This window comes from Triturus cristatus, chromosome 9 (assembly GCF_964204655.1).
Source record: "Triturus cristatus chromosome 9, aTriCri1.1, whole genome shotgun sequence".
NCBI classification, from domain to species: domain Eukaryota; kingdom Metazoa; phylum Chordata; class Amphibia; order Caudata; family Salamandridae; genus Triturus; species Triturus cristatus.
Genome location: NC_140592.1, coordinates 280114855 through 281268287, shown reverse-complemented (window position 1 = coordinate 281268287; position 1153433 = coordinate 280114855). Strand labels below are relative to the sequence as shown.

The window sequence follows — 1153433 nt, the reverse complement described above, 5'->3', positions numbered from 1 at the left end:
AAACAGATAAATAAAAGGCATTGTCATTTACACTGCCAGTAGCTTAAACACTCGCAAATGCGAGACCTATTGCATTGCAAATGCCAGCGCCCGTGCTATAAAAACGTTTAAAAAAGCGTTAGGAGAGAGAGTGTGTCCTGCCTGCAACCTCAGGCAGGACAAAGCTATTTGAGAAAATAGTGCTCGGAGGCTGTAATTAAAGCCTACCAAATAACAACACGCGTAATATGGGAGTTGCCATGGGAGGTTACCAAATGAGACAAGGCGGTAATAAGGAGGGACTACTAAGCCTTTTGACCAATGAACAGCCACAGTTTACAGTGGACATTGACACAAGCCAATTAAAAATATGGGCTGAGCTTCAAGTCCCTACCTGAATACAGCATGCCTCGCAGAGCAGCGCATGAGCTACCCAGGCTAGAACTAAAAACACCTGACTTTACCATTACAACCCCAGTTCCTTACGCCCAGTCCTGACATGTCAGTCAATAAGGCTCTTCTTGATGGAGCCTAAAGACGACTCTTTGTCAATGGAGATACCCCACTGTTGGCCCGGACTACTATTTAACAAATCCGTGCAGTGTGGTATTTTTAGTCTTTGTTTTAATTAACCCACACGACTGTAGCAAAGATTGAAAAATTGGTGTATTTCGCATAGTCATTAGGTCATTTTACCTAACCATAATTTCAATTAGAAAATTATAAGGTGCTATGGGCTAAAAAGGACAAGATTTCTGAAGTTGTAACATATTTCAATGTGTGCACGCGCCCAATTACTGATCAGCTCCTGCTAGACACGCAATCAGTAGTGACCATGTTAACCTTTGAACTTCACAGTGGAAGACTGTGATGGTGAGGCTGGGGTCGTGTCAAAAGTACCTTCGTAGCTGGGAGGAATCATACAGAGGCCTGCTACAGACAAACCCAGCAGTTTGAGGACGCCTTCTAAACCTTTGCCCTTACTGCAGCCTATATCCACAGAGTCAAATGTACTTTCCTCCTCTTCCTCCCTATATAAGGCCATGCAGTTATCAGACAATGACCATGGCACGAGGGAAACGCGCAACAAAGATTAAAACTATAAGTTATGAAATTCCTCTTCTACTGGGCAGTAAAGACATGATTTTAAATGGAAAATTCTGCAGATGTTGACAGACAGTCACACGCTTTCTGGGAAACCCAAACATCTGATTTCCACTAATATTACTTGGAAAAGAGAAAAAGGCAAACTACTTAAACTGCACGTACGAAATGAATGTTTAAGTGTGAGTGAATTAAATAACATAACGGGAATGATTCATAGGACACTGGCGAGGAATGGTACAAAAACTTCTTCAGGAGAGTTTTTGTGTGAAAATCTGCAAGATTGCTACCAACCCCATAGTAAAATCATTGTGAATCCGGCCCACAATGGGTTAGAAATGTGTATATTGCCGCAAGAAGGGGCCCAATACAAATCAGAGCGCTTTACGACCTGGTCAGGGGTATCTGGCGCTCTATAATTAATGCACTCTGACCACCCAGAAAGTGCTTCAGGTATCTCAGAGGTTATCGAAGGCGTTACATACATACCAATTCAATACAAATCCATTATAGCGCGACACGCGGTGGGCTCGTTAAAAGCTGCTGATAAAGCAAATAAAAAACTTTACGATACACAGTGAACAACACGCATCCTACTCCATGCGCACCCCGTCGCTCAGTCCTGAATATTACACATCCTTCATTCTGTATCGCGGGAGGGAGTGCTCTAGTGCCACTGGGTCTCACCTGATCCCCCACAGCCGCCTGCCCGGGTGTCACTTGGCGGCCCGTCATGCCCTGGTCAGCACTCCATCGCCTCGGGGGTATCTGAACCCGCCCCTGGATTATACGACTGGAGCCTACTGGTGCCCTCTCTTCCTGGCAAAGCAAAAACCAAAGGAAATGATGGACGGAGTGTTGAACATTGCAAGCACTCACCCCCAGTCAACTGATCTGGGTTTAATCCATCACCGCTCTTTAGCCCACTCTGCCACCCCAGTTCAGACATGGCCATATGCAAATCAGTCTGACCCTGTGCCTCATGGGAACAGTCCAGCCCGAACTGCCAAGCCATGTCTTCCCTGGACCGGAAACAAGCTTCCTAGGACCGGTTTCTGGCCTTTCAGCCGTCTTCAGCCAGGCTTGCTTGAATCCAGTGGCAAAGTGAGCAAGGGACTCACGTCTGAGCATACCCTGCCAACTTATGGCGAACAAAGCAAAAACCAAAGGAAATGATGGACAAAGTGTTGAACATTGCAAGCACTCATCCCCAGTCAACTGATCTGGGTTTAATCCATCACCGTTCTTTAGCCCACTCTGCCACCCCAGTTCAGACATGGCCATATGCAAATCAGTCTGACCCTGTGCCTCATGGGAACAGTCCAGCCCGAACTGCCAAGCCATGTCTTCCCTAGACCGGAAACAAGCTTCCTAGGACCGGTTTCTGGCAATTCAGCCGTCTTCAGCCGGGCTTGCTTGAATCCAGTGGCAAAGTGAGCAAGGGACTCACGTCTGAGCATACCCTGCAAACTTATGGCGAACAAAGCAAAAACCAAAGGGGTACCCTGCAAACTTATGGCGAACAAAGCAAAAACCAAAGGAAATGATGGACGGAGTGTTGAACATTGCAAGCACTCACCCCCAGTCAACTGATCTGGGTTTAATCCATCACCGTTCTTTAGCCCACTCTGCCACCCCAGTTCAGACATGGCCATATACAAATCAGTCTGACCCTGTGCCTCATGGGAACAGTCCAGCCCGAACTGCCAAGCCATGTCTTCCCTGGACCTGAAACAAGCTTCCTAGGACCGGTTTCTGGCATTTTGTTTCCAGTCCAGGGAGGACCTGGCTTGGCAGTTCGGGCTGGACTGTTCCCATGAGGCACAGGGTCAAGACTGATTTGCATATGGCTGGGTTCAAACTGGAATGGCATGGTGAGCAAAAAAACGATGGATTTAGGGCCAGATCTCTGTACTGGGGTGAATGTATGACATTGTTCTGCATTCTGTCCATCAATTGTTGTTTTTGCATTTGTCACCCCGAGTGGGACGGGTATGCTCAGACGTGAGTCCCGTGCTCTCCATGCCACTGGAATCAAGCTATCCTGGCTGAAGAGGGGTGAAACCCCGAAACCGGTCCTAGGATGCTTGTTTCCAGTCCAGGGAGGACCTGGCTTGGCAGTTCGGGCTGGACTGTTCTCATGAGGCACAGGGTCAAGACTGATTTGCATATGGCTGGGTTCAAACTGGAATGGCATGGTGAGCAAAAAAATGATGGATTTAGGCCCAGATCTCTGTACTGGGGTGAATGTATGACATTGTTCTGCATTCTGTCCATCAATTGTTGTTTTTGCATTTGTCACCCCGAGTGGGACGGGTATGCTCAGACGTGAGTCCCGTGCTCTCCATGCCACTGGAATCAAGCTATCCTGGCTGAAGAGGGGTGAAACCCTGAATCCGGTCCTAGGATGCTTGTTTCCAGTCCAGGGAGGACCTGGCTTGGCAGTTCGGGCTGGACTGTTCCCATGAGGCACAGGGTCAAGACTGATTTGCATATGGCTGGGTTCAAACTGGAATGGCATGGTGAGCAAAAAAACGATGGATTTAGGCCCAGATCTCTGTACTGGGGTGAATGTATGACATTGTTCTGCATTCTGTCCATCAATTGTTGTTTTTGCATTTGTCACCCCGAGTGGGACGGGTATGCTCAGACGTGAGTCCCGTGCTCTCCATGCCACTGGAATCAAGCTATCCTGGCTGAAGAGGGGTGAAACCCCGAAACCGGTCCTAGGATGCTTGTTTCCAGTCCAGGGAGGACCTGGCTTGGCAGTTCGGGCTGGACTGTTCCCATGAGGCACAGGGTCAAGACTGATTTGCATATGGCTGGGTTCAAACTGGAATGGCATGGTGAGCAAAAAAACGATGGATTTAGGCCCAGATCTCTGTACTGGGGTGAATGTATGACATTGTTCTGCATTCTGTCCATCAATTGTTGTTTTGGCTCTCTTCCTGGCAAGCACTGCCTGCCCTCCACGTTGGCTATCGCCTGAATGGCCTGGTACAGCTGGTGGGCCAGGTGCTGTCTGTCTGCGGGATTGTGGCGCCTCCGGACGTCCCGGCGGACGTCATAGACAGTGTCTACGGTGTCTAGAAGCAGGGCCTCCTCGTATCGCCCCAACAGCAGCAACAGTTGAAGCTTACGCACTCTGAAAACTTCTTCGGGGTCTACCACCTCTGCCTGGGCACACTCGAGCGCCAGGCGCGCCCTCTCCATCAGCGGCGCGAGCCTCATGACCGCCAGCTGGTGTCACTGGGAAGGGGATTCGCCTTCGCCCTCTTCCTCCATGGTGAGGTTTCACAGCGCAGCTAAAGGGGGAAAGAGGCAGCAGTGTATGATGGGCACTGGCAGTGCAATACTGTGCCAACCCTTGGGGTATGGGTGGCGGTTTTCAGGAAGTATTTATAAATGATGCTGTGCTGACCACAAAACAGTGAATGGCGACACCCTCAGGGAGGGCAAGAAGGAAAACAAGCATTTGGAATGCAATAGGTTTGATTGCATTGCAAATGCTTACGTTTAAAACTAAGCGCGGCGGCGCTTGAAGGACAGCGCGCTTGTTTTTTTTTAACTTTAACATTTTTTTTTTTTACTTTAACACTGAGTGCGGTGTCCTTGAAGTGGGTGCTGTGCTCAGTGCTAAAGTTAAAAGATATATAAATAAACCTAGCGCGGTGTGCTTGAAGCGTCACCATGCTCAGTTTTAACGTTAAAAAAGAACAGAGCGCGGTGTCTCTGAAGTGGACGCCCCAAAAGACGCCGGGAAAATATAAATAAATAAAGTGAGCGCAGTGTCCCTAGCGGGCGCTGCACTCATTAAAGAAATAAAAAAAACATACAATTTAGTTGGCATAGCACTGCAGCATCTTGCTTCGTGGACGAATGACAAAAAGAAAGTGCCTACCAAGCAATTCAAGGAGACAGTGTAACGCGGCAAGCGGGGCCAAAAGGAGACAGGGCGGTAAGAAGTAGGGACCAAAAAGCGTCACTGACAATGGAAAGACAGGGTTTAGCATGCATGTTGATGCCAGCCAATGGAAAGAAAAGCCTCGCAGAGAGAGCAGCAGGAGAGATTGAGAAACACACTTTTATTTTCAAACACATGAGAGGCGAGGAAGGCTCGGCCTGTGATTGGGCGGTTTCCGGGTGTAATGCTGCAAACACCGTTGTTATAATTGTAATAGCTTGCACCCGCCAATAACTTGGTCTCGTAGTGCTTTTACCAGCAGATGCCTCACAGCGAATTCCTGAGACTGAAGCCCTGATCTGAGCTGCCTGCCACAATCCATCCCACACCCAGCCTCAGAGCACTGTGCAGCCAAAGAGCCTCGCAATAACAGTGCACTGCCTCGCGAGGCATCTGCGCGCGTCCATCAGGAGTGGGCAGGGTATGTGGGCTCGTCCCGAGTAAATGGTTTGTCTGGCGTCGCGTGTCACGTGAAGAGAGTTCGAGAATGACAAACTTTACATCAACTTTAACCTAGTCATCAAACCAAGGTGAAAACCTACGTAAGTTAATCACCCGATAAATTGCATAGGACTAAAAGTTAGCTATGTGCTCGTACTGTAGCTGGCGGGTGTTGCGATTGTTGAAAAAGTAAAGAAATTATAACTTTTTTCTTTTTCTTTACCTTTACAGCAATCGCGGCACCTGCGCTTTACCTTTAACCATTTTAAAGTAAAGCGCGGGTGCCGCGATTGTAGCAAAAGAAAACAAATAGAATCTATTTCGTTACTTTTTCAACAATCACGGCACATGCGCTTTACCTTAACATGGCTGAAGGTACGAGCGGGTGCCGCGATTGCTGCAAAAGTAAAGAAATAGAAAAGAACATATATTTCTTTACTTTTTCAACAATCGCAGCACCCGTAAATAAATAAATAAAAGAAGCATTACACACTTAAAAAAACACAAGCGCTGTGCTATAGCGTGGTGCATGGCCGTCTGTAAAGCGGGAGCGGCCTTGCTAAAGCAGAATGAGCACAAAAGAGTGCTTACCCACTAATAAAGGAGACAGTGTAACGCCGCAAGTGAAAGATCCAGTCCGGATGGGTCGTCCGAGAAGGAGACAGGGCGGTAACAAAGAAGCCTCATTTTTAATCGGAAGCCAGCGTTTAGCGCACTGCAACGCAAGTCTGCGAGACCTAAAAATAGGTAGAAAATTCTATGTCCAGGTGAGAGGTTGTGATAGGCTTTAACATGTGCCTGATGAAATATTAACTGGAAAAAAAAATTATCGTGTATGAAACCTTCTCCTTACTGGGCTCATGTGAGTTAAAATCAGGTAATGTAAAAGGAAAACGAAAGCAAAAACCCAAATGACAATTATATAGCTAATGAAAACAATCCGCATTCAAAACTCCGAAGGCCGCTATGAAGGGTTTAGTCACTCCTCTAGAAAATGGAGGCAGAAAAACAAGTCAGAAAAGCAAAAGTCCAAGGAAGTCTCCTGAAGCGGCTATTCCGGTAAATACTTTTTTCATGGAAAATAAAGGATATGTATAATGAAGGCAGGTGTAGCCAGGAGATTGAAAGGAGAATTTAATTAAACAGGTTGAAAGTCTGGCTTTTTAAATTAACCTGAGGTGGAGAAGAGATGCTTTTTCAAGTGTGGGCTAACCCAGGGAGAAAGAGTTGAGCTTTCATAATTGGTGGATTGTAGTGCTTTTCTTAATGCCTCTAAGTGGGCTGAAGTGCCAAGGAAACAGGTGAGTTACCCATTACCCGCAAACACCTTGTTCCATCAGAAGTATCCTCATCAGGGAGGTGTGGATAGATGGTGAGTTCAGGCCCACATCGATCTCATATTGTGTGCAGCACGGAACACGGTGCTGGTTATGGAAGCAGGCCTCATCCTTTCGGCCTCGTGGATTGTGCTGTCTTTTCTTTATCAATCTGAAGGGTCCCTTGTGGTTTCCCCCTTGGCGTAGAAACGTGAGCCTTGTTGGCCTACCAACCCAACAGAGCGGGTCTCGCCTCTTTGTATGGCATTGAGGAGTTTCATGCCTAAACGTTGGTTATCTTCCACCACAGGTGGTAAGAGTCATAGATATGGTATCTTACCACCAAGTCTAGACAGACACAATGGGCATTACCCAATGGGTAGAAGGATCTAAACTGACTCTTATGATTGACAATATTCGAAAATATGATCAATAGAAGATGTGATGAGGATTCCTTTTGAGAAAAACCCTTTTGCCAAGTTTCAGTGCATGGAAGGGGACCCTGAAACTATGGGTGGGCAGAATTTGCGAATTTCACTTTTGCAAATTATCGCAAAAATGTTTAAAATCTCCGCAAACACGCGGAAATATCACGAAGATGCGGAAGTTTTTTTCCCGCCCGTTCGCGGTATTTTCTGCGTGGTCGCGGCTCGCCAACTTACCCATGCAGTTGCTCGCAGGCGCGGCCATCTTGTTTTCACTTGTCTCGCGGTGCATGATCGCGAGAAGAAAGACGTGATCGCTCGACGAATGACGTTACTGCAGGCGCGAACTGTCGCGAGACAGCGCAAATGGCTACCAACAATCCAACATCTCGTGGAGAACGCGACCGGATCGGGAAAACTTGTCGGCGAACGCGGGGATTCAGGTAAGGCGATCGCGTGCACGCGAGACTGTATAATTGTACAGCGCGAGCAAGCAAAAAATTTCTGGTGAAAAATGCGGATTGCGGAAATTTTTACATTTTCGCGCTCTCGGCGGAACGCGAAAATGTCAAATTATTGCAATTTCCGCAAGCGGAACAGAATTTTAGCCCATGCCTACCTGAAACAACTCCACTTGTATATTTTATTATAGAAACCTTATACTCCAAGTACTTATAGATTCAGTATTTACTGTAGGCATTTACAGCCGACGTGCGTTAGGCTCTGGTGAATCAGCCGATGACACAAAAAGTGTTACTGCTGCCGATACGCAATGGTGTATGTAATCAGGACACGATGGGACTCTTTTTTATTGTACATTTAGGAATCCACTGAAGGGCAAGTCTCTCCATGCTCTCTCCACACGTCTCTCTCTCTCTCTGTCCCCCAGGTGGTCTATTTTTCGTTCTCCCAATCCTGCTTCCCTTTTTATTTGTATTTTTTTGCATATCAATCTGCTACACCTGCATGCTCTGGTATTACTCTACTCCCCTTACTCTCTGACACTCCCTATCCGTCTACCTGTTTTCGTTTTTTTTTTAATTCTATTTTTTCTGAGTGCTCATCAGCTGCAAAGTGCTACCATGTCACTTCCATCCTTTTTTGCATTACCACACACTTTATGTTACAATATTTTTCTCTTAGAATGGCGTTTTAAAATGTCCACCCACCATGTTATAAAGTAAGTTAAAATGGCCTACAGAAATGGCCGACATGTGTCACTACGCATACACACTCATACACACGCATATGAGTTATGACACAAACCTGTGAATAGATCACAAAGCTTGCATACACATCACTGGCCATCCTAGAATCGTTTTTATTGGTTGGAAAACAAAGTGAAAAGTTACTGTCCGTGCAGGCACTTAAAAAACCTTGGCAAATCCATTAGCTCAACCGTTTAGAATGAAGAGCTATTGGTTTCACCGAAACGTGTTGCTGTTTTTTCCTACATAACCAACCAGTTTTTCTTCCCAAATGTTTTTCTTTTCTTCACTTTTTTTTATAGCTGCCAGGTCTGCTTTCACTTTCTGAGTTGCAATTTAGCAACAGCAAAAATGTTTTGCAGTTCTTAAGCCAAATTGAGTCATTTATTTGTGTGAAAATAGTTATGACATATATTGCTTTCAACTTGTACACTATTAGACTTCACAATTCTTGTAAATTCTATACATCTAATACACATGTCTTTCATTCTTCTAAGGAAAACTCAACACTATGCAATGTGGGGTATTCTGTAACATGGGAAGAGGCTACAAGTACATATTTATATTTCAAACAATAGAAGAGCCAGATTAACCAATGCTGTGTACACTGCTATCAACAATTTGATTGAAGAACAAATGCTTTTTACATCAGCTTCTTCAATATCTTCCATACATATGAGTAAGGCTATAGTGCTGCGATATTTAATGTGAGGAGAATACACGTAAAAAGTAATATGAATGTCATTCGAGATATATGAATACTTTATATTTCTCCATTCTTATTTTATTTCTGCCAATGTACTCTGTGGACTAGAAAAGGCGGTAAATATTTAGGATTTGTTTTTTAACACAAATGACTAAACCGCGGAAAGAAACTTTTAAACACATGCATGGACGCCTCATCCCGAGTGTCCTGGTCTTTGTCATGGTGTACCATAATAAACCCTCCCAAGCAATTAAAAAATACAATAGCATTAACTCTGTAGAAGGAAATACCAGTGCATTACCGCCACATAGGAATCACAGAGACACTGATAATGACATCCATTCACACAGATGCACGATCTGAACACTAGGAGTGAAATTACTGGGAAACACAAATGTGTACGTGTAGATACCCAAACACGACGCAGTTTTAACATAAATTGATGCAACACAGCACTCGCTGCATTGGGTGAGAGGGAGAGAGCAGAACAGCAAAATGTCTACGAAGAGAAGGTGTTGGTTTCCGTTCTCTCTGCACTGGCACACTTTAGACTACCATGCGCCAACACACACACCCTTGCACCATAGTGCATAGTTTTTTGTGTGTGTTCTGTTAGGAATAGTTTTTGTTCGGCAAAGGTACCCTTCCAGAACAAAAACGTTCCTTTAATACTTTTCCTGCTTTGTATGAGTGTTATACAATGCAGCACACATTCAAGGTATGAAAAGCAAGGAAAAAGAAAGACATTTCTCCTCAGTACGCCTGCCTCGAGGAAGCGTATGCTTTTTGTGCAAACCTTTGTCTACGATTCTTTGTAGATAGGCATTTGCATCAAAACCCATGAGTGGTTGCACAGGAATGCCGATGTACCACCCATGGAATGCGCCTTTAAGTCAAAGCAGCTCAATGCAGTGCACAGTCCAACTCTACATCACTTTGGGAAGCTACCCAACGCAAATCCTGATTTGCGTTGGATAGGAAATGTCAGCATAATACTTTGCGTCAAGTTTGCGTTACAAAAGTAACGCAAACCGGGCTCAAAGTGTTATCAACTGTGGGCCAGAATATTAAAACTATTACTCCACTAAAAAATGATTGTTTCCTATATGCTTGAGTAAAAAACCGTCAATCCTCCCCATGCTATATTTTGATACAACATATATTTTCATCTATTTTCTATACCAGGTGCTAACAAATATTGAGGCTCATTGTCCCCACATTGAAAAAGCTAATTAGATGTAAGTGGTGAGATCTGAAAGTGCTCCCATTTCGTTCTTGATGAGGTAGTGTATCGACATAGGAGCTAACACAATCTCATGCCAAATGGAAGGATAATGTTTTCTGAGAGCCTAATGCCTGCACAACAGTATTGCGCGTTAATGGGGAATAGGTTTCTAATTCTTCTTCTGCTCGAGACAGCCAGGGGTGATACATCTTTTGCTGCTGTCAAACTAATCTGGGTCACTCCTATTGTCAGCCTTCTCAAATAGTACCTGTCCACAATTAAAATTTATGTTTCAAAAGCAATAATGTAAGCTTTTAATAGGACAAAGATTTTAACATTACGCCGTTATCTTGGGATGATATATTTTGCAATATGAATAGAAACATGAGGCATTATTTAATTAGCTTTTCTGCAGTCAAGTTATCTGCTGGTTGCCACGTTTGCACTTGCTTTCTCTTCTTCTCCTAATGGAAAAACATAGACATTTGTTCATTTTTCTTTTCTAATGGCTTGCAGATACGCATCTGCGCTCTTTTTTAGGCATTTTTGTTTGCAATAGAACAACAGATACACTTACCCACACAGTGAAAACTTTACATCACCCCATTGTTACTGTTTTCTCCTTTAGAAAGATGTGCCTTTCTCTGGGGGCACTATGATTTGAGGAAACAAGTTTACCTTTATGGGGAAGTACTGGTTTGTGAAGAAAGATCATTAACTTGTCCATGTTTAGAAAATTCTGCTGAAATCACTGAGAGCAAAGAAAAGCCTATACACGAGGAAATGAGGGGGAGATGGGGTCAGATGGCAAGAGTAAAATTGATTCTTTTCAACATCCAACATTCAGAATTATACAACATTTTCTTTAGCTGACGTGAAAACTTTAATTAGAGGAGGGTAATGAAAATGCCTTCATGCAACCCTAGGAAAGAGACATTGGGTTGATGGTACGTCTATGTTAGCAAGGTTTGTCAAACTAAGGAATATTCTGTAAGCTGTCCACAAAATGGCCACAAAATGAGAGAGAACACCAAACAAGTAATGCATCAATTTCAACTGTGTAATATTGTCAAGCAACATCTTAGATTTAAAGAGACATGAAAAATGTAAATGTGTTCCAAAGTAAGACCCTTATTTAGACCCAGGTAGAAGGGCACAAGTAGGCCAAAAGTAATTTGTTGCTTATTTACTGACAATTTAAAACAGAGCACAATTTGTACTTGTAAGGTGGTTTTCGTCATACTTGCCAACAGCCAATTGCTCATGGTAACTCTTGGAAAGAAATTGAGAAATTGTGGTGCAAGGTGGTACATTGAAAAGAAACACTAGTTAGTTTTTGTACTGTAGTATAAATGAGTATCCAAGGTTCAAGAGATTGGATATTCATTTTACTAGTATTTTACTAGTAGTCATGGGATTTAAATGTGTATTTAAAATAATAAAAATGAATATAACTTGGCATAAATGCCTATGCAGAGAGGAGATTTATGGTAGTTTGACTAAGGTTAACACATTTGATATGGATCCAAAGTATATGGAATACTTAGAATTCAGTAATAATACTAACAAGGGTGGGAAGAAATATTTCCAAAAGGTGTTTTTATGAATCTTGAAAAGAAATGCTTTACCTTAGAATTTTTATGGCGCATAGACGAATTAAAGATTTGGGTGACTTAATATAGACTGAATAGTATGGTAGGCGAAGAGGTATACAAGCAAGTTTTTAATATCACACCACATTTTCGACCGGCACCATATCATCAATATATGTGGAGTTAGAATAGTAAATCTATTATTTTATATATACACACTTACCTTGAAAAAATAGTGGCAGTCAGTATTCTGGAGTTGATATTTGTGTAGTTCGATATTGCTTTCCTCGACACTCTAATATATAACCAATTTGGTATGCGCAGCTTAACTCCTGGCAGAGGCAGTAGCCGATCCCCACCATAAGGGTAGTGCTTTGCGCGCCCCTTCAGGTCCAACAAGACCAAAAACCATGAGACAGACTTATGACAAGGCGCACATGCATGATCCGTGTTTGCCTATGCCAAGAAAACAACATTAGAGATCCAGACAACCATACAGTTGGGACCTCAGGGCAGGGTTACATGTCTCTTAATCAATGCAGACGGCTTTCCTCTTCCAACAATGACAATTTATCTTGTGTAGAGTAGGGGTGGGCGGAATTTGCGTAATCGCGTTACGCAAATCTCCGCGAAACGGTAAAAAATCTCCGCGAACATGCAGAAATTCCGCGAAGGCGCGGAATTGCTTGTTCGCGATGCTTTTTTCCTGTTCACAGTTGCTGTTTGCGTGCTCGGGGAGAAATATCTCGCGAACACGCATTTTGAGAACGCGAACAAGAAAAAATTTCCCGAAGTCGCGGAAAGCAGAATTTTGGGCAATTTCGCGTTCTCCGCGGAACGCGAAATTACCGAAATTCCGCAAATTCCGCGAGCGGAACAGAATTTACCGCCCAGGCCTAGTGTAGAGATTTGATTAGGAAGAGCGTGTACATAGCAGGGTGTATATTTCAGACTGAGGAACGAAAGAAGGAGTTGTGTTCAAAGTGGAGAACTCAATCTTAGAATAGAAGCAGCCAGAGAAAATGATGACTAATTGATTAGACTTAGTGATTACAGTTGCTTTGGGTTAAACATTTAAATATGGGTGTGGTTATATATTTAGATCCTGGTAATGATTGCCTTGGTCTTTATCAAGTGTGATAGTGAGTTTGTTTATACTATAATGTTGTGTTGGGTGCTACATGTAACATGGTCTTCTTACTCAGTGTAATATATAGGCAGTAGTCTTGTGTTGCAAGAATTATGGATGTTTTGATTTCTGGATTGTGTCTGTCTCATCTTGTTTCTATACATGTTCCTAAAGGTACACACGGCTCTTTCATTTTAAGGTGTGATATGCAATGGTATTTGTCCTATTTGTAGAAAACATATTCTGATCTGTACATACTTTAAGGACCTTTGGTTCAGCTTTCTTCATGTAATGACTTGAAACATAGTTAATCACATCTTGACCAAAATGGTATTTAGTCTCAATTATTAGCTCTGTGGATGTATCCTTCTGCCTGCACAAGAATGAGTGAAGGCATGGTTTTCTCCTGAAAAGTACACCCTCTCACATTTAGTTCCATACATCATACATGCATTGCAATCACAAAACAATTGTTTTTCACTGATGCATCCATTTTTCTATTACTAGATTGCGACCATCAAACATATTAAGGAGAGGATGTGGCCTAACGGCTAGGGCGGTCGTGCTCAAATCGGGGGAACCGGGTTCTAGTTTCGGAAACAACAGTCAATATCCTGTGGTTCTGGGCAAATCACTTAGGGCCATATGTAGGAAGCTAAATACCGGTCGGTAACGGCCGAAATTCGGTAAAAAACCCGTTACCGACCGGTATTTAGATAGTTGAGATTTAGGGGGCATTTGTCAGGATTCGGTATTTACCGAATCGGTAAAATTACCGAATCGGTAAAAATACCGAATGGTAAATTTACCGATTCGGTAAAATTACCGAATCCTGAATGTAGGGAGCACTCTCAAGAGTGAAAATTACTATTTAAAATTCGGTATTTACCACCAATAATAGGTTGGTGTTAAATACCGAATACATTGCAAAAAGCAATATTTTGCTGACATTAGAGTGCAATGTGCCAGACATACATGCCCTTAGGGCATGTATGTGCGCCACATGTGCACACATGCTAGAATCAGGGGTGCAACAGGGTGTCAATGTGACACCCTGCCACCCTTGTATTTTCTCCCCCCATTACCGAATCGGTATTTACCGAATCGGTAATGGTGACTGGCTTCCCATTGATACCTATGGGCCTTCCAGCCCATAGGAATCAATGGGAAGTATGCCCCATTACCGAATCGGTAAATACCGATTCGGTAATTACCGAATTTCTCCGAATCGGTAATATTTACCGCATTATTACCTACATACAATTTACCACTTCTTAAATACCGAATCGGTAACATTCGGTATTTATGAAGTGGTAAATTGAATGCTACCTACATAAGGCCCTTAATCTCCCCAAGCCTAACAAAAATGAATGTGTCCTCATGTAACGCAACTGGTGCTCATGTAAAGCGTTCTGATACCGGATACCTTCAGGTCAAGTTTGCGCAATATAAAAATCTTCAAAACAAAAAATACGTTTTGCCAATGCAGGTTCCTTAATTACAAAACAATATTTGTAATGTTTAATCGTACAGAAAAAACAAAACATTTACATATTTCCAAATGAACCACTGAAACAGCAAATATGGAATAAGGAATGTGAGTCCTGCATCTCATTTCAACAACTTTAGGTCCAGATGTAGGTAATTTCTCTGAGAGTGTGTTATTTAGGATTCAGATATTTACCTCGAAATGCCATTGTGTAGCCCACTACTAGAAATGGATTATACCCCCACCAATTCTACTATCGCTCATGTAGAATACATGATAATTGCACATATTCTTTTAGATTCTGTCTTCCAAAAAGGAGCACATTTAGTCTAGTTTACTGATAACTTTCCTAATGTTTATAACTGCATTTTGCAAAATAGGATTCCAGTTCAAAGGGACATTTCATATTAAAATACAGCAACACAGAGGAAATTGTTAGCTACTTGCCATATCAAGAAATTTCCAAATATAACAGTTCCATTCTTGACGTTGTTTTATACTAGAAAAAGGTTGTGGGGAAGAGTAGATGAAAAAAGTTAATATTCATAGGTCTTTACAAATTGTGATGGTAAGTGAGAAATGCTGAGAGAATCTACACTATGTCATCTGGCAGAAGGTCCTTAACATGCCAATGAAAGCCATCTAACAAAAGATGATGTTTAATCTCTTGCTACCTCTACTGTAGAGGCCTGTCTTTCCATTGATATTTCTAGACCTGTATGCCCATTTGAGAGGGAAAGAACAACAAAAAGATGGTAATTTTATTTTTAGCTTAGCAAATAATACAGATAATTTTGGAACCATTCAAGAACCTCTATTTTGCTTGTTACCCTAGAGTATAGTCTTAGCTGCTGACGATTTAAGGTGGATCATGTTATGTGGCCTATGTCTTAATTGCTGTATAGAAAACTAAGTATAATCCATATAAAGTCAGATATAAAATGGGCATGAAGATATTCTTGTTTGTTATAAAAGTGCTGATACCCCTATTTTGAGCCAGAATGAACATAGCAGAAATTAGAAAACTATCCTTCTTTATATAGAAAATAGCGAATTCCACTGCTGAAATTTTAGATAATGTATCATCTGAGCTAATGCTCTTAAAGAGGCAGTTATATAAATAGGATGGTTTTGGACTTTATCTTAGCTAACAGCGGGATGTTGTGGTTTTATGGGAGCACAGTTCAGACAGAGATGTCAACTCCAGCACCAAAGGGAAAGATTAGGTTGTTTGCTGAGAGATTGGTGTCGGTACCTACTGGAGCTTGAGAGTATTGCTATAGCAACCAAATATAGATCTCTTGTATTTATCCAAATGATGATTTGCTTACTGAAATTTCTTTAGAAGGCTTGAGCAGTTGAGGCGGTTTTGCTACATACAATAAAAGGGGAAGGAAAAAGAACTGGCACTCGACCCCAGCTCCCACTTACCTTGGACTGGGTATTCTGACCAGTCTAAGGTCCTAGTTGAATCCGGACATCTGCCTCGAGGCCCTACCTTGTTGTGCTCCACCTCTCCCTTTTCTGTCAGCTCTCACTCACCCCATCACACTCTTACTTTGACCTGTGCTTTGTCTTTGTGATTGACTTCTTTGCCTGTTTGTCTCATGTGCCTTGGCTTTTGTGCCTGTGCCACTCTCCCTCTTCGTTTGCTCTAACTCACTCCTTCACACTCTTGCTTTTATTTGTCCTTTGTCTTTGTGCTTAGCTTTTTTTACCCTTTTATTGTTTTTTGGCTTTTGTACCCGTTTTTGTGCTCTTTCTTGTCTTTGATCTGTAATGTGTCTATTTTACTTTGGCTCTTGTTACTCCGTCTCATCTTTTGTGCCATGTTTGTGCTTGTTTTGTTTCCCTGACTCGTTTCTGCAGACGGCCTTTTCTGCTTTTCTCCTCCTTTCTCTGCTCCCCCCAGGATTCCCCTTGCCTCCCCCACATCCCTTTCCCTCCTCCCCCCTCTCCTCACCGGTTCTTCTGCATCTTCCTTGTGCCTTCTCCTACTGCGCATTCCCACCTCTCCCTAGCCTTGCCCGTGCCCCTGCCCCTCCTCTAACATGCTTGGTTGGTGGTTGCTGTTCATCTGCAAAGGCAAGCCTGTCTATGCCTGGATCTTACCCAGCGCTGGATCTCCCCCAGCGCTACTGACCCAGGACCTCCCGACCACCACCGACACCGCTACACCTCACCCGAATTGCTAGCACTCAACACCAGACACTGACACAAGATGCATGGTCACCTAGGCCCTTATAACCAGTAGACTCAACTATGGCAACACAGTCTATGTCAGTATCTCCAAACATCTCATGCAAAGACTCCACACTATCCAAAACACTGCTGCCAGACTCAACCTAGGCATCCCCAGAAATGCTCACATCTCTCCCTACCTCACTGAACTACATTGGCTACCCATCCAGAAATGTTGCCAATTCAAGCTGATCATCCACGCCTACAAAGCCCTACACAACATTGGACCAGCATACTGCAACGACTGACTTCAACTCTACCAACCTCCCAGACAATTACGCTCTACCTCTCTCATCCTCATAGATGTCCCCCGCATCTGCAGAAGCAAATCAGGGGGGTGTGTCTTCTCCTTCATCACCACCAAGAACTGGAATGAACTTCCTCAACACATCAGGATAGCTCCTTCACTTCTCATCTTCTGCAGCAAATTAAAGACCTGACTGTTCTACTAGGAGTGCTACCCAGGCTGTGTTCCTGTTCCAGACCCTGAATATCATCCCAGGTGATATGCTGCGCCATATATATCGATGTAACATACTATAACGATGGCCACAGTAGTCTCAGGAGGAGCCATGCAAACGGCATCCATGCTCACCGCAAGAATATGAACAAATAAATGCAATTGCAATCAAACAGTAGTTCTCTGGAAACAAACCTCTGATCAGTGGTCAGGGAGAAACTTCAACAGAATTACCGGAGCCTTTCTCAATTGGTGACAAATCCAGTTTGCTTAATGTAAACAAAATTGCTGACAAACACATGATAACTTCTATTATGAAATGTACTTTTATCATGTGATCAACAACTTTGTTTATCACAGTTCATGTCACATGTGGTCAATGTCTGGTAGCTTTGTGATGCATGAATGCAGATTCCAATAGAGTGTGACCGTGGAATGCTGCTACTGGCTCTTCATTAGTCTGGTGAAGCCCAATATGGTGTACATAAGGAAGAGCATGCATTGAAGAATTACCTCTTTATTGTTGAGCATGCATAATATATAACTAAAGTGTGCATAATCATATTTTTGATCTTATGGAGGAGATGTTTTTCTTAGTGGAGACCCCCCTTTCACTCCACCTGATCAAATAGAAAAGGTGTTTTCTAATCTTTCCCGCCCTTGAAACGCTCTTACCATTGTGCTTAAGAGTAATGGGGCATATTAACAAGGAACAGGGAAAATTAACGCTAAGGGCGCTTAGCGTTAATTTTTTTAACGCCCGCTATCGCTGGATAATATCGCCTGGTTATCGCGTTATTAACAACGCTAATCGCCTAGGCGATAAAAAACCCAGTGATAGCGGCATTTTGGGAGGTTATCGCTGGTAATGCAGCGATAAAACTACAAGGATAGGGATATCCTTGTTGATAGCCCATGGTGGACTTAGCCATATAATCCACCTCCCATTGGATTACATGGCTATGTCTGAAAATTAGCAGACGTAAAAAAGCAGCGTTAACCGTGGTTAGCGCTACTTTTTTTGTCTCTAACAGGGTTAGCGTGAAGCTTGATAATAGGAGAAATGTCGCTTAGCGACATTTCTCCTATTATTTTGCTCTGGAACGCCCCTTTGCATCTCATTAGAGATGCAAACGGAAGCGTAGTGAAAAAGGGTGCTAACATGCGATTTTGCATGTTAGCACCCTGTTGTTGATAGGGCGATATTTTTATCTCCGCTTCTTTGGCTTTGAAAGCCAAAAAAGTGGAGATAAAGCCCTTGTTAATATGCCCCAATGTTTTTACTTTCATTTCCTATATGCGGACCTCCCTGCAGCTCCAAGGAATACCCACAAACACAACAGTTTGTTAATGCTCACTTATTGCAGGTAGATCCAAAAAGGAGCACTCACCAGTGGTTGTTTGTTAGAATATTGAGGAAAACAATTATGCTCCCAAAAAATGTGACCTAAATATAAATACCAACTACAGAAAAATTGTAACGGTATCTATATGGCCAAGTATAGATTTACTATATTTAATTCCACCATCTACATACCATGAATTTATTCTGTCCATGATATTATATTAGTAAACACAGCTGGTCTGTAAGCAAAGGTAAAAGTGCTGCTGCAAAATTCATCCACCATACTGTCATAATTTCCGCATTTGGGGGCATATTATCAAGACAGGCGATACAATTATCGTCGCTTTAGCTGCAGAAAACTGCCGCTAAAACTGCGATAATGGGCTTGATAATATGCTCTATGGAATTCCAATTGAAGCTCAAGTTAGATGTCCCTCACAGCTAACATGGGCTTCAATTGGAATTCCATAGAGCATATTATCAATCCCATTATCGCCGTTTTAGCGGCAGTTTTCTGCCGCCAAAGCGGCGATAATTTTATCGCCTGTCTTGATAATATGCCCCTTGGAAACGTGATTTGTCAGTGTAAAACCTTCAATAATTATTCTGTGATTCAGGATTGGGAATGTGTCCTTGCAATTCGACATCGTATGCACCTTACTCGAACACAGATGTGCAAAATGTGTCGAGAAAAAGATACATCAATCAAGGAATCAGCCCCCTGCAGGGGGCGTTGCTACAACACTTCAATTGCATTTATACATTTTATTTTATTGTTTTACTTTAGCAAACAAAGGTTAAGCTTATTTGCACGTTAGTTGATAAATAGAGTGATGAGAGGACAGGGAAGGAGTGCCAGAGCTGACGGAGAAAAGTGTCCTAGAAAAAAAACTACATATATCATAAAAATACATGGATAAGGGGATGTGAAAACAAGCTTATGAGCAAAACGTCCAATATTGTGCTTGCCAGCAATATTAAGCTGCACCCTAGGCTGAGAAAGAATGCTGGTTTGTTACTTCTGGCAAAAATATTCAGCAAGGGGTCTGCCAAGGTTATCATTATGGCACTGGTAGGTGTAGAAAATAAATCTTTTATTACATGGTGACCTATGAATTTTGCATTTTTTCTATACCCTCTTTATGCTGCTATTAGGACTCTGTGACAATGGAATTCTGCTCCACAGTGTGTGAGTTCTGCCACTGAGATAGTACTAATAAAATGTGTTTCACCCAGTTGGCTTATTTCACTTGCCTGTAAAATCATATTAGTTGGTACAGAAAAAGCTACAGTAGGTTGTAAGTTAAATGGCATATGTCTACCGCAGTGTGTCTTTTCACTACTTTGTGCTGCTTGAGTAAACCTGTTAAGAACCACTTTGGCTCAAGGCTGCACTCTGAGGGCTCAATACACATTCATAGCCGGGAAATAATGATCTTCCTTCCAGAAGACAATGGCTTGGAAGGCTGTGGTGTTATCATAAACTAACTGGCTACTTAACACAGAATGTGTCACTGGGAGGACAGGAATAGTTGGGAAAACAAAGGACAGCCTTATGAGGACAGTAGGTGAGTCAGGAATCACTCCTGTTCAATCATTACAAACTTTCTGGCTCCTAAGCCAGGAAGAGGGAAATCCAATATTTTACAATGACAGAGGGAATGGCACCTCATCTGAATAGGGGAATGGTTAGGTGTTAGAAGTGGAGTCTCTAGTTTGCAGAGGTGTAGACCCTGTTCAATTAGGGACCACCATTCTAGTCAGTGTAAGTCAGATACACACTCTAAATTAACCTGTGCTCACCCTCTGGTAGCTTGGCTCAGAGCAGGCAGACTTAAATAAAGAGGCAATGAGCAAAGTTTTTGTGCAACATTTAAATTACTGTAATTCAATAAAAACACCACAAAAATAGATAATATTTATCTAAGTAAAACAAGACCAAAATGGCAAAAATCCAATAGGTAGAAGTTGAGAAAGAATACACCATAAAAGGTGTTTAGAAGTCACTAGCGATCAAAAGCTTACTTGAGATTGCAAGGGATCGATGCAAAGACAAAGTTCGGGCTGACCACGATCGACAGCAGGACGGCTACAGGACACAGACAGGCCATCATCTTTAGGTGTGATGTATGTGTAATAAAAGGGGAGTTTAAGGCGTGGCAAGTGGTTTTAAATGTTAAGTCAAAGTCTCAGTAAACTGCACACACAGTCCCTGCAATAGCAGGCCTGAGACAGATTTGAAAGGCTACTTATGTGGGTGACACAACCAGTGTTGCAGGCCCACCAGTAGCATTTAGATTGCAGACCCTCGGCATTAGGTATACAATTTTTGAAGGAACTTACAGGTAAACTAAATATGCCAATCAGGTATATACTAATGTCAACATTTTTAGTGGAGAAGTACATGCACTTTAGCATTGATCAGCAGTGGTAAATTGCTCATAGTCCTAAGGCCAACAAAAGATACAGCAGAAAGTGGAGGTAATCAGGCAAAAGGTTGGGGGAAGACTATCCTAAGTATGACAGGTCTAACATTAGTGTAGAGGAAGAGCCCCTCTAGATGGAAGGACATGGAGCATCCAATAATTTGAACATTAAACCAAAGAGGAAGTAGATGGGGATATGGCAAGATTTTATTCAGAATTTGGTGTAAGAAAATACTCTAATTGCTGGCTAGTACAAAAGATAAGACTGGCGGCACACTACCACCTCCTCAAAATATTCCTGGACCTGGCAAGACAATATCTGAGGGTAAAAGGCCCTGCTAGAAGAAAAAAAGCTCAGTGACTCCTGACTTCTGCAGGCACCCAGGGAACAAAACTGCTCCCTAAGGGTCAAGCCATGGACCTTCTTTTTACCTGTTCCAGGGTTGCAGGATTCTCAACACCAAGAGAGGTCGGCTAACCACCAGGAAATGCATGCTGAAGGGACACTGCCTAGAGAGATAACTGTTGTCTAGAAGCTTGTCCTTTGAACCTTGGGGCTGTAGGAGTGGCCAGTAAGAATGTTCCCAGCAGTTGATAAAAGTAGGCCATTATCTTCCAACTCCAGAAGACTGGGACATGGTCGTAAGGCTTTTCCAAGGGGGTGTACTACCAGTGTGCAAGAAAACAAGTTTTGTCCTGCCAGCTTTTTTGCCACCCTGAAAACTGGTTCAGTGGAACCTCGAAGCAAAAGTGTCCAGTCAAAATTAGGGGTTATTAAATTATCAATTGCTTGTGATCGCTAACCAGTCTCTAGCACAGTCAAAGTGACACCAGAGGGCAGTGCTGTATAGCATAAAATGCAACCTCTGATGCGCTATGAATTTGAGAAGTTGCTCATTGTTCTGGAAGGGCAAGTATTTATAAACCAGATGAGGCCAGCAGCAGTAGTGTTGGCTCTATCAAAGCTGTGCGTTCAGGGGGAAGGCAACAGATCTCTTTACTGCCACGTGGAGATCTTAGCTGCTGAAAAGAGTCGAAATCTCATTGTGAAAGTTGGGTGAAAATTTTGAAATTACTGGGAGAACAGGACTTGGCATTGTTGATTCCAGTGGTAATTCCTAATTTTTTAGTGGGCCCTCAGGGTCCACTGCTTAACAGGATGGATTTTGTCCACTCTAGAAGCTAATAACACCCCCCATCAGTAATTCAGGGTTTGGGGAAATTCCTCCAATTTTCGGGGGCCACTCGAAATAAGTGCCTAAGTGTGTGCATTCAGAATTGTGTCTTCCTGTGACATGCAGATCTTTTAAAACAATGCACTAGTGCACTACCAAAATCTTTAAATTTGCATTAAAAATGGAAACCTGTGCTATGTAGCCATAGAAAATACACAAAACACTACACCTCTAATGCAAACAAGCATTGGCATAGACAATAGGTCTCACTTTTGGGACCTTATAAGTGATTAGCCATGCAACACTTGATCTTGTTTAATGAAGGATATTGTGCTCGATAACTAAACACTTATAATGTCCCAAAGGCGAGACCTATTGGCTATGCATTTGCGGGCCTTATAAGTGTTTAGGTAGAGCTATTGACTTTGCCAATGTTTCTAACCTGTGCTGTAGAGAAGTGTGTCTGCAGTGCAGCATGCTGAGAAGTTGTAATTAAAAAGTGTAAGAAGCACTGAGTGATGCTGTGGTGTCGTTGAGTGATGCTGTGCTGGCCCTGAGTGATGTTGTGCTGGCCCTGAGTGATGCTGTGCTGGCCCTGAGTGATTCTGTGGTGACACAGAGTGATGCTGTGGTGGCACAGAGTGATGCTGTGGTAGCGCATAGTGATGCTGTGGTAGCGCATAGTGATGCTGTGGTAGCGCATAGTGATGCTGTGGTAGGGCATAGTGATGCTGTGGTGTTCCTGAGTGATGCTGTGGTGTTCCTGAGTGATGCTGTGGTGGTGCTGAGTGATGCTGTGGTGAAGGGGATTGATACTGTGGTGGTGCATAGGTGAACATTAAAAAAATGAAATGAAAAAATAAAAAGATATGAAGAAATGTGACTAGACTCTAGCTAGAACTGAATACGATGTGTGTTTCGCCCAAGGAGAAAGTGAAAATCCAATGAAAAATAAGAAAAAAATCGCCTGAAAAAAGATCAACAAGTTTTTGATGAACCTGTGTCAAATGCTATCCGAGCAACAAACCAAGATGTGCCAACAACTGGCAAACGTTGTTGAAGAGTGTAAAGATTCATTCAAGTCTAGAAATACTCCTATCCAAGTCATTCATGCCCAACCAGTGACTGGCAGCTTGAGCTGAAGAATAGGATGTACACATGCCGAGACCCAAATAACCAACATGTCATGCAATTCAATTCAAATAGACTTTATTCGGATTTCAAAAAATCATCCATAAAAGCACAAGATCCAGGTTAAAATGCACAATTTGATACTACAATTTCGGGCCACAATTTATAATAAATAACAAATTAGATATGACTTACAAAATTGACAAATAAAATGCGAATATGCTTTCTTACTAAACTATGCATATACATACAATATATAGAAATATACTGAAATGTAACCTCTGTTTTTATAGGAGCAAAGCAAACGCGTTGCATTATGTTTTTACAAATTAGGCCTTAAAGTACAAAATGCATATGTAAACAGGTATGGTACATTAAGTTTGTGCAAATTAGGCTTTAAAGTGCAAAAATGCATATGTAAACAAATGCAAAGCATTAAGTTTGTGTAAATTAGGCTTTGATGTGCAAAGTACAAAATAAAATTACTCAATTTTCAAAGACCTGCGTGAACGTACAATTGCATTGAGGAAGCCAGTAACTCTAAAAATTAGTTCGTCTGATCCAAGCATTAAAAAGTGTCTAAGAGCATGGTTGTGATCAGTCAGATTGTATTTCCTGCAGTAAGGGATTAGGTAATGCTTTGTATATTTCCTGTATAACCCACAGCCAAAAATAAAATGGAGCATACTCTGGGTACCACCAAGGTCACAAGGGCAATATAATTTTGCCAGGTTTTTAGTGTAGCCTAGTGGGAAGCAGATAAGATTTACAATGCTCCTGTCCCTGAATCTAAATAATAAAATCCTGTTCCACCTGCCCAATTTTTTACGTAAATAGGGCTGGGGTAACATCAGAGATTCAGTGTGTGATTCCCGGATCATTAAGTAGTTTGTTGTGGATTGTTTCAGTGAGTCCACTCTTTCCCTCTCATTATGGAAATGTTGATAGAGTGCCCTTCTCACTAGATTTTTATGGGAGCAGTCAATCTGGTCGGGGTCTGAAAATAGGTGACCATAATTGACGCTCACAAGGCTCCTTTCTACCGCATTTATCCATGGGATTAAACTCGAATTCTCACTTTGCAAACAATCCATAATGATCTCACGGGAAAGGGAGGCTGCTGGGTTTTGCCAAATCCTTAACCAAAATAATGCAGGTCTGGCTCTTATAAAATCCTCGATATAATGCAATTTTAATTCATTGTGACATACGAAGGTCGATGCACTAATAACTCCCCCCAGGATCTTCCGACAGAATCTATTCTCTTCTCTCTGTAATTCTGAGCAATTCGAGAATCCCCAGACTTCTGCTCCATATGTTCCAGTTAGGAGACATTGGGTCCGATAAACTTGTAATAAACTGGAAACAACATCAGCCTGGCGGGGTTGATGGAGAGAGGTAACAGAGTTAATAGATTTGGAGAGTTTATTTCTCCCCATTGCGACATGGGGTTGCCATGAACCGCTATTAGAAAATAACAGACCCAAGTAAGGGAAAGTGCAAGTGCTTTTTAAAGTGTTTTGACCTATCGTAATCTTTGAAATTTTATAATTCTTAGGACCGCAGGTCATTATAAAAGATTTATTGAAATTAGTGCACAAACCTAAATCGGCCATATAGTTAACAAATCCCGAAATTAAAATACGCAGAGCATTCGGGGTGCGGCCCATAAGGACCGCGTCATCTGCGTAGAGTAACACCGGGATAGGTTTCTTGTTAATAATGGGAACATCCTTGGTCAGATTGCATAGGGAGTTGGACAGTTCATTAATATATAATATAAAAAGCAAGGGGGCCAAGACGCAGCCCTGTCTCACCCCCTTGCCAATTAAAATATCATTTGAAACCTCGCCTTCATTGTTTATTCGTACACGGGCTTTCAAATTGCGATGGAGGTTGGCCAAAAAGTGGACTAAGGCTTCATCCAAACCATAATTTAAAAGAATGGACCATAAGCGGGAACGGTTTACAAAGTCAAATGCTGAGCTTAAGTCCATAAAACCAAAATATAAAGGGGATTGTTTAGCCCTTGTATATTTGGCCATAAGGAGATTAAGGTTCAGACATTGTTCCACCGTGCCTAGTTTACTCCTAAAACCCAACTGACAACGATGGATAATGGAAATCTCGTCTGCCCAGGAGCTAATTTTATTGAATAAAACCCTTCCGAGGACCTTCAGGGTGTTATCGATCAATGATATTGGTCGATAACACCCCGGATCCATCCTGTTTCCCTTTTTAAAAATAGGTACAATGGTACTGCTAGACCATGTCGAGGGGATGGACTTCTTACTCAGGTTATTAAAAAGGTTGCAGAGTAAGGGGGCCCAAAAACAAGTATTCGATTTTATCTGGTCAATGGACAAACCGTCCGGGCCAGGGGCCTTATTTCCAGCACTATTGGCAATGGCCTCCTCCACCTCCTCTAGTGTTATGGCTATGGTACCATCGGGGAAAATATCCTCAGTTGGGTCTCCGACTGCAGCATAAAGCTTAGAGAAGTGAGTGACCCATAGGTCACCTGTGATGTTGCAGTTTATCGGGGTAATGTTGCTGCCCAGGGCTCTTAGATTCTTTACTTCTCTCCAGAACCCTGTCGAGTCTTTTAGGGCAGCAGTTTTGGTCAGATTGTCCCAGTGGCTTATTAACAGCTCCTCAGATCTTGCTTTTAATGCATGCTTGTATTTAAGGCGTAATGATCTGACAAGGGACACATCTCGAGGTTTGGCTTCCAAGGCCTTTCTAAGTTCTCTATTAGCCCTCGAGCAGGTAGTATCAAACCATCTATGATTGCTTATGTTCTGTTCTCTCAAGGGTTTAGAAATTGCCCTTTTTATGACTGCACATAAATCGCAGAAGGACTTGATTATATCGGGGCCACCGGGTGTTAAGCAGTTAGAGATCAATAGAGGGTTATTCCTAATCACATTAGCTAGAATCTCTTTGTTGTCGATCCTTCTCCATACAATCCTGAGCCTATCTGTAGATACAGTAATGTTTGAGGCTCCAACCTCATGCGAGCCTGTAGGTCTTTTAATGGATTTAAGGTAGATTACAATTGGCAGATGGTCACTATATGAACTACTGACGACCTCAGATTTAAATAACACTCCACTAAGGAGGGAGGAGGTGAACATATAGTCAATAGTTGTAGAACAACCACGGCCAATATAGGTGGGAACCGATGGATTTTCCTCGACAATTCCACTGTAACCCATTACATCATCTAAATCCCTACTATATAATAAGTCCAATAATTCAGAACCTCGTCTGCAGGGTGGGGATGTAGAATGAATGTGAGCATTAAAATCTCCACCTACACAAATACCATCAAATTGGCCATACTTTTCTCCATCCGCAATTTCATCAATAAAATTAAACAATTCTAAAAATGTGGGATTAGGATGTTTAACGAAATCATTATTATAAAAATTTATAAAACAAATCTTTAACCTTGCAACATATTTTACAGCTATCAAATGTTTACTAACCACGTGTAGTGGTTCGATTTTCACATCCTTGGAGATTTTTGCCCAGATAGATAGACCGCCACTAGGACGCCCCATGGCAGGGCGTGGTACAGTAAGATTATGACAGAAAAAGCCCTCCAATAGTTGGGCACATGTACTCCATGTTTCCTGCAGCATTACCACATCAAAATCACTTATCCATGTGACCCATTCTTTAATTTTCATCTTGCCTATAAGCCCAGCAATATTCCAACTAATGACACTTAAAGTATCAGTCGGTAGAATAGTGACAGGGAAAAGGGGGGCTACAGGAGGGTCGGGGCATTCTGCGTGTGGGGGTACTAATCTACCTGGGCATAATTTGGGAATACATATAGGGTTTACCATTTCCAAGGGGACTGTGCTAGTGACCTCATCCAATATAATAAGAGATGTTGGTAATGGTCAATCTAGACTTCCCAAATCAGATAGGAAGGAAAATCTATTAGATAGAGGAAAGGTAGTAGAAACCGTTTGAGGTAGACTATGGGGGGGCCTATAAAAATAACCCAATGGGAGAAGGGTTATAGCAGTGGACAGGCTGGCGTGAGTATTATGTGTGTCCATAAAGAATCTTACGGAATTTGGATGTCTAAAATTAATCACTATACAGTCTCCACTGATATTTTTGTGTTGTAGGCCCACCCAGCTCACCCGACGGGTTGATATAATCTCATTAGAAATGTCCCATCTTGCTCCTTTGTGTTTGGTCAGCCAATCTATGCATTTATTGTGTAGTTGTGCCCATGACTCACTTTGACCTTCTTTGAGGGCAGGGACGCCTGCTAAAACCAAAACATATGGGCAGGCTTCTGGGGGTAGGTGGAGCGGCGGCCCTAAATTATTAGTAGCTCTATTTCTTTCAGGTACGCCTCCTTTATTGGTTACACCATCCAGAATATTACCTGTCCTAGTTAGTGAGGTAGCTAAAGGGGCAGTAATGGCCTTAACATTTGAACTTACAGTTCTGGCCATTACTGATCCTGCTACTTCAGAGGGGTCATGTGTTGAAACGGTAGTCCGTACAGGTGGGGTATTGGCTAGGCTGCTATTAGAGGGGGCAGTTTTAGCGATGATAGGACCTTTGATCTTACTATGGCCAGGGTCTGTGGTAACAGCCAAACCCCTCTCCCTCAGGCCATTACATAGTGATTCTAGCTTATCCATGAATTTCTCTCCCCGAAGGGTGTCTATACTAGTGATACCTTTCCTTTTAGTTTCCTCTTTTTTTACAAGGTTTTCGATTTTATCAAGTCTCTTAAAAATGATATTAAGTTGTTTAGCTATTTGAACTTCAACTTGTTTAAAAATAGTGTCTACGATAGTTTCAATCAAATTGCCATTTGGTTTAGGTTGGATATTTCTATCGAGGAACTCAGTCTGTGTACTGATAGAGTTATCAGTGCCCTCAGGTTGCAACATAAAGTCCTCACAAGTGGCTTTATCCAGAGCTGAAGACTGTGTTCGGCAAGTATAAACAGAGAGTTTCTCAATACCATCGTTCACTGATAATGATGGAGGCGGAAAATCCTCGGTGACAATTGGTGTGACTATTTCGCAGTCTTTGTCTTTATTCCACATGCTCTGTGGAGTAGGTTGGTTTATACAGCGACTTGGTTGCTTTCTTTTATTTATAGTGCTTTTCACAGGGCCTCTCTTGCGTTTTTCCCTTGTTGTTTTGTTAGTACATGGTACTTTATCCGTTTCGGGTTCCACTAAACAGTCAGAAACAGGATTAGTAACCGAGCTAATGACTCCAGTAATAGGGGTTAGTGTATCAGTTTGTACTGTGGGTTTAATAACCATTACTGTGGGAGAGAGTGGGAGACCCGAATTTGGTGCAGTCTTAGGGGATTGAGAACATAGGGGAGTAATGTTTGGTAATCCTATGGACATCCTTCTTTCGGTGTCAGCAATCTCATTGGTTACCATGGTTAAAGCATTGGCCAGCAAAGTATCAAACGATGTGGGCTGCTCAATGGATACGGCAGGGTCTACATATGCAGACATGATCGTGCGTTTCCCCATGTTGGATATTTTTACCTGTGCAATCAAAGGCGAAGGGGGGGCGGCCCGCCCGACCACTGGAGACCACTGAGGGCCACAGAGGGCCCGCCCTTTGCCCGGGCTTGGCCCTGCGCCGCCCGCGCGCGTCCCGCTCCTCCGTGGAAGCTGCGTTCTTTAAAGCGCCTCCGGGCGCGTTGGCGGCGTCAGCGGCCGCAGGGGTGCTTGGGGGCTGTAGTCTCCCCCCGCTCTCGGCCGCAAGGTGTGGTGGTGGCGGCGGCGGGGGAGACAAACAGCAAGAGGAGCCCAAAAACAGCGACAGCAGTGCTGGCGCGATGTGGCACGAGTGGTTCCCTCTGCAAGCGGCAGATGACCAGGTCCGTAGATGTCATGCATTATTTACCTAATGCCTGTAAAAGAACACAACAGGAAATAATCCAGACCAGAATCCAAACCTGGCCGTCACACTATAGAAGAAAGAAACAGAGGCTCAAACTATGTTAAGCAACTCAATTTTAAGTTAATCCACATGCATATAATGTAGAGAAATTCACCGGAGCTAGCTGCAGCAATAAACGTGAGACCCGGTCGCTTGGTGATGTTTAATAGGTGAACAAGCAAGAACCGCTGGTTTGCCAAATGGAGACAGATCTTGACAAGCACTGACGATGCCACACCGGAAAACCCCTCTGCACCAACAAAAAACAAATTTACTATACTGAGACTCAAATAGCTGACAGGCATGCCGGAAAGTGCTCCAACGATAAACTCACCAGGGTTTAGTGTAACGCAGTATCGTCAGCCGAACCAACATCAGAAGCAATCTGTACCTTCAGTGAAGAGACGAGGTCTCCCTAAAAGACGTGGATGATAAAGCACCGTGATAGCGGGTGTGTACGTTAAGCAACTCAATTTTAAGTTAATCCACATGCATATAATGTAGAGAAATTCACCGGAGTTAGTTGCAGCAATAAACGTGAGACCCGGTCTCATGGTGATGTTTAATAGGTGAACAAGCAAGAACCGCTGGTTTGCCAAATGGAGACACATCTTGACAAGCCCTGACGATGCCACACCAGAAAAACCCTCTGCACCAACAAAAAACAAATTAACTATACTGAGACTCAAATAGCTGACAGGCATGCCGGAAAGTGCTCCAACGATAAACTCACCAGGGTTTAGTGTAACGCAGTATCGTCAGCCGAACCAACACCAGAAGCAATCTGTACCTTCAGTGAAGAGACGAGGTCTCCCTAACAGACGTGGATGATAAAGCACCGTGATAGCGGGTGTGTACGTTAAGCAACTCAATTTTAAGTTAATCCACATGCATATAATGTAGAGAAATTCACCGGAGCTAGTTGCAGCAATAAAGTGAGACCCGGTCGCATGGTGATGTTTAATAGGTGAACAAGCAAGAACCGCTGGTTTGCCAAATGGAGACAGATCTTGACAAGCCCTGACGATGCCACACCAGAAAAACCCTCTGCACCAACAAAAAACAAATTTACTATACTGAGACTCAAATAGCTGACAGGCATGCCGGAAAGTGCTCCAACGATAAACTCACCAGGGTTTAGTGCAACGCAGTATCGTCAGCCGAACCAACACCAGAAGCAATCTGTACCTTCAGTGAAGAGACGAGGTCTCCCTAACAGATGTGGATGATAAAGCAATGTGATAGAGGGTGTGTTCGCGCGTATACGTGCTGCCCGGAAGTTGAACACAAAACGTAAAGCCGTCCACTGCTAATTTAAAGGAACCATGTGACCGTAATTTCTCAAAGAAAACTGAAAGAAAAGGATTTAAAGAAATGTTTTGGGGGGTATACCCACTGTCAACACTATCAATAGGTGAAAAAAATGAGATAATTCAGGCATAGTAGAAAACAATCATGCTCAGTCAGAGTGTACAATAATTACAGATGAGTCACTGGAGGGTGAATCAGGGTGTACGAACACCCACATCATATGCATTACCGCTTCTAACACTTCATCTCAGTAAAATATATGGTGGTTGCAGGGCTGTTAATCCTGTATAAAGGGATTTGCCCACATAAAATAACAACCAGAACTTGCTAATACTCGTGAGAAAACCTAAAATAAACAAACATTGGCCGCGCGGCTGTGAAAGTGACAGGGCCCCGCGGCCCGCGAAAGTGAAAGTGATCACGGTCAAAGACAGATGGCGGCTGCATGTGTGCACGCTCGCGGGAACGGAAGCGCTAGGCCACCAAAAGCCTGTGGAAGCCCTTTGAAAACCGACACACTAAATTTCTCACAGAGCAGCATATGCGCTGGCTCAGCGAGACCTAAAAATGAATATAAAGTTTGCTGCACAGTTGGGACAAACAATGCAGGAAGCCCAATGTTCTAAACAGCACAGTCCAACCAGGAGGGCTCAAGCAGCCCAAGGGGGATACACCTGTCATGCTATGCCTCCTTGCATCTACTTGTTCTTCAGATTTGCTAGGCTGAGTTGTAGAACTTTGGACAATTCATAAGTAGTGTTGTTCTTGTTCAGCTACTTTTGTGTCCCTTTCTTGTGGGACCAACTGCAGAGTGTGTGCCGCACTAACATTCCTCACCACACAAACAGATGGACAAGCTGAGGTTCTATTCAGTTCATTTGTAAGCACAACCTACCAACCATAGATGACTGCCCAAGCTCTGCAACAAGCTCCAACTGAAGATTCCAGAAGCTAGTAAAGCAGAAGTTGTATAATTCAAAGTGCATGCACACATGCGTGCACACACATGCCCAGACACTAACTCACACGCACACACGCACACACGCACACAAACACACACACTCTCTCTCAAGAGAATGCAGCTCTACACACTTGGGTACAAGGACTCTGCAGGGAGCAAGAAGTGCCTGTATACATCTGTTCACCATTCAGTTATTTTACTTTGCATGCATTTTATTTTTCGCCCATTAAATAATTGATACTTTTGGCTACTTTCAGTGAATTCTTTCATTTGCTCATGTATACTCGTATTCATTCTTTAATTTAGTTATCAACTTGTCACTTCATTTATTCATTCATTCATTCACTTCGAGGATGGCATTCACATTGTATCTTTGCGACAATCAAATCATCTAATGCATATAGGTTTTACATCATGTGATATGTTAACGTTCTATTGAACTGCAATGTAAGACCTGCTCACAGTTTTCTTTTAATTAGTTGTGGTATTGAATTTAACTGCGGGCAAGAAGTTCAAAATTATTAAGAAGTACATTACTTCATTCTGAAACGGTGCTGCAGATAAATATATTTACATTTTATATTCTTCAAACAGTTCTATGAATAATATATTTTGTTGACCTCATTATTTTTTAAATCAAAAATGACATCCATGGTGTGGGTTTTATTAGCTAACAGTCAAATCAATACCTGTAGTATTGCAATTTTACCGAGACCCTTATAAATCATTACTTTGGAAAAGTGGAAGAAATAAAACTAGACAATACATCGCAGATTTAAATTCCTGTTGTTATTTTGTGTGTCAAAAATTTTAGACTACATCATTGTTTTCAAACCAAATTACTTTAGTAGTGAAGTAACTCGAACAAGGCTGGAATATTGAAAATATTAAACTCACTGCCGCAAATGCAAACAGCTTCCAATTACTAACTGCTATCGTTTATAAATAAAACATTGGTGAATTTTTGGAAAGTGCTATAAAGTGCAGAAATCTGAATGGAAGCCTACGTTGGGTGTCCCAGTAGACAGCGAATGCTCCATCTAACCTCAGAGCTAGACAGATTAGAAGTGAAAATGTGTTTGTTAAGGATCCACTCTGCAAACATAATAAAAGTTATACTGTCCAAGTGACCTATATTGTATTAGATTTTTACCATAAGAAAAGTCTGAATTTCTGGAGCAAACCTGCAATACTCCCTCCTTGCTCTTGGGATTTATGAGAAAGCGGAAGTACTAGAAGAGTAAGTCACACCTACACATACATCAATCTTTGTAAATCAAACCCTATATGCTGAGGAGCCGGATAGCAGTCCATATGCGCTCTAATATGTAGGAGTGGTAAAAGGCATCATGAAAGCACTGAACAATTTGTGAGCAAATCATGTGAAGTGCCATTAGTATAAAAGGCCAAGAGTTTGGTCTACAATGTGTTACTTGGTTTGTCTATTTCTATGTTTTATTTAATATACAATTTATTTACCAAAACGTATTGTTGAATTGTATTCCTGTGCCTTGACCCATGGATAAAGGGGAAGATTACTCTTTTTTTTAAAGAAATCTCTAGGTCATAGGCATTTTAAACACTTAGGGCCCAGATGTAGCAAGCCAAATTGCGATCGCAAATGCTGAAATTCGCAGAATTTCAGCATTTGCGATCGCAATTCAGCTGTGTGCAAAGTAGGAAGGCAAATACCTACTCGCAAAATAAGGAATCGCAAAAATTGCATTTCCTTAATTTGCGCAAGCATATACAGCCTCATGCATCAAGCCAAAATCCAGTCGGTAAAATACCGATTCTTTATTAGCTCCCGGTAGCGAGTCCCAAAAACCCAATCCCAATGCATCAACCCAAAACGTGAGCAAATAACGAATCGCTAAATAAATATCCGCTAACATACCGAATCGGTAATACCAAAAATGCTAAGTTACCGAATCGCTAAATACCGAATTAGCAGTTACCGAAATCACTATTAGCTCCCGGAAAGTGCCAATAGCAAATAACGAATCGCACCCCAATGCAACAAAACTCGCTAATAACGAAAATCCCCAAAATCGCTATTTTGCAAGAGCTAAATAAGGGGAATCAAAACCTGGAGGTAAAGTTACAAAAAAAAAAAAAAGATAATGCAAAATTTTTTTCTACATGTGCAAATGATTGAGGCAATCACAAAACCCTTAAATGTGGCCCAGGAGACCCTGTTGGCTCCCACAAAATGGCTGCCCTCTACGTGCTTGCAAGGAGGATGCGGATCAATGCAGCAGGACAGCACAGGAGAAGGGTCCAGGAGCGAGTTTTCAGACTGCGCATAACCTTGCTCGGGCAGAATGAGGACGAGGTGTACCAGAAGTATCGCCTCAATCGCGCTATGATCATGCGCCTGATTGCAGACCTGGAACCATTACTGCAGCACCAGACACACCGGACAAATGCAATCCCTGCGCACGTTCAGGTCCTATGCAGCCTGCACCTACTGGCCTCAGGGAGTTGCCAGGGGGTAATTGAGGTGGCCGGAGGTGTTTCGCAAAGCGCACTGTCACGCTTCTTCAAGAAATTCCTAGATGCCATGCTGACAATGCTCCACACACACATCAGCTTCCCCACAACCCCACAGCAGTTGGACCGCACCAAACAGGCATTCTACCAGGTGGCACAATTCCCACATGTGATTGGATGCATCGACTGCACGCATATCCCCATATGTCCTCCCGCAGCAAATGAGTACATATTCCGGAACCTCAAGTCATACCACTCGATCAACGTGCAGGTTGTGTGCGATGCCAATAACATCATATCGGACCTAGTGGCACAATTCCCAGGGAGCACACACAACTCATACATCTTCCGCAACAGTGGAATGCAAAGGCGACTAATCAACGGAGAATTTGGAGAGGGACTCCTGCTAGGTACGTAGAAATACGCTTCCCCACACCAACACCACACATGTATGTACATCACCAATGCTAAGTCTATGCTTCTATCTTCTAGGTGACAGTGCTTACGCCCTGCGGGAATACATACTCACCCCATACTTAAATCCAGCAACCCCGCAGGAACATCGCTACAACGCTGCACACATCAGCACGAGGAATGTGATAGAGAGGACTTTTGGGATTCTCAAGAGCCACTTCCGTATCCTCCACAAGACTGGCGGCGCCATGCTATACCAACCTGAAACATGCTGTCGGATAATTGCTGTATGTGCAATGCTGCACAACATTGCCACCAGAAGGGGGATACCCATAGAGGTGGACAGGGATGACGACCACCGGGCTGACCAACCACCCGCCCAACAACGACAGGCACACATCCCAAACACAGCAGAGGGCCATAGGAGGCGGACATACATAATGCAAAATCATTTTTTAAACATGGGAAAATGAGACATTACAAGTTGGTTTGGGATGCAACTGTTTAATGCACAGTAGCACTGAGGATTGTGCAACAAAACTAGCATTGTAAATCATGCTTCAATTGCATTATTGTAAATAAAAGGTGCCTTAAAGTCACGCCTGTGCATACACAGTGATTGGATGGCCATGGTTGCCCCACCATGGTCCTGCATGCATGTCCAACTGTCTAGTGGCGCTTCCCTCGTACCCCAAGCCTCCTCTCAGGTGTATCCAATGCCTCACCACGGCCTGTCCCCGCGGAGGCACGCGAACTGCGGCGCCTGGTGCTGGCCTCTGCCAGTGACACGCTGCTGACACTGGAGGCAGCCTCACTTGTGTCATCCCCTCCCAATGCAGCAGCACTGCATGTGCTGCTCTGAAGGTGTTTCACAGCAGTGGTGATGTGTCCTAGTGACTTTGCGACATCCCCGCAGAAGTGCCCAAGGTCCACCTGCAGGGCGACTGAGCGGCGTGCCAACACAGCGGTGCTGTTGCTGTGCCGTGTGATGGCCTTGGTAGCGGCGGCGGAACGCAACATTTGCTGCCGGTGACTCCTCTTATGGCACTCATGGCCCTCCCTCGTGGCACGGGTGAGCTCATGTACCTCCTCCCTGAGCTGAGCATTGCCCTCTGCAACCGCTGTGGTCATGTCCCTGACCGCCTTGCTCATGTCCGTGACTGCTGCAGTCATGGCGCGCATCTCCCTAGCAAGGCGCACAATATTGCAGCTAATGTTAGCCACATGTCGCCCCTGCATGCGCTGTGTACGCAGCATCCTCTCCTCGATTGCAGAGGTTGTTGGGACATCCTGTTCCGCTGAGGAGACGGAACTGCGACGAGCCCTGTGCCGCCGTGCGCACCTAGCACCTCCAGGTGGTGCATCAGGTGGTGTGTATGTGCGCTGGCTGGGTGCCAATTGCGAGGTGGGTGTTTCCATCTCCTGCAAGGGCGCAACTTGGGACCTGCGTCTCTGCGCTATTGTGGCTGTAGTAGCTGCAGCCTGTTTGGCTGGTGCCGTTGCTTGTGGCGCTGGTGCCGTAGCTTGTGGCGCTGGTGGAGGTGCCGTAGCTTGTGGCGCTGGTGGAGGTGGTGCTGTTGGGGTGGCAGGTGTTGGCGATGCATGCGCGTCCTGCGCTGTCTCCTGGTCTGACTCGACGGGTGTTTCCGAGATGATCAGCTGGCTGCTGTCGTCCGAATCCCCAGGTTATGCATCTGTGTGTGAAACAGTGCATGGTTAGTGGGATAATTACAACTACATAGTGTTGTACACATGAATGTCCCTCTGTGGTCCACTAAATGAACAGTCTCCATCCATGTTCAACTGATGTGGTGTATGGTCATTGGATTTACACCTGTACATGCACACTGGGCTGACTAGACTACAACTCCCAAGATGCACTGGTGTCATGTGTAAAGCTGTCTGTGCCAGAGCTGCAGACACACTGAGATCGGGCTGGGGGCATGGAAATGGATTTACGCAATGCTGGGTGTGGGCACAGGCATGCATCTTACCTTGGGCACTTGTGGCTGCGCCGGACGTGTCCATCTGGGTCACCCCCACGACGGCTTCCCGCTCTATCGTCCCTTCCACAAGGTCCTCCAGGGCTGTGTTGGCTGGTGCTGTGGATGGTCCGCCTCCAGTCCTGCTCGCCTCCCGGAGCCTCTCCGCAATCCTCTCTTTGGCACGCTTCCGCAGGTCGTACCACCTTTTTTTGAGGTCGTCGATGCTGCGGGTCGTGACGCCAACTGCATTCACCCTCTCACGGATGCGCAGCCATATGCGCCGCTTCTCCTGCTCAGGCACCTTGAAGGACAGCTTGCCAAAGAGGCGGTCGTGTTTGCTGGAGACTCCCTCAATAAGGTACTCGAGCTCCCTGTCAGAAAATTTCCGCTTTCGCTTGCGTGCTGACTCTGCGCTGGATGGCACTTCCTGCGCCATGATGTGTGTGTCTTTGGATTTGCAGAGTCGGTGTGGCCTCACTCTGCACAGGCAGTCTTCCTTCCCAGCTCCTGTCTGCTCCTCTGTCGGGGCTATGTGGGTGGGGCTGCAGTATTTCCTGGTTGGTGATGTCATCTGCACGTTCCCGGAGCGACGCGGCAAATTGCGATTTCGCTAATACCGATTCGGTAATAGCTAACTCGGTATTACCGAACTCGCTATTAGCTAATTCGGTATTACCGAACTCGCTATTTGCTAATGGGAGTTTGCATGCCCCGCTATGTAGAAATCGGTAAATTTAGCGATTTTTAAGGAATCGCTAAATTTTACCGAATCTGTTGATGCATGCCATATACCGATTCCTTAATGGCGATTCCTTATTTTTCGCTATTAAGGAATCGGTATTCGTTTGGTTGATGCATATGCCCCTTAGAGAATTAGCAAATTACCACCAACTTCTAGTAGGCAGTAATTTGTGATTTCCTTTAAAAAAGCACTTTTTTGCTTTTATCAAAGTGCCGTGTGGCACACATACATGCCCTTAGGGCATGTATGTGCACCATATGTGCACACATGCACATTTCAGGGGTGCAACAGGGTGTCCCTTTGGAATCCTTGCACCCTTGAAATTGCGCACGCAATTTGCGAGTACCTATTGGGTACTCACAAATTGCGTGCGCAATTGCCATTCATTCCTATGGGCCTCTAGGCCCATAGGAATGAATGGGAAGGTATTCTTTGATTGCGAACCGCAATTTGCAATTCGCAATTAAGGAATATTAAGGAATCGCAATTATTATTGCGATTCCTACATACATTCCATTTTACGAGTCCTTAATAGCAATTTCCTAAAAATCACTATTAAGGACTCGCAAAACTGATTTTACCTACATCTGGCCCTAAATGGCCTATTCAGGAACTGCATTTCGTAGAATGTAAAGTAGTACTACATTAGTACTACTCAAATGCTACAAAGTGCTATTCCCAAACCTATAGCCAAAGACCTTGCCTCCTCCCGCTGATATTTTTTTGAGGAGTTCTTCAACATGGTGGCAATGACTTAGGCACAACAATTGGTAGCAAAAGTATCTTGGGCATATCTGTTTTCATTGTTTTCTTCTTGTTTAAGTATAGAGGGTCATGTCAAAGTTGACAGGATTTGAATCTTGTGAGTTTATCTTAACATAGCTTATCCCATAGGCACATTACCACACCAGAAATTAATTCTCCACAAACTATGATGTTCCCTTGTCTCATTGAGATGATCAAGACATCATGCAGGCATTCTGGATCATCAGACAAGCTCTAAATTGTTTGATTGAAGCTATAATAAGGGATATCCATGGCTTCTCTGACATTCATGAGTCCTTGTGCACAGACTTCAACCTGACTTTCTTGAAATACTTGGAAGCAGAGCAGAAAGTTGTTCTCACCATATGATCTCAACAGAGGAGCAGCTTAATAGTTAATAATACCATTCTGAAAAACCCCATAGTTCACTCTAACACTATTCCATTAGATGTGCCCAACAACTTAGTTAAAGAACAGATATATTTTCTACAAAGACTTTGTCAGCTTCTTCCAGGTCCACCATGCACCACCTGACTCGGCCTGAGGAAAACTGTATTTACACTGGTGAAATTTGTGTGATTTAGGAATCTCTGTTATACCAAATGTATCAAATTGTTTACAAGTTTGCCTTATACAATTTCAAGTAAATATTGCCCAAAAGAAACTTGATAATACCGAAAATGTTTTACCAAGACTTTTTATATGCCTAAATAATCCTCCTGGCAGTACCTGAAAAGACTTTTCTTTCCAAAGTCCATACATGCATAACAACAGTCAAGTGGTACACCAAATTACTCCCTAAAAGCATTGATTTGGATAATTCCACAAAATTTACCCCCAAAAATCCAACATTTCACACACTCCTTCTATTAACTCAAGTCAAAGCTATCAAAATTCTATGAATTTTGGCAACTTCAACTTTCTTAAATAAATGAGGATATATTGAACCAAAAAATAATACCTATGGTGGATCACCCACAGCTCAAGAACATACAGCTTTCTGTGAGAGAAAAATCTTCTTTCATCCCATCCTTGCCATTTGGCTGAAGCACGAAGTAGAAAAATAGAATAGCAGGAAAGTGTGTTAAATGCCCACAGTTACCCTTTTATCTACTGCAATCAAAGTTAATGAGATTTAAGCATCTGCCATACATGCACATCCTTCACATAGGGTGGGGCTGGACTTCTGGGAGTAGGAGTTTGAATACTGGGAAACAAGACAGGTAAGAGAATTACTGACATGTTACTTGAAAGAGCAAATATAAAGAAGAATGTAACAAAGGGAGTTAGGAGCCTAATATGAGGAAGATAGAAGGAAGGTAGAATTGACCATGGGAATGAATGAGAGAATAAAGGAAATAAAAGCAAAATTCTTTATAGCTGGAAAACCACGAGCTCAAAGAGTTTGTACTGAGCAAAAAGGAGAACACACTGAGCATTCTACATTTTGAAAACATTGGAAGACAATGAAACCCTCCTTCACTGGAATTCACTCCAAATGAAAACTGGAAAAAGGAAAGCTTATTATTAAGCAAGTGGTGCAGCTCATCAAGAAGTATGACAGTAGGTAAAGTGTGTCCTGGTTAGAGTTCAATCCTTTAACCAAAGTTTTGAATGAATTATTCTTTTGTCCAAAAGAGGCAATAGATTCATACTACCTGGATCCTTATAAAAAAGGTTAATCATCCTAGTCAATGAGGGCCATCTAGGGAACACTTTGACTAAGAACGGACTCAGGGCTACAAATTGGTGGCCAGGACTATATGAGCAGGTAACACAAGAGATTATGAAGAGTTTTGTTTGTAAGAAAGGGGAAAATGTCTGATAGTGGGCGGTGCTCCTGTGAGCCATTTTGAGGACCCTGGAGGCCTTGGTAAAGGATTTGTATAGATGATTTGGGCATTTCAGCTGTCTTCCTTGGGAATCACACTTTGCTGTCTTTATCAAGGACGTTTGCAATAAGTGGCTGGAAGAAGACGTTTTAGAAGACATCACCATTAGGAATACTATTGAGTTTTTGAGACACATTTTTGCCAGAAAGAGCAACCCCTGTAACATTTTCACGAATAATGGTATTCAAAACCACTTTAAAGAGTAGATTGAATGTGTGTAGTGATGTTTTAGACATGGTTAGACAGCACCTAACCACTGTCAATATTTTTGTTGGTAAAACATTTCATTTTCATAAGTGGAGGAAAGCTAATTTGAATGGCTCAGATATGACTCAAAAGGTTGGTGTCTTGAGACAGTGCCAAAGTAAATGTCTCACCACCCTGGAATCAGATTTCCATGTTTGAATGGATGAAAGAAGTTAAACCTGATAGGAGCATTCCAACTCTTTTGAAATTGTTTAATCCTTTTAAAGTCAAATCTGTTAAGAGAGAACTTGAGGAGTTGACTAATGGGCAGCAATTGAATCTACACAGAGACCATCATCAGAAAGGTGGCTCTCAGGGGCCATTTTATGCATTCACGCTGACGGAGTTTTCTCCAACGCGCAGAATGCAATGTCCGTTACTTTAGCCGGCAGCCGCTTGACAACGTAGAGAGAATGATTTATTGTTTCCTTAATATGACACCCGCACTTGCAGCTTAGCTCGTACACATGCCATGATGTGACCAGAGGATTTAATTATCGCCATTTTATGAGACTCTGTGAACAAAATCACCTCAGCGCGCTGACTGTATTATCACATGCGCTTCGCTCTGTCCCTACTGTGAGGTGGTCCTCACCTACTTCTTTTATTTGCTACATCAATTGTGATTGCTTCTTCATGCTGACAATGTATATCTTACCCCTGTATGTGACATCTCCCAACAAATGAAAGATATATTCATGGCATGTCTTTGGTGGTACCTCTTTATGGCATAGAGTTGATTATATATAATTTCGGTCCGCCCTCTTTGATTACCTCAATGGCTGCTTATACTCTGTGACTATTTATTACATTGTGACTATTGAAATGTCCCTGATTGTATGCATCTTTTTGCATATATATTTATATATATTACACTAACGAGCTAATTATTGAGGTATTGCAAGGTGCATTACCACTGTCATTGATTTTCTAATTCAAACTTTATCCTAATTTATGGGAAGAGTAACTAAAGAATTTTTTCAGCCTAAATCTTCAACACGTAGATTCTTAATTCGCACCAGTTCCTGTTACAGCTGTCTATCCATGGATGAATCAACCAACGCTTCACTTAAAGGTGCGTCAACATCTACTACCTCTTCAGCCTCCGGTGTTACCAAAGCATCGAGTAAACGGTTGAAGAAAGATCCTCCTTCGCCTCCTAAACAACCTACTTCAGTCACAATGGACCCCTTGCTAGAAGAAATTAGGGCCTTGCGCCCGTTTGTTGAAGAAACTAACTCTAAACTACAGCTTCACTCTGGTAGGTGGTCAAATGTGGAAGAACGTGTTACTGCATTGGAACACAATGTTGATTCCTTAAATTCTTCTACTTCCAAAGTGGACTCCTTATGTTCCCAGGTGTCAATGTTACACAAACAAATTGAAAATTTGGAAAATAAAAGTAGGAGAAATAATCTTAGCATTTATGGTCTGCCTGAGGGAACGGAAGGTACAGATCCAATTGCCTTCTTTAAATCCTTCATTCCAAAGCTTCTCAAGTTAACGGAAGGCACTCTTCTTAATATTCAGAGAGCTCATCGGTTGGGCCCGACACCGTCTTTGGCGTCCTCCTCCTCCGGAAGAAAGCCAAGAGGGGTGATCTTGTATCTTCTAGAATACACTGACTTGCTCAAAATTGTATCTGCGGCTAGGGCAGTGAATCGCATTACCTGGCCGGGAGCCTCCTTATTTTTTTCTCCAGACTATGCTAAATCAACTGCAGATCGATGCAAGGAGTTTCTAGCATTAAGGCCGCAACTCCGTTCCATAGGTGCACGATATGGCCTCTTTCATCCTTGCTTATTTAAGGTGACCATCAATAACAAAACTAGTACTTATGAGGATCCAGTCAAGCTAAAGAGTTTCCTCTACTCCTCTCACGCCGACTCTATGGATACTTCTTCATCAAGTACCAAATCAACAGTTTTGGTTTCTGACATGTTTTTATTCCTGCTACAAGCTTTAATTCTGTTAGTTGTTTGCTTGTGGGTTGATAATTAGTAAACAAAGCTAATTTATGTTAACCTTTTTTTTCTTTTTTTCTTCTTTTTTCACTTATATGATTGATCTCCTTTCTCTCCTCACAGATTATATCTTCGTGTCATTCCTCCCCCAATGTTCCAGCGTCCGTTGATTCTGTTCTCCTCTCCGTCTTTCCGCGTGGGCTTTGGACACGTCATTGTTCTGTGTGGCCTCACACCCCTCCACCCTTAGTATGTCCTGGATAATTTGTAAGTCTTTGATCTTATACAGTCTTTTTTTCTCCTGTACTATGTTCTTTCTCTTTTATCTCTTTCTTACTCTGATTGTTTTGTCTCCTTCTCTTTTCACCTCAGCATTATTCCCTATTTCACGTTACTCTTTTACATTTCAACCGATATCTATTTATTGCACCTCTCTTTCTTCTCTTTTTTCTTCTTCATCTCAGTTGCTTCATTTTACATACAGGTGGTTCGTTATTTGGTACAGTTCAACTTGTTTAAGGATTTGTTTTAATCGGTGTTTACTACTCATATACAGTCTTAGTCTATGCCTTTAAAATTTGTCTCGTGGAATGTCAGAAGTTTACATTCACCTATAAAGCGACAGAGAGTTTTGACTCATTTAGCTAAATTGGGAACAAATATCGCATGTTTACAAGAATCTCATTTGACGGCTGAAGAATCTGAAAAACTTAAGAGAGGTTGGGTGGGGGAGGTCCTTTTTTCCCCAGGTGATGGTAAATGTAATGGAGTTCTTATTCTCTTTCACAAATCCCTTCCTATTAAAATATTATCACAATGTGCAGATACAGTCGGAAGATGGATATTTATTAAATTAATGGTAGATAATGCTCCAATCTCTTTATTGAATATTTGTGCGCCCACAGTTGGTGACCCCTCCTTCTGGACCTCCCTAGCCCAACTAAACACACAACGCTTCGATGATAACTTTGTCCTTGCAGGAGATTGCAATGAAATCCTTGACCCTTTTCTTGATCGGAATTCGTTAATCCCTTTTGTTCCTCATAAATCTCATAAACTTTTTACACAAACAATTAAGCAGCACAATCTTATAGATGCTTGGAGACTTTGTAACCCCACATTGAGGGAATACTCTTACTACTCCCCGATACACCATACTCAATCACGATTAGATTATTTTTTTATCTCCCATAATATATCTCAATCACTAGTGGCGGCAGTTATTGGATCTGTCTTAATATCTGATCATGCTCCTATCACTGTTCACCTTGATGTTTTGCAGAAACCTAATTTGTCTCAAAAATTTTGTTTTAACAATGCCCTACTTTTAGATTCGGCATTTACGTCCTCCTTTGTCTCTTTTTTTAATGAATACTTCCTTTTCAACCAGTCAGATACTATACCTTTTCATGTGGTGTGGGACGCCTTTAAAGCATCAGCCAGAGACTTTGTTATTAGATTCGTCTCAAGTAAAAGAAAAAAGGCGCAACAAATCACCAATGCCCTCTTAGCCAAAATAAAGATATTGGAGCATTCTTATTATTTTTCCAAATCAAAAGTATGTTTGTCTGAGCTTATAAAGGCTAAATTTCAGTTTAACCAAGATACAACTAATAATGCATCTAATTATTTATTGAAGTCTAGTGCAAAATTTTATGGTGGCCAAAATAAAGCTGGAAAATTGCTAGCTAATTATTCAAAGGTTAAACACAACAAACTTAATATAGAATCTATTTTTGATAGAAACCATACATTGAAGTTCAAAGATGATGCTATCCTCAATGAATTTATACACATCTGAAACTCTCTCTTCTGATCGTTCCATTTCTCAATTTCTGTCCGACATCCAATTCATCCCCAACACACGTCCAGATCTTTGATTTTTAGAATCTGACCTTACGCAGAAGGAGCTTCTCACTGCCTTAAAAACACTCAAAAAAGATAAAGCCCCTGGCCCGGATGGCTTCATCGTGGAATTCTTTACTCACTTTGCACATTTACTTCTCTCTAAATTACATACTCTCATAAATGCTTTCCTACAAGCAGGAGAATCCTTTGGCTCTTTCTCAGACACCCTTATATGCCTTATACCTAAAGATGGCAAAGATCCACAACACTGCAAGAATTATTGACCTATTTCTCTGGTCAACATAGATTATAAAAAAATATCAAAAGCTCTAGCATCGCGTTTGGAATCTCAGTTACCTGACTTACTAGGCACAGAACAATCCAGTTTCGTTAAGGGCCGACTCATTACGGATAATACTCGCTTATTTTTTGATGTTCTCTCTAAGGCTTCACATGTTCCTCATTCCGTATCAGCAATAGCTCTAGATGCGGAAAAAGCATTCGATAGAGTCGAATGGTCCTACCTTTTTCATACACTTAAGTGGTTTGGTTTTGGTCCAAAAATAATTTCTCTAATATCTATTTTGTATTCTAACCCGAGGGCGGCTGTCTGCGCAAACGGTGGTATTTCTTCCTATTTTCAACTTGGTAGAGGTGTCCGGCAGGGCTGTCCACTTTCTTCGTTTCTTTTTAATCCCGCTTTAGAACCTTTTCTGTTAAGAATTTGTCAGAATGACAATATTCATGGTTTTACTTTTAAAGAAACTACCGTCAAAATGGCAGCTTATGCTGATGATGTCCTTCTGTTCCTTTCACAACCTCAATTCTCTCTTCCCGCCTTTTTAGAAGAAGTTGATTCCTTGGCATAAGTTTCTGGATATAAATTGAACAAAGATAAATGGGTAATTCTACCTCTAACAAAATATACTTTTACGGCTGACTTTGTCACCTCAGGTTTAACATGGAGTCCCCAGTACATTAAGTACTTAGGTTTACATTTTACTTTCAAGAACAATATCACGCTGTATGGATAACTGCACACAAAGATTGTCCTCCTTAACAACAAAATGGCATCCTTTGTACTTGTCTTGGTGGGGCCGCTTGGATACCATAAAGATGATGCTTTCTCCTATAATTTTATATACAATTTGTTATATTCCACTTTCTATCCCCTTAAAATATTTTAAAAAATATAATTCCATTTTATCCTCCTTTTTATGGAGTAATAAGAAATCAAGTATGTCTATATCAAAATTGGTTCGCCCAAAATCAGAGGGTGGGGTGAATTTCCCTAATTACCCTACTTACCATAAATCCTTTTTATTACATCAGGATTTGAGATGGCTCTCTGAATCCTTTATAAATTGTCCTCTTTGGGGACGCTTGAACAGTCCTTCATTTCCCCATTCTCATTCCAAGAATATCTGTCTTTCATGCGTAAACCGCAGTCTGCGTCCACTCCTAAAATTAAACATACATCTAAGATTTTACCATCTCTCTCCTCCTCGACTTCTCACGATTGGACCTCATTTCTCAACTCTACTATATAGCACAATGTTTATATTTTAATAAATAATAAACCTCTATTTTGGAAATCTTGGCGGCAACGAGGTCTGATTTGGGTACGTCAATTATATGTCCAAGATAAGATTATCTCCTTTGCACATGCCAGTAGCTCTTTTGACCTGCCTGCATCTTTCCGCTCTAAATACTCGCTCTTGGTACACGCTATATAAACTGCCTGCGCACAATACACAGGTTCCCGTCATTCTACTCCACCTGAACCTGTCCCTGCAGATAAACTACGGGTTCTCCTCCTTAATAACACTAGGGCTTCCGCCATATACAAACTTTTACATAGCTCACTTGTTCTAAGGGGGAAAACCAAGGTAGAAATATCCTGGGAAAAGGATCTCGGAACCTCCTGGTCTGTGGAGTTTTGGGATAGAATCTGGCTTAAACTTCGGAAGTCCTCTAGAGCTGCAAGTACCACACAGTCACTCTTTTTTATATATAATTGGCTCCTACTTTTAACACTCACTCTTAATACAAGACACGCTGATCTCTCAGATGAATGCTGGACTTGCTCTTTACCACATGCTGATTTACATCATCTGCTCTTCACATTCAAATCTGTTCATAGTTTTTGGGAAAAAGTATGGTTTCAAATTAATTAGATTTTTGGTTCTTGTCACCATCTCTCTGTTTCACATATCTTTCTGGGAAGTTTATCCCCTATTTGGGAAAATTGCAATTCCAATGTAAAGGTAATAGACTTATTGTTAGCAGTTGCTTTTCAACACATACCTAAGAACTAGAAAGACTTTTCTAAATTATCGTATCAAGCTTGGTGGTATGCTGTCTGCTATAATCATAGATTGGACACAACATTTGTGTACCCGATGCATATGGCATCAAAACATTTGGACTTATGGGCGCCTGTCACACTCTTTATTGATGCTAGTGCCCGACGTTCTCTGTCTTTCACTCCTCTCCAACAAGAAGTGACTAAACCTCCATGACTTCCTCCATGTTGAAATTATATAGTTTAATTATATTCCATTTTGTAGTCTGTATATTAACATAGAGTATAATTATCTCTTTTTTCACTGATTTTTCATACGATATTGTTCTTTTTCTTACATATGATATGTTTATTGGACTGACACTCATGCCCTTTGTGTTTTATCAAAACTGAATTGCTTTATTGTATGTAATTTCTTCGTTTTTCTTAGTATTGTACTTACTGCATTCATGTATTTTTTCTTCTCAATAAACTTACTTTGAACTTAAAAAGAAAGGTGACTCTCTCCTCTAAATATGGTAATATTGACTTATCCCAAATTGGCATATCTAATTTATTTATAACTCCTTAGTAAAGTGGTATCACATGAACTCAGGGCCTATAAATTGAATGATACTAGTGGGACTGATGCACCGATTGTGCCACCCACTTAAGTAGCACTTTAAACATATCTCCAGTCTCCCATTGCAGAGCCTGTCTGTGCAGTTTTAAACTGCCATTTAGACCTGACAAAATAAACCTTTTGCCAGGCTGAAACCTTCCTTTTTAATACATATCAGTCACCCCTAGGGTGGGCCCTGGACAGATCAGAGGGCAGGGTGCAATGTATATAAAAAGTAGAACATGCACTTTCAAAGTTTTACACCTCCTGGCAGTGAAAACTCTTAAATTAGTTTTTCACTACTGCAAGTCCTATCTTTCCCATGGGATTACATTGTAGATGTCTTATTACATTTTATAAATGTAATTTCCAAAAGGGAACCAGTTGATGTTTGCGCTCACTGGAATCACAATTTGAAATCCTAACTAATGGTGAATTCAGATTTTAATTTACAATTCTTAAAATACCTCTTTTAGAAAGGTTTATTTTCTTGTCTTAGTCGTTTAGTGCTTGTAGTCTGTCTCTAGTCACATGGCGGGGTATAGCTGACAGTTGAGCATTGTGTATTCCTCTTAGACAGCCACACACAATAGGGAGCTTAGGTGTGCCAGGATGGGCCATCATGGGTAGGATGGAAGGGAGGAGAAGGGCATAGCCCAACTTAGACCTGAAGAGACTGTGTCCTGCCTCCACACAAAGAGCTGTATACCCCCTGTAGTTAGTCTGGAGCCAGGGTAGGGAAGGCAGGCTGTCTGGGGACTTCGAAGGGAAACCTCTGAAGCTTCTCTCCCACTTCAAAGGCACAACTGGGTGGAAATACTGGACCACAGACACCAACTCTTCAGTACACCTCTGGACCTATGGATACTCTGCCAGAAAGAAGGACTGCTGTGCTGGTACAAGGACTGCCATTTGGTGGACTGCTGCTATGAAAGAACTGCTGTACTGCTGTGCTGACCTGCTGCCCTCTTGCCTGGGGAGGAAGAATTGGACCTGCAATCTCATCATGAGCACAGAACCCCAGAGTGACTCCAAGGGCTAGTCTGCTGGCCTCCTGATCTGAACCGTAGGGATGTAAAACGCTCCCCAACCAGCTCCTGGACCCAGCTGCAGCAAGTTCTTGACCTCCCAATTGGTCCTTCTCAGGTCCTGGACCAATTATATGGCTCACAGGCTCATAAATCAAGACTCTGGGCTCCACACCACTGCAAACTGGCTCGTTCGCACTGAGACCGCACCGCTCACGCCGAAAATCATAAACCTGGCCCTGCCTGTATGCTGACCTATGCCTCCTTAATCGCATTTTAATTTTTAATTTAATATTAATTTAGATCAGAGACTGTCCAGTAGCATTATTAGATGAATTTTCTCTTTCTCCCAACATGGAGCAGCAGAGGAGTATGAATAAATAGCAAGACACACCATCATTTAGAAAATTACTCTATGGTCTCGGGCCAGGTGAATATCAGGCGCTGGCAATGAGGATGTTCATTTCAAGAACCACTACGAACATTTTCCGACGAGGTGGCTGTCCACATGTCTGTATTTTAAGAAATCAATTGAGCCAGTTTCTAGAGGCATGAAATACTAATCCAGCTGTTTAAAAACATTGTACCTATGGAAATATCAATGGGAGTAGTCTGAAGTAGCTTATTATATGAAGGTCTTTTGTCTCCTAAATATACATTTTTCTTCGAAAAGCTATTTATCTTGGAATTTTGTCAACTACACGTGTGTGTTTTCTCTCTGTATTCATGTGATGCTATTCCAGGTCAAATATTGTTCTACTCCATGCAGCATAGCACTTAATTATTGGAAACAAATATTATATTTTCCCCTGTTGTTACTTTATTTCACTGGTACTGTTTTCAAAGTAGCAATGCCTTATTTGCCAAGTCTGGTTTTCTGATTAATTCCAGAAAAAGGGTTTATTGTCCCTACCTGCGTCTAAGACGAAACATAAACAAAAGACTTTTAATAGCTTTCACCATATGTGCAACACGTTGCCATGGCTTACGAGAGGGAAGGGCTTTCTAATGTCTAACTATTGACTTTCCAAGCCAACTTCTAACCGACATTGAAATATACTTTTAAAGTGTAATGAAAAAACAAAACGTTCTTTCAGTTTTTCATGGTTCTCCTTATAGTCTTTCATCCCATTTTTTGTAATTTGTTACTTCTCGCTAGTATAAAACAGGGAAGATTTATTTCTTAACTATACAGAAGATATTTTGTAAGCACGAATTTTTATTATTTTACTTGGCACTGGCTACAGAGACGTTTTGTAATAATAAACATGTAAACTGGCTAGTGTTATTCATACAAAAATAGCACTGCATTATTTGTGTTATATTATTTCTCCCTAAAACATAATTAAAGCATACAATCTTGTTTCTAACAATATGTGCAACAATGATGCCAATCGTTGCCTCAGGCATTGGTTATATTGGTTTAATTAACGTATTTCCACTTCAAAATGTAAATTTAACATCGAGCAAGCCACTTATATGCGCTAAACTCTGCTCAAATAAAACAGGAGAGATCAAATACATATTGTTTGCACAGGAATCAAAATTACGAATTTTGTGTAAATTACCATACGACTCGTAATTTCCTCCAGGTAAATTTCTGCAGGTGAAATCTTCAGAATCTTGCCACAGAGAAATGCTCGGTAAATATCTGCACATGCGGAGTTTAGAGCGCCAAGCAACAACATCCGCGTGTTTGGCCCACTTTAAAGGGCAAAACTTGTAATAGGCAATAATTATCACACCCTTAGATTCCAGTTCTCGTGGTATCGGATTTGCAAGCATTGTCATAGCCAATAGGTCTCGCCTTTGGGACCGTATAAGTTGTTAGCCATGCAGTACATTTTCCTGGGCGTGCTACAACATCTACTGTTTCTTTAATATGGAAGCCTTGACACTAACAGGCATTTTATAGAACTGCATTGAGAAGAGCGTATTTAAATTGTTATGTTTGTATAACTGGAAGTCTGAACTCGTATATCTTGAAGGGCTTTCATGCGCTTTGTGAACTTGCAGCAATACCCGGTCTAGAAATATTATTATTTTATTAGTGCGATTTATAAAGCGCACGGCTACCCCAAATAGGGGTGTCCCGGCGCTAGAGACAGCTGAGTTGCGACCTAAAAAAGCCCAGGGCCTAAAAGAGCCATGTTTTCAGTATTTTTCTAAAGCTGGATTCAGTATTTACCTTCCGCAGAAGCTCTGGTAGGGTGTTCCACAGTGATGCTGCACCCACTGTGAAAATCCTTCCTCCCAGGCTAGCCTTCACAAAACGAGGGACTTGCAGCAGCATCTGAGGGTTTGAGCGTAACACCAATGCAATTGCAATGCTGTCTATTGAGTTACACAAGCAGGGAAAAACTAACATCATGGATGCAACTTAAAGACTGTTAACAGGGGCTTTTGTGCCTCCTGTAGAATTGGGGCTCTCAGGCCCGCATCTGGTCAAATGAGGGACACAGACACTGGTAGTATGGGGTAGATAACTGGACCAGAGCACGTAGCGCGGCCCCTTTTATTGTCGGGGTCACCTGACTGGTGATGCCTGTGGTGGGTGGGTGTTCAGTGTGTGTTACAACATGCTGAACACTAGAATGCTGATCGAACGATCACTACATCCCTCCCAAACTTTAATGAAAGTTAAAACAAAGAAGTCCGAACCTGTGGGAGAGAATACAAATTGCAAACAAAACATAACTCAGTGATAATGACTTCCACGTCGTCTCTTCGCTGCTGGTCAACTGCCAGCGAGGGTATCCTTGCAGCCGGGACCACTCGTTCTCCTTGGCACGATGTCCGGGTGCTCTGTGGATGTGTTCTTTTGGACTTGCACCGTGGAAGTGTGCTTTACAGTCTCTTTCTTCCTGTACTGCAGTCAGTGAAAAGTGCAGGTCGAATGATGGTGGATCATGGTGTGTGGCAGTCCACTGTATTGTCCTAGTTGAGGTGTTTTTCCCAAACTGGTGGTTGTCTCCAACAGGATTTGCAGTTGCAGGATATCCCTCTCATGGATACCCCTCTCTCGTGGGTGTCCCCTCTCACTGGACGACCCGGAGGCCCTTCGCTGCCAGGCTTCCACTGGACCGGTGGACTGCCCCCCTGTCACTCCAACAGCATTGGAGGAATCGCTACGGGTCCTCTCTCCATGTCCGAAGCTCCACCTGAAAAGGGTGAGGTTGGCACTTGTTCCTTCGCATGCTACCTTTGTTATCCTGGGATCTCCAGAGCAAGCTTCAACAGTCCATCTCTCGTTTCGGGACCCGCTGCCACCAGTGTCCCTGAGGCCTCTGCCCCTTGGATATCCACGGTCCACTGTCCGTTCCATCTCTAAGGTGGTTGTTGCCAACGGATCGGCCTGCTCACCTCTGTCGTCCCCGGGTGACCTTAGGGTTTGCACGTAGACGTGTACTCCCAGTGGTGCTGATGTTTCCCAGGTACTGTGTTCGGATGTTCATGCACCTTTTCACTGTCCTCTTCGGGTGTTCCCCTTCTGGTGTGTGTTGTGTTGATCTGTCACATACACCTCTTTGCTCTTCTCTCCTTTTCTTCTTCCTTCGTCCTGGCGTCTTGCCACGCAGGATCTGTCTTTCCTTTCCTTCCTTCGCGATGCAGTCTGGTATTCTCTCATGCCTGTTCGCCCTAACCAGGCTTCTCAGTGTACTGTGCACTCCACACATTTCCCCCTGGTCTTGTCCAAGCACTAGGACACTGTCTTCACTTTGCTCTGTGACTGGACCTGTCGTCGCGACCATTCGATTACTTCTGACTTCAAGTTGATGGCGTTGGACTTCTCTTCTGTCTCTTCCTGGTCCTCTTCGCGGACCTCTCCTTGGTCCTCTTCATGGACATCTCCTCGATTGTTCTCTTCACGGACCTCTTGTCAGATCTCTTCTCTCTCTCTGACCTCTTCGCAGGTCACTGTGCTCTGACCACTTCACAGGTCACTTTGCTCTCTGAACTCTTATAGGTCGGCGTCCTCCTTGCGACCATCTGGCGGGTCGGCTTCTTCCTCCTTGCGACCATCTGGCTGGTCGGCTTCTTCCTCCTTGCGTCCATCTGGCTGGTCGGCTTCTTCCTCGTTGCGACCAACGGGCTGGTCGGCTTCTTCGCGGGTACTCGTGCTTCTGGTGGTCCGCGTAACCATTTTTTCTCCTTGTCTCCGCAGTCGCCTTGCTTCGGCGCGCTTCTGACTGCGCCCTTCGTTTGCTTCAGTGCTGAACACTTCCTTCAGTTCCTTCTGAGACTTGCTGCTTTGGGTGGTTGTCTTGTAGTCTTGTCTCTGCGGTGATCACCTGTGGCCACTAGGCATCACCGCACTCTCCGTCTTCGGCCCTGGCAGTCTCTGTTCAGCGGTGAGTTTCCTTTACTCTTCTGCTTGATACCGCCAGGCGTCTCCGGTTTTCCTTTGCCAAAAGGGGGGCTTGCTTACTTCCTTTCCACAACGAAATGACAATGTCTTAGGGGTCTGCCTGTCCCTTCAGTCAAATCCTGTTCGCTGTCCTCATTATCTGCTTTGGCTAGCTACAGTTTCCCTTGTGCTGTGTTCTTGTACTCCTGGCAAGTTCCTGCGCCTTGTCTCTTCCTCCTCAACGCTGTGTAGTGGCTTGGCACCACTCAGGCGTGGCAGCTTTATTGCACACTCACTTTATGCACTTGGCAGTCTTTGCTGTCCAGTGTTGCCTTCCTTCAAGTAATCACGCTGGAGCTTCATCTGCTTGATCACCCCTTGTGCTCCCTAGTTACTCTTTCCTATTGTCTCAGTTCTGTGGCACTTCATTTAATTCAGGGACGCAGTTGGGCGAGATGGCCACTAGACGGTGCTGTTGCTCTCCTTCCAACGCACCAGCATCTTTCTATGTGCTGCAATCTTCAAGCTGTGTCTCCCTCGGTGGCTCTCCTGCTTTCCTTTCTGAGGGACACACCAGCTGAATCCTACCACTAAGTTTGGCTGCTCCTTATCACTCTCCCCACCGGGCACCGGCACTTGCATCCAGGTAGGCGCTTTACATACTTTCGTATATTCACTATTCACTTTGTGGAAATGCTTTTGTTTGAGCACCCATGGCCGGGCACTTCTCTGCTGCTACTGTTCATAGGCTTTGCAGCGCTCTACCTGGTTTGCGGCCACGTCGGGCCTCCCACGACCTTCGTGCTTCATCTCCCTGCTTCACCTCTCTCACTTAGGAGGGTGGTGAACGACAACAGTTCATTGTCGGCTGCCTCGCTCAATGCCACCGGTTACGCTTACCGCTTGAGTCCACTTCTCGCTTTTGTTGCCTTCGAGCGGCCGCAGTCTGTTTCCTCCACGCTCTCCCCCCCGCAGCAGCCTCTTGGTTCACACGCTGCGCGGGGTGGTGGGGAAGTCAGTGCTGCTGCCGGAGCCTACTTGACCGTTCTGGGCCATCTTCATTTCTCGAGCCCTGCGAGAGGGCAGCCAGCTATTCACTTTGGAATCTTCGCGCCCCTCGCAGCTGGTCTTTTCTCTCATCGGGCTGCACAGGGGTGCTGGCGCCGCTCCGATCGGCTGGGGGCTACGCGCTCTCTTCCTCGCGGGGGTGGGGAAAACAGGCACCGCTTGTCTTCCTCGTGGGGGCGGGTGAGTGGTTAGCTACTCCACTCCCCGTCGTCCCGCGGCCGGCAACCTTCTCCTGCTAATGTGAGGTGGGCTCCCGCGGACCCCCACTGGCGGTCACTCTCTGTCGCGCTGTGGTCCCCGCAACCCCTTCACGTCTATGGGCCCACCCCATGCCCGGTGTGGCGTGGCAGCCGACGCAGGTGGGCTCCGCTCAGTTGGCTCTTGTGTCCGGCTTCATTAGGCAGGTGGCAGGGGCATGACAGCGGCTCCAGTGCTCGCCGTGTGGGCTCTCTTCCTTCATGTGCCGCCGCTTGCTAGCAGGCACACCAGGTGCGGGTGGGCTCCCGATCACCTTCTTCTTTCTTCAGGGCCCTCCTCATGCCCGCAGGCCACTGAGCGCGAACAGCGCCGGGTCGCCGAGGGGAGCGTGCATTAATGCAGCACACCGGGTGCGAGATGAGCACCCACACATTTTCTCGTCTTCTCGGGCTATGGTCACTGCCGGTCCTCTAAGGTCAAGCTACACTTCCCCCACCAGGACCCGGTAAGCGGTCGCCACTGCACATGTGGGATAAGACCCACTCGTCACCTTTGTGGAATTGGGGCCCTCAGGCCCGCATCTGGTCAAATGAGGGACACAGACACTGGCAGTATGGGGTAGATAACTGGCCCAGAGCACGTGCGCTCGGCCTCTTTTATTGTCAGGGTCACCTGACTGGTGATGCCTGTGGTGTGTGGGTGTTCAGTGTGTGTTACAACATGCTGAACACTAGAATGCTGATCGAATGATCACTACACCTCCTGCCCTAAGCCTGACAATCTGGCCCTTGTAATATCAGCATGGCGATTATATTGAGATACCGAAGGGATGAAATGTTGAAATACAATAGCAGTGGCCAGCATGTGAAAGATAGGGTGTGGATTACTTTAGCAACATATACTAGTAACTTGCCGGTTTTATACAAATAACTTCTGAGCACCTCCAATGACATTACAGTAAAAATATCCCTGTACAAAACCTAGAGTCTTTCAGGATGTAAGAATGCGCCATTGTGCCTGAAGAAAGAACCTGAGTTTTCAAATGTTTCTTGGTCTGCCAGCCCCGTGTGTTTAAAATGAAGCGTTTTTCATCCATTCTGTTAGAACTCATTCAATAAAACTTTAAACACCTGTAAAAAATGTATTTTCCTCCTTATTAGGAACTGACAACGATCACAATGGTTTTATCCCTACCAAGGGGACCTCCGAATAAAGTAGTTTTTTGGTACCCCTAGATGGTTCTAACTCACTATTCCACTAACCCCACACATCCGCACTCACCGTCACGGCTATTTGATTAAAAGATCTCCGCCAAAGAGCCCTCTAGCGGGGCCTGTAGGGTATTGCAGCGCTGACCTCATGAGGTGCATAGCCCGTTGATGAAGCATCACACCCCTACAGGTGTGTGAGGGTACTACTTTCTAAATAGGACACTCACTTTTTCCACCCTGAGAGACACTTTCATAGGAACAGTTACCCTATCATTTATTCTATAAATATGCTGTAGTCATCCAGTCTCAGTTTAAACAAAACCCTTACTGAAGGAGCTCAGTTGCGAACGTTAATTGATGTAAGTGGATGTGCTATCATGTACTGTCGTACCGCGAAAACATATTAAGTAAGCAAAACAAATTAAAAGATGAGTCAGGATAAAAAGAGAGGAGGATGGATGATGCCGACACAGACAACGGGAGGGGGCGGGAGCAAAGGCAGCATGGACAATGGGCGGTCTATCATACTGCAAAAAAGTAACATTTGGCAAACACAAAAAAGAAAAAGAAACACCACGCACCCAGAAAAGGGAGAGGAGGGAAGAGGGAGGTGATCAACACAGATAACTTTTATTTCACATAATTACATGACAGCTCAGAAGCAATGTTTTCTGAAGGGAAACCTGTCATCAGTAGGTCCACGCAGCAGTAAAACAAAACTGACAAGCACAATGAAATAGTAATGCACATGCATCAAGTATGTTAAGCGTAGTTTTAAAAGAAAGCACAATCTGCAATATTTACAGATATTTATTTAATTATTGAATGTTTTTTTGAACTAGCAAGTGGAAAAATAACATTTGTGTCCCAGCAAAGCGACTGTTGCACAGACAGCATACAGAGCTGAGAAACATTCAGCATTGTTAACAAACTAACAGAATATGTTTCAGACTGCATCAAAGTTGTCGGGAGGTCTCTGAAACATATTCTGAAAATATAATCTTCTTCTGTTACAACAGTGCAGCCCGGTGCAAGAGCGTTTCAGTCAAGTCAAAACAAAAGGCACTGGTTGGTGCTGTAGCCTTCACACTAACTCAATTCACAGTAATTTCAACTCATGTGACACATATACATTCCTATACCTAACCACAAACACCATGAATGCAATACACTATGAGCAGTAGATAAAAATGTTGAATAATTGTAAAGTGCCCACAGCAATTGCATTGCTGGGCGCTATATAAACATGTTAAATATATAAATAAAAATATTTGACCGCTGCAAACAATAGTGCCAAGAGATCACTTTTTTGGAGGAGGTGTCTCTAAATGCCTGCTCCTAATTTAGGGATGTATGATGATACAACGCAAACATTTACAACACAAGCCTTTACAACGCAGTTTTTACATCGCAACATCCATTACAATACATGTTTTTACATCGCATGCCATCACAACTCATTTTTAGAAACTACATTTACAACTCATTCCATTACAACGCATACCATTACAACGCATATTACTTTTAGGGCAACAGTGGGGAAAGTGTTGGATAGTGTAGGGGTAAAAATTGCTATTCCCATTCCAGTGAGTGCACAGTAGGGCAGGTGTTGGATAGTGTAGGGGTAAAAATTACTATTCCCACTCCAGTGAGTGCAACAGTAGGGTAAGTGTTGGATAGGGGAGGGGTAAAAATTACTATTCCCCATTACTTACCTTATATTGCGTTGTAGTGACATATGTTGTAATGACATGTGTTGTAGTGACATGCGATGTAATAGCTGCGTTGTAATGGCATGCGATGTAAAGAATGTTGCGTTGTAATGACTGCGTTGTAAAGGTAGTGCGATGTAATGACTGCATTGTAAAGGTTGTTTCCCCTAATTTAGACAAAGGAAACACATGCTTGTCTTGATATTCGAGGGTCTCTGCCTCCATACCCCCTGGGTCCAGGAATGGCCTGACCTCTAGGAGATTCAAATAGACTTTATGGAGCACTTCGTAAAATCTGTAACAGTAGCTCATATGCCAGAATTGTCAAATATGCAAAATGTATGTAAATTAAAATTGCACCGTTTGGTATATCTGCATACGTACATGCATAGCCGGAGTTCTAATCAAACCAAACAGCTCAATTCTCATACAAATTATTGATTCAGCCCAAGTGCTGCAATCTTTTCCTCATTCCCTTATAACCTTCATTGTGGTACCTTGTTCCATTCCAGCTGGTGAAATTCCATCCTATTAATAATAGGAAATAATGGATCTCACAAATGAACATTTTTGCCGGTTCCTAACGAAGCTCTGTCTACAGTTTACAAGTGCATTTTTTCTACACGCTAATGTATAATTTCAAACGATGGGAGACAATTGTAAACCCCTCTTCCAAACCATTACCAAGACATAATGTTCTGAAAACCTACATTGATAATTGAAATCTTTCTTCCATAAGTAGACATTTCTGAACAGAAATCATGGACGTTGTTATACATCTCGGTGCCCAATCAGAAAATATTTGTGCCCGAATCTAGTTCCTGTGCATTTTTGGGAAGGTAATGCAGTGGTTGGTGGAAACATCTTCCACCACTGTATTACATTAGCAGGATTCTGGAGGTGGTAATGTGTTACATAAATGCTACTGCATTGTTTTATATATGTTTCTGTGCTGCACTATTGGAATGTAATGTACCGTGGTTGATGTGTTGCTTTCTGTGTTGACTGTTTTATCGTGTTTTCTACAGCTATGTTTTAATTGTGTTGTTATGTTTTTTGTGTATGTTTTTGTTCTAAATTCTGTTGTCAACTTTCGATATGTTGACAAATATTGCTATTTTCCCAACCAAAAAGTGTATGGGTGGTGGTATGTCCTTTTAAAGCAGGGGATGCTGGAGACTTGAGTAAATTATTGAGAATGCCTTCTCTGCTAAGATTCTTATATTGCTTAAAAGTACAATGCAATCAATTCCCTTATCATACATGTATAAATCAATTGAATACATTAGTGGATTCTAAACAAATGTAGTTTCTACATAGTGACAGCACACTACCAATCTATTGGACATTGATAAAGAATAACGCATACATTTTAACTGGTTCATTGTACATAGGCTTCCTCATTCAAACAACTGTCATCAGTATGAATGGCCATTAGTGTGAAAAGAAAAAGGCTGAAAGAAGTGTCCTTCATCAGTGCCGTTGATCAAACCAGGAGGAGATGTGAATAATTAAAAGCAATGTAACAACTTTATAATTTTTAATCTAATACAATATAACAAGCATTTAATACTGCGAAAATGGGCATCAGCCCACTAATTCAACTAGCCAGTGGGAGGAATGAATTAAGTTCATTAGGAGTATATTGTAAAATCCCACTCTAAGTTTCTCCAGACAAGGTTTATTAGACCACCCATCTTCACCACAGGCCTGAACCATGCAGTACAGAACTTCAACACCTGTAACACAAGCACTGCCGACCAAGTCGCTCCCACCAAACTGGCCAGATCGCACAGATCCACTAAACAAGTAGGCTGGTACACCCCGGAACTTAGAACCATGAAACATAGATGCAAACAACTGGAACGAAAGTGGAGGACCAGCAGGAACAACATGGACCGAGCCACCTTTATGTCGGCCCTCAACATCCAGCGGAAAGTCACGAAAAAGGAGGCTCTGAGATACTAAATCGAGACCAGCGCCAACAAAACCAAGGAACTCTTCACCATCGTCAGAGTTCACCTGCCCAAAAGCCACCGAAAACTCGATCACTTCCACCCATGAACTCTGCGACACACTCGCAGAACACTTCCCCAACAAGATAGCAAACATTCCAGTAAACTTCGAACCCCAGCCCACCAACCCCCTCCACATCCCATCGATCACCGCTGTGACCACCCGCTTACCACATGGGAACAACTCATCACATCAAACACAAATGCTCTAATGAACTCCATCCACCAGGGAGCACCCACTGACCCATGCCCCCACTGTTTTCTCAAGCTGGGAAGGTGCGAGATCAGGTGTCAGCTCACCTACATCCTTAACATCTCCATCGCCACAGCCACCTTCACCGATGCCTGAAAACACAAGAGGTCAGACCACTCCTAAAGAAACCCTCGGCAGACCCCATCTAGTTCCAGATGTACTGTCCAATTTCAGTGCTCCAGTTTCCAGTTAAAGTCAAAGAGAAGGCAATCAACCTCCTACTCACCGAACACCTGGAGAGAAACAACCTGCTGGACCCTTCCCAATCTGGATTCAGAGCTAATCACAGCACAGAGACAGCCCTGATTGCCACAACAGATGACATCCACATCCTACTCGATAGAGGAGAATCAGCTGCCCTCATCCTACTAAACCTCTCTGTAGCTTTCAACACCGTCTTCTACCACACACTCATCAAGCGACTTCACCAGATCGTAATCACAAGTGATGCACTCAAATGGATGGCTCCTTCCTCACAATCTGTCTCCCTCCCTTAACCTCTCAACTCAAGAGCACCATCTGCGGCGTCCCTCATGGCTAAACCCTCAGTCCAACCATCTTCAACATCTACATGACGCCACTTGCTGACATCGTCAGAGCCCACAACATCAACATTATCTCCTACGCTGACGACACAAGCTTGTCTTCTTGCTTTCAGTGGACCCCACCTAGACGAAGATAAACTTACACAAATGTATGATGAATGTCTCAGACTAGATGAACAACTGCCTTAAGCTCAACACAGAAAAAACTGAAGTTCTGATCTTTGGCGGACAGACCTCCCTCTGGAACAACTCCTGGTGGCCATCAGAGCTCAGACTCACCCCCACTACAAAAGGCCATGCGAAAAACCTTAACATCATCCTGAACAGTGAACTCTCAATGAAATGTCAGATCAACGCTGTCTCCTCATTCTGCTTCCACAGTCTCCACATGCTCCGTAAAGCCTTCAAGTGACTTCCCATCAACACCAAGAAAACTGTGACGCAAGCCCTCATCACCAGTCAACTGGATTACAGAAATACACTCTATGTAGGCACCACCACTGAACGCATGAGAAGACTCCAGATGATTCAGAATGCAGCAGCCAGATTGATCCTCAACCTGCCAAAGAGGACCCATATCACCCAGCACCTGAAAGACCTCCACTGGCTCCCCGTCCAGAAAAGATAACAATTCAAGCTCCTGACCTATGTCTATAAAGCCCTCCATGACCCAGGATCCACCTACATGAACCACTGCCTGAATTTCCACCTACCACTCAGGAATCTTCGTTCCACTCACCATGCACCGGTACCACGCATCTCTTGTCGCCTCACCTGAGGATGCTCCTTCTACCTCCTTGCCGCCAAGTACTGGAACTCCTTTCCCTTCCCCTCCACCTCCGCACATCTCTCTTACTGACCCACTTCAGGAAGGGTCTCAAGACCTGGCTCTTCGGCCGACTCTGCAGCACAATGCCTAGATACCTACACTGATGATAAGCAGTGCTTTACAAATATTAATGATGGATTGATTGATTGACCATGTCATTGCGAGATATGGCCATCTCTAGTTATTGTATACAGCCGGTGGACCATGTAGGATTATTTAGTGACCTCTTTTAGGATTCTGTTTCCTTGACATTAAGTGTCGGCACATTTTGACTCTTCGTCTCTTGTGAGTCTCCTCATGACAGGAGCTGGTGTGCCTAAGTGAGACAGACAGGGGGCAGAGGATGTAGACTATTATTGCCACCTAAATGGAGTGAGGTGAATCTTGAGAGAGAAGGGAAGGATTACAGTGCTGATCTGAATTTTCTTGATCTTCCAGAAATGTCTTGTCGCCAAGATTTTCTTATGGAGGTGTACCAGGATAGTACAAATGAAGAGCTATTACTTGGCTGATACAAAGGGAAACTCTAGTGAGAATTAAGATGAAGGTGTCATCAGCCAGTGCATTAGGAGTGTACCTTAAACTGAATACCGCTGGCTGCTATAAAGTTCAAGTTGGATCCGCAGGAATGAACCAAGTCTATCAGTTAACAAGGAAGAGAGCACTGGTAAATACTGTGGTGAAGATGTCATCACCCAGTGTGTAAAAGTGAATGTGGAGTTAAAAATATTTTTACAGGCTGTTCTTTGTCATACTCAATGAATTTCTGTTGGCGTACAAGCAGCCTAGAGAGGGTCAGCGTACAATTTCAAGGGTGATGATCTTGCTGAGGGGATTGGCCGGATGTCGTCAGGAGAATTTCAGTGGAAACTGCAGGAGAATTGTCTCTGCAGTTCGGCATAGTGTGGTGGCGTCCCACTGTCAATATTAGCCAAGGTTGACACATTCACTACAGTGCTTGAGAACTGAATTAATTAATTTTCAGGCAAATCTCTTGGTAGAAACTGGGACTGTCAGTATGCACAGACAATAGCAACATTAATACCATGCAGGGTACCATGCAATTAAAGACATTTGCCCTCTCCATCATGTGCAATTTCTTTTGGGTGCAGGGGGTACCCTTCCTAACAGCTGAGGTTATGCCTAAGCAGGAAACCTGATAGGTGCTGGCACCAATCCAATTAACCTGCAGTCTACTAGCCATACTATTGGTCAGGTGGGTCTCTTGTAGAAGCCCAATATAAATGTGATGCCGTTTTAGGTAAGAACCTGCTGGGCTTTCATTTATGTCCAAATGTTCGACATTAACATATTAATTGAATTTAAGAAATGTTGCACTAGAGTTGTCAACATAATAGGTATGTTGGGGGAAGTCATATGTTGAATGTGGTTATCTTTGAGTATAGATACAAGTATGATGTGACTGTTGGTACGAAATTGGTTTAAGTAGCGCTCTCTATACTTTCCAACCCCTAGCACTCTGGCTTGCCCAAATTGTCAGAGACAACAATTATTCACACTCGCCACTCAAACAAACCCTATTAGAACAATACAGTGAATACAATTCTGAGCCAATTGATGATTATTGTTGTTCTAACCATCTCTGAGCACCTGCAATTGGCAAATAAAAGTATTTAAAATAGCCAGTGATAAAACCAGGGGACACCTGCAGGTGGACAAGTGGCAGGGCTAAATCTCAACTAAGGAACGGGAAAGGTGACTGAGAAAAAAAGTGAATATGAAGTGCCCTCATACTGAATTTGACACTGTTTGCAGTAAGGCGCCCTATTCGACCTTTGCAGACCTTTATGAGAACATATGGGCCCATGCAGCATGAGTATATTAGTCAAATTCCAGTTCACCAGTATATTGAGTTGGAATAGAGGAGAAGTCATATAACATATTTCAGGCATTATATATTTTATTGCCGCAGCTGTTTCCACATGGACAGTGGGCAATATATCAATCAGTGTCTCTGAGGGGACCAAGAGGGTTGTCCCTTCCAGCTTCCTCATTCTGGGGCGACCTAAATATGTTTATACCAGATTTTTGCAGCCTGCTTTGGATGAGTGAACATGTGCAGTTTGCCATTGAGGGTGTGCCATAGCTTTGCAGGATACAAAATCACATATTGCATTCCCGCATTTTGCAGGATATGAGTGACTAGCAGAAACTCGCACCATGCAGCTTGTACGGTTATCTAAATGGAGATCTTTTTACCTTGGAACATGAGATTGCTGTGCTCCCTCGCAAAGTGCTGCACTCTATCCCTGTCTTTAAGATTCAACCGGGTGCTACTATTGGTTGGGCTGGAGCACCAGTCAGCAGCTGCAGACCTACAGCCAAGTGCACCCTCTACACAGATAACATGGATATAAAAGTAACTGTTTCAAAGATGTCACACAGCATTTTCTCCACAATGTCTTCCATTCTACCCATTGCCATGGACCCCCAGCACTCACAGGAAGCACAGCATATTTGGACATAATAAGGCTTCTAAGTTTTCATTCTTTCCCTTGACGATTTCTAAGACTTTCTCTGTATGCAGTAGTTTCTCGCTGCAGCATTTTTGTTATCCCCAACATTAAATACTTATTGTTTTTATTTATTTATTTAGAGCGTTTTCTATAGTTCCGGCTAGACTTGAGGGTATCAGAGCACTTTACAACAGTTGTTAGACAATGTCAACCAGTAATAAAAATGTTCTAGCATTGTCAGAGGCATTGCCAATCAAAAGAGATACAGATCTGATTAAAGTGTAGGGTATTGAGCCCATGTATAGGCCTTGAGAAATACATGCATGGAGTGAGCTAATAATTCCAGGGTAAAACACGTGTTGTTTCCTGGATGGTTGAGGTGTTGGCTGAGGAGGAATTCTTTTAGGTTCTCCTGAAGCTCCTAAAGGAGATATTAGTTCTGATATGTACCAGGAGGAAGTTCCAAATTTTGGGGGCGTTGCCTGAGAAAGAGGGTGAGAGGGCTTTTTAAAAATATTTTTTGGGTGGGATAAGAAGAAATGTGTTGGAGCTTCTTAGGTTTCTCGTTTTGCCTGCTTTAGTGAGTTTGTATGCGAGGTAGGCTTGATTCCTGATATTTAAAGCTTTGTGTGTGAGACAGGCAGTTTTAAAACAACAAAGAGTTCCAATTAGTAGCCATTTTAGACTTTTCAGTGAGGGGGAGATGTGTTTGTATCTCTTTATTCCAGTTACCATCCTTGCTGCTGCATTTAGGGTGGCTCTTAGTGGGGCTAGGTGATAATTGGGGGTGCCTGTGAGGGTGGCATTCCCATATTCTAATCTTGACAGAACCAGAACTTGAGTGGCGGTTTTTAGTTCATTTGGTGAGAGGAAGGGCTGCATTCTGTTAAGGAGTTTAAGGGTGCAGAAGACACCCTTTGCTGTGGTCTTTATGTGAGAACTCATATTGAGACATGAGTCCAGGATGAATCCCAGGGATTTGGTGGAGTCCGCTAAAGTCAGATTGCAGTTTAGAGCATCTAGGTTGTTTAGCCATTCTTGGATCTGGGGGGGATTGGCTGTGGTGGGATAGGAGGAGGATTTCTGTATTTTCTTGGTTGAGTTTCAGGTGGTTGTGTTCCAAGTGTTCTAGCCAGTCATCATGTTTGTCAATGTGTTCCTTAATCTGGTCAAGCCCATCTTACAAACTATCTATCTTGGAGTCTTGTGATCAGGGTTTGTTTTAGCTCTGTTAGGTGGACATGCAGATCCTGGTTCATTGACACATCAGTGCAATTGAGTTGGATGTCTTCACCAATGAACTTCATTGCATGTCCATGGCCAAAGACTCATTTGGAATGTTTTTGTTCTTGTTTCTCCATGGCGAATCAGTAAGTGCACTTCCTACTGTTGAAGACATCACTCTTAAATGAGGGTTTAGTGCAAGTGTGAGGAAATGTGGTTTATTAAATGGTGTGGTTGTGCGACCTCACCATGTAATAAACTCATTGTAAGAATTTTAGGTTACTGATTGAGGGGGTGAAACCATACTCAAGCAGCAACCACAATCGTTGTTAGTGTGAAAACACAAGCAAACCCCAAATTAACCTGTGCTCAATGCTCTGGCAGCTTGGTACAGAGCAGTGAGACTTAACTTAGAGTCAATGTGTATAGTATAATAGTAATAAAGAGCAAATACAATACAAGGAAAATCCCACCCCAATTTAGGAAAATAAAGTATATTTTAGTAAATAAATCAAGACCAAAACAACAAAAATCCAATCAGTGAATCGGAGATATACAATTTTAAAGATTTCAGTGAAAGTGCCAAAAAGCACAAAGTGCCAACTGTGGTTATCTGGCGTGCCAGACCTGGACAGAGTAACAAGTTCAGGCTGACCTAGATGGATCACGGACTGGCTACACCCACCCTCTTAGGTTCGCTGAACATGGTACTTAATCCTAGTTGCGAAGAGATGGGGAACTTCTGAAGAACTGCAAAGTGTGGTGCGATGTCTTCGCATGGAGATGCACGGTGCAGTGGTGGTTCCAATGGGCTCCTGTAGGCAATGCGGAATCCTCGTGCTGGAAAAGTCTGCACAGCAGAGATGAAGCGTCGGTTCTGAGGGAGATGCGCTGGGCAGCAGAATCAACGTGCCGGTTCTGCAGAAGCTGTGCCATGGAGAAGATATGTCTTATCTGCTAAATTCACAGATGGGCTGGCCGATCACCTTCAGGCTCACTTCCAAATGTGCAGGACTGGGATGGCACCCATTTGAGGGCAGGAGTCACCGATGGCAGAGTCCAGGTGCTGGGTTTAAGGTTGTTCGAACCCTGTTATGTTCCTGGGGCTGATCAGGAGGCCAGCCAACTAGCCGTTGGAGTTACTCTAGGTTCCTGGTTTGAGAGATGCATGCCCAGTCTTTCTTACCCAGGCAAGAAAGCAGCAGGGTAGCAGGCCAGCACAGCAGGACAGCAGTCCAGCAGGGTGGCAGTATTTTCAGCAGCATGCAGTCCTTCTTGCTGGCAGAGTCTGCAGGTCCAGAAATGTATTGAAGAGTTTGTGTCTGATGTTACATATTTATACTTGGTGCTTACTTTGAAACAGAGGAAGCTTCAAGAGGTTTCCACCCCCCTGAGGTGTCATGCATCCTCTTGCTCCCTGTCCTGGTCCCAGCGTGTCTGATGTTGCAAAAGACTAGTGACAAACCCTTTGTGAGAGGGCTCAGGCATAGCCTTTGTGATGTGCAAGTGTGGTAGGTTACAGCTCCTTCCCCTCAGTAATCCAGAGTGGCCCATCCTTCCAACACTTAGCTTCCATTTGTCTCACTGTCTGGAAACAGTACACAAAGACCAACTGCCAGCTGCACCTCATCATGTCAGCTGACACCAAATGATTGAGACAAGAAAATGCCAACTTTTTAAAAGAGGCATTTTCAGAATTGTGACTATAAATCCAATCTAAAATTAAAGATGACTCATAATTACAATTCTTTAGACACCAAACTGGACCTGTCTACCTGCTCCCAATTTGAAGTTAGTGTCCATTAAATGTAATAAGGTAACTCCATTGTATTCCTATGGGAGAGGTAGGCCTTGCAGTTGTGAAAATCGAGTGTTAAGGTTTTTTCACTACCAGGATATGTAGTACTCAAAAATACACCTCAAACATTTTCAATTCACAGCCCTCTCCCTGTGGGCTGTTCTAGGGGTGATTTATACGTATAAAAAGGGAAGGCTCGGGTCTTTGTAAGGTTACTTTTGCCAGGTCGAATTGGCAGTTTAAAACTACACACACAGGCTGCAATGGCAGGACTGGGACATGTTTAAAGGGCTTTTTAAGTGGAAGGTACAATCAATGCTTCAGGCCCAATAGTACGATTTAATATAAAGACCATGGGCATATGTAGTACCACTTTAAAAGGGACTTATAAGTAAATTAAAGAGGCCAATTGGGTGTAAATTAATTTAACCATGTTTTTAGGAGAGAGCGCAAGCACTTTACCAATGGTCAGCAGTGGTAAAGTGTAAAGAGTCCTTAAGCCAGCAAAAACGAAGTCAGCAGAACAGGAGGGTTGAAGACAAAAAAGTTAGCAAAGAACCATGCCAAGGATGGCAGGTTTAACACTCATAAACCTGTCTTCTGGCCAGTCAGGCTCATTTGTTAAACCTTTAGCTCAACCCTGGATAGATGGAAGTTCGAGCAGTCAGACTTTATGAAAGGAACAAGTATAAAAGGATTCAGAAGTGCCAAAACAGTTGATTAAGAAAGAAACACAGCACATAAGAAATTCAACACCAATTCATAAACAGATCTAATTTTTATGAACTTTTAGACACTAAAATGAATGGGCCCAGACCTCCCTTTTTAATAGATATAAGTCAGCCCTAGGGTAGATGTGTCAAGCCATAAGGAAAGGTGCAGTATATTATAGCCTTATAGCCCTCCGTAGCGGGCTATACCGGCTATTAAAGGTCCGCTGCAGCGTTAAAGGCCCAAGCCAAAGGCAAGGGACTTTAACAAGGCAGCGGGACTTTAATAGGGGGTATAGCCCAGCTACGAAGGGCTATAGGGCTATTAGAACATTCAGCTACTAGAGGGCAGAATGTTCTAGCAAATTAAACAAAGGCCTCAGGGAGCGCGAGGGGATTTCAATCCCCTCAGGCTCCCGGAAGCCTTTGTTCACAGCCACAAAGAAGCATTGGAATGTTGGATCTCTGGGCTTTTACCAGCAATTATAAGCCCAGAGCTAATCCATTGTTTTCAATGGAGATTCCAACGTTCCAATGTTCTAATAAAACGTAAGGCATGGGTTTTTATATGCCCATTCAGTAAAATGCCCATTTTTTTGTATTTACTGTGGGAAGGCTAGTTGACCCATTGTTGAGATCAGAGTTACAGGCCGACAACTTAGCTGTACTAACTTTCAAATGGGACAAATAAAGTTGATAAATGAAGGTGTCAAAATAATCTTTGCATTTAACCCAACTTGATTCCCAAGTCCAATTTAATGTACATTTTGAGTAAAAGGCAGCTTTAGAAATTGCCTTTCTGTTGCCCAAGTTTTCCAGCATTGATTCACAGATGCTGACCACAAGACAGCCTCCTGCCCTCCTTGGGGGAAGTGTGAAAGCCTACCAGGAAAGGACACAATAGAGTAATGCAATTGCAAGAGGTGTTGCCTCTCCCTGGCAGGAAGCTAAACAAGGTGTGAGCTCAAATGCGAGCTTCAAAGGGGAAGTCGCCTTTGCAGGGCAAATGGTGAACACACATGAGAGGTGTAGACAGTTACAATTCTTTAGAGACCGAAACATAAGCTTTTTACGTTTTCGTCCCAAAACTTTATCACGTATTAAATGTAATAAGGTAATTCAATGTAATCCGATGGGAGAATTAGGCCTTATAGTAGTGAAAAAAACATTTAGGAGTTTTTCACTACCAGAACATGTAAAACATAAAAACACCTGTCTCTACTCAGTGAGCTGTTTAGGGTCTACCTTAGGGGTGACGTATATGTATTCAAAAGGAAGGTTTAGGCCTGGTAAAAGGTTTATTTTTCATAGTTGAATTGGCAGTTTAAAACAGCATTATGGGCTACATTGGAAGGCCTGAAACAAGCTTTAACCTTCTACTTTAGTGAGTGGCACAAGGAGAACTGTAGGCACGCTAGTAGCATTTAATGCAGAGGCCCAGGGCACATATACTAGGGACATACAAGTAAATTAAGGGGCAGATTTACATGACCCTTGCAACACATTTGCGCACTTTTGTGATGGAGCGGCAGCGTAAACAGTGCGGCCAATTTACAATATGACGCATCTAGGGAGATGCGTCACGTTGTAAAGTCCTGCATCACATTATACCTGCATCAGGTATAATGTATGTAGGGTGGGCATTCCCATGCAGGAAAACCTCATAGAAGTAACACAGTAAAATCTACAGGACTTCACTGCGTCAAATCTAGGATTCCACTGCGTCAAAACTTTACGCCTTCTTGAAGCAGGCGTAGGGAGTGAAGCACTACATTGAGTATAGGCCTCCCCAAGCATTGCTGGAGTTGCGTCGTTCTTGCAACACGACCCCAGTAATGTGTGACTTTTGGGCCAACCGATGCATCAGAATTTCTGATGCATCAGTCAATCCTTGCGCCATGGTGTGCCATATTGTAAATACAGCGCATCCACGGTGGCGCAAGGGTATCGCAGGCCGGCGCAGGGAAACTGACGCATCTCTACAGATGCGTCATTTTCTTGTAAATCTGCTCCTAAATGTGCCAATCAGGTTTAGGCCAATTTGACCATGTTTTGGGAAGACAGCACAAGCACTTTAGCACTGGTTAGCAGTGATAAAGTGCACAGTGTCCTAAAAGCCAACCAAAAACAGTTTAGAAAAGAGGAGTGTTGAAGGCAAAACTTTGGGGGTGACTATGTAGAAAGGGCAAGTCCAACATATGGGCACTCCTCAAGGTGAATTGTGAGGGATTTTCATGTCTGCCAGCAGAGTCTCATCTGAGGGTAGCAATCTTGAAGCCCTGCACAAACCCCCACAAACCCACCCAGCACACCTAATACAAATTTCCATTCAGGGAAAATCTTACAAAAGGCACCACCAGAGAAGGGCAGTGTCACTCTCAGCAACTTCCTTGGTACAAAAGATTATCTGCCAATAGTGCTTCTGTTGACCAGATGTGATATTGGTTTCTTGACTTGGCTAATGTGGTTATTGTGCAGACAATGTTCCAGTTCCCGCTTTACTTTTCTTTCTTGTTTAAAGTCGCTTTATTCATTTGCCCTACTGCTTTCAACCTCTCTCCCGCCCCCTCTATTTTTTGACTCATTTCCACTCATGATCCAGGGAAGCTATATTTGTTGTTCTCCCTGACTGGCTGCATTGAAGTGAAGTTTTGCTAGCTTACAACCGTACTCCAAAATGATTTAGCACCATTTTTTTTAAATTGCTGTGGGTAATACAGATTGTCAACATCAGCACAATTTAGATAAGGCAGGTTACTTGAGATGCCTGGCAGTGGGGTGAAGCTGAATTATCAAGAAGATAGTGTGCTCTATTGACTTTGTAACCATTATTCTCCTCAGCTCGCTTCAGCTCTCTTATTATCACTGCTATCTATTTCCATACCTTGGGGTGACTCCTTGCTCTCCAGTCTGATATACTGGTGAGCAGTAGTCACTTACCGGGTAGGGATAAGCCTCTCATGATCCACTTTCAAGGGCACATCAATGTCCTGCATCCAGAAACAAAGTTCCAGAAAGCAGTGAGCAAATAATCTGCCTTTGTCAGGGAATCAAATTCTGATGTTTTGTAAACTGTATGCAGATAATTCATGTGACAATATCAGTTATATGCATTAGAATATTTTGCCCAGGCACCTTGATCAATATTTGTTTAGGTACATTTTAGGGACAGCTATCTAGTGCTTTTTATATTGTTTCTTTGTATTTAAATATCCTTGGTATTTTAATCATATTTATGCCCTATTTCAAAAATATATACGTTTTGAGGATTTGCTGTGTTCATAAAGTAAATATGCGACTATTCTCCATTTTTAGCATTGGGATAAAAAAAATCACACAGCAAATACTTTACAAATGCTATTAATAGAGAAATCACAATGTGAGGGCAAAATGTTGCAGAAATTGTGCGGCACCGGGCTGGTCATACGCACAGCAGCCATAAATGGTTTAAACCTTCTTAATCATCTAAAAGAAAACCGCAAGTTACCACTTAGGATCTGGTTCCCTATGCAAACTCATTCCTCTGACAAAACTTCCATGCCTGAATTCAGCAGGGCAACGTGAGACTTGGCTATACTTACTTTATATCCTCGAAGCTATGCCTTGCACTTTATCGCAATAACAGCCTTGCTATATTGTCTTTGATGCACAGAGAAATAGAGCTTTGTGGTTTGTCCGCAACCATATTTTGGTATTCACTCTGTCACTGACAATATTATCTTCATTTTTTTCATGTCTAAAAGACGCTGCTAATGTCTCTAAATAGAAAGAAACTTGAAGGACAAACGGTAGACAACCCAACCTTGTTCCATCTTCTATCTCAACTTTTACAGCTATTTGACTGCTATTTATAAAATTGAACATGAGTTATTTATAAGAACAAATAATCCATATAGTGAACTCGGCTAGTGAATACATCTTACTTAGTTCTCTTTATGTGTTTAATAGAACAATCACCACTGACATTTCCCTTGACACACTTTCCAGAGTTGCTATTAAAAATGCCTTGCTTGAAGGGAATAGATATACTTCTTTGCTAGTGCACCGACTCTCTTGCAAATTACCTTACTAAGAACTTGTTATTGCCTCTTAATAAAGCCATTGGCCTATAAGAGGCGCGTGTTTGTGTCCTTGGAATATGTATACTAGCAATTACAATTCTCTGACATGATGTAGAACATGCCTCAGATTTAGTCGTGAAATATAAAAATTTCAGTTTTTTTACATCTTCTTATACATCTTATAAATATTGCAATCTGCACTGGGTGATTCCACAGTTGAGCCAGACGCTATTGTCCATCAGTACTCCACCCTCCTCTTGTACAGGACTGCTCATTCCTAGCCTAAGTATTCCTGCTGAGGATCAATGTTTGTAGACTTATCACCTCTGTGTTATGTCTGATAAAATAAGTGAAATGAATGAGCAACCCTTCTAGCAGCACTTCCTAGTTGTACTATTTATTATTGTTTCCACTCCATGCTCTCCAGATAAATGCGCGACTTGCTGTAATGTTTCAATTTTATATATTATCCTCATGAACATTCTGCAAATAAGTATTCTACACTAACACATCTTCCTTTGAATAAAAGCCTGCATTTTATTGTGCACCTTAAAACTTTTTCATTGAATCCACTAGTGCTCACTCAAGCTTTCCTTCCTCTCTCTTCAATTTACCAAGTTCCTGCTTTCTCAAGTCCTATGTAACTTGACATATCAGTTTCAAGATTTCAAGTTTAATGTTATTTGTTCATGGCCTTGTAAGAGATCTACAAAAAGTTACAAGTATTTGAATACCATGCAAAAACAATTACATACTGATCCAGTTTAATAATAAGAATGAAATAGTAAAAATTAGATAGCAATCTGCATTAGGAGCAGGAGCCATGATGTAAGCAAAAGCACATTTTGTAACATTATATTATTCTTAATAAACAATGGAGGTAGTAGTTTATGATGAATATGAGGCTAAAGCAAGACATGCGAAGAGAGCATCGGTCCTGTCATTGCATAATGTTTCAAGGAGTGTTCAATAATCAGTCCTTCCCATTTCCGTGTAACAACTTTATGAGGCACGCCCTACATCCTCAATTGAAAGGAAAACCTCTGAATATTGTGACCATTTACCTCCTAATTTATCCCTGAGGCTCCTTGCTGCATGCTCTTTCAGCTACCACTTTATTGGAGGAAAGCATGATATCTGCTAGAAATCCCTGGAATGATATATTTCTTTAGACTCAATTTCATCTGAAACATGGAACTCAATGATAAAAAAGCGTCAGATCACATTTTTGTAGGCAAAAGGGAAATTAGAAATGTAGAGGATGTGCATCATAGTAAATATATGCTGGTCAGCTGCAATCTTCAAAGAAAAGCCGCAAATCAGCTACCCTCAACTACTTTTAAGCATTTGGCAAAGTAGACTGTTGAGCCCAGCAAATGTGACCGTAAGCTCCACTTCTTAACCCTCTTGCCAAAATGTTTGCTGTTTTAGTTATGAACCAGTTTTCTCTTCTCCAAAGATATTATTATGATAGTCTCATAGAAGCCATCAAAAAGAATGTGATTACCCTTATTGAGGTCAAATAATACTTCCTGATAGACCTACCTCTATGACACAAAAACTAAAAACCTGAGATGGAATTCATCAGCAAATTCTATTTTGAAAATCTCAATTGGCACACTCTACCTTCAATGCTGTACAATATTCATATATGTTCCATTTATATAATGGATACTCGTTTAAGCAGATATGTTGTTTACATCCATTTGTGTAGCTAGAAAAAGCACCAAAGACAAGCCCACATGGGCCTGTCTGCACCACGACCTCACACAGCACCATAAACCCTGTTCCAAATGCACCCCTGCTGGACTCCTTGAAGCTTCTCCATGCCCTCAACCCAGGGTGCCCGTTACCCCACAGCTAATGTGCCACACCGCACTCCAGGGAGGGGCCCTTCGCATGCACACACAGACTCTTAACATGCAACATGCTACCAGACGTGCAATCAACACCAACATGCACATTGACTCCACACCTTATGCCAACCTGCTCCACTCAAGGAGACCTGGCTGACCTCCATGTTGGCCTCGGACATCGCCACCACTGTCCCAGCAGGATACCAGATCGAAAGACCAACAACACAAGTCGGTAGGAAGGATTATGATCCCCTACAAAGAATCACTCCACTACACCACCTCACCAAACAGCAGAACCCACTTTTTTAGAAGACCTCCACTTCAAGCTCTGTATCATGGTAAACTACACCCTGAAAGGTGTCCTTGGAGGGTCCTCATTTACAGACCCCTCCAGACAATAAGCCAACTTCACACACAGCACCATGGAGTTCACCACCCTCCCCCCATGAAAGCCAAGGATTACATCCTTCTAGGAGACCTTAACTATCACCCTGACGACCTGACCTACTCCCACCACCACAGCCCTCCTGGAGTGCCTAGGCAACCTCAGATTCATGCAACGTGTCACAGAACCAACCCAAAGCACCTGGCAAACCCTTAATCCTGTATTCGCCACCCCCAACAGGGTCAAGTTCACACCAAACACATCCCTCACTTGGGCTGACCACAACATTGTACTCTTCCTGGTAAATATTCCAGACCACAGGAAACCCACCACTATCAACCAGCCCCAACATCCCTGGAGCAGCATCACAGAAGCCGACTGGGCTCACACATTATGCAAGTACACACCAACCTCCACTGACAACCTCAAAACTGAAATCATCCAATTCAACAAGTGGATATTTGTCTGTGCCGACTCCCTGGCACCCATCAAGCACAGCTGATAAAAATGCACCAGAAAGCAGGATAACAGGTGCTCAAGGACCTCCAAGCAACAAAAAGTCACTACAAACAACTGGAAAGGAAATCGAGGACCAGTCAGGACAGCGACAACAAGAAAACCTTCAAAGCTGCCCTCAGACATTACCATCTGCAGATCAAGGAAACCAAAACACAGCACTAGTGGAACACAAAGAAAACAGCTTCAAATTCACCAAAGAAATCTTCACTATCTTCAAAGACTTCACCACACCAACCTCTACCTCCAAAAACGTCACTTCCTCACAAGAGCTCTGTGACAGACAGTTGGACTACTTCACCGACACAATCGGGATCATCTACAATAACTTCGACCCCCATCCAGACCCCTCCAACATCAAGCTTAGTCTACCTACAACAAGAAGACTATAATCACATGGAACACCATCACCTCAGAAGAAATTTCAAACACCATGAGAACGGTCTACTCACTGGACCCATGCCCCTATCACATTTACAACCTGGACTAAACACCCATCAGCAAAACTCTCACCCACATCAAGAATACCTCCACAGCCACCTTTCATGACTCCTGGAAGCACACAACAGTCAACGCCCAACTGAAAAAACTCACGCAGACTCGACTTAACTGGTCAACTACAGACCAATCTCCCTCCTACCCTTCCTGCCCAAGGTCATGGAGAAGATCATCAACAAGCAACTCTTCAACAACCACAACAGATCCTGGACACCTCTCAATCCAACCAAAGCACAGAAACTGCTCTCATTGCAGCAACATATTACTTCAGAATAATCCTATACTGAGGACCCACAGTATCCTGCTAAACCTATTAGCAGCTTTGACACAGTCACCGACTTAGCTCTCATTAGAAGACTCCACAAAAGAGGCATACAAAGTACATCCCTCAACTGGACCTGCTCTTTCCTCACAGGAAGAACACAAAAAGTCTGCCTGATGCATTAGACATCAGATGTTAAAAACCTCATCTGCTGAGTGCCACAAGGATCCTCTCTCAACGCCACTCTGATCAACATCTACATGAAACCTCGGGCGAACATCATCAGAGCCCAAAGTATCAACACCCTCTCCTATTAGACAAGAACCTAGCTACAAAAATTAACTTCAACACCAGCATGACCTAAGTAGTCACATGGATAAAGGACAGCTGCTTCAAGCTCAGCACTTACAAATCTGAAATTGTGATCTTTAGAAGCAAGTCATTTAAGTGAGACTCCACAAGGTGACTGGAAGATCTAGGATCCACCCCAGTCCCCAAGGCGCACACCAAGGACCTGGGAATCATCCTGTACGAAAACCTCAGCATGATTGCACAGGTCAATTCCTTGACCATCTCATGGCTCCACCTGCTAAAACTGCTGTGATAGATATTCAAATGGCTACCAGAGCACACCAGAAAAGCACTCAAGCAAGCCCCCATCACCAGCAGGCTATGGCAATGCAAACTATGCAAAACCATCCAGAACAATGATAAAAGACTTGTCCCCTAATTCCCATCCCCCACTCACACCATCCCACACCTCAAGGAGCTCCACTGACTCCCAATACATAAACGCATTCTATTCAAAGTTCTCTTCCACGCCACAACTCAGGATTTGCATACAGCAACACCCACATACACTTTCACCAGCCCACCAGACACCTCTGCTCAGTTCTTACTCGCACAAATACCACACATACACATATGCAGACCTGGAGGTCTCACCTTCTCATACACTGCCTCTAAGGCATGTAACAACCTTCTTCACCACATCAGAGCCTTCTCCTTGCTGCTTGAGTTCCACAATCGGCTGAAAACTTGGCTCTTGAACTAGCACCCAAGAACACCACTTCCTACACAATTGCTAAGAGCCTAGATATCCTCATGAGCGATTAGCACGCTATACAAATCTTCATACCATTACATAACACGACACAAAATAACATTGTGAACTTATGTTTATTGACATATAACGAGCAACTCTGCTGAGAGGCTCTCCCATGACTGTTGTATGACGCCCAAAAGGTAAGCTATATCAGAGAGAGGCTTCAATCTTGATGTGAATTGCGGCTGTGTTGCTCAGAAGCCAAAACAATCTGAATGCTATTAGATACAATTCTTCCTACGTGGTAGTTTGGCATAAATTGGAAAGATCAGCACACCCACTGCTTTTAAAGAAAGCCGCATGACAGTACAAAATCCACATCTAGTCTTGGAATCCAGCACTCCCCCTATATTCACAGTGTGACAGTATCTCAGTGTTCAATTCTTTACAGACTTTTGATTATGTTTTTACTATACAAATATCACATATGTACATACAAGACTTCAGTAAGGAAAAATGCTGCTAAGAATTTTTAATTTTTAAATCAAGAAGAGAGAAGTGTAATGTGCAACTGAACAAAAAAATCAATGTAAGGATAAGGTGACATTTCAAAAACCAAAAACATTCCATTGTAAAACAACAAAGGAAAGTCAAAATTAATTGGCGCAATAGCCACCTTTTCTCAACCGTCGCCTGACAAATATCGGGGCGCACTAAAAAATCACAACCCTTGCCCACCCTTTTCCGGTTCGGTCTGGCCAAATCATATAGGGCCTCTCGAGCCAGAAAATTATTAAGGCAAATAAGAATTGCCCATGGCCGATTGTCACCTTGCCCCCCCTTTTCTGCGTTGATTGAAGGGGAATCGGTGTGCCCTCTGAACTTCAGATTTCCAATCTGTTAGACTTGGCAGTCTCTAGTTGGCACAGTTACGCACTTGTGACAAATAGGGACCCTCGCCTCTAGTCAGGGTAAGGGGGTACACTCCTAAAATAACCCCTGCTCACCCCCTTGGTAGCTTGGCACGAGCAGACAGGCTTATCTCAGAGGCAGTGTGTAAAGCATTTGTGAACACATACAGTAACCAAGTGACAACACTACAAATGGACACCACACAGGTTTTATATAAAAAAAAAGTATTCTTTATATAGAATTACCACAAGACCATTAAACGACAAAAACACACAATACTGTTACTTTAGATGGTAGGATTTTGCTTAGTTCTCTTAAGTTCTCAAATGCGACACTTTAAGTCAATGTACCTTTGAGATGCGACACGCAGGGCAACAAAAGTGTTGCAATGATGTTGATGCGATGAAGTTTTTGGTGCAAAGAAATAAAGACGTGAAGATCATCCAGATGCGTTACGCTTCTCCGATGTTGCGAGAAGACTCGACTCGATGCTTCAGCTGCAGCGGCGACACCCTTTACGCGATGCGACGGCAGTGGCCTTGGCAGCGGCACTCTTCTCTGACGTTTGCGAGACGCATCCGCTCGATGCGATGTTGCAGCGGCGACACCCCTTACTGCGATGCGACGACAGCAGCTCCAACGGCGGCACGCTTCTCCGTGGATGCGAGGCACTTTTCTTGATGCGGTGCAATGCGACAACTACGATGGCTGCGATGGCGACACACTTCTTCCTCGATGCGAGAGTCTTCTCTTGATGCGGTGCAATGCGTCAGCTACGATGGCTGCGATGGCGACACGCTTCTTCGACATTGCGAGACACTTCTTGGATGATGCGAGACGCTTCTGCTCGATGCGATGCTGCAGCGGCGACACACTTTACGAGATGCAACGACAAGAGCTCCAATTTCGGCACACTTCTCCTTCTTGAGTCGCGCTGCTAGCGCCTTGCGACACGCAGTCCCACAGAAGGCCCAACAACAGCAGCAGGCACTCCCAAAGAACTCTGGGGAGCTGGGGGGGGGGTGAAGTCTGTTGTTCCTGAGACTTCAGCAGGAGTCAAGCTCTTTTCCAAACACTTGGAGATCCTTCACAAGTTGAGCAAAAGTACACACAAAGTTCCTTTCTCCTCTCTTTGGCAGTAAGGCAACCACTGCAGGCCAATCCCCCAGTTTCAGGGATAGTTTCCTCCTCAGCTTCTTTTGGTTCTTCCCTCAGCAGAGGTTCTTCTTGTTTTCCCAAAGTGATCTGATTTCTTGGGATCAGGGTCCCAATATTTATACCCAGAAATCCTTTGTCCTCTGAAGGCAGAGGGGCCTTTTCCCAGTCCAAACCAGTTCCTGAGCACTCTGTTTACTAGACTTCTCCTTTCCTTTCACAGTGCAGGGCAGAAACATTAGACGCCCCACAGGAGGTGGAGCCAGCATTGTGGAAGGCAAGTACAGCCCTGGAGCACTTTGTTGACAGGATTCCTTCTCTTCATTCACTGTGCAGGGCAGAAACATCAGTCGCTCCCCAGGAGGTGGAGCCAGCATTGTGGAAGGCAGGCACAGCCCTATTCAGGTTCCAGGTGCAACTCCTCCCACCCATCTAGAGGCAGATCTGTCTATTCACCACTGGGGCACCTCACCCTGTCTCCTGGAATTCCCCAGCCCTGTCACTCAAAGAAACCTGACAAAGGAATACACAGCCTAGCAGAGGCAGGTTTGAATGGTTAGACAAGAAAATGCCTACTTTCTAAAAGTGGCATTTTCAAACACAGAATGTTAAAACCAACGTCACTAAAATATGTATTTTATCATCCTGAGTTCAGGCATACTAAATTCTAATTTCTACCATGTTCTCTGAGTCAGTTAAGATTATAAGATATAATAACCAAACTGCCCATTCTGGCCTATGGAGAACAGGTAGCCTTGCAATAGTGAAAAACGAAAATGGCTGTCATTCACTATTAGAACATGCCACACACACCAGGGCATGTCCTACCTTATCCTTACAATGCACCCTGCCCTTGGGCCTACCATAGGGGTGTCTGATATGAAGAAAAGGGAAGGTTTAGGGACTGGCAAGTGGGTGCACTTGCCCAGTCAGCATGACAGTACCCGACTGCCCGCAGGCTCTGCAATGGCAGACCGTAGACACACTTTTACAGGCTGCTTCTGTGGGTGGCACAACCAGTGCTGCAAGCGCACCAGCAGCATTTGGATTACAAGCCGTGGGCACTCCTGGTGCACTGTACTAGGGTCTGACAGGTAAACCAAACCAACCAATCATGGAATCACAAATCATACATCAATTTACAAAAGGGAGCACTTGGACTGTGGCACGGGACAGCAGTGGCACAGTGCCCTGAGCAACTAACACCAGCAAAAATACATGAGGAAACAGAGAAAAATGGAAGGGAGACTCACGCCAATGAGCCAAGTCTAACACAATCCCAGTGCTTAAGTTTTGGAAATGCTTCCTCAAAAAGCTCAATAACAAACTGCCTAACATCCGTCCCCTCCTTGCCCTCAGAGGTACCCAAAATTTGCAAGTTATTGCTTCTAGACCGATTTTCAACGTTGGTGAGTTTCTACTGTGTGTCATCTTTCTGGGATTTTAAGGACTCAGTCAGGATTTTCTGTGTGGCCAATTCGTCTTCCAGCAGAGAAATTCTAGCTTCAGCTTCTCCGATTCTCACTGCAAAATAAGAGCAAGTCTTTGCGACCCTCCGTATGGCATTTTGAAGTTTGCGACATGCACCTGCATACAAGAGCTCTCTGCTCTGGTCTCCTCACGATGAGCCATAATGATCTGGTATATTGTGGTGAGGGTGATTTCTTCGGGATCACTTATATTTACAGTGGCCGCTCCTGCAGGTTCGACTGTATCCGGAACTGGCAGCCCATCCAATTTTGGGGAAAAAGAGTAGTCCCATATCATTGAACCACTCTGCGGGTACTCAGAAAGAGCATCTTTAGCTTTTGACTTGCGAACCATCCCAAAATCATAAAGAGACTTTTCATCTGCATCTACACCATGCAGGCTACTGGAATCGCTCTCATCTTCAGCCCAGACTTTACCACAACTTTCATCCCCAGAGGAAAACGAGTGATCAGACATTAAAAAGGAACTTATCCGCTACATCTTCTTCTCTCGTTATTCCTGAGGTGGCAGCCCCAGCCCCAGCCCCAGCCCTCGGTGTCTGTAACTTTGCTTCCGCCCAGTCAGCCACTTTATTGATACAGTTACTATCCGCTAGCACTGTAGCCAGTCCAGGGCCCATAGAGCCTCCATTTCCCACAATGCACTGGGGTGCTGCTCAATTACTGGAATTGCGGAATCCCGCGGGGGGCGCCATTACAAGGCAAGGCTTATGAATTGCCGACCCCCCTGTAACCCCCAGGAGAGCTCCCTTCACCCTCAGGATCGCCATTAGCTCCTCGACCAGATGCCTCCCCACTCGTCGCCTCCACCGTGAACTCATGAGTGGATGCTTCCCTGCCTCGGATTGCATCAGCCAAAGATGTAGGAAAGGCCATCAGGATAGAGAGAGGTACTTCGAGGCATAGGCGCTGTTATGCCAGCTGCTGGGTCCCGAGGCTGGCTGTTCTTCCTGCTTTGCACTTTAAATAAGGCAGGGACCGTCTGCCGCCCTCGAGCAGAGAGGCTGCTTTCCTTGAATTGATTCAGTCCCCCCGATGTTTCAGCCGATGTGCCCACAGCAGGCAGTCGTCCTTTGGCACCAGCACTCCCTCCATCCCCATCCGGGGTAATTTTCACTGGGCTGCCCAAGCCGGTCAACGGGCCGCGGGACTTGCTGCCCCTGGTGGACGCCTTCGGAGGCATTGGAAGAATTGAGCAGGTAAGCAAGCCAAAAGGGGCTGTCAGTATAGAGAAGCTGATTGAAACCAACCTTGAGGGCAGCGGCAGCCCCCACAGCCAAATCCTCAAGCTCCAAATCATTTACGGGTGCTAAAGAATGAAAGTTTTACATCGGCACTGCATAATCCTGATCAAAAGCCGAGGAAGAAGAGGTTAGCAGGTAAGGGGTCTATCGGTCAGCTCACTTGACCACGGATGCGGCTGCCATCTTGCCCTCCATCCAAGGTGCTCAAGTTTTTTTGCTGAACTCGGCTAAACTGAAGGTGATTTCCCAGGGACAAACGTATTTTTTTCAGTCTGAAATTCAGGCGAAAGAATTTATGTTGTCATTGTATGTGACGGAGTGGTCATGAACTGTATGGCTCAAGTATCCTGGCTTCTTAAGGTTGGGAGGGGGAGGATAGTGAACCTACGATTATCTGATTGGTGAGGTGATTCTTTCTTCCTTTTGTGCTCTTTTGTGCTCTTCTTTAACTTTGATTTGGTTGTCCTGCTGGTAGTGATTATGTGTGTGGTAGTTCTGTGGGATGACAGTATGCAGGACACTTAACGGAAGGGGGGGGTTAGCTTTGTGGGAGGGATGGAAGTCCAGCTCTTCATCATTAGGGACCCATGGTCCTTATGCCCTTTGAGGTGGGAGGTAGGGGGTGGTGGGAGAGGGGGGTTACATTTTGGGAGGTGGGGTTTGTAGGGCAATGGGGGTGAGGGCGATGGGGTGGTGGACATCATTGTTGTTTTATGTATTTTGTCATGGCAATTACCTGTATGAAAAAAGTGAATGCATTTAAAAAGCAATACTGGGACCTATTGTATTATCCCGTGAATCTCGCAAACAGATGTTTAACTTATAAGGACGATGAATAAAGAGGGTAAAATTAGAATCTGCTCTTTAAATATCTGTGGTCTCAATGACCGGAAAAAAGGAGCTTGCTTGCTAAGTTTATTAGATTTATGCAGATAGATATGCTATGTCTGCAAGAAACCCATGTATCTTGGAATAATCGGGGTTGGCTGAAGGACATAGGCCTTGATCTATTGGCAAGTACTCGTCAAGGCACTACATCTCGGGGGTGACCATTTTAGCAAGACATGGATTGATAACACCTCGTCATATTAAGGAGGACAAATTAGGACGGTGGGTGCTTTTGGATGCTGGAATTAATAATACTTCGATCTCAATTTGTTCTCTGTACAGATCGAACTTAGATGATCCAGCTGTGTTGTATTTTTTAAGTATAGAATTAGCGTTATGGCCGTCTCCTCTAGGTTTGTGTGGCGATTTTAATATCCAGCTTGACAGTAATTTTGATCTTTTCAACAATTTTTCGTATCATGGCAGAAAGGGCTGGACTTTTAAGGCATTACGGGGTCTTTTTAGGGAACATGGACTGACCGATGTTTGGCATAGATTTAGGCAGCGATATCCAGGGAACACTTTTTTTCGGCTCCTCACAATAAATTTGTTTGTCTAGACTATTTGTTTTATTTCAAATCAAATTGCCGAGAAGGTCACAATTGACCTATATCCCAGGATAATCTCTGATCATAATCCGTTAGTTGTCGAATTTCTGGTTAGCCATTCCCCTCGATCTCAGACCACATGGACGTTTGAAACGAAGCTGTTATCAGATCAGGCATACTGGGTACATATGGCCAAATGGATCACGGATTTCTTTAATATAAGTAGAGGCACTGCGCCTGCAATTATTGTGTGGGATGCTTTAAAAGCTGCTGTCAGGGAGAGACTCTCAGCTTTTCGATATATCGGCAGAGGATGGCACAGGAAAAGGTCAAAAGGTTGGTAGAAGAGCTCAGGAAGGCAGAAGTAGAGTTCATGAGGGGAATCAGTGAGGCTCAAAATATTGACCAGTGTCTTCAGCATATCGCGGTAATAAAAGCTAGATTACGTCAGTACTTTGGGGAAGAACTAGCTAATAAATTTGTACAGCATCGGGCAGATGTATACGAATTTGGGGAAAATACGGGGAGACTGCTGGCCAAACGTATACACAGGGGAGTTTTGAATAGGATTGGCAGGATTAAAGATCACCTGGGCCAAATTCAAGACACTCTGCGTGAGGTCCTGAGTGTTTTTCAGAACTTTTATCAACAACTATATACAGAGGAAGGGGGAGCGGCAGCAGTATCTGTAGAAGAATATTTTATGGATCACAAAACAGTGAAGGTTACTCAGGAACAGAATGAGATTCTGGCTGCCCCGATTATCTGGGAAGAGATCGAGCATGCAATAACATCTTTAGCCACTGGCAAAGCTGTTGGGCCTGACGCTTTACCTTTAGAATTTTATCAGACATTTCGGCAAGTACTTCGAACTGAGCTCAAGTCTTTATTCCAGCTGGCTCAACAGGGCCATATACTCTATTCTTGGAGGAAGACTACCATAGTAGTCTTAAAAAACAAAAAGACAAACCTGCACTTAGTCCATCATCTTATAGGCCTATTTTGCTCATAAGTGCTGACAGTAAGATTTATTCGAAAATCATCGTCTCAAGGCTGGGTAAGGTTATTACCCCATTGGTCTCTATTCAACAACATGGGTTTATTCCCGGTCGGGATACCACGGATCATGTAAGGCAAGCTATTGCCCTCTTTGATTGAGCCCAGGCCACAAAGTCACCTCTAGGGATGATCCTGTTGGACCAGAGAAAGCGTTCGACAGGGTCTCCTGGAGGTTCCTGTGGGCGGTTTTACATTGGAAGGGGATATCCATGGATTTTATTCAAGCTAAACAGGCACTTTATGTATTACCGGAAGCTCGAATTCGAATATCTGGCCAAGAATCCAATTCATTTAGTATAAGTAGAGGTACCAGGCAGGGATGTCCTTGCTCCCCGCTGTTATTCCCATTATATATTGATCCTTTTCTTAATAAAATGGATTTTAGTTTGAATATCATAGGTGTAAAGGTTAATGACAGTGAGTATAAATCATTGGCTTACGCTGATGATGTCGCAAAATTTACGACCGATATTAGGACTGCCCTTCCGGCAGTGAAGGATCTAGCCGAACAATTTGGCACTGTTTCAGGATATAAATTAAATATTGACAAAACACAGATTTTGCATACAGATATAGGGCTTCCAGTAGATATATCAACTGTTCCTGTAGCTACCTATCTGGGGGTGAAGTTATCAACATCTGTGGAGTGTACACCAGAACTAAATATTCTGCCCAAAGTCAATGAGGTTAACAAGACACTGGAGAGACTGGATCATCTACATCGATCTATGCACAGTCGAAATAATGTTATTGAGATGATGATCCTCCTGAAGTTCTTGTATTTGTTCTGGACAATACCGCTGGAAATTCCAACAGCTTGTATTGTCAAAGCAGAAAGAGCTTGTTTTAGATTCTTATGGAGATATAGCAGATTTAGAAGGGCCAGTAAATGGATGAGGCTACCGAGATTGAGGGGCGGCTGGAGTGTGCCTAGTCTTCTTCTGTATCATTGGGCCGCTCTTCTACAATATATGAGGATACTACTGGTAGGGGCAAAGGCAAAAACTCAGGTTTCAGCTGCCCCAACCATATATGAAATAGCCTTGGGGGATGATACTAGGCAATGTTTAGTTAAAATTTTAGAACCGAGCTACTACAAGAAGAAAGAATTCAAAATCATTCAGTCGGCCTATTCAATCTAGAGAAAGATGCGACGTAGGTTTAGGATCCCTAATATTAATGTATATACTCCTTTTTCGTCTTATGCCCTGTTATCATCAATATTCCAAGATCATACTATTTTCAACTGGGAGAATTTAGGAATTAATACCCTTGGGGATGTCTGTTGGGAAGGCCAAATCGTTTCCGAGTTGCAACAGAAGTTTGGTCTCTGTAGGAATGATTTTTTAAGTTTTTGCACATTAGGAGTTTTTTGGGTAAAATCATGCAACGGCTGGATGTAAATATGGGCAAAATTGCTCTGGTTGATATAATAGGGAATAGATCTCGGGTTGGGTTAATATATCAAAAACTAATGGAAGGACTCCCTGATGATTTGAGTGCTCAGACTATCAGGTGGGAGAGGAAGCTCGGAATAGAACCTGTGGATTTAGAGGGGTCTCAGGGCTTAGCTAATAAAATCATAACAACAGGGAGCACGAGGGCCCAGCATTTCAAGCATGCTTTGACATATACTATACTCCTACAAAGGTCTCTAAATGGGGGGGTCCACGGGGTAGCTCATGTAGCAGGTGTGGACATGGACTACTGACACCGTACACATGTTTTTCACTTGTCCTAATCTTGCTAAATATCTACAGGATATTGAATTCTTTCTGAACCTGATTCTTGATCTCCCAATAACTCTAACACCAGATCTCATCATTTTGGGCTTAGAAGGTTATTCGGCAGTTAATGCTCGGACAAGCTCGGAGATTGGATTTGTGTTCATTGCAATGGCTATTGTCAGACTATGTATAACTTCTCAATGGATCAACCCTGACCCTTCTATATTTATTAATTGGCTGGAAAATGTGTGCCCCAATATCCAGATGGCTGGAGTACAATACGTTTATTTCTTCTTCTTGTTCTTTTTTTTTTGTATCTTTGGTTTAAATTATCATGACTTTTTGAATTATTTGTGATGGTACTACAGAAAATGATTGTATGATATGTAATGCATTTGCCATGACAAAAAAGTGTCCTTAAAATAAAAAAAAAATTAAAAAAAGGAAAGTTAAAATTCATTATTAGTCAAAGAGGTGTGGTAGATTGGGTATGAGGCGCCCTTTCCAGCCCACACATTACAGCAAAAGTTGTGGAAAGCAAGTAGGATTGTCAAGGACATAAAGCAGTGGCTGTACCTTCTTTTCCTGTCTAGTCGGCCAGAATTATTTTTAACTTCTTCCTGTATCAATGGTGCAGCCTACTCCTTATTAAATATATTAAATAAAATAAATGATCAGCAGCTAACTCCTTCATTAAGAGATACAGAGTTCACACATACCTTTCTCGACACAGCATACATGTAGCTATGCTGCAGGAAACACATTTATCTGATTCAGAGGTTTCTAAGCTCAATAAAAAATGGAGTTCTTTGTGACCTATTCCATTTATGCCCAAGGAGTAGTTAATTGGGTGGCCCCGCAAGTTCCATTCATAGTCCTTAGTAGTGAGGCTAACGTAGAGGGGAGATATATTCTGATACTTGCAGAGCTAGATGGTAAATAAATCTACCTGTTGAATATCTATGCTCCAAATGTCGATGACGGTGATTTTTTCTAACACCTAGAGGCCCTTTTGCAGCCCTATGTGGGTAACCCGGTAGTTTGGGCTGGGGATTTCAATTACGTCTTGGATAGCTCCATGGACAGACATCCCCCTAGGGTCCCCTCAAAGCCAAACATGATGGTTGCACTCCGGGGGGTTATGGACTGACTTGGATACACGGACGCGTGGCGCACGATGCACCTGGGGGGTGGGTGATATACCTGTTTCACCTCTGCACATATGTTTTTTAGCAGATTGGACCACTTCCTAATCTTATGTGAGGCCACTGTGATGGCACTACATAAGCAGGTGTTGGGATAATACCTCTTGGACCATGCGCCTGTACTTCTGGAGCAAGGGCTGCAATGTTGCCGCCCGGATCCTCCTGTGGCGATTGAAACCAGATACCCTAAAGGAAGACGCATTCAGAAGGGAGATAAGGGAGGTGACAAGGACTTACTTTGATGACAATTGAAGATCCACTAGTAGAAAAGGGACAGAATGGGAAGCCTTAAAGGATGTGACATGTGGGGAATGCTGCTCTAGGCTGGGTGGGCTGAGAAGACAATTGGAGAGAGACCTGACCAAGGTGTTAGATATTCTTGCTCACTTGAAGGAAGTGGAGCCTGATGGAGAGAGGCAAGGAGAGACACTGCTGCATGCCCAACGCAGGGTAGGAGAAATATAGGACAGACTAGACTGCCTGGTACGACGTGCATACCGATAACTACTTCACCGGGAGGGGGGCAAATCATACCGCTTATTGGCTTGGCTTCTTAAGTGCGAGCGCCCGAATCATTCTCACGCTCCGACAGGCGGATGGCAGCCATGTGTCTACACAGCATGGTATTAACTCTCTCCTGCATGCTCATCTATCATCGAAATACAAAGAGGAGGTGGGGGTGGCCCCGGATGCCCTGAAGCATTTTTTGGATGACTTTGCATTCCCCAGTCTCACTGATGGCCAACATGAAGGTCTTAACACAGTGATTCAGTTGAAGGCCCTGAAAGGGGCGGTGACCGACATGGCCCGCTGCTGGTCCCCAGGCCCTGAGGGTCTGCTGGTGGAGTACTTCCAGACCTATGCAGACCTCCTGCTTAATAGACCTCTGGAAATTTTGTCGAAGAGCCAGGAAGGTGGGACTTCTACCACCGTCGATGAGAGAGGCTCAAATCATAATGCTCCCTTAAGAGGGTAAAGACCTGTGCATGCCGGGCTCTTATCTGCCTTTCTCAATGCTGGGTGTGGGTACTAAAATACTGGCTAAAGCAATGGCAATGTGTCTGGGTAGGGCTATAACCCATCTGGTCCACACAGATCAATGCGGTTTCATGCCAGGCAGTGGTGCACATACAAACTTACAAAGGTTATCTCATGTCTTGCACGCCACAGAAACTTTGGACATCTGTGCTGTGCAACGTTAGCTCCAGACCTCGAAAAGGCCTTTGATACTATGTGGTGGGAATACCTATCGGAGGTGCTGACACAAATGGGCCTCTGCCAGGAATTCATCTCCTGGGTGGGCCTCTTGTACAGTCTACCGACTGCTAGGGTCCATAATGGTGGGCAATTTCTGAAATTCTCTCTATCAAACAGGGCACAGGACAGGGCTGCTCATTGTCCCCACTCTTATTTCCCCTTGCGATGGAACCCTTGGCAATACAATTGGAGGGCTCGTTGGGGCGTCGTGGTGGGCGGTCGGGTTCATGTCATATCTTTATACGAGGATGATGACTTGCTTTATATAACTCATCCAGGGAAGGTATTGACTATTCTTCTGGAAATCCTATTGGGATATTGTGTAGTATCGGGACTGAAGGTCAATAATCAGATGTCAATTGTATTTCCACTCACTGCACTAGTCGGTGCATAGGTGACTGACCTCCCCACAATGGAGTTTCGATGGAAATGTGATCATTTTCGCTACCTAGGAATTCAAGTGGCGCATTCAGCCGATAAACAATAGCATTGAATATGGGAGCGGTCATTACAGATTTGCAGTCATCTATTAGTTTCTGGAATCGCCTTCCCCTATCTATCATGGGTCGTGTGGCCTTGGCCCGGATGGTGCACCTACTGAGCTGACTGTATGTTCTGCTGAATTCATTCTGCATTATTCCCAGATCTGTCTTCAAAACCCTTAACAGTCTTCTGCTATCATTGGTGTGGATTAAATAAAATTAGAGATTCTGAAGTTAGATATGGATCGGGGCGTTGGGCCTCCCAGACCTACATCTTTATTATCTTGCTGCTCTTCTTCAGTATGCACTGGTATGTTGTGCAGAGGTCTCATGGTAGAGAAGGACTTCCTGGCGGATTGGGGATGGCAGAACAGTCTAACGGGGTATCTCATGATGGGATCTCTGACTCATCTGGCTTATCCCTTTGTAGTTCGCCACTTCGCGGGAGCCTGGGAACGTGCGGTCACGTTGGTTTTGCAGAAAGTGCCATATGCATGAATGCTGCCATTGCAATGGTTGCGCAGTTTTTGCCATATACGATCTGTGATGGACTTGACAGGGTGGTTCGAGAGGTGGCGCCTTAAGGCGGGCGACCTATACCTTAATGGAACCTTCCTCTCATTTGGTGATATCAGGGAACGTTTCCAGGTCCCGGTGGGACATTTAATGTTATATGCAAAAATCTCACACACAGCATGTGAGCTTTGGACCTCCTTCCCCGAGGAGCCTATGGAGTCCCACACCTTTTGGTGATTCTCAACCCAGGCTCCTTCGGGGCTTGATTTCTTGCTTATCGGGAGCACTTAAAGCCAATTGTTGTGTCGACGTTTCCAGTGTTCGGGATAGGTGGTTGATGGACCTACTGATACCCCTCACTGATGGTGAATGGAAGCAAGCATTCGCACAGGTCTGGGAAGTGGCCAGCAATGCTTGCTTCAAACTCATACAATTTCATTACCTACACCACACATACTTGACCCCCTTCAGATTAGCATGGTTCAACGTGATGCACTACCCAGGGTGTCCCCGTTGTGTAGTTGAGCCGGCGAAATGAACCCATTTGACATGGGACTGCCCTCGGCTCTAGCCCTACTGGTTGGGACTGTTGGGGACACTTTGAGAGACCACAGGCCGTCAGGTCAAAGCGACAATCAAGCACTGTCTCCTTGGAGCCCTTCCGGCCCCCAAGGCAAAGACCAAAATGCAATATAAATCTGCGAACTTGGCATTAGTACTGGCTAGGTGCCGCATTGCGATTCATTGGACGCAGTCCGTACCCCCTAGACTGCCCAAATGGACAGCAGACATGCGTGAAAAGGGAGTAGCGGAGGAGGAATGTCTGCGCATAGCTCGCACAGACGAGAATGCCGACCGAGACCTGGAGACATGGGGGTTGCTTCTAGAGAACCTGCAGACTTTCGGGTAAGCGGATGAGGAGGCTGACATTCTCTCACAGACTGAGACCCCTGTCACACGGGCTGTGGCCGCTGGCGGGCGCCCCGGCTAGCCAGACACCACTGGGTGACCTGGGAGGTTGGGTTTGGGTGGCAGGGCCACCTGACTGGTCTCAGGGGAGTTAGATGAGGTTCATAGTTGTACTTTCACGGTGCAGTGATCACCTCTGTAGCCTGGAACACCACCCGGCTGCACACTGTGGAAGGGGCATTAGGGTAAGGCCTCTGCAACTTGTCACTGAGTACATTATGGATCCATTCAGAGGGGTAGATGGGATGAACATAAATGTAGGACTAAGTTGGTGTCAGAAAGTGGGTTTCTGTTGCACTAAACCCCCACTTTTTGTTGTTGTCAGACTACTGATGCTCTTTGACTTGATGTGCTCTGGGGCCCTGCCAATCAGGACCCCAGGGCCTATGTTCTGTCCCCAAAACAAAACCCAATTGGCATCTCTGGCCACATGTCAGCCCCTGGTAAATGATACCATATGTACCCAGGGCACTGTGACCAGAGAAGGGCCCTAAGGACTGCAGCACTTATTGTGCCACCCATAGAGGCCCTGTACCCTGAAACACACACACACTGCCTTTGCAGGCTGAGTGTCTGGGTGCAGAACAAAACAAAGAGTCGACATGGCACACATGCCTGTGTTCCAATTCCCACAAACCACTGCCCTGGCATACATCAGTCACCCCTCTAGCTGGGTGCCCTATGCCAGTGGTGAGGGTACAGGTACAGGTGCATGAGCGCTGTACCCCTACAGTGCCCAGGTCCATTCCTGGGCCCTGTAAGTGCAGTGCAGCCATTAAGAGTATATGGTGCTGGGAGGTTGTCATTACGAACTCCACAGCACCATAATGGCTACACTGAAGACTGGGAAGTTTGGAATCAAACTTTCATAGCACATGAAACCCACACTGATGCCAGTGTGGGATTTTAATGTAAAATGCACCACGGAGGGCATCTTAGAGATGTCCCCTGAAAAACGACCAACTACCAGTGACCTCACTGAGTGGCAGCGCAGGCTGCCACCACCTGACATGTTTCTGGACCCCTGGGTTGAGAGCCTGCTGCTCTCGGGGGCCTGAAACAATGGACATCCTGGGACGAGGTGCCAAGCCTCCTCCCCCAGAATGGGCAGGGTTCACGAAGGAGACGCTTCAAAGGCATGCAGGCTTTGTGAGCCTCTCCAGACCATTTGCTGCTTTCAGCAACTGGTCCCCACTGGTTCTACCCCCCACTTTGGACATGAGAACCGGTGGGAAAAACAAGTGAGGAAGAGAGGTGTGCCCACCTCTGCTAACTCCACCCCTAAGGTGGGGGAGGTGAGGTGAAGCACAACCTCGAGTCCCCGCCATCCTGAGGATGGGGGGACCCATCCAACCAGGGACAGGCTCCTGCCCCCCTCCCACTGGAGAGTAGCAGAATAGGGGGTGTACCCGCCCCAGGGAAGGGACCCATTGGTCCCTGCCCTTTACGCCCCTAAATTTAGCGTTTAAGGGCACCCTGAACCTTCTTTCCTCAGATCCAGAAACCACAAGAAAAGAAGAAAAGGAGAAGGACAAAAAGCCGTGCAGAGCTAACAAGAGGACGACACCCACTGACTTGGCCCCAGCCCTACAAGCCTGTCTCCCCTCGAACCTGCTCCTGCGAAACCCCGGTGTGTCCAGCGGCCAGCAACCTCAAAAACCCCAGAGGACTTGCCTGCCTTCACTCTATAAGCTGTTTCTCCCAAGAACATTGGACGTGTTTAAACTGCAGCTTCTGGTGCCAGCCAGGAACCGCGAATCCAGCACGCTCTGCACCCGCCGAACCCGGCTCGTGTTTGAGTTAACAAACACCACGAGGAGGTCCCCCCGGCGATTCTGACCCGAGATCCGGTGACCCCTGAACTGCCTCAAGCCTCCAGAAGATGCCTGCAGCCTCAATCCAGAGGACCCCCTTACCGCAACCAGGGGGCAAGAAAATATGACGTCCAAAGGCAACCCTGCACCCGACGCCCCACAGCCTTGTGTGCCCAACCCAGTGGTTCCTAACCATCCCTCTACATCCCAACTTACCCCTCGAAGTGGTGGTCACTCCTGGAAGATCCTTGTCCTCGAGCCTGCAGTGTTTCTTTGTCCCAGAGAATCTCCATTGAAATCAACAGGGTCCCCGACCTCAAAACAGCACCCTGCACCCGGCTGCCCTGGCGCCGCTGAGGGTGTCCCTTTGGTGCTAACTTGGTCCCTAACTTGCCCTGAGTTTAACCCTAGGAGCTTTGCTTCCACAACCCTGTGGCCTGCTTGCCAGCCGCCACCAACCGGAGCCCCCTATCCTCCGTAGGATAACATTGGGCCTCAACACTCTGCACCTGGCCGCCCTAGTGCCACTGGGGGTGCAACAACAGTGCATCACTGACCCTGGGAGAGCCCTGAGTCTAACCCCGGAACCCTAACTCAAAAGACCAATTACTTACCTCGAGACCGATAACTCACTTTTCCTCATACGATAACATTGACACTTTTTCTCCCAAAAAGTTTGTGTCGACTTTTGAAAACTAAGAATATTCCTTAAAAATCGCACAAATAACCTAACCAAATTTTCTCAACTATTTGCAGGAAAGGTCCCAGTGCTGAACCCAGGTGTCCAGCACTGAGTAAGAAAAGTAACTAAAAAGTAACTTACCTGTGAATTGAATTTACTTCCATATGATAACATTGGGGGTTCTTTGTGAAAAAGTTTCTGTGTCAACTTTTAAAATACAAGAATATTCTTTAAAATTCGTACAAACTGCAAAAACGTAATTACTTACCTGTTTTAAGTAGATGTCCCAGTGCTGAATCTAGGAGTCCAGCACTGGATTACAAAAGTAACGCAAAAGTAATTTACCTGCTAAGTGAATTTCCTCCCGTGGTATAACATTGGTGATTCTATGTGAAAAAGTTTTGAAGTGTCAACTTTTGAAATGCAATAATATTCCTTAAAAATCGTACCTTTAACCAAACCTGTTTTCAGGAAATTTTCCAGGGCTGAATCTAGGATCCAGTCCTGTGTTAGCAAAAGTAATCTGAAAAGTAATTAACTGCATTTTTCTTAAAAAGCCCATTTATTTGAATGTACTATACTTGCAATGTGTTGCAAACTGCTTACTTAAAACTGTAACCAAAACCAGTACAAGTCATACTGCAATTTTGAACTGTGTTCATACAAGTAATTTACTACTGAAAAGTATTTATATGCTTACCTGTACCAGGCTTGCTTGGTTCTAGAAATAAAACAACAGTATATTTTTTAATACAAAACAATTGGCCTAGAGTTCAGTTCTTGAGTGTGAGAGACCATTTGCTGACTGAGTGTGTACATCAAATGCCTTGCACTGTCCTCTGATATTGTCTTACTGCTCGACCAAGCTACCACTTTAGAGAGTAAGGTTCTATCTAACTTTAACCTCTGCCAAACCTTTGGAGACCCTTGGACTCTATACACACTGTACCTCACTTTGGTACAGTATATATAGAGCCAGTTTCTTACAGTTAGTCCCTGTTGTTAGAGGATGTATGAGAAGTACTGCTTTGCCAATAACTTCCAAGTTTTTAATGGTTATGGTTTTCTTTGATCATTGTATCACTGGTACTTATTCAACTTAATAGGGACATGGAGTGCCTTTAGCATTTCGGTTGCATTCCATGTCACAGCAAGTATTCGCCTCACATCTGCAACTTGATTTATGCACCATATGTATTCTGTATGTGATTGTACTGTATATTGCTGCTATACATGCCCTGAAATAAAAAACAAGTTTAAAAAAAATGTCAGCAGCTGTGTACAAAGTAAAGCCACAAAAAGGAGGAGAAAACCAAAGATGTAAAAAACTTCATGAGAAATTGGAAATGTCCTGAATAAGGTAAGATGTGCCGTAGGATTCTGGACACTAGAACCAGAACAGAAGAGGACCTTCAATCTACTGCTACTAAGTCCATACAATCCTGATGGAAAAGTTGGAAAATAATAGGGACAAATATCAGAAACAAGGGAAGTAGCAAGCAATAAAAAATACATCAGAATGTATTTTCTGATGGGGCATACTTATTGTGCTGAGCTATGTGTGTGAACTGGTAAGGGGGATTCCCTACTACAATTCTGGGACATTGTACTGGTGGGAACTGCTACTATTGTGACTTCATGCGCTCATGTTGCAGAAGCAGCTTATTAGAGACAGAATTGAATGGAGGGGGGAGAAATTAAGGGACTACAATAGGTGAGAGAATGACTGTTGCCACTTGTTGCAGTAACACAAATACAACTCCTGAGAACAGTGACAGGAATACACAGCTTCTGTGGAAGTTGTGCCATGCATGTAAACGGTCAAAGCCACTTTGCCAGGACTCAGAATATCACACCATCCTGAACTTTCCCAAGCCTTTAATGTTCAGAAACATCTGGGGTGTATGTTTCCCTGAGTCCTGACTGGCCCTGTATTCAAATCTCGCTGCTAAACGCATCTGAAAAACTGACATTTTGCTCATTGGATGACTTTTAGATTGTTGCATTTTCAGGCTATTGCGGTCCTGTGCAATTCGCCCACCAATATAAGTGGGGTATCATTTCTATTAGCAAAGGCAACAAAACAACCGATGATAATACGTTGTTAATACCCCAACAATTCTAGAGCATTCCATCAAGGAAATAGAATAAAAAATGCATTGTCTTTAGCAAAGTTATGATGTTTGTAGTGCATTCTGTATAACAATAAGTAGGGGAATGTAGGCAAGCCACACGACTCTGGACTCTAGGCTTGGTAGATTTTCGTTTATGCCAGCTGATTTCAGGCCAAAATACAGCAGCTGCCTCCATCTCCCAACAACATTTTTTTACAAATCAAGATGGACGTCCTTTGGTCATATTTTTAAGCCTTTGCTGGGGCATATGTCCACCCACTCATGTGAGGTACCAATTTCATAGTAAGAATTGAAGAAATGCTTGATAGTAGGACTTGTGCCATTTACACAAACATCAGGGATTTCTATCAGTGAAATATGAGGAACGTTCGTTTTTAATGGTTGATGGTTGTAAAGCATTTTGAGCAAGAAAAGGTGATTGGATGAATGCAAACCACACCCTGCTGGAGTTCCTTGGATTTTCAGCTTTCAGTAACATCTGGAGATGGTTTTCCTGGGTTCCATTCACGCCAGAACCCACATACTGATGCCATTTTCATGGAAAAGGGGGGCAGCTACCTTGCATGCTATAGCTTTTGTCACTAGGTTGTCCCCCAGATGTTAGCATGGTGCCTTGAAATACACCAAATGGCAGGGAATAAAAACAAATTAAACTTCCCTATAGTGTCGGACATGGCTTACACACCTAGCTAAGCTGAGTGGTTTACAGTCCTGGGACCTGATAGCAATATCAAAATTGGGAGACATATAAGCTACTAACCACATGAAATCTTCTAACTAATAAATACATAGAATGTTTGCTATACAAGTCTTGGTTTTTTCTATTATTTGCAGCTATGCCAGGCACTCGAACACTACAAGAATAAGTTAGAATCTGTTCCTTAATTAAACTCGCATTTTTTAAATGATTGTTTATGTGCAGGAAGGGGGGCCTTCCTACACATAAACAATCATTGGCAATGTGCTATTTCTATGTGAGCTGCACAAGGAAACATGGAAACAGCAAAAAATGAAGAGAAATAAAACATTTCTCCTCGTTTCACCTGTTTAAGACCAGGTTTTCCCTAGTCTTAATGCTGGCGCTGCCTCCTGTTTACGCTGCCCTTGTAAATAGGAGGCAGCGTCAAAATCAATGGGTTTTGCGGTGGAACACCACCTCAATGCCCATTGACCTCCCCTTTCACGTTAAATACAGCATGAAAGGGTGCCTTATTTACAAGGCAGTGTGAAGCCACGTTAAGTGGCTTAACACTGCCTTGTAAATAAGGCGAGGCCCCTATCGCCATCACTGAAAGTGATGTTGTGTTGGCGTTAGGGGATTGTAAATAGGCCCCCAACGGTCTTCATAGTATCCTCAAGTCATCCAATTAAGTGATTCTTCAGGGTTTACAATAGCCCTTTAAGGTTATGGCAAATGGAAAGGACCCAAAACTCAAACTGACTGAGCTGTAAAAATGTTTGAGGTACATTCTTCCATACAATATGGGAAGCCCAACAATTATTCAATATTGGGGACAATTACATCAGAGTTGTGGGTTGCTGATAGACCGATAGCATAAGATGCCAAAATAGTGATTCTTGGCATAATGGAGGGTCGAAAGGGTTCCAGGAGTGCCTGAACTCTAATAACAATACGTTTTTTAGTAGCAACAAGAAACATAGCATATCACTGGATTAACAGGGCGACATCCACACATGAACAATGGATGAGGAGTTTGGACTATTGTGCAAAGGAGGAGGAAACTGAATATAAGGATAGAGGCTGCAAAGAAAATCAGGAGGCTATAAGGGGCCCTGGTCGCAGCATTTTGAAATGATTATACCTGAAATTTAATGAGGAACCATACAATTGAAATCTAATTTAAAATAGGTTAGTATGAGTGTCATGAAGTAAACAATCCTCTTGTCTGCGATATTATATGCCATTTGTCTCTGGTTGTTATGTTCAAAGAAAATGCATTAAAAAAATAAATTTCACATATGAAATAAATAGAATACCATGGGTGTTTCTTAGCAGGAAAGTGTGCTTTGGACAGGCTTGGAAAATCTTTTTAGTTTTAAAGCGCATCCCAGGAAAATGTGATTTGCATTAATGGAAAAAGTCTTGACCATGCCCAGACTACTATCTACAAAATAATCTTTCGACTCCCGAAACTTATACACAGGGCAAGGCTATGACTGGAGTTGGGCCTCACAAGACAATCTTTCTCCTGTGAGGCATACACCCTGAAGTACTACATAAGGGTACTAAAAGCTGCAGATAATACTCTTAAAGCTCGCCTAAAAGAAACCTTTGTCAGTTCTGGGAACCCATGGAATCGTCAAATTGCAAAGGCCATAAGATCCCTACAAATTGATGAATTAACATTAACAGCAGAATCTATTCCCTACGCAGTCTGGAAAAGGGCCAGAAAAAAGCAGCAAGACAAATCTCCTATCAGATGGACTTTTGAGCTTTAAAATTGACTACTATCTGGCTTTCTTTAAATGAATCATACCTCTTAGGGTTACCGCAACCATATCTTTTTGACAGCTTAAACGCATTGGCCCGGAGAAACATTATGTTTATGTGTCTCCTAGGCCTGCGATCCATTGCTTTTAACCGATGGGCCCCACGTGGAGAGGAGGGGGCTTGCAGATCGTGCAAGTACAGGTCCGAATCATGACTTTATCTTTTGTGCTACTGTCCTGTCTTAGATGCACCTAGAAGAGTTCTCCTAAAGCCATTATATCAAAAAAGGGGCATTAATACATGTTTGGAGACATCTGTACTTTGCTTTATACGAACAGACACTCAAATGCTCACAAGGTCTGGAAAATATATGAGAGTCTTGGAAAATCTACTCTCTCCCCCTATTGTCTCTCCCAATCTGGTCCCTGCTCCGCAAAAACTTATTACAGACTATTTTACTGTAAGTACTAGTGTTTTCTCACCACACTAAGTCATAATGTTCATTTTATCTCCGATTTTAACGCTTTTTATCTGTTGTTAAGGCCACTGTATAAGATTGCCTTGTCTGAATAATGTGTTTTAAATGTGATGGTCAGTTCCGCCCTGCTCTTAATGATGCAAAGACGTTACACAGGCATCTCCATTGCAATGGTTTTAATTAACTGTGCAAACTCTAATAAAACTAATGCAAAAAGCCACTTCTGAATTTTAATTACATACACAATAAAAAAAAAAATGGTAAAGAGTGGAAAGAAAAAAGACATTGGCAAATTAAAGCACGGCCCAGCCTACCTAGTTCAGAACTGCGCTTGTTTTTAGTTGGATGTGACATGGGACACATGATCAGGAAAATTTCTGTCACTCTCAATGCAACAGCTAATGGTTGAAGACGGCTGATCCATTTCCCCATACTCTATGCTGTACTGTATTGAGGCAATAAGTGAATGACAGTTGAGAAGACTAATGCATGAAAAGAACTAACCACTGCCCCTTTTATATGCATATATATGTTTTTATTTTTTATAATATTTGTTTTTTTATTACATGAGACTGGTGAGAAAGGTAAAGCTCTCACTAAACCACACCTGCAAAGTACGCAAATTTGACATTAATATCATCAATAGAAAAAAGTTATAAAGTCTTCAGCTTGAACTGCCCTGAAGGTCAAGAAAGTGCCTAGCACCAGAAGAGAAAACCTGTGGGGGTCAGAAGAATAAATAGATCTTTGCTCACCAGTCCAGGGTTGTTAGCCCATCTGTAATCCAGCCAAAGCAATTCAAATACTTCCATTGTTTATTGTAGATCTCATTGATATAATGATTGTAATGTATTGTATTACACATCTTTGCCACAGAACAGTATTTTTTGAAGTGTAAAATCATGCCCACTTTTCAAGGGAGCACTTGTTTTCATATTAAAAAAATTCTAACATCCAAATGTGAACTTCTTCAGTTTTTTTCTCCAAAGCGATGTGCAATTCAGAATGCGATGACAGAGATTACCTGTGTTGTGTGCCATTTCCCGAGCACAAACAACTGCTAAGTGCACATTCTGTCGCTATAGCTCTTTACCTGTTAACTTGGCCTGTGATTAGTTGCACTGGCTTTAAAATGCACATGTAATCGGGGATTGGAATGAGTTCAAAGGGAACTGAACACCTGCACCATACTACAATTTCCCTCCTGTACGCAAACACTCTCATCTTCTTCCCCTTTCAGCTTTATCACCCGGCGTTTAACATTTTTCTTACATATCAATTAATCAATCAATCAATCAATTAATCAGGGGTTGGTAAAGCGCCAGTACTCACCCATGAGGGTCTCAAGGCGCTGTAGGCTGAAGGGGCTGCTCCGTAGTGAGATGAGGTCATCCGAAGAGCCATGTTTTTCATACTACACTGTTGTCATTGCAAGGCCCTAGGTATAACAATCGCCATTCTTATTTATTGGTACTCAATTAATTTACTGAGCTCCACATTTAACATCACTCACCTGCACTTGCTTTCAATACCATTTGTTTATTTTAAACACGACATTGTCACCGCTTTCTTTTTAGAGATTTAAATGTTTTACTCACTCACATGAACATTTAAATCCCTCGTAAAAGCGGTGGCAATGTCTTCCTGCAAGTAAATAAATAGCAAGCAATTCATACATGAGAGAACATGAAGGAAGGGGATTTCAAAAGAAATATGAAAATATTAAAAGTGAAAAGTAGCCATGTATGTATTTTAAAAAGGACCTTGAAAAGGCTCCGCTGGTAAATCAGAAACCTGTGTAGGGAAGTGAAAGTGAATTGGAGTTATTAAAACGGGGCAGACCTTATTGAATCAAAGTCATTTTGTAATTTTAACCTTCACTCCTAAAGTTTAATAAAACCTGTGAAAATATTTTTATGTATATGGCACTTAGCTGTGGAGAGGTTAATCTGTAATGTAAAGTGAATTATATCTGAGAGTGGTCCATTTATAGGCTAATGCATATAGTAAAACTCAAAACCTAGGAGGTTAATGGCACAATTTAACGAGGGTGTTCACACGTGCAGTATTCTGTCAATGGGAAAAGATCCTTGCAGAAATGTGCATCATTTTTCAATAGAGGTATAATTATTAGAAATATTTTTAAAAAATGCATCGAAATGCGAAGCAATAAGAGTGGATGTACATGTTCAATAATTATAGAGAAGGAATCTGCTTACAAAAATGTAACAGAGCTGTTCTATAATTGTTCCTCCTAAAAAATTATTGTGAAGTAAATGCCAACCTGTGTTTGATCTGTTTAAAGTCTGCGTTCACAAATCATAATGCATGGAGTCCTGAATGTATGCTTCAGTCATTCTTGCACTTTCCTTATCTTTTAGATTACAGATGAAAATCAAGATCAAAAGGATATCAATAAATTGTATTATTTTTAGGAGATGTCTGCTTTTTGTTTTGCAGAGAAAAGTGACAGAAAGTTAAACCAGGAAAAACGCAAACGCTAGAAACTGCTAATTTTGTGAATGCATAATCTGTCTCGACAAACAAGCTAATAGAAGAAAAGGTGCGTGATATTTCAAGCTCCCAGCGTACATTTCCTTTTTAAGGAGATCATTAAACAAAAGCTGCCTGGAATACAGAAATAGTCCCTAGATGTGTACTTGGTTGAATGTCATTTTACAAGTTCTTACTAGGTAAGAGGTGTTCTCTAACGCAAATACTTATTACTGGTGAAAAGATGAGTCAACTCATCGACATTTTTAAAAATTTGATCATTGTTCTTTCTTCGATCTAAATGTATGACTTATGCATTGGGAGGCATGTTTCACACTGATGACACCAGCGGTCAAACCAGGGAGAAGAGAGCTAAAGACCTGCGATGCGCATGTGCCAGTTAGCTCACCCAACATTCGGAAACACATGGACAATTTTATATTATTTCAACTGAGGGGTCGTAGTCATTGCTGAACGAGACATATGCTTATCACCAACAAGACATACACCTATCACAAAAAAAGTGAAATATAAAAAGTTCGCAAACCGATGCTCATTTTCTCTCAACATCGAATAGATCACTGACGGAATATCGACCACAACAATCAGTAGCGGCTCCCGGTGGGAGTACTGCCGGGCGGTGACATGGGGTGTTGGAGGGGCAGGGTGGGGGGTGGTAAACACCGGAATACGGATGAATGCAGGTAAGTAGACAATTAAATCAGTAAAACGAATTTCGTTGCGCACGCTGCATCGAATTTGGTGATGCTGCGTGCGCAAGGAAATTCATTTTATTGATTTAATTGTCTACTTACCTGCATTCATCCGTATTCCAGTGTTTACTACCCACCACCCGGCCCCTCCCTTGCCCCACGTCACAACCCAGCAGCACTCCCACCAGGAGCCGCTACTGACCACAATATTGACTTACACAAATTTCGGGACATAAATATCGTTGTCAAAAATATCAACCTCCTATATTTATCATGGTAAGTACAAAAATATCAGGAAAAAAATATCGTCGTGAAAAATATCGATGTACAAAATGTACCTTATTTTTTATGTATAAAAAATTATGTAAAATTAATTAAATAATACATGTAACTTAAAAAAATATTTAGATCGATTTGTAAATGTTAACAATTATAAGTAATAAATGTAATGTTTTTTAAATTAAACATACATATATAAAATGTAATATATCTATATTTATTTAAAAAAATTAATAAGCACTCATTTTAATAATTGTAAAATGTTATAAATATATAAAACATATGAATAAATATGTATATATTTATACATACACTTGTAACATAAAAAGTAATTTAAAATGTTTTATATTATAAATTAAAATATTACATATTTTTAAAACTACATTTTGCACTATATTGAGTGCAACAGTAGAGAAAGTGTTGGAGAGTGGAGGGGTACAAAGTATTGTTCCCACTCCAGCAAGTGCAACAGTAGGGAAAGTGTTGGATAGCAGATAGGTAAAAATTACTATTCCCACATCAGCGGGTGCAACAGTAGGGAAAGAATTGGATAGCGAAGGGTTAAAATTTACTATTCCAACTCCAGCTAATGCAACAGTAGGGAAAGTGTTAGATAGCGGAGGGGAAAAAAATACTATTCCCAGTCGAGAGAGTGCAACAGTAGGAAAAGTGTTGTATAGCGGAGGGGTATAATTTGCTATTCCCACTCCATCGAGTGCAACAGTAGATAAAGTGTTGGATAGCGAAGGATTAAAATGTACTATGCCAACTCCAGCGAATGCAACAGTAGGGTCAATTTGGATAGCGGAGAGGTAAAAATTAGTATTGCCACTCCAGTGAATGCAAAGGTAGGGAAATTGTTGGATAGCGTAGGGGAATAATTTACTATTCCCACTCCAATGAGTGCAACAGTAGGGAAAGCGTTGGATAGTGGAAGGGAAAACATTACTATTCCAACTCCAGCGAGTTCAACAGTAGGGAAAGTGTTAGATAGCAAAGGGGTCAAAATTACTATTCCCACTCCAACAAGTGCAACAGTAGGGAATATGTTGGATAGCAAAGGAGTAAAAATTACTATTCCCACTCCAGCTAGTGCAACAGTAGGGAAAGTATTGGATAGCGGAGGTGATAAAATTACTATTCCCACTCCAGCGAGTGCAACAGTATGGAAAGTGTTGGATAGCGGAGGGTAAAAAATGACTATTCCCACTACTGCAAGAGCAACAGTAAGCAAAGTGTTGGATAGCGGAGGGGAAATTATTTCTATTTCCACTCCAACAAGTGCAACAGTAGGGAATATAACTACAATAAAAAAGATAATATAAAACAACAACAAAAGAAATATAGAAAACTTACAAAAATTACAAAACATAGAAACATATTATAATTTTAAATAAATTACATCCAAAGATTAATTTTTTTAAATGGAAAATAATTTCCAAACAAATAAATATTTTGTAATAGAAATTATTTATAATCAAAAACATTAATTATTACATACATTTTATATTTTTTCCTACCCTATAACACCACACAATTTACAACACACATCTAAATTTAAGCCTCCATAATTAACACAATTAATTATCAATTAAACAAATATCATTAATTAAAAAACACATTAAAACAGACACAAAATTAATGTACTGACCAAACATATACCCCCTAAAGAAGCAAAATCCACAAACAAAATAAAAATAAACAATTACTAAAAATGATTATCAATAAATAAATGAATATCTTTTTTTATTTTTTTATTTTTATTGAAGTCCCAAAATTACAATACATTAAAAAATAAAACCAATACATCCATAAAAAGAATGATCCTTTGGGCATAATATAAAATTTCCAAGAGTTAATAAATAATACATAATAGATAAAGCAATAAGAAATCAGAAACAGATATAAAAACCAGACAAAAATACTGTTAGCTTTTTGACAACATGCATAAGGCAATGACCCCTCCTAATCTTAATCAAAATATGTAGCACAGATTTTTTCGAACTTCCTAAGACCCCCCCCACATAGTGCGTAAGTGCGTTCACTTCTTTTAACCGCTTTTATCTTATGGACCCACTCCTGGACAGAAGGAATCAAATCAGTACACCACCTTTGCAACAAAAGTGATCTAGCTACTGCCATTGCAATTTATAAAAATTTGACCAATTGGTCAGGGAGGAAAAGATCTGGATCAAAACCAATAATAATTAACAAATCATTCACTACTAATTGTAAAGAACATTCATTTTCCAAATGACTAAAAATATACTCCCAGAACCTCTGAATCCTAGGACATTGCAACATAATATGCGACCAATTAGCTGTATGATGGTTAATACAGCGAAAACAGTGCGCAGATTGATTGACATACATTTTCGAGAGGGAGAAAGGGGTTCGGTAAAGCTGCCATTTACTAAAAAATAACATCCTTCGCCAGTTCACACCTCTTAACGTGCTGAAATTAAGTTTATTAATACCTGACCACATATTAGCAGCTATTTCTGAGTCTTCATGATGCAACCATTTTTTACTTGCCTTCTGTGCAAGATCCAGGCCCCTAACAAAGGCTAAACGCTTTATCCATGCCCCAGGTTTTCTACCGGGTACATCCTCTAAAAGTTCATTAACTAGCTGATGTTGTTCGCCAATTTGGGATACATCTAGTTCAGCAAGGAATTTGTGGAAGATGTTATATGACCCCAAAAGAATAAAATCATTAACAATCAGTTGCGACATTTCGGTCAAAGTCAACCATCTTCCATTCCTCAGAAGATCTGAGACCTTACCAAATCCGGCGGAGCCCCACTTTAATGTGAGTTCTGAGGAATGTGAGATCCCTGCTAATGGTAAAATGCCAGATATTAAAGTGGCTGAGTTAATTACAGGGATGGAATATCTTTTATAGAGAGCCTGTCGTTTTTTAAAAAGCCATTGAAGACACTTATAGCAGACCAGTTTAGGGGATTTAAATATTGACAACGGGGAATGGATCTGACTTTCCTTACACATTAGAATCATAAAACTATTAAAAAGAGGTTTGATTGTGATTGAGGTTTAAATCTAGATAAATATTGTGCAAAATATGCATAATAATAGTCACTGAGATTCGGAAGAGCTAAGCCTCCCTGTTCCGAATCTTCATATAAAGTGCTAAGTGCAAAACCGAATTGATAACAATTTAGTGACAATTTTGTAGTCTGAATTTAACAACGTTATTGGGCGATAAGAGTTCGGGTCCTAGCTGTTCTTATCTTTTTTCAGGAAGCTAACTATATTGCCTTGTCTAAAAGACTCTGGAATTGCCCCCCTCCAACATAGAGTTTACTAAACAAAGGAAAAAATCCGCAATTGAACTAAAAAAAACTTTAAAAAATTCAGGCGGAAACCCATCCGGGCCACAGGCCTTGCCATTTGGCAGATTCTTAATGACCTCCTCCAGCTCATCCCTAGTAAAGAGGCTTGCCATCGATAGTTTTTCCCTTTCCGAGAGTGTTAGTAATCCGTTATTCTGCAAAAATCTGTTTTAGGGAAGTCATATCCACAGTCTGTTGTTGACCATAGATGGACCCATTATGGTTTAACATTATTTCACTGATTTTGACTGGGTCATCTGTGCGAGAGGAGGTTAAGGGGCATTTTAATACATTGATCTGATTGGAAGCAGCCTGCTCCCTAGCTTGCCAATCCAAAAACCTCCCCGTAAAATTACTTTCCTCATATGTTTTTTGGCGATATTGTTGAAAAGAGGCTTCCCTCTGAGTGTAGTAGATAGTACTGAGTTCACGCTTAGCTTGATCCAGCTGGCGCTGGTTAAACACAGAGGGATTGTTAAGATATACAGAGTAGAACCCTTGGACCTTCTGCTCCAAGTTTCTCTTATCTTCCCTAGCTTTTTTTTTTACCTTTTCTGCATCTTTTCCAATGATTAACCCCCGGATGAAGGCCTTGAGTGTGTCCCAGACCACACTCAGTGGTGCAGTCTCACGATTTCGAGATAAAAATTCTTTAATCTCTATCCCAATAAAACCCACCCAGTCCTCTTCACTAAAATATTGTCTGTTCAGCGACCATCTTTTAGGGATCCTAACACAATCTCCTAATTGTACCTCAAGCACCAACATAGAATGATCAGAGAATCCGTTATGTAGAAATCTCTTCTGGCTAAAGCACAATCTCCGAGAGACCAGGAAAAAGTCAATGCTTGACGAGGTATGGAATCTACCTGACCAACAAGTATACGCTATTTTAGTTGGAAGGGCCACACGTCATGGATCATGCAGGTCCAAAGTTGCTCCATAATGTTGCATGGTTCTTAAAACTTTAGGTTTCAGTTGTTTTTCAGCCCGCGCTGAGGAGTCGATTTTAGGATTCATTAAGGCATTAAAATCTCCCCCCAGAATCATCTCACCCGGTACCTGAATTAGGGACTGGAACAAATCCTCATAGACCTTGGGATTATCCTCAACTGGGGCGTATATGCTGACAAAAGTTATCGGTCTCTGTCTGAGAATGCAGGTAACCCAGCACCAACGACCAAACTGATCTTTATCAAAATTGACAACCTTCGCGTGAACATTTTTACTTAAAAATAATGCTGTCCCTCTATGGGAAGCTGAAGACGAAGAGAATCCCCTATAAGATGCCCAGGACCTAAACATAGAAAAATCTGGCAACTTTGCAGCTGGTATATGGGTCTCTTGTAAAAAAATCACAGCCGGGTTTTCTCTTTTAATCCACAGCTCAATTGCCCGCATTTTCTTTTTATTGTTGAGGCCATTAACATTAAACAAAACCACTTTCAACAGATCCTTGCTAGCCATAATTAAGAACCGACCAAAACTTAGGCCCCTTAAACACCCTACCCAGAGTCAAACAAAAAAAATGGATGTATAAAACCTGAATGAATTTGTAAAAAAAGGACTTTGTTTTTTCCCTCATGCTCCCAGCCCACCCCTCGTGACCCCTCCCCCCAAAATGTGGAAAACCCCCCACCGACCACACTAACCACATTTCACCCCCCCCGCCCCATCTAACCTGGGTGTCATGTTGTTACATCCGAGCGATCCTACCCCCTGGTCCCCACAGCAATTGTCAACTATTGATTAAACATGCAAGCAAACGTGCGCTAAAAGGGTGGAACCCCTACTGTAATCAAAATAACAGCTTGGCAAACAACTTGACCCTCTTATGACCATGGCATTTATAATAAGTCAAGCATTTTCTTCTAGGCCTTGGAGCCCTGCGAGATCTCTTTTAATAATTCCTGGTCGGAGAATATAAAAAATGTGCCCTTAACCAAGACTCTGAGTTTAGACTGTTGGGCGATAGATGCTTGCGCCCCATTAGCTTTAAACAAATGGAGCATCTTCACGAATTCCTTTCTCCTAAGTGCCGCCACAGCAGTCATATCGGCGAAAATACGACATTTTACAGATTCATTCCCTTCAAACTGTCTCTGTTGGAATACTTTAGTCAGTATTTTCTCTTTTGCACGATAGTCTGTAAAGTTTAACAATATTCTCCGTGGCATCGTAGAGCTAGGAAACGGACGGGCAGGAACACAATGAGCTCTGGTGATGGTAAGATCTCCTTCGAACTCTGGGATGACCCTTTGTTTAATGAATGAGTTGACCCATTGCAGGGTTTGGGAGCCCTCAATTCCTTCCGGGAATCCAACTATCCGGAGATTAGACCTCCGGGAATAATTTTCTAACTCCTCCAGTTTGCTCTCAAGAAGAATTTTGCTTTTGGCCGCCGCTTTGGCTTCTCCTATTGCAGTAGTCATCTGGTCCTCTAGAGCTGAGATCCTGGCTTCTGCCTCCTGGAGTTTAATTGGAAAACTTGACATTGTCTCTTCGATTTTCCCTAATCGTTGATGAAGAGAGGCAAGTTCATCTTTCTGAGTTCTCTTCAACTCGCGGACTCCAGAATTAAGTTCAACATGTCTTTGACACTGATCTGGAATTCGCCAGCTGGCTCCATATTTGGGCTAGAGATAACATGGGGAGGGTCATCAGCGGAAGAGGAAGAGATCTCTACCATTATCCCCTCAGGAGACATCAGGCCAATAGGGGGTACCAGTTCTTGCGGAAGAACCCGGAGCTGTATCGGTGTCTTGACTTGGGGTGTCATTGATGAGCCGGGGGTACTGGAGGCAACAACAGCCTGACCAGATGCTTCTGATGTTTCGGGTTGCCCCACTTGTCTCCCATCTTGAGCGATCGGCGAAGTTAAGGAGGACAGTTCATCCTGATTTTGATTTAGTCCCACAAATGTCTCCATGATTATAAGAGGATCAGTTTTCAGGATATCTTGCAATTTTTCATGACTAAAAGGGGTCAAGGCTACTACTGATATTGGAGCTGATGGTACCATGACCCTGAGGGTTCCTTAAAAAGGTTCAAGGCTGGGCTGGAGCCTAAAGAGGGGGATTGCAGCGTTGCTTTTTTCAAAAATAATGCAAATTGTTTTGCTTCTTTTATCTCTTTCGCCTTTTTAGGCCCTTCGTTCCCCGAATTATCCTGCAGAAATGTAGCTGGCTTAGCTGTAGCTACATTCTTATCTGCCATGCCCACCGTGTCCGGCTGTTCTGAAGATGCAACAAAGGATAACTCCTCCTCTTCTGAGCTCTCATATGTAGAAACCAGTCCGAGCATATTGGGGGCATTCTCCTTGCTAGCCAGTTGGGCTGCCTCTTTTGCCTCCTTCGCCTGGGCTCGGCGAGTTTTAACTTTAAGGCGGGCATTAAGCAGTTTTCCCATTTTAACCTCTGCAGCACCCTGCCACTCCCCCGGTATAATTTGATGGCGCTTAAGAATTATGGGGCAGATTTACAAGAAAGTGATGCATCTGTACAGATGCGTCACTTTCCCTGCGCCACCCTTAGAAACCCTTGCGCCATCATAGATGCGCCGTATTTACAATACGGCGCACTATGGCGCAAGGATTGACAGATGCGTCAGAAATTCTGACACAGCTGTTGGTGGAAAAGTCACGTATTGCTGGAGTCGTGTCGCAAGCACGACGCAACTCCAGCAATGCGTGTTAAAGCCTATTCCCACTACACTGCGTCACTACTTACGCCTGCTTGAAGCAGGCGTTAGGTTTTGATGCAGTGGTGTCCTAAAAGTGGCGCAGTGAAATCTTGTAGATTTCACTGAGTCACTTTTACGAGGCCTTCCTGCGTGGGAACGCCCACCCTGCATACATTATACCTGACACAAGTATAATGTGACGCAGGGCTTTACAATGTGACGCATCTCCCTAGATGCGTCACGTTGTAAATAGGCCGCATTTTTTGTGCCGCTGTTGCATCAAAACAGTGATGTAACTGCAGCGCAAAAGTCACGCATGGGGCTTGTAAATCTGCCCCTATGCTTCTATTATGCTTCTTTTATATAGTCTCTCCTTAGAAGATATAACTGAACCAAAGAGACAATGAAAGAGCAATGGAGCATGAAGTTAAAATACACACACTGAGGAAACATGAAGGAGACACCTTGTGGAGAGGGGAGAAAGAAGTAAAAGTTTATCCAGCTCTCCGATGATAGCCGGCTGTGCAAGCTGTGCCAAGCTATGCAAGTTGTTTTTTTGTTTTTTTTTCCTCGACTTTAGTTTCACTTATTTTTGCTTAACTTTAAGGGATATATTCACAGTCGGCGCCAGCGGGGGCTTACAACTTCGCGCCTGACACTCGGCCTTTGCAGATCAGAACAGCGTGGCGTCCATCACTCGAAACAACCTCCTCCTCCTCACCTACTGCGGACAGCGTCGAACCCGCCGGGGGAGCCTTGCCGATATAACCGCCCAAGCATTTAAACAGGAGAGAAAGCCGCCTCAAAAGTGAAGAATGCTCCGCAGCTTGTCCAAGGCAAATCCCAGCAGGAAAGCAGCACTCGCTCGGAAGGATTCATGAGAACGCCAGCCTGCTGCACGCCAAACACGATCCATCATTGCTGGGGGCGGGGCGATGATCACCTGCGGCTACTCGGAGGTGTGGTTCTCCGTAGCCCGCATCCAATAAAAAAGAAAAAATGAATTTCGATGATCAAGTAATTATTAATGAATTTAAACTAAATTACTTTCAACATTCTACCCCAATGAACACCACAACACACACATAAAAATAATTAAAAAATGTCCATAACTCATTTTACATTAATAAATTAATATCAGGTAACCACAAATCATTAATTAATTAAAATAATATTTACTTCCGACCATTTAACACTATAAACTCCATAACTTACATAACTAATTAATTACACAATTTCCATATTTCAATTTTAATTAATTAACTTGCATTAATTATCAAATAATTAATTAATTACCTACCACCATATTCCCCCTATAAACCCCACCACCCATTTCTAAAAACATGACACAATCAACATAATTATTTAACATTTAATTCATAACTTAATAACAATTAACAAGCACATTTTATATAATTCTTAATACATTAATTTCCACAATTAACACCATAAAATAAAATAAAATAAATAGTATATAACAAATATGAATACATTTATTAAAATTAAATTACTTCCCACCCTACTCACCTATCAACCCATAACTGGCTCCTTAACAACCAATTAATAAATAATTATTAATACATTAATTCCCACAAGTAACAGTATAAAATATTAAATAAAACATATCAATTAATAAAATATAATGATTTAATTATACTTAAATTACTTTCCACACTATTCCCCTCTAAACCCACAACCCGCTCCTAAAAAATGACACTATTACCATATTTACCAATTAATTAATTAATAAAAATTCACAGCCAACTGTTAATTAATTAATAATAAACTAATTCCCACAATTAACACTATAAAATCTAAATTAAATAAATAGTAATAAATAAAAATGAATATTTAATTTATTATATTTAAATTACTTCCCACCCTATTCCCCTATAAACCCACAACCCGCTACGGAACTAAAACGCAAGCATTAATTAAAATAAAATTAATAACTACAAAAAAAAGTAAAACATATTTTAAAAACAAAAGCAATACTTAGACAAAAAAAGAGTACATACATTTAAAATACATACTAAAATACATAACACTAACTAAAAAAACAATATTTTTAACAACTATGGGGTCCATTACGATGTCAGATCATGCTCAAACAGTAAAACTAGAGCGTGGAGTTGGTCATCATGGGTGGACCCCCCCCCAATGTTGTGTATGTATTCATTTGTACAGTAGTAGTATACCAGCAGTTTCCATGACAGTGCAGTATGGTTGTAAACTAGTATGATGATGGTCCCATTGCCAACCAAGACAATATGTACTTCATTGACCAATTATTCCTCTCCTTCATTGAGCACCATTGACTCAAGAGTTATCATAGCTATGCCCCTATATTACAAAATGTTTTTGGTTGGTTTGACTACCTGGCTTTTCAAACAATGCTAGAAAACAAAATGCCCAGTGGGAACTTTTTGATAGACGATACTGCAATCAAATTGTAGTGATGTATTGGGGTTGAATTTTGTTAAAAAACATAATAAGTGAAGGTGTAGCTGGCATCTAAAATGTGTAATGTTTTTTCTAGCCACAAAGACCACCATTGCCAGGGCTAGCAGGAGCACCAGCAGAGCAGACATGGCAGCGGTCGAAGAGGGAGTCCCAGCAGTGGCAGGGACAGGCAGTGGTAAGTCACATTGCTTGCTATTTGACAATTACTTGTATATTGATACTCAATGCAAGGGTGTCATGAACCCCCCATTTTAACAACTACAGCAGGGCTGAGTTAATGGCCTCTTCTCTCTGCAGCTCAGCAGGAAAAAAAGCTCATAATGGACGCTAAAAACAATGGATTGAAGGAAAAAGGAAAAAAGGATGAAAGAAGAAAGGATGGGTGAAATGTTATATGAGTAATATGATGTGTGGGTGAGTGAAGGTAAGTGAGTGAAGGAGAAAGGAGGCATATGTGGGTGATAGGATGCATGGATAGGTGAAGGATGGGTGAAAGGGTATAAGGGAGAAAGGATGCCTACCTGGGTGGGTGAAATGGTTGATGGGTGAAAGGAATTCTTCTTAGGTGGGTGAAGGGGGGAATTGATGAAAGTATGCATAGGCGGGTAAATGGATGTTGGTGAAAGGATAGTTAAGCTGTAGATAGGTGAATAAATGGATAACTGGCTATATATGGATGGATGGTTTTCAAAGGTGAAGGACTGGACGAGAGAATGTAAAGCTTAAGTGGTGGGTATCAAAGAGTGAAGAATAGTAGAGCAACGAAATGATGAATAAATATTTGCTTGGATGAAGAAACAAGGAAGTTCTTCTGGAGAGGGGTGTGCACACCTACTTTGCTTGTTTGCAATGGTTTTATCAAAGCTTTGGTTCAACGTGGGTGTTTTCTTTGTCTACTCCCTTGACTCACTGCATTTGTGAAGCAAGGTAGACATATATCCCACCCATCACATCCCTTCACATGGCTTTTCGGCAGTGCCACCCACAACATAATTGCTGCATGGTACAATTTGGCACTGCATTATTGGCTGTGTAATGTGCTTCTGCTTCAGTTAATGTGGTACTTACAAAGTTTTCAATATATGGCAAAGCAAAAACAAAGTGTGTTCCGCTTCCCTCCCAGTGCCAACTCAGTCATTTTCTAATACTTCACTCCTTTATTCTTTCCTAAATTTTGTCCCAGCCTGCCCAAAACATTGAAAAACCCAATCTTGGGATGCGCCACAATTTTCTGGCCATGTGATTTATAAAGTTCATGGCTTCCATAACTGATTACGCCTGCTCAAAAATGTTCTCGTTTAACATTTGTCAGTTACAGTGAGCTCAGGCACATGATGATGATCAGTGATACCCCACTAGTATTCTGTAGTAAAACATTTACTTACTTACTTACCCTGCCTAATTCCTCTAACTAACCCTGTAGTCACATAAGTGAAGTTTCCTTCCATCACTGCCAAGCAAATATATTTGTTGGAAACAAATAATTACAAATTGTGGTAGAGGGTGAGGTCAGTGAGTAAAGTGTGACTAAGTGCCTTGGATTTTTTAAATGGGATGCCTGTGACAAACATGCAAAATGTAATCTATATATCCTGTTCCTTAATCCTTTCCCTGAACTGTAGTGCATTGTTTTCCCCCATGTTTATTTACAGCACAGGATAGCTGCATTTTATACGTGATGTGTGTGATGTTGTATCACTACTATTCATCTGCCTTGGAGTCACATAAAATTGAAAGCCAATTTAGAGAAGAGCAGAGCTATTGCGATAAGATGATTGTCCATTAGAGCTACCCTATCTGCAGAGTGCAGAGCAGCAAACTAGCGACTATCAACGCACTAGCTAACATGCCTTCATTAATGTAGCACAACAAGGATGCCTGTACTCCATAGTGCATAATGTCTTACTCATGAATGAGAGGTCATTTATTTTTATTTTTCCACACAAAGGGGTTCATTATGATAGCGGGTGGATCGCCACCGCCGGTATGGCGGTGGCAATCCACCTGCCAAAATCTACCGCCCGCATAACTTTTGCCCCCTCCACATTACGATGGCTGGGGGACCCTGGCATGCCGGTTTTCAGCTGGTAGGCAATCCGCCCAATTGCCTACCGGGCGGAAAAACCCAGGATATGGTGGCGGTGCCTACAGGCACCGCCATCCATATTATCATCATGGCAGTGAATTAGTCTCCGCCATGGAAAGGCATGCGTTTTTTTCTTTGGGGACCCGTTGCGGGCCCCCAGGGTGTTCGGGGGTGGGGGGTGCACATGGGGGTACCATACCCCTACATTTGCATGCACAAGGTGGCAGGCACCGCGTGGTGCCTGTCACGTTGTGAATTCAATTGCACAACATGCATTTTTCACATTGCGGCGGGTGATGTTTAAAATGCGGCATGCGCCCGCCAGTCTGGCGGGCGCATCCTTATGCCTTATCCTTATGCATTATCCTTATGCCACTTGCTGGACCTCCGCAACAATGGCAGGTGGTCCCGTTTCCCGATACTGTTTATTTGTTTACTAGGACATTCTTTGAAAGAAAAAATTAACAATGTTTTTGATCCTGGGTGCTGTTATTCTGCCTTAATTCCTTTCAGCAAGTTTCAGACTTATGTGAGGCAATTGTGGGTAGCAAATGGTTGTGACTCTAATCACATCAAATTTGAATGGTTCTAGTGTACTAACAATGTACAGCTCCTGTACTACTATATACTTTTAATGGATTTATTTGCATAGAGCATTATCTACAATTTGAACGTTTTCTTTCTAGGCATAGCTTTTCCTGCTAGTCGACAAGCTACAAGGCAGGAGGAAGTAACCTGGCTGCGGCAGCAGAGGCTGGAGGCCATATGAGCCAGTTTTCGGTGCCTAGTCGCCCTAGAGGAGGAAGCAACCCAGTGTCACAGCCATCCCTGAGCACCTCCAGCCTCCCGGCAACAACAATGCCATCACTGCCTGCAATTGTCAGCCACCTGTCACACCACCACTGCTTACCCCTTGCACTCAGATCTCACTTTATGGCTCTGCATCATGCTGCAGCTCTCGCACATTGAAAACAGTCAGGCATGCATGAGAGAGTACTTCAAGCAGATCTGGCCCGCACGCCGTGTAGTGCACTCTTCTTTGGCCCCTTTATAAATATTTGTTTTGGGTGGGAGGGACTTGTTGTGGGTGGAGTGGGTGGGAATGATGGGAGTTGGGACCGAACTGTTTATTGGACATTTTTGTTGGACTTTATGGACATTGCCTGGCGACGGGAAAATTTGTTCGGGAAGAGGGGTGGGCAAGTTGTAGGTGGAAAGGGTGGTGTTTGTTGTTAAAAAGGAGAATTCATATTTATTTTACTTTATTTATGCGTAAAATCTTTTTTTGGGTGTTTTACTTTGCACTGCTGCCTTTTAGCACACCCTGTTTTTTTAACCTGTTAACAAAAGTGTATACCACATGGTACCATAGATCTACTACCCTCTATAATTATGTTGACCACTAGGTGGGGATTGCTATTGCCTATATTAATATTACAACAACGCTCCATAGTTCTTGTACCTCACTAGATGAAGCGAGGGCTGCTACCTCTCTCAGTTTTCTTACTTCAGGGTTTCCCAAGGTGCCATCTTATGGTGGGTGTAGTTGTAGCAGTTAGCGCGATAATGAAAGGAATCACAAGTGAGGCCCCACTCCCACCTAGGTGAACTCCAACTGTAGGATTAATCAAAGTATTATCCATCACAGGCAACTAGATTGAAAGAAGACACAGAGTTAGTGGGTTTTTACATTATTATATCATCATCATAACTTTAGAAAGACTGAGATCAGACTACCACCATGACACAAGAAAGAAGACCTGATATAACAAAAACTAGCAATAGTAACTTCTTGTGAGCAATGGGGAGCTAGTTTAAAAAAAATGAAAGTACTAAACTTACAAAATCTTCGAGTCAGGGGGCGTTGAGTCAGAGTCAGGAGTGGACAAGTTTAAGCGTTTACACAACACAAAGCCTGAATGATGATGTTGACGAATTATGTTCTATTCTATCTAAAATATGGATCACTTTTATACATGGACGGGTAAAATAAAAAGGGGCCATGTGGACTATTGATAAGGTAATAGAAGTTCCTGCAGTGAGTTGGTGTCGCTTTTACCACATGCACCGCACCAAGCATGGTATATGTTTATTGTGTAAATTAAGTCACGCCTCAATACATCACACAGCCCTGGGGAAGAGAGTTAAGAGTTCGATGAATAGATGTGAAAGGGGACCTGGGATAAGGTGTGACAAAGTCAAACACTACAGAACAGCACAATATTCATTGGGGCGATGAGCAGCACATCATCAATCTGTTATGGAAGGTAATGAAGAAATGAGTATGAAATAGTTTAGTTAAATGCATTGCAAACAGAAACAGTCTTTCTGCCCCAGAGACCCAAATTATTAATATATATACATTTTCTGCCATCTAGGTTTGAAAAATAGTATACAAATTATGGATTAGTGAGGTAAACAAACACAGTTCTAAAAAATGATTTTATAAGAAAAATTATACTATATCGCCAAATTGGGTGGTGCATCTGCGTTCTTCGCAGATTGTCTGTCAATCTTGGGTGCCTGGCTGAAGCGGTTCAGTAAGATAAGTGTTATGAAGCTTTCGCCTTTTTGTGCAGGAAAAGAGTAGGCCTGCATTTTGTAAAACAGAAAGGATATTGCAGATTCAAGGAGAAGGACAGAACAGAAGCCAAGTGTACCAATAAGACTCAGAGAGGTAGAGAAAGAGCATAGCCTGCTACAATCAATCATTTTATGGCTCATGTGTGATCGATTAACTGAGAAGTGAGAGCAAATTACAACCAATCACAGACAAGTAGCTGCATGTACTGATCAATCTTACAACTATCATCATAAACTTTATCCAAGTGCATGCATAATGTGATGACATCATGTCTGTCTCCTGTTACTTAAAACAACAGGCCCCCCCCACCCGATCCAACAACATAAAAGGGGGGTTTCAAATTAGAGCCAGCACACACTCTCAGCAGCATTGAGTTTCCCAAATTAGTGCCTCCCTCACCAATCCACAGAGCTGAGTAGGCCTCTTAACGTCATCATCATGTTGGTTTCACTGAAGTAAATAACTTCCTTCTTCTGGTTGTTGGTGAGGTAGTCCTGCCTTGAGCCCTTCCATTATCCTCCTGACTCCAAGGAACAACTCCGTTCCTACTCCCGACCCAAATGAGAGAAATCGACCTATGGTATACTGCTGTTGATGAACAAGAAGACAAAACACTGAGTAATTGTGTTGTATAGATTTGTGTTTGTTATTAAATGGTCTGGAAAGGTCTTTGAAGATATATTTGGGAACCAGTTACCAGAACAAAAAAAAAAACTGAGTGGATCCGGCAAGCAAATCTCGCTAAGTGTGAAAGGGGAAGGGCCAATCACCTTCAGGAAAAATGTTCACCCATTGTGCCACAAACTTTGCAAATGATAACAATCAAGCCTATAAATTATAGTTGGACACGCTCCCTCACTATCTGCCACCACATGAATCATTCATCCCTCACAATCACTCAATGGTGCAATATGTAACTGTTCCAATCCAAGCACGATGGCACACAATTGTTGATCATTTGTTGCACACATTGGGGCAGTCTTTGTGAATCAAATGTTCTGTGGCAGTTCTGTTAGAGGATGAAAAAAAGATAGGCACGTGATGGAGATAGACATTGTTTATATCCTTCAAGGAAATGGGCAGGGGTTTCTTCACTGCACACTGTTCCATCTCCAATCCGAACATACATGTGCCTAAAATGGTGCGGACGCATATGTCAATCACACACAAGCAAATAAAATACATATTAAAATGTTCTCCTAGGTATATAATTTTTTTTGCAAAGCAATGCGGCAATAAAAATTCTATAGTGGCTTACTAAGTCAGGGAAGTCAAGTTCATCTTCAAACTCATGTGGGTTACACAGACGTTGGTCAGCCAACACACTCTGATCTGAGTTTTACCAATCACCCTCAATCTCCTCCTATGGTGTTTCAGGAACTGTGTAACTCGGTGGTATAAAATGTTGGTTCATTTTATTCACGGTCAATCTTTCCACATTTAGAGGCAAGAGACTGGATTGTCTCAGCGTGATGACTGCGCCAGCTGCACTGACCACATGCTGAGCAGACACACTGGTTACCGGACAGGCCAGATACTTTATTGCAAGCTTGCTGAGCTTTGGCCATTGGCTCATCTTTGCATACCAATACACCAAGGGGTCTTAATCCACATAGACCTCTCTTAGATCATCCAGATACTCATTGAACATCCTCTCAATGGTCATTGTTGCTGCCACTTGTTCAACCTATTTTGCCTTCACCTCTGCACTGGACTTAAGCCCTGCTATTTGTTACCAAGCCAATGCAGAGGTTTTGGATGATTCCTGTGTTCCTGTTTGTTTTGTTGCTGCAGGTGTTCCTGTTGCCGGTGTTGGATTTTGGGAGACAACAGGACTGCCCTGTCTGAAAGTTGAAGGCGGCACCCCAAAACTTCTTTCCTTGAGTGGGACTCTATGTTCCAGCTGTTCTTCTTCCAGGATTCTGGCTTGCTTAACAATCGACTACCAGGAGGTAGTAGACTTAATGCACATCTTGGGGCAGTCACTACTGTATTCAGTGTTGTCTCCATCTGACTTTTGTGCCATTGTGAGACTGCTGATGATGAGACAGGTGATATTGGTGCACTGCTGGGGACAGGGCTCCTTTGCATAGAGATGTCACCTTGTTCTTTCTCATCACTACCTACAACTCCCACTCTGATGGGATGCTCTGGAGCCGATACCCCTCCCACCTCACCTTAACAACCACCATGTCCAGAAAGTTTATTAAGGTTTTCAGAGTGTGTGATGTTTTTTAAAATGTGTCGCTTGGACTCCAGTACCATAATGTGTACCAAGCTTACGTCAATTAACAGTTGAATTGCAAATAGAGCATATTTTGATGTTGTCCTCGTGCATGCTAACTGTAAAGATTTACCAAACTGGGGAGGTCCACTTTCTCATTGGTCCACTGGTGCCACTGCCATTCCCAAAAAAGAGGAGGTAGGCGGGTGTATCGACGATTGACTCTCTGTAGTACGCACTTCTACAGAGCTAGTGATGGATGCAGATTTTTGGCATGTGCCTTCCAAATATGGGAACTGGCTCAGGTGGGGGTGTTGGTCCCACATCCCCTGGAGCAGGTTGAATAGGAGGGGTAATGTCAGTTTCCTCTATGCCAGCTTCCACAATTAACGGCTCATCTTCTTTCTCACACATTCCATAATTGGCAGACTTTCAGGTACTTTCCTTTTCCTGAGCCTCTCCTGTCATGTCCAACACTCATCCAGGACCCAATACATGTCTATATCATTAGAAGGGGGTCTTGGAGAAGATTGTGGAGTACCCTTTCTTGCCAGATATCTGGAACCCAATGGTTGTAAAAGAGGAGGTTCTTGGTCAGCAGGAAACTCAACCTTCTGTTCTGCTCCTTCTTCAGTAAGATCCATTACTGGCTGTGACTGTAGTCCACTTTACAGAAACCATTGGGTTCTACTTTGGGAAAGAGACCAAACTAATTCAATGTCACTGCTCCTTGGTTTCAACATGATTGCAGTGGCTGCCTTGTTGAGAGACATGGGATTGGGCTTAGGTTGGGGCGGTACCCGTGATGCAGGAATGCTACTTCCAGCTAGCTCCCTGGAAGTCGGTGCAGCAGGCGCAAGTTTGCTGAAAAAGGTTATGGCCAACAAGCCAGTGGTGCAAATCTGCTTCATCTCCACCCCACTGACCACTTTCTTGGCAGCACCTTTTTTTGGTCCATATTGAAGCTGTCAGTTGGCATTGACACTTAGCTGCCAAGCGGAAGAGACTGAAAGACTCAAGTGACTATTTAGCAGTACTGTGGATGATGTTTCTAGTGTACCTAAAAGCAAACAAACAAGAAAAACGTTTAGAGAAACGTGGCATTGTTGCAGTTAGAATTAGTATAGACAATATAATTTAGAGTGGTTATTTAAGTTATCATTTTATCCTAAATAATTAACAACAGTGCATTTCAAAGTCAAACCACACCACCAGATCATAATATTTAATTTCCAATCTGGAAAACAACGTAACTGTTGTGCAATGCATGCATCTAAGGGAGAAACCTGTGACAGTCAGGGAGGAGCAGGGGAAGATAGAATAATCCTTAAACAAATGATGCTAGTGTGTGTTGTGCACATATGATAGGCAGAGTGTCCAGGAGGAAATGGATAAACCCTAAAATATTAATGCTGGTGTGTGTTGTGGACCTATAGCAGGCAGGGTGTCCAAAGGAAAATGGAAAAGTACTTAAAAAATTAATGATGTGGTGTGCTGTGCACCTATGGCAGGTTAAAGGTCCAGGGAGAAAGGAATAATCATTAAAAAATTAATGCTGCTGTGCGCCTATTGAGGGTAGGTGGTGGATGGATTATGGAAAAACGTTATAAAAAAAGTAAATGAAAAATATATAAAATAACAAGATTAAAACGATAACAAAAATTAAAAATAACAATAATTAATTGCTGGTGTACTAGGGGACTATGGGAAACCCATTGGGAGGCAAGGGGGTGCAAGTCAAAAGTGCAAAAAGCATGTATTATAAAACTGTCAATAAATATATTAATATTGCACAATGATGCTCAAGCTAAATATTAAACCACTAGGGAAAAATGAACACATACAAAAAGGCATAGACTTCTTCTATCAATCTCTATTTGAAACTTGGAAAAAAGGGTGGCTGCACAAAATAGCTGCTGACCACATGGCCAAATAACAACAATGAGCAAGGAGTCATAGCCACAACAAAGAACACATGCAGTCCTTGCAAAAGCACACTGGCTGGTAGTGGCTACACAAAATGGCCGCTACCAACATGTTCAAAGAACAACTACCAGCAAGGACGCATGGCCACAGCAAAGAACACATGCAGGCCAATGGCAAAAGTACACTGGCTGCTAGTGGTTACACAAAATTGCTGCCAGCCACATGGTTAAACAACAAAAAGCAGCAAGGAGGCATGGCCGCAACAAGAACACATGCCTGCATATTGTAAAAGCACACTGGTTGGTAGTGGATGCACAAAATGGTGCCTGCCACATGGTTGTACAACAATAACCAGCAAGGAGACATTGGCACAACAAAGAACACATATAGGTCTATGGCAAAAGCACACTGGCTGGTAGTGGCTACACAAAATGGCATCCAGCCACATGGTCAAACAACAACAACCAGCAAGGATGCATGGCCACAACAAAGAACACATGGAGGCCTGAGGCAAAAGCACACTGGCTGGTAGTGGCTACACAAAATGGCCGTTAGCCACATGGTCAAACAACAACAACCAGCAGGAGGCATGGCCACAGCAAAGAACGCATGCAGGTCTATGGCAAAAGCACACTGGCAGGTCGTGGCTACACAAAAGGGTGCTTGACACATGGTTGAACAACAACAACCAGCAAGGAGGCATTGGCACAACAAAGAACACAGATAGGTCTATGGCAAAAGCACACTGGCTGGTAGTTACTGCACAAAATGGCATCCAGCCACATGGTCAAACAGCAACAACCAGCAAGGATGCATGGCCACAGCAAAGAAAAGATGCAGGCCTATGGCAAAAGCACACTGGTTGTCTGCACAAAATGGTCACCAGCCACTTATTCAAACAACAGCAACCAGCAAGGATGCATGGCCACAGCAAAGAAAAGATGAAGGCCTATGGCAAAAGCACACTGGTTGGCTGTACAAAATGGTCACCAGCCACATGTTCAAACAACAACAACAACCAGCAAGGAGGCATGGCCGCAACAAAGAACACATGCAGGCCTATTGCAAAAGCACATTGGCTGGCTACACAAAATAGCCGCCGGCCACACAGTCAAACAACAAGCAAGCAGGCATGGAAAACAAAGAACACATGCAGGCCTATGGACACTATACAAAATGACCTCTGGCCACATTGCAATAGGAATAAAGACAAATGGTGGCCTATGGCAAACACACTTCCACCGTGGTCAGATGATAATAAAGGAGAAAACAGCATTAATTCAGTAATGCCAAAAATTAACTGGGCTGTAAAATCCTCCAAAGGCATCAAAATATATATTATAGCACCTATACACTTTTTACAGAAAATTAACTTGATATACCCCACCAAAACACATCTTGTAGTTTAATCCAATACCATGCATGTCACAAATGATGTTTCAATTCAACAGACAACCCAGAAACAGATGTGTTATGCACCCATGACTTCGACTGGGCCTACTGGCAGCAAGGCCCATTGGCAGACTAGGCCACATGGTAAATTAAATGAATAAGGCAAATTTATTTAATAAGATGGAGAAAATGTACTGAACTGTGCAACATTATTCATTTACAAAAGAAATAAAATGCTGAAAAATAACTACTAGGTCTCTTATGGACCTGCAGGCCACTCACCACAATGCATTTTAAAAATGGAATAAAAGTACAAATAAATCCTGGTGCTTGCCCTCTATCAATCACACAAAACCCTTCAACAACAGTTTGTGAACTTACTTGTGATATCACAAAAACTAAGGAGATCATTACAATGGCAGAGGAACCACCACCACAGGGTGGCAGTCCCTCCGCCATCTGGCTCACATTTCCCCCTGCCACATTAGGATGTCGGGGGAAATCGTGCCACAAGCATGGCGGGTGCAAAGAGCGCCCGCCACGCTTCCGTCACACTCAATCGTAACAATTGCCTGGTGGAGCGCATAAGGCTCAGGATATGTGGGCGAGCCTCGAAGGCACCACCCGACAGATGTTATGTTATATTAATTTATTCTTATAATGCACACAGCTACCCAAAAAGGGTTTCCCGGCGCAGAGCTAGAAGGAGACTCTAAACATAGCGGAATGAAATAGGTTATTGATTAAACAGCCAAGTTTTTAGCTGTTTACAGAAATTTAAATACAAAGATTACTTACGCATCAAGAGAGGAAGAGAGTTCCACAGACGTGGGCCGAGATAAGAGAAGGAGCGACCGCCCATTCTTGCAAGCTTGATCCTCGGAATCTTAAAGACTTCCTGCGTAGAAGAGCGCAATGAACAAGCGGGTTGATAGAGGCGGACCAGATTTTGCAGATATTTAGGTGCAGTACCATTCTTGATTTTAAACATATAGCTCAGGGCCTTGAACTTTGTGTGATTTTCCACCCTGAGCCAATGCAGATCTCTCATGGCATTAAAGACAGAAGACATTCTAGGAATTCTGCAGAGTAATCTCGCTGCAGATTTCTGTACCGTCTGAAGCTTGTGCATCACATCCCTGTTGATACCCAAAAAGAGGATGTTTCCATAATCCAGTCGTGAAATTACAAGTGCCTGGACTACAGTCTTTTGGGAGACAGCAGGGAGCATCCAAATGATTTTTCTTACCCATTCGAAAACGGTAAAACAGGTGGCTGCAGTTTTTACTGCATGTTGTCTCATTGACAATTTATTGTCTATGATGAAGCCAAGATTACGGACATGAGAAGAGGGCACAGGTAGAGGCTCCATTTCAACAGGCCAATGTTGAGGGCCCCAGAGATCTGTATTTTTTCCAAGAATAAGGACATCCGTGCTTTCCCCGTTGAGCTTGAGCAAATTAGATTGCATCCAAGATGCAATATTGCGTAGTCCCACTTGCAGGGTAGAAGGTCCAGAACTCTTTTCTGCCAATAGGGAAAAGATGATCTGAGTATCATCGGCATAAGAAAAGAGCGACAGCAATCACTGCCAGAGGTTGTACATAGATATTGAAGAGAAGCGGGCTCAGAACTGAGTCTTGTGTTACCCCATACGGCGAGGGATAAACCTTAGAGGAATACCGGAAGAAGAGAAATAGGCCTAAAATTAGCAGGCTGGGAGGGATCCGCATTAGCCTTTTTTAGCAAGGGAAGGACCATTGCATGTTTCTAAATTGGCGGCATCACGGCCTCGCCAAGCGAGGCATTAAGTAGTTCCATGACAAGATTCAAATTGCAGAAGTACAGAAGCTAGAAGAGGATCAGAAGGAGAACCCAATTTAATATTGGCTAAGATTTTTTTAAAAGAACTTATATTAAGAGGCGCCCATTTTTCTAGATATGTAGGAGGAACACCCGCAACAGTGAGATCTGAGACAGGAATGGCCTGAATAGGGGACGCTAACTTTTCCACTTTATTTATAAAGAAATTAGCAAGAGTGTTACATTGCAGTTCATCCAAAACAGGAGAGCAAGGTTGCGTACCCGAGCCTGCTAACTTCTTGACCATAGAGAACAGGGTGCAAGGGCAGTTCTGCGCCCTCGAAATATTAGAGGCAACATACTCTGCTCGAGCTGTTTTACATAGAGTTGGGTATCTTTTTAATGCAGTTTTATAAGTGCATTTGGATTCAGGAGAGTAGTTCTTCCTCAACTGCCTTTCCATAACCTTGCACTTACTTTTTTCAATTTTCAGTAGCTCTGTAAACCAGGGAGCAGGAAACCGGTGGTTATTCAATTATAGAAAGTGGAAGACAAGCGTTAACTGCCTCTGTAATCCAACTGTAAATACTTTCCACAGATGAGAGTGATATAGAATCAAAATAAGGGGCGTTATTAGACAATATTAGGTTGAATTTTTCAATGTCCCATTTTCCCCAGTTCCTAGATTGAACATGTGTGCCTAATGGCGGTAGGATCGGGTTTACTAAAATTATAAGTTCAAATTTAACAGCGAAATGATCGGACCAACATAAGGGGAGAGCAGGTGGGCAGTTAATATGAGACAGATTCGAGAAAATAGGACCACAATGATGGCATCAGCCAGCGGTTTCATGGTGGTGGAACCGCAATGGAAAGGCTGGCGGAGGCTGGCGGAGGGGGGCCCGTTACGGGCTCCCTCTGTGTGTGGGGGGCAGTTGTGCACTAATTTCCTTGCACAAGGTGACAGGCACCGCACTGTGCCTGCCACGTTCTTCAGGGAAATGCACAACATGGCCATTTACCATTGCGACGGGTGCTGTAGCCAGCAGCACCCGCCACAATGTTAAATTGCCAAATGCGACCACCGCGGTGGCGGTCGCATCTTAATTAGGGGTGCGGGACCGCCGCATTACAGGCGAGCGGTCTTGATCCCGCTACGATGGCAGGCGGACTCAAGTCCGCTTGCCATCGTAATCTGCCCCAAAGTCCTTAAATTTGAACGTAAATATGCAGCAGACAAAGAAAGTGATCCTTCCAGCGCCAAATTCAAAGGAAAAGTGACAAGGAGATGGACAAAACATTGGGAGAAGCCTGCTGGATAGATACAGGAAGTTGGAATCGTTTAGTCACTTCCTCCTTGTTGAAAAAAAGTTTTAAAATACAGCTCCTTGCACTAAAAAACAACTTGAACAGTCTGTTGGAGGAAAAAATTAACTCAAAAATGTATTTTCAACCACATTTAGCGGCTTCTTGAGGAGAAAATCTGCTTGACGATGCAGCCGCAGTCGCTCTCTTGCACTCGCCATCATCAGAAAAAAGGCGCTGGATGCTGCCAGCACGGCCTAAAACCATGCTAGTGGCCAGAAAGTCTGACAAACGCTTGGAAGGCAAGTATACCTGGCACTCACGGGTGGCAGCTAAATCTAGCCGGCACTCACAAGCGCTCAACAAGACTCATAACACTCACCAGCATGTTCCGAAACTCGAGTGTGCCAACAGAAAACAAATTCCACTACGAGGAGGAGTGCCTAGTTTATTGGGAACTCCACATTCTTCGGGGAACGTGGAATTCCTGAATTCTACGAATGGAGCGGAATTTTACACCCAAGCCTACTGATATGTAATAATAAAATGTATAAGCGTCATTTCAACTTAAAGGATTTATAGTTATAATTCATGCTACATTAAAAAGGTGAAACATTTGCAATGTGTAGTTTACTTTAAACCATCCTCTTTTGTTCATTGCTGATGCTTTACACACGATTCATAAACATGTGCTATTTTGTCTGTGTAACTGTTACAGATATTGTTCTTAGCTTTAAATGACCCTCATGTGTGTAGAACATTAGTATAGTTCAAACAATAAAGTTTAGTCACTGTATGCATTAATATTACACGTATGTACTTTCAAATGTAGATCCTAGTTATACTTGTAATTTTGCAGTGTCATTGCTTACTGTATGATGCATACAATATGAACTAAAAGTTCAAAACATATATTATAAACATATATGTTAAAATGTGCAAATGCATATTAAATAAACATCATTGATTTGATGTCTTAAGTAAGCAGCTTTACTCTGAAGGCCTCAATCTTTGTTTCATGAAACCTACAGTGCTTCCATATTTTTCTCATACATTGCTAGTTTAGCATAGATATATTTCTAGTAACAGCAATAGATACATGTATGGGAACAGAATTTAACACTAGCAAATGCGAAACCTGTAGACCAATAATGGACTAATATGCTTAACCCTGAGTGTGTGACCAAGACTGTGTTCCCATGTCAGTGTGGGGATTTTTCTCTACTGTTACAGAATTCAGCATGTGAATCCACAAAGATATTGAAACTAATACAATGGACTTCTATTGATGATGCAACCAAAGGGGAGTTGCCGATGGACTTACCTGGTTCAGGAGGGTAGATTATATTAGACTTTCTTGCGGACTGCATGCTGAACATCTATGCAGAACCCCTTTCTGCAAACTCCATGCAGAACCTTACTTGGACTCCGACCTGAACCATTTCCCAAATCTGATTGCCCTTTGAATGGACTTTTAGAGACATTTCCCTATATCCCGTAAATTTCCTTAAATGTGGTTTAGACCAACACTTATTTCTTATTTTATGGAAGTTTCTTAACTGAGCTTACACAATGCTACTGCTAATACTACTCGTATCCTATTATTTTGCCTTATCCCTATCATTTTCTACTGAGCTATCTGATTTCTGAATGCTGAGCATCTAGGTGCCTTAATCAGTGCCAGGGAGACTTACATTGCTAATGCATAAAAGGAGCAACTGAGATTGTTTTCCGAAAACCAGGGGGCTCACCACTTGGTGCATGGAAATGCAGTGGGGTACTGTTAGAAATGGGATCTCTGGTTGGCTAAGGCTTGCGCCAAAGCCAGGCAGAGACCACCACTCTAGTCAGGGTGAGGGAATTACACGCTAAAGATATCCTCTGCTCACCCCCTTGGTAGCTTGGCACGAGCAGTCAGGCTTATCCCGGAGGCCATGTGTAAAGCATTTGCGCACGCACACAACATCCCAGGACCACTACAAAAGGAACTCCACACAAGGTTATATCAAAAATAGCCTTTGTATTCTCATAACACATTAGAATAGTAATCACATAATATACATGGTGCCACCTGGCAGTAGATCATATTTACAAGGGATTATTTACACCTGACAGGGCCAACTGGACCACTGTCAGAACCATCACAAAGTGAACATAGTAAATGTAGAACTTATCATAAACATATAACACAACCAGTAACTACTGGTAACCACTGTACTCAGCATCAGCCTGTGCCATAAACTACATTATGCACAGTAGCACATTAGGCGCGAATTACATTCTGCGCCAACCTCACCAGCATAAACACATTATGCAATTCTCTCAAAAATCTAAACGCATAAGCCCCTAATCTCCAAAGTATAACTCACATTAGGGGCATAAATCACAGAGTGGAACATAATCTCACTAGCATAAACCATGATATACAAAACAACCTCATAATCCTAAAAAACACATTTAGAGGTATAGCACAGGGTGCGTAAATCATACTACATGAATCACATTTTCTAGCACCATAAATCACATTAGGGCCTGGCGCCCTACAAACCTCCCAGTCCCGCTGGCCAACTGGTCATCCCAAAGGGGGCTCAAATGCCCTAAGTCCCAAAAGTCAGGGCGCGCTGCCAATGCAGCAGGAGTCAGGGGTGTGCAATCTGCGCAGGCCTAAATGTAGCAGCTGGCCCTAAGTGCTGCGCAACTGTGAAGAAAAGTACTGGGGAAGAGGAGTGCGTCTCACTCCTAACTTCAAACATGCCCCACAAGGAAGGAAGAACCTAAAAGGTGCAACTGCCCACTACTTGCTGGGCAGCTGGGAATATTAAAATGCGGCAGGAGCTCTCAGTGGCCCTTAAAACAAACATGTCCCCTTCGTTGGAGCCACACGGGGCTCTGAAAATAATTATGCCACAACTGGAGCAACCACGGCCCCTCTGGCCCTTGAAACAAATTTGCCCCCTTCGTTGGAGCCACCTAGGCTCTAAGAATAATGATGCCAAACGTTGGAGCCACACGGGGCTCTGTAAACAATTAATGCCCCCAAGCATTGGAGCGGCCCGCTGCCATCCGGGGCCGCTCTGGAAAATGACACCGCTATTGTGCCTGGACAGGTAGGGGGACATGGGCCCCTCAGGGCACTTTAATAAACACGTGCCCCCCTTGATGCAGCTGCCCGCAACTGCGGCGCAGCTGTGAAGCACAGGAAAGGGTAGGGAGGAGCACTACAAGTGCTCCCAGCGCGGCCCCCACTCACCGGTTCTCTCTTGGAGGTGTCTCTGCGGCGTCCTCCTTCTCAACTCGGGAGGTGGCACTCAGCTGGGAGGCTCCACCCGGCCTCTCTATGCTGTGGGACCGGCAAAACTCCTCTTGCGGCGCGGGGCTTCCCTTTCACTCTTGGGAGCCCCGCGCTGCCATCGGCGGCCGCAGCCGCCTCTTCACTTCACCCAGGCCCCCTCCTGGAACACGGGATTTCTAGATGGAGCCTGCGAGGCTCCGGGCGGATTTCGGGTGGCGAGCGGGACTTCCTTTCCTCAAGCGGAAGTCCCGCCCCGCTCCAGGCATTGGGCTGCCTGACTTCCGGTTATGCCGCGACTCAGGCCGCAGTGGTGATCCATTCTCAGCAGTAAAATGCAGGGTGGGCACCCGCGTCTAAAAATCAATATAACGCAGACAATGAGGGGTAGGCTCCCTCCTGATTTAAAATATAGAGCGGGGTGGGCACCCGCATTTAAGATAATTAGCAGGCAACCATGTGGGGTTGGCACCCACGAGGAAAATATAAAAATAAGCGGGGTGGGCACTCGCTGCTGCAGGCATCACGGGGGAATCCCTAATCTGGGGATTCCCTCTCTCTCTATCTCTAGGCAGCGCGACGCTGCACAGCCCCCACTCTTCTTCCTGGGAAATTAGAATAAAGCGCGCACGAGGCGCTTGATGTCCCTCAAGTAATCCAGCAGGCAGAAATAAGTCCTTAAGGTTTTAGGGGGCATAGCTGGCCCGAGGGGCCAGCACACAGGGTCCTCCAGCAGGGAGGCAGCCCCCATGGCTGTTCCTCCTGGGCCCCAGCAGCAGCAATCCCCCCCTCCGTCAGGAATACTGAACAACTTTTTGGGGACACAGCCCCTATATTTATATTAGCAACTCCATGTGTGTCACAGCACAGGGTTTAGGGATATCAGTTAGAACTGATTTGGGGGAGCTTTGGAGCACTTTGTTTTGCTCAGCTCCTCTCTCCTTTGTTAGGTGGGGGCTAGGTGCTCAGAAGCACCACAGGGGGTGGAGCCAGCATTGTGGAGGGAAGGCACAGTCCTATTCAGGTCCCAGGTGCAACTCCTCCCTCCCATCTGCATGCAGATCTCTCCATTCATCACTGGGCAGACTCACCCTGGCTCCTGGAATTCCCCAGCCCTCTCAGCTCCTGTCAATCACAAGCCAGACATGCACTCCACATCAGGCAGGCAGACACACAGTAAACAGAAAAGCCAACTTCTAGAAGTGGCACTTCTCCACCAGTCACCATTGCGCAGCATTTATTCTCACGAGTTCGCACATACCAAACTTGACCCTGCACTCCTCTCACACCAGGAATTACCATAGACACACATATCCCCCATACATTCCTATGGGAGGGCAGGCCAATCTCACCACATGCACTCAGAGAGCGCACGCACTTTACATTGGACCACCAATACCAGGTCACAGGAAAGGAAAAATGTTTAGGGGTGAACCTGCCCAAAAGGGCCAAATCCAACAGGTACCATGGGTACCCCACAGTTTAGCAACAACCCCCCCACACATGGGAGGCCTGCAACGGGCCCCCAAACCCAATGCACCGAATCAGCCTTAATCATCGCTACTGAGGATATTCGGTCAATTCTAGATGCGAGAGGCACGGACGCCTTGGTGTTGCATGACCTCTCGGCGGCCTTTGACACGGTCAGCCATGAGATTTTGGCTGTCCGTATGCAAGAAGCAGGAATAAAAGGCATGGCACTAGAACTTCTTAAATCCTTTTTAACCAATAGGCAACTTAACGTAGCAATGGGATCAGCAACCTCTAAACAATTCTCTTTACCTTGTGGAGTTCCACAGGGCTCTGCCCTGAGCCCCACACTTTTTAATTTATATGTTGCGCCACTTGCCTCAATAATAAAAGAAGCTGGTTTCGTCTTAGCTTCCTATGCTGACGATACACAGATCGTGGTGTCTTTAACAAATGAAGAAAAACACCAGGGCGAAGCCTTTAAGAACTGCATGAAGAATGTGAGCGATTGGATGGATGTCAACTGTCTAAAATTGAATGCAACTAAGACAGAGGTCATCATCTTTGGTAATAAACCCTCTCTCTGGACACCCAATTGGTGGCCACCTGTACTCGGAGGGCTTCCTGCACCCATAGCTAAAACTAAAGACCTAGGTATTATCATAGACAAAGAACTTAAATTCAAGGCCCAAATTAACAAAATCACAACCATTTCTTTCGGGGCCATTAGACTAATCAACAAAATAAAGCAGTTTATACCACAGGATATCTTAAAAACTGTAACCCTGGCCCTTTCCTGTCTGGACTATTGCAATGGCCTCTACCTTACCACCAACTCAGGCCTGCTTAACAGGCTCCACATTGTACGGAATGCGGCAGCACGCCTCATCTTGAACATTCCAAAGAATGTCTCTGCCAAAGAAGCCATAAGAAAATTACATTGGCTCCCAGTCAGACAGAGATGTCAGTTTAAAGTCTTATGCCTGGTTTTTAAATCATTGCATGGTTTTGGACCTACACAGTTTTGAAATAAAGTGAAGTGGTATGTTCCTAACAGAACCCTGCGGTCCGGAACAGCTAGGAACGCGATAATCACCCCTTTTAAAAAGGCTACCTGGGGAGGAAAGAGCATTTTTAGATCAGCAGCTAGGTTATGGAATACGTTACCCATCACCTTAAAATCAGCTCCCTCCTTGATCCATTTCAGGAAAGAGCTGAAAACATGGCTATTTACACTAATCGCCTAAAACTTCTAAATCTGAGCGCGGCCTTCCTTATGTTCTGTATGTTCTCAAATTTCATGTATAGCGCCAAGACGCCTTCGGGTATATGCTGCGCTTTATAAATTTAATTTCAATTTCAATTCAATTTCAATGGCGGCCACTCCGCCATGGAAAGGCCTCTTCAAACCCACATCCTAATATGACGGACGGTGCCTGCTAGGCACCGCCCCCATATTAGTGGGCCTGCTCCATCAGCCAGGCAATCACTGTGATTGCCTTTGGCAGTGAAGCATCGGACAGACTTTTTGTCTGCCACGGTACCAGCCGTCATCCTAATTTGGCGGTGGTTAAATCACTATGTGATGGCGGAAGGACCGCCACCGCTGAGCCCCAGGTTCTTATGTTGTTATTTTGTATTAAGGCTACAGAGCTGCTTGTATGCTTAATTCTTGCCTTAGGAGGCATGGCCCCCCTGTTGCTATTTTGTACTTATATAGTATGGTCTTAAGAGTGATGTTTTTGAATCAGATCACTAATCACTAACTTGAAATAAACACCCTTGAACGTGGCTACCGGTTCCTAGTCCTCATGTGTAGCCAAACTGTTTGCACTGTTAATTAAAATTGAATTGATCGGACTAGATGTGCTAACTCTCTTTCCCCTCAGTGCAACACAAAAAAGTCCATCAGAGGACCAAGTTAGCAAGTATGCAAGTAGTAGAAATGGATCCAGTAAAGGAGGTAAATGCTCAGCATCAGTTGGGCCAAGAAACGCAGGATCAAATCTACTGGGTCAAAAGGAAGGGTGCCAAGACACAGCCCTGCTTCTACCCCCTGTGTTCTCCAAACGCCTTAACATTTCCCAATTCTTCCATATCTAACCACTTCCAAGATATCTATATAGATTTCTTTCAACAGGTTAATTTTGTCCTTATTGACGCCCATATCTCTCATGATGACCTGCAATTTACTATGACTAACACACTCAAATGTGCAAGACAGGTCTGTAAATCCTATACACTAAGCACTATTTTTCTCCATAGCATATTTATTTATTATGAGACTAAGGTTGAGGCACTGCTCCACAGTGCCTATAACTTTTCTTAATCCATATTGAATGGTCGAAAGCACCTTGTGCTCTTTCACCCAACTTTCAAGTCGTGAGAGCAGGATACTTCTCACAATTTTAAGAAGTTAGCCCAATAAGGATATTGTACTTTAGCACATAGTCGCTGCCTGATTCTCCTTCTTGAATATGAGAACGAGAACAGAATGGGACCAAAAACCTAGAGTGCCTACTACCATGAAACTTGCAGGTCAGTAGGTAAAAGAGGAACTCATAACTTCAGGTGATCATTGAACAAATCTACAAGGATTCCATCAGACCCTGGAGGCTTTCTTACTGCTACTAGCATTAATCATGGTGAAAATTCCCCCTTGTTAATAACGAGGGGGTAAGTGTTTGCCAACAGCACTTGATAAAAGAGAGACACTTTTAGACACATCAGGCATCTTCCTGCCTTCACCCCCACTTGTTGCGTAAATGGAGCTAAGTGATCAATCCATTCCTGAGGAGTGATCACAGAGATTAGCTCCAGTTGATTAACACCTCTAAAGTAAGAGTTGCTGATAATACACCAAAAGGCCACATTGTCCCTGCTCTCACTTGCCTCCCTTAGGGCTTCCCAGACCTGGAGTTTAATCTTTGCTTTCCAAACAAGACATGCCTTTTTGCATTTATATCGACAGGCACCAATAAGAGCCATGTCCTTTGGTTTAGTTTTCAAGGCATTTCTTAAGTTCTTATTGGCCACAAGTAAATTATTATCAAACCAACTGCTTTGATTCCAGTTGGCCTTGGGAGCACTGTCTGTGAGTGCTAGCTTAATATTAGATGCAAGCACATCAAATAATCCTTGAAAGAAGTCCACATTCTCCTTGCAGGGATATCCCCTCAGCACCTCATCAAGGCAAGGTAAACTAAATGAGCCACACCTGTTGTATGGGGCAAAATGAGCAGAAATATGCTGTGGTATATGATCTGATCTGTTGTTTGAGTAATACTTGGCTGGTTTTATACCTCACATCTTGGTGGTCCTAACGCCTCTGTCTTTCTCATTTGGACTGACATGTCAAGGGACTTGGTTTGGGTATTGATAAGATAAGGTGTGGTGAAGTCCATGATAGTTCTGCAACAGTCTCCTTTGATAAAAGAAGCACACTCAGGGGCATATGTACAAATAAATAACGGACCTGCAAGCAATTAGGAGTCATTTAAAAAACGAAGGGATGCGCCATATTCACAAGAATACCACGCATCCCTGTGTTATCCCTTGCACAGGCGCTAAAAATGCTGCCTAGTGCTGATGCAGAAACCCTTGCACCATGGTGCAAGGGTGCCTGTATTGCAGGGATAATTGTTTATTGGCAGGAAGGGACACCTTCTTGCACATAAACAATCATTAAAAGTGATTTTGCTCCTTCTATGTGTGTAGAATGCAATACATATAGAAGAGCAAAATACGAGGAGAAATAAAAGTATTTCTCCTTGTTGCGCAACTCTAACGCCTGCTTTTCAATGGCATTAGTTTTTGATGATGCCTCAGATTAACAGATCCTTGTAAATATAGGGCAGCATAAAAAGCAATGGATGCTGTTGTGGAATGTCCACAGCATCACTCATTGCACGCCCCTCTCGCACAAAGTGATGCATGAAAAGCAACCGTGATTAGAAGGCCATGAAAAGCCATGCAGCTGCCCCACACTGCCTGCTGTCCCTGTGCTGCCTGTTGTCCCTGCGCTGCCTGCTGTCCCTGTGCCGCCTGCTTTCCCTGCCCCTGTGCCACCTATTGTCCCTGCACCTGCGCTGCCTGCTGTCCCTACGCTACCTGCACTTGGGCAACCTACCAGGACCACTGATGGAGGCCGCCGCACGACCATGCAGCAAACGTGCACAAAGGGCACTCTGCCAACGCAACGCCGGTTGGACGATGACCATCGCCAGGACACCAGCCTCTCCCACCACCCGATGGCACACCTCCAAGGAACTCCTTGACCTGGACGTCCGACGCCGAAACAACCGCTGTGTCTCCTCCTCCCCAAGATCCTCCAAAGGTCATATCACCTGCTGACTCTGCTACATCTTCTGTGACACACCTATGGAAGACTCCGCTCCATTCCTGCCCACAAGACAAAGAACACCTTGCAACCAATCCATTGTATCCTGTTCAATGCCTGTTCACGCTGCAATCACACCACTGAAATCTGGGACATCATCACCACCCTTTCCACAGACGTTGTCTTTATCACTGAAATATGGCTCAACCCCTCCTTGAACCCTGACATCACCATTGCCACTCCCAAATGGTACAAATGATACACCATGGCAGTGCAAGCAAACAAGGCGGAGGCATTGCGATCATTTTCAAGGAAACCATCAAATGCACCATCACCAATGATGACCTCACATCTCTCATGGAACACCTCAACTTCCTACTACAAACCGACCGAAAGAACACGATAAGCAGCACCCTCGCCTACAGACCCCGGGAACCACGAGCAACATTCTGCGACACCATCCCCAACCTCATCGTACCCCTAGCAATCGACTCTCATCACTACGTCCTACTTGGTGGGTCCCGTGCTCTCCATGCCACTGGAATGAAGCTATCCTGGCTGTAGAGGGGTGAAACCCCGAAACCGGTCCTAGGATATTTGTTTCCAGTCCAGGGAGGACCTGGCTTGGCAATTCGGGCTGGACTGTTCCCATGAGGCACAGGGTCAAGACTGATTTGCATATGGCTGGGTTCAAACTGGAATTGCATGGTGAGCAAAAAAACGATGGATGTAGGCCCAGATCTCTGTACTGGGGTAAATGTATGACATTGTTCTGCATTCTGTCTATCAACTGTTGTTTTTTCACAGTTCAAGTTCCTCACGCATGCCTAAAAAGCCCTCCATGGCCTAGGACCTGCCTACCTCAACCATCAACTGAACTTCCATCGACCTGTCAGACACCTGCGCTCCTCTTCACTCGCCCTTGCACTAACCCCCTGCATCCGTCGCATCTTCAACAGTGGCTGCTCCTTCTCCTACATCGCTGCCAAGACCTGGAATGACCTTCCCCTCCAGCCAAGCACAGCCCCCCTGTTGGTAGAATTCAGAAAGAGACTCAAGACCTGGCTCTTCGACTGAGACACATCACCCAGAAACCCCTAGGGGTGCAAGTCCTGCTCTGTGCAAATGCTGTTTGATTGATTGATTGAGGATGACTTTGCGTGGCCTTGTAAACATATGCCACAAAACTGCGCCATGGGAGCATCAAAAAAAGTGATGCTCCTTGCTATGTGCTTGTAAATATGTCTCTCAGTTGGTAGTGAAGGGAGCAGTGCTGTATAAGATAGACAAACTGGTGTTTAACTAAATTCCTTGGTGAAGTATTAAAAAACATGCCAATTCCCACCTGTCTTTTTCAAACGTATGGCACAGTTTTGAAATATTTGCTAGCTAGATATAGGTTCCACTTTTTCTAGTCCCTCTATGATAAAAGTTAATCACACACTCAGTGGCTTCTCCTCGTGGGAGTGCTGCGGGCGGTGAGAAGGGGTGGAGGAGAGGCATGGTGGGGGGTAGTAAACTCCGGCTTACGGCCGAACAGAGGGGTATATTCTCAAGAACGTGTGATAACCATCACAAGAGTTAATTAACGCAACCCTCAACATCGCAGTCTATCACGGGAAAATTACGCCGTGTTAACCAAGCATTCTCAACACGGCGGTACCATGCAATAGTCAACAGATAATGGATGTCAGCTTTAAAATCACCGCCAGTCTGCAAAAATGCAAAATGCGAACGCAAAAAATCATGCGATGAGTCCGATCACGGTACAAAAAGTAGCGAAAACCAGCCACAGGCCTGCAAATCCCACGCGCCTGGTGGGAAAATGCACTATAAAAACCACAGAAACAGCACACCAGAAACAAGCCAAAGCAAGTGGTAACATGGATGCACCGTGACCGAGCGCAGAGGCCAATGCGAACCCCACAACCCCCACAGACCACCAACAAGGAACAACGGAGACTGCCGAAGAAAAGAGGCAGAGGAAGACGGGGTGCAGTCCACAGCAAAACCAGATCAGCGTCACAGAGGTGACAGAACACTACCATCAACTGACCCACAAGTAGACCACCTGGAATGCAGTCGGAGTGCCAAGGAGGCCAAGAGGTGCTGGCATGATGTGACAACCTAAACCAGGCATAAACCCGCTGCCAACAGGAAGGCTGAAATGGCGACAGGAGGTGGCAGTCTTGCGCCACAGGAGGAGCTGGAGGAAACCGAGGCCACAGTCATCAGTGTGGAGACGGTGCAAGGAGTAGGGTGTATGGGCACAGCTCGAGAGGACCTGACACAACATCAACAGGGTGAGTAACAACCAGGGACTGGGAGGACGCAGGAGATGGGCTCAATGGTACACATGCACAACGAGGTGTAGTACACTGCACACCCACAATTACCCAGGACCATGTCCCTGATCCCCTTGGCACACTGCAGCACACACACATAGCAAGAACAGCACACCCACATTGATGACAACGTGGTAAAATGTGTAAAGCCGACACTGCAGAACAGAGGACACAACTGGCTCCGCACACGCACAGAAACATGCCTACTACATTTGACAGAGCAGGAAACTGTGAAATGGAAATGTACGCGTACGACCTCACATCCGTCATGTAGTCCAGATGTACACTGTCCCGCAGCAGTATTCAGCACCTCCCAAACAGTCACAATGTACATTGTCATACAGTCTCCATGTAAACCAGAACAATGCGCCAACATACAAGTCAACACAATGTCAACATGAATCTCCCCTTCACATTGCAGAGGGGCACACAACACCTCCAGCAGAGCCCAGAAGACAACACATCTGTGATGCCAGACGCCCTACAACAGCCCATGGACATCCCACACAACCCACCACCCGGACCCGGGCAGCCAGGCTACTTAGAGGACAACACAGAGCCTGCAACAGACCACACAGTAGGAAGCACCCGCAAGCATGGCTGGCTCACGGCACTTCACCCACTCACACATGGCACCCCAATGGCATGTGTCAGCACGCCAAAAGGAGGTGGCTGAACAGGAGTGGGTGGGGTCCGAACCCATGGATGGCGAACTAGATCACATATGTTGGTGTCTATTACCCTTCAGGGACCACCTATACACCACAAAGGAGACCCACACTGCCATAGAGACACATGCAGATGCACATTCACAGTACAGAACCACGCCCACGGGCACACAAACAGCAGTCACACACCCACGTTGGCTCTGCGTACAATGGCCCAGGCCACTCCCCTTACGAATTGAGTGGGTGACGACAAAGCTACATGTCCAAGCTCTAACCCGTTGCCTGTGGTGACATGTCTGCATCCGCTGTGAACAGCACAATGTAATGTCGTAGGGCCCAGGGCCCTCATGCATACAACAAGACCACAGGGACAAACGCAGATATTATGTTGAACTGGCTACGGGCACATGTGCCCGGCCCCTTTATTGGCAGGGCCATATGTACAGTGATGCCTGTGCTGGATGTGTGTGGGGTGAGTGTAAGCCAGCCTGCACGGAGTGCTTGGTGCTGGCAACCACTTGAACAGTGGACACCAGTGCAACGGAAAATGAAAACACCTGCATTACAGAGTCAACTGCTGAGCAACATGGAGGGAGCTGGAGAAAGTCCAGGGGACACCCAACATGCAAACAGAAGTGTCCGTGAGTTGCAGTGCACTGAGGTTGGGGCACTACAGCTGAGCGCCCCCATGTGAAGAAAAAGTCTTGGATTGTGTCCCTTTGAGATATTCCTGATCAGATGCAGTGGGGTGTGTTGGACCTGCATCATCTTCCTCATCAACGTCCCAGGTCTCCCACACTGCTTGAGGTGACATTGCTGGGCAACCTCTCCACAGCACAAAACTCAATCAGTAACAGACGATGACTTGCGGTGCACTGAGTCAGTGGCACCTGGAGTGCCGAGCAGAGTATCAGTCTGATGATGGCATCCACAACAGGTGTGAGTAACTCTGTAAGTCTGTCAGGACCACTGTTTCCACTCTGGGAGATGGTGGTTGGAGATGGTCCTGGTGGTGGTGGCGTGTGCCTCCTGCGGTGATGCGACATCTAGGCCGGTTAGGATTTGATTTGATGTGTTAGCCCTGATGGACCACAGTTGAGGCCGGAGGCAGCGGACAGCGCAGGGGCACTGACACATGGCGTTGATGACCCTAAGGCCATCGCCTCAGAGACCATCGAATATCTCAGAAGAAGGGGTCCCAGCACCTGACCAGCACAGAGTTAGTGGCCCCGGATGCACAGCGGCCTGCACAGGCACCCTGCCATGGGACTGTGACTTGCGGTGCACTGAGGTAGGTCCACACGCAGTGAGCGGAAGGGGTCCTCCAGGGCATGATGCGGAAGGTCTGATGTTATCCGGAAGCAGCAAATGGTGGAGTGGAAAGCGACAGCCTCGTTTTCACCACCAATTCGATATCAGCTAACATGAGGATGAAAACTAGCCCCTAGTCCATAGACTCAGACGCCACCAATGTATGACCAGAGAGTGTCCATGAATGTCGGGGAACAGACTTAGTGGCAACGGGGCTGAGACGGGATGCAGTCTGCGATGATGCCGGTACACTTATATGAACTCCGCCATCGCTAAATCAAGACTCTGTGACCTACTGGACCGCAGTGTAGGCCGGAGGCAACGGTCAGCAGTGGCCCACACCCACCTGTCATTGGCTCGCAATGCACAGAGTTTGTGACACCAGGGCAGTTGTCGGTAGTGTTCGATCACCTCCGTAACGATGATCCTATTCCCTCCGGACTGCAACGCATCATCCTCTTATGCCTCTCCTTGCGTGCGTTGATATGTATTCTGCCTTTGAATAATCGATGTTCAGTTCCAATTCTGTGACCTACTCGGGCACAGCGTAGACCGAGGGCAGTGGTCCGCGTAGGCCCAAAGACACGTGTGGTTGTAATACTATGCACAGACTTGGTGGCACCACATCGAAGGGAGTATAGTGACATAAACTCTGCTTTAAATAATGTTCACTGCCATGGTGTAATCAAGACTCAGTTCCAAATGTGTGACCTACTTGTCCGTAGTGTAGGCCGGAGGCAGCAGTAGAGTACGTCACCAAGAAAGGAGTATTTATTTTATTTCTTTATTTTTGAAATTTGTACAGCGCATAGCTGCCCCAGTGACGGGGCGTCCCAGCGCTACCTAAACAAGAGCCAATAGACCACTCAAGAACATGGAGAGTAACCTACGCTGGTAAAAGCCAGGTCTTTATTGCCTTTCGAAATGCCAGATGGTTCTGAAGTCCTCTAATTGAGGTCGGAAGGGAGTTCCAGAGGTGCGCTGCCTGAACCTTGAAAGAGCGACCACCTGCTCTGGCTCTATGAAAACGGGGGGTGCAGACCAAACCAGAGCTGGCCGATCGCAGAGGGCAATTTGGCACATATTGGACCAGCAGATCCGCTAAAATCGGCGGTCCTTGTCGTGTCAAAATTTTATGGACCACAAACAGAGACTTAAAATGGATTCTTTTCGCTATCGGCAACCAATGGAGCATAGGCAAAAGGTTCACAACCGAACACGATTTGGGAAGTGTTAGCAGGGCGTGAGTAAAGCAGGCCTGTGTCGTGGAGGCCGTGATGGTCTGAGGAGGCTGCCAGTGTTGCGGGCCTCGGGCTTGGAGCTTGCGCCGGCATGTGGTACACGCTGGTGTCGGCAGGTGATCAGTGGGGCCTGGTTGCGCAGGGGCGGGCTTGACGGGTTCGGGGCCCAGCGTGCCGGGGTACGGCAGGGGCACAGTATCGCTCCGCTCAGGAGGATGGTGTCGGCCTCATGGCAGGGTGAGAGGTGCCGCCCTCGCAGAGACGTTGGGCATTCCAGAAGAGGACCACGCCCAGGACTGCGTGTTTTTTATTTACACCCCTACGCTGGCCTGGTGTATGCCGGGCCATCCCACTCCGCTCACGCTTACGGGGGGGATGTAACAGGGAACATTTCCACAAACTCCCCCACTGGCTGGGGTGACATGGTTGCGTCCACTGTCCAGTACACTCCATACACCAGCGGTGTATGTTGCCATGGATATGGGTGTGTTATGCATACTGCGGTCTGTCCAGCACATCGCCGCCACTCTTGGCATTGTGTACTTTCCCAATCATGTTGTTTTGAATGTTGTATGTGATTTTGTGATGTGTGCATTGCCAGAGTTGTGAGTTGCATGGTTGTGGAGTTGAGGTGTGTGGGGTGTTCATTTGGTACTAGGCAATGGGCAGTACATTCACAGTGGTGCCATCCTGGAAGCGCTAGTTGATGATGGACTGTCGGAAGATGATGGAATCATGCACACTGGCTGGGTATTTGGTGACGACGTTGGTGGAGATTCCACAGTGTTCGGATGTTGCCTGTACATCCGTGTGAGTTGTGTGCTTTCTGTTGCGGTGATTGTGTGTTGTGTTACCAGGAGGCACAAGTAGGACATGTGTGCTTTGGATTGCCCCCAACACGTGCGTGCATCCAGCTATGGCGTATGGTACTTGCTTGGTCTTCAGCGGATCCCGCACATTGTGGTGGACGTATAGATACTCGGGTACCAGGCTGATTATGGCATCCAGGACAGGTGTGGGGGACTTGGATGCGGCTGGTTGTGAGACTCCTCCGACTCTGGTGGGTGTTGGTTGGGGGTACCAGAGGCCAACAGGTGCAGCACAGCCAGCAGCTTGGTGTGGAGTGGGATGTTGGTTGTCCGCTGTGTTGGTGCCGTCGGCCTTTTGGGCAATGATGGTCAGGATGCGTAGGATGGTTGCTCTTTGGAGCCTGTGGTGGGCAATGACGTTCCCAGGTGTTGAGTCTGTAAGGTTGGTGCATTTTTAGCAGGTCGCTGTCTTTCTCTGCGCTGCCTCAGTGTTGGTCCGGGCGGGGTCGGGGGGATCCTGGGGGTTGTGGCGGTGGGTGTTGTTGTCCTATTGGGGCTCCGGAATGCTTGTTCAGTTGCCCAGGTGCATCTGTTTTTCTTCAGGTGTGGCTCTGGGCTGGGCTCCCTTTTGTGGTGCAGGTTGTCATCCGACTTTGCACCAGGTCAGAGTAGGTGCTATTTTCCTGCTGCTAACGCGCCTTAACACCTGTTTTGTGTTCTTATCACAGATATGGCTGGTCGTTGAGAATGTTGTGGAGTGGTGGTGTCGCAGATTTTGGCACGTGAACGCCTACTCTGCATCTCATTGGCGATAGTTGCGGGAGTCATCTGTGGCAATGTTTTTTGCGGCTGCTATCGCGGGTAAACTGGTGCTGTGGGATGTTAACACCAGCTTGTGATTGGAGCGATAAGTTTATCGTTACTTTGGCTGCGATAAAGTGCCGTTGACTCGGCGATAGACTTTTGTGAATATGCCTCAGAGTTTTGTAAATAAATAAATAAATAAAACAAATTACATTGCGTGCGCGCTGCAACGCCAATCGGCGATGCAGCGCGCGCATGAAATTAGTTTTATTTATATATTTATTTACTAAATTTCGTTTGGCCATAAGCCGGAGTTTACTTTCCCCTGCCTCACCGTCCCTCAGCAATCCCACGAGGAGCCGCCACTGCACACTTTCATGGCACTCATGTGCTATCTCTCCAATGGAATAAGGCTTCAGGTTGTCTTTATGACTCCCAATTTTAAAGAAATTTGGTGGTGTGTTCTCTTTTCACTTCTAGCTGCCCCAACAGAAATCAGGATACTCTGTGTGGGAGCTGTTTATTGAGAAGTCTCAAAACTTCCCTGCTGGAACAGAAGATAGTAACAGGCTGTTCTCTTCTTACTGATGCCTGTGATTAGCCACCTAATGCTAATGACAGGTAACTGTCAAAAAGGATAGAGTCGAAGCTCAACTCAGAAAGACCATTGTATTGAGTAATTTTTAGATAGGTGGGGCCCATTCAAACCGCTTCAAATCTTATCCCAGCTTCAACGGAGGTCTCTTACAACCTCATTAGGTCTTACTCCAGAAGACCAGGCAGACAGCAGATGACAGCCATGAAAGGCAGAACAGTAACACTCTTGCCAAATGTCATTCTTGCGAAATATAAAAATCTGTTTAGTTAATAATTTTTAATTCTTTAATTAGGCATATAACACAAATTACACTTCTGTTTTTTATTAAAGCAGGCTTCCTGCAATAACATGTTTAGCCCAGATTACCCTATAAAATATGCACCTGTCCTAAGGCTCCTTAGTGTTAAGTTAGAACACTGAGCAGCTGGGCATTACTTTAAAAAGGTGTGGAGAGAGTTGACTGACTTTATTTGAAATCACATTTTTAAATGCCAGAAATGTGTTCAGGTTCCAAACCAATACTCAGGTCTAGTGTATAGGACACCTGAGTGCATTTCAGCTTGTCAGCTAAGTTTTTAACTCGCATATTGGTGGCAAAAGCCTTGTCGTAGTACATTTGACTCTTAGGTGACAACTGAACCATCACCCCCTAGTGAGATGAAATCATCCAGAAAAAAAACGGGCACAGTAGTAAATAAGATCAATTGTTACCCGATAAAGGCAACTACGGAAAATAGAAGAACGGAAGTAGATTAAAGCCTACTACATGATACTAAAAAAGCAGTAAGTTTAAATGATGAAGAACCCCCTAGTAAAGGGGGGGACATGGAAGATAAATTGCCAAAGTATTACTTATCAAAAAAGCATAAGAAAAAACTCTGTAAAGCAAGGAATAAAGCCAAATCTAGTTTGGTAATAACACCAAAAGATTCAGAAAGAAAGTCTAATACCTTGAAAGATAACAATCTTAATAAAACTGAAGGCTTTAAGGGAAAACAAGTTAAAGAATCTCATGTGGATAGGAGTTCTCTAACCAATGGAAGTAGCAAGAAGTACTTTGCCCTATTTAACAAAGGCACTAGAGAAAATTATCCTAAAGAAGACACAAATGATACTCAAAATTTAAAAGGCAGAGATAGTTCATTATCACCTAGTTAAATCAAGTTTTATGAACCAGAAAGACATGGGAAAGAGAGTGGATTGTTAGGATCTTATGGTGTAATAGAAATTATTCCAACAGATCAAAATGGAAAGGAAAAAATAACAAAACCAATGATGACCGCTAGCAATGTAAAACCGAAGGTGGAGCAGAGTGAGAAAGTAGAAAGACAACACTTACAAGCAATTCAAAGAACAATACAGGTACAGATGGAAAATATGGATAATATAAAAATTCCAACTATAAATGAGAGGATTAAGAAGGGAAGAGAGGATGAGAGTGAAAACCAAATACAACCAATATTTCAAAGAACAATTCATTCTCAATATAACTTACCATACAGTACTTGTGACAAGATGGAAATTGCTAAGAAGTTTGTTGCAATGGAAAACACCAATGTTATGAGGAAAGAGGACATGGACGGTCAACAAATAAATAAAATCCTAGGTCCAACTCAGGGCATAAATTACAATAGTCCCCAGGATCTCCAGAGGCAAAAAAAACCCGAGCTATAATGCTATAAGGGATCATGACAAGGAGCCTCGGCAGATTTCAAATGATGTCCTTCGCCCCACTATAGACCTGGGAAGACCAAAGATAACAGTACATTATAAACCACAATTGATTTTTGTCCCTGAATATTGTTCAAGAGGTAGCCATGATATCTTAAATAGAGGAAATATTCCTTCATTAGAAAAAATCTCAAGTGAAAACATTGAATCCATTGAATTTCTTACAAATCCTGATAGTAGCAAGGAAATGACATTGATAACATTGGACACTATCCTTGTAGTCGAATTAATTATAAATGTAAAGGACATTTTTCTCAGTTGGGGAATAAAAATTAATAGGCCAAAGCCTACAATGTATCCGACACCATTTGCTATTCCTTTATCTCTGAACCTCCCTCAACAAAATAAAATAAGCTTACAGGTACAGTCTGTGTTAAAAAATGCAATTGGAAAGACAGAATCACTGTTTAAACAACCGTTGGATTTAGTCGAAATGGAAAAACCAATTGGAGTCAATGAAAAGTGGATAGGTATGTCTCTCCATGGCAGTAAAATACAATGACAGAATACAAAAATAAAGTCAAGAGCTAAAATAAATGAAGAAAATGAATTATTTAAATTATGCTCATGGAATATTAATGGCCTAAGAAGAAAAATAAGCAATGCACATTTATCAACAATGTCTAGTTATTATCATGTTATACTACTACAAGAAACCTGGTCTACCAACCCTGTAATGCTCGAGGGTTACAAAGGATATTTTAAGCCTGCAATTAAACAAAGTAAATGGGGACGCCCCAGTGGGGGTCTAGCCACATTTGTTGCTCTAGAATTAAGAATGGAACACGAGCAGATTGACACAAATAAACCAAATTTATTGATAGTAAAGCTGCGGTATAGGGAAAATAATTTCTTAAAAAACCTGCTTATAATAAATGTATACATACATCCTACAGCAAGCGCAAGAATTTTTATGACAACTTCCCTGACTGAAATGCTATCACAGCTAATGATTGATGATCCTTTCACAGAGTATATTATATCAGGGGATTTTAATTTTAATATGTTTGTACCCAATATTAGAGATGAGTTAATTCAGGAACAAGATAATCTCTGGGCAATTCCGCTGCAAATATTTCCAACTGTTCCTAATGCTTTCAAAACCCAATTAGGTGCAACTTTTGTTAATGACCTAGAAGCGCTGGGCTTAAGAATCCTAAACGGGAGGTTACCGCAAGACTCCCCACCGGCTTGGACATTTTATTCACAGGACCATAAATCAAGAATTAATTACACTATGGTATCTTTGAATATTTGTAATAATGTGATCTCTTTTTCAATTGTAAAAGCATCTGAGAGTGATCACAGTCAACAAATACTTATTACTAATTTGTCTGTTAATAAACATTCTGAATATAGAACATTGCCAGGCCAGATAGGCTCCGTAAACTATAAGAAATTAATATGGAAGGAGTATAGTAAAGAAGATACTAACAAGACGGCCCTTAAATTTGTAGAAACATGTTTTGAAGATAACACCTTAACTGCAATTGAACAATGGGTTAATTTTATACAAAAACTTGATAATACATTTAAGCAAAAAAACTTTAAAAAAGAAAAGGTGCAAACAGAAAGAGAGAACAAAATTACTCTAACTGTAACAACTAGGATTTTGAAAAGATCTCGTAATCAACTGAGGAGACAGAAAAAAATGAATCCTAAAGATATAATGGTAGAATCTTTATTGCTCAGTTAATTAAAACCATTGCAATTATTGACATATAAAAACCATGAGTTAAATACAATTGATGATTAAAAGAGAAAATGACAAATATATATTTACAACAAGATTAGCTTCGAATAAAAAAAAAAGATAAAAAAATAAAATAAAAAATAAAAATAAAAAAGTGTAATTATGACGATTACTGTGAAAAGGAAAGTCAGTTTATTTTGCGCCTGAGTGTTGTCCAAGCTATGGTGTTTATTGCTGGGCCTGTTGGATCATGGGGCTCCCCTGCAGTGTTATTGTGTCCTGTTTTTACCATTCGGATATCGGCCATTACCCATATCAAGTCAAATGTTTCCTTATCAATTTTGGGTTTCACTTCGTTAGTAGGCGTCGGCCTGTTTTCGCCCTCTGTTATTCTTGTTTCTTAACTGCTTTGTCCAAGAATTTGACGACGTGGCTTGCTAATTGAATGTTCGTTCCGTCCAAGCAGGCCTTTACTGCCTTCCGGCGTGTTCTTATGCCCAGCCTGTTGAAATGCTTTTTTAAGAGGGATCTACGCTCTGCGTCCAGACCTTTACAAGTGCATAGTAGATGCAGGATGTCTTCCTTTGAGTTCCCACAAACTCGGCAGTTGATAGTTTCTTTAGGTCTTAACCATGGGGGAAGATGGTTTTGCACTGGAAGTTGGCCCAGCCGTAGACGTAGAAACTTCTCCTTTGTACGCCTAGTAAACCCGACTCCTAGGTAGCTTTGGCAGTGGCTGGTTGTGTAGCTTTGAATGACTGTCCAGCCATGGGCCCGGGTTGCTAGGCTTGCTTTGTCCTCGATTAACGACAAGGATCTAACTGATTTGTTGACCAATTGTTTAAAGATGTTATGAGATCCGCTGCTCATCCAGGCTTCTTGAAGACACAAAGAATTTAAGGAGTGATTAAGATGTAGCGCGGCCGCGCTCTTGCTCTTGCTTTCCATCTCTTTCCATAGGTGGTGATTTAGGGTTGTAGGTTCCCCTCTCTTTATTTTGTGCCAACTTTTGGCATAGGCACCCATTCGCTCTAGAGTTTGGTTTCTCAGGCCAAATTCCAGCCTAATTTGTGCCTGGGAGGTGTAGTTGGGCAGACTGAAGATTATTCTCATTGCCTTCGCTATTGTGCTATTCAATTGCTGGGCGTCCCTTCCTCGGAGGCATTCGCTACCGTAGCACTTGAAGCAGAGGTGTAAAGCTTCGGCCAACTGCTTTTGTTTTGAGGTTCCTTAGTGCAATCCCTACGCTAGTGCCCCTCCGTTTTATTGTTTCCTTTTGCTGGTTGAATGAGCCCTTTCTATCAAAGATTACCCCCAGGTACCTATACTCCTCAACAGTCTCCAGTATGGATCCTCCCATGTGCCAGTGAAATCCTGCTGATGACCTTATTGCGTTAATCCTCATCGTTTTGGTTTTTGAAAGTTTGATGGTGAGGTTATTGTCTATCGAGTACTTAAACGTGGTGCTGATCAGATGTTGTAGCCCTATCGGTGTTCTGCTTATTAGGGCAATGTCTTCAGCATACATTAAGTTGGAAATAGTGAGGCCTCCTAGGCTAGGGGCATGAGAGTTAGTTTCGTCCAGCAGTTGTGCCAAGTCGGACATAGAAATGTTGAAGAGTGTTGGAGCTAGGACACAGCCTTGTTTTAAACCTTTCGTGGTCGTTATTTTTCTTGAAAGGAAATCTCCTGGCCCTAGCTTGACTTGGACCCATGTGTCCGTGTGAAGTAGGATCAGCTGTGTAAGAAGGTCTGATGGGATGTTCTTTTTTTCCAGTTTTGCCCATAGTAGGTTTCTGTTGACTGTGTCAAACGCTGAGGTGAAGTCAATGAATCATACATACAGGGGGAGGTTAGCTGCCTTTGTAGCATCAATGAGGAGCGAGAGAGCTAACATGTTTGATGTTGTACCCATTTGTTTACGGAATCCTGTCTGGGTTATAGGAATAACTGCATTTTCTTCTGTCTAGTCCTGAAGCTCCTCTAATAAGAGACCGGCGTAATATTTGGCTTCGTTGTCAATTAGGGCTATTAATCTATAGTTTTTTGGATCCTTTACATTGCCTTTCTTATGTATTGGTGCTATTATCGAGCCTTTCCATGATGCTGGGATAGTTGCTGTGGCTGTTATCTGCTTGAAGAGTGGCACTAGGGCTGCTGCCCAATAGTCCGGATTTTGTTTGTACAATATTGGGGGAATCCCATTGGGGCCTGGCGCCCCCTCCACTTTCCCCATCGCAATCCTGCTTATTATTTGTTTTTCCGTAGGGTCAAATGCATTCCTGCCCAATTGTAACGTCCATGTTGGACTATTTTTGATCTTATCCGTTCGCCTGGTGGTTGGGGGCTGTGACGCTGTGTTGAAATGTGCCTGGAAATGATTGGCCCAGGCTTCCTCGGATACATAGGAATCAATGGTCGGAGTCCTGGGGTTCTGAAGTGAATTAACTGTTTCCAGAATCTTCCGCTTGTGTTGGTTCCTTTAGCATCGTGTAGAAGTCTTGCCCCCATTTCTTCCTCTTCTTCCCTTTTACCCTGCCAAATAATTCTCTTTTTTTCCTGTTTTAAGTTTTGCATCTCCAATTGGATTATTGGGTCCGGTCCGTCGCGATGTAGTTTACGCAGCAATTTATTGATGTTACTTTTCAGGAGCTTTATCTTGATGTTTTGATTTGAGGCCTTGTCGCGGTTGCCAGTTAAGTCAGTTCTCTCTCCTTGACTTTGATAGCTTTGATGCCGTGTCTTAGATTTCCTTGTGTGGGCCAGGCTACTCGTGAAATGTTCCCAAGCGTTTAGGTACTCAGTGTTATTTGTGATGCACTTTTCCCACCGGCTTTTTGCGTCAGTTGTAAGGCCTGCCAGGTTTGACGTGTTGCATTTAATTCTTTTTTGTACCACCTACAGTGAACAATCCATGTTTATCACTGGTCTGACTTGCACCACACCCAGGAAGTTGAGGCCAAATTCTTGGGGCTGATGGTCGCTAGCAGACATTGTGCCAATTCGGAAATCCGTGATTTTTGCGAAGAGATGCAAGGATACAAATGTGAAGTCTATAGAGGAGCTGACTGTTGAATTATGAAAAGTAGCTGACGGGGGGTTATCATTTGCAAAGCGGCCATTTAGTGTTGCCAGATTAAGGTGTTCTAAGTCCTTGGTGCTTGAGCTTGACAACCGGTTTTGGTTACCCCATTTGCTTGTTGGTTGTTGTGGGATTTCCCATGCAAGGAACAGTTCTTATAATGATGTGTCCCTTGGTTGAGGCCCTCCCAGAAACATATTGAAGTCCCCTGTAACTATGAGGCTTGTATTCGCTGTCTCTATCAATGTTTTTGAGATCTCTTCTACCAGGATGGACATTCCTGTTTTTTTTTGCCGGGGATGTAGATATACATTCGTCAACCTTAGATTTTGTTTTGAACCTTTTCCCCTCACTTCTAGTTCTATTGTGAGGATGCAGTTGTTGCCTGTCGGTTTCGCATTTGTGTACTTTGATTCGTTAAAGGTCTTTATTGCGGTGTATATTGTAAGACCACCCTTTGGATGGCCGTATTTCGTGATTCTAATCGCTGGGAGGTGATATGTGTTAAAGCCTTGGATGTGAAATGGTTGTTCTAGCCAGGTCTCCTGAAAGGCTATTACATCAAATGTTTGAAGATAGGAAAGTAACTGGAGGTCGTCTCTTTTATTTCCTAAGCCATTAATATTCCAAGAACATATTCTTAGTTGTTGCTGTATGACTGGATTTTGTTGAGTGTTTTGTCAAGACTTTCCGGACCTTGTGTTTATTGTCCTTGCTATCCAGTTCCAGTCAGTTTGGTCAATTGGGCATTGCTCTTGCCTGTTTGTCCTGGACGGTGAGTGGCGTCTAGCCCCCTTTAGGACGCTTTCAGTTTTTCCTTGTAGTAGCTTGCTTGTTGGCTCGTGGATTTGTCTCTCTTTATGTACCTGGCATAGTGGTTCCGGGTAACCTGTTATTCCCATTATTTTTAAGCGAATCCCCCAAGTTAGAAAGGTTGACTCAAATTCCATAATTCTCTTCACTGTTTCATTCCTTAGCCATGTTGTTTTTGTAATCTCCAAATTAGACAAGTGGTAATTATGGATAAATTCCACTGCCGCTAGGTCTTTTGTGCTGATGTCAGTCAGGTTGCTAATAGTAGATAATAAGAGTAAGATATTGCCTCGGTTGAGGATGTCCCCGCTCCCTCTTGAGTTGTAATCTGGAATGAACAGTATTGTGCTACTATCGGTTTCCGCCTGGATGGACTCCCGTTGATTGTCGTCTTTTGGGCCCTTATTCCTATATGGGATTTCGTTTATTATGACAGGTGTTAGGTCCTCCCTCTGCCCTTCCCAGATTGTCATGTTGGCCTTGACTCTGGTGTCTTCTTTTGGGGGCGGGCTTTTACTTCTGTCTGCCATTGATCCCTCCCTTAAGATTGTGAGGGTGTGGTTTTTAATTTGTGGAGGCTCTTCCGCCTTCCTAGCCGGTGGGATTGTTGTGATTGTGGACAAGTTTGATGTGTCTTCTACTGCTTCTTCTTCTGGGGCTTCTGCTGCTGCAGCTTCCGGGAAGGTGGTTGCCCTGTGGAAAAATGTTTGTATGTTAAACGTCTTCTTTCTTCCTTTCCTTTTTTGTTTTCGTAATCTTTTGTTTACTGCCTTGGGTTCTTCCTTACTTGCCTTTCCCATAGCGTCATTGAGGGCAGTTGTCGCTGTGTCAGGATGAGGCCCTTGTGTGTGTTCGAGTTGTGTATCTGTTTGTGGCAGGGCTTCGCTCCTTTGGATGGCAGGTAACTGCCTTAAGGTTTTCCCTAGGGTCTCCGCATAGGTATCGTTGGTCGGTTTATTAACTTCTAGGCCGGTTCGACTATTTGGCTCAGTTTGTCCTTTTTGGCTATTTTGTGTAGTAGATAAGTTCTGTGTGTTTGTAGTAACTGGGTGTTCACTGGGTAGTATTAATTGTTGAATTTGACCTTCTTTCCCAGATCCTGGGTTGTTGTAGGTTGTATTTTTCATTTTTTGTTTTAGGTCTGCTAGGATGTCTCCCAGGATTTGAGGGAGTGTAGTGAGTTTGTCTACTATTGTGTAGCATGCGCAGCTAGGCTGCTCTATTTTTGTTTCCACTTGGACCCTCTTAATCATGCAGTTCATGTCTGCCAGCTTGTTATCAATTTTGGCTACGTGAATAGCCAAAAAGTTCAGGAGGGATAGTTGGATGTCCATTTTTTCCGAGTGATACTGCATTGCCTTTATGGACAATTGGAGTGTGTTTAGCAAGGATGACCATAGTACATCTGCGCTTTTTGGGAGATCTTCTGTTGGCGGTGTCCTCTCGGAGTCATCAGTTGGTCGGATCTTCTTGGGGTCTTGCTTTCTTTCTGGATTGCTGACGTCGAGCTGTATGGCAGATGGTGAATATGATGCTACCAGCCTCTCCCATTCTTCTGTTGTTAGCTGAGCATACTCTTCCATGTTAGAGGATGCAGATTGGGTAAGGACCTGGCTTGTGTCAGAGCTTCTGTTTTTTCCCAAAGGATCGATTGCTTCTAATGGCTCCCTTGCCTGTGTTTTCTCTGGTTTGCTTGCCCGTCCCGCCCCATTGGTTAAAAATGTTACCGTGTCCTCATTTGCTGCAGTTTCTACACCTTCCAGCTTTAGTTCTGTCACTCTGTCCCGTCCCATGTCGGTATTATCTCTATCTGGCTGAGTCACCAGAATGTAATGCTGATCCCAAGGTGGGACCTGTACAGTCCTCATAGTACACCTGATGCTCCCTGTGGTGGGTTCTGCTTTGTTTTTTTTCGCAAACTTATTAAGGGGCTCTGGAGGTAGCTCTGGGGATGGCTCAGTTAGAGTTTTCTGCTCGGTGGGTCCTAATGAATCTATTTTTCTTGCGGGGTTTTGCTCGTCACGGATGTTCGCTATCCCTGTTGCTGGATCTTGGGGCTGTGCTGTCACCTGGGTTACGATGTTTGGCTCCAGAGGAAGACCCCTTTTGGTGGTGGGATCTGTGATTGTGGTATTGTGCCCACTGTTATAGTGGTTATTTGTGTTTTCAATCTGTGGGCTCCTGTCCTCTGGTATGTAAGAAACCCACATTTTTGTGCCGTACTTCTCTTTGATGCCTTCACGGTGATTGGTTTGCATGCCCCCTTGTGGTACCATTGGCGAGGGCAGCCCCTTCAGGTTGCTGTTTGTGGAGCTTAGATAAGAGCCGGGCTCTTTCAGAAATGAGAAAAAGGAGTACATTTTAGGTTGAGCGCTCTTTCTCTCCGTTTTGCTGTTGTTCAGGGCTGTTCTTTCTGTAATTTCTGTGATTTCTGTAATTTCTGGCGTTAGATCTAACAACACGGCATTTTCTTGTTCTGTCAACGCAGTGACTGTGTCTGTATTGGCGTTACATTTACGTTTGTTGGCCCTGCGTCATTTGGCAGGAACGTTGTCATTTTTAGTTGCTTTCCTAATTTTGCCTGACCTCATTGTGTGCTTGGTCTGGCACAAATTCCTGAAGGTCTTTTTTTTTTTTGGGCTTCTACGTGCCGCCAACTAAATCAGGACTCTTGTGTTCCTTTGATATAGAGGATTGTTGGTGGATTGGCGATAACCTTGTATCTTATCAAGGATTTCTTTGTCTAGCTTTGTCTAGCTTTTATTGGTTTTTTTTTTAGTTGTTGGTTGTATTGCTGTTATTTTCTATGACTCACTATGACTCACTAACCAGGAGGGTTTTAATTTTGGTCGGTGAGTACTTGAGTTGTTGAAGGTTTTTTTTTTTTGAACGAAGCTGTGAGAAAAACTGAGACTGGGGCAGAAATTAAAGTAATGGAAGTAGTTTTCTTGAGTTATACTCCGATTTCCCTCCTTAATTGGCCGGTTGTGCCTTAGTCGTTAGATGTTGGCTTGTTAGCATTAGTTGTTAGATTTTCTTTTTTGTTGATTTGTTCCCTTTTTTATCCGTTGCTGGTTGCTGGTTGCAAGAATGCAGTGGGTACTCTTTTTTTCCTCTTTTTGCTCATTTTGCTGTTTGGGTGTTTGGTCGCCACCTCTCGCTCTGCTCTCTGGTGTGCCGTCTCACCGCACTCCGCTCCCGACGCACTACGGGAGGCACTACGGGAGGCACAGTGGGAGCCAGACGCCCAGGACCCCCCAAGACGGGCTCCAAGTGCCAGACCCAGCCAGCAACTTGACGGGGGTGACGACGGGGGTAACGAGGAGCAAGAGGAGCAAGAGTGAGGCAAGAGCGGGGGCGAGAACAGAGGTGAGAGCGAGGCTGGAGCGAGGCCACGGCTATAGGTAAGGCAAAACACAGTGAGGCGAGGCAGACGCCGTGGATCTCGGCGGGCACACCCGGGCTCACCTGTCTGCGGTGCGATGCGGTGACGTAAAGCGCCCACGGCTCCTGCTCCTGCAGCGCTGAATGCAGTAACCAAGGGCAAGACTTGGCTGCGGGAGAGGGACGGGTGAGGTGTTTCCTCCTTCTCCCCTCCTCCCTGCCTTGTCCCAGCTTTGCTCCCGGTTCGCTCCCGGCTCCTGGGTCACGGCTCCGCTCCACTCCACTCTGAGCAGCCCAACTCAGCTCAGCTGCCATTCACTCGACTTTCAGAAACAGCGCCCTCTCTCTGTCCGCATAGAAACGAAAGGTCTATAATGTGATTTCCAAAGTTTTCTCCGACGACGCTTTCGAGTCACCACAGCTCTCGCTTCTCCATCAGAGCACGCAGGTCTGCCGCCTAAAGATATAGATTTGGGAATAAAATTAAAAAGGGTAAATCGTAACCTAAGAAGTTATTGTGGAATGAAAAGAATTAAAAGAAACATGATTTTTGGGCTAAAGTATTCTTCTGTAGTAAACAATCAAACTCCAGAAAATTCTGGACGTTGATTAACGGCTTAGCACGATCAAATAGAACAGTTGTAACATCATCCCTAACTGAGAATGAGTGGATCAGGTTTCTGTCGATTCATTTAAATCCTGTCGGGGACACAATATGACTGAAATCTAGGGCTAATATGTGGGAGCCAATGAGAAAGGACAAAATACAAGAAATTTATATAACAGATAAACAAATTTGTAAATGAATCCAGAAACAAAAAAATGGCGCACCAGGCCCAAATGGTATACCGTTTGCACTTTATAAGAATGACCCCAGACTATGGTCAGGATACCTGACAAAGGTTTTTAATAAAAATGTACGGTCATCATCGATACCTGAAACTTGGAAGGGATCACTGATAGCTCCCATTCATAAAAAAAGGAGATTGGTCTTTGCCGGAAAATTACCGACTTATTACACTCCAGGATACGGATGCCAAATTATTTGCAGGTGTACTCCTATCTAACCTAACATATTGGGTAAGAGAAAAGCAGATAATTCCTCCTAATCAAACTGGATTTACACAAGGATTAGGTACTACAACAAATATCCTTGTGTTATCTTTTCCAATGGATAAATACATTACTAAGAAACAATCACTATACTTGTGTTTTGTAGATTTTAAGGCAGCTTTTGACTGTGTGCAGAGAGACCTTTTGTGGCAGAAGTTAATAGATCTAGGTATACCTCTCTCCCTTTTAAAATTAATCCAACTCCTTTACTCTGACACATGGGTCAGTGTTCGGATGGGAGATGGCCTAACAGAAAGCAAAAATATTGCTAGTGGCATTTAGAATTATACAGAAATCCATAGGAGCGCAGAGTTATGGTCCTTTGTTGAAAGTACTATCAGCAAAACTTTTACCAACTTTGACATATGGTAGTGAAGCATTGTGTGGAAAAGACTCGGTCATAATTAATAACGCAGTCACGAAAATCTATAAAACTCTCTTTTTAATTCCACATAATGCATCACCTGCGCAGATACGAATGGAATTTGGGATGACCAATCAGGTCCTTGCTCGAAAAGGTCAATTTATTAAAGTGTGGAAAAGGATAAAAACGGATACTCTTAATCAATTGTCCAAACTATTGTGGCAGGAAATATATTTAAACCGGAAAGCCGAGGCGTGGAAATACCTATTTACATCATTAGAGGAATATTCAGCAAACTTGGTCTGGGAAATGGCAATTACTTTGAACTCTTTAAAAAAAGTAATTAATAGTTCTACAAAGCATTTATCATTACTTCTGGATAAAGACACTGTTTCAAAAGGAAAACATGCGTGGCCGCTCCTGAATGGCTATTCCAAGGTTAAAGTGCAACCGTACCTTGAAACTCTTGGTCGGAGAAATTTAAACACATTTTTATAAAAGCCCGTTTTGGAGCATTTCCAGGCACATGTCATCTAATGCCATGGTTGAGTACAATGGGTCCAACGACTTGCAACTTATGCAAACTTGGAGAAGAAAACATCATGCATCTACTTTGTATTTTTCCAGAACTGAAAGTTGAAAGAATATCTATTCTTAAGAGAAATTTTAATGTTCGTGGAATAAGGAGTTGCAGACAAGCATTAATAAGATGCCTCCATACTGATGATATAATTTTAAACTCGGCTTTTGTAAAATTTTTAATGAGACTGAGAATTAAGTTAGAATACCAAAAATTGAAAGAATGTAATGTAGGAAGTACATAATATGTCAATGGTGTAACAAACTTGAAGTTTAAATGATTTTATATTTGATTGTATAACTAATTTTACTGTTATGAATTATTGCGTACATATTGTAAGGTTTTAATTAATCAAACAATAAACTTTAATAATTAATTAATGACTCTTAGGTGACCTGCTCAATCTGTGCCTACGGATCAAGGATGTTCAGAAAAGTGAAATATGGCAATTCATTTTTTAGAAAACATTTACCATAATTTTATGGCAAGGCTAAAAAGGCTGCGAGGGCGGTTTGGTAGTCTCTCGCTGCCCAGAGTTGAAAAACACCCTTCTTTTAGGTAATAAAAAGTCAAACACAATTTCGGCATTTCATACAAAAAAGGTGGAATTCCCCTCAAATATCAAGAATGTAAACCCAATAGACATCTGTAAATATTTGTGCTAGCAGTCTGGGGGTAGAGAGCAGAGAAAGAAGGTCTATTCTTTTATGCCAGGTCCTGTTCAGGGCCAAAATGAGACCCCTTAATTGTCTTACTCTTTGTACTATGGGCCAAGGTCAAGACTAGGGGTGGTCGGAATTTGCGAAATCCACTTTCGCAAATTATCGCGAAAATGTTAAAAATTATCGCAAACACGCGGAAATATCGCGAAGATGCAGAAGTTTTTTCCCCGCATGTTCGCGAGATTTTCTGCATGGTTGCGGCTCGCCAACTTACCCATGCGGTTGCTCGCGGGCGCGGCCATCTTGTTTTCAGTTGTCTCGCGGTGTATGATCGCGAGAAGAAAGACGTGATCGCGCGACGCATGACGTCACTGCGGGCGCGAACTCTCGCGAGACAGCGCAAATGGCTAAAAACAATACAACATCTCATGGAGAACGCGACCGGATCAAGAAAACTTGTCTGCGAACGCAGGGATTCAGGTAAGGCGATCGCGCGCGCGCGAGAATTAATTATTTTACAGCGCGAGCAAGAACCAAATTATCGCAAAGCTGCGGAATGTGGAAATTTGACATTTTCGCACTTTCCGCGGAATGCGAAAATGTCAAATTATCGCAATTTCCGCGAACGGAATTAAATTTTAGCCCAGGCCTAGTCAAGACTTGTTCTTAAAAGTGTTAGTAAGGTATATGGATACAAGCCCTCTAACAGGTATACGGTTAAAATATAGATAATGAAATGTGTGAATGAATTCAATTAAAAGAAAAAAATATTAAAAGCAATATAGGGAAACTGTAGCAAATAGAAAAAGCAGGGATAATAATCAGTTACCAAGTTTCATCAAAAAAACTATAAAAATATAAAAAAGAAAGATGTCGCATTTGGAAGTGTGGCTAGTCCAACTCTGGTAACCAGGTTCAGTCCAGCAGGGTAAACCAGCATTCTTTTATTGTCTACACTTTATTTTTGTTTTCTCAAGTTTACTGTGCACTCTCCATATTAAATATTTTAAGCAAGATTATTGCCACTATTTATTTGGCAAAATAAATACTAAAAGATTAGCACTTTCTAAACCATCACTGGCACTTCCTATTCTTGAACTGTATTATGTTTGCCATGTTGTAGCAGCAGATTTGTATTTAGGATAATACCCTGATCAATCTAGTGTTCATTAATGCATTGCCAGGTGGCGAAAAGTTGGCATCTCCCACACTAGAGATTTTCTTAATAAAGGTCAATGGAAACCTTGGAACTGGTCTGGGCAGCAAAATATGGATGATGGTTTTGGTTGTTTATGCAAAACCTACCAGCTCGGTGGATACGTCTGAGGTTAAGTACATAGAGCAGCCATCCAGGCTGGTAATGCTAGCCTGTAAATAGTGGCCAATGGGTAAAGGCAGTGCTTTAAATGGGCCGGTACTGTCCAGGACTCAGTACCGGCACATTTATATTTTGAGAGAGAGAGTACCGGCACTTCTAGAAAAAAGTGTAATACTTTTAATTGTAGAGTACAGGCAAGTCCCAGAAACAAGCAGGTACTCTAGTACAGAGTACCTGTACTTCTATTTTTCCATTTCATGCACTGGGTATAGGTCTTCAGTATAAACATCTGGAGAATGGTTTCCCTTTGGGAACCCGTCAGAAACTAGTGCACAACCGGTAAGAGAGGACGGAATAGACACATATGAGCAAATCTGGAAGGTTATGAGTAGCCTACTTTTTACAACTACCAGAGTTGCCCATCTCTGGGGGCATGCATCTTTATGGTAAGTGAATGTTATATCTCACGTCTTTTCTGTGTCATGTTGGGGCCAACATTCAGACCAAACATCCTACATGCAAAAACAGAGCTTGTGTGGGTGGTTGAAAGTGACGTGTCTATGCCCAAGGCTTACAGCTAGTGGTACAATTTTTATATTATTTAAACTAGTAACTTAAGCTTGATTTAAGTAGCTCACAATCACTTGTTGGTTCATGGAAAGGTAAATCAAAACATATTTATGTCGGTGCTAGTATCAGGATCTGTTATAACCATGCATTAGAAATCCGCACATCTTTTCACTATCAGTGAGGGACTTAAGAAAATGCTGAAGGCACAATTTAATCAGTCTCTTTAAGACAGCATACTGAAGTGGGTGTAGAGTATGAGATAGTCTGGGGTTGCTTTTGGTACGCAAATGTGAGGCAGCAATGTGGTAGTTCTGAGATAAGGAAAATGGTATTGCCCAAGAGCTGTTTCAACTTTTTGTTATTACAAGTACCCTATTCCCATCTCCTATTTTATGACGATAGTAATGATACTAGGAGCACCACTCACCCATAGGTTACTCAGATGGATTTTTTATTTTCATTTAATGTGAGTTTTTAGGGTGCTCAGCACCTTATCAAAGGTGCTGAGCACCATACAGAGAGCAGGGAGAGCAGACAACAACATTCAAAGATATGTTAGGGCAAAGTGCTACAACAAGTCAGAGATTGTCAGCATGCGTTATGGTGTGTTTGGGAGTTAAGGAAGGATGTGAGATGGGCACAAGTTGCAGTCTATTTTGTAGGTGATAAAAGAAACTCGCTGGAGTCTCAGGAGTAGTACGACCATGTAGTACTAAGGGGATGGAACCGGTGAATACTTCCGCTCCATAATTAATTTAGGTTGAAAAAAGACCAAATCTGATTTAAACGAAAATGTTTGTCTAATCATATAATGTTCACTTAATTTTCACAAAATGTAGAGTTAACCTTAAAAATAGAGTTTCTCAACAAGTACTATAGCAATTTCTTCATCATTGCTTTATGAAAGATGCAGTATGAGTTAAAGATGATGCACACTTGTCTAGCAGCCAAGGAAGGGCAATCATTGTTTAAATAAATCCGCCCTGTCTTTTGATTGGCTATGCTGCTTTATGGTGAGTGGCAATAATCTTGGGCAGAGAGGGGTCAATGGCACTAGTTGTATTTTAACTCTTTCACATACTTTATTGTGAAGCAATATTTAGAAGTTAGAGTTACTGCCTCAACTTAATACTTGCATAGTTTCCATTGTTGACATAGAAAAGATCACAATCTAAATGAAACATTTTAGGCAGTACTTTTCACAAATACTCGACACTACATATACAGGTAGAAGCCAACCATGTGACTGGCTATCACTTACCTTACAACAGTACTCTCCGAGAAGACAAGCAACATATAAAAATTGCTTATCCAGCTGGCTATCACGTCATTCTATACAGTGCTCCCCAATAAGACATTCCCCTCATAAATAAATAAATACATAACAGAGCTTATGGGACAGAATACTCCCCATGCATCCAACACAACTCAAATATTCTATGGAGTTGGCCACCAGATGGCTCTTAAGACTACCAACCAAAACCCACCACACAAAAGCATCCAAAATGAGCACATTAGACAGAACAACTCACATAAACGGGACTTATACTCATATACATGGCTGTCAGGGGGTTCCAGCATTACCATCCATCAAGACGCACTATCTAAGTCTCTAGCAGAATACAATAGGTAGAATAGTTCCTATACATTTAACTAAACTCAGATATGCCACCCACCTGGCGATCACATGTGAGCATTTCTCAAGCGTTAACAAGCTTGCAGTATCTCTGCTTGTGAGGCATATCTTATTGATCTACAGTCCCACAAGCTATCTGCAAAGCTGTTTGGACACATTTTCTTTGACAACAATATAATATTAATACCCGCATATCTGTGCTTTCAAATTGACTCCAAACCATTCAACATGACCCCAAATGACCCTTTACTTATGAATCCACATTCAGCCTAACACTAAGCCAGGCAAATCTTGTGGTACCTTACATGGACCTGAACACCATTAACATATATCATCACATATCATCAAAATGTGTTGACATTGGACTGGCATGGGCACCATCACAGACGATTATGAGCTCGATATGGCCATAGTAGCTGCAGACTCAGTGTAATACAGATGCCAAAAACATAACATAACATATAACATAACATATGAACAGAGCGTTGTCTCATTCACATGTGACTTTACGAGGAGGAGTTACATAAAAATGTTAGTGAGGGAGCCAGTTGGACAGGCCTCCCTGCTTTTCTATACAATATAAGTCTCAAGTAGATGTGTTTGTCAACATGAAATCCACATTAAAAACATTGCAGTTCTAACTGTCCCAGCAACATTGGATTCCTGGGTGCAGTTGTGTGGAAGAATATTGAGGGTCCATTCAGTCAGCCAGGATTAGATATGTAGATTTCTTGTCTTGTTAGTAACATGTAATAACTTTTATTTTTGTGGGCCTGAACTTACTGTAGGTGCTTGACACTGTTATTCAGAAAAGTATAAGTTATGCCATTTGTTAATGGTGTCAGCTCATGATAACTTCCGAAAAAGGTTTAGAGAGTTGCTTTTAAACAGCATACTAGTGAAGGTGGGATCTGTCACTCACAAATAAGATCTAATTTGCTCCACCAAGAGGTAGACATTTGTTAGTGAGTGTTAGAACCGGCGGTCTCTAGTTGGCAGAGGTATACACTTCTGACAAATAGGGACCTACCAACTCTAGTCAGGGCAAGGGGATTACACACTCAGATAACCCCTGCTACCCCCTTGGTAGCTTGGCAGAGCAGACAGGCTTATCCCAGAGGCAGTGTGTTAAGCATTTATGACCACATACAGTAATAAAGTGAATACACTACAGATGGACACGACACAGAAGTTATTCTAAAAATAGGATTTTTATATAAGGCTTAGCACAAGACCAAATAACGACAAAAATATACCACAGTCTTAATAAATACTCTTTGGAAGGAAAAATAATAGTTCAAGTAAGGTTTCTTCTTGGCAAATAGTTCTTTAGCAACAAAATTAAGTATTCTTCTGAAACACAGTTCTTTGGCAACAATGTAACCCCCACAGGAGTCACACGATGTCGAGTCTACTATATTCCCAAGGTTCGGCGTCGACCGCGAGGAGCGCTACGTCGAGCCTGGAGTTGCAACAGACCCCACAAACACAATACCTTTGGGAATGAAGAAAAACGATGATCCACGGCGTTGAGATGTCGGCGTCGAGGTCGGCGTCGATCGTGCCTCGGAGTCGGGTCGATCTGCAGCGGCGTCGAGGGATGTCGGGCCGGAGCAGCGCTCACGGCGTCGAGAAGGGCGTCGAGTCGATGTGATCAGCAGCGGCGTCGGGACGGGGTCGCTTGGAGGTGGAGCCGATACTCACTCCTCACTGGCGTCGATACCGGCGTCGAGACGGGGTCACTTGGAGCCGAGGCCAATACCCACTGCTCACTGGCATTGCTGCTGGCATCGATCGGGCCCGGCGGCCAGCGTCGAAGGCTCGGGACACTGGAGCCGTTACTCACGATGTCGAGCTGGATTCGGCGGCGTCGGCGGCGGCGGCGGCGTCGGCGTCGTCGAGACTGCAGATTTTCCCTTGTGTACTGGAAACAACACTTTCCAGCAATTCAGCAATTCAGCAATTCAGTAGATGGTGAAGTCCTTTGGCCCTGTGACTTCAACAGGAGACTGGCACTCTTCCAGCCCTTGGAGATTTTCTAGCAAGCTTTTAGAGAGTACACACCAAGTTCCTCTCTCCTTGCTCCTTGGCAAAAATAAAGAAGCAGCTTTCAGGTTCCTCCACAGCAAAACAGCACTCTGGCAGAAAGGGGAGGCAAGTCCTTAGATTAACAGGCTTCTTGTCCTTGGTACAGGTTTCCTTGTCAGAAGTGATCTGAGTTCTTGGTTCAGGGGTCCTTCTCTTATACCCCATTTCTCCTTTGTTCCCTTTGTCCACGCAGGGAAATTCCCACCATCTCAGGTTTGTTGTGGGTGTTGCCAGGCAGAGGCACCTGGCCTATTCACTGAGCAGGGCAGGGTCCTCAGCCGCCCAGCAGGAGGCAGAGCCAGTATTGTCACTGGCAGGAGCAGGGCTATCAGTCGCCCAGCAGGAGGTGGAGCCAGCATTGTGTCAGGCAGGGCAGGTTACTCTTCCCTCACTCTATGTGTAAATGCCTCATTCACCCCACACTGACTCATTCAGACCTCTGGAGCCACCCAGCCCCTCACACACACACCAAACCAGCAGAGACCGGTGGATAGTTGGACAAGAAAATATCCACTTTCTAAAAGGGCTATTTTCAAACATAGAATTTAAAAACCATCCATCCTAAAGGGTGTGTTATTAAATTCTGAGTTCAGGGATACTAAATTCGACCTGCTACCATGCTCCCTGAGTCAGATAGATTATAATGGAGTTAATAATCCGTCTGCCCATTCTGGCCTATGGGAGGCAGGTAGCCCTTCAATAGTGAAAAACGAAAATGGCTGTACTTCACTATTAGGTCATGCCACACACATCAGGGCATGACCTACCTTTTACCAACAATGCACCCTGCCCTAGGGCCTACCATAGAGGTGTCTGAAATGTGGCAAAGTGAAGGTTTAGAGACTGGCAAGTAGGTTTCCTTGCCAAGTCGACATGGCAGTCAGGGACTGCACGCAGGCGCTGCGGTGGCAGGCCTGAGACACATTTTACACGTGGCTTCTGTGGGTGGCACAACCAGTGCTGCAAGCCCACCAGCAGCAGTTAACTTACACGCCCTTGGCACACGCAGTGCACTAGACTAGGGTCTGAACAGTAAGTCAACCAAGCCAATCATGGTAACACCAATCAATGTAACAATTTAACATAGGGAGCACTTGCACTGTGGCACTGATCAGCAGTGGCACAGTGCCCAAAGCAATATTCCAGCAAAAACATCATAAACAGAGGAGGCAAACAGAAAAAAATGGAGGAGAGACTCATGCCAATGATGCCAGGTCTAACACGTGTCCCCTCCAGCTGAAATGTGGGGAGAACTACCCTTCACCCAGGGAGTCCTCATCACTAAGGCGGAAAATTCTGGACAGACCATCAGCATTGGCGTGATCTGTACCAGGGCGGTGTTCCACCGTAAAGTCCATCCCCTGTAGGGAAATGGACCACCTCAACAGCTTTGGGTTCTCACCCCTCATCTGCATTAACCATCTGAGGGGCCTGTGGTCTGTCTGAACCCGGAAGTGAGTCCCAAACAGGTAGGGTCTTAGCTTCTTCAGCGCCCAGACCACAGCAAATGCCTCACGCTCTATCGCACTCCACCTTTGTTCCCTGGGAAGTAACCTCCGGCTGATGAAGACCACAGGTAAGTCTCGGCCCTCCTCATTCATCTGTGCTAGAACAGCCCCCACACCATGCTCTGAAGCGTCTGTCTGGACAATGAATTCTTTTGAAAAGTCGGGTGCCTGGAGGACCGGTGCTGTACACATTGCAGTTTTCAGGGTGTCAAAGGCGTTCTGACAGGCGTCAGCCCAGATCACAAGTCTCGGCTGCTTCCTGGAAGTCAGCGAGGTCAAGGGGTGCACAATGTTGCCATACCCCTTGACAAACCTCCTGTAGTAACCCGTGAGACCCAAGAAGGCTCTCACCTGAGTCTGGGTTTTGTGCGGTTCCCAAGCCAGGATGGTATCTATCTTGGGTTGCAGGGGTGCCACCTTGCCGCTCCCTACTTGGTGCCCCAAGTACACCACTGAACCCTGCCCAATCTGGCACTTACTGGCCTTGATTGTGAGGCCTGCTCTGCGCAGGGCCAACAACACTTCCTGGAGGTGGCGCAAGTGTTTCTCCCAGCTGGCGCTGAACACTGCTATATCGTCCAGGTAGGCGGCGCTGAAATCTTCCAGCCCGGCCAATACCTGGTTAACCAACCTCTGGAATGTGGCAGGGGCATTCTTCATCCCAAAGGGCATCACCCGGAACTGGTAGTGCCCATCTGGTGTGGAGAATGCAGACCTCTCGTTTGCCCCATCAGTCAAGGCGATCTGCCAGTACCCAGACGTTAGATCAAACGTACTAAGGTACCGGGCAGCCCCCAACCGATCGATGAGCTCATCAGCTCTGGGGATGGGGTGCGCGTCAGTCTTGGTGACTGAATTGAGTCCTCGGTAATCCACACAGAACCGAAGTTCTGGTGAAGCACCAGGCGCTGCAGCCTTTGGGACTAAGACCACTGGGCTGGCCCAAGGACTGCTAGAGGACTCAACCACCCCTAAGGCAAACATCTTGGAGACCTCCTCCTTGATGTATGCTCTGACCTTGTCAGTCACCCTGTAGGCCTTGTGCCTCACAGGAGTGCTGTCCCCAGTGTCCACATCATGGACACACCACTGAGTGACACCAGGGATTAAGGAAAACAGATCAGGGAATTGTACTAACAGATGGCGACAATCTTGCTGCTGCTCAGGGGTCAGTGTGTCAGAGAGGACAACACCATCCACTGACCCATCTTGCTCTTTTGCAAACAGGAGGTCAGGAAGAGGCTCACTCTCCTCCTCCATTCCAGCATCTGTGGCTAGGAGCATGCCCACTTCGGACCTTTCTAAGTGGGGCTTTAACCGGTTGACATGCAGGACCCTTAAGGAGTTCCTGGGAGACTTCAAGTCCACCAAGTAGGTGACATCGCTCTTTTTCTCCACAACCTCAAATGGTCCAGTCCACCTGTCCGTGAGCGCACAAGGTTCCACAGGGGCCATGACCCAAACTTTCTGACCAGGTTGAAGCTCAACCAGAGTGGCATTCTGATCGTACCACCGCTTCATCTCTTCCTGGCTGGCCTCCAGATTTGCCTGAGCAAGATCTCTGAAGCGCCGAGTCTGGTTCCTAAAGGCCAGCATGTAACTATACACATCCTGGGGAGGTTTCCTGGGAGATCGCTCCCAGCCTTCTTTAACCAGACTCAAAGGTCCTCTTACCGGGTGACCATACAAAAGCTCAAATGGGCTGAACCCCAGAGACTTCTGTGGCACCTCACGGTAAGCAAACAGTAGGCATGGCAAGAGGACGTCCCATTTACGCCTCATTGCTTCTTCAAGACCCCTGATCATGCCTTTGAGGGTCCGGTTGAATCTCTCAACCAGCCCATTACTTTGAGGGTGGTAAGGAGTGGTAAACTTGTAGGTTACCCCACACTCCTCCCACAGAGACTTCATATAATTTGAAATGAAGTTGGTGCCCCGGTCTGACACCACCTCTCTGGGGAACCCCATGCGGGAGAAAACCCCCATCAGTGCCTGTCCCACCACGGGGGCCGTCACTGTTCGGAGAGGGATGGCTTCCGGGTACCGGGTGGCATGGTCCACCAAGACCAGGATAAACCTGTTGCCCATGGCTGTCTTGGGATCCAGTGGCCCCACAATGTCAATCCCCACTCGCTCAAAGGGGGTACTGACGACGGGAAAAGGTTGGAGGGGAGCCTTCTGCTTCCGCCCGCTTTTCCCACTTGCCTGGCAAGTTTGACAGGTCCTAGAATGGATATCTGAATCCCTTCTCATCTGGGGCCAATAAAAATGGGTGACAAGCCTGTCATAGGTCTTGTCCTGCCCCAGATGTCCAGCTAACGGAACGTCATGAGCCAACCCCAGTAGGAAGGCTCTGAAGCGCTGGGGTACCACCAGCACACGGGCTGACCCAGGCTCAGCAGCCTTAGGCTCGCTATACAGGAGGTCGTTCTCCCAGTAGACCCAATGTGATCCTGACTGATCACCTGTCGTTTGGGCTGAGGCCTGCTGCCTCATAGCTTCATACCCACAAGAGAAGGGCACACTTTCTGCTCAGCACAAAATTCCTCCCTGGAGGGACCACCATCCTGCTGCCAATGGGTCAGCTCGGGCAGGTCTCCCAGTTCGGCCACTTGTTCTCCTGTCGGTTCCAGGGCATCCCCCTCAGGGTCTGCTCCCTCCTGGACCACGGGAACGATGGGGGATGGTTTCCCACGCCCCCTGCCTCTTCTCTTCACGGTTGGGACCTGGGCCATACTTTCAGGCTCCAGGGCCACATCAACACCCTTACTCACTGACATGGACCGGGTGGTCGCACACACCCACTCAGGCAGACCCAACATTTCCAGATGCGATTTTCTCTCCACCTTAGCCCAAGGGGAGTCCTCCAAATCATTGCCCAGGAGACAATCAACAGGCATGGCGGGCCTCACAGCAACCTGAAGAGTCCCTGAGACCCCCCCCACTCAAAAGGATCTTGAGCTACCTCACACTTACTCTGTGAGTTGTCAGCAGCTACAACGGGGTAGAATGCATGAGGGACCACCTGCTCTCTGGACACCAAGTGACACTTGACAGCTGTCACACTTGCTCCGGTGTCTCTGAGAGCTTCCACCCTATGGCCATTAATGGTCACCCACTGCCTATATTTTTTAGTGTTATTAGGCAGAGGGGTTGGAGGGACCATTTCCACGTCTCCTAAAGAGACCAGGGACATTTCTGCGGGACCCCACCCACCGGGGGCACCCATCTCATTCCCTCCCAGGGCTACATTCGTCACCTGACGAGGGGGTGCACGTGGTGGTGCATTGGAATCCTTCATGGGACACTGGGGATCATAATAACGGTGTCCCACCTGCTTACAAGCGTAGCAGGTCATGGGGCCCCTTGGAACAGGTTTACCTGTCGGGGCCTCTGGCTTCTTTACAGGGGGAGGCTGGGAACCCTTCCCTTGGTTCCCTTGGGGACTACTTTGGGGCCCTTTCTGAAACTCCCTCTGTTTACCCCTGTCCCCCCCAATCTTCTGCTGGGGACCCTGCCCACCTTTGGCTGAGTCTCCCACTAGACCCTTGTGGACCCTGGTACTGACCCAGCGGTCCGCCTCCTCAGCAAGTTTTCTAGGGTTAGATATCTTGCTATCAACAAGGTGCTGGCGTAGCTCTGGAAAACAGTTATTAGACAAGTGCTCCCAAGCAAACAAATCATAAAGAGCATCATAACTATCAACCTTGCTACCCTTTATCCAACCATCCATGGCTCTGCAGAAAAAAGACACATATTCAACCCACGTAGTACCAGGCAACTTCTTACATTCTCTAAAGGTTTGTCGGTACTTTTCTGGAGTTAAGCCATATCTCAGCATTAAAGCATTTTTCATATGAGTATAAGACGCCCTTTCCTCTTCAGGCATGCTCAACAAGGTATCTCTCCCTTCATTTGTAAAGCGGCTCCACAACCCCGTTCCCCAATCTTTCTCAGGGACCCGGTGGGCCAACAATGCTAACTCATATGCTTTAAACCATTGGCTAATATCTTCATTCTTACTGTAATCTTTGATCACATCTTTAGGAAAATAAAACCTACTTTCTGCAGGCATAGATGGAGCGCTGCCACCAGAGGGATTCAACTCTAAACTCTTTTCTTTAAGTTCCATCTCCCTCAACATCTTCTCACGTTCAAATGCTAACTTCTCTCTCTCAAAATCTAATCTTTTGCTCTTCATTTCAACTTCTCTCAGGCTCTTGGCTTTTTCCAATTCCAACTGCCCTCCTAATTTAAGTTTTACCATTTCTAACTTGTACCCCCTCTCCCTCTCCCTGTCTTCTAATTCTTCAGGGGAAAAGCTCCTAGAGGACGCACTACTGACTGGAGATGACACTGGCCCACCTGTGGGCTCTTCCTCTTCCTCTTCTTCTTCCTCTTCCGGTACCACCACCGGATCAGAGGGATTTCTGGCCTCTAACCAGGCCTTCAGCGCTTTGAGGAAGCCGTCTTTCTTTGTGACACCTGTGGCAGGAACTTTAAACTGCTTGCAAAATCCTTTTAGATCTTTTAGCGTGTAGGAATCTATCTTCTCCTTATCAAATTCCCCCATAACAATCTCCACAGGTGTAGCAGCTCCGGCATTCTCCATGGTCAAAACTGGCAGTGTTTAAAAAATAAGTTCCAGGAAAGCGGAGAACAAAAATAGAATATCCTACCAAAAACAGATTGTGGCTGTGTTATGGTCTGCTTTCACTATGTAGCGTACACTAATCACTGCACATGAGTCATAAATGCAAAGTTCAATCCTCACCGCTGACCACCAATGTTAGAACCGGCGGTCTCTAGTTGGCAGAGGTATATACTTCTGACAAATAGGGACCTACCAACTCTAGTCAGGGCAAGGGGATTACACACTCAGATAACCCCTGCTACCCCCTTGGTAGCTTGGCAGAGCAGACAGGCTTATCCCAGAGGCAGTGTGTTAAGCATTTATGACCACATACAGTAATAAAGTGAATACACTACAGATGGACATGACACAGAAGTTATTATAAAAATAGGATGTTTATATAAGGCATAGCACAAGACCAAATAACGACAAACATATACCACAGTCTTAATAAATACTCTTTGGAAGGAAAAATAATAGTTCAAGTAAGGTTTCTTCTTGGCAAATAGTTCTTTAGCAACAAAATTAAGTATTCTTCTGAAACACAGTTCTTTGGCAACAATGTAACCCCCACAGGAGTCACACAACGTCGAGTCTACTATATTCCTCGACCGCGAGGAGCGCTACGTCGAGCCTGGAGTTGCAACAGACCCCACAAATACAGTACCTTTGGGAATGAAGAAAAACGATGATCCATGGCGTCGAGATGTCGGCGTCGAGGTCGGCGTCGATCGTGCCTCGGAGTCGGGTCGATCTGCAGCGGCGTCGAGGGATGTCGGGCCGGAGCAGCGCTCACGGCGTCGAGAAGGGCGTCGAGTCGATGCGATCAGCAGCGGCGTCGGGACGGGGTCGCTTGGAGGTGGAGCCGATACTCACCCCTCACTGGCGTCGATACCGGCGTCGAGACGGGGTCACTTGGAGCCGGAGCCGATACCCACTGCTCACTGGCGTTGCTGCTGGCGTCGATCGGGCCCGGCGGCCGGCGTCGAAGGCTCGGGACACTGGAGCCGTTACTCACGATGTCGAGCTGGATTCGGCGGCGTCGGCGGCGTCGGCGGCGTCGAGACTGCAGATTTTCCCTTGTGTACTGGAAACAACACTTTCCAGCAATTCAGCAATTCAGTAGATGGTGAAGTCCTTTGGCCCTGTGACTTCAACAGGAGACTGGCACTCTTCCAGCCCTTGGAGATTTTCTAGCAAGCTTTTAGAGAGTACACACCAAGTTCCTCTCTCCTTGTTCCTTGGCAAAAATAAAGAAGCAGCTTTCAGGTTCCTCCACAGCAAAACAGCACTCTGGCAGAAAGGGGAGGCAAGTCCTTAGATCAACAGGCTTCTTGTCCTTGGTACAGGTTTCCTTGTCAGAAGTGATCTGAGTTCTTGGTTCAGGGGTCCTTCTCTTATACCCCATTTCTCCTTTGTTCCCTTTGTCCAAGCAGGGAAATTCCCACCATCTCAGGTTTGTTGTGGGTGTTGCCAGGCAGAGGCACCTGGCCTATTCACTGAGCAGGGCAGGGTCCTCAGCCGCCCAGCAGGAGGCAGAGCCAGTATTGTCACTGGCAGGAGCAGGGCTATCAGTCGCCCAGCAGGAGGTGGAGCCAGCATTGTGTCAGGCAGGGCAGGTTACTCTTCCCTCACTCTATGTGTAAATGCCTCATTCACCCCACACTGACTCATTCAGACCTCTGGAGCCACCCAGCCCCTCACACACACACCAAACCAGCAGAGACCGGTGGATAGTTGGACAAGAAAATACCCACTTTCTAAAAGGGCTATTTTCAAACATAGAATTTAAAAACCATCCATCCTAAAGGGTGTGTTATTAAATTCTGAGTTCAGGGATACTAAACTCGACCTGCTACCATGCTCCCTGAGTCAGATAGATTATAATGGAGTTAATCATCCATCTGCCCATTCTGGCCTATGGGAGGCAGGTAGCCCTTCAATAGTGAAAAACGAAAATGGCTGTACTTCACTATTAGGTCATGCCACACACATCAGGGCATGACCTACCTTTTACCAACAATGCACCCTGCCCTAGGGCCTACCATAGAGGTGTCTGAAATGTGGCAAAGTGAAGGTTTAGAGACTGGCAAGTAGGTTTCCTTGCCAAGTCGACATGGCAGTCAGGGACTGCATGCAGGCGCTGCGGTGGCAGGCCTGAGACACATTTTACACGCGGCTTCTGTGGGTGGCACAACCAGTGCTGCAAGCCCACCAGCAGCAGTTAACTTACACGCCCTTGGCACACGCAGTGCACTAGACTAGGCTCTGAACAGTAAGTCAACCAAGCCAATCATGGTAACACCAATCAATGTAACAATTTAACATAGGGAGCACTTGCACTGTGGCACTGATCAGCAGTGGCACAGTGCCCAAAGCAATATTCCAGCAAAAACATCATAAACAGAGGAGGCAAACAGAAAAAAATGGAGGAGAGACTCATGCCAATGATGCCAGGTCTAACAGTGAGGGAATGGAATCTTGGCAGACTTGAAAAACAGCAACCTTGAGAGGCTGATAGGAATGAACTGCTGTTGGTTTTCCAGAATGATCAGACATGAATGGTAGTAAAGGCAGCCAGGACTTCTAGAGCACTAGGAGGCAGAGGTCACCATTGTCAAAGGTAGGGAGGACGTCAAGCACACCTTGGGTTGTGACAGTTTCAGTACTGCTGGGTGGCTTGGAGCCAGATTAGAGAATGTGTTTGTGTCTGTGAGATTGCATTGGTGTGGAAATCACCCTTTCTCTGGAACATTAACCCAGGAAGAAGATTTGTGATGCCCTAGAAAATACTGAGACCCCCTGGTTTTAAGGCTGATTTCTTAATTAGGTGAAGGATTTGACGAAGTTTCCGGAATGAAAGAAAGACTCTAGGAGAAGGGTGTACTTGCAATGACTGGTCTGCAGGCACTGTGTGATTACCTTAGTGAAGGGAGATGTAACCATGCTGGCCTCATAGGTGTTTGCTCTCAACAAAGCCTGGATTTTGTCTAGTTCTGCAAGGGTTATACACACGAGGGTGGTTTATGTGGGTTCCCTTTTAAGTGTACTAGAATACAACTGGCATTTTCCACTATTTGATTCAGAAAGACTTGTAACATATACATAAAGCATGTAACCAAATCGTGCCTATAGTAAGAGACCTACCGTGGCTGTTAATTGAAGTCAGATTAAAATTCAAGAGTAGGAATCCAGTTTATAGAGAAGTTTAATTAAAAAGTTCTCCTGAATTGTGAAGCCTGTTCATCATATCTGGCAGCAAATGGGAGCTAAGAAGGAGAAGCTCACTTTATCTTGAAGCTCTGAAGATCAAAAACTCCGAAGCACAAATTCAGATGTTCACTGGGGTGGGTACTGCATTCTGGGACTCTCTCCCATCTAATGTAAGAACTCCACCCTCTCTTTTGAATTAGAAGAAATATTTAAAGGCGCGCCTCTTCAGGCTCTATGTGGAATAATGTTGACCATGATTTTGCAATCACATAATCTCACTTTGTGGGAAATGCAACACATTTGCTTTTTGCACTGCTAGTTAATGATATGTTATTAGGAATGTGTCATATGTAGATCTATATGTGTTCTATGTAAATGCACTAAAGCCATTCTCATGCAGCAGCAGAGTAGAAAATGTTAAGTGAATAAATACATAAACAAATAAATACATGTAATATTCAATTTACTGAAATTGTCTGTTCATCGTGATTGTTATGGTGACAGAAGCCATCGTGAATTATTTAACAAGACTAAAGGCATTGAGAGTTTTTCCAAACGAATGAGTTGAGCACTAACAATAACATGCATGCTGTTTTCCCTCTCTCTAGAGAGCAATGATTTGTTTGTGCTACCTTCAAAGATACTAACATTTTCTGTATGTAGGTATGTGGTGAAATACTTAAAGGTGTTTGTAAAGATTTTGACAATACTGCCAAACCTTTTTCCGAATCATTTAGGATTTTATTATATTATTTTGCCAATGTCTAAATGTGTTACAAATATAATTCTATCAAGACGTGATTCTATTAATTGTGGATTATTAACCTTTACCTTTACCTAACTGCATAAGGACATTAGATATATTTCTTTGTCTATCTGTGCTACCAAATAATTCACGAGTTCACAGCATCAAACACGTTAGTACAAAGACTTATGTTGCAACATGATTCGGCTCATTTTTACTGTTAATTAATCACAATCTTGCAATAATGAGTCAACTTTTTAAAATCAAAACAGTATAATTTCCAAGTCCATACAATAGTTAAAGCATGTATTAAAACGTCAAATGTTTAGTTTGCTCGCACAAATCAGGGAGTCGGGACCTACATTACTGTGCTTAACTCGCTTACACATTGTTGACAGGTGTTATGAATTTCTGTCCGTTGTCGTGTTTGCTTCTTTTGCTATATGTGTGATCATGTTACCCACGTGTGACTGTTATGTGTACTTGCTGTGCATGTGTGTGCCTCTTGTATGTGTCATCGACACTGACCTGCGTTTTTTTTTCTTCATCCTCGTCGCCCATGGATACCATCATCTTGCTCCCTACTCTGTACCATATTTTCATTTTCATTTTCTTTTGCAGGTACGCTTGTTTTATGCGTTCATCTTGTTGATTTACATTAAAACGATGAATGTTTTGGTTACCTTTTACTTTCTATTTACATGTCGAGTTTGGTGACGAAGATATCCCGTATGTATCTGTATTTACCAGGCATGTCCCGCCTGCATGTTTGGCCAGAAAAAAATGTACATGAGGGAAATTGCGGCCTGTTGTAAGGACTAAAGTACTCCAAATTCTGATATGTGTGGCAATAGGAGTTACCACACATCTTGGAATTTAAAACCGCATTAGTGATGAAGGGCCCAAGAGTGGTTTTTATCTAACCGTTTACCGATGCCCTCATAATCTAGTTATTTGGATTTTTATATTCGATTTGTCGCTGAATGTCCATAAATCAATGTTTGAAGGTTGTTTACAGACGGATTTGCACATATTTTTTTTTGTTCTTTCTATACTACCCAGAGGAAAAGTTTTATAATTCCCATTTTGCAAAAGTTTAATTTTAGGAATTGTAGACCTGCACTTTACTTTTTTCAAATGTTGGGTCATCCTTTGAAGTGTTAGTCATTTTCGTCACTCCTCAGGGCTGCACTGAAGAAAAGGCGAGCTGAGACACTTTATGGAATCTGTTCTTAGAGACTCTTTTGTTGATTTTTAAGATTTTCTGGTTATGTAATTTTAATGATTGGTTTTCGGGATGAGATAGTTTTTAAATAACGCAAGACGACCTTTATAGATATTTAGTACTAGTTCTTATTGTCAGTTGACAAATTAGATAATATTTGAGTTTTAATGTGATTTTTCTTGTTATTTTATTTTATATGCAATGAAATATAGAGAAATAAAGAACATTGACAGAATTGTTGAAGGGAGTTTTGCTAGGTTATCTCACTTTCAAAATATTTCTCAGATTCAGTTTCTGTAAGACTGATATAGAAAAAATACATAACACATTGCACAAAGTAATTAAGCACAATTTAGCACCCAAAATCCATGTGGCAGCCATTATAACAATTGGGTGCAGCACATTAGATGGAGCATATGTCCTTTCTGCCTTTGTGGTACTACATTACAATACTATCCAACTGCCAACCACACAAGAAAACCTATTGTTTTGAAGAATAATTATAATACAGAATGAGGGAAAAATAGAGAATGTTAAGAAATCTCAATCAAAGTGGCAGCTGGCTGTCATGTCAGAAGAAATGCTTCTTTTGCGATGGTTTATTGCTTGTGTAAGTGCCATTTTTATCCTTTTCTTGAGTGAATAATCATTAGTATGGCTGATTCAGATGCCTGCCCCATAACTACCTGAACGGCAGGTGGGAGGTTTCTCGGTTATTGCTCTGTGGAGGGGACAAGATAGATGGAGCTTAGGTTGGAAATAGGGCACTGCTACAGCTCATGAAATGATAAGCCATTAGCATCCCTTTATAATTTAAAGATGATATATCTGGCCACTTAAGTACAGCACATTCCCATTTCCCTTGGGCTTGTTAATGACCAATGCTAACAGCAGTGAAGTAACTGTCGCCCTTGCAATGCTTGATATATCTACAAGTCATGCATAAAAACTCAACAAAGTAACAGACAAAATCCAAAGCCATTTTTGGAAGAGAAAGCAACAAAATGCATCTGACAGATTCCTAATAAGCATGAACATAACTATGTTAGACCAACAAAATAAACTGTAGTTGACAAATTCAGTGCCACAAATTCAGCAAAAGCAACGTTTCCTTATGTAGCCTTGCAGACGATTTACAGGCACACAATTTCTTGAAAAATAGCATCGCATTCAAGTTTTTATTCACGTTTATTCGTTCTTTTTTGATATCAGGAATGATCAATATATTTCATGTCAGTTTGAGACATGTACAATAAGTGAGTGGATGAGATTACCACTTTTGTTTCATGTTTGTACAATAATCTTTTCTTTTGGTTTCAGACTTTATTGTAGATATTCTTCAATCACACTGGTATGGAGGCAAGTCCCAATACATTTTTCAAACGAATTCAGTATTTCCTTCTTAATGAGGACGGACACTTTTACAGCAAATTGTACATGAAAGAATGGCTTTATTATATATCAGTTTGCCCACATTATTTATAGATTTCATTGAAGTTTCACTTATATTTTAAGATCACTCACAGGGCTATGAAATGGAGATTACAAAAATACAATAATCCGATAAATACTACAATCACTAATGTGCACTATGCTGATTACAAAAACGATATGTCTTTTGTGATATAAGCATGTGAGTAGGGAGTTACGTAAACAGTGTGCAACGTTAATACAATAAGTGATTTGAAATAAAAATGGTACCATGTACAAAGATTAATTAAAATGTTTGTAGCTTGTGCCATGTGTGCAATCTGCATGTATCAATGTGTAAACTGTGCATTTTTTCTTAGCCCTTTTTTTCCGTTCTTTTGCTTCATGCCCTGTCGGCATTGTCAACTAGCTATCTGGACCCCGGGCCAGCTTCCCACTGCTGCTGCCAGCCCGCGCTCGCGCTCGCGCTCAAGAACCATTGCCTGAACCGCCTGTACGGTTAATCCACTGCATCCGCTGAATTTTACGCTTTCCCTCCTCCCTAACTACTTCTCTATCCTCCAGTTAACCTATTCTTTCTCCCCTACTGCGGTTTTCTCCATTGAATCCACTGTGCTTGACGTTTTGCCTCCTCCCTAACTGCTACTTTTCCCGCCAATTAACCTAATCTTTTCTCCCTTCTCACCCTTTCCCCCACTACAGCCACTGTTTTTGATACTTTGCCTCCTCCCTAACTACTTGTTTTTCCTCTGATTAATCTCAGCTTCTCTCCCTTAACTGTGCTATTCTTCACTGCATCCACTGTACTTCACATTTTGCCTTCTCCCTAGCTACTCGTTTTTCCTCTGATTAAACTAATTTGTCCTCCTCGTAACTGTGCATTCTTCCATCATTTATCTAAATTTTCCTTCCACCTAACACTCTCGATCCTCCCTACATATCGTTCATCTTTGGTGTTCTATCTGCTTCTCATTTTTCCCACCCTCAATACCGCTCTCCCTCCCGCTTTCCACCTTTCACTGACCCGGCCCAGCGCCCCTCCTCTATCCCAGAAACCTATTTAATAGAGGCAACAGTGAGGCTGTGCACCGGACGTGCCGAAGGCAAGCTCATCTGCGCTCTTTCGTACCTGGACTGCACCCAGTGCCAGGAACCCTGGACCCTTACCCGCCCACAGCTACACCAATGTTGAAATGTTAGCCCTGAACCCCAGAACCCACAACGACAACTTCAGCCAAGCATCTCCATGCTCAATGGTAGGACCTATCTCCTGTTGTCACTGTCTCTTCACCTGTGACATCAGAACTCTCGCTCATGGGCTGGGACAACTCCACTGCCTCCTAATTAACACCTGATCACTCCTCAAACATGCATCAAGACTTGACACACCATCACTTCCCTCACCCCAATGTTGTCTTCCTTACCCAAACTTAGCTAAATCCGATATCCGCACCTGACATTGCCAAGGCCACACCCAACGGCTACAGGATAGTACACCAGGACTGCATCAGCAAACTCTGAGGTGGAATAGCCATCATCCACAAAGAATCCCTCCACTGTGCAGCCACCGCAGATGACACCACCGCTATCATGCAACGCCTCAACGTCCGACTCAACACAAAAGGCAACACAACCATCAGAGGCACACTCAACTACAATCCACAAGGACCATGTCCCACCTTCTGCGATGCCATCCCCTACTTCATTGCCCCACTGGCCATCAACTCCAACAACTTCATCTTCCTCGGAGACCTCAACTTTCACCTCAACAGCCACATCAAAACCAACACAGCCAACCGCCTCCAGAGCATAAACAATGTCTGCCTCTCCCAACAACCCACCAACCACACATACATTGCTAGGCACATGCTCAACCCCATCTTTACAGCCAGCAACAGAGTCAGGTACACTCATGTCACCAAACTCACCTGGTCAGACCACTCAATTGTCCACATCACCATCACAGCAGCCTCCACCGCCTCCACAAAACCACCAATCACCACCCCCAGGAGCTGGAGCAAGGTACCTGAAAACCAACAGACCAACACCCTCACCTCCTCCCTTCTGGACACCACTTCCAAATTCAAAGAGGCTGTCAAAAATCTCAACGCCTGGATCATCAACTACACCGACAAAATCACCCCCATCAAACCCAGAAAACAGGCAGACCTACAAGCATACTAGTTGATACACCATGGAGCAAAGAATCACCAAACGCAACTGCAAACAACTGGAAAGGATTTTGCCCTCTAGCAAAGATCCAAACGAACACACCACCTTCAAGCTGGCACTCAACAATTGCCACCAACACCTGTAAGATACAATAAGGTACGCCCTGGCCGACCGCCTAAAAGCCAGTTTTAACTCCAGCAAAGAACTCTTCAACATTATGAAGGAGTTCTCCAACACCTCAGCAACCAAAATTATGTTCACCCCGTTACAAGATCTCTGCAACACTCTAGCAGACTTCTTTCATAACAAGGTCTCCACCATCTAGAAACACTTCTACCCCCAGCCCCCGGAAGCCAGCATCCTCAACCTCCTCAACCCCACCGACTCACATCCGAACCTCCGGATCACCACATGGGACAAACTCACCATGCAGACCACCACTGGCATTATGAGCTCCATCCACTCAGGAGCACCCACCACAAGTTTAACCTGGGGAACAATACTATCAGCCAAGAAATCACCACCATCTGTAACACTTCCATCACCTTAGCTACATTACCAGAGGACTCGAAACACATGGAAGTTGAACCACTTCTCTAAAAACTATCCACAGACTTGAATAATCTCAAGAACTACTGACCCCTGCTCTCAGCTCCCTTTCCAAGCCAAAGTCCTGGAAAAGGCCACTAATCGTCAACTAACAAACTACCTAGAGAACAGCGATCTTCTGGACCCATTTTAATCTGGAGTCCGCTTGAACCACTGCACATAAACTGCCCTTATCACAGCCACCGATGACATCAGGAATCTCCTAGACCATCGTCCTCGACCTCTTAATAGCCTGTCCCACTACACCCTCATAAAAAGGCTTCATCATATTGGGATTAAAGGGGATGTCTACAAGTGGATCTCATCCTTCCTCACCAGAAGAAACCAGAGTGTCTTCCATCCACGCTACACCTTGGACCCCAAGAACATCATCTGCAGCATCTTCCAAGGGTCTTCTAACAGCCTTACCTTGCTTAACACCTGCATGACCCCTTTGAACAACATCGGTAGGACTGGACATCACATCATATGTAGACTGCTTCCAGCTTAACATCTCTCTATTTGCAGACCCCTCCACCACCGAGGCCATCTTCCACCTGTGCTTACCAGTGGCATCAGCTGGATGCAAAACAACTGTCTCAAACTTAACACCACCAAAAATGAGGTACTAATCTTCGGGAGTGACACATCCCTGTGGAATGACTCCTGGTGGCCTGCAGAACTCAGACCCTCACCCACACCCACAGAACATGCTAGGACCCTCTGAATCATACTGGACACAACCTCACAATGAAAAACCAGATCAACGCAGTATCCTCAGCATGCTTCCTCACTCTCCACATGCTCCAGAAAGACTTGAAGTGGCTCCCAGCCAGCACCAGATGCACCGTCACTCAGGCCCTCAGTACCAGCCGCCTGGCCTAAGGCAGCACACTCTACATAGGATTTACCTCACAACTACTGAAGAGACTACAAACCATACAGAACTCAGCCACCAGAATCATTTTGATGTCCCTAGACAGGCTGGCATCACCACACACCTCAGGAAACTAAACTGTCTCCCGCTCCACAAGAGGTGCCCATTCAAGATGCCCACCCACGCCTAAAAGTCTATGCACACTGAGGGACCAGCCTACATCAACCACCATTTGAACTTTCACCAGCCTTCCAGACACCTGCCACCTCCCTCTCCCTTGCCCAGACCCCCCTATTATGCCAAAGCTAGAGCAGCGGTCGCTCTTTCTCCAACCTAGCTGCCAAGACTTGGACAAGTCTCTGCCTCCACCTCCTGACCTCCCCCTCCCTATAGGAATTCATAGAGAATGTGAAGACCTAGCTGTTCAACTGATTCCACCCAGCAGAAGAAACCGCAGCACCTGGGCACCCTCACAGGTGAATTGTAGTGCTCTACAAATCCTACTTGATTGATTGATCCACACACATCCATGTGCAAATTAAACTGTTAATTTTAATGCACATAAAGTGTTTATTTAAAAGAAATGCTACTCTCTTAGAGAATACTCATACATATCCATGTAAGGTTAATCATATAGGCTTAGACAAAATATCAAGCTTTTACCTGGTTAACTGAGGAGTGGATAACTAACAGAACATTGTGTACTTAGGGAGTTCATGCCTCATCAAGCTGTCTGTGGGCTTGGCTAACCTTGCAGGTGCACCCTCATTTGCATAGACTGTCTTTGGCCACTCATTATCCCAGTGGCATGCCGTTAACTCACCCATATCCTTGTACCAACAGATATGTTTATGTATATAAATAACTCGCAGGTCAGCATAAGTTACACATGTAACCTGTAAATTATGCAGATAACATTTTACACTGTTTTGCTTCTGTGAATCTGCAATTTGATGTTCTTTTTTTCAGGTGCACCTTGATTTGTAACCTGAGCAACATTTGGGAATATCTCATGGAGTAAGCTTTTTTGGGGGAATCAAGCTAAATTTTACATGAGCTTCTGTACAAGTCCACACTTATGTTATAAGTTTCTTTTTGATGGACATTTTTGGTTTCCTTCTTGAACTGTAAATTGGATTGCATCTATTATCATCCTGAATTAAGAAAATGTGCTTCTTTTTTCTAAAGCTTTATGAGAAGGCACACATATGTCTTACATGATGTTTTAAAGATTTTTTGAACAAACAGCCACAAAAATAATACAATAGGCAAGCTCAATGGGGCTTACACATTTTGTCGTTGCTACATGCAGTGGTACATGCCTATATGATGTATTAGGTGTAGTCTTTAATGACAGAAGAAGTCTACCTAAAAACATTGACCAATATGAGAGGTGTTTAGTAGTAGATCATTTATTTTTATGTTGTATGGAACAGTCTTGATACTTTCGGAGATATCCACAGTTTGTACAGCATTAGTGTTCAACAAATATGGGCCCCATCTCCAGGAACCTTTACTAAAGAGGTGGCACTTTATGTGCAGGGCTGGGCTAAGGAACAATAATCAGCCCTAGAAAAACACGCTCAAGCAAGACCGGGGCAGTGGTCTTACTTACTATATAGAATGCTGTTTACATCAACATTGGAATGCCGTCATGTTATCTATGAGGGCTGTTATGAATGGAACAGTGATGGTCAGTTGAATGCTGGCTACTGCTGCAATGGCTACACTGGGAAACCTATGAAATAAAGTAAATTCAAATATGGGAAGACTCAAGCACTCACATGTATGAAAAAGTGGAGTCTGGTATTTCTGTAGTTGGGTGTGGTGTGGGCTATTAATCACCATTCGCTGACACACAATAATAAAAAAGGAAAAGTACATTTATTACACACACACTACTAAATACTATGTTTAAATTTACAAATACATACATGAGGCAGATTGGACAATACCATAGAATACATTGTGAAATCACATTGGACCCCTAAAGGGTCATGACCCCCAAAATCATAGTAAGGTGGTGTATCACTTCAAATAAGGTAAGCTGTTAGAAATTGGGTTTTTGGTTGGCAATGGTATGTACCCTGTCCAAGCAGAAACTACAATTCTAATCAGGGTAAATCAGATCCACACCATAAATAACCTGTGCTCACCCTCTGGTAGCTTGGCAGAGAGCAGGAAATCTTAACTTAAGAGGCAATGTGTAAAGAATTTGTGCAATACTTCAAACAGTAACACAGTGAAAACACCATAAAAAGACCCACATAGAAATAGATTATGATGTTATGAATACAATAAGACCAAAATGACAAATATCCAATGTGTAGAAGTCGAGATATTAATTTTAAAAGATTAAATGTAAAAATAGTGCTTAGATGCAATAACTGCCTATGGGGGTTATCTGGTCACACTGGACCAAGGCAAAGTGAAGAATTCAGGCTGACCGCAATGGAGCATGGGCTGGATACAGAAGCCACGCAAGGCCTGCTGAACAAAGTACCTTGATCCTGGTCATAACAGTGAGATGTGGGGCACAGCTGAACGATGTGTCAGTGTCGATCCCTGCAGTTGAGGTAATGCATCAAATTTCTCCATGCAACAGTGGTAATGCGCTGGTTCAGAAGATGAAGCGCTGAGGGTGAGATGTGTTGGTTCCTAAGCCGATGCCCCGGGTTTCTCCATGCAGTAGACGGGATGCGTCAACCTTCTCACACTGCAGTGGCGGCAATGTGGTGGTTCCAATGCATCGGTTCTGGAGGCGATGCTCTGCTTCTGAGTGTAATGCACCAGTTATTTTTCCTGCAGCAGCAGTGACACACTATTCTGCTTCATGCAGCATAGGATGCACTGATTCCGCTGGAGCAAGCTCCTGGATCCACTTGCAATGATCCAGTCACAGGAACAGGGGGTGAGACTTTGATATTCTTGAGTCTCAATACAGGAGCCAAGCCAGTATGCCCTCGGATGGGCTTAGAAATACACAGAGGTACCCTCTTCTCAGCCCTGGCACCAAAAATATTACAGAGGATAATACACCTTTTGTGTGGGGAGAGAACACTGCCCATTTAGGTGTAAGTGTCAGCTCCTCCCTCCCATCCTGCCCACAATGAGCCATCAGGATGCAGCTTGGCACTCAGTCACACCTACCCTTCCTTTGTGCGTGGCTGTCTAGAGGGAATGGACAAAGTCAACTGGTCACACATCCCAGACGTCTATTTGAGACAGGCTGCAGACACACATAGTTTTAGGAGCATAGACATGCCATCTTTCTAAAAGTGGCATTTCTAAAATAGTAATGTTAAATCCAACTTTGCCAGCCAAAAGAATTTATAATCGGCACACCAATGATATTTAACATGACAGCAATTACAGCTTTAAAGTGTAATACAGATTTTCCAGAGCTAACCTATGAGCTGGGTAGGTTTCACAGTACTAAAAAATTTGGTATATGTTCTACCCTTTAGTTACACAGCACCTGGCCACATGGAATACCTGGGTCCTTCCTTAGGGATGACGAATATGTGATAAAAGGGGAGTTTAAGGATTGGTGAAGGGTTTTAAATGTCTAGTCAACATGAGGGTTTACGTTACACACATTGGCTCTGCAGTGGCAGGCCTGAGACATGTTTAGAGGCTACTTGTGTGGTTGGCAGAATCAGTGCTGCAGACCCACCAGTAAAGAGGTAAGGTGCCTACAAGGAATTCATTCAAGAAATATAATTTGGAGCAACTTTATCTTAGGTATGGTGACATCTAATGACACCGAATAGAATAACTCAAAGTAATAAATAAATAAATCAATAAATCAATTGCAACAGCCGGGTGAATCAAAAAAGATAATTAATTTTATATATAAACAAGATAAGGTGGGGGTACAGAAATGGCAGCAATAAAATCAAGACATACATTGACAACAGAGAACATATATACCAAACATACGGAAATATCCTGGTTATCAATGTATAACTGCCCATTTTCATTGAATCAAACGATGATTCTTTCTTATGCATAGGATTCAGAACTCAAGACAAATCAATTTACACTAACTAAAGAAAGAAGAATGGGTTAGGCGTCGATGTTTCGGTCTCTGTTGTGTCAAATCAATGAGACCATCTTCAGGAGAAGGGTGGATCTTGTGAAATGTCTTGACCCCTCTAGAACAATAACAACATTAAACATGACCTTCTTAATCTCTAGTTTAATGATACATTAATCAAATACCCAGAAAAGCTGAGAGAATTTTATTTTAGTAAATGGGAAAAAGTATAGACTTTATATCCAAAGTTTGGAAGAAAGTGAAATATTATAATATACCGATAGATGTGTATACTTATACACTGTGAAATAATATACACCACTTACTCCCAGCATAACAAAATCCTTATTAATAACTCACAAATTAGGAGAAAAATCAAATTCTCAGGGAAGATGTCTTCAGTCCACTGATTTGGGCCTATATCAAATAGATTATGATTACATGTCATCTGTAAAGAGTCTCATCATAGAGAAAAGAATGTAACTTATACACAATGTTTAGTACTTACGATAGTTGTAAATCAATTTTCCTCTCAACGCAGATAGAAAGAATGAATTTCTTAGGAAAAATATATAGAAATATATATAAATTGATTTAAAAATCTCTGCAAAGTAGTGGAAGAAGAAGGTTTTTTAACACTAATGGATAAAAAATGTGATAGTCAAAGTTATAAAGTTATTCACAATGGTTGCACAATGGTTGCTCATTTGTGTCCATTCTCGATAATCCATATTTCAATGCTTCGATCAGTAGGCTAAATAAAAAGCTAATCAAAAAATTCCATTTAGCCCTAAATATATTAATCTCTGGTATGTACTTTTAATGGAGGTGACCTTGTTAGTGTTGGTGACATTGCCGGTAGGACATAGCGTGTAACGCTATATGAAGAGCAGCCACACCTGTAGCGCCAGTCATGTGTCTGGTAGGAATACTTTATGCAACAAGGACTGTACTGAAACCCCATGTCATCTCCATAATTCAAAATCATAGTACACAGGCAAGACCTGATTGATGCTGATAACATCACCAGCAGGGCGCTGCGTAAAATGTTTAACAAAGGACAGCTATCGCGCTGACATCAGCCGTACATCTGCTAAGGGAATTACATGAAAAAACATGTGTCTCAAAACCACAGACATCTCTGTAGTTCACCATCTCACAAAGAAACACTTGACCGGGCAAGAGATTTATATTTGGGATCCATGTATGGCCAAGAAATAACTATTCTCCAGGCAGATAAGATAATACATTAAGGAGGCTAAACTCAATAGTTGGCATTAGGATACAGATATCCATTCTAATATTTCAAAATACATTCAAACAAAAGATCCTGTAAGGGACTAAACCAGTAAAAAAAGACACACACAACTATATTCGTAAATGTATTCTAAAGATTATTTTTTAAAACACAAGACTCCTCATTTACGTATAATACACTTGCAACGTTCTATAAAAAGTTTTAAAAAATGACAGAGGTAAAAAACAAATGTACTTATTTTAAAATCGCTGCAGCATCTATAACTCGGTCATGGTGAGAGTTCCAAACAAAGTGGAAAGCCATTAGCGTCACTAGCATCCAGCATATTTAAATGACACAGAAGCCAGTCATAGTGTCCAGCAAGTTGGAATGGGTGGTGTTTATTAAATACTAAGGGGCATATTAACAAGGAACAGGAAAAATTAACGCTAAGAGCGCTTAGCGTTAATTTTTTTAACACCCGCTATCGCTGGATATTATCGCCTGGTTATCGCGTTATTAACAACACTAACTGCCTAGGCGATAAAAAATCCAGCGATAGCGGCATTTTAGGAGGTTATCGCTGGTAATGCAGCAATAAAACTACAAGGAAAGGGATATCCTTGTTGATAGCCCATGGTGGATTTAGCCATGTAATCCACCTCCCATTGGATTACATGGCTAAGTCTGAAAATTAGCAGACAATGTGGAAATCTATGGAATTATAGTTCCTATCAAATTCATAGCTGTGATTTTTTACTTTAAAACTTGACTGTAAGCGATACATCAAATAATTTTCAGAACTTAATAAATATCAGAGTGAACCACATTTTGGCAAGAACAATGTCTGACACTTTTGGATCTGTGAAATGTGGAATAGACGTTAGACGGGTATACCACTATGATCTGGGTATCATAAATTATGTAGCAAAATAATCCATTGAGTACTTTGGTAATTGGACTTGAAAATATCTCAAAATTGTGAATGAAGATACATTGTTGCCACATTGAGTAATATATGGAAAGAGAAGCAAGGATATTTCAAGAGAATCTAGGGGGACAAGCTGAGAAAAAAGTGAAAGGTGTTGATATATGGAAGAATTAGTATTGACAAAAGAATGTAGAGGTATAAAAGTACAAAACATACATTCCATCTGAAGGCAAGACATACTTTTGTATTTATGTATAGCCACATGTATCTTATTATTTTACAAATGAACATCTTGGATCCAATATTAACATACATTGATCAGATTAGAAACAAGGAAACAGAGAATCATAGTTCCAGAATAACATAGCTGTTATACAGGATATAAAATGATCACTTAAAAAGATAACAGGCAATACAATTGTAACAAAGAATTCAACAGAGGTGTACAAGTGTTTACCATTCAACTGCCGCATTTAGCTCATTCTGTACACTGTCTGCATTACAAATCCAATGATTTTCTTTGATAGTCAACATGCGGTCGATATTAGATGATCTTATTGATGACTTAACCACACCTATGACCTACCACAGCACTTCTTTCTCAGAATGAATCTTTTGTTTGTAATGTTCAACCAATGTAGCATGTTCTAGCTTGCAACGGATTCTTGATTGGTGTTGTAATATCCATTTTCGTATTGGTTGAGTGGTTTTATCAATATATGGTAGTCCACATGGGCACTCTATACAACTGATGACCCACTAGTAGAATTTAATTTACAGGCCCAGGGTGCAAGTACTGCACTCTACTGGGAAATTGCAGATAAATTAAATATACCAATTGTGGATAATGAAACCATGTTTAGGGGAGAAGCACATGCATTTTAGCACTGGTATGAAGTGGTAAAGTACTCAGAATCCAAAGGCCAACAAAAGGAATACAGCAAAAAGTGGAGGTAAGCAGGCAAACAAAACGTTTGGGAAGACCACCCTAAGGGTGTCAGGTCTAACACGTGTTCCCCCCAGCTGAAAGGTGGGAGACTCACTCAACCTCTTGGAAATTCTCATCACTAAGACATAAGAACTTACAAAGACCATCAGCATGGGTGTGGGCTACCCCAGGTCTGTGTTCCACCCTAAAGTTTACTCCCTGTAGAGAGATGGACCACTTCAACAAATTTGGATTCTCACACCTCATTTGCATCAGCCACCTGAGTGGCCTGTGCTCTATTTGAATCAGGAAGTGAGTCCCAAACAGGTATGGTCTCAACTTCTGCAGTGGCAAGACCACAGAAAAGGCTTTCAATAGCACTCCACCTCTGCTCCCTCGGAAGTAGCCTCCTAGAGATGAAGGCTGCAGGTTGGTCTACGCCCTTGTTAGATTTGGCATGTTTTGGCGTGTTTCCCCTGTCTTTCTGCTTCTGACCTCCCAGTTTTGGTGGTATGCTGGACTTTGCTTTTGCTGGTTTTATTGTTTCTACACACTTTAATACAGCTGATCAGTACTAAAGTGCAGTTGCTCCTATTGTAAATTGTGTTTATGGATTGTTGTTTCCGATGATTGGCTTATTTGATTTAATACTAAGTCCCTAGTACAGTGCACTGTGTGTGCCCACGGCCTATAACTCAAATGCTGCTAGTGGGCCTGCAGCAATGGTGTTGCCACCCACACATGCATGCCTCTCAAAGGGGTCTTAGAAATGCCACTGTAGTGTCTGTGTGCAATTTGTACTGCCATGTCGACCTGGCAAGTGCACCCACTTGCCAGACGCTAACCGTCCCTTTTTCTCCCATATAAGCCACCCATATTATATCCCCAAAGTACCCCTTTGGGATGGGTGCAGGCTGGGTGCAGTGTGAGGGAAAGGTCGGCCATTTACTGGAGTGTATTACATTTCCTGATACTAAAATACTGTGCATTTCGTTTTTCACTGTTACAAGGCTATCTGTCTCATAGGTTAACATGGGAGCTGCTTTGTAACATCTTACAAGCATAACTTTCCAATGGGACAAGTTAAATAAATGGAGTTCAGTGTGCCTGAACTCAGGGTCTAAAAATACATCATTTAGTAAAGGAGTTATGTTGTGTGTGAAAATACCAATTTTAGAGAGTGGGTATTTACTTGTCTGACCATCTGTGTGCCTCTGCCGGTTTGTGTATTGTCTGTCTGGGTTTTATACTGACAGGGGCTGGTTTGTGCATTCACATTAGACAGGGACACAAATGGGGGCTGAGGTGTGTCCTGCCTTTCCTGGGTGACTCAAAGCCAGGTTGATGGGTCTGTCCTACCTCTAGAGTACTGGGAGGAGTTGCCACATGCACCTGAAGGGACTGTGTCTGCCTTCCACAATGTTGTCTCCACCTCCTGTAGCGAACTTGGCCAAAGCAGGACAAAACTGGATCATGTGTGCCAGGAGAACTTTGTTTGTGCCAACACCACAGAACGTAAAAGGGAAATGTGGTATACATATTGGGGCTTAGGATCAATGACTTCAGAACTCTTTTGGATCAAGGAGCCTGCTAAGAAGAAGAGCTGGAGAAGCTGTGAGGAGAGACTACCACTTTGCTGTGTTGGCCTGCAGTAGCTGCTTCTCTCTTGGACAGAGAAAGGACTGGACTGAACCTTCTGGAACTTCTTTCTGAGTGTCTCCAAGGGATGATTGAGGTAGAGCTTGCCCCCTGTTCAAGAAGTCACAGGAGCAACAGAGACTTTAAGATCCTCTGGGTACCAGCTTCTGGAACTGGATGTTTCAGTTGCCACAGAGGAAAAAGCTCCACTAATGCCGCTGCTAGATACATGACCTGAAGGCACTGCAGAGGGCACCGCTGGACTTCGCATAGCAACTCTGGTCTCACCGACACCACCATTCAACAAGGCAACAGAGCAACTGCTTGCACCGTGATTGTGGGCACCACACTCCGCACTGCCTGGCTTCACACCGCCGCCCTGGTACCCCCAACATACTGCAAAACTATTACTGATGGCGCTGCCTTCTCCGTGACCCATGGACACCACTCATGGAGAACATGGAGCACAATCCCGCTTCGCACCACAGCCTCTGTCTCACCACCTCCCCAAGCTGACTTCAATGCTACTGCCTGCACTTTAGTTTGGGGGCGCTGCTTGTAAGCTACATGACGCACTTCCCCATCCCACACCACAGCCTTGGCCCACCCGCATCGGCAGCGTCGACTCCAGTTCGGCAGCCAACATCAGAGCTTCAATGATGACAATGCTGCTGCCTGCACCATGACCAGAGGGCACTGCCCACTGCACCACTGCACTTCACACTGCAGCCCTGATGACTGCCGACACAAGTGCTCCCAACTAGAACCACACAGAGTTCGACCTGCAACATGCATGACTTCAAGAGCCCAACGACTCCTGCACCGACCTCCAGAACCGACACCTGCCAAAGCTGCCTCTCAGGAGCTCATCTCAAGGTCCTCGATGCCCTGCATTTCTAAAGGTACTGTTTCACAGGTCTTCCTTACACCGTAGCTGGCCCGCAATGTCACGGCCGGCTGGAACTGTTGAATTTGTTTGTTCACAATGGCGTGATAGCCCAGGACCAAGCTATCAAACTGTTTTTGAAGTCTATTTTTGCTTGATTATATTTGTTGGTCTTGTTTTAAGCAGAGAAATATTAGCTACATTTCTAAAAACATGTGTGGTGTCCTTTTGTGGTGTTTTCACTGTCTTACTGTATGTTTTGTGCAACTGCTTTACACACTGCTTCTGAGATAAGCCTGACTGCTGGAACCAAGCTACCAAGCGGGTGAACAGGGGTTATTTTAGAAGTATAACTCCTTACTTAGACAGGGTAACAACCTGCTAACTAGAGACCTCCATTTCTAATAGCCTTTTCATTAAGTTGTAAAAGTACTGCCGCTACGCCATGCTCTGAGGCATCTCTCTGAATTCCCTGGAAAAGTTAGGGGCCTTAAGCACCGATGATTTTTTGCATGCCCCTGTTCAAATCATGTTCCTGGGCTGCCTCTTCGAAGTCAGCTCTGTCAAGGGGGCAACAATGTTGCCATATCCCTTGGCAAACCTCCTGTAATATTATGTGAGGCCTGAGAAGGCTCTCACCTCAGTTTGTGTATTAGGGGCTCCTAAACCATGACAGTGTCTAGCTAGGCCTGGAAGGGCTGCACCTAACTCCCACCAACCAGGTGTCCTGAGTACACCACAGACCCCTGCCCTATCTTGCACTTACTAGCCTTGATAGTCAGGCCTGCCTTTTGCAGGGCCTAAAGAACTTCCTGTAAGTAAAAAAGGTGGTCCTTCTAGCTGGTACTGAAGACTCCAATGTCATCAAAGTAAGCAACACTAAAGCCTTCATTCCAGACAAAACATGATTCACCAGCATCTGGAAGGTGTCGGGAGCATTCTTGAGTCCAAAGAGCATAACCCTAAAGTGATAGTGGCCCTCTGGAGTAGAGAAGGCTGACCTCCCCTTGGCTCCTTCAGTTAGGGCAATCTGCCAGTACCCTGATGTAAGATCAAAGGTACTCAAAACTGGGCAGCCCCTAGCCTATGAGTCAGTTCATCAGCCCAGAGGATGGGATGAGCATCAGTCTTGGTGACTGAATTGAGCCCCTGCAATCCACACAGAATCTAAGTTTGGTGTGGGGTGACCGGTTGAGCAGCCTTTGTTACCAGCACCGTAGGGATGGACCAGGGGCTACTGGAAGGTTCACTCACCCCAACTCTAATATCTTAGAAACCTCATCTTTGATGCTGGCTCTTACCTTATCAGACAACCTGTACGTTTACTCTTGACAGGGAGGCTGTCTACTGTGTCCACATCATAGGTACACTGGAAGGTGGTCCCTGGGGTGAGGGAAAACAGATAAGAGTACTGCCCCAGTAATTGGTGGCAGTCCCTCTGCTGTTCAAAAGTCAGAGTAGGGGAGAGTTTCACACCATCCACTGACCCATCCTTCTCCTTGGAGGCTAAGAGATCAAGGAGACTTCCTCCCCTCCAACTGTCACCAACAGCATGGTGAGTTCAGAACTCTCAAAGGGTGGTATGAGATGGTTGATATGGAACACTCTGTGGGGGTGCTTGGGAGCCTTGAGGTTCATCAAATAGGTAACCTCCCATCCTCTCAACTATATCAGAGGGCCCAGTACAATTGCCTTGGAGGATCCTGGGCTCCATGGGTTTCATCAACCCACACTTTCTGCCCAGGTTGCAATTGCACAGTGATAGCCATTTGGTCATACCACTGCTTCATTACTTCCTGAATGGCCTCTAAGTTCTCAGAAGGTTGCTTCCAGAACTTGGCCATTTGGCTTCTGAATGTCAACACATAGATAACTACATCCTAGAGAGTTTTTCTGGGAGCTTGCTCCGACCCTTTCATCACCAAACTGAGTGGTCCCCTTACTGGGTGTCCATACAGAAGCCCAATGGGGCTAAAGCCAACCCCCTTCTGTGGCAAAGTAAAGTCATGACAAGAGGACACCTCACTTACAGCTCAAGGCATCAGACAGACATTTGGTCATGGCTTTCAGGATGTTGTTGAACCTCAACAAGCTAATTGGTTAGTAGATTGTAGAGGTTGGTCACTCCACACTTCTTCCACATTGTCTACATATAAGCAGACAGGAATTCGGTCCCTGGTCAGACATCACTTCCTTGGGGAAACCCGCTCTGGTGAAAATACCCATTACGGCCTTAGCCACTGCAGGTTCAGTTGCAGTCTTCAGAGATATGGCCTTTGGGAATCTAGTGACATGGTCTGCCAGTACCAGGAGAAACCAGTTGCCAGAGGCTATCTGGGGATCGATAGACCCTACAGTGTAAATGCCCACCCTCTCCAAGCGGTTGACAATGACAGGCATATTATTAAGGATTTCAGCCTCTGCTCTAGCATTCCACTGGCCTGGCAGGTCAAGCAAGTCCTGCAGAATGCATCTGAAGCAAGACTCATCTAGGGCTAATAAAAGTGGGGGACAACCCTGGCAAAGGTCTTGTCCCAAAGGGGTACTTCATGCAAAAAGAACAATTGATGGACAGAATGCAGAACAATGTCATACATTCACCCCAGTACAGATATCTGGGCCTAAATCCATAGTTTTTGTGCTCAACATGCCATTCAATTTTGGACCCAACCATATGCAAATCAGTTTTGACCCTGCGCCCAATGGGAACAGTCCAACCCGAACTGCCAGGCCAGGACCTCCCTGGACTGGAAACAAACTTCCTAGGACCGGTTCTGAGGTTTCATCCCTCATCAGCTAGGATAGCTTGACTCCAGTGGCATGGAGAGCACGAGACCCATGTCTTGGCCTACCCGTCCCACTTCGGGGTGACAAATGCAAAAAGAACAATTGATGGACAGAACACAGGACAACGTCATGCATTCAACCCAGTACAGAGATCTGGGCCTAAATCCATAGTCTTTTTTGCTCACTATGACATTCCAGTTTGGACCCAACCATATGCAAACCAGTCTTGACCCTGCGCCCAATGGAAACAGTCCAGCCCGAACTGCAAAGCCAGGTCTTCCCTGGACTGGAAACAAGGATCCTAAGACCGGTTTCAGGGTTTCACCCCTCACGAGCCAGGATAACTTGACTCCAGTGGCATGGAGAGCACAGGACCCACGTCTGGGCATTCCCGTCCCACTCAGGGTGAGAAATGCAAAAAGAACAATTGATGGACAGAATGCAGGACATTGTCATACAGTCACCCCAGTACAGACATCTGGGCCTAAATCCATAGTTTTTTTGCTCACCATGCCATTCCAGTTTGGACCCAACCATATGCAAACCAGTCTTGACCCTGCGCCCTATGGGAACAGTCCAGCCCGAACTGCCAAGCCAGGTCTTCCCTGGAATGGAAACAAGGATCCTAGGACCGGTTTCAGGGTTTCACCCCTCACGAGCCAGGATAACTTGACTCCAGTGGCATGGAGAGCACAGGACCCACGTCTGGGCATACCTGTCCCACTCAGGGTGACAAATGCAAAAAGAACAATTGATGGACAGAATGCAGAACAATGTCATACATTCACACCAGTACAGATATCTGGGCCTAAATCGATCGTTTTTTTGCTCAACATGCCATTCAATTTTGGTCCCAACCATATGCAAATCAGTTTTGACTCTGCGCCCAATGGGAACAGTCCAGCCCAAACTGCCAGGCCAGGTCCTCCCTGGACTGGAAACAAGCACCCTAGGACCGGTTCCGAGGTTTCATCCCTCATCAGCTAGGATAGCTTGACTCCGGTGCATGGAGAGTACGAGACCCATGTCTTGGCCTACCCGTCCCATTCGGGGTGACAAATGCAAAAAGAACAATTGATGGACAGAATGCAGGACAACGTCATGCATTCAACCCAGTACAGAGATCTGGACCTAAATCCATCGGTTTTTTTGCTCACTATGACATTCCAGTTTTGACCCAACATGTGCAAACCAGTCTTGACCCTGCGCCCAATGGAAACAGGCCAGCCCAAATAGCCAAGCCAGGTCTTCCCTGGACTGGAAACAAGGATCCTAGGACCGGTTTCAGGGTTTCACCCCTCATGAGCTAGGATAACTTGACTCCAGTGGCATGGAGAGCACAGGACCCACGTCTGGGCATTCCCGTCCCACTCAGGGTGACAAATGCAAAAAGAACAATTGATGGACAGAATGCAGACCATTGTCATACAGTCACCCCAGTACAGATATCTGGGCCTAAATCCATAGTTTTTTTGCTCACCATGCCATTCCAATTTGGACCCAATCATATGCAAATCAGTCTTGACCCTGCGCCCTATGGGAACAGTCCAGCCACAACTGCCAGGCCAGGTCCTCCCTGGACTGGAAACAAGCATCCTAGGACCCGTTCTGGGGTTTCACCCCTCATAAGCCAGGATAGCTTGACTCCGGGGGCATGGAGAGCACAGGACCCACGTCTGGGCACAATTGTCCCACTCAGTGTTACAAATGCAAAAAGAACAATTGATGGACAGAATGCAGAACAATGTCATACATTCACCCCAGTACAGATATCTGGGCCTAAATCCATAGTTTTCGTGCTCAACATGCCATTCAATTTTGGAACCAACCATATGCAAATCAGTTTTGACCCTGCGCCCAATGGGAACAGTCCAGCCCGAACTGCTAGGCCAGGACCTTCCTGGACTGGAAACAAGCTTCCTAGGTCCGCTTCCGAGGTTTCATCCCTCATCAGCTAGGATAGTTTGACTCCAGTGGCATGGAGAGCACGAGACCCATGTCTTGGTCTACCCGTCCCACTTCGGGGTGACAGATGCAAAAAGAACAATTGATGGACAGAATACAGGACAACGTCATGCATTCAACCCAGTACAGAGATCTGGGCCTAAATCCATAGTTTTTTTGCTCACTATGACATTCCAGTTTGGACCCAACCATATGCAAACCAGTCTTGACCCTGCGCCCAATGGAAACAGTCCAGCCCGAACTGCAAAGCCAGGTCTTTCCTGGACTGGAAACAAGGATCCTAAGACCGGTTTCAGGGTTTCACCCCTCACGAGCCAGGATAACTTGACTCCAGTGGCATGGAGAGCACAGGACCCAAGTCTGGGCATTCCCGTCCCACTCAGGGTGAGAAATGCAAAACGAACAATTGATGGACAGAATGCAGGACATTGTCATACAGTCACCCCAGTACAGACATCTGGGCCTAAATCCATAGTTTTTTTTGCTCACCATGCCATTCCAGTTTGGACCCAACCATATGCAAACCAGTCTTGACCCTGCGCCCTGTGGGAACAGTCCAGCCCAAACTGCCAAGCCAGGTCTTCCCTGGAATGGAAACAAGGATCCTAGGACTGGTTTCAGGGTTTCACCCCTCACGAGCCAGGATAACTTGACTCCAGTGGCATGGAGAGCACAGGACCCACGTCTGGGCATACCTGTCCCACTCAGGGTGACAAATGCAAAAAGAACAATTGATGGACAGAATGCAGAACAATGTCATACATTCACCCCAGTACAGATATCTGGGCCTAAATCCATAGTTTTTGTGCTCAACATGCCATTAAATTTTGGACCCAACCATATGCAAATCAGTTTTGACCCTGCGTCCAATGGGAACAGTCCAGCCCGAACTGCCAGGCCAGGACCTCCCTGGACTGGAAACAAGCTTCCTAGGACCGGTTCTGAGGTTTCATCCCTCATCAGCTAGGATAGCTTGACTCCAGTGGCATGGAGAGCACGAGACCCATGTCTTGGCCTACCCGTCCCACTTCGGGGTGACAAATGCAAAAAGAACAATTGATGGACAGAATACAGGACAACGTCATGCATTCAACCCAGTACAGATATCTGGGCCTAAATCCATAGTTTTTGTGCTCAACATGCCATTCAATTTTGGACCCAACCATATGCAAATCAGTTTTGACCCTGCGCCCAATGGGAACAGTCCAACCCGAACTGCCAGGCCAGGACCTCCCTGGACTGGAAACAAACTTCCTAGGACCGGTTCTGAGGTTTCATCCCTCATCAGCTAGGATAGCTTGACTCCAGTGGCATGGAGAGCACGAGACACATGTCTTGGCCTACCCGTCCCACTTCGGGGTGACAAATGCAAAAAGAACAATTGATGGACAGAATACAGGACAACGTCATGCATTCAACCCAGTACAGAGATCTGGGCCTAAATCCATAGTCTTTTTTGCTCACTATGACATTCCAGTTTGGACCCAACCATATGCAACCCAGTCTTGACCCTGCGCCCAATGGAAACAGTCCAGCCCGAACTGCAAAGCCAGGTCTTCCCTGGACTGGAAACAAGGATCCTAAGACCGGTTTCAGGGTTTCACCCCTCACGAGCCAGGATAACTTGACTCCAGTGGCATGGAGAGCACAGGACCCACGTCTGGGCATTCCCGTCCCACTCAGGGTGAGAAATGCAAAAAGAACAATTGATGGACAGAATGCAGGACATTGTCATACAGTCACCCCAGTACAGACATCTGGGCCTAAATCCATAGTTTTTTTGCTCACCATGCCATTCCAGTTTGGACCCAACCATATGCAAACCAGTCTTGACCCTGCGCCCTATGGGAACAGTCCAGCCCGAACTGCCAAGCCAGGTCTTCCCTGGAATGGAAACAAGGATCCTAGGACCGGTTTCAGGGTTTCACCCCTCACGAGCCAGGATAACTTGACTCCAGTGGCATGGAGAGCACAGGACCCACGTCTGGGCATACCTGTCCCACTCAGGGTGACAAATGCAAAAAGAACAATTGATGGACAGAATGCAGAACAATGTCATACATTCACACCAGTACAGATATCTGGGCCTAAATCGATCGTTTTTTTGCTCAACATGCCATTCAATTTTGGTCCCAACCATATGCAAATCAGTTTTGACTCTGCACCCAATGGGAACAGTCCAGCCCAAACTGCCAGGTCAGGTCCTCCCTGGACTGGAAACAAGCATCCTAGGACCGGTTCCGAGGTTTCATCCCTCATCAGCTAGGATAGCTTGACTCCAGTGGCATGGAGAGTATGAGACCCATGTCTTGGCCTACCCGTCCCACTCGGGGTGACAAATGCAAAAAGAACAATTGATGGACAGAATGCAGGACAACGTCATGCATTCAACCCAGTACAGAGATCTGGACCTAAATCCATCGTTTTTTTTGCTCACTATGACATTCCAGTTTTGACCCAACATGTGCAAACCAGTCTTGACCCTGCGCCCAATGGAAACAGTCCAGCCCAAATTGCCAAGCCAGGTCTTCCCTGGACTGGAAACAAGGATCCTAGGACCGGTTTCAGGGTTTCACCCCTCATGAGCTAGGATAACTTGACTCCAGTGGCATGGAGAGCACAGGACCCACGTCTGGGCATTCCCGTCCCACTCAGGGTGACAAATGCAAAAAGAACAATTGATGGACAGACTGCAGACCATTGTCATACAGTCACCCCAGTACAGATATCTGGGCCTAAATCCATAGTTTTTTTGCTCCTCATGCCATTCCAATTTGGACCCAACCATATGCAAATCAGTCTTGACCCTGCGCCCTATGGGAACAGTCCAGCCACAACTGCAAGGCCAGGTCCTCCCTGGACTGGAAACAAGCATCCTAGGACCCGTTCTGGGGTTTCACCCCTCATAAGCCAGGATAGCTTGACTCCAGTGGCATGGAGAGCACGGGACCCACGTCTGGGCACAATTGACCCACTCAGGGTTACAAATGCAAAAAGAACAATTGATGGACAGAATACAGGACAACGTCATGCATTCAACCCAGTACAGAGATCTGGGCCTAAATCCATAGTTTTTTTTGCTCACTATGACATTCCAGTTTGGACCCAACCATATGCAAACCAGTCTTGACCCTGCGCCCAATGGAAACAGTCCAGCCCGAACTGCAAAGCCAGGTCTTTCCTGGACTGGAAACAAGGATCCTAAGACCGGTTTCAGGGTTTCACCCCTCACGAGCCAGGATAACTTGACTCCAGTGGCATGGAGAGCACAGGACCCACGTCTGGGCATTCCCGTCCCACTCAGGGTGAGAAATGCAAAAAGAACAATTGATGGACAGAATGCAGGACATTGTCATACAGTCACCCCAGTACAGACATCTGGGCCTAAATCCATAGTTTTTTTTGCTCACCATGCCATTCCAGTTTGGACCCAACCATATGCAAACCAGTCTTGACCCTGCGCCCTGTGGGAACAGTCCAGCCCGAACTGCCAAGCCAGGTCTTCCCTGGAATGGAAACAAGGATCCTAGGACCGGTTTCAGGGTTTCACCCCTCACGAGCCAGGATAACTTGACTCCAGTGGCATGGAGAGCACAGGACCCACGTCTGGGCATACCTGTCCCACTCAGGGTGACAAATGCAAAAAGAACAATTGATGGACAGAATGTAGAACAATGTCATACATTCACCCCAGTACAGATATCTGGGCCTAAGTCCATAGTTTTTGTGCTCAACATGCCATTAAATTTTGGACCCAACCATATGCAAATCAGTTTTGACCCTGCGCCCAATGGAAACAGTCCAGCCCGAACTGCTAGGCCAGGACCTCCCTGGACTGGAAACAAGCTTCCTAGGACCGGTTCTGAGGTTTCATCCCTCATCAGCTAGGATAGCTTGACTCCAGTGGCATGGAGAGCACGAGACCCATGTCTTGGTCTACCCGTCCCACTTCGGGGTGACAGATGCAAAAAGAACAATTGATGGACAGAATACAGGACAACGTCATGCATTCAACCCAGTACAGAGATCTGGGCCTAAATCCATAGTCTTTTTTGCTCACTATGACATTCCAGGTTGGACCCAACCATATGCAAACCAGTCTTGACCCTGCGCCCAATGGAAACAGTCCAGCCCGAACTGCAAAGCCAGGTCTTCCCTGGACTGGAAACAAGGATCCTAAGACCGGTTTCAGGGTTTCACCCCTCACGAGCCAGGATAACTTGACTCCAGTGGCATGGAGAGCACAGGACCCACGTCTGGGCATTCCCGTCCCACTCAGGGTGAGAAATGCAAAAAGAACAATTGATGGACAGAATGCAGGACATTGTCATACAGACACCCCAGTACAGACATCTGGGCCTAAATCCATAGTTTTTTTTGCTCACCATGCCACTCCAGTTTGGACCCAACATATGCAAACCAGTCTTGACCCTGCGCCCAATGGAAACAGTCCAGCCCAAACTGCCAAGCCAGGTCTTCCCTGGACTGGAAACAAGGATCCTAGGACCGGTTTCAGGGTTTCACCCCTCACGAGCCAGGATAACTTGACTCCAGTGGCATGGAGAGCACAGGACCCACGTCTGGGCATACCTGTCCCACTCAGTGTGACAAATGCAAAAAGAACAATTGATGGACAGAATGCAGAACAATGTCATACATTCACACCAGTACAGATATCTGGGCCTAAAGCGATCGTTTTTTTGCTCAACATGCCATTCAATTTTGGTCCCAACCATATGCAAATCAGTTTTGACTCTGCGCCCAATGGGAACAGTCCAGCCCAAACTGCCAGGCCAGGTCCTCCCTGGACTGGAAACAAGCATCCTAGGACCGGTTCCGAGGTTTCATCCCTCATCAGCTAGGATAGCTTGACTCCAGTGGCATGGAGAGTACGAGACCCATGTCTTGGCCTACCCGTCCCACTCGGGGTGACAAATGCAAAAAGAACAATTGATGGACAGAATGCAGGACAACGTCATGCATTCAACCAAGTACAGAGATCTGGACCTAAATCCATCGGTTTTTTTGCTCACTATGACATTCCAGTTTGGACCCAACATGTGCAAACCAGTCTTGACCCTGCGCCCAATGGAAACAGTCCAGCCCAAACTGCCAAGCCAGGTCTTCCCTGGACTGGAAACAAGGATCCTAGGACCAGTTTCAGGGTTTCACCCCTCACGAGCCAGGATAACTTGACTCCAGTGGCATGGAGAGAACAGGACCCACGTCTGGGCATACCTGTCCCACTCAGGGTGACAAATGCAAAAAGAACAATTGATGGACAGAATGCAGAACAATGTCATACATTCACACCAGTACAGATATCTGGGCCTAAATCGATCGTTTTTTTTGCTCAACATGCCATTCAATTTTGGAACCAACCATATGCAAATCAGTCTTGACCCTGCGCCCTGTGGGAACAGTCCAGCCCGAACTGCCAAGCCAGGTCTTCCCTGGAATGGAGCAAGGATCCTAGGACCGGTTTCAGGGTTTCACCCCTCATGAGCTAGGATAGCTTGACTCCAGTGGCATGGAGAGTATGAGACCCATGTCTTGGCCTACCCGTCCCACTCGGGGTGACAAATGCAAAAAGAACAATTGATGGACAGAATGCAGGACAACGTCATGCATTCAACCCAGTACAGAGATCTGGACCTAAATCCATCGTTTTTTTTGCTCACTATGACATTCCAGTTTTGACCCAACATGTGCAAACCAGTCTTGACCCTGCGCCCAATGGAAACAGTCCAGCCCAAATTGCCAAGCCAGGTCTTCCCTGGACTGGAAACAAGGATCCTAGGACCGGTTTCAGGGTTTCACCCCTCATGAGCTAGGATAACTTGACTCCAGTGGCATGGAGAGCACAGGACCCACGTCTGGGCATTCCCGTCCCACTCAGGGTGACAAATGCAAAAAGAACAATTGATGGACAGACTGCAGACCATTGTCATACAGTCACCCCAGTACAGATATCTGGGCCTAAATCCATAGTTTTTTTGCTCCTCATGCCATTCCAATTTGGACCCAACCATATGCAAATCAGTCTTGACCCTGCGCCCTATGCGAACAGTCCAGCCACAACTGCAAGGCCAGGTCCTCCCTGGACTGGAAACAAGCATCCTAGGACCCGTTCTGGGGTTTCACCCCTCATAAGCCAGGATAGCTTGACTCCAGTGGCATGGAGAGCACGGGACCCACGTCTGGGCACAATTGTCCCACTCAGGGTTACAAATGCAAAAAGAACAATTGATGGACAGAATACAGGACAACGTCATGCATTCAACCCAGTACAGAGATCTGGGCCTAAATCCATAGTTTTTTTTGCTCACTATGACATTCCAGTTTGGACCCAACCATATGCAAACCAGTCTTGACCCTGCGCCCAATGGAAACAGTCCAGCCCGAACTGCAAAGCCAGGTCTTTCCTGGACTGGAAACAAGGATCCTAAGACCGGTTTCAGGGTTTCACCCCTCACGAGCCAGGATAACTTGACTCCAGTGGCATGGAGAGCACAGGACCCACGTCTGGGCATTCCCGTCCCACTCAGGGTGAGAAATGCAAAAAGAACAATTGATGGACAGAATGCAGGACATTGTCATACAGTCACCCCAGTACAGACATCTGGGCCTAAATCCATAGTTTTTTTTGCTCACCATGCCATTCCAGTTTGGACCCAACCATATGCAAACCAGTCTTGACCCTGCACCCTGTGGGAACAGTCCAGCCCGAACTGCCAAGCCAGGTCTTCCCTGGAATGGAAACAAGGATCCTAGGACCGGTTTCAGGGTTTCACCCCTCACGAGCCAGGATAACTTGACTCCAGTGGCATGGAGAGCACAGGACCCACGTCTGGGCATACCTGTCCCACTCAGGGTGACAAATGCAAAAAGAACAATTGATGGACAGAATGTAGAACAATGTCATACATTCACCCCAGTACAGATATCTGGGCCTAAGTCCATAGTTTTTGTGATCAACATGCCATTAAATTTTGGACCCAACCATATGCAAATCAGTTTTGACCCTGCGTCCAATGGGAACAGTCCAGCCCGAACTGCCAGGCCAGGACCTCCCTGGACTGGAAACAAGCTTCCTAGGACCGGTTCTGAGGTTTCATCCCTCATCAGCTAGGATAGCTTGACTCCAGTGGCATGGAGAGCACGAGACCCATGTCTTGGCCTACCCGTCCCACTCGGGGTGACAAATGCAAAAAGAACAATTGATGGACAGAATACAGGACAACGTCATGCATTCAACCCAGTACAGAGATCTGGGCCTAAATCCATAGTCTTTTTTGCTCACTATGACATTCCAGGTTGGACCCAACCATATGCAAACCAGTCTTGACCCTGCGCCCAATGGAAACAGTCCAGCCCGAACTGCAAAGCCAGGTCTTCCCTGGACTGGAAACAAGGATCCTAAGACCGGTTTCAGGGTTTCACCCCTCACGAGCCAGGATAACTTGACTCCAGTGGCATGGAGAGCACAGGACCCACGTCTGGGCATTCCCGTCCCACTCAGGGTGAGAAATGCAAAAAGAACAATTGATGGACAGAATGCAGGACATTGTCATACACACACCCCAGTACAGACATCTGGGCCTAAATCCATAGTTTTTTTTGCTCACCATGCCACTCCAGTTTGGACCCAACATATGCAAACCAGTCTTGACCCTGCGCCCAATGGAAACAGTCCAGCCCAAACTGCCAAGCCAGGTCTTCCCTGGACTGGAAACAAGGATCCTAGGACCGGTTTCAGGGTTTCACCCCTCACGAGCCAGGATAACTTGACTCCAGTGGCATGGAGAGCACAGGACCCACGTCTGGGCATACCTGTCCCACTCAGTGTGACAAATGCAAAAAGAACAATTGATGGACAGAATGCAGAACAATGTCATACATTCACACCAGTACAGATATCTGGGCCTAAAGCGATCGTTTTTTTGCTCAACATGCCATTCAATTTTGGTCCCAACCATATGCAAATCAGTTTTGACTCTGCGCCCAATGGGAACAGTCCAGCCCAAACTGCCAGGCCAGGTCCTCCCTGGACTGGAAACAAGCATCCTAGGACCGGTTCCGAGGTTTCATCCCTCATCAGCTAGGATAGCTTGACTCCAGTGGCATGGAGAGTACGAGACCCATGTCTTGGCCTACCCGTCCCACTCGGGGTGACAAATGCAAAAAGAACAATTGATGGACAGAATGCAGGACAACGTCATGCATTCAACCAAGTACAGAGATCTGGACCTAAATCCATCGTTTTTTTTGCTCACTATGACATTCCAGTTTGGACCCAACATGTGCAAACCAGTCTTGACCCTGCGCCCAATGGAAACAGTCCAGCCCAAACTGCCAAGCCAGGTCTTCCCTGGACTGGAAACAAGGATCCTAGGACCAGTTTCAGGGTTTCACCCCTCACGAGCCAGGATAACTTGACTCCAGTGGCATGGAGAGAACAGGACCCACGTCTGGGCATACCTGTCCCACTCAGGGTGACAAATGCAAAAAGAACAATTGATGGACAGAATGCAGAACAATGTCATACATTCACACCAGTACAGATATCTGGGCCTAAATCGATCGTTTTTTTTGCTCAACATGCCATTCAATTTTGGAACCAACCATATGCAAATCAGTCTTGACCCTGCGCCCTGTGGGAACAGTCCAGCCCGAACTGCCAAGCCAGGTCTTCCCTGGAATGGAGCAAGGATCCTAGGACCGGTTTCAGGGTTTCACCCCTCATGAGCTAGGATAACTTGACTCCAGTGCATGGAGAGCACAGGACCCACGTCTGGGCATTCCCGTCCCACTCAGGGTGACAAATGCAAAAAGAACAATTGATGGACAGAATGCAGACCATTGTCATACAGACACCCCAGTACAGATATCTGGGCCTAAATCCATAGTTTTTTTGCTCACCATGCCATTCCAATTTGGACCCAACCATATGCAAACCAGTATTGACCCTGCGCCCTATGGGAACAGTCCAGCCACAACTGCCAGGCCAGGTCCTCCCTGGACTGGAAACAAGCATCCTAGGACCCGTTCTGGGGTTTCACCCCTCATAAGCCAGGATAGCTTGACTCCAGGGGCATGGAGAGCATGGGACCCACGTCTGGGCACAATTGTCCCACTCAGGGTGACAAATGCAAAAAGAACAATGGATGGACAGAATGCAGAACAATGTCATACATTCACCCCAGTACAGATATCTGGGCCTAAATCCATAGTTTTTGTGCTCAACATGCCATTCAATTTTGGAACCAACCATATGCAAATCAGTTTTGACCCTGCGCCCAATGGGAACAGTCCAGCATGAACTGCCAGGCCAGGACCTCCCTGGACTGGAAACAAGCTTCCTAGGACCGGTTCCGAGGTTTCATCCCTCATCAGCTAGGATAGCTTGACTCCAGTGGCATGGAGAGCACGAGACCCATGTCTTGGTCTACCCGTCCCACTTCGGGGTGACAGATGCAAAAAGAACAATTGATGGACAGAATGCAGGACAACGTCATGCATTCAACCCAGTACAGAGATCTGGACCTAAATCCATCGGTTTTTTTGCTCACTATGACATTCCAGTTTTGACCCAACATGTGCAAACCAGTCTTGACCCTGCGCCCAATGGAAACAGTCCAGCCCGAACTGCAAAGCCAGGTCTTCCCTGGACTGGAAACAAGGATCCTAAGACCGGTTTCAGGGTTTCACCCCTCACGAGCCAGGATAACTTGACTCCAGTGGCATGGAGAGCACAGGACCCACGTCTGGGCATTCCCGTCCCACTCAGGGTGAGAAATGCAAAAAGAACAATTGATGGACAGAATGCAGGACATTGTCATACAGTCACCCCAGTACAGACATCTGGGACTAAATCCATAGTTTCTTTTGCTCACCATGCCATTCCGGTTTGGACCCAACCATATGCAAACCAGTCTTGACCCTGTGCCCTATGGGAACAGTCCAGCCCGAACTGCCAAGCCAGGTCTTCCCTGGAATGGAAACAAGGATCCTAGGACCGGTTTCAGGGTTTCACCCCTCACGAGCCAGGATAACTTGACTCCAGTGGCATGGAGAGCACAGGACTAGGCCTGGGCGGTAAATCCCGTTCCGCTCGCGGAATTTGCGGAATTTGCGTAATTTCGCGTTCCGCGGAGAACGCAAAATTGCTAAAAAGTTTGCTTTCCGCGATTTCGCGAAATTTTTGCTTGTTCGCGATCTCAAAATGCGTGTTCGCGAGATATTTCTCCCCGAGCACGCAAACAGCAATTGTGAACAGGAAAAAAGCATCGCGAACAAGCAATTCCGCGTGTTCGCGGAATTTCTGCGTGTTCGCGGAGATTTTTTACCGTTTCGCGGAGATTTGCGTAACGCAATTCCGCAAATTCCGCCCACCCCTACACAGGACCCACGTCTGGGCATACCTGTCCCACTCAGTGTGACAAATGCAAAAAGAACAATTGATGGACAGAATGCAGAACAATGTCATACATTCACACCAGTACAGATATCTGGGCCTAAATCGATCGTTTTTTTGCTCAACATGCCATTCAATTTTGGTCCCAACCATATGCAAATCAGTATTGACTCTGCGCCCAATGGGAACAGTCCAGCCCAAACTGCCAGGCCAGGTCCTCCCTGGACTGGAAACAAGCATCCTAGGACCGGTTCCGAGGTTTCATCCCTCATCAGCTAGGATAGCTTGACTCCAGTGGCATGGAGAGTACGAGACCCATGTCTTGGCCTACCCGTCCCACTCGGGGTGACAAATGCAAAAAGAACAATTGATGGACAGAATGCAGGACAACGTCATGCATTCAACCCAGTACAGAGATCTGGACCTAAATCCATCGGTTTTTTTGCTCACTATGACATTCCAGTTTTGACCCAACATGTGCAAACCAGTCTTGACCCTGCGTCCAATGGAAACAGTCCAGCCCAAATTGCCAAGCCAGGTCTTCCCTGGACTGGAAACAAGGATCCTAGGACCGGTTTCAGGGTTTCACTCCTCATGAGCTAGGATAACTTGACTCCAGTGGCATGGAGAGCACAGGACCCACGTCTGGGCATTCCCGTCCCACTCAGGGTGACAAATGCAAAAAGAACAATTGATGGACAGAATGCAGACCATTGTCATACAGTCACCCCAGTACAGATATCTGGGCCTAAATCCATAGTTTTTTTGCTCACCATGCCATTCCAATTTGGACCCAACCATATGCAAATCAGTCTTGACCCTGCGCCCTATGGGAACAGTCCAGCCACAACTGCCAGGCCAGGTCCTCCCTGGACTGGAAACAAGCATCCTAGGACCCGTTCTGGGGTTTCACCCCTCATAAGCCAGGATAGCTTGACTCCAGGGGCATGGAGAGCACGGGACCCACGTCTGGGCACAATTGTCCCACTCAGGGTTACAAATGCAAAAAGAACAATTGATGGACAGAATGCAGAACAATGTCATACATTCACCCCAGTACAGATATCTGGGCCTAAATCCATAGTTTTCGTGCTCAACATGCCATTCAATTTTGGAACCAACCATATGCAAATCAGTTTTGACCCTGCGCCCAATGGGAACAGTCCAGCCCGAACTGCTAGGGCAGGACCTCCCTGGACTGGAAACAAGCTTCCTAGGACCGGTTCCGAGGTTTCATCCCTCATCAGCTAGGATAGTTTGACTCCAGTGGCATGGAGAGCACGAGACCCATGTCTTGGTCTACCCGTCCCACTTCGGGGTGACAGATGCAAAAAGAACAATTGATGGACAGAATACAGGACAACGTCATGCATTCAACCCAGTACAGAGATCTGGGCCTAAATCCATAGTTTTTTTGCTCACTATGACATTCCAGTTTGGACCCAACCATATGCAAACCAGTCTTGACCCTGCGCCCAATGGAAACAGTCCAGCCCGAACTGCAAAGCCAGGTCTTTCCTGGACTGGAAACAAGGATCCTAAGACCGGTTTCAGGGTTTCACCCCTCACGAGCCAGGATAACTTGACTCCAGTGGCATGGAGAGCACAGGACCCACGTCTGGGCATTCCCGTCCCACTCAGGGTGAGAAATGCAAAACGAACAATTGATGGACAGAATGCAGGACATTGTCATACAGTCACCCCAGTACAGACATCTGGGCCTAAATCCATAGTTTTTTTTGCTCACCATGCCATTCCAGTTTGGACCCAACCATATGCAAACCAGTCTTGACCCTGCGCCCTGTGGGAACAGTCCAGCCCGAACTGCCAAGCCAGGTCTTCCCTGGAATGGAAACAAGGATCCTAGGACTGGTTTCAGGGTTTCACCCCTCACGAGCCAGGATAACTTGACTCCAGTGGCATGGAGAGCACAGGACCCACGTCTGGGCATACCTGTCCCACTCAGGGTGACAAATGCAAAAAGAACAATTGATGGACAGAATGCAGAACAATGTCATACATTCACCCCAGTACAGATATCTGGGCCTAAATCCATAGTTTTTGTGCTCAACATGCCATTAAATTTTGGACCCAACCATATGCAAATCAGTTTTGACCCTGCGTCCAATGGGAACAGTCCAGCCCGAACTGCCAGGCCAGGACCTCCCTGGACTGGAAACAAGCTTCCTAGGACCGGTTCTGAGGTTTCATCCCTCATCAGCTAGGATAGCTTGACTCCAGTGGCATGGAGAGCACGAGACCCATGTCTTGGCCTACCCATCCCACTTCGGGGTGACAAATGCAAAAAGAACAATTGATGGACAGAATACAGGACAACGTCATGCATTCAACCCAGTACAGAGATCTGGGCCTAAATCCATAGTCTTTTTTGCTCACTATGACATTCCAGTTTGGACCCAACCATATGCAACCCAGTCTTGACCCTGCGCCCAATGGAAACAGTCCAGCCCGAACTGCAAAGCCAGGTCTTCCCTGGACTGGAAACAAGGATCCTAAGACCGGTTTCAGGGTTTCACTCCTCACGAGCCAGGATAACTTGACTCCAGTGGCATGGAGAGCACAGGACCCACGTCTTGGCATTCCCGTCCCACTCAGGGTGAGAAATGCAAAAAGAACAATTGATGGACAGAATGCAGGACATTGTCATACAGTCACCCCAGTACAGACATCTGGGCCTAAATCCATAGTTTTTTTGCTCACCATGCCATTCCAGTTTGGACCCAACCATATGCAAACCAGTCTTGACCCTGCACCCTATGGGAACAGTCCAGCCCGAACTGCCAAGCCAGGTCTTCCCTGGAATGGAAACAAGGATCCTAGGACCGGTTTCAGGGTTTCACCCCTCACGAGCCAGGATAACTTGACTCCAGTGGCATGGAGAGCACAGGACCCACGTCTGGGCATACCTGTCCCACTCAGGGTGACAAATGCAAAAAGAACAATTGATGGACAGAATGCAGAACAATGTCATACATTCACACCAGTACAGATATCTGGGCCTAAATCGATCGTTTTTTTGCTCAACATGCCATTCAATTTTGGTCCCAACCATATGCAAATCAGTTTTGACTCTGCGCCCAATGGGAACAGTCCAGCCCAAACTGCCAGGTCAGGTCCTCCCTGGACTGGAAACAAGCATCCTAGGACCGGTTCCGAGGTTTCATCCCTCATCAGCTAGGATAGCTTGACTCCAGTGGCATGGAGAGTACGAGACCCATGTCTTGGCCTACCCGTCCCACTCGGGGTGACAAATGCAAAAAGAACAATTGATGGACAGAATGCAGGACAACGTCATGCATTCAACCCAGTACAGAGATCTGGACCTAAATCCATCGTTTTTTTTGCTCACTATGACATTCCAGTTTTGACCCAACATGTGCAAACCAGTCTTGACCCTGCGCCCAATGGAAACAGTCCAGCCCAAATTGCCAAGCCAGGTCTTCCCTGGACTGGAAACAAGGATCCTAGGACCAGTTTCAGGGTTTCACCCCTCATGAGCTAGGATAACTTGACTCCAGTGGCATGGAGAGCACAGGACCCACGTCTGGGCATTCCCGTCCCACTCAGGGTGACAAATGCAAAAAGAACAATTGATGGACAGAATGCAGACCATTGTCATACAGTCACCCCAGTACAGATATCTGGGCCTAAATCCATAGTTTTTTTGCTCATCATGCCATTCCAATTTGGACCCAACCATATGCAAATCAGTCTTGACCCTGCGCCCTATGGGAACAGTCCAGCCACAACTGCAAGGCCAGGTCCTCCCTGGACTGGAAACAAGCATCCTAGGAACCGTTCTGGGGTTTCACCCCTCATAAGCCAGGATAGCTTGACTCCAGTGGCATGGAGAGCACGGGACCCACGTCTGGGCACAATTGTCCCACTCAGGGTTACAAATGCAAAAAGAACAATTGATGGACAGAATGCAGAACAATGTCATACATTCACCCGAGTACATTTATCTGGGCCTAAATCCATAGTTTTCGTGCTCAACATGCCATTCAATTTTGGAACCAACCATATGCAAATCAGTTTTGACCCTGCGCCCAATGGAAACAGTCCAGCCCGAACTGCTAGGCCAGGACCTCCCTGGACTGGAAACAAGCTTCCTAGGACCGGTTCTGAGGTTTCATCCCTCATCAGCTAGGATAGCTTGACTCCAGTGGCATGGAGAGCACGAGACCCATGTCTTGGTCTACCCGTCCCACTTCGGGGTGACAGATGCAAAAAGAACAATTGATGGACAGAATACAGGACAACGTCATGCATTCAACCCAGTACAGAGATCTGGGCCTAAATCCATAGTTTTTTTTGCTCACTATGACATTCCAGTTTGGACCCAACCATATGCAAACCAGTCTTGACCCTGCGCCCAATGGAAACAGTCCAGCCCGAACTGCAAAGCCAGGTCTTTCCTGGACTGGAAACAAGGATCCTAAGACCGGTTTCAGGGTTTCACCCCTCACGAGCCAGGATAACTTGACTCCAGTGGCATGGAGAGCACAGGACCCACGTCTGGGCATTCCCGTCCCACTCAGGGTGAGAAATGCAAAAAGAACAATTGATGGACAGAATGCAGGACATTGTCATACAGTCACCCCAGTACAGACATCTGGGCCTAAATCCATAGTTTTTTTTGCTCACCATGCCATTCCAGTTTGGACCCAACCATATGCAAACCAGTCTTGACCCTGCGCCCTGTGGGAACAGTCCAGCCCGAACTGCCAAGCCAGGTCTTCCCTGGAATGGAAACAAGGATCCTAGGACCGGTTTCAGGGTTTCACCCCTCACGAGCCAGGATAACTTGACTCCAGTGGCATGGAGAGCACAGGACCCACGTCTGGGCATACCTGTCCCACTCAGGGTGACAAATGCAAAAAGAACAATTGATGGACAGAATGCAGAACAATGTCATACATTCACCCCAGTACAGATATCTGGGCCTAAGTCCATAGTTTTTGTGCTCAACATGCCATTAAATTTTGGACCCAACCATATGCAAATCAGTTTTGACCCTGCGTCCAATGGGAACAGTCCAGCCCAAACTGCCAGGCCAGGACCTCCCTGGACTGGAAACAAGCTTCCTAGGACCGGTTCTGAGGTTTCATCCCTCATCAGCTAGGATAGCTTGACTCCAGTGGCATGGAGAGCACGAGACCCATGTCTTGGCCTACCCGTCCCACTTCGGGGTGACAAATGCAAAAAGAACAATTGATGGACAGAATACAGGACAACGTCATGCATTCAACCCAGTACAGAGATCTGGGCCTAAATCCATAGTCTTTTTTGCTCACTATGACATTCCAGGTTGGACCCAACCATATGCAAACCAGTCTTGACCCTGCGCCCAATGGAAACAGTCCAGCCCGAACTGCAAAGCCAGGTCTTCCCTGGACTGGAAACAAGGATCCTAAGACCGGTTTCAGGGTTTCACCCCTCACGAGCCAGGATAACTTGACTCCAGTGGCATGGAGAGCACAGGACCCACGTCTGGGCATTCCCGTCCCACTCAGGGTGAGAAATGCAAAAAGAACAATTGATAGACAGAATGCAGGACATTGTCATACAGACACCCCAGTACAGACATCTTGGCCTAAATCCATAGTTTTTTTTGCTCACCATGCCATTCCAGTTTGGACCCAACCATATGCAAACCAGTCTTGACCCTGCGCCCTGTGGGAACAGTCCAGCCCGAACTGCCAAGCCAGGTACTCCCTGGAATGGAAACAAGGATCCTAGGACCGGTATCAGGGTTTCACCCCTCACGAGCCAGGATAACTTGACTCCAGTGGCATGGAGAGCACAGGACCCACGTCTGGGCATACCTGTCCCATTCAGGGTGACAAATGCAAAAAGAACAATTGATGGACAGAATGCAGAACAATGTCATACATTCACCCCAGTACAGATATCTGGGCCTAAATCCATAGTTTTTGTGCTCAACATGCCATTAAATTTTGGACCCAACCATATGCAAATCAGTTTTGACCCTGCGCCCAATGGGAACAGTCCAACCCGAACTGCCAGGCCAGGACCTCCCTGGACTGGAAACAAGCTTCCTAGGACCGGTTCTGAGGTTTCATCCCTCATCAGCTAGGATAGCTTGACTCCAGTGGCATGGAGAGCACGAGACCCATGTCTTGGCCTACCCGTCCCACTCGGGGTGACAAATGCAAAAAGAACAATTGATGGACAGAATGCAGGACAACGTCATGCATTCAACCAAGTACAGAGATCTGGACCTAAATCCATCATTTTTTTTGCTCACTATGACATTCCAGTTTGGACCCAACATATGCAAACCAGTCTTGACCCTGCGCCCAATGGAAACAGTCCAGCCCAAACTGCCAAGCCAGGTCTTCCCTGGACTGGAAACAAGGATCCTAGGACCGGTTTCAGGGTTTCACCCCTCACGAGCCAGGATAACTTGTCTCCAGTGGCATGGAGAGCACAGGACCCACGTCTGGGCATACCTGTCCCACTCAGTGTGACAAATGCAAAAAGAACAATTGATGGACAGAATGCAGAACGATGTCATACATTCACACCAGTACAGATATCTGGGCCTAAATCGATCGTTTTTTTGCTCAACATGCCATTCAATTTTGGTCCCAACCATATGCAAATCAGTTTTGACTCTGCGCCCAATGGGAACAGTCCAGCCCAAACTGCCAGGCCAGGTCCTCCCTGGACTGGAAACAAGCATCCTAGGACCGGTTCCGAGGTTTCATCCCTCATCAGCTAGGATAGCTTGACTCCAGTGGCATGGAGAGTACGAGACCCATGTCTTGGCCTACCCGTCCCACTCGGGGTGACAAATGCAAAAAGAACAATTGATGGACAGAATGCAGGACAACGTCATGCATTCAACCAAGTACAGAGATCTGGACCTAAATCCATCGTTTTTTTTGCTCACTATGATATTCCAGTTTGGACCCAACATATGCAAACCAGTCTTGACCCTGCGCCCAATGGAAACAGGCCAGCCCAAACTGCCAAGCCAGGTCTTCCCTGGACTGGAAACAAGGATCCTAGGACCAGTTTCAGGGTTTCACCCCTCACGAGCCAGGATAACTTGACTCCAGTGGCATGGAGAGAACAGGACCCACGTCTGGGCATACCTGTCCCACTCAGGGTGACAAATGCAAAAAGAACAATTGATGGACAGAATGCAGAACAATGTCATACATTCACACCAGTACAGATATCTGGACCTAAATCGATCGTTTTTTTTGCTCAACATGCCATTCAATTTTGGAACCAACCATATGCAAATCAGTCTTGACCCTGCGCCCTGTGGGAACAGTCCAGCCCGAACTGCCAAGCCAGGTCTTCCCTGGAATGGAAACAAGGATCCTAGGACCGGTTTCAGGGTTTCACCCCTCACGAGCCAGGATAACTTGACTCCAGTGGCATGGAGAGCACAGGACCCACGTCTGGGCATACCTGTCCCACTCAGGGTGACAAATGCAAAAAGAACAATTGATGGACAGAATGCAGAACAATGTCATACATTCACACCAGTACAGATATCTGGGCCTAAATCGATCGTTTTTTTGCTCAACATGCCATTCAATTTTGGTCCCAAACATATGCAAATCAGTTTTGACTCTGCGCCCAATGGGAACAGTCCAGCCCAAACTGCCAGGCCAGGTCCTCCCTGGACTGGAAACAAGCATCCTAGGACCGGTTCCAAGGTTTCATCCCTCATCAGCTAGGATAGCTTGACTCCAGTGGCATGGAGAGTACGAGACCCATGTCTTGGCCTACCCGTCCCACTCGGGGTGACAAATGCAAAAAGAACAATTGATGGACAGAATGCAGGACAACGTCATGCATTCAACCCAGTACAGAGATCTGGACCTAAATCCATCGGTTTTTTTGCTCACTATGACATTCCAGTTTTGACCCAACATGTGCAAACCAGTCTTGACCCTGCGCCCAATGGAAACAGTCCAGCCCGAACTGCAAAGCCAGGTCTTCCCTGGACTGGAAACAAGGATCCTAGGACCAGTTTCAGGGTTTCACCCCTCACGAGCCAGGATAACTTGACTCCAGTGGCATGGAGAGAACAGGACCCACGTCTGGGCATACCCGTCCCACTCAGGGTGACAAATGCAAAAAGAACAATTGATGGACAGAATGCAGAACAATGTCATACATTCACACCAGTACAGATATCTGGGTCTAAATCGATCGTTTTTTTTGCTCAACATGCCATTCAATTTTGGAACCAACCATATGCAAATCAGTCTTGACCCTGCGCCCTGTGGGAACAGTCCAGCCCGAACTGCCAAGCCAGGTCTTCCCTGGAATGGAAACAAGGATCCTAGGACCGGTTTCAGGGTTTCACCCCTCACGAGCCAGGATAACTTGACTCCAGTGGCATGGAGAGCACAGGACCCACGTCTGGGCATACCCGTCCCACTCGGGGTGACAAATGGAAAAAGAACAATTGATGGACAGAATGCAGAACAATGTCATACATTCACACCAGTACAGATATCTGGGCCTAAATCGATCGTTTTTTTTGCTCACTATGACATTCCAGTTTGGACCCAACATATGCAAACCAGTCTTGACCCTGCGCCCAATGGAAACAGTCCAGCCCAAACTGCCAAGCCAGGTCTTCCCTGGACTGGAAACAAGGATCCTAGGACCGGTTTCAGGGTTTCACCCCTCATGAGCTAGGATAACTTGACTCCAGTGGCACGGAGAGCACAAGACCCACGTCTGGGCATTCCCGTCCCACTCAGGGTGACAAATGCAAAAAGAACAATTGATGGACAGAATGCAGACCATTGTCATACAGTCACCCCAGTACAGATATCTGGGCCTAAATCCATAGTTTTTTTGCTCACCATTCCATTCCAATTTGGACCCAACCATATGCAAACCAGTCTTGACCCTGCGCCCTATGGGAACAGTCCAGCCACAACTGCCAGGCCAGGTCCTCCCTGGACTGGAAACAAGCATCCTAGGACCCGTTCTGGGGTTTCACCCTTCATAAGCCAGGATAGCTTGACTCCAGGGGCATGGAGAGCACGGGACCCACGTCTGGGCACCATTGTCCCACTCAGGGTGACAAATGCAAAAAGAACAATTGATGGACAGAATGCAGAACAATGTCATACATTCACCCCAGTACAGATATCTGGGCCTAAATCCATAGTTTTTGTGCTCAACATGCCATTCAATTTTGGAACCAACCATATGCAAATCAGTTTTGACCCTGCGCCCAATGGGAACAGTCCAGCCCGAACTGCCAGGCCAGGACCTCCCTGGACTGGAAACAAGCTTCCTAGGACCGGTTCCGGGGTTTCATCCCTCATCAGCTAGGATAGCTTGACTCCAGTGGCATGGAGAGCACAAGACCCATGTCTTGGCCTACCCGTTCCACTTCGGGGTGACAAATGCAAAAAGAACAATTGATGGACAGAATACAGGACAACGTCATGCATTCAACCCAGTACAGAGATCTGGGCCTAAATCCATAGTTTTTTTTGCTCACTATGACATTCCAGTTTGGACCCAACCATATGCAAACCAGTCTTGACCCTGCGCCCAATGGAAACAGTCCAGCCCGAACTGCAAATCCAGGTCTTCCCTGGACTTGAATCAAAGACCGGTTTCAGGGTTTCACCCCTCACGAGCCAGGATAACTTGACTCCAGTGGCATGGAGAGCACAGGACCCACGTCTGGGCATTCCCGTCCCACTCAGGGTGAGAAATGCAAAAAGAACAATTGATGGACAGAATGCAGGACATTGTCATACAGTCACCCCAGTACAGAGATCTGGGCCTAAATCCATAGTTTTTTTTGCTCACTATGACATTCCAGTTTGGACCCAACCATATGCAAACCAGTCTTGACCCTGCGCCCAATGGAAACAGTCCAGCCCGAACTGCAAATCCAGGTCTTCCCTGGACTTGAATCAAAGACCGGTTTCAGGGTTTCACCCCTCACGAGCCAGGATAACTTGACTCCAGTGGCATGGAGAGCACAGGACCCACGTCTGGGCATTCCCGTCCCACTCAGGGTGAGAAATGCAAAAAGAACAATTGATGGACAGAATGCAGGACATTGTCATACAGTCACCCCAGTACAGACATCTGGGCCTAAATCCATAGTTTTTTTGCTCACCATGCCATTCCAGTTTGGACCCAACCATGTGCAAACCAGTCTTGACCCTGCGCCCTGTGGGAACAGTCCAGCCCGAACTGCCAATCCAGGTCTTCCCTGGAATGGAAACAAGGATCCTAGGACCGGTTTCAGGGTTTCACCCCTCACGAGCCAGGATAACTTGACTCCAGTGGCATGGAGAGCACAGGACCCACGTCTGGGCATACCTGTCCCACTCAGGGTGACAAATGCAAAAAGAACAATTGATGGACAGAATGCAGAACAATGTCATACATTCACACCAGTACAGATATCTGGGCCTAAATCGATCGTTTTTTTGCTCAACATGCCATTCAATTTTGGTCCCAAACATATGCAAATCAGTTTTGACTCTGCGCCCAATGGGAATAGTCCAGCTCAAACTGCCAGGCCAGGTCCTCCCTGGACTGGAAACAAGCATCCTAGGACCGGTTCCGAGGTTTCATCCCTCATCAGCTAGGATAGCTTGACTCCAGTGGCATGGAGAGCACGAGACCCATGTCTTGGCCTACCCGTCCCACTCGGGGTGACAAATGCAAAAAGAACAATTGATGGACAGAATGCAGGACAACTTCCTGCATTCACCCCTGTACAGATATCTGGGCCTAAATCCATAGTTTTTTTGCTCACCATGCCATTCCAATTTGGACCCAACCATATGCAAACCAGTCTTGACCCTGCGCCCTATGGGAACAGTCCAGCCACAACTGCCAGGCCAGGTCCTCCCTGGACTGGAAACAAGCATCCTAGGACCCGTTCTGGGGTTTCACCCCTCATAAGCCAGGATAGCTTGACTCCAGGGGCATGGAGAGCACAGGACCCACGTCTGGGCACAATTGTCCCACTCAGGGTGACAAATGGAAAAAGAACAATTGATGGACAGAATGCACAACAATGTCATACATTTACTCCAGAACAGAGATCTGGGCCTCAGTCCATCGTGTTTCTGCTCACCCTGCCATTCCAGTTTGAACCGAACCATATGCAAATCAGTGTTGCCCTGCACCCATTGGGAACAGTCCAGCCCGAACTGTCAGACCAGGTCCTCCCTGGACTGGAAACAAGCATCCTAGGACCAGTTTCGAGGCTTTACCCCTCATCAGCCAGGATTGCTTGACTCCAGTAGCATGGAGAGCATGGTACCTCATGAGCCAGCTCCAGTAGGAGGGCCCTGTAGCATTGGGGAAGGACCAATGCCCTTCTTGCCCCATCCACAGGTACCTTAAGATCACTGTACAGGAGGTCTACATCCCAACAAATGTGGTGAATGCCAGAGGCATCACCTCCTGCCTGGGCTTGGGTCTGGTGCCTTATGCCCTCCAGGGTTGGGCACTCTTTCTGTGCCTTGCAGAACTCCTCCTTGGTGGGTCCCCCTCCACTTGCCATCCAGCAAGCCCAGGCAGGTCACCAAGAGAGGCAATGTCCTCCTCAGTTGGCTCCAGGGTTGGTTCCTCTGTTACCCTATCCATCTCTGCTGGGAGGCATTCAGAGGCTAGTTTCCTATGCCTCTTGCCTTTCTATCTTTTGGCAGCTAGTGTAGCTAGTGAAGTGAGTGAGTGATGGCTAAAGTAGGCTCTGATATCTAATGTACGATTATACTAGAGATTTGATACCAGGTCTAACTAAAATCAATGGTGCTATCTTGTGGTCTACAAAGTACCAGGATAGCTTCTAGTGTAAGGTGGTCAACATGTTTCGTGCCTCAAGTGCCCGTGGATTGGGCGGCACTTCATCAGGACCAAAGGTAAAGAGGTATGCCCCTGCCTGGGTCTGCTGGTCTCCCTCTAATATGGGATGACCTCACGAGGTTGAACGGCTTACCCCTAAGTGTATGCCTGTCTATTGTTCCGCCTAAAAGAGAGGGAGACATAAGTTGGAAAGGTAAATACAACAGGTGACTAAAAACTGAATATACAGTGACCCCTGTGGGGCTCTGGCACATCCATCCAGTAGCAAGAACGGTGACTTGTGTTTGACCATCCATACAGTGAGGTCACCAATGCTCGCTGTTCGAGGCTCAGTTTCGAGACCTAGCAAGCATGCAATCCTGATCATCAATATATCTAAGTTAAAGTACAAGTAAAAACACGTAGATAAACCGTGTGGGTGATGGTATAAGAAAAAATAATTGTTGGGATTGTAAGCATGTGCTTGGTCGGGTATAGGATCAGTGGGTAGATGGGCAAGCACACGTGTAATGATTAATAGTCCAACTGTAACAACGGCAGACCTTTATTGCCACACCTCACACCAGTTTCAATACTTAAATTGACCTTGCAATCAACCCCAACACCAGCCGTTGAAAGGCATCACTGTGTTCCAGATCAGAAGCAATTTGAATAGATGGGGGGGAAAGCTGAGAGAGTCCAAAGGCAAATAGTTGTAAAAAAATAACTTTTTTATTTTGACTTTAAAGAGTTCACTGCTATAAAATTGACCACAAGTGTAATGGTTATAAGCACATTTAGATGTATACGTCACTTACCTCGTAAGAGGCAGAAAACTGCTCCTTAGTATAACGGAGGGTCCCGGTCAGTTGGAGGGACACCTTCATTGTAAAAGGAAAGAGACATTCATGGTCAGATATCATGTGTTCAGGTAAGCACGTAGTCTATTAGTTTTTGGAACTGTATGAAGTGTTTAAGTCTATGGTATTATAGGTGATGTACATATATAGACGACATCTCCTATTCGGTCTGTTCCAATTAAAGTGCTGTAGTTCCTGTTGTTAGTGCACACATTAAGCTAGGTTGGTTAATGATTGACCGGAGCGGAGAGGTCTAATAGAGTAGGGTGTAGGTGGGGCATATCCCATGTCACATGTTTACCCATTCAATGGGTAATGCGTTCCATATATGCAACAACAGTAAAGGTTCTGGTGGGTAGTTGTCGTTACTATCATACGTGCATATTTTGTTGTGGAATACCAGTACCATCCCGTGATGCTAGAGTCTCAAGGTCTAACCAGAGAAGTGGGGGGCAACTCGTAGAGGTCATGCCGCAATGCTTGTGTTTACATGTCTATCTGCAGATGTGTGGGATAAATAGTATAGATAATCCTTAAGTCAAATAGTATTGTGATGTCAAGACTGCGGGAATGTCGAGATTGTCACTGGGCCACGTGACTCAGCGGATCCCTTCGTAATGACAGTGAGCTAATAACTGCATACATTAGTGTGTCGCTGGTGGTGTATAGCTCTACTCTGTGGCGGAACACTGGGTCTCGAGCAGGTATTATTAAAAACCCCTAACTGTGTCTAGGTATAGAGAGACCTTCCCTGTCACTTGTGGGTTGACGGGATGCAGTGGTCTCACCTACCCTCCTGAGTTTTCCTGGAATGCTGTGGTCACGAGGCAGAAGCCTTAAAGTAGAGGTTCCGGTCACGTGGTTGCATCCTGACTATGCCGCTCACCAAAGATAGCACGGCCAGCTTGGCCGCCATATTGCAACTGAAAACTTGGGCAAATCACTAGTGCTCCATGAAGTGTGGTAGTTTGGGACCTTGTAAATGTTATGAATGGAAGTTAAAGTGTCATTAGTGCTTAGTATGCAATATTTTTTTGATCAGCCTAGGTTCTATGCAAGTCTGTGGTGGTAGTATTGCAAGTAGGGTCAGGAAGTGGCTGTATACAGTAGCCATCTTGGAACTACTATCATGTTTGATGGTCTAAGTGGGGCAAGACCTCAGAGGGTCGTATTCGGGTGAGTGGTCACTATTGCTGCATACCCTGGAGGGAGCCTATTATCATCGAAGTATATGTACAGGGTCCAGGTATGGATGTTAAAATATCAGTAGTGTGAGGAAATGCCAACTTAGGAGGTTTAAAGTTGGTTGGTGTGCCCTACATTAGCTCACGGCGTATCTCTCGTATTGCAGCGCAATGAAGGTACAACACTGGGAAAATGAACCAGGTATTTCAAGCCTGGGAATGCGGTAGCAGTGTCAGGGGTGTCTTTGCAAAATACTCATGTATAGAACTGTCGCCACAGTGTTTTAAGCCTGGAAATGTGAAAGCGGTGTCAGGAATGTTATTGCAAAATACTCATGTATTGAACTCTTGCCAAGGTATATCATCCTTCCAGCCTGTAGTATAAGTGGACAGGTTGAAAATCCAACGCTGTTCCATTTAGAAGAGTTTCTTCTTCTCCCATGACATATTAGGTTCAAGTACAGTATGGTACAAGTCCTCCGCTGATTGATGATGGTCAATGAAGTGTGTGCTCATTTTGGTCATGTTCCTTTTGCAACGGATATTACTCCTGTGTTCGATAATCCTGGTTTTAACTGTTCTCGTAGTCATACCTATGTATCTCACTGAGCAAGGACATTCAATCATGTAAATGCAAGTTTTTTGTGTTGCAGTTGGTATGGGTGCATTGAGTCCAGATCTGGTGTGGTTGAGGACCACCTCTTTCGAGTGTTTAGTTAAGTGGCATATGCCACATTTTCCGCAGGGGTAGTGTCCCTTGACCGGGGGTAGATCCCAAAGTGTTCTTAGTGCTGGTTGTTCCTTTCTAGTCGGACGATTGTGGACCAGCATGTCACGCAGATTACTAGTTCGCTTGAATACGAAGCGTGGCAATGGGATGTCAAGGTTGCAAGATTGGATGATCCGCCAGTGTTTTTTAATCACCTTCTGTATTCTGTTGGAGTTAGGTGTGAATGTGGTCACAAAGGTGATAGTGTCTTCCTCCTTTTTTTGCCTGGTTTCCAACCGTGCCTCTCTGTGGTTGTTCTGAGCCCTCTTGTGGGATCTTTTTATCATGGATGTTGGGTATTTTCTAGCTTCCAAGTTCCTACTCAGTAGTGTGGCTTCATTGTGAAATTTCGTCTTTGAGCTGCAGTTCCTGCGCAGTCGTAGGAACTGGCTGAAAGGAAGATTTTCGCGGAGCTTTTTGGAATGTCAACTGACATAGCGTAGTAGGTTATTACAATCTTAAAAGTGCTAGTGGCCAGTTGTTCATTCCTTAGCGTGATAGATAGATCCAAAAAATAGATCTCTGTTGAGGAAACTGAGCGGGTGAACCTTGGGAAGGGATTGAGGGTGTTGATCCATTTGTAGAAGGAATCACAGGTTGCCTAATATCCCCTCCAGAAAATGATGATATTGACAATGTAGTGACGCCAGACCAGGATGTTGGATGAGTAGGGATTGTTGTTATGGATATGTACCCTTTCAAATTCAGCCACATACAGGCAGGCCAGACTCGGGGCAAAGGTGCTGCCCATTGATGTTCACTGGATTTGATGGTACATGGAGTTCTGGAACAAGAAAAAATTCTCACGTATTGCTATAATGGCTCAGTCCATGATGAAACTTACTGGAGTTTGACTGATCCAGTCTTCTGCTGAGTGCTGATAGGCACAACTCTATAACAGACAGAGTATCTTCCTGAGGAATATTTGTGTACAACGCCTCTACGTCAAGAGTCATCACTTAGTTGATCCCATTACTCATTGTGATCCCATTGATCATGTTAAGGGCATCTCTGACATCTTGAAGATATGATGGAATCCTCTTTACAAAAGGTGGTAAGAAGTGGTCGCAAAATTTGCTTAAGGGTTCTAAGAGGGATCCAATCCCTGAGCCGATTGGGCAGCCAGAGGGCGGCAAAATATCTTTAGGGATTTTTGGTAAAATGTAAAAGAAGGGGGTCCTTGGTTCCTTGTTGATGAGAAAACCTGCTTCATTTGGTGTGATCCATCCTTGAGCCTTGGCCACGTCAGTGGGATCTGTAATGATGGATCTGTAGTATCTGACTTCAGACAGCTGATGTACGCAGTCATTGTTGTAATCCGTGGTCTGTAGTATGACGATCTCTCCTCCTTTGTCCGCTGGTTTTATCGTGATAGAGTGATCCTCTGTTGATTGTTTGATGGCTTTCTTTTCCTGGGATAAAATGTTGTTGAAATTTGTCTTAGTGCCCAAGGAACTAATGTCCTTGCTGACAGCTTGTTCGAATGTCAAGACCTCATGTGGTGTGATACCTTCATGTGGTGTAAATTCTGATGGAGCTCTCAAGCCTGTGTCCTCATTGGTGTAGGATTCCTTATCCTTGAAATATGCTCTCAGACACAATTTTCTGAAGAACCCATGGAGTTCCCTGTTGAGACAGAACCGGTCTTCTTGGGGAGTTGGTACAAACCCCAAGCCTCTTACTAGAACCTTCTGTTCCGTAGGGTTCAGCACTCTGGGTGAAAGATTCACCACTAGCTTCTTTGATTGTTCTTGCTTCCTGGGCAGCTGTGGACCTGGCAGTAGCACATATCCACTCAGCAGGCAACCCTAACATTTCAGGTATGCCTTAAACTCCACTTCCTACCAGGTAGTGTGCGCAAGGTCATTACCTTACAAACAGTCCACATGCATAGCAGGGTTCACTGTAACTTTCAGAAGACCTGAGGATCCCCCCAACTGAAATGGAACAAGGGTCACTGGATAGTGACCCTCCCAGTTGTCAGCCACCAAAACCTGAGGAAATCCCTTGGGATTAACTTGCTCTAGGGCCACCAGCTGACTCCTTACCAAAGTCATGCTGGGTCCTGTGTTCCTCAGAGCTTCAAAACCTAACCCATTGTGTATACTTTGCATTATTTTATCCCACGTGGATTTTAGGAGCATCTTCACAGTCAACCAGGGTCACTAGGATAACCTCCCTGAAATCCCCCCATTTACTGTGACAAACACCTCCCCAAGCACTATGCTAGCCACCCCTGGTGTCCTACCTCCAGTGTGAGGTTGTGCTCTTTTTAGGCACTCAGGATCCCCTTTGTAGTGCCCATACTCAACATACTCATTGCATTTGGGATTCTTTGTCTAATTCTTGTCAAGGAAGCTCTTCCTCTGGTGGCCAGATTAGGAATGGGACTCTTTCCCCTGTGAGTTGTTTTGGGGAACTTGAGAGCACTCTTTCTTTTTCTCCTCCTTCTGGTGGGAACCCTGACCACCCTTTTGGGGGTCCCCCAAGAAGCCTTCTTGAACACTCTGGTGCTGACCCAGATCTCTGCCTCCTCATCAAGCTTCCTTGGGTCCACTAGGCCTTGGCACAGCTCTTCAAAACAAGTATCTAGCATGTGCTCCTTTAACATTAAGTTTTACAGTCTAGAATAATCATCAACCTTGATGCCCCTTACCCAGCCCTTCAGAGCCTTGCTTGCATAGTTAAGGAAGCCTACCCATGTTTGTGAGGAAATGTGATGCCACTGAACATTTACCGATACCTCTCAGGGGTTGGCCCAAACTCATTAAGTGAAATAGCCTTTGTGGGTGTATACTGAGTCTGATCTTCTACCTCTAGTGCAAGGAGTGTGTCCCTCCCCACAGTGGGCATATATCTTTATAGACTAAGACCCCTCAGAAACCTTGTGCACCCTTGGAGCCACCTCAAAGGTGGAGAATTACTTGTCTATGTCATCCCCCACAATTAAACTGGGTACCTCTATCCTTTTTGATGCAAACTCTCCATTTTGTAGCAGACACGGTTGGTTCGCAGCCACCACATAGGCCATTCACCTCTCATCCATGACCAGCCTTTTCTCTTTTAGAGCTTGCTCCTTATCTAATTGATCATGTTTTTGCTCTCTTTCAATCTTGACAATATCTAGCTTTAGCTTACTCTCCTCCCTCCTGTCCTCCAGCTCCTCTGGGGACAGGTTCCTGGAAGATACACTTCTGTTGTCTCTTGGATGGACTTGTTGGACTTCCAGTCTTGGGGTGATGTTACCCCCCATCCTCAGTAGGCTACATGCCTAGAACTCTAGACAGGTCCTGCTCCAACTCCTCCTCAGACCCGGACCCTTCCGCCTCATCATCTGGCGTGGTCTGGTGGACTTCTGCCCATGCTCTTAAGGCTGTTTGAAGCTGTGCCTTCTTGGCACCTCCCTTCATGTACAATCTCTTCTCCTGGCAGAACCCCATGAACAGGACTACTGTGTAGCTCTCCAGATCGGCCAGCTCGAAGTCCATCTTGCCAGGTAGGGTCATAGACATAGCAGAAAAAATGGGAATTGGGCAAAAAGACTTTTGGAAAAATTAAAAATGTCAGTTAGATGGGAATTGTTTTGAATTAGTCTAGATATGGACTAGTAGTGTACCCTAAATAACCGTATAGCACTGCACAAACACAAGTCCTATCCACCACCAATGTTACAAATTGGGTTTCTGGTTGGCAGAGGTATACACTTTGTCATAGCAGAAACCACAAACCTAGTTAGGGTAAGTCAGATAAAAAACATAAATTAACCTGTCCTCACCCTCTGGTAGCTTGGCACAGAGCAGGAAGGCTTAACTTAAGAGGCAATGTTTAAAGTATATGTGCAAAACTTCAAACAGTAACACAGTGAAAACTAAGGAGGGGAGGTGCTCATGGAGAGTCACTCCGTGGAATTCCATGGAGTTTAATAATACTCTGTGCAATTCTGCTCCGCTCATTTATTGTAACTTAGACAGCAGTGGAGCATGGCCAGCGTATCACACACCCTATACCTTCTCCCTGGCTGCAAAATGCAGATCCTCTGGGTCGACGATGAGTCGACGATGCTCTCCCACTGCCTCCTGCATCCAGCCTCTGGAGGATTACCTCAGCCTGCAGTAGATCTTCTCTTGTGTGTGCATTTGTGTTACTGTACGCATGCACACTAGAAACCTGCAGTGACTGCGAGCCCCGCCGCAGCTCTGAGAATGCACTCTGGCACCCGGCTCCTTATTCTCTGCATCACAAAAAGAAAGTAAATAAGGTAAGTTATTTTATTTATAACTTTCAGGCGCCTGTGGTGGTGGGTGGTAAACTCTGCTACATGGTGGCAGGATTCAGAGTTTTTGCCGAACTCCACAGTCCAAGCAGAACGCGGAGTGGCAAAAACTCTGAAAACTGCTGGCAGCGAAGTTTACCACCCATCCTTAGTGAAAACACCACACTTTAGTAAAATAGATTTTAATTTTACAAGACCAAAATGAAAAAAATCCAATGAGTAGAAGTTGACATATGAATTTTTAAAGTGTAAAAATAGCACTTTAAAGCAGCAAGCACCTTTGAGGATTATCTGATCACACTGGACTGGGGCAAAGTTAAGAATTCAGGCCAACCGTGATGGAGCACAGGCTGGATACAGGAGCCAGCAGCCTTTGTTCCCTATGCTGTGGAGAAACGTAATTAACTTGGCCTAGCAGTGTGACAAAAGACCTGGGCTCGGATCTTGAGCTAAGACAAAAAAATATGACAGTTCTGGGTGACACTTAAGGTGTACATAGAACTTCTTGGGATTTGCACAATCCATCTTGGTGCACATTTCACCTCATTTTGATATTTTGATGGACTTTGTAGGCCAAAAGGAAGCAAAACTGCACTCTAAGCCAGGTTTTCCCACTTATATATAATGTGTAACAGCAGACAAAACAGGAAATCATGCTAACTTTCCATATGAGTGCCCACTAATAACATAAGGCCTACCACAGGTCAGTATCTACCCCTGCAGAGTCCCTCCTGTGCCAGGCTAAATGTGCACAGTTACCAGCTGCACAAAACAGTAGTCTCACACTTGCATCCTTCACACATGTGCACATTCATGTGTAAACAGCCAAGTGCCCCTTACACTTACTTCAGCCTTATTTTAAAAAGGTGGACACTAGCAGTAAACAGTCAATTTAATGTGTGTTTACTGTGGTTTAGATAAAGAGTCCCAAAACTGGTGATCCTAAAAGAAAGAATCTGGGCATTCTAAATGGGTAGAATCTATTTCGCAATACAGAGCAATCATCTGATCACGCAGAGAATTCAATTTACTAACCCACTAGGAATGAGGGCTTAGATGTTTGGTTATTTTATTTTCGTCTGAATTATGACCTGCCTTTCCGTCGACCTTATCATGGCTGGGACATCGCCATGAAAAGGTAGGCAGAAAGGCAGGTAAGGAGCAAGAAAACAAGGCTCTTGGGAGAAAATTGCTCTTATTTGACGTAGCTGGGCATATGCAGTGGTCTCGGACCATGTGTGGTCTGTTTTACTTGCATGACCTGGTGCAAGGAAACAGTGCACCTGACTGACTAGAGGAACTGTAGCATCACCAGCATTGGCTGCAGGACCTTACTTGAGTTGCAACGTACCCCTTGCCACGACCGCGCCAGCCCCGTGTGGAGGTCGTAATTCGGCGGTGGGGATGCAGCAGGCTTGGCGGCATTTTCTCGACTGCTGGCAGTTTGACCGTCAGTCATATTCGGGCCCAAAGTCGTTTTGTGGACTTTCTTTAACAATTCTTTATCTTCCAGATTTTTACTGGGACAATCCACTTGATATCTCTGATCTAGAGGCCTGAATTGCCTCTGGTGTCAGGCTACCATGATCAGTGATTGGGTGCTATATTTTCCTTGCTCCTACTTTCTCTTATATCTTTAAAAAAGCATATCTCCGATTCCTCTTGTTTGATTTTTGCTTGTTGTTTTGGTTCTATTATACTCATGACATTTTTTTTCTAGAATTGTGTGTTTCGTGTAACATTTTCTACTGTGTATCTACTGCCAAAATAGTTTAAACATTGCTTTTAATTTAAGTCTGGAGGCAGTCACATCCTTTAATTGGACCTTTGTCCATCTAATATAATAATCCACTTCCCTACACATACATTACCAATTCTACGTGGTTTCAGTGGCAACTGAATACAGTCACCTTTTGCAACTTTCCTCAACATAGTCTAAAACCCATAAGTCTTAAGGGTCCATTGGCTCTCATTGTACAACTTTCATGAGGCATACAATAATACTTATTACATTAGACTGTATCTTCCCTCTAATTCAATATACACCTCAAACATATTCAACAAAATATGGGACACATTGGAATAATAATGCAAGAGACAATACAAATAGACACATCAACAAACCCAGAGAAAAGAAACGGACAGGGAAAGTTAGAGTAAAAATGATGGTTCATACAGGGACAACTGTGAAACAACACCTTCCAAGAACTGAATCTCCAAAATTAACTTACAAACACTCTTCTTAGTTCTTCTACCTAGCGAGTGGTTTGAATTGCTGAGAAGATCTGCAAACTTACCTGACTTCCTTACCATTGGCTTCAAGAGGTGTAATTTGCTACTAACCAGTGACAACAAAATTCTCATTCTTCTTTAGAATCACAGGTTTACTGGAGATATAAGGCTCGGTGAAGAAAAGACGGCAGGTTGAACCCATCACTGAGCACCTGCTCCTCCCCATGCTGCCAAAACGTCCCAGCACCAGCCATTTTACTGTGATTGAGATACTCCAATCATGATATGAAATTACCGCAAAGACGAGCCGTTGGCCGCTGGCCGCTGCTGCAATAAAATGAGTGGAGTCTCTGCAGAGCTGACCGCAAGAATATTATCGCCAACACCCGGATAATTGCTGCTTTGTTAACCACAAGTGAATGGAGCAGGACAACCCGGTTGATTCTATATGTCATGGCCCCCTGCAACTATCGCTATTGACTGTGAACCAGCTAAGTGTTACAAATTGCAATACATATTTGACGGATATGCCTGCATACTACTGTTTAATCACACCGCTTCTGAGCTGCTGTGACACTCTGCTGCCCCTGCAGCCTACATCATTGACATTTTTTTCTCTTACCAGTAAGTGTATAAGAGTAGTTCATAATCTGCTACATCTCCTGCTCCTGCACATTGAGTCTGCCGCTTTTTGACCTTGCCATCCTCAATTACATTTGCATATCAGGCAGTGCTGACATGGAAGTGGCTATGAAGGATCCAGATTGTGTGGTGGTGGATAATGCAAATTTAACTATGCAGCTGCCTAGTAATTCAAATCTGGGTCTAAGCTCTATCTCCTTCACTAATTTACTCTCTTGCAGCTTTGCATTATGTGTTTAAGGTGAGCAGATGGATACCACCATCTTAAGTGACAAGAAAGAAATTCATTGGTCAGACCCAGATTCAGAACCATAATACAGGAAAACAACGGCAGACAAGCAATACCGGTAAAACTAGAAAACCGACTCCTAAGAGTAACCCATTAAAGAAGTCGGTCACCTCAGGGGGGGTAACGCTCTCATCTCACATTTATCCGCTGCTCTTCCCTGGGCAGATGGGGACAAACAGCCTTCAGGACAATGCTCCCACTGTAAGTGCTCTACCCCTAACACTGTCTTTACCTCTGATATATCCTCTGGTACATTATCCGATCACTCGCCTATACTGGCTCACTCGCAAGAGCCATTATAGGCAACAATTTGGCAACTTCTTCGGGTTCAATGGCCAGAGGCCTGTGTCTACTACATGCAGGCCAGGGCTAATAATCTAAAAATGCAGCAATCACTGATTGAAGTGTCAAGACAAATTACCAGCTTCACAGCAGAAGTTACTGAACTCCAGAAAACAGTAGCCCAAGTTGAGGAGGGGGGATCAGCAACAGTCAAGGCAATTGGGAATCACGAAGGTCAGCTAAAATATCTCCAGAATAAGATCGAGGATATGGAGAATCGTCAAAGGAGAAACAATTTGGGGATTTTTGGAATTCCAGAAGGCAAATAGGGGTCTGATCCCTAACAATATGTTGTTCAATTATTTGGAAAGGTCTTTCCGGATCTGATGGACTTAGACTTACAAATCCAGCGAGCGCATCGCCAACCTCTCAATCAGAATACCTCCCATACTTAAGCATCACGCTCTCGCCCAATCTTTATATATATAGGGAACTTCCTTCTCAGGCAGGCGATTTCTTGGAAGACACATCCTACTCCAGCAGTCATGATCGATCAGATGTCAATTGTTGCTTGATCGTACCTTTCCAAATCTAAAATGGAGAAGCGTAGGAAGCTGCACCAGCTTATAGACCCTCTTAAGGCTGTTGGGGCCCAAGTCTTTTTGCAGCAGCCAGCTCGTTTTAAAATTATAAAGAATGGATGCTCTCAGATATGTTAATCAGAGGCAGATGCTATGCAGGCTTAGAGCTGATTGAAAAGGGCTTCCCCCCATTTTACTTCTCAATAGCACCCTTCTCTTTTCTTCTCTTCTCTTCATTTTTCTTTTTCTCGAATTATAACTCTAGTTCTGCTGAATAGGCTCTATCCTCATTCTATAGCTTTGTTCAGCTCTACAAAGCATAGCTGAGCAGTAACAATACGGTGTTCCTGCTTTAATGATTACTATCCTAGTATACTGTATGTATATTATATATTCTTTGGGGGAAGGTGGTAAGGAGGGGCCGGGGGTTTGGCTGGTGCTCTATTAGGGCTGTTCCATCCTGCAGCCAAGGGTGGGATTGATTCCTTTCCTAGAACACAAGGGGGGTGTTGTGGGATTGGCTGGGGGTGTGGGTTAGGGTTTGTTTGAAATTTATAATGCAGAAAATTGTATTTTATGGAGGGATAAAACAAGTCAGATTGTTCACAGAAATAGCATACTGTATGTATTTTAATTTGGGTGATTGATATTTGTATATATGGAGGAAGGGGGTTTAAATCTGAGTTATTTAGGAATCATGGCTAAGGTTAAATGCATGTGCTGGAATGTTTCCGGGATTAATGCATGAAATAAGCAGCCAAGGCATTCTGGGTAAGGAAACGTTGGGGGATCCATGCAAGTCATACCTCCCTGGAACCCCCGGGTGTCTAGTTTTCAGAAATGTGTATGTTTGGTAGGTTTCCCTAGATGGCCGTCGAGCACGGGGCCAAAAACCCAGGTGACCCCCCCTTAAAAAACCAGGTGGTTTTGAGATAGGCAATTTTGATGTCGCCTCACTACGTTTTGGGCCCTTGCCTGTCGCGGGTACTTGGGCCTCCCACACAAGTGAGGCACCATTTTTATTGGGAGACCTGGGGGAATGCTGGGTGGTAGGAAATTAGTGTGAACCTGGTGATGCCACACTTTCCCACACAAAAATGTGTGGAAAAGTGTTTTTTTTCTGCTAAAATTGAGGGGTAAGGAAACGTTGGGGGATCTACGCAAGCCAAACCTCCCTGGAAGCCCCAGGGGTCTTCTTTTCAGAAATGTGTGGGTTTGGTAGGTTTACCTAGGTGCCAGCAGAGCTAGGGTTCAAAAACTACAGCTAGGCACTTTGCCAAAAAAGGGTACTTTTTCACTACGAAATTGAGGTGTGACCACGTTGCATTTTGTGCTGTTTCCTGTCGCGGGCACTAGGCCAACCCACACAAGTGAGGTACCATTTTTCTCATAAGACTCTGCGGAACGAAGGGGGTGGTGGGAATTTGTGGATCCATGAAGATTCCAGAACTTTCCACCACAGAAATGTAGGGAAAATGTGTTTTTTCTGGACACTAGGCCGACCCACACAAGTGAGGTACCATTGTTCTGGGAAGACTTTGGGGAATGTGGGGTGGGTGGAAATTTGTGGATCCACACAGATTCCAGAACTTTCCACCACAGAAATGTCGGTTTTATGACAATTTTTAGGTTTGCAAGGGATTCTGGGTAACAGAACCTGCTGGGAGGCAGTCAAGTCACCCCATCCTGGATTCCCCTGGGTGTCTAGTTATCAAAAATGTATAGGTTTGCAAGGTTTCCCTAGGTGCCAGCAGAGCTAGGGTTAAAAAACTACAGCTAGGCACTTTGCCAAAAAGGGTCATTTTTCACTGCAAAATTGAGGTGTGACCATGTTGCATTTTGCGCCATTTCCTGTCGCGGGCACTAGGCCAACCCACACAAGTGAGGTACCATTTTTCTCAGAGAACTCTGCGGCACGCAGGGGGTGGTGGGAATTTGTGGATCCACGAAGATTCCAGAACTTTCCACCACAGAAATGTGGGGAAAATGTGGTTTTTCTGACAATCTTTTAGGTTTGCAAGGGATTCTGTGTAACAGAACATGGTGGGAGGCAGTCAAGTCACCCCATTCTGAATTCCCCTGGGTGTCTAGTTTTCAAAAATTTATAGGTGTGCTAGGTTTCCCTAGGTGCCGGAAGAGCTAGGGTTCTAAAACTAAAGCTAGGCACTTTGCCAAAAAAGCTTCATTTTTCACTGCGACATTGAGGTGTGACCACGTTGCATATTGCGCCGTTTTCTGTCACGGACACTAGGCCGACCCACACAAGTGAGGTACCATTTTTCTCGGAAGGCTTTGGGTAACGTGTGGTGGGTGGAAATTTGTGGATCCACGCAGATTCCAGAACTTTCCACCACAGAAATGTGGGGAAAATGTGTTTTTTTTGACAATTTTGTAGGTTTGCAAGGGATTCTGGGTAACAGAACCTGGTGGGAGGCAGTCAAGTCACCCCATCCTGGATTCCCCTGGGTGTCTAGTTTTCAAAAATGTATAGGTTTGCTAGGTTTCCCTAGGTGCCGACAGAGCTAGGGATCAAAAAGTACAGCTAGGCACTTTGCCAAAAAAGGGTCATTTTGCACTGCGAAATTGAGATTGAGGTGTGACCACGTTGTGTTTTGCGTCGTTTCCTGTCGCAGGCACTAGGCCGACCCACACAAGTGAGGTGCCATTTTTATCGGAAGACTTTGGGGAACGCGAGGTGGGTGGGAATTTGTGGATCCATGCAGATTCCAGAACTTTCCACCACAGAAATGTGGGGAAAATGTGGTTTTTCTGACAATTTTTTAGGTTTGCAAGGGATTCTGGGTAACAGAACCTGGTGGGAGGCAGTCAAGTCACCCCATCCTGGATTTCCCTGGGTGTCTAGTTTTCAAAGATGTATAGGTTTGCTAGGTTTCTCTAGCTGCCGGCAGAGCTAGGGTTCAAAAACTAAAGCTAGGCACTTTGTCAAAAAGGGGTCATTTTTCACTGCGAAATTGAGGTGTGACCACGTTGCGTTTTGCGCCGTTTCCTGTTGCGGGCACTAGGCTGACCCACACAAGTGAGGTACCATTTTTCTCGGGAGACTTTGGGGAACGCGGGGTGGGTGTAAATTTGTGGATCCACGCAGATTCCAGAACTTTCCACCACAGAAATGTGGGGAAAATGTGTTTTTTTTGACAATTTTTTAGGTTTGCAAGGGATTCTGGGTAACAGAACCCGGTGGAAGGCAGCTAAGTCACCCCATCCTGGATTCCCCTGGGTGTCTAGTTTTCAGAAATGTGTAGGTTTGCTAGGTTTCCCTAGGTGCCGGCAGACCCATGGTTCAAAAACGACAGCTAGGCACTTTGCCAAAAAAGAGTCATTTTTCACTGCAAAATTGAGGTGTGTCCACTTTGCGTTTTGTGCCATTTCCTGTCGCGGGCACTAGGCCGACCCACACAAGTGAGGTACCATTTTTCTCAGAAGACTTTGGGGAACCCAGGGTGGGTGGAAATTTGTGGATCCACGCAGATTCCAGAACTTTCCACCACAGAAATGTGGGGGAAATGGGTTTTTTTTGACAATTTTTAGGTTTTCAAGGGATTCTGGATAACAGAAGGCAGGCAGTCAAGTCACCCCATCCTGTATTCCCCTGGGTGTCTAGTTTTAACAAATGTATAGGTTTGCTAGGTTTCCCTAGGTGCTGGCAGAGCTACTGTTCAAAAACTACAGCTAGACACTTTGCAAAAAAAGGGTGCATTTTCCTTCTGAAAATGTGGTGTATTCACGTTGGGTTTTGAGCCATTTCCTGTTGTGGGCACTATGCCTACCCACACAAGTGAGGAACCATTTTTATCGGGAGACTTAGGGTAATTCAGATTTGTAAAGCAACTGTTATTACCTATTGATTTTTGATGCATTTCTACCTCCCAAATGAAAGACATTTTGTAAAAAAGAAGTCATTTGGAAAAATGACCGATAATTCTCATGCTAGTATGAATATTCCCAATTTCGAAAATGTGCACATATGTACTGTTTCTAAACTCTATAATTTGTTCCCATTTCAGAAATACATAGGTGTCTTTCATACCAATTTTTCCATGTATACATTTTCCCACAATAATTGCTATATATCTGGTACATAATAAAAAGCCATTGCAAATTGCTGCTCACTTTTTGACTCTGGGTTTGTCGGGTTCTTGGTGAACCTACAAATCCTATATATTCCCACAACCAGAAAGGTCCAGTGGATGTAACTGTACATTGCTTTCAAATAGCTGTCATAATTAGAAGAAGTTATAGGTGAAAACGTTGACACAAAAAGACTGTTTTTTGCAACTAAGTTTTAATTTTTCCTATATTTAACTGTTAGTTTCTGTAAAGAAACCTTGAAGGATCTACACAAATGACCCCTTGCTGAATTCAGAATTTTGTCTACATTTCTAAAATGTATAGCTTTCCAGGATCCGTTATTGCTTTCATACCCATTTCTACCATTAATTGGAAGGAGGTTGAAAGCACAAAAAATAGCAGAAATAGGCTATGTCCCAGAAAAATGCCAAAACTGTGTAAAAAGTGTTGATTTTCTGACAAAAGTCTGTCATTCCCTAAAAGCTGGGTAAATGGTGATTTCAGCCCCACAAACCCTTTTTTGATACCATTTGCAGGGAAAAACACAGACGCTTTCATTTGCAGCCCTTTTTCCCATTTTTCCCCAAAAAACCAAATTTTAGCTGTATTTTGGCTAATTTCTGAGACCCCTCCAGGGGAATCCACAAACCCGGGGTACTTTTACAATCCCCATGATGTTGGAAGAAAAGAACGCAAATTTGGTGCGGATACTTCATGTGGTCAAAAAGTTACAGGGGCCTAAGCGCGCACTACCCCAAATAGCCAAAAAAGGGCTTAGCACAGGGGGGGGGGGAAGGCCTAGCAGCGAAGGGGTTAAATTGACTCAGATACTATATAAGATCCTGTGTGCCAGGTTGGCATATGTCGGGAAATACATTTTTAATCTCTCGAGGTACTCAACGGTGATGGCTGCTCTCTCCTCTCTTATTTGTTCTGTATATGGAGCCACATCTACAGTGGCGCCTTACGAATGCATGTATTTATCCTCTGCTCTTTGAAGGTCAATAACTAAAGCTGAATGCTGATGTGGCATTCTTCTGCACCAATCCACTATTTGACAGGTCTCGGAGGAAGCGTCGAGGTTTGACAAGTTCTCGGGGTACAAACTTAACAAGTCCAAATCTCAGGCTCTCTTGAACTTTAAACCAGACACACCCATGCCTGGGGTGACCACAACAGTGGTATATCTTGGAATTAGACTGTCTCCCTCAGTTATGAATATTATTAAACTGAACTATGAACCTTTACTACTCTCAGTCATTTCCAAGATGAAATCCTGGAATAAGCTCCCACTTACTAATCTTCGTCGAATCAATATTACTAAAACGAATATCTTTCCAAAATGTCTTTATTTATTTTGCGCAATGCCTTTGAGAGTTCCAGAATCCTTTTTTAAGCATCTAGAGGGCATCATTGGAGGTTTTATATGGAGTTATAGGCATGCAAGACATGCCATTAACTTTATGAAACTTCCTTACAAAAAAAGGAGGACTACAGCTTCCGGACATTAAGTCATACTTTTGGGCAGCCTTTACTGGCTGTCTACACTGTTTACTAAACTTAGCTGAACCGGACCCCTCATCCTTCGGCTACCAGCTAGCCCTTGGTTCTGAATTTAGGCTTTTTTTTAATAGACTAGGCAGTGGCGGCCAGCATGGAACGAGCGTAGGTTGGGGGGGCTGAGGGGTTTAAATAAAAGAATAAAACGTACCTGCTTACCGTGTTTGACCTTTTCTCTCCTTCATCGTCTCATCAGGCTGGAACAGAGAAGCAGGAAGCATCCGGCTCCCAGGCTTCCCATAGACAATCACAGCGCTTCAATAAAGCATTGTGATTGGTCTGAGCTCCATGGTTCGCTGCTCAGCCAGGGTTTGGGGGCCTGGACATGCAGCCTGGGTGGATAATATGCAAAGTACGCACAACTGTTTTGCCGGCCCGAGACTGCTGGCCAAGCATTCATGCCCACTTGAAGTGGGCAAACAACTCCTCCCTTGCCCTGCTGTGAGAGCAGACCAGCCTCGCATGCAGAGCTGCTGCAGCAGGGAAACAAAAAATGATAATAGCAACGAGTTATTATCATTTTATGTTATCTTTATTTATACTGCTAAAAAGCAGTGAGGCGATGTTCCTTTGCCCTAGCGGAGAAGCCACCATTGAGTCTAGGAAATCCCAATTGTTATAAGAGGGTACGATTTAAAATACATTTTCAATAGCTCTTTTAAATAAAGATACGCCGCTTTGGGATAATCCTGCTTTCCCCCCAATTTTCCATGAATCAATCCATAGGGTGTGGGCACAGCATGGAGTTTCAAGGCTAGGTCAGCTGTATGATCAGAATGGCTTTCTTTCCTTTCAAGAATTGCAAGACCAGTGTAAACTTTCACGTCAAGTCTTTTTCAAATACTTACAGGTTAGAGACTACCTGCGCTCAAGCTTTTGCTTTGGAAAGCTAAAATCTGACAGTATACTATCATAGATCTTCTATAAAACCCTCGATTAGTATAATGTATCGAGGGTTTTGTCAAGATATGATGGATGATATAGCTTCACTAGCTGCGAAATAGAGCCGGTCTCCTGAGTCTGAGATTTTAATCTCGGAGATCTAGAGTGCGCTAGAGATACTGGATCGATTAATATACTCTATGAATCCAAAATTGCAACAACTCCGTACTATCTGCTTTTTATACTATACCCCGGATAAAATCTCCAGATGGGGAGCTAATTCTGCTTCAGATAGGATTGAATATGCCAAATGTAATCTACCGCCCCCTGACATTGTACATATGTTCGTGTTATGTCGTGCTTTGCAAGAATTTTGGGCAGGGGTTACTACGTTTGTCATGCTGCTTTGGCCGTCCCGTTATACTTACCACCAAAGAGATGATTCAGGGTGTCAACTTTGAGTATGAGAGTGGCTTAAAGCGTTTAACCACGATGATGCAAGTTTGTCCCTGGCTGTGCATTGCAAGCTCTTGGGTCTCTACAGTCTCTCCTTAAGCAGTTGAATGGTGTACTCTCATTTGGCAGATCTATGACTGTGAGTTAGCCCTGGCAAAGGCTAGAGGTTAAGTGTCTCGAAAATCTTCTTACAAAATATGGAGCAATTTTAGTTGGTAGTGTGTAAATGTAATTCATGAAAAAACTGTAATTCCCCAATATCCTATTCTCTTTTGTATCCTCAAATCTGATGCTTTTGTCTTTTTGTGATCATTGTATGATAAACAATTCTGACAAGAATAATAAAAATAAAATTTAAAAAGACTCAAAAGATTTGCTTGTGTAACTTATCCAATTCCCACACTCCCCAATCCTCTAGCTTCACTTCTACCAACCCGACCAACCCTCTTAGGTTCAGAATATCCAGGAAATCCTTTCTTCATTAACCATGGATTTTTTTCCAAATTCCACATCACTGCATTGTCATTTCAACTCTTTCACACAATCCCTGTTATCATAGTACAACTTACAACTCCATTGATAATCTTGAGTCTTCCTGACAGTTTGCTTCTCCTTACTAAATGTTGTTCTTTGTTTGCTTTCCTGGGAAAACTCTAAATGCAGCCCTCTTTTCTGCAAGCATGAAATTGGTAACTTTCCCATTACAGCCTTCGGTGTAATTCTCTGTGTCCATAGCTTTTCTTTTAATGGTCTATTGATTACCATCTTGATTAACACAGTTATCTTCACACATTTGTTCAGTAACCAATTTCTTATCCTACCAAACTTTTGGCTTTGGGCATGTAAGGTGCTGTTCTGAGATGTATCACACCAATGCCCTTCATAAAACCATGCATCTCTTCCTATATAAAATGTACCCCTTTATCAGTTATTTCTTCTGTCAGAAAATCCTTACCTTCATGGACATTACATCATTCACACTCCATCATTCAGAAACTTATGGCCTGATTTAGATCTTGGTGGACAGGTTACTCAGTCACAACGGTGATGGATATCGCATTCACTGAAATATAAATCCCACAGGATATAATGGGATTTATATTTCAGCGGACCATTGTGATGGAGTAACTCATCTGCCAAGATCTAACCCATGCTCTTAGTCAACCTAACATAATTTACATCTATCTGAGGGAGATAATTTCTCAAATGGGCCAACAATGTCCAAAGATATTTTGGTCCTTACCTTCTCTGGCACTTTGTGGAATTTAATTTTAACATGAATAATAATTTGCTTAAAATCAACTTTAATTAGATGCAATGGCAATTTTTCCCTGCATTTTACCATGGTGAAACTCTTAAGTTAGCATGAGTGAACTAGCAATGTTATCAAAATCCTGCATGGCACAAATATTTAAAAACTGTCATGTTTTTCTCTTTATATGCCTGTGTACTGAGAGCCCTCAATATTCAATTACGTTTAGAACATTCAGTTTGGTTTACAGTCCTGCTTGCCCTGTATCAGTTAAAATGTTTCTCTATGCCCACGATGTTCCCAAAGACAGGAAAGCATTTGAATGTGTACAATTGAAGGCCACTATCTTTTGCCTGACCAAGGTGTTGTTTAAATTTTGAATGAGCTTTGGTTTTCAATTGTAAAGTATAATGCAGCCTTATTCCTTAGAAGTAAAGCAAAAGTAATTTTACCATGTGATGCGTTTTCTGTTTTACTATAGGATTATGTAATTTATCTTCTCCATCACAGCCAGGCGACTGTACAATTTCTCTGTCTGGAAGTGTATAACAATTCACCATTTGGGAGAAGAGCCAAGTCTTTCCATAACTTCCCCTTTCCATTGCTTCTCCTGAAGGAAGACTTCTTGTCGATCTTCCTATTGAAACAGTACTTAGAGATTGTTCATGGTCTCTCTCCTGTCCTGACACAAGCACCCCTTATTACAATTTGCTTATTACTTACTCTGTACCAGACAGTAAACGGTTTCTGGCTAATAATAGATTTAGGGCTCAGCTTAAACTGCGAAAGAAGTTTTGCATAATATTTTGTATTTTACAAATATTGAATTGATTGGCTAACTATATGTCTTTTCGCCTTCTAAAATTATTTTACATTTTAAATACACGTTCATGGTTCATGGTGCTGCATGGTTTATACTTTAAATCTTGCCTCTTGTGCATTTTCCTGTTTGGATTTTTCTATGTGGTTTCTCTGGGATTAAATATTGTATTTTTGTTTAGGGCTATTGTCTTTCAAGAGTTACACATAGCCCCTATGCATCAATCAGCCCTTTTTATGCTAAAAGTGCAGAAAACTCAAGGAGATGACAAAGGGGCATTGTGAACTGTCTTACGGTTGTCACTGCAGGCAGGCTGGAAGCAACCTTGTGCATCCGTTTGAGGCAACTAATACCACTCCTGGACCTTCAGCTTAGTCCTACTTCGTCCTACATTACTTCATGCACAATATCAATGATTATCTGTCTTAGGGGCATATTATCAAGCCAGGCGATAAAATTATCGCCGCTTTAGCGGCAGAAAACTGCAGCTAAAACGGCGAAAATGGGCTTGATAATATGCTCTATGGAATTCCAATTGAAGCCCATGTTAGATGTGAAGGACATCTAACATGGGCTTCAATTGGAATTCCATAGAACATATTATCAAGCCCATTATCACCGTTTTAGCGGCAGTTTTCTGCCTCTAAAGCGGCGATAATGTTATCGCCTAGCTTGATAATATGCCCCTTAGCCTCTCTGGCCAGACCACATTCTCATCTCTCAAATACAGTACCCAATGTGGCTCAGCTCATCACATACCAGCTAATACTTCTCCTCCCCACCCAGACACACCTCTAAATGTGACCATCCCATGCAATCATCTTCCACTACCACACATAATTTCTCCTTACTAACCAGCTCCTAATATGTCCAGTGCACAGAGACTATTTCTGAATGCTCCTCATTATATTCCCTTCCAAAGCTAACTGGTATATGCGATTCATAGTTACATATTTTAAACCTTCCAAAACTATCACTTAAAAATGTTTTTCAACCCTAAAATCCACTTGGCAACCCGGGCAGTAACCCTTACAAGTGAGCACATTAAGTAAAGGTTTACAAGCACTCTTTACTATAAATCATAAACCCCACAAAAAAGTTTAAAATGCAAGATTGCTCAGTATCAGGCCAAGGCTCAACTGAAGGTGATGATGGAGTAATTAATCTTTGCCACCTTTATATACCACAGCATGAAAAATATCAGTACTTCTCTTCATTGTCCACTTGTGTCAAGACCCTCCTTAACTGTGTTGGCTTACGTCATTAGAGAGAGATGCATTTTTTTGCCCTTTTATTCCCATATCAAGTCTTTCACATAGCACTTCTTACTTTAACTTTAATTTAACACCCTTTCTTATTAACAGTCTCGATGGCTCTGCAATACTTTTAAAGATCCTCACAAATGTGGCGGACACCTTTGCCATATCAAGAAAAGACTGCACCGCACCTTTGGTCGAATACCTTCTCTTTAACTGTTGTTAGACTTGGCTTTTTTAGTGCGCTTTATCGCCAGACATTTTGGTTTTTGGCCTTCTGTTTCTGACCTGTTTTGGTTGATTTATGACTCGGGGCACTTTACCACTGCTGATCAGTGCTAAAGTGCAAATGCTTTCCATGTAAATTGTGTTTATGGTTTGGTGTTTCCATGATTAGCCTAATTTCTTACTACTTAGCCCCTAGTACAGGGCACTGTGTGTGTCCAGGGCCTGTAAGTCAAATGCTGCTAGTCCGCCTGCAGCACTGATTGTGCCACCCATGCAAGCAGCCTTTTAAAAGGGTCTCAGACCTGCCACTGCAGTGTCTGCGCGCAGTATTTACTGCCTAGTCGACTTGACAAATGCACCCACTTACCAAGCCCTAACCTTCCCTTTTGATTACATGTTAGTCACCACTAACGTAAGCCCAAGGTACTCTTGTGGGCAAGGGTGGTTATGTATGTGTCAGATATGGCATGTACTTGTGTGTGTGTGACATGTCCTGATAGTGAAATACAGTTTTTCACTATGGTCTGCACCATGGTCTGGGGATACAGCTTGTAAGCTACACACATCACCGCTCCGTCCTACACGGCAGCTGCAGCCCACTGATGCCAGCCCCATCAACTGCTGATCCATGACAGCTGGCGAAGCTTGGACGGTGACCCTCAGCACCACAGTGGGCACCGCTGCACTTTGCACCGCAACCCTGGTCTCACCGACGACCACTGCTTGCACTGCGACCTGTGGGCACTGCACTCTGCACCGCACCACTTCATACCACAGCCTCGATGACCACCGCCGCCAGAGCACACCACTGCAGTCAGCTTGAACAAAAGGTCCTCTTTACAAGTTTTCTGAAACTGATGCCGGTCCGCACCGATGCAGTTGACTGACCTTGGTGTATTTGGTTGTTTTCAGCACCGCAGTAGCACCGGACGGTGCTACCGACTTAAAGGAACTGCATTTCTAAGGTTACTCTTGCAGAGCACAGATTTTGATTAAATATATGTTTGACTTTTATCGTTTTGCTCTTGTTTGCACCGAAAATTGTTGGTTATTTTTCTAAAACAGGTGTGGTGTCTTTTTGTAGTCATTTCACTGTATTACAGCGTGTTATGTCCAAATGCGTTACACATTGCCTCTAAGATAAGCCTGGCTGCTCGTGCCAAGCTACCAAGGGGGTGAGCAGGGGTTTATCTAGAAGTATATCCCCCCATCTTGACTGGACGGATGGGTCCTTTTTTGTACAAAGATGTAACCATTGCCAGCTAGAAACCCCCATTTCTAACAAGTGACATGTCCCAAAGTAATTCACACTACTCACCCTGATCTGACACTTCTCTTTTTTTACCATCATACCATTATCCCTCTGTCTATTCACTCATCCTCCAAAACTCTGTCATGTCTTTCTGCATAATTTCCATGAACAAGTATATCACCCTGAAAAAACAAAGCCATCCCAACTGCTTTCAAAATGTTGGGCATCACTCTGAAAATCCTACACCATTAAAGGCCAACTTCAAAGGAATCCTGAGGAATATAAATGCTTCCAATGGTGTTTCCAATGATCGCAGATGTCTTGTTTTGTCGTCTAATTTGACTTAGTGCTATCACAACAACATATCTGTGATGCTTGGCATCCTCCAATAACCAGAACTGCTCCAAAATAATTGGTAAGGGATGGCTATCGACCCTTATATTCTTATTTTGATCTCCTAGGTTTGTACACATCCCTAAACAATTGCATTTGTCCCTGACCACACGGATCTTGGAGACAATCACTGTGAAGGCTCAACCTTGTTTATCACATCCTCTCCAAATAAACCTCTAAAACTCTAAATATAAAGGACCCCTCATGAAGTTGGGTACGGGCCTCACCTTGTGCACCACCGGCACAGCACCATATTTTAATATTATAGGAGGCTTGGATCCTTTCTGCCAACTTAACCTCAGTATGTCAATGCTCTTCAAAGACCAGGAAATCATCATAACTTGTTCCTTTGAATTGGATACAGGCTTCTCCAAGATATTGCTGGTATCACCATCTGAAACGCTTTTCCCACAGTACTTTAGTCCCTAAAAATGGATCCTCATCTGTAACATACCAATGATATTCATCTTACCCTTCCTCTGCCCTTCAAGATTGATATCTTATGATTCCAGTTAATCAAATCCACCCTAAAACTGTTTAAAGAAATTCTCCTTACCAAATATTATACACGCTGAACCAGAATCTTCCCAGTTAATTCCTCTGCATCCAAACTCACCTGGCACTTAGATATGATCAGCTCATCCTTGGACAGTGCAACCCTCTTCAATTGCTACACTACCTTAAAGTCACAAATGCTTTACACAGATCCACCTTCCTTCAATAGTTCCTGGCTCATCTGAGATCTGTGTGACTTCCTTCAATATCAAAGTTTCATTCAAAGACAGTGTCAGGCCACATGATCTTATGAAATGATGACTCTTCACTGTCTGTTGTGACCAGAATATCACCAGAAGCACAATTCTGTTTTACAAACATGTTACACCTTCTTGACACACTGTATCCAAGTATGCCATGCTTACTTATCAGGGAGTGGTATTGCTCACTTTGCAGATAAACCTCTTGCTTTCAACGAAACCAATAATGCCACATGTTGCATGCGAATGACATGTTCACCATTCATTCATTCATGTCACATAACAGATTCTCAATGTCGGTATGAAAATGCACACAGAAAACTGCTCATGTCACAGCCTCATGTCATGCTGTCACATCATGCTGTCATGCCCCACTGTCATTCAGTTTTCTGGTTCAACTCTTCATTCTCTTGCCAGATTTCCTAACTTTTCCTATACAGTGAATATTGACAAAAATTGCAGTTGCTGCCATCCAGATTATCAAATGCCACTTACCACATAATCTACCTCACTACCAATACACATGTAACAGTCGCTCTTCTTAACAAGGTTAGGTTACAGCATTCAGGGATTGGTGGTGATACCAATCATGCCCCCAACCTCAAGCAGGAAGATAATTTGTTACCACATTTTATATGTTGCCAACACAGACGAACTCTGCAGCCTCATTCAAATAATGTTAAGTCTTTTGTTTATTTACAGAGAAAACCATACACCGCCACTAACTTTATATTGTTTCACAGGCCACATTTTAGATAACTGACAGAATATTGGAAGCACAAATATCGTATGCGTTTACTATTCTTATGTCCATATATACATATCTTTAAGATTTATATATTGTCAAGGTACATATATGTGTAGTTATATATTGTTAGACTTTGCTTACCCACAGAAACGTATCTTCACCATGATTCTGTCCTTGATATTCTTGACACCATTTTTTGTCCACACAATGTTCTTTCTCTGATATTTGGCCTGCACACCCTGCATTCTTTAACATTCTGCAGACCAGACTAGAACCCTAAAGCCAAAGATTCTATGACCTTTAAAGACAAGTCTTTCATAAGGATTACTTGATAAATTGCGGCATTTACAATCAAAAGGAGTGTGGAGTGTAGTGACCAGGGCCCTCATCAAACCCATCAACTACGAAACATACATTAACCCTACTCAAATGCAGTTACTACACGTGTCAAATCTGAGCAACAATGCCTGCATATATCTCTACTGCATTACAAGTTCAGTCGTTTTCCAACTAGCTATATACAGGCGATGCAGCAGTGTATATAAGTGCTAATACTGCATCTGCTTCCATGAGATAGGCCGCGAGTCTCTCACTGAGGCAGAAATTTCACAAGAGCAACCAAAGGATACACAGAAAAGCAAGTTACTATGTACTGAGTGTCCCCTCATTGGTCCATTCCCTTTATGAGTATAATCACTAGTCTTTGTAAGGTTCGCGGTCACTCTATGAGCCTCATCTGTTCTAAATTAAAGGATCTCATTAATTACCCCTATTGCTGTTAGGATTTTATGATGTGTAGTAGATAGTTTACTGACCCAAGATCTGGTAATTTGTTGAAATGCTACAGCAAGAAGTAAATCTAATATGGTAAATTTATCACTGTATAAAGACCAAGCTACTGAAAGGCTACCTAAAAATATATTTTCAAAATTAAGAGAGATATGTGTATTAAATACATTATGTATCTGTTTCCAAACCCTCAGCCAAAATTGATATGTTGAGGGACATTCAAAAAGCATATGTTTAAGGTCAGAGGGAGACATGTTGCAAGACCAACAGGAAAGGGAGGAAGTGTGACATATCTTATGTAACGTGGTAGGTGTAATCATTAGGCGATTATAAATAAAAAATAAAGTTTGAATGGTATTAGCTGCTCTTGAGGATTTTCGTATTTTGAGCCTAATTTTATTGCATAAGGGACTTGAAAAAGATGTACCTAAGTCATGCTCAGACTGTAACTTCACATCTGTCTTATCTCTATCTTCTGGAGAAACAAGATTTGTTTCATAATTTTGAGACTCGTAAGGGAAGGATAACAAAGAGGAAGCCAAATTAAGAGAGGGAATGGTGAGAAAAGTGAGATTTGGAAAACAGATATAAACAGAGTATATGGTCAATATTAAAGAGTCATATTTAATCAAAACAGAGAGGGAAGGGAAAAACATTTCTGAGCTACAGTAATTGAGAGACAATAGTAATTCTCAAAATGTTGATATATCCATTTTAAACCCTTCATATGCCACGTTTTCCAAAAAATAGTTTTGTTTGTTTTAACATATTTATTAATATGCTGTATTGAGGATTGTAAAAATGTACTTTTAGAAGTATTGTGGGGAACAATAATTGGGCGTAAAAGCTTGCAAGAGTTCTTTAAAATAGGAAGAGACATAGAAAGAGGGTTTTAAGAGCAAGGGAGGAATTTACAAAGAGAAAAAGCATAAATCAAAAAATCGTTCAACATCAACCCAAAGGGGAGGCTGAATAGTAGCATCCTCATTTAGTAGGGAAACACCCTTTACTATGAAGTTTTTACTTTGTATACCGTTTACCACGCATTTGTTGCATCGTAAAGGATGTTGGCACGCATATGTTTACCACGCAAACCTTTACCACGCATTTTAACAGTAGGTGGCAGTGTTGCACCTTATTCTTTTAAAAAAGGAAAACATAAATAATTGATGATAGTAAACTCTTTAAATAGAATACAGGGGGCTAAGGAGCACTGGGTGTTTTATAAATATGTAGAATTGGGTTTGAGGAATGTTGCCTCCGGGCTTCTTGAAACGGAATTTCTAGTAACTGTTCTTCACATTTTGCTCGGAGTATGACTTTGCTTTACCCCAATATGGAGGTTACCTTCGAACTTTGTGAGAGACATTTTCACATCACATAACCCACATTTTGTGAACATGTGAGAGAGATATTTTAGTGACAAGAGGAGCGAGAGGGAACCGTTGTATGCTTCTATAGCCAAAGGTGAAAGACAACTGTCGGCTAAGCTTTTTTTGTGAAACAAATGGAGTTTCTCTCTAAAGGAGTGGGGCGAGTATACCTTTAGGAAAGATGTTGAATGTGGGAATAGCAACGAAAGAAGCGGAGGAGACATGGAGAACAGATAGACCTGAGATGCCCAGAGTACTAACAGTGACTGAAAATAATAGTCCTTTTTTGCTTTCAATGAATATTGTAGGACGTACATGATTGAACATGCCTTTTTATAGAACAAAGAGCACCTTGGAGAAGAACGGACGATCGGAACAGAGAGTGCTCCATACATCTAAGTTTAATTTACAATCTATAACAAATTCAGAAAATTTACAGCAAAGAGATGGTATGCGTGGTGAAAATGTGCATGCTAGTTGTTAGCGTGGTAAGTGTACTTGTAATGTTAACATATGTACAAGCGTGGTAGTGGTGTGCCTGGTTAAATATGCGATGTGAAGACTTGCATGGTAATACCATTCATGGTAATGACATACAACCCATTAAGTAAGAAGGCAGTTTGTCTGATGAAGAAAGCAGTATGATCAGTATGACAATCTGGGAAATGAATTCCTCCTAAAGGTTTGGGACATTTAAGTTTCTGTAGGGACATACAAACCTTTTTATTATTCCAAAAGAAATGAGATAATAATGAATACATATTTTTTAAATAAAAACAGGAAATATCTATAGGAATATTAGATAAGATAAAAAGTATTATTGGAACTAACATTATCTTTAGGAAGTCTAATCTCCCCCACCTGGATAAAAATAGAAGATTCTATCGAGACATAAGAGAGGTCATAGTAAGAGAACTTGTTTCATGTTAGTAGAGGCTGTTTTTTAAATGGTGGAATGAAACCAAAGACCAAGATATTTGACTGTATCTTGGTTCCAGTGAAAATAAGTATCAATGAAATCAGCATGATAAGATAACAATATTTATTTAAATGGAATAGTTCACATTTATATTTATTTAATTTATATCCTGAAATGCAGGCAAATACGTAACTTCTGTTAAAAAGGCTGACTAGGAACTTTGAGGATTTGACACAAAAGAAGAATATCATCAGCATAAGCAGAACATTGTAATTGTTGGTCTCCATATTGAAAACCATGAATATGTGTATTTAGATGAAGTTTTGTTAGGAAAGGTTGCAGAGCGAGAAGAAATAAAAGCAGGGACAAAGGACAACCTTGCCGAACACCTCTATGGAGAGAGAACTGTGAGGTTATAAGACCATTAACCAAGATTGAAGCTTTGTAAGAAAAGTATAACAGAGAGAAAAGATTTATAAATTGAGAACGAAATTCAAACCAAGAGTGGAGAAAATGAAGAACCAAGTAACTTGATCACAAACGTTTTTTCTGTATCAAATGCAATAGCTGCTAAAGACTGTTTATATGATTTAGATTTACCTAAAACATTAAGAAAAATCTAGATTTGTTGGATAGATGTCTTCCTTTAATGAAACTATATTTTTCCCCACCTATTAATGGGCTCAAAACAAAGGGCACAAATTTTAGCACGAACATTATAATCTAAATTCACAAGGGAAATGGGCCTATAGTTTTTGAACATTGTAAGATCTTTATTTTCTGTGGGAATAAGGCAGATTAGGGCATCCTGAAACGAGCATCAAGCAGATTTAGACAATTTAAAATGAGTAAAATATGATGCAATTTGGGAATTAAACATTTAGAAAAATGCAAATAAAATTCTAAAGGTAACACCATCCAGACCTGGAGTTTTGCCTTTTTTGAGTGACTTCATGGAAAAAAGAATATCTTTGATTGAAATACGTTTATCTAACTTAGAGAAGTTAATATCAATAGAGTGAGGTGGGTTAATAGAAATTAAATATTGCAGAATATCTTCTTGGGAGCTTTGGGAATAAGGAGTGTATAGATCACTAAAATAATTAGTACATTGAATTAAAACGTCCTCATTATTATGAACAATGGTATTATTCAAAGATAAAATGTTATCTTTTTTAATATGTTCCTTTTTAATTTAAAGGTAGCTAGGAAATAATTTACCTGATCTATTTTGTCCTCCATAATATTTAGCACTGGTTTTGAAGAGATATGAATTAGCAATTTCCGTTGAATTCCTATTTAAAGCTAATTTGTCTTGAATTAATTTGTCTAGCCATGCCTTTGATTTGGATATATAATCCTAATGTTCCAATTGTTTTATATAATTCATAAGTCTGAGTATTTTTTTTGAGGATGTTTGTTTTCCTCCCGGTCTCAAAACAAATAATAAAATCCCTAGATGCAGCTTTAATAGTGTCCCAAACTGTCTGGAAAGAAATAATGGGTGTTTCATTATCAATGAAATAGTTAGTTGCAAACTGTTCAAAAGATTGAGTGAAATTAGTATAGAGACGAAGGGAATTATTAAACCTCCTTCTCTTGTTCCCAGAGGTGTGTGGAAGAAGGTTGAAATCCACCATAACTGGAGCATGGTCAGAAATTACTATGGGGCCAATTTCAGATTGTGTAATGTGTTGTACTAAAGGCTGTGAAAAAAACAATTAATCAATCCTAGATTGGACAGAAATGAACTAGAGAGAGAAAATGTATATTTTTGTAGGGTGGCGTTACAAATCCTACAGGCATCAATTAATACCCTTTGTTTTAGTGTAGACATGAATTGTGATTGCATGTATGATGGGAAAAATGTGGAATTAGAATGTTTTTCAATGGTGGGATCTAGAACCATGTTACAGTCATCTCCAAATATTAAGTACTCATCAGTGAGAGTCATTAATTTATATAAAATATCAGGACACATGGATTTATTTAGATGTTTGGGAGCATATATATTGAGAATTGTAATAAGAATTGTATTGATAGTGAGAGAAACAACAATCCATCTACTACTAGAATCCAAATCTTGAGAAACAATTTTCATTTCCAAACATTTGTTACATGGTATTGCCACTCGGTTTGGTTTGCCTGTGCCTGGAAAATAGAAAATATGACCAACCCACTGCTTTTTAAGTTTAACAATTGTTGATTTCACCAAATGGGTTTCTTGTAATAATAAAATGTCACTTTTTAATTTAGAAAAAAGAGTTAATACCCTTTGATGCTTTATAGAGAACCCAAACCCTTAATATTCAAAGAAACAACTCTTAAAGCCATTTATACTATAGTAAACATTCTAAAACATGCTGATCACCATGAAAATAATTATAAATTAATAACCTTTTAGTTTTTATGAAAGATTTGGAAAGAAAGCATTGAAAAAGAATATGAAAAGGATACTTGAGAATAAGTTGCAAATATTGAAAAGAAAAGAAAGAAGGAAGGAATATAATAGAAAATATGAACATCTGAAAAAGAAAGGGAGATAAAGAAGAAAAAGAAAACAAAAAGAAAGCAGAGAGAAATCAACAACTAGAATACAATAAACGACAAAAATAATATACCTCAAGAACACACAAATAATCAAGTATGTTGAAGCTTGGCTCCTCCCGGGAGGAACCTTTAGTAGAGCCCTTTATTCTAGGCCTCGGTGCTACCCTCTTACAGGCCCCACTAACCATTCATTACACGTTTGGCATGCGGCTACCAACTGCTTGGGCTGGAGAAGGAAGTTAACGCTCTCAACGCCGCTATGGGATTCCGAGCAACTGGGTGATCTATGGAAGAGTAAGGGATTTGCCAAATGGGATCTCATAGGTATTGCGAACATAGGGGATCTGTGGGATAAATCTGATATTAAGTCTTTTGCATCGCTACAGCAGCAATATTGCCTGGCCGAATCTTAGTGCTTCCGATACACACAGGTTAGACACTCGCTTCGCACACACTTCTTGCACGGTACCACGCCGCCTGAATCCTCCCCACTGGAAGATAGGGTACTAGATGGCCATCTCCCTGACAGCACTATCTCTCTAATATATAAGAAACTGGCAAATAACGTTCCGGATCCCCTCCTGGCTCTCCGAGAGAAGTGGACCAGGGATGGCATAGAAATGGATGATGAGAAATGGCAGGAGGCAGTCTCCTCTCCCAGGGTTGTGGCAATTTCAGCTCGCCTCCGTCTCGTTCAATTAAAAATCCTCCACCGTGTCTATGTAACGGGGCCCCAGCTGGTATGAATGGGAAGGGTGGAAGAGGGCACCTGCAGGCACGGTTGTGGCCAGCAGGGGACCTTTTTCCATATACTTTGGGAATGTAGACAGATCCAATCCTACTGGCATGCCATTCATGACATTATCGACACTGTTCTGTCAGCGCAGCTCCGAGTGGAGGCCCGTAGATGTCTCCTGAACATCTGGGAGCCGACTGACCTGGATGTTTGCTTGACACAGTGGGTGACTCTGGGGCTAATGTTTGCCAAGAGGAATATTGCTCAGCGGCGGGGGGGCTACAGATCCACCCACGGCACGGGAATGGGATAAAGATATGGACTGGGCAATGTTCAGAGAGAAGACGGTATATGTGTCACGTGGATCTCCCCAAAAATGGTCTTGTGTGTTGGCATGTGGAACTCCTATAGAGAAGATATCTGTCAGCCCCCCTAACCCCTGCACGTGACGATCCCCCTTCGTCTTAGACATTCCATCATGCTCAATTGTATTTTGTGTATTGCCTTTTGCACCGCTGATCCCCCTTGGTCTGCCCCTCCCATATGATCATGTAACTGCTGATGTTTGTTTTTCAAAAATAATAAAAATATATTAAAAAAAAAAAGTATGTTGAAGCCACATACGGGGATGACACAACCGAAACCCAAAGCAGTCAACACAAGGGAAGGAACCAGACCACAATAACAACTTCAATAGAATTCTTCTCGACACACTGAACATATCTAGGAAAAAGGTAACAAAACATAATAACACATTTAAAAACATTTACTTAAATAGACAATTTTTAAAATAAACAATCACCAGGAACTGGGAAAATAACAATACTGAGATGTCAGTCAATGACTATAAAAGAACATATTTAAATACAGAAATATCAGGTGATATTAGCCAGTGGAAGTTTCCAATGTCACTCCTCGACAGCTGTCAATAGACTTCCGGAGAAGAGGAGATTTGTCGTATGTGGTTGTTTTATTGTTATAAGTTACTTTAAATAAACAAGGGTGAAAAAGACCAAATCTGGCATTCATCGAATGAAGAGCTGGACGCATATACAGAAATGTCTTCCTTCTGTTCACTGTAGTTGTGGCAAAGTCTTATGCAAATAAAGCAAATTAGAGCCAGACCACAAAATGCAACATTTAGGTTTGGCTGCCTTGATGACTCTAAAAAGATCAAGATATTCCAGGAAATAGATGACGATTTCTCTAGGTTTTTGCGAAGTTGAAGCACTACAAGAGGGGTGATCAAGTCCATGTGCACGCTGTATGTTTAAAGGAGGTGAAGTAGAAAGATTCAGGATCTGGGAAAGAAATGTTTGAAAGAAAGAGGTGGGGTCTGAACCTTCCATTCCTCCAACCAGACCATAAATACGTAAATTATTTCTTCTGCCTTGTTTCTCCAAGTTCTCAGCATGATTTTTAAGGACATCACTATGGTCTGCAATACTTTAACAGTCTGTACTGAATCCTCAAGAGTTTCCACCCTCCGCTCCACCTGACTAACTCTGTTCTCTACATTAGACCATTTCTCATCTAAAAATTGAAGCTGTTTATGAGTGTCCTCCATTTAGGGCATAAGTGCCCTAATCTGCTCAAGAAGTAGCTCCATTGATATTGGCCTGGTAGCTTTAATGGGGGGAGGATATTTTTTTACTCTTTTGTTTGCAGAGAAAGTAGACACTGAAGGAAGCTTAGATGATACCTTAGTTGTAGATGTGGATGCTCCAGACATGTTAAAGAAAGATGCTTAAAAATCATGACATGACTAGTATGTACATTCTCTTCCATATTCTAGACTACAAAAAAGGTGTTAAAGGTATCAACCTTAGCATGGAACTTCGCAACCAATAAAGTAGGAGTATGCAGTTTGAGATTCCTGGTCTTTCCCATATGTAAAGTTATCAGCTTGTCACTACAGAGAAGCTCTGTGCAATAACAGCAGTTTAATAAGAGATAAACAGTCAGTGATTTATAACAGATCTGTAGCCGGATATCTTTGGCAGACAGCAAAAACTGCTAATGAAAATACATCAGCAACAACAATAAAGAGGATATTGTAGCTGCACTCATATTTTTTGCAATATAGAAGCAAGAGCGATGTCACAGTGAGGAAAGAGTAGTAAGGATAACAGTACCCACATTAGCAGTCAGAAAGAAAATGGTGGCACATGTTTCCTGTCAGCACACCTCTCACAGTTATGAAAAGTTCCATGTAAATACATTAAGGATATGATGATTCCAGCCCCACACGTCTCCATATAATGTGGAATTAATAAGGAGAAAGAACAACCATGTGTAGGAGAAATGAGGAGAGATGAGGAGAAAACAATAGCTCTGTCGGTGCTCATGAAACAAAAAACAAAATGGCTGGCGCAATCCTCTCTTCAGCATGCTTGCTGACTTTACCAATAAAAATGTTCAATTTGGCAAGGCACCAATGCCACAACACACCTTCATGATCAGCAGATGTTCCCTGAGATGAGACAGCCCATCTACAGGAGAATGGAGCAGTGTGCACGCATTTGCTAGACCCTTTTACACTACTGCACTGGAGCCTCAGCAAAAGGCGTGAATCCTGTTACGTCGTCAGCCCACGCCCCCAGATTGTTTCATTTTTTACCTCTAGAATTTTATCCTGTACTCTGGACTAATGTATACTAACCAGACCTCACACTGGTCTTAAAAAAACGGTATGGATTGTTGACATATTTAACCACTTCTTCTGTAAGATTGGTGTGCTAAATTTAAAAAAAGAAGAAGACAGACCAGAATGAGTTTTTTCAATTCTTTACTGATTTGTATAAATCAACACCACTCCCTTATAGGCGGGGTTCCTGTCCACTTTTTGCACGAAATTGGAACAGTTTGCGGAAGGCTCGGTCGTTTTGATGGGGGACTTTAATCTGGTATGGCAGACGGATCTGGATAGTTCTCATTCACAGAGGGCGGATTCGGGTTCCTTTTCCCCGGCTTCCAAGCAACGCTTATCGGATCTGGGCCTTTGCGATGCGTGGCGCACACTTCATCCTTCCACGAAGGATTACACCCATTTTTCTCATGTTCATCAGTCTTATTCCCGTCTAGATTATATTTTTATTAATCGCTTTTTGTCGGGGTCCCTACGAGTTGCTCAGATTCTTCCCCTCTCCGTTTCTGACCATAGTCTGGTCATGATCACGCTCCATTGGGCTGGCCCCCGGGACCGCCAGCGCAAGTGGTACTTCCCCGCCTCCCTCACTTGGGACATAGTACTGCGCACATCTCTACGAGAGGCTATAGACGAATACTTTGCCTCAATGGCGCAGAGGAGACCTCAGAGCTGATGCAGTGGGATGCCTTTAAGGCGGTGCTTAGGGGCAAGTGCATCGCACTTAACTCCGCGCTCAACCGGCAGAGAGCAGCGGAACGGGAACGACTGGAGGAGGAGCTGGTGGCGGCAGAGCAGGCCCATAAGGCCAAGCCTTCTTGCGTCACCTTGCGGCCCCTCACGGCTTTGCGGGGCAAATTGAAGTCTATATATGCCAACAGGGCCGAGCTTACTCTCTTGCGCCTACGCCACACCTCGTATCTTCAAGGGAACAAGATCGGGAGACACCTGGCCAGACAGCTCCGAGTTAAAAGAGACAAGGAATATATTGAGGGGATTCGAGACGCTGCGGATGTGGTCACTCACTCCGATGAGGGGAAGGCGGACTGTTTCTGCTCCTTCTACAGCGCACTGTATACATCGGATTCTCTCGAGGCCCCAGTGCAGGCAGATTATCTGCAGGGGTTATCGCTCCCCCAGGTCGCCGCCTCTACCAACGCGGACCTCTGCGCCCCCATCTCATTGGAAGATGTCACTAAAGCTATAATGGCGCTTAAACTCAATAAAGCTCCCGGGCCCGATTGCCTCACAGCCCTATTCTACCGCACTTTCGCACCGGACCTGGCTCCACGTTTGCAGTCTCTTTTTAACGCCGTCATCGCTCAAGGGGTGGTTTCCCCGTCTATGGCGGAGGCGGTCATCACGGTCCTCCCAAAACCGGGGAAACGCAAGGATCAATGTTCCTCTTACCGCCCTATTGCGTTGTTAAACTTGGACGCTAAATTGTACTCCTCTATCCTGGCCGCCAGGCTCAATCCTCTCATAGCAGCGCTGATACACCCCGACCAATCGGGTTTTATTCCAGGGAGGCAAACGCATGACAACACGCGACGTATTGTACATCTCATAGAAAAAGCCTCTAGAAGACGCTTGCCGGCCCTCCTGGTTGGTCAGGATGCCGAAAAGGCATTTGACCGGGTGGACTGGGGTTTCCTCTTCTGCACAATGTGACAGATGGGCATTGCGGATGCCTTTATCGGGATGATTCAGGCCAACTATCGGATTCCCACGTCGCGTGTTCTAGTCAATGGGACCTGTTCGGCTCTGTTTACCCTTTCTAGGGTTGCCCTTTATCCCCCCTGTTATTTGCACTGAGCATTGAGCCCCTGGCGATGGCCATTCGGCATAACCCACAGATAACGGGTATTCCATTTGCGGGAGAGGACCACAAGATCTCCCTGTTCGCTGATGACGTTCTCCTCTCCCTCACTCACCCTTCCACGTCGCTCCCGACTCTCCATGCAGAGTTACGCCACTTTGAACAGGTGGCGGGGTTCAAGATTAACCTGGACAAGTCGTACATCCTCAATCTTACGATACCCGGGGAGGAGCTCTCGCACCTCCAACAGAGCACGACTTTCCGATGGGCGACTACATCGCTCCAATACCTGGGAGTTCGGCTTACTCCGTCCGTGGAAGATCTGTATAAGGCTAACTTCCCCCCCCTTCTTGCGCAAATTAAGGCGGACTTAGCACGCTGGAAGCCGTTGTTCATATCCTGGCTGGGGCGTATTCATTCGCTTAAAATGACAGTATTGCCGAAACTGCTCCACGTATTTCAAGCCCTTCCCATTGACGTCCCCCTCTCCTTTTTCTCGACTATGCGCTCCCTCTGCTCCCGTTATATCTGGCAGGGGGGAAGAGCCCGCCTGTCGTATTCCATGTTGCGGAGGCCTCGCTCTGCGGGCGGGGCGGGCCTCCCCGACGTCCACCTCTACTCTATAAGGCGGCGCAACGCGCGTGTTGATTGAATGGTCGAAAAGAGAGTCGGACAAACACTGGTTACATATGTACAGATCGGTGGCGGGACAGACTATTTGGGATTTAGCGTGGCACACGAAACGAGATAGGCCGGATAACGCGTACATTAGTACGCCCACCAGAACAACGCTACGGGTCTGGGACTCCCTGTCCCCGGACGACCGGTGGACCACTTTCCCTTTCCCTCACACCCCCATTCATGGGCAGGCGGCCTTTCCGCCCGCGTTCAACAGAGTGCCATTCGCAGCTTGGGAGGAGGGGGGCTGTTTAATGATCGGACATCTATTTAGAGGGTCTAGGTTGATGACTTTCTCTGAGTGTAGGAATGACTTTAGCCTCCCGAAAACTGAACACTATAGATTTCTTCAGCTACGGCACTGGCTTCAATCACCGGAGATTCAGGCAGCGATCCACAGGCCCCAGACCTCGTTTGAAAAATTCATTCGCACGACCACCACCATGAAGGGGGCAATTTCCTTTCTCTATGGCCACCTTCTGGCCACTGTGGTTTCACCATCCCCGCGATTTAAGGCTAAATGGGAAGAGGTGGTACTTAGACCAATTGAGGAGCGGGAGTGGGAGGCCCTGTGGTCAGACATCTCCAAGCACAACCACTCGATAGAATTACGAGAAGCTCACATGAAAGTAATGGTGGATTGGTACTTATACCCAGCTAAACTGCGGCGTATTTTCCCGGGCACCTCTGACCGCTGCTGGAGGGGCTGTGGGATGCTGGGGGACTTTCAGCACATCTGGTGGACCTGTCCTACGATCCGCCCCTACTGGGAGGAGATTCTGGCGCAAATTAAATCTATGCTGGGCTATCCGATCCCCACCTCCATGGAGACGGCACTGTTGGGCCTTCGGGATCCCTCCCTGCGCTACCAAACCAGAGCAGATAAGGCCATAATGTGGCTGTGCTTGGGGGCGGCGAAGGTAGCTATCGCCGCTAATTGGAAGAAACAGGCGGCCCCTACGGCCTCGATGTGGCATGCCCGCCTTTGGAGACTCCTTAGTTTAGAAAGAATGGCGGACATCTTCAGGGAGGACTATGCCGCATTCGAGCTCAAGTGGGGTCCACTGGTGACTTTCCTCTCTAGAGGTTTGCCGGCGGCCGTTTGTCTGCCCCAGGTCAGGGGATTGCGGCTGTTTCAGCTGTAGTTGGCTGTAGCGGCCACGGGCGACATCTCCTGATAATATATTTCACAGTTGCGGGGTCCCCTGGATGAGACTCTGTCCTGTCTCCTCTTTGGATGGGCCTCTCTCCAGCCCCGGGCCTCTGGGCTCCCTCCCTGAGTCCCTCCTCTATCTTACTCTCTCTTGCTTTTCCTTCACTCTCCTTTTCTCTTTTTCTCTCTCATGATTTATGGGGTGTGTGGGGTGGGCGGGAGGTATTATGGAGAGTTGGGGTGTTTATAAAACGAATTTGCAGTTCCATGGCACAGTGACACCAGGATGTTTGGACTTTACCTTCCTGAGTACCCGACCAGCGCCGGACTATTAGAGCCCGGTTGAAGCCCACTGGAGTCCTCCAGGGCGTAGTTTCAGGGCTTGCTTCCCCTCCCGTTTTTAGCTCTACTGTATCCCTCCACTAGCGTATGTTACTATTGGGGAAGTTTGCCTCTTCGGTGTATTGTCTAGGGTCAGTACTCTCTTCCTTTCTACATCCTAGTTTGCTGGTCTACTCAGTTGTAATGCAATTGCCATGGTATGTCCTGATTCTCATTCTCTTTGATGCTAATAGGAAACAATTTTGACAAAAAAAAAAGTCCTGTGAAGTATGTTGCATTGAATTAACATAAGCCTAGCATTACGAGATATTAGGGGTATTCAAGAAACTATTGCCACTCCTTACCTGTGAATTGTTTATTTGTATCAGCTTCCTGGCTCAGCGGCAGCATTTCCACTTTCATTTTATTATAATCAATGATTTCGTGGTGCTATGGGTATCCGGCCCTTTCAATGTGTCAGCATTAGTTGTAGGGTTACGTGTGTGTCGGTTCTGGATTTTCACTTTTCCCAATTACAGTTTATTGTTTGAGAGACAGCTCTCTGAGTCAAGAACTTACCCATTGAAAGGTAGTGTCTGGTCTTATTTCATAAAATATTTTAAGTTTTTGCTCTTGTAGTAAATAACTATCTTGGGAGGTGCACCCCTAGTATTTTGCCCTTCCTGGTTTTGCTGGCTGTAGAACGCTGTGCACTTAACCCCTGCTATCTTGTAGTAAAGTACCTGTGTTCCACCTTTTAACATGGCTCAATAGGCAATTACCCTAATAGGTATATTTAATCTACCAATAAGTCGCTAGTATATGTTACAAAGTGTACCCTAGTTCTAGAGGTTAGTGGACTACCACACCTATTATACCATCCACCATAGTGGCAGTGCAAACATGGCTTCAAGTATACCATTGTAGCCTGACTGGAGCAGTTGAAAGATTCGAATTCAACTTAATAAAATAAATCCTTTTGACATGCCTAAACCTTAATTTGAAATAATGATGATTCACCGCTAAGAAGACAATAGAAGCCATATGGCAGGGTGCTAGTTCTTTAAAAGTAGGATATGTAGAAAACAGTGGCGGCTCCTTGATGGAGTGCCGGCGGTGGTGGGGAGGGGCAGGGGAGGGGCAGGGTGAGGGGTAGTAAACTCCGGAATTGGGCCGAATGGAGTTGAGTAAAGAAATAAAGAAATAAAACGAATTACATTGCGCGCGCTGCAACACCAAATCGGCGGTGCAGCGCGCAATGTAATTTGTTTTATTTATTTATTTTTTTACTCAACTCCGTTCGGCTCAATTCCGGAGTTTACTACCCCCCACCCTGCCCCTTCCCCGCCCCAAATAAGAAAATCACTTTTTAGACTAATGATGATTTCAGTGTCATTGGCATAGAGAAATAGATATAGCTGAAGGCTTGGATGATAACATCTAATGGGGTGATATAAAGGTTGAATAATGTGGTACTTGGTGCTGAACCCTGCAGCACTCCATTTTGCAGATTTGTGATACTGGATTGAAATGGTAAAAGCATGTTGCTGTCTATGGAGTCAAAATCCAATTAATGAAAGCATCAATATCAGGTTACGGACCTGTTTCAAGGAGCCTGCTAGTGAATTTGGGAATGGACAGACAACAGTCTGAAGTAATATGTCATATTAGATGCTGGTGATGGGGGTTGCAAGGTGATATAGCATAATGTAAAATTAGTCACTCAGTGGTCACAATGGGTAACATTACTATATAGGTGCAGTTTATAATTAAGATGGATTTCAAAAAGAGAAGATCTAGTATATGACCTTTAGAGTGAGTAGTGCCCATCACATGTTGTTTTAAATTAAAGGAAAGACAGCTTTAATGAGGGAGTCATGAGTTTGCTTTTCTCAGAAGAATTATCATTGTGTTGGTTAAAGCCACTTAAGGTGATTAAATGAATAAAAGGGAGGTGAAGAGATCGAGAAAATGGTGATGTTATATTATATTGATTTGTCACCGGATAGGGTATCCAGGCACTTGGGCAGTTGTGTAGGTTTGTGGCTCCCAAGGTGCTTATACGAAGATCCAGGTCTTCAGCTTTTTGCAGAACTCAAGAAGTGAGGAGGAGGCTTTGTTGAATTGAGGTAAGTTGTTCCATGTCTTGGGTGCGAGCAGGAGAATGAGGGACCTCCAGGTTTGCTTTTGTGGATGCTGGGAATGTGTGCGAGTGAAAGTGAGGCAGAGCGTAGTGTCTTGTGCGTTAGTGAAAGTGTAGGCGGCTGTTCAGCTATTCTAGTCTTGTGTTGGGCTTTGTATATGTGCATGAGAAGTTTGAATTGACTTCGCTTATAAATGGGGAGCCAGTGAAGCTTCCTAAGGTGCAATGTGTTGTGGTGCGGCTTGGGAGGTCGAGTCTTGCAGCGGCGTTCTGGATGGACTGGAGTCTGTGTAAGAGTTGTTTGGAGATTTTGGAGTAGAGAGTGTTGCAGTAGTCCAGCCTGCTGGTGATGAGTGCTTGCTTAAGGGTTAGTCTTGTGTTCTGGTGCAACCATTTCAAGATTTTTTGCAGCATGCATAGAATGTAGAAGCAGGAGGCACACATTGCGTTGACTTGAGCTGTCATGTTGACCTTGTCATCTAGGATGTTCTCTACATTTCTTGTGTGGTCTGTGAGACAGCTGGTCCTTGCTCTGATGGCCACCAGGTGGAGTCACATGGGGAAGTCTTGTTGCCGAAGACCAGTACTTCCATCTTGTCTCAGTTGAGTTGCAGGCAGTTGGTTCTCATCCAGTCCAGATATTAAGGAATTTAGAAAATGCTGTGCAAATGACCTTTATTTGAGGACTGAGGAAAGAGGGAGATTATGTATTAAATGATGCGTAGAGAAGAATCCCAATTTCAGTCAGAAGTGTGAGAATACCAGGGCATAAAGTAGAGAGGAGAGATGTATTAAGTAGGCCTAAGTGAAATCTAAGTCACATCACTGAAACTTGCGAAATTTTGTGTTACGCTTGCCAAGTGGAATTCCTGAAATTATGGACGTACTCCTGTGGCTCAGTTATTCAGCCACTTGACATGCCTGTGACCTGGGGAGATTTTTGAAGAACAATCGGTCATTTTTGGACATTTCTTTCTTTTCAGTGCCTTTTCACAATACCTGTTTGCATTTGCTTATCAACAGGTCATTTTAATTTTGGTATGCTTTTTCTCTTTTTAAATGAAATGTTTTATGTTTTAGAAATGGTGAATTAATTTATGTATATTTTATTTCTACACTAATATGTTTTTGGTGTGATTTATTCCACAGGCTAATTCACATTTTCTCTGGCAATTGCTAACAAATTAAGTCCAGCTATAATAGCTGAGCCCTTTTTAATTGAATGTATCCGAAAGGAGGTTGTGAGAGCTGCCTTAACCACATGTAACATCAAGACAGAGGTCTATCTCCTGCATTTGTTGCAATTCTCTTTCGGGCTAGATTGCATGACTATAATTCTTGCAATTTTATCTACAAATAAATAAATAAGAGGCAAAGGCATGGAATTATTTTTAATTCTTAATTTATTGGAAATCGGTATCTGGGTTAGAAAGCTTTGTGTTGAGGACATATTATAAACTATTATTAATGCGATTCAGAACATAATCAACACTGTTAAGGTATTTAATTAGCCCAATTAGCACAAAGTTCAATACACATGTTCTTTTGTTGTGATTCAGCTTTAACATTTCATCGAACAAAATATTCACGCAGGCATCTGTAATTAGAGAATGCCCTTTAAAATGGCATCCTAGTCAATAGTAAGTAGAAATGCTGTAAAAACATCTGCTGAAAATGTAGCTAACATGTTGTCTACTTCATTTAATCCATTTATAAAATTGGATCATGTTCATAAGCATGTCTTAGCAGTGTATAAATACATTTTTAATTGCGAGATGATGTTTTGTCATACATTATTAATATTAACTAACATTATGAAATGCTTGCCTCTGGATGAATCCGTCAGGGAAAAGAATGAACTCATATCGGCAGACTCATGAACAAAATTGTAAATGTCAAACATATCTGTGCTAAAAGCTGATTTGAGCTACACGCTGAACAAGTTGCATGTGCGTTTGGTTATCTTGTGGATTGGCTTTTAACAGAATTATCTTACTAAATGCTGTCAATGTGATGGTTCCTTCAAGAGAAGATTTAAAACCACAATATCTAGAAGTTACATAATGTTTTAAAGATGTGGGTCACTTTACTCTTTAGTAACACGACACATATGGTTGATCAAATAACTTTAAAGCAAATCTCTACCCTTGGAATAAAGACGTAGTAAACGGGTTCTGTTGGGCTGGGTTGTTTTCCTGCATCATAACATAAGCTGAGGTTCTGAGTGTGAGTGAGCTGGGGGCCCTTCCTATTTAGAGGGTAGGAGAAATTTCCACCAAAATTTCAAAACAGTCAATCTTCACCTTTTTTGGCCGGCGGAACGGTCTTGGGGTTACACTGCGGCAAAAAAACTATATGTCGAAACACAGCACGGTTGCTTTCAGGAACAGGACAATGCAGTTACTTGAATGAGAACTGTCTTAAAGTCGTTACCATACCTTGACCTCTGTTGGTGTTGGAATAACTTCCCTAGGAGGGGAGCCTGTGCATGGAGCCGGCCTGCTAGAGTTCAGAAGGACCTGCAGACAGGCATTGCGCACACGCTCCCCAATGGGGAAGTTGCATTTTCAACCATGAGGGGGCAGGAAGGGTAATTAACTATATCAATTACATATAACGTTACTGCACTGCCTCTACCCCCACAGGACTGGATCTCACAAATAGTCTTCATGCATGTCATTCCTCACTGCAAGAAATGAGGAATACTTCATTTTGCCTGAATTCCGTCTTTTTTAATTTGAAACAGGTAGCTGCAAAAACCTGAGAACAGGCAGGAATAGCTTGCTTACCACAAATCTCAAAACTGTGATCCCTGAGAAAATAGGAGTTTGTGCAGGGAATCAAAATGTAACTTCCACCTGTCCTCAGGCCCTTAGTAATGCCAATTTAGTGACTTAGAAAAAAAGTTACACCATAGCCCTCCACTGAGAGCTAAGCCTTCAGGTAATACAAAACACCTTAAAGGAGAACATATTTTATCTTAAAGCAATAGGATTTTCATCATATAAGAAATAAAACACAGTCAGTTTTCTGACTGGCACCCAGAAAGTATAAATAGTGCAGTGAGTGAGTGATTCGGTATTGAAGGGTTGTGGTTATTTTTCCTGTAGAGGTAGGAGAGTTAGTTAATATGAATTATGAGAATGAGAAGCATGGGCCTGATTACGATGGTGGTGAGACCACCACCTTCAGCCTGTCGGGGGCGGTCCCACCCCCATCGGACCATGTAAGACTGCCCGCCACATTAGAATGGCGGACGGAGGGTCGGGGCAAAAAGACCGTCAGTCACTAACCCGACGGGCTCAATGAGCCCGTTGGACTGTCGGATGTTCTGTAATGCCTACAATGGTGGCAATGTCTGCTCAGACACCGCCGTGGGTATTACAGTGTCAGTTTCCTTTGGCCGTTTCATGGCGGTTAACCCGCCATGAGAAGGCAGGCAGTAAAGTGACTTTGGGGGGCCCCTAGCAGGCCCCCTTTTCACCCTGAGCCTCTGGTATGTGGCCGGGGGGCACCTATAGTTCCCCTCTACATATCCCTGCACAATGAGGTAGGCACCAAATGGTGCCTGCCACATATTGCAGGGATATGCAGAATGTGTATTTTTTGTACTACGGTGTGTGCTGCAGCCCACAACATGTGCCGCAATACAATAGAGACACATTGCAACCGCCTTGAAGGTGTTCCCATTGTGATTCCAATGGCAGAACTGCCGACAGATAGTCGGGAGGTCCCGTTTCCGAAGGGATGGCGGTTGGACGAAAGTCCAACCACCATCCTAATGACGTCCTTAGTGACTAAAAGCTGGGTTGTGGTCTTACACTTAGGTACAGATTTGCTTGTTAATGTAACATTATAACAAATTAAACAAAACATTTGTATATTTTGTCATTCTTGTAATTGGTATAATTGTATTTATTGATTCCAGCAACATGCATGATGCATGAAAGCATAGCATCATTTGAACCATAGACCAGGAAAGTGAACAATATCATTTACAAAGGTTAATACATAAGGCAGACATTGTTTGCAAACAGAAGAAACTGAAAAATAAAAAAAATAAAAAAACATGCACACACAGCTTTAACCCCTTCGCTGCTAGGCCTTTTCCCCTCCTGTGCTAAGCCTTTTTTGGGCTATTTGAGGTAGTGCGCGCTTAGGCCCCTGTAACTTTTTGACCACATTAGGTATCCACGCCAAATTTGCGTCCTTTTCTTCCAACATCTTGGGGATTGTAAAGGTACCCAGGGTTTGTGGATTCTCCTAGAGGGTTCCCAGAAATTAGTCAAAATACAGCAATTTTTTTTTTTTTTTGTGAAAAATGTGAAAAACGGGCTGCAAATGAAAGCTTCTGGGTTTTTCTCTGCAAATGGTATCAAAAAAGGGTTTGTGGGGCTGAAATCACAATTTCTCCAGCTTTTAGGGAATGACAGAATTTTGTTAGAAAACCAACATTTTTTACACAGTTTTGGCATTTTTCTGGGACATACCCTATTTTTGCTATTTTTTGTGCTTTCAACCTCCTTCCAGTTAACGGTAGAAATGGGTACAAAAACAATAATGGATCCTGGAAAGCTATACATTTTTGAAAAGTAGACAAAATTCTGAATTCAGCAAGGGGTCATTTGTGTAGATCCATCAAGGTTTCTTTATAGAAATTTACAGGCAAATATAGGAACAATTAAAAATTTGTTGAAAAAAGCAGCCTTTTGAGTCAACGTTTTTACCTGTAACTTCTTCGAATTATGACATCTCTTTGAAAGCAATGTACCGTTACATCCGGTAGACCTTCCTGGTTGTGGGGACATATAGGACTTGTAGGTTCACCAAGAGCCCAACGAACCCAGAGTAGAAAAATGAGCAGCATTTTGTAATGTTTTTTTTTTTTGGTCCGGGTATATAGCAATTATTGTGGGAAAATGTATACATGGAAAAATCGGTATGAAAGTCACCTATGTATTTCTGAAATGGGAACAAATTACAGAGTTCAGAAACAGTGCATATTTGCACATTTTCGAAATTGGGAATACTCATATTTGCATGACAATTATTGGTCATTTTTCAAAATGACTTTTTTTTTACACAATGTCTTTCATTTGGAAGGGAGAAATGCATCAAAAATCAATAGGTAATAACAGTTGCTTTACAAATTTGAACTACCCTAAGTCTCCCGATAAAAATGGTACCTCACTTGTGTGGGTAGGCATAGTGCCCACGACAGGAAGTGGCTCAAAACCTAAGGTGAACACACCACATTTTCACACTGAAAATGTACACTTTTTTTGCAAAGAGTCTAGCTGTAGTTTTTGAACCCTAGCCCTGCCGGCACCTAGGGAAACCTAGCAAACCTATACATTTTTGAAAACTAGACACCCAGGGGAATCCAGGATGGGGTGACTTGACTGCCTCCCACCATGGTCTGTTACCCAGAATCCCTTGCAAACGTAAAAAATTGACAAAAAAAACACTTTTTTCCCACATTTCTGTGATGGAAAGTTCTGGAATCTGCGTGGATCCACAAATTTCCACGCACCCCGCGTTCCCCAAAGTCCTACGAGAAAAATGGTACCTCACTTGTGCGGGTCGGCATAGTGCCTGCGACAGGAAACGGTGCAAAACGCAACGTGGTTTTGCAGTGCAAAATGACCCTTTTTTTGGCAAAGTGACTAGCTGTAGATTTTGAACCCTAGCCCTGCCGGCACCTAGGGAAACCTAGCAAACCTATACATTTTTGAAAACTAGACACCCAGGGGAATCCAGGATGGGGTGGCTTGACTGCCTCCCACCATGGTCTGTTACCCAGAATCCCTTGCAAACGTAAAAAATTGACAAAAAAAACACATTTTCCCCACATTTCTGTGATGGAAAGTTCTGGAATCTGCGTGGATCCACAAATTTCCACCCACCCCGCGTTCCCCAAAGTCCTACGAGAAAAATGGTACCTCACTTGTGCGGGTCGGCCTAGTGCCCGCGACAGGAAACGGCGCAAAACGCAACGTGGTTTTGCAGTGAAAAATGACCCTTTTTTTGGCAAAGTGACTAGCTGTAGATTTTGTACCCTAGCCCTGCCGGCACCTAGGGAAACCTAGCAAACCTATACATTTTTGAAAACTAGACACCCAGGGGAATCCAGGATGGGGTGACTTGACTGCCTCCCACCATGGTCTGTTACCCAGAATCCCTTGCAAACGTAAAAAATTGACAAAAAACCACATTTTCCCCACATTTCTGTGATGGAAAGTTCTGGAATCTGCGTGGATCCACAAATTTCCACCCACCCCGCGTTCCCCAAAGTCCTACGAGAAAAATGGTACCTCACTTGTGCGGGTCGGCATAGTGCCCGTGACAGGAAACGGTGCAAAACGCAACGTGGTTTTGCAGTGCAAAATGACCCTTTTTTTGGCAAAGTGACTAGCTGTAGATTTTGAACCCTAGCCCTGCCGGCACCTAGGGAAACCTAGCAAACCTATACATTTTTGAAAACTAGACACCCAGGGGAATCCAGGATGGGGTGGCTTGACTGCCTCCCACCATGGTCTGTTACCCAGAATCCCTTGCAAACGTAAAAAATTGACAAAAAAAACACATTTTCCCCACATTTCTGTGATGGAAAGTTCTGGAATCTGCGTGGATCCACAAATTTCCACCCACCCCGCGTTCCCCAAAGTCCTACGAGAAAAATGGTACCTCACTTGTGCGGGTCGGCCTAGTGCCCGCGACAGGAAACGGCGCAAAACGCAACGTGGTTTTGCAGTGAAAAATGACCCTTTTTTTGGCAAAGTGACTAGCTGTAGATTTTGTACCCTAGCCCTGCCGGCACCTAGGGAAACCTAGCAAACCTATACATTTTTGAAAACTAGACACGCAGGGGAATCCAGGATGGGGTGACTTGACTGCCTCCCACCATGGTCTGTTACCCAGAATCCCTTGCAAACATAAAAAATTGACAAAAAAAACACATTTTCCCCACATTTCTGTGATGGAAAGTTCTGGAATCTGCGTGGATCCACAATTTTCCACCCACCCCACGTTCCCCAAAGTCCTACGAGAAAAATGGTACCTCACTTGTGCGGGTCGGCCTAGTGCCCGCGACAGGAAGCGGTGCAAAACGCAACGTGGTTTTGCAGTGAAAAATGACCCTTTTTTTGGCAAAGTGACTAGCTGTAGATTTTGTACCCTAGCCCTGCCGGCACCTAGGGAAACCTAGCAAACCTATACATTTTTGAAAACTAGACACCCAGGGGAATCCAGGATGGGGTGACTTGACTGCCTCCCACCATGGTCTGTTACCCAGAATCCCTTGCAAACGTAAAAAATTGTCAAAAAAAACACATTTTCCCCACATTTCTGTGATGGAAAGTTCTGGAATCTGCGTGGATCCACAAATTTCCACCCACCCCGCGTTCCCCAAAGTCCTACGAGAAAAATGGTACCTCACTTGTGCGGGTCGGCATAGTGCCCGCGACAGGAAACGGTGCAAAACGCAACGTGGTTTTGCAGTGCAAAATGACCCTTTTTTTGGCAAAGTGACTAGCTGTAGATTTTGAACCCTAGCCCTGCCGGCACCTAGGGAAACCTAGCAAACCTATACATTTTTGAAAACTAGACACCCAGGGGAATCCAGGATGGGGTGGCTTGACTGCCTCCCACCATGGTCTGTTACCCAGAATCCCTTGCAAACGTAAAAAATTGACAAAAAAAACACATTTTCCCCACATTTCTGTGATGGAAAGTTCTGGAATCTGCGTGGATCCACAAATTTCCACCCACCCCGCGTTCCCCAAAGTCCTACGAGAAAAATGGTACCTCACTTGTGCGGGTGGGCCTAGTGCCCGCGACAGGAAACGGCGCAAAACGCAACGTGGTTTTGCAGTGAAAAATGACCCTTTTTTTGGCAAAGTGACTAGCTGTAGATTTTGTACCCTAGCCCTGCCGGCACCTAGGGAAACCTAGCAAACCTATACATTTTTGAAAACTAGACACCCAGGGGAATCCAGGATGGGGTGACTTGACTGCCTCCCACCATGGTCTGTTACCCAGAATCCCTTGCAAACGTAAAAAATTGACAAAAAAAACACATTTTCCCCACATTTCTGTGATGGAAAGTTCAGGAATCTGCGTGGATCCACAATTTTCCACCCACCCCGCGTTCCCCAAAGTCCTACGAGAAAAATGGTACCTCACTTGTGCGGGTCGGCATAGTGCCCGCAACAGGAAACGGTGCAAAACGCAACGTGGTTTTGCAGTGCAAAATGACCCTTTTTTTGGCAAAGTGACTAGCTGTAGATTTTGAACCCTAGCCCTGCCGGCACCTAGGGAAACCTAGCAAACCTATACATTTTTGAAAACTAGACACCCAGGGGAATCCAGGATGGGGTGGCTTGACTGCCTCCCACCATGGTCTGTTACCCAGAATCCCTTGCAAACGTAAAAAATTGACAAAAAAAACACATTTTCCCCACATTTCTGTGATGGAAAGTTCTGGAATCTGCGTGGATCCACAAATTTCCACCCACCCCGCGTTCCCCAAAGTCCTACAAGAAAAATGGTACCTCACTTGTGCGGGTCGGCATAGTGCCCGCGACAGGAAACGGCGCAAAACGCAACGTGGTTTTGTAGCGAAAAATGACCCTTTTTTTGGCAAAGTGACTAGCTGTAGATTTTGAACCCTAGCCCTGCCGGCACCTAGGGAAACCTAGCAAACCTATACATTTTTGAAAACTAGACACCCGGCGGCTTCCAGGGAGGTATGGCTTGCGTGGATCCCCCAACGTTTCCTTACCCAGAATCCCCTGCAAACCTCAATGTTTGCTCAAAAAATCACTTTTTTCACACATTTTGGGGCGGGAAAGTAGTGGCATCACCGGGCTCACACAAATATACCACCACCCAGCGTTCCCCCAGGTCTCCCGGTAAAAATGGTGCCTCACTTGTGTGGGAGGCCCAAGTACCGGCGGCAGGCAAGGGCCCCAAACGTAGTGAGGCGACATCAAAATGGCCAAAAACCAAAGTGACCCCCCTTGCAAAACCAGGTGGTTTGGCGATAGGCCATTTTGATGTCGCCTCACTACGTTTGGGGCCCTTGCCTGCCGCGGGTACTTGGGCCTCCCACAGAAGTGAGGCACCATTTTTACCGGGAGACCTGGGGGAACGCTGGGTGGTGGTAAATTTGTGTGAGCCCGGTGATGCCACTACTTTCCCACCCCAAAATGTGTGAAAAAAGTGATTTTTTGAGCAAACATTGAGGTTTGCAGGGGATTCTGGGTAAGGAAACGTTGGGGGATCCACGCAAGCCATACCTCCCTGGAAGCCGCCGGGTGTCTAGTTTTCAAAAATGCCTGGGTTTGGTAGGTTTCCCTAGATGGCCGCCGCGCACCGGGCCAAAAACCAAAGTGACCCCCCCTGGCAAAACCAGGTGGTTTGGCGATAGGCCATCTTGATGTCGCCTCACTACGTTTGGGGCCCTTGCCTGCCGCGGGTACTTGGGCCTCCCACACAAGTGAGGCACCATTTTTACCGGGAGACCTGGGGGAACGCTGGGTGGTGGTAAATTTGTGTGAGCCCGGTGATGCCACTACTTTCCCACCCCAAAATGTGTGAAAAAAGTGATTTTTTGAGCAAAAAATGAGGTTTGCAGGGGATTCTGGGTAAGGAAACGTTGGGGGATCCACGCAAGCCATACCTCCCTGGAAGCCGCCGGGTGTCTAGTTTTCAAAAATGCCTGGGTTTGGTTGGTTTCCCTAGATGGCCGCTGCGCACCGGGCCAAAAACCAAAGTGACCCCCCTTGCAAAACCAGGTGGTTTGGCGATAGGCCATTTTGATGTCGCCTCACTACGTTTGGGGCCCTTGCCTGCCGCGGGTACTTGGGCCTCCCACACAAGTGAGGCACCATTTTTACCGGGAGACCTGGGGGAACGGTGGGTGGTGGTAAATTTGTGTGAGCCCGGTGATGCCACTACTTTCCCACCCCAAAATGTGTAAAAAAAGTGATTTTTTGAGCAAAAAATTAGGTTTGCAGGGGATTCTGGGTAAGGAAACGTTGGGGGATCCACGCAAGCCATACCTCCCTGGAAGCCGCCGGGTGTCTAGTTTTCAAAAATGCCTGGGTTTGGTAGATTTCCCTAGATGGCCGCCGCGCACCGGGCCAAAAACCAAAGTGACCCCCCTTGCAAAACCAGGTGGTTTGGCGATAGGCCATTTTGATGTCGCCTCACTACGTTTGGGGCCCTTGCCTGCCGCGGGTACTTGGGCCTCCCACACAAGTGAGGCACCATTTTTACCGGTAGACCTGGGGGAACGCTGGGTGGTGGTAAATTTGTGTGAGCCCGGTGATGACACTACTTTCCCACCCCAAAATGTGTGAAAAAAGTGATTTTTTGAGCAAAACATGAGGTTTGCATGGGATTCTGGGTAAGGAAACGTTGGGGGATCAACGCAAGCCATACCTCCCTGGAAGCCGCCGCGTGTCTAGTTTTCAAAAATGCCTGGGTTTGGTTGGTTTCCCTAGATGGCCGCTGCGCACCGGGCCAAAAACCAAAGTGACCCCCCTTGCAAAACCAGGTGGTTTGGCGATAGGCCATTTTGATGTCGCCTCAATACGTTTGGGGCCCTTGCCTGCCGCGGGTACTTGGGCCTCCCACACAAGTGAGGCACCATTTTTACCGGGAGACCTGGGGGAACACTGGGTGGTGGTAAATTTGTGTGAGCCCGGTGATGCCACTACTTTCCCACCCCAAAATGTGTGAAAAAAGTGATTTTTTGAGCAAAAAATGAGGTTTGCAGGGGATTCTGGGTAAGGAAACGTTGGGGGATCCACGCAAGCCATACCTCCCTGGAAGCCGCCGGGTGTCTAGTTTTCAAAAATGCCTGGGTTTGGTTGGTTTCCCTAGATGGCCGCTGCGCACCGGGCCAAAAACCAAAGTGACCCCCCTTGCAAAACCAGGTGGTTTGGCGATAGGCCATTTTGATGTCGCCTCACTACGTTTGGGGCCCTTGCCTGCCGCGGGTACTTGGGCCTCCCACACAAGTGAGGCACCATTTTTACCGGGAGACCTGGGGGAACACTGGGTGGTGGTAAATTTGTGTGAGCCCGGTGATGCCACTACTTTCCCACCCCAAAATGTGTGAAAAAAGTGATTTTTTGAGCAAAAAATGAGGTTTGCAGGGGATTCTGGGTAAGGAAACGTTGGGGGATCCACGCAAGCCATACCTCCCTGGAAGCCGCCGGGTGTCTAGTTTTCAAAAATGCCTGGGTTTGGTTGGTTTCCCTTGATGGCCGCTGCGCACCGGGCCAAAAACCAAAGTGACCCCCCTTGCAAAACCAGGTGGTTTGGCGATAGGCCATTTTGATGTCGCCTCACTACGTTTGGGGCCCTTGCCTGCCGCGGGTACTTGGGCCTCCCACACAAGTGAGGCACCATTTTTACCGGGAGACCTGGGGGAACGCTGGGTGGTGGTAAATTTGTGTGAGCCCGGTGATGCCACTACTTTCCCACCCCAAAATGGGTGAAAAAAGTGATTTTTTGAGCAAAAAATGAGGTTTGCAGGGGATTCTGGGTAAGGAAACGTTGGGGGATCCACGCAAGCCATACCTCCCTGGAAGCCGCCGGGTGTCTAGTTTTCGAAAATGCCTGGGTTTGGTAGGTTTCCCTAGATGGCCGCCGCGCACCGGGCCAAAAACCAAAGTGACCCCCCTGGCAAAACCAGGTGGTTTGGCGATAGGCCATCTTGATGTCGCCTCACTACGTTTGTTGTCCTTGCCTGCCGCGGGTACTTGGGCCTCCCACACAAGTGAGGCACCATTTTTACCGGGAGACCTGGGGGAACGCTGGGTGGTGGTAAATTTGTGTGAGCCCGGTGATGCCACTACTTTCCCACCCCAAAATGTGTGAAAAAAGTGATTTTTTGAGCAAAAAATGAGGTTTGCAGGGGATTCTGGGTAAGGAAACGTTGGGGGATCCACGCAAGCCATACCTCCCTGGAAGCCGCCGGGTGTCTAGTTTTCAAAAATGCCTGGGTTTGGTAGGTTTCCCTAGATGGCCGCCGCGCACCGGGCCAAAAACCAAAGTGACCCCCCTGGCAAAACCAGGTTGTTTGGCGATAGGCCATCTTGATGTCGCCTCACTACGTTTGTTGTCCTTGCCTGCCGCGGGTACTTGGGCCTCCCACACAAGTGAGGCACCATTTTTACCGGGAGACCTGGGGGAACGCTGGGTGGTGGTAAATTTGTGTGAGCCCGGTGATGCCACTACTTTCCCACCCCTAAATGTGTGAAAAAAGTGATTTTTTTGAGCAAAAAATGAGGTTTGCAGGGGATTCTGGGTAAGGAAACGTTGGGGGATCCACGCAAGCCATACCTCCCTGGAAGCCGCCGGGTGTCTAGTTTTCAAAAATGCCTGGGTTTGGTTGGTTTCCCTAGATGGCCGCTGCGCACCGGGCCAAAAACCAAAGTGACCCCCCTTGCAAAATCAGGTGGTTTGGCGATAGGCCATTTTGATGTCGCCTCACTACGTTTGGGGCCCTTGCCTGCCGCGGGTACTTGGGCCTCCCACACAAGTGAGGCACCATTTTTACCGGGAGACCTGGGGGAACGCTGGGTGGTGGTAAATTTGTGTGAGCCCGGTGATGCCACTACTTTCCCACTCCAAAATGTGTGAAAAAAGTGATTTTTTGAGCAAAAAATGAGCTTTGCAGGGGATTCTGGGTAAGGAAACGTTGGGGGATCCACGCAAGCCATACCTCCCTGGAAGCCGCCGGGTGTCTAGTTTTCAAAAATGCCTGGGTTTGGTAGGTTTCCCTAGATGGCCGCCGCGCAACGGGCCAAAAACCAAAGTGACCCCCCTTGCAAAACCAGGTGGTTTGGCGATAGGCCATTTTGATGTCGCCTCACTACGTTTGGGGCCCTTGCCTGCCGCGGGTACTTGGGCCTCCCACACAAGTGAGGCACCATTTTTACCGGGAGACCTGGGGGAACGCTGGGTGGTGGTAAATTTGTGTGAGCCCGGTGATGCCACTACATTCCCACCCCAAAATGTGTGAAAAAAGTGATTTTTTGAGCAAAAAATGAGGTTTGCAGGGGATTCTGGGTAAGGAAACGTTGGGGGATCCACGCAAGCCATACCTCCCTGGAAGCCGCCGGGTGTCTAGTTTTCAAAAATGCCTGGGTTTGGTAGGTTTCCCTAGATGGCCGCCGCGCACCGGGCCAAAAACCAAAGTGACCCCCCTTGCAAAACCAGGTGGTTTGGCGATAGGCCATTTTGATGTCGCCTCACTAAGTTTGGGGCCCTTGCCTGCCGCGGGTACTTGGGCCTCCCACACAAGTGAGGAACCATTTTTACCGGGAGACCTGGGGGAACGCTGGGTGGTGGTAAATTTGTGTGAGCCCGGTGATGCCACTACTTTCCCACCCCAAAATGTGTAAAAAAAGTGATTTTTTGAGCAAAAAATGAGGTTTGCAGGGGATTCTGGGTAAGGAAACGTTGGGGGATCCACGCAAGCCATACCTCCCTGGAAGCCGCCGGGTGTCTAGTTTTCAAAAATGCCTGGGTTTGGTAGGTTTCCCTAGATGGCCGCCGCGCACCAGGCCAAAAACCAAAGTGACCCCCCTTGAAAAACCAGGTGGTTTGGCGATAGGCCATCTTGATGTCGCCTCACTACGTTTGTTGTCCTTGCCTGCCGCGGGTACTTGGGCCTCCCACACAAGTGAGGCACCATTTTTACCGGGAGACCTGGGGGAACGCTGGGTGGTGGTAAATTTGTGTGAGCCCGGTGATGCCACTACTTTCCCACCCCAAAATGTGTGAAAAAAGTGATTTTTTGGGCAAAAATTTAGGTTTGCAGGGGATTCTGGGTAAGGAAACGTTGGGGGATCCACGCAAGCCATACCTCCCTGGAAGCCGCCGGGTGTCTAGTTTTCAGAAATGCGTGGGTTTGAAATGTTTCCCATAGATGGCCGCCGAGCCCTGGGCAAAAAAACAAAGTAACCCCCCTTGCAAAACCAGATTAACTATTGTTACTACAGCGTGAGAATTTAGAAATAATACTGCAAAGAAAATGTGGCAGACAGTTTGAGGTTTACAGGACAATGGGGATACAAAATATTTTTCAAATCACTAGAGAGACATCACCATGAACTCCCAAGGGTTTTCGACAATATCTACAGTTGGTGGATTATTCTTACATGGAAAGTGTACCTTGGCAGAGAAACTAAAGACAAAGATTCCTGCACAACCATCTATTCCTCAAACACACACACATACTGGTTGGATTTGGCACGAGGGCGAGTCATGGTTCAGTGTATTAAATTTTATTAACAAGAGATTTCACAAAAATGAAATGCACTGTCAATAATTAAATTCACAAAAAACCAAACCAATGACTTGCAGCTCGTGAGCTGTAAAGCCACGTCAAGGCACCAACCACTTTACAGGCCATTCACACACCTTTCATACGTGATACAAACAAGACCATTCGCACCACCAGGTACAAAAGCAACACAGTACAAAAATCACCAAAAAGGGACAAGGTACACCCTGCTTCAGAAAGACAAATATTACTGCACAGCCATCTAACCCGCAAGCACACACACATACTGGTTGGATTTGGCACGAGGGTGAGTGATGGTTCAGTAGATAAAATTGTATTACCAAGTGATTTCACAAAACATGAAATGCACTGGTAATAATTGAAAGGGCAAGAAACTGAACCATTGACTCACAGCTCGTGAGCTGTAAAGCCACGACAAGGCACCAACCTCTTTACAGGCCATTCATACACCTTTCATACGTGTGAGACATACAAAACCATTCACACCGCCAGCCGCGGGCCCATCACATAACAAAACTCACACCAGCACACAGCGCCATTCAAGGGCCCATCACTTTCACACGCCCACAATCCAGACACAGCAACTACACAGGCTGAAGGATTGCGTGGAGTGGCACTCAGCTAGCAGTGTGTGTAGTGACCAGCAGAAAGTCACTACTCACACACAGCCAGCCAAGCACCAGTCGACACACACCGCTAGCCAAACGCCAGTCCACGCACACCGCTAGCCAAGCGCCAGTCCAGGCACACCGCCATCCAATCGCCAGTCCAGGCACACCGGCAGCCAATCGCCAATCCACCTACACCGCCAGCCAAGCTCCAGTCCACGGACACCACCAGACAAGCACCAGTCCGCACACACCACCAGTCCACGCACACCGCCAGCCAAGTACCAGTCCACGCACACCGCCAGCCAAGCACCATTCCACGCACACCGCCAGCCAAGCTCCAGTCCACACACACCACCAGACAAGCTCCAGTCCACGGACACCACCAGCCAAGCTCCAGTCCACGGACACCACCAGCCAAACACCAGTCCGCACACACCACCAGTCCACACACACCGCCAGCCAAGTACCAGTCCACGCACACCACCAGCCAAGCACCATTCCACGCACACCGCCAGCCAAGCACCATTCCACGCACACCACCAGCCACGCACCAGTCCACGCACACCGCCAGTCCATGCACACCGCCAGTCCACGCACACCGTCAGCCAAGCACCATTCCACGCACACCACCAACCAAGTGCCAGTCCACACACACCAACAGCCAAGCGCAAGCCTACACACACCGCCATCACATTTTGGATTTTTTTAGAAAAAAATAAAAACACAAACAAATTGCAAATAGATACAAATCTTCTAACAGAAAATCAGCAACTAAATACATTGCACTAACACCAACCTTGAAACAGAATCATATTTTCCAAAGAATACAGACCAGGCAGTTCACTTTACCACTCATGAATCTTCCCAGAAATTTTTACGCGTGTGGTACGCTCGGAAACAAGCAGAGAGACACAGTGCAGGATGAGAGGGACAATCGGGGCAGTACATACGACTCTCCTTCCGCAAACCTCTTCGCCAACAGACTCTACATCTCCTACTGGGAAAATCTTTTGCGGGTGTGGGAGGAATGTGATCTGGAAAGTGGCGTTCTTTCAATCTAGCAACATCCTCCACCAGTCCAACTCTAGGAACACTTGCCTGTTCCATTACAACAAGGCTGCCTATTACAGACTCCTGAAACTTAGCAAAAGTCATCTTTGACTCAGGGCAAGAATCCTGGAACACAACAAAAGCATTAAACATTGCCAAGTGGAAAAGATGGATAGCCAACTTCTTGTACCAAATGTAAGCCTTACGAAGAGCAGTGTAAGGTTCCAACCTCTGATCTACTCTGTCAACACCACCCATGTGCCTATTATAGTCTAAAATGCATACAGGTTTGCGCGATTCAGCGACCTGACCCCAAACAGTCACAGGTGCAGTGCTTTCATCATGGATGGAAGTCAGCATGTAGACATCTCTCCTGTCTGTAAACTTCACAGCAAGAAGCTCCTGGCAACGCAACGCACTGCACTGTCCCCGCACAAGCTTTTGACAAACAAGTTCTTTCGGAAAACCTTTACGGTTACAGCGGATTGTGCCACAAGCAAAAGTGTCCACTTTGGCCAATTCCCTGAACAACCGCACACCAGTGTAGAAGTTATCTACATATAAATGGTGGCCTTTGTTAAAAAATCCTCTACCAAGTTCCCAAACAATTTTCTCAGTCACTCCAAAAGTGGACGGACAACCAGGGAGGTTAAACCTAGATTCCTTACCGGTGTACACCCTGAAATTAGAGACATATCCAGTCCTACTGTCACACAGCATATACAGCTTTATTCCATAGCGTGCCCTCTTACTAGGAATGTATTGCCTAAAAACCAAGCGGCCCTTGAACAACACCAAAGACTCATCCACTGCAATTTCTCTACCAGGGGCATAAATCTCAGAAAATCGATCAACAAAGTGATCAAGGACAGGCCTAATCTTAAAAAGACGGTCACAATCAGGGTGATCTCGTGGCAACGCTAAACCATTATCAACAAAGTGCATCATCCGAAGCAGAAGCAAATACCTGTCACGACTCATGACTGCCGGAAAAATAGATGTTGCCATCAAGGGACTGCTAGACCAATATGAAGCCAATGATGGCTTCCTTAGCAAGCCCATCAAAAAAGTTAAACCCAAGAACTTCTTCATCTCTTCAACATTTGTGGGAGTCCACCGGGTAGCTCTAGAGTGTGGCTTAAGACTGGCACTGTTGTCCCTCAAAAACTGTTTGGCATACAAATTAGTCTGCTCAACAATCTCTGCCAAAAACACATCGTCCATAAACAACTGAAAAAAATTTACAGGCAAAAAGTTCTCAGTATTCACTCTAGACCCTGGAACACCAGTAAACTCTGGAAATTCCGGCTGCACCATGCCAGGGGCAACCCAGAGGTCATCACTATCAACGGGAAGCCTTGCAGCCCCAGCCTGCAGCCCAGATGCCTCTTGCCGCACTACACCAACGGGAAGCCTTGCAGCCCCAGCCTGCAGCCCAGATGCCTCTTGCCGCACTACACCAACGGGAAGCCTTGCAGCCCCAGCCTGCAGCCCAGATGTCTCTTGCCGCACTACACCAACGGGAAGCCTTGCAGCCGCAGGCTGCAGCCCAGATGCCTCTTGCCGCACTATCGGCACATCAGTCTCCTCCTCTAACACAGGCACTTCATCCGCACTAAGAGTATCTTCATCATCCGATGACCCCATACGGAGAGAAAACTCACTGCCAGAATCGTCCCCTGCCCCCTCTCCCTCAGAAGCAGAGTCAGTCTCTGACCCAATATCAGAGGAAGACTCAAACAGCAAACCAACAACCTGCTGAGCAGTCATCCTGCGGCTAGCCATTATACTTACTAAGATAGAAGACTGCACAAACAAGTCAACAACAACCAACAATGTGCAAACCAAGTAAGTAAAGAAATGTGTACCTTTTATCACAAAGATCAATGTACTCAAAAACTATACAATCCAATTACAAGAGACAGCTGCACTCACCAGAAACAAACTCTGCAGTGACACAGCAAAGACCAACGATATCAAACTAGAAAGAAGAAAAAAAAACAAAATTACTCACAAGACAACAAAATACACATCGAGCACCAATGCAAAAAGTTTTTGACACTCAAAAACCCAACATACTGCTATTATTACACCATTTGCAAAAAAAAACAGGCAGAGAAATCAAACACATTTGCATTGTACAAAAAAACAGTCTCTTACCAAACTACACAAACAGCAGAACCACCAGTACCAAAAGGTCAACGTGAAAAGAAGAAAAGCCTTCACCTAGAACAAAAAAGTAAACAAAAAAAAACATTACAATTGGAAATCACAAAAAATATAACAATAAACATTATAACATGCCATGTCACTACCCAAATGGTCAATCGGGTTGTGTGCCAGGTGGGGCAGAAAACAGCAGGAAAAAAAGGCTACTCAGTCCCAGGGCGGGTGAGCCAAATACATATAACAAATTGCACCCTGGAAGCGAGGGGTCACTTCTATTTCTAATTGAACTAATTCCCTGGTGTCTAGTGGGCTTTTCTGCCCCCAATGGGAGCAGAAATGGCAAAAAAATAAAACCGATCTGCCCCCAGAGGGGGCAGAAAAGTCTTCAAAAAATTTAGGGGCCCAAGGAAGCGACCCTTGCCCAAGGGGTCGCTTCCTACAATAATATTTATATCCCTGGTGTCTAGTGGGCTTTTCTGCCCCCCCCTAGGAGCAGAAACGGACAGAAAGACAACCAATCTGCCCCCAGGGGGGGGCAGAAAAGTCTTCAAAATAATTAGGCCGCAAAGGAAGCGACCCTTGCCCAAGGGGTCGCTTCCTACATAAAGAAAAAGACATCCCTGGTGTCTAGTGGGCTTTTCTGCCCCCCCAGGGGGCAGAAACAGGCAGAAAGACGACCGATCTGCCCCCAGGGGGGGCAGAAAAGTCTTCTAATTATTTTGCCACCCAAGGAAGTGACCCTTGCCCAAGGGGTCACTTCCTACATAACATAAAAGACATCCCTGGTGTCTAGTGGGCTTTTCTGCCCCCCCTGGGGGCAGAAACGGGCAGAAAGAAGACCGATCTGCCCCCAGGGGGGGGCAGAAAAGACTTCGAAAAATTTTGCCCCCCAGGAAGCGACCCTTGCCTAAGGGGTCGCTTCCCAAATTCAAATAAACAAATCCCTGGTGTCTAGTGGGCTTTTCTGCCCCCCCTGGGGGCAGAAACGCGCAGAAAGCGGACCGATCTGCCCCCAGGGGGGGCAGAAAAGACTTCGAAAACTTTTGCCCCCCAGGAAGTGACCCTTGCCTAAGGGGTCGCTTCCCAAATTCAAATAAACAAATCCCTGGTGTCTAGTGGGCTTTTCTGCCCCCCCTGGGGGCTACATGGGTAGAGCATTGGTGATTTCATGAGTGCAGGGGTAGTGTCTCGGTGATTGCATGAGTGCATGAGTTTTGCCTCTGTGAAATGAAAAAATGCAAGGATAATGCTTGCGTTATCCTATTAGTGGCAAAGTTGTGCTACAGAGGTTAGATGACAGCATGGATAGTTTTTGTGTGAAAGGATCACTACCTGGCTGATGACATCAGCAACATAATGAAAGTTGTGTAAAGGATCAACGTTATTTTTAATAGAAATAAATAACATAACAGTGGTGACTGCACAGTAAACACTGAGGGAAGCGCAAATTGTGCAGTGCATGTACCATGATGCAAAGGAGAAAAATGTTCTGGGTTATGATGTAGTGTCTGGCCGTACCCTTTTCCCTGCCCAAACTATTTTTCATGACCTCCTCTACCATTTATCACACATTCCTAATGTTCCTATTTGTAGGCTCCTTGTTACAGGGCTCTTCCAGGCACCATCCTGGGTCAGATCTGAGCTGCTCTGACTCTCACCTTCTGTCCTGTCCTCTGTGCTCTGTGTCCCTCACGGTCTAGCGGAGCCGACTCATAGTTGTTGCCATACTGAAGTCAGGCACTTGCGCCGGTGGCACTGTCTGGCCCCCGCAGGCCATCTTGTGTGACACCAACTCTCCCCACTCGTTCATCTCAACTGTGATGAGTAGCAATTGACCCAGGCATCTTCTCAATCGCCTCTCCACTCACTTTGTTGTTGGTCCCTCGTAGCTGGTGCCATGACACATCCTAGGTGGCCCTGTCCACTCAAGACTTCTTGGTGCCACAAAGTGGCTTTGTTGACACTGCAAGCTCCCCGAGCTGCCTTCAATGTTCCTGCTGCCACATCCATCCTATTCGGTCAAGTCTGGAATTGCCTACATGCCATAAAGCTACAGAAAATGGCAGTGAAGTGCAGGGTCTAAGTGGATTGCATCCACACGGCTATGATGGTTTGCCATGCCCACCCATGACAGTGGGCTGTGTCCCCTTAGTATTCTGTTTGAGGCATCAATCTTTGCTTCTTATTCCATGAGACTGAATTTACAAGCATTTTCATTTAGTCAATTTAAGCTGTATGATATTGAGAGTATACTGGCAAGATATAAGATATACACTGACTACTCATGTTATTATGACTATTTAGGTTTGATGATCTGATATCGTTCCCATCATAATTCTAACGTTTGTTAACTTTTAGAATTTAATTCAGCATTTTATGAAAAAAATAAGCATTTTGTTTTATAGAACAGAGGAGTGTGGAAAGTTGTGTATCTATATTTCAAGACTCTTTGTGTAACATCAATTTTGAGATTGCTTAGGGCTTTGAGACAGGATCTCTAATAACTGAGATCAGTTGTCCTTGACAATTCATTTAACAGTTTTTTTTACCTTGTTTCTTTATTTAGTTAATGTTTGGGAAAAGATACCTTTGGCAAACTTTAAAGGGATTTTAGGAGGGTGCATGTCCTTGGGTGTCAACCTAATATTTAGCTGTACTTAAACAAAATCTAGATTATAAGGTGCATTTTCTGTAGATGTATACATGACATGATGAATCAGATAATACACAATATGATTTGATGCATGACAAATTTGTGAAGGACTGCTAATGGTTACCTTGAATACATGGAAGATCTGTAGAATGGAACTGATAAGTGAAAATGCACTGGAATTTGGTAGAAACCACAGAAATAATGAATAATAAATAGACTTGTATGTCTGCTGCCTGAGATAATATGAGCAAAGCGTTACTCAAAGAATAGTGATAAAAAATAATTTTCAATAAACAATTTGCATTTACATTTAAATGTTGTTTCGATGTATTTGGTTGTGAGCTGCAACATATATTCATTGTTGATATAATTTATTAAGACATATTAAGTAGAAATACCGAAATTGTTTATGACAAGGTAGTTAATATCTTACTATAATCTGAAGTGCAACATTATTGCAGTGCTAATCATAATTGTTGAGAAAATATATTTAATATTCCTTCTTTCTTCTCGTTAATTTAGGAGCCGGCACTGTAACAAAGAGCCCTGTAAAAGCCACAGGACACTGCAAAACATGTGTTGGCTCATTCTATGGTTGACACTAGTTATACTTTGATTGTGACTTGATAATTATTTTGACCTGTATTGACATGAAGTGACGCAATGCTAAGGAATCTATTCAATTCCTTATTTGATTGGAAGGACTTTGAGCTGATCTATGATTGGTTTAGTTTAGCTTTGATGAACAATTGGTTTTATATTGACCTCAAATAGTACAATGCTGGGGACATTTCTATTTTTGAGAATAACATATTTAATGTTTGTAACCAATGAAAAGTTTACCCCCTTTTTCTTATTTAAAATTATTGCTTTGTGATGAAATATGCTCCCCTTTAAGGTGTGTTGGTATAGCCATATACTCTAGATAGACATTTTCATAAAAGAATAGAACTAGGGACTGGATTTAATCTACAGGATTTATGTTGGATACTAGATTTCTTTCTTCAAATTGATGTATTTAATAACTTAAAAATCAATTTCCAATCTGAATGTAAGTTCAGGTGACTTTACAATTTTAGGTTATTGGAGGAGTAGAGGGATCTATGTGCAATACACAACCCATGCAACAAACTTCAGCTCTTTGGGTACACCAGTCGTCCATGCTCACAACACTCCACTCACATTGGCATTTGGATTGAAGAGATGAAGAGCAGAGCCTGAGTGTTCACGCAGGTTGTGTTAATCAGAAGAACTCAGGTAGGAAAAATGCTTATTGTTCACCCCTCAGGGGAATCCCTGAGACTTGGATTAGGGTACACTCATTACATTTACAATCTGCTGTTGATTAGTCACCCAGGACAAACAACAAACCTCAGTTCTGTGTTGTGCAAGATGGGAAATCTGCCAATTGGAAAAGGGCTGGAGCATGATGCTAACAAATGTTGTCTTGTAACCTCACAGCATGGGTTCTCACTCTCGTTTCCCGCTCATTTTTCAAATATACCTTCGGCGGAAGCTTTTCAATAACGAAATAGGTTACATTAATTCTTTGCTTTTTACACAAAGTAAGTTGCTATAAATTAGTTTAATTAGTTTTTATTTTTAGTCCCTTTGTTTCTTTTATTTCTAGAGAGAGTGTTTTTTAAAATTGAAAAACATATACAGCTTTTTTCACAAAAAATTATTTGTCTCAGAATCTATCTGTAGTACTATGAATTGATCGTTATGTGAGATGTTTGCCATTTTTGCATGCCTACTGCTATGCTTACAACCAAACATATCAAACAAACAAATACTAAGGAATCTAAACTTCAGGTTTTAATTACCAAAGCTATGTCTATTCAACCTAGTGAACAGATGTGTTAAAACCGTAAGCAATGTTGGGGTCTATAACCCTCTCTTACTGCTATTGCTATACTTCCATTAAGGAATGTTTTAACTAATGGACCTTATAGGATATCAGTACCAATCTATATCATGCTTCTAATAATATTATGGTTGGAATACCAGTAGCGGATGGCACAGGTAAGAGCGGTGAGGCAACGGTGGAGCTGTGTGGGGGTCGGGAAGGTTGACATACAACAGGATAAGTAAATGAAATTAAAATAATAAATAAAACCACTTACCTTACGCTCACCGCATTGCCGACTCAGCGATGTGGTGATTGCAATGTAGATGGTTTTAATTTTAATTTAATTTAACTTTTCCCATTGTATGTCAACTTCCCCGACCCCCTCCCTGCCCAACTCACCTCTTTTACCTGTGCTGGCTGCCACTGTGGAATACTGCAATTGAAACAGAGTTCTGGGGCCATATCATGGTGAGTTTTAATGGTGCAGCACAGAGTCCAGCACCTGTTTAAACTCATTTCACCCAGTACTTCTCTTTAGTGCTTTAGTTTCAGACTGCGCAGCTGACAAAGAGAAAGAGGCAAACTTCATTACTGTTTCTGAGTTGTATGATATGAAATTAAAGCACTAACTCATAAAAATATTGGGTTAAATGAATTCACTTGATGTGTTTCATGTGCATAAAAGGGCACTTGTCTCTGCGCTGTGCCATTAAGCCCTATGTGACACATCTTCTGAGAGGATATACACTAAAGAGAAATTCTTGTTGACTAGATGTGTATACGTTTCTCACAGAGGTATAATGATGTGAATTCCTGACCCCAAAAGACAAATAGTAATGAGCCTTAAATAATTGTTAGTACAGATGATGATGACCAAAACAATAATTGCAAATATTAACACCAAACCACAACTGACAATGAAGACTGTTGCCAGCCCTGCAAGATGTAGTTAACTGGACTGAAGAGTTCACTCAAAGAATCACTATTTCACCTGGGCCCTAAATGGAACATGTGAATTATGATGAATACTCTATATGTTTTTAAAGTTCCATTCTCAAAGGCATACAAATTAGGTCAACTTGATAGTTTGTAAAATAAGGTTGTCTACTTGATACATAAATAATTACCTTTTATCCATCATTATGTCACCTATTTAGAATGTTTGTAATACAGTTCAACACTGTTCCAAATGCAATGACATTCAAATCCTGCTGGTTTTTTACAACTGTGAGAAGAGCAAAAACAATTACAGAGGAGTACCTCAGATAGTGAGGGTTATATTATTGAACAGTAACCTTTATAAAAGCAGTGTTATTATTAGAACACCTGATAAAGAGAGTGGTCTGAGTTGTCAGGTTACATTCAAGCAACCCACATTTTTGATGAACTTAGCAGTTATTGTAAAGAAATTAAGCCTGGGCGGTAAACTCCGCTTGCGGAATTCAATGTAGCTTGGCAGAGTTTTTATGTCACTTTGTGGAGTTCCATGTCGCACAACTCTGAGAACTCCGTCAGGCCTAAAAGAAATAACTAAAATGGCTGGCTGATTTTTTTCACATACTTAACCATTTGAATGTACATATTGAAATGAGACTGTTATATATTCAGGAATAATCAGATTTCGTGCAAGTGGCTGTTCCCGTTTATTTAGCAGCGTATATCTGTAGCTATCATTTGATTAACTCCATTCCACTGTTTTACATTCCAGTGCTGAAATAAATATAGATTCAGGAATCTGCAGGTGCAGATTCCCCGGTTTATTGGGTGGCATTCAGCTGCAGATAACATTTGGCTACTTTCATTCACACTACTTTACATTCCTGGGCTGAAATACATTTGAAGTCCACACAGAAGATAACATGAGATAACTATTAATTTATTTACAAGAGCACAGGGAACTCTTGCAGGTTGTGCATCATATTTCATAATGGCAAGTGTGGCTCATCTGTTTCTAAGAGGACTGCAGCATCTACGCTACATCTCAGAGCTCCATTCTGTAATCTGCCTTTTGTAGAATAGGATAGAAAATGAGACAGAAATGTAGAGAGCACATAGTCTCTTCAAATTCAGCTTTGTTTAGTCCAGGTAGTTTTTTTCAATGTCTAATCAGTATTTTATCTCTTCAGTTGCATTATGGATTCAGCCTTGCCATGATTTACCCATAAACACACCTCCTGAAGTTTAGGGTGGAAGCAAAGCTCATTGTTGTTTCAGACAAGTGTATTGAGCATACCATGGCATACATCATACATGGGGCCTTACATATTAATTCTTACTCTAAAATAATATATTTAGGTTAACTCTTTATAAGCTTATAATAGCTTCCAATGTGCTTTTTTGATCTGTTTACAAAAATCTAGTGAAGCTTCCATAGATGTTGACTAGTGTTTTGTTGTGCGCAACTTGCAATCTTATAATAACCTCTACTACTTGACTAAATTGTTTTTATGTTTATGGAACAACGCTGTTTGATTTTCCATCTCTTTCAATTGCTGTGACCATCTCCATGGTAGTACTATATGCTCTTGTTGGCTCATTATGTATTTGAGCTGCATATGGCTGTAGAACTCCTCTCAAATTTGCAAACATTTAGCCAACTGTTTGTGTTTTCATTATTACCATGTGAACATCTTATGTCTATGCTAGCTCATTATCAACTTGATCGCCCTTTTTATCAATATGTTGGACACATCTACAAGACTCTGCACTTATATTTCTGCAAATGTTCTGACTATTGTCATCTGGTTACCATGGTCTTGTCCAGATCAAACAAAAGAATATGCCCTATTCAGTAACTCACTAGTTTCATATAGATCAGTGCCTTCAATTAATGGATATGCCAACACATTTTGGCATACTGCAGAGTACACTGCCACTTGATTTAGATATGATCTACATAAGATGCATGTAGGGCTAAATCAATTAATACAAAAAAAGGCAATTATTTTGTTTGAATTAAGGGGAACGTTGGCTACTGTAGCAAACTTAAAGTAAAAAAGTGATCTTGCAAAAATGTTATCACTATTAGTTTGAATCATGTTTTTAAATGCAACTTCTCACAGTCACATGGATCTCTTCTTTAGATGGACATAAAGCAACTAGATCAAATGTCCATTTGATAATGTGTGAAAAACTGGACTATTGATTGCAGAAATGCATTTCTGAGCTCTCATCAAGTCAAGTAATCCAGCTCTCACAAAGTAAAGAGCAGACTTCAATGTGGTATCCTGGGCTTAAGCCTTTCAGCTGTAGTACAAAAGAAGAGGTTTCTCTCAAATATAATGTGCCAAAGGAATTTCAGCAGCACCAAAACAACATTGAAATCAGGAAATTAAACATAAAGTTCACAGTTTATTAACATTGATAAAATATTGAATGATTAAAAGAAACACAAAAGACAGAAAATGAAAAGGGGGTTAGGAGTTATACAAAACAAAGCTAAAGCATCCACAAAAATAATCTGGAAACCTGATGTCAATATAAGTCAATGGGGTATCGGGGACAGGCACCTAGGCACCTTTTCCAGCTGAGTGTGATAAAGCATGAGTTGGGTAAAGTCCAGCAGCTCACCTTGTTGCCAGTTTTACCTTTTGACTTAGCCTTTCATATTGAAATCAAAATCCTCCAGTGTGGCAAGGTAGAATGTTGATGCTACTGAGGACATCAAGAGGCAAAGTCCATTAAATTTGGAGCCCAGCTGAAGTCTTGATTTTTGGCACCAAAAGCATTAAGTGAGACAAACTGTAGCCACAGTCATCTCCCAGCTAGTTTTTTTTGCCACCATTTCCCACTCTCCCCCTGCATGTTAGTAGTGCTCAAAATCCTCCATCAGAACACAGCAGGACAGTGCCCCAGTAAGTCAAGTACTGGGTTTCTGTGGTCTTTGCAGGAGCCTTGAAATTAGCTCCAAAGTAAGCTTTGCTGGCAAGGTCTCTATGTTTGTGGTGTAGACATTCTTTTATTGGTTCTCTGGATGTAAAAAATGTTCTAGGTCCTAACTTTTGAAAAAGTTGAGTATATTTTTTCTGGATACTCCCAATGATCACAAACTGTAAGGAGAACTTCTGGAAGAACAAACCCATAGTTTTACGCTTCACTATCCCTTCTTCTTCAGCCAAACGTTCAGTCCCACAGGGCTCATGGAATCCTGCTCTGAGGTGTCCTTGTGTACTTGGTTTTCCAGTAGAATACAGAATGTCAGTCTCCATGACCATTTTGAAGAAACTTCTAGAGATTTAGTTTCAAAAGAAATTGTCTGATTTCTTAGTTGTGTTGTTGCAGGGATTCTGCTCTTGAACAGAACTATGCTTGAGACCATGGAACATCAGCATGTAGGGACTGAGTCATCCTACTATCTCAGTATCCATGAGTCCGAGTCAGACGAGCTATGGTGCCTCACTTGCCCTCCTAATTGTAGCAGAGAAACAAGTGAGTTGGCACCCATAGAACACAACACTCTCAACCCTGTCAGGGAACCCAGTCACACCCTTTCACTCTCTCACTTGTATATATCCACAATAAGATAAACAAGAGACACAAAGGAAGTTTAAAATATTTACTAAACTATCATAGTGAGGAAACAAATGCAGAATAAAATATTGTTAGCATGGTCAATAATCCATATACCATGAAAAGTGCTGTCATTTTATAAGTCAGCATAACCTAACCCCCCGCTAATAAAGCTAAATGATTATATTAAAGATCTGTTGGGATTTTCGGCAGACCCAGTACCCTAGTATACACAGATAAACGCTCTAAATCTCATCAGACACAGTGTCCTTGTCTCAGAATTCTCGTTCCATGTGACTGTTTGTGCTCATGTAATCATCTACATGCTAGGATATGTTCCTGGGTTTGTTGATTAGCTGGCATGCTACCTGATCGCCGGTGGTGCAGGCTATAGGTGATATCACAAACACCTTATTTAACTCCAAACTCCTTCCTCCTTTTCAAGAGAAAACCTGCACTCAAGTTCTTGGGAAATGTTATTTATTTCACCAACCGCCCTTGTGAAAACGGATGCTAGGACATATATGCACATAAACAACAGCGGAAGTCTTGTGTTATGTCTAGGTGCTAGTGCCTTGCCGGAAAGAATAACAAGAGACATTGTAGTTTGAACGTGCCGATGGACTCAGACTAAATCCCAGGAAAGGAACAGAACGCGAAAACATATGTAGAGTCTGTGTAAAAATACAATGTGGCACAAAAGCAACCGTGTTTATATAGTAACGTGCAAAGAAAATAAGGCCTACAATGTGCACAGCTAGGCCAACATAGGGGAAACTACAATGGGCCATGCAGAAAACACACAACAGTGCGAGCGCTGAGATAAAGTATTTTCTTAGCGGTCAATGTATCTAAACCTATTCTCACAATGTTTATTGTTTAAGGTATCTGAACCTATTCTCACAAAGTTTACAGGCTGATCTCACCCCACTTTTTCAGTACTTCCTTTGACTTAATGCTAAAACCAATCGAAGAAAGCATTCCAGAAAGCCTCATTCTTGGGAGTTTCCAAGATGGCAGGTGATGGAGCACCTCAGACCCACGCAGGGTCTTGGGTAATAAAATGAGAAACTGGGTCTTGTGTAATAGGGTGAGAAACTTCCCTCATTCCACCAATGGAAATTATGCTAAAATTTAACCTGTACCTCTGGCACACCCCTTGGTCAAAAGCGGTTATCTGGTTATGGGAATATCAGATTTAAAGGCAGGCCTAGCTGTGTGTTCCCAATGGCATGAACATACATTTTCCAGAAGTTCATGCCTATCCTTTGTGTTTATCATTGTGATCCCATCTTCTCTCTCTTCTGCACACTCTTCTGATTAGTGTATGCAGATGTTTCCTGATATTTTCATCATATAAGAAATAAAACACAGTCAGTTTTCTGACTGGCACCCAGAAAGTATAAATAGTGCAGTGAGTGAGTGATTCGGTATTGAAGGGTTGTGGTTATTTTTCCTGTAGAGGTAGGAGAGTTAGTTAATATGAATTATGAGAATGAGAAGCATGGGCCTGATTACGATGGTGGTGAGACCACCACCTTCAGCCTGTCGGGGGCGGTCCCACCCCCATCGGACCATGTAAGACTGCCCGCCACATTAGAATGGCGGACGGAGGGTCGGGGCAAAAAGACCGTCAGTCACTAACCCGACGGGCTCAATGAGCCCGTTGGACTGTCGGATGTTCTGTAATGCCTACAATGGTGGCAATGTCTGCTCAGACACCGCCGTGGGTATTACAGTGTCAGTTTCCTTTGGCCGTTTCATGGCGGTTAACCCGCCATGAGAAGGCAGGCAGTAAAGTGACTTTGGGGGGCCCCTAGCAGGCCCCCTTTTCACCCTGAGCCTCTGGTATGTGGCCGGGGGGCACCTATAGTTCCCCTCTACATATCCCTGCACAATGAGGTAGGCACCAAATGGTGACTGCCACATATTGCAGGGATATGCAGAATGTGTATTTTTTGTACTACGGTGTGTGCTGCAGCCCACAGCATATGCCGCAATACAATAGAGACACATTGCAACCGCCTTGAAGGTGTTCCCATTGTGATTCCAATGGCAGAACTGCCGACAGATAGTCGGGAGGTCCCGTTTCCGAAGGGATGGCGGTTGGACGAAAGTCCAACCACCATCCTAATGACGTCCTTAGTGACTAAAAGCTGGGTTGTGGTCTTACACTTAGGTACAGATTTGCTTGTTAATGTAACATTATAACAAATTAAACAAAACATTTGTATATTTTGTCATTCTTGTAATTGGTATAATTGTATTTATTGATTCCAGCAACATGCGTGATGCATGAAAGCATAGCATCATTTGAACCATAGACCAGGAAAGTGAACAATATCATTTACAAAGGTTAATACATAAGGCAGACATTGTTTGCAAACAGAAGAAACTGAAAAATAAAAAAAATAAAAAAACATGCACACACAGCTTTAATGATATCTACTAATACGTAGCATACATAAGTCGAAATCGCAAGCCCCCCAAAGCGATATCTGACCAGGGGACCCCATACATAATCAGACCCTTTTCGGTAGTCCGTAAGTTTGTTAGTCAAATGTTCCATGGTAAGACTTTGCCACTGACAGATGTGCCACTGAGACAGAGAGGGGGCTGATGGTTTCTTCCAGATAGCAACCAATGCCATTTTGGCTGCACCCAAAGAAAGCCACATAATGGAATTGTCACCCAAAGTTTGGTGTTTTTAGGAAGGATCACATAGTCCCAACAGAACAAAATCAGGCAATCGGAGCAGAGGGTATCTCAAAATTTCCTTCATTTGAGCCAAGATCTTGTTCCAATATGGACGAAACGAGGAGCAAACGCACCATATATGTCTGAAGTCTCTCAGAAGCCCACAACCTCTCCAACATCGATGCCATAACTCCAGATATATCCTGTGGAGCTTAGCAGGGTAGAGATACCAATCATAAAGAACTTTATAGTGAGCCTTTTGTAAGCCTAGCAATCGATTGTATCTAGGGATGTCACTCAGTAATATACTCCATTGTGCTGTGATGAATGTGTGTCCTAAGATCTGGTCCCAGAAGCTCCTATGCCTCGGTATATGAGTTGCGGACGCTGTGCTAAGAAGAGAATATAAAAAGTAAATATTCTCTTTAGATTCCCCCAGATGGCACACAAAGTTTTTGACAGGGAGTAAGTTATTGGTGGCTGCTTTTCTATATTCAGGTTGTGTCACCCAGTGTATCAATTGAGTGCAATGAAACCCCTCTGTGATGGGAAGATTAAAATCTCTAATGCAGTTGTTAAATGTGAGTATATCCCATCTGTGAACCTTTTTGGAGATAGTGAAGAACCTTCCATCTATCTATAGATCAAAGAGCCCCAGTTTAAGGGCTGGTGGGAAATCCTTGTTGAAGTGAATGGGGGTATATGGGGACGGGAAGGTCATGAGACTTCATTCCATACCTTCAGTGTAGTTCCAGTTGGCGTACTTAAATAGGCATTAGGGGTCTAGAGTCTCTAGGTTTCCAGATCACATCCAAGATTGTTCTACCAGTGATTGCACAGTCCAAATGGAGCCAGTGTTTATTCAACTCCCTCATGGACCATTCCGAGATCACCCTAGGTTGGGCCACTTTATAATACAACAAAAAATCCTGGGGGCCGATTCACAGAACTAATCTGAGACAAAATCCTATACTTACTACTTTTGGTAGTCACAGAAGGCACTTACGATTTTTGGTATTCACAGAATAAATTTACGACTCCTAACTTTACGTCCGCACACGGGCCAGAATTTCCGCACCCGGACTGTACTCTCCACACCCGGAGTGTACTCTCCGCAGCCCGGAGCGTACTCTCCAGCTAGGGCAGTACTTTCCGGCTTGGGCTGTAATCTCTGGCCGGATAAAGTGTAATCAATGGGCCGGATTGCAATTTTTACAAAAAGGAACATTAGGAATGTGTGATAAATGGTAGAGGAGGTCATGAAAAACAGTTTCGGCAGGGAAAAGGGGATGGCCAGACACTACATCATAGCCCAGAACATTTTTCTCCTTTGCATCATGGTACATGCGGTGCACGATTTGTGCTTCCCTCGGTGTTGACTGCAGAGCATGAGTGTAAGGGTACTGCCTGAGTGAATGGATGAGTGTATGAGTAGTGCCTGAGTGGAAGGTTTGGTGGAAGGGTAATGTCTGGGTCTTTTGATGAGTTCACGAGTAATGCCTGGGTCATTGGATGAGAGCATGGGTAGTGACTGAGTGAATGGATGAGTACATGGCTACTGTCTAAGTGAAAGCTAGACTGCAAGAGTAGTGCCTGTATGATTCCATGAGTGCATGGGTAGTACCTCAGTGATTGGATGAGTGTAAGGGTAATGCCTGATTCGAAGAATGGGTGCACGGTTAATGCCTGGGTCATTGGATGAGTGCATGGGTAGTGTATCACTGAATCAAGGAGTGCAGAAGTAGTATTAGAGGTGAATGAATGAGTTCAGCAGTAGTGCCTGAGCGATTGCATGAGTACATGGGTAGAGCATTGGTGATTTCATGAGTGCAGGGGTAGTGTCTCGGTGATTGCATGAGTGCATGAGTTTTGCCTCTGTGAAATGAAAAAATGCAAGGATAATGCCTGCGTTATCCTATTAGTGGCAAAGTTGTGCTACAGAGGTTAGATGACAGCATGGATAGTTTTTGTGTGAAAGGATCACTACCTGGCTGATGACATCAGCAACATAATGAAAGTTGTGTAAAGGATCAATGTTATTTTTAATAGAAATAAATAACATAACAGTGGTGACTGCACAGTAAACACTGAGGGAAGCGCAAATTGTGCAGTGCATGTACCATGATGCAAAGGAGAAAAATGTTCTGGGTTATGATGTAGTGTCTGGCCGTACCCTTTTCCCTGCCCAAACTATTTTTCATGACCTCCTCTACCATTTATCACACATTCCTAATGTTCCTTTTTGTAGGCTCCTTGTTACAGGGCTCTTCCAGGCACCATCCTGGGTCAGACCTGAGCTGCTCTGACTCTCACCTTCTGTCCTGTCCTCTGTGCTCTGTGTCCCTCACGGTCTAGCGGAGCCGACTCATAGTTGTTGCCATACTGAAGTCAGGCACTTGCGCCGGTGGCACTGTCTGGCCCCCGCAGGCCATCTTGTGTGACACCAACTCTCCCCACTCGTTCATCTCAACTGTGATGAGTAGCAATTGACCCAGGCATCTTCTCAATCGCCTCTCCACACTTTGTTGTTGGTCCCTCGTAGCTGGTGCTATGACACATCCTAGGTGGTCCTGTCCACTCAAGACTTCTTGGTGCCACAAAGTGGCTTTGCTGACACTGCAAGCTCCCCGAGCTGCCTTCAATGTTCCTGCTGCCACATCCATCCTATTCGGTCAAGTCTGGAATTGCCTACATGCCATAAAGCTACAGAAAATGGCAGTGAAGTGCAGGGTCTAAGTGGATTGCATCCACACGGCTATGATGGTTTGCCATACCCACCCATGACAGTTGGCTGTGTCCCCTTAGTATTCTGTTTGAGGCATCAATCTTTGCTTCTTATTCCATGAGACTGAATTTACAAGCATTTTCATTTAGTCAATTTAAGCTGTATGATATTGAGAGTATACTGGCAAGATATAAGATATACACTGACTACTCATGTTATTATGACTATTTAGGTTTGATGATCTGATATCGTTCCCATCATAATTCTAACGTTTGTTAACTTTTAGAATTTAATTCAGCATTTTATGAAAAAAATAAGCATTTTGTTTTAATAGAACAGAGGAGTGTGGAAAGTTGTGTATCTATATTTCAAGACTCTTTGTGTAACATCAATTTTGAGATTGCTTAGGGCTTTGAGACAGGATCTCTAATAACTGAGATCAGTTGTCCTTGACAATTCATTTAACAGTTTTTTTTACCTTGTTTCTTTATTTAGTTAATGTTTGGGAAAAGATACATTTGGCAAACTTTAAAGGGATTTTAGGAGGGTGCATGTCCTTGGGTGTCAACCTAATATTTAGCTGTACTTAAACAAAATCTAGATTATAAGGTGCATTTTCTGTAGATGTATACATGACATGATGAATCAGATAATACACAATATGATTTGATGCATGACAAATTTGTGAAGGACTGCTAATGGTTACCTTGAATACATGGAAGATCTGTAGAATGGAACTGATAAGTGAAAATGCACTGGAATTTGGTAGAAACCACAGAAATAATGAATAATAAATAGACTTGTATGTCTGCTGCCTGAGATAATATGAGCAAAGCGTTACTCAAAGAATAGTGATAAAAAATAATTTTCAATATACAATTTGCATTTACATTTAAATGTTGTTTCGATGTATTTGGTTGTGAGCTGCAACATATATTCATTGTTGATATAATTTATTAAGACATATTAAGTAGAAATACCGAAATTGTTTATGACAAGGTAGTTAATATCTTACTATAATCTGAAGTGCAACATTATTGCAGTGCTAATCATAATTGTTGAGAAAATATATTTAATATTCCTTCTTTCTTCTCGTTAATTTAGGAGCCGGCACTGTAACAAAGAGCCCTGTAAAAGCCACAGGACACTGCAAAACATGTGTTGGCTCATTCTATGGTTGACACTAGTTATACTTTGATTGTGACTTGATAATTATTTTGACCTGTATTGACATGAAGTGACGCAATGCTAAGGAATCTATTCAATTCCTTATTTGATTGGAAGGACTTTGAGCTGATCTATGATTGGTTTAGTTTAGCTTTGATGAACAATTGGTTTTATATTGACCTCAAATAGTACAATGCTGGGGACATTATTTAGCCAAAAAACCTTTTAGAGTGAAAGGACGTTCTGGGACCAATTTAAGAAAAGTACTTTTAAGATAGAATTTCTATTTTTGAGAATAACATATTTAATGTTTGTAACCAATGAAAAGTTTACCCCCTTTTTCTTATTTAAAATTATTGCTTTGTGATGAAATATGCTCCCCTTTAAGGTGTGTTGGTATAGCCATATACTCTAGATAGACATTTTCATAAAAGAATAGAACCAGGGACTGGATTTAATCTACAGGATTTATGTTGGATACTAGATTTCTTTCTTCAAATTGATGTTTTCAATAACTTAAAAATCAATTTCCAATCTGAATGTAAGTTCAGGTGACTTTACAATTTTAGGTTATTGGAGGAGTAGAGGGATCTATGTGCAATACACAACCCATGCAACAAACTTCAGCTCTTTGGGTACACCAGTCGTCCATGCTCACAACACTCCACTCACATCGGCATTTGGATTGAAGAGATGAAGAGCAGAGCCTGAGTGTTCACGCAGGTTGTGTTAATCAGAAGAACTCAGGTAGGAAAAATGCTTATTGTTCACCCCTCAGGGGAATCCCTGAGACTTGGATTAGGGTACACTCATTACATTTACAATCTGCTGTTGATTAGTCACCCAGGACAAACAACAAACCTCAGTTCTGTGTTGTGCAAGATGGGAAATCTGCCAATTGGAAAAGGGCTGGAGCATGATGCTAACAAATGTTGTCTTGTAACCTCACAGCATGGGTTCTCACTCTCGTTTCCCGCTCATCTTTCAAATATACCTTCGGCGGAAGCTTTTCAATAACGAAATAGGTTACATTAATTCTTTGCTTTTTACACAAAGTAAGTTGCTATAAATTAGTTTAATTAGTTTTTATTTTTAGTCCCTTTGTTTCTTTTATTTCTAGAGAGAGTGTTTTTTAAAATTGAAAAACATATACAGCTTTTTTCACAAAAATTATTTGTCTCAGAATCTATCTGTAGTACTATGAATTGATCGTTATGTGAGATGTTTGCCATTTTTGCATGCCTACTGCTATGCTTACAACCAAACATATCAAACAAACAAATACTAAGGAATCTAAACTTCAGGTTTTAATTACCAAAGCTATGTCTATTCAACCTAGTGAACAGATGTGTTAAAACCGTAAGCAATGTTGGGGTCTATAACCCTCTCTTACTGCTATTGCTATACTTCCATTAAGGAATGTTTTAACTAATGGACCTTATAGGATATCAGTACCAATCTATATCATGCTTCTAATAATATTATGGCTGGAATACCAGTAGCGGATGGCACAGGTAAGAGCGGTGAGGCAACGGTGGAGCTGTGTGGGGGTCGGGAATGTTGACATACAACAGGATAAGTAAATGAAATTAAAATAATAAATAAAACCACTTACCTTACGCTCACCGCATTGCCGACTCAGCGATGTGGTGATTGCAATGTAGATGGTTTTAATTTTAATTTAATTTAACTTTTCCCATTGTATGTCAACTTCCCCGACCCCCTCCCTGCCCAACTCACCTCTTTTACCTGTGCTGGCTGCCACTGTGGAATACTGCAATTGAAACAGAGTTCTGGGGCCATATCATGGTGAGTTTTAATGGTGCAGCACAGAGTCCAGCACCTGTTTAAACTCATTTCACCCAGTACTTCTCTTTAGTGCTTTAGTTTCAGACTGCGCAGCTGACAAAGAGAAAGAGGCAAACTTCATTACTGTTTCTGAGTTGTATGATATGAAATTAAAGCACTAACTCATAAAAATATTGGGTTAAATGAATTCACTTGATGTGTTTCATGTGCATAAAAGGGCACTTGTCTCTGCGCTGTGCCATTAAGCCCTATGTGACACATCTTCTGAGAGGATATACACTAAAGAGAAATTCTTGTTGACTAGATGTGTATACGTTTCTCACAGAGGTATAATGATGTGAATTCCTGACCCCAAAAGACAAATAGTAATGAGCCTTAAATAATTGTTAGTACAGATGATGATGACCAAAACATTAATTGCAAATATTAACACCAAACCACAACTGACAATGAAGACTGTTGCCAGCCCTGCAAGATGTAGTTAACTGGACTGAAGAGTTCACTCAAAGAATCACTATTTCACCTGGGCCCTAAATGGAACATGTGAATTATGATGAATACTCTATATGTTTTTAAAGTTCCATTCTCAAAGGCATACAAATTAGGTCAACTTGATAGTTTGTAAAATAAGGATGTCTACTTGATACATAAATAATTACCTTTTATCCATCATTATGTCACCTATTTAGAATGTTTGTAATACAGTTCAACACTGTTCCAAATGCAATGACATTCAAATCCTGCTGGTTTTTTACAACTGTGAGAAGAGCAAAAACAATTACAGAGGAGTACCTCAGATAGTGAGGGTTATATTATTGAACAGTAACCTTTATAAAAGCAGTGTTATTATTAGAACACCTGATAAAGAGAGTGGTCTGAGTTGTCAGGTTACATTCAAGCAACCCACATTTTTGATGAACTTAGCAGTTATTGTAAAGAAATTAAGCCTGGGCGGTAAACTCCGCTTGCGGAATTCAATGTAGCTTGGCAGAGTTTTTATGTCACTTTGTGGAGTTCCATGTCGCACAACTCTGAGAACTCCGTCAGGCCTAAAAGAAATAACTAAAATGGCTGGCTGATTTTTTTCACATACTTAACCATTTGAATGTACATATTGAAATGAGACTGTTATATATTCAGGAATAATCAGATTTCGTGCAAGTGGCTGTTCCCGTTTATTTAGCAGCGTATATCTGTAGCTATCATTTGATTAACTCCATTCCACTGTTTTACATTCCAGTGCTGAAATAAATATAGATTCAGGAATCTGCAGGTGCAGATTCCACGGTTTATTGGGTGGCATTCAGCTGCAGATAACATTTTGCTACTTTCATTCACACTACTTTACATTCCTGGGCTGAAATACATTTGAAGTCCACACAGAAGATAACATGAGATAACTATTAATTTATTTACAAGAGCACAGGGAACTCTTGCAGGTTGTGCATCATATTTCATAATGGCAAGTGTGGCTCATCTGTTTCTAAGAGGACTGCAGCATCTACGCTACATCTCAGAGCTCCATTCTGTAATCTGCCTTCTGTAGAATGGGATAGAAAATGAGACAGAAATGTAGAGAGCACATAGTCTCTTCAAATTCAGCTTTGTTTAGTCCAGGTAGTTTTTTTCAATGTCTAATCAGTATTTTATCTCTTCAGTTGCATTATGGATTCAGCCTTGCCATGATTTACCCATAAACACACCTCCTGAAGTTTAGGGTGGAAGCAAAGCTCATTGTTGTTTCAGACAAGTGTATTGAGCATACCATGGCATACATCATACATGGGGCCTTACATATTAATTCTTACTCTAAAATAATATATTTAGGTTAACTCTTTATAAGCTTATAATAGCTTCCAATGTGCTTTTTTGATCTGTTTACAAAAATCTAGTGAAGCTTCCATAGATGTTGACTAGTGTTTTGTTGTGCGCAACTTGCAATCTTATAATAACCTCTACTACTTGACTAAATTGTTTTTATGTTTATGGAACAACGCTGTTTGATTTTCCATCTCTTTCAATTGCTGTGACCATCTCCATGGTAGTACTATATCCTCTTGTTGGCTCATTATGTATTTGAGCTGCATATGGCTGTAGAACTCCTCTCAAATTTGCAAACATTTAGCCAACTGTTTGTGTTTTCATTATTACCATGTGAACATCTTATGTCTATGCTAGCTCATTATCAACTTGATCGCCCTTTTTATCAATATGTTGGACACATCTACAAGACTCTGCACTTATATTTCTGCAAATGTTCTGACTATTGTCATCTGGTTACCATGGTCTTGTCCAGATCAAACAAAAGAATATGCCCTATTCAGTAACTCACTAGTTTCATATAGATCAGTGCCTTCAATTAATGGATATGCCAACACATTTTGGCATACTGCAGAGTACACTGCCACTTGATTTAGATATGATCTACAGAAGATGCATGTAGGGCTAAATCAATTAATACAAAAAAAGGCAATTATTTTGTTTGAATTAAGGGGAACGTTGGCTACTGTAGCAAACTTAAAGTAAAAAAGTGATCTTGCAAAAATGTTTTCACTATTAGTTTGAATCATGTTTTTAAATGCAACTTCTCACAGTCACATGGATCTCTTCTTTAGATGGACATAAAGCAACTAGATCAAATGTCCATTTGATAATGTGTGAAAAACTGAACTATTGATTGCAGAAATGCATTTCTGAGCTCTCATCAAGTCAAGTAATCCAGCTCTCACAAAGTAAAGAGCAGACTTCAATGTGGTATCCTGGGCTTAAGCCTTTCAGCTGTAGTACAAAAGAAGAGGTTTCTCTCAAATATAATGTGCCAAAGGAATTTCAGCAGCACCAAAACAACATTGAAATCAGGAAATTAAACATAAAGTTCACAGTTTATTAACATTGATAAAATATTGAATGATTAAAAGAAACACAAAAGACAGAAAATGAAAAGGGGGTTAGGAGTTATACAAAACAAAGCTAAAGCATCCACAAAAATAATCTGGAAACCTGATGTCAATATAAGTCAATGGGGTATCGGGGACAGGCACCTAGGCACCTTTTCCAGCTGAGTGTGATAAAGCATGAGTTGGGTAAAGTCTAGCAGCTCACCTTGTTGCCAGTTTTACCTTTTGACTTAGCCTTTCATATTGAAATCAAAATCCTCCAGTGTGGCAAGGTAGAATGTTGATGCTACTGAGGACATCAAGAGGCAAAGTCCATTAAATTTGGAGCCCAGCTGAAGTCTTGATTTTTGGCACCAAAAGCATTAAGTGAGACAAACTGTAGCCACAGTCATCTCCCAGCTAGTTTTTTTGCCACCATTTCCCACTCTCCCCCTGCATGTTAGTAGTGCTCAAAATCCTCCATCAGAACACAGCAGGACAGTGCCCCAGTAAGTCAAGTACTGGGTTTCTGTGGTCTTTGTAGGAGCCTTGAAATTAGCTCCAAAGTAAGCTTTGCTGGCAAGGTCTCTATGTTTGTGGTGTAGACATTCTTTTATTGGTTCTCTGGATGTAAAAAAATGTTCTAGGTCCTAACTTTTGAAAAAGTTGAGTATATTTTTTCTGGATACTCCCAATGATCACAAACTGTAAGGAGAACTTCTGGAAGAACAAACCCATAGTTTTACGCTTCACTATCCCTTCTTCTTCAGCCAAACGTTCAGTCCCACAGGGCTCATGGAATCCTGCTCTGAGGCGCTCTGCTTCTTCTGTCGGAGGCGACCCTTCTCTCGCCCTCAGAGCGGCACTGATTAACTGCAGGTCTCTGAACAAACACGCAATCGACATCTGGCAGTCCCTCCAGGACAATAACTGGGATCTGCTTTTCTTAACCGAAACCTGGCTGAATGAGACCACCAACCCCACCATTACTCTTGCCTTACCGGACGGCTACTGCATCGCCTGCGCCAACAGACCCAACGGTAAACAGGGAGGTGGAGTTGCCCTAATCTATAAATCCAAATGGACGGCTTCCTTCCCCACATATGACCCCATTGACTGCATTGAGGGTCTACCTTTTACAATCCATTTTTCCTCGTCAACCTCCTGCTCTGGAATACTTATCTACCGCCCTCCCCATTCCAACCTCTCCTTCCTGCCGGCCTTGACGGATTACATTATTCAGCTTAGCACTCGCTACACCAACTTTACTGCTCTAGGAGATTTTAACCTTCACGTAAACGATGCATCATGTTCGCACAGCAATAATTTTATCTCTACACTGGCGACCTGCAACCTAGAGCAAAAAATAGATTCCCCCACTCATAAAGCGGGTCACATCCTTGACCTGATTTGTTCCAACCTACCCAGCATTCTGGTAGCCTCCCCCATCTCGGTCATTTGGTCAGACCACTTTCTCATCCCCTTTGAGATTGTCAACTTCCGCTCTATCAGACCTACCGTCATCCCCAAATCATCAGGTAGAAACTGGAGTCGTATCACCCTTGAAACACTCCAGGAACACCTAAACAATTTTCTACCCTCCCTATCATCTGATCCTGACGACGGTATCAACCACCTTGACGCCTGGATCAGCCAAGCCCTAGAGACTATGGCCCCTCTCAAACCCATCAAAACCTACCGAGCCACCCCATCCGCACCCTGGTATTCCGACATGCTTCGCCAGAAAAAGGCATCATGCAAAGCCCTCGAACGCTCCTGGAGGCAGAACTACTCCCTCGACAGTAAAATCACCTATAAAACAGCTCTCAAAGAATATCGCAGATTGATTGAGGATCATAAAAGGGACTTCCTGGCCTCCAGAATTAAACATGCCAGTAACGGCGCCAGGGAGATTTTCAACATAGTCCGATCCTTCACGGACCCTAGCGCCCTGATTCGTACACGCCCAGCCTCCCAGTCCCTGTGTGATAAACTTTCACAATTCTTCGAGGAAAAAATTCAAGCTATTTATTCCTCCTTTCCCATCACCAATAATGAAGGGTCGGTTGAGGATTCTACCACGTATCCGCTACAGTCACCCTCATTGCTAGAATTTTCAGAAATCTCTGAGGCTGACACACTGATAGAATTACTCAACTGTAAATCTGGCTCTCCTAACGACCCTCTGCCAGCCAAACAATACAAAAAACTGGCACCCCTGCTCAATCCATACCTTAACCATATCTGGAACAAATCCTTGAGAACGGGTATTTTTCCCGCAAAATGGAAACATGCGTCCCTAGTCCCCATCCTCAAGAAGCCTGACCTTGACCCAGGTACCCCTAATAACTACAGGCCCATCTCTCTCCTGCCTGCCCCAGCTAAGATTCTGGAAAAACTGGTGCACTCCCAGCTTGCCAACTACATCGAATCTCATGGGCTCCTGCACGCCTCTCAGCACGGCTTTCGGTCAGGCCACAGCACAGAGTCGGCCCTTGTCGAAATGGCCGACTCTGTGAGATGGACGATGGATCGAGGATCGAGGGCGGTGTTAGTGCTGCTGGATCTCTCAGCAGCATTCGACACCGTCTCTCACAAGATCCTGCTGAGAAGGCTGAGAGATCTAGGCTTCGGCGGCACAGTGTTGAGATGGCTCTCTTCCTACCTGGGTGACCGCACTCAGCAGGTATACACCCCTCCCTACACCTCCACCGCTAGACCACTAAAATGGGGAGTCCCTCAGGGCTCCTCGCTGAGCCCGCTTTTGTTCAATATTTACTTCTCCCCCCTGGCTAAACTGATCGCGCAAACTGGGATTAAATCCACCTCCTACGCTGATGACATTCAGTTACTTTTTACCTTTGATACCCCCACTCCCTCCGCCTTTGACCCACTCAAAAACTGCCTTAGAGACATCTCTAACTGGATGGACGCCAATTCCCTCCGACTTAACGCAGGAAAGACAGAGATCCTGTTTTTTAATTCTACATCCCCCCTTGATTCCAATCTATGGTGGCCAACCGATCTCAGCCATGCCCCCATGCCTAAAGACTCGGTGAGGAACCTGGGAGTGCGCTGGGATAATCATCTCAGTTTTAACGCCCAGGTTCAAACAGTAGCGTCATCCTGCTTTGCCAAGATCAAGACAATTAGACGGCTCATCAATTACCTACCCATGGATTGCCGTAAGACTGTGGTACAGGCCCTGATAATTTCTCATCTGGACTACGCTAACGCTCTATACCTTGGCATCACAGCAGGTCTATGCCACAAGCTACAGACTGTCCAGAACGCTGCTGCCCGGCTGGTGGAGAGAATCCCTGCCAGACATCACATCTCCCCAACCCTCCGTAAACTCCACTGGCTCCCCATTTCCAAGAGATGCATTTTTAAGGCCATGACCCTGGCATTCCGGGCCTCCAAGGGCAAAGGCTCGGCCCATCTCAGAAGCACCCTGAAACCGTATGTCAACATCAGGACACTACGCTCAAATTCCCTCCTTCTGCTAGAAACCCCTAGATTTAAACGCACCCGCGCCGGAGGGAAAACATTCGAGGTATGTGCCACCAGGTGTTGGAATAACCTTCCGGTTGCATTACGAGCCTGCCAAACAGAATTAGCATTCCGAAAGTCTTTGAAAACACATCTTTTCCCCATATAATGCTCCTCGGATTCTAGCCTCTAGTTCCATGAGTTATCAGCGCCGGGACGCCCCGTTGGGGCAGCTGTTGCGCTCTATAAAATACACAAATAAATAAAATAAATACTTGGTTTTCCAGTAGAATACAGAATGTCAGTCTCCCTGACCATTTTGAAGAAACTTCTAGAGATTTAGTTTCAAAAGAAATTGTCTGATTTCTTAGTTGTGTTGTTGCAGGGATTCTGCTCTTGAACAGAACTATGCTTGAGACCATGGAACATCAGCATGTAGGGACTGAGTCATCCTACTATCTCAGTATCCATGAGTCCGAGTCAGACGAGCTATAGTGCCTCACTTGCCCTCCTAATTGTACCAGAGAAACAAGTGAGTTGGCACCCATAGAACACAACACTCTCAACCCTGTCAGGGAACCCAGTCACACCCTTTCACTCTCTCACTTGTATATATCCACAATAAGATAAACAAGAGACACAAAGGAAGTTTAAAATATTTACTAAACTATCATAGTGAGGAAACAAATGCAGAATAAAATATTGTTAGCATGGTCAATAATCCATATACCATGAAAAGTGCTGTCATTTTATAAGTCAGCATAACCTAACCCCCCGCTAATAAAGCTAAATGATTATATTAAAGATCTGTTGGGATTTTCGGCAGACCCAGTACCCTAGTATACACAGATAAACGCTCTAAATCTCATCAGACACAGTGTCCTTGTCTCAGAATTCTCGTTCCATGTGACTGTTTGTGCTCATGTAATCATCTACATGCTAGGATATGTTCCTGGGTTTGTTGATTAGCTGGCATGCTACCTGATCGCCGGTGGTGCAGGCTATAGGTGATATCACAAACACCTTATTTAACTCCAAACTCCTTCCTCCTTTTCAAGAGAAAACCTGCACTCGAGTCAGGGCCGGACTGACTACCGGGCGTTTTGGAATGCTGCTGAGCTGGGGGCTGATTTCGTTGATGGGGACCTGTGTGTACTGAACGAAATTAGTTTTGCTTTAGTTATTTCGAAGTACACGCAGGTCTCCATGAACGAAATCAGCCCCCACCGCAGTGAAATCAGCCCCCTGCTCAGCAGAATTCCAAAACGCCCGGTAGTCAGTCCGGCCCTGACTCGAGTTCTTGGGAAATGTTATTTATTTCACCAACCGCCCTTGTGAAAACGGATGCTAGGACATATATGCACATAAACAACAGCGGAAGTCTTGTGTTATGTCTAGGTGCTAGTGCCTTGCCGGAAAGAATAACAAGAGACATTGTAGTTTGAACGTGCCGATGGACTCAGACTAAATCCCAGGAAAGGAACAGAACGCGAAAACATATGTAGAGTCTGTGTAAAAATACAATGTGGCACAAAAGCAACCGTATTTATATAGTAACGTGCAAAGAAAATAAGGCCTACAATGTGCACAGCTAGGCCAACATAGGGAAACTACAATGGGCCATGCAGAATACACACAACAGTGCGAGCGCTGAGATAAAGTATTTTCTTAGCGGTCAATGTATCTAAACCTATTCTCACAATGTTTATTGTTTAAGGTATCTGAACCTATTCTCACAAAGTTTACAGGCTGATCTCACCCCACTTTTTCAGTACTTCCTTTGACTTAATGCTAAAACCAATCGAAGAAAGCATTCCAGAAAGCCTCATTCTTGGGAGTTTCCAAGATGGCAGGTGATGGAGCACCTCAGACCCACGCAGGGTCTTGGGTAATAAAATGAGAAACTGGGTCTTGTGTAATAGGGTGAGAAACTTCCCTCATTCCACCAATGGAAATTATGCTAAAATTTAACCTGTACCTCTGGCACACCCCTTGGTCAAAAGCGGTTATCTGGTTATGGGAATGTCAGATTTAAAGGCAGGCCTAGCTGTGTGTTCCCAATGGCATGAACATACATTTTCCAGAAGTTCATGCCTATCCTTTGTGTTTATCATTGTGATCCCATCTTCTCTCTCTTCTGCACACTCTTCTGATTAGTGTATGCAGATGTTTCCTGATATCTTGCTACATGTTGTGAGATCCGGTGATTATTTTGCCATTGTCTGCAAGGAGGAACCTACCTAAATGATGTCAGGCTGCCAAAAAAGCTTTTTTCTTAAATCAGACTGCGATACACTCTTTCGCACCTTTTCATTGGCAGACTGTGGGATTTCCAATTAGAGTCACTGCAAGATGTGGGTACATGGCAGGACCATTTGTGAGGGCTGAAAGACTAGGTGAATGGTGAAATGCTTAAAAAGTCTCAGCAACTAACGACTGCTTACACCTCATTCCAGTCCGTTGTTTTTTGCAGATAAACAACTTTTCTGCTAACCATGCGTGTGATAATTGAGTTAAAAATCTAAGAGCTTCTTGTTGCTTGATCTAGCGAAGTTTAGGTATTTTTGGACAGCCCTGATGCCATGTTTTTAAAGTCTCTCATGTGGGCATTCAAAGTAAGTTTTCAGCCATCTCAGTGCCCACAGTCTAAGTAAGCCAGCAAATACAGTTACACAGGTGGAACAAGCAAGAACATGCATTTTTTTTCAAACGACAATAACAACATTCTTCACAATGAAAGATCTGTGTACATAAAGTTTAGTTTCGAAGGTCACAGGTCTCATCTTTGCAGTGTATGGGTTTTTGTGTATTTATATTATTTGTGCATTCTTAACAATAAGCATTATATGGATCTAAACTCAGCTTCACATGTATATACTTATAAGATGTTATTGCCTTTCAAACTATTTTAATATGACCTGTTAAAGTGCCTTTTCTTGGCTTATGCTACCCAGGCCTCAGTTAGGCTTCAATGCCATCTTGTTTCAAATGGATGTTTCACCCTGCATGTTCACTATTTATTATTTCTGCTGCACAGAGTCAAGCAAAGTCATGTTTGTGTATTTATGACTGACGGTCTTGGGGAAGATTTTCTCACATGGACTCAGTAATGCAACAATATTCAAGGATTTGCTGCCTGCATGCGGTGTTGCATTCATTCAAAATAGTTCACTGTTGTTTTTGAAACTAGTTTGTTCTGCCATCTTTGGATTATTTCAGCCTCTTCTAGCTGAATCAATATTCAGGTAGTGGAATAGAGCTTAGGTGGTAAGACAGTATGACGTTTATTACTTCTGTGTTCTGATTTGATTAAATTGTATTCTTTTGCTCACACAATGACGAGTTTGCCGTTTTCATATCCTATAAGAATATTTCATATAAAAACCCACAAATTTGAGGGTGAGCCAGATGACTTTCCCATTGTACTAGGGATACTGTCCAATTTCTTACTGATTTTGCTGCTCATTGAGACTTAGAATAATTTTGATTTTGCAAATTATTCTGTATTGCCCTATTTCTGAGAGAATTCCTGGCAATGATTTTATGCATCTGCACCTTGATTTCTATTTCGTACCCTTTTGCATTTTTGTAATACAGGTTTTTTTTTTTTTAGTTTGCCCTTCTTTAATTTACGGTATTTTTGATATGTTATTTTGCACCTTATCTTCGGACACAGTGCCCCATGAATTTGAGGTTTAACAATGCCCCCATGGGCTTGTCATTGAGGAGGATTTTGGGGTGTAAGATTGTAGGCGTTCCCCATGCCCACAGCAGTTTTTCAATCTCTGTGGAACAGTCTCTTATGGAAGCTGAAATAAATCTTCATACATAGGTGGGCAGTTTCTGTAATGCAGCATGCAAACATTATGCATAATCCATGAATGTTAGTGGCAATTATATGTCTTTACTTAATACAGCAAATAATGATACAGAAACATTATATCAGTTAGATTACAGTAGTAGACCATGCAAATGCAACAGGCATGATATTCCAAGGCTCTTTTTTGACATTCATTGTCATCTTGTTGTGAATTCCTCACACTTATCTGTCACAATAACACATACCTAAATGATTCCAGTTAAAGTGGTGCAGGATTCTTGGGAAAGTGCAGCCAGCAATCTGCGTAGTTATCAGAGAATTCAAGTGGGAAGAGATGTACCACACAAGACAAATATTTACAAATCAATATAGATTTTGCAAATAGCTGTGTTAATTTGCACAATTTTTCTATTGTCATAGATGAGTACAGTACACAATGCATGGATAATGCATATATTGGATTAATAAAATTGGTCAAAATGGCTAGTTCCACACTTAAGTGCCATACATCATGACAGGGGTTATGTGTTCGGGGGTAGGGAGGGAACTAATTTCATTATTTGAATTACATGTATTTGTAACCTTTACAAATGTTCTAGAGGTTGTTTGCGTTTCGGATGCGGTCATTCGTCTCCCATTTAAGGTAGCATCATGGGCAGCACCCTCAGTGGCCCATAGCAGTAAGCAGGAGATCTGATACACTCATGAAGGTCTTGAGAATAACAAAAAAACAACATCATCTAGGCCACCAGTCTCTTCGTTTTCTCTCAGACTCAATAGTCATATGGATTTGTGTTGAGAAGTAAGATTCCAAATCATAGGTCACTTTCACAAATAGTTTAGAATTTCATATTTATTTTACTTCATCAAGGGGAATGTGTTGAGGGTTTACACAATACTAGTCTTGTTATAGTTGTATAGTTTGTACATGAGAAAATCAGTTATTGTTGTGTGATCAGGCGTGCCTGGAATTAATATCTAGTTTGCGTTGCAATTGTAATTGTATGCTTCCCCGGAGTACTAACAGGTGAGGTTGTTTTAGGTAGTCTGTTTGGTTGAGGCTGGGCCTAAAGTTAAACGTTTTCATCAAGCACCATAAAGTGTTTTCAACTTTCTGCTTTCTCATCATCATTAAATTAATTTGCAGGGTTAGAAACTAGTAATTTGTGCTGCATACATCTGCAGAAAAGTATATTTTTTATTACGAAAGAAATTCAGAAAGAATTTATTTTGGTTACAATAACTGTTCATTATAAAGCGTTTCACTGTGGTACAAGCTTTATTGCAGAATTCCACTATGTACAAACTACCAGCATCAACATAATGATACTGAATGTTTGGGGCACAGATGTAACATTGTCTGCTTGTAGAAAAAGTGCGCCATTCTATTGTTGCAAGGATGCAAATACATTAGACATTAAAGGATAGAGCTTTGACCTCCAAGTTCAAGCCACCAGCACGAACGCACAATCAGTGACCTTGTATTTATACCTTGAATGTTCCTTTTTATTAGAGTTGCCAAATGCAAAAGAAAGAGCTTTGAGCGTCCCTTCAAATCCAAACACCACTCAAGGCTTGACAGCTCTGTTCGTGACCTGTTTATACAAATAAAAACAACATTACAAACTTGTTACTCTTAGCAATGGAGTTTTCTCAAGGCGAGCTAACAAACACAATTCTCTTTATGTTTTCAAGCAGTTTACATGTTGCTCATCCCAGCTGCTTCGACCCACAGTGACATGTCGTCATGGTCAGTCGCGTTCTAATGTATACCACCGCTTGAGTTACTCTACTGCATTGTTCTAAAATACATTGTTAATTCACATAGCAAGGAAAGTATTCGGTGCTTGTGTTTTTTACACGGTGCTGTTTGCCCACCAGGGTATGCATTATCTCTGACCTTCCCCTCAACCACCGCCTGGGCACTGTTTGTTGTACTCAAACACTTTATGGACTTGCATTCAGTCCATGCTGTTGTATCCAGCCCTACTGCTTTCTAAAGCTAGGTCCTAACTATAGAGTACGCAAAAAAAAAAAACATATTTTAATATGCAATATGTGTAGCTGAAACCAAGAACCCAGCTGGTGCCATGTGTGGAAGTTGTCTTTCTTGTGCTTCTGCCTCATGTCAGTTTTCCATATCTGCCTCTCAGATGAGAGGTTGATTTCAATATCCATTTTCGGATTGGCAAGAGTGACTTCAATGTCAGATGGGATGAGGTATTCACTAGTATGTGCACCTCTTAATGCTAGGTTCGTGACATGGAGGTGAAAATAAGCTGTTTCTGTGCTTTGTATAAAATATTCGTTTTGGCTTCAAACCTGCAAACAAAAGGAACACATTAAAAGGTATACAGAAAACAAATGGAAAAGCATACCTTACATAATTATCCTGTGTCAACAGGATAAATACCTCCAGGTTTCCATGTATACAATGTAAAAGGAATCTTGCACGTTCTATGCAATTGGTAGAAAGTGAATTTATACCTAAATGCTAGAACCTTACCCTAAAAGTTTAGCTATAACAGAACGCAGTATATAGTTAGCATCCTCAAAGACGTTTCTTTACAGTTTTTAACTTCTCAAACAGAAGTATTCTGTTTGACAGATTGAAGTAGGCTATATTGCCACACTATGCTTTATATCTGTGCTTGTCTCATCCTGCAGAAGTGAATCAGTATGGTTGCTTGTTTCAGACGTTAATTCATATGAAATGTATTTAATAAAACAAGCATAAAACATATTCTAATATTTTCAGAGCTCATTTGAGTATGACACGTCGTTAAAGGCAATGCTCAAACAAATTCCTTTGCGCGCACTGCATCGCATTTTGCGATGCAGCACGCGTAACGAAAATCGTTTTATTAATTTAAATGTGTACTTACCTCCGTTCATCCATATTCCGGTGTTTACATTTCCCCACCCTGCCCCTCCCCTACCCCCTTCACTGCCCCACCGAACTCCCTCTACGAGCCGCTACTACTCAAATGGCACCCCCTGAAAAGCTTGTAATACCAAAGGCAAATCAAAGGGAGACACCATAATCATAGGTATCAGTCTTTTCAATTAAAAGGATTTCAAAAATCTGGGCACCAGGGGCTCCAAGTGATAAAATTGAGGACTCTTAAATGTCCTAAGAGCTGCCCATTAAGCCCAAATATTGGACGTGGCCGAACCCAACTCAAAGCCATCTGACAAAAAATCCAGCACTTTCATGGGTTCAACATCATAAGGAACCAAACCCATCCTCTAACATCATGCACCAAAATGTGTCCAATCCTTGGCATAAGCCCGCAATTTAGAAGCGTGGGGAGATGTTTGAATCAATTCAGCTAACACCATAGAGCACTCTTTAACCATCAAACTCATCCTCTCAACAACCAGGGCAGTAGGTGCATTGTCATGGTGAGTGGGAGCTTGGGACCCATCAGGGGATACCTGTAACAAGCAATCTCCAAGACAGCTGAATTGACAATTCCAACAACAGAGGAAACCGCAGGTGCCTCTGCCACCCTGGAACCATCAGAACCACAAAGGTCTTGTTCAACCTGATTTTACACAATGGAACTGGGGGAAAAGCTTACAACTACTCACAGGTCATGTGAACGACATTGCATCCACCCGCCAGGATGCCTGGCAAGGAATATTCATGTAGAAGCATGACAGCTTGGCATTCTCCACTGAGTGGGACAAGTCTATCCTCGAAACCCCAATCTTCCTCTGCAATTGCAGGAACACATCCATCATCAAGTAAAATGAGCTCATCGAAGGATACGCAACAAAGCCTGTCTGCTACCCAGCTCTCCTCCTGATGGTTCACCAATTGAGAAGCAAATGCCAGGAGACCCAACTGAGCTGCTTTCAAATCCCAGTAGTTGGAAACACAAGTAGACTGGACCCCTGAGCTGAAAAATCCTCCAGAGTTGCACTCTAGCCCTGCATGTTGGCATCTGTGGTCACAATTTTGGAGGGTACTACATGGAAACGATGCCCCTTTGACACATTTGCATCATCCATCCACCAGCTCAAAACTTCCCTAAACAGTGCTGTCACCTGAATACACCAATTGTAATCCTGAGAACTTATCAACCAATTTGAAAGTATGTGATTGAACATCAGGTACATATGCTAATGTGTCCAAGGAAGCACCATAAGGGAAGCAGACGTAAGGTTCTGAAATCTTGGTCAATGTTTCACTGAGTGACACAGCAGTGCTAGTAACCCATGAACCTCTGCCACCGGAGTCAGCTTCCATTCCACTGGCAGGAAGATCTTTCCTACCAATGCCATGAAAGGCGCCCCAATGAAAGTCAGGTCTTGCATCAGAGTTAGACATAACTTCTTGTGGCTCACCAAGAATCCATGATCCAGTAACGCAGAGAAGAGCTCCTTGACCTACTGCTCCACCTTAGCATAAGAAGAAGCAGAAATCAGCAAGTCATCCAGATAAGGAAAAACCTTAATCCCCTTCATATGTTTGATACCAATAAGGGAAGCCAGCACTTTAATAAAAACCCTAGAGGAAAAGCATCAACTAAATGGCAATACCTTAAACTGATAATGTTGACCCAGTACACAAAGTCAGAGAAGTCTCTGTGAAATCTGATGCACTGGCACATGCAGATACGCATCCTGTAAGTCTAATGATTCTAGAAAGTCCCCCAGGGTGGTAAAGGGGAGAATGTTCTGAAGCAACATTATTTTGAACTTTACATGGGGTATGAACTGGTTCAACCATTTCAGATCTACCACAGGTCTGAGTTCACTGAAATGCCTTACCACCCGAAAGAGATTAGAATACACTCCCCTCCCTCTTCGTGAATGCTGCACAGGAATGATAGCCCCTTTTGTTAGGAGCTTCTGAATTCCATCTAGTAAGGTTCATCTTTTTACCCCATTTACCGAATGTAGTGCCAGAGACACTCCTATATATATTGAGACCACGTGATGACCTTTAACTACCATTGCTTTAATTGATTTAGGTGTTTTACTTTACTGTAGCCTGAATGTACGACATCATGTTTTCTGCATTTGAATGGACCTGAGATTTTATTTTGTGTCTCCTTGTAGCTTTAGAGTGGGAGTACTTCACAAAGTAGAACAGCCTTGGCAGGAACAGAGCGTGTGGGATGTGTATTTGAAAACATGAGCGAGTGAAAGGTGTGTAATGTACTTCTCTGTCTCGGAGTATAGTTTTATAGGCAGTGGTGCCCAAATGTGCATTATATTATACATTGTGAAATGAATTGTGATGTGCCATAGGCAGTGGTGCACAAATGTGCATTATGTTGGACATTGGGAAGTTTTATTAAGTTTTTTCTATTGGCTTTGAAATGCCCTCATTCCATCTTGAATTCTGACTCTTGAGCTCTGCACACACAAGCAGGTCCCCAGGTTACTCACATTATTTAGGTTATTCATATTCCAGATTGTTTTCTGTACTTTTAGAGATGTTTTCTATTTTCTCAGGCTGCACTAAGATAAGGGGCAGGAACGTGTAGGAGCGCAGGACAATTCGTGATTACTCCTTTGCCTTTGGAATGCTTGCACGGAGCTTGGCAAACTCCAGTAAGTTTCCTTGGCGTAGAGGAGGCCTTCTTGGAAACTTCTAGTGAGTTGAGATTATTAAACTGGGGTTTCTTGACTTGGAAATCAGGATTTTGGACCTGAAGGACAGATGTGTCGGGAAGCATCGTTTTACATCGCGGTGATTACACCGCAATGCATTTAGAATGCTACCATTACAACGCAAGCGTTACATCGACTTGCACTGGAGGGTATAACTTAGGCTAGCACCTAAGGAATAGTAAGATTTACTATTCCAACACCTTCCCTACTGTACGTAGACTGGTGTTGGAATAGTAAATCTTACTACTCCTAAGTCCAGCGCCCTCCAACTCAAGTCGTTGTAAAAACTGCGATGTTACATACCGCAATCATTTTGATCGCGTTGTAGAATCACATATTCGATGTGTCTATTCTATGTGGCAGTTCCTGGCTTGCAGAGTCTCTTGACCCCAGCGCTGTGAATCCCCCAGTCTTGTGTGGGCTAAGATGAAGTTATTGCAGCAGGCAATGTATTTTCTCTGATTATTGGCGCTGTGATGTGTGAGTGTGTCTGTGTGCACATTCAAGTCTCCAGTGGTCATAATCATCTGATGTATTCTGTGTATATATCTTTATACCTTTTCATCCTTTCCTTTGATCCCTTGTGTCTGATTACTTGCATTTAACAGTGCCTGTTCCTTGCAGTTGATGTCCAGCATTATTATCTGCTTGAATATTATCCCATGCATTTAATGGTTGCATTTGCTAACTTGAAAGTGTGTTATTAATGCTTGCACCCATATCTATCTATCTATCTATCTATCTATCTATCTATCTATCTATCTATCTATCTATCTATCTATCTATCTATCTATCTATCTATCTATCTATCTATCTATCTATCTATCTATCTATCTATCTATCTATCTATCTATCTATCTATCTATCTATCTATCTATCTATCTATCTATCTATCTATCTATCTATCTATCTATCTATCTATGCCGTTGTGTTTATATATATATATGTATATATATAGGTATATATATATATATATATATATATATATATATATATATATTCACTGAAAAAACCATAGGTTTCACACATGTTATAGTTAGCGGAAATTTTACTGATAAAAAACCAGTGAAATTGCCCCGTTATAGTTAGTGCTGGCAACTATAACTCACGCGACCGCAATCCTCTGCTGATGCTAATACTGTATTTAGACACTTATTTGCCCATGTCTTCTTCCATACATTTTTAGCTATACATATATTACAAATATTTTTTTTTCATAAAGACACATATGTCATCAGCAGAAGATTGCGGTCGCGTGAGTTATAGTTGCCAGCACTAACTATAACGGGGCAATTTCACTGGTTTTTTATCAGTAAAATTTCCGCTAACTATAACATGTGTGAAACCTATGGTTTTTTCAGTGAATTTGCAAGGTTTTTTAAATGCTAATTCCTAACTATAACGTGTGTGAAACCTATGGTTTTTTCAGTGAATTTGTACGTTTTTTTAAATGCTAAGTTACTTTACGCCATTCGAGGCGTGCGCGCCCACTTAACGCAGTTCGTTCCGTGCACGGTTTTTATCAACTTTAATAAGCCCTGTACATTTGGTGGCCTTCGGCCACCAAAAGCACAGGGGGTGGGGTCAATGTGGATAGTGTTTTTTTATTTCGATTTTATAATTTCATGTTGCCAAAATTTAGTTTTTTTTACCTATTAATAAGCCCTGTACATTTGGTGGCCTCCGGCCACCAAAAGCACAGGGGGTGGGGTAAGTGTGGATAGTGTTTTTTTTTTTTTTTGTTTTTTACCGTACGCTTACGGTAAGCGTACGGTAAGCGTACTCGGCGAAATTGCCGAAAAAAAAATAAAACCGTTTTTGCTCTTGGGGGATGTTTGGGGACTCCCTCAACATGACTGTGTGGGAGGGAGTTGTCAAAAATGCCCCGTAACATGTTTTTGGGCATCAAGTTTGAGAAATAACTCTCAATGCGAGAGACAAAATGGCGGACGCCGCTTCCTGGTTTCGGCCGATTCGAATGTTTACTAAGATCTAAGAGCCAATCAGAATCGCGCTCGCGCACGCCACCGTACGCTTACGGTAAGCGTACGGTAAGCGTACCGTAAGCGGGCTCAGATATATATATTGATTTAAAGGCTATTTTCTCAGAATCTACTGAACAGATTTACACCAAACCTACAAAAGGCACTTCCTTGACCTAGGGACTACCTCTCTGCCAAATTTCTAGTAATTCTGTTCAGCCGTTCGGGCTGTAGCTCGTTCTAAAGGTCCTATGGAAAAATGCATGGGAAAAACGCGTTTTGGGACCCCCCTTTTATCTCAGCCCCCGCTTGACGAATCCCCCCGAGACTTTCAGGGTAGGAGCGGAGCGTAGCGCCCCACCTATTTTGAGAAATTCGCGAGGATTCATCGACCGGCGCCAAAGTTATTCAAAATAGAATGTTGAGGTTTTCCTATGGAAAAGGGGTCCTAACTATAACTACCTACTGGCGACCGCCAGTAGGTAATATATATATATATATATATATATATATATATATATATATGTCTTTGTGTGGATATAATCCGAGAAATCTCAGCAAATAATCCAGCGGCACACCCAGGACAAAACAATAGGTTTATTATTGTTTCAAACAAACAGAACTACGCGTTTCGGCGAAGCCTTTGTCAAGTTAGTGACCCGTGCCCCAATTCCCCTAGAAATACAGGTCAAGGTTGATAGACAGTGAAGAAATACTATCGCGGTCAAACATTTCATTTGTGTACGTTTTCGTAATTTGAAACAATCCATGATAATGTTCAAAGCATACTAATGATTATAATGATATTCATACAATTATTTACAAGTCCACCAGAAATTTTCTAGAAGACGGAAAATTATATTACTGTCTATTGACATACTAATGCGATGTCTCACTAATAGCACAAATTCATGTATGAATCTGGTAAAGGTACCCTGAGTACATAAAATAACGTACTCACATTGTGACATATAATGATTCACTACATAGACTTTCCTATTAAATCATAAACATTTAGATTAGGTCACATCACAAACATTGCTAATGGTCAACCAATGTTATTACGAATCATCTGAATATACAATAATTACAATAGAAAAGGACAGGAATAATACAAGTCACAGTACAAGTTATACATATTAAGGTGCAATATCTCCTAGATGTGACACAACTTATTAATTGTTATCCTTATAATTAACCAAACAAAAAACGGGAAGTCCTAGGGTGCTTGGGTAATGTACCCACATAGTACCATTGTGCTAAATTAAGTTACGGGTAATGTACCCCAACTCTATTCAAGTGACAGTTTCATATAATTGACCATTGCCTCAACATCATGTCGGCATTATTTCATAATAGAAAAGGATATATTTGAATAACCAATTAAATAAATGGATAATTTATTACAGCGATAAATTCTTCTACCGCTTACAAAAAAGGAGAAAGAGGGGATATTACGGGGCTGGGGCCATCAGCTGTTCGTGGTAAGAATCGTGAGAAATAAGATCTATTTCAATACATTAGAGAACACATTAGAGGAAAAGTCTAAATCCCTATATGGGTGGCCAGTTCTTCAGCTAGGCTGGGCGCGAAAGATGTTCCCATCGCTGTACCCGACTTTTGGCGAAACAATGTTTTACCAAAAATAAACATATTTTTCTCCAAACAGAAAAGCATCATTTTTTCCAACATTTGGGTGTGTTCCCATAGTGATATGTGTCTTTGTTTCAAAAAACCCCGTAGCGAGGCATTATCAAGAGAAACATCAGAGTAATGCCAAATGGGTCAAATTCTATGGCATTGACAGGATCTTACCCCTCCAAAGAGGGGGAGATCGCGAGAAACTTCTAAGAATTACTGAGTCAAAGTACATCATTGAACTCAACACTAAGATCCCCAATGGGATGAATTATGGTGAAGAACTGGCCACCCATATAGGGATTTAGACTTTTCCTCTAATGTGTTCTCCTCATATTCATATGACATTTTTACACCTTTTCTTTTAATACCGGAGTCAAGGGCACAGTATAATAATGACCAGTGATGGTATTAGGTTGATATATTATTGTCTATCTCTAGCTAGGTTTAGCAGAATGATATGTTGCCCCAACCCTCCGTTGACATTTAGTTTTATCGCACTTTATTTCACTTTCTATTTTCACTGGGTGTATGTATTGAAATAGATCTTATTTCTCACGATTCTTACCACGAACAGCTGATGGCCCCAGCCCCGTAATATCCCCTCTTTCTCCTTTTTTGTAAGCGGTAGAAGAATTTATCGCTGTAATAAATTATCCATTTATTTAATTGGTTATTCAAATATATCCTTTTCTATTATGAAATAATGCCGACATGATGTTGAGGCAATGGTCAATTATATGAAACTGTCACTTGAATAGAGTTGGGGTACATTACCCGTAACTTAATTTAGCACAATGGTACTATGGGGGTACATTACCCAAGCACCCTAGGACTTCCCGTTTTTTGTTTGGTTAATTATAAGGATAACAATTAATAAGTTGTGTCACATCTAGGAGAATTGCACCTTAATATGGATAACTTGTACTGTGACTTGTATTATTCCTGTCCTTTTCTATTGTAATTATTGTATATTCAGATGATTCGTAATAACATTGGTTGACCATTAGCAATGTTTGTGATGTGACCTAATCTAAATGTTTATGATTTAATAGGAAAGTCTATGTAGTGAATCATTATATGTCACAATGTGAGTACGTTATTTTATGTACTCAGGGTACCTTTACCAGATTCATACATGAATTTGTGCTATTAGTGAGACATCGCATTAGTATGTCAATAGACAGTAATATAATTTTCCGTCTTCTAGAAAATTTCTGGTGGACTTGTAAATAATTGTATGAATATCATTATAATCATTAGTATGCTTTGAACATTATCATGGATTGTTTCAAATTACGAAAACGTACACAAATGAAATGTTTGACCGCGATAGTATTTCTTCACTGTCTATCAACCTTGACCTGTATTTCTAGGGGAATTGGGGCACGGGTCACTAACTTGACAAAGGCTTCGCCGAAACGCGTAGTTCTGTTCGTTTGAAACAATAATAAACTTATTGTTTTGTCCTGGGTGTGCCGCTGGATTATTTGTTGAGATTTCTCGGATTATATCCACACAAAGACATAAAAAACGGAGTTGCGACTGAGGCTGGCACCGGCGTCGATAGGAAGGAGAGCGGAGGTTCACAACAATCTTTTTGAAAACGATATATATATATATATATATAATATATATATATATATATATATATATATTACCTACTGGCGGTCGCCAGTAGGTAGTTATAGTTAGGACCGCTCCTATCCTGAAAATCTGTGCCTCTGGAAGGGACCACAACAAGTTCTTGAAACCTGCATTCAGCAGCTAAATCTCTGCAACCCCAGAATACAATTCACATATGATATACAATCCGAAAAAATACATTTTTTGGATATAGAAATTCGCAAGACCCAGGAAGGTATACAAACCTCAGTTTACAGGAAACCAACGGATGTTAACAATGCATTGCACTTCTCTAGCGGACATCCATTCTCTTTGAAAAAACACCTACCAATTTCACAATTTATTAGAATAAAGAGGATCACGTCAAATGATGCAGAAAGCACACAATTGATCAATGAACAAAAACAACGGTATAAAGAAAGAGGATACCCAGATGACATTCTGAATGAAGCCGAGAGAAAAATTTACAATAAAAAAAGAGAAGATCTATTACTCCCAGCAGAGAAAACCACATCACAACGTGAAGTATGTGTCTTAAGATACTCCACCCAGGCATCTCACATCAAGAAAATAATCAACAAACACTGGGAACTTGTCATAACAGAACCTGATTTTACAAATTTGTTTCAAGGCCCGCCGATATTCGCACACACAAGGTCCAATAACCTAAGAGAAATCTTGAAATTCAAACCTACAAACTTACAACTCAAATATAAAGGGATGCAAAAATGCCACAACTGTGGCCAGTGTGGAAATGTAATGGTGGGACAGACTTTCAACCACCCTCAGACAGGAGAAAAAATTTCTTTACGACACTCATCTGACTGTAACACTGAAACTGTTATATACGCGATAAGATGTCCATGCGGACTCGTGTATGTAGGTAGAACCTCGAGAAAGATAAAAACGAGGATCATAGAACACAAGAGTACAATTCGCAACAAGAATTTGAAATCCTGTCTGGCCACACATTGGATAAACACAGCACACACCATACCCCAACTACGTTTCACCATTTTAGAGAAAATCAGCACCACATCTTGCATTGACATTCACAACACGCTAGCAAGAAAAGAAACGTTCTGGATAAAAAAACTGGGTACTTTGATCCCGGGGGGGCTTAATGATCATATTGAATTTTCTTGCTTCTTATGATTCATGTTAGATCATGCTCTCTATGTTTTCACGGTAGACGCACGCTCTTCCCGCAATTATACAGTTTTGTAAAGGATTTGCACTCGTCTCACACACTGTATGGGTTCACTCAGATTTATTATTTCGTTTCATTATTTTCTTTTTCAAAGGACACTCATGTGCAGATATCTTTGACTCAGTAGACAGGTATTGACGAAGTCACTTTTAGCACGTCCGGAAACCAGTACACGATTCAACTTTTCACATCACATCTGACAACGAACACTGTAATTCTCAGCGACCCATGTCTCAATCTGGGACTCAATAAAGTTTTACAATTCACGTCATCTATAAAAACAGCCCCTTTACGTTTCACAATGACGACGCGTTGCTGTTACGTACGCATCGAGATTCCCACGTTTCGCGCACTTTGACCTTTGACCGGTAAGCCACTTCCGCTGAACCTTGGTTAACCGACCAACTTTGCGTCGGACATGCACCGTACTTAATGTAGCTTTCCTTATCCTTACAGACACCCGAATAGGATTACATTCAGCTCATGGAAGGGTAAGCTTTCATTACTTTCCCTTGACAGTCACTGTTCATATACAGTCGTTCACGCACTAATAAGATTCCCGCACCTTTTCAACAGTCGGAGGTTGCCTTTTGATCACGGTTCACATAAACTTCATTGGACCCCTGATCGTGAGTACGACACACAAACACATGTGGTGTTTACCATGAGGGCAATTCGATATGGGGTCTGTTCTCCTCTTTCAGTTGTTCTCCACACTTAGGACCTTTAAATAAAGGTTGCATTGACTCGACTATCGGCACACTATATTCTTTCAACAGGCACACGTTTTCTATTGTGTTTTTTAATCAATACACCGGGCTTCTAGTTTTTGAACACACTTTTGGGTTAAGAGTGCAAATCCTAATAACGCAGATGTGAACTAAGTACTATTGTTTCAATCTTTTGTAGTGTTACAAACGTGGAACGGTTTATTGAAGTACACGAACTGAACCCCTGAAGAAGGGTTAACAACCCGAAATGCATTGGGATGGATGTTGAAAATTCTATGTATTTTGAAGTTTAAGAAATTACACTGTTTAACGAATTGTATTTGTTTATGGAATATTTCAACCATGAATTACGCTTCACCTACTACGTATGTTTAAAAAATACGTGTTTAACTCATGTGTTTTATTTTGAAAACCGAAGATTGATGTTACTTCACTAATAATGGTTGAGTAAAAAGACAAATTACTTTTGTGAAAACTCTTTTGAGTGCGATTGCTGTGCGTCATGTAGGTGTGGATCACTCCACACCTCTTCATGCTCAGGGTACCTTTACCAGATTCATACATGAATTTGTGCTATTAGTGAGACATCGCATTAGTATGTCAATAGACAGTAATATAATTTTCCGTCTTCTAGAAAATTTCTGGTGGACTTGTAAATAATTGTATGAATATCATTATAATCATTAGTATGCTTTGAACATTATCATGGATTGTTTCAAATTACGAAAACGTACACAAATGAAATGTTTGACCGCGATAGTATTTCTTCACTGTCTATCAACCTTGACCTGTATTTCTAGGGGAATTGGGGCACGGGTCACTAACTTGACAAAGGCTTCGCCGAAACGCGTAGTTCTGTTCGTTTGAAACAATAATAAACTTATTGTTTTGTCCTGGGTGTGCCGCTGGATTATTTGCTGAGATTTCTCGGATTATATCCACACAAAGACATAAAAAACGGAGTTGCGACTGAGGCTGGCACCGGCGTCGATAGGAAGGAGAGCGGAGGTTCGCAACAATCTTTTTGAAAACGATATATATATATATATAATATATATATATATATATATATATTACCTACTGGCGGTCGCCAGTAGGTAGTTATAGTTAGGACCGCTGCTATCCTGAAAATCTGTGCCTCTGGAAGGGACCACAACAAGTTCTTGAAACCTGCATTCAGCAGCTAAATCTCTGCAACCCCAGAATACAATTCACATATGATATACAATCCGAAAAAATACATTTTTTGGATATAGAAATTCGCAAGACCCAGGAAGGTATACAAACCTCAGTTTACAGGAAACCAACGGATGTTAACAATGCATTGCACTTCTCTAGCGGACATCCATTCTCTTTGAAAAAACACCTACCAATTTCACAATTTATTAGAATAAAGAGGATCACGTCAAATGATGCAGAAAGCACACAATTGATCAATGAACAAAAACAACGGTATAAAGAAAGAGGATACCCAGATGACATTCTGAATGAAGCCGAGAGAAAAATTTACAATAAAAAAAGAGAAGATCTATTACTCCCAGCAGAGAAAACCACATCACAACGTGAAGTATGTGTCTTAAGATACTCCACCCAGGCATCTCACATCAAGAAAATAATCAACAAACACTGGGAACTTGTCATAACAGAACCTGATTTTACAAATTTGTTTCAAGGCCCGCCGATATTCGCACACACAAGGTCCAATAACCTAAGAGAAATCTTGAAATTCAAACCTACAAACTTACAACTCAAATATAAAGGGATGCAAAAATGCCACAACTGTGGCCAGTGTGGAAATGTAATGGTGGGACAGACTTTCAACCACCCTCAGACAGGAGAAAAAATTTCTTTACGACACTCATCTGACTGTAACACAGAAACTGTTATATACGCGATAAGATGTCCATGCGGACTCGTGTATGTAGGTAGAACCTCGAGAAAGATAAAAACGAGGATCATAGAACACAAGAGTACAATTCGCAACAAGAATTTGAAATCCTGTCTGGCCACACATTGGATAAACACAGCACACACCATACCCCAACTACGTTTCACCATTTTAGAGAAAATCAGCACCACATCTTGCATTGACATTCACAACACGCTAGCAAGAAAAGAAACGTTCTGGATAAAAAAACTGGGTACTTTGATCCCGGGGGGGCTTAATGATCATATTGAATTTTCTTGCTTCTTATGATTCATGTTAGATCATGCTCTCTATGTTTTCACGGTAGACGCACGCTCTTCCCGCAATTATACAGTTTTGTAAAGGATTTGCACTCGTCTCACACACTGTATGGGTTCACTCAGATTTATTATTTCGTTTCATTATTTTCTTTTTCAAAGGACACTCATGTGCAGATATCTTTGACTCAGTAGACAGGTATTGACGAAGTCACTTTTAGCACGTCCGGAAACCAGTACACGATTCAACTTTTCACATCACATCTGACAACGAACACTGTAATTCTCAGCGACCCATGTCTCAATCTGGGACTCAATAAAGTTTTACAATTCACGTCATCTATAAAAACAGCCCCTTTACGTTTCACAATGACGACGCGTTGCTGTTACGTACGCATCGAGATTCCCACGTTTCGCGCACTTTGACCTTTGACCGGTAAGCCACTTCCGCTGAACCTTGGTTAACCGACCAACTTTGCGTCGGACATGCACCGTACTTAATGTAGCTTTCCTTATCCTTACAGACACCCGAATAGGATTACATTCAGCTCACAGAAGCGTAAGCTTTCATTACTTTCCCTTGACAGTCACTGTTCATATACAGTCGTTCACGCACTAATAAGATTCCCGCACCTTTTCAACAGTCGGAGGTTGCCTTTTGATCACGGTTCACATAAACTTCATTGGACCCCTGATCGTGAGTACGACACACAAACACATGTGGTGTTTACCATGAGGGCAATTCGATATGGGGTCTGTTCTCCTCTTTCGGTTGTTCTCCACACTTAGGACCTTTAAATAAAGGTTGCGTTGACTCGACTATCGGCACACTATATTCTTTCAACAGGCACACGTTTTCTATTGTGTTTTTTAATCAATACACCGGGCTTCTAGTTTTTGAACACACTTTTGGGTTAAGAGTGCAAATCCTAATAACGCAGATGTGAACTAAGTACTATTGTTTCAATCTTTTGTAGTGTTACAAACGTGGAACTGTTTATTGAAGTACACAAACTGAATCCCCTGAAGAAGGGTTAACAACCCGAAATGCATTGGGATGGATGTTGAAAATTCTATGTATTTTGAAGTTTAAGAAATTACACTGTTTAACGAATTGTATTTGTTTATGGAATATTTCAACCATGAATTACGCTTCACCTACTACGTATGTTTAAAAAATACGTGTTTAACTCATGTGTTTTATTTTGAAAACCAAAGATTGATGTTACTTCACTAATAATGGTTGAGTAAAAAGACAAATTACCTTTGTGAAAACTCTTTTGAGTGCGATTGCTGTGCGTCATGTAGGTGTGGATCACTCCACACCTCTTCATGCTCAGGGTACCTTTACCAGATTCATACATGAATTTGTGCTATTAGTGAGACATCGCATTAGTATGTCAATAGACAGTAATATAATTTTCCGTCTTCTAGAAAATTTCTGGTGGACTTGTAAATAATTGTATGAATATCATTATAATCATTAGTATGCTTTGAACATTATCATGGATTGTTTCAAATTACGAAAACGTACACAAATGAAATGTTTGACCGCGATAGTATTTCTTCACTGTCTATCAACCTTGACCTGTATTTCTAGGGGAATTGGGGCACGGGTCACTAACTTGACAAAGGCTTCGCCGAAACGCGTAGTTCTGTTCGTTTGAAACAATAATAAACTTATTGTTTTGTCCTGGGTGTGCCGCTGGATTATTTGCTGAGATTTCTCGGATTATATCCACACAAAGACATAAAAAACGGAGTTGCGACTGAGGCTGGCACCGGCGTCGATAGGAAGGAGAGCGGAGGTTCGCAACTATCTTTTTGAAAACGATATATATATATATATAATATATATATATATATATATATATATATATATATATATATATATTACCTACTGGCGGTCGCCAGTAGGTAGTTATAGTTAGGACCGCTCCTATCCTGAAAATCTCGGGGTGATTCGTTAAGCTGGGGCCGAGAAAAAAGGGGGGTCCCAAAACGTGTTTTCCCCATGCAATTTTCCATATGAACCTTTAGTCGCAGCTACAACCCGAACGGCTGAAGAGAATTACACCAAATTCGTCAGACAGGTAGGCCTTGGTTTAGAGTTGTGCCTTTTCATTAAATGGTGTAAATCCGTTCAGTAGTTCCTGAGAAAATCAAAAGTAAAATCACATATATATCTGGGCGGAGCATAACCACACATCTCATCGTGAGATCTGATTGGATGTCAGCACTTCATACAGAAGTGTTGGCAGCCATCTTGGGACCAATATACATGATAGCACCTCATTAGAAAGCATTGCAGTTAATAGAAGGTTTAAGACTTTAGTTACATTATAAATCATTTGTTGATGTTACCATACACATTTTAGGAATTGTGGTATGTTCTAAGGTGATTTTACCATGTGAAAAAGCCTTCTGCTGGGATATCATGAATCATGTTTGAGAGAAAACTATTTTCTCATGCTTTTCCCACAGAGGTTTGGAAGGTGATCTATAAGCTAAACTGAGAGCATAGTTTCTGTAAATTCACTTTATCTTTCTCAGTCATGTGAGAATGAAGTCTGACATTCTCAGTAAAACATGTACATCCAACAAGGGCAGAGAATGTCAGTTGATTCCTTTGTGTTCTACTGCAGCTTCCCAGAGTGTTCCAAAGAACAACTAGAGCGCTAACAGTCCTACTTATGACAAACGTATGGCACACCTGAAGCCATCTTGATTTGAATAAAGTGGTAACTCTTAAAACATTTAATTTAAAAAGGAACAAAATGTGGGGTTCATTTTGCCATAGAAAGTATGATTAGTGTTGCAGAAAGAAAAATTAGGGCACATTTTGAGTGACTTCTCAAATCCTCTTCTATTTCATTAAAATATTCTGACATGCAGACTGAAACATGCACTTTCAATACCAGCAGCAGAAATCCCTGGTGAGCAGTAGCTTTACTACAGTGATCTAATGAGTAGCTAGAGTGCTACCATTCAGAATTTATGGCAAATGTGTGACACATCTGAATGTCTTCTTGATGGAATCAAAGTAAAAAACCTGAAAGTATTTCCTACTGAGGAGACTGTAGTAAATGAGGAAATTAGGAAACTTCATAATAAATAAGTCTCCCAAGTTGGCCACCAGAGACAAAAGAGCCCAAATGTAGCACAAATATCTCCCAGATGTAGCCCAAGTATAGCCCAATGACAGAATGTCCCAGAGTGTTCTAAAGAACAACGAGAGCGCTAACAGTCTAACTTATGACAAAAGTATGGCACACCTGAAGCCATCTTGATTGGAATAAAGTGGCAACACTTAAAACATTTAATTTGCAAAGAAACAAAATGAGGGGGTTCATTTTGCCATAGAAATTATGATTAGTGCTACAGAAAGAAAAATTAGGGCACATTTTGACTTCTCAAATCCTCTTCGATTTCATAAAAAAATTCTGACATGCAGACTGAAACATGCACTTTGAATACCAGCAGCAGACTTCCCTGGTGAGCAGTAGCTTTACTACAGTGATCTAATGAGCAACAAGAGGGCTACCATTCAGAATTCATGGAAAATGTGTGACACATCTGAATGCCTTCTTGATGGAACCAAAGTAAACAAGCATTGAAAATGCAATAGGTCTTGCCCTCGTTTAAGTTAAAGCAATTCTGTTTGTAATTAGGTGGCTTTTTAGCTTTGCTTGTATTAGTGTTTTTCAAACTTTCATGTACATAACATGCATATGTATGCATATATGTATATGTATATGTATGCATGGATTTATGTTTGTATTTATATAGCTATGTAGATTATATATATGTTTATCTATGTATGTATGTATATATATATATTACCTACTGGCGGTTGCCAGTAGGTAGTTATAGTTAGGACCCCTTTTCCATAGGAAAACCTCAACATTCTATTTTGAATAACTTTGGCGCCGGTCGATGAATCCTCGCGAATTTCTCAAAATAGGTGGGGCGCTACGCTACGCTCCTACCCTGAAAGTCTCGGGGGGATTCGTCAAGCGGGGGCTGAGATAAAAGGGGGTCCCAAAACGCGTTTTTCCCATGCATTTTTCCATAGGACCTTTAGAACGAGCTACAGCCCGAACGGCTGAACAGAATTACTAGAAATTTGGCAGAGAGGTAGTCCCTAGGTCAAGGAAGTGCCTTTTGTAGGTTTGGTGTAAATCTGTTCAGTAGATTCTGAGAAAATAGCCTTTAAATCAATATATATATCTGAGCCCGCTTACGGTACGCTTACCGTACGCTTACCGTAAGCGTACGGTGGCGTGCGCGAGCGCGATTCTGATTGGCTCTTAGATCTTAGTAAACATTCGAATCGGCCGAAACCAGGAAGCGGCGGCCGCCATTTTGTCTCTCGCACTGAGTGTTGTTTATCAAACAAGATGGCCAAAAACATGTTACGGGGCTGTTTGACAACTCCCTCCCACATAGTCATGTTGAGGGAGTCCCCAAACATCCCCCAAGAGAAAAAACGGTTTTATTTTTTTTTCGGCAATTTCGCCGAGTACGCTTACCGTACGCTTACCGTACAGGACTTATTAATAGGTAAAAAAAACTAAATTTTGGCAACATGAAATTATAAAATCGAAATAAAAAAAACACTATCCACATTGACCCCACCCCCTGTGCTTTTGGTGGCCGAAGGCCACCAAATGTACAGGGCTTATTAAAGTTGATAACAACCGTGCACGGAACGAACTGCGTTAAGTGGGCGCGCACGCCTCGAATGGCGTAAAGTAACTTAGCATTTAAAAAAACGTACAAATTCACTGAAAAAACCATAGGTTTCACACACGTTATAGTTAGGAATTAGCATTTAAAAAACCTTGCAAATTCACTGAAAAAACCATAGGTTTCACACATGTTATAGTTCGCGGAAATTTTACTGATAAAAAACCAGTGAAATTGCCCCGTTATAGTTAGTGCTGGCAACTATAACTCACGCGACCGCAATCTTCTGCTGATGACATATGTGTCTTTATGAAAAAAAAATATTTGTAATATATGTATAGCTAAAAATGTATGGAAGAAGACATGGGCAAATAAGTGTCTAAATACAGTATTAGCATCAGCAGAGGATTGCGGTCGCGTGAGTTATAGTTGCCAGCACTAACTATAACGGGGCAATTTCACTGGTTTTTTTATCAGTAAAATTTCCGCTAACTATAACATGTGTGAAACCTATGGTTTTTTCAGTGAATATATATATACACAAACATATATATAAATGCATATATATGTATATATAAATATGCATATGTGTGCGTGTACAGAGAGGTAGAGAGCGGTAGAGAGAGGTGTAGAGGTAGAGGTGTAAAGGTAGAGAGGTAGAGAGTAGTAGAGAGAGAGGTAGAGAGAGGTAGAGAGGTAGAGAGTAGAGAGTGAGTAATAGAGAGCAGAGAGTGAGTAGTAGAAAGTAGTAGAGAGTAGCAGAGAGTGAATAGTAGAGAGTAGTAGAGTGAGTAGTAGAGAGCGAGTAGTAGTGAGTGAGTAGCAGAGAGTATTAGAGAGTGAGTAGTAGAGAGTAGTATAGAGTGAGTAGTATAGTGAGCAGTAGAGAATAGTAGAGTAGTAGAGAGTGAGTAGTAGAGAGTAGTAGAGAGTGAGTAGTAGAGAGTGAGTAGTAGAGAGAGTAGTAGAGAGTAGTAGAGAGTGAGTAGTAGAGTAGTAGAGAGTGAGTGGAAGAGAGTAGTAGAGAGTCAGTCAGTCAGTGTCAGCTAGAGCAGCTCTGCTACTACTCTCTACTACTCTCTACCACTCACTCTCTACTACTCTCTACTAGCGAGTGAGTAGTAGAGAGTGAGTAGTAGAGAGTAGTAGAGAGTGAGTAGTAGAGAGTGAGTAGTAGAGAGTAGTAGAGTAGTAGAGTAGTAGAGAGTAGTAGAGAGAGAGTAGTAGAGAGTAGTAGAGAGTGAGTAGTAGTGTAGTAGAGAGTGAGTGGTAGAGAGTAGTAGAGAGTAGTAGAGTCAGTAGTACCCTCTCTCTACTACTCACTGTCTACTACTCTATACTACTCACTCTTCTTCTCAGTCTCTACTTCTCTCTACTACTCACTCTCTACTACTCACTCTCTACTACACACTCTCTACTACTCTCTACTGCTCACTCTCCACTACTCACTCTCTACTACTCGCTCTCAACTACTCTCTACTACTCACTCTACTACTCACTCTCTACTACTCTATTACTCTCTCTTACTCTCTCTACTTCTCACTCTCTACTACTCTCTCTTCTTCTCAGTCTCTACTTCTCTCTACTACTCACTCTCTACTACTCACTCTCCACTACACACTCTCTACTACTTGCTCTCTACTACCCTCTAGTACTCACTCTACTACTCACTCTCTATTACTCTCTACTACTCACTCTACTACTCACTCTCTACTACTCTCTACTACTCACTCTCTACTACTCCACTACTCTCTACTAATCACCTGGCTCTCTGGCTCTAGAGCAGCTCTGCTGACCTGGTACTCAGGCTCTAAAGCAGCTCTGCTGACCTGATTCTCTGGCTCTAGAGCAGCTCTGCTGACCTAGTTCTCAGGCTCTAAAGCAGCTCTGCTCACTCTTCTTCTCAGTCTCTACTTCCCTCTACTACTCACTCTCTACTACTCACTCTCTACTACACACTCTCTACTACTCTCTACTGCTCACTCTCCACTACTCACTCTCTACTACTCGCTCTCAACTACTCTCTACTACTCACTCTACTACTCACTCTCTACTACTCTATTACTCTCTCTTACTCTCTCTACTTCTCACTTTCTACTACCCTCTCTTCTTCTCAGTCTCAACTTCTCTCTACTACTCACTCTCTACTACTCACTCTCTACTACACACTCTCTACTACTTGCTCTCTACTACTCTCTAGTACTCACTCTACTACTCACTCTCTATTACTCTCTACTACTCACTCTACTACTCACTCTCTACTACTCTCTACTACTCACTCTCTACTACTCCACTACTCTCTACTAATCACCTGGCTCTCTGGCTCTAGAGCAGCTCTGCTGACCTGGTACTCAGGCTCTAAAGCAGCTCTGCTGACCTGGTTCTCTGGCTCTAGAGCAGCTCTGCTGACCTGGTTCTCAGGCTCTAAAGCAGCTCTGCTGACCTGGTTCTCTCCCTCTAAAGCAGCTCTGCTGACCTGGTTCTCTGGCTCTAAAGCAATAGAGAGAGAGGTAGAGAGAGGTAGAGAGGTAGAGAGAAGAGAGTGATTTATGGAGAGTAGAGAGTGAGTAGTAGAGAGTAGTAGAGAGTAGCGGAGGGTGAGTAGTAGAGTGTAGTAGAGTGAGTAGTAGAGAGTGAGTAGTAGAGAGTGAGTAGCAGAGAGTATTAGAGAGTGAGTAGTAGAGAGTAAGTAGTAGGGAGTAGTATAGAGTGAGTAGTAGAGTGAGTAGTAGAGAGTAGTAGAGTAGTAGAGAGTGAGTAGTAGAGAGTAGTAGAGAGTGAGTAGTAGAGAGTGAGTAGTAGAGAGAGTAGTAGAGAGTAGTAGAGAGTGAGTAGTAGAGTAGTAGAGAGTGAGTGGTAGAGAGTAGTAGAGAGTAGTAGCAGAGCTGCTCTAGCTCACACTGACTGACTGACTGACACTGACTGACACTGATTGACGGACACTGACTGACACTGACTGACACTGATTGACTGACACTGACTGAATGACACTGACTTACTGACTGACACTGATTGACTGACACTGACTGACTGACACTGAGTGACACTGATTGACTGACACTGACTGAAACTGATTGACTGATACTGACTGACTGACTGACACTGACTGACTGACACTGACTGACACTGGCAGACTACTCTCTATTACTCTACTACTCACTCTCTACTACTCTCTACTACTCACTCTCTACTACTCTCTGCTACTCACTCTATACTACTCTACTACTCTCTACTACTCACTCTCTACTACTCTCTACTACGCACTCTCTACTACTCACTCTCTACTACTCTCTACTACTCACTCTCTACTACTCTACTACTCTCTCCTGCTCACTCTCAACTAGTCTCTACTACTCACTCTCTACTACTCTCTACTACTCACTCTCTACTAGCGAGTGAGTAGTGGAGAGTGAGTAGTAGAGAGTAGTAGAGAGTGAGTAGTAGAGAGTGAGTAGTAGAGAGTAGTAGAGTAGTAGAGAGTGAGTAGTAGAGAGAGAGTAGTAGAGTAGTAGAGAGTGAATAGTAGAGTAGTAGAGAGTGAGTGATAGAGAGTAGTACAGAGTAATAGAGTGAGTAGTACTCTCTCTCTACTAATCACTCTCTACTACTCACTATCTACTACTCTCTACTACTCACTCTCTACTACTCACTCTCTACTACTCTCTACTGCTCACTCTCCACTACTCACTCTCTACTACTCGCTCTCAACTACTCTCTACTACTCACTCTACTACTCACTCTCTACTATTCTACTACTCTTTCTTACTCTCTCTTCTTCTCACTCTCTACTACTCTCTCTACTACTCAGTCTCTAATTCTCTCTACTACTCACTCTCTACTACTCACTCTCTACTACACACTCTCTACTAATCGCTCTCTACTACTCTCTAGTACTCACTCTAGTACTCACTCTCTATTACTCTCTACTACTCACTCTACTACTCACTCTCTACTACTCTCTACTACTCACTCTCTACTACTCCACTACTCTCTACTACTCACCTGGTTCTCTGCCTCTAGAGCAGCTCTGCTGACCTAGCTCTCTGGCTCTAGAGCAGCTCTGCTAACCTGGTTCTTCGGCTCTAAAGAAGCTCTGCTGACCTGGTTCTCTCCCTCTAAAGCAGCTCTGCTGACCTGGTTTTTCTGGCTCTAAGCAGTTCTGCTACCTGGTTCTCTGCGTCTAGAGCAGCTCTGCTGACCTGGTTCTATGGCTCTAAAGCAGCTCTGCTGACCTGGTTTCTCTGGCTCTACAGTAGCTCTGCTGACCTGGTTCTCGGCCTCTAGAGCAGCTCTGCTGGCCTGGGTCTCTGGCTTTAGAGCAGCTCTGCTGACCTGGGTCTCTGGTTCTAAAGCAGCTCTGCTGACCTGCGTCTTAGGCTCTAGAGCAGCTCTGCTGACCTGGTTCTCTGGCTCTACAACGGATCTGCTGACCTGGTTTCTCTGGCTCTACAGCAGCTCTGCTGACCTGGTTCTCTGCACTCACGATGCACGCACCTGACTTCGCGAAAATATATTTAAAATTAATATAAGTTTATTATAAGTACAAATATATTATTTTTATGAATATCTTAGATAATCTCTTGCCCTAATATGTATATTAAAGACACATACGTATCATTTTGGAACATAATTGTTTTTTGCGGGTGTCGCGCACCCAGCGTGCCCAAGCACGTATATGACGTCACGCGGGACCCGCAACCGTGCAAGTATCTCGTACTGTAATGCGCATGTGTCGCGAATGCACGGGAGCAGGAGTCGCGGACTGGTCGCATACCAATCACGCACATCACGTAATATTAAATGTACATGATGTAACTGAAAAACACGCAGCCGTCGCACACCGTACGTGAATCCTTCATGACTTTTCTAAAATGGCGGCTAGAATGCGCGCACCCACCGTGATGTGTACACTTTGAGTGCGCGACTCCGAAAAAAAAATTGCATTTTTTTAAAAAAGAAAGTAATATAAATATATTAAAATAAAAAATGAAAACAAGAAAATTAATCAATATTTCAGTTTGAATTATTATTTTTTTTTTTAAATTGTGCAATTTTCAGAAAAATATATAATGTTATTTAATGAATAAAATATTTATAAATAAACAGTTAAAAAACTGTAGAAAATCAGTACAAAAAAATAGGTATAACTACTATCACACTTAAAAATTAGCATTTAAAAAAACCTTTGAAATTCACTGAAAAAAACATAGGTTTCAGAGATGTTATAGTTAGAAATTCTATGTATGTGGCAGATGCAAGGCCTGTCGGTACAGCACTAATTGTAAGGAAGTCAGCTTGTCCGCTGACTCAAAAATATTCCAGATTCTCAAACATGTGTTATGTAATTCTGAGTATGCTGTCTACGCCCTCAGATGCCCATGTAATACATTTTACATTGGGAGTACCATCCACAAGGCCAAAAAACGGGTCTTGGAGCATCTGAGGGCTATGGCACATAATGATAGACAGTATCCCATTGCACATCATTTTCATTCTATGCATAATCAGAATACCAGTCTACTTTCATTTATTGTCCTGGATTGTGTCCCGAAGAGAGAAAGGGGAGGAGACAGAACAAAAGAACTTAGACGTCTTAAATCCAGGATGATCATTAAATATCACACAACACAGCCTGGTGGACATAATATTGATGAAGCACTGGCTGTGCATTTAGGCTGAAACTGTCAATAGCGGTAGATCTCTCTTTTAATATACTATTTGGAATTTTAACTGCTGTTTTTATTCCTACTATCTCTGAGTCAATGTAATGTTGTGTGCATTTGCAATAGTGCTATTTTATATGTATAATTGAACATTCATCTGTTTTTCTTATTTCAGAATGTCGAAATGTCTCAGATGCAAGTGGAAGGGGAAAGAAGCATAAATATCTGAAATGTGAAACATTTCGCGTTCCGCGGAGAGCGCGAAAATGTCAAAATTTCCGGTTTCCGCAGCTTGGCGATAATTTGTTTCTTGCTCGCGCTGTAAAATAATACATTCTCGCACGCGCGCGATCGCCTTACCTGAATCCCTGCGTTCGCCGACAAGTTTTCTTGATCCGGTCGCGTTCTCCATGAGATGTTGTATTGTTTTTAGCCATTTGCGCTGTCTCGCGACAGTTCGCGCCCGCAGTGATGTCATGCGTTGCACGATCACGTCTTTCTTCTCGCGATCATGCACCGCGAGACAACTCAAAACAAGAGGGCCGCGCCCGCAAGCAACCACATGGGTAAGTTGGCGACCCGCAACCATGTAGAAAATCTCGCGAACATGCGGGAAAAAAACTTCCGCATCTTCGCGATATTTCCGCTTGTTTGCGATAATTTTAAACATTTTCGCGATAATTTGCGAAAGTTAATTTCGCAAATTCTGCCCACCCCTAATCCTAACGGCTGTTTATTGAACTGTGGGATGTTTGGTGGTACCATTGGTTCCCATTGTCTGCCCACTCGGGTTTAATTCACAGGATAATGGTTATCGCAGCTCTGTGGGGCTTGATACCAGCATTATTGTTTCCAGTGCGAAAGGCGTCTATTTGCCCACTGGGGCTTGAGAACGTTTATTTGGTTGGACATGGGAAGTATTTTCCTCCCATTGGGGCTATGAGGCCGTGTGGTTATCTGCCCACATGGGCTGGTCTATGTTATGTTATTCGCATATGAATAACTCTCTCCGATGTGGAGAGTTTATGGCCATATTAAATCCGGGGCATTGTTTGTCCAGCTCACATGTTTTACTATTTAGCAGCAGACACACGCGCGGCATTGTGGTGATTGAAGCTTACAGCGTATAGCGGCGATAATTTTGTCTGTTTTAAATGATTATTCTGTCCAGTATGAACTATGATGAGGTAATGCTAAGATACAAATATTAGCCTTATTTACGAAAGATTTCTGAGACATTGATTACGCAATCTGTTTTCACTTTCTATTACTTTGAATGTCACATGATTTTGTATATAACTTTATTGTTTTTCACTTACCCACTTCCGGTGAACAAGAAGCGGACGCTTCGAAACGCGTTTGGTGATCTCTTTCCATGAAATTTAAACTCATGGATGAAGCAAGTATGGGCTAAGGCGCATTGTCTTTGTGATGTTGCAAGACAACCTCTTCATTTGGATTTATTAGGTTTGGCGACCCTGCCACGGCCCGCCGTTGCAAGCGGCACGGATCCTTTGCCTCTACTCGTGTTGGATATATATATATATATAAAAAAAATATATATATATATATATATATATATATATATATATATCACCTCAACTCGCCCACAATCCGTATGCTTCCTGGAAAGACGAGGCGAACCCAACTTCTGTGTTTTCAAAGATTTATTCCGTGCCCTGCACCGCCGCCATTACACGTTTCAGCTCGAAAAGAGCCTTGATCACATGATACACCAGATGATTGAAAATACACCTTTTAAAGAGACATTGCGCGGGAAGGGAATGGCGGGCTATGCCGCATCAGAATCATAGACATAGAAAACATATCAGCCTAATGCATCGTAATACCCTTATTGACTGTACAATTTCAAGTTCGTAATTGAAAATACAGTATTCATGATATAGTAACAGTACTGCATGTGCAAAATAACGCCATGTGCAAACGAAAAGCGCAAGTGTTATGGTCTGAATACCAAATATAATTCATGGTCAATTAATATATGAATAAATAAATAAATATATAAATATATTCATTAAAACGAATTCACATATGGTTAAAAAAGGATTAAAAACAGGGTTTAAATAAACACTCGTTTTAAAAAAAAAAAAAAGAATCCTAATACATAATATAACAATGGTTAAAACCATCCGTATATAACCTTATTGACACATGGATAAAACTTGCTACATTTTATAAATTGACTTCCACAGTGGGATATTGCACATAGCGAAACACAAGTAGCACGTTGAGTTTATAATCTACCCGGTGTCATCTTTAATTGGTGTCAAAAAACCCATTAGTGCAAAATTGTGCTATAATTAACATGAATCATAAAGTTGTGCGTGTACAAAAAAATTTATATATTAAGAGAAATCTTATACTATCTTAGGTTTAAAAACAGAGAAGAGAGAGAGAGCGCTAGTGATTCAAATGGTCAGTAGGCAGCAGGATTGAATATTTAATTAAAACCAGTATATCATAAGTGAGTAAAAAAGTCCTCACTAAAGTTCAATCCATTGGGAATCTTGCTGTCTAACTCAATTATATATCTTGTTTCTAATTTTCTTAACAGAGAATCACGATTCCCACCTCTCCTTAAAGGAGGGACTGAGTCAATCAGAAAAAACTTAAGTTCACTCAATCTCCTAAGGTGTGTTTCATCAAAGTGACGGGCTACTGGATAACTAGGGTCACCATGATTGATAGCTCGAATGTGCTGCAGAATTCTTTTGTGTGCCTGAAGTTTTGTACTGCCCACGTAGCGTAAGCCACATGGGCATTCCAGTACATAAATAACAAATTCTGTTTTGCAAGTGAGTTTTTTGTCAATTTTGGTCTTCCTATCACTCCATGGAGTAGTGTATTCAGTTTTGTTAATTCCATGTTTACATGCTTTACAACTCGCACACTTAATGAAGCCTTTACTAGTGGATAGCCACGTAGTGTTGTCTACCAACTCAGGGCTACTATTGACCAATTGATCCCTCATAGAGCGTGCCTTTCTAAAGGTCAAATTGGGTGATCGGCACAGGGTATCCCCCAAAACAAGATCACTTTTGACCAATGCCCAATTCCTAGTGACAATCCTTCTTATAGTATGCTGTTGTTGACTATATGTCAGGATTAATCTAGGTGATTCTGATGTACCTGGGTCAATGATATTACCACTAGATGGTTTTTTAGTTAATGCCTTGGTCCTGCCCTGATTGTTAGCTTTGGATATAGCTGTATCTATCATTTTCATGGTATATCCCCGAGTCAGAAACCGTTCTCGGCATTCTGATTGTGCCTTAAAGCAGTCCAAGTCGGTAGTACATATCCTTCTGATGCGCAGCATCTCCCCAAAGGGGATACTGTGAATCAGGTGTGCAGGGTGGTGGCTAGTAGCATGTAGGAGAGAGTTTCCAGCAGTCTCCTTTCTATGGAGTCTAGAGTGTAGGTGGTTATCGAGGACAAACATCTCAACATCAAGGAAACAAATGCTGTTGCAACTAATTTGACCTGAGAATTCAAGATTCAAATCGTTTTTGTTGATGTCATCAATAAATTGGAGAGCCCCAATCTCCGGGCCCTTCCAAATAATCAGGAGATCATCAATGTACCTGTACCAACGCATTATGTGGTTACAAACAACTTCTTGAAAGGATGCCTTGAGGACCTGTTCCTCCCAGAGTCCCATATGTAGACAGGCATAACTCGGGGAGAAACAGGCCCCCATCGCCACGCCTCTAATCTGCTGATAAACATTTTTCTGAAATAAAAAGAAGTTGTTCTCTAGGCACATGGAAATGATTGACATCAGCATTTTGTTGTGCTCAGTAAAGCAAATAGGGCGTTTGTTCAAATAAAACTCTACAGCTTTAAGACCGTCTCTATGGTTGATGCTAGTATATAGCGAAGAGACATCTAGAGAGATGAGCAAATAATCATCATACCATACAACATTTTCCAATTTGCGCAGGAGATCACCAGTACCTAAGATAAATGAGGGTAACTGTCTCATAAAATCTTGTAGAAAGAAATCTACATATTTACTAGCATTCTCTAAGATACTGTTGCGGGCTGATATGATTGCCCTGCCAGGTGGTATGGACATTTTTGTGAACCTTAGGTATAAAGTACACAACCGGCATAACAGGGTTATCATTTTTAAGAAAACGGAATTCATCCAATGTTAATAACCCCTTACTCTTCCATGCCAGTAGATTTGAGTAAAACACTTTCCAAAAGGCTTTGACCATAATCATATCACTCCTTCTGTAGCAGTCAGTCACATTTAGTTGGCTAAGGGCTTCTGCCATGTACATGCTACGTGGCCAGAGAACGATGTTGCCACCCTTGTCCGATTGTCGGATGATTATGTCCTTGTTGTCCTGAAGTTTTTTTATCAGGCAGTAGTATTAGTTGTCCTGTGCAGTATATTTCTTTTTGATGGACCCCTGTTTTTTATACAGGGTTTTCAGTTCCTGTACAACCTTGTCATGGAATAGATCGATGTTATCCCTGATCATGATGGGGCAAAATGTTGATTTGGGTTTGAATGTTGTTAAAGCCCCAACATCCCGTCGCACTATTTCTTGGCTGAATGATGATGTACAATCGCCAGTCTCTCGTTGTAGGTCATATAAATCCCGCATATATAAATATATAGATATATATATCTGGTCAGCTCCAGTCTTTAAAGTTTCGGGGTGATTCAACAAGCGGGGGCCCAGAAAAAAGGGGGGTCCCAAAATGCATTTTCTCCATGTTGATTTCCATTGGGAACTTTAGACAAGGCTACAGTCCGAACTGCTGAATGGAATTACACCAAATTTGGCAAAAATAGTACCTCTTGGTTCAGAAAGCGACCTTTTTGTGAAATGGTGCAAATCCGCTCATAGTTACTGAGAAATTTATATATTTCCAGATATCTATATATGGACTCGAAGGATCCCTGAACCCTCCCAATCTCGAGCCTGAGATGTGATTGGCTGCCAACCCTTCAAACTAGGAAGTCAGGAGCTGAACATTTTAAGGTCCCAGGGGCGATGGAGATTATTGTGTGGGGGCCCATGGGCTCCGGCTGTCTCGGGGACCACCAACTCCCCAGGGCAATATTCATTTATATTCAGGGGGCATGTGCCTCCCTGCAGCCCTGGGACCGACACCTCCCCAGGGCTTTAATTTATAAATGTAGTGTGGGAGGGCTCCTTCCCCCCACACTGCCCTGGGACCACCACCTCCCTGAGGCTATGGTTATTGACTGCTACCTCGCCGGGGCTCTGTGTAAATGAATGAAGTGTGGAGGGGCTCGAGCCCCCTACACGGCCCGGGAACCACCACCTCCCCAGGGCATACATCAATTAAGTGCAGGGTGCGTTGCGGATGCCAGCCCCGGGGACCACTACTTTTCTCTCGCTTGCTCAAAGCAGCTCCCTGGGGGAAAAAGCAATGACGGCCCCGCAAGAGTTGGGAGCTGGCCAGTACTGGTGGGGCCTTCAGGCTCCCCCCACGGTCCCTTTAAAGATGACCAAGCCCAGGGGGGTGGGGTCCCCGGGGCCAAAACTGGCCTGGGAGGGATGCCGCTTTGTCCCCTCCCTTAAAAACGAAAAAAAAATTAAATAATTATTGGCCGGGCACTGGGGGATCCGGGGCCAAAATCGGCGTGGGGAGGGGGGCCGCAAGCTGTCAAGTTTAAATGTCTGCGTGCTCTTGTGACTGAGGTATATGTCTAATTGTATATGTATTCTCACATGTGTTAAGTATCTGAAGATTGTAGCTTAAAAAGCGGGTAGCTTCTCCTATAGGTGGTCAAAGCTTCTCAGTTCTGCTCTGTCATTCGGTTGCACAGTTCTGGTCTGTCATTCGGTTGCACAGGTAGACATGTCTTATGTATATAAGTGTTATAGAGCCCCTCAAATATACTATTAAATTCACATGTGTCCTGTATTATGAGCAGAAAGAAATGCATACACCTTATTGTACACAAATTTACAGAGTATGCTGCTTGAAACACAGGTATTCAAGTATTTGCATGTTTATTTTTATGTAACATGTCATTAGGTAAAAGCACAGAAACATGCATGCATAACTTCACAAACTTGGTGAGACTTACAACAGTGATATGGTTAGGATTGCTGTTTTACATTGGGTAGGCCTAACATTCTGAGCAGTCCATGAATAGTGAACCTTGAAGAGAAAAGTGAGGTTTAAGAAATCTTGGGAGAAGGATTAGTGATTAGGCTACTTTGTATGAGTCTGTGGAAAGGTACAGTCAAAGTCGGCCTCTTTCTGCACCCCTGTTGCCTCTTTCTGCAATTCTCTTGCTTCTTTCTAGGAAACTAGGAAGTCAGGAGCTGAACATTTTAAGGTCCCAGGGGCAATGGAGATTATTGTGTGGGGGCCCATGGGCTCCGGCTGTCTCGGGGACCTGAGGTTCTGTAGTGATCCGAACGTCATCCGGTACCGGTCCAAAGCCTGAAAAGTTCGAGAAGTTTCGTGTGAAGATTCCGGAGGGAGGTACCCCGCTTCATCGATCCCTGCATGTCGTAAAAGTGGCCCGACGATCTCTTCCACGAGGGTTCCCGTTCCCAGACGGCTACAGAGGACCACTGCCCTGACTGTCGCCCTGTCTTGGACCCGAGGTGCAGACCTTAGTACGGCGAGACGTAGACGGGTTCTCCTTGGTGACGTCTTCCACATTTCAGTTAAGTATTAAGTGGGTTACGCTCAGTTTGTGTTGTTCTTTGTTGCTCTGGGTTAATTCGTAGATTATCATTGGTTGCTCTTGTTTAGATAATCTTTGTTTTGGTATTAGTTCATTTTGGTAGGCCTAAGTTCTCTGCGCATTTTGGTTGGAATTTGTCTTTGTTTGTCATGACTACCAGTAGTAATTGTTTCCTGTCCTGGTTACGTTGCAACGGGGATTCCCGGTTGGAGGATTCGTGTTCGGTTCCTCCGATTGGAACTCCTACATATGAGCTCTATTGTAAACATGGTGTGGGTCCTATTGCGTATAATGAAGTATGGGCCCGTTATACCAGGAAAGATGGTGTCCTTAGTTGGCCACCGCATGGTAGCTTCGAAACCGAAATACTAGACAATTTAGAAATAAAGTTGTTTAAGAGAAAAGCCCGGCCGGCAATGTTTGATTCTTTTCGCGTATGGCGTAAAGAAGCCAAACAGAGAGAAATTAGGAAGACGAAGAAAGAACAGAAAGAGAAAGGGTTGACTTTAATGGAGTCTGCTAGGCAGCTGCATGTCAACGAGACTGAGAAAGCAATGGAGATGGCAAATAGAAAATATAATTTGGCAATTGATAAATGTTACCCTGTATTGCCATCTTGTCCTACTAAGCCGATAGAGGATCATGAAAAGGATCCTCTATTGTCTTACCTGTTGAATTCACCTCCACCGTATGCACAGGGTATTACAGCACTACAGTTACTACCTGTTGTACAGCCAGCTGCTGGTCAGCCTGGAATAGTTGCTCCACTTCCTTTGATTCCAGCTCCTGTCCTTCCCGTGGTTAATGTTCCTTCGGCACCCCCTCTTCCTGGGTCGCCTGTTCCGCCTTTGCCTGTCATTTCGCAAACTGCTTTACCTGCTACTCCCACTCTTACTATTTCATCTGCTTCAGCTGCCCTGCTCCCGAACCCTGTGAACATTCTGACTCCGCTTTCCGTTCGTCGGAAAATAACCGACTCTGTAACTAATATCTTAACTCCTCTCTACAGGTCTTTAATTGGGACCCCCGTTTCTGACTCTATACAGAGACGTAGCCAGCTTCCTGGTCCTCAGGAACGAGAAATGTTAGATTCGACAGCTCGTAGGTGGATGTCGAAAGCTGTGAAGTATGATGCACGAAGAGTGTTAGATACCTTTATGCAATGGAATGAACCAACTCAACGTTATGTTTTTGACGTGATGTGTTCTCTTGTGCGTGAAGAATGGGAAGATGATGACTTAGATTCCGTCCCCTCTGATCTGATAAATATTCAGCAGAAATTTGCCGCAGGAATGGTGATAGGTTCAGAAGTAAGGGGAGCGATAGAACTGATTTTAGCTTATAGGGATGATTCCCCTCTTCGAGCGACAAGGGACCCTGATGGTTCACCGATTACTAGGAAAAAACGAGGTCAATATCCGATGAGGGAAGTTCCACCGATATGGCGTGATGCAGTTCAAGCTGATGGGGCTAATGGTGTTGCAGCTGCCCCGGCACAATTCCAGAGAGTGTGGATACATATCCCTTGGAAGCGGGCCGAAGTATTAGCAGTAAAACAGGCGTTGCCGGACCCGCGTAAAAATCCTGCTGGTTATTACAAAGAGTTAACGCAGACAGTTCAAGCGTGCGTCATGAATTTAGCAGACATTGAAATGCTATTTGGTAATGTAGTGCCACAGCCTATATGGGCCAAGATTTGGCAAGAGAACCACCCAGTCGCCTTAGGAGGTGATTGGCCAGCCATTGTAGCAGCAGATGGGCAACAAGTTGGCGGTGCTAAACCTGAACCTCTGATTGCTGCCTTACCTGGCAGAATAATTAATCTGATGAAAACGCTGATGCCAGCGTTACGAGTTAATTGGGATAAACTATCGGCATGCAAGCAAAAGAAGGACGAAAGCGTCTCTGACTTTTTCACTAGATTTGAAGAGACCTTCGTAGACCACAGTGGGCAAGATATGAGTACTGAGGGAGGCCAGAGGTTGTTTGTCGACAAGTTCGTGTTTAATTTACTACCTGAGCTTAGTAACAAGTTAAAAGATTCTGAAAGTGCATGGGCAGTGTCGACGACAGCACAGATACTTGCAACTGCTCAGTATTACGAGAATAGAGAGAAAGAAGAGAAGGAAAAGTCAGAAAAGAAAACGAAAGATTTAAAGACTAAAGTACTATTGCAACAGGCGTATCCGCCTCGTTCGAATCAGTCAGATTCACAGCAGCGACCCCAGTTTCAGCAACAGCCACAATTCCAGCAAGGGACGTCCCAAAGATTTAATTATGGTTTTTCCCGACAACAGCTAGCATGGAATCAGTGTGCCTATTGTAAAAAGGAGGGTCATTATAAGAATGAGTGTCCGGTACTGCACGCACAGACTAGTGGTGTCCCAGCTCAGAGAGGTAATGTTGGGTTTATGCAAGCTCCTAGAGGTAGAGGACGTGGTACAATGACACCACAGGCCGATCGCCCATCAAATTATTTCGATCAGCGAAATGTACAACCTGCGCAATCAGGTAGATCTCCACAGTATCATGTTGAAGATTATTATGATCATAATGAAGAGATTCAGAGAAGCGAGTACTAGGACAGCCACAGGCAAAGAGAGGGAGTAGTATCAGTTCCAGTTGATCAGAGTGGACCTTATGTCGCAGTAGTTACATCAGGCGTGGTCGAACCGTTTCTGTTGGATACTGGTGCGGCAAAAAGTTCAATTATGCATGCGAAACTCCCTGGCGCACCTTTGTCTGGCTTAACGAACACTTCAGTAGGTTTCTCAGGCGCCCCTGTTCACAATCCTGTTTCTAGTTCTTTATCAATATCTGTTGGGCCATGCGAACTAGAAGCACCCCTTATTCTAACAACCGGTTGTAATGAGAATCTGCTTGGTTTAGATCTGTTGAAACGCCTGCATGCGACACTGTACTGTTCTCCTTCGGGAGTACAGCTCACATTAGGCAAAAGAGTCATCTCTCCAATGTATATGTCGATGGATAAGCTCCCACCGGAGCTGCGTTCTCTCCCTGATACTCTCTGGGCGACTGGTCCTAACGATGTAGGCCTCTTGGAAATTCTCCCTTATGTGGTAAGTCTGAAAGCGAATGTTAAATTCCCACGAATCCCACAGTATCGGATTTCGAATGAAGGTGAACGTGCACTTTTGCTGATTGTGAAAGACATAATACAGAAAGATGTGATAGAGGAAACTAGAGGAAATGTCTGCAATAGTCCTGTTCTGCCGATTTTAAAACGCACTGACCCGTCCAAACCTCCAATCTACAGATTTGTGATTGACCTCAGAGAGGTTAACAAAATAGTGATTCCGCAGTTTCCTGTGGTACCAGATATCACTGCATTATTGACGTTGATTCCTGCCTCAGCCTCATGGTTTACAGTGATCGATTTGAAAAATGAATTTTTCAGCATTCCGATAGCCGAGGAAAGTAGAGACATTTTTGGTTTCTCCTTAGGAGGTCGCAGTTTCAGATTCAAACGCGCTCCACAAGGTTATTGTGAGAGCCCTTCAATTTACAGCCAAGCATTGAAGAGTCAATTAGATGCTCTTGTACTTCCCCCTGGTGTTGCTCTGATCCAATACGTAGACAATCTTTTACTGGCTGCTGATGACAAGGAAACTTGCAAAACAGCTACAATTTCTTTATTACGTCATTTGTCAGACTTGCATCACAAGGTTTCACCTTCTAAACTGCAATATTGTTGCCAAGAAGTGACCTACTTAGGTCATCTTTTGTCAAAGGAGGGAAGAAGGTTGACCCCAGAGAGAATCAAAGCAATTTCGCAGATGACTGTACCAAGCACACAGAGAGAAGTGCGTGCGTTTTTGGGTATTACGTCATACTGCAGGCAATGGATCCCAAATTTTTCTCTCATGGCGAAACCATTGGTAGCCCTGACTGGAAAAGGTGTTCCGAGCCCTTTGCCATGGTCTGATGAATGTCAACAGAGCTTCTCCGACTTACGTGATGCGCTGTGTTCAGCTCCTGTGTTGGGTACTCCTGACTACAGTAAGCCGTTTACTTTATATGTCCATGAAAGAGAAGGTTGTGCGTTGAGTGTATTAACGCAACAATTTGGTGACAAACAGCGACCTTGTGCATATTTCTCATCCACATTAGATCCGGTAGCCAGAGCATTGCCAAGTTGTTTAAGAGCTACAGCTGCAGCTGCAGTGTCTATCCGACAGTCTGCTGGACTAGTCATGAACAACATGTTAGTAGTCATGGTTCCACATGCTGTGGATACACTCATGAATCGAACGAAAACTCAGCACCTCACCAGTGCTAGACTATCAGGCTATGAGCTGACACTTTTGGCAAATCACATTCAGATCAAGCGATGCAACATATTGAATCCAGCAACGCTGTTGCCGACTACTCAAGAGTCGAGTGATTCAGAGCCCCATGATTGTTGTTTCAAAACTGAGGAAGAGACAAAAGGTAGGATTGATTTAAAAGATACTCCGTTACTAGATCCAGACGGCACTTTATATGTCGATGGATCGTGTTTCAAACTACAGAATGGTGATGTGACGGCCGCGTATGCAGTTACGACTTTGAGTACGATTGTTGAGACTGCAAGAGTAAGTCAGAATTCTGCCCAAGCTGCAGAACTAATTGCATTAACAAGAGCGTGTGTTTTAGCTGAGGGAAAGAGAGTGAATGTGTTTACTGATAGCCAGTACGCCTTCGGCGTAGCACATAGCTTTGGACGTCTATGGAAAGAAAGAGGTTTTCTCACGTCCCATGGGACTAAGATCCAACATGGACAGTTAGTCAGCGATCTATTGGAATCTCTGACCCTACCGAATGAAGTTGCGATCGTGAAGTGCAGTGCACATCGAAAGATTACGGATGATGTTGGCCGTGGGAATGCGTTTGCTGATGAGGTCGCTAAAGAAACGGCCAAGAACATGACGAGCGGAATGTATGTTGCAACGTCTGCAAGATGGATTGCTGAGTCAGGGATGTGTGAAAATACGATTGAAAGTGTGAAAGCAATCCAGAATGAAGCAACTGAAAATGAGAAGAATTAATGGAAGGAGAAAACGGGTAAAAAGGATTCAAGTGGATGTTGGGTTGATTTGTCTGAGCAGCAGCGTTGGATGTTACCTGACGCGTATGTGCTCGCAGTAGTCACTATGGCGCATGGAGCGGCGCACATCAGTTCGAAAGGGATCTGTAAAATGTTAGCTCCAGTATGGAAGAATGATGGAATTACTAAGTGTGCGGAAAGAGTGGTGAAAAACTGCATGATATGCCTGATGCATAATCCTGGCAAGGGAACCCCAACCCCAACTGGTTATTTTGCTCCCCCTTCTTGTCCCTTTGAAGTGATTCAGTTGGATTTTATCCACATGGACAGGTGTAACAATCTTAAATATGTCCTAGTGGTAGTCAGTGCCTTTTCAAGATGGATTGAGGCATATCCATTAAAGGATAACACTGCTATGTCCACTGCCAAAATCCTCCTCAAAGAATACTTCCCCAGGTATGGTATGCCACGGATTGTTTGGTCGGACAATGGAAGTGAGTTTGTAGGGAAAGTCATGAAGAGTGTGTGTACGGGTCTGGGTATTACCCAGAAATTCCACAGTGCGAATCACCCACAGTCAGCAGGTTTGGTTGAAGGGTACAATGGTACCCTGAAGCTGAAACTTGCTAAAATTCAAGCTTCCACTGGTCTATCTTGGCCAGATGCACTGCCTTTAGCTCTACTCTCCACCAGAGCGACTGTACACTCTCGAGTAGGGCTTAGCCCATATGAGATTGTGTTCGGTCGTCCTGCTAATGTTTGGGGAGTCCCTAGGCCAAAGGAATTCAAACAGATCGAATACCCAATGTTGATTGATTATCTTTATGACCTGACTGCTAAACTAAGCCTTATTCATCAACAGGTATTCGAATCCTTGCCTAAACTGCCAGAGAGTCCAGGCCACACGTTGAAACCAGGCGACCAAGTAGTGGTGCGGAATTTTGAGCAAACTCGGAACCTCCGGCCAAGATTCGTGGGTCCGTTCCAGGTACTCCTAACAACGAGAACTGCTGTACGCCTAGCTGGAAGGAAGAATTGGGTGCACGCTAGCCATACGAAGCGTGTCCCTCTCCCACTCCCCTATGACAACTGGGTTAGACAGGGATTTGGTGTATCCGAGACAGAACCTGTTCCTAGGCACATCCCTTTCAGTGATGCAGAGTACATAACGGACCCACGAACTGAAACACAGAACTTTGACACCTCAGCAGGAACTGCTCCTTTGAACCCTGGACCGAGTATTGTACAAAGTGAACATTTGTCACCTGTGGAGTCAAACATTTCTGCACCTGTAGACCAGCTATTTCAAGATCAGACAAGACCCGGAAAGTACAGATATAATCTACGTTCTCATGTTATGAACTAATGACATTGCATAATTACCTTTCTGTTTGAAAACTGTTTTGATCTTATTGCATTCCATTCAGTCAGGAAGTTTGCTCTAAATTTTTATCTTTTTGTTTTTGTTGTTTCTCTCACCTTGCCGTCTGGGTTACCGTAGGGTCGTAACGTGTGCCTTGTTTTAATTTGCAGGGAACCAGACACAAGGTCGGTTTCTTCTGTTTATTTTGGGAACTCCCAGGGTAAACAGAGGCAAGTTTTTTAACAGGTACAAACCATCCGTTGCGAACGGTTGTAGAAGATGGAGCTTCCTGAACTGCGACGGCTTAACGTCATAAATGTACACAAGACAAAACTATATGACATATTGTATAGCAAATGTTTTCTAATGCAATGTGCTCTGACACTTCTGATTGTTTTAATAACTTTGGTAGGCGGAATTATTTTTGGTATTCAGTTGATCTTTACACCTATTACATCTACAGTATCTCCCCATGTTCCCGTTTCTCCGACTGTTGTTTCTCTTCATTCTTTCCATCCTTTTCCTGCCCACGAGAAAGCTCGACGCTCTGAGTTTATAAATAACACTTTCATTCAGCTCTTGCACCAACATCAACTAGTGGTTAACACAGCAAACTGCTGGGTGTGTGGCTTGATACCACATACCATGGACAAGGGCATCCCTTATCTGGTTCTGCCCTTTAGTTATAATGGATCATTCTGGGCATTTCAGACCATGTTCGCTTATGCCCCAGAGACCTATCCTCCACGACCTCCGCGTTCCACTAGGTATAACTCCGCTAATAGAGCCTTGGTAAAAGGAATCACTGACATGGTTAGAGATGTCAATAACACTCCGTTCATTCCCAAGGATGAATTGCGAGTTTACATGGGTTGGAATGTTATGGAATATGGCATTACTCTGGGTAAGAACAAACGTAAAAGCTCGACTCCGATCTGGGTCGTACCCCACCAAGGTCAGGTCTGTTTGCAAGGAAATGGGAGGAATCCGAAAGCTCGACTAGGGAAGAGTGACTGTATCGAAACATATGTTTTCCCGTCACAGTCTTCCCCTGCATTTTTAGCTGCTAAGGGTACCTATTTTGTTTGCCAAGACAGAGCATACACATGGCTGCCTGCTGACTTCTCAGGCTCATGTTATATCGCTCAACTGTTACCTCCGACATACACTGCTGCACCGGACTATCACAAAACTAGAGTTGTGAGAGGTGTTTTCAGTAAAGAAGATACTGCTGGCCAAGAAGCAGGAGACTTCTTCAAAGGTTTCCTTCCATTCTGGGGGCCTATGGCCAACAGTAGAAACTTACGTCAACTAACACGGGTAGTTGAATCCACTATCACCGAAACTGCGGGTGCCCTTAGTAACCTGACAGCTGAGCTTCAAGCGGATCGCCTCATGACGTTACAGAACCGTATGGTCCTTGATGTGTTACTTGCAGATCGAGGTGGAGTATGTAAGATGATCCAATCGAGTTGCTGTGTTTTTATCCCAGATAATGCGCCAACGGTATACAAGGCCATCTCTAAGTTACACAAAATCTCTGACTCTATTCATGTAGAGGAAGGTGACTGGTCATTAATGGGATGGTTCTGGAGCCTGTTATCTGCGTGGGGATGGAAGGTTCTGATAGTCACTGGTGTTGCGTTGGTATTTTTATTTTCGTGCTGTCTCATTGTTCAGTGTGGTCCTGCCTTATGTAGTCTCTGCGTTTCAACATGCGTAAGAAGACCACCTGTTTTTAGAGATATGCCACGGGATAGAGTTATGCTTCAACAACATATCAGTGACCTGATGAACATAGAAATGGACTCTGACATAGAGTAAGTTATTGCCTATGTAAGGGCAAAAGGACGGTCTGAGGTTCTGTAGCGATCCGAACCCGTGAATTCGGTATCGTAGTACTGACACGATTTTGGTACCAATGAACCGCAAATGATCCATTATATGCATGACAGTGTTTTCGCTACGCAACTAGCATGAATTCACTGAGAAATAGGGCATTCTGTTGTAAAGTCATGGCATCCATTTTAGTTACGGCATCCATTTTGTTTCTTGCCCTCACATAGTCAATGAACGGGCGATGACCCCGGCAGAGTCCCCTTGTTAAGGACACGTAAGCTCGGGCCCCGAGAAAGGCTGACGCTGTATGACTAGGCAGAATCAAGCTGCCTCCCTTGCCTGAGGCCAGTCCTGCTATACTGGTTCTTGTGTCCGTTGTCCTGACTGAAAGGCCGAAGACGGTAGCCATGCCCGTTTATGATCCATAAACACCTCTTATCCTCCAATGTTAATAAGTTAAAAGATTCTGAAAGTGCATGGGCAGTGTCGACGACAGCACAGATACTTGCAACTGCTCAGTATTACGAGAATAGAGAGAAAGAAGAGAAGGAAAAGTCAGAAAAGAAAACGAAAGATTTAAAGACTAAAGTACTATTGCAACAGGCGTATCCGCCTCGTTCGAATCAGTCAGATTCACAGCAGCGACCCCAGTTTCAGCAACAGCCACAATTCCAGCAAGGGACGTCCCAAAGATTTAATTATGGTTTTTCCCGACAACAGCTAGCATGGAATCAGTGTGCCTATTGTAAAAAGGAGGGTCATTATAAGAATGAGTGTCCGGTACTGCACGCACAGACTAGTGGTGTCCCAGCTCAGAGAGGTAATGTTGGGTTTATGCAAGCTCCTAGAGGTAGAGGACGTGGTACAATGACACCACAGGCCGATCGCCCATCAAATTATTTCGATCAGCGAAATGTACAACCTGCACAATCAGGCAGATCTCCACAGTATCATGTTGAAGATTATTATGATCATAATGAAGAGATTCAGAGAAGCGAGTACTAGGACAGCCACAGGCAAAGAGAGGGAGTAGTATCAGTTCCAGTTGATCAGAGTGGACCTTATGTCGCAGTAGTTACATCAGGTGTGGTCGAACCGTTTCTGTTGGATACTGGTGCGGCAAAAAGTTCAATTATGCATGCGAAACTCCCTGGCGCACCTTTGTCTGGCTTAACGAACACTTCAGTAGGTTTCTCAGGCGCCCCTGTTCACAATCCTGTTTCTAGTCCTTTATCAATATCTGTTGGGCCATGCGAACTAGAAGCACCCCTTATTCTAACAACCGGTTGTAATGAGAATCTGCTTGGTTTAGATCTGTTGAAACGCCTGCATGCGACACTGTACTGTTCTCCTTCGGGAGTACAGCTCACATTAGGCAAAAGAGTCATCTCTCCAATGTATATGTCGATGGATAAGCTCCCACCGGAGCTGCGTTCTCTCCCTGATACTCTCTGGGCGACTGGTCCTAACGATGTAGGCCTCTTGGAAATTCCCCCTTATGTGGTAAGTCTGAAAGCGAATGTTAAATTCCCACGAATCCCACAGTATCGGATTTCGAATGAAGGTGAACGTGCACTTTTGCTGATTGTGAAAGACTTAATACAGAAAGATGTGATAGAGGAAACTAGAGGAAATGTCTGCAATAGTCCTGTTCTGCCGATTTTAAAACGCACTGACCCGTCCAAACCTCCAATCTACAGATTTGTGATTGACCTCAGAGAGGTTAACAAAATAGTGATTCCGCAGTTTCCTGTGGTACCAGATATCACTGCATTATTGACTTTGATTCCTGCCTCAGCCTCATGGTTTACAGTGATCGATTTGAAAAATGCATTTTTCAGCATTCCGATAGCCGAGGAAAGTAGAGACATTTTTGGTTTCTCCTTAGGAGGTCGCAGTTTCAGATTCAAACGCGCTCCACAAGGTTATTGTGAGAGCCCTTCAATTTACAGCCAAGCATTGAAGAGTCAATTAGATGCTCTTGTACTTCCCCCTGGTGTTGCTCTGATCCAATACGTAGACGATCTTTTACTGGCTGCTGATGACAAGGAAACTTGCAAAACAGCTACAATTTCTTTATTACATCATTTGTCAGACTTGCATCACAAGGTTTCACCTTCTAAACTGCAATATTGTTGCCAAGAAGTGACCTACTTAGGTCATCTTTTGTCAAAGGAGGGAAGAAGGTTGACCCCAGAGAGAATCAAAGCAATTTCGCAGATGACTGTACCAAGCACACAGAGAGAAGTGCGTGCGTTTTTGGGTATTACGTTATACTGCAGGCAATGGATCCCAAATTTTTCTCTCATGGCGAAACCATTGGTAGCCCTGACTGGAAAAGGTGTTCCGAGCCCTTTGCCATGGTCTGATGAATGTCAACAGAGCTTCTCCGACTTACGTGATGCGCTGTGTTCAGCTCCTGTGTTGGGTACTCCTGACTACAGTAAGCCGTTTACTTTATATGTCCATGAAAGAGAAGGTTGTGCGTTGAGTGTATTAACGCAACAATTTGGTGACAAACAGCGACCTTGTGCATATTTCTCATCCACATTAGATCCGGTAGCCAGAGCATTGCCAAGTTGTTTAAGAGCTACAGCTGCAGCTGCAGTGTCTATCCGACAGTCTGCTGGACTAGTCATGAACAACATGTTAGTAGTCATGGTTCCACATGCTGTGGATACACTCATGAATCGAACGAAAACTCAGCACCTCACCAGTGCTAGACTATCAGGCTATGAGCTGACACTTTTGGCAAATCACATTCAGATCAAGCGATGCAACATATTGAATCCAGCAACGCTGTTGCCGACTACTCAAGAGTCGAGTGATTCAGAGCCCCATGATTGTTGTTTCAAAACTGAGGAAGAGACAAAAGGTAGGATTGATTTAAAAGATACTCCGTTACTAGATCCAGACGGCACTTTATATGTCGATGGATCGTGTTTCAAACTACAGAATGGTGATGTGACGGCCGCGTATGCAGTTACGACTTTGAGTACGATTGTTGAGACTGCAAGAGTAAGTCAGAATTCTGCCCAAGCTGCAGAACTAATTGCATTAACAAGAGCGTGTGTTTTAGCTGAGGGAAAGAGAGTGAATGTGTTTACTGATAGCCAGTACGCCTTCGGCGTAGCACATAGCTTTGGACGTCTATGGAAAGAAAGAGGTTTTCTCACGTCCCATGGGACTAAGATCCAACATGGACAGTTAGTCAGCGATCTATTGGAATCTCTGACCCTACCGAATGAAGTTGCGATTGTGAAGTGCAGTGCACATCGAAAGATTACGGATGATGTTGGCCGTGGGAATGCGTTTGCTGATGAGGTCGCTAAAGAAACGGCCAAGAACATGACGAGCCGAATGTATGTTGCAACGTCTGCAAGATGGATTGCTGAGTCAGGGATGTGTGAAAATACGATTGAAAGTGTGAAAGCAATCCAGAATGAAGCAACTGAAAATGAGAAGAATTAATGGAAGGAGAAAACGGGTAAAAAGGATTCAAGTGGATGTTGGGTTGATTTGTCTGAGCAGCAGCGTTGGATGTTACCTGACGCGTATGTGCTCGCAGTAGTCACTATGGCGCATGGAGCGGCGCACATCAGTTCGAAAGGGATCTGTAAAATGTTAGCTCCAGTATGGAAGAATGATGGAATTACTAAGTGTGCGGAAAGAGTGGTGAAAAACTGCATGATATGCCTGATGCATAATCCTGGCAAGGGAACCCCAACCCCAACTGGTCATTTTGCTCCCCCTTCTTGTCCCTTTGAAGTGATTCAGTTGGATTTTATCCACATGGACAGGTGTAACAATCTTAAATATGTCCTAGTGGTAGTCTGTGCCTTTTCAAGATGGATTGAGGCATATCCATTAAAGGATAACACTGCTATGTCCACTGCCAAAATCCTCCTCAAAGAATACTTCCCCAGGTATGGTATGCCACGGATTGTTTGGTCGGACAATGGAAGTGAGTTTGTAGGGAAAGTCATGAAGAGTGTGTGTACGGGTCTGGGTATTACCCAGAAATTCCATAGTGCGAATCACCCACAGTCAGCAGGTTTGGTTGAAGGGTACAATGGTACCCTGAAGCTGAAACTTGCTAAAATTCAAGCTTCCACTGGTCTATCTTGGCCAGATGCACTGCCTTTAGCTCTACTCTCCACCAGAGCGATTGTACACTCTCGAGTAGGGCTTAGCCCATATGAGATTGTGTTCGGTCGTCCTGCTAATGTTTGGGGAGTCCCTAGGCCAAAGGAATTCAAACAGATCGAATACCCAATGTTGATTGATTATCTTTATGACCTGACTGCTAAACTAAGCCTTATTCATCAACAGGTATTCGAATCCTTGCCTAAACTGCCAGAGAGTCCAGGCCACACGTTGAAACCAGGCGACCAAGTAGTGGTGCGGAATTTTGAGCAAACTCGGAACCTCCAGACAAGATTCGTGGGTCCGTTCCAGGTACTCCTAACAACGAGAACTGCTGTACGCCTAGCTGGAAGGAAGAATTGGGTGCACGCTAGCCATACGAAGCGTGTCCCTCTCCCACTCCCCTATGACAACTGGGTTAGACAGGGATTTGGTGTATCCGAGACAGAACCTGTTCCTAGGCACATCCCTTTCAGTGATGCAGAGTACATAACGGACCCACGAACTGAAACACAGAACTTTGACACCTCAGCAGGAACTGCTCCTTTGAACCCTGGACCGAGTATTGTACAAAGTGAACATTTGTCACCTGTGGAGTCAAACATTTCTGCACCTGTAGACCAGCTATTTCAAGATCAGACAAGACCCGGAAAGTACAGATATAATCTACGTTCTCATGTTATGAACTAATGACATTGCATAATTACCTTTCTGTTTGAAAACTGTTTTGATCTTATTGCATTCCATTCAGTCAGGAAGTTTGCTCTAAATTTTTATCTTTTTGTTTTTGTTGTTTCTCTCACCTTGCCGTCTGGGTTACCGTAGGGTCGTAACGTGTGCCTTGTTTTAATTTGCAGGGAACCAGACACAAGGTCGGTTTCTTCTGTTTATTTTGGGAACTCCCAGGGTAAACAGAGGCAAGTTTTTTAACAGGTACAAACCATCCGTTGTGAACGGTTGTAGAAGATGGAGCTTCCTGAACTGCGACGGCTTAACGTCATAAATGTACACAAGACAAAACTATATGACATATTGTATAGCAAATGTTTTCTAATGCAATGTGCTCTGACACTTCTGATTGTTTTAATAACTTTGGTAGGCGGAATTATTTTTGGTATTCAGTTGATCTTTACACCTATTACATCTACAGTATCTCCCCATGTTCCCGTTTCTCCGACTGTTGTTTCTCTTCATTCTTTCCATCCTTTTCCTGCCCACGAGCAAGCTCGACGCTCTGAGTTTATAAATAACACTTTCATTCAGCTCTTGCACCAACATCAACTAGTGGTTAACACAACAAACTGCTGGGTGTGTGGCTTGATACCACATACCATGGACAAGGGCATCCCTTATCTGGTTCTGCCCTTTAGTTATAATGGATCATTCTCGGCATTTCAGACCATGTTCGCTTATGCCCCAGAGACCTATCCTCCACGACCTCCGCGTTCCACTAGGTATAACTCCGCTAATAGAGCCTTGGTAAAAGGAATCACTGACATGGTTAGAGATGTCAATAACACTCCGTTCATTCCCAAGGATGAATTGCGAGTTTACATGGGTTGGAATGTTATGGAATATGGCATTACTCTGGGTAAGAACAAACGTAAAAGTTCGACTCCGATCTGGGTCGTACCCCACCAAGGTCAGGTCTGTTTGCAAGGAAATGGGAGGAATCCGAAAGCTCGACTAGGGAAGAGTGACTGTATCGAAACATATGTTTTCCCGTCACAGTCTTCCCCTGCATTTTTAGCTGCTAAGGGTACCTATTTTGTTTGCCAAGACAGAGCATACACATGGCTGCCTGCTGACTTCTCAGGCTCATGTTATATCGCTCAACTGTTACCTCCGACATACACTGCTGCACCGGACTATCACAAAACTAGAGTTGTGAGAGGTGTTTTCAGTAAAGAAGATACTGCTGGCCAAGAAGCAGGAGACTTCTTCAAAGGTTTCCTTCCATTCTGGGGGCCTATGGCCAACAGTAGAAACTTACGTCAACTAACACGGGTAGTTGAATCCACTATCACCGAAACTGCGGGTGCCCTTAGTAACCTGACAGCTGAGCTTCAAGCGGATCGCCTCATGAAGTTACAGAACCGTATGGTCCTTGATGTGTTACTTGCAGATCGAGGTGGAGTATGTAAGATGATCCAATCGAGTTGCTGTGTTTTTATCCCAGATAATGCGCCAACGGTATACAAGGCCATCTCTAAGTTACACAAAATCTCTGACTCTATTCATGTAGAGGAAGGTGACTGGTCATTAATGGGATGGTTCTGGAGCCTGTTATCTGCGTGGGGATGGAAGGTTCTGATAGTCACTGGTGTTGCGTTGGTATTTTTATTTTCGTGCTGTCTCATTGTTCAGTGTGGTCCTGCCTTATGTAGTCTCTGCGTTTCAACATGCGTAAGAAGACCACCTGTTTTTAGAGATACGCCACGGGATAGAGTAATGCTTCAACAACATATCAGTGACCTGATGAACATAGAAATGGACTCTGACATAGAGTAAGTTATTGCCTATGTAAGGGCAAAAGGACGGTCTGAGGTTCTGTAGCGATCCGAACCCGTGAATTCGGTATCGTAGTACTGACACGATTTTGGTACCAATGAACCGCAAATGATCCATTATATGCATGACAGTGTTTTCGCTACGCAACTAGCATGAATTCACTGAGAAATAGGGCATTCTGTTGTAAAGTCATGGCATCCATTTTAGTTACGGCATCCATTTTGTTTCTTGCCCTCACATAGTCAATGAACGGGCGATGACCCCGGCAGAGTCACCTTGTTAAGGACACGTAAGCTCGAGCCCCGAGAAAGGCTGACGCTGTATGACTAGGCAGAATCAAGCTGCCTCCCTTGCCTGAGGCCAGTCCTGCTATACTGGTTCTCGTGTCCGTTGTCCTGACTGAAAGGCCGAAGACGGTAGCCATGCCCGTTTATGATCCATAAACACCTCTTATCCTACTTTTCAATCCTTTGCACCTGGCTCTGCTCCTCTCCTTCTGGGCTTTTACAATGGGGAGGTTACGATTTTTATGATGGGGAGGATCGGGCAAAGAATGGAAAACTGACAAAGGGACCTGATCGAATACCGAAAACCTACGACTAATTATTGTTTGATGTCTATTTACTGTTTGTTTGGGATACCGGGTTGGGCATGAGAAATATTCGTGTAATGTTGCCTAAAGACATTTTTCGTGTATTTAAGGAACAACCCACTTAATGCAATTTGAACAGTCTCGTAGATTCTGCCTCTGTGTGGTTCCTATGACTTCTGTGTCCCTGCAGTGAATAAATCTTGGTCTCTGACGCCACCATCGAGAAACCCGCGTCTCTGTTTATTTGTGCACCGAGACAGGAAGGAACTCAGGGGTCTTCGGGTGTTGTTTCCCTGACACCTCTGGACTCTTAAAAGTCCAGAACCTCAGACCACCAACTCCCCAGGGCAATATTCATTTACATTCAGGGGGCATGTGCCTCCCTGCAGCCCTGGGACCGACACCTCCCCAGGGCTTTATTTATAAATGTAGTGTGGGAGGGCTCCTGCCCCCCACACTGCCCTGGGACCACCACCTCCCTGAGGCTATGGTTATTGACTGCTACCTCGCCGGGGCTCTGTTTAAATGAATGAAGTGTGGAGGGGCTCGAGCCCCCTACACGGCCCGGGAACCACCACCTCCCCAGGGCATACATCAATTAAGTGCAGGGGTGCGTTGCGGATGCCAGCCCCGGGGACCACTACTTTTCTCTCGCTTGCTCAAAGCAGCTCCCTGGGGGAAAAAGCAATGACGGCCCCGCAAGAGTTGGGAGCTGGCCAGTACTGGTGGGGCCTTCAGGCTCCCCCCACGGTCCCTTTAAAAATGACCAGGCCCAGGGGGGTGGGGTCCCCGGGGCCAAAACTGGCCTGGGAGGGGTGCCGCTTTGTCCCCTCCCTTAAAAACGAAAAAAAAAAATATTAATTATTGGCCGGGCACTGGGGGATCCGGGGCCAAAATCGGCGTGGGGAGGGGGGCCGCAAGCTGTCAAGTTTAAATGTCTGCGTGCTCTCGTGACTGAGGTATATGTCTAATTGTATATGTATTCTCACATGTGTTATGTATCTGAAGATTGTAGCTTAAAAAGCTTCTCCTATAGGTGGTCAAAGCTTCTCAGTTCTGCTCTGTCATTCGGTTGCACAGTTCTGGTCTGTCATTCGGTTGCACAGGTAGACATGTCTTATGTATATAAGTGTTATAGAGCCCCTCAAATATACTATTAAATTCACATGTGTCCTGTATTATGAGCAGAAAGAAATGCATACACCTTATTGTACACAAATTTACAGAGTATGCTGCTTGAAACACAGGTATTCAAGTATTTGCATGTTTATTTTTATGTAACATGTCATTAGGTAAAAGCACAGAAACATGCATGCATAACTTCACAAACTTGGTGAGACTTACAACAGTGATATGGTTAGGATTGCTGTTTTACATTGGGTAGGCCTAACATTCTGAGCAGTCCATGAATAGTGAACCTTGAAGAGAAAAGTGAGGTTTAAGAAATCTTGAGAGAAGGATTAGTGATTAGGCTACTTTGTATGAGTCTGTGGAAAGGTACAGTCAAAGTCGGCCTCTTTCTGCACCCCTGTTGCCTCTTTCTGCAATTCTCTTGCTTCTTTCTGTACCTTTCTTCCACTTTCTGCACTTCTCTTGCCTTGTCCTGCATTTCTCTTGCTTCTTCCTGCACCTTTCTTCGTCTTTCTGCACCTCTCTTGCCTCTTAACACACTTCTCTTGCTTCTTTCTGTGCCTTTCTTCCTCTTTCTGCACGTCTTGCCTACGTAGGCATAGATAGAAAATAGCATTTAAAAAACCTTAGAAATTCACTGAAAAAACACAGGTTTCAGGGACGTTATAGTTAGGAATTTGCATTTTAAAAAACCTTAGAAATTCAAGGAGAAAAACATAGGTTTGAGGGATGTTACAGCTAGGCTGACATTTCACTCATACAAAACCAGAGAAATTCAACTGTTATATTTAGCTGAGCTAACTATAACTCACGCCCCCGCAATGAACTGCTGATGATGTCACATATTACATCACTCATGACATGGTCAGTGACATCACTGATGACATCACTGATTACATATCACATAACATCACTGTTTACATCACTGATGACATCATCCAATGACTGAGTGTCTCTAAAAAGTTTAAGAATGTTATATATATTTATACGACAAGGTATATTGAAGAATGAGTGGGTGTATGAGTGTCTGAATGGATGATTTAGTTAGTATGTGACTGACTGTTTAAGTGAGTGATTAAACATGTCTTAGTGAATGCATGGGTGAATGACTAATCTGTGTGAATCTCTGTATCAGTCTGTCAGTTGGTGTGTAAGTGGCTGCATGGGTTGGTGAGTAGCTACATGAGTGTTTATATGGGTTAACGATTGGTTGTCTGAGTACCTGAATGGGTGTCTATGTGGGTGGGTGGGTGGGTGGAGGTTTGTGTGACTCCCTGCATGGATATGTGAGTAGGGGATTCACTGGGTGTATGGGTTTATGAGTGAGTCTGCGAGGGGCTGTATGGTTGAGTGAGTGTGCGTATGGCTTTGTTGGTGAGTGAATGGATGTCTCATTGGTATATGTGTGAATAACTACATATGTGAAAGGCAGTATATGTGAGTGTTGGAGTTGACTACTCTAACTGTTAGGTTGCATCCTCTCCCGTGTTGTGGTCTCCTTGGATATTCCTCGACAGTTCTCCTTGCCATAGTCCAAGTGCCCTCAGCAGGTAACATACAGGGACTGGGGGTGAATACTGTGTTGAAAGGAGGAATATATGTCCCAGCTTTTTATTAATTTAGTGAGAAACCACACTAACTTGGTAGAAACATCCCTATCCGAAGGGAGCAACTCTGGTGAACCTTTACTAACACATTTGTCAAGCTGGGTTGCTTTATGAGGAAGGTTTTTACCTTTCCTATTCATAAAACTACTCTGTGATTACTACTGAGATTTTTAGCCTGGCTGGTGTGATAGATCATGCAAGTGAGCCAACAAGGTGTTACGTAATGCTTTGAATTCACACCCAGGGACAAGGTGTTTATTGCCAGATGGGAGACAGCTTGTAAAAATGCTGTTAGAATTAGGAAACGTACCCTAAGAAAATCATCTTGGTATGCCCTGGTCTCTTATTTAGACTATAGTGACTCTAAAACATTTTGAGAAATTGCCAACAAGGACCAGTCTTACAAAATTAAACTGCTGTCTCTTGTCACCCATATTGCTGAGGAACAATAGGTTGCACATTCTAGAATTATGTATGCACTTAAGCCTTCTTTAATTAATAGTTTGACTCCATGTGTCCCTAAGGTTAAATACCCACTGGTGAGCGTATACAAGTAGAATGTGGAGTTTTGGCTACCCATATTACATTGGCATTAAATGCAGAATGTACTTCTAAACTGCCTTTCTCCTGGTACACCACTTTAATTATACCTGTATTCAAGAAGGAAAACAAACAGAATCCATCTAGTTACAGGACAATTTTCCTCCTTGATTTAACAGTTAAAGTGCTTGAACTCTGCTTGTCAGAATTCAGACTAGGTGTCAGAAGTGCAATACTGTTTTAAACTGGGTTTAGGCGCCAACAAATACTGCCATGACCTTCATATGGGGATCAGCAAAAACACAGCACCCAAAAAAGCGTCCTCACATTTATCCTTTTTGGCATTTGAGTGGGTGAACAGAACAAAATTATGGTGTTTTGTTAGATTTGGGGGTCTCTAGTTGGCATAGGTAAGTACCTGTGACAAATAGGGACCTTTGCGTCAAGTCAGGGTAAGGGGGTACACTCCTAAAATAACCCCTGCTCTCCCCCTTGGTAGCTTGGCACAAGCAGACAGGCTTATCTCAGAGGCAGTGTGCAAAGCATTTGTGAACACATACAGTAATCAAGTGACAACACTACAGATGGACACCACACAAGTTGTATCAAAAATAAGGATTCTTTATATAGACTTATCACAAGACCACAAACGACAATACTGTACTTAAAACGGTAGAATTTAGCTTAGTTCCCTTTAGATCTTAAAATGCGACACTTTGAGTCAATGTACCTTAAGATGCGTAACACAATGCAACAAAAGTGTTGCAGGGATGGTGAAGATCTGGTGCAAAGAAACAAAGATGCGTCTTTTCTTCTTGGTGCGACACGATGCGAGCCACGACAGGCCCTGCAACACGCTTCCCGGTGATGCAGCAGTGTCTAATGCAACGTCGATCCTCTTCTCCGGCAATGCATGTTGCTTCGGCAACGATGCGAGCCACGACAGGCCCTGCGACACGCTTCCCGGTGATGCGGCAGCGTCTGATGCAACGTTGATTCTCTTCTCCGGCAATGCGAGTTGCTTCGGCAATGATGCGAGCCGCGACAGGCCCTGCGCCATGCTTCCCAGTGATGCGACGGCATCTGATGCGATGTCGATCCTCTTCTTAGGCGATGCGAGGTGGTTCGAGGACCCTGCGATGACTCAACGGTTCTTCTGGGATGCGACAGGCCCTGCGACATGCTTCCCGGTGATGCGGCGGCGTCTGATGCGACGTCGATCTTTTTCTCCGGCGATGCGAGTTGCTTCAGCAACGATGTGAGCCGCGACAGGCCCTGCGATGCGCTTCCTGGTGATGCGGCGGCGTCTGATGCAACGTCGATCCTCTTCTCCGGCGATGCAAGGTGCTTTCTTGTTGTGAAGCAACAGCGGCAGTGCGACAACACGCTTCTTGCTCGTGAGTCACTTTTCCAGCTCCTTGCGACACGCAGTCCCTCAGAAAGCCTCGCAGAACAGCAGGCACTTCCAAAGAACTTACTTGACAAAGGAAACAACCACGGCTGACCACTGGTTCAGCACCTCAAACCTAGTATGTACAATGAGTAGAAATCCTGTGCACAATTCTTCCAAAGTCCGCCGCAGAAGGACTCCACTGAAAAGCAGATGAAGAATCACTTTTAACAAAAGAGGAAGGTGCACCAGTAAAAAGTCCAAACTTGAATAAGTCCTTAGAGTTCCTTTTAATTCTTATATAGAACGAGAAATCAGCCAACACGTTTCGTTCTTTAAGGCAAGAACTTCTTCAGGGCTGAAATAAGTAACAAACAAATATAAAGACATAACTACATGTATATACAACATATATATACATATATATACAACCAAAGTGTTACACGCACCACATAAGACCATACAAAAAGACATTGTTACATACAAAAATAGACCGTTATGCATATGTATATACAAAAACATACGACGATATTCATATAAAAACAGAATAATATAAATATACATAAAAACAGCAGAATACAAAGGCTGCATGTATAGACCATTCTTAACCAGGGTATGCAATTCACAACCCATTATTTAGTAAGTAACAAGAATAAATCACATTAATTTCAAAGGATACTTATACAGCAAACAGGTGCTCGTAAATATATGAGTTGTATGAACATATTCAACACACACATATATTACAATCAAGTTTAATATCAATAGTCCCCAAAACATAAAAAATCTACTTCTACTTTTACTGGTGCACCTTCCTCTTTTGTTAAAAAAAAAACTTCCAAAGAACTCTTGGGGAGCTGGTGGGTGAAGTCTGTTGTCCCTGAAACGTCAGCAGGAGGCAAGCTCTTTTCTCAAGCCCTTGGAGATCCTTCAATAAAGTATACAAAGTTCCTTCTCTCCTCTCTTTGGCAGTCAGGCAACCACTGCAGGCCAATCCCTCAAGCTGAGGGATAGTCTCTCCTCAGTCTCTCTGCTTCCACTCCTCAGCACGTCTCTTCATGTTTCCCAAAGTGATCTAAAGTTCTTGGGTTTGGGTCCCAATATTTATACTAAGTTTCTCTTTGTTCTCTGAATGCAGAGAGGCCTTTGCCTAGTCCAAACCAGTTCTGGTCAGTCCTGGAGCACTTTGTTTACATGACTCCTTCTTTCCTTTCAGAAAGCAGGGCAGAGACATCAGACGCACCACAGGAGGTGGAGCCAGCATTGTGGAGGGAAGGCACAGCCCTCTTCAGGTCCCAGGTGCAACTCCTCCCACCCATCTAGATGCAGATCTCTCTATTCAGCCCTGTGCTGACTCACCTTGTCTCCTGGAATCCCCCAGCCCCTGTCACTCAAACTCCAGACAAGGAATACACAGCCTAGCAGAGGCAGGTTTGGCTGGTTAGACAAGAAAATACCTACTTTCTAAAAGTGGTATTTTCAAACACAGAATGTTAAAACTTACTTCACTAAAATAAGTATTTTATCATTCTGAGTTCAGGCATACTAAACTCGAATTTCCACCATATTCCCTGAGTCAGTTAGGATTATAAGATGTAATATTCAAACTGCCCATTCAGGCCTATGGGGAACAGGTAGCCTTGCAATAGTGAAAAATTGCTGTAATTCACTATTAGGACATGCCACACACACCAGGGCATGTCCTACCTTATACTTACAATGCACCCTGCCCTTGGGCCTACCATAGGGGTGTCTGATATGAAGAAAAGGGAAGGTTTAGGGACTGGCAAGTGGGTGCACTTGCCCAGTCAGCATGGCAGTACCAGACTGCACACAGGCTCTGCAATGGCAAGCCTTAGACACACTTTAACAGGCTGCTTCTGTGGGTGGTACAACCAGTGCTGCAAGCCTACCAGCAGCATTTGGATTACCAGCCCTGGGCACTCCTGGTGCACTGTACTAGTGTCTGACAGGTAAACCAAACCAGCCAATCATGGAATCACTAATCCATACATCAATTTATAACAGGGAGCACTTGCACTGTGGCACTGGACAGCAGTGGCACAGTTCTCAAAGCATCTAACACCAGCAAAAACACATCAGGTAACAGCAAAAAATGGAAGGGAGACCCACGCCAAGGTGTCAGATCTAATATGTTTGCTTTGTGATATGGACATGGATCCATCCCTAGTTGATTTTCTCCGGATCCTTCATGCTGGTATCACAGCATCGGTGAGATATGTGAAGGGGGTGATTGACTAGAAATTTTACCTTGAGACTTGGAGTTAGGGGTGAGCAATGGCTCCTATATTGTTTTATATTGTAAATAACAGTTTTAGAGCATTTTTACTTACTCATGGTCAAGATATGCCAAAGGTGAGTGCCACATTTTTATTGACCCAGTTATCCGCTGATGATGCATTGGTATTATACTGGAAAACTAATGGCTTGAAGATCCTTATAGATAAATTTACTGAGTTTATGGACCAGATTGACATTGACACCAGCCCTTCAAAAAATATTACATGGCTCGCTGCCTATCCTCCAGCAAAACCAGAGTGTTTAACATTAAGAGGGTGAGGTTGGAGAGGTTCAGCCAATTTTTATAGTTGGGTATTACCTTTGACTCCAAAGGGTCCTAGGGTACATGCATTTCTAACAGGTATCTTCTATTTACTCAGTCTATTGGCCTATTGATGATTTTTGCTAAAACATTGGAAACAAGCTTGTCAGTCCTATTCTGGAGGTGTATAAATGAAGATGCCTTCCCATTGCAACCTTCAGAGCTGGTTCGTTATGTTACTGCCAAACAATGTTTTTATATTTAGGGTGAATAGAATCATTGTTGTAGGAGCTTGTTGGGAGTTCCTCGCAGTAGTTCCACCTACTTTGTGCAGCAGGAGCCGAGGATGAGCTTTAGGTTCAAATCTGTTTTATTTCATGTTAGTAGTACAAACAGGAAAAACACAAGCTAGAGCACATACCAGTAGTAAAAAAAAATGAATATTGAAAGAAACAGATATTAAAACAACCCCCAACCCAATGTCTCCTTTTGGGGACTCACTACAAGGCGCCTTCCTAGAAAAGAAAAAGAAAACAAAGTGCTCCCCACTTGCTCATCTCAAGATCATTCCTGATCCCTCTCTGGGGATTCTGGCTCTGTCAAGCGCAGCAAATAGAGGTATCGGGGAGTGGTGAGCTCTTGAAAGATGTACGGGTGCCAAAGCTCCCTATAGGAATATCCCTGATTAGTTAGTGTGAGGGTCAATCTCTCCATCCCTAATATGAGCCAGATCCTATGTAACCATCCAGTGTGTTTCTCTGTGCCCCAGTGGGTGAGGATGTTTTGAAGCACTGCGGGAAAAGCGAGACCTATGTGTAGCTGGAAGGTAAGTGAATTCAGTGAACCTAATTAGCATTAAATCTGGGTAATAGCATTTCAAAGGGGGCATCTATGTCCGTCAGTACCGTATCCCAATAACGAGTACGCCTTAGGCAGTTCCAAAGCAGATGGAGCAGGGTCCCCCAGATCTAGAGCCTCTCCAGCAGGTACACCCTGACTGGGGTAAAGTACCAGTAGGTAGCTATTTTAGTGGCTGTATCTATACTAGCAGTGTTTCAAGCTGTAGACCACGCCCTGTAAAAATCTCATCTCACTCTTTAGACGTCAATGTCCTTCCCAGTTCTAGCTCCCACCTCTTCTGCCTAGAGGATTTAATCACCAGATTGGCCCACTGAAGGATAGCATAGATTTCAGTTATCAGGCAACTGTCAGTACTTTTGATCACAAGCAACTTTTCAAAAGATGTGAGCGGCTGCTGTGCCCCAGGTCGGATGGTGGGATGAGTGAGCCAATGGTGAATCTGTAAATATTGCATCCTCTCTGATTCTGGCAGCACAAAGTCCCTTTGAAGCTGCTCAAAATAGATGAGTTGTGCCTCATCAAAAAGATAGCCTATAGATCTACAGCCCCCAAATTGCCACGTCGAAAGCTGGTGTGATCTAACCCCAATGTGAAGTCTGTGTTACCCAAAATAGGAGACAACGGGGAAGGGAACGAAGTCAGTGCTTTACGTGTATCCACCAGATCTCAAACATTAAAAGTTTCCCTAGAAATAGTGGACGTGTACTGGCCCCATGCCCTCTGCGATCTGCACAATAACAAAACTTTCCATAGATGTTCACCCGCCAACACTCTGTCCATAAAAAGCCAGCATTTCTCGAATTCATCACAGCTCCATCCCATTAGGAAGTGGAGCTGTGCTGCCTGATAGTAATGCAAGAGATTTTGGACCCTTCCCGGGTCGATCGTTAGCTCTGTTCCCGACTCATACAGGGTCTCCCTTCTGCCCACATGAAACCATTCAACTCCCCTTGCAGAGTCTGAAGCATGCCCAAAGGAGGAGTGAGCGGGTGTAATTCTCATCTCTTGTTTCATGAGGGGTGAGATGCGAGATATGAAGATAGGTCCCAACTTCCCACACACACCCATGTCAGCCCAACAGTGCCAATGCTAACACAGTAGATGTGGGAAAAGAGGGGAACTAAAACAAGGAAAGGGAGAAGGAGAAGAAAACACGGCATCAAAATGCATAAGGTATGGATATTCTTGTTTGAAGGTTCTTAAGTGATTCCTGTAGTAGAAATAAGGTTATATGTATCACAAAAAGCATGTAAAAAGATAGAAATAACACTGAGGTTCAATTTATAATGTGATAGGTTAACTACCTGGAGAATTCCCTCTTCCACTAGGGTGTATCGATATTTAACAACAGGGTCAGTGAAATCTATACCTGTGGAAGAGATATGTTATTATGAACGAATACTCAGAACAACCCAACACAGTAATCAAAAGAGATATACATATAAACAACCTTAAAGAGGTTCAGTGAAGAATCCAAAATACGGCCCAACCTATTAATATCCATAGAACCAAGTGAAAATCAAAAAAGATATCCTCCTAGAAAGGGTAATAAATAATACAAAAATATACACAAAAATATGTGTAGTGCTAGCTGCTAAGAATATGATACAGCCCCCTTAGGACTCTGGAGACTATTATTATCTATTCTTCTTATCTATAGAACCAAGAAGACTAATTCAGCTAAGTTTTTATATATATATATATATATATATATATATATATATATATATATATATATATATATTGAAAAATTATTCGATTGACAATGTTCGACGATAGAATATTATATTTATTGCGCAATGTGAACACTATGTTCTAATTGGATGTTTAGAATTACATGTCTTATGTATATCTAGGTGAAAACTTTTCTGCATTTAACAAAGTTTGGCAAACATATTGAGATCAAGGGTAATATCTATATAGTTCAAAGTGAAGTCCCATGTTTATGTTTAGTAGCAAACTGTGTTGGCAATTGTCTAAGCGGTGTTGTAATTGGTCAGCTTATATAAGGTTACTGATTGGTCCTGCGCGTCATGTGATCAAGACTGCCGCGGGCAGTCGAAACGCATCAGGCTGAGCTGAGCACTTGCTTGAAAATGCACTATGCACTTTAATTTGCACCGTCAATAAAAAGAAACTATTTTCCACGAAGTGGTCCGTACCTGCTTTCTTTGGATCCCATCGGATTGTTCTATAAATATATATATATATATATATATATATATCGTAAATTAATTCACTCAGCTTCAGCGTGCTTTTTCATCCAGGGTTATTTATTTAACCTTGCTCGCGGGGATCAAACAAACACAAAGCACGGCGTTTCTATCATTTAGTTAAAAAGATCGTATTTGTGGCTACACTACATTGACGATTTGTTCATCATATGGGATGGAAGTAGAGGGGAATTTGCAGAATATTTTGAGGTTCTGAATAATACTGATTCCAATTTAAAATTTACTTATAATATAAGTGAAGAGCGAACCATCTTTTTGGATACAGAGATCTATATTCATGAAAATCAAGTCCACTCTATATTACATCGTAAAAGCATAGCTGCAAATGCCATACTCTATGCTGAGAGTTTCCATCAATTAAGTACAATTAATAGTACATCATTCGAAGAATTCCTGAGAATTCGGAGAATTTGTTCTGAGGAACCAGAGTGGCAAAGAAATAGCCAGGCTATGTGTGCAAGATTCAGGAGACGCAAATATAAAACAAAAGTGATACATGCCTGCCATCAAAAAACTAAAAAATTTGTAAGAACAGAATTGATTACAAGCAAGAATGAACAGGGGAAACAAGAGGAAAATAACCAGGAAATCCGTCTTATTCCGACATTCTCCACAGAAAATACACAAATCAATAGGATACTACGCAAAAATTGGAACATATTACAATTGGACCCGACAGTGGCAAGGATAGTGGGAAATTCTCCTAAATTGACATACAGAAGAGCAAACAACTTAAAGGACCAACTAGTTCATAGTCACTTTGTAAATACACAACCAAAAAATTGGCTAAAAACAACGGGCTTTGTTAAATGCACGAACTGCAAAGTTTGCACAATTGCAAAAAACACGAAAGAAATTGAAATGGTGAATAAGAAAATGTGGAAAATAAGTCAACTAATAACATGTAAGAGCGAGTTCGTGATTTACATTGTGGAATGCCCGTGCTCATTAAAATATGTGGGCAGTACCATATGTGAGTTAAAAAAACGTATGCTTGAACACGTTAGAGCCACAACTAACGTAGACAGAAATAATGCCATTGCTAAGCAGATGGAAAAAGAACATGGTGGCAATTGGGAGAAGCTAACATTTTATGCAGTGGAGCAAGTTGAATTGAATGTAAGGGGCGGTGACCGAGAAAAGATATTGAGACAGAAGGAGTCCAAACATATTTGAAATGTTTGAACACTGACCCCGTTGGGAATAAATCAGGATGAAGAGTTACATTCACATTTATAAAGATTATAGACCTGAGTTCTCTAATGTGACTAGAAACAATTCACTTTTAAAAAATGCTTAAGAACAGTACTTAATGATTATGTTGAAATGTACCATTTATATTAGTTTCCATTTTTAGTGAAAAATCTTTTTAGTGACATTTTTTTTGTTTTTTTGTGAGATTTTATTGCTTCACTTCCGATATAACGTTCACATAACTGTGTGTAATTTTATGATTAATGAATTAGCGATGATTTCATGGAGAAAAGAAATATGTGAACTGGGGTAAAAACATTGAGCAATTAAATATTGATATTGAGTCAGTAGATCCACTGGAGGTTTAATATAGGTCTATATATGAAATAATTTATACAAGGGATGACATAATAGTGGTATTTCATATGCTAATACAGTGAAATTATGCCCACTGAAGGGCGTGACCTTAATTGTTGACAGTTATCTACAATGATTTATGTACCAATACATGATACGAATACATTGTGAGTAGATCGCCATTGAAATGGATCATAAATTACATGGTAGACATTAACTATGATCATGCATGTTAAAAGTGTTTAATATAGCAGTTTAATTGATGCATTTATTAGAAATGCAAAAGGGATGTGAAGTTTTCGAATATGGAATGTTTGAGAAAAACCACAGATACCATAATGCAAAGCGATACATTGGAGGAAATTATGTCATCTTGTTTAAATATGAGGTGGAAACGCTGTGCTTTCTGTTTGTTTGATCCCTGTGAGCAAGGTCTCGGCGTAGGGGTTGCTGGTATGCTTAAATAAATAACACCGGATGAAAAAGCACGCTGAAGCGGAGTGAATTAATTTACAGAAAACTGCGAGTGCGAGAAAACTCCTTTGGAGCAAGTTTTTAAGGATATACATATATATATATATATTATCTACTGGCGGTCGCCAGTAGATAGTTATAGTTAGGACCGAGTTTCCATAGGAAATCTGAAAATTCTATTTTGAATAACTTTGGCACCAGTTGACGAATCCTCGCGAAATTTTCAAACCTAATGGGGCGCTCCACTCAGCTCCTACCCTGAAAGTCTCGGGGTGATTCGTCAAGCGGGTGCTGAGAAAAAAGGGGGTTCCAAAATGCGTTTTCCCCATGCATTTTCCCATAGGACCTTTAGTCGAAGGTACAGCCCGAACGGCTGAACAGAATTACTTGAAATTTGGCAAAGAGGTAGTCCTCAGGTCAGGGATGTGCCTTTTGCATATATGGAGTCAATCTGTTCAGTAGTTCCTGAGAAAATTGCAGTTAAAAGTACATAAATATCTATAGGCGCGCACGGAGCGTAATTCTGATTGGTGGTTACATGTCAACGTTCGAATCGGTCGAAATCAGGAAGTGTCGGCCGCCATTTTGTGTGTTTTGTGTCTGACTGTGAAAAAGAAAGGTGGAGAACGTGAAAAGGGGGCAGGGTAGAGAGTTCCTGACCCCCTAGTCTTTGTCAGGGGGTCCCTGACAGACCCCGAAGGGTGAACAAACATTTTATTTGTTTTTCAAAAAATCGCGGGGTGCGCGCACGGTGCGCGAACGGTGAAAAATCTTAAAAAAATATATATATAAAAAATATAATAAAACATACATAACTTAGCATTTAAAAAACTTTACAAATTCACTTAAACAACCATAGGTTTCACACACATTATAGTTAGGAATTAGCATTTAAAAAACCTTGCAAATTCACTTAAAAAACCATAGGTTTCACACATGTTATAGTTAGCTGGACATTTCACTCGTAAAAAACCAATGAAATTCCCCCGTTATAGGTAGTTCAGATAACTATATCTCGCGCAACCGCCACTCTATCACAAGGATGATGTCATCAGTGATGTCATGAGTGATGCCACTGACCATGTCATGAGTGATTTAATATGTGACGTCATGAGCAGTGGATTGCGGGCGCGCGAGTTATAGTTATCTGAACTAACTATAATGGGGGAATTTCATTGTTTTTTTACGAGTGAAATGTCCAGCTAACTATAACGTGTGAAACCTATGGTTTGTTAAGTGAATATATATATATATATATATTCACTGAAAAAACCATAGGTTTCAGACACGTTATAGTTAGGAATTAGCATTTAAAAAACCTTAGAAATTCACTGAAAAAACTATAGGTTTCAGGGCCGTTATAGTTAGTTGGCCTTTTCACTCATACAAAACCATTGAAACTCCCCCGTTATAGTTAGTTCAGCTAACTATAACTCGCGCGCCCGCAATGCACTGCTGATGACGTCACATATTACATCACTCATGACATGGTCAGTGACATCACTCATGACATCACTGATGACATCTCAAATGACATCACTGATGACATCACTGATGACATCATCCACTGAACGTGTGTTTTTATGAAAATTACATATGTTTTATATATGTATATCTCAAGGTCGATGGAAGAATAAATGGGTATATAAAGTGAATTTCTAAGGTTTTTTAAATGCTAATTCCTAACTATAACGTGCTTGAAACCTATGGTTTTTTCAGTGAATTTCAAAGGTTTTTTAAATGCTAATTTCTAACTATGCCTACAGAGATAGGACATGTGAAGAAAGAAGAAAGAACGCACAGAAGGAAAAATAAGAAATGCAGAAAGAAGCAACAGAAGTCCTCCAAGACGAAGAAAAGTGCAGGAAGAAGGATAACGTGCAGAAAGAACAAACAGAAGAGCAGAAAGAAGCCTTGTTGCAAAATCATCCTGTACCCTCAACTTTTTCAGACGGATACTGGTGGTAACTGAGTCTGACTAACCAGTCCTAGAGCCAGTGCTATGTTAAAAGACACTCAGAATACAGTGAAAACACCTATATACACTAGGGAACACTATACGTTGGGGTCCCCCTGTGATCAGCATGACCTCCTCTGTAAGCCCCTAGTATATAATAGGGCAGGGGATTAAAACTACCTCTTAAAACGCGCCACAGGTAGTGTTTGCACACGTCACCTCAGGCCCCGTCCCCTCACTTCCCCACTGTGTAAACACTCCCTGTGGCCGTTTTAAGTTGGGAGATTAAGTCCCCTTGAATCCTGAGGGTCCCTAGGGTCCAACTAGACCACTAGGTACCTCCAGTAAGTGCCACAGAGCTGCGTTGCAGAGAGCTGTAAAAAGGGGCACGGCCTAGACCACCTCTCTGCAACGCAGCACAGTAGCGCTTACTGGAAGCACCTGGTGGGCTTGTTGGCCCCCAGGGTCCCACAGGATTGAAGGGGAATTATTTCCCCAGCTTAAAACACGCCACAGGGCCTGTTTGCACACGTTAACTCAGGCCCCGTCCCCTCCCTTCACCACTGTGTAAACGCCCTGTGACCGTTTTTAGTTGGGAGATTAAGTTCATTTGAATCCAGAGGGTCCCTAGGGGCAAAATAGCCCACTAGGTACGTCCAGTAAGCGCCATTGCAGAGAGGTGTAAAGAGAGGCATAGCCTGCACCACCTCTCTGCAACGCAGAGCAGTGGCGCTTACTGGAAGCACCTGGTGGGCTAGTTGGCCCCCAGGGTCCCTCAGGTTGAAAGGGAATTTTTTCCCCAACTTAAAACGCGCCATAGGGCGTGTTTGCACACGTCACCTCAGGCCCTGTCCCCTCCCTTCCCCACTGTGTAAACACGCCCTGTGGCCGTTTTTTAAGTTGGGAGATTAAGTCCCCTTGAATCCTGGGGATCCCTAGGGGCAAAATATCCCACTAGGTACGTCCAGTAAGCGCCATTGCAGAGAGGTGTAAAAAGGGGCACGGCCTGCACCACCTCTCTGCAATACAGAGCAGTAGCGCTTACTGGAAGCACCTGGTGGGCTAGTTGGCCCCAGGGTCCCTCTGGATTGAAAGGGAATTATTTCCCCAACTTAAAACGCGCCACAGGGCGTGTTTGCACACGTCACCTCAGGCCCCGTCCCCTCCCTTCCCCACTGTGTAAATGCGCCCTGTGGCCGTTCTAAGTTGAGATTTAGTCCCCTTGAATCCTTAGGGTCCCAAGGGTCAAACTAGCCCACTAGGTACCTCCAGTAAGCGCCACATAGCTGAGTTGCATAGAGATGTAAAAAGGGGCGTGGCCTCAGAACACCTGTCTGCAACGCAGCTCCCTGACGCATACTGGAGCTACCTGTTGTGCTAGTTGGCCCTCAGGGACCGTCAGTATTGAAGGGGAATTAATTCCCCAACTTACAACTGGCCAGGGGGCGCGTTTGCAGAGTGCTGCAAGGAGGGGGCGTGGCCTCCGGCGCGATGCCGGTCTTTTATTTATTTCATTTTTTTAAGAAGGAGGGCTGTGTGGCCCCCCTTCTTTTTCTAATTTACTGGCCCTGGGGACCCCAACCCCCGGGTCATGGCCTTTTTTTTAAAATTATTCTTTAGGAGGGGGCTGCGTTGCCCCCCTCCTCAGGCCACTTATGGCCCCAGGGACCCCATCCCCCGGGGCCGGCCTTTGTTTTTTAATATTTTTAAAAAATATATATTTATAGAAAAACCTTGGACTTGCTGGACAAACCGTATGTACCTATCACCATGACGATTTGCGTGATATTCATTAAAAGGCGACTATGCATAGAATGAATCCACATGGAATGTATTTACACCACTAGTGAAGCTCTGACGTGTCTGATGCCCTACCATGCCTAATCCCGGCGCCCACGCCGGTGGGTAATCTCCAAGTAGACACCCTTGTCGTTTATTTATACAAACATGAGTAGCTATTGACGGGCACATTTAATATACACGCACACCAAGCCATTCAAAGGGGATTCGACAAAAATTCGACCAAACTATGCAAGAAATCCACCTCACGGTTAATAAAACACACATCCACCGCCGGATGTGTAATACTTTTTATTTTACACTCTGGAAAGGAGACGAACCTCACTTGAGAGTCACAGCGTGCTCCTGGCTGAGCCCAGTGCTGTGTTACACCCACCAGTGCCGCCGAGTGCCTCACACCTCTGTGTTGTATTCCACCAGCTAGTGCGTATGCTATGACACTCTCTAGCCCATGTGCACTGTAACACCACTCCGTGAATATGTCATGCCACACTTGCCTTCGCACGGGTTATATTACCCCATCTAATGTGCCTTCCTCGATGCCTATGTTATAACGCACAGCGCTATGCCATACATATTACAATCTGGGATCCGTATCTATGTCACAGTACATATGCAACGTTACACTCCCCAGCACATATTTTATATTACAACTTTAGAGACTAGTTAGGTTACACAACACTGCCCTGTGCTTATTACACTCCAAGGCGCATATCGCATAGCACACGCTAGTGCCTGTGCTATCTTGCGCTCTCCAATGAATCTGTCATTGCGCACAATGTATTGGATATTATATTTCACGCCCCAGTTCATCTTATATCACACTTTTCGGTGCATAGTTTATACCATATACTATATCTAGTTTTCATTTTCAATCGTGCTCTCAGGACTATGTTCTATATAACACTGCGTCCACCTACCCTTTTCACGGGCATTACATTTTGCGATGGGGGGTGGAGGGTCAGGGGTTGTGGAGGGTCAGGGGGTGTTTCTGCCAAGTGAGCCCGGAGTCACAGTCACAAACGTCCTCTTCTTCCTGAATACAAGTGAGATTATGCTGCATACTTGTTCATATTTTAAGTAGTTCGCACAGACACACATTTTAAAAACAATAAAGTTCCTAATACCCACCTCCTCTGAACAGTTAGCTTGCTGCCCCATCCACCTCCTCCCTATCCTCTGTTGTCTGAATCCATGGACTAGCCTCCTCCCTCCTGCCATGCATGGTCTCATGTGATGCCACTGCCCTCCATTTAGCATGATGTACCAGTCCACTCCTCCTGCCCTCCATTGCCCAATTCTATGGCCCATCATTGACCTCTTGCTTAGCCTCTGTGCTTAGCTTGCTGCCCCTATTCTCCTTCCCCCTGCCCTCCGATGTCTTTGTGCATGCCCCTGCTCCATCCTTTTTGCCCACCATGTTCCATGGACCTGCCACTCCTATCTACTCTGAGTATTCTGTTGAGCTGCCACTCCCCTCCCACCTGCCTAGCATTGTCAGATGACTGTAACCTGTCCCTGCCACCTCCACCCTGCCTGTCCACATGCCATGCCCCTATCCCCTTCCTCCTTTCCTCCATGGTTCATTTTACTGCCACACCCTTCTGCCCTCCCTGGTCTGTTGTGCTGCAATTACTCCTCCTGCCTGCCCCACACGGTCTGTTGTGAGGCCCCTTCCCCTGAACTCTCTTGTCTGTGCCCAGGTCCTGACCCTCCCTTCTATCCTCCATGGTCCTTTGTGCATGCCCCTGCACCCTCCTTCTTGCCCATCATAGCCATTGTGCTGCCACTAACCCTCCTGCTTGCCATGCATTGTCTTCTGTGCTGCCATGGCCCCTCCCACCTTCCCTGTGTGGTCAGCTAGCTGCCCCTGACCCCCTCCCACCTTCCCTCCATGGTCTGTGTGTATATGCCATCATAGTCTCATTGTTGCTCTCCATGGTGTGTCTTGTTTCTAGTGCCCATCCTGCCTGACCTCCATGGTCATCTTGCTGCTCCTGCCCTGCCCCCTTGCCCCCACCCATGTGCAGACCCCTATTCCCTCCCTCCTGGCTTGTCTGTTCCATTGTAATGCCACTGATCTGTCCCTCCTGCCCTTTATGGTCTGTTATGCTGCAGCTTTCTCTCCTGTCTGTCCATTATGGTCAGCTAGCTACCATTGCCTCTTTCCCCTCGGTTCTCTGTTATCCATGTGCATGGTCCTGTCCCCTCCCTATTGCTTTCTATGGATTGTTGTGCTGCACTCCCGTCCCGCATCTGTGTGCTCTGTGTGGTGTATTGTGCTGCTACAAACCCTGATGCCTGCCCTGTAGGGTCAGTTTGGTGCACCTCTCCATGTCCCTCCTGTCCTCTGTTATCCGAGTCCATGTCCCTACCCCAATTCCTCCTCCCTACCATGATCCAATGTACCATACTTGCGAACATTTTGAACTTGGTAAGAGGGAGATTTTGAAAAAAAACTGGGGTATTGATTTTCCCCTTTGAGTTACATTGAAAAAGAGGAGATTGTAGATAGGAGACAGATCAAATAAAGCCCATTTGAGCTTAAAAACATTGGACGTTTCCTGGCTGAAACGGGTCAGTTGGCATGTATGGTTGTACTACCACTGCCTCTTCCTTCTGCCCACAATGGTGTATTATATTACCACAGCCTCTCTTGCCAGTCCTGTATTGTTGGTTTGTTGCCCCTGCCCCCCTTTCCACTGCTCTCCATGGTCTGTTGTGCTGCCACTGCCCTTCCTGCCTGCCCAGTGTGGTCAAATTGTTGCATCTGCACTCTCCTACCTGCCTTCAATTTTCAGAGTCCGTGCCCCTGGCCTCTGCCTCTCAACAGTATCCCAATGAACAACTAGATTGCTAACATTCTATATTTATTACAAAAGTGTGGAACGCCTGACGTCATCTTGATGTAATCAAAACTGTAATACCTAGAGTATTTCCTTTAGAAATTACATATATGAGAGGGTCTTATTTGAATCAAAATTATGGTTAGTGCTCTAAAAAACTAAAATGAGGACATATTTTCTGAGTTTTCAAATAGTGACAAAGAACTTTGAAATTATTTGTAATCTTTATGTTTTTTTTATCCAGTTGACCACTTGATTAAATGTTGCACCTAGGGGAGAGGATGTTTTGTTACTTCCAGAGCTGCAGACTTTGCAACTGGGGAACCAGGGTGGAGTTTCTGCTTCAGCTCAACATTCTGTGATTCTGGTCAAATCACTTAATCTCCCCATGTCTACAACCAAAATGAATTTGATCTTGTGTGATGTAACCAATGCTCATGTAAAGCACTCCAATACCTGACAGGACTTCACTATATAAAACTGCAAATACACAAAAAATAAGTGTTTTGCACACTTCTGTCATTGGGCTACATGTGGGCTACATCTGGGTGATATTTGTGCTGCATTTGGGCACTTTTGTCTCTGGTGGACATCTTGGGAGACTTATTTGTTATGATGTTTCCTAATTTCCTCATTTACTGCAGTCTCCTCAGTAGGAAATACTTTCATTTTTTTACTTTGATTCCATCAAGAAGGCATTCAGATGTGTCACACATTTGCCATAAATTCTGAAAGTTAGCACTCTAGTTGCTCATTAGATCACTGTAGTAAAGCTACTGCTCACCCGGGAAGTCTGCTGCTGGTATTGAAAGTGCATGTTTCAGTCTGCATGTCAGAATTTTTTAATGAAATAGAAGAGGATTTGAGAAGTCACTCAAAATGTGCCCTAATTTTTCTTTCTTCAGCACTAATCATACTTTCTATGGCAAAATGAACCCCCTCATTTTGTTCCTTTTTAAATTAAATGTTTTAAGAGTTACCACTTTATTCCAACCAAGATGGCTTCAGGTGTGCCATACGTTTGTCATAAGTAGGACTGTTATCGCTCTAGTTGTTCTTTAGAACACTCTGGGAAGCTGCAGTAGAACACAAAGGAATCAACTGACAGTCTCTGCCCTTGTTGGATGTACATGTTTTACTGAGAATGTCAGACTTCATTCTCACATGACTGAGAAAGATAATGTGAATTTACAGAAAATATGCTCTCAGTTTAGCTTATAGATCACCATCCAAACCTCTGTGGGAAAAGCATGAGAAAATAGTTTTCTCAAAAAACATGATTCATGATATCACAGCAGAAGGCTTTTTCACATGGTAAAATCCCCTTAGAACACACCACAATTCCTAAAATGAGTATGGTACCATCAACAAATGATTTATAATGTAACTAAAGTCTTAAAACCTTCTATTAACTGCAATGCTTTTTAATGAGGTGCTATCATGTATATTGGTCCCAAGATGGCTGCCAACACTTCTTGAATGAAGTGCTGACAGCCAATAAGACCTCACGATGAGATGTGTGGTTAGGCTCCGCCCAGATATATATGTGATTTTACTTTTGATTTTCTCAGGAACTACTGAACAGATTGACACCATATATGCAAAAGGCACATGCCTGACCTGAGGACTACCTCTTTGCCAAATTTCAAGTAATTCTGTTCAGCTGTTCGGGCTGTACCTTCGACTAAAGGTCCTATGGGAAAATGCATGGGGAAAACGCGTTTTGGGACCCCCCTTTTTTCTCAGCCCCCGCTTGACGAATCACCCCGAGACTTTCAGGGTAGGAGCTGAGCAGAGCGCCCCATTATTTTTGAAAATTTCACGAAGATAAGTCAACCAGCGCCAAAGTTATTCAAAATAGAATTTTCTGATTTCATATATATATATATATATATATATATATATATATATATATATATATATATATATATATATATATATATATGTATGGAAATTAATGGCTGCCTTTCGTGTGCACCGTAGAGGTGACCTGGACTCCCAGATTGGGGATCCAGGTAAATCACCATTGGAGTAGATATTGGGCCTCAATAACATGTATGTAGCTGGTGAAACAAAGGGATTCAGGCCCTGCGACTTTTGGAGATTAATCCTAAAGCCTGCCACTTTCCCAAAGTCCTCAAGCTCCTTCAAGAAGGCTGGGAGAGCCCTCAATGGGTCATTTAGCCTAGCTATCACATCATCGGCATAGAGACTGCTGGTGTGTTCCTCCTCCCCAAAGGACACCCCAGTGATATGTGGATTGTTGCGCACTCTCTGTGTCACATTCTCCTTTGAATAGGGAAGGAGCCGTGATGTGGCCATTAACTCACACGGTCGCCTGCGGCTCTCTGTAGTTACTCAAGGGCCACTTTCAGAAGCCAATGCACCCGGTTGAAAGCCTTTTTGGTGTTGATAGCCAGGAGCAATATTTCTCTCCAGGAGTGCTTAGCCTCAATGAGGTGAAGAATTCTTTTAGTATTGTCTAGGCCTGGGCGAAAATTTCGTTCCGCTCGCGGGAATTGCGATAATTTGACATTTTCGCTCTCCGCGGAGAGCGCGAAAATGTCAAAATTTCCGCAATCCGCATCTTACCGGAACTATTTTTCTTGTTCGGGATGTAAAAAAATACATTCTCGATTGCGCGCGATCGCCTTACCTGAATCCCCGCGTTCGCCGACAAGTTTTCCCGATCCGGTCGCGTTCTCCACGAGATGTTGGATTGTTGGTAGCCATTTGCACTGTCTCGCGACAGTTCGCGCCCGCATTAACGTCATTTGTCGTGTGATCACGTCATTCATCGCGCAATCATGTCTTTCTTCTCGCGATCATGCACCGCGAGAGTTTGAGGTGATTGAGATCTCGAACACGTCATTCTCCACCGCGAGTGAGAGCGTGAGGACGCGGGCACGTCATATCGAACGCGAGCGGGCGGGACAAGTGAAAACAAGATGGCCGTGCCCGTGAGCAAACGCATGGGTAAGTTGGTGAGCCGCGATCACGCAGAAAATACTGCGAACGGGCGGGAAGAAAACTTCCGCGTCTTCGCAATATTTCCGCGTGTTTGCGGAGATTTTTAACATTTTCGCGATAGTTTGCGAAAGTGAATTTCGCAAATTCCACCCACCCCTAGTTTTGTCCCCACATTGATGATGGGGAACAAACTAAGACTGGTCTGGGTCCACCAAATCTGGCATGTAGGGTTTCAGATGCGCCACAAGAATACCAATAAACAGCTTAATATTCATATTAAGAATGGATTTTGGGCGATATTAACTATATTGCTTCCTGGGTTTGGGAAAAACAACAATAGAAACCTTCAGCATTAAGGGCGGCATATTTGTTGAAAAGTCTCCTGAGGATTAGGGCTAGTGCCACACAAACTGTTTTATAAAAAAGGACGGAGAAGCCATCTGGTCCCATGGACTTAAGAGGCTTCTCTTTGGCAATGGCCGAGATCACTTCCTCTGCTTGCATCGACTGATCCAAAGTATCTGCCTGTGCAGATGTCAGGCGAGAGATGCGCCCCCGAGAAGGTAACTGCAAGGAACCTCCTCGGAAAGCTCCTGTGTCGAGTAACGTTCTCTATATTAGTCCCGTAAGGCCCCTGCGATGGGGGTTTCCTGTGGCATCTGTACCATCTGGAGCCAAGATGGCGTCCACCTGTGCTGCCTGCTGTTGAGCCACGAGATTATTAGCCAACAACTGACCACACTTGCTCCCCCAACATAAAATAAGTGTTTCAGTCTGAGTAGTGAATTTTCCCCCTTTTCCAAGTCCAGGCCTTTTAATTGTGCACGCGCAGCCTGAGGCTGTCACCAGCCTCGGGGTGCCCCAGTATGCTTCTAAATGCATTCCAGCTCTAGAACTTCCCTCTGAGGGACCTCCCTTTTGGGCCTCACTTTTGGCCCGGCAGAGTTCATCATCCACCACCAATATAGCAATCAGCTCTCCGCAGATAACCACTTTTAGGATCGCCCACAAAGTGGCCATAGAGGTCTCCGCATTGTCATTAAAGGCCAAGAACTCAAAAATCGCTTGCACAATGCATTGCATCATTTCAGGTATTTTCAGTAGACTTTTCCTGTGGAGCCAGGGGCGGAGGGCTGCTGCAATGGGGGAATTGTGAGAGATAGAGACACTGCCACATGATCTGAAAGGGATCTTGGCTCGATCTTGATCATCTCCACAAACTCCCACAGCTCACCGGTCCTCAAGAAAGAGTGAAGTTGGGCATAGTTCTTATGGTCATGTGAGTAAAAAGTGTAATCCTGTGCCTGGGGATGCTAGTCTTTCTAAACATCTAATAAGCCCACATCCCGCAGCCAGAGTCTCTCCCCTCCTGGGAAAGGGCCCCTGTGTGCCCACAGCATATCGCTGATCTGTCCAGGTCATTATTAAAGACAAGGTTAAGGGCCACCTGGAGCACAACCACTCGATCCTGGGAGACCGTCATCTATGTCACTTGAAAAAGCCTTCCTGGCAGGAGACAGGAGACAGAGGTCTGCTTCGGTCTGCTCCAGATAAGACAGAATCGCCCTGTGCTTGATCGGTTGATTGAGACCCTTCACAATGAGGGTAATGACCTTCAACTTAGCGTGTGGGGGAGGGTGTGGAAAATTACACTATGCTGCAGGCTGGGTCTCTAGATATGCCTCTCACCCACTGAAGTGATCCAGGCCTAAGAGGGCGAGCTGCATGTGAGTAGCAATATAGTGGACCGCCAACTGTGAACAATGAACTAACACATTTTCATTTAAACTTATGATACTGACCAAGGCCAGGAATGCCCTTAAGGAGTCTCGGGTCAAGGGGCCCATTAAAGGTCGTCTGACTCCACCTGTGGGAACTGGCCCCCATCCCTCTACTCCAAGGACCATCTTCTACCCCCAGTGGCAATTGTAAGGAAGATCAATAGATGCCAGTGCATCTCTGGTGTTGTCCAGCTGGTCAGATTGGCCAGCCAGTGTGTCCAACACTGCCTGCCATTCCATGGCTATGGTTGCTTGTTCCAGGCGAAGTCCTGTAGTGGAGGCCAATCTTCCATGCCACTGGAAATGTTTCAAGACCTTCCAGTGGGTTGAACCCCTCTGTGTCTGCTATGCTCAACAGACAGTATGTCTCATACTAGGATAGTAGCTGGTGTAATTTCCCTTCCCAGCGGCAAACCAATTGGAACGTATGTCCCCGGGAGTAAGAGGTGCATTTGTAGTGAAGTTTGAATCTCGCAGCTTTTATACCTAGAGTCAGACCTGTCAAAATAAACCTTTTGACTGGAGGGAAAACTTACTTTTAAATATTATGGAAGATATCCCTAAATAGACGTTGTAGACCACTAGATAGGGTGCCTGGCATTTAAAAGTGAAGCATGTGATAATTTAATATTTGTATATTCCTGCAGACATTAGCTTCTAAAAGTTAATTTCACCCTAGGGTTGTTGTGGGTTCCATGAAGAAGAATCTAATATGTTGTTAATATGTTAACTCTGTATATTTGGTTTGGAGTAAGTTACAGAGATGGTGTAACCACTTCGATTAAAATCAGTGGTGACGTTGGATTGTTGAGAAATATAAAGGAGCATTGACTTTTTAAAAGTTATACTTTCCCTGCATGAAACCCCTGCAGGCTAATTAACATTGGCCATCCTGCAGCTGGCTTCTCAGTTCTACTTTGATGATATGTGAAATACTACTCTGAAATCCGAGAGAATTGCTTGGGCTTGGCATAATGGCCTTGCGAACAAATGTGGCCTAGCTAAACCCAAGCAGGGCAATTTAAGAGTGTTCAGGAACTTCCCTAACTTAAAACGGATCCAGGAGACCCGCACGTTTATAGTTTAGTGGTGAGAAACGTCAGTTTCATTGATGTAGGGAGATGTCCCGAGAGTAATTTTAAAGTGGTTGGGTCTCATTGCCTCAAACACAAACCTACATGTGTCCCAAGCTCCCTTGCCATTTGGAGATTTTGCCATTTTGGCAGTAGACATAATGGGGCTAAGGCAAACAGAAAGTTCAGCAAAAGTGGAAAGGTTTGCTCTTGGGAACCTTTTCCCCATTGGTCAGGGAGTAGACAGGAGTCACACCCATCCACTGGCTGGAGAACTGAACAAATGAAGCATCTCAACCCAATCCGCTTTTCTGGGCCTGTGGCAGAAAAGAAAAGGGCTGGGAGACCAAAAGGGCTGGACCTGCTCCCACCTGTTCCCAAGACTAAGACATGGTCTCCAAGGGTTAGTTGACCAACCTGCCCTAATCTGCCCTCCTCAGGCTCTTCATAAAACATACTAGAAACCATAGCTTTTTCAGTTTATAAAAATATATGTGATTAGGGCTAGCCAGTCCAGACATTGGGCCTTCTCCTCTACACCTAAAGGTCTAAACCATCTTTCTACTCTCAGGGACAGTTTGGGAGTTTTACCCCTAAACTGCCCTGGGGGAAGGGGGGGGGGAGTAGATAGCCCACTAGACATCAGGGCATTTTTTTGTATTTGAAAAAATTGGATTGGCGTTGACCGAGCCCTAGTTTTGGGCCCTATAAAGACCCAACAGTGTTTCTGTTCGTTTGGGGCCACATGGTAACATGGGGAATTGTGGATTCTTTTGGGTGTCATTTTGACATATTTGTCAAAAGAGACTGAGCCCCCCCCCCCCATTCTACATTCCTTAGATGGTGAAAGGATGTCTGGTGCCCAAGAATGGGGGCTGCAGTACAGTGCCAGGACAGGTAAGCCACGAACTCCATTTCACTTTTACTCCAGATGGTCTGGTGGTGTGTCAGACCCACGCTCTACAGGCAGATTTGTGACAAACACCTCAGCTTGTACATCTAGGTGTCTGAAAGTCCACCAGACTACCCAGGGAAATAGACAAGTGAGAAAAGGAGTGAGGTGATGCACTTGGCCATCTTGATATTTGTCCCCACCCAGAGAGTATTTCTGGCTCCACAGGTAGGTAGGATGTGGTTTTACTCTATTCTGCCAACCTGCATGTCAAAACTGCACCCAATAAAGTATTGATTTCCTCTCACATGCCTTAATAAATGACTGCACGATATCGGATCCGGGTCAGCCAGAGACCATGGGACCCTAATAAATAATACCGGGCATTTTTTAAACCTACACACCCAGCAGAATCCAGGGTGGCGTGATTTGCATGGATAAAATCACATTTTCTTACCCAGCTTACGCTACAAATGTCAAAGTATGTGTCAAAAAGACAATTCACCCCGCATTTATATGACAGAAGTGTTCAAACTTTCAGCCAGTGGCCAAAAGCTTACCATCCTGCATTCTCACACTTTGCCTAATTGAAATGCTCCCTCCCATGTGTGGGTAGACCTAACACACATTATAGGAATGGACCAAAACTGTAAACATTTGAAGACCTAATGACCCAACAAGGTCCAATTTTTGACCGGTTCCTCAGCAAATGATAGTTTATTCACACATGTGAGGTATTGTTTTCATTGTGCGAGATTTCACTGGGTGTCAGAAGAGCCAAGGCCCAAATAACATGGCTAACTATATCACCAAAATGAGTGAATTGGAAAGGAAAAATCTTGATGTTTCCTTGATGCATTTTGGAGTTTTTCCTGTCACAGGCTAATGGCCTATCCAAACAAGTGGGTTAACATCTCCATCAAGAGATGTGTGAGATCAGAGATTACTGGAACATTTGTTATTATCAGCTAAATTTCTTGGCATTTCATTGCTTCTAAATTTAAGCCAGTGTGCAAAAAGGAGCACATTTTGAAAGATGCCCTCTGTTTCACATAACATTATGTGTAATCCCAAATTCAGAGTTCTATAAATAACCACTATTCCTCAACTCATTATCTTTGAGATATTTAAAAAAAAAATGCATGGAGTTCCTTCATATACATTTTTCATTCATTAGATTTTACTGCATGGAATGATGCATAGTTTGTACCCATTGAAGAACCATTATAGGCTACAGCTCAGTTGACGGCTCTGGGTATTTTTGGACATCAATCAAACACTGTACATCACTGCAACCAGAATCCTTTGATGGATGCACTGGTATATATTAAATCATAGCAAAAAATTACAGATAAAAACATTGTCAACTACTTCTATTTTTTCTACCTATTTTCATAAGTTTTTTATTTTGATGATTATTTTCTTTGGGAAAACCTTGAGCCATATACACATATGACCAATTACTGGATTCAGAATTTTGCCTAATTCTTTGAAATGTATAGCCATTTGGGCTTTACACTGATTTCCATCACAAACCACCAGTAAGTAGAAACCTCAAAATTGGAATAATTGACTACCACTTAGAAAATTGTAAAAGCTGTGGCAAAGAATATTTTTTTATTACTCCATCTGTACCTGAAAGCTGAGAAACTGGTTCAGAAAGTTTCTTGCACAGCAGTTTTCTAGTTTTTCTGAAAACCCCCCCAAAAAAAAATGTTGCTGCTTTTTGGCTATTTTCTTGGTTTCCTCAAAGGGAATTTCCAAATCAATGGTACCTTTAGAGTCTACAAACTGAGGGAAAACAGACCTAAATTTGGCCCTCATGCGTTTTGAGGATAAAATGTTTTTTCTTTGAAGGCATAGGAGCAAACTGCCCCAAACATTAAAAACATGTTCTGCACTGGTGGGTGGTTGGGGTCTCAGTACTTAATGGGTTAAAGAATTGTCCAGTTGAGAAGACTATTCTTTTGACTATTCAGACAATATTTTGGTATATTTAATTTGGGTGGTTATAGTAATAAGGTATTAACTTGTTATGCCCAGACAACATTTTCAGTAATTTAAACCTGAGCTAAAACCCCTCGAACTATGGCATAAAGTAGGCATGCTTAACCTAATGGAATTATGTAAAGCATTTTGATGTGCCAAAACAGTTAAAAAAAATCAAAGACACAACTCAGTAAAAGTCCCATGCCTATTTATAAGAATAGAGAAAAAGAAATTAAACTGAACCAACAAAAATCCATTAAGGAGAACTGAAGAAATCAACTAAAAATGATTTACACATAAAGAACGAAGAATAAGTAAACCTCCTTTTATAATCAATGGTTGCTGTAAATTCAGGCCAATCATGATGGAGCCTGAATCAAATATAGCAAATGGATTGGTCCTGGCAAAAGTCTGGTCATCAAAAAGTTCAAAAAAGATTCAAATAAACCAAGTAGATTAGTCTTGGTGACAGACTGGATGCCAACACGTTTGAAAAGGTTTCTAAGTCCCACTTAAGACAGGCATTTTGTCATGATAATCAAGAGAAATGATGAAACTGAAACTGTAGCAGCTGCTATGGAACCAAAGGCAGGATAACCAAAGCAGGTTTGTTCCCCTCGTGCTCTATAGCTTTTTTTGATTTCTCACTGAAATTCCCAAAGCAGAATAGGACTAAGGACCTTATTTAGATCTTGGCGAAACTCCCATCGCCCCTTCGTGGTGGACTTTACAAGTACTCCATCGAGCCAAAGGATTCCCACCTGCCGTTTTTTAAATGTGGGTTGGCTGATCCTCCGTCCATGTTGACAGCGTGTTTTCCGCTATGCAAATGGTTCACCGCTGCCGACATGGCGGACTACTCTGCTGGCTACCCTTACTCTGTCACCATCAAGGTGGTGGGATTTCCCCAAGCATATTTAGATTTCACAGTTGTACAGGCATTGTTCTAGCAATGGTTTGCCAATGGAGTGATTCCGTTGTGGGACACATTCAACATTGTACTATTCCTGTGGCTTTTAGATGGATGCTAGCATCACACAGCTGATGTGTTTTGACTAATTGGTTTTACCTGCAAACCACACTATAAAACACACTCCATTTCAGACCATGATTCTTTGCCATTCCACTGAAGCAGAACTCTGGGCCTGATTACTATGGCTGAGGGACCGCTAACGATAGGCTGTCGGTAGTGGTCCCTCGGCCATTGTAACAGGGATCTCCATCCACCATATTACGATGGCTTCTGGACAGGTGGCAGTCGGAAACATTGACCGCTACGGTCCTGACAGACAGGCTTTATCTGACCGCCTATCAGACTTTCCTATAGTCCGAAAACGGTGGTGGTGCCTGTCAGGCACTGCCATAGGGGTTACAATTTCCCTTTCTGCGGCGGTCAAACCACAGCAAAACAGCAAGCTGAAATGGATCTGGGGGTCTGTAGCGGGCCCCCCTAACTCCCTGCGCCAGGGACATTGGCCCTGGAGGGCACCTATGGTGCCCCCCTGTTATGGTACCCTGTGCATATCCCTACACCATGTGGTAGGTACAGCATGGTGCCTGCCATGTACTGCAGGGATATGTGTGGGGGGTCTTTTTTGTCTTGCAGCTGCTGCTGAAGAGCACAGCACCCACCACAATACACAACATGGACAATATGTCTGCCTTGGTGGCGGTCGCATCCTAATTTGCCCTGTGGGACCGCCGTCTTGTAGGCAGGTGGTCCCAAATACGAATGGATAGCTGACGGACTAAAGTCCATCCGCTATCCAAATGACCCCCTTTGTTCCTGAACACTTTTTCAGTTAAGGCAGGTGTTTTTTTTGTTTGCTTTATCTGTTTCTTGTTAATTTTGTTGTACTATTTTATGGGTATCTTCTGGGTTATTACAATCATTTAAACTGTTCATTCCATAATAGCAGGGAGGAGAAATCCACATTTTACTGATGGAGATTTTGTCAGTCATGGTGGATGAAATTGTAATTGTAGAACCACATTTATTTGGAGCCCAAATACAAAATACAGCTATAGCTCAGAAAAGGCAAATGTGGGCCAAATAGTGACTGCACACACAGGAGGAAATAAGGATGAGGTGGAATGATCTGTGGGGGAGAGTGCGTTCCCTGAACTCCAAGCATCACCTCAAGGCCCAGAGGACTGGTGGTGGTGGTTCTCAATGCCCCCCTTACAACTTTTTCCTTGGGAGGAGAATATATTGCACATCCAACATCCTGAAGGCTTGACAGGAAACCCTGATAGACTGGAGACTGGTAAATTATACTTTTGAATGTGTCACTAAATCCAAATGTCCTTTTTGCTTTTAATTTAGCTGTTGCTAATGTGTTTTGCACCTTTCTTTATAAACCCATAGATTGATTTATTTCTGTCAATAGTTCCTAGGAATTTTGTAGCAATATTGCTGCTTCTCTCATTTTACAAATGTTTAATATGTGTTGTCTATATTTGTGTTTTTTACATGTAATACATTTTTTCTTTTGCCTTGTTTCTCTGTTTGTTAGAATTTATTTTGATGTACTCAAGATTACAGGTTTCAATCTCCATTTAATGTCACATGATGTTGTGGTGCATGTAAGTGGTTTTCACATAACATATTTCACATATATGTTTCATATTGTAAATGTCTGTTCATTTTCACTGCATATATTTTACTAGGTATGTTCAACTTACAATTTTGCAAGTGTTTTTAATGTGTAATTAAAATGACTACAACTACCATGATGTCATGTTTTTGTTTTGTGAAAATAATATTGCAATGCTAATATGGCCTTTCTTTATTTTCTTAAATCGTTTCACATATGTTAAAGTGTTATGTAGTTACAAATTTCTATTTTATGCTATGTTTTAAAATGTCAGTTCTTGTTTAATGTTGCATGTTGTCATTTACTTGTTACTTTATTGAATTGATGTGATTTGCTTCACAAATCAAAGTAGGTTGTCTAAAATACTTTAAATGTAATGTTATGTTGAATGCTGTATATAAGTTGTTGTGATGAAAAATTTACTTTACAATGTTTATATGATGACTAATTACATTTATTATTGTCAGTTGTTCAATGATCAGATATTATTTCTGCTAGGTCTTGGAATGGCTTATTTTGCATTCCACCTCTTTACTGTGTTGTGTTGAATGATTGCTAAATTTTATCTATACTTCCTAATTTTTTGCCCATTTCAGGACATAATTGTACCTGCTTTTTAGAAGGCATTTGTCTGTAATGTAAATTGTATTTGTAATTTATCCCAATACTACTGAAAGGTATATTCATTATATGAATTCACTTGGTAATTTTTTTGACAGCTTCATTATTTGCTTCTAAATCATTTGATGCATAATCCAGATTTTTTACATCTTTGTTTTTGTCATTTATGATAGGTCCAATACCCAGAGTACGTGGACAACCATCTGTTACTGAGGATACCTTCACCCAATACCAGGAACAAGCCTTCAGTGATGAACCCACTCCTGCAACTCTGGATGATGGGAAACAGGCAGGTTCATCTAGTCTGAATGTGCAGACAGATACAGTGAGTCTCACTCAGTCCACACCTACACCTCCCACTCAAGCTGTAACCACAACTCAGCCTCTGGATACCTCTGCTGCCTGTGTCCAAAATAATATCACCCCAATGCTGTTCCCCCCAGTCCTGGCTGCTGTTGATACAACACCACCACCTGCAGTTCAGCCAGGAACCAGTGGGATCGGCCACACTGGGTCATGGGCACAGGGAAGTGGGTGTAGGGGTCGTGGAGGGAATCTGTGGACCTGCAAAGTGAAGCCATTGGGTTCATTTTCAGCCAGGCCAACATTAACCAAGTCTAGGGACCCCTTCATCAGTCCCAACACATGATGAGCCAGGTCTTTACATCACTTTTCCATGAACATCTTTCCCTTTCTGTGGTCCAGCAACATCTGGGCCGACTACATTTGCCTCAGCCATAGAAAGGGAGGACCTGCCGCAAGAGGAAACAGCTGCACCTACCTCACCAGCAAGCTATGCAGAACCTAATTTCCTCCAGTGTGTGCCTACCATTCACTCTCTGGACTATTTTCTGGACACATTTACCATGTTTATGTCAGTTGTATTTTGTACCTTGGATTTCAAACAACGTTTTGTGTCTTTAATATTAGTTTCATTCAATATGATTGACTTTGTAAATGTTTCTTTGTTTTTTGTTTACATCCTGTTTCAGATTATTTGGTTTGGTTGAATGAAATCTAAACACGCAAAGTAAAAGATTGGTGTGATATTTCTTTTATAATTGGGTTAATTGTTTTCCTTCCATCATACATTTTACAATGTAAAATTGTAAATGATTGTTTATTCATAAATAAATTTCATGTAGGTAACGTTTGTCACATTTTCAAAAATGACAAAAAAGCATTAAAAACACAAATTCAAAACTAGTATTTATTTAAAATGTACTAAAGAGTTGCTTGCATAGTTTGCCAAAAATCTTACAATACATGCATCACCCAAATACTTATTGCCATTTTTGCATTTGCAGTTCCAGACTTTGTCAGCATGGAAGAACAGGATATATTCAAAACATTCATATTCAATAGGCAAATCATTATTAATTTATGTCATCAGCTGTAGCTAGATCTTCTGGCTCACAATAGGAATTCAACGTCCATTTTATGGCCACAGGATTATTCCAATACACTGTTGCAGAATCTGGTGTATGCCACAACCAACTTTAAGTGGTATACTACAAGACGTTCTTTCCACAATGATGAGACACATTAACAGCTTCATACACTTAGAACAAAATAAGGATTCTGTCATTGTAAAGGAAGATTAGTATGCTTTGGGTCAACTAGCTGGTTAGAGCAATTTAAGCAGTGCATATTGGCTTGGTGCGAACCTTCAACAGAAAACAAGTCTAATGCAATCTTTCAAAAATCGATACAATCACTGGACAGATATGTACACTCAGAGTCTGTATGTCTTTCACATGATCAACCCATGTTCCCTTTGTACTTTGCAACAGCATCATATAACTGCAAATATTACAACTTTGAAATGCCCAAATGTAGATCGCACGGGGAAGTAACTTAAAACAGATCTAAACAAAAAGAAAAATGTTATGACATTATAAAATAGACAAATTACAAATGAATAATTTTGAGGACACATTTTTTAAGAGCAACCAAATATTTACAATGTAAATTAACTCGTTCCGTGCTCATGACGGAACCACGCCGTCATGAGCCACGGTTGCCGTGTGCTCATGACGGAGTGGTTCCGTCATGCTGTGGCCGTTGGCGGCCGCGCCGCCCACGCGGCGCTAATTCCCCGCCTGTGCGGGCGATTAGCGCCGTGGGCGGAGTCATGACGGAACCACTCCGTCATGAGCACAGCCCAACCGTGGCTCATGACGGAGTGGCTCCGTCATGAGCACCGCGCCACCGCGCTGCCCCCCCGCACCCCTCAGCGCTGCGGCGGAATTTCCGCCGCAGCGAAGGGGTTAACACAGTAGTCAATGTGTCAAAACTTTGATCAAGAAACATCTTTTCCCCGGATTTTCCGCAACTTGCCCTTTAAAAAAAAATTACCATCACACACTTTTATTTTCAACAGATTCAAAGTTGGCATAACATTTAATGTAATATTATGCAAATATATACTTACATTCATGTGAAGAAGTTGTCAATAACATCTTGAAGTAGGTCCATTCCTTCCTCTTCACCATTATCATCACCATTTGGCATTTCAACATTCTCACCCTGTGGCTCATCATGGTCTCCATCCTCTTTAATGAATAGGATGTTCAGTTGCAGGGCTATGTTGTGTAACATGCAACAGGCATGGTGATTTGGCACACCTTATCGGGTGAGTAGAGAAGGGCTCCACCATCCACACATTAAAATCTGGCTTTAGGAGTCCAAAAGCCCTCTCCACTGCCCTCTGTGTTCTTCCATGGGCCTCAATGAAGTGGACTTCTCCTGGCGTTGTTGGATTCCTTAGCGGTGCTGACAGCCATGGTCAGTTAGGATAAGCTGAGTCTCCTATATGAAAAAACAATAGCTAAAATATGTAATACCATTTGAGATCATTAAACTTGATATTCACCAAACAATATATTGACAGATTGTACTTACCAACAAGCCAGGCCCTCTCAAGTCCAAGTTGTGACAATTGTAGAGGTACAGTTTTGTTCTGTATTACAAAGGAATCATGCGTTGATCCTGGAAAATGCGTAGACACACTTGTGATGTACAAATCTGGTAAGCAGACAACTTGCACATTGATTGAATGGACGTTCTTTCGATTGTGCTATTTCATCGTGTGGTGGCACTGAGGCAATACATGTGCCATCAATTGATTCAACCACATGTGGCAGGTGACCCTAAGCTTAAAAATCTGTTTTAAAAAAAAAAAATCATCATTTTGTGGAAACTTTATGAAGCTGTTGATGTGTCCCATCCCTGAAGAAATAATTCCTTGTAGCACATCATTGAAAGTTGGTTGTGACATTCCACCAGATACTGCCACAGTGTATTGGAATGATCCTGTGGCCACAAAATGAAGTATTGCCGTGATTTTGACTATTGGTGTTATTGTTGTGGCATTATAATTGCGAGGCAGAAGATGTGGCTTCCGCTGATGACATAAATCAATAATTGTTTGTCTATTCCATCTGAATCTTTTGATAATATCCTGTTCTATGATGATTACAAGGTCTGGAAATGGTCTAAAAACTTGAGGTTGTCACCTCCTCACTCTCCCTGGGTTCAACATTAAGAAATGTAAAACATTTTATGAAATTTCCCACCCCCTTTTTATTTGATAAAGAACACAAATGTCATGTTTTTGTAAAATATGTATGTGTTTTTTCAACTTAATTTTACACAACATGTATTATTGATTTATTATTTTAATATTACAGTTTTGACATGTCTATAACTTTTTTCAAGAAATGTTTAAATGATACATTTTCAATGTGTTATTTAAACATTCTCCATATTTTTCTCTTTTTTACATCAAAAACTTCCATCAACTGAAGTATAAACAAAAACGCACAACTATCGCATTTAACCACATTAACACACTATAGAATAATTTGTATTTAAAGAGATGAATAACATTACCATTTTGTATATGTTTACAACATAGGCACCATTTTGAGTGGTGGTGATGCACTCAACAGTCACAAACACACTGTTTCACAATCTAAAAATGACAGGTGCCTGACCTCGCTGTCATGACATTTGCAATATGACAGACGTAGACCAAAGTTGACTGGGTAGGGGGTGTAAAACATCCTGGCAAACACAGCCATAGGCTAACATGTATGACAGCACTGCACGAAAGCCAAAGCCAATGGATGTGTCCATCTCAGTTGAAGATGGTGTGCATTATGTAGATGTGCAAGGAGTTTCAAAAAAGCTCTGTGCCTCCTAACATTGCAGCCAACAATGTTAGTTGCTGTTTCCGAACTTTGGGAGCCATTATGCCAGGAAAAGCAGGTGACACGGTCCCAAACTTCTCACCAGAGGAGCTGGTGTTTTCTTACAATGGAGGTCCTGTCCCTGCACAGCCAGCTGTATGGCGTACCAGAGGAACAGGTATATATTTAAAATTAAAATTTAATTATGACCAACTTGTTTTTTTCTTTAAATACGGGCTCGAATATCCACTTTAGTTGATTAATCAAGTGTAGTGAAGTTTCAGTTCTTCTTAAATTACATAGAAAAATTATTGTGTTTATTTTCAAACACAATGGGCCTGATTCACAAAGGTAAACTGAGATGAAAATCTAACTTTACAACTTTCGGTATTCACAATGGACATGTACGAGTAGTACATTAAGGCCTTTCTCCCACTTTTAGCTTGACCCCCTATTTTTTATTTGGTGTGTGTGTGTGTGTATATATATATATATATATATTCACAGAAAAAACCATAGGTTTCAGGCACGTTATAGTTAGGAATTAGCATTTAAAAAACCTCAGAAATTCACTGAAAAAACCATAGGTTTCAGGGGTGTTATAGTTAGCTGGACTTTTCACTTGTACAAAACCATTGAAATTTCCCCGTTATAGTTAGTTCAGCTAACTATAACTCGCGCGCCCGCAATGCACTGCTGATGACGTCACATATTACATCACTCATGACATGGTCAGTGACATCACTCATGACATCACTGATGACATCTCAAATGACATCACTGATGACATCACTGATGACATCATCCAGTGAATGTGTGTTTTTCTGAAAATTAAATATGTTTTATATATGTATATCTCAAGGTCGATGGAAGAATAAATGGGTATATAAGTGTCTAAATGGATGATTTGTTTTTGAAAAATTGATTGTGTAACTGACTGATTAAGTGTATCATAGTGAATACATGGCTTAGTGAGTATTGTTTAAATATGTAAATATCTGTATCAGTCTCTCACTTTGTGTATAAGTGGCTGCATGGGTTGGTGAGTAGCTACATGGGTGTCTATATAGGTTATTAGTTGGTTTTTTGAGTGTCTGCATGGTTCGGTGGGGGGTATTACGTAGTGCATAGGTGCATGAATGAGTGACTCACTGTTTGTATGTGTTGAACACAGCATGTGTGCAGGACTGTATGGGTGGATGAGTGTGTGTATGGGTGTGTTAGTGAGTGAATGACTGTCTCAATAGTGTCTTTATGAGTAACTACATATGTTTTAAACTAGTATATGTGACTATTGGTGTATATATGTGAGTATATGTGAGAGTGAGAGATTGAAAGAGTTCCTGTATGAATAAGTATGTGTTTCTATAAGTGATTGTTTAAAAGACTAAGTATGTGTAAGTTTCCGTAGAAGTAAGTGTGGTGGTGTGTGTATAACTGTATATGCAAGTAAATGTATGTTTGATTCTTTATTAGCATGAGTGACTATGTGTGTGAGTAACTCTATGGATGAGTGGCATTGTGTAACAGGATGTATAGGTGCATGAGTACATATGATGAGTGAGTACATGTATGAGTGACTGTATAGGACTGTTGGTGAATGAGTGGATGTGTATGTGGATCTTAGAATTACTGAAGAGGTTGTTGTAACTGGTATTGGTATGTCCATTGTTTTGAAAATTTTAGTCTCTATTTTTGAATGTGTGTATCAAAGGTTATATTAGGGTGAGAGGAGGTCTGCCACTCTATCACAAGGATGATGTCGTCAGTGATGTCATCAGTGATGTCATTTGAGATGTCATCAGTGATGTCATGAGTGATGTCACTGACCATGTCATGAGTGATGTAATATGTGACGTCATCAGCAGTGCATTGCGGGCGCGCGAGTTATAGTTAGCTGAACTAACTATAACGGGGAAATTTCAATGGTTTTGTACAAGTGAAAAGTCCAGCTAACTATAACACCCCTGAAACCTATGGTTTTTTCAGTGAATTTCTGAGGTTTTTTAAATGCTAATTCCTAACTATAACGTGCCTGAAACCTATGGTTTTTTCTGTGAATTTCAAAGGTTTTTTAAATGCTAATTTCTAACTATGCCTACAGAGATAGGACATGTGAAGAAAGAAGAAAAAATGCACAGAAAGAAACAAAAGAAGTGCAGAAAGAAGCAACAGAAGTCCTCAAATACGAAGATAAGTGCAGGAAGAAGGATAACGTGCAGAAAGAACAAAAAGAAGAGCAGAAAGAAGCCTTGTTGCAAAATCATCCTGTACCCTCAACTTTTTCAGACGGATACTGGTGGTAACTGAGTCTGACTAGCCAGTCCTAGAGCCAGTGCTATGTTAAAAGACACTTAGAATACAGTGAAAACACCTACATACACTAGGGAACATTATGCGTTGGGGTCCCCCTGTGATTAGCATGACCTCCTCTGTAAGCCCCTAGTACATAATAGGGCATGGGGATTAAAACTACCTCTTAAAACAGGCCACAGGGCATTTTTGCACACGTTAACTCAGGCCCCAGCCCCTCCCTTCACCACTGTGTAAACACGCCCTGTGTCCATTTTTAGTTGGGAGATTAAGTTCATTTGAATCCTGAGGGTCCCTAGGGTCCAACTAGCCCACTAGGTACCTCCAGTAAATGCCACAGAGCTGTGTTGCAGAGAGGTGTAAAAAGTGGCACGGCCTGGACCACCTCCTTGCAATGCAGCTCAGTGGCGCTTACTGGAAGCACTTGGTGGGCTAGTTAGCCCCCAGGGGCCCTCAGTATTGAAGGGAAATTATATCCCCAATTTAAAACGTGCCATAGTGCGTGTTTGCACACGTCACCTCAGGCCCCGTCCCCTCCCTTCACCACTGTGTAAACGCGCCCTGTGGCTGTTCTAAGTTGAGAGATTAAGTCCCCTTGAATCCTAAGGGTCCCTAGGGTCAAACTAGACCACTAGGTACCTCCAGTCAGCGCCACAGAGCTGCGTTGCAGAGAGGTGTAAAAAGGGGCTTGGCCTCAGAACACCTGTCTGCAGCGCAGCTCCCTGGCGCATACTGGAGATGCCTGTTGGGGGCGCGTTTGCAGAGTGCTGCACGGAGGGGGCATGGCCTCCGGCACGATGCCAGTCTTTTATTTATTTTAATTTTTTAAGAAGGGGGGCTGTGTGGTTCCCCTTCTTATTCTAATTTATTGGCCCTGATGACCCCATCCCCCAGGGCCTGTCTCCTAATTATATTTTTTTGACCCCAATCCCTAGGGCCGGCCACTGTTTTTTATTATTTTAAAAAAATATTTATTTATAGACACACCTAGGACATGCTGGACAAACCGTACGTACCTATCACCATGACGATTTGCGGGATATTCATTAAAAGGCGACTATGCATGCAATGAATCCACGTGGAATGTATTTACACTACTAGTGAAGCTCTGACATGTCTGATGCCCTACCGTGCCTAATCCGGGTAGACACCCTTGTCGTTTATGTATACAAACATGGGTAGCTATTGACGGGCACATTTAATACACATGCACACCAAGCCATTCAAAGGGGATTCGACAAAAATTCGACCAAAACTATGCAAGAAACCCCCCTCACGGTTAATAAAACACACATCCACTGCCGGATGTGTAATACTTTTTATTTTACTCTCTGGAAAGGGGACGAACATCACTTGAGAGTCACAGCGCGCTCCTGACAGAGCCCAATGCTGTGTTACACCCACCATTGCCTGCCGAGTGCCACACACCTCTGTGTTGTATTCCACTAGCTAGTGCATATGCTATGACACTCTCTAGCCCATGTGCACTGTAACACCACCCCGTGAATATGTCATGCCACACTTGTCTTCGCACGGGTTATATTGCCCCATCTAACGTGCCTTCCTCGATGCCTATGTTATAACGCACAGTGCTATGCCATACATATTACAATCTGCGATCCATATCTGTGTCACAGTGCATATGCAACGTTACACTCCCCAGCACATATTTTATATTACAACTTTAGAGACTAGTTAGGTTACACAACACTGCCCTGTGCATATTACACTCCAAGGCGCATATCGCATAGCACGCGCTAGTGCCTGTGCTATCTCGCGCTCTCCAATGAATCTGTCATTGCGCACAATGTATTGCATATTATATTTCACGCCCGGTTCATCTTATATCACACTTTTTGGTGCATAGTTTATACCATACACTATATCTAGTTTTCATTTTCAATCGTGCTCTCAGGACTATGTTCTATATAACACTGTGTTCACCTACCCTTTTCACGGGCATTACATTTTGCGATAGGGGGTGGAGGGTCAGGGGGTGTTTCTGCCAAGTGAGCCCGGAGTCACAGTCACAAACGTCCTCTTCTTCCTGAATAAAAGTGAGATTATGCTGCATACTTGTTCATATTTCAAGTAGTTCGCACAGACTCAATGTTTTAAAAACAATAAAGTTCCTAATACCCGCCTTCTCTGAACAGTTAGCTTGCTGCCCCATCCCCCTCCTCCCTATCCTCTGTTGTGTGAATCCATGGAATAGCCTCCTCCCTCCTGCCATGCATGGTCTGATGTGCTGCCACTGCCCTCAATTTAGTATGATGTACCAGTCCACTCCTCCTGCCCTCCATTGCCCAATTCTATGCCCCATCATTGACCTCCTGCTTAAACTCTGTGCTTAGCTTGCTGCCCCTATTCTCCTTCCCCCTGCCCTCCGATGTCTTTGTGCATGGCCCTGCTCCATCCTTTTTGCCCACCATGTCCCATGGACCTGCCACTCCTATCTACTCTGAGTGTTCTGTTGAGCTGCCACTCCCCTCCCACCTGCCTAGCATTGTCAGATGACTGTAACCTGTCCCTGCCACCTCCACCCTGCCTGTCCACATGCCATGCCCCTATCCTCTTCCTCCTGTCCTACATGGTCCATTGTACTGCCACACCCTTCTGCCCTCCCTGGTCTGTTGTGCTGCAACTGCTCCTCCTGCCTGCCCCGTGTGGTCTGTTGTGAGGTCCCTTCCCCTGAACTTTCTTGTCTGTGCACAGGTCCTGACCCTCCCTTCTATCCTCCATCGTCCTTTGTGCATGCCCCTGCACCCTCCTTCTTGCCCATCATAGCCATTGGTCTTCTGTGCTGCCATGGCCCCTCCCACCTTCCCTGTGTGGTCAGTTAGCTGCCCCTGACCCCCTCCCACCTTCCCTCCATGGTCTGTGTGTATGCCATCACAGTCTCACTGTTGCTCTTCATGGTGTGTCTTGCTTCTAGTGCCCATCCTGCCTGACCTCCATGGGTATCTTGCTGCTCCTGCCCTGCCCCCTTGCCCCCAGCCCTCTGTTTACATGTGAAGACCCCTACTCCCTCCCTCCTGGCTTGTCTGTTCCATTGTAATGCCCCTGATCCGTCCCTACTGCCCTTTATGGTCTGTAATGCTGCAGCTTTCTCTCCTGTCTGTCCATTATGGTCAGCTAGCTACCATTGCCTCTTGCCCCTCTGTTCTCTGTTGTCCATGTGCATGGTCCTGTCCCCTCCCTCTTGCTTTCTATGGATTGTTGTGCTGCACTCCCGTCCTGCATGCCCTGTGTGGTGTATTGTGCTGCTGCAAACCCTGATGCCTGCCCTGCAGGGTCAGTTTGGTGCACCTCTCCATGTCCCTCTTGTCCTCTGTTATCCAAGTCCATGTCCCTATCCCATTTCCTTCCATGATCCAATGTACCATACTTGCGAACATTTTGAACTTGGTAAGAGGGAGATTTTGAAAAAAAACTGGGGTATTGATTTTCCCCTTTGAGTTACATTGAAAAAGAGGATATTGTAGACAGGAGACAGATCAAATAAAGCCCATTTGAGCTTAAAAACATTGGACGTTTCCTGGCTGAATCGGGTCTGTTGGCATGTATGGTTGTACTACCATTGCCTCTTCCTTCTACCCACAATGGTCTATTACATTGCCACAGCCTTGAAGGAGGGTAGATTTTGTATCACAGGGGGCCCCTGGCCCGTTCTGTCCACACCTGAAGTATGAGACCCTTGTCCTTGCCCTGCCAGCCGCATTTGTAGGCCGTATTAAATTGACCAGCGGGTCCTGTGTTGCTATATAATTATCCTGAGACATCCTTACCACTCAGCCAGCATAAAACCCCTGTGTAGGCCCTTCTGTTCAATATGTAGGCCTCTTTGTTAAATTGACCATAGCTCTGCAATTTTAGTGTATAGCAGTCTGAAGGCAGGTCTGCGAGGCCTTCTGCTCCAAACTAGTAGCCCCCACCCTACCCGAGTGCTCCGTGCTCGGTATCAAAGTTCAACATCCCACTGAAGCTGTCGACATACAGTAGGCTGCATCCTGGACTGGTACTTGCTTCCTGGGCAGGTTTCCCGCTTTTAAGGAAGTGGCAACCGCAGAGCGTCAAGTTAGGAGAACTGAGGAGATTTTGTACATGAATATATTGAATTCCCGTACAATACCCATTATTTTCTGCTTGCTCTATGGAACTTACGATAAGCGATTGGCCTGAGAGACTGACCTTTTCACCCAGTCCATTGTCAGCATTAAGTGGGTAAATTACGAAATGTCTGGTAAAATCTGCAGACGAAGCTTTTGGGTAGCATACGTAGGTAGATGTAGCGTGCAAAGGAGCCCACAAAATGATATAAAAAGGGAGCACCCACAGATATCGACGGACTACCTCGCCGTCTGTATGTAGGTTAACAGGCTGTGCAGGTTTTCCCCAAGAGCTGGGAGCTCTTGTCTTCCTTTGCTTAAAATGTCTTGCTCTGCTTTGCTTGAAGTATCTTATTCTATTTTACCTATATGAAATGTCATGTTATGTTTAACCATTGTTCTCTTTACTTTTGCATTTAAAAGATTTTGTATTGTAATTGCAGGAATGCTTGCTCTAAGAGTAAACGTGAGTGTTCCTAGGTAACATTTTCCTTGGTGTAACTTGTTTCTCATGATGCATTTATAGATGTGTTTTCTCTCTCTCTCTGTCAGTACATTAATTGAGATACAGAGAATATCATGACAGCTGTATGATTATCTGGATTCTGTATTTTGTACTTTATGTCTCTATTCTGCGGTTTCTTTGAAGTTGTATCTTCTCATTAAACTGCCATTGTATTCTGCCACCAATTCCATGTCTCATATGTCTGTTTTATTCATTTTTGGAGCAAGCGTTCCTAGGCACCCCGGCTCAAATTAAGGTGCCCCTTTTGTCCCTGACTCACTCTCCTGCTCAGTTCTGTGGTGGCTCCCGGGGCTCTGGGGACCGCCTCTAGCTTCCTTGACCCGTAATAGATGTTCCCTCCAACAGCCTCTCTTGCAAGTCATGTATTGTTGGTTTGTTGCCCCTGCCCCCCTTTCCACTGCCCTCCATAGTCTGTTGTGCTTCCACGGCCCTTCCTGCCTGCTCAGTGTGGTTAAATTGTTGCCTTTGCACTCTCCTACCTGCCTTCAATTTTCAGAGTTCGTGCCCCTGGCCTTTGCCTCTCAACAGTATCCCAATGAACAACTAGATTGCTAACATTCTATATTTATTACAAAAGTGTGGAACGCCTGACATCATCTTGATGTAATCAAAACTGTAATACCTAGAGCATTTCCTTTAGAAATTACATATATGAGAGGGTCTTATTGGCATCAAAATTATGGTTAGTGCTCTAAAAGACTAAAATAAGGACATTTTGTCTGAGTTTTCAAATAGCGACAAAGCACTTTTAAATTATTTGTTATCTTTATGTTTTTTTATCCAGTTGACCACTTAATTAAATGTTGCACTTAGGGGAGAGGATGTGGTGTTACTTCCAGAACTGCAGACTTTGCAACTGGAGAACCAGGTTGAAGTTTCTGCTTCAGCTCGACATTCTGTGATTCTGGTCAAATCACTTAGTCTCCCCATGTCTACAACCAAAATGAATATGTGCTTGTGTGATGTAACCAATGCTCATGTAAAGCACTCCAATACCTGACAAGTCTGCACTATATAACACTGCAAAAACACTAAATAATAAGTGTTTTGCACACTTCTGTCATTGGGCTATATTTGGGCTACATCTGGGTGATTTTGGGCTACATTTGGGCTCTTTTGTCTCCGGTGGCCATCTTGGGAGATTTATTTGTTATGAAGTTTCCTAATTTCCTCATGTACTGCAGTCTCCTCAGTAGGAAATGCTTTCAGTTTTTTACGTTGATTCCATCATGAAGGTATTCTGATATGTCACACATTTGCCATAAATTCTGAATGTTAGCACTCTAGTTGCTCATTAGATCACTGTAGTAAAACTACTGTTCACCATGGAAGTCTGCTCCTGGTATTAAAAGTGCATGTTTCAGTCTGCATGTCAGAATTTTTTAATGAAATAGAAGAGGATTTGAGAAGTCACTCAAAATGTGCCCTCATTTTCTTTCTTCAGCATTAATGATAATTTCTATGGCAAAATGAACCCCCTCATTGTGTTCCTTTTTAAATTAAATGTTTTAAGTGTTACCAGTTTATTCCAATCAAGATGGCTTCAGGTGTGCCATACTTTTGTCATAATGAAGACAGTAAGCGCTCTAGTTGTTTTTAAGAACATTCTGGGACATTCTGTCATTGGGCTATACTTGGGCTACATCTGGGTGATATTTGGGCTACATTTGGGCTCTTTTGTCTCTGGTGGCCATCTTGGGAGACTTATTTGTTATGAAGTTTCCTAATTTCCTCATTTACTGCAGTCTCCTCAGTAGGAAATACTTTCAGTTTTTTACTTTGATTCCATCAAGAAGGCATTCAGATGTGTCACACATTTGCCATAAATTCAGAATGTTAGCACTCTTTTTGCTCATTAGATCACTGTAGTAAAGCTACTGCTCACCAGGGAAAACTGCTGCTGGTATTGAAAGTTCATGTTTCAGTCTGCATGTCAGAATTTTTTAATGAAATAGAAGAGGATTTGAGAAGTCACTCAAAATGTGCCCTAATTTTTCTTTCTGCAGCACTAATCATACTTTTTATGGAAAAATGAACCCCCTCATTTTGTTCCTTTTGAAATTTAATGTTTTAAGAGTTACCACTTTATTCCAAGCAAGATGGCTTCAGGTGTGCCATACGTTTATCATAGGTAGGACTGTTAGCGCTCTAGTAGTTCTTTGGAACACTCTGGGAAGCTGCAGTAGAACACAAAGGAATCAACTGGCAGTCTCTGCCCTTGTTGGATGTACATGTTTTACTGAGAATGTCAGACTTCATTCTCACATGACTGAGAAAGATAATGTGAATTTACAGAAAATAAGCTCTCAGTTTAGCTTATAGATCACCTTCCAAACCTCTGTGGTAAAAGCATGAGAAAATATTTTTCTCTCAATCATGATATCCCAGCAGAAGGCTTTTTCACATGGTGAAATCACCTTAGAACATACCACAATTCCTAAAATGAGTATGGTACCATCAACAAATGATTTATAATGTAACTAAAGTCTTAAAACCTTCTATTAACTGCAATGCTTTTTAATGAGGTGCTATCATGTATATTGGTCCCAAGATGGCTGCCAACACTTCTTGGATGAAGTGCTGACAGCCAATCAGATCTCAGGATGAGATGTGTGGTTAGGCTCCGCCCACATATATATATGCTTTTAAATGCTATTTTCTCAGGAAATACTGAACAGATTTACACCTGCAAAAGGCACTTCCTTGACCTTATGGCTACCTCTCTGCCAAATTTCAAGTAATTCTGTTCAGCCGTTCGGGCTGTAGCTGTGTCTAAAGGTCCTATGGAAAAATGCATGGGAAAAACGCGTTTTGGGACCCCCCTTTTATCTCAGCCCCCGCTTGACGAATCCCCCCGAGACTTTCAGGGTAGGAGCGGAGCGTAGCGCCCCACCTATTTTGAAAAATTCGCGAGGATTCGTCGACCGGCGCCAAAGTTATTCAAAATAGAATGTTGCGGATTTCCTATGGAAACGTGGTCCTAACTATAACTACCTACTGGCGACCGCCAGTAGGTAATATATATATATATATATATATATATATATATATATATATATATATATATATATATATATATATATATATATATATATTGTACAATCCAATTCAAGCGGTACTGAAGAGGCGCTGACACCGTGGGAAATTCATCAAGAAAAGTATTTATTCTTCACACCAAAGCCAAACGCGTTTCGACGGACTTGCCGCCTTGGTCACTGAACACAGGTAAGACATTTTTACAATGCTTAAATACACCTTTGGCTTGTTATATATATATATATATATATATATATAATTTCAAGTGAAATCTACAAAACAAACATTAGGATGGCGGGTGGACACCGTAACGGAAAATGTGACCGACCGCCAGAGGTGCAGCGGTCCCACGAGGCCAATTAGGATGCACCCACCACACTGGCGGGTGCATTCTTGCCTTTAACATTGTGGCGGGCAGTGCTGTAAACAGCTCCTGCCACAATGTTGAAGAGGCATGTTGTGCATTGCCATGCACAACTTGACAGGCACCGCGCGGTGCCTGCCACCTTGTGTATGGCAATTTAAGGGGGTACCATGGAAAGGCCTTTTCAATACAAATTAACATACAAATATATTTTTTTACATACCAAATATAAAAGATTTTTGCTATTTGTATTATCCCAAAAATATCTCAGCCACAATGTCACTGGTCTGGATTAGTAAAATAAGGACATGACAAGCGATAAGGGTACTCAACAGGTTGCTACAATTGTTTTAATTTCAAAATAAAAAATATGCTGTTGTAAATTTTTGTGATTGATTTTTCAAAATTGTGTTACATCAATCAACACAAACAAATAAAAAGTCACAAACCTTTTTTATTTATTTTTTGTATCCATACAGGTAAAACGCTCATCAAAAGAAGGAGACAATGAAATTGCTTCTGAAGATGTTCCCTATATGCATGAAATGATGATAAAATTAAACCAAAGTTTGAAAGCGTTGAAGCACGTGAAAAATGAACATTTGGAAATGTTTTGAGAAAAAACTTTATGATCAGTTCTATTTACACAGATACAATAAAACTATTGGATATGTCTTTCCAGTAGCTTCAAGAGCCAGTGAAGAGGGCATTGGCCACAAAGGGGGAGAAGCAAATGGCCACTGTGTTTCGAGTGGTGAGACATTGGACACAGAGGGACACAGTGGCATGGAGGGTGAGGGAACTTGAACGGAGGCCACCACCTCATCAACATTTTAGGAGGCCTTCACAAGCAACCAGTCTCCAGTGATGGTGGACCTACAGGATGTGTACAAACTGCATTCTTGTACACAACCCAGAGATACACCTCCACCTTCCCTTTTGCTCTCCCCAGTTGGACAAACCCAACTCCCTACAAAGTCTGGGGGTTCCTTAGCCACAGGCACCTCCCCCCCTGCCCCTGTCACCCTGGCTGTGCTGAGTGAGGAGGCTATTGACCTCTTATGCAGCATCTCTGTAGGCCAGACTGCAATAGTGAAAGGCATGCACAGTTCAATGTCTGGCACGCAGAGACCGCTTGCAAAAATAGCCTCCTCACTTACCCTAGCCTTCCAACGTTGTGCCCCAACTCAGGTCCCTTTCTCAACCCTAATCCCAACTCCCTCCCCAAGCCCAAGCACACTCACTTCTTTCCAGGCACCCACACAGAGACACATAAACACAAACACACAACGAAACACATACAAACACCCAAACGACATGTTCACACTACAGCCACACGCACCACAACCATCACCACACCCACAAGCACCAGAACCAGCACCACACCCACAACCATGACCAGACCCACAACCACCACAACATGACCATACCCAAAACTACAACCACAGCACACCCATAAGCACCACAGTGAACACCACACGCATCAGTACACCCAAAAGCACCACTACCACACACACAAGTACCACAACTGCTCCAACCACCACAACAGCGCACTCATCCTGTGGTAAATAAAAATACCGGACTGAATTTCATACGGAATCTTAAAATAAAGTAAATAGCTCAAAATAACAAGAGGCAGAATCCGTGGTATAAGAGATTTTCTAAATGGGCTTTATTCCATTCAAAATGGCCGACTCGAGTCGCGGCCTTCAAGTTCCGTCACCACGAGGGTTCAGGAAGTGAAGTACAATACTTTATTGACAGTCATGTATTTTTATAATAAGTGCATTACAATGAAACGAATGTAGAAGGCGTAACATTTGATAAGAAAAGTGACAAAATAGGTGCGTAATCGAAACTAGGCGTAATAAGGAATAGAAGAAACATGATTGGTTAAGATTATCAGACATAGGTGGATCTATAAGATAATACTTGGCATAGATGCGCGCGCAGCAGCATGACGTGTGATAGACGTGCAACTAGGGGTGAAGGGGACTTGACATTTAGCTCTACATGTGGAGACGAGAAGTCTGGGGGTCAAGTCAACCTAATCCCAAATCATATCTACCATCCTATGTTTGGAGAACTATGTTATCCACAAGGAAGGACTCTCGGACAGAATCTATTCTATACTAACTGTGTGTGCGTGTACAGGCGTCTAAGTGTCTATATGAGATGCGAGGGGCAGAAAACTTTCCATGGCAGCAGGGCTATGAATCACTTGCAGGAGGACGGAAAGGCTGAGTCCTTTGCTTGTGAGCTAAGGGAAATGTTTACCTAAATCACTAGACAGGAATGCATCGGCTGAAGAGCAAAATAGATAATTCGAAGGTGAAATACAACTTCTTGGCAGGCAGGCGAAAACTGGCCGAGGCAGGCACCGTTAGCTGCACAGGGAGTAGGACAAAGTTCATGGATACAGATGCGAGCTCAAGCTGAAGTTGTCAAAAGACAGAGAGCAGGGAAAGGCTTTGAGGACAGAATCGGGCCTACTTGCCTGAACTGTAAAAATGGAGTAACTTAGCCATATAAAGTCGGTGGCCTTTCAGGTTTAGGAATCGAATATCCAGCCCATTGATGGCGGATCTGACAGAGAACATGTCGGCGGTAGACACACATATGTTTGCGTCTTAGAAACTGGAACCGGAGGGAACATACATGTACTTGTAACATGCATATAGAACCGTTGGGGTCCAAGATAGGGGACATAACTGATCAGGAAAATCCACATTTCCACATTCCCTCCTTGTCCCCTTCTTGCCCTTCAAGAGATATCAATCTTCATCATTCCATCGATTTGCTCATGGAGCATCATTTCTTCTTCCTTCTTCTTCCGGCATTTTGAACGAGAACTTTGATATGGGATGCATGATGTGGCACACAGACCACAAATCGCTGGTCCACATTGCAGACATAAACAACAACTGAAGAGCATAAGAAGGCCAATACCTAGGAAGGATAGAACTCTCCATCCCCAGGCTGATATCACATTCCAAAACCACCCGGACCACGTCCAAGTGCCTGGATTCTCGTGTATCTGGCTTACAATCTTATGAAGTCGTGTTATAGCTTTATATACAGATGGCGAATTTTCTGGTATGAATATGCAACAGCTGGATCCGATGACCCTGCAAGCTCCGCCCCTATCGGCCAGGATGACGTCAAGGACAAGACGATTCTGGAGAACAACAATTCTCATCACTGATTGTTCCTCTGTCAGATTGCCTAGGGCGGCTATAGTCTCGTTTACTACAGCTTCAAGAGTCTTGGTTAGTCTACGTATCAGCTTACTATTTGATATGGTACCTATATAGGGAAAGATACCTTTATTGAAATCTACATACTTGTCCCATGCCGTCTCAGTATAATCGACAACTGGGTGATCTCTACGCTCTCTTTCATGTACTAAATGAACATTTCGATAATAATCAGGGGGAGCTAGGAAAACAGGTGGCAAAAGGAATGCTATGTAACAGGTACCATCCCAATCTAGAGGCAGACGCATATATGCCGTCTGGCCACATATGAAGTAAGAATGGCGAGAAGCTCTAAATGAAGATTTGCCTTGATCACTATATTCTATTGTAGTAATGCATTGGCTATGGCCCATATGTATGGAACCAACTTTTCTTACACATAATTCACCTTTAACTGGAAATACTGACATAGTGGGCAGAATTAGTTCAACTTCGGATTTGACATTTAAAATCATAAGATTAGGCGTAAAATTACCTAATTTATACACTTCATTCTCTAAATCAGTTCCTGTTCTACTGGGGTGACCCTCCTTATTAGGGTGACAGACTTTGAATAAAACTAGATTCAGATTTCCCCATATCCAATGTTGTTGATAAACTGCTGTGTCTGGGTCTATGGAATTTAATAAACTAAACCATGCTCCACAGGAGCCATTGTGTGTGAACGGATGTGGAAAGAAAGGCAGAACTCCTTTGTTATTCTGATAGGGAGGGAGTCGGCCACACACCCAACAATTGGTGGCATTACTAGTCTGATGGGAATGATGTAACATACTAATGAAGGTGTTATTGCGCAGCGCAAGTCTATAGGACAACTCATGTGGCGGTAGGTCACTAAAAGAATGTTCACCAGTTATATTGAAAGTACGTTTAGAAACAGGATAATACATATGCAACAATATACTTGCAGTAACTATTAAAAAACTCAAGGAAAACAAAATTAATAAAGTCACAATACAGTGGTTACGCAGTAATTTACAATAAGCATGTCGTTTCATTATGATTCTGGACTCTACATGATTCAGACCTAAGGGATACATGTCGGGACAGATTCAACCGCTTCACCTTGGAGAGGACTTAAACAATCAAATCGTCCGACAGCTTGGATCTGGACCTGAGTTTCTGTTTATAGAGTTCGGTGCTACTGGCCTCAGCCAAAGGTAGCTTTGAGTCAATGGGGGAAGACACACGGGGAGTACTGTTTGTGTCAGGAGGAAGTCCATGAAATTTTTTTATATGGCTGGAATGCACCCATCCTTTTCTTCCTTCGATCTTCACAGCTGTTCTGGTCGTCAGCAGGACCAACTTAGGAAGCCTCCACCTTGGCTCCAGTTGGGTTTTCCGATCAAAATTTCTGATGAGAACATAATCACCGGGAATTACATCATGAGGTTTCACCTCGGTGTTGTCGGGAAAAGCTGCGACTACCTGTGAACGACAAGATTGTAGTGCAGACATCAAGGAAGCCAGGTAATCTGTCAGTATATTACAGTCAACATCAGTTATTTTACGGGGTATAGGCGTCCCCCACATATTCGGTGGTCTACCAAAGATCACTTCATACGGGGATAGCCCTGTTCGAGAGTGTGCTACCATTCTCATGTAGAATAGCGCAACTGGTAAGGCTACTATCCAGTCCACACCTTTTTCCTGACATATTTTAGACAATCTGATTTTTAAAAGTTGATTATGTCGTTCCACGAGACCTGCTGCCTCGGGGTGTCGGACACAGTGGAATTTCCACTGATATCCCAACAAAAGTGAGACATGTTTCATTAATTCGGATGAGAAAGGCTGGCCGTTATCTGAATATACAACACGTGGTAAACCGTACCGTGGGAAGAATTCTCGAACTAGCTGCTTGGCAGTAGTCGGGGCAGTGTAATCTGATACGGGATACGCCTCTGTCCAACGGGAGAGAGCGCAGACAACTACGAGGACATATTTGAATCCTCGACAACGTTCCATCTGAATATAATCCATCTGGAGGACTTCAAAAGGATGGTCAGGAGGCTGAAATCCACCCTGCTCTACGGGAACACTTTTTCCTGGATTAAACTGACAACATATCATACAGGTACGAACTTTTTGTTTAGCTGCTGCTCGTAAATGTTTATTGAACCAAATGTGCTGAATGCTGTCTAGCATAGCCTTCTCTCCTAAATGTGCTGGACTGTGAACTGTAGCTATAATGGCTTGAACCATGGAATCAGGGAGAAACCATACAGATTTCTCCTTCGTCATCCACCCTTGATCTGTCTGGATCCCTCCTAGTTCAGTCCACTTCTTTATTTCTTCTGCTGTGGCATGTGTCTGTATGTCAATTACGTCAAGTGCGGGATCCTTAATTGTCATACACTGTGTTGGTGTCTGAACTATTGGCTTTGTCATGTCTAATGTGCGATTCTGAGCAGTCCGTTTAGCTGTTCTGTCAGCTAAATCATTGCCTTGAGAAATGGTATCAGTGGCCTTCGTATGTGCTTTACATTTCATAATCGATATAGCAGTGGGTAGATGTATTGCGTCTAACAAAGCATGAATGAGGGGTCCGTGCTGAATGTGGGCACCATGGGAGGTTAAATAACCTCTCTCTCGCCACAGCACGCCGAAGTCGTGTACAACTCCGAATGCATAACGTGAGTCAGTGTATACATTAACTTTCTTATTTGTGGCTTGAATACAGGCTTGTGTTAGAGCAATAAGTTCTGCTGCTTGGGCTGACAAAGTATCTACACAATTTGTCTCAATAACTTCAGTGTCTGTTGTGACTGCATACGCGGCCACTAAGTCTCCTGTACTTGCTCTCATGCACGATCCGTCTACATACAACGTCAGGTCTGGATCTAACAATGGAACGTCTGTCAAGTCTTGTCTAGGTTTCGTCTTTATTTCAATGATTTCAACACAATCATGAGCTAGTGGGTCTGTTCCAATTATAGGTAATAGTGTAGCAGGATTCAATGTATTACACCGTCGGATCTCTATGTGTGGTTGAAACAATGTCAGTTCATAACCGGTAAGTCTTGCTATGGTCAAGTGTTGTGTTTGTGTTCGGTTCACAAGAACCTCTACCGCATGTGGTACTTGTACTGTCAATGGGTGTCCTAATACTATGGCATCGCTTTGTCTGATAGCTAAGGCTGTCGCTGCCACTGATTTCAGGCATGCAGGCAAAGCCTGAGCTACGGGATCTAATGTACTGGAAAAATAAGCACATGGCTTACGTGATCCTGCTTGATCCTGAGTGAGTACTGACAAGGCAGTACCTTCGCGTTCTGTAACAAAGAGTGTAAAATGTTTGCTATAACATGGTGTTGCTAAAACAGGTGCTTGACATAAAGCTTTCTTTAAACTTTCAAAAGCTTGTGTATGTTCTTGAGTCCAAGGGAGAACAGTCGATGTGGCTGCCTCCTGTGTGGTTAACTGAATGAGTGGTTTTGCTAGAAATGCGTACTGAGGGATCCACTGCCTACAATATGAAGTGAGGCCTATGAAAGCTCGCACCTCCTTTTGTGTCTGGGGTATTGACATGTTAGCAATTAACTGGATGCGATCTGGTGTAAGCTGCCTTCCCTCCTTGGACAGCGAGTGACCAAGATAAATAACTCGCTGAACACAGAATTGCAGCTTGGAAGGGGACACCTTGTGCCCCTTGTCGGCTAGGAAATGTAAAACTGTCAGAGAAGCTTTTTCACATTCTGACTCGCTTCTCGCGGTGATCAGCAGATCATCGACATATTGAAGCAGTGCAGTATTGACTGGCATGTGGATACTGTCAAGTTCTCGTTTCAATGCTTGGCTGTAGATGCTGGGGCTTTCTGTGAATCCTTGGGGAGCGCGTGAGAATTTAAAGCTGCGCCCATTTAAACTGAATCCGAACAAGTATTGGCTTTCCGGATCTATTGGGACGCTGAAAAAGGCATTTTTGAGATCAATTACAGTAAAGAATGTTGCTTCGGAATCAATTGCTGTCAATAATGATGATATATCAGGGACCACAGGGAATTGTGGTACAATACACTTGTTTAGTTCACGCAGATCAATAACCAATCGGTATACTGGTGGGGCAGTAGGATCAGTTCGTTTAAGAATCGGAATTATCGGTGAATTACATATATTAGAGTCTGTTTCTACAACTACTCCCTGGGCAATCAGCTCGTCAATGATTTTCAGCAAAGCCACCACAGCATCATGCGGTAACTTGTATTGTCGCATTCGTGGTAGTACCACTCCTGCTTTCAATGTAACTCGATAGGGTGTAATGTTCATGCAGCCAACATCCGTAGGGCCTTGTGCCCATAGATGTACTGGTAAAGTCTGTAGTCGGGGATCCATGTCTCTAGACACATAGTGACCTTTAAAATCACGCAAAAACAACCTTACTCCTTCCGGAGAACAACATATTATGGCTCCTAGTGCTTTCAGAGTCTTAATTCCTAACAGATTTTCTGGGCATGATTTAGTAAGCAATAAATCTGTAGTTCGTGTCAAAGGCCCTATCGTAAGTGGTAGAGGCTGTGATACTTCATTAACAATAGGTTTTCCCGAAAAACCAAGGGAAACATTTTGAGAGCCTGAGAGGGGTGCCCCTGGAACTTCACTACGTTTTATTGTTGTTCGACTTGCCCCTGTATCGAGTAAGAATTTTCTATTTTGACCTAATAATTCACTATGTACATAAGGTCCTTCTTGATCTACAGGAATCTCGATAAGTGGTAAGTCAACTTCCCTCTCTAGGCTGGTTCATGCGTAACGCTGATACTCAGGGTATTCATACTGTGCGGTCTGATACATTTGTCGTGTTGTGGTTTGTGTGGCAGTAGCAGGCAACGGTGGTGCAGCTGGCACAAACTGTATGGGTTGCTGTGAGGCTGGCATGGACTGTTGCTGAACTGGCATGGACTGTCCATGCTGCATAGCTCCTTGTTCATTCTGATCTTGTCTAACTAATCGTGGTCTCTCTTTTGCAATACCTGTAGCTATATTACGTTTTAGAACTGGGCAATCATGTACATAATGGCCTAGTTGTTTACAGTAATTGCAGGTTCCTTTTACAGGAACTGCAGAATCACCAGAATGTGTCACACCCTTTTTGTGACCATCTGCTGGTACTGTCTGAGAAACTAGCATTTTCATTTTTGTATCCTTCATGCGTCTATGCTCATGTTCTTGTTCATCCCTAATTCTATTGTGATGATACTGTAACATTTGTAGCATTTGCGACGGAGTGTTACTTTGCCAGGTACTCTCGAATTTCAATATTCTATTCTTCACTGGAGGCAATGCATTTTCCACTAATTTTGTCACAAATAGATGTGGATATGAGTCACTACTTGCTTTTATACCACTATTTATACCAAAACATTTTTCAAATCGAGCATAATAATCGCTTGTGTCTTCATCTTGCTTTTGTTTGCAGGCTGTGATTGCACCCCAATCTTCCTTTTTTGTAGTTAATAAACGTGGCAGTACCTGTACTAGTAAACCTGGTAACAGTTTAACTTTATCCCCGAGCCCTGAACCTGCAGTTCTGCCCCTTTCTTCCTCTGCTAATGCTGTCCAGTCTATCTTTTGGTCTCCTACTTCCCACTCTTTTTCTTTCAGTTTTTCATATATGCCAGCAGGCAAAAGCACCTTTAATATCGTCATAATATCAGGAAAGGTGTACTCTCCCATCAGTAACATGTCTTTAATTTCTCGGTGGAAACCCGCTGGGTCCTTGTCGTGACTAGGTACTACTTTCTTCATTTCTAATAATTCCATTTTTGATATGGGTGTGTAAACAAATACACGGTGAAACTCATTGTCTTCGCCTTTTATTGGGTGCACTTCTCGTAAAGGATTTTGTCTATCCATATAGTACGGTGCTCTTTCTCTGCGGGGCAGGGAGAGAGAATCTGGATTTACAAAAAGGACATACTGTTTACGTGACACTAATATCTCCTTAATTAGCTTGTTACTAGAACCTCTCCATCTGTTCGTGAGTAGTTCCGTTAATATATCAGGTAAAGGACCAGGGTCAGCATGTTGGCTCTTATATAATATGAGGAGTTGCTGAATCATATAGATTCCAGCTAAGCGTTGTTCATCTGTACTGAGATTAAAAAACGTGTGTGCTACGGTCTCATCACCGTATTTTTCAGGACTGTCAATCCAGTGAACGGCTGATCTGGCCAATTCTTGCTCATCCATGGAATCGAGGAGGTGGTAACCCCTTCGTTCTCGCAGTATCTTATCTGCGGCTTGGAACGAATGTTCAGGAGATTTCAGATTTATAACAGGCGTCGGATACGTTCTGTTATTATTTGGACATACAGAGTGTATGGGATCAGAAAAACATCTAGCATTATCACAGGATCTTCCTCTGCCTACATAGGCTATGGTCTCTGACTGTCTTGCGGAATTCCCTGATTCGGACACTTCATCTTGCTCAAACTCGTCTGTTCCCAATCTTTCTTCATGAATACGCTCTATTTCTTTACGTATTTTTCGGCACATGGCTATTATACAATTTTGCTTATCGTGACTCCCTTCTGATATATTCTGACTCCATCTTGTAAGAGTAAGCATTGCATTCGGGTCTACCCCCGGACGGTCTTGATTTCTGATTACACAGTTTATGAGGAAACGTAACAGTTCCCCTTGTATTTCTACTTTCTGGAATTCCATAGCTCTGTTAATACATCCTGGATCTCGTCCTGTTTGAACAAAATGATATATGTTATCTAGATGCGTAGTCATTTCTGGTAACCTCGCTAAATACTCGGCGGCTCGCCTGATACGTAATGATGCCAGGACCATTTCGTCCTCTTTACCAACCACTGGGTCATATCTACAATTTACAAGGAGTTCCTTAAGCGTACGTTCACTTACGAATTTAGGTGTACGTGAATGTGCTGACTCTTGAAAAACAAGTTTATTTATTCTAGGTGGTGTGAAGGTATTGCTAGCCCCTCCCGTGGCCCCATCTGGGGCGTCGGGTGTGAATGGGTTCGTTGAACGTGACACAGCAACTATGGGTGTCGATACCCCTGTAGAGTCGACTGCGGAGACAGATGTGGAAACAGATGTGCTTGCCAAAGCTTGTGTCGGGACTTGCTGTTGCACGGGGACAGGTACCTGATCCTGACGTTGAACCCCTCCGCTAGGCGGTCTATGTGGTGTGGCGTTAGCATACTCGGGAGCTGCGTCGTCTAGATATGAGGAAAGAAAAACATCTTCTGCGGTTCTGGGATGCCCTTTTGGATGTACCTTAATTGGAAATAATGGGGGTGGCAAGTCTTTTGGCGTCTCTGGAGCAGCCTTAGGTAGTCCTTCGGCTAGAAGGGGATACATACCATTCATAAGAGCATTTCTTTGTCTATTTACTTGTTCTGATTTCACTCGGATACCTTCCTTAATTAATAGATTTTCTTCAATTTTATTTGAACTTTCTTTACTCCTCTCTTCTTGTCTACGTGCTTTTTCTGTTCGTCTATGAGATTCTTTACGCCATAACTCAACAGCGTCTTTCTGTGACTGTCTGACCTTTCTTTTCCATAACTCTTCCTCCACTTTCATGATGCATTCTGCATCCCAGGTTCCCGCTACGGGCCACCTTTGACTTTCCGGCAATCCCTTGGTATAATCTACCCATAGATCAAGAAACAATATGGCATCTAAGCCATGTTTATGGTACATAAAATGCCCTGGAGTGTCCCTAGGAGGAATAGGAACTGCTTCTTCAAGCACCCCTTTTCTGGTAGTAATCTGTCTTAACTTCGAGAAGAGCGGCATATTTACAACTGATCTGATACTTACTCTTGAATTTTCTTAAATACGAAAAACACAATAAATGAACAGTGAACAATGAACAGTCATTCATACCACAATATGCAAGACATTTCTGAATACTTTAAACATTAAACATTAAACATTATAACAATGATCGACAATGATGACAGTCTGCCTAACTAGTCACCACGCTGAATTCTTGACAATAACTGAATACTTCGGAATACTTGATCTACTGCTAAACAGTACATATACACTGCTAAACAGTGCAGACCGGATTTGTGTACCCAAATCCGTCTTGACCGGCACAACCTATGTGCGCGTAAACACGCCTCCCCGGTGATGGTACTCACCGAGTAGCTCCTTGAAACGGAAGGCCTCAGAGAATGGACAGGACTCGATAACTGCGGACAGCGGACCCTCTGGACATCGGGATTTCGGAAAACCTGGTGGGCCTCAGTATACCTCGGATCTTGCTCTCTCAGCTAGGCTCTGGTCGGGATACTTCGCACTTCTCACCGCCTCGTCTGGGTTGATCGCAGCCTCAGTCGCCCCCGCTTGACCGGAGGGAGCTTACAGGAAATCCTGCTGGTACGCGTTTATGGTCCGTCCAGCTGTGGCAGGAGACCGGGCCTGCAACGCACCGCCGGCGCGTGAGATGAGAAAGTGTCCCTATTCGGGCGCCATTATGTGGTAAATAAAAATACCGGACTGAATTTCATACGGAATCTTAAAATAAAGTAAATAGCTCAAAATAACAAGAGGCAGAATCCGTGGTATAAGAGGTTTTCTAAATGGGCTTTATTCCATTCAAAATGGCCGACTCGAGTCGCGGCCTTCAAGTTCCGTCACCACGAGGGTTCAGGAAGTGAAGTACAATACTTTATTGACAGTCATGTATTTTTATAATAAGTGCATTACAATGAAACGAATGTAGAAGGCGTAACATTTGATAAGAAAAGTGACAAAATAGGTGCGTAATCGAAACTAGGCGTAATAAGGAATAGAAGAAACATGATTGGTTAAGATTATCAGACATAGGTGGATCTATAAGATAATACTTGGCATAGATGCGCGCGCAGCAGCATGACGTGTGATAGACGTGCAACTAGGGGTGAAGGGGACTTGACATTTAGCTCTACATGTGGAGACGAGAAGTCTGGGGGTCAAGTCAACCTAATCCCAAATCATATCTACCATCCTATGTTTGGAGAACTATGTTATCCACAAGGAAGGACTCTCGGACAGAATCTATTCTATACTAACTGTGTGTGCGTGTACAGGCGTCTAAGTGTCTATATGAGATGCGAGGGGCAGAAAACTTTCCATGGCAGCAGGGCTATGAATCACTTGCAGGAGGACGGAAAGGCTGAGTCCTTTGCTTGTGAGCTAAGGGAAATGTTTACCTAAATCACTAGACAGGAATGCATCGGCTGAAGAGCAAAATAGATAATTCGAAGGTGAAATACAACTTCTTGGCAGGCAGGCGAAAACTGGCCGAGGCAGGCACCGTTAGCTGCACAGGGAGTAGGACAAAGTTCATGGATACAGATGCGAGCTCAAGCTGAAGTTGTCAAAAGACAGAGAGCAGGGAAAGGCTTTGAGGACAGAATCGGGCCTACTTGCCTGAACTGTAAAAATGGAGTAACTTAGCCATATAAAGTCGGTGGCCTTTCAGGTTTAGGAATCGAATATCCAGCCCATTGATGGCGGATCTGACAGAGAACATGTCGGCGGTAGACACACATATGTTTGCGTCTTAGAAACTGGAACCGGAGGGAACATACATGTACTTGTAACATGCATATAGAACCGTTGGGGTCCAAGATAGGGGACATAACTGATCAGGAAAATCCACATTTCCACAATCCAAAACAACATTCTCAAACACAAGCACACCTACACTGAAAGTAACACCCACCAAACCCAAATGCACACTCTCACTTGAACACCAAACACCTGCCAAAAACTAGACCCACATGCAACTGCAAAACATAAAGACACATGCATATCACCCACTCCAGCTCACTCTACCTCCCAAACCCACCCTTCTCCCTGTACTCCTCCTCCAGGATTCACCTCTTACCTGTCTCTAAACCCTGTGAAACCTAGACCCACCCCTCCCAAGAAAGATCCTTTAGGTGACTGCTCTGTGCACAATGGAAGCACCTTCCTGAGGAGGTTACCCTTTGGCAGTATGTATAGGCAGGTTTTGGGCAACAGTACAACAGCCTGTTGTAAATGGAAAGGCTTTTCGGTTACCCTTTTATGTTTAAAAACAAAGAATAATATATGAGAGAAATATCTCATTTGCTAGTCAAAAAAATAATTTACTTTGATAAAGCTTGTCCTAACATTTTTCAATTGCAACTCATTGATTCCTAGAAATGTTAATGATGAAAATGTGAATTACATATTTTTACTTACATGTATGACAGGAAATTAAAAACACAATTAAATGTCTAATTTGTAAAGTCCTAATAGTAAAACAAGAATGTGATGAACATTTAAATTTTGGTGCAAGGATACATCATGATAATGGACACTTAAACCAAACAAAGAATTGTTAATACAAGTGGGCTTATTTGAACTTGATAAGTGATATAAAAAACTCATATGCATTAACGAACATTGATTTTAGAGTTATTTTTAAAAATATGTTTCGCCTAGTCTACTGGAATTTCTAAATTATATTACATTTCTTTAATTTATTTCAATAATGCGTAATGCATATGCTTATATTTGATAGTTTACAAAACAAAATTAAACACACCTGTATGGACACTTTTTGATTGATTTACATATTTGTGTTCATTATCATGAAGCCAGCTTGCACCGAATTTAAAAATAAAATAAAATTATACAGTTGTGTTTTTTTTAATTTCCTAAATTGCCACATTACACACCCATGCATTACACATTAGTAAAATATTGCATGAAAGAATGGTTTGAAAATGCATGATTCCAGGGCTAATGTAAACAGACAATTCAAAAAGTAACAACTTAAAAAGAAGCCTCCCTTTGATTCTGGTGACAAGAGGGTTGATTTGCTTCATGGTCAAGTAGCAGCTGCAAAGGCAATACTTGGATGATTGGGTCCATGATGGAAAACAAAATGGAAAAACAAAAAAGGGTCAGTTTCTGCCTTATATCCCTACAAAACTGCCAACTCAGGTGTAGAGATTTACCCCCTACAGTTATGTTGGTGGGCAGGCACATTGTGATTAGCCCTGTGGAAATACTGCCTGTTCTCCCTCCGACAGCCACTTTTGCCTATGGCACCATTGACGCAGGTCAAAAAATCTGGCGGAGAAGAACAGGGAGATTGCCGAGTAGTTGGATGGAGAATCCGGTGGAAAAGCGACGGTAGGACCAGATCCGCCAAGATCTAAACCAGGCCTCTGGCCTTTTTTCTGAGGTGCAGGGATCTATGAGCAGGAAAAAGCTGAAATTCAATCCAGCTCTGTGGAACTACAGGTCAGATACTTTGTCCGGTTTGTCCCACTGCAGTTCTGAAGGAAAAGTTTCGGAACTTTCCTATGATGCCCAAACAACCACGGAAGTACAATTTTAAGTCCCGAGAAACTCAGCGGAAGAAAGAAGAGACTCTCAGGGGCTCAGGCTGAGGCCAACAGCAGGGTTCAGTTGCTACTGTTAGTTGGGTACTTTAGAAAAAAGGCCTCCTAAAGATTGTAGTTCCCCTGTAGCCACAAAGGAGGTTAGCCAACAGACACTTGGAGTTCACTTTCCTTGTCCTGGGTACAAGTGGGAGCAGATCCAGTCCTTCAGGTCTCCTTAAGCCTCAAACAGTAGGTGCAGTTCTGCTTTAGTTCTTTCAAAGGTCTAGGAAGTGTTCTGAGTATGGCGCCAGGCATTTCTGCCTGGCACCAGTTAGTGGGGGAGTGAATGTTTATGAAAAATCAAACTTCACCATTGAAATGGGATTAAAATAAAATATTAAATTATGAATTTATTTTCGAGCTTGTCCCAAACGTGAGATACAGAATTAATATCTAGTTTTCTCATAGGACAGCCAGCGCTTTCTATAGTGAACATTGCTTTTAGGATCTTAGCACTGCAGGGACAGTGTGTCGTTAAATTTCAACAATCCTAATTTTAAATACCATGTACCCTACCTTGTGTGCTACAAAGCTGACATTGGGTGACTTGTTAATATTTAAAAGGAAAGTGTTCCTCATCTCAAAAGGGGTATTGTGGCACGTTGAATTGCAGGTGTAATAGCAGTCAAGTTCCAATGACAGGTCCGGAAGCCATGTTTTCCATGTCACACTAGTGGATGGCAAAATAAGCACTGCATTCCAGAAATGACGTTTAACTTTCCAAACTTTCCATGTCATTAGTGCAGATTCTACACCATATGGTAGGGCCTTGTAGGCTAGTTAAATATAACAATTTCTACATGTTTTATGGGTCACAGCATTTTCTTTGGGCACTTGACAGCAGTGACCCAGTGTGCAGGATTTAAAAACCAGCAACAACATTGAGCTAAAAATTGGGGTGACCATAAAAAGGGAACATTTTCTTGAAAAAAATGTTATTTGTATTCGCTTTATGAACAATATTATGTATTACATATTGAAAAAAAGTTCTTTTGGTTCTGGACATGTTAGTTGAATGAGAAATTAGTAATCCCTTAATGTTTGAAACTCCCCCAGGGCCAAGTAATCAAGTCAAAACTAAACACATTTATCTGTTGGGGCTCAATGCCACATATGGTTTTTAGTTTAACACTATCTCCAATCATGCATACATGCTTTATCTTAGATTATATGATAAGATAGTGTAACCATGACTAATGCCAGCTAGACGCTAATACTGGTTGTAATTTGGACCAATTCCTAGCAGAAAAAAACCCAGAATTAGTTTTTATCATGGAAACTTGGTTAGATGCCAACAATTCCCCTGATATCGCCTCTGCTCTTCCCTCTGGTTACAAATTACTAAAATGTGACAGAAAAGGGCGTTAAAGATTGTTTTACCTTTCTCCCTGTGGGGAATACAAAATGTTTGGAGGTACAGTTATTTACAAATCCCCTTGCTATAAGCCCAAAGTTAGTGCCAAACTACTAGCTTAACTGTTTCCCACTTGTCTGAAACATAATCACTTCCTGGTTATAGGTGATTTTAACATCCATTACGAAGGCAGGGACGACACTATGGGCAAACATTTAAAAGGTGATATCCAGATTCTACTGCTGAAACAATGGGTTAACAGATCCACTCATGTTGAGGCATACACATGACCTCTTATTTTCCCAATATAGAGTCTATAAATGTCGCAGGAATCAAGCACCTTATCTGGACTGACCATTCTCTAATTAACCTTTCCTTCACTCTGCTGGCCAATAAAATCAGTTCGAGTACACCCTTGATAGGAATAAAAAGACCTTGGAATCTTATAAGCCCTGAACTGTTTGCTTCTAATTTTCCTTTAAGAGATCAAACTACCTTAAGGACACTCCCAGTCCAGACAATGGTTGACACTTTAAACTCAGCAAAAGTTTTTACACTGGATCTATGTGCTCCCAAAATAGTAGACAACTCACAAGGAAATCGCCCACCGAAAAAGGGGTATTTACCTGACCGTAGACTCCAAAAAAGAAAATGCAAATCTTTAGAACATCAATGGAGAACGACCAAAGATGAGGATGATAAATTATCGTACATAACTGAGTTAAAGAATTATTACACAGCCCTTAAACATGCTAAGAAGGCATACCTAGTAAAAAAGAATTGAAGCAAACAGCAATTCAAAAAAGATGTATTTAAAATAGTGAAGGAACTGTGTAGACCAGCGGGAATGTTACAAACCTTGAACCCATCAGCAGACAATTGCGAGTAAGTAAGTAATTTTTTCTTTGAAAAAATAACCCAAATCTACTCTACATTGAAAAAACAGCCTACTCTAGAGGACACTGCTTTGGAAACCCTGGAACCCCATCCTGGTGCTCGATCCCACTTAGGATATTTTGTGCCTTTTTCAGAAGAACAAGTTGCTAAGGCAATGTTAGAGGTCAAATCGGGAACCATGCTTGACCCATGCCCACATTCCATTTTTTCTCAAGTAATAACAGTTCTTTGCCCTTTATTTACTCAATGTTTTAATCACTCGCTAGATACAGGCATGTTCCCAGAGTCCTGGAAACAAGCAATTGTATCCCCTCTGGTGAAAAAAAGCTAGCATGTCACCAATTTAACAAACTATCGACCAATCTCCCAACTTCCTTACCTGTCCAAAGTTTTGGAGAGATTGATTAACAGGCAATCAGCTGACTATTTGAGACTAATGACCTCCTGGACCCCTTACCGACAGGCTTCAGGGCCTCTAACAATACTGAGGCTACTTTGCTATTAGTATTAGACAACATTAGACATTTGATGGATCAGGATAAAGCTGTCGCCCTAATCCTTTTGGACTTGTCTGCTGCCTTTGATACCATATCACATGATCTCTTGTTGAGAACCTTACATGAAAAAGGGCCTCACTCCAAAACTCTTCGTCGGTTCAACTCATTTTTGCTTAACAGAATTCAAACAGTACAAATGGGCTCTTTTTCCTCCAACCCCAAAACAATTAAGGGCTATGTTGTGCATAGAGCTTCCCTTACCCCAGCTCTTTTTAATGCTTACGTTTCACCTTTGCCTCGATCGGTAGGAAATGGTGTTTTACTACCTGGTCTTACACTGACGATACGCAGTTGTTGATAGCTTTTGAGGAAGAATATGAGGACACTAAAAGTACCTTGAGCAACTGCCTCTCAGAAACCGCAGGTTAGATATCAAACCCCTGCTAAGAAATCTGAGAAACTGCTCTTTGGTGGCGCACACCTAGTATTGGATACAGCCTGGTGGCCACAACCATAAGGCATTGCTCCAGAGCCTAAACATGTAAAAAACCTGGGATTCATGGTCGACAATGCGCTAAACATGCAAGATCAAGTCTGAGTATTCTGTGGTAAATATTTTGACATGCTAAAATGACTAAGGCGATTTCTTATGTGGATCCCTCTGAATTGGAGAAAAGCCATCACCCAGGCCTTACTACCAGTAATCTGGATTATGGGACCATGTTTTATGTTGGCATGGCCGAATACTTATTCTCTCGTCTGCAAGTCATTCAGAATGCAGCATCCAAACTGGTTTGTACAGTTCGGCTTCAGTCTGCCTGAATGAGCTTCACTGGTTGCCCATGAGACAAAGAGCCAACTTTGAACTACTATGCTATGATCATAGAGCTTTATTTAAACTTGTCCCTATAATTCTACAGGATAAACTAGAATTTAATATCCCCAGCGAGACCTTAGGTCATGCAATCACGCTCTAACTAAAAACGTACGCATAAAAAGAGTCAGAGCGGGGTCACTCCTTTTCCTATCTGGCGGCTAGTCACTGGAACAAACTCAAGCTTCACTTCATTGATGACACATGAGGTTCAGAAAGATGCAAAAAATGTGGTTTTCCTCAGGTCTTGATGTCCACAGGTTACTGTTCAAGACCCAGTGGTTTATGTCTCATGTTACTAAACTCCTCCTATACAGGTGTTTGCCTTTTCCTAGCGCCTTGATGTCCCTTGGGAAGAATGTTGAGCTCTACAAATACAATTACTTTACTACATAATAACAGATGTTGGTTTAGAAAATTGAATGGATATATAGAATTCAATGTCTGATGCTGACAATCAAAACTTTAGATGTATTAAGAGTTTAGTGTAGGATAAGTTGCTATTGTATTTTCCTTATGTTTAGGCAGTCTTGTCAAGCTGAATAATTTTCTCTTTGTGAAAAAAAGCTCAATGACTACACTGAAAGATTTTAATTTTCCCTATCACTGAACAACTATTAAATTAAAATAACATTAATAGGAAATTCAGATTAAATATTTGGTGATTTGATTTTTGGAAAGTGTCTAAATCAGGTATGAAAGCATCAACGGACAATTTATGCTTACAAGGTGTGATCGATGGATCAGGGGTGATACCACTCTTCTATGCTTCTCAAATGATGGGATACATTCCTGCTTTAGTAGTTACAATGGTTAAATGATTAACAACCTGTCACATTTATGCTTCCTTCGGCTAAACCCAAAGCTTGTACTAATATTAGGTCAAAACTTGTGATGAGAAGTGTGCGGATAAAGGGCTTTGAAGAAGAGGCAATGGGTCTGATTCACAGAACTAATCTGAGAGAAAATGCTAAACTTACTACTTTTGGAATTCACATAAGGCACTTACTACGTTTGATATTCGCAGAATGCACTTACTACTTTTGGTTAAACTTACTACTTTTGGTTAAACTTACTACTTTTGGTATTCACAGAAGGCATTTAGTAGTAGTAAAGTTAGTTTACTACTACTAAATGCCTTCTGCGGATACCAAAAGTGGTAAGTTTAACCAAAAGTAGTACGTTTAACCAAAAGTAGTAAGTGAATTCTGTGAATACCAAAAGTAGTGAGTTTAGGATTTTATCTCCAATTAGTTCTGTGAATCGGGCCCAATGTTACCATTTAGTGGCAGTGAACATTTGAATTAGGCCATAACACAGCTACCTTTAGCTATCCTAAGCATACAAAAAAACAAATGTAACAAAGGTTATGCTCCTCCATATATTCAACATGTGCCAACTTCTTAAATCACCCATCCAAATCACTGGGAAGATTATTAAGAGAATCTGGAGGTTCAGGACAAGGAGAGACAGATGAATATGTACACATGAAAATCTTCATTACAAGTGACCCAGTGAGTTACCTCACATATCACAATTATGAATTTTATGATAAATATCATCAGGTCAAACCTGTTGATTATATTGGGGTAAAAGTGCCTGGCACTTACCAGAACATGCAGATGTTGGTGCAGTAAGCAACAAAACGTTCATGTTATGCCCTAAAACCTCATAACTGGGTGGTATTTAGAGCACCTGATAAATTATGACTATGTGGAGCCACATTTTATCGGGTGCAAGAAATATCACATCAGTTATAGGGCCACTCATAAAGAGGACCTTAATGTTAAACAACCAAAATACAAGCGGTAAGAAAAATAACTCTCTGTTGAAACCCATATGCTTGACATTGAATTGCAGTGAGATTTTCTGACTTTCTTATTGCCTTTCTCAGACAAAACATACAGTTGTAAAGTGGACAATTTAAAAATGATATACAATTTCTGCGGAGTACTAAAATATTAGAGCTGTCTAAACTACACAGGAGTTTTCTTGTTGTGGTCAAATGAGAGTTAAATATTTGTGTATTACTTAAAATGTCTATATATTCCCTAATCAGAGAAAATGTTAAGGGTGCTTAACTATATAAGAATCTTTTGAGACACATAATTATATTAATAAAAGAATCACAGATAGTGTGAGATGTTTATGTAAACAGAAAGCAAATTTATTGAAAAGGTTAGTTTTGAATTACTGCTTCCAACATTGCTTTAAAAAAAATACTATTTAATAAACATAACGTAATGAAATCAGCTTGCCTGACAACAAACACTAGGGGCCCAATTACCAGTCTGGCAGTCCGAGGACTGGCAGACTTGTGGTGGGTTGGCAATGGTGGATCCAGCCACCGCCGCACCGGTGGTCCAACCGCCCGATTACAACTCTGGGACTGCCAGTCAGAGGGCGAAGCATGCTTGGCTGGACCACCACGCTCCTTCTGCGCATTTTACGAGTTTCCTCTCAGCTGGGTTTTTCATGGCAGTTGCACCTCTATAAAAACCCTAGTGGAGAGGAAACAAAGGGGGCCATACAGCCCCCCCCTGTGCCTCAAATGTGTGTTGTTGCACACAGAAGGGCATAACATGTGCTACCCCTGTGTGCATGCAAATAGGTTCCTGCGTGGCATGGACTTTCAAGTCCATGCTGTGCAGGAAGTTTGTAGTGTGGTTCCATTGCGGTGCCTTCTGTAATGGCACCGCCGCCTTTAAAAGGGGACCTCCATGCTGCCCGCATGCCAGACTACTAAAAAGTCATAATCTGCTAGGCGGGCATTGCGAGCTTTGGCGGAGTGGTGGTGTGGCGTTTTGCTGCACTGTACCACCGCTCTACGAAAAACTCATAATCAGGGCCTAAAAGGCTACATGCACCATTGTATCTTGCTGACACCATACATACTTTCATATTTAAAACATCATACAAACTATTTACATATACCTTAGTCCAAAAATGACATGGAAACTCAGACAACTTAGAGATAATTGTTTACTTTTAATGGTAACACATTTCAGAGATCTCCAAAGCGAGCTCCAGACATTCGCTGGTGTCATGGCATGCATCAAAAATGCTACAGTCAACATCACATGAACAGTTACAGTCATTACTAAGAAGATCTTCATCAGAGCTGTGGTACGATATGTGAGATGGACAGCACATGTTGGTCACCATTGTTGCACATGTCTTGGGTAACATGAAGAGGAAGTCACAAAATTGACAGAATAAACAGGTCAGAATGAGGGAGGCACATTCATCTAAAAAAAAAAAAAAGAAGCAATCATGAGAAAGAGAGTGCATAACAAGAGGAACAGTTACAAAAATGCTTACTTGATTTGATTAATTGTTTGTTGCATGTGGCCTGTTTAGAACAGCAAGATTTACAAATGGGAAGTTGCAAGACTGAAAAAAACGCCCAGCCATCATCTTCCTTCAAGGATAATTTGTTATATTATATAAAAAAGGATGAAGTCAGTCATATTATTATATACAAACTTATCATCAATTTTTTGGTAAAGGTCTGGCAACATAGGGCCCGATTCACAGAACTAACTTAAGACAAAATCCTAAACTTACTACCATTTTGGTATTCACAGAAGGCACTTACTCATTTCGGTATTCACAGAAGTTCGGAGTCCTAACTTTAGGACTCCTAAATGCCTTCTGTGAATGACGAAAGTCTTAAAGTTAGGATTTTTCTCAGTTTAGGAGTAGTAAAGTTAGGACTCCTAACTTTAGGACTCCTAAATGCCTTCTGTGAATACCAAAAGTCTTAAAATTAGGATTTTTCTCAGTTTAGGATTCCTAAAGTTAGGACTCCTAACCTTACTACTAGGTCTACCATCTGAAGGGCTGCTGAGCTCATCTTAGCATTCCTCCTAGTGTTATAGTGTGAGGGAATTCCCAAACATTCACAAACATTCATCTTCTATTTGGGTCAATGCTATCATTGGATGATAGGGATCAAAAGAAATATTAAAATCACCTGCGATGACCACATTATATGCTGCCCCGAAAGTGAGGATTCCATGGGTTGGGACATTTTATTAAAGGGGACGTTCTATTTTAAATGTTGATGAAGAAATACAGGAGCCCTACCTCTGGAATCCATTTAAGAAGAAGAAGGTCTTTAGAATCGGTGGCAATTACCTTAATCTAGTAAACAAATGAAGTTTTAGTTCATATCTTAAGACCTATCGAAGGTGTACCTGCTTTGGAGGCTATGGTTTTAATGCTAAATGTGGTGAAACCCTGTCTATAGACCTTATTTAATGCCCAGGTCTCCTGAAAGATGTGAAATTGATCTATAAAACCACCACAATCTATATTGACCAATTAAGTTTTAATTCCAGCTGTATTCCAACTTAATAGATGAATGTCATTTGTCAATGCTGGGAGGAAGAATTTATACTTGGGTGAGAATCCAGTGCAACTGTAGCAGGTTTTAGAGTCATATCACAGTTCCTAAATGCAATAGGAGTAGCGCAGTCCTTTCCCCATCAGGGCAGGTAATTTCCACCCTATCCTTGTGAGCAAGCTGTATACCATGGTCAAGAACTTCACGGTTTTTGCCAGCCATTACGGGAACAGGAACATTGGATAGTCTGTACACGACAGTCAAACCACTTTTATCAGGGTGAGCTGGCTAAGCTCTGGATAGACGGCCCTTGCCATTCCTTGCTCTAAAATTGCCAAAAGAATCTATTCCAACATTCTTACCATCTTCTGGAATGTCAATTTAAAGCAAATTTTGGAGCCTTTGGGAGGAAGAGTGCGCTGATTTAAGGAAATCAGACCCTGCACCAATTCTGGCACAACAAGTTTTGACTCAAACATGTCCCAAGTACACTCCTGTGAAGAAAAATGCCTTACATATACAATATCAGACTAACCAATTATATAACAATGTCTGACATTTCTAATCCAATGCAGGTTCTTGTTTTCAAGAGAGTCTCTACTTTTGATAGAACCAGGAGTTTATTTAAGGACTTTTTGCATAAAACAGTATAGTCCGCCTCAAGTCACAAAGCACTCATGTCCCTGGTATGTCAGGGAGGTTAAAAGGACAACAAACAGTTGGGGACCACGTTCATTGGGAGCATGACAGCCATAGGTGAGGGATGAGGAATCCGAATAGTATGTGTGTCTGTTCCCCTGAAAGAGATCAAAGCCTTTAGCAGATGCTTTGGTGGATGCTCCAACAAAGATGAAGGGCCATCACTCTTGTTGGTAAACAAGAGGCCCGTAAATTAGGCTTTCCATAGACTCTTTGCTGACATTCAAATTGTCTCCATGGGACTATGTTTTGGATATCAGAATAATATGCGATCGTGTTAGTCATTAGGGCCCACTTGATTGACAATGAAAAGAAGCTACAGTTCCCCCCCAGATATTTTGGCAAGAGTGGCCATTACGCCTAGCAATACTTTCTTTAGATCATTGACCTCAACCCTCTGGGCTTAAATGGTGCTAACTGCCTCTTCCAAAACTGTAGAATTACAACAGGGCACAGGAGTGGCAGTGGGAACCTGGTTTAGATGCCAGAAGGATGGTCAAGTTGAAGAATCTTGTATCTATTGTACCACTCAACATTTAAAATTACTTGTGGAGATCAACTTTATGTTGTAATTCGATTGTTTTGTGAGTCAGAGGGAATAAGTAGCTCCTTGTGTTGTAAAGACCGTATCAGTAGAGTCTTTAGGTATCATTGATTTCTTTAAAAATATTCATGCCACCTTCTCCCTTTGAGTGTGCAATATATAAGGGGAGCTTTTGATTTAAGTATGCGTCCCACCCCTTGAATTAGAGTATCAATGTCCTTGGTCGCACAATTAGCAGCTGCATGCTTGAGTTGCTTGCGGGTATTCACTTGTATGAAAGCACCTGACGGACTGTTGGTTGTCTTCCTTTTTTCCAATGTAATTTAAACAAGATGGTGTGTGAGCAATAGGTGGCCAAGCTATAAACCAGTTGGGGCAATACAGGCAGTGAGCAAATAGGCAGAAGACAACAGTACCTTAAATAAACAATGCTTCCTGATTCTTGACATGAGATGATGCAGCCCAAGCTGTGGGAGGGTTTGCACCCTAAAAAAAGCTGTTGGGACAAATCAGGACCAGTCCAGTCCCCCTCCGATGATGTGTTTCATACTACAGGTGAATTTACAACCTTAATAAGGGCTCTCAGGGCCAATCAGGAGCAGTCCGTCTGCTTCCTGGTAGGAAAGCAGATCATGGCCCTCTGGTGAATTAAGTCCTCCTCCGATGATTCGTCCATTAGCTTTTTCCCTTGTTTGCAGGTAATCATCAATGGTACTTCTGATTCATAATACCTTTCTGAAGTAGAGAAACTGCTAGCTCCAAAGCATTCTGAAGATAATTGCAATATCTGAGTGGTGGATCAAATTCATGGGGAGAAGTGCAGATGACAATAAACATCCAGCAATGGTTCCAAGGGAGGGGCTGACCTGGCTCTTACTGGTACTGACGGGCACAGGACAGGCCTGCCTATGTTCCAGGCTTTGCCCGATTACAGCCTGCATGTGTCCCGCTGTGTGGCATCAATGATAGCACTAAATAGAAGTCAGGTGCAGCGATAGTGCAACGGGCCACCTCCTGGGGCCCTAACCAATCTGGGACATGGAGTCCCTGGCGAGCTGGCTATTTTGAGGTTTGACAAGCAGCCTTAAAGGAGATGTGCTTCCTAATAGGAGACCAGTGAAGTGTGTGAATGACTTCTGTGAGGGATATCCTTTTAGGAATGTTGAGAATGAGGCACACAGTCGCATTCTGTACCACTTATAGTTTATTCAAGAAGGATGCGTTAGTGTTCAGGTAAAGGACATTGCAGTAGTCAAGTTGGTGGAAGATCAAGGCAATGACCACCGAATGATGCATTTCTGCCAGGATAAAAGTAGACCCGGGCGGTGTACTCCGCTCCACCAGCTGAGTTTTCAGAGTATTACCAACTCCGCGCTCTGCTGGGAACGCAAAGTTAAGGGAAAACTCGGACTCCGTGGCGGAGCTGAGTACACCCTTCAGCCCCTGTGCCAAGGCCCCCAAAAAAGGGTAAAAAAATCCACTTACCTTCTCTCTGGCGTTTGTGGGCAGCCATCCTCCTCGCCATGATGTCTCCTCCTTGCTGCCGTTCTCCTCCTTGCGTTGCCTATCACAACACCTTACATTTTATATCTTGCGTGAACTGTGGATGCGCAGTCTACGCAAGACATAAAATATAGGGGGTTATGACTGGCAACGTGAGGAGGAGGATGGCAGCAAGGAGGAGACACCACGGCGAGGAGGAGGGCCGCCCGTAGATTTCAGAGAGAAGGTAGGTGATTTATTTTTAACCCTTTTTTTAAAAATAAATTGGTGGGACTGGGTCTGAGAAGAGTTCCACTGAGCTTTTTTTTTAACTCCGCAGAGTGTCACTCTGCATACTCCGCCCAAAGGTAGATAAAAGGAAAGATTTTTCTCAGATTCAAAACAATGTAAAAGTAGGTACTCGAAGTACAATTTACTTGGGACTCAAAATTAAGAGATGTATCAAAAACGACATCAAGATTTATTGTGACTTTCACAGAGGTAGGAAGAGAACCACATTATTCTTGCTACCAGGTATTGGTCCAGATAGATTATTGTGCCCCAAATATCAACACCTCAGTTTTGTCCATATTAAGTTTTAGAACATTTTCGTTCATCCAGGTCTTTATCCTGGTCATGCAGTGACTAAACTTTTTTGCTACAAAGGACGTCATCAGAGATGCATACAATGATCTGGTTAACATTGGCAAATGAAAGGGCTTTAAAGCCGCATGAACGTATCAGAAAGGCTACATACAAGTTAAAAAGGGTAGGGCTAAGTGATGAGCCCTGAGGGACTCATTAGCAACACTATATTTCACCCTCAATTGAGCAAGCTAGTGGTAGACCATCTTCAAAGAAGAAACTTTCTGATGAATTGTTGTTTCCTGCTTCAAGCCTATACATATTAAATTATTTCAGGGACACAGTCACTCCTTTGAGTTAGAGGAAAAATATTTTTTTGATACTGCAGTATCTCCTGTTAAAAGAAGGAGGGTCTGTCTTTCTTTTTTTTCTCCACCAAATGTTATTTCTTCCACATCCCCGTTGCCTGGGGATGATGACAATTATGTTGATGGAGCACAGATTAGTCAAAATGCTCTTCTTCTTGACGAAATTTCAGGGGTCCAGAGACATGCAGAATGCCCAGGGGATCTCCTATTTTGATCCTAATGCATTTACACACCCTATTTCAACAGGGTCTTCTTCTCTACAACTGCAAATTGTGTGTATCATTGAATTCGCAATCCTATGGTCAACATAAACAGATCAGCTTTACTACTCCCCATTACGGCTCACAAATGGCAGTTAAACCACATATTGATTGCTCTTTGAAGGTCTTTTTAGTAACAAAAATGGGATAGATTTGAAACAACTTCCCCTCCGCAATCAGAAAAGCACGAACATGCGTATAATTCAAGAAGAAAATGAGAACTCACCTCTTTAAGGAATACTACCTTAGATAGGCCTGCTTTTCACCATTTTTACTACCCTACCTCCCTACCTCCTTCCTATGTCCTCTCCTCCCAACAAAGCGCCACTTAGGTTTACCCAATGTATAGTGCTTTGATGCTAGTTTGTGCTCGAAAATCAAGGTACTGAAACCGAGTCAGGACAAACTCTTTTATAAGGCCAATGACATTATTCTTGAGGACTTCAAACTCCAAACCCCCTGAATGCCAAATCACTTGGATGCACCCTGAACCCCAATCTCTCCCTCAAAGAACACAATGGCAAAAACACAAAACAAAAAATGTGGGTCTGGTACCATCTTTCTCTGTAAAGAAAGTCAAACCATTTCTTTAAGAAACCAAGTTCAGAGCTGCTGTTCAAGCCCTCGTAGTCTTTCATCTGGATAGTGTTACTGCTCTACTAGATTCTAGATTGGCACCGCTTAAGTGCATCTTACATGTCGCAGGATGTCTCATCCAGGGCCAGCCCGCATCATCTTCAAAACTAGCTGCATCATTTACAAAGCAATTGCACACAGCCCCCCTCCTTCTCTTGAAGACGAGCTCACCATCTCTGCTTGTTCTTGGGAAACCCACGGACAGTACACCTTCAGACTGGTAATCAGAATGTGTGAAAAAATAAATATTAGGACAACAAGCCTTTTTATCTATGCATCCAGGATATGAAATATCATTCCCATATCCATCAGTACCTACCCAACCCTGCTCCAATTTAGGAAAGAGGCTGAAGACACCTCTTTCAAGAAGACTGAATCTCAATGCACTAACTGTGCACAACTCAGCTTCCTCTCGAATTACTCAAGGACTTCAAGGTTGGCTTTGATCATGTACAGCACTCTGCTGTCTTTTTGCTAGGTATGTGCTATAGATTATTCATTCTACAAACATACATATTAACAGGAAGTTATTACAGAATGGAAGAGGGAGACAGCCACTGTGTGGTCATTCTCAACCACCATCCTCTCACCACCATAACACCATCATCCTTCATCCTACAGCTTCATTCTTGATCAAAAACGCTAACTTTTCTGAGGGACAAAATGAGAGGGCCTTGCCTTCACCAATGAAGAACTAGAAATGATTTGCAATGGGGTCCTCCAAAGGTACTCTCAGCTTTATGGCAATCCTTAGAACTCTGAGCAATGCAGCATCGGCCCATGTTAGGAGAGACATTGTCACACACTACAGTGCAGTGGCTGTCCACTCATGGTGGGGGAAGATCTGCCCAAGCTTTGGGAGGACCTTCATCAATGGGTCTGTATAAAGGCCTGCGAACTTCCCAGCCACATTTTCAGCACCCACGTGTGACATCACTGCACAGGATAGTGCCGCGAGCAGCCTGGCCAACTATTCATGCTACGGAAGAAGAGTTAGATCAGCAGACAAATAGCAAGTGCATTATGTGTATATTAACTTAACATCACAATTTGTTTTGAGAGTCATATCCAGTCATGTGTTCAGTGTGAGCTTTGTTCTTACATTGGGTTTGGTCGAACATTCCACGTTGTATTTAACCTGTGTTGTTTGTGTAATGTGAAAGAAATGAAAGTTTGCAAGTAATAAAAAATACTGCTGAGGAAAACACGAAGTCATGATATCTCCAGGTTTTGAATAGGAAGGCAAGTTTAGAGTCCTACAGCATAGCTACTGCTGTACAGGTGAGTAAAAGGTAGCACCAGAGAAAGTCACAACTAGTCCAAACATAACTCAATGACATAAACCACTATGAGCTTGAACTCTCATGTAACACCCAGCTCCAAGTCAATCAGATTCGACTCAGACTCCAACCTCACCCTCAATGTACACATTGCCAATTAAATCCATGGCAGCCTGACATCGGCTCTTTCTATTAAGGAAAACAAAACAGTTCTTTCTTCAAATCAACTGTAGAACTGCTGTTCAAATCCTCTTATTTTTACATTTAAATAGTGTCAATATCCAGCTCCTCAACCTACTAAATTTATGTTACACTCCCCAGGGCCTCCTGCATTCCCTAGCATGCCTTATTAAGGGCTTACCGATATATGACAACATCACTTCCACTGGTTCTCTTTGCTGACTCACACCATCTTCAAAATAAGGTGCACTCACCTGAAGCTATCACAAAGAACACTATTGCCTATCTGGCTCAGAAGTACACCACCATAGGTTGCCCTCACAGCCAGGAATTCATCGGACTGGAGATGCAGAAGTGCAAAATAGTTTAAAAACAAGTAATTAGGCCCTCTAATTCACAGTGCAATAACAGAGTACTTCTGTTCTCGGAACACTGCAACAACTCAAATAATTTATTAGCTGCTTCTTTGTCTTTGATCCTGTATAGAGCGCTTCTAGTTTTTGGGCTGGATTTGCATAGTTAAATACCACTTACATACATATATATATATATATTATCTACTGGCGGTCGCCAGAAGATAGTTATAGTTAGGACCGTGTTTCCATAGGAAATCCGCAACATTCTATTTGGAATAACTTTGGCGCCGGTTGACGAATCCTCGCAAAATTTTCAAAATAGGTGAGGCGCTCCGCTCCGCTCCTACCCTGAAAGTCTCGGGGGGATTCGTCAAGCGGGGGCTGAGAAAAAAGGGGGGTCCCAAAACGCGTTTTCCCCATGCAATTTTCCATAGGGACCTTTAGTCCAAGGTACAGCCCGAACGGCTGAACAGAATTACTTGACATTTGGAAGAGAGGTAGTCCTCAGGTCAGGGATGTGCCTTTTGCAGGTCGGGTGTCAATCTGTTCAGTAGTTCCTGAGAAAATCAAAAGTAAAATCATATATATATATGGGCGGAGCCTAACCACACATCTCATCCTGAGATCTGATTGGCTGTCAGCACTTCATCCAAGAAGTGTTGGCAGCCATCTTGGGACCAATATACATGATAGCACCTCATTAAAAAGCATTGCAGTTAATAGAAGGTTTTAAGACTTTAGTTACATTATAAATCATTTGTTGATGGTACCATACTCATTTTAGGAATTGTGGTATGTTCTAAGGTGATTTCACCATGTGAAAAAGCCTTCTGCTGGGATATCATGATTGAGAGCTAAATATTTTCTCATGCTTTTCCCACAGAGGTTTGGAAGGTGATCTATAAGCTAAACTGAGAGCTTATTTTCTGTAAATTCACATTATCTTTCTCAGTCATGTGAGAATGAAGTCTGACATTCTCAGTAAAACATGTACATCCAACAAGGGCAGAGACTGTCAGTTGATTCCTTTGTGTTCTACTGCAGCTTCCCAGAGTGTTCCAAAGAACAACTAGAGCGCTAACAGTCCTACTTATGATAAACGTATGGCACACCTGAAGCCATCTTGCTTGGATTAAAGTGGTAACTCTTAAAACATTTAATTTAAAAAGGAACAAAATGAGGGGGTTCATTTTTCCATAAAAAGTATGATTAGTGCTGCAGAAAGAAAAATTAGGGCACATTTTGAGTGACTTCTCAAATCCTCTTCTATTTCATTAAAAAATTCTGACATGCAGACTGAAACATGCAATTTCAATACCAGCAGCAGTTTCCCCTGGTGAGCAGTAGCTTTACTACAGTGATCTAATGAGCAAAAAGAGTGCTAACATTCTGAATTTATGGCAAATGTGTGACACATCTGAATGCCTTTGGAATCAAAGTAAAAAACTGAAAGTATTTCCTACTGAGGAGACTGCAGTAAATGAGGAAATTAGGAAACTTCATAACAAATAAGTCTGCCAAGATGGCCACCAGAGACAAAAGAGCCCAAATGTAGCCCAAATATCACCCAGATGTAGCCCAAGTATAGCCCAATGACAGAATGTCCCAGAGTGTTCTTAAAAACAACTAGAGCGCTTACTGTCTTCATTATGACAAAAGTATGGCACACCTGAAGCCATCTTGATTGGAATAAACTGGTAACACTTAAAACATTTAATTTAAAAAGGAACACAATGAGGGGGTTCATTTTGCCATAGAAATTATGATTAATGCTGAAGAAAGAAAATGAGGGCACATTTTGAGTGACTTCTCAAATCCTCTTCTATTTCATTAAAAAATTCTGACATGCAGACTGAAACATGCACTTTTAATACCAGGAGCAGCCTTCCATGGTGAACAGTAGTTTTACTACAGTGATCTAATGAGCAACTAGAGTGCTAATATTCAGAATTTATGGCAAATGTGTGACATATCTGAATACCTTCATGATGGAATCAAAGTAAAAAAATGAAAGCATTTCCTACTGAGGAGACTGCAGTACATGAGGAAATTAGGAAACTTCATAACAAATAAATCTCCCAAGATGGCCACCGGAGACAAAAGAGCCCAAATGTAGCCCAAAATCACCCAGATGTAGCCCAAATATAGCCCAATGACAGAAGTGTGCAAAACACTTATTATTTTGTGTTTTTGCAGTGTTATATAGTGCAGACTTGTCAGGTATTGGAGTGCTTTACATGAGCATTGGTTACATCACACAAGAACAAATTCATTTTGGTTGTAGACATGGGGAGACTAAGTGATTTGACCAGAATCACAGAATGTCGAGCTGAAGCAGAAACTCCAACCTGGTTCCCCAGTTGCAAAGTCTGCAGTTCTGGAAGTAACACCACATCCTCTCCCCTAAGTGCAACATTTAATCAAGTGGTCAACTGGATAAAAAAACATAAAGGTAACAAATAATTTAAAAGTGCTTTCTCGCTATTTGAAAACTCAGAAAATATGTCCTTATTTTAGTCTTTTAGAGCACTAACCATAATTTTGATGCCAATAAGACCCTCTCATATATGTAATTTCTAAAGGAAATGCTCTAGGTATTACAGTTTTGATTGCATCAAGATGACGTCAGGCGTTCCACACTTTTGTAATAAATATAGAATGTTAGCAATCTAGTTGTTCATCAGGATACTGTTGAGAGGCAGAGGCCAGGGGCACGGACTCTGAAAATTGAAGGCAGGTAGGAGGGTGCAAAGGCAACAATTTAACCACACTGAGCAGGCAGGAAGGGCCGTGGCAGCACACCAGAATATGGAGGGCAGTGGAAAGGGGGGCAGGGGCAACAAACCAACAATACAGGACTTGCAAGAGAGGCTGTGGCAATGTAATAGACCATTGTGGGCAGAAGGAAAGGCAATGGTAGTACAACCATACATGCCAACAGACCCGATTCAGCCAGGAAACGTCCAATGTTTTTAAGCTCAAATGGGCTTTATTTTATCTGTCTCCTGTCTACAATCTCCTCTTTTTCAATGTAACTCAAAGGGGAAAATCAATACCCCAGTTTTTTTCAAAATCTCCCTCTTACCAAGTTCAAAATGTTCGCAAGTATGGTACATTGGATCATGGAAGGAAATGGGGTAGGGACATGGACTTGGATAACAGAGGACAGGCGGGACATGGAGAGGTGCACCAAACTGACCCTGCAGAGCAGGCATCAGGGTTTGCAGCAGCACAATACACCACACAGGGCATGCGGGACGGGAGTGCAGCACAACAATCCATAGAAAGCAAGAGGGAGGGGACAGGACCATGCACATGGACAACAGAGAAAAGAGGGGCAAGAGGCAGGACCATAATGGACAGACAGGAGAGAAAGCTGCAGCATAACAGACCATAAAGGGCAGGAGGGATGGATCAGGGGCATTACAATGGAACAGACAAGCCAGGAGGGAGGGAGTAGGGGTCTGCACATGTAAACAGAGGGCTGGGGGCAAGGGGGCAGGGCAGGAGCAGCAAGATAGCCATGGAGGTCAGGCAGGATGGGCACTAGAAGCAAGACACACCATGAAGAGCAACAGTGAGACTGTGATGGCATACACACAGACCATGGAGGGAAGGTGGGAGGGGTTCAAGGGCAGCTAACTGACCACACAGGGAAGGTGGGAGGGGCCATGGCAGCACAGAAGACCATGCATGGCAAGTGGGAGGGTTAGTGGTAGCACAATGGCTATGATGGGCAAGAAGGAGGGTGCAGGGGCATGCACAAAGGACGATGGAGGATAGAAGGGAGGGTCAGAACCTGTGCACAGACAAGAAAGTTCAGGGGAAGGGGCCTCACAACAGACCGCACGGGGCAGGCAGGAGGAGCAGTTGCAGCACAACAGACCAGGGAGGGCAGAAGGGTGTGGCAGTACAATGGACCATGTAGGACAGGAGGAAGAGGATAGGGGCATGGCATGTGGACAGACAGGGTGGAGGTGGCAGGGACAGGTTACAGTCATCTGACAATGCTAGGCAGGTGGGAGGGGAGTGGCAGCTCAACAGAACACTCAGAGTAGATAGGAGTGGCAGGTCCATGGAACATGGTGGGCAAAAAGGATGGAGCAGGGGCATATACAAAGACATTGGAGGGCAGGGGGAAGGAGAATAGGGGCAGCAAGCTAAGCACAGAGTTTAAGCAGGAGGTCAATGATGGGGTATAGAATTGGGCAATGGAGGGCAGGAGGAGTGGACTGGTACATCATACTAAATTGAGGGCAGTGGCAGCATATCAGACCATGCATGGCAGGAGGGAGGAGGCTAGTCCATGGATTCACACAACAGAGGATAGGGAGGAGGGGGATGGGGCAGCAAGCTAACTGTTCAGAGAAGGCGGGTATTAGGAACTTTATTGTTTTTAAAACGTGTGTCTGTGCAAACTACTTAAAATATGAACAAGTATGCAGCATAATCTCACTTTTATTCAAGAAGAAGAGGACGTTTGTGACTGTGACTCCGGGCTCACTTGGCAGAAACACCCCCTGACCCTCCACCCCCTATCGCAAAATGTAATGCCCGTGAAAAGGGTAGGTGAACACAGTGTTATATAGAACATAGTCCTGAGAGCACGATTGAAAATGAAAACTAGATATAGTGTATGGTATAAACTATGCACCAAAAAGTGTGATATAAGATGAACCGGGCGTGAAATATAATATGCAATACATTGTGCGCAATGACAGATTCATTGGAGAGCGCGAGATAGCACAGGCACTAGCGCGTGCTATGCGATATGCGCCTTGAAGTGTAATATGCACAGGGCAGTGTTGTGTAACCTAACTAGTCTCTAAAGTTGTAATATAAAATATGTGCTGGGGAGTGTAACGTTGCATATGCACTGTGACAAAGATATGGATCCCAGATTGTAATATGTATGGCATAGCACTGTGCGTTATAACATAGGCATCGAGGAAGGCACGTTAGATGGGGCAATATAACCCGTGCGAAGACAAGTGTGGCATGACATATTCATGGGGTGGTGTTACAGTGCACATGGGCTAGAGAGTGTCATAGCATATGCACTAGCTAGTGGAATACAACACAGAGGTGTGTGGCACTCAGCAGGCAATGGTGGGTGTAACACAGCATTGGGCTCTGCCAGGAGCGCGCTGTGACTCTCAAGTGATGTTCGTCCCCTTTCCAGAGAGTAAAATAAAAAGTATTACACATCCGGCAGTGGATGTGTGTTTTATTAACCGTGAGGGGGGTTTCTTGCATAGTTTTGGTCGAATTGTTGTCGAATCCCCTTTGAATGGCTTGGTGTGCATGTGTATTAAATGTGCCCATCAATAGCTACCCATGTTTGTATAAATAAACGACAAGGGTGTCTACCGGGATTAGGCACGGTAGGGCATCAGACATGTCAGAGCTTCACTAGTGGTGTAAATACATTCCACGTGGATTCATTGTATTCATAGTCGCCTTTTAATGAATATCACGCAAATCGTCATGGTGATAGGTACGTACGGTTTGTCCAGCATGTCCTAGGTGTGTCTATAAATATATATTTTTTTAAAATAATAAAAAACAGTGGCCGGCCCTGGGGATTGGGGTCAAAAAAATATAATTAGGAGACAGGCCCTGGGGGATGGGGTCATCAGGGCCAATAAATTAGAATAAGAAGGGGAACCACACAGCCCCCCTTCTTAAAAAATTAAAATAAATAAAAGACTGGCATCGTGCCGGAGGCCACGCCCCCTCCTTGCAGCACTCTGCAAACGCACCCCCTGGCGAATTGTAAGTTGGGGAATTAATTCCTCTTCAATACTGAGGGTCCCTGAGGGCCAACTAGCCCAACAGGCATCTCCAGTATGCACCAGGGAGCTGCGCTGCAGACAGGTGTTCTGAGGCCAAGCCCCTTTTTACACCTCTGCAACGCAGCTCTGTGGTGCTTACTGGAGGTACCTAGTGGTCTAGTTTGACCCTAGGGACCCTTAGGATTCAAGGGGACTTAATCTCTCAACTTAGAACAGCCACAGGGCGCGTTTACACAGTGGTGAAGGGAGGGGACGGGGCCTGAGGTGACGTGTGCAAACACGCACTATGGCACGTTTTAAATTGGGGATATAATTTTCCTTCAATACTGAGGGCCCCTGGGGGCTAACTAGCCCACCAAGTGCTTCCAGTAAGCGCCAATGAGCTGCATTGCAGAGAGGTGGTCCAGGCCGTGCCACTTTTTACACCTCTCTGCAACGCAGCTCTCTGGCACTTACTGGAGGTACCTAGTGGGCTAGTTGGACCCTAGGGACCCTCAGGATTCAAATGAACTTAATCTCCCAACTATAAACGGACACAGAGCCTGTTCACACAGTGGTGAAGGGAGGGGACGGGGCCTGAGTTAACGTGTGCAAAAACGCCCTGTGGCCTGTTTTAAGAGGTAGTTTTAATCCCCCCGCCCTATTATATACTAGGGGCTTACAGAGGAGGTCATGCTAATCACAGGGGGACCCGAACGCATAATGTTCCCTAGTGTATGTAGGTGTTTTCACTGTATTCTAAGTGTCTTTTAACATAGCACTGGCTCTTGGACTGGTTAGTCAGACTCAGTTACCACCAGTATCCGTCTGAAAAAGTTGAGGGTACAGGATGATTTTGCAACAAGGCTTCTTTCTGCTCTTCTTTTTGTTCTTTCTGCACATTATCCTTCTTCCTGCACTTTTCTTCATCTTTGAGGACTTCTGTTGCTTCTTTCTGCACTTCTTTTTTTTCTTTCTGTGCATTTTTTCTTCTTTCTTCACATGTCCTATCTCTGTAGGCATAGTTAGAAATTAGCATTTAAAAAACCTTTGAAATTCACAGAAAAAAACATAGGTTTCAGGCACGTTATAGTTAGGAATTAGCATTTAAAAAACCTCAGAAATTCACTGAAAAAACCATAGGTTTCAGTGGTGTTATAGTTAGCTGGACTTTTCACTTGTACAAAACCATTGAAATTCCCCCGTTATAGTTAGTTCAGCTAACTATAACTCGCGCGCCCGCAATGCACTGCTGATGACGTCGCATATTACATCACTCATGACATGGTCAGTGACATCACTCATGACATCACTGATGACATCTCAAATGACATCACTGATGACATCACTGATGACATCATCCTTGTGATAGAGTGGCAGACCTCCTCTCACCCTAATATAACCTTTGATACACACATTCAAAAATAGAGACTAAACTTTTGAAAACAATGGACATACCAATACCAGTTACAACAACCTCTTCAGAAATTCTAAGATCCACATACACATCCACTCATTCACCAACAGTCCTATACAGTCACTCATACATGTATTCACTCATCATATGTACTCATATACCTATACATCCTGTTACACAATGCCACTCATCCATAGAGTTACTCACACACATAGTCACTCATGCTAATAAAGAATCAAACATACATTTATTTGCATATACAGTTATACACACACCACCACACTTACTTCTACGGAAACTTACACATACTTAGTCTTTTAAACAATCACTTATAGAAACACATACTTATTCATACACGAACTCTTTCAATCTCTCACTCTCACATATACTCACTTATATACACCAATAGTCACATATACTAGTTTAAAACATATGTAGTTACTCATAAAGACACTATTGAGACAGTCATTCACTCACTAACACACCCATACACACACTCACCCACCCGTACAGTCCTGCACACATGCTGTCTTCAACACATACAAAGAGTGAGTCACTCATTCATGCACCTATGCACTACGTAATACTCCCCACCGAACCATGCAGACACTCAGACTGATACTCAAAAAACCAACTAATAACCTATATAGACACCCATGTAGCTACTCACCAACCCATGCAGCCACTTATACACAAAGTGAGAGACTGATACAGATATTTACATATTTAAACATTACTCACTAAGCCATGTATTCACTATGATACACTTAATCAGTCAGTTACACAATCAATTTTTCAAAAACAAATCATCCATTTAGACACTTATATACCCATTTATTCTTCCATCGACCTTGAGATATACATATATCAGAAAAACACACATTCACTGGATGATGTCATCAGTGATGTCATTTGAGATGTCATCAGTGATGTCATGAGTGATGTCACTGACCATATCATGAGTGATGTAATATGTGACGTCATCAGCAGTGCATTGCGGGCGCGCGAGTTATAGTTAGCTGAACTAACTATAACGGGGGAATTTCAATGGTTTTGTACAAGTGAAAAGTCCAGCTAACTATAACACCCCTGAAACCTATGGTTTTTTCAGTGAATATATATATATATATATATATATATATATATATATATATATATATTCACTGAAAAAACCATATGTCATTTGATGTCATTTGAGATGTCATCAGTGATGTCATGAGTGATGTCACTGACCATGTCTTGAGTGATGTAATATGTGACGTCATCAGCAGTGCATTGCGGGCGCGCGCGTTATAGTTAGCTGAACTAACTATAACGGGGGAATTTCAATGGTTTTGTATGAGTGAAAAGTCCAGCTAACTATAACGCCCCTGAAACCTATGGTTTCTTCAGTGAATTTCTAAGGTTTTTTAAATGCTAATTCCTAACTATAACGTGCCTGAAACCTATGGTTTTTTCAGTGAATTTCAAAGGTTTTTTAAATGCTAATTTCTAACTATGCCTACAGAGATAGGACATGTGAAGAAAGAAGAAAAAACGCACAGAAAGAAAAGAAAGAAATGCAGAAAGAAGCAACAGAAGTCCTCAAAGACGAAGAAAAGAGAAGGAAGAAGGATAACATGCAGAAAGAACTAACAGAAGAGCAGAAAGAAGCCTTGTTGCAAAATCATCCTGTACCCTCAACTTTTTCAGACGGATACTGGTGGTAACTGAGTCTGACTAACCAGTCCTAGAGCCAGTGCTATGTTAAAAGACTCTCAGAATACAGTGAAAACACCTACATACACTAGGGAACACTATGCGTTGGGGTCCCCTTCTGATTAGCATGACCTCCTCTGTAAGCCCCTAGTATATAATAGGGCAGGGGATTAAAACTACCTCTTAAAACGCAACACAGGGCGTTTTTGCACACGTCACCTCAGGCCCCATCCCCTCCCTTCCCCACTGTGTAAACACGCCCTGTGGCCATTTTAAGTTGGGAGATTAAGTCCCCTTGAATCCTGAGAGTCCCTAGGGTCCAACTAGACCACTAGGTACCTCCAGTAAGTGCCACAGAGCTGCGTTGCAGAGAGATGTAAAAAGGGGCACGGCCTAGACCACCTCTCTGCAACGCAGCGCAGTGGGGCTTACTGGAAGCACTTGGTGGGCTAGTTGGCCCCCAGGGTCCCTAAGGATTGAAGGGGAATTATTTCCCCAACTTAAAACGTGCCACAGGGCGTGTTTGCACACGTTAACTCAGGCCCCGTCCCCTCCCTTCACCACTGTCTAAACACGCCCTGTGGCTGTTTTTAGTTGGGAGATTAAGTTCATTTGAATCCAGAGGGTCCCTAGGGTCCAACTAGCCCACTAGGTACCTCCAGTAAGCGCCACAGAGCTGCGTTGCAGAGAGGTGTAAAAAGTGGCACGGCCTGGACCACCTCTCTGCAACGCAGCTCAGTGGCGCTTACTGGAAGCACCTGGTGGGCTAGTTAGCCCCCAGGGGTCCTCAGGATTGAAGGGGAATTAGTTCCCTAACTTAAAACGCGCCATAGGGTGCATTTGCACACGTCACCTCAGGCCCCGTCCCCTCCCTTCCCCACTGTGTAAACACGCTCTGTGGCCGTTTTAAGTTGGGAGATTAAGTCCCCTTGAATCCTGAGGGTCCCTAGGGGCAAAATAGCCCACTAGGTACGTCCAGTAAGCGCCATTGCAGAGAGGTGTAAAAAGGGGCACGGCCTACACCACCTCTCTGCAACGCAGAGCAGTGGTGCTTACTGGATGCACCTGGTGGGCTAGTTGGCCCCCAGGGTCCCTCAGGATTGAAAGGGAATTATTTCCCCAACTTAAAACGCGCCACAGGGCGTGTTTGCACACGTCACCTCATTCCCCATCCCCTCCCTTCACCACTGTGTAAACGCGCCCTGTGGCCATTCTGAGTTGAGAGATTAAGTCCCCTTGAATCCTAAGGGTCCGTAGGGTCAAACTAGCCCACTAGGTACCTCCAGTAAGCGCCACAGAGCTGTGTTGCATAGAGGTGTAAAAAATGGCGTGGCCTTAGAACACCTGTCTGCAACGCAGCTACCTGGTGCATACTGGAGATACCTGTTGGGCTAGTTGGCCCTCAGGGGCCCTCAGTATTGAAGGGGAATTAATTCCCCAACTTACAACTGGCCAGGGGGCGCGTTTGCAGAGTGCTGCAAGGAGGGGGCGTGGCCTCCGGTGCGATGCTGGTCTTTTATTTATTTAATTTTTTTAAGAAGGAGGGCTGTGTGGCCCCCCTTCTTTTTCTAATTTATTGGCCCTGGGGACCCCATCCCCCAGGGCCTGCACCCTAAATTTTTTTGTTGAAAAAAATACATTTGGAAGGGCGCCGCATGGCCCCCCTCCCAAGGCCTTAATCGGCCCCGGGGACCGCAACCCCTGAGTCATGGCCTTTTTTTATTTTTTATTCTTTAGGAGGGGGTCTGCGTTGCCCCCCTACTCAAGCCACTTATGGCTCCGGGGACCCTATTCCCGGGGCCGGCCTTTGTTTTTTATTATTTTTACAAATATATATATTTATAGAAACACCTAGGACATGCTGGACAAACCGTATGTACCTATCACCATGACGATTTGCGTGATATTCATTAAAAGGCGACTATGCCTACAATGAATCCAGGTGGAATGTATTTACACCGCTAGTGAAACTCTGACGTGTCTGACGCCCTACCGTGCCTAATCCCGGCACCCCCACCGGTGGGTACTCTCCAAGTAGACACCCTTGTCGTTTATTTCTACAAACATGGGTAGTTATTGACGGGAACATTTAATACACAAGCACACCAAGCCATTCAAAGGGGATTCGACAAAAATTCGACCAAACTATGCAAGAAACCCCCTTATGGTTAATAAAACTCACATCCACTGCCGGATGTGTAATACTTTTTGTTTTACTCTCTGGATAGGAGACCTCACTTGAGAGTCACAGCGTGCTCCTGGCTGAGCCCAATGCTGTGTTACACCCACCAGTGCCCGCCGAGTGCCACACACCTCTGTGTTGTATTCCACCAGCTAGTACGTATGCTATGACACTCTCTAGCACATGTGCACTGTAACACCACCCAGTGAATATGTCATGCCACACTTGCCTTCGCATGGGTTATATTGCCCCATCTAAATTGCCTTCCGCGATGCCTATGTTATAACGCACAGCGCTATGCCATACATTTTACAATCTGGGATCCATATCTTTGTCACAGTGCATATGCAACGTTACACTCCCCAGCACATATTTTATATTACAACTTTAGAGACTAGTTAGGTTACACAACACTGCCCTGTGTGCATATTACACTCCAAGGCGCATATCGCATAGCACGCGCTAGTACCTGTGCTATCTCACGCTCTCCAATGAATCTGTCATTGCGCACAATGTATTGCATATTATATTTCACGCCTCGGTTCATCTTATATCACACTTTTTGGTGCATAGTTTATACCATATACTATATCTAGTTTTCATTTTCAATCGTGCTCTCAGGACTATGTTCTATATTACACTGCGTCCACCTACCCTTTTCACGGGCATTACATTTTGCGATGGGGGTGGAGGGTCAGGGGGTGTTTTTGCCAAGTGAGCCCGGAGTCACAGTCACAAACGTCCTCTTCTTCCTGAATAAAAGTGAGATTACGTTGCATACTTGTTCATATTTTAAGTAGTTCGCACAGACACACATCTTAAAAATACTAAAGTTCCTAATACCCACCTTCTCTGACCAGTTAGCTTGCTGCCCCATCCACCTCCTCCCTATCCTCTGTTGTCTGAATCCAAGGACTAGCCTCCTCCCTCCTGCCATGCATGGTCTGATGTGCTGCCACTGCCCTCCATTTAGCATGATGTACCAGTCCACTCCTCCTGCCCCCCATTGCCCAATTCTATGGCCCATCATTAACCTCCTGCTTAGCCTCTGTGCTTAGCTTGCTTTCCCTATTCTCCTTCCCCCTGCCCTCTGAAGTCTTTGTGCATGCCCCTGCTCCATCCTTTTTGCCCACCATGTTCCATGGACCTGCCACTCCTATCTACTCTGAGTGTTCTGTTGAGCTGCCACTCCCCTCCCACTTGCCTAGCATTATCAGATGACTGTAACCTGTCCCTGCCACCTACACCCTGCCTGTCCACATGCCATGCCCTATCCCCTTCCTCCTGTCCTCCATGGTCCATTTTACTGCCACACCCTTCTGCCCTCCCTGGTCTGTTGTGCTGTAACTGCTTCTCCTGCCTGCCCCGCGCGGTCTGTTGTGAGGTCCTTCCCCTGAACTCTCTTGTCTGTGCCCAGGTCCTGACCCTCCCTTCTATCATCCATGGTCCTTTGTGCATGCCCCTGCACCCTCCTTCTTGCCCATCATAGCCATTGTGCTGCCACTAACCCTCCCGCTTGCCATGCATTGTCTTCTGTGCTGCAATGGCCCCTCCCACATTCCCTGTGTGGTCAGCTAGCTGCCCCTGAGCCCCTCCCACCTTCCCTCCATGGTCTGTGTGTATGCCATCATAGTCTCACTGTTGCTCTCCATGGTGTGTCTTGTTTCTAGTGCCCATCCTGCCTGACCTTCATGGTCATCTTGCTGCTCCTGCCCTGCTCCCTTGCCCCCAGCCCTTTGTTTCCATGTGCAGACCCCTATTCCCTCCCTCCTGGCTTGTCTGTTCCATTGTAATGCCCCTGATCCGTCCCTCCTTCCCTTTATGATCTGTTATGCTGCAGCTTTCTCTCCTGTCTGTCCATTATGGTCAGCTAGCTACCATTGCCTCTTTCCCCTCTGTTCTCTGTTGTCCATGTGCATGGTCCTGTCCCCTCCCTATTGCTTTCTATGGATTGTTGTGCTGCCCTCCCGTCCCGCATGCCCTGTGTGGTGTATTGTGCTGCTGCAAACCCTGATGCCTGCCCTGTAGGGTCAGTTTGATGCACCTCTCCATGACCCTCCTGTCCTCTGTTATCCAAGTCCATGTCCCTACCCCAATTCCTCCTGCCTACCATGATCCAATGTACCATACTTGCGAACATTTTGAACTTGATAAGAGGGAGATTTTGAAAAAAAAATAGGGTATTGATTTTCCCCTTTGAGTTACATTGAAAAAGAGGAGATTGTAGACAGGAGACAGATCAAATAAAGCCCATTTGAGCTTAAAAACATTGGACGTTTCCTGGCTGAAACAGGTCTGTTGGCATGTATGGTTGTACTACCACTGCCTCTTCCTTCTGCCCACAATGGTCTATTATATTGCCACAGCCTCTCTTGCCAGTCCTGTATTGTTGGTTTGTTGCCCCTGCCCCCCTTTCCACTACCCTCCATAGTCTGTTGTGCTGCCACTGCCCTTCCTCCCTGCCCAGTGTGGTCAAATTGTTGCCTCTGCACTCTCCTACCTGCCTTCAATTTTCAGAGTCCGTGCCCCTGGCCTCTGCCTCTCAACAGTATCCCAATGAACAACTAGATTGCTAACATTCTATATTTATTACAAAAGTGTGGAACGACTGACGTCATCTTGATGTAATCAAAACTGTAATACCTAGAGCATTTCCTTTAGAAATTACATATATGAGAGGGTCTTATTTGCATCAAAATTATGGTTAGTGCTCTAAAAAACTAAAATGAGGACATATTTTCTGAGTTTTCAAATAGTGACAAAGAACTTTTAAATTATTTGTAATCATTATGTTTTTTTATCCAGTTGACCACTTGATTAAATATTGCACTTAGGGGAGAGGATGTGGTGTTACTTCCAGAGCTGCAGACTTTGCAACTGGGAAACCAGGTTGGAGTTTCTGCTTCAGCTCAACATTCTGTGATTCTGGTCAAATCACTTAATCTCCCTATGTCTACAACCAAAATGAATTTGATCTTGTGTGATGTAACCAATGCTCATGTAAAGCACTCCAATACCTGACAAGTCTGCACTATATAAAACTGCAAATACCTAAAAAATAAGTGTTTTGCACACTTCTGTCATTAGGCTACATGTGGGCTACATATGGGTGATATTTGTGCTGCATTTGGGATCTTTTGTCTCTGGTGGCCATCTTGGGAGATTTATTTGTTATGAAGTTTCCTAATTTCCTCATTTACTGCAGTCTACTCAGTAGGAAATGCTTTCAGTTTTTTACTTTTCTTTCTTCAGCACTAATCATAATTTCTATGGCAAAATGAACCCCCTCATTGTGTTCCTTTTTAAATTAAATGTTTTATGTGTTACCAGTTTATTCCAATCAAGATGGCTTCAGGTGTGCCATACTTTTGTCATAAGTAAGACAGTAAGCACTCTAGTTGTTCTTCAGAACACTCTGGGACATTCTGTCATTGGGCTATACTTGGGCTACATCTGGGTGATATTTGGGCTACATTTGGGCTCTTTTGTCTCTGGTGGCCATCTTGGGAGATTTATTTGTTATGAAGTTTCCTAATTTCCTCATTTACTGCAGTCTCCTCAGTAGGAAATACTTAAGTTTTTTACTCTGGTTCCATCAAGAATGCATTCAGATGTGTCACACATTTGCCATAAATTCTGAATATTAGCACTCTAGTTGCTAATTAGATCACTGTAGTAAAGCTACTGCTCACCAGGGAAGTCTGCTGCTGGCATTCAAAGTGCATGTTTCAGTCTGCATGTCAGAATTTTTTGATGAAATAGAGGAGGATTTGAGAAATCAAAATGTGCGCTAATTTTTCCTTCTGCAGCACTAATCATAATTTCTATGGCAAAATGAACCCCCTCATTTTGTTCCTTTGTAAATTAAATGTTTTAAGTGTTACCACTTTATTCCAATCAAGATGGCTTCAGGTGTGCCATACTTTTGTCATAAGTAAGACTGTTAGCGCTCTAGTTTTTCTTGGCATTAGGGATTTCCAGGATTCTGTGGTTACTGTTTCTGTCATTTGCTGTCCTCCTATGAGTTGGACCTTGTTTTTGTGATATGGTGTATTGCCTTTTGTGTTATGCATGCAATCTTGAATTCAATTGAGCCATCTAGGTGGAGCCAGTGGGTGGTTTTCGGAGAGGCATGATGTGTACTAAATGTTTGCCTCCCATAAAAAGACAGTCAAAAGCACGGAGGGCAGTTCTCAGAGGCACAGTGGATGGGTTAGGAAGTTCAGCTAGGACTATGTTGGACCTCTCCCTCTCTGAAGGGTCACCCCCAAACTTTTTAACTTTTTCCCTCCACTTTTTGCTGAATTCATTTTTGTTGGCATTAGGACTCTGTGCACTTTACCACTGTGAACCAGAGCTAAAATGCTTGTGGTCTCTCCCTAAGACATGGTTTGAATGACTTATACCTGATTAACATACTTAATTTGCTGGTACGACACGTGCAGAGGGGTATACTGAGGGCCTGTAAGTTAAATGCTACCAGTGGTCCTGGATTACTTATTGAGCCAACCACTTAAGTAGACAATTAAAACATGTCCCAGCCTGCCATTACAGCCTGAATGAGATGGTAAACTGCCATGTCAACTTGCCATTTAAACCCTTTTGCCAAGCCTTAGTCTACCCTTTTGTGATATGTCACCCTTAAGGTAGGTCCTAGGCAGCTCATAGTGCAGGGTGCTGTGTAATTGAAATGTTGGATAGGTACTTCTTCAGTTGTACATGCCCTGTTAGTGAAAAACACCTAAAACCCTATTAACTACTGTCAGGCCTACCCCACCCATAGGATAACACTGGGTACTCCTTATTACATTTAATAAGCTGTAATTCCTAATTGGGAGCAGGTGGCTTTGCCATGTGTGGGACCTATACAATTGTAATAACAAACCACCTTTAATAGTAACGTTGGATGTTTCATTACAATTGTGGGAAATTTATGTTTAGAAGGTTGGCCATTTCCTTCCTGCAGCCTGTCCTGGGTCACCTGACTGGATGTAGCTGACAGTTAGACGTTGTGAGTTCCTTCCAGACAGTCACACATCAGAAGGATTAGGTTTGCCTCAATGGGCTATCTGCTGCCAGGATGTGGGCGGAGCTGAGTGCAGCCCCACTTACAACTGAACAGCATGTGCTCTGCTTTCACACAATGGACCTAACAACCCGGTATTTTCACTGCAGCCAGCGTGTAGCCAGCGTAGGGGAGTCAGGAAATTTCATGCACTTCAAAGAACCTTTGTAGAAGCTTCTCCTGTCTTTCAGGAGAATGCCACCAGGGTATAAATATAGGACCTTCAGACCCACTCTTCAGTTCTCTACTAGACCTGCAGAAGGACTCTCAGAGGATTGCTTTCCTGCCTGGAGACTGCCTTGAACCCTCAAAGGTCAGCCCTGCTGTTGAACCCTGCATCTGCACCCAGGACGACCAGAAGTGACTGCAGGGGCTAGTTTGCTGATCCCCTGTTAAGAGCCACAGGGACATAACCGGGTCCACCATCTTGAACTCACACCTGGACTCAGCCTGAGTGAGTCCTGAACCCCAAAGATGTATCACACTAGCCCTGGACCCTTGGTTGTGGTTCTAAAGTTGCCCAGATGGCCAATTTCCAAAACTGAGGACTTAGACAAATGTTGACTAAAAAGTGTTCTGAGAACCAGGAGGAGACTAAGACCAATCTGCTCACCTATCTGCTTGAGATGCATCACTGGTCGGATTGACTTTGAGGCTTCTCCTGCTACGTTCTTCTCTGCAGCAGCACATTTGTTTCAGCTGTCCTTCAACAAAGGGGTATTCAACCTCATGGAAGTGTCTTCAGCTAAAGCCCTCTTATTTTTCCTGCTGGAGGTTTTTGATTCCCATTTAGGTGACTAAATCGGAACGTAGAAATCTTGACCACGGCTTCAACCCAAGGCAATCAGACGATAAAGCTTCAAGAATTTTTCTAATTTCGAAGGTAATCGCTGACCAGGATCAATCAACTTCTTGTATCTGAACAAGCTCCATTGTGGTTGGCCTTAATTTTCAACTTCGAATCGGTCTCATGCGACCAGATGTCAGTGGTTGGGACTTCGATCTTTTAGGCTCTAGATTTCACTTAAAACTTTAGAAATTCATAACTTGGGCTCTACTTATTGGATTTTTGTTGTGTTGGTGTCAAATAATGTATTCAACTGTACTCCATTTCTTTAAATTGCCTTGGGATTTTTCCTGTGTTGTGTTTTCACTTTATTACTATTTGTGTGCTGCATACATATTTTATATATTGCCTCTAAGTTTATCCTGACTGCTTTTTGTGCCAAGCTCCCCAGGTTTAAGCACATGTTAATTCGGTGACTTTTTGTGGTTCAACCTGCAAGGAATTGTGGCTGTTGCTTGATCAGGGCTCACACCCCAGTCAACCAACATCCCAATTTCTCAAGGACTAAATCTCATCCAGGTAGACATGCCAGGACAAGCACCCATATAGAAGCTTTGAAGTCTAGGTGTGGCATTAACCTTTTCTGCTTTCTGCCTCAATGGAGTTTGTAGGATACAGATTTAATTAGTTTGGTGATATTATTCATACTGAGTCTTTCATCCATGATGATGAAGCTGAGAAAATTCACTTGTGCGATTAAGGATGGGTAAATACTAAGAGAGTGAAGTGCATCAAGACATATTTAAAATGGGAGTTGGAGAGTCTCTGGAGACAGGACTAGAAACTTAATTTTGGAAGAATTCATTGTTGCAGAGAATGATGACAGTCAGTTAGTTACATGCCAAGACAGGTTTTCAATTAGATATGCTGGTAGAGTCTGAGATCAAAGATGCAGCTGAGTTTTATCAGAATATTGGTGCATGTACGTGCATTTGTCTTCAAGTATTATAGACAGGGGCTTTATATTATGACTGAATACGATGAATGGGTGATGCCTTGTGGAATGCCGCATTTCAGTGGGGGTGCAGTTGATTCAAAGGAGTCTAATTTCAAAACAGAGATGTTGCTGAAATGAACAATGGAAACCAGTTTAAGCCAGTACCTTTAATTTTCATTCCTAATGACAGAGTATGAAGCAGTGAGTGGTGATCTATAGTGTCAAACATAGCTGAAAGGTCTTGGAGTTACAAAGGGCAGTGGTCTCTTTTACCCCTATGGGAGATGGTTCACAAACCTGCAGCAAGAGGTCCCACCTCTGACATGACAAACCTCCCTCCATATTTAGAGATATATTGTGACAGAATTGTTTTACTGAAAGCACGCCCGCCAACATGCTGAATTGCTGGTTGTCCTGTGGAAGACGTGTCACCAGCTAATGGTGCCCTAAAGCAGAGCTGGCTGTGGCTCTAACATTAGAAACACACATGTTCCTCTGTAAAAACTCTAATAAGGGTCGAACGGGACATTTGGTAATTCACGCCAGAATTCTCATCCCAACCACTTCTAAATGAGGGCCTTTAAACTGTATCATGAATTGAGCCTTCAGTTTGACAATAACTGCTTTGATTGAAGTGGTCTTGCGGAGGAACACCAAGATACAAATGCCAATCGAAGAACTGTTATGTCTCAATTCCATTGGCCACACACTGTGGAAAAAAAAAACTCAGGTACCCTCTGAGTTACCTAAAATATGTGTTATTCGTAGTTCGCTGAACTTCTCAAATGTTCTGTGTGTTCAGCGAAGTAATTCAACATTTGTGATCATTTCAGTAAAGAACTCCGATTGTGGTAGCAGTTTCTGCCTGGAGCTATTCAATGCATGCTGAGTGGAATCTGTAGGTAGTTTTGAAATAATGTTTTGAAGGGTGCAGGGAATAAAACTAGAAATGTACCTCCTTTTTTCAACCTTTAAAATAGAAAGACGAATGCTTTCAACAGGTCACTGGGAGAAGCACCAACTGTAAAAATCGATATGGAACATGCAGGTTAATTTAGTGGCATAGATAGAATGGCAAGCTCTCTTTTCAATGCCTTCTTTGGAACTTGTTGCCTGCATGTTACACAAGGATCCCTGCAGTAAGTGCCTTACTCCACTAGGCTACTTTAACAACACCGCAGCTTGCAACCTATTAGAGATGTAGCCATACACAAAATCATAGGTTAATTCACTGAAATTGAAAACTATAACATGTAAACTACATGGACGTTTCTGTAAAAGTGAATGAATCCCACTGGATATCTTAAAACAATTGGAACGTGCCAACTGAGGTTAATATACATGCCCCTACAGTGGATGTTTATCTACAATTGATGACTTTGCTCTTCTATCTACGTCATCAGGTTGGTATTAGTTTCTGGGCTCTAGGCCCACATAGTGTAGAAAGGACGACACAGACACTGGAATGTGGTACTGGTAACTAGCCAGAAGCATGTGCACTCGGGCTCTTTTATTTGCGGTGTCACCTGACTGGTGACGCCCGTGTTGGATGGGTGAGGGTGTGTGTGTGTGTGGGCCAGCCCTCGGGGGAGTGGCTGGCAGAAACACTAGACTGTGTCCAGCAGGTCACAACATTCCACCCAAATTTAATTAAAACGAAAAACAACAAACAAGAGTCCAACCTATGGGAGGAATGAGAGAAATAAATGAAAGTAAAGGAAGTCTCACAGTTCAGAGATGTAGCTCGCAGGACAGCGGTGGACAGGTGCAGCTGGGAGCACCCGGACATCTGGGCACATGTTCATCCTTTGACCAGGCATATCTGGACACGAACACGGTGCTGATGAAGTCCGGACCTTTCAGCTTGGTGCCAGCTGAGTGATAGTCCACCTAAGTGATGTTCGTCGGTCCAGCGTACTCTTGCTGTGAGGCAAATAGTGTCTTATTGTTCAAATTAGGTGCATCAGGATCATAGGGGGAGTCCATTGTAAAGCACCAGATGATTATGTCGCTTGATCCTTTGACGACAGTCTTGGCATCCTGTGACCTGTTGAATTCTCAGTTGTATGGCATAGCTGCTTCCTGGAATCCATTGGTGGGGCAAAGTAGAAGTCTATCTCTCACGCTCTGGGAGGCCTCTTGGATGAGTTTCCCCAGGACTGCATAAGGGCTCTGACTCTGGAGCCACCGCCTAGTCACTTGTGCAAACTTCAGGGGTGGATGTGTCTTGGTCAAAACCTGCTCTCTCTACCAGGAATGGGACATGCGCCAGTTCAGATGGTCACTGTATCTTCAGGTCGTCTCTCGGTATAGCAATGGTGCAGGACTCGTCGTGATACTTGACAATCCCGGGATGGTAGTGATGCACATGATAGATGATGGAGTGGCTGTCATGAGACGACTGTACAACAGGTGGTGACGACTGGCAGTGATTTAGGGTGACTGGCGGACCTTTGCCGTCATGATACTCATCATACGCTGGGTGCAGCTTTTCTTGTCGGGAATGTGTGTGTGCAAACAGGGATGCCCTTTCCTTTAAGCAGCCGGCAACAGGTAGCTGACGGTCACTATGAAGAATGATGTCATCGCACCCCAGTGGCTGTCGTATCTTAGAAGGTGCACTCAGGTGATGGTGCGAGTACTCGTTCTGGTCCTTTTTGTTGATTTCTACTGCGCACTTGTTGTCATCTGTTTTCCTGGAATAGGACTGTCACTGTCCTATATCTCTCCACTCCTTATCTTCTCTGAAAAGTGGCGACAGGCCACGTAATGTAGGTTGCTTCTTGCTGCAGTGGCATCTTGCTGCAGTGGCATCTTGCTGCAATGAGATCGTGTTACATTGGCATCGTGCTGCATTGGCATTGTGTTGCAGTGGCATCATGCTGTTATGGTATCCTTTTGCAGCAGCATCATGCTGCAGTAACCGCGCAATGCAAGTTGCTTCAACACCTGCTCTGAATAGTGGCGAAAGGCCACGTACCGCATACCCTTCTTCTCTTTGACAGAGTATTCCGGCTGTAATTTAGGATTGCTGTGGGAGGTAAGTATCTCCCTTCTCTTGCGTAAGTTGTGGCGGCACGCCACTCGGAGTGCAGGAACCTACTCATGCCTGTAAAGGACCGATGCACACCACAGTCTTAAGGCAGTATTGGAGGCACTCTCTGAATAGTTTCTGGCCCACTGCTGGGCGATGTTGGTGCAGGTATGTTGACCATGAACTCTCTTCTTCCTGCGTTTGGGCCGCACGGGGCCCCTCCTCTGGGAAATGCTTGGTGCTTTGCCTCCCCTCTTCAAAAGAGGCCTCTCTCTCCAGGGCTCCTGCCCATTCTGTCAGGTTAGCTGGATCGGCTCTCTGCACACTTCTGATTTGCACTCTTGGTCGCTCTTCATGGGCACCCTCTTCTGGTGCTTTGAGTACCCCTTCTTCTGTCTTGCGGTGGTCTGTTCACCACTGGGGGCATGCAGCGCACTTTTCTCACTTGCAGTGGTGTCTCACAGCCACTGAGGGTTGCGCACGCCATAGACGTTCTCTTTGCACATTTTTTGGGCTTGTTGCCTTAACTGTTGTTAGAATCAGTGAATTATTAGCAGCTTACTTGGCTGGGCAGCTTTGAGCTTCTTGGGGCTCTCTACTAGAGTATCCAGTCTTTCTGGGGTAGTGTACGTGAATGTAGAGGAGCTCTCTTCATGTACTCTTTGTGCATTTTTCTCTAAAGGCAGGATAGGTGTTCCCATGCAGGAAAGCCTTGTAAAAGTGACACAGTGAAATCTACAAAATTCCACTGCGTGACTTTTAGGACGCCACTGCGTCAAAACCTTACGCCTGATTGAAGCAAGCGTAAGGAGTGATGCAGTGTATTGGGAATGGGCCGCAACACGCATTGCTGGAGTTACGTCATGCTTACGACCGACTCCAACAATGTGTGACTTTTCCGCCAACAGTTGCGTCAGAATTCCTGACGCATCTGTCAATCTTTGCGCCATAGTGTGCCTTATTCTAACTACGGCGCATCTATGGTGGTGCAAGGCGTTTTCACGCAGGTGCAGGGAAACTGACGCATCTAGACAGATACGTCAGTTTCTTGCAAATCTGCCCCTAGGTGTTTTGAAAAGCTGTTTTAAGGCTCATTGACCAAATTCAACCTTGGCTCTCCAATCATCAAAAAAAAATCAAAATTTGTTGTCAGGGTTGCTCAGATACTTGAAAATATTAGATGTCTGTATGAAGTGCATAGTTACCCAGTCCTTAGGAATCTTTTTAGTTGCCATACCGTATTTCAGTGTGGCAAGATCCATGTTGACTTGGAGAAACACAACTAACAACAAAGTCAGTGCAAAAGAATTGTAAGGATTTAAACCCGGTTTTACATTTCATAAATACCTGCTTATATTTTTTCCTAAGTAAATGAAGTGAAGTAACAATAAAATCGAAACATTTTACAAGGTGTAGTCGGTGTATTTTAATTGAACGAAATTTACAGTGTAGAAAATGTAATAATTTTACTCAGTAGTCCGTGGTGTAATAAAGGCTATTCTTATTAGGTGCAGTAGCTTCTATTTATGATTCTTTTTCTCTTACACCGTGGAAAGGGGTTATAAAGTGAATAAGCGAGTAGATGAACCCTCAGGCATATTCATATCTACTTTTTTTTCCCAAAAAAGGAAAACAAATTCTGCAAAACTAGATCTTTTCTGTATTTATTGATGTCAATTCAGTAGAACAATTTCGAGAATAAACGATAGTAAAATGTGCGCAATTCTAAGGCATTTATTATTACGGTAATGTTTTAATAAGACAGAATGTTGCAGTGCGTTACTTTACATTCTCATCAGAGCACAGCCATGAAATGTGCTAATGGACATAACACTTTTAATAAAACCTGCATGCATAAGTGAGACTTTATGCGATCTTAAGTGTAGTGTTGTACATAAATAATACATAGTAGCAATTGAGAACATTCCACAGTCATTTAAATATTTTAAAACAAATTATGACAAATTGCAGAGCAGAAACTTTGAATTAATTGTCTACTTCCTTTAACGTTTTTGCTGACTTTTGAAACACACAATTCGATTTACTCTCACAAAAAGGATTCGTCACTTTTATTCTACAATTGAATAATATTAAAGTTCAAAATGGCTTCCCTGCCACTGTACAGCAAACGTCCTGTGAGAAATTGGGTTACTCCTGGGGGGATTGAAACCTTACTCATGTCACAACCACAATTCTTGTCAGGGCGAAAAACTAGCAAACCCCAAATTAACATATGCTTAACCTCTCTACTAGCATGATGTAACTCAGTCAGGCTTAACGTAGAGGAATCTGGAAAGTATTTATGCAGACTTTTAACAGTAATAAAGTGAAAATGCAGGAAAAATCCCACACCAATTTAGACATATAGGGTATATATATATATATATGTTTTGACACCAAAATGACAAACATCTTCCAAGGGTCCAGGGCTGGGGTGGTACTACTTGGGGAGCAGGTCTCACAGCAGTCAAAGTCCAGGTTTAGGTTCTAGGTAGCTGTGGCCTTTTCTGTCTCTGAGGCGCTGATCAGACGTCAGCCCACTAGCCCTTGGGGTACCTCTGTTGCCTGGGCTCAAGATGCAGGGCCAGTCTTTCTCACTCAGGTAGAAGGGAAGCAGAGTTGCAGGCCTTCTTCCAACAGAGCAGCACAGCAGTCTTTCTTCTGAGTCTCCCTCAGGTCCCAATGTGTACTAAAGAGTTGGGTCTGAGAGGTCACTATTCATTCCTGGTGCCCCCTTTGAAGTGGAAGAAGCTTTAAGAGTCCTCACCCTACAGAGGTGTTTGAATTTCCTGCCTCCCTGCCTGGCCGCAGCTTGTCCGGGACCACAAGAGAGTAGTGTGACACCCTTTGTGAGTGTGTTGAGGCAGACTCTTTGTAATGAGATTGCACATCCTGCCAACACATATGCCCCCTTTGTCTCACTGTCTGAGAGTAATACACAAAGACCAACTGCCAGATACATCAAGCCATGTGTCCCAGGATACAGGCCGCAGGCACCAAATGGTTGGGACAAGATAATGGCAAGTTTCTAAAAGTGACATTTTCAGAATTGTGACTTAAAATCCAACTTTACAATTAAAGTGGGTTTTAAATTAAAATTCTTTATAAAGGAAACTCGACATTCCTATCTGCTCCCAATTGAACGCTATCACTGATTAAATTTAATAGGATAACCCAATGTTATCTTATGGAAGAGGAAGGCCTTGCAGTAGTGAAAAAGGAATTTAAGAGTGTTTCACTACCTGTGAAATTTTTGTACCCCCTTAAAAGTCAATGACCTCATAACTCTAATTTACTAATTGTTTGAATGAATGTACTAATCAATCAATGCACCTTTATTTAGACACTACCCACGGGAAAACTAACTAGCATATGCAAAAAATCTAATTTACTTACAGATGTGAACTTAAATTAACATAGTTTGTGCTCCATGTAGAAAATAGAAGTACATTACATATATTCGTTGTGTAGCTACATATTGTGGCAAAGAATGCAGATGGTAAGTAAAATGGCTTTAAATGTTGCTTACGCTAGGCAACACCTAACACGGGTCATTAGAATGGTGGGTGGTAAACAGAAGGGCTTATTTTCTAAGTCTAATTTCTGCTATGTTGTTTTCACATTAGTTCCGTTCAGGCCTGCCAGGCCTCGCTGAGGAAATGGCCGCTGCCGAGAGAGGATGATTACGTATTACCAAGATGGCCCCTGCGCATGAGCAGAATGAAAGTTACAGTCACTAGTGATGGCCTATGCCTGGAATGAGCGCTGGCCTAGGACAAGAGTGGATGCCAAGATTCTCTGTACAAAAGCCTGGGAAACAGATGCAAGAATTTGGACTACAGTATTTATGAATAATACAGTTGTTACAAATGGTAGAATATGTCAAGTCACAAGACTACATGAATATGACATTTACGGTACCGGTTTAGGCAAGGAGGACAATGAGATGACCATCACCACCCCTCCAATGGACCAATTGAAATCAATCACAACCCCTAAAAAGTTTCAATTCTGGGGATAGCAAGTTAGTGAAAGGGTATAAAAATTAGTGCCTTTGATGACGTGGTGGCACTTGGTTTTTCTATTCAACACGTCATGCTGTCTGTTGAGACGATTTATCTCCCTGATGCTGAAAAGACTTTGACAGATTTTGAACTTCAAACTTTGATGGGAGAAAGGAACGAGAACGTCGCGGAATTCAATCCTGGGAGGGAATACGTCCGAGGAGGTTAGAGGGACAGTCAGTCAGTTTGGGAACCTATCCTATGATCTGCGGTTCATGTCCTGGTGAACCATTCTCGTCAACGCTCTAAGGCCAAGGGTAATGAGTATTTTTCTGTTTCTTTAGAATCTTTACTTGAAACGCTTATGAAATTAATGATTATAAATTATCTGATAACATTTTACTTATTCAATTTATTCAAAGAATCTAGATAAAATTTCATACTAACTTAAACTGAGTCTGTGGTTATTAAAATTAAAGTTATGATCTATGAAGGTTAAATGTTGAATTGTGATTGAGCTGGACTTGATCCCTTTCAACTGATTCCTACTAGTTGGTCCATTGGCTCAAAATAACGGAGTACCTTGATGTTTAAAACCGGAAAACTCCAGATTTAATTGTATATAAGGTATATAGATATTATTTTAGAGAATTAATAGTAATAAGGTACCCCGTGTTGTCTTGCAGCTCGTCAGCTTGTCACTTATCCGGAAAACTGAGTGAATGTGTGTTTTCGGTGTTATGGGCCCCACCGAATGAATAAGTGGTGTGTGAGTTTTCCTGGGTTGAGTGACGTTTGTAAAGGGTTTGTATTGGTCGCGCTGCAACACCTGCACATGTAAAAGTTAAAAGTATATTTCCAATGTTTTAAATACACTGCACCCTGCCTTAAGGGCTGTTTAGGGCTTAACCTGTGGGTGACTTTTATGCATTAAAAAGGAATTTAGGCCTGGCAAAAGGTTTATTTGTCAGGTCAAAATGGCAGTTTAAAGGCTGCAATGGATACCATTTTTTTTAAAGGTATTTTTATTGGTTTTGATAAGATTAGATATAAACAGATACCACACATGAACATGCTGGCTGAAATAGCACAGGTTAAAAGTCTTTACTTAGTTGCGCCTTTTGGGGGTCTAGGGGTTTATATAAGTTCCCAACATTAATATGTCAAAGGTCACCCCCATCTTCATGGGCAGGACAGGGAATCCATTTCTCCATCCTAGGCATTCCTCATTAGGCAGTCCAGCAGTTCCCTTTCCTCATGACTTAGCATTTATCGCCAGCACCCCCAGCTCTATCCAACTGCATTGCTGAGTTGAGCCCTGATGTGGAGCGCGCAGCTGGGTAAAGGTAAAGGGGAGGCTCATATATCATGTGGTCTGCTGGCTGCCAGGACTAACAGCCAATACTCTGTCAACTGTTCCTGGCAGTACACTGTGTCTGTGAGCCAGTCATCTATCTTTGGTATAGCTGTCCATCCCCAGTGTGACGCTAATCATCATTTCGCCAATAGTAGCATCATAGCAATGAGCCGGTGCACCCCAGGTGGTATAGTCGCTACTTATCCCAGCAAAGCCACCACTGGGGGATGGATAGTGTTGTGTCAGTGATGTCTTTAATTATCTTTGAGCCATTTTCCCAATAGTATCTCTTTGGGGGGACATTGCACACAAGGAAGCTGGCACTGGTCATGCTACACCTCAGGCACTGCATATCTTTAAGAAGCTTCATTCTATACAATTGGGGGGGAATACAATATAGCCTGTGCACAGTATTTAGCAGGGATAAGCCATGATAGATAGTGCACACATTCGGGAGCAGCAATAGCACCACTGGCGGTCCGTTATGTTTGCACCTAAGTCTGGCTGCCATTCTGCCTGTATCTCAGGCGCAGCAACAGGTTCTGTCACCTGCATTGTGGTGTAGATCCTTGTTATGAGTTTCTTTGGGGAGGTCGCAGTTAGTAAGATGTCAGTGCAGGGAGCCTGACCAGCTCCTGAGGGAAAGTCGGGTGTACCCATTAGCTGACACCACACAAGCAGGAAAAGAGGAGGACATCCAAGGATGTGCTTTTCGTAGCAGCCCTTAGCATGTCCAACACACTTGTCTGCATGGCGGACAAAGTCAGATTCTGTCCTAGCGGTAGTGCAGGTGAATACAAAGTTGGCAGGCACATCATCATGCAGAGTCCAGCCCAAGCCCAGATCGTGCAACTCACCGTGTCTGTGCCGTCAGTCGGGTGAGTCAGAGTCATGCAAATCACCAGGTTTAGTGGGCATGATGCAATGTTGGTCTTGATCAGTAGTCACGTGGGGAGTGAAAGGTACTGGGTGTATCAACTTCTGCTCGAAATGAGCTTGTGTGTAATTACAGTAGAGATCCAAATCAGGGGCACACAGTACTCCTATTCAAATCGAAGAGTCAGAGCCTTCCATGCCAATCAAGGCTGTCAACCTCCCCAAGCCAGAATGATTAGAAAGGACCTCAGTCTCTCTGAAAAGGGCTGCGTTAGGGACTGTGATAGATTGACAAAAAGGTAAAAGAACTTGGTGAGTAGGATCATTTTGGCAATCGCTATTCTCCCAGCCATGGAGAGTAGAAGACAGACCCACTGAGGAATCCGCTCCTCCACCCGAGCCATGGCCCATCCATAATTTTCTCGCCACAGTTCCCCACTGTCTCTGCTCACCTTGATCCCCAGGTATTTAACAACAGAATCAGCCCATCTGAGGGGAAACCAGTGTTGAATGGCAGCTTTACAGCCATCAGAGAGAAGATAATTGATTTAGACCAGTTAATTGTAATCCTGGTGAGTGTCATGGTACCTGATGCAGATTTTCAAAGGAGCAGAAGAATAGTTATCAGTCCACCACACCACTGCATGTGCACTCGCTATGCTAACTTGACAATCTTCTACTATGCAATAAAAAAACAATAATTCTTTCTAGGTTATTTATCTGTAAAGTGTGAGGGGAAGGTTCTCTCCCAAAAATTTGATTTTTAGATTGTATAGTTGAAATACGTTTTTTAAGTAATTCTCTCGTGTAGTCCTTTTCACTTCTTTACAGTTTTCATCTTTTTTTTTATGAAGCGTTCATGATATTTATATATAAATATATATATCTATGAATTAGCTTGGATACGCAAGTGAGAATTTGATAGTCTACCTTTTTTTTTTACAATGAGTTCGCCAATTGTTATGTGAGAAATAAACTCTCTAGAATGATACAGGAAGGTTACGAAAGACTCGCTCTGACAGAACCGCTGAGAGACACTGCTCTCCACAGTCATGTTTCTTCAGCTAGATGGCAAGTTTTCCTCTGAAAACTAATCACAAACTATTTACACGGCATGAACGGACTGCACATGCACCGACGAGTAATAGATATGTGCACTAAAAACAGATTCACAAATGCGCATAACAGAAACACTACTTTTCTGACAGGAATGATGCACACGCGCGATGACGAAAAGGTAACTTAGGTATCCTCAGCAACTAGACTGCAGATGCAATTCTGAATTGCGACAGCCATTTTGGAATTTTTTTATGATTATAGTTTTGCAATCTTTCCAACACAATGTTTATTAGGAGCTTCCACAGGGGCACTGTTTTCTTCATTGAGGATTCTTGTAACTGATCAGATATTTCAGATTTCTTAACAATCTCTTGTGCTTAAGCACACTGCAGATCGAATGAATTCTCGCGCAATGGGTGGTAGGTTAATGGCCGGCTACCTGACATACACATCACATCATCAGCATACATGGACACTAAAAGTCCCTGTGCCCTAAAGTACAGTCCATGTGCAGCATGATGCTGGAAGAGGAGCTCCACCAAAGGTTCTTTTTCTATGGGAAATAAAACCAAGATAGTGTGCAGTGTTGTTTGGTGCCCCTACTAATTGAAAAGGCTGGCAAGATCACTTCATTCCCCAGAAGAAGTGCTGGTGGTGCAGCCTAGAGGAGCTGAATTTATCGGAGGTACCCCTGCTAAGACCTATCGATCCTATCAACGAGAAGAGATAAAGACACTTTAAGGAATCAAAGGCCTTAGTTGTGTCAAGAAAAAACAGCAGCAGCCCACAGGTCAGTAGTCAAGGTGACTATTTTGGCGAATAAGGTCTGCAGATTGTGGGAGGTGGATTTGTCCAGCATGAAACCGGATTGGCCTGGACACACTATACTGGGAAGGAGTAGCAGCCATCTATCCATGATAAGCCATGCCAGGATCTTATTGTCTACACTGATAATTGATAGTGGCAAGAATATCATGAGGTGGCAGGTTTGTCAGCCTTAAGTTTAGTCACTAGGAGTGTCTCACTGAGAGTCAGAAGCAGAACACCAGTGCTCCGGCATGTCAAGGTTTTGTCTGTGCTCCTTATCCAGCTACAACAATTTAATAGTGATAAGGTACTCTTAGAGAGAACTGGGAGTGGGTGTGGAACTTAAGCTATACAGTTGAGAGTAATACCGTATTATGACCCTGGTAATATCTCTGATAGTGTAATAGGGTTGTTGCGCATCGTCTAAGATCTCAGTAAAGTATGGACTAGTCTGCGTGGCTCGTAGCAGCGGTGCTAGGGTTTTGCCAGCTCTTTCTCCCTGCACACAGCATCTAGCAGCAACCTCCTTATGTAAGTAATGCGTTTCCCTGTCCGCCCCCTCATGGTATTCTGACAACTTACAGTGATACTGTGCAAGTATGCGTATATCACCAGTAACTACATAAAGTGCGTTGAGCTCTACCAATTCTCCCTCTGGGTAGGCATGTCCGCTCAATAGGTGTCTCAATTATCCCCTTTGGGTTGCCATATGCACCCTAAGTACACAGATTTGAAATTCCCCTCACAGCAGCCCCATGGAATTGACTGATCCAACCTCAATAAGAAAGTACTCAAGAATAGCTTTTTTTGAGTCTGACTGGAATATATAGTATTTAAAAGCATTTGGCAGGAGTCGCCAGCTAAAGACACTGGTGTCTGCCTCGGTCAGATCTAGAGTCAGTCGTACTGGGGTGGGATCAGGGAGTGTACAGGACATATAGTTGACCACCTTAGACCAGGCAGATATGTTCTCAGATACTAGTCAGTAATCGATGTTCCCCAAGAAGTCGAGGCACATGTGCCAACCATCATCATCCCATGCCGATCCGCCAAAACATTCAGCAGCGGTTGGTCCTTCATGGCAACCTGAACCTGTGTACCTGTCCTGAGTGTGACTGGTGAACCCGTCTGTGATCTGTCCTGTGCCAGATCTAACATCACATTAAAGTCACTCCCCCAAATAACGTTGATCAAGCCACGCCCAGCATCATACTCCATACTAGGAGGAATACATTTGAACTTTCCGTATTGGTGCCAAATACACTTACCAAATACTACAATTATTTTCAATCAAGTATACCATATAGAATTAGGTAGTGCCCCTCACAGTCCACAATCTCACGAAGTGTGCACCACCTCAGCCCTTTCCACATAATGATTGACACCTCCCAGTGTGTACTCTGACTATGTGGCAATGTGAATCTCACCAATCCAACAAGATGAGAGTCCAGTAAGGCAGCATTCAGTGAGATGGAGCTTCTGGAGGAAACCTATGTCCACCCCCTGCCATCTAAAGTGTGCAGGGAGTTGGCTGACCTTTCAGGTGTGGCCCACACCCTAGAGATTGATTCCATGTCAAAAGTTTAATATCTGGCATTATATAATTGTCTCTTCCATGGCCTCAGTTATGCCCAGGGAGATGCCCAGGTTCCAGTCTCCATTCACAGTGAAGCAATAGAGTCTCTCAGATGTGGGGTAATGCATTATCTTGTAGTGTAGGTGGAAAACATCAACAAGCTCCCCTTCCCCACCCGCTTCAATTAACACAATTCGTTGCAGAAACATCCCTCCAAAGTCATCCCAAAACCTAGGATCATTCAACCAAGCCCACAGGCCTGTATTTGAATCATCCAGGAGGTGTTCAGAGATCCAGGGGTATCAAGGCCAGTGGGTGGCCAGGACAGTACAGAACAGTCTCGATCTAAGGGGGCATCCGGGGGAGTGTCCCTTGTGGGCCAGGTGGCCCAAGGCATGAGTCCAGGGGGGAAAGACGCAATTGCAGCAAAGGCCATATCTTTGCTCTGATGGGGCAAATACAGAGGTAATAGGTGCTCGCACAGGAGATCCGATACCCATCCATGACAAAGTCAGCTGGCCACGCCTCAGCTATGAAGACGGGGAAGTCACATTAGACCATGACATTTAATCAAGCCATCCCCTCTACATCCTTAAACATTGTCATCAAACTGGTTTCTCCAGGCCTTGGTGTCTGAGTCATTCTCAGGTGGAGAAATTTGGAGATGCTTGTGCGCAAATTTGAGTGCTAGTTTTGGATTGAGGTGGACAAAATTGGTGAACTTTGATTCTAAAGAATTCTAATTGCATACAAATCATGGGAGTATTTGTGGAATTCTGCAGCAGGGCAGAGTTGGTATTTTGTGCTATTTTCTTAGTGCAAAATGCACCCTCACATCCAGAAATGGGTGCAAGGATGCATTTTGCCCAAAGAAAATAGCACAGCCAAATGCCACTCGGTGCCCTAACATACTCTAAAGTCATTACTGTAGAATATGCAAGGGCAACACCACTGAGTGGTGTGCATTGGTTTCTAAACTTCCTATAAAATGCTGATTTTTTTGGCAGATGGGCATTAGTTGTGGCTAAGGGGGACCTTGTAAAGGTTGAGGTCCAAAAGGGCCTGGCTAGAAGAACATCTTGTTCGATGGGTAAGTAAAGTTGTAACCCCCCCCCCCCTGTCTGTTGTCTCTGTCCTCCTCTTTTACTTTGGTTAGAATTGTTGCTGGACCACTAATCAGTGTTCGAGTGGGAAGATTCAGAGGCACTTCTCACAGTAGACTCTGCATCAGAGTCATAATGTTTGTTATAACCTTCTTTGGTATAATGATATACCGTCCCATGTGGAAACTTTTTAATTTTGATATCCTTCTGCAGAGAGGAGGGTTGGAAGATACAGTGGGAGAGAAACGAAGCAGAAAGCATTAACACTCACAGACACACAGGGGACAATCAACTCACAAGTCCAATCGGCCTATCGACACAGTGGGTAACCTCACCACAGAACAACTGTCGATAGCTGAATTGGGAGTACTCAACAAAGGGTTGGATTTTGTCCCTACGGCATATATGGATGAATTAAAAATGCAATGGGAACTAGCAGAATTCTTCCAGAAAATCCAAGTGAAAGCCTTCTTTTAGAATAGCTCTATCACTGAGATAGATGACGGGGATACTAATTTAAGAAAAAAATAAGGGTTTTACCCTCTCACTACCACTATCCTCCTGGAAGTTTTGCCATTTGAGGAGGCTGTCATCAAACAAGTCGAATAACTAAACCCAAGAGAGAATACCTTTTAGTACTTTAACAGACAAGAGAGAGAAGCTCTATACTCCTCCAGCAAAAATGATCACCTTATAATAATAATTAAAAAAAAAAAAAGAACTATTGATGGACAGAATGCAGAACAATGTCATACATTCACCCCAGTACAGAGATCTGGGCCTAAATCCATCGTTTTTTTGCTCACCATGCCATTCCAGTTTGGACCCAGCCATATGCAAATCAGTCTTGACCCTGTACCCAATGGGAACAGTCCAGCCCGAACTGCCAGGCCAGCTGCTCCCGGTCCCAGGATGCTTGTTTCCGGTCCAGGGAGGACCTGGCCAGGCAGTTCGGTCTGGACTGTTCCCATGGGGCACAGGGTCAAGACTGATTTGCATATGGCTGGGTCCAAACTGGGGTGGCGTAGTGGGCAAAAGAACAATGGATTTAACCCAGATATTTTGACTGGGGGAGAATGTTTGCACTGTCAGCATTCCGTCCATCATTTGTTTGCAGTAACACCTTGTAATAATAAGCCTGGGTGGAGTTCGCAGAGCTTTAAACCACAGAGCTCCGCCAGCGGCGGAGTCTGTTAAGTCGTGCTAATCGCACTGATTTTTAGGGCCAGGAGTTTGTCCTGCATGGTAAAATCAGCTCAAACTGGACTATGTGTCGCGCCAGAGGGAGCTGTTGCTTTCAGCCTCTCGAGTTTGACATTTGACTCGAGCTGCAGCTTCCTCAACGCGAATGACAGATTTCTCAACGAAAACGGTTGTGATGTGCCGTGACCGCCCATGATGAGATATCTCGCAAGGAAGAAGTTGAGCTCATTATTCTTTCTTTCAAGCGCTTTCCAACTCACTCCTAGTAGTTAAGCCAGCAGATAAAGGGGGAGCCGTAGTTATCCAAGTTAAGGCTGAATATAGGGAAGCCTGTGTCACCCCTTCTACATGATAGGAGAAACTATGCGGTCCTATGATCAGACCTGACCGCCCACCTTAGGGATACTGTCACCACCCTGTCAGATGAGGCTAGGGACAATGGAGGGATCACAAGAAATAAACTAGAATTTCTCATCACCAGTGAACTACGGATGTCTGAATTCTAAACACTTCTGAAAATACACAACGTAAAACTCCTGCCCCCAGGAAAACCTATAGTATTGGGCATTGGCTCTATCTTAGAACCAATGTCAGAAGTCTGTGACTGGTTTCCTCGACCTTTATTTACAAACACAAGGTCATACATAAAAGACATTAAACACCTCCTTAATCTTTTACAGGAGATTGAATTTGATCCTACCACAGAAGTGTTGCTGTGCTTAGATGTTGAGGGGTGCTACATGAGCATCCTGCAAGCAGAGAGCCTTAGGGTGATCACTGATCTCTTATTGGCCCGAGAATGGGTCTGGCAGCTCCTGTCCACTGGATCAGGAGTTTGGCTAAACTGGCCCTCATGGAGAATTTCTTCTCTTTTGAAGATCAGATTTACCTGCAGCACCTTGGGACATCCATGGGAAGCACTTTTGCCCCAAGCATAGCATGTCTGTATATGGGCTGGTTTGAGGAAGAAAACATCTGGACAGACAAGGCATCTGGTGTGAATATCCGCCTCTAGCGGCGGTATATAGACAATGTCCTGGTGATCTGGCGTGAAGTAGATTTAACTATCAAACCTTTCATGACATGGCTTAATGGCAGAAAACCCTTTCTAAAACTTACTTTGGCTGTGAACAGGAATTCTCTATCCTTTCTTGATGTCACCATTAAAGCTAAGGATGATAGATGTTCCGTCTCCCTGAGCAAGAAGCCCACGAATCACAACAGCCTCCTGCACTTCAATAGTGTACATCCTCAGATACTTAGGGAGAACTTGCCAGTAGGAGAAGAAACTGTTCTGGCATCCAGGATTTCAAAAGTGAATCTGAGGTTCTCACAGAAAAAGCCTAGCCTGCAAAAGTAATTAAAAAGGTCCAAAAACTGGTAAAAAATATCCAGAGTTAAGTTTTTCTTGAAACCGACACAAGACAAGATAAAGACATCCTTATCTTCACCCATATTTATTATTTCTTGTATTTCTTACTTTTTAATATGTCCATGTGGTTTTCCACTGTGGAGGGACTTCATAAACCATAATGCATTATTTTTGAAAAAAACATGCAAGATGTATTAAAATCCCAACCTCTTATTATAAAACAGGTTGAGGGACTTCATTTCTCATAATACACCATTTGGGAAAAAAATGCAAATGTGTATTTACTGTCTCAGTTTCTTACATAAACACAGGTTGAGCCTCATGGATGCTACTACACATAAGGTTTTTTATTTGAGGCTTCTTTGGGAGGTCATTCCACCTCCCTAGTCCAAGACGCGTTACATTCGCATCCCTCGGCTACAGGCCACACGTGATCTCACGCGTCATCCCTGACCACACCCCTATGTGTACTTTGATATCAGGAGAGGCACACCCAGCCATTTCGGCATGCAATGCTCCCTCTGATCTGAGTGGGCAGATCTCAAATAGATCACAGCTGATGGTAATTGTGTTAATGTGCGTGCCTGGCACCGTGTTTACTTTGCATAGGTCAAGTGACTTTAATATTGGTTACAGCTAGCCGGAGCCCTGGGGGATGTAACAAGGACCATTAATGATCTAAGTAGACAGCTGACGGGCTTATATTGGACCACGTTGGTCTACTCTTGTGACAACCAAGCCAATAGTAATTCTTTCCAGAAACTTCATACAAAGCATTACTGACTTCAAGGCTGTTGTTTTTTTTCCTCCACTATTTAAAAACTAGAGTATGACTACAGGGTTTACCCCTACCACCCCTTGAAGAGTACGTTTTACAGTAGTGCATCACTGGGAGAACCATTTCATTCTTTCACCCTGAGGAATGCCCTGGAGCTATGTTATTATAGCACAGAAACATTTCGGCATTTTAACACTAGGGTCATAGGACCACAATATCCTGCTTGTCCCCTGTTAAAATATAGTTTTAAAATTTCCATCCCACTACATATTAAAGGATACCTTGGGGTGGATGAGGAATTTTCTCTAATAGTATATACCCCTTAAACAAAATTCTTCGAGGAGCTCCGTGGAACTTGGTTGAGCCAATTCTGACCTTTAGGAGTCAGTGTGAACCAGATGATGGAGCATGCCACTACTAGAGTGGGTGAGGGTGTTTTAATAAAAAGGTTTTCCATTTTCCTGCCACTTGATGTGGTGATGCAGAGGTGTAATTTATTTCCTTTCTTACCATTACTGCCACCCTTAAAGGAAGGATACTACACAGGTTGTTGTATATTTAGCAGGGATCATGTATCCCCTTACATTTCGGACATGAAAGGACCTCTTCCCCTCCCGAGTCCAGGAGTTCTCTGATCTCCTGCAGCTAAGTGTTTAAGAGGACATTGTACAAACATGTCATTTATGTCAATGCACTAGAAAAGAAAGAGTAATGGAAGAACTACACATGTTCAGGTTACCTGATGCTGTAAAGTCCAGTCTGGCAGGAGATCTTTATGGACTAGTAGATTCTGGACATTATTTGCCTTCATTAATTGATGAATAGTCTAGTTTTCCCATTGAAAAAGTAGTATAATCAATGTTAATGTCAGCTGTACTTACTATTCATGATGACATTTGTTCTACCTGGGGAATACCAGATGTGTTGAAAACAGATAATGGGCCACCTTTCAGTGCAAATGGCTTTAAAAATATTTCATTAAATCAGGAATTATGCCAAGTTTTGCTAGATTATAGAAATACTCATCATGGTTCAATGGGAAATAGCCCTTCTGAGATTATGTTTGGTCAGTCAAGGCAAAGATGTTTGCCACATCTTTCATCTGTCCCACTAAAAGATCATGGAGAGATAATGGAGGGAGATAGGGAAGGAAAAGAAACAATGAAACCATATGCTGATAGCAAGGAAAGTTTTCAAAATCATAAACACAATGTAGGAGATTTAGTATTAGTAAACCAACAAGTGGAAGTGACAGACATTCATGGAACTGCAGTTCCTGCAAAAGGGGATAGCGAATGGGAACAAGAAATACGACTTTTTTCAAGAAATTCAATCCAATTTTACAGTTAATGTACAAGGAAATGTGTAGTTGGATGACCAACACGTGAAACAAATAACTAGGAAATCTGAGAGGGTTTCACAAAACCATATTGCCTAATAAAACATTGCTAAATATCAATATAAAATATATGTGTTTTTTCCGTGTTTTTCTGTTCCTTTGTCTTTCTTCTCTTTAAAGAAAAAGGGAGGATGAGGGAGAAATGAAATAATGCAATATATATTATTATGCAATAGAATGTTTGGAAATGAAAGGTGGCAGGACAATAACATTTATACAAGGCACTAGGTGAGAGTCCTGGTGGGAAGAACACTTGAGTCTGGTGTCCTGAAAAAATATATAAAAATGGGCTGTGCTGGCTACGACTTGTTAATTGAGTTTTTTACAATGAACACATTATGTTTTTGTCCAGCTAACAAGAAGCCAATGGAACACTTCCAACACATTTTAAAACCTATTTTACCAATATTAAAACATATTTGAAAATCATGAAAAATTGAACAATGTGATGACCCAAGAAGAGGATGATGTGCAAGGGATACTGCACTGTGCACACTTTTCGGAATTGCAGCACCAGGTTTCATGTTCCGAAACACCACACATTGCCAAGTTTAAAATAAAATGTAGACTAAAATGCTTATATTATTGGGCAGATCAAATAAAATGCAATGTGCAATTTTCTATGACTATTTATTAAAATTGCACACTAGTTCCCTTTAGTACATTGCATTGTAGCATGTGTTGAGGTGAATACACGGTCCAAGTATTCTAAGTTGGATAGTATTTTATAACGATTGCCATTTTGCACTGGTCCTTTTCACAACATGATAATAAATATATGTCACTTTCCATTTGAAAAACATGCATGGAGTAAGGACAAACTCCCAACATACACAATGGTCTGAGAGAGTGATTTTCAGGTAACTGTCACTTGCTCTGTGAAAGCCATTTTGTGAAGGAGGGGTCCTTTCCACTTTCTTCAGGGTCTTTTCCTACAGCTGCGTCCCATTGCTGAAACAGAAAGTATCAACTTAAAGAAAGTAGAAAGTTATTTTCTGTCTCTGTCCCTGTCTCAGCAGGACAACGGACAACAGGAGGAAGTTAGAGTGGATCCTGCTGCACACAGCAGCTATGGAACTTCAGATAAAAGCAGGATTGGTTCTTTGAGAAGTGTTTATCTCCCAGGTGTTGCCAGTTTGATTTGTAAGACAGGGGTTTCATGGGCAATGGCAGGTTTCTCAAAGGGATTGCCAGGGGGTCACAGTTGTGAATTCTGGTGACCCCTTAATGACGTCCATGGGAACTCTGCCTTTGTATCAGCCTATGAATTCCAAAGCCTCCTACATACACTATCATGATCTGTGGCCTTGGTTAATGAAGTCTGGTTTTGACCGATAATGAATGTCACATTCTTTAAATTGAGTGAGTAGTAGTATAGGTGAATAAGTGTGCGTGTGAGTAGCTGTATAGGTGAGTGTGTGGCTGGGTGACTGGCTGTATGGGCGAGTTACTGGTTTTATGATCACCCTCTATGAGTGAGTGAGTAGGTCTGTTAGTGGCTTTATGGATGTGAGTGGTTGTGTAAGTGCTTATATGGATCTGTAAATGGGTATGTGAGTGGTTGTAAGGGTGTGTGAGTGGGTATATGAGAGGTGTATGGGTTGGGACCGGGTATGAGTGGTTCTGTGGATGATGTCATCAGTGATGTTATTTGAGATGTCATCAGTGATGTCACTGACCATTTCATGAGTGATATAATATGTGAGGTCATAAGCAACGCATCGCGGAGCTGCAATTTACAGTTAGCTCAGCTGACTATAGCTACTGAATTTGACTGGTTTTGTATGTGTGAAACTTTGGCCTAACTATAACATCTATGTAACCTTTGTTTTTTGTCAATGAATTTCTAAGTTTAGAAATAAATTACATTTCCTAATTATAACATCCCTGTAACCTTTGATTTTTTCAGTGAATTAATAAGATGTTTTAAATGCTAATTCTGAACTATAACATCCCTGTAACCTATGTTTTTTTCAGTGAATTTTGAAGTTATTTGTAATTTTATTTCCTAACTGGAAACTTTGAGAGAGAGTGTCTGTGAGTTGCTATATAGGTTCGGTGACTGGGTTTATGAGTGGCTGTATGGGTCTGTGAGTAAGTGTGTAATGTCTGGGTTATTATGTAAGTGCATAAGTAGTACCTGGGTGATTGTATGATTGCATAGGTAGGGCATGTGTGATTCTATGAGTGCAATTCACACAGACACACTGTGCATACCGGGTGTTTTTGACAAAGTGTAAAGTTAGTTAAATACTAATGTAACTTTCCCCTATGTATCCATTTTTCAAAATAACTACATCAAAATGCATTTTTCTTCTTCACAGCAACACCGGAGATCGCACTGACATCAGTAGTCATGAATACAAATGGCAAAGTGTGAAACAGATATATATACATATTTTACGCAAAGTTTGAATCTAGCTGTAACGTAGTGGTCTAAATTTATTTTAACAACACATTTGTAAAAAAACAACAATTTGGAAAAATTACTTTCCACATCTGAACTCACAAATAGAACATAACTACCAAACACCTATCATACTACCCATTGTTACCCAAAGTCATGGGGAATCAAAAACTGCTGCAAAACTAGTGCAATGCACAATCTGTAACAAGAACCTCTCTAGAGGGATGAACAAAAAATGTTCATGTGGGACAAAGTCCATATTACATAATCTTAAAACATATCATAGAAAATGTCTACAACTCGTGATCTAGCAGAGGGAGACTGGAGCACCATCTACATTAGTGGCAGCAGCAACAATTCCCACCAGAAAATCCTTTCAGAGGTTCAGACTACTAAAATAGATATGGCTCCAGAGTTTTCCAGAATGGCCACGTATTGCATGGACTGTAGTGTTGTCATAAGTCCTGGTGAGCAGTGTGCTACAGCTATTCGCTATGCTGTAAAAAATCACACATGCAATTTTTTTTCCCCTTTTAAATTTTTTGCTAATTTCTCAGTGCACATTTTTCGAATTCCTCCTGTCCCAGTTGCAATTTTTGTTACCATAAAAAAGAACTAAAACATTTTAAAACTTCACAAAACCATTTAAAAACTCAGAAACAAAACATAATCTTATTACAGAGAAGTAAAGGAATATCATTGGATAATACACTTTTCAACTAAAAGAATAAGAAGAACACACCCATTTATCTATCTTGAACATTCTTTAAGAGGAGTTCATAGTGGGCAGATTTACTCACTGCACAACATGTCACAAGACATAGTTAAGGGGTGCAGAACAAAAATATTCTTGCGATGCTACATCCTTGCTTCACTATCTAAAAACATACCATAGCAATAGTTGAAAGGTAATAGGAAGGCAATGCAAGGCTGAAGGACCCTCAACTTCAATAGCAGCCGCAACAACACGGGACAGAGAGTCCCTTCAGATGTCCAATCTCAACTTCAAGATTTGGCTCCACTTTTTTTCCGCAGTTTTAATGATACTGTATGGATTGTGCAGTTGTTCTGAGTGCTGGAGAGCTGTCCGTATCAACCCTTCGCAATACTGCAAAGAATCATAAATGTTGATCTTTTTTTATTTTTGGCCCTTCATAGTTTTTCTACATTTGCAGGCATTTTATAATCTTACAAAATGGGTATCTAATATCTATGTGTTGTTCATTTTATTATCTTATAATTTATTGTAACACTACTTACATATAACTTGGCATATGGACAAGTCAAAGCGTTCATCTACAAATATATACACAGCTAACTTTTGCCAGTTATCATTATTTACTTTTTCATATTTTAAATACCAGTCAACAGTCTGTGTTTGAATCTTCTAGTGAGTGCATCAATAACATATATCAATCAATCAATAAGGGGTTTGTAAAGCGCGCTACTCACCCGTGAGGGTCTCAAGGCGCTGGTATAGAAACATACTCTAGTTTTCGAGCCAAAACTTTAAAAAAAATGTTACTCTTTTTCAAAACTATTAACTGTAATATCTGTGTCCTGTTCTGCAACTCATCCTCTTAACAACTCTTCATTTTTCCAAGAATCCTGCTCAGGACCAAAGAAACGAAACTGAACATCATCACAAACCTATTCTACATCCGCCATAGTACCTTGCAAAAGTGCTCTATTCATATCTCCTAAACATAAAGCAAGTGTTTTCACATAGTTCAGCCTCCTAACTAAAGTTTGCAATATTGAGTGGTGTACAGCTAACATTCTGAAATGATGAAAGGTGCTTTGGCACACTTTGTTCGATAAACAAGCTAGTGAGTGTCCTTGCAAATTTGTCTGTTTTCCAATCTTGCAAGGATCCAATCCTCGTAAAGTACTTATTTTGTGTTTTAAACTTCACCTTGGAAAGATATGTAGAAATGTCTTTAAGATATCAAGGGATTGCTTTTGAACACTACAAATAATTACTTCAGTTCCATTTCTATACAGGGGTCTGACTTCACCTTCCATTACCTCTTCTCCAATAACTTTTTATAACATCATCCTCTTTCATCAATAGCATGAACTAATCTGTTATCCTGCAGATAGATTCCTTCATTAAAGAAAGGCTCTGTACTTGAAATATGTATCCATTCTCCACTAAGAACTGTACACAAGTTACTTCCATTCCCTAATCTTTTCTTCTGGTTTTATCCCCTCATGCACAACACCATTTTGTAAAGAATCTTCATTCTATTGAGAAGCAAAATGAAAAGCTTCCTCTTCAAAGCAAAGGCCTTATCAACTACTCTTTCAGCTCATTCTTTCTGTTTCAGTGCATCTCTCCTTCTTCTATACTTCTTCAAATTTCTGAGTAGATTTACAACCACTCTACTATAAAACTTTTTGGCTCTGATTTCCTTAAACTGCTTCTGTCTCCTGGTTAAGGTGTATCCATCTTTGTTACTATCTTTTCTGTTCTATGTTAGTGTATACTTTGTCCACTCTCATTGTTTCTCATAGTCATAATTTAATTTTCTTAATTTTGTGATCTTTGCAAATGTCCACATATATTTTTAAGAAATGACTTTGTCCTCATACCAGTTGCTCTTTTTTCTTTCACCACTTTTTCTACATTTTGCCCATTTGGAACTCATTCCTGCAGAGATACTGTAGTTGCTTCTGTTGCTTTTTCATTCAAGCTTTTGTACACATTCTAACTGTGTGTAGTTATGTAGATATTGTTCTGGAAAAAAAACAAGTATTTTTTAATTTTTACCATAGCCAACGTACCAACTACTTTACTACTGACTTACACATAATACAAAAACAGTTTTCATGTTATGTTGCAGTTTTAAATCTACAGATGACCCTAGATATATAACTAAATGCACTCACTTCAATATACCAAACCCAAAGCAAAACACAAAACATTATTTATTAATTCTATTTTAACATTTTAGCACCCTGCAGTACAACACAGCTGCCCCATTCTGCAGCACATATAGAAAGAGTAAAATACCTCTTGTGTTTTTGTACAGAAAGGTGTCCCTTCCTGCAAAAAAAAAATCATCCCTGCAACACAGGCACTCTTGAACCATTGTGCACGTTTGCCTCCATTGGGGCATGGCAGCCAGTTGTGCGCCAGCACAGAGGAGAACATTGGGATCCATCACATTGTTGTAAATATGACTCATCCCTGTGCTTTGTAAGTAATTCAGCACAGCACAGCCAAATGGTTTGCGGCTCTGCACTGCATTACTTTCTTGTAAATTTAGCCCCAAGTGTAGAAGTATATACAGTGTCTCAACATTGTAAATCCGAAAACATAAGAGCTATTTGCGTGCCTCTCTACCACTGTGTCACTATTGTATTTAGTATCTCTGTACTTTTCTACTTAAAAGAATCAGATTAAAATTTTGGGAAATGGTGCATATACCAATCTGCACATTAATCTCTATCAAAGCATATATCTCACAAACTCTTTCACGTACACGCAAAGAGTATGTCACAGCTTGCATATATAATTCACCAGATGGTTCTAAAAGACTATATATACCTCAATAAAGCTTATTGGTTCATATGTAGTGCCTAACTGATTCTCTGAGGATACAGGTAGTGCCTGGATGATTCCCTGACTATTTGAGGACTCCATGGGTCGTTCCATATCTACATAGTTACTGCCTGGATTTTTGAATAAGTGTATCACTACTATCTAGGTGTTTGGATGAGTCCATGAGTAGTGCCTGAATGATTGGATAAGTGCATGACGAATGACTCAATAATCCAATACATGCATACATAGTAGTTGGATGATTACATGAGTGTAACTCTAGTGCCTGGATGATTGATTGCAGGGGTGCATATATAGTATATAGATGATTTATAGAGTTCATGGATAGTGCATACATGATTGTTTAAGTGCATGAATAGAGCCTATCAGATTGGATGAGTGCATGAGTAGTGTTTCAGTTTTTGCATGACTACATGGCTGCTGCCCGTGTGTTTTTTGGTTCAGTGAACAGGTAGTGCCTGGGTGTTTAAATAACTACATGGGTAGTGCCTGGATAATTGAATGAGTGCCTCAGTAGTACCTGGCTGATTAGATGAGTGCATGACTAGTGTCTAAGTGATTGCACAATTCCATAGTGAAAGCTTAAGAGATTGGATGAAAGTAAGTGTACTGCTGGGGTGATTGTATTAGTGCAAGAGTATTGCCTCTGTAATTAAATGAGTGCATAGGTACTGGATAGGTGATAGGTTTACGACAATAGTACTCTCTACATAATTAGATGAGGGCATGAGTAGTGCCTGATTGTGTGTGTGCCTCAGTATTTGAATGACCACATGGGTTGTAATCGGTGTTTAGAGACTGCATAGGTTTTGTGCAAGTGTTATAATGACTGCATAGTTACAGCCTTGTTAATTGCATAAGTAAATGGTTAGTGTCTGGGTGATTAGATAAATGTATAGGTAGTGCCTGCATAGTTCAATGACTACATAATTTCTGCCTGAGTACATGTGTAGTGTCTAGGTAATTGAATAACTCCATGGATAGTGAATCACTGATTTTATGACTGCCTGACTAGTGGCTGGGTGATTGCACAAGTGCCTGAATACTGCCTGACTGACTGTAAAAGTACCTTCATTGCTGTTAGGTAAATAACAGTTGTGACTATATCTCTGACTCATTGGTTATCTTCTTCTGTCAGTAACAAACTACCTGTTTTACTGTATATATACTTTTCTACTTAGCTATGTGTCAGTGAAGTCTAGATATCACACTTGATGTATAGTTGCATACATTGCTCTCCGGGAGCATACATTGCTTTGTTACTGAGCGTGCACATGCATCAGTATGTTTCTAAGACAGAAAAAACATTTTTAAAAATGTCAAAGCAGAAAACCTTTTGTGAATGGCATACTTACATCATTTCTCAAATACTTCTTCTGCTTTTAAAACATATATTCAGCATTTCTCAAACAAAAGCTACACTCCAAATGCAGCTAGCACAATACTTCTTGAGGCATTCTGCACTATTAATCCTCCTCAATTTTAAACAAACCATGTTTAAAGAAAAAAATACCACCATCAGTATACACATTTTCATCAGCTTTACTAAACATAGATCACGATTTAAACATATATGTGATTGCTTAATAGATGTACACCTTCAAGCCATCATTCCCCCAAAAAACCTCTCTGCATCTTTAAATAAACTCAAAAGTCCCATCGTATGCAAAGCTATGTGCAACCACAAGAACCATATCTCACTATATAAGCATATGCAAAGCGCTCATATAAGCTAAACCACATTGACAAACACGTCCTGATATATAGTTAACAAGTATTACTTCTTTCTAATTCATATACAGGCGTACAACATGTTCTTATCTTTCATTTGTGACTAAACTACTCCTGTTTGGTAATGTTTCTAAAAGTACTTCAACTTCCAGACTGCATATAATAGATGTATCCATACTGCACATGATGTTTAGAAATTTAAACATTCTTTGTTCCTCATTGCAACTTTCCACAATACTATACTATTATTTTTCAATAAAGTGTCCAATATAATAAAGAGGCACTAACTCACTTTTCTCTCCCTTCCCAAAACATTCACCACTAACTTCTTAAACACATATGCGCTAATAGATACAGTTCAGCTGATATTTTTTCATATCACTGTGATATTCTTTTTTTTATCAAACTCACATATACATCTTCATTTCTTAATGTAATTTTTTAAAGGATTAAAAAAGCTATGTAAATACCAGTGAATTCAGTTTGTGACTGCATAGTTACAGCCTTGTTAATTGCATAAGTAAATGGTTAGTGTCTGGGTGATTAGATTAATGTATACGTAGTGCCTGCATAGTTCAATGACTACATAATTTCTGCCTGCCTTATTCGAAGAGTACATGTGTAGTGTCTAGGTAATTGAAGAACTCTATGGATAGTGATTTGCTGATTTTATGACTGCCTGACTAGTGGCAGGGTGATTGCACAAGTGCGTAAATACTGCCTGACTGACTGACTGTAAAAGTACCTTCATTGCTGTTAGGTACATAACAGTTGTGACTATATCTCTGACTCATTTGTTATCTTTTTCTGTCAGTATCAAACTACCTGTTTTACTGTATATACACTTTTCTACTTAGCTATGTGTGAGTGAAGTTTAGATATCACACTTAATGTATAATTGCATACATGGCTCCCTGGGAGCAAACATTGCTTTGTTACTGAGCGTGCACATGCATCAGTATGTTTCTAAAACAGAAAACAACATTTTAAAATATTTCAAAACAGAAAACCTTTTTGTGAATGCCATACTTACATCATTTCTCAAATACGTTTTCTGCTTCTAAAACATATATTCAGCATTTCTCAAACAAAAGCTACACTGCAAAAGCAGCTAGTACAAGGTTTCTTGAAACATTCTGCACTATTAATCCTCCTCAATTTTAAGCAAACCATGTTTAAAGAAATAAACATCACCCTCACTATGCACATGACATTTTCATCAGCTTTGCTAAACATAGATCACCATTTAAACATATATGTGATTGCTTAATAGATGTACACCCTCAAGCCATCTTTCCCCCCAAAAATACCTCTCTGCATCTTTGAATAAACTCAAAAGTCCCATTGTATACAAAGCTATGTGCAACCACAAGAACCATATCTCACCATCTAAGCATATGCAAAGTGCTCATATAAATTAAAAACCACATTGACAAACACATTCTGATACATACCTAACAAGTATTACTTCTTTCTAATTCATATACAGGCCTACAACATGTTCTTATCTTTTATTTGTGACTACACTACTCCTGTTTAATAGTGTTACTAAAAGTACTTCAACTTCCAGAATGCAAATATTAAAAGTATCCATTCTACCCATGATGTTTAGACATTTAAAACATTCTTTGTCCCTCATTGCAACTTTCCACAAAACTATATTATTATTTTTCAATAAAGTATGCAATGTAATAAAGAGGCACTAACTCCCTCTTCTCTTACTTCCCAGAACATTCACTACTAACTTCTTGACACACATGCGCTAGTAGATACGGTTCATCTGATATTTTTTTCATATCACTGTGATACTCTTTTTTTTTTATCACACTCACATATACATCTTCATTTCTAATGTAATTTTTATAAAGGATTTCAAAATCTCTGTAAATACCACTGAATTCAGTTTGTAGATTATATTGTTGTTTTAGCTCCTTGTCAATAGCTTTGACATTGTTGTGATTTGTAAAATCTAAGCACAAGAATAGTACACCACACTCATACAAAGCAACCATAAAATGGAAACCTCTTCAACTTGGCACTCTGTGATCATGAGAAATGCAGCATGTTAAATCATGTCTTTCATTTTGGACTACACTTTCTCCACTAGTGAATGGTTAGTATCTGTTAACCTTTACCCTCACTTTCAAAATGGGATTCCTATCTATTTGTATTCGCGGTGTATTCGCAATGATCACAGAGAAATCCCGAAAAACAGGAGTTCAAACCTACATCCAGCGTCATTTAAAAAAAATGTAAATATTACACATCAGTTTATTACATATAACTGAGTTGGAAGTTAAAGCCTGCCATTACTTAAATTGTGTCATCACTCCTCAACTTTAAAAAAAATGTTTTGTCTCTTTAACACACTTTGCCACAATACGCTCTTAGCTCAGTGTAACTACCAACCCAGTGGAACCAGTAGGTGACAAGTTCACAGCACATTCTAGAAGGAACATGCTACTTCCAAATGAGATATAGCTGGTGTGGTTTACTCCACAGATTCAAATGTATATCCATGTTACATTTCCTTTATTAAACAATAGCCAATAATAAGACTTCTTCCGAAGGCATCCAACACACTACCTAATGTTATTCACTTTCATGCTAACAGCATCCAATTAAATATATATTTAAAACAAAAACAAAAAACTCAATTTTAACTGGTTTTCCTTTGGAAGACTACCTTATTCAGCTCAGGCCTTCTCCTGACTACTATTGCTCCTTCACTTCAAAATGATTAGAGTTTGTAATCTGGGCCACAGCTATTGGGTTAAAGAGGCCGCAATAAAGAGAGTTATTGACAGGGACTTGGGTTTGCTCGGTTTGGCCAGAGAAGTATGGGTATTTCCAAGCCCCTCACCTCATGATTGTGCACTGTGATGTCAATGGCATAGGCACATTGACTGGGGTAGGGCTGTAAATCCTAATGAAAGAAACCTTTGCAAAACTGATGTCCCTTTTCCATCACACTGTATTGTTGTACTCTAACATATACCAAAGTCAGAAATGGAAGTGGTCAAATAAATTCTGTCCACAGATTAACAAAGGCAGGAAATGTGTTAATAAAACTGTTTCTGCATTCCTCGAAGACCTTCGCATGGGCTGTATCTATAATAACAATCTCTGTTTTGACATGCATGGAATTTGTAGAAATGATGGAGTGCACTTTACAGATGAAGGCAACATGATGTTTCTAAGTTACCTGAAACTCTGCATCCGGTCTTACGTGTAGCAGCCATATACACACAACCATGCAATGGCTCTTGTCAGAGCTACCCTAGTACCCGAAACATAGTGAAGATTTTTCTAAAGGTTTTATTTAGTTGTTGACAATATTCTTGACGACATTGTGATCCTCATGGATACATTGTGAAAACTGAAAACAAAAGCAGAATTAATATTATGTAAAAATACCCATTCTGAACATTATACTACACATATTACTATATGCATACTTCTTTCAAAGTATGTTTAAACTCATGTGTTTGTACTAAGTTTCTTTAAAAAGCATCTTTCAGGCCAATTTTCCATTTTTGCGGTTATTCAGGACGTTGCGATGACATTGTTAATTGCAACAATCACATCTTTTCCATAAAGTCTAAAACACATATATCCACACACATACCAGTATTTTACATGCTAGGGGTTTCTTATAGTATTCTCTGAAATCATGTTTTTCTAGAGAGTTTCTATAAAAAACATCTCTAAAACCTTTTTTCTGTGGGCGTGGCCAAGATGGCGGCACAGTAGGACGCGGAATTCAGCTCCTCCGGCCTTGCCACACAATTCACTTTGTAATAGCCCCATTCCCCGCACTGCGATGGGTGGGAAACTGTAGCGCATAGTCCCCTGACTCCCCCAGCATCTTGGCGGGGCGGAATCCTGCTTAGCTGGGTGCTCCTGTAAGATCTTGCGGTAGACGGTGCCGGGGCGGCCGAGGTCGGATTGGGGGCCGCGAGATTGCCACCTGAAGACTCCCACTCTCAGTGTTGTACCGCAAGCTCAGGCAGCACCGGGGCTCCCATTCTACACCAGCGGTTGCCCACAGCGCTAACTGGAGGTTTCAGGAGCCGGGACCTGCTGCGATTGGAGCAGTAAGCTGGGCTACAGGCACGGACTGTCGGGACGCTGCCATCTTGCTTTGCCCCCCTCCTGGCCTGAGGTAGTATGGGTTCGCCCCAACAAGCTACTGGCGGCGGCCCCCTAGCTGATGAGACGACAGGCGAAGACCGTGCCGGGCCAGAGGATCTTGTGTGTGCACCCTCTCCCACACGCATGGTGTCATAGAGGCCCGGCCTGAGCGGGGAGCAGACCCTGAGCCACCATTTTGGTTTGCGGAAGACAACAGAGCTTCTATCCCATGGTGTAGGACGGAGAGATCTACAGAGGCGCTCACTGCATTGGGACCCAGACGAGCTGCTTCACGACTGGTGGCTGGGGGCCCTCTGGTGCAGTGTGCAGAGCTGGGAGTTGGCCCCATGCAGTTCCTAGGAGTAACAGGGGACTGTGACGGCCTCAGGACTGGAGCCTTTCTTCCATGCCATACATGTAGTGGGACACCCTAGATGCGGCAGGACCGGGCTACACGGCCGCAGCAGACAGCATGCCATGCACCCAGGGCCTGACGGACATTCGGTGAGTGGTACAAGCATCAAGGGTTAGAACTTCCACCCCTTAGCACACCTACTCAGCTTTTCCTTTAAAGACCCTGGGGCTGAAGCACTCTGCAAGGTTACGCTTTGGCAGGCCGCTGCTCCCTTCTCCCCCGCTTTAGCAGGGATACGACCCGGCGGGTCATGGCATGACTGACTCCCCGCATCAGACAGCACGCAGGGCCCTGACTGGACACTAGGAGTGGGCACCCCCGGGACTGTAGCTCGCCCACTAAGCCCTTGAGTGCTGCATTCAGCCGAATACCTGGACTTACGGTGCGGGTGGTCTTGGGGACAGGCCCCACTGGTAGTTGCGACAAGCCCGCTTTCCAGAGCACGAGCCTTGATGGCCCCTCACACACTCCGCTCTACACTGCCTAACACTTGGACCCAGACCGCAGCTACAACTCAGAAATGAGGGTGGTAGCAGCGCCCCTGGTTGTCGCGTGCTCCCGCACCCCCTTCTGCATCTTGGGGTGCGAAGATGGCCCAGCCCATGCACGGCTGGAGCAATCCCTCAAGGATCTCCTGCTTAAGCAGTCCGGGAGTACAGAAGGATCCCAAGGACTTTCTAAACATCAGGAGCAAGCAGACTCGGTTGTGGATGCAGACAGCCCAGCAATGAAGGCCTTCATGCTGGAACTCTTCTCTGCTATCGAGGAAGATATAATGGAACTGAAAAGTCAGCTGGCATCGGATCTCAAGGAGGTACACCGAGATGTCGACGAAGTGGGCGGAAGAGTTGCTGTACTGGAGGAGCACAAATTGGCGTGGGAGGATGACCTGCATGAACTCCAGCAGGAGGTCCTTCACCTCCGAGACCAGACTTTGGACCTCCAGGCCCACACGGAGGATCTCGAAAACAGATCACGCAGGAACAACATCTGCATCCGTACAGTACCCTGGAAGGTGGAAGGTGAGGATCTGCGAGGCTGCATCTTGTTCCTCTTCCAGCAAATCCTAGGCGAAGATAGTCCACAAGAGATCCAGATGGACTGCGTTCACCGAGTGGGCCTACCAAGGGGCGGCAAGGCCCCCCCACCTGATGTACTAGTTTGCGTACATGATTTCCAGCTTAAGGAACAGATCCTGCGCAAGGGTAGGGGGGCCCAGCCGATACAGTTTCGAGGGCACACTCCAGCCCTCTTCCAAGAGCTCACAGCATCGACCCTGGCCAAATGCAGGGACTTCCGGCAGGTCACATCCTATCTCCGAGGCAAGGGAATACCGTATTCGTGGGGCCATCCCTTCCGAATCATCTTTCAACACCAAGGGAAGTTGAGGCAGATGTGCTCCCTTGCCGACACCTTGGATCTTCTGGGTCTTGAGGCAGACACGACTCAGACACCGCACGACAGTCCCTCCAGCCACGACAGGAAACAACTCCCCCGCTGGCAGACTGTTGGCAAACCCTCGGCCTCCACAAAGGCAGGCCCGGAGGATATGGCAAAACAACTTGATGCAGTGCTCTCAACCCTCTCTCAGACCCAGGACCGCTCGAGCACCCCGTGAAGTATCTCAACATATCTTAAGGGGATGGTAACTCTGCAACGGAGCCGGAGGAGACCACAAGTGATCCACCTTTCCCGGCTCCCTAGACTTCCCTCAGCGGCGTGCATGCCACCTGGTACTACGTTTTAGGAAGCCTCTTTCCCCCCTGATTTCCTCCACTAGACAGACTTTTGTCTCTTGTTCTTCTTTATTGTCCCAAGCTTGTATAGACTACCTGTTGGTCTTCCCGCTCTTGAATGCTGTTCTCTTTGGGGCTTATGTTCATTCGAGTTGGATTTTATGTTGTGTTCTTGTTGGGGTTTTTGCCTTTTTTTGGGGGGACCTTCCGTATCACACACAACGTCCACTGCCTTCCTGTAGGAGATCACGCATGCCCCAGCCCACTTCCTGCGCACCGCTTCCGCCATATTAGGAAGCCAGCAAGCACGTTTCCCCCAGTACTGATGCCTAGAGACCTGAAAATCGTCAGTCCCAATGTCCGAGGCTTGAATCACCCCACGAAGCGCACTGCGATTCTTTCACTTCTTCAGCAGACCGAAGGCGGTATTTGCATGCTTTAGGAGACTCACCTATTGACTAAAGATACCCCCCGCATTCGCTCCCGACACGTTCCACGCCAATTTGGTCCTCTGGGGCGGCCAAAAGGAACAGGGTAGCCATACTTCTTGGGGCCAAGTTTGAGGGCATAGTCCTATCTACTTTCTATGAGTCCATGGGGAGGGCTTTAGCTCTCAGAATCCAATGGGGCCCCACTGTCTTCACCCTCCTTAATGTATATGCTCCCAATACACAGCAGGGAGCTTTCCTCCGCAGGCATTTAGCAGAAGGCCTGGCCTCTCCTGACCCAGCATTGATAGTGGGGGGGGACTTCAACATAGTAATGGATAATGAGATGAACAGATCAGGGCAACTCCATACACAGATAGGAGCCCTTTCACCCGACGGGAAGCACTGGCTAGCAGAGAATGGCTTACATGATGTCTGGCGCCTTCGCCACGCAGACACGCATGACTACTCCCATTACTCGGCAGCACACAAAACCTATGCACAACTCGACATGCTCTTGGTTTCGGACGCGCTTCTCCCAAGATTAACGGACGCTTCAATAGCCGTACGCTCCCTATCGGACCATGCGCCTGTCTCACTCTCCCTGTGCCCTGATGGGTTTAGGCACGCGCCTTCTAGATGGCGGCTGTGCGTGGGCCTTTTACACTCTCCTGCTGTTGTGAAGGAACTGCGCACCAAGATCACGAATTACCTCCAGCATAATGACAATGGTGAGGCTTCCCTGGCTGCGGTGTGGGCCGTGCTCAAGTGGTCATGAGTGGAGAGTTTATGGCCATCTCCTCTGCAGAGACCCATAGACGGAGAGAAGCCCGCTTAGTTCTTGAGCAGGAGGTGGCGGAACTAGAGGCGATACACAAATGCACAGGGCCTACTCGGATTTGGTGTGCAATGGAAAAGAAACGGACACTCCTTAAACGCCTAGACCTTGATAGGACCGAACACGCTCTGGTTCGCCTATGACACAAGTTCTACTTGGGAGGTGACAAATGTGGGAAACTGTTGGCCCAGAGGCTGCGAGCTAGAGCAATAGCGGGGTCCATCTCTTTCCTCAGAAACTTTGCTGGGGAGGAACTTTATCTGGATTCCCAAGTCGTGGAGGAATTTCGAACTTTCTATTGCACTCTATATAGCTCCGACCACCAAGACACCCCCAAGACCGGTAACTATCTAGCAACCAGCAACCTCCCGAAGACAGAAGCAGACCCTTTAGAAACTCCTATTTGAGTAGAGGAGGTTATATCCGCCATCGCTAAACTGAAGCTGGATAAATCGCCTGGCCCTGATGGCTATCCTGCCCTTTTTTACAAAACTTTCTGTCACAAATTGGCCTCTTTCCTCACGCGTCTCTATAACTCCTTCCAAGATAGTGGAGCGATGACAGAGTTGATGGGAGAGGCAGCGATCTCTGTTATACTTAAGCCCAATTAAGACCCAAGCCACTGTGGTTCGTATAACCCAATTTCCCTACTCAACATTGACGCGAAACAGTTCACAGGCATTCTGGCAGCGCGGCTGAATCCTCTCATGGCTGGTCTTATTGACCCTGACCAAGCAGGATTCATCCCCACCCAACAGGGGAGCGACAACACCAAGCGCCTTCTACATCTCATAGATGGGGTTCACAGCTCGCAGGTAGGAGAAGTGTTTTTTTCAGTCAACGCGGAGAAGGCGTTCGACAGAGTGTGCTGGCATACCTGTTCAATGTCCTCCAAAGCATAGGGTTTGGCCCTCGTTTTCTCACTTGGGTGAGGTGCATCTGTCACGCCCCTCTAGCATTTGTCAGAGCTAATGGGGTCTCTTCTTCCTCTTTTAAGATTGCTCGGGGCACCAGGCAGGGCTGCCCTCTCTTGCCCCTTTTATTTGGCTTATACATGGAACCCCTTGCACAGAAGATCAGGGACCATTCAGACATCCAGGGCATCACATTTGGGGACGACTACCATAAGGTTAACCTCTATGCTGATGATATCATCCTCTCGCTAGTGCAGCCACTTATACTGCTCTGGTAGCAGAGCTTGAGACGTTTGGCAGGATAGCGCAGGGCCCTAGATTGGTGGGATAAACATACGCTGTCGTGGTTCGGGTGCATTGCGGCGGTCAAGATGATGATCTTACCATGCTTTCTGTGTTTATTCCAAGCCCTCCCGTTAACACCACCGCCCGGCACTGTGCGGTCACTGCAACTAGCGCTGAATAATTTTATCTGGGGGAACAAGTAGGCACGCCTATCGGTGGCACAACTTTTGCGTGCCAGAGACGATGGAGGAGTGAGGCTACCTCTCCTTCATAGGTATTTGCAGGCGGTACATCTACCTTATGTGCTAGAGTGGAACCGCCCACTATCGGAGAAGCACTGGACCATTATGGACCAGGCGGTAGCAGGTGCAAACATTTGGCATGAAATCTGGCTCCCCCGCTGCCTTCGAGCCTGGGGCCTATATTCTTCTCCGGTGACAGCAGCCACCATGCAGGTCTGGGACAAGGTAGCACTGGCAAAAGGCCTCATTACATTCCCCTCCCCGATGACGCCCCTCGTAGACAACCCAGACTTACCTTCCGGTGTCAAGTCCGTTGTCGCACAGAGATGGAGAGAAGCGTGCTGCAAGCGCTTAGACCACCTGTTCGATCTTTAGGGAATCATTCCGTTTAGTCACATACGCCTTGATCTGGACCTTCCCCGCTCAGATGAATATTATTATTTACAACTGCAACACCGGGATATCTCTCAGGACTACCTCCTGCAGGCCTCTCAAGCTTTGACACTTTTGAACAATGGGTGGCGAAGAAAACAGATGACAAACACCTTATATCGAAATTACACATGCTCCTTACGCCACACCAGACAAGGACCCGCACTCGGGGGCAACTTAGATGGGAGGCAGAGTTAGGTAGAGCCCTCACAGACAAAGAATGGGACAACATCCATTATAAAGCGCATTACACAGCCTATAATACGGCAGGGACGGAATCCGCGTTTAAAGTCACGGCCTACTGGTACCTCACTCCTGCTAGGATACACCAATGGAACAAAAATCACACTGAAGAGTGCTGGCGCGGCTGCGGGATGTCAGGCTCCCTAGCGCATCTACTTTGGCACTGCCCGAGACTGGAGCAATTCTGGGAATTGGTTCTAAACGATACCGATGAGGCTTTTGACACCAAGATTCCCCGCTTTCCAGCTTACACCCTACTAGGTCTATCAAACCCTCTCACCTTCCCTCTGCAGTCGCCGCGCGGCAGGCAGATAGCACTGGCTCTTCTTGCAGCACACCAGGCGATTCTACTTCACCGGGGTACAACTACGGTCCCCGACCACTCGGCCTGGCTTCTCAGGCTTTGGATGACCCTGGCAATGGAACGGCTCTCATTTATCTAAATTAAGAAAGGCGAGAAATATGCTGAACTCTGGGTATTATTCATTTCACTACTATTGAAAGAGTTACGTGAGGTCACCTGCCCCAAACTCTTACAAGTACTTCATTTGATACATCTTCTGGAGAACCGCACTGATCCCAGATAGGAGAAGCGGGCGTGGGCCGACATATGGAATAAGGTCCCTCTACAGCCCCGTATACTCAGATATGGAAACCCCCCTACCGTTCTTTACATTTCTTTGTTAGGGGAGGCAGGTGGGGAGCTGGGAGGGGGACAGGGGTTTTCAGTGTTGTTTTATCTTGCATAGAAATCCTGTTCTGTGCCACTTGGACTCCCGAAGGCACAGGCCGCTTGGACTCTCTAGCCTGAACTCTACCGGTTGCCCGCCTTTGGGATGCTGGCCTTGTCCACCTTTGATAGTACTATTTGTAGCCGTTGGCCCCTGTGGTTGTAGGCAGAAGGCTGTGTAAAACTAAGAGTCACTTTTCAAATGTCTAATAAAATTAGATTTGTTCCATAAAACCTTTTTTCTGTTTTCGCGATGACGTGAAAATACAAAGGAAAAGCAGGAATTCAATAGCCACCACCACAATCAACAATTATAACTATCTAACTAATTCTAACCGTCAAACTAGATATATCATTATCTAATTAACTCTATAAAAACATTGATAAATATCTCTATAACAGTTTGTAATAATGATTCACTTGGTTATGTGAGTGCATGCATAAGTCTCTGAGTGGGTCTCTCACTGCATGTATAAGACTATAAGTCTATGAGTGGATATCAGAGTAGACTCATGAGTCTTTCAGTAAGTGTGCCACTGGCTGCATACGTCTCTGATTGCATCTCTCTATCAGTGAATGTATGAGTGGAAGTATAAGTCTCTCTGTGGCTCTATGAGTCATTATGTGATTGTCAGAGTAGATCTGTGACTGAGTCAGTCAATGTCTCAGTGGGTGTGTGAGTGAAATGATATGTCTCAGTGGGTCTGTGAGTCAATGCATGAATGTCTGAGTTGGTCTCACTATCAGTGGGTGTGTCAGTGGAAGCAAAAGTCTCACACTGGGACTGTAAGTGGGTATATGAGTATCTGTGTGGGTCTGTACATGGGTGCATTACTCTCCAAGTGAGCCTGTAAGTGCGTGCATGAGTACTTGAATGGGTACATTAGTATCAGAGTGGGTATCTGATTGCATGTAAGTATGTGAATGAGTATGTGAACGGGTGTATAAGTGTCTCAATGAATATGTTAGTAGGTACATAAGTGTGTGACAGTCAACGGCTTGTGTATACAAATATATATTTTTTATAATTCTACCAATATTCACGACGTCATCAGTAGTTGCGATATCCCCGCGATGGTACACTGGGGCCGCGCTGGCGGTCAAGGCATCTCTTTGAATATTTCACATGATTAAATAATCGATTTGGACACAAAACTTGTGCCACTAACACCCCCATTCCTCAAATATGGGGGCAGAGTACCTCCACTCTGACCCCTTATGTTAGCTTTTCAGACATTTTCAGCCCCAGGAACTGTTACGAATCAATATAATGGTGGCTGCAACTTTCTGTTCAGGTTGCGTCCAGCCAATCAGAGCATTCCCGTTGGCATGTGCATTCGCAAATTATCGTGAAACCGTTGAGAAATATCTGTGACCAGAGATAGCACTATAATTTTTAGCTTACATTTCTCAAAAACTACTAAACAAATTTACACCAAATAGGCAAAAGGCACTTCCCTGAACAAACACCTACCTTGCAGCCAAATTTGGTGTCCATTCAGCAGTTGGAGCTGTAGGTGTGGCTAAAGGTTTCAATGGGAATTAACATTACAAACACACCCTTTATTCACACCCTAAATTCTCAGTCCCCACTACACGGATCACCCCCAACCTTTCTATGACAACCAGAACCTACCTTGACACTTCTTTTGGCAATTTTCATGAAGATTTGTCAAATGATGCCAAAGTTATAGGCAAGGAAAAAAAAATGCTTTTCGGATGGAAACTAGGTCCTACCAACAACTACTTGAAAACTTGAAAGTTTCGGGGTGATTGCTCAAATGGGGGCTAAGAAAAAAGGGTGACCCAAAATGCATTTTCTCCATGTTAATTTCTATAGGAAACTTTTGGCGCAGCTATAGCCCAAACTGCTCAACAGATTTACACCAAATTTAGCAGAAAGGTAGCTCTTAGTCCAGAGTGCACTCTTTTTGTTAAATGGTGTAAATCCAGTAGTTCCTGAGAAATTCATATATTTGAAAATATTAGTATTTGGTGACTGTGGTCGATCAGCGAACCCTCCCAATCATGAGCTTGACTCATGTTGGCTGCCAACACTTCAAACCAGGAAGTGCTGGCAGACATCGTGTGACTCGGTTGAACTGAGTCACAAGAAAAAAGGTTAAAAAAAGTATTCAAATCAAGAAAAGGGGGCAGTGTAGAAACACCCTGACCCCCTAGGCCTTCTCACGGGGTCCCACAGGGACCCTGAGGTCCCAAAAATGCATTTTTAAAAGGATTTGTGGACCCTAAGTGAGTCTCACAAAAAAGAAATAAAAAAAATGAAGTGCGGTCTCCTGCACTTTGTTTAATTAAGCCCCCAGGTGGGCCAGGTCCGGGGTGCAAAGTCAAAATATGGTGCGGGGGCCATGGGGCGCCCACTGCACCGGGGATGCCACCTCCCTAGGGCTTTGTTTATGATATGCGGGCAGCACGCACCCCTCGGCAGCCCTGGGGACCACCACCTCCCCTGGGGCTTTGTTTATAGTCCCCCGCAGCCCCAGGGACCACCACGTCCCTGGGGCTTTCATTTAATTAAAATGCATGGGGGGCACCTGCACGCTCCCATGCTGCCCCAGGGAGCGCTACATCCATGTCTCATGGTGCCCACCGCTGGAACATTGCAGTTTACCTTGGCAGGGCTGGAGCACTGCTCCCGCCATGCCATAGCAAACTTCTGCTTCGCTTTATGTAAGCGAGAGCAGGAAAAGCAGTATTGCTTTTGGTCAAAGGGAGCTGCATGTCAGCAACTCCCTTTGCCCAAAATCAATGCCGGCTCCCTCAGCAGGCAGGGAACCGGTAGGGACCGTGGGGTATTGGGGCTTCCACCACCTTCCCCAACATTGCAGCCATGCCCTGGGAGATGGGGTCCTTGGGCTGAAAATGGCCCAGGGGAGGAGCCCCCCTCCCTTTTTTAAATTTTAATTTAAAAAACAAAAAAGACTTAAGTCCTGGCCCTGGGGGATGAGGCCCCCGGGGACAAAATTGGTACAGGAAGGGGGCCACATGACCCCCCTCCCAAAATTTTTGGTGAAAAAAGGCAGGGCAGGTCCTGGGGAAAGGGGTTCCTGGGGCCAAAAGTGGCCATGGGAAAGAGGGTCACAAGGCACTCTTCCATTAAAAAAGGTTTCTGCAAGGCCCTGGGGATGGGGTCCTCGGGTTAAAATCAGCCTGGGAAGGGGGGCTGCCCTCCTCGCTCCTCTTTCAAAAAAAGTAAATAAACAAAGGCCTAGCTCCAGGGATGGGGTCCCTGGGGCCATAATCGACCTCAAAAGGAGGGTCACTCGCCCCCCTTCCTTTTCAATATTGTAAAAAAATATGTAATGGTTCAGTCCCCGGTAGGCCTTTGCGGTGTCCATTCATGGAGTTTGCGGTGTTTTCTGCACTTCGCACTTCATGGAGTTAGCGGAGTGCAGAAAACTCCTGCTTCGCGATGTGCAGCGGAGTTTTTCCCCGTGAGATCGCGAACGGTAAGTTCACAATTGCGAGCTGTCGGGTAGAATTTCTACCCGAGCGGCACGAATACCAGCACAAACTGCAGTTCGCACTGCACTCCCCCACTCGCAGAACTTCGTAGAGATTTTTGTAACTTCATGGAGTTTAGCGTAGCAAAACTCAATGAACTACACCCAGGCCTGGCCCCCGGGGGATGGGGTCCCCAGTGCCCAAAAGGATCAAGGGAAGGGGGACCACACAGCCCCTCTTCCTAAAGTAATTTTTTTTTTTAAACGGCAATTTGCCGGAGGCCCCGTCCCCTCCCTGCACCACTCTGCAAATGCGCTTGCTGTGTCATTCTGGGTTGGGGGATTAAGTCCCCTTTGATCCTAAGGGCCCTTAGGGGCCAACTTGCCCACCAGGTACCTCCAGTAAGCCCCACACAATGGGATTGCTAAGAGGTGGTCCAAGGTCACGCTCCTTTTTACAACACTCTGCAAACGCACCTCTTGGCGCACTGCTGGTGGGGCAATGAGGTCCCCTTGCGGCCTGAGGTCTTCAGCACTAAAGTGGACTTCATCACCCGGGCAGCAGTGCTCCAGGAGGTGCCTTTGCAGAGTGGTGTAAAAAGGAGGCGTGGCCTCTGACCCCTCTCAGCTATCCAGCTGTGTGGGGCCTATTGGAGGTAACAGAAGGGCTAGTTGGTCCCCATGGATCCTCAGATCAAGAGCGCACCAGGAAGTGCATTTGCAGAGTTGTGGAGAAAGGGGTCATGGTCTGTGTCTACCTCTCAGCCATCCCACTGTATGGGGCTTACTGGAGGTAACAGGTAATTTAGTTGGCCCCAAAGCTAGCGAAGGGGACTTCAACCCCCATCCAAGAGTGCACCAGGGAGTGCATTTGCAGAGTGGTGGGCAAAGGGGGCATGGGCTGCTATGACAACTTAGCAATCCTGCTATGTTGGACTCACTGTAGGCAATAGGAGGGGTAGCTGGCCCCCAAGGATATCCTTGGGGGCCAAATACCCCTCCTGTTACCTCCAGTAAGTCCCACACAGTGGGATTGCCAAGAGGTATTTGGAGGCCACGCCCCCCCTTTCTCCACCACTCTGAAAACATGCCTCCTGGCACACTACTGGTTGGGGGATGAAGTTCACTGTACTCCTGAGGAACTTTGGGGGCCAAAAAGCCCTCCTGGTACCTCCTGTAAGTCCTACACAGTGAAATTCCTGAGCATTCAGAGGCCCAGCCCCCTTTCTCCACCACCCTGCAAATGCAACTACTAGTAAAAGAAGCATTTGCAATGTAATAGGTCTCGCATTTATGAGAGTTAGAGCTATTGGCGTTGTAAATGTAAACGTTTTATACTAATGTTTTTTGGAGTGAAGTGGATATACATTGCATGTAGTGGAATTATGTGTTATGTTGTGCAGTGAAATTATGTGGATAGAAAGTATGTGGTATTTAGAGTATAGGAATTATGTAGAGTGCGATTATGTGTTATGGAGAGTAATTATGTGGTATGGTAGTCTGTGTTGTGGAGTGGTAACCTTAGGTTTAGTCCTTGTTTCCACAGAAGCTAAACTATAAACTCAATAAGACAAAAAACCTGAAGATACCCCTCAGAAGCACTTCTGGACCTAGTCAGAGGTATGAGCAGGGCCACTGGAATTATGCGACAGTTCGGCTACACCAATTTCAGCATGATTATATATTTTTCGCATTTGCCACATAATCCATCATCTGCTGCATAAACTGCAGATTTGAACAAAAAAACCTGTTTCTTGCTCAAACGGCTCAAATGTTACCAAAAATGCAGCGACAAGTGTTACAGCTGTCGCCGGATCCACTGACCTGAAGTATGCCCAGTCCACGTGAATAAAGAGAGCTCTCCACACTCCCCAAAGACACCCCCCTGATATGGAAAAGAGATTCTCTCATACAGGAAGGCTAGCCCAGGGAGATGCGGGGCATGATATCCAACCCAGGTAGCCTCTTCTGAATCCCCAAAAGGTTCAAGGAAAGCGAATTCAAGTGAGTGTCCTAGGAGAGAAAACAAGAAATGCCCCAAATAAAATAATCAGAGAGGTGCTACTGTAATAAACATGGTCGCGCATTAGATATATACGCGACCGCGGTTGCAGCGAGAAAAAGGACGCGGCCGCTAATTACCTTCAAACGCGGCAACGGAGTCACACACTGCTCAAATAAAAAAATAGGTGCTGCTCATTAAATGCCTTTAGCACTACTGCGCAATAACAGGCAAACGCTCTATCCACAAAAAGAATCAGGGAGCAGTAGCGTGCCAGCTGGCAAAAGAAAAGGAACAAAATGGATTGGCAGCCAAAAAGAAATAGGATTTAATACCTCCACAGAAAAACAGGTTTCAGCCACAGCGAGGATGATCTCCACGGAGGAACAGGAAGTGGGCGTGGTCTCAAGGGTGAAGTTTCTAGAAGCCAAGCACTGGGTCCCTCTGCTGGCCTGCATTTATACCCTTAAGGGAGCATGTATAAATTCCTGTCCTTCTTCAGTCCCTTAAGGGAGCGTGTATAAATCCCTGTCCTTCTTCAGTCCCTTAAGGGAGCGTGTATAAATTTCTGTCCTTCTTCAGCATGGCAAGGGAATCTCACAAAACTTTCTCTATCTCAGCAGAGCAGGCATTGCTATCCCTGACTAACAGTGGGGCCATTTGATGGTACAAGATGCTTGAGCTGTGACAACAGCATGGTGGAAATCCCTTTGCAAACCTGAAATGGTCACCTGTTACTTATTGCTAAATGTGGGTGTTAAATTGGTACTCATGGTGCGCAAACCACTCTTGCTTCTTTCTGCACCTCTCTTATCTCTTTCTGCATTTCTTTTCCTTCTTTCTGCACCTTTCTTCCTTTTTCTGCACTTCTCTTCTGCTATCTGCACCTCCGTCTTTCTGCACTTCTCTTTCTTCTTTCTTCTGCACGTCTCTTGCTTCTTTCTGCGCTTCTCTTGCCTCTTTCTGCACCCCTCTTGCCTCTCTGCACCTCTGTTGTTTCTTTCTGCACTTCTCTTGCTTCTTTCTGCACCTCTATTGCATCTTTCTGCACCTCTATGGCTTCCTTCTGCAACCCTCTTGCCTCACCTATCTTGCCTCTTCCTGCACCTGCCTTGTCTCTTTTTGCACTTCTCTTACCTCTTTCAGCACCTTCCTTGCTTCTTTCTGCACTTACGTTGCTTCTTTCTGCACCACTTTTGCCTCTTTCTACACCTCTCTTGATTCTTTCTGCACTTCTTTTGCTTTTTCTGTACCTCTCTTGCTTCTTTCTGTACCCCTCTTCCCTTTTTCTACACCCCTTTTACCTGTTTCTGCACCTCTCTTGTCTTTTTCTTTACTTCTCTTGCCTCTTTCTTCTTTCTGTTGCTTCTTTCTGCACTTCTCTTGCCTCTTTCTGCACCCCTCTTGCCTCTATGCAGCTCTGTTGCTTCTTTCTGTACTTCTCTTGCTTCTTTCTGTACCTCTATTGCATCTTTCTGCACCTCTATTGCTTCCTTCTGCAACCCTCCTGCCTCATTCTACATCCCTCTTCTCTCTTCTTTCTGCTCCTCTCTTGCATCTTTTTGCACCTCTCTTGCCTCTTTCTGCAGTTCTCTTGCCTCTTTCTGCACTTCTCTTGCTTTTTTCTGGAGCTCTCTTGCTTCTTTCTGTACCCCTCTTGCCTCTTTCTGCACCCCTCTTTCCTCTTTCTGCACCTCTCTTGTCTGTTACTGCAACTCTATTGCCTCTTTCTGTAGTTCTCTTGCCTCCTTCTGCACATATGTTGCTTCTTTCTGCACTTCTCTTGTTTCTTTCTACACCTCTGTTGCTTCTTTAAGCACTTCTCTTGCCTCATTCTGCACTTCTCTTGCCTGTTTCTGTACCTCTCTTGCCTCTTGTTGTACCCCTCTTGCCTCTTTCTTTACCTCTCTTACCTCTTTATGTACCCCTGGTCCCTCGTTCTGTACCTTTCTTGCCTGTTTCTGTACCTCTCTTGCTTGTTTCTGCACCTCTCTTCCTTCTTTCTGCACTTCTCTTGCATCTCTCTGTACCCCTCTTGCCTCTTTCTGCACCTCTGTTGCTTCTTTCTACACTTACTTTGCTTTTTCTGCACCACTCTTGCTTTTTTCTGTACCCCTCTTGCCTCTTTCTGCATAATCTTTCTCTCTTACTGTACCTCTCTTCACTATTTTTGCACCTCTGTTGCCTCTTTCTGCACCTCTGTGCCTGTCTTGCTTCTTTCTGTACCCCTTTTGCCTCTTTATGCCACCCTCTCCCCTCTTTCTGTACCTCTCTTGCCTCTTTCTAAACCCCTCTTCCCTCTTTCAGCACCACTCTCGCCTCTTTCTGCAGTTCTCTTGCATCTTTCTGTATATCTGCTGCTTCATTCTGCACTTCTCTTGCTTCTTTCTGCACTTCTCTTGCTCCTTCCTGTACCCCCTGGCCTCTTTCTGAACCCCTCTTCACTCTTTCTCCACCTATCTTGCCTCTTTCTACTCCTCTCTTACCTCTTTCAGTGTTTTTCTTGCCTCTTTCTGCACTTCTCTTGCCTCTCTTGTTTTTCTCTGCACTTCTCTTGATAGTCTTGTATGGAGTGACTGTAAGTATGAGTGACTGTACAGGTGAATGAGTGGAGTTGTATGTAGACCTAAGAGTTAATAAGTGAGTATCTAGTTATTGGTATTTGAGTACGTATGGTTTTGAGAATGTAACTCTGAAATTTTCAGTCGGTGTTTGAAAGGTTATGTTAGGGTGTGAGAAAATGTGGTAATTTATCACATGGATGACGTCATGAGTGATGCCATCAGTGATGTCATTTGAGATGTCATCAGTGATGTCATGAGTGATGTCACTGACCATGTCATGAGTGATGTAATATGTGACGTCATCAGCAGTGGATTGCGGGCGCGCGAGTTATAGTTAGCTGAACTAACTATAACGTGGGAATTTCATTGGTTTTTTACGAGCGAAATGTCCAGCTAACTATAACATGTGTGAAACCTATGGTTTTTTCAGTGAATTTGCAAGGTTTTTTCAAATGCTAATTCCTAACTATAACGTGTGTGAAACCTATGGTTTTTTAAGTGAATTTCAAAGGTTTTTTAAATGCTAATTCCTAACTATAACGTGTGTGAAAGCTATGGTTTTTTCAGTGAATTTGCAAGGTTTTTTTAAATGCTAATTTTTGAATTTATTATTTTTTTTTTAAATGTTTTAACAATATGCTACCTATGTATATAATTATAGATTTATTGTATCCTGCAATATGGAATGGCTCACCTTTTTTAAAAAAATGTTTATTTATAGTTGAACAGCATAGTTAATATCTTCTACAAACCTCTAAACATTTTTTTTTTTTTAAGGGATTTTTACCGTGCGCGCACCGTAAGCTTACGGTCCGCACACGGTACGGTACAAGTACGGTGCGCGCACGTAGTTTGCATGGCTACGTGCTCTGTGTGCGCATGTGTACGTGATTTACATACGCATGCGTACTTCGTCTGCGATGCGTACGCGCGGGCTCCGTAGTCCGTATGAGCATGCGTGCGTGTTCTTTTTGCGCATGCGCACGTGCTCCTTACGCGGGTCCGCCGTACGCGCATGCGCGCGTGCCCCAAATGCGCATGCGTGCGTGCGTCGTACGCACGTGCTCCGTACGCGCATGCATGCGTCTTACGTACGCGCATGTGTACTAGTACCGTGCGCGCACCATAAGCGTACGGTGCGTGCACGTTAGTCATGTGATCAAGAAACAACACTTTTCATTGGTTTAAAGTTCTTTCATTTCCAGAAACTTCCAACACCACACCCATGCCCCTCATTATTTCTTCTGATTCCCTAGGAGAAGGAGCTGAACTGTTTTTGTGATAAATGGCAGAGCAGCAGTCATCTTCTGGGAGTGAGCAGGAGAGCCTTGTCAGACAGAGACAGAGGAAACAGAAAGATTCTTTTGTCTGGCATTATTTTACATTTCCACAGGGGCAGAAGAAAGTCAATGCTCCCAAAGTCACCTGCAAACTTTGTGGGCGTGTCTTATCTAGAGGAGATCCTAAGAAGAAGTACTCTTTTAGTATCTTCACTATGCTCAGGCACATTAGGGATGTACATCCTGTGACTTTTGCTCGAGCTAATAGAGAAACCCCTCCAGCAGCTCAGCCGAGCACATCCGCAGCAGCTCAGCCGAGTACATCATCGGCAGCTCAGCTGAGCACTTCCTCTGCGGTGGGAGTGTCACCTTCTTCTGCTCCTCTGGACATTCACCCTATCTTTGAGAGGGTGCATACACGGTGCAATACTTGTTATGCTCTTATTGCTTTTGGGGAGTCCAGCATTCCCCTAATAACACAACGGCTCTTTTTAGAGCCACCTTACATCTTCAATTTTTTTTTTTATAATCATTTTTGTTTTAAAAATTTCCCTGCCGGGCGCGCACGGTGTGCGCACCCCTTGTGTTTTTAAATATAATAAAATATTTTTTTACCCTTCATGGTCCTTCAGGGACCTCATTTCAAAAGGTAGGGGGTTAGGAACTCAGTACCCTGCCCCCTTTTCACGTTCTGCACCTTTTTTTTAAATTGAAACACACTTGTTTTTAATTTTTGCATATTTTAACCCATTCTAAATGATTTCTACCCCCAACATGACTTCTGCCTGCTAGCATAGCATTAGATCATGTAACAGTTGTGTGTGTAGAGACGTCAGAACTTCAGCACATAATGTTTCTAATCCAAAGAGCAACAGTACATTTCACAGATGAAGGAAACAGAGTCTTCCTCTTGATCTTTAGACACTGGATCGATACTTACTTATAGGTACCAAAAAACAATCAATTAACACAATGTCTCTTATTAGATCCAACCAACACCCAAACACTTAATCTTTTTTTTAATTCTATTTTTTATACGATTATTTTGTTGCATCTCTATGCTTCCCTAGCGCAGGCCTACAAACTGCAGCCATGCGCCAGCGCAGGCTCCCTTGCACCATGGTACAAGGATGCCTGCATGGTGGGGAGATTGTTCTTGTGCAGGAAGGGACACCTTCCTGCACAAAAACAATCACAAAAGGCTTTTTCCTCTTTCAATGCGTGCTGTAGAATGGAGGACGCACTTAAATTGGAAAAAACGAGGAGAAATAAAAACATTTCTCCTCGTAGTGCCTCGCAACACCATCTCTAGAGTTGCTTTGCATTCACACACATCTCTACAGTTACAATTTCTCGTAAACCTGGAGATGTGTCTAGTTCTTTTTGTGTTGTGTGTGAACTAGGGGTGGGCGGAATTTGCGAAATCCACGTTCGCAAATTATTGCAAAAATGTTTACAATTATCGCAAACAAGCGGAAATATCGCAAAGATGCGGAATTTTTTTCCCGCATGTTCGCGAGATTTTCTGCATGGTTGCGGGTCGCCAACTTACCCATTTGGTTGCTCGCGGGCACGGCCATCTTGTTTTGAGTTGTCTCGTGGTGCATGATCGCGAGAAGAAAGACGTGATCGCACGACGCATGACGTCACTGCGGGCGCGAACTGTCGCGAGACAGCGCAAATGGCTAAAAACAATCCAACATTTCATGGAGAACGCGACCGGATCAAGAAAACTTGTCGGCGAACACAGGGATTCAGGTAAGGCGATCGCGCGCGCGCGAGAATGTATTATTTTACAGCGCGAGCAAGAAACAAATTATCGCCAAGCTGCGGAAAGCGGAAATTTTGACATTTTCGCGCTCTCCGCGGAACGCGAAAGTGTCAAATTATCGTAATTTCCGCGAACGGAACAAAATTTTTGCCCAGGCCTAGTGTATTCCATACTTATTGAGAATGATAAATACACTTGCTGCAAGGGTATACACTCAGTACTAGTACACTGTACTTCTGCTGAGGCTAAGTTGTTGTGAACACTGAACAGTTGAAGAAGACACCCTGGCCTTTACTTAAACATTAGCATTAGTTGCGGGGGTTGAGTAACTAATGTCATATTCTATCTTCAACTCAGCAAAGACAGTTTTATGATGAAGACAAACAGTCAGACAACATGTATGACTTGCAGAGAAGGATGCATGGGTGAAGGAAGGGGCCCCGGGATGCATAGGTGGCGGATGAAGATGGTAGTAACAGGATGCATGAGTAATTGAAGGATGGGTGAAAGAGAAAGAAGAAAGGATGCCTGTCTGGGTGGGTGAAACTGTATGGGCGACAGGAATACTCTGGGGGGGTTTGAGGGGTCAAACTCTAAGGCAAGCAAAGACCCATGGTGGTGGTTGGTTATATCTAAATGCATGTTGTTGTCGTCGGTGAAAGCCAGTTTATGATAGCCATGTTTGGATGGATGGATGGATGGATGGATGCCTGGATAATATCATATTGTAAGTGAAAACAGAGTCAGACTGGATGAAGAGAATGTAAAAGAAGAGTAAACCATGACAGAGTCACAAAGCCAAGGGTGAAGAAGATTAAGAATAAAATAATAATAGTGCTAGAAGAGAAATGCACTGAATGTAAATGAAAAAAAACAAGCCCTGGGAAGAACAAGGACTGTTTTTTTGCAAGGGATTTGATTCAAAGGTTTGAGGTTGTACTTGTATTTCAGAACATATATATTGTGCATGACTATTATTTACCCTACCCATAATCGCCTCCCTCAGACTCCGAGGCCCACTTCCGCTCCAGTCCCCTCCATGTGTCAGCCATGGGTGGCCTATCGGCTGCATGGTAACTAGTACTTACAAATTACTCAGTATGTCATCATCATCATCATCATCAAGTGAGTGACATGATATTGTGCAGCAGTTTCTCATTATCCATAAGCGTGTGATCATTAACCATCATCATGTGCCTTATTGCAGTAGTGTAGTCAGGGTGAAAGTGAAATTGTCTGAGCATTTGCCATTGATTTAACAGAGTATGGCCGTAATGGAAATATATAATTGTATAGTACAGCTGCCCACATGCAGGCAGTAGTATAGTAAAGTGAGTCTGCGACACGAGTATGCCTGTCTAGGCCAGGGCACAAGCTGACTGAGCTGGCATGCCTACAAGATGAATTGTGGTAAACAAGAGAGAGAAAAAGAATACTTCTACTCTACTCCATACTTAGTGCCTGAAAATACAATCATCACATCCAAATCTTAGGGGCAGAGGAAGGGAAGTGAGGGGGAGAGGAGGATATGACAGCAGCTACTGCTACTACTACTGTGCCACTATCATTTTTATGTGTGTAATTTATTTTTGTGTTACTGTTTTGCTAAGAGTATGGGTTACAATTCTCATTTTTGTATTTCTTAGTATAGCTACTCCTTCCCAAACCACTAGGCAGGAGTTGGCGGCCAGGGCCTGGCAAAGCAAGCTGGAGGCCATCTGGGATGAATATCGCAGGCTGGTTGTCCTGGTGGAGGAGGAGGAGGAGGTGGCAGTTGCAGCTTCTTCCTCAAATGCCCTGGGGCACAGCCAGCCCCCCGTGCCTCCGGTGGTGTGGCGTCATGTTCTGGCAGCTGCCCGCTGCTCATCACCAACATCTACTGCTGCCCACACCTGTTGTTCCTGCAGGAACTTTTGGAGCTGTGTGCTCCTCAGGGTGGTGTGCCTGGAGGACAAGCTGGAGGAGGTCGTGAGAACTACCCGGCACCCCTGCCGCTAGACAACATCATCATCTTTGACTCTTGCCCCTTTTTTAACCTTTTGTTGGTAGGTGGGATGTTGGGACTAGGTGGCAAACCTTGAACTTCGACATGGACATTTATTTAATTTACTGGACATTGGTTTCGGTTAGGGAGAGGGGTGGGTCAGGTGTTGTGGGGTTTTCTTCTAGTTAATATTTGTTAGGGAAATAAATGTACAGTTTTCCAATACATATGATGCAAATCTTTTCTGGGGGATACTCTTTTATGTCACCTTGTTTGTTTTTGCTTCCTCCTTTTGCTGGAGGGCAGCAGCCAGTTTTTGAAATCCTCCAATAGTTTAACACACCAACAGATATATGCAGTACCCTCACTTGTCTTTCTACTGTCAGTCTCTCCTCCTAGTCTATCCATTCTGCAACTAAAACCCCTTTGTAGTATGTACTTGGAAGGATGTGGGTGTGTGAATTAATTAATTTCCATATACATTATTGACTCCCCCACACTTCTTCTCTTACCTGTGATTGATGTTTAGGTGAAGCAATGGCTGTATGGTGATGAATTAGTTTCCTAAGGTGACATGGTGGGTGGTGGTAGCAGTAGTAGACAGTTGCATTTGCACAAAAAGAAAATGAGATAAGTCAGTCACCTGAGGGAGACTAGGGAACGAGTAGTAGAAGTACAGTAAGTAGTAAGAACACAAGAAAGAACATTGCCAAATAAGAAGAAAGGGATAATGAATGATATTGATATTAAGCAATGCTAAAGTAAAAATAAAACATAATGGTGGCAGGGATAGCCTAGTACAAGCAACAACAAATTGAAGTTGTGGACTCGACCTATGAAGTGGACAAGGATATCCTTTAGTGCTGGAAGGATGTTAAATCCTAGAATTCTGTTTCTCTGGAAAAAAAAGAGAATAGCGAATACTACTGAGCATGGGTGGGCACCGGGCAATATAATCTGTTACCAGTGTGGCCGACGGTATATATATATATATATATATATATATATTACCTACTGGCGGTCGCCAGTAGGTAGTTATAGTTAGGACCACGTTTCCATAGGAAATCCGCAACATTCTATTTTGAATAACTTTGGCGCCGGTCGACGAATCCTCGCGAATTTTTCAAAATAGGTGGGGCGCTACGCTCCGCTCCTACCCTGAAAGTCTCGGGGGGATTCGTCAAGCGGGGGCTGAGATAAAAGGGGGGTCCCAAAACGCGTTTTTCCCATGCATTTTTCCATAGGACCTTTAGACACAGCTACAGCCCGAACGGCTGAACAGAATTACTTGAAATTTGGCAGAGAGGTAGCCATAAGGTCAAGGAAGTGCCTTTTGCAGGTCTGGTGTAAATCTGTTCAGTATTTCCTGAGAAAATAGCATTTAAAAGCATATATATATGTGGGCGGAGCCTAACCACACATCTCATCCTGAGATCTGATTGGCTGTCAGCACTTCATCCAAGAAGTGTTGGCAGCCATCTTGGGACCAATATACATGATAGCACCTCATTAAAAAGCATTGCAGTTAATAGAAGGTTTTAAGACTTTAGTTACATTATAAATCATTTGTTGATGGTACCATACTCATTTTAGGAATTGTGGTATGTTCTAAGGTGATTTCACCATGTGAAAAAGCCTTCTGCTGGGATATCATGATTGAGAGAAAAATATTTTCTCATGCTTTTACCACAGAGGTTTGGAAGGTGATCTATAAACTAAACTGAGAGCTTATTTTCTGTAAATTCACATTATCTTTCTCAGTCATGTGAGAATGAAGTCTGACATTCTCAGTAAAACATGTACATCCAACAAGGGCAGAGACTGTCAGTTGATTCCTTTGTGTTCTACTGCAGCTTCCCAGAGTGTTCCAAAGAACTACTAGAGCGCTAACAGTCCTACCTATGATAAACGTATGGCACACCTGAAGCCATCTTGCTTGGAATAAAGTGGTAACTCTTAAAACATTTAATTTCAAAAGGAACAAAATGAGGGGGTTCATTTTTCCATAAAAAGTATGATTAGTGCTGCAGAAAGAAAAATTAGGGCACATTTTGAGTGACTTCTCAAATCCTCTTCTATTTCATTAAAAAATTCTGACATGCAGACTGAAACATGCACTTTCAATACCAGCAGCAGTTTTCCCTGGTGAGCAGTAGCTTTACTACAGTGATCTAATGAGCAAAAAGAGTGCTAACATTCTGAATTTATGGCAAATGTGTGACACATCTGAATGCCTTCTTGATGGAATCAAAGTAAAAAACTGAAAGTATTTCCTACTGAGGAGACTGCAGTAAATGAGGAAATTAGGAAACTTCATAACAAATAAGTCTCCCAAGATGGCCACCAGAGACAAAAGAGCCCAAATGTAGCCCAAATATCACCCAGATGTAGCCCAAGTATAGCCCAATGACAGAATGTCCCAGAATGTTCTTAAAAACAACTAGAGCGCTTACTGTCTTCATTATGACAAAAGTATGGCACACCTGAAGCCATCTTGATTGGAATAAACTGGTAACACTTAAAACATTTAATTTAAAAAGGAACACAATGAGGGGGTTCATTTTGCCATAGAAATTATCATTAATGCTGAAGAAAGAAAATGAGGGCACATTTTGAGTGACTTCTCAAATCCTCTTCTATTTCATTAAAAAATTCTGACATGCAGACTGAAACATGCACTTTTAATACCAGGAGCAGACTTCCATGGTGAACAGTAGTTTTACTACAGTGATATAATGAGCAACTAGAGTGCTAACATTCAGAATTTATGGCAAATGTGTGACATATCTGAATACCTTCATGATGGAATCAACGTAAAAAACTGAAAGCATTTCCTACTGAGGAGACTGCAGTACATGAGGAAATTAGGAAACTTCATAACAAATAAATCTCCCAAGATGGCCACCGGAGACAAAAGAGCCCAAATGTAGCCCAAAATCACCCAGATGTAGCCCAAATATAGCCCAATGACAGAAGTGTGCAAAACACTTATTATTTAGTGTTTTTGCAGTGTTATATAGTGCAGACTTGTCAGGTATTGGAGTGCTTTACATGAGCATTGGTTACATCACACAAGCACAAATTCATTTTGGTTGTAGACATGGGGAGACTAAGTGATTTGACCAGAATCACAGAATGTCGAGCTGAAGCAGAAACTTCAACCTGGTTCCCCAGTTGCAAAGTCTGCAGTTCTGGAAGTAACACCACATCCTCTCCCCTAAGTGCAACATTTAATCAAGTGGTCAACTGGATAAAAAAAACATAAAGATAACAAATAATTTAAAAGTGCTTTGTCGCTATTTGAAAACTCAGACAAAATGTCCTTATTTTAGTCTTTTAGAGCACTAACCATAATTTTGATGCCAATAAGACCCTCTCATATATGTAATTTCTAAAGGAAATGCTCTAGGTATTACAGTTTTGATTACATCAAGATGATGTCAGGCGTTCCACACTTTTGTAATAAATATAGAATGTTAGCAATCTAGTTGTTCATTGGGATACTGTTGAGAGGCAAAGGCCAGGGGCACGGACTCTGAAAATTGAAGGCAGGTAGGAGAGTGCAAAGGCAACAATTTAACCACACTGAGCAGGCAGGAAGGGCCGTGGAAGCACAACAGACTATGGAGGGCAGTGGAAAGGGGGGCAGGGGCAACAAACCAACAATACAGGACTTGCAAGAGAGGCTGTTGGAGGGAAGATCTATTACGGGTCAAGGAAGCTAGAGGTGGTCCCCAGAGCCCCGGGAGCCACCACAGAACTGAGCAGGAGAGTGAGTCAGGGACAAAAGGGGCACCTTAATTTGAGCCGGGGTGCCTAGGAACGCTTGCTCCAAAAATGCAAAGTCTGCAGCTCTGGAAGTAACACCACATCCTCTCCCCTAAGTGCAACATTTAATCAAGTGGTCAACTGGATAAAAAAAACATAAAGATAACAAATAATTTAAAAGTGCTTTGTCGCTATTTGAAAACTCAGACAAAATGTCCTTATTTTAGTCTTTTAGAGCACTAACCATAATTTTGATGCCAATAAGACCCTCTCATATATGTAATTTCTAAAGGAAATGCTCTAGGTATTACAGTTTTGATTACATCAAGATGATGTCAGGCGTTCCACACTTTTGTAATAAATATAGAATGTTAGCAATCTAGTTGTTCATTGGGATACTGTTGAGAGGCAAAGGCCAGGGGCACGGACTCTGAAAATTGAAGGCAGGTAGGAGAGTGCAAAGGCAACAATTTAACCACACTGAGCAGGCAGGAAGGGCCGTGGAAGCACAACAGACTATGGAGGGCAGTGGAAAGGGGGGCAGGGGCAACAAACCAACAATACAGGACTTGCAAGAGAGGCTGTTGGAGGGAAGATCTATTACGGGTCAAGGAAGCTAGAGGCGGTCCCCAGAGCCCCGGGAGCCACCACAGAACTGAGCAGGAGAGTGAGTCAGGGACAAAAGGGGCACCTTAATTTGAGCCGGGGTGCCTAGGAACGCTTGCTCCAAAAATGACAAAAACAGACATATGAGACATGGAATTGGTGGCAGAATACAATGGCAGTTTAATGAGAAGATACAACTTCAAAGAAACCGCAGAATAGAGACATAAAGTACAAAATACAGAATCCAGATAATCATACAGCTGTCATGATATTCTCTGTATCTTAATTAATGTACTGACAGAGAGAGAGAGAAAACACATCTATAAATGCATCATGAGAAACAAGTTACACCAAGGAAAATGTTACCTAGGAACACTCACGTTTACTCTTAGAGCAAGCATTCCTGCAATTACAATACAAAATCTTTTAAATGCAAAAGTAAAGAGAACAATGGTTAAACATAACATGACATTTCATATAGGTAAAATAGAATAAGATACTTCAAGCAAAGCAGAGCAAGACATTTTAAGCAAAGGAAGACAAGAGCTCCCAGCTCTTGGGGAAAACCTGCACAGCCTGTTAACCTACATACAGACGGCGAGGTAGTCCGTCGATATCTGTGGGTGCTCCCTTTTTATATCATTTTGTGGGCTCCTTTGCACGCTACATCTACCTACGTATGCTACCCAAAAGCTTCGTCTGCAGATTTTACCAGACATTTCGTCATTTACCCACTTAATGCTGACAATGGACTGGGTGAAAAGGTCAGTCTCTCAGGCCAATCGCTTATCGTAAGTTCCATAGAGCAAGCAGAAAATAATGGGTATTGTACGGGAATTCAATATATTCATGTACAAAATCTCCTCAGTTCTCCTAACTTGACGCTCTGCGGTTGCCACTTCCTTAAAAGCGGGAAACCTGCCCAGGAAGCAAGTACCAGTCCAGGATGCAGCCTACTGTATGTCGACAGCTTCAGTGGGATGTTGAACTTTGATACCGAGCACGGAGCACTCGGGTAGGGTGGGGGCTACTAGTTTGGAGCAGAAGGCCTCGCAGACCTGCCTTCAGACTGCTATACACTAAAATTGCAGAGCTATGGTCAATTTAACAAAGAGGCCTACATATTGAACAGAAGGGCCTACACAGGGGTTTTATGCTGGCTGAGTGGTAAGGATGTCTCAGGATAATTATATAGCAACACAGGACCCGCTGGTCAATTTAATACGGCCTACAAATGCGGCTGGCAGGGCAAGGACAAGGGTCTCATACTTCAGGTGTGGACAGAACGGGCCAGGGGCCCCCTGTGATACAAAATCTACCCTCCTTCAAGGCTGTGGCAATGTAATAGACCATTGTGGGCAGAAGGAAGAGGCAATGGTAGTACAACCATACATGCCAACAGACCCGATTCAGCCAGGAAACGTCCAATGTTTTTAAGCTCAAATGGGCTTTATTTGATCTGTCTCCTGTCTACAATATCCTCTTTTTCAATGTAACTCAAAGGGGAAAATCAATACCCCAGTTTTTTTTCAAAATCTCCCTCTTACCAAGTTCAAAATGTTCGCAAGTATGGTACATTGGATCATGGAAGGAAATGGGATAGGGACATGGACTTGGATAACAGAGGACAAGAGGGGCATGGAGAGGTGCACCAAACTGACCCTGCAGGGCAGGCATCAGGGTTTGCAGCAGCACAATACACCACACAGGGCATGCAGGACGGGAGTGCAGCACAACAATCCATAGAAAGCAAGAGGGAGGGGACAGGACCATGCACATGGACAACAGAGAACAGAGGGGCAAGAGGCAATGGTAGCTAGCTGACCATAATGGACAGACAGGAGAGAAAGCTGCAGCATTACAGACCATAAAGGGCAGTAGGGACGGATCAGGGGCATTACAATGGAACAGACAAGCCAGGAGGGAGGGAGTAGGGGTCTTCACATGTAAACAGAGGGCTGGGGGCAAGGGGGCAGGGCAGGAGCAGCAAGATAGCCATGGAGGTCAGGCAGGATGGGCACTAGAAGCAAGACACACCATGAAGAGCAACAGTGAGACTGTGATGGCATACACACAGACCATGGAGGGAAGGTGGGAGGGGGTCAGGGGCAGCTAACTGACCACACAGGGAAGGTGGGAGGGGCCATGGCAGCACAGAAGACCAATGGCTATGATGGGCAAGAAGGAGGGTGCAGGGGCATGCACAAAGGACGATGGAGGATAGAAGGGAGGGTCAGGACCTGTGCACAGACAAGAAAGTTCAGGGGAAGGGACCTCACAACAGACCACACGGGGCACGCAGGAGGAGCAGTTGCAGCACAACAGACCAGGGAGGGCAGAAGGGTGTGGCAGTACAATGGACCATGTAGGACAGGAGGAAGAGGATAGGGGCATGGCATGTGGACAGGCAGGGTGGAGGTGGCAGGGACAGGTTACAGTCATCTGACAATGCTAGGCATGTGGGAGGGGAGTGGCAGCTCAACAGAACACTCAGAGTAGATAGGAGTGGCAGGTCCATGGGACATGGTGGGCAAAAAGGATGGAGCAGGGGCATGCACAAAGACATCGGAGGGCAGGGGGAAGGAGAATAGGGGCAGCAAGCTAAGCACAGAGTTTAAGCAGGAGGTCAATGATGGGGCATAGAATTGGGCAATGGAGGGCAGGAGGAGTGGACTGGTACATCATACTAAATTGAGGGCAGTGGCAGCACATCAGACCATGCATGGCAGGAGGGAGGAGGCTATTCCATGGATTCACACAACAGAGGATAGGGAGGAGGGGGATGGGGCAGCAAGCTAACTGTTCAGAGAAGGCGGGTATTAGGAACTTTATTGTTTTTAAAACATTGAGTCTGTGCGAACTACTTAAAATATGAACAAGTATGCAGCATAATCTCACTTTTATTCAGGAAGAAGAGGACGTTTGTGACTGTGACTCCGGGCTCACTTGGCAGAAACACCCCCTGACCCTCCACCCCCTATCGCAAAATGTAATGCCCGTGAAAAGGGTAGGTGAACACAGTGTTATATAGAACATAGTCCCGAGAGCACGATTGAAAATGAAAACTAGATATAGTGTATGGTATAAACTATGCACCAAAAAGTGTGATATAAGATGAACCAGGCGTGAAATATAATATGCAATACATTGTGCGCAATGACAGATTCATTGGAGAGCGCGAGATAGCACAGGCACTAGCGCGTGCTATGCGATATGCGCCTTGGAGTGTAATATGCACAGGGCAGTGTTGTGTAACCTAACTAGTCTCTAAAGTTGTAATATAAAATATGTGCTGGGGAGTGTAACGTTGCATATGCACTGTGACACAGATATGGATCGCAGATTGTAATATGTATGGCATAGCACTGTGCGTTATAACATAGGCATCGAGGAAGGCACGTTAGATGGGGCAATATAACCCGTGCGAAGACAAGTGTGGCATGACATATTCACGGGGTGGTGTTACAGTGCACATGGGCTAGAGAGTGTCATAGCATATGCACTAGCTAGTGGAATACAACACAGAGGTGTGTGGCACTCGGCAGGCAATGGTGGGTGTAACACAGCATTGGGCTCTGTCAGGAGCGCGCTGTGACTCTCAAGTGATGTTCATCCCCTTTCCAGAGAGTAAAATAAAAAGTATTACACATCCGGCAGTGGATGTGTGTTTTATTAACCGTGAGGGGGGTTTCTTGCATAGTTTTGGTCGAATTTTTGTCGAATCCCCTTTGAATGGCTTGGTGTGCATGTGTAATAAATGTGCCCGTCAATAGCTACCCATGTTTGTATAAATAAACGACAAGGGTGTCTACCGGGATTAGGCACGGTAGGGCATCAGACATGTCAGAGCTTCACTAGTAGTGTAAATACATTCCACGTGGATTCATTGCATGCATAGTCGCCTTTTAATGAATATCCCGCAAATCGTCATGGTGATAGGTACGTACGGTTTGTCCAGCATGTCCTAGGTGTGTCTATAAATAAATATTTTTTTAAAATAATAAAAAACAGTGGCCGGCCCTAGGGATTGGGGTCAAAAAAATATAATTAGGAGACAGGCCCTGGGGGATGGGGTCATCAGGGCCAATAAATTAGAATAAGAAGGGGAACCACACAGCCCCCCTTCTTAAAAAATTAAAATAAATAAGACTGGCATCGTGCCGGAGGCCATGCCCCCTCCGTGCAGCACTCTGCAAACGCGCCCCCAACAGGCATCTCCAGTATGCGCCAGGGAGCTGCGCTGCAGACAGGTGTTCTGAGGCCAAGCCCCTTTTTACACCTCTCTGCAACGCAGCTCTGTGGCGCTTACTGGAGGTACCTAGTGGTCTAGTTTGACCCTAGGGACCCTTAGGATTCAAGGGGACTTAATCTCTCAACTTAGAACAGCCACAGGGCGCGTTTACACAGTGGTGAAGGGAGGGGACGGGGCCTGAGGTGACGTGTGCAAACACGCACTATGGCACGTTTTAAATTGGGGATATAATTTCCCTTCAATACTGAGGGCCCCTGGGGGCTAACTAGCCCACCAAGTGCTTCCAGTAAGCGCCACTGAGCTGCATTGCAAGGAGGTGGTCCAGGCCGTGCCACTTTTTACACCTCTCTGCAACACAGCTCTGTGGCATTTACTGGAGGTACCTAGTGGGCTAGTTGGACCCTAGGGACCCTCAGGATTCAAATGAACTTAATCTCCCAACTAAAAATGGACACAGGGCGTGTTTACACAGTGGTGAAGGGAGGGGACGGGGCCTGAGTTAACGTGTGCAAAAACGCCCTGTGGCCTGTTTTAAGAGGTAGTTTTAATCCCCATGCCCTATTATGTACTAGGGGCTTACAGAGGAGGTCATGCTAATCACAGGGGGACCCCAACGCATAATGTTCCCTAGTGTATGTAGGTGTTTTCACTGTATTCTAAGTGTCTTTTAACATAGCACTGGCTAGTCAGACTCAGTTACCACCAGTATCCGTCTGAAAAAGTTGAGGGTACAGGATGATTTTGCAACAAGGCTTCTTTCTGCTCTTCTTTTTGTTCTTTCTGCACGTTATCCTTCTTCCTGCACTTATCTTCGTATTTGAGGACTTCTGTTGCTTCTTTCTGCTCTTCTTTTGTTTCTTTCTGTGCATTTCTTCTTCTTTCTTCACATGTCCTATCTCTGTAGGCATAGTTAGAAATTAGCATTTAAAAAACCTTGCAAATTCACTGAAAAAACCATGGGTTTCACACACGTTATAGTTAGGAATTAGCATTTAAAAAACCTTAGAAATTCAATGAAAAAACCAAAGGTTTCACACATGTTATAGTTAGCTGGACATTTCACTCGTAAAAAACCATTGAAATTCCCCCGTTATAGTTAGTTCAGCTAACTATAACTCGCGCGCCCGCAATGCACTGCTGATGACGTCACATATTACATCACTCATGACATGGTCAGTGACATCACTCATGACATCACTGATGACATCTCAAATGACATCACTGATGACATCACTGATGACATCATCCTTGTGATAGAGTGGCAGACCTCCTCTCACCCTAATATAACCTTTGATACACACATTCAAAAATAGAGACTAACATTTTCAAAACAATGGACATACCAATACCAGTTACAACAACCTCTTCAGTAATTCTAAGATCCACATACACATCCACTCATTCACCAACAGTCCTATACAGTCACTCATACATGTACTCACTCATCATATGTACTCATGCACCTATACATCCTGTTACACAATGCCACTCATCCATAGAGTTACTCACACACATAGTCACTCATGCTAATAAAGAATCAAACATACATTTACTTGCATATACAGTTATACACACACCACCACACTTACTTCTACAGAAACTTACACATACTTAGTCTTTTAAACAATCACTTATAGAAACACATACTTATTCATACAGGAACTCTTTCAATCTCTCACTCTCACATATACTCACATATATACACCAATAGCCACATATACTAGTTTAAAACATATGTAGTTACTCATAAAGACACTATTGAGACAGTCATTCACTCACTAACACACCCATACACACACTCATCCACCCATACAGTCCTGCACACATGCTGTGTTCAACACATACAAACAGTGAGTCACTCATTCATGCACCTATGCACTACGTAATACCCCCCACCGAACCATGCAGACACTCAGACTGATACTCAAAAAACCAACTAATAACCTATATAGACACCCATGTAGATACTCACCAACCCATGCAGCCACTTATACACAAAGTGAGAGACTGATACAGATATTTACATATTTAAACATTACTCACTAAGCCATGTATTCACTATGATACACTTAATCAGTCAGTTACACAATCAATTTTTCAAAAACAAATCATCCATTTAGACACTTATATACCCATTTATTCTTCCATCGACCTTGAGATATACATATATAAAACATATTTAATTTTCAGAAAAACACACATTCACTGGATGATGTTATCAGTGATGTCATCAGTGATGTCATTTGAGATGTCATCAGTGATGTCATGAGTGATGTCACTGACCATGTCATGAGTGATGTAATATGTGACGTCATCAGCAGTGCATTGCGGGCGCGCGAGTTATAGTTAGCTGAACTAACTATAACGGGGGAATTTCAATGGTTTTTTACGAGTGAAATGTCCAGCTAACTATAACATGTGTGAAACCTTTGGTTTTTTCATTGAATTTCTAAGGTTTTTTAAATGCTAATTCCTAACTATAACGTGTGTGAAACCCATGGTTTTTTCAGTGAATATATATATATATATATATATATATATATATATATATATATATATATATATATATATATATATATATATATATATATATATATCTATGTTTCCAAAGGCAGTTATACCCATGGCTGGCACACCCAGGAGAAATCCAGCTCCGAAATCAGCGAAAAGCAGAGGCACATTCCCCCCACTGCATCTCAGGTCCGACGCGTTTCGAGTGTGACTCTTCCTCATGGACCCATAAAAATTGGCAACAGCTGTGTGGAACAAATCCTGCCCTCTTTTATTTCGACATCTCGTGAGTGCTTGCTCCAGTGAGCAGAGATGCTTGGTGGGATTTGTAGTTCAATCAGACCCCAGTGGGTGACACGCTGCTGGCAGTCTGTAAAAAGAATAAAGCAGGAAATTAGTATTGTCCTTGTGCAGTCGCTCGAACAATCAACAGAGCATCCCCTGTTCTGCCTCATGACTAATCGAAAGCAGAGGCAGACCCGCTGTTTCCGCGGTGGTGCCGCACCGTGGCCGGGTGAGCCACTATTATGTTTCCAAAGAGAGTTATACACTTGGCTGGCACACCCAGGAGAAATCCAGCTCCGAAATCAGCGAAAAGCAGAGGCACATTCCCACCACTGCATCTCAGGTCCGACGCGTTTCGAGTGTGACTCTTCCTCATGGACCGATAAAAACTGGCAACAGCTGTGTGGAACAAATCCTGCCCTCTTTTATTTCGACATCTAGTGAGTGCTTGCTCCAGTGAGCAGCGATGCTTGGTGGGATTTGTAGTTCAATCAGACCCCAGTGGGTCACACGCTGCTGGCAGTCTGTAAAAAGAATAAAGCAGGAAATTAGGATTGTCCTTGTGCAGTCGCTCGAACAATCAACAGAGCATCCCCTGTTCCGCCTCATGACTAACCGAAAGCAGAGGCAGACCGTTTGTTTCCGCGGTGGTGCCGCGCCGTGGCCGGGTGAGCCACTGTTATGTTTCCAAAGAGAGTTATACCCATGGCTGGCACACCCAGGAGAAATCCAGCTCCGAAATCAGCGAAAAGCAGAGGCACATTCCCCCCACTGCATCTCAGGTCCGACGCGTTTCGAGTGTGACTCTTCCTCATGGACCCATAAAAACTGGCAACAGCTGTGTGAAACAAATCCTGCCCTCTTTTATTTCGACATCTCGTGAGTGCTTGCTCCAGTGAGCAGAGATGCTTGGTGGGATTTGTAGTTCAATCAGACCCCAGTGGGTCACACGCTGCTGGCAGTCTGTAAAAAGAATAAAGCAGGAAATTAGGATTGTCCTTGTGCAGTCGCTCGAACAATCAACAGAGCATCCCCTGTTCCGCCTCATGACTAATCGAAAGCAGAGGCAGACCCGCTGTTTCCGCGGTGGTGCCGCGCCGTGGCCGGGTGAGCCACTATTATGTTTCCAAAGAGAGTTATACCCATGGCTGGCACACCCAGGAGAAATCCAGATCCGAAATCAGCGAAAAGCAGAGGCACATTCCCCCCACTGCATCTCAGGTCCGACGCGTTTCGAGTGTGACTCTTACTCATGGACCCATAAAAACTGGCAACAGCTGTGTGGAACAAATCCTGCCCTCTTTTATTTCGACATCTCGTGAGTACTTTCTCCAGTGAGCAGAGATGCTTGGTCGGATTTGTAGTTCAATCAGACCCCAGTGGGTCACACGCTGCTGGCAGTCTGTAAAAAGAATAAAGCAGGAAATTAGGATTGTCCTTGTGCAGTCGCTCGAACAATCAACAGAGCATCCCCTGTTCCGCCTCATGATTAATCGAAAGCAGAGGCAGACCCGCTGTTTCCGCGGTGGTGCCGCGCCGTGGCCGGGTGAGCCACTATTATGTTTCCAAAGAGAGTTATACCCATGGCTGGCACACCCAGGAGAAATCCAGCTCCGAAATCAGCGAAAAGCAGAGGCACATTACCCCCACTGCATCTCAGGTCCGACGCGTTTCGAGTGTGACTCTTCCTCATGGACCCATAAAAACTGGCAACAGCTGTGTGGAACAAATCCTGCCCTCTTTTATTTCGACATCTCGTGAGTGCTTGCTCCAGTGAGCAGAGATGCTTGGTGGGATTTGTAGTTCAATCAGACCCCAGTGGGTCACACGCTGCTGGCAGTCTGTAAAAAGAATAAAGCAGGAAATTAGGATTGTCCTTGTGCAGTCGCTCGAACAATCAACAGAGCATCCCCTGTTCCGCCTCATGACTAACCGAAAGCAGAGGCAGACCGTTTGTTTCCGCGGTGGTGCCGCGCCGTGGCCGGGTGAGCCACTATTATGTTTCCAAAGAGAGTTGTACCCATGGCTGGCACACCCAGGAGAAATCCAGCTCCGAAATCAGCGAAAAGCAGAGGCACATTCCCCCCACTGCATCTCAGGTCCGACGCGTTTCGAGTGTGACTCTTCCTCATGGACCGATAAAAACTGGCAACAGCTGTGTGGAACAAATCCTGCCCTCTTTTATTTCGACATCTCGTGAGTGCTTGCTCCAGTGAGCAGAGATGCTTGGTGGGATTTGTAGTTCAATCAGACCCCAGTGGGTCACACGCTGCTGGCAGTCTGTAAAAAGAATAAAGCAGGAAATTAGGATTGTCCTTGTGCAGTCGCTCGAACAATCAACAGAGCATCCCCTGTTCCGCCTCATGACTAATCGAAAGCAGAGGCAGACCCGCTGTTTCCGCGGTGGTGCCACGCCGTGGCCGGGTGAGCCACTGTTATGTTTCCAAAGAGAGTTATACCCATGGCTGGCACACCCAGGAGAAATCCAGCTCCGAAATCAGCGAAAAGCAGAGGCACATTCCCCCCACTGCATCTCAGGTCCGACGCGTTTCGAGTGTGACTCTTCCTCATGGACCCATAAAAACTGGCAACAGCTGTGTGAAACAAATCCTGCCCTCTTTTATTTCGACATCTCGTGAGTGCTTGCTCCAGTGAGCAGAGATGCTTGGTGGGATTTGTAGTTCAATCAGACCCCAGTGGGTCACACGCTGCTGGCAGTCTGTAAAAAGAATAAAGCAGGAAATTAGGATTGTCCTTGTGCAGTCGCTCGAACAATCAACAGAGCATCCCCTGTTCCGCCTCATGACTAATCGAAAGCAGAGGCAGACCCGCTGTTTCCGCGGTGGTGCCGCGCCGTGGCCGGGTGAGCCACTATTATGTTTCCAAAGAGAGTTATACCCATGGCTGGCACACCCAGGAGAAATCCAGCTCCGAAATCAGCGAAAAGCAGAGGCACATTCCCCCCACTGCATCTCAGGTCCGACGCGTTTCGAGTGTGACTCTTACTCATGGACCCATAAAAACTGGCAACAGCTGTGTGGAACAAATCCTGCCCTCTTTTATTTCGACATCTCGTGAGTACTTTCTCCAGTGAGCAGAGATGCTTGGTCGGATTTGTAGTTCAATCAGACCCCAGTGGGTCACACGCTGCTGGCAGTCTGTAAAAAGAATAAAGCAGGAAATTAGGATTGTCCTTGTGCAGTCGCTCGAACAATCAACAGAGCATCCCCTGTTCCGCCTCATGATTAATCGAAAGCAGAGGCAGACCCGCTGTTTCCGCGGTGGTGCCGCGCCGTGGCCGGGTGAGCCACTATTATGTTTCCAAAGAGAGTTATACCCATGGCTGGCACACCCAGGAGAAATCCAGCTCCGAAATCAGCGAAAAGCAGAGGCACATTACCCCCACTGCATCTCAGGTCCGACGCGTTTCGAGTGTGACTCTTCCTCATGGACCCATAAAAACTGGCAACAGCTGTGTGGAACAAATCCTGCCCTCTTTTATTTCGACATCTCGTGAGTGCTTGCTCCAGTGAGCAGAGATGCTTGGTGGGATTTGTAGTTCAATCAGACCCCAGTGGGTCACACGCTGCTGGCAGTCTATAAAAAAGAATAAAGCAGGAAATTAGGATTGTCCTTGTGCAGTCGCTTGAACAATCAACAGAGCATCCCCTGTTCCGCCTCATGACTAATCGAAAGCAGAGGCAGATCCGCTGTTTCCGCGGTGGTGCCGCGCCGTGGCCGGGTGAGCCACTATTATGTTTCCAAAGAGAGTTACACCCATGGCTGGCACACCCAGGAGAAATCCAGCTCCGAAATCAACGAAAAGCAGAGGCACATTCCCCCCACTGCATCTCAGGGCCGACGCGTTTCGAGTATGACTCTTCCTCATGGACCCATAAAAACTGGCAACAGCTGTGTGGAACAAATCCTGCCCTCTTTTATTTCGACATCTCGTGAGTACTTTCTCCAGTGAGCAGAGATGCTTGGTGGGATTTGTAGTTCAATCAGACCCCAGTGGGTCACACGCTGCTGGCAGTCTGTAAAAAGAATAAAGCAGGAAATTAGGATTGTCCTTGTGCAGTCGCTCGAACAATCAACAGAGCATCCCCTGTTCCGCCTCATGACTAATCGAAAGCAGAGGCAGACCCGCTGTTTCCGCGGTGGTGCCACGCCGTGGCAGGGTGAGCCACTGTTATGTTTCCAAAGAGAGTTATACCCATGGCTGGCACACCCAGGAGAAATCCAGCTCCGAAATCAGCGAAAAGCAGAGGCACATTCCCCCCACTACATCTCAGGTCCGACGCGTTTCGAGTGTGACTCTTCCTCATGGACCCATAAAAACTGGCAAGAGCTGTGTGGAAAAAATCCTGCCCTCTTTTATTTTGACATCTCGTGAGTGCTTGCTCCAGTGAGCAGAGATGCTTGGTGGGATTTGTAGTTCAATCAGACCCCAGTGGGTCACACGCTGCTGGCAGTCTGTAAAAAGATTAAAGCAGGAAATTAGGATTGTCCTTGTGCAGTCGCTCGAACAATCAACAGAGCATCCCCTGTTCCGCCTCATGACTAATCGAAAGCAGAGGCAGACCCGCTGTTTCCGCGGTGGTGCCGCGCCGTGGCCGGGTGAGCCACTATTATGTTTCCAAAGAGAGTTATACCCATGGCTGGCACACCCAGGAGAAATCCAGCTCCGAAATCAGTGAAAAGCAGAGGCACATTCCCCCCACTGCATCTCAGGTCCGACGCGTTTTGAGTGTGACTCTTCCTCATGGACCCATAAAAACTGGCAACAGCTGTGTGGAACAAATCCTGCCCTCTTTTATTTCGACATCTCGTGAGTGCTTGCTCCAGTGAGCAGAGATGCTTGGTGGGATTTGTAGTTCAATCAGACCCCAGTGGGTAACACGCTGCTGGCAGTCTGTAAAAAGAATAAAGCAGGAAATTAGGATTGTCCTTGTGCAGTCGCTCGAACAATCAACAGAGCATCCCCTGTTCCGCCTCATGACTAATCGAAAGCAGAGGCAGACCCGCTGTTTCCGCGGTGGTGCCGCGCCGTGGAACCTGAAATTTGTGATGCACTGTGGGAGATGTATTTTTTACCAGTCATGTGACCCAAGACTTTTTATATAAATGCATGCACGTAAGCACTTGGCTGTGGCTTCTACCCGTGATCAAGGCAGAGCGCCGAAACATGTAGGGAAAGAGAAGCTGATGGTGCATTTTACTTTGAATAAAGTAACCAACTCTGGAAATGGGCCTCTGTTTTCTGTGCTCACCTGTAGTGAATTGACAGGCTTCTCTGTGCCTGTTGTTGAGAGGCCGCTCTGAAGGGTCGGGGGCTCCTTGCTCGGAGGCTTGTGAAGGATTTAAATATGGAGCATGACCCACACACTGCTGTTTTGCCTACCAGGTTCTGCTACTTAGCGAAAAGAGACAGCAGCGCTGGAAGAGATTCAGTGAGGGGTACTTCCTACACCGATCGTTCCAGAGAAAGAACCTTTTCTTCAAAGATGTCCAAACACTCGAGCATCTTGCTGGTAATTATAAAATGCCATGACTGGGTTCCATTAGGATAATATTACATTAAGATGCATCGGAGGATGAAAAGAGCAAATTGAGAACTGTGCCTTTTAAAATACGAACTTTCAGTAAAATACCAGCATGTAACTGAAATTCCTGATGCACTGTGGGAGATGTATTTTTTACCAGTCATGTGACCCAAGACTTTTTATAAAAATGCATGCATGTAAGCACTTGGCTGTGGCTTCTACCCGTGATCAAGGCAGAGCGCCGAAACATGTAGGGAAAGAGAAGCTGATGGTGCATTTTACTTTGAATAAAGTAACCAACTCTGGAAATGGGCCTCTGTTTTCTGTGCTCACCTGTAGTGAATTGACAGGCTTCTCCGTACCTGTTGTTGAGAGGCCGCTCTGAAGGGTCGGGGGCTCCTTGCTCGGAGGCTTGTGAAGGATATATATATATATATATATATATATATATATATATATATATATATATATATATATATATCAGAAACCGCAAAGGTAGCGAACTCGCTACCGTTAGCCCTCCCCCTACTCACTTGTGATGGTGGTCCGCAGTGAGGTGGCAAACCTCTCAGTATTCCGACAACGCTGTAATTCCTCCTTTTCCGAATCCCCAGCAACCACGGACACCAATTGAGCTTCAAAACGATCTTTTTTAATGAGAGCAAAATAGGCAAACAATACTCTACGCGTTTCGGGATCACACTCCCTTGATCATCAGTAAAGCAAAGTGAAACAGGAAGTGCAATAAATAGTCATGTGATTCTTTTGATAAACAAAGAAAACAGACTCTTAGGCTACTCGTTACTTCACGAGGCCATTTTTTTCTCTTGAAAGCAACTTTAACAAGATTGCAATAACAGTGCATTTCGTGGGACTGAGTAACCCGTTTGATGTGATCTAAACATTCATTGCAGTATGTGCTAATCAGTGACTATTCCCGTCCATAAAAATGTATGCATTTCATCAAATTCCGATTCGCTCGTGATTATTTCAAAACATTCACCACTTCAGCCCAAGTGGGCATTGTATACAAATGTCCAAATTACTTGTTTGAACGAGAATTAATTATACTTGACATTTAGATCACATATATGCATCTTCAGTCAACACTTCTTGCCCCAGTGGGCTATATATATATATATATTTATATATTTATATTTATATACACACACACACACACACTTGGAGCCTAAGTAGATCCTCACCCTGCCTTGAATTAGTGTTGCTTACTTGCTTTCACCACATCCGCGCCAGCAAGTGTGTGATCAATTATTGGTCTAAATTTTATTTAGTCACACCTCAATAAATCACACAGCCCGGGGGAAGAGGGTTAGGGTTTGATGAATGGTTGGGAAGGGGTATTTGAGGAAAGGTTTGACAAAGGCAAACACTACACATGGACAACACACAATCTTGGCAGACGACCATCATATTCATAAATCTGTTAAGGGAGAAAAAGGAAATGCATGCATGATGTGGTTAATGATAAGTAGTACTAAGTAGACTAACAGACAGTACAGGACAGCAGTATATTATTCATTATTATTATAATGCACTTGCCTTGCCTGTCTGCCCTCAGAGAGACCCAAATTACACACATTTTATTTATGTTCTGTTTACCGGGCTTCCTTTCAAAGCTAGCAAAGAAAATTAAAAAATAGCTGCAGGGATATAAGCAAAGACTTAGAGCAAACATAATAAAAAACATAATAAACAACAACACACAGTCGTAATGATTGAAGAGAAAAAATAAATCAAATTATTAAAAGATGATGAATGATACTAAGATACTGTATGTTATTATTATCCTGGTCAAATTGGGAAGTTGCATCTCGGTATTTCTCGTGGTCCTCCCTTCCATGGACCCTCTGTCCATCAATCTTGGGTGCCACTGCCTGCCTGACAGATGCGGATTGGTAAGGTAAGTGTGAGTTGTTTTTCCCAGTATAGCACAGGGTGAAGGCCGGCCTGTAAGTGTAGATGGAAAAACAAAAGGGATATTGAAGAATCAAGGAGAAAAAAATGCAGAAATTATGGAGGAGTGCAACAAAAACACTTTCAGAGGGATATGGCAGAATCATGTCTAATATGTTTCCAGCATTAACCAGGCTACAACAGGAAAGAGCAGGCCCATGGCCCCCACCCAACCTTCACTTAGCTTAAATTTTGACTGAGCCAGACAGAGCACACATATACAGCAACATAGCATTTTCCAAATTAAGTAACTTAAGTAACTAAATCAATGCACCGCTGTCAGTCATACCACTACACTCAACTCTACCATTACACATACTTGTAGGTCTGCTGTGGTTGTTGTTGACTTGTATACCTTTTATGCCAGTTCATGAAACACCCGAGTTATTCTATCAATCATCTCCAATCCTACTGACTGCCTGGGAAGAGAATAGTATGTGGTCATCATCATGGTGTTAAACCAAGTTTGTAATGTACCGAGTGAGTCCAGATTCCATATTCAAAAATGCAATGGTTCGGCCTGCAGTAGAAGTACAATTTTGTTCTTGAAGAACAAGAAGGGAAACATTGACATGAGTCACTTTTAGTGTGTAGATTAAATACTAGTACACTTCATGCACAACAACACAAACACCAATCCCTCAGAGTCAGCATCCAATGCATGGCATCATTACCTGTTCTCATCTTAAGGGGCAGTCCATCTCAGCTCAAAAAGGAGGATAGCTATTGTCATGTACTTTTGGAGGGACTTGACGAGGCAGGCACACATTTCTTGTACTATTTTGTCCATCCAAAGTCTGGCTTGAGGGAAATGGATTTAGGGCGAGTCAGGATGGATGGAGCAGGACTCGGAGAAGTGGACTTCTTTAATAAATGCACACAGTTGCAACTCCAATATGGCAATAAAAAGACAAGACAGTGGTGATGGATTTGTTGTGATTTGAACTAGAAAGACAGAGACACACAGAAATATTAAAATAAATAAGGAAGAAAAAAAATTAACAAGTTGAAAGCCTAGTTGTCAGGGAAGTAGAGCTTGTACTCAAACTCTGGTGGTTCACCCAGAAGTAGGTTATCTACCACACTACTTCTGTCACCTAAGTCACTGTCCTCCTGTTCCTGCTGAGCTTCAGGTATGGTGTAATCCGGTGGTATAAAGTGCTGATTCATTTTGACCATGGATAGCCTCTCCATGTTTTGGGGTGAGAGCCTGGTCCTTTTCACTGTTACAATGGCACCAGCAGCACTGAAAACACACTCAGAAGAGACTCTTGCAACAGGCAAGCCAGATAGTTTATCGCCAGCCTTCTGATCACTGGCCAATGATGACTTTTCCCATACCAATATAGCAATGGGTTTTGATCTATGTAGACCTCTGTTGGGTCATCCAGATAGGCATGGACCATCTGCTCAATGCTCAGCGGTGCTCTGATTTGCCTGGCCTCTTTTACCTTTGCATTTGCATCAGCACTGGACCTACAAGCCCTTGCTGTAGAAACCATTCCTGTGCCGATTTTACTGGGGCTGATGATCCTGTTCTTGCTGTTGTTGATGTTGGTGGTTTTGACTGCTGTGAGCCAATCACGCCAACCACACTGCCCTCAGGCTCTGAAGTTGAAGTTGATGCCGGCTGCCCTGCAGTACTTGTTGTGGGCTGGAGTAGCGTGCCTCTAATTTGCACCTGGTCTTTTTCAAAGTGACTGGCTACCGCAGCTATCCATGTTTTGTACTTGGCAACATCCACTTGTGAAAAAGGAATTGATGTGTCATAGTTCAGTACTGCTTAGTACTGTGGATCCAGAATTGTGGCAGAAATGTAATGGTTGGATGACACAATCTCGGTTTGCACCCTTGTATTTTCAGCTAAGCGAAGGGATAAGCTCTCCACTAACTCATATGCTTCTTTTTTTCCTCCACACCTGCGTACATTACAGACACCCTCTTCAGCTGTTCCTGTAGCATGTGCAACAATGGGAGAGCTTGTTCCATAGGACAGTCCTCCTTGTTGACTTCATGTGTGAAGAGCTCAAAAGGAAGTAGCATCTCTGTCAGGCATTTAACTAGGCCCCATTGGTCTATCTCAGTGGTCATGCCTTTCACAGTAGCATCCCCTAGTCTTCGCATGACATATTCTTTGATTGGTATGTACTGCTCAAACAAACGTTCAAGCATGTAATAAGATGAGTTCCAATGTGTTGGCACCTCCTGGATGAGTGCTTTAACTGGCACTCTATACTCACATTGAATGATCCTCAGCTGCTTCCGGGCTTTAAAAGAATGGCTGAAATGTGTGCATATTCTTCTGCAGGTGGTCAGTAAGTTGCTGACTCAGTATTACTGCCATTGTCCGTGGCAACAAAACCAATGCTAAGCCCTCTTGGGTGCAGCCATTCAAAGACCTTGCTGTTAAACTCTTCCAAAATGTGTGCAGCAGTATGAGATTTCTCCATGGCAATCATGGCTACAGTTGCATGATTCTCAGTGGCATTAAAAATCTTAGAAGTGTCAACACCTGCAGATATCTTTTCTCTAACCCCCACAAAAGCGATCCAGTGTGCAGTGATGCACATGCAATCAGTGGCTTGGCAACTGGTCCACATCTCTGTTGTCATGTGGATACTGTGAACAGCACACTGCCGCAAAGCTTGTCCAAGCAATTCCAGCATGTCATGATGTAGTGCTGAAACAGCAACTTTGGCAAAATAGGACCGGCTTGGAACCTTTCCTTTTGGGCAGATGGCTGTCACAAATTCAAGAAAACCCACCCCTTCAACAAAAGAAAAATGGAGAAGGTCCAGCGCTAACATTTTCAGCCAGCTTCGCATTGTAAAAACGTGCCATTGGGTAGTTGCGGTCATACTGCCCCATCGACCTAAACATGCTGAGAATGGTAGGCTGGATTTTTTTCCTTTCTGGTGCCACTGTAGCAGGTGACTTCTTGACGCCAGATGTTGTTAGGCTCAACGCCGCACTTTTTTTCTCTGTGGTACTCTGTTGCCTTGGTATCTCACTCTCAGCCTGACAGGGCTACATTGTGTTCCAGAGAAAATGTCTCCCTCTTCTTCAACTTCCACCGTGATTGTATCTTCTACTTCTTCATCACCACCAACAGCAATGGGTGCAGTTTTACTTTTTTGGCCTTTAAGGTGTTCCTCCTACTGGATCTAGAGGTGTGTTTTCAGATGGGTTGTTTGGCCTCCGGTACCATGGTTTGTACCAAGCTTACCCCAACTAACACCTTGTTTACAAATGGAGCATATAGCAATGTTCTCCTCCTTACTGCTAACCTAAAAGAAGTCCCAAACTGGGGAGGTGAACATTCTGGGGCTGCTGGAGGTGCCACTTGCAATTCCGGATGATCTGGAGGGTGGGCGTGGAATTTGATTCTGTGCACTACCACTACCTACTTCTACTGAGGTGGTTGTGCTGGATGTAGGTTGCTGCAGGGCCTTTGTAAATGCAAATATGGAAGCTGAAGGTGTTGTTGGTATTATCTGTGTTGGTGGTATCTAAGCGACATCCCTCACAGCAGTTTGGGATGGGGTAATGACGGTCTCTTCTGGGGCGGGACCGATGTCAATGATTACTGGCTCATCATCATCCTCTTCTTCTACATCTACCTCCATAACTCTGAGGCTTTCTGGGACCTTCCTTTTCCCTCACCTTGTCTCGTGGTATCTCTCACTCTCAGACTGAGGTGGTGGGTTCCAAGTCGCATCTTGATCATCAGAATGGTGGCTTGCAGAGAACTTGATGGACTAACCCTCCTTTTCCTTGCTGGGGATCTGGAAGACAATGGATCTTCTGAAAGAGTGGCTTGCTCTTCTTCCTCTGCAGGAAGCTCGATTTCCTGAACTGTCCCTACTTCGGGAGGAACAACTACTATTATGGGTCGTGGTTGCGGCTGTTGTTGTCCACTTATGTGAGTTTCCTGCATTGATTAGGTACCACTTTGCGATAACGATAAGTCGATTTCAACATCGCTGCTCGTTGGCATTGCCGTGATGAGACTGGATGCCTCTGCGACAGACATGGGCTTGGACCTAGGTTCGTGGGGTGGGTCTACTGATGCCGGGTGCTGCTCCCAGCTTGATCTCCAGACTCCGCTGCTAAAGACGCAATTTTTGGTTTACCAAAAAAGATCTTGGTCGGCACACCAGAAGTGGTAAGTACCACTTCCTTCTTCTTCTCACTGGCAACTTTCTTGCTACTGGAGGACCTGGTACTTTTCTTTGGGGCCATCTTCTTCAGATGTCAGCAGCACGCTGTGGCATAAGTTGAAGAGATGTCTGTGGTCACAAGTCACGTGACGTTCTGCGCAGCAGGACTTCTGTCTGGCAGTACAATGGGTGATGACGCCTCCTCCTCTTTTGTGCATCTAAATGCAAAGAAGCAAGAGGAACATCAGTGAAACTTGGCATTTATTGTTGTGGTTCAATTTACTACTAGTACAAACAAACACGTATAATATATAGCTTAGTGTTTGGTCCCACTTGTTAGTGGTATTATTAATATTCTTAAATTGGATTAACTCAGTTATTAAAAAAATGTGTTGCCATTTGGGAGACTTTGACAATAAAGGCTTTCATGGTGTGCTGTGTACACTCAGGAAGGATAGGAAAGAAGAAGAACAAAAACAAAAATACAAATGTAATAGAACCTGTTTGGAATTGTGAATGTGATTGTGCATCACGTGGGATGCAGCATCATTCAGGAAGCTGCACCTGGCAACGGGGATGAAAGCAGTAAGCCAAGAGGAACAAAGGAAAGGCATGCAGGCCTATGGCAAAAGCAGCACACTAACTACCACCACAAAATGGCAACCAGCCACATGGTCACTCACACAACAACAAGCAGGAGGCTTGTAAAGCAATGAACTCAAGCAGGCCTATATGGCCAGACAAAGGAGGCATGCTAAACAACACAGCTTTATTGCAACAATGCAAAAACGAACATTCACAGGTCTAAAAAAGGATTGCAAGTTACACAGCAACCACACACATCCAACAAAGGCATTTATTTAACACACCCGAAAAAAGTGAAATACCCCCCAAAAAACACATTTTGCAATTCAATCCAGTGCCATCCATGCCCTAAATGATGTTAAATTCAACAGACACCACAGAAACAGTTATTTCATTCGCACATGAGTAGCTCTGGGCCTACCGGCGGAAAGACCTATTGGCAGACTACTGGGCTAGAAAATTATATAAATGTTGCAAATTGATTGCAAAGGTTGGAGAAAATGTGGTGAACTTTGCAACAAGTTTCCTTTATAAAAGTAAACTAGAAGAAAAAGTACATACAAAGAAACAACTAGGCCCCTACTGAAACTACAGGCCACCCACCACATTAAATTGAAAAAAAACAATGAAAAGTACAAAAAATGTAGGTGCAATGCCCCAATCAAACAAAGAACACACATTTTCCAACTTACTTGTGAAATCTCAAATCCAAACGTCCTCAAATCCAATGATATATGATGCAGCAGACAAAAAAAGGGTTTCTTCAAACTCCAAATCCAAATGAAAAGGGAACAGGGGATGAACAAAGCACTGGGAGGAGCCTTCTGGACAGGAACAGGAAGTTATAGACACTGGGGCACTTCCTTCCTTTTAAAAAAATAAGTAAACAAAGAAAAAGGACTTCTTGCACATAAAAGTACAGCCAAATGTCAATCCGAGGAGTTTTTTTCATCCAAATCATCATTTCAAGAAGGTTTTATGCTGCTTGAGAGATATTCTTTTCCAGCGTGCTAATTCTGCGTGTTCGGCATCGCGATCTTCACAGAATTTCAGCCGGAAGTCCGATGGCGCGTCCGAATGACATGTTCGCGATTGCACACTATCCCGGGACAGTGTGGCCGGCTACCCAATGTCATGACGCACACGAACGGATAGGAAATCTCATTGGTGAATGCAAGCATCCTGGTAAGTCGCTCCCGTGCAACGTATTTTGAATGCGCAAACAATAAAAACTCTGCTCTGTTGCGGAGCGAGGAGTTTTCGGTAACTCCGTGTTCTACGCTGAACATGGAGTTGCCGAACATCTTCTAACTCTGCGAGAGGAGTGGAGTTTTCTGCCCAGGGTTAATGAGAGGTTGTATGGGGGTGTGAGTGGGTATATGAGTGGCTGTGTGGATGATGCCATCAGTGATGTCACTGACAATGTCATGAGTGCTGTAATATGTGAGGTCATAAGCAGTGCATTGCAACAGTGTTTTGTACAAGTGAAATTTCAGCCTAACTATAACGTGCCTGTAACCTTTGTTTTTTTTTAGTGAACAGGCCCAAAATTATAGCCAAATGAAAAAAAGCTTTTTCTATGGAAACTAGGTCCTAACTAGGTCCTAACTATGACTACCTACTGGCAACTGCCAGTAGGTAATACATACACATAATATATATATTATCTACTGGCGGTCGCCAGTAGATAGTTATAGTTAGGACCGTGTTTCCATCGGAAATCCGCAACATTCTATTTGGAATAACTTTGGCGCCGGTTGACGAATCCTCGCGAATTTTTCAAAACTAATGGGGCGCTACGCTCCGCTCCTACCCTGAAAGTCTTGGGGGGATTCGTCAAGCGGGGGCTGAGAAAAAAAGGGGTCCCAAAACGCGTTTTCCCCATGCATTTTCCCATAGGACCTTTAGTCCGAGCTACAGCCCGAACGGCTGAACAGAATTACTTGAAATTGGGCAGAGAGGTAGTCCTCAGGTCAGGGATGTGCCTTTTGCAGGTCTGGTGTAAATCTGTTCAGTAGGTCCAGAGAAAATGGCATTTAAATCAATATATATATCTGTAAGCGCGCTCCGTGCGCTTACGGTAAGCTTACCGTACGCGTACGGTGCCGTGCACGAGCTCAATTCTGATTGGTGGTTACATGACTGTAAACATTCGAATCGGTCGAAATCAGAAAGTATCGGCCGCCATTTTCTGTCTCTCGCACTGAAAAACAAAGGTTGATAACATGAAAAGGGGGCAACGAAGAGAGTTGCAGACCCCCTAGCGTTCGTCAGGGGGTTCACGAAGGACCAAAAAGTATGAAAAATAAATTTAATAATTTTTAAAAAAAAGAATTAACAATCACATTTAATATATAAATCTAAGGACCCCCAAGGGAGAAAAAAACAATTGATATTTTGTAAAAAATGGCGAGGCGTGCACGGTACGAAATGCGCAACGTGGGCGCTCGGTGCGCGAAGCACACCGAGTGCCCACAGCGCGCGCACGGTGCGTGAAGCGCACCGTTCGCGCAAAAATTAAAAAAAAATACATAACTTAGCATTTAAAAAACCGTACAAATTCACTGAAAAAACCATAGGTTTCACACACGTTATAGTTAGGAATTAGCATTTAAAAAACCTTGCAAATTCACTTAAAAAACCATAGGTTTCACACAAGTTATAGTTAGCTGTACATTTCACTCGTAAAAAACCAATGAAATTCCACGTTATAGTTAGATCAGGTAACTATAACTTGCGCGACCGCAATGCACAATGTGTCATTTCAGAAGTCATCATTGATGTCATGAGTGATGTCACTGACCATGTCATAAGTGATGTAATATGTGACGTCATCAGCAGAGGATTGCGGTCGCGCAAGTTATAGTTACCTGATCTAACAATAACGTGGAATTTCATTGGTTTTTTACGAGTGAAATGTACAGCTAACTATAACTTGTGTGAAACCTATGGTTTTTTAAGTGAATTTGCAAGGTTTTTTAAATGCTAATTCCTAACTATAACGTGTGTGAAACCTATGGTTTTTTCAGTGAATATATATATATATATATATATATATATATATATATATATATATATATACGAAACAAGAAGAACCCACAGCTTCGGCATCCTTTCAGGGTGACAGCTTTATTGTGACTGAAATACATGGCAGCTTAACAACTCTTTTACGTCCTTACGCGTTTCAGCGCCTCGTGCCTTGATTACAGGTGAGTTGATTTTGAATCCGAGTGGTCACGTGGTCTTTCCTTTAGACCACCATTCCCAGAATGCATTAATATGCAAATTTCAACCTTGGCTCGACATAGTATCATTTTTGGCATTAGTATCCTTATATTTTGTCAAAGTCCAATCATTCTCTTGATTTCTTGTGCTGCATTACGGTAAAACATTTAAAAAGCACAGTGCACTTATCTGCCATGTAGCGAGTAGTTTCCTGACAGAAAGACCCGAAGACTGCTGGATAGAGGTAAGAACCTCCTTCCTCCCTTTCTCTTCAACCACGCAAATAGTCACGGAAGTCCATTTTTCGACTGCTGTGGAAAAAGAGAGAGTCATGCCCCTCCGTTTGATACAGATATATATATATATATATATATATATATATATATATATATATATAAATATTATGCACTCCTGGGGGCTTCAAATCACAGCATTCTTTTATTTGGCAGACTACATTTCGCACCACAACGCGTTTCAACATCCTTCTTTCTCAAGTGGTGCCAAAATCGTGTTGCTCTAATTAACACATCATAAATGTAATGAATGGCATTCTGGGAATTGTAGTGTCTCCATGTTAGTACACCTGGGAGTCCTTGAAGTAATTAATTGCACAGTGCTCTTTAGTATGCCACATTCCCATGTGCCTCATTTTACTGTGTGGCAGTTTAAAGCTGGCAATGGAGGGCATAAAGACACTACAATTACCAGAATGCCATTCATTGCATTTAAGGCGAGTCAATTAGAGCAACACGATTTTGGCACCACTTGAGAAAGACGGATGGTGAAGCACGCTGTGGTGCGAAATGCTGTCTGCCAAATAAAAGAATGCTGTGAATTGAAGCCCCAAGGAGTGCAGCGTTGTCTCCCTTTGTGAAACAGATTAACTGGGGTTGTGGTCTTTAACCCCCAAGGCTGCACCAACTGCAAGAGCGTGCCACTTGCAGACCACTTTGTTTTGAATATATATATATATATATATATTTATATATATATATTTATATTTATATTTAGGAGATAGTTTCCATAGAAAGAGCTTTTCTTTATTTGCTAATAAGTTTTACACCATTTGACAAAACTTCATGAAATGTTCAGAAATGATATGGCGCTCACTTCAGCTGCTGTCATGAAAGTTTCAGGGTGATCCATAAAACGGAGGCTGAGAACCAGTGAGGATCTGTGACTCCTGCTGAGAAAATAAAGGAAGTGGCGGACCAGGGGCAGTAGAAGAAAAGGAGGGAGGTTTCACGTTTCACCCCTCATGGGGCTTATATGCCCCAGGCACCACCACCTCCATGGGTTTTGTGTAAATAAAAGTATGGGGGAGGCATATACAGACTCAACCTGTGTCACAGGGACAACCACCTCCCCAGGGGAATATTAATTTAAAATTGGGGGGCCTCTTGGACCCACCCACCCAGCCCTGGGGACCGGCACCCCTCTGGGGAATTAATTTGAATTAATGCAGGGGCTGTGCTGACCTCTCCGTAGCCCAGGGGTCTGCCACCTCCCCAGGGCTTTTGTTAACTTGGATAGGGGGCTTCACTGCCCCACTGCAGCCCCACAGACCACCACCTCCCTGGAGCAAAATGAAATAAAGGAGGGGGACCTGCAGCCCCCCTCCTGGAGCCAATAATGGCCCTGGGAACTGCCACCCCCCAAGGTGTGGCTCCTCCTGATGTCTTGTGGTGCCCACCCTCAGAACATTGCAGTTTGCTATTGCTTGGCAGGAGCATTACCAGTCCCATCAAGCCATAGCAGATGCTGCTCTGCTTTCAGCAAGCAAGAGCAATAAAATTGCTCTTGCTTGCTGAAAGCAGAGCAGAATTGCTTTTGGACCGAGGAAGCGGCATGTTCAGTGGCTCCCTCTGTCCAAAAGCAATGCCGGCTCATGCAAGACGCAAGGAGCCAGCAGGGAGTGCAGGGGCCATCAGGCTCTCACCATGATCCCCAACAAAGTATCTGGGTGCCCTGAGTGGGACCAGGGCACCCAGACTAGAGGCCGGGCCCCAGAGGGGGTCCATGTGGTCCCACCAGCCTTTATTTATTTAAAAAAATAAAGGCCGGGCCCCAGAAAATGCTGTCCCAGGGGCAAATCGGCCTGAGGAGGAGGGCCATGTGGCCACCTTCCCCATTCCATAAATTCCTGGCCCCGGATGATGGGGTCCCCAGGACCGAAATTGGTCCAGGGAAGGGAGGGCTCGATGCCCACTTCCCTAAAAACAGAAACTGAAAAAACACCCAGCAACTTGACAAATGACCCACCCCCTTTCTTCACCACTCTGCAAATGCACCTCGTGGCATGCGGCTGGTTTGGGGATGAAGTCCCCTTGGCTCCGGAGGGTCCTTCAGGGCCAACAAGCCCTACTGTTACCTCCAGTAAGTCCCACAATTCAGGACTGCTGTGAGGTCTGTGGAGGTCACTCCCCCTTTCTCCACCACTATTCAAAAGCGCCTCCTTGCGCACTGCTGGTTGGGGGATGAGTTCCCTTGGCTCAAGAGTGTCCTTATGGGCAAACAAACCCTCCTGTTACCTCCAGTAATTCCCACACTGCAGACTTCTTAGAGGTGGTCAGAGGCCCCGGCCCCTTTTCCCACCCCTACCACTTAACAAAACAATATTAATTCACTGGAAAAAAAAAGGTTAAAGAGAAGTTCTAATTAGGAATTAGCATTTAAAAAACCTTGGAACGTCACTGAAAAAAACATAGGTTACAGGGACATTATAGTTAGGCTCATGTTTCACTTGTACAAAACCAGTGAAATTCAGCAGCTGAGCTAACTATAACTCGAACCCCAGCAATGCACTGCTTATGTCCTCACATATTACAGCACTTATGACATGGTCAGTGGCATCAATGATGACATGTCAAATGACATCACTGATGACATCACCAATTACACCAGCCACAAAATCACTAATACATGCACTCATGCCCCCATAGAACCTTTCATATACCTACTCCCACACAACCATTTACAAACCCAGTCACTGACTCGTACTTATGCACCCCTCACTGATTTATAGATCTATACACACATCTACTCACTCACCCATACAGCCACTCATACACCCACTCACTCACTAATACAGTGACTGACATATCCACTCATAACCCCATATAGCCACTTGCACACTGAGTCAGTCACACATAGAGCTACTCACACACCTACTCACTCACAAATGCAGTCAATCACACAGATACTTATTCACCCATACAGAAACCCACACACCCACCTACATACTCAAACAGATACTAACACATGCTCACTCCCCTCTACTGCCCCTGACACAAGCACACACTCACCCATACAGCCACTTTCACATTCAATCACGCACCCATACAGTCACTCACCTATACTGTCTTTCACATGCCCAGTTACTCACCCATATACCACTGATATATATACTTATTCACCTACACAGCCATGCACATACTCACTCACCCATATAGCCCCTCACACTTGTACTCACTAATCCATAGAGCCATTGGCTTACCCACTCATTCATCCACACAGGCAGTCATACACACCCTCACCCTCACCCACCACACAGACACTCAGAAACCTGTACAGGTACTCAGACAACCAATCACTCACCAATACAGCCACTCACATACCCACTCACATACCCATACAGCCACTTAGACTCCAACTGACAGACTGTAAGAGTTGGAGCGGGTACCACGGATGTTGTTGACACAAGGCTTGGGACTCGGGCTGCAGGGATATTTCAGCCGCAAACCAGGCAAAGCTTCGATTCGTTAGCTGAATGGAGATGCTAGAGAAAATGAGAGTCAATGCATGGATTTTATCTTTAGATCACCAGATTCTTATTGAAAGGGCCCAGTAACTGGATTTTTCACCACTTGACAAGTAACGGTTCTCAGCAGAAGAGCCAAGGCAGTGGTAGGTGAAGTCTTTGATTGCCATGAGCCTTCTTAACAGTAAGCAAGCACACACAGTTCCTTGGAGATCCCTGGAAGCAGGAAACAGAAAGCAGTCCTTTTACTCCCAGGTTAGAAGCAACAAGCAGTAGGCCAGTACAACAAAGCAACAAGCAGAGTGGTAGCACCTCCTACAGCATTCAGCTCTTCTTCCTGGCAGAATGTCTTTTAGCCCAAAAGTGTTCTGATTTGAGTGTCAGAGGTCCAATAATTATATCCATTCTGCCTTTGAAGTAGGAAAACTTCAAAGGAAAGTCTTTGGAGTGCACAAGATCCTACTTTTCCCTGACCTGGCTCCAGACACACTGCATGGGGTTGGAGAAAGCTTTGTGTGAAGACAGGCAAAGCCCTTTTCAGCTGTCAGAGGCAACTCCTCCCACCTCAGCTCCCTATTTGTGATTGTCTGGAGTGAATGCACAATAGCCCAACTGTCATCCTAATCCAAACGTGGATTCAACAGACAGGCAGAGGCACAGAATGGTTAAGCAAGAAAAATGCCCACTTTCTATAAGTGGCATTTTCAAACACGCAATTTAAAAGTCAACTTCATTAACAGATGTACATTTAAATTGTGAGTTAGAAACTCAAACTTCAAGTCTATGTCAGCTCCCAATGGGAAATTACACTTAAAAGATATTTCAAGGAGATCGCCATGTTACCCTATGGGAGAGATAGTCCTTGCAATAGTGAAAAACAAAATTGGCAGTATTTCACTGTTAGGACATGTAAAACACAACAGTACATGTCCTATTTTTAAATACACTGCATCCTGCCCATATGGACTGCCCTGAGCCTACCTTAGGGGTGAATCACATGTAATAAAAGGGAAGGTTTAGGCCTTGAAATTGGGTGTGCTTGCGAGGTCGAAATGTCAGTTTAAAACTGCACAAAGAAACACTGCAGTGGCAGGTCTGAGACATGTTTGCAAGACTACTCCTGTGGGTGGCACAATCAGTGCTGCAGGCCAACAAGTAGCATTTGATTTGTGAGTCCCGGGCACACCTGGTACACTTTACTGGAAACTTAATATTAAATCAAATATGGCAATCATGGATAAACCAATCACCATTACAATTTACATTGGGAGGACTTGCACGTTAGCACAAGTCAGCAGTGGTAAAGTGCCCAGAGTCCTTAGTGAAAATGAAATGCGGCACACAGTCAAAAAACAGGAAGTCAGAAGCAAAAAGTCATGGAAATCACACCAAAGATGCCAGGTCTAGCAATCCCCAAAACTAGTACCCTCCACCCACAACCCCATACATTTGTGAACACCCAAGTGTAGATAAGCAAAAAAAAAAGACACCTCCACTGCACCAAACATCCATGCCATATGTGTTACCCATGTATGAAGGTGCACACACCGGCACCAGGGAAAATCCATAAAAGTATTAAAAAATGTTAATTGCTCTGCCTGATAGTATACCAACAAATGGATGATAGTATACACAGTGAGGTAGGAAGCAAGTGACACATGCTTAACAAGTGGGTAAGAGATCAGCAGGCAACAAAAACCTATGACAGTGACAGAGTGTGGAAGATGCCAAAACAATATCGCTCATGAAGGATGTAATGAGAGAATAGAGGAGTGACTCTTCCTGACAAGAATATACATGACAGTCAACAACACACTATAGAGAACTGACGTGAAGGGAGAAACATGAGGATACAGCATCATGTTAGATGGTGAACCCACACATTATAACAGTTGTCAATCATTATCACTAAGGCTAGAGTCACTAGGCCTGATTCACAAAGAGCCTCCACACTCGTGGTGGAGGCCCACAGTCATGGGTAAGTCTCTGCACTAAGGGCAGAATCTCTACAATGAGAATTTTTATTTCAGAGGTTCCAGCTGAGTGAGGAGACTCCCCTGCAACTGCGGAGCCTCTGCCATGTGCACAGAGGCCCTTTGTGGATGAGGTCCACCATGTACAGGGCCTCCCCTAGAGGAGGTTGAGTTACAAGTTGTCAATCTAATGGTGCCTCTGCACTTAAGATGAAAACTGATGAGATCCAATGCAGGGTCCGGTTATACAAGAAAGTGTATTTTACTGTCGTGCTCCACCCACAAGTGAGCCCAAAACAGAATTGAGTATTTGATGGCCCTAATATGCAGAAGCCTCTTAGCCTCCTGGAAGGACCCCCAAGCCACCTGAACTGCAGGGGTGAAGTCCTGGTAAAAGGCCACAGGGGAGCCAGCATAGTGGAGATCAGGGGCAGCTCTGGTGAGTCACAGGACCTAATCCCTGTCTTTGTAATTTAAAGGTCTTACTATGAAGGGTCTTGGCTTCAGCCTCAAGTGTGCTGTAAGGGCCAGGGAGCGATGGACATGATCAACTTTGAAAACTGCTGAGAAGGATTCATGGCCTAATAGCAATTTCAGGACTTGCTGCACAAAGAGTTCCAAGTTAACAATGTTAGTAGATTTCACCACTCCCATGATGCAAATGTTGTCCTCATTATTTACCCCCACTGCCTGAAGGTCACAAATGAGTCAGGTGAGAGTATTTGTTATCTGCTGCTGTAAGTCTTCCATGCCTGATATTCTGGCCTCAGCCTGAGTGAGTCTATATTTCTGCTTATCCACTTGTTTCTGAAAGCAATCTATTTGACTCATATGAGTGCCAATCTTACTAGTTATTGATTAAAGACTCTCCATCATGTCAAGTAGGAGCATGATAAAATCTGTAGTAGCGAGGTACAGTGGAGATATTTAGGAGTCAACAGCTCACGAGGTATCTTGCCGGTGTCTAACTACAATTTGGACTATTGATGGTATGATTTACCCATGGCGACAACCTCCAGAACAAGAGGAACACAAGGGTGGATATCCCCTATTCCTACCACTCTTGACCACTTCCCACCAAAAAGCGAGGGAACCAAGTGGAGTCAGGGAGTGCCTAAAGGGTTGAAGCTCTGCGGGAAATTTCAGGCTCAACGGGATGGAGGTCCAAGTGACTAGTGATTCTGAGGCCTCACAAGCAGCATAAGCCTGTGTGGACTATCAAATCAGGCAGCAACGTCAAGAGAAGTGGGTAGCACATTTAGACGTACCACACAAGTAGCACCTCATACACAGTGCACTAATTGGGACGTCTCAATGCACCAGTCCTGTGCACCCAGTATATATGGTGCTTTACAGTACATTGAATGAGGTTTGACACAACACAGGTGCTCCCACTTCAGCACTAGCCATAAGGTAAACAGGATAGTGAGTGGCCATCCCCTTGCCACCATAGTCATCCACCTGACAGTGGCAGCATGCCACGATCAGCCACACCGATAAATTATCACTCCACAGAAGGAATCTAAGAAGTCCTAACCGGAATGGAAGCACTTATAAGCAGACAACCCCTCACTGCTGCCTCGGGTCCAGGAGCAGGATTGAGTGTGAGGGATGCCTTAAACCACTTACCTTGTAATCACCAGTTCCTGCCCAGTAACCACAGGACCTTGAGTCAGAACCAGGAGGGGACAGAACCCAGAGAAGGTGAAAGTATCACACCACCAGTTGCGAGACCACCAGTCACAAGGCTGGGCGCTAATGCGCCCCAAGAGGGAGTGCTGGAGGCACAGCTGTTCCACGGCTAATGTCACTAGGTAGGCAGACCCATAGCGGCATCCCAACCTGACAGACCGTGACGAGGCTCTTTGGTGCAACACTCTCAGCTGGCAGTAACCCCTGCGGAGTGGAGCACCTGGGTGTCAAAGAGCTCAGGCCTCACAAGGCGGTGCAGGCTTCCCCAACACAATCTGCCCTCTGCCCAGGGCCCACCAGTTAGCCATAAATAGAAGCATCTTTGATAAAATGATGTGCCACAATGCTTATAAAATAAAAAAAAATGCTGGTGGTCAGTTGCGTCCAGGAAAGCTACATCATAGAATAGGACCAGCAGAGCACGTGTTTCAGGTCGCCATCTTGGATGCAGGTTCCCTGGCACCCCCTGTAGATGCACACTTCAAAAGCCTACACTGAGTTTCGGTCAATGATAAAGTGGCATTTAATAATCTCTAACTCAACTACAAATACATCAGTGGTGTAAACCCAAATTACCCTAAAAACATCCTGAATTAAACTATTCAATTGCTGCCTCAGTATTTGCTTTAGAGTCCACTTTCAATATTTGGTGATCGAAAATGGGTGGAAGAATGAGTTTTCAGAACAAAGTACCTGTTTCCTGGTGACTGAATAATAAAAGTATTTTGGAAATGCTTAGTGCATGTGAAAAAATCATTAAAAAAAAAAAACAGTTTTTACATTCACCCCAGGACAGAGATTTGGGCCTAAATCCATCGTTTTTTTGCTCACCATGCCATTCCAGTTTGAACCCATCCATATGCAAATCAGTCCTGACCCTGTGCCTCATGAGAACAGTCCAGCCCGAACTGCCAAGCCAGGTCCTCCCTAGACTGGAAACAAGCATCCTAGGACCGGTTTCGGGGTTTCACCCCTCTTCAGCCAGGATAGCTTGATTCCAGTGGCATGGAGAGCACGGGACTCACGTCTGAACATACCCGTCCCACTCAGGGTGACAAATGCAAAAACAACAGTTGATGGACAGAATGCAGAACAATGCCATACATTCACCCCAGTACAGAGATCTGGGCCTAAATCCATCGTTTTTTTTGCTAACCATGCCATTCCAGTTTGAACCCAGCCATATGCAAATCAGACTGGGGGTGAATGTTTTGATTTGTTCTGCATTCCGTCCATCAATTGTGTGTCTTTTGCTTTCTCGCCCTAAGTGCCCCAGGTATGCTCAGACGTGAGTCCTGGGCTCACTGTGCCACTGGAATCAAGCTATCCTGGCTGAAGAGGGGTGAAACCCCGAAACCAGTCCTAGGTTGCTTGTTTCCGGTCCAGGGAGGACCTGGCTTGGTAGTTCGGGCTGGACTGTTCCCATGAGTCACAGGGTCAAGACTGATTTGCATATAGCCAGGTCTAAACTGGGGTGGCATGATGAGCAAAAGAATTATGGATTTAACACACATCTCTTGACTGGGGGTGAATGTTTTGATTTGTTCTGCATTCCGTCCATCAATTGTGTGTCTTTTGTGAAAAAATCATAGCATGCCTGTGGCCCTTGGAAAGGTGCAGCTGGTTAAGGAGCATTTACTTTCTATCTGAATGTATGTAGCGTTTAATTAAAATGCCAAATGAGGTTGCAAACAGTAGACAAATTAAAGTGAAGCATGAAATATTTGAAAGGAATGCGAAGAAAATGGTAAGCAAAGCTATCAAGTAACTGTGGTTGATAAAGATTACAAAAGAATTGATAAACTGTTCAGAGCTCACACAAGAAAGAATTGAATGCACAGACCACATAGGTGATTTAATGAGCTCGGTATGAGGGCTAGGATAGACAGAGCACTGGCACGGCCCTGGTCGCATAATGAATGAAATATGCGCTATCTTTCTGACAAGAGTTGATAGGGGCCTAATTACGAGTACCCCAGAGAATTATGTGATAATCTCAACACCTAGTGAAATACGATGCTCCAGGTTTTTGGAATTTTTCAGGGGCGATAATTATAAGCAATTACATGTTTCACCAACATCCGCATGCTCCTCTTTTTATTGGGATTTTTATACTTCATTCATTTGTAGCAGAAATGTAACAAGGGCAGGCTCCATGGTGCGGGGTTCAGCACTTTTTGTAAATATGACTGCTGTTGAAACAGGCGTTTGTACAGGGATTGCAAATATCTGGCACACTCATAATCGAGCTGTTAGTGTTAATAGTAAGTAAACGTTGTGGGGCATATTTATCATAGGGTTGCGTTAATGTATCCCCACACAATAGGGTGTAAACGCGACGGAACCCCTAAGTGCGATTTATCAAGCCAGGCAAGGCCACTTTGCATGACCCTGAGTGGCTTGATAAATCCACAATAACACAACGCTGCGTGAATCACTGCATTGCATTACTCTGCCCCAGAGAGACAATGTGTTCCATGGGTGTTTCGTGGGTGTTCCCAGGCAACACACATGGTTTTTGGCGCATTCCTATATTTGCAACAAATGGTAGACCTGGGAATGCATCAAAACTGCTATGCCTTCCCAGGGGAGGGGTAGCAAGGATAAATATCTTTATTTTTCCTTGTTTTTTCCTCATTTTTATGTGTGCTGCACTCTGTAGTACATGTAGAAAGAGGAACATTCCTCAGAGGATTGTTTTTGTTAGGAGGGTGTCCCTTCCTGCACAAAACAATCCTGCTTACAATGCAGACACCCTAACACCATGCTGAAAAAAGACAGGAATGCACTGTATTATGCCAAAGGCAACGCATTCCTGCCCATTACCTTTCAATCAGCGCAGTGCAACAAGGTCACTTGCAGCACTGTGCTTCATGACTTGTTGGTAAATATGCCCCCTATTTCTTTATACCCAGCGACCAATTGTGTAAACTCTATTTAAAATCAGAGAAATGTGAGCTCCACGGAAAACTCAAAATGTTTGCTGTTCAAATTATTATGGTAGTGATTCCAATATGTATTGAAATTTTGATGGACCAAAAAGATCTATGTGCAAAGGTAAGTTCCAAATAATGATTCCAAAAGCAGCATTAGCGGCATTTCATAATTTTAGGGTTAATGGTGTGATTGCTAAAGGATATTTACATCACTGTTCCATATCCAGAATTGTGCACCTGGAGGACTCTACTCATTTGTAATTTTATACAGATTTGAATACTTCTCACTGTAGGAATGTGCCGCTTTTGACATGGTTAGCCCCCACTTTTTCCCGGATGCCTGATGTGATTTAGAACTGTAAGTGCACTGGGTCCCTGCTAACCAGGTTCCCAGTGCCAGACCTCTATCCCATAACTGTGCGATGATTAGCAAAGCTGCAGCCACCCCTGTAAGTCTATAGTAAATGGTACCCCTTGTACTTAGGGCATGGGTACTGAAGAAGGCCCACTGAGGCTGCAGCACAAATTGAGCTACCCCAAGGAACTCTCACCAAGACCATGCACACTGCCATTGCAGGTTGTGTGCCTTGGTGCAGAGAGTACAGAAGAGTCGACTTGTGTTGTGTAGTTCCTATAAACCTATACAGGATCTGCACATTTAGACAACATAAACTGTGGGATTGGTGTCCAGACTGATTCTAGACACCCCCACCGGGTCGCCTGTATACCTAGCTAGCTCACAGTGCCACTGTAAACTCCTCTAAGCAAGGAGACAATAGATCTTGGCAACTATCTAACATGACAACTCTGTCCCATCAGGGAGCATGGAAACAGTACAGTACTTTTTGCTCAGGCATTCTTGCTCACTTTGTCTCAGGGAGATACACAGAATAAATGGTGGGGACGTTTTCAATAAGCATTTATTGAACCAGCGTCACTCTAATGTAAAATAGGTGTTCTGAAACAACCATAAGACAGAAACAGATATGAATGATATTAAGCACCAACTGAGTGAATGGATGGTAGATATCTACCACAGTGCTAAAACAATGGATATATGCAAGCATTTATATATACATGACAACAATAATGCGTACTCCTACAATGCAACCCTAACTAGATGTATCTAAGTGTACCTAGCATATATGTAGATGTAGAGCCAAGAACCCCCCTTTGCCAACCCCATTACCTGAAGTGAGAGACTGTGGCAGCCCGTCTTTCTCTTGAGAAGGACACCCCGCGAGGGATGTCAGACCACTACGAGCTGGAGTGTCTGCGTGCAGAAACCTCAGCTTCTCGCATCGTGTGTCAGTATGGAAGTCTTTCTCCTCTGCCTGCCTTGGCAAAGATATGGTGTATATATATTCAAAAGGTACCCTCAGAGGATTCTACATTGCTGTGTCATGTCGGCCGAGGATGATGGAAGGGATGACCCCCTATACATAGTTATTATGCAGAAGATGTTAATCCTGCTGTAATTCTAAGAATCTTCATGCATAGTTAATGGGGCTATTTTTTGTGGAAAGCCACACAACATTGTATGCAGTTCTTAACTAGGTAGTAGTGTACTGGTAGGGTAAATGTAGGTAAGGGGTCAGGAGACTACTTAGGCCTATATTGGAGTACCCTATGAAACATAACAGAAAGACCTGCGTGACATGCCCTCATACACTTCATGAGGTATAGGTAAGTCATCCCTACTGCATGCCTTACAGCGCTAAGGCAGGGGGCACTCTATTCCGCGTGTGGACATATCTGCATGAGCATATAAGACTCTGCAATATCTGAACCATTCTTAGACATTGTAAGTGCACATGGAAGCCATGGAGAGAGTACATGGGCTGAACACTTGTCATTATTAGTTTCCTAGATCCATGATGGCTTCCCTGTCCCCTAGGATGGTGGGTACCAAAAATCTGGTCTTAATAAATCCTCACTGATGCCAGTGTTGGATGTATTAATAAATGCACACAAGAGATCATTTAGAGGGTCCTCTGAGAATCTACCAAGCAATGGTTTGGCCTCTGACTAGTTATAGCCAGCCTGCCACCACCAGACAGGTTTCTGACCTCACGGGGTGGGAGCCCAAGCTTTTGGAGGCCCAAAACAAAGCATGCTCTGGGCAAAGGTGTTTCACACCTCGCCCAGGCCAGAGTGATCTTCCAGAGCAGGATGCTTCAAAGGCAGTGCCACCTTTGAAGTTCAATCCCGCTTCTCCAGATAGTGGGTGACTCCAACCCCTCTGTCCTGCTCCACAGGGAGGACAGGTGGGAAAATTAGTAAGGTGAGGAGGTGTGCCCACATACAGCCATCACCACCCCTAGGATGCAGCAGGCGATGCACACACTTCTTTTGAAAATCAACCATCTTGTGATGGTGGGATAATAACCTATCAGGGCTAGTGTAGTTCCTCTTCATACAGGAAGTGGTCACTTAGAGGATGTAGAGACCCTAAAAGTAGGTAGCTCATTGGCTACTACTTGTCTCCCCCTTTAATGCCCCTAAATTCTAGTATTTACGGGGACCCCTGGACCTTTTTTTTTTGTTAGAGTTTTATATATCGCAAACTCAACCAGAAGGTATCAGAGCATGAGTTACATTACAGATGGACACATTCATTTTTGGTAGGCATGGGGAGATTAAGTGATTTGTCCAGAATCACCGGATGTTGAGCGTCCCTGCCATGACTCAAACCCAGTTCCTCAGCTTCAGGGTCTACCACTCTAACCATTAGGCCACATCCTCTCCCCCTTGAACATTAGATTCGATGGACACAAGGAATAAATGGAACAAGAATAGCTGCTGCCTGAGAGCTGAAGCCCTGCTGCAGAGAAATTGGCACCAAACTCTACCTGCTGCCTGAAGGAATCAATAATCGTGGTGTAACCGCCTTGCTTTGTCACTGCAAAGACTCCAAGAGCCCTTGAGCACCTTCAGTCTTTGAAAAATTGCCAAAGAACCTCCCTTGGAGCAGAGGCTCTGCTCCCCTGCAACAGCAGGCGCTGAATCGCAAACTCCGGTTTCACCAACTTGCTGCTGCCCGGTGACTTAGATGCAGCACCTGGACAAAAAGTAGTACTCCATCTTCAAAGGGTCAAACCTGTCCGTTCACCAAGTTTGGGGACATCAAGACCTACCAGAGCCGTGCTGAACCAATACCAGTACGGGACCCCGTGCAATCTGCACCAAGATGAAGAGTCCACTCCAGGCTCCAACTACCAAGAAAGCAGGCACCCATCCAGGGAGGTCAAGACCCTTGAGACCCACTTTGTTAGTGATCCAGCTGTTCCAAAATTGGCTTTCCAAGCTGCCTCCTCGTGACCGCTAGTACATCTTGACGCACGCTGCCCAGTTGACCTATCTCCTCTGCACCCAGCCCAGTCGGCCACAGTAATGATGAACCAGCTGTGCTCCCATAGTCCTGAGGACCTTGTGACCTGCATCCTCGATTGGGCCCTATCATACTTACCTATAAGTCCCATTGTGTAGTTCATTTTCAAGTGGCCCCCTCTCCTGTAGCTCACCATCTACCAACAACATCAGCACCATGGCTGAATCCAGGATGCTCCTGAGAATCCGCTGGTGAAACATTGGACCTGGCCATGCTAACTACTGATATCCTTGAAAGTCGACTGTATGGTTTATATGCATTTTTGTATTTGTCCCAATTGACTTCAATGGTGCGTAACTATGCACAAAAGTGATCTACTTTGTGAACTGTAAAAATTCATAACATTTAAAGTATTTATTTAGAACGAAGTTCTTGGTCTGAAATTGGTCTCGGATTTATTCTTGAGTGTGTGTTTCATTTATTCCCTCTGTGAGTATAACACATGCTCAGCGCTACCCTTCGTCTGCTTGTCCACACTACCACAAATGGAGCATTTGTGCTATCTCCTTTTGCCTCTGTAAACCAATAAGGGACTCACCGGATTCTCTGCATAGTGTGCTTCGTTTTAGTACACTATATAGAGAGCCAGCTTTCTACACTGGCGAACTATGAGTATTAGTTACCCCTGGTAATTATTTAAAGAAACTGATTAGTCAAACTTCACTCTACAAAATAGAGGAAAATGCTGGATCAGCATTTGTATAATAGCATGTAATTTTGCCAAATTGTTTGGTATTTTTTATAATGCTTGCAAAGGAAATGACACCAGTTTTACTAAGTGCATATTTATGCAGGTTCAGTGAGGAAGATTGTTGTCTGACTCAGCATAGCATCTGCACACAAGGTGCCTGTGGTTAACGGGGCCCACAATAAATTGATTATAACCTGATATGGTTCTATAATTCCTTTCGAATCCAAAAGAAAGTTAGCATACTTTTTCGATGAAATGTACACATGGTAGTCTTTAGTGTGTATTTACACTTTGGGTAAAGTATACTTCAGCCTTAACATTTCATTGGCATGAGTAAGAAAGTCACTGACACTGCTTTTCCTGTAGAATGCTTGACAAGCACTGGTAGGATGATGCAACAAGGGCACAAGGGGAGAGTGAGCAGACATAAGGCTCCAGTCACTAAGGGCGGAGGAGGTTTGGGGGGCAGAGTGTGACTTAGACAAGGAGATGTTTTCCATTGTCTCTTGCAGCTTCCAGCTGCCACCTTGATTTTTTTCAGAAGGGATTTGCCAGCACATGGGCTCCTCCTTGACATGTCAGGATACCAGTCAGGGATTGTGGATTGATGTGACATCTCTGGATTGAATAGGGACTACCAATTTCTAGAACTCTTTTCATCCACTTTAAAACCCATGCATTTGGAAGAACTGATGAAAAGAAGAGACACAGAAGAAGAAGAAAGGACACACAATGGATGAGCCCCTACCTCGAAAGGAAAGATTCTGGATTTGCACTTTCTGGACATTTGTTGGAATCTATATCCACAGCTTGTGACGCTAGCTCCCCACTGCCCTACCAATGTCAATGGAGAGTGAACTTGGTAGGGATCCTGAAGTGAGGGGGTCCCACTGATCTTTCGTGGATTGGTCCTCTCTGTGGGTGCCCTGCAAGTGAGGACTGAGAGCTTCTGCTGAACACACATGTATCTCATAAGTGGTGAATACTTTGCTGCTTGGGAGTACAGGCATGGTGAATGGTCAACTTTAGAGAATGTATAGTGGTTCTTCCAGGAAGATCCCCAGGTCAGGACACTGTCAAGGGCTTGGCTGGAGGTCAGGTCCAGACTCTTAAAACCTGTTGCTTAGAAAAAGGAAGAAGCAGCACTAAGGGGTTGTGAAAGATCAGAAAAAAGCTTCAAGGAACAAGCATCATATATTTAAAGGCAACGAGGCCCCAAAGAAGCACTTCTAGTGGCTAGAGCAAGCCACCAGGAGCAAAACAACACAATCCCTGTTCAATTTGACCCAATAGGACTGACGTTATCCTTAGAAATTCCTACTACTTGTGTGTGGCAGTGGAAAACCCTTGATGTGTGCCAACCGGCTTGAAAGCATCAACTTCAATCCTTTCTCTCAAGCAGGTTCTTTGTTTCACCCCGGGTAGTGTATTGTAGTTGTGTCCTCCTGTGAGACCAGCAGGGCCAGGCACACCATTGTGCTATTGCAACAGAAAGCCCCATCAGATATGTGAGCTTGGCCGTCAATCAACACACTTGTCTCAAGAGACCCTTGGCCCTGACCGAGTGACCCATGGGAGGGGGGCTTCTCACAGTACAAAGTGCACCAATGAGCTAACTCCTATTTAATTCCCAAGCTCTGTACTAAGCTGTGCTTGAACCAGAAGAACAGCGGGAGGGTTATGTGCAGCCAGGTCCCCATCCAGCACGCTAGGGAGAGTTTGCAATGGGCAGGGAGCTGGCATAGGCATCATATGTTCCAATCTACCGCCCTCAAAAATGTCTTAAATACATCCCTTAATGTTGCCTTCACTCCTCAGATGCTCAACTGCTCTTCCGTCCCAGAACCAGACACAGCTGATCGGGAGGCAAAGCAATTTCAGTCAGAACAGCCAAACTTTGGAACAAGCTTTCTGGTACCTGTAACACGATTTCTTCCTTATTACAATTTAGGAAGGCCTTAAAGACCTGACCCTTCTGAAATTAGGGCCGGCCAATTTTGCTCTAATTTCTTGCCTAATAGATTCTTCCTTCTGTTCATTGATACACTCTGTCAGAGCCAGGTCTCCCCTCTAGGTAATCGTGTGCCTTATAAATGGCCCAACAGGGTACCTCCAGTTAGGATACAAACACAGCAGTACCGTGTATTGGCGTATGCTGATGATGTCGCTGTGCTCTCACCAAGACCGTCTATGGCTATGAATGAAATCGAAAAGCTTGCAAAGAGATATGGATCGGTATCGGGATATAAATTAAATGCTGCCAAGACTCAAATACTGTGTATAAATATCAAGTCTTTTGCCGATCCACGAGTCTTAGAAGAGGTTTCTTATTTGGGAGTACAGATTTGTGCTGGGGCTTTGGCTACGGTTGAGGCCAACTGGCAGAAGCTGACGCAGGGGGTTCGTAAACAATTGGACCAGTTTGAATGTTTACATTTGACTCTTGTCGGCAGATGTAATATTTTGAAAATGATGGTATTACCTAAGGTGTTGTATCTTTATAGATGTCTACCATTAGAGATTAGTTCTGTACGTATTTCACAATTGCAAGCAATATGTATGAGATTTATGTGGTCTCAGGGGAAAGAGCGACGGGCTAAGAAATATATGATGCTGCCTAGAGCAGTGGGTGGTTGGGCAGTCCCTGATTTCCTTTTGTATTATTATGTTTGTATGTTGCAGCGAATGAATATTTTATTAATTGGCCAGGGACCGGTGGAGTATGCACTACAACCTTCTATATACTCTTTGCTTCTAGGGACTGATGCTAAGAACTGTCTTTTTATTAACATAGACTGGAACTACTACAAACGTACAAGGTTTAAGGTGATAGCTGCCGCATATAAGGTTTGGAAAGTAATAAGGAAGCTATATAATATTCAAAATGTGTCTTTCTATACCCCTTTAATTGCATCGGTATTGCATCCCAATATATGTTGGGATTATATAGTAGTTAACTGGCGTTTAAGAGGCTTAACAAAAGTGGGGGATGTTTATACACCAGATGGGCTAAAATCTTTCTCCCAATTGAAGAAACAATACCTGTTACCCACTGCGCATTTTTTTAAGTATTTACAGTTGCGTGAGTATCTTGCTAAATTGAAAACTGTGATTGTGTCTAACCCCCTTATTGAGGCAAATAAAAAGTGTTCCCGTATAGGAGTATTATATAATATAATTATCGAGACAATGCCTAACGACCTGGAAACTCATCGTATGAGGTGGGAAGAAAGACTGGAGTGCTCTGAAATACCGTTGGAACTATCGATTGAACTGGCGTGCCGTCTATTTATGTCGGCTAATCTTAAGGCACAACACTATAAGACTCTGTTCTATCTTTATCGAACGCCCGATAAAATCGCAAAGTGGGGAGGAGATCCTGATGGAAAGTGTTTTAGGTGTAATACTTTACACGCTGATGTAGTACATATCTTTGCCACTTGTGTTAAACTATCGGAAGTGCTCAGACATATAAATGGGTTCTTATCCGAGATTCTAGGTGTCACTATACAAGTGTCAATCAGTGAGATCTTACTGGGTATAGATGTAGATGGAGTACGTACAGACTCTGGTAAGGAAGTCAGGTACCTGATATTTATGGCAGCCGCAGTGTTAAGGATCTGTATTGCCTCAGTGTGGTTACAAAGTGAAGCCCCCCCATTTGAGATGTGGAGAACTCGCTTCTTGTTTACGTATAATATTGAATATAACCTATATAGTGTTAAGGGGAAGCGGAAAATGGCTTTGGGACAGTTAATTTGGGGTGCTGTATGTACATATATGGACAAGTAGGATGGTCTTGAGTTATTTGGTGTCTTTTATTAACTAACTGTTTTCTTTTTCTCTGCAATGGACGATATAATGGAATTACTTCCTTTTCTTTTGGATATTAGATATATCAGCCGTCTCACAACTGTAATCTGCCGAATATTATTGTAATTCAAATTTACTGAATTGAACCTGCATTGTATAACTAATGGAATGTTGGGTTATGTTTTCTTTTTCTTTTTATTTCTTCATTTTTTTTTTTTCCCTTTTGTACCCGTGATCTCTATCTAATAAAGAAATTTAAAAAATAAAAATAAATGGCCCAACAGAACATAACAAAATATTTAATTTAGTTTCAAGAACTCCCAACCTACTTTAACTATCAGTCATGCTTGGCTGCCAGCAAATGAGCAGCTCTGTGTTTTGGGGTAGTCTTGCCCCCACTAATTAAGAAGAAGTTGTTACGATCTTCAGTCTTATAAAATCTGGATCTCTTGAAAACATCTGTCCAGTTATTGCCTGATCTTTTGGGCATGATGTTGCTACAGCAGTTTCAATCATTATCAACCATTCTTCTGCTAGGGGAAATTGCCCGCCAAATGCAAGGAAGATGGAGTCGCTTGTGGCGGATTGTCTCCAAACAACAAGTGTTTTAACACAATCACACCCTTGATCTCTGCAGCTTTGGTTTTATCTCAAAAGGAGCACAGAAACAGCCTCACCCAAGCCTTCAATTAACTACTGATCATTTGCCATCAGGGTGACTCTGCTGCCCTCATGCTGTTGGGCCCCTCTCCCGCTTTTGATATGGTGGACTATTGCATACTTTTCCAGGGTCTTGATCAGTGTGGATGTCAGAAGCTCAAATGCGAATTGGATTTCTTCTTCTTCTACTCTCATTGGACCCAGGCTCATCACCATTTCCCCTATCCGTTTTTTACCATTTCTTGTGGGCTCCCTCATGGTTCATCACATTCACCTGTGTTTTGTAATGTCCATAATCATCCTTTGATCTCATTGGTGCACTCTAAGGCTTCATTCTTTGGCTCCCTTTTCATCTGTTGGATTGTCAACCTGTCTCTTAAGATTTCTAGATTGGGTGTTGCATAACTATCTGAAGCTGAACACTAATACATTAGAGACATTACTTTGTAAGAGCCGCAATGATCAGTGAAATCCCTCTCTCTATCCAAATCCTCTAGGTACCCATCTGCTTCTGACATCTAATGTAAATTCTTTGACAGTTTGGGTTTAAAAGTATCTTTCTCTTTTGGCACAAATTAATTTGGTTTCCTCTTTCTACTTTTGCTTATTAGTTTCTTTCTTTTTGCCAGTTTATAGGCAGGCTCATGTGGTGCCAGCTTGTATTCTGTCAAAGCTAGATTACTGTAATATCTTCTACATGGGCTTGTCAGACTTTTCTCAATGGAAATTGAAAATAATTCGAAATGTGGCCGTACATGTGACCAGCAAGCTCTGCAAGTTTTGTTCATGTGTAACAGTCCTGCCCAAGGCTACATTGGGTCCCAGTTAAACAATCTACTATTTTCAAAACTGACTATGTGATACGTATGGTTTTTTAATCAGGCTGAGAACGCTCACCTATTTTTGCGTCTCTCCAGTTATGCAGCAGCTAAATTGCTATGTTCCTGTAGACATATGATTTCTTCTCTATTCCTGGGTGAAACTGCCCCATATGGGAGGCAACTCCTTGCATTATCTTGGCCCTCGTCTCAAGTCAAAAAGTATTGACATTGTGATCCCTTATCAGTAATGGGTGGAGTGCCTTTTAGGGTATTTTGAAGTCCTTCATCCAACCCCACATTTTGTCACTCGAGGTCTTAATTACAAGCCCATTGCGCTGCCGGCACCATCACATTTTTTGATGCACCGCCGGCGCAGAATGCATAACCAGATCTACGAGGCCAAGTAAAGCCACTTTGCATGTCTTTTCATAGCCACGTAGATACAGTGTAAGGCAACCAGCACAAGTCACTGCGTTGCCTTACCCTGCAGCAAAGAGGCATTCCATGGGCATTGCGGTTGGTGTTCCCATGCAGCAGCTATGGCTTTTGATGCATTCCCAGATTTGCAAGTACTTGTAAACCTGGGAATGCATCAAAAGACTATGCATCATAGGGGAAGCGTAATAATGAGAAGCAATTTCATTTCTCAAAGTTGCTTCCTCTTTCTATATGTGCTGCATTATGCAGCACACATTAGAAGGAGGAAAACTCCTCCATTGATTGTTTTCATGCAGGAAGGCGTACCTTCCTGCACAAAGACAATCTTTCCTACAATGCAGACACCCTCGCGCCATGGTGCAAGGGCATGTACGTTGGCGCAAGGCAGCCAAATCAGAGCCAGCGCATTGGGAAAGGAGAGGAATGCATCGTATATCATAAATACAATGCATTCCTGTCCTCTCCTTTTGACACAAGGCAGCACAGCAAAGTGACTTACTGCACTGTCCTGTTTCAAAAGCCTGTAAATGAGACCCCTGCTTCCTGCCATATTATAAGTGAAAAAAGACATTACTGATGGCTCATTACAGACTGTCTCTCTGCAGCCCTGATTTCTTTCACTGAAACACAACATTGTTTTTAGAATGATGTTTGTCTCTGTTCCGTAGAGGCATAATAACTGCTCCTCTTGACCAGTGCCTGGCACACCGTGAGATCAGTTTACGTCCCTCAGTCCATTTCAGGAGCCCCACCAGTTTGAAGACCTCTGCTCTAGAAACTAATCTCAGGAATCCGAAAGTTTGATCTGCTTTTCCACAGGTAGAAAAGTATCCAGGACATCCTTATAAAAGGACCCACCAAGACCTGTTGGAACTGTATACATAATATGGACATAGAAAAGTATTTTCCCACGTGGTCTTATCCTGAAAAAGTAGCCCTTGAAAAGTTGGAGGCATCTGAAGCACAGAACAAAAGTAATACATATTTTGCTACATTTCCTGAATATCGAAAAATTAGCTTTCATCAGATTTTCAAACCAGATCTAGTACTGTTGCAAGTAAGTAGAACTTTTTAAATGAGTACAACTTTTCTTTTTAGGTCGAGCCTATAGCGGCAGTGCCCATACGCTGCTCGCTTTGCGAGGCATGCAGTATTCAGTACGGAGTGGAAGCTTTGTGTAAGCTCCGCCCACTCTCCGCCCATTGGCTTGTGTCTTTGTCCTTCGTAAATGCTGTCTTCTGATTCATTTTGAGGCTTGCTAGTCCCTCCTTATGACTGCCATGTAGTCATTTGTCATCTCCCATGGCTACTGGCCCCTTTAGTTCGAGTGTTTGTGTTGGGAACGTGTTATTGTTACGAGAAGTCACGAGCGGAGTTATGCATTCCAGCTCGTGACTGTCTCGTGTTGTGTAAGGAATGTTTGCTTTCAAAAACATGGTAGAAGGTTGGGTATGTGCGGGTGGAGGTTGAAACGGGATTCCGAGCTTGAACAAGATTGTATGCAGACGCTTTATTAAACTCCTCGTACTGCCACATCTTCCTGGTCCGACTTTCCGTGTTGTGTAGTCTTTACGCTTCCTACACTGGCGACGAGCGGGATCTGGATCCACATTTAAATCCAATCCGGATTTCTTTTTATATATTTTTTTTTTTGGGGAAGCTAAACTACATCGTGTCCATCATCGAAGGAAAGAACTTTCTTTTAATTTATACGGACTCGAAGGAACCGTGGAACATAAACGGAAAAGCATTTCAAGCTTACTTTGTTAATGGTTTCTTATATTGCTGTCCAAGGATTTCACCGGCGTAACACCATCGTTACAGATTCGAACCCGGAGGAACATCCTCGTAGCGTAGGAAGGACGCATGCTGACGTGAGCGTAGCGCGTCGACACACGCAGGGGAGAGTTTCTTTCTGTTTCCTGGCAACCGGAGTACACATACAGTACTGCATGAAGGACGCAACGCGTCATTAATAAGCGCCTCGGAGTGGTTTCCTGGCAACTACTCGTTGACACTTTCTTTCGAGGAGAACACATCAGAAGAGCTTTCTGCATCGTCTTTGCAACCGTAAATAGGATTACATAGTGTAGTTCATCTACACGAGAAGCAGGTTCTGTTCCTGATAATTCAAGGGTTGGGCGCACTCATCAAAGACAAAGACTTTGTTATGAATTAATTTTGTATGCTATTTAAAGTATTATTTGTGATGTTATTCTTATGATTGTTATATATATTTTTTTTTTTTTTTTTTTTTAAGGGGGGAAGGTGTGTTGGGAACGTGTTATTGTTACAAGAAGTCACGAGCGGAGTTATGCATTCCAGCTCGTGACTGTCTCGTGTTGTGTAAGGAATGTTTGCTTTCAAAAACATGGTAGAAGGTTGGGTATGTGCGGGTGGAGGTTGAAACGGGATTCCGAGCTTGAACAAGATTGTATGCAGACGCTTTATTAAACTCCTCGTACTGCCACATCTTCCTGGTCCGACTTTCCGTGTTGTGTGGTCTTTACGCTTCCTACACTTACGCCGTATGTGGACTGTGAGCAATCCTTTATGCCCCCCTTCTCCCCCTGCCAGCACTCCCGTTGTCCTTGCCCTGCCCCCACTCTCCCTCCCATTGTCCGTGATGCAATTTGCAATAGGTCTTGCGTTAATGCGAGTCCTATTGCATTGCGAATGCTTGTTTAAAACAGTTCCCACAAGGCATCACGTTGATTCAGTGCCAAAAACAAATGCTCCTCTATACCCTAGTGACATTTTTGAGAACCCTAACCAGCTCATTGGTACGGTAACAATTCTTCAATATATACCTTAAGCATTTTTTTTTAAATAACTCTTAACCTCTGGACCAGATTTGCTACGTTTGTAAGGATTTAATCATTGCTACATTCGTAACCATGTTTAATAATTTAATCATACATTTTTACTAAGATTGATTTAGGAACATTACCTTGTTTTTAACAATAATGTTAGTTTCTTGTTGCTGTTCATGGGTGGAACAAGTCTCTGATGGAGGCTTTGCTGCTTATGCCAAGGGTAAAATCACATATTCGTCTCTGGAATGTACATTTACTTTTGGGCACTGCATTGCTTGACTTTGTGAGACCTCAGATAGACTGCATACAAAGACCGACTCCTCCCTCCCAACAGCTTAATATTTTGGTACATTAACTCTATATGTCTTCAACCTACTGTGTTTGAGAGAGACCATAATTCATCACTGTGCTTATCAGCAGGCAGTAGTGAGCAAATTGAGGAACGCCATGGAAGGTAGGTCTTCTACGGATGACATGATATCAGAAGAAAAATACATTTTTGTTTTAAAAACATTCATGTGAAAAAGGAGCAAGATACTGTACCCTCACTGCTTGTCTGGTGAGTGGGTGCTTTAATTGCTCTGTAGGTTAATTTTGTGCTGCAGTTTTGAAATGTAGAAAGTGATGAAGTGGATTCTGACAATGTTCTCTTGTTTTTTGTTGGTATTGACGGCCCCTCCTCCCCATGGCGTTCTGGAGTTGTTGAACACATTGCAGTATGATCCTCCAGTGCTTCCTCTGCTTGGCTTTCAGGTATGAGATGAACTTCTATGAAAAAAGCATGAACAAGGGAGGGACATATGGATGTTTTAATTTCTTGCCCAAATAAGTTTCATTTAGTTACAGACCACTAATGATTCTAACCTATTATTCTTGTAGTACCCATTCCCTAATTTGTTATTTTCTGGTATATCAAATACATCATTTACTATATTTCCAAATATTAAATCAGATCAAAATTACAGTGGACAAATACTGCACTTAAATTTGAACTGCGTGACCTGGAAAACATATGTATGACATTTCAGTGCTTGGAAACCTTTTCACTGTGGAAATTAGCCAAGCACTGTAGTGTCATTAGCAATGAGACGCAAAGTTCACCTTACAAACTGGAGAAACGTTAGCTCATCACATGTTTATGCTTGCACTGGACACTCATATGCTCAGTAAATGATTCTGAAGCATTAAGTTTACATATTTAACATCAGGTCATATTTTATGAATTTCATTTAAGTCAAGCTATTGAACAAAGACTTTTGGGAACCACTAAAGTGTGGAAGAAATTAGACAGCTGCAATGTCGTCGGATTTCCTGATTCGCCACGCTCACTGCTCCTCACCTCGTATGGAGGCAGGGGACCGCCACGTTTCTGATGGTGGAACACAATAACCTTAGACAGTCCTTGCTGGTTGCCAATCCGTCACAGGGCCACTGGCATTTTAGTGTCAGAAGGCTCATCACGTTCTGGGCAGGCCATCCAATGCACACTTTTCCTATTTGCTTGTGGGTGACATGGCATCACAGTTGCAAAAATGAAAAGCCATAACGTCCCTCACTTTTAATGGATGACTCCGTGTGTATCAGGAACATTGTTAAAAAAAAAGAACCTCATTTAGGGGTTTGCTATTGGAAAACAAACACTATTTTGAACTGGCTACCATGAGATAGCAGGCCACTCTGCATTGCATTCTTGCTGAAAGTGCAGGGACTTTGAAGGGCGGGCTAGTACAGGGCTGGCAAGGGCAGGACTTATGCTTCGCTGAAGGTTGGAGTCGAATACACCAAACTGTAGTGATGCTCTAAATTAGAAGCTTTTGATTCAAAATTAGCATCGTCACAACAATGACAACTGTGATCTCGAAAGGGAGCAAGGAAACACGAGCTAAACTGAAGCAACACCAGAGTGATGGAATTCCAAGCCAAAAAAACGAACTAGTTCCTCCTTCACCATGCTTAGGACGCTGAGGAAAATTGTGTATCTTTTGCCCATCCCCTGCAGAAGAGTAATAGTCTGGGTGTTGATTTTTTCTCACCTGGATTAAGGTAATTCTCTATACTTCAGCTCTCGAAAAGCAGCCACAAGAAAGACTACAAGTGCTGAAGAATGCTGCAGCTGGGACCATTTATAAGATACCTAAAGGTTCCTCAGCCAAGAAAGCCCTTACCTCATTACACTGGCTTTAGGTGAAACATAGAATTAAATTCAAAGCTCTATATAAAACCCACAGGGCAATAAATGGGAAGGGCCCTCGTATGATTAGAGCCCTACTGACTGCCTACATTCCAAAATGGACTCTAAGATCCTCCAACATGGGTCTCCTTAAAATACCACGCATTTAAAAGGCCAAAGGGGGCGGAAGATCTTTCTCCCATCTTTCTCCAAAACTGTGGAATACAATCCCATTCAGTTTAAGAAAGGAGTTGGATGGGGCCAGGTTCAGAAAACTGCTAAAAACCTGGGGGGATATTCACAAGGAGCTAACGCGGAGTTAACGGCACTTTATCGCAGCCAAAGTTGCGATAAATCGATCGCCCCATTCACAACCTGGTGTTAACAGTCCACAGCACCAGTTTACCCACAATTGCAGTCGCAAAAACATCGCCACAGAAGAAACCCGCAACTATCGCTAATGAGATGCAGAGTAGGTGTTCCCGTGCACAAAGCTGCAAAAATACTACTCCACAACATTCACAACGACCAGACCGAACTACGATAAGAACACAAAACAGGGGATAAGGCACGTTAGCAGCAGGAAAATAACACCTGCTCTGACCTGGTGCAAAGTCGGACTACGGCCTGCACCACAAAAGGGAGCACTGCCCACAGCCACATCGGAAGGGCAACATATGCCATGGAGCCTACGGTCATGTGGGCCGGACACCCAAGAGGGCCACAACACCCACCGCCACCACCCCAGGACCCCAACACCCACCCGGAACACCTCACAGGCAGTGCAGACAAAGACAGCGGACCTCCAGGAATCGCACCAGCCACACAGACCCAACAACTGACAATGTTATTGCCCACCACAGGCTCAAAAGGATAACCATCCTACGCATCCTGACCAACAACGCCCAACAGGCCGACAGCACTAACACAGCGGACAACAAACATCCCACACCACACAAAGCTGCTGGCTGTGCTGCACCTGTTGGCCCCTGGTACCCCTCAACCAACACCTGCCTCAGTCGGAGAAGACACACAGCCAGCCACATCCAAGTCCCTCACACTTGACCTGGACATCACCATCAGCAAGTTACCCCAGTCCCTATACGTCCAACACAATGCGCAGGATCCGCTGGACACCAAGCAAGGCCCATACACCATAGCTGGATGCAAGCATGTGTCGGGGGCAATCCACAGCATGCATGTCATACCTGTGCCTCTTGCCGACACAGCACACAATCACCGCAACAGAAAGCACACGTTTTACATCAAAGTGCAGGCAACAACTGAACACCGTGGAACCTCCACCAATCTCGCCTCCAAATACCCAGCCACTGTGCACGATTCCTCCATCCTCCGACAGTCCAGCAGCAACCAGCATCCCCAGGATGGCAACAAGGGAAATGCACAGCTCCTTGGCAAGTTCCAAATGAACACTCCACTCACCTCAACTCCACAACCAGGCAACTCACAACTCTGGCAATGCACACGTCACAAAATCAAAACCAACATGCTAAACAACATGCCCGCCCACCAGACACAACAGAACAATTCACAATGGTAACCTGGGCAAGCCGTGAACATGAGCCATCAACGGCATGGTACCTCAGCCACACACTAGCCCAATGTGGGGAGAGTTGGCAACCAGGAATGTGTGAAGGATGCAGGAGAACCATGACTGGGAAAGCGCACAATGCCAAGAGTGCAGAGATGTGCTGGACAGACCGCAGTATGCAGAACACACCCATATCCATGGCAACATACACCTCTGGTGTATTGTGTGTAGTGGACATTGGACGCAACCATGTCTCCCCGGCCAGTTGGGAAGTTCGTGGAAATGTTGCCTGTTAAGTCCCCCCCGTAAGCGGAGTGGGATGGCCCAGCCTACGCCAGGCCAGCGTAGGGGTGTGAATAAAAAGCAAGTAGCCCTGGGCTTGGTCCTCTTCCGGAAAGCCCAACTTCTCTGCCAGGAGGGCGCCTCTCACCATGCCACGAGGCCTACGCCGTAGTCACAGTTAGGTTTTTCCAGGCACTCTCTTTGACAAACTGGAAAATTGTAAATTAGCAACTGTAGCTTTATACAGATACTAATGTTTGCTGCATTGTACACAGCACATCGCCATCGCCTTTATGCAATGATATTTCTTCAGAATGAAACTTTCCCTTTGTATAATCCTCTCTCACTGCACCCCCACCATTTTGGGTTAATTCCCAGTAGTCCACAACCAATTTATCCACGTCTATGACAGTAGTAAATATTTTACCATTAACTGTTTGGAAATGAGTTCAAAATCAAGAACAACTATTAGAACATTGGAACGTTGGCAGCTCCATTGAAGACAATGGAGCGCTCCGGGCTAATACTGGCTGGTATAAGCCCGGAGCTCCAACATTCCAATGATTGTCTTTGTTCACAGCTCTGGCTGTGAACAAAGACTTCAGGGAGCCTGAGGGGATTCCAATCCCCTCGCGCTCCCTGAAGGGCTTTGTTTTGGTTGAACATTCTGCCCTCTAGTGGCAGAATGTTCTAATAGCCTTATAGCCCTTCGTAGCAGGGCTATACCGCTGTTAATGTCCCGCTGCTGTTGTTAAAGTCCCTCGCCTTCGGCTCGGGCCTTTAACGCTGCAGCGGGCCATTAACAGCCGGTATAGCCCGCTACGGTGGGCTATAAGGCTATAATAATGACTGATTTGTGTTTAAAGGGTATCACTTGGTAATATTAATAAAAGTTATACTTCTTAGAGAATTTCTCCAATACGTTCTGTGCTTCTATGACAGAGGAGATAGACCTGCAGCAGGTATAAGTGATCCTGTGGGAGTCTTCCATCTACAATATCTGGGTGCAACAAGCTTCCCTGTGCTCAAAGCCTGATATATGACAGACTGTAAATGAAAAGGGGCAAAAGTGGAACCTAAAAACCGTATACCAAAAAATGCAAATTCATATTCCACAAAGAACATGCACAGAGAGTATCTGGATGTAAACCCAAAACAGCATCCTGTTTCAGAGGTGTCCAACTCACACAAGAGTGATCCAAAAAGTCTTAAGAAAAATATGGTTGCCAAACTCATATATCAATCATTTTATGACAAAATATTTATCACATAGTCTTGTTGCCTAATTCCTATTGTTTATTACTCTTCTCAAATCTGCCTTTCAAGACCAATAATCATAAAGATATCATCACTCATATGTCCGCCAACACCCGTTTCATTCACTGTACTTTTTCAAGGTTTATTTTCTAAATGTTGCGAGACACCCAATATTGCACATTCTCAATAAGTTATTTTATACCATAAATAAAAAGCCGACTTTTTGCATTGTGTTCTTTCTCACTGAGGATAGCATTCCTCAAATTTACATCTAACAGTACTGACATATATATCACAGCATCTGCTGACTCAAGATCACTTACTGTGACTCATATTCGACTAGCTGCCACTTACAGATGTAACATTGGTCTCTAAAATAACCCTGGGCGTAGTTCGCGTAGTAGGCCTACGCGTAGCTACGCAAAGTGCACTTCGCACTACGCGAGATACGCGTAGCACTACATGAATTGCGCAGTGCGCAGTTCACGATGATTGCACAGTGCTGGTTGCTTGTCCGCACTGTGTAATCATTGAAAACGGCATCTTGCACAGTGCGAGCTGTCGTTTTTTTGCCGCTCAAGTAGATTTTTTACTCGAGCGGCAGCTTTCTCAATGTGAACTGGTAGTTTCTCATCGCGAGCGGTCGCGAGCAAACGCGACCACTCGCAATGAGAAACCTGACCTCCCCGCCTTGAGAATCTCGCCGGGAGGTTTATTTTCCACACACACGATCGGCAACTTGATGTTGCTGATCGCGAACGAGGAAAAAGCCTTGCTGGGACGTCATTTTGTTCGCTCGCGGTCTCCAACTTGACGTTGAGGACCGCGAGCGAGCAAAAAATGCCACCTACGCTGCACAAACTACGCAAACTACGTGAGCGTAGAGTAGTTGTCCACCCAGGGTTACTCTAAAATGCAATATTGGGACTTCACAGATTAAGGGCATCCAAAGCATTATATTTGACATGTTGAGTGGCTTACTAAAGGCCTCGTTGAAGCTGCTCCATTGAACTATCTCCTATGACACCCCCAAGAACATCATCCTATTATCTCGATTATGTGAAGGGTAGCAAGCATTTTTGATGTAATATACATATGTTGGAAATTGAGTTACTGGTTGAGGGGAGTGAAGCCCTACTCAACAAACAACTACAATTTTTGTCAAGTTGAAATCCAAGCAAACCCCAGATTAACCTGTGCTTGATCCTCTAGTAGTTTGGCACAAAAGCAGTCAGGCTTAACTTGGAGGCAATGAGTGAAATATTTATGTATGACTTCAAACAGTAACAAAGTGAAAACATAAAACAAGAAAAATCCTACACCAATTTAGGAAAATAGAGTAAAATGTAATAAATTGTTTGACACCAACACTACACGACTACAATCTGTAGAACCAAGATATGTGATTTTAAAGATTTAAGGGAAAACAATGCTTAGAAGCGCAAAGTGCCTGTGGTGGTTATCTGGTAGCGTAAGACCAGGACAAAGTCACATGCTCAGGCCACCTGCAATGGAGCGTGGGCCATATACAGGAACCAGGTTAGGCTCACTTAAAAAAGTACCTTAAATCCAGGTTGCAGAGCATTGTGATATCCGTTGTCACTCAGTGGCGGCTGTGTGGTCCTGCATTGAGGATGTGTCACACAGCAGCGGTTCTGAGGAACTGCAGGGATGTGATGCAAGGTCCTGCATCCAGGATGCATCATGCAGTGGCTGTTCCAAGGATTCCGCTATCAGGGATTTGTTGCTCTTTGGTGGTTCTGATGCACGGCTCTGAAGCAATGCTTTGCGCTGTGTCAGTTCTGCTTGGACCACATGTTGGGTTGGCAGACCACCTTCCCGCCCACTTTCAAGGGTCCAAGACTGGGGTAGCACCACTTGGGGGCAAAGTGGACTGAGTCCAAGTGCTGGATTCAAAATCTTTGGAGCCTTTTCTGTCCCTGGGGCTCTGATCAGAAGGCCAGCCAATTAGCCCTTAGAGTCGCTTGGGTAGAGCTGGGTTCAAGATGCATGTCCAGTGCCTTTCACTCAGATAAAAGGGCAGCAGAACAGCAGGGTAGCAGTCCTTCTTGAAGAGCCGCACGGCAGTCCTTCAATGTCTTTCACAGGTCTAGAGGGGTACTAAAGAGTTGGGTCTGAGGGTCCAATTTTCACAAAAGACTTGTGTCAATCCCATTATGAATGTGCTCAGGCAGAGTCCTTATGGTGTGTAAGTGTGGTAGGTGACAGGTATGCCCCCTATCAAGTCATCAGAGATGGCACATCCTGGCATCAACTATCCTCCATTTGTCTTACTGTTTGGGAGCAATACACAAAGACCAACTCATAGATACACCTAGTCATCTGATACAGGATGCAGACTGCCGGCACAAAACTGTTTGGACAAGAATATGTAAACTTTCTAAAAGTGTCATTTTCCAGAACTGTTACTTAAAATCCAACCTCACCATTAAAGAGGTGTGAGAAGATATTTCTGTTCATCTAATCCACCCAGATTTTCTGCTTTTTGATACCCTGCTTTTCGACCTTTTACTGTGGGGGAGCAAGTGACTCAACCATAGTAAACTCACTTTAAATTGACTGCACGTGTTTACCGCCAATGTCTGCCTTTTATGATAAGGCTGCTGCGATGCTGCAAGCCGCAAGGGGCACTTATCTGGTTACGTGTGTGTACACGTGTGTGAGCTGAGCGAGGGGGACTCCTCTCATGCACAGCCCAGTAGCTGCATATAGGTAGCTTGCCACAGAGAGCACGCTGCAGGATTGGGTTTGACCTGGGTTGGGCCTCATAATGCTAGTTTAAACTCATAGGGAAGGTTAGTGTGGTTTACTGTCTTGTCTGCAGTGGCACTGCATCGTACACCTATGAGGAGGGCTGCCAAAGAGTGTAGTTTTGCTTTCTTTAGCCTACAGAGACCAGGGACACCATGAATTGGGGAGCATCCTGTGTGGACAAATCTATTCATCAAGTTCCAAGAAGGTATCTGTACAGCTTATGGGTCATCCAGGAATGTCCTATTTGTCTGGCTCAGTTCATGATTAGAGCCCTGGGCTTTTGTCACCCTGCTGTGTTAAGTTAATCATCTTTCTCTCCAGTGACAGGAACAAAGGATTCCCCACAAAGGGAGCAGCTAACACTTCTCCACTTAGTGCCTGAGGAGGAAAGGGGTGGGGTGGAACGCTCTGCATCAACCACCTAGATGACACTCTGTGCCAGGGATAGGTCTGCCCAAGCCCACTAAACAAAGTAGGGAGCCCAGACCTCTGGAGCAAACATTAGGGGGCTTCCTTTGAAAATTTGCTTGAAAAGGCCCTGGTAGTGATATCAGTGAGGGGTGGAACAGAGGACCCCAGAGCAGATATGGCAAGTGACTCCTGAGAGATGCCATTTTGAAATGTCCTAACAGACTGTACAGGAAGGTTGGGACAGGGATGGAGAGGTGATGTGGCAACCCAGTATAGGCAGACTGTGCATGGGGCCCCCTCACTGATACTCCCAAAGGCTTGGGGATCCCAACGTCCAGGTCGGTTTTATACTTGGGGCAGGTCTAGGACCCCATCACTTGGCCCCCGATGGCTGCAAAGACAGGGAGGCAGCATTGCGGTTTCCTCTCACTTTGTGAATGCCAGGAGTGGCCCAGGACCTGATCCTTGGGCCCGAAGAGGAAGAGGAGGGAGGGAAAATGCTGCCCCACTCCCCTGGCATGCCTGCCTGCCTCGCTCCCCATGCCCATGACTGGGGGTAGTGGGAGGTCACCATGAGCCACTGTGCCCTGCCCTCAGGAGTGGGCAGGACAGTAGAAACCTGCTGTTTTCCACAGCAGTACAAAGGAGTGCTGCTGATGTGGGGAGCTGGCAGGGCCCCCAGGGGTGTGATCCCCGGGCTGCGTACCAACTAAAAACAAGCACAGGGTGCCTGGGTGGGATCGAGCACCCCCATCCCAAAGAGAAGCCGTGTGATGCAAGGCCATTTGCCCCACAAAAAGAACCCAGAAGAAGCAGCTCTCCCCGGCTAGGATCATTGACAATGTGAGTAACAGCAAAAAATGTGAAATGAGGTTCTCTCTCTCAATTGAGATCCTGTGAATGGCTTCACCGCTAACTTTAAATTTTCGTGTTCTGCTTTTGGATGGCGGAACAGTGTTTGACTACAGGACTATCCAGCATTCTGCATTTCCTAGAGACGTGTGGAGTACTCCCAAGTTGGGTAAGGGACAAAGTATTCGTTCTTTACCTGACTGGTAGTTTCAGGTTCTAATTTAATCTAACATTGGGCACACTCTTTTAGCATTATGCCCTATCACGGTCACTTAGCTGGGTGTTCTATGTTTTTATTATGACGTTTATTGGGCTTGATCGCAGGAATGCAGGAGAATGGTAAAATTGATCCCGCGTTTGATTACAAGTTTAGATGGTTGAAGTGCAAGTCACATATGCCAACAGTAGGATTGACTATGGTGGGCCTCCACGTTCCCTATGAAATGTCAGACACATGAAATACATGTATATATCCACATGCACAGATGCGCGCAGTCCACTAGCAATGCACCATATGGGTGAGCGCATGCAGCACGAATTGGACACTTGGACTTATCATGAGTCACTTTTTATCTCTTCTTTCAGGTTGGACATACCAGAACTGAATGCCCAGATCCAGGATAAGTATATCCAAGGGCCGGGCATGGTGGAACAGCTTTATGCACCACACAAGTAAATTGACTGTGTATCCAGGGAGGGAATCTCTGTTTTTTGCCTTGAAGAAAGCCTTGGACCCTTAGTGGCCATAAGAGGCTGAAATATGTTGGAAATGTAATTAGGGTCATAGGACCATTAAATCCTTGAGAACCCCTTTTTCCTGTTTTTGATATGCCCTGTCACTCCAATATTAAATGGATACCTGGAGTCTCGGGAGGATTTTTAAATCTTGAACCCCCTGGCCTATTCTTCTAAGTGCTCCCTGGAATATGGTCGAGCCCACCCTGACCTTTAGGTGTCAGGGTGAACCCGATGATGAAGCATGACACTACTAGAGTGTGTGAGGGTTACTAAACAAAAAAGAATTGCTCCCATTCATGCTAAAATAATCTTATGAGACTCCTTTAAAATAAAATAGTGCCTAGATTATAGTCCGATCAGGTGGAATACCTTTTGTGATGATTCGTGTTTATTTTGCCAGGTTAAAATGGCAGTTTAAAACTGCACACAGGCTGCATGGGCAGGCCTGAGACACGTTTAATATGCTACTTAAGTGTGTGGCACAATCACTAGTAGTGTTTAATTTACAGGTCCTGGGTGCATGTAGTACCACCTTACTAGGGAACTTACAAGTACATTAAGGAGCCTTTTCCAATCCTGGAAAAAGGCTGAACAAATCGTTGTATGGAGCGTTTTTCCCGTACAACTCGTACTCGGTAAACTTTTCTTACAACCTAGGAAGTACGATTCGTACAGAAAGCCTCTTTCCATACAAATCGTACAAAAGACCATACAGCTAAAATAAACCAACGATTTTGATCCGGAACAGCTTGCACGCGATGTCTGTATGTATTTAAGCAGCGGTTTCCAGCCCAGCAAGTTCGATTCGTCCCTACGGCACTCCATACGGCTCTTTTCTTACGGGAGCCAAAAACAGCTGTAAAAGCAGAGTCCCCAGGGGTACGAGTCATACAGGCATACACCCCCGTGTGTTGTATATGTACGGTGCGTACCCCAACATCGTGTGTGTACTATGCATACCCCCAACATCGCGTACCCCAACATCGTGTAACCCAACATCGCATACCCCAACATCGCGTATGAACGCACCGTACATACGCGTTGTTGGGGTACGCGATGTTGGGGTATGCGATGTTGGGGTACGCGATGTTGGGGTACGTAATGTTGGGGTACGTGATGTTGGGGGTACGCACAGTACATACACGATGTTGGGGTACGCACAGTACATACGCGATGTTGGGGGTACGCACAGTACATACGCGATGTTGGGGTATGCACCGTACATACACAACGCACAGGGGTGTATGCCTGTACAACTCGTATCCCTGTACGACTCGCACCCCGGGAACAACTTTTCCCGGGATACGAGTCGTACAAAGTTTGCTTCGTAGCAGGTAATGGCATTCCCCGTGTACGGGATGTTTTCCGTACAAATCGTAAATCGGAAAGCCGGTCCGGATCGTACTAGTACGGTTGGACTGCATTTTTACAATTTGTACGGAAAAGTGTCCGGGTCCGTCTGGTACAACTTTTCCCGATCCAATTTGTAAGGATCGGGCCGATCCGTACAAATCGGATCGGGAAAAATTTACCGATACGAGTCGGACGGGAAAAAAAATACAGGATCGGAATCGGCCCCTAAATGTACCTATTGGTGGAAAGTCAATTATGCCATGATGAAAAGAGAAAACACATTAGTACTGGTTAGCAGTGGTAGAGTGTGCAGAGTCCTTAAAGACAGCAGAAATGGGTTCAAAAATAGGAGGGTGAAGGTACAAAATTGGGGATCACCCTGGAGAGAAGGTCAAGTTCAATAACATAACTCACAAACATGAGACTGCCATAACTAGAGTGAGTTCAAATTAAGTCGTAGGATGCCCATTGTCTCCTTAAGTCCCTTAAGTCCCCCTGATGTTTTAAATTCACTGAGACCTGATCCTTCCATTTTCATGTTCTACTATTTAAACGGTAAACCTTTAAGACATAGGCACATCAGAGTTAGTAAGAATGCATCCTATCACAGCTCAGACTGGGCCCGGGCAGTAAACTCTGCTTGTGGAGTTTGCAGAATTCGGGCACTCCACATTCCCTGGAGGAGTGGAGAGTCCCTGAATTCTACCTTCAGGGTGCAAAGCTGAGGTTTCTTTGTATTTGCGCTCTTGAGATTTGTTTTGCCACTTGCAAGAGAGCACCATGATCTTCTCGGGCCGCTAGCGAGCACATGCAAGACTTTGCACTCGCTTGCATAGCTTCTGGCAGCATTGGCGTCAGTGTAGTGCCGGTCGCAAATGCATCACTTGAGAAGCTTCTGTGGTCGAGGAGCAACTAAAGAGGATTTCGAGTGGATTTTTTTCTCCAATGGACCCTTGGGGTTGTCTTTTTATGCTAGAAGCCTTTTTTTAAACCCTTTTTCTTACAGAAAGGAAGTGCTCCAGAGACTCCAACTTCCTGTTGCTGTTCAGCAGGCTCCTCCCATTGCTCTTTCCATCTCCTGGTCACTTTTCATTTAGATTTGGAGCTGGATGGATCACTCTTCTTGTCTACTGTATATATACCAGTAGATTTCAGGACTTTGAGATTTTACAAGTAAGTTCAAACACTATTGTATAAGGATGTTGTTTGTTTGATACAAAAAGTGTAAATGTGTAGCAATAATTGATGCTTTGGTAGGATGTGTGTTGTAAATTTTGCAGAGCTCAATTAATTTTCGCTTTGGCATTGCTGGATTAATGGTAGTGTTATCTTCAGTGTTACCATGAGTAGTTTGTCTGTCCAGGGTGTGTGTGTGTGTGTCTCTTTACCATAGGTCACTATTGATTAGTCTTTGTTCTCTATGACATGTGGCCCGGGAGCCATTTTGTAGAGTCTGTGTTCACAGGCCTGAATGTATTCTCTTTGTTCCCCATGCCTCCTTGCTTGCTGTTGTTGTTTGACCATGAGGCTAGCAGCCATTTGTGCATCCAGCCAGTGTGCCCTTGCCATAGACCTGCATATGTTCTTTGTTCCCCATGCCTCCTTGCTTGCTGCTGTTGTATGAGCATGTGGCACTGGCTAGCAGCCATTTTGTCCATCCAGGCAGTGTGCCTTTGCCATAGGCTTGCACGTGTTCTTTGTTCCCTATAACTTATTGCTTGCTGCTGTTGTTTGACCATATGACAGTGGCTGGCAGCCATTTTGTGCATCCAACCAGTGCGCCTTTGCCATAGGCTTGCATTTGTTCATTATTTCCTATGCCTCCTTGTTTTTTGCTGCTGTTTCACCATGTGGCGCTGACTGGAAGCCATTTTGTGCATCCAGCCAGTGTGCCTTTGCCACAGGCCTGAATGTGGTTTTTTCGTACCCATGCCTGCTTGCTTGCTGCTGTTGTTCGACCATATGGCACTGGCTAGCAGCCATTTTATACATCCAACCAGTGTGCCTTTGCCCAATGCCTCAGTTTAATAATATACTTGAGGAACATTGTAGTATGCATGTTAAGAATATGATTTTGATGAACAGTGCCTATACATTACATGCATTTTTTTTATTTTGCAACTCCTTGTCCCACGAGAGGTTTCTTCTCATCCACCCATACAAACATTGGCAATTATAGATTTTTAATTTTTATTTACTTTTTTTATTTTATTTAAAAAAAATCTTATTTTTCATTCAAACTTTTCTTTGAAATATACATTTTTTTAATTAATTTTGTAGGTATATTTTTTCAATTATTTTATTTATTTTGCTCCAGTGTCAATCCATCCATCCATTCATCTATCCTAGGTGCACAGCTGTGCAACAACATTCAATTTTGTTTTAGGTATAATTCCATTTTCTCCTTGACACCCTGTTTGCAGTGTGCTGCAGACACATCAGCATCATTTATTTATGTAATGATCATTCCATTTCCCCCTGGACCACATTGCCTGCCATAGGTGCAAACTAGCCTTCATTTTTCAAAAGGTTATTATTCCATTTACCCATGCAATTCCCTGAGTGCCACAAATATCTCCTTTAGAGTACATGGACATAAAGGAAAGCGCTCTATCTGTATATTGGGTGTTATTCTCATGGAGAATTAAATTTTACGGTATGGTGGTGTAGTTTGACTTTAAAGTGGTTATTACCTAAGTAACCAATCACACTAATAATGCCTTGCCTGTACTAATTCAAACTGCAACGATACCACTTTTCACCAAATAGTTTTCTAGCTTGTTTTCTCTTAGGTGTACACAAAAAGAGACATCACCCACAGTACTGCCAAACAGAAGGCCTGTGCAGTGACGTCACGTCAGTCCTTCAATCTCTCCCACTTGTGCAGCTTAGTCCAACTGCCAACGAAGAGCTTTCAGATGGCCCCAAAGAAAGATGCTTCCAAGAAATTGGTCAGTGAGAAGAAGCAGCATCCCACCAGTGGCATGTGGCCAAACCTTTTTTGGACCATGTCGTATGCCTGCCGCACCAGCCTCCAGGGAGCAAGAAGAGAGCAGCACTACCCCAACCTAAGCCCAAGACCATGTCTGTCAGTGAGGCAGCCACTGCAATCATGACAACACCAACGAGCAGTGATGTTGAATTGGATTTGTCATTTCTGGAAACCGAGGAAAGTGGATAGCAGCTGTAGCCACCAATAGTAAATCTTCCTGATGTTGGAGCAGAACTGGAAAGCGAGCATCCTGCCGAGCAAGAACCTCCTCTTTTAGAACCATGGGCTCCCGACCACCAGAAAAGAAAAGGAAGTGTACTACTACTCCACCATCTTCTTCAAACACCACTTCTGATGATGATGATAGGGACATGGAGTGGACCCGGCAGAGTCTGGGAGATGCCAAGAGAGGCAAGAAAAAAGAAAAGTGTCTGAAGGCCTTAGAATTATACAAGGGGATGATGAGGAGGCTGATGATGATGATTAGCTAATCATTGTGGAAGGTGATACAGAGGACTCTGACATTGTCATTCAACCTGCTCGAAGGGATGTAGCACAGGTAGCCCCACTAGCTACTATATTTGCAAAGCCACAGCTGAGACCTGGACTAACCACTACCTTAGTAGAAGTATGCACTGCATAGAGACAATTAATTACATGTCGACTTACTTTCAATTCTTTTTGAGGCTTTGGCAGTGGCACAGTTAAAATGTACTCCTCCCGAGTTTGGAACTTTTTTATGGTTAGCAAAGAAGGGGAGCACATTTCAGTATGCACCATTTGCCACACAAATGTTCATCAAGGTAACCCTGGTACAAATGATGGTACTGGAGGCCAAATTACCAATGTGAGAAAACACCACACAATCCGGTGAAAGGAGCACCTTAAAAAAATTGCTGAACGTGGTCATGGTGGTGAAGGTGAGGAGAACCAGGGAACATCAGATATAAGTCCAATCATGGTGGGAGATGATGATAAGGAAGAAGAGGGTAACATCCTTACACAATGCAGCCCTGTCCCCAGCAGTGCATGAGCAGATTTATCTACCTCACCGACTTCACAATGGCACAAGACTCAGAGTCAGATGGAGACACCAAAGCATACAGTGACTATCACCACCTAACTCTCAAAAGTTGCCTGCGTCAGTGGTCCCAAAAAAGAAGAATAAAAGACAGGCTACTATTTAGGCATGTTCAGGCAGGAGAAGACCTATGGCCACAACCACCCAATTTGTAAAATGGGAAGCTGTCAAAAATGTTAGCTCTGGACCTCTTTCCTCTTTCTTTTGTGGAAGGAGTGAGATTCTAAGAATTTGTGGTAGCCATCTGCCTGAAATGGAAGGTTCCATTTCAGACCTATTTTAACGGTGTTGCTGCTCCAACGCTGCATCACAATGTGCTGCAATTGGTTGGACAAGATTTGCAGCAAAGTGTTGTTCACACTATCCACCTGTCAACAGACATGTGGACAAGTTGTCAGGCAACTGATTACATGTACATCACTGCACACTGAATCTCTTTTGCAGGAATAAAGCAACAGATATCTACAGGTCTTGGCCCTAAAGACAATTTTAAGAGTGTTCAGAGGCATGCAACAATGGCCATGCTCATCATGGAGTAATCACATACAGCCGTAAACATCTTGGATGAATTTAACATCAAGGTGTTTAAATGGCTGCGAACCAGAGGTCTCAGAATTGTATTTGTTGCCACGGACAATGGCTGTAACATATTCAAGATGGTGGCTATTTCAGTGTCCCGTGTTTGGCCCATTGCATCAACCTGGTGGTGCAAGACTTTCTCAAAAAAGAAGACATAGCAACATACTGATCACCTACAGAAGAACCAGCACTCATTTCAGCCATTCTGTTAAAACCCAGAAGCAGTTGCAGATTATTCAGCATGCTAATAGAGTACCAGTTTAAGCCCTGATATAGGATGTGCCAACACATTTGAATTTGACCTATTACATGTTGCAACGTATGTTTGAGCAGTACAAACAGATCAATGACTATGTCATTCAAAGAGGATGTGATGTAGTTAGGAAAGTTATTACCATGGATGCAGAGCAATGGGGCCTACTCAAATGCTAGACACAGATGCAATTTCTTTTTGGGCTTTTCACACAGGGAGTTAGCAAGGAAGACAGTACGATGGGCTAAGCTCTCTCGTTGTTGCATCTCATGTAAAGAAAGGTTTGCCCCGCAGGTGTGAGCAAAACCTCTTAAGCGTATGCCTTAGTTGAGAGCGTACTCATTCAATTGTCTTCCAATGCAAGGCTGCAAGACACGCAAACCAAAAATGGAGGTAGGCCAAGGGCAGTAAAGCTGAGCCCGTAATAAGAATGAACAACAAATTTGCTAATACTGCCACTAATTTAAACCTCAAACCAACTTATGAGGACGCATTTTGGGAGACAACAAAAATGCGTAAGACTTTTTTGTAGACTTAATCAATCAATTTAATTTTTCAAAAATACTTTATCGTCCTTCCATAATACCAAAATTCAAAAAAGTTTACAACTCACATAAATGGGACATAATTCGTACAATGTACATCACACCCTTCAATCACACATTTCAAGCATTCTAGACAACACAATCTTCTTCACTCCAAACACACTGGTACCAACAAACATTCAACCGTCTCTATCAATCTTCTGAAAAAACCATAAACACTCAATATACTTTTCTAAGACCACAGAGAGTATCGTTGGAATAATAAATCTCTATATTGTTTTTTTAATAACAAATTCCAAATTCTTGTGGTCGCACCAGAAGGTCTACGCGTTTCGAGACCCCTTAGTTTTGAGGGTCTCTCATCAGGACCTGTAGTTAAAAATTGTCAAAAAAACCTTTATGAGTAACGCTAGAACGTCAAATAATGGATGTTAAAATTATTAGAGTCCAAAGTAGAGCAGCCTCAAATGCAGGCTTACCTGAAAAATCACCGTGAGTTGCTGAAATCGTTTGCGGACGCCAATTACTGACGCATGAAGGACACGTTTTAGTTGAGTCGAACTTTTACTTTGCACCTGAAATAGTTATCGAAATCAAGTTTTAGAAAAAGGGTACAAAGCGTAAGGCAGAACGTGAATCATAAAGGCAACTAAAGCGGTTTTAGTGAGGCACCCTGTATTAGCACATACATCACTAATGTTGCATGATCTATGGGCAGTTTAATGATTAGACCATTGCTTGTCTCAAGGATTGGAAATCGAAAATTAATGAAGTCCAAAGTGTAGTAGCCTCAAATGCAGGCTTACCTGAAAGAATCTCCGTAAGTTGCTCGAACCGTTTGGGGACGCCAATTACTGTCACGTGAGGAAACACGTGATCGCAAACTTTATATTGCATGTAGGAAAAAGCAAGAAAGGACTTATTTAAGTTGGAACTGAAGCGCCGTATTTACACGGAACCCGATTCAAAATGGAGGAAACGAAAAGTTAAGACTCCGAGCAAACGGAGAAAGATTGCTTAAATGAATGTACAAGGAAACGATTTACAAAGAAGGAAGCAGAACAGCTATATTAAAACGTATGCCTCCGAAAATACGGAGAGAATGAGGTACACACTCCTGCAATAAAAATTTAATGAAAACTATGTGAATGACCAGGAAATAATAATTAACTCGCAATCAAAATTACTTCCACATATGTGAGCCCTCAAAGCCGAAGTTTAATGGGGGATAGAGCCAATGAAGGCGGTAGATTAGATACATAGGATGTTAATCCGCTTGAAAAACCCATCCAACAGAATTAGCTAAAATGGCGATGCAGTCCAGGACATCAATGGAAAACGTGGTCTCAATTTGTAAACAACAAGCAGACTTTATTGATGCTTAAGCAACCCGGTGATGACAAGGAGTAAATTCTTCCTCATATTAAGCATCGCTTGGAAAAGAGTATATGCTGAAGCTGACAATTCATTCCTGGTAATGTGCTGGTATGTTAACTCAATTTATGTAGCTCAGAGAGTTCATTAAGTCCAATAGCAGCTGTATTGAACTTCAATATCAAGAAAGCCTCTCTTCTAGATAGCTTGAGTTCTAAATCACCGCCCCTTAAATCGTGTTCCACTTTGGATATAACTGTCCATTTTAAATAGTTAATTTGGTGATTTTTGGCTTTCCAATGAATGACCAACGGAGCTGTTTCCACATTTTTATTAATTTGTGATTTGTGTTGTGATATCCTTGTTCGAATCTCTTGGCTTGTTTTCCCTATGTATAATAGGTGGCAGGGGCAGCGTATACCATAGATGACAAACTTACTTTTACAATTTGTAAAAGAGTCGTGTTTCCAGAAGGCAGAGTTATGTTCAAATAAATTGCCTTTTTCTGTGGAGTCACAGCAGATACAAGTGCCACATTTATGGTGTCCTTGTACTGGAGGGAGTCCCACATAAACACGTAAAGTGCTTTGTTTTGCTTTTGGCATAGATGCTCGCACAATTTGGTTAGCTATGTTTCGGTCTTTCTTGAAAGCAAAGAGTGGATTCTGCTTAAATGAACAGTCGAGATTTTTTATCAAGTGCCAATTTTGAGTGATAACCTTTTTCAAGTTGTTAGAGTTGGGACAAAAAGTAGAGACACAAACAATCCTTTCAAGTGGTGGTTTGGTAGTTTTTTTGAGTAGTTCCTCTCTTGGAGTCCACCACGCTCTCTTCATTGCTCTTTTTAGAAGTTTCTTCAGATAGCCTCTTGTCTTCAGACTATTTAGTAATCTGGTTGCGTGGAACATGTATTCATCTCTGAAATTACAATTACGTCTCACACGTAAAAACTGGCCAAATGGCAAATTTTCTCTTAGATTTCTTGCATGATTACTTGTAAAGTGTAACATCTTGTTTCGATCCGTGGGCTTTTTAAATAAAGTCGTAACTAGTCCATTGTCAGATGGATATACTTCTATGTCAAGAAATGGGATCTTAATTTTGGAGTAATTCAAACTGAATTTGATGTCTTCAGTGCGATCGTTAAGCCAACAATGAAATGTTTTGAGGGTTTCTTCTGCACTAGTCCATGTCATAAAAATATCGTCAATATAGCGAGTCCAATTTCCGATGAATTGGAAAAAGGGGTTGTTATTGTAGACAAATTTCTCCTCAAATTTAGCCATAAAAAGTATTGCTAGCTCTGGTGCAAAGGGGCAACCCATCGCAACTCCTTTGACTTGGTAGTAGATATCACCGTTGAAATTAAAGTAGTTTTTCTTTAATGCAAAACTAGCTAGTTCCATGATGAATTTAGTAGGAACTTTGGGACTAGGTCGACTTTCCAAATAGGAGCCAATCACTGAGAGTCCTTCGTCCTGTGGGATCTGAGTATAAAGCGAAACCACATCTAACGTAACAAGATAGTGATTGTCTTGTTCAAAAGTTATTCGTGACAACTTGTTGATGAAATCTGTTGTGTCTCCTAAAAATGATGGTATTTCAAAGATGAATGGCTTTAAGAAGTAGTCAACAAATTTTGAGATGGGCTCCATCATGGAATCGCAGCCAGAAATAATGGGTCTGCCCGGTGGTGTTGTTACATTTTTATGTATTTTGGGAAGTACATAGAACAGAGGGATCCTAGGATGTTTATTTTGCAAGAAGTCATGTTCTTTTTTTGAAAGAAAACCTTGGTGTACTCCTGTGTCAAGTAGTGGAAAAAGAATATTTTGTAATTCCAATGTAGGGTCTTTGTTGATTTTTCGATAGCACACTGCGTCATCTAATTGTCTCATAACCTCCAGGGTATAGTCAGATTTGTTCAGTATAACTATTGAACCACCCTTGTCTGCCTGTTTAATTATTATCGAGTCATCATTTTGAGGATTAGATAAGGCTTCCATCTGTGGTTTAGTCGTGTTGTGCTTGACCCATCTTTTTTTGTTTTCCATCTCAGCAATTGCTGAGAGAATGGTTTTTTCGAAAATCACTACTTCCTTTGGAATTTTATTGGTTGGTGGACAAAATGAAGATTTTTTCTTTAGACCAGTATCATCTGTAGTTTCTGTATAAGGATTCATCGTGAAGAAAGTTTTAAGTCTGATCTTTCTGCAGAATTCTATGGTCTCTGTTTTCAAACGAATGAAGTCGGTATGTTTTGCTGGAACAAAAGAGAGACCCTTTTCCAGGATACTTTGTTCATCCTTATCCAGTGATCTCTTAGATAGATTATACACTAGGGATGATCCTAGTTTTTGTAATTCTGTCTCCGGGTGGACATTTCCCATGGTTGGGTGTTGAATCTTACTCGTCCCCATGTTCTCTGTTGGCCCCTCCCTAAAAAAGGGTTTTTTTGTTGAATTTGTTGGAAATTACCCCTCTGATTGTTGGTTTTGTATCTATCATTAGATTCACCTTCACTGCCACTTGAGGAGGATGATGTCTCCGAGAAGGTGATAACGTTTTTTGAAGATCTACCCTAATATTCTGGCAGGTACCGACGAGATTCTGTTCGAGTATAAAAGTCTGATTGTAAATATGGGTAGACTTTTGTAAGGGAAAAATTTCTTTTATCTCTTTCAAACTTGTTGCTTTTTTGATTGACTGTGTAATCTTTGAATTCTGAAATTTCCTTTTCTACTTTGTCCAATAAAGTTTTTGAATCCGTAATGGTCTGGTTGGTCTTTATTTCTGATTCTAATATTTCGATTTCTTCAAGTTCTTGTTTAGAAATACGTTGAGCTGTTTCCACTGTGAGTACCATCAGGTCTCTACTGCATTTTGTCTCAATCAAGCTGTATCCTTTTTTATAAAGTGGGTCCTCTGTGAAGATGACCGGGATGTTTTTAATTTGTAGTCCACCTGGAATAGTGCCCGTTTTAAGATGTTGAATCAAAAAATGTCCATGGAGGTCTGTCCTTATTTGCTTTTTCTTAAGTCTTAAAAGTTTGTCAGACTCATTTTGATTTTTTGCTGTAACACTAAGTGAAGCTGATGCAAAAAGAGGAGGGGTGTCCAAAAGATTTTTTATGTGCTCTTCGCTATAAGCAAAGGTGTCACTTTCAGTCATACTGTTAGACAAACAAAAATTAGTGTGAATTAATATGATATACTGATTGTGGAAGGGAAAAAGAGTATTAGTTTAAAGATAGTTCTGTGATTTAAACACAGATTCACCTCTCGCAGAGAATTCTCTGCCAAGATACCCAAACCAAAAATGGAGGTAGGCCAAGGGCAGTAAAGCTGAGCCCGTAATTAGAATGAACAACAAATTTGCTAATACTGCCACTAATTTAAACCTCAAACCAACTTATGAGGATGCATTTTGGGAGTCCTCATAAGTTGGTTTGAGGCTGCAAGACAACATCATCTCATACAAAGAGCACATCTGTGCCACACCACTTGATCCACGGTCCCAAAAATTTATGCCCACTTTCATTCTTTTTTCTGAAGGGAATGTTTGAAAATTCCCTTGTGTATTTTCGAGCAAGCTGGACACCTGAAAGAAGAATGGTTTAACTCAGAGTCCCATCTCACAGTTCTCTCCTACCTCACAGGTCTCGGGTGCTGCCTTCAACTTCCAGAGATGGCAGTCTTGTCTCACAACAGCCAACAATACCATCAAACAGGACACTGGCAACAGAAGGACTGGACCCAACCTCTGCATTGTATTGGTTTCAATTGGCAGGGCTTGAGGCCAGTACAGAGGTGATGGCAACAGAGGTTGAGCAATTGGCAGCACCAATGACCTTCCAGAGGATGTTCCAGGAGTATCTGAATGATCCAAAGAGGTATGGGAAGATGCACCAATGACCAGAGCTCAGAAGGCTGGCAATAAAGAATCTGGCTTGTCCTGTAGCCAGTGTGTCAGCTAACCATGTGTGTGGTGCAGCTGGTGCAGTTGTAAAGTGAGAAAGACCCGTCTCTTGCCTCACAATGTAGAGAGATTGACTATGATCAAAATGAACCAACATTCCATACCACACAATTACACCATGCCTGAAACAGCATAGGAGGAGGAGGATTCATCAGATGCAAGTGTGTTAGCTAACCAACTTCTTGGTAACCACCTGAGTTTGAGGACAAAGTCTACTTCCAGAACTGAGAATGCCAGTGTTTTAATTATTTCTTGTTGAACTTGTTTCTGTGCAACAAAATTAATAGCTAGTGAACACTATGTTTGTGTTAGATTTATCCTGCCCTACCATTTTTTAGTCACATATATTGCCAGATGGCAATTGGACAAGTGTGCAGTGTAGATGCCTCCACAATTCCTTCATGACATTGGAGACAATGCCTGTCTTCCTCACATGCCTATCATTTTTTGCATCAGTTAGCAGAGTTGACCCAGAAGATTGTTGATTTACAAGATTGGCAATAACAAATTCCTATGTACTGTCTGCGTCAACATTGAAATTGTGCACCTACAACCTAACCTCCCCTTGTATGGATTGGAAGAGGTAACTACAACTATTGCAACAGTCAGTGAGTGATTGTGAGTGATGATTAATGTGGTGGCAGACAGCGAGGGAGGATGTTCAACTGTAATTTGGGAACTTCATTGAGATGATTTGCAATGGTTGTGGCCTGAATGATGGGTGATCATTAATTCTTGGAGGTTATTTGCCTTTGCAAACATACTTAGTGAAAATGAGCCTGTATGGTCCACTCATATGATCCTTCTGTTTTTTTATCTAGGAAAACTGCTCCAGAAGATCATTTGATTTGCAAGACTGCCAAATTCCAATCTGTTGCTTGCATCAAAGAGGAGATACAATAGTGTACCTACCACCGTGCTTGGATTGGAACAGGTAACCATTGCATCAACAAGTGATATATTTTTCAGTGATTATGAGTGATGATTGGTGATTCATGTAGTGGCAGACTGTGAGGACGGCTATTAGACTGTAATTTGAGGACTTGATTAAGGTGATTGAAATGTTTGGGGCCTGAATGATGGATAATTATTTCCTGGAGGTGATTGACTCTTTTACACTTAGCCAGATTTACTTGCAGGGTCCACTCCTTTTATTCTGGTTCTTCAGTGAACAAAATAGTCACTTTAGCTGACAAACAAAAATGTAAAATACAGCAATTCTCTTTCTCAACTTGTTCTTCAAAAGCAGTGCACTACACATCTATCTTGTCCGGGTCTTGACTGAGACAGAGTTACTTGGAGTCAGGAGTAGGATGGAAGAACTCAGGGTGGGACTACCTCAACAACAGCAAAGAGACAGAAGTTATCGACTTTAAAGGGCTCTGAGGCTTAGTTCTCACCTATGTGGAATGAGAGAGGGGCACTGATTTGTGAAATGCTGCTGGGTGTGTGTTGCACTGTTGGCAAATGTTAAACTCTGAGTCCTCTTGTTTTTTGCTCTGCCTCTGAATTTTCTTGGCACACTTCGCATGAAGCTTACCTTTCTTTTTTCCTTCTCCTTCACTCTAAAATACAGGTTCTGTTTTACAATCCACAGGTCTTCTCATCTCCTGCACGAATGAAATGAAAAAGCTGAGCTCAACACGCCTGCTTACCTACTGGACCAGTCTAGACAGGCACCCAAGATTGATTGACATTCCCGAGGGGGATGCATATGGACCACCTAAATTTGCAATACAGTTTCATTTTACTTTTAACAATCATATTATTGGAACTGGGTGGGTTCACTCTTCCATAATTTGATTTTTTCAAACTTAGAAGAGAGAACATTTAGATATCTGATAACTTGGGTCTCTTTGACAGAAGGACTGTTTGTAATGCATTTAAACCACTTTTCATGACTCAAGGATTTTGAAACTTTAGTTTTAATTAAATACTAGCTCCCCATTTCTAAGAAGAAGTTACTCGTGCATTTATTTGTTATTTTATCACCATCAGTTATTCTTTGTTGTGTCATGTAGTAGTGGTCTCAATTCTGTGTAAAGCTATGATAAGATTGGCCGCAGCAATGTCCTGTCAGTGTCAGAGAGGGAGGGGGCAGCAGCAGTTCCAGTCAGGTCCTTTGACATCTGGCAGCAGCGCTGACAATGGAATGCTCAGAAGTCTGTGGCTGACAGGCTGCTCTGGGGCCCGGCTGAGAGGCAGCTATTCCAGCCTCTTCTTCCTCATCTGCCTAGGCCATTATCCACCGATATTCCAGCTGGATAATGTCCAGCCTCTGCTGATACAGAGGGGCCATTAGCCCGTGCCTGGTGGGTGCTATGGGTGGACCAGCAGGAGTAGCTATATCCAGAAAACCAAAATGTAAAAAGACAAATTGTAAATAATTGTCTGTGCAAACAATTCTTTAAATTTAGTGGGTGGTACAGTAGCAGTACATATTGAATACAAAGACCTTAGACAGCCTATTATTTCAATTTATAATATTTTAACATGAAAAACGCCCAGTAATATAGATAAAATCGACCAAAGCATTTTATTAACAAAAATATAAATTAGAACATCAAAAAATTGATAATAAATCTATTGACTATATCTTATTCTATAAGTAAACTAGATCATTATATACCATCATCATTTCTTGATCGAGTACAGGAATACATGTCAAAGATCATGGAGATTATATTCCTATAGTAACAAACAAGGAGTAAAACACAATGAAAAGTTGGCTCGGATCGTAGCTGATTCTTGGTAGGTTTGTGTCAATGCGCGTTTCGGCAACCAGTGCGCCTTCATCAGGAAAGCCACAGATATAGCCACATGTTCTATGGGAAGAGACCAACGTCCAAATGGTGGGACAGTGCCCACACTAAGGTTTGATACTGCTTCACACGAAGGTACGGTTGTCTGAGAGATAATTGTCCTCATCTTTCCCTATCCTCTTTCTCTCTCTTTTTGGAAAAGCCAGGTAATGAAGCCACCCATCACCTTTTCTACTAGAGGGGAAGAGCTAAAGTCTATGATGATCATATTGACTCTGAGTCATTGAAGCACAAGGAAGGGGTGGAATAATGGTCAAAGAAAGACATATGGTGTTGAATGGCAAAGGAAATAGGACCTCATACTTTCCAGTCATGCTGCACTGTCATGGAAGTTGCTGGGTTACTGTATAAATTAATTACACAGCATAACATTGGGGAGGTGGGGGTGGCCCATGACCATGGCCTCTCTCTATCATTAACTGTTAGAGCATGATCAAAGAAAAGAAAGCCTTCTCAACAAACATACATGCTGAATATTATTTATAATACTAGCCTACTTGGTCCTGCATTATTCACAGTAAACATCGGCTCTTAGTCTTTCAGTACCACAAGATATACAGGAGAGAGGGAAAGAGAACCAAAAAAGCAGAAGATAAGTCAACTGGAGAATAGTACAGACTGGAAAAAGTAATCTACCAAGAAACCAACACATGGAATAAGGGAAAAAAAGATAATGCAGGGATAACAGGAATAAAGCTAAAATTGAATGGGGGTGTTGGAAAAAAGGATACAGTATAAAACAATAAACAAGTCAAAGTTTAAAAGTAGCATAGTGGACAGATGAAAAAGAGTTAATCCATTGTCCTTTGCATGCATGGGTTTGTATCCCTTCCTCATCATGATTTGAAAGGAAAACAGCAGGTAGGGTGTCAGAGCAACTTTATTTCTCACTGGCAATACCAAAGCTCCGGGCAGCAACTCCCGACAGGAAACCCATCACCAACATTCCAATACCCCATGATTCTACCCTACGCTAACAAAAATCATAAAAACCAATATTGGAAAAAATATTAATAAATAATATGACTTGCCAGGCTGAGCAGAGTCCTCAGGGGTAGCGCTGGTGGTCAGCGCCTCCTCCCCAGCTCTTCTTGGACCTTCCTCGAAACTGCCCCTCATGTTGCTCTTGGGTGCTCTTGACCATGTTAGGCCATGCTAATTTTAAAATCCCTATTTCAAAGTTCCTTAACAAATCCTACATTTGGAACTAATTTATTGCAATGAATGATATTTGATTCTAATCTCATTTCTCAACCTTCTTGATGGACCAACTCAGTCTCCCATTTTTTGCAATGCATAGATGCATACTACCCATCACTGTGAGATAGCTTGGGACCGTACGAACGTCATAAAAAAAGTCACAGAGAACACTAACTCACTGATATCACTGAATCACTATGGTGACAGGAGGACAGAAGAGTCTGCACTGGCTTCTTAATAAATTAGCCAAAGCTAACACCAGTGAGTACAATTAGGTAGAGTCAAGCATCGGCTATGCTGAAACTGGATCACATAAAAATAATATTCAAATGTAAACTAAACATAACTTACCTCTGAGTGTGAGCAGCATGTTATTCAGAAATAAAATGTTAGCATTGTAGAACACAAACACAACAAATAATGAATACTCACCGAGCCCCAGAATTTTGACACTGAGCAGGTCCTGTTCCTGGTCAAGGATATCCGCCTAACCGTGCATCCGCTGCTGGATGGTGCACTGAACCTGGCTGGTGAGCCACACATACTAGCACACCCTGCCCAAGCACATCCGACGTTCCTGTAGAGGGTACCTGCTGCCAGGCCTTCTGCCAGCATAGAGGGGGGTGATGTTACACAAAAAAACAGTGCTGCCACCACGCTGAAGATAGCCTGGGGCTGAACACCTGGGGGTGTTGCCATCTGCAGGGTAGGTGGCCGGTCGGGAGCCTGGTGCTTGTGCTACCGCTCCTCTGTTCTGACATTGAACTGGGTGATGAGGGGAAGAAAAATGATGGAAGGAAGGAAGGAAGGAAAGAAGGAAGGAAGGAAGGAAGGAAGGAAGGAAGGAAGGAAGGAAGGAAGGAAGGAAGGAAGGGAGGAAGGAAGGGAGGAAGGAAGGAAGGAAGGAAGGAAGGAAGGAAGGAAGGAAGGAAGGAAGGAAGGAAGGAAGGAAGGAAGGAAGGAAGGAAGGAAGGAAGGAAGGAAGGAAGGAAGGAAATACAAAGGGAGTAAAGGAAAAATAAAGAATTCCCAAGAAACATACAAAAAAATGAAAAATACAAAGACACAAATACGCACAAATATATAAATGGAAACTAGAGTAGATTAATTAGGATGGCATAGGATTGAAAGGTTTAACAGGGGATTCAAAAATAGGCCCAGCACCATGAACAGAACTGAGAAAACAAGATGGCCGCACCAATGCAAACCACTGTTCGTGAGCTATTTCCAACGTGAGGACACACTTCGTGTTGCATTTGACGTGAAACACAATAAGAACAGGTATGCCCAGAAACTCCGCCTGATCGCAGAAATCCGTGTAGCGCTGTAGAGTTCTCCAGCCACTTCGCGGAGTTCCACATAGTGCGACTCTGTGAAATCTGCCCAGGCTCAGCTCGGACCTAGTGCAATGTACTTAAGAATGATGTTTCTGTATAGAAACTGTATACATGTAACATTGTTGGTGCTTGAACGCTGCTTGCTTCAAAGAACAGAAAGCTGCTTTTAAAGGTGAACTAGAAAGGCATGTCATTTCACTTCAGCTGACATATTTCTTCAAATGTCTCCCTATAAAGGCAGGGACAGTACAGGGTCAATTCACAAAAGTAAATTTACACTTTTGTGCAAGTTTTCTCTTTTTCTATATTCACAAACAAACTAACAACAGTTAATAGTAACTTTATGATTGCAGAGAGTCAGCAATCGGGGCGAAGAACTAAGCACATAAAAAAGTCATAAAGTAACTATTAAATCATTTGTTTGGGAATTCCAAAAAATGAGTAAACTTACACAAAGTGTAAGTTTACCTTTGTGATTCGGGTCCTACATGCCTACAGCCTCATGTATAAAATATAATTTCTTCAATTGTCTACATCCATAGAGCATAATTTAAACGTCATTTGCAAATATATATTGTAGTATTCCTGAAGTACTCTTAAACGACATTCACAAAGTTAGGAATGCAGATCTAAGCCTTCACCAGGTCCATATCTTATGTGCTGTTCTCTAAGGCAGGGAACAACACTATCAGCACAAAGTACATTACATACAAAAAAAGAAAAGAAAAATATTCTCACAATAACTTTAGAAATTGCATACACGGCACATGTCATATTTTACAAATGTAAGATGGTTAAAAATATAAACTAGAAATAATAAATGAATGCTCAAATTCATAACTGGATACAATACAGGAATCTATGACAATCACATAAAAAATGTGATTATACCAGATGGACATACATAGAAAATTACAAATATGTCATTTTAAAGAAAAGCACTTGACTAACAGTACTCTAGACACTGAAAGAAATTACAACACATTGCATTTCTCAAACACATAGAAATATGTGCACACACACACACCTGGCTCCACAACATCTTGAAGCTCAAGAGGAAAATGTTAGCGACCAATGTTTATCATATATAGATTGCAAGGTATATCTGATATGTATTGTTGACTCAGTCCTCTGTCTAAACTGCTATGCCATTGCTCATAAACATTTTTAGGACAAGCTCATAATTCTGCCAGATGAAAGCTAAGAGATGGGTCTTCCTTGGAATTTACACTGAGAAGGATCTTTCTTATTCATTAAAGAAGTTGGGGAACACCTTATACTCTTACAGTCTTTTACTAGTACAAAGGTGACGAGTTAGGTGATAATATTTTGTGCTCACCTCATTTGTGTGTGTACATATTTTTTACTAACAAATAACAATTGTTTAAGTGATGTAATAGTTACATAAAGTCACTGGGACTAAGCTAACTGGAACTTGTACACCCACAAACCAGGTATTGCCATCAAAGATGTTATTTGAAATGTTATCAGTGATGTCTTCATTGGTGTCATTGAACATGTGGTGAGTTGTGAAATTTGTGAAGTCATAAGCATAATATGGTGTGTGCACAGGTTCTAGGTAGCTCAGTAAGCTATAAATGGTGAATTTCAGGTTTAAAAAAAATTGAAATGTTAAGTTTTAACTGACATTTTCAACTAACTGAAAAATCCCTTTAAACTTGGATTTTTATTTCATTGAATTTCTTAGGTTTGTTTATAATGTAAAATACGCTATTATTACCATACCTAACTATAACATTCCTTTAATCTTTGGTTGTTCAATGAAATTCTAGTGTTTTTTAATGAACTGTCAGATCATACATTATAAGCCATGCATGTTGATGGGCGTAGGCTTTGGCTGTAGCTAGGCCCTCTACCAACACCCCCTGGCAACCAACCACCCACCATGCACGGTCATGTGCAGAATCCAACCCCTGCAGGAGTCCAACCCCACACAAACAGCCATCCCACAATTTCTTTTGTAATGAGTTTTCCCCGTCCCTCAAAAGTCCTGTGGTATTGCCACAATGTCCAATTTATTTTTGTTATTTTGGACCTGGGGGCACTCCACAAGGGCCAGGGGGTCAGGGTACCCTACCCTTCCCCCTATATATGGTATTTGGGAAGCATTGTAAGGACAGGGAACCTAGTTCCTGAGTCCTGTAATGGCTGCCACAACATGTCTAACTGCAGCTAGCTAATCAGAGCACTCATTCTGAAAAAGCCCCCTTGGCCAATCAGAAAACTTATATTTTGTATTTCATTACAAATGTCAACATATCTATACATTCTAAACCTTAATTTCTTCCAATTACTAAATGGATTTACGCCAAATCAAAGCAAGCATTGGCAAAGCCAATAGGTCACAGCATTTCAAGAGCTATTGGGGTTGTCAATGTGAATGTCTTTTAGTCATGTGTTATGCAGTGGATATATGTGGTGTGGATGTATGTGTGTTGGGCTGGTATTGTTTGTTGTGGAACTGTGCAGTGTCGAGGGGAGTTATGTGTGGTGGAATTATATGGCAGGTTGTGTAGTGGAATTATGTTGAATATTAATTATTCAGTATTAAGTGCCGCTCGTAGGCTTGGACATCGTTTTTAACTTTCTACTTCCTGAAACTGCCCTGGAGGAGCTGACCGGCTATTGCTCAGGCACGACTGCTTTTTTAAAGGAATAATTACCGTTGGGACTGCGAGGACCAGTGCGCCTTGCGCAATCATCACTCACTGCACCTGGGTCCTCTTCCCGACTCCTCCCCACGTTCATTTAAGTCACGCTCACTCTTGCGTGAGCAGGACGCGTGCGGGGCGCAGTCCGGGCGAAGCCCGGGCAAAGGGAGGGGCCCGTTTAAGCCCGTTCAAGCACGGACAAGACCGGACCGGGCCTCTTCCCTTGGTCCTTGTTGGGTATACAATGTCACCAATGGTTATGCGGAAGAAAACATTGACGTTATCTCCAATGGTCCCAGGTACTTTGGATAATTTTCTTATAAGGGCTAATTCTGTGGTTAACAACGAGTTAAATATATTAGAAAGACGCCTTTCAGAGGGTATCGAAAGTACCAGAAGATCTTCTCTAGGTCTACTTGCATCTGTTAGATCTCCAGAGGATATGAACAATTCACATATTGCCTTAATGGACAGCATCGACCAAACGATTGACTCGGTCTTGCAGGAGTTTAGGATTAGCATATCCTCACGGCGAGACTCGCTTCAGCCTATTCCTGAGTGTTCATCTGCCCCTTTATCTGAAGTTGTTTCAGTTGGGGGGAGTGAATTCAAGTCGGTAGCCGTGCGAGGCGTACGGGAGGGGGCTGTACCTAAAAGGAAATGTGCAAGGAAGCATAAGGGGGGAAAAAAGGCTAGAATAGATAGTACTCGTGATGCTTTAGTGGAAATCGCACCTGTTGCGGACACAAGGCTAACTGAAATTCCTAATGCAATACCTACCCCAATCTGTGAACAAACACTTTCCCAATTGCAGCCTCCCTCCTCTATTTCTGGGGATGGGACGGGAGGAGTTAAGGATTGCTTAATTAACACTCTTATAAATGTTCTGAAAGATTTCTTTGACCCTCTAATGGTTAGATTTGACACCATTAATGTTAGACTAAAAGAAATAGAAATGGCTACTGGGGTTATTGTCAACTGTTTGAGGACTAATGGTACGATTCAAAGTGCCCCACAATTGAATTTGGTCGAACCCCTGTTGCCGATTACTATTAACTCTGCTGGTCTGTCAAAACCTATAGCAGCAATCCAAACGATCCCAACAGGCGTACCCTTACTTCCCTCAAATTTACTACCCCCCACTGCCGTTATGTCTCCAATACCACCGAATCAATCATCCCTCCCTGCAAGGTCTTCTAACCTCTTACCTAAACCAAATCCAACTAAAGCAGGGAATACCTCTAAAGAGAATGGAGGCATCGGCAATCAAGATCTGGGTAGCTTAAGATGGAAAAATGTTGTGAACCTCCCTCCTGAGGCAGCTCCTTGTGTAATAGTTTTGAGTGGAGTGCCAGAGCTTGCTAATCCTGACCTGGAAACCCACGATTCTTTAAAAAATAAAGTCACTAATTGGTTGAATACCCACAGGCCTCTCCCTCCACCTATGACAGCTGATGTCCTGATGGTTAGGAGGATTAGCTGGCTGGGAAATACCATGAAGCAAAGTAAGGGTGACTGCGTTTTGGTGAATTTTAGAAACCCACAGATTGTTTCATATATTTTCAATTGGAGGGGGAACGAGGGAGGTTCATCTATCCAACCTCTTCCATTATCCTTCTTCTACCCACCATGTAATACTCACGCTTACCCAGGGAATGCTGAAGAATGGTTAAGGGTGGGACCCACTTCCCAAAGTAGAAGACACAGCCACATTAGGTACAATCAGCCCACTTTGGACGACTATTCCTGTTACAATAGGTTTAGTTGCCTCGAGGAGGTTGATTGACTGCAATGTGAGAATGGCTCCAGTGGGGAAGAGGGAGAGCCTTATTGTGTACACTCGCAGCTGGTGGTTTCCTCCCCTGATAGCAGCCATTCCAGACAAATCCCGATTTCAATTAATGAAGTTTCTTCTAAAAATTCCCCTGATACTCTTAGTGGCCGATCTTTATTAAAATTTCTTTCTTGGAATATAGCTGGTCTTTTTAATAAGCTCAATTGTTTTGAATGGGGCTCATTCATAGACCTTCATGATATATGCTATTTCCAGGAGACATGGGCCAGGGAAGATCATTTTCGTTCGGGGTTTGCTTCATTTTTAGTCCCAGCTAGGTGGGGAGGAAGGAACCGACCATCAGGGGGTTTAACAATCTGGGTTGCCACTCATCTGGGCTGCAGTGCCACTGTTTTAGATACAGGGTCCGATGATGTGCAGTGTGTACTCCTGAACTGGCGGCCTGGCTTACAACTGGCCTTGATCAATGTTTACTCAAGACCGGTTAGTCTCTCTGCCGAGTCAGGGGTCATTGAAGTGTTATCCACTGTACTGACTAAAATTCCTGAGGGTACTCTGTTAGTGGTGGGTGGAGATCTTAACTCTCATTTTGAACCACTGGAGGGGTTGCTGGATGCCATAAACCATGGAAAATCCCATCTGTGGCAGGCCCTACAGTAAGATCCTGGGCTCCTCTGGCTGTCCAAATTACCTCCCTAGTATTGGCTCACTCTATCAGAGCATGTAATAGACGAACAAAATCTGATAACCCTTCCAAGCCTACCTTTAATAAATCTGGTAGGGCGGCCCGACTTGATTATATCTTTGTCCAATGTAAGGAATGGAATCGAGTCCAGGATTTCAGAGTGACCATAATCCCCTGACCTTGGATTTTCTATTACCAGGCTTGTGTAAGGATGAATCTTTATTGCAATCCGACAAAATTAATAGTCTTATTCTCTCTAATAATAGACGTAGGGTAAGATGGGCCAAATTGGCTAGTAACCCAGATGACTTATCTAAAGTTTACGCTAGCGTTAGCCCAGATTTGGAAGATATGGCTGTTCTTATTGAGCATCAACCCCTGTCTGATTCTTATGAAAAAATGGCCGAACTTAATAAGGCATTATTTTTTAGCTTAACGGATATTTTAAACCCTCCAGCTCCCTGCAGGAGAAGGCCACGTAGAAAGCACCCCTGGTATAACAGGGCATGTAGATTAGCAAAGACTGAATTGTTGAACGCACTAAAAGATAATGCTAACAGGGACGTTATCCAACAAAGGAGACGAGCTTACCGACATCTCATTCACCACGCTAAGCTTGAGTGGGGAAATGAGAACTGGGTTAACCTAACAACTGCCCTAGCGGATAGGGACCCGAGGAGGTTCTGGCAAATTGTGACTACTGGATCAGTTGAACCGGATCCAGCAGTCAACCCGAACATTTCCCCAGAAGTTTGGGAAGATCACTTTAGCCTACTGTACAAGGGGGATTATCCCTGTATGGAGGCTCTATCGGGTGAATTGTTGATGAGTGATGCTCCTGATACAGATTTGATTAGTTTTACTCTGGCTGAGGTCCAGGCTGCTATATCTGCGCTTCCTGCGGGTAAAGCTCCAGGGCTGGATAGGGTCCCCGGAGATTTATATAAACATGAACCCAGAGTATTGGCGCCCTATCTTTTAATAATATTCAATGCAATTTCTGCGGGCATGCTGGTTCCTCACACTTGGCTGGGTGCGGAGGTAGTCCCTATTTTTAAGAAGGGGTCGCCCCTCCTCCCAGCCAATTATAGGCCTATTAGCCTAATAGACGTAGCCCAGAAACTCTTTGCCAGGTTGATTTTAGACCGCCTTTTGGATTGGATGGAGGAATCTGAGATCTTGAGCCATTACCAGGCAGGTTTTAGAAAGAGTGTATCGACTACTGATCAGATTTTTAGATTGAATATGCTTTTCTGGAAGACGGTTAAGGTGGAGGGCGGCTCCCTTTATACCGTCTTTGTAGATCTGCGTGCGGCCTTTGATTTGGTCCCACGTGTGAAGCTTTGGGTTGTTTTACGGGATTTAGGAATTCCACCCCCCTTATTGAATATTATAATACGACTTCATGCTCACAACTTTGCAAAGGTCAGGTGTGGGAGAGAAGGAAATTTGTCATCTAGTTTCCCCGTTAATAGGGGGGTCAGGCAGGGTTGCGTCTTGGCACCAACCCTGTTCTGTCTCTATGTAAATGGAGTTATCTCCCATTTAAATGCGGTCCCCAACAGAGACGCACCAAAGCTGGCTGGTACAGGGATATCAGCGATTATGTTTGCTGATGATACCCTGTTACTTGCTAAGTCCCCAATGGGTATCCAGCAAGTTTTAGATGGTTTTGTCTCTTTTTGTCATGATCGGGGGTTGGAAATAAACACGGCTAAAACAAAGTTTATGGTTTTTAATCCCCCTAAGACATCTCGCCCAAATCCGGTTATAGACGGTGTCAGCTTGGAAAGAGTTCAGATGTTTGAGTATTTGGGACTGACCCTGAATGAAAATTTGGTTTGGACCCAACACCAGATTAAATCTCAACTAAAGTTAATGCAAAAAGCGGGGGGGATTATTAAACTTTGGAATAAATCTCATATAAAACCTATTGGACCGCCACTTGAGATTTATAAAATGCAGGCTAGAGGGGTAGCAACTTATGGCGCCGAGTTGTGGGGACACAATTGTGCCCCTGCAATCGTTGCCACGGAAAACAAATTCCTTAGGAATTTACTATCCCTTCCTATTAGTTCTCCCCTTCTTCCTCTCAGGCTTGACCTAGGAATTAGACCTATAAGGGAGGAACTAGGTTTAAAGCCCCTAACTTTTTGGAGGCGTTTATGGGTAACCCCTGAACTTAGTATCTATAGGCAAGAATTCTTGGAACTATTAAAATATCCAACCATTCAGAAACTCCCATGGTTAAAATATATAAAGGATGAGTTTGACAGGTTGGGGTGTTCTCTTCTATGGATAAATCCGGAAGAGGCTTGCAGAACTATATCCCGTAAAGACCTGTTCAGTATGTATTATGATAGTAATTTGTCTGCATGGTCAGTGAGTGATAAAGTGGGCTCAATGACAAGTTCATTTTTATTAATGAAAGATTATTATAAGTTGGAGACAGTGTTGAATGATATTAATCCCATCGGTTTTAGGAAATTATTTCTCCAATGGAGACACAATTCCCTTCCAATTAGAGCTCTTACGAGTAGATGGCACCCACCAACTACTATAAATTGTCCCGCCTGTATTGAGAAGCCAGAAAATGATATTCATGTAATGTTTTTCTGTCCTTCGTATATGAAGCCCAGGAAAAAGTGGATTGTTCCCCTATGTAAAAAATTAGGGTTTAGGAAACATTTGGATGCTTATCGAATACTAAAATCTGATTTATCTCCACTAACTGTCTTTGCTGTTAGTAAATTCCTAGCTGCAATGTGGAATATTAGAAGAAGTTTAATGGTATAATGAGAGTATCCCCGCTGTACATGATTAATCAAATGATGGATGAGTTTCTTAGTTGATACTCTCTACAGGCAACAATGATGATTTTAATCTCTTTGGTTAATATTGTTATTTAAAGATGTATTTTCTATATTGGAAATTTGATAATGCTTTGTATCAAATTGTATTCATCTCTTTTGTGACTTATGTGTAGTCGAAATAAAGATAATGAAAGAAAGAAAGTATTAAGTGTACTGGAATTGTGTAGAGTGGGATTGTGAGCCATTGAGTGTAATTATGTGGAGATGGTATTGTGTGTTGGGGAGTGGAATGTAGTGTAATGGAATTATATGGTTTTGTGTTGAATTTTGTGGCATGATGTAGAATTTGGTGTTGTGGATTGGATATATGTGTTGTCAAGTGGAATTGTGCTGTGGAGTGGAATTTTGTGGTTGGCGAGGAACTACGTGGTGTGGAATGGAATTGTGTGGAGTTGAATTTTGTGGTATGGAACTGTGTGGTGTTGGGTGAAAATATGTTGAGTGGAATATGGTGTGTCAGGTATTCATGTGGATTGTTGTGGGTGACATTGTGTGAATTTTTTGTGAGTTTTATTTTATTTATTTTATTCGATCAATAGCAAGACCATACACATACATAAAATCACATAGAAAAGAATATTCCATAAAAATGTAAAAAACACAAGAGCTTGAAATAGCATCAACTTTGTAATCCAATACATCGTTCATGAAAAGGTTGTAAGATTATGACTTACATGCTATAATTAAAAATATTTCTATTTTTATTGTAAAATCAGAGCTGTAAATTAAAAAACACCACCCATAAAAACAGTTCAACCATGTCATTTCCCTGCTGTCCCAAAAAGTGGCTGTAGCGACAGCTTACTCTACATATTCAATGGACCTACGTCAAGATATTATTTTACCACTTTAGACATCTGCCACCAGGCGTAAAGCAGATATCTTGATATTGTGAAAGTAAGCAACCTTGTCGTGTCTGACCTAAATATGTGTAGAGCATCAAAGGGGCGTGAAAATTAGAGCAGGCAACAGGCCGGAATAATCCATGTTTTTCTTAGGTTTGCATAGGCGGGACAGAAGAAAATAAGAATGTTCTACAGTCTCTTCGGTAGAGTGGCAAGACAAGCACAGAGGGGTTACACTAACATTTGCACAACTATTTTTCATTGCATTCAGTGGGAGGACCCCAATCCTAAATTGTATGTAAAGTGCTTGTGTCTGATGGGGTTCATATACAGACCAAACTTAAAACAACTCTTGACATTTAAAAAAATGGAGGTTAAAGTGCCAGGTGCCCTAACATTAGTGCAAAAAAATCAACAAAATCCCAAGACTTTTTTTTTAACTGGGGTACCATTTTTTTGTAATAGACTGCGGGTCCTCCCACGTAATTCCCAGGAAAGATTTGTGAGTTGTATATTATGTGGTAGTGAGTGGAGCGTAATTAAATTGAGTTAAATTATGCAGTATTGAGTGGTATTATGTGAATTGTAAATATGTTGCATTGTGTGAAATTATGTGACACTGAATTGTGTGGTGTGGAATTGCATAGCATTGTGTGGAAGTTTGTGGCATGGTGTGGTGCGGAATTATGTGTAGTGGGATAATATGGTATGTTGTGGAGTGTAAGGATGCAGTGTTTCATTATGTGGCATGGTGTGGAGTGGTATTATGTGGTGCAGAATTATTTGGCATGTTACGAAGTTGAATATTGTGGAGTCTAATCTTGTGTTTTGTAGGTGAGTGGATATACGAGGAATGTAAATATGTGGCAAGAAGTGTAATTATGTAGGTTGGAGTGAAATTATGTGTAGTGGAATTATCTGGAGTTGATTTGAGTTGTGTGGAATGTAATTACATGGTTTGGAGAGGAGTCAAAATAAGTTGCATGGAGTGATATTATGTGAAGTGAAATGATGTGGCATGGAGCGGAGTGGAAATATGTGGAGCTAAACTTACTGTATTGTGATTATGTGGAATGAAGTCGAATGATGTGGAGTGGAAGTTTGTGTAATTGATTTGTGTGGCATGAAATTTTAGGATGTTTAAATGTGTTGTGTGCAATGCAGTTGTGTTGCATGGATTTGTGGGTTGTGGCATTGTGCGGCAGTTAATTGTATGGTGTGTTGAATTAAGTGGAGCTGAATGCTTGTTGTCTATCTACTTCAGTGCAGAGGAAGCAGCCTTCATGGGTGAAAGCAGGTTGTTTCTTTTTTCTGTCTTTGATTTTTCCCAATCTGTGTGTCTTATCTCAAGATCTGTTGGCTTGTGGATCCTCTGCAGAGAGATAGATCCATACATTTTGAGACTTAATTTCTCAAAAACTACTGAATGCATTTACAATAAATAACACAAAACACGGTTTCTGAACCAAGATCTAGTAGACCAAACACAAGATTATGGACGAGGTGCTGAAACTTTTCAAACCCTCACCCCTGGTTAAGAGCTCTAGATTAAATCCATCACTCTTTTGCTCAACATGCCACTCCAGTTTGTACCCAGCTATATGCAAATCAGGCTTGACCCTGCTCCCCATAGGACCAGTCCAGCCCAAACTGCAGGGCAAGTCCTCCCTGTATCGGAAAACAATCATCCTAGGACTGATTTCGAGCAGAAGCAACAAGTGCAAATGAACGAGTTGCAATTTAAATAGTCAGAGTTACAAGAATACTGTCAAGAAATACATCAGAACTAATGACACAAACATTTACCATTATAGCCTCTGTATGTCCATCACATCTTCCCAGCGTGAGCAGAGACACTGTCCCTCCCCCCAACAGGGCATACCATCAGACACAGCTATTCATATTTAGGACTAAATGAGACTGTATAGGTCATGCAACAATCCACACATTAAGCAGGTTTAACATTCTTCTCTACAAGCTGGGATCCTGCTCACAAAGCAGCCTAGTCATCCTCCCCCACTCCAGTTGCCGCTGCCAAAAGCCTGATAGAGCCCCCATATATCCTTCAGATGGCTGCAAACCTGTAGCAGTTTGCAATAACTCTCTACTGTGTTTTAAAATATGCCATGTCCACATGCCAGTCATTCAATGTCGGAGGCGGCCTGAACCCATGCAGTGCTGTTCTATGCCTTGCAAGTAGTAGACTGATGGACACCAGCTGCCTGAAAGTCTCCTTGACATCTCTGTCGGATCCCAGCAGGATAAGGAAGTCAACACACTGTGTTCACTGGTAATCTCCCTGATCCCCTCCAGCACTGCCTGCTAAAACGTTTTCACTCCTAGACATAAACAAGCTACATGGGAAAACCCTTTCTCCCCCTCACCACACTGGAGGCAATATGAAGTGTTGCGTAAACCATATCGAAACAGACGGGCCTGTATATGATACACCAAATTGAGATATTTGAAATGTAATAACCTGTGCCGGATGTTCCGAGAGATGGACTTCACAAGCAAGCAACAATAGGTCTACTGCTTGCCATTGATAGCTATACACAGATCCCTCTGCCAATGAAGCCTAACCTTCATAATCCCAAGCCACCATGACTCCTGAGGTGACTCCTGTGCAAAGGCATAGAGTTTCACAATAATGTGGTGTGGCATAACCATTTGTAATTGGTGCATGAACACTGGCAATTCTGGGGGTTCAAGCAAGTCCTCTCCCAGGAGGTAACGCACCATGTGGTACACCCTGTAATAATGAAACTGGGCCAGGACAGTAGGCTTTTCACTCTGTACGATTACTTGTTCCCAACTGCACATCACCCCATCCTGAAAGAAGTCTCTCATTTTCTCCAAACCCAAACCTGTAGTGCATTGGCTGCCCCCCATTCCTGCCCCAGAGGGAACCACATACACCAGCCCAATGGCATAATCAGCAATTTAAGCAATGATCCAGGCTGCTGCTCCATAATAACCTGCCAGGAATAAACCATAGTGTTCAATGAATCAAAGATGTTGTAGTGTCCCACCAGGTTCACAAACAATGTCTGAGGTAGTTAAAGTGGAGAGGCAGCATCACGTTTGAGTCACAGATACACCAGGTCCCACAGACCATGCAGCCAATAGTGGGCAAACGTGCACTGCATAGCCCTTAAATAGGTATCCAGATCTGAAGCCACATTATACATATGGCGCATTTTTCTTCATTGCACTGGGGCAATGAAGGAAAATGCGCTGTATTATGGTGAATGCGCTGCCCCTGAGGCAGCCGCAAACTCAGCTGCCCTGGGGACAGCACCTTCATATGAAAAATGGAGCTGCTGCTTTGAAGTCGCTCCATGTTTTCACAGTGCAGATAGCAACCCGCCTGCCCTTTAAAAGGGGATTAGAGATCCCCTGCAAGGGGATGTCTGAGGTGTCCGTGGGACCCACTTTCCCCCCTCCAGAGCGCTGCTTTTAGGGGGCACACTGTCAATGTACCCCCTGACAGCTTCTGTGCCTCTTCGATTGCGTCTGAAATATGGTGTGCGCGCAGAGGCAAAGGGATTCCCTCAATTGCATGGGGCATTCCCCCATGCAAATGAGGGAACGTCCCCTTAAGATATTGCTGGTGCTTTAGTGCACCAGCACAAATGGTATTAAAGAAGGGGCCGCAAAAACATCTGCTGCCTCTTCTGTAATGCCAAAGTGCCCTGGGGGTGCGCATAGCAGGCACAAATGCCTGTTACACCCCCAGGGAACTTTGTGTTACACGTCCCCCTGGAGCATTTAACACCCCCGTGTCATAAGGCAGAGTCAGTGTGTCCCAGTGCACCAGCAGCTGCTGCCCAGCCCAGGCAAGATGAACCAAGAGGGACTGCAAGTTACCAAACACCGCATGAGGCAACAGAATTGAAATATTCACAATTAAAAACGAGAAACAGGGCAAAAGCCTCATCTTCATTATGGCAATATGTCTAGTGAGCGGCAAAGGTAACCTTATCCAATGGTCAACTGCCTCTGAGAGTTTCTGCACCACTCTATCATAATTATATAACAACAGCACGGCCGGATCTGTGTGGACCTGTATTCCCAAATTACGCATGGGTCAGTTGTCCACTGTAAGGGGTACTCTAGTTGCACCAGCGTCATGGCTGCAGTGCGTGGAAATATCAGGCACTTATACCAATTAATGCACAAGCCAGAGTGCTCACCAAATCCCATAGAACCGGAGTTAGGTTATGCTTGGGACTGCACACTTAGAGAAGAGTATCATCTGCGTATGCAGAGATTACCAAATTGATTGTAGTGCAGAAACAGAAGCCCCCTGTGCACATGATACTCCCAAAGTGCACAAGCCAGTGGCTCAGTCAGCAGGGCATACATTAACAGTGACGGGGGCATCCCTGTCTAGTACCCTTCATGATTTCTATGGCTCCCATGACAATGCCATTTACACGTATGCGAGCCATCGAGCGCATATAGAGTACCCTTACAAGTTGTGGCAAGAATTCTCCAATTCCGATTCACCTCAGTGCGACCAGCATAAACTCCCACTCCACTGAATCAAATAATTTTTCAGCATCCTCCGTGGCACGTCTTCTCAGGGTCAAAATGTTCGATCGCACCTAAGAGCATTCTAAGATTGTACATCAGGAACCGGTCAGGTATAAATCTGGGGTGCTGCGGGCCAGCCACACTCCGAAGTAACGTTAACCAATTGGCAAGAGTTTTTGCAAAAATGTTTGTGTCAATGCTCAGTAGCGACAACTGTCTATAGGACAAGCAACAATCTGCCAGTTTGCCTGTTCTTAACAGAGTGACTAGGAGTGGATCATGTATTGTGGGCGGTAGGCAAACATCTTCACCATCTCTTCATAAAGCGTGACCACACGTGAGAGAAGCTTATCTTGAGAAGCCTTTTTGAAGTTTACAGTCAATCAGTCAGTGCCAGGCACTTTCCCACTCTCCATATCTTTTAGCACTACCAGTATCTCTGCGGGATGTAATGGGGCAATGGGGTATTCCCTATGCTCCCCCATTAGTCACTGTCCTGGTGACATGTGCAAGATAGTTTGTCGGGGCTCGATAGTCATGAGAGAGTTGTGACATATATAATTCTGCATAATTCCATTGGAACTGTTCAGAAACCTGCTCTGCTGTGCACAGAGTTCTATGCAAACAAATGATGAATGGAATGCTGAATAAATCATACATTTACCCCCATTCAAGAGATCTGGGTTAAATCCATCGTGTACTGGAGTGAATGTTTGACATTGTTCAACATTCTGTCCAACAATTGTTCTTTTTGCATTTGTCACCCAAGTGGGACGGGTATGTCAATACATGGGTCCCGTGCTCTCCATGCCACTAGAGTGAAGCTAGCCTGTCCTAGGATGCTTGTTTCCAGTCCAGGGAGGACCTGGCCTGGCAGTTCAGACTGGACTGTTCCCATGGGGAGCAGGGTCAAGACTGATTTGCATATGGCTGGGTTTAAACTAGAATGGCATGGGGAGCAAACAAACGATTGATTTAGACCCAGATCTCTGTACTGGGGTGAATGTTTGACATTGTTCAACGCTCTGTCCATCAATTGTTCTTTCGGCTTCTGTTCACAGAGGCAATCCCTGCTCGTCCCCTACCGCCAAGTTCATATCATTCTCATGCTGAGGGCACAGGGGCACTGCCAGCATTGATTCCGGATGCTTGCCTTTGCCATACAACTTCGCAGTTGCGTATTTCCCTAAATGATTGACTTCACTTTGTGCCACGTCATGATACTCCTCCAACCTGACCCTTATGTCCCCCAGCAAGCTCTGCACTGCTGCCTCCCGTTGCCCCTGCTCCAAGTCTGCAATCTCCGCCTCCTGCCATGTCAGCTGACGGTGCAGTAACCAAAGCACCTGGGTCCATGCAGACCTTCTTTCATTTAACACCTGAGCCCTTCCAAATACAGATCAGCACGCCCCTGGTATGTGTAGTGAAGCCAGCCGTACAGCAGATTCCCTGCATTCGACGCTGCGTTAGTACAGTGCTCCCAGGTGTATTTCCTGTGGTATATCTATGTCAACTTTGTGCCGCTGTCAGAATGCACCTGCCTTCCGTATCTTCCTACTGTCATTCAGTCACCTAACATTTAAGGTAAGAGCTTCAGCAGCAAAGGGCTCTGAGTGACCATTGCTTCACCATGTGTAACATCCTTCCTCATCATGTACAGTCAAACCAGCAAAGCACACTCAACCCACGACCAATGCCAATGCACATTGAGCAGTTGTAATAAACAATCCACAACCTCCACCCATGCTGTGAACCCCTGCAACATGCACATCAATGTATTTCACACCCCTAACCCACCTGTAGCCCAGCCATCAGAACCCCAAACAAAACTAGGTAGTGTACTCATGGGGACAGATGTTACCTGCCCAGCCTCCCCCTGCTACCCAAAATCTCAGGGGGCCGTTCAGAAAGCATAACGTGTGCTTTAAATAATAAACAACAGCTACACATAACTGAGTACCCCAGCCACTTTTGCTGCCCTGCTACACACAACTTCAATCAAATACAGAGCCCCATATGGTGTCAACAAGGAGCCCAGCCATATCACACCAGATGTAGGAGCCACACTGTTATTTCTTTGTTCTGTCACTTCCGGTAGCAATCCACTGCAAGTCCACAGTGGCATCACCCACAATGTTATGAGCAACTGCAACATCTAATACTGGTGGCCAAGCACTTTCCCAGTGCTGCCAGAGTAGAGTTATATGACATCTAACTAACAGGTACAGAGATTCAATCTCAAAGTAGGAAACCACAACGTATGGTCCAGAGGATGCTAGTCCTGCTCCTCTAAGTCTTGTGAAGCTCCTGCTTCCGCATCCTCTGATCTGGGGGAGCATTGCCACAATCCCGCTGTTGCACACCGCTTGAGGAACTGTTGTAACTGTTTTGAGTCCCCAAATATCATTGCGTTCCTGTCCACCATTACCCGCATGTGTGCAGGGTAAAGCATGCTGTACTTGGATTGCTGCAACTGCAGCTTGCACTCGACCGGGATAAACTGCCTCCGAGCCTCCTGGATGTGCTGTGTGAAGTCTGGGTAAAGTGACAGCTTCGTGCCCTTGTGATGAAGCACCTTATGTTTCCCTGCTTTGTGGTGTGTCACATCTCGGTCTCTGTTATTCAGACTTTTTTCAATTATTGGATGAAGCTTCGTTCCAAACACCTTGCATGACGCAAGGGAGCGATGGGCATGCTCAACCACAAAATGTCAGAGAAATTCTTGCGCCTCAATAGATAACTGAAGATTTGCTCCACAAATCTTTCCATATTACCAATGTTTGTGGACTCTGCCAACCCCACTATTCTGAGTTTTTTCAGTACAATTGGGCATCAAGATCCTCCGCATTTTCCAGCAGCATGAGAAGTACTTTATCCATCCGTTTTGTAAGACTGTGTTGCATAGCAGCCAGGATCTGCCAAATGTATTGCCCATCACTGGACCAGCTTCTTCCCGTCTGGACTCTGATGTGGCGGCTCCCTCGACGTGAACCTTTGGGGTCTTCCGCAGTTCAAAATGCAATTCAGGCTGCGTCTTGTCTGTTTTACCCGTGTTGCTAGGTAACCTCACAGGGAAATCACCTCAAGCCTGATAGGTTCAATAGGCAGCAGACTGGATGGTAGGCTTTGCGATGGCTGGGCCACTCCTGCGGCCGACCACTGACTGTTTGTGTATGAGAGCGAGTGACAGAGCAATGATGGTGTCTGGTGGGGTACTCCACAAGGGAACAAGCTGTCTTACAATATTCCTCGGTCCCTCTACATACTCTGGGGCCACATGTGCAGCCCCCAACACCGCTTAGGTAGGAGTCTATGGCCAGGTTGAGAACACTCCTGCAACACTCTGATCGACTGGAATGTTGCCTTTAGCCTCTCGCAGGACGTTCCCAACTCACTGGTGTGGTGCAGTCATACAGTAGACCACAGACGGTCACTTACTTCTAGGGCAATGGATTTATACAACAGCGGCCATGGCCTATCGCCACCATCTCACTCCACCAGCATTTCGCCGGGTCCATGAAATCCCCGTCACTCTGTCCGTGGTGCCAATTTCCCCATGCAACCAAGCCTATATGTAGTGATGCCCATGGCCTCTCCCCAGCTTTTGGGTACTGCTAGAGTCCTCACAGGGCCCCCGCTTCTCTTGTCTGGCTGCCGTAGTCTGCATAGAGGCTGCACACAGGCTGGTACACCAGGCCAAGCCATATAGGCTACGGGAAGGCTCCGCCCCCAACCAAGATCTAGCTTTCTGTCAAATTTGGTGTAATTCTATTCATATGTTTTGGCTGTAGTTGTACCTAATTTTCCTATGGAAAATTGCACGGGGAAAATTCGTTTAGAGAGCCCACGCATGATAAATCACGCCAAAGCTTTCCAGGAAGGAGCTGGGTGGATGAACTTTTTTTATCAGGGTTTCGTGAAGATTTGTCAATGAGTGCTACTTGCTCTCCCCTGACCCAGCAGTAAGCACCTCACTCTGGCCTCGGTCGTTTGATTCCCTTTATAGACTAAAACCTCTCCCTCCCTACTCACACACAAAATACTTATGCCTCGGTGAATTTAGAACAGTGCTGCAAATTTAACAGGAAATGTGGAAAGTGAGAGCAGATGCTCCTTACAAGAAAATAGTTTTAAGCGTGGAATAGCAAGAATTATAGGCACTATCAAGATGTGATGAGTTCCTTGATGCAGAAGTGCAAGGCAGATGTTGATGAATCTTCTTTATTTTAGTTCGATGCGATTAAGCACAAGACAGAGCAGTGAAGACAAGGTTAACACGCCGAGAAACCTTGATGACTGTATGGATGACAACAGCCATTTGCTCCGAGAATTAATTAACAAGCAGTCTAAATATTCATCAGAAACTGATGTGTTGAAACTTTCCCAGAAAGTCATTCATGAGAATACACATACCGCATAATGCACGGGTGAGGACGTGGACATTTAATAAACGTAAAGCATGGTAAGGTTTATGTTTGTGCAAAGCGTTGCATGCTTGTATATATGTATGTGAACGTCTAATTCTTTCCTTTTGACACCCTTTTTTTTAACAAACATTAATTGTAAGCTTAGATGATATTTGTATGCGCCCTTGTCCTTTCCTGTAAGTGAGTCTAATTATCTATCCCTCTTATCAATTTCTGTCTATTCTCAATCGTGATCAAGCCTTCAATCGGGAATTGATAATGCAAAGGGACAATAATGGTTGGATTGCTTACTTGCAACCTTCATTACTTTGATTTTCTCATCCTCACCTCAGTACTTATGTTAATAAGAACACAGTCCCACCCCTTCAGGCCAGCACTTCTCTGGCCAACATATCTCTGCTCAGGCTTTCTTCTTATGCCAATCTACCCTGATGCCACCCATTTTGTGATTGCCTAAACACTTCCTGCACCCTACTTAGATTTTATCCTTTCCCAAGTACCATCTTACTTATTCTTTGAAAAGGCACCTTAGGTGGGCAGGCAATTAACATAATCATACTGGGGCGGGGCAGGGAGAGTACACCAAATTGCTGTGAATGCGCTGCCCACAGGGCAGCAGTGAACTCATGCTGCCCTGGGGGCAGAGCATTGCAGTGAAAAAAGGAGCAGCTGCTGCAAAGCCACTCCATGTTTCACAGTGCAGGCTGCACCTGTCTGCACTTTAAAGAAGGGGGAAAGACTCTTGCAGGCTGGGAAAGTGCAGGGGGACCTGCCTGCAAGTAGATGACTTGGGGGTCCATGTGACCCCCCTTCTCGCCCCTCAGAGGGTTGCCTTTAAGAGGTGCCCTGAAAAAGTGCCATTATTTGTGGCAAATTTCAGTGCACCGCCTAAAGGCATGTTTACCTCTGTGCCCGTGTCCATAATACGGAGCGGGCATAGAGGCAAAGTGATTCCCTCATTTTCATTGGGCCACTCCCCCAGGCAAATGAGGGAATGCCTTCATATGATAATACTGGCGCACTGGCCAGCGCTATCTGTATTACAGAAAGGACTACACAAGCGCCTGCGGCCCCTTCTGTAATACATTTGAGCCCGCTGGAGAGCTCAGAGGAAGTGCAAACTCCTGTTGTGCTCCCAGGGAACAATATACAATACTGGCCCTGGTATGTTAACTTGTGGACACTTCATGTCACAAGTCTTCTGATAAGTGCACCAGATGAATTTGACATTTTCTTACTAAGAGAGTGTTGGGTGGTTGTTATCCACCCGTAGTTGTACCCTTTTTAACAAAGGTGGCTACCAATACCATAATCGGGTCAATGTACTAATGCTGAAAATGAAATGGATCAGGTATTCACTTTGAAAGAGCTTGCTCAGTTATTCTTGCAGAGACAATATGAACCTAGCTCCTCACTCCTGACGTTCTCTCTTTGTTAATTATATCACCACAGTTAAAGATGAGGTCAGGATTGTAGAGGGGGATTTTCTTGATTTGTAGCACATCCATTATAGGGCACTTTCAGAAGATTTTGCACCTTGGGAAACATAAATGGAAGCCAGGATGTGTTCACAATTTTTCTTTTTACCTTAACGTCTCTCCTTCTCCGGTTATGGTTACATTTACTATTCCCTACTTGCAATCAGCTTCTGCCCTCCTTGTTACTGTACATATGATTTTGGGTCGTGGTCTGCTCTAGGTATTGTCTGTCAAGGATCTCCTACTCATATTTAAATCTCCCTCCACATGGTTCTAAATATGTTTCTAAATACAAATACATTCAAGCATTAATATTGCAAACTTTAGAATTTACTGTGACCAGCCCTTTTTATTTTCTTAAACAATTTTCTTAAACTTACTAGATAGTTCTTTGAAGGTTTGTTATACTCTGTTAACCTTCACAGGTGATAGCTCACTCTTTATAACAATGTTTGTCAAATTTGTTTGAACAAATATACCAGATTGTGACAAGGCACTTTAAGCAAATAGTAGTTAGTTCACGGACATCATATTCTTGCCCATTAGTCTTTGTTTACCAAAAATTGCACTATAGATGAATTATTAATGTAGCTTTTCAAAAAGAAGGCTTTGGCGCTGTGTATAGTACTAGTTTTTCTCCTGTTCTTTCACTTTCAGGTTGAAGAAGCAAGGAGGATGTTAAAGGCCAGCAACTTGAGGGCTGTGAAGAGACTATGGAAGGTCTGTGGCTCTGGTAAGGTGCACGATTCTAAACCAGTGTGACCCAGAATGCTCGAGTGATGTTGCTGATGAGGTGTGTTACCCCGAAACTGGTCCCAGGATGCCTGCTTCCGGTCCAGGGAAGACCTGGCTTGGCAGTTCGGGCTGGACTATTCCCATGAGGAACGGGTCAGGACTGATTTTCCTATGATTGGGTCTGAACTGGGGTTGCAAAGAGAGCTAAAGAACGATGATGGATTCATCCCAGATCTGCGACTCTGGGTGAGTGTCTGAAACGTTTCAGCGATCCATCCATCAGATCCTTGTGTTTGCTCCTTTGGGGCATTCAAGTCTAAATGCTAGTTTCCCAGAGGGCCGTGGTTTAAATAGCCATATAGAAGAAGGCTGACAAGATTAGAGGAAGTAATGTGAGATATTGAGAGACCTTGTGTATTTTACATTGTAATGAAAACCTATTTGCCTTGATTTCTAGACGCTCACTATGGAGCCTGGGCTGAGATAAGGAATTTAAGGAAACAAGGGAATAAAGGAAATAGGACACTAGGTCAAGTCTTTGGGGATGAAATAAGGGGATAAAAGAAGCAAGGCATGAGGTCAAGACTCAAGGGAGGCTACATCTAGCAAGTTAACACATGTCCTCTTAATAACTAAAAGCTGTGACAACTGATGACAGTAGAGGGTTATAGTGCCTTTAACTTGAACACCTGATGGGGAGCTGCCCACTGATTACCCTGGTAAGGCTGTGTATGTCTCTAATGTTGTGTTCCTCTGGGCGTATCAAGGTTTGCCATCACCCCTTTCACTTCACACGTCTCTCTGCCCTGCTCACTTTATTCCCATTTCCCTCTATAATCATTTGTGAATTCAAGTGCATTAGTCTGGCTTGAATCATAATCATAGAGGTAGGGGAAGGAAGGACATTTTTCTCATTTAACTTTGAACAGGCAAACTCCAGCAGCTCAGTCTATGACCTGGCCAGAGCAACGCCTACTCAAAGAGATGGACAATGACTGGGAACAAGACTGCACACCTTCTACACAGGGTATGTGTAGAAGATGTGCACATCTCCTGTGTACGAGGATGGCCCATTTCCTCCTATCCAGAACTTGGCATTCCTGGAGAACAATCACAAAGTTAGAGGGATAGTTTTCACCCAAAAGTTGTTGCCATAGGGATGTGGAACTCTAAAAGGAAAATACACTCTTAGCTGATTTGTTCCCCCAAAAGTTAGAAATTTACTACACAGTAGGATTTGGACCAACTTCCCCAGCACTGGATATAAACTACCCCTGCAGCAGATCCACATTTGCCATTTGACTTCAAGGCGTTCTGCTCACTAATGTAGCAGAATGTGAGCACTGGAAGGAGAATTATGTTCTTTACTTATTTTAGAGGTAAGGACCATATCCTCAGGCAGGAAACACTGTTGCTGGTGTTGAAAGAGATAAAGGAGTGTACTGCCTTGTGCTTTGAGAGCCTGACGCATTAAGCGAGCCTGAGTTGATGGTTGAAAATCTTGGCCTGATGAGGTCAGAAAAAGTTAGCTTGGCCGGAATAGGAGTCTGCAACTCTTGCTCGGCCTGACTTGCAAAATCCCCTGTAGACAGCCAGCAAACCCTGAGAGCCCTGAATTGTCCTTTCTTATTTTGCAACCAATGACAATGTAAGCCCCAGCATGCCTGCTGTCCAAATTGCTGCTCTTTCTTCTGTGACCACCACCTGTGGGAAACCAGGAATTGTCTCTGTATTGCCACAGTTTTGTTATGTGACCGGTGACCATGTGAAGTCATGTGTGTCTGTATGATGCATTGCAGCTGGTTCATCTATAACAGATTCTATTTGAGCATGTGTGCTACACGCAACATAGTCGCGCCTTCTTCCATAACTGACTGTGTGCATATTCCTACTCTTACCACCGAGGAACCGTTAACTTCCTGGAGCAGCTGGTTATAGTTGATGGGTTTGCGTTCCTCTCCCTGCTAATGCTCCCTTTCCTGTCTAGCCCAGACTTTGGATTCCATTTCACTAAACTGTGACTGCTACTGAGTAGAGTTGTTCCTGTGGCTTTCTCCCTTGCTTTCTCATAAAAATGCAATCTAAGAGACTGATTCAGGTATCAAAATGTGCCTTCAAGAACATACAAAGGCAGCCTCTATTCTTTGCTGTAAACTGTTGTCTACGTGTCTTGCAATATTGTATCACTTTAATAATGCACATAAGCTTTAGACACAGAGAGCATAATGTTACTTAGATACACATCTAGAGAGAAAGATTAATACCATAAAACATAATAAAGTCACTAAATGTCATTTCTTTTAGAAGGGAATGTCAAATGTATTGTTGCATTGGCTGCCTGAAGATGTTCTACCCCACACTTGTACTCTCCTCCGGTGTGAAATTAATTACCTTCAAATGCACTCCGTCTGGACAAGAAATGTTGCTTGTGTGAGGGAATATGAGTCTCTCTAAATATATGAGACCATTTGTAGGAAATATTCTACCCACGTGACAGTCTATGCATGTGTGAGACTCTCAGCATTTTTTGTTTGGGCGCTAGGTACATCAGTTAGCATATACTGAATGACCACAGGAGGCAAGTGCTGTTAGACGTCTTCTTCATTGGGTAGTGACATATGAGTCCCTCACTTGTACTCATTAATGCTACTTCAGATGGTGGAGTTAATCTTTGTTCCTGAGACTCTGGTTCTGCCCTAATTTCCGTCTGAATCATCTCTTTCGCCACCGCCTCCTGTTCCTATCTAGCCAGGAAATGGGCATTGTCCAATGAGAACAGATGATTTCTGGTCCTTAGCAATTCTTCATGGTCCTATCTTCCACTCTACAAGCAGTGTGTGAGACTGTCTGCCTTTGTAAAAATCAGTCTGTCAAAGCCCTGCTGGAAATGAGCACTTTATACATGTATAATACTAGTTCATTGAAACTGTTGCATGTGTGAAATGTTCTGCCTGTATGAGGCACTACATGTAAGATATTATCTATGTGGATGTTCCTTTCTGTAACAGACTCCCTTCTTATTGTGAGTCTTTATCTGAGCAAGACAGCTTTTCTGAATCCCTCTGAAACTGTTGTGCCCGTATTATGTAATGAGCAAACTGTCCCTTTTTGTGACACAGTGCACCTTTAAAAAGGTGCAAAAGGTTCAAACGTGGATATTGCACCTATTACAATTAATGCACTGCAACTAGGGCAGCTAAAAACTTGTGCGTGCACAGGGAGCAGTGCATTAGTGAAAGATGGAGCAGATGACAGAAGCAATTGTACCTTTCTATATAGTGCAGGCTGCACCTGCCTGCACTTCCAAGAATGGACAGAGATCCCCCTGGAAGCTGGTGCAGTGCGTTTCTGAAGGGGGGCACAAGCGTCTGTGGCCCCTTCAGTAATCCAACAGTGCCCTTGGGCTGCAAAAAATAGGTGCCCTGGCCTGGTACTGGCCTTGGGGCCTGGTGCACTTTTCCACTATAAGTGCAGTGAGAAAGAGTGCATGGCTTTCCTACACAAGTTAGAAAGTGGTGCTCACCTGGGGTTTCTAAAACCCTGGTCAGGTCTGCCATGGCCAGCCAGTGGGTGTGCACTCTCATCTATTATGTTTGAAGACCTAGGTCCAGCCTGCCATTGCAGGCTGGTGTGCACACTCGCACCCATGGTGCTCTTAAATGCGTGTCCGGTCTGCAATTGCAGGCTGGTATGTGTTTCACACCAATGATGCTCTTAAAGACGTGTTCAGCCTGCCATTGCAGGCTGATATGTGCTTTGTCCTTGTCATGCAGTTCCCACTAATCCATAGGTGCTGCACGTTTGTTGGACAATATAAACTTTGGGTGAGGTGCCCAGACTGATTACAAGCACCCCCACAGGATATGTTGGCATAGAAACCAGCTAGCTCACAGTGCCACTGTAAGCCACCCCAAACATACCAGGAAGTGAATGCTTTCTGGCAACCTCTGAACATGACAACCATGACCCCTCAGGAATTGTGGAAACAGATCAGAACCTTTCGCTCAGTCACTTGTGCTTACTAGTCCTCAGAGAAATGTAAAGAATTCACAGTGGGATGTTTTCAGTATATTTATTGAACCAACGTCATTCTTGTATAGAATACATGTGCTGCAATAATCAGTAGACAGAAGCAGATGAAAGTGATTACAAGCACCAAAAGTGTAAATAGTGGCTATAGTGCTACCATGGTACTAAAACAGTGTATATATGCAGACATATAAACAAGGCAGTACTCAGGCATACTACTACTATGCAAACCCTACTCTGTGTAGGTGTAAAGCCAAGAATCCCCCCAAGGGATGATCCAACCCCATTACCTGGTGGGAGAGAATGTAGGAGCTCATCTTGGTCACAAACTGGACACTCCCTCACGGAGATATCAGACTGCTGTGTGGTGAAGTCTCAGGATGCAGGGGCCCTAAGTGTCAGCTGACGTGCCTCCTCTACTAATCTTTTGGGATGCTCATTATTTATAATAGAAAGCATCCTTGTGATGTGGAAATAAATTAGCGATGTTATGGACATGCAGGTGCATTAATGCCATTTTACCTTGAGACTTTCACTCTATGGTTAGGTTCTAATCCATATCTCTTAAAGTGCAAGTACATTAATGCAATTGATCACAAACCTATTGTCCCACAATTGGGCTGCAGTCCATAATGATAAAGTGCTTGTACTCGCTCTTGCTCTAAGTAAAAATGCTCTTGTGTGCTCTAACATGGATTTATTACTCAAGGACTATTGATTATGATACCATAAAACTGCAACACGATAAAACTGCCCCACCATGGTGTGTTAGGACAGGAAGGGAGGGGTCCTCTACCGATATATATATATATTTATATATATATATATATATTATCTACTGGCGGTCGCCAGTAGATAGTTATAGTTAGGACCTTGTTTCCATAGGAAATCTGAAAATTCTATTTTGAATAACTTTGGCACCGGTTGACGAATCCTCGCACATTTTTCAAAATAGGTGGGGCGCTCCGCTCCTACCCTGAAAGTCTCGGGGTGATTAGTCAAGCGGGGGCCGAGAAAAAAGGGGGGTCCCAAAATGCGTTTTCCCCATGCATTTTTCCATAGGGACCTTTAGTCCAAGGTACAGCCCAAACGGCTGAACAGAATTACTTGAAATTTGGCAGAGAGGTAGTCCTCAGGTCAGGGATGTGCCTTTTGAATATCTGGGGTCAATCTGTTCAGTAGTTCCTGAGAATATTTCAGTTAAAAGTACATATATATCTATAAGCGCGCACCGTGCGCGTACGGTAAGCATACCGTACACGCACGCTGCCGTGCGCGAGCGTAATTCTGATTGGTGGTTACATGACAGTAAACATTCCAGTCGGTCGAAATCAGGAAGTGTCGGCCGCCATTTTGTCTCTCGCAGTCTGAGGCAGTTAAAAACAAAGGTGGAGAATGTGAAAAGGGGGCAGGGTGGACAGTTCCTGACCCCCTAGCCTTTGTCAGGGGGTCACTGAAGGACCCCCAAGGATGAAAAAAACAATCTTTTTTTTTCGAAAAAGCGCGGGGTGCGCGCATTGTGCACGCACGGCTCGCACAACGCATCGTGGGTGCGCGCACGGTGAAGAACCTGAAAAAAAAAATATTATTTAAATACATAACTTAGCATTTAAAAAACCATACAAATTCACTTAACCCCTTGCATGCCCGCCCCTTTCCCCGCCCAGTGCCGCGCCTTGCATTTGCGGGCGGAGTTCATGACGAGCTGGACTCGTCATGGGCACAGCGCCACCGCAGCCCATGACGTGTCCAGCTCATCATGGGCACTGAAGGGGTTAAAAAACCATAGGTTTCACACACGTTATAGTTAGGAATTAGCATTTAAAAAACCTTGCAAATTCACTTAAAAAACCATAGGTTTCACACATGTTATAGTTAGCTGGACATTTCCCTCGTAAAAAAACAATGAAATTCCCCCGTTATAGTTAGTGTAGGCAACTATAACTCACGCGACCGCAATCCTCTGCTGATGACGTCAGATATTACATCACTGATTAAATATGTGTCTTTCTGAAAAATAAATATTTGTAATATATGTATAGCTAAAGATTAATGGAAGAAGACATGGGTAAATAGGTGTCTAAATACAGTGATGTAATATCTGACGTCATCAGCAGAGAATTGCGATCGCATGAGTTATAGTTGCCTGTACTAACTATAACGGGGGAATTTCATTGTTTTTTTACGAGGGAAATGTCCAGCTAACTATAACATGTGTGAAACCTATGGTTTTTTAAGTGAATATATATATATATATATATATATATATATATATATATATATATATATATTATCTACTGGCGGTCGCCAGTAGATAGTTATAGTTAGGACCGTGTTTCCATAGGAAATCTCAAAATTCTATTTTGAATAACTTTGACGCCGGTTGACGAATCTTCGCGAAATTTTCAAAACTAATGGGGCACTCCGCTCAGCTCCTACCCTGAAAGTCTCGGGGGGATTCGTCAAGCGGGGGCCGAGAAAAAAGGGGGGTCCCAAAACGCGTTTTCCTCATGCATTTTCCCATAGGACCTTTAGTCGAAGGTACAGCCCGAACGGCTGAACAGAATTACTTGAAATTTGGCAGAGAGGTAGTCCTCAGGTCAGGGATGTGCCTTTTGCATATATGGAGTCAATCTGTTCAGTAGTTCCTGAGAAAATTGCAGTTAAAACCACATACATATCTATAGCCGCGCACCGTGCGCGCACTGTGCGCGCACCCTAACGTGCACGAGCGTAATTCTGATTGGTTGTTACATGTCAGTCACCGTTCGAATCGGTCGAAATCAGGAAGTGTCGGCCGCCATTTTGTTTGTTTTCAGTGCGAGAGTGGAAAAGGAAGGTGGCGAACGTGAAAAGGGGGCAGGATAGAGAGTTAATGACCCCCTAGCCTTGGTCAGGGGGTCCCTGAAAGACCCCGAAGGCAGAAAAAAACATTTACTTTATTTTTTTTTAAATCGCGGAGGTGTGCGCACGGTGCGCGCATGGTGAAAAACCATAAAAAAAAAAAAAAATTTAATACGTAGTTCATTGAAAAATAAATATATAAAATAAATTATAATATATACATAACTTATCATTTTAAAAAACGTACAAATTCACTGAAAAAACCATAGGTTTCACACACGTTATAGTTAGGAATTAGCATTTAAAAAACCTTGCAAATTCACTTAAAAAACCATAGGTTTCACACATGTTATAGTTAGGTGGATATTTCACTCGTAAAAAACCAATGAAATTCCCCCGTTATAGTTAGTTGAGATAACTATAACTCGCGCGACCTCCACTCTATCACAAGGATGATGTCATCAGTGATGTCATGAGTGATGCCACTGACCATGTCATGAGTGATGTAATATGTGACGTCATGAGCAGAGGATTGCGGGCGCGCGACTTACAGTTATCTCAACTAACTATAACGGGGGAATTTCATTGGTTTTTTACGAGTGAAATATCCACCTAACGATAACATGTGTGAAACCTATGGTTTTTTAAGTGATATATATATATATATATATATATATATAGATATATAGATATATATATTATCTACTGGCGGTCACCAGTAGATAGTTATAGTTAGGACCGTGTTTCCATAGGAAATCTGAAAATTCTATTTTGAATAACTTTGGCGCCGGTTGTTGAATCCTCGCGAAATTGTCAAAATAAATGGGGCGCTCCGCTCAGCTCCTACCCTGAAAGTCTCGGGGTGATTCGTCAAGCAGAGGCTGAGAAAAAAGGGGGGTCCCAAAACGCCTTTTCCCCATGCATTTTTCCATAGGACCTTTAGTCTAAGGTACAGCCCGAACGGCTGAACAGAATTACTTGAAATTTGGCAGAGAGGTAGTCCGTAGGTCAGGGAAGTGCCTTTTGCAGGTCTGGTGTCAATCTGTTCAGTATTTCCTGAGAAAATATCTTTTAAAAGCATATAAATATCTATACGCGCGCACGGTGCGCGCACATGCATGCACAATACCGTGTGCGAGCGAAATTCTGATTGGTTGTTAGATGTCGGTAAACATTCGATTCTGTCGAAATCAGGAAGTGTCGGCCGCCATTTTGTCTCTGGCACTGAAAAGGAAAGGGGAAAAAAGGTGGAAAACGTGAAAAGGGGGCAGGGAAGAGAGTTCCTTACCCCCTAGCCTTTGCCAGGGGGTCACAGAAGGACCCCCAAGGGGAAAATAATCTTTTTATTTTTTTTGTATAAAAATGGCGTGCGCCCAAAGCGCACGCACGGGGTGCGTAGCGCACCGTGCGCGCACGGAGCGCGCACGGTCAAAAACCTTGGGAAAAAAAAAAATTAATAAATACATAACTTAGCATTTAAAAAACCGTACAAATTCACTTAAAAAACCATAGGTTTCACACACGTTATAGTTAGGAATTAGCATTTAAAAAACCTTGCAAATTCACTTTAAAAACCATAGGTTTCACACAGGTTATAGTTAGGTGGATATTTCACTCGTAAAAAACCAATGAAATTCCCCCGTTATAGTTAGTTCAGATAACTATAACTCGCGCGACCACCACTCTATCACAAGGATGATGTCATGAGTGATGCCACTGACCATGTCATGAGTTATGTAATATATGACGTCATGAGCAGTGGATTGCAGGCGCGTGAGTTAGAGTTATCTGAACTAACTATAACGGGGGAATTTCATTGGTTTTTTACGAGTGAAATATCCACCTAACCATAACCTGTGTGAAACCTATGGTTTTTTAAGTGAATATATATATATATATATATATATTCACTGAAAAAACCAAAGGTTTCACACACGTTATAGTTAGGAATTAGCATTTAAAAAACCTTGCAAATTCACTGAAAAAACCATAGGTTTCACACACGTTATAGTTAGCTGGACATTTCTCTCATACAAAACCAATGAAATTCCCCCGTTATAGTTAATTCAGCTAACTATAACTCGCGCGCCCGCAATGCACTGCTGATGACGTCACATATTACATCACTCATGACATGGTCAGTGACATCACTGATGACATCACTGATGACATCTCAGTGAATTTGTACGGTTTTTTAAATGCTAATTTTTGAATTATTAAATTAAATATATTTTTTTTTATTAAAATAAAATTCCTATGTATTCATTTATATATTATCTGTATCCTTTTATTTGGTTTTGCTCTTTTTTTTAACTTTTAATTAGGATAAAGTTGAACAGTTTATTTTATTTTTGCAATTAATTTTTCTCCACTTTTTTTTTTTATATAAATTCTTGGGGTGCGCGCTCTGAACGTGCACCTAGTACGTTTTCGTAAGTTTTTTATGAATACCGTCGTACGTTATTTCCGTCCGCATACATACGTTATAGTGCGCGCTGGGAGCGCGCACCCAGTACGTATGCGTACGTACGTACGCATGCGTGCGTGCGTCGTACGCGCTCCATGCGGTTCACTTCCGCATACGCTTAAATTACGCGCATTAACGTTCGCGTATACGCGTGTTCAACGTATGCACGTTACGTACGCGCATATGACATATGCACATGCGGTCCTACGCGTTCGCGCATGCGTAATCACAAGGTGCGCGCTCGGAGCTTGCGCAGTGCGCGCACCTCGGGTTATATGCTTAATAAAACAACACTTCTAATTGGTTATCATTACTTTCAGTTTCTGATTGTTTCAACACCACACCCAATCCCCTCATGGCAAGTCATGTGATCATGAATCATTACTTTTGATTGGTTTGAAGTACTTTCAGTTCCAGATTCTTCCCAAACCACACCTACTCCCCTCATTATTAGTTCTGATTCCTTTGGAGAAGGAGCTCTTCTGTTGTTGAGAGACAATGGCTGAACAGCAACCATCTTCAGACAGTGACCAGGACACTCTTGAGAGGCAGAGGAACAGGAAGCAGAAAGACAGCTTTATATGGCAGTTTTTCACTTTTCCAGAGGGACAAAAAAAGGTAAATGCACCTAAAGTTACTTGTGTACTTTGTCAAAAAGTCTTGTCACGTGGGAATCCTAACAAGAAGTATTCTTTTAGCATTCACACTATGTTGAGGCATGTTGACAAAATGCATCCAGTGACTTTTCGTCGAGCTTCTGGAGCAAACCCTCCACCTGCTCAACCGACGACATCTGCAGCAGCTCAGCCGAGCACATCTTCAGCAGCTCAGGTGAGCACTTCTTCTGCAGTGGTGCCTTTGCCTTCTTCCACACCTCTTTTTGGACCACCTTGTTTTGCGAGGTTGTCCACACGCTGCACTGATTGCGGTCGACTTATTTCTGTGTGTGAGACCAGTCTTGATCTCATTCAGAGAAAATTTGATACGCATGAGTGCAGTAGGCCATAGATGTTTTTTCTTTTTTTTCGTTTTTCTCTTCCTGTTTCCCTCCATTAACTCAAGGGCTCTTTTAAGAGCCACTTAAAAACTAAACCCCCAAAATTTTTTGGGGGATTTTTTTTTTTATTATTTTTTTTGGGGTGCGCGCAGGGTGTTTTTTAAAAAATTTAAAAAAAAAAAAAAAATTTAATGTACAAAAAGAGGTGAAGAAATGGAAGCATGAAAAGGGAGGATTGAGAAATACAACTATTTTTCACTTATTTTAAAAAAAAAAATAACTTATTTGTAAAAAATAATTTTTTTGTATTTTGCAAGGAAACAGAATTTCTTTTTTTATTTTTTATTTCTAGTTCTGCAAAAAAAGAAAAAAGTATTAATATTCAATCATACATTACAAAAAGCATTACATGTTTTTACATATTTTACAAAGCAATTTTTTGCCCTTTTTTTGCTGTTTTCAGAATTTTTTAATTTTCACTTAAAATAGTGAAAACAATTGTATTCATCATTTAACAGCGGGCAAAAAAAAAACAATCTAAAAGATTGTTTAAAAAAAGCCCAAAAACTATCCTCACTAAAATATATCTTGTTAGAAATATTACATATATATTACAAGTACTTTTCTAGATGAATAAAAATGTTCTAGATAAACCGTCTTTAAACCTTGTCGCAAAAGCACACATGCCAAAATAATTTCTGTCAAAGGAGTCCACAATTGTTTTTATTACTTTTCCTTTAGGCCAAATAGTAATTTCAAAATTCTTTTTAAGTGATATCTTCAATTATAATCCTTTAAAATTACAAAAAATGCTTTTTTCAGTTGCAGTTTTTATTTTTCAAAATTTAGGTTTCAGAAAAATTAAGTAAGAATTGGGTAAAACATAAGGCAAACGTTGCTTGAAAATCAATTGGGAATCATTACACAGTGTCCAGCCTTTTTCACATTTAAGATAAACTGTGTAATGTCCAGAAGTTACAGTAGGTCCTTCATGAAAAATTATTGTAACTGTAACAAAAGTTTTTCCAGAAATTGATAATTGTTGTCCTGTAAACTTCTTTATTAAAGTATCCAATTTTGAACCATCAGCTCTACAACGTTGCATCATTAAAATTACATACTGACCATATTTCTGTAAAAATAACGTTGAAAACATGTCAGATTTACATTCAGAACATTCCATGTTGTGATTGGCATCTTTAACTAATTTACTAAAAGTCACTGATTTACTTTGTGGTAATGGTAAAATGTGTTCATACAGTTTTCACAGCAATGTTCCCATTTGTAAGAGACACCAATACAACATTCAGCACTACATTTGCATAGCAGTTGACACCAGAGCTATTTTCAAAATGGCAACCAACAACCTCTTCAACACTGTCCTTTTTCTTTTTCCTTGCTATCACATCACTGTCCTTTTTTTTTTTGTTCTGTTCATCCACATTACAGATATTTTCAAATCTCCTTTTCCGAGAAACAACATGTTTTTCAATCACAGGATACTGTCCTAAATGAGGAGCATAGGTTCTTCTTAATCTATTATACTCCTTTACACAGTTTGTATCAGCACTAACTTTTGAGTCATCAAAGTCTATCATAAATAAACCAGATAATGTTTTTACTCGTGACAGAGCAACATATGCCATACCTTCTTTGAACACAGTAGAACCAATGTTTACAAAAGCACTATCTACAGTCAATCCTTGAGACTTGTGAATAGTTACAGCATATGCTAGAGAAAATGGAAACTGCTTTCTACGCACATATAAGTCTTTCACAAGCATGAAACGAACTGAACAACGACAAATGTCTTTAACTTCTTCTATCTGATCAAATTTTATTTTTAAACATTCAATTCCTTCTTTTTTCTGATAATTAATAAAACCCACAACTCTTCCCATAGCTCCATTCACTAAACCTTTTTCTACATCCAAAGTTCTCCTTAAAATCACTCGACAATTCATGCAAACATATAGATTTTTTTCTAATCCATCTGTTTTGGAAATGTTCTTCTGTAGTGAATCCAATTTATTTTTCAGTTTGCCTGTTAATGTAAAAGTAATTCTTTCATGCTGAATTTTGTCCTCTGCTTCCATTTTCTTAATCTCTTCCTTTTCCAATTTCAAAAGTTCCTCATTGAATATTGAGCACTCACGTAGTGTTGGCATTAAGCAGATGACAGTATTTTTTTCAGCAATGTTCTTGTATATATTCTCTGCAACTATTTCTTCATTTGGAAATAAATTATGTAGCATCCTACTCTGTAATGCCTTTTTGCCAACTTCTGTGAGTAGTCCAATTTTGATATCTTTCAGAATACTTGCATAATCTTCGTCGTTTGCTTGTCTCATATTGGTAGTGAGTTCTTTGTACTCAAAGAACGACCAAATATTCGCATTACCAATGCTTCCTAATGACTTCTTCGTGTCTTCATGTGTCACAGTATTAAACAATGGTTGTCCTTTAACTGGAGTGAGCTGTAAAAGATCTCCAAAAACTATGACGTGTTTACCTCCAAATAACACGTCATAGTCTCTCTTAAGAATTTGTTGCATTCTTAAATGCACAAAGGCAAGCATTAAGTTTGAAACCATGCTCACCTCATCAATAATGAGAACTTGCATCTTCTTCAACACTCTTGAAACTTCGAAGCATGCTTCTCCAGTTAGCTTGTGGTATTCTATTTTGTTCTCATGCTCCACTGGTAACATTAGCAAGCGATGTAACGTAATTCCTTTTATGTTATAGGCTGCTAACCCAGTTGGAGCAGTTACCACACAAGACAAATTTGAAGCTGTTTTTTGCTGTAGGTAGCTTCTGATGTCTTTTATTAAGAAACTTTTACCAGTTCCAGCTTATCCACTCACATACATCCTGACTGGTTCAACTGATGTGCATGAGCACTGTTTTTTTCATGTAGTAATCCATTATCAATTTTTTTGGTGACTTCTTCATAAATTTGTTTTTGTTCTTCATTCAGTTGTTGTTCCAGATTTAGTAAGCCGATTGAATCTTCCTGTGCTTGATTCATAGCTGTTTCTACTTCAGTCATGGCTACTGCAGCTTCATTTTCTATGATTGGTTGTCCTAGGGGATCTTGACTAAGTGTTCCTGAACTTTGGCTGTCTTGAGAACTGTCTCTAGCTACTTCAGCTGCAATTTTTGCTTCCTGTTCATTTTCTTCATTTAACATTTGGACATAAGTTGTGAAAGTACTGCATTCTATGCTGTCTTTGCTAGCATTAAAAGAATCCTCTTAACGCCATGGTTTAAACAGCTGTAAAAGAGCCAAGTAGTAAAATTCCTTTTTGTCAGTAGTGTCGCAACTCAGCTTCCTGTGATTTATCAAACTTCCTTTTGTTTGCTTCACCAAACATCCTTCCTCCCCAATGACTTTATATTTTCCATTGTTGATGTCTTCTGTGGCTTTCCGTGAAAAAATGTAGTTCTGCAGCACTTCATAGAGACACATGTTCTCCAGATGATGACTTCTTTTTGGGTAATATGTGTCCAACATGTTTGTTTTCAAAATATCTGTACTTTCTTGGTCATTCTCGGCCAAATATTCAATTTCTCCAACAGATTTCAGTACCCGATTTCTCATTCCTGCAAGGCCTAAGCTTACCCAAATTATTCTTCTGGATTTCGAGTAAAGACTTGCAGATGATAACCTATCTGAGCATACGTAGGATCCAATTTCTCGATGCGATAACATCTTTAAACTGAAACTGTACAGCTTCTTACTGACAGTCTTCTCGTGAGAAATCTCTTCCCACATTTCCTTCAATTCTGTTTTCTCAGATTTAGTGATGTAAGATGTGACATACTGAGCAACAGCAATAGAATTGTCTGCCACATACTGAATATCCATGTTAGCATTCCACATGGAAAAAATGACTGGGTTGAAGTCATTTATAAATTTTGACTCTTCTTTTCTTCTTAGGTTGTATGTATTTTTGGGAGATTTTCTGGTTATAGTATGTCGCACAGCTGACATAAAACTGTTGACTCTTCCTTTTGAAAGAACAGGTCTAGGAAATCCAAATCGACACTTTGTGTAGAATTTATCTTTGGTCTTGTACGTCCGTCGACAGTATTTTCCACACCGATGACTTTGGAAACGTAAAACTTGTTCTTTTAACTTTTTCTCTTCTGTGCTATTAGGTATAGCACATGTTGCATATTCTTCAATGAAAGATAACACTGCTTCATCAGCATCTGTTCCAAATTTTGGGGCATCCTTGATCCACAACAGCATATGAATATGAGGAGCACCTCTTGCCTGGTACTCTTTTCTCCAAAAGAAATCCACTACTTCTCCAAGAGGTGGATTTTTTTTATTGCAGATGAAGGACATCATAGCCTCAAATCTATGATTGAAATATCTGCAAACATTAACCGGATCCAATGAGCACAGTTCTCCTGCTGTCTTGTATTCAATGTTTTTAATGTTTGAATTTGCCTCTCGTAGAAAATCCAATAAATCATCCCAAGCGTACTCGGCACAGCTTAGGGTTACAAACGATGTAAGAGTTCCTAAATTCCGTAACATGCATTTTAATTCACCATGGCGTCGGTACCAATATTCATTTGTCCCACGCTGAAAAGCCATCAGATTGATCAGTTGTGTTTCCCAATGATCATCTCGGTGCTGCACTTTCTCCATAAAATCCTTAGCAGACACATTATGTAGATGTACTCCACTTTTTAAAATGTGATTTACTGCATAAGATAATGCAGACAAGTCGCTTTCAAATAAAAGATGAAACAAATAAGGAATACTTTGACGAAATCTTGAATCTTCAGCATATAGTCTTGTAGTCCGATACTCAGAAGCTGGAATCTGTTCTGGGCGTTCATCGTATCGTCCACCTTTTCCTGTAGGAAACAGCTGAGGAAAACATCGAGCTTCCAAGCTCTTCTCCCATACACTCACGGGAGTTCCTTTTGCTTTATTCATCTGAAACAGATCAATAGTGTCTCCCATAACTTCTTTTGAATGAAGAGGATGTATGCTAAAATGTTCATAAATTTCTTCTTCCTTTGACTTGTCCACTTTTTCAATTTGTCCAGTTGGTGTTTCTGTGTCTTCTTGTAAATCTTCTTCTTCTTCATCTATATAAATTGATTCATACCATTTATTATTCCTTTTCAAATATAAATTTGCTCTTTGTACTTTCCGTACATCTACCAGCTCCTGCCAAATCTTCTTATTCTTTGTAGGTACACCATTAACCAGAATAACTAATGGTTCAGTTTCCAAAGTATCTGCATCAATAGTTTCCATATTTTTTTTCAAATCCAAGGGCAAATACACCACTCTTCCTTTTAAACCTCTCAGTAAATCTGAAGGAGGTAATTTACCAGTTTTGGGCTCCATACGTACTATGGTCTGGAACGGATGAACACATTGAATGAGTATAGACTCATATGTATTTAAATCAGAAAGTTCGGCAGGAATAGCATCCAATTCTAAATTATTATGTACAGCTCTGGTCAGCATTCTATTTTCTTCTAACTTGTTATAACAGTATTTACTAATACGCTGATCTTCACCCAATTCAAAACAATTTTCCAGAAATATATATGTTGCAAAATCCTTCCACTTATAATTATCTTCATTTTCACTTTTTTTATACAGATCAACATTCCTTGTTTGAATTTTATAATGGCTTCTGCGGCAACAAATACAAGTAATATTTGGTCTTTCATTAGAGATGATAGTAAATTTTGTCATTTCATCCTCAAAATTTTTAGTAATAATGAGTTCTACATTCTGTTCCTCATTTTCCTCATTAACTGTGTGCTTTTCTGCACTTTCTTGTTCTGGACCAAAGTAACAAAACTGAATCTCATCAGTAACCTTCACTACATCTGATACAGATCCACGGAACAGAGCATTATTCAACTCATTCAACTCTACTGCTGGACTTTTAGCAAAATACAATGTTCTCACAAACTTTCTCATTTCAGTATGATGAACAGCCAGCATCCTAAAATGATGAAAAACACTTTTACACACTTTTCTAGATAGACAAGCCAGAGAATGTCCTTGCAAACCAGTATTCTCTCTCACTCTGCATGGATCTAGTGTTTGAAGCACCTTCATCTTCTGTTTTACACTCTTTTTACTATATTCTCTTAGAAAGTCACGTAATTTATCAATAGATTCCTGACGCACAGTACAAATACTACTACAGTTCCAAGTGTACACTGGGGCTTTTGGACGTCTCCCCATAGCCTCAGCAGCCATTACTTCTTCCTCATTTCTTGGGACCATTTTCTCTTTTTCCATCACACAACCATCCTTAACTTCATATGCTCTACCATTGGTGTCAACTGCATGCAACAAACTATTACTTTGAAGATAACTCTCTTCATTAAAAAATGGTTCAGTACTTGAACTGTGTTTCCATTCTCCCAAGAACACTTTACAAAAGTTACTTTTTTCACTTCTCTTTTCCTTTTGCTTTGTGACTTCATTGCATTGACTAATTTATCTAATCTACGCATCCTATTCAAAATTAGAATAAAAAGTTTTCTTTTTATTTCCAAAGCCTTACTTACAATATTTTCTATAAAAAAATGTTCTTAATAAATTTTGATTTTTTCTTATATTTTTTCACATCCTTTAGCAAATTTAACATCACTCTTCTCTGAAACATTTTTCGACGAATGTTTTTAAAATCTAATTTTCGTGTTAAATCAGTTTTACATACTTCTGATTGTACATTAGCTTTTGTTTTTTGCTGTTGACTCTGTTGTTGCTTTGTACATAAAACACTGTTTGTTTTACATTTATTTTTGCCATTTTTTTTTTTTTTGAAGATATTTTTAAAGAAAACTTTAGTTTTCTTACCAGTAGAGTTTTTCTTTTTTCCATCACAAGCTTTTCCTCCTATTTTTTTTCCCCTTTTTCCCCAGTTTTGTCCAGATATACTTGTTGTTGCTTTTCTTTCCTCTTTCTTGTCCTTAAAGGCATTTTTTAATTTTTTCACTGTTGCTCAGCAATACCTGCAAGAAACTTAAAAAAAAAATCTTTTTTGTAATGATAATTCATTAAAATATTTTTTAATCTTTTCATTAATTTCAAATGTTTTACCATTTGCCTCTCATTTGTAATTTACTAATTTGTGCAGAGTGCTAACCACCACAGTTGAAAAAAAACAAGCTGCCCCTTTCCTGCAACTGCAAGTCTTTCAGCCTCAAGGTGTGATTCTAGGCAGAAAACAATATTTGATTGGCAATTTAAATGCACATTTACTACTGTGGTAGAGCAACTGATAATTGCTGTTACAGCCTGACACATTTTCCTTATAGTTTACAGAGACAGAAAAGAGCACATTTCCTAACAGCTACTTCATACCATAAGCATCTGCAACCTGGGTGAGTGATTAGAGTAGAGCAAAGAAAATGAGCCCTTGATGATGTTTTTATGTGTTTGCGTTATACACTGCTTTCTGAAACATCACACAGAGCTAAGTACTACGCATGGGAGTGTTGGAGAAGCTGCTGCATGTGTGCCAAGAGTGTGTTTCTGGAGACTATGTATTGTCAGCTGCAAGAGAGATGAGCAAGGAGACTTCCAGAACTGCATGAAGACTGCAGGGATGTATGTAACAGTGCATGTGTGCTAAGGGATAATTTGTGTAAAGACAACAGGCTGCGCCTTTCCTGGGACTGCAATTCTTACTGAACAACAACTTCACAAATTTAATCTCTGCCCACAATTCCTGTGCGCACACAGACTCATGCCATCATTTTAGGAACATAACACAGGCTGCCCCTTTCCTGGGACTGCAATTCTTACTGAACAACAACTTCACAAATTAAATCTCTGCCCACAATTCCTGTGCGCACACAGACTCATGCCATCATTTTAGGAACATAACACAGGCTGCCCCTTTCCTGGGACTGCAATTCTTACTGAACAACAACTTCATAAATTAAATCTCTGCCCACAATTCCTGTGTGCACACAGACTCATATCATCATTTTAGGCACATAACACAGGCTGCCCCTTTCCTGGGACTGCATTTCTTTCAGAACAACAACTTCACAAATTAAATCTCTGCCCACAATTCCTGTATACACACAGACTCATGCTATGTTTTTTGGAACAAAACAGTGTTCCTGAATAGTACCAAATTACTGTTACAGCCTGACACATTTTCCTTATCATTTACAGAGGCAGAAAACAGCACATGTCCTAACAGCTCCTTGAGACCATGACCATGTGTTACAGGGTGAGTTATTAGACTAGATCAATGAAAATGAGGCCTTGGTGACGTTGAATGTGTTTGCATTACACAATGCTATCTGAAACATCACACAGAGCTGAGTACTACACATGAGAGTGTTGGAGAAGCTGCTGCGTGTGTGCCAAGAGTGTGTTTCTGGAGACTGTGTATTGTCTGGTGCAAGACAGATGAGCAAAGAGACTTCAAAACTGCATGAAGACTGCTGGGATGTATGTAACAGTGCATGTGTGTGAAAGGTTAGTTTCAGTTTTGAACACATGGCAACTACCTGTGCCTTTGCTATTTAGAAAGAGAAATCTACCCTTTTGGTTTAAAATGTTTTAGCTTTTACCTCTCATTTGCGATTAAGTGATTTCTGCTGAGTGCTCACCACCACATTTGAAGAAAACAAGCTGTCCCTTTCCTGCAAGTGCATGTTTTACAGAACAACTGCAACACAAATTACATCTCTGGCCATAATTCCTATATGCACACAGCCTCATAGTGTGCTTCTAAGCAGGAAACAGAATTTGATTTGCAATTTCAAAGCACATTTACTACTATGGTAGAGCAAGTGATAATTAGTGTTACAGCCTGACACATTTTCCTTGTAGATCACAGAGGCAGAAAAGAGCACATGTCCTAACAGCTCCTTGAGACCAAGTCTTACTTTTCAACAGCAACGCAAATTAAATCTCTGTCAACAATTCTTCTCTGCACACAGACTCATGGTTTGATGGTAGGCCCAAAACAGTATTCCTCATTCTTACCAGTACACATAAACTTATTGTGAAAACATACTCCATAATATCTTACAAGTTCAAAACAGTTAAATATCTCGCAAACCTCAAAATGTAAAACATAACTTTTGAAGAAGATTCACAATTCTAATATTTATCTCAAAAATCACCACATACATCCCCTCTCAAACTCATAACTCACCTTTTAAAATAGTTAGTTGAGAAAGAAATGTGCCACTCAAACAGCAGACCATCAGAGTCAGAATATCAGAGCTCCACACCTCTCTTCTCTCTCCAGAACCAGTAAATGGCAATGTTTCCCTCTCTTTTTTCACACATATACATGTTAATTTCAAATCTCAGTGCTTCCCACTTTTTTTCAAATGAAATCACACATTTCTATTGGTTGAAAACTTCAACCCCTTTCCAAATGTACCCTTCCCCCAACTTGTCTCCTGCCTGCTACCATAGCAACAGGTCATGGAACACTGCTGTGAGGAGAGAGGTCAGAAGTTCAGCAGACAATGTTTCATATCCAAAGAGCAAGAGTGCTTGACTTTTCAAACCTAACAGCAAATCCATAGTAATGTTCTTTGGTAACACATTTTTCTGAACCAATACAAAACATGCTTTTTAAAATTTAAACATACAGCCTAGATTTTAGTGTAGAATGGTTTGAAACAGCCAATGAGTTCTTTTTATAAAAAAAACTATGTGTGCCTCCATTTTTCAACTGTCTTTCATTTCATATTGCCTTTCTACTGAAAGACACCTCCTGAGTGCATCCAGATCTCCTTGGAAGATGTTCACAGTGTGGATTGTAGGTCACAGCTATGTCTTCTGGAGTGAAAAATTTGCAGAAAAAAGAGGTATGGTGAGAGACCTTGCTTTGCCAAATGTAGACATTAAATGGATTGGTCAGAGAGGGTTAAAGTGGCACCAATTAATGCCTTTGGTGAAAACCTTTCTACATCTCCCACAGCCTAACCTTATTATTGTGCACTGTGGTGGTAATGACCTAGGCACTTTAACTGGGGTAGGTCTGGGGTAGTTTAACTGGGGTAGTTCTGCATCTCGTAAACACGAGATGTAAAGAACGGTGAGCCACACATTGTTGGGGATTTCAAAGGCAGCGGATGCAAGTTTTCTTATTGGCACCTACCCACTGGGGTTCTTATTTGCATTAACTTTGGAGACAACAAGCAAAGAAACACCCACCTGGGATTGATTTTAGAGGAACTACGAGTACCAAGAGGCAGTTTTGCACACGCCCATGGGGCGGGACTTCACAAACATTTAAAAGAGTTCCTCATTGATGCAGTTGTTTTCCTGCCGCTTGCCAGTGAACAAGGAATGAAAATTCTGAAACGCGTTTGGCTTTACATGAGGGGCCAATGATGGAACTGTCATTCTGCTGCAGTCTGCAATAAAGAGGTGATTTTACTCTCCGTGTGGGCTCCTTCTTAAAGGAAACTTTTACGTTGGATGTTTAGCGGCTTTTCCAGCCGCGAAGAAGCCCTGCTGCACGTTGTGCAGTTCTGCATCTCGTAAACACGAGATGTAAAGAACGGTGAGCCACACATTGTTGGGGATTTCAAAGGCAGCGGATGCAAGTTTTCTTATTGGCACCTACCCACTGGGGTTCTTATTTGCATTAACTTTGGAGACAACAAGCAAAGAAACACCCACCTGGGATTGATTTTAGAGGAACTACGAGTACCAAGAGGCAGTTTTGCACACGCCCATGGGGCGGGACTTCACAAACATTTAAAAGAGTTCCTCATTGATGCAGTTGTTTTCCTGCCGCTTGCCAGTGAACAAGGAATGAAAATTCTGAAACGCGTTTGGCTTTACATGAGGGGCCAATGATGGAACTGTCATTCTGCTGCAGTCTGCAATAAAGAGGTGATTTTACTCTCCGTGTGGGCTCCTTCTTAAAGGAAACTTTTACGTTGGATGTTTAGCGGCTTTTCCAGCCGCGAAGAAGCCCTGCTGCACGTTGTGCAGTTCTGCATCTCGTAAACACGAGATGTAAAGAACGGTGAGCCACACATTGTTGGGGATTTCAAAGGCAGCGGATGCAAGTTTTCTTATTGGCACCTACCCACTGGGGTTCTTATTTGCATTAACTTTGGAGACAACAAGCAAAGAAACACCCACCTGGGATTGATTTTAGAGGAACTACGAGTACCAAGAGGCAGTTTTGCACACGCCCATGGGGCGGGACTTCACAAACATTTAAAAGAGTTCCTCATTGATGCAGTTGTTTTCCTGCCGCTTGCCAGTGAACAAGGAATGAAAATTCTGAAACGCGTTTGGCTTTACATGAGGGGCCAATGATGGAACTGTCATTCTGCTGCAGTCTGCAATAAAGAGGTGATTTTACTCTCCGTGTGGGCTCCTTCTTAAAGGAAACTTTTACGTTGGATGTTTAGCGGCTTTTCCAGCCGCGAAGAAGCCCTGCTGCACGTTGTGCAGTTCTGCATCTCGTAAACACGAGATGTAAAGAACGGTGAGCCACACATTGTTGGGGATTTCAAAGGCAGCGGATGCAAGTTTTCTTATTGGCACCTACCCACTGGGGTTCTTATTTGCATTAACTTTGGAGACAACAAGCAAAGAAACACCCACCTGGGATTGATTTTAGAGGAACTACGAGTACCAAGAGGCAGTTTTGCACACGCCCATGGGGCGGGACTTCACAAACATTTAAAAGAGTTCCTCATTGATGCAGTTGTTTTCCTGCCGCTTGCCAGTGAACAAGGAATGAAAATTCTGAAACGCGTTTGGCTTTACATGAGGGGCCAATGATGGAACTGTCATTCTGCTGCAGTCTGCAATAAAGAGGTGATTTTACTCTCCGTGTGGGCTCCTTCTTAAAGGAAACTTTTACGTTGGATATATATATATATATATATATATATATATATATATATATATGTCCTCCGTTTAGTGGATGCTGGTGGGCCGCCAAAACTCCTCGTATATATAAATAGTTTCGTCTTTCCAATATATGGAAACAAGCACGGCACTCCAACGTGGTTCCCAAATAATTTTATTTCCAGATGAGTAAAAGTCAACACATTTCACTTGGCACATAAAACTTTGTTCACGACAAATTAGCGCCATTACTCGTACATCAAAAAAAAGAAAGTTCATGGAAACTAACAAAGGTGTAACTAACATTTCTCTCGTGCGCCATCTTATAACATATAAATTCATTCAACAAACACATTCGATCATATGTTTGAAACTTAATTAAATTAAATGTGAGGGTGCATCCTTGCAACTTAACTAAAAATACGGAATATATAGAGATACACGTTAGATTATTTTAAAACAGAACACAATTAGTGATCGACATTCATAAAGTGCAAGTGCTTATAAACAAAGGTACAAAAATGCAACAGATACATTTTAGTTACACCTTTGTAGTTGCGGATGTAGTCCCCTTGGCTCTTGAGGGTCCTTGGGGGCCACCTAGCCCTACTGTTACCTCCAGTAACACTCACACAGCTGGATTGCTGAGAGTTCATCATATGCCAAGCCCCTTCTCCTGGTGCACTGCTGCTTGGGAGAAGAAGTCCACTTTAATCCTGAGGCCCTCTCGAGGCAAGGGAAGCATATCCCCCCACCTGCTGTGCAAAACCTGTGCGGAGTGGTGATGAAAGGGGGCATGGCCTCTGACCTCCTCTTAGCCATCCCACTGTATGTGGCTTACTGGAGGTAGCAGGAGTTAATGTTGGCCCCTAGGGACCCTCAGCAGCCAAGGGGACTTCATCCCCTAGCCAGCAGAGCACCAGGAGGCACGTTTGCATTGTGGTAAAGAAAGGTGGTGGGGCTCCAGCGAGTTACTGGGCTTTATTTATTTGGTTTTTTTCAAAGGGAAGGGGGGCTGCGTAGCCTCCCTTCCCTGGGCTGATTTTGGCCCAGAGAACCCCATCCCCAGGGCCAGGCATGTTAAGAATGGGGAGGGGGCTACGTATAGACAGGATATTCTGCTCCCCACCCCTTGTCGCACAAATCGCCCACACCACATATCTGGGGAAAGCATTGTCAGATCACAACTCCTTAGAGGTTACGTTCTCCTGGGGGAAAATCCCAACCCCGATTCTAACATGGAGATTGCAACCACAATTACTTGAGGACTCTGTGTTTCGCGATACTCTGGCCACTACTATTTCTAATTATTTTGCTGAAAATACAGACACCACATCCTTACGCCGAATGTGAAGCATTCCATACAGTAGTGATGGGGGTAGCCATCAGGACAATAGTGGGTGCTGGGCAGCTGATTAATGAAGAATTACAAACAATAGAGGACACACTGGGCAGATTAGAGCAGGCAACAGCCTCCGACACCACTAAGGAAGTGGACGTACAAGAAGCACGTATTACATTCCCGAGCTCCTGGAGCAGCTGCGGATCATAGATTAAAAAACCTATACACACAAAGAGCATTCAGAAGCTGATAAACCTGGCACTCTCTTGGCCAGAATCTTGAAAGATGCGCTCTTCTCAACCCCTATACAGGAGGTAACCACGATTGAGGGTACAACAGCAAATACGCAATTGGACATAAACATAGCATTTAGGGAGTACTATGTAACACTATACGCGACACCTGGGGACGTAGGAGAGGACTCGACCGAAGAATTCCTGGGCCACCTCAAATTCCCACACCAAAAAAACCTAGCAGACCCAATTTCAAAGCACGAAATCAAGGAAGCAAACAGGGAGCTCCCACGCAACAAAACCCCGGGTATGGATGGCCTCCAAGTGGAGTTTTATGACACCTTCGCGACGGCACTGTTCGCCCACCTAGAGCGCTTATATCAGGCAGTACGAGACACAGGTTATCTCTTGCTCACCACGATACAAGCACTGGTCACCTCCCTCCCAAATCCAGTTAGAGACCCTAGGGACATGTCCGGATACCAGCCTCTTTCTTTACTTAATAATGTGTACAAAATCTTAAGTAAAATACTCTCCTGCCGACTACTTCAATACCTGCCACAACTGATACATATAGATCAATGCGGTTTTGTACCTGGATGTAGCACTTCCCTCAACATTAGGCGGCTATTTAAAGTAATGACCTCCACAACCATGGACCATCCCAGAGCTGCATGCATTTCCCTGGATCTGAGACAAGCTTTCGACACACTTAGCTGGTCTTACATGCTAGCTACCCTCCCGAAATTGGGTATCCCACAAGAGTTTGTACGCTGGGTTAAAATACTATGAACAGCACCCACAGCAAGAGCCTGCACAGGAGCCCATATCTCACAGCCCTATATGATAGTTCAAACAAGACCCTGAATTCTGGGCTGCCGTTCTTACACCAATGTTTGACAAGATCTTACAAACGTCATTAATCCCAACATCCTGGAGGGGGGGCCATTAGCTCCCCAATCTATAAAAAAGGAAATAGAAACGACCCGAGAAGTTACCGGCTAGTATCCTTACTTGACAACGAGGCCAAATACTTCGAGGGCCTAATACTCCAGGAATTAACACCATGGGCAACAGAAGTTACTGCAATTCCATACAATCAAACTGGCTTCTGTAAAAACACAGGGACTACTACCAGTATTCTAGCTCTATCCCTCATGATTGATGCTGCTCTTGCAGCAAAACAACCCCTATACCTGTGCTACATCGATTACAGCTCCGCATTCAACTGGGTCAACAGAAACCTTTTGTGGCAAAAACTAAGAAAGTTGAACATCCCGCCACTGCTCTTGAATCAACGAATCCTCCTGCATAGTGACACGTGGGTGCAGGTTAAACTAGGTAATGGTGAATATCTATAGAGGAAGATCCCAACAAGCACAGGGGTTAAACAAGGCTGTGTGCTAGCCCCAACACTTTTCAATCTATTTATGGGAGAGCTATCAACTTTGCTGAACAAAAGCAACTCGCATGCACACAAGATAGGGGGTACGCAGTTGTCCAACCTTTTCTATACAGACGACCTGGTACTCATTAGCCGAACCCCGGTAGGCTTACAGCGGTTGTTGGACATAACATCACGATATTCTGTAACAAATATGCTCAGCTAGAAATCCAAAGTCATGTGCATTAACATCCACAAAAAGAGAATAACAAAACTGGTTCTTGGCATCAATGAAGCTGGACATCGATTGTGAATACAGATATTTTGGGGTCATCATAGACGACAAGGGCAATTTCAAGCCACAATGTGATGCCATAAAAAAGAAAGGTCTAATGACTGCGATAGCTTTAAGAAACTTAAAAAATAAGATCACTGGTCCAAGCCTCCTTCCTCTTATTAAGGTGATCCAAGAAAAACTAATTCCAGTGATCACTTATGGCAGTGAGGCTATGAGAGGGTGGGACGCTGCTACAGTTGATGGCACAGTAGCAAGAGCACTGCGTATGATCTTCGGCTTGCCAAGTTATACATCTCCCGCACAGATGAGACTTGAATTCGGGCTCCAAAGAGAAAAGCTGGCACGCAAAGGATCATATATAAAAAGCTGGCACAAAATAAGCAGGGGAGAATCTAAAATGCTAAACGCTCTCCTGTGGAAGGAGCTACAAACCAAAGAAACTTGCCCTGCAAGGCTTTATTTGGAGTCTGCCATCATCCAGCTGGGGCTACGACAGCTTTGGGAAATTCCAGGGGCCCCGGCAGGCTTAAAAAAAGTAGTAAACAAGACCATGAGGAAAGAATCACTCTTACAGGATAAAGAGTCCCTGGTAGAGCGTGCACACGGCTGGCTTACGATACAATCCTACATTAAACCCTGGCCTCAAGGATACCACCAGACTGGCTTCTCAAAGAAGACTAAAGAGACATTTGTGAAATTGCGCCTAGGGCTGCTACCCTCTGCAAATCATCTACCCCCTTGGTTACAGGCCCAGACACCAGTTAAGTGTCATTTTTGCAGCGAAGGTGAAGAAAACATAGTGCATCTGATAACCATTTGCAGGGAACTACTACAAGATCGACGGGACCTCCTGAGGCCGCTCTTTAACAGAAAACGGATACGGTCTTGCAGGCAAGCAGTGCTGGCATACTTTAGCGGCGATGATATCCAATTGAGCTGCTGGATGGTAAAATTCTTAGCAGCGACCGAAACCCGACTCAAAAAACAAACAGAACCTCATGGAGACAGGAGTAGGGATTCAGAGGAGAACACACTTTCATGACCCATTCGAAGAAAAGCTCCTGAATGCCCCAGCGAAGAAACAGGGAGAACAGCATCGGCATTTGGAGCTTTTTTGATCCAAAACACTACTTCTGAAAGGGCGACGGCCGCGATTTTAAAACCACTCTGTTAATGAATATTTTTTTGGGTATCACATGTTTTAAACTTTTGATGGCTCGAAACTAGGATAGCTTAAGATCATGCAGTGGGTTATCTCATGCCGCCCCCTTGTACCAAAGGTTCTAATAACTAGCCGAACGGAAAGGGAGATCGAGCAAGCATAATTTACTTCGGGGGGCTAACCCTAGCTCCACTACAACAACTGTCAATGCCCTTTCTCGTAATAAGTCCTCCTCACTTCTTAGTCCCTTGCCAGGCCTACTCTGGCAAGGAGCTCTGTTTCTATAAATATCCGCAACTTAAGTATACTTTGAATTTCGAGCTAAGCCCCAAATGCCATTTTTTGAGGCACTGCATCCCCCTTTAAGGATAATTTGTGAATTAAGTACCCTCTATCTCTTAGTCCATGCAGGACCGAGATTGTTGAGACGACTAACCTCGGAAATATATGTAAATCAAGCATCTAAGCACAAACTTAAATCACGCCTTGGCTTTTTTTGTCTAATATATCTGCAAGGCAACCTCGCATAAATAGATCTGGCTAACTGCTCTTAAGACCAGAATAGCCTCATATGGGCATTGAGTAATGAAATCGTTCCTATGGCCCCCTGGTCGCCTTATTAAGGCGCTTAAAAATCTGTACAAATGGTACTTTATTCCCTTCCCAACATCCCCTGTAGTAGAAAGGGTTCTGATAGGGGAATTTCTGGGCTAGCCTTTATGTTTATTTGAGGCTTATAAATTATCAACCGCATGTTTTATAGTTTTTACCTTGTATTCTGAACAAATAGCCTTTTAGCGTTGAATTATTATTGTAATTTGTTGTCTTTTCTTTTATAGCTTGAAACTGTGTAAAAACTGAGATTGTTTGGAATGGTTTTAATTTTCTGCACAATAAATTTTACCTTACCAATCCGATAGGTCGCGGCACGCATTGAGTCTGCCCGCTCTGACCACTGTTATTCGTGTTGGCACTGGAACTATTAGCCGTTAAGCTTTGGAAGGAGGCAGGAGAATATGGCATTAAGATAGACAATGCAACACACATACTCTCATTATATGCCGATGATATAATTCTCTACTTAGATAATCTCCAGTATGGGCTGGGGCCCATTCCCGGTATGTTTACTCAATTAATTCCAGAGTATCTCGGGCCTAACCATTAATGACTCCAAATCTTATGCCTTTTATTTCCATGCCACGACATACATGGAGCTGACTCAATTTGGTCCCTTGGAACTCCTGATTGCACCCACCACTTTCAAATACCTTGGCATACAAGTGTATAGAGATGCACCAGAGCTGCTGGACGGTAACCTGGTACGGGCAATCAGAGCACTCAAAACTCAAATAACCTTCTGGACCTCACTACCACTCTCAGTGGCAGGAAGAGTTGCTGTCGCAAAAATGGTCATGCTCCCGAGACTGCTTTACTACTTTACTAATTTAGCGATAGTGATCCCGACCAGTATCTTTAAAACCCTGAATACACTCCTATTTGAATTAATATGGGGAACAGGCCACAGACATGTGGGGCTCTCAAAACTCCAGTTGGGAATAGACAGAGGGGGCATGGGAGTTCCAGATTTCAAGTCATATTGTTATGCGAGTCAATTCCAGTGGCTATCATACTGGACTGCAGGCCAAAACCTCCACGAGATAGGGAGGAAGCAGCAAACATTAGTTTGTGGTCACCTTCATACTCTGCTGTTGTCTGGGGGTCAGATGCCACCGGCGGCTCCCACCCTATTAAAAGTAGCCCTTATCTACTGGAAAAAGGCAATATAATATACTAATCAATTACTCCCCTACGCCCCAACATCCCACTTCTGGGGATCCCCATACCTACAGGAGTAATTACAGCAAAAAGTATCTCCAGGTGGACACGAGAGGGAGTGCACACGGCGGGAACTCTATTCAGTGAAAGCATACTGCTCGATCATGAGAACTTTGCCAGAGAACAAGGTGCCCCTTGATCCCTTTACATTCTACATGCAAGCATCATCAGGTACATCAAACGGCACTGGGCGCCAGATAATAAAGAGCCCCCTACACACAATTTAGTACACACACTATACCTAATGGGTAATGGGTGGAATCTGACCCGGTGGCTATACAGAGGTATTCATTCCCACGCTGCAACCTCGCTGGCAGCGCTCAGACAAAATTGGAATGCTGACATTGGAAGATAATTAACAGATAAGGAGTGGGGCTACCTTCTGGAATACCCCAAAACAGTATCCCGAAATGCCAAATTAAATCTATGGTGCTACATGGGACCTATCTTACGCCGCACCGATTGAGTAAGATTTATCTGGAGGTTGGGGACCAGTGCCCCCGTTGTTTTACACATGTAGACGACCTAGTACATTTGTTATGTGCCTGCCCACGCCAGCCACCTTCTGGGCTACTGTTAGAAAGATTCTAGAGACTGTAACCAATGTTGTGGGGATGACACGGCAGAACACTGTATACTGGTAATGCGCCATAACCACAAGAAGTAGACAGTCCAATACCGATTTACTGATTTAACACTGATACTAGCAAAACGATCAGTCACCATGCATTGGAAATCTGCCATGCCCCCGGATGCGTTTTACTGGCATGGAGAGGTGGTCGGGTGGGGGAGGGCCGATAGTATGGCAATAAGGAGGTCATAACGCAGGGGCCTACGTAAAAACCCTATCTCGTTGGAATGGAATGCAATTCTAGAATTATTCATATCTTCAGAACCCCCACCAACATGAGCAGCTGTCCTGTATACACCCATAGGCCCCCACAACGTGAGACACACGGAAACAGACCCACCCAGGCAATAATAAAACAGGAATATGCAAAGATTCATGCCCAGTATTCAGGACCTATGTTTAAACACAACAGAATTGAGTAATATACTGCCCCAGGTGAGGACTGGCGTGAGTCAGGGAGGGGGGAGGGATGGGATGTAGTTGCATCCTGAACTTAGGGAGGGTGGATGAAATTGTTATTCGAACGCACTGATTATGAATGTAATCTGTGTGCAAGTATTTATATTGTGATGTATATACTGATACCTACAGTTCCTAATGTGATTACATCCCAATGTAAGGTTTTTGAAAGCTGCACTGAATGTATATTCCAGTAAGAATCGCTAGTATACACCCCAAAACTTTAGAATTTCTGGTATGTCGGACTGTTATACACGAAACTCAATAAAATCTGTTTTTTAAAAAAAGAATGGGGAGGGGGGCTGTGTGGCTGACACCCGGGTCGATTTTGTGGCCCCTGGTCCCCCATCCCAGGGGCCAGGACTTTCTTCTTTTATGCATTGTATTTTTTTTTAATAAAGTAAGAGGGACTGTGTGGCCCCCCCTTCTCTGGGCCATTTTTGGCCTTGGGGAACCCATCCCCTGGTGCCCAGCCATTTCTTTAAAAAAATATATATATTTAAAGAGAGGAGGGCCAAGAGGCCTTCCTCCTGGCCATTTTCATCACCGGGAACCCTATCCCCCAGGGCCCGCCCTGTAATGTGGGTGCCCAGGCCCCACCCAGGGCACCCTTTTTTTTTAAATGTTGGAGACTGCAGGGGGAGCCTGAAGGCCCCCTCGGTCCCTTCCGGCTCCCTGCCACTAGCAGGAGCCAGCATTGCTTTGAGACCCAGGGAGATTCTAACATGCAGCTCCCTGGATCTCAAAGCAATTTGTCTCTTTCCCTGCTTGCTTGACAGAGGGAAGGAAACAGACACGCTCAGCTTTCAGCAAGAGAGAGCCTTTTCTGCTCTTGCTTGCTGAAAGAAGAGCACTGTTTGCTATGGGTTGGTGAAAGCGGTGCTCCCACCAAGCCATAGCAAACTACAATGTCCTGGAGGTGGCCACTTTCGGGACATTGCTGGAGCTGGCTTAGGGGATAGTGGTCCCCACGGCCATCTAGCGTGCAGCCCCCTCCTTTCTTTGTTTTAGCCCCAGGGAGATGGTGGTCACCCACTTTACATTTTTAGCATTTGCCCTGGGGAGGTGGCGGTCCCCCGAGCTGGGGGGCAGAGTCCCCCAAGCTGGGGGCGGTGCCAGCCTGCAATTTATTTTAGCCCAGGGGAGGTGTCAGTCCCTGGGGTTGCAGGAGGGTCTTGCAGGGTCCCCACATTATTAAAAAACCTCCCCAGGGCACATACCCCAGGGAGGTGGAGTTCCCCGGTGTTTTAAGGATTCTAGAAGAGGGGCCCCATCCATCCCCTCCTACAGTTTTACACATGCCCCCGGAACCTGGCCCACCAAGGGGCTGACAATAAACTATGCGCCGGAGCCTGCAACCAGATCTGCAGATCCTGCCATTTTCTTTTTTTTATTGCTTTTTTGGCCTTGGGCGGCCCCAGTGGGACCTCCCCAAGAGGCCTAGGGGGTCTACCTTTGCCCCTTTTCTTTTTTATTTTACTTTTTTTTGTTGAACTTGGCTCAACAAGTCCAAAGATGGCGACTAACACTTCCTTATTGAAGTGTTGGCAGCCAATCACATTACAGTAGGCTCTCAGTAGGCTGTTGGGCTTCCAGATATCGATATTTTTTTAACTTGAATATATCTAAAACTACTGAATGGATTTACACTAAATCACACAAAGCATACAATCTTGACCAAAATCTAGCTTTCTGCCAAATTTGGTGTAATTCTGTTCAGCGGTTCAAGCTGTAGTCATGTTAAAAAAATTAAAAATCCCCAGACATAACATGGGGAAAACCGTTTTGGGAACCCTCTTTTTTCTTTCCCCCGCTTGATGGATTACCCCAAAACTTTCAACACTGCAGCTGAACCAAAAGGGAAGGTTTTTAAAAAAAATTCATAAAGATTTGTCAAGCGGCACTAAAGTTATTGGCAAAACATAGAAACTTTAGTCCTAACTATACCTAACTATATATATCTGCCTCCACAGGCTGCCAACTCCCTGCTGTGCACTGCACCCAACTCTCCCCAGGCAGCCCCAAGACCCTATTGCTGGCCAACCCCCACGATCTTGCAGCGCTCAAGGACTGCCCACTTTCTTCCACAGTCCCACTGTACTGCGGTACTACAGCTAAATTACACTGGACCACGCTGAGCACTGTGGTAATGCTGCAGTACTATAGCTCCCAAAATGCTTGACCTAAGGGGGAGCCCCACTGGGATGCACTCCTCAAGGGTCAGGGTACTCCTAGCCATAAAATGGCAGCTGCAACTTTCTCTTCATCTTATGGCCAGCCAATCAGATTGTGTATTTGGTGCTCACAGTACTGATGAAGTACTGAGGTAGTACAATGCTAGCTAACCAAATTGTATATCTTTTGCTCATTATAAGTTGGTACTCCATGGAACTACAGCAAAAGTATTATGCCCCTATACATACATACATTTTGAACCTTCTTTTCTCAAAAACTACTGAACAGATCTACACCAGTTCATAAAAAGCATGCTTTCTGACGCAAGATCTAGCTTTCTGAAATGTTCGGTTTAATTCTGTTCAGCTGTTTTTGTTATATCTTATAGAAAATTGCATTGGCAAAACTTGGTTTGAGCCCCCACTTTTTAAAAGCCCCACTTGATGGGTCACTTCAAAACTTTCCAGGAGGGTTCTGAGTTGGCATAACCTTTCTGGTGGAAAGTATTGTGAAGATTCGTCAAATGGCATTAAAGTTATTAACAAACCAGAAAATTATTCACTGAAATAAACAAAGGTTAAAGTAACGTTATACGTATAAAGTTCGGCTTTCGGTATTCACAAAGGGCATTTACAAGTAGTAAATGCCCTTTGTGAATACTGAAAGTCGTAAAGTTAGACTTTCGTCTAACTTTACCATTGTGAATTGGCGCCCGTGTGTTTGAGCTTGCAATACTCTCGCAAGAGTTGGAGAAACATACAGGCAGAGGCCAATGTTTGCGTGCTACTGCAAGAGTCTCAGAAGCGTCAGTATCCTCAAAAAAAAGGGACTTCTAACATGAAATAATGATATAATGTGGGAATAGGGTGGCCCAGGCAAGAGCCTTTGTGTTTATAGTGTGTAGTGTTCAGTTACGGTTGGCTTTATGTATGGTCAAATAGTACTTTATGTTAAAAAAAAAACAGACATTCACTGGAAAAAACTAGTTAGAATAACATTATAGTTAATTGTAATGAAATGATTTTTTTTCCGTATTTTTTGAAATGTAGAAATTCACTCAAAAAAACAGTGGTTAAAATAACGTCATAGGTGAAATTCTGAATGACAACATTTACATTTTGAACAAAACAAACACAGAACTGTATCAGTTATAGGTAGCAGCACCACCGCCATCCACTGCTTATGACCTCACGTATGAAATCACTCATGGCCTGTTCTATGACATCATTTATGAAATCACTGAAGACATCCCAAAATACATCATCCAAGCTTTGTTTTACACCATATTGCTTTATAAATTACTTTATATATTTATTTCTCCTCCTTTTTTTCTTTTTTCTACATGTGTTGCATTCGGCAGCACATGTAGAAAGAGGAAAATGCCTCTCAGGATTGTTTTTCTGCAGGAAGGTGCCCCTTCCTACACATAAACACTTCTGCACACAGTGCAGGCACACTTGCAACATGACGCAAGGGTGCCTGAATTGGTGTTAGGCAGTAAAAAGTGTGCCTGCGCTAGGTAAGGATAGTAATGCACCATGTAATGGTAAATAAATTGCATCCCCGACCTTTCCCTCTCATTCAGTGCAACGCAGAACGTGGTTTGCTGTGTTGCACAATTCTTTTTGTAGATATGCCCCAAAGGATTTAGACTGTGATTTGCACTTTAGTAATGTACTAATGATTCTAGTATTTCAAACTCCGTTACACTGGAGTCTTTCTATATAAAATTAATAACTCTATCTCACTTGCTCAAAAGACGAACTAGTGAATCCTCCACTTAATGGAATAGTGGGTGCATATTTGCAAGAGTGAAAACATAAAACTGAGTATTCAATTGGAAGCTACTAATGAACTATCTGCATTGAAAATCATTCAGATCACAGTCTTAATTTCTTACTCACTGAAAGTAGTCATAGCTCGAAGAACTTTCATGAACCATAGAAATTGTATTATAACAAGATTGTCACAAAGTGTATCTTTTGCCATAGTAGTGAGCTGTAATATCATTGACCTAATACTAAGGGCCTTATAATGAGTTTGACAGTCCGTGAACCGCCATACTGGCGGTGGTAATCTGACCACGGCAAGCTCAGTGGTCCCACTGCCGTATTACAAGATGGATGGATTGCTTTTCCAAAGACTGCTGCTGAACCACTGACACCACCAGCACACTGCTGGCTGCCGGGGTTACAGTTGGGGAAAGGCAGCTGCCACAGGGCGGCAGTGAGGAGCTCCAATGCCATCCGTATTACAAGTTGACTTCCTCATGAGCCGACCACAGTGGTCCGACCACCAGCTTCAAGTCAGCAGTAACGAAGGATTTGGAGTGCATACTCACCCCTGTCCTGTTCTTCCAGGCAGAGTTTGATGTGTATCCCTTTCTCTAGGTCCCCCCTTCACTGCAGCATCTTCATCCTGCAGCATACGACCCTGATTGCCGTGACCTACAGGTGAGTCCTTTTTGCACCATTTATCCATAGCTGGACTGGCCACATATGGGCCGGACTCCGGCAATGGGTACGTGGTATTTTTCAACATGTATCATGTATATGTGTACATTTGACAAATGTGCACTTAAAATAAGCACACATGGAACAATAGACATGGAAAACCATTGCCCACCAATGCGGACACATTGCAGGTCCCACGGTTAGATTGTAAAACGGCGGTCTAAAAACTTCCAGCGCTGTAGGCTACTGGTGGCAGCGGACATGGTTTTTGGACAGTCGAACTGGCAAACTCATAATCAGGCCTTAATTGGCATTTCCTCTTCTAAATATGATTACCTCTGCAGTGCAGGTTGTGTGCAATAGTTAGAATAGGCAAAGTGAAGACATCTAGTGCGTGTTTCTCTCTCTCTCATATCCCATTACCACTTACCCAGGTCTACTGTTGACAGGCCCATGGTTGCAAATGAGTTCTGTGAAGTGTGGATATCAACATCACTCCTTATGGACTGCCAGGTTAATACAACATTGACAACTAACTGCAAGTTGAATTAGGATTAATCATAGGATTGTGACTCCAATTGTGGTTACAAACCTTTGATCAGTTACTAGCACTTGAGTTGTGGTGGTAACTCATTTGCAAAAGGGTAACTGACCCAGTGGATAGCTTCCTCTTTGAGAATCATATCAGGTAGAGTTGAGGCGGAGCAAAAGTTGCCCAGGGTGGCCCTGTATGTCCACCCTCCACACCCGCAACACTAGGTTGTCCATTCCAGAATTATATATTTTTTTTAAAGCTGTTTAAATTAAAGAAAAATAATGTTGACAAGCTAGGAATGCTAACATAGCTATAGAGGACCAAGCAGCCCTCCCTACCAGCATTCACAGTCATTCGTAGAGGATGCCAAGTATGACTTGCCTCAGTAATAAATATAAGGGAGGAGATTTTGCGACCATCTATTATTCATTTGTGACGTAACTGATTAGTACATTATTCGGATTGCAAAATGCTGGGTGGGTCGCAAAAAGCCAATGCACAATTTGCAGCCATTATTTGCCATTTATAGAATGATACATCAGGCCATTATTCTTTTAGAAGGGAAGGCAAGTGATGCTCACTTCTTACATCTCTGCCTTTGTAACAATCAGGTCGGAACTACACACGTTTCATGTGGCTCTGTTAGGGATTTAGTACAGAAGAAATTGTGGATTTATTCGGTGCATGCTATATAGTTCAATTAATTGCGGTAGTGTACGTTATGCTTTCAAAAAACATTTTCAATAAAAAAAATTACCGAAATGCAGTAAAGTTAAATGCTCAAGCGAAACATATGGAAAGATCATTGTGTGGCACATTGGTGTATTGGCTGTGGAATTTGAAAAATGGAACAGTTCGCTGACATAACCTACTTTAGATATGGTTGTCTTTGTAACCATTACCAGCATGCATCTTTATAGGTTTTTTAATCTTCGTTCACGTTGTATAACTATTGGTGAGAGTATTGAAAGAAGGTGAATCGAGATAGACAAAGAGGACACAAACATTAAATGAATCATAAATCGTAGTTAGAAAAACATTGAGACGGGCCACAATCTCGTTAATCTAATACACGTTGCATTGAGATTGTAAAAGGAAAGGAGGGACATGTTTGACAAGTCTCCCATGATTTCGAAAATCAAAGAGCAGGGTACGACAACCTGCAGTTTTCTTTTAAATCCGAAGAACTGCTCCCTCAATGAGTATTTTACATTTACTACAGCTTGTTTCAGTTGCGCGCGATGGCCCAAAGAGGTACCTAAATGCTACTGAAATGGATTTCGAGTCTTTAAAAAACATGCAAGTAAAATTAGTTCCTGCTGTGAACTGTTGAAAGCCGCTTTTATTATAAGGTAGATATAGGGTAGTTTCCGAATAATTTAAGTAACAATGGAGCTGAAGGTGGGAATGATCATTTGACAAAACAACATACACACGCAATCAGGGTGCTAAATTCTGAGCCTAGCGCCACCGATTCTTACTGGTGAATACAAGCTTGATGTCCAAATTGGGGAATAACATGTGGGTCCCAGCAGGTGTGAAATGAGTGTGAAAGCAAATAATATTACTGGGTGCAATTCAAACCCAATAAACACTAATGGCCTTATTTCAGTGAGTGTCGGAAAGCCTCTGAGCTCAGGTCAGAGGCATTCCAAGCCTTATCGTCAGTTTTACGTTGGAACCCCTAATTCCAAATTAGGCGGTCGAAAGTGAAACCGGGCGGTCAATCCAGCTAGATTTAAACAGGCTCGTGGTGCCCGTCGGCGAGTCTGAGACCGGCCCGTAATCCCTATGGAAGTCGTTTCTGCCGTAGGGATTACGATGCTCGGTTTCCAACAGGTTTTCCATAACGGGCTTTCCGCAGCACAAGCTCCCATAGTGAAATGGGAGTGTGCGACCACACCATGTGCGATCGCATTGTAATTGCGGTGTCGGGACCGCAACCGGTGATCGTCGGCCCAAGAGCACGACAGTGCCAGTCGGAGGCAACTCCGACCGACATTGTAACCGAGCCCTAAATGTACTGCGTGGTAAATCCACAGAAAGCACTGCAGAATTACCCATCATACTGTGGGCCATAACTGCGATATTTTTCATTCATCACTTTGCATTGCTCTCAGTCAATTGCCTTATTTGTCTCGCGTATACCTGGTCCTTGAGTCATACAAGATGAATCTTAATGATGCTGAACAATAGAAAATTCAGTCTGGGGTTTCCTATGTTAAGAGTGGACGTGGTCTATTAGTTCTGGCTGGACTCTGCTTTTCGGGCTGGGGCGAAAAACGTTTGGCATGCGGCTGGCCCATGCCTGTGAGTGTTTGCAGGCGAATTTCTCCTCATTCAAAACAATTCATGTACTTAAAACCATGTCTTTTTAGCTTTTTCATTCTGTCACTGTAAGTGGTCCAGGTATGCCCATTGCTCTGTCATTAAAATTTAGGCTGCACCTTCCTGATGAAATTGAACACTCATTTCATAACTAATGTGCCATTAAGAGCCAACCTGCACTTCACTGAGGACGCCTGGCACTGCTGGTTCCATTCAAATGAGACTTGTTCTTTCAGCTGGCCACTGGAGAGTCTTTTTCTGGGTTGGCCCTCAATTCATTTCCATATGGCCGCTCCTTATTTGCAATGACAAAAGATGTGCATCTCCAATGAATGACGTCAGAGGCGTAACACAAGCCCCTGCAGTCCATGTGTTTGTCTTGAAGAAATCCAGTCATTACACATAAGGATGTGTTCAAAGACAATAAGGCCCCGATTCCAAATGTGTAGGAAGTGTAGTTGCTGTTTATCTCACCTGATCAAATCCCATACCTTCGGGTTCAGAATTTACTGACTGCATTTAATAGCAGGTAATCTCACATTTTGAGAAGTAACATACAAATTTTGGTCAAAATGTACGAAAGTCTGTGTTTTATGCTAAATGCCATATTGTTGTCCATTATTAAATTCTGACAGGTTTGACCTGCTGAAGTTTAATAAAGTGTGAGGTATTTGACGCACCTAGTAATCATCAAGTAATAATCAGGAAATATTTACATACAATGAGTACCAATAAAAGTTATTTATTTTCTTTGCACTTTTACTAACAGCGAGTTAAACGTTCTTGGCCCGATTGACAAATGCATGTAACACAGCAGCTCTTCTTACCGACGACCTTGCCGCGTTACAATTACACCTACTGGTCAGCTCTCCTACCCACGATCAAGGACACCTGCTTGATCCAGTTTTCAGTAATTGTACTAATTTGACAACCAGTCCACCTCTCCCTCTCCCCTGGACTGACCATCTACTGGTCCCTTTTTTATGGCACACCCTCAGACCCCTAACCACCAAACCCACTATAAGAATAGCCAGACCGTGGTCCCGCCTCCCTATCGAGACATGGACCAAAAAACTGTCCAGCAACATACCCCCGCTTAATGAGGACCCATGCTTCGCAAATCTTTCTTATGAGGAATGGATTACCAAGTCACTCGATCTTTCCCTACCTAAACGGAAAACCACCACAAAACGCTGTCATAAATCAGCTCCATGGTACTCTGAACCCCTCAGAGCTACAAAACGTCAGTGTAGACAAGCGGAAAGGAAATGGCGCCTGGACTCTTTGCCAGAAAACAAAATCCAATACCAAAAACTACTTAAAATATATAAAGAACAAATCAAGGCCAGCAAAACAGCTTATTTCGCCAACGAAATTATCCGAGCGAAATCTAAACCCAGGGAAATTTTTCGTATCGTGAAAAGCCTCACCAAATTTCCACCCAGTCTAGATGAGACCAAGACCGCAGAACACTGCAACAACATGGCAGATTTTTTCCTGCAAAAAATTACTACCATTTATGAATCATTCCCCGCTCCTCCCAGTACCCCCTCTACCGCGAGCAATTCTGACCTGAACTCCTCCCCCACTTTGGACCACTTTGCTCTTCTTAACCTCTCGACTCTTGAGTCCTTGGCAAAAAAAGTCAAATCCGGGTCTCCGGGGGACCCAGCCCCGCCAGACATCATTATGTCAGCCTCGGCTATCACCCTGCCCGTCATAATGGACCTCCTTAACTCCTCTATTTCTATTGGCGTAGTCCCGCCACAATGGAAACAAGCCATGGTCCGAGCACTATTAAAGAAGCCCAACCTGGATCCCTCGAACCTCAGCAACTACCGCCCAATCTCTCTCCTTCCCTGGCTTAGTAAAATCCTAGAGAGACACATCAACAGCCAGTTAATCAAATATCTCGAAAACCACCAGCTTCTTGATCCTACTCAAACGGGCTTCAGACCAAGACATGGCACCGAAACTGCGCTCCTCATGATCACCGAGGAATCCAGAAACATCCTGGACCAGGGAGGATCAGTGGCAGTGATCCTCCTTGATTTAAGCGCGGCTTTCGACACGGTCAGCCATGACATATTGCTGAACCGCATGGCAAACATCGGCATAAAGGACAATGCCTTATCTTGGTTTGAATCCTTTTTACAGGACAGATCCTTTCGGGTATTTGATGGAACATCTTCCTCTACCAGTAGACCATTAAAATGTGGAGTCCCGCAGGGCTCCTCACTGAGCCCGGCACTCTTCAACATATATATGAGGCCACTGGCTGAAGTTGTTCGTCAATATGGAATTAAGATCATTTCATATGCTGACGACACTCAGCTAGTGGTCTCACTGGCACAGGAAGCTAACCAGACCTCGAAAGGAGGGCTGAGGAAATGCCTAGAGGAAGTCAAGGACTGGATGTCCTCCTCCTCATTAAAAATGAATGGAGACAAGACAGAGCTCATGCTCCTGGGCCCTGCCAACCCTAACTCCCTCAGCACTCTATGGCCACCCTGCCTGGGTACCCCTCCGGCCCCAAAGGACAGCATCAAGAGCCTTGGGGTGTGGCTAGACAGATCTCTGTCCTTCGGCACCCAATCCACCAAACTGGCAGCCACCTGCTTCGGCCTCCTCAGAGTGTTAAGAAAGGTACTCCATCTTCTACCAATGGAGGCAAAACAAGTAGCCATTCAGGGCCTTATCCAGTCACGACTGGATTATAACAACGCCCTTTACCTCGCCGCCCCAGAGTACACGATACGGAGACTACAGACGGTGCAGAACTGTGCCGCGCGCACTTTGCTTCAGATCCCTCGACGGCAATCAGTCAAAAATGGACTGAAAAAACTGCATTGGCTACCCATTTCCCAAAGAACACAATTCAAAGCCTTATGCATTGAGCACCAGGCGTTCTGGAAAACGGGCCCTCTCATCACTCGCAACCTAGTGTCACACTACCTTCCCACTAGGAATCTGCGATCCAACCAGACCTTCACGGCCACAATCCCCAAAATAAAAAAATCCAGAACTGGCGGTAGGACTTTCACCTACAACGCCTCTAAGCTATGGAACACCCTACCCCTCCACCTAAGGAAAAATCCCAATCTTACCTCATTCAGGAAACAGCTAAAAACATTCCTCTTCAATGCTGCTCAATAACGCCCTGGCTACTTCCTCTTGTGCTGTTGGCTTCTTAGCGCTTGGACGCCCCCGGGCAGCAATCGCGCTCTATAAATCAACATACAAATACAAATACAAATACAAATACACTATGTAAAAAAGTACTCCTGTAGTACTGCTTCCCATATTCCTATTAGTGTATTATGTGTTATTAGGATATAGACCTTCATGTCAAGCTCCGGGACATTAGCTTTGAGTTCAGTAAAATGAGAAGAGATTTTTAAAGATGGCGGATGAAAATATCATGAAACAGATTACGGTCCTGTCAATTTTTCAAGTCTGATTCAGAGATAAGGTGCACCTTCAGCTCGTTTGTCTTCGATCTCTGTAGGGCCTCTTAACCAATAAAGCCAGAAAAGTACTGACGGACATCTCCGCCTCTGCCTGCCCTTACGGTTCTGGCTTGGCAGTCACAAATAATCAGAAGAGTATGCCTAGAAAGCTTAGGCGCAAATTTCCAGGATCACTCTTGGAGAAGTCATGTGGCTTTCTATAGAAGGTGCCATCGTCCCAGTAAGGTGTTATCCTAGTTGAGAACATCGAACAGGGAGAATAGGATCGCATGTAGTAATGCATCAACTTTCCTCCCACAGTGAAAATATTTTTGGGCTGGACTGAAAATCGGACTTTTTCCAGGGTTCAAAGGGGGGGAGAGAAATATGTGAATTACCACAAATGTACATGCTTGTTGTTCATGAACTTCCAAGGCTAACCATGTCTTGGAACACTAATTTCCCACCCCTTTAGTTGGATGAAAATGAATCTAAACCTGACAGAAATTCTTTTGTGAATTCCAGGCAGGCAAAAGAAAGTTAAGTTCAGTTGCAAATTTATAGCGATTAAATTTATCTTTGTGATTAGGGCCCCGTTTTCAGCTTACATAGTGGCTTTTGTCTGTAACGGTTTTCTTTTTTTTCTCTGACTGTCACATATTGCCAAATTTTACAAGGGGTGCTTCATTGCCTGTGTGCCTCTCAGACGAGAGGCTGCGGCAGTTGTGACAAGATCCATAGGTCACAATGTATGATGGGTTCTCTTCCCATTTTAAGCTATCGTTGAAAATATGCTGTTCATTTTCTGGTCATAAACTTGTTTGAGCAGCTCAGTCTGACTGTATTTTTTGTTCAGCAGATGGTTGGGTCATAGAATTGTATTTTTGATAAGGGCATTCCAAAGCCTTGTGTTTTTAATTGTGAGGTTCAAGCCACAATGCCTTTTCAGCCTGAACTTTGGTTGGGGGACTAAGCGGGCCTCTGTGATGTTGTTGCAGGGATTATGCTTGGGACCATAGAGAATCAGTGGGCCTGGACTGAGTTACCGTACCACCTTAGTAACCATGAGCTCGTTTCCAACTAGCTATAGTGTCTCACTTGCCCTCCTAACCATATCCAGAGAGACAAGTGAATTGACACCCTAGAACACAACACTTCGACCCTCTCAGGGATTGCGGTAACAGGACACCCCCTTTATATCTCACACTCATACTTGTCCACAATAAGATGCAACAGAGACATGAAGGAAGTTTGAAATGTTTATTTAAACTATTGTACTGTAGAATGCAGTATTCGTTCCACAATTAGAAAACAAATGGCTAACAAAAACACAGTCAGCATAGTCAGTAAATCATATATTATGAAAAATCATATTATAAGACAGATAAGACTAAACCCCCTCCACTTCTACAGAATAGGAATGATTATGTAATAAAGATGTCTGGGATTAGTAGCGTACCCTGTACCTTAGCATACACAGGAGGATGTTCTACATCTCAGGTACAACTGTGATCTCCATTCAGAAAATCTCTCTCTCTCGGCATATTACCTTGCTGTGCATGCCCGTATGACAAGGCTTGTATACTCACAAACAACAGCTGCACTCGTGTTGTGTCTAGGTGCTAGTGCCTGACCAAAACTAAATAACAAGAGACATTGTTATTTGACCTTGTCTGCTATGTTCAGACTAAATCCCAGGAAAGAGCAGAACATGAAAACAGTTGCAAGTTCTTTGTAAAAATACAATGTGGCACAAAAATAAGTGTGTTTATGTAGTAATGTGCGCAAAGCAAATGTGGCCTGTATTGTGCATAGTTGGGCTAACATAGGGAAAACTACAAAGTGCCATGCAGTAGCCACATGACAACCTCCTCTTGGTCAGGAAGGTAGACCAGAAAGGGGAAACATAATTATGAAGATAAATACGCACAAAGCAGTTTCCAAGAGTGGTGTAAAAAAATGCATAAAAAGACAATTTGATAAAATATATCTAATCAATGCATGTTGGAGGCATCCTGTATGTGATCAGCCAATGCAAAGACGAAAGACTCCAGGACGGAGTCTGACTCTGCATAGGACACGAGGGCCACTGCCCAATTCATAAGTTCTAAAGACCATACAAGATCCTCAGTCTCAGTTAACACAGACACAATCTCTGAGCAACCTGTGTTGATTTCCAATGAAACTTTCATCTAGTAATCACTGTGCCAATGCACAGGAATTCTCATTGGCATCAGACTCAGATAGTGAAGAAGTCTCAAATCCAAGAAACAGTCCTGATAATGGGCCACTAAGGGACTCAGCAGCAGTTCGAAATCCAGTACAGCGGGTGTCTGCAAGGCCAGGCATATGTCCAGTGATCTCTGAAAGGGGCACCAGACACAGCGAAACACAGGTTGCACGCAGGTGAAATAAGCATAGTGAAATGTGATGCACCAATTCACATCCAATAGTTGCAGCAGAAGTACCTCAAAGATCTGAAGCATACGCTCAAGGTAGTCATGGAGCAATGCTAGCTCCCGGGCATCCACAGAAGGAGCATCCATTATAGAACAGCAGCGACAGAACCAGAAAGCCTCAGATAAGGAACAGTAGTAATGGGAACAAGCTGGAAAAATTGAGTTCATAAAAGCTGGTATTATTCCAAAAGTAGTTTGGAAAGACGTCACAAGGCCAGAGCCTACGCGCTTAAAAAAGTGGGCTATGCCCGCAGTATCAGAGGCATTAAATATTTGATGTATCAGTTCTGCGAAATTACAGGGAAGATTTGTAGTTAACAACAATTGTATTTCACTGGAAGTTCTAGCCACCTGCAATTTGAAGGTCTCGCAGGCAGAAGTGAGAGTCACTTCTTTTTGGAACAATAATGCATTGAGTCTGCTTAGCTTATTAAACTCTGCTTTCAAAGTCAGAATGGAAGGCCAGAATGAGCTATCTACAATTCCATGTGGAGGGGGAATCAAGACCTTGTTGCAGCAAGTGACTTACTGGGAAACGGATACAATATATGGGACTCCCGCCCGCATACTACAACAGTCCTGTTTATTAGGTATTAGATAGCTTCCATTTGAAATGAAACAAATGGGAGAATTGCAGGAACCGGACTTCCTTTTAAATAAAAAGCCAAATTGTGTGCTGTGAATTTTAACATACTGGAAAACAAGTAATGTCTGGCAGTTGAGCCAGATTCTTCTCGTGGGAGAAAAACATCCCTATCAGCAAGTTCACACCGAAAGGCAAATGGCAGGGACCATAACTCATGTATGTAGCAGCTCCCAAGGGGTTCATATCTACCTATTTTAAATTGTTTCATGCAAGCTGTAAACTGAAATGTAAAATTGGTAATGAAATAAAATCGTGTATTAACCATACTGCTGAAGGTGTTTACGCTATAGTAAATGGGAGTTGTTCTAATCTTTCTAAATGTAAAATAATGTAAGTGGCCTCTGTCATAGCCCTTGTATGTTGTATGTCTGTTAAGTTGAATGACAGAAGCAAAGCAGTACTGTTCAGGTAATGCCAAGGATGGTGCCCGTTTTTGAGTGTTTGAAGCGTCCAGCTAAACTGCATAGTTGAATGAGCTGACTTTGACCATGATACAATGTTGACATATCACTCTGCACAATATCTGCAACAGACAACACAATGCTTTTCAAATTAATATTACGGAATGACAATGTGTTAATACTTGCATGATTCATGCAAGCTGTAAACTGAGAGGTCAAAATTGGTTATGAAATGACACTGTGTATTAATCACACCATTAAAGGCGTTTCGGCTATAGTAAAAGGGAGTTGTTCTAACTTCCCGAAATGTAAAATAGTGTAAGTGGTGTCTTTCATAGCCCTTGTACGTTGTTTGTGTATTTAGTTGAACGGCAGAAACAAAGCAGTACAGTTCAAGTAATGCCAAGGAGCGCATCTGTTTTTGAGTGTTTGAAGGGTCCAGCTAAACTGCATAGCTGAGTGAACTGACTTTGACCATGATACAATGTTGAAATATCACTCTGCATAATATCAATAACAGACAACACAATGTTATTCAAATTTTAAATACAGGATGACAATGTGTAAATACTGTTGTCTACTACATCAAGTACTTTTTCCAAATAATCTTAATCTATTTGTCTTAGATGTACAGCAGCTTCCATTTTTTAGAGTTTCCAAATTTCATTATAAGCTACATATATAAATCTTTTAGAATGAGGGGACTTAGGACCCAGCAAAAAATCTGATGGATTCATGTCTTTGGACAAAAGAGAAAGATGTTGATTCACTGTAGATAACATAGAATGTTCCAACCATTGCTGACATAGATTTCCCTTGCTGACATAGATTCCCCACGGAATAGGTGGTAATAATGTTTGAATGGGGTGACTGTGAATACCATGGATCAGGTCTACTTGATTTCATCCTTGGTGTGGAGTTAATTAAATGGACATGATAACCATTGGTGTCAACGGCCACAATAACCACCCACCAGGATTCGAAAATGACATGTTAAATGCACTTTTTTGTATCATGCCATTTAACTGGGCTTCAGAATAGTTTGTGTAAGACTTCCAATTATCAAAGCGGGCAATTGAAGGAATGGTCAGGGTATTAATTTCTTAAATTTTTGCCATTTGCAGACAAGTAGTATGTTGTACCGTTTTGTTTGAGAAAATAATTAGTGTATGTATGAGACAAGCTTGAAACCAAGGTTTCTGTGCCCTGGACCTGCCAGGATCTTGTACCCCAAATTTATTTCAGTTCAATATTTTTTCCCCAATAATCATAGCCTTTAAGGGTCAACTGATGGACAAATGAAATTGCATATGCCAGCTTGGTCTGAGTAAGCATATATTTTTTTTGGTGGGATTGGAACAAATTTGAAATATTATGACTTCGGGTCTGAAATGTAGGAGCTCAAAAACTATGCGTAATTGTCTCCCTGTGTTATTTAAATTACTTTTGCGGTAGATGGACCATGTTCCCATTGTGTATAATTGTAGTGGGGGTGCTCTCAACTTGCAGTATGTAGACAATGATGTCCACAATGGTGTTAGCAGAACAGCTCAGCGCAGTTAGCAGACTAAAGGTATAAATCTTCTGATTCAAACACAGTATAATATTATAATTCACAAAGCATTGAATTGACAGTGTTGACATCCTAATCAATTGACTGTAACCCCGGTACTATTACATCAGCCATCGCAATTTTGAACACATATGGTATCTGCAGCTTCTCCGTAGGAAGGACCAAATATATAAAATGGAACTTTATCCCAAACAATTCCATCAGTTATTGAAACTGCTGAAATGTGAGAAGCAATGGGGAGGCCAACACCTCGTCAACCAGTTATATAGCAGAGCATTCAGGGAGGTAATGGCCCATTAAACAAAAGTAGAAAAGCAGCCACAAATCCAATACACATGAATAGAAAATCAAGGAAAATATGTTCCAGACATATATCTAAATAGGGACCTGATAAGTGCATTTCGACCAAGAAAGAAAAACACAAATTCGCACTGGAAGTGGATGCAAAACTGAAGACACTGAAGAGCTGTCTGAAGAAAAGTGTTCTTGATCCATACAGTACTCAGAGGAACTCAACTCAAAAAGAGGAGGCTGTAATTTAGCAGTCAGATTCGAAAAGTGTAACTCAGAAGGTGTCTTCAACGGAATATCAGTATAAACGATGAAGCAGGCGCTATGGTAATTATTAAGGTCTCAACCCCCCCCACCCCCCCCGGCAGCCAGGGAGAAGGATCAATAGAGGTGCTCACGGGCTGCAAAGAAAACTCTTTTGTGGGATCACTCCTGGGCATACTATGGAGAATTGGCCATCTGGAGTAGTTTGACATGTATTTATTTAGTGTTAATTTATTTAGTGTTCCATGTTCAATGGAAACAAAGACATTTTCCTTATATCCTGGAAGTGGCGATAAAATTACAGTGTGTGTGCCCTGGATGCCAAGGGCTGGAACAGGAGCACAGTACGTTGGTCCGAATTCCTTCTTGATGGCTACTTTTTCACAAACAAGGTCTCCAACTTTAGGAAGCGAACCAGTTACAGGAACCTGAGTCTCAGGACTTGATGAGAGAGTCACAGACAAATGTGCACAAGCCAGGGAGTCACAGCATTTATTTTAAGATCCTGTAAGACAGTACAGTGATTATCTACATCAAAGGCTGAGGCAGCCACCACAATGTCTCGAACATTAAGGTCTGGAACATACATCTTGATGCTAAAGAGCATTTTGTAAAGAATCCGTCACCCAGAGATTTTTTTGTAAGATTATTTAATGCTTGTTGAATCCCATAGAGATAGTTCAACTAACCACACCCTGTACCTAAAACTCTAGCTGTTAAGGACTGCTTTAAGTCATGGTTCATTCTTTCCACAACAGAATTGCCCTTGGGCCTCTATTGAGAAAAAAATAAATTTGAACACCCATGGACTTCATTGAATACGGTACACTTTAGAAGCGAAAGCTGTACCTTGGTCCGGGTGGAATGCACGACAGGCATAAGTCTGGATGAAGACTTGCAAGTCTTTAATAACAGTTTGAGCGACAGTCGAGCGCTATGGCCAAGTCCAGAAGAATCTTAAACAAGAATCAAATGCAACCAAATTAAACTTTAAAGCAGTATCTGAAATCAAGAGACTTCAATGATCTAGGTAAATACAGCCAAATGGCTTACTTACAATAAACAGACGTGTCTGTAGTGGAAGAGACACAGCAGAACTTTTAATTTATTGACAAATGTCACACCATAAAACATATTTTTAAGCTTGCTGGTACAACCCTTGCCGCCAATAACACCATTGTAAGAGGGAAATATTGACAGCCACTCCTTCTTGAGCTGAAGCAATGCCTTCATGCATGGCAACTTTTAAAGAATATCTGTGATCAAGGTTGGGGATATTGCGATCGTCAACCCCTGAAATAGTCACAAATGGAAACATTTTGTTCATTTAGATAATTAGAATATTTTGCAGGAAAACCTTTAGGTAATGCGGTCCCAGATTTGCATGCATTGACAGCAAAATGTCATTAGCAATATGCGTTTTCAGACGTGTAACCGTGGCTATTTTAGATGTGGCTACTGCAGATTTGGCTGCCTCATCAGCCAATAAATTTCCTACTGCATGTGCTCCCATACGTTAATGACTCAATGAATGTATAACATGAGCTTGTGGCAAGATTTGACACTTTAACCCAAAGCATCTCGTGCTTAATTGTGCTACCCTTGGAATTCTTGAAATCCTTTTGTTACCAAAAATTTTAATTAGTATTAAATGATTTCACACAGTAAAACGAATCACATACTATGAGTTTGAGGTAATCAGGATTTGTGTGTTCAAGTGCAAGAAGCAAAGCTCTCAGTTCAACCAACTGTGCAGTACAGTCTCCCAGAGACTGAGTGCAAGTAAGTGTGTGGTGAAACACGCAATATAACATGATTAAGAATATTGCTGCTTAGAACCTTTAGCCGGTAGTGCTGAACTGTCAGTGTAAATAATACAATTGTAGCCTTCAAGAGGAAGAATCGAAGAGGGCACAGGAGATAAATGTGTTCATATTGCAAAAAGGCTTGCGTCCACAAAGAAGGGTCAAAGACACAGTCAACATCAATGGCTGTTAAGGATGTAGCCCATTGAACCCATCTGGGATGAAGGGCTTTAGTATTAGGAACCCTAGCTTTTGTGATAGCCTTCAAGGCGGGCACAGGAGAAACCAGAATAATGTGTTTACCTTGAGTAAGAGGCCATTCCTTGAGGATGGCCATCTGTACGGCAGTTAGTATTTTTTTCAGTGGAAGCAAACCACATTTCTGAGAGGGAATATACATGTGATTTATAAGCAATTAGAACAGTTTCACCCTCATTAAAGGTGACATATGTAAAATCAAGCGAACCCGGTAAAATCTGAATCACAAAATTATTTGTATTAAGACATGCATGTAAATGTTGTGATTCAAGCAAGTCAGACTGTAAAGATTTAAGAATTTCAGTGTGTTCAAGCATCCAACAGGATGCAGAAAAATCTGGGCGTATTAAAGCATATAGCAGTTTAATACACTGAGCATAATTGGGAATGTAAGTCCTGCCAAAATTTAAAAATCCAAGCAGGGGCTGTAATTTTTTTAAAAAACTATTTAAAAAGACAGTTTGGATAATTAATACTCTTAATAATTTTATTGCTTCCATGGAAAAAAAATTCTAGCAAATGCTTACAATAAAATTTAAATAAAGTGCCAAGTCACTAGAAACCCCCCATTCCCCAAATATCAAACCATGGATTCAACAGCTAACCCAGTAAAGTCACTCAACCTACCATAGATGTCCTGCATCTACCTGAAAATAAAAAAAAGAACACAATCTATGACAAAGAAGCAGGTTGCCTAGCAGCAGCAAATATAAGGCTGCATCTGTACATTTCTGGAAGGCAAGCGATTTCAGGATTTGTGTAAGGCAGCTTAGAAAGAAAAGTCTGTAAAATTTGGAAAAGAACATAAAATGCACCAAGCATTGTTCAGCCAACCCATCCCAAGGGCAGGCTGGTAGTGGGTTCCCCCAAGGCTTCACGTCATCAGGAAAACACAAAAGGTGCCAAACTGTGTCAGTCCTGAATCTATAAAGAAGTGACCTTTCCCACTTTGAGAGTTCCAGATGCAAATCAGATGCCATCTCCCCTGAAGATAAAAGTATATAATAGTGTTGTGTGTGGCACACATGAAAGACACCCTCCATTCTTTCTGAGCTACAGAATTCTACATTAAGTTGCCGATTCGGATCCTGGAAAAAATTTCCCCGTACGACTCGTATCCGGTCATTTTACCGTACGAATCGTACAAGTGCCGTACAAACTGCCAAGTACGATTCGCATGGGAAAAAGTCCATACGAATTGCATTGGGAATAATTCCCCACACGTTCTCGGGTCAGAAAATGTGTCCGACACGTCCCTGGACGATTTACCGTACAAATGTGAAAAGTGAAGTCCGACCGCGCAAGTACGATCCATCCCGTGCGTCCGATGTTACAACCGTATGGAAAAAACAACGTCCGCACCGAACTCCCATAGCAACCATGGAGACATGTGCACGCATACGCGCCGAACCCCCCCCAGCCCCCGTAAGTACGCGCCGAACCCCCCCCCAGCCCCCGTAAGTATGCGCTGAACCCCCACCCGTGTATGTACACCAGTGTACGTACGCACCGTACCCCCACCCGTGTATGTACGGCGCGAACCCCCGGTTCGCGGCGTACATACACGGGTGGGGGTACGGTGCGTACGTACACTGATGTACATACACGGGTGGGGGTACGGTGCATACGCACACTGGTGTACATACACGGGTGGGGGTACGGTGCGTACGTACACTGGTGTACATACATGGGTGGGGGTTCGGCGCGTACTTACGGGGGCTGGGGGGGTTCTGCGCGTACTTAAGGGGACTGGGGGGGGTTCGGCGCGTACTTACGGGGGCTGGGGGGGTTCGGCGCATACTTACGGGGACTGGGGGGGGTTCGGCGTGTACCGGGCCCCCAATTCCGCTCGCATCGCGCCGTACTTCGCTTTTCCGGCACTTTTTGGGTGCCGTAAAAATATTGCCGTCCGGACTGGTGTCGGTTCGAATCGTACTTCCTTGTTCGTGAAACGGAGCCTGACTGCGTCCCGACGTCACGTCGGTGCTTTCCCGGATCACATTTGTATGTATATTTTCGGCGGTCGGTGTCTTTTACGATTCGTACGGAAATGGTGTTTCCGTGCGAATCATACTTCCATGTTTGTAATGTTTTTTTACCGGGTACGAGTCGGACGGAGAAAACCCTCCGACCGACAGTTCGTACCCGGTTTTTCCAGGATCGGAATCTGCACCTAAGTTGTGTGACTAGCTACTTGTCAGATTTGTTTAAGTTAGTCGGGGCAGTAAGGATTTTGTGGAGCCCAATATCAGTGAAAACCTTATTAACATGTTTCAGCCAGGGTATAACTAAACCTTTGTCTTGACTGAGGCAATCCAAAATGACTTCCCTATTGAAGCTTTGTTCCAGACTGGACCATAACTTAATCCAAAACAGGAGCAGCACCAGCTTAACTACACTGGAAACATATCTTTAGTTAAGCTCTGACTGCAGAATAAAGTTGGAGCTAGTCAGTGGGAGATTTAGGAGTCTCCAATATATCCTGGTTTCCTCCACATGAATTGGGATAAGCATTATAAAACCCCCACACCACACCCCTTAAATCACTTTAGGGACACATTGCAAATTATAGACTTTAATTTCAGGAGAGATATAACCCTTGATTTACTTACGAGTGAAATTAAATAAAGACTCACCAGCCCTATTTAACCTAAAGTGGGCCGCCGTAGCCTGTGGAATTAAAAGTGACACCCAGATAGCTAAAATGTTAAACAAAGGTCATGGACTGATCTAAAACCCACAGAGACTGCAAATTTCTCTTTCCTAGGCTGCATGCCATTGCATGAGATTTTCAAAATTAGTTGAAAAATCTAAACTCCCTATAAATCTGATGAAAGAGTCAATCAATCAACGTAGGGGACAAGGGCTGCAGGCCATTAGAATGGCGGTATCGGCGGATAATAAAGTAGGAACCAGGACGTTAACTTTTTTGGGTAAATCAGTAGTAGCTACCTTTAGGTGAACACTCATTAATGTAAATAATAAAAAGCAGAGGAGCCAAGATGCACCCCTGCCTCATGCCCCTGCCTAAGAGAAAGATGTCTGAAGTTTCCCCTGGCGGCTATACCTAACCTTGGCCCCTAAGTTCTAATGAAGAGTATATACGAAATTTACCAAGGGGATTTCCACTCCTAGATCTAAAAGGGTCAGCCATAATTTATTCCTGTTAAGACTATCAAATGCAGTTGATAGGTCCATAAAGACCAGGTACTGTGGACAGCGCCTAGCGATGGTATACGTCCCCCCTTATCAAGTGTAGGTTTAAACACTGTTCCACGGTGCCTAGCCCAGGGCGGAAGCCATGCTGGCAAGGGGACAACATAATGTAAAGATTGGCCCGGATCTGTAAACAATTAAAAATTACCCTCCCTGTAATATTAACTGTATTGTCAATCATTGAAATTGATTGAAAACTCCTAGGTGACTCACGGTCTCCTTTTTGAAGATGAGTACTATAGTTGAGAGGGCTCAAGAGCTTGGTATCCTAGTGCATAGAGTGTATTTTTTTAATTTAAAAAAAATCTTTTTATTGATTTTTTGTGTCAGCATACAGCCAAAAAACAGATATATAAATAGCACAATCAATCATATTGTCTTCAAATTCAAGTTATGGCTCTCCTAATAGAACTCAAAATCCATTATTACTACAAGAAAAAACAACATAAATAATAAATTCATAACCACTTAATTGGTGGAGACCATAATTTCTGGCCCATTAACCTTCTCCTTTTGCCTTTTGTTTTATATACTGACATTTCCAAATGGTGTAAGGATAATAATCTAGATTGCCAGTTACTAAAAACAGGTGGTTCTGTATCAAGCCATTCGAAAAATTGACATACGGATAAATATAAACCCATCTTCTATTTCCGTCCTAGTGCTATCACCACTTGTTTGTAAACCCAAGATGATCAATTCTGAAGTTAATTTTAACCGAATACCTAAATAGGTATACAGAAAATATTCAACATCTTTAATAAATTGACTTAGTTTGGAACATTGAAAAAACATATGAACAATTTGAGGTTCTGGACTTTTAAGAGTCCAGAGGTGTCAGGGAAACAACACCCGAAGACCCCTGAGTTCCTCCTGTCTCGGTGCACAAATAAACAGAGACACGGGCTTCTCGATGGCGGCGTCAAAGACCAAGGTTTATTTACTGCAGGGACACAGAAATCATAGGAACCACACAGAGGCAGAATCTACGAGACTGTTCAAATTGCATTAAGTGGGTCACTCCTTAAATACACACAAATCGCCTTTAGGCAACATTACACGAATATTTCTCATGCCCAGCCCGGTATCCCAAACAAACAGTAAATTTGACATCAAACAATAATTAGTCGTAGGTTTTCAGTATTCGATCAGATCCCCTCGACAGTTCTCCATTCTTCGCCCGATCCTCCCCATCATAAAAATCGTAACCTCCCCATTGTAAAAGCCCAGAAGGAAAGGAGCAGAGCCAGGTGCAAAGGATTGAAATGTAGGATAAGAGGTGTTTATGGATCATAAACGGGCATGGCTACCGTCTTCGGCCTTTCAGTCAGGACAACGGACACAAGAACCAGTATAGCAGGACTGGCCTCAGGCAAGGGAGGCAGCTTGATTCTGCCTAGTCATGCAGCGTCAGCCTTTCTCGGGCTCGAGCTTACGTGTCCTTAACAAGGTGACTCTGCCGGGGTCATTGTCCGTTCATTGACTATGTGAGGGCAAGAAACAAGATGGATGCCGTAACTAAAATGGATGCCATGACTTTTATGACAAAATGCCCTATTTCCTAGTGAATTCATGCTAGTTGCGCAGCGAAAACACTGTCATGTATACAATGGATCATTTGCGGTTCATTGGTACCGAAATCATGCCAGTACTACGATACCGAATTCACGGGTTCGGATCGCTACAGAACCTCAAGTGTCTGCGGCGATTGCACCACATCGATTACATTTATTCCCTCTAACAGATTCCCACTTGGCTAATTTTGCGGGTGTATAATATAGATCAAAGATAGACATAAAGGTGCCGATTCCGATCCTGGAGAAACCGGGTACGAATCGTCGGTCGGAGCGTTTTCTCCGTCCGACTCGTACCCGGGAAATAAACATTACAAAAATGCAAGTACGATTCCCACGGAAACACCATTTCCGTACGAATCGTAAAAAACACCGACCGTTGAAAAAATACATACCAATGTGATCCGAGACAGCGCCGACGTGATGTCGGGACGCATTCAGGCTGCGGTTCACAAACCAGGAAGTACGATCCGCACCGACGTCACCCCGCACGGATAAAATTATCCGCCTGCCAAAAACTGCCGGGAAATCAAGACGATGCGCACAAGGAGCACCTGTACGCGACGGACAGCCATGGACCCGAACCTACGTGTCATCCCAGCCCTCATAGCAGTCCACCTGCTCTACAGGAACCGACGCAGACGCCGCAGAAGGTCAGAACAACACCCAGGGGAAAAGGGGGGGGGCAGGGGCAGGACACATAACCCCCACCCAAGTCACAAATTACACATGCCCTGGACATACCTGACCTGCAGGACCTGGTCACCTCGAGGGGGTGGGGGCGTGTCCAGCAACGCAAGCGTCCGCCACAACGGAAGTGGATGTTGACACGAACCGGCAACACAACAATACTGGTACGTACCGTACCCACGCCTTATGAGCGTGGGTACGGGTCGTACCACGCCCACCCCTACGTCACCCCAACAATGGCGGTACGGCCCGTACCCACGTTCTAAAGGCCTGGGTACGGGCCGTACCAGCATTGTTGGGGTGATGTAGGGGTACGCGTGGTACGACCCGTACCCACGCTCTGAAGGCCTGGGTACGGTGCGTACCCCTACGGCACCCCATTGGGGGTCTGCACCGTACCCATGCCTTCAGAGCGTTGGTATGGGTCATACCACGCATACCCCTACATCACACCAACAATGCTGGTACGGCCCGTACCCAGGCCTCAAGAACATGGGTACGGGCCGTACCGCCATTGTTGGGGTGACATAGGGGTGGGCGTGGTACGACCCGTACCCATGCTCTTAAGGCGTGGGTACGGTACCTACCGGTATTGTTGTGTTGCCGGTTCGCGTCAAAATCCACTTCCGTTGTGGCGCTCTTAAGGCGTGGGTACGGTACGTACCCAGGCCTGCAAATCATGGGTACGGGAATGTACGGAGCGTACTCCCACCCATGTATGAATGGAGCGTACCCCCACCCGTGTATGAATGTAGCGTACCCACACCCCACCAGTGTATGTACGGAGCATACCCACACCCGTGTATGAATGGAGCGTACCCCCACCCGTGTATGAATGGAGCGTACCCACACCCCACCAGTGTATGTACGGAGCGGACCCACACCTGTGTATGAATGGAGCGCACCCACTCCCGTGTCTGAATGGAGCATACCCACACCCCACCAGTGTATGTACAGAGTGTACCACCACTGTGTATGAATGGAGCGTACCCACACCCGTGTATGTCCCGACCGTACATGCCCAGACATAGGAGGGGTGGGTGCAGAGTCCTCCCAGCAGTGCCCAGACACAGGAGGGGTGTGTGCAGAGTCCTCCCAGCAGTGCCCAGACACAGGAGGGGTGTGTGAAGAGTCCTCCCAGCAGTGCCCAGACATAGGAGGGGTGGGTGCCTATCACTCCCAGCAGTGCCCAGACACAGGAGGGGTGGGTGCAGAGTCCTCCCAGCAGTGCCCAGACATAGGAGGGGTGGGTGCCTATCACTCCCAGCAGTGCCCAGGCACAGGAGGGGTGTGTGCAGAGTCCTCCCAGCAGTGCCCAGACATAGGAGGGGTGGGTGCCTATCACTCCCAGCAGTGCCCAGACACAGGAGGGGTGGGTGCAGAGTCCTCCCAGCAGTGCCCAGACATAGGAGGGGTGGGTGCCTATCACTCCCAGCAGTGCCCAGACACAGGAGGGGTGTGTGCAGAGTCCTCCCAGCAGTGCCCAGACACAGGAGGGGTGTGTGCAGAGTCCTCCCAGCAGTGCCCAGACATAGGAGGGGTGGGTGCCTATCGCTCCCAGCAGTGCTCAGACACAGGAGGGGTGTGTGCAGAGTCCTCCCAGCAGTGCCCAGACACAGGAGGGGTGTGTGCAGAGTCCTTCCAGCAGTGCCCAGACATAGGACGGGTGGGTGCCTATCACTCCCAGCAGTGCCCAGACACAGGAGGGGTGGGTGCAGAGTCCTCCCAGCAGTGCCCAGACACAGGAGGGGTGGGTGCATAGTCCTCCCAGCAGTGCCCAGACACAGGAGGAGTAGGGGCAGAGTCCTCCCAGCAGTGCCCAGACACAGGAGGGGTGTGTGCCTATCACTCCCAGCAGTGCCCAGACACAGAAGGGGTGGGTGCAGAGTCCTCCCAGCAGTGCCCAGACATAGGAGGGGTGGGTGCCTATCACTCCCAGCAGTGCCCAGACACAGGAGGGGTGTGTGCAGAGTCCTCCCAGCAGTGCCCAGACACAGAAGGGGTGTGTGCAGAGTCCTTCCAGCAGTGCCCAGACATAGGACGGGTGGGTGCCTATCACTCCCAGCAGTGCCCAGACACAGGAGGGGTGGGTGCAGAGTCCTCCCAGCAGTGCCCAGACACAGGAGGGGTGGGTGCATAGTCCTCCCAGCAGTGCCCAGACACAGGAGGAGTGGGTGCAGAGTCCTCCCAGCAGTGCCCAGACACAGGAGGGGTGGGTGCAGAGTCCTCCCAGCAGTGCCCAGACACAGGAGGGGTGTGTGCCTATTACTCCCAGCAGTGCCCAGACACAGAAGGGGTGTGTGCAGAGTCCTCCCAGCAGTGCCCAGACACAGGAGGGGTGGGTGAAGAGTCCTCCCAGCAGTGCCCATGGAAAGAAAAGGGTGCAGTACCCACAGACACAATGCCCACAATAGTGGTGCTCAAAGACCCTGCAGAACACGTAACATGTGTGCGAGGCTGGGAGTACACACATGCATAGTGTGTAAAAGGGAACATGTCCACATGAAGTAACTTCAATATACACACACAAGTACAATGACCACCAAGGATGCCACAAATGATGCAGGTGGAGACATTGCCCAGCATGCATGGCCAAAGTAGAAGGGATTCGTCACACACCAAGGATATGTAGACACAGCTCAGCACAACCGTTAGGAAACACCCTGCAGTGAAGATGTCAGGGTCCACAGAGGAAGGAACACACCTTGGGACAATGTCACCATGCAGTAAGAGCATACATGAACAAAGTTATTTCGCAAATACCTTGTGATGGCACACAGATACCAGGGTCCATCCCATGAGCAGCACACCACTACATTTACCAGACACCTAACACATTATCCCCACCCCAAACATGGAGCAGCACCACCAACAGCAATACCAGAAAAGCAGTAGTGTGCAAAGGGAAAAAAACATAGCTTTATTCAGCATAAAAGTTGAATATGTTCAAGGCCCATAGGGCAGTCCGTAGTCCAATTCCTGGTGGGGGACACATAGGGACATGTGTCCCCTAGCTTGCCTGCACAGTTCATACCTCCTTTGCTTCCACAGGGGGGGGGCATCATGTGGGGGGGAAGGACCAGGCACCGCAGGGACAGGAGGGGCAAGGGTAGGTGTTGTGGGTGCAGGGACGGAGGACTCCACCTCAGGGGGTGGGGCAGCGCCAAAGGTGGAGGTCAGAATGGCACTGCACACGGTTCCAAGGTCCCCCAGCGTCTCCCCTGCACCCGAAGGAACCACAGGCCCCAAGGAGGGGGGGGGTCAGAGGGATGGGTCGCAGCGCTACTGGGGGAGGGTGTGGACAGGGGTGGGGACTCAACCACCCTGGCCGGGGACTCCTTTGACCGCTTGCGGGGTGGTGTCACTTTGGGGCTCAGGGACAGAGCGGCCATGAAGGATTCTTTGGTGCAATCCTGGCCAGGAGAGCTGAGGGAAGTGGATTTGGAGGTAGTGGGTTGTGATGAATGTGGACTCCCACTGTGGCTGCGTGTCTTCCGTTTGCCCCCCGACCCAGTGGGTGTGCCTACTTCACCCTGTGTGTGCGTGACAGGAGGTGTGCGCTTGGCCTTCCCTGGTGGTGTGGTGCCTGTGTCTGGTGGGGTGCGTGCATGGGTACGTCTGGGTGTGCTTTGGACTGGCATGGGAGTGGGAAGTGTGGATGGTGCAGGGGTAGGGGGGGACGTAGCGCTGCAGGAGACTCACTGCTGCAGTCAGTGTCGAGTCAATGGACCTCAGCAACTGGCGTTGGTCAGACTGCGCAGCTGAGATGCCCTCCATGTATGCCTCCATCTGGGTGAGCACTCGTGTGTGGCCATGGAGGACATTAAGCATCGCAGTCTGACCAACCTGCAACTGGCGCAGGATGTCCACAGACTCGGCATTGGCGGCAGCAGTGGAGACAGGGGCAGGGGGTGCGGTGCCTGGCAAGAAGGAGACACGTGGTGACCTAGCACGGCGGGAAGGCACCAGAGCAAGTGGGAGGCCGGTGATGGGAATCGAGGGGGCGGGTAGAGATCGAGTGCTGCTGTCAGCTATGGGAGCAGCCTCCGCCCCCTCTGGGAGATCAGCCTCGGACCCGTCAGCGTCATAGTCGGTGGTGTTACTGGACAGGTCCTCCGCCTCACTCCCCTCGGCCTCCGTGCCACTCGATGGGCCAGACAAGACAGCACTGCTACCACTGGTGCCTGCTCCCTCCTCACGGTCCGTGCCAGTGTCTCCCTCGGAGTCCCCCGACGATGCTGTGGGCAAGGTGAAGAGACAGGAAATGATCAGACACCTGTATACATATGTCACATGAGTCAAATCTACATAGGTCACAGTGCATAGCCTGAAAAGCAACATGCGTAACATCTACAACACAAGGTACATATGTAGGCCCTGCAACACCCAGCTGGTTGACCCACCATGCCACTGAGAAACAATGGAGAGCATGACCCAACAGCAAATTACTTGATATCAAATAGGACAGAGGAGCCAGGCTCTGGGGACAATCGTGCACAGCATCTGTACCACACAGCGTTGACAAAAAAGGGATGAGCAGGAACCATGTCTATTAACTTTTTGCACATGCTGCAAAGCTAATACATTAAACAATCAACAACATGACTGGGTCACTGCACCTTGAGTGTATGTCCAGACAAACATCACACACAGGCCAGACCTAGCAGGGAGACTTCAGATTTGGACATGTAGGCCTTGCCCGCACAAAGCCCCCCCTACCTGAGACAATGTGATTGAGACAGAGGAAGTACTTACACCTCTTACTCTGGGATAAAAACACATGGCCTGCACTAAATCCTGATTGCACACAAAATACCCCTGGTGCGCCTGTCCACATATATCATTGACAATCAACCATCATCAGAATGTCGTTCCAAGACACACAGGCACTGCCCACTGTGAGTATGCACAAGCAAAATTGGGTCAGACTGTACAGTAGACACATGTAGCACAGTTTACGTCAATACAGATGAGGCCAGGGTACAATGCCACAGAGCCCAACCTATGCCGAAGACACAGAAAATGTCCACATAGTTGGATGACACACATGATACCTAGGAAAAGGTGCCCCAGGGCACGGTAGTGGCCACACACCTCCATGGTCCTGGATGGATATGACTGCAACTGAAGCAACCGTCCCTGCACTATGCATTAATCCCACTCATGGACATCATGTCAGAGGGCACAACATTGGGCATGCATGCTGGAAGGCAGTACACTTTAAAGACACACTCCTATGTTGGGACTCAGCATCAGTGCCAACTGACATGTACCCCACAATGACTGAACTGCCCTGGGCACAGCCAAGGTCCCAAAACCTGTTACACTCCACCCCCACACATGATGCTGCAAGCATTGGGCACTTGGATTGACTGCCAGCCTAGATTTCCTTGTGCAAGAGTGACTACACACAGACCAGGGAACACATGGCAAGGAGGGGAAGGGAGGAAGAACAGCACCGGTTTACTTTGGGGAACTGGTTATGCACTGCACATGTACACCCTGGCAGTGTATCCATGCAACTGCGCACTTCCAAAAGCTGGTGACACATAACAAAACCACATGTACCTACCCCCTTCCTGCTGCTGCTTCTCCTGTAAGCGCCTTTCCAAGTCGGGGAAGACCACCGCCAGCACACGCTTCTGGATGTGGGTCAGACGCCAGCGCCCACGGTTCTTCCGGCTCTCAGGTGAGTCCCCCAGCAGGACCCGTGCAATCCTCCTCGTCCAGCACCGGATATCCTGCCAGCGTTTCCTCACCTGGGCTAGGCGCCGCTTCCGACCCTACGTATTCCTCACGGCACTGACGGCTTGCTTCCATATCTCCCCCTTGGCATGGACGCCTACCTGTGAGGATGCAAAAGTGAGAATACTTTAATTCACCTTAGCAATGACACAGAGACACACATATTAACAAATTGTCTTGTTTGAACAGGCCATGGTATGCAGGCAACTCATTGCACGTTTGTCATAGGGACATAATCCACTGTGGAAGGCAAAATGTACTACGTGGAATTGAAAGTACACAGGTGGCATGAGGGGTGCCACACAATCAATGATCCTGGATCACACTGTGCATCACAAGCTACACAAGGATTATGTACAGCACCTCAAAGCAGTCACATGCCCCAACCCACTGACGCTACCTCAGCAGAGTACACAGACTCACACAGGCACAGGACAATCACCTGCCATTGCCAACTGCGGGTACAAACCTCACTCTGCCCATGTGCCACTAGACTGGGGGGTGTCACAGGTGTGGGGCTGGCTCAGCACGGCAGTCACACAGCACTGCTCCCTGCTCACATCACATGGGCAGGGTATATCCATCCCTCATGCAGCTGGTGTGCAACACTCCCCATATGCACTCACCCACATGACAGGGGACTTACACACACACCAATGTCCAGGGGACGAACACATCATTTGGACACTCACAGCACAGGTACACTAAACAAACACACATCTATGGGTACTGTCACCTGTCACACTGGGGGGACCACAGAATCACATCAGGACTGTAGCAACAACATTCCCAGGAGGAGTATCCAGGCAGAATGTGGCATGCACCATGCATTGATTGTCACAGTAAGCACAATGCAAGTGAGGAGTGCACACAGGAACCACAGCATGCTCTGCATGGGAGACATGAGGCCTTCCCCACCCTGGGACCCACTCGTAACAACATTGAATGTCTGTCACACAGGGACACAATGCCAGAAGTCACAGTCACAAAAAAGGGGCACAGTCTAAGCTAGTGGAGTCTGCACTCACCTGCTCCCCTGGTCGACCATACAGCATGGTGTACTGTGGGAAGATCACATCCACCAACACCATATTCTCCTCCATGGTGAATGGCTGGGCCCTCTCCACAGACCTGGACATGGTGCCAGAGGAATCACGAGCAGCAGCAGTGTTGTGGAATGAAAGGATGTGCAGGCAAGTGCTCTTTCATGGGACCTGGCTGCCTTATATCTGCCTTGCTGGCCTGTTTCATTTACAGGAGTACAGAGTGATTGGTCAGTCACATTAGCATCCTACGTTTCCTCCAATCCCTGTAAACCTACCCCAGTGAGTGGCTTTGCATGGTTTAAAAATTGAGCATGATGTCAAGTCAACAACCACTTTGCAACAAAGTATATTGTTTCCATCCGACTTCTGCTGGCCACCTGATGCAATAATTCAAACTTTAAACTCGGTCTCCGTGACAACCAGCATGCATTTAGGCCCTTATACTTGTCCCTCATGTGTCCCCTATGTTATTTCAATATTTACACACAGGTACAGTCCGTTCCATGGCCCTAGGGCACCCCAAATGCAGTGATACGGACCGTACACGCCTGTGTAGGGTCCCTATCACTATGGGAGTGCTGGCGTATGCGTACGCCACAGTGATACGGACCATACACGCGTGTGTAGGGTCCCTATCACTATGGGAGTGCTGGCGTATGTGTACGCCACAGTGATATGGACCATACATGTGTGTGTAGGGTCCCTATCACTATGGGAGTGCTGGCGTATGCATACGCCACAGTGATACGGACCGTACACGCATGTGTAGGGTCCCTATCAATATGGGAGTGCTGGCGTATGCTTACACCACAGTGATACGGACCGTACACGCGTGTGTAGGGTCGGTTCCTAGGAGCTTGTTTCCGGTCCAGGGAAGGCATGGCTTGGCAGTTCGGGCTGGACTGTTCCCATGAGGCACAGGGTCAGACTGATTTGCATATGGCCATGTCTGAACTGGGGTGGCAGAGTGGGCTAAAGAACGGTGATGGATCAAACCCAGATCTGTTGACTGGGTGTGAGTGTTTGATTGGTTCTGATGCTCCGTCCATCACCACCCCGTTTTGTACCGCTTTGTTCGCCATAAGTTGGCAGGGTATGCTCAGACGTGAGTCCCTTGCTCACTTTGCCACTGGATTCAAGCAAGCCTGGCTGAAGATGGCTGAAATGCCAGAAACCGGTCCTAGGAAGCTTGTTTCCGGTCCAGGGAAGGCATGGCTTGGCAGGTCGGGCTGGACTGTTCCCATGAAGCACAGGGTCAGACTGATTTGCATATGGCCATGTCTGAACTGGGGTGGTAGAGTGGGCTAAAGAACGGTGATGGATCAAACCCAGATCTGTTGACTGGGTGTGAGTGTTTGATTGGTTCTGATGCTCCGTCCATCACCACCCCCTTTTGTACCCGTCACTTGTGTGCCAGTGCCATGGATTTCCAGCATCTGTGGTGCAAAGGGGGGTGCCAGTGTTGGTCCCACGTGTTCATCCACATGACCTGTGTATGTGTTGACAGAGTTGCATTAGCATTCCGACACACATGAGTAATAAAGGTGTCCCTCTGCCTCCAAGGTGCCTCATCTCTGTCAATGGTGGTCTGTTGCCACTGTGCATGCGGCATGTCTGGCATTGTTCTCAGAGATGGTGCATATGAGTCTATGTGTAGAGTAGCAAGATGCAAGCTGTTTGTCAGGGATTAGATTCTGTATTGTGCATGATGTCCATGGCTGTGTAGGTATTGTGGCATGTCAGTCTCCACGACGGCCACTGTGCTGCATGTGAATCCATTGTGTGTGTGTGTGCCATGTTGAACCAGACATTCCTTCTTTGACATACACCTTTTGCATAGTTCCTTCCTGAGATCCTTGTCTTTGTGTGCTACTTGTGGCATTGTTTTCTTGACATGGCGCATGCTGCTGCAGGCCCTGCAGCAAGGGCACCCAGTGTCCACGCAAACGAGCTGGTGTTCATCATGGATTGCTTGCTGACATGTGCTATGCTGATCAGCAGCATCTGTGCCTCATGCAGCAGCACACTCTGCATTATGCACAAGATCCCCAGTTCCATCAACCTCAAGGCAAGAGGGAGACCATCCCCCAGGTCAACTACGACATCCGTGTCTAATCCTACCCTGCACTCTACAGACATGTGCGTTACAAATCCCATGATACTTGTCCACATCCAGGGTGCATCTGCACAGCTCTACTTCTACATCCCGCGACCAGGCCACATCAACGTCCAACAGAGATGGGGGAGTGGATCACTGCCAGCTGCAGGATGACCTTCTCAATCCACGCACACACTCAGGATGCAGCCCACAACCACAACACAACCTTGTGGCACTGTGATCCAACACCCAATTGTGCCATCTCCATGCATCCAACCTTGGCCGGCCCACCATTCTCCACATCCACCTGACTCAAGCATGCAGGACATGGTTCTGCCACATGTCTACACATACCTGGGACTCCCACCCCAGGACACTCCACATGATCCCTGACCTCTGCGCATGACTGTTGCTCTTCTAAATAGGCCTGTAGGCACAGTTGTGTGGGCACCCCCTCAGCTGGTTGGGCCCATCACGGGTGAGTATGGTGCTCCATGTCTGTCTTGGATGATACATTGTGACCCATGTGTGTCCTGTGCCAGACGCAGACCCCAGGGTATGGATGGTTGGAGTTACTACTGAAATCAGGCATGGTTTGACTTTACAACACACACATGTAGTGGAATAATGCAAAATGACGGCATCATCTGGTGATTGTGATGATTTTTATTTGTGGTGGGGCACGTGTTTGGGGGGATGACAAGAGGTGCTTGGCGGGAGTGTAGAATCCAAAGTTCACAGGGGGAGTTGGTATCCTTGCCATTGACAGTCATCAGAGTCTATGCCACAGTCTTTGTCTACATTGGTCAGACAGTGACCAGCAAGACCATGTGGAAGAGAATGTCATTTGCTGATGTGCTGCTGTTGGGCCAGAGGGCCAGGTGCCAGGCCAGGTGACCTGGGAGATGGTGATGTTCCGCTGACTCTCACGGTCTTTTGCGTGGACGACCCACCCTCCTGCGGGGACCCTCAGAAGCAGGCCGCGACGATGCGTGGGATGCTCCGTCGGATGAATCCTCCTCCTCCTGATCCCTCCCTGTGGGTGGTGATGTTCTACGCCTGCTGGCACAGCGAGGGTTGCCCATGTTTTCGGCAATCCGACAGAGTACACGGGTCATGTCCGTTTGCACCGCCACGAGCTCAACCAGTCTTGCCTCCATCCGTCCTTGGTGTAGCTGTTGACTGGCATGTTGCTCGGCCTGCAAGGTCTTCATCTCCTCGAGGGTGGACATAACCTGGCTGATGCCCCTGGTGTCACGCCGGTATGAGTCGAGGATGGTGCTGACGTGTGACATTACCAGTCCCTGAGCCAACTGGTCAGGTTCGCGCCTCCGCCGTCCTCCACTCCCACCACCCCTGCCCACTTGCGCCTGGCCTGCCGTTGTGGGCACATCGGGTCTCCGGGACCCCTGAGGGATGGCATTTGCGGTGTCGCCTGCCTCCTCCTGGGTGCCCGGAGCACCTTGTCCCTCGTGGACAGACTGGCTGTGTTGTTGTGTGCGGGCAGGGCTCCTGGGTGTCTCCTGGGATGTGGCAGGAATGGGGGTGGTGGTTGGCACAGTTGTACCTGACGCAGGTGCTGCAGGTGGTTGGACACCAGAGGGGCCAGGTTGGTCTGGGTCATCCACGGAGTGGTGAGAGTGGGGTCCTCTTCACGCAGAGCCTGGTCCTGTGAGTCTTCCCCCCAGTGTTGGGGGGAGATCAACGACGTTGACCTGTGTGTGAGAGAGACAGTGTTAATTGTGTTACATGCGACATCCATGTTTCATTCATTTGTGATTAGGCACAGTTCCTCTGGGTGGTTGGATTTGGCTAGCATTCCTCTCACAGTGCACTAGTGCATGGGTATGTCCCTTGGCCACAGCTTTCGACACTTTACCTATGTGTGACACAATCTTAGTTGATGCATCTTTTGGGAACGCAGTCAGCAGTGTAGTTAGCGGGCGTAGCAAGCAATGCAGAGCCGCCTTACGTGTTGCACTGTATGTGGCCAAATGGTGTTTTTTCCATGCTATTTGAGAATGCAGGTAGGTAAATTAACAATTTGTGACAGGGTTCTGACAAACACAGTGGGTGGGTATACTGGGTGTAAGGTTCTGTTTGTGCCTGCAGCACGGATGTACTCGTGCACAGATTTACACATGGCCCAGTGTTTATCAAAGGTTGAAGGGGGGGTTCACGCACTGCCAAACCTTGTCTACATGCACACAGTCCACCTGCTGACGAGCGGACATGGCCACACCACCCAAGGGTGATTTGGTCACCCTCTGTCTCCCTTTCTCCCTCCTTCTGTCAGCCTCCTCCCTCTGTCCGTCTCCCTTTCTCCCTCCCTCTGTCAGCCTCCTCCCTCCTCCCTCTGTCCATCTCCCTTTCTCCCTCCCTCTGTCAGCCTCCTCCCTCTGTCTGTCTCCCTTTCTCCCTCCCTCTGTCAGCCTCCTCCCTCTATCTGTCTCCCTTTCTCCCTCCCTCTGTCAGCCTCCTCCCTCTGTCCGTCTCCCTTTCTCCCTCCCTCTGTCAGCCTCCTCCCTCTGTCCGTCTCCCTTTCTCCCTCCCTCTGTCAGCCTCCTCCCTCTGTCCGTCTCCCTTTCTCCCTCCCTCTGTCACCCTCCTCCCACTGTCTGTCTCCCTCTGTCCCCCTTTCTCCCTCCCTCTGTCAGCCTCCTCCCTCTGTCCATCTCCCTTTCTCCCTCCCTCTGTCAGCCTCCTCCCTCTGTCCGTCTCCCTTTCTCCCTCCCTCTGTCAGCCTCCTCCCTCTGTCTGTCTCCCTTTCTCCCTCCCTCTGTCAGCCTCCTCCCTCTGTCCGTCTCCCTTTCTCCCTCCCTCTGTCAGCCTCCTCCCTCTGTCCGTCTCCCTCTGTCCCCCTTTCTCCCTCCCTCTGTCAGCCTCCTCCCTCTGTCCGTCTCCCTTTCTCCCTCCCTCTGTCAGCCTCCTCCCTCTGTCCGTCTCCCTTTCTCCCTCCCTCTGTCAGCCTCCTCCCTCTCTCCGTCTCCCTTTCTCCCTCCCTCAGTCAGCCTCCTCCCTCTGTCCGTCTCCCTTTCTCCCTCCCTCTGTCAGCCTCCTCCCTCTGTCCGTCTCCCTTTCTCCCTCCCTCTGTCACCCTCCTCCAACTGTCCATCTCCCTCTGTCTCCCTTTCTCCCTCCCTCTGTCAGCCTCCTCCCTCTGTACGTCTCCCTTTCTCCCTCCCTCTGTCAGCCTCCTCCCACTGTCCATCTCCCTCTGTCTCCCTTTCTCCCTCCCTCTGTCAGCCTCCTCCCTCTGTCTTTCTCCCTTTCTCCCTCCCTCTGTCAGCCTCCTCCCTCTATCCGTCTCCCTTTCTCCCTCCCTCTGTCAGCCTCCTCCCTCTGTCCGTCTCCCTTTCTCCCTCCCTCCGTCAGCCTCCTCCATCTATCCGTCTCCCTTTCTCCCTCCCTCTGTCACCCTCCTCCCACTGTCCGTCTCCCTCTGTCCCCCTTTCTCCCTCCCTCTGTCAGCCTCCTCCCTCTGTCCGTCTCCCTTTCTCCCTCCCTCTGTCAGCCTCCTCCCACTGTCCATCTCCCTCTGTCTTCCTTTCTCCCTCCCTCTGTCAGCCTCCTCCCTCTGGCTGTCTCCCTTTCTCCCTCCCTCTGTCAGCCTCCTCCCACTGTCCGTCTCCCTCTGTCTCCCTTTCTCCCTCCCTCTGTCAGCCTCCTCCCCCCCTCTGTCTGTCTCCCTGTGTCCACCTCTGTCTCTGTCCCTCTCTCTGCCCCTCTCCCTCCCTCTGTGTGTCACCCTCTGTCACCTCAGCCCAGCTTCCTGGGCACACACAGTTTGCAGGTCTTTCAAAGGCCATTGGCTTGTTCATGTGGGTTTGTTTCTTCTCTGCGGGCACCCATTGGGCGGAGTGTCTGAGTCTGCGCTGCTGCTGTGGCGGTGTGTGCTGACACTCAGAGTGATGCGTCTTCATTAGCTGCTGTTATGTGCAAATTGTGCCATCATACCCATGCGTCCTGCAACGTGGCCACCATTAGCAGGCAAAACAGTACTGTGTGGGGACACACTGTTTGTATGGCTGTGCCCTAAGCCATATTGGCTGAGGGCATTGTTGTGTGCTTCAGAGTTGCTCTATGTTAATTTTGAGGCCCACCCTCCCGGCATCGGGGACATCCTGTCTTGTGTTGGTGTTTTGTGTGGCCTGTGACTTGGCATGGCCTTGCTTGGGGCATGGGGCATGGAGGCGCTAGTGGCATGTGTGTGTTTTTGGAGTGTGGTTGTGTACGGTGCAGGCTTTGGGGGGGTTGCGTGCATGATTGGTATTTTGGTTGTGTATGGAGTTCCCCCCATGTGAGGTGAGTTGTTTGTGTACTCACCAGGCTCTCGGACTCCTTCTACTCCGTCTACTCCCGCCGGCGGCAGCGTGGCCATCACCTTCTCCTCCCAGGGATGGTAGTGTACCGGTCTGCGGGCCGGACCTCCTCCAGTGATGTTGGCCTGGTTGTGCTCGTCCGTCATTTTGCGGCGGACCGTCCTCAGCAGATCGTACCACCTGGCTTGGCACTCATGCGTGGTCCTTCTGGTGGACCCAACAGCATTCACAGAATTGACAATCCTCTCCCACATGGCAGATTATTTGGATATGCTGGTCCGTCTGACCAATGTTCCAAAGAGCTGTGGCTCGACTCTGACGATTTCATCGACAAGGACCTCCAGCTCCTCCTTTGTGAAGTTTGGATTCTTGTTAGTGGGCATGGTGTGGGGTGTGGGTGTGGATGGTTGTGGGGGTGTGGGTGTGGATGGTTGTGGGTGTGTGAGTGTGGTTGTGCAGGTGTGTGTGTGGGAATGTGATGAGGGTGTGTTTGTGATGGTGGTTGTGTGAAGGAGTGCAAGTGTAAAGTGTATTGATGTATGTAGTATGGTGCAGTGCGTTGTCTCTGTGGTATGGCAGTAGGGGATCTGTTGCAAAGGATCATGGTTTGTGTGTGCTGGGCCTTTTTATTGGTCCATTTGTGGGTGTGGCTTTGTTTGAACTTTGGGTGGGTGTGTTATAAGGAGTGGTAGTGGTTTGGGCCTCTGTTTAGCTGTTTGTCAGTTGCAGGTCAGTGTATAGGATGTATTTGGGCTTGTTGGATATGTTTTGTGGTGTTGTGTGCATCAAATTGACTCTCCTTGTGTTTTTTTGGTTTGTCCTGGTTCAGTATGAGTGTTTTTTGCGTCTGTACGGTGCGTACATGGGCCATGTTGTTGTACAGTGCTGTCCTTTGCTATGGCTTAGTATGACTCATACATGCGCGATGTTGGGTGAGGGTGCTGGTGTGTGGGCCTGGTGTAGGGTGCGTACAGACACAGGCAGGGTGTTGGTCCACACCGTCCATCGGTGGTGGTGTTTCGCACCGTACATACAGGGGGGGGCTGGGTGTACGCTCCGTACATACACTGGTGGGGTGTGGGTACGGTCCGTACATACACGGGTGGGGGTACGCTCCATACATACACTGATGGGGTGTTGGTACGCTCCATTCATACACGGGTGGGGGTACGGTCCATACATACACGGGTGGGGAGTTGGTACGCTCCATGCATACATGGGTGGGGGTACAGTCTGTACATAAACGGGTGGGGGTACGGTCCATACATACACTGGTGGGGTGTGGGTACGGTCCGTACATACACGGGTGGGGGTATGCTCCATACATACACTGGTGGGGTGTTGGTACGCTCCATTCATACACGGGTGGGGGTACGGTCCGTACATACACGGGTGGGGAGTTGGTACGCTCCATGCATACACGGGTGGGGTTACAGTCCGTACATACACGGGTGGGGGTACGGTCCGTACATACACTGGTGGGGTGTGGGTACAGTCCGTACATACACGGGTGGGGGTACGCTCCATACATACACTGGTGGGGTGTTGGTACGCTCCATTCATACACGGGTGGGGGTACGGTCCGTACATACACAGATGGGGAGTTGGTACGCTCCATGCATACACGGGTGGGGGTACGGTCTGTACATACACGGATGGGGAGTTGGTATGCTCCATGCATACACGGGTGGTGGTACGGTCCGTACATACACGGGTGGGGGTACGGTCCATACATACACTGGTGGGGTGTGGGTACGTTCCGTACATACACGGGTGGGGTGTGGGTACGCTCCATGCATACACGGGTGGTGTATGGTCCGTACATACACGGGTGGGGGTACGCTCCATACATATACTGGTGGGGGTTCGGCACGTACATCCGCGGCCGGGGGGCGTTTGGCGCGTACATGCGGGGGATGGGGGGGTTCGGTGCGTACATACGAGGGCTGGGGGGGTGTTCTGCATGTACATACGGGGTCTGGGGTGGGGTGTTCGGCGCATATGCGGGCACATGTCTCCATGGTTGCTATAGGAGTTTGGTCCGTACGGTGTCTTCTCCATACAGTTGTAAAATCGAAAGGACGGGAGTGATCGTACTTGCGCGGTCGGACTTCATTTTTCTGAATCATACGGTAAATCATCCGGGGATGTGTCGGACACATTTTCCGACCCAAGGACGTGTAGGGAAATGTACCGGATGTGATTCGTATGGAGTTTTTCCCATGCGAATCGTACTTGGCAGTTTGTACGCTACTTGTACGATTCGTATGGAAAAAACTCCGGATACAATTCGTGCGGGGGAAATTTTTCCAGGATCCGAATCGGCCCCTAGGTGTTGACTTTTTAGCGAACCAATATATAAAATTTTAGTAGATATTTCTATTATTCGGTTCATGTCTATTTTATCCACCCCAAGTTTATTTTGCCATTTATCCTCCCAATCCGGTAAGTCATCTTCATAATTTTCAATCATTACTTGATAAATAGGGCCAATTCTCAGTCTTTTTCGAGTTGCTTCAATGACTTTGACCTTTTTAAACATAATCTGATTGTTTGTACTTTTCATTTCAAGAAAACTACGTATCTGTAGATATTAAAAAAATTCTGTACCAGCTACACTGTAGTTTTTTTTGCAAAAAAAGAAAAGAGACTATCTGATGTCCATCGAATAAATCTCCCAATTGACAGATACCCGCCTGATACCATCTAGCCATAATAGAATCTCTGAAAATATCTGGTAACAAAAAACAATTATTCAACGGAGTATAAAAACTTAAGTTTAAATTAAGGCCAATTCTCTTTTTGACTTTTCTCCAAATCTCAAAAGCTGTCATAATGATTTTAAATTTAGTTTTTTTGTAATAACTAGGTTCAATTATACGCACTAAACATTGTCGGGCCTCCTCACCCAATACCATCTCATATATTGACGGGCTTGCTGACTCTTCAATCCGTACATCGAGGGCAAATAAAACACCCATATTCTGCATAAGAACTGACCAATAGTATAGCCGAATATTAGGTATTCCCCATCCCCCTCTATCTCTTGGTAATATGCAACTTTTGAAAGCTCTTCTGGACCTATGATAGCTCCAAAGAAACCTAGAACACATTCTATCGATTCGATTAAAAAACAAGAATAGGAAAGAGTAGGGGAATTGTGCGAAATAGGTACAAAAATTTAGGAAAAATAACCATTTTATTACATTACTACGACCATATAAAGATAAGTGAAGATTATCCAGCCTTTCTAAAGTCTTATTAGCTGACACTATTATCGGATCAATATTTAACCGTACAATCTTATCTATTTCTGCTGATATTTTAATTCCCAGATATGTGGCTTCTGACTCGAAATTCATATCATTTGGACACCCTTCATCCGAATGTAGCAGCTGGGTCTTAGAAACATTTAGGTGCCGATTACGATCCGGTAAAAACCGGGTACGAACCGTCGGTCGGAGCGTTTTCTCCGTCCGACTCGTACCCGGTTGTACAACTTTACAAACATGGAATTACCATTCGCACGGAAACACCATTTCCGTACGAATCGTAAAAAACACCGACCGACGAAAATATACATACGAATGTGATCCGGGAATGCTGCGACGTGACGTCGGGACGCTTTCAGGCAGCGTTTCACGACCCAGGAAGTACGATTCGAACCGACAGCAGTCCGGACGGCAATATTTTCACGGCACTCAAAAAGTGCCGGAAAAGCGAAGTACGCCGCGAAACGACCAGAGTAGGTGGCCCGGTACGCGCCGTATCCCCCCCCCAGCCCCCGCATGTACACGCCGAACCCCCCCAGCCCCCGCATGTACGCACCGAGCCCCCCCGCAGCCCCCGTACGTTCGAGTCGTACCCCCCCAGCCCCCGTACGTTCGAGTCTTACCCCCCCAGCCCCCGTACGTTCGAGTCGTACCCCCCCAGCCCCCGTACGTTCGAGTCGTACCCCCCGTGTATGTACACCCATGTACGTGTCGTACCCCCGGTGTATGTACACCCGTGTACGTGTCGAACCCCCACGTGTATGTAGGCAAAACAGTACTGTGTGGGGACACACTGTTTGTATGGCTGTGCCCTAAGCCATATTGGCTGAGGGCATTGTTGTGTGCTTCAGAGTTGCTCTATGTTAATTTTGAGGCCCACCCTCCCGGCATCGGGGACATCCTGTCTTGTGTTGGTGTTTTGTGTGGCCTGTGACTTGGCATGGCCTTGCTTGGGGCATGGGGCATGGAGGCGCTAGTGGCATGTGTGTGTTTTTGGAGTGTGGTTGTGTACGGTGCAGGCTTTGGGGGGGTTGCGTGCATGATTGGTATTTTGGTTGTGTATGGAGTTCCCCCATGTGAGGTGAGTTGTTTGTGTACTCACCAGGCTCTCGGACTCCTTCTACTCCGTCTACTCCCGCCGGTGGCAGCGTGGCCATCACCTTCTCCTCCCAGGGATGGTAGTGTACCGGTCTGCGGGCCGGACCTCCTCCAGTGATGTTGGCCTGGTTGTGCTCGTCCGTCATTTTGCGGCGGACCGTCCTCAGCAGATCGTACCACCTGGCTTGGCACTCATGCGTGGTCCTTCTGGTGGACCCAACAGCATTCACAGAATTGACAATCCTCTCCCACGTGGCAGATTATTTGGATATGTTGGTCCGTCTGACCAATGTTCCAAAGAGCTGTGGCTCGACTCTGACGATTTCATCGACAAGGACTTCCAGCTCCTCCTTTGTGAACTTTGGATTCTTGTTAGTGGGCATGGTGTGGGGTGTGGGTGTGGATGGTTGGGGGGTGTGGGTGTGGATGGTTGTGGGTGTGTGAGTGTGGTTGTGCAGGTGTGTGTGTGGGAATCTGATGAGGGTGTGTTTGTGATGGTGGTTGTGTGAAGGAGTGCAAGTGTAAGGTGTATTGATGTATGTAGTATGGTGCAGTGCGTTGTCTCTGTGGTCTGGCAGTAGGGGATCTGTTGCAAAGGATCATGGTTTGTGTGTGCTGGGCCTTTTTATTGGTCCATTTGTGGGTGTGGCTGTGTTTGAACTTTGGGTGGGTGTGTTATAAGGAGTGGTAGTGGTTTGGGCCTCTGTTTAGCTGTTTGTCAGTTGCAGGTCAGTGTATAGGATGTATTTGGGCTTGTTGGATATGTTTTGTGGTGTTGTGTGCATCAAATGGACTCTCCTTGTGTTTTTTTGGTTTGTCCTGGTTCAGTATGAGTGTTTTTTGCGTCTGTACGGTGCATACATGGGCCATGTTGTTGTTCAGTGCTGTCCTTTGCTATGGCTTAGTACGACTCATACATGCGCGATGTTGGGTGAGGGTGCTGGTGTGTGGGCCTGGTGTAGGGTGCGTACAGACACGGCAGGGTGTTGGTCCGCACCGTCCATCGGTGGTGGTGTTTCGCACCGTACATACAGGGGGGGCTGGGTGTACGCTCCGTACATACACTGGTGGGGTGTGGGTATGGTCCGTACATACACGGGTGGGGGTACGCTCCATACATACACTGATGGGGTGTTGGTACGCTCCATTCATACACGGGTGGGGGTACGGTCCATACATACACGGGTGGGGAGTTGGTACGCTCCATGCATACATGGGTGGGGGTACAGTCCGTACATAAACGGGTGGGGGTACGGTCCGTACATACACTGGTGGGGTGTGGGTACGGTCCGTACATACACGGGTGGGGGTATGCTCCATACATACACTGGTGGGGTGTTGGTACGCTCCATTCATACACGGGCGGGGGTACGGTCCGTACATACACGGGCGGGGAGTTGGTACGCTCCATGCATACACGGGTGGGGTTACAGTCCGTACATACACGGGTGGGGGTACGGTCCGTACATACACTGGTGGGGTGTGGGTACAGTCCGTACATACACGGGTGGGGGTACGCTCCATACATACACTGGTGGGGTGTTGGTACGCTCCATTCATACACGGGTGGGGGTACGGTCCGTACATACACGGATGGGGAGTTGGTACGCTCCATGCATACACGGGTGGGGGTACGGTCTGTACATACACGGATGGGGAGTTGGTATGCTCCATGCATACACGGGTGGTGGTACGGTCCGTACATACACGGGTGGGGGTACGGTCCATACATACACTGGTGGGGTGTGGGTACGTTCCGTACATACACGGGTGGGGTGTGGGTACGCTCCATGCATACACGGGTGGTGTATGGTCCGTACATACACGGGTGGGGGTACGCTCCATACATATACTGGTGGGGGTTCGGCACGTACATCCGCGGCCGGGGGGCGTTTGGCGCGTACATGCGGGGGATGGGGGGGTTCGGCGCGTACATACGAGGGCTGGGGGGGTGTTCTGCGCGTACATACGGGGTCTGGGGTGGGGTGTTCGGCGCATATGCGGGCACATGTCTCCATGGTTGCTATAGGAGTTTGGTCCGTACGGTGTCTTCTCCATACAGTTGTAAAATCGAAAGGACGGGAGTGATCGTACTTGCGCAGTCGGACTTCATTTTTCTGAATCGTACGGTAAATCATCCGGGGATGTGTCGGACACATTTTCCGACCCAAGGACGTGTAGGGAAATGTACCGGATGTGATTCGTATGGAGTTTTTCCCATGCGAATCGTACTTGGCAGTTTGTACGCTACTTGTACGATTCGTATGGAAAAAACTCCGGATACAATTCGTGCGGGGGAAATTTTTCCAGGATCCGAATCGGCCCCTAGGTGTTGACTTTTCAGCGAACCACTATATAAAATTTTAGTAGATATTTCTATTATTCGGTTCATGTCTATTTTATCCACCCCAAGTTTATTTTGCCATTTATCCTCCCAATCCGGTAAGTCATCTTCATAATTTTCAATCATTACTTGATAAATAGGGCCAATTCTCAGTCTTTTTCGAGTTGCTTCAATGACTTTGACCTTTTTAAACATAATCTGATTGTTTGTACTTTTCATTTCAAGAAAACTACGTATCTGTAGATATTAAAAAAATTCTGTACGAGCTACACTGTAGTTTTTTTTGCAAAAAAAGAAAAGAGACTATCTGATGTCCATCGAATAAATCTCCCAATTGACAGATACCCGCCCGATACCATCTAGCCATAATAGAATCTCTGAAAATATCTGGTAACAAAAAACAATTATTCAACGGAGTATAAAAACTTAAGTTTAAATTAAGGCCAATTCTCTTTTTGACTTTTCTCCAAATCTCAAAAGCTGTCATAATGATTTTAAATTTAGTTTTTTTGTAATAACTAGGTTCAATTATACGCACTAAACATTGTCGGGCCTCCTCACCCAATACCATCTCATATATTGACGGGCTTGCTGACTCTTCAATCCGTACATCGTGGGCAAATAAAACACCCATATTCTGCATAAGAACTGACCAATAGTATAGCCGAATATTAGGTATTCCCCATCCCCCTCTATCTCTTGGTAATATGCAACTTTTGAAAGCTCTTCTGGACCTATGATAGCTCCAAAGAAACCTAGAACACATTCTATCGATTCGATTAAAAAACAAGAATAGGAAAGAGTAGGGGAATTGTGCGAAATAGGTACAAAAATTTAGGAAAAATAACCATTTTATTACATTACTACGACCATATAAAGATAAGTGAAGATTATCCAGCCTTTCTAAAGTCTTATTAGCTGACACTATTATCGGATCAATATTTAACCGTACAATCTTATTTATTTCTGCTGATATTTTAATTCCCAGATATGTGGCTTCTGACTCGAAATTCATATCATTTGGACACCCTTCATCCGAATGTAGCAGCTGGGTCTTAGAAACATTTAGGTGCCGATTACGATCCGGTAAAAACCGGGTACGAACCGTCGGTCGGAGCGTTTTCTCCGTCCGACTCGTACCCGGTTGTACAACTTTACAAACATGGAATTACCATTCGCACGGAAACACCATTTCCGTACGAATCGTAAAAAACACCGACCGACGAAAATATACATACGAATGTGATCCGGGAATGCTGTGACGTGACGTCGGGACGCTTTCAGGCAGCGTTTCACGACCCAGGAAGTACGATTCGAACCGACAGCAGTCCGGACGGCAATATTTTCACGGCACCCAAAAAGTGCCGGAAAAGCGAAGTACGCCGCGAAACGACCAGAGTAGGTGGCCCGGTACATGCCGTATCCCCCCCCAGCCCCCGCATGTACACGCCGAACCCCCCCAGCCCCCGCATGTATGCGCTGAGCCCCCCCGCAGCCCCCGTACGTTCGAGTCGTACCCCCCCAGCCCCCGTACGTTCGAGTCTTACCCCCCCAGCCCCCGTACGTTCGAGTCGTACCCCCCCAGCCCCCGTACGTTCGAGTCGTACCCCCCGTGTATGTACACCCGTGTACGTGTCGTACCCCCCGTGTATGTACACCCGTGTACGTGTCGAACCCCCACGTGTATGTAGGCAAAACAGTACTGTGTGGGGACACACTGTTTGTATGGCTGTGCCCTAAGCCATATTGGCTGAGGGCATTGTTGTGTGCTTCAGAGTTGCTCTATGTTAATTTTGAGGCCCACCCTCCCGGCGTCGGGGACATCCTGTCTTGTGTTGGTGTTTTGTGTGGCCTGTGACTTGGCATGGCCTTGCTTGGGGCATGGGGCATGGAGGCGCTAGTGGCATGTGTGTGTTTTTGGAGTGTGGTTGTGTACGGTGCAGGCTTTGGGGGGGTTGCGTGCATGATTGGTATTTTGGTTGTGTATGGAGTTCCCCCCATGTGAGGTGAGTTGTTTGTGTACTCACCAGGCTCTCGGACTCCTTCTACTCCGTCTACTCCCGCCGGCGGCAGCGTGGCCATCACCTTCTCCTCCCAGGGATGGTAGTGTACCGGTCTGCGGGCCGGACCTCCTCCAGTGATGTTGGCCTGGTTGTGCTCGTCCGTCATTTTGCGGCGGACCGTCCTCAGCAGATCGTACCACCTGGCTTGGCACTCATGCGTGGTCCTTCTGGTGGACCCAACAGCATTCACAGAATTGACAATCCTCTCCCACATGGCAGATTATTTGGATATGCTGGTCCGTCTGACCAATGTTCCAAAGAGCTGTGGCTCGACTCTGACGATTTCATCGACAAGGACCTCCAGCTCCTCCTTTGTGAAGTTTGGATTCTTGTTAGTGGGCATGGTGTGGGGTGTGGGTGTGGATGTTTGTGGGGGTGTGGGTGTGGATGGTTGTGGGTGTGTGAGTGTGGTTGTGCAGGTGTATGTGTGGGAATGTGATGAGGGTGTGTTTGTGATGGTGGTTGTGTGAAGGAGTGCAAGTGTAAGGTGTATTGATGTATGTAGTATGGTGCAGTGCGTTGTCTCTGTGGTCTGGCAGTAGGGGATCTGTTGCAAAGGATCATGGTTTGTGTGTGCTGGGCCTTTTTATTGGTCCATTTGTGGGTGTGGCTGTGTTTGAACTTTGGGTGGGTGTGTTATAAGGAGTGGTAGTGGTTTGGGCCTCTGTTTAGCTGTTTGTCAGTTGCAGGTCAGTGTATAGGATGTATTTGGGCTTGTTGGATATGTTTTGTGGTGTTGTGTGCATCAAATTGACTCTCCTTGTGTTTTTTTGGTTTGTCCTGGTTCAGTATGAGTGTTTTTTGCGTCTGTACGGTGCGTACATGGGCCATGTTGTTGTACAGTGCTGTCCTTTGCTATGGCTTAGTACGACTCATACATGCGCGATGTTGGGTGAGGGTGCTGGTGTGTGGGCCTGGTGTAGGGTGCGTACAGACACGGGCAGGGTGTTGGTCCGCACCGTCCATCGGTGGTGGTGTTTCGCACCGTACATACAGGGGGGGCTGGGTGTACGCTCCGTACATACACTGGTGGGGTGTGGGTACGGTCCGTACATACACGGGTGGGGGTACGCTCCATACATACACTGATGGGGTGTTGGTACGCTCCATTCATACACGGGTGGGGGTACGGTCCATACATACACGGGTGGGGAGTTGGTACGCTCCATGCATACATGGGTGGGGGTACAGTCCGTACATAAACGGGTGGGGGTACGGTCCGTACATACACTGGTGGGGTGTGGGTACGGTCCGTACATAAACGGGTGGGGGTATGCTCCATACATACACTGGTGGGGTGTTGGTACGCTCCATTCATACACGGGTGGGGGTACGGTCCGTACATACACGGGTGGGGAGTTGGTATGCTCCATGCATACACGGGTGGGGTTACAGTCCGTACATACACGGGTGGGGGTACGGTCCGTACATACACTGGTGGGGTGTGGGTACAGTCCGTACATACACGGGTGGGGGTACGCTCCATACATACACTGGTGGGGTGTTGGTACGCTCCATTCATACACGGGTGGGGGTACGGTCCGTACATACACAGATGGGGAGTTGGTACGCTCCATGCATACACGGCTGGGGGTACGGTCTGTACATACACGGATGGGGAGTTGGTATGCTCCATGCATACACGGGTGGTGGTACGGTCCGTACATACACGGGTGGGGGTACGGTCCATACATACACTGGTGGGGTGTGGGTACGTTCCGTACATACACGGGTGGGGTGTGGGTACGCTCCATGCATACACGGGTGGTGTATGGTCCGTACATACACGGGTGGGGGTACGCTCCATACATATACTGGTGGGGGTTCGGCACGTACATCCGCGGCCGGGGGGCGTTTGGCGCGTACATGCGGGGGATGGGGGGGTTCGGCGCGTACATACGAGGGCTGGGGGGTGTTCTGCGTGTACATACAGGGTCTGGGGTGGGGTGTTCGGCGCATATGCGGGCACATGTCTCCATGGTTGCTATAGGAGTTTGGTCCGTACGGTGTCTTCTCCATACAGTTGTAAAATCGAAAGGACGGGAGTGATCGTACTTGCGCGGTCGGACTTCATTTTTCTGAATCGTACGGTAAATCATCCGGGGATGTGTCGGACACATTTTCCGACCCAAGGACGTGTAGGGAAATGTACCGGATGTGATTCGTATGGAGTTTTTCCCATGCGAATCGTACTTGGCAGTTTGTACGCTACTTGTACGATTCGTATGGAAAAAACTCCGGATACAATTCGTGCGGGGGAAATTTTTCCAGGATCCGAATCGGCCCCTAGGTGTTGACTTTTTAGCGAACCACTATATAAAATTTTAGTAGATATTTCTATTATTCGGTTCATGTCTATTTTATCCACCCTAAGTTTATTTTGCCATTTATCCTCCCAATCCGGTAAGTCATCTTCATAATTTTCAATCATTACTTGATAAATAGGGCCAATTCTCAGTCTTTTTCGAGTTGCTTCAATGACTTTGACCTTTTTAAACATAATCTGATTGTTTGTACTTTTCATTTCAAGAAAACTACGTATCTGTAGATATTTAAAAAATTCTGTACGAGCTACACTGTAGTTTTTTTTGCAAAAAAAGAAAAGAGACTATCTGATGTCCATCGAATAAATCTCCCAATTGACAGATACCCGCCCGATACCATCTAGCCATAATAGAATCTCTGAAAATATCTGGTAACAAAAAACAATTATTCAACGAAGTATAAAAACTTAAGTTTAAATTAAGGCCAATTCTCTTTTTGACTTTTCTCCAAATCTCAAAAGCTGTCATAATGATTTTAAATTTAGTTTTTTTGTAATAACTAGGTTCAATTATACGCACTAAACATTGTCGGGCCTCCTCACCCAATACCATCTCATATATTGACGGGCTTGCTGACTCTTCAATCCGTACATCGTGGGCAAATAAAACACCCATATTCTGCATAAGAACTGACCAATAGTATAGCCGAATATTAGGTATTCCCCATCCCCCTCTATCTCTTGGTAATATGCAACTTTTGAAAGCTCTTCTGGACCTATGATAGCTCCAAAGAAACCTAGAACACATTCTATCGATTCGATTAAAAAACAAGAATAGGAAAGAGTAGGGGAATTGTGCGAAATAGGTACAAAAATTTAGGAAAAATAACCATTTTATTACATTACTACGACCATATAAAGATAAGTGAAGATTATCCAGCCTTTCTAAAGTCTTATTAGCTGACACTATTATCGGATCAATATTTAACCGTACAATCTTATCTATTTCTGCTGATATTTTAATTCCCAGATATGTGGCTTCTGACTCGAAATTCATATCATTTGGACACCCTTCATCCGAATGTAGCAGCTGGGTCTTAGAAACATTTAGGTGCCGATTACGATCCGGTAAAAACCGGGTACGAACCGTCGGTCGGAGCGTTTTCTCCGTCCGACTCGTACCCGGTTGTACAACTTTACAAACATGGAATTACCATTCGCACGGAAACACCATTTCCGTACGAATCGTAAAAAACACCGACCGACGAAAATATACATACGAATGTGATCCGGGAATGCTGCGACGTGACGTCGGGACGCTTTCAGGCAGCGTTTCACGACCCAGGAAGTACGATTCGAACCGACAGCAGTCCGGACGGCAATATTTTCACGGCACCCAAAAAGTGCTGGAAAAGCGAAGTACGCCGCGAAACGACCAGAGTAGGTGGCCCGGTACGCGCCGTATCCCCCCCCAGCCCCCGCATGTACACGCCGAACCCCCCCAGCCCCCGCATGTACGCGCCGAGCCCCCCCGCAGCCCCCGTACGTTCGAGTCGTACCCCCCCAGCCCCCGTACGTTCGAGTCTTACCCCCCCAGCCCCCGTACGTTCGAGTCGTACCCCCCCAGCCCCCGTACGTTCGAGTCGTACCCCCCGTGTATGTATACCCGTGTACGTGTCGTACCCCCGTGTATGTACACCCGTGTACGTGTCGAACCCCCACGTGTATGTACACCCGTGTACGTGTCGAACCCCCCCGTGTATGTACACCCGTGTACGTTCGAGTCGTACCCCCACCCGTGTATGTACGGTGCGTACCCCCAGCGCTGGGGGTACGCACCGTACATACACGGGTGGGGGTACGACTCGAACGTACACGGGTGTACATACATGGGGGGGTTCGACATGTACACGGGTGTACATACACGGGGGGGCTCGACACGGGGGGGGTTCGACACGTACACGGGTGTACATACACGGGGGGTTCGACACGTACACGGGTGTACATACACGGGGGGTACGACTCGAACGTACGGGGGCTGGGTGGAGTGTCGGGCGCGTATGCAGGCACATGTCTCCATGGTTGCTATGGGAGTTCGGTGCGGACGGTGTTTTTTCCATACGGTTGTAACATCGGACGCACGGGATGGATCGTAATTCCGCGGTCGGACTTCACTTTTCACATTTGTACGGTAAATCGTCCGTGGACGTGTCGGACACATTTTCCGACCCGAGGACGTGTGGGGAATAATTCCCAATGCGATTCGTATGGACTTTTTCCTATGCGAATCGTAATTGGCAGTTTGTACGGCACTTGTACGATTCGTACGGTAAAAAGACCGGATACGAGTCATACGGGGAATTTTTTTACCGGATCGTAATCGGCACCTTTATTTATACCCAGAATGCCTTCCATATTTTTCCGCTGCTTCCACTAACTTGGGTAAAGCAGTCTTAATATCTGTTGTAACTATAGCGATGTCGTCTGCATATGCAAACACCTTATAAGTTATATTATGTATTCGAACTGGTTCGATTCCAGCATTATTTTCCAAACTATTTAAAAAGGCTCGATATACAGAGCAAATAGCAAGGGCGAACTGGGACAGCCTTGTCTTGTCCCTCTTGTAATCATTATATTGCCTGAAAGACTACCCGAGATACGAATTGCTGCTTTTGAGTGAATATATAAGTGAATATATAAAGCCTGTATAGCTTTAATGAATTCGGCAGGGAGCCCCTTCCAAACTAAGGTTGACCATAAAAACTTCCAGGAGACCCGGTCAAAGGTTTTTCCGGCATCCAACAGGGCTACTGCGACTGGAGAATTAGAGGCCTCTGCCCAGTCTAGTAAAGATATCATTCTTTTAACATGATCTATCGTATCGCACTGCTTGATAAATCCATGTTGTCTTTTACATACCAACATAGGCATAAGATTGTTTAGCCTGTTTGCTATAACCTTTGAATAAATCTTACTATCTACATTAAGAAGAGATATTGGTCTATAAGACCCCATGTCAGTATCTTTCTTCCCTTTTTTAAATTTTTTTTTATTATAATTGCTTCAGACCACGATTCCGGGGGGTTACCCAAAAAAGCTTGTTGACATACTTCTAATAATTCTTTTGGATCTCTGACAAAATTTCGAAGGTCAGAAATTCGACCTACAAAAATATCGCAACAAAAATATCGATGTCAAGAATATCGACATCCTATCTACAACATGGTAAGTACAAAAATATCGAAAATAAAATATCGATGTCAAAAATATCGTTTATAAAAATATCGTTTTTTTTTGGTTACAAAAAATATGTAAAATAAACATAATAATAGTTATAAATAAAATAAACTTAATTAAATATATTTCATAATGTTAAAAATTAATAATTAATCAATATAATTTAGTAAATAATTCAACATATACATATAATATATTATATATATACTTACTTAATAATGTTTTTATAATTATTTTAATAAATTATAAATTATTTCAAAATATTAAAAATTGCAAAAACATTACACACATAAAACAATAACATAAATAAAAATTAAATAATTATATATAACAAATTAAAAAAATTACATTTAATTTAAATATTGTTAAAATTAATGATATACTACATTAGCTAAAATAATTTTAAAAATAGCAGAGACAATAAAACTACTACTCCAGCTCCAAAAAACAACAGAAAGGAAAATTTTGGATAGCGGAGGGCTAAAAATTACTATATCCACTCCAGATAGTGTAACAGTAGGGAAAGTGTTGGATAACGTAGAGGTATAAATTATTATTCCGACTCCAGGGAGTGCAACAGTAAGGAAAGTGTTGGATAGCGTAGGAGTAAAAATAACTATTCCAACTCCAAAGAGTGCAACAGTAGGGAAAGTGTTGGATGGCGTAGGGGTAAAAATTAGTATTCCCACTCCAGACAGTGCAACCGTAGGGAAAATGTTGGATGGCGTAAGGGTAAAAATTACAATTCCCACTCCATACAGTGCAACAGTAGGGAAAGTGTTGGATTGCGTAGGGATAAAAATTACTATTCCCACTCCAGACAGTGCAACAGTAGGGAAAGTGTTGGATAGCGTAGGGGTAAAAATTACTATTCCAACTCCAGAGAGTGCAACAGTAGGGAAAGTGTTGGATAGCGTAGGGGTAACAATTACTATTCCAACTCCAGAGAGTGCAACAGTAGGGAAAGTGTTGGATAGCGTAGGGGTAAAAATTACTATTCTAACTCCAGAGAGTGCAACAATAGGGAAAGTGTTGGATAGCGTAGGGGTAAAAATTACTACTCCAACTCCAGAGACTGCAACAGTAAGGAAAGTGTTGGATTGCGTAGGGGTAAAAGTTACTATTCTAACTCCAGAGAGTGCAACAGTAGGGAAAGTGTTGGATAGCGTAGGGGTAAAAATTACTACTCCAACTCCAGAGAGTGCAACAGTAGGGAAAGTGTTGGATTGCGTAGGGGTAAAAATTACTATTCTAACTCCAGAGAGTGAAACAGTAGGGAAAGTGTTGGATAGCTTAGAAGTTAAAAATAACATACTTATAAATACAATAATTCTTTAAAATAATTAATAATGTAATTATTAAATAACTCAAAATTACTTACAAATACCAATAGATATTTATTAAAAACATAACTACCAATAAATATTTAATTAGAAATACATTATTAATAAATACCAATAAATAATAATGAATGAATATTAATTACCAATTAAAAAATATTGAACAATTACATTTTTTATACCAAAAAATAATTATCAAACTTTAATTACCAATTAAAAAATATTAAACAATTGCATATTTTTATACCAAAAATAAGAATTATTATACATTAATTACCAATTAATAATTACTTATTAATATATTATTAGAAATATCAATAAATAATATTTAAACATATCTAATTACCAATTGATTATTAATCAACAATAACCCAATTTTCATAACCGAAATATTATAATTTAAAATATTTACCAATTAATAATTAATCTCCAATTAATTAATTATCAATACCCAGCAACAAATTTAATAATTACTTAATTAGATTTCAATTACTTCCAACACTATTCCCCTATAAACGCATGAAACACTCAAATAATAAAATAATACAGTTAACATAATTATCAATTAATCAATTAATAAAAACTAATTACCAATTAATAAAAATTAATTATCAATAATACTTAATTAACAAAAATATAATTATCAATACCAATAAATAAATAAAAACATTACTTAATTACAATTAAATTACTTCCCACCCTATTCCCCTATAAACCCACAACCCGCTACAGAATTTAAACGCAAAAATTATTTAAAATTAATTTATAATTCCTAAAAATGTATAATTAATTTCATATAATTAAATTACTTCCCACCCTAATCCCCTATAAACCCACAACCCGCTACAGAATTTAAACGCAAAAATTATTTAAAATTAATTTATAATTCCCAAAAATGTATAATTAAATTCATATAATTAAATTGCTTCCCACCCTATTCCCCTATAAACCCACAACCCGCTACAGTACTAAAACACAAAATTAACTTTAAAAAACCATTATTAACATATAAAAATTGCATACATATATTTTAAAACCAGTTGAACACTTAACAAAAAATAATTAACACATACCTATTAAATACATAATAAAATACATTGCAATATTATACATATCGATATTAGTGACATCGATATTAGTAACATCGATATATTTCATATCGATATTACTGACTTCGATATTACTAACATCGATATAAAAAAAATCGATATTACTTACCTTAGGGTCGATATTCTGTCCATCGATATTCTTGACATCGATATTCTGTCCCTTCGATATTCTAGACTCGATATTATTGTAGGTCGAAATTAAATTTTCGATATTTAGACTGCTCACCAATTCTTTTTTAAGTAACTTTCTAAATGTGCGATAAAATTCCAGAGGGATATTATCAGGAACTATCGCTTTACCAAAAGCTAGTTCTAATAAAGCATTTTCCAATTCCTCCCATACTATAGGAGCAGATAACACTACTTTTTGTGCCTCTAAGAGTCCTGAAGACTCTAAATCTTTCAAATAACCTCCTTCCTCATAGTCTAATATCTCATTTGACAGTGCACTATATAGAGATTGATAAAATGTTTGAAAGGCTTCTAAAACACCCTCTTTAGTTTCTTGAAGAGCCCCGTTTACGTCAATAATCTTAACAATATCGTTATAAACGGCTTTTTGCCTTAACCTTTTGGCCAATATTTTGCCTGTTTTTTCGTCAAATTCGTATGCTTGTTCTTTATATTGTTTATATTTTAAGGCAATTTGGTCAGCAATATTAGAATATACTATAGCTCTTTTAATAGTAAGTTCTCTCTGAGCCAGGGCTATATCCTGACCCAGTCTGATCGCGTCAGCTAATTTATGTTCCGCTAATGTAATCATCATGAAATCATTTCTATATTTGACCATCAATTTTTTACGTCGTGATTTCGAAAAACTTAGGGTTTCCCCCCTGACTATCGCATTAAAAGCATCCCAAACTATCTTATTAGATGCAGTACCTTTATTAAATTTAAAAAAACTCCTGTATCACCTTGACCATAAATTGGCAATACTCTTCATCTAATAGTAAATTTCTTTCAAAAGACCATGGGTAAGTTCCTTCTCCCGAATACGGAATAACCATTAGATCAAGTAATACGGTATTGTGGTCAGAAATAAGTTTAGGCAAAATCTCTAAATTGTTTTTTCCTATATATTGCAATGAGATAAAAAAATAGTCTAACCGAACAAATTTACTATGTGGGGCCGAAAAAAAGGTATAGCCTGGGTCATCTGCATGAGTTGCATTCCAAACATCATACAGACCATGATCTATGATTAACTCCCGTAAAGCCGTAAAAGTTTGTGGCTTTCTACCAGTATACAGCGGGGTCGCCCTTATATCCAGATTAGCTTCCAGATGAATATTCATATCGCCACACATAACTAATGGTTGAGGCCATTGGGCTAATTCTATGTTTAAAAAATTCATAAGTTCCACATCATCCAGATTTGGACCATATACAGTACATAACGTAAATCTAAACTGCCCAATCTTAAGTACACTGATCGACCCCATTTGTCTTCCAAAGACTTAATGCATATGTCTAAACCTCTTTTCATAAGAATGGCTACTCCTCTCTTCAACCCTGTTTGTTTAGAGCAGACAACCAATTCTAACCCTAACTTATTCAAACAACCCCTTTTAGCCCATGCTATATGAGTTTCTTGTAAGCATAATATATCGATATGTGTAATCTGAATAAGTTTAGCTAATACATCTCTTTTTTTCACGTCGTTAAGCCCACAAATGTTAAGAGTACATATCTTTAATTTCCTAGCCATGCTACAGAAAGATTTAGAAAATATCTCACAGCTTGAAATAAAGTAACTATTATGATATATAGCTTTTGCATTTGTACAATCCTTACATAATACTTTCTACATAGAGAATCAACCGAAATATATATCAAGGCTGCCACTGACTTTTCACCCTCCCAACACCCCTCTCCCTCCCCCTTTCCCTCACCCCATTCCCAGTGCCCCGTATCGTCCACCCTCCCCACCCTCCCCACCCACCCCTCCCAACCCACCATATGAGGCATAAGGACAATCAGTCCCTAAAGGTATGGAGTGCCGCCCTCCCCCCTTTTACTGAGTAGGAAAGAGAATAACTTTATTATCCACACATTTATACTAAATTCCTCTTAACTTTGATACTAACAAAGGATCATAATTAAATCATGAATTATAATGACTGTAAAAATTCCTTAGCTTCAATCTCTGACAAAAAGAACCTAGTCTGGCCCTTAATGATAATCTTAAGCTTGGCTGGATTCTGTAGATAGACTGTTGCGCCTTTTTCTTGGAATTCTGATATAAGTTGACGCAAATGCCAACGTTTTGATACCGTTTCCTTACAAAAATCAGGTCTTACAAAAAAGTTGCAACCTTTCACCATTCTTTTTTTATCCGGCCTAGCTAATCCAAAAACAGCCTCTCTCGCTAGAAAATTATTAAATCGTACAAGAATGGCTCTTGGTCTGTCTTCCTCTCCTTGCCTCACTCTTCTCATAGTAAAAGGAATCCTATGAGCTCTTTGTATCTCCATTGACCAATCCCAGAGAGTCAATTCCGGAAAAGCCTCTGTAAACAGTTCACAAATAAATTTCCGGACGTCCGATTCTTCTTTTTTTTCCGGAATACCTAAAACACGCAAATTCTTTCTGCGAGCTTGATTTTCCAACTCTGTCAGTTTGATATTAATATCATCCCGATGTATTCTGATAGAGTTTATCTCAAGTTTCTATGCGGCCAGATCATCTTCTAAAGTAGAAATCCTAGACTCTGCTTCAGTCACTCTAAGAGCCATATTAGAAACATATTTTAATTACTCGCCGAACAGAATTCTGTGTTTTGCGACAGGTAGCTTGCATGCGGGTATCATCTGACTTTATTTCTGCTCTATGTTCCATCATAGTATTACAAATCATAGACAGAGTTATCTCTGGAACCGGTATTTGTACAATGGGTTCAATTTCTGAATCTACTCGATCTAATCCTGCCGTTATACTCTCTGGAGGTATCGAGTCGGAAAGCGCGCCAGCCCTTGATGGTTGCTTATCACTATTTGTATGTTGGCTTCTTCCTGTTTTAGCTTTTTTAACGGTGGTTACAGCAATACTGGGAGAATCCATACTTGATCTAACTCCATCATCCATGCTGCTGTCCTCTTCATTGTCAGTCCAGTCTTTACTTAAATTGGCACTTTCATCTGACGAGTGATCTGACAGGGAGTAAAAATTATCAACAATTTCCTGGGATCCCAATGGATCCTGTAACGACATCCCCTTATTTAACCTTGACAAATCTAATTCCGATATCAGATTATCCAGACTGCCAGTTGGCTCTTCCAATGGAGGGCATGCAGAAACTTCAACTCCCAGAATGCATCGGTCTGAACTAACTTTATGTTGGATTTCTTTTCCTTGCTCCTTTGCTTGCTTTGCGCCTACTATAATTGGCTTTGTTGTACATAGGGGGGCCGATACAACATTATCTCGAGGAGGGGGAGAACTACTGGAAACATTATTAACAGTATCAATTGTATCCAAAGCTGTCTCCTTTCCTTGTTCAGATTGCAGCACTGTATTTTTTAGCGCCTGCTTTTCGAACCAGTCTGGGAGAGTTCGCGCTCCCTGTTGCGGAGGCAAGATGGCAAGATGGCGGCCGCAGCGCGGGCTGTGTAAGCAGCTCAATCCCTCGATTCGGGTGTGGAAAGAGAAACTACGTCAACTGTTTTCCCTGTGAACCGTTGAATGAGGAACAGTGCTCTATTGTGGTTCAAATCGATAATAATGTGCTTCAGCTTGGACTAAGTATCGGGAATATTATTTCTAAACCGCTGAAAAACTGCCCAGTTCGCTGTGTTTGGGGAGGAGTTTTCTTACCTCCGGTTGATGCTGCAGTCCCTAACGGTCGGATGGTATCTGGACTCCTGCGTTTGATCAAAGCTCCGGCTTGGCGGCCCCCTGCTTTCTGTTTTGGTGTTTTTCAAAGAGTGGTCAGTGGATACGGAAGAACCGATCGCCGAAGAATGCCACCGAAAGCAGCGACTCGAAGTGGCAAAACACAGGCAGCTACAGTGGAGGACCCTCAATATGGAGTAACCGGTGAGGCGGCATTAATGAGTGAGAACGGGGGGCCTGGAAACGCTGTGCTGGCTCAGAGTTTCACTAATGCAACTCAGAAGAGGGGGGGGGGAACGAGTGGTTAAGCATAGAGAGTATTTTAAACAAAGTTTTAAAAAATAGGGCCCCACAGCTCTACCTTGGATGTAAGGAGATCCATGGGTATTCCGTCCAGCCTGGGGACTCTGTCTCAAAGCTAACTCAACTTCTACGAGGCAAGCCTGGAAAAGAAAGGAGTTTTCCAAATGGCCACATAAGGCATCAGTTGTAGTCTTGTCCTCATTAGTCTGGTAGATTGAGAAGAAATGCTTATCCCTATCTGCACCGGAGATACTGAAAATGCAGAGTGAATTATTCCTTTGACGCAGCCTATTAGCAGCATCCCAAAACACTCTACTATTTTTCTGTGAGGCTGCCAACTCCAACTGATCCCAGTCTCTGGTATGTACGGAATTCTTCCTATCTTTAATTACTCAATAGTAATCCCTTCTGGCCAACTGCACCTCACCAATGTCTCTTGAACGTTCAGAGAGAGTCTTCCTCAAGTGACTGTTTGCAGCGGAACACAGAACTTCAAAGCAGTGTGGACAGTCTTGAGCAGGAGAGAGAGGTTTTAACAGGTAATTTTTAAAACAAAGACTTAATTTTTGAAAGGCTGCAGATAAAACTTCCTCTGAATCTTTAGACACCTCATAAAGACTAATATGTGTTTTTTGAGGAAGGAATTTAGCGTGGACTTAGGGTCCATAAGTGACCAAACCAATCTTATCTTATTAGTTGAGTATTAATTATATCAGTACCCACCTCTGACCGTTTGTCCCTTCCGATAGGGAAGAACACTTCTAAGGATAGTGGATATTGATCCCCCCCATTGGGACTCAGGTATAATACACTTGATGAGCCATTGACAAAAATTCCACAGGGCAAAAATGTATTCATAACAGATGATCGCCCCCTCCCTTTATTTCTACTTACATCATTTAGAGAGCACATGGTGATCTAAAAAGCAGGCAGCATCCCAACTGAGAGAACCAAGCCCCTCAAGGATTAAGCTAATTATAGAACCAGGCCTGACTGTGATCTAGATATTCCAAGCAGTGTGCGTGCAGCCACATTCTGCACCACCTGTATTTTCCAGATAACTCCTTTTCGGGCTTCCTAGTATAAGGATAACCATATTCTAAATGAGACAGTACCAAGGCTTAAATCACCACTTGTCTCGAAGTGTGGAGGAGAAAGGAAAGTATCTTGCGTAGCAGTCTTATCATTCCAAAACAGATAACCGCCGTACATGTGGCCTGGTCTTCCATGGTCGAAGTATCTTCAAGCCACATCCCTAAGCTTTTTATGTCAGATTTAGGGGTTGGCGGGGGACCAAGGCTGATATGCCAGCCCCGACCCTGTTGGATGTTGGAGTTATTCCCAAGGAGCATTAATTATGTTTTTGAAACATTGAGTTTCAGGCTGGACTTATTCAGTGTGCTGGCTACCTGCTCCATACAGGGTCCAAGATTAGATATTAAAGTAGCCAAGTCTGGGGCAAGCGAAAGCACCAGCTTGGTGTCATCTGTATACAAGACTATAGAGATTCCAAAGGTGGTTACAATATCTGCCAAAGGTTGAAGGCATATATTAAACAGCGTGGGGCTAAGTGAGGACCACTGCGGGCCCCCAAAAGCCATTAGCAAAATGTTCAAAAAACTCTGACAAAAACAAGGAATGTTCATTCCTTAGGAAAGGAACCCACTCACTCCAGGGTTTTTCCTGTGATACTGGCCTGACCCACTCTATCTAAAAGTATGGAGTGATCAATAGTATCAAAGGCCGCACTGAGATCCAGGAGCACAATAGCGGCTGTTGCCCCCTGATCCAATCTCTTTATTTCCTCCTCCACTTTTCCTCTACCAGTGGGTGTACCTGGTCCAACATCTTAGGAGAAGATAAAGACATCCAAAAATCATTTGGTGTTGAAGTTGCCACAAAGCAGAAATCTACGGTGGAAGATAACATCGGGTGCAATTGGCTTGAGGCCAGCTATCAACTGAAACAATCCCTCAAAGAGAGAATACAAGGAACTAGTAATATCTTTATTATAAAAGTTCAATAAACAGAAAAAAAACAATCCTCTATATCTTTGATAATCACCAAATGGTATACAGGGCTTCCCATATTGGTAGTTGTTACGGCCACGGTAAGATCCAATTTTACCCAGATTGACAATCCAACCTTCGCTCCATCATGGATGGTATTGTATAGAAGGGGAAGAGTAACATGAGAAACACCTAATGGAAATTGATGTGGAGGCCCAGGTTTCCTGAAGGACTACAAAATCAAATTTGTCAAAAAAATCAAACCAATTGGGCAAATTAATCTTATATTTGAGCCCAGCAATTTTCTAGTTTAGAAGAGAGAAGCAGTTTCTAGTTCTCACAGAAATGGCCCCAGCCCTGCTCTCTGAGTATTCTGTCACTCCTGGCATGACTGGGGACAGATACTAGTGGGGGATTGTTGCAGTCAATCAACTTCAGTTTGATAGTTGGAGAGGCAGCTGACCACTGATCGCAACTGAATGGTTAAGCAGAGCTTAATCATGCTCGCTGTGAGCTGGGACCTGCACAAGCGGCTGCACTACTGTTGCTGGTGGGCAGCGGGGGATCTCTGGGCAATGCGTTTGATGGTCCATCGGCCAGATGGAAGTGCTGTTTGTACTGGTGGGGTGGCTTGGCGTCTTAGGTGACTGGTTTCTGCTTTTGAGGTTGCCTCTGCTGCGAACTACGATGGCTGCCTATGATGGGTGAAGAGCCTCTCCTTGGATTTGGGAGCGTAGCACCACTGTGCAATACAGGGATGCTTGATGGTGAGGTTGGACAACTCCTTGGCTGTTTCCAAATTTCAGGAGCCGCGCTATGCTTTGGGGAGCCACAGGCCTCTCGACTTGTGATCAGATGAGAGGGGGCCTGAGGGCCTACGGGGATCTTTCCAAGGTATAGCCCCCAAACTTTCCAACTGGGTGTATTGGATCGGTACTACGGTGCAAGCTTCATTCTGACTCAGCCATTTTGCGTCCAAATTTCCATTTAATCCCCCCCAATTGGCTACCATCTTCTCTTCCTCTCATCCTCCAATACATTTTTTCACGCACCAAAGGCAGTTGTTCTCTTGTTTAAACCTTGAGTACTACCTTGTGGCCACAATAAGTTTATGAATGCTAGCTAGTTATTCCTACTGCAGGTGTTTGGTGCTACACGGCCTGTTTTTGAGGGTGGTAATTTTGAATCTCTTCAGCATCTTTTGTGTTACTTGTGTTGATTATCACGCTGTCCTAGCTCAATTTCACATTTATCAGATTAACGTAGTTTCAGGCGCCTAGGTGTGCATCGTAGCTTGGGTATCCTCGTCATAAATTTTATGTAATACAGTTTCAGCTGTAAACCAGCCACAAATATGTCGATTTCAATGCTACCCCACAAACCTTTCGACACGATTCTGGTCAGATATGGTCCAAACTCATGGTCTATCGATTATCCTTCTAATATCTAAAAAAATGCAAAATAGAACCTCAAATACAAATTACTGAAACAACACCTGGAAACTTTAATTGCGGATACCTATCACAATTTGTCCAACGGCACCCTTCTATTCCAAACGACCGGCAAAATGGAAAACATCTTCCTGCACCTACTATAAATGTCAAAGACTTTGAAGATACGCTATGGAACTAAACTGACATCGTCCCCCTCGCCATTTTTTAGAGGTGAGTTGTTGAAGGGATTCTGCTTATGCACAGAACTATGCACAGGAAACCAGGACCTCAGTGAATTGTGGTGTACCAAAAACTCACCTCAGAACCTAGAACCCCTTATCCGACCAGCATCAGTGTCCCATTCGTTATCCGAGTTTTATCTCGTCGGTCCCAATGTATAGACAACCCAGAACAAGCGACTTAGGTGCCGATCACGATCCGGTAAAAAATTACCCCGTGCGACTCGTATCCGGTCTTTTTACCGTACGAATCGTACAAGTGCCGTACGAACTGGCAATCACGATTCGCATGGTAAAAAGTCCATACGAACCGCATTGGGAATCATTCCCCACACGTCCTCGGGTCGGAAAATGTGTCCTACACGTCCTCGGACGATTTACCGTACAAATGTGAAAAGTCAAGTCCGACCGAGGAATCACGATCCATCCCGTGCGTCCGAGGTTACAACCGTATGGAAAAAACACCGTCCGCACCGAACTCCTATAGCAACCATGGAGACATGTGCCCGCATACGCGCCCAACACTACCCCCAGCCCCCGTACGTCCGACACGTACCCCCCGTGTATGTACACCCCCACCCGTCTAGGTACACCCCAGTACGTCCGAGACCTACCCCCACCCCTGTACGTGTCGCACCACCGTGTACCCACACCCCAGTACGTTCCAGTCGTACCCCCACCCCTGTATGTGTCGTACCACCGTCTATGTACACCCCAGTACGTTTGAGTCCCACCCCCACCCCTGTACGTGTCGCACCACCGTCTATGTACACCCCAGTACGTTCGAGTCGTACCCCCACCCCAGTACGTGTCGTACCACCATCTATGTACACCCCAGTACGTTCGAGTCCTACCCCCACCCCTGTACGTGTCGCACCACCGTGTACCCCCACCCCAGTACGTTCGAGTCCTACCCCCACCCCAGTAAGTGTCGTACCACCGTCTATGTACACCCCAGTACGTTCGAGTCCCACCCCCACCCCTGTACGTGTCATACCCCCGTGTACCCCCACCCCAGTACGTTCGAGTCGTACCCCCACCCCAGTACGTGTCGTACCACCGTCTATGTACACCCCAGTACGTTCGAGTCCCCCCCACCCCTGTACGTGTCGCACCACCGTCTATGTACACCCCAGTACGTTCGAGTCGTACCCCCACCCCAGTACGTGTCGTACCACCGTCTATGTACACCCCAGTACGTTCGAGTCCCACCCCCACCCCTGTACGTGTCATACCCCTGTGTACCTACACCCCAGTACGTTCGAGTCCTACCCCCACCCCAGTACGTTCGAGTCGTACCCCCACCCCAGTACGTTCGAGTCCCACCCCCACCCCTGTACGTGTCGCACCACCGTGTACCCCCACCCCAGTACGTTCGAGTCGTACCCCCACCCCAGTACGTGTCGTACCACCGTCTATGTAGACCCCAGTACGTTCCAGTCCTACCCCCACCCCAGTACGTGTCGTACCACCGTCTATGTACACCCCAGTACGTTCGAGTCCTACCCCCACCCCAGTACGTGTCGTACCACCGTCTATGTACACCCCAGTACGTTCGAGTCCTACCCCCACCCCAGTACGTTCGAGTCCTACCCCCACCCCAGTACGTGTCGTACCACCGTCTATGTACACCCCAGTACGTTCGAGTCCTACCCCCACCCCAGTACGTGTCGTACCACCGTCTATGTACACCCCAGTACGTTCGAGTCCTACCCCCACCCCAGTATGTTCGAGTCCTACCCCCACCCCAGTACGTGTCGTATCACCGTCTATGTACACCCCAGTACGTTCGAGTCCTACCCCCACCCCAGTACGTTCGAGTCCTACCCCCACCCCAGTACATTCGAGTCGTACCCCCACCCCAGTACGTTCGAGTCCTACCCCCACCCCAGTACGTGTCGTACCACCGTCTATGTACACCCCAGTACGTTCCGGTCCTACCCCCAACACAACCTCCTAAGTATAGAGCGCACCCCAGGCCCCAACATCACAACCGCATGTACGAGTCGTACCAACCCACACACAAGGACAGCACCGTACAACCAAATGGCCCATGTACACACCGTACACATGCTCAAAACGCACGTACACAACCAGGACAAAACAAAACAACACAAGAATACACCATTCGAATGGCACAAAGCCACTAAACATGGCCACCAAACACTACAAATACACCTTCACTGACCTGCAACTGCCAAAGACAAACAGAGGCCCAAAACACCACCACTACTTATAACACACCCACCCAAACTTCAAACACTGCCACACCCACCCATGGACCAATAAAAAGGGCCCACACACACAAACCATGAGCCTTTGCAACAGACTCACTGCTGCCAGACACCACAGAACCATACTACAAGCTACACCACACCTTACACTTGTACACCTTCACACAACCACCCTCACAAACCCCCCCTCATCACATTCACACACACACACCCACAACCATCCACACACCCCCCAACATCCACACACCCCCCCACCATCCCCACCCACACCCCTCACCATGCCCACTACCAAGAATCCAAAGTTCAGTAACTGAGAGTTGGAGGTCCTTGTTGATCAAATCCTCAGAGTCGAGCCACAGATCTTTGGAACATTGGTCAGAAGCACCAGCCTGGCAGCAAAAACAGCCATGTGGCAGACCATCGTCGATGCTGTGAATGCTGTTGCGGACACCAGAAGGACCAAGCAGGAATGCCAGAACAGGTGGTACGATCTGCGGAGGAGGGTCAGAGCCAAGAGGCAGGAGGAACACGACCAGGCCAACGCCACCGGAGGAGGGCCCTCCCGCAGACCCGTACAGTACCATCCTTGGGAGGAGAGGGTGATGGCCATACTGCCGGTGGAGGCAGTCGAAGGATTAGAAGGACTCCGAGACCCGGGTGAGTACACAAACAACGCACCTCACATGGGGGGAACTGCATCCACAACCAAAATCACTAACAGGCACGCAACCACCACAAGCCATCGCATGACTCAACCACACTCCATGAGCAGGCACATGCCACTGCTGCCACCATGCCCCATGCACCCAGCTGGACAATGTCAAGTTACAGGCCACAGAAGACAACAACACATGACACGGTAACCCGGATGGCGGGAGGCTGGGCCCCAAAAATCACATAGTGCGACTCCGAAGCAGACAACAATGCATTCTGCCCATATGGCCTAGGTCACAGCCAGACAAACAGTGTGTCCCAACACAGGAATGACTTGCCAGCAAATGGCGGACGCCTTGCATCAACACATGGGGGTGAAGGCACTGTTTTGCACATGACAGCAGCTAATGAACAGCCAACATTGTGAAAGAGTGGCAGCACACACCACCACAGCAGCAGTGCAGAGACACACATCACACCCAATGGGTGCCTGGAGATCAGAAACAAACTCACATCAACAAGCCAAGGGCCACTCAAAGATCTGCTAACAGTGTGTGCCCAGGAAGCTGGGCTGAGGTGACAGAGGGTGACACATAGAGGGAGGGAGAGGGGGACAGAGAGGGAGGGAGAGGGGGACAGAGAGGGAGGGAGACACAGGGAGACGGACAGAGGGAGGAGGCTGACACACAGAGGGAGGGAGAGGGGGACAGAGAGGGAGCGAGACACAGGGAGAGCAAATCAGCCGTGTGGCGTGTGTGAATGGCTGCTCGTCAGCAGGTAGACTGCGTGCATGTAGACAAGGGTGGCCAGTGCCAGAACCCCCCCTCTTCACCATGGCAAAACACAGGGCCATGTCACAACCTGTACACGAGCACAAGGACAGCTACCTGGATCATATAAGTGTGTGGATCCACTCCATGTGCACATGTACAGTGCTACACGGAAGGCGCAAATGCATGGCTCGCCACACCTGCACACCCCACTGCTGACTGCAGTCACACTTGACGCATCAAGTAAGACTGTGCCACACATAGTTAAAGGGGCCAAAGTGGTGCCCAAGGGACACACCCATGCACAAGTGCACTGTGAGTGGAATGCAAGACAGATCCTAATTCCAAGAGGAAATGTGCCAACTTTGAAACTGATGAAACATGGATGTTGCATGGACCAAAATTAACATTGTCTCTCTCACACACAGGTCAACGTCGTGGTGCACCCCCCAACACTGGGGGGGAACACTCACAGGACCTGGATCTGCAGGAGCCCGATCCCACCGGCAGCGACCACTCTCACCACTCTGCGGACGACCCCGACCGACCTGGCCCCTCTGGTGTCCAACCACCTGCAGCACCTGCGTCAGGTACAACTGTGCCAACCACCACCCCCACTCCTGCCACATCCCAGGAGACACCCAGGATCCCTGCCCCAACACCACAATGCAGCCAGGCTGGCCAGGAGGGACACGGTGTCCCGGGCACCCAGGAGGAGGCAGGCGACAACGCCAATGCCACCCCTCAGGGGTCCCGGAGACCCCATGTGCCCACAAGGGCAGGCCAGGCGCAAGTGGGCAGGGGTGGTGGGAGTGGAGGACGGCGGAGGCGCGAGCCTGACCAGTTGGCTGGGGATCCGGCATTGTCCCATGTCCATAACATCCTGGACACATACCGGGAGGACACCACGGGCATGGCCCAGGTTGTGTCCGTCCTCGAGGGGATCAAGGCACAGCAGGCCCAGCAACATGCCTGTCTACTGCAACACCAACAGAGGATGGAGGACAGACAGGCCGACCCTCCCTGTGCCAGAAGGCGGAGAACATCACCACCCACAGGGAGGGTCCAGGAGGAGGAGGAGGAAACATCCGACGGAGCATCCCAGACGTCGTCACGGCCTGCTGCTGAGGTTCCCCGCAGGAGGCCGGGTCGTCCACGGAAAGGACCGTGAGGGTCGGCGCTACATCACCATCTCCCAGGACACCTGGCCTGGCACCTGGCCCACTGGAGCAACAGCATCACAGCATCAAGAGACATTCTCTGCCACATGGCCCTGCTGGTCACTGGCTGACCAATGTTGACAAAGACTGTGGCATGGACTCTGAGGATTTCCAATGGCAAGGACACCAACTCCCCTACTGAACTTTGGATTCCAAATTCCCGGAAAGACACTCACTTTGTTGTCCCCCCCCCCCCCAATAATAAATCACATTATGAACAGTAGATGCCTGCTGGTTGCATAATTACCTAACATGTGTCTTGTAAAGTCTAAACATGCCTGAGTCATCTATTGTCTTCAACCATCCACACCCTGGGGCCTGAGTCTGGCACAGGACACATGGGTCACAGTGTAGTAGGCAAGACAGACATGGAGCACCATACACACCCGTGATGGGCCCAACCAGCTGAGGGGGTTACCGAACAACCTTGCTGACACACACATTGAGTACAGCAACAGTCATGCGCAGAGGTCAGGGATCCAGTCCAGTGTCCTGGGGGGCACCCAGGTATGTGTAGACAGGTGGCAGAAACATGTCCTGCAAGCTTGAGTCCGGTGGATGCAGGGAATGGGGGCCTGGCCAACGTTGGATGCATGGGGATGGCACATGTCACAATACCCACACAGTCATGGACATCATGCACAATACACAGTCTCAGCCCACACACACAGCTTGCATCTTGCCACTCGACACCTTGACACATAGCCACAATCAGGGAATACCATGCCAGACAAGCAGGATGCTCCGTGGCAACACACCAGCATTGACTGAGAAGAGGCACCTTGGAGGCATAGGGACACCTTTATTAGTCATGTATTCGGGATTGCAGAGGCAACTCGAAGTACACATGAACACATCATGTGGAGTAACATGTGGGTCCAACACTGGCACCCCCCTTCTGCAGCACAAATGCGTGTTAGCCATGGAACTGGCACACAAGCGTCGGCTAACAGCTAAACACCCACAGCTGCTCACGGAGAGCCTGCCATACACCATAGATCCGCTGATGTGGAAGTCCCACACCATGTCAAGCCAATGCTAACCGTATGTGTCCGAGGGCAGTGTCACACACATTGATGCCATCATCACAATCCCCTATCCCATCACTGATGACTGTCAACCAGGCAGACCATCTATTCAGGTGTACACAGCTGCATGTCGTGTCCCATGGGGATGCGACATGGCTGCAGAGGAACCAAACCCCGACAGGGGCAGTGTGCACACATCGTGAACAACTGCCACACCCAATACACCCCAGATGCATCCCTTACCCCATGGAGACTTCCAAACGTGTCCGTGCCTGTAACGCTGAGTCAGCCCACGATGTCATGTCCATGAGGAATAGCAGTGCAACAACAATGCAACCAGCAGACGGCATGCGCAGGTACCTGGGGAAGAGAGACACACAAGAAGTAAGCCACAAAAAGCACAGCCACTTGCATGTGCATTTACTCGACACATGTATGGATGACAACATGCTAGGTCATTATTATGACTGGGGAAATACTACCATCACTGCCACCATCACTCCAGTGACACACCCACACACACCTCTGACTCACGTGCCATACATGCAGGTGGAGACACACATCACAACGCATGCCACACGGGGACCAATGCGTGCACACTCAGACACTGGTACTCACCACTAAGCAAAGAAGTCGCGTATGAGCCGAGTCCAGATGTCCTCTTGCGGCTCCACATCCTCCACATCACTAGCCCCATTGCCAAGCCCTTCGTCCTCCACGGGTGGATGGTCCTCGTCAGGTTGATCCAGGATGAGTGGCACAGCTCTTTCAGCTGCCATGTTGTGCAGCATGCAGCAGACCATGAAGATCTTGCAGACCTTCGCCGGGGCATAAGGGAGTGCACCGCCGGTCTTGTGGAGGCACCTGAATCGGCTCTTCAGCATGCCAAACGTCCTCTCTATCACTCGCCTTGTCCGGCCATGGGCGGTGTTGTAGCGGAGCTGGGCTGGCGTGATGGGGTTGCGGAGAGGTGTCAGCAGCCAAGGCATGTTGGGATAGCCAGCGTCCCCTACATGGGAAGCACATGGTCATCGTTAGAAGTGGTGAAGCGGTCGTGCTGGTAGGCTATACAGAATACAGGACAGACAGACTGTACCCACCAACAACACATGCACGTTCGTTGCGCAGCTGCATCATCATATCAGGCATCCCGCTACGCCTCATGATGTAGGCATCGTGTGCTGATCCTGGAAAATGAGCACAGACATGTGAAATCACCATGTTGGACAGACACACCACAAGGGCATTGATGGAGTGGTAGTGCTTCCGATTGCGGTACGCCACCTCCCGTGCGTGTGGTGGTACCAAAGCTACATGTGTCCCATCTATGGACCCAATGACATGGGGCATCCCTCCCAGGGCATAGAATCCACGCTTGACCTCTGTCATCTGTTCAGGGGTTGGGAACTTGATGAAGTCATCCAGGTGAATCAACATGGCCTCTAAGAAATCATGCAGCACACCGCTAACCATGCTCTGGGACATGGCACGAACATGAGCTATGGTATATTGAAAGGTACCCGTGGCAAGAAAATGTAGGGCAGCCATTACCTTCAGCTGGGGTGTCAGTGCCGTGGGATACCTGTGCAGCGGTTGCAGGTGTGGTGCCAGTCTCGCCGTCAACTCCAGAATCAACCGTTGGGGGAAGCGGTAGAGCCGGATGCTGTCATTCTCCTGCATGGCAGCCAAGTCTGGAATTATCCGGGCAAGAGGCGGCGCTCTGCAGTAATTAGGAAGTGACAAGGAAGAGTGAGTGCACTACGACAACAACTCATGTGTACTGAGCACATGTTAATCTGGCAATACACACATGCTACATAGGGAGTCAGGTATGTGCTACATGGCCAGGACACGTATGGATGCAAGGTGGCACTCCTTCCAAGACCCAGCTACACACGGAGATTGAGAACCTCCCCATGCCACGCCATGGGAATAGCTGTGTCCCAGTGCAAGTGAACAGCCAGACGCAAGACAGGAGTGACATACGCCCACACATCAGCAGCAGTAGGATGCCGATTGCAGAGACTGGTAGCGGAACACTGGAGCCACAGGTCACATGACATTACACTAGGACAGCCCACACACCTTGCCATGAAGGTGCACATGTAATGACTCACCACACATTCCTTGTGAGGATGCTGACATGTCCTTGTCACGCTACTCCGTGTCCCATGCATACATGTGCACCTCACATCCGATACCACATGTGGCATGGTGTACGGAACAGTGTGCAATGACAATCTACACACAGACACATGTTGGTTGCTGCAACGGCTGCAGCTTTTGAGGGTGCTCCAACATCAACCTGATGGGAAGCCCCCACACATACATGACATAGTCACATTGTGTACCGTGGGTAGTGACAAGTCAGGTGCGATAAACCCTGTACCGGGCATCAGGGGACACTTCCGTGTGTTGGTGTCCGTGCCATGCCAGTGACGCTAACCCCAAGTGTGCAGTACGACATGCACACATGTCAAAGGAGTCAAGGCCATGCCTGGCACACATTGCACCATCACACGGTACATCTGTACACATCTCATCATACATCTGGTGCCTTCTCCACTCAGGAGTCATGTGCCACATCACAGGCCGTCACACCTGTGCCCCACACATGTAGTAATGCACAGATGATGCCTTGATGTCAATTAATGGACAAGTATGTCCATCCATGGACAAGTATGTCCGCCCTATCCCTACCTGTGTGCCGCCTGTCACCACTGTGATGTGTGAAAACCGCTGTACTGCTGCGAAGAGGGCCTGTGTATGTTCCCATATCACTATGGGAGTGCTGCCGTATGTGTACCCATCGTGATGCCGAGCGTACAGACGTGTGTACGGCCCGTACCACTACGACTACGCATACGCGAGGCCACCCATAGTGATAGGGCCGTACACACGCCTGTACGCTCCCCATCACTATTGGTGTCCTCGCGTATGCGTACTCGTCGTGGTACGGGCCGTACACACGCCTGTACGCTCCCCATCACTATGGGTGTCCTCGCGTATGCGTACTCGTCGTGGTACGGGCCGTACACACGCTTGTACGCTCCCCATCACTATGGGTGTCCTCGCGTATGCGTACTCGTCATGGTACGGGCCGTACACACGCCTGTACGCTCCCCATCACTATGGGTGTCCTCGCGTATTCGTACTCGTCGTGGTACGGGCCGTACACACGCCTGTACGCTCACTATCACTACGAGTACGCATACGCAAGTCCACCCATAGTGATAGTGAGCGTACAGACGTGAGTACGGCCCCATCACTATGGGTGTCCTCGTGTATGCGTACTCGTTGTGGTACGGGCCGTACACACGCCTGTACGCTCACTATCACTATGGATGGCCTCGCGTATGCGTACTCGTAGTGATAGTGAGCGTACAGGCGTGTGTACGGCCCGTACCACGACGAGTACGAATACGCGAGGAGACCCATATTGATAGTGAACGTAGGCACGCGTGTAGGGGCCGTTGCAATGCATTTGGGGTGCCCTTGGGCCCCGAAACGCACCGTACCTGTGTGTGACGCTGAAAATTACATAGGGGACAAGTATTAAGGCCTACATGCATGCTGGTTGTCATGGAGACCAAGTTCAAATTTCGAAATTGTTCTGGAAGGTGCACAGCAGAAGTCAGTTGGAATTCTTCTACTTTGTTGCAATGTGTTTGTGGGGCTGACATCATGCAGGAGAATGAAACCGATAGAGAACCCACAGACTGCTAGGTTTGAAGGGATTGGAGGAAACATAGGATGCAAATGTGAGTGACCAATCACTCTGTACCCCTGTGCATGAGATGGGCCAGCAAGGCAGATATAAGGCAGCCAGGTCCCATGAGGGAGCACTTGCCTGCACATCTCTGTATTCCACGACCCAGCTGCTGCTACTGATTCCCTGGAACCATGTCAAGGGCTGTGGAGAGGTCACAGCCATTCACCCTGGAGGAGAACATGGCTTTGGTGGATGTGATCCTCCCACAGTACCCCATGCTGTATGGGCGACCAGGTTATCAGGTGAGTGCAGTGTCCACTGGCACAGACTGTGCCCCTTTTTTGTGACTGTGACTTCTGGCATTGTGTCCAGGTGTGACCCACATGCTATGTACTGTAGGGGGGTCCCAGGGGTGGGAATGCCTGATGTCTCCCAGCAGTGCCCTGAGACAGGAGGGGTGGGGGCCTATCACTTCCAGCAGTGCCCTGAGACAGGAGGGGTGGGGGCCTATCACTCCCAGCAGTGCCCTGAGACAGGAGGGGTGGGGGCCTATCACTCCCAGCAGTGCCCTGAGACAGGAGGGGTGGGGGCCTATCACTCCCAGCAGTGCCCTGAGACAGGAGGGGTGGGTGTGATGCACAGTGTGAGCCTGGATCATTGATTGTGTAGTTGCCCTCATTCCACCTGTGTCCTTTCAATGGCACGTACTGCTTTTGGCCTTCCCCCAGAGAATCATGTCCCTATGACAAAGGTGCAATGCGTTGGATGCATACTAGGCCTTGTTGTAAACAGTGAATGTGTTCTAATCTGTGTCCCTGTGACATGTGCCAGGTGTATTGATGTAGTGTCACTTGTCCATCCTCACAGGTAGACGCCTCTGCCAAGGAGAAGATATGGCTGGACGCCGTCAGCGCCGTGAGGAGTGCGGATGGTCGGAAGCGGCGCCTGCCCCAGGTGAGGAAACGCTGGCAGGATATCCGGTGCTGGACGCGGAGGATCGCACGGCTCCTGCTGGGGGACTCACCTGAGAGCCACAAGAACCGCGGGCGCCGCCGTCTCTCCCACATCCAGAAACGTGTGCTGGCGGTGGTCTTTCCTGACTTGGACAGGCGTCTACGGGAGATGCAGCAGCCGGAAAGGGGTAGGTACATGTGTGTGTTTGTTGTGTTTCACCAGCATTTGTATGTGCACTGTTCCATGGATACACTTCCAGGGTTTATGGTGCTGTGCAGATCATGTTCCCCTCAGTATTGCAGTGTTCTCCTGCCTCCCTTCCACTCCTTGCAATGTGTTCCCTGGTCTGTGTGTAGTCACTCCATCACAAGGTTATGTTGCCTGACACCTTCTCCAAGTGTACAATGCCTGCAGCATCATGTGTGAGGGTGGTGTGTAACAGGTTGTGTGACCTTGCCTGTGCCCTGTCCAGTTCTGGACTTGTGGGTTCCATGTCAGTTGGCACTAATGCTGTGTCCAGACATGGGAGTTGATCTCTCGAGTGGCAGGCCTTCCAGCAGGCATGTCCCATGTGGTGGCCTGTGACATGATGTACATGATTGTGCGTTAGGCCTAGTGCAGGGATGTTAGCGTGTGTCGCTGTAATTCCCATTCAGGAGCATGGAGTTGTGTGCCCACTACTGTCCCCAGGGGCATATTTTCCTAGGTATCATGTGTGTAATCCGAATATGTCGACAATCTCTGTGTCTACAGCATAGGTTGTGCTCTGTGCCATTGTCCCCTGGCACCATGTTTATTGACGTGAGATGTATTACAAGTGTCCACTGTACAGCCTGACCTGATTTTCCTATTACATACTCACTGTGGCCATTGCCTTTGTGTCTTGTTGCAATCATCTGATGCTGCCCATTTGTACATGATAATTTGCACTGCCGCACCTTGGGTAGTTTGTTGCAATATAGAAGTTTAGCATCCCATGTGTATTTCACCCAGACTAAGAGATGTACGTGCTTCCTGTGTCTCCATTGATTTGTCTCATGTAGGGGGTGGGTGGTGCGGGCATGTCCGACATGTCAAGACCTGATAACTCCTTGCTAGGACTGCCCAGTGTGTGATGTTTGCCTGGACATACACTCAAGGTGCAGTGTGCCAGTCAGGGTGGCCATGTTCTCAGTATTACCTATGCTGCATGTGCCTCTAGTTCCTGGATTTTGTCCTTGCTCATCCCAATTTCCTGCCACGCTGTGTGGTGCAGATGCAGTGCTGGATTGTCCCCAGGGCCATGCTCCTCAGTCAAAATTCCATATCATCTCATTTGCTATTGTGTGATGCTCTCCATGGATTTTCAATGGCATGGTGGGTCAAAAAACTGTGTCTTGCATGCTAAACATATGTACCTTGTGATGTAGATATAACTCTTCCTTTGTTTCAGGCTATGCACTGTTACCTACGTAGATTTGACTCATGTGACTTATGTATACAGGTGTATGATAACTTCCTGTCTCTTCACCCTGTCCACAGCATCGTCGGGGGACACGGAGGGAGACATGGACACAGACGGCGCGGAGGGACCGAGCACCAGTGCCAGCGGTGACATCAGTGCTGGCATTTCGAGTGGGACAGAGGCGGTGGAGAGTGACCCCGGGGACCTGTCGACTGGCACAACAGACTATGAAGCTGACGGGTCCGAGGGTGATCACTCCGAGTGGGCGGTGGCTGCACCACCATCTGACAGCAGCCCTACATCTGGCACCGCCCCCTCCATTGGCATCAGCCGCCTCCCACGTGCTCGTGTCCCTTCCCAGCGTGCCCGGTCCCCACATGTCTCCTTCCTGCCAGGCACCGCACCCCCTGCCCCTGTCTCCACTGCTGCCGCCAATGCTGAGTCTGTGGACATCCAGCGGCAACTGCAGGTTGGTCAGGCTGCGATCCTTAATGTCCTCCATGCCCACGGCAAAACCCTCACCAACATCGAGGCATACTTGGAGGGCATTCATTCATCGCAGGCTGACCAACGCAACTTGCTGAGGTCCATAGACTCCACACTGACTGCAGCAGTGGGTCTCCTGCAGCGCGACCTCCCCCCACCTACCCCTGCCCCATCCACACTTCCCACTCCCATGCCTGTCCCACGTACACCCAGACGTCGGCATGCACCCACATCAACAGACACAGGCACCACACCAGCAGGGAAGGTCCACCGCACTCCTCCTGACACGCACACACAGGGTGAGGTAGGCACACCCACTGGGTCGGGGGGCAAACGTGTGACACGCAGCCATAGTGGGAGTCCGCATTCCACCCAGTCCACTGCCTCCAAATCCCCTCCCCTCAGCTCTCCTGCCCACATCTCCCCCAAGGACTCCTTCATGGCCGCTCTGTCCCTGAGCCCCACAGTTACACCACCACGCAAGCGGTCAAGGAAGTCCTCGGTCAGGGTGGTTGATTCTCCCCCCCTGTCTCCACCCTCCCCCGGTGGCGATGCAACCCATCCCTCTGACCCCCCCCCCTCCTTGGGGCCTGAGGTTCCTTCGGGTGCAGGGGACTCCCTGGAGGACCTTGCTAAGGTGTGTAGTGCCCTCCTGGCCTCTGCCTTTGGCCCTGACCCACCCCCTGTGGTGGAGTCCTCCATCCCTGCACCCACAACGCCGCCCCTTTGCCCTGATGTCCCTGCGGTGCCTGGTGCTTCCCCCCCCCCATGATGCCCTCACCAGTGTGGAAGACGATGCCATGTGACTGTGCAGGCAAGGTAGGGGACACGCATCCCCCATCCAGCTGAGAATCATTGACTGCCCTATGGGCTTTGTGAATATTGAACTGCCTGCGATCCACGGACATTGTGCTCATGCTGAATAAAGCTTAATTTTGTTTTCATTCTCACACTACTGCTATGCTGGTATTGGTGTTGGTGGGGCTGCTACATGGCTTTGGGTGGTGTTTAAGGGTTTGGGTGTGGGATATGTAGTAGTGTGCTGCTCATTGGGGGGCCCTGGGATCTGTGTGCCATCACAAGGTGTTGGCTAACTTTCTTTGTTCATGTAAGCAGTTACTGCATGGTGCAATTGTCCCAGGGTGTATTCCTTCCTCTGTGTACCCTGATTTCTTCCCTGCAGGGTGTTCCCAATGTTTAGCGCAGAGCTGTGTCTACATGAGCTGTGTGTGTGACGGAGCCCTTCTACTTTGGCCATGCATGCAGGGCCATGTCTCCACCTGCAACAATCGTGGCATCCTTGGTGATCACTGTACTTGTGTGTGGAGTCTGTTGACATGAGTTCATGGGGACATGTTCCCTTGTAGGCAGTATGCATGTGGGTAATTCCAGCCTCACACACATGTGTTACACCCCTCCTGTCTCTGGGCACTGCTGGGAGGACTCTGCACCCACCCCTCCTGTCTCTGGGCACTGCTGGGAGTGATAGGCACACACCCCTCCTGTCTCTGGGCACTGCTGGGAGGACTCTGCACACACCCCTCCTGTCTCAGGGCACTGCTGGGAGGACTCCACACCCACCCCTCCTGTCTCAGGGCACTGCTGTTAGTGATAGGCACACACCCCTCCTGTCTCAGGGCACTGCTGGGTGGACTCTGCACACACACCTCCTATTTCTGGATATGTACGCTTGGAACGTACACGGTGGGGGTACGCTCCATGCATTCGAGGTGAGGGTACGAGTCTAGTTACACTGGTGTGGTGGGGGTACGGTCCGTGAGTCCGCGGGTGGGGGTAGGAGTCGTACTTACACTGGTGGGGTGGGGGTACGCTCCATGCATACGGGGTGAGGGTACGAGTCGTACTTAGACAGGTGGGGTGGGGGTAGGCTCCATGCATACGGGGGTGGGGGTAGGAGTCGTACTTACACTGGTGGGGGTGGGGGTACGGTCCGTACGTCCGCGGGTGAGGGTACGGGTCGTACTTACACTGTTGGCATGGGGGTACGCTCCATGCATACGCGGGTGGGGGTACGGGTCGTACTTACACTGTTGGGGTGGGGGGTACGCTCCATGCATACGCGGGTGAGGGTACGAGTCGTACTTACACTGGTGGGGTGGGGGTACGCTCCATGCATACGGGGTGAGGGTACGAGTCGTACTTAGACAGGTGGGGTGGGGGTATGCTCAATGCATACGGGGGTGGGGGTAGGAGTCGTACTTACACTGGTGGGGGTGGGGGTACGGTCCGTACGTCCGCGGGTGAGGGTACGGGTCGTACTTACACTGTTGGCATGGGGGGTACGCTCCATGCATACGCGGGTGGGGGTACGGGTCGTACTTACACTGTTGGGGTGGGGGGTACGCTCCATGCATACGCGGGTGAGGGTACGAGTCGTACTTACACTGGTGGGGTGGGGGTACACTCCATGCATACGGGGTGAGGGTACGAGTCGTACTTAGACAGGTGGGGTGGGGGTAGGCTCCATGCATACGGGGGTGGGGGTAGGAGTCGTACTTACACTGGTGGGGGTGGGGGTACGGTCCGTACGTCCGCGGGTGAGGGTACGGGTCGTACTTACACTGTTGGCATGGGGGGTACGCTCCATGCATACGCGGGTGGGGGTACGGGTCGTACTTACACTGTTGGGGTGGGGGTAGGCTCCATGCATACGCGGGTGAGGGTACGAGTCGTACTTACACTGGTGGGGTGGGGGTACGCTCCATGCATACGGGGTGAGGGTACGAGTCGTACTTAGACAGGTGGGGTGGGGGTATGCTCCATGCATACGGGGGTGGGGGTAGGAGTCGTACTTACACTGGTGGGGGTGGGGGTACGGTCCGTACGTCCGCGGGTGAGGGTCGTACTTACACTGTTGGCATGGGGGGTACGCTCCATGCATACGCGGGTGGGGGTACGGGTCGTACTTACACTGTTGGGGTGGGGGGTACGCTCCATGCATACGCGGGTGAGGGTACGAGTCGTACTTACACTGGTGGGGTGGGGGTACACTCCATGCATACGGGGTGAGGGTACGAGTCGTACTTAGACAGGTGGGGTGGGGGTAGGCTCCATGCATACGGGGGTGGGGGTAGGAGTCGTACTTACACTGGTGGGGGTGGGGGTACGGTCCGTACGTCCGCGGGTGAGGGTACGGGTCGTACTTACACTGTTGGCATGGGGGGTACGCTCCATGCATACGCGGGTGGGGGTACGGGTCGTACTTACACTGTTGGGGTGGGGGTAGGCTCCATGCATACGCGGGTGAGGGTACGAGTCGTACTTACACTGGTGGGGTGGGGGTACGCTCCATGCATACGGGGTGAGGGTACGAGTCGTACTTAGACAGGTGGGGTGGGGGTATGCTCCATGCATACGGGGGTGGGGGTAGGAGTCGTACTTACACTGGTGGGGGTGGGGGTACGGTCCGTACGTCCGCGGGTGAGGGTACGGGTCGTACTTACACTGTTGGCATGGGGGTACGCTCCATGCATACGCGGGTGGGGGTACGGGTCGTACTTACACTGTTGGGGTGGGGGGTACGCTCCATGCATACGCGGGTGAGGGTACGAGTCGTACTTACACTGGTGGGGTGGGGGTACACTCCATGCATACGGGGTGAGGGTACGAGTCGTACTTAGACAGGTGGGGTGGGGGTAGGCTCCATGCATACGGGGGTGTGGGTAGGAGTCGTACTTACACTGGTGGGGGTGGGGGTGGGGGTACGGTCCGTACGTCCGCGGGTGAGGGTACGGGTCGTACTTACACTGTTGGCATGGGGGGTACGCTCCATGCATACGCGGGTGGGGGTACGGGTCGTACTTACACTGTTGGGGTGGGGGTAGGCTCCATGCATACGCGGGTGAGGGTACGAGTCGTACTTACACTGGTGGGGTGGGGGTACGCTCCATGCATACGGGGTGAGGGTACGAGTCGTACTTAGACAGGTGGGGTGGGGGTATGCTCCATGCATACGGGGGTGGGGGTAGGAGTCGTACTTACACTGGTGGGGGTGGGGGTACGGTCCGTACGTCTGCGGGTGAGGGTACGGGTCGTACTTACACTGTTGGCATGGGGGGTACGCTCCATGCATACGCGGGTGGGGGTACGGGTCGTACTTACACTGTTGGGGTGGGGGGTACGCTCCTTGCATACGCGGGTGGGGGTACGGGTCGTACTTACACTGTTGGGGTGGGGGGTACGCTCCATGCATACGCGGGTGAGGGTACGAGTCGTACTTACACTGGTGGGGTGGGGGTACGCTCCATGCATACGGGGTGAGGGTACGAGTCGTACTTAGACAGGTGGGGTGGGGGTATGCTCCATGCATACGGGGGTGGGGGTAGGAGTCGTACTTACACTGGTGGGGGTGGGGATACGGTCCGTACGTCCGCGGGTGAGGGTACGGGTCGTACTTACACTGTTGGCATGGGGGGTACGCTCCATGCATACGCGGGTGGGGGTACGGGTCGTACTTACACTGTTGGGGTGGGGGGTACGCTCCATGCATACGCGGGTGAGGGTACGAGTCGTACTTAGACAGGTGGGGTGGGGGTAGGCTCCATGCATACGGGGGTGGGGGTAGGAGTCGTACTTACACTGGTGGGGGTGGGGGTACGGTCCGTACGTCCGCGGGTGAGGGTACGGGTCGTACTTACACTGTTGGCATGGGGGGTACGCTCCATGCATACGCGGGTGGGGGTACGGGTCGTACTTACACTGTTGGGGTGGGGGTAGGCTCCATGCATACGCGGGTGAGGGTACGAGTCGTACTTACACTGGTGGGGTGGGGGTACGCTCCATGCATACAGGGTGAGGGTACGAGTCGTACTTAGACAGGTGGGGTGGGGGTATGCTCCATGCATACGGGGGTGGGGGTAGGAGTCGTACTTACACTGGTGGGGGTGGGGGTACGGTCCGTACGTCCGCGGGTGAGGGTACGGGTCGTACTTACACTGTTGGCATGGGGGGTACGCTCCATGCATATGCGGGTGGGGGTACGGGTCGTACTTACACTGTTGGGGTGGGGGGTACGCTCCATGCATACGCGGGTGAGGGTACGAGTCGTACTTACACTGGTGGGGTGGGGGTACGCTCCATGCATACGGGGTGAGGGTACGAGTCGTACTTAGACAGGTGGGGTGAGGGTAGGCTCCATGCATACGGGGGTGGGGGTAGGAGTCGTACTTACACTGGTGGGGGTGGGGGTACGGTCCGTACGTCCGCGGGTGAGGGTACGGGTCGTACTTACACTGTTGGCATGGGGGGTACGCTCCATGCATACGCGGGTGGGGGTACGGGTCGTACTTACACTGTTGGCATGGGGGGTACGCTCCTTGCATACGCGGGTGGGGGTAGGAGTCGTACTTGCACTGGTGGGGGTGGGGGTACGCTCCATGCATACGCGGGTGGGGGTACGGGTCGTACTTACACTGTTGGGGTGGGGGGTACGCTCCTTGCATACGCGGGTGGGGGTACGGGTCGTACTTACACTGTTGGGGTGGGGGGTACGCTCCTTGCATACGCGGGTGAGGGTACGGGTCGTACTTACACTGTTGGGGTGGGGGGTACGCTCCTTGCATACGCGGGTGAGGGTACAGGTCGTACTTACACTGTTGGGGTGGGGGGTACGCTCCTTGCATACGGGGTGGGGGTAGGGTCCGTACATATCCGTCCCCACGCTATGTGATAATTGTGCGGGCCATACCCAGGCCTTTGCCACGTGGGTACGATCCGTCCCGCCATTGTTGGGGTGACGTGTGTGTGGGCGTGGTACGACTCGTACCCACGCTCTTCAGGCGTGGGTACGGGACGTACCTGTCTGGTTGTGTTGCCGGTTCGCGTCGTGACAGACTTCCGTTGTGGCGGTCGCTGGCTTATCAGGACACGCCCCCGCCCCTCGTAGTGACCAGGCCATGGGAGTCAGGTATGTCCAGGCCATGTGTGCTGTGTGACTTTGGTGGGGGTTTTGTGGCCTGCCCTGGTCCTGCCACCCCCACCCCACCCCACTTTCCCCCCTCCCTTAGTTATTCTGACCTTCTGCGGCGTCTGCGTCGTAACCTCACGGCAAAGCCCGCCCTCTCTCTCCCTTGGTCAGACCATTTTTTGGTCCCAGCCTGTTGGCTAATTGATCCACTACCGATACGTACCAAACAGGCTTTCTTGGTGGACCGAGCTTGGTCCAGACTGTCGGTGGAGAAGTGGACCTCGAAATTGGAAGAGACGACCCCTCCTTGCGCGTCGGATCCAGTCACGGCCGACTCCAACATTAACAACTGGCTATCCGCCTCCTTTGATACTCTGATCCCGAAAAAGAGAGTCCAAAAGAGGGAGAAACGGGTTGGCTCGGCTCCGTGGTATTCGGTAGAACTACGCACCCTTAGGAAAGGATGTAAAAGGATGGAGAGGCTATGGAGGAAGAACTGGGACGATCATAGGAGAGAAGAATATCGTGCTGCAATGAGGGGCTACAAGTCAGCTGTACGACTTGCGAAAGCCCTTTTCTTTGAAGATCGGATTAAATCCGCCTCTAGCTCCTCCAGGGAAAGTTTTAGAGTGCTCAGAGAACTGCTCAAAGTTCCGGAGCCGGTTGCCATGCACGATAAACAAAAGAGCACGGAACTTGCGGAGTTCTTTAACACGAAAATCGAGAAAATTCTAATCTCTCTTCCCCAGCCCAGGTTATCGCAGGACCACGGCAAACGAACTGGGGGAACTCAGGATAGATCTAGCGCTCCCGGCCTGGACACCTTCGGCCCAGTGTTAGTGAGCGACGTCATCAAAACTCTATCGCTGATTAAAAGTGGCTCCCCCATGGACCCGGTCCCTATGAAGTTTCTTAAACAGGCAACAGCGGCCATTGCAGCTCCCGTGACTGATCTAATGAATGCCTCTTTCACCCAGGACCTGGTCCCACCCACTTGGAAAATGGCAGTTGTTAGGGCTCTATTAAAAAAATCCAATTTGGATCATACGGTCCTGTCGAATTTTAGACCTATTTCATTGCTGCCGGGCCTTGGCAAAGTCGCTGAGCGACTGGCCAACAAGCAGCTGTCTGCCTTTTTGGAGCTGAATGGTCTTCTCCGGCCATCTCAAACTGGATTTCGCCCGGGTCAGGGCACCGACACAGCTTTAGTGGCGGTCGTGGATGAGGCCAGACGGATCCTAGACACAGGAGGATCAGTGGCAGTGATCCTCCTGGACCTCAGCGCAGCATTTGACACCGTGAGCCATCAGTTGCTGATACAGCGGCTGGCTGAGGTCGGGGTGTCTGGGATGGCTCTGCAGTGGCTGAGTTCTTTCCTATCGGATCGAACGTACCAGGTCTGGGATGGATCGGAGAGATCTAAATCAATCCCCCTCCAGTGTGGAGTGCCACAGGGCTTCTCGTTGAGCCCTACATTGTTCAATGTTTATATGGCCCCGCTGGAGGATGTAGTCTCCCCCTATAACATCAAAATCGTCAGTTATGCTGACGATACGCAGCTAGTCGTTTCTTTGTCCCATCTGGCCGACAACACGGACATTTTGAAGTCCTGTCTTGTGGATGTCCACACTTGGATGGGAGAGTCCTCCCTCAAACTAAACGGCTCAAAGACGGAACTACTGCTGCTGGGGAGTAAATCTACCCTCCTTCCCCCACTCAGCTGGCCTGGTTGTATGGGTGAACCTCCTGCCCCCAAGGAAGCTATTAAGAGCCTTGGAGTCTGGTTAGAACCGGACCTGTCACTCCGTACCCACGCCAAGAAAACAGCAGGAGTGTGTTATGCCTTACTTAGGTCGGCTCGGAAAATCTTCCCTCTTCTTCCGTTAACATCAAGGAAGTTGCTGATTCAGGGTCTCATAACATCTCGACTTGACTATAGCAATGCTATTTTCTTGGGCGCCCCTGAATCTACCTTTAAGATCCTGCAACAGGTCCAAAACGCGGCGGCAAGGCTGCTCATGGACATCCCGAGGATGCAATCTGCGAAGCCGGCACTAAAGGCATTGCATTGGCTCCCTGTGCGGGAGAGAGTGACTTTTAAGGCACTTTGCTTGGCTCATAAAATCCTTTTAGGGAAAGGCCCCCTCATCCTAAAGAATCTTGTCACGGCTTACAAAGCAAGCAGAACGCTGCGCTCAGAGAGGCAACACCTCCTATTTGTCCCTAGAGTAAAAAAGGCCCGCACTGGGGGAAGAAGATTCTCCTTTAATACAGCAAAGCTCTGGAACTCGCTCCCGCTTAAACTACGCGCTGAGACCTGTACATTGCGCTTCCGTAAAGGTCTTAAAACCTTTTTATTCCCTGGATAACGTGTCATTGCTGTTCTCCATCTTGGATTGGATGTTTGTCGGGAAGCGCCGGGATGCCCAAGGGTAGCTGCGCGCTATATAAGATTTTAAATAATAATAATAATAATAATAACCTGTAGAGGAGGTGGACTGCTATGAGGGCAGGGATGACTCGTAGGTTCGGGTCCATGTCTGTCCGTCGCGTACTGGTACTCCTTGATCGCGTCGTCCTGTCGCGTACGGGTCCTCCTTGGTCGCGTCATCCTGTGTGTCCGTCGCGTACTGGTCCTCCTTGTTTGCGTCGTCCTGTCTGTCTGTCGCGTACTGGTAGTCCTTGTTCGCGTCGTCCTGATTTCCCGGCAGTTTTTGGCAGACGGAAAATATTCACCGTGCGGGATGACGTCGGTGCGAATCGTAATTCCTGGGTCGTGAATGGCTGGCTGCGAGCGTCCCGACGTCAGGTCGGCGCTTTCCCGGATCGCATTGGTAGGTTTTTTTTGGTCGGTCGGGCTTTTTTACGAATCGTACGGAAATGGTGTACCCGTGCGAATCGTAATTCCTTGTTTGTAAAAATTGACGACCGGGTACGCGTCGGACGGAGATTATGCTCCGTTCGACGGTTCGTACCCGGTTTTTACCGGATCGTGATCGGCACCTTAGTGTATTATCAGGAATTATTCTCATATCAGTCCACAACAGAATAAACAGAGATACGGTAAAGTTTAAAGAGTTTATTTTATAAACCTCGTGTCCTAAGATGCAGTACTTTGGCTAACATAAGCAGACAAATGATTAAGATCAAAACCATCAGCATAGTTACAATACCATAGAAAATGAAAGGAGTAATCATAATAAAATGACAATGGATGACAGCCACCTTCCTTTCGCTAGTAAACTAATATTATTATTATTAGACTAATAAAAGGTCTCTAGGCTTGAATGGGGAACCCTATACCGTAAAGATCAGCTTAGTGGAATCACATCACAGGATCAGCTAGACTCTGCTCCTGGGAAAGCTCTTCTTCCGAATTTCTCTAAAGCATGCAGCCTGCAATATTAAAAGCACTCGACTTTCAGGTATTTGCAGCTGCGTGCGTGTTATGGCTAAATAGTGGGCCGATCAACCTGAACCCAACAACATGCACCGTCTAGCGACCCAGACTGTTTCTTTACACAATGTTCAGACCAAGGTCGCTGCTCACTGTTAGGGATGTGAACAACAGACAGTTCTCATGTGAAGCAAAGGCGAGCAAGCATTTCTTAATTAATAACATGTAACTACAGTGTCGTGTGCAAAAGCAGCAAAAGTGGCAAGATGGTTTCCTAACATCTAACGCGGTTGTGCTAACTTAGCATTGTACGTATATAAATTGCATTCTTCACTACATGTTTGGATCTATCCTTTTTTAAGACAGGAATCATTCTTATACAAGCGACCGACCCTCACCTCTCCCTAGTCGATGAACACTTTCTGTCATTTTTCAAACCTCTCACTCCTCAGGGTGATCTGTTCCACTTGCCTCTATCCCCCGCCCCCTGACATGCTCACCTAAACTGTCCCGCCTTCTTCCCTCTTCAAATTCACCATCCTGACCGAAGTCACCCATGGATCCAACTAGCAACCTTACTTCCCCAATAAACACATTCAGCACACAAACGCACAGTGGAGGGTCCTCACCTTTGTCCACCCCAATCAGCAATCTCTTGGGAGCAATTTGTAATGTTGGAATCAGCAAAACTAGTTGCTTGGACCCCTATTTCTGTCCCTTTGCTCCCCACTCAGGCTGTCCTCAAGTCTTGTCCCCATAGTAAGGAGCTCTTCCATATCCAAACACGCTCTATTCCTAGCCCCCAAGGTCTTGTCTCGCAGCCTCCCACATACATTGCAGGAAGCGACAGCAACACACTTTCAAAGATCTTGTCCCATATGGAACTGAAACTGGACTCACTGGCTAATGACATAGCTCACCTTAGACATGACATCTCAAAACAGGCTAAGTTATCCATAAATCACACCCCAGAGAGTTGTAAATTACCTCCTCACGCCGGCTCTCCTACCATAGCCTCTAAACATCCTCCATGGCCCTTCCCTCCTTTAGGATGTCTGTCTCACATACCCCACCATGCTTTATGCACCCTATCTGACCTGGAAGCCGCTGCTCTCAGCGAATCCTACCTTACTAAACCACAGGCATAGTCTCCTGTACCCCCCCACTATACCAGTAATGGTGAGCACAAATAGAATCCCCCCAACCTGCAACAAACCCAGACCGCAAGCTCAACTCACCACCATTCAAACTATTCCTGCCTCCAGGGAAAAGTCCAGCCCTCTCTCTTGCATGCTCCCCAACTGTAGATCAGCAGCCAAAAATGCTACTGATATCGCTGATTCGATCTTCAGGGTAGAAATAGATATAGCTTTCCTCACTGAATCCTGGCTAAATGAACACGCCACCCCTATTCTCGACCTGCTTACCCCTCTCATCAGACAGGACAGACCTAAAAAGGCATGGGGAGGTCTGGCCATTATTCACAAAATAGAAATCCACCTCTCCTTGTTAAATATGGCAAAATACTCGACCTTTGAATACCATGAGGTGGAACTTTTAACAAAAGGCTTGCATCCGATCAAATTCCTCACCATCTACCATCCTCCTGGTGACTGAGCCCTCTTCGCCAGAGGAGTTCTCAGACCTTATTACTCAATTTGCCTTAACTGATACGAAGGATGTGTACCTGGGCAATTTCAACATTCATTGGAACAATGCAGCAGACACTTTAGTGCGACTACTTTCAAACCTCATGGATCTTTATGACCTAAATTCACTCTGCAATGAACCAACACACATTAAAGGCGCCACCCTAGATGTGATTATTGCTAAAAGTGACCTGATCTCAATCAGCTCCATATCTCCTATCGATTGGTCAGACCACCATCAAATTCTTTTCAAAATCAATACCACAGTCAGACCCCTCCCCGATGTTACTAAACAACCAAAACAAATAACCAGAAATATCAAAGTCGCCCCTATTCTTGAAATTGAATCCAAGATTCTTGAACAAATTTAGCTTACCCCCCTCCTACACAGCTAAAGCGCTTACTTCACACTACGACTCATCAATCTCGGTTGTTCTCGATCAAGTGGCCCGTCAAAAACTAAAACAACTGAGAGGTACTAAATCAAAATCATGGTTTACTGTGGATCTCAACAATGAAAGAAGAAAACTCAGACTAGCAGAAAGGTCTTGGAAACAAAACCCCTTGACTACTGACCTAGCACTACTTTGAACTACAAGGCTATCTTACAAAAAACACATCTTTAAAGAAAAAGCCTCCTTCTTCCGCAACCAACTGGATCGTTCAAAAAATAGATCCAGAGAGCTATTTAACACTGTGAAAAGACAAACCACGTCTGACCCCCCTCTTGCCTTAACCACCACAACTGAACGATGTTAAGAAATTGCTTGCTTTTTCTCTGACAAAGTCGGCAAAATTGAGCGATCCTTTTTGCAAGTCTCCTCTCTGTCCTCCATCCTTACCTCCCTCTCAGACCCACATCCCCTCTTGACAACCCCTCCTTCTGTTCCCATTGCTGGCCAAATGACCCCCAAAGGTTCAAACGGCTTCCTAAATCACTCCAAACTGAAAAACAATGCCAACTGGTCTGACTTCAATCCCTTGTCGTAAAAAGAAGTCTTCAATATAATCAGGAATCTAAAGCCTTCGGTCCACACAAATGACCCCCTCCCATCCACGATGGTGAAAAACCTTAACCACATCATTGCCCCATTTTAGACTCTAATCTTCGACACATCTCTCTTTGGGCTGTGTTCCGATCTCTCTCCAACGAGGACAACTCACACCCATTCCCAAAAATCACAGCATTGCCCATAACGATCTCAACAACATCGGGCCTATCGCAAACCTCCCATTCCTAGCCAAGGCGTTGGAGAAATGTCTCTTACAGCAACTTAATCATCATATGCGAAAATTCACCCTTCTAGACACTTTCCAAACCGGTCTCAGAAAAGGCTGCAGCACTGAAACGGCCATGCTCAATATAGCTGATGACATTCACAGATCCCTAGATGAGGGAGGCGCTTGCCTACTTATCCTTCTTGACCTATCAGCAGCGTTTCTTACTGTTAATCACCCAGCCCTACTTGAATTTCTGAGGTGTTGCTTCAGCATCAATGGCACACTCTTAAAATGGTTCACATCTTACCTGCAACACCGTTCGCAACAAATCAAATTCAACTCATGTCTATCTAAACCCACGCAGGTCAATTTAGGAGTGCTGCAGGGCTCCATTCTATCCCCCTCCCTCTTCAATCTCTTCATGGATCCCCTGACGGTCATACTGAAGCAGACAGGGTTCAAATATCACCTATATGCTGATGACATGCAACTTTATTACAAAATCAAATCACCCAGTGACATTCAACATCTTAATGCCACACTGATCGAATTACAATCCTGTTTCTGCTCTAATCACCTAAAGCTAAACCCCATCAAAACTGAAGCAATTATTTTCTCCCCCAAATGCAACCACCTTCCAATCCACGAATGACTCAACAACCTGGCCGCCTTAAATTGCTCTCTCACTATATCCAACTCTGCAAAGTCCCTTGGCTTCTTCCGGGACAAAAACATGTAAATGAAAGAACACATTCAGCAAAGGGAGCACTGTACTCACTAAAAAACATTAAGAAAATTAAACCTTTCATTCCCGCCGATAATTTCAAGACGGTGGTGCAATCCTTGGTCCTTACCAAAGTAGACTATGGTAATGCCATTCTCATGGGGATGCCGAAATCTCACCTACCCCCCCTTAGATCAGTTCTTAACCTGCCAGCCCGGCTCATTTCAGACATCCAACGACTTGAACACATCACTCCAGCCCTCAACAGCCTAAACTGGCTTCCAATCGAAGGAAGATGTACTTACAAGACTGCCTGCATCGCCCACAAAGCACTTCAATCACACACTCCCAACTACCTTGAAAACAAGCTAATGAAAGCTGGGTATCCCAGATCATTGAGAAGCTCCAATGCTCTTCTACTCATACCTCCCAATCTATAAAAATCAGAAACCAAGTCTTGCTCTTTTTCCAAAAATGCTCCAAGCATTTGGAATTCCCTACCTTGTAACCTTTGATGCAACCCCTCCTTCCCTAACTTCAAAAGAAACCTGAAACAACTCCTCATCAAGAAATACTTTAACTCCTAGATTATTGTCCTTGTTTAATTTATCCTGTGTACAGTCCTAGTCCCGACGACCATAGGCTGTTTATCTGTTTTATGCTGTATATTAGATCCTCTCGAATTGCTTCTCTTGTTTTTGCTCTGCTTTTATTTTCTTTGATGTTTAATATTTTTTGTTTTGAATTCTCTCCCTGTTTGTGTTCACATGTCTGTTTTACTGTATCTTCTGGTCACAAACTTGTAAAGCGCTCTGATACCTTCGGGTCTAGCAAGGCCTATATAAAACTTATAAATAAATAACTTCAGATAAAATGTCACACCTATTCCCCACTGGAACATTAACTTGATGTTGCTAGGAACAAATGCAGAGATAGGCTGACCAAATTGTGCTGTGACTGATGATACCTCTGGAACATCCCCTCGCTCCTAGTCTCTACAGCCTGTAGATTATAGGCAGGTACAGGCAAAGAAAAATGAGGATTATAAAAATAACTGAGGAGGATGGGGACTATAGAGCTTGGGGTACCGTGGTTGCTTATTTCCAACATAATATAGATTGGGCCATAAAAAGAGATTTAAAATTTATAATAATACAATCTACTTGGCTGGTACTAGGGACAGGGCCAATGCAAACAATCCTCCATGTAAACAAAATCTCCTGAGAAAGAGCAAAAGGAACATTTCTGTTCCGGTCAAACAAGTTCAGCACTTTATTTTTCAGCTTTGTGCCAGACTCTAGATAGTTCTTCCATAGGGGATGTACACCTGTCAGGATCACAACATAGTGGCACACAGCTGGTGTGAGATTTAAAATGGTTTGGTTTGGTTTGGAGCCAGGTTGGTATCAGAATCCTTTGTCTTTGCGGCACTTACCAGTGCTTGGTTCGCTAGAACTGTTGGACAGACAAAAGGTAAAGATTCCTCTCCATCCTAATAATCATTACAAGGTTTTTCTTGCTTAATCGGGGGGGGGGGGTAGTGCCTGGCATATGACTTGACTTAACAGGCACTGGGATGGGTCTTACGGAGGAGGGGCACCGCTGTAAAGAAGGCTCAAGTTGGGCTTCAATGGCTTTTTGTCATTCCAATAGAGATGCAAGTTTGTCTTGTAAAAGGGTCTTAAATTTAATAACACAGTCATCCAGTAGACGCTGGCTATCACAGAGAACTTGTAGTTGCACAGGCGCATCTGCCATTGGCTGAGGAAGCACAGGCGGGTCATCAGCCTGGGTTGCTACATTAATCGTGGAACCTCAAAGCCCCCACTTAGTTTTATTCCATTGTTGGGTGCCTTAGACTCCGAAACATTGGAGGAAGTGGACTTTACCACAGCTGGAAAAGTCGCTGAGGGGGCTGGGGCTGCGCAAACTGCACATAGGGTGCCCTGGGGGCTGAACAGGGGGGTCCATGAGAGGTCCATCTACCAACCCTATGTTAACACCGGAGTTAAAAGGCAGCAATCTTTCATTTAGGGCTATTTCAGTACTAATAACCCCTACTGCCATCTCCAACATCCGATCTACAGAAGTACATTTCAGGGGTGGGGTGGTAACTAATGACACTCTAGATTCTTTTCTCTTACACATAGCTGACTTAAATATAAAATTAGATTCCAAAAGAGCAGCGCCGATAAAAGAGAAGGTACCTTTGGGTCTTGGAATGAAAAAGAGCCCTGAAATTAATGCCCGATTGAGGCGATGAGTGTGCTCCCCCACCTCCTTCCTCACGAGGCTGCCCCTGGAGCTCCTAGTCCTTGCCTCCTAGTCCTTGGCTCATCCACAATAATCAGCAAAGTGTGGTTAGCATGTCTTGCACCACCAGGAGTAAAGAGGCCTGAAATAAACGCATGAGCCATGCGAGGAGCGTGCTCCCCCACCTCCTTCCCATTGGCTGCTCCGGGGACTTGTATTCCTTGGCTTGCCACCAGCAATCAGCAAGCATGGTTAGAGGAGTTAATGATTAAGGGAGGTGAATGCTGGAGGCGCTGAGGCAGTGGGCACAAGGACAGGTGGAGCAAACAACAGCCAAACAAGCTGTACCCCAGCCTAGAAGGGCAACTTCTGTGTGGTTGGGTTCTACCCTGTGTGGTGCCCTAAGCAGCTACCCATCTGTCTCACTGTGTCGCTGCCACTTACCGCCGGCCTCCTCGTGGAAGCTTAAGGGCTGGTTCAGATTAGAGCTGGTCTGGTCAGTTCACAGTCCTGGCCCTGGATGGGCTCGCCTGCAGCTGTTTGATCCCCAGCTGCTGTTGCTGGGGCCTGCAGTTCCAGCTCTTGGTTCAAGTGCCACATGCAAAGCCAGAAGGCATGGCAGTAAATTGCTGTGAGCCACATGGGCACAGTTGAGCACATGGACAGCTGGACGATCAGGCCGATGTTGAGCTTGATGTGGTGTTTCTGTCTGCTGAATGCAACGATTTATCACTGCTGATTCCACATGGCACAGCAAGTGGTGCGCCAGGTGTGGCTGTCAACAGGGCAAGCTACAGGGCACGACTCCAGGACTGCAGATTATATTTGCTTGATTAGCATCCAATATATATATATACATCCTACTAGAGGTCGCCAGCAGGTAGTTATAGTTAGGACCAAAGTTTCCATAGAAAAAGCATTTTTTTGTTTTGCCAATAACTTTGCCACCACTCGACAAGTCTTCACAAAATGTATTTTTAACTCCTTCAGTGCCCATGACGAGATGGTCTCGTCATGGAGCGCGGTTGCGCTGTGCCCATGACGAGACTATCTCGTCATGAACCCCGCCCGCCAATGCAACGCCCGGCACAGGGCGGGGAAAGGGCGGGGCACTGAAGGGGTTAAAACTACCCTTTTTGATTCAGCTGCTATGTTGAAAGTTTTGAGGCGATTTGTCAAGCAGGGGCCAAGAAAGAAGGGATCTCAAAACACGTTTTCCCTATGTGAAGTCTAAGGGGATTTTTCATTTTTTGAAAATGACTACAGCCCGAACCACTGTACGGAATTACACCAAATTTGGCAGAAAGCTAGATGTTGGTCCAGAAAGCGTGCTTTTTGTCATTTGGTGCCAATCCATTTAGTAGTTTCAGAGATATTTAAAAATCACCCATACAGCCATTTTTTAACTTGCCTATATCTATGGCACCGTTTGATGAATCTTCCCTTACATTTCCAAAAATAGTGACAAAGTAATTTTATTGTGCTTGGGAAGTTTTGAGGTGATCCGTAAAGCGGGGGCTGAGAAAAAGGAGGTTCAAAAAGTGTGTTGTCGAACCTACAGCCTGAACTACTGGATTGAATTGCACTAAATTTGGCAGAAAGGTAGATGTTGTTAAACAGATTGTGCTTTTTGTTATTTGGTGCAAATCCTTTCAGTAGTTTTTGAGAAATGTAAGAAGAAAAATGTATATATCTCTGGCTGTGGAGACTTTGTGAAAAAAGATGAGCTTGTGCAGGTAAATGCACAGCACTGTTCGGCTGCCAACACTTCAACCAGGAAGTGTTGGCAGCCATCTAGGGACTCAGCTTCACCAAGTTCCCCAAAAAGTGAAAATGAAGAAAAGGGGGCAGAGTAGGAATGCCCTGACCCCCAAGCCATGGTCTTGGGGTCCTCCTGGGACAGCACAATGTTGCTGTGAAATCACATGTATATATATATATGGTTACAGGGTCTTTATAGTTTTATAGTTAGTAAAATGAGTTTAAAAAACTGTAGACAGTCACTGAAAATGACAATTTTACAAGGATGTTATAGTTAGGAAATAGAATTTAAAAAGATAGGTTCAGATTCCACTTGTATGAACCACAGAAATTCAAGAGCTATAGTTGCCTGAGCAAATTATACTTAAGCCCCCGCAATGCACATCACTCATGACATGGTCAGCGACATCACTGATGACATCTTAAATTACATCACTGAAATCATCCACAAAACCACTCACACACCCTATACAACCTCTTGTATGCCCACACAGGCACCCACACAATCATGTACCCATTCACAGGCCCATATAAGTACTCATACATTCCCTTACTTATCCATAGAACCACTTTCACACCCACTCATTCACTCATACAGCAACTCACACAACCATTCACTCACTTATACAGCTACTCACTGGCCATACAGCTAGTCACTCACCGATACAGCTACTCACACAGCCACAAGGTCCCCCATGTAGCTAATGCATACCCATGTAAGTTATAGTTAGCTCATGTAACGATAACTGGTGAATTTCTATGGTTTTGTGTGAGTGAAATCTAAGCCTAACTATCATGTCCTTGTAACCTTTGTTTTTTTCAGTGAATTTCTAAGTTTAAAAAAAAAAATCTATTTCCTAACTATAACTTATCTGTAACATTTGTTTTTTTCAGTGAATATATATATTTTGACTGAACAAACCAAAGGTTAGAGGGATATTATAGCTAGGCAAAGATTTCACTCATACAAAACCATAGAAATTCAGCAGTTATAGTTACCTGAGCTAACTATATCTTACGCCCCGGCAATGCACTGCTTATGACATCACATATTGTATAACTCATGACATGATCAGTGACATCACTGATAATATCACTGATGATATCTCAAATTATGTCACTGCCATGAGGACAGAGTTACATAATGTGTTCAGCAACTTCTTCAGATGACAGGCGTTCGCAGGACTTTCAGCATTCACTTTATTGCCACTAACAAACAGATGCATTTCTGCCCTCAGCCTTTGTCAATTTCAGTGCACTGAACATTTATGCTTTTAAACATATTATGCAGTACTCAATTCATCAAAATAAATAAGGAAGTACAAACCACTAGCCTCTACTTCTCAACTTTTGTTTTTCTGGCTACAGTGAATATGGGAGCCATCTTAATACATCTCATCTAGGGGCATATTACAAGGAAGTGGCGGAGCGTGCCATTTGTCTCCTTGGCTTAATGATGTGTTCCGCCACTTCTGAAATGCATGGCTGCACCGTATTTACAAGAATATGGTGCAACTTTTCCACCAGCTCTAGAGATAATTTAGCTGCCATGCGCCAATGCCGGCACCCTTCCACCATAGTGCAAGGGTGCCTGCATTGAGGGGAATGATTGTTTATGTGCAGGAAGGTGTCCTGCACCTTTCTGCAATAAACAATCAATGATGTTTTGCTGTTTCTATTTGTGCTGCACAATGTATCACACATGGAAACAGCAAAACGAGGAGAAATTACCTCATTCCGCCAGGGTAAGACCAGGTTTTTCCTGGTCTTAATTTTGGTGCCGCCCCATATTTACACCACCCTTGTAAATATAGGGCAGCGTCAAAATCAATGGGTGTGTTCCACCACAACACCAATTGCCCGCCCCTTTCATGCTTAGTATAGCGTGAAAGGGTGCCTTATTCACAAGGCAGTGTTAAGCCACTGTAAGTGGCTAAACGCCCCCTTGTGAATAAGGCAAAGCCCCTATCACCACCACAACATAGAGAAAAGTCACATTGTGGTGGCAATAGGAGCTTGTAAATATGCCCCTCAGATTGCCAATGTAACAATTTGGTTACGCTTAACCTTTTGTTTACTCACATCATAAAATGAATTATCCATTATTATTTAATGTAAAAGTAGTCATTTTATATTAAACATCACTGAATTCCACAGGTAATCATATTTCAAATTTCATTTTCATAACAAATCATAATTCATCCAAATTATGAGTGAAAGGTAACACATCTTGATAACCTCAGAAATATAATTTTTTCTCATATACATCCCATCATTATTGCATACAGAGTGGCACCTATGAGAATAACACCATTTAATTACCACCCAATAAATTAACATGTCACAGATTAATATATATATATAGGGTAACTTTCATTGGAAACAATCACTCTCTAGATAGGCTAATGTCATAGTTAGCCTACTTTGTCATAGTTAAATTGGTAGATGTTATTCAACATGAAATAGCATGCCTTTTTGACTTTAACCTGTGATCATATCTTAGAGTATCTAGATTTGTTTTTCCGCCCCCATCTAAAGTACTTCTGTGACAAAATCACAAAATACCAAGAGTAAAATAAAAAATATTAAAACATAAAAAATAAATGCCTTAGTATGGAAATGCCTTGTTATGGAAAGTTACAGTTAACTGTAACTACACTGGTGCAAGCGCTGCCAGAGTAATATATAAGGTTATGTCACTTGAAAACATTAAAATAATTACTTACCTGCATGTTGAAGTAACACATTATAAATCTACTAAAAAAACTCTGTGGTACTTACCCTCACACTAATGATGGTGTTGTAAAGGTTGCATACAGCTTTTCAATCAAGTTACTGTAGTCTTAGCAAGGTAACGTTGCAATTTTAACTATTCTCAGTTTTGAACTGCTATTTGACTATATGTAGTGCAATATGATTATATGAACAGAAGGACTTAAGGTGACTGCTTTAACACTGTTTCTTAAATGGCCTCACTTCCAAACAGATATATGTCTTTGTTAATAAGAAATGTGTATATAATAAATACTTTATTGAATTTGGGTCAACAACCACTAACTACACACATAAAGTATGACAGAATGTGAGGAAAAAGCTGAACTGAGAGTTCAGAGCATAGAAGGTAAATTAATCACAGTCTTACTCATTAAAAAGGAATTACAGCCTGTTAGATAGTGTTTCCATTGTTTTATCTAAACAGCAAATAAAAGCAAAGGCATTAATGCTTAGAAGTAATCGCGTAAAATATGTAACTAACACTTGTCCAATTTAACCCAATAAATGCTCAGCTTCCTGCTTTCAGGATACCCTTCCAGTCACCCACAACTACCCATTCCTTGTACTAATTGACCAAACTACCATGATTGATCTTCTAGCTTTGGGATCTTGAATTATTTAAAACACTTTTGCCCACTGACACATTTCTCTTTATATAGTGTCACAGAACGGAGTTCAGCGATGCAGGAGAGATGATTTGAAACTGTTGGATTCAACGAGTGGCTCAAGTAAAATTATCTTACAGGCAACAAAAAACAATTCTAGAGGAACGGTAAAAACAGTAGTCAAATTTAGTGAATCTATACAACAGTGAAAATGGAAGCAGTGAAACTTCATTCCCATCAGTTCCCACTAACTTTACCCTCTGGAATTATTTAGTTCTGGGGACCTTGGAAAGTCTGTAGAAGGGAAAAGCAACTACTAGGACTGCAGCTGCAAATGCCTAGCTTCCAAAGTAACAGGAAGTGTACTTGTCTCTACTGTTGGGGACTGCAGCTTGGACCACCCAGCATACCTAACTAAAACTTAAGGGAGGTGTTTTGTTACTACGCAACAATTTCCTCCAGGCCTTTCAAAAGTTATTTTGTAGAAAATATTTCATCCACTAGCATGAGGTTAAAATCCAAAATAACACCTGCACATGGTTTGATGATCATGCTGATGCTGTCAGATCTGAATCACAAATATAGATGCTCTTTCATCAGGGGTGGGGGTAGTCAAGAGATTGTTCTATTCTGTGACATTTGACGAATATGTGCATTGAAAGTAGATGTCAGAAACATCATGTTGATTGACTGATTGACAATGGCTTCAGAAACATGATTTCCTACAAAAGGACTCATTCCAGCACAGATAACGATTTGATCTGTAGGTTTCATGGACAAATTAACAACAATTACTCTTTGGGCTAGCATAACAAACACAGAGGACAAGGATCATCTTCTGTGTCTTACTGATTTACACTCAAATGGACACAGTTATTGGTCACTATGTACACAATGAAAGACAATTCTTCAAAGTGCATCAAAAAGTAGTGGTGCAGATATTAGGATTTCATAACTTGTACATTTACTCCAATATCTCCATTTTATTGTGCCTTCCTCCCATACTCTCCAACACCACTTGAAGCACTACCAAAGGACAATACTGCTGCTTTTTTACCAAGCTGATTGAAACCATAATTCTTGAGGAAGGATTAATTGTGATGTGGCTTTATTTGTTATTGGGTTTTTAATCTGAGGAAGTATCAAGTTGACTTTAACATACAATGATATTCTCATTTATCTGAAAGTGAAGTTGCTTTCAATTAGATGTGTCACTTAACTGAGGAAACAACTTCATAGTACAGAATCTATAAATTGTAGGAGTAGCAATTATAATATAAATGCAATTTCAATGTGCTATTGCTCTAAAAACTCACACAATAGCAATGACATTGGCATGGTTAGCACAGAGGGCCAATGTTTGGAAATCTTTTTCTCAATCAGCTCTTTCCTCCATGGCTTGGCTTTCTGTTTTTATTAATAAAAATGCATTAACAAAAAAGAATCATTTGATTTTTATACTTTTTTTTAATAAAGGACAAATAAGTGAATGGATCATGTGGGAATATTGGGAGAGCAAATACAGGAATTAACAATTCATTAGAGGTTTGGCTTGGGAACAGATTTTCTGGCAAAGTGCAAAAAGGTTTGTTCAGGGGCGTGGCCAAGCATCGATCCATGATGGCAGCGTAGAGTGAGGCTCCATCACCCGTCCCTTCCCCACGTCTATCCTGTTCCCTGATCTGATTCCTCCGACACTAGCGCCGTGTATCAGAGGAGTAACGGATACTAACCCGCCCATCCCGGCTCGCATTGTATGTCCGAGGCCGGAGATACGGGACTCGGGGAGGTGAGGCCTATCCACCGAACAGAAGCCGGGACCCACAGTGCCGTGGGGGGCCGGGGAGTGGCCCAGTCGCACCGACAACTATGCGCAGCGACGCTGGACCCTGGGAGCGTCGCCGTGGGTGGTGGAGGGCTGCATCTCTATGCGGGGTCTGGGGTCCGACCACACCAACGGCAATCGGAGACCCAGCGAGAGGGCTCAGTGGGGCTGGAGGGGTCCAGACATCTGCGCCAGCCTCACGCACAGGTTTGAAAATTTGCAAATGGCAGCGCTGCGCCATTAAGACCTGTTGTGCCTCGGTCTGCTCCCTCCATCTGCGGCTATCATCAAGGACCTTGCCGACCGGGCTCTACCTCTTGGGGCCCGCCCATCGCGCTGGAGCTGTGAATTGCGGTGCCCCAAGGACTCAGGGGGTGCCGTGGCAGGGCTGATGGCCTCCCGCGTTGCGATGGGAGGTAAAGTATAGTTTATCACCAAGAGAAATGGGTGAGATCCCCCCGGGAGGACCGCTGGGGGCACACGGCTAGGCACTAGAGCTCGGTCCTATGCGCCAACACTATATCTGCAGACGGAGGCTGAACTGCGCAGGGGTGCCCTTCCCCCTGGGGAGGACGGAATTTGTGTGGGTTGCCCCGGTATCCAAACTTTGGCATCGGCAAAATCTTCGACCCACCTACCTGGAGAGTGCAGGGTGAGGCTGTACCGCCGCTTGCCCTGGGTGACCCACGTTAGGGCCGGAGTGGACACTTGGCGGCATAATGGATCGCAGTAAAGGCTCAGGGGCCCGGGGGATAAAGGTGATGCAAACCAATAAACTGGACCGTTACACTGTACCAAAAGACACACAACAGAATTGGTTGTCCAGAGATGCCACCCAGGGTGGCGTGGGTGAAGAGGAGCAGGAGCTATCGCTGAAGGACGTTATGGATGCTATCACCGGAGTAAAAACCTCCCTAGAGCACAAAACGGACACTATGGTGATCGACGTGAATCTCATCAGGGCTGATCTGGTGAAACTTAACGAGAAAGCCAAACAGGTAGAGATCACTGCCACCAGTCTCGTTGGGGATGTCACGCAGCTTCAAGGAGAAGTTCACGAGCTCCAAGATTTCCGCAATCTCACGGACCTCAAACTAGACGACTATGAAGTCCGTCTCTGGCGCACCAACCTCCGCATTCTCGGCGTTCCGGAAAAATCCCCTGACCTCTTTGTTGAAGACCTTATTCTCAAATATTGGCAGCCTAAAGGCCTCAGTAAATTCTTTGTAATTGAACGAGCTCATAGGGTCCTGGGCGGCCGTCCCATGCCGGGCGCTGCCCCGCGGCCGATGCTGACCATGGTCCTGAACTACCGAGACGGAGATATTATCCTTCAGAATACCAGGGCGGGGGCCCCCTTCGTTATGAAAACGCAGACATATCCTTTTTCCCGGATTTCACGCAGAGGATACAAAGGCAGAGGAGGTCGTTCCTCTCAGTGAAACGTGACCTCAGAGAGAGAGGACTGAAATACTCAATGTAATTCCCAGCACGTCTCCGGGTTAAAGCGGAGGGAAGAGCGTGATTCTTTGAACAACCGGAGGCTGTGGCAGAGTGGATCGAGCATCGTGGAGTGAGAAGCCCAAACGACCGCAATGGCAGGGAGTGTGCAGACAATCGACCTGCCTGAGGAGGAGACTTGCCTAGCAGTTGAAATTGAACTGAGTAAATGGGGCCTGGAGCAGGGTGGGCCTGGGAGGAGCCTTTCACACATAGACTATTTTTTGATCCACGCATCGCAGATTGCTCACATTCATGAGATTAAACACCTGTCCAGGGGTATTTCTGACCATTCACCAGTTTGGCTTCACGTGGTCCTTAATTATAAACAGGTGTACGGGTGGCCCCCATTAACCCGTGGTATTTCCGAGATCATAAAATTAACAAGGAACTTCTCGCAGCAATAGATAATTACTTTACTGACAATGAGGGATCAGTGGAATCCCCGCAGATGCTATGGGAGGCCTTCAAGACGGTAATCCGGGGGCAGGTCTTCTCCTTGATCTCTGGAAAGAAGAGAGATCACCAGATAGAGATACTGGCCATTGAGGCGGAGATTAGCCAATTAGAAACTGACCTGGAATCAGAAGTTACACCCGACAAACTCCACTATCTCAAGCTCCGACAGCAGGAACATAGAGCGTTGGCAACTGACCAGGCCAGAGCCTTGGGGAGAGCAGCGCAGGGATGGTTATATGAGGTGGGAGACAAAGCCGGGAAACTTCTAGCATGGTTGGATGAAAAAGAGTGGGCAAGCTGGGTAGTGCCGGAACTTCATGGGAAAGGAGGTAGCCCCCTCACAGATCCTAAAGGCATTGTTGACATGTTTGCGGCCCATTTTGGCGCTGTCTACTCTTCAGTTGCTCCCTATTTCATAGAGGACTCCAGTCAGATGTTAGCTGACATAACGCTGCCCAAGCTTTTGTTGGATGACCGTGACTTTCTGGATAGCAATATCTCCAACGAGGAAATAGCGAAAGCGATCAAGTCCATCAACTCGGGTAAGGCCTCTGGCCCTAATGGACTTCCGGTCGAACTCTACAAACTTAAACAGGACAGACTGGCCCTGAATCTCAGGGCCATGTATGAGGATTCAAGGGAAAAGGGGCTCCTAGAGATAGACCAGAGAACGGCCACTATAATCACTATCCATAAGGAGGAGAAACCCAAAACTGACTGTGGGTCATACAGACCGATTTGCCTCTTGAATGCAGAGCCCAAGATTCTGGCTAAGCTTCTGGCCAACCGTCTGATCACAGTGATCGAGACTCTAGTCCATCCAGATCAATCTGGTTTCATTCCACATCGTAACACAGCGCTTAACTTGCGTAGGGTGCATGGAGTATTAGGCAGAGCAGCCTCCATCCTAGAACCAGCTATAATAGTCACCCTTGATGCCACCATGGCCTTCGACACCATTGAATGGCCATATCTTTGGGCAGAGCTGGAGAAGATAGGGTTTGGCCCGAAATATATTCAATGGGTACAGCTTCTATATGCTAAACCTCTAGCACAAGTGGTAGTTAATAATAAAAGGTCGTCCACCTTTGATCTGGGTCAGGGGACCCGACTGGGATGTCCTTTGTCCCCCCTCCTGTTTGCCCTAGCATTGGAACCATTGGCAGCCTGGATACGCAGAGTCCCGATGATTCGGGGCATGCGCTGGTCCCTGGAGTGGGAAGACTGCATCTCACTCTACACAGACGATATCATACTTTATCTGACCTCTCTGAGGGGGTCCCTGATTGCTGTCTTAGATATCCTTGCAATTTTCAGCAGATTCTCCGGATACTCTATCAACTGGAATAAATCCCTGTTGTTTGTTGTAGCAGGAGAGCCGCCGATCCCACCGAAGGGGTGCCCAATACAGATACGTACATAGGACTTCAAGTATCTGGGAATTTTTCTCTCCCTAGATCCATCACTTCATTATACCCAGAACCTGCTCCCGCCCTTAACCAGGCTGCAGAAAGACATAAACAATTGGAAATCACTCCCCCTTTCCCTACTGGGAAAAGCAGCCCTTTTTAAAATGATGTCTGTGCCTCGGTTTTTATATGCCCTGCAGAATTCTTTAGACCCTATCCCAGCGTCCTATTTCAGGGACGTAGAAGGCCTTCTGCGGGACTTGTTGTGGGATGGAAAGCCACGTATCGCCCTCAGTAAGCTCACCCTGAACTGGTACGATGGGGGCATCAGCCTCCCCGACATCCCTTACATTAAAAGGTACTATTGGGCGGCCCACCTCGCTGCCATCAATCATGGCACCTACACCCGGCCCAGGGATCCAGGCTATAACATGGATAGATGGCTTCTCTCTGGTGGGAACTATAATAGAGCCCTTTATTCTAAACCACGACACTTTAAGCTCACGGGCCCCACCAAACATTCGGTACATGTTTGGCACACTGCCACTAAAAGCCTTGGAAGGGATCGCAGGCTTACACTTGCGACCCCGTTATGGGACTCAGAAGAGCTGGGTAGTTTGTGAAAAAGCAAGGGGTTTGACAAGTGGGACCTCATAGGTCTCTAGCGTATAGGTGATCTGTGGGACAAGTGGGATGTTAAACTATTCGCCACCCTGCAACAGCAATTTGAGTTAGCCGGCTCGGAATTCTTCTGTTACACACAGGTCAGACACGCTTTGCGTTCCCATCTGCAGCGTGGTGCCACCCTTCCCGAATCCTCCCCATTGGAGGATAGAGTATTAGATGGCCAACACTATTTCACTGATATATAAAAAGTTGATAAATAATATGTAAGACCCTCTTCAATCACTTCAGGAGAGATAGTCCAGAGATGGAATTGAGATGGATGACGAGGAATGGCAGGAGGCCATTTCCTCACCTAGAGTTGTGGCAATACCAGCGCGCCTCCAACTAGTCCAACTTAAAGCCCTTCATAGGGTTTATGTGACAGGACCCCAGTTGGTACGGATGGGGAGAATGGACGGGGGGATTGCAGACGGGGATGAGGCCAGGTGGGTACCTTTATGCACATAATTTGGGAATGCAACAGTATTCAACCCTATTGGCGCAAAGTACACAACAACATTAACACAGCCTTGTCTACGTAACTCAGCTTTGAAGCTCGTAGATGCTTATTAAATATTTGGGAGCCAACAGATCTGAATGATTACATGACACAATTGGTCACTTTCTGGCTTATGCTTGCTAAGAGAAACATTGCCCAGCTGTGGGGGGCGTCATATCCTCCTACAGTGGGAGACTGGGAGAAAGATCTGGATTGGCCAATGTTCAGAGAAAAGATGGTATATGTGGCCCGAGGTTGCTCTAAGAAGTGGGCCCATATATGGGGCTTGTGGAATTCCTATTGTGGGAACATATGTCAACCGCCCCTCGCCATCGACAGTGATGACCCCCCATCACCCTAGACTTTCCAAGTGATATTTTGTAATGATTGATTTTACCTATCATCCCCATGTAGCCTGATTTATTACTTCCTCTGTACTGTAATCGATACGCTGATGTCTGTTAATAAAAAGTTTTATAAAAATAAAAAAATAAGGTTTGCTCAATGGGTGGGTTCAAAGCAACTCAAATAATTTAAAGCTGATCTAACAAAACTGGCTAAAAGCAGTGGCAATTAGCATTTGGCTTCCTGTGAAGTCTAGCCCTGTCCCCCCAAAAAAAGAGATAGCCACTTTGTGTCAAATGCTGCCTAATAAAGTATTTCAGTGCCAATATGTCCATGAGAAACACAGCTCTGGTGACTAATTCAAGACTGCTGTAGATGTGTATGGCAATGTGTTTACAAAAAGTAATTTTGTGTATCCAGGACTGTCCAAGTGTACATCGGTCTCTATGCTTACAGCTTCTGTGACTATCAATACTATCTCATGTGCTCATTGAGCAATGTGCAAAAAAACTCTTTTGATGGTTCTTTTAACTACACATAAGATAATGTGACTGCAGCTAATTAATATTTTCAAGTTTATGAAGTATTCTCATCGGGGAGAGGAGTTGGCCTAACGGCTAGGGCGCTCGACCTCGGACCTGAGGAACTGGGTTCGAGTCTTGGTAATGAAGCTGAACTTCATGTGATTCTGGACAAATCACTTAGGGGCATATGTATCAACCGAATTTTTAATCGCAAACACTGCGATTCGCAAAAAACAGCGTTTGCGATTAAAAATTCGCAAAACGGGATGTATGAGGCAAATCCTCATCGCAAATTTAAGGAATCGCTAATATAGCGATTTCTTAAGTTTGCGTAAGCATTTAAGAAATCGCAAATTGCGATTTCTTAAATGATATCTACCACGCACCAAAGCATTGCAACTAATCCTTAAGAAATCGCAAATTACCACCAACTTCTAGTTGGTGGTAATTTGCGATTTCAGTTAAAAATGCACTTTTTGTAATTTTACAAAGTGCCACGTGGCGCACATACATGCCCTTAGGGCATGTATGTGTGCCATATGCACACACATGCTCATTTCAGGGGTGCATCAGGGTGTCATCATGACACCCTTGCACCTTTGAAATTATTCTCAAATTGCGATTAGCAAATTGTGAATCGCAATTTGAGAATTACTTCCCATTCATTCCTATGGGTCTCCTGGCCCATAGAAATGAATGGGAAGGTATTCCTTAATTGCGATTTCGCAATTTGCTAATCGCAATTAAGGAATTTTAAGAAATCGCTAAAGTTTTGCGATTTTTTTAATACATCCCGTTTTGCAATTCTCAAATAGCGATTCTTTAAAAATCGCTATTTGAGAATCGCAAATGGAGATGTTGATACATATGCCCCCTAATCTCCCCATGCCTAACAAAAAATGAATGTGTGTCCTCATGTAACGTAACTGGTGCTATGTGAAGCGCTCTGATACCTGATTGGATTCGGGTCAAGTTCGCACTATATAAAACTCTGCAAAAAAAAAAAATAATAATAATAATTGTTGAGGAACTGTAGATATCAGGGGTCGCATTATGTAAAGGGTTCACTGTCCCTGTTTCCACCACAGCACACCTTGCACCAGATGTGCCAGGTTCAGACAGGGTCAGTGCACCCTATTTATAATTAGGGCTCCTAGTTTTATGGTATTTATATTTTTGTCATTTCCATCTGTATTTATCCATATTTATTTTTGGCAGATTTTACCTGTATTTATCCATATTTATTTCAGGTTTTGTGAAAAAATGAAGCTGAAATGTGTATATTTCTGCATTTATTTAACCAGTTAATGTGCACTTGTGCCTGACCGCCTGACAGGTTTCATTGATATCTACACACTCAGGTAGTAAAATATACACTTGTAAGAAAAGTTGTACATTTTAGTATAAAGGTTGTGCAAATCTAGTGATGTTTAAAGCTCTTTACTAAAATCCTTATATTTTTTAAATCCCCTTGCCTGTCAATCCGCACAGCTATTGGCCTGGCAGCCATGATTGACAGCATTTAGAATCACTTAAAAACAACCCAATTTCTGTTTTTATCCACATTTTAAAAATAAATACTGACAGGAAAAAGAATGGTTTTCTGTCTATTTATCTGTAAAAATCAGTAAAAACGAAAAACAGGGAGCCTTATTAATAATGCACTGCCCCCAGGGCAGCTGGAAACCTGAAAGGTGGAGCCCTTGTTTGAAGCCCCTTACTCTCTTTTGCAGTGTAGGCAGCAGAAGAGAAACAGTGATCAGCTCCTCAGGTGTGTGCAGGGAGCGATTGCAGAGGAATTTATGGAAAGCCATGGTAATATCCTCCCTCTATTCAGAGAGTGCACTTGAGGGTAGCAGTAACTGTATGCCACCTCTTTGTGGTACAGTCAGTGTGCTTACCGTTGGCCTCCTTACTTCTGCACCTGCATCCACAATCCAGTGCAAATTCACAAGCAAAGTGTTTCCCTCATTTGCATTGGACCATGCCATTCAAATAAAAATAATTGAAAATGGGATGAAGCACAAATCAAAAATTATAAAGCAATATTTCATGTAGGAAAACACTATTAACCCTAAAATGACAAGCAGTGATGCCATGAGTGAAGTCAGTGGTGATGCAAGATGTCATGATACACGCAGCAAGGGGGGGTTTCAGTTAAAGTTTGTCCTGCGAACCCTAACTGTGGAATTTCAGTGGTTTGTCACTTTTGAGCCATAACCCTAGATATCTATATATATATTTATATATGTCGCCAATAGATAGTTATAGTTAGGAACATGCTTCTAGAGGAAAAACATTTTTTGCCAATAACTTTGGTGACACTTGACAAATCTTCACGAATTTTTCAAAAATGTGTGCTAAAGAAGGTTCAGCTGCTGTGTTGAAAGTTTCGGGGTGATTCGTCAAGTGGGGCTGGGAAAAAGGGGTCCCAAAACATTGAGACTTTGAACACGACCACGGCCTGAACCGCTAAACTGAATTACACCAAATTTGGAAGAAAGCTAGATGTTGGTCCACAAAGCATGCTTTTTGTGATTTGGTGTAAATCCATTTGGTGGGGTGTGGATCCTTGCAGTGGACTCGGAGATCCACAGTTCTTGTGCTGAAATTTGATTGGCTGCCAACACTTCAACCTGGAAGTGTTGGCAGCCACCTTGAAGCCAAATCAAACAAAAAATTAAAAAAATAAAGAAAAGGGGGCAGGGTAGAATACCCTGACCCCATGCAGGGGTTAAAAGCATTTTTTAATTAAATTTTGCCTCAAATTCGCAGTTGGATCTGTAGATCTATGGCAAAATTGTAAACAAATACACACGTGGTCTCCTGCACGTCTTTTTCAGGAAGCCCCTAGGTGGGCCAAATCACGGAGGCATGCAGGGTTATTATAATGAAGGAGGGGTGCTCATGGGCCCCACTCTTCGGCTTGTAAAAAGCTCAGAGGACCACCACCTGCATGGGTCCCTAATGTTTAAATATGCTGGGGTGCCCAAGCGGCATCCCCCACAGCCTGGGGACCACCACCTCCCCAGCAGCTGTGGTCCGTGCAGGTAACAGTGGTGGGGCTGCGTGGGGGGGTATTTCGAGGGACGATGCAGAGGGGAAATTAAATAAATAATTAATTGTCCCTCTGCATCGCCCCTTGAAATCCCCCCCACTTGGCCCCACCGCCCAACCGCTGTTACCTGCATGGACGGCGGCTGCTATCCAGGCTGCTCCCCAGGCTTAAATATTTATTAATGGGGGGCCCACCACCTCCCTGAAGCTTTAAAATTAAAGAATATGGGGGGGCTGTGCAGACTCCCAGCAGCCCATTTTAAGTAATGTGGGTGGCCAATTGGACCCCCTGCAACCCGGTCTCGCCTTTGGGACTACTCCACAGCCCCAAGGACTATCAACTTCCTGGGGCCACAAAGGAGGGGGCAATTCTGGATCCATACATGGCCCTGGGGACTGTCACCCCCCAGAGCAGGCTCCTGTTATGCACCGGGGTGCCCACCCGGAGACATAGCTGTTTGCTATGGTTTGGCGGCAGCTGTACCACTCTTGCCAAGCCACAGCAAACTGTGCTCAGCTTTGAGCAGGTGGGAGCATTTTGCTTTTGCTTGCTGAAAGCAGAGCACAATTGCTTTGACAGAGAGGGAGCTGCATGTTTAGCAACTCCCTTTCTGTCAAAGCAATGCTGGCTCCCGCAGGACGCGGGGAGCCAGCAGGTACTGTGGGGGCCTTGAGGCTCCCCTTGCAGTCCCTAACACTAAAAAGTGGATGCGCTGGGAGGGACCAGGGCAGCCACACTAAAGGCTGGCCCTCGGGGAAGGAGGTTACCAGGGCCAAAATGGGTCAGGAGGGGGGAACACGGCCCCTTCTCTTTGAGTTATTAAAAAATGTTTATTTTTTTAAAGCTGGGCCCCAAGTGATGGGGAGCATGGACATGTGGCCCCTCCTTTATTTAAAATAGGCCTGGCCTTGGAGGGTTGGTTTCCCAGGGCCAAAATTGGGCTAGAGAAGGGGACCATGCGCACTCCTCCCTGAATAAATTAAAAGTAAAATAATTTAAAAAGACCGGCAAGTCACCAAAGGCCTTCTTCACCACTCTGCAAACACTCTGCTTGTTAGGGAATAAAGTCCCCTTGATGCTGAGGGTCCTTGGAGGCCAACAAGTCCTTCTGTTACCTCCAGTAAGTCCCAAACATTCTGATTGCTGAGAGTAGTTTGGAGGCCAAGCCCCCTTTCTCCGCCATTCTGCAAATTTGCCTCCTGCGACACTACTTGTTGAGGGATGAAGTCTCCTTGCCTCCAGGGTGTCCATGGGGGCCAAAATATCTCCTGTTACATTCAGAAAATCACATACAGAGTGATTGTTGATAGGTCTTTGGAGGCCATGCCCCTTTTCTCCACCACTCTGCAAATGGACCTCCTGGCACACTACTGATTGGGGGAAGAAGAGCTCTTGGAAGCTAAGGTTTCTTAGTGGCCAAGAAGCCCTCCTGTCACCTCTAGTAAGTGCAACACAGCGGGATTTTTTAGAGCTGGTTGGAGCTGCTGGGAGGCCCTGCCCCCTTTCTCCAGCACTCTACAAATGTGACTACTAGTTACAAAAATATAGAAATTTACTGAAAAAAAACAAAGTTACAGGGTTGTTATAATTAGGCTGACATTTGATTCATACAATAGCAGAGATATTCATCAGTAATAGTTAGCTGAGCTAACTATAACATATTCCCTTGCAAATCACTGTTTATGACCTCACATATTACATATATTATTCATTACATGGTAAGTGACATCACTCACGACATCTTAAATGACATCTCAAATGACATCAATGATGGAATCTCAGATAGCTACTCATACAACCTGTCACTCATCCATACAGCCACTCACACAGCCACATACTCACCCATACTGCTACTCACACATATGTATTCAGCTATATAGCCACTCACACACCCACTCACTAACCCATGCAGTCTATCAATACAGCCACCAACTCAACCATACAAGCACTTGCACACTCATTCACACACCCACTCAACTACTAGTACTTACATACCCATCCAGACACCCATACAAGAACCACATCTACTCACTCACCCATACAGCCACTCACACACATACTGATTCTCTAATATTGTCCCTAACACACCGACTCACTTCACCAAACAGACCCTCAAACGGCTAAACACTTACCCATACACTCTCTTACATACCCAGTCACTCACTCATATAGCATTCAGATACCCATTCACTCACCCATACAGTCACTCACACAGAGTGTGTCTTAGTGGGTTTGCCCGTGGGTGTGTGAGTGGGTTTGGGAGTGGCTACATAAGTGTCTCGGTGGATGTATGAGTGTCTGAGTGTGCCTGTGAGTGGGTGTTAGAGTGTCTGAGTGGGTTTGAGAGTACCTTCATGAGTGTGTGAGTCAGTCTATGAGTGGGTGGGTGTGTGAGTCTCTCAGTAAGGCCGTGAGTGGGTGCATCAATGTCTAAATGGGTCTGTGAGTGGGTAAATGTATCTGTGAGTGGGTCGGTGACTGCATAAGTCTCTGAGTGAGTCTTTCAGTGGGTGCATGACTTTCTGAAGCTTTTGTGAATGGGTACATACGTTTCCGTGGATGGGTCTGTGAGTGGTTGTATTATTCTTTGACTCTAACTGTTAGTGACTACATCAGTATCTGAATGGGTCTGTAAAAGGGTGCATGAGTATCTGCCTGGGTATGTGAGCCAGTGGAAGGGTGACTAAGTGGTTCTCTGAGTGAGTGCATATGTGTCTCAGTTGATATGTGAGTGGGTAGGTGAGAATCTGAGTAGGTGTGTGAGTGGGTGCATGAGTCTCTGAGTGAGCTTACGAGTGCATGTGTGAGTCTCTGAGTAGGTCTGTGAGTGGGTGCATGAATATCTGAGTAGATCTGTCAGTAGGGGTCTGTGAGTATGTGTATAAGTGTTTCAGTGGGTCTGTTAGTGAGTATGCAAGGCTCTGACTGGGTGTGTGAGTGTCTGAGTGGGTCTGTTAGTGGGTGTGTGAATGTCTGAGTGGGTCTGTACGTGGGTGCATTAGTCTCTGAGTGTGTCTGTTAGTTGGTGTGTGAGTGTTTGAGTGGGTCTGTGAGTGAATACATGAGAGTATTAGTGAGTCTGTCAGTGAATGCATGAGTCTCTGAGTAGGTGTGTGAGTGGGTACATGAGTGACTCAGTGGGTTTGTGAATGAGTGTGAAAGTGTCTACATGGGTAGATGAAAATTTGAGAAGGTATGTGAGTGGATGTGTGAATCTCTGAGTGGGTCTGTAAATAAGTGTGTGACTGTCTCAATGGGTCTTTGAGTATGTACAAGAGGGTAAGAGTGGGTGTGTGAGTGGGGTGCATAAGTCACTGAGTGGATCTGTAAGTGGGTAAAAGTGGGTCTGTCTGGGCTTGTGAATGGGCGCATGAGGTTCAGATTGGGTCTGTGAGTGGATGGGTATCTGAGCCAGTGTCTGAGTCTTTTTTAAATGTATTTATAGATAATAATTCACAAAAAACGGTTGCGAACATACACTGGGGCCACGCTGGTTGCCATGACTGGTTCATGAATATTCACACATGGAATAAAAACCCAGTTTCTGGACATGTTATTACCACCAGAGGTCCCTCACAGACACCTATATACCTCCCAAGAGGTCAGGGTACCTCTACCCTACCTCTATCCACTACATTTGATGTTTTCTTTCTGCTACCAGGGACCGTTCCCTGGTGTATGAAGTGGTAGCTGCAAATTGCAAATTCTGCTTGAGTGAGCAAAGCAAAAACACATTAAATACACAACACCACATTTTGAGTTTGTAACTCTATCTTGAATCCACAAAACACAAACATACATTTAATACAGACCAACACATTATGGAGCCATTTACGATGCAGCTTGCCTTCCGAGCCTCATTGTAATGGGCTCCTCAGTTTATGAGTATTATGATGCTGGTGGTCGGAAAGTAGCCCGTCAGCCAGTCGGAAGCTGGATAGTAATCTAAAAGGTGGGCCTTTCTGCCCTTGAGATTGCCATGCACAGTTTCTGGCATGGTTTCCATGCCAGCCTGTCCGACATCGAAACCATGTCAGAAAGAGTGTTTGGGGGCCCCCAGCAGGGCCCTCTTATGCTCGCGGCCTCCGGTTGGGGTTAGGGGGGCACCTTTGGGGCCCCCCTGTTGATCCCTGCACCCTGTCGCAGGAACCTTGAGGTGCTTGCCACAGGGTGCCGGGATGAACTGCACCACCCTTTTCTTAATGGGAGCTAGTGTTATGGCCTGTTTATAGCTGTAACATGAGCTAACATTGAGAAACGGGAGCATGCGACTGAACAGTGTTGGGTTGCATTGTAATGAGCCGGTCGGGACTGCTAACCGGCTGTCAGTTGGTATCGACCAAGTCGGTGTCGGGGGGGGTGTGAAATTATGCCTGACATCGATATTGACCCCTTAGTATTCACAGCTATTTGATTGACTCTTTTCATCTCACATTTACTATGTGAGTGAGGGTATGAGTGTCTCAGTGGATCTACAAGTGAGTAAATGAATGTATGAATGAATCTGTGAGTGGATGTATCAGTGTCTGACTGGGTCTATGCGTTGGTGTGTCAGTGCCTGACTGGGTCTGTGTGCAGGTACGTTAGTGTCTAAGTAGGTCTTTGGGTGGGTGAATACGTCTGTGAGTAGATCAGTGTCTGAGTGGGTCTGTCAGTGGTTGTGTTATTCTTTGACTGGATCTGTGAGTGGCTAAATCAGTGAATGGGTCTGTGAGTGGGTGCATTAGTTTCTGAGTTAGTGTGTGAATGGGTGCATGAGTGACTAAGTGGGTCTATGAGTGGGTGAATGAGTATCTCAGCATGTCCAACAGTTGTTGTGTGAATACCTGAGCAGGTCTGTGTGTAGGTGTACGAGTGACTCAATGGGTCTTTGATTGGATATTTGAATACCTGAGTGGATCTGTAAGTATGTGCGCGAGTATTTAAGTGGATCCGTGTGTGGGTACATGAAGACTGACTGGGTGTGTGAGTGTCTCAGCGGGTCTCTCAGTGGACACTTCAGGGTGTAACTGGGTGTGTGAGTGGGTGCATGAATGTCACACTGGATGGGTAAGTATCTGAGTCAGTGACTGAGCCTTTTTGAATTTATTTATAAAAAACACTTTGCGAATCTGTCGCAAACATAACCAGGGGGGCCACGCTGAGCATGTGACGGTTTCATGAATATTCATATGTGGAATACAAAACAGTTTCTGGGCATATTTTTCCAACCAGAGGTCACTCACAGACCCCTATATACCTCCCAGGTGGTTAGGGTACCTCTATCTGGCCTCCTTCCACTGCATTGAATGTTTTTTAATTGCAGAGAACCATTCCCCGGTGTGTAAAATCGCAAACGCAACTTTCTACTCAGTTTGCAGCTGGCCAATCACAGCTGTGCTGTTGGAGCGTGAATTTGCGAACAATTTGGGATGGATCTGCCCCTCTAGACATAAAAATGTGGATTTCCTTTAGCATCTCCAAAACTACTGAAAGGATTTACACCAAATAACTAAAAGCTTGATATTCCGAACAAAATCCACATGTCTGTCACATTTGGTGCAATTCCAAAGATCCTATAGGAATTAACATGGGAAACACATTTCTTTGACATCCCCATTTTCTCAGCCCTTAATTCACAGATCACCCCAAAACTTTCCATGCACAACTAGAATCCCAGCAACATTATAATTTGGAAAACTTTGTGAAGATTTATCAAATGGCACCAAAACTATAAACAAGTAAAAAAGAATATATATATATATATATATATATATATATATATATATATATTCACTGAAAAAACCATAGGTTTCACACATGTTATAGTTAGCTGGACATTTTACTGATAAAAAACCAATGAAATTCCCCCGTTATAGTTACTGTAGGCAACTATAACTCACGCGACCGTAATCCTCTGCTGATGCTAATACTGTATTTAGACACTTATTTGCCCATGTCTTCTTCCATTAAATTTTAGCTATACATATATTACAAATATTTTTTTTTCATAAAGACACATATGTCATCAGCAAAGGATTACGGTCGCGTGAGTTATAGTTGCCTACAGTAACTATAACGGGGGAATTTCGTTGTTTTTTTATCAGTAAAATGTCCAGCTAACTATAACATGTGTGAAACCTATGGTTTTTTCAGTGAATTTGCAAGGTTTTTTAAATGCTAATTCCTAACTATAACGTGTGTGAAACCTATGGTTTTTTCAGTGAATATATATATATTCACTGATAAAAAACCAATGAAATTCCCCCGTTATAGTTAGTGCAGGCAACTATAACTCACGCGACCGCAATCTTCTGCTGATGACATATGTGTCTTTATGAAAAAAAAATATTTCTAATATATGTATAGCTAAAAATTTATGGAAGAAGACATGGGCAAATAAGTGTCTAAATACAGTATTAGCATCAGCAGAGGATTGCGGTCGCGTGAGTTATAGTTGCCTGCACTAACTATAACGGGGGAATTTCATTGGTTTTTTATCAGTAAAATTTCCGCTAACTATAACATGTCTGAAACCTATGGTTTTTTCAGTGAATATATATATATATATATATATCGAACAGGAAAGTCTTTAAGTTAAAGAAGAGGAGCCACACCGATCCAGTGCTTCAAATAAATCCTTTATTCACGGGCACAAAAAGTCGCGTTTCGAGCTATCCAGCTCGTGGTCACATGACCATGGTTCTGATGCAAGGGTTTAAGTGCTTTTTTCCAAATGAAAAAAATAAAGAAAAGACTCGTGAGTAACAAAACATTTTTGTGTATATTTCAAAAAATCATCATAAACATAAGCTTGCTCAGATTATATTTTGTAATTTTTCTTTATAAACACTAATTTAGGTATAGTACCTGAATCTAGAATACCATGTATCATTTGAAAATAAATATGTACTGAGAACAGAAAAAGCGTAAAAAGCGTACCAAACAACTCAACTCAGAGATCTAAATAACTTTAGTATTCAATTATACATTAGATTATCTCAGGTCTAGTACCTTGAAAAAGAAATCCATCCATACGTAAGTCTCTGTAATCAGTTCTATAGGGTTGCGAACTCCACTTATCTGGTGTCTAATTTATCTATAAGAGGAGAGTGTGTTTATAACTGTAAACACATGTTCCCCGTGCATGTAGCTTTTAACAGTAGTTGGTGACACATTCACTCCATCCGATCCAATCTATATGGAGACAAACAGAGAAAGTAAATATGATTAGTAGGAATTTCACACCTATTACTCTTTAGACCCATGAATAATAGATGCCATATACACTTCTTTCCATATTCTAATTCTCACATGGTACCCTAATATCAGAAAAGATAAACCAAGAAGCTAAGAAAACCTGAGTAAGTCAAAAAACATTGTGTATAAAGGTGAAGGAGTTTAAAACATTACAGAACAAGAATTCCTGTCGGGATATCAGGAGATTTGCCAAATAAACAAATTTAGAGATGTACATGCATTTCTTCATGAATGTTCAGCCCTATAGAGGCGATACTGCCAGCTTGGAGAATGAACTTAGATTCTGATCTACGCAAGGACAGGACTCTGTTGCCCCCCCTTGGGTTTTTTGGAATAGTATCCAAAGCAAAGTATTTGGCCTTGGTCCAGTCTCCATCATGATGTTGATTGAAATGTCTTGCAGTACTGTAGGAGAAGTCTTTATTGGTAATCGCTCACCAATGTTCGAGTATCCTCTTTTTTACAGGGAAGGTAGTTGAGCCTATATACCACTTGTCACAAGAACAGGTGATGACATACACAACAAATTCTGTGTTACACTGTATGTGTCTCCGTATACTCCATTTTCTGTTTGTTCTTTGTAGTGTCATTTCTCCCACATTATTACTGTAACTACAAGCTTTACAGTTACCACACTTGTGGAACCCTCCCTTTCTCGTCAGCCAAGTTGTTTGTTTGTTCTCCATATGACTTCTCACTATTCTGTCTTTTATGGATCTGCATTTTCTGTTTGTTATGGCTGGGTGAGAACCTAGTATCTCTTTCAGTATTTTATCGTGGAGTAGTATATCCAATCTGTTTCTGACTATTTGGCTGAACAGGTAGGATTGGGAGTTATAGGTGGTAATCAATCTAATTACAGAATCAGATTTGGTGACATTAGTTTTAGGTGGTTTATAGAGTGCTTCCTCCCTCTTTATTGCATCTGCTTTCTTCTCTCCTAGCCTAAGCATGTTGTTAGGATATCCTCTAGCATGAAATCGTTCCCTCATTTCATTTTTGTTTTTCTTATAGGCTGTTTCTGAGCTACAGTTTCTCTTTGCACGGAGAAATTCGCCAAAGGGAATACTTCACCTGAAATTAGGTGGATGGCAACTTGCAGCGTGTAGCACTGATTTGCCAGCTGTGTTTTTTCTGAATAACTCAGTTACAAGTTTATCCCTCTGAGCTGTAACTCTGATATCGAGGACATCTACACTCTCTTGGCTGTGTTGCATGGAGAATTTAAGATTCACTGAGTTGTTGTTCAGTTCTTTAGTAAAATTAAGAAGATCTTTCTCAGTACCCTCCCAAATAAAGAAGGCGTCGTCAATGTATCTGAGCCAGATGTTAATCTTATGAGTCCAATGTTCTAGGGTTTCACTCCAGAGCACCTGCTTCTCCCACCAGCCCACCAAAAGATTGGCGTAGCTGGGAGCGAAGCAGGTGCCCATCGAAGTTCCCTGTATTTGTTTGTAAAGGACTCCATTGAATATGAAAATATTCTCAGTAAGACTTAGTTCAATCATCTGTAGCAGCATTTGGGTGTGAGCCACTAGGTGTATGCTTCTAGTCCTAAGAAAGTGTTCGCATGCTCTCAATCCATCATTGTGTCTGATGCTGGTATATAAGCTTTCAACATCTAAGCATACCAGCCAGAAGTGTTTCTTCCCAATGTATATTTTCAATTTTTTGGAGAAAGTCTTTGGTGTCTCTGATATACGATGTAAGTTCTTTGACATAGTCGGCTAGAAAATAGTCCACATAACGTGAAACGTTCTCTAGTAGACCATTTTTTGAGGACACTATGGGCCTTTCTGGTGGTTGTCTGCGATCTTTGTGCACTTTAGGGAGGAGATAAAAAGCAGGTATAGTTGGAGTTTCATTTTTTAGAAATTTAACCTCATCCCAATTGAGTAAATTATCATCGGACCATACTTTGAGGTGATCAGAGAGTTTACTCTGCAGTTTTGAAAAGTAGGAATGATCTACCTTAATGTAGCAAGTGGTGTTAGTTAGTTGCCTCATGGCTTCTTGGATGTAACTCTTCTTTTCCCAAAGAACAATATTCCCACCTTTATCAGATGGTTTGATAATAATATTGTCATCATTCTGAAGACCCTTCAGGGCTTCCATTTGTGATCGTGTAAGGTTAGATTTCGTAATAGGCTTTTTTAGGAGTTGTAAAACATCCTGGTTAACCAAATCATGAAAGACATCGATATTGTCTCTGGGGAGCTGTGGTCTATATTTAGATTTGGCTCTAAAGGGTGTAGCAGCTGGTATCTTAGGATCAAAACCTACATTTTCAACTGTGGAGATGATATTGGGGTCTAGTAAATCTGTAGATTGTGTCATATCTGCTTGATGTTTGTTCATAAGGCTATCTAGTGTTTGGAGAATTTCTATGTCACTGATGGAAGGTGTGATACTAGTGGGATTAGCTCCCTGTGCTTTATCTTCTAACAGCCTATTTTTATAAATTTTAAACAGTTTTAATTTACGGACAAATAAATACATATCTATGCGTGTCTGTGCATAGTCAATAAGGGAATCTGGGCAGTTAATTGTCTATATTGGAAAGGTTAATTACCGTCAGTTCTTGTCCCCTTTCTTCCATTATTTCTCTCTCTGCATCTGGCCTTTGTTTCCCACTCCAGTATTGTCGTTCTTTCTTCCGTCGCTCCCGGCGTCTTTTGCTCTTGTTTTTCCTCCTCGGCCTCGATATCTTATTCTTCCACGTATTGATTGTTCGTTTGCCTCTAACAAGAGGCGCATTTCCTCGGAAAAAAACGTTACATCTGTATGGTGGGAAGTATTGCTATCAATTGAGCCAACTTCAGAGCTATATATCTATATGTTCACTCACATTCAACCTGGAAGTTCGGAGCTTCTGTTGCGGCGGTCCTAGACGGGTTCCGATAACCTTTACTATCACGCACATTTCCCTCTGATCTCTAAAAGAATATCCAGGACACCCAGGGATGCTTTCATTGATTTATTAGGCAAGATCACACATCACCAATGCGTTTTGCCTTGCGGCTTTCTCATGGTATGGTTTGAGACTCCATACTGCCAAATTTACATACAGTGTCAACGACAGTGAGGAAGGACAGTATTACATTGTAAATGTAAATGTATGTTTTTTTTATATAGCGCCGATCACCACTACGGGTATCTCAGCGCTGTATTCATACCGCTGAAGGAACCCTTCCTGGCTTTCCATGTGAGGTGTCCACTCCTGGGCACCCCCATGGTGAAGGCCAGGCATCCCAGCGCTGCTGGGGCCGTTGTGGAGATTAAGCAAGCTATTGCCCAGAGTTGCAGCGTGGGACCCATGATTAGAATAGGCACTGAGGCGAGAATATCCGGTCCGCGGAATTTATAGCCCGAGACCCTGCCGCGGCGGGAATCTAACCCTGGTCCCGGACCAGTGCTCTGCATCGAGGTCTGCCACGCTAACCATTGAGCCCCACTTCTCCACTCTTTCACCATTGGTGAGAAAGCCGCAAGGCGAAACGTGTTGGTGATGTGCGACCTTGCCTAATAAATTGATGAAAGCATCCCTGGGTGTCCTGGATATTCTTTTTGAGACCGGAGAGAAGCGTGTGTGATATATATATATATCTCCATGTGATCAAGACAGTGTTTCACTGTCGAAACGCGTAATGCTGGAATGCTGGATAATGCTGCTGAATTGGACGCAATAACTCGCACTTAAGGATTTTATAAATACGCTGTGGTCCGTACCTGTTTCTTGGGGGATCCCGGGCAGAACAGGACTGTGAAAAAAAAAAAGATATATATATAAATATGTGTGGATGCATGTCACTGTTTGTCTGGTGTGGCGGGTGGGAGTATGAGAGGTTGTAAAGGAGTATGAGGGGGTGTGTTAGTGGTTCAGTGGATTATGTCATCAGTGATTTCATGTGAGATGTCATCAGTGATGTCATGAGTGATGTCATATATGAGGTCATAAGCAGTGCATTGTGGGGGTGTAAGTTATAGTTAGCTCAGGAAACTTTAACGGCTGAATTTCACTGGCTCTGTACGAGTGAAATGAGAGCCCAACTGTAACATCCTAGTAACCTTTGTTATTTCAGTGAAAAAAATAAATGTATATGTTCACTGAAAAAATCAATGGTTAATGTAACGTTATACTTTATAGTTAGGTGAATATGTCAGTGACAACATTGATGTTTTGGAGTAAAAAAAAAAACACAGAAATTCACCAACATGGGGTTGGCAGCCTGTGAGAATTTTGCTGCAGGGCCTTGATGCAGGCCAGGCCCGGTGTCCAACCCGGCCAGGCATGGCCAAAGGCCATGAGTGGCAAGGAGCTGCCTTTATGTATTGTAATAAATATTAGTTTAAAGGAAAAAAATATAGAAATTCACAGAAAGTTGCATTATAGTTAGGTGTGATAAAAATATCTTCTTTTTGTAAAAAAAAAAACCTTAGAAATGTTAAATTAACATTATAGTTTGGTGAATATGTCAATGAAAACATTAACATTTTGAAAGAAAAACACAGAAATTCACCAGTTAGAGTTGCAGAACTAACTATAACTTACGCCCCCACAATGCACCGCTTATTACCTCTCATAATACATCACTCATGACATGTTCTATGACATAATTAATGAAATCACTCATGACATCTTACGTAACGTCATGGGTGACATTACTGGTGACATTAGCCAATGAGCATTTTAGTTTGTTTTATAATTTACAACGTGGCGGTTAGGTAGCATATTACTTCTCTACCTAATTTTGTACTGCCTGTGTCAACCTAATGGGTGTAGGTGTTTACAAAACGCATGTGCTTCTAATTCATCATAGGTGCGTAGAGGTATTAAACACATTATAAATCTATATAGCGCTAACTTGAAGCGAAGGTATTGGAATGTTTTACATGAGCACCTTATACATTACACATGGACACATTCCTTTTTTGTTTGTACAGGGAGATTAATGGATTTGCTCAGAATCACATGATATTTAGAACACGCCGAGACTTAAACCTGGTTCACCTGTTCTTAAGCCGGCAGCTCTGGCTGTTACGTCACATCCTTTCTCAATCTTTGTATTGAAGAGTAACTTTGTGTGCAGATAACAGTTGACGAGTTGTGTCCAGTATGTTCCACATAGGTTTTTTTAATCTACAGAAAAAGGTTCCAACAGGGCAAAGGTTCTACGTAGTAGAAACTAAGTATTGTTAGCTGCCTTGAGTTATTAGGCAGAATCATCTCAGCATGACAAATGCTATACAACATAGAACACTGTTGCACCTGGTACTAACCTACATGTGCTCTTATACTTCAGAAGATGGGCTATCTGTGCAGTTTGATTCCACCACAATATGAAGTCTGTAGGTAGTATAACTTTAGCCCCTTCAGACCTTGGTTATTTAACTTATGTTAAGCGAATAGTGCCATTTTTGACAAGTGTTGCATCGAATGTACAACCGCTCTTAGTAACTACTTTTAATACTCTGTGGTGTAGTTCTCATGTGTTTTAATGTCTGCATACAGTGTGCTACAGGGTAGACTCTCTCCATAGAGTAAACACCCACTTTTCTACTCAGGTCAAATTCATTTCTCAATGTAGGTTGATGACTTTAGGGTTTGATACAGAGCAGTGCATGGGGGAGAAAGTTATAGTTAGCTCTAATAAATATAACTGCTAAATTTAGGTTTTTTTTTGTTTAAAATGTTAATGTTGTGACTGACATATTCACCTAACTATAACAGTACTGTAACCTTTATTTTTATAGTGAATATCTAAGTTTGGTTTTTTTTGCCTTGGGAGGTGGGGAAGTGCTTCCCCAATTTCCCAAGGCCTATTTTTGATTTTCCTTGCAATGACGAGCATGCACATGGCATGGCGCGCAATCGTTATTGCAATGAAAACAAAACTGAAACTTCACAGTTTCAGTGCTTGTGAGGTTAACTCTTGTTTTCACTTGTCCCGCCCTCTCGCGATGCTTACTTCCTGTTCCGGGTCGCGCAATGCATGTTCGCGCCCGTTCGCGGTCGATATTTCCTGTTCGCGACCGCTTTTACATGATCGCGTTGCTTTTTGCTTGCTCGGGAAGAAAATATCGCGCGAACGTGTGCACGTGGTCGCATCTTGTTTTTCTCTCTATTGCATGGTTCTGGGGCCTGTTTTTCAATCCTCTCCAAATCTTTTCAATCCTTGGTTTAAACCCACTTTTTTTTTTATCTTTCTTATTTATTATTTATCTTACTATTTTCCAGGTTCTATATTTTTGGTTTTTGTCTCCTTTTTTTGTTTTTTAGCTACTTTTTCTCTTTCTATTGCCTGCTATTATTTATTTCCTTTACTTCTTTAATTTTATTACCTTTTCTTACCCCAGAACCTTGTCTAAGGGTAGGGCTGGTGGACGACGCAGCCAGAGCCGCGACCGCCTTCCTTGCGGAAGACGGCGCCCACAAGGGGTGCAGGCACGGGCCTTATTTGGGGATCTGGAGTTGGCTGCACTAATTTTCTTTGTGCAGCGCCACCTCCCCTCAACCCTGGCAGCAGGTGGCAGGCCTGGGTCCGGGTACGGCCTCCGGGAGCGTCGGCAGTGGTGGGGGAAGGTGCGCCGGGCAGTGTCGCGCTTCTCTGGGGTCCGGCGCACCCAGGCGCAGCTCACGCACCGGTGGTCCGACATCCCGGACCGTGTGCAGGACCTGCTGGACCTGCTAGGAGTGGAGGTCCCGGGGCTTGGTGAGTACCTATTTAATTATTACAACTTTGTATCTGTTCTTCTGCTCTGTGTTATATATTGCGAATATCTTTTTTTTCTTCCAACCAGCTAGAATGTTGCTGCTTACATTCCAGGTTAATTACGTTTAAAAGTCTTCTGTGATTATGACACAGGTGCTCTTCTGCGCTATACTAATCTTACTTGTTTGCAACTTTGCGTTTGCGCTTGCTTAGCGTGATTCTTTACGAGTTTATTTTAGAGAAATTAAGTTACGTAATGCTACAGTGACTCTAGTCCACTCCTTACTTTGTCCTGTCACTAATAGATTGGGGCGGATTGATACTTAGGTTTTGGTACTTTGTATGAGCTTCTAATTTGTTAGTGGTATGCGTGATGCCCCCTCAGTTACGTGACGTGCTGCTAGTACGGCAGTCTTTATTAGAAGTTTAGAACCTTTTCTAGTTTGTTCAATGAGAGGTGGTAATTGGCATAGCACTAGCAGAACATCAGCATCAATAAATCAACCCAAAATTTGGTGTATACAAAAAATGTAGTCATGTGTCCTCCGTGATTTGACCATGTGCATTGTTGAGGAATAAAGTGGAAATGCATACTTAATGTACAATTGGCATGCCTGGAATAGGTGGGCTAGGTTGGGTGGTACGTCGTACTTAGGCTTAGTTGTAACTTAGTATTCTGGAATCAGAATGGAAGACTGGATTACTGTTGATAAATAGTAACTTAAGTAGTCGATCTGCGAATCCCCGATATTACTTGTTGACCAGATGAGATCGGTCAATGTAGTTATTGCAATTGTTATTTACATAAGTGTTTTTTGACCGTTGTTGAAAAATATTGTATTTGTTTGACACCATCCATCAATGTTTGTCTCTTTCTTATATCTTTTCTGTTCATCAATCAGCACCCAGGGGCAGACGGACAGGGAGTGGGGGTTCGGCGGGACAACAGTCCGAACAGCACCAGGAGGACACCAATGAGGGCTCCTCTGCTGGCCCCAGTAAGTCTTCTTGTTTTTAATATTTCTTATTCCATAACTTTTACTTCCCCATATATTTCATGAACTATTGTTTGTTTCCAAATGCTATTTTTTTACCAACAATTATCCTTCGATCTGTACGGTTTCAAAAATCTTATCCCAGCCTCCGCTATGATGACTCTCAGTACTACTACTACTACTAATACTATCAGTCTGTCTGTACTGTAGTAGCTAGTCTTGCCCAGTTGGCCACTGCCACTCTTTATGTGAAAGGTTGTAATGTAAAACTCATATTCACCAGTAGCTCGAGCCATTGAGTCCAATCCTTTGGGTCATCGTCTTGTACTACTTCTACTCTTATTGATCTTGAGTCTTTGTTAATCTTGAGGCTTTGAAAATTCACAGCAACAAAAGCCCAGCCAGATGTATTACTATTTTGATATGATAGCCTATAGGACATACTACTACTGTTGTAGGGATCTTGCACATACACAGATATTTGCACCAGAAAATAGGATGTTGGTGATGGTAGGTTGGACCTTCCTCACACACCTCAATCAGAAATTCAGCACCCACCACAATTCCACTGCTCGACTATAGTACTGTCTTGTCATAACTATTAGGTCTCCGAACCCTCCCCCCAAGATACCCAACAAGTAGACAACCCAGAACATAACACACCAAACCTCTCAGTTGTGGAAGCAAATGCACATGCACACCCTTACTTTAATTTGCTCACTCGTGTAAGTTAGTCCACACCAAATACCACCAAGTCTATGTAAGTTCAAAATGTTTATTTTGAATTGAGAACGAAGCTCTGTACATTGTTTTATTATAAAATGCAGCACCAACCGGAAAATCAATAACATTAAAACAATATACATTGTTACACTTATACAGTTGGGAATTAAATCATGATAACGGAACAGTGGTGGAAGGCAGCACCACCATCCCCTAGGAATTTAGTTTATATAAATTTATAAATGAAGATGTGAGTGAAGGGACCCCTCACCTTAGAAGAACCTAGTACTGGTAGTTGTTGCATCATTCAGAAGCTCTGGTTCGTAGAAGGGAATCTTCCGTCTGTAATGCGAAAAATGAAATGGTGTGCGTTAGTATATTGCAACTTGCAAGCATTTCTCAGCCATGCCAAAAAGTGTAGCATTTATGGATAAGCAATATGGACTAACAGTACACCAGTACTTCCTAAAAAAGTGGCTTGTTAATGTTTTTGTTGACCGCTTGTAGCAGTGTGAGGCAGGTCATGTGGGCTCAAAGGTGTCTTATACAAGAAGCTGCAAGGTAACGTCACATGTGCAAAAATAAAAGACACAAAGGTAAAATGGTAGCATGGCTAGGGCTAATTAAGCAAAGGCTACAATGATCATATAGAACTATTAGTGTCTACTCTACTACTACCTGATTTGTACTGGTGATGTATGTTAGTATTGACTCATTTTCAACCTTGCTACTGATCAATAGGGGCAGGTGTATATGACGTCTAATAAATGTGTAATGTTTTCTAGGCGCACTACCGACGACCATTGCCGGGGCCAGCGAAGGCGACGTGGAGGGCAAGGATGCAGCAGTTGCTGCAGATAGCAACGGAGCGGTAGGGGGAGTGGCAGCACCAGTGGCGGGCGGTGGTAAGTTAGATTCATAATCCTTAACTATTGTTGAACTTGACAGTACACTCACTGCAAGGGTGTACTGTATGTATATGTATACTGTATAGTTGCGACTTAGGGTCCCATTAGGATGGCGGGCGTATTGCACCCACCGGGCCGGCGGTATTCACTGCCGACACCGCCCCTGTAGAAAATATTCAGACCCCCCACATGTCGACCAGGCGGAAAGGGTTCAATATGGCGGTGGTGTCTCTCTGAACACACCGCCAGCCATATAATCTGCATTTTGGAATGCCTTTGCGTGGCGGCATTGCCGTCCGCCACGGAAAGGCATGCAGACATTGCAGAGTATGCTTGGGGGCCCCCATGGAGGGTACTACCTACCTATGCTATGGTACCCCCCCTGCCTTTCAAAGCAAAACTTGACAGGCTCCATGCAGGGCCCGTCATGTTGTGCTTGGAAAAGCAGCACAACATGTATTTTTAGCATTGCTTTCGGCAACGCCAACCAGAATGTAAAAAAAACAGGATGCGCCCGCTACTGTGCCGGGCGCATCATCCTAATTAATTGTCCCCATGGGACCCCCACCCTTTTTACCGTGAGGATGGCGGGCGGACGATGTCGTAAGTAAGTATGAGTTGTTGGGGACATTTGAAGAGTGAACCAGAAGACTAGAATTCCCTTTAATTGGCATAGGAGCGGGAGTATAGAGTAACCAATGGCCTCATCTATCTGATTTCAACTCCGCTTTGAAAGTTTTATGGAGAAGAGCACCTGGTGCACTCACTGTTCAACTAAAAAGTGAAAGACGGGTGGAAGTAAGAAGGACGGGCGAGATTTAAAATGTTATGTACTACTGTGCTTTATAGTGCTATTCTACCATGCCACTATGTGTATAAATAATTAACTTGTCTTACTGTTTTCTAAGAGTATATTTTACAATTGTCTTGTTTTTTTCTTTTTGATACACAGCTACTCCTAAACTAAACCGCAAGGAGTTGGCCGCCAAGGCACGGTGCCGGAAGCGGGAGGCAATCCAGCGGGAATACCGGCGGCTGGTGGTCTTAGCCGAGGAGGAGGAGGAGACTGCGGCAGCAATTCTTCAAGCCTCTTCCAGTGCCCCGGGCCCCAGCCACCGCCCTCCATCGGTACGGCGCCACCGTCTGGCGGCTGCCCGCCGCCACCGAAGTGCCATCTCCGGTGCCCCCCCCCCACTGTGGCTGCAACTGCCGCGCACTCAGACGCCGCGTCGCCCGTTTAGAGGGCCAGATGCGTGTCCTTCTTGAGTCCCGCCCCACACCTTAGCCCTGTCATCTTGTTCTGCCCCTTTTTTAATCTTGTTTTGGTGGGTTTGTTTACTTGTTTGTTCGTTACAGACTTTTTCTCCAATGGACAATGGTTGGGGTTAGGGAGGGGGGTGGGTCAGCTTTTGTGGGTTTAGTTTATTTTTGTTAGGGTAAATTAAATCTATTTTTCTATGTTACATGCAATGTTGTTAATGTTTTGTAGGTGGGGTAACATGTCCATTATTAATTCTGCCTCCCCCAAACTTCTCTTTTACCGGTGCTTGATGTTTATGTCCAACTGTGGCACAGAAATGGCTGCATGGTGAAGATGGTTTCCTTTTTCATACATGCCATGATTGGGGTGGTGGTGGTAGTATAAAAGTAGTAGTAGAAACTTGCAGGGTGGCAGCATTTGCAAAAAAAGAAAAGGGGACAGTCAATCGCCTTTCAGAGACTGTTAGAGGAGTAGTAGAATGAAGTACAGTACAGAACTTACCGAGCAACAATAATATGCTCAAATGTTTGACAACAAAACATAATGGTGGTTGGGATAGCCTACTAGACAGAGTTACAAACTATAGTTGTGTCGAGTCACTTGACTAGGCCTACAGCCTAACAGTTAGTGCTGTATATGAGGAATGACAACAAACAAATCCAATCAATGGCGGCAATTTATGCTGAGGTATATGTTCCTTTGTTAAATAAAATAACCTCTGAAATATCCTACTCATGGGGGGGCAACTGGGCAAGCAGAAGAAGATCAACGCACTGCCTTGAAATTGAAGTAGTGTTGCTTTCGGCACATCCGCCCCAGCAAGTGTGTGATTAAGTATTGGTATACATTTAATTTAGTCACACCTCGACAATAAGTCACACAGCCCGGGGGAAAAGGGTTAGGGTTTGTTGAATGGATGGGAAGGGGGGTTTTGGGAAAGGTTTGACATAGAAAAACAGTATGCATGGACAAACAAACGACAATCATTGAAGACTACCATATCCATATGTTAAGGGAGAAAAAGGAAATGCATGCATGATGATGAGAGACCCGGATTGCATACAGTTCTAGTTCTTGTTCTGTTGTTCCAGCCTTAATATGTTTACAGATAGCAAATAGTAATTTTAAATATTGGTAGGGAAGAATCGTAAACACAGAGCAAACCTAATGATGATAATAACAACTCCAAGAACACACTGTTGTAAAGATTGTATACAAAATATTAATCAAATTATTTAAAAGAAGATTAAAGTGGATACTGTTACTGTGTTATCCTGGTAAAAAATGTGGACTGGATTTGCATCTCGGCATTCCTCTTGCTCCTCTCGTCCATCAATCTTGGGTGTGTCACCTCGCCACTCGCCACTGCCCGGCTGGAAAAAAAATGTTGATTTATTGGTAAGGTAAGTGTGCATTGTAATGTTTTCCAAAGTATAGGGCAAGGCCCGGCCTGTAATTGTAGATGGAAAACCAAAGGGGATATTGAGAAACAAAGTTGAAACAAATGCACAAGTTATGGTGTAGTGCAACAAGAACACTTTTCGAGGTGGCATGTATGCATCATCTCTATTCTAGTCTGTTTCCAGCAATGACCTTCAACAATAACAGGAGAGAGCAGGCCCACAGTGCTTAGCAGTAGAACATCCTACGTTAAGACTTTAGAGTACTTTTTTTTTTTTAAAGAGTTGGACAAACGCAAAGCACCTTATCCATTCCAAACATAGCATTTTACAGTTTAAGTTAGTAAAATCAATGCACCGCAGTCATCCCACCGCTACACTCTATTCCACTTCTACACAGACATTTGGGTCTGCTGTGGTTGTTGTTGACGTGTTTACCTTTAGGCTTTTACGTTTTATGCCACTCATGAAACGTCCTCCTGACTTCATCATCATCTCCGATACTTTTACTGACTGACTGTGAAGATCGGCCTGCAGTATAAGTAACATTTTTATTACACAACAAGAGTAGAAATATTACTGACTTGAGTCATTCTTTAGTGTGTACAGAAAGATAGATTACTAGTACACTTTGACTTCACTTTGTGCGCAACAAACAAACAACGAAAACACAAAGACCAATCGCTCAGAGTCAGGTGTCCAATGCATGCCATTAATTGTCATTACCTGTTCCTTCTCATCTTAAGTTAACGGGCCGTCTATTTCGCCATCATCATGATGGACGGTGCTGTTGTGTCAATCATACTCATTGCGCAGATTGAGTGAGTCCCCTTCCTGTATTGAATTGAAAGCAATGTATCACCTAGCTGTAGGAGAAGTACAAATTTGATATTTGCAAGAAGGGGAAAATTGAATTTACCTTGAGTTAAGTTTAGTGTGTTCTGGAGAAAGTTGATTAGTGGCAGTGCACAATTACATAAATTCATGCACAACAAACACAACAAAATCTAAATCATTCAGTCTGTGACTCTGCGTCCAATGCATGGCATCAATCATTACCTGTTCCATCTTATTTTCAGTTAATGGCCAGTCTCTCTCGGCTCTGAAAGGAGGATAGCTATAGTAGTCATCTGATTCATGCTCCACTTCTTTTGGAAGGACTAGGAAAGTTTGAATTTGTTCTTGTATTATTTACCATCATCCAATCATCATTCATGAGGGAAATGAAATTGAGCAGGAGATTCAGTATGATGGAGCGGAGGAGCTGGATTCGGAGGACTGTACTGTCAAATTGCAGACACCTGAAACTTGTATATTAAATTAGAAGAGTAGAAGACGGTGGTAATGGATTTGTTGTGATTCACAAGTTTGTAACCGGAACGACAGACACACAAACAAAGGGGGGAAAAAAGGGAGGAAGACAGTAAGTGCAAGCCTAATTGTCAGGGAAGTATAGCTCGTCCTCAAAATCTGGGGGTTCAGCCAGTAGTAGGTAATCATGTGATACAATACTTCCGTCACCTGAGCCGCTGTCCTCATCTTCCTCCATTGCTTCATGTATTGTGTAATTTGGTGGTATGAAGTGCTGATTCATTTTGATCATTGTTAACCTCTCCACGTTTTTTGGCGATAGACTGGTCCTTCTCAATGTTACAATGGAACCAGCAGCACTGAAAACACGTTCAGAGAAGACACTTGCGACAGGGCAAGCCAGATAGCTTATCGCCAGCCTTCTGAGCTGTGGCCATTCAGACCTTTTCCTATACCAATACTGCAATGGGTTTTGATCAATGTACACCTCTGTTGGGTCGTCCAGATAGGCCTGGACCATCCGCTCAATGTTCAGGGTTGCTGCTGGTAAGGTTTCGGGCTCTTTTCTCTGTGCATCAGCACTGTGCTTATTAATGCCTAACTTTACATACCAATCGTGTAATGATTGTACTCCGCCTACTGATCCAGTTATTGTTGCTGTGGTCTATAGTGATGGTGAGTCTTGTGATCCAAACGCACTGCCCTCAGCCGACGAAGTTGCACTTGATCCTGCATGGCCTGCTGCAGAACTTCTTGTGGGTTGATCTTGCGGGCTTTTAATTAGCAGCTGTTCGTTTTCCAACTTACTGGACGCTTCAGCTCTGCAAGTTTTGTAGCGGGCAACATCAATCTCGGAAAAAGCAAAGAATGTCTTCAGTCCAAATTTTGCACGTGGATCCAGAATTGTAGCACAAATGTAATGTTCTTGTGACAAAATTTTATTTTGTATCCTTACATTTTCAGCTTAGCGACGGGATAAGCTCTCCGCCAAGTCATGAGCTTCCCTTTTGTCCTCTACACCTTTGTATGATTCAGACACATTATTCAGCTGATCCTCTAGCATTTGCAATAATGGGATAGCTTGGCCCATTGTACAGTCCTCCTTGCTGACTTCACGTGTGAAGACCTCAAAAGGACAAAGCATCTTAGTCAGGCATTTAATTAGGCTCCATTGCTCCAGCTCAAGGTTCATGCCTTTAAGAGTAGCATCCCCTTTTCTTTTCCAGACATATTCATGGAGTGACCTGTACTGCTCATACAGACGATCAAGCATGTAATACGTTGAGTTCCAGCGTGTTGCCACCTCCTGGATGAGTACCTTGACTGGCATTCTATGTTCACGTTGGATGATCCTCAGCTGCTTCCGAGCTTTAAAAGAATGGCTGAAATGAGTGCATATTCTTCGGCAGATGACCAGTAAATTGCTGACTATGGGTTCCTTTTTCAGAAAGTCTTGAACTATAATGTTTATGCAGTGCGCCAAACACAGAACCCTGAAATAGGAACCAAGTGCCATGACCTTGAGTACATTACTGCCATTGTCTGTGGCAAGAAAACCAATACCAAGCGCTCTTGGCCGCAGCCATTTAAAACCTTGCTGCGAAACTCGTGTAAAATGTTTTCAGCCGTGTGAGATTTCTCCATGGCGAACATGGCTACAGTTGCATGTTTCCGAGTATCTTAAAAAATCGCGGCTGTGTCAACAGCACCTCGTGCAGATAGCTTACCCCCACAAAAGAGATCCAGTGTGCAGTGAAGCACATGTAATCTGTGGCTTGGCAACTGGTCCACATGTCTGTTGTCAGGTGGATATTGTGAACAGCACTCTGCTGCAAAGCAATTCCAGCACATCATGATGTAGTGCCGGAACAGCAATTCTTGCGAAATATGACCGGCTGGGAACCTTCCATTTAGGGCAGATGGCAGACACAAATTCAAGGAAACCCACCCCTTCCACAAAGAAGAAGGAAGAAGGTCCAGCACTAACATTTTAGCCAGTTTCGCATTGCACAACCGTGCCATTTGGTGGTTGCGTTGGAACTGCCCCTCCTACCTAAACATGCTCTCAATGCTAGGCTGGATTACTTTCCTTTGTGGTGCTGTTTTCATTAACCCACTTAGGCTCAACGACACAGATTGTCTCATTGCGGTACTCGGTCGCCTTGGTGTCTCAGCCTGACTCAGAGTATGGCTCTTACTGCGGTGCCACTCTGATGTTACTGAGGAGGATGTGGGCGATACCACTGCACTACTGGGGACAGGGCTAGAAATGCCTCCCTCTTCTTCACCTTCCACCGCAATAATATCGCTCCCTGATTCTTCCTGACCAACTTCAATGGGTTGAGTTTTTCTTCTTTCTTTTAACTGAAGTAGGTGATTCTCCCACATGATAGTGTGGTGTATTCTGAGATGACTTGCTTGTCCTCCGGTACCATAGTTTGTACCAAGCTTACCACGCCGAACACCTTGACGACAAATTGAGCATATAGCAACATTCTCCTCCTTGGTGCTAACAGAAAAAAGTCCCAAACTGGGGAGGAGAACTTTCTGGCACTGCTGGATGTGCCACTTGCTTGAAATGTGACCCTGTGCACCTATACTGTGACTTTTACTACCACTACCTACTGAGATGGTTGAGCTGGATGTAGGTCCCTGCCGGGCCTTGGAAAATATGGCAGCTGGAGGTAGTGGTGGTGTAAGCTGTGTTGATGATATCCGTGCTACATCCCGCTCAGTAGCAGCCTTTCTGGATAGGGTGAGAATGTTAGTCTCCAATCCCTTAGGGGCGGGAGTAATGTGCGTGATGACTGGCTCGTCATCATCAACATCATCATCATCACCCCCCTCATCTACATCTACCTCCATAACTCTAAGTTCTTCTGGGACCTTCCTATTCAGAAGCATTGTCTTGTGGTGTATATCACTCTCAGACTGAGCTGGTGGGACCCAAGTGGCATCACGATCATCAGAAGCGGGGCTTGAAGAAGAAGATGATGGACTAAGCCTCCTTTTCCTTGCTGGTGGTCTGGAAGACAATAGATCTTCTGAAACAGTGGTTTGACTTTGCTCCACTTTGTCTGCAGGAAGCTCGATTTCCTGAAATGCACCTACGTCAGGAGCAACAACTACTATGGTGGGTTGTTGAGGCTGCTTCTGTTCTTGTTGTGGCTGCTGCTGTTCTTGTTGCGGCTGCTGCTGTTCTTGTTGCGGCTGCACACTAATCTGCTGAGTTTGAGAATGCGTTGAACTTGATTGTGTACTACTTTGTGGTAATGACATTTCTTCAACATCGCTGCTCGTTAGTAGACTGGCTACCTCTGCGACACTTAAGCCCTTGGGCCTAGGTTGGTGTGGTTGGACCGCTGTGCTGCTCTCAGCTAGGTTCCCGGACAACGCTGCTGCAGGCGTAACTTTTTGGGTGCCAAAAAAAACATTGGCCGGCACACCACCAGTCGTGGTTAATGGCACTTCCTTTTTCTGTTCCTTCTTCTCACCGGCAACTTTCTTGGTACTGGACCTGGTAACTTTCTTTGTGGCCATCTTCTTCAGATGTCAGGCAGGATGCAGATGCACAACAAGTTCTGGTCACACGTGGACGTGATGCGCAGCAGGACTTCTGTCTGGCTGGCAGTACAACGGGTAGCCGGGTGATGCTGATGACACCTCCTCCTCTGTCTTTTGTGCACCTAAAACCAAATAAGCCAGGAGAAGAACATCAGTGAAATGTTGCATTTGTTGTTGTGATTCAGTTACTTAGTACTGTACTAGTGCAAACAAGAAATATAGTCTAGCCATTTATGACTTTTTTATTTAACAAGAGCTATGTTATACTACTGTGTACAGTCACACACTACACTCTCAGGAAGGATAGGAAAGTTAATAATAACCACCAAAATAAAAATGTAATGGAAGTGGGGTGGACCCTCTTTGCCATTAAATTTTTTGAGCATCTCGGCATCCATGGAGCTGCTGCTGGCAAAGGGGGTGGATGGATGGAAGCAGTAAGGCAAATAGCCAATAGGAAAACCATGCAGGCCTATGGCAAAAGCAGGACAATAATAACTCCCAGTCCAAACACAAAATAAGGCCACCAGCCACATGGACACTCACAAAACACAAACAAGCAGGGGGCCTGGGAAACACTAGGAGCTGACAAAAGGCCTATAAAAGCCAGGTAAAGGCTGCATGCTAAAGCACACTGCTCTGCCTTTTTAATGCAACAAAATGGAAATACGAACATTCACAGGCCCCAAAAAGGTCTGCAGGGTACATGCATTGCACACCAACACACCAGACACATACAACAAAAGCATGTCTTTAAGACAACCAACATCAGAAAGGCCACCCCAAAAAAACACACTTCACCAACTCAATCCAATGCCATCCATGCCCTAAATTATGTCTAAATTCAACAGACCACACAGAAAACACTTGATTAATAAAGCTGTGGCTACCTGCTCTGATCCTAGTGGATGAAAAAGCAGGCCTGTTGGCAGACAAGGCCAGGCAAGCTTGCGGGCCTAGGCTTCAAAATGTCCACCAGCCACATGGCCAAGTCCAACAACATCAGAAAGGCCACCCCAAAAAAACACACTTCCCCAACTCAATCCAATGCCATCCATGCCCTAAATGATGTCTAAAACCAACAGACCACACAGAAAACACTTGATTAATAAAGCTGTGGCTACCTGCTCTGATCCTAGTGGATGAAAAAGCAGGCCTGTTGGCAGACAAGGCCAGGCAAGCTTGCGGGCCTAGGCTTCAAAATGGCCACCAGCCACATGGCCAGGCCCAACAACATCAGAAAGGCCACCCCAAAAAAGACACACTTCCCCAACTCAATCCAATGCCATCCATGCCCTAAATGATGTCTAAATTCAACTGACCACACAGAAAACACTTGATTAATAAAGCTGTGGCTACCTGCTCTGATCCTAGTGGATGAAAAAGCAGGCCTGTTGGCAGACAAGGCCAGGCAAGCTTGCGGGCCTAGGCTTCAAAATGGCCACCAGCCACATGGCCAGGCCCAACAACATCAGAAAGGCCACCCCAAAAAAACACACTTCCCCAACTCAATCCAATGCCATCCATGCCCTGAATGATGTCTAAAACCAACAGACCACACAGAAAACACTTGATTAATAAAGCTGTGGCTACCTGCTCTGATCCTAGTGGATGAAAAAGCAGGCCTGTTGGCAGACAAGGCCAGGCAAGCTCGTGGGCCTAGGCTTCAAAATGGCCACCAGCCACATGGCCAGGCCCAACAACATCAGAAAGGCCACCCCAAAAAAACACACTTCCCCAACTCAATCCAATGCCATCCATGCCCTAAATGATGTCTAAATTCAACAGACCACACAGAAAACAATTGATTAATAAAGATGTGGCTACCTGCTCTGATCCTAGTGGATGAAAAAGCAGGCCTGTTGGCAGACAAGGCCAGGCAAGCTTGCGGGCCTAAGCTTCAAAATGGCCACCAGCCACATGGCCAGGCCCAACAACATCAGAAAGGCCACCCCAAAAAAACACACTTCCCCAACTCAATCCAATGCCATCCATTCCCTAAATGATGTCTAAATTCAACAGACCACACAGAAAACACTTGATTAATAAAGCTGTGGCTACCTGCTCTGATCCTAGTGGATGAAAAAGCAGGCCTGTTGGCAGACAAGGCCAGGCAAGCTTGCGGGCCTAGGCTTCAAAATGGCCACCAGCCACATGGCCAGGCCCAACAACATCAGAAAGGCCACCCCAAAAAAACACACTTCCCCAACTCAATCCAATGCCATCCATGCCCTTAAATGATGCTTGAAAATGAAATACATTCAAAAAACACTAAAGGAACAGTTGCTTCATCATGCACACACACACCCATTAGGCCATGCCCATGACTAGCTCAGGCCTACTACTGACTAGTACTACCCACAACATTTAAAAAAAAAAGGAATAATGATAGTTACCAAAAATAAATTGTAGTTACAAGAACTGCAATGCCCCCAATCAAACAGACACAACAACCACTTACTTGTGAAATATCCAAATCAAAAAATCCTCAAATCCAATTGCAATGATGCAGCAGACAAAAAGAGTGATCTTTCCAGCTCAAAATCCAAAGGCAGAATGAGCAGGAGATGGACAAAGCACTGGGAGGAGCCTGCTGGACAGGAACAGGAAGTTGGAGATTCTGTGTCACTTCCTCCCTCTCCCCACCTTTTTAAAAAAGGGCTCCTTGCACAAAAAAGGACAGCTAAATGTCAATCTGAGGAGTTGTTTTCATCCAAAATCATCATTTGCAGAAGGTTTCATGCTGCTAGAGCTGATATTCTTCTCCAAATTGAAAATTTTACATGTTCGAGTTCTCGAGCTTCACATTACTTCCGCCGAATGTCGATGGCGTGTCGAAAATGACTTGATCGCGTTCTCTCGCTCCCTGTCACGTTGGATATGACGTGGTCGGGGTCTCTTTCTCCTTTTCGCGTTCGATTAGACGTGCCCGCGTCCTCACTCTCTCGCTCGCGGTGGAGAATGACGTGTTCGAGATCTCAATCTTCTCATACTCTCGCGGTGCATGATCGCGAGAAGAAAGACGTGATCGCGCGACAAATGACGTGTTCGCGTGACAAATGATGTTAATGTGGGCGCGAACTGTCGCGAGACAGCGCAAAATGGCTATCAACATCCAACATCTCGTGGAGAACGTGACCGGGTCGAGAATGCTTGTCAGCGAACGCGGGGATTCAGGTAAGGCGATCGCGCGCATGCGAAAATGTATTTTTTTACAGCGCGAGCAAGAAACAAATTATCGCTAAGCTGCGGAATGCGGAAATTTTGACATTTTCGCACTTTCAGCGGAACGCGAAAATGCCAAATTATCGCAATTTCCGCGAACGGAACGGAATTTTGGCCCAGGCCTAGATAGGAACAGGTGGACTATGAGTAACACATTCTACATATGAGACCATGTATATCACGGTCTACATACGATCCAGGATACATTATAGGTGTACAATAATGGACATAGTAAAATCACAGCGATACATTTTAGTAAGATCAGAGAACAATCTTGTAAGAAACGATCATTAGCAATGGGGGGGGTCAGGTGGGAGGACTCCTCTTAGAGTATGAAGACACTGGACACTGTGTTTGTGCGATGGAGTGCAGTGTGTTGAATTTCACGGTGGGTCAAATGTAAAGGAAAAGGCATCAAGGCACCTCCATAGTTTCCTATGCGGAGTGCGCCAGGGAGTGAACATCCTGAAACAAGAGCTACAGTTCATTGAGCTTTATCGGCTGTGACAAGATCTACAATTCATTGAGCTTTATCGGATGAGATAAGTTGACATGTTTGAATACTATGTCCTATCTGTAACATTGTAGGTGGTTATTAGATAGATATTAGTGCTATGTCAGTTGATATCAGAGATACGATATTTTCCAACCTTGATTAATTCTCCGACTAATACACGGACAGCCTAATATCCTCTATGCTTCACAGTTGCTAGGTTAAGTCAAGCTGTTGTGTCCTCAAACACCTTACTTAGCTAACTGGTCACAACACAAACTAAGACACCACTATGTCATAGTGACCTCATGACACCACTATTACACCAGTGCTTTGCTATGTTACATACGATGCAAATGTCGCACATATCACATATGTTACACATTGCACATATTGCTCTTATCACATATATCACATTGCAATGTTGCTATGCTGCCTGTTTGCCTGTTGCCTGTTTGTAAACTACACTGAACATGCCACTAGCGTGTTAAATTTACATCCAATGAGTTGCATGTTTGTAATCTATGTTGAGAATGCAACTTGCGTGTTAAGATTTACATCCACTGAGTGACTTCTCTGAAGCCACAGAGTAACTCCTCTTGGTATGCGTACAACAAAACTGTATAATGTATAATATACTATAAGTCACACGTTACGGAACTGTTATGCCCATGGACAATTTCAGTCAGGTCGATAGCCAGTACCGCCTGTTATTGGGCTGCTACTTCTCTGAATATGCTAGGTCACGTTGCTTACTCATACTGTTAGTTCTCACAACTAGCTCCATACTGCTTCATATTGCTAATACGCCTATATGTTTATACATTTTAATACACAATTTGATTATCCCTCAGCGGTGACCCTCATCGCATTCAGTTTTCAACTATTGATGTTCTTGACTTAGGGCACAGATTAGACTAATGAATTCAACTACTCATAACAGGCTTCCATGGGAAAGAAGCCTTCTTCCCCTATCACCATGCCAGTTCACTACTTTGCGAGTTGGTTGGGAGGGAGTGGGGTGTGGGTGGGCGGGCGGCGTTGGGGTTTTGAGCTTGTTTTTCTCTTTTATGTACTTTTATTGTCTTTCTTTGCCTGTTATCATTATTATTATCATTGCCAATATTGTCATTGTCATTATTGTTTTTATCATCCAAATGTAAGTATATGCAGTGAAATCCTTGTGCGCACAGGTGGCCCTTCAGGGGGTGGAATACGCTATTTGCACACAATCCTAACCGAGTCAGTGTCAGAGTTAACACGTTAGAGATAATGTCAGAGACACAAAATACTCTAACACAAGTAAAAGAAGGCGATTCATGCCTTTTCAAGGTTGAGAGTCAACGATACAATAGGTCTCCATCAGACAGAGCACCACTCACTATGATCATATTACACTTATGATGTCACAGACTTCATCAATAGCTATGGCCCAACACAATCTCAAGATAATCTCACTGAATGTTTTTTGTTTTTTTTATATTTATTGTTCATACATTTACAAAGCACAAATAAATGGATCGGTACTTTACATCAAAGGTAGCTCCATGTTGCTTCCGTTTGTAAACACAGGCAATAGCTGAAAAAGAATAACACATCATGTACAATACATATTGCATTATTAGTCATCAAGCTGGGTCTGTAAATAGGAAGCCAATGGACTCCATATGTCACGTGGTCGGGATACACTGGGTAATTCTTCTGCATAACATGTAAGTTGGTCTCTGGAATACACCATATCCTGCAGCCAGCTTTTTTGTGTTGGTGCAGGCCTCCCGCCCCACTGAATAGAGACTCTACGGTAGGGGTGGGCGGAATTTGCGGAATTAACCTTCGCAAATTATCGCGAGAATGTTTAAAATTATCGCAAACAAGCAGAAATATCGCAAAGATGCGGAAGTTTTTTTCCGGCATGTTCGCGAGATTTTCTGCATGGTTGCGGGTCGCCAACTTACCCATGTGGTTGCTTGCGGGCGCGGCCATCTTGTTTTGAGTTGTTCTCGCGGTGCATGATCGCGAGAAGAAAGACGTGATCGCGCGACGCATGACGTCACTGCGGGCGCGAACTGTCGCGAGACAGCGCAAATGGCTAAAAACAATACAACATCTCATGGAGAACGCGACCGGATCAAGAAAACTTGTCGGCGAACGCAGGGATTCAGGTAAGGCGATCGCGCGCGCGCGAGAATGTATCATTTTACAGCGCGAGCAAGAAACAAATTATCGCCAAGCTGCGGAAACCGGAATTTTTGACATTTTCGCGCTCTCCGCGGAACGCAAAAATGTCAAATTATCGCAATTTCCGCGAACGGAACGAAATTTTTGCCCAGGCCTACTCTACGGTTCGCCAACAATAGTGCTATAGCCACCAGTTTTCGATGAATAGCTTTTATCCATGTAATTTTCCCCGATAAAAACATTTGCACCATACATTTTATTGGTTCCCCCACTATTTCTGTCAAGGTTTGTGTAACCTGCACCTAGAACTCACTAATCTTCGGGCAGGACCATGCCAAGTGTTGGAAGTCTACATTTGGCACATTACATCGAACACAGCAGTCAGAGTCTCGCAATCCATATTTATGTAGTTGAGCAGGTGTGCAATACATCTGCTGTAGATATTTAAAGTGAATAATTCTAAGGTTCCCATTTGCAGTTAACTGCCGCGTTAACTTGCAACACGACTGCCAGTCTTCTAACGTTAATGGCTCTGTGAGAATAGAATTTCATTTTTCTAGCGCTCCTTCCACCTCCGTGGCCTCTTCTATTTGGGTGACACGGTACAGACGTACGACCAACCTGACTCTGGTTTGCGAAGTGCAGATTAATTGCAGGGCCCCCAACATTTGCGGTTTTGCTGGAAAATCAGAGTACAACACACTCTTACAGCCGCTCTCAATCTGACATAGAGAAAGATCATCATTGTAGTAGTGTGCTCTTCCTCTCTGATCTTTGAGATATCTATGAATTTCCCCTCTTGAAATATATCGCCCTTTGAGCGTAAACCCGCATCATGTAGGATTTTGAGTGAGCTTGTCTCAGTCGTCACTGATAGTGCATCATGGTGCAGAAGGGGCATAGCTGGGGCATACAGCGGGAGCTTTTGTGCCCGCTTTCCAAGCTCTTTCCACACATGTACAGTGCACTGCACCAAGTCTATCTCCCCTTTATCAAATATTGTACTATTGTTGACAAGCATTGCCTTAAGCGGTATGGGGTGAACTGCACCCTCCTCCACAGTCACATAAGGGGTGAAATCAGGGGTTTGCTGCCAATAATAGGCATAGTGCGCCAGGGCACAGAGATAGTACAGTCTGAGATCTGGTGCCGTGAACCCGCCCATATCATATGGGAGTGTTAACTGTTTCCACTTCACTCTCGGCTTCTTCCCTCCATTCTTTAACATGATGAGTAATGCGCGATGTGGCAAAAAAGTGTTGCGTCAGGCGAATGGGGATATTCAAGAATAAATATAAACATTTCGGCAGCACAATCATCTTGATCAGCGCTATTCTGTATGCAATAGACAATGGCAATTTTATCCACCTAGCTACTTGGTCTTCAAGTCTCGTGATCGCCCTACCATAGTTGGTCTGTATGACCACCTGGGGATCCTTGTGGACCCAGACTCCAAAGTATTTTACTGGGTCAGTGCTCCATTCCAATGGATACCCGAGCTCCATGGGAGGTGTACTGTCAGTGAGCGGGAGAATAATTGATTTGTCCAAGTTAATACCAAGCCCTGAGTGCCATGCAAATCGAATATAGTACCCGATAAGCCGTTCTAGATATGTTTCAGGCTCTCGAACGTATGAGACCATGTCATTGGCATACATTGATACCACAAGGGGCCATTGGTAGAAGCGCAGTGCTGCTGGGGAATATCTTTGACACAAAATGCATACTAATGGTTCCAGTACTACAGCGAACAGAAGGTGCGACAATGGGCAACCTTGCCTGGTGCCACGCTGTATTGGGAAGGAGTCAGATGTCTGTCCATTTATGCGCACCCCTGCCACTGGGTCCGTGTATAATAGTTTGATCAAGTTGGTATATATAAAGGTTACCCCCATGCGGTGCAGGACCACACACATGTATTTCCACGCAATGGAATTGAACACCTTAGCAGCGTCAAGCAGGACCTCCATCGCTGGCAATATTGGCTGCAGTAGGACGGTAAATAGCGTTCGCAGATTATGCGAAGCAGAGCGAGTTGGTACAAATCCAGACTGGTCTGGAAGGACCATCACTGGAAGGAGGAGTCGCAGTCTGGCGGCTAACACTTTTGACAACATTTTGGCATCGGTGTTAATGAGAGATAGTGGTCTGTATGATCCACATTGGTCAGGTTCCTTCTCTGGTCTCAGTAACGTTATTATCAGCGCTTCGCGAAGCGTGGGTGGAAGTTGGTGAGAGTCATAGGACTCCATATACAGCTCATGGCGATACGGAGCCAACAGATCAATATACTCCTTGTAAAATTCTGCGGGCAGGCCATCTGTGGCTGTAGCTTTCCCATTAGGTAACGCCATGATAGCCTCCCGAATTTCATCAAGTGTTATTGGATTCATTAAAAAATCTTGTTGCCTATGCGATAGCCACACTAACGCTATATTCTCTAGATATTGCTCTATCTCCCCCACACTCGCTGATTGCCTATTGGTGTATAGCTCTTGATAATACTGCACAAAGGAGTCCAGTATACCCGGTGTGTCACATTGAGTAGTACCATCATCTGTGACCGCCTTGACAATATGGGATTTGGCCCAGGGCTTGGCAATTCTGTTCGCTAATGCTTTCCCAGGCCTGCCTCCTTCCCCATAGTACCTAGCTTTCCATCTACACGACTTGTGCCGCACTTCCTGTTCTGCTGCCTCATTATATTCTGTAACCTTTGTTCTAATAACTGCCAGCATCGCCGTGGCTGCTGTAAGTTCATAGTCTCGTTAAAGGGTACCCAACTCCTGTTCAAGTTGTCTCATAGTGCCTCTCAAGCACTTGAGTTCACCTGCTCGAATTCCTATGCAGACTTCACGTATCATCACTTTAAACACTTCAAAAATTGTCCCCATGCTCTGCACGGAGCCTACATTATTACTAAATTAGTCTGCTATTGCTTCGTTTAATGCCTCTCAAAACACCGGATCCAGCAACGAGGTCGAATGAAAGCGCCACTGAAATTGGGACGGCATGTGTGTAGATATAGCCATGCATAGTATCACTGGGGAGTGATCTGATAGTGTCTTAGGCCGGTGCCAGATTGTGGTGGTCCATGTATTCACATCCTGCATGGCCAGCCAAAAGTCAAGCCGTGACCATGATCGGTGAACATAAGACAAGTACCCTCCCGCCTACCAGGGTGCCACAGCCACCAGATATTCAGCAGACCTAAATCCCTCATGCCATCTAGTACAGATATAGCAGCTTTTTTGTGCGCGGTCTCCGCGCAGGTCATCCTATCTTCACCAGCACAACATTAAAGTGGCCACCACAAATTAGCGCAGCTGGGGACAATGTATGTATCTTGCTTCATAGCGCTTCATAAAAGCCAGGGTCATCTACGTTAGGGCCATGGACATTGACAATAGTCATCAGTGTACCACATAATTGACCTTGCGCTATTATATAGCATCCTTGGTCATCTGCATCTACATGTAGGAGATCAAAAGGCACAGTTTCTTAAAATTAATATCATAACCCCCCATCATAGGAAGAGTAAGAAGATGCCAAGCGCACACCAGGCCATCCAGTAGCAATTGCCCTGCTGTATGTGTAGTGAGGTGTAGTCTCTCTTTTAATAGAGCCAACTGAATATTATGCCGATCTAAGTAGGCCAATACTTGCCGTGGTTTTTTGGGCTATTCAAACCACGTACATTCCATGTTACCCATGTGATGAGATTGTCACTATTACCTGTCATTTGCTACACTTTCGCTGTCTAATGTATCAGCACACGGATCTGTGCCTTCCAAGTTTTGACGTGCCAGTCTCCACAAATGTACTCTGCGTCCCAAGCATGTGCAATAATGAAGTTCCCCAACTATGCCCCCCACCCACTTCAGCATCCCAATTATGCTAAGAAATCCCATTAAGAACATAAAAACATATGCATGCAACATCATGCCTCTCCTTGTAAGAAATAAACACCTAACACAGTGTTGTTATAGAACTTGAAATCAACTTGGGGTATACCCTCAAAAGGGGACACCAGTGGCCGTCCAACCCCATGATGTAACAAGGGGGGGTTGGGGCAGTGATAGGGACCCCCCCATCCAACAGATGTCCAACAGAGTTTCAAGCAAGGAGTTACAGTCTACGTTCATTGATGGACCCAGAGACAACACTCAAGCGTTAGTAGTTTTTGTCCAAATTATTGTCATAGTATCCTTCTATTCACTCTACAGGGCAAGTCCATCATGCTATTAAAGGAGCACGGGCATTATCCCTCTATTGCAGTATCCATATTACATGCCAGTTAGTGCCATATGGGCTTTTCCCCTTCGTCCATCTAGTTTGTGAGACAAATAGGTCCGTAAACTCTCTGGCATCTAATGAACAAAACTTGCGTTACCATCTATTCACAACCCCAGAGGGCAGTTCATTTAGACCCATTATCACAACACGACCAGTTAGGCGCAGCATTTCAGACATAGCTACTGAGGATATTTTAGCCTCCGTGGTACATGCTGCAACCTAATCCTTACATTAGAGAACAAAAGGAATGTTCAGGAAGACAGCAACATCAGCCAGCAATATACCCATCTTCAACAGACAACAATGATATGGATATTACCAGAATCAGCGCTTCACGCTGCAGAGTTCATCAGTCCTCATTCTCCGCATCATCATCTGCTGTTCGTGAGAATCCCTGTAGTTCCACCTGGCGCCAGACTGAAAAGCGTCCTTTGGTGTCGTGAAAATCCTAGTTTTTCCTTGGTATTGAATCCGCAAACATGCCGGGTACAGCATAGCATACTGGATCTTCAGCGCCTGCAGCTTTTTCATTCCCGGATGAAACTCTTGTCTTGCTTGCTGCACCGTGGCCGTGAAGTCGGGGAACAATGCAACCTGCACTCCTTGCTACGTTGTTGAGCCCTTCTCTCTTGCCAGGCGCAACACTGTGTCATGATCACAATAATTTAGAAGCCTAGCTAAAATAGGGTGCGGCGGGACACCAGGCACCGGTTTCGGCGCCAAAGATCTATGCGCTCTCTTCATGACCAATATATTGGAGAAGTGTTCCGCACCCAGCACTTCCTTTAACATGGCTTCAACGTATAGCTCCATTTTGCCCCTGTTGATGGTTTCAGGCACTCCCGTGATACGAAGGTTGTTGCGCCGGGATCGGGCTTCAAGGTCTTAATTTTTTGCCTGGATGACTGCCAGGAGCTTTTCCATTAGCGTGCATGACTCACTGATGACCCCTACCTGGTCCTCTACAGTGGAAATGCGTTGTTCTGCCTCCGTGATGCGTGAGCCATGTCTGTCAAGCTTCGATGCCATACTGTCTATATGCAGATTGAGGCTGTCTATTTTACTGTCAATCGTCTACAGGCTGTGCTGCATAGCAAGCATCATGCGTTCCAATTCACTACTGGTACTGGGCTCCAGTTCAGGTTCAGTGTCTGATGTAGCCGGCATGCGAGATTTAGTGCGGCGCTTAGATTCAAATGAGAGCTTGGGTTGGTGTTTGTCCGGTTTACCCATTTTCCCGCAGTCAGAGCTGTCAATCCTATTGGTGGGAAGCTCAGGGGCATAGGCACACTATCGTTAACACTACTACCAGTACACGCCCCCTTTAGTGCAACGGACTCTGTCATTCACTATTTGCTTTTCAGAATGGACTTCGCACCACCGGGTTCAATCAGCAGCTTCTACAGCAGTTGACTTAATCCCTCCGAACAGTGTTGCTGCCCTGCCGCGCACCCCACAATGTCGTTTTTAAGGCAGCAGTCCACATTCAAGCAGGGCTGTGCCTCTTCTCAGTGTTAGTGAAGCACCAGCGCAGGCCACTATCCAGCAGCCTCTCCAGCGGCCCGCAATGGTACCAACAGCTCAAAGGTGGGCGTCTGAGCAAGCACGCGTGCCTAGCATGACACGCATTGCAACATCGTTATGTGATCCCTGCAGTGACATATGCTGTAAAGTAAGCTCCGGCAAGGAATGCCTGCACTGCACAGGGTCGCTGAGTTCATCACAGCAGCTAGCCCTGTCCTCCCAGCGCAGTACCCCACCACCGTACACGTGTAATGGCTGCCAGGGATTCAAAAATGGCAGCTGCAGACTCAATCCCTAGACCAGGTAGGGGTCAGCAGCCCATCATTACTACTTTGCACCGCAGCAACGTTTGCAAATCCTGCAGGGCACCACAGACCGGCATCGCTTCAATGAGGGCAGTTGGAGACGAGTGCTTCAGCCCCTGCCCAGATGCCCGCCGTTTTTGCAACACACCGCCTCCAGTCACACAAAGCATTTATTTTAGAGGGAGGTTGGCGCACATGCCATCCGGCGGCCACAGCACCGTTCAGTAGAGCACAAATGCAGTTATTATAAAGGTGTGGTCTTGCTTTCGCAACTAGACCGGCTACGCGCCAACAACAAGCAGCGCAGGCCGCCATACCTTTAGTGCACACAAGCGGACTTCACCAGTGCATTTCGTGAGCACTGTAACTGCACAGATGCCATCAGGGAGAAGCCACACAGGCAGCAACAGCCTCATCACAGCGCTTCAGGGCAGCCACACCGCCGCCCCCAGATCACCCACCATGCTGCGTCACTGGATGCCAGTCGTCCCACGGCTGCGCTCCCAATGCTGCCTGAGGCTCCACTTTATTTCCTTCACTTGCCTTGCCAGCACACGGTGTCCCCGCTGACAGCTGCGCCCAGACCGCCAGTCTGTGTGTGTCTTGCAGGTGCGCGTCAGTCTCCTTCAGCCAGTATATGCTGCAGCCTCAGCTCAGGGGAGCCGCCATGTTGTGTCCGCTCCGCCCTTCGTAAAATCCGACATAGAGCGCACAGAGGGCAGCGCCGCTTACAAAATCGAAGTATCTGTGTGCAGGGGAATCAAGTTCATATCTCTTTTCCGCTGGATGGCCGGGATTGTGCAGGATTTTTGTTGGATTGAAGCCCGACCGGCAGAGCAGCACTAAGGTGTGGCCATCTTGCGTCGGGCCCTCTAGCGCCCCCCAGTCTCACTGAACGTTACGGGTATAAATCACCCTATCAAAAGAAGGAAGATCCTTGACTAGCTCCTCTAACAGAAAGGTGACATCATCCTACTGCAGGAAACCAAAATTGACTCCAAACAATTTAACTCACTCAGAAACAGGTTTTACAGCGAGGTTGCTGGCTCTGAAGCTATAAGTAAAAATGGTGTCCTGACTTTGGTAGATAAAAAAGCCAACATAGATCTCGTATCAAGCTCTACCGATACACAGTGAGGTACCATTTTTATCTGGAGACCTGGGGGAACGCAGGGTGGTAGGAAATTTGTGGATCCATGCAGATTCCAGAACTGTCCCACACAGAAATTTGAGAAAAATTTGATTTCTTCAGCTAAATATGAGGTTTGCAGGTAATTCTGGGTAGGAAAACGTTGGGGGATCCACGCAAGCCATACCTCGCTGGACTCCCCCTGGTGTCTAGTTTTCAGAAATGTGTTGGTTTGGTAGATTCCCAAGATGGCCGCTAAGCCCGGGTCAATAAACCCAGGTGACCCCCCCTTGCAAAACCAGGTTGTTTTGTGATAGGAAATGTTGATGTCTCCTCAATAAGTTTTGGGCCCTTTTCTGTCGCGGGTACTTGATCCACCCACTCGAGTGACGTACCATTTTTATTGGGAGACCTGGGGGAATGCTGGGTGGTAGGAAATTTGTGGATCCATGCAGATTCCAGTACTTTCCTACACAGAAATTTGATAAAAATTAGATTTTTTCATCAGAATTTGAGGTTTGCAGGGGATTCTAGGTAGGAGATGTTGGGCGATCCACATAAGCCATACCCCACTGGACTCCCTTGGGTCTCTAGTCTTCAGAAATGTGTGGGTTTGGTAGGTTTCCCTAGATGGCCCGCCAAAGCCCAGGACTAAAAACTCATTTGACGCCCCTTGCAAAAGCAGATAGTTTTGTGATAGGTAATTTTGATGTCTCCACAATACATTTTGGGCCCTTGCCTGTTGCGGGTACTTGACCCACCCACAAGAGTGAGGTACAATTTTTATTGTGAGACCTGGGGGAACGCTGGTTGGTAGGAAATTTGTTTCAGCCCAGTGATCCTACAACTTTCCCTCACAGAAATTTGAGAAAAATTTGATTTTGTAATCAAAATTTGAGGTTTGCGGGGGATTCTGGTTAGGGAAACGTTGGAGGATCCACGCAAGCCATACCTCCCTGGACTCCCCCGGGTCTCTAGATTTCAGAAATGTGTGGGTTTGCTAGGCTTCCCCTGATGGCCACCAAGCCCTGGATCAAAAACTCATGTGACCCCTCTTGCAAAAGCAGATTATTTTGTGATAGGTAATTTTAATGTCTCCACAATACGTTTTGGGCCCTTGCCTGTCACGGGTAGTTGACCTACCCACAAGAGTGAGGTACCATTTTTATTGGGAGACCTAGGGGAACACTGGATGGTAGGAAATTAGAGTCAGCCCGGTGATCCTACAACTTTCCCACACAGAAATTTGAGAAAAATTTGATTTTTTCATCAAAATTTGAGGTTTGCAGGGGATTCTGGGTAGGGAAACGTTGGGGGATCCATGCAAGCCATACCTTACTGTCGAGAGTACTTGACCCACCCACGTGAGTGAGGTACCATTTTTCTCAGAAGACTTTTGGGAATGCAGGGTGGGTGGAATTTTGTTGGCCCAAACAGATTCTAGAACTTTCCAGCACAGAAATGTTAGGATTTTTTTTTTACAAAGTTTGAGGTTTGCAAGGGATTTTGGGTAACAGAGCTGGTGAGAGCCAGACACATCACCTTATCCTGGAGTCCCCTGGGTGTCTAGTTTTCAAAAATATATAGGTTTGCTAGGTTTCCCTATGTGCCAACAGAGAAAGGGTTACAAATTTAAAGCTAGGCACTTTGCAAAAAAAGGGTCAGTTTTCACTGTGAAAATGTGCTGTGTCCACGTTGCATTTTGGGCCGTTTCCTGTTGTGGGCAGTAGGCCTACCCACAGAAGTGAGGTACCATTTTTCGGGGAAGTCTTTGGGAAATGCGGGATGGGTGGAATTTTTGGGATTCACGCAGATTCCAGAACTTTCCACCAGAGAAATATGAGGAAAATGTGTTTTTTTAAAATAAAGTTTGAGGTTTGCAAGGGATTCTGGGTAACAGAACCTGGTGCGAGCCAGACAAGTCAACCCATCCTATATTCCCCTGGGTGTCTAGTTTTCAAATATTGTATAGGTTTGCTAGGTTTTCCTAAGTGTCGGCAGAGCTAGGGGTTCCAAATCTACAACTAGGCACTTTGCTAAAAAAGGGTCAGTTTTCACTGTGAAAATGTGGTGTGTCCACGTTGCGTTTTGGGCCGTTTTCTGTCCTGGGCACTATGCCTAACCACACAAGTGAGGTACCATTTGTCTCAAAAGACTTTGAGGAATGCGGGGTGAGTGGAATTTTGTGGATCCACGCAGATTCCAGAACTTTCCAGAACAGAAATATGAGGAAAATGTGAGTTTTTTACACAGTTTGAGGTTTGCAAGGGATTCTGGGTAACAGAACCTGGTGTGAGCCATGCAAGTAACCCCATCCTAAATTCCCCAGGGTGTTTAGTTTTCAATTTTTGTATAGGTTTGCTAGGTTTCCCTAGGTGCCGGCAGAGCTAGGGTTCAAAATCTACAGCTAGGCACTTTGCAAAAAAAGGGTCAGTTTTCACTGTGAAAATGTGGTGGGTCCACGTTGCGTTTTGGGCCATTTTCTGTCGCGGGCACTAGTCTTACTCACACAAGTGAGGTACCATTTTCATCGGCAGGCTGAGGGTAACACAGAATTGTAGAGCAACTGTTATTACCTATTGACTTTTGATGCATTTCTGCCTTCCAAAAGAAAGACAATGTGTAAAAAAAGAGGTCACTTTGAAAAATGGGCAGTAATTAAAAAACATTGCAAGGCGCTGCTCAGTTATTGGCTCTGGGTTCGTCGGGTTCTTTGTCAACCTACAAGTCTATATACCCTCACAACCAGAAAGGTCTAGCGGATGTAACGGTATATTGCTTCCAAACATTTGTCATAATTAGAAGAAGTTACAGGTGAATACGTTGAGACAAATGGCAGTTTTTTTCAATTCATTTTCAATTTTTCTGATTTTCAACTGTTAGTTTCTATAAAGAAACTTTGAAGAATCTGCACAAATGACCCCTTGCTGAATTCAGACTTTTATCTACATTTCCAAAATGTATAGCTTTCCAGGATCCATTATTCCTTTCATACCCATTTTTACAATTAACTGGAAGAACGTTGAAAGCACGAAAAATAGCAAAAATATGCTATGTCCCAGTAAAATGCCAAAACTGTGTAAAACATTTTGGTTTTCTGACAAACGTCTGTCAGTCCCCGAAATCTGGTAAAATTGTGAGTTCAGACCCACAAACTCTTTATTGAAACAATTTGCAGGAAGAAAAACAGACGCTTTCATCTGCAGCACTTTTTTCCCATTTCACCCCCCCAAAAAAAGATTTAGCTGCATACCACGCTTTGCATTTTGAATGTGCATGGCAAGGGGTTGGATACAGGTCCTGGCCTGCATCCAAGCCTTGTGGCAAACCCCCCCATAGACAGCCAACCCCACATTGTGCACCACCTTTTGTTGCATGTGGTGTGGGGTTGGCCACAGGGCCTGGCTTGTAGCCAGACCCTGCGTCCAACTTTGCACAGGCAGCCACCCGGAGACAACCAACACCATGCCGCACATGGCCTCTGGTCATGCGTGATGCGTGATGTGTGATTAGCCGCAGGGCCTGTCTTGCAGCCATGCCCTGTTTCCAACTCCCTACAGGCAGCCAACCCCACTCTGCACACATCCTTTGGCAGTGAGGAGGGGGATGTAATCCACAGTGACCAAGCCACAGAAGACTGCTAACCACACCCTGCCCACAGGTTTTGGTGTGTGTAGCATATTGTTGGCCTTCATAACAGGGGACCCCATCTCCTGAGGTAAAACCTATATATTAAGGGGAGAGGAGCATGCAGCCCCCTCCTTGACACTAATTGGCCTGGGGGATCATCCCTGTGGCCAGTTCCAATAAAAGGTGGAGATGGTTGTGTGGCCTTCCTCCCTAAGCCTTAAAAGGCTCTGGGGACATTATCCCCACGGTCAAATACAATTAAACAGGGGAGGAGGGAGTGCAGGCCCCCTCCCCAAACCTTAATAGCCCCCAGGGACCTCATCCCCTGGGGCCAAATACAATGAAAAAGGGGAGGGTCTCTTGGCCCCTGGGACTTCACCCCCACGGGGAAAAATTCAAGGGGACAGGGGCATGTAGCCTTCCTTCCTGAGCCCTAATAGGCCCCAGGGACCCCATCCCCTGGGGCCAAATTTAATTTAAAAAGGGGAGGGGGCTATGCGGCCCTCCTCCCCAACCTTTATTAAGCTCCGTTGACCCCATCACCAGGAGTCATTAATGTTTTGGGAAAAGGGGAAGGGGGACGAGCAGGTGCCCTCTGCAAGCTTTCTCATGTCCCGGGACCCCATACCCGGGGGGGCCTCTCTGTTTTTTAAAAGGGGAGGTGGCCCACATTACTCCCGACCTCACAGCTTATTAGGCCTCATGGACCCCATCCCTCAGGGCCACATTACATTATACAGGGGAAGAGACCATGTGGCCCCCATCAGATCCTTATTAGGCTCTGGGGACCCCATTCGCTGGGCTGTATTTTATTAAGAAGGGAATGGGTCACGTGCCTCCCTCCTCCAATCCTAATTAGACAACGGAGACTCTATCCCCTGGGATCAAATAAATAATATATAGATGGGGAGCAATTAGGCACCAGAGACCCCCTCTCCCAGGACTGTATTTTATTAATAACGGAAGGGGGCCCTCAGCCCCCCTCCCTGAGCCTTTATTAGCTCTGGGCAGTACCTTATTGTAAAAGGGGGTGGGGTTGCACCGCCACACTCTCTGAGCCTTCTATCAATACCAAAAACAAGGTAGTTCCCTAATTGAACAAGGGTTTAGAGACCTTAGTGCCTCCTGCATATGATTAGGTAGGTTCATTTTTAATGGCTAATGTGTTGATTTGTTGATTTGTTGTAGTAGTTATAGTGTTGTATTACTCACAATGACATTACCAAAAGATAATATTTTGATTTCTGTTTGTAGCAATTGTAATATATGGGACAAGCAAATGTTTTATATGATCATGAATATTCAAGTGTAATAGCTAATACATTGGTATGTTGTCTAAATTTTGTTTTTAGAAAACTCTGTCCTGAAGAAGGTGTTAATCTATGTCTCACCGAAACACCGCGTCGACAACTTTGTAGTTTTCTTTGTTTCTTTTATAATATTGTTGTGATATATTTTTATCTAATTGTTTTTAATCTGTGTAATGTACAAAGACCCATGGTCTCTAAAGAATTCTTTTTAACAAATATGATTAATAAAATTGATTTGTAACATACCATATGTTTTTCTGCTCTCTTGTGCTATACACTAATTCAAATAAAAATGTTGCTGTTAGCATTGTCCCTTAATGAAATGTGTATGAATATTTAATGCTGTGAATCTATAACTCTATTTTAATACAACACATGATCCATACAATGATTAGATAGGGACTCTCTAAAGTGTTTTTGACATTTACCCTGTCCCTATTGAGTAAGGGTTCCTCCTCTTCTTTTACGTTTTGAACCACAGTCACATACAGCAGTGAGGTGTGGGATTTGCAGACCCAGTTCTGTGCCTTCAAAATAACTAGGAGGTCTACAAAGTGTCCAGTCCCCCTTGCCATTGGTTTATGAATCTTTGACCAAGGTTCACGGACAGGGCCGGACTGGGAACCAAAACCGGCCCTGGCAAAGTGGTCGGCCGCCCCCCCTTTCCCCCTGTGGGGGGGGGGGGGGTTGGGGGTGCCGCCGAGCTCTTTGCCAGGGCCGGTTTTCAGTCGATTTTGTTACAGGGCCGATTCTGCAAAAATGGCCCTGTAACAAAAGCGCCCCCCAGGGGCCCAAAACCGGCCCCCACCCATGCGGCGCACTGGGGGATTGCCCGGTGCCCGCTATGGCCAGTCCGGCCCTGTTCACGGACCTCAGGGGTGCGCACTGGGTGGGACAAATTAATTTTTAAAAATTGTTTGAAGCTATGATTTTTCACTCTGTGAGCACTCCACCTGAGCCAGTGGTCAGGGACTACTCAACCTGTCCTCATCAGCACACAGGGATTAATGGCATTGTTTAGAATTTTACAAATGGGATACTCTGTCAAAATCATCAGTGATGTCATCAATGACCTTTAGCTTGTCATTAATGTGTGAGGTCATAAGCAGTGCATGAAAGGGGCTCAAATTATTATTATCATTAAATAATGAGCAAAGATTCTACTAGCCCGGTGCAAGCTCATCCCACTAGACTGGTGCCCAGCCAAGTCGATGCATACATTACACAATTAAAGTTCTGTAGGGAGCTAATAGTAACAGCAATGGTAAATTCATGTTCATGCACCTAACTGGAACATCACTGGAACTTTAGTGTTTTTTCACTGAATTTCAAGGTTTTATTTAACATTTGGTAAGATATGAGGGCCTGATTATGACTTTGGTGCAGTTTTGCCGGCTCTCCGCCGGTACGGCTGTGCCAAAGCCACGCAAGGACTGCTGTTCAACTAATACAGGCAGACGGTCCTTTTGTCTTTCCCATAGCGGTGCAAGAAAAACAGGCAGCACAATAGGAACTGGAAAAATGTTCCAGCACGGCATGAACGGTGATGTCCAGGCCATGCTGGAACTGGAGATGAAAGCAGACAGGTGGGCACAGGTTGTGCTCCCTGAATGCATCCCCAAGCATGACGGGGGCCATGGGGGTCCTTATAGGAACCCCTATGTTCCTCCATCGCCAGCCTTTTCATGGCAGGGAGCCCATCATGAAATGGTTGGCAGTGGAGGAACTCATAATTTGCTCAGCAGGACAATGCCAGTCCCACCATACATTTTACATTGGGCCTCCGCTGTGCCAGCGGAAGGAAATGGCGGTTCCCTAGTGCAGGCGGCGGTCCATAGCTGGTATGACTTTGAAAGTCATAATCCGGCAGACGGTGGACAGCCATTGCTGCACCACCGTGAGTGTGGCAGTCGAAAACCCAACGCACTCGTAATAAGGCCCTTAATAGTAAGCCTAACCATACAGTCACTTTAACAATTGTTTTTAGTAAAGTTCAAGGGGTTTTTATGATACGCTTTTTCTTTTTCTGAAACAGATCCTCTATGTAAATCATATGTATTACTCAACCACGTGACCCACATTCTACAATTAAAGAATATTACCTAAGTACAGTGTCTAAACCCAAGAGTACTCTCTTGTATTTAATAATCTATAATTTTACCTACAACATAATTGTACACTACCCTTTTTGCAAGTGAGAAAACTGTGCTGCACATACCCTTTTGTTACACCATTCATTCTACAGAGGCTGACCATAGGCCCCACTACACTGCAGCCAACTAATCGAAAGTATATTTTTTAAAGGTTCTTCCCTTTGAATCTTTTTTCTAATGACCTTTTTTTTATTTTTAAAAAACTTTTGATACTTTTCCGCCCTTTTTGGATCAATTTCGGTGTGTTTTTATGTGATTGAACATGTTTCAAAACAATTAAGACCTGTTTTCGCTGTTTGCGATACACATGTTTTGAACTGAGATTGGGTTGTGCTTGTTCTCTGTAGTAGACATACCGAACATTTACTCATGAACAGTATTTTAGGATTGTTCCAAAGAAAACCGGGCGAAAGGGTTGAGTGAAAACTGAAATTTTCAGTATTGTTCAGGCACATTTTGAAGCATTATTTTGCATGTTTTATAGGTCAGTAGCAAAGTGTTCCACATAGTTTTACCTGGGTTAAACTCTTGTTTCTGTTTACCAAGATATGGAAATTGTGTCCAGAAGTGTTTTTCAGTGGCTGGGCATGAAAGAGGCGTTTTTGGTCTAATTTCTAAAATCAATTTTCCCTATTTTTGACAGCCTAGCTACAACCACATTTTCAGAGAGTATGTGAAAGGGGATTTGAACAGGTGAGGTGGGTTGAGTTGGATTTGGCTTTTCAGAATTTATGAGAGGAATGTAAAGATGTCTCCAGATTTAGACTTTTATCATTGGCTGACTGACAACGCAGAATCATGGTGTCTTTTTAGAATGTGCTATTTGTTGTGTTAAAGCCTAGATTGGGTGTACACGGTGCGGGTATGTGCCTTGGGGTTTCTCTCTTTTAAATGCATAATATGCATAAATGTATATATAATATTTGACTTCCAGTGGCTGGAATGTTCTAATAGTCTTGTAGCTCTACTAACTCAGGCTATATCATTCATTTACGGCCCTCTCCCTCATCATAGACCTTCACCTGTGAATCTGACCTATGGGTTGGGCGCAGGAACTTTAAACAGTAATTTAATACTTGGCAATGGGCTAAATGTCTATTTGATATTCCACAGCGCATTTGAGGTATTGCGATAAAATAAAAATACGTACTAATGAATTCTATAATCTATGCCTCACTATCTATTTTATCACATCAAATCTCTTTTTGTGTAGCTATTACTCTGTGCGTCACTGGCGGTGGTAAAAAGAATGTGCACACATTATACACCCTGTACCTCACTTTACATATACCTCCATTGTGAATTCATGTCATTGATTGTAGTTTTTAGTATATATCTGTGTGACCATTAGTTTTCATAAACCTACGCCTATATATGGCATACTATACATTGCTAAACGTTTACCCGTAATAGGGAAACATTCCAAAAGGCACTCCACTCCTTACATTCTCTTCCTTGGGGTTTGCTATGTCCTTCCTTGCCTGCCCTTCCATTCACTACTCTTACCTCAATCTTGTCTTATTCCTCTTTTCTTGTAAAGGAAAGAAAAAGTTTGAAATAGATAACATATCTCACCTTTAATTAAAATCAATAACATCATATCACCAACAGGTTTATGTAATTCATGGCAAATTTTGTGTACTTTCTCTAATTTTGTGTCACTCTTGTTATTCACTCGTAATTACGTGCTGCTCAAGGTATAAATCTACTTTAAATGCGATATTCACTGTAAAAATTTACCCTCAAAAGGATGGTACGAAATGAAACGGATAGAACTGAGTGTCTTATGTTCGCAGGACTTTTGTTTTTTTGCATTTTTTAGCACGAAAAACACAATCACGTCAGAAATAGCTTCAATTGCTAATTTGGCATTTGGTTAGTTACGAAATTTTACTATAATATTCCAAATATTGCGTCACTACTCAAAAGCAAGTGAAGCGAATTTTGTGCACCCCTAGATTAATATAAAATATGTAATGAAGGGTGCTTTTATATTCATATTGTACTTGAATAAGAAAGCACATATTACATTTCAGTAGTTCTTTCAGTTTGAACCAACAGCAAACCCTCCCCCTCTTCTGTTCAGCAGTTTCCCAGATATCATCAAATGAGATCATGTTAACAGCTTGACTCAGGGCAAATGTTCACCAACATAGGCTGCTCTGCAGAACGCTGCACGTAATCAATTATTGGTTGTTTTCTGTTAATAACTTTAAATCAATAACAGCAAACTCCATAGTTAACAGTGCATTGTTCCCAAAGACAATTATCAAAACAAATAGCATGTACTTGCTCCCAAACCTATTGTTCTACCTCATTAACAGAAGTCAATCAGGAAGCTAGGACAATAAAACAATATTTTTTTTTCAAATTCACACTCTTCTAGAACACTTCTCATTCTGATGCAGCTTCTTCTCTGGCCTGTGCCAGGATGCCAGCAGTGTGGTTCACGTATGGATTGTTGACCACTACCTTGTATTTTGGTGTTGTGAGTTCACCAAAGGGTGTGACATTGACAAGAATCCCTATCTGGACATTACATGGATTTCAAACAAAGGGATGAAACAACATCAATCTCTCTACCTCGGGTAGAAGTGCATTGTTCCAATTGTGAGCACCTTGATGTGATGGTAGTACACTCTGGAGGAAATGATTTGGGCACAACCACAGGGGTAGCTTTATCAATTACAATGAATGAAACTTTGAGTTGATTAATCTTTTCCCCCCACAAAGTATCTGTGTATTTCAACATATGCCGAAGGCAAAAGTGGCAATGGTCAAATCATCCTTGTCAAAAAATGTAGACATTCCAGAAACATGTCAACAAAGTTATTTCTGCATTTCTCTGAGACTATGACATGGGCTCCATCTACCACAGCATCCTCTTCGGAATCAAACAAGATCGTTCTCAGCTTGAAGGAATGTTTCCAGTTCTCCCTTTAACATTGCACAACACACTACGAATACAAATGCTTTTGGTTTGAGCTTCCCCATGCTCACTATTGCAGGTTGCCTTTGTAATGAATTGTTTTTAACTAAAATTGTAAGTACCATGGTATTACGGCTATCACTGTCAAATCCTCATTTTGTTTACATTTTCTGGGATAGTGTCCTTACGAGTTTGCCAGTTTGCCAGATGTAGCCCAGGTCCTATATTACCACCCCCAAATATATACTTTATTTCATCAATTGTAAACACCCCTCCACAATACACACTGTTCATGCTAGGCCCTGTGCCCAAGCCTTCTGACATGCAAAGAGGGGGCATGGCCATAGGGCTGGGCCTCCGGCCAACCAAGACCTGCACCCAAGTCCCGGAATATGGCCAACCCCTCACTGAGTATGGCCTTTGGACCTATAAATCTTGACATTTGATGCAGGGCCTGGCATCTGATGCGGTTGGCCCAACTCTCCGGGGTGGTCTGCAGCCAACCCTTTCTAAGCACTGCGTTCAACCTATGTTCAAACCTCCAATGGCGGCTTCAGACAAGCCCCCCAAGTAGGTAAGCAACCCCCACCCGCTTTGCATGACCTTTGGCTGTGGGCATCATGGGGAATTACACAAGTCTTGGCCTCCATCTAAGCCCTCTGCCAAGCAGATGGCCAATCACCTCTGCTGCTCACAAGCATCCACAAGGTGTTGCTTTCCCCTGCAAGCATTATTCTTTAGTGTTGGTCCCATTGTACATGAAGAGGTTCTGTGGTCCTACAAGCTCCAAGTGAAGCTTGTGTAGGCCCAGAGCACACTGGTGAGGATCATGCTATGTGTCTGTAACCCATGGTTATTCAATGATACCACGCAGGGGCTTCGCTGGACCCCGTGGTTGTACAGCGGTACCAGCTACGGGAATTTTTTTGAAAATGCCATACTTGTCAAAATAATGGTGCCTTAGCCAAACATGTTTTAAGCAACTGTGCTAAGAAATGTGTATTCATACACCTAATTAAACAGTGCATTACTAATAAACCAGTTTTCAATTGGTTCCTACGAACCAATGGAAAAGTTCTGATTAGCTAGCCGCAACAGAGAAAATGTTGTTGCACCTCTCACTACAGAATTCAGGGCTCAGTACCTGAAAACAAAAATGATGGAGCTAAAAGAAGCGGGGGCAGGTATGTCCCCTGTGTAAAGACTAAAACATAGATTTTGCCAAAGAGGTCAATTAACCCTTGCTCAGAATCTGTGAGCCCACACACATCTAGGCCCTTGTTTGTCCTCCTTCATGCTCACCATATACAGTGGGGATGGGACAGCAGCAAGTGGTTGGACGGCAGGGAAGGTGAGACCCAGGTTCTGCACGCAAATGTTGGATGCCGTATGTGATAAAAAAAAATGCCTAAGTTCACTCCAAAAACCAAGGTTAAAGTAAGCTATTTAATTTCTTATCACATATGATTGGATAACAAAGGAGGTGTTTTTCTCCACCTTAAACAGCTCGATTTATGCAATAAAACGCCACGATTTTCGCACTGCGAAAAAAAATTACATGGCAATGGGGCGTGCTCCATTAGAGGTGCCCAGCCACAGGGGAGTGGTAGGAGGAACTCAGTGGTGTGACAAATGGCAAAAAAGTCAAGTTTCCCATGTTAAAATCGGAATTACTACGAAAACCATTTTCTTGCCTGGCATTTTATCCCTAGTAAAAAATACATCATTTTTTGGACAAAAAATCACACATTTGTATTAAAAAAGTAAATAAAGGAATCATAAGGATGTACGTAATAGAGATTGGTCACCAGCATGGGGTGACCAACCACTGCTCTGCATGGCCAATGGGCCTCCACAGTAAGTGTTGGCCAACTATGGCTGGTTGAGTAGAGGGCCTGCTTACATGGCTTCTGCGGTGGTGGTTTGGTTGTATTTATTATATCCTCTTGGGAAATAGCGCAGGTCCAGGGGCCATGTGCAGCGGGGTTTGGCCACCAGCAGTGGAACAGGCAAGTATGTGTTCATGTGTAGTATATAGGAACAAACATATTTAATCCTGACCAGAGCAAATAGGGTTAAATCCGTGCAGTGAGACAGAAACACAGTAACTAGGAATGTGAATTTGGACCTAGTTCTTCTCTCCTGTAAGGGGGTAATAGAATGGAATGTTTGAGAACATATTAATCCTTTTAATGAGTCAATTAATCTGTAGTGTGGTAATAATAGCGAAGTTTACCTTTACATTGTACTAAAAAAAAATGAAAATGTATTTTATGTAATATGAAATCAAGTAATACATAAAGCGCCGTATACAACGTGGTGCATGAACGCCATTTCAGACAACCCAATAAATAAATAAATTGGCAATATATTGTAATTTTTGTGGGCAGACCACTCTGCAGTTAGTGTTGTTCACGTCCTGGTATAATCTATGTACATATTACAGCTCAGTCGTCTTTTGCCGGCAAGATTCAGTTATGTTGGAAATGTTTGCCTCAATTATGCTGCCTTTACCTTCACTACAATATGTCATTGTGCCTCGTTGACCACAGTACGATGTGCTAAGGTTCTGTTTCTATAATGTGGTTATATCAAGCATGCTGTGCAGTGCAGTTTTTATCAAAGGCTGTGAGCAATGTCTCTCAATCAATCAATCAGGGGTTGGTAAAGCGCAACTACTCACCCTCGAGTGTCTCAAGGCGCTAGGGGGAGGTGGGACGTCTCCGTTGAGTGTTTGGGTCATCTCTAGTGTACCAATTTTACAATCTCAGTTTACTCTAACCGTACACAGCCCTCTGCCACTACACGCACGAACTTTCAGCACCCTTGCTATTTAATCCTATGTTCTGCCTTCTCGATTTAAACATTAGGTAGCATACTAATGCAAAGTCGTTCTCCCGCTGCCTTCGAATGAATGGATTTGAGGATTCATTACCTCAGCACTGCTGTCACCACGGTGTTCTGGGGCTATTTTAGGTCTTCGCTTTCTATTTCAGTTCACTGAACATTGTGACATGGTTACTTTCACCTTTTACACGTACCATTACCCAGAGTGTTACTTGATATGTTGAAGTCTCAATCCCTCGGCTCTGCTACACATACTCGCTGCTGCCATCTACTCATCTGACTCTCTGCTGCTCAATTTGCAGGTGGTGACAAGTGCCATGTTGTAAGTCAGACAGACTAACAGTGTTATCACCTCAACCTTATGCAAATGCCACAGTGCCAAGCGTACATACAGCGTGCAGATTCCAATTTATTATAACAGCTTCTCCACCAGTGAACTAAGCTGACATGAGCTCTCAGGAAAATTGTTGGTTTCACAGACGTTTTTGTCACACTTTTATTAGGTTGGGTTCCAAATTTAGATTGCCATACATTAATAAATGAATTTGAGGAGAAATGTATAGTTTATTATCGGCTGAAGAAATACAAACTATACTCACTGCCATTTTAAGCATTGGTTTTTACATGTTTGACTTCTGTGGGCCCCAATCATTACTGGAATTTGGGGAACCCCCACTGACTCTTTAATGGAATCCAGAGATCCTCTCCGAGTTCGAAGCCAGGGAACCCCTGCCTTAATAGTGTGTAGATTTAAACCACAAAAGATATACAAAAATACAGAAAAACGCATTCCAAAAACAAATACCCAAATTATTAAATACTTCTCTCAGACACACATCAGCAAATCAAAATTTTAACCGGAAGTTTGAAGCTTTTCTAAATACAAATGAGGTCGCCCTTTGTCCCGCGTTTTTGTCTGCTTGATGCACTTGCTCTGGTCCGACAAATCAATCTGAAGATACCAACTTAATTTTTAGCCTCAAATTTAAAATTCCTTCACATTTACAAAACGTTTTAAAATGTTCAAGTTTTACATTTTGTTTTTTTTATTTCTATGCACGTTAATACTAATCTGGTAATAATATTTATTTTGTAATCAGTCGCAGACTCCCCTTGTAAGACTCATGGACCCTTAGGGGTTCATGGAACACAGGTTAGGAACCACTGATTTGAAGTACTTAAAATTCTCCACTGTACATTGAATACCAATTGTTTGTGCAGATCATATTGCAATTGCTAATATATCCATTCTTCAATAAAAGTTTGAATTTTAACTTACTTTTTCACACTTCTGTCTCAACCTCTCACTTATAGTAAATATAATACACTTCCCTCAAATCACTAAAAACTTCACATTCCTTGTTACTTGCAATCATATCCTTAATCTCCAGAAATCACAAGATAATCCCTAAAACAAGAAGTTTTCTTTTCAGAGACAATCAAATCAATCAAACCAGCTTTTTTCGATTTTAGCCATATAAAATCATAAAAGCAGACAGTTTAAAACAATTCAACTTGCTTCTAAAATGTACATAGGAAAACATAAATAAATACAAAATGCATAAAAGCAGTTCATTTAGCTATAACTATCTCTATGCATAAAAAGCAATTATGTCTAACTTCTACACTGATTATATTCCCTCGGAGGTCTAAGCATTTAGGAATTTCCTTGCTCTCAATATACTTTTTAGGAAGCCCACCATGGTACCAATGCAATAAGAATTTTCCAACATCTGTAAATACATTATACATACAAATACATGGCGGCATTGTCTCCATCCTCCCTGTTTTAATAGAGATACAATCAATCTGCGGAGCTCGTTTACGTAGTACTTACAGAATAGAATTGCATGGATGGTTGTTTGTGAAGAGATGTTATCACAAGGGCATGGACATAATTCCCTTGACCAATTGTTTGTATCCGGGTGACTAATCAGACGGTGGAACCAAATCTAAGGCGTGTTAACACATACTCTATTGTGCCCCCCCAGACAACATAATATGTTTGGTTGAATGATATGTTATGGTGATCAGTTGATGCTGGACCACCATAGGTTTGTTTATTTCCACAACCAGCCTGTTTTCTTCCAGAACACTCATACAAACTTTTTTGAATTCCTTCTGATGTATGGAGTTCAATGATTCAGGCTGGGAAAGGTATTCTGGATGGCCAATGTCATGCATGACATTTTTTACATAATTTAACCACTTAATCGTGTTGGCATGATCTAGTTTCATTGCATCGGATTAAAATTTCCTTATTTAGGCCTGTACTGATAGAGGTCCAAATTCTGTGCCAGAGCAGCACTGGTTGTACCTTAATTAAATCTGAAATATATGGTACTCCTAGCTCACTGTGGCAGTTAAAAACAGAGGTACTAGCAGGGACTGCCAAAATAAATCTTACAAATTTGTTTTCGACATATTGGATTGGGGCACAGTCATGGAACCCCCATATTCCTGCCCCAAAAATAGCAATGCACACGCATTTAGCCTGATACATTTTCAATAAAATTTCGGGTGGTCTTTTGCCCAATTTCTTAGTGAAATTTATCAGGGCCGCTGTAGACCGCATGAATAGAAGACTCCTGGTCTTCATCGCCTGTGACCAGGACCCAGTACAGTTAAATAGAACACCCAGATATGTAAAGGTGTTGATAGGTTCTATCCTGCTTCCCCCTGCTTGAAAACTCCTATACCTTTGTTTCCCTCTCTCGCAGGTCATTATAAAACTTTTCTTTGCATTCATTTTTAGGTTTAAATTATCCATAAAACTGTTGTAATAAGTAAGGGCCTTCTGTAATCCAATCTGGGTGTGTGCCATAAGTACCGCATCATCCGCGTAGAGAAGGGAGACGATCGGGCGCCTCATTACGTGTGGCGGATCCCTCGCATTGGACACCAACTCCTGTTCTAATGCATTCGTATAGAGAGTGAACAGGAGTGGTGCCAAAACACATCCCTGCCTCACTCCCCTCTCTACTTTGAATGATGCGGTACGCTCTCCCTTGAGTCCGTATCGGACTATGGCTGTTTCACCTGAATATAACCGTCTTAAAAACTGAATTAAAATTGGTTCGACTTTAAGATCATAGAGGATACTCCACAATTTGCTGTGTATGACATAGTCGAAAGCGGCTGTGAGATCGACAAATGGCAAGTAAAATTTCCCTAATTTAGCCTGCGTATATTTTCCAATTAAAATGTTAAGATTAAGAGCCTGCTCATTAATTCCGAAACCCGATCTAAAACCGTACTGTACATCGCTTAAAATATTATTGTCATCTACCCATGTTTGCAGCCACTCTAAAACAATCCTTCCTGCTACCTTCATAAGGGAATCTAATAAAGATATCGGGCGGTAGCAGGCGGGATTTTCCCGATCGCCCTTCTTAAAAATAGGGACAATGATCGATTCTGACCATGTATCAATAAATCTCTTTGAGCAACATGCCTGTAAAACTTGTGTTAAAATTGGAGACCAGAGATGCGTGTATGACTTAAATAGATCAATTGGTACCCCGTCTGGGCCTGGGGCCTTACCATTCTTACTAGCTTCTATGGCCATAATTACGTCATTCAGTGATATGAAGATCGACAGGCAAAAAATCCTGGGGGCCCCCCTCTGTCTCATGTCTAGGATTTGTTACCCTCTCTGTAGTTTTTTGCAGGGTATAAACATTTGAGAAAAAATCCACCCAGGTTTTTTCTTCTATTGCTACCTCTATGGACGGTACATCGGACTCGGTAATAAGAAAAAGGCGCATTAATGGCCTGCCAGAAGAGGGAGCTGTCTTTGCTTGTTGCTGCTTCTTTGAGGTTTTCCCAGACTGTATCTTTCATTTAGTTTTTCCTAGCTTTTCTGGCTTCATTATACAGCTTCCTGCATCTCCTAATTTCCTCCCTATCTCTTACTGTCTTGTGTAGGGCTTCTTTTAGATTTGTGTAAGTTTTTGTACAGTTGTTATCGAACAAGCCCTTTCTGCAGTTGCGAGTGCCTTTACTTTCAACTTGTAGTAAGTTTTTAACAACTGTTGTGATGTGAGAAAAGGCATTCAGAATGCTATCGTGCAATGGACTATCTCTTCAGCACATAGCAATAGAATCGGACGCCTTTATAACAATTTGCTTACTCATCTCTAGAGGGTCCTGACTAGACTAACTTAAGGTGTACCCATTTTTTCTACCTATTGCTACATTTTGTACCCATGCCAACTGGTTGCAATGGTTCCTTACTGCTACAGTTGGAATTGTTATATGTACGCTTAAGGGAAGGTAGTCGCTCATTGCATTTTGGTGGATGTTAAAGCCAGTAACATAACTTGCATATCGGTTAGGCATAAAATTATATAATCGATAGTCGATTCCGCACCTCTGCCTATAAAAGTGCACCCAAATTCCACCCTAGGTAGGCATAAACAATTTGCAAAACCGATATCGTGAAGGAAAAGATCTCGTTAAACATCTCCCCTTTATCTGTGTGGGAGAAATGAAAAGCCGGGTCATCTTCCTCCGTCGTTAAACCGCATTTTCCTAACCCGGCTAGCGGGCATAAATCAACATTAAAATCCACACCCCAGACAGGAATTATTTCGATCTCCCCCTTTGATTTAAGTTGGCTGATGTCCTGGCTAAACTTCTTTAGTATGGTGCCCGTTTGCCCTTTTTCAATATTATTATAAAAATTGATTACAGCCAATATGCATTTGACATCCATGTGTATCAGTACAATCTGATAATAAATTGCAGAGCTAATCATTTCAATCTTTGAAGCCCCGATCAAATTTGAAACAGAAACACAAATTCCACCCTTTGGTCTTCCGCTCGATGAACGAATAGCTGGTGTGTGCTGCGTTCTGTAACCGTTTATGTGTACCTCATTAATGGCCCAGGTCTCTTGAACACACAGGATTTCAAAATTAATTATAAAGTCATTCCAAGCCATGTCACTTGCTTTTTTCTTATGGCCCGCTATGTTCCAAAAAATAACTCTAAGATTTTTTGTTTTGGGTTGGGTTAGTCCAGAGATGAGATCGCTCTGATTTATTGGTTCTAGCGCTATTTGTAGGAGTGGGTTATCAGCCCCTACAATGCCCATTTCAGTGGGCTCCCTGGTTGAGTGGTCTAGCCCAGCTATTTCTTCTTCTTTACGGCTGCAAACTCCCCCATTGATTTGTTCAGACCTAGTAGGGGAATTCAGGGATGGTATACAGAAAAATTTAGTGTGGGGATTGGAGTCGTTCCCTGCTGTGTTTGATATGATCGGTAGTCAGTCATTTTCATTTAAAGGTGATAAAAGCCCAAACCTATTTGATGTCTCCAGGTTGAAATGAGGGCTATCTATGCAGTATCTGGGTGGGTGGTAATTATTTTGTCTAATTTATAGGAGTCCTTCTGGTAGTTCTTTTTTGAGGAATGTCAGTTCCTTTGAATGGGGAGTCCAGTATTTCTAAACTTGGTGATTTACAAGATTTTTTAGAAGGGGGGTGAATTGTCGGTGCCAATATCATCGATAGAAATATCTTCAGAAATAGTCTGGATACATCCATTATTTGTCTGCTCAATATGTGTTTTGCCTAGAGATACAATTGCATCCGCCCCCATAACTATGTGTGTAATTGCTTTATCCTTAGGTATGGAGCCTAATGGAGTGGTAGGGTCCATATTTAATGTTTCTTCCACCGAAGTTATCTGCCTTTCAATGTCGCCCACTGCCCCTCTTAGATAATTAAGCAAAGTCATGGTGACTTGCCCTTGATTGCTTGGTAATTTATATGTATGGCTTGCCGTTTGCTTCCTCTTTCCCATGTTCAATAAGCCAAAATTCTAAGCGTACAGCCCAAGTTTAAAAAGGCCTCAAGGGTTTTGTACACTAGTTTCCCTTTTTTAAACAAGATAAAGGGTGCAAAAAGCAACTTTCTTGCAGTTTTAGTAACAGATCCCAAAAAAGCGGGGTACAATGCACAGTTCCAGAGGTTGACCAATAATCAGTGGGAAGAAAGAAAAGTTTAATATACTATTCAAAATACTTCCCTACTCACTAAAACAGAGTTCAATGTGCAGTATTGATATTAACATGGACCCTAATATACAGAAGTGCCGAGTTTTTCGACCAACCTTACACGGGCGGGCAAATGTGCGTCGTGCATTTAGCAACAAAAAGGCATGTAACGGAATTGATATAACAGGGTAATGGCAATAAAGTGCAGCGTGCAGTAGCCTTATATCAAGTCTCAAAGAGGTCCAATCAATCCAAACTAGATATCAAAATGTTTTTAAATTAATCCCAGTCGCTTTGGCCTTAAAAAGGTGCGGTTCATGCAAATCAGATTGCGTTCCACAGTAATTTCAATGGTGCTCGAGAGATAAGGCTCATAGTACCCTTCTGTCAGATCCTGATGCAGGGCAGTCTCCTGGCCCGTGGGGATTGGAGGGGTGGCCCTGCCCTGCCTCTTCCTGGCAATGATGGGCAAGGACTGGTCCGCACTTGGCAAGCGGGCGTCCCGCGCCGCGGGCGGAGAGGCAGCGCTATAAGAGCGTTCACCAGTGCCTCCCCCTCACACGCAGCACCTGTGGCGGGTGCAGGGGATGCTGGGACTGGTAGTCCCCTGTCACGATGTTTCACCCCTTCTGGAGGCTAGTAGTGCTGGAGTGGAGGCTGGTAGCACTGGTAGCGCTGGTAGCGCTGGAAGCGCTGGAGTGAAGGTACCCTGGGATTCCTGTCCTACCAGAGCAAAAGCGATGTTGGTGGTGCAGCAAAGACTATTTCCTATGCCACAGGGGGAGAGGCAGCGCTATAAGCGTGTTCACCAGTGCCTCCCCCTCACACGCAGCACCTGTGGCGGGAGCAGGGTATGCTGGGACTGGTAGTCCCCTGTCGCGATGTTGCACCCTTTCTGGAGGCTAGTAGCACTGGAGTGGCGGCTGGTAGCGCTGGTAGCGCTGGACGCGCTGGAGTGAAGGTACCCTGGGACTCCTGTCCCACCAGGGCAAAAGCGATGTTGGTGGTGCGGCAAAGACTCATACACTAGGATATGCTTGCAGACTTACATCAGAACCTCCAGTGGAAGTGTCCTTCAGAATGAAACATTCAGTGCACAAAGAAAGTTTCATTTTCAATACATGCACTCAAGAAAAATAACCAATTGCTTCACAGTGTTCTGTGCTCTGCAAAGACTTAAGAATGAACCCCAGTCTCATTTTACTTGACTCGAGAGGGTCATCTGCGTCATCAAGTCACAGTGCATGCATGTCCTCATTAAGAGTCTGGCTTCAGAGCACACAAGAGATGTTTTGGGTTCGCTAGTAGGTCTCCCTCTATGCAGCCTCTGTGTTGCAGAATATCTAAACTACACATTTTGCAATCTTTCTACCTCATCAACCTCAGCATATGAGTCCAGGATGTACAACATGTGACGAGAAACAAAAGACTCTGTAATAGGAAATACGGTCAGTAATCTAGGCTTCTTCTATTTATTTTCTTATTCTTGTTCCATACTTAGGGGCTGAAAATGATGTCAGTTGGAAAGGCTCCGAATGGCATTTGGTTAGTCCAAATCCGATTCAGAACCCGTCTTTCTGACCGATTCAGAAAAACTACCGACTGACCGAGTCAGAGAGTTGTAAACCACTTAGATTTTCTGACTCGGTTCCGAGCGGCGTTCAGAGTTACCGAGTCATTTGAAGCTGACTCATACAGGTCTACTGAGCACGTTTCTGACCGTGTTACGAAGTCAGATTTGGACAACCTTTTGAACTGGTTGTTCCAACATGAATTGGCTGTCGGAATCAGACTTCGGGGGCACATTGCAGGCCCCCCTTCACCCGGGGCCCTCTAAATGGGGCCTGTGGGGGTACCCATTGGACCCCTCTTCAATACCATGCACAGTGTGGCAGGCCCCAAGGGGGGCCTGCCACAGGGTGCACGATTTTCCCCACCCACTCCTTTTTTCAATGGGAGACATTGTAGTCAGGAGGAACACATGCTCCCATTGAAGTAAATGGGAGTCAGACTGAAAGGTGTTCGGAACCATCGTAATCTGTCGGTCAGACTCCCAGAATCCGATTTGGTTGGAAATCGTTCCTAGACCGAGTTGGTCGGAATGCTTTCCGACCGACATCATAGTCGGGCTTAGTTGGGAGGGTATGCACCCTCAATATCGACCCCATAATATTAAGGGGACGCAATATTGAGGACAAAATATTGAAAATTAAATTGACAGGTAGGTAAGTCTAGATTTTCTACATCTGACTCCACATATATGTACTTATGTGGCATATATGTGCTCAAGGAACAAAAATGTGGAGGTAAGAATGGTTCCTCAGCATTCTGTCCTCAATATTCGTGCATCACAATATTCTGGGGTCAATATTTAGGAGTACAATGATATACCCATGCCATTTAGGTTGTGACATTCAAAAGAAACCAAATTAAAAGCAAGCCAACGTAGTTCGTTTTATTCTTCTGGCACAAGGTAATGGTACTTCAATCCCATAGGCAATACAGATATACTCACCCTGATCCCTTTCTCCTCTTTACATTGCTATTTTATGGAAAAAGGTGGTTTGGGAACGAGGTTGCTGCCCTAGAGATATCGATCAGTATCGAGATCCACAACTTTATTTGAAGTTGCAGCCAACTCCTGATTAGACTGATTCCATGCTGTTAAGGGCTATTCTATTTTTGCCACTTCATATGCTTTCAAACTCCAGGTCCTGTCCGACCCTCTATGCAATGCAGTTGCAGAATGATGACTCTACTTGTGGCCAGCATTTTCTAATATTGCTGCGTTGGTTCAGAAATTAGCGGTTCTAGCAGTTTTGGTGATCGCCACATTACTTTCACTTCCTGGAAGTTAAAAGATTCTTGAGAAAAATAACTTACCAAGTTTTGGGACAGGACCTCTGGAACGATCATAAAACATGGTTGCGCGCATACCAGTAAACCCAAATCCTTAAGGCAGCTTAGCGTTGTTGTAACCACCGGAATTACTCCTTATTTTTCATAGCTTCAAAGGAATCTGAAATAAATTTTCAAAGTCGAGTCCTGAAAAATCTGCACTACTGGGGAAAAATAGGTGGTGGAGCCATTAACTTTACCAGTGGCCTGACAACAAACATTATTCTATCATCATGAAACCTCAAGGCCTTCCCATAGCTGCCTACAAATTTTCATTGCTGGTAAGGTTCCCACAGCATAACCATTCTGAAACACCTCCAGATAAAATCCACATTTCTGAGTAGGGGGCAGGACAGTGAGTGACTAAACAGCCTTGGACAGAAACCCTGTCTGAAGCATCATCTAGTGGTGTGTGTGTTATATTTGTTTTTTAGTATAATTAGACCTAAATAGCTGCACCCAACCTCAAATTAAATACATGGGCTTTGATAGGAGCAGATGGTGACAATCGTTCCAGGGGCAAAGTGGGCTTTGGTCCAGGGCCCCCATCATTTAAGGGACCCCCCCTTCCACTTACTGTTCAAATTTAGTACAATGCGTTAAGTGATTTACTTATAGTGTATTTTTGTGAGCCGACCAGCCCACCTCAGCAGTCCCTGTCTGTCTCGCCCTCTGTCAAAGTTATTTTCTGGTTGAACTGGGCATGCGCCTTAAACGTCTGCCCAGCACAGTTACACATGCCTTTTTAATTACTTTTCTGTGGGTTGTCTTGTGAGCCCCCAGGGCACGTCATGTCTACTTGCCTGTGCAGGAGCTATATGCAGAGGGAACCAATAAATATTCACTGTGTAGGCCCAAGCCTTCAAAAAATTGAGTACAGAGGCAGCGTAGTGCTGTCAGTTTTCTGCTGACCTTCCTGCTCAGCTGCATCCTCCCCCACATGCTAGTAAGTGAGGTCTGATACATTGAATTCATGAATACCAGAATTAAGGCTTTGATGTCCCCTCTCTTATGCTTACCATGGAGACGTATGCAGTGACTTTCCAGGCCTGCAGACAGGTGGTGTTGGCCTGCCCACCACCTAAATAGGCCAGGGCATAGAAATAAGAATACACCAGCACTGCCAAGGTACCCCATAATGGCCTAGTTAATTACTGTAAACTTTAAAAGAACCCACTATTTGTTAACATTGAACTTTATCTTTCATCTATTTTTACAAAGAATTTAGGGCCACATGTATCAAAAATCCATTTTGCATTCCCTAAATAGCACATTTTAGGAAATCGTTATTTAAGGAATGTTAGAAAATAGCGATTATCTAATAGCGATTCCTACAGAATCGCAATCGTAATTAGGTAATCGCTATTAGATAATACCACTCCAACTATTCCTATCGGCCTAAATGCCCGTAGGTGTGAATCGCTTTACAGTACCTAATTTGTGATTACCGAATTGGTAATTGCAAATTAGATAATGCAAAAGCAAAGGTGTCCCTTCCCCACAAAGCACACCACCAAAATGTTTACATGTAAAGCACACACATGCCCTATGGGAATGTGTTCACAATATGACACTTTGAAAAATGAATTTTTTGTGCATTTTCAAAAATTGCACATGGTTAACATTGTTTTGAAGTCGATGGCAATTGCATTTCCTAAATGCACAGTTTGGAATTAATAAATGCTTGGTACGCATGCTTAGAGATTCGCAAACTGTTATTCTCTATTTGTAGCTGCAATTTTAGGTAATCATCAAAAATGGTGATTATCTAAAATGCACTGTCAAAGCCTTTCATACATCCAGAAAGGCTATTTTGCATTCGCAAAGGGCCGAATTTAGTAATTCATACCATTTGCGAAAGCAAAATGGTTTCATACATGTGGCCCCAAGTCTCTCTCTCACACATTTGGGTTATGTTGAGGGAAGGGACATGACTGACTAGGCAGTGTTACAAACAAAACATTGTGTGTTAAAAGGTAGTAAATTATCTGAGTTGGGGAAACGTCTGATGGTGAAATGACAATACATCCTCTGATAAGGGTGAGGCAGCAAGCATAAGTACAATATATGTAAAAAACAATAGAAGGTCATAACTTCCTATACTATCAGTCTGACTCAAACCTTACCTGGTTCAAAGTTGACAAATAACAAATCCTATTGAGTTGTGTGCCAGTAATGTAAGAAATCTACATGATTATGAAGTTACTTTCCCACACCAGTAGGCTCAAGTTGCCTGTATAAGCTTTAGGTTTTTGTGATTTAATGGGAACTTATAAAGCACATGGCTTCCAGAAAGGGCCTCCAAGTGCTGCAACAGCTAAGGAAGAAAGTCAATGTTGGCTATTCCGGTTACAACAAAGTGGTTTTTAACAGTTTCCTGAAGGTTGATTCTGATTCGATCTGTCCTTTGTGCTGTGGAAGTGCATTCCAAAACTTAGGGACCAGGAAGGCGAAGGACCGTCCTCCACTCCTAGCTCTCATTATCCTGGGGTCTACAAAGAGTTGCTGATTAGTGGACTGCAGTGATCTGGAAGGGTTGTAAGGAGTAAGCAGTTTTTGGATCAGTTTAGGGTCCTTTTTATGCATCGCTCGAAGGGCCATGCAGAGTACTTTTAAATGTATTGTTTTAAGCACTGTCAGCCAGTACATGCTAGCCAGTGCCCCTGTTGCTGAGTGGTGTTTGGGGACTTTCCGCAATATCTGGGCTGTAGCATTTTGGATAACCTAGAGTCTTTCTATGACTGCTTTGGGACTTCCCAAGTTAAGGGATTTCCCATAGTCAAGCTTTGGCGTGACTAAGCCTTATACCACTGACCCAGTGTTCTTCAATCTGTGGGGCGCGCCCCCCTGTGGGGGCGCGACACCATCTCATGGGGGGGGGGGGCACTCTACCCTAAACTCTAACGATTGTTTTCCACGTCGCAAGTTGTTTTGCTTCCGGCATTTCTTTCCCATTTCAAATGGGGATGTTAGATTGGAAAGCTCCAGAACAGCAGCCAATCAACACGTAGGAACGTCACCACTGACGTTCCACAAAGGAGGAGGCAACAGCATAGATGGCAGGAAGTGCCGCGAAACTTGCGTGCAAATGACTCCTGCATACACCTACTTCTTTCTACATTCCTGCTGTTTGCTTTGTGCTTTTCTGCCTTGATTCTGCTTTGTGTGCTGTGGAGCCTTTCCTGGTTTTACCGCTGCGCAGCGAAGAAGTTTGCTGGTCTCTTGACACCTTGGAAGATCACCAACAGGTAAGTGGAATGGGCTTTTGTAATAGAATTGCGCCCTAATATATTGCTAGGCCGTTTAATGCTGCCCAGTTTTCAAAGTGCGGGGGGTGGGGGGGGGAGGGGAGTGGGAGGACGTGAAGGGGGTTCGGCAGTCACGGAGGGTTGGAGGGGGAATGGATGGGTCATGACGTGCCCATGCTTTTTTAATTTCAAGGGAAATGTTGCCTCCCTTCTGGGAAGAGCTAACCATCCCAGGAATGGGTAAATTGCTAGAGCTGATATGCTTCAGCTGCAGTGGGAGGCAGGGAGTCTCTGCTATGAAACCAAAAGCAAACGAACAGACAGTCTACAGTGGACTGTCTGTTCCTTCGTGCTCCGTTTCATGGCAGAGGAGACTCCCTGCCTACTACTGTAGCTGAAATGACGGTCAGTCCCCATTTCTAAGTGCTTGATGAAGTGACATAACACAAAACGATGCCCCCCCCCTGCAGAGTGTGTGGAGGGGTCCCAGAATTTTATATATGCTTATTGGTCTTGGGCTGAATGGGGCGCCACCTGAATGGATGAGGGGTCCGTTGCGCCGCAGGATTTGCAGGGGCCTGTTTTACGCCCCAGATCTGGTGAAGTTAAGCTGCTTAGTCTGGGTGTATAATGTAGGTAGGGACTGTTTCATTTTCTGGATAGGAATGGGAAGCACTGAAGTTTACCTAACTTCCAAAGGGCGAAAAACTGAGATGGGCAAAGGATGAGCAAGATATAGTTAGAAAGAAAATGGGGAAGGAAATGGCCAAAGGTCAGCTGAGGGACATTTTGATGTCTACTTGTTGAGTGAGTTAATCATTTCACCCCTTAAGGTGGTGGTCAAAAGAAGTGTGTCCATACAGGCTGACTGACAACCTATCATGGCCTGAAGCATAATCACTCAATGAATGAATGAAGGAGTACATCTCCAATCAAAACTGAACAGTGAAAATACATGGACCTAAATCGGGTAGTGGGGATGCAGTGAAGCTGCTGAAACAACCAAGTGCAGCGTACATTCCACCTTTACCTTGTTCTGGTTCACTCAGCAGGTGTAGTTGAAGGGCTGGAACATGGGGACAAGGTGTTTCCAAAGGGATGTTCTGTGTCATGACTACTTTTGTGGCAGTTAAATACTTTCAGGCAATTGTTTACAGTGACCTCAGGATCAGGACAGTCAATGCACTACTTCGACAAGTGCTCTTGGGAGGTACATGAGGCAAAGGCTGATGCAAGTATCCTGCAGGTGTTTGAAAAAAAACCCGAAGTTTTTTAGTCCCAGAGAAAACTAAGCCCTCAGACCAGCATACGAAAGCTTAGCTCATAATTCATGTTAAATGGTGGGTGAGTGAGTAAGTGAAGGAATGGGTGGATGGCTGAGTGGATTAGTGAAAGGGGGAATGTGTGAATGAAAGGGTGAATGGATGGATAATGAAAGAGGATGAATGGGTGAGTGGAAGGATGGATGAGAGAAAAGGTAAATAGATGGAAGTATGGGTGGAAGGGTGGATAGATGGGTAAAAGGTTGGATGGATGAGTGAAAGGATGGATGGATGAGTGAAAGGGTGGATGATGTGCGAGTGAATGGGTGGATGGATGAGTGAAATGATGGATGGATTGATAAGTGAAAGGGTGGATGGACGGATGAATGAAAAGGTGGATGTAACGATGGATGAGTGAGTGAAAGGGAGGGTAGATGGACAAAAGGGTGGGTAGATGAGTGAAGGAGTGAAAGGGTGGATGGATGAGAGGAAGGATGAATGAGAGAAAGAATGAATGAGAAAAAGGATGGATGAGTGATAGGGTCAATGGATGGATTCATGAGTGGATGAGTGGGTGGTTGGGTGGAAGGTTGGCTAAGAGAAAGGTGGATGGAGAGAGAAAATAAGGATGGATGGATGACTAAAAGGGTGAATGGGTGGAAGGGTGAGTGACTGGTGGATGGATGAGTAAGTGAAAGAATAGCTGGATGGGTGAAAGGGTAAATGGCTGGTTGGATGGACGATAGGGTGAAAGGGTATAAGGAGGGATGGATGAGTGAAAGGAGGGATGGATGAGTTAAATGATGGATTGAAGAATATATGATGGAAAGGTTTGCAAATGGTTGAAAATGTGTGGCTATGGATGGGCACACAGATGGAAGGACATGGTGAAATGAATGAATGGTTAAAGACTGAATGATGGATGAAAGAATGATTACACCTTGTAGCCCAATTATCTTAAGTACATTGACTTTCATATTTATATGAGTCATTGTCTTTATATAATGTGTGTGATGTAACGCACTCCGACACCCTGCCGTACATACTTGGGATGAATAGCACTATAAAAGAAATCAAATACACATGAAGGACGGTCTATGCGAAAATAAGGGGCACCATTGGAGGGTGGTAGCAAGGCCAGACTGGCTACACCGGGTATCAGGCATTTCCCTGGGAGGCTGGAAAGGTGGGGGCGGTTTTGTTACTGGGGGCTGACACTGCAAAGTTCCTTGTATATCCAGCAGTTTTTAGGCAACAATGAAAGCCCCCTCACTTATATTCAGGTGTGGTTCACCAGTGTCTGGTGACTAATGTACCTGCTGGAAGATTGAGTTTTGAGCTGTGTAATAAGCCTCTGTCATTTACTCACTCACAAACCTGCAGTTAACTAAACACACTTATTGTGTTGGACATTATTTGCCGGATATGGCCTGGGATATGAGGGTGGCGGTCGATTATATGGTGTACGAGATTCCAGAAATTGTGGGGGGGCCCGACATTTAAAACAAATCAGCTAGGGGGGCTCAGCCTACAAAAGTTTGAAGACCTCTGCACTAACCTATGAGATGGTTCGGATAGCCATCTCAGCAGCTTTCCTAGGGTTTTTAGTATGGCGAAGCATGTTGACACCAGTTTTTTTTTACTTTTTACTTGAGTGGCCATTGGGAGTTGATTGTCGAGGCCAACGCCCAGACTTTTGACCTCTGTTTTGCGGGTGGGATGACTGCCAAGAGATTCTGACCTAGTTTACCTAATCAAATGAAAATGTGTAAATATGCACATTTGTAAAAAAAGGCTTAACTTTGGTATTGTGTTTTGCTTGGCATGTTATTTATACCCAATACAATTTTTAATGGTGCCAGCTAGTTTATTAAATACTACCCATGTGTGATGTTAGGCCAACTTAACTAGATGCTTGAGCACTTAAGACCTCATCACAAGCAGCTGGTGCAGGAACGTTAATTCCCACCTCAAGAGCTAATGATGCCAGGGTCCTACTAACTCTGAAGGTGCAGAATTATTAGTGATTCTAGGTTGAAGCTTGAGTAGGAGTAGTGAGGAAATACCCCCACTAATTCCTAATTCTCCTTCTCAGTATCCTCCCACTATGTTGGCACCATGAAGCAGCCAAAATCTCCAGGGGACACATGACAACTTCTCCACTGGGAATTTAATATGTGTTGAGTAACTTTTATCGGCTCCATCAGAAATACGGGGACACTTCAGTGCTTCAAATGGTAAAGTGTTAGTACTCACTATCCCAGAGTACTCCTTTGCTTCTGAGATGTGACAACACTCACCCACTGGACACACTGGCCTTCTGCTGAGAAGTGCAGGTGCCCCTCCCTTTTGAATTAAAGTAGTGCAGGAACTCGGGTCCATATAGTACCTTCACTTATAAAGAGGCCCTTAGTAAATAATTAGCTTATACTTTGAAGTACACAGGTGTGGAATTGCAATTTAAACCTGTAGTGAACAAGCACATCTGTGTGACCAGGACACAATATGCCCATTCCAGGGGTATTCTATTAGATAAATCACTATAAAGGCAGCAGAAAGATCCACACTTTATACATATATATATAATTTCTGAAAAAAACAAAGGTTACAGGGACATTATAGTTAGGAAATGGCATTTAAAAAAACCCTCAGAGTTCAGTGAAACAAACAAAGGTTACAGAGACGTTATAGTTAGTCTCAGGTTTCACTCATACAAACCCAGAAAAAGTCTGCAGTTATAGTTAGCAGAGCTAACTATAACACGGGCCCCCGCAATGCACTGCTTATGACCTCACATATTACATCACTCATGACATTGTCATCGATATCACTGATGACATCTCAAATGACATCACTCATGACATCACTGATGACATCATCCACAGGACCTGAAGGCCCCGGCGGTCCCTGCTGGCTCCCCACCTCCTGCGGGAGCTGGCATTGCTTTTGGACAGAGGGAGCTGCTAACAAGCAGCTTCCTCAGTCCAAAACCAATTTTGCTCCGCTTCGTGCAAGCAAGAGCATTTTTCATACTGTTGCTTCTATGAAGCAGAGCACTGTTTGCTCTGTTCCTCCAACCCATAGCAAACTGCAATATCCCAGGTGTGGGCACCCAGGACATTGCTCGAGCCGGCCCTGGAGGGTGGCGGTCCTCCGGGCCATGTAGGGTTCCTGGAGGGGGTTCACATGGACCCCCTCCTTTGTTCAAATTTGCCCCAGGGAGGTGATGGTCTAGTGGGCTGCAACAAACCCTCTTGAATTATTGTATGTGTTCCCCGGGAGGTGGCAGTCTCCAAGGCTGTGGGGGAGTCCCTATGGCCTCCCGCACTTTACTTTAAAAAAAACTGTGTGCACCGGGGAGGTGGCGGTCCCCAGGGCTGCAAGCAGGCTCAGTGGGCCCGCTCACATTAATAATTGAAATAGCCCCAGAGAGGTGGCACTCTCTGGGGCAGGGTGGGTCTGCGAGGACCCCACATAGTTGGAATTAGCCATGGGGAGGTGGCGGTCCCTGTGACTGCGGGCCGGCTCAGTGGGCCTGCCGGCAATTATAATGGCCCCGTGGAGGTGGTGATCCCCAGGGCTATGATTAGTCCTAGGGAGGTCCCATGCACCCCCTCCTATATTGAGCATATACCCCTGGAACCAGGCCCACACAGGGGTTATTCCAAAGCAAACCTGTGAGCCTGTGCTTGCTTTTTTTTTTATTGCACCAGATTTGCAGATCCCCTGATGAGTTTGTGTCAAAATAAAACATTTAATGATTTTTACCCTTGGCGAGGTCCCTGAGGGACCCCCCCACCATATCTGGGGGCTCAGGGTATTCGTTGAAATGATGGAGTTATGTTGTGTTACTTCTCCCCTCATAAACTCTTCCTCTCTCTTCTTTGTCTCCCATTCTGCATCGTATTTTCCTCTAATTGACTCTCAATCTCGTTCCCTTTCTCAACATCTCTTCCCTCTTTTTTGCACCCCACATACCTCCTTACTGTGTTTCTTCCTCTTTGCATCTCTCCAGGTTAAACCTTCTCTAAATATCTCTCCCAATTACGTTCTCATCTTACCACTCTTTCCCTTTCTCTTCAAACTCCTTCTCAATCACAACCTCACCATGCAAATGTTTCCCTTTTATCTCTTTCTTTCCTTCCTGCACGTCTTGCTTTATCCTACCTTTCTTTATTCTTCCTTTCTCCATAGGAGTTGAGGTAGATTAACTTTCACAATTTTGTATGGTCTATCAATTTCAAAAACAATGCATCTTCAGTAAAAAGTCCCCAGGGGTAATTTTTAAGTTTGTTCATAGAGTACGTATGTTTTTGAGACAGAGCTTTACTCATTTGAAATAATGCCTCATATATATAAATGTGGTTTAGCTATAATCAATATACCTCAGTTAGCTTGCATTGACAACTGTTTGCATTATCAGAATAATGGTGTATACTTATTTTACATGAGCAAAGCCTTTCTGTATGCTTGTGTGTGAAGAAGCTTAGCAGTGGTGGTTGCAATACAACATTTTGTGTTCTTTTGAGGAAGTAGTGTTCAGGATGTTTCTTTACCCTGTAACTTTTCAAGGCTTCCTTATGAGGCTCTATTTATGCAATTAATTAGCTTAGCAGTCCATTGTAATGATGCATTGCATAAAATGTCAAATCATTCCTTCAATTTGCTGTGCATAGGCTAAGCACACACATTTGTTCTGTTTTAGAAAATAATTTTATTTCAGACTTATTAAATAACAGCGTGCTAGCTTCCTTTCAGTAGAATGAAAAGTATTAATTTAGAGGGCTATCTTGTTGTTCTGAAAACCCATAAAAAGCTCATGATGAAGTGTTTCATTTCATGATTTCTTCCTAGTAGTTACATCATGGTTTTAGCTGGTCAATCACACTCTGTTGGAAGTAAGTGGTCTTTAGTGATAGAGTACTAATAATTGTATTGGTTGTTATGCAAAAGTATCTTAATAGAACAGCCCATTTATGTGATGCCATTCTATGAATTTTTTGTGTTTCTATTAACTGAAAACCCTATAGAAGATGCTGTATTTTGGAGATTTGGATTTTTTCAGAATGACCTTATGTTAGTCCTCTTTTAGATTATGACTTTGACTATTTTGTTAGAGCTAAATCATTAATAGCTTTTTATTTTCTGTAATGATTACATTTTAGAATAAACTCATAGGGCCTGTTTCACAGAGGTGCAATTCACAAAGGTATTTTACGCGTGGTATCTTTACGACTGCCGAGTCCCTGCACTCGTGGCAAAGACTCCTCACATAAAAATATAGGGCCTAGTAAAAATACTACTCATAAATTTGCTTTGTGAATTGCCAAAAATCATAAACTTACACAAAAGGGCAAGCTTACCTTTATGAATAAGGCCCAAAATGTTTCAATCTGGAATCCATTTTCACATAGGTTTGTTCATTTGCCTTGGACTAGTCCTACAAAGACTCACAAGGGGTCTTATGAAGACTCAGACAGGCAAAACCTTGTGCATTGACCCTCTTAATTATTTAGAGTGTTGACACTTTTACGCTGCACTAAAAGTAATGACAGGACATGAAAACGATGGCGTGCCACAGGAAGGTTCTACAAACTGTCCTGAAAGCCTTGTGAAGTAGATGGAATTTCAAAGAGGGCCTAAACATGTGCAATGAGGAGGAAGAACGAACAGAGAGGAGGAGTGCCCCTGTTCTCATTGTTGGAACCTGCCATGCCAAATCAGGTCAGTCCAAACCTGCAGCCATCTTGGTAGAACACACATGAAGATTAAGCACTGCACTACAAGGAGACCACAGAGCACAAGCTGCCTGGCAGCAGTGTTGATGTGGAAGGGACTGACTTGCAGGACTTGAATCGAGGAGGACAGCTGCCCCTTTGCACTACATTGTTCATGATAAAGTGCTGCTAGGACCTGATTATCCCTCGAGACAGGGTGTCCGAGTTCTCATGGAAGTCATTTGCACCCTGTGGTCTTTATCATATTAAAATTATCTCTAGATGAGATGCTATTTAATAGTACGGATAAACAGCTACTAGCATTAAAAAACTAGGTAAAGGAGTGGGAAAACTATTTATGGGGATCAAAACACTACTGAGATGTACAAGAACTTTAGGTTTTCTGAAATGGTTTAGAACCTTATCTCCACGACATGTGCCTTATGGTGCTTAGACTATGATTTCACAACCACGTACAGGTCAGTCTTGAAGAACAGTAAATCAGATGCTTGATCTCATGTATCCATGATGGATGCTGATGCTGATCTGAACACAGACCCAACTTTGGTATGGAAAGCAAGTGATCATACTAGTAGAACCACAGATTTAAAGAAAACCTTCCACCTTTCTTTCACTGATGCCTAATGAAAATCAGTCCCTCCCAAAACCCTTACCTCAACCTCCTGAAAACTCTATCTCCCTGTCATTTTTATTTGGCTATATAATGTCATAAGTTGAAAAATCTCAGATTCTCTTACCCCTAACATTAGTGACTAAGCTACAGCCCTGACAAACAGAGAATATGTTGAAGCATAAGCACAATATCTGAGATGAAAATTTAAGCAGGTTCATAAGGAGAAAGGGAAGAGCCACAAGAAGTGTTTGTGTGTGTGTGTGCATGGTATGCTGATGATTAATTGTTGAAAAGAGGTACTGAGGATGAGAAGAAAGAGTAGTGATTACATTAAAATAGTAAGAATATTTAGCAGAATGAAGAGAAGAATCGTAGGAAGTGTGGACAGATGAGAGACAAACGGATATCCAACGTCAAATTTAAGAAAGTATTCTAAAAGGAGTGACAGAATGCAGAGAGTGGGAGAAATCCAGACAGTGAAGAATAGCGCTGAAGAGAGAGACTGTGCAGGATTGTCTATGTCCTGCTGTCACTGGGTAGGAAGATCGTCTGCTCCCTCCTGTTATCTCTCCCAAACTGATGAAAGTTTGCAAAGCTACATGCTACAAATATAGTACCTCTTTTCAGATGGAGTCTTGCACAGCTGCTATCCTCAAGGTATCTGTTTATTGAAGAAGACTTTTACATTTGCTTCCAATTTTATACATTTGTTGTAAGGGGAACATGTCCTGCAGTTTACTGTTGCAAAGTGTTTTTTGAGGGCTTCTTGCATAGTTGCACATCCATGCTGTTCCTGTTGTGGCATCAAGCTTTGCACTGCTACTTATTTGCTGCTGGGTGTCTTTTTCTATGTTAGATTTTAGGGTGTTTTTGCACAAGGTTTTGTGAGTGAGGCTTGCTCCACTGCCTATTTGGCAATATTTCTGCTTCTATGTGTATGTGCAGTGTTTCGACAACTTCAAGAGCATCTTCTCATCCCATGATGGTGTGTTGTACAACAACAGCTCTAGTTCTACAAGTTCTGTGTGATTAGTCTTGAAAAGCTTCTTCGAGTCCTGTATCTGTTCAACATGGGTTTCAATTGTTACTGCCATGCTGTGATTGCTTATTGTGCAGGAAACTTGCAGTACTAATGAATTTGCTATGCCTGTCTACAGTGGAAAGTTTGGACTGCTGCCATGAATATAGTGCTTTTTGTATGGCGGCCCACTCTTTTTATCCTTAAGGTATGCCTGTAAATCAAAAAACTTTGGGAATACTCCAGGTCTTTGAGATAAGGCAGCATGGTTAATCGTACTTCCATATTAATATGAAGTGTGTTATCGGAAACCAAGTAAAGTTGTTCAGAGCTTTTTCTTTAAAGCATTTACTGGATCTTAGGATATATATGTATAATTCTGTGGACATTTATGGCAAATCTGTGGGAGAAACATGAATAGGTAGACAAGGGCCACCCTTTCAATCAATTTCTCCAAATTCCATCAAACTGGCTGCCGGAATACTGCAACCAAGTGAGTAGCACTATTAGTACAACAGCTTGAATTCCACGTTGTCGACGAATTTTGGAGTAACAAGATTCTCTGCACAAGCTTAATTTTGAAAAGCAATTAGTTCTGTTATTGGGTGTTCAATTCTAAAGATCAGTTCACCAATGATATCATCACGCTCTACTTGCTCACCTTTTCCTATTCAAACTGCCTTCAGACTTGAGATATTTTGTTTTCCACTGAAAATGCTAATCAATGTGTTCATCACTCTCTCTACTTAATCATAAAGATTACTACATGGAGATGTACCCTACGTAATGTGACTAATATACCTTTGTCAATAGAAGTATGAATAAGAACAATCTCCTTATTGACACATCAAATTTAATATTATGAGAGGCATGCACATCACAAGAATTAAAGATTCATCCTAGATAGTCTTATGTTAAGTAAACAGAAAACCTATTCTTTGATTTTCCCACAGCCTTGCAACCCATTAAAGCTCAGTTCTTCAAATCTGAGTTTCACTTCTCACTATCTTTGCCCTTTTTGTATTTAGCGGAATCCAGTAGTAGATTTGATGGAGCCTGTTGGTCTCTTCATAATGAGTTTCCAACCCATCTATATTTGCTATAGTGATCTCGTTTTCCTCTGATGTCTTTGCTCTTTTTCTGCTCTTTAGTAAACTTGTAGTATTATTTGACACAAAAAATTCCTACCATTCTTCAGATCCACCACAACTACTGCATCAGATATGATTTATATTCTTTAAGAATGACTTTTCTCTCAGTCCCATTCGTTGATGCAATGTGCTGAATACACCAGTGGGCATGCAGAATCTCATCTACTGTAATAGTGTACTTGTGGAGCTCCCAAAGCATATCCCCCTAGCAAATTCATTACCTTTCCAACCCGAAAGATCTTCACTCCACCAAAGCAAAATTTAGACTCTATCCACGAATGACAGGCCAGTATCTTTAAATTCAGTAGAAAACAGATGAGTAATAGTGCAATAGAACTGATACCTGTAGCGCTTTTTTAAAAACATTTTATTATTATTAATATTCTACCACCTGGTAAAAATACTTTGTCTCTCTCATTCACAACCATTCATGATCTGTTAACTTTCATCTTCTACATATTTCAAAACCTGTAACCACACCAAATCTTCCTAACTTTCCATCCATTTTCTTGCCCACCTCAAATGAAAATGGTCCCCTTGATCTTAGGCTTTAAAAACGCTCTCAAAAGGCAATTCCTTAACTGTAAATGAAATCTTGCTACAAAGACATTCTGTTAACTGTCCTCTCCTACTTTCACCATTCTCTCTCTCCTGTAGTCTGATTTATAATGTTTAATATTTTTATTATGTTATACAATAATGTATGTGCTGACCTACTCTATTGTTTTAATGCTTCATCTTTTCCTTGAACATCACTGGTTTATGTAATCATCCAGTAAATAATGTCCCTATTTAATACTGGTTTATTATGTGAATTGTGTGATGCCTAAATCATATACCTTCTAAGGAAATACAAAACACACAACTATGACACTGGGGATGCAAATAAGGCAGTCTGCCTCTCTGGAAATGCATCTCATACTGTTTTACAAAATTAAATGAAATTGCACAACAATGTGTTCCTGAAGTTGTGTTCATATAAACATTGCCTACCTCTGAATTAAATAGGATACTTTCTATTTTTCAATTCAAGCGAATTGGACGTTGCTTATAAATTTAACTGAGGCTGTGTTCCTTTTAACATACCCAGCCTATCCCCTTGACATCCCTCTATACTCATTCTTTATTAATTATAACTACATTTGAGTTGTGAAAAGACAGCAGAACAATTTAGAAGAAGAGTGATGTGGGATAATATTTGTTTATTGTGTAAAGAGTGTGTCCTCATGCAGCCTCTACACCAGCTTAGGCTTTCTCTGAGGAAAGCCATCTGAACAGTCTAAATTAACTCCCTTGACAGTTCTAAAGGACATACCAATGTATGAAACATAGAGGGAAGCATCCCAATACAGTAAGTACTACTACAACATATGTTTAACAATCCTAGTCATAGTTACATCCTAGAGAAATTTCATTCATATATCATAACACATCTCCTTACTATACTATTTTAACAAAAATTAATAGGACAAACAATAACAGTTCCTACTGATGTCACTACAGAAATTCATTAGGAAAACAGAAGATCTTAAAGACAAATATATAAAATAGATAGAAACTGAACTACTGAAAATGTTGGTCAGAGTTAAATCATTACTTTGTCACAGTGTTATAATGGACAACATTTGTAGGGAAAGGAAATTGTTGCTCAGAGATATGTCATTACATAGTCATGGTGCCATAATGGAGGGTGAACGTTTCTCTTATTTCTCTTTTCAGGATCTTGGACTTTACCCTGTGATAATGCATGGCCTTCTAACTCATCAGGGTTAGTGTATGGGGAAAGCCTATTGATACTCGACATGTGTCCATCTTCCATCATATTTACATTTCTTTTTACTTATTTTATTTTTTCTAGTTTGTAAAATGTGTTAAACCTGTTGAAACTGTTCCTGGGTTTCTTAACCAGGGCTTATTGCCCCTCTTTCCACACTTGTTGCCTAGTACCCCATTTTTTGTCATACCTTTCTTTATGTTGTTTTGAATGTTTAGTTTCATTCCACCTTTATTCACCTGAATTGTTCAAAAAGCCAATTAGGAGTCAATGTAGATCCTCGTCTTTGGCCTCTTAGTAAGATTAACGGTGAAATTCCTTTAACCAAATTTTCTGTATTATGTGACCACAGCATATCTTTAATCGATTGGGCAAAGGTTTTGGAAGATGCTAATGCCAATTACAAGGACTCCTTTGACATCCTATTAGTACATTCCACTAGGCCATTTATGTACTTGATGGCCAGACTAGAAATCAACTCCTTCATTTCTTCAGACACTAATTGAATTCCATTATCTGTAATAAGAGTACTGGGGGTGCCTCTATTGGCAAAAACTTCAGAAAGGAAACATATGAGGTTTTTTGTGTTAATATAATTTCCACATTTTACAGTAATCCATTTAGAAAAATAGTCAACTAGGTCTATAATGGACTTCTCGCATAACCCTTCTACATGTAGAGGACAATAATGTCAAGGCCTAGTTTATCCCAGGGATTAGTAGGTGCTTAAACCACTTCTAAAGGTGTTCTCCTAGTGTGTTTGGATTTGTCACTAAGACTGCATGCATGACCATCTTCGACTAACAATTCTGTTGAAGAACCCATATACTGGAACCAATAATCATCTCTTATTTTGCTTTTGGTGAGTTGTTTCCCCAAATGGCCAACATTTGCTAATTCACATATTCGTTCTTTCATTCTCTCAGTGGGAACATTCTTTCCTGATCTTAATACTTTTCCTCATTCTAAGGATAAATCTTCCCTTATATTCCAGTAAGGTTTCAACTCGAAAGGTAGTCTTTACATTTCTTAGGTCACCTATCAATGGTTTTTCTTTGACCTCATCCATAGACATGTAATTTCCCATTCAGATTTCAATATGGCTGGGATATTTACTTGAATAGCTGGAAATTCCTATTCTGAGTCCTCACTGGTATTTTTGAGCGCTAGACGAGATGAAAAATCTGCTTTTCAATTTCTTGAACCTGGAACATACACATTTCTAAAATTGAAACTTTGCAGGCTCAAAGCTCATTTGCTAATTCTAAGTGTGGTTTTTTTCAGTATCTTTTTTAGAGCAATCTGGAATAATGGGTTTGTGGTCTGTCCTTAGAAAAAAAGGTAAACCCCACAAGTAATATTTATAATAGTTAGTTTCCCAAAAGCAACCTGAGGCTTCCTTTACTATGGTTGAATAATTTGTTTCTGTTTCTTTTAGAGTTCTGGATGCAAAGCAAATATTCTTCCTTTGCCTCCAGATGACTGTAAGCAATGATAACACCGCAAATCACACTGTGGTAAATTGGTATACAGTTCTATAGTGTTACATACATATATGATAAAAATAAATCATGGAAATATGCTTTGTGGTTGTCAAAAGAGATAACATTCATTAACACCATGAACTTGTGCACTAGTCTTAGAGGAAATACCTTGCCACCTTGTCTTTAAGAATATCAGTTCAAAAACTAGCCTTGCCTTTAAGAGAAACCGGAGTTAGCATTACATGTAGCCAGCATTTCACAAGCGTGGGGAATAGAATGTTCACCTTGCAGCAGTGACAATCAGGCTCCTCACCAAACTCAGTTCCTCAAGAAAAAATTCTCAAAAATACATAATTTTGTCTCAGACCTTTATGTAACGCTTCTGCTGAACATGCAATTTACTGCCTCCTTTCGCATCACCTCAATGCATATCTCCTGCACTCTTGGCAAGCCGCCACTGCTGCCAAGATTCTCTTCAGGCCATGTTTCCTGCACTTTCATTAAAGCCACCACATCCACCAAATTTCTCCTCAGACTGTGTCTCCTGCATGTATCTCAAGACCGCCGCTGCTCCCATATCTTCCCCTGTGAGTCACAGCATCTTGTGCGTACCTCATTTAGGTGAACACCACAATATTTTCTCAACAAGTCTTTTCTTGAGACCACAAATAGCACTCTAGCGTAGCCCCAATATGAGAAGTGACAGCGTCTGTTTAGTGCCCCATATAGCTGCAGTGTTCAGTGTCTCAAACGTGCCCACATTTAAGAAGTGCCGCGAATGAGCTCGATGACCCCCATAGTCGTGCAAATTGCCTCAATACTACAGAAGAGCCTCAATAAGATACCACGCTGCACAAGAGTTAGAGTATATGTAGACATTGTCCAAGAGCACAATTTATTTCCACCAAAGGCCAGTAATTGCTAGCAAAAGTCACAGGAGAATGATTTAAGCAACCCACCCAGCAGAGAAAGAGAAGTTCTTCACAGCTGTTGAGACCTCTCTCCTAAGAATCATCATCACTTTCCACAGGGATGAGAACCCACTGCTGTCCCCTGCACAGCTATCCCATCCTTATCGCCATTGAAAAGACGGAAGAACGATTCAGAAGCAGAGTGATTTGGGATATTATAAGTTTATACTATTACAAGTGCTTCCTCATCCAGCTTCAACACCAGCTTAGTCTTTTTCTGAGGCAAGCCATCTGAACATTCAAAATGAACTCGAATGAGAGTTCTAAAGGACATACCAATGTATGGAACATAGAGGGGAGCATCCCAATACGGTAAGTACCACTGCACCATGTGTTTAACAATTCTAGTCATTCACAGGGCTGGTTTTAGGGCAGTGCCAACTGTGAGGCTGCATTGGACATTGACCTTGGGAGGCGGCGCTGACCTCAGGAGGGGGTGCTGAATTTAGCAATAATTTACGATTTTTACTTGTGCCTCCAGTTTTAGGCAGCAATAAAAGTGTCAAGACAACTCTTTTGATTAATGTTCCTGTGAGAGATAGATCAAAGTTTTGTCTGGTGGCATAAAGTAGGGCAGAGGGTTAATGTGCCTTCGGCAAAGAACGCGTACTGTAAAGATCACAGATCTGTATGTTATGTAGATAGCTGCGTGGATTACTATTATTGTTACAGAGGTCCTTGTGTTACCTCAGCTCATAAGATATGACCCTGATATAGGACATTGACAGTTACGAACTGCCATCAAAGAGCTGCATGCAAACTGCATAAAATAGGTCAGGGCGTTATGGTTTTTTCCCTCCTATCGTTCATTAACTATTCCTAATGTTGTTAAAAAGTGTTTGTTTGGGTAGATATAGATTCTTAGTAGTAAAGCCAGCCTTTACCAGCACTTTAAAACAAATTAAATAAATGAAATGAAAGTGAGAGAGGGGCTATTGGGAGATTAGGGGCACTCTTGCCCAGTGGATGTCAGGAAATTCGTGGAGGAGGTCATTGTGGGTGGGAGGGGGCAAAACTGATTGCTGTACCTGGCGCCACCAATGCTAAAGTCGGCCCTGGTCATAGTTACATCATAGAGATAATCCATCTCTAGATTGTAACAAGTTGTAAAAAAGTATCTGCCTACTGTGACATTCCTTACAACAACCCTTATTTGCCGAGCTACAGTTTTATTTTTCAGGTTTAGATTGAAAATGAGTCCGGGCTGCATCATGAACAGTTGGGCTCGCTTAAGGTGCCCAATGCAGATCCCTGCTGGTCCTGAGGCGCAGGGGGCTCCAACTGTTCAAGGGCCTGGAGGCCCTTCAGAGGGCACACAATCAGTCCAGGGCCAATGAATATCTGTGAGATATGGGAGACTTAGCAGCATCTCTTCACATTCTATAGGGGGGAGACCTTCATTTTGTGTTACACCACTGGATGGCTTGGAGCTGAGGGTGTGTATGTTTGCCCGTGAAGGCACTGATTCACAAAGGTAAACTTACACACTCGTGTAAATTTACTACTTTTGTGGGTATTCACAAACTCCGAGTTTAATTTTTCTAAGAGTAATTTTATGACTGCTAGATTTCGCAGTCAGGGAGGAGAAATCCACACATAGAAAAGTAGGCCAGGCCTTCCTTTTTACGTGTGTAGTCTCTGCCATTGAGTGTGGAATCTCCACAGTCGTAAAATTACTATTAGGAAAAGAAAACTCAGAGTTTGTGAATTCCAGAAAGATAGTAAACTTACAGAAAATCATGTTTATCTTTGTGTATCAGGCCCACGTTTCATGCATTCAACTCAGAATTTCTGATGAGCTTCAGATAGCCAAACTCTGAAACAAAGAAGGAGAAATTCAGTTCACTATTTCCAAGATGTAACTTCTTCAGTTTCTGCACTAACTTGAAATAACTCCAAGTTCAACGTATGCATTACAGGCAGTTCAAACGTATTAACTGATGCTCTACTTTTCTCCGAGCAAGTGCAGCTCATGACTATCCCAAACCTCTCCTGAACCTTCAAAACATTGTACAAGGGCAAACTTTTAACCCCTTCGCTGCTGCGGACATTCCGCTGCAGCGCTGGGGGGGGCAGGGGGGCAGCGCGGTGGGCCTGTGCTCATGACGGAGCCGCTCCGTCATGAGCCACAGTTGAGCTGTGCTCATGACGGAACGGTTCCGTCATGACTCCGCCCATTTGCGTTGTCGCCCCGCACAGGCGGGGAAACAGCGCCGCGCAGGCGGAGCGGCCGCCAACAGGATTGTCATGACGGAACCGTTCCGTCATGAGCACACGCCAACCGTGGCTCATGACGGAACGGTTCCGTCATGAGCGGGGAAGGGGTTAATCTCCTGAAATTCTGCAATGTTTTGAGGCTGAATGAATGTACACAATCTGAGTCTGATGAACAAAAAACTTTGCAAAACTACTCCTGTCGAGATATAGCTATGCAGCGGATAAATTTACCTTTTTTCATTCCTAGCAAGAAGTTCCGGGAAAACTTATGACTATCCCAGCTTTCCTGGAGTAGCCATTTTCATACACATTTACACCTGTGTAAATCTATAGTGTCTACTTTCATGTGATGTCAATTCTTTAAAAACATGTATTTTTACTTGCTATTCTTTTCCCATTTGCTTCCAAATATTTCCCTTGTGGAAATAGTTTCTCCTACCCTTTTTATGTTTTTGAGGCTGTTCCCACTACATTAACACTGCGAAAAATATTCACCCTTGCACTTGACAGAATTAAGGGCCAGATGTATGACCGTTTTTTGCAGTCGCAAACGGGCAATCGGCATGTTTGTGCCCACATAATTGGCCTGCCATATGTACAAACCCTAATTTGCGAGTCGGTAACCTATTACCGACTCGCAAAATAGGGTTTGCGACTTGCTATTAGGAAGGGGCTTATCAAGGGTGTGCCTTCCTAATAGCGAGTCACACTTCAATGTACAATTGTTTTGCGACTGCAATTGCGGTCGCAAAACACTCACAGTTCACCACCCATCTCAAAAAGGTGCTAGGCCACTTTCAAAAAGAAAGGGGTCCCTAGGGGACCCCTTCCCCTTTGTGACTAGCAGTGAAAATATTTTTTAAGAGCAGGCAGTGGTCCCACGGACCATTGCCTACTCTTAAAAAATGAAACAGAAACATTTCATTTTTCTTTTTTAAATGCATCCCATTTTCCTTTAAGGAAAACAGGCGGCATTTCTTTTTAAACCTGCTTTATTTTAAAAGCAGTTACAGACATGGTGGTCTGCGAACCCCAGCAGGCCATCATCTCTGTGAGCGCTGGCCATTCCTAATGGGGTCGCAATTTGCGACCTGCCTCATGAATATTAATGTTAATTTGCACTTTGAGCTGCATTTTCCCAATGTGACATTGTACACTATGTAAAATTCCACAAGGGGGAAATGGGAGCACTGGGAATGTGTCGCATTAAATTCCCAGTATTTTCCCTGGGAACCTGAGCCAGGCTCAGATTTTCAGGCATACTATGATGAATGCTTGTGAATGTCCAAAAGAAGAAAATCCGCACTTGTTCATAGGATACGTGTGGATTAATAAAGTTTTCTTTCTAGCGTGACCCTCAGAGTGTTTTTGGTAGAAGCCAGACTGTGCAAAAGATTGGAAATATTCAGAAACTTCCATGTTTTCATGTGTTCATATGAAAAGCATCACATCTCTAGACCACCCATTACATGCTCTTGGGAGCAGATTTACTCCCTACATAAAACTGCACATTGTTGGTGCAATGTTACATAGAAGTAAATCAATCTATGAATGTAAACAAGTCATCTGTGCAGATACATTGAATTTAGGTACGCAAATCGCTTTCTGAATCTGGCTTCCTAGTTCCAACTTTCACGGTTGGTTTAATTCCCAATCGACTTACATCGCCTATTGTTTTTATGAAGCTACCCCAGATATTTGTAAAATCACTTGCAGATTTTCGCTCCCAGGCAAAATCTTGCAAGCTTAAGTCTGTTGACACTTGACATCGTTCACAGGAAGAATGGCGTTTGGAGTTCCATTTAGGCTACCCACCCGTTTATTTCTGAAGCCCTAATGCGCTACAACGCCCTTTACTTTCTGGACCATTACAGATCAATCCAAATGTAACTCCTCACATTAACTTATCGTTTATAAAAACTAATAAAAGACTGCTGAAACTGTACTTTTTTTTAAAAAGAGGATTTAAAACATGTTTAAAAATAATGGCACATTAACTTTATTAACCTTTCAAATAGTTGGATGCTAATATTGCTGGGTTTATAACATTCAGCTAGCTGTTCTAAGTGTAAGTTTAAGTAGTACATCGCGAATCAAGAACCGCTGGATCCAAAAATGGCTCCCAGACTATGGTTATTAGGTAAAAAATTTAATAAATAAGTAATTCAAAAAAACTAGAAGAAAACCGAAAACAACTGGAACTACTGAATGACAGTTCTCCGTCTGGGCACAGGCTTGGTAGAAGCAAATTAGCATTAATAGGCTAGCTCATTGTGAAAGCATTTGAAGCCACTTAACGAATTTAATAGGCCCCTGAATGCAGTAATTTGTGAGGATGTTTTTGAATCGCATGCCAAAAAACATTGTGCACGCGAGCCAAAAAAGTAAATATAAACAGTGTTTACACATCTTTGCTGATGTTAAGTCCATTTTACTCCAATGTTTATTTTTCGAATCTCTCATGTTTCATTTATGACTCCTATTGGCCACCATTAGCTCCATAAATGCAATATTGATGTTTGATCACACATGAAACATGGGGGTATATTTACAAGCCCCATTCACCATCGGAGAATCACTTTTTTTGATGATTCGGTGGCATAGCGCCATTTTCCATATTTACAAGGTGGTTCTAAGCCACTTACCGTGGGCTAACGCCACCTGATAAATATGCCCCTTTATGCCCCAGTCCTCTGCCGCAAAGTGGCGTGCACTGGGTATTGCAGTGGGCGTTCCCCTACTACACCCATTGCTTTTTGACGCTGCCCCAATTTTACGAGGCTGAGGTAGCGCAAAAAAAATAACAACATGGAATACCTAGTCTAAGCATAGGGATACAAGGAGAAATTATTAATGTCTCCTCTTTTTTTGCTCTTTCAATGTTTACTGCATTCTGCAGCACACATAGAAAGAGCAAATCTCCATTATTGATTGTTTATGTGCAGGAAGGTGTCCTTTGCTGCAAATAAACAATCGCCCCTGTAGTGCAGTCACCCTCGCAACATGGCAGCAGGGTGCCTGCGCTGGCTCTAGGCAGCTTGCTTTGCATCAGTGCTAGAGGAAACACATGGGTGCGGCGTATTCTTGTGAATACGGTGCATCTCTTTGTTTAAAAATGGTGGAGCGTGGCGTTGACAAATTTGGCGTTGCACCGCGCTCCTACATTTTTTTTGTAGATATGCTCCATCCCCATAACCTCTGAAGATGATGCGTTTTGCCAATTTGCTTCTTATTTACTTAGTAAAAGACAGTCTGAGCTTTTACAGATTCCCATTTGATTATCAGTAGAATGCAGAGGGTACTGCTTCCAATAATTGTAAGATCAGGGTAATTAATTTCTATGACTGATGTAAAGTTACAGTCATGGAAGAACTTCAGAGTTTTACGACTCATAATGACCTTCTATTATTTTCCAAGGTAGATTTTAATAGTGCTGGTGATCTGTGGGGCAGTGAATTCCCTAATTCAGTAATCGTGGCAAACGCAATTAGAAGTTGATGGACGCATGTTACTATGTCCTGCTACGTTTAATGTAGGTGTTCTAGCAATTGATTTTGTCCATGCTAAATTGAGCTGCATGCGTAGGTAGTACATTGTGCATTATTACTGATAGTTTATACGGCAGGAATGAGGCTTAAACATCAATTTGACACATTTAAAGTTTCACATTTTTGTGCTTCCATTGCAGGATGTTTTGCGCTAAGCAAACAGAAAAGACCACGGGGCATATTAACAAACCAGGCGATAAAATTATCGCCGATTTAGCGGCAGAAAACTGCCGCTAAAACGGCGATAATGGGCTTGATAATATGCTCTATGGAATTCCAATTGAAGCCCATGTTAAATGTGAAGGACATCTAACATGGGCTTCAATTGGAATTCCATAGAGCATATTATCAAGCCCATTATCGCCGCTTTAGCGGCAGTATTCTGCTGCTAATTGTATAGCCTGGCTTGTTAATATGCCCCTATATTGGGCCGAATTGCGATCTGACTGTTACAATGTGAAATAAGACCGTAATTGCTATGATCGCGAGGTATTGCCGCCCCATTTAGGCCATGGTGACAAGGTTGCTCAATTTTTGCGTAGGAATCCCATGTGGCTGGAAGTAACATTTCTGATCCGTATCCCTGCGCATATTCCCAGCTGTCATGATGAGCATTTGTCCCCGCAATGAGGAATAACACGTGCACCTTGATTAAAGAGATCCGGAGTCACATGTCTTATGACCATTCCACCGAAAATACACTGCCATCTTCCACTTGCTTTGAACAGGTGGTAAATGGAAGGGGGCAGCAGATAGTGGCCTGGCAGGGGAGGCGTTCCATGCCCTGTGCCACCAAAGGGGGAAGCACAGGAGACAAGACTAGGCTGCACTTGCAGTCTCAGCATCACGTGATTTTATGGCTGAAATTGCCAACGAATAAAAGGCACGTCCAGTATTCCTGCAGTGGGGAAATCTGGGTGAAGGGACACCAGTTCCTTTGTAATGGGGCGGCGCAGTATCCCATCTGGGAATACCAGTCCGCCCAATTTGAAATTTTAGCCTTAGTGTCTGTTACAAGACTATGGCCTAAAATAGGCAACAACATGCAGTACCAGTAGCTACTGGACCATTGCACATATGCTTTCCACTGATTCGGGGTCCCTTTCTGCTTACAAAGTGCACCTCTTGTGAGCAGGTGATGTGACTTTAAAAGCAAATGGCAACATGTGATGCAGTATTACCAGGAGTGGTGATACCACACAGTAACACAGCTCATGGTATCTTTTGTAACTTTAGAAATCTCATTCATCAGTAGGTACAACACAATTTCTGCTGACCTCAGACCTCAGACTACTTTGTGCATTTCTGTCATTTTTTTCTCTTGTCGATTCATATAGGGGACATATTGACATAAAGAGTATGAGCGATTTGTTTGTAATCATGTTGCATAGGCATAGTTTTTTTGTTTTTTTTTCATCTGGCTTTGATTTCTTTTAGGGGGTGACACTATTTAATATTGACTTTTGGACCTGTTCAACAGAAGAGGAGCTTTACAAGCATAACTTAGAGAGGAGCTTTGGCTTCTCTCACATGTTGAGTCCCTTGAGTACAGCATTTTATTGGGCAGACGTTGTGTGCTTTTAATGACAAACAGTGCTTGTAGTCTACTTTTTGCATTGAGGAGGCTTTCTGCTCAAATAAAAGAGGACTGACTTGGTTATGGTGACAAGGCAGTGACCAAGGCCATAGGCCTGATCTGTTTATTATGAAAAGTTATGAGAAAGAAGTAGGCCTGACATGTTTATTGTAAAATACATGTGTTAAAATGAATAGGCTTTTTAAAGCATATTGTTATAACAGAGTGCTAAGGAATATTATCTATGCCACCACCATCAACAATTCAAACACATCAGAAATGAGGCAAGCTCACCCAAATTATTTTACTGAAGTCCATGAAATCAGAAATACAACGCCAAAGGAATTTGAAACCCACCCTGAAAAACCTATCTTGCCAATGATGAAAGCAATGTGTAGAACTCTTGACACATTAGCAGGTGCATTATTCATTCAAATGGCAAAACTAAATGACCGGAATATGAATAATAATAATGACTGGAATATACATCTGGGCATCCACGCAACCTTAGAGACAACTTGCCCTACGGTCAGTTTTTGAGAGTGCGACGTAATTGCACTGACAAAGACGATTATTTTAGGAACGCTAAAATGCTCTAAAAAAAACTCACAACAAGAGGAGGGTACCCGAGGAAACTGGTTAGGGGAGCCTTAAAGAGAGCCTGGTACACTCCGAGGGAAGCACTCCTTACCCCTAAAATCAAACAGGAAACAGAGCAACTGGTGTGTGTCCTTACATTTAACCATAAGGCAAATAAGGTCAAGCAGATTATTTTAAGAAATCTTAGATTGGTAGAACATCTGAATATCCCCAAACCATTATTTGCTTTTTGGAGAGGAAAGAATTTGAGAAACTATTTGGTGAAAGCTTCCCGCCCGTGTCTAGTGCCCACTGACCTGCGAGGAATGATGGGTTTGCCAGCACTCATTGGACACCATCGCTGTAATGGGTGCGGGGTATGCCCGCAAACGAAAAATTCCAAGTGCGTGGAAATAAATAAAGTGGTACACTTACAGTTAAGTTTTTCCAATTGTAACACCAAAAACGTAGTGTATTCAGTGACATGCCCATGTGGGAAAACATATATTGGGCAGACTACCCAAGCGATCAAGATGAGGATCTTACAAGACAAATCCCGGATACGATGTGGGACCATAGGGGCTCCTATGGTCCAACACTTCATTGAAATGAATCATAGTGAAGACAAACTTTTTTGGACAGTGTTGGTTGTGGTGAAAGCATCTAACAAAATATCACTACAAAATAAGTTGAATTATCTTGAGGCACGCATGATAGAACGTTACCATACATCTAGACAGGGATTAAATGACCGTGATGAGATCTGGGCCCTGATATGAGTTTTTTGAGTTTTTGGGTTTTGTTCATACTCTGAGCAATATGAGGAGAGAGGGGGTATGTAGTGTGATGTCATAACTATCCTGATCTCGCAATGATGTTTCTCCATTACACACGATTTTAAATGTGTTTTAAATTGTTTGTTATTTTGGCATTGTTTGTATAGATTGTTCACTGATCAAGCAATGGTCCATGCGGTCTCCCGTGCAGTCCTTTGGGGGGGCGGTGGATGGTGGCAGTGCTTTCCGGGATTTGGTTCCATGGGATGTGTGGATCTTTCCTTTTCCTCGATCCTTTTGAATCCTTGGTTGTGATTGGTTTTGGGGAATTAATGAGCGTTTTGTGAGTGTTGCCTCCATATATTTCTAATCGGGATACAGCCAGCTCCCTTCTCTGTTAGACTCCGTAGGGTTACGGAAGACCAGTTGGGTCGACATTAGGGATTTGTTCCTCGTCGAGATGGGGATAGTATAATTTTTTTTGGGGGGGATATGGTCTCATGTGACGTGTGGATTCTTCCACCTTCCTTTATCCTTTCATCGTCATTATTTATATTATCTTTATTATAATTTTTTGTTGTTTTTCTCCCGTAGATTGAGTGAGTGCGTTCCCTTTGTGCGGCCCCTATACATTTTATAAACCTGTGAGGCTTCTTGCCTCGGCATCATTTTGACATCACAGGATTATGGAGGACGAGTGGGGTCGAGAGTTAGGACCGGCTCCATGTTAAGATGGCCGACTCCTTTTCGTGATCCGATGTGTAATCCTCTTTCCATGTTTGCCCGCGTTGTCAAGTGCCGGATGTATAGATACATGTGTCTCGCGTTAGTCGCCACACGTCGACTGGCGTTTCTGGGAGTATCGAGCATTGGTGCAGGACCCTGGCTATTATCCGGATACCACCTTAAGTAAGAGCTTGTGTAGTAGACATGTGGGTAGTGTACGTGAGAGCTTTTTTACTCTTTTGACTATCTTAAGCTTTCTGAGAAATTTAAGCGGCCCGCTTTGTCTTATTTAGGTGGTGGAACAGACTAAGTGGGAAGAATATAAGAATTTTGCCCGTATCGACACAAGGAGGGATTTTTCAGGCGAGGAAGGTAAGCCTTTCGTGATTTGTGGATTTCAGTCCATTCTTTACGCTCTAGAGTGGCGTGTTAGAGATTAGAGCTCTTGTTTGATTTTGGTTTTTCCTTCGTTAGGCATTTTCCCAATTCGTTGGGTCTGTGTGGACTCGGCCGATTTAATGAAGCAGGCGGCCGTAGGACCACCATCCTAGACGTGAGTGCTTAGGTCAAGAGTCGAGATGCATGCTGTGGTTCAGTGCAATATGCGGGCACGAAGGTTTTAGTTGAAAACACTTAGAGGTTTGTGTGTGGTTTGTATAGTGCGGGATTAGGTTTCTTTTCATCTGTGGTTTGTGCACCATGATTCTTGGTGGTTCGTGCACCTTTGTGGTTTTGATTGGTTCTTTTCATATGGTCTATAGAGTAGATAGAGGTTTGAGAGATGTATTGATTTTATTTCACTGGATAGTGATATGGTTTTCCTTTTACTTTGTGGGTGCACATTGGTGATTTCCTTTGGTGCTTGTTTGATTCTGCCGGTCACTGTCACCGACCATTTTTTCTCCCCCACGGGTAGCATGGAGCTGTAGTGACATTGCTTGTGATTTAAGTTTTTGTTCTGTTATGAAGATTGATCCTTTTATTTATTCTTTTGTAGTGTGTGTACAGTTATTGTATTGACCCAGTCCTGAGGAGGCCAAGGAAAGAGTAAGGCCGAAATGCGATTGCGTAGACTTTTTTTCTGAAGGAGGAGTCACAGAAATTGAGCAATGTTTGGATATTTCATGTCAGTACGCTGAAGAATGGTCGACACTAACTGACAGAGTTGCAGCGTACTCTTTGGACTATCTCCCAATTGTCCCTCCAGAACTTTTTGGAGGACACTAGTAGAAACGATTTGTGTTTATTTAGGGGTTAGTTTGTATGTACAAGTTGGTTTCCTTTCTTTTGTATGTTAGGATTTTGTGTACTGTATAATTTATGTGCATATTTGAATTGGTGTATTATTGTTCCTTCCTGATTATATGTCCTACTTCATGTAGAAATGTAAAAATGTTTTGATAAAATCCTTCTAGATTAATAAACTAGAGACAGAGCAACTAAGTGTGCTCTATCTAAAAGTAATTTGCATATTTATTCCTTGATACCACTTTCTGTTTATATTATTGTTCCATACCCAGGTATATATAGGGTCAATTGGGTATAACCCTGTTGTTTGCTGGCTGGAATCTTTTATGTCCATTACCACCATGGACAAAAGAATGTGTGCAATAGAAAGTTGTAAAAGTTAATCCAATTCATAATCAGCCGTGGTCCGTGTAGGTAACAGCGGTGGGGCGAGGTAAGAGGGGGATTTCGTGGGACGATGCAGAGGGGAAATTAAATAAATAATTAATTTTCCCTCTGCATCGTCCCTCGAAATCCACCCCTACCCGGACCCACAGCCCCACCGCTGTTACCTGCCAGGACCGCGGCTGCTCACAATCAAAACAAAAAGGCATGTGTACCTGTTTAGCAATTCTTGAAAAATTGTCTGAAGTTCCAAAAGTTATACATTTCTTTCTAGCGTGCTGTAAAAGGAAATTGGCTTAAAGAAGGACCGGTAGCTTTAGTCAAAAGCACATACATTAAGAGTGACTCAAGTTTTAAAAACCTATTAACCACAAGTGATGCCTGCCACAGCAATGGGCGCAGCCATCGCAACAGCTGCTCCAAAGTCCCATTCGGACACCAGAAGGAAAAAAAACAGATTTCTACCATGGTCAATTATCAAAAAGGTCCACAGAAAATATAAAAAGAAACCAATATAGGTGAAAGTATATAGTATGGGAAAGTATACAGTTAGTGACAAAACAACAGAGTCAATGGTCTTGCAAGAAATACAGGTTCCAAGTGACAAAGAGTTGAGCTTGTGCCAGCCTGATGTAGAAACCAATAACCTGCTATCTGCCAACAAAGAGCCTCAGGTCCAAGGAGCAAACAGCTCAAGATGGCTGTTACTTCAAAATAATATCAAGTTCACTAATGTTAACCCAGGCTTGCTTCTTGACACATCTTATACAACCCACATACATGTGAAAAGAGTGCCAAAGGGCCATAGAGAACCCGGAAGTACCAGCATTTCTACCATTACTCTGACGTAATTAAAATTCTTCCCAGGTGTAATCCACAGGAGAGGCGAAATGGGAGAGACATTGGCCAGTCACTTTTTGAGAATTTCCCATTACCTGATTTAGGGTTGATGCAGGCGCTTGTACCTGAGATATTCCAAGCAATAACTCAATTATGTTGCTATGCAGTCCTTTGATTGTAATTCCATTCTCTATTGCGAGGTTGCTTTGGACATTAGAGTCCTGTTGTAATGGCTCTGGTACTGGTATTGATGAGAGAACAGAATCAAGCTTTCTGGAAGTGGTGGTAATTTATACATACCACTGCAAATCTGTATTTGGAATGGTCACACTAAACACGCCCCTTCCAAATACTGAATCGCTAACACAAATTGCGATTCATTAACATGTTACTAAATTGGAATTTGTGCTTTGTAGATATGACAAGCATTTTTGATATCAGAAACTGCCAGATTCTATGAATCTGCTGTTTCCAACCGCAAACATGCTTTGTGCATATAGCCCTAATCCTTTACTTATATGGTGCACCACAACAAACAAGTGCTCATTAAGAAGAAATTGCAGGAATTAAAAAAAACAGATTTCCCTGACAAGACCAGTTAGTCTCATCCCCACCCCAGTCCATAAAGTGAGGAACATGGATGTCATTTTTGATGACAGACTGACCTTCCAACACCAGGTCAATAAAGTCGTCTCTTCGGTGTTTCTCACACTAAAATCAATCCGCAAAGTGCGCTGCTTCATCCCCGCTGAAGCAGTAAAAACGCTAGTGATGGTCCTAGCCATGGCTATGCGACTACGGAAATGCACTATACCTAGGCTTTCAGAAACAGCACATGGTTAAACTCCAGCGAGCACAAAACGCTGCCACCAGAATGCTGCTAGACGTTCCCAAATTCCAGTCTATCTCTGAAGGCTTGAAAACACTCCACTGGCTTCCTATGAAGAAAATAATAGATTTCAAAGCCCTATGTCTAGCATACAAAGCTGTTCATGGAAACGGATCAGCATTCTTGAAGCAACACATCACATGGTACCATCCATTAAGGCACCTACGCTCAGCACAGAGCAAATTCCTCCAGGCACCAAAATTCAAGAAAGCGAGCTGGGGAGGAAGAAGCTTTGTCTTGGGTACTGTGAGGTTGTGGAACCTGCTTCCGTTAAATATCAAAAGCTGCCCAACACTGCTCTGTTTCAGAAAGCTTCTAAAACATGTCTCTTTTCAAACTAAAATATACCATCTCCGGCATTCTCCTCCGCAAAAGCGCCTAGACGCCTTTGGGCAATCGTGCGCTATATAAATTTCACAATCAATCAGTCAATCAATCCTTGGAACTGCACCATCTATCACCTGATCACTGTCTCTCATCGCTTGAGGCTCTTGGAATCTAATGCGTACTAAAGAGGCGGGCATGCACCTGCAATTAGTGCACGAGGTGTGTTGAGTTGTTTCATGATTCGCTTTCAATGTTTATTATGTGCTCATTTAATGCACTGGTCCTCTTTTAAATCTTGCTTTGCATGTGGAAAAACTGCACTAATATGCTCTTCACAAAAACACAACAGCAGTATAGTTACTTATGCCCTGTGCTTGCATACATTTGTGAACTTCTAGGATGTCAAAATATTTTAACACTTTAATCAGTGCCTGAAAAAGCCTCTGAGCTGCAATATAGACCACAGAGGGCCTCATTACGAGTTGGCCGGGGTTTGAATCGTAGATCTCTGAAGACTAGATTGATGTTTATCATCTGACATCTCCACTGCAAAGGCTGGTCATTATGAGTTTTTCCACATGAAATGGGGAATGCTTGCTCACTCCCTGACTTACCGAGAAATTTTCAAAGCAGTTTTTTCATTATTTTCTTGAAACAAACGCTGACAGTATCTGGTTGTGGGTGTTGATTGAATGGAGATTGGGGCAAGGGTGAACAGCATGCATGTGCCTGTCCTGGGGTAGTATTAAATACTTCCGTATCCCCTCCATCACTCAGAGGCAGGTGGAAGACCTGTGCAATGGTGCATAATTCTCCTGCAGTCTCTCTAAGATGCCTAGGTGCAGATTTACAAGCCCCTTGCGACATTTTTACGACACCGTAAAGCCCTGCGCTACATTATACCTGCGTCAGGTATAATTTATGCAGGGTGGGCGTTCCGTCACAAGGAAGCCCCATGAAAGTGACACAGTGAAATCTACACGATTTCACTGAGTCACTTTAATGTGCCCACTGCGTCAAATCCTTACGCCTGCTTCAAGCAGGCCTTAGGAGTGGCGCAGGATGTTAGGTATACGGTGCCCCTGAGCATTGCTGGAGTTCGTTGCACTTGCGACACAACTCCAGCAATGCGCTGCCCTTACGACATAAGTTGCGACACGCATCTGACTATACTTGCGCCACGGAGCGTCTCATTTACAATGCGACGCATCCGTGGTGGCACAAGGATATTCCTACTTTACTGGCACATCCCTGCTAGTATGCAGGGATGCACCAGTCTTTGTAGATCTGCCCCCTAGTTTCTCCAGGCCCAGAATTATTGGGAATTCGGAGATTTTGAGCCCAATAATTCCGAACACTGCCGCTCTCATAATTGATAGTGTTTTATTTCACCTGGAGTAACCACTCCTGGTGGTATAACACAAAGTATGAGGGCCAGAAGATTTAGTAAAGCTTAAGATGTACAAGTACTTACTATATAATGCATAGCTAGACTGATATCCCTTTTCTTTCACCCTAAAGCACGTTTTCTTATACCAGCAGTTAATCCTGCCCTGTGATCACCCTGAACTCAAAACACATTTCCGAGCTCACAAAACAGAATGCATTTTATATTGATACGCCCTTACCTTTTTTCCAAAACCCCTTTGTCACAGAATGCCTTTAAATCTGCATCACCGTAAAAAAAAATGTTAATTATACATCTTCCTCCCACTTTGAAAGTTGCACAAGGTGCTCATTTGCAGGCATCTTCTCTTCAAATCTTAAGTGAGAATAGAAATGTCATGACTCACGTAACAATGCTTTATTATTCACACTGATCTTTTTGTAACGTTCTTTATCTCAAAAACATTGTGATTCAGATATCTCCCTCCCACTCTTTTGTTCAGTTGCAGATGTGTATTATTCCGGTTTAAGAAAGCAAATGAATGTCAGGAGTCCGTTTACGAGGTGTTGTTAATTCACTTAACCATGAAAGGGAAAAAGATGCAATGCCCGTGAAACTGCAGTGTGTATTTTGGATGGGAAAGAAAAGATGCGTCTTGATTTATGCATTTCCTTCCTGTCTAAAACAATAGCATATCATGCGTTCTGCCGACAGCATTCGTTTTTTTACTCTTCTGATAAGAAATTGCAGTTATTTCAAATAAAAATTATATAAAGCCGAATCTTCAAAAACTATGTTGAACCTTGTGAAATGCTCCAAGCATTTAAATTAACAATAGGGAAGTGTGCGGGGTAATGGTAATTGTTCCTTTAAACATTGACAGCGCATACTTGCCTAATCTCATTGCTCCTCTGTCTCTATTTTATCCAGACCCCAGAGGACCTGTTAGACAAGCAGCCAGCTACCTCTCCCCGGGATCAAGCTGTCAATGCAAACTTGTTTTCTTTCTATTTCTCCGAGCTAAGCCATACCCCCAGAGCTCCTGAAGCAGTGCTGAGTGAAGGCTTTAAAATACTCTTGCTAAATTATATTTCACTAGCAGGTCTGTTCAGACTGACAGAACAAAAGACATAATTCAAAAATTATACTCTGAGTGGCTATTTCTTGAGAGGTTATCAGTGCAGCTTTGTCTTTGAAGAATTTGGAACTAACCTCTGAAGAGCCTCTCTGTAATTGGTTTCAAATAACCAAAAGTTGAATCAGCTAATGGACCCTAAAGTTGCATTTTGGACTCAAACAGGGCTGTACAATTCAATCACCCAAGGGTTTGTGCATGATCAGAATGCTGCCTGGCGCAGTATTTTCTACTGCTGCTGAAACTAGTGGACTTCAGACAGAAGAGATCTTCTTTCCCCACTCATCTTTTTAGAAACATCTTTATTTAGCGGTGCATTCATGTATATAGTCAGCAACAATGCAAAACCCTTCTTTGTGTGTCATTATTTTTACCAAATGGCTTTTTTGTTTACAAGAAAGAGAAATATAAGAATATAAAGACCAGCGTAAAAAAAATGGAAGGATTCGCAAAGGAATAACGAATATACAGAGTTTGTGGCAGATTTACACAGTGACGCATCTGCAGAGATGCGTCACTTTCCCTACCCCACCCTGAGAAACCCTTGTGCCTTCTTGAATGCGCCGTATTTACAATACGGTGCACCATGACACAAGGATTGACAGATGCGTCAGAAATTCTGACGCATCGGTTGGCGCAAAAGTCACGCATTGCTGGAGTCATGTTGCAAGCACGATGCAACTCCAGCAATGCATGGGGAGGACTATACTCATTGTGCTGTGTCACTCCTTATGCCTGCTCCAAGCAGGTGTAAGGTTTTGACGCAATGGCGTCCTAGAAGTGGCGCAGAAATCTTGTAGATTGTGCTGTGACACTTCTACAAGGCTTTTTTGCGTGGGAAAGCCCACCCTGAATACATTATACCTGACGCAGGTATAATGTGACGCAGGGCTTTACAACATGACGCATCTCCCCAGATGCATCACGTTGTAAATGGGCCGCATTTTTATGCCGCTGCTGCATCACAAAAAGTTACTCAACGGCGGAGCAAAAATGACGCAAGGGGCTTGTAAATCTGCCCCTTTGTTTTTAAATATGTCACAGTACCGGAACATTGGCCCCAACAGGTTTGTTTTGCAAAAGGTATACACCTATTTAGTGTTCACTGCTCAAGACACTAGGAGGCAGATATGTTGTAGAATACTGAGACGTAGTGCAGCAAACAAAGTTGCTGTAGTGGGCTGGGAGAGAGAGCAGCACTGAGCCATTTCTACTAAGATGTGGGGTTGCTCCTCTCGTCACCAGTGCTGGCACACAAACAGGCTACCTAGCATCTAACACACACCTTTGCACAGTAGTCATCACATAGACATTAATGGTGATTTTTTTTACATCAGCAGGGCATTGTGGGGCAAAGGAAAATGAATGTGCTGCACGGTATGAGTAGTTGAGATTGAGATTACCAATTATGGATCAATAAGAAGAGAGCCAGTGAAATGCCCTTAGGTATAGAAAAGAGGTGTAATCAGTGGGGTGATGTGGTTTTATTCAGTAAAGTCACACTTGACTAACTTTAATGCTGTGAGAAATTGGGTCGTTGATTGTGTAGGGTGTTAACTCTGCTCAAGCACCAGCCATAATCACTGTCAAGGTGAACCACAAAAGTCACTAAATTAACCTGTGTTTAACCCTCAGGTAGCTTGGCACAAAAGGGGTCAGGCTTAATTTAGAGGCAATATGTGAAGTATTTATGCAACACACAAACAGTAATAAATTTAATTAACAACACAAGACAAATATCACACCAGTTTGGAAAAATAGAGTAAATTGTAATAAATTATTTGACTCCAAAATTACACAAATCCAATCAGTAGGACCAGAGTTATAAATGTATAAGTTTAAGGTGAAAACTAGCAGTGAAAATATCAAAGCACCAACCATTGACTTTTAAATCACATGAGACCGGGTCAAATTTGAAAAATATGGTTGACCAAAATAGAGAGCAATTGGATACAAGAAATAGATTGGGCCTAGTCAGTGCTTACCTTAGGACTAAAAAGACATTTTTTTTAAAAATTGACTGAAAAGGTAGAAGTTCAGTGTGGCAAGGCTGCAGGCGATATCCGAGGAGGAGGCATCATTGTCATGGAGCTGAAGTTGCGGTTAAGATTTCCACGTTTGGGCTTAGTCTCTCTTTGGACGTCTAAAATCTCCAGTGGGACTACCAAGATGGAAAATTCAGTTCTGTCGTTCAGTCATAAGGGGCCCCCTCCTGATATGAACGCACCCTCTGCACTCTGCCCTGTGGTTGTCTGGCACTATTGCCTTATACAATAGATGCCCACCACAGGCCACACTAACCATTATCATCACAGCCATGTAGTACTGCAGTGTATACATTATAGGGTTCCTGTTTTTCATTGTCTTTACTGTCATACCTTTGGCATTCACCGAATGGTTTTATCAGTCTTGTAAACTTGTATGTAAGCACTTAACAGCACTTTTGTCGTGTGTATCAGTGTTTTACTGTTGAACCTTAATTACTTTTTTTATCCTGATAGCATATAACTGTGCAATGGTTTTCAATAACTATGCATAATAAAATAAACCAAACCAGTGGGACTATGCTGGAGACTGTAGCCAATGAAGGCTCCATAAGGCTGAATACCCCTTCTGCAAAGGACCACTGAGCAGGGTTAACTACTGTGGAGAAGAGCGTAGCAGGAGCTGCAGCAAAGTCAGGCTGACCAGCAATGCACCTTCAGCGTATAGACGTGCAGGTTGGTCACAGTCTCCTCTCGGTTCTCAAAGCAGTTTTTAGCAAAAAAAGTCCCACAGTTCGGGTTTTTGCTACCTGGGTACCTTTATCACCAACACCAAGGATCCAGGACTGCAAAAGTACCTTTTGGGGGGTTAGGACTCACTCAGGCTGGGTCCAGGCGTGGTTATAACATGTCTGGAGCCTTTTCTGTGTATGAGGTTCTGATTAGAAGGCCAGACAACAAGCCCTTGGAGTTAGTCTGGCAGTCGTGGGTTCAAAACAAAAAGTGGAACAGGGGTCAAGCAGCAAGGCCGGCATCTGAGGGTTTGAGGCAGGCTTCAGGCAGGAGAGCAGTCCTTCCACATGCAGCAAGGCAGTCTTATGAAGTACACAGCAGGCCACAGTAGTAGGCAGTTCTCAGAGAGCCCTCCCACAAGTCCAGAAAGTGAACTGAAGAGTCGGTCTGAGGGTCCTATTTGCATACCTGGTGCCTTCTTTGAAGTAGGAGAAGATTCTAGAGAATTCCCTTTGAAGTGTTTAGAGTTTCTTTTCTCCCATGACCTGGCGGTAGCCTGGCTGCCTGAACAATGAAGTGGTAAGAAGTCCTTTGTGTGAAGGCAGGGCACAGCCTATTGATTTGCAAGTGAGGCTGTGCCCAGCTCTGCCCCCCTTCATGTCAGTGTGGTGTCTGGAAGGAATAAACAGTCAACAAATGCCACCATACCCTGTCATGTGACCTAGGAAGAGGTTTCAGGCACAAAATAGCTAGGGCTGGAAAATACTAACTTCCTAAAGTAGCATTTTCAAAATTGTAACATTAAATCCAAATTAGGGACTAGGACCAGGGATTTATAAGTAAATGTAATATGCATATCAGTTGTAAGCCAATCTTACCATGTTTTATGGAGGGAGTATATGCACTTTAGCTCTGGTTAGCAGTGGTAACATGCCCAGAGTCCTAAAGCTAACAAAAAAGTAATTCAGCAACATAGGATGGTATAGAAAAAAGGTTTGGGGTAAGACCACCCTAAGTATGACAAGTCTAACACCTCATTTTAGCCATAGCGTTCTGGATTTTTTGCAGAAACCACTAAACCGATCTCATAAACACACCACAAAAAATCCACACATTGGAACAGGCTGCTTCACCTCATCTGGGGTTTGTAAAAATCCGCCCAACAGTCCTCATCAAAGTGTTCCTCACTAATATTATGATGGGGTTTCCTAGTCTCTTCTGCACATAGATGTAGAATGTGGCTGGTCTGTTCTGTGGACAATTATTGAGGTTAAATAATAAATGGTGCAGCTTCAGTACATTAGTATAAATGGGTGTTTTCTTCAGGCCTGTGCTAACACCCAGTATGGTTAACCAAAGGCCAAGCATAGTGGGTGATTTCCAAACAGGATTTTGTTGTAAAGTTTTGACAAAGGTGAGACCATGCATGAACATCCGAAGGCACTGGGCTCAGCCCAACTGCTACAGTGTATGACTGAAGCCATGTGCTGTAGGGTATGCTCACACTGGATCTTGATACAGAGTCTTGACAGAGACTAGTTCCTGCACTCAGCCACACTGCAAAATAACTAGGTGTTTTATAGACTGGAGGTGCCCATGGTCAAGAGATACAAAGGTACCATTATTTTGCCAATTAAAAAAGAGTCTTAGGGTTAAGCAAACACATGTATTGTGTGCCCTCTTGCAAGACTTTTCAGTGATTTCTGTTTTGGCAACAGGGAGTTTTGCCATATTATAAGATATACAGATGAGAAAATCATGTTTCTGATGAAAATAAACTGCAAAAGCTGTGCATGGTGAAATGTTTACATATCATCATGTTTGATTCTATGCAACCTTGAGGTCTAAATATGAATGAAGAATAATCAGTCTGTCTGAATGAGTCCTGTGATTTTGTTCAAAGAGAAAGGGTAGTAGTGCGGATAAAACCGCACATCAATGTAGAGATACGTATAAAGAAGAAGTTATCGGCTTGTAGCAGTCAAATAGAAAACTATTATGTATCAAGAGGGGTGCTTAACTAGCAAAAAGCACCCACCACCCAAGAGTGCTTGTAAGGCAGATATAAGAATAATCTGCCAATGGTATATGTAAACAGCAAAAGCTAATGCAGCACACCCACCAATCTTGTATAAAGGTCTAACACAATGATAAGTAATGATGACCTGTCTTCATTTAGACTTCAGATAAACAATTTCAAAACATCAAAAGACATTGATGACAGTCCAAGATTCTACACAATAATATGAAAGGTCCACTTGATGGTTGTAGAGGATGTTCTTTTATTTCAAAGCAAATTCAATGTTCAAGCTCTAGCACAGCCAACACGTGTTTCGTCAGTACCCATTAGTACTATAGACTTTCTCAAGGCTATCAATCAGAAGTGGAGAAAACGAAGTCCAGATTCGAATGTAAACAGAATATAACAGGATGTCACCGTAGAGTGGATGGCTCAGAGATCAATTCTAAAACGTGGCCACAAGTGAAGTCAAACGATATTCCTAAGTACCGATAATAAGTCCATATCTCAATAGTCAATTTAGTGTCCTCTATGAATGCTGGCAGTTTTCGCACAATCGGTTGTAGATAGATATCAATGTATTCTGATATTCGTTCTGTTTGTCCCCCTATTCCTGAAATGATAGGTCTGCCTGGCGGTGTTTCGAGGTTCTTATGGATTTTGGGCAGAATGTAAATATACACTGTTCTAGGTGTCCTCGATGATTTAAATATAGAAACTAATCCACATACTGATAGCGGTTTGAAAACTAAATCAACGTTTACTCCCATACTAGCTCCTGACATTTTGACATTTCAGGAATAGGGGGACAGACAGATCTGTCCCCCTATTCCTGAAATGTCAAAATGTCAAGAGCTAGTATGGGAGTAAACGTTGATTTAGTTGTCAAACCGCTATCAGTATGTGGATTAGTTTCTATATTTAAATCATCGAGGACACCTAGAACAGCGTATTTTTACATTCTGCCCAAAATCCATAAGAACCTCGAAACACCGCCAGGCAGACCTATCATTTCAGGAATAGGGGGACAGACAGAACGAATATCAGAATACATTGATATCTATCTACAACCGATTGTGCGAAAACTGCCAGCATTCATAGAGGACACTAAATTGACTATTGAGATATGGACTTATTATCGGCACTTAGGAATATCGTTTGACTTCACGTGTGGCCACGTTTTAGAATTGTTCTCTGAGCCATCCACTCTACGGTGACATCCTGTTATATTCTGTTTACATTCGAATCTGGACTTCGTTTTCTCCACTTCTGATTGATAGCCTTTAGAAAGTCTATAGTACTAATGGGTACTGACGAAACACGTGTTGGCTATGCTAGAGCATGAACATTGAATTTGCTTTGAAATAAAAGAACATCCTCTACAACCATCAAGTGGACCTTTCATCTTATTGTGTAGAATCTTGGACTGTCATCAATGTCTTTTGATGTTTTGAAATTGTTTATCTGAAGTCTAAATGAAGACAGGTCATCATTACTTATCATTGTGTTAGACCTTTATACAAGATTGGTGGGTGTGCTGCATTAGCTTTTGCTGTTTACGAGTCCTGTGATTTGTTTATGATAGATAGGGTGGCAATGACCGAAAATTAATTGCACTAATAGATGATACTTGTTTGTTGATGTTAGAAATTAATACATTTGATTTTTTTAGAACTTTGAGCTGCATTTTATATTATGCTTTGTACATTACTTTTTTGAATGATCTAATTTTGGCATCATTCCATAGGTATCTGAGTAGTTTAATAGCACCTGCACCCTCACTTTGGGGCAGAGTTCACTAAATCAAGATGGTAGCCATTCCAAGATGCAATTATATTTTTAGGATGCTGCTTCTTATGGCACTGAAGGCCCATTCTCAACCACATTGATACCAACATTAAATCTTTCTTTTGGGGTGACCTAGGTTAAAGCCTGGCAAAGTTGGGTGATCTTTGCCTGCCCCATATGGGATCATGTTTATTTAGCCCTTCATCTTGCCCAATTGATCTACATGCAAACTATGATTGTGGACCCACCTTCCTAAGTAGCCATTCGGAGAAATGTACTGGATTCAAAATCCAGCTTGGATGCTGCCAACAATTTTTATCACTGACAGAGATGGCTGAGAGTTCATCATAGAGTCTATAAGTCTGGCATGGAAATTGGCACAAAGACTTCTCAAGACGGATCTCTGGTTCCAATTCTGATCCCCCCTGTAACACAATGGCAGCCTGGTAATGGGTAATGTCTCTATATCCTCAGATATGTGAAGCTTTGCTCATATCATTTAAGTTGAGCAACTTAATGGAGTGCTTTACTGACTCCCTCAGGTCGTTTAAAGGGGTACTGTGAGCAGGAATGTGAGGTATCTAGGCGGGCTAGTGATTTATTGCAATTAATATGTCCCTGCGAAATGTGCATATGAAGTCTTCTGCAGGCCACATTTTGTCAGAACTATGGAGTTGTTATTCAGTAGCCTTATTTGCATCTCATAATTGTCTTTTTAGAGAGTACAGTTTGAAATCTTCTTAGTCAAGATTTTGCATCACAGATGCAGATCTTTAAACTTTCTGCACAAAGCAGAGCTCTCACACCATTCAGAGTTCAGACAACCTAAATGTGAACTTGCACACATTCTCTGGCATTTACTAGCATTTGACGTTACTGTTCGAGATCTGATCCAAATGTCTTCCATTGACAATATTGCCTACCTCCCTTTGGAGTATTTGGCTACAATATCACTGGCATTGGTACTCCCTTCCTAGCACAGCCTCAAAAACCTGTACCCTGTGGCATTGAAGATCTGCCGAAGTGCTGACCAACAATGAATTGCTGTCCAAATTGGCAAGAATGGCCACCTTTGAAAAAAAATGTTATGAGACAAATGATCAGATGGTCAACTTTGATATAGTAACCTTTTCTAAGACCCACACTTGCTATATAGTGATTATTGCCTATTTAATTATTTTTATGTACTGTTTTTATTTATTTATATTTGTGAGGGCAGTGCAGCCTCCACCACAACAAAAAGTTTTACCAAATCATTTCAAAACAAAAATAACATTGACAAAAATAAAAAGGTGACGGTGTAAAAGAGATCCATTGCCTTTGACACTACTAGTTTCCTATGTGAGAGAGAGAGAACCCATTGTATACTACAATGGTTTTGCACATTTATCCCACACGATTGTAGTGGTGTGTAAACATTCTCCAGGCACAGAATTAAATTTTTTCATGTATACTTGTGAAGTATAAATTTCATCCATCCATTGAGAGGAATGGATTCAGTCTGTTTTCCTTCCTTCCATTTAATTTGTTTCTAAGCATGACAATGCATTTAAATAATAACACCTCCAAACCGCTCTACCAAGCTTCACCATTGCCTATTGTTTAACCTTTCTTAACTGAAGGAATTTTATATGAATTGCATGTGTATTTTAGTATTATTTTAATTAATGTATTATTTTTATGGAGTACATTACTTTGGTGAGTAGGATTATCAAGAAGTAGAAATGGTGTCTAAGGGTTCACAATAATATCTTTTAGCCTCCTCCGTGAATGAAGTAAATTAGCAATATATGAACTCTTCATCAATTACTCAAGGTATTGCAAACGACTTATTATATATTGCACAAGCACTTTATTGGAACCAGTTTTGGTGCTAATAATCCTCTTATGATTGATGCAAGCACTTTATACAAACACACATATTATCGTTCGAATAGTTGATTTTCAGAGATAGAACAAGAGCAGAACAATTGCCTTTTATTGTAAATTGAACTTATGTACTGCACATACAATTAATTGCAGATTGTGATCCAGGATTGATTGTAATATAGATTTTCGCAGGTTACATTGTGTCTTAAGTATACCATGCCACAAGATGTTTGTATATTTTTTTTACTTGTTTTTAATATAAATGAAATGTTAGATTCTGTTTAAAATGCTTTTATGGTCATATTGACCGAAATAAAGTTTTACAAAGCAAAATAAAGCTATTGTTTAACCATTGTTTAACTGAACCCTCTCAGTTAAAGCTAAGCAAAATCTAATCATTCTAATTGCAATTAAAGCTCGTTGTTAATTGAACATTTCAAGAAAAGCTTAAAAAATATCTATATTTAGCCTTTGCCTATTGTTTAATAGTAGTCTATTCATTAAAACAAAACCTTTAAATCAAAAATAAGGTCAGTTTTGCTCTATCTTTGTATGTGCACCTTCAAAAAAGTCCGTTGTCTGCACAAATAATATACTTTTTTCCCATTGCAAGGCCTGTTATTCTGTGAGCTCTACATTCATAATCATGAAATTAAATAGTTTTCTTCTCTTCTTAAAGTTAAATAAACTGTTTAGTCAAATGTTTCTCTTACCATATTCAACAAACATTAAAATCTTATATCAACAAATCCATATTGGGTACTGTGTAATGAGTGTGATACAGTTGAAATATATATATATATATATATATATATATATATATATATATATATATATATATATATATATATATATATATATATATATATATATATATATTATATATATATATATGTATTATATATATATATTACCTACTGGCTGTTGCCAGTAGGTAGTTATTGTTAGGACCTAGTTACCATAGGAAAATCGCAACATTCGATTCCAAATAACTTTGGCGTCGATTGACGAATCTTCGCGAAATTATCAAGAGCTTAACCACACATTTCATCGTGAGATCTGATTGGCTATCAGCACTTCATCCAAGAAGTGTTGACAGCCATTTTGGGACCAATATACATGATGGCATCTCATTAAAAAGCATTGCAGTTAATAGAAGGTTTTAAGACTTTAGTTACATTATAAATCATTTGTTGATGGTACCATACTCATTTTAGGAATTGTGGTGTGTTCTAAGGTGATTTTAACATGTGAAAAAGCCTTCTGCTGGGATATCATGAATCATGTTTGAGAGAAAACTATTTTCTCATGCTTTTCCCACAGAGGTTTGGAAGGTGATCTATAAGCTAAACTGAGAGCATATTTTCTGTAAATTCACATTATCTTTCCTAGTCATGTGAGAATGAAGTCTGACATTCTCAGTAAAACATGTACATCCAACAAGGGCAGAGACTGTCAGTTGATTCCTTTGTGTCCTACTGCACCTTCCCAGAGTGTTCTAAAGAACAACTAGAGCACTAACAGTCCTACTTATGACAAAAGTATTGCACACCTGAAGCCATCTTGATTGGAATAAAGTGGTAACTCTTAAAACATTTAATTTAAAAAGGAACAAAATGAGGGGGTTCATTTTGCCATAGAAAGTATGATTAGTGCTGCAGAAAGAAAAATGAGGGCACATTTTGAGTGACTTCTCAAATCCTCTTCTAGTTCATTAAAAAATCACAACATGCAGACTGAAACATGCACTTTCAATACCAGCAGCAGACTTCCCTGGTGAGCAGTAGCTTTACTACAGTGATCTTTCCATCTGGCGGTCAATACACGGTTTAGACTGAGTAGGATGGGAGGTCGCTCCTTTCGAGTATTAGCGGCAGGATTATGGAATTCTCTCCCTGTCCATATTCGAGTCCTGAACAGCCTTACTTCTTTTAGGCGCGCCATAAAAACATTTTTGTTCCCAACTGCTGACTGATTCCTTCCTCTCCATTCCAGCATCGATTTGTTGTGTTGTGGTACCTGATCAGGCGCTGGGACGCCCCTTGGCTGGGGCAGCTGCGCGCCTTATAAAAATGACTAACATAACATAACATAACATCTAATGAGAAACTAGAGTGCTAACATTCTGAATTTATGGCAAATATGTGACACATCTGAATGCCTTCTTGATGGAATCAAAGTAAAAAACTGAAAGTATTTCCTACTGAGGAGACTGTAGTAAATGAGGAAATTAGGAAACTTCGTCTTCCAAGATGGCCACCAGAGACAAAAGAGACCTAATGCAGCACAAATATCACTCAGATGTAGCCCAGATGTAGCCCAATGACAGAAGTGTGCAAAACACTTTTTATTTTTTGTGTTTTTGCAGTTTTTTATAGTGCAGACTTGTCAGGTATTGGAGTGCTTTACATGAGCATTAGTTACATCACACAAGAACAAATTCATTTTGGCTGTATACATGGGGAGATTAAGTGATTTGACCAGAATCACAGAATGTGGAGCTGAAGCAGAAACTCCAACCTGGTTCCCCAGTTGCAAAGTCTGCAGCTCTGGAAGTAACACCACATCCTCTCTCCTAAGTGCAACATTTAATCAAGTGGTCAACTGGATAAAAAAACAAAGATAAAAAATAATTTAAAAGTGCTTTGTCGCTATTTGAAAACTCAGAAAATATGTCCTGATTTTAGTTTTTTAGAGCACTAACCATAATTTTGATGCAAATAAGACCCTCTCATATATGTAATTTCTAAAGGAAATGCTCTAGGTATTACAGTTTTGATTACATCAAGATGACGTCAGGCGTTCCACACTTTTGTAATAAATATAGAATGTTAGCAATCTAGTTGTTCATTAGGATACTGTACAAAGGCAGAGACCAGGGGCACGGACTCTGAAAATTGAAGGCAGGTAGGAGGGTGCAGAGGCAACAATTTGACCACACTGGGCAGGCAGGAAGGGCAGTGGCAGCACAACATACTATGGAGGGCAGTGGAAAGGGTGGCGGGGGCAACGAACCAACAATACTGGACTGGCAAGAGAGGCTGTGGCAATATAATAGACCATTGTGGGCAGCACAACCATACATGCCAACAGACCCGATTCAGCCAGGAAAGTCCAATGTGTTTAAGCTCAAATGGGCTTTATTTGATCTGTCTCCTGTCTACAATCGCCTCTTTTTCAATGTAAGTCAAAGGGGAAAATCAAAACCCCAGTTTTTATTCAAAATCTCCCTCTTACCAAGTTCAAAATGTTAGCAAGTATGGTACATTGGATCATGGAAGGCAGGAGAAATTGGGGTAGGGACATGGACTTGGATAACAGAGGACAGGAGGGACATGGAGAGGTGCACCAAACTGACCCTACAGGGCAGGCATCAGGGTTTGCAGCAGCACAATACACCACACAGGGCATGCGGGACGGGAGTGCAGCTCAACAATCCATAGAAAGCAATAGGGAGGGGACAGGACCATGCACATGGACAACAGAGAACAGAGGGGAAAGAGGTAATGGTAGCTAGCTGACCATAATGGCAGACAGGAGAGAAAGCATAACAGACCATAAAGGGCAGGAGGGATGGATCAGGGGCATTACAATGGAACAGACAAACCAGGAGGGAGGGAATAGGGGTCTGCACATGGAAACAGAGGGCTGGGGGCAAGGGGACAGGGCAGGTGCAGCAAGATGACCATGGAGGTCAGGCAGGATGGGCACTAGAAGCAAGAAACACCATGGAGAGCAACAGTGAGACTATGATGGCATACACACAGACCATGGATGGAAGGTGGGAGGGGGTCAGGGGCAGCTAGCTGACCACACAGGGAAGGTGGGAGGGGCATGGCAGCACAGAAGACCATGCATGGTAAGCGGGAGGGTTAGTGGCAGCACAATGGCTATGATGGGCAAGAAGGAGGATGCAGGGGCATGCACAAAGGACCATGGAGAATAGAAGGGAGGGTCAGGATCTGGGCACAGACAAGAGGGCAGACGGGCGTGGCAGTAAAATGGACCATGGAGCACAGGAGGAAGGAGATAGGGGCATGGAATGTGGACAGGCAGGGTGGAGGTGGCAGGGACAGGTTACAGTCATCTGACAATGATAGGCAGGTGGGAGGGGAGTGGCAGCTCAACAGAACACTCAGAGTAGATAGGAGTGGCAGGTCCATGGAACATGGTGGGCAAAAAGGATGGAGCAGGGGCATGCACAAAGACATCGGAGGGCAGGGGGAAGGAGAATAGGGGCAGCAAGCTAAGCACAGAGGCTAAGCAGGAGGTCAATGATGGGGCATAGAATTGGGCAATGGAGGGCAGGAGGTGTGAACTGGTACATCATGCTAAATGGAGGGCAGTGGCAGCACATCAGACCATGCATGGCAGGAGGGAGGGGGCTAGTCCATGGATTCAGACAACAGAGGATAGGGAGGAGGTGGATGGGGTAGCAAGCTAACTGTTCAGAGAAGGCAGGAAGGCCAGTGGTAGAACAACAGACGCACAGGGCTGTAATAAGGGAGCAGGGACATGGACTTGGACAATGGACGGTTAGGAGGAGGGAAGGCAGGAGCATCAAGCTTGGATGGGGGCAGCACAATTCCAGGCCCTGCTTCCAACCCTCCACCATCCATTGTGATATGCATTTTACTTAACGTTAAAATAACCTAGAAATTTGCTGAAAAAAACAAAGATTACAGGGACGGTATAGTTAGACTCAGATTTCACTGAGCTAACTATAACTTACGCCCCCGCAATGTACTGCTAATGACCTCAGACATTACATCATTCATGACATGGTCAGTTACAGCACTCATGACATCACTCATGACATCTCAAATGAGATGTGAATGGAATGGAACTATAATCGCTAGAACTTTATTTAGGGATAGTGTGTGTATATTAACACCCCTTTTTTTCATTAGCTTTCTTGTAAGAACCATTATAATACGCAACATGCCCAGATTAATATGGCCGATAGCCTTTCACTTTAAGTAATGTGTAGTCCATTGTTTATGTTGATGTTTGCAATTCAAAGTATGTTTATTATGAATAAGTCACGTTGACAAACATACAGGTATGGCGGTCACGGGGCAAGATATACTGAAATGACATGATCATCTGATGCACCTCCTCACACCCTAAAATACAGACTACCATTCTCGAAACCATAGACACACCAATACTTGTACAGCTACAATATTCTGTGCACTATGCATGCAGACCTCTAATCAGCTACTTAGCTTTGGTACAGTCTTTTAAATACTCAGTTAGTACCTATGCAGTCTAGGAATCCTTCTGTCTGTCCCATGCACTTCTCCATTCAACCATCCAGCACTATCTATGTATCCTATCACTCTGCCAATACCTAAGCACTAATATATTTAGCATGCCCTCTCTTTGCAACACTGAAATTACTCCAGTTATTAGTCATATACTTAAGGAATGGCCTAGCCACTAACACAAGTGCAGGTACAATATTTTGTACACTATGCATGCAGACTTCTAACCATCTACAAACTATTGATATGCTCTTCTAAATACCCAGTTAGTACCTATGCAGTGTAGGAATCCTCCTGTCTGTCCCATGCATTTCTCCAATCACCCATCCAGCACTATCTACTTATCCTATTACTCCACCAATACCTAAGCACTTATAAATTCAGCATGCACTTTCTTTGCAACACTGAAATTACACCAGTTATTAGTTGTATACTTAAGGAATTACGTAGTCAAAAACACAAGTGCAGTTACAATATTTTGTACACTATGCATGCACACTTCTAACCATCTACAAACTATTGATACGCTCTTCTAAATACCCAGTTAGTACCTATGCAGTGTAGGAATCCTCCTGTCTGTCCCATGCATTTCTCCAATCACCCATCCAGCACTAACTATTTATCCTATTACTCCACCAATACCTAAGCACTTATAAATTCACTATACACTCTGTTTGTAATACTGTAATTATTCTAGTTACTTGTCATGAACTTATGGAATGGCCCAGCTACTAACACAAGTACATCTATAATACTTTGTGCACTATCCAAGCAGACCTCTAACTAGCTACATACTATTAATACACTCTTCTAAATACCCAGTTAGCACTCATGCAGTGTAGGAATCGTCCAGTCTGTCCCATGCACTTCTCTAATCACTTATCTACCACTATCTACTTATCCTATCACTCCACCAATACGTAAGCACTGATAAATTAAGTGTTCACTCTGTTTGCAGCACTGTCATCATTCCAGTTACTAGTGGTATTCTTATAAAATGACCTAGGCACCAACACAAGTACACATAATATATTCCGTGCATAATCCCTACAAATATCTAAGCAGATACATACTATTGGTCCACTCCAATAAATACTGAAGTAGTACCCATGCAGCGTAGGATACCTCCTGTCAGTCTCATGCAATTCTTCAATCACCCATCCAGCACTATGTTCTTATTGTATCAGTCTGTCAATACCTAAGCACTTATGGGGCAGATTTACAAGCACCCTGCGCCACCAGTATGTCACTTTCTGTAACTTAGTGATGGCGCCAGGCACTCCTTCATATTTACAAGGAGAAGAAAAGCCACCCAGCGTGGTTTTTCCTCTCCTTGTAAATACGACCCCTTCATACACAGAACTTTGCCTTGAAGGGGTGTCCCATAGGTGTTGCTGTGGGTGTTCCCACGCAACACCCATAGAACAAGACACATCTCCAGATTTATGAGAAATCGTAAATCTGGAGATGTGTGTGAATGCTGCGCCATCCTAGAGTTGGTGTAGCAAGGCGCAACAAGGAGAATTGTTTTAATTTCTCCTCATTTTTTCCTCTTTCAATGCATGCTGCATTCCACAGCATACATTCAAAGAGGACAATGCCTTTACTGATTGTTTTTGTGCAGGAAGGTGTCCCTTCCTGCACAAAAACAATCTCCACATGACACAGACATCCTTGCACCATGGTGCAAGAGTGCCTGTGTCACTGCATGGCTGCAGTTTGTGCAGCAGTGCAGAGGGAAGCATAAAGTTGCAACATATTCACGTACATATGTCACATCCCTGTGCTTCGGAAGTTCCACAGTGCAGTGCAGCTAAGGAGCTTGCAGTGTCACGCTGTAGTACTTCCTCATAAATCTTCACCTATAAATTCACCATACACTACTAATGCATTCTTTCAGTCAATCATGCTGTATACATATATTCAACCAAACTTTCACACATTACCTTGCAATTATAGTTCTTTCTTTAACTAGATAAGGTAGTTCTGATAAGAACTTTTTTATTTCTTCTTTTTTCTTTAGCATTTTTTTAAAAATGTTCAACAATTTTGTATTTTTTTGGGTGTTTTTTCAAAAAATGAACAAAAAAAAGAACGAATAAAACAGGAAACATTTGGAATTACTTATTATTCCAAAAACAAAAAAACAAAAAAATTAACAATGATGGTTGCGTTGCGCAGCACAAACTGCATCCACCGACTGTTCACCGAAGCATATAAGTTACTTACACTTCACGCAGTGTTCCTCGAGAAAGGTGAATTCTGGCCTAATGTCCATTGCAGGTGTTCCTGAGGATGCTCCAGATCTACTTGCCACAGCAGGTGAGGGGTTCAAAGCAGCTAGATTGAGTGGATGTGTGGTCCGGAGATGCTTGTACATAGAAGCAGTGCCACAAGAGTATTTTTTTTCACTGCCTCTTGATAGGACTCGGTCACAAATTTCGCACGTCACCTTTCTTGCATTTACTTTCTTCTCTCCAGGTGGAAAAGTGAAGAATTTCCACACGACAGACTCCGGCCTATGTGGACGTGGTGCCTCCTGCAAGAATTCTTCTTCAGAAGATACTTCCTCCTGCTGCTGCAGCTGTCCAGATGCCATTTTGTTTGATACTTTTTGAAAAACACCAAAAAAAACCAAGCAAAAAGGGTTCTTGTAGGAAATGAGATGTCTCTCTAACGATGCTCCAACAAGAATGATTAAAATGGGTGGGGTCCTTCAATAGTTACAGTGGGAAATGTTATGAACCAATGAAATCCTTTTTTTTAGGTCACATGGGATCTGCGCACTGCGCTCACGAAGCACGCATCCGACGCGACTTCGCAAAAATATATTTAAAAATAATGTAAGTTTATTATAAGTACAAATATATTATTTTTATGAATATCTTAGATAGTCTCTTGCCCTAATATGTATATTAAACACACATACATATCATTTTAGAACATACAAAAATTTTGCAGGAGTCGCGTACCCAGCACGCCCCAGCACGTAGATGATGTCACGCGGGACCAGCCACTGTGCAAGCGTCACGTACCGTAAAGCGCATGCAGACTTCTAACCATCTACAAACTATTGATATGCTCTTCTAAATACCCAGTTAGTACCTATGCAGTGTAGGAATCCTCCTGTCTGTCCCATGCATTTCTCCAATCACCCATCCAGCACTATCTATTTATCCTATTACTCCACCAATACCTAAGCACTTATAAATTCACTATACACTCTGTTTGTAATACTGTAATTATTCTAGTTACTTGTCATGAACTTATGGAATGGCCTAGCTACTAACACAAGTACATCTATAATATTTTGTGCACTATCCAAGCAGACCTCTAACTAGCTACATGCTATTGATACACTATTCTAAATACCCAGTTAGTACTCATGCAGTGTAGGAATCGTCCAGTCTGTCCCATGCACTTCTCTAATCACTTATCTACCACTATCTACTTATCCTATCACTCCACCAATACGTAAGCACTTATAAATTAAGTGTTCACTCTGTTTGCAGCACTGTCATCATTCCAGTTACTAGTGGTATTCTTATAAATTGACCTAGGCACCAACACAAGTACACATAATATATTCCGTGCATAATCCCTACAAATATCTAAGCAGATACATACTATTGGTCCACTCCAATAAATACTGAAGTAGTACCCATGCAGCGTAGGATACCTCCTGTCAGTCTCATGCAATTCTTCAATCACCCATCCAGCACTATGTTCTTATTGTATCAGTCTGTCAATACCTAAGCACTTATGGGGCAGATTTACAAGCACCCTGCGCCACCAGTATGTCACTTTCTGTAACTTAGTGATGGCGCCAGGCACTCCTTCATATTTACAAGGAGAAGAAAAGCCACCCAGCGTGGTTTTTCCTCTCCTTGTAAATACGACCCCTTCATACACAGAACTTTGCCTTGAAGGGGTGTCCCATAGGTGTTGCTGTGGGTGTTCCCACGCAACACCCATAGAACAAGACACATCTCCAGATTTATGAGAAATCGTAAATCTGGAGATGTGTGTGAATGCTGCGCCATCCTAGAGTTGGTGTAGCAAGGCGCAACAAGGAGAATTGTTTTAATTTCTCCTCATTTTTTCCTCTTTCAATGCATGCTGCATTCCACAGCATACATTCAAAGAGGACAATGCCTTTACTGATTGTTTTTGTGCAGGAAGGTGTCCCTTCCTGCACAAAAACAATCTCCACATGACACAGACATCCTTGCACCATGGTGCAAGGGTGCCTGTGTCACTGCATGGCTGCAGTTTGTGCAGCAGTGCAGAGGGAAGCATAGAGTTGCAACATATTCACGTACATATGTCACATCCCTGTGCTTCGGAAGTTCCACAGTGCAGTGCAGCTAAGGAGCTTGCAGTGTCACGCTGTAGTACTTCCTCATAAATCTTCACCTATAAATTCACCATACACTACTAATGCATTCTTTCAGTCAATCATGCTGTATACATATATTCAACCAAACTTTCACACATTACCTTGCAATTATAGTTCTTTCTTTAACTAGATAAGGTAGTTCTGATAAGAACTTTTTTATTTCTTCTTTTTTCTTTAGCATTTTTTTAAAAATGTTCAACAATTTTGTATTTTTTTGGGTGTTTTTTCAAAAAATGAACAAAAAAAAGAACGAATAAAACAGGAAACATTTGGAATTACTTATTATTCCAAAAACAAAAAAACAAAAAAATTAACAATGATGGTTGCGTTGCGCAGCACAAACTGCATCCACCGACTGTTCACCGAAGCATATAAGTTACTTACACTTCACGCAGTGTTCCTCGAGAAAGGTGAATTCTGGCCTAATGTCCATTGCAGGTGTTCCTGAGGATGCTCCAGATCTACTTGCCACAGCAGGTGAGGGGTTCAAAGCAGCTAGATTGAGAGGATGTGTGGTCCGGAGATGCTTGTACATAGAAGCAGTGCCACAAGAGTATTTTTTTTCACTGCCTCTTGATAGGACTCGGTCACAAATTTCGCACGTCACCTTTCTTGCATTTACTTTCTTCTCTCCAGGTGGAAAAGTGAAGAATTTCCACACGACAGACTCCGGCCTATGTGGACGTGGTGCCTCCTGCAAGAATTCTTCTTCAGAAGATACTTCCTCCTGCTGCTGCAGCTGTCCAGATGCCATTTTGTTTGATACTTTTTGAAAAACACCAAAAAAAACCAAGCAAAAAGGGTTCTTGTAGGAAATGAGATGTCTCTCTAACGATGCTCCAACAAGAATGATTAAAATGGGTGGGGTCCTTCAATAGTTACAGTGGGAAATGTTATGAACCAATGAAATCCTTTTTTTTAGGTCACATGGGATCTGCGCACTGCGCTCACGAAGCACGCATCCGACGCGACTTCGCAAAAATATATTTAAAAATAATGTAAGTTTATTATAAGTACAAATATATTATTTTTATGAATATCTTAGATAGTCTCTTGCCCTAATATGTATATTAAACACACATACATATCATTTTAGAACATACAAAAATTTTGCAGGAGTCGCGTACCCAGCACGCCCCAGCACGTAGATGATGTCACGCGGGACCAGCCACTGTGCAAGCGTCACGTACCGTAAAGCGCATGCAGACTTCTAACCATCTACAAACTATTGATATGCTCTTCTAAATACCCAGTTAGTACCTATGCAGTGTAGGAATCCTCCTGTCTGTCCCATGCATTTCTCCAATCACCCATCCAGCACTATCTACTTATCCTATTACTCCACCAATACCTAAGCACTTATAAATTCAGCATGCACTTTCTTTGCAACACTGAAATTACTCCAGTTATTAGTCGTATACTTAAGGAATTACGTAGTCAAAAACACAAGTGCAGTTACAATATTTTGTACACTATGCATGCACACTTCTAACCATCTACAAACTATTGATACGCTCTTCTAAATACCCAGTTAGTACCTATGCAGTGTAGGAATCCTCCTGTCTGTCCCATGCATTTCTCCAATCACCCATCCAGCACTATCTATTTATCCTATTACTCCACCAATACCTAAGCACTTATAAATTCACTATACACTCTGTTTGTAATACTGTAATTATTCTAGTTACTTGTCATGAACTTATGGAATGGCCTAGCTACTAACACAAGTACATCTATAATATTTTGTGCACTATCCAAGCAGACCTCTAACTAGCTACATGCTATTGATACACTATTCTAAATACCCAGTTAGTACTCATGCAGTGTAGGAATTGTCCAGTCTGTCCCATGCACTTCTCTAATCACTTATCTACCACTATCTACTTATCCTATCACTCCACCAATACGTAAGCACTTATAAATTAAGTGTTCACTCTGTTTGCAGCACTGTCATCATTCCAGTTACTAGTGGTATTCTTATAAATTGACCTAGGCACCAACACAAGTACACATAATATATTCCGTGCATAATCCCTACAAATATCTAAGCAGATACATACTATTGGTCCACTCCAATAAATACTGAAGTAGTACCCATGCAGCGTAGGATACCTCCTGTCAGTCTCATGCAATTCTTCAATCACCCATCCAGCACTATGTTCTTATTGTATCAGTCTGTCAATACCTAAGCACTTATGGGGCAGATTTACAAGCACCCTGCGCCACCAGTATGTCACTTTCTGTAACTTAGTGATGGCGCCAGGCACTCCTTCATATTTACAAGGAGAAGAAAAGCCACCCAGCGTGGTTTTTCCTCTCCTTGTAAATACGACCCCTTCATACACAGAACTTTGCCTTGAAGGGACGTCCCATAGGTGTTGCTGTGGGTGTTCCCACGCAACACCCATAGAACAAGACACATCTCCAGATTTATGAGAAATCGTAAATCTGGAGATGTGTGTGAATGCTGCGCCATCCTAGAGTTGGTGTAGCAAGGCGCAACGAGGAGAATTGTTTTAATTTCTCCTCACTTTTTCCTCTTTCAATGCATGCTGCATTCCACAGCATACATTGAAAGAGGACAATGCCTTTACTGATTGTTTTTGTGCAGGAAGGTGTCCCTTCCTGCACAAAAACAATCTCCACATGACACAGACATCCTTGCACCATGGTGCAAGGGTGCCTGTGTCACTGCATGGCTGCAGTTTGTGCAGCAGTGCAGAGGGAAGCATAGAGTTGCAACATATTCACATACATATGTCACATCCCTGTGCTTCGGAAGTTCCACAGTGCAGTGCAGCTAAGGAGCTTGCAGTGTCACGCTGCAGTACTTCCTCATAAATCTTCACCTATAAATTCACCATACACTACTAATGCATTCTTTCAGTCAATCATGCTGTATACATATATTCAACCAAACTTTCACACATTACCTTGCAATTATAGTTCTTTCTTTAACCAGATAAGGTAGTTCTGATAAGAACTTTTTTATTTCTTCTTTTTTCTTTTGTATTTTTTTTAAAATGTTCAACAATTTTGTATTTTTTTTTTGTGTTTTTTCAAAAAATGAACAAAAAAAAGAACGAATAAAACAGGAAACATTTGGAATTACTTATTATTCCAAAAACAAAAAAACAAAAAAATTAACAACGATGGTTGCGTTGCGCAGCACAAACTGCATCCACCGACTGTTCACTGAAGCATATAAGTTTCTTACACTTCACGCAGTGTTGCTCGAGAAAGGTGAATTCTGGCCTAATGTCCATTGCAGGTGTTCCTGAGGATGCTCCAGATGTACTTGCCACAGCAGGTGAGGGGTTCAAAGCAGCTTGCCTCATTTCCTCCCGAGCAAGATTGAGAGGATGTGTGGTCTGAGATGCTTGTACATAGAAGCAGTGCCACAAGAGTATTTTTTTTCACTGCCTCTTGATAGGACTCGGTCACAAATTTCGCACGTCACCTTTCTTGCATTTACTTTCTTCTCTCCAGGTGGAAAAGTGAAGAATTTCCACACGACAGACTCCGGCCTATGTGGACGTGGTGCCTCCTGCAAGAATTCTTCTTCAGAAGATACTTCCTCCTGCTGCTGCAGCTGTCCAGATGCCATTTTGTTTGATATTTTTTGAAAAACACCAAAAAAACCAAGCAAAAAGGGTTCTTGTAGGAAAAGAGATGTCTCTCTAAAGATGCTCCAACAAGAATGATTAAAATGGGTGGGGTCCTTCAATGGTTACCGTGGGAAATGTTATGAACCAATGAAATCCTTTTTTTTAGGTCACATGGGATCTGCGCACTGCGCTCACGAAGCACGCATCCGACGCGACTTCGCAAAAATATATTTAAAAATAATGTAAGTTTATTATAAGTACAAATATATTATTTTTATGAATATCTTAGATAGTCTCTTGCCCTAATATGTATATTAAACACACATACATATCATTTTAGAACATACAAAAATTTTGCAGGAGTCGTGTACCCAGCACGCCCCAGCACGTTTATGATGTCACGCGGGACCAGCCACTGTGCAAGCGTCACGTACCGTAATGCGCATGTGTCAGGAATGCGCAGGAGTCACGGACTGGTCGCATACCAATCGCGCACATCACGTAATATTAAATGTATATGATGTAACTGAAAAACACGCAGCCGTCGCACACCGTACACCGATCCTTCACGACGTTTCTAAAATAGTGGCTAGAATCCGCACACCCACCTTTGGGTGCGCGACTCCGAAAACATTTTGGGAAAAAAAACAACAAAGAAAATAATATAAATATATTAAAATAAAAAAAGAAAACAAAAAAAGTAAACAATATTTCAGTTTTCATTTTTTTTAAATTTCTTTTTGCAATTTTCAGAAAAATATATAATGTTATTTAATGAATACAATATTTATAAATAAACAGTTAAAAAACTGTAGAAAATCAGTACAAAAAATAGGTATAACTACTATTACACTTAAAATTTAGCATTTAAAATACCTTTGAAATTCACTGAAAAAACCATAGGTTTCAGAGACGTTATAGTTAGAAATTAGCATTTAAAAAAGCTTTGAAATTCACTGAAAAAACCATAGGCTTCATAGACGTTATAGTTAGAAATTAGCATTTAAAAACCTTAGAAATTCACAGAAAAAAACATAGGTTTCAGGGGTGTTATAGTTAGCTGGACATTTCACTCGTACAAAACCATAGAAATTCCTCTGTTATATTTAGTTCTGCTAACTATAACTCACGCGCCCGCAATGCACTGCTGATGATGTCACATATTACATAATTCATGACATGGTCAGTGACAGTGACAGTGTTCTAGGTCAACAGTCCTTCATGGCCCACTTACCTGTCTGTCGTCACCATGGGTGCACATGGGCAACACAGATGAGCCCCAAAAGAGCATGTTAATTTGTATTTTACAGTAATTATAGGAGGCTGCCGCACTAACCTGAACCACGAAAATAGTGTTTTTTTAATTACATTTTAGGGCACAAGTATGGTGAAAATATTATCTATGGGTTATCACTGGTCATAGACCTGTGCAGTTTCTATAAACTGTTGCATGAGCACTTTAGTATTAAAGGTACTAGACATGAGTAAGGGTAGAGCAACATCTGAACCTGGAGCAGGTATATATAAGTGCCATTTGTACAGCAGGTACACTGCATTATGCAGTGATGCGTTATATGGAAAGTCCATATTTAAGGATGCTGGATTTTACAATATTTATTGTTGTTTTAAAAATCTTTTTAATGAATAATTATCTATTTATGTACTTATTTATGTACTTATTCATTAATATACTGCTGCTATCACTGACATTATGATTTTTTTATCTTTTACTATGTTTATCAATTCTTATTTTCTATGTATTTAAATGGAAAGAGGAATAATATTTATGATAGACTTGAAAGATAATTGTCAATTTTCTGAATGGAACAATTACATCGTACGGAGGCCCTATGTGAAATCAGGGTAGTATTTTTTCCATGTCTAACAGTTAGTACCAATCACCAACTGCACTTTGTTACTTTAAAATGGGCGGAAAAACAAATCGGCGTTGTCATGTGATCAAGGTCCGGCTGGACCGAAACGCGTTATGGCCGACATGAAATAAAAAGGAAATTTATGCAAGTATTTGTGGTCTGCTCCTGCTTCAATCGAAAGGAAAGGTTGCATTAAGAGCGGTGAAAGGTTGCATTAAGAGCGGTGAAAGAGGATATGTATATATCTATATATATATATATATATATATATATATATATATTACCTACTTCGCAAAATTTTCCAAACTTTTGGCCAGTTCCGGTCCGCTCCTATCCTAAAAATTTCATGGTGATTCGTCAAGCAGGGCCGAGAAAAAAGGGAGGACCCAAAACGCATTTTCCCCATGCATTTTCCCTTAGGACCTGTTGACGCAGCTACAGCCCGAACTGCTAAACGGAATTACACCAAATTTGTCAAAGAGGTAGTCCTCAGTTCAGACTCATGCCTTTTGCTTAAATGGTGTAAATCCGTTCAGTAGTTCCTGAGAAAATTAGAGTTAAAAAGATAGATATATCTGGGTGGAGCCTAACCACACATCTCATCGTGAGATCTGATTGGCTGTCAGTACTTCATCCAAGAAGTGTTGACAGCCATATTGAGACCAATATACATGATAGCACCTCATTAAAAGCATTGCAGTTAATAGAAGGTTTTAAGACTTTAGTTACATTATAAATCATTTGTTGATGGTACCATATTCATTTTAGGAATTGTGGTATGTTCTAAGGTGATTTTACCATGTGAAAAAGCCTGCTGCTGTGATATCATGAATCATGTTTGAGAGAAAACTATTTTCTCATGCTTTTCCCACAGAGGTTTGGAAGGTGATCTATAAGCTAAACTGAGAGCATATTTTCTGTAAATTCACATTATCTTTCTCAGTCATGTGAGAATGAAGTCTGACATTCTCAGTAAAACATATACATCCAACAAGGGCAGAGACTGTCAGTTGATTCCTTTGTGTTCTACTGCAGCTTCCCAGAGTGTTCTAAAGAACAACTAGAGCACTAACAGTCCTACTTATGACAAACGTATTGCACACCTGAAGCCATCTTGATTGGTATAACGTGGTAAAACATTTAATTTACAAAGGAACAAAATAAGGTGGTTCATTTTGCCATAGAAAGTATGATTAGTGCTGCAGAAAGAAAAATTAGGGCACATTTCGGGCAGAAGGAAGAGGCAGTGGTAGTACAAGCATACATGCCAACAGACCCGTTTCAGCCAGGAAACGTCTAATGTTTTTAAGCTCAAATGGGCTTTATTTGATCTGTCTCCTGTCTACAATCTCCTCTTTTTCAATGTAACTCAAAGGGGAAAATCAATAATCCAGTTTTTTTTTCAAAATCTCCCTCTTACCAAGTTCAAAATGTTCGCAAGTATGGTACATTGGCTCACGGTAGGCAGGAGGAATTGGGGTAGGGACATGGACTCGGATAACAGAGGACAGGAGGGATATGTAGAGGTGAACAAAACTGACCCTACAGGGCAGGCATCAGGGTTTGCAGCAGCACAATACACCACACAGGGCATGTGGGACCGGAGTGCAGCACAACAATCCATAGAAAGCAATAGGGAGGGGATAGGGCCATGCACATGGACAACAGAGAACAGAGGGGAAAGAGGCAATGGTAGCTTGCTGACCATAATGGACAGACAGGAGAGAAAGCTGCAGCATAACAGACCATAAAGGGCAGGATGGACGGATCAGGGGCATTACAATGGAACAGACAAGCCAGGAGGGAGCGAATAGGGGTCTGCACATGGAAACAGAGGGCTGGGGGCAAGGGGGCAGGGCAGGAGCAGCAAGATGACCATGGAGGTCAGGCAGGATGGGCACTAGAAACAAGACACACCATGGAGAGCAACAGTGAGACTATGATGGCATACACACTGACCAGGGAGGGAAGGTGGGAGGGGGTCAGGGGCAGCTAGCTGACCAAACAGGGAAGGTGGGACGGGCCATGGCAGCAGAGAAGACCATGCATGGCAAGCGGGAGGGTTAGTGGCAGCACAATGGCTATGATGGGCAAGAAGGAGGGTGCAGGGGCATGCACAAAGGACCATGGAGGATAGAAGGGAGGGTCAGGACCTGGGCACAGACAAGAGAGTTCAGAGGACGGGGCCTCACAACAGGCTGCGTGGGGCAGGCAGGAGGAGCAGTTGCAGCACAACAGACTATGGAGGGCAGAAGGGTGTGGCAGTAAAATGGACCATGGAGGACAGGAGGAAGTGGATAGGGGCATGGCATGTGGACAGGCAGGGTGGAGGTGGCAGGGACAGGTTACAGTCATCTGACAATGTTAGGCAGGTGGGAGGGGAGTGGCAGCTCAACAGAACACTCAGAGTAGATAGGAGTGTCAGGTCCATGGAACATGGTGGGCAAAAAGGATGGAGCAGGGGCATGCACAAAGACATCAGAGGGCAGGGGGAAGGAGAATAGGGGCAGCAAGCTAAGCACAGAGGCTAAGCAGGAGGTTAATGATGGGTCATAGAATTGGGCAATAAAGGGCAGGAGGAGTGGACTGGTACATCATGCTAAATGGAGGGCAGTGGCAGCACATCAGACCATGCATGGCAGAAGGGAGGAGGCTAGTCCATGGATTCAAACAACAGAGGATAGGGAGGAGGTGGATGGGACAGCAAGCTAACTGTTCAGAGAAGGTGGGTATTAGGAACTTTATTGTTTTTAAAATGTGTGTCTGTGCAAACTACTTAAAATATGAACAAGTATGCAGCATAATCTCACTTTTATTCAGGAAGAAGAGGACGTTTGTGACTGTGACTCCAGTCTCACTTGGCAGAAACACCCCCTGACACTCCACCCCCATCGCAAAATGTAATGCCCGTGAAAAGGGTAGGTGGACGCAGTGTTATATAGAAATATAGTCCTGAGAGCACGATTGAAAATGAAAACTAGACATAGTATATGGTATAAACAATGCACCAAATAGTGTGATATAAGATGAACCGGGGCGTGAAATATAATATGCAATACATTGTGCACAATGACAGATTCATTGGAGAGCGCGAGATAGCACATGCACTAGCGCGTGCTATGCGATATGCGCCTTGGAGTGTAATATGCACAGGGCAGTGTTTTGTTACCTAACTAGTCTCTAAAGTTGTAATATAAAATATGTGCTGGGGAGTGTAACGTTTCATATGCACTGTGACAAAGATATGGATCCCAGATTGTTATATGTATGGCATAGCGCTGTGCGATATAACATAGGCATCGAGGAAGGCACGTTAGATGGGGCAATATAACCTGTGCGAAGGCAAGTGTGGCATGACATATTCACGGGGTGGTGTTACAGTGCACATGGGCTAGAGAGTGTCATAGCATATGCACTAGCTGGTGGAATACAACACAGAGGTGTGTGGCACTCGGCAGGCACTGGTGGGTGTAATACAGCATTGGGCTCAGCCAGGAGCACGCTGTGACTCTCAAGTGAGGTTCGTCTCCTTTCCAGAGAGTAAAATAAAAAGTATTACACATCCGGCGGTGGATGTGTGTTTTATTAACTGTGAGGGGGGTTTCTTGCATAGTTTGGTCGAATTTTTGTCGAATCCCCATTGAATGGCTTGGCGTGCGTGTGTATTAAATGTGCCCGTCAATAGCAACCCATATTTGTATAAATAAACAACAAGGGTGTCTACCCACCGGCGGGGGCGCCGGGGTTAGGCACGGTAGGGCGGCAGACACGTCAAAGCTTCACTAGCGGTGTAAATACATTCCACGTGGATTCATTGTATGCGTAGTCGCCTTTTAATGAATATCACGCAAATCGTCATGGTGATAGGTACATACGGTTTGTCCAGCATGTCCTAGGTGTTTCTATAAATATATATTTTTTTTAAATAATAAAAAACAAAGGCCGGCCCCGGGGATAGGGTCCCCGGGGCCATAAGTGGCCTGAGGAGGGGGGGCAACGCAGCCCCCCTCCTAAAGAATTTTTTTTTAAAAGGCCATGACCCTGGGGTTGGGGTCCCCGGGGCCGATTAAGGCCTTGGGAGGGGGACCACGCGACTCTGTGCAGCGCAGCTCTGTGGTGCTTACTGGAGGTACCTAGTGGGCTAGTTTGACCCTAGGGACCCTTAGGATTCAAGGGGACTTAATCTCTCAATTTAGAATGGCCACAGGGCGCGTATACACAGTGGTGAAGGGAAGGGACGAGGCCTGAGGTGACGTGTGCAAACATGCCCTGTGGCGCGTTTTAAGTTGGGGAAATAATTTGCTTTTAATCCTGAGGGACCCTGGGGGCCAACTAGCCCACCAGGTGCTTCCAGTAAGCGCCACTGCTCTGCTATCGCGAAGATGCGGAAGTTTTTTTCCCGCCCGTTCGCGGTATTTTCTGCGTGGTCGCGGCTCGACAACTTACCCATGCAGTTGCTCGCGGGCGCGGGCGCGGCCATCTTGTTTTCACTTGTCTCGCGGTGTATGATCGCGAGAAGAAAGACGTGATCGCGCGACGAATGACGTTACTGCGGGCACGAACTGTCGGGATACAGCACAAATGGCTACCAACAATCCAACATCTCGTGGAGAACGCGACCGGATCAGTAAAACTTGTCGGCGAACGCGGGGATTCAGGTAAGGCGATCACGCACACGCAAGCATGCATTATTTTACAGCGTGAGCAAGCAAAACATTTCCGGTAAAATGCGGATTGCGGAAATTTTGACATTTTCACGCTCTCCGCGGAACGCGAAAATGCAAAATTATCACAATTTCCATGAGCGGAACGGAATTTTAGCCCAGGTCTAGCTATTTTGCCCCTAGGGACCCTCAGGATTCAAGGGGACTTAATCTCCCAACTTAAAACGCCCACAGGGCGTGTTGACACAGTGGGGAAGGGAGGGTACGGGTCCTGAGGTAACGTGTGCAAACACGCCCTATGGCGCATTTTAAGTTGGGGAAATAATTCCCCTTCAATCCTGAGGGCCCCTGGGGGCTAACTAGCCCACCAGGTGCTTCCAGTAAGCACCACTGAGTTGCGTTGCAGAGAGGTGGTCCAGGCCGTGCCACTTTTTACACCTCTCTGCAACGCAGCTCTGTGGCGCTTACTGGAGGTACCTAGTGGGTTAGTTGGACCCTAGGGACCCTCAGGATTCAAATGAACTTAATCTCCCAACTAGAAATGGCCACAGGGCGTGTTTACACAGTGGTAAAGGGAGGGGACGGGGCCTGAGTTAACTTGTGCAAACACGCCCTGTGGCGCGTTTTAGGTTGGGGAAATAATTCCCCTTCAATCCTGAGGGACCCTGGGGGCCAACTAGCCCACCAGGTGCTTCCAGTAAGCGCCACTGCACTGCGTTGCAGAGAGGTGGTCTAGGCTGTGCCCCTTTTTACATCTCTCTGCAACGCAGCTCTGTGGTACTTACTGGAGGTACCTAGTGGTCTAGTTGGAACCTAGGGACACTCAGGATTCAAGGGGACTTAATCTCCCAACTTAAAATGGCCACAGGGCGTGTTTACACAGTGGGGAAGGGAGGAGACCGGGCCTGAGGTGACGTGTGCAAACACGCCCTGTGGGGCGTTTTTAGAGGTAGTTTTAATCCCCTGCCCTATTATATACTAGGGGCTTACATAGGAGGTCATGCTAATCACAGGGGGACCCCAACGCATGGTGTTCCCTAGTGTATGTAGGTGTTTTCACTGTATTCTGAGTGTCTTTTAACATAGCACTGGCTCTAGGACTGGTTAGTCAGACTCAGTTACCACAAGTATCCGTCTGAAAAAGTTGAGGGTACAGGATGATTTTGCAACAAGGGTTCTTTCTGCTCTTCTATTTGTTCTTTCTGCACCTTATCCTTCTTCCTGCACTTTTCTTCGTCTTTGAGGACTTCTGTTGCTTCTTTCGGCATTTCTTTTTTTTCTTTCTGTGCGTTTTTTCTTCTTTCTTCACATGTCCTATCTCTTTAGGCATAGTTAGAAATTAGCATTTAAAAAACCTTTGAAATACACTGAAAAAAGCATAGGTTTCAGGCACGTTATAGTTAGGAATTAGCATTTAAAAAACCTTAAAAATTCACTGAAAAAACCATAGGTTTCAGGGGCGTTATAGTTAGCTGGACTTTTCACTCGTACAAAACCATTGAAATTCCCCCGTTATAGTTAGTTCAGCTAACTATAACTCGGGCGCCCGCAATGCACTGCTAATGACGTCACATATTACATCACTCAAGACATGGTCAGTGACATCACTCATGACATCACTGATGACATCTCAAATTACATCACTGATGACATCATCCTTGCGATAGAGTGGCAGACCTCCTCTCCCCCTAATATAACCTTTGATGCACACATTCAAAAATAGAAACTAAAATTATCAAAGCAATGGACATACCAATACCAGTTACAACAACCTATTCAGTAATTCTAAGATCCACATAAACATCCACTCATTCACCAACAGTCCTATACAGTCACTCATACATGTACTCACTCATCATATGTACTCATACACCTTTACATCTTGTTACACAACGCCACTCATCCATAGAGTTACTCACACACATAGTCACTCATGCCAATAAAGAATCAAACATCCATTTACTTGCATATACAGTTATACACACACCACCACACTTACTTCTACAGAAACTTACACATACTTAGGGCCTCATGTAGGTAGCTAAATACCGGTCGGTAACGGCCGAAATTCGGTAAATATCCCGTTACCGACCGGTATTTAGCCAATTGAGATGTAGGAGGCCAAAAAGAAGGATTCGGTAAATATGAATCGGTAAATACCGATTCATATTTTCCGAATCCTAAATTACCGATTCAAATTTACCGAATACTTATTTTCTGAATCGGTAAACATGAAGTGGTAAAACGAGAAAAGAGATTTAGGTAAATTCGGTATTTAAGAAATCCCTCAAATTCGGTATTTAAGAGTCGGAAATTAACACAGATTGAAAGCAGGTGGAAATCAGCAACAGTGCATATAAGCAATCCCAAAATGCAACAGCGTGGACACCATGGCGGCTCTCTATGTGATTGCAAGGCGCCTACGTCTACAGGCAGCAGGGCTGAGGATTTGGAGACGGGAGGAACGCATTTACAGACAGCGCATCACACTCTTTCAACAGACTGAGGCTGAGATACATGAAAGGTACAGGCTACATCCCCAAACCATCATGGACCTGATAAGGGACCTGCACCCACTCCTGGACCAGCCAACAACAAGGGCGCATGCCATACCACCACATGTGCAGGTTCTCTGTAGCCTACATCTACTTGCATCTGGCAGTTACCAGGTGGTGATAGCTGCGGTAGGGGGTGTATCCCAGAGTTGCCTTTCCCGTTTCTTCAGGAAGTTCCTGGATGCCATGATGCTGAGAATGCACCACTACATCAGCTTCCCAAACACACAGGCAGAACTGCAGAAAACCAAGACAGACTTTTACCAGATGGCACAGTTTCCGCATTTCATAGGCTGTATTGATGGCACACACATTCCAATCTGCTCACCAGCAGCCACTGAGCACATCTACAGGAACAGAAAGTCCACCCACTCCATCAATCTGCAGGTAATCAGCGATGCAGGGAACATAATCACTGATATCGTAGCTAAGTTTCCTGGGAGCACCCACGACTCCTTCATCTTCCAGAACAGTGGGATCTACACACGACTGCTTGCCGGAGAATTTGGAGAAGGATACCTGCTAGGTAAATCACTGTGACGCTCCCTAATACTTATCGCAAATTATTGTGTATTGAGGCATGTGACTGATGGTTCTCTCTTACTCACCTAGGCGACAGTGCATATGCCGTGCAGTCATTCATCCTCACTCGCTACCTACACCCATCAACCCTGAGTGAGAGACGATATAATGTGGCACACAAATCAACACGCAACGTGGTGGAGTGCACGTTTGGACTATTGAAAAGCAGGTTCCGCTGCCTCCACAAAAGCGGAGGTGCACGCCAGTACACACCCATCATCTGCTGCAAGATCATTGCCACTTGTGCAATGCTGCACAACCTTGCCACGAAGAGAGGTACAGAGGTGGAACTAACTGATTTTGAGGACAATGATGATGAGTCTGCACAGCCAGAGGCCAACGCAGCAGGAGTGGCAACAGCAACAGATGGGAGAGAGAGACGGGCAGAGATCACATGCAACTATTTCTGAGTAAGTAAGGGGACACAGCCAGTAGTTGGATGCCATGACGTAGTTTAATCATGCGGCACTACTCCACAACACAAAGGAAAACCTGTCCTCTCAATATTGTGCAATCACTAGTTGCAAGTCAAGGGTTACTTCACCCAATTGTCTCATGCTATACTGTGCAGCATTAGTGTCTGCGCCCACGCACTACAGTGCGGGATGCCATTGATTGTGCGTCCTCACTAGTGGCAGCCCCATGCCGCCTGCTGCTCCTCCGTGTATCTGGGACAGGGGGGTAATGCTGCACCTGCTGGTGGTTTGTTCGCTGTCCACAGCATCCGCAGCACCAGTTGTGGCAGACTGGCTTGTTAGTAGCACTTCCAGTGCACTGGTGACCCTCACCATCCCCCTTGAGATGTCATTGCTGCAGTGCGTAAGGCCCTCCTGCATTGCCACAGAGCGCCTGCAGAGCAGCGAAGTGGCAGTTGCCAGCCGGTTGACTGCCCTTGTGTGATGGTCTTGTCTCTGCCGTTCCCGGCGCCGTGCTGCTCTGCCCTCATCAAACTTTGTGCACAGCAGCATGACGGACTGGGACATGTCCCGCATGCCCGCAGCCATCTCACTCATTCCCTCAGCCATAGCGCTGATGCCCCTGTCAATATTTCCAAATGTATCTTTGAGGCCCCGCATTTGGCGCTGCACTGACATCATTGCCTTTGCTTGTAGGCGCTGTATCTTTACCATGGTGGCCTCCAGCCCTGAGAACACTCCATGGCTCTCACCCTGTGGTGGTGGACTTTGCACACGAGCCCTGCGGCGACGTCTGGCACCTGTGTGTGCTCCCTCAGAGGCGGAGGGCACACTGGCATGGCTACCATCCTGGGGCACAGTGGATGGTTCCGGCCCCCTGCAGTCTTCAGATGAGGACTCCGAAACATGCAACCTGGAAGCAGCAAGCCTCCTCGACCTGAGCAATGCAGGCGGTGATGATGCCGGTGACTCCAGCAGGAGTGGCGATGCTGGCTGTGGTGGCGATGCTGGCTCTGGAGGTGAGGCTGGCTGTGGTGGTGAGGCTGCGTGTGGTGCTGATCTCTGCCCAGAACTTGTGGTGGCCTTCCCTGAGCTGTCCTTCCGGTGTGCCCTCTCTCCCGTCTCATGTGCAGTCCTACGCAATGTATCGTCTGTGGACAGAAATGCAACATCAGCTCAGTGTACCTGAAGCCCTGCATTGCTAGCATCACAATACATTTCTGAAACACTCTCTCATTGTCCTCTGCCTGCTTTTCGCTAATGTGTGTAACATGCCTTGTTGTTCTGTGCTGTTCTTCTCATGTTTGGGGTTTCCGAGACTACATCTCCCATAATGCATTGCTAGTATGCACTAACACCTGTACTGGAGTGGGACACTCATTGCCCAATTGGGGAGTTGGGATAGGGGTAGGGGGGGCCACATTGCTGTGCATGCCTCTTACCTTGTTTGGTGGCGGCTCTGGCAGAGCTGTCTGCATCCCCAATCCCCACGACACTCTCGGGCTCTATTGTTGACTCCACCAGCTCCTCAAGTTCTGTAAGGGCAGGTGCCCTGTTCCTTCCCCCTCCTTGTCCGGCTGGCCTCTTTCTGCAGTACCCCCATCTTCCTCTTCGTGACGATACGTAGGTCGTACCACCGCTTCTTCAGCACGTCTATGTCCCGGGGGGTCACTCCTATTGCATTCACCTGCGCCTGGATTCCCAGCCAGATTTTCCTCTTCTCCGACTCAGGCACTTGCTGGGACTGCTTTCCAAACAGCTTCTGGTGCTGCTTGACCACCTCCTCCACTAGTACCTGCAGTTCCTTTGGGCTGAATTTTTGTTTTCTCCTCCTTTCACCTCCATCTCTCTCTGTCTCCTGGCTGGACATTGTGTCAGTTTGTTGTTCACAATCAGGCACTGGCTCTGTTGCTCTGCTCTGCACTACCAGCCTCTCCAGAGTCTGATGATTGTGTGCACCTGCCTGGGTGTGGCCACTTCCTGGTTGGGTGGGGTTGGCCTTGCACGGGATTGGCTGATTCATCAAGTGATGTAAATTTGAATTTCCGATTCGCTAAACTCCGATTCGGTATTTACAGAATCGGTAAATACCACTTCGGTATTTACCGATTCGGTAAATACCGCTTCATGATACCGGCCGGTATTGTGGATTCGGTATTCATTTACCGAATTTTACCGATTCGGTAATTTATACCGAATGTTTACCTACATACTATTTACCGATTCATAAATACCGATTCGGTAAAATTCGGTATTTATGAATCGGTAAATGGTATGTTACCTACATGAAGCCCTTAGTCTTTTAAACAATCACTTATAGAAACACATACTTATTCATACAGGAACTCTTCCAATCTCTCACTCTCACATATACTCACTTATATACACCAATAGTCACATATACTAGTTTAAAACATATGTAGTTACTCATAAAGACACTATTGAGACAGTCATTCACTTACTAACACACCCATGCACACACTCATCCACCCATACAGTCCTGCACACATGCTGTCTTCAACACATACAAACAGTGAGTCACTCATTCATGCAGCTATGCACTACGTAATACCCCCACCGAACCATACAGACACTCAGACACTCATACTGATACTCAAAAAACCAACTAATAACCTATATAGACACTCATGTAGCTACTCACCAACCCATGCAGCCACTTATACACAAAGTGAGAGACTGACACAGATATTTACATATTTAAACATTACTCACTAAGCCATGTATTCACTAAGATACACTTAATCAGTCAGTTATACAATACATTTTTCAAAAACAAATCATCCATTTAGACACTTATATACCCATTTATTCTTCCATCGACCTTGAGATATGCATATATAAAACATATGTAATTTTCAGAAAAACACACATTCACTGGATGATGTCATCAGTGATGTCATTTGAGATGTCATCAGTGATGTTATGAGTGATGTCACTGACCATGTCATGAGTGATGTAATATGTGACGTCATCAGCAGTACATTGCGGGCGCGCGAGTTATAGTTAGCTGAACTAACTATAACGGGACAATTTCAATGGTTTTGTATGAGTGAAAAGTCCAGCTAACTATAACTCCCCTGAAACCTATGGTTTTTTCAGTGAATATATATATATATATCCAAAAGCTCCCGATGTGAATGAACAAACAGGTTGGGCACAGACTCCTCAGTAACATGATGGTTTATTTCAGAATTTTTTAACAGTCCATATGACGCATTTTGGCTGCTGTCCTGCGGCCTTGATCCCATGTGTGCTACATGGTGCTTACGTCTATTTAACTGCTTTTTTTACACTTATTCTTTGTATACCTAAAGTACTTTTTTTACAATTTAATTATGTGATTTTAACCTTGTGACTTGTTGGCTATGGACATGGAAGAATGACTATAGACTTGTCACAACATAAGAAAACAAACTGCAATATTTCTATCGGTTGCTAACACAATATAAAATGAGATACCAAAGTGACACAATGACATTGTGTTTCCAAACAATCTTACTACATAGGGGCCGATTCCGATTCCGGCCGCAAAACGAACCGACCGACGCGGACCCGGACCGAATACCGACCGCCACGGACCAGCGCCGTACGACCCGTGCAGTACGATGCAACGCGAGTGAATTACAACCGACACGTACGGAATACAAGCCGTACGACCGAGCCGGAGGGAAAATAGTCATCCGGCCGGAAAACCGACGTGATTTTCACCGACCGACACGAACCCCGAACGAACCCGACCGACCCATACCCGCGATGTACGATTAGTGCAGTACGATGCAATGCGTGTAAAACCAGACCGACTCGCACGGAGACCAAGCTGCACGACCGACACGCACAGACAACCTGGAACACAAGCAATAGAGACCGCCGCGAATGACGCATATCAAACACAGAAGACAGGCAGCGTGAACGAGGCAGAGAAGCCCGCACGAGACAACAGCAGCGTCCGTTTCCGTCACATGAACGTCTCCTTCATACCAACAAAACACAAAAGAAAAAACACAAAAAAAGGACTAAACAAGCAATGACTAAGCCAATAAATACCCCCCAAAAACATGGGACAAAGACACACCCACAACTCCAACTATATAAAGGATTACAATCACTATCATCATACCTTGCAAACAGGAGACACAGTCAGCAGCAAACAATAGTACACAGCAACCACAGACACACTCACAACTCACCCATAACACAACTCACACACCATCAGCACCTCATACAAAAGCACACACACATACACACAGCAAAACCAACACCAAACCAACATCACTTGCACCTCACACACACATACCCCACCACCACCCATCACCATGCCACAAAGAAGAATCCAAAGTTCACAGATAGTGAGTTAGAAGTGCTGGTATACGAGATCATCAGAGTAGAGCCACATTTGTTTGGTACATTGGTTTAACCCCTTCAGTGCCCATGACGAGATAGTCTCATCATGGAGCGCGGTTGCGCTGTGCCCATGACGAGACTATCTCGTCGTGAACCCCGCCCGCTAATGAAACGCACGGCACAGGGCGTGGAAAGGGCGGGGCACTGAAGAGGTTAAAGGACCCCCATCTCACAGAAAACTAAGATGTGGGCGAGGATTGTGGACAAGGTGACGCACAAGCACCATCGTTGCGCACAAAGGACGATATCCAGAACCGGTGGTATGACGTGCCCAGGAGGGTTAAGAAACTCATTGAGAAAGATCACGCCCTGAGTCAGCGCACCGGCGGTGGCCCTCCTTCCAAACCAGTCTACTTCAGGACCTGGGAGGAGAAGGTGCGGGACATCCTACCACCAGAGAGCGTCCATGGCCTACCAGACATCCCAGAGCCTGGTGAGTACACAAACAACATAACCAAGATTGTGTGGCAAGGGGACAGTGAAACCATGCACCGCAAGCAAAGCTACACTAACCAGTAGATAATCAACCTAAGATGTGTATGCCAGTCACACAAACACAATACCTGCCATCTCATAGTGACTGGGGACTGTGTCATGACATGCACCAACCTACAAACAAATAGAGCAAGCCAGTGGCACTAAGCCAAATACACCCAGCCAGACAGTTTGCCACCACAAACACACCACCTCACAGTGCAGCTGACTGTCAGGAAGGAATGGTGGGGATGCAGGTGAAGTGAGTGTAGACAAAAGCATGATGGGGGCTGTAGTCACAGATAATGCCACCCCTCCTGATTGGCCCATCAAGACCCCTCTGAAACATGCCCACATCACAGGGAGTGGAAAATGACTGACAAGATGGCTGACACTGGCTCCTGCTGTGGGGAGCACAAGGGCCTGCTAGGGCTTGTGTGCAAATCAGAAGCAGGACACCACTGACTGACATCCTGAAAGGCAACTTGCACGCCCTACAATGGAAGCACGTTTCATGATGGGAAGGAGGACTGACAGCCCTGACCATACTACTCAGCATGGGGAGACACCCCCCAACACAAACTCCACACAACTCACCGGGTAGAACGCATTGACACACACCTCATTGAAATATCAGCAAAAGATACCCCGTACTGGGTGCTGCTGTGTGAAGCACAGGGGCTCACTTGGGATTTGTAGCCAAACAAACACCAGGATTTCACAGTCTGCCATCTTGCCATTGATGTCTCACCCCCTCACAGGGAAGCAGAGTCAAGAGGGAGGAAGCATGGGCATGCTGGGAAGGGGGTGTAGCCAAGTGTATGATGGGACTCGCAGTCACAGACAACCTACACCCACCCACATGGCCCTGCAAGATCAACCTGAACCATACTCGCCCCCAGGGAGTGGGAAGGGACTGACAAGATGTCTGACACTTGGCTTTGTTGTTGGGAGCACAAGGCCATGCTGGCAAATGGCCAACAACAAGATCAAACTCTGTCTTTGACAAGCTTGGAAAAAGCGTTGTACAGGCAGGCATCTGTTTGAAAAGTAGAAAATGTCATGTTTTTGAACCAATGATGCATGTAGAAACATAAATCACATTTTGTGTCTCTTCCAAACACAGGTCGTGCTGGGCACCCAGCGCCAAATGACGAGGATACCCAGTCCCAGACTCTGGTGGACACTGAGCTCTCTGGTCTGACTCTCTCACTCTCCTCTTCGAATGATGACGGCCAACCTGGCCCCTCCGGTGTGAGCCATCATGCAGCAGCAGCAGCAGCAATATCTGCCCCCCCCTGTACCCACGCCTCCAGCATCTGGACACCGACAGGGCACCCCCACCAACACAGACAGACCAAGGACCATCAACACCCACAGCACAGGGACACAGGACCCCCCGGAAGCTACAGCCAACACCACCAGCAACACCACCCAAGGGGTCCCAGTGTCACCTGTGCGTACCGCTGCTGGTCCTGCCCGTGTGGAGAGGGGTGCTGGGAAGGGTGGGAGGCACAGGGTATGCCTTGCAGAGGGGTCTGGACTGCATGATGACCCCCAACTGGCACGCATCTTAGATGCATACCAGCATAGCACCGGAGGATTTGGCCAGGTAGTGGGGATCCTTATGGACATGCAACACGAGCAGGTCGCCCACCATGCCCGCATGGAGGCAAAGTGGGATGCCCTTACTGCGGTGCATCGGGACATACTACAATGCCTCCGACAGATCAACACCAACCTGTCCACACCCCACACAACATCTGTCGCAACACCATCTGCCAGCGCCACAGGGAGGGAGGAGGACTCTGGCGGAGAGTCCCCTGCACCGCAGAGGCCTGCACATGAGGATCCCCCCCGGAAGAAGAGGGGTCGTCCGAAGAAGGACAAGTGAGAGGCAGATGTCCCAGCACATCCCCCAGGGCCTCCAAACCTGTTCTGGACAATGTTCTTTGTGGGCAACCCGTTCACCTTGTCCAATCGCACACAACTCGCCCACATTACATGGAGGGTTCATGTTGGGCCAATGTAGCAGACGACTGTGGACTTTACTCTGGACATTTCATCTACCAGCACTTCCAACTCCAATGTGAACTTTGGATTCCCAAACAACTGTACAGCACCCACCATCCTGTGCACTTCACTCACACATGTTTGTAAATAAACTCACCAGTACACCATACTTGCCTTGTTGTGATTCCAACTTGTTATGTTCAGGGTGAAGTCGATCTGCTACACAACACAGTGCATGCCAAATACTGCAACAATGTGACCAACATACGGTGAGTCATGGGGATGTGACACATGTGAGGGAGACACACCACTATGGCAACACAAAACATACTCACCATGGCCATGTTACTCATCCCACACAATGATGTTGACCTGAAACACATTGGCATGCACAGACACAACACCAAGCACAGTCAGTGGCAACAAGTCCACAGGTGAGGTAAGGAGATGTCACTCAGATGTGGGAAGATAGACAACGCACATAACAAAGCATAGCACAGGTTCATTACACATCAGCAACACGTTTATTCCACACTAGTTGCACGGTAATTCTACGTAACAGTGGACACACGCTCACAATGTGTTGGAGAATGGAAGTCCAAGGATGTGTGGTACATCAGTTGATGGGAATTTTCAACTTCCACACTGGTGTTGGCTTCTGGGTGTTGGGGGTCAGTGTTGACCACACAACAGGCAAAGGACCCTGTGAAGGACAGACATGATACAGTCAAAAGCACAGACGAACAGGAGAGAAATGCAATACACATGCACAAAACATGTTGCAAAACACCTACACAAACACTAGTTAGCAGTACTACCCTATTGTGGAGTACACACCGCCAGAATGGACACATCACAGCACGCATCCATTCAAGTGGCACACAGACACACTCAGACAGCATGAGAGCTGGCTCAACACATTCCAGGCTACCTCCATACATTGACATAACAACCCTGGAAACTCACATTCAGATGAAGAAGTTGTTGATGAGCTGGGAGTGGACGTCACCATCATCTTCATCATCACTGGCATCTTGGCCCAGGCCGGGATCCTCCACAGGTGCCGGACGTTGGTCGTCGTCATCGTCATCCTGGATGAGAGGCACCTTCTTCCGCACCGCCATGTTGTGTAGCATGCAGCAGGCCAGTGTTATTTTGCACACCTTTGCAGGCTCATATGGGAGGGCCCCTCCGGTCATGTCCAGGCAGCGAAAGCAGCTTTTCAGGAGGCTGAATGTCCGCTCAATCACCGTCCTGCTCCGACCATGTGCCTCATTGTAGTGCAGCTCGGCTGGTGTCACAAGTTTCCTGAGGGGTGTCAGCAACCACGGCATGTTGGGGTATCCAGAGTCACCTACACACACAAAAATGAACAAGTAGCTGAGTTTTGTAGGAGTGCGTAAAACAACACTGACAAGCACACACAATGAGAAACAGTCAGTACACACCGACAAGCCAGGAACGCTGAGCTGGCATCTGTGACATCAGCGTTGCAATGTGACTACTCCTCATAATGTAGGCATCGTGCGTCGAACCATAGAACTGTGCACACACATGTGTGATCAACATGTCAGCAAGACAAACCACCAGAGCATTGATCGAATGGTAGTGCTTCCTGTTCCGGTATGCCTGCTCATGTGCCTGTGGTGGTATCAGGGCAACATGTGTCCCGTCAATTGATCCAATGATGTTTGGCATCCTCCCCAGTGTATAAAAGGCATCCTTAATTTCAGGGAGTTCATCTTGGCTCGGGAACTTGATATACAGGTCGAGGAATTGCAACATCCCCTCTAAGACATCACCTAGCACCCGACTAAACATCGTTTGCGACATACCACCAGCAGTAGCCACAGTGTCCTAGAAGGTACCGGTAGCAAAGAAGTGCAGGGCTGCCATCACCTTCACCTTAGGGGTCAGTGCTGTAGGGTATGTCCGGCCAAGTAGCATATGTGGCGCCAACTGCTCCGCCAACTCCTCAATCAGTGGCCTGGTGAAGCGGTACCGTCTGATGCTGTCGCATTCCTGCATGGTTGCAAGGTCTTTGAATGGCCGATGGACAGCTGGTGCCCTGCAGTACAGAGATGCACAAAGAAAGATTGTCAGTACATCCACCCATGTGGCCATGACCACGATCACTGTCACATGCTAGTTCATGACATTACACAATGTACTGAGGTGTGTGCTGTTGGGCATGGGCACATATATCACCTACAAGACCACCACCTCAAATCTCAATTCCACATGTCCACATGAGTGCTATGTAGTGCAATGGGCTAATCATCTGGCTGTGTCACCCAACCTATGTGCTGCTGCAACATTCAAAATACCCATCCCAGTGACAAATGAGGACTTATGTCTCCCAGGCATCACAGATCTTTGCCATGCAGAAACCCAGGCTCCCTGTATTGCCACATCAACGCAGCAATGGACATGGCATAGCCCGTACACACCTCAAGGCAAGCGTTAAGTCCCACAGGTAGTGGCCACTGTTGTTCCTGCCGGCCCTACATGTACGTCTCTTAGACACACACCCCATCAAGGTTGATGCATATACCACATGGATGTGGAGACTGTCACCCATTGGTAACATGTGATCAGACACATCTGAGACACAACATGCACACAGACTGTGGGTGCACATCAGTATTGGGGCTACAGGTCTCACTATGACGTACATGCCATCACCCCCAGGACTCAGGGTGTATGTGACATGTCTTAAACATATCCAACTTGACATTGTGGCCTTTACTCATGTCCATTACTGTCCAATTGCACATCACAGTGCTAATGTGCACAACACACAAAGGACTCTGCCCCCATGTACACATGCACAGCCTGGGAGTGGCTGCAGAAAGTGCCAGACAAAAAAACAGCTGTGGCCCCCTTCAAACACCCAGGGAATGCAGCTTCACATGCCATGGGACACTGTGTGGCCAAGGCTATAGTGTGGCAGGTGTGTGCAGGTGTCCATGGCCAGTATATGTGTGTTGCATCCGTCTAATAGTCACACTAATGAGGTCCGACGAGGGTGACAATGCGTACGCATTGCACGGGTCATGACCGAGCCGTGCGTACACATTGTCATTGAATCCAATGAGGTCTGACGCGGGTGACAATGCGTACGCATTGCACGGGTCATGACCGAGCCGTGCGTACGCATTATCATTGCATACAATGAGGTCCGACATGGGTGAATATCATGCAAACGCATCGGACAGGCATGGTCCGAGACAGGCGTACGCCTTGGCCATTGAATCGTATGGAGACGGGTGCATGTGTATATTCAAAATACGCGTTGTAAAGTCAATTGAACGAGCCGGGCGCACCCATTGGCTCAGGACTGTCATGGAGATGGATGCGGATTCAAAACTTGTACGAGTTGTGCAGTGGAAATTCAGTTGGATGCCTACAACAATGTTACAATATCAAGTGTTCCATGAAGGTGAAGATTTGAACGATGTGGAAGGCATGTACGAGTCGTACTTTTGAATGGATTGGCCAGATTCAGAGAATGCAACCGTGTTGGACCTATCACTTGGGACACATGGTACAGAGTCTGCCTCTGCAGCACAGGTATAAGGCTGGCTGGCCCCCAGGGAGCTCACTTGCCTGCACTACATGCTACTGGACCACATCCCTGCTACCACTGCTGCTGTCTATGCATCCTCTGGCTCCTGCTATGGCACGTACACTGGAGAGGGCCCCAGCCTTCACTGAGGAGGAGAACCAGGCCCTGCTGGATGGGCTCCTTCCAGAGTACAGAAAGCTCTATGGGACACCAGGGGAGCAGGTGAGTGTGCTGTCCACTGCCTTCCTAATTATGCATGTTGTCTGACTAGCAGTACTAGCAGTGTGTACACCAGTGGCAAGCATTCTCACTGACTACTTTCATCCTCCAAAGTGTGTAGGTACATGTAATGAATAGTTTTCATGCTGCTAAAGTGCATTATTGCAAGCTTAAACTATCCAGGCATTGTTAACATGTCAGACATGCATGTGAGTTTTCATTCCCCAGGGTTGCACTACCTGTGTAATTTATTTCCCTTTGTGATGATGACATGTATATCCAATAGTGTGCTGCACAAATCTGGGGCATGTGTGTTAATGTACTTATCACTTTGTCATCCTCACAGGTTGATGCCCACCAGAAGCAGGAGATCTGGCTGACCATCGCCCGGGCTGTTCGTTCTGTGGGGGTCTACAAGCGCCGGATCTGCAACTGCCAGAAGAGGTGGCAGGACCTTTGTGGCTGGACCCGGAGGATTGCTAGAGTCCTGCTGAAGCTGTCACCTCCACGCAGGAGGGGCAGACACCGGACCCCACCTCCCCACATGCTCCGGATACTGGCGGTGGTCTTCCCGGACCTGGATAGGCAGCTGAAGGCCAGACAGCATCAGGAAGGGGGTAAGTCCATGCCTGATCTGTGTACTATGTCTGACATGCAAATAGAAGACTTTTGTCCTTGTCACACTTCCACATCACGTAGGTCTTGTAGTCCCAAAATCAGGTCCCTCATTTGTGTGATGCACCCTCCTCATCTGTTCCGCAGGTGTGGACCCTACAGTCTGTTGCTTGTGTCACGAGGGCACTGTGGCCCTGAGTGAGGAGTCTGTGGACTTATTTTGACAGATCCATGTAGGGCAGACGTCGATGCTGAAGGTCCTCCATGCACACACAGGTCTGTTGACACAACTGGTGTCATTCATGGAGGGCATTTCCTCGGGCATGTCTGCCCTACAGAGGACCAATGAGTCCGTGGCCTCCTCCCTGATGGCAGCAGTGTCCCTCCTCCAACAGTTCCACACCCCTCCTACCCCTGCACCACCCACGATTCCTAGCAGCCTACCTGTCCCAAGCACAGAAACCCACAAACCAAGGGCTAGATGTGCACACAAGCAAGCGCAGGGGACTGATTCCACACTCACAGGGGCTGGTTTCCTGACACATACACAGTTATTCACAACTACTCCACAGTCCTCCGAGACCTCTCCCTCCCAGCCCCCTTCCCTTGCCTCACCTGCAACCCCATCCCCCCAGAAGTTCTTCCTCTGTGACCTTGGCCTCTTCCCCACCGACCCAGCAGATCCTGATTACAAGGGGAAGAGGAAGTCCCCACACACAGAAGGGAGTGCCCCTCACACCAGGACACCCTCCCCCAGGCGCAGTCAGACCGAGACGCCCTCCCCCCCGGTGCAAAAAGAGCAAGACCCCCCCGCCACCAAGCAGCTCCAAGGCAAAGTCTCTGTCCTCCATCCCCCAGGCCACCACTCCAGAGGTTCCCCCGCCACTCCCTGCCCCGGGTTCCCCCACACACAGATACACCATCCCCAAAATGCTGAGGCCATCCCCCCAGCACTTGCTCCTCCACCCCTGGTCAGACAGTTGGTGCCACTGATGTGGGGACCGTGTCCCCCCCCTTGCCCTGACAACCTCACCTGTCCCCCATTCCGCTCCCATGGATGTAGGCACTGCTTTGGAGTCCATGACCACCCCGTCTGACTTGGGCACTGTAGTGGTGAGCCAATCCACTCCATCTGACCTGCCCACTGGAGTTGTGCCGGCACCTACCGCATCTGACTTGTTCCCCACAGTTGTGACAGCACCCACCACTTCAGTTAGCTCCACTGCAGTTGCAAGTGTCTCGCCTGCATCCCCCACCTCTTCACTGCCTCCTTCTGCTGCGCCCTGATCCTGTCCCTGCGGTGCCTGGCCTTCCCCCATGTATGCCCCTCCGAGGGGATGACCCCGGTCCTTAGCAGTGCAGGCAAGCAAGGTGTGGCAGTTGTCACTCTAGTTCACTCCTTGGCATTTTGACATGGACTGGACATTGGCCTTTTGGTTGCACAGACGTTTAGCATTTCATATACTGAATTTGTCAGTCTAGTTCACTCCTTGCCATTTGGACATTGACTGGCCATTGGCCTTTTGTTGGAACAGACGATTCGCTTTTCATATGCTGAATAAAACCTTTTTCTTTGTCCCTGTGAACTTGATTTAGCTGTACATCATGTTGATGCTGTTTTACATGCCCTTGCACCTGTAATGCTTGGTTTACAATGTTGCATACTGATGTGTTGATGTGAGGTACTCCCTGTGGTCCATGAGATATGTATCCTATTCTGGTGGGTATCCATGTCATCCTTTGCAGCTACCTGGGTGTGTCTGGATCAACTATTTGTGTACATCTCTCTGTGAGCATTTCATTGGCATGGTCACATCTGTGGCTTGCACCCCTGCACATGTGATGTGCTTCCCACTGTCCAAATTGTCACTTCCACATACTTCGTGCTCATCACTACTGGTCCTACAGGTGTGTGCATCATTGTAATAGGAGCAACTGGGTCCTCTGTGCAACTTGCTAGACATATGTTTTGGGTATGTGCAGCTAACTTAGAGGAGATTCCTGTACCCAGGCTGTTGTGACCAGACCAGAGCCTTCATTGTGTGGTAACTGATGGCTGACTGATCAAGTGTTCTGCAGACATGGGTGGGACTTGCAGTGAATATGTTTGGCACAGCTGGGCTCCCACAGGAGTTGTGTCCCCTCAAGTTAGTGTGTTGTCCAGTGACATGGCCTGGGCCCATGGCGTGTGTTGTATGTACATGTGTGTGTGTCCACATCCCTGTTCATACACAGACAGGGTTCCCTTGATATGTTCCTGTTGTTGATGCTTGCTGAGTGGTACTGGGTTCATCCCACTACTTTTCCAATGGGCTACCAGATGTGTGGGTGCATGACACACTACTGTTAATTGGTGTATCATCATTGGGATTTCTCAGTTCTGAGTGGTGATGATGTTATAGGACACAGATGGGACACAGTCAGGGTTCCTCAAGGCACTTGTTTGTTTGCAATATCATGTAGTTGTCCCTAGGTGGTAGTTTTCAGTGATTGAGACATTTGTATATGTGTGTGACTGCTCCCATTTGTCGGGTTCACGGCAGTGCTGCTGGCAAGTGTCAGCATGGGTGCCTTGTGTTCCTCCTTGGCATCTGCATAGTCCTGGGACTGTGGCAGGGATTCTGAAGGTTACATGAGCTTTGAGGTCATGGCCATGTACCGCATACTGTGCAGTGTGTCTGTCATTCCCCTGGGTTGTAAACAGTCCTTGTGTGATGTGTGTGTGCACCTTAGTTCCTGGCAACATTCCTGTGTTTGCCATGGGTGCATGTGCAATGTCACCTGTCCATGTGGACTTCACAGATACACATTATTGCAGTTCAGGTGTGTGGTGTTGATGGTGGACTGATGTGAATGTTTGCATGGATGGTCCCCTAACTCACGTTTGTCCATGGATGAGGGGCCATGCTGAGTGATTTGTGTATGTGTGATGTACGTTTGTGGCACAGGACACATGTCTGGATTTCCCAGTTTGTACGACATCTGCCTTTGTCGTCACAGTGGAGATGTCATGCATGCTTGTGTCACCCCACTGTATGGTCCCTGGGGGTAGTGGTGTTGTGTGTTAGTCTCTTGCTGTGTTAGTTGGTGTTGATTCCAGCTTGTGTCACATGTGTCTGTTGTGCTCCCTCTCATCTCCCAATGCCTGATTGCCCCCCGAGGGTGTCCCAATGATGGTTTACTTTTGTATGGCACTGTGTCCACATCTGTGTCACTGTGGTTCAGCCCCCCTCATGTGTTGTGTAGTTGCCTGGGGATACTGTGACACACACACACAAATGTTGTGTCTGATGTGCAGTGTCAGTTTGCCTGTTTGTACATCTGCACCAGTGCATTGGTATTGCTGTTGTGGGCCTTTGTCTGGATGCTGTTTCTGTGATTTTGCCTGCTGTCCCTGTGAGTCATTTCACATCATTGTGCACATTCATCCTGGTTGTTGGGTGCCATTGCTGGCATGGAATGTGAGATTGTGAGCTGACACCTACAGTCTACACATGTTGTTTTGATTGGTGTGTCTATTTTCGAGATATGTGCATGCTTGGTGATGGTCACTTCTGCTGTTGTGTCATTGTACGCTGTATGCATTGTCAGCCCCCATGTGTGGTGCTTGTCTGCACATGGCCGAGAGTGTTATGTTTTCACAGCACTGTTAGCCTCACCACATCTCTGTGTGTATGGGACACAAGCACTAGTTTGTCCCAGAAGTGTTTGATGTGTTGGGAGCAGGGATCATACATGCTGTTTGTTATTTGCAGCTTTGACCATGATGACACTTACCTTTTGGTGACTGTGATGAGGGGGGTTCGGTCCCCATCACCACAATGCTCCACATCTGCTGCATTTTGTGAGTCCCCACTTACCTTCTGCTCTACACAGTGAGGGGGTGTTCTTTTTACATTGCCACAGTGCTATGGTGATGCCTGCCTTGTGTATGTCACACTCATGTGTTGGTCACACATGTGCTGTTACTTACATTGGGGCCCGATTCACAGAACTAACTTAAGACAAAATCCTAAACTTACTACCATTTTGGTATTCACAGAAGGCACTTACTCATTTTGGTATTCACAGAAGGCACTTACTCATTTTGGTATTCACAGAAGTTAGGAGTCATAACTTTAGGACTCCTAAATGCCTTCTGTGAATACCGAAAGTCTTAAAGTTAGGATTTTTCTCAGTTTAGGAGTAGTAAAGTTAGGACTCCTATCTTTAGGACTCCTAAATGCCTTCTGTGAATACCGAAAGTCTTTAAATTAGGAATTTTCTCATTTTAGGAGTAGTACAGTTAGGACTCCTATCTTTAGGACTCCTAAAAGCCTTCTGTAAATACCGAAAGTCTTAAAGTTAGGATTTTTCTCAGTTTAGGAGTAGTAAAGTTAGGGCTCCTAACTTTACTACTCCTAAACTGAGAAAAATCCTAACTTTAAGACTTTCGGTATTCACAGAAGGCATTTAGGAGTCCTAAAGTTAGGACTCCTAACTTCTGTGAATACCGAAATGAGTAAGTGCCTTCTGTGAATACCAAAATGAGTAAGTGCCTTCTGTGAATACCAAAATGGTAGTAAGTGTAGGATTTTGTCTTAAGTTAGTTCTGGGAATCAGGCCCTAGGTATGCTCGTAGCCATAATCACTGCTGTGGGCATTTATCACAGACTACACACTGATGTCATGATGTCATGGGGGATGAATTTTGTGGACATACCTGATGTTTGCGTATACTGGATGTGTTGTGCATCACCCATCCTATGGCTGGGGGTGGCAGGGGTGATGGGCAACAGGTCCCCTGTGAGTGGGGGTGGCAGGGGTGATGGGCAACAGGTCCCCTATGGGTGTGGGTGGCAGGGGTGATGGGCAACAGGTCCCCTATGGGTGTGGGTGGCAGGGGTGATGGACAACATACGCCCTATGGCTGGGGGTGGCAGGGGTGATGGGCAACAGGTCCCCTGTGAGTGGGGGTGTCAGGGGTGATGAGCAACATAAGCCCAGTGAGTGGGGGTGGCAGGGGTGATGGGCAACATAGTCCCTATGGGTGGGGTGAGAGTAGTGATGGGCAACAGGTCCCCTGTGAGTGGGGGTGGCAGGGGTTATGGGCAACATAAGCCCTATGGCTGGGGGTGGCAGTAGTGATGGGCAACAGGTCCCCTGTGAGTGGGGGTGACAGGGGTGATGGGCAACAGGTCCCCTGTGAGTGGGGGTGTTGGGGTGATGGGCAACATAAGCCCTGTGAGTGGGGGTGGCAAGGGTGATAGGTAACATAACATAAGCACTATGGGTGTGGGTGGCAGGGGTGATGGGCAACATAGTCCATATGGTGGGGGTGAGAGTAGTGATGGGCAACAGGTCCCCTGTGAGTGGGGGTGGCAGGGGGGATGGGCAACATAAGCCCTATGGCTGGGGGTGGCAGTAGTGATGGGCAACAGGTCCCCTGTGAGTGGGGGTGTCAGGGGTGATGGGCAACATAAGCCCTGTGAGTGGGGGTGGCAGGGGTGATGGGCAACATAGTCCCTATGGGTGGGGGTGGCAGTAGTGATGGGCAACAGGTCCCCTGTGAGTGGGGGTGGCAGGGGTGATGGGCAAAAGGCCCCCTATGGGTGTGGGTGGCAGGGGTGATGGGCAACATAAGCCCTATGGCTGGGGGTGGCAGGGGTGATGGGCAACAGGTCCCCTGTGAGTGGGGGTGTCAGGGGTGATGGGCAACATAAGCCCTGTGAGTGGGGGTGGCAGGGGTGATGGGCAACAGGTCCCCTGTGAGTGGAGGTAGTAGGGGTGATGTGCAACATAAGCCCTGTGAGTGGGGTTGGCAGGGGTGATGGGCAAAATTTCCCCTATGGGTGTGGGTGCCAGGGGTGATGGGCAACATAAGCCCTATGGCTGGGGGTGGCAGGGGTGATGGGCAACAGGTCCCCTGTGAGTGGGGGTGGCAGGGGAGATGGGAAACATAAGCCCTGTGAGTGGGGGTGGCAGGGGTGATGGGCAACATAAGCACTATGGGTGTGGGTGGCAGGGGTGATGGGCAACATAGTCCCTATGGGTGGGGGTGAGAGTAGTGATGGGCAACAGGTCCCCTGTGAGTGGGGGTGGCAGGGGTGATGGGCAACATAAGCCCTATGGCTGGGGGTGGCAGTAGTGATGGGCAACAGGTCCCCTGTGAGTGGGGGTGTCAGGGGTGATGGGCAACATAAGCCCTGTGAGTGGGGGTGGCAGGGGTGATGGGCAATATACTCCCTATGGGTGGGGGTGGCAGTAGTGATGGGCAACAGGTCCCCTTTGAGTGGGGGTGGCAGGGGTGATGGGCAAAAGGTCCCCTATGGGTGTGGGTGGCAGGGGTGATGGGCAACATACGCCCTATGGCTGGGGGTGGCAGGGGTGATGGGCAACAGGTCCCCTGTGAGTGGGGGTGTCAGAGGTGATGGGCAACATAAGCCCTGTGAGTGGGGGTGGCAGGGGTGATGGGCAACAGGTCCCCTGTGAGTGGGGGTGGCAGGGGTGATGGCCAATAGGTCCCCTGTGAGTGGGGGTGGTAGGGATGATGTGCAACATAAGCCCTGTGAGTGGGGGTGGCAGGGGTGATGGGCAACATTTCCCCTATGGGTGTGGGTGGCAGGGGTGATGGGCAACATAAGCCCTATGGCTGGGGGTGGCAGGGGTGATGGGCAACAGGTCCCCTGTGAGTGGGGGTGTATGGGGTGATGGGCAACATAAGCCCTGTGAGTGTGGGTGACAGGGTGACGACGAGCACAGCGGGCGCGACGTTTGCGCGCCGAAGGCGCGCCTAAGGCAAGCCCGTCTGCGCCCGTCCGCGGCCGGACGGGGCTAGGGGCACGACTCCATGCCAAATCTACATCCTACTCTTCCAAGGATCTAATTGCTCTCCGAGGCCATTGGCCACTTCCAGATCCCATCCGCAGACTGATCTCCTCACTAGGCCTGGCCTCCTCTTCCCCCACAGCCCCTAATCCCCCGTTACATGCTCCCCTGTCTCCCTGCCCCCTTCCCCCCGACCTCCTCCCCCGCTCGCCAGCATTGTCCGTCTTTTTACTCAACACCAGGTCAGCGGTCAAGCACCACCATGAGCTGTTCGTCTTACTTGACTCCGAGAAACCTGACCTACTGCTCCTGACCGAAACTTGGTATTGCGACACTTCCCTCCCCGTTCTCCTGGCCACCCTACCCCCCTCCTATGTGGCCCTGCGAGCCGACCGGCCGGCAGGCAAGGTAGGCGGTGGGGTCGCCCTGATTGCTCGGTCCGAGTTGAATTTCCAATCACTTCCCTCCCCTCCCATTCCCCTTGCTGACTTCCTGGTAGTCCGCTCTCTTTCATTTTCTCCCCCCATCACCTACCTATTAATGTACCGGCCTCCCCAGCCCTCGCCCGCATTCTTGCCGGCCTTTCAAGACCTGTTGGCCAACTTGGTGGTCAACTACGCTTCGGTCTTGGTGCTAGGGGACTTTAATTACTGGCCCTCTGACCCACACGAGTGCTCAGCCTCAAAAGAGTTTACAGACTGCCTCTCATCCCTTAATTTCGTGTCGCACATATCCGTTCCCACCCACTCCCATGGGCACACACTGGACCAGGTCTGGTCCCTCAACCTCCCCGTGGCCTCGGCCACCGTCTCGCCGTGCCCTTGGTCCGACCATGCCCTCATTTCCTTCTCTATTCCCCGTAACGCGATGCCTAAAACTCCGCATGCCAAAAACATCTGGGCACGGAACTGGAATAGACTGGATTACCCCTCCTTGACCTCCATGCTCCGCGACTCTACCCCTACTCTTGTTGGCTTACCATCTTCCTCTCAAGCCAAGGCCATCAACACCTGGCTGGCTGAAGGCTGCGACTCGGTGGCGCCCCTACGCCGCATCTCCATCCGCCGACCAAAGGACTCTAATAGATGGTTCAATGACCACCTAAAAGATCTCAAACTGAGCGCCCGACGGGCAGAGAGGCAATGGAGGAAAAATTACAATCCCTTATTAAAAACCCACTTCATTTCAGCACTGGACAATTACAAAACAGCAATCCTGGCTGCCAAGACCGCCTACTTTTCGTCAAAAATTACTTCTGCCGAAAATAAACCCAGGGAAATCTTCAGGATAGTGAATGACCTGGCATTCTCAGACCGAACCTCGCCCAATTTCCCTCCCTCCCAACCACTCTGCGACCAGCTTAATACTTATTTCTTAGACAAAATAGCAACCATCAAGCTCAATATCCCTCCACCTTCTTCTGCTTTCGTCGATCCCTCCCCCCCTCCCCTCCCCTACCTGCTTACCTCCATCCCCCCCCTCACTCTGGACTCTTTTATGGAGATACTCCCTAAAGTGAAGTCGGGGTCTCCCGCGGACGTCTGCCCACCACGAGTCCTGCAGCAAATCTACTCCAGCTGCCCTGACCCCCCCATTGCCTTCCTCAACAGCTCCCTGGCACAGGGCATAGTGCCCACTGCGCTCAAGGCAGCTACCATAGTGCCCATCCTGAAAAAACCTGGCGCTGACTCCTCTATCTCGGCCAACTATCGCCCCATCTCCCTGCTACCCTTTCTGGGCAAGGTGATGGAACGCCATGTTACCACGGTGCTCTGCGCCCATGTTGAGGCAAATGGGGGACTGGCATCCCGCCAAGCCAGGTTCCGTCCCAGGCATTCGACCGAGTCAGTCGTGGTCTCAGTCTTGGACAAACTCAGAAAAGGTATGGATGGAAACAAACACCAGGCACTGGTCCTCCTTGATCTCTCCGCCGCCTTTGACACGGTGGACCACACCATCTTACTTACCCGTGTCAAGGCGGCCGGCATCGGGGGATCAGCTTTGATCTGGCTCTCCTCCTTTCTGAGGGAACGCACTCAGGCGGTCCGGCTAGGCGACTTCACGGCCACTCCCCTCCCTGTCACCTGTGGTGTCCCCCAGGGATCCTCTCTCTCCCCCTTACTTTTCAACCTTTATATCTTTCCTCTCATCTTTGCACTACAGCAGCTGGAGGTCACCGTCTATAATTACGCGGATGACCTCCAGCTCATCTTTGATCTGTCCCTGTCTCCTCTCTCGGTCTCCAATTTCCAGTCAACTATGACATTCATCAGGGACTGGATGAACCACAACCACCTTAAGCTGAACCCGGATAAAACCGAGCTGGTTCTCACTGGTGGTTCGTCCAGTCCCTGGAACTCTCTCTTCTGGCCCCCCTCCCTTGGCACTGCACCGACCCCCTCCACCACGGTCAAAACACTCGGTGTCAAAATAAACAGCCAACTCACCCTCCATTCACAAATCAGCTCTGTGGTGTCCTCCTGTTTCCTCTCTCTTCGCACTATCCGCACTGTCTCCCGCTTCTTTTCCCCCCAGGCACTTAAGATCATTATGGCCGCACTTGTGATATCGAAACTGGACTACGCAAAGGCTCTTTACCACGGTATCCCCGCATACAGTCTGCGTAGACTCCAGACCGTCCAGAACCAAGCAGCCCGGCTGGTGTACGGTCTTCCTCGGTATCACCACTCCACCCCTCTTCTCAGGGAGCTTCACTGGCTCCCTATAAAGGAACGGGCCCTATTTAAGATCGGCTGCATGGTCTTCCAGGCCCGCCAGGGCACTGCCCCCGCCTTCATCTCCTCACTAATCAAGCCTTATGTACCTACAAGAGAACTTCGGTCTTCCTCCAAGTCCCTCCTCCAGATCCCTTGTTTCACTCGCAAAAAGTGGGGCGGGGCCAATTTCTCCACCCTGGCTCCAACCCTCTGGAACTCGCTCCCTGACCACCTCCGCTCTGCCACTCAGTATCTCCCCTTTCGCAGAGATCTGAAAACGTTCCTCTTCAGCCAGGCTTTCCTCACTTAAACTCCCTCAAAATTCCCTTCACCTCTCCCTGGTCTTTCCCCCTCAGTTGCCAATCCCCCCAGCGCCAAGAAACCGCAAGGTGTACGCTGCGCTTTAGAAGTATTTTAAATTAGAAATTAGAAATTAGGGGTGATGGGCAACATAAGCACTATGGGTGTGGGTGGCAGGGGTGATGGGCAACATAGTCCCTATGGGTGGGGGAGAGAGTAGTGATGGGCAACAGGTCAGCTGTGAGTGGGGGTGGCAGGGGTGATGGGTAACAGGTCCCCTGTGAGTGGGGGTGGCAGGGGTGATGGGCAACAGGTCCCCTGTGAGTGGGGGTGGTAGGGGTGATGTGCAACATAAGCCCTGTGAGTGGGGGTGGCAGGTGTGATGGGCAACATTTCCCCTATGGGTGTGGGTGGCAGGGGTGATGGGCAACATAAGCCCTATGGCTGGGGGTGGCAGGGGTGATGGGCAACAGGTCCCCAGTGAGTAGGGGGTGTCAGGGGTGATGGGCAACATAAGCCCTGTGAGTGGGGGTGGCAGGGGTGATGGGCAACATAAGCCCTATGGGTGGGGGTGGCAGTAGTGATGGGCAACAGGTCCCCTGTGAGTGGAGGTGGCAGGGGTGATGGGCAACAGGTCCCCTGTGAGTGGGGGTGGCAGGGGTGATGGGCAACATAAGCCCTGTGAGTGGGGGTGGCAGGGGTGATGGGCAACATAGTCCCTATGGGTGGGGGTGGCAGTAGTGATGAGCAACAGGTCCCTTGTGAGTGGGGGTGGCAGGGGTGATGGGCAACATTGTCCCTATGGGTGGGGGTGGCAGTAGTGATGGGCAACAGGCCTCCTATGGGTGGGGGTGTTAGTGGTGCTGGCCATGTAACCCCTATGGTGGGCTGTTGTTAGTGGCCAGGATGTGGATCCCCTGTGTGTGTGTGCCATTTTGCAGGTACGTGTCGTGTGTTTATGTGGTAGGTGTCCGACTTACCGCCTGCGCCATCGGCGTCGGTTCCTGAGCTGGTCATAGATGTAGAGTACTGGTATGACCTGCGCGATGGGATTCATGATGTGTTCGTGTCGTACACACTGCTTGTTGCTCCGTCTCATACCCGCTGCAAGCTGGTCCGTCTCGTAGCCGTGTATTGATTTGTGGCACGAATCGTAGCTGATATGCTTGTTTTCCGGATGCTGTGACATGCCATACGTGACGACCAGTCCGGCGCGTAGGAAGTACGCATCGTACTTGTCATGCTGGAAACTGCTATGGATACTGCTTCCGGGCGACACGGTTCCTCTTTAGGAGTTACGGATCGGACGGAGAATGGGTCTTGATTCACAGCCTACGTGTTGGTTGTGTTTTTGGCAGTTATGCGCATCGTACTTACTCTACAGGACGGACCGGCTCCGGGTATGTGTCAGTCGCAGGGTAAGGCTACGGACAGCTGTCCGACCGGCCATCGGAACTGGCCCCATAGTGCGCTATGAAAGTTATGGATGGGACACTGGTCCTATTTATTAAATGCATAAATAACTGACTGTTAAAATATATTGTAGGATCTAATTGCCTATTGAAACTTACGTTTTTAGTGTATTCAAATTAAAGCAACAACTATAGCAAACCCACTGTTATATGCATCCAGTGGAAACAATTTCTAACTTGTATTATATGCTAAACATGTTTGCAATGATGGTCACAATGACATAGATGTCAGGACAAATCAAGCCAATACTAACCCTGGGCATAGTTCGCGAAGTAGCGCTACGCGTAGCTACACAGAGTGCACTTTGTACTACGCGAGCTACGCGCAGCACTTCGCGAACTGCGTAGTAACCTGTTTGCACTGTGCAAGATGTCGTTTTCAATGATTGCACAGTGCGGACAAGCAACCGGCACTGTGCAATCATTGAAAACGGCATCTTGCACAGTGCGAGCTGTAGTTTTCTGCCGCTCGAGTAGATTTTTACTCGAGCAGCAGCTTTCTCAACGCGGACTGGTAGTTTCTCATCGCGAGCGGTCGTGAGCATGCGCGACCACTCGCAATGAGAAACCGGACCTCCTCACGTTGAGAATCTCGCTGGGAAGTTTATTTTCCATGCTCGCGATCGCCAACTTGATGTTGCTGATCGCGACGAGGAAAAAGTCTCGCCGGGATGTCATTTTGCTCGCTCGCGGTCGCCATCTTGATGTTGAGGACCGCGAGCAAGCAAAAAATGAATGCTGCACTACGCAACACTACGCTACGCGTGTTTGCACTGTGCTACGTGCAATTTGCATAGTGCGAAGTAGCGCAAACTTCGCAAACTACGCAAGCGTAGCGTAGTGCTTTGCCCAGGCTTAGTCAATACGAGCCACACCACAAGGTTTAAAGTGCAAAACATACAAAGTGCTTCCATGTAAAGTGCTAATAAGGTGCTTGATTTTTACATTAAATGCCTTCAAAACATCACCTAAAACCATGATTGGTGTATAAAATATGTTAAAAAAAATATTTTTGTTAAAGTGCGTAGTACAGCGACCGTTGAGCAAATTGTAACTCTAAAACGGATGTCCCTAGTCTTCACTCTAAAGTTAATTATCATTTCATAAGGGAAAATCCCTATTTGAGTAGTATATATGTGGGGGCCTATTGCTAGATATTGGCATAAGATTATGGCCGGCAATATGTATACAGACCGGGAGAAAAAAATAATTATCAAGGAGAATCGAATATGTATGTGTAGTGAGAATAAATCTAGATACAGCAATAGGGATAACTTTGGAAGGGACACTGAGAGATATGTCAACACATCAAATCAAACATAAGATAACCTGTTGTAACTAACACCAACAGTTATGGAACAGACAATGGCATGTGTATATACATTTATAAATAGTTATAAAGATCTTCACTCATGTGGAGCCCATTAGGTATTTCAGTGTTGAGTTCAAGTATATACCGTGTTTCTACTTGTTGTAGATTTTCACGATTGCCACCTCTTCTTGAAATGGGAATGTCATCAATAACAAAGTATTGCAGATGACTGAGGTTGTTATTGTAAACTTCTTTAAAATGATGTGCCACTGGATATGTATGGTCAGAATTGACAATCGCCCTGAGGTGTTGCGAAATGTGCAGATGCACCTGTAATTTAGTGCTACCCACATATTTAAGGTTACAGGGGCATTGTAAAACATAGATTGCAAATTCTGTTCTACATGTGTATTTCCGATTGATTACAATTGGGTTAGAGCGAAATGTTGCAGTTACTTGGGTAGTGTTAATTCCGAAACGACACACTCTACAGCTGCTACTTTTAAAAAAAACCTTTCCAATCATACAGCCAGTTGGTTTTGGGAATCACCTCAGAGCTATTTCTCACCAGCGCATCCCTCATTGAGTATGCTCGGTGATACGTGACAGTTGGACGTTTGGGGACTATAGTCCCTAGTACAGGATCAGTCAGGATAATTCGCCATTGTCTGTGTAAGATGTATCTAATGCTTCTCTCTTTACTGTATGTGAAATACATTTATATTTATGTACATACATACATACATACGCAAACACAGACACATCACACACACACACATAAATAACTTTTTTTTACTGAAAAGACAAAGGTTACAGAGAAGTTATAGTTAGGAAATAAAATTTTAAAAAAACATTAGAACTTCACTTAAAATACCAAAGGTTATAGTGATGTTATATTTAGGCTCACATTTCACCAGTGCAAAACTGGAGAAATTCAGCAATTATAGTTACCTCAGCTAACTATAAATTATGCCCCCGCAATGCACTGCTTTTGACCTCACATATTACACCACTCATGACATGGTCGGTGACATCACTGATGACATCTCTAGTGACATCACTGACAACATCATCCAGTGATTGTGAGTGTTTCCTAAAACTTTATGAATGTCAAACATATTTACTAAGGCATTACAAAAGTTAAATTAGTATACTTTGTGTACTACTTATGAGTGATGGTATTTCTAATGTATATTGTGTGAGTGTTTGTGTGACTGTATATCTGTGTATGTCTAGGTGTGTGAGTGGCTGTATGGGAGTGTGAGTGGCTGTGTGAGAGGCTGTATGGGTGAATAAGTGGGTGTGTGAGTAGCTGTATGAGTGAATGACAGTGTGTGTAAGTAGCTGTGTGGGTAACTGAGTGAGTGTTTCATTAACTGAGTGGCTGTATTGAAGAGAGAGTGTCTGTGTGAGTGGCTGTATGGGTGAGTGAGCAGAGGTGTGAGTGCTTGAATAAGTGGGTGAGTAGATATGTGAGTGGATGTATCAGTGACTCAATGGATGTATGAGTGGCTGTATGGGTGATTGACAGTGTCTGTTAGTAGCTGTGTGGGTGTTTGGTTAACTGAGTGGCAATATTTTGTAGAGTTAGTGTCTGTGTGAGTGGCTGCATGGGCAAGTGAGCAGAGGTGTGAGTGCTTGAACGTGTGTTTGAGTGGGTGCGTGAGTGGCTGTATGGGTGACTGGATGGCTCTATTGAGAGGCTGTATGGGTGAGTGAGTGGCTGTATGAGTGGCTGTATGGGTGAATGAGTGGGTATGTGAGTAGCTGTATGGGTGAGTGAGTGGCTGAGTGAGTGGCTGTATCATTAAAATGAGTGGCTGTGTGAGTGGCTGCATATGTGAGTGAAGGTGTATGTGAGCGGTTGTATGGGTGTGTGAGTGGCTATATGAGTGGTTGTAGGAATAGATATGTGTGCGGTTCTAAAGGTGATGTAATCAGTGATGTCAGTTGAGATGCCATCAGTGATGTCATCAGTGATGTCACTGACCATGTCATGAGTGATGTAATATATGAGGTCATAAGCAGTGCATTGCAGGGGTTTGAGTTGTAGTTACTTCAGGTAACTATAACTGCTAAATTTGACTGATTTTATAAGAGTGACATTTGAGCCTAACTATAGCATCCCTGTAACCTTATGTTTTTTTCAGTGAATTTCTAGTTTTTTAAATTGTATTTCCTATCTTTAATGTCCCTATAACCTTTATTTTTTTCAGTGAATTTCTATGGTATTTTAATGTTATTCCCTAACTATAATATTTGCAGTGACCTTGTGTGCATTTTGGCAATGTGATTGTTTCTCATGCATCTTCCTCCAGAAATCTGCTAAGACATTAATCCTTCTATACAGAACAGGACAAGACTACAAAGAGTTACATCTCCAACAGACAAGGCTACTTCCTCTATATAAAGCAAGTGATTATTTTTTGGTGGCGATGTCCTCGTATTCCTAGGCATCAAGAACACATCAACACAACAATGCCATGTATCTGTGTGCATTCCCCTGTGCTTGCACACAATTGGTTGGCATGCGTCAGCAAAGGCACTCTTGTGTTATATTGCAAGGGTGCCTGCATTGCAGGGATGAATGCTTTTGTGCAGGAAGGGACACCCTCCTGCACAAAAATATTAATTGATGGCATTTTCCTCTTTCTGCATAATACAGCATGCATAGAAAGAGGAAAAACCAAGGAGAAATGAAAGTATTTCTTGACTTTGTTCTAATCCTACGCCTCCCCTGGGGAGGTGTAGGATTCTGATGCATTTCCAGCTTTACAATACTTTGTAGCTCTGGGAATGTGTCAGGTCACATGTATGATGCATAGGAGCACCTACAGCAACACCCATGGCAGAGTAAAGCAAGAAAGTGGCTCATATTTACAAAGTCATGAAAAGTCATGAAAGGTGACTTTACGTGGCCTTGTAAATATGGGCAGGCACACTGCACCACAGGTGCACCAAAAAAGTGATGCACCAGCGGTGCAATAGCCTTGTAAATGAGGCCCCTGGATTTGTAAGTTCTGTATGGATGTGTGAGCGGGTTTGTGGGTTTACAAGTGGCTGTATAGGTGTGTAAGTTGCATAGCACTATAGTTGATGTGGTTAGGCCAAAAGGGTGATGCCTCTTTGTGGTTCTGCACTTTTGCATACTCATAGTCATTTAAGGGGAGAAGCAAGTACTAAACTCTCATCAGGAGAGGCCATGAAAGAAGCCATTAGTCACAGTGACTACAGATTACGCTCTGAAAGATCAATGGTGCCTTTCCTAAGGATTTATGATTATTTTTCAAAGTGGAGTTGCTGAGAAAATACACTTGATTTGCCTTTGTCAAGCCCAGGAAGCTATGATCCTTTGTTCTGTACAGAAGTTGAGCTTCAACTGGGGCACCTGCTATGTTTACATTTGTAAATGCTTCCTGTTGAGGTTTAATTTCTGTGAAATGAGTATCAAGGCCAGAAGGGAACATCCATGCCCATTTATCCAACAAGAGTTCACAGTTTTGCACAAAACATCTACCCAACTGGAGTAATTTCTACTTGTTAACTATTAAGTCCTACTTTGTTTGGTAAAAGTCAGATGTGTATTCTATAATATAGCTGCATAATGGATCACAGGGAAATGTTTCCAGGGACATTCTCTGCATTTCGGCAATGCAATTGTTCTTCATGTCTTTTCATCCAGAAGTCTGTGATAACTTGAATACTCCTATGGAGAAGACAACAAGACTACAGAGAGGTGAATCTCTACCAAATAAGGTTACTTTATCCTAACTATGATGCAAGTGCTTCTTTGTTTGGTGGAGATGTCCTCATTTACTTGGGAATCAAGATTTTGGCATCATATTCTTCAGCATCAAGAAACAGATGTGCCCAGAAGCCCTTTACTTTTTTTTTGTTTTATTTGTGAAGTTGTAGCGAAAGTTGCTATGCATATATTTAGGCCTGGGCGTAGTTCGCGAAGTAGCACTTCGCGAAGCTACGCAAAGTGAAGTTCGCACTACGCGAGCTACGCGTAGCACTTCGCGAACTGCGTAGTACCTTGTTCGCACTGTGCCAGATGTCGTTTTCAATGATTGCACAGTGCGGACAAGCAACCGGCACTGTGCAATCATTGAAAATGGCATCTTGCACAGTGCGAGCTGTAGTTTTCTGCTGCTCGAGTAGATTTTTACTCGAGCTTCAGCTTTCTCAACGCGAACTGGTAGTTTCTCATCGCGAGCGGTCGCGAGCATACGCGACCACTCGCAATGAGAAACCTGACCTCCTCGCGTTGGGAATCTCGCCTGGAGGTTTATTTTCCATGCTCGCAATCGCCAACTTGAAGTTGCTGATCGCGAACAAGGAAAAAGTCTCGCCGGGATGTCATTTTGCTTGCTCGCGGTCGCCAACTTGACGTTGAGGACCGCGAGCAAGCAAAAAATGACCGCAGCACTACGCAACACTACGCTACGCGTGTTCGCACTGTGCTACGTGCAGTTCGCGTAGTGCGAAGTAGCGCGAACTTCGCAAACTACGCGAGCGTAGCGTAGTGCTTTGCCCAGGCTTACATATATTCCGCTAACACAGTAATTTTCAAAATCACCATGAATCTTAATAAGTCAAAAAAACATATTGGGCCTAATTACGATTTTGGCCGGACTGCAACCGACCGCCGTTAGTTGCGGTCCACCCGTCATCTGCCATTGCAGTCTGCCCTCCGCATTACGATGCAGTGGGCAGAGGTATCGGGTGGAGGGACCGTCTGCTGCACTTCCCATCGGACCGTTGGAAACACTCATAATCCAAATATGGAGCAGAGTCAGCCTCGGTTCTGCCATGGAGTTTATGATGTCACTTTCAGGCAGCATTTCCATGTTGGACTTTCTGACATGGTACGGCTGTTGGGAAGTGATTTTGGGGGCCCATAGCAGAGCCCACTTCCTCCGGGCCTTCCACTATGGGGGCCTGGGGGGCACCTATGCTGCCCCACTAAACACCCCTGCACTGTGTGGCAGGCACCGCATGGTGCCTTTCACATGGTGTACGGATGTTTACAAACATCCATTTTCAATGGAAGCTTCTGCTGCGGCCCTTTTCTGCCTGCCACTAGGGGTGGGCGGAATTTGCGAAATTCACTTTCACAAACTATCGCGAAAATGTTAAAAATCTTCGCAAACACGCGGAAATATCGCGAAGACACAGAAGTTTTTTTCCCGCCCGTTCGCGGTATTTTCTGCGTGATCGCGGCTCGCCAACTTACCCATACGGTTGCTCACGGGCGCAAAATCTCAATCATCTCATACTCTCACGGTGCATGAGCGCGAGAAGAAAGACATGATCGCGCGATGAATGACGTGATCGCGTGACAAATGACGTTAATGCGGGCGCGAACTGTCGTGAGACAGTGCAAATGGCAACCAACAATCCAACATCTCATGGAGAACGCGACCAGATCGGGAAGACTTGTCGGCGAACGCGGGGATTCAGGTTAGGCGCTCGCGAGAATGTATTTTTTTACAGCGCGAGCAAGAAAAAAATTTACGGTACGATGCGGATTGCGGAAATTTTGACATTTTCGTGCTCTCCGCGGAACGTGAAAATGTCAAATTATCGCAATTTCCGCGAGCGGAATGGAATTTTAGCCCAGGCCTACCTGCCACCCAAGCTGCGTTTCTAAAATGAATATATCCGGCTGCCCATAGGGTGGTTGCATCCAAATTGCATGGTCGTAATCACCGCCCTATGTTCGGGCGGTTCCAATCCATAAAAATTGAGTCCACCAGACATCGTAATGAGGCCCATATACATATATTGTAATTAATGTTTGTGATCAGTAGTTTACTAATATAACATATAAGGTGAGATTTTCATAAGTAATTTTATGGTTTAACACTGTTTTATTCTATTTTCCGTGATCATGAATATTACGGCGTTTGCGAATATGTTGGTGTTTGCGAATATCACATCACTATGGAATAAAGAGATTTTATTAGACAAAAAAACTTTTCTTTTTTTGAGAAAGGAAGCCCCCACCCAGTTTTCTTTTTTTCAGACTTCCAGTTCTGATATTGGAGGTTCTTATTTCAGCACCTGCTCTTTACTTCTTGAAAATTAATTTTGAGATTTTTTGAAAACTTTTACAAATAAAATGGCATCTGGTGGCAGTGGAGATCAACAGCCACACACTGTGGAAGACAGTCTTTTGGAGGAACCCCCAGCAAAGTGGGAATCAACTGCATGGGAGTTTCTCAACATCCCCTCTGGGGAAAAGAAAGTCATGGCAGTGCACATCAAGTACTCTATATGTGAAAAGACCTCTCCACGGCTACGTCAAAGAAGTATGTGTGTGGCACAAGAAGTATGTTAACGCACCACTCCAAACAGTTGGTCAGGGCTCAGAAATAGCACAATGCAGGAGATTAATTCACCTCAAGTGCAACACCAATTGCTTCTGGGGACCTTATGCCATCTGAGCTAAAGTAACATCTCGCCAAGAATTCACCTGAACTGGAGAGATTTAGACATTTTGTTTGGATTGCAAAAAAGTATTCACTGTAGGGGAACAATGAGTTGCTTTAGTTCTGGAGGTATCACATGTCTGTGTTATTTTCCTTTTTTGTTCTTTCTGTTGAATGACAATTGCATCCCTAGTTTTGTGCTTTTTGAGTTAAAGCCTTCTGAAGTTGGCATTCTATGTGTAAACAAACCCCCCAAAAAATTTTTTTATAACAACTCAAAAAAATAGTTCTGAAAAATCACAAAAACCACCTTTCTTGATTAATAAAGGATACACTATATGTGTTTGTTTGTATAAGAAAGTGTATGAGTAAGTGGGTTCCTGTGTTAGTGGGTAAGTGGGTACAAGAGTAAGTAAGTGGATGTGCAAGTGGTTGAGTGACTGGCTCTATGGATTAGTGAGTGGGTATGTCAGTGGCTTTATAGGTGCATCAGAGGGTGTGTCAGTGTGCATATGAGTAGGTAAATGCGTGTCTTAGTAGCTGTATGATTGAGTGGATGTGTGAGTAGATGTATGGGTGAGTAAAAGGGAATGTGAGTGACTATCAGTGAGTAAGTGGGTGTGTCAGAGGGTGAATGGGTTAGTAACTGCATATGTTACTAGCTGTATGAGTGGGTGAGTGGGTGTGTGAGTTGCTCTATGGCTGAGTGAGATGATGTGTGAGTAGGTATATGAGTGTGTGAATGGTTCCATGAGTGGCTATAAAGATGAATGAGAGGCTGCTGTATGTGTTTTTCAGTGATTTTCATGTCACTGTATGTCTGACTGCAAAAAAAAAGCTGTTCACTCTTTCTTGGAAAATGACAGGTCATGGAAATTCAAAATGACATCTTGTATAAAATATTCCTTTACATCTGTATTTTCAACTACAGTATTTGCCACATCTATCTGTTTGAAAGCGCAGAACTCAGTGACTGAAACCCTTTGCACCAGTGCCTTTTGAGACGGTGTATGTCACACACTGTTCTATGAAAGAGAGTAGAGGCTCATCATGGTCTGGTGCATCTTTTATCCATAACAGCATGAGAATATGAGGAGCACTTCTTGCTTTGTATTCTTTATGCCAAAGAAATCAGTTGCTTCATCAAGAAGAGGATTTGTTTTGCAGATGAATGGCAGCATGGCTTGAAACCTGTGGTTAACATACCTACAAACATTACGGCAATAGAGTAAAGTTCTCCTGCTGTCTTCACAATGATATCCTTAATGGTTGAGTTTGCTTCCCTTAAAAATTCAAGCAAGTCATCTCACACATACTCTGCAAACCAAATGGGTGCACCTAGTTTTCTAAACATGCATTTCAGTTCTCCACAACAACAATACCAATGCTCATTGGTGCCACATTGGCACACCATCAAATAAATCAAGTTGTGTTCCAACTTCTCGTCCTTCGCATGGAATTTGTCAATTAATTTATTTGCAGAAGGATTTTGTAGGTTAACTCCTGTCTTCAGTATGTGGTGTAAAGTATATGATAGTCTAGAAAAGTCTCATTCAAACAGAAGATGGAATATGTATGGAATATGATAGCGAAGTATAGGATCTTCTGGATATAATCTGGTTGCCCGAAATTCAGTTGCTGTTATTTGTACAGAGCGGTCATTATAGCGGCCACATTCTCCAGCAGGAAATAGTTGTGGAAAACAGTGAGCCAATAAACCCTTCTCCCCTTTTGCTTGTTTCGTTTGAAAGAGATCAAAAGCATCACCAATATCTTCTTTAGAATGCAATGGATAGATGCTATAGTGTTCAGAAATGTCTTCTGATCTGGATCAATCCACTTTTACAATCTGTCCACTTGATGACAATGTATCATCCTCCACACATGTTACATCTAGGTAAACATCAACAATTTTATAATAAATATTACTTTGTACCAGGTATAATGTCGCTTTTTTTACTTTCTTAACATCTACTAACTCTGGCCAGATTTATTTGTTCCTGGTAAGTGCATCATTTACTAGAATGATAAGTGGTTCATCAACAGCACTCTCTACCGCTTCAGTGGCAGTAGTCTGCTTATAATCTAAATTCTTTCTTTAAGGTCTTTCTGTAGCTTTGTCGGCGATAATTTTTCTGTTTTTGGTTCCATACAAATTATTGTTTGAAAAGGTTGTATACATTATATGAGAATTGATTCATAAATATTTAATTTTCAAAGCTCTTCTGGAATGAATACTTATTCTAACTTGTTATGTACTACTCTAGCTAGCATTTTGTTATACTTTAATTTATCATAGCAATACTTACATATAATTTTCTGTGTGGACTAATCAAAGCGTGCTTCTACAAAGTAATACACAGCAAATTCTTGCCACTTATCTCCGTTCCTCTGTTCAGTTTTTTGAGAATACAACTACATTAAAAGTTTGGCTTTTTTAGTACAAATACAAACACAAATTGGTTTTCTGAAGAAACTGTGTTAAACTTTGAAATCTCTTGTGGAAAGTTATCAGTACTAATACCTGTGTCCTGTTCCTCTACACCTGCACAGACCAACTCCTCAATTTCGCTAGACTCATGTTCAAGAAACTGAACACCTTCAAAAACGTTTTCCATCTCTGCTACTGTACTATGGAAAACAGCTCTAACATTTCTCCAAAACATAGCAGGAGTTTTCACATAGTCTACTAACTAAATGTAGAGTGGTAAACAGCTAACATTTTGACATGATGAAAGGTGCTTCTGGACACTTTCTTTGATAGACGTGCTAGTGAATGTCCCTGTAAATTAGTATGCTTACTTATTTTGCATGGACCTAACCTTGCACAAGCCCAATTTTCTGTTTCAGACTTTTGCATGGAAACTGATGCTGGAATCTTCTCAATATAACAATTGATTTCTGATGCGCACTGCAAATATTGCTACGGTTCAGTGTGTATACAGGTTCCCTGTACCTCGTCAGCTATCACTTCTTCAACACTCCTAGGAACCAACTCCTTTTTTAGAATGGATGTTCCATCCTTCACCTCATAACACTGACCAGTTATTTCAAGTGCATGAACTAATGTGTTCTCTTGAAAGTAGATTTCTTCATTAAAGAAAGGCTTAGTACTGGAAATATGCTTGCATTCGCCACTGAAAATTGGGCAAAAATAGTTTTTTTGGCCTTCTTATCTTCATAGACAACACTGTTTTATCCAGTGTTCTCATTCTGCTCAGAAATAGCTTCCTCTTCAGGGCAAAATCCTTATCAACTACAGCCTCAACACGTTCCTTTTGTTTGACTGCCTCTCTTCTCCTTTTACTCTGCTTCATAGTTCATAAGAGATTCTGATTTACACTACTGCGAAACATTCTGACCCTTAGGGCCTGATTATGATCGCAGTGGGACTGCAACTGTCAGGCAATTGGTGGCGGTCCCACCGCCAATGGCCCCTGTCAGGCTGCTCTACGCAGTTCGATGCGGCGGACGGAGGCATCTGGCAGAGGGACTGTCCAATGCAGTTCCGATGGCATCAAGGAGCCTGTCCGACCATTGGAGGGAGAGTAATCACTATAATTGGGGTGGAGCCTGCTCAGGCACTGCCATAGGGATTTCAATGTCCCTTTCCACCTGCCCTATTCATGGTAGTTAGCCCGTCATGAAATAGCAAGTGGAAAGTGATTTTGGGGGCCCGCTAGACCCCCCCTTCCTCCCTGGCTCTCCGATATGGAGCCTGGGGGGCACCTATGGTGACCCCCAACCATTCCTGCACTATGTGGGCTCATTTCAGTTTCCCTTTCTACGTGCTCAGGGGGCTATCTCAGCCCCCTGAGCACGTAAAAAGATGGGAAAGGTATCGTTGGAAAGGGGGAACGCTGGTGGTAGGAAATTTGGGTCAGCCCGGTGATGCCACAACTTTCCCACACAAATATGTGTGTAACAAGTGATTTTTTCAGCTAAAATGGAGGTTTGCAGGGGATTCTGGGTAAGGAAACGTTGGGGGATCCACGCAAGCCATGCCTCCCTGAAATCCCCCAGGTGTCTAGTTTTCAAAAATGTGTGGGTTTGGTAGGTTTCCCTAGATGGCCGCCGAGCATAGGGCCAAAAACCCAGGTGACCCCCCCTTGCAAAACCAGGTTGTTTTGTGATAGGCAATTTTGATGTTGCCTCACTACGTTTTGTGCCCTTGCCTGTCGCGGTATTTGGGCCTCCCACATGAGTGAGGAACCGTTTTTATCGGGAGGCCCGGGGGAATGCTGGGTGGTAGGAAATGTGTGTCAGCCCGGTGATGCCACAACTTTTCCACACAAAAATGTGTGAAAAAGTGAATTTTTTTTATTTAAAATTGAGGTTTGCAGGGGATTCTGGGTAAGGAAACGTTGGGGGATCCACGCAAGCCATACCTCCCTAGAATACCCTTGGTGTCTAGTTTTCAGAAATGTGTGGGTTTGGTAGGTTTCCCTAGGTGCCGGCAGAGCTAGGGTTAAAAAACTACAGCTAGGCACTTTACCAAAAAAGGGCAATTTTTCACTGCGAAATCGAGTTTTGTCCAACTTGCATTTTGCGACGTTCCCTGTCGCGGGCGCTAGGCCGACCCACACAAGTGAGGTAACCTTTTTCTTGGAAGACTTTGGAGAACGCGGGGTGGGTGGAAATTTGTGGATCCACGCAAATTCCAGAACTTTCCACCACAGAAATGTGGGGAAAATGTGTTTTTTTTGCCAATTTTAAAGGTTTGCAAGGGCTTCTAGGTAACAGAACCTGGTGGGAGGCAGTCAAGTCACCCCATCCTGGATATCCCTGGGTGTCTAGTTTTCAAAAATGTATAGATTTGATAGTTTTCCCTAGGTGCTGGCAGATCTATGGTTCAAAAACTACAGCTAGGCACTTTACAAAAAAAAGGTAATTTTTCACTGTGAAACTGAGGTGTGTCCACATTGCGTTTTGTGCTGTTTCCTGCCGCGGGCACTAGGCCGACCCACACAAGTGAGGTACTGTTTTTCTCTGAAGACTTTGGGGAACGCGGGGTGGGTGGAATTTTGTGTATTCCCGAAGATTCCTGAACTTTCCACCACAGAAATGTGGGGAAAATGTGCTTTTTTGACAATTGTTTAGGTTTGCAAGGGATTCTGGGTAACAGAACCGGGCGGGAGGCAGTCAAGTCACTCGATCCTGGATTCCCCTGGGTGTCTAGTTTTCAAAAAAGTATAGGTTTGCTAGGTTTCCCTAGGTGCTGGCAGAGCTATGGTTAAATAACTACAGCTAGACACTTTGCCAAAAAAGGGTAATTTTTCACTGCGAAATTGAGGTGTGACCACGTTACGTTTTGTGCTGTTTCCTGTTGCGGGCCCTAGGCCGACCCACACAAGTGAGGTACCATTTTTCTCGGAAGACTTTGGGGGACGCGGGGTGTGTGGAAATTTGTGGATCCACGCAGATTCCAGAACTTGCCAGTACAGAAATGTGGGCAAAATGTGTTTTTTTTGCAAATTTTTTAGGTTTGTAAGGGATTCTGGGTAACAGAACCTGGTGGCAGGCAGTCAAGTCACCCCATCTTGGATTCCCCTGGGTGTCTAGTTTTCAAAAATGTATAGTTTTGCTAGGTTTCCCTACGTGCCGGCAGAGCTATGGTTAAAAAACTACAGCTAGGCACTTTGCCAAAAAAGGGTAACTTTCATTGCGAAATTGAGGTGTGACCACATTGCGTTTTGCACCATTTCCTGTCGCGGGCACTAGGCCGACCCACACAAGTGAGGTACCATTTTTATTGGGAGACTTAGGGTAATTCAGATTTGTAAAGCAACTGTCATTACCTATTGACTTTCAATGCATTTCTGCCTTCCAAATGAAAGACATTGTGTAAAAAAGAAGTCATTTTGAAAAATGACCGATAATTCTCATGCTAGTATGAGTATTCCCATTTTCGAAAATGTGCAAATATCTACTATTTCTAAACTCTATAATTTGTTCCCATTTCAGAAATACATAGGTGTCTTTCGTACCGATTTTTCCATGTATACATTTTCCCACAATAATTAACATATACCCGGTACATAATAAAAAGCCATTGCAAATTGCTGCTTAGTTTTTGACTCTGGGTTGATTGGGTTGTTGGTGAACCTACAAGTCCTATATATCCCCACAACCAGAAAGGTCCAGCGGATGTAACGGTATATTGCTTTCAAAGAGCTGTCATAATTAGAAGAAGTTACAAGTGAAAACGTTGACACAAAATGCTGTTTTTTTCAACTAATTTTCAAACTTTTCCTATATGTAACTTTTAGTTTCTATAAAGAAACCTTGATGGATCTACACAAATGACCCCTTGCTGAATTCAGAATTTTGTCTACGTTTCTAAAATGTATAGCTTTCCAGGATCCATTATTGCTTTCATACCAATTTCTCCCATTGACTGGAAGGAGGTTGAAAGCACAAAAAATAGCAAAAATAGGCTATGTCCCAGAAATATGCCAAAACTGTGTAAAACATTTTGGTTTTCTGACAAAAGTCTGTCATTCCGTAAAAGCTGGGAAAATGGTGATTTCAGCCCCACAAACCCTTTTTTGATACCATTTGCAGGGAAAAACCCAGACGCTTTCATTTGCAGTCCTTTTTTCCCATTTTTCCCAAAAAAACAAAATTTTGCTGTATTTTGGCTAATTTCTGGGACCCGTCCAGGGGAATCTACATACCCTGGGTAACTTTACAATCCCCATGATGTTGGAAGCAAAGGACGCAAATTTGGCGGGGATACCTTATGTAGTCAAAAGATTATAGGGGCCTAAGCGCGCACTACCCCAAATAGCCAAAAAAAGGCTTAGCACAGGGGGGGAAAAGGCCTAGCAGCGAAGGGGTAAATGAATTCTCCCATCACTGTATGAGGCTTGTAGATCAGAACACACACCAATATGGATGTGCGAGAATCCAATTTTAGAGTTAGACTATCCACCGATGCAACTCCTAGGGAGGAGATGGCGGTGAAGGAGAGATGCTTTTAACCGCTGCTGCTACCCCTCCTCCTCTTTTCCCAGAAGGTCTGTTGGTCTGTAAGAGATAGTAATTGCCAGGTAACGCTGCCAGTGTGTCTGAAGTAGATTCCATAGTCAGCCAAGTTTCTGTTAATAATAGTATGTCTGGGGCTTCGGTGTCTAGAAGGTTCAAGATTTCTAATTACTGTTTGACCATAGAGCGTGTATTTAGATACACTACATTTAGCTCCTTAGGTGCGGGGCATATGTCCTGGGCGAGGCGTGTTCATAATAGTTTAAGGGAGTTACAGGCACGAGAACGATGGGTACCTTTGCTGGTTCCGAATTTAATAGGCAATGCCTTATTAATTTATTTTTTACTGTAAAGTGAATCTTCAGTTTCGCATGTGGTGCCAAAAGTCTTAATTCTTGGGATGAATGAGTTAAAATTTGCTCATAGTGGCAGTCCCTAGGCCCCGATCCAACCGTGGGTGGGCGCAGACGGGCTTGTCTTTGGCGCAGACGGCATGCTTTTAATCCCTTGGTGAGTTTCTGACTCTGCCCCGTCCCTTACAAATTGGGTTAGCCCTGTCCAATCAGCCTCCCGTTCAGCTCGGGAAGGCGGAAGGAGCTGCAGTGCCGGAACGATTCGCCTCCAGGTAAATACATTGTCAGATTGAAATGCAACACACAATAATTAAAAACAATAGTGGCAAGTTAAAAGCGTTAAGTGAAGAGCTTGCGCAGTGTGCACTTCATGGGGTGGCTTCTAACAGTACATCCGCGAGGCTGCCAAGCTTTTAATCCCTTGGCGAGTTCCTGACTCTGCCCCCTCCCTTCCCAATTGGGTTAGCCCTATCTATCACAACTTGCACTGGAGTGCCGTGGAGTCCTTTCGTGTAAAGGGAAACAGGAAATTTTGTATGTGTGTGTATATATACGCATTCATGCATATATATATATATATATATTCACTTAAAAAACCATAGGTTTCACACATGTTATAGTTAGGTGGATATTTCACTCGTAAAAAACCAATGAAATTCCCCTGTTATAGTGAGTTCAGATAACTATAACTCGCGCGCCCGCAATCCACTGCTCATGACGTCACATATTACATCACTCATGACATGGTCAGTGGCATCACTCATGACATCACTGATGACATCATCCTTGTGATAGAGTGGCGGTCGCGTGAGTTATAGTTATCTGAACTAACTATAACGGGGGAATTCATTGGTTTTTTATGAGTGAAATATCCACCTAACTATAACATGTGTGAAACCTATGGTTTTTTAAGTGAATTTGCAAGGTTTTTTAAATGCTAGTTCCTAACTATAACGTGTGTGAAACCTATGTTTTTTTTTCAGTGAATTTGTACGGTTTTTTAAATGCTAATTTATTTATGTATTATTATTTTTTGTATATATTTATTTTACAATAAACTACGTATTAAAAAATTATTAATTTTTTTTGGGTTTTCACCGTGCGCGCACGGTGCGCGCACCCCCGCGATTTAAAAAAAATATATATATTATTTTTTTTGGGTTTTTCACCATGCGCGCACGGTGCGTGCACCCCCGCGATATAAAAAAAAAAATAATAATAATAATTTTCTGCCTTCGGGGTCCTTCAGGGACCCCCTGACAAAGGCTACGGGGTCAGGAACTCTCTAGCCTGCCCCCTTTTCATGTTCGCCACCTTCCTTTTTCACTCTCGCACTGAAAACAAACAAAATGGCGGCCAACACTTCCTGATTTCGACCGATTCGAACGTTGACTAACATGTAACCACCAATCAGAATTACGCTCGCGAACGTTAGGGTGCTCGCACGGTGCGCGCACGGTGCGCGCACCGTGCGCGCGTATAGATATTGCTATGCTTTTAAATGCTATTTTCGCAGGAAATACTGAACAGATTTATACCAGACCTGCAAAAGGCACTTCCTTGACCTTATGGCTACCTCTCTGCCAAATTTCAAGTAATTCTGTTCAGCCGTTCGGGCTGTAGCTGCGTCTAAAGGTCCTATGGAAAAATGCATGGGGAAAACGCGTTTTGGGACCCCCCTTTTTTCTCGGCCCCCACTTGACGAATCACCCCGAGACTTTCAGTGTAGGAGCTGAACGGAGCGCCCCATTAGTTTTGAAAATTTCGCGAGGATTTGTCAACCGGCGCCAAAGTTATTCAAAATAGAATTTTGAGATTTCCTATGGAAACACGGTCCTAACTATAACTATCTACTGGCGACCGCCAGTAGATAATATATATATATATATATATATATATATATATATATATATATATATATATATATATATATATATATTATCTACTGGCGGTCGCCAGTAGATAGTTATAGTTAGGACCGAGTTCCCATAGGAAATCTGAAAATTCTATTTTGAATAACTTTGGCGCCGGTCGACTTATCTTCGTGAAATTTTCAAAACTAATGGGTCGCTCCGTTCAGCTCCTACCCTGAAAGTCTCGGGGTGATTCGTCAAGCGGGGGCTGAGAAAAAAGGGGTTCCCAAAACGCGTTTTCCCCATGCATTTTCCCATAGGACCTTTAGTCGAAGGTACAGCCCGAACGGCTGAACAGAATTACTTGAAATTTGGCAAAGAGGTAGTCCTCAGGTCAGGCATGTGCCTTTTGCTTAAATGGTGTAAATCCGTTCAGTAGTTCCTGAGAAAATCAAAAGTAAAATCACATATATATCTGGGCGGAGCCTAACCACACATCTCATCGTGAGATCTGATTGGCTGTCAGCACTTCATCCAAGAAGTGTTGGCAGCCATCTTGGGACCAATATACATGATAGCACCTCATTAAAAAGCATTGCAGTTAATAGAAGGTTTTAAGACTTTAGTTACATTATAAATCATTTGTTGATGGTACCATACTCATTTTAGGAATTGTGGTGTGTTCTAAGGTGATTTTACCATGTGAAAAAGCCTTTTGCTGTGATATCATGAATCATGTTTGAGAGAAAACTATTTTCTCATGCTTTTCCCACAGAGGTTTGGAAGGTGATCTATAAGCTAACTGAGAGCATATGTTCTGTAAATTCACATTATCTTTCTCAGTCATGTGAGAATGAAGTCTGACATTCTCAGTAAAACATGTACATCCAACAAGGGCAGAGACTGTCAGTTGATTCCTTTGTGTTCTACTGCAGCTTCCCAGAGTGTTCTAAAGAACAACTAGAGCGCTAACAGTCCTACTTATGACAAACGTATGGCACACCTGAAGCCATCTTGGTTGGAATAAAGTGGTAATTCTTAAAACATTTAATTTAAAAAGGAACAAAATGAGGGGGTTCATTGTGCCATAGAAAGTATGATTAGTGCTGCAGAAAGAAATATTAGGGCACATTTTGAGTGACTTCTCAAATCCTCTTCTATTTCATTAAAAAATTCTGACATGCAGACTGAAACATGCACTTTCAATACCAGCAGCAGACTTCCCGGGTGAGCAGTAGCTTTACTACAGTGATCTAATAAGCAACTAGAGTGCTAACATTCTGAATTTATGGCAAATTTGTGACACATCTGAATGCCTTCTTGATGGAATCAAAGTAAAAAACTGAAAGTATTTCCTACTGAGGAGACTGTAGTAAATGAGGAAATTAGGAAACATCATAACAAATAAGTCTCCCAAAATGGCCACCAGAGACAAAAGAGCCCAAATGTAGCCCAAATATCACCCAGACGTAGCCCAAGTATAGCCCAATGACAGAATGTCCCAGAGTGTTCTAACGAACAACTAGAGCACTAACAGTCTTACTTATGACAAAAGTATGGCACACCTGAAGCCATCTTGAATGGAATAAAGTGGTAACACTTAAAACATTTAATTTACAAAGGAACACAATGAGGGGATTCATTTTGCCATAGAAATTATGATTAGTGCTGCAGAAAGAAAAATTAGGGCACATTTTGACTTCTCAAATCCTCTTCTATGTCATAAAAAAATTCTGACATGCAGATTGAAACATGCACTTTGAATACCAGCAGCAGACTTCCCTGGTGAGCAGTAGCTTTACTACAGTGATCTAATGAGCAACTAGAGTGCTAACATTCAGAATTTATGGCAAATGTGTGAAACATCTGAATGCCTTCTTGATGGAACCAAGTAAAAAACTGAAAGTATTTCCTACTGAGGAGACTGCAGTAAATGAGGAAATTAGGAAACTTCATAACAAATAAATCTCCCAAGATGGCCACCAGAGACAAAAGAGCCCAAATGTAGCCCAAATATCACCCAGATGTAGCCCAAGTATAGCCCAATGACAGAATGTCGCAGAGTGTTCTAACGAACAACTAGAGCGCTAACAGTCTTACTTATGACAAAAGTATGGCACACCTGAAGCCATCTTGATTGGAATAAAGTGGTAACACTTAAAACATTTAATTTACAAATGAACAAAATGAGGGGGTTCATTTTGCCATAGAAATTATGATTAGTTCTGAAGAAAGAAAAATTAGGGCACATTTTGACTTCTCAAATCCTCTTCTATTTCATAAACAAATTCTGACATGCAGACTGAAACATGCACTTTGAATACCAGCAGCAGACTTCCCTGGTGAGCAGTAGTTTTACTACAGCGATCTAATGAGCAACTAGAGTGCTAACATTCAGAATTTATGGCAAATGTGTGACACATCTGAATGCCTTCTTGATGGAACCAAAATAAAAAACTGAAAGTATTCCCACTGAGGAGACTGAAGTAAATGAGGAAATTAGGAAACTTCATAACAAATAAATCTCCCAAGATGGCCACCAGAAACAAAAGAGCCCAAATGTAGCCCAAATATCACCCAGATGTAGCCTAAGTATAGCCTAATGACAGAATGTCCCAGAGTGTTCTTAAGAACCACTAGAGCGCTTACTGTCTTACTTATGACAAAAGTATGGCACACCTGAAGCCATCTTGATTGGAATAAACTGGTAACACTTAAAACATTTAATTTAAAAAGGAACACAATGAGGGGGCTCATTTTGCCATAGAAATTATGATTAGTGCTGAAGAAAGAAAAATTAGGGCACATTTTGAGTGACTTCTCAAATCCTCTTCTATTTCATTACAAAAAATTCTGATATGCAGACTGAAACATGCACTTTTAATACCAGCAGCAGACTTCCGTGGTGAGCAGTAGCTTTACTACAGTGATCTAATGAGCAACTAGAGTGCTAAAATTCAGAATTTATGGCAAATGTGTGACATATCTGAATACCTTCTTGATGGAATCAAAATAAATAACTGAAAGCATTTCCTACTGAGGAGACTGCAGTAAATGAGGAAATTAGGAAACTTCATAACAAATAAATCTCCCAAGATGGCCACCAGACACAAAAGAGCCTAAAGGCAGCACAAATATCACCCAGATGTAGCCCACATGTAGCCCAATGACAGAAGTGCGCAAAACACTTATTTTTTGTGTATTTGCAGTTTTATATAGTGCAGACTTGTCAGGTATTGGAATGCTTTACATGAGCATTGGTTACATCACACAAGATCAAATTCATTTTGGTTGTAGACATGGGGAGATTAAGTGATTTGACCACAATCACAGAATGTTGAGCTGAAGCAGAAACTCCAACCTGGTTCCCCAGTTGCAAAGACTGCAGCTCTTGAAGTAAGACCGCATCCTCTCGCCAAGGTGCAACATTTAATCAAGTGGTCAACTGGATAAAAAAACATGAAGATTACAAATAATTTAAAAGTTCTTTGTCGCTATTTGAAAACTCAGAAAATATGTCCTCATTTTAGTTTTTTAGAGCACTAACCATAATTTTGATGCAAATAAGACCCTCTCATATATATAATTTCTAAAGGAAATACTCTAGGTACTACAGTTTTGATCACATCAAGATGACGTCAGGCGTTCCACACTTTTGTAATAAATATAGAATGTTAGCAATCTAGTTGTTCATTGGGATACTGTTGAGAGGCAGAGGCCAGGGGCACGGACTCTGAAAATTGAAGGCAGGTAGGAGAGTGCAGAGGCAACAATTTGACCACACTGGGCAGGCAGGAAGGGCAGTGGCAGCACAACAGACTATGGAGGGCAATGGAAAGGGGGGCAGGGGAAACAAACCAACAATACAGGACTGGCAAGAGAGGCTGTGGCAATATAATAGACCATTGTGGGCAGAAGGAAGAGGCAGTGGTAGTACAACCATACATGCCAACAGACCCGTTTCAGCCAGGAAACGTCCAATGTTTTTAAGCTCAAATGGGCTTTATTTGATCTGTCTCCTGTCTACAATCTCCTCTTGTTCAATGTAACTCGAAGGGGAAAATCAATACCCCATTTTTTTTTCAAAATCTCCCTCTTACCAAGTTCAAAATGTTCCCAAGTATGGTACATTGAATCATGGTAGGCAGGAGGAATTGGGGTAGGGACATGGACTCGGATAACAGAGGACAGGAGGGACATGGAGAGGTGCACCAAACTGACCCTACAGGGCAGGCATCAGGGTTTGCAGCAGCACAATACACCACACAGCGCATGTGGGACGGGAGTGCAGCACAACAATCCATAGAAAGCAATAGGGAGGGGACAGGACCATGCACATGGACAACAGAGAACAGATGGGAAAGAGGCAATGGTAGCTAGCTGACCATAATGGACAGACAGGAGAGAAAGCTGCAGCATAACAGACCATAAAGGGCAGGATGGACGGATCAGGGGCATTACAATGGAACAGACAAGCCAGGAGGGAGGGAATATAGGCGCCGGAACATGGAAACAGAGGGCTGAGGGCAAGGTGGCAGGGCAGGAGCAGCAAGATGACCATGGAGGTCAGGCAGGATGGGCACTAGAAACAAGACACACCATGGAGAGCAACAATGAGACTATGGTGGCATACACACAGACCATGGAGGGAAGGTGGGAGGGGGTCAGGGGCAGCTAGCTGACCACACACGGAAGGTGGGAGGGACCATAGCAGCACAGAAGACCAGGCATGGCAAGCGGGAGGGTTAGTGGCAGCACAATAGCTATGATGGGCAAGAAGGAGGGTGCAGGGGCATGCACAAAGGACCATGGAGGATAGAAGGGAGGGTCAGAACCTGGGCACAGACAAGAGAGTTCAGGGGAAGGGGCCTCACAACAGACCGCGCGGGGCAGGCAGGAGGAGCAGTTGCAGCACAACAGATCAGGGAGGGCAGAAGGGTGTGGCAGTAAAATGGACCATGGAGGACAGGAGGAAGGGGATAGGGGCATGGCATGTGGACAGGCAGGGTGGAGGTGGCAGGGACAGGTTACAGTCATCTGACAATACTAGGCAGGTGGGAGGGGAGTGGCAGCTCAACAGAACACTCGGAGTAGATAGGAGTGGCAGGTCCATGGAACATAGTGGGCAAAAAGGATGGAGCAGGGGCATGCACAAAGACATCGGAGGGCAGGGGGAAGGAGAATAGGGGCAGCAAGCTAAGCACAGAGGCTAAGCAGGAGGTCAATGATGGGCCATAGAGTTGGGCAATGGAGGGCAGGAGGAGTGGACTGGTACATCATGCTAAATGGAGGGCAGTGGCAGCACATCAGACCATGCATGGCAGGAGGGAGGAGGCTAGTCCATGGATTCAGATAATAGAGGATAGGGAGGAGGTGGATGTGGCAGCAAGCTAACTGTTCAGAAAAGGTGGGTATTAGGAACTTTATTGTTTTTAAAATGTGTGTCTGTGCGAACTACTTAAAATATGAACAAGTATGCAGCCTAATCTCACTTTTATTCAGGAAGAAGAGGACATTTGTGACTGTGACTCTGGGCTCACTTGGCAGAAACACCCCCTGACCCTCCACCCCCATCGCAAAATGTAATGCCCGTGAAAAGGGTAGGTGGACGCAGTATTATATAGAACATAGTCCTGAGAGCACGATTGAAAATGAAAACTAGATCTAGTATATGGTATAAACTATGCACCAAAAAGTGTGATATAAGATGAACCGGGGCGTGAAATATAATATGCAATACATTGTGCGAAATGACAGATTCATTGGAGAGCGCGAGATAGCACAGGCACTAGCGCGTGCTATGCGATATGCGCCTTGGAGTGTAATATGCACAGGGCAGTGTTGTGTAACATAACTAGTCTCTAAAGTTGTAATATAAAATATGTGCTGGGGAGTGTAACGTTGCATATGCACTGTGACAAAGATATGGATCCCAGATTGTAATATATATGGCATAGCGCTGTGCGTTATAACATACACATCGAGGAAGGCACGTTAGATGGGGCAATATAACCCGTGCGAAGGCAAGTGTGGCATGACATTCACGGGGTGGTGTTACAGTGCACATGGGCTAGAGAGTGTCATAGCGTACGCACTAGCTGGTGGAATACAACACAGAGGTGTGAGGCAATCAGCGGGCACTGGTGGGTGTAACACAGCATTGGGCTCAGCCAGGAGCACGCTGTGACTCTCAAGTGAGGTTTGTCTACTTTCCAGAGAGTAAAATAAAAAGTATTACACATCCGGCGGTGGATGTGTTTTTTATTAACCGTGAGGGGGGTTTCTTGCATAGTTTGGTCGATTTTTTGTCGAATCCCCTTTGAATGGCTTGGTGTGCGTGTATAGTAAATGTGCCCGTCAAAAGCTACCCATGTTTGTATAAATAAACAACAATGGTGTCTACTTGGAGACTACCCACTAGGGGTGGTCGGAAATTGCGAAATCCACTTTCGCAAATTATCGCGAAAATGTTAAAAATTATCGCAAACACTTGGAAATATCGCGAAGATGCGGAAGTTTTTTTCCTGCATGTTTGCGAGATTTTCTGCATGGTTGCGGCTCGCCAACTTACCCATGTGGTTGCTCGCGGGTGCGGCCATCTTGTTTTCAGTTGTCTCGCGGTGCATGATCGCGAGAAGAAAGACGTGATCGCGCGACGCATGACGTCACTGCGGGCGCGAACTGTCGCGAGACAGCGCAGATGGTTAAAAACAATACAACATCTCATGGAGAACGCGAACGGATCAAGAAAACTTGTCGGCGAATGCAGGGATTCAGGTAAGGCGATCGCGCGCACGTGAGAATGTATTATTTTACAGCGCGAGCAAGAACCAAATTATCGCTAAGCTGCGGAATGCGGAAATTTTGACATTTTCGCGCTTTCCGCGGAACGGAACTAAATTTTCACCCAGGCCTAGTACCCACCGGCGGGGGCGCCGGGATTAGGCACGGTAGGGCGTCAGACACATCAGAGCTTCACTAGCGGTGTAAATACATTCCATGTGGATTCATTCTATGCATAGTCGCCTTTTAATGAATATCACGCAAATCGTCATGGTGATAGGTACATACGGTTTGTCCAGCATGTCCTAGGTGTTTCTATAAATATATATATTTTTAAAATAATAAAAAACAAAGGCTGGCCCCGGGGGATGGGGTCCCCGGAGCCATAAGTGGCCTGAGGAGGGGGGCAACGCAGCCCCCTCCTAAAGAATTTAAATAAAAAAAAGGCCATGACCCGGGGATTGGGGTCCCCGGGGCCGATTAAGGTCTTGGGAGTGCCACATTTATTTTTTTCAACAAAAAAATTAGGGTGCAGGCCCTGGGGGATGGGGTCCCCAGGGCCAGTAAATTAGAAAAAGAAGGGGGGCCACACAGCCCTCCTTCTTAAAAAAATAAAATAAATAAAAGACCGGCATCGCGCTGGAGGCCACGCCCCCTCCTTGCAGCACTCTGAAAACTTGCCCCCTGGCCAGTTGTAGGTTGGGGAATTAATTCCCCTTCAGTACTTAGGGTCCCTGAGGGCCAACTAGCCCAACAGGTATCTCCAGTGTGCGCCAGGGAGCTGCATTGCAGACAGGTGTTGTGAGGCCACGCCCCTTTTTACACCTCTATGCAACGCAGCTCTGTGGCGCTTACTGGAGGTACCTAGTGGGCTAGTTTGACCCTAGGGACCCTTAGGATTCAAGGGGACTTAATCTCTCAACTTAGAACGGCCACAGGGCGCGTTTACACAGTGGTGAAGGGAGGGGACGGGGCCTGAGGTGACGTGTGCAAACACGCCCTGTGGCGCGTTTTAAGTTGGGGAAATAATTCCCTTTCAATTCTGGGGGACCCTGGGGGCCAACTAGCCCACCAGGTTCTTCCAGTAAGTGCCACTGCTCTGCGTTGCAGAGAAGTGGTGCAGGCTGTGCCCCTTTTTACACCTCTCTGCAATGGCGCTTACTGGACGTACCTAGTGGGCTATTTTGCCCCTAGGGATCCTCAGGATTCAAGGGGACTTAATCTCCCAACTTAAAAAACGGCCACAGGGCATGTTTACACAGTGGGAAAGGAAGGGGACGGGGCCTGAGGTGACTTGTGCAAACACGCCCTATGGCGCGTTTTAAGTTGGGGAAATAATTCCCCTTCAATCCTGAGGGCCCCTGGGGGCTAACTAGCCCACCAGGTGCTTCCAGTAAGCGCCACTGAGCTGCGTTGCAGAGAGGTGGTCCAGGCCGTGCCACTTTTTACACCTCTCCACAACGCAGCTCTGTGGCGCATACTGGAGGTACCTAGTGGGCTAGTTGGACCCTAGGGACCCTCAGGATTCAAATGAACTTAATCTCCCAACTAAAAATGGCCACAGGGCGTGTTTACACAGTGGTGAAGGGAGAAAACAAGCCCTGTGGCGCGTTTTAAGTTGGGGAAATAATTCCCCTTCAATCCTGAGGGACCCTGGGGGCCATCTCGCCCACCAGGTGCTTCCAGTAAGCACCACTCCGCTGCGTTGCAGAGAGGTGGTCTAGGCCGTGCCCCTTTTTACATCTCTCTGCAACGCAGCTCTGTGGCGCTTACTGGAAGTACCTAGTGGTCTAGTTGGACTCCCAACTTAAAACGGCCACAGGGCGTGTTTACACAGTGGGGAAGTGAGGGGACGGGGCCTGAGGTGACGTGTGCAAACACGCCCTGTGGCGCGTTTTAAGAGGTAGTTTTAATCCCCTGCCCTATTATATACTAGGGGCTTACAGAGGAGGTCATGCTGATCACAGGGGGACCCCAACGCATAGTGTTCCCTAGTGTATGTAGGTATTTTTACTGTATTCTGAGTGTCTTTTAACATAGCACTGGCTCTAGGACTGGTTAGTCAGACTCAGTTACCACCAGTATCCGTCTGAAAAAGTTGAGGGTACAGGATGATTTTGCAACAAGGCTTCTTTCTGCTCTTCTGTTTGTTCTTTCTGCACGTTATCCTTCTTCCCGCACTTTTCTTCGTCTTTGAGGACTTCTGTTGCTTCTTTCTGCATTTCTTTTTTTTCTTTCTGTGCGTTTTTTCTTCTTTCTTCACATGTCCTATCTCTGTAGGCATAGTTAGAAATTAGCATTTAAAAAACCTTTGAAATTCACAGAAAAAACCATAGGTTTCAGGCACGTTATAGTTAGGAATTAGCATTTAAAAAACCTTAGAAATTCACTGAAAAAAACATAGGTTTCAGGGGCGTTCTAGTTAGCTGGACTTTTCACTCGTACAAAACCACTGAAATTCCCCCGTTATAGTTAGTTCAGCTAACTATAACTCGCGCGCCCGCAATGCACTGCTGATGACGTCACATATTACATCACTCATGACATGGTCAGTGACATCACTCATGACATCCCCCCACACAGGTACTTATTTATTAAACAAAAGCCCCGGGGTGGCGGTCCCCGGGGCTGCGGGGGGGCTGTGTGTTCCCCACAATGTTAATAAATTAGAGCCCCAGGGGGTGGCGGTCCCCGGGGCTCGGGGGGGCCTTAGAGGCCCCCCACATTAAACTATTAAGCCCCAGGGGTAGCGGTCCCGGGGGCTAATTAGCATTGAAGTGCGGGAGCCCACGCTTCGGTTTTTTTTGATCGTCAGGATCCGCGCACCCAGTGCGGATGTTGCAGAATTAAAAAAAAAAAAAATTGTGGGACCCCCTGAGCAGGCCTAGGGGGTCAGGGTGTTTCTACCCTGCCCCCTTTTCGCATTTTGTGCGTTTTTTAATAGGTTTCTTGTGCCTCGGTTCTACTGAGGCACAAGATGGCTGCCAACACTTCCTGATTTGGAGTGTTTGACAGCCAATCAGAACACAGCTCGTACATGGTAGGGTGCGCGGATCCAGTGCAGCCATAAATATACATGTGATTTTGTTTTTGATTTTCTCAGTAACTACTGAACGGATTTACACCATTTAAGCAAAAGGCATGACTCTGAACCAAGGTATACCTTTCTGCCAAATTTGGTGTAATTCAGTTCAGCAGTTCGGGCTGTAGCTGTGACTAATGGTCCCTATGGAAAATTGCATGGGGAAAACACGTTTTGGGACCCCCTTTTTTCTCGGCCCCCACTTGACAAATCACCGCAAGACTTTCAGGATAGGAGCAGACCAGAGCAGGCCATGAGTTTTGAAAATTTTGCGAAGATTCGTCATCCGGCGCCAAAGTTATTCCAAATAGAATGTTGCGGATTTCCTATGGATAATAGGTCCTAACTATAACTACCTACTGGCGACCGCCAGTAGGTAATATATATATGAACTTTTAACAAATAAGTGTAAAAGCAGTTTCTGGTTGTTATGGAAACTTTGTAGGTGATCCGTGCAGTGGGGACTGAGAAATAGGGTTGCCAAAAAAGGGTGTGTTTGTAATGTTAATTCTCATAGGAACGAGTTGTTGAACATACAGCCCGAATTGCTGTACGAAATTATATCAAATTTGGCAGAAAGGTAGATATTGTTACACAGATTGTGCTTTTTGTTATTTGGTGCAAATCTGTACAGTAGTTTTTGGCAAATTTAAGCTGAAAATTATAGATATATCTCTGGCCACGGATATTTCACTGTGGTTTCATGATGAATCCCGAATGCACACGCTATCAGGAATGCTGTGATTGGCTTGACGCAACCCGAATAGAAAGTTGCAGCTGCCATTGTATTGCTCAGGAATGGTTCCCAAGGCTGAAAATGTGTGGGAAAGCTAACATAAGGGGTCAGCGTGGAGGCACTCTGACTCCATGTTTGAGAGATCGGTGAGATCATGACACAAGTTATGTGTCCAAAATTGATTTTTTAACTCACATGCCATATTTGCAATGACAACGCAACTGCCAACGTTGCCCCCGTACCTTCGCTGGGACATCTTGAGTATTGCGACATCCTCTGGAATATTGGTGAAAATATTTTTTTTAATTAAGTGAATCATTAATATGCAATGTTATAGAGATATTAAGATTCTGATAAATGTTTTATAGAGTTATTTAGATAGTGTTTTATCTTGTGTGATGATTAGAATGAATTATATAGTTATAACTTTTTAATGTGGTGGTGGCTATTGAATTCCTGCTTTTGCTCTCCGCTTTCTCAACTTATTTGCGGGGATCACTAGTACTGACGTAATCGCGATGTCCGGCCTCTCCGCGAAAACAGAAAATAGGTTTTAGAGATGATTGTTCTAGAAATACACTAGAAAAACAGGAGTTTGAAGTGTACAGTAATAAACCCCTAGTGTGTAAAATACTGTAATATGTGTGCATATATGCGTTTTTTACTTCAGGGAAAAGGCGCGATCGTCGCGGGTAACTGCGTCATCGCGACTCCCCGAATAACCTCAAAAACAGAAAATATGTCTTAAAGATGGATTTTATAGAAACTTAGTACCAAAACATGAGATTAAATATATTTTTAAAGAAGCATGTAGATAGTAATATGTGTAGTGCAATGTTTAGAATGGATTATTTTACTTATGTTTGAATGTACTGGTCGCCGTTTAATGTCTGCTTTTGTTATGAGTCCTCTCGACATATCCGCGACCATCACAACGTCATCGCGAATATCCCCAAAATCTGAAAAAAGGACCTTTTTAAAGAAAATTAACAATATTTTGGGTTCTAGGGCAGCTCTGACAAGAGCCTATGTGTTGATTGTGTCTATATGACAGCTACACATAAGAACGGATGTAGAGTTTCAGGTTACTTAGAAACACCCTTTTGCCTTTGTCTGTATAGTTCACTCCATCATTTCTATAAATTCCATGCATATCAAAACACAGATTGTTATTATAGATACAGCCCATACAATGATCTCTGAGGAATGGAGAAGTTTTATGAACATGTTTCCTGGCTTTGTCAATCTGTGGACAAATTGTTTTGACCACTTCCATTTCTGTCTTTGTCATATATTAGCTTACACCAAGACAGTGTGAGGGAAAAGCGACATCAGTTCTCCAAAGGTTTCTTTCATTCGGATTTCCAGCCCTACCCTAGTCAATGTACCTTGGTCATTGCCACCACAGTGCACAATCATGACGTGAGGAGCTTGAGAATGTACAATGGATTTAGCCAAAGTCAGCAACTGATGAAACTTTAACCCTCACTGGCCAGTCTAAGTAATCTCCACATTTGGAAAACCCAAGTCTCCATCAATACCTCTCTGTTTTGCAGCCTCTTTAGCCCAAAAGATATAGCTGTGGCCCACAATCCATTCTCTAAGCATTTTCAAAGGAAGGAGCAATAGCAGTCAGGAGAAGGCTAGACCTGCTTGAGGTAGTTTTCCAAATAAAAAGGAGTTGAAATGGAGGGTTTAAATATTTAAAGAAATATTTCATTGGATGCTTTCAGCATGAAAGTGAATAAAATTAGGTAGTGTGTTGTATGCCTTCGCAGCAAGTACTATTATTGGTTGTTATTTAAAAAAAGAAATGCAATACAGACATGGATATGCTTTTGAATCCGTGGAGTAAACCACACCTGCTGTATCATATTTGGAATTTTCATGTTCCTTCTACAATGTGCTGTGGACTTGTGACCTACTGTTTCCATTGGGCTGCTAGGTACACTGAGCTAAGAGTGTATTGGGGGGCAGGGTGTTAATTTAAAGAGACAGAACATTGTTTTAAACATTGAGGAGTTATGACACAATTTAAGTAATGCCAAACTTTAATTTCCAACTCAGGACTATGCAATAAACTATTGTGCAGTATTTAAATAAAGATAAAACTGAAACTAGACTCCCATTGTGTTTTTGCTATTAAACATGCAGAGACAGGAACCGCCTTTTTTAAAGAGAGGGAAAGGGTTCCCAGATGATAGCCATCCACAGCTGGAGCTACAGTAGTTTATGAAGGACATGATTTTACTTGCTGCCTTCCTCATGATCATAGAGAGGAAAGTTGAATAGGTTGCCTTGCCATTTAATAGTTGGTTGGTATGAGAGTTACAGGAAAGTTATAGTTAGGAATTAGCAATAAAAAAAACGTAGAAATTTGCTGAAAAAGTATGGGTTACAGGGACATTATAGTTGGGAATTACCATTTAAAAAACCTTTGAAATTCACTGAAAAAACCAAAGGTGAGAGGCATGTTACATTTAGACTGACATTTTACTTGTACAACCAGAGAAATTCAGCAGTTATAGTTAGCTGAGCTAACTATAACTCATGCCGCCGCAATGCACTGCTTTTGACCTCGCATATTACATCACTCATGACATGGTCACTGACATCACTAACGACATCTTAAATGACACCACTCATGACATCACTGATGATATCATCTACAGAATCTCTGATGCAACCTCTCACACTTCAATATAACCTTTCATACACCCGTTCTAACCTCAACATTAGCATTCTCAAAACCATTGACACACCCACACCAGTACTTACACAACCATTCAATGATTCAAAGGTCTACACACTCATCCACTCAGTTACCCATACAACCACTCGTATACCAACTCACTCACTAATACAGCAACTGATATATCCACTCATATACCCATTCAGCCACACACTCAGTCAGTCACTCATAGAGCTACTCACACACCTACTCACTCACCTATAGAGTTTGAGTTTGAGTTTGAGTTTTAAAATACTTGTAAAGCGCTCGTACACCTGCGGTTTCTTGGCGCTACTGCTAACCAGATCCAGGGCTAAAAAACGGGGGAGACTGCTGGGGATTTAATCAAAGGATTTTGTGAACAAATGGGCTTTGAGAAGTTTGCGAAATAGCGGGTACAGGGTGATGGATCGCAGATCCAGGGGAAGGGAGTTCCAGAGGATCGGGGCAAGGGTAGCAAATTTCGAACCTCCCCACTTCTTTGTCCGGTAGCGTGGGATAGTGAGGAGGGACTGGGAGGACGAGTGGAGTTCCCTAGTGGGTACATAGGGGGTGATCTCTGAGGAGATAAATGCTGGAGCCAGGTCCAGTCGGGCCAAGAAGGTGATGGAGGCGAGCTTGAATTGGATTCGGGCTCGCACAGGGAGCCAGTGCAGGGATTTCAAGAGGGGGGAGGAACGGTGAAATTTGGGAAGATTGAAGACCAGGCGGGCCGCCTGGTTTTGTATCTGCTGCAAACGCCGTAAACTATATGCAGGGATACCTGCATATAGGGTGTTGCTGTAGTCCAGGCGGGACACCACCATGGCTAAGGTGATGAGTTTGAGAGCTGAGAAGGTGAAGAAACGGGACACCCTGCATATAGTGCGCAGTGAAAGGAAAGAGGAAGATACCACAGAGCTAACCTGGGAGTGAAGAGTGAGTTGAGAGTTGAGTTTTATGCCGAGGGTTTTAACAGAGGTAGAGGGTTCCGGAGAGGGGCCAAGAGAAGGGGGCCAGAAGAGAGGGGACCAGGGGCTGGATGAACCACCCGTCAACACCAGCTCGGTCTTGTCGGGGTTGAGTTTAAGGTGATTGTGGTTCATCCAGTCCCGGATGTGGAGCATGACAGATTGAAAATTAAGGACAGAAGAGGGGGAAGAAGAGAGGTTAAAGACCAGCTGGAGGTCATCCGCATAATTAAATACGGCGACCTCCATTTGTTGAAGAGAAAAGATAAGAGGGGCAATATAGAGATTGAACAAGAGGGGGGAAAGGGAGGAGCCTTGGGGAACCCCGCACTGGACTTTTCGGACGTCCGCTGTAAAATCACCCAGGCGAACGGCCTGGGTGCGGTCGCTCAGGAAGGATGATAGCCAGACCAAGGCGGTCCCTCCGATCCCGGCCGCCCTGACACGGGAAAGCAGGATGGTATGATCCACCGTGTCAAAGGCGGCTGAGAGATCGAGGAGCACAAGGGCCTGGCGCCGGTTAGTATCCATACCCTCCCTGAGGTTGTCCAAGACCGAAATAACAACGGACTCCGTGGAGTGTGCGGGGCGGAAGCCGGCCTGGCGGGGAGCGAGAGCTCCATGAGTCTCTACAAAGGAGCTCAAAGCGCCGGTGACATGGCGCTCGAGCACCTTTGCCAGAAAAGGTAAGAGGGAGATGGGGCGGAAATTGGCAGGCACAGAGGGGTCTGCCCCAGGTTTTTTTATAATCGGCACAATAACCGCAGACTTCAAGGGGGAAGGAACCACACCTTTAGCCAGAGAACTGTTGAGGAGGTGAAGGGGAGGATCCGGGCAGGAAACAAAGATGTGACGGAGAATGTGAGCAGGACAGGGGTCGAGTGAAGAGCCAGATTTAACCAAAGGTACCAAGGAAGACAGGGCTTCCTTAGATATGGGGGGGAGGGCAGTGAGTTGTCCCTTGGGAGGGGGGCATTGGGGGTCAACAAAAGAGGGAGAAGGGGGCGGGATGTTAGCTTTAATAGTAGAAATTTTATGGATGAAGTAGTTGTTGAGGGAGTGGCAGAGTTCCTCGGAGGGGGCGGGCTTCAAAGTTGTTCTGTCAGAGAACGCCAGGTTATGGACAATCGTGAAAATCTCCTTCGGCTGGTTTTCTGCAGCAAGGATTTTGGAGGAGAAGTAGGCGGTTTTGGCCACCAAGATGTCTTTTTTGTACTGGGTAAGGATGTTGGTATACTCCAGTCTTAAAGTGGGGCAATAACTTCTCCTCCAAGCCCGCTCCGCGCGGCGTACAGTAAGTTTGGTGGCCTTAAGCTCTGCGTTGAACCACCGGTTGGCATCCTTGTCACGCTTGGAAGTAATACGTTTGAGCGGGGCAACAGAGTCACTGCCAGCGGAGAGCCACTGATCTATGGCCTCAACCTGGGAGAGGATAGAGAGGCCCTGCAGGGAAGGGAGGGAAGTGATAAGAAGAGAGGAGAGGTCTTCCGGGTTGACACGGCCCCATGCTCGAACCCAGATGTTTTTGGGGCGAGGGGGTTTGGCTGGGGGGTGAATGGGTAGGGAAAAAGAGATAAGGTGGTGTTAGGACCAAGTGCAAGGCGAAATAGAGAGGGATTCCACGGGACAGTTTAGGGACCAGATCTGGTCAAGCGTGTGACCCTTGATGTGGGTGGGGGAGTGGACATGGGGGGTGAAGTTGAGGGATTGGAGGGTTTCAGAGAATTCCTTAGAGGACGAACATTCAGCTGGGTCGGAAGGCCAGAAGTTGAAGTCGCCTAGGAGTAGGATAGAAGAGTTATTAACTGTAATGGTAGCCAGGACTGCCAAGAAGTCAGAAAGGAACTGTAAAGAGGATTGAGGAGGACGGTAGGTGAGAAAACAGGTCAGAGGGGGAGTAATGGAGGTAGTGCGAATAACCAAGTATTCGGTGGTCGTGATATCAGGCAGGGACAGAATTTGAAAGGGGAGATCGGTGCGTGCGATGACCGCCACGCCGCCTCCAGCTCTGCCGGGAGGGCGATCAGCCCGAAGGGCGTAGTAGGAGGCCGGTAAGGTGGCTAATAGGGCGGAGAGGGAGTCGTCGCTGAACCAGGTCTCTGTTAGGAAAAGAAGATCAGGGGCTTGAAGATCCAGCAGGACTGAGAGTTCGTGTGCATGGGCGACTGCTGACCGAGTGTTGAGATAGAACACCGTGAGGGATTTAGTGGGAGGGGTGATGCTACTGGACGAGAGAGAGGGGTCAACTGTGGGAAGGGGGATGTGAGAGGGAGCGGCAGGAGAAAGACCAAGAGAGAGGATGCGGGAACAGGTGGAGGTAGCGATGGGCCAGGGTCCCTGGAGCTTGTGTAGTTGGTCTGGGGTATAGGTGGTGAGCGGGGCAGAGTGACGCGCCCCTAGCCCCGGACAGTCGCAGACGGGCGCAGACGGGCTTGCCTTAGGCGCTCCCGCTGCGCTCGTCCGCTGCGCTTCCTGTGCATGCACATTTGTATAACAGTAGGGGGCGTGGCCTGTAGGGGGCGTTGTCAGCGCGCACGCCTGTGCTGATGGTGGCCGCTCGAGAAATGCCAAGCGCGAGCAGAGACAAGATCGTCTGTGCGCTGCAGAAGATGTCAGGTAGTGGCGCTTTGCAAACACAGAGAGAGAGTAAGTGACACCACACAATGTTACAAGAATTAAAAGCAGTTGTGATTTTAAAAAGCAATTTCAGCAAGGTCCTCGTACCTCCAGCTCCCGGCTTTTCGCCTCAGGACTGGGAAAGCAATCTACCCAGCGCTAGCGATTCAGCGCTTAAGTAGGAAGGGTAAAAGGGGGCGTGGCCTGTAGAGGGCGTGGCCTGTAGGGGGCGTTGTCAGCGCGCACGCCTGTGCTGATGGCGGCCGCTCGAGAAATGCCAAGCGCGAGCAGAGACAAGATCGTCTGTGCGCTGCAGAAGATGTCAGGTAGTGGCGCTTTGCAAACACAGAGAGAGAGTAAGTGACACCACACAATGTTACAAGAATTAAAAGCAGTTGTGATTTTAAAAAGCAATTTCAGCAAGGTCCTCGTACCTCCAGCTCCCGGCTTTTCGCCTCAGGACTGGGAAAGCAATCTATAGAGTCAATCGCACAGCCATTTACTCACCTATACAGTTATACACACACCCACTCATTTATTTATACAGATACTAACACATACTCACTCACTTATACAATCACTGAGACAAACACACACTCATCCATATGGCCACTCTTCCAATCACTCAGTCACACAAACACTCACTCAGATGTTCCAGCACTCACGTATACTGCCTTAAACATATGCAGTTACTCACCCATATACCACTGACAAATTCATTCACTCACTGACACAGCCATACACACACTCACTCACCCATACAGCCCCTTATACACACACTCATTAAACCATACAACCACTGACTTCCCCACTCATTCATCCATACAGGCAGTTACACATCCCCTCACCTACCCACACATACATTGAGACATCCATACATGTACTAAGACAACCAATCACTCTCCCATACAAACCCATACATACTCATGTACCCACTCCTATACAAACACTTAGACACTAACTGACAGACAGATACAGACATTCACACAAGTCACTCATCCATACATTCACTGAGACACCTAATCACTCACTTACACAGTCAGTCATGCACCCACTGAATCATCCATACAGGCACTCATAGATGCACTGATTCACCAATGCACCTTGGTATACATATTTAACACTCATAAACTTTTTTTTAAACAATCACAGTCACTGGATGATGTCATCATTGATGTCATTTGAGATGTCATCAGTGATGTCATGAGTGATGTCACTGACCATGTCATGAGTGATGTAATATGTGAGGTCATAAGCAGTGCATTGTGGGGGACATGTTTTACAGTTAGCTCAGCTAACTATAACTGCTGAATTTCTCTGGTTTTGTATGAGTGAAATGTCAACCTAACTATAACGTCCCTGTTAACCTTTGTTTTTTTCAGTAAATATATATATATGTATTTATATATTTTTTACACACATATGCACATATGCGTATATATATAATATTGTGTATATATAAATATATATTTATTTATTTATTTTTTTACTGAAAAAAACAAAGGTTACAGGGACGTTATAGTTAGGTTGACATAGTGAGGTCATGATAGATTTCTCCAATTCAAAGTCTTTTATTGCACGCGATTATCCCCATCTCCTGTTTCTCCATGGCTGGTCTACATCACCGTTTGACGAGCTGGAACCTGTACACTCATATATGCCTTTGCTTCAGATTATCAGTGTCAGATATTCACACACTTTCCACCCCCCTTTTTTCTAATGTGACCCAGGGAAGGTCCACGGTTCCCCGTGTCTTGTGTTTTTTAAATTTAGCATGGCCCGCTCTATTTTTATTTTTATTGTTTATTTTATTTATTACCTTTAGGCAGTTCCAGGATGGCATTCTGGATTTTTTTATTTTGTGTACACCGCAAAAGATGTCACTTGACATTTGCACTGTACATAAGCAGCCGCTAATGCTATATTTCATTTTAGATTCTGTGCCTGGCCTCCATTAATAATTAATTTATATTTTTATTTGGGCCCTTTTTCAAGCATTGCGTCACTGAGTCCTTGGCACTTGCCCAACAACTGCCACAATGGCAGTCTTTGATCAGTGGCCACGCTGTGACTTACGAGGATGTATCTAGACATCCTACACATGTAGGACACTTGTCCTTTTTCCCAACTTTGAGGCGAAGGCTTGGCACGGAGGGTCTTAGCAGCATTAAGTGGCAGACATCATGATTTTTATCTGCAGTGATCTCATTTAGAATTCTAGCGGGCTCGTGATGGCAGCGCGAGCGTGGTTATGTCATATTGTGTTTCACTGATAACTATACCTTACCATTCTGACATTATACACTGTATTGGAATGCGTGCCAACACGAATTGCCTTTTGCTTTGCAATCTAATTTGTTTTTTGCCTTGCAATTTAATTTAAGTCTGTTTTCTAAAGCACTTGGAAACTACTGCATATATGTATGAATATACTTTTTCCATATCTATGCTTTGACCGTCATGTTTTGCTTTTAAAAACACAGCCACTTTTCGGTCACGGAGAGACTTTGACAAAGACCGTGAGGTTGAAACGCGTCAGTCATTAAAAATTTGCTTCCCATCATCCTGAGTGCGGTTTCTCCTTTCGTTTGTGCAGGTATAATGTAGGCAGGGTAGGGGTTCCCATGCAAACATCCATGTAGAAGTGGAGTGGTACAGCAAAATTTAAACCATTTCACTGTGTCACTCTACGACTTGACTGCATCAAAATCGCTACGCCTGCTCAGACCAGGCGTAAGGATTGACGCAGGGCTTTTACAATTGGACTCACTTATGTGTTCTGGCGCATTGCATCAGTTTTATGACCAACTTCAGCAATGCGTCCCTTTTGAGGCAACAGATGCATCATAATTTCTGATGCATCTGTTAATCCTTGCACCATGCAGCCCTGTATTATAAATACAGCGCATCCATGGTGTTGCAAAGGCATTTGATGCAGGCACATGGAAACTGACTTATCGATGCTAATGCGTCAGTTTCTTGTAAATGATGCCCGAGATATTTTTTGGGTGTGAAAAGAACAAGTAACTAACACAGATTTTTTTCCAAGTTAGTAAAAGTTAGTGGGTTTTGAGGAACAGAATAAGGCGCTATTAAACCCATGAATGAATTCATGTTTTACAATTTCTAAGCAATTTAGTAATGTTTTGCTGCATTCCTTCGTACAAAAATGTTTGCGTTGCAAACTCCTTGAAATCCGCAGATATCCAAATAATGTTTGCAGCTCCCATTGCTGCCAATAAATCTCAAATGAAACCTACCATATTATACTAATGTTAAATGCTTATTTTTAGAACGTTTCTCCCTGGGCCTTATATCAGTGGCTAATCTGCCTGGGAAACTCACTTCTAAACCCATCTTCTGCACTTGCCTGAAAATTGTGCGTTTCAAGGTACATCACCTAGTAATCTCCCTGTACCAAAAAATGTAAACGTAATCGTACATTTGCCACGTTCAATTCAAATGAGTCTGGCGACTCCTCTCATTATTGCTCAGCACTCTTTTGCTACACCTAGCTTTGTTATACCAGGGCACGATACGTTATGAAGTTTTCGCAGAACAATGAGTATTGAAAGCTTTTATATTGTAATTAAACTAAAATAGATTTGAATTAATATCCCGACTAGGGATCCAACTTTGTTTCGTATATGCGAAACATGCAACCATGCAGAAGACAGATGAATGCCTTTCTCAAAAACACAGGGGCATATTATCAAGAAACGGCGTTAAAATTACCGCCGCAAACTGCCACTAAAGCGGCGATAATGGGCTTGATAATATGCCTTTGGGAATTCCCATAGAAGCCCATGTTCTGGTGTCAACATGGGCTTCTATTGGAATTCTCAAGGGCATATTATGCAGCCCATTATCGCCGCTTTAGCGGCAGTTTTCTGCCGCTAAAGCGGCGATAATTTCAACGCTGTGCTTGATAATATGCCCCACAATGTTTAAATGCACCATACCCGATGTATGAATGTTTTTTTCTGTACAATTTTTATGTTTAATTAAAAATTGGAAAATTGCTCAATGGATGAGAAAAGTAAATAGAATTGTTATATATATTTATTTTTAAAAGAAAAAGTTTAAAAGATAGCAAAGGCATCTTTATTTGATAAATCTATCTGTGATAAAAATGAGAATTCAAGATCGACTGATGAATAAGAAGACACTGACAGAAAAGGCTGACAGACATTTGCAAATCTTTTCAGGGCAAAAGCAATTAACGTTGCATAATAAGCTGATATCTGATGGTTAGAAACGCATTTTATTAACAATCACAATCGTAATCTAAAATCTTCATTAACGTTCTATATGTATACATATACACACAATTTTAATATTTTTTAGTTGACCTTAATATCACTGTCTGTTCTTCCAACAAATAAATTACTTTTTCATTAACGAGACTGATGAGCGTGATGAGTGGAAACCCATCTTAATATCTGAAATACAATTCTAAATTATTATGTTTTATGCATTAATGTATTGAGTGTGACAGTTCGTGTAAATTAATTCCAATAAATCAAAATATTACGTTTGCATGAAATCTTGGCATTTTTGTTTTCGAGATTGAATATATATAACGTATTGCATTTATGAAAATACATTATTTTTTTACCTCATTTAATAAGAATGTGCGAGTTTGTGATTTGGCCTTCAAAAAAGTAAACAGTTGGCTGCGATAAAGTGTGTTATAAAAATGTCTTTAGAGGCATTTCATCCATTTGATAAAATGAAAAATCTACATCCAATTAAGTGTACCACCGGGTCTGCCTTTAAGCCCTGGTCCCAGAACTGCTGGTTCTTTTAAATGTGAAATTATAATCAAGTATACAGATTTCATTTTCAAGAGGGGAAGTCATTACTGGACGCTTAAGCCCTGTCTCTTTAGTTTAATAGGTATTTTAAATTGTTCATTTAGGAAATGCTTAAACTATTTATTGTATCTGCATATGTTTCTGTTGGCATTAAATCTACATACTTATAATCCCTTTTCACAAATTATTTCGTTTAAAGAACAAGAAAATTAGCATGACGGTCCAGCCCTTCGTGGGATACTGACAATGCCGCTCTTCAAAAGAATACTTTTCCGCCCAGTACCTATTAAGCTTTTATTATTCACGAAAGCTATCAAGTTGGGACTTTCAGTTTTGACCTTCATTGTCGAGGCAAATTGTGTTTTAAATGTAATTTAATGCAACTATGTAATAATCGAGGAAGCCCACCATTTTAATTTGGAATTTAAAACGAAAGGCAAAGCTTTTTAATCAAAACTTAAAATAGTATTTGGATAAAACAGAAGTGCGCCCACACAGTGGCTAGTTTTTTTATTAGCTTGTTTGTGCCTCAATAATAAACATATCTGCCTAACACATTAAAGAAAAACGAAAAGCTGAAAAATGTTGCAAACGAGCCTGTACTTGTCTGGTTTGATTAAGGTTGGTCTTCTGAAAATTTCACTTACGATATTGCCTGATGAAACATTTCTAAACCTGCAAAATTTCATAAAATCTATGTTCAGTGGTTACTCAATTAACCGATTAAAGTGTAATGCCAACCGCATATCATCAGAGCCGCATCTGATCAAATTTGATACACTTAAATATCCTCACTGGGCTACAGAACAAGTTGTTTTGGTCAGAAAAGAGGTCTCCCTTCCTGACAGAAGTTGAAGTTTCAGTTCCGATTTCACAACCTGGGTTGTTGTCATAACTGGGTGTGGAGACGTCGGGGTGCGGGTGGTTAGTTAGGAGAATAGTATCTTTTGTTTGAATTCAGTGACAGACCATGGAGGATATGAGTCTCCTAATGGTTGGTGTCAGTAGCCCGTCTCTGTTGCTTGTTTCTTTGTAAAAGGGAATAACCAGACCCTCTTCAAAGTATGATACTGTCATAGGTGTGGTATACATTTTTTACCCCCTCCCCCACTTGGGCGTACACAAAGCAGGCTCTGCGCATTGAGGGGCAGATTTATGTTCCCTGGCGCATCCCTGCATATCAGCATGGATGCGCCAGGGAAGATGCGTCACGCAAGTTTACCCTTGCGCCACAATAGATGCGCCGCAATTACAATGCAGCGCATCGTGGCGCAAGGATAATCAGATGCGTGACGCATCTGATGGCGGAAGGGCGGCGCATTGCTGGAGTTGTGTCGCAAGCGCGACGCAGCTCCAGCAAGGCTCGGGGGTGCCCTATCGTCACAATGCTGCGTCAATCCTTACGGTTGCTTCAAGCAGGCGCAGGGATTTGACGCAGCATGGCCGGAAAAGTGACTGAGTGAAATCTTGTAGATTTCACTCAGCCACTTTTCGGAGACGTTCCTGCGCCGGAACGCCCCCCCCCCCCCTGTGAAGGTACGCCCACATGTGGCGCAAGCTTTACAACGTGACGCATCTCCCTAGATGCGTCACGTTGTAAATCTGCCGCAGCATGGCGCTGGCTTTGCGCCGCCGTTGCGTCACAAGAGTGACGCAACGGCGACGCAAAAGTGACGCACAGGGCTTATAATTCTGCCCCTTTAAGTGAAAGGCCAGTAATGCTTTCCACAAAGTGCATTGAACAAAACAGCACAGAGAGTAATTTTAAAAGTTCTCAGGTTGTTGGGGATTCTCCTATTGAGGAGTGTTTGAATAAATAAACAAGGCCAGATGGTGTTATTTGAATTACAATTTGAACACACATTCTCAGAAAAGCCACTCACGAAATATCCCAGTATGTTCGTTGTCTGCAAGGCAAGTGTGACCCTACTCACAAGTGTGTGGGCGGTTTACACTCTCTATGAAAACATACAAAAATGGTGCTAAACTATTAATGTTCAAGCTCATGTTGCCTAATAGCTGGCTAGAAAGCCTTAGGCGTTATAGTAATGGTCGGTGTTGTGCTTTAATAGCAATTAAATGGTAGGACCTTGAAAAACCAACTGGAGTTGGGGATGAGGGATGGTAACATCTTATATCAAAAAGGAGCTAACTTAATGCATCTACCCCCAAATTCTTTGGCTCTTGGATATCACATATTTGTCCCCTTCCTTGAAGCAGAATTGCCAGTCTTCACGCAAGATGCTTTCCGAATATTATTAACAAGTTATTTACACTCGGCGAATTGCTTAGCTGGCACACAAATATCCTATCTGTGCCTAAAAACAAGTTTTACTGTCATTGAAAATAAACTCGATTCCTTTATCTTCTTGGTTTCTGCCATATTATTATTCTATTTAATTACACAGTTTGTGCTTCACATCTCTCACCCCCAAAAAGGTTCACCTTCAAGTACTTTTTTTTCCATATGTCAAAATAAAGCATAACCTGCTTTTCCATTGCAATGGAGGATTATTGCTATATTTTTCAAAATGAGTCTAAGTATAACGTTCACTACTGTGTGCATTTCAATAAATGCTCTTTAATCAATGAAAAATTAATGTACGGTGTGAATTCTTTATACGGCAGACGAGAATATTTACAACATTCTGTGGAAAACTGTACCTTTTCAATCAAATATTTTTATTCACATTTTTATTGCAATCTATCTCAACTAAGTTATTTAAATCAAGACACATTACATTTATTTCCTCTACTACGCAGTCATGTTTTTGCGGCACTTTTCAAATCCTATCTCCCTAGGCAATGAGTCAAAACGTTTCAGAATTGTGTTTGAAACAGATTGCATTAGTTCTGGGGAGCTGTAACATTGAAATCAAAAGTATATGCTGTTGAACTGTGCTTGCTACTTTTGTAGTAGAAATTACTCAAACATACTATATCTTTTTGATGCAAGATAACTAATTTTAATTCTGAAAATATAAGGACTGGACACAGGAAATAAGTGTATTACAGATTACAATGAGGTCATTTTGAAAAGGCATTTCTTTTGTTATGGTAAATATTAACGTGTCAATGATAGACTGTTGGGCATATTATCAAGAAACGGAGTTAAAATTATCGCCGCTTTAGCGGCAGAAATAAAGCGGCAATAATGGGCTTGATAACATGCCCGTGAGAATTCCCATAGAAGCCCATGTTCTGCTGTCAACATGAGCTTCTATGGGAATTTACAAGGGCATATTATCAAGCCCATTATCGCCGCATTAGCGGCAGTTTTCTGCCGCTAAAGCGGCGATAATTTTAACACCGTGCTTGATAATATGCCCCTTAATGCCTTTAATGCGCAGGGTTAGAACATGTATGTGTTGTAAATGAAGAAGTGCGAACTCCAGTAGAAAGAAATCGGTTTATTGACACATCCCAAACTGCCTAGCCTGGCGCTCCTCAGTACACCTCTCAACATTCTAAGGTGCACTCCCAATCCCTTCTGCAGACTATACCAAGAAAACAAAGGGGGGGGTGGTTGGAGGATACCAAGTGGAAAGACTAAAGAAACGAAGTAAGATTATAACACATCTCCTTTCCCAAGGGAAGGAAACAGAGGAAAGGGGGAGAGGAAAGAAAGAAAGTGTATAATGACTCAGTGAGGTAATACATAGGCAAAGCGCCAAACACATCACATCTCATTCCCCACCAATATGTAGAACAGTGTATACAAACAAATAATTACTTGAAGGTTATTTCATGACATAGTCTCCATGCCATCTGTGAAGTTTCACATTCCTGTCACTGTGCTTGACTACAGGATTTCTGTCATGTATTCTGTTCCTTACATCCGACTTGTAGACATTACTCTGCTCTGAATATGGAACTAATCTATCCTTACTCCACATTTTCTCGTCAAACATAGTAACTACATTTTTCTTGACATCCTTTATCCTGTCCAGACCATAATATCTATTGTACCTGTTGGCACCATCAAGAGGTCTTTTAACATAAACTAATTGACCTGCTTTCCATTCACGTGACTTTGCTCCCCATCTGCGATCATAAGCACTTTTATACTTATCCTGGTTGCACTAAATTTTTTGTTTTATTGAAATGTCATCTTTTACAAAAGAGCTGTCCTCAAATAACCAGTTGGGAGTAAGTTTCAATCCTGGTTTGCTTCCTCTTAGAAGACAAAAAGGAGAATACCCTATAACACTGTTGGGCGTGATGTGGTATGACCAGATAGTGTCTTTGATGGACTGAACAATTGGCTTACTTGCAGCCATGGCCAATTGTATAGACTCTTTGATCATTCTGTTGCACCTTTCCACCAACCCATTTGCATGAGGGCAGTATAAAGTAAGCCTGGGCAAAGCACTACGCTACGCTTGCGTAGTTTGCGAAGTTCGCGCTACTTCGCACTACGCGAACTGCACGTAGCACAGTGCAAACATGCGTAGCGTAGTGTTGCGTAGTGCTGCGGTCATTTTTTGCTTGCTCGCGGTCCTCAACGTCAAGTTGGCGACCGCGAGCAAGCAAAATGACATCCCGGTGAGACTTTTTCCTTGTTCGCGATCAGCGACATCAAGTTGGCGATCGCGAGCATGGAAAATAAACCTCCCGGCGAGATTCCCAACGCGAGGAGGTCAGGTTTCTCATTGCGAGTGGTCGCGGATGCTCGCGACCGCTCGCGAAGAGAAACTACCAGTTCGCGTTGAGAAAGCTGCCGCTCGAGTAAAAATCTACTCGAGCAGCAGAAAACTACAGCTCGCACTGTGCAAGATGCCATTTTCAATGATTGCACAGTGCCGGTTGCTTGTCCGCACTGTGCAATCATTGAAAACGACATCTGGCACAGTGCGAACAAGGTACTACGCAGTTCGCGAAGTGCTACGCGTAGCTCGCGTAGTGTGAACTGCACTTTGCGTAGCTTCGCGAAGTGCTACTTCGCGAACTACGCCAAGGGTTAGTATAAAGGAGTACGGATATGACTTATTGCCAGACTGGTAAGAAATTGTTCCATTTCTTCAGAAACCAACTGTATCCCATTATCCGTGATGAGGGTATGGGGATACCTTCATTAGCAAACACATGCAACATAAAAAGTATGATAGATTTAGTGTCTACCTTGTCCATGCCAGGAAACCAATATCCTGAACGAAGTTTGCTTTTGGTAAGGCTTCTACCCAGGTGGCCCTCATGAGCTATTTCACTGATGCTCTCTCTGAGTTCTTCCGCGGGAACAACCTTGTCTGCTTTGTACACATTGATGCCTGTAATTGATAGTTCATTCCTTACGTTCCAGAATTGTTGTAGCTCTCTAGGAAGGTCACTACCTTTCTTGGGCCAACCATTAATGATCTTCTCCTTAACCTGTTTTAAGGTAACATCCTTAGACATGAGCTTATTCCAATCTTCTTCTAGAATGGCAGGAATGTTTACTTGCAGGATTTCAAAATCCCCTGTACTATCTCCAAAATGTTTATCTAAAGGTAACCGTGAAAGACAATCAGCTACTTGATTTCTGTTGCCTGGAACATATTCAATCCTAAAATTGAAATTTTGTAAAGACACTAACCATTTACCAATGTGAGGTGTGTTTTTTTCAATGTCTTTGGAAGAAAATATTGGCACCAGGGGTTTGTGATCCGTCCTGAGCACAAACGGTATACCCCAAAGAAAGTATTTGAAGTGATTAGTGGCCCAAAAACATGACAATGCTTCTTTCTCTATTGTCGAGTAATTAATTTCTAAATATTTGAGCGTTCTAGAAGCAAAAGCTATTATTTTCTCCTTCCCTTCTTGCACTTGAGAAAGGGTAGCTCCAATGCCTCTGTTGCTGGCATCAGTAGTAAGGAACGTATCTTTGGTACTGTCAAAATGACCTATGCAAGGTGCTGTAACAATAGCTTTCCTGAAATCCATGAACGCCTTATTGTGGCTTGGCCCCCAATCAAACTTATTTTCTTTTTTTAAAAGGTCTCTGATAGGTTGTACTAGCTGCGAGAAGTTCTTAATGAATTTAGACATGTACTCTGCCAGTCCTAAAAAGGATTTTATCTCTTCTTTGTTGGCAGGAATGGGAGACTCACTCACAGCTTCTATGAGATTCATTTTAGGCCTCATGCCTTCATTGGACAATGTATGCCCTAAGAAATCAACTGATGCCACTCCAATCTTTCACTTGTCTTTTTTAATGGTGAAACCTGCTTCACTAAGTTTGGTGCATACCTTCCTTAAATTGTGGTTATGTTCTACTTCATCTGCTCCATACACTAAGATGTCATCTTGGAAACAAATGGATTTCTCTAAATCCTTAAGAACATGCTGCATTATTCTCTGGAAAGTGGCTGCAGCTGAGGCTAACCCAAACGGCATTCTTAAAAATTTGTAGGTACTAAAAGGTGTGGTGAATGCTGTGAGAATTTGGGATTCTGGATGTAACGCCACCTGGTGGTATGCCGATGTAAGGTCTAGTACCGAAAAAAACTTGGCATTGTTTATTACTGACAACATTTCATTTATTTTGGGAAGTGGGTACCTGTCTACCTAAATATTGGCATTGAGACTCCTGAGGTCCACACACATGCGAATCTCATTACTCTCTTTTTTTGAAGTAATAACAATGGGGGCCAACCATTCTGAACTCTCTACTGCCTGAATAATGCCCAAACCCTCTAGTTTCTCCAACTCTTTTTTCAGTGGTTCCCGCATTACCAATGGAATAGACCTTGTTTTATGGGTGACTGGGACAGCATCTTTTTTTAGCTTGATTTTGTGCATATAATTTTTTAACAAACCTACTCGTTCAGTAAACACTTCTGGAAATTCGTTACATACCTCCTTTCCTGTTAGTGACCTATCAACCAACATTACTTGTTCTGTATTATTAGGATCAAGTCTGATTCCCAACTCTTTTTAGTGTGTCCACCCCAATAAATTACTGCCTTTTTTAGTAATGAAAATTTCGCCACAAGTATGTCTATCTTTGAAAGATATACGTATTTTCACCATTCCTACCAAGGGAATGGGGTGCTTGTACCCTCCTGGATGTACATCAGGATCTTCTAACAAATAGTCACTTTCCTTAAACATACTTTGAAAAGTTTTTTCCTCTATGAGGGTGTACGGTGAACAAGAATCAGCAAAGGCTTTGGCCACTTTACCATCCAGTTGTATCTCACACATGGGATAGCTAATTGTCTCCTCATCACTGTGTACCTGAAACATAAAGTTATCTTCTCCAACTTCTGGGGCCTGCTCGTGGACAACATGTACACTCTTTCCTACATCTTTGGCATTACAAACTTTAGAAAAATGTCCCACTCTGTTACACTTCCTGCATTGAACTCCTCTTGCAGGACATTTTGGGAAGTTGGCAAGATGATTAGTATTACCACATCTGTAACATTTGAAATTCTCTTTCTTAAGTTTAGTTTTAGCAACATTACCCTTATACTCAACTTTTAAAATTTCATTCTCCTCTTTAACCTCATTAATTTGCTTCTCTCCTGATGCCAAATCTTTACTACTCTTCATTTCTATTGACACAATAGGCTGTGTGCTCTATGCTTTTTGCTATAGCCACAGCTTCCTCTAACTCTGGACTAAAGGTTAACAGCCTCTCTTGCACCTTGTGATCATTAGTGCAACGAACCAATTGATCTCTGATGAGCGAATCGGTAAGTGCGCCAAATTCACAAGTGGCAGAGAGTCCCCTAAAAGTGGCTATGTATGATGTTACTTTCTCATTTTTACCTTGTGCCCTCTGAAAAAACGTATGGCGTTCCAAAACAACATTTACCTTGTCTTTAAAATGAGCACCTAATTTCCTTAGGGTGGTTGTGAACACATCCACATCACCATCACCATCCTCCTCCCCCGTATCAGCCAGGTCCTCATAAATTTTTCTCCCTTGTGTGCCCAAATTATGCAGTAAATTGTGTTGTTTCCTAACTGGGCAAAAATTTTTCACCTCCTATCGCAATTAAATATGAATGAAGCATTTTAACCCACCTATCCCATCCTCGTCGCAAAAATGTTGTAAATGAAGAAGTGCGAACTCCAGTAGAAAGAAATCGGTTTATTGACACATCCCAAACTGCCTATCCTGGCGCTCCTCAGTACACCTCTCAACATTCTAAGGTGCACTCCCAATCCCTTCTGCAGATTATACCAAGAAAACAAAGGGGGGGGGGATTGGAGGATAACAAGTGGAAAGACTACAGAAACGAAGTAAGATTATTACAGTATGTATGACCAAATTTACGTTTTTGCCCATCTCCAGGGTCCATAAAGGAATACCTGGCAGAAGACATGCGAAACAGTTTCTTAAAACACCCCTAAAACTGTATACAGTGTTCAGCAAAGCACATTTTCATACAATCAAGTGGCCCACACACTATAAGGTACCCCTGATAATCTAGGCATTTTGTATCCACGTTTGGATGCACAGCAGGTGCTTGATAAACTATTTCTCATATAGGACACTGAAACATACAAGGGATTCTCGTAACCTGCTTCAACAATCTGCACATATTTGTAACAGAAGTCTACTGTGTGCTTGACGTGTTTACCCTTGTGCCCTGGAGAAGTTCTAAATTGAATGAGAGTGAACCATGTTGGCTGAATTGTATTTATTTTCATTGTTCTCAAAATTTATATATGATGAAAACAACATTATATAATGAAGGGATTTTACAAAACATACTAATTGCTTTTTGACTTTCTGACTTATGTGTGACTCCAAGGCAAACTTCAACATGTGCCAGAATAGGCATTATATGTAGTGTAGGAATACCACATGGCATGTTTTTCATCTACACAATTTAGGCCTGGTAAAACCCGGAGCAAAATGTGCATGCAGACACAAAACTTTCTGAAAATGCACCTTAAAGAGAGCACAAAACACTTGGGTCCTGATATGATGTTGGGCGGATGCATTCTGGAAACCGCCCAACCTTAGGGGCCGATTAGGATCCTCCCGCCAAATGTACCTGTTTCACCCCCCACATATTAGTATGACGAGGGTCACCACGGCGGACGGAAAGACTGACCGCCGCTTTTCCGCCGGTCAGATTGCCGGGCCGGGTGGAAAAGGCACACCATCCATATTATTATGGGTGCGTGGGGCATGCCTTTCCATGGCGGAGACTCTTTCATGGAAAGGCATGCAGAGAATGCCTTTGGGGGCCCGTTGCGGGCCCCCGGAGGGGGTTGGGGGGTGGATGGCTGCACTTGGGGGGTACCCATGGTACCCCCCTTCACTGACATGCACAAGCTGGCAGGCTCCGCGTGGTGCCTGTCACGTTGTGCATGCCAATGCACAACATGCATATTGTACATTGCGGCGGGTGCTGCTTACAGCACCACCCGCTGCAATATAAAAGGTGTGGGATGTGACTGCCAGGGTGGCGGTCGCATCCTAATTGGCATAGTGGGACCGCCGCACCTCTGGCGGTTGGTCTCGATTATCGTTACGGTGGCAGGCAGACAAAGTCCGCCCGCCATCGTAACAGGGCCCTTAGGTTGGCGGTTCCGACATGCGTAATATCATGTAACCGCCCACAGGGTGGTCGCAAACAAGCATTTTACAATGGATGCTTGTGCGGCGGGCAAGTGCATGCTTGGAAACATCCCGGCACTGTGTGGCAGGCACCTTATGGTGCCTGCCACGCGGTGCAGGAATGTTTAGGGAGAGGCCCCCTTATGGAGGGCTAGCGGGGAAGGGTGCCCTGCTAGGGGCCCTCAGAAACACTTTTCGACAGCTTTTCCATGTCGGAAAGGACAACATAAATAGGCTGTCATCATAATCCTGACGGGGGAGCCAAGCCTGGCTCCACCGTCATTAGGGGATTATGGTGTGTTCCAACCGGCTCCTTGAGTCTGTAGGAAGTGCCAAACACTTTTTCTCCACCCGATGTCTCCACCCACCGTACGATAATGCAGTGAGTCTGAAACTGTAATTGTGAACCCAGAATATATTGCACCAACCGATGGTAACAGACTTTGCCAGCTATACTTTTAACACTCAAAAAATGTGTAGAACTCACAATAAGGCTATAAGCACTTTCAGTTCACCAATGTATAATGTTTTTAAAATTTGAAGCTTGCATGCAGTATCACATCCCATAACACATGCATTTATATGTTAGAATATTGGTATCACAAATATCACCCTACAAAAAAAACTGAATGGAGTATGTTAACTTTAACTGCATCAAGGTAAGTATATATGCATAAGCATAGATATACTTTTCCTAAACAACATACCTTGAAGATATAGGAGTTGTCAATGTGCGTAGATTTGGAGTTGAAAACAGTAGATCGACAATTACCTTCTAGATGCTTAATTTGACGAAAGCATGGTAGTTGATAGACTGGAGGTAATAATTTTGTTGGTTAGTGTGAAAAACTCAATATTCTTGTAGTAAACCCACATGACCTTTAGGAAATTATAAGCATGCCACTGAGGAACTTCGATTTTCGATTGTGATCGTATCGACATGCCATTTTGTGCTCCGCCGCCATCTTGTGTTGCCCTCACTCAGGCACCACGACGGTCGAAGTCTTTGGCTGCTTTTTCTGCAAGCTTCGTGTCAAAATTAGCCTTCTGCCTCTATTTGCAAAGCTGGTGTTAGGTTTGGCCGAGTACACTAATCCCTGTCTGGTTTTTCTAATCCCCGTCTCAACTATCTGTTGGTTCACACTATTCTCCTCTGACTTTATCTTATCGTCTGGCTTTCGCTGTCCTCTGCTAGCATTCTCTCATTTCACAACTGTCCTCCAATACACACAAACGTATCTCGCCACCTGCAAGTTAGTTGTGGATCTGTTAATGACTTAGTTTGAAGGAGGGGTGACAAACACAGTTGAAGGAAAGGCTTCTTCGAGTCATCTGATACCTTGTTTTTAAACCTTTCCTATTGGTTCTGTCCTGTTTTCCAACTTTCCTTATTGGCTCTTTCTTATGTATTCTGGGTGTGTATTTGGTTAATGTATATTTTACATATATGCTATAAAAGATTGTGCGCCACGGAGTGAAGTGGCAGTCTCCTGAGAACCTACCTCGTGTACTTCTGGGACAACTGTACTAGCTGCAGCTAATAAATCTGATCTTTTACGCCGACAGAGTGTCCCCGTGTCTCTGTGTAGCTAAGCAGGAGAACCCAGGAGATTAAGGCGTACCCTGCGCCGCCAGGTCCAAAAGGTTCTGGCTCTTCAACTGGCGCCCAACGTAGGGCGGCTTCAGTGGTACCGGTTCTGCCCAAAGGTCGTGAGGAACCCCGCAAGAAAATTCTTGAGGAATCGCGAGCCACATCAAGCGACCCCTGTATGTCGAAAGTGGTCCGAAGGTCTTTTGCAGCGCGGTTACTCCTTCCTGACGGCTACTAATGACTGCTGCCCTGACTGCCGCCCTGCCTTGGCCCTTCCTTTGATGATGTATGGTAAGGCGAGATGATAGACCGGCCTCTGTTGGTGTAAGAAGACGTCCTTAGTTAAGTATTTCGTGGGTCGCGCCCACAATATTTGTCCTTTGCTTCTTAGTACCTCTGGTCCTTAGATTCGACTATTGCAATAGCCGAAGCCGAGGCTAAGTGCATTTGTGCTGCGTAAACTGAGTTTTACCCCCTTGAAGTTTGTGAACAGTCAGGTGAAATCACGAGATGCCTGGTCTGACTAAGTTTGGAAAATTGTGTTGCTTTGGTTGTAATAGGGATTCCCGACTTGAGGACTCTTGTCCGATTCCTTCGATTGGAACTCCCACATATGAGCTCTATTCAAAACATGGTGTTGGCCCTATTGCCTTTAACGAGGCATGGACCCGATACACGAAGAAAGATGGTGTTTTAAAATGGCCAGAAAATGGTAGTTTCGCTTCTGATGTGCTAGATAATTTGGAAGCAGTTCTATTCAAAAGAAAAGCCCGGCCGGCAATGTTTGACTCTTTCCACCTTTGGCGTAAGGAAGCCAAACAGAGAGAAATTAAGCAAGCAAAATGAGATAGGAAAGCACAGGGTATGACAATTATACAGGCTGCCCAACAATTCAAAGATGATGAAATTAATAATGCGATGGAAATTTCAAAAAGACAGCATCGTATGGCGATAGATAAATGCTATCCGGTGTTGCCTGTTTCCCCTTCCAATAACAAGAAAGATTTAGAAGAAGATCCCCTAATGTCCCATTTATTGAGGTTGCCTCCGCCCTATGTACAAGGTACTAATGCACCCCAGTTGTTACAGCCTGTTCAGCTGCCAGTGCTACCTCCGCCTATTCCGGCTCTTCCGCATTTGCCTCCTCCAATATTACCGCCTCTGCCAGTTTTGCCTTTAACTTCAACTTCTTTGCCCTCATCTTCTGATCTTCGATCTCCTTTGCCTTCCGCTCCTCCTGCAATTATCGGTTCTCTTTCCACTATTTCGCCTAATACCTTGTCCCCTATTCTTATGTCTAATTCTCCGTCTGTGCGTAAGCGTCTCACAGATACCATCACTGGTATTCTATCTCCTTTCTTTGAAGCTTTAAATGTGTCTCCGGCTTTTGCTCGAAGACAATCTCGCAGTCAGTTCCCAGATTTCGAAGAACGAGAAAGGTTGGACTCTCTCGCACGTAAATGGCTCAAGAAGGGTCCTCAGCTACGTTCCCTTTAAGGCGCGCGCGCGCACCTTCGCCGACATCACCGCGCACTCCCGGATGTGGAGCGCGCACAACGATTTCAGGACGTCCCGGCGGAGAGGCGCTGGCCGCGCCGCCGCTTTAAGAAGCGAGCGGCGCGAAAACCAGGCACTTGTTCCAGTGGTGCCGGCGAGGAGTCGTGGAGAGTGCAGGTAAGGGGGCTTGGGGGCTTGTGGCGGGCTTGTGGCGGCTTGGGGGGGGGGCTCGGGGCGTGTGGCTGCAGAGCGCGGGGCTGATTGTGGCCTTTTGTTTATGTATTGATGGTAATCACAGCCTGTGAAAGGGCTCTGATTACCATCAATACTTAAACAAAAGGCCACAATCGTCCCCGCGCTTTACCAACAAAACAGTAGAGTCGGTTTAAAATCACAGCGTGTACCAAAGTACATGCTGTTTTTGTAAACTGGCTCTACTCTTTTGCTTGTAAAGCACGGTGCGGGGAACGTAGCCTACAGCCCCTAATGGAACACCTTTTTAAAGCACGGGATAAAGTTGTTTTTTATTTGGAATAGACAAGCTTTAAATTATCTGGTTTGTACTTTTGAAAGCATTACTACTACAGCTCTCTAACAATCACTAGAGGTGTGCAGCGTACAAATGAAAATTAAATCGCTGTTCGGATAGGCATCTTTTACAAGTGTATGTTTATCAGTTTCAAAACTTGTTGATTTTTCGTGATTGCCACGTTTTGCACTGATTTGTATTATATGTGGAAAACTCATAATTATTTTTATGCATAATATTCTTGCTTTGTTTAACATGCAACAGGAGTAAGAGTTACTGGGAGAAAGCGGGTTTGACAACGTTGCTGAGCACAACTTCTGAATTAAAAACACAACTTTGAAGCTTTTTCTGTGAAAGTTTTCGATTGGTCTCAAATTAAATAATTTTATGGGACCGTTTAAGAGGACAAGAGGTGCTGCATCTTAAAACAATTGCATATCAAAATTCATGATCCATAATGGTTTATTCTAAATATCACTTTTAAAATCAGACCTATTCTATGGCCAATATTCATAGTAAAAGATAACGTTACACTGGTGCTGCCATTTTAAATCCTGTTTATATATTCCACTGGTCCAAAGGCCACCCACATAAGGCAGATAAGTCAAGGATTAAGTTGGACAGCCGTGGCACTGGGTCCCTGCAGATAGTTGGTACAACTTTTATATATCAGTCAACTCTTAGGGATAATGTTACCAAAGCAATGTTGGCCCAATATCTGTTTAGCTGCCTCCTCCAGGCAAACTCATAGGAGAGTAACTTATTACGCATTTTTAGGAAACAGTTTATAAAATCTTGTTGCTATCCTATATAGTCAATGTGATAGGGCACACCCAAATATATATGGGCGATTTAAGAATTATTTCTTGGAGAGCATACATTTTGGATAAAATAAAATGTTCGATCTTTCTATTCATGTTCAATTGGTAAATATGGCCTTTATCTCTAATTGATATGTAGGTTTTTTCTAAGCCTTTCACTTAGTTTGGCTGTCCTCCATTTTATGAACGATTTTCAACTTCTAAAACGTTTTTAAAGTGGAATGCTAAGGATTGTTAGTGTCCTGCAGGTTGTAAAGATGTATGATTTGAAGGGCATTTATAGGTATTTTATTGATATTGCACTGTGTACCCTTAATGAGGGACTAAAGCACCTTGCAGAAGGGTGTCAGACTACTCTGTTGTCCTATGTTTCCCTGTACCAGCATCCTCCTTAAAATGTCTTCAGTAAAGAATAATAAAACTCTACAACAGTGTTTGTTGGAGTGATACTAAGGTCTGGGATCCCCTTTCCCCCAATGACAGGACCCTCACTTGCTACCTTTGCTTAAACAAGCAATTTCAATGCAATAGGTCTCGCAATTTGGAGAGTTTGAGCTATTGGCATTGTAAATGACAATGCCTTTTATTTATGTGTTGATTTTTAAAACTTAAATAAAAGGCATTTCCATTTAAAATGCTAATAGCTTAAACTCTTGCAAATGCGAGACCTATTGCATTGCAAATGCCTGTTCCTAATTGTTAGCACTATGTTGTCTAGTGTGTTATGGTGCATGAAGGGTTTGAAATGGGGATTGGCCACACAGGTATAAGCAACCAGATGAACTTTTTAACTTACACATCCCACAATTTGATTCGTCTCAAATATCATAGAGGAACTGAAAGGACCGACACCAATTACCCCATTGACTTTGAGTAGTATTAGGCTATTAGCATAGAATGTCTATAACTCTATAGTTGTGCTGCTCTAAGAAGATCAGTCATTACTGATGGTGCAAGTCTTGGAAAAAATGGTTTTATACCAACTCTCAATAACCCTGTACTAGGGGTTCATGGAGGGTAGATTTCTTTCTAACGTATTAAATAAACTCTTTACTACGAGTCACCATTAAAAATCATTGATTAGGAATATTTTTGGGAAATACAAGCGTACATCAACATGTTACTAAATGATGCTGCAAAGATATGGCACCTAAAATCTTACGGTAGTTTTGCAAAATGGTTCTGGGAGCATTATACATAGCCTCATATTACTAAACGTTGAAAACGTGTGTACACATTTATACTGGAGCCGCCATCAGTAGTGAAGGCCCAGCTTACGGCATTTACTTTTAATGCTCACCCTAACAATGAATGCTTTTCATTAATGAACCATAAATACAAGTTTGAACAGCATTGACACATGGACACACATATTACCTTAACTGTAGACAATGGCCTTTCCTAATCCATAATGTGGTACTGTAAACTGGCAGCCAACGGGTTTGTGCTGTAGGGGGTTGGGCCTACTTGTCCCAAGGACAAAATACATATGAAAATGTGATGCCCTTGACCCCAAACAATTTGTCCTGGGCGTCCGGCTATAGGAATTCCACATCCCTGGCCTGTGACTGCACAAACTCTTTGTGCAATGTATACAAGTAATTTTACATTCATTTCAATCCACAAATGGACTTTAATGATACGTTTGAAATCACGAGCCCCCTATTTAAGAGTCGCTATGGTATATATCAATGGTTTCAGTGTGAAATCTTTTTTGAATTCCGTGTGCATTTAAGAGATACAGACAGCGCTAAAATATGTTCCCCTTCCCATTAGATGTTCCCGTTTTTGGCAAACTCTTCCAATGTAAAATACTAAAATCATTAGTAATTAGAGTTTGTTTTTGTGTGCCCATGTGTTTATTTTTTTCGAATTACTCGTGTACTGCTTACATCATACTCATAATGAAACACATTGGCACACGCCTGTTTGTCCTAGACTGGAATCCCAGGTAATTATTTGGTCAATTTTTCTATTGGGGTCTCTAGACCCGTCCCATTCATATTTTGTGATTCTTCAAGCGTTTGCTGACTATCTTGTCTTCAGTTGCAGGTTTCCATTCTGTAAGGTATTTGGATAGGAGTGGTCAGGTGCGAGTACCCACAAAGACAAGGTAATTATGTGTACGTTCCTCGTACGGTTGGGGGTTGCTGGGTAAATAGAATCACAATCTGCACCCCTTTTCTTTTGCAGGTTTGGGAGACCGTACTACGAATACAATTGCACAGGCAGACGGGAGTACAGGCAGAACAAACAGGTAATTGTTTGCTAAAGTTAAAGGAGTGCATCTTGATCATTGTAGTATAATATACTTACCCATGTTTTCTTCTGTTGCAGGCTTCGCAGCCAGACCCCCATACATTGACACAGGCGTACGTGAGTTCGAGCAGAAGAGGTAATTGTTTGGTAGAGTTAAACTGTGGTGCATCTTGATCATTGTAGTATAATATACTTACCCATGTTTTCTTCTGTTGCAGGCTTCGCAGCCAGACCCCCATACATTGACACAGGCGTACGTGAGTTCAAGCAGAAGAGGTCATTGTTTGGTAGAGTTAAACTGTGGTGCATCTTGATCATTGTAGTATAAAGGATTGCATTCATGAGCTAGGCGTCAACGTAAGACATGTTCCCTTATCTTGCAGGCTTTGTGGCACAGCAGGTTAAAACCGGCAGGCACGGAAATGTTCAAGCGCAAAGCTGTCACTTTGGGAGAGTGCAGTGCGTCACCACAAAGGAAGAAATGTTGCCTTGTATTCAAGGAAGAGTGGATGAAGGAAATTGTGGAGGCTGAGATGCAGAAATCACGAAGCAAGGACCGCGTGCAACTCGGGGAACTTTTCCAATACAGTCCAGACGTGGGCTTGATTTGCAAAGCATATGCCGAAGCCAAGATTGTTGGGGACTTTTCCACAGGGAAGGAATGTAGTGATGGCTGGAAACTGGATTACATGAAACGCCATCTACTTAGCAAAGTACACGAGTCTGCCATGATGATCTTGAGAAACAGAAGTGCTGCTGCCAGGTTTGGTTATGGGGTGCGGGCAATGCTGACAGAAACTGCCACTGACAAAGCAAATAGAATGGAAGTAGTTGAACGCCAAAGATCTGTGCCTGAAGAGATAAAGATTCTCATCAACAACGTGTTGCTGGCAGTCAAGATGAATACTTCAATGTTATCTGTACAAGACATCCATGACCACCTAGCTTTGTATGTCAAGATACCAGACAGCTGGAGGAGCAAGAACTATGCCTTTGAGTTCCTTGAGGCCATCAATAGCGTGATACACTGTGAAGCTATGGCAGAACTTCGTAACGCTTTGTATCACACATTGATAATTGATTAGAGCACTGATATTTTTGTTTCAAAAATGCTCATCCTGTACTTCAAGTTCCGACCAGTAACATCAACAGAGCACAAAACACAGTTTGGGGGCATAGTGAAGCTGACTAGTTGTAATGCTGAGGCTATCACTACTGCTGTGAAAGATTTCTACACTGCCAATGAACTGGACCTTATGAAAATGGTCATGTTCACATCTAATGGTGCGTCCGTGATGCTGGGTAAGAATAATGGTGTTGCTACTCGCCTTAAACAATCCATACCTCATCTAGTTGAGCAGCATTGTGTCGCCCATCGAGAAGATTTGGGAGTTGATGATGCCTGGAAAAGGGTTCCAATGGTTAAAGAGATGGAGACATTATTGAGGACTGTCTACACTGTGTTCTCCAGATCTCCTGCAAGGAAGTCCAAGCTGGATGAAAATGCATCGGTCACTGAATGTGAAGTGGTCTCTTTTCGACCACTGAATGAAGTCCGGTGGCTTTCAAGGCATTTTGCTGTTGGTGCACTAATCCGTAATTATGAGGCTGTTCTTAAGTACTTTGAGCATGAGAAAGTTGAGGAGAATGATCCAGTTGCTAAATATTGTTATAAAAAGCTATCAAACTCCAACTACCATATTTCACGTGCAGTACTTAATGACATTCTGGGTGAGTTTGCATCTTTGTGCAAACTATTCCAAAAAGTTCTCTGACTACTGTTGAAGCTGTACAGTATGCAAGAGCAAAGATTGGCCAAGTTAAGCAACAGTATTTGGGGGACACTGTCTTTTGGAGCAGCAATGTAAGAGATCTGATGGTGTTGTACAAGGAAAGGCAAGAGTTTGACAGTGGGCCTATTTTGTCTTTTGTTTCCCTTCTTTGTGAGCACATGCAAAAAAGGTTCCCTGAAGATGAGCTAAAAGAATGGGCAAGTTTTGAAATCCAGGCAATGGCCGCACAATCACATTTTGATTTTGGGACTGAGAATATACAAAGACTTGTAGAAAAGTATAAAAATGTCTTGGTCCTGGGTGATTGCGAAACACCAGAAGATGTTGTTCGACAATACAGAGACTATAAATATGTGGTGGCAGAACATGTAAAGCGTGGGTTATTTACCACCTTTCAAGACATGGTGAATTTCACTGTACGCAATGCTGCTCAGTATAGTGTGGTGTCTCAGCTTGTTGATATCTGCGCAACGTTTCAAGCATCTAGTGCAGATTGTGAACGAAGATTCAGCCTCATGAATACTATAAAGAGTAAATTGAGGAATAGACTAGAGCAGAAGCATTTGGATATGCTGATGAGGACAAAGGCCTACCTCCTGAATGGGAAAGTTGACCTAGATCGAGTTTATCACCACTGGAAAAATGCCAAAGATCGCCGTGAGAGGCAACCCTGTCACCCCTCTAGAGATGCCACTTGACATGTCCCCTTTATTGTTTATATGTGATATTGTATAGGCTCCCAACATTTCCCCACCCAATTAACAGTGCTCAAGTTAAGAATATTTATTAAAATCTTATGATGGTACCACCGTTTAAGTCTTGTGCTTTTCTATACTTGAAGTGTACTTGCCTGTGTGACCAATTCATGTCATGGCGGGTTTATCCAATTTGGAAACTGCCCTCAAGACACTTATTGTGGCACTGTATGTGTGAAAAGGCACCATCTTTTCACTTATTGAAGTAAACGTGACATTTGGCGCCGCGCACACGCGCGGTGTGGTTCCTGGCGCACATAGCCATGGTTGCAGCGCACAGAGACCCTCCACTGCCGCACACAGAGGAAAGAAATTAGAGGGAACATTGGTCCTCAGTATAGTGTACCTGACATTATGCCTACTTTCTCAAAATGGAATGCGGCTACGCAAAGATATGTTTTTAATGCAATGTGCGATACTCTCATTAAAAAATGGGAAGATGTGAATTCGAGTCCGATCCCACAAGATCTGTTAGATGTTCAGGCTGATTTTGATAAAGGACTTGTTGTGGGTTCTAAGGTTGAGAAAGCTGTGAGGACACTTATTTCTTATAGATCCTTATTGTCCTCTCAGGCTTTCCTTGATTCTGATCCGTCGGTTAGACTGACACTGAAAAACTATCCCATGAGAGAGGTCCCTCCAGTATGGAAGGAGGAAGTTGCAGCAGTAGGTAATAATCCAGTTATTCCCGCTCATTTTTAACGCATATGGGTACATGTACCCTGGAAGAGATCTGAAGTTTTGGCTCTTAAGAAGACTCTACGGGATCCTCGTAAGAATCCTGCAGGTTATTATAAAGAATTATCACAGATAGTTGATGCTTGCATCATCAATCTAGCTGATATTGATATGTTGATGGGAAATGTAGTCCCACAGACAATATGGGCTAAGATTCGTAAAGAGAATCACGCCTAGGAATTAGGTGCTAATTAGGATATTATAACTGCGTAGTTTTAAACAATATAAGAGAGAGGGGCTCGATATTTACCAAAAGGAAATAGAGCACCAAATAACTGTAAAGTAAAACGATTTTTTTCCTTTTGGATAAGACACTCATCAACTCATTCAATCACTTTATTCAATCAGAATCCCAATATCGGGTTTGCACAACTCACTCCCCCTGATGGAACACTTACACACAAAGAGCGCCAATTATATCAGAGCAAGCTATTTATTTGCATCAAAAGATATTTTCATAAACATATGGTCAGTATAAAATATACATTTCATTTTTATAAAAAACGACGAAAATTAAAAACATTTTAGCATATAGTACTACAGGAGAAAAGGAGAATAAAAGACAGTGTACTTTGTCATATCATAGTTAATTCAGACCCCTCATGGGCAACATCGAATAAGGATTCACTTCCCTATTTCAAAGAGTTTGTATGCCCCTTCCGAATTTAACACATGTACATTGAGTCGACGCGTTTCGGAGGCTTTCGCTGTTTGTAGCCTCCTTCTTCAGGACAATAACTATTTGTATCTCTTTGTCCCGGAATAGTTACCTGATACAGAAACAAAAACATTTTTTTCACTTTTGATGTAAATCATATTTTCTACATGCAATATTGCTCTGCTTAATCTTGCATCTCTTTCAGTACATTATGGACATCATTACTTTGACAAAAACAACGATTTAGTCCTAAATGTACATACATAGCTACAGAATTTTTCAAGCATACACATATATACTTTTCAAGCTGCACAGGCTTTGTTTAAAAAATTAACCTTCGCAAATTATCGCGAGAATGTTTAAAATTATCGCAAACAAGCAGAAATATCGCGAAGATGCGGAAGTTTTTTTCCGGCATGTTCGCGAGATTTTCTGCATGGTTGCGGGTCGCCAACTTACCCATGTGGTTGCTTGCGGGCGCGGCCATCTTGTTTTGAGTTGCTCTCGCGGTGCATGATCGCGAGAAGAAAGACGTGATCGCGCGACGCATGACGTCACTGAGCGCAAATGGCTAAAAACAATACAACATCTCATGGAGAACGCGACCGGATCAAGAAAACTTGTCGGCGAACGCAGGGATTCAGGTAAGGCGATCGCGCGCGCGCGAGAATGTATCATTTTACAGCGCGAGCAAGAAACAAATTATCGCCAAGCTGCGGAAACCGGAATTTTTGACATTTTCGCGCTCTCCGCGGAACGCAAAAATGTCAAATTATCGCAATTTCCGCGAACGGAACGAAATTTTTGCCCAGGCCTAATGTCAACTCAAGAACAACGTTCCCTTCCTCCTCCCAATTCTGTGAACGATTTTGATCGGCAAAATGTTAGGTCTACGCAATATTATAATGAGGATTGTTATGTTGAAAGCGAGAATGAAAATCTTCACACCAACTAGGACAGCCATGGACAAAGTAAGGGAGTTGTGTTGATTCCAGTAGATCAGAATGAACCCTATGTTAATGTCACTACAATGGGTGTTTCAGAGCCATTTCTCCTAGATACTGGTGCGATGAGAAGTTCTATCATTCATTCCAAACTCCCTGGGGCACCTTTGTCTGGCTTAACGAATGTTTCTGTAGGTTTTTCTGGCGCCCCTGTTCGTAACCCAGTTTCTTGCCCTTTGCCTATTTCAATTGGCCCTTATGATTTGGAAGCTCCACTTCTCTTGACGAATGGTTGCGGTGAGAATCTGTTGGGTCTGGACTTATTGAAAAGAATGCATGCTACGATATATTGTTCTCTTTCTGGTGTATATCTTACTCTAGGACAAAAACTGACTTCTCCAATGTATTTGTCCAAAGATCAGTTTCCACCTGAATTGCTTTCTCTTCCAGCAACGCTTTGGGCCACGGGTCCGAACGATGTGGGTTGTCTTGAGATTCCACCTTATGTTGTCACTCTTAAGCCTAATGTTGAATTACCACGTATTCCGCAGTATAGAATTTCTACTGAAGGTGAAAAAGCGCTTTTGGAAATCATTCAAGATTTGATTCAGAAGGGTGTGGTTGAGGAAACGAGAGGTAACATATGCAATAGTCCTATTCTTCCTGTTCTTAAATGCACTGATCCTACTCAGCCTCCTGTATATCGTTTCGTGATTGATCTCCGGGAGGTAAACAAAATTGTTGTGCCGCAATTTCCCGTAGTACCAGATATCACTGCTTTGTTGACGATGATACCTTCCACAGCGACTTGGTATTCTGTTATCGATCTAAAGAATGCCTTCTTTAGTATTCCTATTGCTGAAGAGAGTAGGGATATTTTTGGCTTCTCTCTTGGAGGCCGAAGCTTCCGGTTTAAGCGCGCACCTCAGGGCTATTGTGAAAGTCCCTCTATTTACAGTCAAGCTTTAAAATGTCATCTTGATGCTTTTCATATGCCGTCTGGTGCTGCTCTTATCCAATATATGGATGACTTGTTGATTGCTGCTGATTCAGAAGATATTTGTAAAGATGTGACTGTTGCATTGTTACGCCATCTGTTTGATCAGAATCATAAGGTTTCACCTTCAAAATTACAATACGTTCGTAGAGAGGTTACTTATTTGGGTCATCTCCTATCAAAGGAGGGACGACGATTAACCCCAGAACGAATTCAGGCGATTGCGCAAATGTCTGTGCCATCCACACAAAGGGAGGTACGTGCATTTCTGGGTATTACTTCTTATTGTAGGCAGTGGATCCCTAACTTCTCTCTGTTGGCCAAGCCTTTGTTGGCACTCACTTTGAAAGATACGCCTCAGCCCCTTCCATGGACTGACGAATGTCAGAGGAGTTTTACTGACTTACGTACTGCTCTATGTTCCGCTCCTGTATTGGGTACTCCCGATTACAGTAAGCCCTTCACGCTCTACATTTATGAAAAAGAAGGGTGTGCGTTGTCAGTTTTAACGCAGCGATTTGGAGACAAACAGCGACCATGTGCATATTTTTCGGCTACGTTAGACCCAGTAGCTAAAGCATTGCCTAGTTGTCTCAAAGCAACAGCAGCAGCAGCAATTTCTATTCAACAGTCTGCAGGAATAGTGTTAGATAACACACTTATTGTTATGGTGCCGCATGCAGTGGACACCTTACTAAACCGAACAAAAACGCAGCATCTTACGAGTGCTTGTTTGTCTGGATATGAGTTGACACTTTTGGCTAGTCACGTGCACATCAAACGATGTAATACTTTAAATCCAGCTACTTTGTTGCCTCTTCCAGTGGACAAAGATGACCAAGAACAACATGATTGTTTCCTCCGTACCGAGGAAGAGACAAAAGGAAGAATTGATCTGAAAGATACGCCACTAGAAAATCCGGATGGAATTCTATGGGTGGATGGTTCTTGTTTTAAGCTTCCTAATGGAGATACAGTTTCAGCCTATGCTGTTACTACTTTACATACAGTTGTGGAAACCGCACGTATCAGACACAATTCAGCGACAAGCAGCAGAATTGATAGCTTTAACGAGAGCATGTGTATTGTCAAAAGGAAAAAGAGTAAACGTGTATACCGACAGTCAGTATGCCTTTGGTGTAGCATTTAATTTTGGGCGTCTTTGGAAGGAAAGGGGTTTCTTTACTTCTCATGGCACTAAAATACAACATGGTCAATTAGTGACTGATCTTCGTGAGTCACTTTCTTTACCTGCCCAAATAGCAATTGTGAAGTGTAGTGCGCACAAAAAGATTACAGATGATGTTGGTCGAGGAAATGCATTTGCAGATGAAGTAGCGAAATAGACAGCGAGAGACGCAACAAGTCGAATGTATGTGGCGGGTCCTGCAAATTGGGTTAGAGAGAGAGGAATGTATGAGGAAACAGTGGAAAGTGTAAGAGCGATTCAGAAAGAGGCTACAGAGAAAGAGTTGAGCAAGTGGAAAGAAAGTACAGGAATGTTGGATGAGATGGGTTGTTGGGTGGAATTATCTGAACACCAACGTTGGCTGTTACCAGATGCCTATGTACTCCCAGTGGTCACTATGGCGCATGGTCCAGCTCACCTAAGTGCAAAAGGTATATGCAAGCTTCTGGCTCCAGTGTGGCAAAATGAAGGAATCCCGAAATGCGCAGACAATGTAGTGAAACATTGTATTATTTGTTTGATGTACAATCCGGGAAAGGGAACCCCAACTCCAGCAGGTCACTTTGCTCCTCCGATATATCCATTTGAGGTGTTGCAGATTGATTACATACACATGGAACAATGCAACAATCTCAAATACGTTCTGGTGGTAGTATGCGCCTTTTCAAGATGGATAGAAGCATACCCTCTAAAAGACAACACAGCCTTATCCACAGCTAAAGTTCTACTAAAATAATTTTTCCCTAGGTTTGGTGTGCCGCGCATTGTCTGGAGTGACAATGGGAGCGAATTTGTGGACCAAGTCATGCAAAAAGTTTGTGCGGGTCTTGGTATCAAGCAAAAGTTTCATGCGGCAAATCATCCACAGTCAGCGGGTTTAGTAGAATGCTACAACGGAACCTTAAAGTTAAAACTAGCAAAAGTTCAGGCTAGTACAGGACTCAATTAGCCCGATGCTTTGCCACTGGCTCTTCTGTCCACCAGAACTGCAGTACACTCTCTTTTTTGTGACTTAGCCCTTACGAAGTGGTTTTTGGACGCCCGGCTAATGTATGGGGAGTCCGTCGCCCTAAGAAATACTCAGACTTGCCATATCCAATGTTGATTGACTACTTGCATGATCTTGCGACTAAATTGCGTGTTCTCCATCAACAGGTTCACAGTGCTTTACCGGAGGCTTCCACAGATCCAGGTCATTCCATCCGACCAGGTGACTGGGTCTGCACCAAGAATTTCCAAAGGACCAAAAATTTGGAGCCCAGGTGGAAGGAGCCTCGCTTAGTACTTTTAACCACGAGAACAGCAGTCAAAGTCGAGGGAAAGAAAAATTGGATTCACGGTGTGCATTGGAAGAAAGTGCCTTTGCCTCTACCCTTCGATCAGTGGGTTCGTAGGGGTGTTGGTGACTCAGAAAGTGAAAAAGTTCCACGATTCGTACCTTTTAGTGATGCACACCTGAATGGAACATTGTCTGAGAAAGAGGACGACAACATTCTTCAGGAAGCAATACCATCACATCGTCGCTTGAATACGACCAATCCACAAACATTGTTCCAAGACCAAACTACACCTGAAAAAGAACATTATAATTTGAGACCTAGACCAAAGAACTCTTAAGATTTCTCTCTCCTATGTAGTATTCTATCCCGGTTGCAAGGTCACGGTAGGAGTCTTAGTTGCGACCTGATTAGTGGCAATAGGCCTGCAGGACTTGCAGTGTCATAGGACGGCAGACAATCATGACTAAGTGATTGAGGAAGATTGCCGTGAGCATCCACTTAGAAAGATGGAGACTACATTAGGTAAAAGAGAAGGTAAAGATAAAAAGAGTTATTGCAAAGAAATGTATAGTCGTTGTGGTATTGCTTTATGTATTATTACATTATTATGTATTCTTTTGGCATGTATAAATTGGATTGTTATTACCCTGCAGCAAAAAGTTGTCTCTCCTTCTACCTCTTCGTCTTCTTCTACTGTCTCTCCACATCTATTTCATACCCTTCCTCAACATGAACTCATTAGAAGAACTGAATATTACAACAATTCCTTTGTCCAGTTGTTAAATCAACATCAATTAGTGATCAATACAACTGATTGTTGGGTGTGTGGACTCATGCCACATACCGTAGAAAAAGGAATGCTGTATTTAGTCCTTCCGTTCTCCTATGAAGGTTCTGCCTGGGCTTATTTTGTCATCTTCTCCAATGCCTATCAAAGCAAATTCAGACGATCCGTTAGTTCACGTGTTAGTGATTCGGATTTTAGTCATAGTTCGTTGATAAAGGGAATGGTAGCTATGGCTAAAATCATGGAAAATAGTAAGATCTCCATTGACGAAAGAAAGGCGTACACTAACTGGAACGTCACCCAATATGTCACTAGCCTTAGTGATAAAGTTAAAAAAGGAAAGTCTTCACCGATTTGGACTATACCACATCAGGGCAATTTCTGTCTACAGATAAATGGTCAGTCTGCTGACACTATGCAAAGAAATAGCTGTTCCCACACATATGTCTGCTCCTCTTAAAACTCTCCTCCTCTAGTGCCGTCTCAAGGCACATATTTCATTTGTTATAATAGGGCTTATACGTGGTTGCCAACGGGTTTCTCTGGTACTTGCTATATAGTTTTCCTTTTTCCCCCTACATACACCGCTTCTGCAAATCATCATCAAAACAGACATGGCAGAGGGATTATTAATTCCAAGGACACAGCAGGACAAGAGGGAGGAGATTTCCTCAAAGGATTTCTTCCTTTTTGGGGTCCAATGGCCAACAGCAGAAATATAGGGCAATTGGTTCATGTCGTAGAAACCACCATAGACATCACTGTAGGACCCTTAAGTAATATCACGGCAGAACTACAGGCAGATCGTCTCATGACTTTACAAAACCGAGTTGCCTTAGACTTTGTTCTTGCAGACCGTGGTGGAGTATGCAAATTGATCGGGTCAAGTTGCTGTATTTTCAAACCAAATGACGCTCCGACAGTATACCAAGCTATCTCTAAGTTACACATGATCTCTGAGTCAATTCATCAGGACGAAGGAGATTGGTCATTATTGGAGTGGTTTTGGGGACTACTGTCCAAATGGGGTTGGAAAATATTGACGTTCCTTGGAGTAGTTTTAGCCATTATATTCTCTTGTTGCCTTTGTATGCACTGCGGCCCCGCCATCTGCGACCTCTGTGCCACTATGTGCATCCCTAAACCCAAGTCACAAAGAACAGAGAATATCAGAATGATGCTACAGCAACAGCTTGATGACTGGCCATCGACATTGACTCAGATTAATGTGAGTCTGAGTATCTTGTCTGAGTTCTGGCAAAAGGAGGGTCTGAGGAACTTCGATTTTCGATTGTGATCGTATCGACCCGCCATTTTGTGCTCCGCCGCCATCTTGTGTTGCCCTCACTCAGGCAGCACGACGGTCGAAGTCTTTTTCTGCTTTTTCTGCAAGCTTCGTGTCAAAATTAGCCTTCTGCCTCTATTTGCAAAGCTGGTGTTAGGTTTGGCCGAGTACACTAATCCCTGTCTGGTTTTTCTAATCCCCGTCTCAACTATCTGTTGGTTCACACTATTCTCCTCTAACTTTATCTTATTGTCTGGCTTTCGCTGTCCTCTGCTAGCATTCTCTCATTTCACAACTGTCCTCCAATACACACAAACGTATCTCGCCACCTGCAAGTTAGTTGTGGATCTGTTAATGAATTAGTTTGAAGGAGGGGTGACAAACACAGTTGAAGGAAAGGCTTCTTCGAGTCATCTGATACCTTGTTTTTAAACCTTTCCTATTGGTTCTGTCCTGTTTTCCAACTTTCCTTATTGGCTCTTTCTTATGTATTCTGGGTGTGTATTTGGTTAATGTATATTTTACATATATGCTATAAAAGATTGTGCGCCACGGAGTGAAGTGGCAGTCTCCTGAGAACCTACCTCATGTACTTCTGGGACAACTGTACTAGCTGCAGCTAATAAATCTGATCTTTTACGCCGACAGAGTGTCTCCGTGTCTCTGTGTAGCTAAGCAGGAGAACCCAGGAGATTAAGGCGTACCCTGCACCGCCAGGTCCAAAAGGTTCTGGTTCTTCACCACATGCTATGCACACTGCTCCAACAAAAAGTTCTCCTATGCAATACATGGGATACTTAGCAGAATTTGAGACATAGAAGTCCTTCAACACTTCATATAAACTAGTTCAGCTCTAGAGGGTCCTGTTCTCTCTAAGCAGAATACTTGGTTTTGCGATAATAATTAACCTCCATTGTTTCTTTATCACAATTTCCTAATTATCTTCACCAAACCAAGTAAATTCCTTCTGTATGTTTGACAGCATTCTCAACTCTTTGATGTTATGACATTATTTAAAACAGAAACAAATTCATAATGCCTAGCATATCAGGCTCAAACCCTTCTTTAGGGCCAGCTATATATATAATTTGGAACAAAAACAGCATTGAAGCTGCTCACTGGTCATAGAAGGATGACATCATATGCTTGTCCCAATGTCTCTGGGGCTAGTGTCTGTATTCTAACATCATCTAATTGTCAGTATGTGATGGCATAGTTGATACTGTATATGCTGTAGCAGTTTAGGCCATACACAGACCAGGTACTCATGTCAGCTGTCAATTGGAGTCACTGTACTGATATACCAGACGGCAGGCAGATATGTACGGGTGTGCTTGTGGCATGCCTGAATGCTGGCTGCTGGTAGTAGGTATTTATAAGTGTTCCAGTTTTTCTCATCAGGGGCACCAGTGAGCTTTAACAGGAGAACAACTGTGTGGGACCAGAAGGCAACTGTGTTATCCATATACGGTGAAAGGGTCTAGCCTTTACCTTGCAGTAGGTAAGTAGACATAATATTGAGTTTTAAATGTCGAAAGTCAAAACTATCGCTGTTTTTAATATCGATGTCAAGAATATCGATCTAGTGTGTTGTATAAAATATTGTTGTTAAAAATATCGATTTTGAAAATATTGTTATTTAAAAATATCGATTTTGTAAATGTAGTGACATTTTTATTATAATATATTTATAAATGTATTAATCATTTTTAATAAATTGGATATGTGTTATAGAAAAATTGTTTCAGGAGCGGGATGTTGGGTTTATAGGGTATAATTATGGGGTGTGTTTTCCTTTTTTTATTTAAAATTTTTAAAAGTAATATTAAATAAAGTTTAAAATGTTTTTAGGAGTGGGATGTTGGGGTTATAGGGAATAAGGGTGGGGAGTGTTTTAAAAAAAGATTTTTTAATTTAAAAATGTTTTAATTAATATTAAAGAAATGTAAAACTGTGTTTTAAGAGCGGGATGTTGGGGTTGTAGGGGATAAGGGTGGGGAGTGTTTTAAAAAAAATGAAAACTCCAACAATTTTTTTATTTTATAATAAATAAATGTAAAATTAGATTTCACTTAAGACAGACTTAAGACAGACTTAAGTTAGGATTTTGTCTTAAGTCTGTCTTAAGTTTGTCTTAAGACAAACTTAAGACAAAATCCTAACTTCTGTGAATACCAAAAGTAGTAAGTTTAGGATGTTGTCTTAAGTTAGTTCTGTGAATCGGCCCCTCGGAAATCTATGGTTTTTTCATTGAATTTCAAAGCTTTTTTAAATGCTAATTTCTAACAATAACGTCTCTGAAACCTATGGTTTTTTTCAGTGAATTTCAAAGGTTTTTTAAATGCTAATTTTTAAGTGTGATAGTAGTTATACCTATTTTTTTGTACTGATTTTCTACAGTTTTTTAACTGTTTATTTATAAAAATGTTATTCATTAAATAACAATATATATTTTTATGAAAATTGCAAACAAAATTCAAACTGAAATACTGATTAATTTGTTTGTTTTCATTTTTTATTTTAATATATTTATATTATTTTCTTTTTTTTTTTAAATTCAATTTTTTTTTTCTGGAGTCGCGCACTCAAAGCATACACATCAAGGTGAGTCCGCGGATTCTAGCCGCCATTTTAGAAAAGACGTGAAGGATCCGCGTACGGTGTGCGACGGCTGCTGTTTTTCAGTTACATCATTTACATTTAATATTACGTGATGTGCGCGATTGGTATGCGACCAGTCCGTGGCTCCCGCGCATTCGCGACACATGCGCATTACGGTACGAGATGCTTGCATGGTGGCAGGTCCCGCGTGACGTCATATACGTGCTGGGGTGCGCTGGGTGCGCGACTCCCGTAAAAAAATGTTATGTTCCAAAAAGATATGTATGTGTCTTTAATAAACATATTAGGGCAAGAGATTATCAAAGATATTCATAAAAATAATAGAGTAGTACTTATAATAAACCTATATTATTTTTAAATATATTTTCGCAAAGTTTGGTGCGTGCATTGTGAGTGCAGAGAACCAGGTCAGCAGAGCTGCTGTACAGCCAGAGAAACCAGGTCAGCAGAGCCGTTGTAGAGCCAGAGAACCAGGTCAGCAGAGCTGCTCTAGAGCCAGAGACCCAGGTCAGCAGAGCTGCTCTAGAGTGAGAGAAACCAAGTCAGCAGAGCTGCTTTAGAGGGAGAGAACCAGGTAAGCAGAACTGCTTTAGAGCCAGAGAACCAGGTCAGCAGAGCTGCTCTAGAGCCAGAGAACCAGGTCATCAGAGCTGCTTTAGAGCCATAGAGCCAGGTCAGCAGAGCTGCTCTAGAGGCAGAGAACCAGGTCAGCAGAGCTGCTCTAGAGCCTAAGAACCAGGTCAGCAGAGCTGCTCTAGAGCCAGAGAACCAGGTCAGCAGAGCTGCTGTAGAGCCAGAGAAACCAGGTCAGTAGAGCTGCATTAGAGCGAGAGAACCAGGTCAGCAGAGCTGCTTTAGAGGGAGAGATGCAGGTCAGCAGAGATGCTTTAGAGCCAAGGGACCAGGTCAGCAGAGCTGCTCTAGAGCCAGAGAACCAGGTCAGCAGAACTGCTTTAGAGCCATAGAACCAGGTCAGCAGAGCTGCTTTAGAGCCAGAGAACCAGGTCAGCAGAGCTGTTGTAGAGCCAGAGGACTAGGTCAGCAGAGCTGCTCTAGAGCCTAAGAACTAGGTCAGCAGAGCTGCTCTTGAGCCAGAGAACCAGGTCAGCAGAGCTGCTGTAGAGCCAGAGAAACCAGGTCAGCAGAGCTGCTTTAGAGGGAGAGAACCAGGTCAGCAGAGCTGCTTTAGAGCTAGAGGACCAGGCAAGCAGACTGCTTTAGAGACAGAGAACCAGGTCAGCAGAGCTGCTCTAGAGCCAGAGAACCAAGTCAGCAGAGCTGCTTTAGAGCCATAGAATCAGGTCAGCAGAGCTGCTTTAGCTGACACTGACTGACTGACACTGACTGACTGACACTGACTGAGTGTCACTGACTGACACTGATTGACTGACACTGACACCGACTGACACTGACACTGACTGACACTGATTGACTGACACTGACTGACTGATAATGACTGACACTGATTGACTGACACAGACTGACTGACACTGACTGACTGACTGATACTGACTGACACTGATTGACTGACACTGACTGACTGATACTGATTTACTGACACTGACTGACACTGATTGACAGACACTGACTGACTGACTGACACTGAATGACTCTGACACTGACTGACTGACTGACACTGACTGACTGACACTGACTGACTGACACTTACTGACACTGACTGACACTGACTGACTACTCTCTACTACTCTACTACTCACTCTCTAGTACTCTCTTTCTACAACTCACTCTCCACTACTCACTCTCTACTACACTCTACTACTCACTCTCTACTACTCTACCACTCTCTACTACTCACTCTCTACTACTCTCTCTCTATTAAAAAATTGTCTTATCCTTTATCTGATTGCCTGCTTTTATGTGTATACTGTGATTTTACTCTTGGTGTCCTGTTCTTATCCCTGTTGACAGCGCAGTAGTGGAGCTTCAGTGCCTGCGCTAGACGCATGCGTGCTGACACTGTGGGCTGAGGGGGTGTGTGACGCCTAGACCAATCGCCGAGCACTAAGAGGCATTTAACGGCAGAATGGCGCGAGCGCGCAGCGGGCGAGCCGCTGGCACGCCGAAGGCGCACCAAAGGCAAGCCCGTCCGCGCCCGTCCGCGCTCGTCCCGTGCCCGGGGCCGGACACTCTGCTCATCATCCTCCCGGGGGGAGAAAAATCTGGTCCAGGAAACAACTGCTCGATCTGTCCAAACCGAATTGTGCAAGGCCGACCTGTTTTTCGCTGGACAGGATGTTGATAAAGGGTAGAAACCCCTGCGAGTCACAGTGCAAATTTTGCAAGTTCCATATGCCTAGACCGACCCCTATAAAATCACTTGATACCTCCACAATACCAAGGGCCAACACATTGGATACTGATCATGAGAAACATCCCGTCAAAGCAGCCCTGATAAACTGCAGATCGCTGCCTAAGCATGCTGCTGATCAGTGGCTGCTTCTAAAAACCTCAGATCTGGATCTGCTATTTTTGACTGAAACTTGGCTGCGAGAAGGATCGAATCCAGACATCTGCCTGACTGTTCCCATATGCTACAGAATGGTTATAGCCAACAGAGCTGACAACAGACTTGGAGGTGGTCTGGCAATAATTCTGAAAGAAGACTGGGAAATTTCATATAAAAAATAGCAGAGCTGGGTCCCATTGAGGCCTTGTCCTTCCAAATTAAATTCACCAAAAATCTGTCAATGGCAGGACTTCTGATCTATAGACCCCCTAGCACTCTGACTTCTTACTGGTCGCTACTATTTGATTGCATCGCCAATCTATCGCTACGCTATTCCAGCTACACTGTACTAGGAGATTTCAACGTGCATATGGACCTGGCTAATTGCCCTCAAACCTCTTTAGTAGACGATGCACTAAAAAGTTTAAATCTTGTGCAACTGGTTCAATCCCCCACTCATTCAGCTGGACACACATTAGATCTCATTTTTTCTAATGACAGGGCCATCATTGTGGAAAAGCCGCTGCCAGTAACCTGGTCAGACCACATGCTAGTCACATTTAAGCTGGGACTAATGCGCCCTGCTAAGCACTATGGACCTACTATAGAAAATAGAAGAAACTGGAGGAAAGTTACTCCTGATTCAATTAGAAGTGAATTAGCCAATACCACTCCAATCCCCTCCGGAAACCCCAACAGAGATTCCTCCCTCTTCAATGCATGGCTAACCTCTGCCCTAGACAAGATTGCTCCGATCAGATCCTGTAAAGTAGCTAGGAGCAGGCCATCAGCGCCTTGGTTTAATACCGAACTCCAAATGGCAAAAAGTCACTGTAAAAAGCTGGAACGCATCTGGAGGAAAAAATATGAAATCTCAGCTAAGGAGACTTATAAGGAGGCACTGAGAAAATTTCATACCCTCAAACGTAAAACCATGAGAGATTTTATGGCCAAACAAATCATGGAGGCAGAGAACTCCCCTAGGGAGATCTTTAAGATAGTAGAGAGTTTCTTGAAACCTCAGCCCCTTAAAAGCACCCTCCTGACATCTCTTCCGCTGTGTGATGAATTAGCCTCTTTTTTCCATGACAAGATTGCGGCCATTTACTCTACCTTCCCGATTACGGATGAGCAGGAGATGCCTTTGGCTTGCCATTCAGTCAAATGGTCAGACTTCCGTCGGTAAGAAAAGGACGCTTCCCTGAGGGATCTTATGAAAGTCAAGTCTGGCTGCCCCTCTGATCCCTGCCCGGCTAGAATTCTCAAACTCCTAGCCCCCGCAGTGAACAACACGTTGAACAATGTTTGGAACACCTCACTCGACACAGGAATTTTCCCTACTGAATGGAAGAAAGCCTTTGTCCGTCCTATTCTTAAAAAAGAAGACGCTGATCCTACGGAGCTGAAGAATTTTAGACCAATCGCCCTGCTCCCCGCCCCAGCTAAGATTCTGGAAAAGGAGGTCCAGAGGCAGCTGTCGGATTTTCTTGAATCCAATAGCTGCCTACATGACTCACAATCGGGTTTTAGGGCGGGCTATTGCACTGAGACTGCACTGCTGGAGGTGGCAGAGTCAATTCGTGAGACAATGGATACAGGAAGCTGTGCCATGCTTGTGCTGCTTGATTTGTCGGCAGCTTTCGACACGGTCTCCCATAAGATTCTGCTCAATAGGCTCCACTCACTAGGAGTTACAGGGACCGTGCTACGTTGGTTCCAGTCGTTTTTGGAAGACAGATCTCAACAAGTCTTCCTTCACCCACATGTTTCCAGTTCCAGGACACTATTGCAGGGGGTCCCTCAGGGATCCGCCCTGAGTCCATTCTTGTTAAACGTATATCTGGCTCCCCTGGTATCTATCGTGGAAGGTTTGGGTGTGCGTGTTGTTTCGTATGCTGACGACACCCAACTTATCTTCTCTTTCAAAGAGCAAAATGAGAATGCTTTTACTAACTTCAGGCAGTGTCTTCTTAATATCTCTTCTTGGATGACTAATAACTGCCTGAAATTAAATACTGACAAGACCGAGATATTGTTTTTTAATCAGCCGCTCCCTCCTCAATCTGAGCTCTGGTGGCCAGTAGAACTAAACCCCCCACCAATTCCGGTCAACTCAGCCAGGAACCTGGGTTTTAGAATTGATACCCAATTAACAGGCAAGGCCCAAATATCCTACATATCCTCACAATGCTTCTGGAAATTTAAGGCACTGCGCAGGTGTCTTCAATTCCTTCCTATGGAATGCAGAAAGACGGTGGTTCATGCGCTCATCACCTCTCAGTTAGACTATGCCAACAGCCTTTTCATTGGTCTCCCTGACTATCTTTTGAGGAGACTTCAAAGAATCCAAAATGCTGCTGCTAGACTGATCAGAAATGTGCCACTACGGTATCACATTACACCCCATCTGCAAAGCTTACACTGGCTGCCGGTTAAAAAAAGAGTGATGTTTAAGGCTCTGGTCCTAGCCCACAAAGCGCTCAGAGAGGTTGGCCCTCTCTATCTGAGATGTAGGCTCCAAAAATATCAGAATGCCAGAACTCTACGATCCAGAAACTTGAACCTCCTAGCCATTCCACGCTTTAGAAAAGCAAGGCTAGGAGGAAGAGCCTTTGCAGTAAAAACTGCCACGCTGTGGAATATGATGCCAAACCCCCTGCGGCAGATAAAAGCGGAATTGCCATTTAGGAAGGCCCTCAAAACATGGCTGTTTGGCCTATCCTCTACCCTTTAACTCCTCGACCTCTCTCCCGGTATCTCCCCATCTCTCTATGGATGCCAGCGCCGGGACACCTCTGCTGGAGGTAGCTGTTGCGCTTTACAAATGCTTAATAATAATAATGATAATAATAATAATTATTCACTCCCTACTACTCACTCTACTCACTTTCTACTACTCTCTCTCTACTACTCACTCTCTACTATTCACTCTCTACTACTCACTCTCTACTACTCTCTCTCTACTACTCAATCTCTACTACTCACTTTCTAATACTCTCTACTACTCACTCTCCACTACTCACTCTCTACTACTCGCTCTCTAGTACTCTCTACTACTCACTCTGTACTACTCACTCTCTACTACTCTACTTCTCTCTACTACTCTCTCTCCTACTCACTCTCTACTACTCACTCTCTACTACTCTACTACTCTCTACTACTTTCTCTACTACTCACTCTCTACTACTCTCTACTACTCACTCTACTACTCTCTACTACTCTCTATCACTCACACTCTACTGCTCTACTACTCACTCTCTACTACACTCTCTCTACTACTCACTCTCTACTACTCACTCTACTACTCTCTACTACTTACTCTCTACTACTCACTCTACTACTCGCTCTCTACTTTTTTTCAGCACTAATCATGATTTCTATGGCAAAATGAACCCCCTCATTGTGTTTCTTTTAAATTAAACTACTCACTCTCTACTACTCACTCGCTACTACTCTCTACTACTCACTCTATACTACTCAATCTCTACTAGTACTCTCTACTACTCACTCTCTACTACTCTCTACTACTCTCTCTCTACTACTCCCTCTCTACTACTCACTCTACTACTCTCTACTATTCAGTCTCTACTACTCTCTATCTACTACTCACTCTCTACTATTCACTCTCTACTACTCACTCTCTACTACTCACTCTCTATTGCTCACTCTCTGCTACTCTCTCTATTACTCTCTAATACTCTCTAGTACTCCCTCTCTACTCTCTATTATTCACTTTACTCTCTACCTCTCTACCTCGCTCTCTACTACTCTCTACCTCTCTACCTCTACCTCTCTACTTCTACACCTGTACCTCTAACCCTCTACCTCTTTACCTCTCTCTACCTCTCTCTACACACACACATATGCAAATATATATATATGCATATATATGCATATGCATTTATGTATATGTATGTGTATATGTATATACATACATATATAAACATATATATTATCTGCATATCCATATAAATACAAATATAAATGCATGCATACATATACATATACATAGATGCATACATATGCATGTTATGTACGTGAAAGTTTGAAAAACACTAATACAAGCAAAGCTGAAAAGCCACCTAATTACAAACAGAATTGCTTTAACTTAAACGAGGGTGAGACCTATTGCATTTTCAATGCTTGTTTACTTTGGTTCCATCAACAAGGCATTCAGATGTGTCACACATTTGCAATACATTTTGAATGGTAGCACTCTCGTTGCTCATTAGATCACTTTAGTAATGCTACTGCTCTGGAGGGAAGTCTGTTGCTGGTATTCAAAGTGCATGTTTCAGTCTGCATGTCAGAATTTTTTAATGAAATAGAAGAGGATTCGAGAAGTCAAAATGTGCCCTAATTTTTGTTTCTGCAGTACTAATCATAATTTCTATGGCAAAATGAACCCCCTCATTTTGTTCCTTTGCAAATTAAATGTTTTAAGTGTTACCACTATATTCCAATCAAGATGGCTTCAGGTGTGCCATACTTTTGTCATAAGTAAGACTGTTAGCGCTCTAGTTGTTCTTTAGAACACTCTGAGACATTCTGTCATTGGGCTATACTTGGGCTACATCTGGGTGATATTTATGCTACATTTGGGCTCTTTTGTCTCTGGTGGCCATCTTGGGAGACTTATTTGTTATGAAGTTTCCTAATTTCCTCATTTACTGGTGTCTCTTCAGTAGGAAATACTTTCAATTTTTTACTTTGATTCCATCAGGAAGGCATTCAGATGTGTCACACATTTGCCATTAATTTGGAATGTTAGCACTCTAGTTGCTTATTAGATCACTGAAGTAAAGCTACTGCTCACCAGGGAAGTCTGGAGCTAGTATTAAAAGTGCATGTTTCAGTCTGCATGTCAGAATTTTTTAATGAAATAGAAGAGGATTTGAGAAGTCACTCAAAATGTGCCCTAATTTTTCTTTTTTCAGCACTTATCATAATTTCTATGGCAAAATGAACCCCCTCATTGTGTTCCTTTTAAATTAAACTACTCACTCTCTACTACTCACTCGCTACTGCTCTCTACTACTCACTCTCTACTACTCTCTAATACTCTCTACTAGTACTCTCTACTACTCACTATCTACTAATCACTCTCTACTACTCTCTACTACTCTCTCTACTTTTCACTCTCTATTACTTTCTCTACTACTCACTCTCTACTACACATTCTCTACTACTTGCTCTCTACTAGTCACTCTCTACTACTCTCCACTACTCACTCTACTACTCACTTTCTACTACTCTCTACTACTCACTCTCTACTACTCTCTACTACTCAGTCTCTACTACTCCACTACTCTCTACTACCCACTCTCTACTACTCACTCTCAACTACTCTCTACTGCTCTCTCTACTACTCACTCTCTACTACTCACTCTCTACTACTCTCTACTACTCACTCTCTACAACTCTTTACTACTCTCTAATACTCTCTACTACTCACTCTCTACTACTCACTCTACTACTCACTCTCTACTACTCACTCTCTACTACTCTCTGCTACTCACTCTCTACTACTCACTGTCTACTACTCACTCTATACAACTCACTCTCTACTTCTCACTCTCTACTACTCACTCTCTACTACTCACTCTCTACTACTCACTCTACTACTCTCTACTACTCACTCTCTGCTATGCTCTCTACTACTCTCTACTACTCACTCTCTACTCTCTATTACTCACTCTAATATCTACCTCTCTACCTCTCTCTACCTCGATCTCTACTACTCTCTACCTCTCTACCTCTACCTATCTACCTCTACACCTCTACCTCTTTACCTCTCTTTACATCTCTCTACACGCACACATATGCACATATATATATATGCATATAATTTATATATGTATGTGTATATGTATATACATACATATATAAACATATATAATCTGCATATCTATATAAATACAAATATACATTCATGCATACATATACAATCACATAGATGCATACATATGCATGTTATGTACATGAAAGTTTGAAAAACACTAATAAAAGCAAAGCTAAAAAGCCACCTAATTACAAACAGAATTGCTTTAACTTAAACGAGGGCGAGACCTATTGCATTTTCAATGCTTGTTTACTTTGGTTCCATCAAGAAGGCATTCAGATGTGTCACACATTTGCCATAAATTCTGAATGTTAGCACGCTAGTTGCTCATTAGATCACTGTAGTAAAGCTACTGCTCACCAGGGAAGTCTGCTGCTGGTATTCAAAGTGCATGTTTCAGTCTGCGTGTCAGAATTTTTTAATGAAATAGAAGAGGATTTGAGAAGTCAAAATGTTCCCTAATTTTTCTTTCTGCAGCACTAATCATAATTTCTATGGCAAAATGAACCCCCTCATGTTGTTCCTTTGCAAATTAAATGTTTTAAGTGCTACCACTATATTCCAATCAAAATGGCTTCAGGTGTGCCATACTTTTGTCATAAATAAGACTGTTAGCGCTCTAGTTGTTCTTTAGAGCACTCTGGAACATTCTGTCATTGGGCTATACATGGGCTACATCGGGGTGATATTTGTGCTACATTTGGGCTCTTTTGTCTCTGGTGGCCATCTTGGGAGACTGTTTGTTATGAAGTTTCCTAATTTCCTCATTTACTACAGTCTCCTCAGTAGGAAATTCTTTCAATTTTTTACTTTGATTTCATCAAGAAGACATTCAGATGTTTCACACATTTGCCATAAATTCGGAATGTTAGCACTCTAGTTGCTTATTAGATCACTGTAGTAAAGCTACTGCTCACCAGGGAAGTCTGCTGCCGGTATTAAAAGTGCATGTTTCAGTCTGCATGTCAGAATTTTTTAATGAAATAGAAGAGGATTTGAGAAGTCACTCAAAATGTGCCCTAATTTTTCTTTTTTCAGCACTAATCATAATTTCTATTGCAAAATGAACCCCCTCATTGTGTTTCTTTTAAATTAAACTACTCACTCTCTACTACTCACTCGCTACTACTCTCTACTACTCACTCTCTACTACACACTCTCTACTAGTACTCTCTACTACTCACTCTCTACTAGTTACTCTCTACTACTCTCTACTACTCTCTCTCTGCTACTCCCTCTCTACTACTCACTCTACTACTCTCTACTACTCAGTCTCTACTACTCTCTCTCTACTACTCACTCTCTACTATTCACTCTCTACTACTCATTCTCTACTACTCACTCTCTACTACTCACTATCTACTACTCTCTACTACTCACTCTCCACTACTCACTCACTGCTACTCTCTCTACTACTCTCTAATACTCTCTACTCTCTATTACTCACTTTAATCTCTACCTCTTTACCTCACTCTACCTCTCTTTACACACACACATATGCAAATATATATATGCATATATATGCATATGCATTTATGTATATGTATGTGTAATGTATATACATACATATATAAACATATATCTTATCTGCATATCTATATAAATACAAATATAAATGCATGCATACATATACATATACATAGATGCATACATATGCATGTTATGTGCATGAAAGTTTGAAAAACACTAATACAAGCAAAGCTAAAAAGCCACCTAATTACAAACAGAATTGCTTTAACTTAAATGAGGGAGAGAACTATTGCATTTTCAATGCTTGTTTACTTTGTTTCCATCAAGCAGGCATTCAGATGTGTCACACATTTGCAATAAATTCTGAATGGTAGCACTCTAGTTGCTCATTAGGTCACTGTAGTAAAGCTACTGCTCAGGAGGGAAGTCTGCTGCTGGTATTCAAAGTGTATGTTTCAGTCTGCGTGTCAGAATTTTTTAATGAAATAAAAGAGGATTTGAGAAGTCAAAATGTTCCCTAATTTTTCTTTCTGCAGCACTAATCATAATTTCTATGGCAAAATGAACCCCCTCATGTTGTTCCTTTGCAAATTAAATGTTTTAAGTGCTACCACTATATTCCAATCAAAATGGCTTCAGGTGTGCCATACTTTTGTCATAAATAAGACTGTTAGCGCTCTAGTTGTTCTTTAGAGCACTCTGGAACATTCTGTCATTGGGCTATACATGGGCTACATCGGGGTGATATTTGTGCTACATTTGGGCTCTTTTGTCTCTGGTGGCCATCTTGGGAGACTTATTTGTTATGAAGTTTCCTAATTTCCTCATTTACTACAGTCTCCTCAGTAGGACATTCTTTCAATTTTTTACTTTGATTTCATCAAGAAGGCATTCAGATGTTTCAAACATTTGCCATAAATTCGGAATGTTAGCACTCTAGTTGCTTATTAGATCACTGTAGTAAAGCTACTGCTCACCAGGAAAGTCTGCTGCTGGTATTAAAAGTGCATGTTTCAGTCTGCATGTCAGAATTTTTTAATGAAATAGAAGAGGATTTGAGAAGTCACTCAAAATGTGCCCTAATTTTTCTTTTTTCAGCACTAATCATAATTTCTATTGCAAAATGAACCCCCTCATTGTGTTTCTTTTAAATTAAACTATTCACTCTCTACTACTCACTCGCTACTACTCTCTACTACTCACTCTCTACTACTCACTCTCTACTAGTACTCTCTACTACTCACTCTCTACTAGTCACTCTCTACTACTCTCTCCTACTCTCTCTCTGCTACTCCCTCTCTACTACTCACTCTACTACTCTCTACTACTCAGTCTCTACTACTCTCTTTCTACTACTCACTCTCTACTATTCACTCTCTACTACTCGCTATCTACTACTCTCTACTACTCACTCTCCACTACTCACTCTCTGCTACTCTGTCTATTACTCTCTAATACTCTCTACTCTCTATTACTCACTTCAATCTCTACCTCTTTACCTCACTCTACCTCTCTCTACACACACACATATGCAAATATATATATGCATATATATGCATATGCATTTATGTATATGTATGTGTATATGTATATACATACATATATAAACATATATATTATCTGCATATCTATATAAATACAAATATAAATGCATGCATACATATACATATACATAGATGCATACATATGCATGTTATGTGCATGAAAGTTTAAAAAACACTAATACAAGCAAAGCTAAAAAGCCACCTATTTACAAACAGAATTGCTTTAACTTAAATGAGGGCGAGGACTATTGCATTTTCAATGCTTGTTTACTTTGGTTCCATCAAGCAGGCATTCAGATGTGTCACACATTTGGAATACATTTTTAATGGTAGCACTCTAGTTGCTCATTAGATCACTGTAGTAAAGCTACTGCTCAGGAGGGAAGTCTGCTGCTGGTATTCAAAGTGCATGTTTCAGTCTGCGTGTCAGAATTTTTTAATGAAATAGAAGAGGATTTGAGAAGTCAAAATGTTCCCTAATTTTTCTTTCTGCAGCACGAATCATAATTTCTATGGCAAAATGAACCCCCTCATGTTGTTCCTTTGCAAATTAAATGTTTTAAGTGCTACCACTATATTCCAATCAAAATGGCTTCAGGTGTGCCATACTTTTGTCATAAATAAGACTGTTAGCGCTCTAGTTGTTCTTTAGAGCACTCTGGAACATTCTGTCATTGGGCTATACATGGGCTACATCGGGGTTATATTTGTGCTACATTTGGGCTCTTTTGTCTCTGGTGGCCATCTTGGGAGACTTATTTGTTATGAAGTTTCATAATTTCCTCATTTACTACAGTCTCCTCAGTAGGAAATTCTTTCAATTTTTTACTTTGATTTCATCAAGAAGACATTCAGATGTTTCACACATTTGCCATAAATTCGGAATGTTAGCACTCTAGTTGCTTATTAGATCACTGTAGTAAAGCTACTGCTCACCAGGGAAGTCTGCTGCTGGTATTAAAAGTGCATCTTTCAGTCTGCATGTCAGAATTTTTTAATGAAATAGAAGAGGATTTGAGAAGTCACTCAAAATGTGCCCTAATTTTTCTTTTTTCAGCACTAATCATAATTTCTATTGCAAAATGAACCCCCTCATTGTGTTTCTTTTAAATTAAACTACTCACTCTCTACTACTCACTCGCTACTACTCTCTACTACTCACTCTCTACTACACACTCTCTACTAGTACTCTCTACTACTCACTCTCTACTAGTTACTCTCTACTACTCTCTACTACTCTCTCTCTGCTACTCCCTCTCTACTACTCACTCTACTACTCTCTACTACTCAGTCTCTACTACTCTCTCTCTACTACTCACTCTCTACTATTCACTCTCTACTACTCACTCTCTACTACTCACTCTCTACTACTCGCTAGCAACTACTCTCTACTACTCACTCTCCACTACTCACTCTCTGCTACTCTCTCTACTACTCTCTAATACTCTCTACTCTCTATTACTCACTTTAATCTCTACCTCTTTACCTCACTCTACCTCTCTTTACACACACACATATGCAAATATATATTTGCATATATATGCATATGCATTTATGTATATGTATGTGTATATGTATATACATACATATATAAACATATATCTTATCTGCATATCTATATAAATACAAATATAAATGCATGCATACATATACATATACATAGATGCATACATATGCATGTTATGTGCATGAAAGTTTGAAAAACACTAATACAAGCAAAGCTAAAAAGCCACCTAATTACAAACAGAATTGCTTTAACTTAAATGAGGGAGAGAACTATTGCATTTTCAATGCTTGTTTACTTTGTTTCCATCAAGCAGGCATTCAGATGTGTCACACATTTGCAATAAATTCTGAATGGTAGCACTCTAGTTGCTCATTAGATCACTGTAGTAAAGCTACTGCTCAGGAGGGAAGTCTGCTGCTGGTATTCAAAGTGTATGTTTCAGTCTGCGTGTCAGAATTTTTTAATGAAATAAAAGAGGATTTGAGAAGTCAAAATGTTCCCTAATTTTTCTTTCTGCAGCACTAATCATAATTTCTATGGCAAAATGAACCCCCTCATGTTGTTCCTTTGCAAATTAAATGTTTTAAGTGCTACCACTATATTCCAATCAAAATGGCTTCAGGTGTGCCATACTTTTGTCATAGTTAAGACTGTTAGCGCTCTAGTTGTTCTTTAGAGCACTCTGGAACATTCTGTCATTGGGCTATACATGGGCTACATCGGGGTGATATTTGTGCTACATTTGGGCTCTTTTGTCTCTGGTGGCCATCTTGGGAGACTTATTTGTTATGAAGTTTCCTAATTTCCTCATTTACTACAGTCTCCTCAGTAGGAAATTCTTTCAATTTTTTACTTTGATTTCATCAAGAAGGCATTCAGATGTTTCACACATTTGCCATAAATTTGGAATGTTAGCACTCTAGTTGCTTATAAGATCACTGTAGTAAAGCTACTGCTCACCAGGGAAGGTCTGCTGCTGGTATTAAAAGTGCATGTTTCAGTCTGCATGTCAGAATTGTTTAATGAAATAGAAGAGGATTTGAGAAGTCACTCAAAATGTGCCCTAATTTTTCTTTTTTCAGCACTAATCATAATTTCTATGGCAAAATAAACCCCCTCATTGTGTTTCTTTTAAATTAAACTACTCACTCTCTACTGCTCACTCGCTACTACTCTCTACTACTCACTCTCTACTACTCACTCTCTACTAGTACTCTCTACTACTCACTCTCTACTACTCACTCTCTACTACTCTCTACTACTCTCTCTCTACTACTCACTCTCTGCTACTCTCTCTACTACTCTCTAATACTCTCTACTCTCTATTACTCACTTTAATCTCTACCTCTTTACCTCCCTCTACCTCTCTCTACACACACACATATGCAAATATATATATGCATATATTTGCATATGCATTTATGTATATGTATGTGTATATGTATATACATACATATATAAACATATATATTATCTGCATATCTATATAAATACAAATATAAATGCATGCATACATATACATATACATAGATGCATACATATGCATGTTATGTGCATGAAAGTTTGAAAAACACTAATGCAAGCAAAGCTAAAAAGCCACCTAATTACAAACAGAATTGCTTTAACTTAAATGAGGGCGAGAACTATTGCATTTTTAATGCTTGTTTAATTTGGTTCCATCAAGCAGGCATTCAGATGTGTCACACATTTGCAATAAATTCTGAATGGTAGCACTCTAGCTGCTCATTAGATCACTGTAGTAAAGCTACTGCTCAGGAGGGAAGTCTGCTGCTGGTATTCAAAGTGCATGTTTCAGTCTGCATGTCAGAATTTTTTAATGAAATAGAAGAGGATTTGAGAAGTCACTCAAAATGTGCCCTAATTTTTCTTTTTTCAGCACTAATCATAATTTCTATTGCAAAATGAACCCCCTCATTGTGTTTCTTTTAAATTAAACTACTCACTCTCTACTACTCACTCGCTACTACTCTCTACTACTCACTCTCTACTACACACTCTCTACTAGTACTCTCTACTACTCACTCTCTACTAGTTACTCTCTACTACTCTCTACTACTCTCTCTCTGCTACTCCCTCTCTACTACTCACTCTACTACTCTCTACTACTCAGTCTCTACTACTCTCTCTCTACTACTCACTCTCTACTATTCACTCTCTACTACTCATTCTCTACTACTCACTCTCTACTACTCGCTATCTACTACTCTCTACTACTCACTCTCCACTACTCACTCACTGCTACTCTCTCTACTACTCTCTAATACTCTCTACTCTCTATTACTCACTTTAATCTCTACCTCTTTACCTCACTCTACCTCTCTTTACACACACACATATGCAAATATATATATGCATATATATGCATATGCATTTAGGTATATGTATGTGTAATGTATATACATACATATATAAACATATATCTTATCTGCATATCTATATAAATACAAATATAAATGCATGCATACATATACATATACATAGATGCATACATATGCATGTTATGTGCATGAAAGTTTGAAAAACACTAATACAAGCAAAGCTAAAAAGCCACCTAATTACAAACAGAATTGCTTTAACTTAAATGAGGGAGAGAACTATTGCATTTTCAATGCTTGTTTACTTTGTTTCCATCAAGCAGGCATTCAGATGTGTCACACATTTGCAATAAATTCTGAATGGTAGCACTCTAGTTGCTCATTAGATCACTGTAGTAAAGCTACTGCTCAGGAGGGAAGTCTGCTGCTGGTATTCAAAGTGTATGTTTCAGTCTGCGTGTCAGAATTTTTTAATGAAATAAAAGAGGATTTGAGAAGTCAAAATGTTCCCTAATTTTTCTTTCTGCAGCACGAATCATAATTTCTATGGCAAAATGAACCCCCTCATGTTGTTCCTTTGCAAATTAAATGTTTTAAGTGCTACCACTATATTCCAATCAAAATGGCTTCAGGTGTGCCATACTTTTGTCATAAATAAGACTGTTAGCGCTCTAGTTGTTCTTTAGAGCACTCTGGAACATTCTGTCATTGGGCTATACATGGGCTACATCGGGGTGATATTTGTGCTACATTTGGGCTCTTTTGTCTCTGGTGGCCATCTTGGGAGACTTATTTGTTATGAAGTTTCCTAATTTCCTCATTTACTACAGTCTCCTCAGTAGGAAATTCTTTCAATTTTTTACTTTGATTTCATCAAGAAGGCATTCAGATGTTTCACACATTTGCCATAAATTTGGAATGTTAGCACTCTAGTTGCTTATAAGATCACTGTAGTAAAGCTACTGCTCACCAGGGAAGGTCTGCTGCTGGTATTAAAAGTGCATGTTTCAGTCTGCATGTCAGAATTGTTTAATGAAATAGAAGAGGATTTGAGAAGTCACTCAAAATGTGCCCTAATTTTTCTTTTTTCAGCACTAATCATAATTTCTATGGCAAAATAAACCCCCTCATTGTGTTTCTTTTAAATTAAACTACTCACTCTCTACTGCTCACTCGCTACTACTCTCTACTACTCACTCTCTACTACTCACTCTCTACTAGTACTCTCTACTACTCACTCTCTACTACTCACTCTCTACTACTCTCTACTACTCTCTCTCTACTACTCACTCTCTGCTACTCTCTCTACTACTCTCTAATACTCTCTACTCTCTATTACTCACTTTAATCTCTACCTCTTTACCTCCCTCTACCTCTCTCTACACACACACATATGCAAATATATATATGCATATATTTGCATATGCATTTATGTATATGTATGTGTATATGTATATACATACATATATAAACATATATATTATCTGCATATCTATATAAATACAAATATAAATGCATGCATACATATACATATACATAGATGCATACATATGCATGTTATGTGCATGAAAGTTTGAAAAACACTAATGCAAGCAAAGCTAAAAAGCCACCTAATTACAAACAGAATTGCTTTAACTTAAATGAGGGCGAGAACTATTGCATTTTTAATGCTTGTTTAATTTGGTTCCATCAAGCAGGCATTCAGATGTGTCACACATTTGCAATAAATTCTGAATGGTAGCACTCTAGCTGCTCATTAGATCACTGTAGTAAAGCTACTGCTCAGGAGGGAAGTCTGCTGCCGGTATTAAAAGTGCATGTTTCAGTCTGCATGTCAGAATTTTTTAATGAAATAGAAGAGGATTTGAGAAGTCACTCAAAATGTGCCCTAATTTTTCTTTTTTCAGCACTAATCATAATTTCTATTGCAAAATGAACCCCCTCATTGTGTTTCTTTTAAATTAAACTACTCACTCTCTACTACTCACTCGCTACTACTCTCTACTACTCACTCTCTACTACACACTCTCTACTAGTACTCTCTACTACTCACTCTCTACTAGTTACTCTCTACTACTCTCTACTACTCTCTCTCTGCTACTCCCTCTCTACTACTCACTCTACTACTCTCTACTACTCAGTCTCTACTACTCTCTCTCTACTACTCACTCTCTACTATTCACTCTCTACTACTCATTCTCTACTACTCACTCTCTACTACTCGCTATCTACTACTCTCTACTACTCACTCTCCACTACTCACTCACTGCTACTCTCTCTACTACTCTCTAATACTCTCTACTCTCTATTACTCACTTTAATCTCTACCTCTTTACCTCACTCTACCTCTCTTTACACACACACATATGCAAATATATATATGCATATATATGCATATGCATTTAGGTATATGTATGTGTAATGTATATACATACATATATAAACATATATCTTATCTGCATATCTATATAAATACAAATATAAATGCATGCATACATATACATATACATAGATGCATACATATGCATGTTATGTGCATGAAAGTTTGAAAAACACTAATACAAGCAAAGCTAAAAAGCCACCTAATTACAAACAGAATTGCTTTAACTTAAATGAGGGAGAGAACTATTGCATTTTCAATGCTTGTTTACTTTGTTTCCATCAAGCAGGCATTCAGATGTGTCACACATTTGCAATACATTCTGAATGGTAGCACTCTAATTGCTCATTAGATCACTGTAGTAAAGCTACTGCTCAGGAGGGAAGTCTGCTGCTGGTATTCAAAGTGTATGTTTCAGTCTGCGTGTCAGAATTTTTTAATGAAATAAAAGAGGATTTGAGAAGTCAAAATGTTCCCTAATTTTTCTTTCTGCAGCACTAATCATAATTTCTATGGCAAAATGAACCCCCTCATGTTGTTCCTTTGCAAATTAAATGTTTTAAGTGCTACCACTATATTCCAATCAAAATGGCTTCAGGTGTGCCATACTTTTGTCATAAATAAGACTGTTAGCGCTCTAGTTGTTCTTTAGAGCACTCTGGAACATTCTGTCATTGGGCTATACATGGGCTACATCGGGGTGATATTTGTGCTACATTTGGGCTCTTTTGTCTCTGGTGGCCATCTTGGGAGACTTATTTGTTATGAAGTTTCCTAATTTCCTCATTTACTACAGTCTCCCCAGTAGGACATTCTTTCAATTTTTTACTTTGATTTCATCAAGAAGGCATTCAGATGTTTCAAACATTTGCCATAAATTCGGAATGTTAGCACTCTAGTTGCTTATTAGATCACTGTAGTAAAGCTACTGCTCACCAGGAAAGTCTGCTGCTGGTATTAAAAGTGCATGTTTCAGTCTGCATGTCAGAATTGTTTAATGAAATAGAAGAGGATTTGAGAAGTCACTCAAAATGTGCCCTAATTTTTCTTTTTTCAGCACTAATCATAATTTCTATTGCAAAATGAACCCCCTCATTGTGTTTCTTTTAAATTAAACTATTCACTCTCTACTACTCACTCGCTACTACTCTCTACTACTCACTCTCTACTACTCACTCTCTACTAGTACTCTCTACTACTCACTCTCTACTAGTCACTCTCTACTACTCTCTCCTACTCTCTCTCTGCTACTCCCTCTCTACTACTCACTCTACTACTCTCTACTACTCAGTCTCTACTACTCTCTTTCTACTACTCACTCTCTACTATTCACTCTCTACTACTCGCTATCTACTACTCTCTACTACTCACTCTCCACTACTCACTCTCTGCTACTCTGTCTATTACTCTCTAATACTCTCTACTCTCTATTACTCACTTCAATCTCTACCTCTTTACCTCACTCTACCTCTCTCTACACACACACATATGCAAATATATATATGCATATATATGCATATGCATTTATGTATATGTATGTGTATATGTATATACATACATATATAAACATATATATTATCTGCATATCTATATAAATACAAATATAAATGCATGCATACATATACATATACATAGATGCATACATATGCATGTTATGTGCATGAAAGTTTAAAAAACACTAATACAAGCAAAGCTAAAAAGCCACCTATTTACAAACAGAATTGCTTTAACTTAAATGAGGGCGAGGACTATTGCATTTTCAATGCTTGTTTACTTTGGTTCCATCAAGCAGGCATTCAGATGTGTCACACATTTGGAATACATTTTTAATGGTAGCACTCTAGTTGCTCATTAGATCACTGTAGTAAAGCTACTGCTCAGGAGGGAAGTCTGCTGCTGGTATTCAAAGTGCATGTTTCAGTCTGCGTGTCAGAATTTTTTAATGAAATAGAAGAGGATTTGAGAAGTCAAAATGTTCCCTAATTTTTCTTTCTGCAGCACGAATCATAATTTCTATGGCAAAATGAACCCCCTCATGTTGTTCCTTTGCAAATTAAATGTTTTAAGTGCTACCACTATATTCCAATCAAAATGGCTTCAGGTGTGCCATACTTTTGTCATAAATAAGACTGTTAGCGCTCTAGTTGTTCTTTAGAGCACTCTGGAACATTCTGTCATTGGGCTATACATGGGCTACATCGGGGTTATATTTGTGCTACATTTGGGCTCTTTTGTCTCTGGTGGCCATCTTGGGAGACTTATTTGTTATGAAGTTTCATAATTTCCTCATTTACTACAGTCTCCTCAGTAGGAAATTCTTTCAATTTTTTACTTTGATTTCATCAAGAAGACATTCAGATGTTTCACACATTTGCCATAAATTCGGAATGTTAGCACTCTAGTTGCTTATTAGATCACTGTAGTAAAGCTACTGCTCACCAGGGAAGTCTGCTGCTGGTATTAAAAGTGCATCTTTCAGTCTGCATGTCAGAATTTTTTAATGAAATAGAAGAGGATTTGAGAAGTCACTCAAAATGTGCCCTAATTTTTCTTTTTTCAGCACTAATCATAATTTCTATTGCAAAATGAACCCCCTCATTGTGTTTCTTTTAAATAAACTACTCACTCTCTACTACTCACTCGCTACTACTCTCTACTACTCACTCTCTACTACACACTCTCTACTAGTACTCTCTACTACTCACTCTCTACTAGTTACTCTCTACTACTCTCTACTACTCTCTCTCTGCTACTCCCTCTCTACTACTCACTCTACTACTCTCTACTACTCAGTCTCTACTACTCTCTCTCTACTACTCACTCTCTACTATTCACTCTCTACTACTCACTCTCTACTACTCACTCTCTACTACTCGCTAGCAACTACTCTCTACTACTCACTCTCCACTACTCACTCTCTGCTACTCTCTCTACTACTCTCTAATACTCTCTACTCTCTATTACTCACTTTAATCTCTACCTCTTTACCTCACTCTACCTCTCTTTACACACACACATATGCAAATATATATTTGCATATATATGCATATGCATTTATGTATATGTATGTGTATATGTATATACATACATATATAAACATATATCTTATCTGCATATCTATATAAATACAAATATAAATGCATGCATACATATACATATACATAGATGCATACATATGCATGTTATGTGCATGAAAGTTTGAAAAACACTAATACAAGCAAAGCTAAAAAGCCACCTAATTACAAACAGAATTGCTTTAACTTAAATGAGGGAGAGAACTATTGCATTTTCAATGCTTGTTTACTTTGTTTCCATCAAGCAGGCATTCAGATGTGTCACACATTTGCAATAAATTCTGAATGGTAGCACTCTAGTTGCTCATTAGATCACTGTAGTAAAGCTACTGCTCAGGAGGGAAGTCTGCTGCTGGTATTCAAAGTGTATGTTTCAGTCTGCGTGTCAGAATTTTTTAATGAAATAAAAGAGGATTTGAGAAGTCAAAATGTTCCCTAATTTTTCTTTCTGCAGCACTAATCATAATTTCTATGGCAAAATGAACCCCCTCATGTTGTTCCTTTGCAAATTAAATGTTTTAAGTGCTACCACTATATTCCAATCAAAATGGCTTCAGGTGTGCCATACTTTTGTCATAAATAAGACTGTTAGCGCTCTAGTTGTTCTTTAGAGCACTCTGGAACATTCTGTCATTGGGCTATACATGGGCTACATCGGGGTGATATTTGTGCTACATTTGGGCTCTTTTGTCTCTGGTGGCCATCTTGGGAGACTTATTTGTTATGAAGTTTCCTAATTTCCTCATTTACTACAGTCTCCTCAGTAGGAAATTCTTTCAATTTTTTACTTTGATTTCATCAAGAAGGCATTCAGATGTTTCACACATTTGCCATAAATTTGGAATGTTAGCACTCTAGTTGCTTATAATATCACTGTAGTAAAGCTACTGCTCACCAGGGAAGGTCTGCTGCTGGTATTAAAAGTGCATGTTTCAGTCTGCATGTCAGAATTGTTTAATGAAATAGAAGAGGATTTGAGAAGTCACTCAAAATGTGCCCTAATTTTTCTTTTTTCAGCACTAATCATAATTTCTATGGCAAAATAAACCCCCTCATTGTGTTTCTTTTAAATTAAACTACTCACTCTCTACTGCTCACTCGCTACTACTCTCTACTACTCACTCTCTACTACTCACTCTCTACTAGTACTCTCTACTACTCACTCTCTACTACTCACTCTCTACTACTCTCTACTACTCTCTCTCTACTACTCACTCTCTGCTACTCTCTCTACTACTCTCTAATACTCTCTACTCTCTATTACTCACTTTAATCTCTACCTCTTTACCTCCCTCTACCTCTCTCTACACACACACATATGCAAATATATATATGCATATATTTGCATATGCATTTATGTATATGTATGTGTATATGTATATACATACATATATAAACATATATATTATCTGCATATCTATATAAATACAAATATAAATGCATGCATACATATACATATACATAGATGCATACATATGCATGTTATGTGCATGAAAGTTTGAAAAACACTAATGCAAGCAAAGCTAAAAAGCCACCTAATTACAAACAGAATTGCTTTAACTTAAATGAGGGCGAGAACTATTGCATTTTTAATGCTTGTTTAATTTGGTTCCATCAAGCAGGCATTCAGATGTGTCACACATTTGCAATAAATTCTGAATGGTAGCACTCTAGCTGCTCATTAGATCACTGTAGTAAAGCTACTGCTCAGGAGGGAAGTCTGCTGCCGGTATTAAAAGTGCATGTTTCAGTCTGCATGTCAGAATTTTTTAATGAAATAGAAGAGGATTTGAGAAGTCACTCAAAATGTGCCCTAATTTTTCTTTTTTCAGCACTAATCATAATTTCTATTGCAAAATGAACCCCCTCATTGTGTTTCTTTTAAATTAAACTACTCACTCTCTACTACTCACTCGCTACTACTCTCTACTACTCACTCTCTACTACACACTCTCTACTAGTACTCTCTACTACTCACTCTCTACTAGTCACTCTCTACTACTCTCTACTACTCTCTCTCTGCTACTCCCTCTCTACTACTCACTCTACTACTCTCTACTACTCAGTCTCTACTACTTTCTTTCTACTACTCACTCTCTACTATTCACTCTCTACTACTCACTCTCTACTACTCACTCTCTACTACTCGCTATCTACTACTCTCTACTACTCACTCTCCACTACTCACTCTCTGCTACTCTCTCTATTACTCTCTAATACTCTCTACTCTCTATTACTCACTTTAATCTCTACCTCTTTACCTCACTCTACCTCTCTCTACACACACACATATGCAAATATATAAATGCATATATATGCATATGCATTTATGTATATGTATGTGTATATGTATATACATACATATATAAACATATATATTATCTGCATATCTATATAAATACAAATATAAATGCATGCATACATATACATATACATAGATGCATACATATGCATGTTATGTGCATGAAAGTTTGAAAAACACTAATACAAGCAAAGCTAAAAAGCCACCTAATTACAAACAGAATTGCTTTAACTTAAATGAGGGAGAGAACTATTGCATTTTCAATGCTTGTTTACTTTGTTTCCATCAAGCAGGCATTCAGATGTGTCACACATTTGCAATAAATTCTGAATGGTAGCACTCTAGTTGCTCATTAGATCACTGTAGTAAAGCTACTGCTCAGGAGGGAAGTCTGCTGCTGGTATTCAAAGTGTATGTTTCAGTCTGCGTGTCAGAATTTTTTAATGAAATAAAAGAGGATTTGAGAAGTCAAAATGTTCCCTAATTTTTCTTTCTGCAGCACTAATCATAATTTCTATGGCAAAATGAACCCCCTCATGTTGTTCCTTTGCAAATTAAATGTTTTAAGTGCTACCACTATATTCCAATCAAAATGGCTTCAGGTGTGCCATACTTTTGTCATAGTTAAGACTGTTAGCGCTCTAGTTGTTCTTTAGAGCACTCTGGAACATTCTGTCATTGGGCTATACATGGGCTACATCGGGGTGATATTTGTGCTACATGTGGGCTCTTTTGTCTCTGGTGGCCATCTTGGGAGACTTATTTGTTATGAAGTTTCCTAATTTCCTCATTTACTACAGTCTCCTCAGTAGGAAATTCTTTCAATTTTTCACTTTGATTTCATCAAGAAGGCAATCAGATGTTTCACACATTTGCCATAAATTTGGAATGTTAGCACTCTAGTTGCTTATTAGATCACTGTAGTAAAGCTACTGCTCACCAGGGAAGTCTGCTGCTGGTATTAAAAGTGCATGTTTCAGTCTGCATGTCAGAATTGTTTAATGAAATAGAAGAGGATTTGAGAAGTCACTCAAAATGTGCCCTAATTTTTCTTTTTTCAGCAATAATCATAATTTCTATGGCAAAATGAACCCCCTCATTGTGTTTCTTTTAAATTAAACTACTCACTCTCTACTGCTCACTCGCTACTACTCTCTACTACTCACTCTCTACTACTCACTCTCTACTAGTACTCTCTACTACTCACTCTCTACTACTCACTCTCTACTACTCTCTACTACTTTCTCTCTACTACTCACTCTCTGCTACTCTCTCTACTACTCTCTAATACTCTCTACTCTCTATTACTCACTTTAATCTCTACCTCTTTACCTCCCTCTACCTCTCTCTACACACACACATATGCAAATATATATATGCATATATTTGCATATGCATTTATGTATATGTATGTGTATATGTATATACATACATATATAAACATATATATTATCTGCATATCTATATAAATACAAATATAAATGCATGCATACATATACATATACATAGATGCATACATATGCATGTTATGTGCATGAAAGTTTGAAAAACACTAATACAAGCAAAGCTAAAAAGCCACCTAATTACAAACAGAATTGCTTTAACTTAAATGAGGGCGAGAACTATTGCATTTTTAATGCTTGTTTACTTTGGTTCCATCAAGCAGGCATTCAGATGTGTCACACATTTGCAATAAATTCTGAATGGTAGCACTCTAGCTGCTCATTAGATCACTGTAGTAAAGCTACTGCTCAGGAGGGAAGTCTGCTGCTGGTATTCAAAGTGCATGTTTCAGTCTGCGTGTCAGAATTTTTTAATGAAATAGAAGAGGATTTGAGTAGTCAAAATGTTCCCTAATTTATCTTTCTGCAGCACTAATCATAATTTCTATGGCAAAATGAACCCCCTCTTTTGTTCCTTTGCAAATTAAATGTTTTAAGTGTGACCACTATATTCCAATCACGATGGCTTCAGGTGTGCCATACTTTTGTCATAAGTAAGATTGTTAGCGCTCTAGTTGTTCTTTAGAGCACTCTGGAACATTCTGTCATTGGGCTATACATGGGCTACATCGGGGTGATATTTGTGCTACATTTGGGCTCTTTTGTCTCTGGTGGCCATCTTGGGAGACTTATTTGTTATGAAGTTTCCTAATTTCCTCATTTACTACAGTCTCCTCAGTAGGACATTCTTTCAATTTTTTACTTTGATTTCATCAAGAAGGCATTCAGATGTTTCAAATATTTGCCATAAATTCGGAATGTTAGCACTCTAGTTGCTTATTAGATCACTGTAGTAAATCTACTGCTCACCAGGAAAGTCTGCTGCTGGTATTAAAAGTGCATGTTTCAGTCTGCATGTCAGAATTTTTTAATGAAATAGAAGAGGATTTGAGAAGTCACTCAAAATGTGCCCTAATTTTTCTTTTTTCAGCACTAATCATAATTTCTATTGCAAAATGAACCCCCTCATTGTGTTTCTTTTAAATTAAACTATTCACTCTCTACTACTCACTCGCTACTACTCTCTACTACTCACTCTCTACTACTCACTCTCTACTAGTACTCTCTACTACTCACTCTCTACTAGTCACTCTCTACTACTCTCTCCTACTCTCTCTCTGCTACTCCCTCTCTACTACTCACTCTACTACTCTCTACTACTCAGTCTCTACTACTCTCTTTCTACTACTCACTCTCTACTATTCACTCTCTACTACTCGCTATCTACTACTCTCTACTACTCACTCTCCACTACTCACTCTCTGCTACTCTGTCTATTACTCTCTAATACTCTCTACTCTCTATTACTCACTTCAATCTCTACCTCTTTACCTCACTCTACCTCTCTCTACACACACACATATGCAAATATATATATGCATATATATGCATATGCATTTATGTATATGTATGTGTATATGTATATACATACATATATAAACATATATATTATCTGCATATCTATATAAATACAAATATAAATGCATGCATACATATACATATACATAGATGCATACATATGCATGTTATGTGCATGAAAGTTTAAAAAACACTAATACAAGCAAAGCTAAAAAGCCACCTATTTACAAACAGAATTGCTTTAACTTAAATGAGGGCGAGGACTATTGCATTTTCAATGCTTGTTTACTTTGGTTCCATCAAGAAGGCATTCAGATGTGTCACACATTTGCCATAAATTCTTAATGTTAGCACGCTAGTTGCTCATTAGATCACTGTAGTAAAGCTACTGCTCACCAGGGAAGTCTGCTGCTGGTATTCAAAGTGCATGTTTCAGTCTGGGTGTCAGAATTTTTTAATGAAATAGAAGAGGATTTGAGAAGTCAAAATGTTCCCTAATTTTTCTTTCTGCAGCACTAATCATAATTTCTATGGCAAAATGAACCCCCTCGTGTTGTTCCTTTGCAAATTAAATGTTTTAAGTGCTACCACTATATTCCAATCAAAATGGCTTCAGGTGTGCCATACTTTTGTCATAAGTAAGACTGTTAGCGCTCAAGTTGTTCTTTAGAGCACTCTGGAACATTCTGTCATTGGGCTATACATGGGCTACATCGGGGTGATATTTGTGCTACATTTGGGCTCTTTTGTCTCTGGTGGCCATCTTGGGAGACTTATTTGTTATGAAGTTTCCTAATTTCCTCATTTACTACAGTCTCCTCAGTAGGACATTCTTTCAATTTTTTACTTTGATTTCATCAAGAAGGCATTCAGATGTTTCTCACATTTGCCATAAATTTGGAATGTTAGCACTCTAGTTGCTTATTAGATCACTGTAGTAAAGCTACTGCTCACCAGGGAAGGTCTGCTGCTGGTATTAAAAGTGCATGTTTCAGTCTGCATGTCAGAATTGTTTAATGAAATAGAAGAGGATTTGAGAAGTCACTCAAAATGTGCCCTAATTTTTCTTTTTTCAGCACTAATCATAATTTCTATTGCAAAATGAACCCCCTCATTGTGTTTCTTTTAAATTAAACTACTCACTCTCTACTACTCACTCGCTACTACTCTCTACTACTCACTCTCTACTACACACTCTCTACTAGTACTCTCTACTACTCACTCTCTACTAGTTACTCTCTACTACTCTCTACTACTCTCTCTCTGCTACTCCCTTTCTACTACTCACTCTACTACTCTCTACTACTCAGTCTCTACTACTCTCTCTCTACTACTCACTCTCTACTATTCACTCTCTACTACTCACTCTCTACTGCTCACTCGCTACTACTCTCTACTACTCACTCTCTACTACTCACTCTCTACTAGTACTCTCTACTACTCACTCTCTACTACTCACTCTCTACTACTCTCTACTACTCTCTCTCTACTACTCACTCTCTGCTACTCTCTCTACTACTCTCTAATACTCTCTACTCTCTATTACTCACTTTAATCTCTACCTCTTTACCTCCCTCTACCTCTCTCTACACACACACATATGCAAATATATATATGCATATATTTGCATATGCATTTATGTATATGTATGTGTATATGTATATACATACATATATAAACATATATATTATCTGCATATATATATAAATACAAATATAAATGCATGCATACATATACATATACATAGATGCATACATATGCATGTTATGTGCATGAAAGTTTGAAAAACACTAATGCAAGCAAAGCTAAAAAGCCACCTAATTACAAACAGAATTGCTTTAACTTAAATGAGGGCGAGAACTATTGCATTTTTAATGCTTGTTTAATTTGGTTCCATCAAGCAGGCATTCAGATGTGTCACACATTTGCAATAAATTCTGAATGGTAGCACTCTAGCTGCTCATTAGATCACTGTAGTAAAGCTACTGCTCAGGAGGGAAGTCTGCTGCTGGTATTCAAAGTGCATGTTTCAGTCTGCGTGTCAGAATTTTTTAATGAAATAGAAGAGGATTTGAGTAGTCAAAATGTTCCCTAATTTTTCTTTCTGCAGCACTAATCATAATTTCTATGGCAAAATGAACCCCCTCTTTTGTTCCTTTGCAAATTAAATGTTTTAAGTGCTACCACTATATTCCAATCAAAATGGCTTCAGGTGTGCCATACTTTTGTCATAAGTAAGACTGTTAGCGCTCTAGTTGTTCTTTAGAGCACTCTGGAACATTATGTCATTAGGCTATACATGGGCTACATCGGGGTGATATTTGTGCTACATTTGGGCTCTTTTGTCTCTGGTGGCCATCTTGGGAGACTTATTTGTTATGAAGTTTCCTAATTTCCTCATTTACTACAGTCTCCTCAGTAGGAAATTCTTTCAATTTTTTACTTTGATTTCATCAAGAAGGCATTCAGATGTTTCAAACATTTGCCATAAATTCGGAATGTTAGCACTCTAGTTGCTTATTAGATCACTGTAGTAAAGCTACTGCTCACCAGGAAAGTCTGCTGCTGGTATTAAAAGTGCATGTTTCAGTCTGCATGTCAGAATTTTTTAATGAAATAGAAGAGGATTTGAGAAGTCACTCAAAATGTGCCCTAATTTTTCTTTTTTCAGCTCTAATCATAATTTCTATTGCAAAATGAACCCCCTCATTGTGTTTCTTTTAAATTAAACTATTCACTCTCTACTACTCACTCGCTACTACTCTCTACTACTCACTCTCTACTACTCACTCTCTACTAGTACTCTCTACTACTCACTCTCTACTAGTCACTCTCTACTACTCTCTACTACTCTCTCTCTGCTACTCCCTCTCTACTACTCACTCTACTACTCTCTACTACTCAGTCTCTACTACTCTCTTTCTACTACTCACTCTCTACTATTCACTCTCTACTACTCACTCTCTACTACTCACTCTCTACTACTCGCTATCTACTACTCTCTACTACTCACTCTCCACTACTCACTCTCTGCTACTCTCTCTATTACTCTCTAATACTCTCTACTCTCTATTACTCACTTTAATCTCTACCTCTTTACCTCACTCTACCTCTCTCTACACACACACATATGCAAATATATATATGCATATATATGCATATGCATTTATGTATATGTATGTGTATATGTATATACATACATATATAAACATATATATTATCTGCATATCTATATAAATACAAATATAAATGCATGCATACATATACATATACATAGATGCATACATATGCATGTTATGTGCATGAAAGTTTGAAAAACACTAATACAAGCAAAGCTAAAAAGCCACCTAATTACAAACAGAATTGCTTTAACTTAAATGAGGGAGAGAACTATTGCATTTTCAATGCTTGTTTACTTTGTTTCCATCAAGCAGGCATTCAGATGTGTCACACATTTGCAATAAATTCTGAATGGTAGCACTCTAGTTGCTCATTAGATCACTGTAGTAAAGCTACTGCTCAGGAGGGAAGTCTGCTGCTGGTATTCAAAGTGTATGTTTCAGTCTGCGTGTCAGAATTTTTTAATGAAATAAAAGAGGATTTGAGAAGTCAAAATGTTCCCTAATTTTTCTTTCTGCAGCACTAATCATAATTTCTATGGCAAAATGAACCCCCTCATGTTGTTCCTTTGCAAATTAAATGTTTTAAGTGCTACCACTATATTCCAATCAAAATGGCTTCAGGTGTGCCATACTTTTGTCATAGTTAAGACTGTTAGCGCTCTAGTTGTTCTTTAGAGCACTCTGGAACATTCTGTCATTGGGCTATACATGGGCTACATCGGGGTGATATTTGTGCTACATGTGGGCTCTTTTGTCTCTGGTGGCCATCTTGGGAGACTTATTTGTTATGAAGTTTCCTAATTTCCTCATTTACTACAGTCTCCTCAGTAGGAAATTCTTTCAATTTTTCACTTTGATTTCATCAAGAAGGCAATCAGATGTTTCACACATTTGCCATAAATTTGGAATGTTAGCACTCTAGTTGCTTATTAGATCACTGTAGTAAAGCTACTGCTCACCAGGGAAGTCTGCTGCTGGTATTAAAAGTGCATGTTTCAGTCTGCATGTCAGAATTGTTTAATGAAATAGAAGAGGATTTGAGAAGTCACTCAAAATGTGCCCTAATTTTTCTTTTTTCAGCAATAATCATAATTTCTATGGCAAAATGAACCCCCTCATTGTGTTTCTTTTAAATTAAACTACTCACTCTCTACTGCTCACTCGCTACTACTCTCTACTACTCACTCTCTACTACTCACTCTCTACTAGTACTCTCTACTACTCACTCTCTACTACTCACTCTCTACTACTCCCTACTACTTTCTCTCTACTACTCACTCTCTGCTACTCTCTCTACTACTCTCTAATACTCTCTACTCTCTATTACTCACTTTAATCTCTACCTCTTTACCTCCCTCTAACTCTCTCTACACACACACATATGCAAATATATATATGCATATATTTGCATATGCATTTATGTATATGTATGTGTATATGTATATACATACATATATAAACATATATATTATCTGCATATCTATATAAATACAAATATAAATGCATGCATACATATACATATACATAGATGCATACATATGCATGTTATGTGCATGAAAGTTTGAAAAACACTAATACAAGCAAAGCTAAAAAGCCACCTAATTACAAACAGAATTGCTTTAACTTAAATGAGGGAGAGAACTATTGCATTTTCAATGCTTGTTTACTTTGTTTCCATCAAGCAGGCATTCAGATGTGTCACACATTTGCAATAAATTCTGAATGGTAGCACTCTAATTGCTCATTAGATCACTGTAGTAAAGCTACTGCTCAGGAGGGAAGTCTGCTGCTGGTATTCAAAGTGTATGTTTCAGTCTGCGTGTCAGAATTTTTTAATGAAATAGAAGAGGATTTGAGTAGTCAAAATGTTCCCTAATTTTTCTTTCTGCAGCACTAATCATAATTTCTATGGCAAAATGAACCCCCTCTTTTGTTCCTTTGCAAATTAAATGTTTTAAGTGTGACCACTATATTCCAATCACGATGGCTTCAGGTGTGCCATACTTTTGTCATAAGTAAGATTGTTAGCGCTCTAGTTGTTCTTTAGAGCACTCTGGAACATTCTGTCATTGGGCTATACATGGGCTACATCGGGGTGATATTTGTGCTACATTTGGGCTCTTTTGTCTCTGGTGGCCATCTTGGGCGACTTATTTGTTATGAAGTTTCCTAATTTCCTCATTTACTACAGTCTCCTCAGTAGGACATTCTTTCAATTTTTTACTTTGATTTCATCAAGAAGGCATTCAGATGTTTCAAACATTTGCCATAAATTCGGAATGTTAGCACTCTAGTTGCTTATTAGATCACTGTAGTAAAGCTACTGCTCACCAGGAAAGTCTGCTGCTGGTATTAAAAGTGCATGTTTCAGTCTGCATGTCAGAATTTTTTAATGAAATAGAAGAGGATTTGAGAAGTCACTCAAAATGTGCCCTAATTTTTCTTTTTTCAGCACTAATCATAATTTCTATTGCAAAATGAACCCCCTCATTGTGTTTCTTTTAAATTAAACTATTCACTCTCTACTACTCACTCGCTACTACTCTCTACTACTCACTCTCTACTACTCACTCTCTACTAGTACTCTCTACTACTCACTCTCTACTAGTCACTCTCTACTACTCTCTCCTACTCTCTCTCTGCTACTCCCTCTCTACTACTCACTCTACTACTCTCTACTACTCAGTCTCTACTACTCTCTTTCTACTACTCACTCTCTACTATTCACTCTCTACTACTCGCTATCTACTACTCTCTACTACTCACTCTCCACTACTCACTCTCTGCTACTCTGTCTATTACTCTCTAATACTCTCTACTCTCTATTACTCACTTCAATCTCTACCTCTTTACCTCACTCTACCTCTCTCTACACACACACATATGCAAATATATATATGCATATATATGCATATGCATTTATGTATATGTATGTGTATATACATACATATATAAACATATATATTATCTGCATATCTATATAAATACAAATATAAATGCATGCATACATATACATATACATAGATGCATACATATGCATGTTATGTGCATGAAAGTTTAAAAAACACTAATACAAGCAAAGCTAAAAAGCCACCTATTTACAAACAGAATTGCTTTAACTTAAATGAGGGCGAGGACTATTGCATTTTCAATGCTTGTTTACTTTGGTTCCATCAAGCAGGCATTCAGATGTGTCACACATTTGGAATACATTTTTAATGGTAGCACTCTAGTTGCTCATTAGATCACTGTAGTAAAGCTACTGCTCAGGAGGGAAGTCTGCTGCTGGTATTCAAAGTGCATGTTTCAGTCTGCGTGTCAGAATTTTTTAATGAAATAGAAGAGGATTTGAGAAGTCAAAATGTTCCCTAATTTTTCTTTCTGCAGCACGAATCATAATTTCTATGGCAAAATGAACCCCCTCATGTTGTTCCTTTGCAAATTAAATGTTTTAAGTGCTACCACTATATTCCAATCAAAATGGCTTCAGGTGTGCCATACTTTTGTCATAAATAAGACTGTTAGCGCTCTAGTTGTTCTTTAGAGCACTCTGGAACATTCTGTCATTGGGCTATACATGGGCTACATCGGGGTTATATTTGTGCTACATTTGGGCTCTTTTGTCTCTGGTGGCCATCTTGGGAGACTTATTTGTTATGAAGTTTCATAATTTCCTCATTTACTACAGTCTCCTCAGTAGGAAATTCTTTCAATTTTTTACTTTGATTTCATCAAGAAGACATTCAGATGTTTCACACATTTGCCATAAATTCGGAATGTTAGCACTCTAGTTGCTTATTAGATCACTGTAGTAAAGCTACTGCTCACCAGGGAAGTCTGCTGCTGGTATTAAAAGTGCATGTTTCAGTCTGCATGTCAGAATTTTTTAATGAAATAGAAGAGGATTTAAAGTCACTCAAAATGTGCCCTAATTTTTCTTTTTTCAGCACTAATCATAATTTCTATTGCAAAATGAACCCCCTCATTGTGTTTCTTTTAAATTAAACTACTCACTCTCTACTACTCACTCGCTACTACTCTCTACTACTCACTCTCTACTACACACTCTCTACTAGTACTCTCTACTACTCACTCTCTACTAGTTACTCTCTACTACTCTCTACTACTCTCTCTCTGCTACTCCCTCTCTACTACTCACTCTACTACTCTCTACTACTCAGTCTCTACTACTCTCTCTCTACTACTCACTCTCTACTATTCACTCTCTACTACTCACTCTCTACTACTCACTCTCTACTACTCGCTATCAACTACTCTCTACTACTCACTCTCCACTACTCACTCTCTGCTACTCTCTCTACTACTCTCTAATACTCTCTACTCTCTATTACTCACTTTAATCTCTACCTCTTTACCTCACTCTACCTCTCTTTACACACACACATATGCAAATATATATTTGCATATATATGCATATGCATTTATGTATATGTATGTGTATATGTATATACATACATATATAAACATATATCTTATCTGCATATCTATATAAATACAAATATAAATGCATGCATACATATACATATACATAGATGCATACATATGCATGTTATGTGCATGAAAGTTTGAAAAACACTAATACAAGCAAAGCTAAAAAGCCACCTAATTACAAACAGAATTGCTTTAACTTAAATGAGGGAGAGAACTATTGCATTTTCAATGCTTGTTTACTTTGTTTCCATCAAGCAGGCATTCAGATGTGTCACACATTTGCAATAAATTCTGAATGGTAGCACTCTAGTTGCTCATTAGATCACTGTAGTAAAGCTACTGCTCAGGAGGGAAGTCTGCTGCTGGTATTCAAAGTGTATGTTTCAGTCTGCGTGTCAGAATTTTTTAATGAAATAAAAGAGGATTTGAGAAGTCAAAATGTTCCCTAATTTTTCTTTCTGCAGCACTAATCATAATTTCTATAGCAAAATGAACCCCCTCATGTTGTTCCTTTGCAAATTAAATGTTTTAAGTGCTACCACTATATTCCAATCAAAATGGCTTCAGGTGTGCCATACTTTTGTCATAGTTAAGACTGTTAGCGCTCTAGTTGTTCTTTAGAGCACTCTGGAACATTCTGTCATTGGGCTATACATGGGCTACATCGGGGTGATATTTGTGCTACATTTGGGCTCTTTTGTCTCTGGTGGCCATCTTGGGAGACTTATTTGTTATGAAGTTTCCTAATTTCCTCATTTACTACAGTCTCCTCAGTAGGAAATTCTTTCAATTTTTTACTTTGATTTCATCAAGAAGGCATTCAGATGTTTCACACATTTGCCATAAATTTGGAATGTTAGCACTCTAGTTGCTTATTAGATCACTGTAGTAAAGCTACTGCTCACCAGGGAAGGTCTGCTGCTGGTAATAAAAGTGCATGTTTCAGTCTGCATGTCAGAATTGTTTAATGAAATAGAAGAGGATTTGAGAAGTCACTCAAAATGTGCCCTAATTTTTCTTTTTTCAGCACTAATCATAATTTCTATGGCAAAATAAACCCCCTCATTGTGTTTCTTTTAAATTAAACTACTCACTCTCTACTGCTCACTCGCTACTACTCTCTACTACTCACTCTCTACTACTCACTCTCTACTAGTACTCTCTACTACTCACTCTCTACTACTCACTCTCCACTACTCTCTACTACTCTCTCTCTACTACTCACTCTCTGCTACTCTCTCTACTACTCTCTAATACTCTCTACTCTCTATTACTCACTTTAATCTCTACCTCTTTACCTCCCTCTACCTCTCTCTACACACACACATATGCAAATATATATATGCATATATTTGCATATGCATTTATGTATATGTATGTGTATATGTATATACATACATATATAAACATATATATTATCTGCATATCTATATAAATACAAATATAAATGCATGCATACATATACATATACATAGATGCATACATATGCATGTTATGTGCATGAAAGTTTGAAAAACACTAATACAAGCAAAGCTAAAAAGCCACCTAATTACAAACAGAATTGCTTTAACTTAAATGAGGGCGAGAACTATTGCATTTTTAATGCTTGTTTAATTTGGTTCCATCAAGCAGGCATTCAGATGTGTCACACATTTGCAATAAATTCTGAATGGTAGCACTCTAGCTGCTCATTAGATCACTGTAGTAAAGCTACTGCTCAGGAGGGAAGTCTGCTGCTGGTATTCAAAGTGCATGTTTCAGTCTGCGTGTCAGAATTTTTTAATGAAATAGAAGAGGATTTGAGTAGTCAAAATGTTCCCTAATTTTTCTTTCTGCAGCACTAATCATAATTTCTATGGCAAAATGAACCCCCTCTTTTGTTCCTTTGCAAATTAAATGTTTTAAGTGCTACCACTATATTCCAATCAAAATGGCTTCAGGTGTGCCATACTTTTGTCATAAGTAAGACTGTTAGCGCTCTAGTTGTTCTTTAGAGCACTCTGGAACATTATGTCATTAGGCTATACATGGGCTACATCGGGGTGATATTTGTGCTGCATTTGGGCTCTTTTGTCTCTGGTGGCCATCTTGGGAGACTTATTTGTTATGAAGTTTCCTAATTTCCTCATTTACTACAGTCTCCTCAGTAGGAAATTCTTTCAATTTTTTACTTTGATTTCATCAAGAAGGCATTCAGATGTTTCAAACATTTGCCATAAATTCGGAATGTTAGCACTCTAGTTGCTTATTAGATCACTGTAGTAAAGCTACTGCTCACCAGGAAAGTCTGCTGCTGGTATTAAAAGTGCATGTTTCAGTCTGCATGTCAGAATTTTTTAATGAAATAGAAGAGGATTTGAGAAGTCACTCAAAATGTGCCCTAATTTTTCTTTTTTCAGCTCTAATCATAATTTCTATTGCACAATGAACCCCCTCATTGTGTTTCTTTTAAATTAAACTATTCACTCTCTACTACTCACTCGCTACTACTCTCTACTACTCACTCTCTACTACTCACTCTCTACTAGTACTCTCTACTACTCACTCTCTACTAGTCACTCTCTACTACTCTCTACTACTCTCTCTCTGCTACTCCCTCTCTACTACTCACTCTACTACTCTCTACTACTCAGTCTCTACTACTCTCTTTCTACTACTCACTCTCTACTATTCACTCTCTACTACTCACTCTCTACTACTCACTCTCTACTACTCGCTATCTACTACTCTCTACTACTCACTCTCCACTACTCACTCTCTGCTACTCTCTCTATTACTCTCTAATACTCTCTACTCTCTATTACTCACTTTAATCTCTACCTCTTTACCTCACTCTACCTCTCTCTACACACACACATATGCAAATATATATATGCATATATATGCATATGCATTTATGTATATGTATGTGTATATGTATATACATACATATATAAACATATATATTATCTGCATATCTATATAAATACAAATATAAATGCATGCATACATATACATATACATAGATGCATACATATGCATGTTATGTGCATGAAAGTTTGAAAAACACTAATACAAGCAAAGCTAAAAAGCCACCTAATTACAAACAGAATTGCTTTAACTTAAATGAGGGAGAGAACTATTGCATTTTCAATGCTTGTTTACTTTGTTTCCATCAAGCAGGCATTCAGATGTGTCACACATTTGCAATAAATTCTGAATGGTAGCACTCTAGTTGCTCATTAGATCACTGTAGTAAAGCTACTGCTCAGGAGGGAAGTCTGCTGCTGGTATTCAAAGTGTATGTTTCAGTCTGCGTGTCAGAATTTTTTAATGAAATAAAAGAGGATTTGAGAAGTCAAAATGTTCCCTAATTTTTCTTTCTGCAGCACTAATCATAATTTCTATGGCAAAATGAACCCCCTCATGTTGTTCCTTTGCAAATTAAATGTTTTAAGTGCTACCACTATATTCCAATCAAAATGGCTTCAGGTGTGCCATACTTTTGTCATAGTTAAGACTGTTAGCGCTCTAGTTGTTCTTTAGAGCACTCTGGAACATTCTGTCATTGGGCTATACATGGGCTACATCGGGGTGATATTTGTGCTACATGTGGGCTCTTTTGTCTCTGGTGGCCATCTTGGGAGACTTATTTGTTATGAAGTTTCCTAATTTCCTCATTTACTACAGTCTCCTCAGTAGGAAATTCTTTCAATTTTTCACTTTGATTTCATCAAGAAGGCAATCAGATGTTTCACACATTTGCCATAAATTTGGAATGTTAGCACTCTAGTTGCTTATTAGATCACTGTAGTAAAGCTACTGCTCACCAGGGAAGTCTGCTGCTGGTATTAAAAGTGCATGTTTCAGTCTGCATGTCAGAATTGTTTAATGAAATAGAAGAGGATTTGAGAAGTCACTCAAAATGTGCCCTAATTTTTCTTTTTTCAGCAATAATCATAATTTCTATGGCAAAATGAACCCCCTCATTGTGTTTCTTTTAAATTAAACTACTCACTCTCTACTGCTCACTCGCTACTACTCTCTACTACTCACTCTCTACTACTCACTCTCTACTAGTACTCTCTACTACTCACTCTCTACTACTCACTCTCTACTACTCTCTACTACTTTCTCTCTACTACTCACTCTCTGCTACTCTCTCTACTACTCTCTAATACTCTCTACTCTCTATTACTCACTTTAATCTCTACCTCTTTACCTCCCTCTACCTCTCTCTACACACACACATATGCAAATATATATATGCATATATTTGCATATGCATTTATGTATATGTATGTGTATATGTATATACATACATATATAAACATATATATTATCTGCATATCTATATAAATACAAATATAAATGCATGCATACATATACATATACATAGATGCATACATATGCATGTTATGTGCATGAAAGTTTGAAAAACACTAATACAAGCAAAGCTAAAAAGCCACCTAATTACAAACAGAATTGCTTTAACTTAAATGAGGGCGAGAACTATTGCATTTTTAATGCTTGTTTACTTTGGTTCCATCAAGCAGGCATTCAGATGTGTCACACATTTGCAATAAATTCTGAATGGTAGCACTCTAGCTGCTCATTAGATCACTGTAGTAAAGCTACTGCTCAGGAGGGAAGTCTGCTGCTGGTATTCAAAGTGCATGTTTCAGTCTGCGTGTCAGAATTTTTTAATGAAATAGAAGAGGATTTGAGTAGTCAAAATGTTCCCTAATTTTTCTTTCTGCAGCACTAATCATAATTTCTATGGCAAAATGAACCCCCTCTTTTGTTCCTTTGCAAATTAAATGTTTTAAGTGTGACCACTATATTCCAATCACGATGGCTTCAGGTGTGCCATACTTTTGTCATAAGTAAGATTGTTAGCGCTCTAGTTGTTCTTTAGAACTCTCTGGGACATTCTGTCATTGGGCTATACTTGGGCTACATCTGGGTGATATTTATGCTACATTTGGGCTCTTTTGTCTCTGGTGGCCATCTTGGGAGACTTATTTGTTATGAAGTTTCCTAATTTCCTCATTTACTAGTGTCTCTTCAGTAGGAAATACTTTCAATTTTTTACTTTGATTCCATCAAGAAGGCATTCAGATGTGTCACACATTTGCCATAAATTCGGAATGGTAGCACTCTAGCTGCTTATTAGATCACTGTAGTAAAACTATTGCTCACCAGGGAAGTCTGATGCTGGTATTAAAAGTGCATGTTTCAGTCTGCATGTCAGAATTTTTTAATGAAATAGTAGAGGATTTGAGAAGTCACTCAAAATGTGCCCTAATTTTTCTTTTTTCAGCACTTATCATAATTTCTATGGCAAAATGAACCCCCTCATTGTGTTCCTTTTAAATTAAACTACTCACTCTCTACTACTCACTCGCTACTACTGAGGAACTTCGATTTTCGATCACGATCGAATCGACCCGCCATTTTGTAACCCGCCACCATTTTGTGTTGCCATCACTCAGGCAGCACGGCGAACGAAGTCTATTCTGCCTTTCCCGTAGCTTGGTGTCAAAATACATCCTCGGCCTTGTTTGCGAGGCTGGTGTTTGGACTAGCCGAGTACACTAATCTGTGTCTGGCTTTCTTAATCCCTGTTTCAACCATCTGTAGGCCCACACCATTCTTTCCTGATCATATCTTATCGACTGGCCTTCACTGTCTCCTGCTAGCATTCACTTGTGTCATGCCCGTCCTCCAATACATACAAAAGTATCTCACCACCTGCAAGTCAGTTGTATTCTGTTAATGAATCAGTTCGGGGGTGGGATGACAAACATAGTTGGAGGAGAGGTCTCTTCGAGTCATCTGATCTTTTTGTTTTCGAACCCTTCTTACTGGTTCTGCTTTGTTTTCCACTTACCCTATTGGCTCTTTTCTTCTTTGCTTGGGGTGTGTGTTTTGTTAATAATTCTGTATTGTATAGTTTTTAATCTGATGCGCCACAGAGTGAAGTGGCAGTCTCCTGAGGACCTACTTTGTGTACTTCTAGGATAACTGTGCTAGCTGCAGCTAAATAAATCCAATCTTCTAACGCCGACAGAGTGTCCCGTGTCTCTGTGTAACGAAGCAGGTGAACCCAAAAGACGGAGGGCGTACCCTGCGCCGCCAGGTCCAAAAGGTTCTGGTTCTTCAATTGGCTTCCAACGTGGGGTGGCTTCAGTGGTACCGGTTCTGCTCGAAGGTCGTGAGGAACCTCGCGAGAAAATTCCGGAGGGTTCGCGAGCCACACTAAGCGACCCCTGTATGTCGAAAGTGGTCTGAAGGTCTTTTTCAGCACGGTTACTCCTTCCTGATGGCTACTGGCGACTGCTGCCCTGACTGCTGCCCTGCTTTGGCCCATTCCTTTTGGTGAGTGTTGGTGGAAGAAGACGTCCTTAGTTAAGTTAAGTATTTTCGTGGGTCGCGCCCACAATTCTTGGTTCTTTGTTTGATGTCCTTAGGTTACTTAGATTTAGTTTTTGCAAAGACTAAAGCCGAGGGTAAGTGAATTTGTGCTGCGTAAACTGAGTTTTACTCCCTTGAAGTTTGTGAACAGTCCGGTGAAATCACGAGATGCCTGGTCTGACTAAGTTTGGAAAACTTTGTTGCTTTGGTTGTAATAGGGACTCCCGACTTGAGGACTCTTGTCCGATTCCTTCGTTTGGAACTCCCACATATGAGCTCTATTCGAAACATGGTATCAGCCCCATTGCCTTTAACGAGGCATGGACCCGATACACGAAGAAAGATGGTGTTTTAAAATGGCCAGAAAATGGTAGTTTTGATCCCGATGTGCTAGATAATTTAGAAACAGTTTTGTTTAAAAGAAAAGCCCGGCCGGCAATGTTTGACTCTCTCCTCCTTTGGCGTAAGGAAGCCAAACAGAAAGAAATTAAACAAGCAAAACGAGCTAGGCAGTACTACCGCCCTTGCCGGTTTCACCATTAGTCTCAGCTTCTCAACCTTCATCTCCTGATCTTAGCTCACCTTTGCCTTCTGCTCCTCCTGTGATTTCTAGTTCTCCTCTTGATAATTCTCCTAATATTCTGTCTCCAGTTCTAATGTCTAATTCACCGTCTATGCGTAAGCGTCTCACAGATTCTGTCACTAGTATTTTATCTCCTTTCTTTGGCGCGCTTAATGTGTCTCCGGCTTTTGCTCGAAGACAATCTCGTAGTCAGTTCCCAGATTTCGAGGAACGAGAGAAGCTAGATTCTCTGGCACGAAGATGGATCAAGAAGGGTCCACAATATAGTATGTCTGATATTATGACTACCTTTTTGCAATGGAATGCACCTACACAAAGGTATGTTTTTAATGTAATGTGCGATATTCTTATTAAAGAATGGGAAGATGTGAGTTCGAGTCCGATCTCACAAGATTTGTTAGATGTCCAAGCCGATTTTGAAAAAGGACTTATTGTAGGTTCCAAAGTTGAGGAAGCTGTAAGGACACTCATCTCTTATAGAACCTTATTGTTCTCTCAGATTTTTCTTGATTCTGATCCGTCGGTTAAACTGACATCGAAAAATTACCCTATGAGAGAGGTTCCTCCAGTTTGGAAAGAGGAAGTTGCAGCCGCAGGTGCTAATCCAGCTATTCCAGCTCACTTTCAGCGTATATGGGTACATGTACCATGGAAGAGATCTGAAGTTTTGGCCCTTAAGCAGACTCTACCAGATCCTCGTAAAAACCCTGCAGGTTATTATAAAGAATTATCGCAGACAATCGATGCTTGCATTATGAATCTAGCAGATATCGAAATTTTAATGGGTAATGTAGTCCCACAGACAATATGGACTAAGATTCGTAGAGAGGATCATGCACAGGAACTGGGTGCAACTTGGGATGTCATAACTGATACAGATAGAGACCAAGTGGGTGGTGCAAAGCCTGACGCTTTGATCTCAGATCTTCCTGGTAGGATCATTACGTTAATGAAAACTATGATGCCTGCATTAAGAGTGAATTGGGATAAGCTAGCAGCATGTAAACAAAAGAAAGATGAAAGTGTCTCTGATTTCTTTACTCGTTTCGAGGAGACATTTATTGATCATAGTGGTCAGGACATGGCTACCGAGGGTGGACAGCAACTATTCCTGGACAAATTTGTATTCAATCTGCTTCCCGAGCTGTCACACAAATTAAAGGATTCAGAAAGTTCTTGGGCTGTTTCTTCTTCTGCCCAGATATTGGCTACTGCACAATATTATGAGAATAGAGACAAAGAAGAAAAGGAAAAGCAAGAGAAGAAAACGAAAGATTTAAAAACGAAGGTTCTCTTGCAGCAAGCTTATCCGTTACGTTATGTTCAGCCTCACACTCAACAGCCACCGCAGTTTCAGAGATTGTATCAGAAACCTGAGCCATACATTCCGCGACCTTTGTTAGGTCGTAATCAATGTGCCTATTGTAAAGAGGAAGGTCATTTTAAGAATAGTTGTCCGGTTTTATTGCAGCGCAATGGAGCGTCATCTGCTCCACGAGGTCGTGCTGGCCTCCAGTCAGCAAACAGAGGTAGAGGTCGAGGTATGTTAACTCAAGAACAGCGTGCCCTTCCTTCTCCTAATTCCATGAACTACTTTGATCAGCAGAATGTGAGATCCACTCAATATTATAATGAGGACCATTATGTTGAAGGCGAAAATGAGAGTCTTCATGCCAACTAGGACAGCCATGGACAAAGTAGAGAAGTTGTGCCAATCCCAGTAGATCAAAATGGCCCTTATGTCAACGTCACTACAATGGGTGTATCAGAGCCATTCCTTCTAGATACTGGAGCAATGAGAAGTTCTATTATTCATTCTAAACTCCCTGGCGCACCTTGGTCTGGCTTAACGAATATTTCCGTAGGATTTTCTGGCGCCCCTGTTCGCAATCCGGTTTCTTGCCCTTTGCCAATTTCAGTTGGTCCTTATGATTTGGAAGCTTCACTTTTGTTAACGAATGGTTGTGGTGAAAATCTGTTGGGTCTAGACCTATTGAAAAGAGTGCATGCTACAATATATTGTTCTCATTCAGGCGTACATCTCACCTTAGGTCAGAAGTTGATCTCCCCAATGTATCTGTCTAAAGATCAATTCCCTCCTGAGTTGCTTTCTCTTCCGATAGCACTTTGGGCCACGGGTCCGAACGACGTGGGTTGTCTTGAGATACCGCCTTATGTTGTTACTCTTAAGCCCAATGTTGAATTACCACGCATCCCACAATACCGAAATCTCTGCAGAGGGTGAAAAGGCGCTTCTAGAAATCATTCATGATCTTATTCGGAAGGGTGTGGTCGAAGAAACGGGAGGTAACACATGCAATAGTCCTATTCTTCCTGTTCTTAAACGTACTGATCCTTCTCAACCTCCTGTGTACATGTTTGTAATTGATCTGCGAGAAGTAAACAAAATTGTGATTCCACAATTTCCTGTTGTTCCAGACATCACTGCCTTGTTGACTATGATACCTTCCACAGCAACTTGGTTTTCTGTTATTGATCTAAAGAATGCCTTCTTTAGTATTCCAATTGCAGAAGAGAGTAGGGACATTTTTGGTTTTTCTCTTGGAGTCCGAAGCTTCCGATTTAGATTGGGCAGTGCTTTCTCCGGCGGGCGCCATTTTGAGCGTCACTGCGCTCGGGCAGCCTCGCGGGACGCCTACTTAAGGCGGTCCTTTACTCGCCGGTCGCCTGATAAGGTAATTACACAGCTGAGATGCACTCGCGCTGTTACTAGCGCTTTTCTATTTTAAGATTCCTGTTTTGTATTTGGTTTGTATTTTGTTCGTTCGCCCCTGGTTTTAACTTGGACAATACCAGGCACTTCCCTCCCTCCCTCATACCGCATTTAATTGTGTAAAATCACCGCCGTTTGGTGGGTCCGGGTCACGGGGGTAGTCCGGGTTGGGCGCCATCTTAGATTGGGCAGTGCTTTCTCCGGCGGGCGCCATTTTGAGCATCACTGCGCTCGGGCAGCCTCGCGGGACGCCTACTTAAGGCGGTCCTTTACTCGCCGGTCGCCTGATAAGGTAATTACACAGCTGAGATGCACTCGCGCTGTTACTAGCGCTTTTCTATTTTAAGATTCCTGTTTTGTATTTGGTTTGTATTTTGTTCGTTCGCCCCTGGTTTTAACTTGGACAATACCAGGCACTTCCCTCCCTCCCTCACACCGCATTTAATTGTGTAAAATCACCGCCGTTTGGTGGGTCCGGGTCACGGGGGTAGTCCGGGTTGGGCGCCATCTTAGATTGGGCAGTGCTTTCTCCGGCGGGCGCCATTTTGAGCGTCACTGCGCTCGGGCAGCCTCGCGGGACGCCTACTTAAAGTCGCTTTCTCTCACGCAGTGGGATCGCACAGTGGGACGCCGTCGCTTAGCCGGAGTCGTGCAAGAGTCCTGCCCGTCTGCGCCCATCCGCGCTAGGGACGCGCTGGGCGCAGCTGGTCATCTCCCTTGTACATGCTGATTTGATGTTGTGATGATCGCCTACTCTACCGAGACGTTGCGGTCCATTGGACGGACCGTCCCCAGGTGCGACCAGGTAAACATCCACCCTTTAAGCGGCCCTTTTTGCTGTGCCTGTAAAAGATGGGCTCTGGGCTCTCCCGAACTTACGCGCCAGAAGCCTTTGGCTTCAGTTTTTCGGAGTAAGGACACGGTGAGCGCTCTTCGATTATTTAGCCTGAATGTTAGGTCCTTGGTGCAACACCATCAAGTCATCTTGGACCTCATGCAGGATGAGACCCCGGATGTTTTTGCCATTACGGAGACTTGGCTGCAGGAGGACGATACAGCTATTATCAATCTGGCTTTTCCCCCTGATTATTCCATCTTTACTCTCAATCGTCCAACTAGAGGAGGAGGTATTGCCCTTGCTGTGAAATCTTGCTTCCCTTGCAGCTGGAATGTCCTAAGCATCGCGGGGTGCGAAAGCGCTTCCTTTAGGATCTCGATTAGCCCCCAGTTCTCAATCTCAGGGATGGTGGTATATCGCCCTCCGGGTAACGATGCCGCGTTTAGAGATGCCTTTCCTGATGCCGTCAGCTCTTTGGCAGTTGGCTGCGCCAACTTCTCTATCCTGGGAGACCTTAATCTTCATTTGGATAATCAGATCTCCCCGGCTGTCTTGAATTTTCTAGCGGATCTCGAGGCCCTTCAGCTGGTTCAAAAAGTCCCACAATCTACTCATATAGGGGGACATATATTGGATCCTTTTTTCACTAATTTACCGGAAGCCATAGTCTTTTCCATCTCTCCTTTAGGATGGACTGACCACTATTTAGTGGATATTCGAGTTTCTCTGCCTATGACTCCTTCTACTCCCTCGATTAGATCGGTCCCTAGAAGACTCTGGAGTAAACTTAGGCTAGAGGACCTGCATCATGTGTTGACTATTGCTCCGTTAGTATCTCTGGATGATGTTGAAATAGGCTATGACCAGTTTTGTCAATGGATTACCAGGGCTCTTGACTCCTTGATCCCGATTATTACATCTAAATTGAGCCCTAGGAAGTCAAACCCCTGGTATGACAGTGCTTTACGTGCCTTGAAAGGGAATTGTAGGCGGGCCGAGAGAGAATGGCGGAGGACTTATGATACGGCTATGAAAGCGACGTATCTGGCCTCCATTAAGATTTATCATCGTGCCATATGTAGAGCCCGTGCAGCGTTCTACTCTCGGGAATTCCGTAACAGCTTGAACCCATCGAAGACCATATTCAAGGCCCTTAAAGATCTTCTGTCCAAACGAATTTCTTCTCCGGTTATGGCCTCGACCTTTCAATGTGAGGCTTTAGCTGTTTTCTTTTTGGAGAAAGTGCAGGGCATTTACCGGGCCTTTCCCTGTACAAGTCCGCTTTTGGAGGTTGTGGACATTTCTTCTGCCCCTCTTATTTTGGACTCTCTTCCCCTGCTCCTACCTGAGACTTTTAACAGACTGTCCCTGAAGATCAAATCGGGTTCTCCTTTGGATCCGGTAAGACCTGCCCTCTTCAGGGATCAGTCTTTTCTGGGGCGCTCGTCGGTCCACTCCTTGATAAACATCTCGCTGGCTACGGGCAAGGTTCCAGCTAAATGGAAGCGCGCAGTGGTTTCTCCAATTTTGAAGAAACCTTCTGTGGATCCGTTGAAGCCGGAGAGTTATCGACCTATTTCTTTGCTTCCTTGGCCGGCAAAATTGGTGGAGGCTCACGTCAACCAGGTTCTCTCTGACCATCTTACTCGAGCCAACATCTTGGATGCTACCCAGAACGGGTTTCGTTCTGGGCACAGCACGGAGACAGCCCTTCTTGCGATGGTTGAACATCTGCGGTCGGTGCTGGATGGGGGACAGACGGCGGCGCTAGTACTATTAGATCTGAGCGCCGCCTTCGATACGGTCTCACATCGCATCCTTTTACATCGTCTTGAGGAGACAGGTATTGGGGGATTAGCCCTACAGTGGTTTCGGTCCTTTCTCGACGACCGGTCCTTCTGCGTTGCCATGCCACAGTATCAGTCCAAATTTCATCATCTGGGCCTTGGGGTGCCTCAGGGATCCTCGCTGAGCCCCACGTTATTCAATCTTTACGTGAAACCGCTGGCTGATGTCGTCAAGCAGTGGGGCATGAAGATGGTCTCATACGCGGAAGACACTCAGTTGGCGGTGACCATCAGCGGGGATGCTGGGGTGGATGCCCCTAGGTTCCAGAATGGACTGAGGGCAGTGGCGAGCTGGATGAGTGCCAACTGTCTCCAGCTCAACGCTAAGAAGACCGAGGTCATGGTTGTCGGGAAGGGTAAGGAACTTTGGGGGGACAGATGGTGGCCTTCAGAACTAGGGCCATCTCCAACTCCGGTCTCGGCAGTGAGAAACCTAGGAGTATGGTTGGACTCTACTTTGAGTTTTGTTGGGCACACCAAGAAAACCGCAGCTTGCTGTTTTGGGGTCCTTCGGGGCTTAAGATCTGTCCTGAAGTTTTTTGACCCTCCTACCAGGCAGCTGGTGGTTCAGGCAACTGTAATATCCCGTCTGGAGTATGCCAGCTCGCTCCTGATAGGGGCAAATCAGGCGGAGATCATCCGCCTTCAACGTGTCCAAAATGCCGCCGCAAGAGCCATAGTTGGCTTGCCTAGGTCCTGTTCGGTCTCAAGTACTTTACGATCCTTACACTGGTTACCGATTAAGTCGAGAATTCATTTTAAAGTACTATGCTTGGCTTTTAAGATCATGAAAGGAGTAGCTCCTCAGATTCTCTCGAATCTCTTATATAGCTATGTTCCGACTCGCCCTTTAAGATCACTTGGCCAGGCACTCGCTGTGGTGCCGAGGTTTAAGCTTAGCCGAATAGGTGGTCGGTCTTTTAGGGTAAAAGCAGCAGTACTCTGGAACGCGCTTCCGCTCGAGATTCGTGTGATGGACGATCTTTTTCTTTTCCGTAAAGCCTTAAAAACTCTTTTGTTTTAACTTTCCCTATTTAGTTGTTCCCTCTCTTGGAATTTCATTTCAGTGTTTGTTGTGTTTTTACTGGTCATGCGCCAGGACGCCCCTTAGCTGGGGCAGCTGTGCGCAATACAAATAATCATAACATAACATAACATTTAAGCTCGCACCCCAAGGGTACTGTGAAAGTCCCTCCATTTACAGCCAAGCTTTGAAATGTCATCTTTGATACTTTTCATTTGCCGTCTGGTGCCGCCCTTATCCGATACATGGACGACTTGTTAGTCGCCGCCGATTCAGAAGATATCTGCAAGGATGTCACTATAGCACTGTTGCGTCACTTGTTCAAGCTGAATCACAAGGTTTCACCTTCCAAACTACAGTATGTTTGTCGAGAGGTTACCTACTTGGGTCATCTCCTATCAAAGGAGGGACGACGATTGACACCAGAGCGAATTCAGGCGATTGCTCGAATGTCTGTGCCATCCACACAAAGGGAAGTACGTGCTTTTCTGGGAATCACTTCTTATTGTAGACAGTGGATCCCTAACTTCTCTTTGATCGCCAAACCTTTGTTGGCACTCACATTAAAAGATACGCCTCAGCCCCTTCCTTGGACTGAAGAATGCCAAAAGAGCTTCACTGATTTACGCACTGCTCTGTGTTCTGCGCCTGTACTAGGTACCCCAGATTACACTAAGCCTTTTACGCTGTATGTTCACGAGAAAGAAGGTTGTGCATTATCCGTCTTATCACAGCAATTTGGAGATAGACAACGACCATGTGCTTATTTTTCGGCTACGTTAGATCCCGTAGCTAAAGCATTGCCTAGTTGTCTCAAAGCCACAGCAGCCGCAGTGATTTCCATCCGACAGTCCACTGGGATAGTGTTAGATAATACTCTCATTGTCATGGTACCACATGCAGTGGATACCTTACTGAATAGGACAAAGACACAACATCTCACTAGTGCACGTTTAACTGGTTACGAGCTGACGCTATTGGCTAGTCACGTACACATCAAACGATGCAATACTCTAAATCCAGCTACTTTGTTGCCCCTTCCTAATGAGGAGAGCGTTGAGGATCAACATGACTGTTTCTTCCGTACTGAGGAAGAGACAAAAGGAAGAATTGACCTGAGAGACACACCGTTAGAGAATCCAGGTGAAACTCTATGGGTAGATGGTTCTTGTTTTAGTATGCCCAATGGGGATACGGTTTCAGCCTCTGCTGTAACTACCTTACATACGATTGTGGAAACTGCGCGTGTTAGACACAATTCAGCGCAAGCAGCAGAGTTGATAGCACTGACAAGAGCTTGTGTACTATCAAAAGGGAAAAGAGTGAACATGTACACTGACAGTCAGTATGCTTTTGGTGTCGCGTTCAATTTTGGGCATCTCTGGAAAGAGAGGGGTTACCTAACCTCACATGGCACTAAGATACAGCATGGTCAGTTAGTGACTGATCTCCTTGAATCACTTACTTTAGCTGTCCAAATAGCGATAGTGAAGTGTAGTGCTCACAAGAAGATTACGGATGATATTGGACGGGGAAATGCATTTGCTGATGAAACAGCAAAGAAAACAGCGAAAGATTCAATGAGTCGAATGTATATGGCAGGTCCTGCGAATTGGGTCAGAGAGAGAGGAATGTGTGAGAATACAGTGGAAAGTGTGAAAACGATTCAGAAAGAGGCTACAGAAAGAGAGCTGAGCAAGTGGAGAGAAAGTACGGGAATGTTAGATGAGATGGGTTGTTGGGTAGAATTATCCGAACATCAACGATGGTTGTTACCAGATGCTTATGTACTCCCAGTGGTTACTATGGCTCATGGTCCAGCTCACCTTAGTGCAAAAGGCATTTGTAAACTTTTAGCCCCAGTTTGGCAGAATGAGAACATCCCTAAATGTGCAGACAATGTAGTAAAGCATTGTATTGTTTGTCTGATGTATAATCCAGGAAAGGGAACCCCCACTCCAGCAGGTGACTTTGCTCCTCCGACATACCCATTTGAAGTGTTGCAAATCGATTACATTCACATGGATCGATGCAACAACCTCAAATATGTTCTGGTGGTAGTATGTGCCTTTTCGAGATGGATAGAAGCATACCCTTTGAAAGACAACACACCTTTATCCACAGCAAAAATCCTTCTAAAAGAGTTCTTTCCCAGGTTTGGATTGCCGTGCATTGTCTGGAGTGACAATGGGAGCGAGTTTGTTGGCCAAGTCATGCAGAAAGTTTGTGCGGGTCTTGGAATCAAGCAAAAGTTCCATGCGGCAAATCATCCCCAATCAGCAGGTTTAGTAGAATGTTACAATGGGACCTTGAAGTTAAAGTTAGCAAAAATTCAAGCAAGTACGGGACTTAATTGGCCTGATGCTTTGCCGTTAGCTTTGCTATCCACCAGAACTGCAGTACACTCTCGTCTGGGACTTAGCCCTTACGAAGTGGTGTTTGGCCGTCCGGCCAACATATGGGGAATACCTCGTCCTAAAAAATTCTCAGATTTGCCCTACCCAATGTTGATTGACTATTTACATGACCTTACAACTAAATTGCATGTCCTTCATCGACAGGTTCAGAGTGCTTTGCCGGAGGCTTCCACAGATCCAGGTCACTCCATCCGTCCAGGTAACTGGGTCTGCATCCGCAATTTTCAGAGGAAGAAGAATTTGGAGCCCAGATGGCGGAAGCCCCGAATGGTCCTTCTCACGACAAGGAAAGCAATTAAAGTTGAAGGAAAGAAAAATTGGATTCACGGTGTGCACTGCAAGAAAGTACCTTTGCCCTTGCCTTTTGATCAGTAGAGGGGTTGGTGACTGTGAAGGCGAAACAGTTCCACGATTTGTACCCTTTAGCGATGCACACCTGAATGGGACATTGTCTGAGAAAGAGGACGACGACATCTTACAGGAAGCGATTCCATTGCATTGTCGCTTAAATACGACTGAACCAAGAACATTGTTTCAAGATCAGGGTGTTCCTGGGAAGGAGCACTACAATCTTAGGCCCAGACAAAAGAACATTTGAGACTTTCTTCTCCCTTGTGTAGTGTTCTGTTTAGGTTGCAGGGTCACGGTAGGAGTCTAGATCACGATCTGAGTAGTGACAATAGGTCTGCAGGATCTTTCAGTGTCATAGGACGGTTGAGCATCGTGACTTTAGTGATTGAGGAAGATTGCCGTGAGCATCCACTAGTGAAAATAGAGACTACACCAAGTATTGAAGAGAGAAGAAATGAAATAAAGAAAGCATCTTGTAAAATAATGTACAGTTGTTACAGTATAACCCTATCTATTTTGATATCATTATGTATTGCTTTGGCGATTATTGGTTGGATAGTTTATGTTTTGCAGCCAAAAAACACCTCCCCTTCCTCCTCTTTGCCTTCTTCTACTATCTCTCCCCACCTTTTTCATACTTTTTCTTCACATGAACTTGTCAGAAGAACCGAGTATTACAACAATTCCTTTGTCCAGCTATTGCACCAGCATCAATTAGTGGTCAACACAACTGATTGTTGGGTATTTGGTCTTATGCCGCATACTACTGAGAAAGGAATACCATATTTAGTTCTCCCTTTCTCCTATGAGGGTCCCGCTTGGGCATTCTTTGTTATTTTCTCAAATGCATATCAAAGTAAATTCAGACGGTCTGTTGCTTCACAAATTAATTATCCGGATTTTAACCATAGTTCTTTGATTAAGGGTATGGTAGTTATGGCTAAAATTATGGAGAATAGCAAGATTTCTATCGATGAAAGAAAAGCATACACCAATTGGAACGTCACCCAATATATGTCGAGTCTTAATAATAAGATGGGAAAGGAGAAATCCTCACCAATCTGGACTATACCGCATCAAGGCAACTTCTGTTTAAAAATAAACGATCGCTCTTCTGACACTGCACCAAAGAGTAACTGCTCCTACACATACATTTCTTCCTCTCTGAACTCACCTCCTCTAGTACCGTCCCAAGGCACCTATTTCATTTGCTATGGTAGAGCTTATACCTGGTTGCCAACAGGTTTCTCTGGTACCTGCTACATAGCTTTGCTTCTTCCTCCTACTTACACTGCTTCTGCCAATTATCACCGAACCCGTCTCAGCCGAGGAATTATTGACTCCAAAGACACCACGGGACAAGAAGGAGGAGATTTCCTTAAAGGTTTTCTTCCTTTCTGGGGTCCAATGGCCAACAGCAGAAATATAAGGCAACTGGTCCATGTCGTAGAAACTACAATAGACATCACTGTAGGAGCCTTGAGTAATATCACGGCGGAACTACAGGCGGATCGTCTTATGACCGTACAAAATCGAGTTGCCTTAGACTTTATTCTTGCCAATCGTGGTGGAGTATGTAAATTGATCGGGTCAAGCTGTTGTATTTTCATTCCTAATGACGCTCCAACAGTATACCAAGCTATTTCCAAGTTGCATATAATCTCCGAGTCTATTCATCAGGACGAAGGAGATTGGTCCTTAACGGAATGGTTTTGGGGACTACTTTCCAAATGGGGTTGGAAAGCATTGACATTCCTTGGAATAATCTTGACAATCGTATTTTCCTGTTGCCTTTGTATGCACTGTGGTCCCGCTATCTGTGATCTTTGTGCTACCATGTGCATTTCAAGACCCAAACCTCAAGTAACAGAAAACATAAGGATGATGTTACAACAACAGCTTGATGATCTCATGGCCATTGATGTGGACTCAGATTAACGTGAGTCTATCTTGCCTGAGTTCTGGCAAAAGGAGGGTCTGAGGAACTTCGATTTTTGATCACGATCGAATCGACCCGCCATTTTGTAACCCACCGCCATTTTGTGTTGCCATCACTCAGGCAGCACGGCGAACGAAGTCTATTCTGCCTTTCCCGTAGCTTGGTGTCAAAATACATCCTCTGCCTTGTTGCGAGGCTGGTGTTTGGACTAGCCGAGTACACTAATCCGTGTCTGGCTTTCTTAATCCCTGTTTCAACCATCTGTAGGCCCACACCATTCTTTCCTGATCATATCTTATCGACTGGCCTTCACTGTCTCCTGCTAGCATTCTCTTGTGTCATGCCCGTCCTCCAATACATACAAACGTATCTCACCACCTGCAAGTCAGTTGTATTCTGTTAATGAATCACTTCGGGGGTGGGATGACAAACATAGTTGGAGGAGAGGACTCTTCGAGTCATCTGATCTTTTTGCTTTCGAACCTTTCTTACTGGTTCTGCTTTGTTTTCCACTTACCCTATTGGCTCTTTTCTTCTTTGCTTGGGGCGTGTGTTTTGTTAATAATTCTGTATTGTATAGTATTTAATCTGATGCGCCACAGAGTGAAGTGGCAGTCTCCTGAGAACCTACTTTGTGTACTTCTAGGATAACTGTACTAGCTGCAGCTAAATAAATCCAATCTTCTAACGCCGACAGAGTGTCCCTTGTCTCTGTGTAACGAAGCAGGTGAACCCAGAAGACGGAGGGCGTACCCTGCGCTGCCAGGTCCAAAAGGTTCTGGTTCTTCACTACTCTCTACTACTCACTCTCTACTACTCTCTAATACTCTCTACTAGTACTCTCTACTCCTCACTGTCTACTAATCACTCTCTACTGCTCTCTACTACTCTCTCTACTTTTCACTCTCTACTACTTTCTCTACTACTCACTCTCTACTACACATTCTCTACTACTTGCTCTCTACTAGTCACTCTCTACTACTCTCCACTACTCACTCTACTACTCACTTTCTACTACTCTCTACTACTCACTCTCTACTACTCTCTACTACTCACTCTCTACTACTCTTTACTACTCTCTAATACTCTCTACTACTCACTCTCTACTACTCACTCTACTACTCACTCTCTACTACTCAGGCTCTACTACTCTCTGCTACTCACTCTCTACTACTCTCTACTACTCTCTACTACTCACTGTCTACTACTCACTCTATACAACACACTCTCTACTTCTCACTCTCTACTACTCACTCTCTACTACTCACTCTCCACTACTCACTCTACTACTCTCTACTACTCACTCTCTGCTACGCTCTCTACTACTCTCTACTACTCTCTACTACTCTCTAATACTCACTCTCTACTCTCTATTACTCACTCTAATATCTACCTCTCTACCTCTCTCTACCTCGATCTCTACTACTCTCTACCTCTCTACCTCTAACTCTCTACCTCTACACCTCTACCTCTTTCCTCTCTCTACATCTCTCTACACGCACACATATGCACATATATATATTCACTGAAAAAACCATAGGTTTCACACATGTTATAGTTAGCGGAAATTTTACTGATAAAAAACCAATGAAATTCCCCCGTTATAGTTAGTGCAGGAAACTATAACTCACGCGACCGCAATCCTCTGCTGATGCTAATACTGTATTTAGACACTTATTTGCCCATGTCTTCTTCCATAAATTTTTAGCTATACATATATTACAAATATTTTTTTTTCATAAAGACACATATGTCATCAGCAGAAGATTGCGGTCGCGTGAGTTATAGTTTCCTGCACTAACTATAACGGGGGAATTTCATTGGTTTTTTATCAGTAAAATTTCCGCTAACTATAACATGTGTGAAACCTATGGTTTTTTCAGTGAATTTGCAAGGTTTTTTAAATGCTAATTCCTAACTATAACGTGTGTGAAACCTATGGTTTTTTCAGTGAATTTGTACGGTTTTTTAAATGCTAAGTTACTTTACGCCATTCGTGGCGTGCGCGCCCACTTAACGCAGTTCGTTCCGTGCGCGCGCGGTGCGCTTCGCGACCCGCGCACCCACTTTACGCAGTTAGTGCCGTGCACGCACGGTGGGCACGCGGTGCGCTACGTGCACCTCGTGCCCACGTTACGCTAGATGGGCCATGTACGCACGATGCGCTTCGCGCACCGTGCGCACATGGAGGACATATTATGCGCTTCCTTGTGATAGGTAATCTGTTGAAATTTTTTGGGGAAATGCTGTGCTCTTATATGCCATGCACAAATGGTGGACTTCGGCCACCATTTGCACACGGGGTGGAGAGAGTGTGGATTTTTTTTAAAAACATTTTTTTACCCTACGCGTACGGTAAGCGTACGGTAAGCGTAATCGGCGAAATTTTCGAAAAATAAAAAATTACCGTTTTTTGCCTTGGGGGATCTTTGAAGACTCAACTAACATGGTTATGTGCATGGGCGCTGTCTAAACAGCCCCTTTATATGTTTTTGGCATTTGTTTATCAGCTCCCCCCTCAGAGTGCGAGAGAGAAAATGGCGGCCGCCGCTTCCTGGTTTCGTCCGATTCGAATGTTTACTAAGATCTAAGGGCCAATCAGAATCGCGCTCGCGCATGCCACCGTACGCGTACGGTAAGCGCACTGTAAGCGCACCATAAGCTGGCTCAGATATATATATTGATTTAAAGGCTATTTTCTCAGAATCTACTGAACAGATTTACACCAAACCTACAAAAGGCACTTCCTTGACCTGAGGACTACCTCTCTGCCAAATTTCAAGTAATTCTGTTCAGCCGTTCGGGCTGTAGCTGTGTCTAAAGGTCCTATGGAAAAATGCATGGGAAAAACGTGTTTTGGGACCCCCCTTTTATCTCAGCCCCCGCTTGACGAATCCCCCTGAGACTTTCAGGGTAGGAGCGGAGCGTAGCGCCCCACCTATTTTGAAAAATTCGCAAGGATTCCTCGACCGGCGCAAAAGTTATTCAAAATAGAATGTTGCGGATTTCCTATGGAAACGTGGTCCTAACTATAACTACCTACTGGCGACCGCCAGTAGGTAATATATATATGCATATCATTTATATATGTATGTTTATATGTACATACATACATATATAAACATATATATAATCTGCATATCTATATAAATACAAATATAAATTCATGCATACATATACATATACATAGATGCATACATATGCATGTTATGTACATGAAAGTTTGAAAAACACTAATAAAAGCAAAGCTAAAAAGCCACCTAACTACACACAGAATTGCTTTAACTTAAACGAGGGCGAGACCTATTGCATTTTCAATGCTTGTTTACTTTGGTTCCATCAAGAAGGCATTCAGATGTGTCACACATTTGCCATAAATTCTTAATGTTAGCACGCTAGTTGCTCATTAGATCACTGTAGTAAAGCTACTGCTCACCAGGGAAGTCTGCTGCTGGTATTCAAAGTGCATGTTTCAGTCTGGGTGTCAGAATTTTTTAATGAAATAGAAGAGGATTTGAGAAGTCAAAATGTTCCCTAATTTTTCTTTCTGCAGCACTAATCATAATTTCTATGGCAAAATGAACCCCCTCGTGTTGTTCCTTTGCAAATTAAATGTTTTAAGTGCTACCACTATATTCCAATCAAAATGGCTTCAGGTGTGCCATACTTTTGTCATAAGTAAGACTGTTAGCGCTCAAGTTGTTCTTTAGAGCACTCTGGAACATTCTGTCATTGGGCTATACATGGGCTACATCGGGGTGATATTTGTGCTACATTTGGGCTCTTTTGTCTCTGGTGGCCATCTTGGGAGACTTATTTGTTATGAAGTTTCCTAATTTCCTCATTTACTACAGTCTCCTCAGTAGGACATTCTTTCAATTTTTTACTTTGATTTCATCAAGAAGGCATTCAGATGTTTCTCACATTTGCCATAAATTTGGAATGTTAGCACTCTAGTTGCTTATTAGATCACTGTAGTAAAGCTACTGCTCACCAGGGAAGGTCTGCTGCTGGTATTAAAAGTGCATGTTTCAGTCTGCATGTCAGAATTGTTTAATGAAATAGAAGAGGATTTGAGAAGTCACTCAAAATGTGCCCTAATTTTTCTTTTTTCAGCACTAATCATAATTTCTATTGCAAAATGAACCCCCTCATTGTGTTTCTTTTAAATTAAACTACTCACTCTCTACTACTCACTCTCTACTACTCTACTACTCACTCTCTACTACTCTCTCTCTACTACTCACTCTACTGCTCTCTACTACTCTCTACCACTCACTCTCTACTACTCTATTACTCACTCTCTACTACTCTCTCTCTACTACTCCCTCTCTACTACTCACTCTACTACCCTCTACTACTCACTCTCCACTACTCACTCTCTGCTACTCTCTCTACTACTCTCTAATACTCTCTAATACTCACTCTCTACTCTCTATTACTCACTTTAATCTCTACCTCTCTACCTCTCTCTACCTCGCTCTCTACTACTCTCTACCTCTCTACCTTTACCTCTCTACTTCTACACCTCTACCTCTACCCCTCTACCTCTTTACCTCTCTCTACCTCTCTCTACACACACACATATGCAAATATATATATATGCATATATATGCATATGCATTTATGTATATGTATGTGTATATGTATATACATACATATATAAACATATATATTATCTGCATATCTATATAAATACAAATATAAATGTATGCATACATATACATAGATGCATACATATGCATGTTATGTAAATGAAAGTTTGAAAAACACTAATACATTTTATGTTATGTTGCCTCTAAACGTTTTGTGTCCTTGCCTGTCGCGGGTACTTGGGCCTCCCCCACAAGTGAGACACCATTTTTATCGGGAGACCTGGGGGAATGCTGGGTGGTAGGAAATTTGTGTGAGCCCAGTGATGCCACACTTACCCACCCAAAAATGTGTGAAAAAAGTGATTTTGTCAGCTAAATTAGAGGTTTGCAGGGGATTCTGCTTAAGGAAACTTTGGGGGATCCACGCAAGCCATACCTCTCTGGAAGCCCCCGGGTGTCTAGTTTTCAGAAAGGTGTGGGCTTGGTAGGTTTCCCTAGATGGCCGCTGAGCACAGGGCCAAAAACCCAGGTGACCCCCCCTTGCAAAACCAGGTGGTTTTGAGATAAGCAATTTTGATGTCGCCTCACTACGTTTTCGGCCCTTGTCTGTCGCAGATACTTGGGCCTCCCACACAAGTGAGGCACCATTTTTATCGGGAGACCTGGGGGAATGCTGGGTGGTGGGAAATTTGTGAGAGCCCGGTGATGCCACAACTTTCCCACACAAAAATGTGTGAAAAAAGTGAATTCTTCAGCTAAAATTGAGGTTTGCAGGGGATTCTGGGTAAGGAAACGTTGGGGGATCCATGCGTGCCATACCTCCCTGGAAGCCCCCGGATATCTAGTTTTCAGAAATGTGTGGGTTTTGTAGGATTCCCTAGATGGCCGCCGAGCACGGGGCCAAAAACCCAGGTGACCCCCCTTGCAAAACCAGGTGGTTTTGAGAGAAGCAATTTTGATGTCGCCGCACTACGTTTTGGGCCCTTGCCTGTCGGGGGTACTTGGGCGTCCCACACAAGTGAGGCACCATTTTTATCGGGAGACCTGCGGGAACGCTGGTTGGTGGGATATTTGTGTGAGCCTGGTGATGCCACAACTTTCCCACACAAAAATGAGTGAAAAAAGTGATTTTGTCAGGTAAAATAGAGGTTTGGAGGGGATTCTGCGTAAGGAAACTTTGGGGGATCCACGCAAGCCATACCTCCCTTGAAGCCCTCCGGTGTCTAGTTTTCAGAAATGTGTGGGTTTGGTAGGTTTCCCTAGGTGCCGGCAGAGCTAGGGTTCACAAACTACAGCTAGGCACTTTGTCAAAAAAGGGTCATTTTTCACTGCGAAATTGAGGTGTGACCACGTTGCATTTTGCGCCGTTTCCTGTTGCGGGCACTAGGCCAACCCACACAAGTGAGGTACCATTTTTCTCATAAGACTTTGGGGGACGCGGGGTGGTTGGAAATATGTGGTTCCACGCAGATTCTAGAACTTTCCACCACAGAAATGTGGGGGAAATTTGTTTTTTTGGACACATTTTTTAAGTTTGCAAGGGATTTTGGGTAACAGAACCTGGTGGGAGGCAGTCAAGTCACCCCATCCTGGATTCCCCTGGGTGTCTAGTTTTCAAAAATGTATAGGTTTTCTATGTTTCCCTAGGTGCCGTCAGAGCTAGGGTTTAAAAACTACAGCTAGTCACTTTGCCAAAAAAGGGTCATTTTTCACTGCGAAATTGAGGTGTGACCACGTTGCGTTTGCGCCGTTATCTGTCGCGGGCACTAGGCTGACCCACACAAGTGAGGTACCATTTTTCTCGTAAGACTTTGGGGAACGTGGGGTGGGTGGAAACTTGTGGATCCACGCAGATTCCAGAACTTTCCACCACAGAAATGTGGGGAAAATGTGGTTTTTTGACACATTTTTAGGTTTTCAAGGGATTCTGGGTAACAGAACCTGGTGGGAGGCAGCTAAGTCACCCAATCCTGGATTCCCCTGCATGTCTAGTTTTAAAAAATGTATAGGTTTGCTAGGTTTTCCTAGGTGCCGGCAGACCTATGGTTCAAAAACGACAGCTAGGCACTTTGCCAAAAAAGGGCCATTTTTCACAGCGAAATTGAGGTGTGACCACGTTGCGTTTTGCACCGTTTCCTGTCACGGGCATTAGGCCGACCCACACAAGTGAGGTACCATTTTTCTTGTAAGACTTTGGGGAACGCGGGGTTGGTGGAAATTAGTGGATCCACGCAGATTCCAGAACTTTGCACCACTGAAATGTGGGGAAAATGTGTTTTTTTGGCAATTTTTTAGGTTTGCAAGGGATTCTGGGTAACAGAACCTGTTGGGAGGCAGTTAAGTCACCCCATCCTGGATTCTCCTGGGTGTCTAGTTTTAAAAAATGTATAGGTTTGCTAGGTTTCCCATGGTGCCGGCAGAGCTAGGGTTCAAAAACTACAGCTAGGCACTTTGCTAAGAAAGGGTAATTTTTCACTGCAAAATTGAGGTGTGATCACGTTGAGTTTTGCGCCATTTCCTGTCGCGGGCACTAGGCCGACCCACACAAGTGAGGTACCTTTTTTCTCGCAAGACTTTGGGGAACGCGGGGTGGGTAGAAATTTGTGGATCCACGCAGATTCCAGAACTTTCCACCACAGAAATGTGGGGAATAGTGTGTTTTTTTTTACAATTCTTTAGGTTTTAAAGGGATTCTGGGTAACAGAAACTGGTGGGAGTCAGTCAAGTCTCCCCATCTTGGTTTCCCCTGGGTGTCTAGTTTTAAAAAATGTATAGGTTTGCTAAGTTTCCCTAGGTGCCGGTAGAGCTAAAGTTTAAAAACTACAGCTAGGCACTTTGCCAAAAAAGGGTCATTTTTCTCTGCGAAATTGAGGTGTGACCACGTTGCGCTTTGCACCGTTTCCTGTCACGGGCACTAGGCCGACCCACACAAGTGAGGTGCCATTTTTCTCGTAAGACTTTAGGAAACTTGGGTGGGTGAAAATTTGTGGATCCATGCAGATTCCAGAACTTTCCACCACAGAAATTTGGGGAAAATATGTTTTTTTGACAATTCTTTAAGTTTGCAAGGGATTCTGGGTAACAGAACCTGGTGGGAGGCAGATAAGTCACCCCATCCTGGATTCCCCTGGGTGTCTAGTTTTCAAAAATGTATAGGTTTGCTAGGTTTCCCTAGGTGCCGGCAGACCTATTGTTCAAAACGGACAGCTAGGCACTTTGCCAAAAAAGGGTCATTTTTCACTGCGAAATTGAGGTGTGACCACGTTGCGTTTTGCGCCGTTTCCTGTCGCGGGCACTACACCGACCCACACAAGTGAGGCTCCATTTTTGTCGGGAGATTTAGGGTAATTCAGATTTGTAAAGCAACTGTTGTTACCTATTGATTTTTGAGGCATTTCTTCCTTCCAAATGAAAGACATTGTGTAAAAAATAAGTTATTTTGAAAAATGACCGAGAATTCTCATGCTAGTATGAGTATTCCCAATTTCGAAAATGTGCAAATATGTACTGTTTCTAAACTCTATAATTTGTTCCCACTTCAGAAATACATGGGTGTCTTTCATACCGATTTTTCCATGTACACATTTTCCCACAATAATTGCTATATACCCGGAACATAATAAAAAACAATTGCAAATTGCTGATCAGTTTTTGACTCTGGGTTCGTCGGGTTCTTGGTGAACGTACAAGACCTATATATCCCCCCAACCAGGAAGGTCCCGCAGATGTAACGGTATATTGTTTTCAAAGAGGTGTCATAATTAGTAGAAGTTACAGGTGAAAACATTGACACAAAAGGCTGTTTTTTTCAACTAATTTTCAATTTTTCCTAAATATAACTGTTAGTTTCTATAAAGAAACCTTGATGGATCTACACAAATGACCCCTTGCTGAATTCAGAATATTGTTTATGTTTCTAAAATGTATAGCTTTCCAGGATCCATTATTAGTTTCACACCCATTTCTATCATTAACTGGAAGGAGGTTGAGAGCACAAAAAATAGGAAAAATAGGCTATGTCCCAGAAAAATGCCAAAACTGTGTAAAACATTTTGGTTTTCTGACAAAGTCTGTCATTCCCTAAAAAGCTGGGAAAATGGTGATTTCAGCCCAACAAACCCTTTTTTGATAACATTTGGAGTGAAAAACCCAGACGCTTTCATTTGCAGCCCGTTTTTCCCATTTTTCCCAAAAAAAACAAAGTTTTGCTGTATTTTGGCTAATATCTGGGTCCCCTCCAGGGGAATTCACAAACCCTGGGTTTCCTTAGAATCCCCATGATGTTGGAAGAAAAGGACGCAAATTTGGCATGGATACCTTATGTGGTCAAAATGTTACAGGGGCCTAAGCGTGCACTACCCCAAAGAGCAAAAAAAAGGGTTAGGACAGGGGGGAAAAAGGCCTAGCAGCGAAGGGGTTAATTCAGGGATCGCGATCTGGTGGTCGATTTGAGGCGACTTCTGTCTGCCAAAAGCTGTTGTTTGTAAGCCAGCGGCGTTAAACACTTTCCGCAGGGCGAAGGGGGCTCTGACTTGAATGTTGCAGAACATTGGGGCATATTATCAAGACAAGCGCTAAAATTATCGCCGCTTTAGCGGCTGTAAACTGCGGCTAAAACGGCGATAATGGGCTTGATAATATGCTCTATCGAATTCCAATTGAAGCTCAGGTTAGATGTGAAGGACAGCTAACATGGGCTTCAATTGGAATTCCATAGAGCATATTATCAAGCCCATTATCGCCGTTTTAGCCGCAGTTTACTGCCGCTAAAGCGGCGATAGTTTTAGCGCCTGTCTTGATAATATGCCTCATTATTCGATTACACTTTGGATATTAGCATGGCTGCTTTCAGGCTTTCTACCCTTAAGGGACCGATGTCATCACCTTTAAATGCACTCTGTTTTTCAATCATAACTTGACAGCCTCCTGCAAGTTTCGCAGTCACACTTAGGTATTTGCTACTCGTTCAGATTTGCAAAATTGACATGATATGTTACTTAAACTGCATTTCTTCTTCCACGAAATTAATAGTATTACCATATTCTTCGTCTAATGGCCCACTTACCTCATGCAAACTACCGAAAAAAAGAAAAACATGTTTTTTTCATAGAGAATTTTAGAGGTTATTGCATTCAAATTACCCCATAAGAATGTTTTATCAAGACCTTATCAGTAAACCCACAGGGATAGCTCTGCTGTCAGTGGTGTCATCGTTTCATCCCGGAATTCGTAGGGCCCACGGGTTCACTGCTCAGGCAAATACAAATTGGCTTTTGTTCTTGTAAGAATCATGAATACAAAGTGAAGTAAAGTGATAATAAATAGATGCTTTGTAACCCCTGCTCCTCTGTTTCTATACAAATACATAACAAAACAGAAGAAAAATAAAGGTATGGGATAAATAAACTTGGGTTAGATTAAAACTCTCTTTCACTCTTTTACATTTTTTCGAAAAATGTATATGTACACATGTTGTGAAGATGACAAAAAGACTGGAAGCCATTTCATCATTTTAAGTGGAGAAAGCCAGATCTGTAAAATGTATAACCAATTAGTTTTTTTTTTTTTAAAACAAAAGAGTTATCTGTAGGCACGTTGACCTTATCAACTAGTGGCACTGCATAGTCGCTGCTATTTCCTTTCCCTGTAATTCCCGATACAAGGGCTCGACATTTCTGGATAGAGTAAATAACGGGAAATACATGTGTTTTGGAGAACTGCATATGGAAATCAGGTTTACTGCATTTATTTCAGCTTGTGTTCCCCAATGTTTCACCAGGAGACTTTGAATGCTTGCTGAGACGAAATCTCTGGGGGTAAAAGCAAAAAGCTGATGTACTCCCGTAAACCAGAATTCCGACAGGGCTGGTCACTTCTGAAACCAGCCTTATCAGAATTATCAAGCGAATCGTAATGAAGGCCACTGAGTGTGATTTCAGATAGCGGCCAGAGGAAAGTGGAGTGTGCAGTTTCGGTGATGTGTGTCTAATGTATTAAAAGACTTACACCCCTGCCAAGTTTGCTCAAAGTGTCAGGCTTTACAAGGGTGAAAAACAAATTGTAGTGTATCAGAACGAGTCACAAACCTGGGTAAATTGTGGAAAAAGGGAGAAGCAAAGGGTTACTAACTTCTTCCTGTGATTTGAAGGAACTGTATTAATGGTTTTTGCCCTTTCATATAGTCACAAAACTTTGAAAGTTTACCGGATGCCCCTATCAATTGGTAACCACAATGTGGACGGTGGAAAGAAGGTGGCAACCTTGTACTGGGGGACCTTGTAGAGGCAGATGAGGAGCACATGAGGATTCTGGATCATTCTTGGGAAGGATGCATGCCAAGCACAGAGCAACCAGATTTGTGGCAAGTATCTTGCAATTTTTTATACTCTTTTGTTAAACCCGTTGCGTTAAAGAAGAACCATGTCTTTACTTTGCATGGAATCTACCTGACATCGACAAAGGTGATGAAATTCAATACAGGTGAGGTGCCTAGATGCGGAAGGTGTAGAGAAGAGGGAGCAAGCAACCTTAAAGGGGTTTTGGTGCGAGGTAAGCCGTATAATTTCTGAGATACTGTCAAAAACAGTGCAATGCAGGTAAGCCCTAATCTGATTTTTTTGTTGGTATGGATGGGCAGCTGGGGAAATGCATCTCAGTCAACGTTAGTGGTGTATTTTTTAGGTCGAGCCTGTGCAGCACATGCATTGCGAGTCATGCTGTACTGGAGTATGTACTTGAAGTCCCGATCACTCTCCACCCATATTTGTCATTGGCTTGTGTCATTGTCCTTCGTAAAAGCTGGCTTCTGATTCACTATTAGGCTTGTTAGTCCCTCCTTAGTACTGCCTTGTCTTCTTTTGTAACCTCCCATGAGGACTGGCCCTTTTAATACTCTTGTTACACAGTACGTCTTCTTTAGTCTGCAACCACTATTTTCTTTAATGAGTTTCTCTTACTGCAGGAGGGCAGGAGGGTCTCTCGTGCGCAGTTGTGACCACTGGCTTGTTTATTTAACTCGTAGCAAACGGGGAGCTCTTCAGGGGCCATGGGAGACAGAAGGGGGCAACTCAGCGATGCCTTCAAGCATTTGGAGTGCAATAGGTCTCGCATTTGCGAGATTTTAAGCTATTGCCATTGTAAAAGGCATTGTCATTTACAATTCCAATAGCTCAAACTCGAGTCAATGTGAGACCTATTGCATTGCAGATGCTTGTTCTTTGATGCTTATTGTTAGGCAGGAGATTTGTGTTAATTGGTTGAAGTCAGAGCCACCTACTATGCATAATTGGCTAAAGGCAGTAGCCAGTGTGTCCTCCATGGACTTGGCATGCCAACATAATAGGAAGACGAATATGTTATGTTGTGGTTCTTGGAGTGGAGGATAGGTAATTAGAGGTGGTTGTCCAATGATTAAGCCAATTTGCCGATAGTGGCAATGGACTTTACATGAATTCTCTGGTGGCCCCATAAGGTTTTCCTATGAATATCCAGGTAGTTAAAGGGCCTCCCAAGTGCAATATAGATACCTGTAGTCAAATGAGGACAGAAATGTTTAGAAGAAACAATGTGGAGCCTGCCCATGGGGGGCAAATAAATCTAGTGTCCTTTTTGGGGAAGTCTCAGACAGCAGTCATATGATCCACGGGATGCTGTCCCCTAAGCATTTTTAGCAAAAAGCGAAGTTTTTGTCATTGCACTGCCTATCTCATTAAGAGTCACGTGTGGAGTTCCTGATTATTGCCTACACATAGTTTACGATGTTACAAGCCATTCCTGCAAGTAAGGATTTTATATGCAAGTACATACCTTGCTTACTTTATTTCTTGCAAATATTCTGAATTCCTATTGCTCCTATAACTTGTGATCAGTTTTTCTTCAAGTGTATCTTCGTTTCTTTGCATTTACTAATGAGTGACAACGCAAACTACTCTAAAATACAGATTATAGAAGAAATACTCTATTTTTCATTTGACAGTCCAACTGAAGAGGAGGTTAATGGTTTTCAGATATTTCAGTTTTTGGGACAAATATGTAAAGTTCACAAGATTAAATGTCACCCGCTAACATGAAGGAAAGCATATCTGATGTGCCTTCCAGGTCTTCAGTTTTCAATTTACAAGGGCAACAAAAATTCACAAAAAGAATCCTCACTCATCAAGCTTCATTATGTAGGTTCTTTACATTCCTGAAATCACTGTGCCAGATTTATATAAGTGTGTGTGTGCACCAAAGATTTAGGCAATTCTAAAAATGCTTTTCGTATGGAAATATGGTCCTAACTATAACTACCTACTGGTGCCTGTCAGTAGGTAACATATATATATATATATATATATATATATATATATATATATATATATATATATATATATATATATATACACATATATATAATGCAGCAAGGAGATGGGTGTGATCACGTCTACTTCTAAATCTTCTTTTAGAATTAGAGCTGTTTTGGCTTTTATAACCCAAGTGGCAGATATTTCCACAAAGTATCTACTTGGGCTGAGAAACTGCAACTTCTAATGTGTTACTGAAAGTTCTAAAGGGCATAAGTTACCTGTGATTCTGCCTGTTTATGCTGCTTATCTTCAGTTCAGAATGCGTAACTTGGATGATGGACAACTATTTTATTATGAATACCTCTATCATCTTCATTAATGCTATATCCATAAATGCAATAAAATCCTGAAGGTCGAGGAGCCGGTCATATACTATGTGATTTAGTCTGTAACTGCTAGTGCATGCCCTAAACTGAATCTCTCATAACAACAATATAAAAAGAAAATGTTGTCAAAGTTGATGTTACTGCTATTTCAGCTAGTAACCAGATAATTGTATCATAACCTTCTTATAAACTTAACTGCAACGTAGTCCCACATGTCTGGTTGTATAATGTTATAACACATGCCTTCACTGCACATGCCTTTACCACACATGTATGCCTTTACCATACAGATACCTTTACCAATAAAGGTAAGTATAATAAGGTAAGCAAAATCTATCTCCCTCTTTCTCTCTATACCTCTCTCTCTATACCTCTCTCTCTCTCTCTCTCTCTCTCTCTCTCTCTCTCTATCTCTCTCTCGCTCTCTCTCTCTCTATATATATATACATATATATATATATATATATATATGTATATATATATATATATATATATATATATATATATATATATATATATATATATATATATATATATATATTACTTCAACTCCCTTTTCCACGCACTCGTTTCACCGCTGCAGGTAGGAGCCCAGACCACGATTTGGTGCTTAAAAGTTCTTTATTTGTCCGCTCACAAGTTTTGCACAGCCATTACGCGTTTCGAGCCCGAAGGCCCTTGATCACATGACGCATATATATATATATATGTATTCACAGAAAAAATCATAGTTTTCAGGGGTGTTATAGTTAGCTGGCCATCTCACTCGTACAAAACCATAGAAATTCCTCCGTTATAGTTCTGCTAACTATATCTCGCGCGCCCGCAATGCACTGCTGATGATGTCACATATTGCATCATTCATGACATGGTCAGTGACATCACTGATGACATCACTGATGACATCTCAAATGACATCTCAAATGACATCACTGATGATATCATCCAGTGAATGTGGTTTAGTTTGAAATTTAAATATGTATTATAGATATACCAATCTGTATTGAAGATTGAGTGGATATATAACTGTCTGGATGGAGGATTTAGTAGCTATCTGACTGTCTGTTTAAGTGAGTAATTGAAAGTGTCTCACTTAATACATGGATTAGTAACTAAACTATGTGAATGTGTGCATCACTATCTCTGTTGTTGTAACAAGCTGCATCAGTTGGTCACTAACTACATGAGTGTGTATATTAGTTATTGATTAGTTGGGTGAGTATTTGTATGGGACACTGAGTTTGTGTGTGGTTGGATGGTGTGTGTGTAATCTATGCATAGATGTGTGAATGGTTGATTGACTAGGTGCATAGGTTTAAGAGTGCATGTGGAAACAGTTGTTTGGGTGAATGAGTGTATTTATTTGTGTGTTGGTGAGCGAATATATGTTTTAGTTGTACATCTTCAACAAAGTAAAAAAATAAAAGGCATTGTTGTGTGAGAGTTGGTGTATTTAAATAAGTATGTGTAAGAGTCAGTGATTGTGAGAGTAACTATATGAATGAGTGTATAATTGTAATGGTGATTTTTTAACATATTAACTATGAGTTACTATGTGTTTGAATAAATGAGGTGTTGTTGGATAATTGTGTAAGTGAGTAAATGTAAGTGTGATTACTTTTTTTCATGAGTAAGTAGGATGACTGCATAACCGACTAGGGTGACTGCTGATGTGTCAATGTCTATATATGTGTATAAGTGCATTTGATAGTGTTCTATTAATTAGTGAATGCATGTATAAATGATTCTGTTGTTGAATGGGTAGTTGTGTGTGTAGACTTAGGAATCAGTGAGTCGGTATGTAGTAACTGGTATTGGTGTGTCAATGGTTTCAAATATGGTACAATGTATTTTACAGTGAGTGATGAAAGGTTGTACTAGTGTATGATGAGGTGTATCAGATTGTCACGTGGATGATGTCATCAGTGATGTCATTTGAGATGTCATCAGTGATGTCATCAGTGATGTCACTGACCATGTCATGAATGATGCAATATGTGACATCATCAGCAGTGCATTGCGGGCGCGCGAGTTATAGTTAGCAGAACTAACTATAACGGAGGAATTTCTATGGTTTTGTACGAGTGAAATGGCCAGCTAACTATAACACCCCTGAAACCTATGTTTTTTTCTGTGAATTTCTAAGGTTTTTTAAATGCGAATTTCTAACTATAACGTCTCTGAAACCTACGGTTTTTTCAGTGAATTTCAAAGGTTTTTAAATACTAATTTCTAACTATAACATCTCTGAAACCTATGTTTTTTTTCAGTGAATTTCAAGGTTTTTTAAATGCCAATGTTTAAGTGTGATAGTAGTTATACCTATTTTTTGTGCTGATTTTCAACAGTTTTTTAACTGTTTATTTATAAAAAATGTATTCATTAAATAACATTATATATTTTTCTGAAAATTTCTAATTTTTTTCCGGAGTCACGCACTCAAAGCGTACACATCACGGTGGGTGCGCGCATTCTAGACGCTATTTTAGAAAAGTCGTGAAGGATCCGCATACAGTGTGCGACGGCTGCGTGTTTTTCAGTTACATCATATACATTTAATATTACGTGATGTGCGCAATTGGTATGCGACCAGTCTGCGACTCCTGCTCCCGCGCATTCGCGCCACATGCGCATTATGGTACAAGATCCTAGCGCAGTTGCGGGTCCCGCATGACGTCCTATACGTGCTGGAGCGCGCTGGGTGTATGTTCCAAAATGATATGTATGTGTCTTTAATATACATATTAGGGCAAGAGATTATCTAAGATATTCATAAAAATAATATAGTTGTACTTATAATAAACATATTATTTTTAAATATATTTTCGCGAAGACGGGTGCGTGCATCATGAGTGCAGAGAACCAGGTCAGCAGAGCTGCTGTAGAGCCAGAGAAACCAGGTCAGCAGAGCCGTTGTAGAGCCGGAGAACTAGGTCAGCAGAGCTGCTCTAGAGCCTAAGAAACAGGTCAGCAGAGCTGCTCTAGAACCAGAGACCCAGGTCAGCAGAGCTGCTCTAGAGCCAGAGACACAGGTCAGCAGAGCTGCTCTAGAGGCCGAGAACCAGGTCAGCAGAGCTGATTTAGAGGGAGAGAACCAGGTCAGCAGAGCTGATTTAGAGGGAGAGAACCAGGTCAGCAGAACTGCTTTAGAGCCAGAGAACCAGGTCCGTAGAGCTGCTTTAGAGCCACAGAACCAGGTCAGCAGAGCTGCTCTAGAGGCAGAGAACTAGGTCAGCAGAGCTCTTTAGAGGGAGAGAACCAGGTCGGCAGAGCTGCTTTAGAGCCAGAGAACCAGGTCAGCAGAGCTGCTCTAGAGACAGAGTACCAGGTCAGCAAAGCTGCTTTAAAGCCAGAGAACCAGGTCAGCAGAGCTGCTCTAGAGGCAGAGAACCAGGTCAACAGAGCTGCTTTAGAGGGAGAGAACCAGGTCAGCAGAGCTGCTTTAGAGCCAAAGAACCAGGTCAGCAGAGGTGCCCTAGAGCCAGAGAAACCAGGCCAGCAGAGCTGCTTTAGAGCCACAGAACCAGGTCAGCAGAGCTGCTTTAGAGCCAGAGAACCAGGTCAGCAGAGCTGCTATAGAGCCTAAGAACCGGGTCAGCAGAGCTGCTTTAGAGCCAGAGAACCAGGTCAGCAGAGCTGCTGTAGAGCCAGAGAAACCAGGTCAGTAGAGCTGCTTTAGAGAGAGAGAACCAGGTCAGCAGAGCTGCTTTAAAGCCAAGGGACCAGGTCAGCAGAGCTGCTCTAGAGCCAGAGAACCAGGTCAGCAGAACTGCTTTAGAGCCATAGAACCGGGTCAGCGGAGCTGCTTTAGAGCCAGAGAACCAGGTCAGCAGAGTTGTAGTAGAGCCAGAGAACCAGGTCAGCAGAGCTGCTCTAAAGCCTAAGAACTAGGTCAGCAGAGCTGCTGTAGAGCCAAAGAAACCAGGTCAGCAGGGCTGCTTTAGAAGGAGAGAACCAGGTCAGCAGAGCTGCTTTAGAGCCAGAGAACCAGGCCAGCAGAGCTGCTTTAGAGCCAGAGAACCAGGTCAGCAGAGCTGCTTTAGAGCCAGAGAACCAGGTCAGCCGAGCTGCTCTAGAGCCAGAGAACCAAGTCAGCAGAGCTGCTTTAGAGCCATAGAACCAGGTCAGAAGAACTGCTTTAGAGCCAGAGAACCAGGTCAGCAGAGCTGGTCTAAAGCCTAAGAACCAGGTCAGCAGAGCTGCTCTAGAGTCAGAGAACCAGGTCAGCAGTGCTGCTGTAGAGCCAGAGAAACCAGGTCAGTAGACCTGCTTTAGAGGGAGAGAACGAGGACAGCAGAGCTGCTCTAGAGGGAGAGAACCAGGTCAGCAAAGCGGCTCTTGAGCCAGAGAACCATGTCAGCAGAACTGCTTTAGAGCCATAGAACCAGGTCAGAAGAACTGCTTTAGAGCCAGAGAACCAGGTCAGCAGAGCTGGTCTAAAGCCTAAGAACCAGGTCAGCAGAGCTGCTCTAGAGTCAGAGAACCAGGTCAGCAGTGCTGCTGTAGAGCCAGAGAAACCAGGTCAGTAGACCTGCTTTAGAGGGAGAGAACGAGGACAGCAGAGCTGCTCTAGAGGGAGAGAACCAGGTCAGCAAAGCGGCTCTTGAGCCAGAGAACCATGTCAGCAGAACTGCTTTAGAGCCATAGAACCGGGTCACAGAGCTGCTTTAGAGCCAGAGAACCAGGTAAGCAGAGCTGTTGTAGAGACAGAAAACCAGAACAGCAGTGCTGCTCTGTAGCCTAAGAACTAGGTCAGCAGAGCTGCTCTCGAGCCAGAGAACCAGGTCAGCAGACCTGCTGTAGAGCCAGAGAAACCAGGTCAGGAGAGCTGCTTTAGAGGAGGAGAACCAGGTCAGCAGAACTGCTTTAGAGCCAGAGAACCAGGTCAGCAGAGCTGCTCTAGCTGACACTGACTGACTGACACTGACTGACTGACACTGGCTGGTTTGATACTGACTGACACTGATTGACTGACACTGACACTGACTGACACTGACACTGACTGACACTGACACTGATTGACTGACACTGACTGACTGACTGACACTGACTGACTGACACTGACTGACTGACACTGATTGACTGACACTGACTGACACTGATTGACTGACACTGACTGACTAACTGACACTGACTGACACACTGACTGACACTGACTGACTTCTCTCTATTACTCTACTTTTCATTCTCTACTACTCCCTACTACTCTCTCTACTACTCACTCTCTACTACTCTCTACTACTCACTCTCTACTACTCTCTCCTACTCACTCTCTACTACTCACTCTCTACTACTCTCTACTACTCACTCTCTACTACTCTCTCTCAACTACTCACTCTCTGCTACTCTCTACTATTCACTCTCTACTACTCTCTACTACTCACTCTACTACTCTCTACTACTCTCTACCACTCACTCTCTACTTCTCTACTACTCACTCTCTACTACTCTGTACTACTCTCTCTCTACTACTCACTCTCTACTACTCTACTACTCACTCGCTACTCACTCTCTACTATTCACTCTCTACTACTCACTCTCTACTACTCTCTACTACTCACTCTCTACTACTGTCCCTCAACTACTCACTCTCTGCTACTCTCTACTATTCACTCTCTACTATTCACTCTCTACTACTCTCTACTACTCACTCTACTACTCTCTACCACTCACGCTCTACTACTCTACTACTCACTCTCTACTACTCTCTCTCTACTACTCACTCTCTATTACTCTACTACTCTCTACTACTCACTCTCTACTACTAACTTGCTACTATTCTCTACTACTCACTCTCTACTACTCACCCCCTACTACTCTCTACTACTCACTCTCTACTACTCAATCTCTACTACTCTCTACTACTCTCTCTACTACTCTCTACTACTCACTCTCTACTACTCACTCTCCACTACTCACTCTACTACTCTCTACTACTCTCTACCACTCACTCTCTACTACTCTACTACTCACTCTCTACTACTCTCTTCTACTCTTTCTCTACTACTTACTCTCTACTACTCACTCTACTACTCTCTACTACTCACTCTCTACTACTCTCTATCTACTACTCACTCGCTACTATTCACTCTACTACTCACTCTCTACTACTCACTACTACTCACTCTCTACTACTCACTCTCCACTACTCACTCTACTACTCTCTACCACTCACTCTCTACTACTCTACTACTCACTCTCTACTACTCTTTCTCTACTACTTACTCTCTACTACTCACTCTACTACTCTCTACTACTCACTCTCTACTACTCTCTCTCTACTACTCACTCGCTACTATTCACTCTACTACTCACTCTCTACTAACTCTCTACTACTCGCTCTCTACTACTCTCTACTACTCACTCTCCACTACTCACTCTCTACTACTCGCTCTCTACTACTCTCTACTACTCACTCTCTACTACTTACTCTCTACTACTCTACTACTCTCTACTACTCTCTGTACTACTCACTCTCTATGACTCTACTACTCTCTACTATTCTCTCTACTACTCACTCTTTACTATTCTCTACTACTCACTCTAACACTCTCTACTACTCTCTACCACTCACTCTCTGCTACTCTACTACTCTGTCTCTACTACTCTCTCTCTACTACTCACTCTATACTACTCACTCTACTACTCTGTACTACTCACTCTCTACTACTCTCTCTCTACTACTCCTCACTCTCTACTACTCTCTACTACTCACTCTCTACTACTCACTCTCTACTACTCACTCTCCACTACTTTCTACTGCTCACTCTCCACTCCTACTCTCTACTACTCGCTCTCAACTACTCTCTACTACTCACTCTACTACCCACTCTGTACTACTCTACTACTCTCTCTTACTCTCTCTACTACTCACTCTCTACTACTCTCTACTACTCACTCTCTACTACACACTCTCTACTACTTGCTCTCTACTACTCCCTCTCTACTACTCTCTAGTACTCACTCTACTACTCACTCTCTACTACTCTCTACTACTCACTCTACTACTTACTCTTCACTACTCACTCTCTACTACTTCACTACTCTCTACTACTCACTCTCTACTACTCTCTACTAATCACTCTCTACTACTCTCTCTCTACTACTCTCTACTTCTTACTCTCTACTACGCTCTACTACTCACTCTTTACTACTCTCTACTACTCTCTACTACTCACTCTCTACTACTCACTCTACTACTCACTCTACTACTCCCTCTCTACTTCTCACTCTCTACTACTCACTCTCTACTACTCACTCTCTACTACTCACTCTCTGCTACTCTCTACTATTCACTCTCTACTACTCTCTACTACTCACTCTACTACTCTCTACTACTCTCTACCACTCACTCTCTACTTCTCTACTACTCACTCTCTACTACTCTGTACTACTCTCTCTCTACTACTCACTCTCTACTACTCTACTACTCACTCGCTACTCACTCTCTACTATTCACTCTCTACTACTCACTCTCTACTACTCTCTACTACTCACTCTCTACTACTGTCCCTCAACTACTCACTCTCTGCTACTCTCTACTATTCACTCTCTACTATTCACTCTCTACTACTCTCTACTACTCACTCTACTACTCTCTACCACTCACGCTCTACTACTCTACTACTCACTCTCTACTACTCTCTCTCTACTACTCACTCTCTATTACTCTACTACTCTCTACTACTCACTCTCTACTACTAACTTGCTACTATTCTCTACTACTCACTCTCTACTACTCACCCCCTACTACTCTCTACTACTCACTCTCTACTACTCAATCTCTACTACTCTCTACTACTCTCTCTACTACTCTCTACTACTCACTCTCTACTACTCACTCTCCACTACTCACTCTACTACTCTCTACTACTCTCTACCACTCACTCTCTACTACTCTACTACTCACTCTCTACTACTCTCTTCTACTCTTTCTCTACTACTTACTCTCTACTACTCACTCTACTACTCTCTACTACTCACTCTCTACTACTCTCTATCTACTACTCACTCGCTACTATTCACTCTACTACTCACTCTCTACTACTCACTACTACTCACTCTCTACTACTCACTCTCCACTACTCACTCTACTACTCTCTACCACTCACTCTCTACTACTCTACTACTCACTCTCTACTACTCTTTCTCTACTACTTACTCTCTACTACTCACTCTACTACTCTCTACTACTCACTCTCTACTACTCTCTCTCTACTACTCACTCGCTACTATTCACTCTACTACTCACTCTCTACTAACTCTCTACTACTCGCTCTCTACTACTCTCTACTACTCACTCTCCACTACTCACTCTCTACTACTCGCTCTCTACTACTCTCTACTACTCACTCTCTACTACTTACTCTCTACTACTCTACTACTCTCTACTACTCTCTGTACTACTCACTCTCTATGACTCTACTACTCTCTACTATTCTCTCTACTACTCACTCTTTACTATTCTCTACTACTCACTCTAACACTCTCTACTACTCTCTACCACTCACTCTCTGCTACTCTACTACTCTGTCTCTACTACTCTCTCTCTACTACTCACTCTATACTACTCACTCTACTACTCTGTACTACTCACTCTCTACTACTCTCTCTCTACTACTCCTCACTCTCTACTACTCTCTACTACTCACTCTCTACTACTCACTCTCTACTACTCACTCTCCACTACTTTCTACTGCTCACTCTCCACTCCTACTCTCTACTACTCGCTCTCAACTACTCTCTACTACTCACTCTACTACCCACTCTGTACTACTCTACTACTCTCTCTTACTCTCTCTACTACTCACTCTCTACTACTCTCTACTACTCACTCTCTACTACACACTCTCTACTAATTGCTCTCTACTACTCCCTCTCTACTACTCTCTAGTACTCACTCTACTACTCACTCTCTACTACTCTCTACTACTCACTCTACTACTTACTCTTCACTACTCACTCTCTACTACTCCACTACTCTCTACTACTCACTCTCTACTACTCTCTACTAATCACTCTCTACTACTCTCTCTCTACTACTCTCTACTTCTTACTCTCTACTACGCTCTACTACTCACTCTTTACTACTCTCTACTACTCTCTACTACTCACTCTCTACTACTCACTCTACTACTCACTCTACTACTCCCTCTCTACTTCTCACTCTCTACTACTCACTCTCTACTACTCACTCTCTACTACTCACTCTCTACTACTCACTCTACTACTCACTCTACTACTCACTCTCAACTACTCTCTAATACTCTCTCTCTACTACTCACTCTCTACTACTCTCTACTACTCACTCTCTACTACTCACTCTCTACTACTCACTCTCTACTACTCACTCTCCACTACTCACTCTACTACTCTTTAATACTCACTCTCTGCTACTCTCTCTACTACTCTCTACTACTCACTCTCTACTGTCTCTACCACTCTACCTCTCTACCTCTACCTCTCCACCGCTACCTCTACACCTCTACCTCTACACCTCTACCTCTCTACCACTCTCTATCTCTCTCTACATGCCCACATATGCACATATATATGCAGTCTACTTCAGGGAGTGAGAAGGAGACCTTTGTGGTACCACCAAGGAAGGCGAAACAAAAAGACTCTTTCATCTGGAAATTCTTCACCTTTCCAGAGGGCCAAAAGAAGGTGAATGCCAGTCAGGATTTCAATGAGCAAAGGAGAGTGAGGGAGAGTGAAGGAAAGAATGCGAAAAGATGAAGGGGTGTGAGATACAGACAGGAGGAAGTGAAGTAGGAGAATAGGAGTGACTATAGTAAAGGATAGTGACAGTTAGGGAAGGTGAGGGAAGGAGAATGACGGAGAAGGTTAAAAAATTAACATAGATGGAAAATGAGTGATGGAGAGAGGAGGAGTGGTAGAAACAGAGATGTTAAGGAAATTAAGGGTAAGACAGACAAAGGGAGAGAGACAGAAACAGAGACAGAGAGCAAGGAACTGAGAAGGAGTAAGGCAGTTAGAATGACTGAGACATATGGAGACAGGGAGAGAAACATGGTTGAAAAAATAGTGATGGAGGCAGTAAACCTAGGGGAGTAGTAGAGAAGGAGTGAGGGAGTTACGAAAGAGCAGTAAAGGAAGAAGAGAGAGGGAAGGGGAATTAGAAAAGCAGAGTGGGGAGAAGTGAAGAAAAGGGAGCATGAAAGTGAAGGGGTGAGAAATACAGATATTTTAAACTTACCTGACCAACAAAATAACTTAATTAGAAATAAATGTTTTTTTTTAATTACAAGAAAAATTGATTCAATCTCCTAAATGTCCTTTCTAGATCTGAAAAAAAAGAAAAAAAGTAGTAATATTTAACAATACATTTTAGAATACAGTACACATATTTTCATATTTAACAAAGTAATTTTTTGCCCTTTTTTGCTGTTTTCAGAATATATTGCATTTCACTGAAAGTAGTGATATCAATTGTATTCATCACTTAACAGTGGGCAAAAAAATAAACAATCTGAAAGATTGTTTAAAAAAGCCCTGAATCTATCCTCAGTAAAACATACCTTGATAGAAATGTAACATATATAATAAAAATATCTTCTAAGAACAATAATTATTTGCAATAAATAATGTCTGTAAATCTTGTTGCTTAACCACATACACCAAAATAATATCTGTCAAAGAAGTCCACAATAGAAACATTTACCTTTCCATGAGGCCAAATGGTAATTTTTAAATCCTTTTTAGGTGAAATATCCAATGGTAATCCTATAAAATCGAAATAATGGTTTCTTCAGATGCTGCAATTTGTATCTAAAATTTGGGTTTTAGAAAAATTAAGTAGGAATTTGGTAATTCTGCAGGCAAACTTTGCTTGAAAATCAATTGAGAATCATTACACAGTGTCCAGCCTTTTTCACATTTTAGATAAACTGTGTAATGACCAGAAGTTATAGAAGGTCCATCATGGAAAATTATTGCAACTGCAACAAAAGTCTTTCCTGCTATTGATAATTGATTTCCTACAAACTTCTTTATTAAAGTGTCCAATTTTGTTCTATCAGCTCTACAACGTTGCATCATTAAAATGATATACTGTTCATATTTCTTTAAAAATAACGTTGATAACATTTCTGATTTACATTGAGAACATTCCATGTTGTGATTTGCATCTTTAACTAATTTACTAAAAGTCACTGATTTACTCTCTGGTAATGTTAAATGTATGAACCTTTCAGAATCAACATTAGTGCTGCATGTGTTCATACAGTTTTCACAACAATGTTCCCATTTATAAGAGAGACCAAACATATTTTCTATTTCTACCCCTTCATCTTCCAGCACCATAAGCATATACATTAAGAATTCCTGTGCATCTTGCTGGACATTTTGTGTAAACTGTGTACATCCAGAACATACATCTAAAAGATTTCTAACATCAGAAGCACTTTCTATTTTAGTTTTATCATTACTCAACTTCTCATAAAGGAAACTCAGCAGAGAACAAAATCTTTTTGCATGATTTAGTATTATCTGCTCTTGCAAACTTTCAAGATAAAATACAACATTCAGCACTATATTAGCGTAGCAGTTGACACCAGAGCTATTTTCAAAATGACAACCAACAACCTCTTCAACATTGTCCTTTTTCTTTTTGCTTGCAATCACATCACTCTCCTTTTGTTTTCTCTTCTGTACATCCTCATTACAGATATTCTCAATTCTCCTTTTCCGACAAACAACACGTTTTTCAAACACAGGATACTGACCTAAATGAGGAGCATAGCTTCTTCTTAATCTATTATACTCTTTTACACAATTTACATCAGCACTAACTTTTGAGTCATCAAAGTCTATCATGAATAAACCAGATAATTTTTTCACTCGTGACAAAGCAACATATGCCATACCTTCTTTAAACACACTAGATCCAATGTTTACAAAAGCACTATCTACAGTTAATCCTTGAGATTTGTGAATAGTTACAGCATATGCTAGAGAAAACGGAAACTGCTTCCTACATACATATAAGTTTTTCACAAGCAAAAAACGAACTGAACAACGACTAATGTCTTCAACCTCTTCAATCTGATCAAATTTTATTTTAAAAAATTCAATTCCATCTTTTTTCTGGTAATTAACAAAACCCACAACTTTACCCATAGCTCCATTTACTAAACCTTTTTCTACATTCAAATTACGTCTTAAAATTACTCGACAGTTCATACATACATAAAGATTCTTTTCTAAACCAGCTGTTTTCGATATGTTTTTCTCTAGAGAATCCAATTTAGTTTTCAATTTGCCTGTCAATATAATAGTTATTCCTTCATGCTGTATTTTATCCACGGCTTCCATTTTCATAATCTCTTCATTTTACAATTTCAAAAGTTCTTAATTGAATATGCAGCATTCATGTAGTGTTGGCATTAAGCAGGATACAGTATTTTTTTCTGCAATTTTCTTGTATATTTTCTCTGGAACTATTTGTTCTGTTGGAAACAAATTACATAGCAATCGACTCTGTAAAGCTTTTCTGCCATGTTCTGTGAGTAGTCCAATTCTGATATCTTTGAGAATACTTGCATAATCATCATCATTTGCTTGCCGCATATTGGTAATGAGTTCTTTGTACTCAAAGTATGACCAAATATTCACATTACCTATACTTTTGTGTCTTCATGTGCAAGAGTATTAAATACTGGTTGTCCTTTAACTGGGGTGAGCTGCAGTAGATCCCCAAAAACTATAACATGTTTTCCTCCAAATAACACGTCATAGTCTGTCTTTAGAATTTGCTGCATTCTTAAATGCACAAAGGCAAGCATTAAGTTTGATACCATGCTTACCTCATCAATAATGAGAACTTTCATTTTCTTCAATACTCTTGAAACTTCAAAACATGCTTCTCCTGTTAGCTTGTGGTATTCTATTATGTTCTCATGCTCTACTGGTAACATTAGCAAACGATGTAAGGTAATTCCTTTTTTGTTATATGCTGCTAACCCAGTTGGAGCAGTAACAACACAAGACAAAGTTGAATCAGTTTTTTTCTGTAGGTAGCTTCTAATTACTTTAATTAAGAAACTTTTTCCAGTTCCAGCTTGTCCACTCACATACATTCTGATTGGTTCAAATGATGTCAATGAGCACTCTTCATTTTCATGTAGTAATCCATGATCAATTTGTTTTGTGACTTCTTCATAAATTTGTTGTTGTTCATCATTCAGTTGTTGTTCCAAATTTGGTAAGTCTATTAAATCTTCCTAAACTTGATTCATAGCTGTTTCCACTTCAGTCATGGCTGTTGCAGCTTCATTTTCTACGATTGGTTGTCCTAGGGGATCTTGACTGAGCGTACCAGAACTTTGACTGTCTTGAGAACTGTCTCTAGCTACTTCAGCTGCAATTGTAGCTTCTTGTTCAATTTCTTCATTTAACATTTGTACATAATTTGTGAAAGTACTGCATCCTATGCTATCTTTACATGCATTAAAGGAATCTTCATTGCTCTGAAAATCTCCAAGTAATTCATCCTCTGAACGCCATGGTTTAAACAGCTGTAAAAGTGCTAAGTAGTAAAATTCCTTTTAGTCAGTAGTGTCGCAACTCAGCTTCCTGTGATTAATCAAACTTCCTTTTGTTTGTTTCACCAAACATCCTTCCTCACCAATGACTTTATATTTTCCATTGTTGATGTCTTCTGTGGCATTCCATGTAAAAATGTAGTTCTGCAGCACTTCATAGAGACACATGTTCTCAAGATGATGACTTCTGTTTGGGTAATATGTGTCCAACATATTTGTTTTCAAAATGTCTGTACTTTCTGGTCCGTTCTCTGCTAAATATTCAATTTCTCGAATAGATTTCAGTACCCGATTTCGCATTCCTGCAAGGCCTAAACTTACCCAAATTATTCTTCTGGATTTGGAGTACGACTTACAGATGATAACCTATCTGAGCATTCGTATGACCCAATTTCTCGATGCGATAACATCTTTAAACTGAAACTGTATAGCTTTTTACTGACAGTCTTCTCGTGAGAAATCTCTTCCCACATTTCTTTCAATTCTGTTTTCTCAGATTTAGTGATGTAAGATGTGACATACCGAGCAACAGCAATAGAATTGTCAGCTACATACTGAATATCCATGTTAGCATTCCACATGGATAAAATGACTGGGTTGTAGTCATTTATATATTTTGACTCTTCTTTTCTTCTTAGGTTGTAGGTATTTTTCGGAGATTTTCTTGTAATAGTATGTCGCACAGCTGACATAAAACTGTTTACTCTTCCTTTTGAAAGAACGGGTCGTGCAAATCCAAATCGACATTTTGTGTAGAATTTATCTTTACTCTTGTACTTTCGTCGACAGTATTTTCCATACCGATGACTTTGGAAACGTAAAACTTGCTCTTTTAAGTTTTTTTCCTCTGTGCTTTTAGGTATAGCACATGTTGCATATTCTTCAATGAAAGATAAAACTTGATCCACAACTGCATATGAATATGAGGAGCACCTCTTGCTTGGTACTCTTTTCTCCAAAAGAAATCCACAACTTCTCCAAGAGGTGGATTTTTTTTATTGCAGATGAAGGACATAATAGCCTCAAATCTATGATTGAAATATTTGCAAACATTAACCGGATCCAATGAGCACAATTCTCCTGCTGTCTTGTATTGGATGTTTTCAATATTTGAATTTGCCTCTCGAAGAAAATCCAGTAAATCATCCCAAGCGTACTCAGCACAGCTTAGGGTAAGGAACCATGTAGGAGTTCCTAAATTCCGTAACATACATTTCAATTCTCCATGGCGTCAGTACCAATATTCATTAGTTCCACGCTGACAAGCCATCAGCTTAATCAATTGAGATTCCAAATGATCATCTCGCTGTTGCACTTTGTTCATAAAATCCTTTGCAGACACATTATGTAGATGTACTCCAGTTTTTAAAATGTGATTTACTGCATAAGATTGTGCAGACAAGTCACTTTCAAATAAAAGATGGAACAAATAAGGAATACTTTGATGAAATCTTAGATCTTCTGCATATAATCTTGTAGTCCGATACTCAGAAGCAGGAATCTGTACTGGACGTTCATCATATCGTCCACCTTTTCCTGCAGAAAACAGCTGGGGAAAACAACGAGCTTCCAAGCTCTCCTCCCATACACTCACGGGAGTTCCTTTTGCTTTTGTCATCTGAAACAGATCAATAGTGTTTCCCATAACTTCTTTAGAATGAAGAGGATGTATGCTGAAATGTTCATAAATTTCTTCTTCTTTTGACTTATCCACTTGTTCAATTTTCTCAGTTGGTATTCCTGTGTCTGCTAGTAAAACTTCTTCATCTTCATCCTTATAAATTGATTCATAGTACTTATTATTTCTTTTCAAATATAAATTTGCTCTTTGTACTTTTCGTACATCTACTAGCTCCTGCCAAATTTTCTTATTCTCTGTAGGTACACCATTAACCAGAATAACTAATGGTTCAGTTTCCAAACTATCTGCATCAATTGTTTCAATATTTTTTTCAAATCTAATGGCAAATAGACAACTCTTCCTTTTAAACCTCTATGTAAATCTGAAGGAGGTAATTTACCTGTTTTGGGCTCCATACGAACTATAGTCTGAAACGGATGGACACATTGAATGAGTATAGACTCATACGTATTTAAATCACTAAGTTCTGCAGGAATATCAACCAATTCAAAATTATTATGTACAGCTCTAGCTGGCATTTTATTTTCTTCTAACTTGTTATAACAGTATTTACAAATACGCTGATCTTCACCCAAATCAAAACAATTTTCCAGAAACAAATATGTAGCAAAATCCTTCCACTCATAATTATTTTCTTTTTTACTTTTTTTATAGAGATCAACATTCCTTGTTTGAGTTTTATAATGGCTTCTCCGGCAACAAATACAAGTAATATTTGGTCTTTCATTAGAGATGATAGTAAATTTTGTCATTTGATCTACAAAATTTTTACTAGCAGTGGGTTCTACATTCTCTTCCACATTTTCTTCAATAACTGTGTCATTTCCTGCACTTTCTTGTTCTGGACCAAAGTAACAAAACTGAATATCATCAGTAACCTTCTCTACATCTGATACAGATCCACGCAACAGAGCACTATTCAACTCATTTAACTTTAGTGCTGGACTTTTAGCAAAATACAATCTTCTCACAAACTTTCTCATTTCAGTATGATGTACTGCCAGCATCCTAAAATGGTGAAAAACACTTTGACAAACTTTCCTAGAAAGACAAGCCAGAGAATGTCTTTGCAAACCAGTATTCTTTCTCACTCTGCATGGATCTAGTCTTTGAAGCACCTTAATCTTCTGTTTGACACTTTTTTTTACTATATTCTCTTAGAAAGTCACATAATTTATCAATAGATTCTTGTTGTACAGTACAAATACTACTACAATTCCAAGTGTACACTGGGGCTTTAGGACGTTTCCCCATAACCTCATCAGCTAACACTTCTTCCTCATTTCTTGGAACCATTTTCTCCTTTTCCATTACACAACCATCTTTAACTTCATAACTTCGACCACTGGTGTCAACTGCATGCAGCAAACTATTACTTTGAAGATAACTCTCTTCATTAAAAAATGGTTCAGTACTTGAACTATGCTTCCATTCTCCTAAGAACACATTACAAAAGTTATTTTTTTCACTACTCTTTTCCTTTTGCTTTTTGACTTCATTACATTGACTATTTTATCTAATGTACGGATCCTGTTCAAAATTAAAATGAATAGTTTTCTTTTTAATTCCAAAGCCTTTGCAACAATTGATTCAATATGTTTCTTTTTCTTATAAAATATTGCTTTCTTCCTATATTTTTTCACATCCTTTAGCAAATTGAACACCACTCTTCTCTGAAACATTTTTTTCTGAATGTTTTGAAATTCTGTTTTTCTTTTTAAGTCATTCTTTCTTGCTTCTGATTGTACATTAGCATTTAGTATTTTCTTTCTATTGTCTTGTTGTTTTCTTCTTGAAACACTATTTGCAGTGGATATACTTTGTACATTTTTTCTATGTTTGAGGATATTTTAAAAAATATCCTTAGTCTGCTTACCAGAAGACTTTTTCTTTTTTCCAACATGAGGTTCTTCAACTAATTTCTGTTGTCCAGTTGTCTTCAAATATAGATGTTTTTGCTGTTCTTTTCTCTTTCTTGATTTTATAGGCATGTTTAATTTATTTCAGAGTTGTTCAGCAATACCTAAAGGAAACAAAAAAAAAAACCTTTATGTAATTTAAATATATTGCTATATTTTTTTGAGCTTTTCAAATCCTATCATATGAGCTGCCCCTTTCCTACGAGTGCAAGTCTTACAGAACTAGAGCAACACGAATTAAATCTCTGACAACAATTCCTGTGTGCAGACAGACTCATGGTGTGATTCTAGGCAGAAAACGATATTTGATTGGCAATTTCAAAGCACATTTACTACTGTGGTAGAGCAAGTGATAATTACTATAACAGCCTGACACATTTTCCTTATAGTTTAGAGAGGCAGAAAAGAGCACATGTCCTAACAGCTACTTGAGACCATGTGCATGTGGAACCTGGGTGAGTGATTAGACTAGAGCAAAGGAAATGAGCCTTGGTGATGTTGACTGTGTTAGCGTTACACACTGCTATCTGAAATACCACACAGTGCTGAATAGTAAGCATGGGAATGCAGGAGAAGCAGCTGCCTGTGTGCTAAGAGTGTGTTTCTGGAGACTGTGTATTGTCAGGTGCAAGAGAGATCTGCATGGACGCTTACACAACTGCATGAAGACTGCAGAGATGTATGTAAGATCACCTGTGGTAAGGGTTAATTGGAGTTTTGAACATGTAGGAACTACCTCACCCATTGCAGGAGTGGAAGGAAAATCTACCCTGTTGTTTTCAAATGTGTTACCATTTGCCTCTCATCTGTGAGATAGTGATTTGTGCTGAATGCTAACCATCACAGTTCAAGAAAACAAGCTCCTCCTTTCCTACGAGTGCAAGTCTTACAGAACGAGAGCAACACAAATTAAATCTCTGACAACAATTCCTGTGTGCACACAGACTCATGGGGTGATTCTAGGCAGAAAACGATATTTGATTGGCAATTTCAAAGTACATTTACTACTGTGGTAGAGCAAGTGATAATTACTATAACAACCTGACACATTTTCCTTATAGTTTAGAGAGGCAGAAAAGAGCACATGTCCTAACAGCTACTTGAGACCATGAGCATGTGGAACCTGGGTGAGTGATAAGACTAGAGCAAAGGAAATGAGCCTTGGTGATGTTGAATGTGTTAGCGTTACACACTGCTATCTGAAATACCACACAGTGCTGAATAGTAAGCATGGGAGTGCAGGAGAAGCAGCTGCCTGTATGCTAAGAGTGTGTTTCTGGAGACTGTGTATTGTCAGGTGCACGAGAGTTCTGCATGGACGCTTGCACAACTGCATGAAGACTGCAGAGATGTATGTAAGAGCACATGTGGTAAGGGTTAATTGGGCTTATGAACATGTAGGAACTACCTCACTCATTACAGTACTGCAAGAAATATCTACCCTGTTGTTTTCAAATGTGTTAGCATTTGCCTCTCATCTGTGAGACAGTGATTTGTGCTGAATGCTAACCATCACAGTTCAAGAAAACAAGCTGCCCCTTTCCTATGAGTGCAAGTCTTACAGAAGAAGAGCAACACGAATTAAATCTCTGACAACAAATCCCGTGTGCACACAGACTCATGGTGTGATTCTAGGCAGAAAACGATATTTGATTGGCAATTTCAAAGCACATTTACTACTGTGGTAGAGCAAGTGGCAATTACTGTAACAGCCTGACACATTTTCCCTATAGTTTAGAGAGGCAGAAAAGAGCACATGTCCTAACAGCTACTTGAGACCATGAGCATGTGGAACCTGGGTGAGTGATTAGACTAGAGCAAAGGAAATGAGCCTTGGTGATGTTTAATGTGTTAGCGTTACACACTGCTATCTGAAATACCACACAGTGCTGAATAGTAAGCATGGGAGTGCAGGAGAAACAGCTGCCTGTGTGCTAAGAGTGTGTTTCTGGAAACTGTGTATTGTCAGGTGCAAGAGAGATCTACATGGACGCTTACACAACTGCATGAAGACTGCAGAGATGTATGTAAGATCACCTGTGGTAAGGGTTAATTGGAGTTTTGAACATGTAGGAACTACCTCACCCATTGCAGGAGTGGAAGGAAAATCTACCCTGTTGTTTTCAAATGTGTTAGCATTTGCCTCTCATCTGTGAGACAGTGATTTGTGCTGAATGCTAACCATCACAGTTCAAGAAAACAAGCTGCCCCTTTCCTATGTGTGCAAGTCTTACAGAAGAAGAGCAACACGAATTAAATCTCTGACAACAATTCCTGTGTGTACACAGACTCATGGTGTGATTCTAGGCAGAAAATGATTTTTGATTGGCAATTTCAAAGCACATTTACTGCTGTGGTAGAGCAAGTGGTAATTACTGTAACAGCCTGACACATTTTCCTTATAGTTTAGAGAGGCAGAAAAGAGCACATGTCCTAACAGCTACTTGAGACCATGAGCATGTGGAACCTGGGTGAGTGATTAGACTAGAGCAAAGGAAATGAGCCTTGGTGATGTTTTATGTGTTAGCGTTACACACTGCTATCTGAAATACCACACAGTGCTGAATAGTAAGCATGGGAGTGCAGGAGAAACAGCTGCCTGTGTGCTAAGAGTGTGTTTCTGGAAACTGTATTGTCAGGTGCAAGAGAGATCTGCATGGACGCTTACACAACTGCATGAAGACTGCAGAGATGCATGTAAGATCACCTGTGGTAAGGGTAATTGGAGTTTTGAACATGTAGGAACTTCCTCACCCTTTGCAGGAGTGGAAGGAAAATCTACCCTTTTGTTTTCAAATGTGTTAGCATTTGCCTCTCATCTGTAAGACAGTGATTTGTGCTGAATGCTAACCATCACAGTTCAAGAAAACAAGCTGCCCCTTTCCTACGAGTGCAAGTCTTACAGAAGAAGAGCAACACAAATTAAATCTCTGACAACAATTCCTGTGTGCACACAGACTCATGGTGTGATTCTAGGCAGAAAACGAAATTTAATTGGCAATTTCAAAGCACATTTACTACTGTGGTAGAGCAAGTGATAATTACTGTAACAGCCTGACACATTTTCCTTATAGTTTAGAGAGGCAGAAAAGAGCACATGTCCTAACAGCTACTTGAGACCATGAGCATGTGGAACCTGGGTGAGTGATTAGACTAGAGCAAAGGAAATGAGCCTTGGTGATGTTGACTGTGTTAGCGTTACACACTGCTATCTGAAATACCACACAGTGCTGAATAGTAAGCATGGGAGTGCAGGAGAAGCAGCTGGCTGTGTGCTAAGAGTGTGTTTCTGGAGACTGTGTATTGTCAGGTGCAAGAGAGATCTGCATGGACGCTTGCACAACTGCATGAAGACTGCAGAGATGTATGTAAGATCACCTGTGGTAAGGGTTAATTGGGCTTATGAACATGTAGGAACTACCTCACCCATTGCAGGAGTGGAAGGAAAATCTACCCTGTTGTTTTCAAATGTGTTAGCATTTGCCTCTCATCTGTAAGACAGTGATTTGTGCTGAATGCTAACCATCACAGTTCAAGAAAACAAGCTGCCCTTTTCCTACGAGTGCAAGTCTTACAGCAGAAGAGCAACACGAATTAAATCTCTGACAACAATTCCTGTGTGCACACAGACTCATGGTGTGATTCTAGGCAGAAAACGAAATTTGATTGGCAATTTCAAAGCACATTTACTACTGTGGTAGAGCAAGTGATAATTACTGTAACAGCCTGACACATTTTCCTTATAGTTTAGAGAGGCAGAAAAGAGCACATGTCCTAACAGCTACTTGAGACCATGAGCATGTGGAACCTGGGTGAGTGATTAGACTAGAGCAAAGGAAATGAGCCTTGGTGATGTTGACTGTGTTAGCGTTACACACTGCTATCTGAGATACCACACAGTGCTGAATAGTAAGCATGGGAGTGCAGGAGAAGCAGCTGGCTGTGTGCTAAGAGTGTGTTTCTGGAGACTGTGTATTGTCAGGTGCAAGAGAGATCTGCATGGACGCTTGCACAACTGCATGAAGACTGCAGAGATGTATGTAAGATCACCTGTGGTAAGGGTTAATTGGAGTTTTGAACATGTAGGAACTACCTCACCCATTGCAGGAGTGGAAGGAAAATCTACCCTGTTGTTTTCAAATGTGTTAGCATTTGCCTCTCATCTGTGAGATAGTGATTTGTGCTGAATGCTAACCATCACAGTTCAAGAAAACAAGCTGCCCCTTTCCTACGAGTGCAAGTCTTACAGAACAAGAGCAACACGAATTAAATCTCTGACAACAATTCCTGTGTGCACACAGACTCATGATGTGATTCTAGGCACAAAACAGTATTCCTGGGTGATACCAGTACACCTTAACTTAAGGTGAAGACATACTCCATAATATCTTACAAGTTCAAGGCAGTTAAATATCTTCCAAAACATAAAATGTAAAACACAACTTTAAAAGAAGAAACACATTTTTATTATTTATATCAAAATACACCACATACATCGCCTCTCAAATTCATAACTCACCTTTAAAAGTAGTTAGTTGAGAAAGAAATGTGCCACTCACACAGCAGATTATCACTGCCAGAATCTCTGAGCTGTACTCCTCTCACCAAAACCACTAAATTGCAAAATTTCCCTCTCTTTTTTCACACATATACATGTTAACTTCAAATCACATTGCTTCCCACATTTTTTTCAAATGGAAACACACATTTCTATTGGTTGCAAATTTCAACCCTTTCCAAATGATTCCTACCCCCAACATGACTTCTGCCTGCTACCATAGCAACAGATCATGGAACACTGGTGTGAGCAGAGAGGTCAGAAGTTCAGCACACAATGTTTCTAATCCAAAGAGCAAGAGTGCTTGACTTTTCAAACCTAACAGCAAATCCAAAGTAATCTTCTGTGGGAACACATTTTTCTGAACCAATACAAAACATGCTTTTAAAAATTTAAACATACAGCCTAGTTTTTAGTGTTGAATGGTCTGAAACAGCCAATGAGTTCTTTTTATTGAAAAAAAAAGTATGTAAGCCTCCATTTTACAACCATCTTTCTTTTCATATTGCCATTCTACTGAAAGACACCTTCTGAGTGCATCCAGATCTCCTTGAAAGATTTTCACAGTGTGGATTGTAGGTCAAAGCTATGTCTACTGGAGTGAAAAGTATGCATAAAAAAGAGGTATTGTGAAAGACCTTGCTTTGCCAAATGTAGACATTAAATGGATTGGTCAGAGAGGGTTAAAGTGGCACCAATTAATGCCTTTGGTGAAATCCTTTCTACATCTCCCACAGCCTGACCTTATAATTGTGCACTGTGGTGGAAATGACCTAGGCACTTTAACTGGGGTAGGTCTGGAAATGCTTGTTAAGGACACCTTTGTGCAATTGATGTCACTTTTTCCACAAACTACCTTTGTATATTCTAATATATGCCAAAGGCAAAAGTGGAACTGGTCCAACCAATATTGTCCGCAGTTTGAGAAAGCAAAAAAGCACGTCAATAAGTCTGTTTCTGCTTTCCTCAGAGACTATGGTATGGGTTCTATATACCACAACAACTTGCGTTACAACATGCAAGGCATTTATAGAGGAGATGGTGTTCATTTCACAGATGAAAAGAACAGAGTCTTCCTCTTGAACTTTAGACTCTGCATCGGTACTTACTTGTAGGTACAAAAAAACACTCAATGAACACAACGGCTCTTTTTAGAGCCAACCAACATCTAAACACTTAAACTTGATTTTTGATTCTATTTTTTTAATGAATTTTTTGCCGCTGTGCGCGCACCGTGCGTGCACCGATATTTTCTCGTTCTCCACTTGTGTTTTTAGCTCTCTTCTGCCTCTAAAATTCAAAATGGTGGCCTGGGGGGTGCGCGCACCCCGCGATTTTTTGAAAAATAATAAAATGTTTTTTTCACCCTTCGGGGTCCTTCAGGGACCCCCTGACAAAGGCTAGGGGGTCAGAAACTCTCTACCCTGCCCCCTTTTCACGTTCTCCACCTTTCTTTTTCACTGCCACACACAAAATGGCGTCCGACACTTCCTGATTTTGACCGATTCGAATGTTGACTGACATCTAACCACCAATCAGAATTATGCTTGCGCACATTTGGTGCGCACACGGTGCGCGCACGGTGCGCGCATATAGATATTTATGTACTATTAACTGCAATTTTCTCAGGAACTTCTGAACAGATTGACACCATATATGCAAAAGGCACATGCCTGACCTGAGGACTACCTCTTTGCCAAATTTCAAGTAATTCTGTTGAGGCGTTCGGGCTGTACCTTCGACTAAAGGTCCTATGGGAAAATGCATAGGAAAAACGTGTTTTGGGACCCCCCTTTTTTCTCAGCCCCTGCTTGACGAATCACCCCGAGACTTTCAGGGTAGGTGCTGAGAGGAGCGCCCCATTAGTTTTGAAAATTTCACAAAGATAAGTCAACCGGCGCCAAAGTTATTCAAAATAGAATTTTCAGATTTCCTATGGGAACTCGGTCCTAACTATAACTATCTACTGGCGACTGCCAGTAGATAATATATACATATCTATATATATCTATATCTATATCTATATCTATATATATATATATATATATATATATATATATATATATATATATATATATATATATATTCACATAAGCAAACAAATGTTAAAGGGGTGTTATAGTTGGTGAAATTGCCAGTTACAACATACTTGTTTAAACAAACAAACACTGAAATTCACCAGTTATAGTTATCTCCAGTAATTGTAACTTGTGCCCTTAAGTAACCATAACTCCCACCCCACCATAGACAGTATTGTCATGAATGATGTCATTTCAGATAATGCAGTGATGTTATTAATGAGTCATAGAACATTTCATGAGTGGTGTAATATGTGAGGTAATTTGCAGGGCGCAAGTTATACTTACTTTAGGGTACATGTTGCAGTTGCTTACTATAACTATAACTAGTAAATCTCAATGCTTTTGTTAATTTAAAACAGCATCTTTTACTTGACAGTTTTACCTCTATCATCTTCATTAATGCTATATCCGTAAATGCAATGAAATCCTGAAGGTTGAGGAGCCGGTCATATACTACGTGATTTAGTCTGTAACTGCTAGTGCATGCCCTGAACTGAATCTCTCATATATAAAGTAGACTTACTGGCTTTGTCAGAAAGTTACTTATAACCGTAAACAAATGTATATTTCATTAACTCATACATTGCAAAGCTTAATAACAGTGATTGTGATAACAAGTTTACAATAAAGCCATTTAAAAAAAAAAACATTAACATTTGTTTGTGTTTTTATTTTTTTACATTTTCAGGCCTCAAAGTGCATCCTTAAAACCAACCACTAGAGGTCTCTGCACTGCAGCTGCGGGGCATACAACTCCTGGTTGGAGTACTTTAAAAATATGGCAAGTTCACCTGGGGTCAGTGTTTCAGTGATTTCAGTGTTACAGTGTTTCAGTGACCCAGGAGACTTCCTGTGTGTTTTTTATTGTCTTTGTAGGATACTCCACTCCATGCAGCCTCCCACAACATCAAAAAATGTTTGGTGGTGCCCCCGTCCCTTCTAGGAGTACCACCAGCAATAATATAAATAATTTACAAAATTCAGTGTATGCTCGTAATCTACAGGCAAGGTAACTACAATAACCCAGTGGATGGGATCCCTGGGAAATTGCAATGTATCAGGCCCCAGGGGATGGGGTTTCTGGGGCCTATGATCGGCTCGGGAACTGAGGCTACACACCTCTTCACCTTATTTTATTTATCAGCCCTAGGGAATGGGGACCCGGGGGATTATTCAAGATGTGGGGATGGGGTCCATTTGCCCCTCCCCTTAATATTCATTTAGCAGCCACGGGAATGGGGTCCCAGGAGCCTCTAAAATTCAAGGGGAGTGGGTGGCATACTCCACCTCCACCTTCCCATTATATTAATAGTGGCCCCAGGAGATGGTGTCCCCAGGATCTCACTAGGCTATGGGAGAGAGGCTACACGCCCCCTCCCCTTAAAATGAAAACTTACTACCCCACTGGGCCCTGGCCCACCCTGGGGGAGGGTCTAAATATCATATTTCATTTTTCAGAGGGACGCCGAGGGCTAAATAAAAACTAGGATGCATGGAAGGGTGAAAGGAATGGGTGGGGTGGCAGCTGAAAGGATGAATCAATGGCAGGATAAATGAAAAGGGGAGAGGATGGACGGGTGGATAAATGGATAGATAGGCAAAAGGATTCAGTGATGGATCAATAAGTCAATGGATGAATGGCAGAATAAGTGGAAAGGTGAGAGGATGGGTGCATAAATGGATGGATAGGCAAAATAATTCATTGAAGGATCTGTGATTCAATGAATGGATGGATGATAGTATGAATAGATTTATTTTTGGCATTTGTTACAGCAGCTACCACTCTGGAAGGAGTATCTTGGTTGGCACTGATGATGGAAGTGCTTATCAGGAGGTTCAGGCTCACTTGCTTCGCTTGCTTGGCACCATCAGAGCTTTGGTTTAAAATGGAGGAATTTTGAATTTCTGGATGCTTTCTAGAGAGTAACTGTCATGGGCTTCAACAGTGTGTGCTGGTTATAGGTTCTGTCATGTATTATCACAACTACATGATAATTTGGGGCACCATACAGTCTTTGGTACGGAAATTGCGCAATTGTTGGAGCTATTTTCCGTGGATACCGTCAGTTAAAATAATTTGGTGCAATAGGGCGATAGATTGGATGACAGGCCCACTTCAAATTAAGGGGCATATGAACAAGGGCTTTATCTCCGCGTTTTTGGCTTTAAAAGCCAAAGAAGCGGAGATAAAAATATCGCCCTATCAACAACAGGGTGCTAACATGCACAATCGCATGTTAGCACCCTTTTTCAGTACGCTTCTCGTTGCATCTCTAATGAGATGCAAAGTGGGCGTTCCAGAGCAAAATAATAGGAGAAATGTCGCTAAGCGACATTTCTCCTATTATCAAGCTTCACGCTAACCCTGTTAGAGACAAAAAAAGCAGCGCTAACCACGGTTAACGCTGCTTTTTTATGTCTGCTAATTTTCAGACTTAGCCATGTAATCCAATGGGAGGTGGATTACATGGCTAAATCCACCATGGGCTATCAACAAGGATATCCCTATCCTTGTAGTTTTATCGCTGCATTACCAGCGATAACTTCTCAAAATTCCGCTATCGCTGGATTTTTTATCGCCAAGGCGGTTAGCGTTGTTAATAACGCGATAACCAGGCGATATTATCCAGCGATAGCGGGCGTTCAAAAAATTAACGCTAAGCGCCCTTAGCGTTAATTTTCCCTGTTCCTTGTTAATATGCCCCTAAATATTTTGTGCCATGTTTCAAGGCCACTCCCATCGTGCTTTAAAATGATTTAACGATAAAAAAGTTTCTTTCTTCGAAATTCAGTGTAAAAAATAGAATGGCTCCTGTAATTATTTCAAGTGAAGAACTGCACTTTAAATTGCAGTAATGCGAGTGAACAGTGCGGAAAGGCATTAATAAAATATGAATAGTAAATCAATTTATCAAAGATGGGAAAGCAGCCTTTCTTGTATTGAACATGAAGATGTTTATCTTTATTTTTATTCCCAAGATAACGTGCATTTCAGCTATTTACTAACACATCCATTGTGAAGAAATCTTTGGTCTCTAGAGAGATTTTCTGCTTGAAGAGGCAGTGTTAGCAGAATGCAATTAGAGCTAAAAAAGGAGCATTCTTTTTTCCAACAAGAATACTTAAAGCGATATCGTGCAATGAAACACTGTTTAGGACAGGGAACAGAAGATGCTATAATTGTAAACTTTAATTCTAAACTGCGGCAGTTCAATGCTGATGCCCCGCTGTTTTGGGATAAAATACAATTATTAATTCCTGTTTCAAAACACAACACTGATAGATAAGCATTAGGGAGTACTTTACTGGCGCACCCACGCACAGCAGCTCCCACAGGAACAGCAGAACACAACTGACTAGAATTTGGAACATACGATGAACACAAACCAACATTGACTAAAAGAAGACCAGAAGACGTCTCTTGAACAACAATTCAAATAACTTGAAAACAATTAAAAAGAACTTACATTTGAGAAGGGGAGACAAGCTGGAGAAAGGGGTAAGCTAGAGAAGGGAAAGTCACCACAGTGTGGCATGCCTTATGTGGAAATTAAGATTTGCATGGTACTCTAGCAAAAGCACAAAAAAAAACAATTGATGGACAGAAGGTTGGACAATGTCAGACATTCACCCCAGTACAGAGATCTGGGCCTAATTCCATCATTTTTTGCGCCCCATGCCATTCCAGTTTGAACCCAGCCATATGAAAATCAGTCTTGACCCTGCGCCCCATGGGAACAGTCCAGCCCGAACTGCCAGGCCAGGTTCTCCCTGGACTGGAAAATAAGAATCCTAGGACCGGTTTCGGTTCTGTGATCTTGTGGAAGACATACCATTGCGTCTTTTACAACAGCTAATTCATGCTAGAATGCATGTGATATGAAAGCATTGTAATTAGAGGTGCCTCGGTAACTGGCTCTTTAAGACATTGGTAGGTGGCACCTCTGGCCAAAATGTATAGAACTGCCTACCACAGAAAAATCCACAACTGCCTGGAGGTAATATCTATGCCTTCAATGGGTTTATTTGTGCGGAAAATGGATCGAAGATGCAACAGAATGCTGAGTGGGCATCATGTGTTTTTAGACCAGCTCAGCAGTGTTTTTTGTTTTTCTGAAAGTCCCACCCAAAGAACCAATTTGACATGGCCATTCACTTGTGCCCTGCCCAGGCCTCCCATGCCTAGCATGTCAGACTCTAAGAAGGAAAACCAATGAAGGTCACTCCACACTATTTTACCACTGTGACCTGGTGGTTATCTGGCAGCTGAACTCCTGGTTCAAGGGTTTCCACAAGCAGAGGCAGCTGAGGCTCCACTGGGAAAAAAAACATTCAGTTACGCCACCTCTAAATGGGGCCATTTTTGGCAGATGCCCAGCATACATCAACCTTCTACTGACCGTGAACGCCACTGAAAAATGTATATCACAGAAAATGACAGTGACATATTCAACAAACCTCTCCCATTTTATAGGCTCAAGTTGCTACTCCTCTTTGGATGGGGGAGGACCCCAAGGCCCGAACATCTGGTGTTAACCAAATGAGCAAAAACCAAAGGATATGATGGACCCGTTCTTTAGCCCACTCTGCCACCCCAGTTCAGACATGGCCATATGCAAATCAGTCTGACCCTGTGCCTCATGGGAACAGTCCAGCCCGAACTGCCAAGCCATGTCTTCCCTGGACCGGAAACAAGCTTCCTAGGACCGGTTTCTGGCATTTCAGCCGTCTTCAGCCAGGCTTGCTTGAATCCAGTGGCAAAGTGAGCAAGGGATTCACGTCTGAGCATACCCTGCCAACTTATGGCGAGCAAAGCAAAAACCAATGGAAATGATGGACGGAGTTTTGAACATTGCAAGCACTCACCCCCAGTCAACTGATCTGGGTTTAATCCATCACCGTTCTTTAGCCCACTCTGCCACCCAAGTTCAGACATGGCCATATGCAAATCAGTCTGACCCTGTGCCTCATGGGAACAGTCCAGCCCAAACTGCCATTGCTTTGCTCCTAGAAGCACAGTATGAAGTGATAAATATAAACATATTATTATTATTGCATATAATGGTCTAAGTAACATCAAATGTTTAACATTCTAAACATCACAATTAATTTGTAATCACTTCAGATGTTTTAAATGTTTAGTGTTGACAAACAAGATAGCAGATTTATAATTGAATGCATCGTAAAGCAATTTAACAGATTACAATATTAACGGTGGAATTCATCGGACGTGGGTGGGTTGCTACTGCCAGATGACACCTTAAAGGTTCAACAACTAAGATGCACCTCCGACCCACCTAAAGGTCATCTTCAGTGATAAAGCCCTTTTCTTCGACACACCAGAACCTTGTAAGGTCAGCGAGGAAGACGGTAATGACATTTTTTTTAATTTTTTTTATTTATTTAATGCGTTTTTATATAGCGCGGACTTTATCCGAAGGTGTCAGAGCGCTTCACAATAGGAACAGTAATGATACATGAGGAGAAAATTACAAGTGAGCATGTTTCAAAAGCAACGTTACGTTACATGAGGCAAGAGTGACAATTGTGCAAGTATCAAGAGCAAAGAAAGAGGATGGCGGCAGCTTTCACGCGGAGAAGGGAACACCTGGGGTATCTGTCAGGTGTTACAGTAGGGCTAATTTCCTCAATGGATGGGAAGGCAGGATGCTGGATTTGTGTAGCGTTTCCCAGACCTTCTGACCAGTAATGACTCATTTTGGACCATGACCATAGGATATGGCAGCGGGTGATCTTGTCCTGTTTACATCTCACTCAGGTGGAGTCTTGGCCCATGCCGGTGTGGCCTAACTAAGATGGCATACAGTACAATTGTTGCAATATGTTAGAGCTCATGCATATGAGCCGTGGTGCTTTCCTTCTTTTGTCATCTGACCCACGAATGGATGCCCAGTCATCGTCGGTGTATTGCAATGATGGATGTCCTTCCCGTTTAAGATGCTGCTGTGTGAGGTTAGAATTCATTTCCGTTGTACTCGCATTGCAAAGGCCAGATACAGCTCCCTTTTGTCTTCCCCATCATTTGAGGCACTCGTTGATGGGGGAAGTGGGCGGGAAAGCCATAGGGGTTACAAGGGCTTGGGAAAAGTGTTTAAATTGCCGAACGTGCCACTGTTGTTGCTCTCAGAGACAGTATATTTGTACTCGGTCTATGAGGTCACAGAATGCGTTGTCTGAGCTTAAGCGTTGGGTAGAGGTTATTTCTTTATCCGTTTATTGTTTCCAGAGTACAGTGCAATCCCCCAGGTTGATTTTTGAGTTGTTCCACAGTAGAGCTTTTTGCATGTAAGTTTAGATGTACATTCACATTGTTATGTGTTTTGCCCCTTTTAGTGTATATAACTCGATCCAAAGTGCGTCAATTGGTTTCTACTGTTCCAAATTAGTACAATAAGGACGTGACTTTATGAAAGTTTTGGAGTCTAAGCCCTCCTGCTGTGGTTAATGCCTAATGTATGATTATTTGCATTATGGGACTGTCCATATTCCAGACAACATTTTTTATCTCTCTGTCTACATTGTGTTAGGGCATGAACATGGGAAGCATGCTCATTACATGTGTGATGCTGTCATAATTTTATTTATCGGCATTCTTTCTCACAATATGTGTTGAATTTGTATAGACCTGTACATCATTTCAAATCTAAGGCAATTTGATGTGTGAGAGTTGATGTTGCCAATCATGTCTGTCAAGACACAGACATGTAAGGTTTGTATCATCCATTAAAAACCATATGCCTCGAGGGTTTTTCTAGTCCTAGTGTCACATTTAGCTCAATTAATTTAGTATCTTGAAAATGTCGAAAAGCGGTCTATCAGTACTGGTAGTGACTGTTCCGGTTTTGGGAGCGTGAACATATTATTGTCTGCATAGAGTAAGGCTTCTGGTTTTACAACTGGGCGTTAGAACCCTGAGCTGCACTCGATTGTATGTCTAATTGCCATAACATGGGTTCTAGGACCAGTGAAAACAGTAGACTGTTTAACTAGACCATTGGAAAATAATGTGACCAGAAGCCTCGACTGGTTACTTGGGCCAAAGGCTTTTCATACAGCCATTTAACTTTGGAAATTAAAGTTTATCCATGATGGAATCTGTCCAGCGTTCAACCAAATAGGTAGTCTGATCAAACGTTTTTCTGCATCAAGGAAGAGGGCCACCATGGGATCTGAGGAGTCCTTCGAGGGATACGTTTCAAATCATTCTTAGGCGGTGTCTTGAGGATCTGTTAACCACAAATCCCACATAGCACAGCAGCATATGAGACAACCTTCTATATGGCCAATTTTTGTGAATTCACCGCAACTGTACTAACAAGCATTGGCACTCTCTGAGAAGTTGAAAGAAAAGGGGTACCCTGAGACACTTTCCTTGTTTTAAAGGACACCTGCTTGACTTTGGCGTAAGGCAGATATTTTACTTTAGCAAACGTTACACATTAATTGCAGATTCACACTTTTGAATATCAAATGTTTTAAGTCCGAGAAAAAACTGTTTCCCCCACTATAGGAAAATGTCTCTTTTTTCATGATCACTGACATTTGTTGACTGATGCTGCTGTTATTATGATCCGGCTCCAGTGCATTTGCTCTGACTCCTAAATCGTGTTTGTTAGACTTGGCCCTTTTTGCAGGGTTATCCCAGAACCTTTTGCCTCCATCCTATATTTTTTTCTGACCTGTTGTTGGTGATTTTAGGACTCTGGGCACTTTATCACTGCTGTTCAGTGTTAAAGTGCATGGTCTCTCTATGGTAAACTTGGTACGATTGGTCTACCCCTGTTTGGCATATTTAATTTACCTATCAGTCTCTTGTAAAGTGGTATCTCATATACCCAAGGTCAGTAAATTAAATGCTGCTGATGGGCTTGCAGCACAGCTTGTGCCACCCACCAAAGTAGCCTTTCAAACCTGTCTGAGGCCTCTGCCATTGCAGGGCCTGCGCGCACAGTTTTACTGCCGCTGTGACATGGCACATAAAGTGGGTGCCATGTCCGTGACTCCCCTATCACATATCAGTCACCCCTAAGGTAGGCCCTAGCTAGCCTTATGGGCAGGGTGTGGTGTAGGTAAAAGGTAGGACATGTGCCTTAACTGTGTGGCATGCCCTGGTAGTGACAAACAGCCTATTTGGTTTCTCACTGCTGTGAGGCTGCCCTCTCATAGAAATGCATTGGGGATTCCCTGATACATGTTTCTGTGGTAATTCCTGATATGAGAGGGGTGGCGTGATCAGGTTTGGTATGTTTTAAATGCCACTTTTAGAAGTGGGCATTTCTGTGTGCTATGTGTCGTGGTGCCTGCCTTTTGTGTATTGTATGTCTGGCTCTGGATGACAGGGGCTGGGGAAATGCAGTGGCTCCGGAGGGCCTGGGTGGGTCAGCGCTAGGCTGAATAGGCCTGATCTGCATTTCGAGTAGTGAGAGGAGTAGCATCTGAACCTGAATAGGATTCTGCCTGCCTTCCACAGTGCTGGGTCAGCCCCCCATGTTGTGTGTCTGGGTCAAGGGCCTACACAAACAATTGGGAGTTTTGTGCACTTGACATATGCCTTCCAGAACTGGTTTGGACTGGCTGGCATAAAGTCCTGTGCCAGGGGACAGAACAAAGACTTTGGACAGTATAAATATTGGGCCTGTGACCCCCATGTACTGTTGTGCTCACTGAACTGGTGCTTACCGGAGGATTGCTGGGCGCCAGGAGGAACCGCCATGAAGGACTTCCCCTCTACTTGAGGGCCATGTGAGCTCCCTTGACGATGGAGGCGACCGACGAGGCCGCACGGTGAGGAGGCATGCATGAGGAAAAGAAGTACCCCTGCTTGGGATCGGAAGAGAAGAAGTGCAGGCTTGGCTGGCATCTGCACCGCACAGACGCAGGCAGCTGTCTTTTGACTATCTCCAGCACCAGGGGCATTCTACATTGACAGAGACAGGTTGACTTGCACCCTGCCCCCTTTTTTATGGTGCTGAGCGCAACGCCAGATGAGGAGCCGAGTTGGTGTCACCATATGTGGCCAAGGTAGCAGCTGCCCGGGTGGTTGTGGGCAGCTGCCGGACTGACCCTGGGCCCCACAACCCTACTTTTGGGGCAAAGGCCTTGTTAGGGTGTTTTGGCCAATTCGAGGTAACCTCGACGGAGGCCCCCACTCCCTACTAGAGAGGAGGAGTACTAGTAGTCCCCAAGTGGGAAGGAACTACTCCGGACTGCCACGCAGTCCAGGTGGTGAGCACAGAGGTGCTGGGACTGCTGATTGGGGGGCCAGTGGGCTCTCAGTGATATGGTGGCAAGTGTGATGCTCTGGTGCACTGTTACTGAATCTGGGTAGGCATAAGGGGCTACGCTGAGTATCACTATATGATGATTGCATAATATTTGGTACAGGAGCCATACTGTGAGGTTTTATGCCTAAGGTGTTATGCTAAGTGCACCCTTACCAGTAGTTACTGGTTGTATTCGCTAACTGTGAGTTGTGATGTAATGACAGTGGCCGATTAGCCCTTTAGTGCATATAGTTCCTGTAAAGTCATACCAAGTGCCAGGTGGCACAGTGCATATATGTGATTGCGTTCTAATGTGTTTTATGGATAATACAAAGGCTATTTTTACATTACCTTGCGTGGAGTTTCTTTTGTGGTATGCCTAGTGCGTTGCTGCTGTGAGAGTGTTGCACAAACGCTTTACACATTGCCTCTGGAATAAGCCTGACTGCTCTGCCAAGCTACAAAGGGGATGAGCAGGGGTTATGTTCAGCATGTAACTCCCTTGCCCTGTCTAGAGTTGTGGTGTCTGCCTGGCTTAGGCGCATGCCCTAGCCAACCAGAAATCCCTTTTCTAACAATGTTAAAGTTGACTACACTTCAAATTGGGAAATTTAACTTACCTAGAAGTCCCTAATAAATATTACATAGTGTAACTAGGACCAGTAAGTTAAATGTCACTAGTGGACTACAGCACACACTCCAAGATACCGGCCGTTTCCGTGGCCGGGGGTATCCCTCCACACATTCCAGCCTTCACTGTGAGGAGTCTCCACCCACTTCCGCCTGACTACGGAGTAGAAAACGAGCAACTGTACACTTGCTCTCTACCACCCCGATTCTGGCAGTGAATGGGGCTATGCAATACGTTGATTCAGTTGGACCACAGTGTTCTTTGTTCCTGTGTCTTCTTGTCTACGTCACCCCTACTTCCCAGATTGTTGTTATGTCCATGTCGGAGGAAAATGGAAACTTACCTCTGAGGAAAGATTGTCTGCGTACATAAGCAGCAAAGTTGAGCCTTGTTAAGACAAACAGGCTTATTGTGCTGGTCAGCAAGAACTATATCTTGAACCTGTTTTCAGGTTGGAAAGATGTGGAAGCACCTGAATTGTTGTGCAGGTCAGCAGCATGCGGGCTAGGCTTTGTGAGCTGTGAATTACAGATGTGTTGCTTTGCTGACACTTTATTGACACCTAGCCTGCTATGATATAGCAGGAAATTAAAGACTCTTTGCAGGCTAAGGTGGCTAAAAGACTAGAAAAGAAGAGCTACCAACATCAAAATCCATTATTCCTACAATTTGATAACATACGCGCCGACCAGCTGCTTATATCCTGAGAGCCGCGAGGGGAACGGCTGCTCCCTCGGGGGTCCGACCTTGTTTCCCTGTTCCACGTCCATCGGGACTGCCGTGAGGGAAACGGTCTAGCCTACTACATCTCCCAGTGGCCCTGTTGGCGTAGGAGGACAGCGTCATCATACAGGCGCCTATGGCCCATATCTGCGCTTCTTGCCTCCCGCAGCGCGGGACGCCCGCGGGCAGCGCCCGGGCCAAGGGCGGGCCCATCCTTGCCCGTCATTGCCAGGAGGAGACAGGACAGGGCCCCCCTCTAATCTCGACGACAAGGGCTCCAAGGTACATTGCTTTGATATCGCTATAAGACATGCGACTACCCCAAGTGGCGAATGATAATCTCGTCATTTTTATATCTAAGCCGTTGACGAACTAGGTCTACAAGCCCATTGTTTTATCTTTGCATTTCCGTTGAAGCTCTCTCTCAAGATAGTTATTGTTACTGAATGGGCAAGAGGAAGGCAATGGAGGGTGGGGGCACCGTGGGGAGTAAAAAGGGTAAAAAGACCAAAATAGCCAGACTTGCACCTAGCAATTGTGTCCTACACAGAATTGAGAGTATTGTCACCGACTGCGAGGAAATATTGGGAGGTAACATCACGGTGATTGCTGTGGGTGACGAGGGAGGGTCGGGTATTAATCCTCACAAGGTCATTCCGAACATGTTTAAAAAAAAAAAAAAAATCACACGCCCTAATCCCATTTCCCACAGTTCACTAATGGATGACACGAGGCTTACCTCTGCACTGGACTCCCCTGCACCCAGGTCCAAACCTTCTGAGTCGGGGGGCTCCGGTCCTAAGAAAATTGGTGATGAGTTTCTCCAATCTATCCCATGTTCTAATCGATTCTTAGCGCTGGACTCCGTAGCGGAGGCAGTAGTTAGTCCATCTAGGAGAAGGAGTGATCTTGTTAAGGCCGTGACCCCTCTGATTCCCTGCATCTACAAAGTATCTTTTGAGGGTCTCATGGAGAAAGTTGAAATCCTTCAAAGTGAGGTAGTCTCACTTAGAAAGATAATTGAGACTTTAAACGTCAAGCTAAGGCCTTCCCTGCCTTCCCCAACTCTCCAGTCCAAAGCTACTTCCACTTCTGTGGCCATCCCAATCGACAGACCCCAGATTGACTCCTCTGATAAGACATTCACCAGGGGACCACAAGGACGGTCTAATTGTGAAACCGTCCCGCCTTCCTTGCCCTCTCTTCCTAATCCTAAGAGAAATTATGCGGAAAAATCAAGTTTATGCGGGCCCCATCGTAACATTGAAAATTCTAGGGGGGTTAATACTAGGGTTCCTCAAGGCTACCTACCTAACGAGCAGCATGTCCCGACCAATAACACCCGGACATCCGGACCACATCGTACAGACAGGGTGCCAAATAATAGGAAAACAGTATATATGGTGAAAGTCCCCAAACCCTCCCCCAATCAGGGGTATGAAGGCGGCGAATCACTTCGCAATAAGGTTATACATTGGTTGTGCCATGTTAGGGGCTGCAGATCCATCATTAGGGAGGACATCATCAGCGTAAGGAGGTTATCGGACCATAACTCCCAGTACGACTGCATCGAGTTGGAATTAGTAGATGCTGCTCTGGCTGAGAACTTAGTGGCCTTGGAATTCCGCACTTCCTCCCCAGAGCCCTCGTCTATAAAAATCAGGAGCACACCCCTCTGGACTCCATCGGGGGCGAAACTCCATCTGTCCCCAGGGGGACCTAGGGGGAGTCAGGCTTGGATAGGGTTGATTGACTGACATTGGCACCACGCAATGGCCACAGTGTGGTTCCTCTATTAACCTGCTCCAGTGAACACATTGTCCCAGCTGCACCCTCCTCTCTAGATATCTGTGAGAGTAGGGCAATCTATAGAAACCTGACACCATATGACATCTCTGGAGATATAGGGTTAATAGATACATCAAATAAGACCACACTCAACATTCTTTCCTGGAACATAGCAGGACTAGAGAAGAAGTTATTACTCCCTGAATGGAATGCCCTAGTCGGAAAACATGAGATTTGTCTATTCCAGGAAACATGGAGTCTAAACCCCCTACATAAGTCAGGATATTCTACTTATTTTTGCCCGGCTATTAGTTCAAGTAAGGGTCGCCCATCTGGGGGTCTCCATATATGGGTTAGCACTTTCCTGAATTGGTCAATTACCACCCATAATTGTACCTCACATGATATTTTGCACCTAACAGTACGAGGAGCTCCTAACAGACCCACATTGGATCTTTTTAATATCTATGCTAGGGGCTCTAAGGGTGCCCTGGGCTCTGCAACTATTTCATCTCTGGAGAGTATTTTATCTGGCATTCCCCCTACTTCCTACATCATTGTAGGGGGTGACTTAAATTGCAAGTTTGAACCGCTTGGTGAGGAGGATTTTCTTGGCACCACCGAAGAAGATGTAAAATGGGATATTCCTGCCCTTGAATTACCCCCCATTAGGAAGTGGTCTCAGAGGGTCATCCAAATAAATGCACTCACGCAGGAATTTAATCTCAGAGCGGTAAATGGGAGATCAACCTCTGACTTACACGGGGCTCACACTTTTAATAGGATCAGCTCCCCGTCTAGGATCGATTACATCCTTATGGATGTCAGGCTATGGCGAGATCTGATAGACATGGAAGGTAAACCTTCCTTAGACAGTGATCACAATCCCTTATGTTTAGAACTAAATAATGTTTGGCAGGCACATGGTGCTGAGGTAAGCTGTCGACCGCTCCTGTCAACCAGAGAAGTAATCCCCACTAACTGTTGCAGATGCCTCAAATGGCTGAAAGTTGCCACACAGGAATATAAAATGGAAAGTATTAAGGGCATTCCAGATGCTGAGATCAGTAATTTCATGAATCTCTCTAAATCAGTGCAGGTCCAATCAAATTTCCATCTGATCTATCAAGAATTCATTACCAAACTGTGTGCCTTTTTTACTGTTGTAGGTAAAGTAGGATCCAGAGGCACCCAGGCAAAGGCTGGTAACCCCTGGTATTCCACAAAATGTAAGGAAAAAAGGGCGGCCCTTTTACTGGAAATTAGGAAAAAAGATCCCCTGGCAGTCACTAAAGCAAGGAAGGAATACTCCGGGGCCCAGAGGGAGGCCAAGAAAATCTGGGATGAGAACCATTGGCAAGATTTAAAACAAGCATCTAAAGAGAAAGATCCGAAAGGTTTTTGGGATCTTATCAATAAAAGGGCCAGGAGTACCTCGCTCCCAATTTCTAACCATGTTACTGCGAATCAATGGCTGGAACATTTTGCTAAGTTGTATTCTGCTGTTGATAATTATCCCCTTTCCCCAGATACTGATTGCCTTCCCACCCCCAGTGTTCCCGCCCAATATCTAGATTGCTTTGAATTAGCTGAGGTGGAGACAGCAATAAATAACATAGCCCCAGGCAAGGCGGCGGGCCCAGATGGTCTCCCTGGAGATTTGGTCTTGCATGATCCTGAGACATGGGAACTCCTTATCCTATTGACGCTGAATCTAATAACGAGGGGATCACCTGTGCCAGATTCTTGGAAAGGTGCTGAGGTGATCCCCATCTTTAAAAAGGGGAATAGGGAGGACCCTGCCAACTACCGACCGATTAGCTTAATCGATGTGATACAGAAAGTGGTTGGCAGGGTCCTCCTTGCCAGGATTGGAACTTGGATAGAAGATAACAGCATTCTGTCCCACTTCCAAGCGGGCTCCAGGAACAAAGTGGGAACAATCGACCAGGTGTTTAGATTTTTTATGATCTATTGGAAGACACTACTCCTGGGGAAAGGCAGTCTGTATCTGGCCTTCATAGATTTGAAGACCGCTTTTGATCTGGTACCGTGGGGGAAACTGTGGTACATTCTACAACAACTAGGTATCCCCCCCTGATCCTTGATATCCTACAGCATTTGCACAATGGTAACCATGCTAAAATAAGATGGGGGTCCCAAGGGCAATTGACTGAGAGCATCGTGGTGAACGGGGGGTCCGCCAGGGATGTGTGCTGGCACCCACCCTGTTCTCTTTATACATCAACGGGGTGATTTCCTGCGACAGGAGCCGGCAGACGCTCCTTCCCTGGCTGGGGAGAAGACACCGACCCTCCTGTTCGCCGACGACACTCTCTTGATTTCAAAATCACCGGGGGGACTCCAGAGGCTCTTGAAAAGGTTTGGCATCTTTTGTGAATTGCATGGGTTGACAATTAACACTATTAAAACTAAGATTATGAGCATCAACCCGTCCAAATGTTTTAAAAACAATTTCACCTTGGATGCTGTCCCGCTGGATAATGTGGAGGGCTTTGACTACCTGGGGATTTGCATCTCCAAGGATATGAGGTGGGGTCCCCACCTAGCCAAGATGCTTTTAAACCACAAGAGGGTCTCTGGTGCCATCTTGAGAGAACAACGCCTATCTGGGTGTTGGCCAGTGGCCCCTGTGCTTGCCGTCTATGATGGCAAAGCGCTTTCGTCGGCCTTGTATGGATCTGAGCTCTGGGGCTTTCAGAATGTTGGTGAACTTATCATGTCCGAAAATAAGTTTATGAGAGACATGACTTCTCTACCTACCTCGACGCCTCTGAAGCCTTTATTCTTTGACCTGAGTAGGCATTCTATTCAAGATATAGCACGTCTGCGTCCTCTTCTCTTTTGGGCCCGCATCAGAAGGACTGCCGAATTGTCTAATTATGCGGCAGCTCTTGATGAATTGTTAATAGCCGACACAAGGAGTAAGATCAAATGGCTATCGGACCTTCGGAAACTTTTAACCGCCATTGGTCTAAAAGAGGCATGGTGCAGTCAGATCCCACCGACAAAGCAGGTTCTAAAAAGACTTTATTGGGAATGGGTGCAGACACAGGTCATTCAAAATCCCAGACTAGGGAAATTGACTGAGGGATTCTTTCAGCACAAAACCATCTGTAAAATGGAACCCTATTTGGATTTTATCCAGACTCCCAGAGATAGGGTATTATACATCAAGATGAGATTCGGGACACTCCCTACCAACAGTGTAATTGCAAGCTGGAAAAGGATAAATATGACACTTACACCTTGCCCGGGATGTGCTTATCATAATGAGTCCATTGCACATCTCTTGTTTGCCTGTCCGGCGTATAGGTCTTCCAGAAACAGGTGGCTAAAGCCGGTTTGCCAACTACTAGGACCAATGAGCCATCGCAATGCACTCTGCATCCTATGTACAGATATTTCATCACTTACCTTGATATGCGGGGTGGCCAAATTCTTGGGCTGTGCTTGGCTAACAAGAAGTAAGATTTTGGCAAGGAAGCCAAATTGTCCCATTAGTCCAGACATGAATTGTGATTAGTGACCAGTTAATTGGTGGTAATAATTCTGGGTCTCTCTTTTACACAGGTTTTTGGCTAACACTTATAGTTTTATACCTTTTATGGTTTTTAAAAACAAAAACAAAAAATAAAAAACATGGATTGGAAATTGCATTGCATAAGCTGTACTAGGTTATGATTTAATTGCTTTTTAAAAAAACTCTGTAAATATGTCTCTCTTTTTAATCTGAAATTGTACTGCTTTTATGATATTTTTTTATATCGAATAAAGCTAAAGCATGACTACAGCACACATTATGCCACCACAAGAGTGACAGTATGAAACATGACTGCAGGCCTGCCAACAGTAACATGGCAGTGCAGGTTTAAACTGCAATTTCAACCTGTGTAATAATCCCTGTAGATGGCCTAAGCCCTCCTTTTAAAAATTAATGTCATCCCTAAGAAGGCAGGGTGCATGGTATTTAACAGAAGGACATATAAAAGTTTAATGTAAACCATGTCCTTACATCGACAAGGCCATAACAGCTATTTTCACTGTAGCAAGTGTTTCTGTTCCATGAAAAAACATTAGTGGACAACAATCTTCGCCATGTAAACAGCTAAACAGTACATTTTTGGACTTTTCAAAAACCCAATGTATTGGTAAAGTCAGATTTGTACTAAACATTGTATAAAAGATACTTTTAAAAGACAGTTTGCATGAGCTTTTAACAGTCACTCAACTGAAAGCTCTGTTGATGAGGTATGAACTTGCACCTAGAGTTGAGACAAAGGCCTAATCATTGCAATGGCCATTTATACTTTCTTTAATCGTAATTTGTTTGAGAATTTCTGACATAACCGGTGTCCTGTTCTGCTGATAGGGTGGCCAGCTGAGCGGTGTCAGGGTCTTAATTATGTTCAAAGATGCCTACACTGTCACAGGCAGACGAAGCTCACATCTCCGCCTTACCCCTCTTTTGTCCCTCTAGCCAATCAGGCACCAAGCCCAGTGGGAGAGAGGCTTCTTCCAGAACTAGTTTTGAGTGACCACTGAGGAGAGGCTGCTAATTTCCCTTGATGAGCCAGGAGCTGTACATAAGGGAAGACATGTACTGCAATGTGAAATTTTGGAAAGAAGAGGCACTGTGGATTGTTTGCAGTAGGGCACTCAGAAACTGCTGAAAAAGTGGGTAGGATTATCCATGGGAACCTTTTCCCTATTAGTTAGCAAGAGGCCATGAGCATTCCTACCCACAGGCTAGTGCCTGGCATAAAAATGATACCCCTAGACACCCTCTTCAGAATACTGCTAGACCTGTGGAAGAAAAATGACAGGCTGAAACTGGCTGGTGTTAGAGTCTACTCTCTCTGCCCAAAGCTAAAAGCCAGGAGTTAGAAACCTTTTGCTAAATGTCTGCCTGGAGAACTGTTGTGGGACGTGGACCAAGCTGCCAACCGATCCAGTTCAGGTGCATAACCGGATGGGCCTAACTTTTCACAGCTCCGTCTACATTCTTCCATGCAGTAGCAAATACAATTCAGGGGACCCAACACCGACCGTCATCGTTGAACCTTCTTTGGCTACAGCCTCCAGCCTTGTCCCGCTGAGGAAATCTGTATTGCCGATAAGTCTAAAGGTAGAAATATCCAACAGGTTTGATGAAGAACAGCATTGGATTGACACTGATGATTTCCTGGGCATGAAGTTCAGACTTTTCCCACTCTGAGCTTTTCCCACTTTCGTTGACTGCTTCACCAAGATTGTGTCTTGCGTCATTCCATTGTCAACTAGCCACTCCATCTATGGATCCAGTGTACAGCCTTGAACAGCAGAGAACACTATATTCTTGAAAATGTTCCAAGTGCAAATGTAACTTTTCACCAGTACAAATCTATCCCGATATCTGTCCCATGCCCCATTGTTATCAGCCTTAAACCTTACCTTTGTCCTGGCCTAGAGTGACCAGTTTTTTCAGGTTGCCACTTAGGTTTTTTTTGTGCTATCCTTATTTAAAACTATACAAAAAATCATATCTCAGTTCCCCTTATTCAATTTTTGTTGTGTTGGTTTCATTTTGCTAATTAAAATATTCTCGATTTTTATAAATTAGAGTGTGATTTGTATTCTGTTGTGTTTGTGACTTTTTTGCTGTTGTGGTGCTTCTAAATGCCTTGCTCATTTTCTTAAGTTAAGCCTGAGTGGTCTTTGGGGTAGCTACCCAACGTTGACCTCAGATTTGAATTAGTGAAATATTATTTGAACATAACAAGAGAGTGACATTATCATATGTGGTGGACTACCATCCACCCCAACTAATAAAAACTTTCTCACACTTTGCATTTGGCCACATGCAGATATTTGTCTTAGGAATAACTGCAGGAAGTAACTAAAATGCCCTTCTTGCTGTGAACACTCATATATTAACTTAAGTAATTTCTGCCACACATCATATGCACAAATATCCCAAGTAAATGTATGTGTTCAAGAGGTGATTGCATCACAGAGTGTCACATCAGTAATGTACGCCTACAGTAAGCTACTCAAATTCTCCTGAACCTTAATTAGCAAAAAGGTTCTCAGCCTTACACTATTGAGATACTATGAGGTGAGATTTCACGTTTATTAACTACATTTTATTTATTCAAAAATAAAGGCATGGATATGTCACTTTTTGACAGGGAATAGCGTAGAACTGCTTTTACCAAATTGTGTGTTAATACTGTAGTTTAATCAAAAGTGAATGAAATTGGGTTGGAAGATGACCGGGGTGTAAGCATTGGAAAATCAGCCACCACAATTCTTCTCGGGGTGAAGTCACCAGCAAATCCCAAATTTACCTATGCTCAGCCCTCGGGCAGCTCGGAACAGAGTAGTAAGGCTTACCTAAGAGGTAATTTGTAAAGTATTTGTGCAACACTTCACACAATAACACAGTGAAAACACACCACAAAAGGAACCCGCAACAGAGTTAGAAAAATAGGGTGGTTTTTATCAATAAAACAAGACCAAAAGGATAAAATAGAGCTGGAGATATTCAAATGTATAGCTGTTATTAAAAAAAGCACCAAAAGGCATAGAGCATCAACTCTGGATATCTGGACAAGCCAGACTGGGACAAAGTCTTAAGTTCAGGCCAACTGTAATAGAGTGCAGGCCAGCTACAGGGACCAAATTAGGCCAGCTGAACAGAGTACCCTAAATCCTGGTTTGCGAAGTGTTGCAAGGATCTGTGCCTAAACTGCACCATGCAGCCGAGTGAGGTGTCGGTTACAAGATGCGACAGAGCTGTGCTGCGAGGTCCCAGTGCATCATCATTGAAGATCCCATCAACGAGGGAATGCGTTGTGAAGTCTGGAGGTGGGAATGCATCGTGCAGTCGGGGAGATGCATTAGTTATTAGGAGCTGCGAGCTTTGATGCAGAGTCCAGCATCATAGTCGAGCCTGCAGTCGACAAGAGATGCGAGGCCTGCGCTGAGGGCGCATAATGCTGGTGGTTCCGAATGCGGCGATGAGCTGCGATGTGGGTTTTTATGGTGGTTCTGATCCATGCAGCAATATATTGGTTCTTCTTGGGGTTGTGCCGTGCGGCGGAGGAGATGTTTTGATTATGCAGGATCTGCAGAGGCTGGCAGAGCCCCTTACACCCACTTCTAAGGGTCCAGGAATGGGGTGGAACTGCTTGGCAGGGTAGACTCACAGATGGCAGAGTCCAGATGCAGGAGCAAGGTTGTTGGAGCCTTCTGTCCCGGAGGCTCAGGTCAGGAGGCCTGCTAACTAGCCCTTGGAGTCACTCTGGGGTTCTGGGTTCAAGCGATAAAGGCCCAGTCAGGCTGGAAGGCAGCAGGCAGCAGGTCAGCACAGCAAGTCAGCAGCACAGCAGGACAGTAGTCCAGTAGAGCAGCAGTCTGGAAGAGTAGCAGTCCTTGAGCAGCTCAGAGTTCCTTCTTCCTAGCAGTGTATCCGCAGGTCTAGAAGTGTACTGAAGGGTTGGTGTCTAAGGTCCAGTATTTATAAGCAGCTGTACCTTTTAAGTAGGGGAGAAGCTTCTTGAGGTTTGACATTGAAGTCCCCAGGCATCCTGCTTTCCCTGTCCTGGCACCAGACTTACTACATGGGTTATGCAGCCCTTTGTGTGGAGGCAGGACACAGCCTACTTAAATGTTAGTGGGGCAATGTGCAGCTCCTCCCTCCCATCCTGCCAGTGATGGCCCATCCAGGCACACCTGGTCTCCCTATTGTGTGTGGCTGCCTAGGAGGAATACACAAAACCCAACTGTCAACTACACCCAGTGATGCAACCAGAAACAGGCTACAGGCACTAAATGGCAGCTACAGGCACTAAACGCCTAAGGCAGGAAAAAGGTCACCTTTCTAAAAGTGGCATTTTCATATTGCAATTTAAAATCCAGCTTCACCATAAATTAGAATTTTAAATTAGGATTCCAGAGTCATCAACGTTGAACTGGTGACCTACTCCAATTTTGAAATTACATTTATAAAATGTAATAATGTAATCCCAATGCTATCCTATGGGCGAGGTAGGTCTTGCAGTAGTGAAAAATTAATGTAGGAGTTTTCACTACCAGGATAAGTAAAACTTAAAAATGAATGTCCTACTTTTTAAATACATTGCACCCTGCCCACTATGCTATCCAGATCCTACCATAAGGGTACCTTACATCGAATAAAACTGAAGGTTTGAGCCGGACAAAAGGTTTACTTTGCTAGGTTGAAATGGCCAAATGAAGTTGGTGGCACAATCAGTGCTGTAGCCCCACTAGTAGCATTTACTTTACAGACCCTGGGCACATGTAGTGGCACTTTACTTTGGACTTACAAGTAAATTAAATGTGCCAATTGGGTATACACCAGTGTCACCATGTTTTAAGGAGAGGGCATAAGCACTTCAGCACTTGCTAGCAGTGGTAAAGTGCACAGAGTCCAGAGACCAGCAAAAACAGATTCATCAAAAAGCGGAGCGTAAAGGCAACAAGTTTGGGACAATGCAGAGACGACCATGTCCAACAAACAGTAAATGCATATTTGCTATTTTATCTGTTCCTCATCTTCCAGATAGCTTCTAGAATGTCGATTTAAAAATATGTTTGCAAATTACAACACTGCTTTATGCATTATGCAAAATGATCTGTACCCTGACTGACATTGTTTCCTGACCTTGAATCAAGAGTATGCACATTAGACAAGCTTAATTGCACAAAATTGTCAAAGATTTTGGCGTAACTGCTAAGGGTAATTTGGTGGTTTGTCACCAGGGGTGTGATGTTGACTTGAAAAGGACTGGAAAATTCCTTGTGGTCTAGATGGTGGTGTAGATGGATATAAGTTAGAAAAACATGAATCAGTGATATCTTTGAGAAGACAGAAAATCCTTGGCTGATTATTGAAAAAAACATGCATCACTTTTGTTTATGTGCACAGGCACATGGGTAAACGACCAGCCCCATGCACGAGCTGGCATTGTCCTCATGAATACACGAGAATTCCAAAAATATACCTGCAGCCATGCAATCAATTCGTATAACTGTAAAAGTGAGCAAAGGGTACAAAATCTAGGAATGCCAGGTCACCCTGCCAGCCTGAGAATGTATGTGGTATTTTTCATAGTTGTTGAGAGAGGCCTTCTGCAACAGAAATGAGGCATTTGTAAACAGTCCCTACTGAAATGTTTCCTGTCTCAGGAGAGTGCCTAAACTGTTACCTCACATTGGACATCAGAAATGTAGCATGTCTGTTTGTTCCTCAGCATGTTTCTTAGCAGGAGAATATTTAAGGGCAAATTCCCCATCTCCATGTTAACGAAGAAATACCTACTTAAGAATGTGTTTCTGCTGCACCATTAGCTATATATTTAGTATCACATTTGGTATTTCAGAAGGGGCTTTCACCACTATCTATAAGATAATGGCATACTTCCTGCAGTACAAGGGCAGAGTGCCCTCAACTAAAAGGGCTCATCTTTTAGAATTGTGAGCCTATTTTAACACATTTTCAAAATGCAGTGGTTGCCTCTATTTTAATTATAATGCCCCAAAGTTTTGTACATTTCTGATCATGAAAAAACAGATGTTTATTCATTTTTGATGGTCTCTGTAAATAATTATAAATATTTGTCCATCTTTCTGGAGCTGAACAGAAATGTAGTTTAAGTAGACATTGGTGTCGACTTTCAACTTGAAGCAGGGATGTGGTAGCCTTCCTCAACAAGGTGCTTACCTCTTTTCCCACACATTATTCTCTGATCCTGCTCTTAATTTGATTTGGGCTTTGAACTACGCTACTGGGCTAAATGAATTACTCTGTTGTTCAGCAGGTATATCTACATCTCCCCACACAGGACAATTTGGAGGAGATTAAAGCCCTTATTTAGAGTTTGATGTATGGAATATGCTGTCTGTAGGAAGTTGGCTCTCTATATAGTGTACCAAAAAGAAGTACACTGTGCAGAGTCCAGAGAATACCCAAATGGTACACAGAGTTAAAGGGAGATAATTCTAATGCTTTTTTGTTGTAGCATGGGCAAGCAGTTAGGCTTATCAGAGGGTAGTGCTAAGCATTTGTTGTACTCCACAGAGTCAATAAATGAGACACACACTCAAGAATAAATCCAAAACCAAGTTATAAAAAGAATATTGATTTTTATGAAATTGTTAAGACCAAGAGCACAGTTCTGAGGTAAGTATTTTCAGAGTTTCGATTTTTCCAAATTTGGAAAATATATCACTTTTATGCGCAATTATGCACTATGGGAAACAATAGGGAAAAAGCAGAAAAAGACGTAGAAAGTCAGGCAAAGCTTTCAAAAAGTTCACCTTCTCGTTTTAATTCGATGTCGGGACCAGGTCCAAAGTTCCAGCAGGAGAAGTTTGTGAGCATCCCTAATAGTCCTAGAGAATAGTGCTGAGGGTCTTAGAAACTGGTGCACGAAGACAAAGGGGGCTACTTGGAAATGCGCTGCACAGGACGACTTGACAACTTACAGGTAAGTCCGAGGAGGCTCCTTCAAGGGAGGTGGTTGTAAAGGCCTGAGGACCATGGGAGAACAGTGGGTTAGTCAATGCCAGGGCCCATGGGGAGGGTGGAGAGCAAACAGGTCAGCCAGGCATCGTGCGTCTTTAGGTCGTCAGGGTCCGGAGCAGGAACATTTGAAAGGTGATCTTGGACTAGCTGGGCTACTCAGGAAGTGAGTCTCAGCTGTGTCAATGTCCCTCAATGGGTGCTTGCTTCTGGTGCTTTTGGAGTCCGGTGTGGACTCTTCTTCTTGGTGTTTGTGCTGGGGGTCAGGTACCCTGGGCATTGGTACGCTGCAGCTCCTGTAGGACCTGGTGGCTCCAAACTTGGAGAGGAGACAGATCTGAGCTGCCAAAGCTGTTGTGGCTTTTCGTGCTTGGGAGCTGGGTCAAAGTCATTGTGGAGCAGCATGTCAACAAACCGGACTTCACAGGAGCGGTGGCTGCGGTGTGCAGGTGAGTGATACCTTCCAAGGGAGCTTCTTGGCAAATTCTTGAAACCTGGAGGTGCTCTGTGCTTCTTGAAGTCCTTTTAGGTTTCAGGACGACACAGCAACAGCAATTGTCGAGTCCTGGGAGTAGCAGGCAGGGTTTGGTACATTTTTCTTCTGCAGCAGGGGGTCCGTTCTCTTGCAGTGGGTCTTCTTTGCCATGGTATTCTCTTGTCCATCCAATCTGATTTTCAGGTCTGGGGGTGTCACCTTAATACTAAATTTAGGGGTGTTACAAGGGGAGACATGTAGTAGCCAATGGGCTTCTTACCTTTAGGGTGTGTACACCCTTCAGTAACCACTTCCTAGCCCTGGTAGGTTGTTTCTCAACCATCCCAAGAAGGTGGAATTTTAGGATAGGGGTTCACATCACCTGCCCCACCCTATGGGTGGTATAGGCTAATTGGGGACCCTCCTTCTAAGCTAACTAATTTCCCCACCTTTCCTCTCTCGTTAAGTGGATCAGGAAAGGGGATTTGGCTTTGCCTACTATCTGGAGGTTTCTTGGTTGGATTTCAAAGGCAGCATTGCCTTTGAAGCTTCCTGCCCAGGAAGGCCATCCTGTCCTGTAGGAGGTGTGAATCACCTCTTCCCAGAGCAGCCTTTGTTTCTGCCCTCTGAGAGCACTCGCTCTCACCACATGAGGTCAGAAACATTTCTGGTAGTGGCAGGATGGCAAAAACAAGTCAGGAACCATGCCAGTGTGTGGTAGGCTTTCAGGAAATGCGCTAATGGGTCACCTTTGTAAATTTATTAATACAATCCACCACTGGCATCACTGAGGATGTATTGATGCAAGATGCTTGGTTTAAACATCTTAGGAATCAATGAACCCATCATGGAGCTAGGAATCTCGTGTTGACTATTCCCCAGCCCATGCATTCTTCATGGCTTCCCTGTGTACTTACAACATCCCAGAATAAAATGGACATTGTAGGGGCATATCTGCTCATGCTGATATGCCCTCACATAGGATATAGTATACCCTGCCTTAGGGCTAAAGGCCTGCAGTAGGTGTAACTTACCTATACCTTATGTAGTTTATGGGAGTCATGGCACACAGGGCTATGTGTGCCATGTAGACTGTTCGAATTTATCTGCACCTAGACACACAGCTTGCCATGGGAGAGTGCATAGCCTCGGTGAGGGGTCCCTGGGGTGGCACAGCCAGTGCTGCAGCCCCGGGTACCCTGTTCAGTACCAATGCCCTAGGTACCAGGGGTACCATTTACTAGGGGCTACCAGGGGTAGCAGAAATTGCGGCAATCATAGTACGGTGTTTGGGATAGAGATCTGGCACTGGGAACCTGGTAAACCAGAACCCAGTGCACATACAGTTCAAAATCACTTCAGGCATTAGTCCTAGAGTGGGGGCTATCAGGCATAAAGAGGCATTATCGTACACCATCAAAATATGTAAAATGTTCTGTCCACCATTTTACAAGTGCCAAAGGCAATAGTGCATTTTTAATATGCTGGAATGGACATCTGTGCTGTTTGTGACAAAGTATCATATCTATCAACCTATAAATAAGGCCGTAATCCTGTTCCTGGGGAAGATGGAAGGTGCATGCAGAATCTGGATAGGGTAACTGTACCTACATTGCCTACCATGTCTTAGCATGCCCTGTCCAGAACAATAGTGAAGCAGCAAAATCTGTCTCCAGTCTCTCTCTGGGGCCAGTTAACATTTTGGCTTTGAAGGAACTAGTTTGGCAGTAGCAGTTGGGGGCAGGCCTAATGTTTTCTGTAAGCTGCGACCATAGATCACTTTATGTCACCATTTTTAAAAGTCCTAAGATTTTGGGAAGGGTTGAGGGATAATGTGTCATCTTTGGATTGGGTAGAGGTGCCCACCTTCTGGAACTTTCCACCCCCACTCAAACATCCCTGCACAAGGCAAAGACTTGGAGAAGCACTTCATAGGAGTGGATGGACACACTGAACTTGTACTGACTTGGACTCCATGGACAGGCGTTTTCAAGGGCCTATGGCAATGGCTTTACCACTCTCTCTGGGTGGCTGGTTTTGGACTTGCAGGGACCCTGGAGGAGAGGGTTCATCTTAAACATCTGTGGACTGGTCATGTGTAAGGTAACCAGTAAAGGGAAAGCCATTGACTCCTACTAAACATGGAAGTGGACTGGAAGATGTGGGAAGTGCAGGCAGGGCATGTAGTCTGAGGCTGCTTCTGAAGAAAACCTAAGGCCAAGGAGAGTACCAGGAGCCCAGATAGAGGAGCTGCGCCACTGTGCTACCAAGAAGCCTTAACCAGGAGGCTGTGAGGAGCTAAGAGGTAGGAAGGCAGACCCGATTGCTCTATTATGAGAGGGCAAGCATCTGAAACTTCTTTAAAGTTAAATTTTTTTAGATTTCTTGAGGCTTTAAATGAACACCTATTGGAGCTACAGCACACCTCCAGGTGCAAAATAATCCAAACCCCTCTCAGCGGGGCCAGAGAAACCAGCTTTTATTCTGCCTGATCAAGTAAAGGCTGCCTAATGGTTGCCAAGGCCACAGAGTGAGAATGTTTATACTGTGTGTTGTGGTTGATTAACCCATGAAGGAGACCAGTGCTTTGGGTGTGAGCGACCCACTAGGGAAGCGGTGTGTGTGGCACCCACTTTCCATTTCTAAAAATCCTACAGGGAGGATCAGTGCCCGGTGGGTTGATGCACAACTGAGTGCATACTGCTCCCAATCATCTACCCTCCAAATGCCCCTAGCGAGGGTCAGCTCCCCCTGTCTAAGACAAACTAAAACCCGAAGGCATTAGTGTGTAGCAGGGTCCCATGACAGCACACACAGCTGTGTTGTCTGGACAGGGAGCCAGGCAGGTAATGTATGCTTGAGCTCACATGCTGCCCATGGACTCACAAGACCTTTGTGCAAAAGGAGCAAGGGCACCCAGTAACATTAGACAAAAAAGAGCACTGAGTCCACTGTGAAAAGAGAACATAAGAGAAGGAACGCATAGCCTGTGGCAGATAGATACAGCACTAGAGGCCAGGATCAGTTGAGGTCAGGGTCATTCAGAGCACCTGTCTGCAGACTGAAAAAGAGACATTTGGCCTCAGTGTTGTCCCTGTAGAAGCAGGGGTGCCAACAAATGGTCTAAATTGCTCTGGGTACTGCCAGGGGTGCAGTGCCCCCCATCCCACAGAAGCCCATTTACCAGTTTTGAGTTCCACCCTAAGTCTTGCAGGTGCATAGAAGAGTTCCATTGGGAAATGTTTATTGGTTTTCAAGCACTCCTGTAATTGAGACAATTAGATTAGGGGTCTGTGGTGCAGGGACCTTTGTTTCTAGGTCCTGTCTATGCATTGCAGCAAATGTAAAGAACTAATTTTTACTTGTACAATGCATAGTATTCAGGAGAGAATTTAATGCTCACCTCTTGTTGGAAATTGTATCTCAACACCATAGTTAAACCTCCACAACCTCTATAATACTATTAACTGCCCTCCTTCTCCTTGTGTAATACTACACAGATTCTAGCTGCATGTATTCAAGTACCTATATCATTACACAGCAAATTATAAAAAGCTTTTAACAATCTAAGCAAACTGCATGCAATGATTTGGAACATGGTCAAAGCAGATGCACAAACTGTTCCCTATGTTATTCACTATTTTTTCCACAGTCATCATTATTAGGAAGGGGTGAAATTTGGGGGCGCCAGAGAGCTTATGGCAAAATGACCACACCATAGTGCAGCTCTGCCAGATGGGGACAATTATGCACCAATTATCCACAAATTAGTCTGCCTTCCGCACTTTGAAATGGGGGCATGTGTGCAAAGCTGCCGGCTTGCAGTTTGGGCTGAAATTGGCACCATATGACACTGCCAGACCTGTGAACATGACCTAACACAAAGGAGCAGCGAGGGTCTTGTTCTAGATGGTGGCGAGGTGTTGCCTGCAGAGAGGTTAGCGGAGCTGCTGGCCAGGGAGGTGGGCTCCTGCCTGTGCACGGTCCAGCTGTGCTACCTCCCTGACAGCTGGCATTGGGCACTGTGGGCATCATTAGGCACTTTTAGGGGTGTTGACTTGCCCGGCGATGGTGATGAAAGGAGCTGGTCCAGATTCCAGAGCACAACAAGGCAGCACTTTCAGCAGAGACTGGAATCCTGGAAACTGCTGAGCACCGGCTTCAAGAGGTGGCCTGGACAGGGAGCAGTGAGTGCAGCACAGCTGAGAAAGAACTCTGATGAATCCTGGCGGCACAGAGGCCTGGGAAGTGGCCGAACGCTGTATGAGCTGGTCTGGATGGAGGCTACCTGGCTGTGTGAGGAGAGGTGCACCTGAATGCTGATTCAGCCTTGTTGGGTGCCACTGGACCCCCATTGATATAGATTGTTATGAACCCGAATATACCCCAATATAGGCCTAGGTAGTTACACAACCTTTTACCTATATTCGTCCTACCATTGTTGCACCTAACAGGTTTGGTGCTGACCTTTTACCTAGTTAGGTGCTGCATAAATGTTGTATGGTTTTCTCTGAAAACTAGCCTCATTTATTATGCATGAGGATTCTCCTTATCACAGCAGGATTACCATCTTCTGCATGTTAACTCTGTATAAGGGTCATCACCATTGTCATCCTTGGCCGGCATGCCCACAGCACCATGACACATCTAGGTTGAACCCCTGAGGGTACCATTTGGGTATATAACCACCACATCTTCACTGGGCAGTCCAGAGGAGAAAGGCTTCCTTGCTGACGCAAGGCGCTGAGGTCCCTGCATGCATATACTCCACCACGCAGTGGTCCGACATCCCTCGCTGGGTGTCCAATACAACCCAAGACGGGGTCCTTCATTCTCTCACATAAGGTAATGGGGCTGGCTCTATCCTAGGGGGATTCTTGGCTATACACCTACATACATGCTGGGTACATTTAGGTACACCTAGTTAGGGTTAGCATTGTAGGAGTACACATTATCACTGTCATGTATCTATATGCCTGCATATATTTATCGTTTTAGCACTATGTTAGAATTCTAGCTTTTATTTACTCTGCTGGTGCTTATAACTGTATACATCTTTTTCTGTCTTATGGTTGTCGAAGCACACATATTTTATACTTGAATAAAGCTGGTTCAATAAATGATTATTGAAAACGTCCCCATAGTTTATTCTGTGTATCTCTCTGAGACAAAGTGAGCACGAGTGACTGAGCGAAAAGTACGTTACTGTTTCCATGATCCCTGAGGGGACAGGGTTGTCATGTTTGATAGTTGCCAGAAACTATTTGCTCCTTGGTAAGGTTGTGGGGCGTATAGTGGCACTGTGAGCTAGCTGGTCTGCAGACTAACATATCCTCTGGGGGTGCCTGGAATCAGTCTGGACACCAATCCTTTAGTTTATGTTGTCTAAACATGCAGATCCTATGTCGATTTGTAGGGACCACATGACAACATTTGCCCGTTACTCACCTGCAGTGAGCCAGATGGCCTGGATTACTTGTGTGGGAAGGGAGGCAGGCTGCTTGCACCAGAGAGCCGCCTGGGCCTAGTGGGTCTCTGATTGGATTGCAGGCACACGGAGAAGCTCACAAGTTAGACTTACTGGGCTGTGGGAATCTCCTGAGCTGGGCAGACATCTGACCTGCACGTGGCCCCTGGATAGTGGTAAATGATGATATTGGGCTCAGGGGGTGTCATCTCTCCTGCACTATAGAGAGGGGCCGAATTGTGCTGTGGCATAACAGACGTATCAGTGATTGCTGAGGTGCCCCTTAGCGCCCTTGTTTGAGGATGGTACTGCAATGGGCCGAGAAGTACTCACTGTGAAATAATGCAGCAACTTGGCTGGTCCTCGGTGCAGCCTGAGTTGCCCTGTGCTCAGTGTCATTTGCCAATAACCTGCCTGGTAACGAGTGGAGACACTGAGTAACTGACCTCTTAGGGCAGCTGTGGCCTCTCGAGCCCTGTAGGAGAGCTTCCTGGCACCTTAATGCAGTCCTGCTCCCCCTGGCATAGAACAGTGATACAAGTACCAAACAGAATGGGGAAATACGATCAACAACAGTCCCACCTCACATTCCAATCTTATCATACCACTAGCCAGCAGCACCACACACTCTCAGACTCTGAGCAGGAGTCACAGCCACAACACACCACACATCTCAAGACTACACTACTAGACATGCAGCAGAGCCGGCAATCTATTGGTGGCAAGATAGGTACACTGACTTTGAGGATGGATGATATGGCTGCAAAATTTGATAAACAGGCTACCCGAATTGCTGAAGTGGAACAGCGCATATCGACTGTGGAAGATAAATCTCGGATGGTTGTCACTAAATGCTTGAATATGTGGAAGGTGCTGGAAGTGATCCAGGCAAAAAGCAAAGATTTAGAAGCACGCTTGCAAAGGAATAACCTTCAACTTATAAGGGTTCCACCAATACTGGCCACCTCGAGGACTATATATAAACTATGGGCCAGAGCAGCTGTCAGCAGTCTAAATATTGGAGAGGGCGCATAGGTCACTAACAGTGTGCCCGCCTACTGGCAGCTCCCTGAGGCCCATCATAGCCAAGCTGCTGAATTACCGAGATCATGATGTCATCCTTCACCTGTCCAGGGAAAAGCAGAACATTAAATACCATGGATATGACTTACAGTACAGGCTTACACAGGGAGTTTACCCAGGTTAAGAATAAACTCCAGGCTGCTAACATATCCTATGCTATTGTATATCCAGCTATCCTCCAGATAAAGCATGGTGAGAACCAGAAGATCTTCAAAATACCGAGGGTGGCCATGGACTTTCTTAACTCTGTCCAATGCTTCCAAAAAAGTCCACCACGTTTTCCTTTCACAACCCTGGATGCTTAGCAACCATGGATGCTATGGTGGTGAACTGTAAGTAAGGGGCATTGTATATAACAAGCGTATATGAGAAGGTTCAGGAGAGCTGATAGTGCCTGGAGTGGGACCCTTACTGTCTGACTTTTTGGGTATAGATGGGCTTCTGTGCTGATCCCAGATCATGCCAAGCAAACTAATGATGATGGTCCTGCTATGGACATTCAGATGCCTTGATGGAATCTTACTGTTGGAACACGTTTGCCTATACTGATGTTTAATATGCAGCTTGCCCCTCAGAGGTACTAGTCTGACTCACACAGTTTGCCACTTGTTCCCAGCCACCCCGTCCACCGGCGGGACTCATGACCTCTAGCTGTCCCATGAGGGTATACCCCACAGGATGTTATATTGTGTTGATGCAATAGCCATGATGAATGCATTTATTTGCTTGGTTTGTTTGTTCTCATTTAGGTATTGCACATGGGATGTCTTTGGCATAATTGGGATGCTGAAGTTGGTGGAGAGGGAGGGGTTTATTTGTTGTCTGCAATTGTTACAATACATCACAATGTTGAATGCGTATGTGTCACACTATTCCTGGGCACTGCTGCCACCTAACAGGATACACATGCACACATCCTGCTAACATGATGCACATGCAGGGCCACATCAGGCTGCTAACATGGAACATCTGTGGGCAAAATAATCGAAAATAAATAGGGCAGGTGCTTGCCTATTTGGACCGCCACAAAGAGCAGAGGGTGCTGATGCAGGAAACACATCTCATGCACTCTACTGGCGTGTGTGGGAGCTAGAGGGGCCACAGGCCGGGTGGCCTCATCTTACTTGTCGTACTCCAGAGGGGTCCTCATTTTAATAAAAAAGGGTCTCCAGTTCACGCTCACACACTCTGAAACAGATGATCAAGGATGCTATGTAATAATGCAAGGCAGTTTGTGTGGCACCACAGTGACTATTATCAATACATAAAGGCCTAATATAGCTGACCCTGAATTTTAGAATCAACTGAGGGGCCGTCTTTATGCCCTGACACCCACAGCGATCATCTGTCTCAACACGTGTATAGACCCTACACTGGACTGCCTCAACAGACTAGCAAGGCACGCCCGAGGTATCTGTGGCCCTGTGGAGGAACACAGGCCTATAGACATATTTTGAGGGTGAGACATCTGCTTGCTAGAGAAGGTACATACACCTCCTCAGTTCACAAAACATGGTCTACACTGGACTATTTTCTGGTGTCATGGGAGGTGAGCATATGGACAACAGCTGTGCTTGTAGAGACGGTACATACACCTCCTCAGTGCACAAAACATGGTCTAGACTGGACTATTGGCTGGTGTCACAGGAGGTAAGCATATGGACAATGGTTGGACTCCATTTGCCTAGAACACTTTCAGATCATTCCCCTGTCCTGCTAGAATTAGCACTCCCCATGCATAGACCCACGCAATTTAAATGGAGACTACTGGACATGGTTTTCCATCAAGGCTTGCAAGAGGTGATTGTCCACTATTTTAAAGAGAGCAAGGGTTCTGTAGTTGGTACTGACACACTGTGGGAAGCATTTGAAGCCACAATTACGGGTGTGTGAATGGGGCCATAGGCAAGAGTACTGTAAGCTCACTGCTCTCGGATGCAGTTTCTAGATAATATTTTGAAAAGCCTGGAAAGGCAGTACAAAGCATGCCCTTCACCAAGCACTCTAGCATATGTAAGACATCACATCACTGAATACAATGATACAGCTGCACAGGAGGAGAGAAAATACATGTCTGGACGATGGTTGGCAAGGTCCCATGGAGAGGGTGTGAGACAAGACCATAGCCTAGCTGATAAAACAAAAGAACAATGGGCACACAACTACATTGTGGTAAAAGGGACCCAGGACGGTGTGGTTTGTCATGACACCCCAGCTATTATGGCGCAATTCATGGAATTCCACTCCAGTTTAAATGGGCCACGAGACGCTGCAATGGTAACTGAAACAGACTCATATCTTGATAAGGTGACATTGGTGTGGCTTTCTCTGGGGTAGAGGGAATTCCTAGTACAGCCAATTATGTAAGAGGAAGTGCAGGAAACCATACACTCGCTACTGAATGGGAAGGCGTCAGGTAGTGATGGGATCCCTAGTGAATTCTAAAAGAAATTCACTGATCTGCCGGTACCACACCTAGACACGATGTATACAGAGGCCTAAGAGAAGCGAATATTGCCCCCAACGCTACGGGAAGTGCTCATAACAACTCTTAAAGATGGGAAAGATCCCAGAATGATGTGAATCATATAAACTGCTATCCTTACTCAACATTGATACTAAAAAACTGGTGCTATCATAGTTGCTAGGCTCTAACTACTCCTCCCAGCATTGGTACAGCCAAATCAGTCAGGATTTGTTCCTGATCGATCCACTTTGCATGACCTGCACACACTGTTCGCAGTTATACATCAACTAGACCATTCACTTAAAGCGACGGCCATACCTTTAAATGCCACAAAGGCATGTGATTCTATACAGTGGAACTGCATGTTCACCTTGCTACATTGTATGTTTATGCCTCAAGTGTTTTCACAGTAAATACACCTGTTATATACAGGTCCAGTAACAAGGGTGCACACCAATTGAATATATCAGCTTAATAAAGATATGTAGGGGAACGTGGCAGTAATGCTCATTGTTTCCGATATTCCATGCCATTGCACTAGAACCTCTAGCGTGTAGGATATGTCCTTGAGATCTGACACCACTGCCTGCTTTTAAAAAATATTGTCACACTAATTAACAAAGGGAAACGGATCCCCTAGGACCCCTTCCTGCTTGTGAGTGACTTACCACCTACTTAAAGTAGATGGTAAACTGTGAGTGTTTTGCAACCGCAAATGCAGTCGCAAAACAATGGTCCATACCATTCTGTCTTGCTGTTAGGAAGGGATGCCCTTGGCACATCCCTTCCTAATAGCGACTCGCAAACGCTATTTTGCGAATCACTGACTCACAAAATAGTGTTTGTACATACCACCACCCTTTTTTGCGGTCGCAAACAGGCCAATTTCCCGTTTACGACCGCAAAACACGGTCATAAATACATGCAAACACCTGCAGTAGATATATTACACTCCACTTCAATTGTATAGATATGGTGTGTGCGCTGATGCCCAATTTGTATGTTGTGGCACTTGGCCTGGTCATGCAAATAAATTCATTGTTTTTGGACGCGGGTGACCCAGACCTTCTCTGATAACGTAATGGAGTGGGTGGACTGCACTCCACACATCTGTCGTTTAGGTCTTGTCAAATGCCTAAAACCATCTCATCGTAAAGTGGTGGCGATAACTTTAGCAAAAAGGAGGGTGTCTTTGCACTGGTGGAAAAAACAGCTCCCAAACTTGACCAATGGTTGGTTGATGTGGCGTACTGAAGAGAACAACCAAGCTTATATGCAAAAGAACTGCTGATGGCATTGAGACCCAACAATATGTGGGCACTGTTTACAACATATCTCCTGTCGACAACGGCTGTGGACTAGCCGATAATAATAGGGCTGCTCTGTGTTAGGACACCTTAGCGAATTTGTATCAAATGTTGCCAGATATTCTGTGCCAGAGCATATGTGATGAATATCAACTGTGATTGTTGTGATGATATTTTGATTGCAATGTTAAGTAACCTGTTCTGAAAAAAGTGAATAAAAATAAATGTAAAAACACAGAAGGCATGAAATTTTAATTTTCCTTGTGTAATTCCCAGAATTATAGAATTTCATGTTAAGCTTGCTACACGAAATTCCCCAAATTACTTCAGTACACCATGTTGCTTAACTGCTCTGCCATTTTGCAACAAAATGATAGCACCGGAGCAACATGAGCAACCAGAATGCAAGCGACTGTTGCTTGTGTCAGAGAGTTGCTTGTGTCAATCGAGTGAATTTTTTTTTAAACATGAAATGAATCCTGAGGATAAAAATTGATATGAAGATGCATTTCATGATAAACTTAGTGCTAAATGATGAATTTTTGCTTTTTGCATAATTATTGATAAGTTAAAAAAAATTCTCATAATTACATGAACACCAATTGTGTGAATTTCACACAGTCCTAGTTACAATGTACAACAAGCATTGGCATAGCCAATAGGTCTCGCCTTTGGGACCTTATAAGTGTTTAGCCATGCAACAGTTGCATAACTAAACACTTATAAGGTCCCAAAAGCGAGAAGTATTGGCTATGCCAAGCGGCCGTGCGGCCCGAAAAGTGAAAGTGATCGCGACAGCGATCAAACATCAAAGCGTCCACGCAGACGCTAAAGTGAAAGTAATCGCGTTGAAAGTGGCGCCCGCGCACATGCACTGTTGCGCTAGGCTGGCCTGGTAGCACTTTTTGGAGCCCTCTCAATAAGTCTCGCCAGATCAGCGCATGCGCTGGGTCAGGCGAGACCTAAAAATGACCCCGATATACAGAGCTAAAGTTACTTTCATGTGGTGTTTTTCCCCCATTTATTTGCTCTTGAGCCTCAATTATACGACTTTTAGGGCTAGATGTACAACTGTTTTAAGTGGTTGCAAACAGAAAATCGGGCCATTTGCAACTGCTAAAATGGCTTGTGCAATATACCAACCATATTTTTCAAGTTGGTAAGCCATTACCGACACACGAAATAGGGTTTGCAAGTCTGTATAAGGACGGGGAGTGCCAAGGGCTTCCCTTCTTAATAGCAAGTTGCAAAGGCATGTGCGATTGTTTTGAGACCGGAACAATCACAGTTCACCTCCTACTTCAAGTAGGTGGTAAGCCAGTCGCAAAAAGGGAAGGGATCTCTATGGGAGCCCTTCCCCTTTGTGACTGGCAGCGAAACGTTGTTTAGGAGCAGACCACTGCCTACTCTTAAAAAATGAAACAGAAACATTTCATTTGTCTTTTTGAAACGCATCTTGAAATGCAGCTTTAAGGAAAATGGGCTGCATTCCAAAATAGAAAAGTTGCTTTATTTAAATGCATACACAAACATGGTGGTGTGCTGTCCCCAGGAGGTCACCATCCCTGTTTTATTGCCCAGTACCAATGGATAGCAAATTGCGACCTGCCTCATGAATATTGATGAGGCAGGTAATCTGTGACCCTATTGGTAATCATTAAATGTGTCTAAGACACATTAGTACATTTCATTTTGCGAGTCTCTAGTTACAAAAAAATCACAATTAGCGACTCGGTAATAAAATGGTTGTACATCTAGCCCTTTAAGCACAAGCATTCACCTGGCATTTTCCATATGTATTATCATATTTTTTAGATGGATAATGGCAGTTTTTGCTAATATGGGATCACATAACTGATATCGGAACCCTGCCACAGATTACAGTAGCATCTGACAGTGAGACTGTAAAGATCAGCACAGACAGGTGGAAGGAAATTCGACAGAAGCAAGCCTTCTATTGAGAAAATTTCCACAGCTCTGCAGAGGTTTCTGCTTTTCTCAGCAATAGTTCCTTTTACAACCAACACTAGTGTGCAACAACACAAGAGGGTCTCATATTTCACGTCCTGCTTTACTTCTCAAGCCCTACTTAATGTGCATTAATGTTCTTTTGTGGTAACAAACTGATTGCTTCTGCAGAAGTAGTGTGTTATATTTACTAAACACCACGTGCCATATTTATGAACTCTGCATTTAAGGTCTAATTGCCAACAAGCAAAAGCAAGCATTTACAATGCAATCGGTCTCGCCTTTGGGAACTTATATGTATTTAGTGACTAAGCACATTATTGCACATGGATGTTTACTACTAACCGTGGTTGTGCATGCATGACCTGTCTTGCACCCCTGCTGATGGGATGACCTCTTCCCCCAGAGTGGTTACACATACGCAGACAATCGGGGAACCCTTCAAAGCAAGCCAGCTCTCCTATTCAAGAAAGCCCTTATTACCCTGTTGGCTCTGTTGTGAAAGGGGCGTGGCCTTGGCAGCTCATAGTGGCTCCTTGGGTCAGCGTAAAAGTAATTCACTACTCACAGGGTCACTGACTGAATTACAGTACGAGGTGAGGAAAAAGCGAGAATAAAGCGCATGTGAACAATTATGCTTGTTTATGGTTTGTTCCCTGGAAAAGAGGGTCTACTTCAAACTCTGCACTATATTATCTTGAGAAGAAATGTTTTTTAAATTATATTTTACAATATGTAAGTACTCATGCATTCCTAGCATCAATGAGGGAACACCTATAGACATCTGTCTGGGATGCCCATCGCTCCCCTTGCCTTCAAGGGTCTGTAAGTGACCGAGTTTCAGTATACAGTGGTGAAGCAAGGGAGACAGGGGCGCTGGTGCAAGAAAGGAAATTGAGCCCCATTGTCACTAGTTGGGTAGAAAAATAAAGGCATAATTGGTGGTGTTCATTGGGCACGTAAGTCTCATGGGCCCTGGTGCCAGTGCGCTGGCCTTTGATAGCTACGGCCCTACAGGCCTCCATGGGGGCCTGGGGTGGGGAGGAACTGTTGTGCCTAATAACTGCCATCCATGATGCCCATCCTGTAAACCAAGACTGACTTCAGAGTATAACTCACCAGAATGTGTCCATCCTTTGAAAGGGAGGCGCTTCCATTAAGAGGCTCACACTTGGCTAGTGTCTGCTAGCTTTTGAAATCTATTTATTTAATTTCCTATAGCATATACACGCTTAATTAAGTGTTCTAAAAAAGATTGTTATTTTAGTTTTACTGTGGAGTCCAGTCTTTTGGTTTAACCTTTTTCGGTTGCTTCTATCTTGCTTTAGGCAATGAAGTGCAAAAAGCCCAGACACTGTGTGGATCACGTTAGCATGCGGGTCCACTCACAACACTCAGTATAAATGTCTGAGCCTTTTTATTTTATTGTTTGTCGATGCTCGGTAATTGAACCTTACTCCTTATTTTGCAACCAGAAATATTTTAAACATGCACACACTTAATATTATTATTACTGAAAAACAATGCCTTTTTGGTACGGAAACATGTATGTTTGCTTTGGCAATGTATTTTTGTACTAATTTTAAGAGCACATTGTAATTGCTGAAAAAAAAAGTTACCTTCCTTCTGGATCCGTTTGAACTAGAAACGTTTTTGTAATTCGCAGATCATTCAACAGATATTTTTATAATATTGCAAATGTGGCACATCCATCATTATGCAGAAAGTCACAGCCATAAAACCCTCATTCTAGTGGCTCTTGTCACAGGCAGTCCTGCAGTGTCAGAAGTTTAAAGGTCAGTGTGTGAGCTGTTTGATGGCTGTTTATGAGCCTGTCTATGGTGTGGCTTACCGGTTTTTCCTGATCATGAAATAGTTCAAATATAGGCTACAGCAAGCTCGAATGCATGCTTTCTCTCATGTGTTCTGACAACTTCTGATAGCACCTAAGTTTACTGCATCACCGCCTGTGATTTAAATGGGCTATCCCTCAGATTGCCGCCCCTGGGGGGGGGGGGGGGGGAGGTTGCTGGGGAAAAAGGACGGCAAGCATTTGTAAGAGGACCGAGAGACACGTAGTATCGCCGCTAGTAGTTACCTCGATCATGCAAGTTACATGCACATACATGACACGTTCCAAGGCTACACAGTTGAATACACCAGTGACTGGCAGTGACTGGCAGTACAAAAGAGAACACACAGACTGCATGATCTATCTGGTGACTCAGAAAAACCGCATGTGACATCCATCAGAGAGCTGCGTGAACAATTACCTGGTAATCCCCTCAGCACAATGCAAACATGCACATATATGACACTGTTCAGGGATCCGTCATCTACAGCTGACATTAAATGACCATTCATCATGGTCCCCCCATTAAAGCAGTGCACTTTGTGATCTGCATGGTACATGTTCTTTGCAGCAGGCACATTAACCCTCTGTGCTACCTTTCCATGAGTCAACCCTTCCACTAGACAAAACTCGGATCTCTCTCTAGGAACAACATTAATCACCGAAGTTATCATGAAATTTTTATTGTTTCTGAAAATTGCTGGACGCCAGGAAGGAGGCAGCAAGTTTTTTTTAAACCATAATACACTTGCAAACACTATGCACCTACCCAGTGCGGTCACACCGCTCGCATCGCCCTAACCTGCTCAAGGTTCATGTGACCTCAGTGACAGAGTCACAGTGACTGGATCACTGTTGCTCTAGGGTGTGCTGCTTCGTAGGCCTGCCCGCAAGACTGGAGATGAACTTCAGTATGGATTGTGGTGGACAGGACTTCAAGGTTAACTCACAATTGACACCACTATGGTACACCTGCTTGTGCTAAGACATCAAGCCTTCTAAGGTTTGGTGGGGCCTTGTAAGGTCTAGCATGGGAATATGCTCCCTCAGTAGAGTGGTCTGGTGGACTGGTCATGAAGGCTGAATCTGGTTCCCCAGTTCCAAATTCGACAGCTCTGGCCATAGTGCCACATCCTCTCCCCCACTGAACACCATACTGCCCCGCTGAGAGAAACTCGCACTGCCTTCAGCTACAACCTAATTTTGCCTGCTATAAACACTTGGATGTGGCTCAATTCAAATTATGCACTTGATAAGAGTAATATGCTGCCTAAAAATAAAAGTAAAGGCAAACACTCATAGGGAATGCAAGATTAAGTAAAGCATGTGAAATGTAAGCAGAAACAACATGGTTACCTTAACGATCTCTCACTCACTATTCAGAAATCAGAGAGTGGTTTTACCTGAAAAGTTAAGGACATGACTACAGGGCCCTGAAGGGAACCGTTTCAATGTCCATTGCTTATATTCTTAATAAACATAAGCAGTGTGGTTTAAAAAGACCACATCCATAAACAGAGCCATGGTACGCATTTTGTTTTCCAATCCACACATCAACCAGGTATTGCAGTCCCTCCAGGAATGGTACACTTTCCCACCTGGGGACAACAATGCTGTTCAAAGAAAGACTAGAAAACAAAAGTAGCGCTTCACTGGCAAACTCTGTAAAGTGAGGCTGATGTATTTGGATGTGAATAAAACCAATCTAGCCTCTTTGCAACCACTCTGTCTTGCTTTATTTAGTTATGTATTTATTTTTAATATTTAAAACCTTCTATTTCTCTCCATCCCGCTGCACTTTGGAATAGAAAAATGTCAGAAAAAAGGCATTTCCTGCAAGAGTGTTTTTCTTTTTTGGATCCATTTCACAGGGAAGCAACTAAATGAAAGAAGGAAAGAGGTTGTGAACGTTTCTTCAAGTTAAGGTTTTCAGTAAGTGAGGAGCAAGACAGAAAGAGAGGGAATAATAGGAAGAGAGGGGGGGGACAGCTGCCAGCATAAAAAAGAAGAGGACATTGCCCGAGTCCTATTCCTTCTCTGCCTGTCCCCGAACGTCCACGAAAGCAAGCTGTGCCTTATCTGAATGCCTTTGTCCGCCCCCAAAATAGTGCCGCCTGGGGCGGACTGCCCCCACCGCCCCCCCAGCTACGCCACTGAGCAACACAGAGAGTCAAACAGCACCATCGCGATTTTAAATGCACGACCTTCACAAACATCTCCGAGTGTACCACAGTGTGCTGTAAACAACACTGAGGTACTTTAAGTTTAAGACTGCACGTTCTGCTTCAGAGAGCCAGCGCGATATGTAAAGAACTCCTGGCTTCAGCATGGAGCACTGTAGCGCTTCAAAAATTACATCTAAGCTAAAATAACGACTTGAACTTTGAAACCACATGTAGACCCCACGAAGCAGCACCTACAGTTTTTATTTGTATAAACGTCACTTCTTCTCTGGGCTTCTATAACTCAGTTGACACAACCCAGTGCCTCGCAGAGCACCGCAGCGCAGCACTCCTTTGTTTAAAGCAGCACTCCTCAGCCTATAGCTTCTCTCAAATGGCCCCCATTTAATTCTTAATACAGGGGCTTTGTCGCTGCCTATCTGCTCACTTGATACATGCAGGTTCTAGCAGGGCCGGACTGGGAATCAAAACCAGCCCTGGCAAAGTGCTCGGCCGGCCCCCCAGGGAATTTGGGGTGCGGCCGAGGTCTTTGCCAGGGCCAGTTTTCGGCCGATTTTGTTACAGGGCCTATTTTGCAGCTATGCTGCAAAAACGGCCCTGTAACAAAAATGGCCCCAGGGGCTCAAAACCGGCCCCCACCCTTGCGGCCCACCGTGGGATTGCCCGGTGCCCGCTACGGCCAGTCCGGCCCTGGGTTCTAGCAGCCACTGTGTGTGATTATCGGCACAGAGCTGCGAGGAGTGACTGATGCAAGTGGTGGGGTGTGAAAGTCAGTAGCAGGTCGTGGAGGGAGTGCTGCGGGGGGTGGGGCGTGGCGGTGGAGGGTCAGGTTGGGGGGTAGTAAACACCGACTCACGGCCGACCGGAGTAATGAAAGTCAATAAATAAATAAAACGAATGTCATTGCTCCCGCTGAAACGCATTTGGCGTTTCAGAGTGGGCAATGAAATGTGTTTTATTTATTTATTTACATTATTCTGGTCAGCCGTGAGTCGGTGTTTACTACCCCCCAACCTGACCCTCCACCGCAACGCCCCACCGCCCCGCAGCACTCCCTCCACGACCTGCTACTGACTTTTTTACTACCCCCCACCCTGCCCCCCCCCAGCACCACCACCCGCTGCACTCCCTCAATGAGCCGCTACTGGTGAAAGTGTTGTTGAAGGGCCTTCGGGGGTGGGCACCTTTCTTTCCAACCCCTAAACACCCAGTCTTGTGTAGTAATGATCACATCCGTCTGTCTAACATTCATTAGACAGACGGATTTGATCATTATTCACTTTCCAGCTTTCTTCTCGGAGAAGGGGGTCCGTTTTGTTTACCTGCCACATACAATGAGGAGGTTTTCCGACAAACACAAAGCCCGGTGCTCTCCAGGGCAGTTCCGCATTGAAGCACAACAACATTAAAAAAATCAAGAAAAGAGCGGCAGACCATATTAACGCAGAAGGGCCTGTGACCCCTGCCGCGGCCAAGTTCCGGCAACTGTTACTGCTAGGCAGGGCCTTTTTTCACACCATGCCAGTAGAGAAAGGAACAAAGGGGGAAAAGGGCAGCCATTTTAGAAGAGGAGTGTTAATACGATTGTTTGCACACATTTATACCAAGATAAAACGTACAGTAATCTCAATTCCTCACTGTAGAACAGACACATAAAAAACCCCAGAAAGGAAACTCCCACCAATGAGTGAAACAGCCCGTGAACATACAAAACAAGCAACAGAAATCAAAATAAAACGAAGAGTGCAATGTGAAAGCATAGAAAGCAAACAAAAAAATACCTTTTCCTGAATGCGGTGGTGATGTCAGGAGGCGGGTTGGAGGACTTAGCTCCCTGTGAAACTCTTCAGCGCACGGGTTTCCCCAACAACACAGGCACACTGGAGTGAATGTCTGCTTGTGCCCTGGAGGGACTGTAGGGTGTGTGCTGAAACAGGAACACTCTAGTAGGTCCCTGCTTGTGCCCCAAGGGCACTGTAAAAAGCACGCTTCGTGACCGGAATGCCGAAGACATGAATCGCGCTGGAAATAGAACAGCGTGGGCCAACCAACATACTCACTAAGTGAAATCGCCACAAGCACACAAGGGAGGGACAGTTGCTCAACACCACCAATAAAAAGCCTGCATTTCTGAATGGCAAAAGCAACAGCCAATGGAAACCACCTAACATTTTAAACCATATAGAATACAATACAACAGGTCTTGCAGCCAAGCGCAAGCACAGTGCAAGCGCTGTCAAGGCTCGGTCTAAAAAAGTTCATGAAGAATAATTTCACGGAAACGTAGTTTCAAATACTGTGCAGTACATTACATTTTAAAACAATCGTCATTTTTCTAAACAACTTAGGGAGGAGTTAGTGTACGGTATATTGTAAATTAATCACCATTGCGTAGCTGCTCACAAATATTTTCCTCCAATACTAAAGCTCTTAATAGAAGTTAATAATATAGGTGATTCACGGTCCTGAAAATATTTGTTTTTAACAAAACAATAAGGTAAAAAGCATTTGAGGTTGTATTTAGGACTGTCAGGACTGTCAGGACCTGTTGTTTCGACCTATATGATTTAAACTTCTCTATACAAGACAATAAATTCATACCTTGGAAAGCCTATTGTAGAGATAATGATAGACTAATCCCTTGTCAGCGATTCACTTTCTTTTGGTGACTCTATATTTCATGTATTAACTGTTCAACAAGTTTTGAAGAAATAATGCTTTTTTTGACAGGTTCCATTTTCACAACTTTTATTTTTCAATGGTCTAAATCGAACATTTCATATTCGCACACGTACACCACGGCGCAGGTTTTGCACTGCAGCAAAGTGGCGCAGCATGATACAAAGGGACACAAAATCTTAAAATGGTATTTACTTTCCAATACAAAACATTTTTTGCATTGTGCCATTTGTTTTAGCACAAATGTCGCTTTTTCACTGCGTTGGGCACTTTTCATCTTAGGGGATTTACAAGGGAGGAAGAAGAAGGAAGCACCAATGTTTTTGACGCAAAGCCCAATCTACAAAACTTCACACCGGACTATATTTCAGAAAATTACCCATCCTTGAAGCAAGCACAAAGATGGATAAATATATTTATTTCTCCAAACTGTTCATGCATTACATGCCTGCTGCACTCTACAGCTCACATTCAGTGTTTGAAATATGTAAAACGTTATCTAGGCACAGGATTTTGTACTAGAGGGGTATACTTCCAGTTCAAAACCTATGCTAGGCATCACACACCCACAGGCACACCTCTGTAGCATGGTGCAAGTAAGTGTCTGTAGTGCTAGGTAGACTGTTTGTGTCCCAGTGCCCAGGAAGAGTAGCAACCTACCAGTAAGTATGGGTCTGCACTGCTCTTTCCCCATTGCGAAACATAGTGTAGCAAATTTGGTAGCTGGATTGAGTTGTGCTGAGTTTTAGTAATTCTGCCCCAGGTCCCCAAAACTTTCAAAGCTTACAGCAAGCATCACAGGTTGAAGACTTACTGTCATCCAGCCAAGGCATCGTTCCTTCGTCATCTGGGAATGTATCACTCGTGGTTTTCACTTTGTCTCCCTTGCTTTCTGCCATCTGAAGATGAAACAAAACAGACTGGTCATTTCCAAACAGACTGCTTGTCCTGCAGAATCCAATCTTCTGAAAGGGGGGTCGTTTCTGATTTAAATGACAAAGTCTTGTATTTTAATACCGTTGCTAAAAAGTCAAAAGGGATTGGCTTCAGAACGGAAACGTGGGTTAGATCCGCCAGTCGCCTGGGCGTTGTGAGCTGTGCAACCCAGTCTGCAGTAAGTGCACACATGAACACTTATCTCACAGGACGAGTCTTTCAGTGAGTGAGTTGTTATTTTTAAATGGACCCTCTTGAGAGCGCATCAGATATTGCCTTTATGGGAAGAAACATGATATAGAAAGGGATTATGAAGAGTGCTTTTCCGCCACGAATGGTTAAAAGAGCAAGCTGGTGTGTATGGGTCCTGTGTGAGTGAACAGTGCTAATGTATATTCTCTTGAAGTGTTACCATCTCAAAATACGTGCAATTTTTCTGCCCCCACGCTCCAATGGCTTTATTAAAATTGGCATATGCCTACAATTGAAAACATGCACAATACCTGCATTCGAATGGACGCCAAAGTGATGAAATCCGAAATCAATTCACATTTATTTTTTCCAACTTCTTCACTGTCTATCAGCGTCCATTCAGGCTGCAGAGCTCAGTAGAAAAGCAACATGCTCAAGGGCTGTGTGCGGCTGGAGCTGGCTGGCTACCAGAATCATCTCACTTATTCCTGAGAGGTGTATACAGCAAAACGTGCAACGTACGCACAAACCACTGCGCACTGGTAAGTACATAAAGTAGCTCGTGACGTGGGATACGGTTTAATAATAAAGAAATTGTGGAGGGAGCATTTCAGCAGGATCACTACTTACCAATCCCAGACAAGAAGGGTGTATTATAAGCTGAACATAGGTCAGAATGACAGACACTCTTCTTCTTCAAGTCAGGCAGTCAGGCGCAAGACGTGCTAAATGCGTGGCACATGACTGACTGAGTTGAACATTGCCAGGGTGCGGATTTCACAGCCCTGTGGCGTGACCTCGGTCTGGCAAAAGTGCCTCAAGGCCACCCCCCTCGAGACGAGTGGGAGTGTCACTGATAGTATCGGACCCGGGCGCTTTCGTTTTAAGCCCTGAAGTACCCAGGACTGAGTGTCAATGAGTGACACGTTGTCACAGAGTGGGGTGGGGTCAGCAGTCGTACTGTACCATCCCCTTCTGAGATGAGTGAGGAGATGCTGTCTCTCTTCATTGGCGGTTCCAACCATCCTGGGACCTCTGAGGCATCCCTTCTGGAGAGCTGCAGTGAAGGTAAGTTTTATGTTTTTAATGTTTCATGCCTCAGTGTGTGTATGTATAAATGTATGTGTATGTGGGAGTTGTGAATAGGTGAATAGTGACCTGAAATAAAACACAAACATATAAAATACCACAATAAAATATGTGTAAATTTATTTATAGGTTTTATATATAAATGTCTAATACATATTTCTATGTTTTAACTTCTATTGATGGACTTTCTAGCATGTGTTTTAAGAAGAAAATTCGCAATAAAGACTGTTTGACTTGAAAAAAAAAAAATATATATATATAAATTAATAGATGTTAATCAGCAGCAATGGTAAATACATACAACATATCGGTACTTAATCAGTTTAAAAAATAATAGAAATAGTCAGGACTGCTTTGATATAATTGAAAAGCTTGACAGATCTCTGGAGATCTCTGGAGACCCTAATTGTTGTACAAACAGCAAACAATGTGATAATGCCTAATATTAGCAGCTTGCAGACAAGTGACCAAAAAGGCCTTCATGGAGTACTGTACAGTGTGAGAAAAAGCACAAAGAAACTGGTGCTTTGTTGCGATGAATGGTCACAAGGGCAGATAGGAAGGTTAACAAACCAAGGAGATATTATCAAGAAACGGCGTTAGAATTATCGCCGCTTTAGCGGTAGAAAACTGCCGCTAAAGCGGCGATAATGGGCTTGATAATATGCCCTTGAGAATTCCAGTAGAAGCCCATGTTCTGATGTCAACATGAGCTTCTATTGGAATTCTCTGCGGCATATTACTAAGCCCATTATCGCCGCTTTAGCGGCAGTTTTCTGTCGCTAAAGCGGCGATAATTTTAACGCCGTGCTTGATAATATGCCCCAATGTACCCTGTAGAGGGAAGAGAAACAAAAATGAAGAATACCTAATCTAAAATGGGTAAAATAATTTCTATCCTGAGAATTACGTATCAAAGTTAAGCAAGTTTCTAGGCTGAAAAAATGATAAGAACTGAGGGCCTCATTTACAATCTTTTACCGTAGGGCAGCGCCACAAGCCTTCCTGCTGCACTGTCCTACAGCCTTCCAGCTGCACTGCCCTACAGCAAAAGAAAAGGGTAGGAATGTGTGATATGGCGCATTCCTGTCCTCTTTTCCTGCGCTGGTGCTCATTTGGCTGCCATGTGCTAACGCAGGCACCCATTCACCCATTCTGCAAGGGTGTCTGTGTTGTGGGAATGATTGTTTTTGTGAAGGAAGAGACAGCTTCCTCCTTCTATATGTGCTGCTGAATGCAGTACACATAGAAGGGGGATAAAACGAGGATAAATAAAGTTATTTATCCACATTGCGCCTCCCCTATGCCTCCTCTAGGGAAGCGTAGGCTTTTAACACACTCCCACGTTTACAGAAATCTGGGAATGTGTCAAATTCCATGGGTGTTACGTGGGAACACCCACCGTAATGCCCGTGGCACACCTCCCCATCACAGTGTGAGGCAACGCAGTGACTTGAGCTGCGTTGCCTCACACCATATCTACATGCCCATGAAAAAGCCAATCAGAGTGGCTTTACGTGGCCTTTAGGATATGACACTACAATGTGAGCTGCCAGAGTGTCATTAAAAGTGACATTCTGGTGGCCCAAAGGCCTTTTAAATGAGGCCCTGAATGTGTAACAACTGTCCGCATAGAGTATGCCTTTAAATTGTACATCTTTAAGATGTGACTGAAATACGAAAAATCTGAATCTCTTTAAAGACTATCTCTAGAGACTTTGGATTATAAAAATAATCTTGGACACCCATCTTAATAAATGTCTGCTTCAAATACACACACAAAGGGGTTTGAGCCACTTTATCTAACTCTAAACAATATTTAATCATTAACCTAGAAAATCCTGAATCAGGTGTTCGCCAGATCTTATGCTACAAAACCATAGGAGCCACATATACCGCATCTTCTAGGCAACTAATCCCAGTTTAATCAGATTAATCATGGCTAATTTTGTTGGCTGTACTCTGGGGAGCTGAAAGTAGCCTATGTATAAAGCGATTCTGGGACATCTACAGGGGTTTGAAATATTTACTATTATGAATATTTATGAGTTGCCTCCCTGGTTTGTGGCTAAGCCTCAACGTGAACCTAAAGATAATGTAAATCACTCTCTGAAAATGCATGCATCTTAAAATGACTAGATGTCCCTATTTTAATTCATCATCAAAAAGGATACCAAGGTAATTAAAATATCTTACCCCCCATCAAATGGAGTTTACGTTTAGTCTTGGGTGTGCCACATACCATGGTGAATTATTTAGCAAAATTAACTTTTAAATTTATATCATCCAAACAAAAAGCAAAAAATTCAGTAGGGTTTGCAGCCTATTAATGCTCTCCCTATTAAAACAGCATCATCCTCTTAGAGAAGGACTGGAATTGCTGGTTTCCCTATTTGAGGCATATATTTCCCACTGTGGACAAGGTCATTCTCCAGTCCATTTTCCTAAATGAGAAATAGAAAAGGGGCTAAAATACATCCCTGACAGACACCACGTGGCCATCTAATTAAAAAAGTGCATTTACCATCATGGTTATTCCGAACCTTGAAAACAATATCCCACTGTAAATGGCTGAGCAAATCCAATCCCCGTTTATATGACAGATGAGCTATGGCACATTGCAGTTTGAAAGAAAAGGACAAAAAACTAGGGGCATGGTTTAGGTCGTGGTGGATCGAGTCCCACCATGGCATTTTTGGTGGTCTTCCCACCCGCCGGATTATCGGTCCGCATGCCCTATTTAGATGTTAGCCAGTCCATAGACAAAAGACCTCTATGGTCCCGCTGTCACCACCAGTAAATCTTGACCCCATTAAATGCCGGATATGCAAAAGCGGCTGTCGGAGGGAGGACCATCAGTTTCCCCACAGGGCCAATCACGATGTGCCTTCCCACCGATATGACTGTGGTGATAAAACCTCCACACTTTAGTTGGCAGAATGGAAGGGATATAAAGCTAAAACTCCCCTTTTCTCACTCACACCCTTCCTGTTCCACCATGAATCGGGTCTTTCAAGTCCTGGAGCTGCTGCTTGATGACGAACAAAACCAACACCATCATGGACGCAATCAACAGTAAGCTCCACTTTGACCTGTTACCTATTGACTTGTCCCTTAACATAGGCACAGGACTCATGCATTTATAAATCTCTCTTACAAGCAATGTGCACATATGTGTGTAATTTGAAGATGGTAATGCAGGCTCTCATTACCAGCAGATTAGACTACGGCAATGCACTCTATGCAGGCACCACCACCGAACCCATGCAAAGGCTCCAGACGATCCAGAACACATCCACCAGAGTACTTCGCAACCTGCCCAAGAGACCCAATATCACTCAGCACCTGAAGAACCTCCACTGGCTCTGGTCCAGAAGAGATGCCAATTTAAGCTTCTAACACATGCCTACAAAGCTCTTCACTACCAAGGACTCACCTACATGAACCATTGTCTGCACTTCCACTGATCCACCAGGAACCTCGCTCTGAACACGTCGCCCTCGCACTGATCCTGTGCATACACTGCTGCCACGCCAGATGATACTCCTTCTCCCATCTTACTGTCAAAGCTTGGAACACCCTCTCCCACTACTTTCGCAGCTCACCCTTGCTGACTGACTTCAGGAAGGGGTTCATGACTTTGACTGAGACCTACAGGAAGCACCTGGATACCCTCACAGGTGACAAGCCATGCTTTATAAATCCTGCTTGATTGTAATGTTGACGTTTAAGAAATTTAAAGAAACACACCTGTATGATCACATTGTATGTAATTATTTGGTGCAAGATGTCTTCAAAAAATGGACACGTCCACAAAAAAGGATATCCAAAAACAAAATCGAAGAGTGCCATTCAGACATGCTAAAAGAAATTCCTAAAATTCCTACATTAGAAACATATGCAACACACATCATAGAGATAAGTGCAATGTAACATGATGTAGAAGTTTCACTAGACAAGGTGTAACCTTTACCTTAGAAATTAACTGTAAAATCAATGTCAGTCACAAATTAGAAGTATTCAACAAATACATCCATGCAACATTTCCCCTTGTCTAGTGCAAGTCATGTACTGTATCCAATTTCAATAGTCACAAAATATCACATACTGATCAGCAATCAGAGTGAAACAAACACACATGTAGTAACACACCCAAATAAAATTTGTAACATCAGTTAGTTGGGGCAAGTGGCCATTACTTTGATAAATGCTTGCACCTAAATTCATATGACAATCACATTCTATGTTAACCAGTGTGTGCACTTACCAAAGTAGACATTAAAAAAATCTGATGTATTACCTGCCATCATGGTAAAGGAAAATAGGTACTTCATATTATAATCAGAAACATTGCCAGACATCAAACAATTGCTAAGGAAAACTAGCATGGATTTATTACACAAATTGAGATAAAAAGCTCTCAAAAGAATAATTAAGCCAATCAGCAGTCCATAAAGTTAAACATATGCAATATTGTGCAGTGACACACAGCTTGCCTCCAAATGCATTGCTAAGGGGAACCTCCTCTGGAAGGGTTATCTAGTGGGCAGACCAGTCACCTCCAAGATCTTACATGGGAGGGGTGTTTGGGTTTGAGAGGGGTGCCCTTGGGTTTAGGAGGGGTGCCCTTGGGGTCGGGATAGGTGCCCTTGGGTTTGGGAGGGGGTGGTTGTGGGAGGGGTGCTTGGGATGTGGAAGCGGTAGATTGGCATTTGATTGGGGTGTGTTGGTATGTGGAAGGGGCAGTTTGGGGTGTGGAAGGGGTTGATAGGTGTTTGATAGGGGTGGGTTGGGGTTTGGCAGGCATTTGAACAAGGGTAAATGTTACATCTTCAATGGGAAAATGGGTACGGTGTTCAGGAGGGAGTTGGGTTTGAGAGGTAGAAGGAGTGGCAGTGTCTGAGGTGCATGTGTGTGTTGAGGGTTCAGGTGCCTGTGGGCCTGGTGTATGTGGTACATATTTGGATGTGTCTTATTTCATAGGTTCATGGATGATTGTGGGTGTTTGAGTTTTGTTGGTGTGAATTCTGATGTGTGAGTGGGTGTGTATCGGTATTCTGTGGAAGTGCTGGGTGTGGTGCATGTAGGTGTGGGGGTGACTGCAGTGTGTTTGGAGGTGCTGGGTGTGGTGCATGTGGCTGTGGTGGTGGCTGTGGTGGCTGTGAGGGTGCTGCTTGTGGTGCATGTGGGTGTGGTGTGACTGCGGTGTCTGTGGAGGTGCTGGGTATGGGTGTGGTACATGTGGGTGTAGCAGTGGCTGCAGTGTCTGTGGGTGTGCTGATGGAGGAGGTAATCGTGTGTTTAGATGTGCACCTGTCTTTTTTGTGGTGTTTGTGTTTCTGTGTGGGTGGGCTGTTTGTGTTTGTGTGAGAGGGTGTTTGCAAAGGTATGAGTGTGCTTGGGACAGGAATGGGAATAGGGAATTTGGATGAGGAAGGAAAGCCAAAGGGAAAGGGAAAGGAGGTTGGGCACAAGCTTGGAATGGTTGGGAGACTGCGTTCAGTGAGGTGGCTAGACCTTGAAAAGACCTCTGTAGGCCAAACCATTGTACTGTGAATGCCTTCCAGGTAGGCTACCATTTGTTGCAATTGACAACCAAGCCCCTAGATGGCATTCAGTAGTGCCGTCTGGCCTACATTGATGTTCATGAGGAGGTAAATAGCCTCCTCATTCAGGGCAGCCAGGAGAACAGGTGTTGGGGGTGAGGTGTCTGGAGTGAAGGAGATGCCACCCCTTTTAGGGGGTGGGTTTGGCAAACTGTGGGGAGCAAGAGGAAGATTAGAGATGGTCCTGTGGGTGGGGGACAAGGCCGGCTGCCTCCATTTTAAACTCCTCACCATCCATGCCACTGGGTCCCTCGGTGGTGTCTGCACCCATACCAGAGTGGCCAGCTGCTTCCTCGCCTATGTTGACACCATCTCCTGTGCTTGTTCCTGATGATGCTGGAATGACATATACAATAGTTTTATGGAATTTGTGCAAACAGAACTGATCATGACCTTTGATCACAAAACAGTTTGCAAGTTTTCAGATTTCACCTGCTTCAAGGCTCTCAAACTTTGCTTATACATTAGCATAAGCTCATGCATCTACGCAACATTTTTAGAAAACTTTTGGTCACAGTGACGTCATTCCCCATGATAGCTCCTATGTCCTGTATGATCTTGTCTCTTATCTATTATCATGTCTCTCCACGAACTGTTTTAGACTTCTGAATGGTTGGCCTTTGTAGTTTAGAATAGTGAACTGAGGTCACCAAAAAGGACATCAAACAAAAATCCCTTTGTACAGTGTGTTCACAAGGCCCTAAAATCTGCATACTTTTCATTCTCAATAACTAAAATATGAATAAATGTGTGTCGACAAATACTGCAATGCTGTACCAATATTAGCATAAACTGAAATCAGGTTACCTTTGTTTGGGTATTTCACAATGGTAACACTTACATCAAGTCACTAAAGTATATGTCAATTGTCAAACATTATAAATGAATTCTATACTGAAGTAGCTTAGCAATGTATCACATACTATGTAGATACCTATTTTGTTGAAGAAACAAATATTTGGGTGGATTGCCAAATGATGTCTACAGCATAGGTAATTACATAGCCCTTGAAACATTTCTAATACACTTCAGTACAGAAAAAAAACATTTTCACATTTCACTCCTAAATACCTCTAGTTATTTGAAGTTTGTTGCATCTTTGTGAAATTGTTTCACTAAACATGTTGGCTTTCACTGTAATCAAAAAGTCATAGAACATCACAGTAATCATTGCATACAATTACTCATATATAATAATGACTTCAAAGATTAAAATGTAAATCACAAAATACGACAAATTACAACTTGATGAATTTCAACATTTGCCAAATAAGTCATGAGTTTGGTCTGATTCTGAGTTTCAATGCAATATATGTGATGGAATATTCCATCTGCCAAAATCCCTTTACGTGTCTCACATTCCTATCTGTGTTTCCTCAAAAATTGTATACCCATCACAATTATATGTCCAAAAACAGACTGGCATCCACATACATTTGTGAAGGAGTAAGACATCATGCCAAATTACCAGTGTGACGTTTGGTACATCCACTGTATCATAAGTGCCTAGTGTGCTATGTCACAAGTAATAGGGCTACCATTATATCATCCACAATAGTGAAGGAGCATCACAACAAACACAATTAAGACTATTGAACTGTTTGGTAGAACTGTCCCTCATGAATTACCAAAAAATTATTAGACAAAGCACATCATTACACACATTGTGCAAAACATACACCTTCAAGAAATATTCTTGTGCGTTGGACATTGGTTACCCTTAATGTTGATGGGAACAATCCTGGCTGTAACAAATTGTAGTCATGTAACGTTAAATTCGGAGAAGAACTTACACGCTTGTTGCTGCTATTGGACCTCTCAATACCAGATATTAGCACCAATACCGCTTGGATTCGTGGGAAGAGTTCTCCCATTTTTGAAATAGCAAATGTCCCCCTTTGTCTCAAAATTACAACCTGTTGGTATATCTCCCCCCCTCCCCCAACTCCCCCTTTTTTTGTCAATATCACCTGGTATTCACTATTTACTCTGACTACCAACACAGTCATTATTATTCACTTCCGCATTTGGGGTTTGCGCCCTCTCTCATCTTGTTTTAATAAAACTAAAGTGTTACGATTCACGTACCACTCCCCCACCGGTCATCATAATTTGCTCTTTACCCAATCCGTATTGTTTTCTTGGCCTATTTTCAACATTAGGTTAGCACACCAGCGCTTAACCCACGCATACATTATGACGCGTACGTCATTTCCTTGGACTTCAGTACAACGCGCCACAACCGGAACCTCCTTTGAGAAGCATGGAGAGTCAGCACTCCAGCTTCCATAACCCGGCAAACACACAGGTGTATCTGTTTTGTTGTTACCTCCAGAGTGGGAACACCAATCAGTCACTGTATTTAAACTCCTCTCCGATCGAGCTCCATTGTCCAGCGGAGCCGCGGGGAGGCCAGACACGGCGGGGCAGTGTCCCAGGAGCAGTGAGTACGGCATAGTACGTGGGTCCTTCAAACTTGTGGAAAGCTTGTTCCACGCCGAAGCGACACGTTGGTAATTATACCTCGTTATTTACCTTTTTTCCTCTACGTTGCAATTATAGGCACCCCTCCCACCCATTACAGGCTCATGGGGCATTTTTTCCTTTGAATCCAAGTAGGTTGTCTTTTCCTCCACACAATATCTTAACCGACAAATTATCATTAACTATACGTTTTTTGATGGAATATGAAACCTACCCCCCCCCCGGAACCCGCCACCGACATCACCACCATCCTCACCTGGAGCCCAACCACCACCGAGGAGACCACCCGCGTCATGAACTCGATCCACTCCGGATCCCCATCGGACCCCTGCCCGCACCACATCTACAACAAGGCCGACAACATCATCGCACCGCACCTCCGAGACGTCATCAACGCCTCCCTCACCACTGCCACCTTCCCGGAGAGCTGGAAACACGCAGAGCTCAATGCCCTCTTGAAGAAACCCACAGCAGACCCCACCGAACTCAAAAACTTCCGTCCCATCTCTCTCCTACCGTTCCCCGCCAAAGTGATTGAGAAAATCGTCAACGCTCAACTCACCAGCGCCCTGGACACCAACGACTCCCTCGACCCCACACAGTTCGGTTTCAGGGCCAACCACAGCACCGAAACCGCCCTCATCGCAGCCACGGACGACATCAGAGCCCTAACCGACAAGGGAGAAACCGTGGCCCTCATACTCCTGGACCTCTCTGCAGCCTTTGACACGGTCTGCCACCGCACCCTGATACGCCGCCTCAGCAACGCCGGCATCAGAGGCAAGGCCCTGAAATAGATCATCTCCTTCCTCTCCGGAAGGATTCAGAGAGTCCGCCTGCCCCCCTTCAGATCCACAGCCACGGAGATCATCTGCGGCGTACTTCAAGGATTCTCCCTCAGCCCCACTCTCTTCAACGTCTACATGCCCCCCCAGGCGAACATCGCACGCAAACACGGACTCGACCTCATATCCTACGCCGACGACACCCAGCTCATCTTATCCCTCACCGACAACCACACCTCAGCAAGGTCCAGACTACATGACGGCATGAAGGAAGTAGCGAACTGGATGACAGACAGCCGGCTGAAACTGAACACAGATAAGACGGAGGTCCTCATCCTCGGCCCTACTCCCACTGCATGGGACGACTCCTGGTGGCCCCCCGCTCTAGGCAGCACTCCCCAACCCACCAACCACGCACGCAACCTCGGCTTCATCCTGGACTCATCCCTCTCCATGACCAGACAGGTTAACTCGGTGACCTCGGCATGCTTCAACACCCTCCGCATGCTCCGCAAAATCTTCCGCTGGATCCCCACCGACACCAGGAAGACCGTCACCCACGCCCTCGTCACCAGCCACTTGGACTACGGGAACACTCTGTACACCGGCATCACCACCAAGCTGCAGAGGAAACTTCAGCGGATCCAGAACACTGCCGCACGACTCATCCTGGACATACCCCGCCACCACCACATCTCCGGACACCTGAAGAGACTCCATTGGCTCCCAGTCAACAAGAGGATCACCTTCAGACTCCTCACCCACGCACACAAAGCCCTTCACAACCTCGGACCCAAACTCATCAACAACCGCGTCTCCTTCTACACTCCTCCGTGCACTCTACGCTCTACCGGACAGGCCCTAGCAGCCGTACCCCGCATCCGCAAAGCCACCGCCGGAGGAAGATCCTTCTCTTTCCTGGCAGCGAAGACCTGGAACTCTCTGCCCAGCCACCTTCGCGCCATACCTGATCACCTCTCCTTCAGAAGACAGCTCAAGACCTGGCTCTTCGAGCACTGACCCCCCCCCCACCAGCGCCTTGAGACCCTTTATGGGTGAGTAGCGCGCTTTATAAATGCGAATGATTGATTGATTGACCATATGGATCATTAGACCGGATCCTTTGACATAGTGTGTGTGCTTTATGTTTCATGTGTGTGAGTCTTTGTCCGTTGCCTTTCCTCCCATTTCACCAGCGGGACACGCCACCATCCAACTGCAAAATGAATAATGATAAGGAATACATGTTCACTCATCTCACTTCCTTTGCAGGTGTTTTATTATATCACGATGGTTGGCCCTGTTATGTGTCGCGTATTGTAATACATGTACCTCAGTTTTTCCTTCCAGATAAATTGATTCAAGATACCTAATAAGGTATTGTATACATGCATTGGGGATCAACGTGCACAACATTACTTTATATATATCGTCTCAAGATTACACCTGTCTAATGACTATTAGTGTAAATTCGCACACCACATAAATTCGTGAGTGTAGATAGGGTTCTGTTAAGTCCTGAAGAAGAAGCCTGGGGGGCTCCGAAACATGTTGACTAACCCAGGAGGCATAGCTCATTGAGGCATACATACCTCCGTCCCAACCTTTTTTAACAATACCTGCTCACAGGTGTATTAAAAATTATTTTCTAACTGACGAGCCAGGTATTTTTTAACCTTCCTCTCCCATCCACTCCCGACCCTCCCACTCACTCTCCCACACAACACATAGTCGTTCCATAACAAAAGGTGCTCCTGTGTATCCGTAGGTTGTAGCACGCCCCATCCCGTACAGGGGCGGGAAGACCCCTATGATGAAGCATGACACCAAGGGTCCTTTTGGTGTGTGAGGGGTATTTAAAAACACTGTGTGTTTTTCCCACCATTGTAGGAAGCATACCTTACCTGGGAGGACATGACTTTTGAAACTGTTCTGAGGGTGTATCTTTAAGGTTTATAGGCTGCTATTGGGCCAACAGCTGCCCATCAAGCTCTAGTTAGGTCACCGCATGAATGCAGGCCATTGGGGGGTCAGGGTGTGGCACACATACTTCCCACATTGTGAGGACTGCCCGAGCTGGACTTTGGTTGACTTTCTGGTCTAATGTCATAGGTACTCCCACCTCTTGCGGCCAGGGATGCTGCACCACTTGCAGACCCCCAGGGTTCGCACCTTCCTGGTGATGGCCTTCCAAACACCCCACTTCTGATGGGCATTGACCTGTATGGATACAAGAAATGAAAGAAAAAACAATGGTTTTGTGACTTTTTGTCTGTCTGTATTGATGTAACAAACATCTATGACTAGCATGACTCATAGGTTAGCATACAACATGTGTATTTTCATATGCTGACCAAAACCAATATCGTAATATGCACTTTTGTAGTGACCTATTGACTCCCCTCATCCCATGTCATCGTCTAAGCTCACCAATCCAGGCCTGTGACATAATTTAGCCCAGGGGGCTCTTACATATTCTGTGATGTGACCAACTTCTGGTCAGTGCAAATGATTATGAACTGCTGAAGGTTAAACATAAATACTTATGGCACAGTGAATAATGGCCACTGTGAGTAAGGATCCTGCAGTTTGTAGATGACACACTTTGAAATCGGAGTATAATTAAATGAAGTGTTAGCTAAAGAATTTTGGCAACTCTCCCTTTCAATTGTTATCCATTTAAAAGCATTCAGGGCATATTTGTAAGCATATCTCAAAATGTGCCCTGGCAAGGAAATAGGTTTAAGAAAGATGTACCTCAGTGCCTCAGTTGCTTGTTCCTGTGACTCAACCCTAGCCTGGCTCATTATTCTGACTGAACACTGCTCATTGTCAGGCCTTGTTATCTACGGTACAATGAGCATGATGTCATATGAACACAGCCTTCTCTTAACTTTTACACGCAAAAATGACCTTGTGCCCATCTAATAAATAACTCAAGGCTGTATGCTACTCAATAGGGGTCTGGGAGCTACTTCTAGCTCCCATACAACTGTTTAGTGAACCCTGATCTAGGCTGAGCAATTTGTGGGATGATACTCATAGATAACACCATTTTCATTTGGGTGTACTGAAAACATTGTTAAGTGCAGTTGTAAAGAGTATGTGTAGTGATTTTTTAAATTTCCTTATTGTGAGTGTTCAACGTAGCACATGTAAATTAAACATATACATAGATATATCTATTCATGCACATCAATTAGAATCTAGGACTTTAAACACACAACACATACTAATGTTGTTGTTTTTAACACTGTAAAGTCCTTAGAAATCCCCAACATCATTGTCCTCTGTAAGCAACAAGATACATGACGCTTCACATCAATAATTACATTTCACTCAGAAACTCAAAGGGGCATTGTAGCCTGTGTTAATGGAAACAACAATTAGACAGATTCCCATATACATTTCAGACATGTACCTGTTCCTCTGGTGAGCTATAGAGCTGGCCATATAGGGAGAGGACCTCCTACGCCAGCAACTCCAGCTCCTCTGGTGAGAAGGCAGGGGCACTCTCACCTCGACCTAGAATCGTTGTTCACAGAGGTGACTAACAGTAGCAAACGTGGAAGAGGTTTTGATGGCAGCAGTGTCAGGAGGCAAGTGAGCTTTTTTCCCCAACTGCCGTGTACATGTACAGGACATACACAATTGTCAGCATAGAAGGACACAACCATTGGCCTTCGTACATTATTTTCACTAATGTTAGCCTATGGCTGTGTCTATCATGGAGTTTAGGTCCCATAGCATGGTCAACTTTCTCTGCTCCTGTCTGATTCCAAATGTTCTATTGATGAGGTCAGGCACCCGCCAGTTTAGATGTTCAAAATAGTGTGTTTGGAACTGTGAAGTACGTCACCACCACCATTTAAAATTGAGGTTAGTTTGCTTACATTTTCAAACTTCGATGGACACTCAGTTTTTAAACAACACACATTTATTGCAGTGCGCTACTGTGCTGAAAAGCGAGATTGGCGTGGTGTTGTTCACACCTCCGTTGACGGAATTTTTCAAGGAAAAAAAGAAAAAAATGTGTAAATAATACAATTGAAATGTATTATTTTCAAAATTTTAAACATATATTTTAGGCTATAAATGTAATTTGTGAAGAATAAAGGACAAAAAGCAAATGTTTTATTAAAATATGTAATAAAACCATATTTACTTTGTACAACTGTATGACTTTAGTGTTGTATATCAAATATGTTGCTGTTGAAAATGTAAAAAAGTTTCATATGTTTTATCAATGCAGATGTATAAACCCTGGGAAATTGTGGAGATGACAGCCTCAGGTGTACTGCCCATTTCTAGACCTTGCCACCATGGAAGAAAGAGATACAATCAAGAAGTTCAGATTGAACAGGCAAACAATACTGGATTGATGTAATCAGCTGGAACCATATCTTCAGCCTCACAACAAAAAATCCACATCTATTACACCATTTGTCACACTCATGGCAAGACTTCATTTTATGACCACAGGATCCTTCCAATGCACTGTGTCAGTATCTGGTGGAATGTCACAACCAACTTTCTGTGGTGTTCTACAATAAGTGATATCTTCAATGCTGAAGAACATCAGGAGCTTCATCCAGTTTCCACAACAGCAGGATTTAGCCAATTTGAAGGGGGACTTTTATGGTTTAGGGTGCCTACCTCATGTGGTTGGAGTAATTGATGGCACACATATTGCCTCTGTGCTAACGAAACATCAGAGAACAGGTCTACTGGAATCAGAAACACTTACATTCAATCAATGTACAAGTTGTATGCTTACCAGACTTGTGTATCACAAGCATCTGTGCACATTTCCCTGGCTCTGCCCATGATTTCTTTGTACTACGGAATAGCTCCATACCCGTGCAAATGTCCCAGCTTGGACCTGAAAGGGCCTCGCTTGTTGGTCACTACAATTTTTCATAATATTGTTTGGGGGATTTCTGGTTGAATAATCTGAAATTGTAGTACAGTTTTTGGCACTTTTTTTGTCTTCCTTCTAGGAGACTCAGCTTATCCCAACCAACCGTGGTTTTTGGCACTGCTGAGGAATCCAACAACACCAGGGGAAATCCACTTCAATGAGGCCCATGGAAGAACATGGTTGTCAGTGGAACGGGTTTTCAGGCTCCTAAAGGCGTGATTTCGATGTCTGAATACAACTGGGGGAATCCTCCTCTACTCACTCAATAAGGTATGCCAAATCACCGTGGCCTACTGCAAACTCCACAACATCGCCATGTGATGAAACATCCCTTCCATCGCAGAGGATAGAGACCATGGTGAGGATCTTGAAATGCCAATTGAAGATGTCAGTGGTGAAGCGGAAGGTGTTGACTTACGTCAAGATGTAATTGATAACTTCTCGTGAATGTAAGTATATCTTTACATGTTATCACTTTCACTTTTCCACCAACCATTGATGTGATGAGAGAAACATGTGGTTGTAATTTGTTAGGAAGGGAAAGTTCAGGGAAATTCATGTGTTTGTCGATCAAAGTTTTGACACAATGACTACTGTATTCAGCTACATTGTTTATCTCTGACTGTTTTGTGAAACTATGTACTCAAAAAGTTGACTTTGTAATATATTTATTATGTTATTTTTGATTGGTAAGCTTTATGTTTTGATCTTTTTAGGTTCCTTCACCATGTGATCTTCAGTAGGACATTTCAGAGTTGTGACATTTGCAGGTATATGGTGCTGTTTTGAAGTACAAAGGGAACATGTGTTGATCTTGGAAAAGACAAACACAGACCTTGGGTGTACAAAACTTGTACCAAGGCAACTTGCACTATGATTGAATGGAAGATTTGAAGACAATATTGGACTTGTTCTCTGTTGTGTGTTGGCACTAAGGCAATACGTGTGCCATCATTAGCTCAAAGCACATGTGGTAGTGGAGCTAAATCATTCTAATATCCCTTCACATCAGCAAAATCCTCATTCTGTGTAAAATGTATGTAGCTGCTGATGTGTCTTATCATTGTAGGACATAAATCCAGATACTGGAACATTATATTGGAATGATCCTGTGTCGACAAAATGTATTAATGCCATGTTTTTGTCTATTGGTGTTATTGATGTGTGATTCCTTTTGTGAGCCAGAAGATCTGGCTCCAGTTGATGACATGAGTTAATGATAATTTGCCTATTCAATCTGATTGTTTTGGATATATCCCCTTCTTCCATGTTGGCAAGGTCTGGAACTGGAAATTTGAAAAGTGGCACTGAGTATTAGTGTCATGTACGGATTGTTATGTTAGTGATAATGTTGAGAGACAATTATTGGTCAAATGGATAAAACACAGTAGTTGATGATTTATTGTTATTTTTTGGTAGTCATGGTTGGGAACTTGAGAAAAACAATACCTACCTGAAAATTTTCTATGTGTACACAATACTTTGATTTTTGCTGCTGCAAAGTTAAGATGGAAAGAAACAAATGCATTGATAGAGTTGAGATATACAACACTGTTCTATGAGTTTTTGAGTTGTGAATGTATTGAATATAATGTGAAGAAATTAAACAAGGTAAAAAGGATAATGCAAACCAAAAAGTGAAAAATTCAGTCATGGTGAATTAAACCATAGTTGAAGAGACAAAATTGTTTGAAGTTCAATGTCTAAGATACTTCTGTCATCAAAAAGGTAAATGTGTCCAGAAATAGTCCACAGAGTGAATGCTAGTCACGCACTGGAGGAAATTAGGTTTGCAGTTTTTTGCTGGTGGTGGGAGAGGTCTTGCCATCCTCACCTCCTGATAGTTTGGATAGATGTCCCCTCCTGCGTTGAGGGGGGATCCACAGTTGCAGGGCCTGCGGTGGCTGAAGGTGGTTCTTCCTGTTTCAGGGCCTCCCTTCCTGTGGCAGATGTAGATGGGCCAGATGTTGTAGGACTACAGAATGGGCTAGATGGTGCTGGGAAAGCCCCACACATATGGATGTAAATGTCCTGCAGCACCCCTGTCAGGGAGCCAAAACTGGAGTTGTGAGCCTCCTTCTGATATTTGAACTCCCTCTGCAACTGCTTCATCTCCTGAGTATCTAGGTACCTGGCCCATCATGTCTTGGGACTGATGAAAGGCTCCCAAGACTTGGTCTATGGTGTTGGCCTACATGACTTTGCGCTATGCTCATGGTGGGTTTGGGGTCCCAGATTTTTACATTTATTAACATATTGCACAAGCACATTTTGCATATTTTTGAAATCACTCGGATGCCAGACTACGATATCTTATGCCAGAATGGACATAGGCCTTCCCTGGTCAGGCGGTTCAGGTTCAAATGATACAACAGTTCCCTCACAAGCAAGGGTGTCCTGAAATGTATCCCTATAAAATCCCCAGAAGGACTTTTAGACCATAACCTACCCAAACCATCGTTCTCATAGAAATAATTTCCCCAAACAAATACTCTTTCCACCTTGAGTTAATTTTCAACTAGTGCATAACCTTATGCTTTAAGTCACATCAATCTTCTCTTTTAGTTGGAGTGAGTGTTGGAACTTAATTTAGGACAATAACATAAGGTGTACATGCAGGAGGGAGGTGGAGAGTAACCTGATGCTTTATAGCAAATACAGTCCCCCTGTTCAATCATGGCACATTAGACTGAATAATGGCTGATCCGGTAATTCACTAGGAACAATGTGATCACCCTGGGCAGATTAACATTATTTCTGTGGGAGTTCAATTGTACTTATCCGCTTGAGATGATAAAATGGGTTCCATTTATTGGATTGGCACTATTACCGTACGTACTCTGATTATTAGATATTGATGATACAGCAACTTTATCCTGGACTTTATTGGCCAAAAAAATACAACGGGAGTAACAGGAGCAATCTTTATTAGATAGAATTTAGAGTTAAATTGATGTTTCAGGCTACTTAATCTCTCAAGAAGTTCAGTTCTTTCCTTCACTAAGTGATTTAGTAAATGATTGTCTCCATTACTGTTGTTAGATTATTATTTTTTAACGTGTTTTTATTTCAGGACATGTGTAGCAACATAATACAGTACGATCACATACAGGATACATACGGTGCATTGATCATGTTGCAGGTGAGGGACAAATCACGCTGCGAAATGTAATGCAACTGAGATACTAAAAGAGCTACATATGCCTATTAAGGTGAACAAGTATCAGTGATACAGTGATCAAAGAAAAACATAACCCTTAAAAACTTGGCAGCGGTTGACAGAGCAGTGCTTCTCATACATCCTCCAGCAGCATAGACTGACGTGGTCCAACATCTTTGTCCATCCCATCTACCTCTCTGAATGGATCTATAATGTCCTCCATAATAAGTTGCCAAGGCCTTGCCCTAATGCATCTCCTGCAGAGTGTGGCTCGGCGGTGTCCTAAGTTACAGAGGTGATCACCTCTTCATCAAAGTACAGCTATAACCCTCGTCTCCCCTCTGAGACCAGTCAGGTGTCTCCGTCACCCAAACCCAATCGTCCATGTTAGCTGGTGGAGTCTGGGTGGTCGGGATGTTCGGTAGCACCCACAGCCTGTGTGTCAGCGGTCCCAGTCTGTGGGAGAGCGTTGGTGTCTCCACCAGTCTGCCCGATAGTGTGCAGTTTCTCTAGCAGCATCCCCCATTTCTCTAGTTATAGGTCAGCATTCTCATCCGTGTGAACTATTCGCAGACGTTGTTCCTCCACCACTCACCATTCACGCATATCTGCTGTCCATTTGGGCAGTCAAGGGGGCATGGGCTGCATCCAATGAATCACAATGGGGCACTTAGCATGCACTAATCCCAAGTTCGCAAATTTATTTTGCATTCTGGTCCTCACCTTGGGGATTGGTAGAACTTCAAGGAGACATTGCTTGATTGTTGCCTCGACCTGAAGGCCCGTGGTCTCTTGAAGTGTCTCCAACACTCCCGACCAGAAGGGTTGGATTCAAGGGCAGTCCCACATCATATGGGTAAAGATCGTCGGCTCAGCCCAGGGAGCGCATCATGCTGAACCGTGCTAATCTTTAGGGGTCAGATATGTGTGGTGTAGGTAACGAAATTGTATACGTTTGAAGCGAGCATTGCTGGCCATGTCCTGGACCTGTGCAAATGCTCGATTCTATTCACCCTCAGTGAGAGGTATCAGCAGGTCTGTCGACCACCTATCTCGAACGTAGGAAACTTTAAATAAATGATCAGCTTTAAGTGCTCCATAAAAGCACGAAACAAAGCCCTTGAAGGAGCCGGAATCGAGGATTGCAAACAAGGTGTGAGACTCAATAGGCTCCTCAGGGAGGGAGGTCCAGAGCTCACTTGGTGTGCATGACATTTTTGCATTTTGCAAAAAATGTCTCACCGGGACTTGGAAACATTCCCGTGGATTGTCAAAAAGGAGAATGGTTCCATTAAGGTATATTTCACCCACCGTGAGGCAACCCCTGCAAGGTCCTCCCCTCCTGGCTACCAAGAAGAGCAGGTTACCCCTAGTACCTGTGGTATCCTCCACTGCAGCGATGTTGCCCCCGTGCTGTGGGAGTCAGGCGGCAAAATGAAGCTCATAGTCAGCTCCACCCTAGCAGACAACTAAGGACAGTAGGTTACTCCTGGCACCTGGTGTCCCCACCACTTAAGCAATGCATCCCATGGTGGGGGCGTCAGGTGGTGCTATTAAGCGTGTGGCAGCTCCTCCCCTCCAGTTATACATGCATCACAGGTTACTCCAGAGCCTGGAGTCCCCTCCACTGCAGCAATTCGTCCTATGCTGTGGGATTCAGGTGGCACTATTAAGCACATGGTCAGCTCCTCACCACCAGCCACACAGGGAGAGCAGGTTACTCCTGGAACCTGAAGTCCCCTCCACTGCAGCAATGCTGCCCTATGCTGCAGCAGACAATGAAGCAAATGGTCAGCTCCTCCCCAACAGCCACCTAAGGAGAGGGGTTACTGCTGGGACCTTGCCATTGCAGCAATGTATCCCATGGTGCAGGAGTCAGGTAGCACTATGAAGCACGTGATCAGCTCCTCCCATCCAGCTACACAGGGAAAAGAGCTTACTCCTGAGACCTGGAGTCCCCTCCACTGCAGCAATGCATCCCACACTGAGGGAGTCAGGTGGCACTTTTATGTGCATGGTCATCTCCTCCCCTCTAGCCGCACAGGGAGAACAGCTTAATCCTGGGACCTGGAGTCCCCGTCACTCCAGCAATGCATCCTGCGCTGGCATAGTCACATGGCATTATAAAGCAAATCGTCAGTTCCTCCCCTCCAGCCACCCAGGGAGAGCAGCTTACTCCTGGCACTAGGAGTCCCCTTCCACTGCAACAATGCTTCCAATACTGGGGGTGCTATTAAGCATGTTTCAAAACTATGGCTTTCTCTATCATGCAATAGAAATCAAATACTTGTAAGCACAGTTTCTGTGGAACAAACATTAATACACAAATAATAAAACACTCCACTCAGACAAATTTGGATACTTTGACTTTTGTGTTAAAGATCCAAAATCAATGCACGTAAGTAATATTTTAAGCATGTCAGTCATGAGTCTTACAGTTTGTAGTATAAAACCACACATTTAGTCAAAGTAAATCTATTCCTACCACCATCAAAGCTGAGAGGACGATCTTAGCACTGGCAAGAGGATCAGGTTAAAGTCCATTAAAGGAAAGTCCATGGGCAGGAGCAAGGGGAATGGAGATTTAAACAGGAAAGTTCAAGTCTGGTCTCTATCCAGACAGCTCCAAACCATCCAGCAGGCAAGTTTATCAGCAAAGGGATTTATTTTTTAAGAGATTTTATGGCTGATATAATTTCATCTTGAGTAATGGGTGAGTCAAGCCCCATTTTATCCATTTGTGAAATCTTAGGTAGACCACATTTAGTTAAAAAGAATCAATTAAAGAAACATCCTCAAAATTGGGTTTGTTATAAAGATTAGAATAAAAATCCAAAAATTAATTAACTATATCGCTGTGGGATAAAGCAATTTTACCATTAGAGCCCTGAATTGAATTTAGTTGAGTTTATCTTTTTTTATACGTAAATAATTAGCTAAAAGTCTTCCAGATCTATTGGCATTAAAGCGGAATTTGGCTTTAGAATTAGAAATTTGAATGCCAGCTCTTTTGCTAAGGATTGAGTTAAACTCATATAGAAGATTTTGTAATTTAATTCTATATTGAGGATCATTAGACGTAATCAAAAGTCTCCTCAATTTACCAATTTGCTTTTCTACATTTTTAATGTTTGAATTAAATGTTTTATTTTCGTGGGCCATAAGGGAATAATTACACCTCTAATATAAGCTTTAAAAGCGTCCCATCTATTAACCATAGAAGTAGAACCTTCAGGATTAAGAAGGAAATATTCCTGATTGGCATTTAAGAGCTTAGGTTTATTAAGTTTATTAAGAACAATGTCAGTATTCATTCGCCATCTAGACTGCTTTGTAAAAGTTGAATTTAAATTCAAAACAAAAAAAATCACAGCGGTTCCGAAATATCGATGTTACCAATCATAGGTGTACTTACTGAGTTAATTAATTGCTTGGAGACTAATAAATGTTCAATCCTAGAACGAGAATTATGTGGATTTGAAAAAAATGTAAAACATTTCTCTGTGGGAAAATGTAATCGCCAAATGTCAACTAACTTTGTGGTTTGAATAAATGATTTGAAAGCATAAAAAGCTTTAGGAGGACGAAATTTAATAAGAGATAATCTATCTAGTAACGGATCAAATATAACATTAAAATTACCTCCAACAATTAGAGGAACTTTACCCAATTTTAGAACTTCAGTTGTAAGATTAGACAAAAAAACAGGATCATCTGCAGTAGGACCATAAACATTTAGTAAAAATATTACAGAGTCGTGAACTTTAATTTTAACTGTAACATATCTCCCTTCAGTATCTGAAATTTTACTCAAAATTTGGCACTGTAATCGTTTTGCAAAAAGAATAGCCACACCATATTTTTTGCCATTTGCAGGAGAAGAGACAATATTATCAACCCACTTTTTTTTTCATATAATCTATTTTGTCATCCATATGGGTTTCCTATATAAAGCAAATATCTGCTTTGCAACTACTTAAATAATGTAATTTTTTTTTTACTTTTAACGGGATGACATAAACCTTTAACATTTAATGAGACTACTTTAATTTTATGAACATTAGCCATAAACGAAAAAGAAGAGATAAAAGATCAAGAGGAGTGAAGTAAGAATTAAGGAAAAAGTATGAAAAAATAGTAGCTCTAGAACATGTGAAAAAGAAAGAGGAGGAAAAAGAATAGACAAACTAACATAAATAAGACGACAACAAATAAACATCAACAGCAAAAATGTAACGCACACATGCTCAACAAGCATAACCAAACTGGCGGAGCCCAGCAACAAATCTAATATAAAATTAATTAAATTATCCAGTCAGAAATATATAATTAAATCAGTGGTAAATAACAGAAAATATGCATAACCATAAAATTGCTGCGAACATTGGTCCAGGAACACTTTTAACCCTTCTGGACAATCATGGAACTGAGATAAATACAGATATACATATTAAAGCAATGCTCAAGTGATGAGTTCCTGTGTATCCATAGAAGTCTGGGAAAATTGGTCCAGAAACACTTTCAAATCTTCTGGACGTTGCAAGGACTTAGAAAAATTATCTTTCTAGATGCGCATTGTTGAAGGATCAAACAGGCCATATTTAAAACCAAGACTTCTCAATTGAGGGCGGCAATCAGTAAACTCTTTACGAATCTTGACAGTCTCCTTGGCAAAGTATTGGTGAATAAAAATTCTGTTGCCATTAACTGTTAAAGAAGGTATTTCCCTTGATGCTTTTCTTATCATGACTAAATGATGGTGCCGCAGAACCTTAAAAATCATTTGTCTTGGCTTAGTATGTTGAGGATTGCAAAGGAATGGAATCCTATGCGCTTTATCAATTTCAAATTTCTCCGGAAATTTGATATTTAATAAGCCAGATAGCAAGTTTTCCAAGTAGAGTCTACAGTTAGAGCCTGCCACTTCTTCTGGTAAATTAAAAATACGTAAATTGTATTGCCTGTTTCTATTTTCCATATCCAGAAGAAGAGTAGACATGGGTGAAATCTTTGCCACAAGTGGTGAAAAAGCGTCAATCTTAACTTTATTGTCTGTCGTTCCACTCTGTTGCATTGAATTGTACATGTTAGGAGGGCAGCAGGGAATTGAGGATACTTCAGGGGACATTGGATAGGGGTCTAGGCTGAGGCTGATGGGCTGTTGGTGGTACTTCCTCCTGATATTCGCTATCACTCAGTTAATGGGCAGCGGGGATGTGTGTGTATTTACATGAAACTTAATAAAAGTCTGTTTAAAAAAAAAAAAATCTTAACTTTATTGTCTTGTATTTTATTTGAATTATCGGAGATTTTCATCGACATGCTGGCCATACCCTTGCACAAGTTTTTAATCTCTGACGCAATGGTGCCTGTATTTGCATGCAATGCATGAAGCTCGTCAAGAATTAAAGCAAGAGAAGGCTCACTAGATTCCACTACTTTCGATTTTACTGGAGGAGGAGAAATCTGATTTTTCCTCTTATTATTGGGATTTTGTATATTTTTATTCTCCATTTTCATAGAATAAAAATGAATAGGAGTAATTAAATATAATTGTGGGAGGGCAGGCTTAATAAACAGGCGAGGAGGCTGTATATATTTGCCTAAGGAAGGTTTTTTATTGGTTTTCTGTGACAATAGAGTTCTGGATGATTTTGGTTCTTCTGGTTTCCCTCCTGAGAGACTGTCTTCCTGGTCCGATGAATCCGTAGGGTTCAAGGTTGATGTATCGGGGACTTCTTTGGCGGTGGCGCGGCCGTCTTCCCGGAGGCTCATAGGAGGGAAAAGAAAGGGGTTTGTCAGGGTGGTATATTTTGATACGTTATACTTCCTTAACACCGTCACCGCACCACCGAGTGTTGTTCGGGAACAGTTGGAGGGGTCGTGAAGGGAAATAGGGACGTGAAGGGAAGTATGGACGTGAAGGGAAGCACAGCACTTTAAACGTAGTCCGGCTAAGTATTGGGAGTAGGTGGTTTAGCAGTATAGTTAGCTTTGGCTATGAGAGGTAGCGAGGTCAGACACTTTATCAAGAGAGATTTCTACTCGGCCATGACGTCTACACGGTAACTCGGCCTCCCGGTTCTCTACCCAGTCTCCCCGTTGCCTCCCTCAATCCCCCTCCCAGCTCAGACCCCGGTGACGGTTTCACTCACCGACCCCCGCCGTAACTCTCCAGAGTTACGGCCGCTCCTCAGCGTCCTCCGGTGGGCACCACCATTCTTCGTACCAGCGGTCCTCTAGCTCCGCGTCGTCTCGGTCCTCCACCTGCTTGTTGTCCTCGGGGTCCGCTCTCTCCTCAGCGCTTTCTCCGACTTCGTCTTCTCCGTGCGGTTCGTTCCGGGTTCCTTCCTCTTTCTCGCGTTCGGTCCTCGACGACGACGTTTCTTCTCCTCCGCTTTTCATTGGTGTTTGGACTGTACTTCCGAGTTTAACCCCGCCCTCTTCCGGGTCTTCGGTTCCCGTCTGTGAATAAACCAGAGAGGAGCATGGATATTGTAGTTCCCGTAAGTTCCTCTTTTCTTTAAGAGGGACGGAGTGTGTGAGGTTACGACCAGAGTGCTTCCATGACGTCAGTCTCGGGCGGTCGTCCCGCAATCCCTCACAATAATGTACAAGCAAAAAATAGGAGAGTAGAAATTGCTTCACTGAGAATGCTGGTGCAGCAGCTAAAACAGACTGTGGGGGTGGTTAGGCCAAAGCCAGGCCCTTTCCTGACAGGAAAACTGGGCAGTACCTTGATGTAGAGCTCGAGGCTGAAGCAGGCTGGAGCAAGGAGGAAGAAAAACACCTTTCCCACGCCAGCAAATGCAAACCAACATCACCACAGCAACAGGTACACCTTTACAGGACTGTTACACTAATTTCCAGTAGTTTCTGACTGGAAATACGGCGTTCGGCGATAAAAACAGGCCCCTATGTCACAGAGCTCACGGGGAAGCGGCCATCCCCAATTTGATGCATTTCAAGTCAGCATTTTTTAATCTGTAAAAGAAACTCATAATTAAATTCAAGCATAATGAAATAAAACACATCGTATAAGGAAATAATTCTAACATTTGTCAGTGATTATTGCATAAAAATGTTCAACTCTAAATGTGGCCTACTACCACAATTCTTTTAATTTATACAGGTGCAAACTATTCTGAAAAATCATTATAATAAAATCATTTTAGGAAATCTAAGATTCTAATAATGTAAAGCATTTATGCTGAAAGTTTCATTAATGTAGTACAAAGCAGGCATAAGTAGCGCCAACATTTTGTTTGCATGGTGCATTAATATGAAAGCAATAGAGATGCTAAGTCTCATCATTAATGTTTGCACAATCGTGTGTAAAAGTCAATTATTACATGGATATACTGCTTCATATTAATAAATTGTGTTATTTTGCATCATAGAAAACATTTTCCATCAATAATCTTTCATAACCACTTTGTTAAAATATAAGGTAATCAGTTCATATACATGTTATTCTTTTGTTCATTAAAATTCTTCTTTTTGTACAAATCCAAGCGCACTTTACGGTGCTGGTACTTCAACTTTTCTCAGTTTTAATGTTATTTATCTAGACATGTGCAAAATGCACATTAGAGTTTAATTGTCAACATTGTTTTTTATGTTTTGTAAAGGATGGGCAAAGTTTTACACTGCATCAAGCTCGTTGTCAGCTCCTCCCCTCCAGCCACACAGGGAGAGCAGCTTACTCCTGGCACTAGGAGTCCCCTTCAACTGCAGCAATGCTTCCAATACTGGGGGTGCTATTAAGCATGTTGCAAAACTATGACTTTCTCTATCATGCAATAGAAATCAAATACTTGTAAGCACAGTTTCTGTGGAACAAACATTAAGACACAAATAATAAAACACTCAGACAAATTTGGATACTTTGGTTTTGTTTTTTTGTGTTAAAGATCCAAAATCAATGCACATAAGTAATATTTTAAGCAGATCAGTCATGAGTCCTACAGTTTGTAGTATAAAACCACACATTTCGTCAAAGTAAATCTATTGCAGCAATGTGTCCAGTACTGCAGGAGTCAGGCTCCGCTATTAGGTGCGTGGTCAGCTCCTCCCCTCCAGCCACACAGAGAAAGCAGTTTACTGCTGGAATCTGGAGCCCCTCTTCCCACTGCAGATTTTTTTCAACTTTCTACAGACGCCATTCTATCTCCCTATCATCAATACTTTAGTATGTAACACACCTCCCCCTTTGGCTGCTCTGAATTGTTTTCTTGGGCACAACTACACTGGAGTTTTGAGCTGGACAAGGCATCTTCGACCTCTGTGTGGCCTGCATTTCCACCTTTGCAAGTCAGAAGTGTGAAAAGCCCTCCGATCATAATCTACCAGTCATCTCAATAGCCCAGAGTGAGGAAGCAGTAAACAGCGCAAAATATGAAGATGCAATGCTTTGGATCCATCTCAGTCAGGGGTAATTACTGATAATTCCCCAAGGACATATTCTGTTCACTTCATTTTTACCATTGCAGCCAAGATTCAAACATACACAAGTCAGTTTTGGCCAACCCGAAAAGAGGTCTATTAGTCCTAACAGCAAGGTGATGCCATCTGTGAACAGGACTCCAGAAACATTTTGGAATTGTTTCACTTCATCAGTACGCTCAGCGTGAGCACTATTGCACAGTTACACAGTTAGCGTCCTCACTCAGGTTGGGGGTTCATTTTGCATGATGCCCTGTAAGCAGCAGAGTTAAAATGTAGAACACCTCTAGGAGAATTGCATTTGTTGAGCTACCAAGAGGAAAAACTCAGGCCAAACCAGAACAGTGCAGGGTGGAAGATCATTTCTAAGTCATGCAAAGGGCATTTATTCCAACAGCGTACATCACATATTGTTCACACCATGATAAATGTAATGCCATTAGACATTGACACAATAAGACTGCATTTCAAGGGGGCGCGAGCCTGACATTCCTCCCGACGCTGTGAGGGCAACGGCAGCTACCAGCAAGGGGAACTTACCTGTAATTAGACCTCCAGGTCCGCCGTGAGGGCAACGGCTTGGCGCAATACTTCATCTCCCAGGTCCCCCGGAGCGGCGCAGCAGGTGACGTCAGTGGCAGGCGTCACCTGCCTACATCTTCGCTGCACGCCTCCCGCAGCGCGGGACGCAGATCAAGGGGGCGCGAGCCTGACATTCCTCCCGACGCCGTGAGGGCAACGGCAGCTACCAGCAAGGGGAACTTACCTGTAATTAGACCTCCAGGTCTGCCGTGAGGGCAACGGCTTGGCGCAATACTTCATCTCCCAGGTCCCCCGGAGCGGCGCAGCAGGTGACGTCAGTGGCAGGCGTCACCTGCCTACATCTTCGCTGCACGCCTCCCGCAGCGCGGGACGCGCGCGGGCAGCGCCCGGGCGAAGCCCGGGCCAAGGGCGGGCCCGTCCTTGCCCGTCATCGCCAGGAAGAGGCAGGGCTGGGCCACCCCCCTCACATCGTTCTCGTGACGAGGAAGACTGACAATCAAAGCACGATCATCGCGCAGCGTGTAAGCTGAGAACTGTAAGTACTGTGGCGGCAGAACAGTCTCAGTTGGAATTACCCCTGATCGGAGATTTAACACTGTTTTCTGTTTACTGGGGTCAACGCGGTGGCAGTGTACTCCAGAGGCAAGGTGGCTGGATTGACATTACGGACGCGTTAAGCCCCTGAGGCCTCATTTGTCCTTTCTAGTACTGTGGGATTTTCTTGAAGGGGTTAACGATATTAAGTAAAGGAGCTGGTGACTCCTTGGGGCATAGAAGGTTTTAATGGTTGGTGTAGGCAAGGGGTAGGGTGAAGTAAGTTGTGGGTGTCAAGTTGATTTGGTCACCTGGCAGTTTCACCAAAGGATAGCAGAGGTATGGCAGGTACAGTTAGAACACGCTCAACCAAATCTAGGCTGAGGCAACCTACCCAGCCAGATCCGCCCCCCACGGTAGAGGGTCTGTTGCCAAAGCAGATTCATCCAACGGCAATTGACCGAATGCTGCAAAAAGCCATAGGGGCGGTTTCTAGCGAAATTGAACGCACGGAGAGACGCTTATCCCTTACACCACTAATAAACACACCAACCTCGGCCCAAATAACAGTGAGTGATAATCTGTATTCTTCCCCTCCCCCACCTCCAGAAATTAACGCTTCGGATCTCCTTTGTGCTCAGCGGTCTGTGGAGAGGGATAGTGGGGCCCATATCAGGAGTTTACCACCAGAGACAGGTAGGAAACGTAAAGCCGGCCCAGCGAAAGGTAGGCCCATCAAATCAAAAAGTCGCAATGCCCCCCAAAAAACGATAACCAACACAGGGCCAGGGAGGGATGATGAGCCTAAACAATACTCAATCCCACCACTATGGTTATCTCAAATAATGGCAGACTTCCAATCTCAATTAGAAACTTTTATAGTTAATCAGATTAGACCACTTACCAGTAGACTGGACAAGATAATCAATGAAATAAAAAGCAGGGAAAGGGTATTTAGGTCAGCTCCAGAAACAGTCTCTACCCCTAGCGCAAGTGGCATCAGTTGTGTCCCTGCGAATGAGGGACAATTCAATAACTCAGAGGTGAACCAAGCCCGAGTCACGCAGATTCTAGCACGTGAGACTCACACATTGCCGCAGACCAAGCCCACAAATTCTAAGGGGAAGGTTCAACAAGAGGAAGTGCCAGGGCAAGTTTCCAATGTGTCATCCAGGAACCACCCAAATCCTCGAAGCACAGCTCACATGAATCAGATCAATCAACAATCAACGAGCATATTAAGGTCAGCTGACACAGTTTCCCTCCCAACGTTAAATCTACCACCAGAAGCATGCCCACTAGTTGTTATCCTGGCTGGGGCACCAGAACTTAAAGTCGACCAGAAGGAGTCCCATCAGGAATTAAAAAATAAGGTTATCCACTGGTTGGGCTGCCATAAACCCCTGCCACACGGTAAAGATGGAGAGATTCTTCTAGTGAGAAGGGTGAACTGGCTCGGAAATAGGAATAAAGATATTCCAGGAAACTGTATAATTATCAATTTTAGGGATAGTAGTGTAGTCAAACACATACTCAGAGAGGATATACGGGTTACCAGTAGAATCATAAAACCATTACCCTTAGACTACTTCTATCCCCGCCTAAATGTCCAACACATAGGAAGTCAACATGAGGGTGGCCAAGGGGAGTTAACTCGTTCAAACCCCCAGGAACCTCGGGATTGTCAGGGAGAAAGGCTGAGGCTGTGGGAAGCTGACCAGGTCAGGTGGGAAAACAGGTATGCCCCCCTTATGTCACTAGAAGCTAATGACTGACTAACCTACTCCGAGTCGACAATGTTACACAGATGTAAGGAGGGTAAGGCCAATAAGCTGGGAGATAGGGTAGACGAACTGATCATTGCACAGGTCGCACCCACAGAAGGTAACTCCCAAATGATCCACTCAGATCCGCTGGTATTTCCCCAAGAAAGAAGAGAGGCTGACCCAGCCGATCAGTTAATTGCTACCAGTGGTGACTTGCTGGGAATTAACAAAGTGGCAAGGGAGCTAGATGAAGGTGGGACACCCCAGGGTCAGGAGGGTATTAGCGAGGAGTTAAGGGTGACAGGTGATTTTGACAGGTTACAAGTTACTCCCCAACAAATGGACCAGGCATGGAAGCCAGAGGGTGGTTTAAATGTTATTTCCTGGAACACGGCTGGCTTGGCAAGCAAATTTCATATCCAGGAGTAGAGAGAATATATCACCGAATTCAAGATAATAGGCTTCCAGGAAACCTGGGTAACCGAAAATAGCCCTTACCATATACAGGGTTTTAAATGTTTTTTTACCCCAGCCTTAAAATCAAGATCTGGCAGAGCCATTGGGGGTTTATCCTTATACGTGGATTTAAGGATAAAAGGCAAGTGGACAAATATATTAAGCCCATCTCGCAATATACAGGCCGTAAGGTTTGAGGGGCAGGGTCTTGGCCTGATACTACTTAACATATATAACCCGGGTGAAACAAACAATTATTGACTATTTTTTGGTGTCTAGATCCCTTAAGCGCATGGTCATAGCGGTTGGAATAGAGTGGAATCCATTCAGTGACCACAATCCCCTAATAATGAAATTACAGTATCATGCGGTAGCCAAGATAGGCACAGTGGTCGGAGTTCATGAGAGGGCAACAGACCAAGGAAGACGGCTCAAGTGGGCCAAGATTGAGGGTGTAGCATTCTATAGAGATCTGATTGACCAAGGGAAACAACCAATTGAAGATTGTCTTGATTTAGCAAGTGAGGGTCCTCAATTATTGTGTGCATTCGGGAAGATCACCAGCCTGGTGGATAAGCTTTTGACCACTCGATCTGTAAAAAGAACCCCAATTCAACCGAAATGGTTTGATAATGATTGCTCTCGCGCACTCAGAGAGCTAAAAAGCTGTTTAAAACAAAGGCCCAGGAATAACAACAGGGTTACTGAGTGTAGAGCAAAATACAAGGCTGCAATAAAAAGAAGAAAATTGGTTTTACAGGGAGAAGTGTGGGCTGATTTAAGGGAAGCGGCTGAATCTAGGGATCTTTCTAAATTTTGGAGTATTATTAACAAACCCTGCTTTCATGAAAGCAACACACCCGAAATCAGTGCAAACATCCTCCCGGAGCAGTGGGTCGCACACTTTAAGAGTCTGTACAATCACGAGAAGACGACCACTGTCATTGTGGAGAATGTCACATTAGAGACCCAGATGGTCGAGTTCACCCTAGCTGAAATCACCATAGGAATCGAGGGCCTATCAAAAAATAAGGCTCCAGGCCCCGATGGGGTCCCCCCTGACTTGTTTATCAGCAATGTGGAGTTGTGGGCCCCGTTAATGACCAGGGTAATAAATGCAGCAGTTAGGTTTGGTCTGCCGCGATCATGGTCAACTGCTACCATTATTACCATCTTTAAGAAGGGTAATAGGGATAACCCCCAGTGCTACCGGCCTATTTCTCTCATTGATGTCTCCGCAAAGATCTTGGGAAGGGTAATCCTCAATCGATTAATTGAATGGACCGAGGACAATGATATTGTCTCGGACATTCAATATGGATTTAGATCTGGGAGATCCACTAGTGATCAATGTCTTAATTTATACATGCTAGTCGCCAAGTATACCATAACAAGTAACGAATCCATTTATCTAGGATTCATGGATTTGGCGGCTGCCTTTGATCATGTAAATAGGGAGAAATTGTGGCTAATGATGACCCAACTTGGTATCGATCAGGGATTGATCACCATTCTTAGGGAGCTACACAGAGACACCACAGCTAGGGTACGCTTTAACAATGAAGGGGGCCTTACTGAAGCTTTTGGGTGCTCAAGCGGGGTAAGACAAGGATGCATTCTTGCGCCCTTTTTATTTTCCCTTTATATCAATAAGCTAGAGCAGACCCTGATTGCTTTAAACACTGACTGCCCGAGAATTGGAACGCGCCAAATACCAGTTTTACTATACGCTGATGACGCCGTATTGTTAGCCCGTACCCCGAAAAGCTTACAGATTTTAATCGATGGCTTCGTGAAGTTCATGGGATCCCTAGACCTCTCAGTAAATTTGGGCAAATCATTCGTGATGAGGGCAGGGAAAAAATCTTGGACCACATTTATACACAGAATTGGGTCTCATACACTGGAAAGTGTACAACTCTTCTCTTACCTAGGGATATTGTTTGATGAGAGATTAAAATTTACATCCCTGGTAGAAGAGAGATGTGGGAAACTGATATCTTCAAATGGTGCAGTGACCAGCTGTGGGCGCAGACTAGGTAGATGGTCCCCAGAACAAGTATTGCATTTGTATAACTCCATCTGTCGTTCTAAAGTTTTGTATGGAGCTGAAGTCTGGGGCTTTGTTAACACCACACAACTACAGCGGGAGGAAAATAAAATACTGCGGTCCTTACTTAAAATCCCGCAGAGTACCCCAGCGATCATCGCCCATAGAGAGCTAGGGAGACCATATATCGAAGACACGGTCAAGCTCAGACCGATCCTGGCGTGGCTCAATATTTGGTTAAACACAGAAGCGAAGTTAAGTAGACTAATATTGAGCGACTGTCTAGGAAGAGAGAAATGTATGAAGATACCCTGGTTTAAATATGTAATGGTTACCTTAGAGAAGCTGGGTCACTTAGAACTTTTCACCAATCCATCAGTGATTAGAGCCCAGGACAAACTAATGGTAAAAAGTCTGTTTGTGGCCCAAAGGAACTCAACTAGAATGATGGAAGAAGGGTCCAAGAGGTCAGTGAATTTGCACAGTCAGATCAAGAACACATTGGGAATGGAACCCTATCTCTGTTTATTGTATAATGCACAGGATAGATTTTTAATATCCCGTTTTAGGCTCAATCTTTTACCTTATTTATTGGCGGACCCACAAGGGTACACGGTACCGATTGAGCAGAAGGGTGCCTGCGGCTGCGACAATCGGTCTCCGCAGGACACCCTTCATTTTGTATTTTTCTGTTCTTATTACTCCACACCCAGGCGAAGTTTTTTAATTGATATACTGAAAAGGGCTAAATTGACTCAGGCGAATTCAGCATTATTGTTTTTACAAAGGGCAGCTGACCCACTGACTCTGTGTTGTATATTGAACTTTATCAAAGTAGCACTGAGACTAAGATTAACTAAAGATCAGGTTTAAACTGCGTCCGTTTAGAAGTGATGTATCTGTTAGGTGATATGATTTTTTTTTTATTCTGTTTTATCTTTATCAAATGTTCTTTCTGATTGATTTAATTGCTTTTTTTTAAAAAAGAATGAATGAGACTCTGTATTGTGTACATGTGCTTTTATGGTGTTTTTAACATCCGAATAAAGAACTATTGATTGATTGATTGACTGCATTTCTTTCTTCGACTAACAAAATAGCACAGAGTCCATGTCGTTCAAACAAATAAATCAACTATAAAACTCGGATTCTCAAATTGCTCTCTGCCAATTCTCGGTCGCAATTTACATATTCATTTTAATTGGAGGCGATATCATATGACCTGCCTCATCGAAATTGCGCTTTCCTTATCTAGAATGTTGGAAGAATAATACAGAATAATAAAGAATATATTGCACTATGAAGCTGCAGTTTTACCCTGTCATATTAGAAACTCATCAGGTTAGGGCCCAGTGCCTTGCCAGCTTGCAAAGAGTAAATAACATTAATGCTTTTAGTCAGCTGATTGATAGATTACAATTTATGACTAGAATCGCCAGTTTGAAACTGACACTGTTGGGCATATTTACAAGCCCCTTACTTTCAAGCCCCTTACTTCACAAACCCCTTACTTTCAGTGACACTGTGATGGCAATATGGGCCTCGCCTTATTTACAAGGCAGCGTTAAACCACTTAACGTGGCTTAACGCTGCCTTGTAAATACGGTCCGCTTAGTGTGAAAGGGGAGGGCAATGGGTGTTGAGGTGGGAGTTCCACCACAACAACCATTGTTTCTCATGCTGCCTCCAATGTACAAGGGAGGCGTAAATAGGAGGAAGCGCCAGAATTAAGACCAGGGAAAACCTGTTCGTAACCTGGTGCACTCATTTCTCCCCATTTTTCCTTTTTTCATGTGTGCTGCGTTGTGCAGCACACATGAAAAAAGCAAAAGGCCAATGATTGTTTATGTACAGGAAGGTCCCCCTTCCTGCACATAAAAAATAATTTTTTTGAAATGCCGTTTTGCAACTTCTGTGTGTGCTGCTTAATGCAGCACACACAGAAGTTGCAAAAGGGCATTTAAAGATTGTTTATATGCAGAAAGGGGGATCTTCCTGTACATAAACAATCTTCCCCTGAACACAGACACCCTTGCACTGTGGTGCACGGGGGCCTGCGTTGGGACTGGGCTGCCAAATGTAGAGCCAGCACAGGGGGAAACGCAGGGCTGCATCATATTCTTGTAAATAGGGTGCAGCCTTGCGTTTCTAAAGTGGCGGAGCATGTCGTTAAGCCCAGGAGGCTAACGACACGCTTAGCCACTTCTTTGTAAATTTGCCCCTGTCTTCTGTTGCAGTTCGTTCGTTCAAAAGCACCAAGTGAATAGAATTGCACGGATACTTTTGACTGGCAAAAGCAAAGCTTTAAAGCAAAGTTTTTTGCTACTGTTGTTGGAAATGTTGTCTCATAACTGTTATTTGATTGTATAACATATCGCGCATCACTTCTTTTGTCATTTACTAGTTGTCCTATTGGTGGTAAAAAATCAAATGCCGAATATATATTCCAACTGCTCTTCCTTTTCTTAGAATGTTATTTGAACATTGGAATGTCGAGGGCTTCATTGACCACAATGAAGTTGCTCAGGGCCAATAATTGACGATACCAGCCTTTTGCAACAATATTCCCATGTTTGACTTTCTGTGTCCCGCTTTTAAATTTAGAACATTCTACCATCCATGAGTGGAATGTTCTAATAGTGTTACGCCCTTCTGGTTTGGGCTATACCACTTGTTAAAGGTTTAGGGCCTTTCACAACCGAATAGCCCAGAGCAGCGGGCTATAAGGCTATATTAAATGATCTGCTCCTTCCCGTTTCCACTGAGGACGGTGAAGTACATTCGTGCAGAATTTTCTAGTTTGTTTTAGGAATCTTGAAAGAATATGTTAACTCCAAAACTGAATTCTAGGGGGGGCGTGGCCTGCTGCCGCCGAAGATGGCCGCAGCCTAGAGGAGCTCCATGCTCGTAGGGATCGCCCCAGACAATCCTGTAACTAATCCGGCGATCAGTGTCACCCAAACCGGGTAAGATCAACCCGAACCGCCAGTGCTGCAGCTCCTGCGATTTTAGCCTTTGAATACGGAGCGGAGCCGCGGCGCGAGACCGAGGCCCTGTAGAGGTCTTGACGCCAGGACCTCGCGTAATTGTGGGACCGGCCGCAGCGGAGATCGTAGCACACCCCCGCACTGGCTGTAACATTTTGAAGCACTCCCGCTGCAAACCGGAGATTTTGCAGCATCCGCGGACACACCTCCAAGCGGCAACGCTGTGAATCACCACTAAGCAGCGGCACAGCGACATCGGAGAAGCGGCGGAGGTGAGATTGGCGCCGCACGGCGCTGACGGGACCTTCTGGGCACCGGTGTGACCCTGCAGGGATCGCAACGATCCAGACCTCCCACAGAGAACACAGCGGAGAGGTCCCTTTCCTGTGAAGTCTTGGTAGCGATCTACGGGCCCCCCAAAACGAAACTGAGCCAGCCCACACTGCGGACATAGCGCTCAATTACCCACAATCCATCTTTTTGCCCCGCTTCCTAAACACCGCCTGAAGCCCACACACCTGATCGGCATAACGAGCGCTGTGACTTCGTGATGCACTGCAAGTGCCAAAGTGGCTACTGGCTGTAGATTGACTTAAGGAGACCACAGTTGCAGGGCATACGCTACGGGGACACCCTGATCCGCGGACGGCGGTGCCCCCCGAAAGTCCTGCGAAATTCAGTCACGTGCCTCGACAGGCGGAGCCCGGCCGGGGGGAGGTAGTATTGGGAGCAGGAAAACCGAAAGGCCACACCGGACAGTGTCCCCACGGCAGGCAGCAGTGATTACTGGCACCTCCATCTATTCCCCCTGCCGAAGTGCCCTACTGGAACTAGAACATCATGGGGGGCCGAGGACAATGTACGGCACTCAGAAACAGGTTGGAGAAATTCGCCTAGCAGAAAGACCAGATGGGCGCACAGCACTTGACCGCACCAAGAGATAAAGATCGCCCAACCGAGCAACCTAAAGAGATCACTCTTCAGGACGTGATCGCTGCTCTGCATCAAATGCAAACATCAATAGGGAGAATCTCCACGGATATCACACTGCTACGTGCGGACGTCTCCAAAATGAGCGCACAGCTCACAGAAGTTGAAACCACTACGATGGCTCTCTCCACAGACACGGCGGCGCTGCAGAGACTGATCCAAAAGCTGGAACTAACGCAGAAACAAATAGCCGACAAATGAGATGATCAGGAAGGGTCATCACGGAGAAACAACATACGCTTGGTTGGAGTTCTGGAGAGCCTAAAAGGGCCGGCCCTGGACCTCTTTGTGGAAGACCTCGTCACAACTCGACTCCAACCGCGTGGGCTCTCCAGCTTCTTCTCAGTGGAGCGCGCCCACCGGGTGCCAGGGGGTAGGCTCCGGACGGGGGCCCCCCCAGACCAATTTTGGCATGCATGTTCAATTTCCGATACCGGGACACTATCCTGCAAGCAGCCCGCATAGCACCCCCCATCCAAGTAGAAAACAGCACGGAGTCCATTTATCCTGATTACATGACAACAGTGACTAAGCAACGCCGTGACTTTCTGGACATCAAAAGAGAATTAAGAACCTGAGAACTCAAATATGCAATGTTATACCTGGCAAAATTAAGAGTGGAAGCGGAAGGTAAAACATGGTTCTTTGACACGCCAGCTGTGGTGGTTGATTGGCTGGAGGGCTGGCGGCCCGCCAGAGGCCCGAGGAGGCAGGGGTCTCAACAATGGAATCAACAGCCAACTACGGAGTGCTGGAATGCAAGAGGGATGGAAGCATCGGGCGGCCTGCCCCAACGCCTGCATGGGAACTCAGACTGACTCTAGTGGTCCAACTATATAAGACTCGCTGCAATCTACGTCAAAGACCCGTTTGGTGCCAACATAGGCCCTGGTCATTGAGACCCGGACACTGAGGTGGACAATCTGATCAAAGCGGACTATGATTACTGGAGGACCCGATGGAGGGCACTGAGCGACTCCCCCCTTACGCAAGTACAAGTTATGGGAACAAAGCACTCTGGTAAGTTGGGGTGGCGGGTAGTTTTAAGTCCACAATGCAGGGAGGCAAAGAGGGGGGTGGAGGGATGGGTGTTGTTTTATGGGGTATTCTCATGTTTGGTGTTAATCTATTGCACATTATTTAAAGGCATACATGGAATCTCAATCCTAGACACATTACAGGTAATTTCCTACCCGGACAGAGATGGAGTCCACCATACACCACACAGCCATGTCCTCTGACGCTCTACAGCCGCAAACACTGGCCTCCCAGACATCCAGTCTTCTCTTTAAGGAGATGTCCTGGAACATAAATGGTCTAGGAAACAAAATAAAACGAGGACTAGTCCTTCAATACCTCAAACGTAAAAGGTCCCCCCACGGTTGTCTTACTGCAGGAGTCACACCTGATGGGTTCTGCCTGTTGGGCCCTAGATAGGTGGGGTTTTAAAATAGTCATACACTCTGCCTTTACGTCAGGATCTCGTGGGGTGGGAATTTTAGTTAATAAACGCTTCCCACTGATAGTGTCTGAGTTTTGTTCAATAGAGGGGGGTCCCTAAAGGCAGGATGGGTAGACAGGGGGAATAGGGAACAACAAGAATCAAGAGAGAGGAACAGAACCCACTGTCTACACTAAACTGATTTCACTATGCCCAATCATGGGTCAGATTTATAGAAAAGAGCCAGGGGCCAAGACAGACTCGGGAAGATAAAAGGGACAAAAATGATATAACAAAACGCAATTTATTTCAATGACAATATTCAAGATGATAATCTTTGCACAAAGGATAAGCAATATAACATACAATCCATTTTACAAATAAACGGAAGTCCCACACATAGAACAAACAAGAAGGAGCCCTATCGGCCATTCAAGATATCTTAAGTTCGGAACCTGATATCACCAATGCCCCCTTTATCCTTCAATGTCTGAAAACCATACTGGGTGAAAACTATTTCGAATTCAACAACGAATATTACCAACAAACCCAGGGAGTCAGTATGGGGGCTGCCTGCGCCCCTAGTGTGGCATGTCTATATATGGGGATGTTTGAAAGAATTAACATCTACAATGATATTGCTCCCTTTTTCAAGAATGTCTTTGCCTGGTCCCGTTTCATAGATGACATTTTTTTCATCTGGAAGGGTGATCAGGCCTCCCTGGACGACTTTGTTCGATGGATCAACCTTGCTGATGAAAATCTGAAATTTACTGTTCACTCCAGTAACAACAGGATTGAATTCCTTGATGTGTGGGTTGAGCACAAAAACAACCATCTATTTGTCTCCCTATACATCAAGCCCACCGCTAGGAACACGTTGCTCCAATTTGACAGCTACCACCCCCGCTGCCAAAGGGAGGGCATTCCCTTCAGCCAATTTCTTCGACTTCGGAGAAATTGTACTGAGACGAAGGACTTCCTTTGCCAGGCTGACATCTTGAAAACTAAACTTTTGAACAGGGGCTATCCCCCCAAATTGGTGAAGAACTCTCTCAAAAGAGCCAGGTATTATAACCGTGACTCGATGTTCCAACAAAAGCAAGAAAAAGCCACGGACCGGTTGGTGTGTGTTACTCGACATTCGAACATTAACCATAAAATTCGTCAGGTTATCAATTCTCGCTGGTATCTCCTAAACATGGGTGACAATGATCGACTGTCCAAACCTCTTTTTGCGTTTAGAAGGAACAAAAATCTCAGGAACCATCTTGTCCGTGGCAAAATACCAGAAGCTTCTCCCTCCTTCCGCCAAATGTCCATCACTGGCCTACCCCCCATTACAGGCAACCATTGTTGCGGGTCCTGTCAAGCATGTCCCAACGCCTTGGTCAGACAAAACATTAACATCAACAAACGAACCATTAATTTGATGGAAATGACAAATTGTCGAACCTCGAATGTCGTTTACGCGATTCTCAGCCTATGCAACTTGACCTATCTCGGTGAGACTGGTAGGGAATGTCTCCTGAGGATGGGTGAATATAAATCTAACATTCGCCTAAAAAAATCAGGGGCCCCCCTGGTCTCCCATTGGACTGAATTTGCCCACTCAGAACAAGATCTTAAATGGATCATTTTGGAAAAAATACACACCCCTGCGGGTAAGGACCCCACGACCCTTAGAAGGAAGAGGGAAGTCTTCTGGATATATTATCTGAATTCTGTTGCCCAGGGTCTCAATGAGGTCTACCCCTGGGAAAATGCTATAACATGAGTAGTCACTTCGTGATTTATTAGTACCCTCTCAATTTGCCCCATTGTTCCCCACAGTCCTCTGATAGGTCTTCTTCCCGGTTGCGAGTTCCCCTTATCCTCGGGATTCGCTTATTATTTATTATTTATTTATTTATTTATTTTTTTTTTTTTTTCGCTGATTGTTTATTTTATTTAATTGTATTCTGTTGTTTCTAGCTTTGGTCTAGGAAAAATTCATTTTTGTTTATTTTACCGATATTGACCCCCTTGAAAATCTTCCCCTAGCTTCATTCACCCCTTAATGATTAGGGCTCCCGGTTTTCCGTTTTTACGGATTTTTACATATAAATACAGACGGAAAACAAGTTTTCCTTTATCTGTATTTATATATAAAAAACTGGAAAATACTAGTACATGTTGCTGTGCTGAGGTCTAGTGTCTCCCCCTCCTTAAAGGGTTAAGAGGTGTCAGTCCGGGCTGAGAATGAGGCTTTTTTGTTATTTCACCCCTTTTAGAGCCCCTGCCAGAGTCAGATTAGGAGCCTCTATTCACACCATTGTTGTGTGAGTTGTGGCTCTTGCACCATGTTGTGAGCACGATTACAGCAATTGAGCATTTGGTGACAGGATGGGACTCTGCTCCCTGATGGAATTAGCAGGTCTGGGAGGGAGCAGCTGCCTCTGAGGATGCAGAGCCGGTGCTTGACACGTGGATATAAAAAGTGCCCGCCCTCCCCCCTTTCTAGACGGCAAGCTATAACTTTTCTTCCTGTCTCGTGGTCCCTCTACAGCTGATCGCGTTCCCACTCGTGTGGGTACATCAGCTACCCTGTTCTGTGATGTCATGTCCATGAGAGCAGCAGTCACTGGTGTGTGTGTGCGTAATGTGACTGATGGTGGATGTATGCGGGGGCAGAGACTGGTGTTATTTGATATGTCTCTGTTCAGTGTGATCTGGAGCACTGGGCTTCACTGCTGCTGGCTGTACGCTGCTGGGCATCTCAAGAGGGGAGGGGGGTGTGGGAATGCAGGCAGCAGACCGGGCTGTGAGCCGGGAGGGAACTCGAAACAGGAGCGCTGTGTGTGAATAGATGTTCTGACACATAGAAGCAGCAGTCTGGCGCAGTGCGGCCCTCTTAAACTCACGTTGGACATCCTCCGCTATGGAGACAGCGCTTCTAATAGCACCATTTAGGTGTTTCTAGTTACACCCTACATCATTCAGCCTTCCATTCAAACCATGGCTCCCCCTTCCTCAACACTACAAACAATCCCACCCACCCCATACATTCCTACAAATCCTACTGAGCGTGGCTACCACCCTGCACTCGCCCCAACTCAATGCAACCGCCTTCCATTCAATTCATCCCCACTTTCCACCCCAGGTCACCAGGCCTTCACTTCCGCCGTAAAACCAAACCTCATGACACTATCTGCAAATCTTTACACACCCTGCCTCCTCCCTCGCCTACTAAAATTCAGGCTTCACAAACTCGTGTATGTTGCTTGGGGTAAAAAGCAACACAGGATTTACATAGAAGCGCCAATTGTGCATCTTTTTTAAAGCTTATTTTTCTACACATTAATTCATCACAACATCCTTGGGGGGGTCTCGCTGCTATTGCATTAGGAGCCCCTGCAGCAGCATGGACGCAGTTTAAATGGACTCTGTTCATTTTCCAGGGTGGCATTAATCATTTCGGACATAGGGCACAATGCTGTCTTGTATGGTGCATCTTCTTACGTCACAGGGCATGGCAAATCTTTAGCAACAGACTTGGAACAGCCAAGACGCACCACATTTTCTATTCAAGTAGTGTTACAAGAAGCTTGCCAGTCTCCCTGGAACATGCTATGAGCAGACAAAGGAGTAATAAACAAGCATTTTGAATGCAATAAGTCTCGCATTTACTCAAGTTTAAGCTATTGGCATGGTAAATGATAATGCCTTTTATTTATGTTTTAAAAACGAAAACAAAAATAAAAGACATTATTATTTGCAATGTCAATAGCTCAAACTCGCGTAAATGTGAGACCTAGTGCATTGCAAATGCTTGTTCTTTGTTGCGTCTGTTTTTCTGTCCTCCTACTTCAAGCACTCACTTAAAAAAACAAGCATTTGCAATGCAATAGGTCTCGCATTTACTTGAGTTTGAGCTATTGGCATTGTAAATGACAATGCCTTTTATTTATGTTTTGGTTTTTAAAACAGATAAATAAAAGGCATTGTCATTACAATGCCAATAGCTTAAACTAGCGTTAATGCGAGACCTATTGCATTGCAAATGTTTGTTCTCTTCTGCACACACAAAACGTCAATCCTCATAGTGATGGCCAGGGACAGCTTTTAGCGCTAGTGGGGCACAATTGGGTTGCAGTTGAAGTCAGTGTGAGTTTCTCTCTATGGGGCAGTATGATGTTCAGTGGGAGAAAGGATGTGGCACTCTGCCGATGACAGAAACTGCAAGGCTCTGAGACAAATGGCTTGTGATAGCCCTTTTAAGCATATTTGGGACATTTTCAAATGGCAAAGTTTTCAGGTGAATGTATAGTGTTGACCAATAACAACTGAGCGCATATGTGCATTGTCAATTTAAATAAATGTGGAAAAATACTAGCTGTAGCGTCGTCTTTTGCATGTGGCAAAAATAAATGTGGATAAATACAGAAAAAATGCCCGAAAAATAAATATGGATAAAAAAAGATGGAAATGGCAAAAAAATAAATACCATAAGACCGGGAGCCCTATTAATGATGTACACTCACCTGGAGATTCTGCTTTTACTAACCTGGTCACTTTATTAATTTTCTGTTTGGAGGGTATGATCGGGCGGATACTACTAGTTACATTTAATACTTTCGCCCTTTACTCTATTTTTATTTGTTTTCCTGCTCCCCCGGAGATGTTGAACCATACGTGCCTATGACAATGGTGGGGATTGTGCTTCGGTCCCATCCTATTTTGCTCTGTTCCAATATGGCCGCCAATGTTGTTGGCTCTTATTGTTTTGTATTCTGAGCCCTTTCTTTGTTTCCTAACTGCGTATTCTCGCGAGATTCTCCACCCTCGGCTTTGGAATTGGTCCCACTATATTTAAAACTCCGGATCATTAAGCTCAGATTCCTTGTGTTACCTAGGCTCATCATTGCTGCCACACTTTCGTCCGAGTATCGCTTTTATCGACGGTAAGATACCCCCCGCCTCAGTCTATTTGTTTAATCGTTTTCTTGTTCGTGCACGCCGTGTTTGGGCGCTTTAAACCCACCAGCTTGACTAGCGCGTCCCCATGCCTCTGTTCCCGCTTTTTACTTCTGAGCGGTGCATCTTTGTATAGATCCTGCCTTAAAGCCACTGAGCTTTTTACCTAAATGAGTCCTAATTAGGAACAGCTTTAGTCTTTCTGCTTCAATTTCTGATTTTACTGTATTGGCCCCCTCCTTGCCAGCTCCGTATACCACTTGAAATAGATTCTCCTCTTTTTCTCCTCTAGGCCCGGCATCTTATGGCCGGATTTGAGATGCTCTCTATTCTCATCTGTTTAGCTTCAACTGCGATGATCAGTTTGCGGTGTGTTTAAGCTTACCGCTCCGCCTGACGGCGGCTCTCTCTGTCTGGTAAGCGTCCTGCCCATGGTAGTCAGTCTGACGTATAGCAGCGCCTGGACCTTATGTCAGTTGACCTCATTTTTCACCATTGCCCATTTTTCTACACGAATAGTCTTTCTTGTGGTCTCGGTCCCTCCTGATACACATACCTTCTATTTTCAGGGTAATCTACCCCTGACGCTTTAAAATCCTCGTCGAGTAGCCTCATACTGGCTGTTTTTCAAGACCGCAACCTATCGGACCCAGCCTTGGGTAAGTCGTATTATTATTTTTTCTTACCTGTAAGCCGCATTATTCTTTCTTACCTGTACCCACCTCCCTTTTGGATTGTCCATATCGCTTCCATGGTTATTTCACTCCACTATTTTCTTTTTACTATAGAACTGATGTGCCTTTTTACTTGATGCATATTTATTGCTCCCCCAACATTACCTAGAAGAGTTGATTTGTAACAGCACACTTGATTGAAAGGTATTGTCCTCTCTATATTTATTTATTTTGTTTATATTACTCGTTCTGTAAAATCCCCCTAGCATTTCTGTTTTTCATCATTTCTTGGTGATCGGTTGGCTATATCTGCACCCTCTTGATATCAGTCCTCTTGCATCACTGGTGTTCCTCTGTTTTTTCGTTTATATTTTGATTGCTATTACTTTGTCTTTATTCTATTTCTCTGGGTGCACCTCGGTCTTATCCATCTAAAAGCAACCCACCAGTTTGGTTTCATGTTATCTATATATCATCCACTTTTGAACCTGGGCCTCCCTGACTCGTACTCCAGATTTTTATCCTTTAGCCCCTAGGTGACTCTAGTGACTCTTTTGTACCTTAGAGAGTGCTGAAGGAGATACTTTGATGTTAATATATTTTGACCAGAATGCTCTTTCAAAATTTTGATTTGTTGATGTGTTGTTTCCTTTTTTCATGACTCAATAATAGGTTTCTCCTGTGTTGTCCCACACGCCTTCTATCACCGTTGCCCTGATGAAGGTGTAGCTTTGTATGGGCAAACACCGAACCGTGCGTTGGCTCTCATTTTCTCGTGCCCATCAGAATATTCCATCTGCCCTTATGAACTGGGAGCGCACGAGCCTGTTTGAATTGTTATCTTGCTAAATTCATATACTGCTGATGTTATTTTTAAATCTTATTGGAAATTAATGTGTATAACTTTTGTACATTTGTTTGTTCCGTCCTATACATGAGTATGATGTCTGAATGAGTGTGTGTATGTTTGTTCTATGTGTGGGACTTCCGTTTATGTGTAAAATGGATTGTATGTTATATTGCTTATCCTTTGTGCAAAGATTATCATCTTGATTATTGTCATTGAAATAAATTGCGTTTTGTTATATTCTTTTTGTCCCTTTTATCTTCCCGAGTCTGTCTTGGCCCCTGGCTCTTTTCTATAAATCTGACCCATGATTGGGCATAGTGGAATCAGTTTAGTGTAGACAGTGGGTTCTGTTCCTCTCTCTTGATCAGTGACTGAGTTTTGGACGGATGAGCTTGGACAATTTGTTGTGATAACATGCCAGTGGGAGGGAAGACCGTTTATATCCCTCCAACACTGCACCAAACTACTTTTCCGGCTATGGGGAAGTTCCTGCTATCACTCCCACAAGGCGACTTAATAATGGGGACCGATTTTAATATGACAATGGACCCTTCCATTGATATACATCCACCCAGGGGTCCCACTAGTGCACACCTCAGACTTGTGGAATTTATAGAGGCACTCGGACTTGTTGATGTATGGCGGACCAGATATCCGATGGATCGACAGTTTACATTCCATTCAGGGGTCCATAATAGTCTCTCAAGGTTGGACTACATATTCACACTAGCTGACGGTTTAGAAAGAGTCTCGGAGATCTCACATTTATCCAGGGGCATCTCCGACCACTCCCCGGTGATACTTACATACACATCCACCTCTTCAGTTTGACCCCGACTATTCCCAATATATCCCGGCTACCTCAAAAACCAGAAGATTGGTAAAGGTCTCATACAAGCGACCGAGCATTATTTTGTTGAAAATCAGGACTCAGTTTCATCCCCTACGATGTAATGGGAAGCGTATAGAATTGACAGTTTAGAACAGGGGATATCCCAATATCCCAGGCGGAAGTCAATCATGCTATAGATGCGACTGAGGAGTCACAATACAAGACACACTTAGCGCAGCAAGAATACAAGAATTACCTGTGGCAGGAGGCTAAAACTAGAATTACCAGAACGCAACACACGGTCTATGGACTGGGTGACAAGGCAGACACACTTTTAGCATGGCTTGATAAACGAGAATGGGCTAATAAAGGGGTAGCACAGATTCAACTCGCAGATGGCACGTCACAACAGAGCCGCATCAAATAGCTGAGACATTTGCAACCCATTGCAAAAAGATTTACACGCATAAAGCCACCAACACTGTCCTTGAAAATCTTGACTTTCTTAAAGACATACAGATGCCTGGTGTGGCGCTGGATGGCAATTTGTCCTCCGAAGAAATTGTCCTTGTGATTGACTCACTACACGCGGGCAAGGCTTTAGGGCCCAATGGGAGTCCGGTAGAATTTTATAAGAAAGCTTCCTCTCAGCTTGTACCACATTTATTTAATATGTACACGGACAGCTTAGAGAAAGGGATCCTGCCCAGGGACCAACGCCTCACAACGACAGTGACAATCCACAAGCCTGGAAAACCACCACAGGACTGCATGTCCTATAGACCGATTTCCCTCATAAATACTGAATCCAAAATACTAGCGAAGGCATTGGCCATGAGGCTGCAGCCATATTTATCCACACTGATTCATCCGGATCAGTCTGGCTTCATGCCCAATCGCAATACTGCACTTAATTTAAGAAGATTGCATAGTGTCATTGCGCGTAAGTCCACGGTTGCTAAAGAAGCGGTTATCTTGTCACTAGACAAATGTATGGTGTTCGACTTCATCGAATGGCCTTTTCTCTTCGCAGTCCTCAGACATTAGGGTGTCGGTCCCAAGTTCGGTGCCTGGGTGCAGTTATTGTACACACAGCCATTGGCTCATGTAGCGGTGAATGGCCATATCTCAACAGACTTCCCGCTGGGCAGAGGGACAAGGCAAGGGTTCCCCCTATCCCCGCTCCTCTTTGCATTAGCACTGGAGCCCCTGGCGGCATGGATACACCAGGACCTGGTTATTCATGGCATGAAGTGGGCGCCTGGCTGGGAGGACCGCATTTCCCTAAACGCAGATGATGTACTGCTGTATCTCACGTCCCCGGCACGCTCCATTAACTGCCTACTAGATATTCTTATCTCATATGGACAGGTCTCTGGATGCACCATAAATTGGGGCAAATCGCTCTTATATTTATTACACGGTCCCTCACCACGACTTCCAAGAGGTTGCGACATTCAGATTACAAACAGAGGATTTAAGTACTTGGGGATTTATGTGACACATGACAAAACACAGTTTACGGCTGAAAACCTTACACAACCACTAATGAGATTTAAACGGGATGTCAAATATTGGCGCTCCCTACCACTCACACTATTGGGAAGAGCGGCCCTCTTTAAAATGATGGCACTTCCCAGATTTCTGTATGCTCTCCAGAATACAGCATTCCAATCCCCTCGTCCTATTTCACAGCAATAAACGCTGAAGTGACCACCCTACTATGGGACAGAAAGGCGACCCGTATCGCCACAAATAAACTAGTAAAGAGCTGGTACGATGGGGGTATCGCCCTCCCCAATATAAAAATCTATTACTGAGCCTCCCAACTAACAGTCGTTAATCAATGGCTACATGCCCCTCAAGATGATCCTGCATACCTCATGGACAGACACCTTCTGGAGCCTGGGGGGACTATGAGAGCACTCTATAATAGGGTCAAGAGGACCACTCTCACGGGCTCTACGGCGCACACCGTACATGTATGGTTTGAGGTGCAGCGTAAATTAGGCTGGGAAGGGGTTGTGACACAAGCCACGCCACTATGGGACACAAAGAAGCTAGTTATGCTACGGAACACTAAAGGTTTTAAACGATGGGATTTGATAGGCATTTCAAAGGTGGGTGATATGTGGAAGGAAGGCGAGATAATCCCATTTGCCCAACTACAACACACTTATGGCCTAGCGCAGAAGAAAATGTTCCGTTGTATACAGATAAGACATGCACTCACTGAGACGCACAAGGCACGCAACCCGCTGAGGCATCACCATTGGAAGACAGACTCCTGACAGACCATCTGCCAAAAAAGGCCATCTCCCACACATATCGAAAAATAATAAATAATCAACCAGATGCGGCAACAGCCCTACGAGCCAGGTGGGAATCAGAACTAGGTGACTTAGATGACACAGACTGGCAGGAGGCACTGGCGTCCCCCAAAGAAGTGGCGATATCTTCCAAATTCAAATTAATACAACTAAAAATTCTGCATCGTACATACTACACACGCCTGCTCCTCCATAAAATAGGTAGGGTGGACACACCATTCTGCCTCCGTCAATGTGGTGAACCACGCACATTCCTGCATATGATTTGGAAATGCCTGAAAATTGTAAGATACTGGGGGGCGGTTATGCGCACAATCTCGCAAGTCACTGAGGTTACGGTTCTGCCAGAACCGAAGAGATGCATTCACAACATTTGGAAACCCACAGATCTTAATCGTATGACTCAGGAGTGGGTAACACTTGGCATAACAGTGTTGAAGCTAAACATAGCTCAACACTGGGGGTCCCAACAGGCCCCTGCCCTTCCCCAGTGGTGTTGTGACATGGACAGTATAATGGTGGCTGAAAAAGCGGTATATATCCATAGAGGATGCCCCAAGAAATGGACTCGGATATGGGGCAATGGGAACACTTACCATGGACACATCTGTGAACCCCCACATAGGGACTTGTTGCTGGACATAAGTTAATGAAGTAAATAGCACAGTAGGATGAATATAACACTGATAACCTTTGTTGTTTGCCGTTGCAGAGCGCTAGAGATCCTCTCGGGTAAAAAGTAGTTGTCATGCACTGGATAAATACTGTAAAGAAACAAAATGTATGCACCATTGCATTTTTCTTGATAATACCATGTTTTGTTATTCGCAAAATGCCAATAAAAAGTACAACAAAAAAAAACCTGAATACTAGATTCTGGTAAAGTGAGCTTGAGTAGTTTAGTATCAGGGTGTTAGTGTGCATCTTATACATTCATGTTATTAACGTTTGTCAAGGGAGTGTGTGCTCTCTGACCAAACACTGATAATGGTCTAGCAAATGAATGTTCACATTTTTGATACAGCAGCAGTCACAATCCTATTAACCCCATCGCTGCTAGGCCTCCTCCCCGTGCTAATCCTTTTTGTGGCTATTTGGGGTAGTTCGCACTTAGGCCCCTGTAACCTTTTGACCATATAAGGTATCCACGCCAAATTTGCGTCCTTTTCTTCCAACATCCTGGGGATTCTAAAGGGACCCAGGGTTTGTGGATTCCCCTGGAGGGGACCCATAAATTAGCCAAAATACAGCTAAAGTTTGTTTTAGGGGGAAAAATGGGGAAAAAGTGCTGCAAATGAAAGCGTCTGGGTTTTTCCCTACATATGGTATCAAAGAAGGGTTTGTGGGGCTGAAATCACAATTTTCCCAGCTTTTAGGGCATGACAGACTTTTGTCAGAAAACCAAAATATTTTTACACAGTTTTGGCATTTTTCTGGGACGTAGCCTATTTTTGCTATTTTTTGTGCTTTCAACCTCCTTCCAGTTAATGGTAGACAGGTGCATGAAAGCAATAATGGATCTTGGAAAGCTATACATTTTTGAAAAGTAGACAACATTTTGAATTTAGCAAGGGTTCATTTGTGTAGATCCTTCAAGGTTTCTTCATAGAAATTAACAGTTAAATGTAGGAAAAATTGAAATTTAGTTGAAAAAACCAGCCTTTTGTTTCAACGTTTTCACCTGTAACTTCTTCTAATTAGGACAGCTCTTTGAAAGCAATATACTCTTACATCTGCTGGACCTTACTGGTTGTGGGGATATATAGGACTTGTAGGTTCACCAAGAACCCGATGAACCCAGAGCCAAAAACTGAGCAGCGACTTGCAATGGTTTTTTATAATGTACCAGGTATATAGCAATTATTCTGGGAAAATGTATACTGGAAAAATTGGTATGAAAGACACCTATGTATTTCTGAAATGGGAACAAAATATACAGTTTAGAAACAGTAGATATTTGCACAGTTCCGAAATTGGGAATACTCATACTAGCATGAGAATTATCGATCATTTTTCAAAATTACTTCTTTTTTACACATTGTCTTTCATTTGGAAGGCAAAAATGCATAGAAAGTCAATAGGTAATAACAGTTGCTTTACAAATCTGAATTACCCTTAGTCTCCCAATAAAAATGGTACATCACTTGTGTGGGTAGGCATAGTGCCCACGACAGGAAACGGCTCAAAATGCAACGTGAACACAGCACATTTTAACAATGAAAAATTACCCTTTTTTTGCAAAGTGCTTAGCTGTAGTTTTTTAACCCTAGCTCTGCTGGCACCTACTGAAACCTAGCAAAACTATACATTTTTCGAAACTAGACACCCAGGGGTAACTTGACTGGCTCCCACCAGGTTCTGTTATCCAGAATCCCTTGCAAACCTAAATAAATGTTTAAAAAAAACACATTTTCCTCACATTTTTGTGGTGAAAAGTTCTGGAATCTGCATGGATCGACAAATTTCCACGAACCCCGCATTCCCCAAAGTCTTCCGAGAAAATGGTACCTCACTTGCGTGGGTAAGCCTAGTGCCAGCGACATGACACGGCGCAAAACGCAAAGTGCCTAGCTGTAGTTTTTGAACCCTAGCTCTGCCGGCACCAAGGGAAACCTAGCAAACCTATACATTTTTGAAAACTAGACACCTGGGGAATTCCAGGGAGGTATACCATGCGTGGATCCCCCAACGTTTCCTTGCCCAGAATCCCCTGCAAACCTCAAATTTAGCTGAAAAAATCACTTTTTTCACACATTTTTGTGTGGGAAAGTTGTGACATCACCGGGCTGACACAAATTTCCTACCACCCAGTGTTCCCTCGGGTCTCCCGATAAATATGGTGCCTCACTCATGTGGGAGGCACAAGTACACGCGGCAGACAAGGGCCCAAAACGTATTGAGGCAACATCAAAATTGCCTATCTCAAAACGACCTGGTTTTGCAAGGGGGGTCACCTGGGTTTGTGGCCCGTACTCGGCAGCCATCTAGGGAAACCTACCAAACCCACACATTTCTAACAACTAGACACCCGGGGGATTCCAGGGGGGTATGGCTTGCGTGGATCCCCCAACGTTTCCTTACCCAGAATCCCCTGCAAACCTCAAATGTAGCTGAAAAAAACACTTTTTCCGCACATTTTTGTGTGGGAAAGTTGTGGCATCACCGGGCTGACACAAATTTCCTACCACCCAGTGTTCCCCCGAGTCACCAAAGAAAAATGGTGCCTCACTTGTGTGGGGGTCCCAAGTACCCGCGACAGGCAAGGGTACAAAACGTATTAAGGCGACATTAAAATTGCCTATCTCAAAACGACGAGGTTTTGCAAGGGGGGTCACCAGGGTATTTGGCCTCGTGCACGGTGGCCATCTAGGGAAACCTATCAAACCCACACATTTCTGAAGCCTAGACACCCGGGGTATTTCAGGGAGGTTTGGCTTGCATACCTCCCATGCCACACTCATATCACCTCACACTCAAAGAACTTCCAATCCACAAATGACCATTCTTTAAACTCCTCACACAAACACATACTAAGCCTTACATTGGGCCCAAGTATCTTAACACCCACATAAACTTCAACAAACTTACCAGACACCCCTGCTAAGCCGGACACCTACTCACACAGACACACCTGCATATGGGGAGCCAGATTTGTTGCTTGTGCCTTTTTTAACCTCACTCCTAAAGCCTGGAATGACCTGCCCCTGCACATCAGAGCTACCTCCTAATGTTTTTGAATTCTGCCAGAAACTGAAGAGTTCGCTCATCACGTAGCCCCGACCCTAGCTCGACCCAAAGAGAAACTGCTTTAGTGCCAGTATGCCCTTCTGGGTGAGTTGTGCACTACACAAATACACATAACATAACCTATACCTGCTGGAATGATTATGGAAGCCTTGCTTATATAGAGGCTGCAAAACTGACCTCTCCAGGAATCAACAATGGTGTCATTCAGAATGCCAGTCTTTATTTTAAAAAGTGGAAATACACAAGAACCCTCAAAAATTGGATCCTGTTTACATTAAGCAGTCAGAGCACCATTGGGACCCTTCACCCTGATTTTATTTGATCTAGTATTCTTTATTAGCTTTATCATGGTGACTAGATTGTTTGGATGATTATCACCCAGACTGACTTCTTCAAAGGTGTTGAAAAAGCTTAGCGATCTGTCTACATAAAGGGTGTGTGATGTAACTTTTCCTCACTGCAACATTCATTGCACATTTGACACTAATTATTTTAGGTGATTCCATGGTGTTGACAAAGCTTCAGAACTTCTTAAAGTCTTTGGACTTGCATATTTTGTGTATGTTTAAACACAGGAAGTTGCTATGATCTTTTCTGGCCTTCCAAGTTGAAGCCATATGGGCTTTTCATCGGCCCTGCTATTGTTTGCAGGAACCAGGTGTGCCCTGATATTGACGAATTCGCCTAATCACAATATTTAGTCCTCTCTTCCGTGATCTAAAGTTCATAGTATACTATTTTCTTGAAAAAACATTGATGGCTATCTATCACCATTGGGAAGCTTGCTGTAGGAGATGGACATAACAACTTTCAACCAGGCCTCATAATGGCTCGCAGGCATGAATTATAGTAACATCTGCAGCTTAGAATAAATAACAAAACAAAGCATCCTGATTGTAGCTGTACAAATCTTTCATTCTATAAAACAATTACTTATATAGCGTAACCATGTAATCAAACTGCTGAAGGCCTTTAAAATGCCCTATTTGTGAATGAGGAGTTTTATTGCTTCGTAAACACTTTAGATTAAATAACTGGGCAAAGTGAGTGTTCGTCACCCTTTGCAGGATAGAGACGTTCTGTACACCACCTAAAAATCTATAGAAACAAAGGGAAAAAAATAACTTTGTACTTTGTACAAGAGATTGACATGCGAGCAGAACTGATGAAATGTCACTGGCAAGTCTCCTATTTAATGCTCATAATAAATGATACGGAAAACGTTTAATAAATCTATGCACATGTATTTAAACATCTTTAAACAATGTATGGACTAAGTGGATGTTTATACATCCATTTTGTACCTGAGACAAGTGTCCTACAAACTACTAACAATCAAATTGTGGTTGAGATCACTTTCAGAAAAATACAAGTAATTCCCCATGAAATGTTTAGTTCAGTGAGCATATTATTTAGCTCTTTTACATTTTGTCCTTTGACATTATACCCTGTCGTAATATACATGTTTATTAACATTACGGTGGTAGACTTACTTACTCATCAGACATCAAATATAACAATTACAATTTACCAGTCCATGTAACAGATAGATTGCACACATTTAATTAAAAGATTGGAAGACTTCGGGAGGGTCTCCTCTGATAGATGTTCTTACAGCTGTAGTGTGAAAACATACGAACCCTGGAACGTGGTTACCAGCTATCGGTCATGTCTCCTGGAAGCAAGGAACATCAAATGTAGTAATGAACTCTAGTACATCTGGTTCTTCTAGAACCCTTTCCTTTCCGGCCACATACCACGAGCAAAAGGTGAGGCTGCACCTGATAGTTGCTGCCTGAAATGAATCATTTGAATAATAAATAAAAATTAAAATTCGCCCCAAACTGGTTGAGTGATGGCCAAAGCTCCAGTAGAGGTTGGGTATAAAGTTCCAGCTAGCCATCTCCAATAACTTTGTATGTCTGTAGAAGTAGGATCATTCATTTATCTTAAACATTATTTTCTGGGCACATTAAGCAGAATTGTGAATGAAATTTAATTTCTGAGAACATTATTAATGGGGACCTTAGCTCCCAATATAATAGCAATGGAGTTCAAGTTCATAGGAGTGGGTGCATCATTACTCTTAGATTGTGATTGTAGCACCATCAGGTAATGTTCTGAGGTATACTGTGAACATTAATGCTCCATACTTCTAAAAGCTTGCGATTGAGCCCCAACTTAATGGACTGCCCAAGCTCAACAGTGTGATATAAAACTTCACTGGGTCTAGGGCAAAGTGAGGATTGACTAGAAGAGGAAGTAAAGCAACTCATTTTTAGGTCTCGCCTGACCCAGCGAAAGCGCTGGTCTGGCGAGACTTATTGAGAGGGCTCCAAAAAGTGCTACCAGGCCAGCCTAGAGCTACAGTGCATGTGCGCGGGCGCGCGCGCCGCGCTTGACCGCATTACTTTCACTTTCGCGGCCGCACGGCTGCTTGTTCTGATAGCCTCGTCTTCATGCTTGGTAGCGATGACCTTGTTCCTACTTTCTCCCAGCAATGGAAAAATCATTAGAACAGGATTTCATGCCATAAAAATGTTTGTACATGCTGCTGCCCGAGTAAACAGCATTTGTGAGCGTCTTTGTTTGCTTGTGTTGGCACGTGAAAGCCAAACCTGCCAGCTTTGCTACTGCTGTTTATCTATATCCTGTATATAATGTTCCCAGAGATGAGGGGTCGGGTGGTTGCTCGGATTTATGATAAATAGTAATAATAGTGCTCGCAGGGTGCGCCAGACTGGGCCCCACGTGCACCAGCATGCAGGATCAGTTGTCATGCGCACATGGCGCGAGCAGACTGGGCCGCGTTTCAAGCACGGTTGGTTTCACTAAGCGGCCTGTCCACCCTGCTGTCGGCGTCATCATTCAGTAGCACTACGTATACATAACCTAATTGCGCAATATAATTGGTTCAACATATGAACCGCGACCCCCGTGCTCTCCTTAAAGTGCACAATTTCTGGAAGTGCTGAACTCCCGAAGGGAGGCTAATGTGGGTTTGTGTCTGTCGCAGGGCACACAGCGTGTACTAGGGTGACAGGGAATAGATTATTCTCAGTGAGGCATCTTTCCCGTCCTCCTCAGAAAAGTCACTTCAATCTTTCTGGTCCTTCCTACCCAGCACACGATGAAAGTCATTCACTCCACCTGGCAGGCAGACAAATCCACGGAACGTTTGATCTTGGGCCCGAGCAGCAAGTACTGCTTGGAGGCCCCTTTCTGTAAGGGACGCCCCTCACAGCCCTGTACATAATTGGCGTCGGGGGGAGGGAGGCCAGATTTACAGGTTCGGAAGAGCCCAGGGCACAAGTTTTATAAAAACAAGCATTGGCATAGCCAATAGGTCTCGCTTTTGGGACCTTATAAGTATTTAGTTATGCAGCACGATATCCTTGGTGCAACAACAACTGTTGAATGGCAAAACACTTATAAGGTCCCAAAGGCGAGACCTATTGGCTATGCCAATGCTTGTTAAGTTTTAGTCTTGTATCCAATTACTCAGGCAATCGCTAACTGTAGGTATTAATCCCTGTGGTTGTGTTCCAGTTGTTAAATATCTGCTATTACTTTCTTCAAGATGACGTGTGCCTTCATTGAAAACACGTGGCTACTGCTATTGCCATTGATAGGCATTGTGGCAGCCAAAAGGCTCTGCCTGCTGCTGCAGCTGTTGGATGCTCAAACTCACTCAAATCCATGATGCACACACTGAAATTCTAGTGCACAGGAGCAAGAAAAGTCAGCATTGTTTATTTTTGTCACTTTCATGACATCAGATCAGCATTCATACTGGTCACATGTTCATGGGTCATAACTCATATTTCATGTTGGATCATTGACTACTTTGATGTCAAATAGGGGAGTTGAAATTCCAGCCTAAATAATCAGGCCATTCCGGAGCCTTATGCTGCAGATTTGAAGTGCCTATTTACTCAGCTTTTCTATTTGGAGTTTTGGAACACTAGAAAGTTAGGTTGGTTGAAGAGCAATGAGCATTATACTTGGAAGAGATTATATTTTTCTGTAGTTCTATGGCAGTCTATGATTTTGTAGGTGATTGTAGGTAATTGAGAATAATTCTAACTTGCATAGTAAGAGGTTGAGTGAGGGCTTCTGATTTATGATGGAAATTAATGTATGTTTTTAGCAGATAGATTTTTTTATTTTCTAGAAATGAAGGCCAATGTAAAGTGTGTCATCATAGTACAGTTCAAGTTGACGAATGCTCTTTTTCCTTGTTAGGGGGAATGTCTTACCGCTTATCGCGTAGGAGAGCGCTGGGTGCCGTACTCCAAACCTACTCTCACCAAGTTCATTTAGAGAAGGAACGGCTGGCCTTGTTGATAGTAGGTCAGCTCTGCCCTGTTTGAGGGTTCCTCTTTGTTGAAGATGCATTGTGTGATGGCATCTTCACAATGTACTACATTTCCAAGCATTCCTTGAATTCTCTCAAAAATTGGAGATGCTGGTGGCAGTATTGGATCATCAAGTATAGCTTTCTTTGTGTTTGATGCTCTCCTTGCTAGGTACTAATGCAACAATGTTGCTGCAGCTAAAACATTACTACTTAGATTCAGGATTTAGCAAAGAACAGTTGCATCTGTGAGAGTTTGCTTGGAAACAGTTTCATAAATAAAGAGTAGTGTTCTGAGAATCGAGTCATGATGAGGAATAAACTTTAAACCGTTTTGAGTATTTGACTTTAAGCACTATTAAAGACATTAGAAATTGTTTGCACCTGAACTTGGAGTCTGAGCCTCTGGAGGATCACAATTAATTCTCATGTCACAATAATGGCTACACATGACAAGTATATATGATTAGGTTAAGGTACAGCCAATTTTTAGGAAATGATATATGCATGGCCAAATATAGGGAAAGAGGTGGATAACATATTTTTGGGTACCCGCCTTTTGCTATGCTTCAGTTTCAGGAAACACAGCTTTATTTTAGAATGCATACTTTTGGATACACAGAGAAACTTTTAAGGAATCGTGTTCACTGTCAAGTATAGATGCAGAATGTTAATCCCAAGTTACTAGGAGTATCATTTATTGTCTTTTGGTACCAATTTTGACCTGGAGATGTGAGTACCGATGAGAGGCATGAGTCAGAGTAATGATATCCGGTGTGTCTGTTTAATCACTTATCCCATTCTTGTTTCACTTTGTTTGCTATTGACCTTTTATTCCCATTGAATGTGGTCACTGGTGGAAGAGTTGAGAGATGGAAAAGGACATAGCTCCCATTTTATTGAGAGTACTAGATCATTTACAGCATCCTTCATTACAAGGTAATAGAAGTGTTTCTTGAAGGACAAACTCTATATGTTTCGTCAGCTCCTTAAGACAGTAGATTATGAATTGACTTCATTAGTCAAAGGTTTCTGGGCATCCTCAAAACGACTCTGGCAGGGGCATGATGTGTCCATACTTTTTCAATTTAGGTAAAACAGTTCCTCCACTTTCTGTGAAAAGACAACCATCAGAGGACGGTAAATTGCTAAAGTAGAAATGCTTCAACTCGAGCGCAATGCAGGGCGTATCCTGTGTTGTGAAACCGAGGGAGGTGCAGAAAGCTTAGCAAGCCTTCTTGGTAGGGTGCCTGCTTGTCTGAAAGAAATGTAAATATTAAGCCTGGGCAAAGCACTAAGCTACGCTCGCGTAGTTTGCGACGTTCGCGCTACTTCGCACTACGCGAACTGCACGTAGCACAGTGCGAACAAGCGTAGCGTAGTGTTGCGTAGTGCTGCGGTCATTTTTTGCTTGCTCGCGGTCCTCAACGTCAAGTTGGCGACCGCGAGCAAGCAAAATGACATCCCGGCGAGACTTTTTCCTTGTTCGCGATCAGCAACATCAAGTTGGCGATCGCGAGCATGACATCCCGGCGAGATTCCCAACGCGAGGAGGTCAGGTTTCTCATTGCGAGTGGTCGCGTATGCTCGCGACCGCTAGCGATGAGAAACTACCAGTTTGCGTTGAGAAAGATGCCGCTCGAGTAAAAATCTACTCGAGCAGCAGAAAACTACAGCTCGCACTGTGCAAGATGCCATTTTCAATGATTGCACAGTGCCGGTTGCTTGTCCGCACTATGCAATCTTTGAAAACAACATCTGGCACAGTGCGAACAAGGTACTACGCAGTTCGCGAAGTGCTACGCGTAGCTCGCGTAGTGCGAACTGCAGTTTGCGTAGCTTCACAAAGTGCTACTTCGCGAACTACGCCCAGGGTTAGTAAATATGCGTAACTGGTAAACCTGCAAATGTAAAAGGTGCTTGGAAGCTGGAATGCCTTTAATTGATGGACTCACTTGAAGCTTTGTGATGACAAATATTTATTCTTTTTGGTTGGTAATGTAAGGGAGTTACCAGCTAAGCTGCACAGTGCATGCTTTTAAAGGACAGTTGTATTTAAAAAAAATGCATCACGTACAGTCTGAATATTAAAAAATATATATATTTTGGAAGCACCATTTTCTCTTAAACCTTTTTCTGCATATTGTAGAAATATATCTTATACTATGTGCTTAAAATAATAACTGTCATATTGACTGTGCTTTCTGTCACAGGCTGAGATCTCGTAGCGCTAAAAACTACACAAGTCCCTATTTTCCACCCACCAAGATTCAGTTCTGTGGCTCTCTGGTTACACACACAGACTTCTGCACTGCGTCGACTATTAGAGGTTTCATGATGTACCATAGTGCATTCTCCACTGATTCACTTAACTGATTTTATTTATTTTCCACTTAAGCTGAAAATTAGTTTATATGTAGTTACCTGAAGATGAAAGACAAAAATAACTTAAAGAATATTTAGTTTTTTAGACACAGTCTTGACCCCTCTTCCACGCTCACTGACCCCTGCCACCATTGCATGCAGCATCACAGTTCCCCTATTTTTAGGTCTCGCCTAGCGTTTCAGCGTGAATGCACTGCCATCGCTTTGCGAGGCATGCAGTATATACTGTAGTGTGGAAGCTGCATGGAAGCTTCGCCCACTCTCAGCCCATTGGCTTTTGTCTTAAATGCTGCCTTCCAATTGGTTTGAGGCTTGTTAGCCCCTCCTCATTCATCATTTGTATCCTTCCACAGCTATTGGCCCCTTTACTCCTGACACTATTTTCTTTTAGGTCTCGCCTAGCCTTGCAGTGCAAATGCGCTGCCATCGCTTTGCGAGACATGCAGCATATACTGCAGTGTGGAAGCTTCGTGGAAGCTCTGCCCACTCTCTGCCCATTGGTTTTTGTCTTAAATGCTATCTTCCGATTGGTTTGAGGCTTGTTAGTCCCTCCTCATTCATCATTTGTATCCTACCACGGCTATTGGCCCCTTTACTCCTAACACTACTTTCCTGTCTCCCCACCACAACGCCCCCTCGCCCAGTCTGTGGCTTCTCACCCTCCCACACCCCCCACTCCCATTCATGTTTTCTTGCCTGCCTGCACTTCCGTTTTCATCTTTATTATTGCCACCGTGAAATATGCGAGTTCAAGATGCATGCTGTACAAAAACTTCTAGTGTTTAATGAACTAGATTTTGATGTTACTCTAAATATAATTAGACTCTAGGCAACATTCGGGGTATGCATGGCAACCGACTTCTCTTAGATCACAAAGGGCATTGTTGTCGGGCAGGAGGAGCGGCAGTGTTTTAACTCATGCTTAAAATGAGCACTTTTAATACCTTCCTCTCAATTCAGTGCTATAATCTTGTGTACTGAGGTTATGCTGTAAAGAAATGCACTTTTTTGAATTTTGAAGAGACATTCTCACACATTTACTTCATGTTTACTGTATGATTAACATGCCGATCATTTTCACGGCTCGCCCACTGGCTCGTATATGCTTGGCTTGTCTCCGGCTGGCTCTACCTGTTATTTAATATATTGGCTTGCACACCTCTAACAAAGAGAGATGAATGGATACATGACAATGAGACCGGTAGATTGTAGAGAAATAGACTGGTGCAGACAAACAGACAAAGTCAGTCTCCATTGCCTCATGTCATAATCATCACTTTCAATAACCTGGAAATCTGCTGGCAACTCCCGCATGCCCCAACCTCATCCCCCTCACTTATTCTTAGCAGAAGTGGCAGATTCTGAGCTGTGCCCTGCTGGTGCAGAGGAGCACGGCAGAGTCTGTAGAAGCGCTGGGATCCCTAGCCTCTTCGGGCGGGGACCTAAGCCTTCCGGGTGCCTTCACACTCAGGATAAATGAATACATTTTGTTCTGTGCTTTAGTCGCCCCTCTAGTTAATAAACACATTCAGAGAGGTGGTTGTGTACAAACAAACAACAGCCACAATACCGTACGTTTTGGACATGTAGTTAAATACCTGCTCATCAGTACCTCATTGGCTGATCATTCCATGGCACTACCAAAATTAAATTTGGACACATTTGCTCAACTGTAAAACACTCCCTTCTATGGGTCATTTAACAACTCGGGGTTTTGGAGTTAGGTAACCTACTTTTGATGCTGTGTAAAAGAGTAAATACAAAAATTAATGCAATGAAACTAAGCAATCAGTACTGTCTAAAACACTGTGAAAACTGACACGCATTCTGGCATTTTGTTTAGTTAATGTCGATTTTCTCATAGATGTGAATAAAGTACTCTTAATATCTTAATGAAATCTGCACACTTTTAACTAATAGCACCGGGCGACCTTTGACAACTAGGCAATTTTCATGTACCCCCAAAGCCCCCCTGTCCCCTTGGCAAACTTCATTGCCTCCCAGTGTTTGGGGGACAACCAAGACGCAGGAGAGTGAGTCAAATAGTCTAGAAAATGAAAGAGAAGCCGGGATTCGGATTCACATGCTCCGATCCCAATCGCGTTGGTTAGTCTGTAAGCACTACTTTTATTAATGAGTTTCGCATTATTAAGCACCATGGTGTGCATGTGTGGCGACACTTCACCCATAAGGTACCTGCCAAGCAATTGTTGACACAATCCACACTTTTTGTCTTTTAAATATATTTGTTACGAAGTGCAGGACCTTTCCAAGGGATTTTGCACACTACATACATTCACTCCAAAAATAAAACATGTAGGTAAAAAACATTGCCATTTACAATGTCAATAGCTCTAACTCACAAATGCAAGACCTATTTGCATTGCAAATGCTTGTTTTTTAATGCATTTCTACCGCTGATCTAGGGATTGCAGTTCATGGAATCAACGCAGCATTATTAAAGGCACGACATGCAATTCTAGCCCCCTGCAACTTCTCTATAAGTTATGTTATATTTAATTTATACAGCACACAGCTACTCGAAAGTGTCCCGGCGCTAGCTTCAAAAAAGGAAAACAAGGGAAGTGCACATCAAAACCAGACTAAAACAGCAGAGTTTTTAGTTTTTTCTTAAACAGAAAAGGATACGGAGTAGCCTGAAGTGCCAAAGGCAATACATTCCAGGCAAGGACAGCTTTGCGTATGAAGGAGTTTCCCCCAAGCCTTTGACGTTTAAACCTGGGGGGCTGAACCAGCAGCTGAGCAGATGAGCGCAGCTGTCGTCCTGGTGTGTAAAATGCAAATCTCTTCCGCAGATAGATGGGTCCCAGGCCATATAGGGCCAGATGAGCAATGGCTAACATTTTGTATTTTAAGCGGGCTTCGACTGGGAGCCAGTGCAAGGAACGCAGGTGAGAGCGAACACTAATACTTGATCGCAGGCCCAGAAGAAGCCTAACCGCCGAGTTTTGCACCACCTGCAGTTTCTTAACTAGAAAACCAGGGCTGCCCACCAGAAGGGCATTTGCGTAGTCCAAACGTGATAAAATGAGAGCGCGGACCACAGTTTCCCTGGCACTACCTGGCAACAGAGGAAGAAACTTCCTCAGGGATCTAAGAGTGCCAAAGCAGGAACCGGCCAGCTTCTTCACCTGAGTCGAAAAATTCAGGTTTTCCTCGAACCAGACGCCAAGATCTTTTACAGCGCTTTTACTAGTAGTTGGTCGAGGAAAATCCGATGGCCAAAGCATCTCTCTAAACTCTGCTGAAGCAGAGCCATAAAAAAGTATTTCGGATTTACCCTTATTGCATTTCAGCTGAGCATTCGCCAGCCAATGAAATACTGACGATAAGCAAAGCTGCGCAACGGCAGCCGAATCATCATCCCTGGTCCAAGAAAATAGGAGCTGAGTGTCATCAGCATAAGCGATCACCTTAGCCCCCAATGACTCTGCAAGATAAACCAGCGGTGTCAAATAGATGTTAAAAAGCAAGGGGCTAAGTGATGACCCTTGAGGCACACCCGTAGTCACCAGCAAAGGCACAGAGGCACATGGAGGAAGCCAGACCTGCTGCGACCAACCCTCCAAGAACAACTTGACCCACTGCAAAGCCGAGCCAGAGATACCTATCTCTGAGAGACGGTCAAGGAGCAGGGAACAGGGCACGGTGTCGGAGGCAGCCGAGAGGTCTAACATCACAAGGGCTGCCTTCCCACCGGCATCCAAATACTCACGGATCGCCTCCGTCAGTTCAAGCAATGCTGCCTCCGTGCTATGTAAAGCACGGAAGCCTGACTGAGCCGGGTGAAGCAAGCCTGATACCTCGACAAAGTCAGTAAGTTGCGATGTAACCACCCTCTCACAGACCTTAGACAAACTTGCAAAAGCGAGATAGGGCGGTAGTTCTCAGGTAACAGAGGGTCAAGAGATGGCTTCTTTAGAAGGGGAAGAATCAGTGCCTGCTTCCATAAGAGAGGAACATGCGGCTCATGAAGTGATTTGTTGATCATATAGTTCACTTCTAAGTTGATAGTATCTGCCACGTCAGACAGAACTCTAGCAGCACACGGGTCTTTAGGGGATCCCGACTTTAATGCCTTGAGAATCTTAAGAGAGCTAGAAAGATCAATCGGTCTAAACGCAGAGAAGGAAGGAGCAGATTTTTCCCTCGACCGCGCCGAGACGGCGCCACTAAGCTTCCTAGGGGGCGTCGAAAACGACTCTTGAATGGTAAATATTTTATCCCTTAAAAAATTAGCCAGGGTATTACACCCGGTCTCCGATATCGGCGTCAATGCCGCTTGGGCGCTAGGGGTCAAGAAATTCTGAACAATGGCAAAAATTTCTTTTGGATTATTATTAGCCCTCTTAATGCGGGCGGAGTAGTAATGGCCCTTGGCCTCTCCAATGGCCGTATAGTATAGTTTTTGTTTAGCTCTGAGGGTGCGTTTAGCAATGGCACAATAGCCACTAGATCGCCAAGCTCTCTCCAAAAGTTTACATGCGTGTTTAAGAATCCTCAACTCGGGTGTAAACCAAGGCTTGGAGGGAGACTCTCTCCTCATCCTCAGTTAGCATGGTGCAGACAAAGTCTCAACCGTACTTGAGATCCAGTCAGCAAACTGGGACACATTGTCCTCCAGGTCCCCCCGGAGGGCAGGCCGGGAGGCTGCCAAGGAGCTGCTCAGCCGTTCCGGGTCCATTTTCCTAGTGGCTGGAGGACGGTGGCAGTTGACTGGTCGTAAAGGATGTTTACAATCCCATGAAAAAAATATGGGAAAGTGATATGATCAAACAACTGGCTTAGGCCTCACCACTACAACAGGAAAATTGGAACAAATGATATCCAAAGTGTTCCCACGCAAATGGGTAGGGTGAATGACCCATTGTGACAGGTTAAAGTGAAGGGAGTCCAAAAACGCTGTGGAATCAATCGACTCCATTTGATCCAGGTGGAGATTAATGTCACCAAGAAATACATACTTTGAAAAACGCAGAACTCGCTCAGCCAGTGCCTCCCCACAAGTATCCAAGAAGACCCTGGCTGACCCAGGTGGTCGATAAACCAGGGACCCCCCAATATAAATTGGGCGGACAGTTGCAAACGAAAATCCAAGACCTCACAGTCTCCCTAGAGGATAGATGTTTCACTGAAAAAAGACCAACAATCCCTAAACACCATGGCCAAACCACCGCCTCTACCCACTGGGCGGTCCACACGATGAACTTTAAAGCCGGCCGGTGTAACCAGGGCCACGATGGGATTGGGAAAGGCATCAAGCCAGGTCTCAGTGATGAACAGAAGATCTAAATCATTATCAATCAACAAATCAGCAACATCCACATAGTGCTTTTATTAGAGATCTGGCATTAATGAGGCAAGCGCTGATGCCTCCCGTTTTAACTAACTCAGCTGGCTTATCGCTCAATGGGGGCTCTGGTGTGAAAGAGAACCCACAGTATCCACAAACAAGGTCCCGGGACGCCCCAGCCCACCTGCCCCTATGTAACGGGCAAGGAATAGGTCTCAGAGAATTCAATAGCTCCTTGGAGAGCTGAATGACATTAGTATCTCCGGAAACGAATCCAACAGAATGGCTCGCCCTGAGTGCTGACTTAGTGATGACGGGCGCAGACGGGCTTGCCTTAGGCGCGCCTTTGGCTGGCCAACGGCGCACCCGCTGTGCTCGCCCGCTGCGCGTCCGAATGAATGCCATTTAAATAGGGGAAGGCTAAAGCCGGCATGCAGCGTGCAGCGACTGGGACGTTGACCGCGAACAATGCAGGTCTCGTCCAAAATGGCCGCTATCCCTCTAACCTCCCACTAAACAAGCAATGAGGCGTAAAATAGAACTACTCAAATTGGTTAGCGAAGGCTGCTATAATATCACGCGAGTGCGACCAATTCAGCAGTATTGTTTTTTAAATTAAAAGAAAAAAAGTTCAGAGATGCAGCAAATTCAAGTTAAAAACACATTCCCCCCAATTCCCTCTGCTACCAACAGGAAAATGCTTATGTTTGTCCGAGAAAGTAAAACGCAACGCACCATTCACCTTTTTTTAAGCTTAGAGTTTATAGTTTCTGTGTGCCACAAAAGGCTATGTAAACCAGCTGCAACAAATCGTGCACGTTTAGTGTGTTGATAAATTCCTCCATTTTGTGGACATTATTTATGCCACAAACAAAAATGCCTCAACTCATAAAAAAATAAGAATTTTGTTTTGCATTCTGACACCGTATTGCCATCAAACAACATATTCTTTCTTTTATGGATGGAGGCATGGTTGGATGCAAATTATACATGTATATCTTGATGCATCGGCAGCCATTCAATTATTTATTTTTTGCTGGTTCCACCATGGCCGATTGTCATTTTGGAATTTAAAAAAATAAAAAAAAAATTACAAAAAAAAGAAACGGAGAGCGGGATGTGGATAAGTGGGGGCCGCAGAGTAACGAATGGGCAGGGGGAGTTTATGCACAAACAGAGAGCATAAAATACAAATTGAAATAACTAAAAAAGAAATTATCTTCAATGTGTGTGAGGTAATTTTTTAAGTAGATCACTTCTGTTAAATTCCTTGATCTGATTCCTGGCTGATGTGGAACTCGCTCCACCACCCGCCTCCACCCCCCATTAACAATTAATTCTACATTAAGTAAAAGTAAATAAAAAAACACTTACCTGTACTGCGGTGTCCCCGGGCTGCCCTCCTCTTCTTCGCCATCTGGGTAATCCTTGTGAAAACTGCGCATGCCCGTGCATTTCTTGCGAGAAATGTGCAGGCGCGCGTGCATGCGCAGTTTTTGCAAGAATTACCCAGGCGGCGAGGAAGCGGGCAGTACCGGGACGCCGCAGTACAGGTAAGTGGTTTTTAATTTACTTTTAATTAATGTAGAATTAATTGTTAAAGGGCGGCGGAGGCGGGGGCAGGCCAACTCCGCTCCGCTGCCGTATGTGCGGAGATTTGACTTCTCCGGGGAACGTGGAGCAGGCAAATTTCCGCACACTCCGCGGGCGAAGCGGCGTTCTCCACCTGTCGCTAGTTAGAAAGGAACTTCGGATATTTTTAGGAGAAGTTCTAGGACCTGTCATATTGTTGGCGAGCGCTTTGTTCAGAACTGTAGCCTGATTGTGTATACGTTTGATAAAATATATAAGAATGTAGCATATTTTTGCAATAAAAAAACAGGTAGATCTTTTAAATGTCCGCGAATTCAGTTAAAAGTAAATATAGACATTTATATATATATCCCCCGAATGTGCAATTTTATTCATCTTCAGTTAAAGAATAGCACATTGACTCTAAATTCACAAATAAAAGCGTGTTCCGGTAATGCGTTGGCTGTAACAACAACAAAGCAGCGCGGCTGCAGGACAGAAATAAGGGGCATATTATCAAGACAGGCGATAAAATTATCGCCGCTTTAGCGGCAGAAAACTGCAGCTAAAACGGCGATAATGGGCTTGATAATATGCTCTATGAAGTTCCAATTGAAGCCCATGTTAGATATCCTTCACATCTAACATCGGCTTCATTTGGAATTTCATAGAGCATATTATCAAGCCCATTATCGCCGTTTTAGCGGCAGTTTTCTGCCGCTAAAGCGGAGATAATTTTATCGCCTGTCTTGATAATATGCCCCTATGTATTTTGTCAGAATGGGGTGTTCGTCATAACAGCAAAAGCATGCCTTTTTGAGCCTTCTGCAGCAAATGGGATTGTTCTCGCTTGACTGCCCTCTGCTGGAATTGCCAACACATAAAGACTGCTTTTGATCACAAAGCACAACATTAAAAACTTCTACCCAGTCCCCAATAAACTTAGCAACCAAGAAATTAAACGAGGAGAACCTATTAAGGCTTATTAATGTAGACAAGGTATAAGCCATAGGATTTAGGGTTGCGTACAGCGTGGAAATATAATGTTTCAAATGCGATTCAATTAACCATGAAACCAATGCAGCCTTTTCAAACGATCAGGGAAAACAATTAAACAGAATGGGCGAACGGAAAACAATCCACTACTTCTAGAGCAATAGAAAACTCCAATTAAACTAAAAGATATACTGGACGTTAAATGAGCCGGAAAGCCGCAAAGAAGATTTGCTTAACTAGCTTATGTGATTATGTGGATTTCGCTCCACCCTCTTCACTCTCTTTCTACACTCGCCATTAACTCCCTCGGGGTTAATATTTGTGGCTATTTTTTTGCTTCATCCACCTATTCCCTCGGCCCCTCTCCCGTTTTAACGATGTTGATTGCCCCTTGTTTAATATGATGACTTCTCCTGAGCTAAACAGTACTACCTGTTTTTACTACAAATGTAACTCATATCTAATTCAATATTGTATGAAAACTCTACCTTTGTAAGGTTTCTACTTTCAACTCGTAGCTTTGTTTTCCTACTTTCACAGCGTGGACTCTTACAACAGTGCTCGGCATCTGCCTTTCCTTTTACTATACTCAAGCCATTTCAAGCAGATCTTTTGACTTTAAAGGTCCTACCCTGAAGGACAGAGCAGGCTCAGCTCAGAGCTTGCAGTATTTATGCGCCTGTCCTGTGTAAAGTGAATCCATTTACCCCAATATTTCTCAGAGTTAAGCCTTCATTTTTAGACTGTACTGCTGGGAAACAGTGACCAAGGTTTGTTTCTTTCTGTTATTGAGCTGTGCTGTCTAAAAGAATGTGTTAGAAATATTGGGTTAAATGATTTCAATGTACACACTGCAGGTGCATAAAATCAAGTGCACAGTCTGTTCATAGCATCAGGATACGCCCTCTTCCATGGGCTCATAGAGAGATAGGTGTTCATTGTCGGAGATTTTTGAGTTTGTGGCGTGATAATTTGATGGGCAATCCACTATTTACTGATGTTGGGGTCAACCCCGTAATCCTATTATTCAGATGCATCTTTATTGTCACAGTTCGTAAATAATGTCCAACCAAACCCTGAATATAGACACGTCAAAGGCTATCTGAAAGAAGAAAGTTTAAATTTCTCCCAACAGAGGACTACTTCTAGCAAAAATCTTCTTTGTGAGTGCACCCCCTCCGAAGATACACATACCACAACGGAAGCCGTATGCACAGTAGGGACGGTGGAAGAGATAAGGACTAGGATGAGGTAGATAAATTGAAGTGATGGGATAAAGTAATTTAAACATAAATCCCTCATCAATACCTCAGCCCAGTACTAGCATGAGGAGGAACTAAGCAGATGCAGCCACCATTAATAACCAACTAAGGAATCCAGTCTCATGGTAAAAGGCTTTACTCACAAGAATCAATGCAGTCCTATTGCCAGTGTCCAAGCAAGCTGACAAGCACTAGAAGCCATACATTCAAATGGTACCACCGGCATGATCTGTGGTGAATCCTATCAGGATTTCACCTTATTCCATGAGGAAGAGCCAAGCTCTCGACACAGATAATAATCCACTAATCTCCCCATATGGACTTCGTGAAAGGTAGAAAGGGATGATCAAACTCCCAGATCTGTTAGGTATGAGCTAAGAGATATATAGGGATATGGGAAGGGGATCACCAGAACTCAGCACATCAGCAAGGATATACCACAGGATAATCTATATTTTCATCTGTTGCTCTTCACTCAACTGACAAATGACCTTCACTCGATCCGAATTTCCACATGACTTATTCAGTGCGAAATCATACAGTGATCACATTTAGGCGGAAACGAGTCCAAGGGTTTTCACTATCACTCGGAGTGCAACATAGTCTCGAAGGACTACAAACAGGACTGATATTATACAGATATACATATGCGCTAATGCTATGCTTAAAAACGTTGCTAGAAAAACAAACATTTGAGGTGAGCACTTTCACAATGTCAATGGGTGCTTTATATTGGAGCTGCTCTCCGTCTAAACTTGGTAAATGCCTAGACTTCTCTGCTTCTTTCTTTGTATAATTTATGCATCACTCTAATCCTGAAAGGGTATTATTTTGACTAACATTGGGTGGTCCCTTGTGTCTCGACAATGATAAACCTCTCTGAAGAGGTATTATGATAGTGAAACACATGTCAGGGATTACTTTTTATTAATTCTGCATTGGCGTTGATGGTATTTTACCAGTACAAAGCTGCAATCTCTGCCTGGAGTGGTAAAAGGCTTTTGTCATTTTACAACTCGGCGTGAATGGCACTGTGCTAATCCTATGTCTTAAAGACTTTTCTGAGGAAATGGCAAACAACTTTGTCCCTTTCTAGCTCAGTGTGGATGACACTATGCTAATCCTATGTTTAAAGACTTTGCTAGAAAAACATACATTTCAGGTGGGCAAATTCAGAGTGTCATTGGTGTTGTAGGGTGCTCCCTCTATATTGTAGCTGCTCTCCACCTAAACTTGGGAACTGCCCAGAGTTCTCTGCTTCTTTTTTTACATAATTTATGTAAAGCTCTAACTCTGAAAGGGTATTGTTTTGATATCTATCTATCTATCTATCTATCTATCTATCTATCTATCTATCTATCTATCTATCTATCTATCTATCTATCTATCTATCTATCTATCTATCTATCTATCTATCTATCTATCTATCTATCTATCTATCTATCTATCTATCTATCTATCTATCTATCTATCTATCTATCTATCTATCTATCTACTGAAAAAAACAAAGGTAGCAGGGACGCTATAGTTAGGTTCAGATTTCACTAGTGCAAAACCCATTAAAATTCAGCAGTTATAGTTACCTGAGCTAACTATAATTTAGGCCACAGCAATGCACTGCTTCTGACCTCACTTATTACATCACTCATGACATGCTTAGTGACATAGCTAATGAAATCATCCAGTAACTGTAAGGCTGATGCTATTTCTAATAAATGTCATCTGAGTGGCTGTGAGACTATCTGAATCTCTCTGTGAGAAGCTCTCTGAGTTGCTGTATACATATGTGAGTGGGTCTGTGAGTGGCTGTATGGATGTTTCAGTGGGTTGGTGAGTAGCTGCATGGACGAGTGGGTGGTTGTGTGACTGGCTGTATTAGTGAGCAACTGTGTGACTGGCTGTGTAGATGAGTCAGTGGCAGTGTGATGGGCTGCATAGTTATGTGAGTCGGTGTGTAAATAGATGTATGGGTGACACTGCCTGTGTGAGAGGCTGAATGGGTAAGGCAGTGGGTGTCTGAGAGGCTGTATAGGTTACTGAGTGATTGTTTGAGTGTGTGTATAGTTAAGTGACTGGGTGTGAGTGCCTGTATAGGAGAGTGAATGTCTATGTGAATGGGTATATGAGCCAGTGAGTGGGTGTGTGAGTGTTTGTATGGATATGTGAAAGGGTATGTAATTAGCTGTGTGAGTAAGCATGTGCATGACTGTTAGTATGGGTGAGTGTGAGGGTACATACATAGCTGTATGGGAGTGTGAATAGGTGTGCAAGTTGGTGCATGTGTGAGTAAGTGGGTGTCTGAGTGGCTGTATTGGTAAATGAGTGTGAGAGAGGTTGTATGGTAGAGTATGTGGTTGTCTCAGAAACTGTTTAAGTGACTGAGTACATGCATTAGTATGTGTATGAGTAAGTGAGTGGGTGTGTTAGTATCTGTATGGGTGTGTGATTGACTCTATGGACGAGTGGGTGGGTGTGTCAGTAGTTGTATGGGTCAGTGACTAGGCATGTGACTGGATGTGTAGGTATGTGAGTGGGTGTATGAGTGGTTATATGGGGGTGTTAGTGAGTGTGTGAGTGGCTCTGTGGATGATATCATCAGTGATGTTATCAGTGATGTCATTTGAGATGTAATCAGTGATATCATCAGTGATGTTACTGACCATGACATTAGTGATGTAATATGTGAGGTCAAAAGCAGTGCATTACGGGGGCATAAGTTATAGTTAGCGCAGGTAACTATAACTGCTGAATTTCTAAGGTGTTTTACAAGTGAAATATAAGTCTAACTATAACGTCCCTTGTAACCATTGTTTCTTTCAGTGAATTTTTAAGATTCATTCAATTCTATTTCCTACCTATATTATAATGTCCCTGTAACCATTAGTTTTTACTGTGAATTTCTATGATTTTTAATATTATTTTCTAACTATAATGTCCCTGTAACCCTTGTTTTTTTAGAAAACGTCTAAGGTTTTTTGAATTTTATTTCCTAACTTTGAGATTCCTATTACCTTTGAGAGTGAGTGTGTCGGTGTCTGAGGGGTCTGTAAGGGGATGCAACAATGTCTGAGTGGGTCTGTGAGTGGGTGCGTGAGTGTCTGAGTGGGTCTGTCAGTGGGTGCAAGAATGTCAGAGTAGGTCTGCCAGTGAGTGCTAGAGTGTCCGAGTGGGTCTGTGCATGGGTGTGTAAGAGGGTGCATGAGTCTCTGAGTGAATCAGTGACTGGGTGTAAATCTCTGAGTATGTGTGTGAATAGGAGCATGAGTGGGTGTGAGTGGGTGCATGAGTCTCTGAGTAGGTCTGTGAGTGGCTACATGAATCTCTGAGTGTGTCTGTGAGTGGGTCCATGAGTCTGTGAGTAGGTCTGTGAATGGGTCTGTGAGTTGGCATGAGTCTTCAAGTGTATCTGTGAGTGGGTAAATAAGTCTCTGAGTAGGTAAGTAGGTGGCTCATGAGTCTCTCAGTGGCACTATAAGTGGGGGTGTGAGTGTCTGAGTGGGTCTGGGAATAGGTGAATGAGTCTGAGTGAATCTGTAAGTGGGTGCATAAGTGTCTGAGTGGATGAGAATATGAGTGGGTCTGTGAGTGTGTGAGTATCTGAGTGGATCTGTGAGTGGATGCATGAGTGTCTGAATGGGTCTGTCAGTGGGTGCAAGATTATTCACAATTTTTGGAGCACTCGTGCCTTATACAATAGGAAATACAGCAATCAAACAATAAAGCACAAAATAATTAATTGGGCTGTGGTAAATAATTTTCCTTTACCGGGACTTAATTTGATTCGGAAACATAATAAAACAGCTCAGTAAAATGAGAGGCAGAATCCGTGGTATTAGAGGTTCGGAATGGGCTTTATTCCAATGAACGATTATAATCGGTTGCTCCAAGTTCCATCACCACGGAGGTTCAGGAAGTGAAGTACATACATTATTGACAAGAAATGACTTTTATAGATCATACATTACAATGAAGCGAATGCAATAGGCGTAACAATTGATAAGGAAAATGACGATTTATCTGCGTAACCAAAAAATGGGTGTAATAAGGAGTAAAAAGGAACATAATTGGTTATGATGTCACATATAGGTGGATCTATAAGATAATACTTGGCATAGATGCGCGCGCAGCAGCATGACGTGTGATTGACGTGCAACTAGGGGGTGAAGGGGACTTGACATTTAGCTCTACATGTGGAGACGAAAAGTCTGGGGGGTCAAGTCAACCTAATCCCAAATCATATCTAACATCCTATGTTTAAAGAACTATGTTATCCAAAAAGAAGGACTCTCGGACAGAATCTATTCTATACTGACTGTGTGTGCGTGTACAAGCGTCTAAGTGTCTACACTAAATGCGAGGGGGTAGAAATATTCCATGGTAACAGGGCTATGAATTACTTGTATAAAGACAGAGAAGCCGGGCCTTTTGCTCGGTAGCTGGAAGAATGTTTACTTAAACTACTGGACAGGAATGCATCGGCTGAGGGGGAAGCAGATAATTCGAAGGTGAAATACAGTTCTTGCCAGAGAATAGGCTGATGTCAGGCTTCGTGAGCCGCGCAGAGAATGAGACAAAGTTCATGGTCACAGATGCAGGCTCAGACTGGAGCTTTCAGAGGCAGAAGGCAAGAAGAGGTCGATGACAGAATCAGGGCCTACTTGCCTGGACTGTAAAATGGCATAAGTGAACCATATAAAGCCAGTGGCCTTTCATATTTAGGAATGGAATATCCGGCCTATTCATGGCGGATCTGACAGAGGACATGTTGACGGTGGACGCACATGTATTTGCGTCTTCATAACTGGAACTGGAGGAAACATACATGTACTTGTAACATGCACATAGAACCGTTGGGGTCCAAGATAGGGGACATAACTGACCAGAAAAATCCATATTTCCACATTCCCTCCTTGTCCCCTACTTGCCCGTTAAGAGATATCAATCTTCATCAATCCATTGATCTGTTCATATAACATCATTTGTTCTTCTTTCTTCTTCCGTGACGAATGAGATCTTGGTGGTGGAATACACGATGTGGCACACAGACCACAGATCGCTGGTCCACATTGTAGACATAGACAGCAACTGAATAGTATGAGAAGGCCAATACCTAGGAATGATAGAACTCTCCATCCCCAGGCTGATATCACACTCCAAAACCAACTGGACCAAGTCCAAGTGCCTGGGTTCTGGTGTATCTGGTTTACAATCTTATGAAGGCGAGTTATGGCTTTATATACTGATGGCGAATTTTCTGGTATGAATACGCAGCAGCTTGATCCGATGACCCTACAAGCTCCGCCCCTATCAGCCAGGATGACGTCAAGGACAAGACGATTTTGAAGCACAACAATCCGCATAGCAGACTGCTCTTCTGTTAAATTGCCTAGGGCGGAAATAGTTTCATTCACTACTGCTTCAAGGGTTCTAGTTAATCTACGTATCAGTTTACTATTAGTAACAGTACCTATATAGGGAAAGATGCCTTTATTGAAATCTACATACTTGTCCCATGCCGTCTCAGTATAATCGACAATTGGGAGATCTCTCCGCTCTCTATTGTGTACTAAATGAATATTTCTGTAATAATCAGGAGGAGCTAGGAAAACAGGTGGCAAAAGGAATGCAATGTAGCAGGTACCATCCCAATCTAGAGGTAGACGCATATATGCGGTCTGACCACATATAAAGTAGGAGTGGCGAGAAGCTCTAAATGAAGATTTGCCTTGATCACTGAATTCTACTATAGTAGTGCATTTACTATGGCCCATATGTATGGAACCAACCTTTCTTACACACAATTCACCCTTCGCTGGGAATACTGACATGGTGGGTAAGACTAGTTCAACTTCGGAAACGACATTTAGAATCATGAGATTAGGTGTAAAATTACCTAATCCATATACTTCATTTTCTAGATCAGTTCCTGTTCTTTTGGGGCGACCCTCCTTGTCAGGGTAGCAGACCTTGAGTAAAACTAGGTTCAGGTTTCCCCATACCCACTGATCTTGGTAAACTGCTGTGTCTGAGTCTGTGGAATTGATTAAACTAAACCATGCTCCACAGGAGCCATTATGTGTAAATGGGTGTGGAAAGAATGGCAAGACTCCTTCATAATTCTGATAGGGAGGGAGCCGGCCACACACCCAACAATTAGTTGCATTACTAGTCTGATGGGAATGATGTAACATACTAATGAAAGTGTTATTGCGCAGCGCAAGTCTATAAGACAATTCATGCGGAGGTAAGTCACTAAAAGAATGTTCAGCAGTAACATTGTAAACATTTCTGGCAATAGGGTAATATATGTGCAACAATATACTTGCAGTAATTATTAAAAGACTTAAGGAAAACAAGATTATTAATGTCACTATGCAATGGCTACGCAGTGATTTACAATACGCCTGTCGTTTCAACATTTTCCGCGACTGTCCATGATTCAGGTCTAGAGGATACATGTCAGAGACAAATTCAACCGCTTCACCTTGGAGAGGACTTAAACAATCAAATTGTCTGACGTTCTAGGCCTCAATTTTACTTTATAGAGTTCGGTTTTAGTCTTTTCAACCAAAGGAAGTTTTGAATCAGTCTGTGAGGGAGTGCAGGGCACAATGTCTATATCCGAGGATAGTCCATGAAATTTCTTGATATGACTTGAATGAATCCAGCCCTTGCGGCCCTCGATCTTCACGGCTGTCCTTGTAGTGAGTAGAACCAACTTGGGTGTCTTCCACCTGGGCTCCAGCTGAGTCTTTCGGTCGAAATTTCTCACAAATACGAGATCACCCGGAACTACGTCATGGGGTTTCACCTCAGTATTGTCGGGAAAGGCTGCAGCTACCTGTGAACGACAAGATTGTAGTGCAGACATCAAGGAAGCCAAGTAATCTGTCAGCATATTACAGTCAACATCAGTTATTTTGCGTGGTATGGGCGTCCCCCACATATTTGGTGGTCTGCCAAAGATCACCTCATACGGGGATAGCCCTGTTCGAGAGTGTGCTACCATTCTCATGTAAAAGAGTGCAACTGGTAACGCGACTATCCAGTCGACACCTTTCTCTCTGCATATTTTGGACAATCTGATTTTCAGTATCTGATTATGTCTTTCTACGAGACCTGCTGCCTCGGGGTGTCGGACACAGTGGAATTTCCACTGATATCCTAACAGAAGTGAAACATGTTTCATTAATTCGGATGAGAACGGCTGGCCGTTATCTGAGTGAACAACACGTGGTAAACCGTATCGTGGGAAGAATTCTCGAACCAACTGTTTGGCAGTAGTCGGGGCAGTGTAATCTGAAACCGGGTATGCCTCCGTCCAGCGGGACAGAGCGCAGACAACTACGAGAACATATTTGAATCCTCGACATCGTTCCATCTGGATATAATCCATCTGGAGCACTTCAAAAGGGTGATCAGGAGGATGAAATCCGCCTTGCTCTACAGGGACACTTTTTCCTGGGTTGAACTGGCAACAGATCATACAGGTACGGACCTTTTGTTTGGCTGCTGCTCGTAAATGTTTATTGAACCAAATGTGTTGAATGCTGTCTAGCATAGCTTTCTCTCCTAGATGCGCTGGACTATGGATAGTGTTAATAATGACTTGGACCATTGAATCAGGAAGGAACCACACAGACTTTTCCTTCATCATCCATCCTTGGTCCGTTTGGACCCCTCCTAATTCAGTCCATTTCTTTATTTCGTCTGGTGTAGCATGTGTCTGTATGTCAATTACGTCAAGAGTAGGATCTTTAACTGTCATACAATGTGTCGGCATCGGGACTATTGTCTTTGTCATGTCGGATGTTTGTGTTTGAGCGGTCTGTTTAGCTGTTCTGTCAGCTAAATCATTGCCTTGAGAAATGATATCAGTAATTTTCGTATGAGCTTTACATTTCATAATTGATATTGCAGTCGGTAGATGTATTGCATCTAATAAGGCATGAATGAGGGGTCCGTGCTGAATGTGGGCACCGTGGGAAGTTAAATAACCTCTCTCTCGCCACAGCACGCCGAAGTCATGTACAACTCCGAATGCATAACGTGAATCAGTGTATATGTTGACTTTTTTATTTGTGGCTTGGATACAGGCTTGTGTCAGAGCGATGAGCTCTGCGGCTTGAGCTGACAAAGTATTTATACGATTAGTTTCAATGACTTCAGTATCTGTTGTGACTGCGTAAGCAGCCACTAATTCTCCTGTATTTGTTCTCATACATGAACCATCTACATACAATGTCAGGTCTGGATCTGACAATGGAACATCTGTCAAGTCTTGTCTGGGTTTCGTCGTGATAGTGATAATTTCAATACAGTCATGGGCTAGTGGGTCTGTTCCGGTTACTGGCAAAAGTGTGGCAGGATTCAATGTGTTACAGCGTCTGATTTCTATATGTGGCTGAAACAATGTAAGTTCGTACCCTGTAAGTCGCGCTATAGTCAAGTGTTGTGTTTGCGTTCTATTTACAAGAACCTCTACTGCATGTGGTACTTGAACTGTCAATGGATGTCCTAACACTATGGCATCGCTTTGTCTGATTGCTAAAGCTGTCGCTGCCACTGATTTTAGGCATGCAGGCAAAGCCTGAGCTACTGGATCTAATGTACTAGAAAAATAAGCACATGGTTTGTTTGCTCCTGCTTGTTCCTGTGTGAGTACTGACAAGGCAGTACCTTCGCGTTCTGTAACAAAGAGTGTAAACTGTTTTCTGTAACATGGTGTTGCTAAAACGGGTGCTTGACATAAAGCTTTCTTTAGGCTTTCAAAAGCTTGTGTATGTTCCTGGGTCCAAGGGAGAACAGTCGATGTGGCTGCCTCCTGTGTTGTCAACTGAATGAGTGGTTTTGCTAGAAATGCGTATTGCGGGATCCACTGTCTACAGTATGAAGTGAGGCCTATGAAAGCCCGCACCTCCTTTTGTGTCTTGGGTATTTGCATGTTAGCTATTAACTGAATGCGGTCGGGTGTAAGCTGCCTTCCCTCCTTGGACAGCGAGTGTCCAAGATAAATAACTCGCTGGACACAGAATTGCAGCTTAGAAGGGGACACCTTGTGCCCCTTTTCGGCTAGAAATTGTAAAACTGTCAGTGATGCTTTCTCACATTCCGGTTCACTTCTCGCGGTGATCAACAGATCATCGACGTATTGAAGCAGAGCAGTGTTAACTGGCATGTGGATACTGTCAAGTTCTCGTTTCAGTGCTTGGCTATAGATGCTGGGGCTTTCTGTAAATCCTTGAGGTGCGCGTGAGAATTTAAAGCTACGCCCATTTAAACTAAATCCGAACAAATATTGGCTCTCCGGATCTATTGGGACGCTGAAAAAGGCATTCTTGAGATCGATTACAGTAAAGAATGTCGCTTCGGAATCAATGGCTGTCAGTAATGACGAGATATCTGGGACCACAGGGAATTGTGGCACAATGCATTTGTTTAACTCGCGCAGATCAATAACCAATCGATAGACTGGCGGGGCCTTTGGATCTGTTCGTTTAAGAATCGGAATTATCGGTGAATTACATACATTGGAGTCTGTTTCCACAACCACTCCTTGGGCAATGAGCTCGTCAATGATTTGTAGTAAAGCCGCTACAGCATCTGGTGGTAACTTGTATTGTCGCATTCGTGGTAGTACCACTCCTGCCTTTAATGTGACTCGATATGGTGTAATATTCATGCATCCAACATCAGTAGGGCCTTGTGCCCATAGATGTGTAGGTAAAATCTGCAATCGGGGATCCATGTCTCTAGACACATAATGACCTTTAAAATCACGTAAAAACAATCTTACTCCTTCCGGAGAACAACATATTATGGCTCCTAGAGCTTTCAGTGTTTTTATTCCTAATAGATTTTCTGGACATGATTTAGTAAGCAATAAATCGGTAGTTCGGGTCAAAGGTCCTATCGTAAGTGGAAGAGGCTGTGATACTTCATTAACAATAGGTTTTCCTGAAAAACCAAGGGAAATATTCTGTGAGCCTGAGAGGGGTGCCCCTGGAACTTCACTACGTTTTATAGTTGTTCGACTTGCCCCTGTATCGAGTAAAAATTTTCTATCTTGGCCTAATAATTCACTATGTATATAAGGTCCTTCTTGATCTACAGGGATCTCGATAAGGGGTAAGTCAACTTCCCTCTCTAGGCTTGTTCATGCGTATCGTTGATAATCAGGATAGTCGTACTGTGCGGTCTGGTACAGTTGTCGTGTCGTGGTTTGTGTGGCAGCAACAGGCAGCGCTGGTGCAGCTGGCACAAACTGTATTGGCTGTTGTGCGGCTGGCATGGACTGTGCATGCTGCGGAGCTCCTTGTTCATTCTGATCTTGTCTGAGTGGCCGTGGTCTTTCTTGTGTTTTACCTATGCTGATATTATGTTTCAAAACTGGACAATCGTGTACGTAATGACCTGGCTTTTTACAATAATTGCATGTCCCTTTCACAGGTCCTGCTGAATCACCGGAATGTGTCATACCCTTCTTATGTCCTTCAGCTGGAACTGTCTGGGAAACTAGCATTTTCATTTTCGTGTCTTTCATGCGTCTGTGTTCATGTTCTTGTTCCTCTCTAATTCTATTGTGATGGTATTGTAACATTTGTAACATTTGTGATGGAGTGTTACCTTGCCAGGTACTCTCGAATTTTAATACTCTATTCTTTACTTGGGGTAGAGCATTTTCTACTAATTTTGTTACAAACAGATGTGGGTATGATTCGCTACTTGCTTTTAGGCCACTATTTATACCAAAACATTTTTCAAATCGGGCATAGTAATCACTAGTGTCTTCATCTTGCTTCTGTTTACAGGCTGAAATTGTACCCCAATCTTCCTTTTTCGTAGTTAATAAACGTGGCAGTACCTGTACTAATAAACCTGGTAGTGCTTTAGTTTTATCCCCAAGTCCTGCTCCTGCAGTTCGGGCCTTTTCTTCTGCTTCTAATGCTGACCATTCTATCTTTTGGTCTCCTACCTCCCACTCTTTTTCCTTGAGTTTTTCGTAAATGCCAGCAGGCATCAATACCTTCAGTATTGTCATAATGTCGGGATAGGTATACTCTCCCATGAGTAACATGTCTTTAATTTCTCGGTGAAAACCCGCTGGGTCTTTGTCATGACTGGGTACCACTTTCTTCATTTGTAACAATTCTATTTTCGATATGGGCGTATATACAAATACGCGTTTAAACTCATTGTCCTCGCCCTTTATTGGGTGCACTTCTCGTAAGGGATTCTGTCTATCCATGTAATACGTGGTTCTTTCCTTGACGGGTAATGAGACACGGTCTGAACATACAAAAAGAATATACTGCTTTCTTGATTCTAGAATTTCTTTAATTAATTTAGTACCTGAACCTCTCCATTTATTCATAAGCAATTCAGTCAATATGTCAGGTAAGGGACCAGGATCTGAATGTTGACTCCGATATAGTATAATGAGTTGTTGAATCATATAAATCCCAACTAACCTCTGTTCATCTGGGGTGAGATTCAAAAACGTGCGTGCTACTGTATTATCACTATATTTTCCGGGACTGTCCACCCAATGGACAGCTGACCTGGCTAATTCTTGTTCATCCATAGAATCGAGAAAATGATAACCCCTACGTTCTCGGAGTAGTTTGTCGGCGGTTTGGAACGAATGCTCGTTAGACCTTATATGGACTATGGGTGTTGGGAAACTCCTGTTATTGTCTGGACATATCGGACGTATCGGGTCAATAGGACATCTGTTACTATTACAAGATCTTCCTCTACCTACATAGGCTATAGTGTCTGACTGTCCTGTGGGCAGTCCTGACCCTTCCTCCTCGTTTTGTTCGAACTCGTCTACCTCTAATCTCTCTTCGTGTAGGCGTTCTATTTCTTTACGGATCTTTCGGCACATGGCTATTATACAATTTTGCTTATCATGTCTCCCTTCTGATATATTCTGGCTCCATCTGGTAAGAATTTGCATTGCTTCCGGGTCTACCCCCGGTCGGTCTTCATTTCTGATCACACAATTTATAAGGAAACGCAACAGTTCCCCCTGTATCTCCACTTTCTGGTATTCCATAGCTCTGTTAATACATTCTGGATCTCGCCCTGTTTGGACAAAATGGTATATTTTATCTAGATGCGCAGTCATTCCTGGTAACTTCCCTAAGTACACTGCGGCTCGTCTGATACGTAATGATGCTAGGGTCATTTCGTCCTCTTTACCGGGCACAGGGTCATATCTACAATCTATAAGAAGTTCCTTAAGCGTACGGGCATTTATGAGTTTGGGTGTACGTGAATGTGCTGACTCTTGAAAAGTAAGTTTATTCATTCTGGGTGGCGTAGAAAAAATATTGGTAGCACCTCCCGTAGCCCCATCTGGGGTGTCGGGTGTGAAAGGATTCGTTGAACGTGATACAGCCACTATAGGTGTGGACACAGCTATAGAAGCAGCTGTAGGAACAGATGTAGAGACAGATGTGCTTGCCGGAACTTGTTGCTGTAGAGATACGGGTACCGGATCTTGGCGTTGAACCTCCCTGATAGGTGGTCTATGTGGGGCGGAATTAGCATACTCGGGAGCTGCGTCATCTAAATATGAGGAAAGAAAAACATCTTCTGCGGTTCTAGGATGCCCCTTAGGATGTACCTTTATTGGAAATAATGGGGTTGGCAAGTCTTTCGGTATCTCTGGAGTAGCCTTAGGTAATCCTTCGGCCAGAAGGGGATACATACCATTCATAAGGGCATTCCTTTGTCTATCTACTTGTTCTGATTTCACTCGGATACCCTCCTCAATTAATAGATTTTCTCGGACTTTATTAGAATTCTCTTTACTCTTCTCTTCCTGTCTACGTGCTTTTTCTGTTCGTCTATGTGATTCCTTACGCCATAATTCAATGGCATCTTTCTGTGACTGTCTGACTTTCCTTTTCCATAACTCTTCTTCTACTTTCATGATGCACTCTGCATCCCAGGTTCCCGCTGTGGGCCACCTCTGACTTTCTAGTAATTCCTTGGTGTAGTCTACCCATAAATCAAGAAATAATATAGCATCTAAGCCATGTTTATGATACATGAAGTACCCTGGAGTGTCCCTAGGAGGAATAGGAACGGCTTCTTCGAGTACCCCTTTTCTTGTAGTGATCTGTCTTAGTTTCGAAAAGAGCGGCATATTGAGAACTGATCTGATACTTAATCTTGAACACACTTAGTACAAAAGCACAATAATGAACAACCATTCATACCACAATATGCAGGACGTTTAACACATTAAACATTAAACATTAAACATTCTTAACCTTTAAAATAACCAACAATGATGATCGTCTGCATAACTAATCACCAAGCATAATTCTTGACACTAACTAGATACTTCGGAATACTTGATATACTGCTAAACAGTACATATACACTGCTAAAACAGTGCAGACCGGATTTGTGTACCCAAACCCGTCTTGACCGGCACAACCTATGTGCACGTCAGAAATGCCTCCCCAGCAATGGTACTCACCGGGTAGCTTCGGAAACGGAAGGCCTCGGTAACTTGAACTTGAACCGGACTGGACTCGACTCGACTCGTCGGAAACTGGGCTTGACTTCGAACTGGTGGGTCTCTGTATACCTCGGATCTTGCTCTCTCAGCTAGGCTCTGGTCGGGATACTTCGCACTTCTCACCGCCTCGTCTGGGTGTTGATCGCAGCCTCAGTCGCCCCCGCTTGACCGGAGGGAGATACAGGAAATCCTGCTGGTACGCGTTATTGTCCGTCCAGCTGTGGCAGGAGACCGGGCCTGCAACTCACCGCCGGCGCGTGAGATGAGAAAGTGTCCCTGTTCGGGCGCCATTCATGTGGTAAATAATTTTCCTTTACCGGGACTTAATTTGATACGGAAACATAATAAAACAGCTCAGTAAAATGAGAGGCAGAATCCGTGGTATTAGAGGTTCGGAATGGGCTTTATTCCAATGAACGATTATAATCGGTTGCTCCAAGTTCCATCACCACGGAGGTTCAGGAAGTGAAGTACATACATTATTGACAAGAAATGACTTTTATAGATCATACATTACAATGAAGCGAATGCAATAGGCGTAACAATTGATAAGGAAAATGACGATTTATCTGCGTAACCAAAAAATGGGTGTAATAAGGAGTAAAAAGGAACATAATTGGTTATGATGTCACATATAGGTGGATCTATAAGATAATACTTGGCATAGATGCGCGCGCAGCAGCATGACGTGTGATTGACGTGCAACTAGGGGGTGAAGGGGACTTGACATTTAGCTCTACATGTGGAGACGAAAAGTCTGGGGGGTCAAGTCAACCTAATCCCAAATCATATCTAACATCCTATGTTTAAAGAACTATGTTATCCAAAAAGAAGGACTCTCGGACAGAATCTATTCTATACTGACTGTGTGTGCGTGTACAAGCGTCTAAGTGTCTACACTAAATGCGAGGGGGTAGAAATATTCCATGGTAACAGGGCTATGAATTACTTGTATAAAGACAGAGAAGCCGGGCCTTTTGCTCGGTAGCTGGAAGAATGTTTACTTAAACTACTGGACAGGAATGCATCGGCTGAGGGGGAAGCAGATAATTCGAAGGTGAAATACAGTTCTTGGCAGAGAATAGGCTGATGTCAGGCTTCGTGAGCCGCGCAGAGAATGAGACAAAGTTCATGGTCACAGATGCAGGCTCAGACTGGAGCTTTCAGAGGCAGAAGGCAAGAAGAGGTCGATGACAGAATCAGGGCCTACTTGCCTGGACTGTAAAATGGCATAAGTGAACCATATAAAGCCGGTGGCCTTTCATATTTAGGAATGGAATATCCGGCCTATTCATGGCGGATCTGACAGAGGACATGTTGACGGTGGACGCACAGGTATTTGCGTCTTCATAACTGGAACTGGAGGAAACATACATGTACTTGTAACATGCACATAGAACCGTTGGGGTCCAAGATAGGGGACATAACTGACCAGAAAAATCCATATTTCCACAGGGCTCTTGTTTTCTTCCCTTTAATTTCAACAGATCCTCCAATCCCTTATGCCAATGCGTTTCGTCATAATAGGGAGTGACCCTACGACTTCCTCAGGGCTTGTGGTTTCTTTCAATATGACTCTCTAATAAAGGTAATTCACTGAGTTTTAATCTTCATCCCCTCGTAAAATTAAAATAAACATTTCTTTATGAAGAGTATTCAAAATCCTCAAAATAATGTGGTTCTCCAAACTATACAAATGTCCAAAGTAATTTGCCGAATAATTCGTAAATCCAAAAAAGCCTTTTATGTGTCCAACAGCAATAATGGTGTAATGTGTCGCTCCGTGACTTAGCTTTGCCGATGTATCCCTCTGTGCACGGCATTCATTACTGTCGTGAATCGTATTTCAACCGCTAGGTAGGGGTGGGCGGAAGTTGCGAAATTGACTTTCGCAAATTATCGCGAAATTGCTCGAAATCTCCATGAGCACACAGAACTTTCGCGAAGATGCGGAGATTGGTTTTCCCGCCCGTTCGCGATGTGTTTTTGCGTGCTTGCGGGGAAATATATCTCCAACTTGCCCATGCCGTCCCTAATGGGCGCGGCCATCTTGCTTGCGATGCTTATTTCCTGTTCCGGGTCGAATGAGGTGTTCGCGATCGCAAACTCTCGCGGGATAGCGCGACCGGCTACCAACAATCCAACATCTCGTGGCACACGTGAACAGATAGGAAAACTAGTCGACGAATGCAGGGACCCGGTAAGTCGCGAGAACGCATTTTTAAAGCACGAACAAGAAAAATACTTCCGTTTTGCGTCAGATTGCGAAGGTTTTGACATTTTCGCACTCCCCACGGAATGCAAAAATATCAAAATATCGCTAATTCTGCGAGCGGAACGAAATTTATGCCCAGGCCTACCGCTAGGTCCTTCAAGTATCGGGCACCTTCTCCTGCCGCAACTGCACCCGATTAAAGGCGAAGTCCAGTAGGTGCAAAATTGTCTGACTGTGTCTGCCAGTGAGTGCCAGAGTGTCTGAGTGGGTCTGTCAGTGGGTGAATAACATCTGAGTTGGTCTGTATGTGGGGTGTAAGTGGATGCATGAGTCTGTGGGTCCGTCTGTGAGCGGGTCCATGAGTCTGTGAGTAGGTCTGTGAGTGGGCCTGTGAACTGGCATCAGTCTCTAAGTGTGTCTGTGAGTGGTTAAATGAGTCTCTGAGTGGGTCTGTGGGTGGCTCATGAGTCTCTCAGTGGCACTATAAGTGGGTGTGTGCATGTCTGCATGGGTCTGGGAGTGGATGAATGAGTCTCTGAGTGAATCTGAAGTGAGTGCATGAGTGTGTGAGTAGGTCTGTGAGTGAGTGGATGAGAATATGAATTGGTCTGTGAGTGAGTGTGTGAGTATCTGAGTGGATCTGTGAGCAGATGCGTGAGTGACAGAATGGGTGTGTGAGTGGGTTTGTGAGTGCCTGAATGGGTCTGTGAGTGAGTGCATCAGAATATCATGGGTCTGTGAGTGAGTATGGGAGTGTCTGTATGGGTCTGTGAGGGAGCGCATGAAAACATGAGTAGGCCTGTGAGTGAGTTCATGAGTGTCTGAGTGGGTGCTTTACTGTCTGGGTGGGTCTGTGAGTGGGTTTATGAGTGTCTGAGTTCATCTGGGATTGGGAGCATCAGTCTCAGAATGGGTCTGTAAGTGGATGTGTGAATGTCTAAGTATGACTGAAGGTGGGTGTAAAAGCATATTCTTTTCAGAGAGATTAGCAAAATTGTCACAAATTTTGTATATTCTCAAATTCATCACAATGTTACACAGGGGGCCACACTGATGGTTGCAGAGAATTCACAAATATCGTGAGTGGAAAAATAAACTGTTCTTTGACTTCAACATATTATACTCATAAGGGGTTCCTCAAACAACACTATATTCCTCTCATGAGGTCAGGGCACATCCAACCTGACCTCTTATGCCACTTTCTGCCATTTGGTTTAAGCCCCTGGAAGTGTTCCACTGAGGTAAAATGGCTGGCACAATATGTGCTCAGGTTGCGGCCACCCAAACACGGCATTCCTTTTGGTGCATGCATTCTCGATTCCTTGTGAAATGGCTGTGAATTAGTTGTGATCGTAGATATACAAATTTGGATTTCCTTAAATTTCTCAACAATGACTGAATGGATTTACACCAAATAACTGAAAGTGTGCTCTGCGAACCAAACCTACCTTCTTGCCAAATTCAGTGTAATTCCGCCGTCCAATGGGTCGGGCTGCAGGCGTGTCAATAGACTCAATGGGAATTACCATGGGAAATGCGCTTTTATTGAACCCACCATTTTCTCAGCCCCAGCTTGATGGATCGCCCCTAAACTTTCTGTGCACAACAATATTCACTGGGGTGCTTCTTTTGGAAGATCCGTTAAACGACAACAGAGATATAGGCAAGTCAAAAAAACGTTTTTCATTGGAAACATGTTCTTAACTATAACTACCTACTGGCAAATAGATATATATTACAGAGAGTAGATATAGTTAGGGTGTAGGGTGACCAGAGGGAGGGATTTTGGGGTGTTTTGTTCCTTAATAACTTTGCACCCAGTTGACAAATGTCCTTGATACTGTGCAGACCTGGTGCCCCCTTTTCATTCTTGGAGTCCTAATGTTTTGCAGCGTTTCATCAAGGGGTGCAAAGAAAAAAGCAAGTTTGAAAACAGGTGTAAAATATAATGCATTTTACATAGACATTTGCATTTGGCATAGCGCAAACACTGTCAGCTGGATTTTGAGGAAATTGATTAATAATGATATATTATGGTGCACAAGTGATTCTGTGGGGTACTGCAGGTAAGACAGGCAAGTATTTTAGAAGTTTAAAGTGTTTTTAATTTAGTTATAGCAGGGTACTCCCAAGGTACATAGTGATGACAAGTCATGAGCTGATTGGCGAATGATTGCCTTTACAAAATTTAAGGACAAACATCATGTTTTCACCTCCAGTTACCCTGTGTTCTGGGTTACACTATTCAATGTAGGTAAGTATTAGGTTTGCTATGTTTCCCAAACCTATTATCACTTTAGTAAAGTGGAATTAGGTAGGAAAAAATATTTATACGTTTATACATATTTTGAATAAAAATTACAGAGTTTCCGGGAGTAACACGGTACTAAAATAATAAAAATAATTAAAAAAAATAGTAATACACTGTAAGACACTATATTTTATTAATATAGTGTGTTAACGTGTTTTTAAAAATAAATAATATATATTTAAATGTGCACTTACAAGTGTACGGAGTGCTGCAGTAATTATTAAAAAAATGCTGCACTACTTTAAAAAAATGCACTTCACCATACAGTGGTGTAAAAATGTAGAAGAAATTCTAATCACAAATGTCAACTTTTGAAACATTTTATGGGGTACTGCAGTGCTCCTGCACTACTCTGTAGATTTAAAAAAATATATAGAAATCTATAACTATTTTGCTCTACATATTAGCATTTTACTATAGTGTTAATACTTAGGGCAAAAGATGCCAAACCTTATACTTACCTTCATGGGCAGGCGTAAATCACAACACAGTAAAAGGGTAATTATAAACAACATGGCTACCTTTAACTTCTGGAAAGCCAATGATTACCTAATCAGCTAATGACTTTTGATAATTATGTACCATGCTACTAACACTAATTACCCCCACAGTTCGCCAAAATACTGTGATAAGAGATATCACTAACTTTAAATACATTAAAACCTTAAAAAAATTACATTACTTATGCACATCGCACTTAATAAACATCTGCACACCATAATATTCAATCTGGAAACATTTAAAGAAAACAACAGTCAAAGATTTGTAACAATGCAAAAATGACAACAAATATCACCAAATTAAGATTAAACATTACAAAATAATGACAGTACTTACCTCCAGAAGACAAAATAAACATCTATGCAACATAACATTTAATCATGCTAAATTTAAACAAAATACCAGTCCTGATTTTCAGACAATGCAAAATAGAAAAATGCATGGTTGATTGTTACCTTTTTATAAACACAGGCGTCAGCCTATCATCACCAGTTCTATGCCCCACCTGCCGCCTCTCCCAAGGATCATCCCTTTTCAACATGTACATGATCCCTCCGGTCTACACCATCAGATTACACTTACTCAACATCATCTCGTAAGCTGAAGACATCCAGCTCATCCTCTTGCTATCAAATACCCCTCCATCACCAAAGCCAACTTCCACAGATGTATGAAGAATATCGCCAACTGGATGAAAGACAACTGTCTCAAGCTCAACATGGAAGAGATGGAAGTCCTCATCCTTGGGAACAACATCTCTCCATGGAATGGCACATGGTGGCATGTTCAACTCGACCCATCTCCCCCCAACAGACCACGCATACAATCTCGGAATCATTTTGGACAGCAAGCTACCCATGATGAAACAAGTAAACACAGCCTCTTCCACCTGCCTTTACACCATACACATGCTCCGCAAGATCCTCAGATGGGTCCAAGTCAACACCAGAAACATTGTCAAGCAGGCCCTCGTCACCAGCAGGTTAGACTATAGTAACACACTCTACATAGGAATCACTGCACACTTACAGAAGAGACTTTAGACAATACAAAATGCAGTGGCAAGACTCATCCTCCACCACCCCAGATTCTCCACATAACACCCCACCGCAAGAAGCTACACTGGCTTCCGATCCAGAGGAGATGCCAGTTCAAGAGGTTGACCCATGCATACAAAACCCTACACAATGAAGGACCAGCATACATCAACAAACACATGATTTTCTACCAACCGATGGGACACCTACGGTCCACCTCCCTCTTCCTCACCGAATATCCCCCGGATCCAATGAAGTAACAGCGGAGGACACTTCTTTTCACACCTGGAGGCCAAAGCTTGGAATGACCTTCCCCTGCACCTCAGGACAACGTCATCGCTCCAGCATCCAGAAAAGCACTCAAGACCCCACTGTTCATATGAACAGATCACCACCTAGCAGGTAACATACTCCAGTGCCTTGAGACCCTCATGGGTGATTTGCCACGCTCTATAAATCCTTTATTGATCGTGGAATACCATTAACTTTACATGGTATAATTTAGCACAACATATCGGTATGTTTTAAACAATTTATACATTTACAAACACTTACACTATTTATATATACAGCTACAAAATAAACATTTACATTTTAGTATAGATATTTTAAAGCTATAACATTGATTTTATTATATTTATTTTACACACTCCACTTTACACTACTCACGTCTATAAGAGTTGACTTCACGTCACAGCACTCTACGCTATTTACAGTATGTCAGGCTACTTTTCAACACTCCACTGTAGGCAGCTAAATTAAACACCAATCCACTGTACGTTACTCCACTGTATTCTATCCAACTAAATTTTACGCCACTTCAATGTCCATCACTATAATATAAGCTATTATGCCGTTAACTATTGTATTCTATTACTCTTTTGTGTATGTCACTTTACTCAACAGTCCAAACTATTCTGCTCCCAACTGTATGCTAGTGAACTGTGCACAACTCGACTTTACGCTGTTCCATGATATGCTACTCCAGTATGCCTCACTTTATGGTACACTAATGGAGTGTATACTATTCCAGTGTATGCTACTCCACTCTACGCCAATCAATTCTACTAAAATGCAGTGTACGCCACTGCAGTGTACCATATTATACTGTATGCTATTTCAGTTAAGAAAAATATATTCTTCGCCACTTCAGTCAATGACACATCATTCTATGTTACTCGTCTCTATAATTAACCCTATTAACCCTATTTACTATCTATTGCACGTGACTCCATTATATGCCAGTGCAATGTACACCTCAATACTTAACGTTAGGAAACTCAACGTTATTGCAGTAAACACTACTGAATTATATGAATTATACGCTACTCTACTGTATGGCACTACACTTTATGGTACTTCACTATATGCCATTGCTCTGCAGTCTATTACTCTGTACCCCATTGTAGTGTGTGCTATTCCACTCTGCACTACTGCACTATACAGCACTGCAATATACGCCATTACTTTTTACATAATTTGAATTTACAACACTACACTATACCACAGTTGACCTTACGCAAGCCCACTGTACACCACTCAACTATACAGCATTCCACTATATGGCACTCCACTATACCCCACTCAGGTGTATGCTATTCCAGTTTATGCCACTCAACTCTACCACCCTCCACTGTACACCACTCGACTGTACTCTATTTTTATATACAATATTCCAACATATGCCGCTACATCATACAGCACTCCACACTATACCACTCGCTGTATGCTACTGAAGTGTACGCAAATACACTATCTACAGAATGTAACTCCACTTTACCACACTCCACTTTATGCTATCCCACTGTATACCAATACACTCTGTGGTGCTAAGCTTTATGCCACTGCAACATACAGCATTCTCCTGTATCCTCCTTCCGTGTATGCCACTGTAATGTATGCAGCCCCACTCTGTGCCATTCCGCTGTATGCCATTTCATTGTACGCCACTCCAATCAACCTCATTGCACTTTTTTCAAGTCTAGTTACCAAAATATACTGTACCACAGTACACTTTACAACGATAACCACCACCATATTGTCCCTCACTCCACTGTATAAAACTCCACTCCAGAACAATAAACTATACCAATATTGAACATTACAAAAACCATTAAAATAAACATAACAAACAAAGGTTGAACATATACAAACTTTATTCATGTTTAGTATACAAACCCAACCTAAACTTCACAAACATTAGAAATTGTACAATTATAATTACATCTTAAATTTAGCATTTGAGCACCACTTTCACACTAATGTAAGGCATACTCATAACACATTTCAAACGTATAAACCACCTTAAAATGAGCATAGCTGGCCCTCCCTCATAGACAGTCTTTTCACTTCACTCCATACACTACATTAACTATAACTTGCCATTATACCAAGCAGTGTGTTCAGGCAAATCATGTAATTTATT

The 1153433-nt window shown here is 43.7% G+C and overlaps 1 protein-coding gene across 2 annotated transcripts; it reads right to left on the bottom strand.

The window, feature by feature from the left end:
* Window positions 1-411096: 411096 nt before the first annotated feature.
* On the bottom strand, window positions 411097-1065608 carry MDFIC2 (MyoD family inhibitor domain containing 2). Of its 2 annotated transcripts, none has more exons than XM_085627605.1 (4): window positions 1065503-1065608; window positions 1064559-1064643; window positions 536949-537173; window positions 411097-411356 (listed from the first exon to the last, which is right to left on the bottom strand). In XM_085627605.1, exons 2-4 carry the CDS (start codon window positions 1064641-1064643, stop codon window positions 411097-411099), a joined length of 570 nt encoding a protein of 189 aa, XP_085483731.1. In that variant the 5' UTR covers window positions 1065503-1065608. The 2 variants fall into 2 exon arrangements, with proteins under 2 accessions (XP_085483731.1, XP_085483729.1); XM_085627603.1 differs by lacking the exon at window positions 1065503-1065608 and adding an exon at window positions 1064762-1064937.
* Window positions 1065609-1153433: the final 87825 nt, after the last annotated feature.

What these genes read in the sequence shown, in the direction of transcription:
- MDFIC2 (XM_085627603.1), bottom strand. Translation starts at nt 1,064,872, where the DNA reads ATGTGTGCACTTACTGCAGACTGGGTTGCACAGCTCACAACGCCCAGG. An exon ending in GATGCCTTGGCTGGATGACA is followed by an intron (nt 537,174 to 1,064,558) that starts GTAAGTCTTCAA and finishes CTTTTTTCATAG; the next exon opens with AAGTTCATCTCATACCTGAA. An exon ending in TCACCAGACAAGCAGTGAGG is followed by an intron (nt 411,357 to 536,948) that starts GTACAGTATCTT and finishes TTTTTTTTTTAG; the next exon opens with ATGAATGTGCCTCCCTCATT.